This window comes from Chiroxiphia lanceolata, chromosome 4, assembly GCF_009829145.1.
Source record: "Chiroxiphia lanceolata isolate bChiLan1 chromosome 4, bChiLan1.pri, whole genome shotgun sequence".
Lineage (NCBI taxonomy): Eukaryota > Metazoa > Chordata > Aves > Passeriformes > Pipridae > Chiroxiphia > Chiroxiphia lanceolata.
The window spans coordinates 17,616,222-18,769,654 of record NC_045640.1 but is presented as its reverse complement, the minus strand read 5'-3'; the positions used below and the strand labels follow the sequence as shown (position 1 = coordinate 18,769,654).

The window sequence follows — 1,153,433 nt, the reverse complement described above, 5'->3', positions numbered from 1 at the left end:
AAACCAATTATAAAAGGTGTTTGATTTTGCATTAAAGCAGCCAATTAGTTCCTTTTTTGACTAAAAATATATATTTCTACTTTTTGTGTTTCAGTAGACAACAAACAAAAATGAAGCTTAGTATAAGTCGTTGATTAGAAAAATCTTTTAATGTATTTTAGTGCGGGAATTATGATGGCAAAAGCCTCCCCACATCGAGACCCCTTTCCCTCTGTCTCACAGGCTACATGCAGAAGTTTTCAAACAAAACTGGCAAAGATAGTTGCTTCAGAAAGATAACTTTGCTTCTGGGATCAAGTTGAATGTTCAAAGGCAGAGCCAAGGCCCTGTTTGCTAGGCAGCCCACATGAGTGATATGTTAGCTATAGCTGTGGTGAACAGGGCTGTCCCACATAGGGTTGTTTGTTGTTTTTGCAAGTGTATTTCCCTTGAAAACAGGAAGGGGTCAAGAAATGCCAGCAACAAGTAACTGACCATGACACAGAACAGAGCGTAAGGGGGCTACAACACACAGGAGAGTGCTGGAGTCACTGTTTGCTTTTCACTGTTGTGTTACACAACGCGTTTAGCTTTTGTGCTTGTGTGGGAGCAGCTTTCAGGAAGGTTTCTACAACATAATAGCTTCCCATGAGGAATGATTTCAAAGGGCAACTCTGAGATACAGATGTAAGAAAGCTGCTGATTTTAACACATTTTCATAGCAAGTTTCAGAGTAGCCATGTTTTAGAACATAACATTCATTTATTAAAGGATATTTACTTAAAGGTAAACACTGCAACCTGTTTAATACTCACCCATTTCTTATAGTCCCTCAAAAATAATTACTGTTATTTCCAGACATTATGTAAATATTTTAAAATAAAAATTATTAATATTGATAAAACACAATGGTTGAGACAAGATTAAATTGACTCATGGGGATGCATATAAAAGTCTTACAGGCTATTTTGTGAGTCCTGAGGATCGAAGTTGCTATCCTGGCACAGAATGAAAGGGATGTATCCTGTCACAGATATGTTTGGCAGCATTTTAAGGATTTGAGAATGCTTCATTCATATTCACAGGAGCACTGAAGTAGGTCAATCACCACTATGTGTGGTGCTTATGGAATACACCAGTAACACTGATTTTTCAGCCTCTCAGCTATTGTGAATCTGTCCACATTCACTGACTAAGGGAGATGCCCCAAAGCTCACTTCAATTTCCAGTATGAAGCAATGACAACTCCGTTACAAGATTTTGAATGAATAGGACTAGCACTAAGATTTTAAGCCTCATGAGAACATCTTCAATTGGTTTTGATAAGACTTCTCTGAATCTTGTGTAATGCTTTTGGAGCCATTACGTGAGGTTATTTTCTTGAGCAAGTTCCAGAAATCGAAGGATGATAGGACATATTCTTCTGACCAGCCTTGATTATTACCAAGGGAAGAACTAATTTATTCTGAGCATAAGGTGCGCCTTTCTTACACTTTCACAGTTTATTCTTCTGAAGGTAGCAGATGAGGGGAGAGGATGCAAGTAACACTCTGGTTTGTAATGTAGACCTTTTCCAAATTGAATGTAAGTTGCTAAATTGAATACATCTCTTGCAAGTATCCATTCAAAAAATTTTATCTATGTTGTTAACATGAACAACCTTGATAACTTGTTACTCAGCTGTTTTTAAGAATTTCAGGTAGAAACAGCTCTGTAAAAAAAAAAAAATTTGAGGTGATAAATTCAGAAGGCTTTGACTGCAGGTTGTGCTGTAAAAGGATATTTCAAAAATAACTTCCTCCTAGACCTCTTAAGTAAAATATACCTTTATTGTTGGCAGAGAGTGCTGCTGCTAAATGCTTACTAGCATTTGACATCTCTCTCTTTTCTGACTCTCTTTTCTTTCCTTTCCTTTTCTTTTCCCTTTCCTTCCTTTCCTTTCCTTTCCTTTCCTTTCCTTTCCTTTCCTTTCCTTTCCTTTCCTTTCCTTTCCTTTCCTTTCCTTTCCTTTCCTTTCCTTTCCTTTCCTTTCCTTTCCTTTCCTTTCCTTTCCTTTCCTTTCCTTTCCTTTCCTTTCCTTTCCTTTCCTTTCCTTTCCTTTCCTTTCCTTTCCTTTCCTTTCCTTTCCTTTCCTTTCCTTTCCTTTCCTTTCCTTTCCTTTCCTTTCCTTTCCTTTCCTTTCCTTTCCTTTCCTTTCCTTTCCTTTCCTTTCCTTTCCTTTCCTTTCCTTTCCTTTCCTTTCCTTTTTTGCCAAGGATGACTCTTCAATTAAAAAATAAAATCAAGTGGAAGCAGAAAAGATCAACTTTTTTAGATAGACAAGGAAAACCACTACAAAGAAACATTGTCTGTTAAAAAACATGCTGAAAAACTGAACTCTTTAAAAAGCAGGAAACTCTCCAAACTTGTGATACAGGTTTAAGATGTGTGCCTTTCTATGAGAATAAGAAGGTCAGTTCTGAGCCATCTGGCTCCCTTCCTTTTAAGGCAGAAGAAAGCTGTATAAAGGCTGATGTGAATTTTGAGATGTTATTGGGTAGATGCTTGAGCTAAGGAGGGTTTTGCTAATGCAAATCATACCTTTCTGTGATACAGAACAAATAACATATTTTTACTGCCAATCTACTAGTCAAAGCAAGAGGAGCCTTTGCTGCTGGGAAATCATGAACTTCAGTTGTCGAGATTACAATCTGTGGGATGTACTAAGTGGGGTGTGTAGCAGGATGCTGATGTTAGCTGAAGTGCCTTATGCAGTAGCTAATCACCTGCGTCTGAGAGGGAGGAGGTACAAGGAGAATTTGTTTTTCCTGTAAATTGATCTCTGATCCTTTCATCCCCCAGTATAGCTGTACTTGTTTAGTCTACTGAGGCCTCTTAGGGCTAACATGTAATGAAGTAGAATCACATAGGGGTGTTCATAGCCACAGCAGTGCTGTTAGCTGTGCTCTTTAATGGATTTGGATAAAACCTTGCTCAGCAAATAGCGCACTGAAAACAAATATTCTCTTTGTTGTCTTAGGATATACTGTCCCCATCACTGTACTGCATTTGTTCTCAAAACTGACCCACACATGGTCTCATTTTGATCTTTGAACTTGGGGCTGACCGGTTGTCAGATACTGATGCTTCAGTGTGAACCTTAGCACAGAAACAGATCACTGGATTTGAAATAGTAGGAGAATGTGTGCTGTCCTTGAGGGAAAGCCATGTGGTAGCTTTCTAATTTATTCATAATTTTACTAAAATCAGAGGTTGTATGAAAAAGTAAATTAAGTAAATACCCAGCTGAATGCTGTCTGTTTGAGCTGCTCCATGCTGTGCAGCCAGCTGTGAGGGGAAAAAATACAACCTTAGGATAGCAAAGGCTGTGAGTCCTAAAACTCAAGGGCTGACCAAAGCACCCAGCACATTCTTGGGCAGTTTATAAACATGGCAAAAATCATCAAATCCATTCCACTGCTGCTCACTAGACGCCACTGCAGAAATGAATTAATTGCACAGAGTGAATCAAATAGTGTTCCCCTTTCTGACACCAGGCTGCACCTTAGTTTGGACTGCGCAAGGATACAGGGAAGGTCTTCACCTCTTGTGATCCCATTTTTGAGCACTAGGACTTTGACACCAGGGGCTATAACCAAAAAGGTCTCTAATTTCTCATTGAAATAAGTAACAAATATGGAATTTGATGTTGTTCTGCCATGCATTTAGAGACAAGCCAGTTTCACCCTTCTTTTCTCTCTGGAAGCAGGGGCAAAGACAGGATTTTGGTTTCACCCTTCTGTTTTCTGGCTGAAGCCATGTGGTCAGTTCTGGGGTTTAGAAATTACTCTCTTCTGAAATCCGGGAGTCACGCTGCTCTCCAGGTCCTGGCTGCTGCCCAGACCAGGCAGTGCTGTTAGCTCAGGGTTGAGCTCAAAGCCACAGCCTCACCACCAGTCATCTCCTGGAAACTCTGGCCCTGTATGTTTGCTGCTCTGATTGGCAAACAGGTTTGGGAATGGTTAGCAGAAGGGCACACTGGTTTAATAGGTGTGCCTTTGGTGTACAAGGTGGCAGATTGAAAAGGCATAACGGTGTAAATAGGAGGTTAAATATTTCACCAAAATGTCAAAGCTTAAAATATCTACTGGAGCAATGGAAACGCCTGTGTGAGGTTGAACTGAAAGCACAAACCACTGTAAAATTCTTATAGCATTAATACCAATGTGATCGTTAGAGTAGTTATTCACTGTAGATATGGTTAGTGGTATGCAGGCAGCAGGGTTTCAGTTCTGTGGCATTTTGCTGACTTTACAGTAAAAAGGTCTTCCTTTCTCAAAATTTAATGTGCTATGTCAGGACTAAATTATATAATGGATGCCTGGGACTTTCTATCTTGTGGTCTGATTCTATAACAAATTTCACCCTTCCTTTCATCAGAGAGGGTAATTAATGGAGTGTACTATGATTTCCATATGATATAATCTTCAGAGAACTTTTTTAGTTGTGTATATATAGCCTTGTGAATCACTTGGTTTTAAAAGAAAACACAGCTTTGCTGCGTTGTGCAAAGCTTAAGCATTTGATGATGATCCTTTTCCTGCAGAAGACCTCTTTAATGCATTCAGGTTTCTGTTTTTTACTGAGGTAAAGATTTCTAATTTTTAATATTTAGCTAGCCATATACAACCATGCACAGATGTCTGCAGTCAAAAATGTTTCAATATTTATGTAGGTTCAATAAACCAAGAACCTCTCCCATAGGTAGATAAAGTTAGTGAATTCTTTAGTTAATTTACTATTAAGTGGTCCATGTTTCAACTTCAGAGTGCAGGAAAGGCAGGTATCTCTAAAGCAACCACCTCATTGTTATACCAAAGAAAATCTGATGATGCTGATCTCAGCAAACTGAATTGACTCACACTAGTCCTGAAGCATTTTTTTTCTTGTTTTTTTTTTGGCCTGAAAGACAGCATGGAGAATAAATCCAAGAAAGGGAGAGACACAAAAAAGGGGAATGAGAATGCTCTGAAGCTTTTTGTCTTTGTTCATATGCAGTAGTTAAAGTTTCCTATCTGAGTATGTGGTAAAATAATCATTTGTCAAAGAGGTAAACTTACTGTACACCAATGGTCTGCATTTAAAAGATCCCTAGTGTACTATGAACTATATAGTGTTCATAAAAAGTCATACTCAAGAGTCAAATACTCCTCCTTCTTCAATTACTGTAGTTTTCCACTGTCTCTAAGGATGAGCTATTAAACACTCAGTGTCAAGGCACACTATACTTGTATAATGTATGATTCATTAGGTCACTTTTTTTGTTTCAAACTTTATTTCTGATCACATGTATGTATGGTTAACACAGACTCAAAAAAAAAAAAAAAAAGGAGTCCTCTAAAAGCCAGGCAGACAGTAGGCAGAGTGATTCTGAGAATATTGTGCTGTAGTCCATGAAAGCCTGAGGTCATTTCTGCTTGGACATTGCATAAAGTGCCTGCCAGTTTCAATATATAAAATCCAGTGCCAAGTGACTGAAATTAGGGTTTTACTGTTTGATCTTTCAGTCAAGTAAGCAAATTGTCACTTTCATTTCTCAATAATTGCTGGGATAACAGACCTGGCTGCTATTTTTTTCAATCTACACTGTTAACAAAGGTATGGAAGAAGGAGTCTGATCAAAAGTAATTAATGATTCTGAACAAGTTTTCATTGGGGTATTTCCTTTACATATGTCAAGAGGAGTACATCTGAAAAAGGGACAAGGTTAGTTAAATGGAAATGAAGCTTCCAGAGGAAGTTATGTTCTTTTAGAGGTAATATGCTAAAAGGTTGAGATTACAGAACTATTGCTGAAGGAGCTGCATGATCTTACATGTTGCTAAGTGCCCCCAAGCTGACATCATCATTAGTTATTTATAGCATACTCATATCTGAAGGTTCCAGTCAGAAGTAAGGCCTTCGGATGTCATCCTCTGTCCAAACTCGAAGAATGTCCTCGGTCCCAAAAAGCTCACAATGTCATTTAATCTCATTGGTGTTGAAGGCAATCAGAATGTCTCGTAGGGGCTTCAAACAAAGAAAAGGTTTTTGCAGGAACAGCATCTCAGAGAAACTTTCTTGATGGGTAGATTAATAATTCCTTAATGAAATATTTCAATTAATTTGGCTGACAGAGACAAATACTATGAATGGAATGGAATGTAAGCCAAAATGATCATATGCCACCCTTCTTCAAACAAGCATAAATTTACACATAAAAAGCCCAAAATTTTTTAAAATATATTCTTAAAATAGTCTTTCATGATCTAGCAGGATACACAGACACATAGTCAAGAAGAGGAGTAAGATACAGGAACATACATATTTGCATGTTGCATCTTCTGTCAAGTGGCTGATGGTGGTCTGAGCAATCTGAGAATTCAGAGTAGTGGCTTTGCTCAAAATTAGAGGTTGTGATAAAAAATTTTTGAAGGTTGCCTGTTTTACACAGCATTTAAGCCCATACAGCTGCTGTTCCTGTATTACGAAAAATCCGTAATTTCTTACCAGAGAGTGAAGAAGTTCAAATTTTCTATTTTTTAGAAAGCACTTTTTCAAATCTTACTAATCTGTATTCTGCAAATCCAACACTAACGGCAGGTTTGTTGGAGTGTAAACCACTCTCTACTTTGCCTTGGGCTGTCTGGTTTGTTCAAGTTACCCTGGAACAGAAATAACTGTAGTTTTGGCAGTATCAGTCCTGTTTTACTATAGGGAATACATCACTATTTATCACTGAGCATTTCCAAATGCAAATGACCCTCCAAATTAGGGATGTCCTGCCTCTTAGAACCACTACTAAATGACCACCTGCATGTGTTCATATTCAAAGCTGGTCTACTCACCCATATGCATCTCCTCCAGTGTTTTATTTGACAATCTGTTTCAGCTTCGCAAGGGAGCTAGCAAATTATGTATTGCTCATTTTGTCAAAGTCATCATTGATGACAATTCCGGCATCAAGAGGCTCATTTTGTTCTGCAGATGTTTTTTTCAAATAGAAGATAAATCGGGGTTTTCAATCTTTTTCTCTTTCTTTCTTTCTTTCTTTCTTTCTTTCTTTCTTTCTTTCTTTCTTTCTTTCTTTCTTTCTTTCTTTCTTTCTTTCTTATAGTGAGGAAACATGCTGTGCTGCTAGGAATAGGAGTGAGAACACATAAAAAATAAATTAATACAAAAAATATCAAGCCTCAAGAGGAAACCCACTGCAAGCCTACAGAGCCCATTAGTATGTTATATTTAGCACCAGCATAATGGACAGGAAAAAAATACAGAGTTGTTTATATAAAAGGAATGGTATCATTCATATTGGATAACATCCCAAATTCCAAACCATGATTTACAGTCTCTGGACAACCCACAGCTATTTTGTGACACAGGATTTCCCAAGCTTATAGGGTGGCATCTTCAGATGAAAAGAACAAGTGACCTCAGAAGTAAGATATTGTAAGAGGTTCCTTTTACATTCTGTAGAAGTGCAGCTTGTCCAAGGGCTATACTTAACATTGTGAAAGGATGGCACTTTGTTGCCAGTCCCTTGAAGCTGTCAGTTAGTGTCCTTAATTTCTGGGGATCACATTCACAATAAATTCAGTTTTTCAAAACTCTTTGCTTTTCATCATGAATGAGGTGATCACATTTTCCAAGGAAATAAATCTCTCCATGCTCTCACCATTTTTAGCAGAAACCGTGAAATTCCCTGGACCTTATTGGAAGAGACATTGTCTTCCACAGCATGTCTTAACTTTTTTGGTGGCCCACTCCCTCAAATAGTTTAGACATACTTTTTCATCCTTTGAAAAGAAATCATGGTATTTCTCCTTTGTAATTGGAAATGACATATCCTGGGAGTCTCAAGAGTTGAGTGTATCAAGGAAACCAGACTTTAAAAGACTAGTTAAGTCTCAGAGAAGGATACATATGCAGCCCATGTACTACAGCTCCCTTGAGAGAATTGACTGGAGAGGCACATATACACACTGCTCAAGTGTGCAGGGATGAGGTTAGAAAAACAAAAACCCACTCAAAGCTGAATCTGGCAAGGGATACAAAGGGTAATAAGAAGGTTTTCTACAGATCTACCTGCTGCAAAAGGAACATAGCGGAGTATGTAGACTTACTACTGAGTAGGGCAGGGGAGGCTGAGATACTCTGTCTTCCCTCTGTCTGAGACTGGGGTAGGAGGCTCAGTTCAGAGAACATTTAAACAAATTTTGCATACACACGTCCATGGGCCCTGATGGGTCCAGAGAAACACAGGAAAAATCATTTTGCTGCAAGAATTGTCAAACACTGAAAGAAGTTGCACAGAGAGGTTGTGGAACCTACATTCCTGGAGATAATCAAAACTCAGTCCTGATAAGCCTTCTCTGCTTAACCTTGGTCTGAGCAGGGAGTTGGACTAGATAATCTCCAGAGGTGCCTTCCCACCTCAACCATTCTGTGATTCTGTGTGATTCTGTATGAGGCTGTGAGACAGAAACAGCTGTGATTTAAGAAGCAATTAAATTCCTTCATCACTATAGGTATTAATTTTTAGTAATATAACACTTCAAATACAAGAGACACTACAACAGACAAATATGTTTAGCTGGAAGGACAGTTTACGAATAAAACCCATATGTCAGTCAATTGTGATTTTTTAAAATCAGGTTCAATACTGAACATTTCTGGAAAATGTAGCAATGTAAATGTAAATCTTCATTTCCACTTTTTAAATAATACATCTTAAAGAAACCTTAAGAAGCAATATCATCTGGTAATTTAAGTGCACACAGGATATTTCAAAAATCAAAGCGTTCTGGTAAAAATTGTCATCATCTAAATTTGTGACAGTCACACCAAATAGCAGACCCATGCAAATGTATTTGATAGAAAAAGGAATTACTTCCAATTGCTCTTAAATGGGGAAAATTTTAATCTGTTTTTCAAAGATAGGAAACTCTGTGTGGAAAATACCCACTGCACAATATTCTACACAATTCTGCTAACAGCTTTTAGACATCTCTGGTTTTTTTCTGTTGAAGCTTCATTGTTATATTTTAGATGAATACTAGAAGAAAATGATCAACATGTAGTTAGTAGATTTTCTATCCAGAACAGTCTTACAGGACAGAGAACACGAGAATCTTGACCTCATAGCAATTTAGAAATGACAGCCGGCATCATCCAAGCTACTTCTATGCCAGTTTAAGAGCAGGGGCTAAAAAGAACTTGTGATGAAATATTAGACAACTTGTAAGAAATTCACAAAACCAGATGCTCATGTATGTCCTTTTGGAAGGACAGTCCCTTTGCCTTTGAAGCACTCTGTAACTAATTTGTTGAAGACACCAGATAATGTCACACATAAAAGCAGCCATGTCATGTTTTCAGATGGTCCAGAGCTAAAATGTTATGAAGCTAATATGGAACAAGCAAAGGCTGTTTGAAATAGTGGCCAGACATGACAAATAATAATTTGCAAACTTGTTCGAATAGCAGCCCAAATGTCAAAGAAAAATTGAATATAAACCTACGGAGTTTATGATGGACTGTGACGAAAAGTAGAGATAGGCCTTTTCACCATGAATCATGAATGTTATTAGTATTGAAAACTTTTTAGATCCTTGGGAAGCAGAAAAGCTACTGGATATTGCTGCAGTGACCATCCCAAACAACTGGCATCTCACCCATTTTACTATCCCAACCAACTGGCTTTAAGATAATGAAACTTAGATGACTTTTCACAAATTGGTAGAATATGTCAAAGAATGTGATTTTTTTCCATATCACAGCATCATTCCACTGCTGCTAGACAAGTGACAAAGTCTGAGTGAGTCACTGTTGACATTGGCAAGATTTTAACAAAGAAAGTAAAATAAAAAAGAAATCATTCTTTAATGGAGAAACAGTTACACGGAATCTTAGTCTTATTCTCAGGAACACTGAAGTATTTTGGCACATTCAGCAGGTGAAGTACTAAATTGTTCAGTGATTGAAAAAAAAAAACTGGACAAAAAAATAAGGTTTGCCTAAGCCAACCTTATTATGGCAAACAAGCCAAATTTCCTCAAGCACTTCCTCATTACAAAATGTGCATATGAAAACAAGTTACCTGTGCTGAACTGATAGGCCTCATTCAGATAATACAAAATGAACAGACTCATATTTCACCAAACCTGCTAATACATTTACTCACTCTAAGTGCAACACAACAAATATGGACATACAGGATGATGAACTATCTGTTCCATTGAGATTTGATGAAGAAGACTGGAAAAGAACAAAGTTTGACAGGTAGCTGAGTTATGCAGGAATAGTTAATTAGAACAACTTATCTCTAAAGGAACCCAAGTGCAAAGCAGACTTCTCAGACTGGAATGTCAGTAGAGTCCTGTTTCCTCCAAAGAAGCCACAAAATATATTGACTTAATCTAAATATTCAAGGGAGAAATAGCACTTTATTTCCCAATCATTTGCTTAGTAAGGCCTGATAAAATCAAAATACATTGCTAAAACTTGGGCTACTATTCTAGCTTTTATATATGGATTTTTTTTAAATTACTTTATTTTTATGTGAGTCATTGTAAAGGTTTAGGCAGAAAGAGATACAAAAATTCAAATAAGGGTTTAATAAGCTTTCACGAGATTGATATAAAGAGATGGAAACCTGAAAGTGTAAAAATAACAAGCTACAGACTTGTCAGCAAATACAGCCTTCTAGATCTGAGATATGAAAATTTTTAAAAAACTCATTTCAGTTAAGTTTTATTTTAATGATTTTATTTCTTTTTATTTGGAAGCCAGTTAAGTTTTATTAATCTTCTACAGCCTTTTGTCACTTTTTTTTCCTGTGGCCATCTTTTATTTCCTTCCCTTACAATGTATTTTACATACTGATTTTCAGGCACAGTTTACTGTTTCCTGCAAAGAGCAGAGCTCATGAAAGTAGCAGCTAGAGTTATTGTTTGCACACAAATAGACTAAGACAGACCATAAAGTCCCTGGTGATCCAGGGCCTATATAATGCTGACTAGCTCCAGCAGCGCCAGCAGAAATTTCATAAGCCAGTGCTTAGATTTCAGCAAGTTCTCTCTGTCCAGTTCTTTCCACCTGTCAACTGGTTAACCTGACCTTATCACAGCCAGAAGCATCCCTCTCTTCTCAACCTGGAAGGAATGTTTGGGTGGTTAGTGCCAAGTTGTTCCACTGAAAACACCCCCTAAATTCCTGGCTGGGGTGGCGGTGGGCTGAGCACCTCCAAACACTTCAGACAGTCGCAGGCATCTGCCCCAGGGCACTCAGCACTTGGGTGGCTCAGGCATCAGAGGGGTGAGAGGCGGACACTGCAGCACAGCTGAGGAATAGCTCTGGCGGTTGTTTAATCTGCAGTGCAAAAGTGTTACTGGGCAAGAGGGGTTACATGAGGAGCTATTTCAGATGTTTCACATTCCTCTTCGACTTTACCCTGGCATAATTTACAAGCGGAGACAAGCCCTTATACGAGGCATAAAAAGCAACAGAGACTACTGCTATGAAGCGCTGAGTATTTCCAAGAGTTAAACATGCTCAGCACCAGTAATTTGGGGAACAAAGTCACCTTCTTACTTTTCTGAATAGTTACAAACCAGAATAAAGTGTAAAAGTGATTTGGCTGTATCTTGGCGCTAATCTGCTTAGCTAAGATCAGGGCTCAACCTGTGCTTTTTCCAGCTGGACCCACGCTGTGCTGGAGTACATCTGGCTTCTCTTTTGCTCCTGTGGAGTAAGCCTGGAAATTCTACAATACTTTCATTTACACTTAAGAAAGCATGAATAATAATTTCAGGACAGAGTCCCTAGTTTTATTTATTTTAATAGGAAATTATATTTATTATGTGTTTTTCTCACATTTTGGTGAAGACCACATTTTTGGTCTTGGTCTTCAGTACACTGCAGATTCCTGTTCTGGTAGCAAAATACTATGTTATAGATGCTGTAGGTAAGAGGGAACTGGTGGGTCTGGGGTACTCAGTCATTTGGGAGAAGCTAGTTTTAGGGCTTAATTGCATTAGTGAGCTTTTCATGCAAAGTGATCAGCAGTTAAATAGTTAATGAGACTGAAATCTGTAAGGCTTCAGAGTTAACATCGATAAGGATGAACAGAACAGTTCACACCTCTCAGAACTAATCTCTCAGCCTGAAAGTTTTGTTCACTGTTCGGGAAGGTCACTTAATTACCATGAGAAGTACAGACATAATCATATAATGAAGGTTAAACTGCAGTATGTTATTCTTAGGCAAGGAATGGAAAATCAAAGCAAATCCAGCAGTTCTGCAGAAATGTAATAGCGGGCTATGTTTGTAGTTGTTTTGACCAAGTGTCATTCTTCAAAATAGGCAGTGTGAATCTCATCACCAAATATTCTTTGAGATGCAAGGACTTTTTTTTTTTTAATATGTTCCATTCCCAGTCCAGTTTTATGATGAGTTGAGTTACTGAGGATTATTATCCATTGTAAATACTAATAAGAAAGTAGCCTTTGAGTATGGCATCATGTTAAAAGATTAGTGAAGGTACGCTGACATTAAGCATGGTTTAACAGCCTGAGTAGACAAAAAGTCTTTGGCATAAACAAAGCCCCTTTGATTTTGTGTCAGTTAGCTACAGTCAGTGGGAATAGAAGTATAAGAGCACTGAAAAAGATACCCCATGTCACTGCATCTGTTAGGCAACCAGACAACATGAATCCATTTTCAGATGCTGTAAGGTGGACTGAAAATTGAGGACATAGCACAGCAGTCCTTCAACTGTATCTGCAATTAGTTTTTACATGCTCTATTGGTGGCACTTGTCTTTTCAAGATCATTCACAGCTGTGTATGATCACTAATATGTTAACTTGTCCAAGCAGTCCACAAGTCCCTCATATAGACAAACCTGGAAAGTCCACTGAAAGGAAGAGGACAATGTTGAACAATAGTCCCATGAGTCTTGGAACTCAAGAAACATGTTCTCCCACCAGTTCTTATCCTGCATTAATTATATATTTAAAAAAATCTTTGTAATTTATAAACTGTACTTCTCATTTGTAGATTTGTCAGTGTCTAAGGCATATAAAGGATATTCATGCTTACGTGGCAATTTTTATTGGGGAATGCTGGAATGGGCTTTTTTCTTTGTGTGGTTACACAATTTCATAAAACTCACAGATTTATTATTTCATTAATTATCACCTAATTATATTAATTAATTATTTAAAAATGCAGATTTAATTATTTTCAATAATGAAGGGTAAAGGTACCCTTCAGTCAAATTTGGATGAAATCAACTAATGAGGTCACAAAGTTATTAGCAGAGAGATACAAACCGATAGACACAAATATACACATTCTGTGACCTCCTTGGAGTGTGACTAAAATAAGTCTCTTTTCATCTGAATTTGTAGAAGCTAGAGTTGTGAAAGAGATTTCTACTTTCTCCACTTCAGTACTTGCATTTTGAAACTGCTAAATCTTTTTGGCCAAATAGCTCTGTGTTACTCATCTCCCGATTAAGATAATTATATTTGGAGTAGCATTGCAGACAAATCTGCTTGTCAGCATCTGCCTGTGGTAAATGTCACAGTCCTTGGAGGAAAGACTTCAAGCAGCTGGTGTGAGGAATTTTAGGGGTGTCACAAGGAAGGCCAGCCTGAAGTGTTGGTTGTGTTTGCAGCACCTCTGTGGACACGACTTATCATGGTGAGGTAGGAAACATGGAGGCCTCTCATGTTTCGACTCAGCAGGCAGTATGTGAGACATGTTGGCAACAGTCAAGCCACTGAGTCTCACAGCAAGAACCTGTCTGGTGTGCAGGCCAATGTGAGCTAAACACCAAATCAAAGAAGCAGTATGAAAGGAGCACCAGAAACGTCCTCCCATAAAATCACCGCTTTCTACAAAATCCTTGCACAAGAATGAAAATATTGGAAATGGGATTTGAGTCTCTACCCAGATGCCAGCATGTTGAAATAGCACTGTCACACTGGAAAAATACATTAAAAACAAATCAGTGGTAAATTTTGGTAGGTAATATATTTCCTATATGGAGTGACATTATAGAGGAAGTCCTTTACCTGAATCTGAGAAACCTAAAGGAAGACAAACATTTATAGAGCAGACCTGAGAACTCTGGTCCTGTGACTGAGCTACTCTTCTCTCTGAAGGAAAAACAGGTCCTCCTGCTGCAGGATGAGACCTTGGGATACAGTGGTGGACAAATAAGTTCTGAATCCTAGAGGACTTTCTCCAAAAAGCATGGACTGCTGAAATGTGCAGCTTCAAAACAGTGACAGCTGATTGCACAGAACAAGCATATAGGTTCAAATAACCTTAAAAAGGAAAAAGAGAAAGGATATAGCGTGCAGTGGTCTAAAAGCAGCACAAATTGTCTGTGAAGCAACTCAAAATACACAAATAAAAATGCTCAGCCCTACGAGCAGTCATTCAAGAGAAGTGGAAAAAAAAAAAAGCATGTCTTAATCTCACTGTTACTGAAGAAAATGAAAATGGCAGTACACTCAGTGACTGAGAACAATGATTTCCAATACAGGGAAGCTTGTCTGCAAAGTGACTTTGGCAAATTCCAAGTTATGTGCTGATTCAAATATACAAATACACTGCAGAAGAAGGCTGCCAACTGAAAGCTGCCATATTGGTTGGATTACTAAATAATCACCAGCCTATTGCTGTTCAACAGTCCAGCTGAATTGTAAAGCCAACTGCAGGACAGCTCCAACACCACATCTAAGTGCTAATATCAGACTTTAGAAATGTGACAAAGGACTGGTTATATTTAGTAAAAACTTCCTTCTGAGCTTATTCCCCTCTGCTTCAGTTTCAGTTTGCCCTAACTGATGTGTGAGGTGGGTCAGGAGGGAGAAATAGTGCGGAAGGCAGACTAATGAGGAAGCACCTTAGGACTACGAGAGCTGCACCTCCCCATGGCCAGACTGGGATCTATCCCTGGGCTGGGGGCTTGGCATCATCTCACGTGAGCTCACCTGCAGCCCAGTTCATCTGACTCTAAAACCACTATAGCTGACAAAGCTGTTTATGTCAAAGAGCACAGAAGTAAAAGGAACTGATATTTTAACTGGTGGGCCACATTCTCAGTACATTCTACTTCAGGTGTGTGCATCCAAAATGCAACAGATCCCACATAGCTGCTAAAAGGAATAATACACACAAGCACCATCAATTGCAAAGTCAAAAGGAGTCCTTCCACCTCTACTTTTACAGCCTACTCACAAGGCTAAGTACAAAATCCTGCACTAAGGGACATCCTGTGGATTTGTAACATCTCTGGGGTCAACATGTTCACAGACCAATGAGCAGATTAAGTTTATCCATATGTAGTATTTTTTCCATCTGTGGTAGATACAGTACAGATAATAGTGTCATCACAGGACAGACTTACAACATAAAGAGAAATACAGCAAGTTCATCTTGGGGTCTGTAAAGAATTTAAACCTAGGGACATATTTCAAGGACTGGACACCCTGAGGTCAAAGTCAAGGTAGAACTACTGAAATGCAGAGTATCGTTAGCTGTGATGAGGCCAGTGAAGGAAAAGCTGACAAGGCTGCAGACAAGAGGCATTATTATGCTTATTGAACCTAGCACAGAGTGAATTTGCAGCCAAAAACTAGTTAGAAATACTTTAGGTAAACCAAGAATGTGCTCTGAGCCAAAACCACTGAGCAGAGCACTTGGAAGAAGTGCTACTTATTGGAGACATGTTACTCTAATTTATGCATTGTTAAACTGCTTGCAACTTCAAGAACGGGTTCTGGCATGTTAAGCTAGAGAGCTTGATGCTAGTGAGCTCCTTGACAATCTTTGGCACAACTATTGGCAGCTGTTTTGGGCATACAGGTATCAGGCTAGTCCTGACATGGACTGAAAACTGACTCTTAGATGTAAAGAGTATAGCTTATGATATGATTGCCTCAAGTCATTGAGGCAATCTGGGTCCATGAAGTCAAACTGAAACAAATGTTGGCAACAGAACATTAAACAACAAATAGACAAACTAAGGTGAGAAGAGCACAATATTTCTTTTCCCGTATACTCTGATGTTCCTTTTGAGGATTGTGAGAACTGTGAAACATAAGAAAATGACCAGGTTGGCAGATGCGAAGGAGAAAATTGTGAAATTTTCACTAAGTTTTCACATTCTGCACATGCCTTTGAGATACTTCTGGAACCTTAAAACACACCACAGTGATACAGCATGGGACTTGTAGGAGAATCTGAAGTGAATATTTGAAAGAATAAATAAAACTATAAACAAGTACCAGCTTTAAGGTGCTAAGATATTTATGCAGCAGCTGGGGGTATGTGATACCTCAGGAGGAGGCAAAGTGGCCTTTTGCAAAGCCCACTGTAACAGAGCCCTGATAGATACAGGGAAGTGATGCATTAGGTTTGAAAGGAAGTGCTGGCTCTACTTCCTGCAGTGAAAGGTTTCTTTTGAGCACAAGGTAGACTTGCCTAGATGCAACAGAACACCACAGAAAGGTGATGCTGAAAGCAAAATGACAGGACCACATCCCTGAGACTGCAGAGGCAAAAGGTGAAGAAGGTATGGTGTCCAGAAAAGCAACTCCAGGAGGCAGGTAAGTTGAACCAAGCACACATTTAAACCAATTTAACAGAAAGACTTTCCAGACAATGCTGAAGTTTTTGTCTTTGTCATCATCATCATAATTTCCCTAAAGGCAATCCAGGGAAGTTCTATATTTTACAGAATATCAGATAAAACAGTCTGATTAATTTTCTAATCAATTTCTTACAAGCCCATGATCAATCTTAACAGCTACTTACCCTTATTGGTAAGAATTTTCTTCTTCTGTTTCTTCAATCATTACAAACAAGAAAATTTTTAGAACAGCTGAAGAAATTACACTGTGCAAGATATAAACTCAATTTATAGATTTATAACTGTTATAATTTCATAAATATTTCTAGGCATTTCTCAGACTGAAAGGATCTTAAAAAGACTAGAGCTCCAGCCAAAGATCCAGGAGAGATGTTTTCAGTTCAGTACTCTATCACAAACTTTCTATGTAAATTCCAGTTCCTTACACTGTGCATCATGCCCCATTCATAAAGGGGGTAATGTGTGTGGAATTGCACTTATCTATCCCAGTGCTGTCTGATGTACTCTAAAGACGAGAGTGATCTGAAGTGTGATAAACTTGGACATATATACACTAAAACTATACATGCCTGCAGATATTTACTTTTTTGTGTGAATATTCCTAGACACTAATGCTTAAATAATGTTCGATTAACTACATAATACTCTTTACAGGAACAAAGTTTAATCATATTCTCATTATCAGCATATTATAATCATTAGTCATTATTTATACACAAAACAGATGAATTAGAATTTTATGTACATTAGGGATACAACCATGTTTGTATCTACCCTGCCCTTTTAAATTACAAACAGCGTAGAATTTTATTAGTTTATTAGTCCTGTTCTGCAAACTTTTGTCTAATGTCCAGTAATAACACATACACCCACTTTAATGTATTTTGGATTATTTTGGTTCTATTCGATTGGCAGAAACCAAAGTTACATCCTTCTTGCAATGCTTTCATAAGATGTCCCAATTACAGATCTTTCTGTTTTATACAACAGAAACATATATTTCTCACATATCATTCATTAGAAGCAATAATAGCACTGATTTGCCTACTTCTTTAGAACACTGATTTAAAAATTACGTACATTGTTAATATTGCTGCACAAGGAAAACATCCTTCTTATTACACTTCTAGTTTTATTCCTGCTAGTGAAGCTAATGTGAGATTAGAATGAATTGGAAGCAAAAGATTTCAACTACCATCTGAAAAAAAGATGATTAATTATTTGAGAAGAGTTGAACAAAAAGAAGGGAACTAAAAAAATTTGATTCTTTATTCAAATAACAGCACCATAGAAACACAGAATCACAGAGTCATTAGGTTGTCCTTTAAGATCATTGAGTCTAATCTTCCCTGGCACCAAGGTCAGGCTGACAGGCCTATAGTTCCCTGGATCCCCCGATGGCCCTTCTTGTATATGGGCATCACATTTGCTAGCTTCCAATCAACTGGGACTTCCCCAGTTAACTAGGACTGCTGATAAATGATGGAAAGTGGATCTGTGAGCACTTCTGCCAGCTCCCTCAGTACTATTGTATGGTTCCCATCCAGCCCCATAGACCTGTGCGTGTCTAAGTTGTGTAGCAGGCTGCTGACCATTTCCCCTTGCATTATGGGGGCTCTGTTCTTCTCTCTATCCTAGTCTTCCAGCTTGGGGCACTGGGTACCCAGAGAACAACTGATCTTTCTGTTAAAGGCTGAGGCAAAGAAGGCATTAAGTACCTCAGCCTTCTCCTCATCCTTTGTTATCATGTTTCCCTCTGCATCCATCAAAGGCTGGAGATTCTTCTTAGTCCTCCTTTTGTTGCTGATGTATTTATAGAAGGAATTTGTATTTTATTTTATGGCAAAAGCCAGACTAAGTTCTAGCTGGGCTCTGGTCCTTCTATTTTTCTCACTGCACAGCCTCATGACATTGTTCTCATCCTCCTGAGTTGACTGCCCCTTCTTCCAAAGGTACAAAGCTCTCCTTTTTGTTCTAATCTCCAGTCAAATTTCTCTGTTTAGCCAGGCCAGTCTTCTTCCCCTCTGGCTCATCTAACAGCACATTGGGACATCCTGGTCCTGTGCCTTCAAGATTTCCTTCCTAGAGAATGTCCAGCCTTCCTGGACCCCTTTGCCCCTCAGAATTGCCTCCTCAATGAATTGTCTTGACCAGACTCCTAAACAGGCCAAAGTCTACCCTCCAGAAGTCCAAGGTAGCCATTCTTCCCTCATATGAGAATCAAAAACTTCATCATTTTGTGATCACTATGCCCAAGGCAGTCTCCAACCATCATATTACCCACCATTCTCTGTTCACAAACAGCAGTTCTGGCCAACAGTTCCCCTTGTCTCCTCCCTCACCAGCTGTGTCAGGAAGTCGTCTTCCACACAATTCAGGAACCTCCTAGACTGTCTTCTCTGCTGTATTGTATTTCCAGAAACATTTGGTAAGTTTAAGTCCCCCAGGAGAACAAGGGCTAGCAATGAAGATACGAATCTTCGGGTGTTTTGACTGAAGTAACTAAGCCATGTCAAGGCAAACGTGTCAGAATCAAGCAGGACACTTATTCTGGCTTCATCCTATGCACTTAATGCACCCACTCCAAATGACCGCAGCCCTCGTTCATTACTTGCAACTTTGCCTCTCCTTGTCAGGAGCTGTTACTTTGGAGAACAAAGAAGACAAGAGAACAGTATTGCTGCCAGCCAGACTTTCTTTTCAAAACATGGCAGAAAAAAAACCTGGGCCAGAAAAAGGAAGGAGAAAGGGAAGGACCATCACTTTAGTATGGTGCTCTCCCAGAGTCCCAGGAGAGCCACGTGTTGGGCTTTTTTTTGTGTGTGTGAGAATGTGGGGTTGTTTTCCAGATGTACCCATTGCTTTTCCATTCTTCTCCAAGGGGATAGTGGGGGCAGGCAGACAAAGCATTTGACATCACTTTCCTATTCATTTTTCATAGGAAAGTGTCAGGACGCGTACAACTCTGATGGATTTTCTCTTAAGACGTTACCCTTCGACAATGGATTAGACTGGAATTGAAAACTTTTAACCTGACAAATGTAAACACGCAATCACAGGAAGAGGAATTTGCTGGGACCTGGGGAGCTGGGTTGGCTAAAACTTCAGCTTTTCCTCAAATCAAAGCAAACAAGAAGTACTATTTTTTTTGAGGGAAGATAGTTTTGTTCTGATAGATACTATAAAATCAAGTTTTCCCCTTGCAGCATGGGGTGGGGAAGCAGAATGCTTCCTTTCAGTTTCATGATATTTTGTGTTAAACCCATTGCAAATTAAGCTGATTGCCTAGAGACTATAGCTGCTGCTTATAGCTCACAAGAGAGACAAGGCAGTGTAATGATCTGTGACTGCATACCGTACATGTAGACTACAGCCATCAGTCAACTACATAATCTTCAGCATCAAGATTCATTAAAGTCAGTGGGAGTCATGTTGTTAGAATGCTGTGTGCAGTTTGAGAAACATAGGGGTTAATACTATAGAATTAAGAAAATAGGTTAAAAAAAAAAAGGTGAAAAAGAATCTGTTAGAGCAGAAGTAGATGCAGCCAGAAAGTAATGCTTGTGGCTATAGATTACTCTTAGATTTTCGCCACATAAACATTTTGAAAAGAAAACAAATGACAATCTATCATGTCTTAGAAGGTGGCATTTTTTGTTATACTCATCGAAGTTACTGTTTCCATTTATTAAGAAATAGTATTTTTTCAAAATTATTGCATACTTATGACCATGTGTCATTACACCCTCTTTCTTCTCAAATAACTAACTTTATTATACAAATAACTCACTTTATTATGTGGGTCTTTGGGATCTGAAAGTGTTAAAAAGAGAGTTAAGCCTTAATTATGGGCTGTAAGCTGCTAAAGGGAAAATAGTAGAGTGTAGCAATGACATCTGGACTAGTACTAGTGCACGTAATGCGTATCTGTCACTGACAACTCACTGGGTTACATTTAATTCACAATCATCAGTCATGTCTTCTTTTCTAAGCAAAAAAAGAAACTATACTAGTATCAGTAGTAGAAAGCATGCCTTCGGAGGACAGATTCTTCCATGTGCCATGATTCAAGTGGATGGCCTTATAGATGTAAATGGAATGGATAAATAACTGACAATAAATATAAAGTGACTGAGAGTTTCATATGCTGTGTTAACATTTAATCTACCATATTTAATGAATTTTTGTAGTTCTTGTCTTGTCTATACACTCTCACTTTCTGAGTCCAACTTTCTCTTTGGTTTTGGGGCAATGCCACTGTGTTCTCTCTCTGTAAATCAGGGCATAATTTAGCAAAGCAGCATCCATCAGCTAAGACGAAATAAATGTTCTTCTTCTTAAAAATCTGAGAACATGAAATCATTACAAGATCAGTCCAGAGGCTGGCTAAGCCTTTGCTCTGCATGGTTGCATATTTGTCTGTGGAATACAAAGTGCTGGAATAAACAGTGTTGAAAGAAATCTGTTTGAGTAAGAGTTGAAAACACCAGCTTCATAAACTTTGGGCACAAAACCACTCTCTTAAAGTCTTGCATTATAGCCTCCTTTCTCCTTAAAATGTGTAAGGAGCAAACCACAGGTGTCTGGAAATTTTTCTCTTAAAACACAAAACTGTTGCTTCCATGGCTCTACAACAAGAAGACATATGGACACAGCTGATTTTCACTTAACAACTCAGTTGAGGCAAACAAAATAGCAGAAGCTATGGTAAATGCAGTCCTCTTTGATCCCAAACTAAATGACAATTTTAGCACTAGCACTTGTCCAGATGCTTTTGTTACAGATCAGAAAACCTGTTTGGCAAGCTCTCACTCATTTGGCTATAAGCACTTCAGTTGCCCTCCCACTAGATGTAGTCTCACCACATAAGTCATGTTTCAAGACAGAGTGAACAGATGAGCTTGTCTTACTCAATCACTAATATTGATTCACACATTCACACAGAAGAAAATGCAACTTTGAATTGTCTTGGCAGAGCATACACCTTACACATGCACAATTAAAGATTAAAGAATTAGCAGGTGCCCTAATCGAAGACCTGCGGGGTGGGTTCTACGATTTGACCACATTTCATTATCTTTGTCCTCTTCATGCTACAAAGTGACCTCTGACTAGGTGCACTTTTTGCTATGGTTTATGGCAATTATGATTCTTGTTCATGGTAGGTTGGCTAGAATCTATTTGGACTACCTAGTGTATAATCTTTCTTTATGTATTCCTACTATACTACCATATGCATTAGCACTGGCCCTCTGGGTATCATTGTACTTCAGCTTTCATGTATATATTCCAATTATTTTACTACCATACTGCCATTGGAACTTAATGTTGAAAATAGAATCTACTTTTCACTGGGTCCACCACAAAATTACAAATTGTGATACCCTAGGTTAGCTTTCACAAATAAATATGAAATAGGAGGTCACTTTGTAGCATGTTGAATACTAAATTAACAAGTTAAAATGACATAAATTGAGGAAATTAAGTTATGCTCTTCTGAAATAACTACGCATTAGAAGAAACCCCCGTGTTTAAAACTAACATTTTATGGCATGATGAGTTCTATGGTAAGCTATTATTACTACTTACTGTTTATGTTAGGGTAACACTTAAAGGTTTGGGCCCAGCTGTGCTAGACACTGAATAACAATTTTATCTGTATTTATATTCCTCCTGACCTGCCTAAGCATCAGTCTTGGTCAGTTTCCAAAATCCTTCCTCTAAACACCCTTAAAACTCTACCACTTCCAAATATTCCACTATCCACCTGTCCCAGTAAATACTCTTAAAATCTTATTTTCAACCTGTTCTTCATCTTACCTTTCTATAATGTCAAAAGAAGTGTCCTAGTGCTATACTCACTAGTTCACACATCTCAACATTCCTCATCTTTTCTCCACTAAATTGATCCCAATGGCCAATGTCCTTGGTGTTGGTGGAACCCTTTCTACCACTGCTCTCACCAGGCTTGTAAGAAAATGGTTTTTGAAGTTATTAAGCTACTTTCTTCCCTGTGTCCCCATTGCAGTCTTGGCTGATCAACACCCTGCCGATGCCTTGGCTCCTCAATCAACAGTTCCAGAATTGGTTCCCTTGCACAACGTGATATCATTTGCTGCTCTGAGAAGATGGAAACTCTTTCTCTCCTTCCCACCTCACCTTTCACAGAAATTGATAGGAGAATAGATGATATTTTAAGGTGGACCATTTAAAAGCATGCATCTAGCACTACATTTTCAGGCAACAGTTGCCTTCAAACTGGGCAGCGCCTCTGTTCTTGCTAGTGTGTTCCTTCCTCACTTCTTGCTTCATACAGCACACATGTGGATGGCTTTTAATAAGAAAGCAGTGTAATAATGTCACCAATTCATTATGAATCCTTTGTTTGCAGATTTGGAAGGAGAGCTGTTAGTCCAACAAAGGGATAAATAATGGAACCTAAATACAACTAATTGCTAGAGAACATCACCCACAGCATGTTGTTGCTTTTTAGAGTGGTAGAATGTTCTTGTATACTCCCAGGTGAATTAGAGGGGTGCATTTTATACTGAGATTTGTGGCAGATCTCTTTTAGTATTCATAGGTGTGCCAGCATAATACAATTCATTTAGGAATATGACACATCTGTGTAATTTGTAGGTGTTGACTGTCTAACCTTCAGACAACTTGATGAAAAAAAAACAATTCATCCATAACAGAGACCTTTATTTTTCAATCCATAACATTCTATTTAATGTATTAGAAGTACATGAAAAGAATGGGAAAACAGGAAAAGTAAAAACAGGAAGAGAAAGACATGTCTTACTGCAGAGCATTTCAAAAAATAATGTAGAGATGGGTTATTCCATATTTTCAAATCCTTTATAGTGAAAGTTCTATTGGTCTTTCTACGGGTCTATCTTACTTATCGTTGTGATCACGTAAGAGAAAAGCCATTGCAGTCCTATATAGATATGACATTTATTTTCCAGCAATTCAGACAACTTGAACATGGCAATATTGAAGGATATGTTATGAATATTTCATTTCATGATTAGGATCATCTTCAAATATAATGCTCTACATTCACATACTTTAGTGTGGTGTGACATATACAGCTGTATAATATATGTTGCATCACAATCATATTTATCAAAATAAAACAGAAGTTGCAGATATGTAAGGACGGACAATAAAAAGGTAGATAGTCTGCTTCTGTAATTATATGTCCCTTCCATCTAAAATTAACTTTTTAATTGGAAGAGAGTAAGTTTTGATTGCTCTGAATAATAGGATCTTTCACTTAAAAAGGCGTGGTACGTCCAGGGCATTTTGCCACCCATGAGCACCAGAGGACCAAGATGCTGTTACCTGCAGCATATCAATTAGCTGACAACTATCCCAGGGCTAGTAATTTTGCATTTCAAGAAATGTAATTTATGGTCATATTACAGTTTTGACCTTTGCACTAAGAGTATTTCTTAGGCATCCTTTGCAGACTATGGTCTCACCTGGATCAGGAATAGGTGGTTATGAGCTTGGATTTCCTACTGAATTTATGTGTGGTGGTTTATTTTTTTTGTTGTTGTTGTTGTTTTGGGGGGGGGGGGGAGAGTGTTTGGGTTTTGTTTTTGTTGGTTTTTTTGTTTGCTTGTTTGTTTTGTTTTTTAATTTCGTGAAATGTACAAAGTATACATTTTACGTTCTCTTTGCTATGTGAAAGAAAATATTTTCAAAAGAGTTTTAGGTTAGAAAATACTGTCCTATGTAAGTAGCCCCTGGGCTGCAGCAATTTTAAGGATTCTGCTTGTGTCTGTTTCCCTCAGCAAACACACTGCTGCAACTTCTTTACCCAGAGCTATGTTCCATTCTCCAGCCCCATTGCTCCCCACTTCTTTGGCCCATGTGGCCTTCCTAGTGGCCTCAAACTTCCTTCCCTTCTACTGTGTGCATTTTTCTCTACAGGAGGGCTCAGATGATCCTATTGGGTACAAAAGTGCTTTTAGTGATCAGTAATTTGGAGCCAATAAACCTCTTTAATAGCAGAGGTTATTACGGGCCGAAACTGTGCCTAGCTCCATTCCTAGCCTACTTCCCAACCCCACGCTTCTCTTTGCAGGAGGGGACAGCCGAGCCTAAGCATTTTCCAGTAGTGCAGTTAAGAACAGCAATTGCTCCAGATAAAAAGAGCTACATCATCATTACCAGGAGGGAGGAGTGAGTCTAACAAAACACATTGCACCAACAATTGGGTAATTGGATCCCTACTGGAAATGCAGCCTGAGTAACAATTTCAGATGCCACCGATGGTCTTATAACAAAAATTAAACCTCTACTATCATATTCCAATAGATCCAGTTCTAACCGCAGGCAAATGGTTTAAAGGCACTGCTGCACCCGTGCATATCTGAACTTCGCAGGAAAAGTTAATCCACTTTGAAATTGAAGCCAAATTGGCAAAAAACTCCTTTCCTTCTGAACTCAAACTCTTTGGTTTAGGCACACTGGGAACGTGAGAAAGCAACCTTTTTCTAAAATGCACACAAGAAGGAAAAATCTCCTCTACCATCCAGTATATTGTACATCACTTGGCTGGATGAGTGCGAAACATATTCTGGAGCGTGATAGCGTGCACGGATGTGATGTGCTACTTTTCTTTCAGTAATGAATTTTATGCCTGCCTGTTTCTGTTCCTTTGTCTATTTTTAATTCAAATATGTAAAAGCTTTTCTTAATACAGAGTCCCAGGTGTCAGTTGCTGCCTGGAGTCCCTTTTCTTTCCTCTATTGTTCTCTTAATTGTTACTTCAAAACAATTAGCTGGGCATTCATATGCAAATGAATGCAAATGTACAGGGGATTGGGTGTGAGAGAATACCACCACTCGTTAATTTCCACTTCAAGGTCTGCTAGTAGGAACAACAAAATTGCTTAACAATGTATTTTTCCTGGGCCATAAAGGGTGAACTCTCGACGATTCCAGCCATCCTGCTGGCTCGGCAATTGTTAAGATTCTGCTGTTTCTTGGTAAGATTTTTATTTATTTATTTATTTGCGTCTAGAGACTGTGCTAGCCTTGTTACCCTAAACTGCCCCTGCCCTTGTTTATTTCTGTTCAAGGACATGCCTAATAATTTGGATACGATCTTGATTAGGATATAAAGTAAATTATTAATATTACTACTGTTAACGTGATTCATTAAGGGATGAAAAAATCTCACTTGAAGGAATTCCTCATGTCTCTGACAAAATAAAACTTTTGTAATTTATAAAAGAGTATGCTTTATTGCATTTAATCCTTAGAAGAAAGATACACTGACTGATAGACTGGGACTGGAGACGAATCCTAAAGAGACTTTGCCAGTTGCTAAGATAAATCTCATCTCTTTTGGAGCAGTTGTATTTATTGTATAAATCTGCATTCCCTTTCAGGCTGTATAGTAAAACTCCTTATGAAAAATAGTTGGTTATTCAGCATTCAGAACTGCTTTACAAAGATAAATACCTTAGCTTTTCAGATGCAATTAATACACAGAAACCAATTAAAGGACCAAATCCTGTAATCATTAGGTAGGAAAAATTCAAAACCACAGACTGTCCTGAGCAAGAAAACCCCACAGCACAGCAGGAAAACTCCATCACTCATATGTGACTCTCCTACCAGGATCCCTTCCAGGGAAAAAGTTGCCTCTAGGAGGTGTAACTTTAGAAAGACATTTGCGAGACTGTGGGAAGAATGTGATTAACTTTTCACTCCACAATTACTTCTTTTTTACATTACCTTAGTGTTCTTCCACTTTCATCTCTGAAAATCAACTACACAGCAATAAGGGACCACAGTATTTACCCCTCAGGGCAGGTAGCGTCTTTGTTATGCAGTGTAATTCCCGTGTTTCACTAGATACATTCCTCACGGAAAAGAAAGACATCTGGTAGACGGTGGGAGCTGACTTGAATTCCCTGCTCCATCACTTGCCAAGGGTGGTGGGCTGACTGTTTAGGCATGGACACGAAGTTCTGGTTAGATGTGTAAATGCTACTGGAATCAGTGGAAGTCAGATGTTTGCATGCCTTTATTCAGACCTTAATTGTCCTCTGTCCCGACTTCCTACCTCCTAGATGGGGTAACAGCACTGCCCTCACAGTGCTGTTGTGGGAATAAACATGTTTAAGACTGGGAGTAACTCGGGCGCAGCAATGATAGGGACCATATAAATACCTCGAGCAGAGAGGCACTACTATTTATACTGCAGTATAAACAAACAGTAACAAAGCAGCCATGACTGGTCTGGGGAATCTGATCCGGGGACACTGGCCCTGTGAGTAATGTAGGAACATATTCAAATTGCAGCTAGCAATGCACACCAGAGAAGAAGACCTTGTACACCTACCTGCAGAGGTGGCAAAAAGAAAGGGGGAGACTCCTCATCTGTCACCCCCAAATATTCTCTACAGAGTGGATACTGTCAGCAGTAATTTGGGTGGCCATCCCCATGGCTTCACTACATGTTGTGTTTCAAGGGAAAGAGGGATGATGAGTCTTCTTACCTTCATCCCCACCTTTTCACTGTGTCCTCTGTGGCCAATGTTCTATTTAAAGGAACTTTTATTTTTTTTTCCTCCATGGGCATATCCATTTATGATGATTTAACCCTAAGCAAAGACTTAAGGGTTTTGACCAAAACTAATATACAAATTCCTGAAAGGGTCTTTAACCATAATACTTCTATTTTCCCCTCCTTAAAACTTGGATAAATTGAAATATCTGTCTTCATTACAACATAAGCACCTGTGGAAACTTGGAAGGTACTGGATATATTCCTTTACAGGAAGAATGAATGTCTCATCCCAGCAAACTGCCCTTGCTGCAAACTGCTCATACCTCATCAACCAATATATTTTATCTTCATATGTGGTTCAAATAGGGTAGATTTCTGGGACTTAAACAGGCAAATAAAACACATCCATCTTCCAATAAACATGCAGGAAGTTATTATTAGCTAGTGGGCTAATAGTAAAACACCCTGAAATACAAGAGAAGGAGGATTTGTACAGGTGAGATTTTAAAACACATTTTACCCTGAAGTTTCCACTAAAATTTTTTCTTAACAAGTTATCAGAGACCTTTGCCTTTTGCTTTATGAGGCTGGCAGTTGCAACATGAAAGTTCAAGGAATATTTTTAGTGGAAACAAGAGATAGATGCTGGCAGGGTGTTTTAACAATGGTCTGTTTGTTTTGGTAACAAGATTCAAAGAATGCATTATTTATAATGCCCTGATATGCATATATGGCTTCAGTTGTATGCAGCAATGTAATAACAGGAGTGGTTTCTCAAAGCTTGTCTGCATGGCACTCCCAGATGCTGCCTGCTGCTGTCGGGGCTGCAATTTCACACGCAGTTTGAACCAGCAAAGCTGGTAGAAGGAGTTCCTCTCTAGACTGCTCATTCCCACTCCATACCCCCCCTTCCCTCTTTGTCAGCACAAGGTGCTTATGCTAGGTTTTCAACCAGATCAAGGAATCAGTCCAGGTTAAAACTCACTTGGACTGTAAAGACCTGTAAAAAAACCCCCAAACAACCCAACAAATTTAACTGCTTAAATGCTTATTCTCATGATGCTTGGCCTGAGTGTCCCACATACTGTGTGCTCCTTAGGACACTTCATAGTTGTCTTTTCTTCATATAGTCCTTTAGTGTAAAACTTATAAAAAACCCACAACCCCTACTTAGTCTAATAATACTACCACTGTTCTTGGTCTTCACACACACTAACATTATTATGTGGTATACATTACATGTTTACTACATAAGTTATAAAAAACTGTATATAGTATATTACATACGTATAGAAATATGTAAACACAGAGATATGTACTAAGATCAGAAGAACACTTTATGTTTTTTACATGTAGCACAAAATATCAGCGTGCACAAGTAGAAATATAATGAAGTGGTCCTTAGGCCCAGTAGTTCCTTTTGCTCTCTGGTCTCAACAGTGGCTGATGCAATTCGGACAAGCAAAATGTTCACTGTTTTATCTCTTTTCTTCTGTATGGTTTCAGCACTTTGGGGATTGATCAGATAGGACCATATTCAGGTGCTGAAAAGTCCAGAAAACTCAAAATGCCTGGTGTTTTCCACTAACCAGTGATATCCTTAGGTCTTTAGAAATATCCAGGCAGTGGGAAATACTAACTCTAGACTTCCTGTAAAGAGCCCAGAAACTGCCTGAGCTTGCGATCTGCTTCAAAGCAGATCAAAACCTGCTTCAGTAGCCCACAGCTTTCATTACTAGCCAGCAATGTAGATGTGGCTGCCTACTCTGTGTGTTTTACAGCTGAGAAAGGAAGCCTGAACCAGTCTCTTCCCACTCCTGTACTTGGCTCTTCTTATGGGGTCTAGAACAATGTTCTTTATGTTCTTTGCTCTTTTCAGCAAACTATCACCAGGTGCTCACAGACAGATGTCCCACTTTAGCCCTTTTGAATTGCCTGGAACATCAATATAAAGCATAAGGATGTTTTGAATAAATCTGGTCTCTCAGGGGCAGGTAGCTGTGATGAAGCTCCTGATGAGTAAAAAGGAATGGTAATAATTTAAAAGAGGAAATATTCGTGTGTATCAAAGCCTTGGCTGTAGCGTAATATATATCTAACACGGTTTTATGCAGTATAGATAAATAGAACACAAACAGTGTTATCCCATTGCCAACATCAAAGCATGCAGATTTCAGAAAGGGAAAGTATGATTAGAATGTGATTCAAGGCATAAAGCTTTTCATATCTCTGCAAAATGCATATATATGTATATATATTTGTACTTAAATATGTATTAGTGAATTCTTTTGCATAGTCCAGTATGTAAAGCTCAGATCTCTTGTTTTTAGTGTGTTGTGTCCTTTCTTTTATGTCTGATTGTCCCCATTAAGAACATAATTCTTTTCTTAGCAGACAAAATCCCCTCCTAGCCTTTCTCCTTACTAATCTTTCTACATTTTTCCTTATCTCTTCCTTTATGTCTATTGTCTGATTGTGCCTCTTACACAGGCCTTCACTCAAGGTTAGTGAAATCAAACATTAGCTGGCTTAATAGGTAGCTAGTAACGGTAGTTTATCTGCCAAGATAAGTTCGCAGGTTTTGGATGTCTCAAGTTTCTTCTTTTCCACTTTCATTATTTTAAGACATTGTTATTTGAAGATTTAGTGACCCATGTCTTTTAATATTGCTTACAAGCAGTTTCCCTATACAAGACCCTTTGACAATTTCTACTCTGTCAAGTTGCAGCTAAGATAGTTTTAATACATCACTTTCTGGAGCAAAAGGCTATGCTTGTTTCAGAATGTTTCATATTCTTTAACTTCTGATAGCTTATACATACTGGAGATCCCATGTTCATCTCCTGTGCTGCAAGATATTTATACTCTAAAATGCAGCCTAAGGAATCAAAGCAGCAGGGCAATGTGGGGACAATACTGTGGACTTCACTCTCTTACCAAAGCAGGGGAGAAAAAAAGTAGATTTGCCATGTATCTTTATGAAGACAGCAAAAGCTGAAGGTTGCCAGGACATTTGTAGCTGAAGCATTATAAATGGAGAAATGGATGTGAAGCCTGGTCAGAGACCTAATAGATTCACACAATAAAGCTATAGAGATGTCTGTGTATTCCACTAGTCCATTTGCTGCATGAAAGGAAGGATCACACAGTGGTTGCTTCCCTTCCCTGTGACAGCCTGAAGGGTCAGACATGGGAGTTTTGTAGCACATGCCCTTCTGTGCTAGTTATTACCAAGAAAATCTACATTCCAGGCACATACAGAAATTTGCATTTTTCCATGAAGAACAGGGTCTCAAAGAAGTGGTGGCTGGATTTGTGCCTCAGGCTCTGTCTGAAACTCTCCTTAAAACAGAATTAGCTCAAACAGAGATTCACCAAGTTGGAAAGCCTGATTAGGAGTTGCTGCTATGATTCAGGGTTTCCAGATCCTGGCAGTCAAAGAAAAGACACAGATGTGATACTCAAGCACCCAGGATAAACACGGCCCTCTTCAAAACAGCAATCTTCTGCTACAATTATCCGGACTTTGTTTAAACCCTGTGTAAGTAGACTCAGTCCACAGTTAGTGCCTGGGACAAAACCTCCTTGTCTGAAACAGTCTTTTCACTTGTGCACAGTCAATAAGAAGTGCAGACATCATTAGGACATTAGACATCTCTGATGAGATGTGACTGGTTACATTGTGTGAGGCAGTCAAGACTGCCTTTTTCAGAGGGACTTTTCACGGCTCTGAGTGACCGCTCCGCTGTGCCAGCAGCTCACTCACTGCCAGCTTTCTGCAGCTCAGCAATCGAATAAACAAATCTGCCTCCTATCCTCCAGCCCCTATGGCTCGTAGCCCAACAAAAGGGTGGCTGGGGACTACTAGAACTGTCATGTCATGAGACATTGGCCTCTGCCACTGACTAATGCTCTTATCCATGTGGAATTTGGTACTATGCTTTAACATACTCTGTAATTATTCTCCCTAAACCTACCTTGTGTGTTACTGCTTAGCCAGAGCAGACGAATGTATCAAAAGTTTAGCAGTATTTTTTGGATACTTCTTCACCTTTGGATATTTCATATATTCTGGCAGTTTGTCCAGGTGCTGCTAAGATCTTGTTATGTGCTGGGCTGGAGGCTTTCCATACAATTGCCTGTAGGTTTTAACAACAGAGGCTGCCACCTTTTTGTTCCCACCAACACAGCTGGAACAGTCTCGGGTGATGACAGCTTCTCATCCCATGGTTTAGTTCATGCAAAACCAGAAGTCAGCATCTGAACTATTCCCTCCTTTTAGGTAACCTTTTCCAATATTATTTAACAGGCTGTTTTCAATCAATTCTAATTTATTACTTTGCTCCTCATCAAGGACTAATTTTCACAATCCATCTCCTTTCTCTTCAGTTGCTCTATAATGTACATCAACAGCTACAGTCTTCACCAATCTCACTAACTTTGGGGGCCTTCTCCAATCATTGTTCCTTACTCTACTCCGTTCCTGTTAGAATCCATTTTATGAACCCTTTATTCGAACTAAGACCTCAGCCCCAAATTATTAAGCTTTTTACAGTGACACTGTCATGAATGAGTGTTTTAGGGTTGGTTTTCTTAAAACTAAACTGTTTCTGCAGCCTCTAAGCCCTCTCAGAAAGCAGCTACTCTTTATGCTGCCCTGTGACACAATATACCCTACTGAAGCTACAAAGAACAGAGGGAAGAAGACTGGGCAAAAATAAAGTCGGGCCTCTGTTACACAGAGTGTTTCTGCATCCATCTTATTCCAGGCAAAAACTCTGATAATCTACAATACTATAGCTTTCACATGCTGGGGCAGAGTGCCAGTGTTGCAACGGCTGCAGAAGGTAGGAACAAAGAAGGAAGATAAGGAGTTGTGCTGTACGGGGGAAAGGAGGAGTGGAGAAAAAATATCTTTTGCATTCATGGAATGATTGTGACACAATCATAATAATTCTGAAATAATTATATTTGTTATCAGTCAACATAATTTCCTGCAGTTCTACATACAACGTCATTTTCCTTTTCCAGCAGTCAGGCTAAACAAACGGTTCTATTCTTGTTATTATTTTAGTAGGAAGCAGAGTAATATTGGTTGAACAAATAATATAAACACAAGGATATCACTTAGAAATGCTCGAAGATTGGCATTTAGCCTATTGTTTCTGATGTGATGCAACCATATTTGTTCATTTTTTCCCTCATGTTTTGCTGTAAAATGCCATGTTGGTGCAGTATTGTATGGACAAACACTGCAATATGGTTAAAGAATAACTCCCTCAGTTTAAGTTATTATCCAGAGCCTCTCACTGTAGTATTGGAGTGCATAAGAGAGACTATTTAGCAGATGAAAGGAAAATAATACAAACCCAATATCATACTGTTTATTCGAATGCTGTAGGCTATGTATATAACACATTTAAAATGACTGATGGGTTTTAACTTACAGTTTAGGACAGAGGATGCAGACCCCTTGCTGGGATGTGACTTTCTTCCACCAGACATATCCCTAGCTCCACAGAGGGACTGCTATGTCCTTGGAAAGGCAGGTCATGTTGCCTTCAGTTTTACTTAGAGACTGTTGGAGGAGTCGTCCAGCTTTAGCCTGGGCCATTCAATTCCCAGGAGTTTTGTCATAGGATATGGAGCCTGTCTCTGCCTTCAGCAGGCACACCTCAAACTAGACTTTTGAGGTGCTACCAGTTCTCTCTGACATTATTCTCTCTTGCTAGGTGGCTTATGCTTAGACTCACAGAGGCTCACATAAACCAAGAGGAAGCTTCACATAATTTATTCTCTTGCTAAAGTCTGTAGGTAGTATACCAAGCTAAAAGGGACTCCTGCTGGACAGGAGTATACAGCTCATTAATATAACAGGATTAGAATTTGGTCCTTTATGCTTACTATAGCTGCTTTCCAATCAGCTTTTATTGTTGCTCAAATATTTCCCATTGTCATATAAAATGATTAATATATAAACAGGAGAAACAAAGATGGGTTCTAAAGGATGTCTAGTGGGTTTACTGGAAACTGAGTACAGGAAAAGGAGGGCTGGAAAACACACATAAATAAGAACAGGCTTATTTATAAAAGCCAGAAAAAGAAAGAAACCAGTTCTAGCTCTCTTGTTACTTCTCTCCCTAATGTAGGTCAGTTAAGGCATTTACTCATATGCATCTCTAATTTGGTTCTCCATATACAGTAGAGAGAAGAATGCAGCCTTTTTCTGAGAAATTATGAAAGATAACAATATAGGAGGTTACAAGAAGTGTGATACAAGAATCTTTGTTGGACATAAACTCATACAACATTTTTTATTAGAGATGTGGGTGCAGAAAAATAGCCTGCTGATTGCATTCACAGGTTTTATTAAATTAGGATAATGGAATCTCGAGAGGCTAAAAAGTGGCAAAATAAGACTCAGCTTGGCAAAAGTCATATGGGACAAGTTGTACAAAAGAAGTAAAATCCTTAATTTAAGGCAAAATCCATTGCAGTTTTAATGGGGTTAGAGGCTTAAATATTTTTAAAGTCTGATCTTTAAATTTATGATATTTTGGACACCTGGCATCATAGGGAACCATTCAACTACACGGTTGACTTCTAAGCCTGCAGTCTTCTTTAAAGAATCTGCTATGAAGACTTGGAGTAGTATGTAAGAGAAGTTTCTGTTCCAGCCAGCTTCTTTCCCTTTAGTCTCATTTCAAAGTCACATTGATGAGAACAAAGGAAGTTTCTCAAGCAAGAAGTACTGAAAACAAGCTAATGAGAGAGCTTTCTATTAGCCAAATTGGCTGCTTCTTTACAGGAATGTAGCTGCTTCCATGAAATAGACTCAATAGTATCCACTGCTACATATTATTTCTTTAATAATTTTCATTACACAAACATAAAGAGCAAGAAACATCTAGGGATGTCTAGATATGCATAGTTATGGACAAATTCCAAAAGTTTTTGTTGTTTGACTGGAGGAAATGTAGCACTTCCTACAATTTATGCACTAATTACAGGCTTTTAATATTTTATCAATCAGTGGACATTACACTTAGAGGCTGATTTACAGATAGGCTCAGCACTCCATAGCTCCAATTGAACACAGTAGGACCTGGAGATCTCCACAAATCAGAGACCTCCTCTGATTTTTAAATTGGTGGGTACCAAGTGAACATCAATGCTGGAAAACTCAGACAGAAGAGTCTTTTATTTAGAGTGTAACCAGCCAATGCTGAAATCACTGCTACGGATATGGCTGAAGTAAGCCCTCTGGGAGAACTGAAAAGGGATTAGGTATCCATATGAACAGTAACAACATTATAAGTTTTGTAGCCTTACTATTAAAGAGTTACAGGGGTAAAGAAGCCTCATGTTTTAGAACTTAAGTTGTTGATCTGTGGGGGTCAGTATAGATTGTTGTCTCTGTTATAATACAGTCAACAGTTGAAATAGGCCATCACTGTTTTTCTGTTAATGTCCTTGTGTTTATACAAAGCAGATCCATGAAGAGCATGAAGCAATGTTCTCCCCCAGTGTGATGACACATGTTTCTGTGAACGCAGCATTGTTCTCCTTTCTGTGATGCTCTTGGAATATTTCTTTACTGAGAGGACAGAGAATAGGATGATCATAAGCAGAGGGTGATGAATAAGAATTGTGATGAATAAGAATTTGCTCCTAATCTGTTACTACTCTAAATAAAACTGTTACTGAGTAGTTAAGATTTACATAGCCTAATAAGCATCAAACAATATATCCCTATATCTTTATTTGCAATAGTTTTTCATGGTTTATCTACCCCTCACAATAACTGTCCATTATTTCCAGCTTATAATATTATGCCCTGCACTGCAACCAACCAGCCACCATAGCCCATTAGCAGCACTCATTGAGACTTTTTTCCTGTGCATAGAGACAGGCACATGTGTACTACCTTATTTGTCCATGCACTCAGGCTGGATCAGCACGGTCCTTCCTTTTCTCAGCTTAACAGCCCAATGAGTTTGCCTCTCTGTTGCATTTCAAGGATCACGCTGAGATGGCAGGTAAAAGGCAGCAGTTCTTACCTGAATGGCTGTTCTTTGAGGCACTGATGGGACCCTCAGGCTTCAGGAGGAGCCCTTCCACTCTCAATGAAAACAGACTTTGATGCATTGGCTTTTTCAGCACTGGGTAAAGGCAAGAAGCAGCTGAGGAAATCTACAGTATAAGCCTTAGATGGCTTAGAAAAAGCACAGGTCAGGTGCCTTTCAACGATGCTGAAACTTTTCTTGATGGCTGCTGTGTTTGCTGTTATGCCCTGCTCATATTAGCCATGTGCAGTAGCAGCAGGATCACAGGGAGGCAGGATCAGAAACACTGGATAGGCTACACATGGTGAGATGACCACAACGCACTAAGAAAGACTACATCATCTGTCTTTGTAATCAGCCATTTTTGTTGTAATTATACTTAACATAACTAATACACTCTAGCTTTTCCTCTGAACTATTTGTCTTGCTTCCAAAGCCAGTTGCTGGTTTCAGATGGAGCAATGAACAACTACCAGCCAAGATAAAAGCCTGAGAGGTGGAATAATTGCTTGAATGGATATGGAAGACCCTGCAGAGAGATGGGTAGATCTACAGTACTTTAAAGCAGTAATTTAAAATGAAATTCTCCTTTTAACTCTGAATCTTTGGGAAAGATGTGATACAGTACACCTGTAGTTTTGAGATAGATGCAGGAAAATTTAAAACTTGCTAAGTAAGAGGTTACTGACAGTTTGCAGGAGGAGCAGTAATGACCAAGGCTCTAGACACCTGAAGAAATGCAACTGCTACTGGATTTTAGGAAAAACGTAAGAATTACTAAGGCAATGAAGTACATGCTCTTAAATAAGAATTGAGAAGCCCACTCACTAAAGACTTGTCTTTGATATATGGACACTGTCTCCTAACAATTGTTCCCTTTCAGGTCTTGATAATTTAAGATTATTTTTATAATGTACCTTGCTGCAGCATGCAACTGATGTAGTCTTGTATGCTATTGTATTATACGACAAAGCAAGGATCATCTGAACTAAAATGAATGCACAGTATTAAATCAGGTACTTAATCACTCATTTTAGTTTGATTTACTGGAGCTATTGTGTTCTTGTTCTACATTACTGAAAAAATTTAACAAGACACAACATGTCTCTGAATACCATGATATTTAGATGTGCTTTAGAAAGCAATTAGATCATTCTGATTCTTAAAAACCCAGTAGCACCATTAGACCTGCATATTAAAACACGCCCTTCTCCTCTCAAACACACCCATACACTGCCCTATCAAGTGACAAGTGGTGCATTAGTTTCCCATGTAAGAAGGTTGTTAAGAGGGCGAGAAATTATTTTCAGCTGGCTACAACAGCTTTTTTAAAAATACTAAAATACTTTTTCCTGGAAGACTTTTAAAAATCAGTCTGTGAAGGGGGCTGATTAATTTTGTGTATGCTATTGCTCTATCTTCATTTGGAGATAAATTATCACATTATTCTCTTTGCTCTCACACTTGCAAATTAAGTTGTCATTCAACAACTCATAAAGAGGCAAGTTGCACAATCCACAAGAACAAATAATGCAGCTCGTCTTTTTTTTTTTAAATTTTTTTTATATGTATAGTTTTGTAATTTTCCCCCCCTTTAGTCTTTGTATCTGACTACATATTGGAAAGATGCTTATAATTTTTCCCCTCATAGCTGGACATCATTAAAATGCTATTGATAGGAAATACATTTTTCAAAAAAAATGAAAACTCTATTTTCTAAGAGCATACTTTAAAAAAAATGTTTATTTTGGCAAGAAAGTTTTGACTTGTATTAGTTTTCTCAGAAGAATGTGAGTTCCAGAAGAAAAAAGAAATGAGAAAATTACTTTTCCAAATTAGTATACAAAGAGAGTACCCAGAGCCCTTTGATGTATTTTGTTTTTACGTCACCAAACCCTGATATTTCAAGTCCAAACAAAATGAATATTTTTAAAATAATGATATTATACAATAATGCAGAATTATTTTTAGTGATTTTTTTTCTATAAAACTGAGCTGGGAATTTGAATGAAAACTCTCTAGCAGTCTCTAAGAAACAGCTCTGGATCTTTTTGCATTGACTAGTGATATTTGGCAGTGACCTCTTGAATGATATCCATTAATTTCTTTTCTATATAAGAAGTTCTTAGGAACACTCACACTTTCAATGGAATTTATTTTTCATCAAGTAGACCTGAAGAAATAAGATCTTTCCTAGTACTTTGAGTTGAACCTTTCTCCAAAGCTTCTGCTTTCTTCTCTAGTTAAATTTCACAAGTCCATTTTGCTGGAAATCAGCAAATACAAGTAGAGCGCTGGTACAGTCCTGTATTTCACCTGAGTTAAACAAGGTTTTGAAACCAAGGTAGGCATAAAGGAATACATCTCACTCATGATGTTAGTGCTAGATCAAAGCTGTGGTCTCATTTCCTTACTGCTCGGTGAGCACAGTGCCTGTGAGCTTTGTGGTGCTAACTTGGCAGGAAATGAGAACAAAACACAGGTAAAAGTGACCCAGTATTTCTACTCTCAGCAGGTGAGTGTATTTTAGGAATGGTTTAAACTATTTTAATTTCACTGAATGTGAATGGTAGTATCTCACAATTTTTGTCCAGATCACTTCCAATCTTATATCTACAGTGACAGGGAGAAAAGCACCTGGGACTTTTGTAGCCTGTCATTACGCTGCACATCAGCGACAAGTGCTGGGCTGTCTTCCCTAGCTCAGCAAATAGAGTCAAGACATGCCTTATCAACTGTTTCCAGAATAGGTGCTGTTTGCTTCCATGGAATCACCAGACAGGACCTGAATTTTGACTTTCCGATTAATATTTTATTTTTCTATCTGCTATTCTGGCTTTCTTACAGCCTACTGATTTACCATCTCAGAAGTACAACCCATCTCACAAGTATGCACCTCTTCTCCCTTAACTCATGTTTTCCACAGGCAAGCAGTTTTGTAGGTGCTTTTCCAGCTTGGGCTGGACACAAATGCCTGATGCTAGTAATGCTGACTCTGGCAAAATTATGCTTAAAAACCCCCCAACCAATAGGAAGAAAGACACCAATCCATTATCCTGTATTACACAAGGCTACATAGAGGATCATGCTGCATGCCCAGTCAAGCACTTTGAAATCCCTTTTTCCTCAACTGCAATAGCTGGTGGGAAATGGTGTATGCTTAGAGCCAAGATTTTCTCTGTGCAGGCTAGTGGAGTGAGGAAATGAGGACAGAAAACTTGTTTTTGCCTTGCTGAGACACAGCTTTGGGCAGTAGTGGTGGCATCCCTTAGGTGTCAGACAGGCACAGGCTGGGGCTTTCCTGTGCTGCAGACACTCCTGGACTGCTCCCTGGCGCAGCATATTGAACACCTTGCTTCATACACATGACATACGGCAAAGACATTGCAGAACCTGTAGCCTGTTCTGTTTTTCTTGGTGTTGCTTAGAGGCTTAAGGTCCTTAACCATGGTCAGCATATGTGGCTGCATCATTTGTAATTTCTGTTCCTAGAGGAATGCAGGGTTAAGGAGCTGTAATCAGTGAATGGGTCCTGGTGTCTAGGAACAGCAGATATTGGATAGATGAACATATTTTATTTTAGAGATCTAGGCTTACTCTAGAAGAGTACTTAGATTTGTATTACTCAAAAGGTAGACTATGTGGGTGTTCTACACATCAACACTAATAACCTCATGCATCAGGCAAATGGCTCTTTTACAGGGTGAAGTGTGATCACAATTTATCTGATCACAGTAGCCTGACAGTACCCATAGACCTCAGCATCTTCATACAACTTATGAGGAACTTCATCCATATCTAACAGATGGGAAAACTGAGAGGAGGGGAACCAGGATATCTGTAATAGAGCTGATAAAGGAACTGACACCTCAGGCACCCGTTTGAGTGTCATGTTCCTCATATGTGTTCTCTAACTCCTGAGGAGGACTGTGTAACTAAATTTGCTGTCTGACTTAAAGAAAATAAATCAGAGTCTAGAACATTATTTATAGGCTAATCAAATTATGTAGTCTTTTCTCCTGCAAAAACCCAGCGGAGGTGCCTTTTTTTATTTATTTCACAATACACAAAATAAACTGACACAGAGTGTCTGCTAGTGGACTGCTCTGCAACAGCACTGAGTAAGTGCTAAAACCAACAAGTTTGCAGTGTAATATGATAGAGAAATTGTTCCACAAGGTCTTGACTCTGACCTTATGTTACCTGTATCAAAACAGTTCAAAAAAGGAGACAGAAGAAACCAGCCAAGTGCACTCTAAAATTAGCTCTGGCACCAGACCCACTGAGTGTAGATCCTAGTATATTTCTATGAATAGAACTTGGAGGAGTTGTGGAAGATTTGCCGATCCTGTAGTTTTGCAGTTGAAGCTGATGACCAGCAGCTGACTACAGCTCTGGAGGCTGAGGAGCAAGTGGGATGACTCTGAGCTGTCCAAGGGAGATCTACAAGCAACTTGCAAGGTACTTTAATCCTTGGAAACTGCCTATCTTTCAAAAGCTTTTTGTTATATCAAAATAAATGTCAGGGAATGCAAGCATGGCAACATTCTCCTGTTTATCAAATGAAACCTCTCAAGAATCTCTTGAGCCTCTCTTTGCCAAGTGCGCAAATCATCAGCCTGCTCTTGGACGTGCTTACCAGCCTTAGTGGGTATTACTTGTACTAGAAAGTATCTGAAGGGTCAGGACCCATGAGTTATTGTTTTTACTGCAACCCCTAGGGGCACTACATAGGAATTAGAATACAAGGCGTTGAACAAGGCACTTAAGCATGTAGCAAAGAAGTTCTGACAATCTGCAGTTTGAAGTAGACAGCAGTGAGTGTGTGCCAAAGAAATAGGGAGAAGAGGCATTAAAGGACTGTAAAAGTGGTCAGAGGTTTTAATGCCACCACTATTTCATGAAAATGACATTATTAAAAACAATGTCATAGGGATGATATACATATTACTTGAAAGCTCATGTGCAAGGCAAAATATATATGTGCTGCTAATTACTCTGTGGTTTAGGTGTGGAGGTTGGGTTTCCCTGTGCAGTGACATTACAGATGTCTACAAATTGTGTCTTACATCTAAGTTGTTTATAATGTGATTGCAAATAGCGAGTGTATTGTTTCAACATGGTTAATGTTTATGAGCTGCATTTCGGTTTATAGGTGCACACAGATTGCCTGGAAAAGTACCAGGCCATTCCATTTTTAAGCAGCGATGAAGAAAGATAGAAGCCTACATATATCGTTCCAGTGTAAAATCACACAGGGGGAACAAAATAAGTCCGAGAAGTCTACAATTATTTGGGTCTTAAGTTTCTACGAATTACTTCATATACTCCTTACATCTGTGAGATTATCTGAGATTCCAGATAGGGATATTTCAGGCCAAGAAAGGAAGACAGTAAAGACTGGGAATCAGTGAGAAATCAAGACTGCAATGCTGTAGGTTCTCAGCATAGACTTGCAGGAAGACTTATCAAAGGCTTTCCTCTGGCCACCACTAGAACCTTTAACAAAGTCCAGCTGGTTGTTGTACTGCTTTTGGCTCCATGATCCATGTGTGTACTCTGGGAAGAGGAGGCTCATGCAGAGTAAATGGATTTGATGCTGCTTCAAGCCACATTACTGTACTCAAGGTTTACAGCATATGGTTCCCAGATTTTCCAGTGGAAAATGTCATTCAGACCTGCTGCTCCTTAGTTCTTCATACATCCTCTGCTATGCTTCCTATTTCACTACGACCTACAAACCACCTGAAGGTTTTGGAGGAAAGGGTTGTGCAAAGGGGAAAGATAACATCAAATGTTGCATTCTTGGCTTATTTTTCCTCCTGCTTCATTACAAAAGATGCAAAGCAGAAAAATGGACATGCTAAATGTAAAAATATCCAACAAAAAATACTCTTTGTTTTTTACATTAGAAAATAGAAAATAATGCTATTAAACTTATTTATAAACAGAATGATGGAAGATGTTTTTCTTTTTTTCACCTTACTTTCACTTGTAGTTTTCTTTCCATCTCTGCAAACTACATCCCTGAAAATTAATTACAGAAATACACAGGTAAGCAGCAGTGCATCGGTTGAACAGGGATGCACAGTTTACTAGGGCTATGTGTTTATAGAAGACGCCAGTCACTGAATGAACCCTTCACATAAGCCTCCAGATCACTTCAGCTCCCCCAGCAGCGGGAAGTGTGATGTTATGTATTCTGTGCATAACACTCCCTGAACAGTGAGAGCTGCATTACTTAAGCTGCCAACTACATTATACATTTTTACATGCTCAGCTGTAAGAGTTAAGGGCTTTGTCTGCCAGGGATGGCACAGAAAGGAGGTGTGCTGGGGAAGGAGCAGGACACCCCTGTTAAAAGCTGTGCATCTAATTTCCCATGCAGGGTTGTTTTCACTCATTTTCCTGTTCTTCAGTACTTAATGATTTTTCTGTCATCAATGGAGTTTTAATTGAGTGGGATTAGGGGTGGATTAAAGGATCTCATCAGAGCTCATACTCCCTGCATCCACTTCCTGTTGAGTCCTCTCAACAGAAGAGATATTGACATTAGAAAAGTGAAAAATACTTAAGACAGTGACACAGTGTGGGAGAACTTAACTGAATTGTAACCAAGGAGTTACAAGTGTAAAGGCAAACGTCATAAAATCTTGGACATCAGAGAAGGACATGGTATACATCACTTTTTCCACTCCTGGATTTAATCTGGCTATGTACAAGAGGGGTTTAAACTTTAGCAGACACAAAGAGATCACCTCAACTCCTTCCTCAACTGCTTATGGATTTTTTAATGAAAGACACTTTCCAGCATACAGCTGAATCAATAATAAAAATGTTGTAAAATTCACCACACAAAAAACCAACGGATTTACATTTCATTCTATATTTACATTGGCTTTAGAATCAAGACTACAGTATGAACATAAACCCTCTCTTTCTCCTTTTATGCCAGGGAGAAGTAGGATATCAAAGTTATGCATTTATTTGGGTTAGTTCTCTTTTTACTTTTTTTCTTGAAAATACTTTATCTTATCTAACCAGGAGAAAAGGGAGAGGGAATAGAGTCTCTGAAAATGAATCTATCAAGTACTTAGCCAGACACGGGAGAAAATCCTGACCCAGCAAAGAAAAGAAAATACTCCCAGTGATTTCATTGGGTACAGTTTCATATATTGCTTCCCACACAGAGCAAAAGCTTAGTTCTGCTCTTCATGTTTTGCTTTAATCACTAGGAGTTACACATGCAAATCCACAGCAAGACTGTAACTAGAACATTTAAGACTAATTATACAGCTCTGGGAACAATGACCAAATCTCATCCCAATTTTTTATCTTTTAGATACTATGTAATCTTTCCAGCAAAAAAAAAAAATCCTGTCAGATATGCACAGCAGGCCTCAACTCTGATATGCTTCTGACATCAATGGGATATATGTATACAGTAGTTGCATACACATATGCAAGTCAAAATTTACCATGACATTCTGTGATGATAACATTGGTGTTGTTTTCCTTCCCACATCTGTACTTGAAATAAGCAGTGAAATTTTAGTCTCTTGAAGGACTTTTTAGTCATAATTCTAGATATGACTCAGTTAAGACCTTCAAAGTTACACCTATCCAAAGCTGCTCTAAGCTACAAACATTTTTAGGATGGACATTCTTGTAAAATGTGCCTGTAAGGCTTATGTTAAGCATGACTTGGTGAGGCCATTTTCACTCCTCTGGGTTATCCCAGCTCCCAGTATCTTGTCTAACTAAAGTTGACTGTATGTATCAATACTTTGGTGAGGCTTTTTTTTTCGTGACATTATGTGTTTATTATTTATTTAAACAGAGTTACCGTATGAGTGGGACATATCCTCTTCCAGATGAAAACCCATCAGCAAAGATGCTTTTTGTTTTGTAGAATTATTTTTACTCATGATGCTGTCACATCATGATGTGATATCATCACATTGCGAGTTTGTTTGCTATTGAACACACATAGTAACATGAGTCTGGCTGTGGTCTGCCTGTAACTCCTTATCAGTCAACAAATCCACATCTGGGATTTTTGACATCCACTAGCCTGGCTTGCTCCACTGTGTATGCATAGTAGCATTCAGGCTTGCAGCATTGCCAGGTGTCTGCAGATTTCTGAGAGGTTTCTGAGAGACCCACTGTATTTGCACTGCACAGCTGTTTTATGCATATGCAATAAAATAAATCCAACCAGTGTCCAAACCATCAGAGTTATCTTATAATGGCACCATACTTCCCTGCATATATGAAGGTGCTTCTTTCCAGTAAATCCCAGACAAAGGTTGGTAGATTTAGGAGGCTGAGTTTCAGACAGGTACTTGGAGTTTGCAAAATAATTCTGTAACAATTCAAACTCATTGCTAATAGCTCACATGAAAAAACTTGTCAGAAAAACACCAAGATTCCAGGTCCCCACTTATTTGCAGTTTGAATGTTGTGGACTCAGTCAAGTGGAGCACATCTGCAAGGAGACTGGAAATCACTTTTGAAGGACAGAAGCCAAGAGAGATGCAATGAAGTAGAGATAGAAATTAACTTAAAATACAGTTAGGAAAGGAAAACTCAAATTTACAGCAGCTTTTTCAAATTTCCACAAATATAAAGAGTGCATGTTCACTCTGGAATATTGTTCCTAGCATTCAGAAAAAAATAATAATGGATAATACAGCTACTAAAAATATAATCTGACATGTTACTCTGTATTTGATAAACATAACATATTAGAGGTAGGTGAGTATAATGCCAAGTAATTTATGTTTGGGTTTTTTTGAAAATACATGATTTTTAAAGATGGGACTTTGAGCCCAAGGTGTTTAAAACCAAATAGCATTGTGTAAATGATGTCAAATTGTGAAAATTATGATTAAAATAACTCAAGAGTCAAATTCAGACACCTATTATATGCTGCTGAACTTCAAGTGTAATTGGGTCTGTCTCACATTGATTCTAAAAATAAGAATATTGTAAATGAAGTGGAAGAAAAATTATGGCACAGGATCCCATGAGTTAAAGCCTTCAGAGCATCAGTCTAGTGGTCAGACATAATCTAACATGGCCAATAGATTCTCCTGAAGTGCTCCTTGCCATTACAAAGCAATTATTGAAAACAGGCAGAAGAGAAGAGATTCTTTCAGCACTGTCGTAGTTAAACCCCAGCTGAAAACCAAGCCCCACGCTTGCTCACTCCTTCAGCCACCAGTGGGATCAAGGAGAGAACTGGAAGGGCAAAAGCTAGAAAACTCATGTCCTCATAAGGACAGGAAAATAGGTAAAGCAAAAACTGTGCACACAAGCAAACCAAAACAAGGAATTCATTCACTCCTTCCCACGGGCAGGCAGGTGTTCAGCCATCCCAGGAAAGCAGGCCTCCATCACTCATAACAGTGACTGGAAAAGAGAAATGCCACCACTCCGAATGTCCCCCCTTTCCTCCTTCCTTCCCCAGTTTTCTATGCAGAACATGATGCCGTAGGGTACGGAATATCCCCTGTGTCAATTGCAGTCAGTTGTTCTGGCTGTGTCCCCTCCCAACTCCTTGTGCTCTCCCCCAGCCTCCCTGCTGGTGGAGTGGGGAGAGAGGCAAAAAAGGCTTTGTGTCTGTGTAAGCAATGCTGAGCAAAAAAAACCAACCCTATATAAACTCTATATTATATGTAATATAGATTTTATATATATGTAAATAATATGTTATAGAGTTATCAACACTGTTTTCAGTACAAATCCAAAACATATCCCCATACCAGCTTCTATGAGGAAAAATATCTATCCCAGTCAAAACCACCACAAACATCTTCCAAAAAAGCAGACAGATGAAAAAACTAAAACTCATGAGAGGCTTTGGAATTCTTTAAAGCAAAGGTGATCCGCCCTAACAGTGAGCGAAAACTGGTAGTATCTGTGGTACCAGTCTTCTCTTTTCCTTCAGAAAATAGGGCTGTGAGGCTGACCAGTTCTTTAAAATGCTGGGATAGAGCTGTTATTCAGTTGAACCAGCAACTGCTGGTGAGAAATAAAACAAGGAGAAACGTGTGTTCACACAGATCTCCTCTTCTCCTTTATAAGGTTTTTTCCTTTAACATTTTCAATTTGCTAGTTGTATTGAAGTTCTATAGTTAAAAACTCCATCTTGGGCTTCTCATTAATGCAGCTGACATATACTAAATTTACATTTCTGTTTCAGGCAGTAAGAAGACATCATAGAAAAGAACTCTTTGATTAATTGCATTAGCTTTTGGTTACATTTATTTTGTTATTTGTGATCATTGTTCATATTTTCTGGAAACTGATTTTCTCAAATTAACAGTACAATTGATTCCTGCCCTGGGGCAGCTATTTCAAGAATACTGGCCATTTCTGTGCTTTTTAACTAGCTCAGTTAAAATGCTTCTAGTTCATAGAAAGTAAGAGTTCAAGTTAGGCATATAAAGCTACCACTGTGAGCAGAAGGAAATTGCCTTCATCTATTTTCCTATGAGATACAGAACCGCATGATTTAAAAGTGTGATAGAACATTTATAGGTGACTCTGACCATTGCAAGAGTAGAATAACAAGTCAGATGGAGCAGAATAGCAGTTTCCATATCCTCAGGTAAATGCCATATTTTCATAAAATTTCTTAGTTTGCACAACTTGTTGAAATGCTGTAAGAGACTGAAAACCACAGTCAGAACTTTGAATAAATTAGATTATATGATTTAGATGTGTTGCAAAAAACCATCAGAATCTGTACATAAAGAGGCTTTGTGGATCAAGGCTTAGAAATAAGCTGGATTTGTAATAACAAGGTTTTATAAAGCATACAGTCTAGACGAATATACAGCTAAAATATTTCAAGACTGAAGTTTTCCAAAATAACAGACAAAAGAAGTATTTCTTCATTTGAATAGTATTTAATTCTGTGTCCAAGAATATCAGATTGACCAAAACTCTCCAAAGTGATGCCTTAGAATTTTTAAGATTTTTAGCTTTTTGTAGGTTTTAGTGTAGCTGGAGTTATCCTTCACATTAGACCATTAGACTTTCTCACAGTTTGTGTGTCACATTCTTGAAGCTTTGATTTAACCATCTTTTAACTGTCTGTTCAAGGCAATAGATATGTAGCAAGAACATTCTGTTGGATTCATTGGGGTGTGCACCTGGTTCAGAATAACAAGAGGTATGGTAGACAAGATAGAAGGCCCAAGACCACTGGAGGGACTCCAGAGGGGCAGTTCTGAGGGTGGTACCAGGGAAAAGGGGGATTTAGGACTGGATGTCCCCATTAGATATTATAATTAGTAAAGATATAAAAGTGTAAGAATTCTGTACTTGGGCACACACCTTTTGTATTCCATGGCCACAAGGCCTTCATTAAAAGAGCAGCTCTATTATCTTATCTATAATAAGTTGGCCTGGTAAGAGTTTTTTCTCCCCGGATCTTTAGGCAGCAACAGATACAGGGAATTTGACATGATGATGTAAGTCTTAGACTTTTGATAAAGTTTACTTTTCTTGGAGAAGTTACAGGACATATACCACTTTGGTAGGCACGCTATTGAATTTTTGGCACAGAGCTGGAAACAATGCTGTTTGTACTTCCTCAATAAAAAGATTTCTGTATTCAGAGTCAGTGAGACAACCAGATCTTGGCATGTAGTTCCTTGTTGTTCATTCATAGGAAGAATATCAGAAAATCAGGTCAACCTGCTTAGTCTACTATCACCTTTTGTTTGGATAACAATACAATAGGGGAAATACAATAGGGAAGGAGCAGCATATGGTGCAAAGTCATAGACTGAATGCATATTTTCACTAACTTTGAAAAGCTCCCTGGGAATTCATTGGAATCTATGTTAATCTAAAGTAGAAAGAGTTACTATAGTTACTAATACAATGGTTACTAAATATAATTCTACTATATACAGTGCACATTCTGGCATCCTATAAGTTGAAAAGATAAAAGATCTTTAATTATGTTTGCCAAGGTAATAAGTGATTGGCTTCCTTTTATATTATTCCAGTGTAGACAGAATATGTGCATAACACTTTAAATGTTTTCAACAATTCAGTGCCAGCCAGGACTATTAGAATGCTTGTTCCTTCTCTTTCTTTTATTTAAAGGTTGGCAGTAATTTTTCATGCCAAGGTCATGATTGATGTGGGTTAACTTTCACTAAAAGTCTTTTGGAACATTTTGAGTAATGTTAAAAATTATGGCATGCAATACATCAAAATATTTTTCTAGACTTCCTGCATAAGTAAACAAACACTAGGGAAATGTGGAAGGCATTCATGGTATTTTGTAAGCAGGTTTCAAACTGCATGTTGTAGATTTATATGCTTCATAGCTTACGCTGCGATGCATGTTGCATTTTATTAAAATACACCATGGGTGAGGAATAGATGGTGATCTACTACATTTGTGTCTTTGCCCACGTCAATTTGAAATGGAGATCAATTCACTAAGAAACGTATCCAAGCATGGATTATGTAACCTGCCCATCAAGTGTCAGTTTCCTGGGGAAATACTAATAGTAAATCCTCAATCTCAGGCCAAATGTCAAGACTGTAACGTCCAGCACTCTGAGCACGGAACATGAGATTACAAAAACATCTGCCATTGACAGGCAAATGTTAAAGCCACTGATCTTCAGCAGTCAAGAACTGAATAACACAGAAAATCCCTCCAAGACATAATTCCTAAAGATAAGTAAAGTAAAACAAGATGAGGAACAGCTGAAGCAGCAATGTTTTTTCCTAAGAAAAAAAGAAAGAGGGATGTCTACTATCACTCAGTAATGTAGGTTAAAAAAAAAAAAAAGGTAGACAGGTCACTGTGGCAGGTATACAGTTTGGATCTCCTCTTTTTTTTACAGTCAGCATTTTCTCATTCACCCTCAATAGCAGACCATTATAAGAACCTGGGGAACTGGAGACACCTGCCTTTTGTCATCATGTTTAGATATCTCAGTGAGGTCCTCATAGAGATGTCTAGAATATCTGCAGTCAGTCCATCCAGTCCATCCAGTCCATCCAGCCTTTATATTGTTGACGTTTCAAAATCATGGGTCCCTAAGCAAGATGCTGAGTTTGTAGACTTGTGAATGCAGACTATAGTGCATTCACAAAGAAATTAGGCTCTTACTTTGACTTAAGTAAGATTCTGAGAAGCTCATAATGTGGCTGAGGAAAATGTTCAGAAATGCTATAAAACTATCACAGATCAATATCAGGAAATGTTAGAACTTCACACCAACACAATCTTTACTCCATGTTTTTCTTTCCTCTTCAAACCCATTTCAGGTACTCTCTAAGCATGAGGGATGAAATGTTCTTTGAAAGATGACGTTTTCCTAAGATATTTGCATAAGGTAACTAGTTTAGATCAGAAATTGTATGATTTCATACCATTAAACTTAGGTGAGATCAGTCTCAAATCTAATGCACATAGATAATTATTGGTAGTTAAAAAATATTTTAAGATCTTTTCAAGTGCCAAGTAGGAGGTAACCATTTTGGGAAGATATGCTGCAGTACTTCCACTTGTTCAAAATTACCTAAGTGAACCATGTCTTGGAAAACTGAATGCCACTGGGAAGGTGACACAAAATGACTGAGAGCGTTTGAAACGCTGTATTCAATATCATATATACCATACTCTGCTGAGGTGCACAGTAAAAGAGCTACACAATTACCTGTCAGCAAGTATTCACTGCTTTGCAAAAGTGATATGATAGCAGCTACCATAACTGTCAAAGTTCAAACTATATTATTTCAGTATATTTTTTACTTTTCCAAATATTCCTAACATATTTTCATTGCTGTCTTGAAATTAATCAAACAGACAATGCTTTATTTAGTTTTTAACTGTATAGTACCCAACAAACTACCAGAAACTTTTCTGTATTTCCATGGCTTAAGGCACCAGTGTCCACAGGAAAAGATATACCCTTTCAACCAAGACTTTAATTGTTCCTAAACTGAAAGAAGACTAATACACTGCTGGCAATTTATGAACCTTTTGTTTTACCAAGATATAGCTGTGCATAAATCTTGGGAAACTGTATTATTTAGCTCGTTGCAGCTCTGTAAAAGAGTATGAATAATACAATATGCACTTCTGTCACGTTTCCAGCAATCACATTGTTTTCTCTATTCCTACTTTTCTTAGCAATAAAGGAAGGTTTCAAGATTTTCGTTCTAAGAATCCAGGCTAGAAATTATTTTTATGATCTGCTCCATTTGCATGCTGTCTCACATCTGACAGTCCACTATGAGCAATTGAGAGACTTCTTCTGCATAAATTGCAGTAAGCCTTATGGCAATTATTGCTATCTTTACTGATCCATGCAAAACCATTTCTTCTCTCATTCCAGAAAGTGCAAAGCCTCTTCTTTTTAGGGAGTTGTTGACCATATTACAGTTTTCAGCAATATAGCTGTGCAAGTAGAAGTTAACCAGGCCCCTGAGAGGCCTGGTTAATTAGAAGTTTTGCTGCATGGCAGAAGGGAATGAATTGTCAGTAAGACTGTACACATAGATTTTTACCCAGAAAGGGCAATTTTACTTTCTATTAATTAGGAAATAGACAAAAAAAATAAGGTTATACGTTATATGTGTTAAAACACCTGCAAGGTTAAGCTATTAAAATAATAATTAATCATTTTAACAATGTTAATACAGAATTAAAATGAATAAATAATATGAGGGGCACATGTTCAGATATGGTTTAGGAAAACGAAGAGATGAAGTGAACAAAGTGTAAAGGCATATTTAAAAGACAGTATTTTCCATCTGCTTTCTAAAGATGGCATCTTTGGTTCCTGTTATTTGTGTTGTCCTGACAAGTTGAAGGTTTTATGATACCAGCCCGTTAAGAGGTTTTGCTTGTTTCTGTGTTTCGGTTGGTTTAAGAATGAAAAAGCTAGCTCAGGTCTTGTTTGACTTCTGCTGTGCACATCTACAAAAAGGGAGGAATAATGTTTTTCTAATAGTGTCTTCAGAGGCATGAAATGAATAAAGGAGGAGATAGCCCTATCTTTATGAGATAGCTAGCAGGTTGCATTTTGATTTGTTGAAGGACTGTTTCCTCAGATTGCTGTCATGGCTGTAAGCCATGTACCGGGCTGTAATTTAGTCAATTAAAAACATATAAATAATGTTTAAATGCTTCTTAGGGACATGCTTACTGACTACTCTATATGTATATGGAACAGACCAGTAGACACTAAATACCCTTAAAGCCAGTATTCAGCCTGTGATAAATCTATGGGACAAAATAATCTTTAAATAACAAATAGTTTACTGTGCAGGATGCTAGCGGCTGTTCTGGAAATGTGTCTCAAAACTGTCTTCTTCCATTTCTGTAGCAGATGATAGCATATCTATACTGTTTCTGCAAACACATCTTCTAGTGTCTTCCGGTTTTAAACGTACTGCATAACTGCTGTTACCTGAATTCACTTGTAAAGCCCTGCCTCTTCACAAATGTCTCAGAACAAGTCATCATCACAGTGTAGCTAAGGCTCCTCAAGGATGGCCCACAGTCAAAACCATGCAACACATAAGCCTGTGACCTAATGAATGAATAGGTAGGAGGTGGCTTCTAGCCACTCTCCTGCAGACAGAGCTCTGTTGGCATGGGGAAGCAATTGCAGGAATTGTGAGCTCAGGGTAGGACTTTGCATTTTGGTTGTTTAATTCTTCAGAACAACTAGGAGAATGATTTGTCATTTTTATGTTTTTGATTTATATTGTCAAAAGTCAATTGCAGTGAAAGTAAGCAACACCCACAAAGTTTTGCAGATGTTGCTTACTTAGCCCTTGTTGTACCCCTACCACACCTAAATGAATTAAGGGATATCTCTTAAAATAAGTGAGATAATAACTACAGGGCATCAATTAAAATGCTTAAAGTAAGAGATGGACCACCCTGATTTCTTTTGTTTGTCAGCTAGAAGTGATTAGACTTTATGCTTGTCATTCACCAAGGATTAATGTAGTTAACCTTGACCACTTTGTTTTAAATGCTTGCTTTCAGACTTCTGGGTCACTGATGTCATGAATGAAAAGACACACTTGTAATGAGTTTTTGGTCTCTTCCAATTCCTATCTAATACCAGAAAAGAAGGGACACCAATATTTCTGTGAACTAGCAATGTTGTAATTTTATTCAAATGTCAGTAATGTGTGACTTGGTAAGTATGTTCCCAGTTAGGACACTAGGTATCTATGCAGTCAGGAGTTGGTTGAGTCACCATTTCTGGAGGTATTTAAAAGATGTGTACATGTGGCACTTAGGGACATGGTTTAGTTTTGGGCTTGGCAGCGCTGGCTTACTGGCTGGACTCCACGATCTTAGAGCTCATCTCCAATCTAAATGATTCTATGGTTCAAATGTACTTTTACTTCATGAATATGTTTATGTGATTATGTCCTGTAGCAGTCAAGGGGTTATAAAACCTTTTTTAAATGTAAGCATGTGCCTGCCTGATTTTATGTGTGGGATCAAAGTAGACGAATGCAACTAAATTGTAAATTTCTTTTCCTTGGCCTTCATTTTTGAATATCCAGCTTGACAACCATGCAACCTGATTTTGAAGGAGTTTTGAATTGAGCAACTTCAAGTCAGAGCTGAACCTTGTAGTCCTAAGGGATGCTTCATTTTCCAGCTTTACCAGTGAAGCATTACACACCTTTGCCAGTGAGGCAGAGAAGGAATTGATTCTGTAATATTTATCATAAACTCTGGGATACACAGATAAAAGGAACTTCATAAGAATAATACTTTTTATTGATGACTGCTCTGAACTGAAATTAACGCGTCTTCTATCTGCAAAGATGAAGCAATTTAAAAAGGAGAATAGAACATATTCAGTGAGTAGCAGATCTGTTTAATACAGAAAATTTTATGAAAACACATGGCTAAGAGATGTGAAAATGAGTGCTTGAGACTCATGTGTTTTATTTAAATATTTTTAAACTATTTTGAAAAGGATTTCTAAGTGATATTTTAGAAATATTTATACAGCATAGAAAAAATTGTTTACTAACATGCAGGAAGATACAACTAAGTGTAACAGAGTGAAGCTATGCAGAGAGAAAAGTAATCTTGACAAGCAGAACAAGTTTGTTAACGATAAAATTCACTAACCTGTTATAAAGTTTCCCAAGGAACATAATAAAAGTCCCATTATTGACTGTGCAGAAGAATAATCTGTAAGTAATGTGTCCCTGGCAAAGTCTAATTTAGCTAATAAAATGCTTTTGGAATCCCATTTTGAAGTTTTTTGAACGAAGAAAATATTAGTGAAACCCCTGATTTGTCTGAGTTATCTCTGCACAAAAATGAAGAGGATGTTAAGAAGTAAACAATTAAGTACTGTACGTATTTTTTTGAAACTAATCTGTACTGCTGAGTTTGGGTCACTCTCTCTGGGTAAAGAAATATTTGTGAGCAATTCAAATCTTCCAGTGCATTGCTCCAGAAACCTGATGGAGTTGATTTGGCTTCCAGCAGGTCAAAGCCATTCCATCACAGTGGAGAGTTAGATCTAACACAGGACCTAAAATATTGGCAATAATGAGGAATTTATGAATTCTTTCATGAGTAAATAACTTGAATACCTAAAGGACAGTTAACAGCCTGATATGTGGGCAATCTTCTGTTCCTCTTGGAATTCAACAGCTTTGGGAATCAAAGATCAGGACTAAACTAAGGCATATTTCCCTCCAAGGCACTTCAAACCACACTTATTTTGTTTTCTGTGTTTGCTTTGCTGGGGAATGTAGCCGAGGCCTTAAACCTCTCTGGCACTAATTACAAGTTTTAAAGAAATAATTGGCAACTAACTCTGCACGCACCAAACAAAATTTTACCTCTGCCTCCAAGAGTACAATGGACATGGCTTTAATGTAATTCCCAGCACATGAAGTTCCGTATGGGTTGTTTTCCCTCTTCTGATTTGAAAAGAGTAGTGAGCCCAGAGGCAGTGCATGGTCAGAAAATACTGGTGCTTAAAGTCCTTGTGGGTCCCCAAAGGGCCTGGTAAAGTACTTCATAGCATCAATTGTATTATATATCATCACAGGAAACACTTAACTAATCTTGGGAAGCATATTTTAAAAAGCCACAAAATCCAAAGAACATATACTTTTCAAATATATAAATATCACAAGTATATCAATATTATTCTGGTGACAGCATCAGAGCTTACTGACAGCTAAATGGACCCAAAACAGGGGTTTTTTTCACTTGTTAGGGAAATGCTTAGCAACTGTAAATATATTTCCTGGCCAGAAACTAATTCATCTTCTAAAGTGAATTAAAAAAAAAGCACTTAAAAGTTAAAAATATAATATAAGGGAAAACTTGTGCTCAAATGCAAAAAGAAACCCCTTATTCTCAATAATCTCTCAAGTTCCAGCAACGTTTAGCCAAACTCTTGGTACAGGATCGAAAAAGTAAATGTATTAATTTACCAATAAGAATAGAGTGATAAAACACAAAGCTCATCAGGAATATAATAATTATGTGTACAGTTACATACAGTGTACATCTAACAAATTATTACTAACAAACTGTAATTTATCTAGAATATTCTTCAAAAATTCATCCTAACACTCTATGCAGCTGTAGTAATTTTATTAAAACAAAAGTATTTGTGTAGCATCATTAATTCACATGTGAACTTCCACCTTCAGCCAGCAGCAGAAATGCCAGCTCAATCGGGTGCCTGTATGCGATATATGTGATGCCATCATTGCATTTGGCAAGCAACACTTTGGAAAACACATAATGGATTAATATATTTTAGCCTAGTCTTCATATTCTGTAACTGACCTTCCCTGCTCAGAGTGTAGAGGATGAGACCTGGTAGAGATTGACAGCTGCCAAGGCTGTCAGTGGGGAGACATCCCAAGTCAGCACATCCATCAAGCAGCTGATCTCAGCACACGCGTGGCAGACTCTGGGACTGGCTCAGTATATGTCCCCCAAGGGGAGCAGAAGGGTGCCCTGACTCCCCCTCAAATAGTTTATAATTCAGATTTGACTGAGTTAGGGAAGTTTCTCTACCCCTCCTCTTTAGCTTTCAAAGACAACTTGTGCTCTGTCTATACAGCCGTTTGGGTTCCCTTGGTAGTCGTTGGAGAAGGAAGACTTTCACGTCTGAGGTGCAGTGTGACCAAGTTCATTTTACTCTGTAAATGCATGAATATGCACCTATCTTTTGGACATCAGAAGCTGGCAGTGTCGCAGAGATTTAAACAAATGTTTTTGCGTTTTGTTGCAGCACCTGGATGTTTATATTTAGTGATCTCTTACAGGTGGTATTTCAGTTAGTGGTTATTTAATGCCAAACCTGATGGAAGTGTCCCATTTTTGCTCTCATATGCGCATACAAGCTCTTCTTCACTGGTCTGGGAGGTCTGAGGAAAGCCTACTTGGATCTTTGCAGAGAAGAGTGCAGTTTTCTAACACAAAGGATAGGATTTGATGCTACTTCCCCACTTTTCCTTTTCCATTATCTCTGTCCCCGTGCACAGTGAAGATGATAATCCACAGCAATATATAAAAGCTGAAGTAATGTAAGAAGTAGAATTTTCTCTCTCACACACATCATGTTCAATGTAGTGCAGGAAGTTCAGGATGGACAACCGAAGCTATTCAAAAAACGTGAGACAACTCCCATGTGTTATGAAGTAGATGAAATATAAGGTACCTATATATGTAATCAGATATACATATGCTCACATTTTAAATTATATAAAAATATATATTCACATACACATTCAATTTTTAATGCACATTTAATTATTGTTAATATATTTGGTTTATACTTGTAAATATATATATGTATGTATGTGTGTATATAAGATCCTTGATAATTGTCTTTTAGTTTTTCAGTCTTTAGGCCACAGTTGCTACCACTATACTATGTAAGACTAGTAGAACTAAAAATATATTTAAGTGAATGATCAGTAAATATTTCACCATTTGTCAATGCTCTATTGTTCAACAGCTACAGAACAACGGAGGAAAGAGTCTACTATGTGGAATCAACTAGATGTCCATAGATTTTCAAGCTTCATAGAGTTTAAGGTGTTTTTTCCCCATGTAAAAAAAAAGGTAGATAAAAAATGGTAAAAAGCAAAATCCAAAACTCAAAAAATACCCACTTTGTTACTATTATTTGTCCAGTTCAGTCCTATACTATGGGAGTATGAAAAAATAGTCCTCTTCCAGAGAGAAAATCCATTAATATTTGTGAAATGCTTAGATATTATGATAAAAGTGATCCTGTTAGTACTTAGACAGATGTATCTGCAACATCTGGCAGTAGATTTCACAGCCCAGTCAGAGGTTTGGCCTTGATAACTCTGTTTAATTATGTCTTGGCTAAGGAATGTATGTCTTTCCCTCTTCTCTCTCATAATCCTATAGAGATCCCATCTGGGAAAAATATTGGGTAAGTGAAAACTTAGCCCAGGGAGTTGATGAGATGAAGTAAATCTCAAGCTGCCATGTTCATGAATACTCAAAGTTTTAGCACATTTTTACAAGCTTTGGCAGAAGGATATCATTAATGTTTCAGAAGTTCTCCTGATTTTTCTTTATTGCTCTTTGGTCAGTGTCCCTGTAGTTTTCCAGTGTGCCATTTTTTTATTACTGGAAGGAAGATAATACCTCTTGCTGGTAAGACATGCTTTTGCTTTTTTTTTCTAATGAGTTGCAAAATAAAGTAGAATGTAACTGCATAGGTGCCTTAGATTTGGACATCTAAGTAGTACAACAGTCAGTCCTAGCAGGCGTTAGGCTCTCTTGAGTATTAACTTTATCATATTTATAAATGTTCTGCTTTACTAATAGAGCATTTGTTGCTATTAACTGCATGTACAATATTATACTTTGGGTGAATTTATCAAGGAGTAACATTTAGGTTCTGACACATGAGAGTTCTAAAGCAAGTTAATGACCATGACTCATTTCTTCCTAATTTCTACTGGTTTGGTAATTTTGTCTACAATGTTACTTTTTACAACTGAGCAAATCTCTCTCAAGAAACTCTGACTTAATCTAACCAGTGCATTTGATTCCACTGAGAAGCATCTGAACTATAGAAAAAGATTCCACAAAATATCATTCTATTAGACAGAACACATTTTTAAACCAAAAGGGAAGTAAATTTTGGCACTTAAGGTACATACTTGATCTAAGCAATGTTTTATATAAAGAATTTTCTGGCATGGGCATGTTTTTTCTTAGTCATCCTCCTTGTAATTTCTCGTAGTTTCCTTTGAGAACCTGGTATTTGTTTCTAGCCATACAAAATCTCGAGGTAAAAAGGTTTTGTTGAATTTTTGTTCAAAACTATGAACACTGAAATTGATCATTACTTTTGGCAAATGGCAACTTGCACTATCATGGCAAATGATCTGATCCAAAGTGACTGGCTTGACCAAGGATACTGGCTTGATGCATTTTTTGTAATATAATATTGGTAGTTCAAAAATAACAATAATCCTTGCTTGGATGTGTGAGAAATACTCACTTCTTGATAAATTTGAGAGGGGACAAAGTCATTGATGCAAAACTACTTTATTAAACGAATCAACTAAGTCGGGTGTGTCTCTCCAGGGAGACACACCCACACATCAGAATGGAGGACCTTTAATCTCCTGCCCCGGTGGGGGGTGGTCCCTGTCCCCTTTCCCATTGACTGAGTACTCGGGGACTCACCTTCTCTCCCTCTTCATCGTCTACCTTTTTTGGCAAGTCTTTAGCATAGTCTTTCATATTGGTTCTTAACAACTTCGCAAGGAATAGTCTGAACCACATCTAAACAACAAGCAAGAAATAAGGGTTAGCCTTCCCCCCCCCCGCCCCCACAGTCACTCTGGCTTCAGCAAAACACTGCTTTATTTCTCACAGATGTATTGTTTGTGTACAGCATTTATGCACAGCAACTTCAAAGGTTAGAGAAAAATCTCTTAAAATATCTTGTCTTTTAAAGATGTAGCCTAAAATTGCCTAGCTGGAGAAAGGACAAGGTGTTTTTGGCTAAATGAAACAAGATGGAATCATCGCTCATCAGAGCAACAATTATTCCTTAAGCACAGTGGATTTCTCTAAAGGAAAATATGAGTCTGGTCTATTCCTCTCTGAAGACTTGACCATTCCTTTGCTACTGAAGACTAAATGTCTTAAATACTAAATTGCAAAAAATTAGTCTTAGAATAACTGAGATCTTCATGTGATTGAATCCGAATTCTGTAGATCTGAGACCTGTCACACTACTTTTGCTGTTGTGAGATACTGGATTATTTAATTACTGGGTTGGAACTAACTCTAGTGTGTGTTTGTCCAGGGGGAAAGGTCAGATTGAATCCCACAGAGGTGAGGTCAGGCTGTATCCCACATGGCAGCCTCCTCAGCCTCACAGGGCAGCCCCAGAGCAGCTGTCAGTCAAAGGCAGCCTGGGAGCACTGCCCACACCACACTCCCTGGGACCCCTAATCCAGCCTCTGAATGGCTACACCACCCCTCACTCCAGCCCAGAGCCACAGAAGGGCCAGTGAGCCAGATGTCCTGCCAGGGAGGGGTGGCCACAGGGGGACAGAGTACATAAAACCAGCAGCACATGGGTCTCCATTTCTCTTGATACCTACCTCCACTGTGTGAAAGCTGGACTTGCACAGGCCATTCTGGTGGCAGCTATTTTTCTCTTATTCTTCTCTTAATCTCTTTTGTTAATATTTTGGGTAACTTAAAATTGAGTGGGTTGGAGTTTGCTAGGTTTTATGGGTTAGCATGTGCCAAGTTAGAGCTTTGTGGAGTGCTTTGTTTTGGTTGCATGTTACCCATTTAAACTTTTGCCAAGATCTCTTATTTTCTCCCATATTTTCCAAAATTATCAGTAAAAGTATCTTCTGAGAAAATGTGTGCAGCATCCTCTCCCTATGCTACCTCAAGGTATTAAAGAACTGATGGGCAAATTTTTGGAGCCTTGTATATTTTTAAAAGTAAAACTCCTGGGTGAGCTCGTAGCTCTGGTCCTGGCCTATTACAACTGTTTCTTTCCTTGTTTTCCGTGGGTCATTAGCAGAAGTTTTACCCACAAGTGAACCTTATTCAGAGTTCAATAAGGAGGGAAGGGCTACTTTCCTTGGTATGACTCAAAACTCCTGTCATTTTGCATCCTTTCTCACCTGCTAGCACTTTTAAAATATGCTGTGTCATCAGAAGCTGGTGAATGTATAACTCAGGAGGTAAAAACGGGATTCTCCTTAGACAGAAAAGACCTAATTTTAACTGGATATGGGTTGCTGCCTGTGGTTTCATGCTGTACATATTGCACTTGAAGAACTGTCCATGTCAAACGGCTTCCCCCTGTGCAGAGCACCAGCAGCCAGAACACTAGAAAAAAATCAAGCCCTTAAAGCCTAATTCCTAGAGAATGAAAAACTTCTTAATGATCTTCTAGATCAGTCACTAAAGAAATGACATAATGGCTCTTCTACTATATGGTTTTAGTGAAGGCATAGGAGATCATATACTACTGAGTAAATCAAATCAGGAAATATTTAAATACTGTTTAGTTCATAGATCAGCAATCTGGCAAACTGTAATGGAGCTTTTTGAACCATCATGATCTAACGGAAAAAATGCAAGTTCTGTTCATCTATGAGAAAGCACAAAACACAGAGAAGCTGCAATGGTTGACTAAGTCTGTGTGGAGCATTTTTAATTAACTATTCATCTGCTCATTAGTCAGGATTAATGCAGAAGGATCTATTAAGATCTACTGTCTCAAGGACCATGTCATACCAAGAGTCTGTAAAGCCTGAAGATGTATTACCCAGTCACAGTACCACATTATAGACTGACAGAAAAATTGCATACTTAAAAAATAAAGCTAGCTGTGAGTAATGCTTGTGCAAGCAAATATCTTAAATCTCTTTTAAACTGCTATTTTTCCCAGTTCTGTAATTAATCAGAGGAGCATAATACAAGTTTTTTTCTTCAATTCTCCTAACACAATCATGTTTATCAGTTTCTGAAACATCATTTAAGAAATCCCAGTTATGTCACCCTGAAATACAACTTTATCATATTTTGTCCTCATAACCCTGAAGAGTTCTAAAGTCAAATTATTCAGGGAGCTGAGGTTTTTGATGCAAACACTGGGAATTTGGTCTGTTCAGCCTTAAGAAGAGAAGGCAAGAGGAGACCTTACTGTTGTCTTTAGTCACCTCTAGGGGAGATGTAGAGAATATGGAGTCAGGCTCTTGTAGGTGTGCTATGGAACAAGAGGCAATAGACACAGATTTCAGAACAAGTCCATCTTAATCGGGAGGCATTTAACCTTATCTATGCCCTCTTTTTAAGAAAGAACAAAAAAAAATAGAAACAGATTATGAAGATATTAAGGAGAGAAAGTTATCTTATTTCAGTATGTCATTTGTTCAGATTTACAGACCGTTACTGATATAACTGCAAACTTTGAGTATACTACTCAATATCCTGCTGAATCATGCAGAACACCTACTGCAATAAAGATATGTCATTACATATTTACAAATGTTCTGGATATATTTGGAAATAATATCTAGGTAAATAGCACTGTAAAGCTTGTGATGAATTAAAGACTTGATAAGCTATCTTGCACCTTTGAACATAATAAAACATGTTCTACTTTTCTCACACTTTTGAATGGCCTTACTTGCCATATTGGGAAGTAGAAAGTGCTTCTGTTTTCTTTTTTCCCCAGAAGGATATATACCAGCCTTCTCTTTCAGATCTGACTTTATAATCCTTCTTAAATTGAATATTTTCTCACATTTAAATAAAAACTCCTAAATCTGATATCTGATACTAGTTCAAAGTGAGGCAATCAGCTAAGAATAACTGAAAATAATTACTCAAAGAGCAAGAAAAAAAATCAATAACGACAAATCAGATTGAAATTTCATCTGAAAAATGCAACTGATCAAACCTTGCAATCAATATTTAGATTTTTTTTCCTCACACTGCAGAGATTTTTATAAAGCTCATACCACAGTTATGATACACCTGCGATCTCGGCCTCATCTGCAGACCTCTGAGTACATATTCTTTCACATTTCCATAGACCCAAATGATATAAACAGGTTTTTTAGGAGCAGAGATAATGAGTCCTGGTGCAAGAATTGTGCCTAAAGCTTGCTATTTGTGTTGTCCAATGAGGTGCATGACAAAAAGGAAGCCTTCACACTTCATTGTCCAGAGATGATACAAACCCAAATCTGACGAGGTGTTCCCTCTGAAACGAGCCATGGTATTTTTCTATTGAGGTCAGTAGTTACTGAGGTAGGTAGCAGACAGCTGTACTCAGTGTTTCAGAGAGAGCACAAGTGTTTTCAAAACTATTAAGCACAGTGGTCAAGAATTCACTGGTCAAAAATTTTATTATTAGCTAAATTATTAGTGTTTGAGTAGTTCATATCAAATAAATTATAGTATAACTCTTTTATAGATCATATGAACTCTGCTTTTAACATACTTTAGCCCAGTAGGACTAGCTATAACAATTGTAACATAAGATGGTTGTGATCCCATTGCTGAGCTTTAACTCCTGTTTTCTCAGACATGCTGCCCAATCCTTGATAAGTTTGCTCATTTACCTCTGTACTCAGCACTGGTGAGGCCATAACTTGATTACTGTGTCCAGTTCTGGGCCCCTCAGTACAAGAAAGACATTGAGGTGCTGGAGTGAGTCCAGAGAGGGGCAATGAAGCTAGTGAAGGTTCTAGAGAATAAGTCCTATGACGAGCAGCTGAGGGAGCTGCGGTTGTTTAGCCTGGAGAAGAGGAGGCTCAGGGGTGGCCTTATCACACTACACAACCACCTGAAAGGAGGTTGCAGCCAGGTAGGGGTTGGCCTCTTCTCCCAGGCAACTAGTGACAGGACGAGAGATCATAGCCTCAAGCTGTGCCAGGGGAGGGTCAGGTTGGACATTAGCAGGAATTTCTTAATGGAAAATGTTGCTAAACATTGGAGGGGACTGTCCAGGGAGGTGGTGGAGTCACCAACCCTGAAGGTGTTCAAGAAACAACTGGACTTGGCACTTAGTTTGAAGCTGGCTCCCTGCCAAGTCTCCAAACCTCATCACAAGAAGTCGTGTCCCCCCCCCACCAAAAACCTCAGGGAGAAGAGGGAGAAAAACAACCAACTAAGAAAGCCTGAAACAAGAGAGAGACAGCTAAAGTGATATATATAAATATATTTACACTTATGTTACAATTGAAATATATACAATTTAAATTATATACAATTTCACAAGGGAAAGGGAAGGGGGAAGGGAAAGGCAACAAAAACTAAAATATATATATATCCAAATCAGTAGCCCAAGATCTAGTAACTAAAGAGTTAGCAAAGAAATATCCCACCACTCTCCTTGGGACAACCGAGAGTCGCTCCGGGACGATCTCCGGCAGCCTCCGCCTCCCAAGGTCGACAAGGCCTTACCAGGCCTCGCTCCCCAACACGGCAGACTCAACAGCAGGGAACCTGCACCTCCAAGCCGCCGGAAGGAAAGAGAGCGAAGGCCTTCCCTCCTTTCTTCTTATAGTCGGGCTTATGTAAAAATCGTAGGGAATACTGGGTAGATCTGGACCCTTCCTTGGTTACAAACTGGTCACCAAGGAAGGCCTAGCCCAAACCACCACAGAGGTCTTTTCCAACCTAAGTGATTCTGTGATTTCACAGAACACCCATTCTCCATCTGTAAATTGAGATCCAGGTAGCACATTCCTCCCATTTGGTATCCACTTTGTTTTGGTTTAAACCACACCCAGGAAGAAAAGAACTGTCTTTTGCCATGTGTTTGTTTGGCACTGAATTTGACATGTGTCTGGGATTTTCTAAAATGTTAATAAGATATAAGTTCAGGAGCCTGGGTCACAGTTAAGACCAAATGACAGTGTGGAGACTATAGACTCAGATACCAAACACTTTAATGCCAGATACAGGTGATTGTGACTTATCATAGATTCATAGACTGATAGAATAGTTTGGGTGGGAAGGGACCTTAAAGATCATCTATTTCCACCCTCCTGCAATGGACAGGGACACCTTCCATTAGACCAAGTTGCTCTAAGCCCTGTCCAAGCTGGCCTTGAACACTTCCAGGGATGGGGCAGCCACAGCTTCTCTGGGCAACTTGTGCAAGGGCCTCACCACCCTCACTTAGGTGACCTCTCTGCTTCTTGCAGAGAACAATAGAATGCCCCAGGTTGGAATGGACAGACCATCTGGTCCACCCTTCTGTGAGAAAGGGAGCCTAAGTGATTTTAACTAGCAGACTGTCCAATTACATCTTGAAGCTTCCAGGAACTTTGGGGAAGTTGTTCCAGTGAATGATTATTGTAAAAATTACTGTAAAAAATTCCTTTCTTATTTCAAGATGAAACCTCTCCTTGTGCAATTTGTACCTATTGCCTCTTGTCTTCTCCATGTGGTTCCTCATGAAAAGAGAGACTTTGTTCTCCTTTTAGCTGGCCTTGACCTGCCTGAATATTGTAATGAGCCCTCTCTTCTACAGTGAGAAAAGACCTGACTCCTTCAGTCTTTTCTCATGGGGCAGGTTCTCTACCCTTTGACCATATTCATGGCCCCTACGCAGTCTGGGAGGAAAGGCATGGGGACAGTGTGGGGGCTGGGACCACATGGTGAGTGCTCCCAGGGCTCATCTGTGGCATCCCCAGGCTCTCTGCCTGCTGACAGTCATTGGAGCAGGTAGAAACAGCCTATTCTTAGTTGGCTTTTTAAAAGTTGCTCCCACACCTGAAAGCTGAATGCTGTTGTTGCTTTTGCTCACCACCTACCCCTCTCAAGGGTGCTGTCACCACTTTCACAGTGTTTGGTGGATTTTTTACCCTTAAGGTACTCTTCTGTGCTCATAACTAAGCTGTAGCCTTATCCTGTGGGACCAGATGAAGCTTATATGACAACATCAAGGTCAACTGGGCCCAATTTATGGTAACTGCTAGGCCCTGCTCCAAGATTCCCTTCATAATCTCACAGTATCCTTCATGTTCAACCTGTTTCAGAACTTCTCACCACTGTCGACCAGAACAGCGGTAGGCCTGGCCACCGCAGAGAGCAAAGCCAACACAAAGGCCTGAGCAAACAGCCAAAGGTATGCCAGAGAGCATCGTGGTCAAAGGCAAAGCTGACGCCCTAACATCAGAGCCAATGACAGACAGAGAGAAAATGTTCTTTCCTTTAATGAAATACTGTAAAGTACTTACCCAGCTCTGAGCTCAGTAAAGAGGAAGAGATACTCCAAAAAACAGGCAGAATGCTTCACATAAAATGCTCTCACTGCTAAGGAAGTGAGAGGCGAGAGAAATTTTTTTGAAAGGAAAGGAAAAAGCTAGACATTTATTCTGTTCATCAAAGGGAAGGAAGAAGCAAATGAATCAGAAATCAAAGATTGAATATCATTGGTCTTGCTGACAAAGCAATCAGCAGTCCCCTCACAGCAAGTATAAGGGTTTGTTGAACAAAGCAAAGGAATTTGAAAGTCTTGAACAAAATAGGGTTTTTCCATTTATAAAATTAGACATAATGTTAGAGCAGTGTTTTGATTGAGGAGCTGTGAAGAATTTCTGCATTAAAAATATATAAATCCAAATTTTGTGATATGCAATTAATAATGACTTTGTCCAAACCCTCTCCAGCCTCTTTTATAATTCTCTTAAGAAAGCATTAAATGAGGGCATTTTCACTTTAGTTGAAAATCAATGGCATTTCAATGAAGCATGTATTTCTAAAATATTATGCAACTGAGAGGCATGCAGGTCTGCAGCTCAGTTAAGGGGCCAGAACTTCCTAAGTAATAACGCTCATAAAATAGTTGAAACTTGGAAAAAAAATCACAATCAACAGCTTCAAAATGTATAGGTGCCACTGTTAGTCCCCTGGAAGTCTCAGACTAAATCCCTTGGATTCTTCACTTAAAAAAATACAATGCTCAATCAATACAAAGCAAAGCAGAATGATATTTAAGGTTTCTTTTTCTGGGATATTTTGTGAAAACACGATTTCTTTTTCTCCAGATTTTTCTTTTTTTGGTATGGATGGGAGGAAAGAGAACCAAAGGGCAATGCAGAAAAGAACCCAGAGCTTTATATCTGACTATGCCTCTGGGTGACCATAAAACCATAGCCTGGCACTTCTACCTAGCACAAACATCTTGCTTCTGTTTCTACTTAATCTGCACCGGACTGTAACCTTTCTGTACCTTAAGCATCTCTTTGTACCCTTAGGGATGGCTGAAACCTGTTTCAGATAGGGTCTTAGAAATAATGAGTTGGGGTGTACCTGCAGCAAAAAAAAGAGATACAAAGGAGAAAGAAAAGTAATATAAATAAGTAATATAAAAAAGTAATATAAATATCAGAGCTAGCAACTGATGAATACCTCACTTCCATCATAGGCAGGAAAGAAGCACAAACTTCAAAAAGAGAAATCAGACATTTCTGTTCCATGACACCACAAAGTGGACATTCAAATCAGTTGCCGTCAGTGCTGTCCTCTTCCAGCTCTTCCTTGCTGCCCATCAGCTCTGTTCCATGGAAGCATACAGAGTAATGTAGTTCTTTTTCTTCCATGAAGTGGCAGATTATCTCGTGGCTAAAGCCAAATTTCTGTTAAACATCTCATATTCTCTTAAGTAGCATTAATATGATGAAAGCAAAACTTTGAGTGTGTGTGTGTGCATATGTCTGTGTTTAATAATAAGAAACTCACATGAAAAAGGCCAAAAAAGAATTTCTAATGAGAAAGGATGTGCCTGCTTTTGGAGAAATTAACTGCTCCAGTGAATTGCAAAGGTAAAGCAGAAGAAATTATCCAATAATTTGTCTGATGTAATTAGACATGGGCCTGATCTGCTAAATTTTTATCCAGATCCAAATTATGGGGGCATCTGGAGCTGGGATTATAGTTTTGGCTCATAGACTTTCAGTCAGGATAATGTGAAGAGCAGGTAAAAGCTAAGGGACCCAGTACCCTGTCACAGCATACAAACCACTGCCACTGACTTTATACAGTTACTCAAATCCTATGGAAGAAGTTTAGGAGCCAATTACTATCAGTTAACGCATCCTTTTCAAGATATTTTACCTTTGATCATAACACTGAAAATTATCCTATGACGTTGTGACAACAGTAATTAATTTCTTGCCTCCTGCAGTTGGAGAGTTGAGATCCACAGATTTTCAAAACTAATTTTTAACACAGACACCTGAAAAGCTCTCATTTTTAAAGGAAATTAAACATTTCACTCCTAAACTTTATATTTAAACCCTTTCTTTACCTGTCAAAAATGGGCGGTGGTGGTGTTCAGAGGAAGCAAGAGAAGAGGTAGTGCAACCATTGGCAGTATTTGAAGCTTTCCTGCCTGAACCTTTCACCTTCCTAACGTGAATCCTCCCAATCAGAACCTCCTAATACATTTAGCAATTAAAGAACAGGACTACGGGAAATTACTGAAGACCACAGTATGGCATGTAAGTGTGGGGACACCTTGCATGATGGAGACTAAACAATGTATTTCAGGTCTACAAGTCAGTCTGTGTCTGACTTTGAGGGTCATGAACTGACCCTGCAGAGCAGGAGGCATATAGGAGCACACCACAGCTTGTCTCCTAGCTCACGTGCTCCATTTCAGAGGAAAGCCGAAACTCATTCCCAGATCTCTTATCACTGTACTATGATGATGTAGCCAAAGCAAACCACAGGGCAGACACAGCTGTTTATGATTGACCCTGAATTTCTGCCTAACAGACCATAAACATTTATCAGTAGGTTCTGCTCAGTCACACCTGCAACAAGAGCTGACCAGGTACAGCAATACAAGTAACCCTCTCCTGGTGTTTCTTATTATTTCTAAGGCAATAAATGGACGGCACATGAAATCAGAAGATACTGCATGCAGATAACCTGTTAGGCAAGCAAAATATAGCAGCAGTGGCTGAGATGAGAATATGTATACCTGTGGAGGAGCTCAGGAAGCAGAAACCATCACTTGTGTTTAGGTAGTGATTTGACAGAGGGTCTGAGGAGAATGGAAACATTCAGGTGAGAGGTTCCTCCTCTCTCTAGCAGTAAAGAGAAGTGATGCTGAGAAGGATGGTACACAAGGTGGAAAGTTATCAATAGGTGAGAAATACCAGTCCATCAGTGCCAGGAAATTGATACTGACCTTCCAGGAAAACCGCTGCCACCATCAAAGCATCTGGCCTGAGCCAGTCTCACACAAACAACAGAAGGTGTAATTGCATTGCTGATTCTGGTTACCACAAGTTCAAAAAGAGTGAATAAAGCACACTATAAACATGAACATATTCCTGCTAATTAAGAAAAAAACTAAAACAAAACCCAAAACAATTATCAAGCAAATGAAGGAAGCTAAAATCAGCCCAAACCCTATAAAATCTGTAGAAAAAAGCAGCTAAAAACATGACTAAAGCAGACCTCAAAGCACAGCAGCCATCTGTGCCAGCTAGGATCTAGTAATAATGCAACTCCTAATAGCAACATGAATAATAAAAGTAAAACTCTCATGAGTTGCTACTGTGTTTTGCAGCAACAATAATAGATTTTTCTCTGTGGTCTCTACTCTTTATGTACGAATCATTATAACTGTGCTTAACATTTGCAAGGAGGATCCTCCTTTTTAGATATAACTTGAGGGCATATTTGGATTCTGTGGGTTAAATCCAGCTCTGGGAGCACAGCATTGTGCTCCAAGGATTTCCAGGAAGAATCTCCCCTCCCTGCAGCTGTGGAGCCCAAACTCCCACTGTTGTACCTTCCCTGTCAGGGATTCAGATCACAGCTGTTTCTAAGAAGACACTAAGCTAAGAGATGATGTGGGTGTACACAGCTTCTTTGCTCCATCAAAGGAACAACATCACTCTTTCCCTTTCTTTGCATTTCTGAATGTTCCAGAGATTCTCTTGCTTTTCTCTGGTGCACTGAAAAGTTCAAGAAACAAGCAATTGCAGTGGAAGCAGCAGGACAGCTATTGCTTGTCAGTGGAGTTTCAGTGGCTTCTGGCCTTATTGATAATAGTTGAAGCAAGAGGAGCAAAATGGAAAGGCTATCTCAGCTGGAGTCTTCTGAGAAGTTTGGGTTTTCAGAAGGATGATAAAAATTGGGTGAGATTTTGGAAAACATACTACAGAAAAAGCTTCAGAGTGGGAAAAATACTGCTCACTTAGAGAGAATTACAGTACTCATTTTTTTCATCTTAGCAAAGAAGAAGCCAAAGGACAAGTTGATTAGCAATGTCTGGGGAAGATGTGAGATACAGGAAGACCTTTTAAATGTAGAGATAAAGGTACAGAAAAAAATATCCAGTCTCAGGAGACAGAAGCTGGCAGTAGTCAAGACATCTCTGTGGTGTGCTTGCATTTTGAGCCTCATACAAGTTTGTGAAAGTGGAAAGAGGCAATCTCATAGAAGTGCTTTGATAATGTAAATGCTGACCAAGTCCAGTGGAGGCTAAGTAGCATTTTAAAATGCCCCAACCATGATAATAATATAATCAAAGCTTTGTAAAACATGCATGACATTTATTCCAGGTCTTAATGAAGGAAGTGCTGCAAGAGATTGACTACTTAATCAGAAAGATCTTTTCTGCTATTTTTCGTCCTGTGAAAGTGATCTATCGTAGTATTGGTTTTTCCATCTCTCTCTATCTGTAAGGAGGGAAGGAAGGAGAGAAAATGCCTATTTCCAGGAAAGTAGAAATAGACACATTCAGCAAAGAAATACAGTGAAAGAAGGAAAATAAAATTTATAGTGAAGATCACAATTATTCAAGAGAAAAGGATTTTGATTGTTGCTTGTTTTGGGTTTTTAAAAAAAATTGCCTCTGTGCTCTCTGTGTTTCTGCAGACAGAAACTCCCTTAAACCAATCTCACATTTGACATCTATAACATGTTTTAACTTACGTGTCTTTTGAGAATGCAAATGTCTGGGCCTGCTTGGTGCAGAAGAGAGCTGCTCTTCTGCTTGCACTTTCTACCTAGATGCACCCTGTGGGAGAAGTACTGTTAATTTGAGGCACCAACTTCCCAACAGAGATTGCCCAAGAATGAATTCCTTGTGCCCCCATTATGTCTGTTCCCAGCTGGAGAGTCTTTCAGTAGTCACACTGTGCCTTCACAGTTCTCTGCTAGGTGAATTTTCTGCCATCATGTTAAGCATTGTGCAATGTCCCCTGTGTAACATTGACTGAAATGTAGAAACGATCAAGTCATCTGAAAGGATATGGGGAGGTTTTAATTTCCTGAAATAGACCTGCTGTTCAGGCAGTATTGCCTTCTCTATAATAGGAAGTTCAGGAATATCAATTTCTAAATTTGTCTATTCAAATTAGTCCATTACCATTAATGCCAACTCCATTGAAAAACCATGAGTCAGGCCCCCCCCAAACCATGAGAATTTAATGGTGTAGAAACACTGTCCCTTTTTCTTTGTCATCTGATTTTTTTAAGCTATTTGGAGACAAGTTTTCAAGTTCTTCTTCACAAAGGCAAGATTAGAAATATACTTTTTTCCTTCTCTGTGAGAAGAAAGGTTTTCTTGTTATCGTATGAGTTCAGGAGCTGAGCCAGTGTAAAACTGCAGGAGCTGACAATACCACCTGATGTTTTTTCCAGGTGCTTCTGTCACTAAGAGATGCTGCATACCATGATGACCAAGTTAATTGGTTAGACCTGTCCAAGTACCTGTGCACAGATGCTTAAGTGCACAGTCATGAGCTCATATAAAAGATAGAGTTGGAAAAAGCTTCCTCTGGTCCACCTCTTTGGTTATAGGTCAGAACTGCTAAATCTGTGCTGTTCTTGCTCAGCCTGTTTTTAAAGGTCCCTGACAGTGGAAGCTCAGTCATCTCCACACTGCCTTATATTTAGAAAATCATTCCTAAGTTGTAACTTGAGTCTTCAGTGTTGTAATTTACAATCATCTCTTTTTAGCCTGTGAGCTATCATGGAGAATTTATTGTTCCATTGCACTTTGCAACAGTCTTGTCAGGTCTCCTGACAGTTTTTCTTAAGTTTAATAACTCAGCCTTTCAATCTTTTCTGTTAGATCGTGTTTCTCAGGGCTCTGCTCATTCTGATTGCTCGGCCCTGGATGTCTCTCCAAGTATCTCTTCTTGCTGAAGCACAGCACCTAAATCTGGATGTGTTATTTTAACTAAGCCTGAGTAGGATAAGGTATGCGGGAAGAACCATTTCACATCTCTTACTGTTATACTTTTCTTTATGTATCCTAATGTATCCTAACCTTTTTCGTATCAGCTTGGTGTTGCTGCCCATGTTCACCTTGTAGCCCTCTATGCTCTCTTGAATAATTCCTGAACTGATCAGCTGCTCTGATTCTTGTACTATGCAGCTGTTCATTCCTACCTGTCATTAATACTTCACATTTACCAAAGAGCAACATATATTTTTCAGACTATTTCTTCAGCTTTGCATTAGGTGCAGATTTAATAAACATATTCTCTATTCTATTTTCTGAATTGTTAGTGACAATGGACAAAATCCAGAACAGACTGTTGCAGAACCTCATCTGAGAACTACTTTCTAGGTAAAGTTCTCTAACCTGAGTTTTCACTCACGACATCATAGTTCCATTTATACCGTAGTGTCTCCTTAGCAAAGCAACAACAAAAGCCTTTCTAAATCAAAACCTGCCATTCCTATTTTTTTCCATATGCACCAGAAAAAGCACTTTTTAGATTAATTAACTGGTCCTGTTTTAAGAATGTAGGTCACTACCATATCCATTTTCAAAGTTTAATAAATATTCATGGCCATCTGTAACTATCTTCAGAAAATTCCTATGTATTTCCACACAAAATGCCTTTGCTGCATCCCAAATACATGTGCCTGGCTATTACTACTGCTAGTCTCTTCTTTGGTACCTAATTCTAAGATAACCCCAGGAAATGAACTATTTGAGCCTCTTCTCTCTGGCTGCTACGAGTAAGCTTATGTCCATTCACTTCAACATTCCAAATCCATTTAAAGGAGCTGAGCAAATCTAACTCTGGAACATAGTATTGCACAACTGATTAGAGCAGTCTCAGATGATCAGCATATTCAGAACAGCAAACTAAATTTGAACATGATTCTCCAACAATGGTACCAAACAATTAAAACCAATTATTATATTTAAGAGTCTCTTGTTCCTTTAGAGCATACCCTTGTTGAATTATTTTTCTTGAAAGTTTTGTTAAGCCTTGCTTTCACAATATTGCATAGAATCTCACATTTCTTACAGATGCACAGAGCTGACCCATGATTTCATGTGTGGCCTCTATACCCTGCAGTAGGCTTTGTGCAAGAGTCGGTAACATCATGAGGCTCCATGCAAGTTTGAAGTCCTAGCTGGCCATTTCAATATAGGTTGAGGGATTCTGTTTATAACCCCTGGATTAATTTGCTTGTGGATCTGATATGGGGTATGATCTGTAGTCCATCACTTTGGCAGACTGTTCATTTTGTAGGAACCACACTGAGGCAGTCCAACAGAATATTATGTTAAAGACATTCTGTAGTGAGGACTTGTAATTTGTACACAAGTCTGGGGAAGAGCACTGAATTAAGAAAACTTAATTTTGACAGTCCTGATATATAGTCTATTTTGGTTAACCAAAAGGAACACATACATTTTCTACATTAGAGAAATTTCCATTATTTTTCTCTCAGCCATGAAAATCGATTTTGATGTGATTACTCTCAGAGGCTGCTTGATGTGCTTCTGACAGTACAAAATGGAAAGAAACCGTGGGTGGTGTTGAATTGACGATACTGTGGTTAGCCAAACGCTGTCACAAACTGAAAATGGTAGGATTTGAATACATGCCATTAAGATATCGAGCAGGAGAATGAGCCTTAGGAAAAACAGTGATTACGATGTTTTGATGTCGAAGATTGCAAAAGATTCAAAAAAACTTTCATCATATTCTGTTTACTTTAATCACTGACATTTGTTTAACTGGAAGGAGATCACCAAAACTCATCAGATAAAAGCAGCCCTTAATGGTAAGCAATAGGGCTGTGCCTAAACATAAGTGGATATATGTAACAAGGGGAGCCATGGTATTTGGAATGCTACAAAACAATGAATTTTTATTCTGCTCACACTGATTACACTGGGGTCGTGAGTCACTTCATGAATACTACTTCCCTTTTTAAAATCAGAATTTGACCCCATATTTCAGGTAAAGTGTCACTTTTGATCTAATGCTTACTGTTAGCCTACTATTTAGGAAGATGATCTTTTGCCCTGAGAATTTTCATTGCTTCAAAAAAATATAGAACAAATAGAAAGAAAAGAAATGAGTAATAGGTGAATATCATAAAGCCTGAGGTTTCAAATTATTTAGTCAACTGGGTGTGTGGATCCTCTTCTGAAAATGTTTAGACTTGACAAGACTGGAACTTCCTAGCTACTGAGACACAGTCATTGCAAGCAGTTCTGACCATGTTTCCTTCTAGCAGGAAGGGACTGTTACACACTTCAGTGGATACTTCGCTTTTGGATCAGTAAAAATAGAAAAAAATAAACATAATACGTTTTCAACAAGGTTACATAACCAGGTTGTTTTCACAGGTGCATAGGAAACTTGTATCATCTGAGAGATGTTTTAGCAGAGGAGCAGAGGATTTGGAAAAGGACATTCATGAAGCTTCCCTGACTTTTTGTTATGTCAGAGACACCACTATAACTGTTTGTCTTCTGTTATTCTCTCTGTCCAGGGTGACAATAAGTAACTATGGAGCTATCAGAAAGTGTATTTTTAAATCTTTATCTCACATTTTATAAGTGTCAAGAATAATCTGTTTTGATGTGGATTTTAAATGTAAGAATAAGTTGGTTTTGAATTCTTTCATTCTCAATAGCATTGTAATGGAGTTAAACAAAGATGCAATCGATAGGATTATATAAATAAATCAAGTCCTATGGAAATAAATAGTACACAATTAAATAGCAACTTTTATTCATCTTAGTTGCTAACTACTTTGAAGAATTATGGTCTGGACTGAGCAAAACTCCAAGCATGTGTCAAGCTTATGGTTCCCATTGACAGTGAAATCTAGCACACTGATGAATGTTTTTTTGACTGAAGTCACTAACCTCCCTGAATCTCAGTTTTCACCATACAAATAATAGTTCTTTATCCCAGTATACTGTATTACAGATATACCACTTAATTTTGGAAAAAACATTCAGATAAAACAGTTCTGCAAGAAATAAATGCACATGCAAATAGTTCTCTCTGCCAGTAGCAATCACTGTTCCTTTACACTTCTCTCTATACTTAAATATTGGTGTTTTGCCTTCTATCTTTCATCACCTGTCTGCTCCAGTTCATAGCAGCTATTTCTCAAATATTCATGAAATATGAATTGGAAACTAGGGTCTCACTATATGTAGCTTTCACTAGTTTCAAAGGGAAGTGATCAATCCTACTCATGGCTCAGGGTAACAGAAATAGCGTGTACTCTTTCTGTAGAGTAATAATCACATATATCTTGTCACTATAATTGGTGAAACTGAGTATGCTAATATTTTTCTTTTAACATAAACCAATGACAAGTTAGTACCTGGATTTCTTTCCCAAACATGTCCCAGTGCACATGCTCATTTAATAGTTTTTCTAAACAGCAGGAAATACAGAATCTAAACCAATTAGATGATTTAAGACAACCAATGTCCCATTCAGAGGTGCTTAAGTGCCAAATGTACCTACAATATTGAAATAATTAGTAGCGTGAGATTGAAGATTTTGAAAACTACACTGTGAGCTGAGGATCATCTAGCTTCCTTCCAGCTGTGTAAAGGGTCAGGTCTGCTTTAAGATTGTCATCTTCATGATTTCAGTATTAATGAGGAGACACATATAAACATCGCCAGAGAGTGACATAATCCACTTACTCTAGTCTCTTCTTTTACAATGGATGTTTGTTGGAGGTATTTGTTGCTCTTCGCTGACTGCAAAGGAAATACAGACATCTAGTTAAGGTTAGATTAAATGGCAAGATTAAACTGTCCTTTCAAGAGCTAAAATTAGGACATGAATGCCACCTCTACACTCTTAAAAACAAACCCAGCTTTGAATGTCTTGTTTTTCTGAAAATGGAATTTCATTACTTTTGAAATTGTTATTCTCTTTATGCTTTTACAGTGTAAATGATGGAAAAGTATTAGACAGTGGTTATATCTTAATAAAAAGTGCTTAACAAGCAAGAAGTATTTATATAGTATCCTATTAATCTAAATTAAACTCAGTTAAGTCCTTCTGGGATACTTATATGGTATATTCCATCTTTAATGTGTTCATGTTTCTCCCTTTACTATTAGTCTGAAGTATGTGTATGTATCAAGAGAAAATGACTTCCACGGGGCTTCATTTTAAAACTGGACATGCAAATCCTATTATTAGGTCAAATTTTGAAGTCCTTAATAAGTATTTTCTAAGTCATCACCCCATCAAGATTTCTGCGGACCCCTTTTTACTTTTAATGGTTTGATCTGTGGTTACTGTAAGTTTCACATCTAATTTTTCTAGTATGCAAATGTATCTCTTAATATAAAGTTTTATTTGCAATGCAATTTAGACTGCTTAGGGGTATTTTATTTTTATTTTGTTTTGCTTGCTCTCTATGGTTCTGTAGATATAAATATACTGCTTTACTGTGCAATTTCTCCCTCTGGCTTTGTGATAACTATAATCAAGTGACTTCCTTTTTTTTTTTTTTTCCCTGGAAAACGTCCTTGATCTGTAAAGATGGGCTGAAATAATTTGTGAATTGTAGGTAATGCTTCAGCTTGGGAATTGAACAAGGAGATCTTGAAGCATAATATCTTTACATACACTGATATGCCCCTTTTATGCATATCAGGTTCGACACATTGTCAGACCTGAGAAGGTATGGGTGAATTTAATGAAGCTATGGTTCTTTACAATGATCCCCTTCTGGTTATCTCCTACTTTAGTATGGTTCACAACAACAAATAAGAGAAGAGAGAATGCTATTCCCTAATTTCTTAATTCCCAGCTACAGCCTCCAGTTCACTGGAGCTTTTTCCTGGTTATTGTTTGGTGAAGGGAGCAGTAAGGGATATGGATGTTGAGAGGCCCCTTCTCAGACCTTTCCAGTTTTCGTATGTGCTCCCCCTACCTGTCTCACAGCATTGGCTTTTGTTCTTTCATATTATAATGAAGTTGACATAGTAGATCTGTAATTAATGTGAGCCTTTCTCTCTCTCCTCCACCATCTCTCTAGTGACCCCAATAGCTGAGAAGTGGAAAGAGGTTTTGTGTGAAAAATGAGAAGTTCAGATCAATCTCTACTATGTTTACATTTCTGGCAGTATATTCAAGAACAGTTTATCAGAGAGGTACTCTCCTGACTGTTTTTTTTCTAAAGGTGCCAGACAAGTTTATCCTTTCTTTCACTTCCAAATGTTTTGTCACATGCCACCTTACTGCTCACTGTCTGTGCTCCTGGCGTGGCTGCAATGCAAATGCATAATGAGGAAACGCAAACTATTGACTTGAACGTGCAAAGTCCCTGACAACCTTACATATCCTACAACTCCGTTTTTATTTTCCATGCATCTTTTCCTCCCTATCGTTCACTTAATATTTTCACTTTAATGCTTCCTTTGTCTCCTTTACCTCTCTGATTGCCTCTGTCATGTTTTATTCATTTGCTCTCTTGGTGTTTTTTTCAGTCTTCTTTTAAAATACACTTCTCCTTCCTGTCTTTTCCCACATAGCTACTGATTCCCATAACAGTGATCTAGTATCCCTTACACAGCAGGATTTGATGTGGTGAAAACTTGACATAGGAGCCACTAGCTTTCTCTCTGCTTCACTTACTGAGCCTGTGACATGTCCTTCAATGTCACAGTGTGAGGGTGAATGACTTGCTTCTTTGATTTAGATTAGCCCATTGGCTATTCTCATTCATGTTATGGGCTGAGGCAGGTAAAGAAAGACTAAAGTTTATACTGAGATTATAATGGCTTGTCAGGTGCTCAGCATCCACCCAGTTTCCCTGCAGTCTCACTGGAGAACGCATATGACCCAAACAGAAATAGAATTTGGAAAACTCTTGCCACAAAATAGAAAACCCAGTCTGTGTGTTTGCCACCATGTGATGGAGGTACTTGGGGTATGTTTTATTCAATGTTTTAAAACACTGCATACATTTGTGCTTCTATTTGTGAATCCACTTTCATACCGGATTTTCATTCATTTTATTGGAACTATTATTTTGGGCCAAATTCCAGAGTTCTGAGTTGAAGTCAATGAGAGGTTAATTTGACTAGAGACCAAATGAAAATTGAGAAGGTGTTTATCTTTTGGCACGGTGATAGTACCTTGCCTGGAATTCTGACCTTGCAATGTCCAAGATATGCAGCCCTGAAATAGCATCCAAGGGGAGATTTGGTCAGTGCACAACTGAAAGCAGATGGCATATATAACAGAAATCATCGAAAACTAAAAGTCCTGCTGAGAGCGATATATGACTTTCTGAAGGAAACCTGTCTTTGACACCTTGTATTATCATTTAAAAAAATTAAGATCTCTTTTATGAATTGGAAAAAAACCAACTCCAGATCCTGCTGGTCTCTGCTCTGCATTTGGATTACACAGCAAAGCAAGAGCTATGCTGCCAGCTTCTGTAAATAACACATCTCCTTACATGCTTGCCTCATTTCATTACTGCTACATGAAGGGGGAAGATCAGTTCCTGTCCGGTTCCCAAGCTTGGAAAAGAAAGTCCACCAAGAAAAGACAGATGATGTTTAAGAGATGGATTTGTGGATCCTCCCCTTTCTTGTAAGGGTTAGACCAACTGCTGAGCCTGGTATGCAGTCTCTCCAACAGGATACTGTCTGCCTTTTTTCCTCCACATGTAGATTTTCCCTTTCCCAGTGGTGTAAACAGTAAATATCACTCAGTCTTGACTGGTCCTAGAAACCACATACAGGAATGAGAAACGTGGCCTTGTCTTCAACAATCCTAAACACAATAACTGAATTGCTTCATTTTTTGCCTGTTCATATGGTGCTTTAGACTTGATTTTAAAATTATTCTTGCAACTTACTTAAATGAACATATTTAAGTGATGTACAGTATGTGATGATGTTTTTTCAAGACAAATAATATTTACGAGTGCAGTTCTGTAAGCAGAAAAAATTCAAAAAGAGTATGTAAAATGTTAGTTACTCAAGTGTAAATACTAAGCTTAGATAACGGCGTGAAGCCAATCAACCCAAGCATTCTGTCAAAGCTCACATGACAGGCTCGCTCATCCTTGACAGCATAATTGACACTATTAATCTCATGAGAAGAGTAACTTCCACAATAACGTACAGTACATACAAGTGCAAACAATTTATATACACCACCTTCCACTGAGATGTTTCAGTAATAATGTTTAGCCTGTGCAACAATGTTTTTCGTAATTTTATATTTTATGGGTAGCCAGCAGTGATGCATACTGTGCTGCCATTCTGCAAAGCAGTAGTTATGTAGAAAAAAAGATGTCGGAAACTAATTAAAACTTTTATCATGGTGCATACGTCTGAGAGGGTTGAGTTGAAGTTGAAGCCTTAACTGTGACATTTCTTAACTTTGGAAGACCTTACTTTGCAAACCTTAGTAATGCACTTTTCCCATTGGTTTAGTGAAAATTCACATTAGGAGGGATCCATTCATCAGTTGTAAAGCAAATATGCAACAGATGTCTGCATTCCATTTTGAAGTTCACTTTAAAATACTAGATGAAAGTGCCACTCTAAGGTTTTTTTTGGAAAGCTAACAATACCTTGTCCATGTTGTGGAGTATTTGTCCTCGCAGGACAGTGATAGAGCATCAGACCTGTATGAGTTATTATAGAGATGAACAGAGTCAAGTACAGCTTTGACCTCTCCTGAAGGTGTCTGCTCAATGGTAAGAAGCTTTCTGTTTTTATGTAATTGGTCATATAATTGTAAGAATAGATGATTCTAGGGCATTTTGCATTAGTTTGTAGGGAAATTAACTTTTTTTTTCCAGTCAGAATCTGTATATTCTGCATGTGATCATGACTAATGAGAATTTTGGAAAATTTTGCAGAGGGAGAAGATTTGCTTACTTTGATAGAGAGTTCATAGCATATTTTTCTATTTATGTGGAGATTCCTTGGACTATTTAAAACAGTCTGCATATTATAATATCTATTAATATTATGAGTTTTGTATAGAATATCTAAATCTTAGGTCTGTTTCTATAGTGCTGAAGTATTGCATCTCCATGTAAAATGCCAATTCCTTGAACAGGTACTGATATTTTATGCTTTTGTACAGGAAAGCACAAATATGGCCACAGGAAATTCAGAATTTTACTCTAATACAAGCATAAACAAAAATGGCAACAATGTGATTTAAGTCCAGTTTTTTTGTCTTTATACATTCTCCCCATTTAACCAGGGCATCAGAAAAAAAAAGAAACAAAGAAGCCAAACGAAATGCACAGAGAGCTGGGATCTTTCCAGGGTGTTTTGTGTTTTGCGTTTTGCGTTTTTTTCTCTGTTATGTTGCTTGACAAAGAGATAGATCGAAATGTTTTCTTTAAGAAACTACTCAGGAGAGTTAAAATATTGGCTTGGATAAAGAGAATCCCAACAATCACTGAAAAGCCCCAGCTGGTGCATAGCTGTGTAGCAGCAATGCCTGGCGTCACAGTCCTGTGAGCAGCAGGGATTTAAAGCTCGCCTCCAGCCTCACAGTCCCACCTGTCCTGGAACCAGCGCTCATCTGATGCCACAGGGAGGTGGGTCAGAGAGTGACACTAGCAGAAGACTAGATTAGAAAATAAGTTACTGCCAGTTCAGCCTCCTGAACCAGCTCAGTAAAGGATGAGGCACCAGGATTGCTGCAAAGGACCAGAAAACTCTGAGCTAGGAATGAGAGGTGACTGAAGAAGCATCAACTCAGTTTGGCTAATGTTGTTGTGGTATTGCACTTGACTTGCTAAGAAAAAAACAGGGGTCAGCTTTTTGTTTTCAGCAGCAAAGGGTTTTCTGGGACTCCAGAAGCACTGAATCAGAGTTCTTTTCCTTTATGGGCAAGAACACAATGACAAGTTTGAGTATGATTGGAGGGTGGCTGGAGAGGTTATCTGTAGTTCTAATATCCTCTTCTAGCTGCAGTACAAGTGCTGGTAAACAAAACATCCTCAGTTTTGAGAAGGAACACTACTAGGACTTTCTGTGCGCAGAAACTCTGCCCATGGGGCTGTCAGCTAGCGTGGGTACTCCATACAGACCTGGCTCCAGTGGTTCTGGCTTCTCCAGAAAGCTGACGGTGTCATGGGTGTCTCCTCGCCTCTCTCCTTGGACCGAAAAAGAAGTGGAGACACAGCCCTGTTAATTGCCAGAGACCTAGCAGAAGACTACAGAAGGACTCGAAAAGTTATAATCTTGGTCTTCCTAAACAGCAGATTTTACACCATTTATAGAATTGCAAGCAAATATGGTCGGCAGCAAAACCTTTGTTCTGAGAATGTCTGTTGGAGGGCTATTATATTTCACTAACTTTCTTACATTTAAAATATTTCCATTTCTATTTTGATTTTCTCTCTCCTTTTCCCATTTCTCCCACCCTCTCTCAAAAATAGAAACACCCAGTCTTTAATGGTGACTTAGAACAGTCAAATAGACTGTACAAAGTTAGGAAAATATAACCTTTTATCACATTAATTTTAATTATTAGCCACAGAAATATTTGTTTTCACCAAAGAACTTTGACTTATGAAAAATAAATGAAGATAATTTTAATTGCAAACAGAAATACATCAGCATTGGGTTGCTTTCAATGTTAGCTATCACTACGATTTTCATTTAACAGCGCATTTGTATAGTTAAGTATTATTGCCTGTAATTCTGAGAAGCTTGTAAGTTTAGTTATTGTGTGTATAGAGATTATAGAGAGTAGAAAGATATATGTGTGTTGATTTCAAGTGGGTTTTTATCCTTTTCCATGCTTACACAAGGTGCACAGCAACGGGTTGAGTTTTTTTCATTACCAAACAGCTGCATTTGCCTTCACTTGGTTGCAAAGCTGTTTACTTTTCAAATTACTTCATTAATTGAAAAACTTGTAAATATTGGTAGTGTCTCCTCCTACTGTAATTGCTACTGCATTTTTATCCACATTCCCCTTACATTTGTTGCATATAAAGCCTGTTCCACTGCTTCAGTAGAGAGGGAATAAGATATGATAGAGAGGCAATAAGATGATAAACTAGTATTACTTAGCTGCAACTAATCCTTGGATCTCAAATTCTGACAGAAATATTAATGACCTAAGACCCTGACAGTGCTGTCAGATAGAACTGTCTTACTCACATGGGGACACTCAGATCGAGAGAAATTGCACCGTGACTGATTTAAACAGGCTTCATCTGACAAATCCAACCTGGATCCTATCAGTGTGACAGAACTAGAATAATACACAAGGCACTTGTTTCCTAACCATAGTCTTTAATTCATTATTCTGTAGATTGCATTTTCCACCAACCCTGAATCTGAAACTATTTTTAAATTTTTTTTGAAAATAAGAGATGGTCCTGCTGCATAAGGAACATTTTTTTATTTAGTGGAAGAAATGCATCTGAAATCCTGAATAAAGTACAGACCCCATTCTGCAAGCCCTCGATTCTTGCTGGGAGCTCTGCTTGGAGGGCTTGCAGGATAGGTTCAGAGAATATGTGAGGAAGATAAGAAGGGAAAAAAGGGGAGAGAAAGAGAGAGAGATTGAAAAGGATTTTGTGGAGACAGAGATATATTAAACCAGACTGTGCTTTCTATTTTCAATAGTCTAAGGAAAGTTCATCTCTGACTTCAGAAAAAGGATTCAGAAGAAAACATGCAGCTAGGATTAGTGTTTGCTAGCACCCTTCACTATTAAATTCAGTTAATGTGCTGTTTCAAATACCATCGCAGAGAAAACTTCATGGAACAAAAGAACGTTTTGTTTCTTCCTCTCTTCCTCTCCCTCGTCTTTCCCACAAATATACACCAGCATGTTCATATAACGCAACACATTTCACAGTGCCTAGGTGAAAAATTATGTTAACCACTAAACATTTTGGTCAACCCAATGAGTCTGTTTTTTCTTAAACATGACTAAGCTGACTAGTAACCTGTTAAAATGCAAACTTCTCTGTAAAAGCAGAAAAAGAAGCAAAACAAATAGTCTTTATAAATAAATTAAAATTCTAACTAAAAAGCTAATTATAAGGGTATTTGTTTTGTTTGAGGTAAGGCACATCTATTATCATAAAGATAATTAACTCAGTCTGACAGATCTAATAAAAGGACAAGTTTAGCATTGGCTTAGCCAGAAGCCCAAGGCAAGCAATTTTTATAATTACTAGTTATTGTAACTGGGCTCAGAGAAAATGGTCTGTGATATTTAAACAGTAATGTTAATTTGCATTTAGACCCATTTTTTTCCTCTTTCCCGGACAAGATCTATTTAGCTGGAATGAGTAAAATAAACTTGAATAACTTAAAAAAAAAAAAAAATAGCTCTTTCCTTACGGAAAAAAAATTGGTCCTTTTATGCCTGGATAATTAATATCCTCACAAGGTAAGTGCTCTGGTAATCACAAAACAATTAAATGGTTTAATACAGTTTTAACACACAAAAAATGTTGAGTTTTCAGCCTGAAATGATGTCTGTAGACTGCATTTATTTGGGGCAACTGTATCTGTTAATGCACAGACCTGTAATGTGTGCCTCCACTGCCCATGCCCTCAACGTGCCCCTGCTGTTGAGCTGGTGAAGAAAGGGCTGGAGAGGGGGGAGGAAAGCCCTTAGCTGCTGTAAAGAAGTGGTTCCCATTCACAACAAGAAAGGGAGCAAAATAATGTTCAGGAATATATGCATAAGAAGTAAATTGCTCCTGCTGGCATGGTGTAGTAGCCCTTTAACTAATGCTTACCTTGACATTTCACAACACATTCTCTGCAAGAAAAACAAATCAACATCTTAAAAGGAGAAAGTTATTCTTTAACTGGTTCTGTAATGAAGGTTTTAGAAATAAGTAATAACTAGAGTGAGAAAATCATTGGTGATATACTACAAAAAAAGCACTTAAAGTACTTGCCATTCAAGTATGAATTTCATTATGTACTACAGGCAAATGATGTCAACACAGTGCATTTTGCTAGTGTAGGACCAGATCTGAGGAGAACTTTAAGGTCATATAAGCCTAAGCTCCCCACTTTTCAAAGTGCTGTGGGGCTGATATACAGATGCTGTAAACGGCCCTAAATCCTTTGAAGACAGCTAGAGTCCTACAGCACCATGTGAGTTTCACACGAAAAAGAGAGCAAAGGGAGGGTGACATTTTTGTTCACAAGATGGTGGAAAAGACAAATCTGAGCCATTCATGAATCAAAGGAACCAGACTGATGCATGTTGTAACAGAAAGACTTGTTTGCTGTCTCGCTTGCTGCTCTCTCTCTGTCCCAGCCTGACAGCAAGAGGTCCAGTGCAGATGCACACCCAGACTGCAGAATTGGGGTGCACTTCCCCACCCATTAGTTCACAGACTTTTTCATGGCAGGATATTTCTGCACAATGTGGACCCCAAGAATTTGCCTTAATATTTATCCACTCCTTATTATATCAAGGATCATATTTTGTCGTCAGCCCTGCTAACTTTACTGGTTCGAGGAGTTATCCCATCTGATGGGATGGGTGGTTGACTGTTTGTACTGCACTCTATCCATGTAATGGTGAGTGTGGGGGCACTGCTTGCTACCCCTTTTGCTGGCTGGTTGTCTGGGACTGAAGACATTACCCTAGTTTTTCGTGCTTCACTCTTAATGTTTGATGTGTTTTTGAACAGCAATGTTTGATGTGTTTTTGAACAGCTTGGCCAAGGTATTCTGTTAATGGGAGGATAAATTTAGGATCATAAATGCCTATTTGAACTCTGAAATTAGCATACACTCTATCTTATGTTTTGTTATTGGTTGTGTATTAATAGTTCAGTTTTTGTCTTCAGTAAAATGTACTTTTTTGCTAGATACAAACCCCTAGATTCTTATCTATTTTAACTGAAGATTTTGATGATTTTTAAATTTTTTTTCAACCTTCTCATGCTTTGAGGATTTATGAATTTATTTATTCAGAAGGTCCCCTGCCCACTAAAGTCCCAATGTGATTTTGCATATCTGAGTAGTCCTACTAATATAATCAAGATTACTCACCATCTGAGAAGCTATATGTGTACTTTGCTAAAGGAGAGCTCAAGGGCCTGATCTTTAAAGATCAAGCACTGTTTGGGCTACTGACTAAACATCACCTGCAAGGATTTGGTCCTTTTCTGAGTCATGGCCCAAGAAGCCCAGCAAATACTCATCTCCAGATAATGTGGAGAAGGGAAGGTTCATGGCTGAGAATTGAGTCTACTAACTGTAACCTAAAATGTAATCTCTGTGGTCCTGAATCCTTATACAAGCAGAATTTATTAATTCCAGAAAAATATTATCACCTCTGTTAGACAGAACCAGGCAGAAAAAACTTTGGTTTTTCATGTCTGTTTATGGACCTTGAAGCCACTAGAGAGGCTCAACCTTGTTGAGGATTTTGAAATCTGAATTGGGAGAAAAATCCTTCCTCTTCTGAATTGTTGAATGCATAAAAAAGCCAACAGCATGCTACCTTGTGGTCCACATGTATCCTTAGTTTTGGAAATTCTTAAGCTGGTTCCTCTAGAGCCCTAGAGCACTATTCAGTGTTGTACTGCTGAATTTCTGATCTAACATCCGAGTGCTCTCAACACTAAGTTTTCTCGGTGAAGGAAATTGTTGGTGGCAATTCTATAGTTTCCGCTTACTTCTATAATACAAAAAAAAATGTTGGGAGCAATTCTCATCATATTTTAAGAATTTAAAGTGGGTCAGCTTTTAGACTTCATGGATTGATGGAGCCCTTTAAATAGGCTCCAGCTATAGCATGTTATTAATCACTGTAGCAGACAAAAAATACATTGTTTCCTTGCTGAGAATAGCATGTTTTCCTTTGCTTATGAATTGAATCCTGAAAGGTTCCTCATGGGAATATGTTTGTTCTTTCTTTCTTTCCTTCTTTCTTTCCTTCTAAGGCAAAATAGCTCTAAACTACAGATGTGCTAATCTGTAGGAGACTCCAGAACTCATTGATCCATGGGCAGCATAGGTATTAATCTACCTGGGCTGGGAGACTAAAAGAATGAACGATTAATTAAATAGCCTTGAGGTTATTTTTCAAAAGAGCATTGTAAGCAGAGATGGGCAAACCTCAGAAGGTTTTTATACTTGGTTCAGTTCAGATCAGCTTCCTAAATTTCATAGACTGATCTGATCATTGGAAGCATACATAAGAGGGAAAAATATTTTGAGGCAATATTTTAAGTTAGACCAATCAGCCCAGTGGGAAAAAATGAGAAAACGTTTAGAAAATGCATTTTAATCTTGGGCCTGAGACTCAATACACATTCCAAATACATTTAAATGTATCTATAAGAGAAAGAATAGGTGTTCAGACAGTTTTCAAAATATTATTCAATGGAAAATGCAAAATTTATTATTACACTGTATTGATGCCAAAATTAGCGTTTTGCAAAATTATTAACAATGTCAATACAATACATTTTTTTATTCTTCTCATAGCTTTTACTTCTTGTTGCTTTCAGTAAATGAAAAGACCTTCCTAAACTGACAGGCACAATGATACTGCCAAATCCCTCAAGATCATTTCTTTTGTGACACTGACAAAATAGAAGTGTGGAGAGATGTCTGAGTATAGATTTTGTACATCAGCCCCCATGATACATAAACTGACCCATAAACTGCATACATTCATGTATCTCCCCCTCTCTGCTCTTTGTTCTTTGCTTATTGTATATTTTGTCAATGCAGTAAACTGCTGGATGACGCAAACTTATTCTACCAGACTTTAAACTAAGCAAGGGCAGTATAAAACCATCCTACAATGCAGAACCCCGTTTAATTTATGTTGACTCTAACTGAGGCTTGTCACTGTGTTAAGAGGACCTATGTCTATCTATTCCATTGCTTTAGATCATTTCAAAGGGCAGGAAGGAACAAGCGAACACACAAAAATTTGTCTTTTCCAGCATATCATGGAGATATAAATTCAGATTTAAAGCTGTTAGAGGGTGCTCATCACTATACTATCAAACAAGGGAGCTCCTTCTGGGGAAGTGCTTCTGGATGGGATGGCACAAGAAATAATGTGACATTACCTGAATAAATGGGTGGATAAAACAATTGCAATAATTTCTCTCAGGACTTTAAGGCATGGCCTGCGTGCGCTTTGGTCATGCAGTTTTTGCTGCAGCTTGGCACTGTTCTAGCTCTAGCATTAATAGATCCCTCTTAGATCTAACAGCCAGATGGTCAGAAGTTGTGAACTACTTACTGAACCGCTCTTGAAGTTATGCCAAGATATTTGTATACACATATTCTTTCTGCAAGTCAGTGCTATAAGGTCACAGGAAGAACAAAGTCAGAAGTGGTTTGTCTCATGTTTTTGGGGGGGTGTGTTGGCCTGACTGGCCACACACAGTTGCTGAGCAGCAAAGAGAAGAGGTGGAGATAATAATTCATAACAAGTCAGTTATTAATTGAATTTTTGAGCCTTCTTATGTTTGCAAATTGTCCATGAACAGACCCTAATTTTCCGGAATGCATTTGTTACTCGGAGTTATTTGCTGACACAGGAAAGAGAAACCACAGAAATGCTGGCTGGGGCTTACCCTTCTTTCTTAAAGGCTAAGCAGAATAGCCATCAACTAGGCACTTACCAGGGCCGGTGAAAGAAAAATGGAGTGTAAAGTCAAAATATAGGAAGCTGAGAGATAGAGATAACCATCATAAAAGAGTTTGTAGCCTCTTGACCTCAGCAATATTACCAGCTACATGCCATAACTTGATCTTTGGCATTAAACACTCTGCTGAGTAGGTGTTTGCTGTGTTACCATCTTCCTGGATGTTTTTTTGCAGCTGTCTTAACCCTTGGGCTGCTGCCGTGTCCCTCCTTCATATCTTTCTCTTGACACATATTCTCAAGTCTTAAAGTAGGTTTTGGTTACAAAACCCTCTGAAGAGAACTTGCAGCTCCTTCCCAGACATTTTATGAGTAATTTGAAGATAAAAATATGCTTGTAATTGTGTTTGTTCAATCATTTTGATCAACTCTTTTCATCCACACTATAATTTTTGCCTGCCTCTACTGCTTTTATCTGGAAATGTGCATATGTACAGTTATATCCTGAAGTACTTACAGTCTTAAGACAGAAGAGGATGGAAGACAATAGGGAACATAATTTCTATACTTCCTTTTTGGCATGCCTGCAGTTCAGCTTAGAACTTCAAGCCTCATACACCTTTTGGGGTCAGTTTGTTAAATATTTGCAATTATGCCCATACTTCAGTGGAGCACATAGGACAGTGTTACTCCCTCATGGTCTCTGCCTATTAGAGACTTGTGATTGTCACAGTTACAAATTTGAAAATCACTTTCAATTTTTATTTCTCACTCTTTTTCTTTTAATATCTGAGAACACAGACCAAATTTCTACCCCCCCTTTCCTTTACGTTTTGTTTAAATTTTGAACTGGAAATTGTTTTGAGTAATTCCATTTTCAGTGCATAGTCCTGGTCTAGCATAAAACTAATGAATCTCCCATTTGTGAGAAGTGTAGGCAGAAGAAATGTGGTTGCAGGCAAATTTCATTAGGAATTGAAACAAACATTCACGGAGAATATTTTGCGGAGTTCAGTCACACTGGCTGACCCTTAACTGATGGGAATAAGTGTCTAGCTAAATGCAGCATCTAAGTAACTGAGCTGTACAGTACACATTGCCACTTTGCACTTACCATATTGCTTCCACACGTGTGCGGAGAGGCTGTGTGAAGAGCAACTTCACAGGTGCAGTGCAGGGTGGCCTAACAGGTGCAAGAAGCCTTGGAAATCTCCTGCCCCTCCTCTTCATTCCATCTTCAGAAAAAATCCTACAACAGAAGGGATACTGCTGTGGGAGTTTCTTGATTGTTCGCCCTTTTAGAAAGGATTACGGGTTATAACAGATGGCAAGAATAATATAAGTCAATGTGGTTATACTATGTAAATGAAAGAGTGTCATACCAAGATACCATCATAGAACAGTTGAATTTTGCCCTCAGAAAAGGTCTTTTCAATTGGGCTGGTTCTTAGGTTGGAGTTTCCACAGCAAAAGGATGATCACACTTCCTTAAGGATTCAATCACAGTGAAGCTGCCTTGAAGCCAATTACTGCCTCCTGGTCACTTCCCACTCCTTGTCAGGAATGAGCATAGAAGGCCAGGAAGACAAAACATGCTTATAACCCCTCTAGCAAGCCTCTGGGGCTTTTCCAGTTTTCAGTGTAGGGTCTATGATTCCATTGCAGGTATGTTGTTATTTGATGATTGATACTAATTAAGACAATGGTTTTTTCCTTTTCCTTTTCTCTGACAATGAATCTACCATGGTGAAGAAACGTAAAAAAGGCCACTGAAGCAACGAAAATGAGTTCCTGTGCTTAGGGGAGTGCGTGCGCTAGTAACTATAGGCAGTAGAGTGTAGCTGTCTGCTTTCTCTTACGCTTTTGATAGAGAGCTAGACCCATCCTCATGCCAGATACTAATGTTCTTTGAAGACAGAGCCAGTGGAGTGAGACATGCTGCTCCCGTGCCTCAAGTTATCTTATCAGCTTCTACTCTTGATCCCTAGGATGCAAGGGAATTTCTAGCATAAACCTTAAGCGCTCCCACAAGCCACCAAGTCATCTTAAATGCAGAAATTATTAAGCTTCTTAATTTAGAGACTTTATTTCTTAAGCCTGAATCTCTCTCCAGAAAGTGTGTGAGAAAAGTCAAACATTTATTAGAATAGTCACTAATCTGACAGAGTTCAGCTTCACTGTAAATAACTTTTCTCCTTTCTCATGGATGTTTGCCCACCCTCTGCTCTCTCTATCTTTGGAAAAACTTTCCTAGAATTTGAAATTTTAGGAAAGCTAAAAGAATGTGTACAAATTAATAAAGTCTGGGGTTCTGGTAAAATACATACCTTTCATGCATGCAGGCAGGATGATCCCTTGTAAGATTCATGTGCCCTAACCTTGGCTCAGCAAGTGGGACTCTACCTCAGCTTGCTGGGCAAAACACAATCCATGAATTACTTGGAGTAGTGGAAAGGTATATGGTATTCCTGGTCTGAAACTGGTATAGATGGCATCAAACTGTTATTACTGTGAACGTGAAAAAAAATAATACATTAAAGTTGTCACATAAAAACCATCTCTATCACCTTCTGGGATCCTTTTCTTGAGATTTATGCTCACACATGTACTATTGCATATTAAACTTCCAGCAGCTCTGTGCATGTTTTGCTGCTTAGGCCTAGTACAATATTTTTGCCTTCCTCTTTCACCTTATCTTTTACGAATTCCTTTCTTTCTTATTTGTTGCACTTATTGTTCTTCATTTCATTCTTACCTGCTTAGATAGTCATCTGAACCAATTTTATTATATGGATTGAAGTAAATCCTATAATGTAAGTATTCTTGCTTTTCTGTATTGTGCCCTGTCATCTGTGTTTGCTGGGATTTTGGATACTGGGGCTGGCTTTGGTTGAGAGAGCTTTCTGTGTCTCTGAGATTTACGCCCTAAGTGACTGGGATCATGCTGTAAGCAACTTTGTTCTCTGAGTTCTTGGGTACTCATTATCTCATTGCTTCAAAAGCAGACTTAATTCTTCAACCAAAGATAACTTTGTCTTTAATTATTCAGTCAGAAAGGCCCACTGAGGTGAATAGGGGGAGAAGGGGGAACGTCCCTGTATATTTTAAATCAGAAATGCCTACTTGGGAGAAGGTTTTCTGCTTTTGCAGTGTTAACTCACCCTGGGTAAATATATACTTAAATGGGAAAGAAGCAATATCTTACCATTCTTGGGTTAAAAAGCCAGCAGAGATTTGTTCTGATGCAAATCCCTCTGCCAGTTTAGTGAAATTGGCAGTGTCTAAGAACATTAATAAATAAAAGCAAACATGAACATCAAGGAAGAGAATTGATTCTTCCTTCTTTTCCAGTCTGTGCTGATTAATCCAAATTAGAGTTGAAGGAAATCAACAAAGAGATTTGTTAATGTCCCAAACTTAGAAAAGGTGTTGGATTTTAGAGTGCCTTGGTTCAGTCCTTTATTGGGGTTTTTCTTTGTTTATGGAGCTCACAGCTTACTTTCGTTTAACAGTTGGCAACCAAGTATTATGTACGATGCTGACTGCTCAGTGCTGTGGCTGATTTTCATGCCCTGTCTTGCCCCAAGACTTGTTCGCTGATCCGTACATTCCTTTGTAGGAATGCACCTGGATTTCATCTCTGATTTTCACACTTGCATAGTTTTCCTTTTGGATGATAATGGCAGTTATAATTACTATGTGACATACAGTCTGAGAGGTCTACCCCAATGTGAAAGTTACGTACATCACATTTTCAGGTATGAATTTCTATTTCTACTATGCAAGGATGTAGTAGTGTGGTTTAACTACTGTTACTACACGATTTTTAAAAAAAGGAACAATTTGCAGAAGGCAGTGAGTAGGGGTTCTTCAGTTAAAAAAGGTCTAAACCCACAACTTTTTCAAAACAGCTAGCCAAGACTATAGGAACCTCTGGCCAAACAACAACTCTGACCACACAGGTAAAGAGATTTTTTTTTCACATCTCCAATTAACAATCAAAAAGATTGAAGAAATTAGAATGGTAACTGTATTTATCTTTATAAGCAAAGGAAACAACAAAACCAGGGACTGTAGGACTGTTTACCCACAACTGGTAGACTCAATGGCTGCTTGAAACAGCTAATGACTAAAAGGAAAGTGCTGCTCAAGAAAGTCCTGTCTGACAGTAAAGCCATAATCAAATAAATTACCCGTGATTGCTTAAAATTCACTGTGTTCAGACAAAGGACTTTGCAGATTCTCTGCACCTAGGATCATCTTAAAAAGACTCAACAATATCTTGCACTTTCATCTATTTCTTCTCTAGTGAAAATTACATGCTGCTAAATGTAAAAAATTTATATGTGAGTCAATAAGAGGACAGATACATACTTCAGGTATGCTTCACTGTTAGTATTCAGAAAATGAACATGAGACTTCAAGATTTGGCGCCTATTTTTTTTTACAGTCACAGATCTTGAAAACACGAAAATCTCATCTTTTACTGCAAAATTTAATATATTTCTAATCTTAGCAGTTCTAGAAGTAGTCCCAGAAAGCAAAGGGCATTTTTGACAGTCAGGGGGGCATTTTTAGCATAAGACATGGAGATGTGTCTCTGTGAATCCTGCTGAAGCTAGTGGAAGCTGTATGTTTCCCATACACTACACTGAAAATGTGCCCACAAATGTTCTTTGTGTACATGTCTGTTCCCTGTGGACTTCCCAAAATTGCATGGTGTGTGCCTGTCTGAACTGTGATCACCCTGAACACTGCACCAGAGCTTTGTGCTGTTGTGGCACTGGCTACCGCCCTTGCCATCCAGGAAGTGCCTCACTGCAGAGCCAGTTCTTTTTCAGTCTCCTGGTGCTTGTGAATGGAGTGCATACACAGATGCACTGTCACAGTCAATGCAGTTCTACCAGACAAAGTGTGCCATTGTAATACAGGACAGGTGGCAGGTACAAAAACCTATGAATACAAGATTTCTTCCCTGCACACATCCATATACGGAAAAGAGAGGGAAATTAGGAAGTAGCTTTCTCCCAGACAAACTCACAAGGATAAAACTCCCTACTTCCTACCCAGGGATTTTTTTTTAAACCTGAATACATGAGATTAAAACAAACGACACACCTCTAAAATAATCAGCTCTAGTGTATCCAGCACAAATGGGCAGCATGTACGTCTTTGAAGAATAAATGTACAACTACCATTCCAGATCTCCTGAATTTTTTAATCTGAACCCTAAAGCTTAATTGCTGCATGGCTGTGAGAAAACCAACGGGATAGATTCAACCTGCTCTCTGGCTAGCAGTGCTGGGGAGTTATCATCTAGGTGTAAGTGCAGGTAGCTGAGGAGAGAATCAGGTAGGCATGTCCATCTTTTATCCCATGGTGAGGGCACTCTTCTGCTTGCAGATCAGAGTCCCAAGAGCTTCCCATCTTTATAGAACTAATAAAAGACTGGTGTATCAGCCTTATTGCTTGCATGCTTTTTATTTCTATGTATATTTTTGATACTTTGAATCAAAATTAATCTCATGAATAATGTACATATAGGACTTTAAAACAGCTTCATGTCTCAGTCTGCATCCATGTTGTCCTACCAAGACTATTTTATTATGAAAAAAAAATAATTTCAGAAGATACCAGGAAATCTTAGCTTTGTGGTTAAGGAAGAAAGCCTTTTAAGGGGAAAGACTGGTTTCCCTCATAGAGGGCTTGAGTTTTCACTGTTTTCAAGTTACACTGTTCCGGTCTGAATGTTCACTCTTTCAAAAACAATTTTATTTGAATTAATATGCATGCCAGTCACAATATTACTGTAATCAGCTTTTTTATTTCAGAAATAATATTTTCATTTATGTTTAGAGAAATTTATTGATACCTGAACAGTTCTACTGATGCTAGGAGAGTCCCCAACCTAAAATAAATGTCTAAATACTCATACAATTTTTGCTTAAGCAAATATTTTTTCACAGTCAGGCAACACTTAATCTAACCAACGTTTACTCAGATCAATATATTTTAATTGAAACTAATGGCAGGTAGCTTAAACCAACAGATTTTTCACTGAACTAAGTACATTAAATCAATACATTGCCAAAAACTCTGATATCTTGTATAAAAGGTATTTTTATTCTTAGCTAAATTCATTTTATTGAAACATATGCATATTAAAAGTAATCAAAACACTGATATTTAGACACTGCTGATGGCATCAGTACATTTAGAGAACTCTAGGCAAACTTACATAAACCCATATAACACAAGTATTTTCTGAAAGTGAAGAAAAAGAGGGCTTGGGGTTGATTCCTTCTTTTTACTACAAACTATTTATCTGATCTTGGGTCAAGTACTTAGCAGACTAATTTAGGCCTGGACTTTCTTAGCTGACACCAGGACAGTAAGCCAGGCACCTCTCTACTCAGACATGGTCTCTGTGCAACCGGTGGAGGTGAATCTGTACATCGATTATTCTGGGAGCGTACAACCAACATGGCCATTTCAACAAAGCAGCCCAAGTTTGGTGATATTTGTCATTAGTGGTTTGTATTGCAGTCTGTCAACACAAGAGAGAATTAGGCACCATGATATCCGTGGAGATCAACATGGCTCATATCTATCCATAGATCAGGTTCTTGTATATAGACAAGGAGAGCAGCACTTCTCCAAAGTGTGTCCTCTTTGACTGTAAGCTTTGGCGCTGGGGTCCATCTCTGACTGTCTACTGAGACAACACGTCACAGCAGGGTCTCAGTCAAAGTTATTAGGACAACAAGTTGATTGTAAATATAGAATTGGAAGAATTGGTGGCTTAACTGTGAAACTGATGGCATTTACCCATCTGCTGGATTCCTATTTTCTGCAGGAGATACATAAGAGCATAGACACTACCGTGCGTAAGAGCGACGACACTAAGACAACTGGGTGGAGTGGAGGCTGACACACGGTCACCTGTTTCAGTATTCAGTTAAAATTATAGTCTACTAATTGCATGTCCAAGTTTAGTTGATGAATTTGCACGTGTAATTATGGTTTATTGAAAGGTACTGTGTTTGCAATGCTTGCCTCTGCTTCCGTGTGAGACAGAAATTTTCTTTTTCCACTCCCCTTGGGTTGATTGCACATACGGAAATGTAAAAGGTGACCATAACCCGTGCAGGCAAGTGTGTCAGACCCTTCCTAAGAAAGCAGCCGAACTGTAACCGTCAGTCCTAAAACCAGGTGTATGGGAGTTCCTGGCCTTAGGTGCAGCTTTGTTGGCTTCAGTGAAATCCGTGAAGCGCCAAGGGCCACTCTCGCTTATAGAATCGTGCTACTCTATCACCTGTTGAAAATGCAGCCTCCACCTTCTGCAACGGCATTTTCCAACTCCAGATGAAGAAACTTCTGCAACTGCCCCAATAACTTTGCAAAACTCTTCCCTAATATTTTTCATGTGAAGACAGTGAGCAGAAGCCATTAAAACAATATCATTTCTTAACCAGGAGAGTTGTCTTTCTTAAAATCCACAAGGAAAATACTTCTTCCTTTTCTTCCACTTAGTTTCCCAGTATCCAGCTGAGATGCATAAGCTCAGTACCAAGGAAAGGACTTAATCTTTTAAGAACAACCTTGGATGATGTTTTAAACAATGTAAAGCTTTGTTTTTATTTGATAAACCTTCATAAAACCCCAACTCTTTAAAGTTCTGAAGTGGTTGCCAGGAGTTCCTGTCCCACAGGAAGGTAAAGTGGCAGCCACATGACATATGTGCAGGATTTTATGAATCCTGCAAGAGGTTAGAGAGTCTCTCTCACTTTCAGAGTGATGCCACTGTATTTATAAGATGGTTTGTACCAAGGGACAATCAAACTGAAACTTGTGGCCTGTCCATTCTGTAATAGTTTGCTTTAACTAAAATCAGACGTTCCTAAGCAGAACACCAGATCAAAACATACTCTTTTCAAACTCTGGGGGAAAACAGATAATGGAGTGGTATTTCCACCCCCCACCCCCCAGCCCAGCTTGCTTTAAAAATAAAAGAATTGATTGCACAAAAACTTGGTGCTGACAACTGAGGAGCTATAGACTCAAAACTCCTTGAAAACTAAGTAGATGGACCACACTATTTCATTCTCTATTCCCCATGATTTATGATTCCCATAGACCAAGATCTGAAAATTCAGGCCAGAATGCTGAAATGAAGAGCAGAGGAAGTAAACAACACTGACATTTCAGAGCAAAATCCTTTCAAGCTCAGTTATCCCTGTTGTTAAAGAAGCCACTGATGTAAGGGAAACTTTTGGAATGAAAGGACAAACAAAAAAGTACTTTTTAGGAGGAGCATGAAGCTGTTGATTCTTTTGAGAAATATATTTGATATCTTAGCTCTCTTCTTGCTTGGCTCAGTAGAGATCTGAAAAATTATTAACTGGAGAAAGAGAAGAAAAAAAAAAACACCAACAAAAAACCCACTGCAAAAACCATACCCCAAACCAAACCAAACAAATCTTGAACCAAAAGCAAACTTTCCTAGATTTCATAGGACATCACAGTTGTCGTTTTCATCTGAATGTGGTTGGTTCTTTCTCTGCATATCTTTGGCCAGCAGTGCTTCAAGTCAGAAAAAAGTATGTGTTCTCACTCAAATACTGTGAAATAGATGAAAGTATCTGAATGATGAGCAAGGGCTGTGTTTTGTCGTCTAGCCTCTCATTTGATACTGTTTAGATTTCTACACAATTTGGAGACCTCATTATTTAGCTAGACCATAGACCATATCCTTTAAATAAGTAGCAATATCCATTTAACAAGTTCCTTCACAACTTAACAGTCAAGTGCCATTACCTATTTAACAAGTAAGTTAATTGAGATGTCACACTCAGCACAATCCCCTTGTAAGTTCAATTAATCCCTCACAACTGGCTCAGACTTGCTGTCTTTCAAATACTTGCATAGAGGTTTAGGAAAGGTAGTATATTTAAGGAGGAGATGAAAGGGAGGGAGAGATGTCTCTTGCTTTGGCTAGACTTTGTAAAATGGTCATTATACTGAACAATTTTATGCATTGCATTGTATGAGATACACTGTTAGCCTGAGCATTTGGGCATCTCATTCATGCACAGTTTGCAACTGTGTCAGTTGTAGTTAGTGATAGTGGTATCATGTGGATATATGTACAAAGCCTTGAGATATAAAATACAATTTCAGATTTTATTAATTAATACTACTAGATTAGGAGTGATTTGATTGATCTGATTTTGTGGGGGCTTATGGCATCTTTTATTTTTAAGGCAGTCTGTAAGATACAAGCTCTCTACCCCACACAAAATGTATTCTGTCTTGTCTGTCCTGTCTTCTCGTATTCTTTCAACCCTATACAAGGGTTGAAAAGAGAAAAGTCTTGCTAGCACAGAGAACCAGCACTTTTTAATTCCACTATTTTGCGGTACAAGGTGGGCAGGTGAGGTGACCTACAGCAGGAAGTCAGCACTTTCTGAGTGAGTACCAGAATATTTTTGCAGTTGTTTCCTTCAGCCTTCTATTTGCTTTCAAATGGATCAAGTTCCTGTTCTTTGGCTCTTTAGCTTTGTCCATCAGTACACACCCGAAGAGTATTTTGTCAAACAAAGCAAAATACTTTGAAGACAATTCCAAATTCTTTTGAGAATTATAGCCAATATTTTGTTTACGTATAGTGATTATTTATTGAGTTAGCACTCCCAAAAGGCAAATCTGGGTAGATACAAGAAAAATGCTTTAGGTAATTGCTAGTTGATCTCCTGGTATTTTGTAAAATATTATGCTATCTTAATGGCATCACCTGAGATTCTCTGGGCACAAAAATGTTTTAAAGTGTGGTTTGTGATAAATTTTAAGGGATTGCTTTTCCAATTCACATAGTAAGAAGCTCTGTTGAGAATGTTCTCATGTTCATAAAAATGGCTATACAAATCTTACAGCCATAAGAAAGACTGGGGAAAGAGATTATGATTTTTGTAAATCTAAATCCTACAATGAAAAAATATTTCCACTTAATCTTTCCAACTTACTCTATTTTGAAAATTAAAAAATTATTTGCTGTATGATGCTTAGAAATATTTTCTTAGGTTATGTTCTGAGATGTTTGCGCAGACTCACTTCTCTCTCCAAATATCGCTCCCACTAAGAGCCCTTAGAAGAACTCCTGGATTTATAACATGTTGACAAGAATAAAACCACACTGAAAAGCTCAAAGATCTCTGTGTCCAATAACAACTCACTCACTCTCATTATAAGCAGATAAATATCAATATGAAAATGTCAACTTTAAGAGTTAAAATACTGTATAATTTTCATGTGTCTATGACACGAACATGCTGTCAGCACCTGGGGGAATCAAGAAAGCCTCAGGATATTTTGAGATCTGATGGCCAAGGAAGGCTAGCCACTCTTCTGAGATGGCTTTAGTGAGAACAATACTGGAATAGCACAATAGACTATTTAGACACCAAACTGATGCTATCAATGATTTTTCATTACTACACACTCTACACGCCTCTTTTGGAACCAATGCTGACCACACAGCTTAGCAAAATTGAGAGGCTGAGCTCTATTTCCATTTGATATTTCCCCTGCTGTTTCAATGGTAATAATCACATACATTAGGAGGAGATAATAATACAAAATCTATATTACTCTCAAAACCTATCTTTTGCTGTCTAAATCCATTGTACTGTTTGGAAGCTAGTTAGCTAATTATTAAAACAATATCTAAAAATAATCAACTTCCAGAAAAATTGGCAGGCCAAATTCAGTTTCCATTCATTCCCAGACAACACCAATGCATTGTAGTATATGAGGGAGGCTTATAGAAAACAGTGTCAAATTATTACTTTTCAATAGTGGATAATTCATGTGTGGGTTGTAGGAAATAGCCTAATGGCTTTACAGACAGCCATTATACTCTTTACCCTCTCTTTATCTTGTCCTTTACCTGCCAGATTCAAGCACAGTATTTGCTCTAGGAGGACCTAGGTATCCTTGCAAGACCTCTTTCATCTCTCATTGCAGATAGGCTCTGGCAAAGAAGGAGTACCACATTATTTTAACACAAAGACAACTGTCACATTATTTCCCCAGTGGCCAATCACCCTGCAGGGGACAACTTCATCTATATTGTACCTGCTTAACATACTTCATTAACTCTGTCAATTACCAGCTACCTCAGCACCTTTTCTGTTGGCATTACACAATTTATTCTTTCCATGTCCCAAACCGTACCACAGATCCTACTGCTTCAGAATGAAAGTGAAGAGATATTAATCTTAAAAATATGTATTAGAACAATTAAAATATATTTTCAAGATGGTTTATGGCTTGTTTTTCAATGGTGTTCAGCACCTACTACTATTTTTGAACCTTAAATATATGGGAGAGTTCCCTCTAAAAAGCAGACATGTTTATTAGAGGGGACCATATTTTTTTTTGACAGAGACTTTTCATAGAAGTTCTCACTGCCAAGTATGGCAGCAAACCTTTCTAGTTTAACATACTCTTTTAAAATAAACTTGGAAGGTAAATAAACAGAGACCTGACTTAATCACCTCACTGAGGCTTGCTAGGCTTTGAGCTTAGGAGCATATTTACCCTGGGCTCTTTCTACAGGTACTGGAGACAGACTTGCCGTTCTGAATGGAAATTCAGCCTACCTGAGCCAAACTATACCCACTGACTGTGTGAGATTCTGCTCCACACCACAGAGCCCCAGTTAAGTGGCTTTTCATTAAATGTGCCACTTAGAATATCCTTGTGAGAAGCAGGACTTCTGGTTTTATGGAGAGAGAGTTCAAGAGTAGGGAGTTTCAAGCGGCTGAAATTGCCAGCAGAAAGGTGGGATTGGATGAGGAGCTGAAATTTGGGGGTGGGAGTGAGGTAACATTAAGTTTGGGTTTCTAAATTCAAGAACAGGTATGGGACAGGAGAAAGGAAACTTGAGAGTTTCAGGGCAGCAAAGGTGTAAAACTAGAAAGAGCATTTGGTTGATCTAGCGCTTGCCAGTATATGTAGTAGTCTACTTGAATATTAAGCTCTGCCTTTGTTAATCAGCTTGAGTGCATGAGCCCAGATCACCAGAGAAAGGAGCTTGAGGGGGGCAGTGATGGACACAAAGGGTGCTGCTCACAATTGTGCACAATTTCACAGTTCCCCACTGCTGTTGTGGGGAAAAAACAGAATTACAAGTTTGCTCCCCGCTTCCCTCCCTCTTCACTCTCCCTCTCCCCCCCCCCCTTTTTTTTTTTCTTTTCCTCTTCCTGGAATATGACAGGTTTCTTCAAAGGACATTTTTGAAACTAAGAAAACCTGTATTTTCACAGAAAAAAAATCAAAAAGTAAATGACCTAATGCCTGTTACAAAGACACCTGATTAAAGCAAATTCAACATACAGTTTAGAACAGACTAGCATCAAACGTTCTGAAAGGGAACAGATGAACCAAGAAAATTGAAAGTCAATGGAAATCATAAATACCTCCTGATTACATGGAGTTTTCCCAGTCATTTTTCAAAAAGAGCAAGGAACATCTGATCTCTCTGCTCCTGCTCTAATTAGGTTGAAAGGCAAATCCTTCAGAAAAGGGAGGCATGGCTTGAGGTTACCCATTGCAGTTGTGGAGTCTGTTGTAAAGTTGCAGGTTTCTGCAACTTCAAGCTGCATGCTTCAGCTTTCCAAATTAATATTTCTTTTAACTGAATATTTTTGCTGCTTCTCCTTTTCTCTTCATGAGTGTTTTCTTTTTTTTCTACCTGAATCAGTATGCTTCCTCCAGCAGTAGCTGCTGCATACTTCTGTAGGTATTGATCAGGGCAGTCTCTCTGATCAGCTGGAGAGAAAATGACATTACCTGTTATCTCTTCCCATGCTCTGGCATTGTAAAATATGAGGTTTCAGTACATCAATTAGCTTTAAAATACCATAGCTGCATATTAAGAAACAGCAGATACCTACTGCCATATGCTACATTTGTACCTTCACTATCCTTCAAGACACCTCTGGGGGCATTACAGCCTTCCAACTACAATTAAAATGTGTGTATAGCCTAAATACATAAGGAAGAAGGGTCTCCACAGCAAGGATCGTCTCTGCAATAAATGAACATTTTTTTAACACTTTCTTACTTAATATTTAATACTACTGTCTGGGCTAAGAATCCTTTTAATACTAGTAGGAAATCCAGTCAAACTCTGTAATTGCAGCAAAAATAAAAGCTTGTGATTCTCTGATGTGCCCATAACTTGAATTTTTGAATTAATGCAGGGAGCGCTTAGGGAGTTGCAATACACCACACTACTTCCACTTCTGTAAAAGCTGTTTGTTCACAACCAGGTGCAGTACTTCTTTTTTTTTTTCCCTCCCCTTAAATAAAAATGAACACTGTGCAAACACTGGCTGACTCCTTTTTAATCTGTCAGCACATTCTTTACATCTGTGCATAAACATTATTATCACAAACTCAGAATGTTACTGCAAAAATTATCAGAGTCCTCAAAATGTAGACTCTGCAGTCTCCATTGGAATACAACTTTAATGCGTTAATGTGAAAATAAGCAAGCTCTAGAAGGAAAACAAAGATAGGCTTTTCACTTTCACAGAACGTTAGCCAGGGTTTCTTTCACTATCATGTGTATGCATGGGGTAAATATTTTGTACTTGTATTGTCTTCTGACATATACTTGGCCTCAATAACATTTCCTATTGTGTCCACTTAAAATATTAACCATTGATGAAAAGACATGGTCTGAGGAAGAATGATATGGGGCATGGCATGTTTCCAGAGATTTTTAAAAATTATCTTTTAGAATGGAACCTCTAGCTAGGTATTGGTGTGTCTGTATGCAGGAAAAAAACAGTTGTATTTTTCATGTTTATAGAGATGACCTTTTATGCTATAGTACAATGCTTTGAAGCACCGTTATTTTAATTGCTTTATATGCCTATTGAGACCATTCTGCATGTCACTTTGTTATATATAGCACCAAGTCACATATGTTTGGTCAATGAATCTTTGGTGCTTTGATATTTATGTTAAACTCTGAGAAGGAGTTCTGGAAACATTTTGTTCTGGGTTTTGCTGTTGGTGTTTTTTCGTTGTTTGGGTTTTTTACTTTCACTTTAGCTATATACCTAATGAGGTGACAGGAAGAATTAAAAATGACAGATTGTTTTGGCTGCAGTGGGGCTGTATATATTGTATAACACAGCTCAATAAACCCAGCTTGTGGAAAATCCTCTGCTGCAGCAAGGGTCCTGAAGGAAGAGGTTTAAGGCAGCATGGAGTAGGGCTTGGTGTCACCCCATGGCACTGGCAACTCTGGGGATCCACAGGGCTGGCCCAGCCATGAAGTGCTGCTCCCAAAAACATCTAATTAGAAGCTGTGAGTGTTGGCTAATGCACAAACATTTTGGTCCAAACACTTTGTAAAACTGTAGTTTCCAGTCCACAATGCTTGTGAAGTGTGGTGGCAAGTTCTGCAGACAGCCCCTCCGAGCCTGGAGGCAGTGGAAACACGGTGGTGTAAAACAGTCGTCGTGGGGATTTGAAGCAGCCTCCGTGTCTGTGGGAATAAACGTCTCAGCATCCACGTGCCATTTTGCTGCCGTGTGTCTGGTGGAACAATAAAAGGTATCAGAAGGGATTCCTCAGGACAGAATGGTTAACTACAGGTGTTACACTGATAGCCAGTGTAATTAAGAAAAAAGATCTGTCATTTCAGAAACTGTGCAGAATAAAGTCCAGATATCCGCGCATAATCTTTCAAAGTGCCTTTATCTCCAGAGCCAGCAAGGGTGACCACAGAATACCCTGAACCCAATTATGTACTTTCTGATTATCATATTTTTATTTCTCAAGACACAGGGCTAATAAGAAAGATCAAAAAATGTTTGAACCACAGTAATTTCAAATGTCAAGAACTAGTTATTCTTACAACAAGCTCCCAGGTCTTGACAATGTAAGCTGTTCTCTGGTTTGATTCCTCTTGGGGAGAGGAAATGAGGGACTAGGGGATTTAAAGTGACTTGTACTGTGGAATCAACACATGCTTTTGAGACCTGCATTTGATACTGGCTTTGAGGTGGTTCGTTTCTTCTCCTTTCCTTTTATTTTATTTTTTGAGTTGGGGGTAGTAGGGGTGGTGTTGGTTTGGAGGTTACTTTTTCCCTTTTCTTTTTTTTTCCTTTCTTTTTTTTCCTTCCCTCCCCCCCGAGAAAACTGCAGAGAAATTTCAGCCTATCACCATCAGGGAGTTTCTGTTCAGTTCTTTGAATCAGAAGAACTTAATCAGGTAAGAATCTGCAGGAAGGATGAATCCAAAAGACAAAATCCACATCAGAAATTTACTTTAGGAGGAAGAGGAATGTTGCCAATAAAATGAGCAATAAAAAGGAGAGGGCAAAGAGATGGATTTCTCTGCAGTAGGAAATAAAACAAATTTCTCCTTTCCAAATGATTATTTAAAAAAGGATTCAGAGGGTACCTGTTTTTATTCTCCTTAGAGTTCCTCATGTTCAAGGAGCAGTACACATATGGATGTTGAGGAAAACCATGGGATTCCCTACAGATGATGTTCTGCACATATAATTTCCTACAGGGGAGAAAGCACCTTGAGCCTGAAGTTCTTTGGTTTTTTGACTACATAAAGGCATAAAGATTGCTGTTGTGGCCTGCTTTCTTGAGATGCTGAGCAGCCATAAATTCATGTGAAGTCGAGGAAGCCGTATGTACTACTGTGATGTTTTCAGTGAGGGAGGTAGTTTGCTTCTTCATTCTCCAACTGGCTCACCAAGGGATGTGCCATGGAGGTGCCAACCAGGGGCAAAGTGCTTCCTGTGTCAGCCAGAGGAAGGAGATAATTAAAAGAAAAAACTATGTAATGAGAAAGGTAGTCTTGCTCCCATCAGGATGTGGGTGAAAAAGAGTAAGTGAGAATAATTTCATTTGAATCTTATCCCTAGGCTGGCAATTGAACTCGCTAGTTATTTGGGTCTCAGACAAACTTGCCAATTCTGAAAAGTAAAAATGAAGATGGAAAAATACTGCAAGTAATCATGCAAAGTAGAATTCTGAGGGTAGCTTCAAGAGAACAAAACAAAACTGTTTTCACTGAGATCAATCATGTTAGTTTCTGTCTTTTTTTTTTTTGTCCTAATTATCAGTGCCAAGCAGGAATCACAGATTAGACACTATTGAAGCTATTTTTAAGTTTAGCTTATTGAAACCTGTTCTTTTCAATGAATTTGCTCAGAACAAACTTAGCTTTCAGATTCTCTGCTGTATTGCTCATAGTATCCTGAAAGGAAAGGAGCAGATGCAGATAATTCCTCCTGGGACCAAGATCATTGCAAGGAGTTCAGAGACTCGCACACACTAAATTAGTCAAGAATTTGAAGGTGGGGTGGAGGGGATCTGTTTCCTGATTTTGCAAAAAAATTTGCTGCTCAGGGTTTTTTCCCAAAACACTTTGGATTTGGGAGTCCTTTTGTCATTGTGAGAGGATGACAGGCTAAAGACTCCTTCTGCTCTAATGTCATTTAAACCTGCGTATGGTTTTAGGAAATTATATGCCTGGCCATTTGGATAGAAGTTTCATCAAGAAAATGCTGTATCATGGTGAGGAGGGATTTTGGACCATGCCTCCTGGCAAAGTGGCATCCCAGCTAAAATTTCTCATGACAGTTGACCACGGTCTGTCTGTCATGCAGCTTGTGTGGGAGGGATAAATAGAAGGATAAGAAAAAGAGGGACATATTCTTTGAAGGTTATTTGTTTTAATTTAATTTAGCCTACTCTAGGTTTAATAGGAAGGGCCTGGGAATGAAAAGGTATTAGAAAGGGAGAAAAGAAAGACAGGCAGAGAGAAAAATGTCCTGTGACAGGCTGAGGAAAATATGAGGATGACAACTAGACCTGATCTAAAATAGAAAGCTAGCATAGCAAGTTGTGAAGTGGTTCAAAACAGGATACAAAAAGGGCAGATAGAAAAAAATCTGAATTACCAGGATTGTTTTGTGCGTCTATGCCATTCTATGTGTATGCATATACTTAATCTCTTCCATTTAATCTCCACTTAATTCCTAAAATGCCCACATTTTGCAAATATACTTAAGAAGCTACAGTAAACTAAATGCCTACCTTCATTTGTGGTTGTGCTCTAAAAGAATAAGGCTTTTTCTCTGTTAGTTGTTATGATAGACAAATAAAAGTGAATCTGTGGAGTGAACCAGTGTGCATTAAAGACCCATTGACAGCATCAAACACACTTCAGTCAGATCTGCCAGGAAAGGTTGTCGTCCAGCCCTGTAGGCTGGATGATCATTCCCCGGTGGAGCACACAATGTGGGGTACATCTCCCTCTTTAAATTCCTATGAATCAAGCTCGTTTGAGTGATCCAGGTCTGTTGAATGTTGTAGACCACTAAGGCACAGTAAGTGTGAATGGCAAGACTTGAATGTCAATGTAGAATTTCTGCAAGAAGTTAAATAAACATTCTGTATCCTTTCCAAGGTACAGCCCGTATAACTGTCAGTAAACCCCAAATCCTAGGGTTTTGTGCAAAGCTACTTTAGGGCACATCTTGAAACTTGAATTCAAGATCCACATTATGCTTGTGTAGCAAACTAAGACTCCAAAAGGTTTATGCATAGTGGAAATGCTCTAGAATCACCTTTCATTTAAATAAAGGTTATGATGTTTATCTGAGCCCTTTGTATTCATTATTGTCTTGAGTGTACAGTGCTTCCTGCTGGTACGTATTTTATTGATTTGCTGACTAATCTCTTTACCTGATCAGTATTGACTGTAACTCTCAGTCTATAACGTTTAGACACAGTGATATTGTGGCTAAATAAAACACAGATGCAAAATAATTGACAAGCTCCTATACTGGTATTTCCTTTCTGGAAAATAATTTAAACAAGTCTTATATTTGACAAGTAGAAGCAGTATTTTTAGAGAAGAGTGTAAATAGAAGATGAATATACAATCTTTAGTTTCTTAATATAAATTACTCAAGAAGAAATAGTAAGTTACTTTGGGGAAATCAACAGCTTCTTCAATTGGATTGCTTCTGCCACTGCATGGACACAGTCCTGTTTGATGTCCTCCTACCATTTGTCTTGCATGGAGTCTTTTATCTAAATCCAAAGCAATGTAGTCATCACTGCTGCAATTCAATAATGGCTCCACAGGAGCTGTCATCCACAGTTTGCTATTCATCTTGTAAAGCCTTTGAGTTTTCAAAGTATCCACTAAGGTTGGTATTTCAATGCTGTGGACAGATCACTTAAGGTTCTTTTGTATTTTCAAAACAGGTTTAAATTGAGGATGAGCAGATATTGAAATGCCCAACTTATTGTACTTAGGTGCCAAAGGAGATGATGGAAATGTCAAAAGGTAATTGGATAATCACACCCACCTCCCAGCTCAAAATGTGTGACTTTGTGGGCTTCAATGACACTTTGACTCAAAACTGGCATTGCCTGTGGTGAATGAGCCCCTTCAAACAAAGAGGAAAAAAGACAGAGATGGAAAAAAAAATTGAATTAACCACTAGCAGCCGCAGGAAGTGAAAAATTATTATGTGATAACAACATGAAGTATAAGGTAAGAGAGAACTTACATCATTTTTACTCAAGTATAAGATGCCCTTTATTCCATTTGATATAGACTTATAAAGCAGGGGTATTTTGGACTTGAAAGTTAGTGTCAATCCTGAAGGAACTCATGTTTATCATGGGTCAGGAGCCCGGATGTAGGCAGCTGGATTTAGAGCAAGCTTCTCTTGCTCTCCCCAACCCTTGGGGGGTTGGTTTTGGGTTTGGTTGGGATTTTCTTTCAGAAGCCACTTTACCTGACCCAGTCTGAACATGTATTTTAGCTATTAGCCTTCTGATTGTTTGTTTGTTTTCATCAGAAGTATAGCCATCTTTTGGCAGTAATCTGGAATAATTTAGTACAGAAAAAGGGCTGAAATGTATTCTTTGAGAGTGAGAATTATCTCGGCTAAGAAAGTAGTATTCTTACCTGAGTTCATGTTTAGCCAGGATATATGTAGCCTTTTCTTACCAGCTGTACCATGGTTTGCTTAGTTTACTCTGAAGGATTGGAGTTCTACCTGAAGAAAACAGTCTCTGTGGGAATAATCCACATTGAAAGTATTGAAGGAAGACAGTTTCCTCTGTCAGAACCAGTGCCACTCCCATCAACATCAAATCCATCTGTATTGAAAAGCAAAGAAAAATATTTCACTTTTTAAGATTTCCTAAATCCAACACTATGAATTCATGAGATTGCCTTTGTTTCAGGGCTCTTTGGCACAATATATGCCTTCCCCTGTTGCCTTTCTGGGGACAAGTAACATAAATTGCTCACTGCATGGTTTCCCAGAGTGCGTGCTACAGTCCAGTGGTCTGCAAGAGTATGGGAACATGGTCATACAGAACAGTTTGCCTTGTCCCTACCCTCTGGGACTTCTCAGAAAAGGTGCAGATGGATGACTTGGAGGCAGTGTCTGAGCTACTGACCAGTTCTGCCCTTGACAATGCTAGTGCTGCCAGAGAAACCTGCACACTGGTGTCACTGTCCTTTATTGATCTGCAGAGGTCCTGGGAGGCTCTGTAGATGCAGCTCAGAGTGGGGAGAATTTCTTCACATAATCGAAATACAGCCTTGCTCTGCCTCTGTATTTTGCTGTCTCCCTTCCCTGAGCTAAATTGTACCAATTTCCCTGCCCAGAGCTCATCACAGCAGCAGAACCATGACTCACCAGGTAGTTTCTGAGACAGCCAGGCATTCCCCTCTAAATCTCTTCATCCCCTTCAGCCTATTTTTAAATGCTTGGCCGCTGTTCTTAAGTGCTGGTATTGAACAAAATGTAAATATAGTGCAACCTCCGGTTTTAACCTTGGCCTTGATCCTACTTTTATTCTAGTTAAATGTAATAAAAAACAAAGGTAACATAAAGATTTATATTCCTTTTTTTTTAAAGATGTTTATAATACTTTAGAATACATGAGTCAGCTAAGCATTTAAAAGTAAAATAGAGATATAAAATTATTCAGACCCGGTGATATAACACAGAATTTAAATTGAGCATATTTTAGCAGCACTGGGAAACCTTACCCCAGAGCTAATAATGTAATAGATCTATCTCACCAACAACTTGGAAGTTGCAACAGAGTTTTATCCACAAAGGAGAGTTCTCTGGCCTACTTTATTAAATACCTTAGAGGACTTTGCCTGTAAGATTACATTTGAACAATGCAATTTATTAAAATCCCTGTTCTTATTTTTCCTGCTGATATTTTAGCCATTTTCTATGAAAAAAAAATAAACAAATCCAACAGGCTAGATAAACATAATTCAACAAATGTTTCATCAAACAGGTATACAGGGAAAACATACTACAGTTTATTTTTCACCATCACTTGTATACTCATATTGATGTGTCTGCCTCTTTTGCTGTGGCGCATCAAGCAAGTTGTGTTCCTGATTAGGAGTATTTTTTCAAATCTGAAGCAGAACTGAGAATATAACTGAAAAATTACCCATGAAAGACAGTTTTAATAAATAAAAATGAAGAAATCTGAAACACTTTTGTTATTGCTTATAAACGGAAAAAAATTCAACTTCGTTTAACAAATCTTAATGTGTCAAGTGCAATTACAAATCATTGCAAAAGGATACAGACAAAGGTTGCAGCTATATCATCTTAAAATTCACTTACGATGGACATGCATATTTTGGTGACTATTATTTAGAAATAATTTACATTAACACACCAGTGTTGGAGGTGTAAGTATTTATATCTATTCACTAAAAAGGATTTTACATGAAGCAAAAATAACATCAATATGGTGATGCTACTTTATAGGTATATCTGAGGTTTCTGCTTAGATTCAGTTATATATTCTAGCATCTACCTTGGAGTTTTTATGTAATTCTGTTTGATCTGAGAATTCAAGTTCATTTCACTTAGTGGGAGATGTTAGATATCCAACAATAATAATTACTGTTTTAAAATTAGGCCATTTATGTAAGTAGTAGGTTGCAGAGCTGGCAATTGATGGTAGGTAGCCATTTTTGCAAAGGTGTGTAAAGAATATCACAAAATCACTTTATTTCCCTTCTCTGGTGCTGCCTATCTGCCAAGTTCATAAAAAGCAAATTGACATACATGAAAAATGAAGTAGTCTAATCCTGGAGAACAAAAGAAGGAAATTCATACAACTCATTAGGCAATGCCAAAATCCAGATGTAGACAACTAAACTGTCACAACAAAAGTATCCAATTAACCTGTAACTCATTCCCTGTATATGGAGAGGTACTAATGCAATAAAGGACTCTACCATGAAAAAGAAATTAAACAGATGAAATTTCCATTGTCATAGGCAATCCAATTTAGAAAGAGAGAAGGTATTTGACCTGACATTAATAACATTCATTTACCACTACCTGATGGGGGAAAAAACCAAATAAAACAAACTATCTAGGAACTGAAGACACGAAGAAATGATTGAAGGTAAGGATATATGTTTGTGCACATGTGTATGGGTAGTTGGTTCAGAGAGAGTGGGTTAATTACGAAGAAGTACATAAAGTCAAAAAGTGAGGGCAGCTTACATAAATGTCTATACCAAAGAAAGCCAGGGAAGAATACTTAACTTGGAAATAATTAAAAAAATGCTGGAATTCTTTGTACGTATTAGAATCATACACTTGCAGAATCATGTAGGTTGGAGATGAGCTTTAAGATCATCGAGTCTAACCGTTAACCCAGCATTGCCAAGTCAACCACCAAACCATGCCCCTAAGCACTCCATCAACACATCTTTTAAATACTTCCATGGACAGTGACTCCACCAATTCCCTGGGCAGCCTGTTCCAACGCTCGATAGCCTTTTTTATGTGCCAAAAATTTTCCTAATATCCAATCTAAACCTCCCCTGGTGTAACTTGAGACCAATTCAGCTTGTCTTACTGCTTGTTACCTGGGAGAACAGACCGACCTCCACCTGTCTACAACCTTCTCATAAGGCTTTTGCTCCAGATCCTTCACCAGGTTCCTTGCCCTTCTTTGGACACACTCCATCAGATAATCATTAGATGATAAACATGCTTTTATAGAACATAAGATTACAAAACTTTATAGACAACATAAAATGAGAAACTATTGGGGATGTAGAGAATTAAAAGTCAAAATGTAAGGACTTTTTACTCTGAATGGGAAACTCTTCCTAGTCTGGCAGGACTAGACAGATTGGAAAAAAAAAGGTCATCAGGGACAGACTGGGGTGTATCTAGGTTTGTTAGAGGTGTTTAAAACCTTGAAGAAGGCTGTTAATGTGACCTCTCCCACGATCAAGGGCTGCTTTTACTCTTTTGATTCTGTCCCCCATCCCACCAGGGGGAGTAAGTGAGATGCTGTGTGGGGCTTAGTTGCCAGCTGGGATTAAACCACGACAACATTATGACGAAAAGTATTTTTAAAATTATGTGATTTACATTTTTCTTATTGAGAATGCAGGTTTAACATGGGGAGAAAAGACAAAGATATAAGAAAGTCTACATAAAAAAACAATCCAAAGCAAACAGCAACAAAACCTTCCACTCTGCAGCTAGGCTACAGTATTTTAATATTTGGTAAAACTGAAATATAAAGCAAATATCCAAAACTATAGTTTTGGTTGGGTTTGTTTTTGTGACTTGTTAATACATTTGTACATTAAAACATCTGAAATGGATCCAATGTTTTATCACAAGCTGCTTTGCACCAGAGTAATCCATGCCCTGTTTAGGTGCAGCACTGATCTATAGGGCTGTTCCCATACTAAGCAGTTCTGCGATCTTGCTGGGGGCCTGTCAAAGAAACAAACCCCCCAGCTGAGAGGGTGCAAAGCTGATGCAGAAGGCAATGAACTGTGGTAACAGCTCTGAGGCCAGACACAGCATCCCACATGTCTCCTCCTTTGGACTAATGGAAAACACACACCCAAGTAGGAGGGAAAGAATGAGTAAGACTAACACCCTCACTAGTACTGTATTCGCAGATCTTGGGTTAGATGACTAAATATGTTTCCTCCTTACATTTATGCTTTCTTTAATGAATTCCTTGCTTTATTTGGATGATAGAGTTATACAATTCAAAACCAGAGCAAGACAGTGTTTTAAAATAATGTCCCAGTGTAATGAAATGGGATGGTTTCACAGCCTGCAGTTTAACATGAAAGCTTGCACACACATTCATACACATGCAAAATCAATGTACATGCAGATATAATTAGTTTGGAATTATGTTTTACTCCGTCTTTCTCCTCTCTGTACATTGTCCAAAACAGGGACAATCCTTGCATCCCTCAGAAATGAAACTCAGGTTTCATATTCTCATAGGTTCCAAAGCTCGAATGTGCATTCTGCTTTTGGCACTAGCTCTTGTGTACAGGGGCCTATTGAAATAACTCTGACTCCTGAAGTCAACAGCACCATCAGGCCCTGGGGTGACCCATTTGGTCTCTCCTTTCTCTGTGTATTTTTTTGTATCACTGGCAGTAAAACACAAGTATCCCTCTTGCTCTCAATGCCATATGCAAAAAGTCAGATACACTTAATATTTTGTGTCTTGGAGCAGAAACATCCTGTCTCTGGACTGCAGCTAGGAAGAGTATGCTTTAACTGGGACACAGGACAAAAGTGGTCCCTTTACAGAGTACATTCCTCTACTATAGTTTTTTGCTGCCTGACTTCTTGTTCCCGGGCTATTTTTCCCTGCAACCTATGGTTGCTTGCCAGAGGGTCTATCTGGAAAGCAGGTTGTAGGAGTTTGCCACTGCTTACTGAAACTACACAAAAGCCAAGCAAAATATTCACAAAATACTAATGAATTGTATTGTTTGGAGATATGGTATTAATCTCACTGTCTGACACATGCCATTATCAGAGTTTGGAAAAGAGACATAAAATAAAACCAGCTTGGTTGGGGTGGTTAATCTGATGTTACACTTTCAGATATTGATAAACCATGGGAGTGCAAAAATGCCTCATTTGTGAATTAGCACCCAATATATAAAAATTATGTATAATCTAGAGGTTTTATGATGCACAATGCTGCAGAAGCAGAAAACCCCCAAGAGTTACTGTTTTTCTAACAAATGCCATAGAGGCACGATTTCAGACCACTTCCTTGTGCCCTAAAACACCCGTGACATCACTGGTGACACCAGCAGTTTCCCATTGCCCTTGTCCAAGGCTTCCATTGTGTGTACAGCCACACGCATCCAGTCTGGTGCTCTGGCTTTATCGTTGCTTACACTGCACATGCGTTCTCTCTCAGCCCCAGCTGTAATATTTACACAATAGATTGGATTAGAATATTTGCAGGGAGCCTGTTATGAATACCTCTTCAAATAATTTTTGTGGAAAAACTTTTGTTTGCTGATTAGCTAGATAATAGCCTTCAGTTCAGTGTTTTTGGGTGAGGTTATTCAGAGAGACTGAAAAGATGGGGAGAAATTCATATACCTACACGAGACGCCTACGTAGTGGAATATTCCTCCTGCACTCTAAAGTGCCAAGGCAGAAGCCAGCTCCAGAGCAGGAGCTGTGTACCTGTGCTAGCACAGTGCTGAGCTCAAGAAAGAAGGTCCTGCTAAGGATGTTGTAAGGCAATGAATGCAGACCTTATCCTTTTGGATTTAAAACATAACTTTTTAAATAATACAAGCCAAAGAAGAAAGTGAAAATGATAGACTTGCCCTTCAGTTGTGTTGTAAATTTTATACATGACTGAACTTGGAGCGCTCCTTGCAATTCCTTCTATTTCTTGGCAGTTGTTTCTTGCCTCTTAAAGGTCTGCTCCTAGTCTCAGGTCTCACATTTAATTGTTTGTAATTATAATTAGAATGTAAGATCCTCATCTTCCTGCGTGTTCAAGAAGGCAGGAACACCTCTGATCACAGCAAACTCCTACAAAATGATAATTATGTTTTTAAGGAAATGGATAAAGGAAAAAAGCCTATTCCCAGGATGAAACCTTGTGCAGTCTTGAGTAAATGATAAATTGGGGGTTAATACCAGGGGAAATAATGTCAGATTTTAACAAGACTGGTGAAGAACAAAGAATTTAATCCGGGAAGGCTACGTAAAAAAAAATTAAAATCCTCTGTTTGAGACAACTGTCCTGATTTATTGCCTGAAATTCACCTCTGTGCAGAGGGGCCTGTCCAAAGCCTTTACAAATCTCTTATTTCAAAAGCTCATGCAAGATCCAAGCAGTGCCCAGCCTTTATGCATATCTCTGTGAAAAAACTATGGAGGTTTGTAATTGGTTTCAGTGGCAGTAGAACAGTGACATTTTTAAAACATATTTATTATTTTTTCCCCTGCAAACTCTCTCTGTAAAATGTAGCAACTGGTTCAATCATCTTCCCTCTTCTGTCCTCTCACAGGTTGTGCAGCTGAACCATATTGAGAATCATGTTTCCAGAACACAGAAAATTAAAAAATACTTGAGGTGCTTTCTGGGAATTTATTTTAGTTATCAGGCAGCTTTAGGTTATTTGATCAACTACACCTGGATCTTGTCTTGATGTGAAAATTTAAACAAATATTTTTGTCAGCAGAAAACAATGCCTCCAGTAACAAAAGGCATGTTTGATGCATGCTTCTGACTCTTTTCCTCTATGTTCCAATTTTTTGTGTCAGATCCATACAGTCAGAAGAGCTGGATATCCTGTCTTCAGATTTTCAGCTAGCTGCAGTGTGCAAAATAATGCCCTGCCACGATTATCTGTACTGAAGATATGGTATGATGAAAAGCTGGTTCTGTAAAAATATTTCTTAGGAACACAGTGTGCTGAGATTTTGTTCCCCCTCCCATAATATGGCTACTGTTAACTGTCTGATTGTTAATTTTGGTTTCTTTTTCTCTCTTTCAGCAACTGAATGTCAAGATGATGTCTATATTTCATGTGCATTAAGTGAATGGGGAAAGTTTCTCTGTGGATACCTTTTCTGCCTTTTAATAAATTCTTTCTTTTGCCTGAAGAGAATTAGAAGCTGGCTTTTGACCTCCATTAATTTTTTTAATTTAATAGTTCTCTGCATGCATTAATAAATATTATTAACCATACTTTGTACTGCAATGTTTCCATTTCCTCTTCCCCCTATGCTTTCTCATTTGCTGCAGCAGGTGCCCAGTTAAGAACAGATTGGGAAAAGCACATGGAACAAATAGAGGAAGTCTGGGCCATATCCCAGATCTTTCCCAAATACAGTCTTAGCATGTCTCTGTCTACGAGGCTGCTTTACAACTGACTGCTTCTCAAAGCAAAGCTATAATTATAAACTAAGGGTTGTTTGACAGCTTTCTCAAGGCAAATAGCATCACTTAAAATCCTGTAAGTTAAAAGTGATCCTAAGTGTTTTCTGACTGTGGTATCCTGGGTAGCTATTGCACGTGCAGATGTTCAGCCAGGCTGCACTCACTGGAGCTACCTTGGTTTCCACAGGGATACTTCTAGAACCAGGTAAAGCCATTTTAAGTGGTATCCTCCAAATCCTGCCTTTAATATCACGGTTCTTTCAGCAGATCTTGCAATATACCCCAAAATAAGTAATTCAGCTCCAAAGGTGGAGGAGACTCTAAGCTTAGAGCATAACCTGAGGTCAAGGTGTAGTTACCACTGCCAAATGGCAGCATAAGCCATCAGACCTGGAACCTTCCTAGGGCTTTGTAAAACAAGTAGTGCACGGAAGTCCAGTAGCTGTTTGTTCATTTGTTACAAAGGTAAATAATTCGCTTGCTTATTTGTTTGCTAGAGATAAGAAAAAAGAAGCACCTACCCCGGCAGTGTTAGGAGGCGATCCACTCACCAGGGCTCTGGATATGGATTCATCACGCAGGAACAACTGGCCCCTCTAGTGGAGGCAGCCGTGCACTGCAGCTGTGTGTTTGTGGAGATGACAATTAGCAGTGCGAATGCCGAGCAATGCAAATCCAGCCACAGGTTTTTTGCTAGACCCATAACTTGGTGACTCGCTCGCACGGTGTCACAACTGTGAAGCGATCTTTTCTAAAATGCCCTATTGTAAATCTTCAAAATGAAGGCCTCATTTTTTGATGATGTCCAGAAAAGATAAAAGAAGAGGAAAAAAGTCAACCTTCCTACTTATAACTTCCTTTGTGCTTCTCAAGGCACAGCATCTATTTTGCCACTGTCTCCTTGTCAATGCATGTTCTTTTCTCTAGAGGCTGTATGAATATTGTACAATGCCAAGTACAGCTACTGGCACTTAAAAAAACCCCTGAAATAATAAGTATAAAGGATATGCCTCATATAATGTAAAAAGACTATTGCTTCTTGTGGTATCATTTTCATCTATTGATGAAATTTTTTTTTATTCGGCATATTAATTTTTTTGTTTGTTATATATTCTTCTACATATTTTCAAGTGCAGGATGCTGTATGACAGGTTTGAACCCTTTGGCAGCAAGCATGTCTTTTTTTATTTAGTTTTCTGGGCCCCTTAGAAGCAGTCTGCAGGCTGAAAAAATCCCCATTTACATTTTACCAGGTAGATTGTTTGGATTCAGATAGTTAATGACTGGGAAGTAATTGAAAAGTATCTAATGGAATTTAACAATAATAAAGGATAATTTTGCATGAAAGTTTTTATAAAGGTCATTGTCAGAGGGAGTGGATTCAGAGTACTTTTCCATAGAAGAAACAGAAAGTATAGAAATGAATAGAATGAAGTAAGGAACTGCAAATCACGCGCAGAATGCACACACCCTTTGCTTGTTTTTCAAAAAGCTCTTTCATTCTGTTCCTTCCTGGAACTCCTCATTTGTTTATCTGTCACCACAGGCTTTGCCCACATCCGTCAGCGTCTGAACTCATGCTTTTCATTCTGTCTTCTTGCAACATCTTCTTTGGCATCTTCTTATAGAAACACTAACATCACTATCTAAAAAGGTAAAAGGTAAAAAAAGAGGGGATAACTTTGCTTGCACCAGAGAAACTTGTATCAAAACAGGTACACACATAGTTCTCAAAAATAAAAGCCTTGTTTTAGCTGATCAGTAAAATAGTCCATAGGTTTCCATGGCAGTTTTATTGGCTGGCTCAAGAGCATATCTCAATCAGACACTTATACTTTTTTGGTCCTATTGGGGCTCCTTAAGACAAACATTTTTTAAAGATTATGAAACATGTCAAACATGACAAAACTTAGGTGTAACAAATTATTCCCTAAGAGTTGGTACTAAAGCCAGTTTAGTGGTCCAGAAAACACAAAATAAAGGCAATCAATGCTCATTAAAGTGTCTGTTTCAGCCTTGTAACATGCAGTTTATGAACAAAATTTTGTGTTTCCTTCCATAGAACTCAGAGCAGGACACAGTGAAACTGCAGGTGTCAGAAGCCCGCAGAATGCTTAATTTTTATAGACTATTATAAACATAAAATGATCAATTAATAATTAATTTATTCCCAAATGCATCCAGCAGATGCATGTTAGGGGGGCACCTCTTCGGGAGCAACAGCACATGTTATAGCTGGTTCCATACACAGGAGCCTTCTGAAGGAGGAAAAGCTGGAAGAAGGCAGTACTAAAGCCAGTTATTTGTCAAATTAGCCTCAGAAAACCTTGGTGTTGCAAGACAGTGAATATGAAATAAGAATAAGGAGAATTTCCAAGTGACTTGAATACAGAAAGGGATGTAATCTGACAAATAGATGAGTAAATATCTTGACAGGGGAATGGCACAAGTTCAGTGATCCAATAGCTCTGGTTCAACCCAGACTTCAGTGATCCATTTTGCTGTGTCTATCCCAGATGTTTGAGAACACACAAACACACACACACAGGTGAAAGTGTCTTCTAAGAAAGAAGGGTGTTATTAAAAAATTCAAATCTGAATGCAGGTTTATGTATTAGAACCGCTTAACCATTTATATTTCACTATTTAATTCTGTCCTTAAATTTTGTTTATGCCAGAGAATATACACATGAAAGGTGTGTGATTTTCCCATTGACACTAAGGTCATGATGGTTTCCATTTTAATGGTTGTCACATACTATTTTTCTACAAATCACAATGTGATAAACTATAATGATGTCTTTTAAGATGTCATGGTATGATATATTAACAAGTATCTTGAGAAATCTAAATGGCAGTGTCATTGGCAGTATATTTCATAACAGCAACCCTATATTGTCAGAGAATCATGTCTTTCTATTTCCCTTCCTTCCTTCCTGCCTTCCTTCCTTCCTTCCTTCCTTCCTTCCTTCCTTCCTCCCCTTTTCCTCCCTTTCTTTCCTTCCCTTCTTTCCCATTCTTCCTTCCCTTCCTTTTTTGCTTTTTTTTGCTTCCCTTCCTTTCCTTCATTTATCTCATTTCTTCTTGCTACAATTAGTTCCATATAACTTTTGTTCCTGTTGTAACACCTGCCAAACCAGAGCAGTAATACTCCCACAAAATTTCGTTGCAGGGTGACTTCCCAGTACAGGTGCAGGTCTCTGATAGGGAACCCTTTAAAACAAGATCTGTAAGTCTGGGACAAACTGTATTGTTTGGAAGAAAACCAGAAATAAATAGAAAAAGAGTGGGTTTAAAATGTTTGTCTGAAACTGGTTACATCATGGATTACAGCCAGATGATTCATTGTCTACATTTTTGCTTCTGTAATTCCCACAGCTGCACCAAATATCTGAAAACCACTTCATTCTGGTTTTATACACATAAAAGGGATTTTCTCTCTAAGGAATGCTTTTTGTTTCAAGAAATCACACTAGAGCTTAATATTAGTAGTTATTGAAACACTTCTGAGTCCAGTCAAATCACAGAGCTAAAGAATTCAATGTCTTATCTATAAGAGATAGCTCTGAACTGTAACGACTGTAGATGTATTCTGCAGCTGTTGAGAAAAGATCCAGCATCATCCAAGATCAAATTAGAGATAACATCAAGTCTGTATTGGGAAATAAAAGAAATACAAATCCTTGAAGGGCAGGTGTAAATTGGATAAGCCCAAATCTTGTAAGACTAAGAGAATGCAAAATTTAGGGTTTGTATACCAGAAAAGTATCATATTATGTATGTGAGACAACATTAGTTGGGAATATTTGACTTCAGTGTGTAGTCAAAGAGTTGATGTATTTAAAAAAGAAAGGCAAGAAGAAATTCAGTTGTAACACTAAATCAAACTTACAAAAGTAGGAATATAGAAATTATGGGCAGGGCGAGGTACTATTGTAAATCTTGTGTGTGCAAATGAAACTAGTAAATCCATCTGTTGTGGACAAATCAAAGCCAATGTTTAACATCACATGTACCTGTAAATTTTAGTCCAATGTGTCTACCATACTGTTGCTTGTGTGTTTAGAAGCAGAAAATTAATCTATAAATTGGAACAGTAAGCTAGAGAAGCCAGTAAGATAGAAGCCTGAAACTCAGAATAAAAATAAATCAGTTTTGTTAGCCTCTAACAGATTGAAATCCTGGCAGGGTAGAAGAAATGCAAGGGCCCTGCTGTGAGACTGAGGCAGGCTCCATAGATATCTGATGAAGGTAAATGGTAGTATACTAATGAACCATTTGTGCCTGAAGGACCGATGTTGGAAAAGTTAAAGATGTTTATTATGTTTAGCAGAACTCTATAAAGCCTGCAAGGATTCTGCTGGCACCAAGAAAAGGAACTCAGCATCTTTATTCCATTCATGCATTCATAAACCCGTGATTGAAACCAAAACAAATTACATACATTAAAAAGAGTTTATGAGCCTTTTTTGCCACTGGATGGGAGGATCAGTGTTACCTGTCTGTTATTTTGGGCAGCTATTAGTCTAATGTGTTCATGAGAACTTATAATGCTGGCAACTCCAACATGCTAATTTTATCAAATCTGGTTTCATAGAAAGTTTCTCATTTATCTGGAACATTTAATTTATTAAAACAATTTATTTTAGAACTTTTCTAATCTATTTAAGTCAGGTCTAATCTCTTTTGGATTCTAAACAAGACATCAGTATGCTGGAAGTCCTTACCCACTTAGTGGCATATGAATATAATAATAATTTTTCTAGACTTCTAGTCACTAGTAATAGAAATGTTGACTGTTATTGGATTGAGGACAAACCTTTGTGGAAGTATAACACTAATAATAATAATAAGCTATTGACATTTCCTTGAAAATACCCATCTTATCTAGATTCTGTGAATACCTCTATCCCTGGAAATAAGTAGAAGAACCACCTAAGAAGCTGAAAAACTGTGCTCAGTCTCCTTGGTATCTCCAACAAGTAGTTTTTCTACTACACTCAGTGGGAGACAGTTTTCTTTCCCTGACTTGCCCTTGAATACTCATGTTTTTAATGAATTCTATCTTCTTACACCACAAAGAATCATAGAATCATTCAGGTTGGAGAAGACCTCTAACATCACCAAGTCAAACCACTAACCCAGCACTGCTAAGTGCACCACTGAACCATATCCCTAACTGCCACATCTACACATCTTTTAAATACCTCCAGGGACAGTCACTCCACCACTTCCCTGTGCAGCCTGTTCCAGTGCTTGACAGCCCTTTTAGTGAAGAAATTTTTCCTGATATCCAATCTAAACTTCCCCTGGTGCAATTGAGGCCATTTCATCTTGTCCTATTGCTTGTTACTTGGGAGTAGTAACATGTTCCTTCTTATGTGCATTTCAGTTTGTTCCCTTTTCTCACTTTGGACCCTAAATTTGTGCTCCACATTTATACCTACATTTACTTTCTAAATAAATTCTCCTGCTGTATATTTGATTTGAAATCTCATGTTCAAATTTTTGTTGCCATCAAACTTGTGTTGTAGTGCCCTTGCTAGCTTTCCTCTGTGCTAGTGCTGTTAATATTATGTCTGAAGCATCTGCAGGTTCTCCTTGAGCTTCATTCTCTGAGACCAGTCACGAGATATCACTATATCTTTTTCAAAATCTGTAGATTTTATTTGTGCTATCCCATCCCAAGCATTTTAAACACTACCATTCCATGCTAATGCTTATCTCAGTTCTCTATCGGTTGAAGCATTTTCAGAAAGTGCATCCTTCCCATTATTTTCATATTTTTCCATGTAGAAAATTGTCTCATGAATGCATTCATGGACTTGCTAGACAGCTTGTGTTCTGACACACTAATTTAGCAATAGATACTTGGGTAGCTGAATCACCTACTACTTGCATGTTATAGTGTAATAAAAATGAACTCTTCCTTCTATGGGCCTGTATGAGAAGCAGCAGTCCCAGTGCCTTGTTAGCCCACTGTGGTGGATTGACCTTGGCTAGATGCCAGGTGCCCACAAAGCCCCTCCTCTCCTTTGCAGGATGGGGGAGGAGAAAATATCTCCACCTTATGGGTGGAGGTAAAGGCAGTTTAATACAACAAAAGCAAGGTCTGCGTGCAGAAGCAAAGGAAAGCAAAGGATTTATTCTCTACTTCCCATCAGCAAGTGATCACGGAATCATAGAATATGGTGAGTTGGGAGGAACCTACAAGGTTCATGGAGTCCAACTCCTGACCCTGCACAGGACCATCCCCAAGAGTCACACCATGTGCATGAGAGTATTGCCCAGACACTTGAACTTGAACTCTATCAGGTTTGGTCCTGTGACCACTTCCCTGGGGAGCCTGTTCCAGCACCTGACCACCCTCTGGGTAAAGCACCTTTTTCTAATATCCAACCTAAACCTCCCCAGACACAACTTCAGGCCATTCCCTTGGGTCCTGTCGCTGGTCACCACAGAGAAAATATCAGTGCCTACCCCTCTTCTTCCCATCATGAGGAAGTTGTAACTGCAGTGAGGTCTCTCCTCAGTCTCCTCTTCTCCAGGCTGAACAGATTAAGTGCCCTCAGCTGCTCCTCATGCGGCTTCCCCTCAAGGCCCTTCACCATCTTCATTGCCCTCCTTTGGACACTTTCTAACAGCTTAATAGCTTCCTTATATTGTGGTGACCAAAACTGCACACAATATTCAAGGTGAGGCTGCACCAGTGCATAGTAGATGTCCAGATACTTCCTGGGACGCAAGGCCTCAGTGCACTCAACAGTCGCTCTGGAAGACAAACCTTGTAATAATGAATACCCCTCTTCCTCCTCCCTTCTCTTAGGTTGTCTATCTGAGCAGACATCATATGTTATGGAATATCTCTTTGGTCCACGAGTATCAGCTGTCCTGGCTACGTCCCCTCCCAAGATCTTGCCCACCTCTAGCCTACTGGTGAGGAGGTAATGTTGGAGAGACGGTGCTGATGCTGTGCAAGCAGTGCTCAGCAGTAGTCAAAACACTGGTGTGTTACCAACACCTTTCAAGATACTAATACACAGCACAGAGCTATGGGGGCTGCTGTGGAGAAAATAAGCTATGCCTCAACCAGACCTAGTACAAATATACAGACATTCAAGAGGAAAATAAAAGAAAATTATTTCTAAACAATGTAGTAGAGAAAATCAGTACGTTTGCCTTTAATGATAAATACAGTCTAATAATATCCATGCTCAATTTGGTTTGAATCCTTAATTTTGCAACACCAGTTTGAAAATTATCATTGTGTGTTCTACGTTCTTGGATACTGATTAAGCTTGCAAGCAAAAAGATCCTAAATTCTAATAGCATATGCCATTTATTAAAAGCCAAGGATATTACTGAAGTCCTGACATTCATGATCCTTCAGTCCTTAAATCGCTAAAAATCACTCTAATAAGATTCATGACTTACACCAGTATTATAATTATTGGTGCTAATTTTCCTCAGACCTGCTATTGACAAAGTATATGGACCAAATTACCCTCTGCAATCAGTTAAATTCTCTCACTCTGTTTCTCTGATGGTGGATGTGTAATGTAACTCATAAATGGGCACTTGTTTCACGTAGAGCTTACAATTTAAGCACTGGCTGACAATTTTAGACTTAGCAAAATTGGAGAACATCCATGGATTCAGTTTAACTTTTTAAAGTGACAGTAATTGAGGATCATAATTGTAATATTGAGCATACAGAGAAAAATAGAAGCATATGTGCACAGAAACAGAACAGTTGTCTTAGATCTGCTAAAGCAGTTGCCTTGAACAAAAATTAACATCTGTAGCTAGTAAGGCATTTTACAACCACTTTCTCCTTCACTCTAGTCCTTAGACTAAAGACTGGGAGAAGATGTCAACTGATGTTATAGCTCAATGGAAGAAAAAACCAGGTAGAATAGATGACAGAGAACCTTCTCTTATTTTGATTCAATACACAGCATGTTCATAGAAACAAAAAATGGATTTTTGGGGTTGGTTTGGTTTTGTTTTTTTTTTTCCCCAAGAAAAAAGAATATAAGGAAGGGTTCTAAGGCATTTCCTCAAAGGAAAACACCTTTTCTAATCCTACGCACTTCCTCCTATGTTATCCTTAAGGAAGTCTATCACCCAAAAGGAGGAAGTATCTGTATACAGGCACTTAAAATTATTCTTTTAATCTTTTCCTAGGCCGATGTGTGTTTCAATGATACATTCACTACTAGCAGAATATATGACACTCATCCAATACTTCTGTTGATCTTGTTAACCCATTATACACTGTTCAGTTATTTCACAATAGTTTTTCACTCAGAGGTTCTGGTCTAGCAATAGTAACAAGTTTACAAGGTTTACTTTCTTTAGATGAAGATTGTATGCAAGATTCTTTTGTTAGATTTCCCCTAAATTCATTATGAAATACTTTTTAAATAGAAACAGAACAAACAGTGTGCACAACCTCTGTTGGACAGGTAGCAGCTATGGGCTACTTAACCATAACTTTGATAACTGCTTCTCCTGCAGCTGTGCTTCAAACTACCTTTAAACTGTTAATGCAAGAATACATACATTCCCTTTTGGTGACAGCATGAGAAATGGAATATATAAACCTGCTTTTAGCAGAGAATTTGCCACAAGGTTCTTAAGCCTTCATTGGCTATTTTGTAAGTTCAAGCAGTTTGTGAACAGTGGCAGAAAAATCCCTTCAAAAGCATTTTCCTAACTCCAACCCAATTGTTTAATGCCAAAAGCAGTTCTAATCAACTTCTTTTTTACCCCCTTTTTCATACCTGAAGTCTAAAGAAAATGAGGACAACAGTAGAAAGAATTCATTATATACATATTAGTGTTCTGAAGTCAAGAAACAGGATTAATCATACCCAAAATACCCAGAAGAAAGTGTGTTTATAATCCCTGTACATTCTCATTAGGCACTTGAAACCAGTCTGTGGAAATCTTTAATTGGGGAAGAAATTCTATACAAAATCTTTGCCCCCGAATTGACTGAATCAGGGCTCTAGGGGAAAAACAACATGATTAGCTTTGGCAGTAGGCTCAGCTGAAAGTCTGAATAAGAAAACAGTTTCCCTTAAAGAATATTGCTGCCTGTTGGCCTAACTCAGAGCACACCTCTAACTGTGGTATGGACATCCCTACAGAAATCAGTGAATCTTATCCAGTGTAATTTTGAGTTCAGGAAAAAGGGCTCAGAGGTTGTTTTTTTCCTTTCTGATCCTATGAAGGTTACAGTAATCACAATCACCTATTCACAAATTTCTCCTTATTTTAACATAGATTGCACGTGGGGTAGACTTCAGTGATAACTAAATTCTGACTTTTTTTTCTAGTTTATTTTTAAGAAAAATCCTTTCCCTGTTTTCCCCCCTTTAATGTGCTAGTCCTCTCTTCCTCTGACCAGACTGTAACTAGGAAATTTAGGAGATGAAAACTACCAAATGTATTTGACTACGTAGATAGACTTGGAAGCTCTATCTCCATTCTCCAGCATCTCTCTGTCTCTCTGGTAAGTTCTATAGCCTTTGTGCTCAGGCCAAGAAACCTGGGATGGTAACTGAACATCACTGAACACACCATATGATAGCTGTGTTAGCCTGACAGAAAACAGAAAAGCTGCTGAAATTACCTAAATGGCACCAACCTAAGCCCAGAAAGTGCAGCACCAGTCTTGTCCTCCTGCTCTTCTGTTCCACTTTCACAGTGGTGGTAAAACACAAAAGAAACAGTGGAGGAAGAACTGGAGAGGAGATCTAGGATGGCAAAGGACAAAGTTGAATGACTCTACCACAAGCTAGCAGTGGACATTCTTCAAATAGATTAATAATGGTGAAGTAAGATGTTTTTAAAGAATTCTGCTGGGATGAGAAAGTTGTGTAGAGTGGGTAGAGTCAGAGTAAGGACAAAAATTGAAAAAGCATCATCTCTGAAGATGGGTGAGCAAAAGCAAAGCTGGGGCACAGGGACAACTTGGAAAGTTTGTGAGTAAAAGAGATGCCCAAAAAAGAAAAAAAAAAAGCTAAATCCTCACCAAAGGAACAGAGAATACTTCCATTAGCCCTCCTATGATGTGGAAATCCGAATAGCTATATTTTCTGGACAGGCAAATGTATGCAAATATATGTAAATATCATGCAGATTGTATCTTCAGCTTTTTTGATGCCTGGTGTAGTCAGGTCTATAATATAGTTATCCAGAAGGAATCAGTGAATTCCTGCTGGTGAGGCAGAAGCATTTGGGTATGGATGGAGATCAAGTAGTTTTTCTTCCAATTCTACTTTAATAACTGAAGCAGAGTGGATAACTCTCTGAATTAGGCCATGTGCTAACTGGAAGTCATTTGTAAAAACGATCAGAGGAGCCAAGTATCTATGCATTGAAATAAAGGGATATATGTCTTCTTCTAGGAATTCCAAACTATGAGACTGTTGCTATAAATCACACTTCAATTTTTGTGCTTCACATAAGGAGTCACCAGGGATTTGGGGAAAATCCATCCAGAGTTAACTATCTATAGCTTGTAAAATTAGCTAAGAAATAATTTACACTAATTTAAAATATTTTTTACAAGCAGATAGTATATAATGAGCAATATAAACCATTATTCTGTACTCTATATTGCACTTCTATTTAATTATTTTATATTTCTATTTAAATATTATAACCTGAGGTTTCACATTGGGTAAGGCTTTTTGACGAGTTCTGAAAAGACAACTGAATATCAGCATCTGTCCTTCAACAGACAAAGAGGCTCAAAGGCAGAAGAGGGAAGAAGATAACAGTGGCTACCATTTGATGGAACATTCCCAAGCATTTTTTGCAAATAGTTGCTCAAATGAATGAGCTGTAATTAACTATTCACATCCTTCTTGTGTTTGCTTTCCACAAATATTCCAGCATATTGGTTTATTGGCATGAATGATCAATGCGGTGATGACTTTGCATTTGTAATTATTATTATTATTTTTACTAGCAGGCAGATTCTGAGAGATATCCTCAACCAATTAGGAAAAAGCCACATGACTGATATGCCCAATAGAAGGAGTGCCTTCTGAATTTTTAATATCAGATACTTTGATTAAACTGCCATCCAATAACCTGCATATGAAAAATATTTATAGAAATTATTAAAAAAAATCAGATGTGAAAATAACAAATGAAAAATGAAGCAAAAGGCCTCTCATCACAAATGAATTATTATTTACCCAACTCTGTTGCTGATATTTGACTTTCTCCACTATTTCAGCGATATAATCAAGTTTTATAGAAACCTGAACTGCCCAGCAACTGGGTGACTCAAGGTAATTCAATGACTGTATTTCATCACTACATCCAGAAAGTAAAGTGCAACCAATAGTCAAGTTCAGCCCTGATGGTATCAGGAAGTCTGAGTTAAGCTGTAACATGCTATTTCACCTTGACTGCATCTTCATCATCTTATCTTTATCTAACAGGTCCACCACCAACTGACAGAAGAAGTTAAGACTGAGAAGGAGTGGTTCCATGTGTGAAACAAGCTTTGCATTGCTGAATTTATAATAACAGAAAACATTTGGTTTTCTGTTCTATTTACAGAGTACTGTATCAGGGAGGAAGAAATACAGTGCCCCATTTTGAGGTGTCTGTTTTCCTGCCTATCACTGGCACATTGCAGTTTCTTCTGAAGATGCAGCCCATCCCAGGAGCAGTTCTCTGTACTAGCACCATTTCAGGCTACTCAATACCACAGATAAAGGAAGTTTCAGCTAAACTCTGTAAGTGCTGGATTTATTTAAAGTTTTGGTTCACCCCTTTCATTATCAAATCTATAGCCTTCTCAGGAAGTTTTGTCACGTCTACCTTCTCTTTATTATGGAAAAGCAGTACTCTCCCTATTGTTAAGGTTGCAACTAGCTTTTCAAGTCCTATATTTGCCCTTCTTTAACTTTGGCTTGGAAATTGGTTTGGCCTTAAAATTTCCATACTTTGAAGGAAAAGAAGGATAATTAATTTTCTTCAAACAGTGTATAATCAAACTATTTTTGATTTAGAGGTCAATTAAAAATTACCATGATTGGAAATTTACTTATTTAATATTTTGCTACCTCAAAAGCTGCTTATTATAACCTCTTAAAACTTTTCCTGCACTTAGATCCATTTGATAACTCTCAGACTTCTTAATTAAAAATAAAAAACCCAAACCTGCAATTTTGGAAGTGTATTAGATTTTTCCTGAAGATTACCTTTGGCCATACTCTTGTCCCTTTATTTCATCAGATACTTTTGTTTTCTGTTGGATTCAGTAGGAAAAAAAGTGGTGGATCTTGAGAAGAAATAGTAAGATATCTTCACCATATCTGCAACTAGGAAAAAAAAAGATAAGTTCTCTAATTTTTTTTAATGGTTATTTGATAAATGAGACTGTGATGAGTTGACCTTCACTGGACATCAGCTGCTCCCCAAGCTGCTCCATCCCAACCCCTTCCCAGCTGGACATGGGGGGAGAAAATAAGACAGAAAATGACTCCTAGGTTGAGATAAGACAGTTTACTAAAGGAAAAGCAAAAGCAAAGGTTTCACCCACACAAGCGATGAGAAAAAAACCCCATTTATTCTCCACTTCTTATAAACAGGTCTCCAGCCCATGGTTGCTCTAGAACACAAACCTAAATAATGGATGCCCCCCATTTCTCATAATTTCCTTAGCTTTTATGTCTGAGCTGACATCATATGGTATGGAATATCCCTTTGTTCAATTTGAGTCAGCTGGCCTGGTTGTGTCCCTCCCCCAGAATCTTGCCCACGCGGAGCCTACTGATGGGGGGCAATGTTGGGGAGACAGCACTGATCCTGTGTGAGCACTGCTCAGCAGTAGACAAAACAATGGTGTGTTATCAAAGCCTTTCCAGCTCCCAATGCAAGGCACAGCACTGTGAGAGCTGATATGGGAAAATTTACTCAGTCAGCCACAATACAGAGAGTTTTTTTATTACAAGGCTCATCTACATTAGTATATCAACTCATGTCAGTAACGTGCTCCTGGAATGAACCTTTTGATGGTCCCCATTCACTAAACCTACCTGTATCCTATTCTGTCCAGAAGTCCTGGCTGGAGCTAGTCCTAAGGAAAGACACCTGAGAAATACAATGTGAATGCCAGGTACTCAGTGTCTGCTGCTTCTCTTCATACATAGATCTGCTCTAGTTGTATCCCTTCACTTGTTCCCCTTGATGTAGCCAGAAGACTACAGAACCCTTTGTGAAAGATGAAAGCATCTGCCACAAGACCAGTAGCACATGCAGAAGAAGGAGAACACAGGGAAGGTCCTCACTGTGGAACCAAGTCAGCAGTCAGAAAAAGCAGGCAATTAACAAGGAAAGCTAAAAGGCATGTAAAAAGAATACCTTACTGATGGCATTGAGAAGGAATATTTTAACTAAATCAGAAGCAAATGAAATCCTTCAAATGGCACAGATCCAGAACTTGACCAGGGTTGCAAAATTGTCAATCACTATGCAGGAAAAACAGAAGTATTCATCATTAGCATGATGTATTCATCTCTTACAGTGATTAATTAAATACTTTCTATTCCATTAGTAACTGGGGAGGATGTGAAACAAAAACCATTAAGCATTTTAGAATCTACTGTGCCCGATAACTTGCACCCAATAGTATTAATGAATTGGCTTAGGAGCTCTCTGAATATTAATGTTGATTTTGAACAAATTTTGATTTGTGGGGAAAAAAGTTCCAGAGGACTAGTAAAGAGTGCTGCTATTTTAAAAAGAGAGAAATGAGATGATATGAGGAGCTATAGGCTACTTAGTCTGATATCAGCTTCTCTTAAAACCATGGAAGGGCTTGCATGGGACACAATCAGTAAGAAATTTAAGATTTTAGCATAAATAATGCCAGATAATGTGGTTTTATGGAAAATAGATCTTATAACAGAAATGTGTTATCATTTTTTCATAAGATCATCTAAGTCTGGGTGATAAAGAGTTGACATAATATGCTTAGATTTCTGGGTTAGTGTCATCCTATTTATGTTACATTGCAAATTTTAAAAATAGCACAGTATAGACGCAGTACAAACCAGTTTAAAAAAATAATGAAATAGATTAAAAATCTGCTATGAATAAAGCACAAATAGGAATTGCAGATGGGATCCAATATAAAATGAAGGCATTTGTAACTGTTTCACAGAACTGTGCGAATCATCTTGAATCAGACTTATCTAATACTTTGTCTTCTACAGCCCTTAGGATGATTCAGAGGGAGGTTGCTCAGACAAACCTAAGGGTAGGGATGTGCGAAAATTTGTGACACATTAGTACTCCCTAACTGAGTTTGACTGAAATAAGTGCTGTTTCTATTACTTGCTAACCCTGAAAAGTCTGGGTACCCCTATGCCTGTCTTGCAGTCTCTTTGTGAATATGCTTCAATTCTTGGCCCCAAAGATTTCCTTATTTTCAGATTCTTACTGCAAATTATATGGAACAGTATATCTTTTTCCATTTTGCTCTTTCTAATTGCTTTTTGCTTTGCCTCTTCCTTTGTGTGCATGTGTGTGCATGTGTGTGTGTGCGTGTGTGTGTGTTTTATAAGACAAACATTCACTTTAGCCTTCATTACAGTTTGTAAATTTGACATCCATTTTTTCATGGTCAACAGCCCCAGTGACTTCCATCTTTTTTCATAAGAGCAGTTTTTAATGCTCTTGATCATTCCCATTGTCCTTCACTGAACCCTCTCTAAATCAGCATTATTGTTTATAAGATGGAGTCACTGGTACTGCACACAGTATTTCAGATCAGACTATAGCATTGGCAGTTTAATCCTTTCTCTATTAGTTCCCATTCTTTATGCATCTTAATATGTTTGCTTATCTGGTACAGCTGCACATTAAGCAGAAGTCTTTACTGAAGTAATTTACAAGGATAACTAGGCCCCTTTCTAAACTTGGTACGCTAATTTAGAGTTCTATGAGGTGTTGAGTAATTCATATTTTTTCCACCTGGTGTACCTTACATTGCTTTTGTTGATAATTTATTTGTCAGAGTAGGTCACACAGTTTTGTTTGTTTCAGAGTTGCGCGCAAACATCTCTGAACTCAGGTTGAACTATTTTTTATCCCTTGCAAATTTTGCTGCCTCACAGCAATTCCCTTTTCCTAGATGATTAATAAATAAGTAGATGAGCAGGAACCTTGGGGCCCACTGCTGTTATCCTTTGACATGATGAAATTGACCATTTAATCCTGCCCTTCACCTCCTTTTCCTCTACCACTTCTTGATCCATCACTACTTAGCTTCCTTCGTAGCTTCTTGCAAAGAATTTTGTCAGTGGCCCAGAGAGGTTAGAATAAATTATGCCAGCTGCTCTTCTATATTAACATATTCAAGGAGTTCTAGGAGATTAACACAACAATATTTCCCTCTGCAGGAATTGTGCTGATTGGCCCCTATTTGGCCATGGTCTCCCAAATGTTTTGCTACTTTGTTTTAAATTATTATTTCAACTAATTCATTATGTTCACCTATAAGGCTTTCTGGTCTATTACTCCACAAAACACCCAGAACCTCTTTGAATACCTAAGTATTTAAAGACACATATATTTAAAGAGCATTTCCATATTTGTTCTGATGCTCTTCTATATATTTATCCATTATCTGCAGGTAGTACTATTTCTTTAATGGTGGAATTTCTAGGTGACAATTTGGTGGTAAAACTACAACAGATGAGACAAGTTGAAAGCACTTATGAACGTGGCTTTTGGGTAGATGAGCAGGTTAATAGCAGCTTGTAATATGAAGTGCTGTTGCTACTGAATGTATTATTCCTTACTCATCCTATTGCTGTGAATACATTGGAACCTGGGCTCAGACTTCAGTGAGAACAAAGAGGCTGAGGCAGAGACTCAAACATTAAATAAGGCTTTAAAAAAAGCACTCAAAAATCTGAAATACAAAATATTTAGCAGGGTATTAAGGAAACTTAGTCCATTTTCTACATTCATATGAACAGGTAACTTAACTGTGTTCCATGAATAGATAAAAGGAAATGACTTATTTTTCATCTTTAGTTGTGAAGCAAAAAATGTCATGCAGAGGTGCTGATTATGGCTAGTAGCAAAAGGGATTCAAAGTACAGTTACTGCATGCTTTTTTAACCACAAGTCTTACTGGGCTGTCAAATAATTTACCAGTTGGTGGAATTTCACTCACTTGAAGTCTTAAAGACAAGAGTAAATTTCCTGATAAAAGAAATGTTGAGAAAGAAGTTAAAGAAGTTGATGTATACTCATATACATCATACAGCTGATTGGTTCTGCCAGTGGGCTACATTCTCCCTGGTTTGCTTTCTCTAAGCAGCTCAGCAACCCATTTTGGTTCCTTTAAATAGCTCAGCTAATCATCAAATGGAGCCTGTCTGTGAGTATTAACTTGATCTATGTCAAGGCATCAGGACGCAGAGGAAGCCCTCGGATATGCAGCTGGGAAGAGGAGAGGCTTTCAAGTGTTAAGAGGAGGTAGTGGGACCAAGCATCCTGCTCTGAAGGTGCCGTCCTCACCAAACTTATGAGGGGAGGATCATGAGGAGCTTTGGATGTGGCTGTGTATCTGCTGCTGTTGTCTATTCTACCTGACCCATTCAATACACGCATCACCTCTGAAAGGAGGAATATGTCACAAGGAGGAGGAAAGAACTGCTTAGCCCAGCACAGTATGCCCCAGCCCTAAAAAGTCATTTCACTGTTAAGGTATGGCTCCCCAGTCATGAATACCTCTATTAGACACTCACAGTGGTCTCCAAGGACTTTCAGGTTGACCCAGCAGGGACTATGCAGCACGCTTAACTCCCCACACCTCTAAGTGTTTTATGGATCTAAAATCTGAGAACTCGCCAAAAATTACCATAGAAGTTTGTCAAAATATTGAAAACTGGGTCCTGAGGCAGCATTCAGGAAAGTGTTGGTTCACCACAACAGCAGCACAGGTATCAGGAAACATATGGCAAATTCTGAAAATTTGTTGACCTTAAAAAGAAAGTTGTCTCAACTCAGCCCCCAGTTTCTCATTTTCACAAATATTCTAATAAAGAAGTTGATTGGCACGAAACAGAGAAATTGTGAATTCTTATCCTTACTGTTGTACCGAAGAACAGAAACACGGCATATGATTGCAGTTACCGGTGATGCAAGACTACTTGGGTAATTGACACAAACTGTTAACCTGAAAGCTACAGATTAATAAGCATTCTAAGTTTATAAATGGATTTTGGTTTTAGATTTACTGAGTTAAATCGGAATTATTTATCCAGATCTCAGCTGCGTGATTCAAAATAGTCTGCAGAACTAATTATGACTAATTTTATTCTTTGAGTGCACCTGCCATTTGTTTCTAAAACCATAAGGAAAGGAAAAATATGTTTCAATAAATAATGATATCCTGAGGCCAGCCCACTTATGTTTGTTTTTTCACTTATGCATGTACTTTTTCAGGCACTTTTTATTGATTTAGTATATACTTAAAATACAGATTTGTTAGCTTCTACCCTGCCCATAGGTGGGTAAAATGCTCCAACAATTTGTGACCATAATTCAAGTGCGTGTGTTGATGATATATTCTTAGAGTGACTAATAGGCAAAGTAGGACTAGACTGAGTTTGTTTTCCCCTCTACTGGCCTAAGTATTTGCTTAACTCCATCACAGTCTCCATTTCAACAGAAGAAAATTTCTTTTTTTGAGAATATTTCTTTCATAAAAAGACTTAAAGTTCAATCTCAGTGAGGGCCTAAGCATGACAAGTTGGCAGCCCAAGATGATCTTCCTCATAGTATGTCAGTCAGGGGAGATGGCAGGCAGTATTCCAGTGTTATCCTGCTTTCTATGTCCTGTCTGCCTCCAGTACAAATAGACAGAATAAGAAGAGAAAAAGAGGAAGGGCAAAGAATAAGCCCCTTGCAAGCACTTTTCTGCCAGATATAGAAGCGAGACTGATATTTTCAGTCTTTCATGTGAGTGCAGTGTGCTCAGATGAAGTTTTGGCACAGCCCTCAAGTTCTAGTTAGCTTTAGGATTGCAAAGCATCCCGCAAAATGATGCTTCAGGACTCTGAACTTGAGCTTTGACCTAGTATTTGCAATGAAACAGAATACTGGCATAAACCACATTTTTGGCAAGGTAGTGACTCTAAGTCATATTTTGCACGTTAAGAATAGGTTAACTTGCCCACCCCACTGCTTTAGACAAGTAAGACCAATATCCTTATGTGGATTTAGGTCTCCATTGAGAATGATAGAAATAAAGTGTCTTAATACCTGCAGTGCAACTATACTTTCAAATAACTTGGCTTTCTAGTTCACTCACAGGTCCTGGGCCATTGATCATCAACACTGTGTGTATGTGTTTTTGGCCTTGGATTAGTCCTTGGGACTAATTCAATTTTTTCTCTTGAAGATCTAATTTGGGTGAAATGTGGGGGAGCTTTCCTCCAGTGGCAGTTCATTTCAGGCCATTCATTGCAGGCAGTGTAGGCAAGACTACTGGCTTTACCTCATCGTTTTTTGCAAAATCTTGCAGATTTATCTGTGTAGGATATTCCAGGCAGTAAATCTAATGCCTGAGAACAGAAACTTTGGGGCCATGCCAGTGAGCTGTGACAGTTCTCAGGTTTAGGCACTTTTAAGTGAAAAAAAGAGAAAAAAAAGATATACTCATTAAGGCCACCACTTGGAACCAAAAGGATACACAGGGTCATTGACTAATCAGTGTGGATGTGCCTAGTTTGTTCTAGAGGGAGATAAAGCAGAGCAATGTGAAATGTACAATCAATCTACCACTTAGCCTGGGGCCAAGGGACCATTGGCCAAGATAGATGACTTTACCAGGGTAAGTGCAGTTTCTGAGAAGGTGCACCTTTGCCTTGGATCATCATCTTTGAAATGGGACCATCACACTTTCCAAACACACAGGAATGTGAGAACGGCAACATTGTGAAGTATTCTTGTGAAAGCAAATTATATCAGTCAAAGGTGGAGTGAAAGATGAGAGGTTTGGAGCCTGGTTATATTGCTAGAGTCCAGAAAGCCCTTGGGTCAGATTGTGCTTTTCTCAGCACGGTGTGATGTTTACACTTGCACAGATGCTCCTGTAACACTCCTGCAGCTGGGGAAGTACCGGGACAGGGTGTGGCAGCAAGGTGGGTGGTGCCACAGGAGCAATGCTCTTCTGAACCCTGGGAGTCGTGACTGTTTGGGCCAGGCAGAGAGTGAGAGCAAAGGGAGCTGAGCTGGGATGTCAGAGGGCTTCTGCAGGTGCAAGTGGTAAGGGTGTCAGTCCTTTCTATGAAAATGCTTGCTGCCTAAATCTCATCCCATGGAGTAAAGGGTGCTGTTATACATGAGTTGCCCAGTGGAAACTAAATTAAACTACTCTGGAGATTGTAGGAGTGAAAGATTTCATTTCCTAGAAAAAACTGATTTAAAACTGCTTATCCTACCTACCTGTCTATCTATCATAGGTAATTCCAGGTGCCTGTAACTGTCACTACCAGTCCTGTATTGGAAATCTCTTTATATCAAGTCGTCTCACTCTCACAGGATATTATCAAAGGATTCAACAAAACCAGATCCTAGAAGAAAAAAAAAAAAGCTCTTACAGCTCTGCAATTACCTCCAGTTTTAGCCAGATTAAAATTATAGGGAAGAGCTGAATTTTAATTCTCTTGAAATTCTGGCATAAAGGCCTAATTATGATGTTTGTGTTTTGAATCTATTTCATAAGCAGGTGATATAAATAAATTCCTGAACAGAGGGTTCTTTAGAGGAGTAGACAATGGTAGCTTTGGCACTCCAAACAGACTGATGGAGCAAGGCTTCACAGATGCATGATTTGTATTTTACTGTGGTCTCACTGGACACTTTTTGAATACATATAATATTAAAATATATTCCCTTAAGCAATAAGAAAAAGACAATTCATAAGGGATATAAAAAGGAAAACTTTCTTTTTGATCAAAATTCAGTAATTAAAACCATTTTTGCTAAGGTTTACTACTAAGTGTTTCACTAGCTGGTAACTGTTTTAGTGTTGAAGCCAGCTAAATACACACTTTGGTGAGGAAGTACTTTACTTTTTCTTCTGTTTTTCCTTAAATATTTGCTTTTAGATAGTACTCCTATAATATGAGAAATTTTATGGAAAACTGGAATTTCATACATCTAAAGGAAAAGGAAGATAGGTTATGTATCAAAGACAAGCAAAGAAGCAAGGGAGAAAACGGAAAGAAGGACTTATGAAACAAAATTAGGAAGCAAAGAGGACACTAATAAGAGGGCACAGATATGGCAAATGGAAAGTCTGAAGAATTATTTGAACAAATATATTAATGTTGCAATGTTGAAATGCTTTGATTTTTTTTTTTCTATTCTAAAAAAAATTAGGAAAGGTGAGACACAGAGAGAATGGAAGAGCCCATATTTCCTTTAATTCAGCCTTTAAAGAAAGTGAGATCTCAAACACTGGCATACTGTAGCTGGACTCCTGGCAATGCAATACCTTGTTCATCATGCAGAGGATCATCTGAGTTTCCACCTGCCCGGAATGAGACCCAGGCAAAGGCCTGCAATATGTTTGCTCACCTTTTGGCACTACAAAACACAGAATACTGAAATACAACTTCTCTGAGCAAATGTTTTCATTTCACATCACCCTCTGCAAAAGCATATTTTGCCTGACATTGGCAAATCTGCCAACATCCCAGTCACTTTCCAGTTCTTTCCAGAAAGAGTCTACTCTAAAGTGGAGCAGTAAAAGCCCTAAAGGTCAGTTTGGGTTTTGTCTGCACCAAAGAGCTGCACCACTGCATTGGTGGCAGGGAAGCAGTTTAGAAATAAAGGGGTCAAACTTTAGTCAGCTGCTCACAGAAAAATAACTCCAACAAAACAGCAGGGCATTTAAAACGTCACCTCCTGTTCCTATACATCTAGAGGAGAATACAACCCCCGTAACAGCGACAGCAGGCATTTCTTATGTACTTCAGTGCAGTCAACCAATTTGGCTTTAATGTTCTTTTTTTTTGCAAAGTGCATCAGTAACATGCATAAAGCCCCTTCCCTCTGGTGTATTGTGAGCAGCAGACTCTACCAGAGCACCAGGAGCAGGCAGCTGAGGCAAGGCAGCAGCGAAGTCAACAAGCTAAAGCCACCTCGCCTGGTTCCACAGCGGGCACTGCTGGCCCTCACATCATGTTCTTGCCAGCCATGCTGAAGCATACGACAGGACCTTTCCTGAATTTCCTGGCATCAAAACTAGGGATGCTGTTAATTGTTTTGGTATCTGCCAGTACCCATTCTACGTCTTTTGTTTCAGCACTCAGCATAGTGGCCTCTGAAGATTGGATGGCTTTTGCTGTCTAGCAACTACCTATGTCAGTGCAATCAGTGTGTCCACGGCAGTTCACTACTGATCTTCTCCTAGAGATTATTCCTTCTTCTCCCTCCCTCTCAACTCAGGGCCCCATCTCCTGACTGTGTAGCTCATATAATGACTCCCTAACATGTTTCTGTGGAGATGAGCCAGGTTAGTTCCTGCTATTTAAATCTCAATGCTTGTTTATCTGACTTGCTATAAGCAAAGTGAGTCAGTGAGAGTGCCGTAAGGAGTGGATCCAAGGGGAATATTTTCTGGTAGAAAACTCATAATGGAGAAGCTGGGATCACTAAAAGCCTTTCCCTAGCAGATATTTAACCAAGTACAGTTCTGCCGACACCTCTTAGAGACATCAGGTACAGACTGAAGTGCAAGAAACCTAAAATGAATATGAAGAATGAGCTATGCTGCATTTCCTGAACTTGGATTTAGAGAGGCTGAAGTATGCAGTCATGCTGATGGACAAGCTAGGCCAAAGAGCATTTAGACTCCTAGAAACCACCTAGAACACTTACATGGAATTGAGCTATTGTACAGTCATTTGAAGGTTAAAGTGCAGGAAGAAGAAGATTTTACATTTCTTTTTTAGATTTAGACATGTGTTCTAAGAATTTTTTTGGACAGCATAAGACCTTTTGAGATTTGCTGCCCTCCATAACTAGAAACTCTGGGTTTTTTTTATTTGTTTGAAAGATTAGAGTGTTTCTGGTTAGGAGAAAGAACAAGAGAAGCCCCAAGGTATAGTTATCCCTTCCTTTTTTCCTCTGATTATCATATATTCACTTTTTCTAAAGGCAGAGAGCAAGATGCAGCACAGGAAGTAAAAAATAGCACTAGAGCCTAAGATAAGCCCCAGAAGCTCTGACTAGCCATGGTGCTGGGTATTTTGTTGGGAAGAATGCAAACTGGTCAGAACTAGCAGACTGGAGAGTGCATATGTATATACTGGAGCCTGCTTCACCTAAAACTTATATTGGCATCAAAATACCTCAGTTAAAAATTCTGCCCCAGCCACATACCTTGTTACCATTAATATGGCCCTTATCTAAGGCACCTCAGTGCATTAGAATATCATAATTTAGTATTGAAATACAGCTATGCATCAAAAGGATACTCTCATCCCAACTTCCTTATCAAATATGTAGGCAAATATGTCACAGTATAGAGGACATGCAGGTACACAACTGTGATACTTTTAACTCTATCCCAACCCATTATGACTGAGGACATCTTTTTTTTTTTTCACACCCACCACCCATGAGAATAATAGCAAAAGACAGTCTGAAGATTTTCTGTCTTCATAAATGTTGTAGACTATATTCCGATTCATTGATGCATGGTCATAGTTTGACCATGGTCTCTCACCAAAACAGAAACAACATTTAAAAATTGCTCAAGGCAATCAAGCAAGCATCAAAATGGAACTGTTCAAGACAAATAAAGTACATCAAAAGTACCTTCTACCTCCACAGAATCCATTTTTCACCCTGGTTTGCAACCACTTAGCTAGTAACCTGTCAATACCCTTAGGAGAATTTAAGATGAATGTTCTTTTTTTCCAGGAAATACATAGACTCAATAGGTTTTGATGCAGTACTTTTGTCACAAAACCTTTCCATTTACTATAATCAATACAAGATCTGGCTTTCCCATATGATGTTCATGGATGTAATTTGTGTGGGCAATAAAGTCCAGCAACCAGATTACTATTTCACTTGCAAATACCTGTTTGTTTCTCCTTCAGCTTGGGAAAAACAATGAAATACAGCTGACTCTGTTTTGTTTTCTCTTTAATCAAGGAAATTCTGTTTTTATGACTCAATGGGATTCCCTACAGATTTGAAAAGAGGAGATTTAAGCCAGCAGTAGTGCCCCTGCTAGTCAAGGATCAAAAAACCTATATGGTGAAACAGTTTCAGAGTCTTAACTTGCAAACACACTTCTGTTAAATGAAAGAAGATGGAGATATAGCTCAAATGAGAAGCAATCATAGTAATCAAGCCTACTTGAAGCATTATCTCAAATAACACTGCGAGACTGGTAATGCTGTGTCAGAGTTATCACAGAATATTTCCCAGTATTCTGGAATGGGTGATATAATACAAAATCACAGTTGTAAAAAGCATTAACTTGTGAGCCCACATATATTCTCCTGACATTTGTTTTATAACAGCAGGGTATAAATTAGGAATGTTTTCTATCATCTTTTGCGGATTTTTTAATTTTTTTACATGTGGTTTGAAAGGTAGTGGACACAGAGAGTATGATGAAGCAGTTGTTAGACCAGTTCCAAGATGACGTAGAGCCAGGTTATGACCCCTACACATGCCCTTGATGAGCCATTACTCAATGGCTCCCATCAAAGGGATCGCTAACTTTTCACTAATATCAGCAAGCATCAAATTACTGCTCTATTTGCTTCACTGGTGTAAAAGGCATTAGATTTTTTTTCCTCTCTTTCCCCTTTCTTTTTTATAACAAATGCATCAAAGTGCATCAGGTAAAAATATTCGTGATAACAAAATGTGGATCAGTTTGGTTTTACAGGTCCCCTTTGACTCTACAAGTTCCCTCCAGAGCAGACCTGTGGCTGTCATGGTTGGAGTGCCACAGTAGACAGCTTTGTAATGATCTGAGGCGTATTGCCAAATAGTTCCTTTTGATTTCCATCCAACACAAAAAAATGGTATTAAATTCACCAACTCTTGTATCATGCTGCTGACATATCTAGAGGGTGATTAATTGTGCCCCTGGGGTCTCTGTAATGTTCTACTCTTGACAAAAAGAGCTTTTAAAATCTATCTAATAACTATAATTATGAGTGAGGACAGAGACCCATAACTGTAAACGGATTCTCTGTGTTTCTTATATAAGTACCTGACAACAACTGAAAGATGGAAAGCCAAAGACCATTTTGTACCAGGAAGCAGAATGCAGCAACTTTTCAGGATAAATTCTATCTGCTGTGAACAGTTTTGTCTAGTAAGAACCAATGAATCTATTAATCTATTCTGCAAGACAATGGATAGCTACGACCTGTCAGCTTTACGAGATCCATCAACGTCCTTCTGTGTCTTTCTGAAGAAGGCCTATGTGCCCTCTGCAGGTTCTGTATGATAGAATAGCATCATTAACACTGTCATTGCTGCTGTTACAGAGCTTCCTTTCTTTGCATTTCTAACACAGTTGTTTCATCAAGTCATATCACATGGGGTTAAAGTTTTGCAGACAGATTCTTTTTCTCTCAGTGAGAGATTTTTACTTTGCATTTTTTTCTAAGCTATAATTGAAATGAAACCAGAAAAATCATTCTGAATTTGAATTTATATAGTTACAAAAAAATTGAGAAGCATAGAGATATTTGTATTCCTGGCTTTAAAGGGACAAGCATATAAAACAAAAGACAACAGTGGCAGAGCTATTGATAGCTTGACACTGATACATTCCTTGTGTTGCATTTATATTGATTTAAAGAATGAGAAAAGAGAGGTATAAATTTATGGGGGCATTTTGGATGAAATTTTGCATTCATTTATTAAGTGAAATTTTATAGAGTACAGAACCGTTGACCCTATCATTTGTTTTTACAGATTTATGGCTGAATCTCAAGCCTACTAAAGTCAATAAGGGTCTTTTCAACAGTAGACTTCAAATCAGGACCTTGTTGCCTGACTCTTCACTCACGTTAAGCAATGCCATAGAAACATTACATCAGAGTAAAGCTAACTAGAAAGCAAATCTATTTCCAGTCTTCAGAAAAAAAAAGTGCATTTAGGAATTTAAAATGTACACAGCTGTGTGTATTTGTGTTCCAGGCTTTGCTTTGGTTCTAGCATGAAAGGTTCAGAAAGCAGATAATGAAGGGAGAGTTAAAAGATTATAGGAGGAGTAACAAAGAAGCTGGCTAACTGCTCACAAGATATACCTCAGGAAAAAGTTACCTGCAGCTCAAATATTTAGCTAGAAGCGAAACCTTGGGAATTTTTAGGGTTAAAAAAATCTGAGCGGCTAGAAGAACCAAGGAAGCTCATCTTAAACAGCAAATTCTCCCACAGTAAGATATATATTTAAAATTTTATAATCGTCTCTGTGCATTCCTGATTATATAGATATAAAAGTGCTATATAAGAGTATGGATATTCCCCACAGTAATAGAGATAAGCAATCTCTACCTAAAGTACATCCACACTTCTTTCTTCACATTATTAGTGAATATATAAGTGAATATAGTGCACACAATTTTAAATCACAAGACCGTCCAAACTGTAGCAATGTAACTTTCAAGTATGGACTTAACCTGTAGATACAGGTGAAGTAGATACAGACCTACAGTATATGCCAGTAAAAAGGCAAATGCAACTGTTGTCTTTGTGACTTTGTTAAACCTCTCTAATATGATATTTATTTATAAGCACTGCATTATTAAAATTGTGTCATTAGGTAGCTGTCATTTCAGAGAAAGGTAACAAGATACCAGTAACGTGGATGGACTGATCTGTGAAGAAAGTACTAAGTAGGTATGGTCATGGTATTTTACTCCCTAGCTAATGGTGTTTGCAAGTTGTTGTATTGGTGTGGTTTAAAGAGGTAGATTAAATGAAAATTTAAAGAGAAATTTCTTTTTGCCACTTCTACAAGAAGAGGGTAAAAATGCATGAAATGCCATAAAACCACGTAGTTCAGTAAGTATCTTTGTATAGTGAGATGTAGAAGTAAAGTGGAGAGACGATGTGCTGATATTCTGCCAATATTTTAAGAACATTGGTAGAAGAAAAGAGTAGAAGATTTATTTTAGGTAGTAGACTCCATAGTTACGACTGTTCATAAGATAATTTAGGCAAATGTTTCATCAGTGCTAGGCAATAGTCCTGACAATAAGCCTCCACAAGAAGAGATAAAACCTCTCATGATTTGCTTTTAAAACTAAAACTTGAATGCAATTGTGTGTTGTAAGGATGAGGAAAACATGTCAAACCCCACTTTTCTTGTAACATATCCCATATGTCAAGAGTATGGGAGCACTGAGTAACTGCTTCCTATGCTTATGTCAGATTTGTTCAATCTATTCTAACAGAGAGGTCTCACAAATGGCAACAGGTACTAGCCACAGGAAGGAAATTTGGATACTGGTCTGATGCACGTATTTGCCTATACTGAAAACCAAGTTATGTCAAATTCAAGTGTAAATTTCCAGGATTTCTGGGTCTTCTGAGAGGTCAAAGTAAGTCAAGTCATGTTGACAATAGGAGCCAACTGAGGCTGATAGCTCCTACAGTCTCCATTCCAACTGTCTTTCACTATAGATTCTGCAGACACTTGGGGTAACTAGGTTCAACTAAATTTCCCAGATAGGTGTTGAAAATTAATATGAGTTCAGGACCCAGTGTATCTACTGCTCTGGCCTGGTGTCCTTCGCTCTCCTTACTCTTTGTTGTGCTCCTTTGTTGTATATTTTCTTAAATTAAATGTGCAGCTGAAATCATAACTTTGTGTCCTGTTGACCTCTGGCAACAACTGTTATTTGCACAGCACTCAGGATAATGGGAGCTCACCTGATTGGGTCCCACAGGCTTTTGCTTCATACAAATAATTATTGGTACCATTAGGATAAATGATCTTTAAGGTATCTGCGAAAATTATCTTCAAAGAAAGAAAGAAAAATAGAAAACAAGTACTATGATAGTAAGCTTATTGACAAGGTTATGTAAGATAAAGGAAATTAAAATGGCGTGGAGGATGGGGAAAATAATGGAAAAACAGAGTAAAATACAAAAATCACTTTCAAAGGGGGAGAGATATGAGAAGAGTTTAAAATTTAGTGGTTACAGAAGAAGGAACACCACCATGTGTCACATTAATAAGCATCATAAGTAGGGATGCTGATTAACTCAGAAATGACTTATTATAATATAAATGACAGGACATAATGGAACTGAAGTGACAAGGTATGCAATGTGTACTAGAGAAAGCAAAATGAAAGCTAAATTCCTCTGGGACAAGTAAACCTTTAAAAAAATTTGTAGCAGTTTTGTTAAAAACTGGGTTTGGAAGTTTATAACAGGGGAGAGAAGAAAATGGAACATAATCTGGGCACAAAGCAAGATGGTTCATATGGTGCAATTGAATCTAGAAAAAAAGTACAAAAAAGCTATTAAAACAAAAGGAAAAATTAGTTTGAAAGGATGCATATATTAACTGAAGAGAGAATAAACCATATTTTTTTTGTGTACATAAAACCACATCGAAGTCAAATGGCAGTGCACAGATAATAATTGACCTTCCATAATTCTAAATCACACCAGCATGACTTCAAAGGACTCATCCTTGAGATTAAGAGAATACTCACCTATTTCTATCACTGACAAAAAAAAAAACCAGGTAATTTTATTCAAATGTACTTCTATATAGATAATTTAGTAGATGTTTAAAAAAGGGTTACTACAAATACTCTCTATGACATTGGAAAAGTCTTTGTATGCTAAAATAATCACAACCGCAAAATATAGCCAAATGAGAACTGACTACCTCTGTTAAGGAAATAAAAGGAGTTTGTGTTAGTGTGGATACACATTGCTTGCCTGTTTCTGTAAAATTATTGGTTTAAATTATATTAAAAATATCCATAAGTTTTGTATTCCTTAACATTTTAATTTCTGCAAATATAAATTGACTAGGATTACAACTGTAATGATAGCTTCAGAAAAGATAACAAGAAGGCTTACCAAAACCAGTGCATTTACATGCTTACCACAAAACAAGTCAGGGCAGAAGAATATATACTGAATTACAAGATATTCTATGCCTCATGAAATGAGCACAAATGAAGTGGGACAGGGAGAAGAAAATGATGAAATGGTGGAACTGAGGAGATGTATTCAGACAGAAGAGTGACTGCAAATGAAGCCAGAAACCCAGGGCTCAGCAGTGTGAAATGAATGTGTAGGTTAAATTATTTTGTTGGCAGTACCCTGAAAACTAAGAGCAGACATTTTGAATCTGGCATATTCAATTCTTTGAGTATTATAAAAACTGAATTTCATTGAGCTGGACTATAAAGAAATGCATAGAAGGCAATAAAGAAGAAAATACGCTATTAATATCAGGTAGAAAGATTAATAACATAATGGAACCAATGAGAAAGTAATTTTATACTTGGCATAATATTATTATTTTCTTTAGCCTTATGCTTTCGGACTATATATGTCAGGTATTTGAAATGCTTGTTTTGCACACCACGTTATGTGAGCAGATTACAGAATGCCTGGATAGGCATTTGTGACATATGGGTCACCATTTTAAGTCAGTGAAAATTAGAAGACATTTGTACTGATTCAATTTTATAAGTATTTTTAGTAAAATTAGAGACTCTGTTAGAACACTGTGATATGTTTTTGAGATGACTAAAATGCTGCCATTGCTAACCTAGCAGTCAAGTGAAATTTTTGAGAGCAAGAACACCATTTATACAGTTAATGTAAGCCACTCAGACTGTGGTACTAAAACATGACATCCGAAAGGTGATCAATTTACTATATTATAAAAGTGTGTTACCTCTACAGTAGAACCTGTCCCAGCTAAGTAATTGATATTTTAAGAAGCATGGTTAGGACAAAAGTGCAAAAGAATTTAGAAACAACTGAGATGATTCAGAAATCAGAGACAGAGTATGTCAGAGAGGAGATTGTAGCTCAAAAGAGACAACATGAGAATCCTGAGCTATGACTAATGAGGGCAAACATAAATGCAGCAAAAATAAATTTAAAACCATTTTTTGAAATTGTCAGTACCTGGCAATTCAGGGAAGTCTTTCAACTGACAATGGAATCCTCTGTAAAGCCTATAAGAAGTTCATTCAGTGCCAAGGGTGTTGAGGGTAAAAAGGACTGAAAAATCTAAAATTAGAGATAGTGACAGTAGGATTAAAGAGATTAATATGATGGAAATTGTACAAGCTAGATGAAAAATTATAGGAAAAAAATTATCCAAAGTCATAAAAATTTCAAAATATTCCACATTGCGAGTGCTCAAAAGTTATAGGCATATAGCCTGTGATTGAGGAAACTCAACAAAGTATTCATGTGTTATGCTTGGAGGAAGAACCATAGCAGTTCTCAAAGAATTCTAGTTGTTGTCAAAAGCAAATACATGTGGTCTAAAAAGAGGAAAGCATACCACATCTTCTTGTTTTGTATTAGTGTCCCATGGCAGGAGGAACTATTGATTAGTCCACGTGGCTTAATGTGATACTGGAAATTAGAAGATGAATGGTAAAAAGTTAATGAAGGTTTAATAAAGGTACATTGATGCATTGAGCACTCACGAATGTTATCTCAGAGTGGAGCTGTTCCGTAGCTGATACTCAGTGATTCATATATCCTATAGACAAAGCGGGGGATTAACTAAATATTCTTCTGGTTATATAACAGAGGAGAAATTTTAAAGTTTAATTCATTAGCAAAAGTGTTTGTCTGACAACCAGAAGTGCCTTTCACAGTGAGTTTAAAGATAAGTCAGGATACAGACTGAAAGCTGAGAGTAAAATTTGAAGTGGTTTTCCAAGGAGTCAAATAGTGAACTTCAATTAACATCAACAAGACCTATGTTGGTAAACCCAAACGCAGTTTTAAGAGGTGAATTTTAAATCCTGACACAGATGTCTGCAATTGGACAAACTAGGAGTGTAAAGAATAATCAGTTTAAGTGAATTAGTTACACCTCCTGCTTGGAATTGTCTTCCACATGAGGTCTGCCTCATCCTGATCACATCTGACAGGACGTCAGCTTCCCCTCTGTTTGCTTCAGTTTCTTCGCTGCCAGCAGGTGCTTCACCCATGCAGTTTATCCCTGCCTCTCATACTCACTGGGACTCCCAGGAGCTGTCATGTATCATGGAGAACCAAGAATTGTTTCTATGTGCTGGCATCTTTCCACTCCTCAACAGTTCCATACCCTACCTCTTAGGCCAGGCTGCTCCCATTCTACACTGTGGTAGGAAAACTATTTGTCCTAGGTAAGAACTAAGGTTTTCACAGTAAAATATCAAACTGTAGAGAGGAAAAAAGTGACTCAGATACCCAGGTAGCATAAAATAGATGTTTTACTAAACTGTTCCTTTCTCTGATACTACATATGTTTTGACAGAACAGGAAATGTTATAGGTAATAATACCTCATTGTATTTGGAATTTTTGAAGGTCTGCATATCTTTGATGTCAAGAAAGCACCTTTTTTTTCTAATTTGTAGCAGCACAAAGCCAATGGCTTGTTTCTGCTCTGCACAGTTTTAAAAGTGACCCCAACTCCCTGATTAATTGGTCAAATCAAATGGTTTATTTATCCTAGTAACTTCACCACTGTCTTCTTTAAAGACAGTCCACAGAACTCAACCACAATGGGAAGGCTCCATCCCTTTTGAACTCATAAGGCTGCAAAACATCTTGAGTGCCATAAAGACATTAAATGTGTGGACACTTAATGATGATGTTGAATGGAATTATTAATGATACTGTTACAGCAATGATTTCTGTGTATGTCTCTTCCTAACAGGAGTACTTAAGAAAATATACTCACATATTCCCTCTCAAAACAGTTCAGAGGGTTCACTCTTTTAGTAAGTTGCTCCCTGTTTTACAAGCTGCCTGATGGCATGCTTGTTGTGGCAGATACTTGACACTTGCCAGACATATTTCTATCTCCTGTTTTGCACAAATGTAGCAAATCTTGGCATTTGTTATGGATTTTTTTTATTGAATGAATCTTTCATATCTTTATCCTACTTCCCCCATAGCTTTCTCCAGTCATATCTTTTATTCTGATTAATGTGACACTGCAGAAGACTTTGTCATCTAAAGACATGTTATATCTCAGCAGCCACTACAGTAAGATTTCCACCTTGTTCTGAGTTTTCTTCTAGTTCCTTCCTTCACTGAAAATTTGGGAAATTTTATTGGGAGTCTTATCATAACTAGTTTTCAACATTTCCCTGGCAACTTTGTCTTTGCCTGCTGCTTTCTCAGGCTTTAACTAGAAGATAAAATGTCTAGTTCTGAGCATCTAATTTCTTTGTCAATGTCAATCATTTTTTGAAGTGACGGTCCATTTAACACTTCTAAAAAGTACTCTGCTCATCAATGGCTTGACTCCTTTCCCATTTTAAAAACTTTGAATGTTAGGGCTTATAAAAATTAATAGCAATATATATGTCTCCAAAATGGAATGAATGTTTCTTGGTCCAACATTCAAAATTTAAACAAGAAAGTTACATTTATTGTTTTTAATTTTTCAGGTTCTGAAGTTACATCTACATTTACTTTTGTCACACCTAAACCTCCTCAAGTTGCGAAATCCTGTGGGGGGTAATTACTGTGTTGGGTACCTAGATATGTATGTAAAAATGTGATACAGATCATGGTACCTATATGTATGACACTAAAATTGGACTGTGTGCATGAAGAAAAGACAATTTTCAGTGCTGTCAGTGCTATCAGTATGGAACTTATTATGGGTAATAACATTATTGTAAAATAGATTCTTGCAGAGAAAGATGATGTAATATTTGTGTACACTATAGAATAAAACATGCTGTAAATGAAATAGGCTAATTTTATTGACGATATCAAAAAAATGTAAACCTTTCTGGATGAAAAATCTAAATAGAGCCTAGGCAATGGTCAGCAGTACATCCTGAAATTTAGTATGTAATGCAAAAATCTGTGTTACTTTTTACAGGAATTTGAATGTATCAAGTAAATCCCTTGACACAATATATGTATAAATCACAACTATTAAGTTGCTTTTAATAAAATGTAGCCAGTGATCTCTATCAGCCTCATAATACTAGAAATATAGATGTAAACCTAAAACTGTGCTTCTAAGCCATGCTATCAAGTCTCCTTCTCTCCTGCATGTGTCTACAAAGGACTGCTCCAAACCCGATTTATACTTTTTTCCTGTTTCTTGGCCCAGTACAGATACTTAATGTTCCTTAAATTCACTTTTGTACTTACTGAATCTAAGGAACCCGGTAAGCATGACCTGAAGGACAATAAACCCTCTTAGCACACATACAATTTGATAACTTAAAATTCTTGGAAGGTAAAGGCTCCTGACACTTGAATAATGCTAGCTCGGGTTAGACTGACCTTTCATCGGAATGCGTAAAATCTGGTCTATGCTAATTTCTTTAACCTATATAATGACAATATACTCTGTTGATCACATACCAGGTTAAAATACAATTTGTTCTTTACTAGAGACAAAACTCATGGAAAAAAATCACCTTATGTACACAGGTTGTTCAAACAGAAAACCCAGACATCTCACTGGTATAGTAAAATAAAGCACATTTGTCTTTACAAAAACAATATCTACTGTGTTCTAGTAGAAAAATGAATGTCAGATAACAATCTAAAAGCAATAGACAATAAACTTAAATTATAGTAAAAGTCAATTAGTATGCCAATTAGTCTATATTGCAAGGAACTTACATGAAAAATCTTATTTTTCACTGTCATACAAGGTGTCGAGGAATGAACTATGTCATTTAGGATTCACTAATAATTATAAAGGGGAGTTTGACAGATTATGATGTGACTCCATAAAGTAGTAATGCAAAATAGCTACTCACCAAATGGTAAAAGCTTTTATACTTCAACAGCTTTTAAAAGGATACACATGGTAACAGAAACTCACTTTGCAAAAAGACAAATAAATCTGGGGATGCATATGCTTTGTGTCAGTTTCATGTTGTTCCTAAACAAGAGTTTTACTGAAAATGTTCTCAGTGCAAAAAGATAATAACGTGGAGAAAAACACATTCATCAAGTACAGCACACAAAACCCAATACCTCACTTTATTCTTTTGAGAATTATACAAAAAGGTTAATAATCTCTTCAAAGCGACAGAGTTCACTATCCAAGAGTGCAAAAGGTACTGTAAAGGCAAAGACTGCATTATGCAAATATCACAGGCATGAGGAGACCATACAACTCACAGCAGAAGATAATCAGCTTTTTCGTTTAGTTTCAAAACAGGAGTATCCGACTTCTAAAAGTGCTGGACATCCTATGTTCACCCTATATGTTTGTTTGCATTTGTTTTTTCCAGTTCTTGGCTGGGATTTTGTAAGGCTTGAACATGGGTAAATTGAAATCTATTGCTTATTTTTGGCTGAATTCTTCATTTGGCTTTTGTCCTGTAAAAAGCATAAGCAGTCTTTGTAGAAGGATCATGAAAATACTCAAGTATTTATCTCCATGTAATAATAGTATGAATTTATATTACATACATACTATTTCCACTAAGATCAGTAGGAACTCCTATGATTCCCAATAAGCAGTTTTACCAAATGAGCCTTGAGAAGCCCACTTTTGGATAAAAAGATTTGGGCTATACTACATTTCTCTGCCTGGAAATTGGTTTTACGCAAAGCAGATGTAATACCTGACTCTCACAAACAAAGTGTTAGTCTATCTTCCTTGAGTCCAGCACAAGGTCTTATCTTTCTTCCCACTCTGAGATTTGGTACAACTATCTTCTTTAGTTTAATCTTTCCATAAATTTATACCTTTTTTTTCTGTAATAAATTTTAATGATTTTTAAAATTTTATTTGTAGTAAATGACTCTTTGTTTTTCATCATGGAATCTGGTAAGGGAAATACCAATAGAGTAGGGAAAGCAAAAGCAGAAAGACAAAACTAAAGATATTATCTGTCATAAGGAATTCTAGCCAACTAAAGAATGACAGAAAAAAGTTGTGAGTTCTAGAAAATGTCCAACCTTGAAAGAATTCTTTTATACCTGGTGCTTTGGAAAAATACATCTTTTCTCAGTACATTTATTGAAATTTTTTCCTTAGAAATAATTGCCACCTGGTTCCATAATGCATTCTTGATTATGGGTTACTCTGAGGATGCAGTGGTTAGATACATTTTTAATGCTTTGTTTGAAATACAAGAGTTTATGAGAAATGGCTTTCAAAACATGCAAAGTGGCTGAGAGACCTCAAACAAAACCCATGTCCCCAGGATTTGCTCCTGTCACAACCATGTCTGAGAGAGAAAAAGCCAGTGTGGTACTTGGCTATGACATCCCTTGGGTTTCTGATATATTCAATATTTCACAAGGATGAATAGTGGGTTTAAACTAGACAAACAAGTTACCATGTAAGCTAATGTCCTCTCTGTTCCTGTTGTGTGTAGGTATGTGGGGAAAAAAAGCTCATGCTTCTCACAGTTAATTCAGTGCTTTCGATGTTTTTAACTGTAAAGAAGGCATCTTTAAGAAGATGTTATGTGAATGCTTGTTGCAGTTTTCTCCTTTCAAAACTTCCAGGAGTGTTTGGGAAGAGTGCAACTAAAACAAAAACAAAAACCACCACAAAACTAACCCCATGAGAGTACTTAATACTTCTTTATTCCATGAGAGCATAGTAGTAGGGTAGCCCACTTTTTTGCATTCAGCAGTTGCCCACCGCTGGCACAGGAGTGCTTCCTTCAGACGTGCCAATACAAATTTGAATTTGCCCTCAAGTTCATCTGTTTGACATGCTTCAAGGACTGCCTCATAGTCACCATATACAAGGAGTTGGGGAAGAATCTGGAAAGGGTATATTACAGAAAAGATGCCTCAGAATGATAGTACTGACTTTGGTAGTCAAATATAACCTAATGGTACTGCAGGTAAAATTAGTCATAATTTGAGATGAAACAGACATTTCAAGACCCACAAGAAAAAGGCTCTGATAAGGAATGTGTTACTATATTGCCAGAATTTAGTTGCATGAAGATAGTATTTGCTGCCAAATGTTGTTGAATTATTTTCCTGTACGTTTTCCAATGCATTTCTAATGCGATCACTTATTATTTAGTTCTATCTCTATTTGATGAAAGCATAAATTAAGATAAAGTGCATCAAGGTTACTGATGCTTTCTGATAATAAACTAGAACTGTTGATTAAGCAGATGATGAGTTTAAGTCAACATCCTTTGTATTAAAATGCTTGATGTAGATTTATGAACTAACCTCACAAAGTTACACAAGTATAAAATAAATGTTAAAGTATGATAAAAAATATTTTACTTCAGCATAATTTAATATTTACAGTTTTAATATAGAAAGTCATTTAAGTAAGAAAGGACATAATTAAGCCCTATCAATATACTGAACTTTTTATTTTTCAGATTAAAACATCAGAAGTATTCTTGGTCTTTCATCTTGATTAGGCAATGTATTTGTTTTGGATTTCCATGGATATTTAATAAATGTTATCAGTTTGAATTAATCTCCTTTTTTTAATTATTTTTAAAGAACAATCTAAGAAACAAGTTTTGCCATTTCTGTGGCACTTAGAGGTAAAAAATTTTCTCCTGTTCTTCCCTTCTTGGGACATGAAATAAGAGATTTTTTAATATTGAAACAGTTATTTTATACCTCTTTTGGTGCTTCCTGTCTTCCTTCACCAGAATTTTCTGCCGCCTTATTTCCAGGCTGCTCTTTAGGCCAGGTGAGGTACTCGTCTGTGCTGCTTACTTGAAGACATGACTTTGCAGTCAGATTTGGAAGGATTCATGTGATTTTTCCGGGACTCCTTCATGTGAATCCTCTTCAATTTGGATCGTCTCCATTTCAGAGAAGAGAATGTTTATGGACAGCCATAAGTACAGGTTGCCATCATGTGTCACCTCCAGCTTGCCACTACCTCTTCTGGTGACAGAGCCTGAAGGGTCCTTTCTCGGTTATCCTTCATATGGCTTGATAAAAAATCCACCACTCTTCTTTTCTGAACTCAAACTGAATTCTGGTGATTATATGGCACTATGTGGATGAGAAATATTGTGCTTGGGTTTCACTACAGAGCCTTTTCAGGATGAGCTTATCGTATACTTCTTCACAAGGCAGCATCCCTGCTGGTCCTTTTAATTGCAGTTTCTTTCTGAAGAACGCATTCAGTGTAGTACTGTTTAAAAGGAACTTTCAAGTTATGGATTTCATGCAACTCCAAATTAGCAAACATCAACAGTGAATATTATTCCTTTTTTTTCCATGAACCTTCCTCCTCACACTTTGTATTCAGCCCTTAGCATACGAAGATTAGCTCATTACAGCCAAGAGAAAAAGAAAAGGAAAAAGAAAAGGTTTGAATGTATCCAAAAACTGTTCAATATTCTCAGCGGTCCCCTAAATGACATTAAAAAGAATAGCATGCTTTCCATCATAACAAAATCTAAGGTTATTCAGCATTGTTGGAAATACAAATAATACAGAATTATTTTACTATTAAACTGAAAAGCTTGCAGCTGACAGCAGTTCATTTTTTTGGAGTTATTGTGTTAAGATCCTGCAAATCTACTTGTAATGCTGAATAAGAATGATTCATGGATTAAAAATCAGTGAGGAGCTTTACAGAATACAGCAAATAAAATAGAATAGTAACCTTACACTTCAGATACAAGATGAGTATAATCTCCACAGCAGACAAGATGGGCAAGATCTACATGGGCTAAGAGAAATTAATCAAACGCTACTGCAACGCTTGGCCTGAAATCTGGAAATGCTTTGAAAAGTCAATAAAAGAGGCCTCATCCCTAGCAGGAGTAAATCCATCTGATACGTCCACTTACATCAGTTAAAAACATCTGCCCGAGTGTTTGTAAAATTAATGGACTATACTATATTATTTTCATTTTTCTGCTGGTAAGCTGGAAAGGTATTTAGTCCACAGCTGTATCCCCAAAAGTATTGTCTAATAGAACTGGGGTTTGCCTTGTAGCCATGTATGAAAACATACAGAAAGAAGCTAAGAGCCAGAGGGCTGGATTATCCACCAGGTCCAAATAAGTATAAACTACTGCTTTCCCAGTGTGAGGGAATAAACAACACGTTGAGTGAAACAACCCAGAAAACTAAATTGAAAGCAAATGTGGGAGGTGGGAAAGACCTAGTTCTCCTTTATACAAGAAATGATATTTCGTAAAATTTTTAACTGATACAACAATTTTTACTTACTTTATAAATCAGAAAAGTGAAGGATTCAAAGACGAAAATACAGTGAATGCTACACTAAATAAATAAATAGATTTCAGTGTTAGAAATAATCATGGACATGCTATGTAACACTGAAAATTTTTGGTTTTGTTTTAGTATACATAGTATATAGTTATATATACAGTTATATACTATATATATAGTTATATAGTTCTAGTATATATGCTATATACTTTTTAGTTCTTTTTAGTTAATTTAATTTTATTTTTTCTCAATGCACTGGCATACACTAAACCAAAGAATTAATAAAGGGACACTAATGTGAAAATAGAGAAAAACAAGGTTAACTCCAACTTAGTTGACAGGTGAGTAATTCCTATCAAAGCAGGAAACAGTAAGTCCTTATCTCATAATTAAAGTGCGTGAGTAGGAAACACAGAGGGAATAGTCTAAATACAGTTAGTTAACAAAAGTAAATTAAAAAATAGTGTGAGTATTCACTGGATAAATCAAACCCTACCCTTCAAGTCTAATTTTGACTCACTGACCGGCTGTATTTGGTACGCTTACAATGCTGAAAATCAAGCTTTTTGAAATAAAAAGTGTGGAAAATAGACTAGTGTCTTCTTAGTGAAATTGATATTATGTAGAATCAGTGTTCTACCTTAAAATGAAATTACGAATGTGATTTTCAAAGGAGCCTAAGGGAATTAAGGTTTCCAACTCCAGTTGAATTTTATTAGGATTTAGAAGTCTAATTCCCTCATGCTTCTTTGAAAATCTCAGTCTAAATATTTACCTCCTCTCTGCATTTTATGCTCTTTCTGCATTACTTACAACATTCAGAGATACCACTGCTCTCTGGAGCATACTGTGATTGTGTAGTATGTTCTCAACCATTTTATCTGCTTATGCCAAGAAGAGTTAGCCAAAATTTGAAGGTATATGAACTGTTTGTTGTATAGGTAAGAAATGAAACTGAGTTGAAGAACCAGGACTTTAAAAAATGATCCTTTTATTTACAACCAATATATGTTCCGTCTGATTTCCCTAGAGACAGAAAGAATTAAGCCAAGTCAGTTTCTTCCTCAGGATTCTCGAGAACACTTTCCAGCAGGACCTTGCCAAAACAATCACCTCGAGCTTTGTGGTTCCTAACACTCCAGTATCTAAAACTTTCTTCTGACATCGACAGCTGGAGTCATGTGCTGCCACTGACTGGCTACAAAATGCAAAATAAACCTCTGCCTTATTTTGTATTTAGCTATTCCAATGAAAATTTCATCCATCTTCATTACTTAGGTTCTAATTTTGCATAAAATCTGCGCATTGGATGTTTGCTCCTTCACAAATGATATTGACTGCTTTTTTAATTTATCCTGAATAGATAGTGTCTTCTACACTCTACAGTTTGTTAGAATCAGTCCAACAAATAGCTCAACAAGGCAATCTTCACCTATGATCTGTTCTCCAGATTATGTCTTTCACTGAGTAATTTAACAGCTCTTTCCAGAGAAGTGACTTGCATTTAGACCAAATGATTTATTATTCCCCCAAATGTATCTTCTTATTAACTGATCCAACTTTTTAAATCTTGTCATGTTTCTTAGGTTTTTACTCCACTTCTCAGGATTTTCTGCCTCCAGTAATTTCCTGGAAATCACACTCAGCAAAGCCATGGATAGCAAAATGCTATGTGCTCGTGTCCTCTGCACACTATCAGTAAAAGTGAAAGGCTTCATCTAAGTGATTTAGGCAAAAGGAATTAATATACTCTACACCCTGCATTAGGGAAGCAAAATGCACTGAACATATTTGGCCCTGGGTATTGAAACACATAATTTCAGTGATAATGATATCAGATTTTCTAGAAGATTCTAGTTGCCTACTTTTAAAACACTTTAAGAAGATATGGTCCAAAAAAAAATAAAATACTGGGACCTGGTTACTTACCTTCTCTACACCTTTTTGAAAATGAAAATTCTTTCCCTATGTGTTACTATCCAAACATGAAGCTGACATCTTTACAAAAAGAAGTAATGCATGCTATCAGTAAAATCTTAAAATTACTGGAATTGCTGTTTTCCCAGGTAACAAGTGATAAGATGAGAGGGAACAGGCTCAAGTTGCACTAGGGGAGGTTTAGATTGGATATTAGGGAAAAATTTTTAATTGAAAGAGTTGTCAAGCACTGGAACAAGCTGTCCATGGAAGTGGCTGAGTCACCATCCCTGGAGGTATTTAAAACATGTGTTGTGAGGTGTAGATGATGTGTAGGGACACAGCTGAGTGGTGGACTTCATGATCTTTAAGAACTTTCCCAACCTAAATGATTCTATTATTCTATGACTGCCTATAGCATGTGCAGATAATTTCTAAGTTCCTTGACCTCAATTTATAAGAAAACAAGCACAGTAAGTATATGGGCATTTTAAATTCTGCATTACAGCACATCTCTGCCTTTTGGGTCTCATATGAGCTATCAATAGATACCTGAACAAAACTGCAAAATAAAAATTTGAGTTCAATAAGACTTTTAGAATACCCCATTAAAACTCCATATAATCCTTTTCTTTCTTTCTTTCCTTATGAATCCATTTTACTGTATGGTATACTGTTGATATCAACAGCTGATACCTAGAACCTTAATAGGTTTCTGTCTTGTTAATTCCCTTTGGACAGAGGCCTTCTTTTCTGTGGCACTGTCTCCTTCCAAGGAGCATCTGAGCATTAATATCAAATGATTTAACTTGTTCTTGTTGTCATTTTTCTGTTAAAGACCTGAAACTCTGGTCATTTCACAACAAAAATCCACATTTGTTTCAAAGGGCCCTGGATGAAATCTGATTTGAATCTCTTCCCTTAAAGAGACATCATACACTTAGCTAACTGCTATAGTTCACAAAATTTAATGTTGCGTGTTTTGTATCTGATACACCAGAGGCAACTTTTCAAGTTCCTGCAGCTGCACAGCCTAAATCTTGGCACAATCTACTTATATATCTGAGGCAGAAATACGACCCCATAAAAGTAGAGTATTATGAGCACTAAAGCTCTGCTATGTCTCAGTCAAAATATCAGGGTTTTTTACTGTAGTATTCCACTCAGTATTCATGGAAGAGAGTGTGATTAAAGAACCACTCTTGCTCTTGGTGTGCCGATTCAATAATTATTGTCTTTGTTTCTTTAATATATGCGCAAAGTCTCATCCCACACAAAACATGATATCATAAAGCTAAGATAATAATAGAGTGAGACATCTTTCACAATGGCAGTAACAAACTCTGGGTGGCTTTTTGATGTTTATGAACATCAGCACTGTATTCATAAACTTATTTCAGCATCGCAGAAATTTACACTTCTACACTAAAAGAGAAAAAAGAATCCTTTGGAATGACTAAGGTAGAGCATGATAAAGAGGAGGTAAATGTGGGGTTTAATTACTTTTATGCATGTAGACCTTTACAGATAGAAGAACACAAAAGTCTTCTGCAATTTTGTAGGACAAAGGAGTGCTTTTAAATTGCTTTAGCACTGTCTGAGCTTCTTCCAGAGCACCCAGAGCTGCTTTGTTGCTAAGGCTCTTCTACTGTTTCATCCCTAACTTCTTTTTTCTGTCATCCATAGTAGGTATGTGTTTCCTGTTCTGGGTGTTTCTAGTTCTTACCTTGGCCAGCTTATACAGGGTGGACATCAAGACTCCTCCCAGATTGTTCTTCCTCTGTGTCACAAATCCCATCTGTAGGTGTTTCATCTGAGGGACACTCTTACTTCAGTCCTGCCTATGTTACAGCCAGGGCAGAGTTCTGAAACAATGCACTATGGTAGTGATGGAGATTGATGTCAAAAGGACATTAAAAGTGATTAAAATGTTTAGCTCTTTCATTTAATTTTTAAAAGGCTATTTTAAAAACATAAAACCCCAAAATATTTTATGAGAAGAAATACTTTGTCTAACACTACTTCACATAAAGGAGATTTAAAATCTAATGTTATGAGTATTTTCTTGGTTGAATATCAGCAGCTTTCTGGCTAAAATGATTGATCACAGTGAATATGAAAAAGTGCCCTCTCATTCCTGTGCACTGAGGTTCTGATCCAGGAAATCCAACAGAGTCTAAATGGATGGTCTCTTCAGCTGCTTACCTTTTCTTTCTTCTTACTCAGTGTGCAGTTTATGAGGCTGGGAGATCCGTGCAATGATCTTACTCTTCTGGGATCTTTTATTAATTGCTATTCTCAGTACAGACTCTTTTCTGCTCCAAATATTCATGAAGTCTGATGTGCACGAGGAATATCTTGTTACAGTGAAACCATAATAATCAGTACACACATCAGTTATTGGTGTGGAAGCTCCACATTATCTAAGTACAGAAAAGGTAAAGGAAGCCTTTTATTTTACTTTTTCTGTAAATCATGTAAGGCTAAAGGTTCATGAGACACAATAACATATATTTCTCTCACATTCTGCATTCTCTTTCATTACTAATTTTCTTTTATTAAAAATGTAATTGATTGTGTCTGGCAAGACTATTTGTATTGATTTACAACTAATAATGAAATACAAATTGCAGCATTTTCTGAGTTAATTGCACCTTTGGCCTTGTTTTTGACTGTAGTAAGGTTTTTACAATCAGTCTTAGACACCTGACCATCAACCTTCTGGGACCAGCACTCTTGCCCTAGACATCTCTGGTCTCCTCTCTGCAGATTAGTGACAAAAATTGCTAAGTACTTGAGATCTTTCTGTTCAGTTTGACAACTCAGCAAGTCCAATGTCAAGTAAGCACCTAGAGTCTTTCGTCCAGGAAATGACAGCGTAAAATAATCATCTTCAAAGTGATCTGATTTAGAACAGAAACGTTACATAGAAAACAGATATTAAGAGAATAAACACATCTGAACATGTCCTCTTTGTCTGGGAGCTGACAAAAAATAAGATGCAGAACTTGACAAGGTTTAGGTCAAATCCATAAAAGGATTTATGTGTCTGGATCCTCTTCAGTGGACTCCAGTACACGAGGGAGAGAGTCAGCTCTTGAAACAAAAACTTTGCTTACAGCCACGGAGAATCACATCCCCCCACTGGGATTCAAAGCCCAGTGCTCTTTCCTGAACAAGAACACAGGGAAGCGTTGGTGTTGACAGAGAAATATTCTACCATTACCTCTCCACATTTATAAAAAAATCAAGACAATCAAAATAAAGGGGGCATAGGGGTGGGGGTGGAAAGAAGAAGACAGAATCTACAGCTATAAATCTCTCTTGTAGTCACCAGTTCAGTAATTTTTTACTTCGTTTCTGTTCCACTGAAATTGCAAAATTGTTCCTAAGAAGTTCTAAGAAGTCCTTAGTCTCTCCAATGTGTATTATATGACACAATGCCATTTAAGACCATTTCATTTGCATCTGTTTAGTAGCTAGCCAATACACCCATCAATACTTGTAAGGTTCTGTGTCTCCTGAAACTAGGAAAATTAGGAGTGTGTGTCTGTCCTTTTCTGCAATTCTGCTTGAAGGCCCAACCTCATCCTAAGTACTCCAGGACCTTCTAGATACACGGTTATACTGCTTTATGCTGCAGCTTTGTCTATCTCTGAGAAGAGTACCTGTATCCAAGAAGAAGGATATCTTTATCCAAGAAGAGAAGTTTTGCCAGTCACCATGCAGAGACAGTACAAAAAGACTACTATACCTATGGATCCTCATCAAAAAGAAAAAGAAGGTAGGATATGCAAGACGGTAGCACAGTGTAAAACCATTCTTTCCTCTTTTCTGTTTCTCTCTGCATCCCCACTTGGAGAGTGCAGATCCTCGCTGGAGCACTGACAGCAATGCTTTTCCCATGAAAAAACACCTGCAATGGAGTCCTATCCTGTAGGACTGCTTAGAAAAGGTATGGCTGAAAACACCTTTCTCTAGAATATAATAGGGATATTGTTGAGGACTTGAGAGGCTGCATGGTCTCAGCTGAAAAGAGGTTTCTTCCCCCTTGCAGGGTTTAGAGTGCTGGAGGTTATAATAGAGATGGACAGTAGCTAATAACCCTTCTGGGAACTCTTGGCCTGCAACTATGACACCTTTCATCTCCTGGGCTTGGAAGCAAACAATCGAGGGTTTTGCTTGAAAGGTTTTCTTTGTATCAAAAAGAAAGTGCTAGGATTCATGTAAAATTGGAGGACTGAGAGGCTGTCAGTGATCCCTGGAGTTAGGATATGGTGTGTTTTAAGCACAGTCTAGATGGTAACAGCAAGGAATCTGACAGAGCTCATAGTTTCTTGTGCCTTCCTCTTATGCATTGCGTAGCTCTAATGAAAGCTGTTGGATGCCAAATCAGGTAGTGTCTAACTGAAAAGCTGGTTACTTTTGCTAGGATTATCATTAACCATTTGACTAAAAAAAGTTCAAAGCAGTCAACCACAGACATTAGCTTACTGTTACCATTATTTATTATTAAAATGTTTCATTAAATCATAGCTGAAGACAAGGCCTATTAGGGCTTGTTATCTGTGTTTATACTTAAAATTTTGTTTATGCTTTTATTACTAACAAGAAGTATAAAGTAGCCTATTGCTGGTAACAAAAAATAAGAATACTCCACATAAATACTCTTTTAAGCACACAATTTTCTTCTATCTTATTTGACTTAGATACTCATTTATTCCAAGCAGTCCTAACTCAGATTTGGTTAATTTTAGAATTTCTAATTTTGATTGCTTACAAAACCCACTCATTAAATATACATCAGATATATCAGAATTTGTCATCTGTGTTGGTGATACTACAATTAGATCTTAACCTTGTAGAAGACTTCTTAAACGTAAGTAATATTCCTATACAACCCTTTTCATAATTCTTTTTTTTTCCATCCAGTTGATAAAGCCATTAGCTTTTTTAAATATTAGGGTCATTCCCGTACATGTCCACAATTCAGTGATGTATTAATAAAACTTCTTACACCTACATTTTCCATTTTCAGCTCTTTAAAATTTAGACTAAAAATAAGGCCAGAAAGCAAGGCAATTTCATGAGCTCTATAAGCACTAAAACAAGATTGCATGATGGTATTAATTTCTTACTCTTAAGAGAATAAGCCATTTGAAGAATTTGGCATTTGATGGAGAAGAAAGTTCCAGATGGACTTTCCAGCAAAGGATATTAGCCTTTTGTGTTCCAATAGATCTCAGAAAGACCTTGAAATTTCAAAGACACAATCTATTTCCACATATCTTCCAGTAGTGACAGATAGCAAGGAAAGAGATGGATGACCACTGCACCATGACTGACAGATTTTTCCTTTAGAAGTATGTCTTCCCTTTCTGTATCCTTCCCACCTCTGGCCGAAGTGCACCGGATGTGCAGTGAGCGTGCAAATCCCAGTACCCATTCCAATGCTTCACTGTCACATGTAAGGGAGAGAATTTGTGACATTGTGCTGATTCAAAAGATGTGGCATGAGAAGTAAATATAGAAGTGGACTGACAAATAAGTGCAAAAGGCATAACTGCAGGCTCTATTCTCTCTGTCCTGTTTGATTTACTTTGAAACTTCCAGTATTAGTGGTATGCAACAAGCTCCCAAATTGCTCTGAATTAAGTTTTTCCTATAACAAAATCTGTGACATTTCCTCTCTCTGTTGTTTACAAGCAAGCCTAAAGATGAAGAATCTCTGTTCTGATAATTGGTGCAAGGACTGAATAAGTATTTAAGGGGCACTAGAGACAATTTCGAAAATAAATTGAGGGCAGGATGTTCTCCTGTCCCAAATAAATATTGTCATCACTGACCTACAGAAACAGGTTGTCTCTTATGTTTAATCTTTCCTTATGCTTATTTCCTGAACTGTTGACTAAACTGGCTTGAACAAGAGGCACAGAAAGTGCCAGTCCTGACAGTAGCCTGAAGATTGTTCCTTTCTCCTAAGAAATTGTAGAAATTATCTCAAAATTCCTCCAGCTGAGTAGGATACTAAATGCTAGACTACAAAACTAAGAATGCCACACATAACGTCTATACTACATCTAGAAGGGGGATTTGTACTTTTCTCATTAGTAATATACAAAATAAGCTTTGGATATTTCCAAAGGAAATTTAGATTAGATTTGGACTCAGGGACTCTGTCATAGAGGAGCAGCAGTAAAAAAGAACTGTGTAAGGGTGATTTTCCTTTACACTTATTTATCAGGATTGGGTGCTGCAGAACATCTAGGATGCATGCAAACAGCTAGGATACAACCAAACAGGCTGTCAAACCTTCAAAAACCAGAATACAAATGTGAGTAGGCAAGAAACTCCACAGACAGGTGAGGATCCTAAGGCTGGATCTTGTTGAAGGGTGCCTGGTGCACTAGAAAGGAAAGACTCCGGCTGGATCATTCCGTTTCATTTTCAAAGAATTTTTGAGAGAAGTGAATAGAATAGCTTCTCTAGATCTCAGAACTGCTGTTAAATGTCATTAAATATGCTTAGTAATCAGTTGGTACATATGATTGCATCTTGCCCTCAGTTACATGACAACAACTTCCCCTTTAATTAAATGGGATTGCACCTGTGTAAGTAATGATACAATTGGGCCTATAATATATAATAAATAATACTCAATATCTTTGCCAAAAAATCATTTAGTTGCATAATTTAGTGAATGTTAAATAATTATTAGGAACATATTTACTGAAATTCAGTTGTTCAACATCTATCTTCATGCAAATTATTGTTACACTTCGATAAATATTCATAGTAATCAGTGTGTATTTAATTAACATACAATAACTTTCTCATTAAGTCTGAGTTAAATCCTTTCAAGGGGGGGAGCATTTCATTTAAAGTGTAACTGGAAATCTCTCTTTGGAAGCTTACATAATTAATCTTATTTTTGGTTCCTGACCAAAAGAAAGGGCAACTGATGGCTGTGAGGGATTGTCTATTCATAGTATATGATCCTGTTCTTTGATAAAAATTCAGCCAAAGCATTTGAGCACAAAACAAGAATGAACTAACAAATTTTTTTTTTAACTTTCCTGTGATTTAAATTATTTCGAAATAATTTATTTGGAAGCTTTGAAATTAAATGACAGAACAGTGAGATTTATAGTACAAAAAAGTTAAAAAACATTTAATTACATCAAATAGCAAATTAGGCTGGAGATAAAAATTGGTGACATCTTTAGAAAACATGTAATTCAGTCACTCTCAAATTTTAATTCAATTTTTACCTTGTTTTACTATTTAATAACTTACTTGATCAGACCTATTAGTAAAATGGTTTATTTTCCTTCAGTTTATGTACAATGTTTACATTAAATTATTAGAAACTGTTTAGCTTTCACTTTTAAATGAAATTATGTAGGATTCCAACTTTCTGTTTTCCTTATTATTTTGTTTTATGCAGAACCCCGTAAATTTTTTTATGGAGTAAATGGAAGGGTTTAATACATGTGTGAAAAAGAATAATTTTGTTTTATATCAATAATTTCGAGATATACCAGACATTTTTTTTCCCCTCAAAAAAACCTAAAGGAAATTAGAAGGATAGTCAAATTCTGCATTCAGATAGAACAAAGACATTTTAAATACCTTTCAAAATGTCAAAGATCAAGATGCCCTGGAATAACATACTGGATTATACATGTGATAGTTTGAGGTGATTCTCCAGTGCTCCTGATATAATTTACCACTGTCTTAGTGTTGTACACTCAAGCCTAGTGTTAGTCCTTCTTTCAGCTTCTTTCACCTTCTTCCAAGTGAAAACTCCATCAATCATATCAAGTAGAACAGAGCCAGATGAAAGAAGCTAAAAATGCCAATATCAGAAGAATTGCTAGCTTCATGTTTAAGGTATTTTCCTGGATATAGTAATGCAGAGGTTCCAATTCATCCTGCAGTTAATACAGATGAAGAGTTAATGATGTCTCCAGTAAGTAATGGTCTATTCTAGGATACACTGGTTCACACCAGCAATAGTGTTTGAGGAAATTCTTCACAAAGAAGGTTTCACTGAAACCAATACATTTGTGTGAAAGTTGAACTAGACTTTTCTGACACAAAATATTAATCAGAAGATTCACAAAAAGGTGATAAAAGCATCTCTCAAAATTGCTTCTCCCTGGTCTGCTTTTTCCTCCCTGGGACTCCAGGACTGAAACTGAGGTTGACAGTTGTGTCCAGGGGAAGCAGATCTGCTGAGAGGAGCTGAAGCTCTATGGATAAGGATCTTGGGAACATTTCTATATTTTTCAGTGACACAGGTTTTGAAGTGGCAGGAAGGACTCGCCCCCTGCAACCTATGGCCTTCAGTCACTCTCTCTCTGCTCTCTTACAACATAAAACCGAAGCTCAAAGTTTCTGTGTGCAGTAGAGAAGGAAGTCTTGTGAGTTCTCCTATCCTAAATATTTTATTGTCTGCACCTGAGAAGGTCTCCTCCGGGAAGAATGAGATGAATTTCATACCTATCATGTATCAAGGGCAATTGGGCTTTCAGATTTCCTTGGTTGAAACCAATCAATCTACATAAAAGAGCACCAAAATCTTGTTCAATACAATGAAATGAAATGAAATTAAAAAAAAAGAAAAAACCATAGTGAATCCAGGTCAACTTGAACACCCTTAATAAAGGGTGATTTGTGCAAACATAAGCATACAGTGACATTTAAGTTTCTAACTGCCATTCTAGAAAGGTCTGCCATGAGTCTGGGGTAAAATTTGCCAACTCCACTAAGATATCATCAGTAACCCAGGATGCTACTAGATGCCTCTGTTAGGGCAGCTGAATCACTTCCAAATGCTTGAAATACAGCCTCTAAGAATAAATAGCTTCTCTGCATTTTATTTGTCTATAGAAGAATTGTGACAGCTCTTATATCAAATGAGCACACGCTCTGTAAGGTAACATAATTTTGAAGGACTCTGGTGAAAGGAAAAGGAGAGACAAAGCTTTTTCCCCCTTTTTCTACTAACAAGATAGCAAAACTTGCCCAACCTTGGCACTGGTGAAACCTGTCTCACATCTAAGGAGCAATGAGTGTTTCCGTACATAGAATTTGTTGCCAACTCACATTCTACTTAAATGCAGATTTATTTTCCCATTTCTATAACTCTTCTGCTTCATATATATGATCATTTAAGTACTAAAACCCAGCGCATAAACCTTACCCAAGGATCTTGCTTGGTTTTTTATTTGTTCCACTACTCACCACTCTTTCTTTCAAAAGGTTTATCTTTGGGGACTTACAGCTCAAATATGCCTTGTTTCATTTCAGTCCCCAGATCACCTAAACTCCACGACCGTATAGTTACCCTCCTTTTTAAAAGGAGGGATTTAAATTGGCAATAAGTACTCATGCATGTGATGCTCTAGACTTATTTACACTAAAAGAAGGCATCTCAAAGCAGTTTAAATTTTCTGCATGAAGAATTTTTGTGGCTCTCAGATGAGTAGTGCAACACATCGTTTCTTTGTGTTTAAGTTTGGCAAAGCCAAGGGTCCTGTTCAAGCAGTTGTTGGTAGTTCTTCTGATTCTCTTTTCTTTACTACTCACTTTATCCCTGTTGCGTGTGAGCCTTTAACTGATTTTGAAATCAAGGTGAACAGGACAAGGTTTTTAAAATGCAGCTCATTATAGTCTTTATAATAAATTTGTCTCCCAGGCTTCATCCCATGGATTATACAGAGTAAATAGGCTGTGTATTTTACACTGCATTTTACAGATGAGAGAACTGAAAAAACTCAATAAGAACATAAAATAAGACTAATTTAAATTATATATAAAGTACAAATTTAGTCTTTAAAATGTCTGTGATACTTAGGAAATGAGCTTCATAACTTATTGGAGACTCTCCTGCTTTTGAGTTACTTTCCTTCCCTATTATTTAGCAACTGATTATGGTTTCTTCTCTATATACTTAACTTCCATTTTTTGGGAGAACGTGTATACACATAAAAGGATACACATTTTATAAATGTTTCTGTATTTTCTTATAAAAATATCAAACATATACTGCCATTTCTTCCTCCTTCTTGAATCAGCGTGCTATTTCTTCACCAGACTAGCAAATTAAAAATAATTTCCAATTTCTTTCACAAATACCTAGTGGCCAAAGATTATTAATGGATTTGTCAGACTGGCATAAATTCAAAAATTGCTCAGTTAGGGAAGAAGAATATAAAACATTGATTGTTTACAATCACATTTTGTAATCTGTGTTTTCCTCATGGAGGTGAAGGTTTATCTCATTGTACAACAACAGTTATAATTTCACCACAACTATTCATCAAACTGATATTTTGGAGCTGCAAATTATCACTTTCTGAGGTTACAAAGTAAGCAAGCTGTTGGCCTTTCCCTTAATACCTTCCTTTAAAAATAATAGCTGCCAGCAAGTTATAGTTTTATCTCACATATGTGAGAGTACTCCAATAAATCACTTCTGCTTGCAGCAATTATAGATTATGAGGCTTTTATAATCATGAAATAAGCCCAATAGTCCACTGTTGTTCTCAGAAGATTGAAAATCACTGTGTATTATTCTCTTTGTGCAGATGTATGAGCCTCTTGTTTCTCAGGGGCTAGTGTTACATTTAGCCATGCTGCTGGTATGTACCTTGTACACCAGAAGTGTTTCCTGCAAGTTGGGAAACATTAGGGTGTTTTGTCAATTTCTGACATTTTTTCTATGAAAGAACCAAGTGCACTTCAGGTGTTTTAACTCCCTAAAGTCATTCTTTTTGTTCTCCTTTCTTTTTCTCCAGGTACAAGATAATCTTCTACAAAACAGTGTTTTGAAATGCTCTGGCACTGAAAGTAGTACATAAAAGCCACTGGAATGAAGTCTATGATGGAGGTTTATCATAATTCTCTCTTGGAACAATTATAGCAATTAGATACACTGATACTTTTGTATCCTTAGAACCACAATATTTGGACAGCAATGATTAGAAGGAGTTTCTTTCTGGAAATAGATCTAAAACTATGGTTTTGATGACATTCTTAGCAAAACATTTGTGCTATAAGCAAGATAATGATGACAGATATCAAGGTCAGGGTAATTACTTTCTATATTTGGATTAGTATTACCCTGGGTGTTATACACAAACTATCTACAAACGTCAATCTACTGCTGTCCTTCCTTAGGAACAGCCTTTCACTTTTACATCACGAGCTTTAATGTGTGTGCCAAAATAAGAATGAAAAAAAAGAAAAAGTTGTATTTTTGTTGTTTTTTTTTAAACCCAGAAGGTTCAGTATAAAAAAATAAAGACAAAGAAATAAAGCAAAGCAAAGTTGGCTTTAAAGCTGCAAATATGCAAACTCAGAAATGCAGATTGCAAAACAGCATTTTATCCAAGAGTGTTGGATGGCAGAAACCAGCTAGCATTCAAAAAGAAATTGGTGTGTCAGGTTCTTATTTACATTTCTGATACTCCTGAAATTAATAGATAGCTATTTGCTTTAATCTTTTCATATCAGTCACAAACTGCTTGTATATGTTTTATCGTAATAATTTTGATAGGAACTGAATTTTATTCCAGTGGCATTCAGTTTCTAATTTTCAAGCCCAAGTTGTTGGATTGTAGCTGTGCTTGAGGGTGATATAAGAGCCTTACATAAACAGTGCTTCAGAACTATACATACATCTTGACTGGACTAAATCAACAGAGATAGTAGTGTGCTGATTCAAAGGCACACATAAATGAAAAATGTTTCAAAGCCAAACTAATGCGATCTTCTGAGCTGTGAGTTAAATGTAATGTTATAATAAAAGACAAGGTCAGTAAAGTAAGCCTTATTCCTTCAAATTCTTTGCTTTAATTCTATTAAGAGTCTGGATCTGGACACAGTAAACTCAGTGTCCCCACCCCCAACAGATTATTTCTGAATTATTTGTCTTTGAAATTACTCATTTTTTTTCTCCAGCTGTGTTGCAATGTTCAGCTGAGGCTATAAATAAACAGCTCTTTCAAATGTCATTGGCTAACATCATCCTATGCATTGATCATGGAATAACACTTTCAAGTTTCTATTGCATTGTGAACTGGATGTTCCTGGCCTAAAATGTGTGTAGCTTGTTGTAATTTGGTATGAACACTCTTGACTTCGTCAAGCTTTACAGCTTCTGCATCATCAGTCAAAAATTTAAATCTTCTGCCATTTTCTTACAGTAAAGTCATGATAAAATGATTCTTAAGCTACAATGTGAAGGGAAAAAAATACTCTTTTTCTCAATAGTGACAACTTGTCTCTCCCTATTTTTCATCCAAATAAGCAGAATGCTGTAAATCCTGTCCAGAAGACACAGACTGGAAGAATTAATCAAAGGTTTGTTTAGGAGTTGTTTGGAGCAGATTAAATGCTGTGTTGACAACACAATTTACAATTTGTCTATCAACATCAACAGGAGCACAGCACCTGATCTTGCTGTCAAGGAGAGTAGGTCTGAGACCCAAAGAGCTTAGCTGATATGGTAACCTCCTAAACAGAACCTCTGAGGATAGTCCTTGAAATCTAGTACTTGCATCCAAGCATGTACACTGTCACCCAAACATTTCACCAAGGATAAGGAATGTCCACTGTGGAACTACTGAGCATGAATGTTCAAGTGGATCAGTTTGCTCGATGGGACAGTTTCTCACTTGCTAGTGCTGAATACAAGAAGAGGCTGGCTTTCCACTGAACAACAGTGAGATCTGATGAAAAGAAGCAATAACATTTTTAAGGGTCTTGGATTACAAGAGAAGCAGCAAAACTATGACTATGTGATTCTCAGCCATACATCATTAACTGTTGAATAACGCAATCCAGGTACTGCCTTTTTGGAATAAACCCAAGGAAGGCTCCAGAGAGACCTTATTGGAGCATTTCAATGCTTAAAAGTAGCTTATAAGAAAGATGGAGGCAGACTCTTTAGAAAGGATCTGTAGTGATAGGACAGGGGATAATGGTTTTAAATTAAAAGAGGGTAGATTCAGACTAGATATGAGAAAGAATATTTTTAAAATGATGGTGGTGAAATACTGGCACATGTTGCCTAGTGTAAGAATTGATATGCACACAGGTAAACCCAGATGACCAAACCGTGGCTAAGGTATTAAGGAAAGGTTTATTCTGAAGTCAGAAACCCTGGATACACTGCTAACTGAAAACACAGCAGGGGCAAAAAGCAGCCCCAGGTGTCCCGTTCTGGTGCCTTTTTAACACCACCTTTTGCATGCACAGAACTTCAAAGCAATAATCTCCTCTGTACTTTATGGTTTCTTTGTCTCCCCAAGAGGCCTCCAACAAGTGTGAGAACTTTTATCTCTTCTTGCAACAGGGGAGTTAATTTCTCAAAACAGACAGGAAAAACAGGTAGTGCTGTTCATGGGAAAGAATTTTCTCCCATACTGGATTTTTTCTAGGCCCGGTTTTCCCAGCAGCAAAACCCTCCTTGAGCATAACTCTTTTTCTTCCTTGAAGAAATCTTCCATGTTTAACTTTCTTTCCCTACACCCAGAGAGGTGGCAGATGCCACATCCTTGGTAACATTCAAGGTCAGGTTAGGCAGGGCTCTGAGCAACCTGTTCTGCTAGAAGCTCATAGAAGGGAGCTGAACTAGGTTGGTCCCTTCCAACCCAGACTATTCTATGATTCTATGGTTCTGACTGTACCTTCCAGTTGCAAAAGTTGCAAAAGACTTCACAAGGTGGTTGCCGAAAGTCCACTTTCCACTTCTGTTTTTTTTCCAGAAACATAATTCCTGGGTGTAAGAATCTATTGCTTTTAAACATGACATTTTACTTCAACATCTGATCAGAAACTGGTGTTTCAATATCTGATAGTTTCTCATCAATTTTTCCAATACCGCTGTTTTATTGTGATTAAATAATTGATTTTTAAATACTCTAAAAGTAGCAGGACTTTAAGTGAAAGACTCGGGTAGCTGGATGGCAGCACTAACATGTACCTATGGCAATTTGGAGAGTAGGGTACATCCATGGAAACCTGTAGAACTGTGCACTAACCACATCAGTTCTGCAAACAGCCACACTTGCCTTGGCTGGAAGTTTGAATGGTGGAAACTATGGACTGTTTATGGAGAGAAAACAGGACTAGAGTCAGCAAGTCACCATTAGATTCAACAGATTTTTGTGAGTGTCTGGGTTTACCAAAACCATCACATTTCTAAAACAGCTTTACAGATGACAGACTGACTTTTCAACATTTGAGAGTTTGGTTGACAATATTGGATATCTATTAAAGAGTGAGAAAAAAGGTAGAGAATGCCATGAGGATTGGTTTGCTTCATCTTGTAGACATTCCTATACTAACAGTGTGAGACTCAAAAATACTAGCACCTGAGAATTTTGCAGTACTCTGCAAATTGATTCATTCAAAAAGTGCTGTATTTCTCATTGTTTGAACCAATTCATTTGTAGAAGGTGCAGTATTTCTCATTGTTTAAAGTAATTCATTTGCATGTGCTGAACAGTCCCATGCTACAAGATGCTTAAATTGTGAAAAATAAGCCCTTTCTTCATGTTACTAGCAATATACTGCAAGCAACAGCATACAAAATAAGCCATGATACAAATGATTTCATTAGATTATTAGATTCTTAGAGATTAATATTAACAATTGACAGCACCCTTTGTAACAATAGGAGCTTTTCTTTGCAACAGCTAGTTTTAAAATGGAGTGTTGTTGTCCTTCTTATCATTTAGTACCAGATGAGAGTAATAAGAAAAGCACATCCTCTATCCAACAGCTGGGAACCCCAGCTTCACAGATAAGAGAAGTTGTGCTAGTTCCAACAAAAACTAAAATGTCCTGAAAAATTTTCTAGGAATAATAGGATCTATATAGAAATGCAAAGGACAATTTAACAGATTTGTACAGCCATTAATCTTATGTTTTAAGCTCATCTTCGAAAATGTGTACCTAATTCAGGCTTGCTGTAACTTATGCTTTCTTTTAGATTTCTGAATAATCATGCATAGATATTCTTTGACATCAGGAAAAAAATAAATTCAGTGATCAAACCCCCCAAATAATTGGTTTGAGCTGAGGTTTCCAGAGTGGTGTATTGGCATTTTAGATGTTAAATTGAACGTGTGAAACTTAAATGCAAACCTTTTTAGTAGGACTGAGTGGAAAAGGGCATCTAGTGTACATTTTAAGACCTCTTTCCAGTTTATTTTCGGAAGAGAACAACTTACTCATCCTTTACTGTAATTCGTAAAGTTTTAGAGAATAATTGCTAGCACTGCAACCTAAAGTCCTTGAAAACGTAACCACCTACACTGGGAATGAATCTATCCTTGGCTGTCACAGTCGCTTTCCCTTTCTGGGTGAAGGACTCTGAACAATGGCACAAAGCATCTTAGCTCCTAGGCCACTTTGGTCCAGCTTCAGCAATGTGTTTTACCTCTCTCAAAAGGTCATGAAGATACTGATTATAGCTTGGAAACAAACCTCTGTAAATTTGGATACTAAGTACCTCACAAATTGTTTCTGAAATTGATTTAATGGGCCAAGAAAATAAGTCATTCTACTTACATACATTTCCTTAGTCCTCCTCAGTGATGTTTTGAGAAATTATTAGTACAAAAATAAATGCAAGTAAATGCATCTGACAGTGTGGTTCCTAGAGATGGTTGCTGGAAAGGTGTCTACACTGAATTTATGAAACGACAGTTGCACTGTACACTGTTTACTGCAAGATATCCCTGAATTACTTGCAGTGCAGTGGTGGAGCAGCCCTTTGTGATCAATAATCAGTCTGAATTCACCTTTTTTTCTTCAACTATTAACTTGAAAATCTTGAATAACTCGCATTCGAGGTCTTATAGTAATCAACATTTTCCAGGGAAAGAAAAAATGTTGTGTGAAGGAGCAAGGCACTTTCCTAAAGAAATATTTATCATCTTATTTTAGCCTAAAACAAAAATGGAAGCTGAAACATGGCTGTGGTCTTCTTCTGTCAGCAGTGTGGTGTAAAGATTGCTTGGTGAACCTATAAGTAAGGAGAGGATGACATGCACTAAAAAGTAGGAAATAGAAAATTGCCTTCAGAAGAGTAGAGCATTCTCACCCATACAGGTCCCCATTAAGGGGACCTGTAAAGAAAGGTTAGTATGTCACTTTGCATTTTGGAAAAAAATGAGGCTTAGAGAAAAGTAGCTAGAGAAAACCCTGAATTATGATTGCAGCTGCAAATAAACCCAACTGTTTTCCTATTATTGTATAAATCAGTAAGCTTCTAGAATTCATGTGCCATTAGACAGATGCTGTGAATATGTTGTAAAACACAAAACTAAAGGTTAAGTATCTTCAGATAGCTAAGGAACATGTGAATTGCCTACATTTTAAAAAATCCTTATATGACTGCTTATTAAGGTTACCACAAAACATCTATATAGAGAAAAGTGTTCCTTGGGTTACAAGGTCCAGTATTTTTGAAAGACAGTAGTTACTCATATTTATATTTCTCAGCATTTTTATTATAAAAGATTCTTTCAAAGAAAAAGAAGGTTTCCTAAAAAAGGAAACCTATCACCTGTGTTGTTTGTAGCAAGTATTTGAAATACAGCAATAAAAAAGTTGTCAAGCTGTAGAATTGCCTTTTCCTTGTCTCTTAAAATTCCATTCATGTTTAGCCCAAGTATCAACTTCCATTTTTTCATCACTTGTTCTTTAAGGGAAATTTAGCATTTTGCAAAGGTGCTATTTGGCAGTGAACATTTTAAAGGTCTAGACCAGCCTGTTACCAACATAACAGTAGGTAAAATAATGGCATGGTACTTAAAATGCTTAAGAATTAACAGAATGCACAGGATATTTGGCTAATTGACACCACTGTGCTAGAAGTCACTTTCCATGGCAGCTGACTGACTTAGTAGCAGCATACTTTGCTTTACATCTATGTTGCAATAGTTAAGGAGCTATGGGGAAGACACTGGAATTGTACCTCATGAGAATTTTAAAAAAATCTTTAAAAATTAAAAGGCTGTTATTTGTTTGTAGAAGTCAAGTCCTAGAAGAGTTAAGAATGACAAATTTATGGTTGTGGAGTGTCCTTGATGCAGACCTTATCCACGTGCTATGACATGCAAAGCTATATGCAGAGTACTGCCTTTTCCAGCCCTGTGAGTTCACAGAGGTGGAGCAGACTCAAGATCATATGGTTGACTATGTGCCTGGCATTGTCTGGATGCTTCATTTTGCACCACAGATATCTTCTTTCTAAATTTAAGGTTTTTGTGGTAATTATAATAATTAGAATCAGGTGTTGCATTTTTATTAATTTATCAAATATTTGAAGATATTTTTCATCTGTCTCGCATTTCATGATTTAGGGGTGAATTGTAGAGGATTCCTGAATTATAAAATCTTTCTTATTTATATTCCCTGCTTCCTCAGCCATCTTCATTAGAAATGGGAGAAAAAATTTAAAAGAAAAGGTCCTGCAGGGATGGTTTCTTATTCCTGGTATGTGTTTCCACTCAGGAACAAAGGTCCTCCCATGAAGAGCAGCTTGCAGGATAGATGCTTTTGATTGTGCATTTTATAGAGAGGTTATTTCCTCCATGGCACTTTGATAATGGCCTGGCACGCTTCAAATGCAATGGCAATATAAATAAGGAAAATAAATCAAAGGCATTTTGGGAAACTAAATTCTTTGGGTATAAATTTTGCCTTTGGATATTATAAACACATAAAGCTAAAATGGATCCTAAAAGAAGTGTGGAGTCAGTACCCACAGGAAGTATTCAGCCTTTAAATTACTCATTGCACACAGCAATTAGTTAGGCAACATTTTTAGCCATTACTCATAGTGTAATAACCTTTAATAAATTCATAGGAAATACAGAATATCCAGTGTGATAAATACCTTTTTAGGCATGTTCTCCAGAAATAGTCATAGAGTGCACCACAACCCATTACTGAAAAGAAGAGCAAGTGCTAAGAGGTTAATTTAACCTATGTGTAACACAGATTAACATAAATTGGAACTATGTAAAATATTTTTGAACTATCCAGATATATTGTGATGAAAATAAAGATAGTTTATTCATTATGTCAAAATATTTCCTCTGGGAGACATCCTAAGCACTATTTCTACAGAAGGTTTGTGAATCACAAACCTATAGCCCACAGTGTTCAAGTCTCCTATTTAAAGAGGCTCAGGTTTCCCATGTTTTTTTATAAGATAGACTTTAAAAGGTACCTCAGTTTTCAGTTGTTGAACTGCTAAACTCCATTTCTCTCTACCATGTGCTGTATTATCTCTGGTCCTTGAACAAGATGCTGGTATTTATGAGCATATTTTCATAAGTTTGCTTATGAACGGTCAATCATTCTGAGATATTCAATGATTCTACTGACTTTGTAGGGGATCTTATTGATTATACCTTGGGATAGTATTTACATGTTTTGCTTTTTATCTGTTTATTCACTGCATTGTAGATGCTTTAAAGCCAATTAGAGTTAATACCAAAAATATGAGCAATCTCATTGCTTACCTTCTGTATATAGGTTTTCTTTCACTTTTACAAATAATGATTTATGCAAAGTCACCAAGACAGCTATTGCTTCCATTGTGGAGTTTATTATCTCCAAGATGTGCAGACAAGTCATTAAGCTCCCATAGAAGGATTAGCATACAAAAAGATCACTGCATTGTGATTTTCTGGTTACATGGTTCAATACAATGATGGTTTAAGGAAGTAAAAGCCAATTTTAACATTGTCATTACAGAACACTGTATGTTGTCAATAGGTAGTTATAAATACTATCTCCTGTAAGAGTGACTTGCCCAGAAAGGGGTCTTTCTATCATGTACCAATGGGATCAGTAATACATGAAAATGACTTATGAAGAAAGGATTTATCTTTCATATTAGATGTTGATGCTGGTGGATGAAAGGCTGCACATGAGCCAGCAATGTAAGCTTGCAGCCCAGAAAGCCAATTGTATCCTAGGCTGTGTCAAAAGAAGCATGGCCAGCAGGTCAGAGAGGGAATTCTCACCCTCTACTCCACTCTGGTGAGACCCCACCTGGAGTACTACATCCAGCTCTAGGGTCCTCAACATAAGAAGGATGTGGACTTCATTGTGAGGTTGGTGAAACTGGAAAAGGCTGCTCAGAGAAGTTGTGGATGCCCCAACTCTGAAAGTGTTCAAGGGCCCCAGTGGGGCCCTCAGCAACCTGGTCTAGTGGATGGTGTTCCTGCCCATGGCAGTGGAGCTGGAACTAGATGACCTTGAAGGTCCTTACCAGCCCAAGCCATTCTACAATTTTATGAGTACTTAAAAATATTTTTCCAATTGTATCTTTTAGGCTAAAGGTCCTGTAACAGTGCCAACCTTCTCTTTAAGGTTCATGTCTTGTACATTTTCTTGTAACATATTAATTTTCAAATAACCAGCTTAATTAATCTATTCTAAAGGATCACATGTTGGGTACTTTGCTCTGTGCTGGAGCAAAAGTACGTCGTACACCTTGCACTGAATATGCCCTGTCTGGCATATTATGTGATAAAGTTTTGTTTTCCATTGCAAACCAGAAATATGATGTTTAGAATTTTTCCATTTTATAATGAAAGTAAAAAGGAGGAAATAAAACACCTTCAATCAGGTTTTATGCCTGACTTGGTATAAAAGTATTCAAAACTGCTCTGTTCTGCAAGTCACTTAGGGTTGGGAGCTCGTTTGATTAAATGCTTTGGCAATAAGAAAAATCTTTATTAGTCAATGAAGAATTATTTTCTTCGCAATGGGAAAATTTTCACCACATCCAGCAGTGTCCACCATACCCTGGCAGGCAGGACATATCCGAGACATCCCACAGAGGGATGAAAAGTATGTGGCTGGGGAATTACAGCCTTTTGCAAGGGATGGGGTCAGGATATCACCATTCTCGAGTACATCATATATACCAGACTGTCACGTTTTAACTGTTGAAAGTATTTCCAAGAAAATATTGCCTTTTATTAGTCTATATTAAAAAAAAATCCGTGCTTCTGTTATAGGCCATGTAGCTCATGTCATGTTGTCCTTATAGACTGACATGTCATATGATATTTTGGTGACTGAAACATGGGATTTGCACAGATCGAAGGGAAGGGATAAAATAAATACAATGCACTTATCCCTGCGGTCAAGGAAGAGAGAAATTACAGCCTTCTGTTCAAAAAGCTGATGTACAAAACAGCTTTCTGAAAAATAGTGAAGGTGACAGACCTTCAACTGCGACTTTTGCGAAATCTGATAGATAATAATGAATACAGATTTAGAGTGGGTAAATGGGTATATTCTTTGTTGTGAAGAGCTCACCTTCTCTGCAGACTCAAGTAGTCTGCGTAGCTGCTCAGAAAGATTATGCTCTGCAAGAAAAGCCAAATTGTGCAGGACAGTAAAGAAGCATTTAGGAAAGATCCTAGTCTGAAAATGTGGTCATATTTATTTTTTAAGTATGCACATTTTGCAAAGATCAAGAACATGTGTTTTCCATAAGTTTGACCTGATGATCATTTTAGCTAAAATATTATTGTGTAATGAATATGTAAGCAACATTTCCCTTACTTTAAAGACTATTTTTTGTTAGAAGAAACAGCACAAGGAAAACTAGTTGTGTATACTTAAGCAGATGTTTGATGGAGCACTTTATCTATTTCCTGCTTTGTTCCCATCCCATAGAATCATAGAATGGCCTTGGGTGGAAGGGGTCATCAAGATCATCTAGTTCCAACCCCACTGCTGTGGACAAGGACACTGTTCACTAAACCGGGTTGCTCAGAGTTCCATTCAACCTGGCCTTAAACATTTCTAGGGATGGGGCAGCCACGGCTTCTCTGGGCAACCTGTTCTAGTGCCTCACCACCCTCACAGTAAAGAATTCTTTCCTAATATCTAACTTAAACCTACACTCTTTCAGTTTGAAAACATTCCCCCTTTTCCTGTCACTACATGATCTTGTAAAAAGTCTCTCTCCAGATTTCTTGTAGGCTCCCTTCAGATACTGGAAGGTCACAACTATGTCACCCTGAAGTCTTCCCTTCTCCAGACTAAACAAACCTAGTTTTCTCAGTCTTTTCTCATAGGAGAGGTGTTTCATCCATCCAGTCATTTTGGTGGCCTCCGCTGGACTCACTCCAACAGGTCTGTGATGTAGCTAGTTATGAACCTTGTCTTCAAGTCTTAATCACAATTCATATATCAAATAAGAAAAATAGCTAAAATTGCTCTAATCCTGTGCAGTTAGAGAAACCAAAGTGTATTCAAATCTGGCCACAGAGATACATTGTTACACATAATTTACGTACTTGAATAAAAGAATCCAAGTCCGTCTATTCTAGATCTGTACAAAGAACTTAGATATGCTGCTGGCTTTTGAAAGAAGTCTTTGATGAGACATTCTGGACCCATGGTAAATTTATTGACTTCTAGAAAAGTGTGCCACAGTGAATTTAGTCATCAGAAAGTAATTTATCAGTAGCCTGCTCACCAGCGTCCAGTGGCCTAGAATGATGTACTTCTAATGAAATATTAAAAATTAAGAGAGAAAAGTTGTATTTAATACAAATTTCCTCTGCAATAGGCCAAGATGCATGAATTAATAGTTTCTAAGCCCAGAAGGGTCTATTTTGATACGGAGGCTGCAGCACCAAAATTCTTCCATTTATTCAGCAACTGTTTTGACTACAGGAGTCCTTTAATAAGGTAATAAATACCAATTTAAAGGTCTCCAGACTGGAGAATCTGCTGTACCTTTTACTAACTTGATGCAGTAGCTAATTGTTCTCATTCCTAAGAAAGTGTGCCAGACTTATTTTTGTCAAAATTCAGCTTCCAACCCTTGGACGGTTCTAATGCCTTTGTCTCCCAGATTAGTGTTGTCTGCTATTGAATAGGTTTGCCTCATGTAGGCACTTCCTTAAGTCACCTCTTAAACTGAAGAGATGAGTTTTAAACAGTCATTTTGAAGTGAATGTGTGATAAACTAAAAGTTTAGGCAAATTTTTGCTCTTGATATTTTTATGTTGTTTCGAACTGAAAAAATAAAACATCATCAAATACAGCTGTGCATGGAATCACCAACATTCATTCAAAAGTGAACTGAACTTTCTTATAACTTTTTCTGTTTAATATATATTATATTCTTTTCTCTCCTTCTTCTATATCAAGCCTGTAACTGTTTTAGAAAAGAATATCAAATGTTATAAAGCAAAGAATAAGTAGTTAGTATTTTCTACACTCATTTAAAACTTTTTATTCATTATATTTTCGATGAAATGGTGCTTTTATGAGTCATAATTTTAAGACCATATTTTTACAAACAATAAATTTTATAGGTATATAGGCTGCATTAGATCTTTCAAGTGTTAAACATTTGTGTTTACCATGAAAAGATAGTGATTTTACAAGTGGTTTCAGTATTATGTCGGAAATATTTTGAAGGCTTGAGAAAAAGGTATTTTTGTAAAATCTTGATCATCAGTGAAAAGATGTCTAATATGTGCTAAAAATTAACCGAAGGTTATTTAAGGCCCAATTAATTCTTCTGGGCTCCTAAGATATACTGAGCTTTATAAATGTTCATCGCTAAATATTCTGCAGCAGTGCTTATAGTGTATAATGAATAACACTCAGAAGTGATAGCACAGCATCATCCTTATTCCTTCAGAGCAAGTTTTTCTCAATTCATTCATCATTTCTTTTAGATTTTTACAGTTACTCCATAAAATCAGCCACACTCCATATTCAACAAAAAGGTTATCAAAAATAGAAATGCCTTGAATGTTAAATTTGTTTAGTAAGTATTACTGGTCTATGAATATGGAATACATGAGTTTATCATATAGAGTACAGAAATATTCAAAAGGGACCAAGATCTGTCAAGTCAAATGGAAAACCAAAATATCTGTCCCCAAGCTAACAAATTTCTTCAGAAATACGGTTTCTTGTTTGGATTTTTCACTTCTGGCATTTCAATAACATGAGTTCTCTAATATTAGCGCTTTAGTTTTTGAAAAGCATTAGGTTTTTAATACAGCTATTTAAGAAGAGTTCTGAAGTTAGTTTTCCAGCAACATCATTAGCCTGTTTCACTTTTCTATTATAGACAGCTTGGTTGTCTTGATAGTATCTAAACATCTAAAAGAGCAGGACACTAACAGAATCATGGATTATGTCCCTTAGATATTTATATTGACAAATGGCTTTTAAACCTTTCTCAAATCAAGAGGAATTGTTTGGTAAATGAGGCAAATTTGCTATCTCAGGCACAGATAACAAATACAATAAAAATAGCAGAGGAAATTTCATATTGCAAGCATATAGCAATGGTGTTGGTAAACAATAAAAAAAAATTAAATTAGCTATACACTAGAAGAACAGGGAGTGAATTAAGATAAAGTGAAAGCATTTAACTGTTCAAAGACCACAAAACATAAAAATCAAAGTTAATATAGTTTGTCTTGCAACTGTAGAGTAGCCCAGGAGTCACTGAAAAAGCTCATTAATTTCCATGCAATTAACTATAATTAATAAGACACCCTAGGAGTGTATGTTCCTGAGAGATAATGTCAGCCCTTGGGCGTGACCTACCCTGTGATGTTATCTCAGCATGGCTCAAATTCCATACTCCTCCTGAGCTAATAAAATTAAGGTTTCTTCTAAAGGTTACTTTGGTAACTTTGGTTATTGACTTTCATTCCCATGGTCCACAACATTGGTAACATGATCAGGACAAATATGAAAAAGAACACACATAAAAAACTGATCACAAACTGATTTAGTAGCAGAGGAAGAAGACAGAGTAGTCAAAGCATGAACAGCATATGTCATGCACTAGCAGAGCCCTGAAGATATGTTTGAAAACAAAACAAAACAAAAAAAGAGGCTTTGAAGTGAGTTAGCAAAACTGTGTGATACATCTATCACAGTTAAACAAAGACTGGAGCAAGTATCACCTGAAATCATTGCTGTCTTGATTATACCTAATTGTACACTAGTGAAATTCAAATCCTCACTGAGAACTCCAGGCTTACAGATAGCATGCTGCTGAGAATGTCCTTCAGAGCCTTCTGTAGTTAAGTTTCACCTATGTCTTACCTTATAGATGCAAAGGAAATACAGAAATGCCTGGAAATTGCAGTACTAAGAAAAGGATGAAGGGGAGATTGATGCTAGGAACTGTTAAGATGACAAAGGGAGCTCCTCTGGGTGTCTGGGTATATTTGCTGGAGTACAGCAGGGAATGTAGAAGTTGGCAAAGGAGGAAAGGTATCATGAAAACTATTGCTGTTTCACTGACAAGTTGCAAACTGGTGTTGGTCTCCCTGGAGGAACAAACCTGTCAAGGACTGTAAGGATAGTCATTCAAGAAGCTCAGTAATGTTTATAGTTGACTGAATCTGAGGTGACCTCACCAAGACAGAACTTTGGAAGGAATAAAGATTGGGCCTCAGACCCAACATTATGGAGCTCATTAAACAGTTGTGCTGTGTAGTGAAGAATCTGTGAAACAATGTTATGTGGACCATCCCCTAACTATCAAGCGTTTGGTGACTCAGGCATGAGAGATTTCATTACTTCTGATATCATAGTGAAAATGCTTTAAAATTACCTCAACCTGGAATCTTTCTAACCAGTAATAAAACTGACTCAAAACAACATGGTTTAAATGACAAATTGCTTTCTCTAAATACACATTTCAATTTTTTCCAATGTTTAGAATGTAATAGAGTCCTCTCTTTCTGTACACTGTAACTTAGAAACAGTTCAAATTCCAGCTTTATCTTTCAAGCATCTGTAGTACTTGTGAATCTTGTTCGCTGTTATATTTGATTGTAATTACATTCTCCTTCAGAGTTTATATGGTCATGTTTCATGTTCTCATCATTAACATAACTCTGCCTTATTATGGATGGCCCATGCAAAGGATTTCCTCTCTATGAAACACTCCATTCCAGCGGACTACAAAATAAACCTCTTATGGAGTTTTTTTAAAGTAGATATATAGCTTAGAAGCAGGTTATGTTAATGTTGGAGGGGTTCAGTGTACCTGGATTTATTATGATGTTAATTACATGAATGTGCTTTCAGCTGCACACATAGGAATCTCTTTTTTACTGAAAATTTAATAAATAAAATAATTGTTTCTTGTTTAAAAATTCAAAATTCCTAGCTACAAAAGGAATTTAGATAAACTTTTAACTGAGTCTGGGTTTTTCTCTCACTGTAAAGAAATCATCAAATCCCCTGTATCTAGAGATATCATACTCTGAAGATATTCTTTTTGTAACAAATGAGGTGACCGGATGTCCCAGTTTTTTAACAGAGATGTAGCATGCCTATTTTCTTTCTTTCTATATGGGTCACTCTAACCCAGGTTTCAAATCCCTATCAAATATCAAAGAAAGGGTACTCTGCAAAGAAACTCTGAAAGAACAGAAATTTTCCTGAAAGACGCAGATATGGATTTCCAAATCTTTGTAACAGCTTTTCAGCTTCATGTGAATTAAATCTGTTGGGATAAAAACAACAACAATCCCTAAATGTAAAGGAAAGTTTAAAAAAACCAAATTAGATGTCTGCTACAGCTTCCAATGCATGTGTCCCCCCAGGCGGTCTGCCAAGAGTGTTTTAATGTAATAGTTGTGTTTTAATGTAATAGTCATTCATCCATAGACCTGTAGCTGGTGTATGGAATCACACAATTTTTCTAATGACTGTTTGTTGCCTGATAGATTGCAGTGGGTGAAAAGAAGGTGTTCCCTATTGACACCTGGTGTTGAATAAGGAGAAGACTAGTCCAGAGCTGCTTTGAATCTCCAGATAAGAAAAGGTGAGGAAGATTTCTGACAGTACCAAAATGAAATAGGGAATCATGTTAAAGGGGATCATGAGAAAAGACCAAATAGGCCAAGTCTTGTTTACATTTCTAATATTTGAAAAATTTTCCTTCTGTAGTGGGTTTGTGTAGCTAAATAACATTTCTTTTTCCGGGAGGAAATTAGGATAAGGCACCTGACTCGAACAGGAAGATATTTCATACTATGTTATGTCAGCTAAAATATAAAAAAGAGGAGGAAGAGGTAGCTCGCTCTTCTTCTCTTCGGGGGTAGCTGTGCGGAGCGATCGGGCAGTTCCAATGGGGGAGAAGATTGTTGGTTGTGGGAGAGTATCTTTATTTTTAGTTCTTCTCTGTATGCATATTGCTTATAGAGTTTTCTATCTTTATGTAAATATAAATAATCTTTCTTAGCAGCTCCGATCTAGTAGGGTTTTTTTCCTTTCCTCTTTTTCCCCCTCCCTTCCTTCCCTCCGGAGGGATTTGGGTGCAGGCCCAGCACATACCTGGTGTTCAGCCAAAGTAAATAATAATACCTTCCTTTTAAAAGTTAGGCTTGTAGTTAAACAACTATTGTCTCTTTTGCTGTGTGTGCTGTTTTGGCTGGGGTAGAGTTAATTTTATTCACAGTGCTGAACCCTGAACACAGGGTTGATAGTATATTTTTTTATTGCCGAGGACTTTTTTACTTTTTGTACTGCCACACTGGGAAGGGAAGATGGGAGAGGACACAGCCACAACAGGTGATCCAAACTAACCAAAGGGATATTCCATGCCATATGACATCATGCTTAGTACATATAAAGTGGAAGGAAGAAGGAGGAAGAGGGGAACATTTAGAGTGATAGCATTTGTCTTCCCAAGTAACCATTATGTGTGATGGGGCCCTGCTCTCCTGGAGGTGGCTGAACACCTGCCTGCCCATGGGAACCAGTGAATTCCTTGTTTTGCTTTGTTTGCATGTGTGGCTTTTACTTTCCTATTAACCTGTCTTTATCTCAACCCATGCGTTTTCTTGCTGTTTCCCTTCCAGTTCTCTCCCCCCAGATCCTGTTGGTCAGGGATTGAACAACACCAAATGACCGGTGTTTATAAATGTATATAAGGCAGGTTTATTTCAGAACAATTTGGTTGCAATGGAAAGGAGCTATGTAGCCGTTTTGTTTATGATCACTAGAAATATAGCAATATAAAAGCATAAAAATAACACTTAAGAAAATGTTTAAGGAAAAGAAAGAAAGAGAAAGAGAGGAAAAGAATAGAAAGATATCACCACCTGTGGATCCAGGGATGAGACTTGACTGTTGCAATTTCAGTGTCCGTTGGTCAAAGGCGATGGTCACAACCTTGATCCATTGGGGGTGGGGGAAGCCTGTGAAACAAAAAATTCAGTGGGTTAATATATGCTCAGGTTCAGCTGGGAATGCCTGGGTACCTCCCTTGGCGGTGGTGGGGGGGGGGGGAATTTTACACTGTCTGATGTAACTCTGTGGATCTGGCAAAGGCCTCAGAAATTAGTCTGGGGTGCTTTGGGGGTCTTTGGTGGTTTATGACACCTTTTAAGACATGATAGCTACCTTTCACATCAGCCTAGCTGAGCCAGTTCTGCCCCATCAGAAGGGATGAATACCCTCAGACTTACGTGTGAATGTTCCAATACCTCCCCTGGAGGGGAGTTTCACACCTGAGCTAGTTGTGTAATTGGCACAATAAAAAGCGTTATCCCACCTTGCGAGATCTGCTTCTTGCTGGCCTCTTCCCTTATCTGGTTCAAAACTCATCTTCTTGCTAAATGAAGGTTGGTTTGCCTTGGTCATCCTCTTGTGATAAGTGCCCACCTGCTCTCACCTGGGCTGTTCTCGTGCAGACCAGAGGCTTGGCCACCACACATCCAAAAACTCTCCTCCTCTCCTTCAGTTGGGGGGTGCACACCTGGCCTCAGCAAAACACCTGCTGCTTTTGCAAATGGGCGATTGTTTGAGTCATTAACCTCCAACATTTTGGTCTCTCACAGGGAGTGAGTGGGACCTGGTTTCTGGCCAGGGTTAAACTGCAACACCATTATAAAGCAACTGCAGCTGACATGCTTACGAAAAAAAGTGGTTGATTGGAAGCCAGTAAATGCCACTAGCAGGTGAGCAGGAAGTGGCCTCTGCAGTAAAAGTGCGTTGGAAATCTGCTTCCAAAACACACCAGGGTTGGGAGACTGTATATCCACGAAGTGACTACTCACTCATTCTTAGTTCTTTCCTGAGTATAAACTGTACCATCTTCTTTGATGTACATCCTGATATTTCAAATTTATTTGGAGTAAGGGTTGATTACAACCTTTTGGAGGGCAAAGAGGTGGGGTTAATATACTTGCTCCTTGTGATGGGAAGAATTACTTACATGGATAGGCAGTTTTATTTCCATTCTATGGGTTAAAACAGGAGCTCAAGACAATGTTTGTAAAACATTAATCTCTAGCCTTTTAAACTGTTTTTTAAAGGGTTAAATTTCTATATTCCAGCCCTTATCCTCAGACCACACTGTATCTACAGCTCAAGTAACCCTTCTAGCTGCAGAAGCTGGATGTCCTATTTCAATTATTAACACAGTTTTAGGAATTCTATGTCCTCCTTTTGATATTTCCAGTGCTAAGTAAAATTTGAATGTAGAGCCAATAATTTCACATTAGCAGGTTTTTGTACCATGACCATAGGAAGCCTTTTTGCTGAGGCAATGGGTCAAAGCAAAAATCAGTATCTGATTTGTTTGTTTGCTTGTCATTTCAACAGAGTTGATTCATTTTCTATAAAACAAAATAACTATTTCATGAAGAAGTAGCATGCTGATAAAAAAGAAATCTTGGAAAGGTAAGATTGATGCATATGTTACATCTGAGAGATAAACAGTCAAAGAGGATTCAAACACAAGGCTCTCTGCCTGAACCTTGACTGAGCACCAGCTCTCAGGGATGAAGAATACCAACTTCTACCACTGAAGAGGAGGTGGCACTTCACATCCTCTCCTCCCTTCCCGAATAACTAGGTATTGCCTTATGACTGAATGGCTACATAATGCTCTGTGGCTCGGTGAACTGAGAAGGATAAAATTTACTCCTTTGTTTTTAGGTTGAGTGTCATTGTTTTCTCTCAGGTACATGTACAAAAATAATGAGAGACATGCTTTGTTCCTTCCAATGGGGTTTCCTATATTACAAAGTAAATGCCAGTGGCTGGTACATGCCTTTGCCTCTGTCTGTCAGGGTTTTTTTTTGTTTCTTAAGATTTTCAGAATTACAGATTGTAGCCCAATTCAAGAAGCCATTGTTGCTTAAAAACAAAAGATGTTTCAGAAAGTAATACTTTTGGCTGAATCTCTCACACATCAATTACACACTTGAGTGACTCTTCTGGCATAAATGAGTCAATTTAAGTTTCATCCAGAACCAAGCACCCATTTGTGCTTACACTTATTTCTAACACTAAATGGATCCCTTCTTTAAGCTGTTTCTAGGACAGCATGATATTTTCAGGAAGACAAGAGTGCCAGGTTCTTGTTCTACCTCCTGAAAACTAATCAAAGTCTCTTTCACAATTGCCACAGCCCTTGGCACTCACAATATGCTTCCACAGTTGGGCAATTGTCAAGATGAAACCACTGTCTGGTGAGCAAACCGTGGCTGTCTCAGGATTTACCTGTACTTCTCCATCTGTCTCCACTCACCAGCTGTGCTTGAGCCCCTCAGGCAGGGACGGAAGAATTGGATGCACATAAAGTATCTCTTCAGTGTGACCAATGCAAATATTTGTGTTTGGGTTCTCTAAGAGACAGAGAAGGCAGACAGATGCACTATTAAGCTAACCCCTATCAAGGCCCCCATGCATGAAAAGAGCAGCAATGATCCTTGGATCCGGAACAAGTTAGAGAGTCCAAACTCTGAGTCCCACAAAACTATCAGAAGCCAAAAGGGTCTGACGATAACAATTCCCTCTTATGGGTTCCTATAGAACTGTATTTTACAGTCTTTGGTGCTGACAGACTGACAAACATCAGGCCTGTTATTTGCTACATCGGCCTCCAAATGGGTTTGAATGCACATTTCTTTCAGCATGCCTTCCTCCTAGCCTCAAATATGGAGCTGCTGCAAAGTTCAGTATATGTAAGATTAGTATACATAGTGTGGAAGGGTAGAATTTGTCACTGATTATCACATTCATTTTGCAAAAATAAGTTTATTGTATTTGGAACAGCAATAAGAAAGCTTGGCTAGCTGGCCAGTAAGCCCTAAGAAGAAGCGAACAGCATCTGTTTAAGACTCTGAAGTAACACAATCCATGCATGGCATTAGGTTATGTTGCATCATTTAACACAACATAAACCTCACTTACCTTTTCCTCCCTTCTATTGCTCCTTTCTTCCAGTTTGTTCTCATTCCAACTGGCTGCAGAAAAGCATAAATGTCTGCTGCTTTAAAATTCCTGAGTTTCCCCCATCTAAATTCTTCAGCTAATGTGGTTTTGTTTTTTTTTTTTGTATACTGCCTTTCTGGGAACCACTGAACCCACATCCAAGAAGTGTTATCTCTCCCTTCTGCATCTTATCATAAGACTTTTTTTTGGGTGTGGTGTTTTTTTTTTTTTGACCGAAGTTCTATACAAAACTAAATTGTATTGTTATGTCTGAGACATTCTAATACAAAAAGAGGCACAAATCATATTTAATCAAATTTAATGAAAGATTGCCATCAGGTGTCTAAATGTCTCACTTGCCTGTTTAGTTGAGTTATGGCAAACAATGGTACCAGAAACTTAACATATATAATAATTCAACCATTTTTTATTATGTGGACCTATTTTGTGCCAGCTCTGTTTAACTAATTTACAATAATGGGATTGAAAACACCCTAATTAAAATATAAAATAGATAGAAATATTTCTTATTTTTCTTTTTTCAGAATGATACTTCATTTAGAAATATTAATAATCTGATAACTGAATCTCTTCATTATAATGAAATGCTCAGTTGCATAGGGAGCTATTCTTTATTCTGTGGGTTACACTCCACTCTATCATGGGGAGAGAAGATGTATTAGCCTGTATTCAGGGTTTGTATAAAAAAATGAAGCTGCAGGGTAATAGAATTGCATCTTTTATACTACTGCTGCTATTTGAAAACAGAAGGACAAGTTTTAAATGGGAAATTCTAAGAATATCTGCTAGAAAAGTCACATCTACATTTACCTATGTGCCTGTCTGCCTGGCCACACGGGGTATGTCAGCTAAGCAGTTCCAAATACCATTCATTCAAAACGGAGTGGCCATTAGAAATTGAACTTGTCTGTGCGATTGTATGGCTTCTGTCACGTTTCTCACTCTCAAAATATTTTTCATTTCTTTTACAGTAAGAACCTGTGCTGCTAGAGAGCTTTCAGTATGCATGATGAATAAAGGCAGAGATAAAATTATGAAAGAGATGAGCCAAAAAAACCCCAACCACGAGTTTACTGGAGTTAAGCACATCCACATAGTACATTTTTAGAGCATAGGGAAGGTCTGCACTGAGGAATGCTGCCTACAGAGGTCTACAGAGCAGTCAAAGCTACACAGGTACTGCAAATGTGAATGGCAGGAATACTAGCTGCATATAAGAAGCAGACACTCACCAGAGTTAATTAGCCTTTCTCTTCAAATGAACTAATTAGCCTGAGCACAGCCTTGCAGAGACACAACCAGGCCAGTCCTGGAGCTGACTCATTATCTGGCTTGATATCCTCCTCATTCACCTATGTGAATACTTGTATAGCTCTGAAGAAAAGTGTATCCTAGTAGTTAGGAACCAGTTTCTGCACTAATTAGCATCTGAACATTTTATAAAATGTGGAACAATTTCAAGAGGAAAAAGAAAATCAGTGTCCCAAAGCTTAGTGGTTAGAGCACTCACCTAGAAGGAGGGAGGAAAGCAGTTCAAATTCTTGTTTTCAGAAGCAGGTGCAGGTAACACTCCCTTCTGATTCTGAGTTCATTTTTTCATAGTTATCTAAAATGGCCTCAGAAGACACAGAATTATAGAACTTAAAATAAGGACAGTTACAGGTGGGTGGTGGGGATTGTTTTGTGGGGATTTTTTGTTTGTTTTGTTTTGTTTCTTTTTGTTTGTGGTTTGTGTTTTTTTTGTTGTTGTTCTTTGAAATGCTTGGTTCTTCCACTAAACCAAAATTCAATTACTAGCACAGTCCTAATAGCAAACACAGATTATTGACTGCACTTGAGGCCAACTGCAATGAACTACTGCCTGAGGGTTAAAGCCATTCCTAGGATTAGGTAATATTGCCTGAAGCCAATTGAAAAGAGCGCTTTAATACCTTTGAGCAATAGTTTACTGCAATTTCCCTCAGACCCAGTCAGTGATTAATTAACCTCTTAGAATCTTCTGGGTTAATGGAAAGTTTGCACCGGAAAGCTCCACAGATTGAAACATGAACTGAGATCATCATCTGCAATACCAGAATATACATGGTATTGGTAGATGAACCACAGTTTTCAATGCATTAGGCTCTTGCTTCAGCCTGAGGGCAGCAATATGCCCTATTTATAGTCAAATGAGCTTATGTGAAGTTATCTGAACTACTAAGAAATGTTTTTGAATGTATAAAATAACCACTGTTTATCATATAACAGATAAATATATAAAACCAACTCAGCTCAAATTCCACACGTTTCCAATCAACATGGGTATAAATGGATTGGGAAAGAGCTACATGACAGGTATGCAGAGTGACAACAAGGATCCCAAATGAAGAAATGATCATCCATATTTCTACCCACATCAAATCTTACGGGTATTTGGATGTGGATGTTCGCTGTGTCCAAATAAAGAAAGATGTTTGTGAGTTGTATTTTATGAATTGCATGCCTTCCCAATCCTAGTTTTGTCTGGGTAAAAAAGGCTTTGGGGTAAGGCCAAACTCCAAGTATGTATTGAAAAAATAATTGCACTACTTAATGAAAGCATCTTTAAAAGATTATTGGCTCAACAAGTGTCAAGAATAAGTAAAATAACACAATCCTACCAGATGCCTACTGACTGTCAGTAAGACACTTATTGAAGATTTCAGCATTCCTCAGTTCTGAAATGGCTACAAGTTAAGAGACTATATTAAATGCAGATCACTTCCGAATCCCTAAAGCCAGCACTGCAGCAAGACATTTAAATGATGACACAATGAGTTACAGTCTGCCAGCTTGGCACAGATTCAAAGTGGCAGCAGCTGAGGTGTGCTTTAAGAATAGGTTTTTTTTTTTAATTGGATTCAAAATCAATTAAAATCCCATTAGAAACATAACTGTAGTGATACAAATCATGAAATAATATCTTTTACAATAAACTATAAAACTGAGGAAGCTTACATAATTAATACCATCTATTGCGTAGATAGACCCATACCTTTCAATCATGTACAACCTACATGTCAAGAGAATGCCTTTGAAAAGTAGAGAATGTGTTTTCAATAGGAGATCAACATGTATGGCATAGGATTCAGGCTGTGGGTCTTTAGGTAGCTTTGATTTCCCTCCCCTCCTGAAAGCTCCATATCATACATTGCTTGTGGAGATTAAATGCCAGCAAATCTAGATTGTAAAACAATGAGACATGCAACATGATGGTCAGTCAATTCAGTAAAGTGGCTAGTGGCCATCCATCACGTTTTTGATCCCTGGATGAGAAAATAAACAACCAATTTTTCACTGGTGTAAATCAGTGCATATCTGAGACAATGAAATCACGTCCCTTAATATTGAGAAAGAATGGGCATTAATTGTTTTTTGATGGCAAAATAAGGGTGCAGGTGAAAAAAAAAAAAGAAAAAAGCCAACATCATTTATGCCAAATAGCAAGATTAAATTTTTAGTTTATTTCATCATTAATTCCAGTTTTCCTGAGTTGTCAGCCTTGCTTGGTCTCTTCTACTAAAGCCAGCCCCATAGTTCCAAGTGCTGGCACTCAGTTTTTACAGAGCATGCTCTAGGAAAGGTTGGATTATTATATGTTTATTCTTGTGGGCTTATAGAGCTTTATGCTGTTGTTTGTACCACGGTGAGGAAATTATGACTCAACCAATATCCAAAGAGGTAAAATGAGAAAGACACCTTTAAAAACAACTCTTCAAATTTATAGTAAACTTAGCTTTTCAGTTTCCTCCTCACTAATCTTGTTTTATACAGCATTTTTTCAAACAATATTGCATTAGTAAAAGCTGTCAGTCATAATAAATCATCAATTTTTCTTTTTTATTATTTTGCAATGATGCTTTAAATACATATTCCTGTAAAGATTAAGTGTATAATTTAATTGTCCTTGTATCAGATGAAAAAAACCATGATTCCCCACAGCAGCCTATTGACTCCTTCAACCTTGCCTCTTGAAACCTTACTGAACGCAGAAGCTGATACTGCAGGTTTTATATTTATAATGATTAATTAATTCTGCACTAAGCAATGTTCCTGACTGCAAGAACAAAATCCACTTTAGAAAACATAAATGACAGCTTGCCTAAAATAATTAACACCAGTGCTGATAGAATTGAGATGTTCTCCCTCTGCTTTACACTAACATATTTGAGAGAATTTAATTACTAATATTTCTGACTAGCAGAAGAATTGCATTAAAGAAGCACTTGATGTGGTAGAATTGAAAACTCATAAAAAATATGTTACAGAAATATAATGGGGATGGGATAAACCCTGGTTAAAAATGAGGATATCATTAACCCACAGTTGAGCATATGAGAGTATTTCCATTTTTTTCAAGAAAACCAGATCATGTTACAAATAACCTGCATGAAAGTATCATCTCATTCCTCTGCCAACCAAACAGCCAGGTAGGGTTTGAACCCTTGAACCCTTCCATCTCTGTGCAGAACAAGTCAGATAAGGTCTGTCCTGATAATAGAATGCTCCCACCAGTGAGCAAAGCATGTGTGGCTTCACTGCCTGGGAAGGACCATCCTCCCTCCATAGCTGCAGCAGGAGCTCTCTGCTCGTTATTTAGTAGAGGTGGAATTTCGCCTTTAGTGTGCTGAATAATGCTAACATACATGTTGTTTTACACAAGACCTTGAAACAGGACAACTCTTCCCTGGAAGGGGACAGTGGGTGTTTTCTGTGGGTGAGATGGCCTTATCTGTCAATTCTAGCATTGTGAAACTGCTTACAGCATTTATTAACTTCAAACTGAAAGCTTGAGTGACTGGTTCCCGTGATGTAAATAAATGTGGCATGAACATATAATGTTGCTGTATTTCCCTCTGAATTTCTGGAAAGATTACATAAAATTATGGTAAAAATGCAGACTTTCAGCCAGGGAAATCAACGTGGAGTTATTGTCAGGCAGTCTCACTCAAAGTGAGGACTTCTGTGAGGAAAAGGATATGATTGTACCATCATGGCTTTCTCCCAGTTAATCCTGACCACCCTACAACCTCCCTATTTCACATGTGTATGATTTAAAAATCTGAGGATGGGCCATGAAATTCCTGTGAGCCCATCTTTCATGCAAACCCATATGGGTGATTTTTAAGCAGGACTGACATAATTCTGTACATTACCACATTAGTAACAAGAGTTACTAGTTGTTCCCTGGTTGAAGTTCAGGAACTTCCATATCATTAAGAGATACAGGTTTATGGACATGTAAATACCTACAGCATGCTCAATTCTTTTTTCTTAGATGTTTTTCTTTCACGTTTGATGAAGGACCTGAAAGCAGTGTGTCCTTCCTGCAACTGGTAGATTTTCACCACAAATGTTATCCTTTCTTCTTTTATTGGTTAGGGCTATCACAGAAAATCTCAACATTGCAAAGGGCCCAATTCTGGAAAGGAGAAAGTCCATAAGGACAAAATGAACATCCAGCTGGTCTATTTTCCAACATGTTCTATCTCCTCTAGTGGCTTGTAGGCATATGTTTTGCCTACACACTGCCTTGCTTAAAGGTGCAGTTTTGCATTGCCTGTAAACCCATTCCTCTCACTTGTGAGAAGGAAAAGGGAGAACCGGAAGGCTTGATTTACTGAAACAAATGCAGGTACATGTAAATTGTCTTCCTAAGCCAGTGCATCCTCTGCACCCCAGGTGGGATTCCTCCTAATACGTAGTAGGGATTGGAAAGGGCATGAGAAAGCAATCTGTAACCTCTCTTTAGCTATTCCTGCTTAATACTAATTATTACTTAATAATGCAAAGCATTTATATTTCCTTGTAAATGTTAAAAGTGCTGTAAAAGCATTAACTGGTTAATTCTCAGGACACCCTTATGAGGTGTGCGTATGAGTGTTATCTTCATTCCATACTTCTTTCCATAATAAGGGAACAATTAAAATGAAATTGATTAGCTAACTTTATAGAGACCCTAATTCCTACAAATAGGAAATAATAGGCCTAAATGAGTATACTTCTGGGTGTTTACAAGCAGTATTCATCAGATGGATTACAGCTGATTTTTCAGTGTAATTAACTTTGTATCCAAAAATCAACTTTATTGGTTCACTTCTAGTGTATTAAGCACAATAGGAGGGATGCCCCATTTTCTCTGGCAATAATCAGGTTCCCTTCAGCCTTGTAATTGATTCAAGCAGGAGCCATATTATTGTCTAGTAAAACAGAGCATCCCTCCTATTATCCCTTAAGTAGCAGTCAGTCTGGGAAGAAAACAGTTGCAATGATATATGAAGTTAAGACAGATGCCAACTAAATAGATATCTGAGTAAGCTAGAAAGAAAGAATTAAATCGTTTGGGAAATCAATAAAAGGTACTACTTCAGCTAACCATTGTGCATATCATCAACTAAACTCTCATTATTGTTCATCTCCTGATTGCCCCAATAATATTACACCCTGCACAAACACAGCAAGTCCAATGGCCTCACAATCTAATTTGTCAGCTTTCACTTCTTTCCCACTGGTTTTGTATCCTCTCTCCTGTAGCATTCCAATTCCCCATACTTTGCCGTCTCCACATTATTATGCTAGTGCACCCCACTACCAGAGGATCAGGGGAATAAGGACTGATTCCACTGCTCTCTGTATTACAGAGGGTCAGGCACAGAGTTCTGGCAAAACCGACTTGGTCAATATAATTTACGTTTAATTTGGTTTTTATGAAATTATAAGTGCATGGTGATGGTGAAAAAAATACTGTAGTTCTGTTGAGAAATAAACATAAGGAAAACAGTACATTTCTCCCATGTGAAGGGATCTCTGAAGGAAGGTGGGTGTTATGGCTAGTTAACAGAAAGAGGAATGAGGGAAATATATCTCTCCTCACAGAGAAACATGAGTCTGGTAAGTGGCTCATTTTCAATATCTACCGTAGAGTCTCTGACAATTGAATCCATAGCAGCGAGTGACTGCTGCAAGAACTGCCAGGACTATTCCTGGCAAAAGAAAGCAGGAATCTGACAAGTACTGATTTAGCCACAACATAAGGATGCCTGTTCCTTAATACTTGAATGAGTTTTTCTTCATGTTTCCGTTTTTCGATTCCTAACTGATCAGGTTTGGACAACAGATTCAGAGGAGAGGTAGGTGACCTGGCTGAGTGTGTCTGGTCAGCAAATAAATCTGTGTTGCATACTCTGGGGCTGAGCTTGGGCTTGAAATTGTCGCATCTTCACACAAGGGAAATCATAAGCCTAAGTTATGTTTCAACAGATGTATAGTCTAATTAGACCCCTGTGGCTTGTAGGTTAAAGAAATTCCAGCTTTCTGGAGGAATCAGAGACTAGGGTCTTTATTGGTGAATAAATCTCTATGGGATATGGCTAAAAGATGCCACATCCCAGATGAAGTAATGCTGTCTGCACAAGTAGTTCTCTTATGCTGTGTTCTGGTGAGAAATAAAGCACATGAGCCCCCCACTCTGCAAGCCTTCAACCAACTCACATCACTGAACATGAACAGAGGGCATTCCCCTGAGAGCACTCTCTGCTTGTATGGCTGCTTCTCCCCTGGCTGGCTCCACTGGACAGGAGCTAGGGAAAGTAACCCTGTAACACCAGCCAGTTTCAGCCACAAATCTGTGACTCTCCTCCTCACTTCCCGTGTGTAGGCAAGCAAATAAGGGTAAGCCATCTGCAGCATCAGTTGTCACATTTCACCGTGTTTTGGAAAAGAAGGGGAAAACCTCAAGGGCTAGACACTGCACTTGACTGGGAAATACAAGCTTCCTTCCCTCTCTGAGCTGAGGAGTGTGAATACCACTGTCCTGATTCGGATACAGCAGGAGGCTCACAGGGCCAAAGCCCACGGCTCAGAGTCATGCACAAGGTGTACATATAACTTAATGCAACTTCTAGTGGAAAGGAGGGAGAAAACTACTCCCTTTTCTATAGATTTGGCAATGTTGCAGTTATTCTGATCTGTCCCTGAATAGCTTTTATGCCTCTCTTTCTTCTTTGCCCCTCACAGTCCCCTCATTGAAAGAAAAATCTATCACCTGTTTGATCTCAGAATAGACTTAAGAGCCTATGGCTCTTAAGTATGGGAAGCAGAAATTAAGGGTGTCAGGACAGTTATTTTACTTTACCAAATCTTGAGTAAGAGCATGACACGTAAATTGGAAGGAGGGAGGCCTGTTATTTTCTTCCAACTAGATGTGATACACTTAATGTTTCTTGCTGCCGTCACTATTTGGCAGAGTTGCACATTTAGGATGACATTTGAAGTATTTACAAACTACCCTTTCACACTCTCCAAGCCATCAGTTTAGCAGCAAATAATCAAAGGGAGGAGTTAAAAGACAATTAAAAAATGCCAGTCCAGTTTGGTACTGATCTACAGTTTGCACAATTCACATGTAACCACCTAATTCGCTTAACTCAGTCCCTGTTGTCTTCTTGTCTCTTTTCAGGCATGGTGTCATAGCTGCAGTCATGAAGCCTCCCCACTTCCCTCATTTATCCAAGAGAGCTGGAATATCAAGTCCAATTCCATTTGTCGAAAAGCCTTATTTAGGATAATTTGGCCCTAAAAGTTCAGATCAAACAGATGCAGATAGCAGGAGGATTGCAAGCCTAAAGAATATTCTTGAAGGAACACAGGACATTATTATGGTTACTACAGCTAAAATTGTTCCTTTACAATATTAAGCGTAACAAATGCTTCCCAGAAGGTTTATTGAGCAGGGAAGAACATCAAGAACAATATCCCAGTCTTGCACCACAATTTAAGAATAAAGAATGACATTTTAACAGATCACAGAATATGGCGAGTTGGAAGGGACCCACGAGGACCATTCGGTCCAGCCCTTAGCTCTGCACAGAACCATCCCCAAGAGTCACACCATGTGTCTTAAACTATATTTTATTTTACCTTTCATCTTCTCTGTGAAACAGAAGGCCAGTTTCTTTCCCTTTTAATTTCAGAAGAAGGAAGTCCTTTCCACCCTCTGTCTGAGATGCTTCTTAAAACTTTGATTGTATTCTAAGCAACACCCTTTCATGCTGGTTTTAAGGTATTATCTTACTGATTGTACCAAATCCTTTCATGGATTTTGGTCTTGAAAAGTTTGGGGGGGTGGTGTTACTCCTAATAAAGTTGCATGTAAATAAAAAGAAAAATATATAAATAACACCTGAATGTTTTGATTTTATTATTAAAAAGTTGCATTTTATACATGTCTTTCTTTGGTTCTGCACTGCCTACATTTTTTCAAATTAGTAATTAGTGTTAATTCAAACAGGGAGAAGTTATTATTCACATATACCAGGGAACAGATACTTGGTTAACAAAGCGAAAGTCAAACTCTTTGCATTAGACTGCACAGCTCCCCTTGACAGGTCTGTGAAGAGACTAACTGCATAAAGTGTTACAAGGAGGATAAGAACTGCTGTTTTTTCATTTCATCTGTGCAAAAGGCTCAGGCAAGAAATCAGACCAAAAAGGCAATCAATATCAATGAGACATCATCTTTCCAAAAAACTGATAGTTTTCTTTGTGAATGGGAATGAGGTAGGCATTTATTAAATATCATTATCTGCATCTCCCAAAGTATTTTGGCATAGAAAAACAAAAAGCTTTCCTGTACTTAGTTTCCCTCATTTTCTGGATCCCACTTTAATTGTCAATGTCTAAATGATTTAGGAACTCTTTCTTTAGTGTCCAAAAGTGAATGTTGCCTGTTACGGTGTTTGTAACATACTACACAACCATTTAAAAGACAAGATAATAATTTTAAGTATTCAGGTGCTCTTTATGTCTGAAGGATGTCTGGGGATGCCAGGTCACGTGGGATCATCTACTGAATGTCACTGAAGGACTGCATGGGATTTCTTTTTTTTTTTTTTGTTTTCCCTGAAAAATGTAGGATTTTCTTCTGGAAGTAAGTTATCTGGATTTTTTCTTTTTATTTTTTTTAAGGTGTATTTTTCAGCTTCAGTGGATACCAAAAAGGATGCTACTTTGTCACTAAGGAACAATAAATCAAAATCTCTTTTCGCCACGTAGTTCATCTTTGTTATTTTTAATTGTGATTTCATCAGTGACTGTTCTCCTAACCATGGAGGGAGCAATCAACCTGCTTTACAAATAAAAGCCTTTGGACTAGCAACTGAAAGTAGTGGGCATCCAAGTAGTTCCAACAAACCTATAAGGTTCTGCTCTGGAGGCAAAGGAAGTGACCTGAAAACTAAGTTGAGCCTACTGCAAGTAAAAACCTAAGGAGAAAAGGTTGTGAATTGGAAGAAAAAAGAGTGAGCGTATTGGGTGCAAAGTGATGTGAAGCTTCAAGGATCAAGGAAACTGATTGTAGTTTCACTCCATTCCATTCTTGTAAAACAGTCGAGATGTGCATGAGCCTAAATAAAATAGATTATAGAAAGAATGTATTTGAGTTTTAGCACTGATTTCTTAGCTCAGCAAAAATAAACCAGAAAATCACAAATCCACAAGACCCTGGAAACTGGTAGAAGGGAGCAAAACTATTGTAAACTGTGATACTGTCTGCCCTCTTTTCACCAATGTAGCTAGGACTGAGCAAGGCTCAGACTCCATTTTACTACAAGCCTCACTAGAGATGTAGAATTGCAAAAATAAATGAAATGAAGAGTAAAATTCAGTACAGCAAGACCATTGTAGTTTGCTTGCCATTGGTACATAATGATCTTAACGTAAAAGACTAAAGTTTTGTGAGAGTTGACAGAATAAGTAGATTTGTATCAGAGGATACCTCTCTCTCCTTCCCTCTGAGTCTCAAAATTAATGGTGAAGGTGGTTTAATGCAGAGGAGCTCATTAATCTGTCTGTGTCTGAAGCGTCTTACACAGATACGATGCAAATCAATGCCTACAAGGTAGTTAGCATTGTGCATATGTAAGCAGCATTATACAGGCACAAAATCTACTGTTCTTTAGTTGCACAGTGTTCGAACTAATATTTATTTAATTTTGTTTAATAGTGTCAGTAGGCAGTCTGAAACTGTCAACGTTTTTCTTTAGAAGGTGAGTGAATTGAAATCATAAATCAGCACTGTTAAAGACTTTTTTTTTCTCTGAAAATTCCTCACTCTGAATGGGGTTTAAATTCTGAAAAACATTTATGCAGAAAATAAATGCTGCACTTTTCCCCTATTTCTCTGTGGCTGTGTGAAACCCATGGAAGGAGGCAAACTGTTACTGTTGCCCTTAATGTGGTTAAATGTTTTCTAACCTTCTGGTTTACAAGGCAGGAAACTGTCAGTGTGTTTTTGATGGCATCAAATAAATTCTGTACATCTTTAATTAGCAACATATATCAGTGCTGAGGCTAATACAGACATAAATAAAAGCTATGACTGTTGCTACATGTTCAGTATAAAGCAGAGCATTGATGTAAAGATTAATAAACTAAAGGAAATCTAAAAGTTTCTGTTGAGTACCACAAACAGATGAGCTGAGAACAGCTATTCTTTCACTGAGGCATTAAGCTCAAAGCATTATAAACATGCCAAAACATGAAAGATTTTTATACAGAACTAAATATTGCTCAGTGATAAAAATAGCTTTCTTCATTCTTGCTTAAACAGAAATGAAGTACCCTAACAGTAGTAAAGGTCCTTATCAACAGAGAACAATAAAAAACTGATGGAGGGAAGTAATCTTTCTCATCTCAGAAGGACTACTACAGTTGTTATATTACACTTGTTGAAGATTATCTATATGCAAGACTCTACAGTATCTTTCAGACTAATTTAGCATCTTAGGAATTCATTATACCTTTTGGGGAAGTGACTTAATTTGGAGATTCCTAGTGAGTGTAAATGAAGGCAGTAGCTTTTGTCTCAGCACAGCCTGCACACAGTAAACTTTTCAACGATGTGGTGCAGTTGTGAGGTTTTTACAAATATTCAACAGCAGCAGTTATATAAATCTCCAATATGATTTTGATAGAAAAAAATTAATAACATAAAAGGGTTGAATTTCATATTTGAGGAAGTGAAGGACTGAGAATATTTTTCTGTTTACTACAAGCTGTTTACATGGCTCCTATAGCTACAGACCCAGGCACAGGGACTCCACTTTTCATCTCAGAGGAGTTCTGTCCCATTGCCTTTGAAGTCCATGGCACAGGCTGCACTGACTGTATCACATCAGGGTGAGCCAGCAGCTCCTGAGAGACTGAGCAAGCAAGGCTTTTCTGCTCCAAACAAAATTGAGCTCCTCTGTGTCAGAGCCCTTGGCAAATTTCTGAACAAAATTGTATGTGTTCATCTTACACATGGCTGCCATCGCTTCCAATGTCCAACCCAGAATAAGTCCTCTTAAGGCATCATGTGCCATTTTGGGTTGCTTATCAAACACCACAGTTCAACTGAAGCACAGAAGTCCAGCTGTTTATACATGTCTCTAATAATTTTTTTATATTAACTTTACCATATTTGCTCTTAGCCCAAAACTTGATGTCCCTAAAAGTTAAAATGAAATCCATTCATCAGGTGGGAGATAAGAGATGGTGTGAATAACATACTTATTCTGTGTAGGTAGATTTTAGGGCACACCTTTGCCACATATATTCCAAAAAGAAAGGTACATGACATTTATAAATGTAATCTCTCCCAGTAGACAAATCTCACTTAGGAGCAAGTCTAACCTAATTGTGCTACGATGATTATTAATACAATAATTATCACAATGATTATGACATGGAGAGTTTGTTTAAGTATGTAGAGGATGATTTTTTTGTCAAATTAATGTAGAAGTAACTATCTAAGGAGATAATACAAATGCTTTAATTGTATAGTGCATAATGTTTTGCCTAAGGTTTAGCCCTACAGTCATATCAGACTGATTATCAAAATTTAAATACAGAAACCAGATACTACTACAACTCGCAAGAAATACTTCCCTAAGTAAAGGAAGAGAGGCATTCAGGGAGCCAAAGAAATCAGTCACAAACAGGCAGGCAAATTATGGCACTTCCCCGGTAATAATAAAAGCACTTACCTCTGTTTCAACTACACGGAGTTCTCTTTGCTCTGGACCTATTCATACTTCTCAGGAGAGAATAAATTCAAGTGTAACGTATCACTGGTTTTCAGTTTCATTGTGATGAACCCCTAGAGTGGATTACATAGTTCATCCTGTGTTTTACAGAAAAGCTGTACACTGTGCCCTCTACGTGGTCCAGGTGATATTGATTAGAGCACTTCAGAGTTCGAAGAAGAAAAAAATAATGTACTGAATTTCCTCATCTACATATTTTCTTCTCATCTTCCCATTTTCTGACAATAATTAGTTTGCAGAAGTCAACAAGACTTGCTTATTTTCTTCCTTGAAATACCACACTTGTAATTTTATAAGAGACTTCAGAAGATCTGGGAGTGTATTCTTCACATGGAAACTTAATAGAATGTCTTCGGTAACTCTTGTTCCTTATTCTTTTCTTAGTTTGAATAACAGACATCGTCTTAATGCCTGTTTGCTTGCAACTTGTATGCACACAGTTATGTGAAAAAAGAAAGCCCACAGAGACACTCCAATACTGCAGGGTAAGCAGTGAGAAGTGAGAAGTGAGAAATACTTAATGCCATTCCAGAGATTCACGGGCAAAAAACTTCAAATGAAAATTATTACAATAAGTATAAAATTATTATAAAACTGTCACATTTCTAATATTTCATATCACTTCTGATCATAAGCTCCACAGATATAAAAGCAATATCTTTTGGTCTTCCATGTGCACAGATGATGATTTCCGTTCTTCAGGGCTTATCATGTTAAAATGCTTTTAATTGTGCCCCAGATAGCTGTTCAGAAAGCACCCTTAAACCTCTTCAAGGTCAAAACCTTACTTCTTGCTGATCCTCATTCTGTGGTTTCACTCATATAATATCTCTATTATTCTTGGAAATCACTATACAACTGCATAGGCCATGCCAGCATATGACTTCATCAACCGCTCCTAAAGGTTCAGATGCTGTTTGCTGATGCCTGTTTCTCCTTTACTAATCCTTAAAAGTCAGATAGATTGAAAACTAATGTATGTTCTTTTTTCATATTGGAAAAAGGTAGTAATATTGCTAAGTTACCCTTTCTCTTCCCCCTCCCCACTCCCTGTGCTGCTGGGGACATGAATATTAAACATATGGTAAACAGAAGAAGCATCTTATAAACTTGTGTTTCTGATGACATATTGTAATGAAAATGAGAAAGAAGTGATTGGTTGCTGATCACAACCATAACCAGGCACCTTGAGAACCCCAGTTCGTGTGTGGTTTGTGTTGAATTTAAAGGATTGCTTGCTATATAGCACACAGTAATAGACTCTACTCCCAAACCATTAATTTAAACTCAAACACAAAAACTCAAAGAATCTTCTTCATGGATCACTGCACTTGTTAACAAGTATCAAATAGAATAAATTGTATATTATAGCACTGTCCACTAGCTCTGCTATATTTAAATCTTTCGATGTTTCTATTATTATAACACTCCTTTCTAAGGGAATGATAATATCCACCAGTTAAATTGAAATTTTACCTTTTAGTACATAGGCATTTCACAAAATATTCTGGTCAGTGTACATGCTAAGAACTTTAAAGCAAAGTTGCAGCCATCTGAAGCAATTCCAAACTTCCCCAATCTTTATGACTTCTCATGGTGTCCTTCTCAACTACACGCCTGTTGTGAATAAATTACTGCAAATATGCTTCAGTTCATTAAATGAATCCATAATACAATGTACTTCTTAAAAAGTGCAACCTACCATACACAGTAAGATAAACAAGTATATTAACTCTGTTAAATATAAAATTAAGGACTGTCTTCAAACTGAATGTACGTCTATATTTCACTCACATAACTATGAGTCAGAAAAGGAATGGTCCCTTTGAAATGAATAAAAATTAGCATAACAATGAAATAAAATGCAGTCATTGCGAAAAAATGACCTTAACTTTCATTTAAGACAATAGCTAAGTATAATAAACTTCTCAGTCCAAACAAACTTTCCAGTGTGGATATCTTATTCAAACAAATAACAAGTCAATCTCATTAAATCAATATTATACAGGCTTTATGCCATTATTCAAAAAGAAAATTAATATTTTATTCTTCTAATCACTTAATGGACAGTTTTCGTTACCAGAAAATTAAACAGACCAGTTATTCTTAGTTAGATACTGGGAGAAAATAATAACATATGTTCTTGTAGTCTTTAGAAAATTGAATACAAAAATTTCCTTTCTTGATAAGGGAGTTACATTCTTAACTCTCTGTCCATTCTACTAAAAATTTAGTGCTCAGTAAAGTACAATGTCAGTTTAAGTACTACCTTCAGGAGATAGTTCTTGTCCAAAAGAAAAGTATAAACAGTTTGCAAGATGCAATGTCAAGAAGAATGCATAATGGGTCACAGTAGATAGTATAATAAATAATTGCTTTAACATAGTAATCACTGACTTGGATAAAGGGGCAGATGCCTCCTCAGCAAGTTCATCGACCACACAAAGCTGGGAGGAGTGGCCAATATCCCACAGTGCTGTGTAGCCCTTCAGAAGGACCTCAAGAGGCTGGAGAGATGGGCAGAGAAGAACTGTATGAAATTCAACAAAGGCAAGTGCAGGGTCCTGCACCTGGGGAAGAGTAACCCCATGCACTGGGACAGGTTGGGGGCCAACCTGCTGTAAAGCAGCTCTGCAGAGAAGGACCTGGGGATCCTGCTGGACAACAAGGTGTTCATGAGCCAGCAGTGTGTCCTTGTCACCAAGAGGACCAATGGTATCCTGGGGTGCATTAGGAAAAGCATTGCCAGCAGGTTGAGAGAGGTGGTCCTGCCCCCCTGCTCAGCCCTAGTGAGGTGCATCTGGAGTGCTGTTTCCAGTTCTGAGCTCCTCAGTACAAGAAAGACATGGAACTCCTGGAGAAGGTTCACTGGAGGGGTATGAATGTGATTAAGAGACTGGAGCATCTTTGGTACAAGGAAAGGCTAAGGAAGCTGGGCCTGTTCAGTCTCATGAAGAGACAACAGAGGGGACCTCATCAATGTCTATCAATATCTGAAGGGAAGGTGTCAAGAGGGTGGAGCCAGGCTCTTCTTGGTGGTGCCAAGCAATGGGACAAGAGGCAATGGGCAGAAAATGTTGCACAGGAAGTTTCACCTGAATATGAGGAAGAGCTTCTTTACTGTGCAGGTGACCGAACACTGGAATAGGTTGCCCAGAGAGGTTGCGGAGTCTCCCTCACTGTACATATTGAAGAACCATCTGGACATGATCATGTGCCACGTGTTCTGGGATGACTCTGCTTGAGAAGGGAGGTTGGACCAGATGATCCACCGTGGTCCCGTCCAACCTGACCCATTCTGTGCTTCTGTGATTACTTAATCGGTGCATAAAAGGACAGACACACACACCAACTAGATATACTTGCAAACTCTTTTCCTGACTTGACTATGACTTACTTAGACTGTATTTTGTATTTTGTATATTGTATATATTTTCCTTTGCAAACTTCATGGCCAGGAGTGAGTGAATCGCTGGCCCCATCTATTAATCAATTCTAGAGATAAATCTACAAAATGAATAAGACTTTTTAAAACCCCAATTGTATGGGTCTATTCATTTATGTTTTTATGGTGCCAAGTTGACAGGGATGGATTTTTACATAGGAATTGTGCAGCTGATTACTCAAAAGTCAGTAGTCTATTTTTACGAGAAATCACCCTTCTCTTTCTGACCTGCAGTAATATTAAATAATTAGATTTTAAATGTCCTTTGTGCTATATATTTCTAGATTATATGATGCCCTTTAAAACCAAATATTATTTATAGCACAAAAAGCACAACGATTCCTGACCCAGAATATATCATTAGAGGAGACTGAAAGTAGCTAGTCCATCAAAGTGTAGGATATTAAACAGCTTTGTTTGCCAAGAAAATGCATAATCAGCCCTTCAAACTTTTGTTGTGTTACCTGTAATTAATACTAATTAAGACTGAGGCTCTTAAATATGAAATGGTTGAGAAAATCTGCAGGGATTGGTTTCCTATTTGTCAACTTTCATTTGAAAACAGCAGGTTAAATTCCAATCTGTGGAATGTTTAGCCTCAAACTATCACGCAGATTGTTTTGTATCTATGTAATTGCCAAAGACTGCTTTGGTCAAAACTCCTTAACACCTTTTATTGTTAATTTTGGCAATAAACCTGTTAATTAGTTAATTGTAAAGCATTAGTGTATCAACTAAAAAGGACCCATCTGTTTATAAAATAAGATTTCTTCTGGGCATAACATATACAAACCACAGTAGTAGACACGATAGCACCAATTTTTCGGTAAAGTCTCTCACTCCTTCCAGAGCTAAAATGTGACTTCGAAGGAGATTTATATTATATCATGCACAGTTAATACCATTACAATCTTAATATCATCAGAGGGACTTGAGACAGCAGCAAAGGACTATAGTCCCTCTCTTTATGTCACCAATGTGAACTTGGCATAGACCAATAGCAGCCGGAGAGGTGGCCATATGAAAGGCGTTCAGTTTTCACAGCAAATTCACAGTATCTCTAGTTGGAGAAAAATTTTAAGAACACAGCACATTGTCATAAGGATTATTTTCATGGACAGACTTAGAAGCTAAATGAAGTACCAGGTTTGAGGGAATTTTACTATTGATTTGAATGGGAGCAGGATCATAGATTTTTTCAGGAGAATGCGTAAGCAGTCTAGGAATCTTACACTGCTGCTACTTATCTCTTCCCTGGTCAATTAAATAGGCTTCTTTTCTCAGAACTGTCAATGTGGCAGCTTTCATGAACACTAAATTAATCCTTTAAAGGAAAAATATGTTAAAAAATGTAATATCTTTTCTGATTTAAAGATACTGTAAAGAAGACCTCTTTCAATACAGAAAACAAATCTCTTGTATATTCATGTGGATTACAGAGTAGTTTTCGTACCAAAATATTACATTTCTTTTATCAGAGTAAAGTAAAGATGATACAATATTCTTGTCTGAGCTTAAAATATATAAGAATGGAATATTGATAGCAACATATAAAGTAAAGGAGGATTGGATGATGTACTATGGGAGCTGATAAGAATTATATGGCTTCTAGCAGAGAAGTAAAATGACATAAAAAGATACAGACTGATGGCAATAGAAAATGCATCTCTAAGGTGAATCATAGGAGTAAACAGGGAATAGTTTTTATAACAGCAGAGAAGCATTTAAAGAATAATGCTAATTGAATTATGGTTTGTAGCCAGGTAGGGTAGACTGATGCTTCTACATGCTAAAAAAAGAGCTGAGGCATCTTGGCCTGTAGTGGTAGCCTCCATTGCCTCAGGTCTCTCCCCAGGAGTTTTAAAATCTAGATAAAATGGGTTGTTAACAACTATTTTATTGGTAGCCATTGGGGCTCACTTATTCCACTTTGGATGCAAGGCAGTTACAAGTGGGTCCCTAAAAAGATGCATAATTAGACCAAGTTAAGAGTGGGAAATCATATGAGACCCACTCCAGACGCTGTGGAGAAAACTACTACACACGGAGCGAGAAAATATTGCCTTAGAATGTGACTCATCTAAATCTCATCATCTAAAATCAGACGCCTAATCAAAGCTATTCAGCTAGACGCCCTCTAAGGTTAAAGGAGAGATCAGGGGACACTTTCAAAGCATGATTAAATCTTTCCATCTTTCATTTCTGTCTTGGGATGGCTGTAGACTGCAGGTTGCTATTAATGTTGAGATGGAAACCGAGTACCACATCAGTGGAGGAGCCCAGGACCACGTTTAAGAAATGACTGGCATGCTTTGAAATTAAGAGGTAGGTGCTGCAAACCCTGCAGTTCAGGTAGCTCACCCATCCTGGCTGGGGCTCTGCCCTGGAGAGCAGTTAAAGTGGGTTAGGTGATGTAGCCCAAGATTCACCTCCTTCTGCCTCATGTCCAGCAGGAGTCTGCCCATAACACCGACTGAATAGGTTCATGATCATTAAAGTACATACAAGTGGGAATACAGCATACGTGCTGTGACGCCTGCTTTCCAGATATTTGACCTCTGCAGAGGCATTTGGAGCCTGGAGCAAGATGTCTGGCTTACCCTGCACAGCACCCAAAAAAGAGGGAGATCTGCAACAGGGGAAGCTGTTTGGGGAGGGAGGCTGCTGGGAGCCCCAAACAGGAAGTCAGAGAGCTCAGAGCTTGTCTTCATCTGTGATTCCTCAGATCCTATTGTAGGAATTAGGCCACTGCAGGTGTATGAGGGACATTCTTCCTGCCGTGGTTTAGGAATGGTATTTTCCAATTTAGTACTCCTGCTAAAACCATGCCGCAGCTCTCTCCCCCTCCCACTCCAATTGGAAGCACAAAAGGCTAAGATCACAGGTTGAAATAAGAATAATTTACTGGAAACAGCAATGAGATAAGAAAATGAACAGTAACAGCAAAAGTATTAAAAACAAAAGGTATAATACAAAGAAAGGATTTATATGGAAAGCCCATAGCAATACCGATTGGCTCTTCCCTGCCACATTTTCTCCTGACCAGAAAGAATGCCCTTCTCCTCGGAAGCGAGAGAGAGCCCCTTCCCCCTGTCACTAGCAACTATGTGAAGTGGTATAGAATAACATCTGGGACCTGGCCATGTCCCCTCCTGGTTACTGCAAAAAATTAACACTGTTCTGGCTGAAACCAGGACACTTCCCTAGTGAGAAACAGGATTAGCGATAAGTTTCTGCATGAAGGAGGTGGAGATGATGGAAACACCCAGCAGCACACCAAGCTTTGCAGAGTTCTGAAGCAGGAACTACAGCTGATAGGCCTTGAGGCCATTACCAAAATACAGCAAGACCAGGCTGACATGAAACAAACCCACAGACTACAGAATGGACACCTTCCCAGCAGAAGTTTCTTTACAAACATTCAACTGTTGAGATTGGTCATCAGGTACAACCAGTCTTTGTCTGAACTTGGACATCAGACTCACTGTCATGAGGTTACCTGATGAGGAGCGATGACAAAATAAATTATTTGTTAGAAGGGGTAAGGAACAACTCACAGCACTAATCTTCAGTTGGAAAAATGTCCTTTTCACAGTGTCAAAAGTTTAAGTGGGGAAATACTAATTTGATCTTAAAACACTGATGTGCTTTAGACACAGCCTGCAGAAGGCTACCGTCAACTGGTGGAGCTGCACTGCTACAAGGTGGCTTGGGAAGTACAGGCAAAGAAACATCTACAGAAAACTTGGGTGACAGGATGAAGCTAAGAGGCTCAATTTTAAAATCCAACTCTGGAAATGCATAACCAGAATATGTTTCACTGACTTTTGAAGTTAGTTTTGCGTCCTCGCACTTTCTTGAACAATATTTCTCAACCAGGTTTTGTAAGAAGGGGGTACAGCATGCTGCTTTATTGCAGCTGCCTGGAACGAAAACTATTGTTTAAAAACAAAAGAAACAGTGTTTCACTCAACATACACAAATAATCTCACTACATAATAGATTTAGTTTAGAGCAGAAAACCAAATCATTCTGCATCCATCAGTCAAGGGATTTTAGAATTCACCTTAGGCACCTTAATTTGGAAGAACAGCAAGTAATACTTCTCCAAATACCATTGTTGTTTGTAGGCTTGAAATGCAAATGCCTTAATAGCTACTTTTCCTCCAAATCCTGTTACACTACTTGATTATTATATAGCTTCTTACTAAAGATGGTGACTGAGAATCTTAATTGTCAATATAAGTGTCATTTAGTACCTTTATTTTAAAATATATTGGCCCTGTTTTTTTAAACAAGTTAGCGATATTTTAGGACAGGTTGAGAAGCTACCATCCTTGACAAGACTAATTTAATAACTATCATAAAATTTGTGACAAAGTAAAAAGAATGGAATTACAACAGGAAATCCACCAGTAAGAGCCTTAGCTTATTCAGAACAGTACTAATATAATAGACTGAACAAATCAGGGCTATAAATTTCTGTCAGTGTAGACTACCCATACAAGGTCTCATGCATCAGCCAAACTTAAACGAGGTCCTTGTACAAACCCTGTGAACAGGAGTGAATTTCGCCCTCAACAGTTGAAAAACTAGCTTTCATTCTGATTGCATCAGAAAATTAATTTGTTCCATGCTCCAGTAAAACTGAATCTGATTCAGTCATCAACACATTGAATAACACAGTTTATACCACATTAACAAATAATTTGCTTTCAGACTAAGTAGAGGATTTTTACTGTTTCCTTAGTAAAATCTGGTTAATAAAAATAGTGACATGTACAGTGCATTAACTGATGTAAGTGGGAGTTATAAAATGAAATAAGACCTTGACAAAAGCTTTTTTGAAGCACATGAAGACATATTAGTACAGAAGAAAATGAAGAAAAATGTCAGAAAAATTACTGAAACCAAGAAAGCAGAGCTTTAGTAAAAGGTAAGGAACAGTAAGGGAGAATGAATATGGAAGATGCAACAGGTTTTGGGCTTTTTTGGGTAGGAACTGGAACAAAATGACTAATACAAAGATATTTAGGCTACAGAGAAATGGTGCCAGATCACTCAAAAGAAAAAAAAAATAACAAAAGCAAAGAGGTACTAGAGCATTGAGTTTGAAAAGTACTACTGAAGAATATTGAGTGCTGTATCCTTAGAAAGACTTCTAGTGATTGGGGCTCGGAGTCCCATTCCTTGGCTTAAGTAACTCCTCACATAGGGCCCATATACTTCAGCCTCCTGCAGGAGTGTTGATTTCACTCAATATGCATATTGCATCCTCCGAATTATCCATCTCTTTGTATTAATGATGAAATAATACAATCTTCTATTTTCTCTAATTAAGTTTATTATGGAGACATTTTTATGTGCCTATTTTTGAAAAATGAAATTCCATTAAAAGTCAGTGTATCAGATCTTATTAATTCTATTACATTACAACATGAAACATTTAATCAGGAAAAAAAAAAAAGACTGAATCAAAACCTACCCCAGACTTTGATAATACAGATAAAAAAAATGCAATGCATTCACTCTTCAATCTCATTTTAAACACTGCAAAACTTTCCTCATGTGAAGTTTTAAAATCAATAGAGAATGACTTACCACATTCTCCTACAGAAATATATTTTGTCTACTTTACTGGGGATTTTTTCCCCTGAAAACACTATGAAATGCCAATACATCTCACTAAGCCATTTTTTCTTCTTTTTGTAATTAGGAAAAACTAGATAAATAAATTGATATCAATTACCTTTGGGAAAATCAGGTTGGACTAAGAGACCTTTCAATAATTGGAATGGCAGTGCACTTTGCATTCTGTCAGCACTCAGTGACAATTGCTCCAAGACAATTGATACATGGAGACGTTTTCTTTGTCATTGCTGGACAGTAGGGACTTTAGTGCCAATGATTTTCTGCCATCTTCTGAAAGTGATAGGGGCCTATGAATGGCTGTAGCAAGATAAAGTATCCCTTGATATCCCGTAGAGGAATTGCAATGTTTTGCTGCTCTCCTGACATGTTCCATGGTTGTGACTCCAGAGTACACACAGCTGAATGATTTTGCTGGGGTTTGAAGTCTTCTTGTTCCTATGAAGCTGCTGCACCACTTGCACTAAGGAGAGACCATGGAGGGTGGCAGCAGCAGAAACATTGGGCCGCTAACGCAGACAGAGGGATTCTTATTTTGGTGTTCTAGAAAAGAGAGTTCTAACCAGGAGAGTTGTAGCACAATATATTGACCGCATCAGAAGACTGAAAATTTCACCCTTAAAGCACTCAGTAGAACGACTAGCACATACCTAACTGACTCCAACTGCTTATTTCGGTTTTCTGTAATCCACCAATTTATGTCATATAATTTCATCTGTTTTCCTTGCGCAGCAGTTTCATTCTAGAAGGAAGCACAGGCACTGAAATTATGTATATATACTTCTTTCAGTAATTACTGCAGCTGGTGTTCATAGACCACATTTTTTCTCCCAGGGCAATGCAATTTGCCCAAAGTTCATCCCCAATGCTCCTCTCTCTGGTATACAACTCTGACTACATCTTTTTGCTTTCTCCATTACTTCTTTCTCCTTACCGTTCAAACCCACAATAAATCCCAGAAGCATTCTGAGGGAGATTCAACAGCCTTAACACAGTGCCACTGTAATGATCCAGAGTGTTCTAGACTTCTCTGTGGAGCTGGCAAAAACTAAAGAGGATCTGTGAAAGACCTGTGCCTTTCTAGAGTGACAGCTGTGGGTCTGGAGGGACACCCTATAGCATTTACAATGCTATTGAGCATCTATATTCATAAACCTGAATAGCTCCCTCATCTGCTCCTTGTAGTGAGAGGGATGAAATACAAAGATATAGAACAAATTCTACTTATATTCCTTGATGTATCATTATTCACATGATCCAAATAATGCTATCATAAGAGATATTACTCATTTAATTGTTCCATATCTGGGAACTTACTAAGCTATTTGGTTAAAGATGCTTTAAGAATTCTAGTTAAATTGTTAGTCTGGCCCTTTGTACTCAAGCTACAGTAAGTGTCTCACATATGATCCAAGTTCGATTTTGTTTGTTTTACTAGGAAAGAATGCTATTGAAAAAGCTTTCAGTAGTATTTACAACAACAACAACAAAAAAGGATAAAATGCCTGCTGTCTTAAAGGCTGATAATAGTACAGGGATTGCAAACTGCAGTTTCAATACTATTGTCTCTGTCTCTGTGAGAGCTGGCTGTTTTACACTGTAGGGAAGCTAAACGTCAGCTATTTCATAATGTCTCTAATGGAAGAATTGTTCTTCCATTAGAACCCCATTTTATCTTTAAAGCACAAAGTTTCATTATTGCTTAATGCCAGAACAAATGTTATCCTTTTGCTTTCGGAGAATTATAAACTGTGTCTTTATTTACTTTCATGGCACAATTTTCACACATTTGACAGATCATTGCTCACATTCTTCATTGTCATGATATTAGTGAAATGTAGCATAAGCTCTAAATTTGCAACTGCTGTCCAATCAATAAAAAGATCACACCATCTGAATAATGCTATGATATGTGACATTATCTATTCAACTGTTCTATTTCTTGGGACTTGTGAATACTGTCATATTGAAAATGAACACCATTTATGCTGACAGATTTTTCACCATTCAACACTTAATGAATATATTTCAAAACAAGGTACCAGATTAAATAAATTTCATGTCATATCAAAACAAAGATATTAGCATTATTTGTAGCAGCAAAATTCCAAGTAAATTACAGTGAACTTACATATGCAATGCATTCAGCAAGAATAGAGTTTTTCAAATAGCATAAATCTTGTTGGATGTCAATTTGCCACAGCAGTGATATGTAAACCTTATTCTCCATATTTTCCTGACAAGAACAAAAGTGTGTTTTGGCATAGTTTTCTAATGCATCAAATTAGTATCCAACCCATGATTTACTGCTAACACAAAAGTTTACTGAGGAAGGTCTGTAAACTTCAGTAGCAGACTCCTATATCCTTCATTGGCTAAAGAAGGATATTCTTGCCAGAATATCGTCCATCTAGATATTTTTCCTGTGGCCATGTTATTTTAATGTGTGCATTGGATCTAACAGCCTTTTCCCCTCCATGACGTATCCTTTCTAACAGAATCATACCATTTCTGGAAGAATGGCTCATGGATAGGTTTTCATTGGACTTACCAAGTCTTATTCTACAGGGAAAATATCATGCTTACGGTGCAACAGGACTTATACAGAATAAACCAATACTGCTGCCCAGGTCCTGCACAGCATGATACTGTAGCAAATTTCTAGTGTATGGATTCATATTTTTACTGAGTGTTATATCTTGATGCATGAAGTCTTTCAGTGTCTTCAGACAAGTGTACGTTTGTTTTTCAATAAGGAAAGTCCTAAGAGGGTTAAATGAAATTTATGTACAATTAGGTAAAGATTGAAATTAGGAAAGATTATATGAGAATGATTTAGCAAAACCTGTATGATTTAGAAATGTTTCAGTAGCCGATTGTATTGAAAAAATGAAATTGCAAGAAAGTTCATTCTCAGACATATACTCTCACTTTTTCTATAGTGAAAGGAAATCAATTCACATTCCATTAAAATAATATGAATTGTATGTCATAAAAATACACTTACAAGAAAACTGAAAATATGATATAGAGCTCCTATCACAGACCCATCTACTTCTCGTGTAGTGGTAAAAAACCCTATGATTTTAGGTCTGTCTGACAGTACCTTACAAAGTTATGTAAAACCTGTCACATGAAAAGAGCTGAGACTGGATTCCTAGAGTGAAATTCTAGCTCCTAATTCTCCTAGCAGTAATATTCAGTAGAGCCCTTCCTTGTGTCCGACCCTCTATAAGCTCCGTAAGTACAGTAGAACTTGTGAGATGTTAATTGTTTGGAACAGCATTCTTCCAGTTGTCAAGGCACAATCTGAAAGTAACAGTTCCTCAGCAGAGGGATGCTATGCTGTTCAGACACTGTTAGATAGAAAACATCACCAAAATCATCCTAAAGGAAAGGTCTGACTTTTGTTTCATTTGTAAAACAGTTACGAGTGCCCTCTTTCTCTGTCACCTTCCTTCTGTAGTTTCACAGACAGTGGGTAAGTTTCCTCTCCTTCCTTGGGTCGTGTTCATTCTTTCTGAAGCTAAAAGAACCCACATAGCCATACTGCAATCCTTGGAATTAGTGGGGAAGTCATCAAAGAGAAGATCACCTCTTACTTACTAGCCCAAAAGAAGTAAATGTCTGCAAAAATTAGGGCTGTATACATATCAAAGTTTCAGTGATCAGAAATTCAAGCACATCCTTAACTGGTCTCTCCTAACAGAGCAATGAGTTTAGAAAGCCCTTTAGAAATCAATCTTTAAGTCTAGCCTGAGGAAGTATTTTTATATCCTTAATTTTAATGAAGGGAAAACAGAAAAAATGTTTAGCATTTTAACTAATGTCCTCTCGCTCTGATTCTGTGCACTTGTAAAACAGTAAGTTGGTACTTATATATTAAGTGAAGGCCATCAAGAAATAGATTTTGATTACACATATGAGGAGGTAGACGTTTTCCCACTATAGAAATAGATAAAATAAGACACAGATATTAACTGAATCTCCTCACTGGCATAAGGAATTAGGAAATAATTTATCAATCCCTCAAGAGGCATCATTTGAGTAAAAATATTTAAAAATAAGTAATGTGCATTTTGTGAAGTTTTCAGGAACCCAGTGTCCCCAACTGTATTTTAGGACTTCAAGTATGATGTACCAATTATCCAGCATCTTGCAATTTCCATTTGTAAGTTTGTACCATTCCTCGACATCAGATTGTTCCAAGCTGATTTATATGACAGGTTAAGAAGAAACAGATTGTGTATACCTCGAGCAGTTTTAAATGAAAGGAAAGATTTTATCTTCCTTTTCAGCCAAAAATCATGTCACAACACTGTTACGACATAAATAAGTCAAGTTAAAGAAGCCACAGTGTAAAGCATTTTTTTAAAAAATAAACTAATTTTTCAAGCAGACTTAGTACCACATTTCCAGAAAGTCACAGCTCTATAGAAAAAAAGAAATTAGAACATTTTAAGGATAGTTTTGCTTTTCATAGATTAGCAGAATGTGTTTACACCAGTCACACAATACATTATCTGAAGATTCCTAAAAATGCCATGCATAGTGATTTCCTTGAACCTCGAGGTTTTTATGCAAGTATTAAAGTACTGTTTTTACTCTCTCTCTTTTTAATGTTTTTCTCTAAGGTTTATTGTACTTCAGGCTCTGTATTATAAGCCATGAAGATCAATTATATCCTAAACTATGGTGATCACTGCTGAATATGATACTCCAGGTGAAGTATATAACTAGTAATCAGGTGCTATTAATTCAATTTAGTTTGATTCATCATCTGTTTCTCCAGGAATTAAATGTAGTGTTCTCTTTGACATGTGTATTGCAGTTAGAAATTCAACAGCATGTTAGAAGAGATTAGTACGATAATGTCTTGCTGGTCATTATATTGTAGCTTTTTTTAAAGCATTAACTGTGAGTAAACTATTTGCCCACTTATATATATATATATAAATATTAATAACTGAAACTTTTGACCTTGACAAACTGTGATCACTAGTACTTGAGCTATCTTGAATCACTTCATTTGCTATATTCTCATTAGATAGTCAAATTAGCTCTAAAATATACCTTCTAATTGCCTCTAAAAAAATCCTGGTCCTCTGATGAGTTGACACACTGTTTTGACACATGTAGTTGAATTTTTTTGTATGAAAGATTTTACAGCTGAAAAATCCTTTTCCAAAATGAAAATTTTCAGTTAAAATGTGGTTTTGTTTTGCTTTCCTAACAGTGGAAAACAACAGATTTAATTTTTTATTTATCTTATCTCATTTAAAAATTTCATTTTCAGTTATCTTAATCTCCCTTTCTTTTACATCCTTCACTTCTTACTATTACCTAGTTAGAAGACGTAAAGCAGTATGATGCTAAGCAGCCATTCCCTCATATTACAATTACTGTAGAATAGCTAGTATATAATTACTTACAATATGCAATAATTTTTTTTCTATAAGTGTATGAGTTGAATAATGAGGTCAGTAAGAGAATGTGAATCAAATAGCAAGAGAAAGAGGAAGCACATGGAAGACAAAACAATGCTGTCAGTTAGTACTGTGGTCTTTGTGACCAAGATAATATCCATATTCTTTGCTACTCTAGTGGTATGAACCAGGCTCTCCTTGTGTCGTATTCAAGATGCATAAAAGAGTTGACTTACAAGGATCTGAAGTACAAGTCAGACTTGTCTGCTACCTGAGCTACCTTTCTTAAGTGCCACAAATTTTGATAGCCAGTGAAGTTTCTCATGCATTGATACCCGTACTTTGTTGTATATCCCAGGTTGCTCCTCTAACAGGTCCTGTTAAATAATGAAGAATTATTTAATTCTCCATTCCTTAATCTTGTAAACAACAACTACACATATGTTCTGGAAAGATTAGTAGCCTGTGGCTACCTTGTTGGACACAGGTATCTCTGTAAGGTGTTATACAGCACAATTCACCTCAGAATCTTTATCAGCTTGCTACTGGAAGATGTCTGCTGTGCTTGTTGGCTTTTTTGTTTCCTGGTCTGAGGTTTTTAAATCTGCCTCGAGTAGGACCTTGAACTTGGGGATGAAGTAGCACAAGTCCTGTCTCAGAGCTAACCTTTGAGACATAGCAAAGAGCTGCTATTTGCTGAATTGTTGTCTACAAAGGAAAACTCATGACAGCTTTAGGAGAGATTTCAGGTCTTGCCACTTTAATCACAAATTGAGAATTAACTAATCACTTTAAACAACTTCTAAAATTACTTTCTATAAACAGATGCACTATTAAAGCTGTTTTGTTTTTAGAGTGATTTTGGAGATGTTAATTTGCATGATCAATTAGAAGAGAGCATGAGAAATACATGTGGCTCTATGCAAACATTTTTAATTTTTATTTAAACAGAACAGAAACATACCCTCTTTAGTACTCAGATGACCTTCCAGATTACCATGTACAGTATCCATGGATTTTTAAGTATAATTAACAACTTCCATTTCAGTATTTAAGAGCTTCAAGTTCTGTTTCTTTGACAGTCAAAAGCTAATCAATCTTGTTCTCAAATGCTAATACAAGCAATTAAAAATAACATTAATTGAAATACTGCAGGGGCTGTTAGTTTTTTTTTTTTTTTAACCTCATGGCAACACTAATTTACAGTACTAATTAGTGAATTGCCCTTTGTATTATAAATCTTTAGAAGGGAGAACTGGCCTTTAAAGCCCAACAGAGAGATGCAGATGGTCACTGTACTTTCATGATAGCTATCAAGATATTCACTTCACTACATAGGCCAAACATGATGGATTATATTGTTTACAATGAAGAATATTAATTTCTGCAAAGAAAAATGCGTTGCCCATTTGTCCTGCTGTAAAACATGCAAATATCCTTTATAGGATAGATTATATTCTGCCCAGTTGTCCTAACTAGAAGAAAGAGTATAACTTCTTCATACAAAACAGAGGAGAGAAAGGTAAATGGGCAATATGTTATAAAACGGAACAAGACAACCTACGAAACATGGGTAAAAATATATAACACATATTGTTTGCAAACAAGCATAATTTAAAACTTTTTGCTGAGCAATTAAAATTTCAAAAGAACAAAAAGTAAAATTAACACCTATCAAGTAACAGTTAAAAAATTATTACTATATACCAGAAGATCCAGTTTAATGTGTTGGTATGGCAACTTTTAGTGTCTTTAACCAAGACAATTAGAGTAGTTTCTTTGCCAGGAAGTTACCAAAGACTCAGTGAGACTTTGATTTAGGAGCAAGGTTGGGAGTTTTTAGTGATTGCATTATAATCTACACAAATAGGAATGCTGATTCTCCTTGGAAGTGCCATTATAGTATCATTCTAACACAGAAACATGAAGGTACACTTAAGTCCCTCAATAGCCATGCAGGCTGATTTTTCATGTTATTTTCATATATTACTACTGTCGGTTTTGGAAATCTGATAACATTTTGCATTTTAGTACAGGGGAATGGAAGTATGTCATATTGCATTTTCCAGGGAAGACATCTTCTGTGCATGCAGAATACCTGCTATTATACTATGTGTATTCACTGGGCTACAGCAATGGAAGGGTGAGAAAAGATATTGTTTGAAAGAGTAAAATGAGACGTGAAAGTAGATAAGTACAGTAAGGTTTCATAAGTGAAGTCAGTCTCCAAGAGTCTGTACACGATATACAGGGGTTGCTGTTGAAATGCCAACCTTCCAGGAATGCAAATATTCCTCTTAGAACAATGGAAACCATGCTTGGTCCTATTTGCCACCAGGAGAAATAACTGGTATGTTTGACATCCTGCCAATGACATCTCTCACAAGCAGAAAGCATACATATAGGGAGATTTAAAACATATAACACACTTAAGGCTCTGGATGTGAAACTACAGATAATGCAGTCAGCCTTAGAAAAAGAGAATGAAAGTAGATTTTTAGCCCTTTACTGGTATTTCACTATTTATGCAGTAAGAAAATAGGATGGTAAAGACAGATAAGGTAATGATTAGTTACTAATAAATGTTGGTAACCTTTATTTTAGTTGATTCTGTCCTGTTCCTGAAGATTAGTATTTCTTAGGATCCTCTCCTGTCCAACTTTGTTCCAGATAAACTTGTTTGTAAATAACCACTGTGGAAATCCGATGCTGGCTGCAAGTTTATGATCTGGTTCTTCGGCTGAAGCTGAAGCACCTGAAGAATAACATAGTAGAGCTTCTCTGAAGTGCAGGATGAAGGCAGCCTTAAGCAATCAAAATATCTGAACATTTGTGATACTGGGTGTATCCACATTAACAGGATCATACTTTTAAGCACACACTCAGACTCCTGTATGCAGAGGCAGCATGATTCCCAGCATGGTCTTATGTGGTGCATTGTAGGTCTCCTAATGCTGAAATCACCAATGGTTTGTTTGGAAGGAACATTAGAGATCATCTGGTTCCAGTCTCCCTGCCATGGGCAAGGACACCTTCCGCTAGATCAAGTTGCTCAAAGCCCCATCCACCCTGGCATTGAACACTTCCAGGGATGGGCCATAAACAGTTTTGTAGTCTAATCTCTGTTCAAGAACCATTCTAAAATAATTGTTGCCATGCAACCTCAAGCTGTAGGTGGTAATATCAACTCTGCCATCAGTTGTATGAAAGATTGGGAAGCTAACGTTATGACAGAGGCTGGACAAATATTGAAATGTTGTTGCAGCTCATATATCACTTGATTCCTAGATCCTGAGAAACTGACCTGCATAGAGGTGAGATGTACCAGCTACTGAAAAAGGATTAACCATCAGTGTAAGATCTGAATGTAAAGTACTTATTTTTCATCTAGTTCCTTCCCCATCTGTTAAATGTGAGATGATACTTAGTATTCTGAGTCTTAGAAAATCACTTTAAAGAAGCAGCATGAAAGATTCCTCTCAAAGTAAAAGAAAGATATTATTACTTTTTACTCTTTCCCTCCCTCTCAAATGCCAAAAGGAGGAAGTCTGGATTCAAGGACAGCACCTTGATGTAACACTACAAGAGGTAAAGTACACGTCCTTTATAAGAATAGGAAAGAACAAAGACAACAACCTTACTTGTTTATATATTAAGTCCTCCTGTGTTTTGTGAACAGCTGCAGATTGCAAGCATCATGTATAAAGGTAAAACAACTTGTTTTTAATCTAAGCATCTGAGCTATGTGATCTTTTTCCCCCCTAGGAATATACAGACTTTACACATGACTTTTTCTTATTGTAGATCCTTTTCATTAAAAAAAAGAGTTCAACTTTTTGTCTCCATTGTCAGAAGGCAGCAGCTGTTTAGCTAGTGCAATGAACCTCTTACAGTAAGAGTGTGATAAAGCAAGGGATGACTAAGAAAATTTGAATCCGTGTTATATTTAGGACAAGAGGAAATGGCCTTGAGTTGCTCCAGGGGAGGTTTAGATTGGTACAGCACTGGCATTTAAAGGTGGTGGAGCTTTGTTCAGTCTTCTGCTGCTCTTTCTCACAGAATTTCTCTGGGGATGGGAAAGCATGTAATCAAAGTTGTCAGAGGGATAACATAAAACATACTGTAAGGTGGACAACATCAAAGGAAATGGCTGAAGTTAAAATACAACAACGTTCTTATATTCCAGTTTTAAATGAGTCAATGATTGAAAATGCAACACTCATTATTTATAACCTGTCTTTCTATGTAACCCAGGGGATTAGTCTTTTCCTGATGTTCATAAAGAATTGGCAGTAAAGTTGGCAGACCCGAATACAATATTGTTTTAGTCATGGAGATTGTTCTACTCCCCTTCCCTACACTTGCACAAGTTCTGGTGTAGAGTATGTTGAAAGACTATCATAGGACATTAAGCTTCTGTAGTGGGTTGACCCTGGCTGGATGCCAGGCACCCACCAAAGCCACTCTGTCACTCTCCTCTGCAACCGGACTGGGGAGTGAAACTAAAACAAAGGGGTCACTGGTTGATATAAGGACAGGGAGAGATCACTCACCAACTACCATAAAAACAGATTCAGCTTCGGGATGTTAATTGAATTTATTACTAACAAAGTCAGAGCAGGATAATGGGAAGTAAAATAAATCTTAAAAAACCACCTTCTCATCCCTCCCTCCTTCTCAAGCTCTACCTCCTCCCCTCTAGCAGCACAGGGAGATGGGTAAGTGGGGGTTATGATCAGCTCATCATTGTTCCTGCTGCTGCTCAGAGCAAAGAGTCCTTCCCTTGCTCCAGCATGGGGTACATCCCACAGCAGACAGTCCTCCATGATCTCCTCCAACGTGAATCCATCCCACGGGCAAGAGCTCTCCATGAACTGCTGCAAGGTTGGTCAGTCTTCCACAGGACGAAGTCTTCAGTGTGAGTCCCCCACGGAGCCACAAGTCCTGCCAGCAAACCTACTCCAGTGTGGGTTGCTCTCTCCATGAGTCAGCAGGTCCCTGCCAGGAGCCTGCTCCAGCATGTACCTCCTGTGGAGTCACAACCCTGTCTTGGGCATCCACCTGCTCCGGCGTGGGTCTCCTCCACAGGCTGCAGGTGGATCTCTGCATCCCACTGGATCTCCATGGACCTCCATGGGCTGCAGGGGCACAGCTGCCAGTGTGGTCTGCACCACAGGTGGCAGGGGAATCTCAGCTCCAGCATCCGGAGCGCTTCCTCCACCTCCTTCTACACTGACCTTGGTGTCTGCAGAGTTGCTCATATGTTCACTCCGCTCTTCTCTGGCTGCAATTTCATCTGCACAGTAACTTTTTTTTTGTTCTTAAGTGTTATCACAGAGGTGTTACTATCACTCCTGATTGGCTTGGCCTTGGCCAGCAGCACGTCTGCCTTGGAGAAAACTGGCATTGGTTCTGCCGGACACGGGAGAAGCTTCTGGCAGCTTCTCACAGAAGCCACCCCTCTCTCCCCACCACTACCAAAACCTGACCACACAAATCCAATACTGCTTCTCTTCCTTTCCTTTACCTTTGCCTATTAAAACCAATCTCTACAGCATCCTTCTACCTCTGTCCTGTAAGCTAATGAGTACAAGACAGTATTTCTTTCTCTTCCCAGCTACAATTTTTTCAAGACAGGGTTGGTTTGGGAGCCTAATTCGGGTGATCATTTATTGTTGTGAAATTCAAGTTGAGTAAAGCAGATAATTTAGGATTTTTTAAATGGAACTTTTCACAACTTTCTCTCAGCGTGACAGCTTTTATGAGCTTTATCTGAAATGCACTGTGTATATTAAGGACAAGGCTACACACATTCTGCAGCACAGTAGACAAGTGGTAGGCATGATTTAGCCCCCATACAACCTCTAATATTAAACAGTTGTTTAAATAATATGCATATGCCATGAAGCAAATTAGTATAACCATGTTATTGCTTGACTTCTCTGTGTCACATATGTTGTGGTGAAGATTTTGTTAGATAAGTAAGGCACAGCTTAAAGACACCCCAGCAACCCTCCCAGGTCTTTGTTCTTTCATTAATACCAGACTGTATTGCACTTCCCTGTATCAGATGTCAGAGGCTTGGCCATACCTGCACTCATCTATCTACCTAAATATGATGGTGGATGTGAGACAAGAGTATAAAAAATGATCAAGGAACAATTGCCAGGGTACCTGTTTGAAGATTTTCTTGGAAAAAGTATCAAGAGAAATTGCATGAAATTTTACAATGATCATATAACCCAAATAATCAAAAACAGACAAAAATTAAGATAAGAGAACCTGGATACTTTTGACTGGTTTAACTAAGAAGATAAACCAAACCTAATCTGCTTATTTCTTCCATATTCCTAGAAACATAAGCATTCATGCCACTAATTATATATGTGCATAAGTTTTAAACTAAATGTAACACTGAAAACCCATCTCTCAAGAATAAGGGATGTTGCTACCATAAGGCAAAGGGAGAAACAGAAAAAATTAGTCCTTAAAAACACCACTGGGACCACAGTTGCTACATTTATGTGGACTCAGTAGTGGAAATATGGCTCTGGTTTTGTGACAGGAAAATATTGCCTGAGTAAAACCTATGAAAATCCTGCTGTCATATATGAACTGCACAACATTATGCTTTTGTTAGAAAATAAGCTATTGAAGAACCTACAGTACACTCATGTCTGTGTTCAATAGACTAAATAGGGAAAGAAGTCCCTTCACGTGGTCTGTTTGATTTATGATGTACCTAAATCTTAAGGAAGAGAACTTATACCTATCAAATCTCTGTTCAAAGCAGTGTTGCATGGAAACATAACTAAGACTGACAGGGATGTCTGTAGGTCCAAGGAAGTTGAAACAGATGTGATAAGCACTGCTCTTGTCTTGTTTGTGCTGCTTTTGACTTAAAACTATTAAAAGGGAGGGGCAAAAGCAAATCTAATTCAAAGATGAGACACAAAAATAATATCCAAAGTGAACTTTTGATATGCTGCTGCCTCAGTAATAGAATGATTTCCAAATACAGTGAATTTCATGCTGACGCTGATTAGAAAAACACATTAGGATCTCATTATTTCTAAGCCCTAAGCATGATTTTCTAACGCTTCTTGTTACATTGTGCAAAAGCTCTTGTCTGCATAGGATAGTCAAGTCATCTTAGTCTTTTATTTCTTCAGAAAGAGGGCTACCATTACAAAATTCTATAACAGATATTTTTATTTCAGCTTCAAAGAACAAATAGTCCCTACCCCTGAAGTTGTACACAGTAAATCACTGTAGGCAAGCCTTATCTGCTTTGTCATACTTGACAAAATTTTGCTTATTTGGGGTATCTCTTTATTCCTAATATACCTAACCATAACAGAAGAAATATTCCACTACTGGATAGCATCTATCTTTCTTTAACTGCCTGCTGTGATATCTGGATACTATGATGACAGGCACTTTATAAATAGGCATAGATCTCCCTGCTCCTATCAGACCATTTATCACTGTGTTTGGAAGATCTTTTAATTACTCTGCCAATGTAGGTGGTCACAGTAGATGAAGGAGTTGCTTTAGGTAGACTGCCAAATATCTAATTTGTCTTGTCATCCTTCACATTAAGTGCCTGTTTCTTGTAGGGTCATTTCTCTGTGCTCATTCTTCCTTGATAGCTCTGTTACCTTTGACACCATAGGCCACTTACTACTCCACAAGAAACTCCCACCCTTAGGTTCATGTGACATCAACTTATTGTTTCTTCATCTGGCTGACAGCATTAGAGAGTTAGTGCTGATGGATCCTGTATTTCTGCCCTGTCTCTGCTGGCATCTCTCAAGGCTCTGTCATCATTCCTTATTCCCTCTTCCTTCAGTCCCTGCCTGAATGTCTTTGCCAGCTGTCCTGGACCCACTCAATTTCCCAGTGTTAATGTCTCTTAAATTTGCTCTTCTACCTGCAGCCTTGCTTCTGTGGTATCTTGTGCTGGACTCCTCATGGCTTCCTTAGATGTTGCATGCCTAAGGATGAGTGTGCAGCTTTCTTCATGGCAGCTATTCTCTTTATCACCAGCTTATGCACGTCTTATGGTTATTCCGACTACTCCTTCAGTTCTATCTCCTTGCAAACATTTCCTTCTAAGATACTATTTCCTCCCATCGTTGTTCTTCCATTTTGCCTGAGTAATTTTACCCAAGCTCTTTTGCGAAGGACTGAATTGAACTTTATTCTCCTTTGGTATTATCTCCTGTTCTATTTATTAGAAAGCTTGTAAACCAAAGCTGTTTTCTACATTCTTTCTAAAACAGCAAGTTTATCCTATGTATGCTAAAGTCTTTTGAGACTAAATCTGAAAGATAAAAGAAGAGTTTATTAGTTCAAAATATAGTATATTTAAAAGCCATTATGATAAAAACCTTTGACACCAGGAATATTTGTAACTCTATCAAAGATATTTATTTTGTACCATGGTGGGAAACTGTGTCTTTGTGACAGTATGGTTTGTACCTTTGTGAACATGATATAAGATTTTCTATATCATATAATCATAAGATTATCTATAACTATGTAAGATACTTCATTGCAATACATTGCAGTGTATTACACAGTAATTTCTAATTCTTTTAATCCAAAATGTACAGCTGGAGCAGCCACTAACTTGGGAAAATTGTTTTTCCAGGCTGAAACAAAGCTGATATTTCTATCTAGTCCCCCAAAACTGATGAAACAGAAGAGATGAATTTTGAACCTGTGTATCACATGTTGTAGGCAAGTAGTCTCAGAGGCCACATCTGACTACTCTTTCAGCTTCTGTGATGGTAGATATAGGGAATGTTTTATTTTATAAATGACAACAGTCATGGCATAAGATAGGCAGAAAAATCTCATTTTAATCCTCTCTAATGCAGTGATATAGCTTCATAGGAATGAAAACAGTTTAATAAATTACTTATCCGACAGACAACAAAGGCATCTAGGCAGGTAAGAAGGAATTTTGTAATTGGTGAAACTGAGTAAATGTTAGGTCATTTTAAACACACTGAGTCGGATTTGAATCATCATGTTAGAAGTTCATTCAGTGACCAGCTGACCTCCTTTGCAGGTATGAAATACTGAAAGTCTACTGCTGACTGCTCAGAGATTTTAAATGGTGGTACTGCTGAGTATTTTCCACTTTCCTCTATCTTTTACTTTCATATTAAAGTTGCATTGTGAAGTTAAACACTGAAGATCAGTCAAGAAGCGCAGTGAGAAATAGCAAACATTTCCTGAGAACAATATTTTGTTCTGAGAGTGACAGCTTTATAGCACCTAAAGTCTGCAGAACAAGCAGATTGCTATGTATCAAAGCAAATATTATCAATGAATTACTTGGCATACCAATAAGGGAAATACTGGGGGGAAACCCTAGATGTAATGTAATAAACCTGTTTATTACAACTCTGCAGTTTTTTATCTTCTCGGATTCTCAACTAGAAAGTGCTTCAGATATGGCCACTGATGCTCAAGATCATGAATATTTAGAACAGGTAAATAGCTGCCCTTTATCCAGCATGGATAAAGAGATTGACCTCAAGCTCTGACTGTGCAGAAATCTATAGTAGAGCTTACAACTGTAAAAAAACCCCAAACCCAAAACAAAACCCCTGACATTTCCATTAATCAGTACCAGCACGGAGGGTTAATTTATAAAGGAAGGGGTAGGTGTGCTCAGAGTGGAACTGTGTCCCACCATGACAACTTGACCGTCATTCTTCTGTAAAAAGGCACCTTCTGCTCTTCCTGCCTTATAGTATCTTTAGAAATGCTCCCAGCTTTTTAAAATGTTACTATTAAAAAACATTGGACTGAGCCCAACCTGAGGTCATCTGCATTAACTATTTAATCTGAGAGATGGCTATATCTCCCTTGCCTATTGTGACTTTAGTATAATAATCAAAATGGTAGTATATGGCATTTGCGGAGAATACTTGTTCACTGCTAATCTCTTCTTGTCCCTTTGAAGTCCTTTTAAGTAGACGTTGGCTATTCCTTATCAATATACCTGGCAATACAGGATTATTTCACACAAATTTGTGAGGACGAGAAACCAATAGACAGTGTCCCTTCCTTAACATGAAAATGTCAAATCTTGGTTTTCATACCAGTTTTACAGAAGTCATTTCACATCAACATTTGCACTTACCTAATTTTAGAGTAAGGACAATTACTAAGTTGCAGGTGTCAGGATATGTTTTTCCTACTGGATTGCCATGAATGCTCTTGTTCATAATCAATCATGCTCATTCTTTGTGAATAAAAGGAAGACTTGTACATTTGTACTATGCAATCAATACTTATTCAAACAATAAAACTCCTTGTAGACTACAAAGTGAAAACTATGAAATACACTTTTCTGAAAAGTTCTGGAATTGGCATATTACAATATACAGAATGTGTCTCACTACCAAAAAGCACTCAACCATGCAAATGAAATGTACAAACAAATGATATATATGGATTTAAATAGATGTTTAATAATCCAGAGAATAAAAAAGAACATCAATTTAATATCATGTGCATTACTGTGACTCATACCTGGACAGAGTTAGCAAATGTGACAGAAACACAAAGGGAAAAAAATTGGCCTGAACAATGGAATGAGATTAGACTGAGGCTTAGATTTCAACAGCGTAAACTAAAAAAGCAGAAGAGAAAGACCAAAGAAAGGAAATCAAAATTCCAGTAAAATAAGTGACAATCTGGATTGCTAACACAGATGTATGACATAAAGATGCCATACAGCATCACAATTGTCACACTTTACAAAAGTCTAAATATTTTACTTATTTTTCTCTGTATGGAAATATGCAGAAAGAATCAGAAAATACTATCAAAAACATCTAAAGAGGTTTTCAACATCTGTACATCCACTGAGATTCAAAAGATATCCATTCGTTTTTGTGAATGACGAAGGGACTTAGGACCTCCTACTCAATGATGTGTATATTCATGTCTAATCAGAGTTTGGTCACATTGATATTTAAATTGGGTCACATTTTCCATTTATTTTGGAATACTGAATTTTACCTATGTGGCATGTTCAGCCATCTCTAGACAACAGTGCCTCTGTGCAGTTTTGGGCACCTCTATATAAGAAAGATATTAAGGTCTTAGAGACTATCCAAAGGAGGGCAATGAAGATGGTGAAGGGCCTTGAGGGGAAGACGTATGAGGAGGGCTGAGGGCACTTGGTCTGTTCAGCCTGGAGGAGACTGAGGGGACATTTCCTCAGTTACAACTTCCTCATAAGAGGAAGAGGAGGGCCAGGCACTGATCTCTTCTCTGTAGTGACCAGCGACAGGACCCAAGGCAATGGCCTGAGGTTGTGTCAGGGGAGGTTTAGTTTCAATATTAGAAAAAGGTTCATCACTCAGAGGGGGTCGGGCACTGCAAGAGGCTCCCCAGGAAAGGGATCACAGCACCAAGCCTGATAGAGTTCAAGAAACATTTGGACAATACTCCCAGGGTTATGGACTCCTGGGGATGGTCCTGTGCAGAGCTAAGTGTTGGGCTCAATGATCCTCGTGGGTCCCCTCCAGCTCAGCATGTTCTGTGACTCTGTGATTCCTGTCTAACAATACCAGTCAACAAAAATGCCCAATAGTTTACTCAGGTAAACTAGAAAATTTTGTCCCAGCTATACTGATATCCTCTTAATGGAAACTTCAAGGTTGCTCTTGTGCAAGAGAAGGGCAGGTTTACCATACCACGCTTAGAGATCCAACCAACATTACACAAACCCCTCTCTTACCATCTATGTCTGAACTGATGAAAAGGTTGAATTTTAGTTCTGATTTCCAATCTCTCACTGTAAAATAATCATTTTGAAATTGAATGTGATTTTTTCCTCAATGCCAGTCCCATGTCCTTTTTCTTAAAGGAAGGTAGGCACAGGAGGAAGAGAAGCACTAACAGTCCAGCAGAACACATTGACTTCCCCAAAATAGATGGATTAAGACAAGAAGAAAAACATTTTTGGTACAGAAACAGATTTGTATTTAAAGCCTCTAAGGAATTATTAAAACCCTAATGAATGTTTTTAATTAACATTCACAGTGTCCTTTTAAGTGAAATCATTTAGGAGTTGCGGTGCAAACCTGTTAAACAAATTGCTAGTTTGGAAAAAAATCCAACTCTGTCCGTTAATAGCTCTTCTGTTTCAAATGGCCACACACACACACACACACACATTAACACATATATATGTATGGGAGCTCATGGTGGAAGATTTAAGCAATATTTAGGTAATTTTAAGGAGGAGCTGTGGGTTAAATTTACGTCCAGATTGTGCAAACTGGTGGCTGCAGTGCAGATATGCCAGGCACATAGATGTGTTTCTGCACCCCAGACTAGTAAAGAGAATTGATACTTTAAATAGATCATTTTCTGTAATAGATCAATATTCTGTTGTTTTACAGATTCAGGTACATACAGTGGTTTGGCCAGTAAAAAAAATCAATACAGAGATATATAATGCCATTTTTGCATCTGGAACCAGTGTAAGGGAGCAGGATGCTATAGCAAAGGGTCTCCTTCAGCTCATCTCCAGTGACTCCTCTGCTCCACTAAAATCTCCCAAAATTCATCAAATTCTGCAGGAGCTAGCAAAGTGTTCACTGCTCAGACTGAACCTCTTCTAAATCTTGGAAAGTAAAAAAGATCAACTCTACAGCAGGGCTGTGGTTATTAATGATAGGGGGCTAAAACAAGGGGTTGTTTTCACAGTGTGAAATAGTTTGCTTTCTTTTATCTGAAATATTTTGCATAACTATAGCAACCATACAGCATATTCACACTTCCAGCTATCCATGACAAAGAGGGATGTCTTTGTGTTACATGGTTTGCTTTTGTTGCACACAGAACTAATTCTATTCCACAGTATGTTTTATATGTAATTTATAAACACTGCTTATAAATTAATAAAACTAAGGTCACGGAAAGCCTTTTTGTTTAAGTAAAGACATTTTTCATATCATATTAATCTTCTCTATTACAACTTTCAAACAGGTGCACACGCTTTGCTTATTTAAAAGCAATGCATTAAGACAGAGAATTAAAATGGACTTTCCATGTCTAAAACTGACTATGAGAGGATGCAGCAGAACACTGCCATCTCCAGTTACAGATCATGCACAGAATATGCTGTGTGTATTATTCAGACACTTACTCAAAATAAATGAAAAACATGCATGAGTTCTGGCAAAACGCTCATACTGACTGCCAGGAAAGAGGCACATACACATTTGAGCCTTTGATCACAGTTGACATTAAAAAAAACCAAAAAAAAAACCCAAAAAAGCAAACTAAAAACTGATACCACAGAAACAAATGAAACATTACTCCCCACATACTAGTATCATCAAATTGCCAAAATTCTTATGACGAGGGACCGTTCAATTAAGGACTCTAATCTCTAACTTCAGTGATTTTCCCACTCAGCTTATATTTCATATAAGGAAAGGGAATCTACCTTTCTCTTTTCCTACGTCCTTGCTTTGTCTGTGATGAACTTCTGGAAGACATAAAATTCTGAGGGATAGGTTATGACATGGGATAAGGGAGGGAACATCCAGGCTGAATCATGAGGTCTGTGACCCACAGAAAACAGAGGTGGAGGTTTAGACTGAAAGACTGCACTGATGTGGGATGCTTTTTTGCCAGTGTGAAGAGATAAGTGTCATCCAAATACATATAAAACAAGGAGAGCAGATTTGTAGCTGATTAGATAAAGAGGATGATTATGGCTGCTGATACCACTATAAAGGGGGTAAAAATAGATGCGATAATACCAGTAAAACATATGAAGTGTGAGAATGCATCTCCTGAGATCCAGGTGGAAAAACGTCTCATAAAGTTCTATACCTAATATCTCATGATGGCTAGAGCAGAGTTTCAAACTTAGGTTATGACCGAGATTCATTGCTGCCGCACTCTCCTTCTCCATACCTCTCCTTTCCATCCAACCTGCCTTGGCCACACTCTTGAGACCTTTGTGTTCCTCCGTCAGCCATTAAGCCATGCTGCATATAACTTTGCCTTCCACACTGGATTGATATTTTTTCCTCTGTCACTTCCCTGGTCTTAGATCTGAGACTGCTCCTTGCCTTTTCCTTGGTTGAAATTGCATTGAAGTTCACTTGAAACACGAATTACCTGTCAGATCAGCCATCAAGCTGTAACACTTGTTATTAGTACAGTCTCGTGTTCTGGGTATGATTTGTTTGGAAAGACAGTGAGAAATTGAATGAAGCCTAAAGAAAAGCAAAAGGGATCAAGAGATGAAAAAAATAAATTATGAGTTAAGACCAAGAGAAAAGACAAATATGCATGGCCTGGCTAAGAGATGTCTGAGGCTGGAGGAGAGGAAATAGATACCGACAGCTATATGAATAAACACAAAAGAAAAAGAGCAAGTATCTAGCACAGCAGTTAGAAACAGTAGAAATAGAGAAGAAAAGAAGGAAGTATATTGAGATTAAATGATAAATATTAGACAGGGAAATTGCTTTCCAAATTGGAGTCTTACAATAATATTAGCATTCTACTTTTAAAACAATTTGTGGAATATAATTAACCTTTTAAAAAATCTTTATCTTTAAAGATAAAGTCATTACTGTTTCACACCTATATATGATTACATCATTTAAAAACCTATCACTGCCTGCATAAATGATAATGATTCTCAGAGAGGAGAACAAGTAAGAACAACCAATGAGCATTAGCATAAACCATGTTTCCCCGTATTCCTGGACAAAGCTTGAGTGGTTTTCTGATTGAAAATAAGCATACCGTTAGTGCAATTATGGTGTACGAAGTGTAGAATTCTTTCAGCAAAAAAAAAAAAAGGCAATTGAAAAGACTTGGGAAAAACATAAATATTCAAACTAAAAGTCTTTCCAAAGAATCAGCTTGACTTTTCTTTACAAAAGGAGGTATATATTTTCAGTGTCCTGACTCCAAAAAGTATAATAATTTAAAATAATCTAAATAATAAAATCATATACTGTGGATAACTCCAGTCATTTTTATTGGTTGGTTGGTTTGTTTTAGCTTTGACTTTAGGCTAATAAAATAATTATTTATACAGATATACTTCCACAAAAACAGTGTCTAATACTGCAAGGGTGCATCTCATACCAGCTTTCTTTTAATGATTTATGAACAATCATTGTAGTCAGGACTCTTAAATTTGCAGAATAAAAAACCAGGAGATCAAAAGATCATCTAGGTTTACTCTCAGTAAATCACAGGCTCTTAAATTTCACTAGTTTCCCTGGAACGTATCCCAAACTCATGTGGTTAAGGCATATCTTCCAAACTACACTCAGCATCGATGTGAAGGCAAGAGTGCAGAATCCAGTCCTTCTCATAATTTGTGCCAATATTTAATTGCTTGCATTTTTAAAAAAATGTGTCTGATTTCTCATTTGAATTTGTCTGGCCTCCAGCCATTGGCTCTTTTTATGCTTTTCTTCACCAGACTAAAGAGCCCTTTAGTACCTAGTATATTTTCCCCATGAAGGTACCTGTACACTGTAATCAAGTCACCTCTCAGTCTTCTTGTTGATAAGCTAGACAGATTGAGCTCTTTAGAGTCCCACAGTAAGGCATTTTCTCCGACCCTCAAATCATTTTTGTGGCTCCTTCCTGAGCTCTCTCCCATTTTTCACTGTCCTTTTAAAAAAGTGGACACTAACGCTGATGAAATATTCCAGTAGCTGTCTCACCAGTTCCTTGTGCTCTTTGCCGTACTTATTCATCCTCTGAAGAAAGGCAGAGCTAGTCAGAAGGCACCATCTGGTGAGGAAGTCGGACTGGTAGGGGGCAGATTTAAATACTTAAAGAGTAGCAGAGGGGAGGGTGGAATGGGCAAAGGACATTTAAAGACTGACTTGCTAGACTATGATCATTTTTAGTTTCCCCAGGAGGTTAGTGAATTCTTCTCCCTTGGACTGCTATTGCCTGTGTTTAAAAAGGTGAATAGCAGCACACTATAAAATATGGAAAATGAAAATGTCATTGGGATTACACATGGATGAGGAAAATCAGCATCTGCCTGCTGGAAAACACGGGACTAATGGGAGTAAGGGAAGCAGGGAATAAAAAAGTAGAGAAATGTCACGATAGTCAAAAAGGAACAGGAAAAATCCACAACACTCAAAAGAATACAAATGGGAAGGGAATTGCTCAACTCTAATTGCTATTGTAACCTATATTAAGAAACACTGAATTACTGAAGTCTCGGGATGCGGATCCAGTATTGAAGCTAATGCCCACCCTGCAAAGTCAATACCTGAGGGAAGGATGACATGATTTTTCCCCACTCAGATCTACAAATTGTATTTCTTAATGAAGGATCTTTTTTAGATGCTTATAAAGATGTTGAGTAAAGGACAGGATGTAGAACCTGGAGACTGTTTACTTATGCACCCAGCTGCTCATAACTGCTGGGGTAGCTCATGAGAAAAAGACTGCCAGACAAGCATAAAGCTAGTTGCTGAGATCAGAGGCGACAGTTTGAGTTGCAGATATAAAAGGCATGCAAGTCCAAGAGAGAGCTTTCGAATGACTTTCAGAAGCTGCGGAAGCCAAAAGCACTCTCTTCTCCCCTTCTGCAAGGACTAAAGCATTTTCCCCTGGCTCTGCATTCAACCATGCTTATTCATTCCTTTAAGATCTTTAGACTGGATTTTTACAATGCACAGTGACTGAGGAATAAACGTGAAAAGCGCATGGCAGTTTCAGTTGTTACAGCAGGAGCCAACGTACTACTGTGAGGTATTAGCCCAGGCAGAAAATATATTGCATGAGCTCTTCACTGGGAGTGCCGATCCTGTATCCACAGTAATGCCAGCATTGGTTTGCCACTTCTTTTTTTTTAAATCATCCAAGTAAACAGTAAGAATTCATTATAAGGACACACACCATTTAAAAACATGTGATTTTGAACATTCTTTGTAAAATTATGCTTCACATAATTTCCAAGAAAGAAGAGTGCAAACTACTGTAGTACTGTCATTGGGTTCTGACTTCTTTTTAGAAACATTCAAACACCTAAGGCACATACAGTTGATCCTTTCTGAAAAATCAAAACTTTTCTTTGTTGCTTAAACCCTTTACTAAAATTCCCATAGCGGCTGATGATGATTGTTTCATATCAATGTTACCTGAATTCCAATAAATTAGGCAACAGAAAAAACATCAACAACAAAAATCACACTTTAGCTGAGAAGACAGTGAGGGTTTCTAGGAATTCAAAAGTCTGTACTAGACCTAACCCAATCATGCTGTTCAGGGAATAAAATGGAAGACTAACATGGAAGTGTCTTAAAGACTTCGTAAATACTGAAACACAGAGGAGACATGGTGTGAGATGAGGAAGAACTTTTTCAGATATTCTTTCCTTGTTTTGCAAACAACCATTGCAGAGGCATTTTCTTCTTCCCTTTGGCAATTAACCCTTTGAATCCAACACTAGCAAGCACTGTCATGCAAGTCCAATTCACTCCAGATTTTATCTCCAATTGTTAAAAAACCCCTATATTCTGATGCTTCCAATTCACTTTTGCGCTGTGTAAATGTGCCAGGATGCACAATTTGAAAATAGAACACAGAATTGCTATAAATATTGAAGGTCTTTATTTTCAGGTGTTACTTTTTCAAAGTAAAATAGTGACACCAACAGAGAGTTCCTTCTTTCATGGAATAACAAGGAAAATACATTTAACTGTTACATTATGGTAAGAATATTAAATGTAAAAATAAATTCTTTTTAAGCATTCATGAACATGATAAAATTAATTCTCCTTTTGAGAACCTAATTTTCTTGTGTGTCTTCCTTTCTTCCTTCCTTAAAATAAATTGTTAGGGAACTCTAGAAAACATCATGTTACTGGTCTTCTGTTATTCTAGTATGAAGAAGTAAAAGTTATGGTTTTTTTTTCCAATTTATATATTCTAAATTTTATTATATCTGGACAGATGCAGCATTCTTATAGAGGAATAATGCCTTGAACTTATTTTACTATTTGATCATTTGATTTTTCATTTCCCAGAAATATAATCATCCACCTTTTTTCTGAGCAAATTATTCCACCGTGTAATAGAATTATTAACTCCTCAAAAATCTGTTCAAACACTAGACTTGTCGCACTAGGGATAAGTGTCCTTAATATATTTGAAACAGTAACATTTTGAGTTTAATTTCCAGCTACTATAGATGTTCAGTAGATGACTTTCCCATTAGTGTTTTTGAGAGACATATATAGTGCATTCAGGTACATCTTCATATTCTTTTATATGAATGTTTATTTCTAAATGTGTTAGCAGCAGGAATGTGACATTGCACATACAGAGTCAGGACAGGAGAGCAGAAAAATCCAGGTATTATTCCTATTATTATCCCATCAGCTTTTTTGACCTCAACTAAATTACACTGAACTTGTGCTACCTCAATTTCCAGAGTTCAACATTGATATCAAGATACTTCACTCCCTGCGTAACAAAGCCAAATACTTCTTTAATGTAAAAATGGGAGATCCCTTTGCAAAAATTGATTCAATGCAAATAAGCTAATGCAATGCTACGGCTGAGAATCTGAAGAGAGAACTATCAAAAAATGCAAAGGTAAACTCCCACTGCAATTATAAAGTAGGTCATATTGAACGTATGTGTTAACGCATTGAAGGAGCAAATACTTCCTCAGTAAAAATTGTATTGGCTTTAAACACCCAGACATATGTGAGTTCAAATCCAATGCACTGTTATAGCCTGAAAGTTGTATTTTCATTTAATAGGACTGTATAAGAGATAATGCATTGTTTGCATTTTATCCAATCACTTCTGATATTCCGCTCTATTGATCAATATGGTTTCTTTCCTTTTATATTGACACTGTGGCAGGATATACATAGGTCTGCAATGACACTACTTTGACATTGTAATATTCCCTGTACAGCTGCATTTATATCCTTTCCAGCCCTATAGAATGACAATAACTCCCATGAAATCAAACTATCAGCTATTATTATCACAGAAACATAATGAAAAATAACTAGTTTGGAAGCTGGATAGCAATATATTAGCTACTCACCCAAGCATTTCAAAACACAGTTGTTTTTTTAAATGTAGTAGACCCTAACTAAGTTTATCTTTTAATTCAGCCTCCTATTTTCACTTTTAAAAATATCTCTTGGAAAAGATCCATTCTTCAGTAATTGTCAAATGAACATAAGGACAATTATATCATAGATCCAACTTCTTAAATGGTCAAGAACAGATATTTAAAAAGAAAGGTGAGAAGCAAGGCATGAATACTTCCCATGGAAAATACTCAGGAACATATGAACATCTTGTGATAAAAGTTGTATTAGCACCACTAAATTCAATAGCTTTCTCTCTAATTTTCTAATGCCTCTTGAATCAATTTTCATAATAATTTTAGTAATGCGCTCTGCTCTAAGAAGAAATATGTTTCCTGTTGTATATTAGAAGGTAAAATCTCATTTTATAGAACATAAATCTGTGAATAAGAGGTGATAGGTATCTAAGTACAGATGTTTATTCTAATAAACTGAACTTATCTCTCAACTCCAAGAAAGATATATGCCAATATGGAAAAGCTTAGCCAAATTGCATTACATATTAACTTAGTTTCGGCTATTACTGATCCTGTACTTATAATCCTAGGAAAGGCATTCAGAATGCACTTAATGGGCCTGAGTTATTTAAAATGGAATTATCCTAAAACGGGGAGAAATAAATTAAAAGCTGTCTCAAAGATACAACATTACCACAGTATTTTTTAATGATGTGCCACTGTGGATTCAGTACATTTACCCCTGAAAGGTAACTCCAAATGAAGCATGTGGCATAGAACTGATATCAAACCAAATGATGTTATGTGCCATCCACATCTGACGAATTTAAACTCACAATTTTCATAAAAGACTGTTTATTCATCATAAAGGCAAAAAATCTCTCCTTTTTATTTGTAAGGGTTGTTTTTTTCTCAGCAAAGTTGTCATTGTCTTTCATCTTGTACAATAAAAAACAGAATCAAAACCACTACAGTAGCTACTTCTGATGTGGGGATTACACTGTGCATGTACAAATAATTTCCTATGCGAACTCTTTAAAGTGCAGGTGAGCAATAATTGCCTCTAACTTTCTGGCCACATAGATGTGATTTGGAGATTAAAAACTAGTTAGTGGTTGTTATAGGTCAGAAATTCAGGAGAATTTTTCTTCCCCTGCCCCCCCCACTGTAGGAAAGACGGGAGTTTGAATGGAAAGGGGGAAGGGAGTTAATTAGCCTTACAAAAGAACCAGTTAGCCAGGCCGCATTCCTCGCTGATGGCCCATCAGAGGCTGGGGGAAGAGGGGAGGAGTTTTGGGAGGGGGTGGCTGGCTCTGGGAGGGGAGAGAGGCAGACTGCTGGGTTCTCTTTCGGGGACGGAGACAGGGTCTGTGTTTGGTGCATTTGGAGAGAAGGCCTGGGGGCCTGTTTGTCTGGCTTCCTGTCCTGGTCAGCCCTGACTGCTGGCCTCAACTTGCCTGTGAGCTGTCTTTTGTCTCCAGCCCGGACCTGCTGCGTTTTCATCGGAGAGTCTCTGTGCTCACTGGGAGAAAAGGAGGAGCCTTTGGGGTGCCATCAACTGAGAACAACAGTGAGTCCTGTTGGGGGTGAACTGCTTTCCTTTCCCCTTCCTTCCACTGGGGGAAGGGCCCCCCATCTTCTTTTTGGCTTCTCCTGCAACCCGAGACCAACCCCCCAGACCCCTCTCCCCAGTGACTTCCAGTGATCCAACAGCGCCCCCTGCAGGCCACCACAAGAACTGCAGGTCCTGCCCCTCCAGTGATCCAACAGCGCCCCCTGCTGACCGTGATTAGAACTGCGCTAAAAGACAGAGAAGTATTCAGACCTTTTCTTTTGTTTGAAGGGAACTTCTGGGGACAGGACTATTGCTTAGCTGTTTTTATGTTCTGTTACTGTTCTTGTTACATATATCTTTTATTAAAGGGGTGTTATTTCTTCTTTTCTTCCACACTTCCTCTATTAAAGCCCCTTAATTTTTGAATTTACAATTGCTGAAAGAGAGGAGTTTGGTCTGTCTCATAACTCATCCTCTTTAGCAAACATTCCAGTCTCTTCAAACTGAGACAGTGGTTGAGATCCCCAGTCTTTGCTTGCACAACTGAGGCAACCAGCAGCAAAGCTGAAGGTTCCTGATTTTTGCTTCAACAATGCGGTAGTGCTGCTAAGCAAAGCAAATAGTATGCCTGTAACAAGACTAATACCCCAAAGAGGTTTCTAGCAGGGACTTAATCATGAGCTATCTGGCAGTAGTACAACATCCACAGTGCTTAATTGCTTAGATTATCCTCTCTAAGGTAACAAAATCCTCCCACACAATATCTCTCCTTTACAGAACAGGAGCTATTCTTGTGCTGCAGTTGCTAACGCTTTTGAAAACTAACAGTCCACTGGAGGCTGGAGTCTACTTACTTCTGATCCAAAGCACATCCCAGGTACCGTGTGAGGATGAGATACTGGTTACATCTCAGTTCCCAACTTCAACAAACTGCTGCACCGCTCGGTTTTCTAACACTGTGCACAAAGCTCCCATGTTTTACATAGTCCTTTTCCCAGGGAACATCTGATCAACCCATAGACATCTACCAGCTACTGCATAATCTGCCTTTTAATTTAATATTTTTCAATCAAAATTAAGACACTGACAAGGAAGAAATTCACTCACATATCTTTGTTTCAGAGAACTTCTTCTGTTGCTGTACTAACCTGGCTTCTATTACCCTAATTCCAGTAGAAATTTTCCCAACATGAGCTTACTACTGTGTTTTCACTGGAGATGCTTGTGAAGGCAGATTAAAGGTCATTTTGGAGAAAGAAATTGTTCCTTCATAATTTTGCATTGGAAAACTGCTGGTTAAGAGTTGAAAAAAAAAAAAGGTCTCACTTTTGCAGGTTAAAATATTCAGATTAAAGGATTAATGGGAAAAAATGAGGTCTAAACTTTCAATAATAAGGAAATACTGCTACAAAATGGCAATTTCTGTTGTCTAAGGTGGTCTCATACATTTTTCCTAAAAAATTATATGTGGCTGTTCTTGTCATGATAGGAACTTATAATACTGCATTTAACTGGAAATTTATGGAATTTTACTTGTGTATTCTGGACCTTTTAAAACGATGCTAAAACCTGATAAAAATATTGTCCTATCCTTCCTATATCTTCATGATTTTAAGTATTTCTTGGTTTATTTTTTTGGGGTTGGTTTGGGTTTTTAAAAGCTTTGAATCCCTCGTAGTATTCACAATAAATTCAGCTTGATTTTAATGCTTCTGCAGTGACTACTGCAAAGCTTCTTAACTTTTACACTATAATGCAGTCAATGTATTTATAGTTCTTGAAAATGTCACATGGCAATGTTATACCAGGGACAGCACATCTCAGAGACTCTTTAATATGTCTGCATTGTTGTATTCTATTTGTAGAGGCATTTTTGTCAGTGGCAATGAAGAAACAGAGCTGCTGCAGCAGCTCTTTCAATAACGTTCAAGCTTATAGTTGACCCGAGGGGCTTACATTATGACATTCATATTTAATTTAACAATAAATCATATTTTCATGGACTACAGTATTGCATTATAATCTCACTGTTTTATGTGCATGGTAATGCAGCAAAAGCAGGCTTGTACATATCTACAACACAGACTAAATGGTTAGTTCACGAGAGCGAGCTCTAAGTGACGAAAATATAGAAAAGGTTTTGTAACAATTCTAAGAAGTCTGAGGGAAAAAGAACACAAAAAGCTATCCAGAAGGAAATGCACTTAAAAGTTCAATTTTTTAAAATCTTCCTTAACTGCACCACCTTGCTTACTGTCAGTTTTAGTTCTGCTCTGCACTTCCCATTGCAGTCAGCATTCTCTGTATCTCATTTTCTCTTCTGCTTCATTCAAGCATATTTAAGGAGAAAATTAACACCATCTGAATCTTAAGCTTTACCCATCCTTTTCTGCTCACAATCATTTCTCCTATTTGCCCTGCATCCTTTACTGCTGACCTTCTAGCTGACTCCAAATTAAATGTTCATATGTTTCCTATTTACTTCCAAATCTAGTCCTGCTTGTTCACATTTATTCTTGCTCATCTCCCTTTTATTTGCCTCTGCTCATATCACATCACATCATCCTCAACTTCTTTACTTTCTATTTCTACTAACTTCCAGTGCCTACTTCTTGCAGCCCTCTGCAACCTAAAACTTATTTAATTAATTCTTCCCTCCCCATCAGCATTATTAATAATCTTCTACCAGTTGGACTATGAAATACCTTCATTTCTTTTCTCCATCAGCTGCCTCTGGCAATAGTTTGCCCATATTTGCACTGCTCTCCTCCACAGACTTTATGAAACTACATTATCTCTTTTAGAAGATGCCACTTTTCAAAACTAAATACTTTCAACTACTTTTTTTTGGCAGCATTGATCCTTGGTCTAGATGTCATGCTTAACATAAATTACATAAAATTAAGGAAGAGCAACTGTCATAAAAACCATTTGACTATTCTGACCTATGTTCTCTCTTTACCTCTCATCCAGCTTTTTGTTCATCATGTCTTCATGCATTGTATCTAAATTAGATTTTCAGTTCCTTGGGGTAAGAAGACATCACTTTTATTTATCTGTAAAGCACCGTGCATGCTTATGGCTCTGTAGAGGTGCTAAACATGTATATCCACATTTATTAAAATATTGATGCTTTTATCTATTCATATATTGCAAAAGCAACATGGCAGCAGCTGTACCCATCTATAACAGCAATGATATGATTTATAGTAGCTGCATGCTCTTTGCTTTCTGTTTTCTAGTTTGTTTTTATATTGCTCTTTCTGGTCTTGTTAACTAACTAAAAACCAAAAATCTCAATTTTCTGTGACAGCATAGGGGTAACATACAGCGGTTTTACTACTTACTCATATACATGATCACAGTCTTAGGTGAAGTATGATGTACCAACTCAAGACTGCTCTTGCCCTCCAAGATCTTGTAATTTAAATAGTCCTGATGACAGTAAAAATGGTAGAAATTTTGGGCATGTAGCTTGAGAGATGTTGAAGTATCTGACTTTCAGGTTACTAGAGCATAGATCTTTCTAAAATGCAAGATCTTGAAAAGGGAAGATCCCTATTATTTCGAAAATTTTGGCTGTCAAAATTAACATAGTTAGTGTAAACATGTATCCTAAAAGCTAGGAAGGTTTTTAATGAAAAAAAAGAAGATAAAATGGGGATACTATCAATCCAATACAACATACTAAAATATTTTTATTAACAAGTGCAGTAAAAATTGTACATATACTCTCCTTTGTAGTGAAGCATATTTATTTCTTTGTTAGTCCAAAAAAGTAAGTAGACATATCCAAATCCCTCAGCAGAATCCCTGAAGTCCCCTAACATGACTCAGAGCCTGTTGCATGAATGAGCCTGTACTAATAATTTCAAAAGTTAGGTCAAAAGATAAGAAACTGTTGTAGAGTAGACACTGAATGCAAAGCAATTAAACTGTTCTGCTTCATGTAACACTTAATAAATGGTTAAGCATTTAAGCATTGAATAAAGTGAACATCTTTGAGTACCCTGTTTTGCATCAATCTGAGCTGAAAACTTGAAATGGGTTGCTCATTCCTGGGTCAGTACACATAGAGTGGCCTTGACAAACTGTTTACTCAGAGTAGCAGGAAAGAAGTTACATGGGGATAATGTTACTGAAATGTCTTCATAGAGTGCCTTACAGCTGATGGATTTAATAGCTATATTATCTTTGCATAGAGGGACCTGTTTCAGCCAGCATTCCACCATGTTTTTTCAGTGAATAAAATGATAAAGATCAATCCAACTTAATTTTGAACTGCATATATAACTAAATCCATGTAAGGTTGCACTAGTAACAGTCAGATTACACATGTATTTAAAAGCTTTGCTGGACTGAATGGTAAAGCTTAATTTTACTCAACTCTTGATGTTTCCCAATAAGCATCTACCTCCAAGCTAGTCCCCCTTCATTCCTTACTATGCATGAAGAGAACAGCATCAACAAATGTATGAAAGTGTGATTCATCAGACCTACCCTAAATGTTTACCTCAGGATAAGCCACTGCACATTGTAAAACACTGTAAAACAACTAGATTCGGTAAATGAATTCTACTGCATCAAACACTGAGAATCCAGTGTTTTTTCATTTCTTTACGTCTTCAGAGAAAGTCCAGATATCTTGTCTACAAAATTATAAGTAAAACTCCTTGAAAAATCTGCTGTCACATGCCAACTATTAATTTCCAGACATGGGGCCAGATATGGCACAGCCTCAGAAGTGCTCTCCTAAGACAGCTGGTAACTGGCCTGTCTGCTTCAGATACAAATGGGCCCTACCAGTTGATTTCAGTGCCAGAAAATTGTACTTTGCATCTTCTACTTAGTTGTAGAAAAAAAATGTAATTGGCATGGATGACAAGTGTAAATTGCAACTTTAAATGAAAAGGAAGAAGATAGAAAGGTAGCTTTTAAGTGAACATTCTAACAAAGTAAGGATAAAAGAAAGAATATAAACAGCAAAAGTAAAAAAAAAGGCATGAGGATGGAAAAATGGTTACAAAAAACTATTGAACTATGATAGGACATTCATGATTGTGATCACTTTGGACAAATACAACAGGGATGCTGTTATCTAAATGAACTGGCATCTTAAAGTACATTTCACTGGATACATAGTGAAAAGACCTACTTTCTGTAAATTACCTTAGAGAATACGACCAACAGAAGGAAGGTAAGGAAGGAATTTCTAGAAGATTGGAAATTGGACCAATATAAAAACTATAGATAAAGCGTAAAAACAGAGTTTTCTCAGTGCTGAACACTTTCGACCACTTTGACATAAAGGCAGAAGCTGAGTTATAATGACTTAATGGCCCTGTAGAGAAACAATTTGTTACACAGACCTCATTGTGTGTGGGAGGTTGTATTGTGCAAGGATAATATGAGATGGAATGGTCAGGTTTTTAGATCCCCTCAACTTTACATTCTTCACAATGAGAAGTATGAATGATAATCACTTCTGAATGTGGTTGCTTTGCTCAATCAAGAACTTGACCTTACAAAACTGAGTTTAGAAATTATGTATATATGGAGTACCTTTTCATTTGTTTCTACACTAAGATGTGGGGTACAGCACTAAAACTATTTGTTTTCCTTTCAGCTAAATATTTTTTCCAATCAGATCACTTTACTCTGATTTACAGAAGTTTTAGCTTCGAGAATCATTGGTCATTGCTGAATGAAAATAAGCACAAAGTAAAATTATATTAAGTTTGCACAATTGATCTTTCATAATTTTAAATATCTCCTTTTAAAATTTCCTGTAAAATCAGCCTGAAATACACCAATCATTGACTGTCATCAAGTACAGCAGGGTCACTTTGGGAAAATCCATTCTCACTGATGTAAATTATAGGGTTATTATATGTATCCTAGAACAAGAGAGCAGAAGTTTTATTCAGAACAGATGTAAGAAAGCCCATAAAATCAGATGCATTACCCTCTATCTTTTCTAAGCTACAAACTAAAACTAGTTTTCACCAAATTGCACTGACCCTATTAACTTAATTTTCCATGAACTGACCTTTTATGACTAACAATGGAAAAGCAAAACTGTGCAAATATCCATGAAGACAGTGAAATGACTTATTTTAATGAGAAGACTAAAATATCTTTCCTGCATTAGCATCTGCTTATTGTCACTGCTCCTTAACCCCTTGGTACTGGCAGTCACCACACGTCCCATTGCCAGGAGTAGATTCATGCCAGGAAAGCCTTACTGCTGGCATCAGAAAGATCATTTCTGGAGTTCAAAAGATGACATAACACTGGTGTGTCATTTCGAACTGTAAAATTGCTATCAAGTACAAAGGCAATAGGAAAAACACTAAGGTTCCTACTCTTTATAGCCAACGAGCAAAAATTAAATTATGAATCCCAAGGTGACTTGTTTATTTATATCTTGTACAACGTCTTATGCCAACCAGATGGGCTCCTCAGAAATCTTCAACAGAATTCAGAGAGGTTCTATCAATCTGAGTTCAGAGCTATAGGCACAAATCCACAGTCTTTTCTCCAAATACCTTACCACAACTGCATCAGCATGTGATTTTTATGCTTTATAACTTGCCTTGTAAGCTCTGGTACCAATACTGAGGCTATACCTTTTTCACAACCACCTATAGCAACAACATAAGGCCCAGTAGTAATGACCACTCAGTCTCCAAATGTTCTGAAGCAATAATTTACATGAATATGAATGGCCTCAACAATCTTTTCAGATCTCCAGTGTCCTCTGTTTTCCAAGGATTGAGGTAAGCCAAAGTGACACAGGGAGTAGGATGCCATTTCCCAGGTTATTAATGGTTTTGCATTAGTAATTGACTCCTGAAAATATTAAAGGGAACGAAGAAGAGTTAATAATAACTTTATTACATTTTATCATTTAAAAAAACCTCACTGCACATCTTCTCTGTTATAAGATGCAAATATTCCCTCTCAACTGCATGCTGACTACAGTTACAAGACCCTAGAGTTGGCAAAAATGCTCAGCACACAAAATCTTCCAACCAGGCACATAAAATGAAATGAGGATGCAAATTTTCAAAATAGATCAGTGGACAGCAATTCCCCAAGAGAAAAATAATTCTGATGGGTGCTGGTCACATGAAAATATAATCCTTTCATTTAAATGCCTGAATGGCAGCCTGACTGCATGTGCAAGATACAAGCGTGTTAGAAAAAGCCTGATGTTTGAGAGTGTTACAGGTAGATTTGTTCTAATGAAAGCATTTCTCTCCTTGAGAACTGTGTCTTTTAAAGAGTTTAATGCCACACTCAGCAAGGTAACTAAACTGATCTTTTACGATTTGAACTTGGTTATCTGGATTAGCTGTTTTCTCTAGAATATTCTATTCTTCATCACTGTGCCAGCATCAAGACAAAGATACTGTCATATATTCAACATTTTGCAATAGTGTGAATTCAACAGTTCCCTCATTAGATCTATATGGGATTTAAAGCTTTTCATTGTGTTCCAGTAGATTTTAGATGGAGTTTAAGGCACTGGTTTCTTTAGCCATCAACTTGAATGGCTTGGCAATAGTTTATCGAAGAAATCATCTCTCATCCTTTTACACTGCCACTGCTGCAGACTGCTCGGTCCCTCTAACTGCAAGAAGGAATTAGCTCACCTCTCTAAAAGCTCATGACTTCCAACCTTTCTTGTCCCCTCTTGCTAAGACAGAGATCAACTTTAATTTCCTGGATGTGTTGTTAAAGTTGGCCAGCACTAGGGATGTATTTCTAGAGGCTTAAAAGAAATTCACCTTCTGTTCAGATTTAGCAGTGGCTGACATGAATATGTTTCCTAAAGGACTATTTTTATGCTGCTGAGAGGTCATTGTAAGTTTAAATATCAGGATACTTTAAGCTCTCAAATAGGTGTTTTTAATTTTCCTTACATCCAAACACAACTGTATTGCTTTTAAGCTTTCTGAGAACACTAGATATTGAAATATACATCATAAGCTCTGGTTCAAAGAGTATCAATTAACTTGCTCTTTAACTTGAACTATCTGGTTTAGTGTGGTAATTGGAAAAGGCCAACAGTGGCCTTGAATTATTATTTGTTAAGCTAAGAGGCTCCAGCCAGGAATAGGTCTCTACTATGCTGATGGAATATAGAAATCAGTCAGTCTTTGCTTCAGAGACTTGGGCTAAGTATACCAAAGTGTTTAATAACCTCAGAAACCTAAAATTCATAATATTTTTGTGAGTCTTAGACTACTATATATCCTAATAAGTCATAGGTGCTTATGAAATATGTATCCCAAGGTCTTGCTGCATTGAAACACAGAACTGAGAAAGGTCTACAGAAGTTGAAAGCGCAGCAGAGAGGAGGAAGAGGAAGACTAAGTTGGAAGTTAATAAAATATATGCTTAGGAGGTTATGTATGGCTTAGATAATTATTCTTAACAGTTTCTGAACCAGAGATTTTGTTTAATCCAAAGCAGGAAACTTGTTCTATACTTTTACCATATATTTCTTGCTATTTTCAAGTTCAGTTTACTGTGTATTGATGTTTAAAAATGCCAAAGCAGAACACCATACTACTTTCTTCCTAAAAGGATATATTAGACTTCAACTTAACCCAACTTCAAATGATTGATCTGAAGAATTTCTGCCAAATAGCTTCTGCCAAACAGCAATCAATTATGAACCCCAGATTTAGACAGCGCCTTGTCCTAAACAAACAAGTGCATAGACATCCCTTAGCACAGCAAGACTCAATAAGATTGTTTACAAAGTAATTCACAATAAATCTGCTTTTCCTTCCGAATGCAGCACCAAAGAAACCACATTCTGAGGAAATGCGCACCTGTGTCTGAGGATGCACCCATGTAAAGAGAAAGGAATACACCAGAATTATAAATTTTGAAAAGAAAATTCTTACAATTTGCAAGAGCAATTAGCAGCAAATACATCTTCTTACTGTAACTTTTGAATGGGAACCTGTTTGACTTCAGTGGGACTAGGTGTGTGTTAACTCTTTGCTGGTGGGACCACAAATTTGACTACATAAGCTTAAACTGTGAAAAAAAAAATCCTTTGCTGGTACAGGATCCTGTTCTACCATATTGAGAGGAATGCTTACCTAGGGGACACCAGCATTTCTCATTCTAATTTTCAGATTATAAATTATACAGTACAATTTATAACATTCAAGTGTAACCAGCTATCATTTATTTTTTACATCTCAATTAAACACCAATATTGAAAAAGATTTATGCTTTTGATAGGAAATGAAGAGAAATAGAACTGCATCTCTGAAAAATGTGAATGTCAAGTCAATTTTCCAGGTTGTCTCATACCTTCCACAGTCGGCTGATCTAGTTTCTCTGTCTGTATCTGCAGGTCAGATAGAAGCAGAAATACAGAAGAAAACATTTTTCAGAGGAAGTGTATTTATAAGGGGTTTGAGCAGATATTGCAAAATTTTGGGATTAGAGATATTAAGGACCACTTTGTCACTGGAAAGTGAAGGATGTTCTTTTCTCTTTTCTGTCATTATCTCTCCCCATCCTGATTCCTCACCTTCATGCTGAAGTGAGGTAAAACATCAAATTCTCACAGACTCAGTACTCCCATGTCTATAATTTCTGTTTTCTTCTGCACCAACCCCTAATGTTTAGCAGGTGTTTAGCTGCGATGTTTAGCAGCTCACTTGTTCTGCACAGAGCACCTTTTAGGGTAAAAATAATTGTACAGAAATACTTTTAAGACTTGGTGTAAGCTTGAACCTAAAACCTGACATGCCTTAGGAACAATACATCTACAAGATCACTGCTTTAAAAGACCCTTACTCCACTAACTTAGAAACAGTGGATTTAAAGGTTTTCAAATGTCCTACATCTTAGGTGTGAAATTGGTAGTGATTCATTTGGTGTGAATGATTTTATTTGAAAGGACATAGCTTTAAGCTTTCTAATTTTTCACATGTTCTTTGTAAAAATGTTTATATAGAAGATGATGGCCTTTCCATGCTATGCAGTTACAATTGCTTCAACAGATCACTGCACAAGAGAAGTGAACTCCTGCTTAATGAAATCTGGCCTACTTGGAGTTCTGCCAATGCCCTTTCGTTAAATGTAAAGTTCATAATATTAATCAGGCAACTGCTTATACTGGGGATCAAGTGAACATTTTCTGAAATTAAAGCTGAGTTTTGTCAAAATGTTAGCTTTCCTTACCAAGTACATTCAGAATGTCTGCTTGCTATCTCCCACTCTGACAACTAAGTAACAAAGCCCATTCAGTCGGGAGCTCGGTGAGGTTTTACAGTGCCTGCAGCCCCAGTTGAAGGAATATCAGTACAGCAAAGAAACCACAACAACTCAGCCAAATTTAAATTCAACACACCACAAAAAGTGTTCCTAGGGAAAGGCAAGCTGTGCCAGTGAAAGCAGGCCATATATTGTAAATTTTGGTGGCAAAGAAAAGGCTTCCATTCAAGCCTCTCTGGGATACTGGCACAGTTTTTGCAATCAGGCTCTGCAGGGAAAAATGGCTGGTTGGTCTGTTTACAGCAGATTTACCAGCCCCCCTTTATGAAATCTTGAAACAAAGGCTCCTCCACTCTCTGGTGAAAACCTTAATCTGCAGGATGCAGAGGATAGGCTGCTGTCTACTGAACAGCCAAGCTCTACATGACCAAAATTCAGAAGGAAAATATTGCTTCTGCTAGTATCCACCTAGTACAGATAAAAGTAACCTGAACAGCATTTGCAAAGAAGTCCTATCCCTTGTAGCCTTCCATCCTTCCATCTTCAAAACAGGAAATGAAAAGAATTTCCAATGCAAATACTACCCTAGAAGTATAACAATATATATCTTCTTGGTAGAACTGAGATGCAGAAGAGTAGGAGGCAGGAGTGAGATTCAGAGGTTCGTTCAAATATACCTTGATTTTTTTCTCCTCAGAACATTATCCTCCCAGCATACAAGAGACCTCAGCCAACTACTTTGATTCTCACATCCTAGCTGGTTCAGCTTCAGTTGCTTTTATTCTTCACAATTCTCTTTATTTCTTCTTTCTTCCATTCCCTGTGTTCTGTAGGAACAACTGCCCTTTCCTGTCTTTTCCTGGTGAGTGACCTTAATATCTCCCCCATCACCACCAATGGAATTAAAATAAATGAATCAGAAGTGAAGCAAATTTTATATCTGACTTCTAGCAATCTGACCAGCTTATTTATGGGCTGTATCCCTTTACATATTTACACTGCCTGCTGAGTGAAAACCCTTCAGAGCAGGGTCTGGCTTCTGTTTGTCAGAGAACTAAGTTCCTATCTGAGTCTGAAGAATCCTCTTCAATTTTCTGAAGAAAAATATCTGGGAAAAGTATGTCCCTCAGTGCAAAATAATCAATCTGAAGTTCAGTACATTAGAGTATACTGATAAGCTATCTAAATGCACTTGCCAAATAAGATAACTTGTCTATTGTAAGTCATCCAAAAATATTCTCATGGCTAGGATCCCTGTAAGTATAAACATTCTGATGAAGCAAAATGATTTAGAGTTACAATTAAAAAAACTGGAGTAAGCAAAAAGATACATAGGAAACATAATAATAATCCTATCCCAAAAGATTGTGCTATCCAAGGGGATCTACAATATTAATTAGTAAGTTGTTGCAAACCTATAAAAAAATCATCCCATAATTACTCTGAAAAAAGTTGCAATTTCAAAGCTACACTGCAGAATAGCATACTGGATTAATTATGCCAGACTGCAGCAATAACCTTGAATTAAAGCTGCAACCTTCTATTTTTAAGAAACAATTGCCTTTCTGGTTGATGAAACCTGTCGTCCCATCAGGTAACAGACGTGACCAGGAAAGAGAAAAGCGATAATGAGTCAATCCAAGCTGTTTGATACATTTCAAATCTTCCTCCCACAGAGTGTAGCTGCCACAAGCTACATCACCAGTCTGGTTCTTGAAAACTCGATCTCCTCCCTGATGGGTGAATATGTCCCAGACATTAGGGCCCTTTCCATCTGCATTCCAGCCTTCTGCTTGAAGAACAAAACTTGGTCGTTACACTTTTGACATCAAAAGACATATGTTGCATATAAATATTTATCACAAAGTAGGCACAAACCCCTTAAAATCCCATGGGCAAAATGAGCATTATTCCCTCCCTGCTCCTTACTTTATTTAAAGTAACTAGGAACTTTCAAGCATTAATACATATTTGCATTAGGTTTTGCAATTATTCACATTTTTGCTTGCTACTAACAATTTGAAAATCCTGTTTTAAAAAAACATTCAGAGTTGTAACACTCTTCATAGTTCCTTAGCCAAATATCAGATGTTTGCCACTCTTGAGATATTATAGGTTTTCACAAAGGGCATTTTCTTATGCAACTTCCATCCATAAATGTAAAAGATCAGTCCGTATCAAAGAAAGCCTTTAGGGTATGAGAAATACATCCAACAAATAGGCACTTATGGCTTTCAGGATGTCCTTTGAAAAGCTTGACAGTTTGTTAAAAAGAAAGGAATGCCATTATGAGCCATGGCCCTAGGCATATACAAGCTGAATTAATAACAACTCTGCAAAACTTCTGCTTTTTGTTTAGCCAGACATTCACAGAAATGAATTTTGAATGCTCAAAACCGCTGCACCATTTTCCCTAAACTTTCAGAGTTTTGGGAAATTTCTTCACAATTCCAAAATTGAGATAAACAGATTACCTTTAAAATATTCAAAATTTAGTTTTTGTCTAACATTTAACAACATATAGTATTTAATCCAAATAAATGCACATTTTTCAGAGCAATGCTGTAGATGAGAAAAATATTTCATTTTTTTACGTAGAGAGCTCTGTAAACTTACTGTACTCCGTAAACCCCTGCAAAGTGTGATTTAATCATAAAATTGCAATTAGTCTCGAAATGGCCAACCTCATTTACCACCAAGATTTTTCAGAGTCCCCGTGAATGCAGGGTTCCAGGATTACTCTTTAAAAACTAAACCGACACTGTGTGTTAAAATTATGTATAAATTAAATATCAGTTGGGTTGGAAGATTAATACCTATATAATAGCTACATATCAATCCTCAATAAAAGTGTTTTAATAATCAATTAGTATCATAGAAATTAGAGATGGAGGAGAACTATTAGGAGGTCATTGAGTCCATCCCCTGCCAACGCAAGATTGCTCCCTTAAGTGTATTCAGTACTTAATACACATCTGTCTTATTAAATCTAAGTTTAATGCAAGGTTAAGCATATTGAAGACACTTAATTTAAATCGTTACTAAAATCTGTAATATCATTTCTATAACCTAGCTTTTCAAAGATCATTGTCACATTTCATGATCTTTACAGAGTTTTATTGCAGCACACGAACACTGATACATCTACATTTGGTTGGTCAGTAAATTAAATTTTACATGGGACAACCTTCAAAGTAGGTCACATTTTAGATCCAGACAGTTTGAGCTTCTCTTAATCTCAGAATTTATCACAGACTTTGTGCTCTCTCTGTATGCTCCTTGGAAAAATACAGTACTAAAAGTTTTCTATATCCTGTATCTGACTTCAAACATGACTACTGAAATAAACAGTCATTTGAGAGAAGCGCAGAAAATAAATAACAGTAATTCTTTGGTAGTACCTAGAATTTAGAAGCCGCTAAGAGTAGGCTTTTTGCACCATATCAATATGACACAGCTCCTTTTTTCGCTATGGTTGGAGTTAAGGAAAGCCAAAAGCTGCAATAACGGGCAGCTAACACAGCTTCATTTAAGAACCATTATCTAGAGCAGACGCTGAATGATTTCCTAGTACCTGCCTGCCTTCCTCCAGCAAAGGAGATGGGAGGGAGGGGGAAAGGCATTTGATTTTCAGCGGAGTATACAGTGCTACTCCAGTGGTCATTAGCCACTACAAAGCCCTGACTGGGGCTGTAGCAAACAGACCCACTTTCAAGCATTCCTCATACTGTTCGAAGAGCCTCTTTGTACAGCCCTGAGTATCTGAGCTACCAAAATAAAGAGTAGGAAGGAATTCAACCAAGGCAACAGAAAGCTCTACATACACTAACACCTCCTGCTGAGCCACAATTAGTCTACACAGAGCTCTCTCTGCTTCAATGAACCAAGCTTGGACCTCTAAGTATGCTCAGAAACGTCCATGCTACACAGCACTTCATAGTGTAGACATAACCAGAGTTTTAGTGTGCTTTGGGGCTAGGAAAGAACAGTGATAAGGAACTGATTTTACATTTAATACACTTAGGTGAGACTTAGATACCAAATCAGCACATGAAATCATCAAATTAATAATATAAATTATTATGATACATGTTCCCCATTCTCTGCAATTATTACAACAGAAAAAGTAGAATGCTTTTCCATTTAAGTGCAGCTAGTAAAGCAGGAATATTACTGATCAGAGTGTGCAAGTTTTCATGCACTTTTCCAAGTACACTTTTCTTCTAATTCAGTTGTGTTTTCACCTCTTGGAGTGAAATTTTCTTGGTCTGGTATCTGACCAAAAAGTGAAATTTTGTTAATGCAGTTTGACTATTTGGCATATGAAAGAAGTGAAAAAAACCACTTTTAACATTATAAGAATTTTCTGCAACTTTTCCCTCTCTCTCTTAAAAAAAAAAAAATCAAGCAGAGAGTTGAAATTTAGCATAGAAATGGCCCTCAGTAAGAAGAAGTGCTTTTGAGTGTTCTGGTGCAAATTGATTTTGATTTGACTGAGTCATGAACCTTTGAAATCTGCACTTTGAGCATGCAGAGTACAATTGGTATGATTTTTTAGCGCTTTGAAATATACAGAGTGGAGAAGGTTGTGCTGTGCATAAATACATAGCTTACAGTAAAAAAAATAAAGTAGCCTGTCAGCCCTTGCCTCATCCACTGTGTATCTTGTGATATGTGCAGCAACTGAGTTTGGACTCTACAAGAACTATTGCTTCAATCATGCTGCCTCTAAGTCGGAAGCTGCACAGCCTCCAAAGCTTTCAGGAGAAGGAATTCCCTGTTGAGTTTCTTACTTCTGCAAGAAAAGGGTCATTTGAGTAGTGTCTAGACCATATTATAGATTTATTTTTTTTAACGTTTTTTCCCACTCAGAAGCCTTAAGAAAGCTCATTAAAAATACATTAAGAGAACATTAAAATTGCACATCTAGCCACTCAAAAGGCAGGAAATTATAATGTCATTCTATATGCACACACGATTCACATTTTAAAAATTAGTTAGTAGAGCTGTGTGAATTGCAGGACTCCAGTTAGAATCTGGCCCAGAATATTGATTCCCTGGGAACAGCGAGCTGTGCAGTCTATTAGGTGAAGTGAACTGAGCTCGTTAAAAGGTACCGAGCATGGGCAAGTACTCTCAATTTCAGCAATAACCAAGAACTAAAGGCTACATCCTCAAAGACAATTTAGGATCTACAACTCCCATTTAGGTACGGAAATCAATGGGATTTAAGTGCCTGTATGCTGCAGGGCATAATATGAGAAAATCAGGTCTATATATATTTTGAAGATTTCTAAAGACACAGTTATGAAAGGATAAAATTTGGAGGGGTTATGGCTGTGAGTGTCCCTGTGTTTACATGTTTATGTGTTTATATTCCCTAACCTGCAGCACCTTTTCATATTCTGCTGGACAAATCACTTTATCAACCCCCCTATTCAGCTGGGAACATGACACATGTCCCTGGGGGATGATTTCCACAGATCCAACTGTTAATCTCTCAGTTCATTGTTTTTCATAATCTTTGGAGATGAGTATCTAACCAAAGATTTCTTGTGAGTACCACTGTCTGATGAGGCAATTCTCCTGTCCAGTCTCAGAATAGCCAATAGTAATCTACTTAAATTAGCTCTAGAGAAAGGAAATAAGCAAGAAATAGTTGAAAAATTACTTATATCTGCTTTTTAACACCCTACTTTCACTAGCTAGGGAAGGGTTCCTCCTCCATTACCTAGCCACATTTCTGAGATTTGAAACATCCTTTACACTCTTCTTACTGTTTAAGTGAGAACTGTTTAAAAAGAAGCGCTACATGATTTGCATCAGATGTAGTGTCTACATAACGAGGCAAAGATCAGACACTCTCCTTCCTGGATCCAGACTTTTCGTTCACTTGAAACTTCCTTAACACTTCGACAGCTAAAAATTGACACCTTCAATTTGATATGGTGTTGTAGCTGCACCCCAAGCAAATCCAACTGGAAAAGCAATATCCTCTGGCACCAGTTGCAGAGGACAGGTGAATACACAGCATTATGTGTGCTGTGGAGATGCTGGCTTCATTTGCAGACAACCCTTTCTGGCTTGATCACTCTTCCACTTTTTACAAGCAGATTCTAAAGTGAAGACAAAAATAAACCCTGTGCAGCTTCACACACTGAAGGGTAAGCCATGCACTTTGCATATCTCAGGATTAAAGCAGAAGGTTCAGTCTGTTATTAGTGAAAGTGGAAAAGGCAGCAGTGGAAAAGCCCAGGGTGGTCACGGTAAAGGGGCTCCTCCTAGTAAAAAGTATTAGTACACAGAACAGAACTCTGTTTCCCTTCACTTCCCTCTCACCTCCTACCTCCCACACAGAGGACTTTGTGGGCCCTCTACTCAACATAAATCCTTTAGTCACCAGGTAAAAAGTAATTTCCTCCTCTTCCAGTAAGCTTCAAAATCCAGCAACCCCTCTTCTTTTCTGGCATCAAAATTGTTTTTCTTCTCCTTCCCAACACCAAAAAAACTTGCCTGCAGTGGCTGAGAAAGGATGTTTTAGCCATTACATGTTTCGCAGGGGAAACCAAAGAGTAGAAGAGCAAGATTTGTATGGGAGTACAGACAGAACAGCCATCTTTCTCCTTCTTTAAAACTCCGTGGATGCTCATTTTTTTAGAGCAGCAATGACAACCTTATGGCATGTGTGCCAGAATCAGCATCTGCAAAACAGCCCTTAGGTCTCTTCCTCTACCTTCTGTCAATGCTGTTACTGCTCTCCTGTCAGCGGGCTGAAAAGGGAGCAGCAGCAGGAGGAGAGTCAGGTAACAAGTGAGATGGGTTGAAAGTAGCTTACTGTCCCCTCCCAGAAAACTGCAACACCTGGCACACTAGATGGCACTACTGCAAATTTTTATTTTTTTTTTTACGTACTTGAGCTTTCCCCTCATTTATTATATCACTACATTCGCACCGCTTTTGCCAAGGTCAGTATCTGCACCTATTGGACTGCAGGCTGTAATGTACAACCACTAGTATTTTTTATTCTTTACTCCACTTCTTGATTTTGAAATCTTTCTGGGTGAGGACCTACTTCTGCAAAGTATTTTACATGTAACTGACACTTTCTTTGATAGTGAAAATAAGAAACCTTAACACATACAGAAAAGCCACTAATAAACTCAATGCACATACTTTTGCCAGAAATGCACAATAAAAGAGTCAACTTCTTAAGGAAAAAAAAATCCTTTGTACAGATGCAGAGAAGTTGATTTAATTCCAAAATGCACATTGCAGAACCAGACAGTGCAGATGCAATGCAAAATAAATCAGGCTTTCACAGCAGGCAAGTATTTCCTCAAGTGTCTTTCAAAGGAAAGGTAAAAGCACCTTGAATACAAAGGAACAAAGGGGGAAATGAGGTACAACATGCTAACTTATTCCCAAAACACATGCTGACACATGGTCTAGACAAACATACACACGGTCTAGACAAGCATACATATCCTTCACGTGTATTATACAGATGACCAAAAATCAATGCAATGAACTAGTTAATGTTTTCTGGTTGAATCAGCCTCCTCAGGCTTTCATCTGCAAGGTAAGGACAGTTAACAGTAAAACTCATCAGAGCCACCTTAAATCATGATCAATAAGTTTTAATGAACCAGAGTAATAATGTTTATTTTTTACATCATTAAATGTTACTAGGTACCTTTGAAAATGTGACATTAAATCTTTTCCCACAGAATAATACAATTCAATTTCACAATAGATATAATAAACATGTAACTCAATAATAGGGGGGAGTGGGGCAGAAAGGAGAGAGTAGCAATAAAAATCCAATAAAAAGTTTTATAAAAATGCTTAACCATAAAAACAAGGCTAAAAAGTGTCACTGCTGATTCCCTATTAGGAATCAACAGAGACAGAGATGGGCTTTAGGAGAGATTGAGTAGGAGGAAAATATTCCATAAGCAGTCTGGGGAAGAGTGAACAAAATTTGTCTCAGAGGTTAAGGTAGATTCACAGTAATGAGATAGCAGGTTATGTCAGATAAGTAGGTAGACACTGAAAGATGCAGAGCTTCAAAATTCAGAGAAGCTGCATTTATAGCAACTAAGCTCAAACTTTTCTGGCAACCTAATTTCTACATTTGTGATCCCATTTCTGGTTGTATTTCTAAATTCATGAACCTGCTCCGTATTGCAGTAGAGGGACTTGCAATTATACTTCCATCAGACCCACTGCATGTGATGGCCTATAGGATGCACCCACCTTCTGACAATTTCCCCTACATCCACAAAATAACCTGGCCCCAACCTGGATTTCAGTATTTCACTTTCCCATTGTTTTGTTCATGACATGTAAGTATAAAACTATGACACCTGTAAGTTCTATCTAGAGTCAGTTTTTCCAGACTAGGTTTAAGGTCTTCACATTTGCACTGACACAGACTATATGTAACCAAATGAGCTCAAGCCAAGTACTCGTAATAAAAAAAAACAAGCAGTTCCTGGGTGTCCAAATGTATTTGAACAAAGATTTTTTTAGCACTTCAGTGAAGAGCAGGAGTAATTGGCCCTGATGCTAAGGGTTGGCAACCTAACTTTACAAAATGCTAGATATTTTATTAAGGTGAAAGATGAACAGGTTTTGTGTTGGATTTTAAGTCATGGGGGTTAATTATTATCAAAGGAATTGTATCTTGAGAAAAGGAGCTTTTCCTCACTGAATTGATGTTTCCTAATGATGTATCATAAATATGTTAATAGTATTTACTACAGAGTTTAGAAATTGAACTTTAAAGCGGTAGTAAAAATTAAAATCTTGTTCCTGAAATTTTACACTGTGCAAGGAACAGCAGAAAGATATAGTTTCTTTGGAAGCAAGACTCTATGTCTCTGAAATGACCAAAGATAGAAGTTCATATCTTCTGAGACTTCTCTTTGTAATTGCTACTCATTAATTTAGCTTCTCTCCCTGGCAACATAATGGAGCTGCTGTTGAGAAAACAAATTTACTAAAACACTTTGAAGTCTGCCAGACAAATTTTTTAATAATAATACAAAATTAATGAATAGAAAGCAGAAGCTATACTGTCATATGCCTGAATTTCAGCAGTATACTGTTTTCTTTAGGATATTTTAGCACTGAGCTTAAGGTGTTCTCAATTAAGTTATGGAGACAGTTTCCACCTTCCACTGTGGCTGCAGCAGAGGACTTTAACTTTAATCCTCTAAACTGAGCCTTAATTAGAAGCCTCTGCTGTATTGTTGATTAGCCTTTCTTCTCCCATCTCCAATGTGCCAAAATTCTGTTCCCAAACTTAAATCAAATTGGAAATGAACTATCATGTTGATGGAAATGAAGGGTGATGACAAACAATGAAGGGTAATGATAAACAATAACTTTGAAGGGACGTATTTAGTGCAGTACATAAAAATTAGTATTATTTCTGATCTCATTTAATAGCTTCAATAATGAGCTAGAAGAGGGAGTAAATGGTACATTAATGAAATCTGCAGATCTATTAAACTAGGAGGAGCTGAGCATGCTGCTGAAAATGGAGAAATAATTCAAGGGTTCACAGGAAAATTAGAAACACAGGTAGAATATTGCAATGAGATTCAGTTTAGAAAACAGATGAGTAATATTTGGGTAAAAATCAACAGATGGTAACAGGTAAAAATCTGGAGATCTGTAATGCTGGAAGAGATTTAAAACTAAGAACATCAGGAAAACTAGGCAAGAATCTGTAACTGAGCAGTAGATATAAACAGTGAAATTTGGGTGAAACTATTAAAGAAAAAGTAAACAAGTAATGACTCATCTTAAAGCAGGTCTACAACCATCAGTTCTCTTCTGCATATAGCATGGGCACTGGAAAAACAGACTATCAGTCAGATGGTTAGAGACTTTACAGTTATGGAAGTTTTTCCTCTTAGAAAATTTAGAAGTAAGCCATCCATATAACAGTGTTGTCCTTCACTAAGTGAATGACATAACAGTGAGCCACTGGCTAAAAGACCATAAAAAAACCTGAGACTGAAGAAATAAAATATTCTCCCGCTGCTTCTGGTAATTGCATCATGCAGTTTGAATATTTTGATATTGCTGAGGAAACTGCCAATGTAATGCCAGCTGCTACAAGCTTTCCAATGTCAGATATATGTACACAATATCTTGGAGAGCTAAAGCTAGTTGTGAGCAAGTTAATTGCAGTGGAGGAGCTCACACAAATTAATCTTGCTGGGAATAATTCTACAGAAACTATAATGGAGGGCAAAACTAATGTTACATCACTCCCTGTACCAGAGACTATTTCAGCAATTCAGCACGGCAACAGCATTAGGATGTATGGTATGTATTTAAAATGATATTCCATATTGGTCATCAGTCTTCAAAAGTCCTTGGTAGTTCTTGGATGTGAAAGCAATTGTCCTTTATTGCTGAGTGCCTCCATACAGTATTTTTAAGTGGGCTTGTCCGCTCAGGAGTTTGTCACTGTCAGTATGTTGTGACCCAACAGTGAGTGTGCAGAGAGCAGGGCATTGATCCACAGATTTAAATTTGCACACTTCAGTAGAAAACCTGGCAGAAGCCCTTTCATGTAAAACCGTGCTCTATTCATTTATATCTTGGCATGTCCTGCCATTCCACACTTCTGGATCATTCATCTTCTAGTGGAATAACTTAAAAACAATGAGCCATCATGCAAAAATGTCAGGATAAAAAAAGGAGGATATGTATATATGAAAAACAATACAAAGAGTACCAGAAGCATAGGTAGACCCCTGATCCCTTTCAGTGCACCCTGTTTGATGAGACAGCACCCTTTCACTGATGTTTCAGGGAGAGCTGTCTACATTTTCTAGAAACTGAGAGCTTCAGGATGTTTGTAGAGCTACCTACTGGTAAACTTGGTTGATATGATTTTGCCAGGAAAATATCTGCTGTAACTAATCAGATTCACTGCAACTGTTAGAAAGACACATCTGAATGATCTTAAATTGAACTTATTAACATTTTTAAAATACAAGGCAAAGTCTTCCACATGTTTGAAAGCAGCATAATTTCTCTATGTCCTGAATCTGTAGGCTATTTCACTACACAGCTAAATTTTCAAAATCATGTACATAGAATCTTCACTGCACATACCAAGTTCTGCTTTAAAATCTGTATGGCCATTTTTTATCACTACGCACGCTTCAAAATCCCAGCACCTTATCCAAGGGTTACCTCACTGGAACATCGTTTAAGTGTTCATATGAATACAAAACCAGAGGTCAAATTTGGTTTGTTGGAAAACATAGGTCCAGTATCTGATTGCTTTGGTGCTTCTGAAACTTCTCCCTTGTTAACAGCTAAATCACATTTCCCCTTAGAAACCTGTCATACTACTTGGCTTTTATTGCTGAAAGATTATATACATCATGTCTATATTATTCTCCCATTCTAACATTCACAACTTACATATTTCCCAGCACAGGAATTTTTTTTCTTACTTCTGACCCCACATGCCATCAAGATGTCAGCAGCCCCTGTTACCACTGCATTCCCAGGAGGCAGCGGTGTGCACTCATCACATCACATGGTGGGTAGAAACATTGCTGGGAAGTTTGAATGCTTATAGGCACAGTATCAGTGGAACTCCCTAGCCAGGGCCAACTAAATTTGAAAGAAAACTAATGTTTGTGAGAATCATCATCATGGCTAGGCTTTGCGAACCAAGATTTAGGAAGGCTCTATCCACGTTTGTTACAAGCACACTGGTGGCTTATGAGGCCAATATGAGATAGACATATCTGATTGCAAAAGGCACAGCAGAAAGACTCCTTAGTAGGTATATTCTGCAAGGCACGATTCTTTCTGCGTTGTCTTTTCTCCTCAAGGGTGATCCTGCGTGTGTTCTCAAAGGAGACAGCTGCGTTATAGATGGTGTGTCTCCAGACCTCCTGATTTGAGGCCAGAATAGACCAGTGATGATGATCAATGTAGTCGAGGCTGAGATGTTGTTTCAGGGAGCCCTTGTATCTTCTCTTCGGGGCTCCTCTCTTGCGGCAGCCAGTGGCAAGTTCACCATAAAGCAAGATCTTAGGGAGGCGGTGGTCCTTCATCCTTGAGATGTGCCCTGCCCAGCACAGCTGTATTCTCAGCAACATGGCCTCAATACTTGTGATTGCTGCTTGTTCTAGAACAGATGTATTGGTCACATAATCTGACCAGTGGATGTTTAGGATTGTACGGAGGCAGCGTTGATGGAAGCGTTCTAGGAGACATAGGTGGTGGCGGTAGATGACCCACAATTGTGAGAATACATGTCTGAATAAATGGATTGACTGATATTGGTGTTGCAACTGATGCAAAGCCTGAAAAGCTGGTGCAATTATAATATTAGGCACCAGAGAATATACTTGAAGAAGACACAATACAGATGCTAATACTAAGGGAAATGCTTCAAGTAAGATGTATAAGACCACAATAAAGCAAAAATCAAAACCATCAGATAAATCTGGTTTTAAAACTAAATGATCACAGAAACATTTCTTTTTTTCATTCATATGCAGGTTTTCTCACCAAAACTCTAATAATCTAGAAAAATTCTTAAAACATTTTACTGTTTTTTTTTTCCTTTCAAGTTGTTGGTTTGCTGGGTTTTTTTTTGTTTGTTTGGGGTTTTTTGTTTTTTGGGTTTTTTTGTTTTGTTTTGTTTTGTTTTGGGGGTTTTTGTTTGGTTTTTTTTGTTTGTTTGGGTTTTTTTGTTGGTTTTTTTTTGTTGGTTTTTTGGTTTTTAGGTTTTTTTTGCTTTTGGCTTGTTTTTTTCTAATTATCATTATTATTTATTTTAACACATTCAAGGAAAGGATTCTGCTTAGACCAATTTTGTATTGGGGATATATTGACAAAACAAAATTATTTCAACATTTATGATACGTATAAATGATATGTATAAAGTCCTGCAGAGCCTCACCATTTTTTTTCAGAATTATCTTGAAATAGTGCAACCGGTTTTTATAGTACTGAAACTGTATCTTTCATTTTCTTTTTCTTACAGAAATACTGTTTCTCATGTCACTGACTATGACTATGACTTTAGCAAATATGCTTGAAAAGCTTCTTCCACCAGTCAGGATTAAGAAATCTCATTATATTAATGCATTTACATAAAATTCACTTCCCTATATCAGCAGTATAGAACTATCTACTATTAAGCAGCAGTATACTATGAGAGACAGTAGCTGATATTAGATTTGTGCTACACCATTATCCTGTAAGTATTTTTTTCCTTTTGCAAGAAATACTATACATTGTACTCCTGAATTTTATACTGCAAAATATTAGTGAACACGACTCCTTGCACCTGGAAAGGGAGATAAGTAATACAGCAGTACTTTAATTTGACAAAGTAATTCAAATATCTATTTGAAATTCAGTAAATACAGGTTATTTTTCAAATAACTTGTGTTTTCTCTCTCTCTCTCTCTAGTCTTCCAAACAGTATTACAGATGTGCAGTGATGTCTTAGGATTATGTTATTCTGGAAATACCACAAAACATGTTCCTGACCCTGAAGCTAAACTAATAGAATCAGAAGAAAAAAATTGATACAACTGTTTAGCATAGCTCTCTCTTGCTTGATTTCAACACACAAATAAAAAAAAAAAAAGATTAAAGGATATGGTAGATATAATGGTGCAGCACTGCCTTTTTTATCATTAGAGGTTGTCTCCTTACCAAAGAAGTCACATGAAAGAATACAGCATCTCATTCATTTAAGCTCTTTAGATCTTCCCTCATGTTTTAGCTTGGTACAGAGTAAACTGAACAGTCACATAGTGTAGGTGAAATCATACATATTTTTCCCCCTGTGATGAAATACTCCAGACTTTTATAAGCATGTAACAAAAGTGTTTTTATGGGTAAGCAAGCCTATTTTTGCATCCATCTCCTTTGTATCTCTCTTAGTTGCCTCTTTCAGACTGAACCAGTGAATAGACCTAGTAATGGTTGTTGTATTAAAGCTTTTGGCTTCTGAGTGATCAATATTGCATCAAAGGCAATATTTAGAGCAGTGAGGATGTAGACGTTGGGTGCAATTATAAACTGAACTCTTAGAAATGTTTCTGGTTTTGCACATTCCCATGGAGGTCTGTACAAAAAGTCATGGGTGCTCATGTAAATAAAAGACTATATCATGATCTATGGCATAGATTGGGGTAGAGAGGGCAAAAGCAATCTTTTATTTTCTAGCTTTTGAAAAGTAGATTTTGTAAATTATCATTATTTTAGCAGAATACATAGAGCAGCATATTATATGTATTTAAAATCTGTCCACTGGTGGTGCTGCCACCCACATCATTTTTCTCTCAGTCTGCACCAAGGAAAGAAGTTGCAGCAACAGAAAGCTGTTACCTTTTATGTAGACTATTACTGCAGCTTGTCATTGTTTCAATTATTTGTTTACTTGCCAAAGAATGAGTAACTTTACGTTGAGTTCCAAGTTCTCCAGTGGATTGTGCTCTACTGATTATCAATTATTTTTATACTCTGTTTCTGGCCTCTATTCATGAACTTAGTGTCGGTTTTGCTTTGTTTTATTTTAACATACGTCCTTTGGCAGAAGCAGGAAAATGGCAGGCAAAGTTTTGTTGGGCCTCTGTATTCTAGCATGGAGCCTGCTCCATATCTGTAGGAACAGTCCAGTCCAATTAATGCAAAGAAGTTGATAGGGGCTGAAGCTTTCTCAAAGCAGACTGAACCTTTGGCAGACTACACAACCAAAAATTAACAAATTCTCCACTGAGCTTATGTAATGTGTATTTCTTCTCCAAGGCTTATATTGGGTCCAAATTGAAGGAATCTTAATAGATAGGGAAAGAGAGGTATGCTGACAAGCATGAGTCACTGGCGTCCCAATTTTGATTCACTCCTCACTCCGTGTCTAGAGATGCTAAAGCTATCTTGTTTTCTTCTGGCAAAATCCTCATGTTTCAGACACTTCTCATCCACACCACCCATACAAATTGGAAACTGAAAAGAAAAAGGCAGACCAGACTTGTGGTATAAAACAGTGAAGAATAGATCCAACGATTATTAGAGGTGTTAGATGAAAGATTTTCAAGAATCCAGTTCTTGTTTAGCCTGAGTCAGGTTAGACTGTGCATTCCTCAATAACCAGGTGAGTGTCTTATGCAGCATGTATTGGTTATCCAGTACTGAACTTATAAATTTCTCTCCTTTTTTCTTTTTGGTCATTCTGGATATCTTTTTGATAAACAGTGTATCATAATGCTGCATTCTGACAAAATATCTAGCTTCTAAAAAATGTGTCAGTTTTCAATAGTTAAAAAAAATTAAAAGTCGTAATAGTCTTTCATTTTTAGATTTCATCTTTCCATATTTATTGTTTTTTTCCTTTTAAACATCTTAATGCAGAATTCCTCAGAGTGCAGTGGAAAAATGCAAATTTTATCACACTTCCACAAGTAGAATACCAAAAGATTTACATTTTGGACTCTATATGGACACAGGCTCTACAAACAAAATCAACACAAGCTTTCCATTAAAGTCATTGGCAGTTGGATCAGATCTTAGCCTTCACCAAAATGAATTTAATCAACTGGAATGAAGGAGAAAATAACACATGAATGCTACTTAAATTTTTCTTCCATCAAAATATCTTTCTTCGTATGACTGTAACATATTTTTAAAGCTATTTTTGCAATCTTCTTTCAACATGGCTGAACTTTCACTACGGCGATAGGATGTTAAATGAGTATTGCAAAAATGATCTGCATTTTTATTTCACTCTCCTTCTTCCAATCAAGATTAGCCAAGTCCTCATAAAGATATGCTATATATAAGATTTCTAAGGGTTTCCTAAAGGCTGCAGGTTCTGTATTTTTCCTGCAGTTACAGCACAGAGCCTTGGATTAATGCCTAGAACAGACCCAAGGTGTGTATCTCTCAGCATGCTCTGTCATGTGCTATTGGTTATAGAGCTTGCAATTGTTATCCAGCTGGATTAGTGCCTTAAGCTTACCTTTGCCATTCAAGGAGAAGGTTTAAACAGAACAAAATCTTTGTTCTCCTACAGTAGTTCAAAGAGAATGTCAGCATGACAAAGCAAGCTCAGAGCACTTTCTTAAGAGAAGATCTGATTAGTGTAACTCTTGTTTGTTGCAATGCCTGGTTATTTGCATAGCATACTTTACAGCCATTAATTTCTCTAGGTATTGGTTTGTTCTGTATTTAAAAGTAAGGTGATATTACTTTTTTGATACTTTTTTTCGGTTTTTTCCCTTGAATATGCTGAGTTTTAAAATGAGAAGAGTTCACAGATGAAACAATGGAAGGAGAACACAAGTAGGAAATAACACTGCCAAAAGACAAAGAATCCTTACCAAAAAAAAAAAAAAATCAACTGATACCAGTTGTTTCCTGCCACAATACTGGAAGCACTCCAGCGCAAAAATATTCTAGTGCTGTTATGCACAAATCTTTCTCTGTCCCTGGAAAGACACTACACAGGAGAAAAGAGTTCCTAATGAAAAGAGAAATGATTTCTCAAAAGCCACAGAAGAAATCAATATCAGGATTAGGAAAATATTTAGATCTTCCATCAGGCAAATGTCCCTTTCAGAGGACAATACCTATCTGCACCTTCTCACATCTACTGCAGAATTACCTGGCACTGAGAACATTTCTGAAGAGCAGAAACCTGCAGATATATGTTTACTTTACAATATGTAATTTAAAAAATGGAAAGCTAGAAGTTTTTTGTTAGCTGCAATTGTCTTTCATATTTATGTATATTCTGAAATCAAGTATACTGTTCTGCTCTGTTCTGGAAAGCACGTCTGTTGAAATGCTCAACAGCATATGAAACTTCATACATTCCCTCAAAAACCGACATTAACAGAGCTTTGTAACTGAAAAGTTAAAATGTCAGAAAGAAGACCTGAAACCCAAATTCACATAGCTCTGCCCTTCTCTGCAGTAACCTGCATGTACTGCTGAGTGGATGCTGAAATGTATCTTTTCATCCATAACTTCACAATACCATTTGCTGTACTTAATTTACTTTGTATTTTAAAAGTTGAATGATTGCCTATTAAAGTCAATACTATAGAATCTCAGCTTCTGTGGAGAAGGAAATATTAAAGGCATGTGTTCAGTATACAACCAATTCAAATATGAAAATTGTAATGACATTAGAGATTACCTTTTTATCATTCAAATTTCTCCTGTGAATCTGTAAGGGAAAGAGGTGATTTTATAAAAGACATAATTATAACTGCTTTTGAAGTGAGTTGTGATCACAATCTACTAAGAGGATGGATAAGTATTTGACTATAGGACTAGAATTTTAACAGATGTGACAAACCTATCTACAAACAATAGCAGCATCAAAAAACTGCTATGCTTTTCCATTGTGGTTTATCTCTATCATTGCCCAACTACCACTTTAAAATTTATCCTCTTGACAATCACTAAAGCTTGAATTCAAACTCTTCTCAAACTATATTTGTATATATATTCATAGGTTTGTGTGGACATTCATCACTATGACAAATGAAGGAAACTTTTGTTTAAAGCTGGAAATAGCAAAGAAAAAAAGTTTGGCTATTTGAGCATAATTCAGGGAATTCTATGGAATAATGCCATTATCCCACTCACAGCACCTGATACCTGTAAAATCTCATGAGTTCACTCATCCCACTCACTTCTGCAGGCACTATGTCTCTATGATTCTTTGACCATTATGCAATCTCTCCTGGGTGCTTGTTTCTCATGCAAAGTCACTGCATCATTTAGCAAGATAAATACCTGTATGCATTTATTGTGAGACAGGAATCCCATCAAGAGAAGAGGAAATCATTCAAGTTCCCAAACACTGGCAATTTCATAATTTCATTTGTTTCTTAAAGCTCTGTTTCTTTCCACACATGGTCCATACCATTTAAAAAGAAAAATAGTTGGATAATCTGTATAACTCTACCAAATAGGAACAGACTGACAATAAAGCACTGAAAAGAACACATCTATATTAAGTGTTCTCTGAGTTAAATTTCAAAGTCATCATATTTGAGTGTTGCTTAAAGTTTAGTAAGAAAAATTCCACAACCCTTCATGTAAGAAAAAGCAAACTGTTACATGACTTAAGATCACAAAACTGGATGATTTTTTTTTTTTCTCGAACTTAATAAGTGACCCCTAGGATAAAACTGACCTTTGGTCAATGATCATATCTGAGAAATTTCAACTGTGAAGGTAAAAGTTTGACAAAGTCATAAATAGTTGGAAAGGATAGAAAGAAAACATTAAAAAAAACCTATAAATGTCACTATGCTCTCCATCTGAAATACCATTACTAGTACTTTTACAGTGCAGTACAGACAGCAGACTAAAGTGATCAATGGAACAACAATCTCTCCTTAATAAAGAGGAAAAACATCATGAAAACTGCAGATGAGATCATGGATCATCCAGAAGACCACCTACTGAAGAAAAAGACAAAGAGGAAAAGAAAGTCTGTTTTAGCCAGCTTCAGTTTCTTGCTGGACTGACCCTTGAACCACTAAGTCATCAGTTTCCAAACATCCCATTCTACTGGCCAATTACTCAGCAGAACATGACATGATCAATGATCTGAAAGTTTTCAGCTGGTTGTATTGATCAAATATACAAACAAAACACAACTGTCAGCTGCTCTGAGTTTACTGCTGATGAAGTGATGTTTAAAACAATTAAAGAATTAATGCTTGAATACAGATGAAAAAAGCTTAGCTGATATAAAAGAGCAAAAATGTTTAGTGCTCAATTAATAATTTGCCTTCTAATTGATTTTTTTAATTGTTTGACTGGCAAAACAGAGGTGTGAGCTATAATTACCAGCTACCTATAATAGCTCTGAGGTTTTTTTGGATTTCTGTTAATTTTCCAAAGTAAAGGAAGCAGGATTACTGAGGCTGCCAAACTCTTTTCAAATTATTGGTGCTAAAAAAAAATAAATATCAGAAAATGCAAATTATTACAAAATGTGAAGGTTGATTACTTTTTGTAAAAAAACAAGCAGATGAGCAAATGCTATGAAATGCTGAGGCAAGGCTGAGGCACACAAAGGAGTTACGGTAAACTAATGAGCTTCCAGGTGTCAGTTGAGCTTGGGTAACTAATATTTGCACTCTTAGCCTCGAGCAAATCTGAAGCAAAAGGTGTTAGATAAATCTTTAGGGAGAGCACCCTCTGTTAGGAGGACCAGCTCTAAACAAGAGTCAAAGTCTGCAAAGATGCACCACTTTATGAAGAACCTCCTTCCTCCTTGACCTACTCTGAAAATAGGAACAATTTCAACTTTTAAAGGCGGTAATTTAATTTCCCTCTGACAGCAACAGAATGATGCAAGACTCAGTACTATCTCACCTTTTCAGAGGAGATGTCTATAAAATAGGGGCTGCTTTCAAGAAAAGACTTGAAGTCAAAGTCATTATTGGTCTCACTGGAAAATGTAATTTATGCCTTGCTTAGCCAGGTAAGATGGGAGGCAATCTAGCCACTAGAAAATAAGGAGCTGAGTTAAAGAAAATGGAAGGGGAAAGAATTAAGCATGAAAAGAACACTATTTAAGGAAAGGGTGAAAACTGAGAGATTAATTTACTGTTAGCTTCATTTTATCTCTTGTAAGTACATTTTTTAATTCTTTAAATCAAACTTCTTCTGCTCTATGTGTGTTGCCATTATTTCCTTGGAATTGAAAATGTCTGTTTTGTTCCGCAAGTGCATGTTAGAAATCTTGGGCTATTAAAAGATGGTGCCAATGTTAACTATTATACAAAGGATTAAATCTTAACTAAGTAGTATTAAAAAGTGACTTTATAAACCTTTAGGTTATTGGTACTTAAAGATTTTTCAAAGAAAAGAAGACCAATATGAAGGATTAATAGTTAAGGTTATGCAAAATCCACTTAATCAGCATGGCTAATTTTAGCTTTAACTAAAGCTGCTGGCAACTATGTGCATTTTGCTTTGGGGCTTTACTTTTGAAGAGAGTGATGAATACATTCTTGAGGTAAATTTATCTTCACTGAAAGTCTACCTAATGCTCTTTAATTGCTGAAAAAGTGATTTTAATAGCATTTGCATTTAGGAAAGGAAGGAGGTCTTCAGCTGTGCATCTTTAAGACCCTAAAATAAGCATTTTATTTTCACATATGGAATAATTTAATTTGTCATAAACTGAAGTCTTTTTAGGCACTTTCAGTACTCCTTTTTTTCCTATATCATGAATGAATTAGTTGTAATTCACGCAGGTTTGCCTCCCTATGCCTGCAGTTGGCCTGAGAAGGTCATCCCACCTTCCCCTTTCTCTTAGGATTTTCACAACTAGTACTTTTTCAGTGGAACCTGAAATCAGCTAGGATCATAAGGTATGATATACTGGATTAGATTCAGTGCATCCAGCTATGTGAATATTCTGTGTTTGGCAATGATCAGCATTTTCAGAAGAAGACACGTGAACCTCCAGTGAGCAAATGAACTTTCTCTCACCCTGTCCTAAGGCTTAGGCCCTGTGTACTAAAGCTGACAACTGCATGTAATTAGATCTGTTCACTCTATCTGAAATTAGGCTGAGTAACTGAACAAAAGGCACTTTAAGGAAACAGGGAGTCTCAACACCGTGTCAGGAGCGATGCTCTTTCTTCTGGCAGTAAATTTATTCTGTAATGAAGGTTGTGATTAGCTCTGTGCACTTATAGAGGTTGAGTTTAGAGTTTCAGCTAACTAGTATAAGTGCTGTTAGCACTGTTATTGTGATAGCAATTGTGCTTAGCCATCTATTAAAGAGTCACATAAATATCTGGGTGGCAAGCTTGGGCTGATCTTGGTGCTACCATGGCCATACAGCCATACACAGCTGTGTGCATCTCCTATAGGCAGTATCTGCAAGGGCTAGTTTTATAGGGTTTTTTTCAGTGCATGTCTTCAAAGCCTTGCATGTCTTGGATATATGTCCCACAAGAGATGCGAACCAATGCTATGTTAGAAAAGCTGTCTTCCAGATTGCAAATGGCAATTAGATTGACTAGGCTCAATGAAACTGAGATAATATACACTGCACTATTTCCCTTGGCTAAATGTCATCTGGTTATGCAATTCTGCCTTTTGCAAATCTTCCTGTTCCTGACACTTAGTCTTACTCAGATACTGTCTTTGATTCTTGGTTTAGATAATTGTACAGTTGACCTCTGCATGGTACTCTTTGCTACACTTCAGAAGAAGCTGTACCTCTTTAATTGGAAAAATATTGTTGTTAGAGATTTGTGGGAGGTACGTCTTTGAAAATGAATTATGCTACTAGTTCACTTAAGAGTCCTCCAAGTTTTAACTTTTTCTGTTTCTCATTGTAGACTAGCACTTGGAGAACAGTAATTATGAGCAAAAAGGATCTGAGCCTGAAATTTCATATACAGCTGTAATTCAAATTTATTCACCTTCAGGGAACCACCCAACCCCCGTTGTGTTATGCAGTTGTGGTTTTGTTTTTTGTGGTTTTTTGCTGGAGGCATTCAGAAAGGACATAGGTATAATTATTTTAACATCTGTTCTCTTGTTTTGCATTCTTACTTACATTTATGTGATCACACGCACTTCCGTGGGGCAGATCTGAAAATGACTTTAAAACTGTTTGAAAACTACTTATCTGTGTGTGTTTGTGCATACGTGTTTATGCTACAGCTTCTCAATTAAAAAGGAAAGAACTACCCTTCCATATCTTCCAGGAAACATTCCTAAAAAGTATTTGGAGCTATAAGCTTGACCAGACCTCCCTAAATCAGATGCTGTTAGGTATATTTTAAGTGAAAGTGTTGTTACCTATGAATAAATCTGTTTAGGTATGCTACAAGTAATGGTTTTGGTTCTGGAGTAGAATGTTAAGTATTTGTATCATTATAACTTACAAAGAAGAATTGTAAACTTTCGAGGCCATGTTCTCTGTTCTCTTCACTGTGTTGCTTCAAAACACCCATGTCTAAAAAAGCCTGGCAATTAGCTGGAATGTAAAAACTGAGATATTAGATAGGATGCACTAATCTCAGGAACTTTTGAAAAAAGTGCCTGACACATTACTTCCTCAGAAAGAAGAGGTAGTGGTGTGTGGGCTTCTTAAAATGCCCTTACTACCTGCTGAGACTAACTTAACAGCTCTCATTCTTCTGTTTTCACACTGCATCAACCCCCAGCCATGTGGGTCTCCAGTAGCAGCAACTCCACAGTCACTCTTGTTTACTGTCTAGTCCACTCATTATAAGCAAAATTTATCCTTTGTAAATTGCATGTATCCTTTATTTTGTTCTCAGCAAGCAGTACTTGCAATCTAATATGCATATGAACATGCCTACCTAGAAACTGAGTTATAAGGGGGAAAAAACCTAACTCCATTCATTTTTATTATATGTTTTGAACTTCTAAATTTATCGTAAGATAATATTGTGATTGTACCGGAATGAATGCACATTTGAGGTAGCATTCATTATGGTGGAGAGCAGTTACTTTATTCTTTGCATCTTTACATGTCATACTTCCCCTGAAAAAACTCAATGCAGTATATTTCTAGTATTTTAAATATAAGCTCCTAACTTTGTAACCCCAATCTATCTAATGATATTTTATCCTTGCCCTTTTAAAAATTAACTATTCAAGTCATGTGGTACTGAAATTAGAAGGCACACTGCTTATGAGTGCAAAGCCATTTCTGGGGAAGTCAGAAGCAATTTTGCATTTACTTCAACTTTAATGCTATCTGGACTATGTCAAGAGTACAGAAATTACTGTGGCAAAAGTTTTACTGACCAGGGGTTTATTTGTTGCATATTTATTCATTATACTTGATATGGTTTGAAGCTGGCTCCCTGCCAAGTCTCCAAACCTTACCACAAGAGTTCCCCCCACCCCCCCCAAACCTCAGGGAGAAGAGGGAGAAAAACAACCCAGAAAACCCAAAATGAGAGAGAGACAGCTAAAGTGATATATATATAAATATATTTACACTTATGTTACAATTATATACAATTAAAATATATACAATTTCACAAGGGAAAGGGAAGGGGGAAGGGAAAGGGAACAAAACCAAAATAAAATATATATATATATATATCCCAATTAGTAGCCCGAGATCTAGTAACTAAAGAGTTAGCAAAGAAATATCCCACCACTCTCCTTGGGACAACCGAGAGTCGCTCCGGACCGATCGCCGGCAACCTCCACCTCCCAAGGTCAACAAGGCCTTACCAGGCCTCGCTCCCCAACACAACAGACTCAACAGCAGGGAACCTGCACCTCCAAGCCGCCGGAAGGAAAGAGGGCGAAGGCCTCTCCTCCTTTCTTCTTATAGTCTGGCTTACGTAAAAATTGTAGGGAATACTGGGTAAATCTAGATCCTTCCTTGGTTACAAACTGGTCACCAAGGAAGGCCTAGCCCAAACTACCACAATACTTTAAAATAAACACTACTGAAATCTCTATGCACAGACAAAATCAACTTTTTAACAATTAATGGTATAATGGTATTTGCTTTTTCTTGTGTAAAACACTTTGTTAATTGCATCTGCCTGTTCTCTGTGCTCTGCATTTCTTTTTTTTAATTGATGTGCCCTTGCAATACTACATTTTTATTCTAACATCTAAAATACATGTTTTCTTGTCAGATTTGAGTAGCTCACTTCCTGTTCAGATGTGTGCTGTGCTCCTGCACTTGGGAAGGTTGTCTCGAAAGAATCTGCAAAACTAACTTTATAATCCTCCTTTAAGACTTCTAAAAATGTTCCTTTTCTCTAATTTGCAATGAAAAGTCTTGATAATGATGCGGGTTCTGACGGTCCTGCTACAATTGTTGTCTATAAGTATTACAAAGACCCTTTCATGGATATCTTGGGCTCTCATGTCTCTATCACCAGTTGTCTCTTATCACATCAGCTGTTGAGACAAGAACAAGTTCTTGTTCTATATTCTTAAAAGCCAAAATAATCTCTTATGTGTCAAAACACATAGGTGGCCATACCTGCCAACAGCACACCTATTTGTTGTTGTAATAACAAATAGATAAACATAAGAATATTAACTTTTATAAAGAAGACAGAGCAAAAGATCCTAGAGATGTGATGCCACTAGACATCTTTTCTCGGTCAGTCAAAACAAAAAGGCATAAACATTTCATGAATCCTGTGATTTTTAGATGAATGGACAAAAATACCAGTCAACAGAAGAAACATCAATAAAATTTGAGATAATCCTACAGTAATCAAAGCTCTATTTAGTTATGCATTGGAGTATTTAATATATCTAAATAAAGAAACTCAGCTGTGTATCAGAAAAATTATGCTGATGTAAGTTGTTCTGGTGCTGGCATAGAACCAAAATGGCTGTCAATTTTGCTGGTCTGCTCAGTTTCTTTATTTAGGTGTTTCTTACACTAGATGCTGTTTTATGGGGGGGGGTTTAACTTTAAAACAAGCAAAAAAATCCTCTTCATGTCTAAACTGAGCTATGTAAGATGTTTGATCATGCAAGGTGGTTTTGATCTCCTCTCAGCTATCAGCTCAACTGGAAAAGTTTTTTCAGTATCTATTTACCTGTGTGTTCATTTTATGCTCGTTCTATTTAATCCAAATTTATTTAGCATCTTTTTGAGAATGCCATGTGCAACCAGTATCAGTGTTTTAATAACATTAAGAAATTATGTCTTCCACTTTTGCTTTACGCATTCATTATTTCATCGAAGAAACCAATTAGTTTGGTTTTGCTTCATTTGTGCTTTTTACAAATGTGTTACCGATTTATCATTGTATTTTCTCCAACCTGTTTACATACTGATTGTTCTTGCTTTACTAATTGTTCTAGTTATTTGTCAGGTATTGAAGTTAAATTTAGTGGCCTATAATTCTTCTTCATCTTTCTTCAACCCTCACTTATTCTCTTCTTTTAAATTATAATATAATTTTAGCCTCCACTGGGTTTCCAGAGGCAAGGAAATGGAGATGTATATTAAACTGAGTAGTAAACAGTCGCACTTGACTAATAAAATCTAGTTTGATTAACAAATGATTTAGCGGGCAAAGGAGAAAGTTCTGCTTAAACAGGACTAGAGAAGTGCCTGCCACCTTTGTCTTATAAGATCATACCCTCTCTTGATGCCTGTACTTGTTTTCTGTAAGTGTGTATTTCTTCAGGGTGAGAGGGATAGTAAAGTAAAATGTTGGCACTGTTTGTTTGTTTAGTATTTTTGGATCGTGAATCAGCTGAGATTAAAGATCACTGCTCCAGTCAAAGTAGAGCTAGAGCTACAACATCAGTGCAAGAAATAGATGGCAAGAGCCAGAAATTATGTAATCTCTGGTTTAACCCCAGCCAGCACCTAAGCCCTACACAGCTGCTTGCTCGCCTCCACAGTGGAAGACGGGGGAGAGAACTGGAAGGGTAAAAGTGGGAAAACTCATGGGTTGAGATAAAGGCAGTTTAACGGGCAAAGGAAATGCTGCACAATCAAGCAAAGCAAGGAATTTATTCACCCTTTCCCACGGGCAAGCAGATGTTCAGACATCTCCAGGAGAGCAGGGCTCCATCAAACATAATGGTTACTTGTGTAGACAAGTGCTATCACCCCAACTGTGCCTCCCTTTCTCCTTCTTCCCCCAGCTTTATATGCTGAACACAATGCTATATAGTACTGAACATTGCTTCAGTCACTTGTGGTCAGCTGTCCTGGCTGTGTCCTCTCCCAACTCCTTGTGTACCCTCAGCCTCCTAGATGCTGGGGTGGGGTGAGAAGAAAAAAAGGTTTTGACTCTGTGTAAGCACTGCTCAGCAATTGCTAAAACAACCCTGTGTTATGAATACCATTTCCAACACAAATCCAAAACATAGCCCCACACTAGCTACTGTGAAGAAAATTAATTCTACACCAGCTAAAACCAGCACAATGAGATGCAAAAAAATGGAGTTTTAATAAGGCAAAGAAACTGGGTATTATTTGAAAATTGCAGGGAAATATAAAATATCTGGTTCTTAAGCAGCTGATACCTAACTCACAAGAATATTTTATTACTTAAATCTCATCACTGTTTCGGATCTTGGCCTTACACTCAATGGTCAACCAAGAACAGCTAAACAAAGTAAAAGATAGAAAATCTATTTATATGATTTCTTTAACTAGCACAATTTAACTCTTTAAACTCTCCCTATTTTCTCAGACTAGACAAGATTATGAGGCTTGTACTCTTTTATGGCAATGATGCCATCAGCTCTCTCAATATTCAACTTTCATGAGAGAGAGAGCATCAGACAATCAAGACCCTAGAAGGAGTTGTGGAAGAGTCCTCACATAACACTCTTTTTATCTCTGCATCAAATACAGACTCAAAATCTAATAAGATTCTATACAACAAATGTGAAGCCAGCCAGTGCTTATCTACACTTTAGGAATGTGCTTTTGAACATCAATCCTTTGCTCACCTGATGTGACATATCAGGCCAGCCTCCATCCTGTTCTGTGACTCAGCCTGCCAGTGACAATACAATCTGGTATCCAGTGGTATAGAGTGGAAGAAAAAGTACAACATGGCATTGCAGACTTATGAGAACACAGCCCAGCTGCAAGATGCTGGGCTGCTGGGATGCAAGATGCAAAATATGAACCACTGGACAAACTTAACAGGTCGGCAAAGCAGCAGAGAAAATACAGTAGAGGACTAGATATTTGGAAGTCTTGTAAAAATAACATATTTGATTTTGTCTCTGTTGTGGGCATGGAGAATACCATAAAGCATCTATAAAGGATACTTTTTTTTCAGTGCTCAATTAGCTTGAGCATTGGACTACAAAGAGAGTCTGGTAAGCACTTCTCTTGCTCAGAGGTGTCCCATTTAATGTCTTGAAAAGCTGAATGAAATTCAGAGAACAGAAGCAATCTTACTGTTGTGCCAGTATTCAAAGCATAATGACCTGCATGAACTTTTAATCTGAAAAAGTATAATACAAGTTCAACACAGGATTGAACTGATCAACAGGGAAAAAATTTAAATTAATAGCTGATGGGTTTAAAAGTACATCTTTTAAATATATTTGAGCTTATTATTTCTTGACATAAAGTTTAAATGACTGAGGTAACTTTGCAGATATCATTTCTCTGAGTGCTATAGCACCATAAAAAATTGCATTCTGGTTTAAAAGAAATCAGCGCTATATGTTAACAACAGGATACACGTTCCTCAGGTAAAACCTTCAATAAGTCGTAGAATCTTAGAATCATTTAGGTTGGAAAAGATCTCTAAGATCATCGAGTCCAACCCATTAACCCAACAGTGCCAGATCCACCACTAAATCATGTCCCTAAGTCCTGCATCTACACGTTTTTTGAACACTTCTAGGGGCTGTGATCCAATCACTTTCCTACATAGCCTGTTCCAATGCCCAACCACCCAGTAAACTTCGATACAATCTTGTACAGAACTAGGTAAGGCCCGGAGCAACCCAATCTAACAGAGAAGCTGGCCCTGCTCAGAGCTGGATCTGAAGCCGATGATGTAAAGAGGTCTCTTCTAATCTAAATTACACTACAATTCTAACTGGAAAATTGCAGGTTTTGGTGGGAACAGTTCTGGGAAAAGGAGACAGAACCCTGTTCAGCTGTGCTTGTGGGTTGGATGTCAGATGTTATTATAGCATCAAGGTACGAGGTCTATCAGCAGAACATCATCAAAAGTTTGATTTCAGAAATATGGAGTCTTTCATGGAAAACTAACATGCAGTATGTGGAGCAGCCCATTGTACTGTTTGTATTTAAAAATGTACATGCATCTTCATATTGAAACAGATAAAGGTATGTCTGGGCATGGTGTCTAGCTAAGACAAAGAACTCAAGGTAGATCTATAAAACAACAGACAGACAGTTCAGTGGGCTCCCAAACACTAATTCTCAATATGCAGCAGCAGAAAAACAAAACACAGTCATAGAAAATACTGGTAAATACGAAAAAAGTTATATGGCATTGATGAGACTAGTATTGGTATACTGTATACAGTGTTGGTGACTTTTTTTAGACATGTTGAAGAACTTGAGAGGGTAAAGACAAGACCCACAGAAGGGCTGGGAATACCTTTGTATGATAGACATTGCTTGGCTGTAAAAAGACTGAGAGGTGATGCGATTACAGTGTATGGATACAATCCTGTGAATTAGATACAGAGTGCTGAATAATGCCTTTATACTAGTTTCTAAAAATAGCAAAAATTGTTTTTAAAACTGAAGGTGAACAGTCATTGGAAATAGATTACTAAGAGAAGCAATGAATTCTCTACCTCTGGGTGTTCTCAGAAATATCTTTTTAGAGAGCTTGAATAAGATACAATCTCCTGCAGTCAATATGGACTTGTGATGGATTCTTATAGTATATGTTAGACTATATGATTCATTTCTCCTGGTATTAATTTCAAGGAACCCTGACCCTTTCTCCAATGAATTATCTCAGTTCTCATACCAAAACACTCTGATGCCAATTATTGCTCTTGTCTGTACAGTCTTCATCAAGGTCTACATGCAGCATTATTGCAGCTTCTCATATTCATTGTGCAGAGGACTGCAGCATTAGAGGCACTTTTATATCATCACTGTGGTGATCATGATTCTTTTAAAGAAGAAATTATTTCAAAAATTTTCAATCTTACATCCCTTCCTGAGAGTCGGTCATTTTGCAAACTAGAAATATGCAAATCCCAGAGACGAATTTTGACTCACTAATTTTAATGAACTGCTGAATGTCAGTTCCTTCAGTCAACAGGGGTTACTTCTCCTAAACAAATATGTGATATTTTACTATATCCAGGTAATGCTAATTACACTAGAAGAAAATGGAAGAGAATCTTTAGCATTGTTGTTAGCAGAGAAGCTTAGCAGAACATGATTCACAGGTATTCAGAGCACTTAATAACTATATTCTAAATGAAACAAATTTACTCTGTCTTTAACACTAATTTTAATGGAAAAATATGAAACAAAGATCAGATCTGCTGGGAAAATAGGTAACCTTTTAAATTAATGTTCCCTGAGCCACAATTAATTCAGATTTAATAGGACAGTTAGTGTATGTTATGTGAATACTGATTATTATACACTCACCAAGGATTAAAAGTTATGTAATAGATTCATAACAGTGAAATTGATATGGACCTATTGCATTGCCATAATACTCTGCAAATATGTTTTAGTATGTAGCTGCTATTTGTTTAATATATAATAACTGTTTAATGAAGTCTAAATTAAATACTTGAATCTCAATGGCCTGAGAAGTACAAAAGACAATTTGAAATATGTTTACTGTGCTGTGTTTATCAAGATAAAATCACACTGTTTTGAAAAACAAACAAACAAAACAAACAAACAAACAAAAAAAGCAGTCTGTGGGGCCTGCTTGAACAAAAAGTTTTCCCTGGATAGCTTCACTGCCAAAACTTCCGTGAAAGTGCCTAGATGTCAGGATGATTAAGTACCCAAAGATCAAGATCCAGAAATTTTGCTGATGTTGACATCAAAATGCATTGTTTTCCCCATTTCCTTCTGTCTTGAGAAGCAAACCTATAATGATGTATTAATTGCTATTTATTACTATGCTTCCTATTGCTTCATTTTTTATGCCTTGTGATTGCTTACAAGAACTATAAGTAATCCTATGGATAAAATGTACTGGGAGAAAAGATCAGTACAAGTCTCACTGCAGATTGTTTAGACTGTGGCTTTATTTAGAAATTGAGGGTGCCACAGAGATCACTTCTCTAATGACATAGCTCTGCAACTAGACAGCCATGCTATAACCTACTGCTGTGGCTCCACCTGCTGAAAGGTATGGGTTTGAGTTCTGAGGGAGTGTCACAGTAAGACTCATTGCTTCTCCCATCCACTGACTGCTTTTTTTGCATCTCACAGATTCACAGAATATGTCAAGTTGGAAGGGGCCCACAAGGATCATCGAGTCCAACCTTTAGATCTGCACAGGACCATCCCCAAGAATCCCATGTGTCCGAGAGTATTGTTCAAATGCTTCTTGAACTCTGTCAGGCTTCATGCTATGACCACTTCCCTGGGGAGCCTGTTCCAGTGCCCAACTACCCTCTGGGTGAAGAACCTTTTTTTAACATCTAACCTAAACCTCCCCTGACACAACTTCAGGCTATTCCCTTGGGTCCTGTCACTGGTCACCACAGAGAAGAGATCAGTGCCTGCCCCCCTCTTCCTCTCTGCATGGTACTGACTGTGCCAGGTGTCCATATGCCATATAGAGTGTAGATGCATTTTGGTTTCTTGACAGTAAGGACCCCAACCTCTGTTTCAAAGGCAATCTGTTATTTATGGTCATCCATGTGTTCGTACCTCCTGCTCCATGGGCTGTGGGTACACTTCTGAGTCCAGGTGAGCTTCTTATCATCCTCCCTTTTCATTTTTACTATTGCCCAGGCCTAGCTCAGTCCTGCGGGATATTGTCTGAGCTACAGTCCCATGTCAGTGTGAGACTCAGCTGCTTGCCTCTGGTCAGTGTAGTCTATTTTATTTTCGTTATTATATTAGCCTTTTCCCTTCTGTTTTTCCATCTAAATTCTCCGCCTGAGTTTGAGATGTCATGCAGGGAAGAAAAAGAGAATCTCTTGCTTCAGGCGACATTACGCAGCCAATAAAATTAGGACTTTTCTAGGGTTAATGTTCTGTAAAATCTAAGGTGATAAGATTTGGGAGTGAAGGAAATACTTCAAAGTATTCCTGTTAAGGAAGTTTAACTTCTGAACCATTTGAATTGCTTAAGCATCAGACAGCTTTTCTTTCATATGCATTGTTCACACAACAGTGCAAATCCACATCTACCTATCCAGACATAATCACCACCATCTTGGAATACCACTGCCTTCTTTTAAGCCATAAGAGCAACTGAGTTAGTAATGAAGTAGTCCAATTTTTGTTTTCATACTTGTTTTTCCCAACAACTCTGAGTGTTTGAAACCTACTTACATTATAACATCTATTGAAGTATTTAACAAAGTATGATAAGGAGTAGAAGGGAAACTATTTTATTTCCATTTTTATTAGCAGATTATTGCTTGGGAGCCTATAAGTACATTAATGCTGAGTAATGTGCCTAACAGATGTCAATATTTTCAAAAGGGACTGGAATGATGGTCACACATTTTAGAAAATTTTTAATTCTAGGTTGTATGAAAACTATATTTATCTCTTCCTCTTCCATGCAAATATAAATTTCTATAGCTTCATTTTTATTTTTATGAAAATTCATATAAGATACACAGATAGCTAAGATGTTTCAAAATTATATGAAACAATTATTTGGAAGTCAAACACTGAAAAAGTGATGATGGAACTGTATGTTAAAAAGAAATCTTTCCCAACATATTTTATATTTTCAAGCTGTATACATTGCTTTCTAAAATTTAGCAATGGAACTGTATTTCAAAGTCAGTGTTCCATCTACAGTTATAGACTAGAACAGCAGAAGAGGAGTGAGATCCCTATATGAGTCTGCTGAATCCACACAGAATGGTTTTTTTCCTTCATGCACAGCAAAGAAAGTGAAAATCAAGCATGAGAATGTTCAGGTCCTGACTATTCTTTCTGTAGAAATCTGGTGGTATTTCAAGTTTTAATATAAAAGATTTCAGTGTCTAATTCTCACTTAATTTGGGATTTATTGGTAACCAAACCCAAATATCTCTAAATAAACAACTTAGGCTGTTGTATACATGTTTTATACGTTTCCAAAATGTTTTATACATTTCCTATAAGACAAACTAAGTCAATGAATGTCTGGTATTCTTGAAATATGTCTACTTAAAGGAACAATCAGGTAAAGGGAAATAGTGTTTCTCCTCAGACTCCCAGCTAAGGCTAAAAGCTCTATTTTTCCCATTATACTACTGACACTGAGGATCTCTGACCTTTGACTGCAGTAAACTGGGGAGAGGGGCTTGCAGAGAATATCTCTGTGTCTGAGAACAAACGGAGAATATCCAACATGACAAACACTAGCCAAGCATCTGGAAATATCTGTGTATTCCACACAGCAGAGCTTGGGGTAACTCAGTGAACTGGCTGACAGAGGCAAGGATATACTACAATCTGCAGCTGTGCAAGAAGTAGTTGTTGCACAAAGGTGACTCTGCACCCGCCTGGATTTAGTGGTTACCAACAGCAAGCCAGCATGTGTCAGCAGTTATCATCACCTCCCTGTACTTGGAATATCAAATAACCACAGTATTGCAGACATGGCTGAGGGCAACCAAATGCTTCCTCTTCCCTGATAATTGCTGTAGCAAACAAAACATAGCTGATGATGTCCCAGTCCATGAAATGTGGTAGGTAGAAGACTCTGTGGCAGCAAGAAAAAAGCCTGTAAGATGTGAAGCAACATGGGAGTCCCTTGAGAGGAGAATTAGAAAGCACTCATTTCAGTGAAGGTGATGATAGCCCAGAAAAATGTGCAAGGATATAAAATAAGGGATGATAAAAGATAAGGACAGGAGTAACAAAAGAATCGGAATGCAAGAAAGACACAAATCACATAAAAGCTCCTATTTATCTCTGTGATCTGAGGACAAATAAAGAATTTGAAGTGCTGCCAAAGCTACCTTTGTTTACACATAAACACTGATAAGAATTTAGTTGCCTTCCACTCTTTCCCACACCCTTCTTTTTAATATACTGGATACAAAAAGTTAGTAATTAGGAGACGAGAAAGAAGAGAGGAAAAACTGTCCTTTTCTGTGGTTTCCCTAGTTGCCACTAGTACATTCACTTTAAATTACTTTTCAAAATTGAACGTACTAGTGGCAAATTTTATAAAGGGAAGAGAAACCACAGAAAAGGACAAAGTATGCTTATTGGGAATCTGAAAGCAAAATGCATTCTAAAAAGTTCAGGTTAATTTCAGGTTAATGTCTCACTGCAAGGAAGCACCAACAAAATTACCAACACTGATGGAGAATGAGGGGATTCAGGGAAAGAAAGTTTGAGCATTTTCAATACAGAAAAAGAAGCAAAGAATGTCAGGAAGTGGTAATATTTCAGAGTAGCTGCTACCCCAGCTACAGCCAGTAAGTATTGGGAACAGCTTGCTTCCTTTTTTCACAGCTGTATTAGCTATTATAATAAAAGATACTGCCTCTCCATACAAACCTTGTCTTTCTTGAAGTTGCTGAGGATGGTTTACTTTGCTGCCAAATGGGAGGTTCCACTCTCTTCCCTCGTGCCCTCCTCTTTCCCCACCTCTGACACACTTTTAACCTTTCTCTAAGTTGATTCAACTCAATAACCTGGCAGAAAACTAAAAAAAAAAAAAAGGCTAGCTTAGTTGTTGAGTTGAATCGGTTTATTGAACAATCAGATAACTAAAGCAGATGGAGCAAGAGTGAAGGCATATAACCTACAGGTAAAGGGGCTGTTGGGAAGCTAGGAGCAACAGGACTTTCTGGTTTTTGAAGCAGACATATGATGTAACTTTGTTTTTATATCCTTAGACCACTACAATTACAATAAAAGTAGTGACCTAATAAAGTCGACAAAGGTATATCACAGTTAAAAAAAACCCCACACATGAAATTTGTTAGGTGACTCCTGTGAGACATATGTTTTGGATTATGAGCTTTCCTGAGTCAATGTAAGAAAATACATTTTCAAATATTTGGTGCAGAATGGAAGTTGCAGTAATTTGCACGAAAGAGGAAAGATAATCGGAAAAGCATAAGCCTTCAAAAGGAGACTTTTCCTTGAAGCCTTCAAGCTCTTTGAAGACAGGTAAGGAACAACAGACCATGGAATTAGATTCACTGCAGAAGCAGTCAAACTTAGAATAAAAATCAGAGAACAACAGTTGTAGGTTTCAACAGCTGCAATTTAAACAGAGGCATAATTTAAAACTGTAGTTTTGCAACTGGGGTCCATGGTTAGAGATTTTAGTAGGGGTGGTTTCAGTGGAGAGGAAAAGAACAGAGCAGATAGCTCATAAACATAAAGGGTAAGTAACACACAAATCTCTAAATTAGAATGAAAGGACTTAGACATGACATTAAGATGAAAAGCCATAACAACAAATTTGACTCTCCAAGATTATGGGAAAATGGAGAATTAAGATGGGCTGTGATCACAGACACCAGAAGCAACAGCTGCCCATTCCCATCATCACCTTTAGATTATGCGACCATATGGATCATCTCACTGATACAACTGGTCAAAACACACACATTGCCACAAATGCAAGACCAGGTAGAGAAGCAAGTAGCTTGAGGGAAACCATGAGAATGTTCCCTTCAGTAGTACAATCCTGATTAGCTATGCTGAAATTGGGGTGATGCAAAGCCAAAATTCTGGTGGGATCAATGGTATAAACTGGCACAAACTGCCCTGTGCTGCCAGAAGAGGCAATTTTATGCGCTTTCTCCATGTTGATCCTTCACCCAGCACAAACCTTTTATGTAGCTGTGCAGTGAATCAGGCCATGTTACTGATGCAGCCAAAGCACTGTTCCAATACAAACTCACTCTGCAGCCTGAATTTGTTTAAAACAAAGCCCAAAATGGAAGAATTAACTCTACGCTGGTGAATTTTATGCTAATTAGACCTCTCTTCTCTTACAGTTGGTATAACTGCAGCATAAGAGTAGAAAAGCATTGTCAACTTTGCATTTTGTGCCCTGACCTAATTTAGTTCCAGTGTAACAGTGGCCTCGCATCTCACCCAGATCAGGTTGGTCCTGTTGAGTGACTCAGTGGCGCACAAACATAATATTAAAGTTCAGAGACCTGTGTCCTCTTTGCACTCTGGTCAACAATCTCAGTACATGGGGACAGGTTCCATTTTCATTTGTAAGAGGCCACAGTAGAGGGTGATTATGATGTTTTTACTGTAACCTTGTTCTTCTTGCTCCAATCCACAATTCTGATGGTTTGTCAGAATCTTTCATTAGGTTATGTTTAAAACTGAGTCACAATCTGAATGTTCAACATTATTCAAGGACATCTTAAGTTAAAGATTTTGTAAAAGTCATTTTGGCAGCTGTTACTGTCAATATCTAAAATGGCATTTCTGTGTAATATCAGGTATTTTGCAGGGTGCTATTTACCAGTGCTCTTCTGCAAGGATGGAGCACCCTTAAGTTCTGAGTGAGGGACCAGAACTTCCCACAAGTTCTGCAAAATCTACCATAAAATTTTTAAAGTAGGTGCTGCCAGTTCTTGTAATTTGATTGCAAGTTAGGTAGCAGTTCTTTTATTCTCCTCACACCTACCACAGGCAAAGAACGTATTGAGAATTTCAGCTGTCACTGGCACAGAAGCGTTTGTGCCTGGCTGGCCTGGCTGCAAGGAAATATGAGAACACAACCTAATTATGCCCAGAAAAGTAGCCCGAGTGTGCAATGAAAACACACGTTGTAGGTACGGGTTTTTTCGGATTTTTGGTTTTGGTGTCTTTTTGTGTGTATGTGTGGATGGGGGAGGGTGGTGGTGGTGGCTTTTTATGTTTGGTTTGGGTTTTTTTTTTACATTTGAGGTTCATACTTTGAAAACGTGACTCTCTGGCTGTCAAGCGAGAACAACTCCTTTCCTCGTTTTACAGGGATGATTTGAGGACAAAGGTCTCACAAGTGCTGCTTACTTCGCGTTAAGAATTTGGAAAGCCATTCAGAACTTCGGCAAGGGATTGTCCCTTCTCCACGGAGCATGAACGGCAACGCTCCCACTCGCTAGAGTGGAGCTGAGGTGCACGAGGCAAATTACGGAAGCAGAGAGAGAAACCAAAGCGCTCTACTTCGACCCCTCGAGGAGGACGGGGCACACGAAGCGCCAAAGGGGCGTTGGGCTGTGCAGAACGCGGGGTCCCGCAGGCACCGGCCCTCACAAGCACGACAGCCCAACGACCCCGTCTCCCCCAGCCCCACGCCGCGCAGGCGCGGGGGCACGGCCGCCGCCACGGCGCTTGCGCGTTGGAGCCGCGGCCCGGCGGGCGCGCTCGGTGCCGCGGGGTCGGGCCCCGGCGGGAGGCGGCGCTGCCGCCGCGCTCGGCCCGCCCGGCCCCACACAAAGGGACGCGGCTCCCGCCCACACCGCATGGCGGCGGTGCCGCCCCCGCGGGGCTAGGCCAGGGCGGGCCCGGCCCCCTCCCTCTCTCCCTCCCCTCTGTCGGCCTCTCCCGCCCGTGGCCGGGAGGAGCGGCGCGGGCCCCAGCGCAGCCCCGCCATGCCGCCCGCGGGCCGTCGCGTTCCGTGCCGCCCACCGCGCTGCCACTGCCGCCGCCGCCGCCGCCCGGCGCGGCTCCTCTTGCCCGCGCTGCTGCTGCTGGCGGCCCTGGGCGGCGGCGAGGCCGCGCTGCCCCCGGGCTGCAAGTACGACGGGCGCCCCAAGAGCGCCGGCAAAGCGGCGGCCGGCGGCCCCGTGGAGGTGAAGGTGGTTTGCAGCAACCTGGAGCTCGCCCAGGTCCTGCCTCCCGAGGCGCTGCCCAACCGCACGGTCACCCTGTGAGTACCGGCCCCGCGTGGGGGTGGGGGCGGCCTCGGGGCGACGTGGACGGGGCGGGGATGCGGGCTGAGGTACAGCGGGGTGAGGTGGGGCGGGACTGGAGGCGCGGGTCACCCCGCTCCGCCGCTGGAGAAAGGCCCTGGAGCGGATGTGCTTTTCATGTTTTCCCTTAGCTTCCCAGGATGGTGATTTTAGGGGGGGTGAAGCGTCCCGTAACTCACCGGAGGGGCGGGACCGTCCCGCAGAGGCGCTAACGCCCCATGGAACAGCATCCCCACACTCCCCCGCATCTCTCAGTAGGCGTGCTGGTTTTGTGTTGAGGCAAACCTCTCTTACCCATTTGAATAATAAGTTTCAAACACGATACGCGACTTACTCCGAAGTAAGAAATGGATTTGCAAGTCGTTTTCCTTAGTGAGATTAACCGGTTACTCTAGCAAAGAAGTTCCTAAAGTGGTTTGTGTTGGAAGGGAGCTTTAACAATCAGATGGTCCAACACCCCTGACAGGGGCAAGGATCATCATCGGCACTGGATCACATTGGTCCTAGAAGTGGAACCCAACCTCAAGTGCCATCAAGTAGTAGACAAAAGAGTCGATGAAAAGAAACTGAATTATGGGGTCTAGCTCAACATATTTATGTGCTTAAGTGGAAAACAGGCTTCAAAGATCTATTAGTAATCCAACATTTCAAAAGTACAGAATGTATGTAGTTCTGTCATGAGAACAACAATCTGTCTGCCCCTTTTGTGATCTTTGACAGCACCAAAACACCAAGGAAGGGCTTCCTTCAGGAAGCCCTACTGAGGTGAGGACCCAGCAGATGCATGGACCTGGACCTATAAGAAAAGGGAAAGCCAAAAAAAAGCTTAAGTAGTAGTCCTCACTTGGCAATCTGCAAGGGTTCAGAGGATATTTGTAAATTACTTGTGAGAAGTGACCATAAATGTTTCTATATCAAGTTTCTAAAGTAGAAAACCAAGTAAAAACTAGAAAGTAATGGCTGTTTGAACAACAAATATATTTTAGTCTTTGTTAGCTTTAAGTGCTTTGTGGCTGATTAAATGTTAAAAATATGGTATTATCCATAAAAACTTTGATAAAGTAGATGTTAGTATTGTTGATATGCTGAAGTTGACTGTGGGGATCATTTAGTTCAAAAAACTGAATTGCTGATTTAAAAAACTTGAAGCTCTGATTGCTGTGAAAGACAAGCAGATATAAAACAGCAACCTTGCTGTGAGTGGATATTTGTTCATAATTACAGTGACAGAAGAATTTGGAAGAATGGTTCATCTTTCATCTTGTTTTCATACTCCTTCAATATCTAGTGTGTATATAGAGCATATCTACATATGCTGATTAGTTGCTTTCGATTAACTGGCCTTTGAAGTTCATAGTAACTTCTGAAACATTTAGTTTTCCATTTTGAACTTTTTAGTAGATATAGCAAGGAACTATAATTTTTTTTCATTGTTATTTGTAGTAAATATCATAACTGTGTTGATATAATGTAATGAACACTGAAATTTTGCTTAAATATAAGACAGGGAATGTTAAATCAATGGTCCTGCTTTTTCAAAGAGAGTGGACACTAACTGTTGTGTTCAGGTTTAGAATCTTTTGAGTTTGTTGACTCCTGAGGCATGACTTTCCATATCTGAGTGTTTTGTTGTGGTTTGGTTGGGTTTTGGTGATTTGTTTGTTTGTTTGTTTTTACTTTTTTTATTATTACCAAATCCATCTTAACCTGGATAGAAACTGTTGGTGATTTATGGGGTTTGTTACCAAGTGCCACTTCACTAACATCATGATTAGTAGTGGCTTGGTTAATCGTTATTTAATCTTTTGCCAAAAATTACTTTTTTCTTCCAAGCTGGTACTTAGAATTGCAGCACTTGATGGATAGTGGAAGGTTGTCTGATTAGAGTCAAACTGCCTTGAGTTATCTTGAATCTTGATTCTTGTGGGATTCTTCTATTAAGATAACTACTAGTTCTATTATATCTTTTTGCGTTAGTCGATCACTTCGGAGATAAATAGCTGAAAATAGATCACCGTGTAGGTCAGCTGCATTTTAATTCAGTTTTCTTTTATGTTGACTCTTTATTTTGCACAAACCAATTTTAAATAGAAGGATCTGTATAGTTTTATATAATTTCTTATTTTTTGAGTGAGCTTGGAATGATGCAAATGAAGTGATTATATGCATTTTAGAAATCGTGATTTAATCCTTATCATCGGTCAGACTCTTAGACTTCCAGCAGATCAACTACTGTGCATTTAGCATTTACAATTTCTTTTTCCCCAGAGACATGTTTTTGAGGACAAAAGTCTCTAAAAAGCGAGGAAATGAGAGAACTACTAGAAATTAGGATAAATGAGTAGCATCTGAGGATGCTGGCCAGCTTCTTTCCTTCTTGCACACCATTGCAGTTAGTGATCAGCAATGATATTGAGAAGTTGGGCAAGGTCACTTAACTTAGGAAATGCCCTGGCCAGTGTTTGCCACAAAACATGTTATTGTACCAGAAATTTGGGCCAATATTATTAGAATACAGTTATTAGAATTACAATTCAGAAAAAATATCCTAACTTGATTTCAATTGATAAGTGACAAAATAAAGGAAACACTGGAAGAGGAGTATTAAAGTACAGAGAGATACTTATGGGAGAGTAAGTAATGTTCATAATTTCTGGCAGTATGGTAAATTGAAATTCCTTTAGAATCCAGGTAGAACTAGCTGTTGCTTTACTGGGCAGAGTAGGTCAAATTCCAAGGTGAATTCAAGTTTAGTTATAGCTAGGGAAGGGACTTTTTTCCTAGCCTTATATAATAACAACTAATGGGGATGCAAATGAAGGGTGTATCTACATGAACACCATAGATGACTTTGACCTTTGTAGTTTAACCAGCCAGATGAGATGCTTTTGGTGTGAAGATACATTCACCCAGTGTTGTTAACTCTGTACTTTGTCTGACACGCTCTGAGTTTCAGTAGATGCTGAAGCCGTTGCCATGATGCACATTTAGGTAAGGAATGTGTTGTACTCTTGAGATAGAAGCTGAGATAAGGTATCCATTGCTGTTGTGTTTCTTGATGGAAACTCAAATGATGATGCCATAACTTGTTGGATATTAAGCATTACTTTGTTCTTTGGAAAAGAATATGTAATTCCACTGAAGACAAGCCTTTGAAGTTGTGATACTTGTTATTCTTTGAGAAGTTTTAGTTACCCATTATGTATATGCTGTTGGACTAGGAGTCTAAATGAACACAGAAAAAACATATATATTTAGTAAAGAATTGTGTTTCTGAATCAGGAGACTTAATGGTCTACAAACAACTTTGCTTAACCACATATCGCTGTAGGAACACAGGAGTATCAGTGTTTGCACTTAAAAAAGTGTTAGGATTTACAAGCCAGAGCACTGACCTGGATTTGTGTTCAGAGCTGTTCAAAGACACACTTAACTGAGTTGCTGTTGGGAAACATCTTAAAATGTTACAGTTTGTGTTCAGCTCCTAAATAAAATCACATAAAACTGCATTCATTAAGCAGCTCAAATGCATACTTACTTGGCTTTCCAAATATCTTTGCAGCTTTTCCATTTGTAACACAAATTCAAAATTTCAAAAAGTTTCAAAGCAAAATGTCACTCTCATTGTAGGAAGCCGCTTGTATCACAATTTGGGACTACATTGTAACTACCCGAGTCACGTGTAATGTGAATGTCTTCTGTGGAAGTTTCATTCTTCTTTTAAAGTACATTTCTGTTACTAACTCAGTGGTACTCTTGACAGCTATTGGCTTTCTTTTTTGGTTTTTAACTTTTGTTTTGTTTTGTTTTTAGAATAGTCAATTTTAGACTGTTTAAGTGGTCAGTACTAATAACTTGGGCAGTGATAACGTTTTTTGAAGGTACAAAGTGCTAATAACTCCCATTAAAGCTGAAAATTTTCTTTGACTAGTGGACATGCAGGCTATGCAAAATGCATTGTACTTGTGAACACATGGCAGTACAGAAGTAGTACTGGAGAATTGTTGTGACCACAATGTAGTAATTCACAGTACATGTTCATGCCTTTTTACTTTTACATCTGACTCTTCAAAGTCATTAGAATGTTTCATTTTCTGGTAGGCTTGTGTTCTAGTAGAACTATTCAGTATATATCTGTCAGAACTTGTATGGCTTACCTTGTTGAGAAGATAACCATATTAAAAATCACATTTGTGCTTTTCTGTATGTACTTTTCCAACGCTGATTCATTGCTGTTATTACAGGATATACATACAGTATTCTCTTATTGTGTACACTTTTGTGTCTATTTGAACATTGCAAGAAAATTCTGAAGTCACAATTTGAACAGTGTTTTCTTCTAAATTGCAATATTTAGTTCCATCTGAATAACTATTCAGCTTTGGAAGACAGCGTGTTATGTTGTTTATATGTATCCACTGGGATACACAGTCAAGTTTGAATAATGTTCTCTTATTTCATGTAGTTGTTGCAATAATGGCTTTAACACACGTGTTGGGTTGTAATTGGTAATAGTCTTCATGCAATAATGATTGTATCAATTCATACTGGTTTTTTTTCCAAAAAACTATTCTATATAAGCATTTTTAAATTGTCTTAGGTGCCTTTTACGATGAGATTATCATACTTTTGATTAAATACATGAGGTAATTAGAAATATGGTTTCTGTACCATAGATACAACAAGCTTGGGGTTCAGATTTTGCATCAGAGCTACGTATTGTTTCCTGCCGAGTTGGAAATAAGGGAGGTGGAGAGAGAGAAATTCTGCAAAATCCTGGAGAGCAAATTTAAATTTTTGTAATGGAAAAAAATTATTTTTTTAAATTCTCTGAGCTACACTATTAATGTAAAATTGCCCAGTACCTTTATTCCTATGAAGCTACCTGTATAAGCAGTGTTCTTTAAGTGTTCATAAACCCTTCAGTGAGTATTTAATGTTCAATGTGTTATGCTGTATCTAGCCTCAGGAAGACAGATTTTATCTTCACAACTAATACTTTTTTCTTTTATTGTTGTCGTTTATTGATCAGTAGTACTCCTGTTTTTGGTTCAATTTGACAGAACTGCAAAATACTAAAACTTTTATTTAATGCCAAAGGTAAAAGAATTCAAACTAGAATTTGTGCTGGAGGGATGAAGAACAAATCACTACTTGTGTCTCATTTCAGAAGTCATGTTTGTAATTTAAAACAACTGTGGAGCTGCAAGTTTAGATTTTTCATAATTTAATGGTTTATATGTGCAGGTTCATGGATTTGTCATTACTGCCTTACTTAGTCTGTATTGTCACCATAGTAGTCTATAATTTAATCTATTCAGTTTAAATGCTTTCTTTGTACTAGTAATTAATCCATGAAGATTAAAAACAGTTGAGCACTCCTTTTCATCAGTGATAATAAATTGTTTAAAATGTAAGAACTTCAGATAAAGTATGTTTTTGTGAGATAAATGATACATTTTAAATATTAATTATAATAAATTACTGAATATCTTTAGTCCTTACACAGTAAATAGGTGAGAATTCTATTTTCACCTTTATATTTCACTGTTTGTGTGTTTAACAGTGAAAACTGCAATGTCTTGTTGCCTTTAGAGTGCTAGAGATCATATCCATTAATTACTGTTTATATGGATTACTGCTTTGTGGCTCCACCTGCTGTAATGCCACAGGGCATGTCCAGTGGTGCTGTACACTACTGTCTTTCAGATCTCCAGGCTGCCTTAGAGTGAGTGGGGTCCAGTGCACTGCAGTGCAGAGGTTCTATGTCCCAAAGGAGCCAAGCTGCTTTGGTGTGTATGATCCAAGCTGGTCAGCCAGCTTTGGCAGGGCTGCAGAGTCGTCACTTCTGGAGTAGGAACTAGGCATTTTTGGCCAAGCTAAGAGCTCTTTGCGGGGAAAAATCCCAAACATAATTAATGCAGATTGTTTAAAGACATTTAAGAAATAGGCAGCTTAATTCCACTATTTCCATCTGAACACAAAGGCTTATTTCTGTCAGATACAAGAACTCGTTTTTGGCTAACCTGTGTTTTTGTAGAGTACATTTTACCTTGAAACTCATGTTTTTAAAAACATTCTGTCAAACATCCCAGGCAACTGATTCTCGAACTTTTGTTTTAGGATAACAACCTCTGGTGTTAAAACGAATTTAAAGCAATTCTCAAAATTGTGTGTCGATGGGCTCATTAAAGTTTCTGTGGGTTGTAGTGAGCTGACCTTACAGCTCTGTGCTGGAGAAAGGAGGTTCCCTTCAACCCTCTCTTCCAGCTTCTGACACAGGGATGAGAAGCAAGGACACAATAGAGGAGATCTCTCCCTCTCAGTGAGTAATGTTACATCTGCATCCAGCTGTCAGTAAAACTGTAGCCTAAACTGGAGCTGTGTTTGTACCTTCACCTCCCAGTCTCTCACTGTGTGGATGTTTGAGGGTTTTTTTCTCCCCTCCCTGGCTCAGTACTAGCCTTTGTCTGGCTCCATGCCTAGTCAGTTCAGAGAGTTAAACTATCCAAAAACTGTTTACTTCTGTAGGATTAGGATATAAATTTTTGTAAATGTATCTTTGTGTGCCAGCATCTGACAGGAAGTGCTTGTTAATGTGTCTAGACAAAGCGCTTTCTAGAGAGCTGGTACACCTGATAGGAGGTGTAAATTCATGGGAGACTGGGTGTGACAGTGTATGCTATAATTAATACTTCTATGATATGACACATTGAATTTATTTGCCATAACAGCTAAAGTTAGGAGTGTTTGGCTAGGCAGCCATGTGCAGTATTTCTTGTGAAGTGAGTTACGCTCCTGGCATGTATGTGTGGAGGTTTTCTGGGTTGGGCAAACATGCACTGAAGTGCAAGTCAGTGGGAATCCTGAAAAATATACAGGTGGTGGCTAAGTGGGAAATGCAGGAGGGAGCAGAAGGTAATAAGGCAGAATGGTTACTGCAGAAAAAGTTGATCATCATCTCTTAAAATAATGCAGATGCTACAGATAAAAGCAGGGGAGAGAGAACTTGGAGGAAGCTTCCTAAAATGCAATGGTCACAAGGGTTAGATTACCTGTGCTTTTTGTTAGCTTTTAGAAACGGCAACTCAGAGTTAGTGTTGGAAGAAATTGGATGTTGCTGTGTCCTCTGAATTTTTTCTTAGGTAGGCTTTTGAATGTGGGATAAGTATGAGAAAGAGGGGTTTGGTTGGTAAGGTTGTAATTTCACAATAATTTATTTTGAAAGTAATTTAATTTTCAGCAACATTGCTACTTATTCTTGCATTCTATTTTGCCCCTCAGTTCTGTGCTTTTTCTAAGATGATTATTATTTGGTACTTTTACATAGAAAAACTTGCTGAATTGTTCCAGTGATTGACACTGTATTTCACTAGAAATAAATTTCTCTCCTTAAGAACAGTTTGTTTTTAATGAAAAGCAATAAATAAAGCATATGGCCACTGAACATCAAGAAAAAACTTCTCTAATGGCAGTGCATAGTGATCATTGATGCTAGAGTAATGTAGGGATTGTGTAGGAAAACCAAAGGTTCCTCATTAGATTATATAAAGTTAGCACATTACCAGTTAAAAATTGAGCAATATAAATAGGGCTTTAATTCTGTAATTTCATTACTTGTGAGTGGTTTAGTTTACAATTTTAATATTGTTTAATATGCATTATAATGAAATAGCATAGGAAATCTTTTATCTCTTCCAAACTTCTGCTTTGGAAAGATTTCATTGCTAAGCTTCCTCAATTATAATGCTTTTGTTGAATTGGAAAGTACTGTCCCCTTTCGTTAGGGGCTTTGGAAAGATTCATAGTTCTTTCACTATGTAAAGCTTGGTGAAGTGTTTTCATTTCAGAGTTACTTTTGAGCAAGTACTGTTCATGTTCAGTTCAATTCACTACTACGTTGCTTTTTGACACCTGTAACTCACTAGAAGGCAAAATACTAACTGTTGAAAAATATTGGGTCTATATCTGTTAAATCAGCTTCTACAAGATAAACTTTGAAAAATGTATTTCTTTTTGCATGTTCACAACTTTCAGCAGGAAGCATTTTTCTTCATTGCACAGATGGTTATTTTAGTCTGACTTGTGCTGGTGGCCGCTTTCCCAGTCCTTAGAGTATACAGTCATTGTGAAATGATCTGATTTATTTTCTATTTCCTGGCTCTCTATTTGAATCTCTTAAAATGTGTTCTGGAAGCTACTTCAGCATTCAGCTAAAAGTTACAGTCTCCCAGTCTTCATACAGGCATCTTGACTTGGCTATTTTGACTACAGGTTAGGAGTGTTAATGGATATATGTGTTTTAATAATATCCACTGAAAGGATTCATATGTGAAGTTTGGAGATGCATTCTGAATTCCTGCCTCGTTGACTGCTGTCTTAGTGATGGTTGTTTTATAGCTGACTAGCCAAAATCATTTCACAGGACAAAACTTTTTCCACTTAGTGCTTACTTTCTTATTTTAATGGTAAAAACAGATCCAACTGTGGGGTTTTTTTCCTTCTATATAAAGAAGTTAGTACATCAACTTTAGTATCTATTGCTAAAATTCTTTGTAGTACAAAGGACAGACTTTGGGTTCGACTGCATTTATGTTTTGCAGGCTACCAACTGTGCATCTACTGCTAAAGGTCTCACCAATAAGTTAAGAGTCGGAGTTGTTTCTTTGCAGAGGTTTGCCAAAGTCTTCTGCTACTTTACGGAGCAAAATGGGAAAAGGGCTTTCTGATCCAAACTATATTCAACAAAGAAACATTTCAGCAATGTTTCTGGAATAGGTGAAAAGCTGGGGGGAGTTTGGGGGTGTTTTTTGAGGGGGGTGTTATATTTTTTTTCTTGAGGTGCATTATTTCAGATCACCTCTGTCTCTACAACTCTCCTGCTCAATCAAAGGAAGAGGGAGATGTGTTGTGTGAGGTGATTTGAGATGTCCATGATTCTTTCTAGTACCTACTTTTCAGCTGCTTGTTCTTCCAAGTTTTTTGTGTTAATTCCCATGGCTGTGTTTTTAAACACAGGGACTAACATTGCCTGTGTTAATTCCAAATTTTAGTTTTCTGATATGTAAGGGTTGGACAAGCAAAATGCTTGTGTTCTAAGCAGGTATTGTTGATCATTTCAAAGAAAAGAAAAATCTGATATGGAGCAACAGTGCCATTGGGCTGTGGAAACACCTTCATGAAATCTTCAGATACATCATTTATATTGCAAAGTCATTTGTTAAAGAAGAGTTGTACAAGATAGGAATGAGTGGAGCTCTCATCTCAGTGGTAGCTCTCTACTGTTTTCTTTTTAAACTTCCTAAAGATGGAAAAGTTAGCATATTTTCAGAATTACTTGCCTCATAGGAAAAATTATAGTCTTAAACTAGTAACTTAAAATTATTATTGATCACAAATAATATCCTGTGTCTAAGTAGTACATAATAGTCCATCATTTCACTGTACATTAATGCACAGAGACTGTGAAAGTGACTATAAAACATCTACTTTGAGGTGAATGCTTTATCGTATTTTGTCTTCTTATGCCACATCTCTTAATGCTTCAAATAATGTATAGACTAAATATATTAATAGCAAGTTCTAAACTGCATTTTTTTTTAAGATTATACTTACAACATTTTTAAGTGTGATGAAGTGTTTTTGGTTATATGGTGTGTTGTAAAATCCATCATTTATTGTACTAAACCTTTATGGCTGAGCAACTAACAGCCTCTGCAGAGAAAATACTAAATCAGCCTGACTGTAATTTGTACATCATACTCAAGAGAGAAATTTACCTTGTGCAGATATTCAAAGGCTTCTACTTTAGGCCTATTATTTTATAGGCAGTGTCAGAAAACTAATTTTTTTTTTTTACAGAACTGTAATTTTTATTTAGTTTAAATTAAGTTCAGTCAGTTATATCTATTTTTGAAGTGGTTCTGGCTGCATTTTGAATAACTTCTTTTTCTGTCAAAAGTCCAGATAAATTAATAAATCTTAAGATGAAGTAAATTATAACTAAGATACAAGTTACTTCAGTGCTACCAAGGCTTATAATTTGGTTGCTTGCATTGATTTAGATGTTTTGTGAACCTCATGGTTTGTTTTTTTAATTTCTCCATAAGTCTGAAATTGGTCTGTCTTTTCTTGCTGCTGATGTTATGCCTTATGTTCACTTTTCATTAACTATTAATGATTTTTTATAAGCTCCTTCATTTATTTCTTTATATATTATTACTATTTTTCTTCCTGCATACATTTCTGAAACCAGGAAGGATGTTGAAATAAAGGTGTACTTTATTGGGTTTACTGAATTAATCCTCTACCTACTATTTTTACAGATAATACTTACTATTTAGGTTGCAATATTTTTGTCTTTGAGTAGAAGTGAGAGTAGTTTCAATCTGATTTTAATGTTTCAGCTAAATTTTACTAGCTTTGCAGGCATTCCCATTAGTAGATGATAATTATTATTACCACCACACTTGCAGTCTTGCAAATGTGTCTCATGGTTTTCTGTTACATGTTGTGCCTTCCTTGATGGAAAGATTCCTTGAAATACATATACGTTTTTTAAGAGTACTCGGGCTTCCTTGGTTTGTATGTGTGTTTAAAAAAAAACAACAACACTGTTTCGTTTGTTCAGTTGTCTAAGTTATCACAGCTGCAACCAAGGGGCAATTTTCTTATTTTCTTCCTGTAAGATAGCTTAATGTAGTTGACTACAGAACTATATTTTCACAAGAGCAATTGCTCCTACTTGACACTCTAGTGCATGTCACAGGCATTATTGGCACATAAAATAGCAAATTCTCAGTATACTCTTAAGTATTTCTTTCCCCTCATAGTTTTCACCATTCCAGTGATCAGTCTTCACCTGGGATCGTGTAGCATACATACTATGTTGATCACACTTTGCAGTTGACATATAAATTTATATCTTGGAAGATTTCTTGGGTAAATGTAGTTTAACGTCTGTTGCTTGTGGAGCAGTGGGCACCAGAGATGACTGGAATGGGATCTCCTCCTTTTGACATCAGAACTTGTTACCTTTGTTAATAATTTAAGATTGGCTTCAAATTCCCTCCATTGGACTGGAAATGGAAAGATTTTCAAGTGGTTTGCTCAGCTGTCATGACTCTGTATGTGAGAGAGAGTGACTCAAAGCCAGAGCTCTTAGAAATAAACGTGCCTGCAGATTGTTTGTCTAAACCACAGAGGCTTGAGACAATCTTTGAGAAACCTGAAGAAGAAAACTGCTTAGAGTAATATATAGTTGTGTCAAAATGATGCTGTTTTCTTGAATTGTTATTTCTGTATTTTAGTTTTTCTTATTCATAATGTGTTTTGAAGTATTAATCCTTGTCATTAGATGATGGTAAATTATATGTATTGGAGGAAAGAGAGGTGTGGGGGTGTGGGGGTGTGTTTGGTTTATGGCTATTGTAAAGGATGTTTGAAAGATGTTGTAGACCAGAAAGAAATCTCAGTGTCAGTTTTAGGTGCAGAAATAGTTATCCAGCCTGAAGATGTAATTGGTGTAAGTGAAGAAGTGCAGGGACATGTTGCATTTGCTGGATGCACTTGATAGAGGACCTGTCTGAAATTGAAGTGACTGTAGCAGAAGCTGTGGCACAGTCTGACAGAGTAAATAAATTTCCAGGACAAGATGGTGCAACTGGAGAGCTTTTAGAAGAACTCAGGGATGAAAAAGTCATATGATGAATGTCTGAAGTTTTTCTTAGAATGAACTTGATTTTTGAGGACTGGAGGGATGACAAATGCTCACTCTTGTAAGTGCATCATCACCTACATGGTTCCAAGTCTGATGTTTGTGCTGAACAAATCAGTAGAATCTATAATAAATATATTGGCTGCCTGGATAAAGATACAGGTACCATGTAAAATTTACATCATCTCTAATGGGAAGCTCTTCCCCACAAATCTTTGGGGTTCTTCAGAATCAGCAAAATATTTACAGGAATGATCCAGTATAATGAGACATAGATGCTTTTCTAAAAGGGGTGTCTCAGTCTCTTGCCAAAGGCATTTGATGAAAATACTCTGTCAGTCTTAAATGGAGGATCATTGTATCAGTAGTTAGCTTGCTAAAGGATATAAGAGAGTGTGGAAGTAAATGGTTCTCCTTCTCAGTGAAGGGGAGTCACTGAGACCTGTAATGCGCAACTTATTTCTTAATGACCTGTAAAACTGTGAGTAAGGGGTTGATATAGTTGGGTGAGTTGATTGATGTAATAAGGATGAGGGTAAAACAAAGAATTTTGGAAGAAGTTTATGAAACTAATTGGGCAATAAAATGGCAGCAGCAGCACATTGTAGAAAAAAATGAAAAATGTATCGGGGTGAAAACAATTCTGTCTTAATATATAGGATGATTGGCACTGAGCTGACCAGGAATCTTAGATTCTTGGCACAAGTGATAAAGGCAGATCAGGGAAATTGTAGGAAACAGGCATCATTATTCCACTATGTAGATTTGTGACTTGCCTGTGTGTTGAATACTATTTCAGTTCTGGTGGTCTTACCTCACAATTTTGAGTGTAATAAAGCTGGAAAGAGCTCAGAAACGCTTAAGGTGGCCACAAATGACTTTTGTGTGAAGAATAATTAAGTAAAGCATGGGGTTTGCATCTGTAAAGAGACATTTAGTTTTCTACATAATAATGCTAAAGAGAAAGGGAGGGATTGATTACACGTGGTAGAGAGGGTAGGTAGGGATTGATTACCATGTGTTTCACTGTAAGAAGTGCGGAACATCAAATAAAGCTGTCAGAAGGCATTTTCAAAATGAGTGAGATGAGGCATTCTTTATGGAATGGAGTATTGTACTGCAAAGGAGTACATTGTACTGTAAAAGAGTGTTGCAGATACCAACAGAGAACTACGTAGCTCTATAGAAAGGAGGTCCTTCTAAGTAAGGAAACATCCAGCTATGCAAAGGATTTCCTAACTTGAGAATAATTTGCATCTGCTGACTGGCTGTGATTAGAGGATAGTGTACTTGGCTAGATGGGCCTGATCCAGTTATTTCAATGAAAGAGGGAATTCACAGTTATGTGGTCCTTAGAGAGAAGAAAGGATAGCTAGGAATGCTTGCTGAGCTTATTTGCAGATGTTTTAAAAAGATTACATTGAGGAGTAGGATGAAAGTGTGCAGGATGGCTGGGAAAGGTGGCACAGCCTGGGAGAAGTGAGTGTGTGTGTGTGGCTAAAAGTGGTAGCAGAGGAAATTGGAAACAGGCATGTGTTGCCTGGTTCGGAAAACCAAAATGGGTACAGAAGAGAAGAATGTTGAATGTACAGATTTGTTCTTTAATACTTAATTTTCTACTACACCAATTGGGTTTTTTCATTAGAATAATCCTAGACTGGTATATTTATTTCAGATATTAAATATGTAAGCTTGCATGGTACGTAGGACATATAACATAGAAAATCCTCTTTTTCTCATTGGTAATGTTTAAGCAGTGCTGTTGTATACACCTCAAGACAATGAGCTAGGCATTGTAGTTTGATATACAGGCTGCTAAACAAAAATATTTACACCAGAAGTGTAAGCTGCAGCAAATAATTTTGTTACCATACTTATAATATATTGTTCTTGTCTCGTTTTGTTTACAGAATTTTGAGTAACAATAAAATAACAGAGTTGAAGAATGGCTCCTTCTCTGGATTACACCTTCTTGAAAGATTGTAAGTACTTCTTAAAAAGCTATTTTCACTTTAAAAATTAAGTGATATACTGTTTAGGTTTCATTAATAATTCTGAGAACAAAATGTCTTAAGAGACATCAAGATAAAGAACATATATTTTTTTGTGATTGAAGAGTTAACATTGTTAAGCGTTCTCTTTATGAATGGCATGTAACAGCAAAAAGGGATTATCTCACCTGCAGGTGAGAGGGCAGCTTCAGTGGGAAGTTCACTGGAATGCTATGACAAATGGGTTTGCTTTGGTGGTGGTGGTTTTGTAATACACAAGCTTATGTTATTAAAAAAATTACTTCTTTAATTTCTTTTCTTATGAAGTGTCAAACCCTTTGTTGAACAGTTGCAAAGTATATTTGTAGAGGAAGCAGATGTATTAGAGCCTCTAAAAGAGGCTAGATTTATGTTGTTTGTTGTTGACATATATTTTAAAAGTTTTACTGCTTACTTCACAACTTTGGTATATACTGAATGTACAGGGGGCAGGAGTGAGTCTGATGGGAGTAGCTTCTTGGATATCTTTTGCTTCCTGTTTTCACTTTCCCTTTCAGATGATATATTGCCTATGGGATAAGAAGCAGCATTGTAGCTTCTGTTACAGTCAGCTTTTTTCCAGCTGGTAGGAGGTCAGGATAGGCAGGTTGATCTACCTGGGAGCAGGCATAAACTTTAGAGATAAGGGTTTTTCTAGGCCATTTGACTGGGAAAGTAGCCAGTTTCATAATCATCTCGCAGCATCTAGGAAGAGTTCCAAACGACTTTTGACTTCAGGGGATTAAAAGTATTTTATTCTTCCTCTAAAACTTCAGGGCTCCAATCCCAATCACCTGGCCTAAATAAATTCAAACACTTCCACCACTTCCTCTCCCACGTACCAGAAGAAAGATTTGTCTTTGCACTGGCAGATGAGCTTTATTGGAGAAGTAAGCTGTTGTGCCAAAGAAGCCAGGCTATCGCAGTGATGGCATTTGCTTAGGTAATAAAGGCATCTGCTGACAGTTGTTATTTGTTGAAACTCATTACAATTTTCAGACAGGAAATACTTGAAACTCTAGTTAGATTGAGATGATAATTTACATTTTCTCCATGAGTCCAAATCCTAATTTTCTTTAAAATCATAGGAATGTGGCTTTCTTCCATTTAACTCCTGTAATTTGTAAGGTTTTTTTAATATATTTTGTAAGGGGGTTTTTTTTAGGTTATTTTATTATCTTCTTTCATGAAAAGGCAAAGACATCAGGAAGGCATCATTTTTGGAGCATTTAAAGTGAGCTGGGATAGCAGTATTTTAGAAGGTATGATGGTCTCATTTGAATGAGAACTCTTTATATGCACTGTTGTAGGAGTTAGTGCATCAACAAAGAATTAATAATGGCCAGGTGTCTTCATCATAAACGGAGGGAGAAATTGTGTGATACACTAGTTATTAATGATTATTTTTTTTGTATGTGTAAGACTTATTTAAAAGCAATAGATATTTAACCATAGTAAAAGTAAACTTTTCTGCCTTAAGTACTCTTGGACAGAAACTACTATTTTACCTAAAATAATTTTTAAAACTGAGATGGATAATCAAGAGTAAAAGAAAAATTAGTTGAAAACCACAGAAATTATTTTAAACATTCATGTTATGTTGAACATAACTCAGTTTCAAATGGTTTTCCTTAATTTTCATTGTGATAACTAACAAGCCTTGAAAATTGCACTTTTTTTGACAGTTTCTTGCTTATTTTTATTTTTTCTTGTTACTCATAGTTCCCATTGTTTCCTTATGAGTGTTTTCTTTCTTTGTAGATAAGTTCTTTTCTCCATGTTTAATTTATGAGATGAAATGGAGATAACAGAAATAAATTCAGTCAGCATTTAAATAGTTAATTCAGACAGTATCATTGTCATTTCTGTTTACTAGGGGAGCAATTTTGTATGCATTTCATGCTTGTTTGTTCCTTTCTTGTGATGTTGTACTTGACAGAAAAAATATTTGCCATTTCTCTTTAGTGGTTTTCAGGTAGACTTTAGATGTATTGATATATTTAACTAAGGCCTCTGAAAAAGTAAATTAAATGAATGTCAGGAACATGTATCTGCATAATAATTGACTGAATTTTAATCAATAATCACAACTTCATAATTCATCTGTTAATGTACTAAACTTGTTTTCTCCTGTTTAGTTCTTGGACATTTTAATGAAAATATGCATTTTTTTAAATGGTTTCTGTTATTTTATCAATTTTTCAGGTAAACTTGGGTATATAGTATCTACAACTGGCAAGTTCTTGCACTTTAGGTTATCGTTTTACTCAAATGTGATATCTCTTGACTTTATCCCTGTCTGACAGTTCTTCACTGTTACTATTGAAAGGGAGAGATTGTTTTATTTGTTGCTTGTATGCACCAAAACTGTGAGGAAGTACACTAAAAATGGTGGCCCCCAAGTAGCAGTTTCAAATCTATTTGTTAATAATTTTGTTTATATATGTTAACTTATGAAAGTGTGAATTTGTTAATCCATTATTTTGTGAAGAGGTGGATAAGCTTACCAAAATAAGAGTTTTATTTTACTGGAGGGTAAAAATGTGCTGGTTTAAAGGTAAACCGGCAGGGGAAATGAACTCAACTCAAAAGAGAGATTACGAGTCAGAATAACAATTTAATAAAATAATACAATAAGTACAATTATACAGACAAACAATTGGTTTTAACCCACAAAACCCAAATGTATGACTCAGCACCTTGGGGCATGAACAGAGTGGTGTTCCTTGGGCCCCCTGAGTCCAAAGTAAAAGGAGAGGGGAAAACCTGTTGGTGAGAGTGCTGTTGCAATCTGGTCAGGAGTGGTGGTTGCAGTCTAGTTGAGGGTGATGATCTGCAGTCTTCCTACGGATCCCACAAGTGGTTAAAAAAGTTCCAAGACTCCAAGATTATATATTCTCCAGTTCAGACAGGAATGACCAGTACTTCCCTCAGGGTGGGGAGTTCCACAATGGGTGTGAGGACAGGGGGCACCCTCCTATCTCCCAGGCCTCTTAACAGCTAGTTTATAGCCTGAGGAGTCAGGCTTCTCTGGGCAGAGGGTTAAATAGTCTATTGATAACAGTTTTGGGAAATGGCATGGAAGGCTATAGAATACACAGTTTTGGGTTACACCCATACAGTGATGAACTGGTCCCAGCTGTTCTAACTAGGACAGAAATGTTCGTTAATTATAATAGGAAATGACTATGCTCTGTCTATATCTACTTTTGCAGGAAAGAAAGCATGCAAATAATAGTAATCAGGTCAAAGACTTTAACTGTGTTAAGTGGTAATAAAAGTGTCTTTACAAAAATATGCTAAATATTTGATGTCCAGTGACATTGTTATGCTGTATTTTGATATTAGTTCAAAATTCAACAAAGGCAGATGCAGGGTTCTGCACCCATTCATGAGTACAGGCTGGGGGCCAACCTGCTGTAAAGCAACTCTGCAGAGAAGGACCTGGGGATCCTGCTGGACAACAAGGTGTTTATGAGCCAGCAGTGTGTCCTTGTCACCAAGAAGGCCAATGGTATCCTGGGGTGCATTAGGAAAAGCATTGCCAGCAGGTTGAGAGAGGTGGTCCTGCCCCCCTGCTCAGCCCCAGTGAGGTGCACCTGGAGTGCTGTTTCCAGTTCTGAGCTCCTCAGTACAACAAAGACATGGAGCTTCTGGAGAAGGTTCACGTGATTAAAAGACTGGAGCATCTTTGGTACAAGGAAAGGCTGAGGAAGCTGGGCCTGTTCAGTCTCATGAAGAAACAACTGAGAGGGAACCTCATCAACGTCTATCAATATCTGAAGGAAGGGTGCCAAGAGGATGGAGCCAGTCTCTTCTTGGTGGTGCCAAGCAATGGGACAAGAGGCAATGGGCGGAAACTGATGCACAGGAAGTTCCACCTGAATATGAAAAGGGATTTCTTTACTGTGCAGGTGACCATGCACTGGAACAGACTGCCCAGAGTCTCTCTCACTGGGGATATTCAAGAACCATTTGAATGCAATCCTGGGCAATGTGCTCTGGGATGACCCTGCAGGGAGGTTGGACCAGATGACCCACTGCGGTACCTTCCAACGTTACCCATTCTGTGGTTCTGTGAAACAAAAAAATTGAGTCGTGAACCTCTGTTGTATTTGGCTGCCTATATACACACCTATAGAGGTGTGGGAAGGATTGGCTGATTTTTGTGTAATGTAAAATCTATTTCTGCAACTTCTTACTTTGTCTTCTTGCCTCACTTCCCTTTTTGAAAAGGCATTCCGTTATAGGAAGAGTCCATGGTAGCTCATACATTTCCTGTTTGACATTGATTTTCAAATTGTGTTAAGGAAGAAAAGATAATATATCCAATGGTAGTTGAGAAAGCTAAATAATGTATACATGTTGGTATGTGTATATATGCATAGTTTGTTTGTGCCTGCAGGATGCTTTATTAATAATTAAAGACAGTATTCATTGTGCTGAGACAGAAAGCAGTAAATTTTTAAGTATGTATACGTGCACTCAGTTGGTTAGAGCATGGTGCTCATTCCACGAAGGTTGTGGGTTTGATCCCCATATGGACCATTCACTTAAGAGCTGGACTCAGAGATCCTTGCGGGTCCATTCCAACTCAGAAGATTCTGTGATGCTAAGTTTTAAATCATAGACAACTGGCTACTGAAACATTTCATTTTGAAGTCTAATAAAACAAAAGGATTTTTTTTTCAACCATAGTTAAATTTAAGTAATCTTTCATTAGGATTTTTTTCACATCTTAACAAGAACATTGGATGTGGCATTGAGGCTCTTAAAAATGTTTTTACTTGTTAGGAAGTTGCTATTTGCCCACTTAATCATGGATTTGATAAAGGACTGTTCCATTTGGACACAACAATATCTTTTATAATGGAAACAGTTAAACAGACAGTTGTGTGATGGTAAAATCTGCATCCTTTGAGGTTTTCAGGGCTTTACTGTACGTAACAGTGGGGCAGTTCATCTGATTTAGTTGTACTTTGTGCCACAGTTTGAATTACATGACTACCCTCAACACATTCCTTAAAACTTAAGTTTTTCTAATGTTGTAACATCAGTTAGTCACCTTCACTGATAAATTTGGGGCATCCTTATTTGCATTGTTATTTAGATTTAGGAGAAAATTTGGAATCTTTCAGTTGCTTTCTACCTTTTTTTTTTTTTTTTAGCAGTATTTTTAGTTGCTAAACAAAAGATGTAGTTACTGTAAGATGAAAGATGTTACCCTAACTCAAATCCTCTTCTTTTGGGTTTTTTTGGGCAGGTTTTCTTCTATTTGGGCAAATAAGTATATCTTGTCAGTTGAACTTTGCCGAAGAAATTTAAAATCAAAGTCTGAGATGATTAATTTTCTGTTGCTAAAACTATTTATAAGTATTTATAAGCATAAAAACAATGAAAAGTTCAAATCCAAATGCAGCTTTCTAATGAGATTGTGTCTCTCCCACCCTTTTATATGAGAATTATATCAGTGTGATTTAACCATTACTGTAATTTTGACATCTTTAGGTATCTCTTATTTCACAGTTCTCCTTTCCTAATACTTTGATAGATGGATGCATAGGTAGTGCCTACAAAGGACTGCCACTGGGAGGGATAAAAAAACCAAAACAAACAGAGACTCCCTGACTGTTGTAGTTGCAGGTTGAGAAAATTCCAACACTTTGGACATTCATCAATATGAATCCATTGCAATGGATTTCAGAAAGAGCTTTATCAGGGAGTACTCTTTGACTTTGTGGAGTGAAATTAAAGATCACTGATAGCCTAGACTAATGGATTTCCAAGGCATGTTGTCAAGGTTTTTCTCCCTCAGTGTTTTCAACAGTGAGATTTTAAGTGGGAGTTACATGATTTTAAGCTGAAATTTTAAAATATAAACAGTAAGAATAATTTTTCTTCTCTACTCCAAAGACTGTTGGTAAATAAACAGTTCATAACATTTAATATTCTCAGATTTGTCATGGTGTGGTACTGTGTTTAAAAGTCTGCTGAAAGAGCCAGTTCTTCAGGCTCCTGATACTACCATTATACAGGGCAAGAAAATAAAGTTGGGATAAGAGAAGTGTGTATATGAAAATTAATTTAATGTATTGCAAGGTAAATTTAAAGTATTTCAAGTATTTAAAATTTTTATTTACAGCTTCAAGTGTGATCCACATGCCATGACATTGTTGTACTATGATTAGTTAATCTGTCTTCAGGAAATGCTGTTGTGAAATCTTGGGATGAATTATATTTTCAGTTATGCATATCTCTGTGATGGTAGATGCTATCCTCTTGTACTGTTCTCTTTCAGGAAGAATTAATGTTGTAGTAGATTTAGGAGATGTTTTAAATGAAGTCACTTTTAAATGAAGTCACTAATTTTCTTTTTGAATGCAGAATGTTCAGATATTACCAAGGAATGAGAAATTTTACTTGTACTAATAAGTGTCTGTGAAGTTTCAGATAGTAGTCTAAGAAAAATCTTGGGTGAATAAGGAGGTAGAAATAATTTTAGCATTCATGCACTGATAACGTTTGTTCAAAACCATATAATGCTGTCAGCTGCTTTCTGTGACCTTTCAAATTAAGCTGTATCTTCAGAATATCTCAAGTTGGGAGTTAAAAATCCTGTATCGCTTGTAAAGCAATTTAATGCCATGGTTACTTTACATTTCTCCTTACAGTCCCTGGGAATTTAAGATTTAATAATCTGCTCTGGAGTTATTTCACCAGCTTTATTTGGGATCTTCAGTCAGGGCTTTGCTTTTGTGCCAGCAATGTAGGTGGAAATTTGCAATGTTGTGTCATCAGTGTATTTTTAGGATCGTGTTTTGCTCCTTTTGGTAGGTGTTGGGCACTACCGAAGCATTGAAAATTGGATAGAGTAAAGAAGACAACATTGTGCTAAACAATATCGTACTGTGTAATAAGCAAATGTCTCACCCTGCATTCAGACACAGTGGGAAAGTATCTTTGACTCTATACTCTTTCATGTGATATGAACTGATAGTATATTTAAGGGAATACATGCTGTTTCTATTCCTCCTTATAGTTAAAATACAGATTTTCAAATTTTGAAAGATGCTACATCAAAGAAAGTAAAAACGTGGGTTGGTTTTTTTTTTTTCTCGGAGATTATCGAATAAATTGAGGCAAGTTTGGTGTATCTTCGTGCATGTATATCTGTTTTAAAGTGTAATTTATGGTACATGTAATGTATTATTTTTTCCCCACAGGGATCTTAAGAACAACCTTATTAGTACTATAGATCCAGGAGCTTTTCTGGGGCTTTCATCTCTGAAAAGACTGTAAGTAGTATATCTAGCTAGTCAGTTTAAACAAAACAAACACAACAACCCTCAGAGAGAGTAAGTCTTAGGTTCTGGAAATTTAGACAGCAAAGCTATTATATATTAAAAGTTGAATATATATATATATATGCTGTCTAAATTTATACACACACTCATGCACACATGTGTAAAACAAAGCCTGCTTTCAGTCTTATGACTGAAGAACATCCGCTGCTTGTGGCTTGGCAGTCGCACTGTTCTCACTGACAGTCTCTTGTATTATTCCTTTCTTCTTGTATTTCAGTGGCTTGAAACATCACTGGGTGAATGTTTATTCAGAGCTTTGATGCCATCAAGTCTTGTTTTGTTAAATGCTAAACTCCTTATGATTTTTTTTTTCCATAGGGCATAGTGGAACATAGAGTCCCTTGCTATTAATATTATGCTGAAGTTACTGCGCTGTTAATGCTGCTTTATTGAAGGTTATGCCAAAATTCCCATTAACACATTTTTGGGGGATTTATGCCTTGGCTGTAAAAGTTCTGTACCAGATGAAACTAGAAAAACAAGATTTTAGCATGTTGGCTTTTCTTTTCTTTTTTACTTTTTTTTTTTTTTTTTTTAACACGCCAGATTTTTGGAATGTCTGTGACAACTTTTAAGTCTTGGTGATTTTGCCACTACCTCCTTCCCACCCCCGCTTTTCTTAATTTTTTTATGGTATATATGCTGATTTGTCATTGATCAGATGATCTGGTTCACTTAGAAGGAAATAATGCTGGTAATTGCACTTTTGAATACCTTAAAAATAAAATTGAAGGACTAGTTCTAGATCATTACTACTTGCAAGCTTAATTTTTATTCCTTTAAGAATATTTGGCAATTTGATTTAAGACCTATATTGAAAAATATATAACACTTAAATATTTATCTACATATAAATATAGAAGTAGTCTTATTTATGTATAATAAATGCACTAGTGTAGGTCTCTGACGTTAAAAAATTAAATGATGTGGCACATGTGATGAATATGCTATATTAATATGAAAGTTTACTTGGTAGGGATGTAAGCCTATCCTTTTCTAAGGGAATTTCCTGATAAGGCTCGGCCCGTTGAACTGTGTGTGGGCAATTATAATTACTTAAGAAATGGATTAAGGAGTCTGTATGCATGTGTATACAGCTATATAGCAGTACCTTGGGGGTTTTGCTGAAAAAGACCAAATATATATGTGGTGCAATCTGTTGCTGGTGAATCTTAGTTCATATACTTCTGTTAGCAGACTGTATGTCATTTGAAAATAAACTGGTTCATTCTAATTTTTCCTTTTTCCTATTTATAGAGACTTAACTAATAACAGAATAGGCTGCCTGAATGCAGATATATTTAGAGGACTTGTAAACCTTATTAGATTGTAAGTATAATTTGTTTTATATAAATACACCTAAGTTTAAGCTTTATGTAAGTTAACATTCTTTGTTTCAAGCGGAGTAGTTTGTTTAAGTGTGGGTTGAAAGACAGACAGCTTTGTTACTCAGTAGCAAGCGTAAAGAGCAGTGGGGCCAACCCAAACCATACTATTTGGTGCTCTGTTGGCCTTGGCAACAGTTTTCCAGTTTCTCAGAAGGTATAGCAGGGGAGGTGGAAGTGACTAGCAGGCTGTACAAAATATTTTCCTTAGAAAAATATTTCAGAGTTTTAAAATCTTTTAATATCCATGCCTTCTAGCATGGCATCGGTGTGGGTATGTTTTGCTGACTTTCTTGCATGTTTTGTAGTTCTTCATTTACTTTAGAGGATAACACGTATGATTATGAAATGTTTCCTTGCCCTGGTTTTTGGCTTCTTTCACACAGTGCTTTCACTGATATATTTTATTTATAATATTTTTTAAAATATTTTTTAAAAATATTTGAATTGATCAAATATGCTTCTTACGGCGTGTTAATAGGAATACATCAGTTCACTGTGAACAGAGAAGTTTTCAAGCTTCTTGAAAGCTATGCTCAACATGTGCTGGTTGTTTTTTTAAATAAAAATAAAGTATTTGCATTCACTTTTTTTTCACAATCTTAAAATTCTTCAGCTAAAACAGAAGTATTGGGGAACAGTTTATTTTGGGGTATTTTGCTAAGCTATTGACACCTGATTATTATTCTTACAGTCTTGTGAACTATGACAGAGTGTCATAATAGTATATTGTAGTTTTTAAAAATAGTGTTATCTTGAAGAGGGTGGGGATTTTTTATTTCATATGTTGGTTGTTTGATCATAAGTTAAAATCATGATACTTTTATTTCTCAGGAATCTTTCTGGAAACCTGTTTTCTACAGTTACGCAGGGAACGTTTGATCATCTTGGTTCGCTGAGGTCTCTGTAAGTACTTACTGCATCTAATCTTAATTTCCATGATCCCTTGTGTTCTTAACAAAAAAACATATTATATACACTTGCTTTGTTTTGCATTTTTACTTTTAATCCTCCTAACTGTTTTTTCTTATCTGAATAAGCACTTGGCAGGTGTATGTATGTACAGATATTTGGGTCTTTGTACAACCCCCTTCAAAAGCTGCTCACTATTTGTTACATAGTTCTGAAAGAACAAAGTTCTATTGGCATCTGGGCTTCCAAAAGTTTTATTCTGAATTTATCATTTATAGTAAATAAATAGCATTTATACCTTTATAACAAGGGGAACAAATACTTTTAAGAAAGATCTTAGTCTCTGAATAACAGTATAGTTTTGTTACATGTAACAGTGGGTACATCTCCACCTCATGTTATTTTGCTCTCTTGGAGTCATGAGTTGTAAGGAAGAAAGTAAATGAAGAAAATTCAGTGCTGATGATTAGCTTGCATTTTTTCCTGGTAGTCATGACAATTGGCTCCCTGTACTGACTTTCTCAGAAGCTTTGATTTCTGGCTTTGACACTTGAGTTAATTTCTTTTTTATAAAAGCAAGTGTTTCTTTTCCTCCTCCAACTTTTAATTGTTCGTAAGTTTTTATTCCTGGTGTTTTAATTGTGTATGTAAAGATTACTGTCCAAGAACACCACAGATCAGACAGGAGAACCTGGATATAATCCTTGACATTAAAAATGTGTGTATCTGGAGGAATTCCTGTGAACAAACACCAAATGAAGTTTCACAGGGATGTTGATTTTGGGTTTGAAATGTTCTGCCTGTGATGTTGTGTTATCCTCTAGACATTTGTAAATGAAAAAGTTTTCACTAGACGTAAGAAGCGGTGTAGACATAACCATATGTTTTGGTATATTTTTAACTGTTTCTAAACAGATAAAATACTAATTTCTAAAATCAGTTCATATTAATGTTTTTTAATTTAGCTGTCTTCAACAGACATCTGCGGGGAGGTTTGGTATAACTTTTTAGTAGAAAGTACTAACTTAACAGAGAAGACTTTATGAATCAGTTAAAAACCTTATGGTTTTTATATAAAGCAGACTAAAATTGTGTGAATAGTGGTTCTGGAAAGAGAAATGGGTGAGAACCTGTTTCTGTTGATTTTACTGTTAAAGCATTTGATAAAATTAAGCAATGAAGTGTGTTCTTAAGTTATGATGCCTATGCATGAACACCCTCCACGAACAAAACTACTAGAAATTTTTTCATGTGCTGGTATTAGATGTTCCTCATTTATGGAGAGAATTCCTTTTTTTCAGGGAGTATGTTCTTTTGTTCTCAGATGACAGTTTGCAGAGGCTTAGAGTATATTCTAGTGGGTAGAGGCAGGCAATTCCACTGTATTCTGGAGTTTCACTGCTTATTGTCTGTGTGTCTGACAATGAAAGGCATTGCACAGCTGTTGATGTCAAGCTTTCAGACCTTGGAGTTTTGTGGTTTATCACTGTAAATACCCATTTTTTGTTGCAGAGAATTTCAGACTGATTATCTTCTTTGTGATTGCAACATACTGTGGATGCATCAGTGGCTAAAAGAAAGAAATATAACTGTACGTGAGACAAAATGTGCCTATCCCAAGTCACTTCAGTCACAGACAGTGACTGGTGTTAAGCAGGAGCTTCTGACCTGTGGTAAGCACTCCTGGTAACTGATACTTGTTTTCTAAAGCATTTTATGTTCTGTTAATATTAGGGAACAAACTTTCTCTGCTTTGTTTAGTTTTCCTAAAATTCAGCACTTGTATGACAGTGGTAATAGTGAATCCTTTTCAGAGGCGGAATTTTAGTTGTGATTCAGTGTTGCTTGCTTTTGGAAATAAGTAAATTGATGATTGTGGATGTTAGTCTGTAGAAGAAAAGGATGACTAGCATTCTCAAGAGATAAACTCCTTTTTTCTGCTAATCTGTGTTTTTCAGACATCTTTACCTAAACTTCACAAGAGGAATTGGAAACTGATAATTTCTTTCCAGAGTCTAGCTATCTGACTTTAGATGTGTGAATTATTCTAATCCTAAATTTCTGAAGTTAAAAAGATCTTCAATTACTTTCCTACATGGTGATTCTGTTCTTGATTAGACTTCTCGTGACAAAACCATTATCAACTTGCTTAACTTCTTCTTTTATTACAATTATTCCATCTGTAAAAATTAAAAACTATATGTATCTGTGATTTTTGAGTCTTAGTAGTGAGAAGTTGTGAAGAACTAAAATGCATAAATATATTTTTCCTTCAAATTTGTTTTTCACTCTTTTGCATGTGGGCCAGCAAAAGATTCTTGAAATATATTAAAGGAGTACACATTTTGAAAAAGAATATGATGATAATTTGTATTTTTCAATATCTAATGCACTGAATGTTTATATAAATCTTACAAGTTGCAATTTACAAGGTTATATCAATAATTGATACTGAGTGTATTTTTCTCCTTTTTTGAAAATTATGTCTATAACAGATTCTTACTATTAATTGTGGGTTTATTTCTTGAATTCTAGAACCACCACTTGAATTACCATCTTTCTATATGACTCCATCTCATCGTCAGGTTGTTTTTGAAGGAGATAGTCTACCCTTCCAGTGTATGGCTTCGTATATTGATCAAGACATGAAAGTCCTGTGGTATCAGGATGGGAAGATAGTGGAAACGGATGAGTCCCAGGGTATTTTTGTTGAAAAAAACATGATTCATAACTGCTCACTGATTGCAAGGTGAATCCATAGGGGGAAAACGTATTTCCCACTCTCTGTTTTCTGCTCTGATTTGGTGACTGTTTCCATAACCAGTAAGGTCCCCTCATATCCTCACTGATTGAGCATATGTAGGCAGAAACATCCCAAGTAGGGAAGTAGTCTGTAACTTCACATATCTCCTCCTAACTATAAATTTTGAGGAAGGAGGTCTGGAGATTTGATTAGTCAAGCCTACATGCTTAAAATAGGATTTGCTAGAGCAGGTTGCCCAGGACTGTTGCAGTAGGGTTTTAATTTTCTTCAAGTTTTACTCAATGCAGTTCATGTAAAATATGTTTGTGGTAGGCCACATTTGTTCTCTTAGAATATTAAAATGATTAAAATGTTGAAAACAAGGCATTTAACTGAACTACTTTTGGATTCCTCACTCTAGACTTACTCAGCATCTACAGAGTGGTTATATATCCTGTAGTTGTACTAGTAAATTAGTACTTTGATCCTTATAACAAATCATGCATTTGGAAATTTATTTTAATTTGACCTTTCTGGAACAACTGAATGGTTTGTGTTGAACAGCAATGATAACACATGAGGAATTTGGACTTCTTTCTGAAGTCAAGGGACTTTTTCCCATGGCTGTTCTTTTTCTTCCCTACCTTGGCAAAGTTGAGAGCTTGAAGAATAGTAAATAGTTCTCTATTAATTACAGTACAACAACAATTGAGTTGTAGATAGCTCTGGTTTTGTAAGATCACTCATGGTTGTATGTAATTTGTTTCTTCATTGTCTTTCTGTATATCATCTTTTGGTAAAGCTTATATAAATTTTATTGCAAGACTGAGTTTTATTTGTTTGTTTTGTCTTCCCAGTGCACTGACAATCTCAAACATTCAGGCTGGCTCCACAGGAAACTGGGGTTGTCATGTGCAAACCAGACGTGGGAATAACACAAGGACAGTAGACATTGTGGTCTTAGAAAGTTCTGCACAGTACTGCCCTCCAGAGAGGGTTGTGAACAATAAAGGGGATTTCAGGTGAGTAACCTCAGGGGTTTTTTCAGAGGAAAGTCCATTTAATCTCGTTTCTAAGATTTTATACTTGAAAGGCACCTATGTGGATGTTTTCTTGTAAACTGTGTTTAATAGATTACCTCTTTAAAAGTATTATATGCTAACAGAAGTGCATGAAACTATACCATGAAATGTTAAACTTTCAGCCAGTTAACACATCCTTGAAAGATATGGAAAGTAAGCTATTATATTTGAAATATATCAATGAAATTGTTGGAATAGAATTAAACTTTTTTAGATTACCTGTAAGTTAGAGTTGGACTACATACTGATAGGGTGATTTCCACCAGGATATAATTCTCTATTTAAAATCTTTCTGCTCACATACAACAGAATCACTATATCAGAAGTACACAACGTAGTTTGGGGTTTTTCCCCCATTGTATTAGAATAAGTAATATGAATGGTGCTGCTTCCTTTTAATGATTGTTGGGACTGTAGTGGTAGCTCTGATGTTCCACTGTGTTGGGTATTGCGGAGTATTTTATCTTTTGTTCTTATCTCTTCACCTGTTTTCCCTTTTCTGATCTTTCTGCTGCTGGTTACTCTAACAACAAGTTACTCCTGGAGGTGCCAGCTGTAACAGATAGCTTCTGTATAGATTCTCTATATGTAAGGTAATTCCCTTTATAACTACTCTGTGTTATACCTCCCTGCAGTAGCTCCTACTGAGAATTAGTGTATGTAATAGCATTGTGTTCCCTATGGTGCATAGGGTTTCTTAATGTTGTAAAAACTGCTTTTATCTGCTCATTTCGCTTTTCTTATGCTGCTTGGCTGTGTTGATCTTCTGCTTGGTCTTTTGTTTACACTTATAATCTTTCCCTGTGTACATTAGAGTTTTTTGAAGTCATCATCTTTGTATACAGCTGATCTAAGACCATGAGTCTTTTATATTAAGAAATGAAAAGTAAGTTAAAGCATGTTGTTGGGGCATAATTTGTGGGGGGAGGGAAGACAAGCTTTCAAGTACAAAAGGCCTCCTCCAGTTGTAGCTAAAATTTAAGTAAAGTCCTGGCTGAGAGCATTAGTTCCAAGTTCATCTTCTTTATGTTCATTAGTTGGACAATTGCTTGCTGAGTATGAGCAACTATTAATAAAGAAAGTAGTGTAAAGATCACTTACTGCACAGAGGCAATTTGGAACTACTGAAGAACTACACTTTCACATTGTAAGGAGTTATTTATATAAGAAACTTTGTGCATATCTTCTTTTTACACTGTGGTGGTTTCAACTGCGGGGATAAGCATTACATTAGAAAATGAGAACTTCCTGCTTAAGGTAAAAGGCGAAGAAAGTCAAACAGATGCATGCTGTATTCATCAAAGAACACATCTATTTAAATCACTTATGCATTTTTTTTTTTATGATACAAGTGTGAATTGTTCTTCTTTCATTAGCCATTAGAGGTGAAAACAGATGGTAAAGGCTTATTTCAAAGTGTTTCCCATTAAATTAACCTGTGCTGTTCAGTGACTGTTCAGTGGAATAGGATTTACCCCCTCTGGAATTCAGTAGAAAGAAATAAGATTTCAGGAAATGTTCAGCTTATCAAAAAGTTCACGATATCTGGGTTTACTATAACAGACTTCCACTCATAGCTTAGGTAGAGTAATAAGAAAGAGTAATTTTTCACCTTTGAGAGCATATGGAAATAAGGCTTTGACTAGTGAGAAATGCTTCAGAGCAGATGGCTGTAAATGATCCTAGGTGAATTTGATTTTATAGTTTTTTAGTTGGAACTGGTTAGTCATTTTAGCTTGGAAGGTGTTTCAAAACTGGCATCTAGACTTTTATCCCTGCAGAGATGGGATAGCAAAGTAGCAAAAAAACGTTTGTCTTCAGCGTCTTTGGCTCAGTAATAGTTTAGCATAGTTTATAAAGGTTAGGCAAAAACTTCATTATAGAATCTATTTGCTTTAACTTAAATATCTTTTAAGTCTTACTCAGCTAATATCCCTGAATGTGTTACAATCGATGATTAAATTGAAAATACAGTTTGTATGTTAAAGTGCTTCCACTTCAGTAAATCCTTTAACTGTTGTGTTTAACATAATTTTATGATGGTAGTTGATAGAATTCTTTCTTAAGTATAAGAATTAACTTTTTGAGAGCTGTTACTCCCTGGGCATAATATATTTTAAAATTGTAATTATCATGCTAAATTTAGAGAATTACTAGGATGTAATAATTAAAAAATACTGGACTATCTGTAAGCTAATTAAATTATGATATAAAAGCTCATTGTAACTGAAAGTTATTGTTCATTTTAAGAAATTAATGCTTTCAAAACAGAATTAATATATATAAAGGAAAGAATTCTTTTATAATCTCATGGACTGACTTTTCCCCCCCGCCCCCCCCCGAAATGAAATTACAGTACTTAAACATAAATGAGCCATCTTTTCCCCCACAGCTGTCTACTCTTATGTATATGTGATAAATTTTGAGCACCTAATTATAAAGAGTAGTGAAATAAGTGTTAATACAGTCTGCATTTGCACTTCTGCTAGCAGATAGGTAAACTGTGAAAGATATTGAAGATTAGACTCACAAGAAATTAAGAATACAGACTTACATATAGCGTTTGTTTGGATGGTAAGAATTTCATGTCATTACTCACCTTTTGAACCCTGGTTGAGGGATGTACTCTCCAAGTCCTTTGAAAGAGAATGCCTCCTCAGCTCATCTCATACAGGTATTGGGAGGAAACAGTTCATGACTGAGAACAGTGCAGCTTAACATTCATTTAGCAAAAATAGGGAATAAGGAAAATGTAGTCGAAGCTGGAATTAGTTCCCCTATCTCATTCATCACTGGGTTGCAAAGCAACTCATACCCATAGAAGGTGTATTGTGAATGAGAGAGGGAAGAGGATAAGGGACATTGTTCCTCACAAAGCATTTATTTTCATGACACTGTGCATTTGTATTGGTTTTGTGTATGTGAGATTATGGCAGAAAGCTCTGGGGTTTAAATTGCCCACCTTCTATGTCTGGTTTAGTAGAAAGCTTTCTAATTCATTATACAAATAATACATTAGTTTGAACAGTAAAATGTGTCTGTAGATACCTAAATTCTAATGGGCTCTTCTTAGGCTGTGCTCTCATGAACATCTTACTTATAAATGACTTGGACACAGGAGTGGAAGGGATACTAGGCAAGTTTGCACATGACACAAAACTGGGAGGAGCTGTTGACTTCCTTGAAGGCAGGCAGGCCCTGCAGAGAGACCTTGGTAAATTAGAGAGAGGATTGAGCAATCACCAACTGTATGAAGTTCAACATGGGAAACTGCTGGATTCTGCACCTGGGATGCGGCAACCCCAGATGTATGTACAGACTAGGGAATGAGATGTTGGACAGCAGTGCCATGGAAAGGGACCTGGGGGTCCTGGTTGATGGCAAGTTGAATATGAGTCAGCAGTGCCCTGGTAGCCAGGAGGGCCAACCCTGTCCTGGGGGGCATCAGGCAAAGCATCACCAGCCGGTCAAGGGAAGGGGTTGTCTCACTGTGCTCTGCACTGATGTGACCTCACCTTGAATATTGTGTGCAGTTTTGGGTGCTACAATATAAGAAAGATATTAAGTTCTTAAAAAGTGTCCAAAGGAGGGCAATGAAGATGGTGAAGGACCTTGAGGGGAAGCTGTATGAGGAGCGGCTGAGGTCACTTGGTCTGTTCAGCCTGGAGAAGAGGAGACTGAGGGGAGACCTCATTGCAGTTACAACTTCCTTGTGAGGGGAAGAGGAGGGACAGGCACTGATCTCTTCTCTGTGATGGCCAGTGACAGGACCCAAGGAAATGGCCTGAAGTTGTGTCAGGGGAAGTTTAGGTTGGATATTAGAAAAGGTTCTTTACCCAGAGGGTATTTGGGCACTGGAAGAGGCTCCCCAGGGCAGTGGTCACAGCACCAAGCCTGACAGAGTTCATGAAGCATTTGGATGATAATCTCAGACACATCATGTAGCTCTTGGGGATGGTCCCGTGCAGGGCCAGGAGTTGGGTGTGATGATCCTTGTGGGTCTCTTCCAACTCAGCATATTCTGTGATTCTGTGAAATTTGTTCTAAAAGTAGCACACAGTATGAGACTGTCTGGCATTGTTTGTATTCTTTTGAGAAGGTCATGGCAAAGGATGATAAAATGCCATGTAGGAAGATGAACACAAAGGAAACTCAGCAGGAATAAAGGAACAGTAACAAAAGAGAAAGAGAGGGGTAACAAAAATAGGAAGGTGGAGATAAAAACATGGAGAAAAGGCAAATAAATAATCTTATAATAATCTAATAGCCTTTGAAGTAGTGTTAAACACTCGAACTCTCACTTTTTTGTTTGATAGCTACAGAAATTCCAGAATATATATATATATGCATATAGCTTAGAAATCATACTTGTTTAAGAACATAGTCATTAAAGCTCTCCTGAAAAACTTGTTATTTCATTTGAGTCCTAATCTGAGAAACCAGAGAGAAACTGTTTCCTCTTTTTCTAATTCTGTACCACTAGATGTGAATAGTGAGAAAAAGAACAGCATGTGCCATTTTTCAGTGAAAATATTTGTCTTGGTGGTTCTGTCATAAACATCTGTCAGGACCACAGAATTTAAATTATCCTAAGGCCATGTGGCACTCAGTCTGTAAGGCAATACATTCAGTCAAAACTAAGCCAACCACACTTTAACTGAAAATGCTTTGGAAAAATACAACTTTTAGAAAACTGTCTGTAAAGACAGAGACAAATACCGCTTTCAAAGTGACATCTTTGATGTGGAAACTTAATATAAAAATTTCAGCATTGATAAATGGTTTTGGAAATTATGTTTTGGCACTCCAGTGACGTGTTTCTGGAAACCTGACTCTGCATTCTGGAAGTGGAGATTTGGGTGTATTATGCAAGGTATTTGTGGGCCTGCATGTCTTCTAACAGCTGTGCCAGCTGATTTATTACTTGTCCTCGTCCGCCTGTGTTCTCTTTGGCTTCATTCATTGAAGGCTTATTATGGAAACATAAGAATTGGGAACATAGAAGTATTTCATCTCCGTACTTGTTTTTCCAGTCTGTGTTGAATCAGAATTTATTTCTGTGTTGAATCAGTCCTTACTGAATTTCAGTGATTTGGATAAGTTTACATGTATTGTATCCCCCTATCCCTCCTTCCCACCCCCCAGCACATCCATAACTTGCTCTCTCCATGATCAGAGTTGGCCAGACATGATAGAGTGTGAAGTTTTTATTAACTTGCTAGAGTGCATGTAATGTTGCACTAAAGTTACTGCTGGGATTGTGGCAATTCACAACAAGGCTGTTGTTATTTTTAGTAAGGAAGATTTTTGTCCTTTCTGCCACCTTTTCTTCTTTATGGACAAAAAGATGGTAAAAAACTTATGTTACCATTGCAGAATCCATACCTGTTCTTTTAATTAATTTCCATTCTCTAGAATACCTCTGATAATTCCAGGCATTTAAAAATCTGTGCTAATTATTCTTAAATTTTTCTTTTTAACTACCTCCATTGCCACCAAGTATCGTGTAGGTTTTCCTTTCTGATAGTGGTTGATGGTGACACTTCTGTTAACTACTTGAAGTGGCTGCTGAGGCTCTGAATGTAAGGGAATGCATATTTGCTAGGCTGGATGAAGCTCTACTATGATACCCAGATAATCTGCTGTCTCTTCTAGTATTCAAATACTCTGGTGATGGTTGTAGTAACAAGTCTCTGTGTCTTAACAAAATTATTTTATTACAGTATAGAGAAGTTATGTGTAATGCCAAAGCTGTGATAAAATTTAGTTAAATTTAAGTCCCTATTTTCTAGTTTAGTTTGTATTTATCATCTAGTTTTTTGCATTAGATTTCTTACTGACTTTAAATTCTTTTATAATTGTTGCAATGACCTGTGCAATATAGGGATGCCATCAGCAGCCATCTTTTTGTTGCTTGTTGCCCAAACCTAAGTAATGGTCAAAATGGCCTGCAGTAAGAGTCTTTCTTGCATTACTGAACATGCTAAAATTGTTCTGTTGGAACTGATTAATAAGTAGGAATCTGAGATAGAGAAGACTTTCAATATACCTCAAAAGGTTAATCTCTTCTATTATTTAATATAATTGAGAAGTGTAGCCTTTTGCCTTTGTCCATCCCTGCAGTTAATTCTCTTCTCTGAGGAAGAGCTGTGATTAATCCGAGCATCTTCAGTAAGAGGAGTTACTTAACTGATGAATAAGGAGTGAAAATGGTCCTGACTTTTTCAGTTTGTCTGTTTTGGCAATAGTATTTAAATTTTTAATTTCCTGGAAATGGAACACCCTTCAAGGTGTTTACTTCATCCTCCTCCAAACACAGGATTATTTTTTTCCAAGATAGATATATTCTGAGCATTTCTTAATTTGGCCCATAGCAGCGAATATATGGCCATTTACTAACAGGCAGTCCAGATAAAAGCAAACTTTGAATCACAATGTAATGCACCGGAACTTTTTGTTTGCCCATTTCAGTTTTTGGATTCAGCTGCTTTGGACAAGGCTCTTTGAAATACTTAAAACTGAGAAAGACTATATTAGCTTGTAGGGCTTTTCAAGGATCTTGACTTATTTATGGTACAGAAAACTGGGGGTGATCAAATGAAGTTCTGTTGCTCTCAGTTTTAGTGAAATCTCATATGTTGGGTTGTTGGATTTGAGATACTTAGCATTCTGCAATTTAGGTATGTATCCTTTTCACTTTTAAAATTTAAGAAATTTATGTATTAGTGATTATAATACTGCTTATACATATATGAACAGGAGAGAGAGTGCCAGAATCAGGACATTCTTTGCCCCCGTCCTTCTCTCCTCTCAGCATTGCAGCTTAATTCAGGCATGATTTCTTTCTAATCTTAGTTTTCCTTGAATCAATTCTGCTCTCATGAGTGATCAGTGAACTAAAGCTGTATTGCAATCTAATTTTTGTATTTATTCTTTATTTCTTTTTTATCTGTATATATGTTTATACAGATAAAAATTCACAGTAAAATTAGAGGAGAAAGTGGAGAGAATGTTAGAAGTTTTCTTAAGGCGTGCTTAGTTTCATATACCTTGAGTGAAAGGAATTATTTTCTACTTTCTTAACATTTTTAACAAATTTTTTTCCCATTAAATTCTGTTTGGTATTTTATTTGTTTACAGGAGCGGTCAAAGTGGTTGTACTACTGCTACTATTTCTTAAGTACTGTAAATGTAGTCTTCTGTTCATATCTGCACTTTGGTACTGATATGAATGCAGTTGTTTGAAAGTTACATTAATGCATATAAACAGGACAAGTAGAAAACTAGTATTCAGCTTGTTTTTATAGTGTTAACGGGGGTTTTTTTCATGAAGTAGGGAAGGGTTTTTATAAAAAAAATAGACTATTTTTAATTATTTTATAAACACCTTCTTCTCTCCACCTGAAACCTCATGAAAGAATTTTAAAAAAGCATGTTAGCATTAGAACTCATTTTGTTAATGGAACAAATATGAACAACTTGAAAATACTGAAGATGAGCCAAGGTGGCCTTTTCAATAGTTTAGTGATGCTTAGTTTTGAGTGTCTCTTTATTTCATGTTGTAGTGCTTAAGCCTTTTATTTACTTGTCATGTAAATTTGTCTAAATGTGGGGATTTTTTTCCTTTTGACTCCCCAGGTGGCCCAGAACATTGGCAGGCATCACAGCATACCTGCTGTGTACACGTTATTCTGCTGGCAGTGGGATATATCCTGGCAACTCACAAGATGAGAGAAGAGCCTGGCGCAGATGCGACAGGGGAGGGTACTGGGCAGAGGAGGATTACTCCAGGTGCCAGTATGCAAATGATGTGACTCGAGTTCTTTATATGTTCAATCAGGTAATTTGTGCATTTCTTTAAAATCAAATTAATGAAAATAAAACCTCAAAGGACTCTTCATCTTTTTTAAGCTGGTAATAATGGTGGTCTAGATCAGTTACGATGAACACATGCCTCTGAGTACTGTAGTGGAACTTATAGGTTTAGGTTAAGAGCTTGGTTTGGTATCTCTCTTGAGTGCCCCCGGATTGAAAGTGCAGGGGAAATTTTATTCTTTGTACTCATGTAAAGCATAAGAGAGTTGTGCTTGTGATTATTTTTGTCAACCTGATGCTCTGTCCTGTTCATGTGCTATAAAGAAGCAAGGTGGGCTTGAGCTGTAATGGAGAACAGCTTTTTTCATTCTACTAATAGAGTAGTCCAATTCTGCTCTGCTTTTGTTGCTGTAAACCTCTGTGACCAATGAGAGATGACTAGTGAAAACAGTGAGTATTAAATAGGCTTCTTTAGTCTTTTAGCACTTACCAGGATACGAGAGTGTTGTAGAATTGAAATGTAGCTATGAAACAAAATTTTTCAGCTCCAGGCTCTATTTGAGGCTTATCTAGTTAATGCACACTTTCAGAAGCACTATTCTGCAGTGATGTACCCAACCTTGTATATGTAGGTGCTGTGTTGTAAATTAGTCCATAAAGCTTTGAACCTCTGGTCTAAGCTTGTTGTTTTCCAGTCCAGTGTATGCTATCAGATCCCTAGTATCATTGCAACTGGTGAAACTATGGAGATGACATTGTCTTCAGTGTGGTGTTTTGGAGTTTATATGGTGGTTGGTTTTTTGTTTGTTTTTAATAATACAACTTGGTCACTTGAGTTGATGATGTTGGTAGCACCATCCATGTTTAACATGGGACTGTGGTGGTTGCCTGACCCCAGGGTAGAATTTCTCTCTGTTGGGTGAGTTTGGAGTGTTTTAGTTTATGAGGTGACATTCTTTTAGAGTAAACTTCACACTGTGTATCAGAAGCACCACAGCCCCTAAATGACACAATTGGGATTTAAACATCCCTTTTGGAGGTCTTAGATTTGTACACATAGTGAAGTCTTGATGTCTGCTTGCTGGGGCTAAATCCAGTTGGAGGCAAAAGCATTGAACTGCATTTTGTGTATGTGGGTTGTTGTTGACTTGTTTCCTCTGTGTTCAGTTGCTTACTATTGCATACATAGTTTTTTATAGTTCTAGTTCCCTGGGAACCCATGAGCACTGATATAAGAAAGGTGGCAAGGGAGGGAGGGAAAGAAAGGAAATGGCTCTTTTGGCCCAAGATAAACTTACGGGTTGACATAATTATTTTTATTTTACTGCTTTATATTCCTAGCCTTAGAGGGGCATGCCATGGCGTGGTCACAAGAAACATGTGTAAGGGTGATGTTTCTTAATGACTGGTTAGCAGGTGAAAGATAATGTCGGGAATCAGTTTGTCCTTTTGTAGGACGCACAGCAAGGATGAGTGTTTGCTCATTTAGAGCTTTGATGCTGCTGATTTGCTTTTTTTTCTCGCCTAGGAATTCAAATTTTCCTGCAAGACCTGTGACAGCTCAATGCTACTCCTGCCTACGTACTGTAGTCCAGCTACTTAAGAGCCTAGATTACTTAAGCCTGTTATTACTGTTTTTGGTTAGCCAACATTTATCCGGTTGTGGACTGATACTGACAGTTTCGTGGTAGGAAGTTTAAAATGTGAGGATTAGATTGGTATCTTCAAAAAAGCAGAAGTGTAATTGTCATGTGTGAAGTAGATACTTCCTCTTATCTGCTTAAAAATACATGTACACAGGTATGGTACACTGAAGTAGAGGTTTCAGATTTTTTTTTAAGGGAAGAAGTGGCATGTTTTGGTTTAGAGTTGTTTTTAATCCTTAGAACCACCTTCTTTTTACATGTAGTAGGTCTGGAATTTTTAGCAGTATTCTGCGCAGAAATTTATTGTCTGAGATTAATATTAAATGTAATCATAAGCATCTTTAGAGCCTTTGAACAAAAAGGTAGTTGAGGTGTTTTGAACATTAGAATTTTGCCAAGCATTTTAGATTGAATAAGGGTCTAAGTTTAAAACAGAATGATGCCCTTGTAACATTTGTATAAGAACATGTATATTTCCCTGTTCTTGTTTGTGTATATTGAACAGGTATAGTTTTAGCTGAAAAGTAATTGATGATTAAAGAAAAAATTTGAAGAAATTATACAGAATATCTGAATTTGAAAGTTGACTTTGTTCGGCATGTGTTATGACTTTGAACTTTATTTGCACTTTAAATACATGACTTCTGACATTTGCAAAAATTATCTTCTGTTAGTTGCATTCAAATCTATGTGCAAGTGCTAAGACATCAGGGACAAAGACAGAGTTGTGCTTATGTAGCACATTGCAAATTTAGTAGGGCAGACTAGATATCTGTACACCAACAACCAGAGAGACAGAACCTCTCTAGTTTGGATTATCATGGATAAACAGCATCTGAACATGAGCTGATAACATTTGCACAGCTTTCCACTGTGCTATATAAAATTTCCCATTTTCAGTCCCTGCTAGCTCAGGCATGTTGATGTTGTGTATTATTTAGTGAAGAACTTTCCAGCATGTGGCTTGCTTCAGGAATGAAATCATGAGCTTTGTCACAGAAGATCCGTCTTGGTTTTTATGTTTGTATTCCTTTCCAAACGTTTCTATAATTACAGAATTGAGAGTGAATGCTACAGCAGTGGTGTGTTTGAATTTGTTTTAGCTTCTCTTGCTATAAAATGCTGTATTTTAGGAACTTTCTGTTGTCATGCCTAGGCTTTGGTGAAAATTAAAATAAGCATTTGACAGTACTGTTTTGGGGCTTTTTGCTCCTTTTCTTTTTTTTGGTGCAGTACCTCTCTCCCTTCTAGGACAACAGCACAAAACCCAGTTTCTGGTTGCAGGTACAAATCTGCAGGTTCTCTGTCTTGGTTGGCTTAAAATATTAGGATGGTAGTCCTTGGTTACTTAAAACACTGTCATTCCTGTGGGAATTGCTCTCCTCTTTGAGAGAATGCTTATTTTTTAATTGATGAAATGTTGTCTCTACCTTGTACTTTTCACTTCAAAATGTTCATGTTTTGTTCTCTATGTAGATGCCTCTCAACCTTACTAATGCAGTGGCAACGGCAAGACAGCTCTTGGCTTACACTGTTGAAGCAGCAAATTTTTCTGATAAGATGGATGTTATTTTTGTGGCTGAAATGATAGAGAAATTTGGAAGATTTGCTGAAAAATATAAAGAGGTAACTGGATAGTTTGCCATCACTTTAAAGATAATCATAGTGTTTGTCCTTAAGTGTTCTGAGCAGTGAAACCTTCCCAACACTAGATGCAGGCACTGAGTTAGTGGACTATCAGATTCTATTGCATGTTTTTGTTTGTTTAGTAGGTCCCTGAAGTTGCTGACCCATGGTCACAGACTTTGCATTCGCGCTGAGATGATCCAGCATTCACTGGACCTGTAATGTGAGTAACACCTCTGGTCAGCACTGGAGCAGGGAGATAGGTACAGTAAGTCTGTTTTTATTTAATATGGAGTGGGTCACACAGGTTTTCATTGGTATCCTCTTATTTAAAAATACAAATAATGAAAGCCTCAGAGATCCTCTCAATAATGAATAAAACAAGACTTATCTTCTCCCCTTCCACCATGGTAGGCTGTCTTTATTCAATATTGAGCTTTATCTCTAAGGTTTTCAGTATTCTTCTATCTTGCAGGATATAAAATAAGACATTAAAATAAAATCTTAGAGAATGCTCATTGCTGGGGAGAAAAATACAAGTAGTGGAATAGTCCCACGAATGGGTAGGAACTCTCTGTTTCACTGCTGAACAGAGGTTTTATTGATCTCACTGTACAGTGCATGTTGGGAAGTTGGAGACTACAATGCCTCAATATTGAACTTGTTCAAAAAAATAAAAGGCAAATTTTACCCGTCCACCCCTCAGCAAACCATAAATGCTGTTTCTACATCCTTCGCAGAACTCCTTGGAGAATTTTCAAGCTAAATCTCCTTTTTACAATCAGAGCTTGGATTTTTTTTTTTGCATATTTTGGAATTACACACACAGTTCATTAAATGGGTGCTTTTTTTACCTAGTCTAAAATAGAAACATGTTTTAGATTTCTGCATGATTTACTACATTAAAAGGATATTTATTTCTCAGCTGTGATTTATTGTCTGTAGAGTGACATAATCTGGCATTACTCTACCATGTCTGAAGGTAATGGGTAATATGAAAAAATAGGTTAAATTCATAGGTAGTTTCGGTCTTAGTGTTTCTTTTTATCTCGGTTGGATTTGAAGCCAACCTTTGATTTGCTGGTATATTCAAGGAACACGAGTGCAGTTTCATGTTATAATTGTAGTAGCTATTAATGAGACTAATTTCTTATGAGGGTATTACTCCACAAACTTGTTCTTGACACCATTATTCATATCTATTTACTTACACCATCTTATTGTTAGTTCCTCAGTTTGTGTTACAGTGGCTATTCTGAAATATTAGTACTATGAACTATAGAAAGGTTCATTTAATAGCTCTTTAATATCAGAAGAAACAAGACAAATGTTCAGAAAGTTCTTATCAAAGTGTCTTGTTAGAATACAGTTGGAAAAAATTGTGCATACCTTGATAAGCAGGAGAAAGAATAGTGTGTAATATACTTTAAAAGTATGAAACAACTTCAGTTCTTCAAGTTCAGGATCCTTATACTGATAATTTACTGTAAAATCACCATTTGTTGATGTGTAAAACTTGCTACCTCTTTTCAAGTAGTAATAAGTTATAATAAGGACCTTCAATTAATTTAACTTTGATTTGTTCTTGAGAATATAATGAAAACAGCTACAGCCTGCAAATTTTACTTGAGACTCTGTTAGTTGTTGAAAATTTTTACTGATTATAATTTCTATCCCTCAGAGAGGCAGTTCTAAAAGTAGTTAATATTTTTATATTCCAATTCTGGCCTTTATTTTTAAAGATTGAAAAAAAAAATACCCCAAACTACTGTGTTCTCTCCTTTTTAGTAATAGTCTGAAAAGAAGTTGGGAAGCCTGGATGGTAGAGGATATGTCTTCCTCACCCTACCCTGTCTCTCTTCAAGCAGAAAATTTCAGTCCCTAAATTTAGCAACTATAAATTGTGTTTCAATCAATTTAACTAGAAAATACACTCACCTTTGCTTTGTGGTCCAGTATTTATCACTGCTCCTTAAATGTTTTGAAAATCCAGTGTAGGTCAATGTGGGTGCTCGTTAATTTTGGCAGAGTTGTGGCGTCAATAAATGAGTTCCCTTTATAGTTTGTATTTGTTTGTTGTACAGAAGGCAGGGCGAGGGCTGTGAACATAAACTTAAAAGTATGTAATTCATGGTTTGAAAGCAGTACTGCTACTTAGAGGTATTTACTGTCTGTCTCGTGTATACCTGTGACCTAAAACAGGTCATGCAAAATAAAAGACAAGCAAGAAACCAATCAAAAACAGTTAGACCTGCTGAAAGGAAGTGAAACAGGAGCGTTCTGTGCTAATTTTTGCCTGTATTACTCTTACTCTCTTCAATCATACTTGCAAACTGTATTATTGTTAATTTGAAGTTTATTTTAGGTTCTAAAGTTGATTGTAAATAGACCTTTAAACAATTAGTACAGTCGAACATGGAGTATTTCTCTCTCTGCTTTTAATGAAATATTTGTATTTATCATGGATTTTTTTCTAAGTAAAATATAATCAGACAAATTACATTGGCATAACTTTTTTCTTTGCTGGTGGTAAATGTCGGAGTCAAAGTATTTCAGTATCTCAAGATGACAAGAGGTGATTGAAACAGGAACAACCAGTTTCCTTTTGCTTTTTGTGCTGTCAAGTCGCTTTGTGTTTTCTGATAGTGATCCTACTAGATGAACACTTTCAGAGCTACAAAAGAGTCTTATTTCTCTTCTGTGTTAGCTTGGTGATGTGATGGTGGACATAGCAAGTAACATTATGTTAGCTGACGAACGTGTTCTGTGGATGGCACAAAGGGAAGCAAAAGCTTGTACCAGAATTGTACAGTGTTTACAGAAAATTGCTATGTATCGGCTTGCAAACGGAGCTCAAGTTTATTCTACTGTAAGTATGAATTTATTTATATAGAAGACAGTTTTCTTGCTCTTGAGTTTGTTTTTTATTTTTCTTAATGTGGGTGTTTTCTGAAATGTCTACTATTCCTGCAGGGAGAAGAGCAATACTCTGAACAGATTTATTCCTGCCAGATAAGCAGGAAAGGTCTTCATGCCAGTTTTTTTGTGAAGGCAGAGAATTCCTTTATTTATTATCCTTTCTGTGGTGTGTGAAATTATTTTGTGTTTGATTTTTGTCATCACAGTATTCTCCAAATATTGCTCTTGAGGCCTATGTAATAAAGGCTGCGGGCTTCACTGGGATGACGTGCACCGTATTTCAGAAAGTGGCTACATCAGACCGTACAGGACTCAGTGATTATGGGAGAAGAGATCCTGATGGAAATCTGGATAAACAATTAAGCTTTAAGTGCAACGTTTCAAATACACTGTCAAGTCTGGCTTTAAAGGTCTGATACTCTTTGTTTCCCTACAGACTTCGTAATAATACCTTATGTATAAATATTTGGAAAACAAGTTTATAATTATTAATTTTAATGTTAAATTAGCATTTTTTGTGTAATCCAGAATGACTGTGACAGGAATTAAAGGGACAAGGGATATTATAGTTTGATTATAAAGTAGGTTTTTTAATGGACAGAGCTTTTAATAAATAGGTGTGGTTTTCTATTGAAAGGTATACAAAGTTCTTAAGTTGAAGGATCCTTTCAGACCTTTTCATAAGGATGGAAACTGAAACATGCCCTAGTTCATAATAATATGTCTTTATTTTCCTGTGTTTTCACCTTCATTATATATTAAACAGATATTACCAGTCTCCTTAAATATCTGAAATACTCTGCTCAGAGTGATACTGTACTAAGCGTGAAACAGAAAACAGACCTGAAAGGTTAATTTTGTGTTTGTGTGTGCATATAGTGTATAAACACACACACACACACACACGTGTATATATATCTCTATATGTGGGGGTGTATGAGATGGAAGAACTTCCTCATATTCCATAGAAGTATTTTTTCAGTTACATTCGCCAACTTAGCAGTTTGCTTTTATCACTTAAATTACTTTAATGTCACTGCAGGGTGTATATTAGAAATTATACTTAAGTAATTGTATGAAATTATGTGCATTCTTCTCCACCCCAGTATAATTTATGTAAAAGTTAAATGCTGTTTGTATACAGCATTCCTGTATATTCTGTTTTGAATGGTACTAGTGCCCAATTACAGCATTTCTGTCTGTATGCTTGCCTTGGTTGCTGCTTCTAGTTGCAGATAGTCAAATCTTGTAAGACTTTACTGAAACCGACTTCAACTTTACTCTCTCTAAAAAGTAAGGCAATTGCAGAATCTTAACTTTTTTTTTCTTTTTAAAATTTTTTAAGACTTTAACTTGATTAAGCTATTTTATCCTAGATTACTTGGAAACACCACCTAATAGGTTTGTCACAATACACAGTCTGCTAAATGCATTCATCTCTGACACGGTTCAGTTAGAGGAGTTGCTAATTTAGTCTTTATAAAGAGTTTCACTTTCTCTTTAGAACTTTAAAAATCTGTTTATTTCTAGAACACAATTGTAGAGGCTTCTATCCAGTTGCCAGCTTCCCTTTTCACCCAAAAACAAAAAAGAGAAATCAGACCAGCAGATGAATCTGTGTACAAGCTTCAGCTTATCGCATTTCGCAATGGAAAGCTTTTTCCAGCAACAGGAAATTCAACAAATCTGGCTGATGATGGGAAACGTCGCACAGTTGTAACTCCAGTTATTCTCACCAAGATAGGTTTGTTTTTATTATTACTTTTTATGATCTTTAAGAAACATTTTTGACTCCCTTGTTTTGACTAGTGTGCGTCTAATAAAGGTTTTAGCATCTAACGCCTTACGTGTTGAGAAATTTATGTGTACATACATTTCCTTTGCAACAGATGGTTTAAACCTGGCCAGTCACCACGTCCCTATAAATGTGACACTGCGGCGCATTGCGCATGGAGCAGATGCTGTTGCAGCTCAGTGGGACTTCGATCTACTGAACGGACAAGGGGGATGGAAATCTGATGGTTGTCACATCCTTCTGTCTGACGAAAATATTACTACCATTCAGTGCTACTCCCTCAGCAACTATGCCGTCTTAATGGTATGACACTTAGAATTGCATTTCTTTCTGGAACTTAAAAATGCTTCAAGATGCAATTCTGTTTGAGTTTTTCTTGTGCTAAAGAGAACAAGCATTCCCACATTCTATTTCCCATAAAACTAGGCGTAATAAATAAATCTTTAGTTTTCGCTCGTGTTGATGTAAATGTTGAGGTAAGGTGAGGCTTAAATGGAAATCTGTCCAAGTGGAATTAATTACTGAATATGCTAGACACACAACTATTTTCATATGTGAAGTAATACATTATAGGAAGACATTTTAATGAGCTCCTTAATCAAATAGGCTTTTATGAACTTTAGTCTAGTAATGACAGGTTTTCTTCTACTGTTACCTTTATTTTAAACTGTATTCTCTCTGTTAGATTAAATTTGTTGACTTTATGTGTTGGCAGGACAGGAGTGTTTTCCCAGGTATTTTTTTTCCTGTGATCCATAACCAAAGACAGTTATTTCATTGCAAATTAACTGTTCATTTGCTAGTATGTAGGTCTGTTACCAGAAGACATCAATTGAAATAGAAAAAAAATCAAAACATTTAGTAACTATCAAAAATATCTTTGAAATATTGCTTAAAACAAGTATCTAAACTCTAGTCTTAGCATATTGATATCAGTAAAATGGTTAACCGATTCTAAAATATGGTCATAGAAAAAGAAAAAGGAGCAAGACACCTTCTGTATTGCTCTTCAGTTGTGAAGACTGACTTCTTTGTCTGTTCCCAGAGCTCTTAATTTCAGAATCTGGCCTAAGCAGTTTCCCTTTTTTACAGATGATGACTGCTACTCTGCTCAGCAGTAATCACCACAGATACTAAATGATAAAACATGATACATAAAAATGGTAGGCTGATAGGAAGCTGAATGAAATAGTAAGAGGTTTAGGAAATTGTTAACTTTAAATTTTTTATGGGTTTTGTTGTAGTTAATGTGCTCTGTGTGGAATTACATATATGTTTTTATGTAATTGTGTGGAAGAAAGAGGATTCCTCTATGATGATCAGTGGATGAGAAGTTGCTGTTTTTCTTTAGCAACTCAAAGTTTCAAAAATCTGCCTTAAAAGAGAATTAAATGGTAGAATACCAAAAAGCTAAACATAAATAGAATTGATTTAAATGCCAAGGTTTTAAAAAATGCTCAAAGAGAGCAACTCTTCACTTTACCTCTGAGAGTACTGTTGTAAATTACTTTAAACTGTTACAATCCTAGAGTTCCTTTTTTTTGTATTTTTAAAATATATAATCCTTTCCTAAAATGTAACAGCATTCTTTAAAATGGAATTAAACTTCACTTGTATGTGTAGAATGCATATAAAGGGAGGTTATGGTTTGAATTGGTCACATTTCTGTTACCTGAAGAAACAAAAATGAAAAAGATGTTCAATCTGCTTCTGTAAAGACTATTTCTAAATTAGTACATGGTAAGATTGTATGAATATCTTTTTGTGAATTATAGTGAGAACTGTTGACAATCAGAAATCAAAAAAGTTAGAGAAAGGGGCAGTTTTCTTCTTTTTCTGCTGGTAGCTCCCATTGTATACTTGGTTGAAAGTGGTATTCCTTTAATATTTACTGTTTACCAAAATGTAGAGAATGGAAGGATGGAGGTAGGTGGAGGGGCACAAAGTAATAATACTTACCTGATATATGTTCCTTGGACACAGTTAATAGACTGCAGAAGCTCTGGATGTCTTAAGTGGCTGCTGAAAAAGGTTTTCATACTGCCTATCTATATATTAACGAAAAAGCTATAATAACCTTTTTCATTTGTAAACTCTCATCGTTTACATGTAACTCTGATTGTAAACTCTCATCAGAACAGTCATGAGTAAACTGACTCATGACAAAACTCAGTAAACATGAGTTTACATCTCATGATGTAAACTCTCATCAGAACAGTCTGGGTTCTGATCCTAGGCTCAGAGGAAGTTCTTTTGAGTTCAGTTTTAGAAGTTTGCTTTTTAATTCAGCAATTCTCATTAACGTCAAATACATGGACAGCAGTGGTAGAAGGAACCTGAACATGGTAGTCCATCATCCTGGCTGGATGGTGAATAACTTAACGAGAGTTATTTCACTCTCTTTTAGGCTACTTTACTTTAGTATGTATGTGTGTAGAAGAAAGCACATTGTAGTGTATTGACCTGTCTTCATACATTTCAGAACATCATGTAAAGTCAGTAAACAACAGTAATGTAAAGGAAACATTACTGAGTGTCTAGTTGTCTGATCTAGTGATTTAGACAGGTACAGTTGTAAAACTTTGTATTTATTTGGAAATTATCTTTACTACTGTTTAATAATAGAAGTGGTAAGCAGGAGATTCACCTGGAAACTCATTATTATAGGCTTCCAGCAAAGTTAAAAAAGCAGCAGTGGTGGTTGAGAAGAAACAAGAGTTCTGCTAGTTGAATATAAACTCCCTAATGTTCTTAATGTCATTTTTACTTTTATTTTACTGTCATTCTTTTTTACTGAATTTAGAATCAGTTTAGCTTAGAAATAGCATTGTAAGCTCCCCTCACTCCATTTAGTAGGTCTGATAAAGAATGTCAGTAATTGATAAAAATTCCACTGAGTTAGTGTATATTGGGTCAAGGCCTTTGCTAGCTCGGCAAAGCATATTGAGTTTTTCTCAGATGTTTTAGATTATTGTAGATCTTGTGATTTTTAGCTCTTGTTCTTGAAATTTGCACCAGTATGTGCATGACATCACGCTACCTGACGCCAGTCTGGAAGCAGTAACCAGAATTGTCCTGCGCTTTCAGTTCCCCGATAATCACGGTCCAGATGTGACAAAATATTAGCTCGTGCTTGTAAGAGCAGCGAGTTCCCAGGGATCTCCAGCTGGATATCATCCAGGTCATGGGTAGTGTTGAAATCAGATGACACTGGCTGCCTGAGGCATCATATCTTATGATCTTTTTCCAAGTGCCAAAGAAAACGAAACACATAAGAATCAAACTGACAGTCCGATGAAATTAGTTTGAAATGAGGTTGTTGAGTTAGTTAGGAATAAAATGTTTATATTCTGATGAAAAAACAATTCAAGGAATGGTGAAGAGACTGCTGACTCTAATTTAATTGTAAGCCTCAATTTAAAAACTCTTTTCCTGTCTATGAAATCAGATTACCTGTCTTAAGCTTAAAACTGGATTGTATATCACTGATTTTTCTCAAAACAAACTGAAACTTTCTCGTAATGTTTTACTGTTCTTTCTGAATGCCAAGTTTGTTCTCCTTTTCCCTAGCACACTTTTGAACTTTACCAGCTTTAGAACTTTGAGTGACTAACTCAGAATTATAGGTGAGAGAATTTTATGTATCCACCCATTCTGAAAAATTATTTTTAATAGATTTTTCCACTGATCATAGCTAAGAAGAATTACTTTATTTTGTGCTGGAAGGGACTGAAGGGGTTGTTTTGAGTCATCGTATTGTATCTGTGTATGTCCACCTCTGGAAGTTTCATAAATTGTAACTGCTTCCAAACAGAACTGTTTCTTCAGAAAATGAAAATGTCACCTCAGAGTGAATTCAGAAAACTTAATTGATGCTATGGAGCTGTTGAATTCTTTGAGTAATCAACTGTCTGTTCTGGTCAAACAGTAATCATAGAATAACAGTCTGGTAGGAACATCTGGTGCCATTTGGTCCAGCTCAAAGTTCGACTGCCTTCAAAGTCAAATCATACTGCTCTAGGTCATATTCATTCAAGCTTTCAGTATCTCCAAGGGCACAGTCTTTCTGGGCAGTATGTGACCACTTCAGAATTTTTTTCCTGTATCTAATCATAATTTTCCATGTTGCTGGTAATAATGTCTGTTGCCTTTCATCATTTCATGGTTCAGCTCCAAGAAGAGTTTGACTCCGTTTTCGTTATACCACCCCAGTAGGTAGTTCAATATAATAATGAGATTTCTCCCCTCTTCTATTCCTTCTTAAAGACTGAAGACATCTTCAGCCTCAGACATTGTGTACTTCAGCCTGCTGATCATCCTGGTGATCTGTTAGACTTGCTCCATCCAGTATGTCAGTGCCTTTCTTGTGCTGGGGAGCCTCAAATTGAGGAGAGTGCTGCACAGTGCTGAACAGAAGGGAATTATCAGCTCACCCATGTGCTGTCTTTGTGCTCACACAAGGGTGGCCTTAGCAGTGTCACCTGCAGCCTGACTTAGGGTCAACTTTTGTCTACCAGTGCCTCAGGTGGTTCTTTGGTTGTTTTCTCATCAGTACAGTGCCTAGCCGATATTTTTGTGTGCATGGGGTTATTTCATCCCAGATGCAGATCTTTTAATGTTTTCCTTTGCTAAATGTCATGATTATCAACCCATTTCTCTGGCTCACCGACATCCCTCTGAGTATCCTCCACTCTGTTGATCAGTCCCCTCAGTCTATGGCATCATTCACAGAATTGCTGAGGTCACTTTCTGTGGTGTTCTTTGGGTTGTTGAAGAAGATAACCATAACTTAAACACACAGTTGTTCTACATGCTGTACACACAAGTATTTTAAGATGAAGAAAATGGTATGTGTCTAAGCTGCTTACATCTATGTAACTTCAGGCATATATGAAGTTTACTTCTGTAAGATTAGTGACTGTATTTATAAGGGTCAGCCAGAATAGCAGGTAATTGCAGAAGAAACCCAGGAACATCAAATAAATAATTGGATAGTCAAACTGGGGGGAGTGGGGAGGGAAGGAAGACATTTCATCTGGAAGGTTCCTGTTACTTCTTAATTTGTGTTTGCTTTGTCATTTCTCAACCCTCAAAAAATAGTAAGATACAGTGGACTAATGTTATTTTTGGTTTTGTTGTCAGGACTTGACAGAAGCTGAATTATATACACAGCCAGCTGATCTTTTGCATCCAGTAACTTATGCCACTGCCGTGGTTTTGCTAATGTGTCTGTTGATGATCATGGTCAGTTACATATACCATCACAGGTATGAATCAAAATTACTAGACTAAAACAATTAGTTTTAACGTGCTTAGGACTGACTAAATTTTCTTTTTGATTGGAGCATGATATAGTAATATGCATTTGGTGTTTTTTCCCTATAAAAATTGTTGATGAAGACTAACAGTTAAGCAAATAGCTATTTCATCTTTCTTGGGTATGATAATTTAGCTCTCATATCCATGTCTTTCCTTTGGTTTTTGACTTTTGCTTCATGATGAAAGTAGAGACCATTCAAGAATGATGGTAGAATTTAACAAACTGTTCAGCCTTTCATATTTCTGTTGATGTGAAAGCTTGAAAGCCTAAAATTTTTAAATCAGGCCCCAAATAGATGTATAAAACTGGTTAATAGGAGGGTGTTTTAATTTCCTGTGATAAAGACCACAGATCATATTTGTTTACAAAGTATGTAGTAGTCAAACAATCATTAACAGTAATTATATGTCATTTATTATGTGTATCTTGCTAGTTTCTGAAAACCAGGAATGTCAGCTGTGTTTTATATTGTCTAATTTTTTTCTTTTAACAGTGTGATCAGGATCAGTGTAAAAAGCTGGCATATGCTAGTTAACCTAAGCTTTCATATTTTCCTGACATGTGTGATGTTTATTGGAGGCATAACTCAGACCAGGAATGCCAGCATTTGCCAAGCAGTAAGTAAACATACAAACACTCGAAAAAATCAGTTTCATACTTCTGTATTTGCACCCCTTGTCTTCTACAGAACTTTAGTGCTGTGTAGGCATTCATCAGAATGTAAAATTTAGACAAAAAACTAATGTTTTGTTTTGGTTTTAGAATCATAGAATGGTTTGGGTTGGAAGGGACCTTAAAGTTATCTCGTCTAATGCCTCTGCAATAAGGAGGGACAACTTCAACTTGATCAGGTTGCTCAGAGCCCCAGTCCAACCTGACCTTCAATGGAGCATCTACCACTTCTTTGGGCAACCTGTGCTTGTATTTTACCACCCATATTACTTCTATCTAATCTAATCTTTCAGTTTAAAGCCATTACCCATTGTCCTGTCACTACATGCCCTTGTTAAAACGTCCCTCTCCATCTCTCTTGTAGCCCAGTTTAGGCACTGGAAGGTGCTATAAGGTCTACCTAGAGCCTTCTCCAGGCTGAACAACTCCAACTCTTTCTGTCTTCATGAAAGAGTTAGAGATTCTCTTTTATTTTCAAGAAGTCATGAAGCTAAAACTAGTTCAGTACTGGAAAACCAGAAAAGTATTTCAGAAGTGCAGTAGAAATTTTTTTTCCCAAAATGCTGTCACAAAAAATAAACTTTGTCTGTTATTTTCATTTTTGAGACTTACTTATTGTAAAACTGTTTTATAGGCCTGTATGTGGCCTTTACAAATCATGTGAAATCTGGTATTAAACTGCTTATTTCCACTTGCTCAGTATAACTGAAGGGAAGGGAGAGAGAGGTGTTTCAAGCCTGTGTGCTTTCTCTAAACAAACATAACTAGCTTTATTGAGACTTCTCTTTTTTAATGATTTGCTCTTCTGAGATTTGGCTGTCTCCAATTCAGTTGCAGTATTTTAGTATAATAGCAGTTACTGCTTTGGAAAAATGTCAGTGGATTTTTTTTTCATGTTTTCTCTTTGCGTCCAGTGATTCAAAAAAAGTTTCTAATCGCTCACTGTAATATTCCATAGTGCTTTTTGTTTGAATTTACACTAGGGTTGACAGGTCAAAATGTTGCAATGAAAAATATCCCTGATCTTTCTCCTATGTACACGTACTTGTGTACGCACACACACATACACACATACTTTTTTTTTCTTACATTGGAGACATTAATCCTTCAGGAGAAATCCTGTGTTACAGATGGACTGTTTGAAAGTTGTGCTTTTACTGGTGATTGAAAATTGCAGTCATCAGGAACTAAAGTGTTACCTCTTCCATTCTGTTTTTGTGCTGTCATGACAGTGTTGCCCTATAAGTAAGGACAAACAGATTCTGCTGTGAAGCAGACTTTTTATTAATATTTGGGCTTGTTAAATATCTAATACACTTTCTCTATTTTTGCATTATATTAAAATCCCTGTCTCTGTTTTGCCACCTGCTGCATACTTATCACAGTATTATTAGTTTACTGTTCCCTTACTTGTTTCAATTTGAATAATACCTGTAACATAAGACACTTTAAAGTTGTCTTTTGTAAAATACAGTTTCCTAAAGTGTATGATTGATATGTAATCTGAAAAATTTTTGTTAGCAAAGTTCTTCCCCCATTAGTAAGTTATCCCTTCCATTAGAGGCAACAACAGCTGTGTAGCCATTCCAGATTGAGCTGATGCAAAAATGGGTTTGCACATCATATTTTACTTTTTTTGAAAACTACAATGATTTGACACTTAGAACAGTCATAAAATAAGAGATGTGGGTTTTTTCCATTATGGCGAGTTGTATGTTTAATGGTTAATATATTAACTCAGTAGAAAGGAAGTGTTTGGGAGTTAATTCTTTTTTTGTTGCTTGGTTTTGTTTTAAGGTTGGGATAATTCTCCATTATTCCACTCTTGCAACAGTACTGTGGTTGGGAGTGACATCTCGTAATATTTACAAGCAGGTAACCAAAAAGGCAAAAAGGTGTGAAGATCCTGATGAGCCACCTCCTCCACCCAGACCAATGCTGAGGTGAGCCTGTTGTTTGTTTTTGTGAGTCATTATTTCCCAGGTTGCTATGTTTATATTCTGAGCAGAAAATGTAACAGGTCACTACTGTTTTGTTCTTTCCAGGTCAGTAAAGTTCCTTCCAGATTTTTCTGTTCCTCAGCATTATATTAAGGAGGGTGAGCTGAAGGACTGTTGGTCTTTGTGTATTACAGATGCAAAGCTGTGTTGATGATATGTCAATTAAGAAATTGGTAGTGTTTCAGCATCATACTGAGGGTCTGATAGAGACTTTAAAAAGCAACACAACCCATTAAATTATCATAGAAGAAAGAATGTGCAGAACTGTATTATCACACAGTTAAAAAACGCTGCAATTTCAGTAAATAAAGTTTAATATGTTTTCCAAAGATTGTTTCCAAATAATTTGAAAAATAGGGGTGTCACTTATTATCAAATGAAAATAGTGTTCTTTGTAAAGCATTCCTTGTAGAATTTTTATTTCTGAAATCCCGGAGATGGGACAAACTAATTATAAAATTTACTTTGTGTGACATGTTCTTCATAGAAAATACTATAATACTTTGTTCATGTTGCCTCCTGGGCCCGGGGATATTAATTAAAAACTGCTACGCTGAAATTCTCCACAAGGTGGCAGAAGTTGATTACCTTTGATTGGTTATAGGCAGATATTTAAAGAGCTTGATTTTTGAAGTGCAGAGACTGAAGAAAAATAGAAATGCTTTTCTGATTATCTTCAAGTAAAATTTGCAGTACTATATACAGCATGTAGAAGTATTTAATTGGTAAGCTAGAAGGTGACTATTTATACCACTTCATTACTATATGTGCCTTCCTTAACTTTTATTATTTTTCTTTTAAGAAGAAGTAAATTTGTTGTATTCCCTGTCTGCTCACCACCAGCTGTGCCTTCCAGCAGGATACTGAATAGCCTTTTTAACATCTGTTATGACTTTTTTCCCCCCTCATCTCTTATTATTTGTTTAGAAGTTCTTGCTTTGGAAAATGTTGCAATAAAATTACCAGTCTCACAGGCTCAGCTTTGCATAGACATAAACATGAACATGCAATTTCAGATCTGAACACCTCATGAGTGGCAATGGTGGCAACTCTGGAGACAAGTATCAGAACAGAACAAACATGCTTTAGATTTTTCAGACTTCCTCAGTGTGCAATTTCTTGCAGATCAGGAATTTCCTCAGTTAGATAGATGTGTGATGTTTTTGCATGGAAGAGCCACAGAAGGTTATTTTTTTTTCAGTTGTCTTCTAGGCATATGTTCAAAATAAAATTACGTCTTGTCTAGTACCCATACTACCACAAAAATCTGCTCCATCTGGCCAGCTGATTACTGCATCGAGATACAGAATAAACCAGTGTCAGAATTTGATCTTTGTAGGATTCAGCAACTAAATAATACACTCAGTGTATCTCAATTTACAAGAAAGTCTTAATTTATTTCAGACTGTTGTGTGTTTCAAGTGATACAGGAGCAATTTCTGGTGAAATGTCCAGGACCATCAGAATAGATGTCTCTTCTTAATAAAACAAACTGCTCACTTGTATGTCACAGTAGTAGTTTTCACCTGTATGTTCTGATCTGAATTTGGACTGGTTTGATATAAGCTGCAGGACTGAGTGCCGTTAATTGGAATGATTGTCAGTAATAACTGACCTACCACTAATGAATTCAGTGTGAATTCATAGAAATTGGAATGAAAAGATACTCCAACAACATATGCCCTTTGTCCTTGTGAAGGTGTATAGTTTTCATTAATATCCCCACAGGGAAGCAGGAGATGTATACTATAAAATTACAGAGTCCATTAAATTAAAAAAAAAAAACAACCTACCATCCACCAAAGCCATCCACCCCCAAAAAATTCCAAGTAGCATGAGTTCTTATGGCTGATTTTCCTAACAGTATATATTAGGCAAGTTCATCTCTGGAACACAAGACATACCACTTACTATTTTCCTTTTAAGTTTTCATATTCTCTTCTAGCAGATTACAACTTCTGTCAGATTTTGCTTCTTCCTTCTAATTCTGTATACTTCTGTTCAGTGTCTGCAAGTGGGAGGTGGGAGTAAGCAGCTGTGAGGGAGAGGCAACTTAAAACAGGAGGAGAAAAATTGTTGTGAGGAAGACTTAGAGAAGAATTGATATTGCCAAAGCCCAAAGCTTATTCACCTTATTTTCATAAAGAACTTGCATATTTCTCAAATCCTGGAAAGCTCTTATTTCTTTCATAGTGACTGAATAAAATCCGTTGCCATGAAGCAGACATTGATATACTGGATTTCCTCTTTAGGTTCTACCTTATTGGTGGAGGGATCCCTATCATAGTCTGTGGAATAACAGCTGCAGCAAACATCCGAAATTACGGCAGCAGACCTAATGCTCCTTAGTAAGTACCATATAACTGAGAATTCTGAAAAGATTTCATAGGTTTACTTTTCTCTCAGTACTTGTTGCAATTAATTCTGATTCTTCCAGAAAATGTAGCACAGCCAAGATCATTTCAATGAACTGATAAAAGATAAGTGATTTGTGAGAAGATGTTAATTTTAGTTCTTTGTTTTGTTTCTTTTACAGTTGCTGGATGACTTGGGAACCTAGCTTGGGAGCATTTTATGGACCAGCTAGCTTTATAATTTTCATAAACTGTATGTATTTTCTCAGCATATTTATACAGCTAAAACGTCACCCTGAACGCAAATATGAACTTAAGGAACCCATTGAGGAACAGCAGCGTCTGGCCACCAACGAACACGGGGAACTGGCTCATCAGGATTCGTTGTCAGTGTCACTGGTTTCCACATCTGCTTTGGAGAACGAGCACAGTTTTCAAGCACAGCTTCTGGGAGTCGGCCTTACTTTGGTTTTGTATGTCACACTGTGGATCTTTGGAGCTCTGTCCGTTTCCCTGTATTATCCCATGGACCTGATCTTCAGCTGTTTTTTTGGGGCAACATGTTTATGCCTCAGTGCCTTTCTTATGGTGCACCATTGCATTAACAGGGAAGATGTCAGGCATGCTTGGATAACAACTTGCTGCCCGGGAAGGAGTACGTATTCAGTGCAGGTAAATGTGCAGCCCTCCAGTTCCAGCGGAACCAACGGAGAGGCCCCAAAATGCACCAACAGTAGCGCAGAATCCTCATGCACAAATAAAAGTGCCTCAAGCCTAAAAAACTCGTCTCAAGGTTGTAAACTAACTAACTTACAAGCTGCAGCAGCTCAGTGCCACCCTACTTCTCTGCCGTTGAACACAGGTCCTCAGCTTGATAACAGTCTGACTGAACATTCAGTAGATAATGATATCAAAATGCACGTAGCTCCCTTAGAGGTACAGTTTCGGACAAACGGGCACCCGAGTCGGCATCACAAGAACAGAAGCAAGGGTCATCGTGCCAGCAGGCTTGCAGTATTGAGGGAATATGCATATGACGTTCCCACAAGTGTGGAAGGAAGTGTGCAAAATGGCTTACCCAAAACTCGACAAAGCAACAGTGAAGGGCACTCAAGGAGCCGAAGAGCCTATTTGGCATATAGAGAACGCCAGTATAACCAGTCCCAACAAGACAGCAGTGATGCTTGCAGTACACTTCCAAAAAGTAGTAGGAATACTGAAAAAACAATAGCTACCAACAACAAAAAAGATATTCCAAGGAAACCAATAGTGGCTGAACTGGAAAACCAACAAAAATCTTATGGCTTAAATTTAGCCATTCAGAATGGACCACTTAAAAGCAGTGGACAGGACGGACCCTTGCTCACTGCGGACAGTACTGGTAATATTAGAACTGGGTTATGGAAACACGAAACTACTGTGTAGCATTGTAATTCATTGTGGGACAAGTCCATACAAACTGTGATTACACATTCCTGAAAGCTATTAACACTTTTAAGGACTGTTTACAAACTCTAGGTACTTTATGCAGGGAGGGAACAAAGATAATCTGCTGAGCAAAAGATTGTATGTGTTATTATCCTTCCTGTTCTTACAAAGATGAACTTTTGGTATTTTGTGAAAATTTTTTTGAAACATCAGTCTTGAGAGATGCAGAACACAACTTTGTACATTTTTATTTTTTACCTGTAACCCTGCGGATGTGTCCACAACACATTTCAAATTTGTATTTAAATGTATAATAAATAGTACTTTCCCAAGCAGCCAAAAGTTGGACTTATTTTTTGGGGTTTTTTTAAATATTATTGCACTGAATGCCATCTTGATTTTACTAGTTCAGTATCTGAAAATTAGGACCTTCAGTTACTAAAGAAAATGCTTGGTGTCTCAAACAGACAATGCAAATAGCTCAATCACTTTCATAAGGCCTAGAATTTGGTTGAAATGAAGAAGCTGTGTTTTAAAGGGATTTTTTAGTATACAGGCAACTTGTTTTCTCCAAATCATTGTCTTGTACTTGCTGTGTAAGTTAGTTATATTTTTAGATAGTTGTGACTTACTTATTGCAATTGCACAGAATTTTAGCTTACTCAGTAATGTTTTTGATTAATAATCTGTTTTGCCCTCATAATTACCTGACTCATGGAGTTTTTTTAATTTTTTTTAATCATTTTTATTTGAGAAGGTTATGAACAGTCACAGACAACAGATGCTTATTTGCAAAGGTCATCAGTAAATACCAGTGAAAACACATTCTGTTGCAATAGTGTGGGAGAATAATAGTGCAGGTATTTTGTTAGGTGGTCATGGAATAACCTGGTAAGAATATGATAAGTATGCAAAATCAGAGTCTTTGAGTTCAGTGTCACGGTACAACCTGACTTGTGAGAGGGCATTTTGAGTTCCAAGTTCAATTTTCACTCCCTTGCAGAATAATCTCCAATACTACAGTGTCTGTGTTTAAAAAAACCACAAGGAAGTTTCAGTAGCAGAACTATGTAAGTCAGATTATCAGTTTAAAAAGCATGTAAATTCCTGCAGAACAAATAGCTAATATTTTACAATAATGTACAATAATGCAATTTATTACAATAATGCAAATTTTGAAAAATAAAAGTTAAGCTAATTTAAATTTAATTACAATGCAATTAAAAGTAAGAGTCAAGCTAAAAATACTTTATATAAAATGAAATCTAGAATAGCTTATTTATCAATTATGAGGTTTTTTTATACTTATAGTTTTCTATACTTGCCGACACCTCAGTGTAAACAGGATCATATTTTGTGTCATCCTGATACTATGACAAATTTGATGTTGCAGTTGCAGAGTAATGCTTAGGGTTTTACTTGTTTCTGGTACTGATACCCATTTTTCTAAAGCCACATGTTTGTTAACATTCCCTGAGATTACAGTTAACAGCACTCTGACATGATGCCTCTCTGCTCCCCTGTACATGTCACTTGTATTACACACCATGAGGCCGTCACAGTTGCTGGAGATCCTTGGCTCATCTGTTCCTTTTTAAATGCCTGGTTTAGCTCTGAACTTGAGAATTGTCCATCTGGCTGCAAACTCTAAAGATTTTTTTCACGTATACCTCATTGCAATCAACTCCTTTTTCCTACTGACACTTTTTTTCCTCTCTTCAATCCCTATCCTTGGTAAAACCATCAAAAGTTTCTTAGCCATAAACCAGGGTGTGCTTATACCCTTCTTCTTCTAAACCTGGTGACACTTGCCTTTCAAAATCTGTTCTGCCACTATTATAAATGGGCAAATACACTCACTGTTATCAGGGTGACAACCAGCTTTAACTACTGCTGTTTCTAGTCTCTCCCGTTTGTTTTGTAGAGAATACAAACTGCCCCACTTTGTGTTATCTGCTCTCCTTTAGGTATCTGATTAATGATTGTAGTTATTTTCTCATTGTTCCACAGAAGGGCAAAACTGGGTTTCTTGTGTGGTGAGGGTTTTTTCCATTGGAATGATATAGGTGGGTTTTCATGCAAAGTTTAATTACAGCTCTGAAAAGAATATATGAAAAATCCAGAAGATTTTCTGTTTCCAATTTCCTTAATAAGATACTACACTGAATAACTCCACTTTTTTTTTTTTTTTAGAGTCTTATAACCTGCCTTCCACCTTTCTGTTACATAGGTTCTTTCAATTTAAGATTCTTTATGAGAAACACAACAGATAAGTGTATTGTGCAGTGTTTGTCTGCCTATATCAGAGAATAATGTCTTAATTTGTTATCATCTGAGCCAAAGCACTTCTTATATTAAAAGCAAATGTAGCTACATATATAGTGGTGAGTGAACTGAGCATGTTTATTAGTGCGATGATTTAAGAAATATTTTTACATTAATGACCCTATATGTACCAAGGCTAGTGATAGTTATTAGGTACTTAGAGAAGAGCTTATTCTTTATCATCTTATCAAAACAGAGCAAACTATCAAGCTATGCAGAAATATTACACATAGAATTAATTTTAAAGGCATTTTCAGGATCAGTTTCAAGAAAGACTAAACTAGTGTTCAATTCCAACAAAACCTGTGCAAAAGGTGGCAAGTGCTATAAGCAATGGGCAAGTGGATTCTAAAGGATAACTGATCTTACTCTAAGTCCCTGTCATACCTTGTTCAGATAATAATCAATCTATGGCTGTTTTGACATTTTTCCACATTATATATGGATTATATTTTTCTAGCACTATAATTTTAAAGATAATATAAAGTAGGCTTAAATTATTTGTATTAGTGTAGACAGCTGATTAAATATAATCTAAAAGTATCTGGGTTTGGGCTACAGACTATATCTGAAGAGCCCTCAATGATTAAATTGCTGCCAGTTGTGCAACATACAAATTCATCTCAGAGATTATTGCTGCTCTTAGCACATACCCTTACACTTACTGTCTGCAGTTTTCATGACCTGCTGCACTTGGAATGGGATAGGATCAAGTTGCTGGGTTTGACTTCTAGATCCAAAAATGTATTTTTGCCACCAAGAGGAATGCCCCTACACCAAATAACAACCCACAAACAGCAATTACAAAGCATTCAGTTGTCTAAGATGCATTAGATACGCTGCCAAATAGCTTTAAAATGTAGATATTTTATATATATTTGGACATTTGCTTAAATTATTTTCTTCGGTAATATCTTTAAGTTTCTGTTCTTGAGTGCTTATCCGTATGGTAGCTGTAAGGCCGGATACAAGCTAAAAGCTACTCTCTTGAAATCAGGAAAATAGAATAGCAATCAAAACTGAGTCATACGCTTGTCAAAATGTTCCTTAAAGAATTCTTAAATGGTAACTACTCACAAGAAGGAAAAATAGAACCCAAATCCTAACAACACTGTCCTGTCACAGAGGTTTGTACAATGCATCCAAGACCAATTCAGACTATCAAACTGACTACTAGAGGCTGCAGTAATTACCTGAATGGGTCCATACATTGCAAATTGTTTAACACAGTATTTGAGTACAGAGAATGTCAGACCTGTAGCTGTGCTCAGATACACTTAACTAGAACACCCAACAGTGACAAGTCTGAATTGGGTAACCAAGTAGCCAAGTACTTAAAATCCTATTCCATTTGTTGCTTAAAAATTGAGTTCTGGTAGCCGTACTATATTATACATAAGTATTTTTGTTATTTAATACGTGTGGAAATGTAGGAAATACATGTAGGAAATAAAACTCACTTTTGGATTAGAGAGACACCTTTGAAAAAACTATCATGAGCAAAGAAATGTTTTCGAAAAGGACTTTTCACTTTCTTGATGAACATCTGCAAAGACAATTAGCACATGCAACAGTCATTGCTTGAATGTATGATTAAGACATGAAGGTGCAGATATTTTGCCTTTTACTGAATGAAGTGCTCTCTGTATCACTGTTTGCTCAGACGTAATGTGTTATCAGAACACCTTTGATGCTAATTATTTTAACTTTGTGTTGGTTAAGGAATATTTCAGGTGTTGGAAGGAACAGTTACTTTTTGCTAAGTTGTTTCGTTTTTACTTAATTCCATTTTTACCAGTTCTCTGTTAACACTGCTGCTTGCTGAAGCTGTTGATGTGTAGTATTGCTGCTTTTTCACATCCCTGAGCAAAGTGAAGGATCAGTTTGCATTGGTTTTGTTGGGTCACAATTTCTAGATCTTAGAGATTAATGGCATAGATATCTGTGAGAAATACGGTTCTTGTAGTTCAAGATTAACATAAAATAATTTAAATGTGATTTTTTAATCCCTGTCTTCAAAAACGGGGTCTATTGTGTTGTAGGAGTTTGAGTTTAGTTTAAATTAGGTTTATATACCTTCTCTGGTTCCAAGATTGGTTGAATATGCACATCTGGGGAGATGGAGGAGGAATTTGAGTGGTGGGATCTATGAATACGGATGTACAATTTATTTTATATGGAAGACTTAAATTTTGAAAACTCTTAGATTAGTAAGATTGTAAGTATGACAAAGTTTTGCCTCTGTAATACTAGCCCACCAACACCACCTCACCGCTGAAACTTGCCTCCGTACAAGCAGGTAGGAAATAGCCGTCCTTGGCTACAGGTGCTGAGGAAAGCGGCCTCTGCCTGATGTTCACTGATCAGCCACTTCTTAAAAAGCCCTTGCAGAGCTGGTGCTGCTGATCAGGCCTCTCTGCTGCCTGCAATTGTGGCTCACTCATATATCATAGACCAAATCTTGAGTGAAAAGAAGGATGGCTCTACAAAGTTGCAAGATAGAAGCTGAACAGTCGGTGCAGAGATGGAGCTCGCTGACCTTCTCAAAGCATGCCTCACAGCCAGCTGATTACATGTCTAATGTGACTTTAGTTTAAAAAATCCAAACAGCCTTTAATCAGCAATTACTAATGAGGATGGAAGTTTTTGAAAATTAATCACAGTTAAATCCCCAAATATACAATTTGACTATACAAATTAAGTGCTTAGCTGAACATGGCATTTTCTGAAGTGGCATTTACTCAGTACAATAATACTTATAAATCTTATAGTTTTTTGAGCTTTGTGGTGAAATAGATCAGGCAGGACTTAAGATACTAGGGAAATAAAATTGAGGAGAAATTTTTAGTTTCTATTCTATGAAGATGCTTGAAATTTTGCACTTGATACTTAAATACTGAATATAGTAAAATGTTGATATACCTCTTCAAAGGGGACATCACTGGAAAGCCTCAAATCCAATAGTTACATGAATGAAAGAATACTAAATGTTAAAATAACACAGATTAATCTTTAAGCATCTAGAGATTGTTTCAGAGACATACTTTTCATAAAATGAGTCTTGTTTTTTTCTTTTGTATAAATGTTTTGTCTTCTAAGTAAATTTCAGCTTTCACCTGGAGGAGGAAAACTTCAGTCCACTTGCAAAGGCTAAAAAGGGCCTGCTGTGTAGTCACTATGGGATTCTTGATAGGATGAACTGTTTCATATAATACATACCTGACATTTTCACTTTATTCACTTAAAGTTCTATTTGATCATTCTGTTTCTGTCAGCATCAAATGTTCCTCCTGCAGCCTTGTTCCTCATCTGTTACCAGCTACAAATTAACACAGATTGTCTGCTGCAATCCTCAGCATGCTTCTACATTGTGACACTGTGGAGCAGCTTTCTGAATTGTTTGCGGTGATTTCCCTTTAAATCGCAATGAGTCAGTTGTTCCTATCAAGCATAGTCCAAATCTGAGCAGCAAAAATCTGCAGTATGCAGAGACCTAATTTCATCTATTAGGTGATGATGTTTCTGTTGGATGCAACTGGTAAAGTAGAAACATGTAGGAAGGACAGTTTTCTTCCCAGTGGAGGAGGCATCCCTGGTAACATCTGGAGCTGCTGAGCAAGATATTTAAAATTAGAATAAATACTAGGATGTAGTGTGCATCTAATTGTTAACAGGCTTATCTCTAAAGGTGCCAGACATGCAACTTCAACAGGCTCTTACAGGAACTGTAATACATGAACTTGTCAATTCTGTTGACACATAGCACTTAACCGGATCAGGCTGCAGTAAATCTTCAGCTCTTATAGGCTGAAGATGTACTACTATTACAAATTTTCAAGTAAAACTGTACTTGAGTTTAATCACAGCTTTATAACTGCAAGGCAGAGAGTGTTTGCAGGGAAGAAGATTTTGATGTGAAACATAAAAGGATAGTTGAAAGACCATTTTTATTAAATACAGTTGCAGATGTAAAAATGCCTATTCTCAGGCCATTACAGTCTCAAGATTTGATTAAAAAAATGGATGCACTCGTCAATACCTTGTTCCTTCCACATGTGGATAATGAACAACCCATCAGATTGCCCTAAAATACCATGATGGAGTGACATACACAGTTGGCCAATACCTCTCAGCTGAAACATGATCTGAATGTGGGAGCCACCACCACCAGTACATCAACATGTCCCTAGTGGTGACTTACGTTATATCCTGTAAAGTAAGGTCGTTGATTATCCCATAGCTGAAGTTTTCTCTGAACCTCATGCATAGCACAAATGAGCTTTAAAAAGATGCCTCATTTAGAGTTAGGACATTTTTATGTTATTGGTTTCCAAGAAATGCATCTTTCCATCTAAAATGAAGGCCCCTGTACAATGATAACACCAGGCAGAGTAGTGTCAACTGTTCCCTCCAGTCCATGGCTCAATAGCTTTCCTGTCACCTTCAGCAGCCAACGAGAAGAATGCTGTTGTCCCATCTTTTTGACAAAACTGGTTGATAGTGTGAGATTTTTCTTGCCTTTCTTTTATGTAAGTGAGCTACCTGGCAAGTTTAATTAATTAAATATATCAGCTCAACCAGTGTGATTTCCTCTTGCCTGTTATATTTGCCACCTTATATTTAGTGTTACTAGATTCAAGACTAGGAAAGACAGCTTATGTCTTGCTCATTAGTTTTGTAAAGAACTCCCAATTAACCTTATGTATAAAGGAAATCTTGGGGAATTGTGAGGAGAATTTTCTAATCTTACCCAGTATTTCTGATAAAGGAGATGGGAAGAGTTTTAGTCCAATGCTTACCACAAATAAACAACAAAATCTAACCCCAAGCTGGCAAACAACCAAAAAGCCTTCCCAGGCAATGAAACCAAACAGATTTCTGATGCAGATCCCAAAAGGAATGAGCAAAATTTTAATACTGCTTAATAGGTAGAAGTGTATTTGTTGTGGTAAAGACACAGAGATGAAGCTGCTCCTTGCACTGAGGTGCCCTAAGAGTACCTTGTGTCTAGACATGGTGATAATGCTGGAGTTTAATTGCTGACATCTGATGGTTCTAATTCAGCCCCTACCAGGCTATTTTTGAATATTTTGTCTGCAAACAGGCAGGCAGACCCAGGAGTGTCACAAAAAAATTATTTGGAGTGAGATTTCATGTCAGAAATACCGCAGCAATTAATGGCCAAAGTGATTTGCGGGGTGATCTGTGTTCCCAAAACACCTTGTTTTAGGAGAGTGTAATTACCACAGTCCTAGGACTAGAGTAAAATTATTTCTTCCCTGCTGTCAAACAGCTTGTGCTAAACCTAAACAGGCCCTTTTGGAGGTTTTTTCCCTTCCCCACCTCCATGAAGTTAACAGGTAACAGCTGCTAACTCAGCAAGTTGGTAGCTCAGCTTGTTTTACACATATGTCAAGTATCTTTCCTAATAGGATCCATATAATTTTCTGTTTTCCTAAAATACTTTTTTTCCCCCCTAAAGATGTGTAATCTAATGAGTAAAACCCAAAAAGCCCACCGTAAGTCCCCTGGACAACCTTTCCCCAGGAATAGTGGTTCTGCTGCAGGATGGCTCTATTTAACTGTGAAGTGTTTTTTAAAGCTTTGTTCAACGTTATTGAAATGAAAGCAGAGAAGATAAATTTCTGCAAGGTCACAGGATTTCTTCTGGGAGACAACAACTGTTTACCTATGTAAAGATGATGGGCTCTCTGGTAGCGTGATGTCATTTTGCGTCTGGAACAGAAATGCGAAAGATTGTCTGGAGGTGTCTCTAAGAGCTGTTATATTATTCCTGTTAATTTTCTTACGTGTTTCTGCTTTTCCATAAGTATCACCTTAGCCTTGTCTTCTCGAGAGAATACTAAATCATCATTCTTAATGCACAGAAGAATACCTAAGAAAATAAAAAGCCTTTTATTTCTGAAAGCACGACAGAAATTCTAAATATATGCCTACTGAAAAAAGGCTGTTTATATATCTCTATTAAAAAAAAAAAAAAAAAACATGCAAACTTCCTTAAGGAAGTTTTTTTTCTTTTCAAGCTGTGCATGCTGAAAAGATTCAAGTTACTGTTAGGGTGTATTTTTACATTAGGACAACTTTTTCAATTTATTACAGAATAGGTGTCCAGAACTACAGAGCTATAGTGAGTACCTTTTAATGCTCACGCCTCGTTCCCTGTGCTCTGCCATTTCCATTGCATGTTCTGCACAGATGAAATCAAAGTCAGGGTGCTGTCAGGCAGGCATTTTGAAGGGGAGCTGCTGGTACTGTGCACCTTGTGATAATGAGGCCCCAACTCCTTGTTTCACAGATGTGGAATCTCAGTGATTTGACGCTCTCACGCTAGCCATGATCAAATCCAGCCTTGGCAGTCAGAGTTACCTGCTACCTGTAAGGTATTGCTCACCCAGAATAACATACTAAAAATGCAGCAGGAAGAAAATTCATGCTCCTTTCCAAAACCTAACCTGCACAGCTGATCTGCCTTGACCTCGCGTATAACAGCTGCAAGTAACAAGCCTGGTTTTCAGTCTGGAAAAGCTGTCCCTTGGAGAGCTGTCACCATAGCACATCACCTGGCAGCTCTCAGCCCATGGAGGAATTACAGAAAGACTCATTTGAAATTATTTGACTTGTGGGCAATAAGGAAAAAGAAACAGTGCATGTATCAACCAAATGACCTACAGAAAGTTGAAATCAGGTTAATAACAAAACTGTTGATTCATGTTTTTATGCAACAAGCCTAAGATGCTGCCTACAGCCCAGTGAGGAAGAAGCCAGCAAAGCTGATTTTTCCCACAAATTTTCTGTGGGCTTTGAATGACAACAGCTAGTCTCTGACCTAGAAGGACAACTAAAAGCATACAAAGTCAGGAGAGACAATATTCTACATATAGTACAAAGAGCAAAGAATTGAACCAAGAGTACTGGGAAAATGTTCAGATCTGTATGTCAAGCTTTTGTTTTAAGGAAACTCGCAATTAAAAAAAAAAAAATCCAGCCTTTAATAATGCAAAGATTCTCTTCTTCATTTCAAGGACAAAATAAAAGTTGGTGTGTTTCAAGTTGCAAGTTGTGTGACATTTCCTTTGTTCAGACTTAAATAATGCTTATGCTTTCAGTAGCATTACAACCAATCTATTTGATAGTGGGGAGACAAAAATTCCCTAGAACTGTGCTCCATTTATTCATGGAAAAGCGAGCAGGAAGCAAAGAAACATAAAAGGACGGATGAAGAGGGAATGGAAGAAGAAAATGGGAAAGAAAAGGGGATTCATAGAAAGATTTTACATTTATGACAGGGCTCTGAGGCCAATAGGACCAGATTCCACTGTCTGCTGCTGCTCCTGCCTTTCAGTCCTCCCACACGTCTGAAGGGCTATGATTGCAGAAATAACTTCAAGGGCCTGAAAGATCCCAGGAAGATTTGAGAAGGAAGAATAGAGGAGAAAATTGGTTAAGACAAAGTTGTAAATATATTGTTATGTTACTAGTGACATGGCACTTGTACCAGTTGTGGGCAAAATAAAGGATTGGAAACTCATCACAAGCATACAGGTGGAACATAATAATAATAAATAAATAATCTGAAGTAACAATGTGAGTAATAACAGAATGGTGAGGAGGCAGTGCAAACCTGTCACAATAGATAGTTTCAGTCACAGAGAGAGCGTTGCCATGGATTTCAATAGAGAGCAGACTTTCAAAGTTGCCTGCAGTCACATTAAAATGGAAAAAGTTCCCAAATGAGAACACAGTCAAGATCATCTCCAGAAATGAAAGTCTACTTCAGTTATAGAGGTGGCAGAGAAAACAGAGTGGCGTGCAGCTCTGGCAGAAAACTGGCAAGTATTACTGCATTCATAAATAAATCCTTACATTATTTTTCCTTTTACTAATATGCATTCAACTCATAAAATTGTTTTCTGGTCCTTGTATTGTTATTAGCTCTGCAAAATCCTACACTACCAACCCTTGAACTCCTATTCTGAATTTGGTGCAATAGAAGAAAAAGAAGCTCAAAAAACCCCCAACATCCCCCACCCAAACTGCCAAAGTCTTTGTATTTGGGTTCTTATAGAATTCGTATTAGAACAACAACATACACATATTCCCAACCAGTAATTGCATTATTTTGTAGATAATCTATTCAATTACTTTGATGCTTTCGTTGATCACCTATGAAATGAGTGAACAATTAACTCCAAATACTTAAAAAGTCTAGCTGTGAATCCCAGACACAGAAAACAGAATTGCTTGTCCAGCCCTGCCCAATATATTTGTTGCATTAAGCAACCTGATTTATGGTGACATCTCTGTCTTGTGTGTGCCCCTTATGTGTTAAGAATTGAGTCAGACAGATTGAGGTGATTCATAATCAATAAAAATCAGCACTCCTTAAAATGTATCAAAACACTGAAGTTAAAGCTGTAGGGAAACAGATAACAGCTGGCCTTGGTATTAAAGCTTAAGTTTGGTTCCAATGTTAATACCAGCAAAATGAAGAATAGCCCCTCATATGCTATTCTTGTATTAGCAGATTAACAAAAATCAAAGCTTTTGCTCAAAATCCCAGCATGCATAACTTGTATTTTTTGTATTCTGCACCTGTATTAAGGAGCTATTCTAACATTCACTGCACCACGTGAGAAGTTTAATCAAAGAACGGCAGGTTCTAATGTCCGCTCAGTAAAACATTTTGACTCTCACGGTTAAATAGATTTGTAAGGTGCAGTAGAAGTTAATGCACAAAGTGATCCTTCTGAAGAGTTTATGTGCCAGTTTATTGTAAGCTGTAAATTGCTTCTGGAGATGAAAGACATTCTTTTCTGTTATTAACTGTAACATAATGACACTGATTCTGAAATAATTTTAAAGCTAGGGACAGGAATATGCTCGTCTCAGTGCAACCCAGCACTCCTGAAAGAGTACAGTGCTGAAATATTCACCTTTCAGTCTCAGAAGAGAAATAGATATGTGAATGTAACAATAACAAAACCCTTGTCGTAACAAATCCATGCCATAACAAATTTGGTCTTCTGGATTTTTCCTGGTAATTTTTATGTAAGTGTAGCATTCATTAAGATTCTGTCTAAAATGGCAGCAAAATGATCATAAAGGTATCAAGAAACACCAGGAAATCAAAACTTTCCTTAGACAATCCCAGGAAAACAATAGAATTCAACCTATACACATGCATCTTGTATGAGCTAGAAGAGTCAATTTTAAATTCTGTTTAGGAGTCTACTAGGTCTTGAGTTGTCATGATAATTTTCATGGGATTATTTGCTAATGAAGGCCCTAGTTAAAACAAGTAATGCCATCTCTAAACCTATGCAGACAATAACTTCAATTTTTATCACACAAACTTCCTTCAAGATACAAGAAATGTATTATCAACTGATATTAAGTTGCTTAAAGCATAAAAGTTTTAGGAGTTTCAAGTATTCATTGCATGAGCAACAACTAACAACATTTTTTCAACGATAGCTCTCAAATGCTCAAATTATGTATATGTTTACCATACGCACCTCAGGTGAGTCTTGACAGACTTGTAAATTTGGTGGACTCCAGTGTTCCACATATTCAGCTATCCTTAAAAGCTTCTGAAACTTAAGATACAGGATAAGCAAGGAAGCACAAAGCTATGACCAAAAAATAAACCAGCCAGTTATATCAAGGAAATGTTGCTGGTGTTATTGTTAGCCAAACAGAAACTTTATTTGGGCTAAGAACATTGGGTCCAGGCTAACAGAAGCCTGTGTTTTCTGATGTCAGAACTGAACCCAAATTCTCTGCGTAATTCTACTCATTCTATATTTTTTGCTAATTTTTTTGAATTTGTTACAAGTTGAAAGAGGGGTTGTGTGCATGCATGTGTGGGTGTGTGTATAAAATGCATCAGCTTCACCCTCTTCCAAATATCCCCTGGTAGTTAATTAAAGAATGTAAAATTGCCTGTGGATATTTCCAGAAGATCCCAGGTGATTTAGGAGCTGATAAATTACTTTCACAGAGATCACAGACATCTTTTCTTCTGACTCAAAATGCACACTATAAAATCCCATTTCACATTCTTGTGGTTTGATTTTTTTAAGTCATCAAGGTTTTATTTGCTGCTGCTGCTGCTTTTTTCTTTGTTTATAAAATACAATTTACTACATTGGCAGATGTCCATTTTTCCCCAGAAAATGGCTCTGAAGGCTATATTGCAAGGTGCACATTTTTCTATACTGCAGTGTAAAATCCTTTCATGTGTGATTTATTGCAGGCAGCTGAGCTAGAGGAATATGCAGCAAATATGCAAATATTTCCTAGATCATAGTTCTTTGTTTTGCCCTAGTAGCCTTACTGCAAAAACCACAGGCAGTGAATATTTGCAGAACATGTGGGTATCCCCTGGCAAGGGCAACTCTGTTTTCCCCAGAATCACTGACTGAGCTTGTCTTCCCACCACTGCAACATGGTATAAAGAGGAGTTCTCTCTCCCAAGTCAGTACTAATCCTTGAAAATACTGTAAAGCCTCAGATTAATATTGATGAGAGAAGGGGTGCCATCCAAAATTAGATTCTTTGTTAAATTAAAATCTTTTTATACCTCTCACCCGTAAGCAATTAACAAAATGCAAATCCTATTACCTGCCTAAGCAAAAGTGGCAATGAGGAGAGGAACTTAATTTACCTTGGCAAAACTGAATTTTCTCCACCTCTAGCCCATACCCAAGAAGACAAAAAATATGATTTCATGCTGCGATTTTCTCAAATTGAATTGCCCCAAGAAAAGAACGGGCACTGAGCAAGCTGAACCACAATTCTAGGTCAGAGAATGCATGAATTAAAACAGCAGCAGTTAACTATTTCCAAAATCTTGCCTCAAATTTTTTGGTTTCTTAATGGGTCTGGGATTTTCACTTTCATTTTCCTTGGAACAACAGTGGCAATTCTGGGATTTATTACCATTACAAAAATGTTTTGGAAAGAAACTGTATGATTAATTCATTCATTAGAAGTTCTGCAGCTTTACTTTGTGTTGTGGAAGTCAGGGTGGAAATGGTTTGCATTACAGATGTATAAAGTAGCATGAAATTCCTTGAATATTAATTTGTACCTAATTACACTGCAATAATAATAATAATAATAATGAGATTAATGGTCATTTTGCATCTAGGCAAATGATGAAGCTATTCTCCAAGCCAATTTATATCATGCTCATTTTGTTTGAGAAAGGAGCTCTTAGAACTCATCATAGACAAGCTGACCAACAAGTTATAACTCTAAATCCCCCTGTAAGTCACATGACAATGGACTATTAGTTACCTGAGAAGGTTCAACAGACTGACATAGAACCAGATATGTCTTCAGAGATTTTTCCTATTATTATTCCAATCGGCATGTTACAGGGGTGCCTTTCCCTAGGCAGATCATGACTGATTTGGGATAATACTGTCCCATTAGAAAGTAGTGACACCTTCTCATCAGATTGAGACTGGGACCTGCTTGATGGAATAGACTGACTACCACTGTTTCCTACAGAAACTCAACAATACTTTGTGTAAATTGCATATTAAGATAGAAGATATAAAGTGTGGTATGTAATTTGTATTGCTGAAAGTCATCTTCATGACCCCTTCAGAACACTCTAAGGCTAATGATGAATCATGGCTAAATGCACAGAACTATCACTTATTAATAATTTAAACAGAATATTTTCAGGTCGATCTCATATCTAAGCATGATTTTAACTATTTTGCTACAAAAGTCTTGGCTTTGTCTTGTAAAGCCAACTGGATCTATAATCTCTTCATTTAGTTACTGAAGCATGAAGAAGTCTGGAAGACAAATAGAAACTGTTCTGGTAAAACTGGACAGGGTAATAAAAACGGCAATACCAAGTTTTATAGACTTTTATTCAATGTTGCAAAATGAAAACATATTTTTGAGATTGGGACAAACTCTAAATGGTAAGTCATGAAGGAGAAAAGTAGATCATAAGTTCCCAGTAAATATTTAAAATTAACTTCTTCCAACTAAATTGGACTAAGAAGACAGCTGCATCAAGGAGTAGCATTTTAAAAAAGGAGTACAAGGTGTTAACTTATAGTGCACATCATATCACAATATGGGGTATATGGGATATAAGGGTAAGACTTCTGAAGTATTCCAGCCATAGTTGTATAAACACATGGGCAGTATTGTACAGTACTGTACAGTAATGCTATCTGAGACAACAACACAGCAGGATACATCGGCATGGTGCTGGGCTTGAGCTGGCGAGTCCTGACTCTGAGCAAGGCCAAGCAGCACCAGCACAGTGCTGTTTTACTGTGATTGCCAACGTTCTGCCCTGCATCAATATCACATTCAATGCCTCACCCTCCAATTCAATGACACAAGTTAGGCTTGCACTTACAAGGCTAATTCTTATTAAGGAGTGAGCTGGTCACAAGTGCTCTCCCAGTTTGCCTTAGTGGAATTTGGCTTTAAATCATTTCCTGCAATGTTTTCAATTTCATTTTCATAGACATAGTAAACTAAAATATTCTTCTCCCATATTCAGTGCATTTTTTCTTCTGTCTTTTCTTGCTCTTCATTTCAGTATACAGAGTTCTCCAAGTTTAAACTTTCAAGATGCACTTCTAGGCAAAAAACATTTTTGGTATCGAAATCTCATTCGCATAATTTAGGCATTTGGTGGTCAGGTTTATAAATCAAATTCTATCACGCAACTCACTTCAGCGCTTCTCCTTAAGTCAATTTTGTTGAATTCAGACACTTGTCATGATGATGAACCACTGAGTAACAGTTAAATCTGCAGCCTCCAGCTGTTAATTTCAGGGGGGGGAAAAAGGCAGAAAATATAATGTCAAAAATACAGAAAAAAATCTGGAATGAGTACTTGTTCTGTTCTTTACTTTCACAAGACTCCTACGCAATAAAATCTTGGTATGTGTGAAGAAGTCATCTTTAGCATATGTCATTCAGTAGCCTTTAAGAGCTGCCTCATAATCAGTAACTGTAGAAATTGAAAGCTAATGCCATTTATTTTAGCACAGCAACTGTCTAACAGCCTGATTTATGGTGGGATTAACAGAAATTACCATGTCCAAAGGAATCAGAGAGGACCAGACCAGGCTCACTAGCCACAATTAATTATTGAGGAACAGTAACAGAGCAGTAACAGAGCACTATTGATCTCACCACACATGAATACCACAGGAGGTATGAAGATACCCTTCCACTGTCAATCCCTGCAGTGTAGTCAGTACAGAGAATGGCCAAAGGAAATCAATTACAAAAAATGCAAGCAAATTTGTGTGGGAACAAGTTAGGCCAGCAGCACCTGCATTCAGTTAATTAGGATCTAAAAGAAGTGTTTTGGCCTTGACTAGTGTTTTTGATAAAGAGAATGTTGTGTTTCTCAAAGTGGAAAACCACTTAATGGTCTGCATAGCAGCATCTGTTTTTCTCTCATGGCTGAACACAGCCGCCACATGATGCGAGGTGAATGTGTGGGATCAAAGCACTAGATTAGGATGATCCTGAGAATTCTGGTTACTGAATGACAACACCAGGTGCTATTTACAAAGGAACCCTAATAAAAGGGGAACACCAAAAAAGGTCAGCGGACAAATCCCCAAATGAACTGTGTGTGGTGTGCAGCTCCATTTCTTTTCAGTGCCCATAACCTGAAGATGACACCAAGCAAAAAGAGAGAGAAGAAGTAGCGGGTGATTTCAATCTGCACTGTGAGAAAGTTGGTGAGAGCCACCAATAGCTGAGGCAATACTTGGGGCACTTGATTTTTAAGCATTCAGAATTTTGATGTTCACCTGCTTATAATATTTAAAACAAGGATAATTTAGTTTTTGGGAAACTGGTTTTACTAAGATGGAACTAGTGGGTTTTAAAATTAAATAATTGAGTATGTTTGTGAAAACAGAGAGGAATGAGAAGGGAAAGGGCAACATCATGAACCATTAACCTATAAACTTTGGTAAATATGGAAGATTATATTAATAAGTTGTCCTTTATAAAAAATATATCATTTGTTTTCATATTTGTAGAAATTTAGAGGGCCAGAAGAGCAACACAGGTTGAATAAAATCAGATTAAGTGCTGTGGACCACAAAAGGAAGAATTTAAATCCCTAATGGATTAGCTAGACAGGACTATTTTTCTGCTCAGGAAAAAAATCTATTTTTTTTCCAGCCTGCCATCTGACCATTGAAAATTCCTCGTGATGAATTGCATAAAGGTATTTTAACTTAATCTCTGAAAAACAAGCCAGAGTCTCAATGCACTTTTTGCTAAGTAACTGTCTGAAAGGAAGTGAACTGATAAAGGCTTCTGTCCTGGGCCCTGCTCTTACAAACCCTTATGCTGAGTATTCATTTACTCAATCTATTTCATTTTCTTTGAGACTATGAGAGAGTATGAGTCACTATTAATAATTTCTAAAGTTAATTCTGTTCACAACATCTTTATTCCTACGAAGAGTAAATTGGTAGTCATATACAAGAGGATGTGTCCCAAAGGCCCTACACCTGTGGTACAGAAAAGAAATCCAGGTTAAAATAAAGTATTTTAACTGCAGTTATGCATTATAAAAGGGGATTTTACTAATTGAGAAGACTTGTACAAAAACAAGTCCTCAAGTTATTAAGGAGTCAGGAGGTTACCATGTGCCTGATCTGCTTGCTTAAATTCACCAGCCCCTGCACCCCTGCAATCCTTGGCCCACCTTTGTAATGTCCAAGGTGTTTGGCACACATAAGGTCTCACTCCTTCTGCTTCTCTGATCCTCTTCCTTCCAGCTACTGCTTCAATAACAAATTGCATACTTAAAAGTTCCTGAAGATCCTTGCTGTTGTTCCACTCCATACTCAAGACTCATTAAGATCCAAATAATAGGTGTTTTCATGCCACGCGTAAGACAGGTTATACACATAAAACAGTATGTGGTCATATTTAGGATAGAAACAGTAATGTTCTGTGCAACATCAGACTGTAAGGAAGCAGAAATGCTACGTTCAGCCCCTACCCTCAAATCCACATCACTCGGCTGGAGAAAACTACCACACTCAGCAAGGGAGCTCTCCCTCTCTATGGCTGAAAAAAGGAATCCCAAGATCAACCATGCACAACAGAGCAGTGGAGCACATACACAGAGGAGTGCAATATGATAGCAAGCATTTGTAATTGCAGGTCTGGTTAGGAGAGGAGACATCAAGGGTTCTGCTATGAACACTGCTTCCACAGCCTCTGCTCACCTCAGGTGATATGTAGTCCTCGCTGGTGTCTTCATCTCTACTCCATGAGCATGCTCTGAGCAGCAAGAAGAGTGTCTCCATGCTTCATCTTACATATTCTGACACACCCTGCAGTGTGGGAATCCACAGTGACGTAACAGGGGTTGATAACAGATCACACTCAAAGCCTGGGATTTCCAGCACTGTTCAAGAAGGGCAAGAGTCTGCTTCCCCCTGGCAGACCTGGAAAATTAATCAGTTTCAGGAGACTCCAGTCAAGAGCCATGTTGGTGTTAAAGAAACAAAATACAAATCCTTAATGTATAATAAGAAGATTAAAAATAAAGGCAGATCTTATCTAAGTAATGTTGTCCTCTTTATTAGTTAACACAGGAACTAACTGAACCGAAGGAAAGGCATTGAAGCAACATTAGCCTGGTGTGTAGCTCATTCTCACAATATTGTTAATGTTGGATTTTTGTTAAATGAACACAATTCACTCCCAGATAAATGAAGTATTTTACTGACTGGGTTACATCCCTGATGGTTTAAAAAAAGAAAAATCTTTCAGAGCTTTATTTTTCTTTGATTTTTACCCTGACAAGAATCCACAAGCAGAGTATTGAGGCAAGCAATGTCCTACCATGTAGTTGGATGTAAACAAAAAAGTAATCAGATTTATCTATCTTTCAAAGTATGTGCTATATAATGAACATATTTGAAATGAAACCTATTATTGCTTCAGAAACAGAGATGTTTACCTCCCCTGATTGTTCCAAGCATTACAGAGTACACAAGGCAATCACATGTAATTGGTATAAATTGAGCATCCTGAACTGCCTGGAGCCTAAACTGAGAAAATGGAGAACAAGACCAAAGACCTATAAAATGTTAATGTTTTCTTGAATAGAATGCTGAATTTATATTGTATGATTCAGTTTTAATTCCAAAATTTATTAAATCTTTCTTTCCTGCTGGCTGACACCTCCTGTTATTATCCCAGCTCCACAAAAATACAACATGACTTAAGATTTGCTTTTGAAATTTGGAGGTCTACTCCTATGGGCTAAAATGTATCAAGTATTTATGTGCGTGGAGTTTATAGCTAGGTGATAATACCAGTATGGTAAGGGTGGAGCATCAATATAATTTATAAATTCAAGATCATCTGTACTGAAGAGGAGCACAATTTTTTTTGCTGTCAGACAGGAGTGGGACTTCATGTTTATCTTGAAGCATTGATTTTCTGCCACTGTTATATTTTCCTACAAGAGGAATGAGCCACTGTTATTGATAATCCAGTCTAGTAAGAGAAATATTAGACAACTTTTATTAAGTAATTGTTACTCCTGTTACAGTTTAAATTCTATTAGTTGTTTCATTTAAAGATTAAAACCAGCATTTTCCCAATTATTCTTAACTACCACTACTCTAACTGGATATATGAAACAATTAGTGCACAAAACTGACAGAATGCTGGCGTAGGATTTTGAGGGGTGGGTAAAAGGAAATAGCCTCAGGCAGGTCCTACGGATGTTTCAGCTGGTGTATTTAAGCAATGACAGCTTTAGGGTCTGTGTCGTTCCCAATCAGTCCTAATCTGGTCAGGAAATGTGTCTTTCCTGTTTAACACATTGTGTGGAATATCAGAAGGAAAACTGAACGCACTGTTTTGTCCAAATTGGGAAACTCCTTCAGACTCTTACTTCATAGTGGTATTAGATGTCACTCACTGTTACTTCAAGAGGTGCTCTAAATTACATGTAATGAACCTGGTATGAAAGTGGAATCTGCTGCTCCAGCTGAATCCCTACAAATCTATAGGCACTGATGGGATACATTCAAGAATCTTCAAAGAGCTGGCTGATGTTATTGCACAACCTCTCTTGATTTTTGAATGGTCTTGGGAATCCGTAGAGGTCTCAGCTGACTGGAAGCTTGCAAATGTCGTCCCGATTTTCAAGAAGGGGAAGAAGGAGGACCCTGGAAAGTACAGGCCTGTCAGTCTCTCTTCAATACCTGGTAAGGTTATGGAGATTATTCTGGTAGGTATTGAAAAGCACCTTTTTGGTATTGAAAGACACCACAATCATCGGTCACAGCCTGCACGGCTTCATGAGAGGAAAGTCCTGCTTATCAAACCTGATTTCCTTTTAAGGCAAGGTAACTTGTCTACTTGATCAAGGGAAGCTAATTTTTGTAATATTTTTGGATTTCAGTAAAGCTTTGAATACTGTCTGTCACAGGATCATTCTGGACAAAATGTCCAGCACACAGCTGGATAAACACATCATGTGGTGGGTGAGCAGTTGGCTCACAGGTCAAACACAGAGGATAATAGTGAATGGGGTAACATCAAACTGGCCACCTGTCACTAGTGGGGTTCCACAGGGCTCCACCTTGGGCCCTGTGCTCTTCAACATCTTCATAGGTGACTTGGACACAGGAGTGGAAGGGATACTAAGCAAGTTTGCACATGACACAAAACTGGGAGGAGCTGTTGACTTCCTTGAAGGCAGGGAGGCCCTGTAGAGAGACCTGGACAAATCAGAGGACTGGGTAATCACCAACCGTAAGTTCAACAGGGGAAGTGCTGGATACTGCACCTGGGATGGGGCAACCCCAGATGTTCATACAGATTGGGAAATGAGGTGCTGGAAAGCAGTGCTATGGAAAGGGACCTGGGGGTCATGGTTGATGGCAAGTTGAATATGAGTCAGCAGTGCCCTGGCAGCCAGGAGGGCCAACCATGTCCTGGAGGGCATCAGGCAAAGCATCACCAGCTGGTCAAGGGAGGGGATTGTCCCGCTCTGCTCTGCACTGTTGCAGCCTCACCTTGAATATTGTGTGCAGTTTTGGGTGCTACAATATAAGAAAACACTTAGAAAGTGTCCAAAGGAGGGCAATGAAGATGGTGAAGGGCCTTGAGGGGGAGCCATATGAGGAGCGGCTGAGGGCACTTGATCTGTTCAGCTGGAGAAGAGGAGACTGAGGGGACAGCTCACTGCAGTTACAACTTCCTTGTGAGGGGAAGAGAAGGGACAGGCACTGATCTCTTCTCTGTGATGACCAGTGACATGACCCAAGGAAATGGCCTGAAGTTGTGTCAGGGGAGGTTAAGGCTGGATATTAGAAAAGGTTCTTCACCCAGATGGTGTTTGGGCACTGGAAGAGGCTCCCCAGGGCAGTGGTCACAGCACCAAATCTGACAGAGTTCAAGAAGCATTTGGACAACATGCAAGAGGCACATGGTGTGACTCTTGGGGATGGTCCCGTGCAGGGCCAGGAGTTGTACTTGATGATTCTTGTTGGTTTCTTGAAACTCGGCACATTCTGTGATTCTTTGATTCTGAGTTTCACCATGGCTAAAAGGGAGATTAGTTTTGAGGTATATTTTAGAGCTTTGAACATCATTGATTTGCAAGTTTAGCTACATTCCTTGCACAGGAATTCCACAAGCCTGAATAACACAATCCATTTCTTTTGGAAAATTTAAGTTGAGGAAAGTAAAAGCATTAAGTCACATACTTTCCACCAATATAGTAAGATTAGTGTACACTGTCAGTTCTTGCATTAAATGGGCACAGAAACCCATTCCTAGGAGGACAGTGATTCCTGTACTCAGGAACAAGGAGCTTGATTAACAAAGCATATGCTGTAATTTTAAAAAGTCTCAAAGGAGAGTCAATAGATTTTTGTACTCTAATCTGATTAAATATTATATCATTTTTATGGATTCCAAATACTATTTAGAGATCATGGAAGTGAAAATCAGTTTCAGTTGGAAAGTGATGAGATTGTTTTACAACATTATCTTTTGTTAGCCATTAAACTTTATTAAAGATACCATAATCTACATTGTTCCTCTGCTATTTGTAATCTATAATGAATGTGCCAGCAGAATACACTAGAGCAGGAAGTGTTATTTAAAGTAAGGTATGGATAAAGTCCATGTGAAAATGAGTACTAATTCTGCTTGCTGCTTAATGCATCTCTCTTAACACTTCTATAGAGACACTATTTGATATCCTTAGATAAGTTAAGAACTTTTGCTACTTCATCATTTAATCTGTGAGCAATGCAATTTCAGTTTTACAACCACATCAGTACTACACACAGTACAAAACCAAAGCTCCCAAACCTTTTTTATTAGTGGGATACCTATGTCTTGTTGTGATTCACTTAGATAAGACATTTCCCCATGTAAGCTTATCTACCTCATACTATAGGAATCTCCAGATGTGAATCTACCATATTGGAACAAATCCCACAAGACTCTGTCCTTCCCTTCAAAAACTAATCTTGGTCATAAGGAAATCCTTTTGTGCAATAAGTGAATATATAAAACATTTAAGATGTGGCAGAACTCTTTCATTCTCTCATGTTCATAGCAAGGAGAAACACACACTGCTGTTTTCCTGCTGCACTGGATTAACATGTGCTTCAACTCCCTTCTGCTGAAGGTTTTAGACTTTGAAAAGTGAAACTAAATTAAAAGGAAAAAAAAAGAAAAAAGGACACTCTTTCAGAGCAACATGGCTTTCTCATGACTAAGGTGTTTTCATGCGGAATGAAATGATTTAGCAAATAGAGTAAGAAGAGTGGCTACTGTTTTTACTAACAATAGTTCCGGATATCTTTTTTCTTTGCATGCTAATTCTTGTAAATCATGTCTTCAAATAATTTGTTCACTTCATGCGTAGCATGAAGTCAACTTAGAGCTGTATGCTGTGAGATAGGTATTTAAGTTATAATGATCCAAGTCTTGATTACAGTAAATACTTTTTAATTTAGTGGAGAGGTGTGTGTGTTTGGATTAAATACCCCAAACTTAAATATTCAAACACCCAAACTGAATGTTTGAAATCACGTGTTAACTCTGTTTAAGTAATTTCTGCCTTACAATATAGTTTAGCTCTATATTGATAAGCCTTTTGCTTTTACCATCCAGATGAAGACAGACCTTGTTCTTTTTGACCTTTAAGAACTAGCAGATAGATGGGCCTTCACCAAGTTATTTCCATCAACTGTATTGGTCTGAAAGGGATCTGGTATTTCTTTTGTTCATTTTATTTACTTACAAAAAATATACATCTTATTTTCATTCCCAAATCAATGGTGGTTTCTCCCTATGGACCTTTCTGAAAGATAGAAAGTTCAGCTGTCCCTAGATGCTGTGCAAACCCCATGAGGAATACTTCACTTTTCACACAGATTTTGCAATCAGTTCTTTACCCAGCCCTGCTTTTTCAGTTGCCTCCTGCAATATCTGTCACTGTCAAGCAGCTTTATGCATAAAGAGTACTTGAAGAACCCTTTTTATCTCCTCAGCATAGTTCTCACTAAGTTCTCTCTATATGGCATAGGCTGGGATTACTATTGCTTACTTTAGCTATTATGAAAGAGAGAAGATTTTTCTCCTTTTTAGAAGGCAATTAGCTCAGCATATACATTGCATATGAGTGAAAACTTCCTTAATAGTGACTGTCATCTGGGAAAAGTAATGAGTTGAGCCAGTAAGGGTAGAGACACAAGGTTCAGAGGGCAGAGACACAACTTAAGCTGGTTTTGACACTAGTTGTTTCCTAATAATTTCTCAGCTTGCTACTTTCAGAAGTGAACAGGGTAGATAAGAGGATATATGGTGTTAAAATTATTTAAGCAAGTTTTGCAATAGGATTTGTCAGTCTTCTTACAAGGGCAGCAATTCCCTTTTGTATTAAGCAGCAGAAAACAAAGCAAAAAAAAAAAAGCCAATTTCAATGCCGTAATGCTTACATTTGCTTGAATTTAATAGTTTTCTCTTAAGAAGGTTGGAATATGTCATTATAAGCTGACACAAAACTACTATTTTTCAAAAATCTGTAGACGAAAGATTTACAGTGCTGGCATATAGACATATATGGAATTATTTATAACAATGATTTAAAGAGAACAGTTTTACTCTACCTACATAATAGAGATATTCAATGACACAAAGGCAAAAGATGTAATTCCTAAAAGAAAGATGGAAGAAAGAATTAACAGATTGTTATTTGAGTCTAACACCACCAAGACCTAAGAATTAGTGGATAATAGTTATCATTTGTTCAACTGTTGGCAGTACCAGTATCAGCTTGAGGAAGTTACAGGAAGCATCTGATACTGGCTTCCTGTGGTGAAGCCAGGAGCAAAGCCCTGGAGGAACTGCTGCTCCAGGACTCCAGCTCAGCTACATGGGATCTCTGAAAGTTCAAGTGAAATTATGTTCGGGTGTCCAATTGTGAACTTGAAAGCCTAATCAAAATGTGAAGGGGAAAGGGATAAACACATTGTGACTGAAGCTGATTCTTGCTGGAGAACTCAGCTCCTAGCCCTGTAAGTCATAAGTAGCAAAGCTGAGGATCATGCAAACGCATCCTAAAACCTAGGCAAGTTTCTATCAAAAACACTGGTGAGCTGAACAAGAGACATGTTTACATTTCATGTTCCATGCCTCAGAACTTGCCACAGACATTTTAAATTGTTTCTTGAAGCTTGGATCTGACTATTTTTTCTGGCAATCTTCTGTCCAGCTCTGTAGCAGTGGTCTGTTGTTGCTCTTTTTGCAAGCTCTCTGGATTTTGAGAAGGATTTTGTGTGCAGATAAATCTATTGTTGCTGTAGTGATCAAAATCATTCCTCGGATATACTTAATTACTATAAGTTCTATTTGCAAAGGTGCTGAGACTAGGCTGAGAAGGGAGAGAAATGGAATATAATAACTACTTTAATAAGGACTGATTTACTTAGAAGAGCAATAGCTCATCAAAAGGAGCAGTTTGTTACCTTCAGCCAGTTTCTGAAGTGTTTCTAAGAAGGCTACAGGGAAGAAGCCATTTTTCTCTTTCTTTAAATATAATAAAACTCAGAAAAGAATGGATGATTATAATGCAAAGTCCTCATCAGTGGGCCTTTCTCGCAGCTGTAATTTATTTTATTTTAAAATAATAAACTCTCTGACATGGAAAACCCCAAAGCAACACTAGAGACCAAAACATACCAGGAAAGCTTAAGTGAACACAAAAGAATTAGGAAGCAACATGAAAAGTTTCTTACTCCTACACCTCTTTTTCCAGTTTTCTCCAAAATGTCTCCCTTTTTCTCTCCTCTACACTCAGAAAACAATGCAAATGATTTATAAACAGGTGAAGAAGGTCAACAAATCTGCAAACAAGCAAAAACTGGATAAGGGATCAAGGTGGACTATAAAACATACAGCAAACAACAGATGAGTATTCTTGGGTGTGCATTTATTTTACTCATTTTTTAAGGAAGTGTCGACGAGCCTCGCCACAAAATTCCCTTGCTATGTTTCCAGTGGTGGGAAAGGCAGCAGTGATATTCAAGAGAAGAGCCAGGAATTACAGCTTTAAGAAAGACCCGCTGCTAAGGACTTGGCATTTCAATTGTCTATTCCCATGAGAGTTTCATTACCTCAAAAGTCATCCTTACTGTACCATCAAGTTTGCTTGGAAAACACTGTACCTCAGAAATTCAAGGGCTTAATTTGGGTGCCTTTACCCATGGTTTTTTATGTGTTAATTTAGGATTTGGATAGTCAGAGGGAGTCATTAATTGAGTATCTGTGATAATATGTAGGAATAATACTATATACCTGATCAAACTTTCTGTAACAAGCTATCACAGAAATGGTTCAGACAATATTTTACAGTAACAAAGTAGCAGAAAGCTCAGAATTTCCTAAGTTAATGCAGGTGTCCTCAGCACTAAGGGGCGTTTTCAGATTTAGATGACAGTCTCATCTATAATTTTCTGTTTGTACATATTTATCACCCTTCAGAAAAGTGATGACATCAAGAGCAAGAAGCAGCATTCTATCCTCCAGTTTATGTCCTCGAGCTGAGAAATAGGTGTGCAATCCACAAATTTTCCTGGGATGGTCTACAGCTAAGGCACATATCCAGTCAAATCAATGAGGCAAGGCTGACAGAGATTCTGGATGGTCCCATGTCCTTCTCAGAAAAATGTTTCAACACATTTCAAAACAAAAAATGTGAACCAAAAAAGTAAGTACCCATCTGGTATTTATCTGCAGTTCTGCAGAAGAACCACTTGCCAAAGGAACAAGTTATGTTCTGCTTGATCTAAAGCACATAACATGCCAGCAAACTTTTATATCCTTCCCTACCCCTACCCTCACTCAATTAGGCATCTATGGTAACATATAAAGATAGTCAAAGATGTAAAAACAATGTTTGGAAACACAACCCAGAGCATGCAGTTCTCATAAAGGGAATCAAAGGGTTCTCAGTAACCAACAGGATCTGCCAAAGCAGCTTCCCATTCATGCCTGTAAAAAATCACATCTCCCAGCACATAAAATCAGTTGATTATACCAAATTGGCTATTCCACTACACCTTGTAATCTGGATTTCTGTTAACAGAAGGGACACTTGCCTGATTGCCTGGTTCCTCGCAGTTCATTCCCTCACCTCTTGTGCTGCGTGATGCTCCTTTTCCCTTTAGAACTCCATCTGCCCCTTTATATAGGTCTTTGATTCTCCATCTGTTACGTTATTACATGAATAGAGGCTATACATGCTGCTCTTCATTGAAAAGACTGTTAGCAGAGAAACTGCAACTAGCACTGGAGACATTTTGAAGGCATGCTGGTGCCTCTTCCAAACTGTATTTTCTCACCCAAGTTCCATTTTGCAGCTCCAGCACCCAAAGTAGTCCTGGTTCTAGTTATCCAGCATTCCCATCCTGTTGGTAAACACCTGGTGTCTTTGGATCACTTTGGTGTGATCTGTGTGTCTTTCGTTCCTTGGTGAATCCATTGAAAATGGGGGTGCAGCTATTCTCTTGTGAAGCGAACAGACACTGCTGTGAATAACTAAACTGTGAGTACGTGAAGGGAAATCTGCAGCACTGAGCAGAGCCAGAGTGGGTGGCATGGGGAGGCATTCCTCAGTGTTCCCAAAGCTAATCAAGCTTTTCTGAAACTCTGGGCAATTAGCTTGCTTTGTGATGTGTCTCCAGGTGCAGAGGGAAGAGAAATATCTCCCACTGAATCAAGGTTGGCGAAGCCCCCAGCCCTGTTGAAGAATTATACAACTAAGAGGTATGAGTCCTCATCATTCCTGATGTGTTACAGAGCCTGTGCTTCAACATGGAAACCATTGATTTACTGTCCTTTGAGTCTACTTCAGGTTTTTAATCACTGTATGAAAGTTTGACCAGTGATTTTCTGGCTTAAAAAATTAAACATTGGTGCACAAAGTAACAAAAAATAACATTTCAGGTATGAGATCTATTATATCCCATTTTCAGCATATTCTCCAAAAGGCCTTCCTTGTTTTCACAAACACCACAAACACCAGAACAGCTACATAAAATGGATATAAATATAGAAGGAAAAGAAGATGAAAAAGAGTAAGAAGCAAAGACAGGTATTGATGAATTAAGTCACTGCACTTTGAGATTTATAAACTGGCATGAGTTTCAAATGTAGTCATCCCAAAACAGAGACTGCAATTTAGACCTAATGTCAATGCATTCAGACATCAAAAGGAAGGGAGAACAGGGCCTCACATCTAATTTGAACTATTTTAAGTACCTACCATCCACTTTGGCTGATGAGGTCTAAAAATGCATGTACAGTACATTCTGTAATTACATGCAAACATTTAAATAATGGAGCCAGAGTATATTTTCAGGGCATTTGTCTGTCTACCCTTTCTCTTTGTCTGGCTAATTCGTCTCTCCCAAGGAGCTTTTATGTTTAGGTCTCCTCTGTACTCCTCCTATATCAGATCTACAATTTGTTACTTTATTCAGAAATACACAAAGAATTGTCAAACATAATTTGTGGTGCATATTTCATTCTGCAAGTTACACATATTCAATAATAAATTCTGTTAGAGACTGAAATAATGATAGCAAGCATATGAAAAGCTTTTGACCTTTATGATTAAAAAACTCCAATGACAGATAGGTTTTGATTAAGTGAAAATCATCATAAAGCCATCAGTTATATGTTCCAGGGCAGAAAGTTCCCCCATCAACAGAAAAATCCTTGCAGTTAAGATTCAGGCTCAGGAGACCTTTGCTCCATTTACAGTATTAGCACAGTATTCCCGTTTGATTACTGTACAAGGCACTTGAGATAATTCTCAGAAGTAATTAGCCTTTGCAGTGTCTAGGGTCATGCATCAGTGTCAAGTTTAGAACTACTATTTCGTGTTCAATCCACAACCTGAGTAAGATGTCTAAGGAAAGGATATTCATGATGTGGGAGGAGTACAGCAGAGAAGAGACTTGGGCACTTTCTAGGTACGCAAATAGAGTGTCTTCTTTGTCACCTATAAAAGGTAGCTGAGCTGCAAGAAAAGCAGAAGGTGATCATCAAAGCCAAGTATTTAGTTGTGTGATGCCAGAGAAATTTACTTTAGATATGCCCATTTATGATATGTTGGTACCTGCAGTACAAATGCCTTGTTTGGTTACTGGTTTGGGAAGTCTCTAATACACAAAACAATAGTCTCAGGGCTGGTTCAAAATATCATAAAATTAATGAAATCTTTCCACAGATTTCAGTCAATATTTGATCAGTAACATAACTGTCAAGAGCATTAAGTCCTTTTCAATACCTTTTATTGAAGTAGTACTTCCCAGGCTGTCAAGAAAGTGGAGGTTTCCACATCTGGACACATTCAGTAACTATAAAAATACCACGTGGATCGTATTAATTTAATTACTGTAAGTGAGTAACAAGCAACCATTTCTTGTACTTAGATAAAGAAGTGCTGAAGTTGCGCTAGTAATGATTTGCATCATTGCTTGTTCTGATGATCATCATCATCTTATCCATACAATTAGTTTATTGAATCCAACAGTGACATTCATATGTAAAAATATAAGTGACCTGATCTCAAGGTCTTTTTGAGAGACTCTGGTGAACTTCAGTCAATTGGCAGGACTAGAAGCAGGAATAGCATACCCAAGATGTTCAGCCCACATGATAGAACCTTTCCTAACATTAAGAAACAGCAAAACAAGTTTTCTTGAAAATTATACATGATTTTTCCCTCTTACTATTGAGTATTTGGGGAATTTCCTGAGGTTTATGACACTTTAGTTATTCACATGTTATACAAGGAGTCATTAACCAGTATCTGTAAGTTGAGACAAAAATCTTACTGATTCCCATACCAGCTGTTATCTCTCTCAGAGCTACTTGTTTTCTAGTAGAAAGAAAATATTCCAATATGCTGTTTATTAATATACAAGCAATAGTGGTTTATGTTTGTTTTTAAATTGTCTGTCAAGTCACTTTACTATAGAAGTTGTCTCGTGAGTACTCAATTTGAAGTGTCAAATCCTTCGGTTCTATATAATATTCCTTGAATTCCTTAGTATTCAACTTGAATTTGACTGAGACTTTGTAAAGTAGCGCTTTTGTACCCAACAAACCTTTATTTTGTGTAGTCAGTATTTTTCTTTGACATTTTAAACAACCATTTTTCCCATTGAAGCCATTACAGTCAAAAAGTGCAAGTTGAGGGCAAGTTCTCTCATAATGATCAATTTTCTTGAAACACATTTAAGAGATATTTTTCTAGTTATCCTCAAGCATAGATCATAAGTTTACCTTGCAGACTCTGTGCTAACTGACAAAGAAGAAAGGAAGGAAAAGAAAATCCTGTGTGTGATTGTCATTAACCCAGGCTGGGTCTGCAGACTGGTAGTTACAGAAGAGCTTACTTCTACGTGTGGGCTGGGATTCATAGAGCAGTGATGCCCATGGGGCGCGCATAAGTCATTTGGTCAAAATAAATGAGTAACCTTACTTCAAATGCCAGCTGTTTATTCACTCACAGCATTGATGACTCCAAGGTACGGCAGTACAAATCAAGCATTAGTTAAACTGAGGTATAATAGGGAAGTGGCAGACTTCTAAACAAGGTATAAAAGTGGGTAAAAGAAATGTATGTGTATGTATGGCCAGTCTTCGCGAACGAAGATTTGGGAAGGGTCTTTACCCTTCGAGCCTGCGCAGTGGATTTTTTTAGGTGAGACACAGTGTGCGCTGAGCTGAGCCCACCCTTTAATCCTGAGGTTCATCTACCGGGGCCGAGCAAGCTTGGACGGTGGCAGTGAGGTCCTCAGGTCGTAGGTTTGTTTAGAGTGACCTTCTCTTAGATGGATGGCCTTACAGGGCTAACGAGCTCCATCTACCCGGGGGACTTTTTCTCTGACCGGGAATCGAACCCGGGCCGCGGCGGTGAAAGCGCCGCATCCTAACCACTAGACCACCAGAGGGCCCCCGGATAAAAGAAGTATTCAGGTAAAATGGGAAACTTCAACTCATTAACAGAAGTTCATTCCACAGCTACTTTATCAAACAGAACTCAAGATAATTAGTGCTCCTGAAATGCCAGTGGTCATCCTCTATTCTTCAGTGAAATGCTAGCTCTTTCTTTTAATGTCTAGCTGTATATATACCACTAGATCTCTTCTAGAGACCCTGAAAAACCATGAACTTTTGATACAGATTTTAATATCTTTTTTCTTCAGTAACTTCCTCACATGCTCCAAAACCTTTGTGTTTCCTCTCCTCAACATGAAGTATGTTATTAATAAAATCTCAAAACCAATTAATTTCACCTATTGCCATCTATTAAGCTCTTCCCAAACATCTACATTTTTAGAAACACATTGTTAAAAAAATATGATTGTTGGCTTTCTTTGCATAACTGTCCAAAAATATTATGACTTTCCTTTAAGAAAAAAGCCACCTGAGTTCTCCTGACCAGACACAGTCTCCTTCCCACCAGTTACAACACTGAAGTTCACTGTTCTGAAAGTGTGTGTTCCTTCCCCATTTGTGCTTAAAGGATTTAATCATTGAGTTCATAATTACTTCCCAACCTCAACCTTCTGGTTTCTACTCACCCATCCTTTTGCAGGTAGTTTCTCTCACTTGTGGTTTTCATTCCTTCTCATTGTCTATGTATGTGACAGTAATACACAGATATTTTTTTCGCCCCTTCATAGCTTTATCTAATTTCAGGCAAACACTTTTTGAAAAACAGTCTTCTTATTCAGTGCTCCACTCAATATTTTTTCTTTTCCTAACAACATGATGTTTAGAGACAAAATAAGACATTACTGTAATTACTTAAAATTTGCATCGCACCAATTCCATGATTTTCTCTACAGAGACACCTCAAGAACTAACTTAGCTTACATATCTGTAAACGTAGCAAGTCACACCTACCCATCTACATCAAATCCCAGAGAATCCCCATGGTAATTTCAGTGTTAAGCTCAATACAAAAATAAGCTGTGCCTCGCTTGTTCACCAGGCCTAAGTTTCTATTCAATACATCTCCAAAGGAAAGGATCAATCATGGTACTTTTCAGTTGCCTCACAAAAATTCTTTCAAATACTGTCGTCATTGCAGGTGGTTAAGTCAAAAGTCAAGAGGTATTTGCCAAGGATTATTTAATCTTTTAAAGCTTTAGTGCTTTTTAAAAAAGATTGAATTACCTGCAAAATCAGAACAAATAAGCAATTATGAAACATATTTTGATGGTAATATAATTACTTTCAGCCATTTTATATTTTACAGAAAGAAGGAAGAATCATGCTCAATGTTTCATGTAAGTGGTGAACTTGATGAACTCAGTCAAGTGCTTGATAACCTTTATATATTTGTTCAAGAGGAGACGTGAATCACAAGTTTTTATCTGGAATGAAAAGAAAAAAACCACAGAATGTTGACATTAATGGTCATCATTGTAAATAATGTGGCCATTGCTTACTGCTGTTAGATTGTGCTCCAGTTACACAGGTGCATGCTGAGACATTGTTCACTGAAAACAACTTCAAATGCAGACATTTTTCAATTTTTTCATTGTGTACGGCAGCCACATCTCTTAGAACACCATATGACAGTAGTATACCTCAGTATACTGTGGCATATCATGAGTTTCAGACAGAATGTATGAAAAATGCCTAGTGATTTTCATCCTCCTCCTCCAACCACCCACAAGCCTGGTTTCCTCTCTCAAGATCAGTAGCAAAGTAGCACAAAAGCTTAACAGCTAGTCTCGAGACCTCACAACCCACAGAGAATCCAGCTAGCTGTTGTACACATTCCTCTTAAAGTCTTTTTCAAACACAGGCCAAGACTTGCAATACAAAACATGTTTCTTACCTCATTCTTTGCCAGAAGGTTTTCAGACCCTCACTGCTCCCTTATTTGGCCTCTGTCTCTCAGATTTTATCTCACACATCAGTTAACCAGAGGCAGAGTTTAAAAACAGTCATCTGTCAATGTACCCATCTGGCGCAGTAAAACCAGTTCCTGGTAGCACCTTGGTTTTGGGTCTCCCTTCCATTCTCATCTACAGCAGCCAATTTCACCTCATGTCTGTTAATTACAAAACACACCTCTCTAGTTCTTTCTGTAGTTAAATGAGTTGGCGTCCATGAAAGGTGTCTTTAGAAATTCAGGACCCATTTTTCCTGCCAATTCCTGACTTAAAATTTTTTATATTTCTCCCTTTGCTGTTGGGCATTTTCTATCACCCTGCACAATAGTCTGCTTTCAAAATTAACTTCTTAAATGCAGGGAAAGTTTTTTACCCTTCTCTTTGATGGTTATTTCATTTTCTCCTCATGCTGATTTAGAAGTATTGAGACATATTCCCAGTTTTGATTGCTCTGAGTGATAGAAAAGGTATGTTTTTCCTGCCTTTAACCCTTCTGTCAGCAGATTTTAACACTTTCCCAACATGGAAGACACTGATGTACACTGTCTTCTACATTCTGCAAAGTTCTCCTGGACATTATTCTTACCAATTTGCTGCATTTCCTTGCAGGGTATCTTGGTGACCAAATTCCTTTTCACAGCCATTTCCTGCTTCCAGCTTTTCAACAGCACTTTTCTTTCTGCTGCTTCTTCTTCTTTTCACAAAGATTCTATTCATACTGCCACCTTTTCCTGATTCCTCAGCGTACAAAAAGCCAAGCCCACTGAAAGAAGTCAAGATCAAAACCACCTTCAGCAACTTACCACTCATTTGATCATTGCATTCAACACAACTGGCTCAACTCCGTCTTCAAGTCACAGTCTGCCAGTCCTTGTTTCACCCAGTTTCCTACAGAAGCTACCTTCTTCCTTTTCAAGCATGTTGGTTAGATAGGGCAGCTGAACAGGACCGATAGAGCTTTTGTATCTATAGTTTGATTAGGATGAGAATTATCAGAGAATAAAGCACATTTCAGCTGTTTGTATCTAAGAAATCAAATTTGTATAAATTAGAATCCCTTTAAATTTTGCCCCCGTTTTCTCTAAAACTTTACTCATCTTCGAGTACAATGAAACCTTCTGTTGGGATACGTTAAAAAATGTTTTGGTTTTGTCTCCTGAACAGAAGCAGAACTGAATATACCATTTTTTTCCCAACCTTTAAATACTCTACAGCACATGTTTAGCTTTCTGATGGCCTGCTGGTGTTCTTGCAATACAATCCAGATTATTTATTCATGTTATGAGAGCATCTTGCAAATTCTAGTCAGAGACTGAGATACCATTTTTCTAGCTGATGGATAAAACCAATAAAACAAACCACAATTTTTTCATTCTGTATGGATAAGACAAAATGCTAAACTTTCACAGATGCTGTAGAGTTTCTTTATATCTCTCTGTGACTCCTGATATATGCACTGGTGGCCACACCCTCAATTACCTAAATCGGCATGTTTCTATTAGCTCCATGCTTGATCAGTCAAGTGAACACAGTTCCCACCATCTGAAGAACTGGTCCTTTCTAAAAAAAAATTTCTGTACTCACACCCAGAGTATTTAATTGTATTTTCAATAATAGGAAATGTTACTGAGAACGCAGCTGTGATAGGCAGGGCACGTCTCAAGGATGAAGGACCACCGCCTCCCTAAAATCCTGCTCTATGGTGAACTTGCCACTGGCTGCAGCATGAGAGGAGCCCCAAAGAAAAGATACAAGGACTCCCTGAAACAACATCTCAGCCTTGGCCATATTGATCACCATAACTGGTCTACTCTGGCCTCCAATCGGGAGGCCTGGAGACACACCATCTATAACGCAGCTGTCTCCTTTGAGAACTCACGCAGGATCACTCTCGAGGAAAAAAGGCAACGCAGAAAGAACCGTATCTTGCAAAATACACCATCTAAGGAGTCTTTCTGCTGCGCCTTTTGCAATCGGATATGTCTGTCACGTATTGGCCTCATAAGCCACCAGCGTACCTGCAGCAAATGTGGATAGTGCCTTCCCAAATCTTCGTTCGCGAAACCTAGCCATGATACAATAATAGGAAACAAACAAAAAAATTACTGTATACATTGTGCTATTCATACATGGACAGAATGCTGAGACTGGCCAGCTCTATGTACTACCCACCTACAGTCTGTTAGCTACATTTGTTCCAAAATACACTGCACAGCCACCATCTGTCAATCATAAATGCTGCGGCCAAAGAAAAATTTATTAATTTAGAAATACTGAAAAACGCTGTTGCTCATGGAAATGATAGCAAAGGTTATTAGACATATTGATCAGCATTATAAACAAATATTCATCAGCTTTTACTTGTTTGCTTTTTTAAAAAAAATCTGCTCCCAACACATTTTAATAAGCAGTGAGGAATTCATTGATAATTTGATATAGGAAAAAACTGCTGCTCTAGTCAATTAATTCAGTAATTTTTATATTATTTCTTGCCTTACCAAAAAGCTAAGATTGTCAATAAATAATCTTTCTTCTCCATTTGATAATTAAAACAGCCTAAACCAGACAGTTTCAAGGATTAATAAAAGCTGCTGAAGCCCATGTAAAAGGATGAGAACAGTGTAGTACCTACAGGAAGCAAAGGGAACATTGAGCAATGAATAGAAGCTAATATAACTCTTAGAATATAGATGTAATTAAGAAGTAAATCCATAGAAGATAGACTTTTTAGTCCAAATTAGATTTCAGACAGATTTCAATCTCAGGTTAAAAGTGAGAGTAACTGTACATACAGAGACTCTCGAAAGAGAGTGAATACAAATTAAAGAATGCCTCCAACCTGAAGAACCTCTGTTAACAAAAGCCAAGAAGTATCACAAGACTTGTTTTATCACCCATTCTTCATGACGTGTTGTCTCAGTGTGAGGAGACTGGAATGTTTGCTAAAGAGGATGAGTTATAAAATAGACCAAACTCCTCTCTCTCAGCAATTGTAAATTCAAAATTAAGGGGGCTTTAATCAAGGAATTGTGGAAAAACCAGAAGAAATAACAACCCTTTATTAAAAGATATATGTGTGTTGGCAAAAACAGTAACGGAACACAAAAAAACTAGACAGTAGTCCTAGAAAAAAAAAAAAGTCTGGATGAATACTTCTCTGTCCTTTAGCGCAGTCCTAACCGTGGCCTGCAGGGGGCGCTGTTGGATCGCTGAAGGTGCAGGGCCTGCAGTTCTCTGTGTTGTCCTGCAGGGGGCGCTGTTGGGCTCCAGTGGTCACCACGCGGGGAGAGGGGCCCGGGGGGGGCAGTCCCGGACCATGGGAAAGCCAAGAAGAAAATGGGGGACCCTTCCCTCAGTGGGAGGAAAAAGGGAAGGGAAGCAGTTCACTCCCATGGGACTCACTGCTGTCCCAGGTGATGGCGTCTCAAAACTCTTCCCTTCTCTCCCATGGTCACGCAAACTCTCCCATGAAACACAGCAGATCTGGGGAGCGGGACAGCCAGGCAAGTTGAAGCCAGCAGTCCGAGCTGACCAGGATGAGAAGCCAAAAAAAAAAAACCAGATCCCAGTCCCTCTCCCCAAATGCCTGCACGCAGACTCCCCCATCTCTTTCCGAGAGCCAACTCCGCCATCTGACCCTCTCCCCTCTGAACAGACCCAGTCCCCCCTCTCTCCCCAGCCTCTCTGATGGTCCATCAGCGAGGAATGCGGTCTGGCAAGCTAATTCCTTTGTAAGGTTAATTACCTCCCTTCTCCCTTCCCTATTCAAAACTCTGTTTCTCTTACAGGGAAGCAGGGAAAGAAAAGTTCCTCTCTCAGATTTATAACCTATAACAGGTGTAGAAGAGGAAGGAAGGAAGCAGAAGATGTGATGAGCCTCTCTTAATTCTTAATACCAGGAAGTGCACTAATGATTCCATAGGTACCTACAGGAATATCTACCTATCAAATCTCCCATTATCATCTTCTCATAGTTGGATTGCTGCTACTTTCTTTTCTGCTTAAAATATGGCAATGAAATGGAACTTAATAAAGTATCTCCCGGACAGAGCTTTCTTGGCTTGAGAACTATCATTGACTTGGTAAAAAGAATAACACTGACCTCTGCAATTTACTCCACAAGACCCATGGATATACACCACATCAATATTTAATCGCAGCTTGGAGTAGCTTACACCATAACATTCTTAATTTTTCAAGATATTAGTTTTAACTATTTGTATCAGACTAACACAATGCTTGGGTTCCCAGAACAAGTAGCATTCCGTGACTCATTTCTTTGTCCATGAATGTCACTTCTGCTTTCCTAGTACTTGCTGCCTGTGAAGGAAATTCTTATTTTTCTGATGTCCAGAACAGATTGCATGCTAAAGTCATACAGATATAAATTGATATAGAAATATGCCTACCACTAATTGAATTGTCTTTTGTACATTATAGTTTTAAAATATTGAGTGCAATAATGCTCAAATCTTCTTAAGTGTAATAGCAGTTATACTTGGGAAGAGATGTTTTTCTCTCCAATCACAATGTTAAGGAGACGAAAATTTTCAGACTCTTGTCCCTGTATTTCTTTCTGTAATGTTTCCCTGATGGTGGAGAATTAAAAATGCACTGGTATGCTTGTAAATACATTTGCATGAACACCAAACAACAACTTTGGATAGTTGAGTGAGATCTGACCCATTGCTCACTCCTTACAAATGCTTCCCCTCATATTCTTTGGTATTTGCATAATTTGCACGCTTACCTGAAGACATAAAGGAAAATGATGTTTTTCAATGGTTTGAAACTTTTGTCATAATGCACTGATCTTTTTGCATCTGATGGCGTAGAGTTTCTAACAATAAGATGTTTCTCTGATTGTAGTAACATATAGGTGTAATGAATGAGTACATAGCATAGATCTCGAGATTTTTCTACACTAAAATTAAACTTCAGGGTCAAAAATTCCACCAACTTCATTTAATATCAAGAAACAGCAGAGTAACACACTCTCTTATCTAGTATTTAAAAAATTTGATGGCTGAAAAATAGGAAATTAAAACTAGATAAGAAAGGAAATTCATAGCTAAAATAGTCTAATACATAACCAGTAAGACTTCATAAGTCAATTCTCCAATGTAGTTGGAGTCTATGTCCTGCAAATTCCTATCAGAACTGACTGTTATCTTGAAATGTTTTACAGTATATATTAAAGAAAGGATTTGGTGTTTTTGAACAATGACTTAAAGTGCAAGAATAATAAAATAATACTTCTCTGGGGAATATTTCTTTCTACTTTTTCAGTGGAAATTTGAATAATGCAGGTGAGATTTTTTTTCCCCTACTGTGTGTTTTTTTCAAAATCCTCTAAATTTATTACTGTATTACTTTTCTTGCTATTTAAACTCTTAATCATTGTAACCACAGAACGTTGGAGCTGGAAGAGACCTCTGGAGGTCATCTTGTCCAAATAATCCTAGATAAACTTTTAGGATCAGTGATATTTTATTAATAAGTTCCACAGGGTAATTCTAATTCACCCTTCAAAAGCATTTCCATTTATCAAGCTCAAAAACATGTTTGGGTTTGTTATCTCTTATTTCAGTATAAGGCCTGTCATTAACCAATGAGAAAAGACAGAAGAGACATAATGCCAGGGATGACATTCTCAGGCTGTATAAATTGAATTCTAACTATGCAATAAACTTGACAAATTTAAATATTTTTTTACTAGCTTTAGTGGTCACAATACAAAAGAGATTCTTAGCCAGATCTGTAAGTAAATTAATTAAATTAAAAATATAAATGCACTAATTCAATAAAAAAGTGGTCAGTAAAATCCTGTATCATAGTCAAGCTATAGACTCCACATAATTTTTTAGATTATCATATGCATATTAGTAGAACGTGACATAAATGTTAGTGACTCTGCTTTTTATAATGCATGTTATAATAAAATTTTATTAATAACATATATGCCATACAATATATAGTATAATTATAGGATAATATAATATTCATACTATATCCCACTATATTTAGGTATACTATACCACACCTACTCAAGATAGCATAGCATACTTATACATCATAATTATATGCTATTTATTGGATAATATTTATACAACATTGTTGTTGCCAGATGTAATTGATGGTAGGGAAGTGGAGTATAAATTTTGTCGCGCTGCTTAAAAATATGTATCACGACCAGCTGCTGCTGGGTTGAAATTTCACCGAAGATCTTGAGTATTGTTTGTGTTATATTTATTATTTTTCATACTAGCAACTGTTGTGACAATACATCAGAACTGCTGATTCATGTAATTTATAAGGCTTTTTTTTTGCTTTTTTTGGTAGCAAAGCCTTTTTCTGATCAATAAGAGTTGAAGATAAACTGTGATAAATTAACAGCTTTTAAATTCCCTTTAAATCTAACTTTATTATCACATATATATTGTGCTAAATCAGCAGAGCATAGAGCACAGAGCACAGGGTCCTCCTTCCTGTCCAGTAGCATGGCTATACTCTTTTGCAGTACAAACTACATCAATATCAGATTTCTTATCCATAAACCAGAGGCCCTGTATTATCTGGCAAAGAAGTGATAAATCTAAAAAATTTAAGTATTCTTTTTTTACTAGAAAAAAGAATAACTCAGGTTTTTCTGGTTTTCTGTCATTTAATCTCACAGAGAGATACAAAGCTAATCAATGTATTCAGTATTTGGTTAGTTCTAGTTCTGTGGTGAATTAGTAAAGCCTCATCAGTTTTTCCAAACCCTAAAATTTAGACTTGACACTTGAGTCCTGAAATGGTACGGAAAAAAAAAATTAGAGTCACCCATTTATAACATCATAGTTTTATATAAGATCTTTTTTACTGTCAGGACAAGTAGTCTCAGCTTTCATGAAAAGAAATGGTTAGAGAATTAGAAAGTGACGTATACCTAACTATCCACTGATATTAACCTCTGCCCTGTCAATAAGGCAGATTAGTTCTTATATTTAATTATCTTTTTATTCCACAGAAGTTTTGTCTTTTTTTTCTGCTTTTGCACCTCATTAGTCATGATCAAAGTGTATTCCTCTTAATAGTACCTTAATGTGATGCTTTGATCACATTTTCTGACTAATTTGAAAGTCCATTAACTGAATTACATCAGAGCCTGATGCATTTGAAGTTTTTGGAACCATTTTCCTGGGGCCATTTTACTTTGAAAAATTTTAGGTATTTAATTGAGGTTTCCAGGAGCTTAGTTGCTCTAGGCTTCTTATATAATTGACAAAATAAGACATCTCCAGTGAAAAGTGAATCAAGTATCTCTAGAAGATGATTTGACCCTTCTATGACCAGATCTTTCTCAGGTGGTTTCCACTGGTTAGAAAAAGAGACTCTGTCAATGAGGATCTGAATTTAAGAAGCATATTTAAATTCCTAGAAATAACTAGGAAAACTGTGGTCTGTGTTTTATGAATTTACCTATGATCCTCATCCCTGTATTAGTCACAAAGGGCTATTTAAAGCTTCTTACATGCGGGTATCAACCCATGAGCTCTAAGAGCATGTCTCTATGGGCTCTAGCATAAACACCTTAAGCCTAGGTCTTTTTGTTATGTACTTTGCATTTCCATACATAGTATATCCTACCCATTTCAACTATCTATATGCTTGCTTTAAGGCCACCTTAAAGCCATCTTAAACCTTACTGGCAGAAATCTTTTATGTGAAGGAGTGGGTCCGCTCCAAAATTCATCCTCAAAAATGTACCCAAAGCAATTTTACTCTATGTAAGTAGTTCCACTGTCAATTTGTTTCTGCCTCTGAAAATTGTTTGGTGAGGGATCGGTCACATAGTCAATGGGTCTAGGTGCAGCAAAACCACATGACTGAGTATCCCACGTTCAGAAATCAGCAACTGCTTCAGTCAATGGAATTAAAAAAATGTTTGGTATGTGTTTAGAATCCCTGCAAGAAGAACAGTGTCAAAATCCTCATTAGTTAGAGACTGGCTTATATACTGTCTCTGTGAGAGCTCAGCGGAAAATAATTCCTAAGAAATTTTACATGATTCTTCACCATCCTGGAGCCCTATCTCAAGAGATGCCACTGATCTCGTTGCTATCAATAGTCAAGCTATTGGGTATCAGGTGGATTAAGACATAGTAGTCATTAACTTAGAATATAGTAAAGGCAAAAATCTTTGTGCTATATCGGATTAACTTCTGTGCAATAAAATGGTGTGCAGTCATTTCAAGTTGAATGGCTGACTGCTGCATGTGAAGCCAACCATGTTCTTCAGCAGATGCAACCCAATCCCATGATGCAGGTATCAGGAAATGCATCCTTTGAATCAATGTTTCCTCATACTTGGGCACCAGTTTCTTGAACATTCCCTGTTTACCTCATCTTAGAGGCCTTTGAGGATGAACATGACTCAGATTAGGGTTATCAGACTTTCTGAGACAGTGTAAGAGCCCAGGTGCAGGAGAAATAAATTAACAGTAGTGCTGTGTGTCTTCCTACTCAATGGGATCACTCCAAAAAAATGGAGATATGACAGGCTGTAAAAGTTCTGTTCCCATGGTGATTACTTTAATATAAGTACTGATAGTGCTTAAAAAACTCATAAGTAATCAGAATAAAAGCAAGCTAAAATATGAGGCTCAAATATAAAGTTTGGCAATGGTTTTTCAGCGTTTGTCTCTGCTGGTGCTTAAACAAGCTTTTTCTTCTAACTCTTGGAACACTGTCCCTAACCTAGAGTTTTGTACTGTGTAGTGAGACTTCATTCTCCCATACAGTCTGTATTTCTCTCATATTCAGTGAACACAAATTTATTGTTAATTTTTGTAGCTGCCCAGGCACTCACAATTAGCACTTTCATTTTCTGCCAGTTGTTTAGTCACATCTAATCACTGTGAAAGGTACAGAAAATCTTTTTGAAAAATCACTGAGTTTTCAAAAATGCATCTTGACAATTTTATTTGGCTTTATAATTTATTGTGTTCATTTGCCTACCCCTGGCAATGAATTCCAACTCATTACCATACAAACCTCATCTGCCTCTTACTCGGTTGACACAAACTCCATATAAAGAAACCATGAAGTCTTTGTTACTTTACAAAGGCAAAGGATGGCATTTTCTAGAGTATTAGGAGCTGGTCTAACTCTGCTGGTGGAATTAAAAAAGACTACTTTGCTGAAATCTTCCTTTTCAAACAGTCTGACTCATGACTGTAGGTACATTAGTTAGGTCTTATTCCTAACTAAAGATCCAACTTACCTTCTCAGAATCCAAATGTAGGTTTTTAACTGGTTGAGATAAAATTAATTCAATTCCAAAGTGCCTTGGATTTTTTTAGTTAATGTTATTTTAACACGTCTGGAAGAACTGAGATGTTGTGCTATAGTTACAACACAGAAGGCAAAATAGGCAGTTTAGGGATTATTTCACTGCTTGATTTGATTATATTGGATGCTGGAAAGGTAGAATCTCCAAAAATAAATGTTATTAAATCAGTCCTCTTTCTGCTGACCTAGTCAAGATGTATAAGCAGATGTGTTCCTCTTTCTTGGCACACCATCTTTGGCAGACTGTGACACCATACTATGAGAAGGTAGGAGTCAGAACAAGGGCAAATTGTCAGAAAGTAGAAAAGGTGAAGAATTTTTACAGGAGAAAAACAAGAGGACTGCTGCAATAGCTTATGACATGCTGGGTGCAGCGTGGGCTGGCTGGAATATAGTTCAAAGCAGGATGCGGAGAAGCTGTCAGCTGCGGGAATCTTGCAGAAGGAAGAACTGAGAACTACTTACAAAATGCTGTAGTTGGAAGCTGGCAGATTCCATTTTTATAGAAGGAAACTAATGTAAGGCAGAGAAAGCCTCAAAGCTTGTGGGACACAGGGCTTGGAGTTATTCCAGGCTTTTAAAGAATTAATAAAAATAATGCTTTGAGCAGTGACTTAACCCAGATCAAGAAATGAAATTGCTCTCCTCCGTATCTTCATATTAGATATGCAGCAGTTCAACATTGTCTTTAGGAAGTTCTGCCACATGAACACGTGTGCATGTTTACGTGTGTGTCTGTCAGTGTTTGAGGAGACTATATGTGCGTGTGCCATCAAAAAGATGAAAAAGCTGATCCCAAAAAACAGATCTTTAAAAGGAGTGCACAGCCCTACTTGCGAACTGTCTTTACCCTTTGCCACACTTTCCTGAAAGAACACAAACCAGACTGGAATTTTACTCTAAATTGACATGGAGCCTCTGAACCAACTACACACCCTGTCTTGCATTAAAGTGATCTTCCACCAGCAACAAGCAACTGAAGCAAATCAGCACTTTCCTGCTCTGCTGAGTAACTCAAATAATTTGGCAATGCCAAGGGAAAGCTATTGTCTAGTTGTAGTCATTCTCCCAGGCTTAAATTTTCACCAGAATGAACAACTGGCTGCTGTATAAAATCATCCTTAAACAATCATTTATTTCTTGAAAATAAAATTAGAATATAGGAATTGTGCTGATTTCTCAGTAATAACTTTTCTGACTATGCATTTTTGTAACTTTGCTTACACATATCTAAGAGAAACAATAACATAAAATGAAATAATTGTTACACAAATCTATGTTTTATTTTGGATAGTTTGGATAAAAATTTGCACTGCATCTTCATGTGTTCAAAATAAAAGGAAGCATCAACTTGATGTCCTAGTTCAGGTCCACCAATTGTTAAATTATTCAGCTATATAGACAGCAGAATTGGTATAACCTTTTGACAATAATACTCTAAAGAATAGACAGGAGACGTAACAGAATAGGGAATTTATCTTACACATAAATAAGTATGAAATTCAGAAAAATACTAAATCAAAACAGCAGGAGAAATGACTGTTTTTCATTAAGAAACTGAAACGGAGGTGAAGTAGTCTGAAAAGATAGATAATGAGATGACATAAATATCTGACAAAATTCAGTGGGCTCAGGTGTGCTTTATATTGAACTTGCAGTTCTTAATACAGGATATATCAGCATTTATAAATATATTCAAAGTTTGACCATCTTACGATCAGGTAAACAAAAATAGCTCACTGATTTACAGACATGTCAAGATTTTTAAAATGCGAAATTTGAGTAGCGAGGTGATAGGACAGTTTCTGCACTAGCTACCACATCAAGCATTTTTTTCCCCTGCTAGTTTGATTAGAAACCATTGGCATGTTTTGCAGGAGCACCTAGTCTAATGAAATCTGACAGGAGTAAAGATACTCTTCTCAGTCCTTGGAAATGATGTGAGGAATAATAGGTTTGTCTGTGTTTAGTTGCTAAAGGGGAAGCCAGGATATATCTGCATAGGAGGATAAAATGTTCCTCCCAGAGCATACTTGTCCAGAAGTCACTCCCCAGGCGCATTCCTCATTGAAGAAGTCATTCCTCATGCACAGGGCACTGTCAACAGGTATTTCACTGCATTCAGACACGGAGCTAGATCATGCAAGAGGGAGGTTTCCTGGGTTTCCAGTGTTGGTCATGAGTGCCCTTGCCAACAGGTAGCAGCAGGATTGCAACGACTGGAGGAGTATTTTTTCCACTATCCCACGGGAACACGTGGACCCAGAGGGAGGTACAGTGCTGCCTTCAGCTCAGCATTACCCATTGTCTGTGCTCTCAGGCTTTATGCACTTGGTGCAGCTCATGCTGGGAGGCAATCCCCTTTGCTTCACAGTGACTGTGCTGTACAGCTGGAGAGGAGGGAAAGAGGTAGGGGAAAGAAGATGTTCAAGTCTCACGCTGAGAGGCAGTATGAGAGTTAAGAGGTCTCATAAACACTCTCAGTTTTGCTTGTTACAATAAATCATCACTTGAAACAAAGTAGAAAAGGCTCCATCAGTAGAGAAAGATGGGGAGTTCTAGGATGGGACCACTCAAAGGCCTCTTCTACCCTGGGCTGTAAGAAACAGTACCAGAAATATTTGCTTTTGACACACATATCAGACAATGCATATATGCTGGAAATCTGCCATATAGCAGAGTGAGTGAACTGTTTGTTGGACCTTCTGCTGGGAATCTTGTTGACCTGGACAACATTTTATATCAACAGGAATAAGAGCTTTCATTTCAGAATAGAGTAGAATGACTGATAGTGGTTCTTTCTGTCTGAGGTATTAACTTTACCAAGACAAAATTTGCAATCAATTTTCACTATTACAAAGCCATAATTTTATCTGTTTGTAATGGATTGCCAATGCTCAACAACCAACTGACTCATTTATCATTAGTGACATAAGCCAAAAGGAAAATTTCTTTGAGAGCTTAAATTAGAAATAGCTCACACACTACAAATCCCCACAGTCCCCAGTGCTGCCCTTTGAATCCCTCTTACTGCAAAACTGGGAACCCTGTATGTGAAAAAACCACTATCAGAGAGTGAGAACCTCAGTAGGCACATACCACCATGAATTTGAATTGAATTATTCAATGGTGTGTGGTTGATTTGTAGTAATTAGACTATTATCTAGCCTCTTGCAGAATATTTCATAGTTGTCTAAAACAATAAGAGGTAAAAAAACTATACTGGCATGTTTTTCTTGAATAAGATTAATGAACGTATGAAAGCTACTGTAATCTTATTTTCTTATTTTGATTAGGGTAAAATACTTACTAACTATTTTTTGCATTTTTAGTATGTGTCTATTAAATCCTATGCATACTGTTTCATAACTATCAGTCCTACAAATGGAATGAAAATGTTAGGATGTAGAAGAAAATTCTTATGCTTCTATGATATCTCAAAATAAATGTAATTTCCCCTGTAACTGTTTTTTTTCTGTAGCTGGGACTACATAAAGAGAATGCAAGTAGTAAAGCATGAAATTTAATTATCTATTAAATGTTCTGTGAGTTTTCTGGGATATCAGACCTGCACTGAACTATACACATGTTCTAGCTGTTCCATTATGAGCAGGGTATGCTTAAGACCCCAGATATGAGTTTCCTCACTGTTTTCTATCAGTATATCATTGGTGTCAGTCTTATACGCATTTTTTATCTTTTGAATAATGTCACATCTGTTATTAACAGAGCATTTCAATGTTCATTGGGAAGTACTCTGGAGACACAGCCAAATATTAGTGTGTAATGCATACATACTGTGAAATGACAGTATATTGATATCTACAGTCTCTCAACTCTTACACTTCCATGAAGTTAATTCCCATAGCACCTAAAAAGATAAAGAGAATTTGCTGCAGCATGGAAATTTTGGTAAAAAACACATATAATGCCTGACACTTTAAATCCCAAAACTGCTGGAAGAGGACATATTTGATTTAATCTTTTTCTATCTCTAGATATCTATCTTATAACTTGCACTCTGTCAGACACCCAAAAACCAGCTGCTGCTAAAACTGAGTTTTCAGCAGTTAGGATTTACCTGTTCTTGAGGGAAGTGTGTCTGTTTTGTGCTGTTTCGTTTTTCTTTCATAAATCCTTTGTTTTAAAGCGTGGATGAATTATTTATTTATAATGCTGATTAAGAGTTTTGCAAGACTTGAAATTAATGAAAGACATTTTAGTTTCTGAAACTAAAAGACAGAACCGAGAGAAACTTTGGACTGTTGCAAGGAGCAGAAGTCTGTAAGTTATGTTATTGTACAATAGTTGAAGTGAATTCTGGACCCTGAAAAGGACATTGAAACTCACTTAATTTAATTCAGGAAGAAACCTCAAGCCTCCATTCTTAATCACTTTCAGCAGAACACTTCCTAAGCCTTGGTCATTAAAACTGAAATGAAGTGATGCTAAAAACATACCATATCTTAATAAAGAAGAAAACAGGCAATATTTGTAAGCTTCTTATGTCTATATTCAAGTATCTATTAATCATATTGTAATTTAATTAGGTACATCCATTAAAGTTGCTAGTAAATGGGGAAACCACTGCAGTTTACATTATTACGGTATGAAATAAGGCAACAATTAATTCATATTTAAATTAATATATATAGCTGCTAAGGAACCAGCTCAATAGGTCTTTTTTAATACTCTAATAGATTGTTGTGGCATGAGAAGATAGAAGAACCATATGTGAATCGTTAGTCATCTTGTATTATGCTGGTATCACCTGTCAGAAGACACAAGGAGGGAGACTTCAATCCTGAAGTCCTAAAAAACACCACTGACCTGCCATCTAATCCTCCAAAGCCTTCTTTATTTAGTAGTTAATGGTTAGAGATTCTTTAAATTACACAAACTGCTTTTCATTCAGAAACCAGAACAGGAGGATCTATTCTTCAAGGTGAAAAACGCTGCAGCTTAATGGTACAAGAAGGTTCTCATCTGTGCTTAATGAATCTTTTGTTTTCCTTCCTTTGGCACAGTCAGTAAAAAGCACAGAAAAACTCTATGGTTTGAGAGTCTGAGTATTCTTTCAGGAAACAGTAGACAGGGGTTTTAATCTCCTCAGGCAGAGGATGGGAACATGAGCTTCCTATTTCCTTAGTACATGTTCACTGTACAAACCTACATTTGGAAAGTAATTCATTCCTGGCTTTTCCAAAGAAAGCAGACTATTGACCTTGCAGGTTACAGTATGTGGACCTTGACTGAATTGATACATTTCTCTGCAGTGCTGAATGTACTATGCAGAAGACGGAATTTTAGAGAGATTTTGGCTAATTGGAAGCAAGTACCTGCTAAGTAAGCTGAATTTGATCATTTTTTAATACTGTATGCTGAATAGCAGTCCCATTTTATATCACTTTCTGAGTCTCTGTATCCTACAGGTATCTCTGAGTAGCCCTTTTCATTCTCTCTTGGTTTTGTCATAAGTTAAACCCCTCACTTTAAGACCTACATATTTATGACATAAGACTTTAGTTATATTATAATGTAAATATAGTGTCTTGAGTTGGTTACATTGTTTTTAACAAAAAGGTGTGAAAGCACCAGTTGATTAAATACTTGTAAATAATCAAATAGCATAAACTAAGGCTATTTGGATCACACAAGTAACTCCTGTTTATCTCTCATTAAAACTAGTATTATGTTTCTCAAGGATTTTGGTGGAAATCAGAACCAAGTCAACACTGGATAAACTTAATTTCAGCACACTTTTAGGTCTCAGCAGTGTTTTTTATACAAAAATAGTCAAACTGTTCCTAAAATTGAACATACTGAATATAATCCTAAAATGTGCAGACATTCAAAGACTGCTTCATTGTAACTCTAGTATTGTATTTATTGCTTTCACCTTTTTTTCCATTATTTTCCGTTTTTGTTATTTATTTAGGCAATAGTCAATACTTATATCAACTTGGACTCAGACACAGTATATGCAAGAGGATTTTGCCACTTGAATCCCTGAGCCTAACTTCTGGCCAACCATGTAACTTAGAACAACACCAGGAAAACTTACTCTGTTTTATTGAAAATGTGAAAATGCTAAGGAAGAGGCACTCTGGTTCTGGTAATGCCCACATGGGGAACTGTCTTGGTGTCAACGTGATGCCAAGAAGCCTACAAACTGAGCAATTCCTTCATCTGCACGGTTTTCTTTTCTGAGATGTTACCAGATACATCAGCAAAATCTCATCCGGAAAATTCTTAGTGTTTTTTTTCAGTGAATTTAGACTGCTTGTGAAAGACACTTAGTCTTTACTGAATCAGCTGCTTCTAGTAGAAACATCAAGCTTACTTGTTTGTTGCTGGTTTTAATCATGTAAATTTACAACTAATCTCTGAGCTTAGTCTCCCCTATATTAACCTCCAGCTTCTAGCTGTTTGAAAACATATCTAATTTATATAAAAATGGCACCTATACTTGCATACATATGTACCCTAATATATTTTCTCAGCATTTTGGAAACTTATTTCATAATGACTTCTGTCCACATATTATTAAACTAAATCATTCTACTTTTCAGTAGTTTCAAGCTGTCAAATTGACAAATTGACAAATACTGGTTCATAAGTTACAAATCAGGTCTACCTGATCAGTGGAAACTTTAAAGGAAAACGAGATAAAGAGCTTGAATAAATCTGGAGGTTCAAATCTTGGCTTTAGGTCAAAAACATCTAAAAAAGAGCAATGTATAGTCTATGGTATTTTGTAATATACTGTTCCCTTGCTTGGGCTGTCTTGTTTGTAAGGTGGGAAACATAAAGAACTATCAAAGAATGTGATCTTATTCAACAAGCCCTTTTTAAAAATACAGTCTTGTAAGGATTGTCATGGTCTGTCCCATAAAAACTTCCTGGTGAACTCATTGGAAGTGCTTTGTCAAGGATATACCAGATGCATACTGATTATCATCAAAATAATTTCAACTTTGTGCAAAAAAATTACAGAAGAAGATATAATCACATACAGTTTCTAACTCACTGTCAAACCTAGAAATGCAGGAATCAAAATAGGTTTTTGAGTCCTGGTTATGAGTCTGAACATCCTGAATACAGATACCAATGATGATTTTATTATCTAATTATAAATGCCCTCGAGAAGAAGGATCACATTAATATCCATGACATAAGAAGCAGGAAGATACATCATAAACCCCAATTCTACTATGTCTTATTTTTTTTATTCTAGACTTCAACTTACATGCATGCCTTCACAGCCAACTTCTTAGGGTCATAAACCCAATTTACTAACGTCTGTATTCTATACTAACTGTATTTCTGAATATTATCCCCAGGACAGATTTGAACAAACTGATTCCTTTATAACAAAGAGGAAAACCAAAATCAAAACCATTTGACAGAAAACTACCTTCTTCCTTTGAGATACCATTGGAGAAACAGGAAAGTTCTGTGGACTATGTTATACAAAAATCGCTAAAAATATTCGTAAAAATTTCTTCTGATTTTAAACTCTAAGAATCTATACCAATTGGAAAAGGAAGGGGGAAAAAAGAAAGAAGTCTAGCTTTAAAATCCGTGTTTGCCTTTCTTACATTGAAATACATTTGTATTCATGATTTACTGCTAAACTTTGGATTTAGTATGATGTTTGGCTTGTAGATCACCTAGGGGAATGAATGGAAGGTGCAAAGACATAGTTAGGGACAAAAGGCATGCATATGCTTTTGTTATTCAGTGACAGTCCACTGCTGTAGTATGTTAGGTAGACAGGCTGTTGAGATTAGATATTCAACAGTTGTAGGCAGTTTCTGCTGTGATTTTCAAAAACACCATATGTCAAATCTGTTACAATAATTTTGAAAATATCACAGGCAAATGCACCTTCAAAGGTTTTAAAGAAATTTGAAAATGCAACATTTTATGGCAACTCTAAGTATGGACTACCAAGTATATTTCTTGCTTAATGAAATTGGCACAACACTCCTAGCCTAAGATAAATTGCCCATTTATTTTAAAATCCTTTATAATTTTACTTAATAGAATTCTGGAATTGCCACTGTAAAGGCTTATCTTTTTGTGCACTGTTGGACTCCACTGTGATACACTAGCAGCTTATATTTAAAAGAATAAAGGTTTCGAGAGTTAGTGTTCATAAAGACTGCAGTACAATGGAAAAAGAGCTTCAACGTTTATTTTTAAAAGCAAGCAAAAGCAAGGTCTCAAAGGCTTTGGTTACTGACTTAATAAAATCACATTTCATTCTGAAATATGGCCTTACATAGCCAAACAATCAGAACTTCACGTATACTTAGGGATCCTATCCCACTTAATATATTTTAACTACAACTGGGGTAAAATTCAATGACAGCTTAAGACACATTGCATTATATAAGAGATGAAAATTACCTTTTTGAATGATACAGAAAGCTTTCCATATGGAAACGCATCCTTAATAACAAAATTCTGTCAAGGTCTCAGCTGGCAGAATATAATTTCAGATCCCAGCTGTCCATCATCTAGGTAACAGAGGTTGGTGGAGGCGTAATAGCCAACACAAATTCTCTTTCTAGACCATAAAAAAATACTAATTTCCATTTTTGGTGCTGATATTTGGTAATACAGTGGGTCCTGGTGCTGGGCCATGTTACCAAAAGGTTGACATATCCTTTATGATCAAAAAATATGTTTCAATCATAGCAGTAAACCTCATGTTAAAGAAACAGAGAGAATGAAACTGAAAAGCACAGAACTTAAACACTCTGAGGACAAGAAGGATGTGGGTTTGAGAAGATGTTTTTAACTTCGTGTAAATTCCCAGTGCTAAGGGTTTTGGATGTCAGACTTTAAACAGCATCACTTTGATCCAGCAGCACTCTAAACAGTCAGCCTGGGAGATTGTAAAAATGGCAACCTTGGAAGTGTTCAAGACTTGCCTAGACAAGTGGCATTACATCAGGTGGAAAGTTGGGCTACAAATTTCTTCCAGCCAACATCTCTATGGTTCTACAAGATGAATATATTTTATGCATACTTCATGGTGTAAGCTCCAGTCACTACTGAATTCAATGGCAAATCTTTCAATGATTATTCAAGAGCAATATTTCATTCTGAGGCAAAAAGTACATACTACTTTTAAAATGGATTCTGGATTATCTAAACTACATGTATTTTTTGTATATATTTGATTTTCCTGGCTGTGAGTAGAAGTCATGTGGTACAAATGGTTTATGCTGGTGAAACAAAAAAAATACCTAACAAAATATAAAAGAATAAAAATATTTTTGGTTATTTAATTTTATAATTCAATCTTCATTCCATTGAAGTTAGTTGTTTATTTAATCTCCCATTAATTTAATGTTAATACAGGGCAAATTAAATTCTAATAGATCAGCATAAAATCATTGTAGCCAATTGAAGGACAAAATCTGCTATTGGAAACAGGTATCAGATTAGCTCTGATTTCCTTTGTTGCAATATATCTTCCTTCATTAGTAAAAGGATATGACTACCTTTGTAGCTGATAAGGCATTTTAATTGATTTTTAGCATTTTCTCTCAGCATTCGTTTCTGGCAGATTCACTCATTTTTTCATTATACAAATTGATGTGAAATTAAACCATGCCCTGAGGAGACAAAAAGCATGAATCAATAATATTGATGTTTCATGCAGAACTTGAAGCTAAGGCTTTTAACGGAATTAAAGATATGTTTAGTAAGGTGAGATCAGAAAATGTAGACAATAAGGATGCTAAAATCAAAAGGTTGTACAGGTTGTTGTGAATAGGATGCATGCTTATAAGATATTCTAAAAATTTTTCCTAAACAGATACCAACCTTACTTTACAAAGTAAATGTACAGATGCTTTTGCTGACTTTCTGTCACGCAGCCACAAACTCACAGATTTTAATGCCAGACAGAAGACTCCTATATCACGCAGTCGTCACAGTCTTGTTTTAATACCTCTGCAATTAGTTGATATCCATCCTATCTGGTACTCACATGGCTCAAGAAATCTATGGTAAGTATCAGGGGAAAATACTGAGCACAGGGATGGGGCACATCTAAGTTTAGCTGTGGTGGCCTGCAACATCAGCTATTATGACCTTCGGCCTTTTCGTGTTATCTAATAAGAAAATGAAGAAAATTATAAGTGTGTGGCCCACCAAATGTGCTTGAAAGGCCTATTAGAGTAAGGATAATCAAGTGTAGAATATTACTTCATCATCTCTCCTGAACAGACACACGGCATGCATTACACTTTGCAACCCTTTCTGTAATCTTTTGAACAGTATTCTCTGTTTCCTGCAGTAGAGTTATAAAGCAGATTTAGTAGAAAATATGTGAGTATGGAACTGGACCACAGAGCTGAAGGGAACAATCACATTATTCTGCATAAAAATAATTTTTAAAAAATTCAGTTTACTGCTGTATAATAAGTATTTAAAGTGTGAGATTTAGCAGAGTAATTCAACCTCATAGAGGATTCTCTGACACAGACATCAACTACTTTTGTTCTAGCTTTGTTCTAAGCTGTGTTCCTCTGTGGTGGGTTGACACTGGCCAGCAGTCAAGCACCTGCACAGACACTCACTCACTCCCTCCCGTGTGGCCTGGGGAGAAAGTAGGAGGAAGGCGAGAAGACTTATGTGACAGTTTAATAAGTGAAGCAAAAGCTGCATGCACAAGCAAAGCAGATGAAGGAATTTATTCACTACTTCCCATGGGCAGGCAAATGTCCAGACACCTCCTGGCAAGCAGAGCCTCACTGTGTGTAACGATAACTTAAAAAGACAAATGCTATAACCACAAATATTCCTCCTTCCTTGTTCTTTCCTCAGCTTTTATGGCAGAGCACAACATCATATGGTATGGAATATGCCTTTGTTCAATCCAGCTCAGCTGTCCTAGCTGTGTCCACACCCAGCTTCTTGCCCAACCTTAGTTCACTTGCTGGGAGCAGAGACAGAATGTGAAGAGGAGAAAAACACTAACCTGCTTCAGCACTGCTCAACAGTAGCTGAGATAATGCTGTATGTTCAACAGTTTTACCTGCAAATCCATAACAGAGCACCACACCACTGCTGTGAAGAAAATTAACTCCATCTCAAATGCACTATATCTGTCTATGTAAAAAGATGGGAGTGATTCCTCTCAGATCTTGGCAATAAACTAGACACATGTGGGCTCCCAGATAGCAAAGACTTTGTATCAGACCAAGAAGGTGGCACTTAGTGTAGCTCTGTCACCACCATAATAGCTGGCCAACTGCCAGCAGAACCTCAGACCTTTGAAAGCATTGCAATACTGTTGCTTTTCTGCATTTCGATAGGGCTTTTAAAATAGGTGAGAACTATTACAAAGACATATGCAGCTCTTCTACTGCTGCTGGGCTTTGAAGTCTGATCCTTGCCCTCACTTCAGCCTGAATTCAATGGCAAAGTGCTGTTGAGTTTAATGATTTCACTGTCTCGCTATTTATACTTACAATTCAATATGCTCCATCGGTTTTGTTCTTGTCAAGCCAGTCATGTCATATGTCTTATAAATATTTATAAGTACAAGTTAATAAACTGAATCCATTGGGAAATAGAGTATGGAGCAGTGATATACAATGTTGCATTTGTGTATGGATGTCATTGAACTGAAATTACTTATTATACAAATATTTTGTGCAGTTTTGGTTCACTGCAAAATAAGAAAGATATTAAGCCATCTGAGAGTGTCCAAAGGAGGACAACGAAGATGGTGAAGGGCCTTGAGGGGAAGCTGTATGAGGAGCAGCTGAGGGCACTTGGTCTGTTCAGTCTGGAGGAGACTGAGGGGACACCTCATTGCAGTTACAACTTCCTTGTGAGGGGAAGAGGAGGGACAGGCACTGATCTCTTCTCTGTGATCACCAGACACAGAACCTGTGGAATGGTCTGAAGTTGTGTCTGGGGAAGTTTAAGTTGAATATTAGAAACAGATTCTTCACTCAGAGGGTGGTTGGGTGCTGGAACAGACTCCTCAGAGAAGTAGTCATAACACCAAGCCTGACAGGGTGTTTGGACAATATGAGAGTATTGGCACATGGTTTGATGTTTGGGGATGGTCCTGTGCAGGGGACCAGGAGTTAGACTCAATAACCCTTGTGAGTCCCTTCCAACTCAGCATATCCTGTTATTCTGTGATTCTCTGAAGATCACAGGAAACACGTAAAGGAGTTAGCTCTGCACATCTATTGGCTCTCACATGTAACTTTATTCCATAATTCTGTTTATTGTCAAAAGGCTAAAAACCTTTGCCTATATAAAGGCAAATTTCTGTTTTGGCAAATTTCTTCTTCAGTAAATTTGATAATTTCAGTGCCTTCTTATTTCACCATCAATTTACTGATGTGTAATTCACACTCTTATGTTCCTGTGCCAGCTTTATCCCTGACCTCAAGTTTAGCTCCTTCTTTCATATTTTTATCCCCCAAACAGTTTGTAGACAATAGATATAATGATAGCCTTCATCCTGTTCATCTTTCCTGTATGAAGGTGACTAGAGTGATACCCACTGTTTCAGGTAATGGCTTAATGGGGTCTAGAATCTTGCGTTAGTTCAAGTCTTTTAGCCAACACTGCTTGCTGCAGAGAACTACTCAATTTCTTTTCAACCTTACCTAAATCTCTAGCAAACTTTTGTACAATTCCTTTTCATTTTCTGTATACTTTCAAAAATATTATTCTTTGTTCTTTTAACTGTTGATTAATTACTTCTTTTCTAGTACTAAACACTAAAATTAAGCAGCATGATAAAATGAATCTTTCCCAAAGTGCCATTGTAGACAAACAGTGCTGAATTAATGGCTTGTAAAGTAACAGCATTCTTGCCCTTTTGCCTTATTGCAGTAAGCAGACAAACAAAACAATTTTTTTTTTTTGCATTGCATATTTTTGATTCCTTTATTTTTTTCTATGTGAGTCATCTTAAGGCAAATTATTAACTTCTGCCCTGCACTGCAGGAAGTAATTTTAACACGGTAGCCTAATGGGGCTCACTTATGCATGATCAAAACGCAGGAAAAATAGATGTTGCATTTCCATAAGCTGGCCTTTCTTGGTCCATGCCTATTCTAGAGTAAAAGAACATCTGCTTCTGAAATAATTTATCTGATATGGCAAAATAAAGGAAAAAAGAAAGAAAATTTTAAAAGAGTGAAATATCATTCACTAAGCAAAATAATGATAGTGATCTTGTGAGAATGTTGATATGTCTTTCAGTTATCAAATATTAAGTAAAGGAGATATAGGAGATATGTGAAGGAATCTGTCAGTCTTTTATGCTCAGCATCAGAATAAGTCCCTGAGAGACTCATTTACTGTAGCTGTAATTTCAGGTATTGAGAAGTACACTTAATGACAATTCTCTTTCATAGACATGTTTTGAGCTCCTCCTGACCTATATTTGTCATTTTAGTAAATAAAAATTTTAAGGTATTATGACCCTGACGAATAGCTTTTGGTTGGGAGGCCATATCTGCTTTGGAATGTGAAGTTTACATTTTATGCTGCTATGTCAGTTTTCTTTTGCTTGTAATCCAGGAACGTTAACTGAGGTGGATAAATTGACACATTTATATTAGTGGATGAATGGGCTGTGAACACAGCACAAACAACAGTATTTCACTGATACTTTTGTTTTCCTTCACTAGTGTCCTTAAATCTTGATATTTTGTTGTCACTTGATACTTAAGATTCTCATACACTGCAGAAAAATTAACAAATTTACTTAGGATTTTACACAAATAGATTTAAAATCTGATAATTTTAAAAACCTCCATTTATTTCCCATTTATTCTAAGTTAAGAGTGAAACAAAGCCTTTGAAAGCATAAATGCTTATGCAATCCTTTATGCTAAAACTAGACCTGGAAAATTGGGTAGATTTGCTACATCAAATAATCAATAATACTCAGAGCTGGTTGTTACTGAAATGTTTTTTAGGGGTTTTACAAAAAATTCCTTTTTTTCCCTGTATGTTTGGTAGCTCTGGAAGGCATCATAATGATCATGAAGGAGTTGAAAGTTCTGGGTGGTTTTGGGTTCTTGAGAAACAGCCACTGTGTCAGTGTAAATATTTGTAGTAATGCCCAAAGAAGTAAAGCTTACAGATTAGTTCTACATCTATCTGCTGACCAATTTCAATCTGCTTACCAATTTCAACCAAACATGGCAAAGGACTAAAGTTCTAAAAACACTTACGCATATTTCATAAAAAGAGTTTTCTAGTCTGTAAAGGAGACGCACAAATGGCTTTCAGTGAGGGAAAAGCTATAGATGAGCCACAAAATCCCATCAGCCACTAAGAGAGTCTTCATGGGAAAATGAGTATTATACATACCTCATCTAAAAAAGAAACAATCAAACAGGAGGCATGATCTATGACAAATTCCATTAGCTGTGGTCAGGAGACTACTTCAGTGTGCCTGCAAAGAATCAGAAATGTGAAGGTTATGGCTGATATAAAATGTTTTTTTCTTCTGGTTTATGGGTAGTGTCCAATGTTGACTTTTACTTCCAACTGCTACTTCCAGCTGTTAAATTTTAATTGCAAAAAAAGATGAATCCTTGTCCCTTTCTGAGATGCTAAGAGACGATTTGGCTTTTCTGTGTGTGAATGAACATATCATTGCTGTTGTTGCCAAGAGTCTCTTCCCAACTCATATGTTTCTAACTTGGTCCTGTGTATTCTCTCTCACTTCACTGGGCTATTTCTGTTAATTAGGTAACTCTGAAAAGACAGATGTTTGTTTCTGATTGTCAGGTATTACTCAGTTCTAGGAGATACCTACTGCTGGTTCTCACAATAAATAACAGACTGAATTCATTCAATGGGTGCACATTTTGGAATATGACAAGGTACACAAAGTTTGAGTGTTGTGACCATTAAACTCTGTACATAAAGTGTCCAAAGTAATTAGCAGCGCATTTAGATTTTCTGATAGTCTGAAAACTGGGCTATCCACACTATACAACAATAGAGATCTGCCTCTCTCTCTTTTCTTCTTTAACAATCAATTACAACATAGCTGATTTTAAAGAAACAACTTTATTTTGAAAGTGCATCTTTCTCAAGAAAACAGCAATATTTTACCAAAAACTATAAAAACTCTCACTTTTTTCATTAAAAAATAGGCAAAGTGCTGATATTTTCTGCAGAAAATATGACAAGTAGAATTATTTCTGTTGAATATATTTTTTTTTCCTGAAAAACTGTAGTCAGTTATATCAAAGTGTAAGAAAGGAGAGATTCCAAAACTATTTTTCTGCAATTGAAAGGATGAACAGAGATCTGACTTGATACCTCATTGCAATTGTGTGGGGGCAGGAATTAAGATTTGGGCCAATTTCATTTCAGTCCTCATATAATTCATTTTACTTAATTTTATTCTACAAAGAAAGGTTTCTGTCTGCTCCTATGTAATTTTTAAGTATTTGTATGGTATCAAAGTTCTTTGAGGGTCTATATTCTGGCATTCGCTGATTAAGCACTATTTAATTTGGTTTTGAACAAAGAAAAATTAATTACAGCTATTGCATTAGTTCTTTCATGGAGTCCTGGTACCTTGGGGAAAATGTACAGATCTGCTGAAATATCTTGCCTATGAGTGGGAACAGCTCAATCCATTATTTTACGCAAAATATTTCAGAATGTTATACTACTTTATTGCTGCCAGAAATATAATGAGTTTTTCTGAACTACACATGTATTAAATGATATATGTAACCAGGTGCAGCAAAAATAGCCACTAACCTTATTTTCCCAGTTCTACACCAGTTAGCATACACATCATCACATTTTACTGCACCCTTGTGAAGAGTGACCTAGTTCTGTCTTTTCTTCCAGTATCTTCTTTTTGTTATGAGATTAGAAATTTTTACTAATATAAATTACATTTTGCCCACTCTGTGTTCTGTAATTGTCCGAATTAAGTCTTAAAAAAAGTTTGAAAAAATTGGTCCTTTATCTCTGAAGGCAGGTTCACAAATAATCAGAGACACTAGCATCCTAAACACCCAAAAAATTGCCTTTCTGAGACTGAGGGTTCTGACTCTATATCCATCCTATACCCTGCAAGATTGACAATTCTACCAGGGCATGATTGCTGTAGCCCAGGTTACCTCCACCCTTGATCTCTCTGAGAAGTCTTTCATTAGTTATCAAAAGGTCCAGCCATGCCTCTCTTTGGGTTGGTCTCTCCATCATCTGTACCAGGAAGTTGTCCTCAAAGCAATCCAGCAGTTTCCTGGACTACCTGCGCTTCCCTGTGCTGCTCTTCCAGCAGACATCTGTGTTGTTGATCCCTATCAGAATCAGGGCCTGTGAGCATGATGTTCCCTAAAGTTGAAGAACTATTCATCATCCTCTTCTTCATCAGGTGGCTTGTAGTACACACTGACCACAAAGCTTCCCTTCTTGGTTTGATCTCCAATTTTCACCCATAAACATTTGACCTGATTTATGACATCAATCCCATTTTTTCAATAGGGGGAAACTCCCTCAACTCTCCTTCCTTGCTTGTCCCTACTGAATACTTTATAGTCATTAATTACATCACCCCAATCATAATTCATCCCACTAAGTCTCTGTGATAGCAATCAGGTCATATTTTTCTATCTGGGCAGTGCCTAGCAGCTCCTCTTTGTTTTCCATGCTGTGTGGATTGGTACGAAGGCACTTCAGCTGGGCTATGGGCCACTCTCCTTTTCAGAGTTTTAGGATTTTTCCCTAATTCCTTTTAGTCAATTCACAGGTCTTTCCCTGTTGCTTCCCAATGCTTTAGCAGCCCCTGGCTCTTCTCAAGTGTTTAGAACTCCATCTCCTTCCTCCTGCTAAATCTAGTTTTAAAGGTCTGCTTAAGTCCAGCCAGCTTGTTGCCCAGGACACTGTTACCCACTTGGTCAGAAAAGCCCCGTCAGCAAACTGGTCTGATTTCATGGAGGTATGCCCAAGATCATAGAAGCCAAGACCTTGAGCATGACACCAGCTCAGGCCATGCTGAGGATTGGAAAGTTTTTTTCCGAAAATCACAAAGTGAGGTATAATGACTTGATTACAATGCAGGGGTGGAGGAAATGTGTTGGATTAGTTATAGGGTATTACAAAAGAGATTTGGTAAATGAGGGTTATGAATGATAAAAAATCAGCAAAGCCTTTCATGATGTTCATGATTAGTCTCCACAGGAGGCTTGGTGCAGAACAATTTTTTTTTTATTTCTAAATTAAGCAACTCAAAATGTTGAGAAAAGAATATCAATGTCTGCATCCTGCACTTCTCAGAGTAAACAAAAATCTCTGTAATTCCTTTACCGGATATGAAACTGAATAAGTGCTTACTAAATGCAATAAACTCCTCAGATTATGCAAATCCTCAGTAAACAAAGAGTTAACAAAATCTGTTATTTGTCACTTCAAAGTCAGAAGGGGGTTAAAATGAACTGAGAGAGTTTAGAACAGTTATTGTTTCATCTTGTTTGCACATTTAGGAAAATCTCATTATGAATTACACATTCAATTCCCATTTTAAAGTTTATCTTAAGCTAGATGGTAATCAGCAGTGTTATTTTGAATTTTTGTAAATTCAAGTTAGTGGATTCAACAAAGGCAAACTGAGGTTATAAACCAGCTTGTCTGCTTTGGTTCTTTGTGAGCAAAACACTGGCAAATGCTGCTTTAGCAATACACAAATGATTTGGTTATCATGAATTGATTTCAATTATGTTTAAAACATTAACTGAAATTTATAATGTTGCAACAAGTAAACAGAAAGTGGAAAGCTGTTTACTACTAACTATATGCCAATAATTGTCATTTAATTTTATGAACTAGTTTGGAAAATATACTAAACTAATTTGGAGAGATTTATTCTCTGAAGGATAATAATGTGTACTAAAATTCAGTTTGGAATAGTTTTCTAATAATTTTAATATAGATGGAAATTAATATTCTGGAATTAATTGGTTTTCTCTGTTGTTGTTACTCAGAAATATTGAATTTCCTTTTTTTCTTCAGAATCTAATTGTTGCTAAGGAAACCACTTCTGTTATATCTGTGGGTATGGCATAGACCTTAACTATATATATAAAAAAGACAAATGTAATTACAACTATCTTCTATTCAGAAAGAATCTTATCTTTTAATCAGCAAGTGATTCTGTATTTTAATTCAACAAAAAATTTACATTGCATACACCTTTCCAGAAGGATTTTTACATAACTAGTGTTCTCAGGTACAAAAAGATAATGTTACAGTAAGAGTTAAATACACAGTTAAATAAATGTATCTGGGTTGAGGTGTGGATGAGAAATTACACTGGAACATCCAGCTGATCCTTGATTTGAATATGGTCAAACATGGTTATTTTTCCTCTTTGATCTGCCTGGCCAAAGCTGAAGTGCAGAACATCATTTGGTAAGAGGTACTACCCTTTGGGAGGGAATTAAAACTGTTGTTCTGAACACTCACAGTCACCAAAGACTGTGACACTTCAAGCTCTTTGAGGGCTTGGCCAAGTGATAGCCTGGATTAGCTCTTTCCTTACGGACAGACCCTATCCTGGGAAAACTACGTGCTAAATAAAACGGGCCTTGGATTAGACACTTGAACAAATGATGCAATTTGACCTAAAGATGGCTGAATTTAGATAGGTTATATAATTTACATTTATATAAATTTAGATCAGCTATAGAAGACAGAAGGAATGGAGGGACAGCCTATCAGTCTGCAAATGGCTTCCAAGTATCCACCGGATAAAGACAAGATCATTATTATCACAGTCAGGAATTTTTGTAATGCCGATGTCAGTGATGTTTATGAGCATCCTGCTGCCTGATGGCAAATACAAGACTGAATATAATGAATCTCTTGGTGTTTAGGTAACTGGATGTCCAGACGTTGAGGGCACTGCCCACCCTGACTGACTGTGCCAGCCCCCCCGGATCTCCCCCACACTGTCCAGAACCCCATTTCAGCTCTTCTCCTGGGGCTGTCAGTCCTCAGTGGAGCTTGCAGCAGGGCTGATCTCCACCTCCCACAGTCAGGAACCCAGCTGAGCCAGGCCCTGCACAGCCCCCCAGCCTGGCCTGTTCCTCTCTCCAGGGCAGTGCCCAATGCCCAGGGCTGTATCTGACCCCCATTCTCCTCATCAGCTCTGATCCCACCATAGCTGCTCTCTGTCTTTGGAAATTCATTTTTCCTAAGTTTTCATCCATTCCTGATTAACATCCTTATCTGAATGTCTAGGTTCGTAGTAGAGAGCCATATCAATTGTTAAACAATGATAATGCCAGAAGCAAACAGTAGGTTACACAAGATCACTTTTCCAACCTCTGTGACGTGTTGGGTATCTTGCTGAAGTATAATGAAGTTTCAGAAAGGGTCTGCAAAGCCACATGCCAACACAGAGTTTAAAGACAGGTTATTCCCGATTACTGTGAACAGCTTTATCTGAAATTTCAAGGACTTGAAGGTAGCCTTCTCTTTTTGAGAAATAAGATTATGGCTGGAATATAGCTACAGAGAATTTCTTCTGCAGAGCTCATGTAGTTGCTAAAATTAATTTATTAAATTCAGATAAGCTGGAATATATAATTTGAGAGTTGTTACCTGCAGCTGTGACTCACTTCCCATTAATTTTCTCATAGTCGTAGGTTTCCTACCCATCTGGAAGCTATTATTTAGGATTATAGTTGGGGTTAAAATCCTGGAGACGAGGAGCTGTGATTTTGATAGTAGTTTAAGTAGGCCAGGCATACAGATGTTAAGACGGTAATAAAAAAAATCCTTATTCTCAGCTTTCAAGGTGTTCAGAGACCTCTTTCTATGAATGAGTCCAGTAATACCTTAAGTGTTTTGTTTACACAGAATGTGGTCCATGTAGAAATTCTCTTTGGCAATTGTCAAGCTCAAAGAGGCAAATGGTGGACCAGAGCTGGTTCGTATGAGCCATTTCATTTCTCAATGCACAAATCCTGAGAGTCTTGCCTGTCTAGAAAGCTGGAGCTCACATCGTGGCTCAAGTCAAAGTTTCTTTCTACTTAAAATTTCAGAAAGTTAGGCTTACCTCTACGTGTAAATTCAGTGGTGACTTTAACACTGTGTCCAGGAGAAGCTTCCTTTCAATTTTCAGTGTACTTGCTTACCTGAAATAGTAAGTATATAGTTAGTGTTAGGAGTGGATTCCAGATTATTGTATTGAAATAAGTTCATACTTTAAAAAATAAACAAACAAAAACTTCTGCCAATTCGTGTAAATATATTATCTTCACTTTTTAGACAAGCATTAGTACTTTGCTTAAATGGCAAGCTATGGAAGCCAATATGGAAGGATAAAGAAATTGATGTGAAGGGTTTAGAGGGTCTGTTTACTAACTACTGAATTTTAGTTCATTCCCCATTAGCAAAGCAGAAAATGCTACCCCTCAGTATCAGTGCTTTTTTTGCCCATAGTTGGTGCTGTGTCGCTTGCCTGAGCGGAATGGTGTGGAATGCAATTGCCAAGGTTAGGGTTTGGATTACAACTGCAGGCAGTTTCACCCACACCTCAATGTGCCTTCTGGTGTGTATGAATGAGCACACACAGAGGAAGCTACTGCGCAGTAGCTAACAGAAACTCAGGAAAATGTCTATGCCAGAGACCAGAAGTCAACTATACTGGGGAATACTTAAATTTTCTTCAGTGATAGTAACATTGGATACTGAGCCAAGTCAGTCTGAAAGGAAAGGGGAAGCTGAAGGCAATTGCCAAGGTAGAAATACAATGATTCAAATGAATTGAATGTTATGATCCACCACTCTTGGTAATCAGCTTTTGAAACAAGGATGAAACTACAGATACAATTATTCCTGGAAAACATGTAGCCTAGCAGCAGAAAGATTGTTTGGCAGGTAGCTCCATAGTATGTACTGAAGCAACAGAAGTCACCTTGAGAACAGATGGAATACAATCAAAGATTAATGGCAAATTTATGGTCCTTTCAGGAACTGGAGCCAAATAAAGTCAAATTGAATCATAAATTTGGAGGCTATATAGGATCAGAACATGTAGAAAGTAGACATTATTGCTAAAGTCAATTTGGCTACATGACTAAGAAAAGAGAGCACTCAGAAGCACTGCAGAATGGACTCTGGACTAGTTTTGCTGATCTCCCTAAGCAACTAAAAGACAAAAGGAGGGGAACTGAAACAGAGCAAAGCAAAAGCTGTAGGCTTTCTAAGTGTGAAAAGGAGTCTCTTGTATCTTTTGGGTTTGGGAATTCCAGAGAGGATACTGAACAGCAGTTAAATCTTCTGTCATAGCAGAATAACTTCAGCTTTCCTTGTATACCATTAAATGCTACATATTTACGTAGTACTAAGTGCATACAGTTTATGGGAGAGGCACTATAGAAGTCTAGACTCTTCTAGTCCTGCAGCTCTCGAAACAAAATAACTATTTGTTTTCTAAGTTGAATTGAAAGAAATCTGTAAAATAAATTATCTATAAAATACTGATGTCTGAGATGCAATATTTATTCATAAGTATTTATTATAAAACATTTATTAGAGAACATTTATTATAGATTGCATTAGCGGTAAAGTTATATTACCTTCAGGTATGTTAGGTCAAAACTGTGCCAATTTCTTCATGCTATCTAGTTTCTTTAGCTTCTAGCTAAAACTAGAAATTTCATATGTGAATGACATTTAATGTTATCTTGTTTTAGACAATGAGGTGGCTGTAAACAGTAACAATTGGGGAGAAGAAAGTAAAACAGGAAATTAAGAATTAGTACAGTGTTTTACTAGTTTTACTTACATGTTGACTTTCAGCACCAAGTATTTCTTGAGAAATAAGAAATAAAATTAATCCAGAAAATAAAGTAGTGTATCTGCAGCAAGTAGGCTGAATTCAACAAACATAGTTTTTTATTAAATAAATCTCATAGTAATAAAAGTAAAAAAGGCTTTTTCAATCAAATTCTGCACTAGTATTAGTGCAGCTAACTGGTCTCCAAGTGGGTTTTGCTGATTGTTATCATCTGACACTCAGGTGAGAATTATTTTTATGAATTTCTAGAAATCCATCTCTTATTGATAGTGATGAGATGCGTGACATATACTATAAATCAGAACTGACTAGCATATAATTTCAAAATTTTCCTTTAGGTTGCAGATAAAATTAAATACGTTTCTGAATGAAGTATGTAAACAACAAAATTTTAAATACCATTAAACTATAAATTAGAAGTCTTAAAAAACTTCTCTTGATATTTATCAGTGGCATATGGAAGGTGTCTTACATTGGACTAAGAGACAAAAAATTATATTCTGTATGATGAAGAGCACATACATAACAGAATATGTATTTATGACTCACCCCAAATAGATACTAGCTATGCCATAGTAAAAGGATTGAAGATATTTCCAGGTATGTTTTCTTTACATAAGAAGACAAATTGTTTTTCCCCAAATATATTCAGTGTGACTCTTTCTTTTTTTTTTTTTTCATCAGAAATGCAACACAAAAGAGCTGCAGAACCAAGCAGAAGCTAGGATTAATGATAGACCTCTCAAACCTCATGCACCGAGTGCTGCACTACTGATTTCCTCACAAATAATGTTTGTATCTCATGGGTTTGAAGCTTGGTATTGGGACTTGTCTTCTCTGTTGGGGAAAATTGCCAGGCATTGCTAAGCTGCAGTTCATGGTGGCCTGATGGAACAGAAAACAGGTGAAGGCAAATCTTTCTGCAGTACTTACTTCCATGATGTAACAGGGCACAGAATGGTGTCACATGCTGAGAAGATGTTTCTGACAACTTTAACCTGGATCAGCAAAAGCTAGTATTGCCAGCATTGTCTCCATCCATTTTAATGTGATTTTGGTTGTAGGCTGTAGGTATTTCTTTTTTGTTTAATACAAATACAGTCCTTTCGATAACTAAATAAACAAGCAAGTAATTTAACTTGCTTACATATCTAAGCATCACCCTAACTTTATACAAATTATATTAGGAAGAAATTCTTTATTATGAGGGTGGGGAGGCACTGGAACAGGTTTCCCAGAGAGGTTGTAGGTGCTCTACCTCTGGAAGTGTTCAAGCCCACGTTGGATCAGGCTCAGAGTAACCTGGTGTAGTGAAAAATGTCCCTGCCTACAGCGGAGGGGTGGGAACTAGGTGATATTTAAGGTCCGTTCCAACCCAAACCATTCTATCATTCTATGATTCTATGATTTTTCTCTGGGAAGAGCATAGAGAAGAAGGAATGAATAATGTCAAAAAACATCAGAGGAAGAACCAATGCCTTTTCATCTAATATTTCAAATGTCATATCAATTGATATTTGTTTTGTGTTTTTTCTAAACTAATCTGTAATTCATGGTGCTGTCTATATTCATTGAAATATTATCAAGAAATCAGAGCTTAGAACAAGACACTATAGTTTTATTGAATTTATTTACTGCATAATAAGAGAGAAAAAGACTACAAACTAGTCTTAATGGCAAAAGTGAACATTTTGCTCTGAATGAGAAATCTGTTGAAATCAACAAAACTTAATATAGAAGTGCTGTGTCTGCAGAAACAGCATCATGATCAGAGCTGAAGTGATGGCAAGCTGGAAAGAAGCTGTAATGAGCTGGAAAGAAGGAACATGAGGGTAAAAGTGAAAACATGGTACATTTGAGTAATGATACAGATACTGAGATGTTAGTCATTGCTCTCTTTTTTTAAAACTGTAGGCTCACAAAAGACACCTGCCCTCCATTCCCAATTATTTCAGGGAAAGCCATGCCCCAAAATAAAGATGTGGCTCACTGTTTTGCTATTGATTCAGTGGGTTGACCCCCTTCTGGAATCATGCATCTTGACTCTTTCAAATATGTCAATATAAATGATTGCTGTAGCCATGGAAGTCCTCCAGCTAATAAATGGTTCAGGATTTCTGCGAGTTAAGCTACAATAACTGTGTATAAATGAGCCCAAAGTAAAATTTGAGCCTTGGATTTCTATATTGCTTGTAAAGATAACTCCAGCCAAGCAAGGGCAGCATCTGCAATGTATCATGAGTATATGTATCTACAAGTATTCTTGTAGCACTTAATCAGTGTTAACTTTTCATTTTAAAATGTTGGGGGAGAAGGTGACCTTTTCAGTAATTCCATACCAGGTAGAGCATGTACTCAGGAAGCAGGGACTGAATTCCTTTTCCTCCTTCCCCAAGAGGACTTAAACCCATGTGTTTACTGTGAATGTTCTGATCATCATCAACAAGGGGGATTCACAAGTAATCATAATGTATGCTCAAGCAATAAACAACCAATACAATGAGTAACTCCACTTCTATCACTGATGTCAAGGCACACTGCTGCAAGAAGCCAACAGACATGAAGTTCGAAGATATGGTGTCTGCAAACAACTGCTATTAAATATTTGCCTACAAAAACAGAGGTCAGGATTTCAATCCACGGTCTAGGAATTGCATATACATTTCTCTTAGCAGCCATGATACTAAAGAGTAGAAATATTTGTACATAAAGACTGTCTTTATTATGCACGTGTAGAGTCACTTACCTTCAGGAAAATAGGGTAACACTTACCTTTCAGCCCAAGCATTTCAAACAAATATTCATTTTTATTTTGTCCTTCACTTTAATAACCTTCAGTTGCATTTATGAGTTCAGTTTAAACAAGCAATAGTAATAATTTGACCACTGGATTATTAGATAAACTGAGGGGAAAAATAGATGGTTTTAATGTGGTTAACAGAACCCTGCCCAAGACAGAAGCTACTCAGTTATCCAAAGAAATCTGTTCACAGCATTTTCTAACATACTTTTAATTTAATTGTTCTTGTAATCTATTTCAAATTTTGTGTGCTAATTTGTGCTCAAATGAGTGATTTTCTAGACACTGGTAAGAACTTCAGCTTTCAGAATGCAAGTCATAATTAAAGATAATGGACAATTTTCTATGGTAAAGAAGTAGATTACAAGACTACAGAAGCACTATTTTATTGGAACACAATTTAAAAAAAAATTAAATTGCATAGATTATGTAAGAGAAGAATGAAAAATGGGCACTAAAATTACTGTGATCCTAACTCTAATTAGATTTTGCCAGATACTGTTTCAACACACTAAATATAGATATTATTCATGAAAAATGTAATTTATTATGTTCTGCAGTAGGAATTAAAATTCGCTAGAACAAGAAAGTGTTTAAGATGGGAAATTTCATTTTAATCCATTTCTTCTTATCCTCCTTTAACAAAGCTTTTAGCTGGCAGAAAGATCTACACTTATGATATTAGCACAGTAACCTCTTCTAATAACATTTCACCAGCAGCTGTGATTCTTTTAGATTTTTGTTCTATTAAGGAAAAACATTTTTTATTTGAGTGAATGTTAATAATATCTGTTTGTGTACTTTGAAAGCAGACAATACTCATCTTGAATTCCCACATATGAGCAAATCTACTGCTTTAGCACAGGTTTATTCTGACAAGAATGTCCTGGTTCTTATTCACACTGATTTTTATAGCAAAGATATTCAAATGTGGTCTGTAGGGTCTGGAGTGTTAGATTTAATAGGATTTACCACTTCCAGCTACAGTACAGGGTCATGGAGGTGGCCGTGTACATGAGATACCTTCTCAGGCAAGTGGGTTAAAGAGTTAGACATAACTGCATTTTTTTCCTAAGAAGATTTGATAAATAAGGGCTTACCCACATCTTTCACCAGAAAAAGGAGAGAGGATTTTAAACTTGCACTGATTAAACTTGCTAAAAAACATATATATCTAAAATATATATATATATATAAATATATCTAATAAGGAAAAGTCATTAGATATAAATTTTGTCATGCTTTAAGAAGTATTATGACTTCAAGAGGTAGAGCTTGTGAGCTATCTATATGAAAAAAAAAAAAACAAAGACATTAATTTGCACCTCCATTCTCTGTGCTTTTTCTCTCCACTAAGGACTACTGGGGCCTTTGCCCACTTGCATAACACCATTCAGCAGAAACAGTATTACACAGATCTAACAATTTTTGAAAGTACTGAATTTTCTTTAGGAGGTTAATGGAGCTACTTATTTTGGTGGACAGGTTGTAATCAGTAGAAACCCTTCTAGAACACTTTCTTTTCTCCACAATACTATTTCCACTTGCACAAGACTGGTAAACTATTACAAAATGATGAATATTCAAGAGCATTGAGTTTATTGTGAGCATTAAATATAGGAAAACCTATAACATTACAAGCAGTGTGAAGCAGTTCAGAAGTTATCTTTTATCACAAATGCTGCTAAGAATGTTTCATGAATTATTTCAATACACACAAAACATTACTGGCCCAGTTACTAAAGCCACAGTGCTGAAGTAAACTTTGTACCATAATCACCAAAGGAGTTATTTAAAGCATGTACAAAATGTGGTTAGAAAGCTAGCTGAGCTGAATAAAAGTAAGTTATATTTGCAGTTAAATTCTACAGCAACACTCCTAATCTCTTCATGGAGAAAATAATAACTTTTGACACTTTTGTAACTATGCATCGTTTTCACTACTGATTACAGAAAAGTAACTAATTTCCAGTGATTCAGACAATTTTCTTAGTTATATACCAGCTTGAATATCTGCAAGTTGGAACGAATATTCCATATTTTCAGTCAACGTTTTGTACAATAATGGAGTTGTGTGAAGACGGCCTAGAAAGTTGGCATGTAATAATAGTTTGCCTCCTTTTGCGAGAGTAGAGTACTGCAACTGCCAAAAGTTTAGCATTGCTTTCTGTCTCTTGCATCCATAAAAACTCTACCCCACTGGTTTAGGAGGTGCTCATCTTTGCAGGATGATTAAATACTATGGTAGCAGCTGTTGCAAGGTGCACTTTCATGTTGCTAAACCCAGGGATTGTTTTTTTTTTCTATAAATATTTCTTTTGGTATGTTAGGGTTCTAAAGCTTTTATTCTTTTCCTCTTAATATTTGTAAATTAACTTTTTTTTTTCAGGATTATTTGATTTCTACTAAATTAATCAAGTTGTCTCTCCTCATCTCTTTCATTTAGTCAAATGAAATTTTTGCATATTAAACTATCTTGGCTGCTTTGTACTTCCAGTCAGCTACTCTAACTCAGTTATTGTTTACATGGTTTTCTGGGTTCTTTCCATAGTATAGTTTTACTTTTAGTTATCTTTGATTCTTGGTCTGTAGGTCATCCTCTCATCTCATCCACTCACCTTAATTTAGAAAGGGTTGAAACTTATAACCTTACAGCATAAACCAACTTTTCTAGCATGGTGATTGCATTGAACCAAGGTTTTAATTTACATCTAACTGAAGGGACAGGTCTTAAATTACCATAATTTTATCCTGATCAGGATGTAGACTTGGATCTGTGACTTGAAGGCAATTTGAGCCTTTATAAGTACTATAAAAAATAAATTCCTATTCTAATACATAAAAGATCATAAGTGCAATTCAAATGTGTATTTGTTGGCTGATGATTCCATCTCTATATAGATTGAAATTTAAAAAAAAGATGCTGGAGTTGAAGGACAGACTTTTTTTGGTTGGTATTAAATTGCCTGGACTGGGAGGGAAGCCCTTGAGTAATCAGATAGCAGAGTATAATGTATAGGGAGTGCACCCAGTATGATTTTTAGGTTCTTAGTGTTTTGCCACACTTCAGGATCAGTTTGAAGCGGGTGTGTCTGGCAGACATTGTTGTACGCTGTCTTAAAAGTTAAGATGAACAAAATGGTCTTTTTGCTCTTAATTTTTGTAGCTCTTAATTAACTATTCAATCCAGTCAACTAGTCTGTTGTTTAACAGAGGACAGTATCAACACTGTGCTTCTGCAACCCTCTGCTGACTCTTTATTAACTCATTAACTAACTTTATTCTATGATCAATTTTCTTCTGTGAGTTGTAAGTCCATTATGCAAAATTACCTAACAGCACAACAGCTTTAGCATTTCAATGTACATGCATTTATTTTGATTTATTTTCTTATTTTCCTGTTTTTCATAATAGATTTTTTAAATTACCATTAACTTCATTGTTGTATTTATCAATATTAAGAGATCACGTTCTTTCAACACAGTTAACACTGCTAATACTGCTAGGGAGTTTCTAACTGTCTACTAATTGCTTTATTGATAGTTTACTGTTTTATTCCATTTCAGGGTATATTTTGTGTCTCCAAAGGAGCTGAAGATGTACAGCCATCTTAGTAATTCTTACTGTCAGTGAGGTACAGGATCCATGTTAAATGGTTCTCTTTGTCCTAGAGGATGTCCCAATTAGTCTGACCTTTTCAAGGTCATTTAGATTCTGTATTTCTCTGTAGACTATTTTATCAAAATATCAATTTATTTTATATGATTATATAGCATTAGTATATAGCTGGTTTATGCGTTTGCCATGCACACATATGTCACATTCACCAATAACTGTGATCCATATTGCAGTGTTTGCTATTTAGTTTAACATACTTGGCATAGATTTCCTATTAAAAAATTGTATACAAAATACCAGAGTCCTCCAAGAGGAAGATATTATGTGGTGCACTGTAGTCATGATGCAACTTTTCTGTTGCAAAGCAATAGAAATATGTTTTTCAGATTAATAAGAATCATTAAATTAAACGTACAAGATTATCTTTGGAAGTTCCTAACTCTTACTGTTCTGTTCTAAGCTTCTTGGATGTCAGCAAAAAGGACAACTAAATGGAACACTGGACTCTTGATCATTCCCGTGATGGCCCTTTCTTAATTATGGAAAAAAAAAACCACCTTACTCTTATTCTGAATTATTCCATTCCAAATGCTTCCATTCAGCCACTCTGAAATATATAAAAAGCCTCAGCAAGAGCTGTTGGATGCCTTTGAGTGCTGGTTTACTAAGTTGATGTGGTCCCTTGAGTTTGAGCTGAGTCTTGTGAAAGGTGTTTACCTAAGTCTACTACTCACATTCTAAATAGGAAGACTCTTAGACCCTTACATTAATTGTGAATCACAACTACACAGCTTTCCAAAATCAATTTACAGTCTTATAAACCTCCAAAAAAGAGAAAAAAAAAAAAAAAAAAAAAAAGAGAGAGACATAAATTTAGGGAAGCTGTAGCTCTAAGGAGCAAAAACAAGCAAAAGAAGACTGTATGTAAAGCAATTTCATGAACAAAAAATATCCAGACGCTCCCCATGTGAAAAGAGAAAAATCCATTTTAAGCATATGGTATTACTACATATTTACAATAAAGAAGGTTTTAATGACAGTTTTTAGAAACACTCTTCCCACTATAGCTCTAATAATAACAATCATTAGGAATGAAGCAGTGTCTCATAATTATTCCTCTAGGTTTCGGGAAAAAAACCCTTCACTTTGACAGCTGGTCTAAAATATTACTACAAGAGAATTTTGGTTAAATGATATTATACCACATGCCTTCATCTTTTGGATTTATGCTTTACAAAACCATGTTAACTCTTAACATGAACTTACAATCTGAAGGAAACTTGTTAGCACTGGCCAAGAAGTCTTTCCCCCATCTCCAACCCACTGAAAATCTCTGAATTATAACTTGGTTGCAAAATGTTACAGTTATGACAACTAGAGCAATATAGAACTGAAACAGGTATTGTAAAAAACTTGATAGCTAATTTCTTATTTTTGTAAGTTCATAACTTTTCAAGGAAAAAATCCTTATGATATAATAAAAATGGTAAACATAACCTAATCCAGCCCTCTATTTTCATTTTGAACTTTTTATAGATTATGGAGATGGACACCATCAGTGACATCCTTAAGGCTGCAAAAATATTCCCTGTCTGCAGTTGTGAAACCCTTTCATTGTGATGTGGTGTCACAATGCTCATTCTTAGAAAATCCTATATTATCCTTGATATTTATGGTACAGGACAATTTATTTTGACATTAACGCCTTCATTTGTTAAATAAAATAAAAATGAGTACTTAAAAACTGCTTACAGTAAGGTTATAACAGAATTCCAGAGGGGAATTTATCACCAAAGTTGTAAGCAGGGAAGTTTAACCATAAAATGATATCTTAATTTTTTTGACTGTGTTGTAAGCTTCATTTCTTTATTACAGTACTTGTATCTGTTGGCATAACCACAGAATTGTAATCCACTGACAAGTATTTACACATAAAAAGACCTATGACTTCATCAGTGACCCTTTCCCCTTTGGATAAGAGCTCTGCTTTTCTTTTATAAACCACTCTACCTCATGTTCCACCAAAAAACTGAGATTTAATTTCTTTTTGTGAAGCACATCTGTAGACTCGTCCTTCCAGCTGCCTGACACAATCATCCAAATGTGCCTCCCCATCTCTCCCAGCTTTCAGCTAAGGCAGTGTATGCACACTGGGCTTTTCATCTGTGTAGCACAGCAAACTAACCTTTTGTGACTCAGCCAAAGGTGAAGTACATAAGCTTCGTCTCAGGGGTTTTTTCTTTTAAAAATACGTAGCACAGAAATGTTTATTTGCTGTGTTTTTACTTAAAAACATGCAAAAAATATTGTCAAGTGCAAGATTAACAAGAAAATTATAACTGAGCTGTCAAACAGTGCCACAATTACGTCCTCAGGCAGGTTTTTTTTTTAATTCTGCTACATTGGCTATTAAACTTCAACACTTTATTTCACAGACAACATGGAGACAAGTGAGACAGAATGGGAATAAGGACTGGGGAGGGACTGAAGAACTGGAACAAATTTTTTTTTTTTTCTGTTCTTAATAGATTCTAGACATAAATCCCAGCTTTCAGATGTGAACGCCTGAAGTATACAACCTTAACAGCTGACATCAGTAAGTTCAAGTGCTGATTGCTATACATGTCTTTGACGTTAAAGCCTACTTGGTCAACAGCTGAGCTCTGCTGTACTGCCATGTGAAATAAGCCTTTTTTTCATTTTATCTGAAGAGTCTTTCTTACAGAGAAGAGTGATTTAAGTTCTGAGGTCACATAAACACTGTTAGTTACCTGCAGAAACCTTCCTGATGTCAGAGAAGAAAGAAAGAACAAAATGCTTAAGAAATTATATTCCCTATGACTATAGTTTATGCTGTAGAGGTTACTGTTAAAAATTCTTCATGTGCCTTAGGTAATTAAGTTCAGTACTCCATATTCAAAATTTCCCAGGAATTTCCTATTGCATATTAATAGACAGGTTGGGTAAAATTCTTGACAAATTTCTAGACAACTACTGTACAAGGACAGCAGTTGAAAATTATTGACTTCTTACATGATGTTTGCTTAAAGTTGATCTATTTTCCCATATTATACTCACACTAAAAAATCTTCCATTTTGGCTAAGTATGCTGTGATCATAGAAGTCAGCCTCTGAAACATATGAATTACCCTTAAAACTACTACTCACCAAGGCACTTCTACAAAGCCATAGTAGGGGGAAGTCCCTTCTCAAGCAAAACTTGTAGGCAGATGTGTAATTTAATCTGATTTAGGACTACAGATTTAGCAGCATATACCTTATAAATCTAATAAAAATACACTAAGTAATGCATAATAGTGTATATGTATATGCTAACAGAATAGAACATTCTGTTTGACAGCTTAATTTTACTCCATCTTCAATTTTATTGTGTAAGGGAAAGTCCAGCGTGACCAACCCAGTGGTCTTCAATGACAGAGTAACTACATCAGTGAAAAGAAGAGCTACAGATACCATCTATCTGGACTTCTGTAAAGCCTTTGACATGGTCCCCCACACCATCCTTCTCTATACATTAGAGAGAGATGGATTGGATGGGTGGGACTGTTTGGTGGATGAGGAGTTGGTGGGACAGTCACATCCACAGGGTCGTGGTCAATGGCATAGTATCCTGATGGACACTGGTGACAAATGGTGTTCCCCAGGGGTATTTGGGACTACTGGTATTTAATATCTTCATCAATGACATATTGTGACCTCAGCAAATTTGCTGACGAGACCAAGCTGAGTGTGCAGTTGACATACCTGAAGGATGGAATGTGATCCAGAGGGACCTCGACAAGCTCAAGGAATGGGCCCTTGGGAGCCCCACAAGGTTTAACAAAGCTACGTGCAAGGTTGGAGCAACCCCCAGTATCGATACAGGCTGGGGGATTAACGGGTTTGAGAGCAACACTGCAGAGAAGAACTTGGGGGTGCTAGTGGATGAAAGGGTGGACAAAAGCTGGCAATGTGCACTCACAGCCCAGATGGCCAATCATATCCTGGGCTGCATCAAAAGCAGTGTGGCCAGCAGGTTAAGGGAGGTGATTCTGCCCCTCTACTTCACTCTTGGGAAACTCCACCTGAAGTACTGCATCCAGCTTTGGGGTCTCCAGCACAGGAAGGACACTGTGACCTGTTGGAGCAAGTCCAGAGGAGGCCACCAAGATGATTAGAGGGATGGAACACATCTCCTATAAAGAAAGGCTGCAAGAATTGGGATTGTTCAGCCTGGAGAAGAGAAGGCTCTGGAGAGCGGCCTTTCAGTGCTTCAAGGGTGCCTATAAGAAAGATAGGGACAAACTTCTTAGCAGGTCCTGTTGGGATAGGACATGGAGTTATGTTTTTAAGCTGAATGAGTATTGATTTAGATTAGACATAAGAAAGAAATCTTTTTTACAATGAGGGTTGTAAAAAACAGGAACAGGTTGCCCAGAGAGGTGGTAGATTCCCCACGCCTGGAAACAGTCAGGGTTAGGTTGGACGGCATGCTGAGCAACCTGATCTAGTTGAAATGTTCCTGCTCAGTGCAGGAGGGGTGGAGCAGATGACCGTTAAAAAGTCCCCTCCAACTCAAACTGTTCTATAAACTATATAATATAATTCTATATTATATAAACTAATGATACTATAAACTTTAAAGAGTGCATTTCTTGCATTAAAAAAAAAATAGCTTAAGTCCTTGAAGCAGTGGCATCATATCAAATTACCTATTCCATGAACAGAGCTGCAAATGAAACTGGTGTATCTGCACTTGCATTTGAAATGTGCCTACATTCTGGCAGATAGTTACACCTGAAGTTAGGTAGAGTTCCAGCTCATTGACAGAGAAGGAACTTGGATATTGCTGCCTTGTGTGCAGATGTCTCTGCTTTTATTTAGATTTTCCTTTATTGACCACTATTCCATACTGTGACAGACTTATCCATTTGTGCTGTTTATATTTGATGTCACTCCTGTGTACTGATATGCAGGAACATAATCAGTCCTACTGTCACAATTCAGAATTTCCACTCCTTCTCGGCACTGTTCAAAGCTCCTTGCAGGTGGATTTTTTCATTTACACCCCGGGGTCCCTCTGGAAAATTATTTTTCTTTGAGGCAGAAAAAAAAATTAGTATTCTTTCTCCAAAGAAAGAATAAATGAATGCATAGATATTATGATGGGCTTTGCGCTATCAAAAATATTCAAGTTAATAGAAATGCCTTAAAATTTTCTCTATGGCAGTAAGCAACTGGACCATGTTTTCCATCCAAGATGTGTTTTCAGTATAACAAGTTGCTTTCATTAATTTTCTTTTTGTTGGCCTGAGCCAGAGTACTAAAAGTAAAAATGATGGCTTCACTTTGGTTTAATTTTTTCTCAATACTGAGTCAAAACTTACACAGTTTAGGCAAGCTCATTGATCTACTTGAATCAGAAGGGCTTCTGCTTTCATATGAAACAAATAATTGTTTTTTATTGCATGATTTGAATAACAAAACAGTGTTAAAAGAAATTTATTTTGAAACAATATAACTGACTTTGTTTTGCTGTCATTTTGTGACATATCCTCTGTGCTGTGCTTCAGAAGCCTAACAACCTTTTTTTGTCTTATGTAGCTCTCTATACATTCAAAAACATCCAACAGGAATGTTCCAATAAGAATTTATAAGCCTTTTTCTGCTTACACTCAAACTAGCTTCATTTTACAGACAAGGAAACACAGTAGATAAGACTTGTAAATGTTCACTAAAGAAATTGGAAATATCTCCAGATTGAACCTGTAGCACTATTATATGATTATTCTGTAAGTCAGGGGACTTAATCAGTAAGGTATGCAAATATAAGTAAGGTATCTGTTTACTTCTAGTATATCAATAAAAATGTTCTTGACAGTGAGTAATCCAGGTGAAAAGTAATATTCAGAGGGCAAAAAAGCAATGATTTTGGTGATTTGGTATTATTGTTACAGAGATGTAATTTCCCAATGCATTAAACCTAAAATTACTTGTAATTCCAATACCTATTACTGATGCATCTGACATAAATGAAGGTTTTACTGCATTCTCTGTTATGTATTACAGTATATGTGACTTCGTGGGTTGTTAAACTTTTACACCTATTCCAGAATTCAATTTCTTCAAAATTACATGATAAAGCACAGTTATAATGACGTTCTGAATTTGACTCAGCATGTTGCAGGCAGTTATGGCAACACACTGCCTGTCACCAAAGCTGAGTTGAGATTAATATCTATGGTGCTTTTTCTCAGTACTACGTAAAATGCCTAAAACAGCATTTGAACACTGAAACCAAAGGGGTTTTACAGCTCCCTTTTCAGTGACAGCTCTATACAACTTAAGGCTAAAAATAAAAATCTGCATGCATATCTTTTTTAAAAATCACAGATGCAGTTAATCTTGGGGACTGTAAGATTAATATGAAGATAAAAAATTTCACTGAATGTCTTTCATGGTATAGAAACAATAACACCTGTATTTTTATTAGCTGTATTAACTGTTAGAGAATTTATTCCCATAGAAAGATGCCATTTAAAAGGAAATCTCTCCTTTTATATGGAGCTTCTGAGGTTTTTTTCCTATTATTTTTTAACTCGCAGGAGGTAATTAGATATAATGGTAATGAAGATTTTTCTTGCTGGATAGTGATTTATATTCATGGACTTAGCTTATGCTGTATGTTTCTGTGGCACAGAGGTGTATTTTAAAGAAACACATAGTGAATCTGTTCTTAGTGTCAAATAAGTTTTCGAAGAGTTCATATTGCCTTCACTGAACTGACTGGAAAGTCTAGTATGGATCTCTCGCTTGGTAATTGATGGACACTATTAGGTCTTCCCTTCAGGAGACGGCATCAGAACTTCCCCCTCAAGCAGTATTCTGACACCTGTGCTTTTATGTTTGACAATCTTGCTAAACAACAAATAATAAATTTCATGCTATTTCTTAAGATCTGTTGTCTGTCTCATACATTTTTGAAATGTTGCAGTCTTTTTGAGATGGAATTACTTTGAGCTAGAGTTCTAATTTTTTAAAACTGTTTCTCAAGGTCATGAATCCAGGTACCTGATATATATTAGTTATTAGTGAAATATAGCCACAATCTGCCCACCTAAGATACAATTGAATTGTGAAATATGTGGTTAAAGCTGTGCACTGGAAGAAGGCTAATTAGTAGATGAATGTCATCAACTGGTTGGAAGTAGCTGAAGGGCTAGAGGTTTTCTGAGATAGAAAGCATTATTTGATACTCATGTAAAAATCTCGGAATTTATACTAGCTACTTTACTAGTGTTTGATATTCAGGTAATGATATTAGCAAGCACAGTTCTGTTCAGCCACTGCATTTTTGGTATTGCCTAGTCTAGACTATTTTCCCTGTGATTTTCTGGTTTGGTGACTTCAGTCTAATGAGAGAACTATGGCAGATGATGCCATAGTATGAAAGTCTACTGAGAACATGTCTCCCTGAATGCGAGTAAAAAATGCCAACCAAAAAAAAAAAAAGCCCTTCCAGCATATTCTGTCATGCTTTACTGTCATTGGCAAAGTTCCATACCTATCAGTCAGCTGTCATAAAAATACCAATGGTGTTTCTTCCAAGTGAAGATTAAACATAGTTAGAACACTAACATAAGAATTTTAGAATATTATAATACAAAAAAGAGGTTAAAGAAGAAAACAACAGAAACTCCTGATAATGCCAATTTATAAAATATAGTCTACCAATTATGTATATTATATAAAGCTGCTGTTTTGATTTATAAATCCTAATATAGGAATTAATTACTAAAATTATTGTCTCTTGTGTTAGGTGTCTAAGTTAACTAGATGTTTGCACATATCCATGGATTCCTAACTTTCTTCTTAGCATTATAGCCCTTGTTTTCTAATGGTTTAATAATCAGAATACAAGAAATGGTACTGTGAGCTCTATATGGTACAGAATGGTGTCGGCTATTGCCCAGCCCTATTGCTGGCTGAGGTATCAGCATCAGGGTAGGCACTGTAGTAGAGTTATACTTAGAAGTCATTCTCGTGATTTTAAAAGGTGTAGTGCTATATAGCCAACATGAGCTCATGATCTCTTCTTCTACTGTTTTGCTGATCATCTTTGTCAATACATCAGGATCTGTGTGGCCAACAGCCTTTTTATCCTTGCCAGTCAGTCTGTACCACAGGAGAATGAAGGCTCGATAAATCCTGACAGCTGAAGATAGATGTGAGAGCCTGATTCCTGGTTTACCACAAACTTGCCAGATTTTCAAGCCTATTACACAGGTTTCTGCTGCTTATAAAACTTGTTTGCTAGCTAAATTTATGTCTTGTGCAGTTCTGTTGCCTGGTGCTTGCCCTGATCTCCCCATCTAATCTTTGCTTTTCTAGACTTTGGCACAGTTCCTGGTAATATTTGCTGCATAGACCTTTGACTTTGTGGAATCAATTTCTTCCCCATTTCCTGACCTTACTTGCCATGGCCACGATAGTAGCTTTCAATCTCCATTTCTGATTCCATTCTGTCTGTCAATTTGTGTCCATTTTGTCTATCAGTTTGTGCCCTAACAGTATTAAATTTGCATATACGCCATTTAAAAAGTTATTTATTCCGTAATCTGTCCTTCTGTTTCTCCTGTTAAAGCAGGATTGAAAAGATGAAATGTTCTAACAGATTTTAAAGAACACAAACCTGTAATTTAATTTCTGATTCAAAAGTTCAGTCATAACCTCTCTCCATTTAAAAGAAAAAGTCATATACGGTAGGTAATTTAGATCCGGTCAACCCTAGTAAGTGAGTGGCAGTATTTTCTTTATATAATTATCACTCCTAAAACAGTCTTTGTTGAGTGGTATTCAGAGCAAGTCCCAAAGTTTGCTTTATGGAGATATACTTGCTTTTCTAGAGACTGGTGGTTACCTTTGTGACAGAACTGAGGTACTTCATGTGACAAGGAGATGTGATGACTAACAGTGCCCTCAGGCTCAAATGAAAATGGAATACCATGAAGTTAACAAATGTTAACTTCTATGCTAATAAAACAGGTAATATTTTTCACTATACCCTACAGTAGCCCTAGCTGCATGGACCAAGTCCTGCTAAGAACTACTTGCTACAAACAGGGAAAAGGTTACCCATATACTCCCTTTAACTTTAGCGGGAGGAAGTCCAACAGAAGTGAGCTGTCTTCATGGTCTGCCTCTGTTGCTGATGTACTTCAAAACCAGACTGAACCTGAAATTAGGCATTCCCTTTCCACATTAGCTTCCTTTAAAGCTGGGAATAGTATGGCATAGAAATGTTGGAAAGTTATCAGTAGCTAAGGCTATCTGCTTTTGTGCTACATGTTCAAAGTGGCAAAGAATTAATTCTTCTTGAATAATTCTTAGTGGTGAATTAGATTGTTCACATAACCTTTAAACACGATTTCAGGAATTGGAAAACTGCTGTAGTCCTTTCCTAGCTCTGGTTTCCTAAGTTTTCCTGTGGTTTCCTGGCTTCCTGATCCTTGCTCCTACCAGGGTCTGTGTCACGTCTGGAAATGGTTGTCATGGATCCTATGCATTTCTTGAGTTTATATATGCCCTTATTTTGCTGGAACTAATCTAGGTTGATAGTACTTGGTCCCTCAATTGACACAACGAATCATTTACTGTAGAAATCTGCCTCTATAATAATTAAAAAGGAATTGGGTTGAAGAAAAGCAAACCCATTGCGGTATAATCTGGTCCCTCGACCCCAATATTCTCATGCCGGAAAATGCAGATGGACTTTTTCTGTGTGACTGCTATAAAGACACACCTCATATGAAGTAGTGTGAATCTGAGATAATCAAGCCCTGGTATTTCCAAGAGCAAAGGAGGCCAAAGAGTTAAAACTGGCAATTTGGGATCAATTTTGATTCTTACACCAAAATAGAAGTGAATCTGGAGTTGCGGGAACTGATCTAAACCATGTAATTGACAGAGAATGGTGCCTACAAAGCTTCTTTTTAGTGACCCCCAAAACAAGAAACTGTGAGGGAAGTCTACTTTTATTGGATCTCCCAAGCTTAACCCTTGGCAATAAATTGATTTTCTTCAGCACCACCTCTAACTGTACCTTGCGCATGCAATTCAATGACCTCAACTTTGTGTGAACAATAACTAGGATTTCCATGCACAATAACTTAACCTGTGACTGGGCAATTGCTTCTCTTTTCCATATCTTGTGGAAATACAAACATTCATAGGTGCTAACAAAGTACATCTCTTGAATCTCGAAAGTAGAAAGCACATTTCATTTTCCCATAAACTGTATCATACAAGTCATGATACTCTTTCTTCTTCCAGCAACATCTTTATACTCAGATCAATTTTGTCTTTAACTTATTTAAAATGAAGGTTTCTATCTGTTACAGTTGTTGAGAAGAACATGGAGATATGAACACAATGATTTCTTCATGCAATAAGGAGGTTCAAGTGAGAACAAAAATGAGTTTCAGGCTTAATGGTATTTCAGACAATTCTATGCATTGATAACAGAAAGAAGGAAATAACCTCATGGTTTTGGATAGTCAGAATGGCAATATTTAGGACTAAGTTCTTAATGTATAGTACTAGTTATTTGACATTCAGCATTAATTATAAATGAACAAATTAGGTCAGGAATGGCATATTTGAGAATTTATCTTTTTATTCTTAAGATCCTAATACTCTTCCAAAAGAAGTAAAAATAAAATACATATATAATCATTGAAAGCTAGAAAAGGTAATATGAGTAAGAATTTGATGCAATAGGGTAAGCAAATTGATGGTAGCCTGTAAAATACATGCAATAGAGGAGTAAAGTGTTTAAAACTGGAAAACTAAGTACAACTTCATAAATACAATAATTTAGACTGATTTGCTAGTGTTCTGTTATGATAATAGCTTCAAATTTAGAACATAGAGACTCACAATCTTGAATCAAATTTCATCATGATGATTTTTTTTTTTAATTATGGAAACAAAATTAAGTCTCTACTACCATTGCACTGACTTCATCTGCAGCAGTTAGAATTCTACAGTAAAGGAACAAAGTAATTAAGAGAGAGAATTCTGACTTTTAGCCTAATCTAGTGGATCAGATCAGGTGGATGGGAAAGCTATGACAACAGTTAAGAGACCAAAGCCTGCCTTATAGATTTTATAATAAAAAAAACTATGGTGAGTGAAACTACCTTATACTATACTTTGGCTATTAATTAATCAAGTAGTATGCACATATGGGAGGTTGTAGGAAAAAAATAAGCAGGCAGGTCCTGCTTCAGCATGCAGATAATACACAGCTTTATATCTGCATTTCCAAATCCTGATGAAAGAAGATTACATTGTTCTCTTTCTGCAGGGGCTGTGACACAAATAAACACAATTTGGCTGAAAATCAAGATGACATTGTGTGAGCTAACTGTTGAAACAACTGGACATTAAGGTAGATATATTTTTGCATCTTTCATCCAGGATGTATATTTGCCCTTAGCTGACTAAGGTCATTGCCTACAAGGTTGACCGTAGCAGCTTCTTAAACATTTTTTCTGCAGGAGTACCTTTTCTCTGGTGCTTAGAGACTAAGATTATTTCTTTTTGATGCAGAACTTCCATTGACCATATGATGAACTTGGTGTGAATCAATTTCTAAAATCCTTCCAAAAACAAAAGCTTGTTAGTTTAGTGGCCTGCTTCTTCATTCAGCAGTCTCTCCCATGGGCAGATAAAGCACATGTTTTGTCTGTGAAAGACACTATTCCCAAGCTTTCAGTAATATTCCGTGGAATAATGTGCTTACTAATCACGAAGGTCATAACCTGACCTTGACAAATCTCTTCAATATTTTTATCTGTGATCACTGAAGATACCTGAATGCACTTCGGCTGCAGCTGATGAGAAGCAAGAGGCTGGTAGGTTTTCACATGGAAGGACAGCTGATGTGATTCAGTTTTGTCCTTAATCAAGTATTCCGTCTTTCAGGACAGAATGTGAAACTCCCCCCACCAATGTAAAAAGAGAGGCATAGACAAGACATATACTGTGATTATTCAAACAAGTCTATTTGAATTTCATTATAGCTATATCCTTTTTCTATAATTTCTTGGTTGTTTGTTGAGCTGCTAAACATCTATCAATGCGGATGCTTCTTCAGTGAAAGATTTAAAGATCTGGTTTCATTTTAGTCAGCAAACGTCATTGTAGTAGACTTAGTACACTTATTTGAAGTGAAGCTTGTATTCTTACAGATGGACAGGGTAAGATTTTGACCCAAGAAATTGTAAGACTGTGTCATTTAGATGTGGCAAGAGAATGTATGAAAAACTTGGAGTAAGAATTAAAATTAGTTGATGCAGAAAATCTGAAACAGAATTGAAGCAAGAGAGCTGGTCTTCAAGGGCTTCAGAGAAGAGATTTCCATGACAACAGAATACTTAGGTATGCAAATTAAGAAACAAAGCATCTCAGAAAATAATCAGGAAATACACCTCTGTTTCATAGAATAAAACCTGTACAGTTTGGGAGCACTGGTTCTGTAGGAGAAATGTGGATGGGGAGCTGAGAAAGTAGGACCATTGCTGGCCAAGTTCTTTTCTTGCTTAAATCAGTACTATTCTTTTAATAATATTGCCATAAGGATGTATGTGGAGAGACCATACCTCCAGATTTATAGTAGTGCTGTGCTGTGACAGGATCAAAAGCTGTAGACTGTCTTCAGCAGTCATCTATAGAGCAGCTAAAACAAACACGTTAATAACAAATATTCCACTGATCTCTTCATAAAACTGTTCTAATATTTGTCTACCTTAGAAGTTAGAAATTTTACCCTGAATTTTGACTGCTTCTTTGTTGCAGCCTAAGTACCTTTCTCCTGTAGCACTGCCATTGGCCATGGAGAACAATTGATTACTGTCTTCCTTGGAGCAACCATTTAAATGTGAAAGACTTTTATCTTGTCCTGCAAGTTTTCATAATATTATATACAGGGATTAATGTTTATTGTAGGGGCTCCTATTATTGTATGTACTATGCTATATAATCTCTGCATAAGTATTGTAGCCCTTTTCCTATGACTCATCCTGTATTATTGGTCTTCTATTCAAGAGCTTTACTTGTTAACGAAAAGAAATCATATATATGATTTATATTCGTAGAGCTCTCTGTTATCACAGGCCTCCCATCAGAGTTATCAAGCTCTGCCTTAAAACATTTGCCTTTCCTCCCATTCATTTTGGAAGGGCATTCCAATACTTGAATTCTTTAATGCTTAGCAACTTTTGTTTAATATACAACCTAAATTCATAGATTATAGATAATACCATTTTTTCTGCAGCCAGCATTGACATTTAACTGAAATAGCTTTTTTATTCTTTTACTCTCTTTTTACCTGGCTGATATATTTATATAGCAGCCATATCCCCTCTTCTTCTTTTTTACATGAGAATGAACGAGGTCTTTTAGTCTCCCCATATAGATTGGGCTCATTCAGAAAAGAGTATTGTTGCATTGAAAAGAGAATTTGGCCTTATGTCTCTGTATTTAGATGCAGTAACAAAAGATGAGATTACTGTCTTTCCATATTTCCATAAATGAATCATTAGTGCCATGAATCTAGATGAAAGATTGTAGGAACAAAATGAACTGAAATTTTTTAACTTTGCATTAATAATTATTCTTTGATATTCTATGAACTGGCTTTTGAGTTAGCTAGGACTCCCTAGACTTTTTTCTTAAAGCCCTATCATCTGGAAACACTGTGGATGCAGATTTAAAAATGGAAAATATGAAACCCTGCATTCAGTTACATCCTGTCGTCGGCTGTACAGAGCACTACTGCTCTCTGATCTCACTAGCTGAACATAAAAGCCATTATCCTTTCTGCTGTTATTCAGTTTTTCATGAGAAATGATGTGTGAGGTAAATAGGAAAGGGAAAAGGAAATGAAGGAGAGACAGAAAAGCGAAGTGGGAGAAGGGTTTACTGGAGCAGAGTGTAGAATTACCTGATGAGAATGGAGGATGAAAAGCAATGGAAAGCCAACATACAGCTGAATGTAAAACTGCCAGAAATAGTGTTGAAAATCATTCTGCCATAAACTGGCTCAGTCTGGGCAGTCTCCTACACCAGGGTCAGCTCAGGAGGTTTTGTTGTTGTTTTTTGTTTGGGTTTTTCTTTTTTCTGTCTCTTCTGAGCATAGGGCAGATTGCTAAGCAGGTATTTCACATAACATCATAAAGTCTATGATCTATTTTATATAAAAAACCTACAGATTTTCCCCTCAAGAACATAGGTTAGATATTGTATAATCACCCGATATTTTTCCTCAGCCTGCACCTGTCTAATGGACTGTTTCTCAGCTGTGTGTCCTCTGAAGTTGACTACATTTCAGCAGCAGATGATTTTGCACGCAGTATTGTTTTATTTTTAAAATCTTCTGTGGTTGTCAGGTTAAGAATGAGGTGGTTAAAACCTAGAGTGCTATTTTTTATGTGAAATTTATGTAAACATGAAACTATATATTGACTCAAGTTTACTAATGAAACAACTTCAGTGACAGTCTAATAATGACAACAAACAATTTGACAACAATTTAGATTAAGTGATACAGATTATGCCAAGGAAGTCTTCAAGCAGCACATCAAAGTTGTGTTGAATATTACATGTGGGTTTTTTTAAATATAACCTTGTCTTAGTTTGTAATGACTTTCTTTAAAAATATCTGTAGCATGGCTATTATAAACCATGAATCACAGTTGGAGCGAGATATAAAACCACGAGACTCTCACAAATCAAATCTCAAATGTCTAAATACTGACATTTAACAATAAAGCCACTCCCGTCACCTGCAGCACACTGAAGTGAAGTCAGCAAATGAAGATACAACGGCAGAACAAAAGAGAAAAAAAAAAAAAAGCTGGATTTTAGGTCTGAAGGATCAGAAATAATGTACTTATTTCCCACTGAAACCGAGTGAAAGGTGAGCCCCTACTTCCCTGAGTTTTGTTTTAAAAGCCACAATAAAGAAGTCAACCCATATCTTGACTGTTTTACATATGAAGGCAATATTTAAATTGGAAGGTTGCTAAATAATTTTTTTATTTTCTCTTTTTGGTTACCACATATAAATTCTGATGTGTTACTCTTTTATGGTAAGTCGAATTGCTTCCAGTCCCTACAGAATTTATTACAAAATGTTATTAAAAAGACCCCACAAATTGGGTTTCAAGGAAAGGAGGCTCTTACCCTTTCTTCTCACCATTTTAGTAATAAATGCCTTTTTTTGCCAAGTACAAGGGCTGACCTTCATTGTTTTTTGGTATTTATTTCTATGCAAGGATAAGGATACACTGCATAATGTTCCTTTGAAGAAGTGTCTTGTTAAGGTTTAATAGGCACAAAAATGAGAATATTCAAAATTACTCTTTCTGAAAGCACCAATACTCTCTAAAACTAAAGTCTGTTAGTAGGAAGTCTTGAATATTGAAGCTCCACTGTTTCAGGAACATGTAGTTTGTTAGTCCTCTGTGACACCTTTCCTACACTTACAATCATATTTTGTATTTTGAATTCTCCCATATCTACCCTGTGGTGGGTCAGCCCCAGCTGCCAGCCAAGCACCTGCACACCTGTTTGCTTACCTTCACACCTAGTGGGACAGAAGAGGAAATTGGAAGAACAAGAGAGTGAAAACTTGCAGGTCAAAAGGAAGACAGAAAAATCACTCAGCAGTTACTGTCATGGCCAGAACAGACTTGGAAAGTTTAGCTAAATTTATTGACAACTTTAATTATTTACTTGATTATTGGGAAGAAGAAAAATATCTAAAAAATTAAGGAAAGAACATTTTCTCCCCCTTTCTGGGCTCAAATTCACTCTAGTCATTTCTTTCCCTTCTTTGTTCACACTTCAGGTTGTAAACACTTACTTTCAAGAGCTGCTCCTTTATTCTTACTTGCTTGTTCTGTTCTGGCATGTATTTATCCATGGGTGATAGTCCATGGGCCTTAAGTCCCCTTGGAAGGGCTCCACAATGGAGCACCTCTCCTCTTCTCTGACCTTGGCACTGACCCTCTCATTCCCCCCTCCTCAGCATCTTGTGCCCTTTCTTAAATACATTTTCCCTGAGGTGCCAAGTTGGCTGATGGGCTCAGCTGTGCCATGCAGTGGAACTGTTGGAGAGTTGTCTGGAACCAGCTGTCTGGCACAGGGCAACCCCAGCTTTTCACCACAGAGGCTACCCTGCAACCCGCCCAGCAATCCCATAAGAGGGGGCCAGAGGACTCCCAAAGGCAGAGACTTCTCATTTTTACCAAGTACTTTATCACAGACACTAAATATTTGAGTGTGGCCAAATTACTGTTAATGTTTCGTAATACAGAATACACATAAAGTTTTTTTTAGGATACATTGTTACACTGAATGACTTAAAAATAAATAAAATACATTTCTGAGAACAAAAATACGCCTAAAATCTCTTGTAGCACAAAGAACACTTTCTCTCTCACGCCTGAATAAAAAATAGTAAAATGAAATTTTATTACTTTTTGGAGGAGGAACAATATTTGTCCTAGAAGTAAGTGACAGACTGATTTAGCTCTTGGGTGTTTTTCCTTGTGAAAAACATTGTAAGTGACATGCAGTCACAAAGTATAACCTAATGATGAATTCTTCTGGGAACCAAGAAAGCTTCCACCTGGAGGGCCATTCTCCAGCAGAGGAAGCACTGCAAAAACAGAAGGTTTCTCTGGAGGCCTAGAAAGTAACATGGACATGTTGAATCTTTTTGGCTTATATTTGTTCTATTCAACTTCTTAATTATAAATTATTCAGTTCCTTAGTGTAAATATAATTAGGGTAGCTGAGCTACTGTGTTAACCCACTGCCGATGTCCTGGAACCTCAGGTGAGGGAGTAGAACAGACTGCAAGAGCTGAATCTTTGAGTATTGAGACAAATTTTCTGGGTCTGAGCCTTTTGTCATCCACACGAATAGGTAGGAAAAAAACAGGTCTTCTCTGATAAGAACATGCTACCACTAGAAATTACAATGAAGGTTTTTTAGTCACCAAAGATTAATTGTTTTTCTCTTCTGGAAGAAAATGCCTCCTTGATCATTATTCTAGCTTTGTGATTTAACACTTAATTTTACATATTACGTATTTTAAACAGATGTAGAAATCTGAACTTGATTTGGACACGCTGAATCATAATTATGTTAAGTCTTTCCAATTAGTTTACATTCGAGGCAAACAGAAATATGCTGATTCAGATTCTAATTAAAGAAATTAGATGGAAACTACATTAACAGTTTCAAGAAGAAGAAACTAAAATTTTATCATAAGGGACTGAAAGAAACCTTCATCTATACATGGACATATTAAATACATGCTTAAGGTTTTATCAACCTTCGGCTCCAAAATAACTATTTTAAATAAATGAGTAAGAAAGGAAGGAGTTATATATTTTGAAAAGTAGAAACTAGAATATTCGTAGAAATACAATTATATGTCAAAATGTAATTATGTAGAAGGGATGAAATCACAGTTGATGTCAATTTTTACTGAATGTTATATAGAGCAGATACATGGGCTTGACATGCTAATTGGAGGAAACTTAATCAGGTTTGGTAAACAATAAAGAATTTGCCCGTTAAAGCAAGTTTGGAAAAACCTCACATTCTGACGTACATTTTGTTTCACACAGAACATCAGAATGACATGTATTTAATCTTTATGTCTGTCAATTACTGCCAATAATTGTCATAATCTGGAATTAGATAAAATTAAATCAGGTGCTGAAAATCTGCACAGTTCTATAATTACTATGGTTCTTATGACCTCAGAAAATTTTATACATCTTTATTAACTGAGGATTTTCCCAGAGTCTTTTTAAATAGGCTTTCATTTTATGTACTGCAACCCTAATTCGTAAGTAAAGGATAAATAATATGCTAAAATTTAAATCTCACTGACAGTGATGGTGAAAAAGGGAAAGCGGTATCTACAAGGTAAGAGAAAACACGCAGGTCTGAACAGCCAAGAAATGGGAACATTTAAAAGGAAGTTAGAGAAAGAAGTTTTTCTAAAACAAGTATTTAAATCTGAAGAGAACAAAAAGGAAAGAGTATGCAGAGGGAATTACTTCAAGCAAGGCCCTTCAAGAAGAACAGGAGACGAAGACCAAGTGGACAGAAACAAGGAGAGCAAGCAGAAAAATAAAGCAGATGAGACTAAGAGCAATATATGCAGATTTATGGAGACAGTTCAGTTTATGTGGGTCACTTTCTTTATTCTTTGCCTCAGACACAACTGATCACAGAATTGACACGTGCTGTTATTTGTACAAACCTGATAGGCACTTCTGGCACTTATGTTCTGTGTTGCGCTGCATACTTGTAATTCTTTCTAAGACACGAGATGAACGTATAGCGTAACTGACAACTGCAAAGGTATTCTTGATGTATTACTACCATTCCTGCCTCAGTTCACTCTATTATGACCAGCTGCTCACGCATATTCAGAGTGTTTTCATAACTCACAGAGTTCTGATACAGTGTTAGTGTAGAGCAAAGGGAATTGGCAGTTGTAAATCTGAATTGTCTCACTCTGAAAATCTACATATGTGATGACAAGGACTCCTGCAAAATTCTGATAAATTAGAATTTTCTGTAAAGTTAGCTTCAAAGTAAGTTCAAATAATGATAATAGAATAAAATCCTGATCTCTCTTCTTACTACTTTGAATTTGATGAGAAGAGTCATATTCTGGCTACCAGAGGATTCACCTTAGAGAAGGGAAATATTTTGAGGGCATATGGCAAATACAGTACTCTGAATCCTGTCTCACTACAGTCTTACCTAAACCTCCATCAGTGAACGTTTTTTTATCAAAAAAGAACACTTGGTAGAAGCTACTCAACATTGTGTTGTTCTTGGCCAGTGTTATACTAACCTGTGGTACCTCTGTCCATTCAAGACTTCAATCATTCCACCATTTTGGAGTCAAAATAGACATAAGTTTGTCCCATGGAACAGAAGAAGATAAAAGTCCTCTCCCAAAGCATTACTTGGCAATGTGGTAATGGAATTACTTCTTCATATTTCAGCTTATATGAATTTTAATAATGAAATTTTCAAGATAATAACATAAGATGTCAAAAATAATACATAAGGTATTAGATAGGTAAGCCTACAACCCTCATGTGCTTTGAAAAAAATTACTATAATGAAGTCAATGAGAAGAATTGGGATTTCTGAAACAAGTCATTATTCATAAAGGAAATCGTAAAGACGACTGAAAAATTATCTGTGTAATATTGAACTAGGAGAACTATCATTATGGAAGCATTTTCTAATGGTATATCACAGTAGGCATTTATAAATTAGAGGTGTTACGAAGGTGCCTTAAAACCCCCTTTCTAAGCCCTTCCAAAATGCACCCGCGGGCTCAGGGAGTGCTCCCAGCCTGGGCCAACCTGACAGAGGTGTTCGCGGAGCGCAGCTGCGATGGGAGCTCCCCTGTGCCGCGGCTCGGTGACGGTCAGGGTCCCGGGCAGCCTGCGGCTTACAGGTGATGCGGGAACCACCTGTGGGCTCCCGCACAGCAGCGCGGGGGGCCGGCCCAGCCCTGTCGGACTCTCGCTCGGGGCTTTCCCCGCGGCCGCCCCCTCTCCCGAGCCGGCCCGGGGCGCAGGTGCCGGCTCAGCCCCGCTGCGGCAGGAGGAGCCCAGGGGAGCCCGGCGGGGCAGCGAGTGGAGACGGAGCCTTCCCCCGGCCGGCGGGTGAAGAAGGAAGGGGTCGAGGCGGCGCCTCCGCGGGCGAGCGCCCGGAGCCCCGCGCCGAGCCCGCCCCGCGCCGCGCGGGTGGCGGGGGAGGCGCCGCCGCCAAGGCGGGGCCCCGCTCCCGCTCCGCTCCCGCTCTCTCCTGCTCCGCTCCGCCGCGCCCGGCCCCGCTCCCGCTCCTCTCCTGCTCCGCTCCGCCGCGGCCCCGCTCCGGCTCCCGCCGCCCCGGCGCGGCGGTGCTGCCGCGCTTTCCCGCCGCGGCTGCGGGCGCCTCCCGCCTCCAAGCATGGACGTGAGGAGAGTGGAGAGCATCTCGGCGCAGCTGGAGGAGGCCAGCTCCACAGGCGGTAGGACGCGGGCAGCGCGAGAACGCGATGCTGCTCCTCGGAATTATTTGGGGGTCTCGCCCCACACCTTCGAGCAGCAAGTCTGGCAACTTGGCGCGGGGCGGGGAGGGGGGAGCTGCCTACCTGGGGTAAACGCACCTGTGCAGTCGGGGCAAATGTGTGCGTGTGCCTATAGGGACAGTAAGCAAACGCTTAATACCTGGGATCTCGGGCTAAGAAGCTCTAAGGGCTTTGCGAATCCCGCCCTAAGATGCCTGCTCTGACCTAGCTGGTACTTTTGCCTTTGCTGAAATGACTTAGGGCTGGGTATGAACCTCCCGGGCAAACCATGCACAGTTCCCAAGTCCCAGGAGGTAATTTTGGTCAATCCCACTTACACCTCCCTGCTTTGGTCTCCATTGTACCTTTCTGATGCTTAAGTGACAACTATTTGATGGAGACCAGCTTCTTCTGGTAAGCCAAAGGCTGTGTGGTGCCTTTCTCTTCTCTGTGTCTCAAACTGCAGTTCACATTCACCTGAGAAAGGCTAGAGGAGAACTTGAATTTTAGGGAAGAAGAGAAAGCATGCCTTGCTGTCCTCCACAGTGATTGTGACTCCTGGAGTGTTAAGAGTTTTTTCCCAGTTATTTAGAAATTAATCTGCTTGAGTGCAATGTGTAAGAGAATGTTGTGGAGGAAGGTGTTCATTTCAAGGTATCTGGTTAAGCAGAAGATGGTTGGACAATTAATGAAAAACTTTGCAAAACAGGCAATCAAAACCAGGAAAAACTTGTTTTCTTATAAGAGGTGGAAAACTATTTCACGTTTCTTGCTGTGTAGCTAGATTTCTTATAAACTCTGTGATGCCAGTGTAGAAGAGCAGCCTTACCAACAAGTTACTTGAAAGACACAGTGTAATCCCACCCTTTGCTTGATTTCTGATGCTTCAGAATCACCTAAAAGGTTCACAGTCACGTGTTCTCTGTTGGACTGTACTTGATTTTTCTCTTTCCTTAATGTCCCAGCTTTTTTAGTGTGTTAGGGTGTGTAGCCCTTCAGATAAGATACTAGAACATTTACTTTGGGGATAGGGAACTTTTTGTAATTGACTGTGCTATCAGGCTATCAGCTCAATTGTTTACTTAGTTGTTATGGGTATCCAACAAGGGGCATAGCCACCTAAGTGTTGTGATACTTCTCACTGCTTTCCAGATCCAAGCCCCCAGTTAACCCCCTGTAATTAAGGCTCTTCCACAAGTTGTAGTTAAGGCTCTTCCCTCCACGTACCACTGTCAGCCTTACAGCTCTAGTCTGTTAGAGGTCTGAAAGTCAAACTGCTTTTCTGTTAAACATACATCATGAGAGACAAACACTGAGCAGGCTCTTAGCTACCTGTGCAACCACATGCAAGACTGTTCAGGCTATACAGAACAGGTCATAATTTAGACACAATGGATTTGCACAGCTGCCATTGAGGAATTATTTGGTTTATAGATCATTATTCTAGGTGTTGAAGCATAAAGAGAGTTTAGAGCTTACTATTTTTTCTTATAGGTATAGTTAGCAGTAACAGCATCTATAAAATACTGGGGAAATATGATCTGAATCCATGTCATGCAAGTAATATAAAATAGAAAGATGGTATTTTTACAGTTGAGCTTCACATTAGATGTTTTGTCCATTTTGGTTCTCTTAATATACAAGCCCAATAACTGTTAGAAATTAATGACAGCTTTATTTCACTTTAAACTTGCAATGTTGAGAGGCATTAAAATACACTTTTGCACTGTTTAGAATAAAACCCAAAATCTGACTGAAACCTGAGTTACTGTAGGAAAAACATTTCTTGAAAATAAGTTCTTATGCTAGAAAAATAACATGGAAAGATAAAAATGACAGAGCTGAAAGGAAATACCTCCTTTCTTTTGGAAAATGACAGACATTAGATCACCACTCAATTTATATCTCATCACTAGCTTGATGTGATGTGAAGCTAACAAGTGTCTAGCTTCACTCCTCTGGGCTTCCTCCTTTCATGAGAGAGCTCGTTTATGTTCATCGTTCCACAATTTTGGCTCTTTTTCATCTAAACTTCTCTCTCCTCTCTCTCTTCCTGTCTCCCTCCAGGCTCCTAAACTTTCAACTCATTTTCAGTACCACCAGCATTTCCGAGAGTACCAGTCTGTTGGATTTTTGGTGGATTTTTTTCTCAAATAGAATCAATGTTTAAAATGTTAGTTGTTTTTAAATGGTAGTGCCTCCAATAGAGTTGTTACAGGGATTTGATGCTAGTGTATGAGAGCCAGAAAATGAAACCAAAGACAGTGTGACTGTTCCTCAGTTTAATTTTTCCAAATGAAATGAAGCCCAAATAACACACAGGCAGATTAAATTATGAAAATTATTAATGACAAAGATAACATTTTCTACCTTTTAACAGGTAAGAACTCCACCTCCCTTCAACTGCTCTTCCCCTTACATTTACTCTTGCAAGTTGCAGAGCATCTTTTAATTCAAGGGCATTCAAGTTAATGTCAATTGGAACACCACTGAGAGTTGTTGAAGTAACAGAATGTGTCCGCTCTTAAATACTGAGCCATTGTAAGGATGAACTGTTTCATCCCCTCTGCCCCATGAAACAGTCTTTATCAATGAGATAGTTGGATTTGTGGTAGTGATAGCCAAAACTCATCTGCTGCAGGGTAAAGGCATGCAGTGTCTTTGCAAAATGTGAAGAGCAGAGGGAGATTATCAGTAAAAGTTTGTGTGGGTAAGAACAAGTTTAATCACAAAATGTCCCATGGGTTCAATATCTAGGACAAACTTAAGCTGTTGGGAATATAAATATGAATAAGACTTTATCACAGCAACTGGTTGCTTTGCTTTAGGGTGTGATGAATTCAGAATGGGGATTGTGCTGACCAATATACCCATCCTTATTCAAACAATAGAAATGTTTACAGAAGCCACGGTGTCGTTTATGACAAGTTTTGAAGATTTTCTCTGATTAGACAGGGCAGTCACAAATTTTTCATGTCAGAAAAGAGGCTGTAATCTCTACATTGTGGACAGAAGACAGACCAAAGAGTACTATTAAGAAGTGCTTATCCAACTTCAAGTTTACTTAGAGTGAAGTATTCTCTGCCACACCTCTGAGGGATTCTTGTGCAATAGTGCTCACGTTTGCTTTTAGTGAATGACTTACTCTTGTTGTTTGAGGCATTCTTACAAGACAAAGGAAGCAGTGCTAAAAAGGACACAAAATTATGTATTGAAAAAGCTGAAAATAGAAATTTAGGAAAGGGGATGCTAAGAAAAATCGTTAAAGTGATTAAAAAATGTCATGGAAAACAATTACAGGAAAAAAGAAAAGGTGGGAGGAAGGAAAGAAGGAAACAACTTTTGTATCTCACACCTTGAGACACAAAATTGATTATGTATTGGTGCTAAGTGTTGGACCGATTTCTTTATATCCCATTTGGGATTCATCTAACACCATGAAAACCAGGCAGTGACTATCCCAGTGATTTCCATCACTACTCATATCAGCGTGAAAGCTGTCAGGAAAGATAGCGGTGTCAAAGCCTAGGAGCTCCATCCAAAGAACATGCTGTCAGTCAAAAGTCAGTGTCACGTTTTTACTAATGATCTCTTTTCTCTAAACACTCTTCATCATTGGACACTTTCAAGATTCATGTGGACAGGGTGCTGGACCATCTTGTCTAGACTAGCGTTTCTGTGCTAGAAATGCTGCTTCCAAATGCCACATTTTTTGTGTGAAATCTGCAAATACACAAGGGAAGGAATAAATTAAATGGACTCGTGATCTAAGAAAGGAGGTATATGTATCATGTACTTGCAAATAGATGCAAATATTTTAAGTGAAAAATATACATTCTGCTCCTACAGGGTGGAAGAACTGTCTGCGGCAAAAGCCTCTGCAAAAAGTTTGGATTCTGCCTCCATTTCTGATTCCTCTATTCAGTGAGTGTGTAAAGAAGTGCAAAATTCTAGTATAGAGTCATATTTGACGTAAATGCTGAAAATACTTTGGCTTTCCATCAATTTTATATCATGTAAATATAAATTTTCACAAAATACAGCTTTCTTATTCATTATTCCGTGTTTCAGGGTTACTACCCACGATCAGAGAGTTGATATATAAATAACTGAACATCTGGACAAGTTTCAGGTATATTTGGCTTAGAGAACTGATGCTTCCCAGGTGTTTTTAGACATTATAAAATATATAGAGGCAGACATGGTATCTAGCAGTTAGTGTAGTCATCAAAGTATCTAGTGTGTGTCATGGAAAGCTTTTACAGTGTATCAGATAAGCACTTAGGACTTCTGCTTTGGGTTGGAGCTGAATATTTGATCCGTGCAGCATTCAGCTGTAATCTATCCCATCTCAGCCTCTCAGTTTGCCATTGTGATTTATTCGTAATCTTTGGCACTTGAAAAAGAAAGTATCTAAAAATACAACAACGCCTGATTGCTTCACTCTTTCACAGATATATGCATTACTGCCAGGCTGTCCTACTATCCTCCCTCCACCCCCTCCCCAATTCTGCTTGTCTTCTCTTTCAAGTACCAAAACAGACTGTATTTGAAATCTTCCTTGCCAAACAAATGCTGGCCATTTGTTGTCTCCTATTAGCAGAGGCCATTACTCCTATTTGAGATGAGAGAGAAAACATTGGCACAAGGTTGTGGTCTTGGAGGTCAAGAAGCCAAATCAATTTTTCAGTAGTTGCAGTCAATATAATCTGAACCAAGTGGAATTCTCTTCTTTATTAGCACACACTTTAATTAATAGGCTTGAGCCTATTCTGGGACATAAGGAGTGCAGATATCAAAGCCTCCATTCTTTGGAGCACAGTGTGGCAGTGCAGGTGGAGACAGTTAATAGGTGAGGTTAATGAGATAGTTCATCTCTGTTTGGCCTGAACTATAATGTGTGGCTGCATCAAAAGGAAATGAACAAAAGGTTGACATAGGCATTAGGTTTTTTGACAGTAGTTGTCTTTTCAGAATCCTGGTTTCTCTGGCAAGATCTTTGCTTGCTATTGCTTTGATGGCTAGGTAGTATTTGGTCTGGATTTCCCACTGAGTACACCAAGTGGAATGTGGAAGAGAAGCAAAAGTGTATGGAATATATGTTTTTTGAAGTCTATATAACTGTGGAAAGCATGGAATCCAATTATTTTGTGGTGTTCTTAATACAATTACAAAATAATAATTACAGGAGGCTTGGAATCATAGATCATAGTTTGACCTTTTTTTTCACATTATTTTCCATTCTCACACTCTACAGGAGAGATCATTTCTGTGTTATCACCTTCATGCATGCAGCAGCAGATGAGGTTGGGCTCTAGATTTGCTTTTATGAATTCGGGAGATCTGTAGACAGCTATAAACTGGCAGCAGTTTAAAGTATGGAGTTGGGTTGAAAGTATATTGAATCCATTCACTTCTAAGAATAAACCCAAACACAGAATCTGAACACATACTGTGTTTTATTTCTGGCAGCCCAGCAGAGACTTAATATGATATTAAAAGGAATTTTCTGTAAGAATTCTGAAAATAAATATAGTGTTTCTCTTTTGTATTCTTTTTCACCTGTAAAACAAATTTATTTAGAGGTGCAGTTTATAGCTGTGATCCCCTGTTGTATGTTTATAATTTATACTGCAGCAACACAAACAGTGGTATAAAAGTTATAGGTGCTTATGTGTCTACTAGAGAAATGAACTACAGGTGGAAGGCATGATAATAGGGAATTTTAAAATATAAACACTTTGCCCTGTTAAAAACAATGATTCACATTTAAATGTTTGGATTTTATTATAGGAGAAAATATCTTTGTTTGTATACGAGGTGTATTTCAGCAAATAACGCGTAATCCCCAAGCACAGTTAAATGCCTAGCACTGTACAGCACATTCCAGCAGTATGCCACGAAGTGACTAAGTGGTGACAGCTTAGAAAGAGTTATTCCAGCTTAAAGGCTTTGACTGTTCTAAGACACAGACTGCAAGGTTGTTGCTCTATTTCATGCAGTCAGTAAGAAAGGGTTTGCTATTTTAATGATAGGAAAAAAGACCAATTTTGCTGATACGTTTTCTAGTTCTCACAATTTTCAGTTACCTTTCCAGCAGAGAGAATTTTGATGAATATCACTGTAGTCATTAGGCTCTAGTATAGCAAATCTCATTATTTTTGAATCAAACTTCTGTTAATAAGCCAGAAGAAACATTTAGGATATATTAGAAAGGTAGACAGTAGCCATAAAGTGTGATGATGGGTCTGATTCTTCGCAGTGGGAACAACCAGAACAGCATTTCATCACAGTAAGTCGTCTGATTATCAGGACTATTCCTAAACCCTTTCATACCTGTGGAAATAATTGCAATCAATAAGGATTTCTCATTTTTAAAATTAAATGTAGTTATTTGACTTAGAACTTTTTATTATAACATACAATGTAATGTCATTAAAACACATTGAAAGACAACATTGTGCCAAACAAAGGGTAAACATTATATGAAGAAAAGATCTATTCTAAATGGACAATATCCTAAATACTTGAAGTAAGTTGGAAAGGAGGAAAAAGTTTGATTTTTTTTTTAAATTTTAACATACTTATGTGATACAACTTGAAATTATGATCTTTTGAAAGTCACACTCTATATAACATCTGTGAGATACAAGCATTATTGTAAATGAACATTGAGGTTTGGAATTTTGTAATATGTAGAGATGTCTGTGTACATGCTAAATACCATAAATTAACAATCTATAATCATATTATCAAAGTACCTGGGCCAGTACTACCATAATGCTTTTTTTTTTTTTTTTTTGTATGAATGTTGCAGCCACAGTTTCAAAGAATACCCTAGAAAGGACTGACCTTTTTTGAGACTGTTTGTTTTATTGTGCCAAAGCATGTTGCATCAGCCACTCCTTGGCATTTTCCAGCAGCAAGTGCTCCCTCCATGTCCAGGTGCTAAGATGGTCCAGGGAACCCCCACTGCTGGCAGGAATATCCTTGGCTGTGTGCATGTGGTTTCCCAGTGCAGATGGTTGATGGGAGAATGAAAAGTACGCTGTGGGATTACAGTCCCTACCCGAGCAGTTAAAAGAAAGAAGAGGATAGAGATCAAGGAATGCCGTTCATGTGTGGGGCTTCAGTGGTATCTGAGCAAGTGGACTTGAGGATCTGCTGTTCTGTTGCCTTTAGGTGGAGATAATTGAATCCTGTTTATCTTAAAATAAGTAGGAGAAAAATCCTTAAAGAATATAATATATAAATAATATAAAATAATATAAAAGATGTATATCAAGGGGACCCAACCATAGAATCATGTTTTGCTTCACTGTGTACTGTTAGCAGGTACTTCCTGCTTACAGGTGCTTCCTCAGATCACCAAAGGTTTTGAGTTTTGACAGTGTAGGTGGTTTTAACCAGGTGATACCAGATGTCCTTAATCATTCTGACTACACTCTTTCTATTCTGTGTATTATTTTCCATGTTGATTTATGGACATTTGAGGTTATTTTGTTGTGCTCTCTGATGCAGCATAATAAAAAGTATCACCCGTTGTAATGCTGTCAACAGAGAAAGATAAATCCAGACTGTTTGTTCCAGGTGTTTTGTGCTGGCAGCATCCACCTGCTGGTAACTGAGACAAGTACACACTAAAGTTCATTGTTATTTTTAAAAAGATGCTGTAATTGACATACACACACTACCTCTTAGGTGCTGCCCTGATTTCTGCACAGCCAGGATCTGCAGTTTACCAAATCCAAGATGCCTAAGGAAAAAAAATATAATAAAACACAGTAGATATGCAAGTTGTGAGGATGTGCAGCATGATTAAGATACAGAGAATTTCATGCTGTTGTTTCAGTAACTAGGTCTACTTTATATACTGTGTCATTCTTTGATCTTTATGATGGTGATGAAGTGGGGTTTTCCTGTTTTGCTTTTTGAAATATGTGACATTGTACAGTCATCTCCCAGAACTGGGAAAATGAGCCACTTCTGTGGCCGGGATCTGTCATTGTTTGCTTCAGTCTCTGTCTCTATGACTATGAATTTGTTTCTCTACATGGGAGATGGGAAAGAGGAGGTCAAAGAGCAGGATGGGTTGGTGGATAGATGGTAGATTTTGCCCTTTCTGCCTGCTATTACATGGTGATGAAGATTCTCTTTGCAGGAGATTGAGACCTCCAACTCTTTCAGGCAGTGGCTCCTGCTTCTCCCTCTCCTTGTCACTTAGAAGGTACATGTGAACCCCTCTGCTAAATGAGCACTTTCTCACCTGTTTTGTATAATCTTTTTCCTCAGATGGATGTCATTTTGAGGTTATGCATTTCTTTCTAGGCTGATTGATTATCAATGAAAGGAGAGGAGAGGAGGTAATGCCTCCAGTGTAATTGGTGGGTCTCTAATGCATGTTTTACATAAAATGAAGTTCTGATAGACTTGGAGGAAAAATAGTAAGTGGAGGTTAAAGTGAGGAGGAAACAGACATGACTGAGGGTATAATGACCTAGTTATAATGGCACATCTGATGTCAAGTTTCCCCCCTAGTACATTAAATCTTTATTAAAAATATGAACTAGCAGGACTTAAAATTATACAGATTCATACTTAAATATCTTGCTTAATTACTTAACTTTCAGGGTTGAACAGCATTTAGACATTATTTAGACTCATAAAAATCTTTGTGTCAGTTACACCTTTTGTTTGCATTCAGCTAATTTTCTGATAATAAAATAGAGAGAAGCAATTTTGTATTTCAACATAAACTTACAAAGATCACTTCCTATATCTAAGGTCTTTGAGTCATCCTAGACTTCTTAAGAAGCAGTAACTTTTCTCTTTCCTAAAGGTATGGAAGATGTTCACCTAAACCCCACGTATTCAAAAAAACAAACCTCTACTCATAATTTAACTGTATGTTTTACTTTTCTGCCTATGCTTAGAAAAAAGCAAGAACATTTTGACCTGTTCAGAGTGGAATGTAAAACTATCTAAAAGGTGTCAGTAAATTTCTAACATCTTATTAAGTGATGTTTTATCAGCAGTCACTTTAATCAACAGCACTTAAATTGCTACTAGGCAATCTATTAGGACATTTTCAATTAAAGAATTCAGAAGAAAGTAGGCTTTTTTGTGCATGTTTTTCTTTTCAAGAACCCAAAACATTAATGATGTGTTTTCACATAAGCTGCATCACAAAGAATGTGTACAGAAATGCTGTCAATTAAGAGACTGATTCCTCACTGGAAAAGAACAAGAAAAAGTTAATGGCATTATTAAAGCACTATTTGGTAAGTAGCAACTTACAATGCTGTTTGTGTAGACAATATATTTTCCATTCTGCAGGTGTAGTGTTAGAATAAATGTGTATTCAATGGTAAACACAGAGTTCATTAGATGAACAGATACCAGTTTCTTGTTGTAATAATACTAAAGCAATGGTTTCACGTTCCAGGAAGGCTGTGTATTGATTAAACCACCTTGCACTTAAGCAATTAATATAGATCTTTTGGATACATCAGTGCTTGTTTCATTATGATTAAAAGCCCTGATCTTGCCAGTACAGTGCAGCATTTGCAACTGAGAATCATCCTGTTACCCTTAAGAAAGGTACTTGCTCGTCAGCGTTTGAACAGGTGACTTTAGTCCATCAAATTCTGAAACCTATCACAAAGAAGGGAAGAAACAAAGCTTTTCTCTCTTCCTGTGTAGTCCATAATTTCATAAACCAAAAATTTGGCTGTAGAGGATACACAACTATATTGACAATACACCTTGTAATGTTAATGTAATCTTGCCATGCTAATATAATGGAAAGGAATCAGAGAAACAAATAGAGATATCTAAAGAGAGTCTGTTTACCTACTCAAAGTACTGGAGAGTATTTCTAATTCGAATCACCAAAACTGCAACTTCTAAGAATCACTTAGAATTTACTTTCTAGGAAATAAAAGTTGTTAAGGGAATGCTGAGATTTTTGTGTAATATTTTCATTTGAGAAACTTGTATTTTTATAAAATGTCTCAACACTACTATAAAGTTGTGAATTTTCTGGCTGAGGACAAAATAAATAGGCATATACTCAGTCAAGTTTCTATGTTTATATTTGTCTCTGAATGCTAGGGCTGACTACATACAACTGTATGTAATCCAGACAGCCTACTCAGGGCAGAAGGCTGATGCAAAATCCAGCTCAAAAATTCCGTTACGTTGAATTTCATTTGTACTTTTCAGATAAAGGCAATAAAAAACATGGAATCATTGAGAAATAGTTTGGAAGAGAAGTAGAGAAGTCTTCCTGTTTACCCAAGGCAGAATTCAAATACTTATGTGGTAGTTCAGATAGCTTTTTGTTTAATGTACTTACAGTTCTGGGTACTTACTACTGGGTGCTCCATGACATTGCCACTTAATCTATTACGGATTTTGTCTTTCCTGATACAAACTTTTTCCTAGTTCTAAAGTAAGCCTTCTGACATTTAAAACCTGATACCCAAAATGGATAAAATACAGTACTGAATAGGACAAACCCATTATTTGGTATGTCTTAAATTTTTGTCTTGTTTATACTTTAATGTATGAGCTGCTGTCCTTTCCACAGCAGCCTTCCACCTGTCCTCAGCCTGTGATGTAACATGTTCAGCAGTGGCAGACTTCCCAGATACACAGTTGTCACCTAAACAGTTTTTTTCCATTCTGTTTCTACAAGATAGGTTATTCCTCTGGAAATTTACTTAATGTCTTGTACATTATCCTTTACAAATGATAGCTAATTTTTGAGTGTTGCTTTTCATCTTCCAAACTTGTAGGAAGTTTACTGACTACAGTGCTTGAAATTGGAGTATTAAAAGTAGGGTACAGATTTCAACTTAGTTTCAGGTGTTTCTGCTTCACATAAAGGAGAGATTCCAGTTTACCCCTGTTGATGGTAATTCTTCCCATCCTAAAAGAGCTCTGTAGAAGTTATTGCTTCCATAGAGATGAGATCAGCAGCTCCCAGTTCCTCTTGAGTCTAAGGAGAATCACTGTATAGTGAGTTACATCCTTGCAGTGCACAAAGTTTTTATCTTTGTATGAAGCCGCTCTCAAAAATTTGGGATGAGGTAGGAATCATTGTTTTGCTAGAAATAACAACCATTAACTTTCCCTCATTTCTATGGGAAGCTTGATGAAAGACTGCAGGGAATCTCAAGGGCCTCCAGAACTTCTCTTTTATGATCAGAACAGATATCCAAATAAATAAAATACAGAAGAACAGCTTCAACTTGCACTTGCTTTCCAGCTATTTATTGGACTTGGATCTTCAGAAAGAAAACTTTGTCAGTGACCTTTTTATGAACTCTATCTTTTCTAAGAATATTTTAGCTCTTAAACATTTGATATGCAGCATGAACTTCTTAGTTCTCTCTTCCATAAATAAAAACTGAAGACAGTTACTTTAAACAATTTTTTAACATGAAAAGTCAATGTCACAGGCAATAGCAAAGCTTTTGAAGTTTCAAACACTTCTTATTCAGATTATTTTTATCAGTGCCGTACCATCTCACACTTGATAAGATGTGCCTCCGCTTTTATGAGTGTCTTTACTAAATGTTATTATAATGATAAAATAGGGTGTGCTCATTTCTCTCTCATTTTTCAAGGCTGATGTATCTAGGAGGCTTTAATCAAGAAAGATGTCATATATTTTAACTTTTATACCAGCTTAAGCCTTTCTAGTTGTGATTTTCGGTGTACATACTCCAAAAGTATTTACCTTTTGTCCACTGCCTGATTAAAACCACCCTTAGAATGGCACTTGCATACAAATGACCATAGAGGATTTATTATCTGTCTTTTCCAAATGCATTTTTATAGTTTGATAGTTTAGGGATATGGTTCTTTAAGCTTGTAGTTCCAGGAGAGTTCTGTGATAACTGGTCTGTGGATGTTAATAAATTAAACTGTATGTTTGAATTCAGTTGTGAGATGTGATAAAGCTGTTTTAACGAGCCCAGGCAGAGACTTTTATCAGGCAGCCCTCTGGAGGCATGGAGCTGGTGCTCTGGCTTTAAAGCAATCAGCATTCCTTTCATTGGCTTTGCTGGGAAAATTCATTTGTTTTTAAAGTTTCGTTTTTACAACTTCTGCTCGTAGAGAAATCCCTCTGGCCTCTGTGGTGTGTAGGTGAAATTCATTGGCAGTGAAATCTCCTGAGGACGTGCTTGTCGACTGAGGTTTTATAACTACAGAGGGCGGAGTGGTCTGGCAGGAGCACCCCCAAGCACCCTGAGCTCAGCTCTGCTGCTCTGTCCCACCAAGGACTGTAGAAAAAGTAGAACAGAATTTAATAAAATTCTTTATTATACTTCAACTTATTCCAGCTTGAGCTGTCAAAGATGTTAGCAGAAGAGCTGATTGATTTATTATCAGGGTTTTTTTACCCTGAGCAAAAATAGCATGTCGATGTTTAAAACAAAGTTTGTTATTTTCCCCCACTCCTCTCCACCTTCCCAAACTCTTCTTCCAGTGTCTGAGCATATGGTTTTCTCTAAGATCGATAGATCTTCTCTTGATGGGTAGATAGAGGCATCCAGACTAGATGTCACTGCTGGAGAGCATAGGCCAGTGAGGATACTGGCAATTGCAAACTTGGGCTGTCCCTGAGCACCACTACACTTGACCAGTCCAGATCTCCCCATGGAGGACATAATGTACCATATAGTACACTATAGTACACTTGATTTTTATATTAATATATAACATCATCATCTTTTCTGTATACTTGGTGATTTCACACTATTTTGATTTTGATCTTCGCTTACTTTGTTAGCATTCATCACAACTAGTATATTTTATACTAGGTGACATTGCGTGTCATTGTCTTCATGCCATTTATTCTCCCTTTAAATTTTAAGTGTTCTACAAGTATATCAGGCTAGCATTGCCCTATTCCTTCAGAACAGTTTTGTTGAACTTAGCTCGAAATAAAGTGCACAGTGAGTTCTATTTGTTGTGCCTATTCCTGTATAACTTTTTATTAGTCTAATCATTACTCTTTTATTAAATTCCTAAGCCAGTAATCATGTGCCTTTGATAATACTGAGAAGGGGAGAACTACATTATTCTTGGATGATAGATTCACAATGCTTTTTGATTAGAATTCTCACCATCTTAAAGTAAAATTACTGGACACTTTCTGAAGTCTTGGAGAATAATTCACAAGTGACAGAGAAATGAAATTGAGAAGTCTTAGTAGAAAAATAGTAATTTCGTCAATCTGTGAATTTGGGCTATGCCCAAATATGGGAAATAGTAGCTCAGAATAGCAGTGTGAAATGGGGCTAATGAGTAATAGTGAATAAGAATTTTTACAGGGTTTCACTTCAGACTAGCTCTAGTCTAGTTGGATTGACTAAATGCCTGCTAATATTTTTAGTGCATTAAGTGAGCTTCTGGAACACATCTACCCGTTTACTTTCACCTAAAAGAATCCACGTTGTGCATTCCAAGTGCATTCCATGATGTGAACCATTAGGGGACTTCTGACAGTATGTTCCTGATCTGAATGGAAAACCTAATGTGTCCATATGTCAGCACTGTGGGAATTTTCCCATTCTCTGGGTCCCAGAAATTGTGTGAGTTTGTTGTAGCACTTTTTATCTCTTTTGCAGGATTCAAATGTGATCCTTTCTAGCTCAGGGAATTGATGGAGACTTGCTTAGGTACCATCCTAATATTTTAGGGATGTTTGTTAAAGATTAGGTCTACTTATTTTAGGATTTACTATATTAATATCACCAAAATTATGTCTTTTTAGAACCAAATTTTCTGTCAGAGATTTTCTTAACATCTAATCACAATTCACTAAGCATCAGCTTCACTGCACAGTAGCTGCTTCTCATTATCTGATAGCTGCTATCACTTGCTTGATTGACAATTTACAATTAATTCTTTTTGTGTGTACTCAGGCTGCTCATTTAGTAGTGACTGTAAAAGCACATGTGCAGAACATATTACAGAACGACCATCAGTGAAATGCCTTCTTGAATAGGAAAATGTATAACTGTGTCAAAAATAAACATTGGAGATTTTAAAAGCAGAATACATATGATGTGTACTAGAGTTTCAGTGCTAGACTTGGTAAATACAGTCTTAGATTGGCTGTGTTGCAGGCAGTTCTGCCTCCTAATGTGGACACATCCTGGTAACTCCTTGCAATTTCTGTGTTTCAGGATGCATTTGCTTGTCCAGAGAGAATATACAAAGTCAGTAAAAACCCAGAGAGAAAATTAAGTCAATAGCACTGCAAATAGTAGTTTGACTATTTGCGCGACATTTGACTATTTTTATAAATTATGTTACTTCACGTTAGTTTATTATGGCACTGGAGTCAAAACTTTTAAAATACTGGGCCAAAGTACAGCTTGTTGAATGTTTCAAGACTGTTTTTGAGTTATTTTGGAGTTTGAATGTAGCCATTGGGTAGAGTTTTCTTGTGCACTATGGCTTTGAAGTCTAGTATTAGCACTGTTTGCTGTAGAAACACAATGCCAAATTAACTTAATTTCATCTTTGCCATATTTTCAAGCTCAAAAACTACACCTTGCAATTTTTTGAATATGGACCAGATGACCTCTAAAGGTACATCCCATCTCAACCATTCTGTGATGCTGGGACTGAAACGGACAAAATTTTTTTTGGAAGTGTACATTAATTGTAGTTAAATTTTTTGGGATACTTGTGGATTTTTCTTTGTATTTTTCATCTTTGCTTACATTTCTATGCATAGTTTTTATACAGAAGTTATTTCAGGCGTGGCTCTCACAGAGGAGAAGAGAAACCGGATGAATATTTTTAAGCAAGTGGCAGGGAAGATTACAGTTATGTATTAAATTGGGAGTGGTTCTGCAATGCAAGATGCACTTAACCAATAGTTGATGGGTTGGAAATGAGTGGTTTTAGGTGTTCAGCATTAAGTAGTTCAGTTCTCAGCTAGAGCACTGCACAGACACCCCAAAAAGTAGTTTTCTTTAATATATACTCCAAGATGTAGACACTCAAGCATGATCTACCTGAAGCTAATTTTGAGAATGAACTGTTGAGTTAATATAGTTTCCATATCTGTTAAGACTTCTGCTAGTTTTGTACACTTTAGAATAGGATCTATTATTTTTGTCATTTCTCTAGAGCTCTTGATCTGTCTGTTCAACCTTGTTGGTCACCTGGTTTTTTGAAGATCCTTCAGATGCCTAGGTGAGCATCAATAGCTGGAGATTTGAGCCATCAGTGTGGAAATGTTGGATCTGTACGCATATACATGAAAGGAAACAAAAATAATTGCATTTTCTCTTTCACTGTGTCTGTGTGTATTGTACTTGATAGTGTTGTGCATCTATAGTACCCCCAAAATGAACTGAGCAGTAATATAAAAATACTGGTGTAGGGTAAAATAAAGATACTGGGGTTTGCAGAATTTTTCAAAACCTAAGGCTGGGATGCCTACTAAGCCCTCATCTTTTCCCAGGGAAAATGTAAACCAGATTAGGGGTTCTAGAGCTCTTCAGCATTTTTCACTTTAAGTGATTTTGAAAGTTTCCTATGTGTTATAGTCCACAGCAACAGCATCTAGATATTACATAATGACCCACTTAAGAAATGCAGTCAGATGCTGTAAGACTGTGCATTAACTTGCGTAGAGGAGATGTCTCCAGTGAAGTCAAAGAATTTTGCAGTTACTAGTTGAACACAGGGAGCTACTCAGTTGAGCTCAGGTCAATATTAGCCTGTTTTATAAAGAAAAATATTTGGTGATTGTATCATACTATAAGCCAGAAAATTTTCTTCTTCATCTTTAGTTGAAAATACAGGAAATTTTCACCTAACCTGAAGTTTTGTCTTTAGTGCTAGGTGGGATACTGATATCCTGATATGGTTTTTTGTCGGTTTTTTTATGCTGATGGAAAAAGGAACATTTAGTTCTTAAATTTTATTACTAAAAACTATTGTGTTAATGAAAAACACATTAAAATGTTTGAAGCAAAAGTATGAGCTGAAATGTTTGTACTTTTCAGACCTCTCTTCCTTGTAGACAAGAATGGTATTGCATAAGACTTGCTCATTCTTAAAACATAGTATCAACTTAACATGGTTTGCAAGCATTTGTTACATGAGTAAAGATTAAGCAGAAAAACCCCAACACACATACACACACACAAACGTCCAACCTTTTAAATCTTTCCAAGGAGTTTCAATTTCAAATTTTGATTATCAGATTATATTTTGTGTTGAAAGCACACATAGGAAAATTATCCATTAGGTTTTAGAAACTCATGGGAGTTTAAAAGGAGTTTAATACTCTAAGATGGTTCTGATGGGCACATTAGCTCTCTAACAATTCTGAAGGCAAGGTAGGCTTTAATGGATACCTTCAGACCTGCATGTCCTATACTAGAGACTTCAGTGAGACATTTGGCCAAAGCATCTTTCCATGCTGAAAGTATATTCTATTAGAACTTGTCAATACTGTACCAGTTATTTTAGTAGAGAGAAGATTTATATTCAGTCAGTTCAATCAACAGTTTAAAAAAAATAATATTTTTCAAAGTGCAAATTAGAACAATATTCTTCATTTTCAAAAATGAAAATTAGGATTTCCATATAGGAAGACTAAGTGTTGTATGTGGGCATCACCTTTAGGAACTAAATCCACTTAAATTCGGTTATAAAGCTCTGGAACTAGTAAACTGACAGTAATTTTGAGCAGAGAAATATTCCAGTAATTAATTTTTTTTACGTTGCTTCTTCTGTCTTGCAACGAAGTTCATCTTTTCAGGCTGGGACATCATTGGTATTGAAAGCTGATAGCGTACTTTTTTTTTTTAAGCATCCTGTGTATTAAAGTTGAAGTTAACGAGCCAGTAATTACTTTAATGTGGATGATAGCAGTTTTGGATACTATCCTGTGATTAATTTGCTGTTCATCTAGGGAAGGATTCTCATAATTAGTAATAGAGGAAGCACATTTTAGAATGTTTTTACTGAAGAGCCACTTTTTGTGGTTTTATGTGTTTATTTTATAACAACTCTTCTATCTTTTGAGTGCTTTAAACACTTGCTTAAAGCATGTTTGATACTTTAAACTTTTGAAACAATGGATAATTTTTATGCTTTTCTTTCTCTTTCTGTATGTTTAAATGTGTCTGATATGAAGACACATTGCATGAGGCCTTACTAGATCTGTATTCAAATGGAAAATTGAAAAATAATTGAGGGGAGAAGAAAAAGAGGCAGAAGTCCTGTCAGTCTTCCCATTGACATTGTTTTTTGGTCACAATTTGTTACAATGGCTGGATATCTATATAACTTAGTGTTTAAAATTCTGATACAGCAGTTCATTTAGACTTCAACAGGAAAGGAGAAAACAAGCAGAAGGAGCATAGCTCTGATGCTGCACAGTCTATGCATGATGGGGTATTAAAACCAGGTTGCCAGTTACCTGGCTGCCTGGTTCATCTTTCTACTCAATTAGCCTAAAATCTTTCTTTCTATAGGCTAACAAAGTTTAGTTTTATATAAGTAATAAACACTGCTGTGCAGCATGTCAGATGGAATAACTCAGATGCATTGGTGTTCTATTTAAATTATAATTCAACCTGTAACAAATCAAATCAAATACCAATGTTAGGTCCTCTCCTTACAGATTCTCTATCCATAGAGCTCTTATGGATTCCTGTAAGAATTCTGCACCCTCGAGGACTTGCAAACTTAGACTTACTAAAGCTGTTTGCAATTCAGCAAACTCTAATGAAGTAACTTAAGTAAGGTTCACTCAAGTTCAATGGCATTATGGCACTTAACTTCCCTTGATGATTAATTCAATTTTTAGAGATGGTTTTCTTTTTATTCTTAATGTCAGTAATTTACTTAAACAGCAAAAAGAAAAGAAAAAAACCCACAACTGTATGCACTGGAAGGGAGAGTACTATTCTGAATCCTTTGCTTCTCTCTGTGGAAATATTCAGGTATAATTGCTCTTTTTCACTGACATCAAATTTCAAGGGTTCTGCAGACAATAGCAATTGTTCTAAAATACAGTTGTACTATTTGAATGCACTACAGGGTCCTAAATTCTCCTGTGAGTTGTCCCTCTATAAAAAGAAGATTGAGACTAAATTCTGAGATTATTAGCTATTTTGTAAGATGAATTTCAAATAAAGTAAAGATTCTCCTGGCAAGAGCAACTGAAGGGTTTTTGTGTTTTGTTTTATAATTGAGACATTCAGCAACACTTCATACAAGTATACAGAGTTCTGGCAAACGTGGCAAACAGCAATGTCTGTTCTTTGTAATGAATATTAAAGGTTTTCAGACCGTGTAATGATAATATAAGGAAGAAATAGATTACCAGTTTTTTTACTGGTCAAATCATAGCTTTATGAAAAGTTTACTTAACTCTAGTCTCATCTAGTTATTTTTAATTAAATGAAAAAATCTTTCACTTACTTTCTTATTTTGCCTCTTAGGAAATGCTTGTGGCTATTTGAAAACCATCCATTCACAGCACGTTGTTTTATCTCTTTGGACCCAGTAGTATTTTTATAGTCATGGCAGGTTCAACCTTTTGTTTAAAGGAGTTGGAGTTTGCTTTGACTTCTTTTGGAGACAGAAAATTACCAACCTTTATTTCTACACTATTGCCATTCCTTGGCCTGATTCTTTTGAAGGCTCAGAAGAATATTAAATCTTTACAGCAAGAAAGAACTATGCTGCAATTTCACAGAAGTAAGAGAAGGCCATAACTGACATAATTTTCTGATTAAACTGCAATATACTGTTTTGGCTCAAATACTAAAATAATCTGATGCTTTTCCTTTGCTTTTATGCTTTTTGGAGACAACAATGGAAAAATATTCTGCCCAGTTCACAAGGATCACTAGGAAACACCATTGCTTAGGAGAACTGTAAATGTGTTAGCAGAGCCCTGACAACATGAAGTATTTTGAAGTGATGCTAAATATACTAATAAGAAATTAATTGCTTACAGAAGAATTCATCAGAACCTTTTTTCAGTCAAGCAGACAGTTTAAAATTTACACAAAATTCAGAGTTTGAGAGCCTGTGGGGAGAAGCTAAACACTGCAGCACAGTGGACTGAAAGCTTTATCATTTTTACAACCATACCTGCAGCCACTTAATTCCAGCTGCTGCGAGTCCCTCAAGGGCCCGGTGACTTGCACAACAATCTCTCATCCTGTGATTGTACTGCTACATGTAATCACCTGCTCCTTGCACTCCTCTCCTATTCCCAATCCTCATACCAAGTCGGGGAGGGACCTGTTCCAAAGCATCTGTATCTGAGTTTGAATCCTCCTCAGATGACCCAAGAGTATTTTACAGTGCTCAGCTTCATACTGCTGAGAGCGCTGGTAACAACCATAGCCTTGCACTTCTAAAAAAAGTGATTCCATTGTTATTACTAGTGCCTACCTGTTCTGGCTTTCATCAGATGGAGGCCACAAGGAAGCAAAAATTCTGAGTTCAAAAGAAGTTTCTTTTACACGTTTCTAGCCAAGTGATAACTGAGTAGTACTGGATGTCTTGCAAAAAGACTGAAATAATCCCTGTGTTGGATTTTCAACTAATTTCTGTGTACTAAGTGGCTTTGGAAATGATTGGGCCCTTCCTGGATATGCCCATTGTTTAGAAAAGTCTGATGACCCTGATACTGTGTTTTAGAAATGACTTTTGAGGAATATCAGTGGTTTCTGACTTACCTTCCTTTCAGTAGATAAAAATGCCTTCTCAAACTGCTTGAAAATATATAAAGGGAGATTTTAGTGGATTTGAGGCCTTGGAAATTTATTTAATGATTTTGCATATTTTTATGCTGCTTATTATTTTGAATAACAGATGCATTTGCAAATGAAATTTGGGGTTGGTTGAAAATGGTAATACATAATTTTCATGTATAAAAAAATCTGGTGTTTCATATTTTGTGGCTGTTAAATTTAGCAGAACTGCTGACATCAGAAGATGCAATTCTTGTGCATTTATGCCTTTTTTTTCCCCAATGCATTTCTAGTCAATCAGAACTTAAAATGAACGACTAAGAATGCTGGTAATTTTACCAGCAAAATATTAAATTCCTCGAAGACTTTCTAAGAATCTAGGGAGTTAATAAGCTAATAAATGCATATACAGTTAGTGCACAAATGTTGCTCTATTTTAATTCTAAGAAGTGTTGATCAAAAATGGGCAGCAAATTAGATTTGAAACCCTAAAAATAATATTTTAAAATGGAGCAAGTATGTATATTCAGAAGTGCATATTTTTATAGAACAGTTTATTTTTATAGATAGTTAACATACTATAATAAAAATAACCATGAAAAATATGCAAATATTTGATATTTTTCCAATATTTTTGGATTTTTTTCACCCCAATATTATTGGAAAAATATTGTTGAATTCATAGATATTTGAATCAATACCTAGGATAAAGAAGTGTGTTTTTATTTCCTATTTCCTGTGCAAGTAAAACCAAAACTCTCTGGAATTTACTACAGAAATGGTTATTTCATTCTATGATGTGTGTAGAGTAAATTATTTCTGTTCTTTTACGTGCAAATGCGGGGAGAAAAAAAGGCAAAAATGCGGTCTAGATGAAGAAAAACAAAACCTATGTATTTTCTTAGAAATGATGGGAGACATGTCTAGTGTTATGCCATGCAAACAAGAGAAGAAAAAAACGTTCTGATCTCTGAAAGGAAAGACAGTTTCCAGAACTCCCTTAGAATCAAAGATCAGGTTCTTAAAACTCGTTAAAGACTGTGGGAGAGCTAACTGCTGCAGGTGGTTACTGAGAAACCACAAAATCCAGTTCAGATAAAAAATGAAGAGACTGCTGTGTTTCAGTTTGTTGCTTGGTTCTTAGATTTCCTGTTACCATCTGGCCATATCAATGTACTGGATTGTTTTAAAGCAGTAAATTACTATATATGTTCTACCTTCTTATTTTGAGGCTTACTGCTCTGGTAATTTGAGTACAAAGTAAGCAAGAGAATTCAGGAGCCATCCAGTGCACTGCTGGACATTATACAAATTATTTTTCTTTGAACTTTAGTTTCTTCTTTTCATAACTATTCTAATGCTCTGCAGCATTAAACCAGCCTCTCTCTTACTTTATCAGTTAGTTAAAAGGAGAGATTTTTATATGCCAACATCAGGCAACTTGCACAAATTTAACTGAGTGCTAATTATGGTTCAGAAATTTTCTGTGCTCAGAACTGATCATACCCAAAGCCAAAAAGTGTCCCTCTGCTTGTTTCCTATCTTTGCAGATATTCTAGGTACCTTAAGACTGCAGTTCCTCAAGCATTCAAGTCTATAAAATCAATCCCCTTTCAAATTAACCCATTTTCTAAATACATATTGAAGAATCATGAAGATAATGTTCACTCTCCATTTCATTTTGCCTCAGATTGCATTTAGAAACGTGCTTCTTTTTGACTGTCATCTATGGGGATTAAGTATTTGCTAAGTCCTGGAGTCAAGGTTTTTTTCTACACAGATATTTTATGGAATCAAAGCCATTATACTCTGAACAGTGAAGGTGTGGAAGGATTTCCCATGAAGCCTTAGAGGAGAGGAACAGCTATAAAATCCAGAGGGTGGAGAGGATTCATTCGAGTCTGATTCTGGGATGACCTTACACTTACCAGAAGAGGATTAAATATTTTTTACATGCTATTGTAAAAATTTCCTCCCTGCCAAAAAATCCCCACCAAAACCACAAAACAAAAAACAACCTCAAACCAGCACCTGGTGATGGAGTTAAATAAACACTAAGAATTAGAAATCTTAACAGAAGTATAACATTTGAATTCAATACTCTTCAAAAACCGTTGTGGTAGCACAATAATTAATAAACTTGCTCATTGTCAGAATTGAGAATAGGAGAAAAACTGATACTTTTTTCCATTAATTGAAGTAGTATTTCTGCAATATTTTGCTTAGTCCAGAGTGTGATTAAATAGTTTCCTAAATGTATTTTGATTTGTTTAATACTTTCTACTTTAAATTTCTTTGTGACCTCATGAGTGCAATAGAATAAGCCATTTTTTTCTTTCATTAACTTTGCATTTGAGCAGATTACAAAACAGAATGTGCATTCACATACTTTCAGAAGGTTAGTTTAATCTGCTTTTTATATTGCACCTGAGGAAGACTTCAGTACTAGTCAGCATATGTTTTTTTAATGGCTCAGATGTTAAAACTACCTTGTAATGTAATGAACTCAGTCCCATATAATGATTCCAGTATAATTACTTTAATCGAAAACTTTGCGATGACATTTTCTATTTTCATATCCCAGTAATCAACTATATCTGCTGGTGCAACTGATGAACCGTAAAGATTATCTGCAGATGTTTAATTTCTACTTATAACTTCCTTAAATCTTGATTACATTGGGATGAAACTTTACAGGTCTTTATGCAGGAGAAAAATGTACAACCTTTCTCATGAAGCATGGAGAGGGACTTTTTCTTATTAGTAAGAAGGAAACTTTGCAATGTGATTGAGACAGAAAGTAGAGACTTGTCTAGCTAAAATGTCCTTTTACTTAATAATATTTGAGTTTCACAGTGAAAATGGATCAAGGGTGGGCTGAATTACACTTTTTAGATGTGCAGGAAAGGTTTGATTCTGAATGGACTTGCTGATGGCAGTGTAGGCTTTCAGCACATAGGAGACCCAGTTGTTTAGCAGAGAACCATCAAGTTCTCCACTTAAAAGTCTCCAACTAGAAGCCCCCCAACTCTGAGGAAAGAATCAAGTGTTCCTATTGTTAGTAGGCTGGAAGGATCAATTAACTGCCAAGCTACTCTTTCAGGCTGCTCTCCAACTACATAGGCAGCCTAGAACTGAAACTGGATTGTTTCTGACTTTTTGGAGTGCTCAAGTATGCCAGGAAATAAACTATCTTTGCAAGCGAGGCAGAAGTATGACAGCAATAGGAGTTATTTAGGAGACAGGAATATACTTGTTGATTTCCTCCCACACCAGTGACAGTTCCTTAACTTTCCCTTGGAAGGCTGCATGGTTCTTAATGTATTCACTGTTAGAAGAAAAAAGCCCAAACAAACCAGTGAATAATATTCTGATGGCAATTATTTTCCTATTTTTGAGCTGCTTAGGCAGGAAGTACTTTTGTTCATGGGTAATTATTCTCTGCAAATTGTCCAAAAGTTTTGAGAAATATTTCTTGCAACCAATTATTGTACTAACATTTCTCTTAATTCAATCTCTCAGGTGCCTAGACTCATGCATGAACTAGCCTCAAAATTAATTTTTAGTTTTTATTAGAAGTGTCAAAGTGAAAAAGCTATGGCTCTGAGATTGACATCTTTCACCTCAAGGCCTCTTTTGGCTGTGATAAAATTAGAAAGTAGAAGATGATTACTTTTTCCTCATATTTTGGGGGTTTTATTGTCAGGTTGCTTTCTCTCACATTTTTTAATTCTAGTATAAATTTGCTCATCATTTGTAGTATATATGCAGAATGTGCATTCATTATATTCTTTTCAAAGGTTCTTGATTCCTTTTGCAATGGTAATGACTTGTCTTTCCATATACTGAGTGGTGTGGATAATTAACTTGCAGTAAATAGGATCAAGTGTTGCTTATGAAAATCAATAGACACCTAGGTGATTGTGTAACCTCTCTATTTTTGCTGCTTCGTTTGCCCTGCTTCTTCCATCATTACTTTTTTCAGATGAGAATATAATTTTGCAGTTATACCAGAAGTAGGACTTCAGAGTGTATTGTGCATTTCCCAAGACTCACAGAAACAATATTATTTGTAAAAAAAACCAAAACAAACAGCTAGGTCTCATTTTTAGCATATCTCATAAAGTTAATTTCTTGTGAATTTTTACAGAAAGTTATATCATGTACTAATCTAGTGCTTGTTTAGGGAGTATTGTTTCCTCACTCCCCCAGTTCTATTGGTTATTATCAGCTGAACATTTGGCACATTGATTTTTTAAATTTATTATTTTTAATCTCTTTCTTACTCTTTCTATCACAAAAAGCTCATCAATATATAATTTGTTACATTGTATAGGCTTAGAACTTAGTAAAGTAATGATTCTCTGAACACTTTGAAATTTTACCATTAGCGTTTTTATATGAGATTTTTGCAAAAAGTGGCAAAGAAACTTCTTGTACAAATGCTGTCTGCAGTTATCTAAGATGGTACTTTTGTTTTATCCGTATTCGCAGTTGCTTTCATTTCTCACACTTCAGAAGATGGATCTATGAGGCACAAAAACTAATCACTCAGTGTTGTGACACAGTAGTGAATCTATTGTCTATTTGCAGAACTGCACAGATGTGCATCTTTTGAACTGCCGTCAGAAGCATTTCTCATAATTCCAGTATATTTTCTCTTCAAGTATTTAATATTTGATTGATGAAAAATCACATTAGTGGTTTAACTGAAATACTGTTTCAGGTACTCTCAAAGGATTTCCTTCCAATCTTGAATCAAATTACTGGAGATGGTTTAAAGAACATAGGAGATGAAGGAAGAAACTGAAATCAATACAGCCTAAAATTTATCATCTGAGTTTTGAAGTTACTGACTCCTGTGTATCATTTTAAGACTGTGATCCTGTTAAACCTGGGCCAAAGCAGTGCTCCTTCAGTTGCTAGGTTATGGCAAAAATGCATAAAGAAGCAGATATTAATGAGAGAATGCGCTGGTCTGGAACTTAAGCTGTCTAGGTCAGATTCCTGGCTTTGCTGCCTCAGGCAAATCATTTGGTCTCGCTGGGCTGCCCTTCCCCATCTGTCAAATGGAGACAGTGGATGAATCCTTATGCCTGGCCTTCATTTTGTCTATTTTTATTGTTCTTTAGAGGAAAAGGAAATATTTCTTAATATGTGTTTGTATAGTACCTAATATACTGGAGCCATTAGGTACTTCCGTAATGCAGTAAGGGATGACAGCCTCTAGGCAGGAGCTTTTTGAATGTGTGTTCTGTGAAATGGATATGCAGTCTGCTTCAGACCAGTTGTGAAATAGTGTAGAACTTTCTCCTTGTCTTTTTGGTAGTTTATAGATTTTATTATTTGGTTACCCTATTGCTGTTGCTGTAAAGAATTAGTACTGTCAGTGCTTACCACCCTGAGGTGTTATTGTTTGAGTTCCCCCATCCTGCCTGCCCTCCACTCACAAACACCCTTACTTACGATAGGGCATTATAAGTAGCTGGTATACATCAACTATTGGTAGGTAATGGCTTTTTAATGGCTTCTATTGCACTGCTAGAAATATAACTTTCAATTTTATGGCTGTTTTGCATTTCATGATCCCACAGTGCCTATGAGTGCTAGGACTTGATAGAGATTGAATGGACATAACGAAATACGTTCACACTGCCTAACTCTAGGCACTTAATCAGGTTGAAAATGTAGCCAGAAGAGGACAGTTTAGGGCAGAACATGCAGGAATTCTGGATCGCCCTCTGTTTCAGCATCTCTCTACAGGACTATAGATTAAATTGAGGGAATTTACCCACTCAATGTAATGAGGGAAGTTGGATACTAGAAGTCAGATGGCTTCTCCAGTCTTCACTTCTCTCTAACACAGCAAGTTTAATTTTTTTTATCTTATTCAGGTGGGTATATTTTTCCAACACAAAAACTTAATTTGCTACCACTATGAAAAACTGCAATTTATAAATGCCTGCAGATGACTTGTGATAAGTAGTGATGTTTTCAGCTAAATAGTTTTTACATGGAAACACTCTCTGAAAATCTTCTGACAGAATCTTTTAATACAGAGTTGTTAATACAATAAGTTCTGTTTTTCTGCAAAATTAGTATCTGGAAAGAAGTAATTTGTCATAGTGTAAAAACCTGTGTATACTCACATTTTAATGTATCACTTAAAATGGAAATGAGAACATGAAGTATTTTGACAGGCATTTAGCAAAGTTGGAGATTGTTCAGTAATGCAAATGTTCCTTTTTAGATTAATTTGGCCATTTAAAATAAGTAGAAAGTTGTATGTATTACTGTGGGAAGGTGAAAATTAATGTACTGTTTCATGAAGATGGACTGAGATACCATGTTTTTTCATCCTTATGCAAAAAGTTCATACATCAAGAAATCTTGCTTTCTAGAATCTTCATAGAGATATTAAATAACAACTTGCCCCCTTGGATTTGTGATGGCTATTTGAAAAGAACCTTTTGCAGTGCTACAATATAGTTTCAATGAATTGTCAAAGGAATGTAGGAATGCAAAATGCAGTTACCTAAAATAGAATTTGGTTTGTGATAATGATCCAGTTGGTATGGTAAATGCCATGGTACTTAACTATCCTAGGTAATCACAACTTCATAGGATCCTTAGCAATGCTAACATGATACAGTATTAGGTCTGGGAGAAGTATCTGGATGCTAAGTTACCCTTTCATCCTTCTGCAAAGTGTTAATTTCTCAAAATATGGGCTGAACCCTTTTCTCTTCTTAGATGAACAGTGATAACAGAAAAGAGTTTAGGGAGCTGTGGGACAACTGCTGTATTAATTACATGGACCGGTAGCATTCCCTTTTATCAGTGTTTTAATATGGGTAAATTAAAAAAGGAATTTGATAATGCCACATCCTGAATCTGTAGCTTTCATTCTCAGCATTGATTTTTTCATCAGAAATTGAATTTCAAATGCAAAAAGAAAGGTATGGTATGGGAAATCCTAATTGCAGCAACATTTCTTCTCCTTTCGCCTTCCTTCTGTCTCCTTCCTCCTGTACTTATTTCAATCTCCCTCCCTCATTACATAATCGCAGTCAGGAGTTTCTTTAAGTCTATTGAAATAATTTTTACAATTTAATATATGCAGGTGTTGATATATCACTTCACTGTACTGCAGTATGTAGCAGTATCAACACAGTCTTTTGGTATTGGTGTGTGGCATCACTACTGGGCACACCTTCCATGAACATGCACACCAAGTACTGCTGCAGTGCTTCCTGTCAGGAGCGTGGGGCATTCCTTGTAGGACCTGCATGTTATCCTGAATGTTTGGGTCTTTTTTATTACTACCAATGGACATCCATAACATTTTTCTTCAATTGCTCTTGTGCCTCTAGTCTGCCAATATTTCTAAGCTAGTCACTTAATTTAATCTCTTGGTTTTCTGATCTGTGATATAGGATAATAATGGTACTTAACCACCTCTGTATAGCTTGCTCAGTTCTACAGTTAAAACTTGCTCAGTCGTCACTGCAAAAGAGAAATTAGCATTATTTTGCTTGACCATTATACGGAATATGGCAGAAGTGGCTATACCAAACTGTGAAAATCACAATATTTCAGCTGGTGGACCCCAGTTACTCAGTACTGCCATAAATGAATGAAAAATGAATAGAAATCATAATAAAAAAGAAAGAAAGAAAATCAGCATATGAGAAGCGAAGCTTGGAAGAAAAAGGTCAAATAAGTGGTATGAATGCCTATTTCTCATTAATTGGACTTGATTTTACAGTCTGAAAAGTTAGGTACTGGAGAATAACCTGTGTTATAGATCTCTATACATTAATTGTCAGCATATGACATGCATCCTCATTTGATATAAAATATTTAATAATTTTTCTTTTACAGGAACTAGATATATGTATATTTTTTGAAAAAGAATATTAATTTCTTTCTAACTCTGTTCCCTGGTTTTAGTTTTCTATTTTAGTATCTTTTTGAGTTAACACATCCAATTACAAGATGGGGACAATGACAAAACTGAAAGCTTTTGAGTTTAGCAGCAAAATCTGCCTATGTCAGGCACACATCAGTTTGCATGACAGCGGAAGGTCAAAAATCTCATTATTATTTGCAGTGTTTATGACTGCCTTCCTGACCAATTGTTTCAAGTACTGAACTGTAGGTCCTGGAAAGTCATCTGATCTGTGAGATGATTTATTAATTCGAACCACTTCGTATTGCCTAAAGCTATGAAAATAGGGATATACTAAAGAACATTATTGTAATTATTCCATTAGGAATCCCTTCAATTATTCATGTGGTTTAATCACTTGGACATTTAACATAGTGCTAAATTATAATCATCTGATTACATACAGATTTGTGTGGAGCTTTGACACTCTTCTGTGCTGAAGTACACCATAAGCAAATGCAGACAAGTGACTTCATCCTTAAAAAAATGCTTAATCTTGAATTCACTTGCTAGAATTTAGGTGGTGTTAGAAGCATTGTCAGAAACTCTGGAATTTGCAAGAAAATCTGACAGAATTGCTACAGAACCATGTTCTATATTCATGTTTTTACAGTTATATTTTTGGCTTTAAATGACGACGAAGGTAGCCTTGAAAACAATCTGTGAAATGAGGGGAGAACAACATAGTCCTCTTTCCTTCAATCTGCAAAAAATAGCATTTTTTAAAATCCAGAGATGATCACAGTAATCTTCTAAGCTGACCTGCTTCAGGCAGAATCTTTTTTTTACAGGAATTGGATCATGGTTTGTATTTCAAATGTGATTATTATTTTTAGCAAAACAAACCAATAAAGGGATCACCACTCATATTTAATTACTTTAATTTTTTATCTTATTTTCCAGCTTCAGTTTTCAACTTTTCAATCATAATTGCTCCATGCCCATCATTCTCAAAAGTTTTCCTTGTTCAGATCTCTTTTCCACTGATGAGTATCTTCACAGAGAGATGTAGTAATCCCTTTACTTCCTTTACTTTGCAGTCATCCTTTGAAGTTACTCCTCTGTTTTCTCATCTCTTTGGAAGTTTGCACTCTAAACCAGAATGCTTGTTGGGTATGGCCTTAGGGGTTTTTTGTTTTGAACAATGATAAAGTCTCTATTCTTTATGCCTAGAAGTGTGGGTTTGCATTTTGCTGAACTGAAAAAAAAAATTTTGAGTTTATCCCATAACAGTAAAATGTCCTCTTGATTATTTATTACATAAATCTTTGCATTTGTCCATCTAAGCAAATAATTAGCATCCTTTAAATTGCTGATAAAATCATTGACAAGTTGGACCAAGAGCCAATCCCTTCTCCATTCATAGACATATTCTCACTAATGAGTAACCCCTACCATTCGTGTTTAATTGCATCTTACCTATGACACAGTAAAACTTAATGAACAGAGACATAACTGAAAGATAGATATGAAAGCTGGTGGATATCACAGAATAATAGAATTGCCTGGGTTGGAAGGGACCCTAAAGATCATTAAGTTCCAATCCTCTGTGGATTACAGTAGTGACAGCAGAGCATGTAGCTAAGGTCCTGTCTCAGACATCTTTATGTCACTTGATTGAGAAGACACATAAAGTACCCACGTCTAACATAGATAACAGCTATAACTTGCTGGTATCTTTTCAGGCTCCTTGGGTTCATAAAAAACTAAGTGATGTTTAGCTGTCAAAATGTGCAGTTACTGAGTCTAAAGTTTAATATAATTAGTTGAAGATGAACAGTCTCCAGCAATGCTGTCTTCATAAGCGCTATAGAAATACATTAAATTTTACATTTTTTATCCTTTATTAGCATAGCCTAACTCCAGTCTCACTTTTTGAAAGATAATTATGTTTTATGTGTGTATTTGCCCAAAGAGGAAAATTAAAAATAATTATACTTGTTCATTAACAATGAGAAGTAACCGACTTTTCTCTTATTTAATAAATATAGATAAAAATGAGACTTCTCTTTGTCTTGCAAATACATCTTCCAAATGACGTAAAATCTGCTGCAATGCAAAAGTGTGAGACTACTAAATTACAGCTTCCCTGTTTCTTTCCTGCCCAGCTATTGTACAGTAACAACACAGATTCCTGAGAGCTTACTAGTTGACTGGGAAGTGACAACTTTTGGTTTTCTGAAAGGTGGTGGTGGAAGCTTGCAGAATGCTTGCTGTCATTGTGAAGTGTTAGACTAAGGCATGTCATTGATGAATCTGTTTCTGTAGTTTCCGAGTAACCTGTATCACTGTTTCCTCAGTACCACTGTAAACACACTGTCACTGCTCCACCCGGACAGGCATTTAACGTATGTTGACAGTATATAATCAAAGATAACACCATGTCTCGAATATTCACGAACATCAGTCTTTCAATTCTAAATAGTGCTGGCCTGCTAAACCACTTAAAAAACCTGGTTTTCCCCCCACAAGTAATACAATAATCAGCTTTTCCCTGACGTGGTCTTGTGTAAATATATCTCTAGATTAAGGCCCACGCTGATAAAGTTCTTTCTGTAATGAAAAGTTCTGTTTTAATATTTCAAGATTATTTTGAGTAAGAAAAGGCTCCCAGGTATTCCAGTTAAGGGAATTCTGAAAAGTGTTGGCAACTGTAGAAAGTCTATGCTGTACAATTTGGTTATACTGTGCCTTCGAGGGAATTTTAGGTGGCTAGAAATATGAAAACACAGTCTTATGCAAGTGTGGAAGTTCACTTATATAAGTGCGTAAGTGTACACTTACATAAGTGTATAAGACAGGTTTTTTGTACTGAAGTTTAAAAAAAAATATTCTAATGTGTGTTTGAATCTGAGATGGGGATTAATAAATTGATGAGAAGCTCCTGACTCCTATGGCACTCTTTTATCCTTGCTTTTAGTCCTGCATAAGGATCATTGTAGAAAATCAGTAGTTAGAACATGGCTATTAAAAGGGTTTTCTTTAGGTGCTGATATTCTGTGTGCTAATTACTGAAGAAAGCTGTCTCTTTTAATGGTAAAACTGTAGTTCTAATTGTTCGGTAACATATTTTGTGTGTTTTCTGTTCATTTTCTGTGAGAAACTGCAGCCACAACAGACACCACAACTAGAAGTTTTGCTAATTAACTGACCCATTAGTCTCTCCAATTAGACTAAGAATTTAGATGTAAAAAACATTAGATGTAGTTGTTCCAGTGGAAGACTAAAGGTATTGCTTTCATACAGCACTTGTGCTTTCTCTGTTCTGTGACAGAACAGATTATTTCTGTTCCCATTGCTGTCAGGCACATTCACAACAAACAGTAAATCCTTATAAAGTAAGCATTTTTAATTGTATGGGTGGCCCATGTGATTAGTGGTGTGGGCATTCAGCCTGCCTGATGCTGATTCAGCTTGAACTTAAATTGCAAGTATCGATCAGCTTGGCCTCTAGATATTTATAACCAACTTGAACCCTTTTCTTAATGTCCATGACACATGCAACTATTTTTGACTGCTGTGAATGTTGTCTAGTGTTGTGAAGACTAAACATAGCTGGACAGCCCTAGAAATAAAGAAAACTGCTACATGTTTCTGAGGAGACAATTTTGACTTGCCATTTGTTAACAGATCCAATAGTTCAGGTAAATTTATTTGTATGAGGCAGCAAAAACATGTCACTTATTAATTGAACTTACTAAATTCTAATATGATTAAATACCATATATAAAATGTAGTCACTCAAAAATTGAATAAAAAAGTTCCTCCTATTACCTTTTTAAATAATAAATGATCTTTGTGCTTGCTAGTATTGTTTCTTCCTCCTGAGTTCCTTTCGTCTTACCACAATGTGCCTTTAGTATAGTGCAGTTGATTATATTCTGAATTTATATTCTCTTAACCTCTGTTCAATTTTTGACACTGTATCTCAGAAAATATAAATTGTTTGCAAACAGTTTTATAATTGTTTGCAAGTAATTTTATAACAACATATGAAAGCCTGTTTTAAAAGTCAGAAATTTCTGCTACTTTTATTTCATCTACTTCATAGCTTTGTTCTCTTTCCATGTATATCCAAATAACCACAGCTTTAAATTCTCTCTGAAAACATTTTTGCTTTTATCTCCTAGTCCATTGTCCTAGAGATGTTTATCATTATTTTGCTGAGCATAATGCAACAAGCATGAAGTTAGTGAGATGACAATTTTCAACATGATTTTATTTGTGTGACAGCCTAAAAATGCAAGTTTGTATCCAATCTGCATTGTTTTCTCCAAAATTTGGAAGATCACTTAAAAGTTCAGCTGATACTTCATCAGAGATCCAAGTGACAAATATGTTCATACTGATTCATGTGTACTGTCTCCAAGAAATATATACATGCCTGGTAAATGAGGCTTCTATGTCCTTTTTTAGGAAATATATGAGTTATGTTCTACTGAAACATGGAATCACAAAACTTCTCATCTACTGGTTTATAATCCATTTTATTTGAAACCAAAATTAAATATGAGATCTGTTTTGCTTCCTGTCCCAAGAAGTAACATTCTTCTGTCTCCTCAAGCTCCTTCTTCAGTGACTGTGTTATGGATAAAGCACTTCTCATGGTCAAATAAATTTTTAGAAGCTTCTCATTTCAGCTATTCAATTAGTTGCTCAGCTGCACCCCTTCTCCTTTCTCTTCTTTTACCATTTAAAGGACTTTATATATCAACATGACATTATAGCCTATGAAATCATTCCAATTTTTTTCCTGTTCTTCAGTGAGTAAAAGACAGCAATGATGATTGCTTTTTAGCAGTTATGAACTCATTTTGTAGATGATTTATTAAAACATTTTTTAATTCTAAGTTGTTTATGTCTGAAAGTACCTCAGATGAAGGAGACTGTACCTTAGAAATAATAATTTCAGATACAAGCAATAAAAACAACAAGGCAAAGAAAGGGATCATGGAAATGTTTTGCCATTGTTCAATTAGCTTAATTTATTGGCATTGCCCCATCTGCAGCTCACTCTCTGATAAGCTGCTTCTTTTTGGATAGGAGCAGGAGGTAGTGATCCTTTTCTTGTTACCAGTGCTGTGCTACTTGTGTTTTTCACTGCTTCCAAAACTACTTAGATGTTCATAAATAAGTCACTGTCCCTATGAGGATTACTGGATATGTTCTTAATTCTGTGGCATCATAAAAAATTAATTAAATGGATATGTGAGAATTGAACACCATTTGTCTGTCTGTACTTGGTGATCTATACCTATGGAAAAAACCAATTGTTTATGTCTCCTGGAAAAATTTATTTTTGTTGCTTTTTGGAAACTCCATGCCACAAAATAAAGATGGACAGTTTGTTTCATGTTTCTTTAGTTATAAATAATATATAAATGCTAAAGATCCACAGGGAAAGGAAATTCCAGATAGTTTCTAGGGATATTTTGACAAATATTGGGCTAATTAGGAGCCTGACCAAAAGCAAAATGTAGCACTTTCCAAAGTAGCGATCATCATCTAAAATGGAGTTCTGATAGTTACGAGAAAAGAAACTTTTGGAAATAACTGAAAAGTTCTTAGGGCTTGCATATCCTTTTTACTCTCTCTTATTAGTCAGATTTCCTCCTGAGATTTTGGAGAATGAAACAGGTACTCTGTACCTGTAATAAGTCCTGTAAGAATCAAGCCTTTGACATATTGACAAGAAAGCTTCTTGGCAGCCATAAAACTGTAATTTTTCACCAGTAAATAGACTACATTTCTCTTTGCTGAGAAATATTTATTACCACTGAACATCTAAAAACCCCTGTCACTTTAACCAATGGGAGTAGATATATGCATCCCAGACAAATGCTAATAGCAAGCAGGAATGTTTTAATTGCCGTTAACAGTGGATTAACATTAAAATTCTTTCTACCCATATTGGAGTCACTGCCATCTCTCTTATCATTATAATCTGACAGGATGTAAACCCTTTCTCTCAGTTTCGTTTGGCTACTTAATCATCCAGTAAGAGCTCATCCTGATATATCTATAGCCCCAAGAGGGCTAATTATGACATGAAATTCCTCTGGCACAATGAAGGAGCTCTCTGAAATTCCTACCCAAAAATACTTGCTGTAAGTTATGTTGCCCTTAGTTCTTGCTGTGGTCAAATAATTGTTGAAGGTATCAGAATGTGTTCCTGTCACCTGCATTGCCCACAAGCACTGTGACATAACATACGAGAACACATTTGTTTTCCATCTAATCCAGGCAACCTGAATACAACCTGAAATCAATTATTAACCTGTGCTGTGCCAGCAAGAGGTCCAGGGCTAAATAAACCAAAAGAATTCTGGGGCGGTGCTGCCCCACTACTCCTATTTCTTTTCTTTGCTCCTCATTTATAGTATAGATTCACCACGTATGAACAGGCAAGACCTAAAGACATTTTATACATAAAGAAGGATGATCTCTACGAGGTGAAAAAAAAAATCAAGATACCAGTTCTCCCTGTACTTATGGAGTATCATCAAATATTTCCCACAGACTTTCCAGAGAGACTGGCCTGCTAACCTCTTCACTGTGTCCAAGTAAAACTAAGATTTGCCTGCTTTCTCTTGGCAAAAGTAGAACCCAAATTTTAGTCAACACTGAAGCATACAAGAAGCTTTTGTTATCTGGTATTTGTCCAATTGTCATTTTTTTTGGCCTATAATTAGACAAGCAAATGTTGAAAAGGATAGAAATATGTTAATAGAGCTCAAGTTTATGCAACAGCAAAGCCTTAGAGAGCACTATACAATGACTGATATATTTTTGCTTCCCATCTTTTTCTGTTCCATTTTTCATCCTACAGAAAGATAATGGAATTTTCCTTTCCAATCACAAATCCTTTCCTTCATCTACCAAAATTGGGTATCATAAAATACTATTGAAAATTGCTTCTGCTGAGAAAAACAAAACAAAACCAAACTAAACCCTGCTTTGTCTCTGAAGCATCTCATTGTAATATCCCTTAATGTGTCAGCAGTCACCCACACGTTCATCCAGAACTGGGCTCTCTAAGCTTGCCCTGTTTTTCAGTTTTCATTTCACAACTTAGAGCTGCAATCTCTAGTGGCCCAAAGTTTTCAGCAGACATCACTAGTTTAACCCACCTTCATCTCTGACATTAAACAATTTCTTTCTTCAAGACTTTTATGAAAACACATAGTCATCAGTGAACGTTCTTGGAATAGTTGTGCTGGAGTAGTCAGCTAATCCAACTAGTCAGTTCTGTGAAAATTACCCCCAGAATTCCATATGCAGTTTTGACTGTTTCACCTGGGATATCCCTGAGCTATTTCTCACTCTATAATGATGCCTCTAGTCTTCCCAACTGTTATTTCATTATCAAGGGAAGAATTAGATAGTTTTCCATAATTCTGTCTAAAGTTCAGTTTCATTTTCGCAAAGATCAAATCTGATTCAGCAGTTTTAAGGGAAAACTTGCATATATGCTGTTTTTATACCCATGCTCATGTACACCCAGTTAAAAGACTGGGTAGTCCAAATAATTATTGCTCAAAATGTCTGTAGTTGTGTGGCATCACATAGCCCTTATATGATTCATCAGCTTGTGACTCTCTGGATTTTTTAGCTTGTAAGATTTAGATCACTCATAAAAACAGTTATTTAACCATCAATAGGAAATAACAAATTTTATGCAGAAAAGCAGCTTTATCTTTGGATGTAACAGATTACAGATAAAATCCAATAACACAAAATAATGAAAACCTTTTTTTAGGCAGTCCCTGTCTCTGTGAACTGTTCCGGACTTGCCTTTGCTTAGGAAGAGTGCAAGTTCCTGGTTACTTCTGCAGTAACATGTGAGGGCTCAGACCAGAGGTATTTCAGGTTTTTTGCAGGTCATTTCTTCTCATTTGTCTTGTTGCTGATATTCTCACTAGTGCATAGGTCTGTTTATTTACTTTCTTACCTGTTTTACTACTCAATTCCAGTTGTAAGATCTCCCTATCCCCAGATTCTGAGGATAATCTGGCTCAGTAGAGTGCTCTTTAACTCCCTTTTCATTTGGCCTAACTTGTTAAATGATTCAATGTATTCGGGTATCAAGGAAAGGGAAAGATCCTGTGCAGCCCGGATTGAAGTCCTTTCCGCACATGATGCTTTTCTCATGTTATTTACAACATGACCAGTTTTTCTCCAATATGGCATGTAATGATTTTTTTACAGTCCTTGGGTTTGTAAATGTGGAATTCACTACCAATCCATTTAATTTTCTCAGACTCAGAGAACATGACTTGTAGATGAGAAAGAGGTAAATCAAATGCATTGCTTCAGAATCATGATGTTAATTCCTTTTATAAATTAAGTATTATGATTATATGAGGTACAGTATCATTTGCTTGGGAAAAAATCAGTGATACCTTGAACTTTTCTATAAGCTTAAGTTTATTTTAAACTTTCTACAAAATTGTAACATGATGATTAGCAGCACAAAGAACAACTGATTGATGTATGCTTCTATTATAGAAGAAAACTGCTATGGGGTTGATTAAGGTTTGAAGTAAGGAAACAGATACAGTGTGATCTCAACCTCTTCACATATTCCGAACCATTTTTTTAAAAATATTTTTTCATCTAGAGTTATATCTCAAGTGAACCTCCTCACATGTTGGCAAATAAGACATGGTTTTCAGCTGCCCAGAAATAAACCCTAAAGATTTCAGCAAGGATTCTACTTTTCCATGCCCTCCTGAGTAGTGTTAGCAAACTTATGCTTTCACATTTCCCATCTCTGCCGAAGGCCCTCTGTATTCTTGTCCCTCCTGAAGACTTTATTCAAATGCTAATGTGGAGGCATATACAGAAACCTCCCATTGCATGTGAACAGTTGCTTCATGTCTAGGCAGTATACATTCCCAGATGCTTATAACAGCTCCTGTGTCTGTGGATTAATGAATGTCTGAGATGAGGCAGCTCTGAATTGGCCCTCTGAGAAGTGTGACAGAACATGTCATGAGACATAGCCTTTGAGCTGGAGCATCAGGGATTTTGTAGCTGACTGTTACATGGGCAGGCAGTTTCTCTAAGGTTTATATCCAGAAATCTTGATCGTAAATTACTTTAAGAATGCTTTCAAGTTTCAGGTTTTTGGAACTACGCTACATGCCAACATATTCCAGTGCTCGTGGTTACAGTGTTGGTTTTCTCTTTGTACTGGACAGGAGTAATGTAGATGTGTTACACCGGAGAAGATGGGTGACTTTCTGTGGATGCCTTGCACAGACTCTGATCAAAAGTGAGCTGCCAGTTTTCAGAGGGGTGAACTCTAATTTCTGGAGTACATTAGTTTCATTCAAAGATGGGATGTAGAAATAGTTGAGAAGTTTCTCTGATGAAGTTTCAGAAGTTTCAGAAACTCTACTATCACATTGAAATCCAGCTTACTTTAGTAGCAGCTTGCAATGGGAACACAGCCATTACTGCAGCACTGTGCCACGCCATGGGACTCAAAGGACCTTATACCAGCAAGAACTGTTCCAAGAGTGCGTCTTCAAGCCTTGTTCAGTTCTAAGTAGTGACGGGCCTGAAATACATCCCTAGATGTGAATCTGAACCAAAGGGCTCCTCTTTACTTAGTTGGACTAAAATTCAGTTGTTAAGGCCAATGCTTCTCTGCTGTTATGACCAGAATTTACTGCTGATTGATAGACTGTTTCCAGAGGTGGAATTGGTGTACTAGCCTGTGTGAATAGACGTGAGATGTCTCCAGTTGTTATAGGTAGGTGTGGGGGTTTGTGTAACATTTTGCACAAAGCAACATAGTTAAGCCGTAGTTCCAATGTACGTGGGGAACTTCACATGCATGAAACTTGCAAATGTATGTAATTGGCATGAAGATTAATTCAGTTCAAAGGGAAGCTGACTGATTAAAAAACCCTTTAAGTTCTAGGATCTTTTAAAAAATAAATTTCAGGAAATGGAAACTTGTTCCATGATCATTTTGCATAATCAGTAGGAACTCGTGACACAAGTGAGGTGCTGTGTTCCATTAAGCTTGCTTTCTTTAGGAGGTAGCAAGTTTATAATTGAAAAGTCAGCTTTGTTTCTTAAACTCTGATGTGTACTGTGACCGCTGCCAATTTTTGTTTTCCTTTGATTCTTTACTACCTTTTGTCTTTAGAAATTGTGTATAATGTTGTTAGATGCAGATCACGTGTGAGAGCATGGTGCGAGAGAAAAAGAGGGGAGTGAAATAGGGGCCACTTTAGCGTCCTGCAACTGTGTCTGGGCACAGTTACTGTTTGTAATCAGAGTAGCTCCCCTGTGAAGTCTATGGCTAGTTGTCAAAGGGCTCTGCCACAGCTTGCAGTGTTGTTCTGTCCTCAGCAGCAGTCACCTCCTCGGCATCTCCGGCTGGAGCTCGCTGAAGAGCAAACAGGAATGCTGTTTAGGACTCTTGTGTGACCTTGGAGTAGCACCAAAGTCTTGGAGAATTGGGTAGGTACCTTTTCTTGGGTTTGTAGCAACTGTGTAGGTCTTTGGTTAAGTTCTAGTCGGTGTTGGTTGTTGCTAATGGTCCCCTGCTCCTTCAAAGTGTCAGTCTATCAAGAAAAATAATGTCATGTAGAAATTTATTGGTCTGCCTCTGTGAATCAGAGGGTAGTGTAGAGAAATGGTCCCCAAGTGTACAACTGGTTTCAAGTGGCTCAGCTGCTTCTCTGCATTTGAGTGACAGTGGCATTAAGGCAGCACAGGATCCCAACTATTCATCTTTTCTGGGTAGAGCAGCTGTCTTTCAATAACAGCTAGAGGAATGCAGCTCTCCTCTATGACACTGATGTAAGTCAACCTAAGACAGGAAAGATAATAGATTCATGCATAGAGGATTACCTTATTTTCTTTACCTAGACAACTGACTAAGGTAAGAGGTAAATATTTACTTACCATCTAAAGATGTTATTTATATCATTTAAGTAAAAACAAAATTTTAAAAAATAGTAGATAAAATCTGATTTTACCCCATTTGTATATTTATACATACAAACATAAATACATAAATGTTCCAGATAAGTAATGCAAACCAAAATAATATTAATACAATAATTGCATTTAAGTTAATTAATACTAACACTGTATGAGCTAAGAATAATGGTTAATGAAATCCTAAAGCTTTTCCCTTTATCCTCAGTCCATCTCTTCCCTTCTCCCCCCATCTCCCTTACCCACAGTCTATGGATTTAAGCTGTGTATATATCCTTCAGGAAAACTAAAGGTTAAGTTTTTGTTTAGGATGGAAGTGTTAGCCCCTGAGAAGAAAACACATGAACAGAATGAAGATTTGCAACAGTATCATCAGAAGCCTGCACGCTGCAAGAAAATGCTTAGGAATTGCTGCTTGATAAAGCGAATTTTTGCCTGGAAAAGTTTGAGCTCTAAAGGTACCTTTCCTATTGAAATTTTTAGTGTAGGAGAAATTATTGTCTTTCCAAGAATTCTGAATTTTTGATACAATGGTATTACTGAATTTAGCATCAGTCAAGTTACAGGTACAAAAAGTCTCTGCTGTCTTGAGTCTATTGTACAAAGAGATTAAAAATGGTAAAGCTTTGATTGAGGTGCTTTATCATAATGTGATAAAAATAATTGTACTGCATAAACATTCATTTTGCAGCACATAAAAATACATGGTCTGCAGAAAAAAAAATTCTTTAGTCAGAAGATAAGTGAGTAAATGTAAAATCCCAGCATTCAGATGTATCAATTCATCAGGACCCAACCCAAAAATATGTTTTGATGAGTAAAACCTCCTTTGATCACTGTCAGAGTATATTTGCATGAAAATTACATGATCAATCCCTTTGTCTTTGAGGAAATGGAGAAGGGTAACATTCTGCCACATTTATACATAATGATGCTATGTACTGTATTTATTAATAAATACTGAAAGAAATACTTGTTTTTAAATTAGAAGTTGGCTGTGAAATATCTCACCATCGAAAGTTGAACTCTTTTATGAATAATAAATTAAACAGCAACCATCCTGAAGTGATGGTTAATCTGCTTCACATTATTTTCCTCAGGAACATACGAACAGTTAAGAATTTTATTCAGCACAGATTCCTCTTTTTACCATCATATTTGTACTTTGCAACATTAAGTAAAAAAAAAAGAAAAAACACTGCCCTAAACAATTCTTTTGCATTTTAGCAGCATTTTTCATTCTCTTGCATGCAGTTTATGGCAGCAAAAAACCCCTGTGTCCTCAATATATACAAACTGTGTCAAACAGAATGAAAAAAATACATGACATTGTTTTGTCATGAAGAGCTAAGTCACCATAACCTGAGTGTGTGTTATGTTACTTAATTTACACATTTACTTTAAAGGCTGTGCTCTAGTAGCTTAGTTTCAAATTTAGAAACAATGAGCTGGTTAAATACAACCTACCTTTGGTTTTAAACTGTCCTGATCCCTGCATTATCCAAGTAAACAAGTGTTTCATATGCCTTTTAATCTAAGCATAAACATTTAGCTATTCTTGGCCACTCATTTTTCAAGCTTTAAGGTAATAATTTCAACACATGACTGCTTTAATCACATGTATATTATGATTTGCTAAATATATGTTTGATTTCTGATTATTGTATCAAGTTATACCTATAATTCTCTGCAATTTGTTTCTTTTTTTTGCCTTGTTACTAGAGCTACTGAAGCAAAAATAAATTTTCTTTAACCTTTTCAGAACACTCATCCTTTTGGTTGTAGAAATTTTTTTCATTTTTTTCATTGGGCTATTTATCATCAGTGTCAATAGGTTGAAGCAATCACCTCTCTAGAAATGGTGTGTGAATTAAAGCAAATTGCACTGAAGTTAATAGGTCTGATTCTTCCATACCTTTAAACTGGCTAATAATTTGCACCTCTGTAAAGGGTCTTAAAACAGTCAATAGGTGATGATATAATTAAAGATTTATTTTGTTTGGGTGAAGTGAATTAACAGAGAGATGAATTACTGTAAAATCAGACGCAGTTAAGTTACTCTGAATTACTCCAACAGAGACAAAATCAGAATGTGACACATATGTATTAGGATCAGAAAGACTGACATCCTGAGGTGCTTTAATCAGCACTGTTGTGATGCCCAAGGTGATCTCACTGGCCAGATAGGCTTTGTTGCACTGCAGTGCTATAGCCTACTGACATCTGTAACCAAGATGTCTGTGGTAAATCCCATGGAGCTCCTGAGCCAAGCTGGGCAAGGTTACACACACAGAAACAAGTGGGGAATTTCTGAAAACTCCTATACTCCACCATGGAGATGCTCATCCATTTTCTGGAATAAGCTAAGTCAGCAAGAGGTCTGCTGTAACTTAATCCTCTTCCTGGTGCTCATGGAGCACTGCAGTAGCTAAGAGCACCTGACTGCAGAGTTACCTGGCCAATACCTACTGTTTTATGTTGGAAGAATGAAGGTGGATTGCAAATCATATTGTGGTGGCTCATTCCCACTTAGATATTCCTTTACACAAATCAGATTCCCCCAGTGGTTGTCTTAAGCTAACTTACATAATATAGTGGTATAAAAAATAGTCATTAGGCAGTTGAGGCGTGCAGTTTAGTATTTAAAAAACAACTGAAATGTTTTTGTTCATATTTCTAAAAAATCATGATAACTGTAAATACCAAATTATATGATAATTCATTGCCCTTGTAACGGTTTGTAGCTGGGAATCCTGATCTTTCTTTTAAAACAAATATTATTTCTCCTCTACAATATCTTTTCATATTTTAGTTTATTTGTATGATCTTGAAACTTAGTTTGTCAACATATTGTTTTAACTTCATAGAATGAATTATACTTTCAGAGACAATTTCCATTTATGAATTTGGAGCAGGCAAATAAATATTTGATTTACTGCAATGTTCAGATGATTTAACTCTATTTTCAGAATGAATAATCTTCACTCTCATGATAAAATCTTAGAATATTCTGGCACTGGGGATGTCTTCCTTCTCTTCCTGTTTCAAAATCTAGGAATAAGAAGAATGTTATACCATAAATACCGGAAAGATAATTATACTCAACCCTTTTCAATGCAGTATTTAAACAGCATGAATTCAATGCAGGAGTGATTGCTCAAAAGGATGATCAAGAGAATAAAAAACCCCCAAGCCTTATTGTATTTCAAAGAAAAGTAAATGGAATAACACGGTTGTCGATGGGAAACATTTCCATACTAAACCCACTATTTTAATCAATGCTCAAGGCAGTAATTTGACTAATTCCATCACACAGTAGTTTCAGAGAGCAGAGATCTTGTAACTAAGGCCAGGAATGCACCAGTGAGAACTTGATACTGCAGCAATCTCTGAGCCCAAGTTTAAAGCATGTGTTGTAAAGCTTTTACTTTCAAATGTTCACTTTCAAAAATGAGCAGCCCTGAAGTATCCCCTCCCTAAGTTGGCAGCCTCCTCAGTTAACCTAGGGCAGTTATGAGTCTTTCCCGATCATTCCACGCTATGAATATACATTTTGCTGCAGATTTTATAAAATGCAAATGAGAGACACCAAGAGGACAAGTTATCTGTCACAAAGATAAATTTGGAGGCATTGTACTGCTGAGTCTGCATTACATACTGGTAAAAATATTATAGATTATTAATTGTTTATTTATCATTTTTTCATATTGTTTTTTTTTCCTCACACCACATATTTATGAGTTGAGATATGAGTAATTTAGGAATAATTCCAAACTGTCAATCATTGTGTGGGTTTTTTCTTGTCAAATAGTACATTTGAAAAAGTATATAGGAAAAAAATAACTCAAGTTATTTGAGAGCTGGTTAAAATTCTGCTCTGCCTACGGTACTTCATACACTCTCAGACCTTGGATAACTCAAAAAATTCCTGCTGAAGATTGTCAGTACTGTTTTTTTAAATACAGACTGCTTGTGAATAGGAGAGTAGTTTGCCTTTTCTTCTCCTGTGCAAATAAGTTGAGCATTACTTTGAAATCTAGTCACACCTCATGGTCTCTCGAAGACCATGGAAAACTTTTCCTGCCAGTTGTTCAAAATTAACAAAAAACCTGTATTAATATTGAATAGGGGTCTTTTGGACTAAAGAATTTTTCCGATGTCTCTCAGCTTTACTTCCTGTGTGGCTGTTTGCACCTTTTCTATTGAGCAGTGAAGCGACGAGGCAAAGACAACCTGAAAGGTAGAAAGCGATGCCAGCAGGATTACATGCAGGGTAATGTAAAGCCCTTAGCTGCCTTCACTAGAAACTAAAGTGACTCATGAGGCAAGAGTTGTTTCCTAACTTGACTACTGAAGCAAAAACATCTGTTTCGTTTGCTTGTGCATGGAGTGATAGTTACTGAAGTCTGCCTGGTCCTAGTCACTCTTCCACAAAGAATATGAAATAAATGGAGTAGATAGAAATGATCGAAAACAACAATAAAAAAGTAGATATTCACTCTTAGGAATACAATATACTCCTGACTTCATTCCCTCATCTGAGTAGCTGCTCTTTATTAACCGTCTTCTCTTAAAAGATTGCCAATATACAGTTCAGATCTTAACTTGTTCAGTAATGGAATTTTCGTGGCCTGTCAGATGTGTCATTTTTTACTTCATGTCATGTCAAACTTCATCATGTAGGTTTTGTAGGATTTTTTCCCCCTCAATTTTCTCACAGATGCTTTGAGCAAAGTTTGGTTGCTGTTGAAATAGCAGATTTACATGAGAGGACTTCACAGAACTTTATATCAGCTCTAGGAAAAATTTGTCCTATGTGCCTGTAGAACTGCAATTCACATGACTTTGCTATTTTGAGTCTGAAAGCAACTAAGAGAAGAAAAAAAGGGGTGGAAGTGGAGGCGGGGAGAGAAGAAGAGATGGAAGAAGTGAGGGAGAGGTTACAAAGAGAGAGACTGAGGACCGTGTCCCTTGCCAGACCTCTTCTTTCCATTCTAGATGGTCAACATGTAAATAATTAGACCATATGCTATGCAATCTTTCCTGAATACTCAAAAAGGAGGCTTTATAGTCTCTTACTGCATGTATTAATGACTGAAGACATTAACATATCTGAGATTTTATGCTCTGAAGACAAACATAGAAATCCATTTAAAAATGGAACCTTTAATGGTTTTAATGCAATATAAAAATCTTTATTTTTTTAAAAGTACAAGCAGAGAATTTTTCTTGGGAACTCAAAACAAGCGATGTTTAGCCCACTTCATATACTTGAAATATTTATTAAAATATTTTACAATTTGATGATGATGCTTCTGGTGTACATGCTAAGTAAGTTCACTACTAGACCCAGGAAAAGTTACAGGATGAAAACTTTATTCACTTTGCGTCTTTGGATGATTTTTTTTCAGAGCAAATGAACACTGATCACTATTGCTTTTGGTATTTCTTTAATTACAGTGAACTATTAGCACTGTTTTCTTATTAAGTTCTAATAAGTCAAGGTTTTGCGTTGCCTTATACCTTCTGGCTCACTGTGCAAATGTTCCATTTTATGTTATGGAAGTTTTACCTTCTGAACAAATATTGCATACATTGTATATACATATTTTTTCAAGTCACTGAACTGGATGGAAAATGTGGATATATTCCATCTAAGTGTAAAAGTTTTGTTAAGTGAATGTTTTTATTTATTTCAGTTTTTTTCCTTGAAACCAATATAGGACTCTATTCTTAGCTAAATAATTCTCCACATTAGAATAAAAGATGTAGTTGTATATATTTACTAAGTATGAAAACATTGTTTTAAAAAATGCTAATAAAAGAAAAGAAAAAAAGATGAGGCAGTAATCTATTTTTAATATTTTTTCTTTTGCTTTCCACCAAAGCCTATTTACCCATTATAATCTCAGACAAAGGAATTTGTATTAAGTTACCTCGCAAAAAGGGGCACCTTGTACTTTGTTCCCTTCTTGCCAAACATTAACTTTGAAAGACAAATCATGGCAATAAAATTAGGGGCTCTCCCTGGTGAATGTAATTTTCTTTTAAATTTGTAGCACGGAGTGATCTAATCTCAATGAGACTTCTAATACGCTCTTCAGGGTAGCAGTAATAGTTAATGGCAAAAATTTACATGAAAGTGTATTCTGCAGGAATTTTTGTTATGTTTCAGGTCATTAAAATGGGAATTGGAAAGAGTTGATTCTCACAACTTAGACTCATTCCATAGTGATTAATGTTTTCAAAAGGGCATTACTGTTTATTTGTGTACAGACTTGCTAAACTGAGTAGTGCATAAAGCTAATGAAAATGTGAGGCTCTGATACACACTTTTGTATGTATAAAATTTTGTTGCATCATTTTTGGTTCGAGGTAGTTGAACAATCACTTTCCTATATTTCTCACAAAAAACCACCCATGAACCTCATGAAGGGGACACAGTCATAACAAAAGACCTTGCTGTTTTATTCTGTACTTACAAGTTTTTTAAACATTTCCAAAGTTAAAAATAAAATGGCAGAACTCTTGCAATAACCACTAGTTTACAGTTTGGGGAGAATTCATATGTGCCTCTTCAGAGCTCTTAAAAGAGTTATTAGTGCCTATAAAAAAAAAGTGTTATCCATAACTAGGTTTTTAAAGATGCTTAATACAAAGATAGCATGTAGCAAAGTGCAGATTATGAAGTCAGTTCTCCTTACAATGAATGTGCTTGTATTGTAAGGAGAATGATATTTCATGGGAATTTGCTTTTCTTAGGGTCTGATATTCAAAGGATTGAATATGCTCCACAGTTAACCCCTGAAGAAATATGTCTGAGAAAGGTGTGAGTGTATGATTTTATCGAGTTTCTGCTTTATGCTTCTCTCACTATATAAACATTACACAACAAGGTCTGTTTCTCCTTTCCTTTGGAGGTTTGTTTCCTTCATGTCAGAATGGATTTTTATGGTCTCCTGCAATTGCCATCTTTCTGATCTTGGCATTGCAGTTACCAGGAGGGACATGATGCTGGAAGATGAAGCATTAACTCATGGCAGATTGCTGGCTAAAAACTGCATTTGCAGAGGAGCATGTTGAACTCACACTGACCAGTGCTAGTACCAAGCAGTTGCACAAGTTTCCTAAAGAGACAGTGCACAGTTTTAAATTAACTCTAATTAAGAACTTTGAACAGACCGTTTTATTAACCGTTTAGTTTTTGATTAATCATTGCAAATGTGTGTTTTCCTTTCGTATAAAAAGCATGAGGAACCAGCAAGATGACTGGAACCTTTCCCGGAATGTCATTCTGGACTCTGCATAATGAAATTTTATTTTTCCATTGAGATCATTAATTCTACTGATCAGTGATCAGCTTATTGTTCAATCAGTTTAAATTGTCAAAACACAATCCTAGCATCTTCTTGAATTTGGCCAAAAATGAAAGGAATAGCTGATTAACTCATTTTTAATCAGCTAGTTATATCAGAAATATATTTATCTTATTCTTCTTGTTTCGACTAGAATTGGAGTTACTGCTTCAATATCATACAGATATTTGAAAATTTTCCATTGCACTACAATATAGAAATTATATGCCCTGAACATGAAAGCAAGCTGTGAAGTTCTGACCTCTCCATTGGAGAATGTGATGTTTAATTTTATTTCCCCATATTTTTCTTCATTTTTATGCAATGTCCCATTTTTAAAAAGAAAAAAAAAAGAAATTTATTGAAAACCTGTTACTTAAATTCAAATGCTATCAATGAAATGTTTGGAATATAATAAATGTAGAGGATCTCTACTTCTGGAAACTCCACTATATCCTTAATAAAACCAATATATGCATCTATTAAGTCTCTGTGCTCACAGTACCTTTGATTTTTAATGTGTCTGCCAACTGTTAATTTTTTTATTTAAAAACATTTAATCAATCCAAAACTATTAGGCCAAAGAAGTGTATTAGATTAAGTGGAAATACATATTCTATAAATCTATATTCTTGCCATGTTTAGAAAATAGAATCAATCTTTAAATATCTTGCCACTTTCCATCTGGGCATTACTCCAGCAATTTAAATGACTAAATATATTGAGAGTATTCCAGATTAAATGGGAGCTCTGAATGTCTTTTTATAAATGGTATAGCTCATAAAGAACTGAATTTGTTGTGGTAGTTAGTGATATCTACATTTTGTTTACCGAAGTGTACTGGGTATTCGTGCAGTAAAACACAGCTGCATTTGCAAGCATCTGTCCCTGGAAAAAATCCTGCGAGTAGAAGGAACACTTCTACTGCAGATCAGGTAAGCTGACACAGAAGCAGCTTCTTTAATGTATGTAAAGGCAGCTTTTTTTCTTTTTGATTTTTTTTTAAGGCATGGTGAAGTGTTATTACTGGATAACTTTTCACAAAAGATCAAAATAAAAGGAAAACCAGCATATCTCAGAAGTGAAAAGTTAGGGCAGAAGAAAGGAGGGAAAACCAGTAGGAAACAAGAAAATTACATGTTGCTTTGCTTTCCCTCCCCTATTTAATTTACTGCTGCTTTCTGGAATGTTTGTTTCTATGGCAGTCTGCAGGGTGGTCTTGGTAGTTCTGGCAGACAACATTTCTGATAGGATAGATTTGCCCTCTTTTCAGTCCCGAAGGGGTAAGTGGGAGGACTTGGGGCTCTTCATTGCTGCAATAATGCCATCCTGCTGAGACCTCCCTGCTGTTCCTTCGAGTAGCATTATCTTCTTGGCAAGGAGATGTGTTCTCAGTTGTTCTTCAATTTTCTTACTCATCCTTTCTATGTGCAAGAAACTAATAAAAAGTCAATAAGGAGATGAAGTTCTAAATGTTTAGTGGGCACAATGACTATATTAGTCATATGTGGCAACACTGCAACTAAATTTTGCAGATCACCTCAGCCAAATGCCAACAAACCTGTACTGTGTAGGAAAGCAGAAGGCACACTTGACTTCACATGTCACAGAAAATGGTGCTGGAAATATTGAGATGCCTACGTGCTTTTTGTACTGTTCTCTGTAACCTCCACCTTTGAGGCCAACCTGATTTCTTTGTTATATAGGCTGGGAAAAGGAGAATTATAATAGGTGAAAAAATTGAAACATTTTAATACCTATAGTACTAAAAATGCTTTTCAAGTACATAATTTAATTTGTGTTATTTTTGGTCTAGTGAGTGTAAAAGCAAGATACTTGAATGAGTTGAGATCATCACCCTTAATGGTAAAGAAAACCTATTTCTGACAATGCAAGAACTCAAGATCTAGGGCAGTAGTAAGATGAAGCTGGTTTCATCACCTACTGCTGGCCTAGGCAGATGCATAGGTTAAGGTTGTCTTAAATGTAACAGCAAGAATAAACTAACAGCAAGAATACTTAGTATTGAAATCTGTTCATTCACATCACCAAGTTCCTCTGAATATAATTAGCATCACTACATCTGACTTCCTTGTTATATTTAATGTATATATATATATTTAAAACCATAAAAAGACTACAGCTTTTGACCGTAGCATCTATCAGCTGAGCTGTTATAAATGCCTCTGTTTGTCTTTGCACATGCTTGTGTTTATCTTTGCTCGTTGAGAGGAAATATTTTTATATTTAAGACCCTTCAGTTTACAAGAGCTACCTTCCCAAGCTGTGATAGTTTGACTGCTTAAACTAAGTCCCTTTGTTCATACCACTTCTGATGCAACTGAGATGAAAAATGACCAAGGAGAAAAATCAAACTTATTTGGAGGAGGGAAAACATTACAGTATGTCCCTACAGTAACATAAAATTCATTCTTATGTTTTTGAATCTCAATATTATCTGCTGTGAGAAAATGTCTATAAAACCAGAAATTAGTCCATCTCCTTCTAGTTTTCAATTATATGGAAATAACTTAACAGTATGCAGTAACTTACTGAAACTGTTTGTTTCCTAGATGTCAAATTTTCCTGATGCTAACCCCCCTATACCTTTTAGTAAACAAACAGTGCAATTCTTTAGTTGTTGACTGAACAAAAGTAGTGAACAAAACAGGATGCAAAAACGAAAAGTGGTCCATATGGTTAATTTACATTGGAGTACCAGATTTCTTCTCCCACAGAGTTCCTATGTCATAGAATCATAGAATATGCTGAGTTGGAAGGGACTCATCAGGATCATCGAGTCCAACTCCTGGCCCTGTACAGGACACTCCAAGAATCACATCATGTGCCTGAGAGCATTGTCCAAACACTTACAGAACTCAGACAGGCTTGGTGCTGTGACCATTTCCCTGGGGAGCCTGTTCTAGTGCCCAACCACCCTCCAGATGAAAAGCCTTGTCCTGATACCTCATCTATACCTCCCCTGATGTGACGTGAAAGGAGCCAGTTAAGACAAACTTTAGGTATTGCCACGGTGTGTTTCTTGTTTTCTGAGTGAATCCCTCAGGTTTGATTAGCAGAATACTGAGCACTGGCAGCATTACTAACCAGGCTTTGAACATACATGAAAGGCTGTGTATTAAGCGTTGTGAAAATAAGCTTCCATGTGTTTTCTACCAAGTGCCCAAATTAGTCAATACCTTTGATCTTAATCTCACTGTGCCTCTGTTCTGCATAAAGTAGGTATAATAATAACCTCTCATCTCACAAGGATATTATGAGTATAAATTTAGTAATGTTTGTGAAGCACTCAGACACTGTAGAGATGAACATCAGAGAGAACTGTATTTTCAGCTCAGATTTTCAATAATGTTTGATAAGTAAAATATGGGGGCACAAAATGTAGAAAGCGTGAAGTTTTGAATTTGGGAAATAGCTAATATCCATGAATTAAATTAACTTATCAAAAGAAACTCCTGTCAAACTATATCATTGTGTCATTGAAAGGTTACACAGTAATGCATATGTAGAAAGGGGCTGAACTAATGCTGTTAGTATTTATGATCACAGTACAGTTCTTTTGATGTATACCTCCAGTGTAATTAATATATATACCAACATTTCTGAGTGTGAAGGATTTATAACATAAAACTCAGATCTTGTCTTGTAGTTCTGCTTAAAAGTAGGGGTAATGTGATTGATCAAAGCACCAATCCCTAAGTTACAGAGTGTGAAAGGTGTGAGAGGTACAGAAGGATGTACATCTTTCAGTTAATTGTGTGGTGTTAAATCTTGGCTTGCTGGAATGAATGAGAATCTTCCACTGAGTTTCTTTGTAGCAGGGATTTCATTCAATTTGCTTTATGAAAATAACTCTGTACTGGACAAGCAACATTGTTATGTAGGAAAACAAAATATCACCCATCTGTTAGCTTTGTAAAGTTACATTTTAATGTATACCGTATTTGTTTAGAAGGAGTGTTTGAGGGAAAAAGAGCTGCTTATTTCATTTTTTCTAGAACTGTTTAGTGTCTCATTTTGAATGAGGTCCCAATACCTAAATTATTTAATGGATAACCTCACTTTAACTATTTATTTACTTCATGTTATGTAATTCAAATTATAAAATATCCAAATCTGAAGAAAAGAACAGGAAGGTATAGAATTTTTATTACCAAAATCAAATCACAGAAATGAGAAAAAAAATATGAATTTATGTTTATAATTTAGTTAAACTACAATTGATTCTATACTAAAAAATAATCAGTATACTATAATTGACGAGATATTTTTGGACCAATGTACCAGCTGGTATCACAGATGGTACAGATGGCATAAAGCTCTTTAATGGGACAAAGATAATGTGTTGGCACAAAGAGAGTTGAGTATATGAACATGGGATTTTTCTTTCCCATTATAAAGTGTCTAATCAGAGTAATTTTAATTGATACACTGGTATTCCACAAATTGGGAAAATAGATGGCAACAGAATCACAGAATGGGTAAGATTGGAAGGGACCACTGTGGTTAAACCTGTCCAACCTCCCTGATTGTACAGGGTCATCCCAGAGCACATAGCACAGGATTGCGCCCAGACAGTTCTTGAATATCTGTCTCTCCAGTGAGAGAGACTCCACAACCTCTCTGGGGAACCTTTTCCAGTGCACGGTCACTTGCACAGTAAAGAATTTCTTCCTCATATTCAGGTAGAACTTCCTGTGCATCAGTTTCTGCCTGCTGTCTCTTGTCCTACTGCTTGGCACCATGGAGAAGAGCCTGGCTCCATCCTTCCCTTCAGATACTCATAGACAGTGATGAGGTCCCCTTTCAGTCGCCTCTTCCTGAGGCTGAACAGGCCCAGCTCCCTCAGCCTTTCCTTGTAGGAGAGATGCTCCAGTGGACCTGCTCCAGGAGCTCCATGTCTCTCTTGTACTGAGGAGCTCAGAACCGGACACAGCGCTCTGGATGCACCTCACTAAGGCTGAGAAGATGGGCAGGATCACCTCCCTCAACCTGCTGGCAGTGCTCTTCCTAATGCACCCCAGGATACCATTGGCCCTCTTGGTGACAGGGGCACATGAACAGGCTGGCTCATGAACAACTTGTCAAGCAGGATCCTCAGGTCCTTCTCTGCAGAGCTGCTTTCCAGCAGGTTGGCCCCCAGCCTGTCCTGGTGCATGGGGTTACTCTTCCCCAGGTGCAGGACCCTGCACTTGCCTTTGTTGAATTTCACACAGTTCTTCTCTGCCCATCTCTCCAGTCTCTTGAGGTCCTTCTGAAGGGCTGCACAGCCCTCTGGGGTATCAGCCACTCTTCCCGGCTTTGTCATCAGTGAACTTGCTGAGGAGGCATCTGCCCCTTTATCCAAGTCACTGATGAATAAGTTAAACAATAATGATGAATAAGTTAAACAATACTGGGCCAAGTATTGAACCTTGGGGGACACCAGGGGCATCAAAATACAGTATCAGTTCATAAATTCCCTTGTTTATAATTATTCCATATAAGGCAATCATTACTAGAGGAGAAAAATGTCCATGGACGTTAGTAAGATAATGAAAAATTTACCCAGGTAATATTTTATGATCAGTATCATGTACTATTTTAGTAAATTAACTGTCAAAAGGACATAATAAAGCAATTGTATTTGAATTAATTACCTAAGTTAAAAGTATCAGAGCATTATGTTTTGGAAAAGTTCAGTGGTTCCACTTAATTTTTTTTCTATTGTATGATACAAATATTCTTTCAAATATGTAGTAACTTCTGCTGTGATGACCTATTTAAAATGTAGTAGTTGGTTTAGAACTATAAAAATATATTGAAAAGTGACAATTTAAGTTTATGGAGCTGTGATAGGTTGTGTTTTTATGTGCAAGGATATATTCTGATGTCATCATGGCTGGGCTTCGCGAACGAAGATTTGGGAAGGCTTTATCCACACTTGTTACAGGCACGTTGGTGACTTATGAGGCCAATACGTGACAGACATATCCGGTTGCAAAAGGCACAACGGAAAGACTCCTTAGATGGTGTATTCCGCAAGACACGGTTCTTCCTGCGTTGCCTTTTCTCCTCGAGAGTGATCCTGCGTGTGTTCTCAAAGGCTTCCGCAGCGTTATAGATGGTGTGTCTCCAGGCCTCCCGATTTGAGGCCAGAGTGGACCAATTATGGTGATCAATATGGCCAAGGCTGAGATGTTGTTTCAGGGAGTCCTTGAATCTTTTCTTCGGGGCTCCTCTCTTGCGGCAGCCAGTGGCAAGTTCACCATAGAGCAAGATCTTAGGGAGGCGGTGGTCCTTCATCCTTGAGACGTGCCCTGCCCATCGCAGCTGTGTTCTCATCAGCATGGCCTCTACACTTTTGACTGCTGCTTGCTCAAGAACAGATGTATTGGTCACATAATCTGACCAGTGGATGTTTAAGATTGTACGGAGGCAGCGCTGGTGGAAGCGTTCTAGGAGACGCAGGTGGTGGCGGTAGATGACCCATGATTCGGAACCATACAAGAGAGTAGACAACACTATGGCTTTGTAAACACTGATCTTTGTGCTTTTCTTCAAGTGTTTATTACGCCATACTCTTTTGTGGAGTTTTCCAAAAGCACTGTATGCCTTTGCCAACCTGTTGTCTATCTCCCCGTCAATCTTACCATCCGAGGAGATGAGGCTACCTAGGTAATTAAACTGCTGGACTGATTTGAGCTCTGATTCGCCAATGGTGATATGGGGATGATGGAAGACTTCCTGAGGTGCAGGTTGATGGAGAACTTCTGTCTTCTTTAGGCTGACTTCCAGCCCAAAGAGCTCAGCAGCATCTGCAAAGCAGGATGTTAAACGCTGCAGAGCTGCTTCTGTGTGGGCAACAAGGGCGGCGTCATCAGCATATAGTAGCTCCCGGACAAGATGGTTTAGGGTCTTGGTGTGGGCCTTCAGACGCCTTAGATTGAACAGGCTTCCATCAGTACGATATCGAATGTAGATACCGTCCTGATCATCGAGGTCTGCTGTGGCCCTTTGGAGCATCATGCTAAAGAAGATGGTGAATAGGGTAGGAGCGAGAACGCAGCCTTGTTTCACACCATTCTTAATTAAAAAGGGCTCAGAAAGTGTGTTGCCATACCTGACTTGGCCGTGCTGATCCTGTGGTTTCAGAGCCAACAGAAGCACCACAGACATGATATTTGTTCTCAGACAACTGCAAGAGAAATGTAGGGAACAGAACAAAGGTCTTTATGTAACCTTTGTTGACCTCACCAAGGCTTTTGATACTGTGAGCAGAAAAGGTCTGTGGCAGATTTTGGAACGTTTAGGTTGTCCCCCCAAGTTCCTTAAAATGATCATCTCACTTCATGAGGATCAGCACGGCCAAGTCAGGTATGGCATATTCTGATGTATGTAAGGTAAAATATTCACTGAAAATATGTTTGTTTCCCTGAGACATGTAACCTAAGAACACAATTTCTTCTTTCACTTGATCAGCTTAGGAGCAACATGTTTTCAGAGAAATTGGGTTAAATGACAGAGCTGGATGTATATATTTTAGTTAGTTATCTGCCTGATCATCATCATAGAGACATAAGAGGAATCCAGTTGTTTTTTGGTACAGTGATATACTATGCAGAGATGTCATAGCTGAGTTAACTGCAGCGGGAAATAATATGCTAGTACTTGTGCAGGACCTCCACTTGGCTAATTAGCTGACTAAGCAATGCTAACTATAGCAGGCATTATGCCATGTAAGCAGAGCTGTACTACTTCTGAGACACAGCTACTGCCTGTACACAATGCTATTTTTGGCAACTGTGAACTTCTCACCGCTTATTCAGAGTGAACTGCATGCATCTAGCTCCCCCCTGGTGCGTGGAGGAAAGAAGGCTGCTTTGAAAAGCAGAAAGACATAAAAGAGAAAAATGGCATTGAGTTTCTTTCACCTATGGGCTCGGTCTCCTGGAGGTACATGCAGAGTCTCAAGGGTCATTGCTATGAGATCGGCCTCAGTGGCAGATCTGCCAGGCTGGCATTTGCTTGGTGAATGTGAGCAAGCTGATTTCTTTCCTGTCATCTCTAAAACTGGGTAGCTCCCCAGAATTGCATTCTTTTCATATAATAAGCATTGCTGAGACATTATTAGCAACTTTGCTAGAGCCTGTGAATAGAGATCTGCAAACAGCCAGATATTAGTTCTGCTGGTTGATCCAAAACTACCAGGAAAGCATGGTTTGAGATTGAGAGCACTGCTTAATGCACCCCAGAGATGTGTAATGTCTTTATCAGTGACATGAACAAAGGCGTTGAGTGCACCCTCAGCAAGTTTTTCAATGATACCAAGCTGTGTGGTGCAGTCGACATGCTGGAAGGAAGGGATGCCATCCAGAGGGACCTGGACAGGCTTGAGAGGCGGGCCTGTGTAATCCTCATGAAGTTCAACGAGACCAAGTGCAAGGTCTGGAGAGGTTGTGGAGCCTCCTTCACCAGGCATATTGAAGAATGGATGCATTCCTGTGCAGTGTGTTCTAGGATGACCCTGCTTGAGCAGGGAGGTTGGACCAGATGACCCATTGTGGTCCTTTCCAACTTGACCCATTCTGTTGGTTCTGTGATGTTGCCCTGCACCTGGGTCAGGGCAATCCCAAGCAGAAGTACAGGCTGGAAGGAGAATGGATTGAGAGCAGCCCTGAGGAGAAGGACTTGGGGGTGTTGGTTGACAAGAAACTCAACGTGACTTGGCAATGTGTGCTAACAGCCTAGAAAGCCAACTGTGTCCTCGGCTGCATCAAAAACAGCGTGGCCAGAAGGTCAAGGGAGGTGATTCTGCCCCTCTACTTCCCTTGAATGAGACCCCACCTGGAGTACTGCCTCCAGCTCTGGAGACCCCAAGAGAAAAAGACATGGACCTGTTGGAACAAGTTTAGAAGAGGGCCACAAAGACTATGAAGGGACTGGAGCACCTCTGCTATGAAGACAGGCAGAGAGAGTTGGGGCTGTTAAGCCTGGAGAAGAGAAGAATCCAGGGACACCTTATAGCAGCTGGCCAGTACCTGAAGGATGCTACAAGAAAGCTGAAGGGGGACCTTTTACAAAGCCATGTAGCAATAGGACAAAGGGTAATGGCTTTAACCTGAGAGTAGGTTTAAATGAGAAATAAGGAAGAAATTTTTTTATGATGAGGGTAGTGAGACACTGGAACAGGTTGCCCAGAGAAGTTGTGGACTCCCCATCCCTGGAAGTGTTCAAGGCCAGTGTTCAAGTGTTTAAAGCCCCTGGATGGGGCTTTGAGGAACCTGATCTCGTGGGTGGCAGGGGATTTGAAACTAGATGATCTTTAAGGTCCTTCCAACCCAGACCATTCTATGAAAATTGTTTTTTAAGGTTTGAACTTTTAGGAAAATTGATATTTGGTGCAAAACACAAGTTAAAAAGGCAGGAGCTTTAAATAGAGTTACTTGGATTCATTCCTATATAATGAAAAAATTTGAGTGATGTGAACATAGAGCCACAAAGTCTTTCAGTTGAACCAAATAATAATTTTTTGGTGGAAAATGTTCTGGATAATTTTTTTTTCCCCTGCTATGTGAGTCAGTTTCTCTAACAGAGGAAAATGTTCTTAGAAGCTGTTTTGGAGCAGTTGGAATGAGGAGGTGGTGGGAGTACCAAAACTGCAGCTATTCAGGGTAAGGCATGCTCAGAAGATATAATTAAAAGTATTTCTACTTTGTACTGAAGTCTATCGTGATCTTAATGCCTCCCTTAATGAATTAGATACACACTGCTTTTTCCATACCTTTTTTTTACTGAGTTGTAGTTCATTTATCATCTTCAGAAAAGCCCTGGTGTGTTTTTCATCTGGTCAGCGAATTTGGGAAGAAATTAACGGATGCAAATCATGATTAATAACTTATTTACTCTGCTTTTCTTTTTACAGCAGCACCGCCACAGCACATATATTCAAAGCACCATAAAATCAGCAAGTAGTACTTCACACAATATATAAAGAAAATTATTCACTTTGGAAAAAATCATTCTGCAAACTAAAAAGAAATAAGAAATATTCAGATAGGGCCTTTTGGCCTACAACAGCTCTCAAGTTGTGACAAGAGGTTCCACCACCTCAAAAGCTCTCTATGTCATTTGGTTCAAGCTCCCCGTCTTTAGTGATGTCAATAAGTGGTGGCCCCTGTGGCTCCAATGTCATCATCTCCCACAGAAAACTATCTGCTTATCTCTTACCAACAGCTCTAAGATAATAAATGGAGTTTTTCTGGAAATTTTGAACATGCTATTTCTGAACAAGGTCTGAACTGGTGTCCTGTTTGGTAAAGGAGAGATTTTTCAACTCTGAAAATGCAATAAGAATTGTCCGTCTGAAATATTCACCTTCAAGAATATCAACTTTTTCTCACTGCTTGAAGCTGAGTCATTGTGTATTTTCTGGATGAGGAATGAGTACACAGAGTTTTTAGGAGACTCTCTTGTTTAAGCATTCTTTGGTTTTGGTAATAAATTCCACCTTGCATTGTTCATGAAGTGACTGATTTAAGAATCAATCAGCTGTTCCACCAGGTTGTACTTTTTCAGAGCTCTTCATGGACTAACATAAACTTATGCAGAGGTAACAGATTCTGTAACATCCTGTATATCTTGGCATCATATTATTGAGAATCTTCTGCTATGTGGTGTCAGAAAAGGATAAGGACAAAAGTAGTCATGACTAATAAATGAAAAGACCCACTGTATTTTTTAATGTGAGAGGAGACACCATTCCTGGTATCAAAAGGAAAGGTAGCCTAAATATCCCAAATAATTGTAGTTATATCATATAAAAAAGAAGAAAAAGAGGAACTTCTTTTTTTTTTCTGCTTCTGGAAGCATCATCAAGTATTCAGAATAAGCTACACTGAGTAGTGTGGGGGTGTAGGGTGAGGGGTACTCAGACTACACCTACTGAATGCAAACTTCTTTTATTTCTCTTCAGGGAAATGGAAAGAAGACTAGAAAAGGGACAGGGATGACTACTCTTAGTTGACTTCTTTTGTGCCATTTGCAGTCTCATTAACGTGAAAAGGATTGGGCTTCTGTGATTAATGTTGGTCCTAATAAAGGGAAAATAATTTTATTTTCTTTGAGTCTTTTTTTAGTTGTGGCTGTCTTAAGACTTCAGTAGCTTGAATTTTGCTTGTTTATCAACTGAAAGTCAGCATAAATATTAAAATAATCAAGTATATCTTTTATTTCACTCCCTTGGCTTTTTTACATCAATTACTCTAGAAAAATGACCCAAGAAAAATGTCTGTTGGAGAAATTTTCTACTTTAGAATTGAAATTATGTAATACCTACAAAAATGCTATCTTTAGATTGATACAAAGGGAGAGGTCAAGCAATGTTCAAAGGCTTATTATTCTTCTCTTTATCAACAATAGATACCAAACATTCTGTTCCTCCGAACCAGAAGCTTTATTTTAATTCCTTATATCTAGCTGGAGAAAGGTTAAAGGGAAAGATTAAGGCATAAAGATTTGTAAGAATTACGAGATTCTCTAAAGCATTTCCAAAGAAGCTTTATTTTTGGCTCAGCTGCATGATAACACAACTCAACTTTTGTTCTGCTTTTAGCTGAGCTATTTATACTTTGCAATTCACTGTGGACAGTGCCTGAGGTTATTATTATTGTCCCTCATGGGTTTGTTTGTTTGGTGATGGTTTTTTTGAAACATCATTTGAGAATATTATTCAAACAATTTTTTGTGCTTGGGATGGTTTAAAATGCCCTTTTTACTTTCTCATTTACACTAAGTGACAGTACTGTGAGTTCAATTCAGCAGAAGAAAAACTGTATCATACCAATCCAGAAAAGCAGGTGGTATATCTTGCAGCCTGAAGGAATGAGACTTGGCCCCTATTTCTCTTTTTGAAATGAAATAAGGGAACATGACAGGTGGTAACAAAAAAGATACCATCACAAACTTCCTCCCTGAAACAGTTCCTATAAAAATGCAGCAGAAACATGTCCAATGAAAATGGTTATCTGTGTGGGAAACTTCCCAAGGAATTCTGACACTATTAAATAGCTCTTCTACAACTGAGGATTGCTAAGAGAAACTAGAAACTGGTAGAAATCAGGTGCTGAATGGTTCAGACCTGTGTTGAATGTTTCTAATTATTCCTTCTTTAGAGAGTTTAACTTTGCCACCAGTAGAAATTGTTCCATTAACTGCAGTGGTTATTAGATCAATACAAGGTCAAGAAGAAAATCTGTGTTTTGGAAGGAAACAGATTAAGCACTGAAAAAAGACAGATTTTACTTTGTGCACCTTTTTTTTTTAATACAAGACTGGTTTGTGGGTTGAATTTTCTCATTGTTTTTTAGTTTTGTTTTTCTACAAAAACCAAATTTCATTAAACCACGAAATTCCTTGCTGCAGGATAGAATTGGGGCCAAGGTCTGCTGCTAGCTTAAACCATTTTTGAATCCAGGTGGAAAGGCTGAGAGGCTGTACATGTTGTGACACATCAGTACTATTCATGCCCCATAGCATGGATCATGGAAGAGGCACCAGCTTGGACCACAGGGCAAGGTGGAACATCAGAAAAGTGTTAAGAACTCTCAGATGATTTTATGGGTTACTTGAGAAAGAGCAGGCTTTCAGGAGATGAAGGTATTTAATCAATGATTTGGGGTTGTTTTCTTTCTTTTTTTTTTCCTGATGAATTTGTCTTTCTCTTATGTGCATTTAATGACAGTCTGATGCAGACTGGAGAACAACATGGGATTTTTCACGGTATTTAACTGCTAATATAACTAATTTAACTGCTAAATAACATGTATTTAACTGCTTTGTAACTCTTATTTCCTATTGACTTTTTGTCTTGGATTGTTTGTGGTTTAAGTAGAAGTTTCTCTGCTTTAGTTTGAAAGCTATTAACTTGCTGTTAACTAATGTACCTGTTATATCCTTCTTTCCCATTTCCTTGATGTAAATTATACTTAGCCAGTTCATTCCAAACTGTTTATCTTCACTGAGCTATAATCTACAGGGCAGCAATTGGGTGTGAATTAAAGAGAGACAACTTTTCTAGAAATGATGTTATGTTAAGAAATAACTTACACACAAACAGTCAAGCAAAGGTTGTTGCAATACAAAGGAAACAGAAAGTCACTCAGTCCTTTTTCTTTTGCTTTCCTTATCATGTATCTTCTGTAATTTGTTTTGTCTTTACCCTTGCCATGCAACTCCCTCACACTAGAAGTAGAAATATTGATTTATATTTTTCATGGGGTTTTTGTATTACTAATTTTTCTTTATTATATATAGTATTATGTTTAGGAATGTGATTAAACCCAACATGTTTCAGCTATTCAGATTTAAGCCTGGTAAGAATCAAATTAATTTAACTTGTTTGTAGTCATACAAAAAGCATAATCATATTTCAGAGGTATCATCAATTATGTATACAGTTGAAAGCAATATGAAAATAGAGGAGCCATGCTTCCCCCCCCCGTATTTTCAGCTTTTTATAGTTTCAGTAGCTGGACTGCATCCAGCTGCAGCACCTAACGCAGTTTATAAAACACCTAGAACTGAGCAAGTGTGGCGTAGACTCATACAGGTGTAGAAGAAAATGATCCATTTTAGGGGCCAGAGGGAGCACACTGAAGGATGGGGCTGCAGCCTCACGACACAAGGGGTGTTCTAGGAATTTGGCACAAACATCACCAACAATGTATCAGGCAGGAACATTAACATCAGCAGCAGCTTCTCTAAAATGCAAATTACTAATTGTAACCATCAAATTGGATAGAGAAGTTCTGCAGGTAGATCACTTTGCAGTAAGAGGAGGATAATACATCCCATCAAGCAGTGTTTTACAACTGCAGCCAGGGAGGGTAACAGGGATCAGGTGTGCCTGGTGGACAAGACTTTCAACAGAAATGATTTCACCTGAACTTTGCTTAGCTATGTGTGGATAGGAGGACTTCTGATTGGATTTTGTCGTTGAATGATCTTAGGGGAAAGTTGTGACTTGAAGGTTCTGATAAAAAGTGAAATGACGTGAGTATTATCTAAAAGCAATGTATTTCAACTGCCCTAGGAGTCTAGAGGAGAATTTGAGGCAAATGAAAAGTGGCAGTCTCACCTTTGAGGGCTTTAATAGACTTGTGGAAGCAGCCTTACAAGTAGTGCTGTGGAAAGAGGATTTAAAGATAGAGCTGTCACGATTTTTTAGAAGCATCTGCTACAAAAAGACTATAGAGCACATAAAAGCTGTGTGACTCAGCCAGAAACAAGGTGAAAGCCTGTTTTGAGTGAATGATCTGAGAAACGTTTTCTTCAAGGCATTTAAAAGTGTTTTAATAGATAAGAACACAGTGAAAGGATGCTATTGAAGCAGGTAAGTCTTTGCTACAGCAATTTATGCAGTTAAAAGGATTAAGTGTTCCTCTTTTTAGTGCACAAAGATCACGTTTAAATTTTATTTAAAAGGGTACTCTCCTGTTGCAGTTTACACTGATTTCAACAGACTGGAATCTGATCTGTGTTGAGCTATCACCACCTAGTGGTAACAGGGAAATGGTAAAAATAACAAAACCGTGGAGATTCTTTCAAGCGTTTCTGTTAGCTGCTGTGCTTTTGTTGGGTGTTGTGGAATACGGAGGAACAATAAGACGGATGAACTCTGATAGGAAAAAAACCGCGGTAGTCCTTTACCAGCTTAATTTTTTATGGATCTCTGTATTTATTTAACTCTGTAGAGAGTTAAATAACTCTCTAGTTAAGGAGAAGTTATTTAATAATTTCTCTCTTAAAAGTATTTCTTGTAGGTGTAATTATTAGCTAGGACACCGATTTTCTGTTGTTACCCGTTTGTTCATTGACTGTAAGTCGATCATTGATGTTTAAAAGAAGGTGAGGTTTCTTCTATCTGTAATGAAAAGTTTGTTTTTTAAATGCAGCTATCTACCTTTTATATCTATTCTGTGCTGAATTGATTAAATATATATATTGTTTGATGTGTAAGTATTTGATACACTGTTTAAAAAATGCTTTCACTGTTTAATAAAAATCACTTTCAGCAGTGTAGACAGTAAGGGATGTGTTACATAATGACTGGAGGTAGGCTAGTGGTGGAGTCCTGGAATTTTGACACTTTCTTGAATGTGTATGTTCTGCCTGCATCTGTTTCTATATCGTCTTGAGCAATCAATATAGATTCTCCCCTCCTTTACCCCCACCCCAATGCAGCTGGGAGAGAGACTGTGGCTCACACCTCCATTAAGCCAACTATTGGGGCTTGGCTTTTTTCCCTTCTCAAATGTGTACAGTCATCCTCTTTAATGCTATCTAAAACTGTAATTTTCATTATTTCTTCCTTGAGATAACAGTAGGGGAGGGGTAAAAAAAGGAAGATCTGTCTAAAAAAACTGAGCTTGTCTAGCCTAAAGAAGCTGAGCTGTGGGGGAGAGAGAATGCAATGCTGCTTCTGAATGCCTTGAAAGGGTAATGAAGGAAAAGCTATTGAGCTGAAGAGCAAAATTACCCAAGAATATTCTAGCCGTCAATACAAGTTTCTGACCATTAAGGAGACAAGTGCCTTAAGTGGGCATCTAGTGATAAGGAAAGAAGGATGATTACTTCAGAGGTAGAGTTTGGTATGTTCATGAAAGAAACTGAACATGATCTTTTTTTAGTAGTAGTTAGGTGCTAGGGTCAGTGATCCTGGGAACTCTTCTCTGAACATCTGCCCTGAAACATGGACACAACGTAGTTGCTTTTTGGAAATTTTTGAACATATGTTCATCCATTGTTTTTTGTACCTCTTCTACACAGTATAGAATCATCATATCAGAATCTTCCTATATATCACTGATAGGTTTCATGTCTTTGTTTTGATTTGTGTCTTCATAGTTTACAGTAAATTAACATGCTTCAAAGCAGTGTTGATGTGTCATTGAGCCAGAAGCCACTATGTCTGCATAGCTTTATACTGTGCCATATTGAGATGTCTGAGCTACCGGGTATCTCACAGGGTACTACCCCAAGCCAAGCCAACATGCCTGAAAAAATAAGCAAGATAAAAATCTCTTCCACTTCACGCCCAGAAGTGGCCTCCTTCAGCACTGAACTGATCAAACCAAAAGTGTAGAACTGATTGACAATTTTTCTATGTTTATGTTCACCCTGTTGTCTTCACTGTCCCACAAATGGTGTGCATGGTGTCTTCTTTGAAGGGCTTCGGTTTCTTTGTGGTGCCTGTCAAAACATGAACAACTTATCTTCCCTTTCTGTATGCTGTGACTATTTCTGAAAAAGAATTACAGTTTCTTTTACTATCTTAAGTACTCGGATGGCTGCTATGAGCCAGAAAGGTATGTGATCTTTGATGTCTTTTTATAAGTTCTTTTAGAAAAATAGTGCCAAAAGTCATTAGTTGCTTTAAACTTACCTAACTTTTTAGAATGTGATGTTTTACAGAAATTGATAGCTGTTGTCTTTCAATTTTATTGTTATATTTGTAATGTAAATACATATAGTGTTTTATAAAAATTCAGGTATGTTATGTAAATATGAAATTGCATAATAAAAAAGTGAGGAAGAAGAGATTATTGTCCAAGTGCACAGACTGAGCACACAAAAACTATGTGCTGTAGTTTGAATTAGATGGCAGCTTTATGTCTTGAAGTAGAAAAAAATAGTTATCATCTTCTTTGACAAATGTCAACATAAAATTATATTTCACTCAGAAGTTGCATTCTTTGATTACAAATTGTTCTGTGTGTTAGGTATTTTGCTGCCTTGTTAGGTGAAGTGGTTTTTGACTCCATGTTCAGGAAAGGCTTCCTCTGGTAACTCTCCATCATCTTTGCTCTGAATTTCAGACTTGTTGCTAGCACAAATTAGTGTGTGGCTGCTTGGTTGGACACCTCTTAGGGGTTTCAATGTAATTCACCTGAGATTTTTCTCTAAATAAAAGTCTTGTTTGCTTTCATGAGGAACACAAATACCAATTTTTTTTTTACTTTAAAGTTATCAGTATCCTTCAGGTGATGGATTTTATCAAATCCAGTAGTGCTGTAAAGAAGTAAAAAAAAAAAAAAAAAAAAAAGAGGATGAGATAAAATACATGCTATATTTGAAATTATTTCTTCTTAACATCTAATAAAAAATTTCAGCTAAAATCCAGTTGTATGATTCTAGTTTAGGCAAAATGGTATGATGTGGTCTGGATTTCTCTGCCCTCCTCACTTTCTTTCTTTTTCTAGAACTAATTACTAGTATCTTGTATGAAGGAATTGTAATGTTTTTAAATGATACATTTTTCTTTAGTGTCTTAGTATATTGAATTAATTATGATACTCTCCATCTCTTAAGAGTTTTATCTACTGTCATATTACGAAGTGGGAATTTGAAGAAGTAGCAAAATGTTTTTTGGTGCGTTACTGTGCCCATGGGGTTCCATGTCTCATTGTGTTAGGTGCTTCTCACAGTGCCAGTTACATACATCACACTTCATTCCCCCTCTGACTGGAGTGGTGTGCTGATATGATTGGAACTAGATGATCTTTAAGGTCCCTTCCAATGCAAATCATTCTGTGATTCTATGAACACTGTCATGTGCTGACCACACACCTGAATTCTTGTTCTCCTTTGATCATCTTAAATGAATCCTTTTCCTATTTTTCCATTGTTTTTTAACCAAAATAATAGAGTATAACTGAGCTGTATTCCACCATTTTTGCCACAACTTTATAGTCTCCTAATCTCTCCTCCTTTGTGATGCCTCTCAAGGCCCTTTTATGTGCTTGTAAATCTGCTTCAGTAATTTCCAACACAGTGAAGTGGGGGAGCTTGACTGATACCTCCTGTGCTCAGTTTGCTTGATGGCCCTGATGGCAGTGAAAAGGTATGTGATTGAATTATGTAAGGATCTGTGAAGTAGAAGGGCCTCTTTCCATCACATTGGAGTGAAATAATTTGTCCTTTACGAATGGCAAACGGTAAGAATTTAGGCATGCCACATGTGATGATTACTAATACAAGAATGAGTTGTACCAGCAGTACCTCAAGTTCTTTGTGAAAGTCGGAATCAACTTTCATGCAGTCAAACAGATAAAAGTTGGAGAGGTCTGGCTGATAAATGTAATGGGTCCTAAGCTCTTTCCCCCTGAACAGTTCTATTTCTACTAGACTGCAAGGATTCAGTGTTATTTATATTTATATTTATAATAGATTAAAAGATAAGAGTGAATGACTAAAACAGCATTCCATGACTGAACTTATAGTTCTTGGAAATAGTTTATTAATTAATAGCTTTGCTTACAGGAACATACTTTCTTAAAACATTTGTGACCAATTAAATGTTCTTTATTCTGGAAACAGAGCACAAATTTAGGTCAGCATACAATAAAAGGAGCCCTTTAGATGGCACCCCTTAGCACTGTGTACCATGTGGCAGACTCTATTTGAAGTTGCTATAATTGCATCTGATATCTTGAGTGAAAATATGTCTATAAGGGTAATTGTCTGGCCTAATGCTCTCAGTTTTTTACCCTTTTAGTAATTACATGAGCTTTCACAAGAAATGTTGGCTGTGTGGTCTGTCTACTCAAAACTGTGTCAGAGGTGAGATCCAAGCTGCAGAAATCATTGTGACTGCTAGAATAAATCTAACCTTTGCCTGGAATGTTCTCTCCAATGCTTTTCATTTCTATTGCTGCTGAACTCTTATGAAGGAGAGGAAAACCTGGTCTATTGACTTGATTTTTAGAGAGGGAAGATGTGTTTTGGTTTTTCAGCAACTAAAATTGTGAGTGCAAAGCAATTAAAACTTTTTGTTGTTTGTTTGTAATAGCATTCTATAGCAAGATAGACATTCATGCTTATTATCAGAACAGGATTTTCTGGTATCAACTTAAGATGTTTTGTGATATCTGTTGAGCCCAAACCTGGTCTGATTTTTGTCCAGACAATGCCTTATTATTGAAAAATGCCTGGCACCTTGAAACCCTATCCATGTGGAATTATTCCTGCTGTCTTATTTGACTTTACTACCATTCCACCTATTCTCATCTTGGGAGAAGATATTCTCAGGCCAGCAGGGTCTAACCGTGGTACTTGTGTGACTGGTAGAAAGGTAGAATATTCCCTGAAAAGGTTAAGAATTTAGAGTGAGAGAGGATCATTTTCAGAGTCTTTCAGGATAAAGAAAGCAAGTGGTATTCTACCCAGTCCCAAATGTTCTGCACTGATGACCATGAATAAGGCTTGTCTTGGAGCTTGTCTTGTTACTTTCAACACTCTGGAGTTTAATCCTTCAAGGAGCTAATTATTTTAATACATCTCTGTTAGATCTCACTTTGTCCTGAAAAGAAAACTGAGATTTCTTACAACTTAGATTGTGTTCTTAATAGAGAGATTATTGTGGTATCTTGGGCCAGTGAATGTTTAGAGTGACACCTTTCTTTAAAGGACCAGCTGTTGGGAAAAGATCTGAACCAGAAATGTACGTGGTCATCCCTTTTTAGGCTCTGTTGACTAAACTTCATCTGAAGTTGGGATAAGTAACTAAGTAACTTGAACACTTGGGACCTAACAGCATCTGCCCTTACAGGTACGTAGTTCTGATATATAACCCTCATATATTTAACAAAACTCAGGTAAACACACAAATATGGTAGCCTGCAGGAACAAACTATGTTTGTGTGTGTAGAAATATTAAATAAAACTGCATTGATTAAAAGCCTACTGTTAATTTTCTGATAAGAAAAATGGGGTTTTGGCAATGTATGATGATAATTTTGTATTAACCTTCCTGCCTTTGTAAGTGGATTCAAAAGAAAAAAAATGAAGCTCAAAATCTTTATTCAGAACACAGATTATTCTTATAAATATAATTATGACTTAATTTATGAGGATATCTTTGAGTATTTATTCCTAACCAGTGATGAGGGATTGCATGAAATTGCACGCTGGCCCCTTGAGACCCAAATCACACTTTGATGGTTTTTTTTCCCCAATAAAGTTTACTTCTGTATTCATTATGGAATTTATTCTTTTATTTGTTTGTTTGTTTTATTTTTTTCCTAAGCTTTCAGGTGTGTTTTTTTTTGGTTTTTTTTCATTGCTACCCTTTCGAAATTCAGGAGCATGAAGAATTGGTCAGAGTCAGATACAGATTTTTATATAAAGTTTTATTATTTTCATGGTATTTTCTGGAGTAGGAAGGTACAAAGAGACTAAGCCTGCCTTTTGCTTAAATCCATGTACAGTAAACTATGCACAGCAGCAGATATTTCTGAATAAAAGTCTCAAGACCAGAGATTATATGCCTCATCAGCTGCGTGGCTTTGTTATATTTATTCAATGGTTGTGAGATGGTTTGGCAGTTAGCTGTTATTCTGTTTTGTGAGTTCTTATGGTGTTGCTTGTTTTTCTGCTGCAAAGCTCCAACTACTGCCAAGGTCCGCCACCCTCTAAGAAGTCCTCGGTTGTTCTCCTCTCATTGCAAAACAAAGCCTCATTTTAGTACTTTTTAAGAAACCAAAAATCAGTTGTTAGGCATGGAGCTGCTTTATGGTACAGCACAATCCAAACAGCAAGTGACTGCTTCCAAGGGGGTACCTGAATATGAACCTAGTATCCTGTGCTCCTGTGAGTACCTGGTGCTAAGTGGTGTTTTGTATTTGATTAAGCAGCCATTTTCCGGAATGGAGAAACCCGTCCTTTGGAAGTCATGAGGGCAAAACTTTCTTCTGCATATTTTTTTTATTATTTCCCAAGTGTGTACTTGAGTGAAGGATTCAGACTCACACCTCTTTCTTACAGAGTGAGTACTAGACTAGAAATTTAGCACATGTAGTGCAGACAATCGAAACCGTTCTTCTATTAGTTTATTGCATGTACATTTTGATAAACAATTCTGTAGCCTTGATTTTTGCAGTCAGTCCAAGTAGGGCTCAAAAAACCTTGGAGGTGTAGGGTACAGCCCACTTCAATTGAAGTAACTTGTCTTTCCCCCTCTCATCAAATTGTCCTTAAGTCTTTTATCCTCTCAACTGCGTCCTACTCCAGAACCTATTCACAGGCACCAAAGAAGTCACCAAAACTTCCTCCTCTTTATCCTTGACTCCCCTCCTGTATGTTGAGTCATCTTGGGGACCTCACTTTCTCCAAAACTGGCTTCTTCTGCATTTGGGGAGAACTTTGAAAGGTCTGGGGTAAGCTGCATAATTCACACACTAACAGTACATGATTTGGGAGTTAGATGACAGATTTGATGGGGGCAAGGGAGGAATAGGTACATGGCAGGACTAGTCCCAGGCAATCATAACTTCAGTACTTGCTCAACCCATGAGACCAGTAACATTAGGCCTCAACCCCTTCAATCTCTTTACCGTTATCTTTCATTGTGCTTTAAGGGGATTTTGAGCATTAATGTGCCCTGTGAGCCTTCGTAGATTGAGATTTTACCCATTGCTACATTTACCTTCCAGCACAGTCATGGTTTGCTACAGAAGTATTACTTTGGGAGGTTTTTTTAATGGTATACTCGTGTAGTCAAATGTCCGAGTAATGATATATCTAAAGACATAACAATTTGGGTAATCTTGTTAATATGCATGATGGGCTTCTTCAGAAGAAATTGAAAGTCAGATAGGAATAGTTTCAAAGGAGTCATTACTGCCTTAATGTGTTAGTGATCCATATGTAATGGAGTCCCTCCATAGTCACTGACAGGTGTCATAATGGTCTCAGTACCGAAAAATTGATGTAGCTCCTCCTTAATTTTAAACTTAACTCATACCTCTTCCTTAAGTAAAACTGCACAGTAAGACTAAAAAATTATGTGAAACCTGAGGCCATAGGTAAGGTAACAAATGCATAAGAAGTTCATAGATGTGTTAGAGCAAAGCAAAAGCTTTCAGAAGACTGCAGCCTAATAGTAACTGAAATGTGGAAACCTCGTGGAGTTCAGCTGTATTAATTTCATTCTTATTTTTGTTGTAGGGTTTCTAACATAAAAGTGCACACAATAAAAGCAAAGTGACTTTTTTACCTTATTATCTGAGATAAAAAGCAGAAACAAACAATATTAAATAGAGGATATTCAATTAATAGGCATCAAACTTATCTTGAATTTAAAATTTTAAAATGTATAAAATACTAAAAATTTAGGGTGTATTTAAAAATCAGTATTTTTAAAGAAAGCATCAGCAGATTTCTCTTTTTGTACATGAGATATCAGATATTATTATACTGGAGACCAGTGCTCCATCCACTCTGAGATGCATACTTATCTCATGTTCTCAGTCTCAATCTTATATTTAACTGTGAAAAGTGGAATTATTTGAATGAGAGAGAACAAATGACGCTCACATGGTTGCTTTTTAGCAGTGTAAAGTTGCCAAATGCTCAGTACACTGTATAACTTCTTGCTTAAACTGACTCCAGTGCTAAAGTAATGAAAGTAAAAATGGTTTTTAACAACATTTCAGAAACTACAGGCTAATAAATCTGATGTATAGAATAAAAAAAAGTGTAAGTGATTAAACAAGTAAAAATGTGCTGCAAAGGGAAAGAATAAATATTACTTTTATAGAGAGAAATTGCACACTAGGGTGCAATTCAATTAGGGTAGAATTTAGGGCAGGCTTTCAGATAAACTTGCTATAATTGATGGAAGTATGATAAGCACTTGAAAAAATTTTAGATAAATCTTCTCACTAAATATTTTTAGTGGAATAACAGGGAAGGTGCACTTGTAGACCAGTAAGAGACTAAATAAAAGAAAAAGAATTAATAGGAAAGGATTTATTCCTTTTTTTTTCACATTAAAAAATCTTCTGGGAGAGAAGGTGAATGGTGAAATAAATATTTTGTTGAAGTTCCCCGTGTTAATCACCCTGTTTAAATCTAAAACTCAGTAGACATACTGGCAGAAGATTGCACATCTTAAAAATTAGAAAGTTTAAAAAAGAATAAAATTACTATTACAGATTATGCAAATGGCTAATATATGTATTCAGAATTAGACAGTTCTGGATGCATGCATACCCTTGAGAACCTTGATGGAAAGGAAGCTTGTAAAAAAGTATCACTGCTGCTCTTCACAAATTGTGTCCACTTGTTTCAAAAAGGATGGGGTTAATCAGAAGGGTGTAAGAGGGCATATGGGGAGAGGGGGGTTTGGTTTGTTTGTTTGTTTTGTTTGTTATTTGTCGTGGTGTTGTTATTGTTTGTTTTGGGCTTTCTTTGAATGGGACAGCGTTCATGTGAGGAGAAGTTAAAGTTTAGAACACTGCTTGGAAAACAAATGTCAAAATAATGGACACTGGCATATAAATGGAGGGATGAAAGCAAATAGTGAAGATTTTCCAGTCTTCCCTGGGATGGACAAGTCGGAATAAATAATTAAAGTATCAAGTGCCAGATATGAATAGTTTTTCACACAATGCTTAATTAAATGTGGGAGTTCACATCTGCTAACAATGTTATTAGTAGCTTCAAAAGCCATTAGACAAGTTCAAAGAAGAAAAAGGCATTAGGTGCTATTGAAAACAGTGATTTATTGAAGCTCTTTTACCCTTAAGCCATAGACAACTGGTGATGGAAGGCTACACAAGGTGAAGTAATGCTGTTTATTTGCCCTGATTTCTCTTTTGAAACCTTATATGGAAATCTTTGATCAAGTTCCAAATTTATATAATTCTTAATATTTTTATCATAGATGTGCTTACTCTCTCCTGTGTGTGACCTTTTGTTTACTTATTAACTCATCCAGGTCCAGGAAAGGGGTTCCAGTTGAAGGTCTCAAACCATACACTCAAATAATTTGTGGTTCCTTGGTCCTTCCTGTGTTGTGTATGTAGGTATGTTTGGAGATGTGCTCTTGGCTGAAGATCACAGCCCCAAAATATTATTATAGCATCAAGCTTTCCATGGGTTTAGCTGCAGAGTTAAGAGATGTGATCTTATCAATATCCCCACAGACAGATGTCCATATTCACCATTTAAAAGCCTGTCATGTAGAATAGCTGGCAACTATGGGGACTCAAATTGCGTATTTTACATTTTTGCTGATGTTGGCCTTTCTGCTGTGTTGGTGCTGATATGCATGCAGGATTTAGCATATACCCTGTAAGTCTTGACACTCCCTGCCCTGAAGATCCTTCTTGGTGTTTTGCTTCCTGTGGTTTTATCTGTCTGAAAACAACAGAGGGAAAACATAGAACAAATTACTAACTTTGGCTACAGTATAAAAGTGTTAATTTTAATAATTTTATAGATCAATAAAATAAGTATGGGTGTGACTATAGCTTGCTAGATAGGACATGAGTTCAAGTATTTGGCTTTTAACTCCTTTAAATACAGCCATGTACCATGCCTGAAGCTGGCAGCATCTGCAGACCTATTTTGTCTGGGGAGAGCAGACCCAAACTGGGACTGCATCTACCAGCCTCTTCACTTCCTAGGTTTTCTTTTTTTATGACTTTCCTTTATTTTTCAGTGAATAAAAAGTTACAAATATTAACTTCCTTTCATCATAAGACTTCAGTGGTTTAAGAGATAAGATCTTCAGGAGACCCTCATGCTTTCAAATGATAATCAGAAGATGACACATTGTGATTCTTTTATATATATATTTTTAATATGATTCTTGACTTTTCAGGCTCCTCTGCAACCAAAAAATGGAACACAAAATGCAATATGAGAAATGAAAGTCTTTATTGCTGCTCTCAAAATAATTGTTATTCATAAAGACATTCTATTTCATGAACCTTGAAATTAATTTTAATTCCTTGATTATAAAGACTGTTAAGAGAATATGCATTTTGTTACAGATGCATATATACTAGCTAGCTTTTCACTGACCTTGAGCAAACCCTTAGCTGACACATGATTTTAATTCCCTTGAAATCCATTAGAAAAGTTAGATTACTCCCTATGCTCGACTTTAGCCTGTCCATAAAATGAGCAATGAATATTTGCTCGTTTGTGAATAGCCCCTAAATGAGGCCAGTGCATCTCACTGATTTCCACCAACCCCCATCTGCCTGAGTTCTTAAAATTTTTATGGGAGTATATAAAGGAAAGAGACATGAGCTCTCTGAAAATAATAATAATAATAATAAAAAAAAAAATCTGAAGTGTAAATGGAAGACTAGTACTTTCTCATAGTATAGTCCTTTGCATGTCACGTTTTGCCCTGGCTGCAGCATGACGCACCTAACTGCGTGCTATTTCCAGAGAGGAGCACTAATACTGACATACCACAAAGCCTGGGTAATTTAATTATGGACAGCCTGTTCTGCAGCAATGCTAGAAGAAAATAAAAGTAAATGAGTTTTGTGTTACTTACTAACAGAAAGAGGTAGCCATCTGAAATGCATGCATGGTTATTTCAAAAGTGTTTAGCAGATACGTAATGTGACTTCTATGATATAAACTCATCTAAAGAGAAAATGTAAGTTGGTATAAGTATATAATGTGCAATTATTAAAATTCCAGCAAAACGGACTAAATCCTCATTAGACAAAATCCTCATTAATGCTATTTAAAGTGTAGTTAGCATTAAAAATATGCATTTGCAAACTTTAATATTTTAGTCTTTGGAAATGTTAGGTCTTGCGACATCCAGCTTAACTGTAGAACTGTAGAATTTCTGGAGTCCCATTAGGTGGCCCTGGTTAAAGCCAGCTTTCATGGTTTCTATTGCTAGCTGCATATAAAGAAGTAGGCTTTTGGTCACTCAAAAAAGGAATTTGAAAAACTTTATTTTTCCTTGTTACTTGACTGCTTTGTTTTAAAGTTTGAAGGTTATGCTTATTTTCACATGTGGTAACTTAAACTTGCATGTGATCACCTGACTTCACATTGTACAACTATTGGCAGATTTGGGCCAGCTGGGAGTGGCCCAAATGTTAGAGCTCTGTGTTAACAATTTTAAATAGTGAACTTGCTTTGTTTAGCCTTTAGTCAAGTTTTAGGTTTTGCAAAAAGTTTCCTGCTTATTCAGGTATCACAGATTTCACACATCAAAGTGGAACATTTTGTCTGTTTACTTCTTTTGGAATTTTGATTGCTTTTATTTCGTTTTTGCTTAAGATAGTGTTAAAAGTTTTCGGGTTTGTTTGGATGATAAGTATTTTATTCAAACAGCTTTGAAAAAACTGGATTCTTCAGGAACAGGTTCTAGAAAAAGGAATTTTGAAAAAACAGTTGGCTATTCATGAGGTAACTGTATTGAGCCTAAGAAATGGCATGTTTTGAATATCTGGGCATTAAAGTGCAACAATTATCTAAAGAATGCACAGGAAAGCTGACAGAGATTGAGAAAGCTTTGCTAGCTTCCAAAGGTTGTCATTTAAGTGCAACTTAGAAAGTTGCTCTGTATCTTTTTGGTGATTGTATGACCAATGCAGCACTTTGTGGAGGCCATAATGTCTTTCCTAGCCCTGCCGGAGTACTTGTATCTGGCTTTCATCTTGATTTTCCTTTTTTTCTTTTTCCTCTTACCCCCCCAACCCCCAGTCAGATTTTTTTTTTTTTCCATATTTCTAAAATACAGGTCAGGTTAATCTCCTGATCTTCCCAGGAAGTAGCAAGCAGAACCAGGATGATTCTGACAGTGACTGCTTGTGTTGTTCTGGTGGCCCCTGCCCTCCCTGCCCTTTTCATAATCTTCTTCATGGGTTTATCCAGTAGGGATAGAATTCTTTGTGCTTTTTAAAACAAAGCATATGACAGTTTTCTATCTTTGCTCGTTACAATTCAGTGTAGGATAGGTCAATCACATGTTTCCTATTTAGCTGGAGATACTGAGGCAGGAACCAAATCTGTAGAAATAATAGTCGTTGTTTATGAAGTGCTTTGCTACATTTGAAAGGTACAGAAAAGTAGAAAAGTTCACCTCCACTTCAGTTCCTTATTTAACTTTAACATAATTGAAGTATGGGAAATGGTATTACATGTACTTAATTCATTAATACTAAAACAACTCTATGAAAAAATCTTGTTTTATGACTTGGAAAAATATACACGAATGCTACTTGAAGGTGACCAGATGAAATTTGACTACCCAGGCTGCTTGTTTTATGTCAAATTGAATGATGCTGGGAAAGCTATTTCAAAACAAATTTGGTATAAATCCCTCTCTCTACCCCATCCTTGAGAAATACAGCACAGAAGAGAAGCTGTCAGATTTTATTGATTTCTATGAACTTTCTAATCGTTTGGTATTCACACCACTCAGTACTCTCATTATCTGTTAAATGTTCTTTAACTGCTGCCTGTCACAACACTGAAAATGGGAAACAAGTGCTTGAAGGAGAACAGGATGGGCAGAAAAAAACAAGCTGCTCAGCATCACCTAAACTTGCTTTTAACTCCTTTTGGCCTTTGTGTAGGATTTTAATTTAGATCTTTATGAGCTAGACATTTTGTTTGGTAGACTAAGCTTAACAGCTTCTACTGTCTGACTTGAACTAGGTGAAACAAAAGAAGATGCTATCAACATAAGAGTATAGTTTTAAAATGAACCACTCAGTTCTGGTAAGTCTAGGATTGTGTATGTGTGTGTGTATATATATATATATATATATATAATGTTTTGCTTTAAATTGCTAAAATTTCTCTAAAACCAAGTTGTGAATTCTTAAGCATTAAAAATACAGAGGCATATAGAAGCTTCTTTTAATCTTTCTCTGAAGATCTGATTCATAACAAGGTATTGGCAATTCTGGAATTCAGACAGTAAGCAGATATTCAAAGGAGATGCTGTCTAGGGAGATTTCTCTGCTTGCCCTCTCCAGTTCCATCTTAAACTTCATTATTTAATCTTTTTATCTCTCTTAGTTTTTCTTCACCACGTTAGAAGGATGATAGATAGAAAGACAGGCATATAGGTACGCAGTACAGAATTTCACCTGGGGTAAAAAAAAGAACTGTGAGGAAGAGTCAAACTAGAGCTTTACGTATTGCAAGCTTTTGCAACAAAAATATGAGGTTTATTGTCATGGAATCATAGAATGGCTTGGGTTGGACCTTAAAGATCATCTAATTTTAAGAATGGTGCTGCATCCAGTTGGCAGCCAGTCACTAGTGGTGTCCTCCAGAGATCAGTGTTGGGCCCAGTTCTATTCAATATCTTTACTGATGATCTGGATGAGGGGATCGAGTGTACCATTAGCCAATTTGCAGATGACACCAAGTTGAGGGGGAGTGTTGATTTGCTGGAAGGCAGGAGGGCTCTGCAGAGGGACCTGGACAGACTGAAGAGTTGGACTGATTCCAGCAGGATGAAGTCCAACAAGGCCAAGTGCCGGGTCCTGCACTTTGGCCACAACAACCCCATGGAGGGCTATGGGCTGGGGCAGAGTGGCTGAAGAGCAGCCAGGCAGAAAGGGACCTGGGAGTTTGGATTGACAGGAAGCTGAACATGAGCCAGCGGTGTACCCAGGTGGCCAAGAAGGCCAATGGCATCCTGGCCTGTATCAGGAACAGTGTGGCCAGCAGGACCAGGGAAGTGATTCTTCCCCTGTACTTAGTGCTGGTGAGGCCACACCTTGAGTACTGTGTCCAGTTCTGGGCCCCTCAGCTCAAGAAGGACATTGAAGTGCTGGAGCAGGTCCAGAGAAGAGCAACAAGGCTGATGAAGGGACTTGAGCACAAGTTCTATGGGGAGAGAATGAGGGAGCTGGGGCTGTTCAGCCTGGAGAAGAGGAGGCTCAGGGGAGACCTCATCACTCTCTACAATTACCTGACAGGAGATTGTAGCCAGGTGGGTGTCAGTCTCTTCTCCCAGGCAACTGGCAGTAGGACAAGAGGGCATGATCTCAAGCCCTGCCAGGGGAAGTTTAGGTTGGATATTAGGAAGAAATTTTTTACAGAGGGAGTAATCAGACATGGGAATGGGCTGCCCAGGGAGGTGGTGGGCAGAGATGCTGGGCAGAGTACCACTGGTGAAAGCTTTCTGCAGTCTAATCACTGCAGTGGAGTGTAAGAGAAGTGCTGGCACAGGGCCATCTGCATCTCTTCTCCAGGGACTGTGTACGTTGCTGGTGTGGCTCCCCAGGTGCATAACCTGCCCAGGCTATGGGACCTCTTGAATGCCCCTGAACAGAGTTTTCCCCAAAGGAAAAAGAGTCCAAGCACAGAGCTGAATTTCAGGTGCATTTCTGGTTGTGTCATACACTGTCTTCTAAGAAAAGTGCTATTGCCTGTTGCACGATTTCATCTAAGTAAATATCATTCAATTAAGTCGTGTTTTGTTTGCCGTTTAAAATACTTTGCCAACTTTTGCTGACTAGATCCTGAAGCTGAGTTCTGCTTCTAAAGGCCTTGGCTGCTCTCCCAGAGATCATTCAGAAATGTTAATATAGTTCAGTGAATTTTTAGCAGCCACGGTGGCAGATGGGCACCAGAAATGACTTCGTTCATGCCAGTAAATAGGATCCTCTGAAACTGTGCAGTAATAAATGTAAAAAGTTGTCAATGTGTTGCTCCATACCAGTATTTCAATGCTTTATTTCTGTCAACATTAAATATTACAAACATTTTGCTTCAACAAGCAAATGTTCAACACTAATTGTTTCTTAAAATAGTCATTCATGTATCAAAAAGGTATTTTTAAAACTTACCTATCACCTTTGTTTAAAATCTCTCCTTTATATTTCCAAGAAAAAATGTTAATTTCTCAAAACATATTTCCAGGGTGATAAATTATGCTTTGTTTATTTTGGAAGTAATTCATACTTTAACTTACTAATAGACTGCCCAAGGCTTAAAGTAAGAAATTGCAGAAATAATCACAAAACATGACTGCCCTCTGAGATTCAGTTCCATTGCCTCAACAAACTGTGCTTATTTCTCAGATAGTATCTCATCTAGTTTTGGTTTTGAATTCATTAAGCATTTCCTTGCAGCCTCAAGAAGAGTTTAAAAATCTGAAAAAAGCACAATCTAGTTTAATAATCCAACTATGACATAACTAAAAAGGCTCTTTACTGCTATCTAATAATAAAGGGGATCTAATGTTAATTTCTGAAATGCTAACTGTAAAGTTTCAAGTTCTGCTAAAGCTTAAAAAGTTACGCCTTTTCTGTGTTCAGTGTGTCACTGGAATGCTTTTATCTTTTGGTGACACCTGCAATTTTCTTACCTGGGCATCTGTGTCTCTCCCCCCCCCCCCCCCCCGAAAAGGAAAAAAAAAATTTGCATTATATTAGCAATAAGGAAAATATATATCCATGTATGCTGTAAGACATACCAATATGGAGGTGAGTTACAGCAGCTTTCCCAGCTCTGTCATGTAGGGGACATTGTATATAGTGTTATAAACATGTTTAATGTTCATCTATTGTTTGTGAATTTAGGTGTCTGTTCCTAATAGCATGGCTTGTAAATCTAAAGTACCACGATTCCTAAATCTGTGCCAAACAACATTAAATTCATTTATGATGGCAGTTATGTGACCTGTTTTACGGCTCCATTCAGAGAGGAAAGGTTGTCCTTTCTTTAAACTTTGCAGAAGCTTTTTTACTGCATCTCTGACCAGCGGAATGTAGCAGAGAGAAACCAGTTCATTTGGATTTGGATGCTGCAACTTGTTTGGATTCTTGAACATCCCCAAACATGTAGTAACAAAGTGCAAGTATCTTCAGTATATGAGGTGCCCTGTTCTGCATACAAAACTTATAATGAGCCAACTTTTTTAGGACACCGTAATATCCTTGGGGATTAGTTGCCTGGGAACTCACACGTGGAAGCAGATCCCCTGTACAATCTGTAGTAGTCACAATACAGGTTTCAATGGTGGAGGTACAAAGAAGGGTTGAGAATAACTGGGGGGGTGGGGCAGGAAAGGGGTTGTGGAGGGAGTGAGCAAATGGATAAAATTAGCAGCTTCTTTGAGAGGTGAGGAAACCATGTTTCTGCCATAGGGAAATTTCAGAAAAGTCCTTGGGTTTCTTCTTCTCTGAGCAGACTACTGGGGTGTGATAGTGCCCTACCTTCATGCTGGGTGGTTGTCAGTGAAATATAATAGGCTGTTGAGTCGTTTCCCAAAGGAAGTGCTAAAAGCCAGGTTATTTGCAAGGCTTTAAATTACACTTGACAAAACCCTTGGCAAGGTACTGAAAAATTATGTTGCATTTACAGAGAGATGAAAGTAAGCCAGCTTGTGCTTCCCAGTGTTTCTCCTGCTGGGGAAACATCCTGCAGATTTACAGACATCCAAAGCAGCCGTGTGGCAACAGCAAATCCTGCCATATTGTAGCTGTAACATATGGACTTGTGAGTCCTGTGAAGGAATTCACACCTACTGTGCAATCGGTCTGCTCTGCTCATCTGTGGAGAGTACCAATGGAAGCCAGAATTTTGCACTCTGGCAGCTCTGGGTGGCCAGAGGATGGTGGATTCAATGGGAGATGCAGTGAATTCTGGCATCCGTTGAGTTGTGGGAGGTGCTGAGCTATTCATGGGAAACCAGCAAACTGCTTGGAAACACAGCTTTGGAAAGGTGCAGAAGTTTGCAGGGTGAGCTTCTAGAGAGCTGGTGAAACAGGCAGATTAGTTATACTGATTTCCATCTAAAGGAGTATATTCTTCCACAAGTTGGCTGAGTTTGAATGTACTAGCATTTTCCAATTGGAAAAAAGTTTCACAGTTAAAAAAAAAGCAAAAACGTCGTTGCTAATGTGCTAGAACCATACTTTAATTGAATCCTTTGGGACCTGAACAAGCATGGAAGATAAATTCAAGATGCATGCAAAAAGTTTCAGTTTAATGAATATCCTAGATAATAAGAGAGATTTCACATCGATTCAATCTAAAAAGTCATCCATACAAAGTATTATTTTTTTTATTAGAGGATAAAAAGAATCTATTTTATAAACATAAACTGGAATATTAAACCTCTCCAGAAATATTCAGTGTTGCCAAAGAACTAATCCACCAAATTCTGTACAGGAGAGTGAGATGAGTTTCCAGAACCTGACTTGCACGTGTGCAAGGTCTATAGACATAGACAGATCAGCGGGGATTTGGGGGTTGTTTACTTCATTGCTTGTTGCTCTGTTTCATTTAAAAGAGAGGTTATGGGTAGGATAATGGCTAGTTAAATCAAATTTGCCATATCTTTCACAATTGATTAGCAGGTGTCTTTTTAGCTTTCTATATTTGCTTTCTGAAATATGTTTGTCTATTTGCATATGAATTGAGTGGAGGATAGTTCTATACACAGGTAACTTCAGAGGCAGGAAATAATCCCATCAGTAACCTTAAGAAAATATATTTTTATTTTGTGAGATTTTTGTATATTTTATCTTTTTGTTTCATTGGGATTTTGGGGATTTTATTTTTTTTAGGGTTAATCAAAACTGACAATCTTCTATTATTGCAATGCCATTAGATGAAACCAACACAACCTCACTGCAAAAGCAGCAAATCTTCACTGCTTTTAAAGTAACAATTAGATCCCATACCCTGTCTGAAGTAAGGCTGATGTTTTAAAATGTTTGTTCTGTTTTCCTTCCTATTATTCAATAGCTAAAATCATCAACTCAGTTCCAAGAACATATTTAGCTGACTGATTTAATCTAATTTTCTCATTGAGCATGCACTGGTATAAAAAAGCAAATCAATAGCACTCTTGGATATTTTCAAGATCATTTCAGTTTCTGCTCCCATGTGTCAGCCGCCTTCTACTTTTATAAGACAATGAGCAAAGCTGGTGAATGGTCAGTATTCCATGTTTTTTAAATGTGTGAGGAAAATGTTGTTATTAACTTTGTGGTGTGGTTTGTGTGATATACTGCTAATCATCCTTGGTTTAATGGGAAAATGCACCCCATATTACAGAACTGATACCTTGGCAGGCTGTTTTGTCAGGTGCATCTAAAGACTTGTGATGCTGTTATATTGGTTTGTTGTCCTGTTAGGTTGTAGTGTCAGATAATCGTACCAGACTTCTTGGTACTCATTTTCTTGTCTGTTGTTGTATAACTTAGTCCTTCTCAGAGCAGTTGGTAGGTTTTGTTTTCTTCTCTGCCAGCTTCGTGAGAAGCTGCTGTTTAAAGCTGACAGACCACATGCATTTATCTGCCTTTGGTTCCTGATTTGATTATTTTTGTTTATATTGTACTATGCTCTATGGATTTATTCATGAATCTCTCATCGGGGTCTCAGCTTCTAGAAAATTCTATAAGCTTTTTTCAGATTTTTCAAAGTGCATTTCTAGACTGTAAAAGAATAGCTCTCTTCTAACATTGCTTTGGAATGTTGCTAAAACCCCATGGTCCCCTTTTTTCATAAACAAGTAGTATGTGCTTCTGTCTCATCCCCTCCAGAAGCACAACCCTGACAATAACTGTTTCAGTCATTGACCATTACCTTGCAAGATCTTCCCCAGAGCGGTTTGTGTGCTGCCATCATGTGAACTAAAGCAATACTATTAAACTGTTAAAGCGATGACAAAAGCTGTGTTTTCCAGTAGAAGCTGAGGTTAGCTGAATGCTGACGCTGTTGAGACTGGTGCCCTGGATCAACAGACTTTCTTACTGCCTGAGGTAGCTGCCATATATTCTGTGGTCCAGAAGAGATGCTTATGATATTATCACATGCAGGACAAGAAATATGACGCTGATATATGTTGAGCGTATCTGGAACCACAGTAAAATCCATAAGGAATGCTTACATGTAATCATCTGTGTGATTTGGATGTAATTTAAAGCACATTGTAACTAAAAGGAGAAAAACCAGGAAGGAACAATGAAATTAAAATATTGAATAGAACAAATCAACATGTAAACCAGTGTTTTGTTGCCCTTAGAAAACGAATAAGTGTCTAGGAATGTAAGGCACTAAAAAAAAAAAGATTCATGTTTTTCTGCCATCTTTATCCCTAGAATATTATAGAGTAAGTTTAACTACTAAAGAGGTGTTTACTACCAGAACAAATTTTGTTTGCATTATGTTGTCAAATGCAGAGATAGCTGTGAGTGTAGACATACCAATTTAGAAAAGAAAGTGATGTGCAGTGATCTTTGTTTCCAATTTAAAATAGGAAAATAAGTTCAGTTTATGATTGGTTATAAGGAAAGGATAAATTATTGACACATTTTGAAATGAAGAAAGATCTTTTCTTCTTAAATTTATTTTCATATGATGAAGAAAATGGTTTAAGTAGGTTTTGTTACTGATGTATACAATTACTAACTGCCTGTGAAATTTCGAACTAGTGGTGCTTCTGGAAGGGCCTAAGTCATATTATGGGATGATTAATACTCACAACACCCCTGTGAGACAAGGTTGAATTTATGCCCGTGTTACGGAAAGATCCATTTTGGTAGGATATATGCTTTGACTCACATATTAGGGAAGTGGCCTGGAGATGCTAAGCTTTCTCTCCATCAATGTGTTTGCTGAGTACACTGTGGGTAAAGTGACATAGCTACCTTGTCAGTTCACTGACAAAACATGAAAAACTAGCACCAGTGAGACTTGCTTGGCCATCATTTTGCAAATGTCATAGTAACACACAACTCCTCAGTCTCTCATCCTCTTGTGTTTTCTCTGGCTGAACAAATTTGCCCTTTCAACCCAAACATGCAGACAGCTCCTGTCAAACTGAAACCTTTGTGTCCTTCAGCTTAACAAATATGTTGCAGGCACAGTGTTGTAGGTATCAATGCAATTCTTTGCACATATATGCATTTTTTGATAAAATTAAAAATGGCTTTTGATCAAGAAATCTAGGAAAGATTTTTTCCTAATTTGGCAGAAACATTTAGCATAGCATATTTTAGTATTAAAAGCCTATTTCTGAAAGCAGCCACTTCTTTGTCTAATACTTTGCCAATACCTTTTTAACATTACAATATTCCTCTTACAAGCTCTATTTATTTCTAAATTAGAATATGATAGCACTGACATGTAAGCAAATACAGATTCTTTATAACTCTAATTATACTCTTTAGTTCTTTTAAGACTGATTATCACTTTACTACAATTCTGCCTGACTCCTAGGATCACCGATAATTTCTTTCTTGTGTTCTAGTATTGAGAAATGTCAGAAAAAAATTCTATGGATAAATATCCTACTTGTGGGTCGATATTAGGCTTTGTTAAAAATATTTGGATTTTACTTAATGCTTTTTCTCCAACATTTGCTCCTGTAAAACAGATGGCATATCCAGGATACCCTGAGTTCACTAATTAAGACTTAAACTTTTATACTTGAACACTTTATTTTCAATGTTTTTATAGTAAAACTTTTTGTAAAAGAAGAACTGCACTTTACACTTATTTTACTCTAAAAGTGATTTTTAAGTCTTCTTGAAAACTAAACTTGAATTTCTTAGATATTCAGCTCATTTTCATCATCCAAGTGTTGGAGTAATTTATGTCCTCATTGCAAATATGATCAGTTTCTCAGATTTAGATTCTTCTGTTCACTTAAGAATATGCTTGAATGTGAACATATGAGGACCCTCAATAGAAATAAAGATCAGAGGAGCTGATCTCTAAATTATTGTATTAATGACAAAACAGAAATTAGTTGGAAAAAAGACAAGAAATGGCACGCTGTGCAGCACTTGGATTTCCGTGTGCGTGGGTAATTAGCTGATGTTCTTTCCTGTTGCCACCTCATCAGCATCCAGAAGCCAGCACGTCATTTGGGCTTGAAAGGATTTTGGACGATCATCTCCTCTAAACTTCCTGCTCAAAGCCTTCACTGCTCCCTTTCTGGTGAGGTTTTATTGCTGAGTTCAATGTGCTCAGGGGTCTTCCCTGGTGACATAAAATTGTGAGGGGATTTTTTACTGTCATAGCTTCTCTTTTGAAAAGAGTTGTTAGCAAAAAGGACAGGGATGGTGGAAAACTGAAGTCCTGTGATGCCCTTGATTTATTGCCTTCTTTCAGTTCTGAGCTTTTAGTCCTATAGAGGCATCTATATACAGAATACGTTACACATTTGTAGCTTTTTCAGCAAGAAATTAGGTGAAGGATGGGATCTTGAACTCAAAAGATTAATTTAAACTTCTTCTGTGCATGTGCATTGAATTTATTTGCTATGGGCAGATATGCAGTGCCTTGATAACCAGGACAGTTATTACAAAAATTATTTGTTATGAGTATTTTTGTATCTGTGTACATATATAGAGAGAGCTATGTATATAAATGTACCTAATTAAAGTGGAAAAATTATTTGTCCAAGTATGAAGGAACATCAATATAAATATTAGTGCAATGTACAGTATTCACCTTTCAGGTTTTTTTTCTTTTTCTTACAGTACTTATGCAGTGAAACATTCTGGCAGATACTATAAGATCTATAAAAACTTACTGTCTGATTTTTCATCAGCTACTGTAGTAGTCGGTGTGCATTTAATGGAATTATTTTTTCTGTGGGCAACAAATACCTTTAGAAGTTGAATCCAAATGACAAATTGCAGACAATTGGGTTCTAGATCACTAGGATCCTTATCTAATTGTTTGCACATCAGATTTCTTTTGTAGCACTGAATAATTTGGACAAATGACCTTCAAATGGTAATTGAATTTCCTTAACAACAGTTGGGTGATGGTACATAAAAAGTAATAAAAGCCTTTTAGCAGTGCCCTTTCCTGGAGCTTGTCACAGTCTCTACCTCTGATAGTGAGTGACACTTACTACACAAGTCATATTTCCTTAAAAACCATGGCTTTGCTGATGTTGTATCCAAAAATATGCTTTCTCCCTGTAAGTTAATTGTGTGGTGATAAAATCGAACTATTTGGGGTTTGTTTTGTTAATAGTAGAACATTTTACAGGCAACTCATTTTCTTCAAAATATATTCTCAGAAACTAAGGTTTGCCATTAGAAATTTAGTTTCCTATGCACTGAGAGATCGATTGATTTAACTGTCAGTAATTTAACTTTACTATCATAAGGGAAGTTTAATTCTGGATTATTTGCATGAGAACTACACAACTTGATAGCCATGTGTATGTTGTCTGAAGCTCTGTGGGATCAAAATCACCTCTGCCAATACTGGGATTTTTGATCTAAGAATTTTAGATTTGGCCTTCAAAATGCAAATATTGTGTAATATAGAAACAGAAAAATGGAGAATAAGTATAAAATTATAGCTAAATAATTTTTAAATTAAAATTACTTTTCCTGATTCTCTCTGACTGGTACAGCTAGGAAAATTCAAAATCTAATCTTTAAAATAGTCTGTTTATTCTGTGTCTTGCAGAAGAAAAGGAAAAATATTTAAAGAACAGATATTGCCCAAGAAGCCAACCTTCCAATATGTCATCCGTATTGTTTGAACTGTGGGGTTTTTTTTCTTTCTGAAAGACAAATTGTATGTTAGTAAAATCTTATAAAACTCTCATACAGACTAATTTTTAGAGCCATAAAACTTAGTTTGCTGAAACATTCTGAAAAATACTTCTCATGTGAACTCCTTCCTTTTTGTAAGTGAGGGCAATAGCGACACCCTGAGAATGGTTTATTTTTATTACTCATCAGTCTCCCATACATATATATTTACTGGATTCTGTCTGTAGTTCCCTCTTTCTGGAATACAGGAGTGTTTCGGTGGTTTTAGTAAGTGTTTTTTACCTTGGATTTATTTTGCTTTCTATAAAATTTCTTGTGATGCTAGAGAGAGCATAATGCTTATTAAAAATAATTCATAGGTCAAATACCTGATACAGGTAATGGTATAACAGCAGTTTGGAAATATTTGCTCTTTGGTTGTCTGGCATAGCAAAGGTCTTATGATTTTACAATGTTTTTATACGTGACCTCATTTGATCATGCATAAGTCTAAATTCACTAGGTCTTATGTACTTGTTTGCTTTCTCTTAATAAATCAAATTGTCTGGTTTTGGACTCTTCAAGAACATAAATTCTTCAGACTGGGTAGTTCTCCCCCTGTTTTATGATGTGAAAAACACAGTGCACTGGAATACACCCAGAAACTGTAATTAATTAGAAAGAGTGGTAGCTGTTTACTCAAAACTGACAGAAATTGTTCAGATTTTTGCCATCTGTAATCTGAAATATACTATTCTTCTCCCTGGTAATAACAGGGTTAAACCCTCATTGTAGTTGGCACTGCCAGGACTTTCCACATCAGTTCGACTATATTGGAAAATTGATTCAGATCTAAGTAAGCCACTCCATGTTGAATAAAAATTCCATAAAATAAATATATAGGTATATTAGTTTCCTCATGTATCTTTTTCTTCAGTGTGAGTCCTGATGTTTTTTTCATTTCTCTAATTTTATTGAGTCATTATACTTGTAAAGTATTTAGTGGATTTCTGATTGCTGCAAAGAAAAATAATTGGGCTAGATAAGAGAAATCAAAGCCTTTTTAGTGCACTTGGAACAATTACAGATATATGACTGCAAAACTAAAAAGAACAGAACACGGTTTATAAAAATGAAAGCATAATAATACATTTTATGAAAAATAAAGGCATTTCAGCAATTTCTTAAATTCAAATCTTAGCAAAGCAAATATGTAATGATACGGAGAACTAACCTTTCTTTGGGGGAAATGTAATTTTAATGTTGATAAATAAAGGGTGTCATTATTAAAAAGACTTGTGATGTTTAATGCTGTTTTTATTGATGATGTCAAAGTCTTGTTTGATCAAAATACTGTTGCCTTCTGAGCTGTAGTAAAAAGTGTTCTGAATAATCATTCACTAGAGGTCTGTGACAAAGGCTTTTATAATAAACCAATTTTTCAATTTTATTTTGGTTAATAATGTGATTTGGTACTTGTGGACCAACTGATTGTACCTGTCTCTGAATGTGTGAACTTGTAACAACTTCCCTAGAAAAGTCATTGTTGGAAACAGTGTTCTTGGGGTTGGCATTAAATGTCAGTGCACCAACTGTTCAAAAAGCTGCTGAGTTTCATGACACAAATGTTGCCATCTTCCAAGTGAACTAAGTAAGCCAAATATGCTCTTTTCTTCTTCATTGGTTTCTAAGCTTCACTAGGAATAGTTAGATAAGTGTGATTCCCATTTTAGTAATTCATGTATTTGTCTTGTTATTCTCTAGAAAACTCCTTATCAAAGCTCTCAAAATGAGTGCTTTGTATTCAACTCTAAACCTTTATATAAGTATCTAAAAGTGTACAGAAGCATTTGTTGTATTTCCTTCCCTTTAAAAAAAAAAGCTGAACATCTGAAATTTCTGATTGTTTTTGAAGGAGGTATGTGCATATATGCACAGATGGTGTTTTCAGGAGCCTGATTTTTCTGCCCAAACTTCTAACAAGTGCAGTCTTGCATGGAAAGTGGGGGGGGTTTGTGCAATTGTTTTTTGAGGGGAAAAAAGTAAGTGCACTGTGATATTTCTAACAATAGCAGATTGGGCTCTGCTTTTAAATAAAAATAATTTCCCTACTCTTTCTTGAAAACTTAAACCTATCCCTTTAATACTGAATGTTCACTTGTCTGCAACAAACAGTTGCAGCTAACATCTCAGAGCCAGTGTATCAATGGTACGGGGATGGTAAGAAGAATTGAAGCGAATGAAGTAGAATTTTTGGATGCTATGATCAGGTGATCCATCTGTTTTCTGAGGCTTAGGAGTCTGTAGGCAACCCTGTATCCCCTATAAAACAAAATTTCAGATGTTATCCTGACTTACAGGGTATGAACTCTATTGAATTTAGCGTTTTTAAAAGGCAGTTATACTCTGGAGGTGTATGCTATGGTGATCTAAAGGAATGGCCACATTTATAAACCCTTTCAATCAGTTCTAAGGCTTTTGTGAAATCACATAGTATCTTTGCTTCAAAAAGTCATAGAATCATAGAATGTTAAGGGGTTGGGATTAACAACAAAGATCATTTTGTCCCAACCCCCCTCACCAAGTGCAGGGACACCTCCCACTACACCAGGTTGCTCAAGGCCTTATCCAGCCTGGCTTGGAACACTGCCAGGGTTGAGGCATCCACAGCCTGCCTGGCCAGCCTGTTCCAGTGTCTCTCCACCTTCACAGAAAAAAATTTCTTCCTAATATCTACCTAAATTTCCCCCCTTTTAATTCTATCCATTACTCCTTGTCCTATCACTACAGTTCCTGATGAAGAGTCCCTCTCCAGCTTCCCTGTAGGCTCCCTTCAGATACTGGAAGGTTGCAATGGGGTCTCCATGCAATATTCTCTTCTCCAGGCTGAACAGCCCCAACTTTCTCAGCCTGTCTTCGTAAGAGAGGTGCACCAGTCTTCTTATCAACTTTGCCCGCCCTCCTCTCGACTTGCTCCAAACAGTTCCATGTCCTTCCTGTGTTTGGGACACCAGAACTGGATGCAGTGCTCCGGGTGGGGTCTCACAAGAGCAGAGTAGAGGGGGAGAATCCATCTCCTTTGACCTGCTGGCTGTGTTTCTTTTAGTCATCTTCAATTTAATTGCTTTGCAGAACTAAATTCTTTCCACTTAAAATGTAGTACTATCTTAAGCTTTTTATGTGTTCTTTAGGTGTACTGTGTTATGAAACAGATCCTTAGGGAGGCGGTGGTCCTTGAGACATGCCCTGCCCAGCGCAGCTGTGTTCTCAGCAACATGGCCTCATACTTGTGATTGCTGCTTGTTCTAGAACAGATGTATTGGTCACATAATCTGACCAGTGGATGTTTAGGATTGTATGGAGACAGCGTTGATGGAAGCGTTCTAGGAGTCGCAGGTGGTGGTGGTAGATGACCCATGATTCAGATCCATCTTGCTTTATGGTGAACTTGCCGCCAGCTGCCGCAAAGAGAGGAGCCCCAAAGAGAAGATACAAGGACTCCTGAAACAACATCTCAGCCTTGGCCATATTGATCAACATAACTGGTCTACTCTGGCCTCAAATCGGGAGGCCTGGAGACACAGCATCTATAACACTGCTGCTTCCTTTGAGAACGCACGCAGGATCACTCTTGAGAAAAGACAACGCAGAAAGAATCGTGCCTTTGCAGAATATACCACCTAAGGAGTCTTTCTGGCTGTGCCTTTTTGCAAACCGGACGTGCCTGTCTCATATTGGCCTATTTAGCCACCAATGCGCTTGTAACAACGGCGGGTAGAGCCCTTCCCAACTCATCCGTTCAACGAAGCCTCAGCCATGAGATGAGTTATGAAACACTGAAACACTGAACAGATAAGAGAATATAATTTGTGCACTACTGACTTTTTTAAACCCAAGTTAATACATTTTAGGTGTCACTTTTTGTCTTGCTAGGAGGTTAGTTATAAACAGTTGCAAATGTAAATCTTCACTCTAATTTTTTTTTTGTTTGAAATCTGATTCCAGTGGTTTTCTTTGAAGCAGCACTCATAAAGATTCTGTAATAGATGAAAATATCCTTGAAGAGCAATGCATTTCTAAACTGTTTGTAAATGTCAAAGGAAGGATGGAGGTACAAATTATCTCTGAACTTAATATTTCTACCAGAAATTCCCCAGAGGAAAGAAGCTTGCAGAGAGCACTGGTAATGCATAAATACCCATGCTTATTCAGAAATGATCTTTAAGATATGATGTACGTTGAGGTTTGTGGAAGGTTATGGTTGATTTAAGTAACTTTGTCTCTCCTTGTACTAATGAATTCCTGTATGGCTAGGAGGAACTGAAACTCCATTTCCCTATGAGCTTCCCTTTTCGGTCTTGGCTTGGATCTCTAGTCACAAAATCAGTTTTGCATGAACTGGGTTTTTTGATCATTCTCTGTCCCAATGAAGCCATATCCAGAAAGCACACCCCTCTGCTTTCTCCATCCATATGCTAAAGTATGTACACAGTGTACATATAGGAATATACAAGCAGAGTAATCTGTAATTGTGCCCGTGTTCTCAGTATAGGACATTGTTCTACTCTGTAAATTGTGTTACTCTCTAGTTGTTTTGTAAAATTGACCAAAAGTGGTTATCAGATTACTAGCAAATTTTTGGTTTGCTACCAAAAAAACCCTACGCATACATCAAAGAGTAATATACTCCATCAGGATACTTGTTACCTGTGAATAAATGTTCTGGAAAGGCTTGTAATATTGCTTCAGGAGAGGCAGTGAACATGATTAGATGGTGAGAACTGAAATCAACAAGGTTCACTGTGCTGGAGAGGGCTCAGAAGATGAGGAAAGTCTGCAATACCGAAGAAAGTCTGCAGTATGGGATTAAATTGGTGATAAGTGGAAATCTGGATGACTAGATAGAATATATCAGATTGTCAGTAAATTTCCTGTTGTGATATATTACAGAGGTAGAAAGGAATATCAGACTCAGGTGGAATGGTGAGTAACAATTCAATGTGGAGATAAGAGCATATGGAAATTGTAAAGGGGATTGTTATATCAGGATGTGGTACTTCGTCAAATGTTTCTCAGGAACCTGTTGATACTGATTTTTACTTGTGGTGAACAAAAAAAAGAATATTTTGGTAGATTATCAATATAAAGGTTTTTTACTCATGTAGCAGCTCTGGGAAATATGAGTGTCTAGGGCAGGTAGCAAGTCCCTGAGGTTTTACCAAACAGGGGTTTTCCCTTCAGCTGTTAAATATTTATTCTAATATTTTGTTTTGAATTTAATACTCAGAATGTCTCTTGGGGCATAATTCCATTTTATGATTTTATAATACTTCCCCTAAAAATATGGAATATTTGCACTAGGAGAGGACACAAACTAAAAGAACCGGTTGAATACTGAAGGCATCTGTTGTTCTCAGTAGGAATGGGATCCTGGGGGAAGAGATAATCTACTTGAGCTAATATAAATTGTGAACTATGACAGATTAATTTTAAAAGAAATCTGAAATAGGATTATAACTTAGAATGCTCAGGAAAAAAAAGTCTTGGACCTGCAATGTTAAACTAATATTGCATGAATATTTATCTCTTGTTTTCCTCTTACATGAGCTGTTTCTTGTGACACTGTGTTCAGAGACTTGGCTTAGGAGTCTGTGTCCAATGTGTCTGCACTTGTCATCATCTCTCTATTCCTCAGTTTCATCATAGGCTGAAATGTAATTTTACAAAGCTTACACATCAGCATTCTTGCCTTAGTTTTCAGGTTCTCCTCGATTTTAGAAAAATATATATATAGATTACTAGAGTATATACTTAAATGAAATTGTATTTATTGCAGATTAGAAAATGAGACTAAAGTAGAAATACCTTGAACAAACTGAGTGTCTTGGCTTCTCCACAGGCTAGACTGAAAGCACAATAAGAATTAAGATGAAGCCATTTCTTTCAAAGCAATCCTCATTCTTGTCTTGTTTGATGAACTTCTTACTCTCTTTTGCACCCAATTTTTAAATTTCTAAGACTTGGAATTTCATTTCTGTATTAGTCACAGTCTTCGTAGAGCCTTTTTTTGGTGGTTGGTTCTTCCCACCCCAGCTTTGATATCAGAAGGGGTTAGGGGTTAAGGTTAAGTAAAACTTGAAGTAATTTTTACGTATCTATTTTATGCAATGTCAGTAAATGATGTTTGCCCTGAACTTCAATTCTGTTCTTTGAAGCTGGCATGATCTCTTGCATAACACACTTGGGAAGTAATTCTGGGGTCACTCATGATGATATACTGTCAATTACGATACTTTACTCCAGTAGCTTGTGATCATACTGTCATGTAATGGGAACACTGCCTCCTCTCTTATAGAGTCTTCTGTGCTGTTAATGTACAATTTCTCTTGTAGTTAAAACCGTCTTGAAAATGGTGGAAGGAGAGAGAAAAAGCTATGCAATTGTCTCATATAGTAAAATACAGGTCTATACCATCGATAAAATACTATTTTGTTTGCTGCAGGTCTTTCAGTCAAAAAGCTGAAAAGGGAAGGAAAAGTGCAGCAAAGGATGGTCTCCTCCTGTCTTCTTTTTCCTACTCGTCTAGGGCTAACTTGGAAGTAGTGATGAGAAGGGTTGGGAGAGGGGTAGGGAGTGCTCTACCTAAATTCAGCAGCAAGGATAGCATTTAATACCCAACTGATTTGGAACAAATTGCAGCAAATAGTTTGGATTAAGAGGTCCAAGTCATCTTAAGCACAAATGAGAGTGGATATCCCAAAAAGTCCTTTTCAGTTCTGTGTTTCCAATTTAGCTTTTCTGGACCTCTGCCAGGATTTCTGTCTCCACAATGCAATCCTTCAGTCTCTGCTCGTATGTACAAATTGGTTTTGTAGCTGATGGTCTGATAATTGTTGGGATTTTGGAGAAAAGAATCCTTCCTCTCTAGTTACAGCATGAGTAGAAGGGTTTTTTTGTTGTTGCTGTTGTTACTTTTGGTTTTTTGTTTGTTTGTTTCCCCACAAGCTTCTGCATGAGATATTAAAAAGCATTTGGTTCTGTGCCTCACAGCCAGTGGCCACTCCAGAAAGTGGTTTGTGGTTGTGAGTCAAGATCAACAGCAAACAAGCAAGACTTCAGACCTCCAGAAGCTCCAGAAGTTTCAGCTGATGCTCTTTTTAACAGCAGATATTACAATAAAGGCCAATAATTTGCAACCAGTAGTGGAATTGCATTGTGGTGGCAATTAAAACCTCTGCTGGAGAAAACAGACATTTCTGAAGCCCTGCTAAGTGATTGTTCCAGCTACGCTTCTCTGGTTGACACTTTGTTCTCAGTGTAATCCTGAATCTCTGCCACTTTGCCCTCAAATTTAGAAACATATCACATCGGGGTTAGTAGGGTCTCACAGTCCAATATTCCTACATGTTCCCCTACAGGCAGAGAGGAAAAAAAAATCCAAACCACAAAACCCAAAAAACTTGACAAGTGTTTTTTATTCTATAACTCACTTCTATATGCAAATCTACAGGTAGAGTAAAACTACTGTTTTTTATTATTGCCTTTTATACATCATTCTACCATTAAACTTGTCCACTGAGTTATCAAAAAAAAAAAAAGAAAGTAAAAGAAGGAGTTAATTCATGGTCTCTTCTTCGAAGTGATAGAGGAAGCCAATTCTTGTAATTCATCTTAAAGTTTTTATAATTTTAAAAGATGGAAGCGATTTAAACCCCAGAACAGAAGGAAAATAAATTAAAGAAATATGCCTTTTAGTTTTTCAGGTTTGATGGGCCATTCAAATTGCAAGAGTGATAATAAAAATGTGTCTTGCCAAAGAGTCTGAGCTAAGAAATTTTTGGACAGCAAAATTTTTATAGAGCCACTTTTGTTTTGTCTCTTGTTTTGGAAGGGTTGTTGGGGTTTTTGTTTTGTTTTTGTTTATTTTGGGGGTTTTTTTGTTTTGTTTTGTTTTGTTTTTTAATGCAACAATCTGCTGTAGTTTAATTGAATTTTTAAAGCCTTATCCTGATGTTCACTTTCTGATAGCCAAGGCAGCATAAGTATGTTTCTGGAAAAAAGTATTTCAGTGCGTTCTCTTCTACCAGCCTTAGACATACAGTCTCAGCTCTTTTAAAAACCACCTTTTGTTCAGTGTGGATTATTCATGTAATCCTGGGTTTTCTCAGAAGTGTCTCCTGTTAGAATTGAGTTCCCAGATTCTGCACATGTTTAAAAGAACTAATAATCATGCTTGGCTTTGACCTTCCTCCCCAGCCTAAATGCAGCAGAGAGCAAGTGTTTCATATATAGAACAAAATAAAATCTCTAGGAAAACACTGAGGTTTCAGTGCTGCTTTCCAAAGGGTTCTTAACTTTTTTGCTGAAAAAATGTCTTGGCCATAATTACTTAATTATTTTCTGCCTTTGTTTTCTGTACCATTTTTGTTACAACTTTTATTCTCTCTTTTTTAAAAACTAAATATTCTGATTTCACCACCAAAAATTCTTGTACCATTTAAAATGGATAACATTGCTGATACCCTTCAAAACCAAGGGAAATGACAGGAGGAATTTTTGCACTTGGTTTAAGCTAACAAAAGATGATCATGAAAATTTGATCACCTTCTTTTAATAAAGAACTGCTGGAAAAGGAAGAGCAATTGCTCCTGCAAACCATAGACTTTTTTTAAATTTTATTTTATTTTGGTATCAAATGGTAATGAACCGTGCACTAGATTATTTAGTAAAGGACCAGATAAAGATGTTTTCTTTTTTGACTCCTTTTTGGAGAAGTAAATGAGTCTGGGACATGTCATCAGAAGTAAACTAACTCTGTGTTGCAAGGAATTGGAATGGTTCTAAAAGTCTGTATTGTGGAAGAAAAAACAGAACAGAGGTTCAGCATGAGGCAGAGGAGGGCCTAGCCCAGTATTACCTTTTAGAACTAAGGAGTGATGTAGAAACTGTTGTTTCCCTCATCAGAACCCTTAATACTTCAGGCATAGGTAAATCTTGCATGATTAAAGTAAAATTGATTTACTACTTGTCTGTGGACAAGTATCCGTTCTCTGGTGATTGGTGTGAACTGCAAGGTCAGAGTTAGTGCAGTTCTGGGAAATTGTTTTCATACTGCTGAGCAAATTCAGAAGTTGACACTGCCCCTATATGATGAAAGTAGTTTAAACCATGAGAACAACTTTTTGTAAAAAGTCACAAACAGGAAAACAAACGGCAAGCAGACTCTTGTGGTAAGACAAGGTGTTATGCATGAAATCTTGCTATGGACAAGGAAGGGAACATGTCCATACATCTGTACCTGATCTATATGTTTACAAAGCCATGAACTTATTTTTAGCTTATTAAAATATTAATAGTATAAATAGAATTAAAGAAAAGTTTTTATTCTAAGTGCAGGATACTACAGTTCATATTGAATGAGATCTCATAGTACAATGCCTTAATGACTAGAGACATTCAGGGAGTAATTTTGCTTGGGTTATCATCCTTTGCTACATAGTACTATAATCTTCCCTGAGACTATAGGATGTTGTGAAATAGGCTGTCCTCCTATTGATACTATCCTACTTCTATAAACCACTATCAAGCAGAGTCACACAAACCACTCATATGGGGTTTTTCCCCCCTTTAGTTTGTGTCTTTAAAGAAGGAATGTTCTTGGGGAAGCCAATCAATATAACTAAAGATGTGAGGAAATCCTGTGGGTTTTTTCAGAAATGCTTTGCCTTCAGAAAAAAAATCAACCTGTTTTAAAACATCTATTACCCACTTATCTCCATCTTTTTTATTTTTCTTTAATTAGGTGGAAAACACAAAAGAGTAAGCTATTAAAATGTGACTAATCTGAATTCCTGTCTGATGCATCATATGAAGGACTCATAAAAATTTCATTATTGAATCAAAAGAAAACTTGAGGTTAGTTTAATCAAGACAGGAATGAAAACAGTATGGACATGCCATAAATCCTTTATTAAACAAAACTGCTAAGGGCATATTTGCAATTAAGAATTTATACCTGACAAGTTACCTGTGGATTGGAAAGCATAGAAGGTTTTTTGGGGTTTTTTATTTTTTTCCCTTCAGTCTCATTCTTGGACATAAGATAAGCTCTCAGTCAAAAAAAAAAAAAAAGCCATTAGAGTTATCTCCCATTTTTAATACAGTTTCTACAGTAGAGATAGCTGCCCTGTTCTGATGGAAAAAGTCTGAAATCATAATTTATGTAATATAAAAGATGATTTCTATTTGGTGCCTGAAATCTATATCAAGGCACACAGAGCAGTGTGAACTAGGAATTTCTGCAGGGCTTAAACAGAAGCAATATTCATATCCACCATATAAGACCCTGTAAAGTTTACCATTATTCTTCTAGTGTTCAGGAGTTGTTTCTTCTAGAAGTATTTCTTGTCCTCACAATGAGAGATACAAGCAGTGATATTCTTCCGTATCTTTAAGTTCCTGAGTATCAGTGCTGATTATGTAATGTGTGCGTATTATATCAAAATTGTTGTTCTTTGGACTGATCTATCAAGTTGAGAGTAATGCTCATTACTAGCCTTGCAGTTAACTTCTTGTTCTAGGCTTCAGGGTTAGAAATTTTTTTACAGACAACTAATGAAGTTTTCCTTTGCTCACCTACACCATATACAGGTTATTACCATTATCACTGAATTCTACTTTATAGGAGCTGCGTTCATAATAAAACTGCTTCACTTCCTTAGGCTGTAGGTTGGAAAATTTTTGTTTAGTGTTAAGGCCTTTATCTGATCACATTTTAGACTGTGTTGCTAGGAGACTGCAATGATCTCATACTCAATTTCTAGTCCTGAGGTCTCAAGCACATGGTCCCAATATCTTGCCCTGCCACTGAGTGTTTCCAGATGGGAGTCAAAAAATTCTGTCTTTCACTGATGCCTGTGGGTCCACATGATATTGAATAACCCTGTTGCTCCCTTTCCCTGCTTTTAATTTCCAAGATTTACTTTGATTCTGTCTCTTCCACCTCTGGTCTTTAGGGACTGATTAAAGTGGTGTAAAAAGGACACAGGAGAGAGGTTTGCCTGAAGCCCCAAGTACTTGTGGCCATACTTTCCAGAGAAATGGTCATATATATATATGGCTGCATGGTAGGAGGTAGGAAAACAATTATGATACTGCCCAGATATTGAATGAGGCAATCAGAATCTACCCACTGTATGAAACATGAAATTTGAAGACCCTAATGCAGACTCAGATATTTCCTTTACAGGTCCAGCAATGCTAAATGGCTGTGATACCCTCTGATTCATATCCTTGATGAACATTTCCTGCCTGAAGCACACACTGGCAGCTTTTTCAGACTTAGTCTATATCATGTAGCCTAGATGAATTTCCAATTGACCAGAGGTTATGATAAAACAATTTTTTGGAATGTGTTTTTTTATTTGCTTGTGATGAAAATAAGCATGCAGATAGAAAAACTGTTATTCAGTTTAGAGTGGTAGAGTTTTGAGCATATATAAACCTTTCCTATTACTCATGAGCAAGGTTCAGCTCAGGTTTATCAAACCATAGATATGATCAGATCAATTCTAAGTATATTTAAAATTATTTTTCTGTATGTCAGAGTTAAATGAGAGCTCATCAACTCTATTATATGGAAGAAGATCTATAGGTCAGTATTACAGTAACATCTGTTCTGGAAAATCTAGAGTAGACTAATAACTGCTCGTGTTCCCCAAAAGGCATTACTGAAGGATTCCACAGGAATGCTGTTAAACTTTTCTTCTCCTTATCTGCAGGAACCTGCTAGGAGGGAAAAGACAGACCACAGGCCTAGCAATGTGATAATTTAAATTGCTCTCAATACAAGTATTTCATATGTAAAAATTAACATAATCAAAATTTGGATGAAGGACAGTTGTTTCAAAATTGCTTTCAACCAAGATGTAGGTTGTAGGACTGTTTGGGCTGTAGCATCTGGTTCTGTCCTTCTCCTCCATGACGTAGTAACTGCAATATATTCACTCAAATACGTTGCAATTCATGCCAGATTAAGGATGTGAAGGCCTAAAGATATGAGCCTTTTAATCTTAATTTTTAGGTTAGTTTGGGCATCAATCCATGCCTACCAAAAATGCAAGGGGAAATGAAAATCCCAAAAAAAACTGTAGGGAAGCCCTTGACTGTGACGATGAACTTAAGTTTTGATAATTTATGGGAAAAGCTGTGCTCAAAGAAGTTACAATAGATGACTGAATAAATTACTGAAGCTATGAAGTCAACCTTTTTTAAAAGTATATGTTTATTTCATATTTATACATACATAGATGTCACTACATATATGTGATGAAAACATAAGTCTTACGAATATTTTTACTTACTGACATAAGTTGTACATAGTAACTATACTTAAAAATTCTCATAGCTTATTTGATGCAATGCCTATTCTATTCTCTTAAGAACGCTGCATACCTAGTATGCATAAATGAAAGGTGTTGCAGCCAATTCTGATATTTTTCTGTTTAACCAGATTAATGTAGGGTGTTGGGGTCAAAATGCAAGCTTTACAGTATTTTATTTCTTATGGACAGGATATGGATATGCTTTAGTTATATCAAATCTCAGAAGATTTATGGAACCTATAGACTATTACAGCTAAGGTTTCTATAGCAGGGAGGCTGATTCCTTCTGATTTTTCAGTTCAGCTTTCTCTTCCATTAACTATAGATATAAATATTGCAGAATCTGGTACAACTAAAATGAATTATAGTAACTGTTGTCTTGGAGGCACAACCCAACTCTCTTATGAATGACATATGTGAAAATAAGATAGGAGTCCAAAGCCACCAAAAAAAACCCTTTTATAATTGATAGTAGCATATCAATCTTTTTTGAATTATTTGAGAATACTCAGCAATACTATCTTTTCAGGTTGTAAGATAGACCATATTCTAAAACAGGATCTGTATAATAAGGAAGAAAATATTTTAATGTTCTGCAGGAAGTATATTGATAATGCTGCCCATGCAGCTTTGCACACAGGTATTCAATATATATTGAACACTACAAGATAGCACTCTGGTTTCTGCAGTGAGAATTTTACAGTGCATGCACACAACTTAATGTGCAACATGAAAACTGCATTATGCCATGTTATGTTTCGGCAAGTAAGTCTCAGTCTTGTTTACTCTCCAGCACAAACCTCTGGCTGGCTAAGGAAGGTCAGGCTGGGAAGTTGCTCCTGTTTGACACTGCAGCATTCTGGAGTGATGAATATTTAATTAGGCAAGTGTGGACCGTGTGGGAGGTTGAGGCAGCTGTAGCTCCTAGTTGACTGTCTGCAGTTTCATCTTAGAGTGTTGTGTGAAAATTAATCCTTGGGGTAAGCTTCAAGGACACTGAGTAGGTAAAAAAAGGCATTCTGACAGCGCTAGTTACAGGGAATTTAGGAAACAAGAGACACAAACATGTTAAGTGTTTCTGTTACACTCGTCAAAGATTTATATTCTGGTGAGCTAAGTCATCATTTTTTTATTAAGCTCCATAAATGTAACAGAAAATTAAGTTTGAACCTATAGAGTCTGGAACTATAACAGCAATGAAGTAATTTATTTTATGCAGGTATTGGGATGGAGCACATGTATAATTTGTTGATATTAAGCAAACAGCACGCGGTAGCAGTCATTTCTCTGTGGTCCTATTTTAAACACAGGAACAGAGATGTTTGAAGATATTATTCTTAGGAACTTCAGGAGAAATTAAAAACTATTGACAAAAGCAGGAAGACTGTATTAATTTTCAGTGGCATAGGCCAGGATAAAGATTTTGTATTATTTTGTGTTATATATTAAAAAACATGCATGCATTTGGATAAGTAACAGATGGGCTGATAGGAAGGTTTTAACTGTATTATGAAGGATTTAAAAAAAATAAGAAAGTAAATAAGTCTGTCTTCATAACCAGGGATGCTTGGCAGTCCCCTTGCTCTCTATCCTGGGCTCTGTGAAGTTATTTTTCACAAGGACAGAACAAAATCATATCCACATCCCATGTAGACATCTGTTTGTAAAATGGAATGGATGAAGCAAGAAATAGTTTTGGTTTCCTTGCTGTCACTATAACATTCAGGACAGACAGCAAAGAAGAATAACCATTTTAAACTAAGTAAATTTAGCTAGCAACGTTACTACTGATCGGTTAGGAAGGGAACATATGCCTGCATCTCTGCTTCCCCAGCTCATATTCTAGCATATAACCATCTCTGGTCTGTGTTAATGTCCAGACTAAATTTGGGCAAATGACGTGCAAGAGAATTTTTGTTGCTGTTCACTGGCTGTGGCTAAAAGTGGTGGCTGATACTTTCATAGGCATCATGAATAATTTGGAATTACTTCTGCAGTTTCCAGTGACTTCTGTGATGAATGACTCTAATCCTGCTGCATCCACTTGAATAATGATGGTGAACTTTGGACACCTCAGTGCACAGTACTGTTGAGTCAAGAAGTAAAAGTCCAAAGAACTTTTAAAATAAATACATTAGGGATTGTGTGGTTTAGGAGGACCCTTACTTGTATGATAGGTAGGGAGCAACTGAAAGGAGAACTGATGATGGTCATCTACTTTTGGCAGCTGTTATTAAGCTGATCATAAACATCTTGCTGTTACCTTGTGTTCACCCATCTGTTTGTTTCTGCCCATCTGTTATTGCTTGCTATGCGCTTAGGTTGTAAATATTGTTGCTGTTCTTTTAAATAAGAAGGTTAGAAATCCTGTGCTAAAAATGTTCAGTTGTGGAATTCAGTATGTGCGTTACGAAAGCCTCTGGAGTCAACATCGAGGAAACTGTATACAGGTTTCCTGTGCTCCTGGTTGACTTCCTGTGGTTACCCTTTCTGATGAGGTTGAAGCATTTAATTGAGTTGATTTTTGTTATAAGATTTCAATTTGCTCTTAATCAATAGCAAAGGCTAATTCAGGAGGAAATTTTGCTCTTTGAAGTCAGAGAAATGTGTACAAATGAAAGAGGTATACAAGGTAAATTGCCTGCAAGAAGTCAACGAAATTGTTCTCTGTATATGTCACTTCAGCTTGTACTGCTATTTTTTTTTATTCCCAGACTACCAAATTTATATTTGGTATGCACTGTCATCCTTATTCCAAGGGTTTCTTCTCATCAAATATTTGTGATGGATTTTTTTTTTTTCTCTCTCTAAGCCATTATACTGTGCTTTTTGGAATTTGAGTCTTTGACATTTTTACTCACCTGCTAATACTGACCAGCTCTGAACTACAAGATTTGTATAGTTTTTCTTCTGTAGTGTTATACTAAAGCTATATCAGTGTATAGCCACCTCTGAATATGGTTAGGATGCACTTCAGTTGCCAACAGGTTGTATGGCACATAGACCAGTGAGAGTGCTGAGAACTGAAGTTATAAAAATGCATGTGGAATTTCATCTATGGATTGAATAGAATTTGATTTCATAAATTATGGTTTCGCTCTGTTTACTTGCCATGGTGACAAAGGTTTTTAAGATTTTTCTCATAGCTTTGTGTAGAAACCCTGGAAGAAAGACAATATTTGTTTATTATCAAAAAATTTGTTTTGACTGCTCTATAGTATGCTCTGTACATTCAGGGAAATGTTTCCATTTTGCTTTTGAGCTGGACTGCTGTTGTGGACAGTCTTGGACAAAAACTGCATATGTTTCCTCCCCAGTCATTTCATTTCTGCCAAGTATTCAAAACCAAAATATTTTTGTGTTTTGTATTATTCTGGAAGCCTGTGAGCTGGACTGGGTGAAACAATTTGAAAATCCAGTTTACAAACAACTTTTATTTTTTCCTTCCATTTAACTTTTCATAATGTCTGAAAAAACCTTTTGTTTTGTATGCATGTGTTTTACTCCTCTTCCTTGTACTTGAAATAGTGGTTTTTTAAACCCTAATTTCTAAGTACCTGATTCCAAATTCATAACTTCTAGGAACAGATCCAGATCCCTCTGACATTATTAGGATCTCTTTTAATAGGTTTTAGTTTCAGATCTGTGGATTATGAATTATTAGGGAGGGACCTAGCTTACAGACATAAGAAGTATTTATATACTTCAGTGCAAAGAGACCGGTTCTGACTGAAGATTTTAGTGTATCCCATCAATTAAAAAAATAAAAAGGTATACTACCAATATACAGAAGTTGATATTCCCCAGCTTTCCTTCGTAATATTTCACTATATTTGTCAAGACCATGGTGGTTTTATTACAGTTTTCCTACCCCTTTTCCCTAATCTGCTATGTTGATTTGGGACAAAAATACTTAGCCTTTTCTACTGAGCAGAGAAATATTGGGAGCTAGATTCATATACAATACTATCAGAATACTGGGCTGTTTGTTAAAAGTATCTTGATGACACTGCTCAAAAACCTTTCATGAACCCTTCAAATTACTGTTATTGCTGTGTTGAAATGTAAAAGATTTATGAACAGTGTCAAAACTGGTAAAGCTTTTGTGTTTGTTTTTTTTGCGGGGGGAAGAACAACAGCAAAACATGGTTTTGGTGATACATTCTTATGGCTTTCGAAAACCAATATTCCAATTCTTCAAGCTTCAGTTATTTTCAGTTCTTTATTTTGAGGTATTACTGCTAGGGAAGATTCTATAAAAACCATTGGAGATATCAAAGGATTAAGAAGGTCAAGGATGCCAGCTGAGAACCATTTGTATTGGCTTCTTCTGACCTCTTCTAAAGAGATACAAACTTATGTTTTCAGTATATCTTCACCTCTATTTAAGGAATTTCCCTGTGAGAGACCAGAGAAGTTCAGAAATTTGTAAGGCACACTGCCATCTCGAATGCCTCAGAACTTGATGGAGTTTGTTGTGTTTTGGTGTTTCGTTTGGGTTTTTTTCCCAAACTCTTCTGTGTTTTTTCAGAAAAACTTGGCCAAGAAATTAGCTCCTGCTTAAGATGAGTGGCTGTAGGAAGTAGTGCAAAAATGAAACACTGAAATTTGCCCAGATCCTTCTTGGACTAATCCTTGTGTCGAAGTAACCTGGGGGCTTCTGTGAGCTATTTCATTTTGGTTCTTTCAATTATCTGTGTAGCCTCACAGGAAGCATAAGACAGCATGCTTGTGCTTTAGATAGCAGACACAGAAACTGTGTCATCTAACTGCAACCTTGATAATGCTTTGATGTATTGTGCCTATAATGTATTTATCTCTGCTCACTGCATAATATAGACAATAGCTTGAAGATGTGCATTTGTGTTTATGGTAATTTTTTAAAGGCATTCACCAAAATGTTTTATGGTCAACGCTGTCATTGAAATTAGATCAGACAGTGATTTTCTTCTGTTAAGCTTTTCTTAATGGCTTGTCTTTTTTTAACTGTGTTAGGCATAACATATTGCATCACCCTCTAATGCAATAGAGCTGCTCTCCATGTTTATGTAGCGCAGGAAAGCACTCCAAGGGAAATGAAAACATATTCTTTGGGTTCTGTGGTCATGAATGAAGACTACAGCAGATGATTTTTATTAACCAGACACACTTCTCAAGCAAGACGGAAAATAATGAATTTATAACGGAATAGTAAGGAATGCAGCTAGCTTCCTAAAGACAGTTTCTTGGAGGGATCCTAAGCACAAAATGTGAACTATGCCAGAGCCAGTTTCCATCCTGTCACAGGTCAGCAGCCGTACAGAGGTACCACTTGGGCTCCCGCTTCTTTATTTCTTCTGTGCAGGTGTGCGGTGGCCTGGGGTTTCCATGACCTTCAAGCAGGCTACGAGGCCTCAGGCCGACACGCAGAGAGAAGGCGGTGGGGCGTCCCCGCCAGTTCACAACTCGATTGCAATCCCGCAGGTGAGACGGGGCAGGACCGTCCCCTCGGCCGCGCCGTTCGGCACCTGGCGCCGCCGGACCGGGCGGGGCGCTGCTGCCGGGTGGGTTCCGCTCCGCTCCGCAGCGTGGAAATGGAGGAATGCCGTGCCCCGGCTGCCTCCCACCTGCCCGCCTGCTGATCGCGGGCGGAGGGCAGCGCCGAGCGGGGCCGTTCCCGGGGCGCGGGGCTGTGTGTGCGGGGCTGTGTGTGCGGGGCTGTGTGTGCGGAGCAGTGTGTGCCTGCGCGGCGCGGGCAGCGGCCCCGCCCCGCCCGCCGGGCTGCGCGCCCGCAGAGCCGCCCGCGGGCAGCGCCTGCCGCGGGTCCGGCCGCCGCCAGGGCGCCGGTGGCCGCGGAGGTGCCTGCACCGGGCTGTGCTGTGCCTGCACCGGGCTGTGCTGTGCCTGCACCGGGCTGTGCCCTGCGTAGCAGAGCCGAGCCGTGCCGAGCCGTGGCAGCGCCCGCGCCCCGCACCGCTGGCTGCCGCGGGGGTCCCTTTCGCAGCCACCCAAGGTAGATCGGCGGGAGCCCGCTCGGCCGTAAGGAAGCTGTGAACTGCCCCCAGAAGTTTGCTGGCAGAAACTGTTCCCTTTATTGGCAAAGTCTTCAGGCTCTCCTCAGAGGAATACCCCGTTGCCTAAGATGAGTGGCTGTAGGAAGCGGTGTAAGCGGGAAATATTGAAATTTGCTCAGTACCTTCTCAGGCTAATCACAGGTTCTCTTCACACAGGTAATGACTGTTTTTCTCTGTAGTCGAGCTGTGCAGCATGATAACAAGGGAATTGCCTAAGGGTAATGTGGAGATGTCATTGTTTTATATTGTCATTCCTTTCATCTTGTAAATAATAATAAAAGATCTGTGAAGTGTTTGTGGCAGAGCATAATGAAACAGCATAGACTTATGTTACAGTGTTTAGACGGTGTGACATTCTCTAAGCATTTACACACATGAACCCAAATTGGGGTGTGAGTGTGCGTGCTTTCACCTGTCCACCTGTACATGTTAAAGGTAATGCAGAGAAACCACATGTTGGTCAGAAAGGATGAATCTTTTTGTGGGAAACCAAACAGTCGGCATCTTATGCTTTCTATTTCACCCTTTCTTGGGCTGATTTACTTTGACAAGCAGACTGCATTCATTTTTTTCAGAGGCATGGTTTTGCTTATCTAAAGATGTAAATCAGCTGCAAACTGTCAATACGATGTTATAGTATCTTGTTGTAAACTTTAAATAACACTTGTGCTTTTGTACCCTTAAAGAATTTGAAACAACTTTACTTAGATAATTTTTTTTGGTAACCTTGAACAAATTGTACAGTACCAGATAAGATTTCTAAGCTAGACTGAACAGACACTGTAGTTTTCTTCTTAGCCCTTTGGAAAGTATGCTTTTTTCACAATTCAGCATTTTCTGTATCTGTTCTCAACAGCTGACAAATATGATAGCTTACATGATGTCACTCTGTATTTATGAAATATAATTGTGCTTCTTTCTAGACTTCAGTTACTTTTTTTCCCTTATAAAGGTGCAATTCCATCAGCAGCAGATAATATCCAATTATACTAACATGATTCTTGAGAATTAAAAGCCATTTATTTGCTTCTGAAAGTTTCAGCTGATGCATTTGGTTGGTTGCTTTTTGATTTCGTTTGTTTGGGGGTGGTGGGCTGGTTATTTGGGTTTTTTGTTTAGGCACTGATGAAAAGATTTGAGAGCAAAGTTGACTCTTAATGAATAATTTGAAGTATTGATGCATGCAATTTATCAGATTCGAGGTTACAATGCTATAAAGGTTGTGGCACAAACGTTGACAATGAGTACTTTATAGGATGCCTGTAACTTAGGGCAATTTGACACAGCTTTTTAGTAACTCTGAGTGTCTGGTAACATAGAATTTCCTTGCCTTTATTTTCTGTACCATTATTAGTCTATCATAGTTTGTCTTTTGTGAATTACATCAATTCAGATTTCTCTGAAAGCACTCGCTTCTTGCTCCTGTGAGTTGCTGTGGAAATTAAATAATACATGATGCAAGAAGCAAGCTATGTTAGAAATTCATACCCATACTCTTTTTCACAAAGTCATCCAAGCTTCTCCTTTCCTATCTAGTGATATCATGCACACATTATGCTACTTTTCAGACTGACATTTGTGCTGCAAGCTTTTGAAGCTCACAATTCAAAACCATTTTCAAGAATTTCTGTGGATAGTGATTCTTATGCTACCACTAAAAGAAGTTCTTTTGTTTATAATTAAGCAGCACATTTTCAGTGATAAATTACTGAAAAGCCAAGTGGAGTGGCCTCAAACATATTTCCTTAAAGCAAACAAGCAAGCAAAAAACCCCCACTCTTAGGAACTTTTAAGACCTGAGACTCTTCCTAGGAAATCTCCAGTTTGTTTTTACTAGAGGTAATGATGTATTACTACTCTTATTAGGTTAATAGACTTCATCATGTTTAAATGGTGTAGCAAAGAAGATCAAGATTGTGTGATAATAATTGAAACGCCAGGAGAGGTAGAGCACCATTGTTAAGCTCTTGCATAGCCCAGTCCTACTCATTAACCTCAACTGTTGCAATACTAGTTACTGTTCCCCCTGAAAAATCTAATGCATAATTCATTCTGTTGATAATTAGTTGATAATTAATGAAGATGAATGAGAAAGCCTAGTTGAAAGTGTTAGAAAGTTGTACTTTAATTTGTATACGAAAGTTACTCTATTTCTATCTTGAGCATTCAAAAATTTAGGGTAGCTATCAGAAACAAAGCAGTGTGCTTATTTAACTTTTTAAAAGCAGGCAATCTTCTCACTCAAGTGACCAATTATTTTCAAAGTGTAAATGTCTACTGAGGAGCACAATGGTGAACATAATTTAACTTCCTTGTTGATATGATTTAGCCTCAAGTTTCTTTTTCAGGTGTTCCTGAATGTTTAAATTGTACTTCATAGTTTATAACCACACAATCTTGAAAGCACTTGCACTGAATCTAATACATCCTTCCTTTCTGTATGGGTAGCCACCTACAGATGGGTACAAGCTTTGCTGCAGTTGGCATGATTGCCCTGATCAGAAAACAAGAGAAAGTGATATAGAAGGGAGACTGGGTTTACTGGCTATGGGCCCAGCTAAAGAGTTGCTGTTGCTTACTGGTTTTATAGCTTGTGTTTCATAACAATCATTTGTAACACTACAGACCTGTTCTGTGGTAAATCTCAATGTTTAAAATAAAAATGATCTCATATAGCTGTCTGCGTTAGTACATAAACGTGGACTTGTACTTAATAGTCAGCTCAGCTGGAAACAATATTAATGGAACTACCCCCTTCCTTGAAGGTAAATGCTGCATAAATCTTTACAATGGGTTTTAAATGGCAGTCTCTGCCTGAATACATCCAGATCTCTATCAGATTTTTTTTTTACAAGTTACTATGATTGACTGCAAAATGTAGTGAAATGTAGTGAAAAGAAAGTCTTTTGAAGAAAGTTTTTAATTTTCCATGATTTCTACTATATATTGTTGATGTGTTTCCACAAGTGAAAAAAACTCCCTAAAATACTTGAAGATGGTGTTTTTTCCAATGTCATACCAATTCCTACTTTATTACCTTCTGTCTCTTGACATGTGCTGGAAGTGCCTGGTCTTTGAAACACCGTCGTAAAGAACTTAGCGCAGCTCTAGAGAATGCTTTAGTTTTTGGATGCAGTGCGGATTTGCATATTATAAATAACTAGATAAATCATTGTGAGATCAAGAAATAGATCACAGGTTATTTTAAAATGGAGAAAATGTGATTTCAGAGCAATGGCTAGAAAGTTTTTCTGAACTGTCATCTTAACAACTGATAAAGTACAGGGATTAAAGAGATGATAGAACAAAAACTGTCATTGACTTCAGTGGTAAATTTTCACAAGTATGTCCTTTTCAGTCATGTTTATATTAAATGCCTGATATCAGATATTAAATATTAAAAGGGAAGCCAGGTTTTACAGGACAGAATCAAATTCCCAGTTAGCATGTAAGTATACAAAGAAAGAAGGAAGAGGAGAACAACTCTGCCTGTGAAACTGAACTCTCCAACTAACTGAAGTAATCTCACTCTTCTGGGTTTTTGTAGCTTAAGCCATGGATTGATGTGGGGTTTTCTGGGGCTTTTTGTTTATGTGTTTTTAGATCTTGAGATTGATGACGTGTAAAGTAACACCGATCACAGGCTTGAGATTTTTCTTAGGTTAAAACAAATCTAATTGTCAATGGGGGATGTACTTTTTGATGGCATGCTCTTTGATAAACCAGGTTACCAAAGGTAATCTCTAGTCTCTAGTCTTTGCCTGTTTGGGCACAGAAATATTTTCAGGCCTACTGTCAAGACGAATACATCATCTGAGTATAGATTTGAAGGTGTGGGAGGCCTCACAGCTGTGCTCCTCTGACTGTTGTATTTCTCGTGCCTATCGCTGCCTAAAGTCTAAGACTGTTTGGGATAGCAGCTTACAATGAATACTTTCAGGGGCTACTCCTTCATAATTCCAAGAGGAATTACCATTTTTGAATGCAGGTTAATAGTATTTCATTAACTGGTATGGAAAATAAAATGAGAAGTAGAATAAATTAAAATAGAAAAATAATCCAAAATATCAAAATAATCTTAAACATCATAAGACAAAGAGTAGATGAAGAAGATGTTCCCCTTTTTATGCAAATAGGATATAAACTAAAATTATTTTGAAAGAGCTCTGTGGCTTGAAGATGTCACGGAACAGCTAAAATGCCAATATTCATGGGCAAACATGGGTTTAATATGTTTCTAAATACCTTTTTTGTATTGCTGAAATATTTCCTTTTTTTAATACTAGATCAATAATGTTCATGAACCTAATTAGTCTTTTTTTTCATTTATTTTTAATAGGAAAGAGTTCCAGATTTAAGGTCTGTGTCTCTTGGCTGTTGCCTACGAGGTAGTTTGAACCTCTTGGGTTTCAGAAATTTTTCATGTAAAGAGGTGCAGTGTTCTCTATATGTAATTTTACAGGTTCTAATGTGCAAGACTGATATCTTTGTCATGTTCTGTTTAGGGAATAAAGCCTCATTAATTTCAAAGAAACCAATCAAGATTTCATTTGAAGTTCTGCATTGTACTTTATGCTTGCTCAGTTTACTGATTAGCATTGAAAACTTCTGCTGATGCTGTCTTGGTATTAGTCTACCTCAGAGAAATCACTTCAGTGGAAGGGTGTGGTGGACAGTGAATGTTGACAAAGTTGGATTTTAAGTAGGCTTCATACTGCTAGTTAATATAGCTGATAGAGATGCTAAGTGTAAAATAGCAAACACTGAGAGAAAAATATCTGAAAAAAACCCAAGCAAACAAAAAAAAAAAACCCAAACTAAATTGGCAAATATGTTAGTTGAATTTCACCTGAGTCCTCTTGTAATGTTGCTACGATTTTTAGTTTATTGCATGGTTAAGTACCTGGCTTTTGAAAATGCCTTTTTTTATATTATCCTACCCCTATATGTATTATCACTCCTATAGGCTTTTGTTTAGAAATAGATTGTACTATAGACAGTATTCTGAGACAGAATACCAAAGATGTATTGAATTTAGCAGCCGTTAGCTTTAAATAAATGCTGGGAAAAGCTGAGAATGCCTTAATGCACTTATACTGCATTCTGCTTCAAGCTGGAGCAGATTATAAATATTTCCTTTATTCACACAAAAAACCCAGTTTCTACCTATATACCTCTCATGCTGCACCTGCAGACCTACTGTGAACTTTCAACAAATTTTGTAGAAAATTGCTCAGATTTTAAGTAGTTAGAAAATATATGATAATGAATTACAGTTAAACACTCAAAAAAATATAAACTTTCCCCTCTTCAGAAAAGGGCCTACATAGACTGCCTTTGCTCTTCCCGATTTGCAACTCAGTACTGTGCAAAATGTTTCAACTTTAAGTTTTATAATCCTGCATGTGGCAAATAGACTGGACTTCACAGAAGCATGAAGCGGTAGTGGAAAAATTATGTGGGTAGAAGAATATCTTGAAGTAGGGGATCTAAAGGCAATACCCTAATCCTTAAATATATTCCCCTGAATATGTTTAAATATTTTCCTCAAACGTTCCATATTTTTAAGACATTAAGTCCATCATATAGCCTATTTTAAAAAGGTTTTTTCCAAATCCTTCTGAATGAGTCTGCATTGAAGTCTTAAGGCTTCATGTGGTATGTTAATAGGAAATGGACAGACGAAGTTACCATGCTGCAAACCATTTCTTTTGAAAAGACTGAGTTTTTTATTCTCTCATTCCAAATCTGAATCTTAATTATAATGTAAGATACAGTTCAGCTTCTTTTGCAAATGACACAGTGGAAAGCATCCTGTAGTTATCCTTAATCATCTTCCCTTTGGAAGTCCCTAGTTTTGTAATGTTCTTAGGAGAGACTGAACTACTGATGTAATTTATAAAGATAATATTAAAACTTCAACTGTACGTAGGACACAGTACTCAATATTATGTTTAGAGATACTCTTAAAGGAACTCTTGGAAAGTTACCAAATTGTGCACACAACATGTTAGGAAATGGCAGCATTATGAATGTTCCAGACTTATGCAATATAATGCAGTTCTTAACTGTGTATGGACTTTTCCTTTGACTGTTGTACAGAGTACCTTGGAGTATAGAAGCAGCAAGGAGTAGGGTATACTTAAATTAGAAATTTGGATGCAAACTGAAAAAAATACAAACCAGACTGGTTTTTTGGTTGTTAAGTTTTTATTCCTTTATAGCAACTTTCTGTTGAAGGCCTAACTAGGGGAGATGGATGCATCCTATCAGAAGCAGTGATAATAGCTTATCATTTAGGTGGAGGTTTTAAAACCCCTATATTTTTGGATCTGCTTCGTAGTTTTATTTGTGACAGTTAAGGGATGTAAGCTATGGATAAAAATGAGAAACCGTGACAATGTAATTCAACTGAATATGACAATATATGCATGTACATTTAATGACTGCAGTAACAGTATGTATTCTGTTTGTTTCATGAATGGCAGTCTCTTCCAAACTGGGATAACCACATGTTAATATTCAGCAGTCCAGAAGGGCTGTCTTAAATGTGAACCTGCATTAACAGAAAATATTTTCCCTATTTAATAGTTTAATTTTTGAATTCTGTAAGAACATTAGAGATAGATGATACTGTTTGGATATACAGTAAGTGAACAATCTGGAAAATGACAGTGATATGTTGATTTGGAAATACGTGGGCACTGAACTATGTGCTAACAGCAGTCTCTAACTAGTTATTCTGTGTGACTGGCTCTGGTACAGCTAAGTAGAAACGATAGAACTGGTAAGACTTCACACCACTGTGTGGCTGTGATGAAAGCCAACCTTATGCCCTATTACACCAGCAGTCATGTTTTTATGTGCAATAATGCAGTGACACTGGTTGTCACACCCCACGATTCTCTTTCCCGGTATGGAAAGTATGGTGTGGTGGTCATTCCTTGCTTTACTGTGTTTTCAGACTGTGTGCATTTTTAACATTTATCATTTTTGTGTATAACCCAATTCATTTAAATTCTACTTGTAGATTTTTGTGTCTCTGAATTGGTTTAGATATTGACTAGCGTGAACTCTTCATTTGCCTGTTGTCTCTTCATAATGACAGCCTGTCAGGGAAGACAAGGCAATTCACTCCAATATTTCTTTCATTTCCAAAGTTGAAATACTGACTTTTGAAGTAATTTAAAATAAAATAAACAAATTAAAAACTATCTGGAATGGAACTCCCGAACTTTTCACTGCAAAAAGCTGTTGAAATTGGATCAATTGATTTTTCTAAACATTGACTAAGATACTACCTTTATTTTCTGGGTTTTTTGAGTGCTAATTTACCTCTTTAAATTTTTAACTGAAGTCTGTAGATGATGCAAGTATGTGTACAGTTGGACCTAGGGGGATCACCACACTGAAATACTACAAAAAATTAAAGACGAGTTTATTTTGTAAACTTTTTTCTTTTAAAGGTACAGCAGGTATTCCAAGGGACCCTGTAACTGGGGTTTTCCGCTAATGTGGAACATTTTGAACATACAACATACATTGCATATTGTTAGGGTTCTTAGTTTTGAACTCTAACATGTCACTAATTCTTCTTTGGAAGTTCTATTCCAAATAATATTGATACCATAATCTTATAAACTAAGTTTTGTCATTACTGCGTCTTCAGAATACATAAGCATATACAGTATTATTGTTTGTGTGTCATATTGGCTTTTAAAATTGGTAATAATTTTATTTATGCTCTTGAACTTTATTTATAGAGTCCACCTAGGCAGTGTGATTAGTTTTAAATATAAATCAAAAATGTCTGGAATGGGGAGAAAAAAATCTATTTTCATCAGACTGAATAAGTCTGAAATTAGGTACTAAATTTTGTTAGTCTGCTTTTATTTGGCAGATTTGTTATTTTTTAAATACCTTTTATGAGGCAGGTGAATAAAATCAAACAGCATTTAGAATCTTTGCTGTGCAGACCTTTCTATGACAACCATGATAAACTTAATTTAATTTCAGGAAAAATAAGAGACAGTTGATTGCTTATATTTGTTTTATGGTAGTATTTGTAGAGGTCAGCACAAAATAGATTCTTTAGTCAACTTTGAAAATAGGAATTAGGCTTTTTTGTCATTTACTCTTCAAAAGTTTGTCTGTAGATTCTTCAGTCTAATGGCCACATTTTATTATGTTAGTTGAAGAAGAATTTCTTTAAAAATCCCAGGTCAGGGTTTTCCCTCAGATCAGTCCCTTGGGACAAGGACATGATGCGACCTGGGGGCTCTGGTTTCTGTAGCACTTGAGAGAGAAGAGTTGCTGGTCAAACGTGGTGCTGGCAAACACACTCAGATGCATCCAGTGTGGGGCAATAAAAATTGCGTTCATTTTTAATCAAGTAGAATACACATAGTAACTGATATGAACAACTATTGTTGATGATCAACTGATATTGATGATTTACGTTATCTTGGGTTATGTAAAAGTTATGATTTTTACCTTTATAAATATATATATTTGAACGGTGTAAGTACACCCAGTTTTAAACAAATTGCTCTTTTGTACAATTTTCATTTTCACTTGCAAGTTTTAAATGCTCTCATGCTCAGCATCTCACGTCAGATATGTCTAACCATCTAATTCCCTAGCAATAGTGCCTATGGAATCCACAATAGTAAAATCTGTAGAACTTTCTGTAGAAAATGCATCTGAAACTACTCGATTGCTGTAATCATCATATGCATTTAGTTAGTTTTCCCAAATATGATACATTTTTTTCCAGACAAAAAATATTAAACACCAACAATAAGCTGCTTTGGAATTGCTGTTCTGCAGCCTAACACAAGTTTTGTAAGCTTCTTTCATTATCAGTTCAGGAAAGGAATTATAACAAAAGGGAAACCTAAGGAATTGTCTTCATGTGCAGTTTTAATTCAAATTAAGTAAAACTACTACATTGCAGAAGAATCAGAACTGAAGTGACCTTATTTTATTTTAGCATAATTCATTTCTCAAGGAAATTAAACTAAATTTTATTTTAATTCTAAATGAGAGGGCCTCAACAGAGCCTGAATTAATCTTAACTATTCCACCTTACTGATTAATTAATAATTAACTTCTCTGAGTAGCCTGTATGCACAGCTCCTGAGGATCCCTGAAAAGGCATCAGGGCATTTTAGTGAGGATGAGAAAATTTTTGATTTCTTTAGTCAGCTAATAACTGTTAAAAGTGTAACCAAACAAAGAAAATTAGATGCAAATTAATATCAAAGAGAAGGGAAACTATAAAATAAAACATTAAGGAAAACCTAGAGTGAGGGCAAGGAGGGATGGCAAAGAAGAGCATGATTGACACTAGTATATAAAAACGTGCATGTATGCCTATATATGCACAGGCACTGATACATCTATGTTATTGTGCACCAGATCATCTTTGATATTAAGCTACAGGCAAATCTGTCCTCATGAAGAGTTTGGGCCGAGAGAAATAGGTAGAGAACAGAGTGGTGTCATGTCTTAACTCTCAGAACTCTAAAGCTGTAAGATTGAAGGCAAATTTTTTCTAAAATACAGAGTAGAAATATTTATTCCTTCAAAAATGGATTGGTTTTTGAGTTTACAGTGTTACAACAGTAACTGAAATCCAGGTCAGGGAAGACAAAAATGCTGACAGTGGCTGGCAGTCACTACTCCCCTTCAGTTTGATGCATCTGTTACCCTGACTGCAGGTTTTGGGAATTTCATTGCTGTTCAGGCTCTCTGCCTCTTGCCACACACGGGTGAATTCAAGTGCTGCAACATACCCAATGTCCACGTTCACAGTGCTCTGAAACTTTAATGTGGAGTGACAGATGTGAATAGAAACAGCAGGGCATTCCTTCCTCTGTGAAGACTTACCAGATGAAGTGGTTGATGCTCCTCAAATAACTGCTGTAGTCTATTGTGAGAAACTAATTGGATTGTATGTATTGCTTACAGGAAGTTCTGGGCTGATCTATTAAATTACCCACCTGTTGTCTGTATAGTATCGTACTGTGTCAGTAATTGAAATGTCATCCTGTTGAGTCGGTGTAGGACTAAGGCCAGTTCTTTCCCAGCTAGTCTACCAAAATGTTTTTATCAATTAAATTGTACCATATAGCAAAAAAATATTCATTTTCATCAGGGAGAAAACTGCCCTTCAAAAAGCAGTAGAAATATCCTAAATATCCTGGAGTGGGTCCAGTGGAGGGCAACAAAAATGATTAAGGGATTAGAATACCTCTTATGAGTACAGGCTGAGGGAACTGGGCCTGTGCAGTCTCAAGAAGAGACGACTGAGAGGGGACTCCATCAATGTCCATAAGTATCTGAAGGGAAGGTGTCAAGAGGATGGAGCCAGGCTCTTCTCGGTGGTGCCAAGCAATAGGACAAGAGGCAACGGGCAGAAACTGATGCACAGGAAGTTCCACCTGTAAATAGGCAATTTGCTATCTGTGTCCATCTTTTCTAAAAATTATTATTAATACTCTTATCGGCTATCTACCAGGTAGATTTCAACAGTAAAGAGGGAAAGAATCATTTTTACAGAAAATAGAGTATCTACAATTTTCAGTGGTTTTGTGCTGACTGTTTACTTCAATATCAGAAGAATATTAAATACATGTATTTATGCAATTTTAGCTGTATTGTTACTGATCAAAGTAAGGAAACTTCGATTTTTCATTCTGTTACAGCTTACCTTTAAGATAAATGCATACTGTGGCATTGTACATATGAGTGTACAAACAACCACATAAAAAGTTGTTTGAGACTTTTTTTTCCTAAATACTGTTCTTTCCAAGCAATGCAACATTTTAATTTATATTCTGTACTGCTAGCTTTTTTACATCTAGGTAATCCGTATCAAATCTGCATCCAGATCTGGAGTCCCAAAGCAGTATTGCACCACAACTACTTGAAAAATACTACCAAAGGGTACACCAGGGGATGAGGCATAGACTGAGTACTGTAACTACATCTATACCTGCCTGGAGGTGCATTGGCTTTAAAATCTTTAAAGCCTTACAGGGCAAAGGGTGAGAGACAGAAGTGGTGAATTGAAAGCATGAAGTAAATATCATGCTGTGCCTGTGGATCTGGGAGCTGTGAGAGGGGATGTGCAATGCTGGTGCTTTAGCAGTGTGGGGTATAGAGGAACCGAATTTGAAAGAAAAAACCTTCAGACACATATAATTGTGTCTGTAGGGCGCAGAGAAGGTGATGACTGGTGGAATATATCATTAATATATCCTGCTTCGTGTTTCTGCCTACTCACATGCTGAAGCAGTATGGAAGACACTGAATTTACAGCTCCCTGCAGACGGAATATGGTTTAGGAGGCACTGCTGAAGGTCAGTAGTTAGGAGGTTAAGTAAGGCTCATCTTAGATTTTCCCGAATTAACTGAATTATCTCTGTCCACTTAAGCATCACTTATTTTGGCTCTTTCCGGGATAGGTTTGAACTGGCAAAACTAATACTATATACAAGGATTTAATTAAAATTATTTTTCTTGAACTTCACAATGTTTTTTTCAGGTGGCACAGGCACCAGTGTACATACAGTTAAGTGCTTTGTCTTTTGCTACTTTCTGCTAAATACTTTTTAGTCTAGAAATTCCAGGTCATCTTGTACTCAAAAATGTGCAGTCCCCCTATTTTAACAGTTCTGTATGATTTCTTATCAATTCTTTTTACACTTTTATAATCTTAAAAACATTTTGTTTGGGGTTTTTTTTCTAGAAGTGCTGCGAAGCTAATGTTTTCTTACAAGTAAGAATTATGAGAATATGTGTCCATTTTTCAGCACCCTATGGTGTGAGATAGAGTTGGTTTTCCTATCTGCCTCATATTAAGTGTCTGTGTTGTTTCATCTGCCTTCTGTCTTTGATCACTTCATCCCAGTCACTCAATTCCATGTGGTACTTCTGCAGCTCATCCACTAACTCTTCACAGAATATCATAAATGGATTTTGCTACCTTCAGTATTAATCCTCTGTTTCTGAACAGTTATGAATTTGTCGAACATTTGGACATTCAGCATTTACCTCCTAGGGACTCCTTCATTGTAACTTTCCTCTGATATGATGTTACTACCAGTGACTCAGTTACTACTATTTCATTTTCTGCCTTTGTCCTTTTTTTTTTCCTTTTAACCTATCTGGAAATCCTAATTAATAAATCAACTTTTTGTATTGCTGTCACCTTGTCAAGAGTTCCAGCTAACAGAGAGCACAGTGAAACTAACACTGTCTCCTAAAAATACTGAATTAAAATCAAGAGGTCATATACATCCTGCTGGGAACTAATGCCACAAGATCTGCCTTAAGAGATCAGTGTTTTCCTTACATCCAGTCTGCTGCCTGCCACTCATTTGTTTAAATGAATTTAAAGCTCTTGGAGTTTTTTTTTTAACCTTTTCTCTCTGCTTTCTCCTGGAATAACAAGGTATTAAAGCACATTACCAATGCATAGCGTATCCATGTAAGCCACTGTGAATTTCTTGTAAACACAGTATGAGGAATGAATCTCTTGGTCCGGTACTTTGGGAGACACAATAATATCTTGAAAAGATTCTTCCACGGATGCTACTGGCAATCATTAAGACTTGTCATTCTAAAAAAAGGCATGGTTGACTAGATAGAATGCAAAACTATTTGAGATATTTGTTTCACCACCAATTCCCTGACAAGGACAAGTTGTTTCTGCTCATGGGTAAATACACTGGGACTCTGGTGCCTACATTCTGCTGAAGTCTAAGAAAATATGGATAAAACTGATGCCTGTACTTTGATGCCTTGCAGTCCTGGAGCAGAAGTCATTCTGGAACAATTAAGTAGCTTGGTATCTGTCTTATGATGTAGGATTAAAGACTTAGCATCCCAGCACTGGATTCCTGAAAAGTCCAGTCAAGAAAATATGTCAAAGGCATACAAATGCATAAGTGCAGTAGCACATGACTCGGTATAAAGCAAAGTTGCCAGGACAACTCTCTTTCAGAAGTGAATGATAAGCTGCTTTTAATATAATTCTGTAGCAGTCATACCCTTTCCTCAGCTCAGCCAGAGCTGGAATACCTTTTCTCAGAAGGTCACCTTCCACACAGGCTCCTTTTTACTACCCAATTTAACCTCCTCTTCTCTCAGGCAGTCTGTCTCCTAGTGACACAAAAAACCCTATGCTGAGGCTACTAAAAATTCATCATGTGTAATTTGTTGTAGATATTTTTTCTCCTTGCTGTCTCCCCAGTAGCAACTACTGAGAGCAGTAGTTGCTAGAAATTAAGTACTTAAATTACATGGCAAACTATGATAAAATTCCAGGCATAGAACTGTACCAACTGCTAAAGTAAACTACTCATTTCATTCTGTTATAAAAATGCAATCAAATGTCCTGAATCCCAGATGGATTTGTTTCACTCGGTACGATGAAAAAAAGGGTGTCCTAAACATGTCTTAAAAAAAAACCCCAAAACAAAACCCTGATTGTTTTTAGAAGATAATTTTTACTGAGGTTTGTATTCTTCTTTTAAAGTTGTATTTTGAACAATTCTGTTATTCATCAAAATTTGAAAAAGAAATTGCAAGAAAATAGTAAGTGTGAAGAATTCTGCCCCTACCTAAGGCTTCAATTAGTCAGCTATAGAAGTTACAGTAAACTAGGAGTTGAGGGAGTTTTTTTTGTTTGTTTTGGTTTGTTTGTTTGATTGGTTGGTTTTTTGTTTGTTTTGGAGTGGGGGTTTGGTTGGGGTTTCGTTTTTAATTTTACAGTGCTGCTGACAAAAGGGCATCTGCCTCTCACACTGATACCTGTGAATGCTTCTCTGGTTTGCACTTGGTCACAGCTGTCCTTCATACTGCAGTAACTGTTAGCACATAGTGGGATTCCAGAGGGCGAAGGTGCTTTGTCACTGTAGGTACAGGGGAAAAGCTGAAGTGTGTAAGCCTGAACTCAACATCTGCATTTTGATCTTTCCCTTTCTGTGGATATGCAGTAATGCACTGCAGTGGGAAGAAATTCTGGGGGACATTTTTATCCACAAAGGCAATATATATTCCCTTTTTTGTTTATTTCTTGGTCACTGTGAGAACATGTGACTGTGGCCCTGGTTTCTGTTTATTTTTTTCTTCCTGTGTCAACGTATGGAGTGACGTTAAGATAACAAGTTGTTCCGTCTCTCACACATGTAATTAGCAATTATTATTATTTTCAAAAATCAAAGAATAGGCCCCCAAATGGATATCAATTACTGATACACAAGGTATGTAAGCTGTCAAAACTGGTGATCGTTTTTATGTGTGATATCTTGAACAACGTACAATAAGGGTTTGTTCCTAGAAGCTCAGCTTCTTTCTATTAGAGAAAAAAAGTGGTTCAATGATAGAAAATGGTGTAAATAGTGGTTTTAATTTTTTTCTCAACTTGCTGAATTAAAATTTCATTTTCTTTTGTGCTTAGTTATTTCTGCATTCATTAGGTAAATCTGTATTGGGAGAAAATTTGAGGAGTTTAATAAAGTTCAGACTAGGAAAAATGCAAAGAATGTATTTTAAAGCATACTTAGAATATCGCATTAGAAATATCTCCAGCATTCTTTAGGCCATGGATTAGTTGTGTATTTACTGATAGGAAACCTCAGGCCTGGGGTTTTTTTAATTATCTCAATAATTTTCTAAACACTTTATTAAGGTTTTATATGTATACACACACACACACATATATAGTATTTTCTTTTGTAATACTGCTCTAAGTCAATGGGAGGAGAAAAATTGGATGTGAAGTACTGTTTCCTCAGATTTCCCTGCACTTGAATTCTGAGGGTTTGGTAGTATATTTTCACAGGTCCTTTGTAGTGATATCTGTACCCTCAAAAGTTTATTTCCCTGCACTAGGCCTCCAGCCCCTGGTTGCTAGAAGGACTCTGCTGATGTATTGAGTATTATAGAAAGATAGTAATTTGCTTTCACCCCAAAAGTGTCTTTTCTTAAAGAGACTGTTTGGTCAAAACATTGTTTGTTTTAATATTTAAATAGAAATGAAGGACTCAGTCCTTCACTGTTGTGCCCTTTGCTTCTGGGTGGTTTAAGCTTTCTGCCACATTCGTTCGAGAGATCTCTCTCACAAAACAAGCTCTTCACATTACTTTTACTTTTTGTTCTCTTGGCTCTGCAATGCGAGCAGTTACTTGATAGAGTAAAAGGTTTACTTTGCTTTGTAATAGAGCAATGGCTTTTTTTGTCTTTCCAGTTTGTGTCTTTCCAGTTTGTAATTAGTCATTCATTGAATTCTCATATTCCATAGCTATTGCCTGCAAATCATGAATTTATTTCTTGACTCTTCACTGCTTTTTACTTTCCTCTTGCTCCTGTGGGCAGACAAACTCTGACCGTTTAAGATAAATATCTCATTTGCTTTCGGGTTGTTATCATGAGCAGTACTGATTAGACTAATAATCTAGGGTGGAATGACGATCATGCAATGACCCTCTTGTAAAAATCTTGCAGAATAGTCCTTCTGAATAAAGCAATTAGGACACAAAGCTTGGACTCTGTTATACTATTTACTTTTCTTTAAAAAAGTCCAATAGCCCTCTCATGCTGAGCTAACTTGAAACTATAGGAGCCACCTAGTTTTGGAATTAGCTGTTGTCAGTATGCTTCTTTGTTGCCCCTGTATGTTTTTAGGAAAAAAAAGAAGTTTCTGAACACTTTGCAGCTCTCTTCCCTGTCTCTACAGAAATTGCATTTAATTCTTTCATTTGTAAGAATTGCTTTTGTTTGCTGCATTAGTTTAATTTTTGATACTAAATGCTATTTTGGAAATCGTTCTGAGGCAAGTAGCCTTACAGTAGCTTCCTTCATTCTATCTTTTGCATAACCCACAGTGGGTAATTGGAAGTTCCATAGAAGATTTTTCCAGGGGGTTATGTCATATTTGTCAAAGATTGGTTGGCCTGCTTTTTTTTTTCTGTCTCTTAATTAACACCATCCCCATTTACCTTTCTGAAAAGCCTGATGTAAACAACTGGTCTTAGTTTCTGAGTGCTTTGAAAGTCAACAGGCCTGGGCTTTTTGCTAGTCTTTTTGAGGCCAATTACTCCTCTGACTTTTGGGTGAAGAAACTTGCTCCTTTGTTGATAAAAAGCAAGATCGGGAGAATGCATTAGGACTTCTAGCAGCTTTCAAAGCAGAAAGGTTGATAAAAGTGTTTTGGCAGTAGCTGTCCTGTCATGCAAACTGTGGATGGAAGTGAACATGGAAGGTGTGAAGGAAGAGCATCGTAACAAACTATAGTAGATGGGAAACAGCTCTGAAGGTTTTAGGTAAATTTAGGTAAAATAGAATAAAGTCTTGTTCCTAATGCCACTTGAATCAGGAATTTATTTTTGCATCATGTTTCTGTTAGAAAATTTTAGAGAATAAATTTTAGAAAACAAAGGGTCCTTCTGGCTTTATAGACTAGGTGTTTCTACAGACTCCTAGGAATAAAGAAACCCTATTACATTTAAGAGCATCTCAGGGAAGGTGTCAGATTGTCTTCTGAATGTGATAAAACATAAGAGTTATTTCTGCCTGTGTCAAGAAATTGTTGTCTGTAGCTTAGTTCAGCAACAGGGAAACTCTTGATTCTGCTGTCTGGAGAACAGCTAGTGTCTTTGCTGTTGTGAGATCCTCAGTATTAATACAATAATTTTATCAGGAAAAATACTTTTCTTGCAATGAACCCTTAGCAGAATCACATCATATCAAGACAATTATTGTAATATAAAATTGGATATGGGTCTGAGCAATAATGAGTTTGACAATAATGTAAGACTGTGGGACATAAGGGGAAAAATTAAAACTGAGAACAAAATATTTCCAAGCAGTTTTGTAATAGGGCAGAGTATCAAAAATCCAGAGAAAAGTTGCAGAAGTTTCTCTGACCTGCTCATGGTTATTGCTGAATAATGGTGCTACTATTTAATTATTGTCTCAGTATTTGACTAAAATTTTATTACTAAGATATTTATTTTGGTGATGTTCCACGATCTCTGCTAAATTAGAACTTTAAATCCTTACTTTGACCCAAATTTATTTTCTTAGAAAACTGACACCTTAATTTATCAAGGTGTCTTCCACATTCCATCAAGTCCATGGAGGATGTTATGATTAATGAGGGCACCATTTGAGGCATTCAATTAATTGAGTAGATGTTGTGGTCATTTCAGTATGGCAAACTGTACATCTGTTCTCAACATTCTAGTAGATCAACAGTGCTGCAAGGGAACTTAATTGCTTTTAGAAGTGATGACACTGGTTCTGGTTGTACAGTGTAGTTTAAGAGTGATGACACTGGTTCTGGTTGTACAGTGTAGTTTAAGAATGACTCAGGCTTTGACCATCACTGCTGTAAAGCCTGTGCTTGATACTAACACACAGTGTATTTTTGAATGGATTGGCTTGGGGTTCATTTGTTCTGAGCCATCAAAACACAGTCATGTTGAAATAAGCTTAGGACAAAGATTTGAGACAGCTGGTGGTACTCAGTTCAAGTGTAACTTCATGTTCAGTTAGTACAGAAAAAAAACAAATCTCCTGGTTTATTTCTTAAACTGTGACTGTCCTTCTTCCTCTTTCCTCAGCAATGTTAAACTACTTGGTAATGAATACTTAACGGGCTTAAAATAGTTATGATAGTTTTTGACAGTAAACTCTTTTTTCCCCATAAAATCTTTCCAGTGGCATTTCCATATTTCTCATTTGAGATCTTGAGAAAAAGAGAGCAAGGGTTGCAGGAAAATGTCTGGAAGCATTTAGTTACTAGCCGGAAAATACAATTTCTTCTATATTTTACGAAAAGAAAAGAAGACCTTATTTTAGAAATAGACTTTTGAGTATCCTAGACAATAACTTCCAGTTTGAGCATGAAACTTGAAAACTTACAAATGCTACAAAATGCATCATAAATTGTTTCAACCACAACCTGCAAATATAAGATTAATGCAAACAAGTTACAAGTTTTACCCTTTGACATATTATCCGTCTGACAAAGGTGATGAATGGGACATCATAAAAAAGTTTGAAGGAAAAATATGAAGAGGGTCCTGAGATTCAATGTTTGTAAGTAATAATACTACTTCTAAAGTGAAAAATAGGATGCCAGGAAGGACAGATGGTTCTTCTTGTTGACTGAAAAATGTCAGGGAACTGTGAAAGAAGAATCTATGACTTGTTTTGGAGAGACAGAAAAGGACAACAGATTTTCAGAAACATGGGAAAGCATGAGGCTAATAAGGTCTGATAGAAAAAAGCAAAAACAAGTGGATGAGAATCTCTCTATATAATGGTCTTTTTGTAGTGTTTTTTAAGCAGAAAGAAGATTACAGGATAGAAACAGTTCTAGTTAAGAATGAGCCAATGTCCTATGAATTTCATTAGACTGCACTGAAGGAACACCCAGGAGAACAAGTATTTATTAAGATTAAGGAAAACAGAAAATTTTGTTTCTGCCCTGAAGTTATGTAAGTCAATCTTATCTGAAGAAAAATACCATTCAAGAATGAAGTCATAAAGTACATTGGAAGGCTTGCTGTGTTGAATGGGGAAGAAAGAACTAATCGCTAATAAATTTGTGAAGCAAATTGTAACCCTGTGGTTAAATGGTTACTTTACAGGCTAGAATAGAATAGTAAGTAGAGCTCTGCACTGAAGGATGGCCAAACTTCTGCATTTTTTTGAAAGAATGTCTTGGTCAGCTACAGCAGATGATTTACAGTGAGCCCCATAAGTTTGTGAACTCATCTTTGAGAATGTAAAAAACACATAGAAACAGATTCTCATGTGTTTTGTTACTGCAGCTTCCAATGCCCCATTTTCAGTTTTTTTCCCAGGTTCTCACTGCTCAGGGGTTGTTGGACATACTATTGATAAGTAAAATCATCATTCTATTGGAAAGTGTCCCTGGGACACCTGAAATGAGATGATCTTTAAGGTTCCTTCTAATCCAAGTGATTTTGTGATCTGTCTTTGTTGCTTTTTAGTGAAATATTAACTTGTATTCTGATAAGCGAAATTTTTTCTCTCTGTATCCTTCCCATATTAAGTATTATGTATTAAGAATAAATATACTCTTAAAAACTTCCTAATAAATTAAGCATCATAATACATCCTGGCTGAAGTAGGTAAACAGTTAATTATGATATTGTGAACAAGAAAACTTCAGTAAATCCTAGAAGAAATTGCAAACCAGTGTTCCTGGGGTAGAACTCGCATCCATAATGGGTGAAAGACTGTATTACCTCCATGTCACAGTTCCTGGATAGTTTAAAAGTACAGTTAGGTTTTAAAGTAAAGAATTACTCAGCATCATCTTTTTTCCCAGCATCGATAATTTTTGAGTAATTTTTGAATACTCTAGGGCACGCTCCATATACTGCTATTTCTTTTTTCCCCTCAGCAAGGGGTACATACAGTTATGATGGATGTGAATCTATGCAGTAACTTTCCAGAGAGGATCTTAGGCCATGAGTGCTTGGCTTTGGTTGCCAGCCAGGAGTCTGGCTGAGTTCTGCTGGAGACTGTAGATAAGAGCAGGTTCAGAGAGACCCAGCCTCCGCAGAGATACTGGCTGCTATTAGTCAGTCTTCTCACTGATGAGTTCAATTGGATTAAAAACTCGTGCTACTCAGGTGCCAGGGAAAGAAGCCTCTTGAAAGAAGACTACTACTTTACTTGCAGAGTTTTCCATCCCCTAATCACTACCTGTGGTTGCTTGGATGAGGGACACATAGGAGATGCTTTGCTGTTCTAAACTGTAGTTATATAAATATAATTTTTAATTCTCAACCTCATCACATTTTCTCTTAATTAGTCTTTAATGGCAAATTAAGTTTACTTCTTATGTGCCTATATTTTTCTCTGCAGAGCCCTTATCTTAAAATAGATACGGTATATACCAGTGAACGAATGGCTCAGTAATACGCATTAATGCTGGTTTTGCTCATTTAAATTTTTCTCTATAGTCTCATTTGTACTATGTAAAATAGGGCAGGAGGATCATATATCATGCAGATAAACCTGTCAGAACAACCCAAAGATATCCTTTTAGGAAAAAAACCCCTTCTATTAAAATAATAGATACGCAAAACCTTGTAGAGTGGTTTTACATAAATTGCTATAATGCAGTCAGACCTAGTTTATCTGTATTTAGATTATTTCTTTATTACTCTAGCTTCCATATAGGATATTTTTGTACCAGAGGTTGATTTTTTCCTTCTTTCTTTTTTTTTTCCTTTTTAAGTATTCTAGTTTTACTCTCTTAGCTGTTGAAATGGAGTGTTGTCAGAGAGTAGCATCTCAACTTTGTATATTTTTGGACCTTGTATTGTCCTCTATTAGTACATGCCACAGTACAGCCAAGTATCTGTCTTCCCTTGTTTATCCTTAAAGAAGTTATATTAAATAATAGGATGTAAATAGCAGGCAGTATATATATGTTTATATTTATATTGTCCAGCAATTTGTTTTGGTGTGATCTATTTTAAGTGTGGTTCTCCTCTTGAACTCAGCTGTGGGTTTCAAGCTTACGTACATTAGGTGTAGTAATACAATAGAGAGTGTAATTCTGGTCTTTTAATTTTTCAGTTCCTTGCTTGTGTGGCTGCTGCTTGACTTAAGACAACTAGAAACAACTTTGCATTTTTACATGCAGTCATTCTGAAAGCAACTTTTCTCTCCTTGAGAAGCGAGGGTGAGCAACTTGCAGCATGATCGTGGCAGATTCAGTTTGTGCTTTTGTGGCTGGAGTGACGTGGGCCATAACTGCTCCAGCAGATTTGTCATGGAAGGCTTTTTACTCTCATAGCTTGTAAGGCCAAAGTACACATACACGTGGGTATGCACACACATGCTAACAGAAATCTCAGGGCAGTATACGTTAGTATTTTACATCTACAAAAGGCAAACTACAATTCTTATTCTTATAGAAAAGGCTAAAGCAGCCTCAGCATATTTTTCTTGATGTCTGTTTGAAACTTTTTTTTTTCCTTGAATTGATTATGGTTTGAAGTACTAATTGCTGACAATATAATTTTTATAAATACACTTCCTTCCACCTTTGGTCTGCTGAGATTGGAGGATGAGTTCCAGAAGAACATATTTGCAAAAACAATAACTTCCATTAACCTGAAAGTTTTAGGTAGGATTTGCTTGTTTGTTTGTTTTTAGAAGTACTACAGTAGCTTTGTCCTTTCCAGACTTTTCCTAGAAAAACTGTCTTTCTTCATTTTTCCTCTGGGAAGTTTGTTTTATTTGATAAGGAAAAAGAAACTTGAACATCAACTTAGGCTATATTTTGGCCTTTCTCATGTTTAGTTGGTTAGCAGATAAAGACTTACAGAATTCATGTCCTTCTTGGAGCCTTTGAGGTAAGATTAGTGGGTTCCTTGGAGCAGAAAACATGACTTATAAAAATTTACAAGCCACATTTTTGTTTTTGTTAACATTAGTGACTTTTAACATGACTTCTTCATAGTCCTGTGTACAAAGCCCCTTTGTCCAAGGTGAATCCTCTCATAAGCTGCAAGATCAGATCTGCAGTCAGTTTTCAAAAAGCACATTATTCTTTTCTGACATAATATAAAAAAAATCCATCTTATTTATCCTTCAGTGATTTTATTTCTGAATTTCAGTCATGGGGCACCATACACACATGAGCAACATTCTATACATTGAACATTAACATCTGCAAAATTTTCTGGTAAGATAATCAAACACAGAGGCTGTCATAGAAAATATCTCACAAAACACCTTTTTCAGTTCTTTTCTCACATTTAACAGTTGGTTTGGCAGCAATGCTGGTTTTCCCTCACTAGAACTCCCAGAAAGCTCTGTTAAGAGCAATAGAAACAATGTACAATACCCAAGTTAGGATAAAAATAACTTCACAGGAGTTAAAATGACAGCATCTGCTAGATGAATGCTTGCAAAAAAAGAAAACTACAGAACCCCCTTGAGCCAAATTTGATTGGGAAATGTAGATTAGTTTTGCATGAATGGACTTATTTTTCAAACTAGAAGGTGGGTTTTTTTGTTGTTTATAGAAGTTGCAAGTGTCACTAAGGATTATCCAAGTCTAGTAAGTCTAAGATAATAGTATTAATAATTACATTTTCAAATCCTCTGATAATATTTCAGTCTCTTCTCAGAGCGTTTAACATTTCATAGACTTTGCGTGCTTCTGAGTAATATTAAAGGCTGCATATAGAGGAATGAGACAATTGCACTATCTTCACTGTGGCCAAGTTGCGGCCTCTGATGAGTTATTTCCACAAATGGGTCACTTTGCATTTGTCTTTTCGTTATGGGCATAGCATTTCCCTCAAGAGTTCATGTTTAATCACTGCACTGATCTTGTGCGACTTGCACAAGAGGCAAAATTTACACCTGCTATCTAGGAGGCTGGAGAATATCTCAAGCTTTTATGATATATGCATATGTCTGGTTAACGGTTGAAAATATTCAACAAAGTAGGCTGCTTGGTTGCTTTAGGCTATTTCATTCCAAGTATAAATTTGAGTAGTCTTTGTACAGAAAGATTTGATGCTCAGATACAAACTAGTATTCAAGACCTACAGATCTCTGCTGAGTTGGTAAAAAGAACAATTCAGTCTTCTGGGAAGGAATTGGCCCCAGTGTCTTTCTGCAGTAAGGTGAATCCAGTGACCTCCCTCTGCCTCTCTGGAGTGGAAAGTATGTCCTGGCTCTGCCCTGGTGTCACAAACACAAAAGTTACTCTCCTCTCTGCTTTCCTCTTGACTTTCAGCTTTACTTTTAGTTTTCCTTTTTTCCTTACTTAGCTGAAACAGCATTTGTTTACAATCTTGACTAGAAGATATTTTTCTTCCTTTTCCATCTAGTGATCAGCATGGTGCAAGTCAGAAAAATGTCCTTTTTGCTGCCGTTAGTCGTTTCAGCATGACTGCATTTGCTCTGACCTGTCAAGATCTGTCAGGACCCAGGACAGCCTCTCAGAGGGTGCTGAGAAAGGAAACTCAAATTTACCTGGTTTCTCCTAGTCTTGGCATGTCCTAAGGATCTTCAGAATGTCCCTACAGTTTCACATCCCTCACACTTCTCAGCATCAGAATTATGTTATGGGTGATTTAACTGTGGTGATTTTTTAGCAATGGAAGAAGAGGTTGAAGAGGTTAGAGAGCTTTCCAATGGTAAAGAAACTAGGGGTAGAAAAAAGAAGGATAAAGCAACAGCAGCAAAACAACACCAGATGCTGAAGCTGGTAAGAGCAAAAGTGTACAAGAAAATAAAATGTAGAAAGCAGTAAAAGTGTGGAATGCAAACAGTGTAGAAAATGGGATCCAGTCTGATTTTTCAGATAAATAAAAGAATCTATAAGTTCCACCTTTTTTTTCCTCTTGTATGACTGTACCCAGCAATCCACACTTTAGAGCCTAGGTCCTTCATCGTGAAAAATGCTCTTCTCCACTGGAACTGTCGTGTCTATTTTCATAACTAGTGCAGGTGACCAGATTAGTTGTTATTTGGTCATTCACCTCGGCTCATCAGTTGAAATTTTCAGTTATCCACTTTTATGTACACACTTACCATAGCAAAAGTTCCAACTTGGTTACAGCATCCTCTTCTATCTGGTACTGCAGGGCATGCTTTCTGCACCCCCACTAATAACTTTCTGCACATACTGTAGTTAAAAGAATTTTCTAAGTAAAAAAGCAATGTTGAAATAGGAAGAACTTAGAATAACTTTTATCTTCAAATCCATGTTGCAAATATGGCACTTTACTTTTAAGAGGATAATAATATGTTTCCTTGGGTTTTCAAGATAATCATGAGACCTATGTGGGTTATATAAGCTTTCTTGAGAGACCTAATAATCCATGGGAGACAACTGCCTGTTGAGATTAATCCTTTTTTTTTTTTGAAAGCATAAAAATATGAACCTTTTCCTTTTAAGACTTGGAGTTAGATGTAGGACACATTGAGAAAGCTCTTGGGTTTTTTTGTTGTTTTCTTTTTTTTTTTCTCCTCCTGCAAAATTGAAAAAACCCATTTGCAATTATGGTAATATGCTTTGGATGAGTTTGTGTTTTTTTAGGGGGAGCAGGGTGAGAGTTGAAAGACGAGATTACATACACTTATACCTGCTTGATTAGAGATAAAAATAGTATCTCCTACTGATAAACTGTTTCATCACACAGCAGTATCTGCCAGTGCACATTTACAAGCTATTAGAATTTCAGAAGTCTATGAATCTGACTTCAGGATTGGTTTCCTCGCTGACGTGGCACCTTGTGAATGTAAGTAGATAGAAAATAGTATTTCTAAGATACACCACAAAAAAATGCCCCTTGTTCATTTTTCCCTTCATGGTAAAGTCTTGATCCCATTCAGAATTATTGTAGCAAAATCACCTGCAACCAAGATTTAGACATCATTCATCTGTCAGTTTGTTTTCCTATTACGTTTTTGTGTAATTGTCCTGGGCTTTTACTTGGAATACATCTGGTTCAGCCCTTTCACTATGGTAAACTAAGCTGTTCTTATCAATATAGAAAATGTCGGTGTATGTATTGCCCTACTTTCAAAGAAATTATTCTTTCTGACAATAGGAATCATGCAGGAGACCTCTCATATTTTATATGGGATGAAAAAAACCTATTTCGGTGTCTGAGATGGCTAAGAAAGAATAGTGAATGACCTTGAGGGATGTGTTTTCAAAATAGTGTGTTAACTACTTAGAAGTTGATAGCTTCAGTGTGTTGCAGTCCTACAGCTGCATCCACATTAAAACTACAGATTGTCAAATCTACTTTGTTTAGATGTTAGTACAGTTGGTCAGATGGCATTTTTTAATAGGTTGGTCAGTTGGATGATGTTGTGCAGGTACCAAAACACAAAGTATGGATATGGATTTTGGATATTTCACGCTAGTATCTTCAGGAACAGTAAGAGTAACAGTACATTTTGTTGGGTAATTCTGATTTAATTTTATTGTTTTATTCTGATGAGACTTGCACTGGTAGCAGAATTTACATGGCTAGTGAGTGTTTGAGTTCTTCAAATTATCTCTTTGTGGAAACATTGGATTATTTTTCCTTGTGGGATTTAGCTCTTGGGTAGCACAATACAATCAAGTATTTTTATTATGGAGAGAAAACTTAGGCTTTTATCTGTAACTTTCCAAGCATATTTGAATTTAATGCAATTTTACACCCTTGGTCCACCTTTGTATGTCAGATCCTGTTTTTGCTGTATGAGGGGTTCCATGAATACAGTTTGCATTCTCTGAATTTAAGATGATACTTACTGAAATACAGCCATAACATTTTCACTGTTTGCATGACATAAGAAAATAACTATCTCAATGAAAGCAGAACAGCTGAAATGAACTGATTACAGGAACTATTGCATCTAGTTAGCAATTACTTCAGCATAACTCTTAGCCTAGAGGACAGTTTTGAGGACATACTTAAATTTGCCACTTTAAAATGAGTAATTTTACAAGGCAATGAGAATAAATAGAAAATACACTGTAACCTTGCCCACTTGAAATTGTTTATGAAAGTGCCTAGATGTGAAAGTGAATCTAGCAGTATTTTGGAATTGATTCATTGCTGTTATAGCAGGTGAAGGATGCAGGTTTGGGTGCTGTAGCCAGTGGAATTGGCTGAATTTCCTGAAGGAGAAGGCAGGGTTGAAACGTGGAGAGACTCTAAATGGCTTATTAAGAGAGTGAAGACATCAGTCACAGGAGGTAAAGAGATAGGAGGGCTCCCATATTTTCCTCAGAAGTGAGAAGAAGTGTTTTAGTTGCTCAGACTCCCCGTTACAGTGATGCCATCTTAATATGACATACTGCTTCCCAGTTGCATAAGTTTGGTTCCCTCAGGGTGCATTTTGCAGGACCCAGGCAGTTTTATTTGTCCTGACTGGTGGTACTTTAGTTTCCTGGCATCTCACTGATTGCACCTGGAGTGTTATGACCTTTCATACTTCGTAGATGTTGGAGTTTTATCTACCACTAGAGGTAATCACATTTTATGGGATTTTGTCTTCCCCTAGGACTCCTCTCTGTGCAACCCCTTTGCAACATATGTCATCTGGCCACAATTTTTGTTTCTAAATCCAGATTAGGATCTTAATGATTTACAAGTACCAAGAGGAGAAAATGTTCTTCCATAGGAGAGGCGTAAACTTCTTTAAGGTAAAGGAAAAAGGAGCTAAGCATATTGAAGTTACTCAAAACATTCATGTGTTGTAAGAAATTATGAAATACACCGATTGTGATACAATCTCGCAATCATACCCAGTTTTGACTTCTCTTTGGAGGGTGTTAATTGCTCCAGGACACATTTTCTCATGCCACAGCAGCCTTTATCAGCTTTTCTAAGCCAACTGCTATAATAACAGCAAACCACCCCAAAGGTAGATGGCAAGTGAATGGCTTTTTCAGAGGTACATTCATTCTAACAAAACAGACATCAGGAAACAGGAGGGGAATGTCCTTCAGGAATATCCAACATCTTACATTTGGAGAAGGACCATCCTCTGAGCAGCAAAAGCCTGTGTCACAAACCCTACTTTGGTTTGTATTTACCCACCAGACAGCTCTTCCTTTTACAAATATTTCAGGTTTTGTTATATTTATTTTCCAACACAGCAAATATTCTGTGATTCACACTGGCATTTTCAACTTACAAAATCAATAGACAAAGTGAATTAGCTAATAAGTTACTGAAGAGGAGGAATAAAATTTAACTAAGGTCTTAAATGTAAATCAGTGTAAAGACAGAACCCCACCCACCAGCCATGGGTTTGAATCTGACATTGCATGTATTTTTATATAGAAAGAGGAATGTGTATGAATGTTGAACAGTAGTCTAGACACAATTATCCTCCCTCATTTTTTCTCCTCTATGAGCTCCAATACTTTTATTGAAGTGTATTTATAGAAAGGAAAAAATGAAACCTGTGTAATTAATTTTCACTTAGTCTACTGCTGTATACACTGTACCTCTTTCCCCACTCCATTTTCTTATAGATCTTCCAGTTTTACTTTGTAAAAATTATTTAAAAGTACTAATAAATTTTCTTCTCCTCAGAAAATATTTTGGCTTATTTCTCAGACTCAGTTTCTGAAATATCCTTTCTAAAAGTTTTAAAGGATGCATGCAAAGAAGCGGCTGAAAATCACTAATTTGAAGTAAATTTAATATTAAAATCAGACTCCAAGTAGCCTTTGAAATTACTTATGCTCTTCTACTGTGACTTCCTTTCACTATACAGTGACTCTAGCACTTTCATATTTTTAGAAAGAACCTAAGTGTGGTTTTAAGATAGCACTGTTTTATTTGCACCTTGAAACATATTAAATGGTATGAGGACTTGCAAAACACAGGCTAATGTTGGATCTCATCTACAATTCAAAAAACCAAACAGTTGTGAACATGTTCTTGCATTATTTTTTTGACAAGCAGGCCTTTATAATTTCAATATGTCCTTGGTTTTTTCACGCAAGATAACATTTTATGTAGCTCCCCTGGTTCCAGTGATATTAGATCAGGCTTGAAAAGTTTGTATGAAAGTTTAGCAGTTTGGTAGCACTGGTACCCTGTGATTAACCAAACAACATTGCAGGCTGTAAAAGAGAGTGAGAGGCAGAGTAATTTAATTTATGTAAATGCAATAAAATGGATTAAGTTCTCCAGGTTACATCAAGACTTCAGACATGGCTGTAAGTTGGTTAGCACTGGAACACCCGAAGATCTCATTTAAGTGATGTTATCAACTGGAATTGAAGGTCAGTACCAGAAAGAAACATGAAATTGCTGGGGGAAAAAATAAGTATACACAAGGCAGGTACAAATCCGTATCAATCAATGATTTCCTACAGATTCAAGGCCTAGGATTTGAAAACTAGAATGAATAATGTGATTATTTCAGAGGGTAAGAAATTGTATTAATCATGTCACACCTCTTTTAATTCTTCGTTGCCTGATGGGCACAGTGTCAAAGCAAGTGGTGTTGATTTTTCTGTTCTTCCTTAGTAATTGGACTGATACTACCAAACAACATCAGTGTGGTCTATTAGGTATCTAAAATCACAATAGTTTTATGTCACGGTTAAACTGAGCTGGTTTTCAGCTGGTAATGATTACTGGAAATTGATGTCCTTTAAGTAATATAGAAATAAAAGAATTGTTCAAGGAAAATGTGTGAGTTCAATTAAGGGCAGTCACATCTAAGCTTTTGTAATGCTTTGAAGATGTTGCTGATAGGACAAAGAAGAACTCAGTGGATGACAATTGCTTTGATTTTCAGAAGACTTGGAAACTTTTACTTTCAGATGACAAGCTAAAATAAAGAACTTGGAATACCAAAAAGTGTGTTGGCAAGAATAATATAAAAACTCCCATCCTTTTATGTAGAATTGTTATGTAACTTACCAGGTTACTGAGTTACTACAAAGATTATTTGCATCACCTGTTTCTTAAACTAAATTACTCCTTTTGAATCCGGAAGTAGTGGGATATCAATAAAAATGTCACATAGCTTCTTTTTTTGCATCTGTACTCAATGAATTGCAGCTGTTAAGTGCCTATCTCCACTGAGCCTACTGCTTTTAGTAGTGAGTCTCTTGTGTCTGTCCAACATAATAAATCATCCATCTTTCACATGTCCTTGCTGAAATTATCCTAGCTAAAGGTTGTTTGCTCTCTTAGATTTATAACTATTAATATAGACAGAAGTGTTCGCCGTTGTCCCACCATTTTATGTGATGAAGAGGAGTATGCACAACCTCAGGCACTCTGTTGGCAGTGGATTTCAGTGGCAATAGCTTTTTTGTTCTGGGGTGGTTGTATTTTAGAAGTTATTTTTTTAGCGTCTCGCACAGCTTTTTAATACTGTCATTGAAATGGTTGTCAGGTGGCTTCCAGCATTTAGATTTTTCCACTGGGTGAATGACACTTTACTAGATGCCATGGTTCAGTGCACAGGTGTAGCCCAAGCAGGAAATGTGTAGGCACTGTGACATAATGAAATAAAAAACCTGCTTCAAATTACAAGCTTTTCCTGTTATTCTTTTTCTGATATGGTGTTGATTTATTAAACATTACCCAGGAATGTCCCAGACACTGTGACTTAATCAGCTGTACTGGTATTGCGGTTCCTGGGAAGCTTCTTGGACATGCTAACTCATTCTCTCCGCAGCAATTTCTGGACATCATTCAGGAGTGAAAACTTTTCAGAGACCATTCTCAAATTTTACACACAGCTAGTATATCTAATAGGAGGAGAGAGTTTGTTAACAGAGCCATGAGTTGTTCCATGACCCATGTCGGTACTCAGGGGTGTTCACAGGCACATTGCAGTTATTAACATAAATAACCTTTTTCTGACTCCTGTGGTAAGTTAGAGAGGGATTAAAAATCAACAGGGAAGAATTCATCAGTGAAGTTGTCCCTGTATGCAAGTACTTAAGAATGACCTGGCTCTATATTTAGAAGCAAGTGAATTAACACAGTGTTTTAGTGTACAGAGGGTGTTGTATTGTGCTCATGTTTGTGCTGTGTTATCTACCTGCCTGCTGCTAATGGGATGAAAATCTGTTCTCCCCAGTGAGTGTGCAGTAAAGCGGGGTATGCGTTGAGAAAAACCTACTAAAACAGATCATCTATATGTGTTTGCCAGAAAAGACCTACTTTTTTTAAATTTTGTTTTGGCCAGTAGAGTTTGAATTATTATAAGGTTCCTAATATAGAACTAAACTTCCTGCAGTTGAAAATTTGCCACCACAACTCTTCTAGTACTGCACGTGGCTTTTTGTTTAGCATATTTATGTTTGAAAATGCTGAAATGTAGATGAAAGACCAGAAGGAAAAGCTCTTCTCCTTCTTTGGGGCTTTTGTGAAGGAAATGAATCTGACATATTTATATAGTATTTCAAAATGTATAATACTATATAGGTGGTTCTTATTAAGGAATAGAGAGGGTCTTTTTTGAATGGAGCCATAATTAATGAGGCAAGATAAATTGGTGAATGCATGTAACATTTTATAAAGTCCTATTCTCTAAGTACTTAAATATATTTCTTCAAAATTTTAATGGTAATTTTCACTTTATATTATAACCAAAGAGATTCGATCACCTCACTGTGCAAACAAGTCATCTTTGCTAATTGTGTGTTGGTTAAATGAAGTGGCTTAAACTTTACTTAGCCTGATTTTTCCTTTCCAATTCAGTATGTCAAGGAAAATATCCTAGCAGCTTAAAATAATACAGAGGTAGCCAACCGACAAGGTTTTATCTGTCCTTCACATTCTGGTCATGTAAACATTTGCCTGTTATCACATCTCAGTTGTTAAGTAGGTTTTTCATCAGTATTCACAGCATAATGGCCTAAGAAAATGTTTCATAGCAACTAAATACCTTTTTTTCTTAACAAGCACTGCTGATATTTTCTTTAGTGTCTTGGTATTTTTATTCATACCTGGAAATCTAACTGCATAACAGTACCCCCAAAAAGTAATATGAATGGTCCTACTTGTCACGCTCCTACTGTGGGACTTTCTGCCTGGCCTGCAGATCACATGAAAACCCTTTCTGATAATATTTCAGCCCCTGCGCAACATACGCTGGGAGTGAAGTATTTGGAAAGGTGACACAGAATCCCTCTTAACACGCTGGGTTTGTTAAACCCACAGAGAGCTATTTCAGCTCACAGTAAAAATACGAACGGACAACACAGTTACAAATGAGTACAGCAGAACAACTGTGCTTGAATTTCACTAGGGTTGCAGTGAACAAGGTATTTGTTGTCCTTGTTCATATGACTTGCTGCTTTTCTTAAGACAAGATGCAATTCTGTTTCAGACCTTTCATGAATTTTCATTGTGCCATTAGTTGAGTACTCACCAATTTCAACTGTTGTAGGCTTGCTTTGTTTTTCACCTGGAAACCTCTCTATCTGCTCTATCATGGCAGACAGTCTGGCTTTCTTAATTAGAGAACAGTTTCACTTTCAGAGGGATATAAATGTCATCTTATTTCACTAGGAGTCATTCCCTGCAATTCCCTCACCAGCCTTTAACTAGGAAAAATGCAAGAGCCAAAAATATTTCATGGAAGGTGCACAGCTAATGCATGGAGACTTTCTACTCTAAGAATGATATATTGCTTTTTAATGCCTATGTGTTAATTTATAGGTGCCTAGATCACTTCTGAATAAGAAGCACAATTAAGAGTAAATGCCTGCCTAGGAGAAATGGGTTTTCCTGTTGTTGGTTGACATCTGGACAAAATTTTAAAAGGGTGTATGAAGATTTAAGGACAGTTCCTTGGGTGATTTCAGTGTTCTGGAACCAGCTGAGAAGAAAGGGAACAGCCCATTAGGGTACCCCATGAATACCCCATTAGGTGCTGTATGTATGTTTCTGTGAAACACTTGTGGTAGTGGTTGAGATCTCCTAAGCCTGGCAAACCTTCTCCTTCATCAGTCAAAGGATACTAATATGTTCAGCTCAGGAAATCTTTGATGTTATATGCTGTGTTATTTGACAGGTGATAACTTTGTTCCCAAGTGTACAGAGAGAATTTCTTAAGAAGATCTGAGTACTTTTATATCTCAGGATGCTAGAGAGTTGTGCAAGTGGCTCCACAGGAAGGAATTTGATATCGTGGACAGATGGCTGCAAATTCCTGAAGGAGAGAGATTTAGATTCTGTCAGCAGCTCATCAGTGTCCCAGTGCTAAAAGCACTTACATTATTCTGATTATTGACATTCTGATCTTTACTTTGTCTTTAGTTTAAGGTGTGCTTCACTAGTTACCGAGTTTGCTGAGGAAAATAGTGACAGTAGGGAGGTAATTGGGTCATTTAGCACTCTTCAGGCTTAACTGTGACACTGTGAGAACAGCAGCTGTAGTTACATTCTTGTCTCCAGTCTTGTTAATCTTGAGAGGACACAAGCCCAGTAGAGCACTTATTACATCATTGCAGTGAAATGTCCCAAAATTGTATGCGATAATGCATTCTGAAAAACTGAGGGAACTATGCTGGTTTGGGGAGTAGATTCTGATGTGAAGTTTCTGCAAAATTCAACATTTCCGTGTTATGTAAGAGTTTCACCTAGAATCCTGACTTGGAAAAAGATATTTATGAAGCTTGATTCACTCCTTAGGTTTATATTATATGATGAGAATATAATGTGCTAGCTAAAAATAAGTTGAAAATGTACTGTAGACATAGTACATAAATTCAACTTGAGAGAATGTCAGCTTTAGTTGTTAAACTAATAATCTTGTTCAGTGAATTGAGTCATTCTCTAAGATGACTAGCATCCTTTTAAAAGTTGGTTTATCAGTTTCACTTTTTATAAAATACAAAAAGTGAGATACTGATATGTTGCAGTTCACTTTTCGTTCGGTTTTGATCTCAATGGCAAAAAGAGCAAGTCTAGTGTGGAACAAATAAGTAAAGCAATGTTAACCAGCACTTTTGCCCTGAAACAATGACTATCTGCTTCCCAGATATGTTCAACTACTGTATAAAGATTTAATGATAGGCACAGGCTCTCTAGAAGTAGTCTTTATTCCATAGTTGTCTGTCTACCTGATTCTGTTTCCGTCGTTCTTAGTCTAATTGGATGTTTATGTTCTTTTTTGTTTTCCCTGCCAAACAAGTCAGTCATGGCCTATTAAATACTGAGAGGGGACATAAGAGTCTTTGTTCAAAAGTGCTGTTCCATCTTAAAGGCTAAATTGCTCCTCTTTCAATTTTTGCACTGCAAACATAGAATCAAGTGAGTTCAAGAAACTTAACGAGCTTGAGAAAATAAAGTTCATGCTAAAAGTTGTAGTTTTTAAGATATTAAGAAACACCAGTGAGTTGCCAAACTGTCAGGAATAAATGCACTCAAACATCAGGCATTCACTGCAAAGAAATGAGGTTCTTGTACCCACAGGTGAAAACCTGTGCCGCACTAACTGTGCTCTGGTGCAGAGCCCTTTTGTTACCTGATCACCAAAGCTGTTTTGTTTACACTGTGTAGCAGTGCTTATAGTCCCAAGGAGAACAAATTTTCTTTTTGGTCTGTTTCTCACCTGTGGTTAGGTGAAAAACCTGGAGATTAACATGGTGGAACTTAGGCTGTTAAAATAAGGGTTATGTTGACACAGGTTTTAAAAGTCTCAGCTATAATCCTTATTGGGGGAGTATTTTGTGATTTTACTCTTTGGATTCTTTTTGCTATTAAAAAGATTTCAGACTGAAAAAGGATGGGCCTTCTCACTCTACCTGTTTTCTGAAAGGTATTGACCAGATGGTTTTAGAAAATGTGGTCTGAATACACAAAGATCTTCTTGCAATTACCTCATTGTGCAGAAACTGAGTAGCTCAGACTCTAAATAGATATTTAAACCATAACATAATTTAAAATATATTAGCCTTTTGTGAAATTGCTCTAGGGCACTCTCATGATAGAAGCATTTTCAAAGGGAAACATGGAGGCCAATGAGGTGGTGCTTCAAAAAGCCAAGTAGTCTGTATTCCTCAGTTGCTTGCTTTACACCCTATTACTTCAACACACTTGTATTTAAATAATTGCTTAATGTTTATATCTTCGTAAAATTGCTTTTCATTATCTACTTTGCTTTTCTAATACACAGATTTATCCCTTATTGGCTTTAATGAACTAGATGTGTACATACAAAATGTATCTACCTATTATCTAACATTGTTGTATGTGCATTTTGTACGTATTGGAACTGTAATTTCATTTCATTGCTTTTAAACAGTTCCTTTTTTTTTTTAACAAATTCAGCTATTTTATGGAGCTGTCTGTTTAATCAGGAAACTTGACAGTAACTTTTTCTGGTTCAAACTGTGTCTTTTTCTGTGTTCTGAAAAGTTTATCTAGAAAGTCATGAATATGGTAATTTTCCTTTCTGAGCAGACTTCTTTTTATGCTATTTTTGTTCCACAATAGTTAGATGTATAGTTCTAAGCGAGTAGGCACAGTGTGAGCACAAAATGGAGAAATGGCTTTCTTATAAAAAAGTAAGCTGTAAAACGAAAATCATTAAATGATAATAATACAGTAATCATGTTTCTAAATTTTGCAGTGTTAATCCAAGCATCTAATTCTAGTGTGACATAGTACTTCTTAATAAAGAATAATTTTTAAACAGAGTTAATCTTCTAGTGGAGGATAGCTGTCACTTAAATTTTGTGGATGAATGATTTTCAAGGAAAGAAAAGTTGCAAGAGAAAAGTGTTAAGTAGAAAGGGAGGTCATGCGGTGAGTGGGGTGAAGGTCGGAACAGGATTTCAGAAATACTGATTTGTACTCCAATGCTTTTCAGAGATTCTTGCTTTTTAAATTGGAAAAAAGAAAATTTGTCTAGCAAAGAAGAAAATATACTAAAGACCTTAGCCAAACCACGATATGGCAACGATGATAAGGACAAAAATTATTTTAAAGTATAATTATGGTAATGAAATGAAAACATAACAGTTGTATTGTGTCAGACTAAGTATTCAGTGAAATTCATATACTAACCAGTCATGGAAAAGCATAGAAGAAATTGAGGGTAAAAATTTAATGTGATCCTTCCTTATCATGGCCTTTTAGGCTCCAGCAAGAAGACATTTATGAATTTCTCAAGCTCTAAATTTTTTCTAGTTAGCAGCAGTAACCACAATGACTAGTCCATCCTTTTGTCATTTTTAGCACTTATCTTTTTAATGATTTTTTTTTTTTTTTGGCCTGTGTAGGCTTTTGACCTACAACATCCTGTGGCTATGAATGCTATGGTTAAATATATGGTAGGTAGGAAAAAAGTCCCTTCCCTTTGTTTTAAACTTGTTACTTGATATTTTCATTAAGTGTACTATGGTACAGTCCATTTTTCCATAGATGTGTCTTTTCCAGGATGAGCTGTTGTTACAAAGAAATCACTCAATGCCTGACCATTCTTTCTGTCCTTTATTCTGAAAGTTTCTTGTTGCTTTATATTCTAAGACTGGAAAACCAGCACTATGCACAGTATTCAGTGGTTGAGTGCAGTCTATAAAGGCACAGTGATACCCTTCTGTTTTCTTATCCTTTCCTGACAATGTCTGATGTTTTATTTTCTTTTTTACCACTGTTAGTCTCTGTGATGATATTTTCTGATAATTGACTCTTGAATCACTTCTGAATGGATATAACTAAATCACAGTGAATAAATGTTCCTTTTTTGTGCTCAGGATGTTAATAATGGATTTATTACTTCAGCCTACATATTCCCGCATATACTGCTGAACAAAACCCAACTGAGACACAAATTACAGGATTTCCAGCTGAAAGTTCTGATTCCTCAAATATTTTTTTCAATATTATTTTATAATTTGTTGTTCAGTCTCTTAATTGTGAGAGTGATTTGATGGTGACCACCTCTTCAAATCTCACACTGGGTATCTGAGTAACAAGAACTTGATGTATATTTTTAAGATTAAAACCCCTGAAAAGCTTGTCCTACTTCTTATTGGAGAGGAAAATTCACAAAAAATGGTTCAACTATGATCAGGTAGAGGATTCACATAGTACAGGTGAAAACATAAACCCAAGCAACATCTCATTATAGTGCACAGCCATTGTCTTTCATAGAGATTAAATTAAAATTAATGTTTAGCAAATTATTTTGGTGGGATTTTGTAAAGAATATACAATTATAAAATTTGAATACTATGTCAGGGAGTGTTCTACTGAGTTTAATGAGTTTCTCCTAACAATCCAGCAAACCAAGGGGAATGCTTTTTGAGAATGAGCTCTCTGAGGCAGTGATGAAGGAACCGCCTCTTGCTATATTGGCACAGTTGAGCTGCAGCATGGGCAAGAAGTGTTAAACAAAGACGTTCTTTACTATCAGTACTTGATAATCACACCACAATTTATTATTCAATACTTGCAATACGTAAATGCTTTTTATAAACAAGCAAGGGCAATCCAGTTGTAAACTATATAAGATATTGTCAATATCTGATGAGAAGTTATTCGTGGTTTCTCAGCATCTAATCTTACCCAGATTGCAAGGAAGTCTATCTATATCTTAGGTGTTTTCTCTTTTTATTTACCTTGCTTCCTTGAAAATGAGGTGACCTACTTCTCTGGGAGGCTGTGTTAAATTTATTTGTTTGTTGGACTTCACAGTCTACACCGTGACTTGCTAGTCAAATAAACAGCTCATTTCAGCAGCTCTGAGAAGGTGAGTCTTTATTTCTGCTGCCTGCTTGGTTGCTGATAGAAAAATACCTCCGAACACAGTAAGGCCCTCTCCCTATTTTTTTCCACTTTTATGTCAACCTGTATCATATTAGCATAACATCAATACTGTGCATAGAAATGTGAACTATTTATCATCAATAACACATTGGAAGTTATTTAGAGACTTTAAATTGTAGCATATGTGCATTAGTATTGCGTTATTTTGGCGTAGTGCAGGTTGTAAAATATCATAAACATGTATAACTTCACCCTAAAGTATGTTATAGTTGATTGCAAGCTTTTCCTGTTAAGAAGTGTTCATTTTTTTTAGGCAATATAGCTTTCTGTGGCTATTTTATCTGCAATAAAACTTATTATACTCTTTGAAGTGTTCATGAGGTTTATGGTCATATAAATAAAATTCCGTTTTGGCGTATAAATGACAATACAAAACATAAAAATCTCTTAGTTGTCAGAATGAAGTTCATTTAGTTCTATATCTTAGCTTTGTCAAAGCTCAAGATGTTCAGAAAAGGTAAAAAATAAGAAAAGCATATATTGACATGTCCTAGGAATGTTCTCTGATTTCTAGCAATTTACAATTCAAGGACTTCCCAGTCAGGAGATAATGACATTGTATTTAATAGTTCTTGACATGTTTTTCATCCATGAATTTTTAGAGCTTTTTTTTTATTAATCTCTTTATTTAGAATCTGCAGCATTCTGTGAAAATAAGTTTTATATCTTAACTGTGAAGTGTGCGAAGATACTGCTTTCTCCACCTGCTAGTTTCATTGTGTGTCCTCCAATTTTTCAGCTGGAAGAGCTACTGAGCTACTGTTCTTTAATTTTATATTTTGTCACATTTTTTACAGAAGTCTGTTCCTTATCATTGATCATGCTCCTTGCCCTTCTTTGTCCTTATATTTCTGCTATAAACTGAAACTGAAGAAATTATTTGCCTAAGGTTTTATTTTGTATTTATTTCTGGCTATCTGAAACCTTGGACAATCCTTTTTAAATTTTTTTCCTAGCTGTTTTTATATTTCTCAAACTCGTTTGTCATTTAGAAGAACAATGGCCGTTACATTTGAAATCATCCATCTTTGTATGCATAAGTGTAAATCTAATAGGGCCTGTAGCAATAGGACAAGGCATAATGGTTTTAACCTGAAGGAAGGTAAAGTCAGACTAGATATTTGGAAGAAATTTTTCATTATGAGGGTGGTAAGGCACTGACACAGGTTGCCCAGAGAGGTGGTAGATGCCCCATCCTGGAAACATCCTAGGCTTGGTTGGGCAGAGCTCTGAACAACCTGATCTAGTTGAAGATGTGCCCACTCATTGCAGAGGCCTTGGTCTAGATGACCTTTAAAGGTCCCTTCTGCAAACCATTGTATGATTCTGTGATTATATACATCAAACAAAAAGGTGAGGCTTTTCTTGTTTGTTTGTTTAGGGATTTTGTGTAGTAGAGGTATCCTTTGCAAGAAAAAGGTATGCTGAAGAACAGATATGTTCATACATATTTCCTCTTTTTTTTTCAGTCATTATTAAGAGGAACGGGTAAGTCCTATTTGTAACTGAATCTGTTTTACAGTGATAAGTTGACTCTTCCATGATGTTATCAAATGCTTTATCCCTTGAGAGCATTGAAGTCATATTATCTGTTTATTTCTTTTGAATGAGCCTGGACTATTTTACATTTTCAATAGCTGTGCTGAGACATGGTGACAGGTGGTACAGAGCTATACATTTTCATTACACATAAGGGTTCTCTGAAGCAACCAAATTGAGATTTATTACCCTTTACGACCTAAACTATAATGCCCTATATTATGTTGGTTTTGACTGCTATAGAGATTATTTACATTTTTCCTGATGTTATGCACATAAGACTACAGGCACAGATTTATAATATTTTTATTGAACTGGTCATTTTACAATTTTTATTAAACTAAAATAGTACTTATTATTTTTTCCTTCTTACTTCCTGTGGGGTTACATAGACATATGAGTCCATGGCTTTTTGGAGTTTAATGAAGCACTATGCTTTGTTCTTTCAAGGCATCAGTCATGGATATATGTCAGATGAGCACTGACAGAATAGGCTTCTAAGGTTATATAAATCTGTCATGTCATTTGCAGCTGCATCGCCAGAGTCTTCATTGCTGTAATAAAAAGGTTTTGGGATATAAATGATTTTTTTAAAGTCTATTTTTAGTTTGGTCAGCAAGTGAATCAAATTAAGCAAAAGTAGAAAAGGTTGTAGCCTTTTCAATGAATGAATATATGTGTTCAAATAGCAAGGCTTCTCTTTTGTACATTCAGCAAAAACCCTGACTTAAATTCACCAGACTTTAAGAGAATGAGGAGCTGCTGTTGTCATCATTTTTCTGGAAAGTCACTGAACTGTGTCCCAGAATGAGGGATGTGCACTCACTATTTTTCGGGAGATAGAAGTTACTTGCTTCAGAATGTCATGGGCTGAAATCTTGGGAGAATAGAGATCTGAACCTCTTCTTCTCCTATCACTGGGTATGTTACTCAGTTCCACTGAGTGTGCCTTCGTAGACCACCTGATATAAAACTGTTGAAACAAAACTTTAAAGGAGAATATGAGAAAATTGCAGCTAGCAGTCAATAATTTTACCTTTCAGTAACACAGTTTTTGAGATTTGTGTTCTTGAAGCATGCAAATCATACTTTAAGCAAAATTGTATTTTGGTTTGCACATTTTAACAATGTTTATATAATTTTCAGTACTTTGTGCTTTCCTTGTTTGCAAAGCAATTTATCTCATGGGGCATTTAATGAAAAGTGTCCCAAGTTGCTGACATTATACTCTTTTATATAGATAAAATAATTTTTAATAACTAATGTAATTGGTAAATCAAGACTTCCCTTTCTCTATGTGCTGAAAGCAGAAAATATGAATCAGGTCTGGGATGATTTTGTAGCCATTGATAATGACCTACTTGGATAAAATTATGACTCTTGCCCTAATGAAGGAGAAGAGAAGGGAAAAAGGAAACAGGTCTTCCATGTTCCTCTAAAAACTTTGGGATTTTCCTCTAGGTATGGATTTGTTTTTTTAAAAGGAAAGTAACAGACTCTCAAAGAACATTGTTAAACAGATCACTGCAGAGTATCTGTCAAAGCACGTGTCTTTCAAACTCTTTTTATAGAATTTCTTTTTTAAATTAATACAGACACCCCTACTGGTACTAGCTGCTTGTGGATATAGACTACTTAGTGGTTTGGTATTTCCATGGATTGTCTTTCTTTACTCCTGTTTTAATCAGTGGGGATATGAAAATAAAACTTCAATGATAATTACAGAATTTAAAGTAGATTGGCAGCTGAAAAAGGCAGAAACAGAATGAGACAAGGGAAGAAAAGACAGAAGTAGTAAAAACATACAACTGTACTGTCAAAGTTGTAAAAAGTTTTTTGAACTTCAAGGAAAACATACTGCCACTATTTCATTATGCCTTTTTTCCTCTTTCACCCATTTTTGAAGGATATGTGGCATATTAAAGAACAATTTTAAATAGTAATTCCTGGTGATTTTTTACTCTTAGTATTGGGATACATATGTAATAATTTAGTGTCTGAATGTAAGAAATGCATTCAGTGAAGTATGCCATAGAACATGCCACTTATAAAATAAAATTATAATGGAAAAATGTCATTATCCCCTTTGAAGATAGGTTAAATGAGATTTCAAATGTAAATTTTTAAAATTTTTAAAATGACTGTCCCATGTAACAGCTGCTCAGGGAACCAGAAGAAAAGCAGAAATTTTTAAGTTGGTTTGAAGGACTACACAGGATACAGTTCAAAATGTTAATGTCAAAGAGCTACTCTCCAACTCTTCAGGTCACTATAATGTAATTATATTCAATATTCTGATAAAGACAGCAGAATTCATTATATTACTGTCTAACTTAAAAAGATCATCTATGTTAAAATGAGGAGTTCATAGAAAGGAAATTGAAAGGACCATTGGTAAGGGTAAAGTACAATCAGATGTAATGGGGATAATTTTAATTTTGAAACGTCAAATTAGTGTCTCAGTGAAAATTCGCACTGCCATATCAAAACAGATTTTAGTGGGAAAATAAAAGGCATCATTAAATTGAAGGGTCAAATGTATTACTAACTAGGAAATCAATTTTCAGAAGGTCCAAGAAAGGTAACTAGAAAAATTTGCACACTATGCTTAACTATAAAAAATTATGACAGTCCAATAAAATCTTGAAAAATAACTTGATCAATGTGTAAAAATTAATTCTGGATGGATTGTTCGCTGTGTATAAGCAACAGAAAGCTGTACGGAGAATCTAAAGGACCAGTAGATAATCTCAGAGTACTTGTATATGATTAAGTGGAAGGATTAAATGAATCCATGTTTCCACATTCATGTGGAGCACACGGGAAAGGCTTAGGGTATCTCCACACAGAAAGTCACTCTTACAACAACATGTGTTAGAAGATACGTTTCAAATTACAGGGCAAGGAGAACAAATAAATCATATGAATCATACCAATTTGTGAAGTGGTTAGACTGCTAGGTCTGTAGGTATACAGATAAGCAGATTTTACAGAGCTTTTCTAAAGGGACATGATGCCTCAGAAGTTAATTGATTTTTCTAAAGTTAACATGAAATTAAACCAAGATCATTAATGACAGGCCTGAAACACTCGTGTATGTAACCTCAACACAGAGGTAGAGGTTTTTTGTGTTTGGTTTTTGGTTTTGGTTTTTTTTTTTTTTTTAAAGAAGTTATATCATCAGAAAATGTTGTGCTTACAATAAGATGAAAAGAAATTGTATCGGTATGTCTTAGGTCTCCCTAAACCTAGGCAATGTCATCTAGCATGGGAGTGCAAAGGCTGAAAAGAAGACCTGCAGGGTAGTCTTTTCTAGAGGAACTCTTTGCCCATCTTAATGCTTCCTGCAAAATGGGAATCTGATTCTTTACACTGTACACAACGTTCAAAGAATTGAAATGGCAACATTGGCAAAGGTGCTGGAATTACTAAAAGGGAGAAATTATCAAAGGAAATCACATGGCTCAAAGCATGGTGAGCAGGAGGAATTGTTAGAGGAGAGAGAGTTGCATGATAATAATAACAGGAGCAGCAGGCAAAGGGACTTGCTCATGCAAAGGTAAACTACTGCATCAAATGATCTTTAAAAGACTTTGCTACCCAGTTAGACTTAGATATTGATTAAAATATTCTACAGAAGTGGAAAACAGTTCACATATAGCTGACTCTCCAAAGGAAAAGCCCGTGAAATAATATTAATGGTAGTTATAGTTAAGAATGCCTCCATTACTGTTTATCTATCTTTTCAGAGATTTCTTTTTGCCTTTAATTAAAAAAAAAAAACCAAACCCAAACAACCTGGTTTTTAATACTTTGATTCATAATTACAAATGGTGAAAAATAGCTCATATTACCAGGAAAACTAAAGTAGTTTCCAGGCTTTATACAGAAGGATTATATCTACTGGGGTTATTTTTGCAGTGACCCCCTTAATTCTAAATCTCATCCTCATTGCTATCCTATCGCAGTCCTAGAAAAAGTGGACAGGAAGGGAGGGAAAAGTTCCTCTTGGGTATGGGCAAAAGGCCAACATTGAAGAATTGCAGAAGAATGTTGAATAAATAGGTGATAAGGTGTCAGTAGTCATAAATGTAAAAGTAATGTACGTGTAAAACACAGTCCTTCTGTGTTCTGCAGTGGTGTGCTGTGTTCCTGGTTTTAGCCCGTGAAAATGAGATCTGTGAATTCGTTGTGCTCTGAAAATGTCACTTCAGTGCCGTGTAGCTATCGAAACAGCAAATACGACATTAAGAATTATTAGGAAAGAAAAGAGAACAAAAGCAAATATCATTATATCTCTGTATGAAACCATTGCCTTTATCTTGAGTTCTGTATGCTGTTCTAATGTCTCAAAAAGGACAAAACAAAGCTAGAAAAGGTACAGAGAAAGGCAGCATGAATGATCAAAGGTGTGGAAGGGATTTAGTACTAGTACATGTCTAAGTAGATCAGGACTCTTCAGCCTTGAAAAAAATGACTAATGAGGGGGAAGGCAGAAGATGAGATAGGAAGTTATAAAAGTGAGTGGCATGAAGGGACGTAAAGAGGTTCAGTGTTTCTCATAATTAAGGTATGAGGAGTGAAATTATCCTGTGGCAGATTCAGAACGTACCAGTGCTGTACCTATCACAATGCACGTAGACAACTTGTAAATGATACTAATTTTGACCATTTATAAATTCATGGAAGAGAAATCCAAGAAGGCAACTCTGCAGGAAATTTAGCTCTACCTCGGAAAGCCTTGGCTGAAAACATCAAGGATATCTTGAGGGAAATACCACTTTTTTAGTCTTCTCTGGACATTTACAGGATACTAAATTGGAGGTGTATTTGCCCTGCCCCAGTACAAAAGTTTTTAAGTTGTGGAATTGGCCTGTGCTGACTCTGAAGTCATGTGAGTGGAGGAGGAATATCCTCCTTAAAAACTCTGGGCATTAACTCAATTACGGCTCCTGCAGTCTGTGCTAGGAGATGAACACAAAGAATTCAAATAATTTTCTGTTCCTCTATAAAATGCCATTGGGCTGAATGTTTCAGCTTGAAACTTTTTAGAGAAGAGACAGAGCTGACTGCTTTCATTAATTGTGTCTTAGATTGTGGGTTTTTCAGACCATGAGGTTCCAAATCCCTATGGCTTTTCTAGATTTTTTCTTTGGCTTTAACAAAGGAACTGCAAATAGTTTGTGTGCATGACTTATGCAGTATTAAGAGTGTTTACATGGATCATGACTTGTGAAGATGCATGATTGGCTAATATTTAGTAATGTTTTTGCCTTGGTTGTTTCTCTGCCAAAAGTCATGCATTTTAGAGCCAAAATAGTTTAAAATGTAGATGAAAGAATATAGACAGAGCTTCTGAGACAGAGTCTAAAAATAGGGACTAGTTGGTTTTCCTTTAGTCATGCACTGTGAGCTTTAATACTTTAACCATATATGTATAAAGTTACTGTGAATTCAGTCCTGAATTCAGCGGCTGAAGGAAAACTCACTGCCACTCAGAGAGGGCTGGTTATACAGAAGATGAAGCAAGACTTGTGTGTGCACCAAAGTTACAGCGAGGGAAATTCTGTGTAATCCTAAGAAGATTTCTCAGCCCTGAGGGTGATCAAATGCGGGAGAAAATTGCCCAGAGAGATTGAAATCTTCATTCTGAGAGATTTTCAGAACTTGGCTGGACGAGCCCCGAGTGGCCCCACCTAACTTGGAAGGTGGATCCATCTTTCAGGCTGGTTCTGCTTCCAGAAGGAGGCTGGACTAGATAATTTCCAAAGGTTTCTGTGCAATTGCTAAAATTGTGAGAGTGCATGAGCCCATGTGAGCTAGCCCTATATGGCCTGCAGAGAGTATGTAGTTGCTCTTGGACTTGAAATCAATGTATAAAATTTTGTTTATTACTGGGGAAAAGACCTCTTATTCTCTAAGTTCCGCCTCTTCTTGGCAGTTACAGTATTTCTCTTGAGTTAGTTTTAAAAGTGACTTCTCATAAATTATTACTATATTCTTGTGGATGTATTCTCTATTGAAGAATATTGACCCTATTTATCTCTCTTGGTGCATAGGTGCCAGAAGTACGTATTTTACGTTTGTGTTTTGTGAACTGCCACACCCACTGTATTCAATCAGGCCATCTACCCTATAAAATTATTTTTTTTTACTTCTTTGACAAACAAATGTGTTCTGGTATTTTTGGTATGTGTGAATTTTTTTTTTTTCTTTTCAGGATTATAGTTTTCAATAAGAGGGATCTATTTTGACAGTGGACACTGTCTAGTAGTTTATTGGAGGATCTTTCCACAAATCAAAATTAGGTTGATTGGTCTGTCATTCCATCAGCATTCTCTTTTTTCACGTGAGAAAAATGCTATATTTCCACTTCTCCAATCTTCTGGGACCTCCCCTGTCCTCTAGAAGCTCATAAAGATGATTGTTAGTGATTCAGAAATCACTGTCTAGTTTCTCTAACGTGAATTTAATAAAGCCCAGTGAATTTAAATACATCCGTCTTACCTAAATACTCATTAATGTATTCTTTGCATACTTGGGCTTCCAGCCCAGTTTTTTTCTTTAAGTGGTCCGGAATGTCTTGTCAAATTTACTATTTTTTGAAGGCTGATGTGAAGGAGGTATTGGATAATTAGAATTCTTCTTTTTGTTTCTTTTGTCTTTTGTGATTTGAAACTCACTTTATACTTCAGCTTTTTCTGTTTAATATATTTTTTCTGTTGTATATACTTTTTCTCTATTGTATATACTCTTTCTCTATATTCCTTTGTTATATAACTCTTTTTAATTACTTTTTTTTAGTATGATTACTTTTCAACAGCCAATCATTGAAGATTTTCAAGTGCAATGGACCATTCTTTCTGTTCTTTGGTACAGTTTGTTCATTTAATGTAACCTTCCTGCATAAAATGCCAGCATACATGTTTATCTTTCAAACCATCTTTCTGAAGGACCTTTAACAACTTGCTGGAGTTTGCTGAAATCTGTTGGTTTTGATGATGGTGGTGCAATTGGAGGGGTTTTCTGTTTTATTTCTGTAGCTGTTATGTCTCATTTTCCTAAAAAGTCTGTTTTGACTGCTTTCCGCAAGAGACCTTTCATCACATTTTTAATCCACTCTTTCCCATTAGATAGCACCAAACCTAAAACAACCCTTCTGTGGTAACGGCTTCACTCTGAAATGACAGTTTGCCTCAAATGTAATATCCAGACAAGTTAAGTCTTGGTTTTATCATGTGGTACCTGAGTATTTAAAGTCTCGTCACATCTCTTCTAGATGATTTTCAAATTTCTCATTCACAAAAAACAACACCTTTGCCCACATGGAAAATTACTTAGTCCTCACTTTCTGGTTCAGTTTAACATGTCTGTTCTTTTCCTTTTTTCTTTTGCAGGCACTCCCCAAGAGTTTCAACAAACTCAGTTTTTAAATCTATTTCTCTATCTTATAGCATTTATATGGGTTCTCTACACTAAGGACAACATTTGCATTTTTTTTCCATTGAGAGAGCTTGCTAAAAAAGTGACTCTTCCACACCAATATTCTAGTCCAGTGATTTTCCTCATAAAGCTCTGCCATGCCGGTTATGCCTTTATGTGTGAAATAATGTCTCCTCCTTTTTGCTTTCTCCCAGGTCATATTCACCAGGCTGTCATGCCATTCTTTCTGCATGCCCAAGGAAACTTAGTCATTGTGCGTTTTGTCCATTACGTTAAATTCTTGCAGAGTCTTCAGTAACTTTTGCAGCCGTTAGGACATCCCTGTACTACTGTCAGGTAACTGATGTGGGCATTTAACTTAGCTAAATTAGGATCTTTGTTCTGGTATTCCTCCTGGTGACAATGTCAGCCTAGGTGTTACTTGGTGATACCATGCACAGTTAGCTCTTTGTGAATTACCTTTTTTTTTTTTTTAACACAATTTTCTATTTGTGTACATTTAACTGTAGCCCAAGACCTCTGGTCTTCCAGTCACAGCCTCTAGTTGTACCTTTCAGCGTTCCTGATCAAAAAATCATTCTTATAGATCTTTGTACCCTTTCATCCATCAAACGCTTAGTTGCCTGCAAATTTTCTAAGTCTGAAAACTGAGTAGATCCTAAATGGTAATCTGAAAAAAACACTCTACCAAAGGCAATGTCAAAAGTACACAAGCATGTTGTTTGTCTGAAGGAAGCTGCCAGAACTCTCTTGATACATCAGACATAGTTCTTCATCTGTCCTCCCAACAAGATTTCCCCTTGCAGACTAAGAAATTTCTCAGTTCTTAGCTGCTTGTTTAAATCTTTTGGGTGTCTACAAGATCAAATGTTCAATTGGTTTGTTCTTCTCTCTGTTCTTTTTCCCTTTCCTCTGCTCTTCGGTGTCTGTAACATGTAGACACTTGACCGTCTCAGAGTTATTTCAGTGCTTCCTTATGGTGGCAGCAATGTTTCTAGGTTGTCAACTATGAAATGGTTGGGTACCTTCACATACTGGCTGGGTACAGTGTTTACAGATTCTTTCCAAAGATATAAGGCATCTACAAATGTTTCCTTAGCTGTTTTGTTCTTTCCTAGTGAGTACATGCTTTAGGATAGTATGACAGTAATACCATGAACTTCTATCACATATTGATAAATATGTGTCCAATACTTAATAAAAATAAAACCTGGACAGTAACTTCTGCATTTCAAACACTTAGTTTTCTTGATTTTATTTTTCCTTTAGTTAATTCTACTATTTTTTCTTATTTTTCTTTTTTCTTTTCTTTTTTTCCCCAGTGATTCTGTAATTAATTCTCACACTATCCTGACTTGTGTCCTCATATCCAATTTAAAATTGACAAGTGCCCATACATTTCTTGGCTGCTGATCCATTAAATTCCAACTATAACATCATCCTTTCCCCTTGAAGCATACCTAGTTTGGATAGATAAGACTTTTTACTCCGTTAGGAATAGATAAATGAACAAGGGAAGAACACTCAGGGTAAATAAAAGACTCCAGCTAGAAAGTGAAAAATGAAGTGAAAAGAAGTAGCTGCAATCCTGTATGAAGGGACAGAGGAATCAGAAGCTTTTTTCCATCTTGTAGCAGAATAAAACCCTGAATAGATCAGGGAAGTGAGGCCAGAGTCCTCTGCCACAGAATCTCTTCTACTGGATGTGGCAGGATTAAACAGGGAATGGGACTTGGATATCTCTACAAAATCACAGAAAGGTCTGCATGTGTTTTCAGTCACAAACAAACACAGAAGTTTCTTAAGCCCATTGAACAGAATTTTGTTTCAAAACAGTGAAAGTACACATATAAGGACAATTCCTAATTCCACATCAGAATGTTTTGAGTAGTACGTGGCCATACTGACAAGTCTATCTGCAGTGTAGAAACTGCATGTACAATACTGACACTAAAATTATTGTCATTGTGGGAAGAACAGTAATTCTTTCAGTAAAAATTGTCAGAAAATTGCTCCCTGGTATTGACTGTAAAACATTTTTTTTAGTTGTTGGAATTATGAAATCAGGGGCTTTTGACATATGCCTTTCTGTTATATGAGTTTAGAGATAATTTATACTCATTAATGTAGAATAGTTTTTGAATTAATAATCTACAGTGAAGGTTGTTTTTTGGCTTAGGTGTTAGAGGCTATTAATTGTTGCAGAGTAAAAATCTATGTGAAAAAATGGGAACATTAGCTAATTACTCATTTATCTAATTTTTTTGCCAGATTTTATCCTTCTGCTTGGTAGAAAGAGCAATTCATTTTTTATCAAACTGCCAAGGATCTTTAGTCTTCTGGTAATGCAACATAGTCATGAGATTCATCAGACTGTCAGGCTTGTGAACCTTAGCTGCATTCGAAGAGCATTTAATAATTCAAAAAGGAAGTTTCCTGTATCTTTGCAGCAAAAAATGAGGTCCCTACTACTAAAGAACTATTCAGTATGTGAAAGACTGAGTTTGAAATATCCGCTATTTAAACCTTCATTGGATCAAAGCTACAAATAGTTTTATTTAATTTCTTCTACCTGTTATAATATAGAATCATATTTGTAACTATATCCTTTATTTGATAAATGTTAGGATTTTAGACAATTTTCTGTATGTATGAGATAATCTCGTCATTACATTAAGCAGCACATTTCAGCCTCAGCTGTTTTTTGACAACAGAAATTGATAGTTGTTAGCACCTTCCTGCATTTCACTATCAATTATGCAGACTTGTTTTCCCAAAACAAAGCTAGTCATAGAGCATAATTTGTGAGATACGAATAATTTCAGACAGACTCAGCAGCCTGCAATAAATAAAGCACTTTTTTGACACCACTGTGATCAGCACTAGACAAAAAATGCTGGAAAGCCATGGAGTGCTCTGCACACTCTACCTCAAGTGAAAGCAATGTGACTGGGTCTGTGCTTTCGTGAGCCTGTGTCAAATGGTTCAAATGGTCTGCTCTGAGTGTCAGAAGTTGAGAAGAGAAAGTAAATGTGGATTAGCTATTAATTTCTGCAGAAGAAATGATGATTTTCTGAGAGAGAAGTTTTAAGGACAATAGCTTCTTAGTTATTTTCAAAAATATGCACTAGCATTCATAAGGCAATACAGGTACCTGGGAACTGAACCCTCTTAAACTAGAATAAATATGGAATAAGTGAATATGCCTTTTTTGCGCAACTGTCTTTGGTATTCTTTCCTAATGAATTCCTACAGAATGAAAGTAGCTTGCCCTATGCACTTGAGGGGAGACAGGTGGGTTGTCCATTTCAGATTTTCTCAACACTGGAAAAGACAGTGAGAAAGGGCAGAGTTGGATGAGTCACTTCAGTGACCTGCAGGTCCTTCCAAGCTGCTCTTTTTCCTATGGGACCTTTCTTCACATGGCTGGAAGTATATCTGCCATGGGATCAAAACCCAGACACTTTGGTCATGAGGCAGATGGGCTGCAGGGAAGCTGGTGATGTTCCAGTGGGTGTTTGTGTGTTGCAGCCCATGCTGAGGTGAATATCTGCTTTGTAATAAAACCCTGAAAGTCTGTGTTTGTCCTGTAATGTGAAATGGAGAAAGTGAAATGTCTGCCCTGGGTGGTTCTTCCAGGCCACATGGAGCTTCCTTTCCAAGGGATAAGCATCACTTAAACTCAGTGGGAGATGACATGGCCATTCCAAATTATCTTCTGCCAAAACTGGATGTTTTTTTCAGACATCAGAGGAACTGTGAATTCTTCAAAAGCCTTGGCACAGCTGTAGCAAACTACTTAATTTCCTCTTTGTGCATGAAAGTTCTAATTAATGCTTGGCACACTCATTTTTTTGTTTCCTAGTGTACTAATAGTACCTTTCCCCCCTCCAAATTCACAAAACCCATGCATATTCCTGGCTTCCATGAACTTCATTGCTCTGTTAATTGAGGATGAACTAGACCTTTATTTTTTTTTAAGTGTTCACTGTTCATTTGCTCTTACAGAAACAAGGAAAGATCTCATTAGATTTTACTAAGAGATAAGATAGCATAAAAGCAGTAAATATAGTAATTTCCCATTTGTGTGCTCTTATCTCCTCAATAAATGTGAAGTACTTTAAACATATGTAAGAAAGTGGAGTTTTTAACCAGATAGGAAAAAGATGCTCCTATGAATGAACTGATGGATTTCAAGGTTATGTTCTAGTTTTCTACACAGTAGCATCTCTGTAACTACAGATGTATGTAAATATTTTGTTGTTCGGGAGTAAAGACATTAATTTGGTATGTGTAAGTACATTTTTGACTCATCCACATTCGGTCTTCTTACAACTAATCTGGTTTTTAACTCTAATACACTGTATTGACAGGGCAAGTCACCATTTCTTTTATGAACTTAATATATTAAGACATGTTCAGCAGTGTCCAGGAAACACTTGACCAAAGGAGTTATGAGAACCATCGGAAAGGCTTCATGGAATGATGGGTTTGGATCCAATATGCCCCTTGAGGGTATATAGAAAACAAGGCAGGGACAACTAACTAAACATGCTGAAAATACATGGCCTCATTTCTTCTGTGAAGATGTTCTAACTATGCCATTCAGGACAAATAAGTAGTGACGTTACTTATGAGACCAAAATTATGGCTTCACAGTATCCCCTATATCCACGTAACATAAAAATATTATTGCAATGTTATATAGAGATTGCATATATGTCTATCTAATAATGTAAGTTCATAGACTAATAGGGCAGTATTAGCTCATTAACTCTAGTTTTGTGTTTAAAATTGTCTGTCATACTCTCCAAACAATTTGTCTTACTTTTAATCTCTCTGCTATTCCTTTATTTTGCATGTTGTGAAACTGGTTAGACAATTATAATAACTCTATAAGCTATGAAGTTTTATTAAATACCTATTTGTGGAGCAGCATCAGAAAATAAAAGAAAATGGTTTTCTGTGTTTATGTGCAAACATGTAAGTTCTATAAATATGTGTGTATATATAAAAAAAATTTAACTTCATTAAGCCATCACATCCCCTTTGTGAAACTTTTTCCTTTCTAGAGGTATTATAATCTTTTCCAAGATCCTGGAATTCTGTTAATTTCTTCTCTCTAGGTAGACTTTTATTCTTTCTCATGCAAGATAAACCCTTTTTTTTTTTTTTTTTGACATTAATTTATAAATTTCAAACTGAAATAATCCTTTTTTTCCCTATCCTGAACCTAAGTAATCACCAAACTTTGCGTGGATAGGAAGGAAAGTAGAAATTTAGGCCTCTCCTAAACACCAAAATTTGATTCTTGTATTTTTGTGCATTTCTTAATTGATAGGGATATTGAGGTGGAGGTGATCTGCCAAGGGAGCACTGTGGTGGTATTTCCTTATGTGACAGGGAAGGGCTCCCCAAAGCATGTGGTTGGTTGTGATGGACAGATTCACTGATACTCCTTGGAAGCATAACAGGGACAATGGGGTTAAAGAAAACGTGGAGACATTAATATTTCTCCTGGTGACTGTGTTACAGTGTAAAAATAGCTGGCTACACTTAAACCAGGAGCATGGAGCAAGCACCCTGTCGTCAATTAGTTTGCTTTCCTAATGAGCTTGCATGGCTGTGGTACCTGCCTTGCTTTATTCCAATGCTAGCTTTAGTTTGCCTTGCCGGAGAGTGGATACTGAAGGCAGTAGCCAGAAGAGATCCTGTTACATGATTTTAAGCCAAACAGAAATCCAACTGCTCATTAAGTTCAAGCAGTTTCCACTTCAGTGGCCAATACATAGTGACTACTTGATATGATTATCAAGTATCCCTAGCCCAGTGTCTGAACTTGGGGATCCTCCTGAAGCGGTGATTTCAGGTGTGTTGGTTTGGTTTCTGGTTTTGTTTGGTTGATTGGTTTTGGTTTTTATTTTATTTCAGAGAATATTTTTTGCAGTGGAGTAGACTACTATATATACTATACTACTGTAGAGAATTTTGGCATGTTGATAATCAGTTTTCTTGCATTAATTTTCTTTCACATACTTTTAGGATCACTCCTAGTACTTCTGGGAGTTCATTAAAAATTACAGTCTCCTTTATTTCAGCAAAAATGAAGCAATATTTATTAGATACAGGAAATAATCAGTCAATCCAGATTTTGTTTATGAAATATATGTAACTATGTAACAGGTCTATTTGTGTGTTTGTATGCACCATTACAACTCCCTTCTGTAAGCAGTAAGAGCTACCAGTAGTATCCTTGTTTAACGTCGGGTATATGCTCTTCCTCATTCCTGTTAAATTCAGAGATTTAACAGAGTACAGCATTTAACTTACATTAAGCTTAGATATTTTTAGATAACAATTTTTTTAAATTATGCTAAATGACTGTGAAATTCTGACATTTAATAAAAAACTTTTGAACATAGGTAATACCTTGCTTTAAAATCCATGGGTCATGTCATAGCTGCAGGCAGCATACAGGCAGCTACAATGCTCTGTTCCTTTAATTGCTTTCATTAAACATTTCTGAAATGAATTTGAAATATTTTATAATATATTGAAGTTAAGAGCTGATTATGGATGACCTTGTTCCAGTAGTTTCATAATAAATGAACTTAAAATCATCCATAGCAAAGCATGGATAAATTTGATTTATACTGATAAAACAACTTGTTCCATTATCAAAGATAAAGTAGGGTGACAAGCCAGGAAGTGAGTATTGATTTACCAAAATATGACAAAAACAATAGAATAATTTCTAAAAGATTGATGCTGTGGGTCATTCTCTGTTAACAGGCATTGCTGATAATAAAAGGTGAAAGAAATTGCTCTTTTTATAATTAAAAGAAAAAATCTCCCCGTTTTTTCAAGACTGTTTTGAGTGTAGCCAAATATTTACTTCCTCCCACAGATTTAAATATTAGAATTTAATAGCTACTTCTTTTTGATGCACACCATTAGACTCTTTCACAGAAGTAAATTATCACTGTATGTTTAAATCATGAGTCAGCAAGTCCCAGAGGAGAAATGAACCTCTTTAATGTCATACTTCTTATCCATCTCAGCTTGTCTGATATTCTGTATTTCCAAATTTAGCATAATAAGATTTAGATTCACACAACTGATGCATATAAAAGTATGTACATGTGTGTTCATATTAAGCATATATATTTTATGAGAGATGCTGCAGTAATTTCATTACTCAGTTACACTGTAGATGTAGGTTTACTCAGGTGTCTAAATAATCCATATCCTAGATGTCACATTGTCTACTTCTACAATAGTACTTTTAATTAACCGATTATACATTAGACTAATTTTCTACTATGTAATTATTTTTGCATTGTCTTCTACAGAAAATAAATGAACCACACTGCTTAGCCTTGCTTAGTTGGTATAGCCATAATTAAATCTTTGATTATTTTCATGACTATACAAAGTCTTTTCCTTGATGAGTTTCTTTGAAACATACTGAAAAAAATAACTAGTTTTGCTAGAAAAAAATAATTCTTGCCCTTTCCAAAATAGCAAGAACTTTCTCTTAAGCCTTTAAGAAACTGTAAGAGAGAATTTCACCCTTTGACTTCAAGTGTGAAAGAATAAGTAGTGTTATGAGAAGGTAAAAAGTCAACTGATGAGCAAAATACACACGTTGTGTTCAAAATCAGGCAACCTGAACCTGATTAGAAGAAAAGTGGTACCCAGTAAGTAGGGGTGGAGAGTTGAAGGAATGAAAAGTGCTCAGCTCCTTAATTTGTTTTAAATGGGATGGAAAATTAAGATGGAACATTGCTGCAGTCAGGAGGGATTTAGCCATAGATAACAAAAATGTAGTTGTGATTTTTGCTTTTTTAAGTAGTGATTCTGAACCTGAATGATTACAGAGTAGGTCTGTGAACGTTTGGTCACATATAATTCTCCAGGAATTAGATTTCATTCCATTTGCCGTCTCTCTTATTTATTTGCACACAGACAGGCATTGAAGAAATAAAAAACCAATATAATTTACCTTTGAATGAATGTTCTGTGCCATTTCTATATCTGATTCATTTGCTGAACTGCAGGACACTTACTGCCTGCCTGTGTATTTGGAAGTTCTTCCTACCAGGCATTACAGCAGAAGGTTTCTTTCACATTTTTGCCTGTGAATCTATAGCATGGTTGTATAACACAACAAAGCATCATTCAAAATTTTTGTGAGCTGTTTTATGTTTCAGGACTTTTATTGTGGAAAAAAAGGAACATAAAAAGAAGTAATTGTGATAAAGTAAGAAAAATGACCCTGCAGTGATTTTGAATTTTAGAATAGAGAATTAGTCTTCCAAACAGAATCAAATTCACTGGGGACAAGGAGTCTATGGACTCTGGTCAGGATTTTCAGTTGATTTAGTTCTTGAGACAAGTCAGTTCTTCCTATTAAAAGGCTTTGCTGCCACACTGTGGAAAAAAATATTTATTCCACTTAAAGTACTTTACAAAGAGCATATAAGCAGAGTTCCTGTCTCTCCCCAGCATCCACCCCACTCCTCAAAAAGACAAAGAACTGTAAAATTGTGGGATAGTTAACAATATAGTTTCAGTTTCAGCTTTGACCTTTATTGTATACCCTAAGGCAGGAAAACAATGGTAATAACATGAAGAATATCATTTTAGTAAAGGAATTATAGAAATCAATTGAAGGATTTCTCTGATTTATAAATGACAGGTCCAGAGAACAATTATACAGAAGAAGATATATCCAAAGTCGCTGTCATTCCAGATTATAACAAACTAAAAATAAGTTTAAAAAAAAAAGTAGAACCAAAAGAAATTTTCAGATAGGACTCTTTTTAATTCATATTTTCGGGTTTTTTTCAGTCTGGGTTGATTTCTGCTTTTAATGAGCCAAGATGCTGATTTATGTATTAGCAATGTAAGGTGTGACTGAAAGGAATTTATAATGTTGTTTTTTTTTTTCCTTTTTTTTTTCTGTTGTTGTTTTAATTTGTTTTGTTTCTTGTTTTATTTTCTTGATGGTCATTTCATTTTCAAAGCACTGATTCAATGACCAGAATGCTAGCTTGGTGTAATGCTGGGGATAGTACTTGATACAGATTTCAGTACAAAAGGCACTCAAGGCTCTTAAAGTATTGAACAAAAATGCCATTTCTAGTGCTAACACTAGAAGGGAAAAGAGCGTAGTGTAGATATTCTTGCAACCCTTCGGGTGGACCAATGGACAAAACTCACTATGCAGTTCTTGCCTTTAGCACTTGGACAGAATTTTCCTAGCAGGGAGCAACTCCAATACACAATTTCTACTGGCAAGTAGATGTTCACATGAGAACATGCTGCTTCACACCAAGAAAAGCATAAGCACACGCCAGTGGTGTTATTTCTGGTACCAGGTGAGAGCTGCCTGTGGGCTCCCTGGGAATGACTGGTGGAGTGTGTGCTGTGGCCTGTGCCATGTGTGGGATGGTACAACCCTGCCCCCTGCTCAGGTCACCTGGCGAGGGGATCATTGTCTTCTCCATGAGCAGTGTTCTCCCATGAGCACACCTACACTTGGGAGCCGGGAGGTAAGCTCTACATCATTTTACCAGTCTGGCATAAGATGTTCTCTGTTTTCCTTATTTAAAAACACTATCTGCATTTTACATGGGATGTTGATGAAGCAAAGTTATGTGACAGGACCCCAGGCAGTGCAGCGACTCCTGCCATGAATAACTACTAAACTTTAAACTTGGGGAAAAAAGATTGTTCTCAATACGTTTTTCTTGTTGCCCTTATCACTTCTTTTATGTCATACATTCTTATTTCTTTACTTTCTGCAGATACCATTTTCTGTCTTCTACTTTCTTTTATGGTAATTTTTTGAATTGATCTTTTTGGCTAAGCTAAAGAGGAGTGCACTTCAGGCTATATGGTGTTCTTCAGTGCATGACATGGAAGTGGAAATTAATAAAGAATAGCTTTCAGGCTTCAAGCAAGGATTGCCTCCATTAATCATAGGCTGAGCTACAGTAAACAGGTGAAGGTGAAGCTGAAGATGACACAATTTGGCTGTATTAATTTGTAATACTTTCAAGACATTGGTATCTACACTGTCCTAAGAGTTCTTAATAGAGCCATTAAAAACGTGAAAACACAGAATAACACAAAACCATGTTGTGTATTTGGATTATAAATACTGAGATAAACGTATGGATTCTCAAAACTGTTAAGTCTAGGCATATTATAAACACCTCAGCATAGAAAGAAATAACCATACAAATAAAATAACTGGGATTTCATACAGTTACATAATAATATATTCTCTTTCTGAGACTGGAAATGTTAGAACAAGGTTTGACCACTTAAATTAAAAAATCTCACAGCTAGTTTTTTTTTTAACTAGAATTTTCATAAAGCTCCTTGGTGTCCATGTTTAAGAATAGAATATGTTTAACTATCTCCTTATGGAAATAAACTTAAGAAAAATGTAGTATACAAAAAAATTGTTCACTGTATTACTAAACATAAAACCTACATACTGTCTAGTGTAATGTTAAGTAATAATATTAAGAATAGAGAAAGAGTTCATGAGAAATTCTTTTGCATACAGATTTTTTTAAGGGAAAGGCAAAAGCTAAAGGAAACATTTGGAGTGGTAATTTGTGTTTCTCAGCGTGCATGCTCATTAAAAATCAAAAAGAAAAAAATGAAAATGGTGTTAATTTAGCTACCAAAGGGATTCAACTCACTTCTCTGTCATTAGAAAAGGTAAAAATAAAATTAATCTTAGTTTATTATGAGCATGTGGGAGACAGTAGAATACAATAAGTGCACTTTACACATTCTTTCCTCAAGGTTAGATTTTTTTGGAAAGAGGTTTGCAACAGAAGGTATTTGTCAGTTAATCAGATGGTGTTTTGATGAATTTTTCTTGTTCTCTATCTCATGATTAGTTCCTATGATAATCATGGTTGTAAGGTATATAAAACCAGATTGTCCTACCTGCAAAGGCATGGGTAATGTTAGTTTTGGAAACAGGACAAATTTTACATGGAAAAAAACCCTGAGAAATCTGGTGGGATTTTCTGGGAAAAAGTAATCTTCTCCCATGAATTCTTCCTTCTAATACCATAAAAGTGAAAAAAATGTCAACTGCTCAATTATTAGCTAACATTACTACAATAAATTATAAAAATAACAATTATATTGTTTGAGAAATTGTAAGTTTGTAGTTAGAGCATGTTGTATTTAATTGTTGTTTTAGTTGTCTTAGTAACTCATTCCAGAAATAGTCATGTACATACTGTAATGTGAAAGTACAAGGTAATTTCCAAACTCTTAAGAAGCATTTTAGTCAACCAGTCTGGGATTAATCCCCAGGTTGAGAACAGTGACAACGTTCTTCTTCACCATTCTTCCACCAAGTGGAAGAAGTGGAGTGAAGAAAGCTTAGCTCTTAGCAGCAATTCCACTGAAAGACCTCGTTAGCAGTTTAGGAATATGTAGTTATACAGCGTTCCTGCAACCCTCTAATTAACACTGGACAAATAAGAAATAAAAGAAGCACAGCAGAAGCTTTGTCCTTCGATCCATACACATTGATTAAGTTTGGCTGAAAATTATTTTGAAAACAAGATTAGTTTTCAGTTTCTAAATTTCATTTCCTAGATCAGCCTGTGTAATCAGAGTATTCAGTACAGGTTACCTGGGAGTGTTGGAATGGATGCATATTCTAACTGTATATTTTGCTTAGTTCAACTTCTTTTTTTTTTTTACTTGATTTTTTTACTCCTCCCTTGCCAAACAAATTGCTGAAGTTGTCAATTGTGTTGTACTCAGATTTTGCTTGGATAACTGAAAGCTGACTTGCCAGAGGTATAGCAGCTGAGGAGGAGAATATTGGAGGCATTTGGAGTTTATCTTTCCTGAAGAAGTTTCCATTTATCTCTAATATGGAGAAATCCTGTTGGCACACACACTGTTGAATTCATTCTTATCTGCCATTGCTGTGTTGCTTTTTTGGCCTGAAGACTGTCATTACCTATTGTTTTTTGGAAGTGCAGGAGATGATGCCTAGAGAGAATTTAACACAATCAACAAGATGCATGGAGAGAATAGCCTGACTGAGAATATTTGCATCTGAAGTATATCTGAACTGACTTTAAAAAAGGTATTAATCAACTCCTGTATTAATCAACATAATCAATAGTGTGATTAATTTCTCATTACATGTTTTTGAAAGTAAGCTGTGCTGAGTACATTAAACAAATTGCAATTAAAGAACCAATTAAACCAAATCATATTTAACACAAATTATTGAATGCATGCTATACCAAAAATACCATGCATGCTTTAATGCTCTGTTCAAAAACTTAATGTTGGTGCAGTTTCTGGACAGTAGTAAAGAGTTGTGGAAAGGATGGGACAGTGAATCAAAGCTCAACAGTGGATAATTTTTTTCTAAGGAATTTGACATGAACAGGACTTCATCCTAAAGTTGTATCAGGGAAAAAACCCACATCATTTCATTTACTAAAATTTAACTTTCCCACTTACACAAATTTGTGACAAATTTCTTAACATGTATTTGCGTGTTTTGTAGAACATATGCATTCCCTCCTACGGCTTTCCTCATCAGTATTACAGCTTCATCATTCCTTGAGTTTGTATCAGAAAGTTTATTGGTCCTGAGGTGAAGGTCAGCCCAATCACCACTTACACACTCACTGAACCTGGAGCTGAGCTGTTACAACTTAAAAGAGTGTAGCTGATGTCTGCGAGAGTGCTTATCATGCCTTTTACAGCAGTACCTATGAGCTAAGACCGGGATTCAGTCTTTGCAGGTACTCTCTAAGTGTAGAGAAATCTGGGGAAGAGCTACCAATATAAACAGACAAAGCAGACAAGAAAAATAATCAGTTGGCTGGCAGAAAATGTAACCTTTTTTCCTTGGTTTTCAGGGCTCTGGAGGCAACATCTTTGTCCCATCTCTGGCTCATGGAAATTAAAATTCCAGACTTACAGTTTGTCAGTATAAAAGAGATGCAAATTATCTTAAATGTGTAAGATTCCAAGGGCAATCTAACATGAAAATTATGCTCAAGGAAAGAAAAATACAGGCTGATTAAAGCGAAAAACATTTATGGAGTATTAGCATTTCATTCACTGGTAAAATTAGTACTATCATCACCATTCATTCTGAATCAGATTTGTAGAACATGGACTTTATGTTGTAGCTACAAACATGACTGTTTCTTCTTTTTCTTTTGTTTCTTTTTGTATGACGTATTTCTACCCTTCACGAATTCCTAATAATAATGTTTAATTTTATCTGGATCGTAAACACTAGCTATACATCCAGTATAACATTTAGATTTTATAACTGTTTTAAAGGTTAAAAAAAACCTATGCAGAGAATAGAATCCTAAAGAGTCCAAAGTAGTTGTAGGATGAGCTCTAGTCACCGTTGCATTCTGTAAAGTTCACAGTGATATAAAATGTGAAAAACTACTGATGATTTTGAATCCCCCTCTAAAAGTACTTAATTGTTCCTTATGGACTTAAATAAAACCCCAAAACCCCCCAACACATATTAGTAGAATTATCTTAGAAAAACTATTTTGGGGTCGATAGGGTGGCTAATGGCAGTTAGAAATAACGAAAAATCAAGAGTTGCTCAACAGAAGCTGACATCCAGAATAATCCATTTTGTGTCCTTTGGCTTCATTTTCTTTGGAAAGGCAAAACAGAAAGACACCAGGCATTTTTTTCCCCTAACCTATTTACAACTAGAAAGTTTAATTATTCTTCTAAGAAGAACTTTGTAAGATATTCAAAGAGCTGGTTTATTCTAAGTTTTGCAGAATTATCCAGGCAGATAATATGACATGGTAGTGTATCTTGATTTGCTTTTTTGCATAATAGTTTCACATCCTGTTTTAGGATGAATCTAGAATGCTCATTTGATTCAAATAAAATGTACGGTGAATCCACTGCATATCACAGGTCCTGGTTGGTTTTTTTGGTGGGTTTTTTTTTGTTTGGTTTTTTTGTTTGTGTTGGTTTGGTTTGGTTGGGTATTTTTGTTTTCTTTTGTTTTTTGGGTTTTTTTTTGAGAAGTAGGGAAGCTTCTGTTACTGAATGAGGCATAAATTATTTCAGTTAAAAAAAGCACAAGCTATCAAGCAACAAAAATGTGTCAGAATTAAATTCTGAGTGATATGCTAGTGATGTCTTCAGGAAAAAGAGGATTTTTTTTTCTTCCATTCCTCATCAAAGGATTGCTTTTAATTTTTCTTTTCATTAGCTGTAGTGTTGTTTTTACTCCTTCTTGCATGCAGATGTTCTTTTGCTTTGCAGTAATTATCGGAGTGTGTCAGTGCCTGCTGATGCATTTATTGCTTCCTTCTGCACAAATTTCCCAAAAGAATTTGCTATATTGGGAAAACAGCTGTTTCTCCATGCCTCTGTTTGCATTTCAAATAATTGCAATGCGTGGCCAGTCTCACAGTAAAGTTTCTTTAGTGAAGCAAAAGAGTTATACAGAGTTCAGTTCTGTGGAGCAAGCATGTTGAATGTATACTCTATCTCTGAACCAAGAGCTTTAATATCATGAGGAGCAAGATAAAGAGGTAAAGGCACAGCTTCAAAGTTCTGCAGTGTAATTAATTTTTTTTTTAAAAAGTATTTGGTTTTATGAAACTGTATGGCAGTTAAAAACCATGAAACTTTCCCATCCTCTGGTCTATGATCTGAGAGTGATTTTTTTTTTCCTGCAAAGTAATTGTAACAATTATGTGTGTTATAGAGCAATACTGTTAAATATGAAAAATGCTTAGACCTTGCAGTGAACTACTCTATTTGAAAGCAAGGTCCTGAGGAGGACATTTTTTGACATTTTTTTTCTTAATTGTTCTGTTGTAATTCTCACACTCACCTGAAAAAAGCATACAGCATCAGTGATAACTGCCACAAATGCAGCCAGTTGGAGATTTGTTTCTGCTAGAGTGATGGGACCTGTGGATTTTACGTCTATTGACGTCTTCTATTAAATAATTGATCGCGTTTTATTATTTCTAATGGGTTTATTTCTTAGAAATTACAGAACTTAGTTTTAGTTATGTTATCATCTCTGTTAGTTTTCCTGGGAGTTATGAACTCTCAGTCCCACAGAGATTATGGCCAAAGGAATCTGACAATTGCTGAAATTTCTTTTTAAGAAACATCAAAGGACAAGGATTTGACGATCGTATCTGGATGAAATTTCGGTTTTGTAGACCCATGTGAAATTCAGAAAAAAGTAAGGTTTAGAAAATATGACTTTTTTAAAGCCATTTTTTCCCCCTAAGAACTTTCATCAGAAAGGAATGGATTCTGCATTTTATTTTTCTGTCTATCATGATCAATTCCTATTTACTTAATTTTAATACATGCTACAATCTACCCAGGCTACTACAATATAAACAACTTTTTGTATTTATATCTTCAGAACACTTGAACTCATATTTAAGGAAGTGTGCAAGTAAATACTGTAGTGGGGCATGAGCAATGGGAATGTCAATTAATTCAGATGCTGAGGATTCTATGTTATGTCATATTCAAGCTCTCCCACTAAAATGAGTCTCATATATTTGACTATGGATATCAAACTAGAAAAACCTCAACAGCCCAGCATACTCATATTTATACTGTAAAGACATGTATGCTCATGAGAAGGCAGGTGGCAACAAATGTTACCTTCTTTGGTTTTGTTTTCATAATCCCAGCCCATTTTCTATACACTGTGTGATAGAGGATCCCTAACACAGCAAATGAGTATCAAGAAACAGAGATGTGGGACAGCAGGAGAAGACAGGTGTTGCAATTATGGGTTTTTTTCTTGTTTATTAAGTAAGGGAGACTCAGTGGACATGTCAACCTGTTTCCGTTTTATGTATGGAAGCATATAAGCATTGTCTGCAAGTTTGCAGATTATTTATATATATATATATATATATATACACACATATGTATATGTATGTGATGCCTGTATCAAGTTAGACTTTGAAATTGCCTGTGACATAGAATTAAGCATTATTTTTAATGAAATTTTTGGTTCGGTTGTAAGTTTTTTTGAGGATAAGCAAAAAACCTAATTATTGCAGAGGAATTTGAAAGGCCAACTGCTTAGACTTAATTTCCTGTTAAGGAAATTATTCATAATCATTTTTCTCCTATCAGTCAAGGTCCAGCATAGTGAAAGTTGACCCCATGACACAGTTTTAATTTTTCTTGTAGTTTTAGGAAGCTATGATTATGGGTTTAAGGTTTTTAATTTAGCAAGAAGATTTCCTCAGTTTTGACTTTACTGTTTATAAAGTCATAACTAATAGGAAATAACAGCAAAACTGACTTCAGCAAGGACACTGTAGTAGGGTATTACAGATATAGTCACAACTGCCAGGGCCCTGGTTGCCAGCAATCAGATGTCCTTGTCACATTCTGTGCTTGATGACCAGCAGTTTGGGTTGGATTATTCAGCAGTAAATATTCCTGTAATAACACAGAAGGATCGCAAAAATTTCATTAAAAAAGCACAACGTAAAGCAAAGAAAAAGGGAAATATTAAAATGAAGTTATTTTAGAGGGAGTTCTCTAGGCCAGACACTGAAATGTTTCCAAGTGTATCTCATCAGTGTATATGCAGAAGTTTATGTACGTGTGCATATATGTATGCAAAGAGGGGACGATTCAGAAAGAAGAACTCTAGTGAGAAGAATATATAACAAATATAGGGTATTGTTGTTTTTCTGATTTATAGAAGCTCAGCAGCTATCACAGCTCGAAAAAATAATTACTTTGTGTAACTGTGTGTAAAGAATAAATAATCTATAAAACCTGAATTTTCAGAAGATGTGCAAATACACCTACATTAAGGTCACATTCGAAAGTGTCCTGTCTGTTAAAGAGGGTTTTCAGATACCTCTAGTGGATTCTGCTGATATCTGGGAGCAGGTATTGTCTTCCCTGTGCTCTTAGAGTATTTTTTCAAAATAGAAAGATTTTAATTATTTCTGTCCTGTAGTTTTAGCCTGGAATTTTTTCTTGTAATAGTTGTTTTTACATTTAGAATCTTTGCTACTGTGCAGCTAAGTGGGTCAAAACCTACTAAAGCATTTGAGGTATTTTTTTCTTAAGAGATGAAAAGGTTGTGCTGTGATAAAATAGGTTTCAGTATCATACACTTCCAGAAAATTTAGGTTAAATGAAAGACAAACTGTCAGAATGTTCTCTTTTCCTATTTAAGCAACATTGCTTTCATTTAGAACTTGGTGTTTCAGAAATGCATTTCATTAATGATTGGTTAGCAAAAATCTGTCACAGTGACATAAATCACCTCAAAATTAATAGGAATCTAAGTTAGGTTTCTCCATGAGTATTAAATACAGAAAGCTTTGGCCTGAATAATTGAAGTACAGGGAAACATGTTCACTACATAGTGGTATGGGCACTGAAGGAATGAATCCTAAAATAGCTGACATTCAATTCTCTGTAAATACCACATCTTGTAAATTAATGTCTGAATGCAAAAGGAAAGAGGAAAAGGGTAAGAAAGGAGCATTTCCCTGCTTTATAATATGTAACAGTAGAAACTTTGTAGTAAAAATTAAACTTTGCATGTGACTACAACAGTAAATGTAACTTCCAAAGTATGTTGGATGTTGTACTTGTAAGTCTTTAATGGCATCTCAGCTCACCTGCTGGCAACCTTGGTTTCATGATGGCAATATCAGCCCTCCTGCACTACTCAACAGTACCAGGTTGATCTTGATCAGACTTGGGTTCATGATCATATGTCAGTTTAGCCAGAGGAACAATCTGGATTTACACTGGTACTGTTTTCTCAGTCACCTTTATGCTACGTGAGAGGACGAGCGATATCAGTCGTGATGCAGCCCTAGAGAGATGGGGGCATATGATCTAACCTTATAGCTGACAGTGTAAAGTCAATCTGCCAGATTTTTTTAAACTTTTTTTTTTCAATAAATGGATTGTAAAAAAAGACAGTCTTGGCAACTGTCAGGAGACAGACATTGTACCATATTTTTCAATAGTCTAATTGTCTTAAAATACATTATTACTCAAGTCAATGAAAACCCATTGAAACATGTATTAGGAAAGAGAGTGAGGAGATAAATATAAGGATCTTTTTTTCTCTAGGAAAAAAAAAGATTGCAAAGATTAAAGGATAATGCTCCTTTAGCTCAGCACTCATAGTTTTTGAAGTAACTAATAATACTTCAGAGCTATTAAAAATTTTCCCAAACTCCTCTAACTTAAAGGCTCTCATGCAATGTTTCCAGCCTCATAATCAAAGCTTTCCTCTTTATTCCAAACAAGCACTTTGTGCCAGGTCTTCAGTCTATTTCTTAAAGATATGTCAATTCTTACTCCTCTCACATGCAATTTAAAACTTTCAATCCTGGGAGGATGTTCCTCTCAAAATAAATGCTGCACATCTGGCCTTCAGCAGGGACATTGCCACGCTGCTCATTTGTCATTATTATATTTTTGTTAGCTGAACAGACAAGTCAAAATTTATACACCTAAACAGAAATGAAAGGGGCTGCATGTGTGAAAAAGCAGTATTTTATGAGCTCTGTGGCTACAGAGAAACCAGTAGGAGTTTTGGCATTTGCTCTATTAAGGCTGTATTATACCTTTTACCAGACAGACTCTCCTAAGCAATCCTTAAGACCTGAGTCCTAAGGACCATTGTTTCCAACCTCTTATACTCATTACCTGACCAAAGAATGAAAACAAGTATTTTCTTTTTTTTTTTTTAATCTGGAAGCAATAAATTTACCATCAGGTCTTGTACAGAGAAAGAGTCCGAGCCTTACGTATTGTTATGTCAATGATGCCTGACTTACCATAGATTTAAATACACTTCTTAACTAGCTTTATTATGGATGATAGGAAGAATAGCAAACAGTTGCTTATTTTTATCCTGAATTCATGTATTCACCAAGGACAGTCTATGAATAAAAATATTGATATTGTGAAATGATAATGTAGTGATATTACTTTCATCAGAATCTCTGTATCTTTTCAGATATCTGTCAGCATACAATGCACACCCCAAATAGGAATGCTGTTATTTCTAATGTTATCATAATCTAAATCCACTATTAATTTCTTCAATAATATTAAAAATCTATTGTGTTTGTTTAGATGATAATTATTATCTAAGTTTTTCATCTATCAATAGGTTACATAGATTTTTATCTCTGTAACTCTGCCATGCTTTTCAGGTCAGTTAATATCTCAGGTTAGTAAAAATATCCCTTAGCCATTTTAGCCTTCATTTTTCACTCCAATTTTATCCTTATTTAAATTGTTTCCATTAGTGTCCACAATCGCTGGATTTTTGCAAAAAAAAAGATGAAGTTGGCACCACTAAGCAAAGATGTAGTAGCTTGCCCTACATAAGTATAGAAATGAAGAAAGGCAAAACCTTAAAAATAACAAGTACCATTGATATCTAAGTCTATGGTATTCAAATAAAAAGTAGTGGTTGCTTTTTACTTAATAGAAGAGTAGCTATAACAAGAAAAAAAGAAGATCTCTTTAATTTAGATTTTGAAATCTTGAAACTGTAATCAGTATTAAAGTATTGCACTAACATGATAGATTTGTTTAAGTTGGAAAAAAGCTCATAAAGCCATTCAGCATTTCACCAGGATGGAAGGTCACCAAGCTGTCTGAGGAGGACTCTGCTCAGTAAAGTTAGGGAGCAGTGTTATTGGGTGGTTTAAAATATCTGGTTGTATCAGCTTTGAACTGATGAACTGTGAGCTCTGGTGAGTAAGGGAACACTGGCTAATGGGTACAGCACTTGTAATGAGAAGAAGCCTCTACCTTAAATCTGGGAGTGGGTAAATGAGTTGTTCCTCATTGCTCAAGTTTGATAAAAAGAAATAAGCCACAGTGGGACAATGCAGATAACTAGGCCAGGACACCTCACCAACTGCTGCAGTCTCAGCAGAGTACCTGGGAAAATCCACACACAAGTGGGTGTCCAAAACATAGGGACTGAAAGCTGGAATTTATAGAGAGAAGGTGAGTGTCAGGGTTTAATCTGAGCTGGCAACTAAGTACCAGGCAGCTGCTCACTAAGTTCCACTCAGTCCTCCTCTGTGTGGAGGAGAGTCAGGGAAAGAAACCAAAGCTTGTGGGTTGAGATGAGAACAGTTGAATAATAGAAGCAAAATAAAATATACTAATATTTATAATAACAGTAATAACAATAATAATTTTAATGAAAAATGAGATATAGAGAGGAGTAAAACCCAAGCGAAAAAAATGATGCACAGTGTTTTTTCTCACAACCCACTGACTGATGCCCAGTCCACCCTCAGCAGCAATCAGACCCCCTTCCAGCCAACTTCCCCCACAGCTTATATACTGGGCATGATGTTCTATGGAATGAAATATCTCTTTGGCCAGGTTGGATCAGCTCTCTTGGCCATGATCCCTCATGGCTTCTCGAGCACCTGCTCGCTGGCAGAGCATGAGAAACTGAAAAGTCATTGATTTAGAGTAAGAACTGCTTAACAATAATTAGGTATCAGTGTGTTATCAACATTATTCTCATCCTAAATCCAAAATACAGCGTGGTACCAGCTATTAAGAAGAAAATTAGCTATATCCCAGCTGAAATCAGGACAGTGAGAAAGGTAGAAGTTCACCCAAACCTTAAAAGATTGTATTCTGGCAGTCTTCAAGCTGTCACTGAAAATATTTACCTGATGTTGGCAGGCATTCAGGTCATGGATGAGACCTAGATGAGTCATGATCTTTGTGTTTTATGTGAAGTAGTCCGTGAACCTTCTGGAGACTGGCAGTGCGAAAATAGGAAAATCACAGCCTGACGTGAACTGGAGGTAAACATTAAGCTGTGGGAAAGAAGGGTTCACTTTCTTCTTCGTTCATCCAGAACATGATGTGCCTCAGCTGAGCTAATGAAATAGCAAATTCCTCAATATAAATGACAAATGAAAAGAATGAGAACTGTGTGTTGTCTTTTCATAGCAGTTAAAATAGCCTCACACAGACTTTCTGACAGCAGCTCAGACGTTGTACTGACACCAGTGAGTCAGATGAGATTAAAATTAAATAACAAATGAGAATGAGAAGCAGTGTAGTACAGCCATTCAACATGACAGAAGTGCAGCATTTGAAGAAATAACATGCTTTAGTGATCCAGCGAATAACACTATCTGCTGCCAGTCAGCTGTACCACTCAGTGTAGTTTGTGCTTTTGGTAATGAGTTTCCTTGGTGATTCATTGGCAGGTGATCCATGGAGGGAAATGTGGAAGAATAGCAGACGGTTCCTGCAAGCAGGTGGTATCCTCCAGCGATAAACACTCCTTCAGGCTTGTAATAATGGTATACAGAAAAGCCTTTCACAGCTCTAAAAGCATTGAAATATGCCAGTTTTAGAAACAAGATTTTTTATGAGCTTTCAATCTATATACAGCATCTTATGTTTTACATCATCTGCTTGTCAGTTTAAAGAGAAATAGTAAATTTTTAAGGCACAGTAATTTAGCAAAGTTTGCAGGGGCTGTGTGCAAATGAAAAGAGAGATGTCCTGGAATCCTTAGCACACCCACAAAGGGAAGTTTTAACAGGCTTTGTGTTTTAAATTGAAAAAGAAATAAAAAAGAAGTAGATGATTTTGAAACTTCTGCTTGTCATGTTCTTATCACACCTTGTGTGATGGTGGTTACCAGCTCTGGTGAAGTTTTTACATGAAATCCAGTTAACTTTGTTTCCTCTGGAAATTAAGTATCTAGTATTTTTACACTGCATGTCTTTAATTGGATGCACATGTGCATTGTGTGGGGCATGTCTGACTTAATAATGTTTGAAAAAATCTAATTTCATTCACATTTGGTGGAGGGTGAATTCCTCAAAAGTATTACATTTCCAATGTAATGAAAATTAAGCTTCATGAAAATTAAGCATGGTGGTGGGAAGAAGCTTGTTAGTGGCTGTACAGAGGGAAAAGCCTTGAGAAAAGTGATCAATATAATATCACTTAGGAGTATCCAAACAGCTGCAAATTGCAGCTCAAGCAAAGATGTCATATTTGTTGATATTTTGCTAACTGTCTGGAGCTGTGTTTGTCTTGATTGGTACATGAGGGGCATACTTGAGAACCTTTAACTGAGATTTTTTACATATTTGAGTCAATCATGTAGAGTACTCAATTTTATTCCAGTATACAATTGCTTTGTAACAAATGCGCAAGACTTAACAATGTATAAATCACCCAAGTAGTCAGTAAAATAGTTGTCAGTTCTCAGTCTCTACTAGAAAATTCTAAGTATTTCACTAAATATTTCAGATCAGTTAAGGCTTATAATATTTTCTTTTCTTTTTACTTGTTCTTTTAATGTGGTTGGTATAAAATAGCAAGGTGATGGTTTTCAACATCCTTTCTCTTTTTAAGGTAAAAATAATAATAAGAATACAATCTTTTCTGTACAAATATGGGATAATTGCAGGAAAAATGAAGTTGCTATCCGTTTTTTAATTGAAATCTATATTCTTTTATATTCCTTTAATATATTTAACTTTTCATATTTGGTTCTTCACAGCAAGTCTCTTTTAGAAAATTATAGGCTTATAGGTAATAGTCTTTTGCCCACATTTATGGCAGAGAAAACTCTTTCCTATAATTTTTTCTTTTTTGACTCTTTGTTTTACCCAGCTGGATAGTTTTATTATATCCATAAAAGTTATCAAAGTTTCTTACGTCTCGTTTTCACAGCAGTTATTTTTTTGGCTGAATCTATCCTCTGTTGCGCTTCAAAAGGCAGCCATGGCAGCCAGTGTTGCTGCACAGCAGATGGGATGGAATATGTACCCAGCAGTCTAGGCTGCTTTAGAGCTGAAGGGGGAAAATCCAACAAATAAGGGAAGTTCAGACTAGGCTATTCAATTTCTCCAACACCATCAAGCCCCCAGCTTTTCTGCACTCATACTCCACTGCACTACCATGTGCAAAGTGATGGTTGGGCAGCCCATATGTTGGTCTAGGTCAGGCAACTAGTACTTCTGAAATATAAAGAGGGGAAAAGAAATTTGTTTTTCAGCTGGACCATCCCTGAGCCATCCAGCTGCAGGAACTGTTGTGCAAGGAGAGTCGGCAGGGAAGATGAAAGCCTGGGAAGAGACCCAGGACAGGAAAGTAGGGAATCAAAAGTTGCTAACACTGGAACAGCTTTAGGAGTAAAAAGGTTGTGATTGGTTGTTTTATAAGTCAAATTTGTGTGGGTGTGACAGCTGTATTTAGATTATCATGGGCACAACGTCCTAGGCTGAGTTTTTACCTTACAATAGATTGTGAATGTAAAGTCTCCTTACATCCAGCTGATGTCAGTAGTGTATCAAATATTTTATTAGGCAATAGCTGTATAAAATAAAACTAAAGAGAACCCTTTTAAATCTTACTGCATTATGCAGCTAGTATTGTCACAAATGATGCCACAGTCTGCCCTAGTCAGCAAAGACACAGTGGGTCATGAAAAGTAGAACCACTCTGTTAAGATGTATTTTCATCCATCACTTATATATTTGGAAAAGTGATATAAGGCCATCTGTACTGCAGTTGGCTGTATTTGAAGAAAGCAGCTCACATCTTATGCTGATCTTAACTTAATTGAGATTGGCATGTTCATTCATGAGAAGAAAATAAAACAGGGAATTTTAGCATTTACACTTAAATTGCACAACTCATATGTGGGATGAAACACATGGCAATGTTTCCCCACACCAGACCATGTGTTATGTTGCACTTCTAAGCTTTACCGGATGCTGTGAGTTAATGAGCACTCAAGAGTTTGATAGTAGGAACTAAATGTAGTCAACACTCAGCGTGATCCAAACACTAAAAAGTCATGTCTGTGCTTGTGGTCACATATGTAGAAAAGTTATTACAGGCTTTGGTATTGCATTAATATAAACTTCCAAAGCAAAGTGTCCAAGCTTTGAAGATAACCTGGGCAGTCCGGCTGTGCTTGTTGTTGTATGGAGTTTCAAAGTCAAAAACAGTAGCAGGGGGTGTTTCACAGACTGGAGGGGGAGCAGGCCTTGTGCCCCACCATGGGGAGGACTATTAAACAGGCTCAGGTGCCTTGGGAAACACACCTTGACTTGCAGCCTGGGCTGTCCCCTCACCTTACCCAGAGCAGCAGTTTATATTTTAAGCTGGATCAGTTCACAGCTTGGTTGACTGCAAGTCACAAGCAGTTGTGCTCACGTGAATGAGAGAGATGTAGTGGTGGGCAGATACAGGTAGGTGGGCGAGAGATGGGAGGTGTTACTTAAGGTGTCATCTGTGGAAGCACAGTCATGTCACCTAGTTACGTCGTCTTCACAAATATGGATAAAAGCACAGGAATATTTATATCTAACTAATATTTAAGATGGCTGTTTAGAGAACAAGGCAAAGCAATGGGGCAAAGAGCCAGTCACTGTAAGGATCTCAGAAACTTTTCAGCTGTGTATCAGTGTGGTTTGAGCAGCATGAACACAGCTATGGGTGCTCTGCTCTGGCAGCTGTGGGTAGCAATGAGTGCTGATCTGTCTGCACATCTGTACAGAAATATCATGCATGTGTTTGGTTGGTGGACCTCTTATTTATGGCTACAAACTATTTAGTTAATGAAATCTGTTGAAAGCCAGTGCATCCCTGAGTCCATCACTTTGTCCCCTTACTGAGCTGTCACATTCCCAGGAAGTAGTTTTACTTTTCTGACATTAATTTATTTATGTAAGCGTATATATGACACATCAACTATATTACATTACACTGCTTGCCAAGTGACAGAACATTTCATAAGAAAGACTCCTTTGGTGAAAAATCATACAAAGAGGAGTCAGTGTTTTAACTAGGGATTTAATAGTCCTTTCATGATGATGGAAGTTATTATTCAGAGTAGAAAGTGTTTCAGAATGAAGTTTGTGGAAATTAAAGCACTAGGTGGTACAGCCATCTGATATAATTTATAATCTTTTTGTCACAGTGAACATTATATTTCCAATTCAATAGCAGTCATCTAATGTGCTATGATGTTGGCTAATGATTTCTCAGATATTCCATATTCACCAAAGTTTTTGTCTTTACATCTGCTGTAAAGATGAATTTGCATTTTAATTAAAGTGTTTAAATGAGTGATATGAAAGCCTGGAAAATGGAATATAATTTTCACACCGTCTCTAATGTGATTTTAAAACACTGGATTTAATCCATTTTGTAACATTAAAGTGATGATCAATTTATGTTTATTATTTTCCAGTTTATTTAATAGTTGTTCTATTTTAATTAAGAACTTTAAATATAAAGTTGTTTATAAACTACATTGTTATAGCATAGCTACTATATGAAACATATGACTTCCTGAATCTTTATGATTTTGTTCTTACAGGGTCACCAAACGTAAATCTTTAATTAAGTATAAGCCTCATAAATTACACTGAGTTCTGTAAAAAGTAGTAAGCGATAAATTAAATACATTGCATCTATCTCTTCAAGAGATTTGTTCCATCTCTTTCTTATATTTTTGGCTGAATAGCAAAAGCATAAAATCATAAACAAACATTGATTCAATAGTAGAATAGCAGACAAAGACAGCCAACTACCATTTAGAGTTAAATACGGGTTTCTGGATGGCCATAAAGGAATGCTCTTAAGACTGCCACTTTCAGTTTCTCGTGTTCAGAAAAGCTTGAAGTTCTCCTGAAATTTTTACAGAGATCCAGCAAGATGGTCACATCATGCCCACTCACTCTTTTCATTGAAAAGCTTTAATCCCACACAACTTTTCCTTGTGTCCCACAGTTTAGCCTGGAGAAATTCAAGGAACTGTGGGTTTCATGCTTGTGCATCAACTGCTGCTTTGTCAGTCTAAACCTCAGAAGATTTTGGAAGCCTGGGTTGCTCCATGATCTTGACTGTGTTATTCTGCTATTCAGTGCCTGTTTTTTCCGTTTCTTGACTGCATGGAGATAGATGGGTTGAAAGCTTAACTTTAGACTAAAGAGTTGTATCTGCACTGGTTCACTCCCCATTAGTTTCGTCAAGAGTAATCTCCTCAGGGTGCCAGAGATAAGGCCTTTGGACAACTGGATTGCAATGACTTACTTGCTCTCCCTGTTTAAGTTGATCTTTGAATTTGTACAAATCTGCCCTAATATCTCCTTTTGTCTGCATGCTCAGCAGTGACAAGTTTAACTGTGAATAAAGACTGCTTTTAGAAGAGGTTAGAGTTATACATTATTTTGACAGAGAGTATACAATTGGTCATAAGACCAGGTATTCAAGTGGAAGAGTTATGAGGAAAAAGAAAAAAGGAATTTTTCTTTCTGTTCCCTCTCCAACTGATCTTTGGATTGACATCCAAAGTGAATATTTGAAAGCAAGCAAGGAAATTTGTGTGTTAAAATAAGTGGGTTTAGTTTTTGTTCTATAAAAATCTAGTTTGAGGATTCAGGTTACAGCAAATTAATTATCTTGTCTAGTTAATATAGGAAACAATACATATGAATCAATTCACTTTTTTTTAGTTTTAGAATAAAACCAAATTTTACACTTTTTCCCCCAGTATTTACAGTGTTCTTTTACTCTGTGCTATTAGCAAGTATATGTTTTAATGGCATTAAAAAAAATGGCAAATCAGTAGATCCATAATTTCTGTCTTTCCTGAGAAAGGTTTAAAATGTTATTTGAATCTATTTTACTGCAGGAAGACATATTAAGAAAGCAATGTGTAAGAAGTTATAGAAGAGACCAAAAATTAAAACTGACAGAACACTTGTCAGTTTTCATATATATGAAAAGACTGTTACAAAAATAAAAAAATAGCCCCAAAAACTTTTTCTATTTTGTCCATATTATTTTCTAACTTTATAATAGTTAATATAAACCAGATTATAATACCAATAATCTGCAATATATCAGCATCCTGATATATTATACTGATTTAAAATATGATTTGAAAATGTAAGGAACTTCTTTTTTATATATAATCAGAAAAATATTTATGTTATTGGAAGTAGTTAGAGTCAAAGCAGAAATTATTTGAAACCCCTTGCTGCTGAACATAACAAAGTTTTCTCATTCAGCTCTGCTGTTCTAACAAAGGGCTTAAGAGGGCAGCAAAGAAGCTCCTAGAAGTAAAAATGCTTTTATTAGGAAAGGAATATAAACTAATAACCACTTTCAATGGAAAGATTGAAATTATAAAGTGAGTGAGAAATAATGATTGCAAAGCTAATAGATAGAAAATTCTTGAAAATGTGTTTTTGTACAGCCGGAGTCATCTTCCTGCGGCCTATTACCACTAATAGGATTGCTGGAATACAGTCAAATAATACTGTTTGCCTTATAGTCATGCTGAATGAAAAATAATATAACTGATAGCATCGCTGAAGATTTGTTGAATAAAATGTATAAGTAATAGTGTGAAGAGAGACCTGACCCCCAAGGCTCTCTATTGCAGAAAGACTCTTTTTGCTCTTTAACAGGGTGTCTCTTGCTGTCCTAAAGTGGGGTCTCATTAAACAGGCAGGTGAGGAATGTGCTGCCAGAGTCCCATCCTTAGCCTTAAGGTCCCATTGTAAAGGAGCTACGAGCTGCCAGATGGAATTGGTTTTCAGTGCCATCTCTTCCTGGATCGCTGCTCAATCCGCTCGGCTACTGTGCAAAACAAACCTACCTCCTTTTCTTCTCCCTCCATCCTGTTTTTGAAAGTCAGGTGAAAGTGGAGTACTTTGCTGGATTCTGTCCCAACTATGAGTGGATGAGGCTTTCTGTGCACCCCTCCAAACCACAGCTGAGGCCACTGGGTTCCCTGCACTCCCACATGAGAAATCAAGCAGATTTAAAGGGCTTGGACAACCAAACTGCTTTTTGGAAACATGAGCATCTCCTATGTAAACAGTGAGTTTGATACTTTGAGTTTCAGTACAATGTACCCTGAGTGATGGAAATATTTGTGGCTAATCAGGATTTAAACATAAATCTGTTTCTGGAGAGAGGCATTGCTTAAATCATTAGGCCAGGTGAAAATTGCATAATTACTTATTTGTCCAGTATTGATGCCATGCCCAGAATCTAAATGAATGAAACTTTATGATTACCAAGATTGACAGGTTATTACATTTTAAGACAAGATAAGGTACTCTAAGGTGTTATTTTGCTATTAGGAAAGAGCCTTTAGAGACCCTAATCCTATAAGATGCTATGCCATAGGAGAGCAACCTATCAGACTTGAGCTGGCTCAGTGAAGTGCTTCCTCCACTTCTGATCTTCTGTGCCAGCCTTAGGAACACACCCTCATTTCAGCATCTTGTTGGAGTAGCTCCAAATGCATGGCTATATCTTTATTTAACTATTAAATGTATTCTTAAACACCCTGAGTTGTTTCAACTTACTATGACTGATTAGACTAAGAGACACCTGTGAAAATTAGCACTGAAAAGATTCTTTTTTTTTACTTTTTTTTTTTTAAACTATTTGCAATTTTATTTCACACTTTAATGTTTGGAAACAATTCATCTCTGCTTTCACTTCTGATGCTGCTCATATGTCATGAGCTGTCTAATGCTGTATTTTTGGAACAGCTGTAAAGTAGAATGGACCTTGCTTTTCACTGCAGCTTCTGGAAGCTTTTGTTCATGTTAAAAAAAAAAAAAAGAAAGCAGGAAAAAAAGAAAATTATTCTAGAGGGAGAGATACTGACCCAAAACATAGTTAGAATAGACTAGACTAGACTAGACTAGAATTTGGCTCACTGGCTTCCATTCTTTAAGTATAAATTCAGATTTTTCTTCGACACAGTAAAAAAGCATGGGAATTCTAAAATTTTAACTCACAGGTGGAAAAGAAAATATATTTAATGTTGAGAGGTAAAGAATTACCTTTTCTGGAATACGTTTTGCACCTGCTCAAAGTGCATATACTGTAAATGAGATGTTAAATATGAGAAGTGTCACACATCTATTATAAAAATGCATCCCATGGTAAACTGAAAAATTGGTTGTTGCTGGTTTAGGTATTTCTTTTATTTCTTTTTTGTTGTTTTAAAATAATATCAAGAGGCAAAGTCTTCTATAACTCCAAAGCTTAGAGGAAAATGATAAATAAGCCTATATGGATTGCATTCAAATTCAGGAATAAAATGATTGGGTTTTTTTTAGTTAAATTACTAAGGAAAAGAGTTTTCTGACATTAATTTAAATCCATTTTTTATGTTCCTTCTGTAATAGTACTGTTTGTAATTTGAAAATGTGTTGTAATATTCCTAAATAACTAATTTTAAAATGTGCTATGATATTCCTAAATAAGTAATATGTCAAGGGAACAGTGTTTGAGCATTCAGTAAATGTAAATAAATGCCATTCTGCTCCCTGCATTGTTCCAGATAGAGCATATTTACTGACTGAGGGAGATAAGGTTGTTTCTTTGGACCAGACTATGGCAAGATGCTGAAGTAACATTAGGCATCACTGATGAGGTTGAAGCAACTGGAGCTAAGCTGGTAAGGCTGGAGTCTGTGCTCTTACCTAAACCTGTGCGATGTGGTGCTCACGCTTACGGCACCTAAAAACTTGTTGAAGGAGACGTTTACAGACCCACTGCCTACCCCACACACCTGCTGGCAGGCAGTCTGGCAGCTTTACACACTCCTCCCAGTTGGGGGGACTTTGTAGTGTGGAATCAGTCAGTGCCTCACAGGAGACTGCAAATCCTTTGCAAACAAACCTTATCCCATTGCACAAAAGCAGATGAGGAGAAGAGAGAAAAGCAGAGACCACTACAGTTTGTTCTTGTAGGTGTGGGCCTGTGTCTCTATTAGAGGTAGAAGGGAGGAGGGACATCTTCAATCCATGTAAGCATGGCCCCAGCTTTTAAAAGCTGGTCAGGAATAGCAACGTGTACCAAAAGCCCTCTATTCTTATGAAGCCTCAGAACACAACAGAGGACTTTATAGACTTCATGAAGCCATGGATAACTGAAACAACAAGGACCCTCTTTATGTCTGTTGTAGCTCACACTGGTGTGTAGGTCCTGGGTCACAGATGCTGCTCTGAAGTCTCCCATCTGACCTCACTGTAATTCCTGCATGGGGTGCAGGTTAAAAGAAGTGAGCTAGTGGCTGTGTGAGGCTTAGTTGCTGGCTGGGGTTAAACCATGATGACCACTAATAGTTAGTGATATAGATGACTTTTAGGTCGATAATCCGTGTTGTTTAATACTCCAGTATCTGAATAATTAATACCTTTTGTAACAGCTTACCTTACAGTCACCAGTAATACCAATGCTACAAAAATTGTTTTTCTAGTATTCATACTATTTTATTCTTTTAAAAGAACAAAATGTCATCTAAAAATTCGGTTTCTTGGATTAGGTTTTCCTCTAAAACAGCATATAATCAAAATCGGTTTTTTGTGAGTAGGGTTAATTTTTTTTTTTCAAAAACACTAAGTACATTGTGTTGCTCACATAACCAATCTTGTTTGTTCATTATAATTTGAAGGGAATAGATATCCTACAGATATGAACCTAGGAAAGTATTAGTTAAATAAATAAAAAATATGCTTTTGTTCAGATACCAGGTGTGTTAATAAAAGGTATATTATATTGAATGAAAATAACTAAAAGTTCCATCCAGCAGACATGTGCATTTTTTTCCATCACTCTCAGTAACAAATGCCTTTTAAATATAGTGTAAAATTACTAGGCAGGTCTGAAATAACTAAGCAATTACTGAAGACTGTGTTTAAAATTGCTTAGGAGAATGTCACAAAGAAAATGACTGCCATTATTTCAACAATGAATACAACACAGCGGTTTAACATGAAAAATAAGCTCACATTTAACTATCAATTAGCAGCTTTTGATACTTCAACATTGTTTCAACATTAATATATTGATTCATGTACCTGTCTAAATACACCTGAAGAAAACAAGGAAATGGTACATTATAGGTCTGGTTTTTTTGTTAGAAGTCGGATTATGAGTTCAAAAATATCTTTAAAAAAGGAGCAGAGAGTCTTTATTTTGGCTTTTTGTACCAAATGCCTTTTGTAATGAATGACATTGGACACAACTGAAGCTATGTGCTCAGTGCTGAAGGGATCTTAAAATATATACACCTAGCATGTAGAAAAAGTTACTTTCAAGTTCAGGGAACCTCAGGTCCTTCCTCCTGCTTCTGTAGCATCAGAGTGGGATTCAGCGCTGGGACATAGCAGAAAGGGTTAAAAGCTCCTGCAGAGGATGCACACTCCCAGCGTGTTACCAAAGAGTTTCAACTATGAAAAAAATTGAGCTGTGACACAGAGGTAACTGAGGATAGATTGGTTTCTGGGCCATTTAGCACACGTTCTAATACCTGAAGCTAACAAGGGTGGTGGACCCTGGCACCAGTGTCAGTGGCAGAACCCTGTGCAGGATAAGGTAAAATGGTTCTCCTTTCTTTTGGGTGAAATCGCCCAGTGGTAGCCTCAGCACACACCCTGTGATTTTAGCTGGCAGGAGGAAAACTGCCAAAACTTCCAGCTACATATGAAACACTCATTTTTTCTTTGATTAAATCATCCCCTATGCTTACTAAGGTAGGGATTACCAACTGTTATGATAGTTCTTCTCAAATAATACACACCATAACTAAATTTTAAGAAGATGATTCCCACTTTCAGCGAAACAGCCATGTATCCAATTTACTCGAACACCCTGCTGTGATTCAATGCTCACCCCTGTAGGCTCCCAGCTATTCAGTAGCTGCCTTAGTTGTTAGAATCAGTAAGTATAAAAGCCAGTGGAGCTAGTGGGAAAATAACAAACTTAAAAATTACGGAGTAGAGATATATTTGTGACACACTGTCAACAGCAACTCATGACATGCTCCCTTTTCAAAATGTGACTTGCCCTATGATTTTCATCACAAGTAAACAATGTCTTCAGGATTGAAAATAAAAGCGTTCTGACTTGTCAACAGGAAATACCTAAAATCATCACAGCTTCATTGTGATAGAGAATTGTCTTCTTGATGCCTACGTCGAAAAGTTAATTACAACAAGACCTAGATCTGTAAAAGCGCTGGCATGCAAGTAAATTTGGGTCTAAAAATGTGCACGGGACAGTTATCAGGAAAGCATTTAAAATAGCTTATGAAGTCTTTGTGTGTGTCTATGTGATTCAGTAGAGAGAAACAAGTTAGAGTTAGGCCCACACAGTCTACCATAAATCTCACTAATAAAAGCTCCTCATTTAAACTTTCTGACAAAGTAGGGCTTGAGATCTCTTCACAAGAGGGAAGATCTCAGCAGAAGAACAATGGAAGGAATGAGGTTATAGGTCTGTTTTACTTTTTATACTGAAGGGGAAAATAAACAAGAACAAAAGAAAAAAAATAAAAGCAGTGTGTCTGAGACCGAGTCTTCAGCAACTCTAAGGAAATTTTCTGATTTTCTGCCTAAACTTATTTATGGGCCGTTTGATCATTGGTGCTTCCTTCAGTTTAAATAGCTTATCTCTCTCCCTTGTATTTATCATATACATTCAACTATTGCAGAGTTAGTATCTTTACCCTTCATTTTGCTATATATAACAAGCAAGCCAACCTTTCCTGACCTCTCACAAAGGGGAAGTCTGAAATGTCTGTCTCTTCATGGAAGAGAACAGGATTTCAAAGAGTGAAGTCCTTTTCACTTATTCTGACGCAGTTCAAGCTAATTTTGCTTGGACTTATATGGCCAGTGATGTGTACTTGTTTTTATATTATAACCTGGTAACTTCTCTTTTGTAGAATCATAGAATGGTTTGAGTTGGAAGGGACTTTTAAGACCATCTTGTTTCAGCCCCCCTGCCATGGGCAGGGATGCCAACCACTAGACCAGGTTACTCAGAGCCCTGTTCAACCTGGCCTTGAACACTATCAGGGATAAAGCTTCCACAAGTTCTCTGGGAAACCTGTTCCAGTACCTTACTACCTTCACAGTGAAGAATGTCTTCCTAATATCTAATGTAAACCTTCCCTCTTTCAGTTTAAAGTCATCACCCCTTATCCTATCCCTATCTGCTTGTGTAAAAAGCCCCTCTCGGGCTTTCTTTGGAGGCCTCATTTAGGTATTTTGAGGTTGTTCTAAAGTCTCTCCAGAACCTTTTTCAGGCTGAACCACCTCAACTCTCTCAGCCTGTCTTCACAGGAGAGATGCTCCAGCACTCTGACCATCTTTGTGGGCCTCCTCTGGACTCACACCTGTAGGTCCATGTCCTTCTTCTGTTGAGGACCCCAGAGCTGGATGCAGTACTCTAGATACTCTCACAGTGGTGGAGTAGAGGGTCAGAAGCAGCTCCCTCAACTTGCTGGCTGTGCTACTTTTGGTGCAACCCAGCACATGGTTGGCTTTCTGAGCTGCAGGTGCATATTACTGGATCATGTTGAGCTTCTCATCAACCGACATCTCCAAGTCCTTCTCAGCAGGGCTGCTCTCAATGCATTCAGCTCCCAATGCCTCTTTAGATATTGGGAGTTGCCCCAACCCAGGTGCAGGACCTGGCACTTGGCCATGTTGAACTACAAGAGGCTTGCACAGTCCCACCTCTTAAACCTGTCCAGGTCCCTCTGAATGACATCCCTTCCCTCCAGCATGTTGACTGCACCACACAGCTTGGTATCATCAGCAAATTGGCTGAGGGTACACTCCATGTCACTGCCCATGTCACCAACAAAGATCTTAAATAATGCCAGTAATATCAAACCCAGAGGAATGCCATTCATCAGTGGTCTCTTTGACATCAAGCTGTTGACCACAACCCGTTGATTGTGACCATCCAGATAATTCTTCATCACTAAGTGGTCCACCCATCAAATCTGCATCACTCCAACTTAGAGACAAGGATGTCATGTGAGATAGAGTCAAATGCTTTGCACAAGTCCAGGTGGATGACGTCAGTTGCTCTTCCCTTATCTGCCAGTGCTGTAACTCTATTATAGAAGGCCACCAAATTTGTCAGGTACAGTTTGCCCTTAGTAAAGCCATGTTGGCTGTCACCAAACACCTTTTTATGTTCCATGAACTTTTAGCATAGTTTTCAGGAAGATTCTTCACCAGCTTGGCAAGTGTTCCATGATATCTATACTTTCTTTTTGCCTGGGAATTACCGTCATTGCACATTCTGTAATTCACATACTTCTAATATTTCTGCTTTCACTAAGCAATACTTTCACAGGGTTTCTCTAATGGGAAGTATAGGCAGAGCTTCTAAAACCTTCATCTTCAGAAATATTATTGGAAACAAATTTAGAATTTTCTGAGAATCCAGTATTAATTAAATGATTTTCACTAAGAATTTGAAAAGGCCTCATAGGTCTGTCAACTTTACTGACCTCAGCTAAGAATCCTATGCAAGTAAAATGAAAAAAGAGGTTTGTCCCAAAGGAAATACCACTCAATTCATGCACTTTTCTTACCATAGTACTCATGGTGCTTATTATCATTTTACTCAGTATATTTTGATTTTAGTAATTAATTTAAAATGCTGACTTTTGTATTATTTCTATGTATATGCTAGTCTTGCATATGCCATAGAACCCATAGGAATGGCTCTGAAAAGATTTATTCTTTCATGGCTGTCAACCTGAAGATTCAACTTGCAAGAAAAAATATCTGAGTGCAACTTGCCTGCATTGCTAATTCATTAATAAATGCTGTAGGCTGCAGTCAAAACTTAAATGCTAAGTACTTATGAGGTAATCAGGAACAGTTCATCCACAAAAAGCTATTAAAATACAGAGCTGCTTCCTACAATTAATTTGAACAAGTCGGAAAACAAAAATAAATTATCAGGTCTTCAAGGGTACAGCACTATCTTAACTATCTCAGGTGTTACTGAATATTTTCTACCCCCTAGGGAAAAGTCTCTCTTGCAGAAGAAGATTTGAGTGCTCTTTAAATCTATGGAATATAGCAAACTGGGTTAGAAGTTTTCTTTCGACTTATACAAGTAAATTGGTAAATTTCCTTGTCATTATTTCTCCCATTCCACTTTTTCATTGGTCTCCAGTAAGTAGTTACAAGGTTGCTTCCAAAGTTCTTGGTATGAATTTCATGGTTTAAAACAATCCTCACCATCATAGAAGGGAAGTGAAACAGTTTTTGATTAATAAGAACACTTCAGAGAAAAGAAAATCAATTAATGGCTGAAATTCTGAGAGATCCTGCAAGAAAAAAGAACTGCTATCTATGTTTTATGGGCAAAGTTAGCTATGGCAGAGAGAAGAGATTGAAAGTAGTGTTATAACCCTTTGGTTACCAATAGCTTCTTTACCCTTTGTTCTTTACAGTGTTCAGTTTAGTATGGTAAAAATAAAATTATCTCTCTGTAACTAAGAGAGGTCCAAACCAAAGTACCAGATCAGTGTTGAGGGTGACAAAAACTCATGTATCCTTCTTCTCATAACACAAATGCCCATACAAGAGTTTTTCAATTAATATTTATTAAACCAATAAACCTTTAGTATCCCAGAGTTTCCTGGAGATTTGATGCGGCCTAGGAGTGTAGAAAACCAAGAGTGCCAATAACTAAAGAAATAGCAGAGATGAAACAGAGTCAGAAATTATTGAGGGCTGAAGAAGAAGGGTGATTTGAAGTAGGGATGGATTCATTATCACCGGTTTTCTCAAAAGAGTTTCCTTTCGTACTCCCAAAACAGCAGGCACAGGCTTCTTTCTTGTTTAAACTGTTTTCAGTGGTGAGGAGGAGAGATAAGGCTTTGCCATCTTTTGGACTTCACTCACTGTATGTGAAAAAGAGTTTTATAATTACATTTTTGAGAAGAACGACCATATTAGAAGCAGGATACTTTTTCTCTACTGAGTTTGTTTCTATGGCATCATTCTGTTAAATAAGTAATGGAAGAGAACAGTATATCATCCTTCCTTTACATGGCACAGCACAAGACACGTAGATGTGAAGAAACAGGATGCTGAACTGAAGGGTTCTCTCTCCTTCTTTCAATTCAGATGGTAATAGGGAGCAGCAGGAGATGCAGCCCTGCATCATTTTTTTCTGTCAGAGACGGTGGTAACTACATCTATGGATAAAGTAAGAAGCAGGGCACTTGATCCCTTATTTCCTTCAACTCTTTGATCTAAGAGTGAGGAAAGGATCAGCTTTTCTCTCAGGTCCCTGCATTTCCAAATGCTGGTGCTAACAAGCACATGGAGAGCTCCAGCAGTGGCAGCAGCATGGGTAATTGCATGCTCTCATGTTGAAGTGAAGTGAGTGAGCAGAAATACTGGAGAGGGAGGTGATTTCTTTGTGGTCGTGATCATCTTCTGTATAAATTCTGATATTTCAGCTGATCCAGATATAACTCTGTTTTGTGAGTGCCTCAGCTAGCAAAAAATTCCTTTGATTTGAAGTCAGATTGGTTGTTGCTTTTTATAAGCATACTCAGTGAGAACTGGCATTACTCAGAACCACTGCAAATGTGCCAGATGCCACTGCTAGTCACTGTTGTCAAATAGAAGATGGAGCTGTCATATACATTTCAGTTTTTCCTGGCCAGAGCTAAAGCAAGAAAAAGTAGTGATGTATTGACTTAAACTGCTGCTTGCAGCATGTGCTGAACATTTTAACAGCTGAGGTAATATCTGGCTTTCAGGAGCAAAAGAACATTTCCAGGGCTTCCAGATAGTAGTGCCTTATGCTCTCTCTTTTGTGGTTTGTTTTTTTTTTTTTTTTTTTTTTTTTCTTGTTTTTCTTTTTTTTCCCTTTCATAAAATGGTAACAGGTTCTATTTCTGTACTTTCCAGGCAGAACCTGCAATACAAGTCTCCACTCACATCAAAGTTATAAGCTAATGGCATCATTCTGGGCACATTCGTCACTGAGCACCCACAAAATACCGCTCTTTTTCTCTAGCCACCAAAACTCAAAAATTACATTGTGTTGCCTCCCAAGGGCTTCTCTTTGGGTTTTGGGCCTAGGAGATTTATCAAATGAAACAATTAAATTTGAAACTCACTCTTTGACTTGAAAGCAGACTAATAGTTTTTTCTATTGAATACAGTATGAAAGAAGGTCATTATCACTTTCAAAAATAAATAATTTCTTATTCCATATTTGATTATTGGCACATTTCAGTGTTTTTAAGCTGCTCTAAAATTTTCATTAAAATAAAGAAATCTTTCTAACCACATCTAACCACTAATAGTACAATTAATCCAACTACTAGATTTCTGCTGTTACTAATATTTACCTACCTACTTAATCATGCACGAGAGGTCAAATTTGTTTGATATAGAAAGTTTTGAAGAGATGAAAAGAAATCAGATTAGCCTTAAAGTTCAGTTTTGAGATTGTCCAAAACACAATCAACAATGTCCATGAAGGCTTCCTGTCATGTTGTCACATTGCTGGCATGTTTTCCCCAGATTTCAAAGTAGAACTTACCTTAAGAGCCTTACTTTCTTTTTCACTTGCATGTAACTATCAGAGAAGAAAAAATTTGGTATTATTACAACACCATTTTGGTGCAAAAAACCTATTATCATGGTCTTTTCTCAGTTGGGAAAATGAGGAGTGCTGTCAGGTCAAGGAGTCTGGTCAAAGTACAGCCTAAAAAGCCTGAGAAATGATGCCCCCACCTTCTATCCCGAGTAGGGAACAACAGCATTTAACGTATGCACTTCAGTTTGTTTTTACCTAATGCAGTGATTTCCAGTGCCTAGCCAAATTCCCAGGACAAGGGTATGGATGTATGGGGAAAATCAGAAGGTACTTACAAAGGTATCCTGAATGGCACTGAAGAACAGAGATCCAGAAAGAAAAGACGTTTTTGAAGCCTGTTCTCATTTATTTCCACTCTTTTTCCCCCCATTTATGGATGGGAGATATAAAATTAAGGCTTAAGTTTTACTGGGAGGCAAGATGAATTAATCCTGTAAGTACTACAAGGACTCTGTTCAGAAGGGACTAGATCGTTGTAGATTAAGAACAATAGCTGACATTATTAATTAGGTGTGGGAAATGTGGTGACAGCACTGTTCAATAAGTTCAGGGTTAACTTTTGAGAGCGCCTTAGTTTTGAGAAGTCCTTGAGAAGTGAGACCACTGCTTTTCAGAGGCTCATCCAAAGAAAAATTATCAAAATATTCAAATTTCACCCATGCCTCTCTGCTAGTTTTCAAGACTTAGCACATGTCCCAAAGCATATAATGCAAAATAGTTGCAACAGATTAATTAGCAGCAAGCAACTCTAACTAAAGTTAAATTAATTTTTATTGCTTCCCTGTGAGTAATTTTTTAGCCCTTGGCTAAATTAAAAAAAAAAACTCACAAATGTTCAGTTGGAAAAGATTTTTTTGTCATGTAGAAAGCAAGCAGCTTTTCTGGCAGGAGATCTGAAAAATGGACTTTACTAATGATCTGCTGTTCTCTTCAACAGTAGTACTTAGATTGAAGTCTACATAATGATTAGCTACTTTTAGGAAATGGCAGCTAGTAACTTACTTGCAGGGATATCCTTTAGCTTACATATTATTGCAACAAATTTTATTCATTTTCATACATATATACTTTTCAGCAACAAATCTAATTTAAAAGTCAGAGTTTATATAAAAAATTAACAGCAAGCAAAGGTTCCTTGCTGTGACTGATTGCATTATTTACAGTACTGCTTCAGGTATAACCAGGATTATTTGTCTTTCTGACATTACCACAATGATATGAGATACAGTATGCTAATATGCTTATCTTGGGTTATAAGGTGTTATTAGTCCTTGGTTTCTTTCAGTATCTTAATTAGTGACTGTTGTTTAAAGTCATCTGTCTTTGCTCACATTTATGCAAATATTCCAAATTATTAATAATAGCATCAATAGGGTCATGTTTATCTATTTTTTTCAAGAAAATATTTTTCTAAAAGCCTCATTTTACCATTCTTGTTCATATGGAGCAGAAAATCATTCTGTTAATAAATCTAGATGTTTTGAGGAGCAAAGAATTACTGCTTGTAAATTTAAATTATAGATATGTACTGTATCAATAATACATAAATGAACACCTCCATCAATTGTACATCAGTATTTTCACAGAATACTTTGTAGTGGCACACAAAATAAGAAGCTCTGACAGAATGGCCAGCACGCAGCTAAGTGATTATATATTTATATTTTTTAAATCACAAGTGCTTCTATTTGCATTGAATGAAAAAGGAATATCAGAGAAAACAGAAGGAAAAAAATATAATTTTTTAAAATATCTATTTTCTAAAGGCTGACTGGTAATTTCCCTTCAGATGTGTTTGTCTTCATTGATGATCCATGAGGGACTTGAAAGAAGTCAGAAATCCCTTCCCCTCTCCTGGAGGAGGTACCTGAGTGGAGGGCAGGAGGGAGCAGACAATGCTGAGCAGATCCAGTTGTTTATTCCCTGTGACCTGTGTTGTTTATTGACCTGTGAACAGCAGGACATGTTGATATGGTTTGAAGCTGGCTCCCTGCCAAGTCTCCAAACCTTACCACCAGAAGTCCGTCCCCCCCCCCACCCAAACCTCAGGGAGAAGAGGGAGAAAAACAACCAACTAAGAAAACCCGAAACGAGAGAGACAGCTAAAGTGATATATATAAATATATTTACACTTATGTTACAATTGAAATATATAAAATTTAAAATATATAGAATTTCACAAGGGAAGGGGAAGGGGGAAGGGAAAAGGGAACAAAAGCAAAATAAAATATATATGTATATATATATATCCAATCAGTAGCCCGAGATCTAGTAACTAAAGAGTTAGCAAAGAAAATATCCCACCACTCTCCTTGGGACAACCGAGAGTCGCTCCAGACCGATCGCCGGCAACCTCCGCCTCCCAAGGTCGACAAGGCCTTACCAGGCCTCGCTCCCCAACACGGCAGACTCAACAGCAGGGAACCTGCACCTCCAAGCCGCCGGAAGGAAAGAGGGCGAAGGCCTCTCCTCCTTTCTTCTTATAATCTGGCTTACGTAAAAATCGTAGGGAATACTGGGTAAATCTGGACCCTTCCTTGGTTACAAACTGGTCACCAAGGAAGGCCTAGCCCAAAACACCACACATGTGTCTGTTTTCCTCCTTTCTCCCTTCCTTCACTTGCTTCCCTTTAGAACTTTGACAGTGACACTGAGAAAAATTAACTAAAATTTTGTGAAGGAAGATGATGTGTAATCAAAGCGTCCACTCAGCATAATTCAGCATACTCTGATGAGGAGTTAGAGGGGTACGTTTTGTTCCACCTCATGCCATAGTATCTCCCAGGAGACGGCCCTTTTATGACTGTCTAGATTCTACAGATTCCCCAATGGATGTGACTCTCTGAAGTATAAACCTCGTGTTTATAAATATGGTGAAAACACTTCTGTCCTTGCTGATCTTACTAATGAGCTAGATGCTTATTTTGCAATGCAGTTATGTCAGCTTAATACTAAGGGCCTAAGAGGCTTTGCAAGACCGAAAAAAACCCGTAAACTTTTTAATGAGCTTTGAAAATGAATTCTTACTGGTGCCAAAACAATATGTAGAAGGACCAAGAGAAAAGCAATTTGACATAATTCTACTCATGTATGAACTAAGGGCATATTGCATTTGAACACACTTAAAATTAGCTTTGTAACAAAGCTGATAAGCTGATTTTATAAAATCGTTTGGCTGGTTTTTGGCAAGGTGTTCTCTGATTATTTTTTCTTTTTGGACTTGGTTGCCTTTTTTTTTTTTCATTTGTTTTTAAACAATCATAAGTTTAAGAATTATTTTCATTACAAAGTATGTGCAACATGTCTTGAAGAAGATAGCTGCAAGTGATCCATTCTTATGAATGTCTTTGGCATGTCTAATTACCATACTTCCCAGTAGCATGGAAGCAAAAAGGAATCTTTTCTTCAGTCTTAAGATGAGCCCTGTTCATAGCTGAGGGAGACTTCTTTTGTAGAAGAATAAGAGAATAACATTGATACAGCAACAATTCTATGCCTTTCTTTGGAACTTCTGACAAAAATCCATGCTGCAGTTTTATCTGTCCTTTTGTAAAAAACTAACTTTAATTTTTAAAGTATATAATCCCTTAATTGTCAATATTTTTACTGTTTTCAGACAAGTAATATATAGAAATAGTAAAAATGAGCTTTATTTCTGCTTCTGAATCAATTTACCTCTTTGTATGTAAAAACTCTGTACTGTCATGTAAAAAGCAGATTAGCAAATGAAAGACAGGAGTTGAAATAATATTACTGTTCTGATTTTTCAGAATGTATTCTGTCAGGAAAACCATGTGAAAACTGCAGTTTGCTAGCCTACATGTAATGAGAAGTACATCAGTATACATGTAAAAAATGTTCGAACACTAAAAGAAAATTGCCTTTCTTTAGAAAAAACTTCAAACTAATAAAGTGAAATTTCAGTAATTTATGACTGATCACAGCTTTAGAAACCTATGGTGTCTTGTCCAAAGACCTTTCAATCCATATATTAAATTCTATAAAGTTAATGGGAATAAACAGTACTTTGAAATTAGTTGCTAATGAGTGTCTGTAACCTGCAAAATACTGAGTTAATTCCCCGTGCATAGACATGATGGAGGTGTGTGTCTTCAGGACATATGAAATAATACAGAAACCTGAGTTTGTATACAAAAGTTGGCTTGGAAGCCTTGGAGAAATTTTGTAAGTATAGCAAGCGTTACTGGGGCAAGGCAGACTAAGTGCAGAGCATTCAGAATAAGGAGAAACATAATAAAGGTTAAGCAAAAAGAGAAGTAAAATTATGAAGAGTGCTGACACTGAGGAATTGCCTTACTTCTTTAAGGCGTTATCATCTGTAGGCACTGAGGGCACTCTAAGTGGAAAGTTTTCTGTTGAGTTTCCATGCCACAGTATGATATGTCTTCTGCTGGTGCAGATCTGACCACCCAAGAACTTTATTTTCATTTTTCTCCTTCCACAAAGTGTCCCTTCCCCATTTGTCTCTATATATTTTGCCTTTTTATTTGTTTGTGGGTTTTTTTGTTTCGGTTTAGTTGGTTGGTTTTTGTTGTTGTTGTAATGCAGACACTCCAACAACAAATTGCTTGTACAGCATAAGCAATTCCTGTTCATTGTTTGTCTGTATTAATTGGGCATCCTGCATGAATAGAGCTGTGTCCCAAAGAAATTCATTATTAAAAATTCTGTGTTTGCAGTGGTCATATATCATTATTTAAACACATTTAGCATGCCTTCCTGTTCAAAGCAAAAAAGAAGAGCTACTGCAGTACAGATGAGGCAATTACTACATGTCTCTCACTTGAGAGTGACTCTGCAGGTATACTAGCCCTTTGGAACAATTCCATTTTAAGCTACAAGCATATTTGATCGTATTTGGCATAGATTTTGCTTGCTTTTAGTAGGAACAGGTTGCTGCTAAGAAAAGCAAAGGGCAGTTTGACTGAAACCTCTGATCTTATTTTACTGTAGGTCATACCTTTGTCACGTTGTTTCATTCCAAAGCTCCAGCATGCATTTCAGATGGAAACAGCCCTGCCCATGACCAGTATTAGTCCTCTGTGAACATGTATCATTTATCATTTTATTGGAAGCAGCTGAGAATGCTCTAAAAATAGATGTGTGGAATGATAGACAGTTCATGATTTGTTGGCATGGAATCAAGACGTGACAGAAGGGACCAGATGAGCCAATTGCATCCTCACTGCTGAGGTTACCATGGAAGCTTTAACTCTTCACACTCCTTTCCTCTCTTGCTCATGTAACTTGTGCAGTACACTTTAATTGTTATGGATGAAACATATTTCATAGTGTAAAATCTACCTGCCCACGTTAACTGAAGCTGTCAGACATGATTTAGGGAGCTATTATATATCCATAAATTCTCATGTGAGAATGGAGGTACCTCTGCCAAGGTCTTGATGCAAAAAAGCAGTAGAAATGCAAATTTGAAATGTAAATAAATGCTCATTTGTGTAAACGTAAATGTATTTACATGATGAGAATGTAAGGAAAAGATCCCTGGTGAGGAAAGAAAAAGGACAGAAAAATTAAAGACAGGTAAAATAAGGAAAAGTGAAATCTCTTACCTAAGTCTCTTCAGCTGGTTTCTTTGTGGTCTGCAAGTGCTCCGTTTCTTACTCACCCTTCAGTTCAGCCGGTCCTCAGAATATCCTCATAACTCTGAACTTTTTTCCTTTTCTGTCATTTCAATATATTTTCCTCCTTCAGCTACATACAATATTTAATTTAAATACCTCCTTGTTTAATGCAGGTATCCCACAGCTTTCTCCACAAACCACTTCTCAGTTTCTTCCCCATACAAACGTTGCATTCTCTCTTTTCATATTCACAGACAGTTTGTGAAGAAAATAATGGCTTTTAAGACTTAAAATATTGTGCTTTCCCAGTTGTTGATACCCAGAGTGGATGTAGCTATAGGAACCATTTTCCTTTACAACTTTATATTTTTTTTAAGCAAGTAGCAGAGAAGTCTGACAAGAACTGTGGTAAGCCTGCTGTCTTTCCAATTCTTTTATTCCATTAAACCTAGAAAAAAGAGGTTTTTTTAAAAAGGCATATCAACAGGTAGGTAAATGGCAGTATTTAGTGTCTCATTTCTGGGACAAATAATTTTTCTCCTTTTCTCAGTACTTAAGCACCAAAGAAATATTCCTTTTCTCTTTACTTCTATTGACTTCAACTCAAATAAGAGAGATAAAACTTTCAGTCAGATTCCATTTGACCTTTCTGATAGTACACAGATAAATCCATCACAGTCTCTCTCTCTGCCTTGGAATTTTCTTCTACCATAATCCAACATTTTTCTTTCTCTCACAAACACTACAGGTTTTCAAATAAATGCCTGGGGTGGGAAAAGCAAATGTATCTCATTTTTCTTTAGCTTCAGTCTTAAAAATACATGCTTCTCTTTGATTTCAAGCTGATAATTAAATATGCATTCTGTTTTGCATGGTTTACATTTGTAGGGGTTATATCTGTTCCTCCTGGCAAGCAGTGCCATAATTTTAACTGAAGTATGACAAGTTAAACTTGTCATACTTGTTATACAAGTTAACTTGTCAAGTATGACAAGTTAAACTGAAGTATGACAATTGAAGTATGACAACCAGATCTAGGTAGAATGGTCTTGTCTCTGAGTTGAATGTGTTGTCATGACTTAAGGGGTCTATCTTTGCCTGAATACAGTTTCAGAAATCTGAGATTTATTTGGAGCTCCCGGACTTTATGGAGTACAGAGATAATCTGAGAGTTTTAGCATGTATACAGAAATTTGTTGGAGTCTCCTAAACATCAGGCAGCTCATTTAAACTTGTAGCTTCAGGCAAGCTGAAATCTGGGTACCAGACACACTAATCTTTGGCAGCTGGTCCTCACTAGGCCACGTGTGATTGTGCAGTCAGAAGTTCTGTGCAAAAGTCCAAGGGATTCTCCTTGACATGGAAATTACTGCAGCACTGCAGAGTAAAAGCAGTACAGACTGGCAGGTGTCCCAGCCCACTGCTCTTACTGTATAGGTAGTAATGGGTCAGTTTTAAGGAATGGCAAAAGCTGGAAGTTTTTGTATTAGTTGAATACATTTTATGGGTTTGTATTGTGCATTAGCCAGAAGGTGTTCCAACAGCATGTGTGATTCAGATAAAACCTCATCATCGCTATAGGCTGTGCACATGAACTCGGAAGTTTATCACCCTGGAATTTCTAAGTGCTTCCAGGCTTTCCTTTCTCCCATTCAGCATTAGTAGAGAGCTATATACTGAGGTTTGGATTAGATGTTATTATCAAGAGGGAAATTGTGTTATAAAAATATCTGTTCTTTATACCCAGGATATAAAAATTAAAGTTTGTCAACTCCAACGCTTTTTCTAGCCCAGCTAGTAAAGTGCAAAATGAGCAGAAATGATCAATAACAATCAGGCAGTTAATTCAGCTCCTTCATTCTGGTATGTCTTCCACTTGTTCCTCACAATGCTTAGATCAAGATTTGATATTTCTTTGAGATAAGGTTGGAACTAAGGTAGTGCTAAGTTCTCTCATTATTTTTAGCTGCAGGATTACCGGAAGCCATTATGTTGTGTAGCATCCTACGCCACTTCATCCAGAACATTTTTCACACTTTTGAAAGAGTTTGTGAGCTTCAGCTGTTGATCAAGCCATCATAGTTGACACTCCTTATGAAGAAACTCTTTAAGATGGAAATTTCAAAGAATTTTGGAGACTCTAATTTTGACCCCATAGTTGGATGTTATTTTATAAAGTAAAAATCTGCTTCTGCTTTTTCCAAAGTACATTTTTTTTCACAGTAAGAGCTGTACTCTGCCTTCTCTTTTTCAGTTGTTCACAGCAGCATAACATACTTAAAGCAATTACAGTAACTGCAACAAAAAAAATTAGAGTGTTGTAGATACTTTGAGCTTTATTAGAGCAGACAGACTGAATACTAGGATGGACAACAGGATATGCAGATTATACTTTTAGCTCTATATCTGTGTTATGAAAAGGAGCTTTTTACCTGTTAGTTTGTTTCCCTCTCTAAATGTGAGCAGCAAATATTCCTGCAAAACACTTTTGAGAAATACTTTGAGATTTTGGGGAAGGTGTCAAGTCCTGTATACTATTGGTAACAATATGGGAAGAGCACATATATGCAGAAATGAAGCAGTTCCCAGAATACCCTAATACACTGATAAAGTTGAGTTCACTGTAGAAATTGAATTTTTCTTTACATAGAATCCAACTCACAGACAAGAATATTTACTGAGTAAAGTGCTACTTGTCAATATTCCTCTCAAGGTAAAATACCAGATCTCATTATCTGTTCAATAAACCACAGTAACAATAAGGTCTGTTGCTTTTCACAGTGCTATTATTGCTGTTATCCTGATCACATAAAGTGAGATTAACTATGTTCACGGGCTTTTGATAAGGATGCAATAGGATGCACAAATGAGGTTTTTTCTTAAATTGAAAATAAAGGACCAAAGAAAAGAAACATAATTGAAAAGCTGTGACTCATTTCTGTAAAAAACTGAGATGCATGCCTATTCATGTACCTTCTATTTTTAAAAATGTAATGACAGTCTAAGGCACTCCATCAGTCTGTGTTAAAACAGGCAGAAATACTGAGCTGAATTTTGTTTGTGAATGTCCTTTATTTGGTATTATCTGCCACATTAAAACAGCCCAGACTAAATAAGGCACTTGGTTTCAATCAGAGTTGTTTTTGGGGGAGTTGGGGAATGGAGAGGTGGGATGCTTGTGATTTCTTTTATAAAGAACTGAATTATACTTTAGTAAGATAAACTTTTTATTTGCCTACAGTTATCCAGAATACAAGGTGTCTGTTTTCAGAGTAACTAAATGCCTTTTCTTCAAAGCAAATTTCTTGCTTATCTGTTTCTGCAGAAAAAAATAAGTATGGCAAGCAGGCTTTCACTGGGGTCTGTGCTGCCCCATGCAGAGGTACCAGCTGGGAATCTACTCTCTCCCCTCATCACACAAGCTGGGACAGAAGACTTGAAGTCATAGCTGTCCCCTGTCTAAGTGAAGACATAAATTAATGTCTAAAAAACTAGTTAGTAAGTAGACACAACTTCATCAGCTGTCCTTTGCATCAGTTAATAACTAGTTGCACAGGAAATATGTAGCAACTGTAGTAAGACTAATCAGTCGCCCACCTTCAGGCTCCAGCATTACAAATGCTCCACAGAGAACATTTCCATGTTGCCATATGCTCTCTAAAAGCACAGCCAACAGGCTTCAAGGCCATAACACAGCTGTAGAGGGAAAATACAGAATACCTCATTCTGTCTTTACCCTTTCACTTTCAGTTAGTAAAGTCAACATAAATCTTGAGGCTAAAACTGTGAGCATCAAATTCAAAAAGAAAGAAGTCATGCTTTGCAGTTTTCAGCTGACCCTAGTCACCTTTCTGATACTGGCACGCTCATATTAAATACTCTAATACTGAATAAATGTCATGTATAATTTTAAACTAGTAAAATTTTACCCCCATTTTGTACTTTTGTAAAGGACTGTGTATTACAAACCAATAGCAAATAAGTCCAGTGCTTCTGGGACCACTGATTTATGTAGGTCTTGTTGCTCACAGGTTGTGTTACAGAGTGCATGGGGTTTTGCTTTTTTTGCTTGTTAGTTTTTAGCTGAGCTCCTTCAGTTAGGAGAGACATTATCTCACATATCTGATCTCTATGAAATCTCATGCTTTCTTATTCTTTCTCTTGCTCAAAATGGGACTGTGTCTACATTAAGGCAGAAGCAAAAGTGTGTCCAGATGAGTCTTAGCCCAATTTATTAGGACATCTTTCTTCTTTTCTAACAAGACACAGCCAAACCTTAGCAAACCATTTTATTTTCTGCACACAGATGTACTGGAAATCCATCTGTCTTTTTTGACACTGTAACAGATGCTATCCTGCTTTCCAGTGTCCGTTTGAATTCTGCTCATGAATGACCTATGCTTCATTTGTACTTGATTTTCATTTAATTTATCCTGAACCTTCTAATAAAGCTCTCTAGTGTTCAGTAAATTACACAGAATTGAAAGCCAGCCACATAAACTGTTAACATGCAATGAGACAGTTATTTAGGGCTCATCTCTGCTGAGAGATCAACACATTCAAGAGTAGAATAATTCATATGTTGAATATTTGGCAGCAGCTCCCTCAGTACAAAGCAATTTCTCTGCTGGGATAACAGATTTCTCCAAAAGAGTTCATGAGGTCACAAATATGTATTTCCAATGAAAATTCTCTGAAATGGATCTTGGCTTAAACGTATATTTCAGATTAAGTTGTCTGTCCAGCCAAAACTGCCATATCAATGTTGAATTGTTTCATACAGCAAACACTGGCTTTTCTTGAGTAAACAATATAAATTTTTATATATTAAAAAATGTAATTGTTTTAACAATTAGGAACTCTATGACTACACCTAATTTCATTTATCTTTCAATTAGGGCAGTGCTCAAAACACAAAACCAGTGTGCCCAGACATTCTTGCAGGGTTTCTGGCAGGACTTTCTTTCCCAGTGCAATGGACAAACAGACTGCCGGTCTCCAGGTACTTGTTTTTTTTTTCTTTTCAGTGAACATGATCATAGTGCATATTCACATGACTCTGGGTTATATGCTGACCTCCATTAAAAACTCTATGCCTCAGATAATTTTGCTGGCTGAAGCTGATTTGAATTTGAGGGGCCAAATGAGTTTATAGAAACAATGGTTTCCTGATTAAATAGAAGTCATATCCCCACCAGACTTCTTAGTTCCACCAGACTTCTCAGTTCAGTCATGTTCCACTTAAATATAAAGCTTAGATGCTTTGCTTCTTTTTATTAACATGTATCATTTAGGATATGATACACCTGGGATGACATTCTGAATGCATAGAACAACACAGTCAATGTCTAGGGAAGCCCTTAACCAAAATAAGAAAAAATAGAGGAAAGAGTACAGTATAAAGACAAAGTAGTAAGTAATCAGTTTTAATGAGAGTTATGTTTTCCACAGCTGCGGAATAATTCTGTGGATGATTCTGAGATTTCTATATTTGTATGTTAGGAAAAATGCATTTCCCAAACCTTTTGTTTGTTTTGTTTTCCATTTTTGAAAAACTGTTTTAAAAATAGCCAGAACATCTTAGATACTCAGTTTTCTAATTAAAAAGATAAATGTACCAGAGCATCATAAGTAGGATAATATGAAAAGTGACTGCTTCAAAGACTTTGAGTAAGCTTCAGTTTAATTTTTTTATACCAGATCTGCTGCTATGCAGGACAGGTTGACAGCGATATATGCATAGACAAGAATAAGTGAGATCAAACAGCAGCAAAAGATATTGAGGAGAACATTGGGTTGGGGTTGGATTCAACTTCCAGAGAGTGATAAAGTACTAGAGTTTGGGAATATGTGCTCTAGTTCTTTCCATTTAGTTTTTTTTTAAGTCTGTCAGTAAAGTACAATACAAGAGACTTGACTAGGTGAATTTCTGAGATCCCTTGAAATTCTACAACTTTATAATTCCAAGTCTACAGAATTCTTTGAAAAATATTTTTAGTTGATGCTTCATTCAGAACTTTTTTTTGCTAGCTATATTTTAAGTCTTCTTTTCCAAAGGGAAATATGGGGGTTTTTTGTTGTCTTGCATAGGCTATATTTTCTATGGGTTCATTCAGTGATCCCATTTTTTGGAACTTAAAGTGTACATTCTGTATGAATTTAACTCTCAGCAGAACTAGGTGCACCTCTGATGGTGATTGCTAAACTGGTTTCAGATAATTATTATATTAAATCCTTAGCTTGACACTTCTACTACTTTTACAACAATATGAAGTAGTGATTTGGGAATAGGACAGATTTCAAAGCTTCATGCACAGAACAAGTTTCACCAATATAAGTCATCAGAATGAGGAATGACTCCCTGCAAATTGTGCAGTTTTTCAAAATGTCCCAGAATTTATTTTGAATCCTTGAAAATTGTCCTCATATTAAAAGAAAAAAAGATATCTGGACAGTCTGATAACCTTCCCTGTCTGCAGAACATCTTTAATTATAGGAATATCTCAAAAGTTTTAATACCTAGTTAATTACTGGGTTGTAATATGCCAAATGTGTTTTTTTTTTCTTTTACTGTTTTTAAATGAGAAGCTGTGAAATGCCTAATATTGATGACTTCTGAAAGCCAGTATTACTAAGCAACTACTAAGCTTGGGATCATACTCCTAGACTCCACAGACTTTTGTACCTATGATTCACAGCTTACCAGTTACAGGGTCTATAGCATAGTTTCAAAATTCTGGGTAATTCTGGGTACTTTGTGAATATTGCATCAAATACTTCTTTGGTACTTTCTTTCCATTTATCAGAACAAGCCACTCCATTATTTTTACAGAGGCTAGCAGGTGGGTTAAATCTATTATTAAAAAAAAAAAATCTACATTCTGGTCTTTCTTTTGTAGTATTTTATCCTGGGCTTCCTAGAGTCTTAATTAGCATGTTGTAAGATCACCTGCCAAGGATACAATCTGTAAGGATACATGAATCTGTGAAAAAAACATGTGATGGAAGTTCAGTTCTTACTGTAGTCAAACCCAGCATATTATATCTCCCTATGCAGAAATGACAGAACTATTAAAAAAGGTCATGGTGGAAAGCCACAGCAAAGATGTTTGTAAGGGTGTCACAGGTAATGTATTGAGGATTTTACACACAGCTATAGTGGCACACAGACAGTGGAATAGAATCCCAATATTGAATGAGTAGAGTATCACATGCATTTCATACCAGTATGTTATTCATGGAAGAGTAAATGTATGCTTCTGTATTTCAATGAATTCAAAGAGGATGCTTTGTCTTACTGTGCCACTATTTCTGATCCATCCTTTCCTTGGTGATATAGAAAAGCTTACACTGATATTTCACTTTGACAGCGAGATACCAGATGGGAAGAGGTGGTTAATATGTGACATGGATAATTTGATACACGACTGAATTGTCAAAATACAATAATCTATGACTCAACTGCAAGGTAGTATCTACTGCAGTAATAGTTCAGAATAGAACTTGGAAAAAGCAGAGGCAAACTTTCTCCTTGTAATCTGATGTTCATGTTTCAAATTGTTAGTGCTAGGACAAAGGAAAGCAACAAGAACTTTGTTCAAAAGAAGAAGTTACAGAACAACACATACTGTTAATGATTGGAAATGTCAGCAGGAAATAGTGCAAGGATACCAAACATCTGGAGCAGATGTAGAAAAAATTATACTGAAATGAAGAGTTCTGCAAGCAATGAGATGAAAATACTGCTTCAAAAATAAAGATCTAAAACTCTGCCAGCAATTAATTAGTCAAGTACACAGGCCATGTCAGGTAGATTTCAAAACAGGCATCAGAAACTCACAACTTTGGGTGTGTAACGTTTCTAGAATTAAAACCATGGGAAAAATCATGAGCCTGATTCTATTGTTGGGAGGTGGAAGATACACACTGGGGTACTGTGGGGATCCTGCTTTCACTGAGGAAGTCATGGAACCTACATTGTGGAGAAGATGGTTACTGGGAAACAGAAGCAAACTCATCCTGCCATCTTTCTATGGGCTGCCTTCCTCATATGCAGCAAAACTGAAAAGAAGTGGTGGACTCTGCTCTAGCCATCGGTGTTGCTGCATTGCATTTCTGTGAAGTTCTCTACTGACATCTGCTCCCAAGGGCCTCCTCTGCCAGACTCTGCTGTTTGCTTTGAATATGGAGCTCAGGTTTCCTCTTCTGATGCAAAACATTGCAAATAGGTTAGAGGGATATTCCTCAGAGGGAAGAAAACCCAACCTGAAATTACAAAGAAGGAATTCTGCATTTGAAGCATACTGATAATGCTACAGGAATGGAAAATGTGAATCTCTGTTACCTCCAGCCATTCCCGTGTTGTGTATATAGGTATGTATATATTTCATTTCACAGTTCTCCTGTCCTCTGATAAAGCTATATTCCTGGCTGAATCTACATTACATTCTAAAATTAATTTCTAGGTAGCAGTCTTAGGATGCCATTTCAATTCTATCTGGTTCCCAGCTTGGGGAAAAAGAAAGTGTTTCAGAATCTCTTTTTCTTCTTCCATGCTGCTCTCTTTTTAGTGCTGCTTAGTTTCAGACATTAGTGGTTTTGCAGATGATCTCAAAACATTGGTCATGACCTCTTTAAATGTCTTTCTTTTTAACCTATCTAGCAGAATTTTAGCATTAGTATTTACACAGACCAAGACTACTTGCTTCAATTATATTTTTAGTCCTTCCATGTGAAGAGAAGAAGTCAATTGTAGTTGTTTATTTTACTCTGCAGAGTGTTTTAATCACCTGAGAGCCTGTGGAAATCAATTTACTGCTGTCACGTAAACTGATAGACAACTGTGTGAAAGATTTCTACTGGGCCATGATGCATCTTATGTGTCCTCTGATGCCTGTCCTTAAGGTGCTCAACCTTGCTTTTATGTTTTCAACAGGGGAGGAGAAAATGTGAGTTTATTCAATGGGGCTTGACCGTCAATCAAGTAACTTATGAGGTATTCAGAGAAAGCAAAATAAATAGATACCTAACCGTGGTGAAGCTTTGCAGATGTCTCACTTGTTTTTAGCTTGTTTTGACAAATTAGGTGCATTAAATGTCATATTTCATCTTGTTTTACTTTTCTAAACTCCCTGGAACATTTGGAGTTCATGATATATTGTTTGTGAATATAAAAAAAAGCAAATATTACCAAGAGCAACACTCTCTTGATACATTTAAAGATTAATAGGTAAACAAATTTCAGTGTCTTGTTTGTTCTTTCTGTCTCCACTGGGTCGGTCTTTGCTCCAGAAATTTTCACACCATTTTGGAAGGTTACCGGCTCACAGAGAAACACATTCACCTTACAGACCAAGTGGAAAAGGCATATATCAGAACCTAATATTTCCAGTGGAGCAAATATGAATTTAAAGTAGTTTTCCAACAGCAAAGAAACAATAGAGTTATGAATTTGTTTGGAAAGAAGTTATATTTTCTGTAATGCAAATGACCACTTTATGAAGAAAAATATTCACTAGAAACCAAAGAGTGTAATAATAAGGCAGAAAGTGGTAATACCAGCATTTATATTGCATAAAGACAGGCGAGGGAGAAAGAATTCAGTTAACAAGAAGAATTCCCTGCCTATTAATTTGAGTATTCCCGCTGAGTTTAGCACTGCTGTAAATCTGTAAGTCTTGATGTTCAGTGCACAGAAATCTTCTGTTCATTTAATTAGCAAATGTCAGTGCTTTATATCTCTCTGGACTGTTGCACTAATGTTCTTCAAACCTGTTCTGTAAAGACCACACATGCAACTGATCTAGTTCGGACTGTCTGCTGAGACTGTTAACCCAAGTTTGTGTTTCTGTACAGCTGTTCACATAAAAAGGCCATCCATCAGATGGTCTTAAACAACCATTAACAACCACTGACGATTGATGAGGTAAAGATTAGTATTGAATATATGGCCGTTATATTTATTTTTAAGTGTTTTTTTCACCCTGAGAGAAATGGTGCAATTCCCTGTGATTCTTCAGGCACCATAATGCACCCTTCAGTGAGTTTCTGTAATAAGATCAACCTCCTACCAAACCAAAATTGAGCTCTGATGTTTGAACCTAAAACAAGCTTTGCTTAGGCACATGGATTTGTTTGTATCAGATTTATACATGGTACAGATCTTCAGGAAAGACATTTAAAGACTGTCAGATTGTTAGGAAGAAACTTGTTGGGTGCTCCAAGTAGGTTAATTGGGCAGAATTGGAAACTGAGTGTATCTGTCAGCTTGCCTTATTTATTTTATATATGTTGGTTAGCTTTGTATAACCAGTCTGAAAAGCAAAACAAAACAAAAAAACTCCAACAAAATGGAACTTGTCACTCTTTTGTTCTGTCATTTGTCTTAATAAAAACCTCTGGGCAAAGAAGGAGCTCGCCCTTTGGACTAATAGCACTCTAGGGCTTAAGTCAGGCTGTAAGGCTCTGTAGATATTGGCTTCAGATGGCTCTAGCTTTTCGGTTCTTTTTTTGTGGTTGTTTGGGCTTTTTAAAGCAGAACTATGAAAAATGCTGTCTTGCTCCAATCTCTCAAGCTGTTTTCCATGGGCATATGAGCTAGGCTTTTCTGTGACTTTTAGTGTTGATTGGCATAACAGTCTCTTGTTGTCTGCAGTGAGCTACTAATGAACCAACAAGGGATTAGGAGGAAAAGCCTGGCAAACATCCACATGCTGCATCAGCTGAACTGGAGGAACTCTTCTGTCAGTCTCTTATTTTGAGGCTGTAGATAAGTTTCCTTATAATATTTACAATAAAGTCAACTTAATACAATGCTCAAACCTAAAGTCTGCAGGAAGTTTGGCAGTTTTCCAATAGTATGTAGTAAAAAAGGTAGCAAAACGCAAAATGTATTTCTAACTATTAATGATGTCTCTTCTCTGCTATCTGGATGAAAATGTTACCATCTTGTGTCATAAATTTCTCACCCTCTGTCCATAGCTGTGACTTCAAAAATGTCAGCATCCACATGTGGTATATCATAGAAACTTTCAAGCACAGGGACTGCAGTTATGGTAATATTCCAGAATATTTAGGGGCTGTATTAGAGCCAGCAACATTTCTTATGAATAAGGTCTAATTTATGAATAAGTAAGGCTAGCATTATTGCTTGAGTGGGTTAACAGCTCAATATTCTCTAAAAGTCAAGAATAATTAGGTATGGCAGTAGTATGTTAGGACTGGCCTTGAAGGTTACGGCACATATTTTGCATGTGATGATGTGGATCCATTAGAAATGTAAAGGAAATACTGAAATAGTTGGACTGGTAAGCCAGAATGATGATCTTTGTGGCAATATCTTAAGTGGATAAAGAGGAGCAAGACAGCACTTGACAAGGACAGAAAAGACAAGATCACGTTAGTTGAGGAGCAAAACCATGAAAGTCTGAATTAAAAGTTTAGTTGTCTGTCAGGGAAAACCCACTAAATCTTAGAGCTGTTGTACTGAAGGCATTAGATACACTAGGTTTTAAGTATAAAGGGAGAAATAAGTAAGAGGCAATACGCAGGTTAAAAGGCTGAAGGACTGACATGGCTAGGAAATTGTCATTGAAACTACTCGTGTCATAAGTGTTACCTCACATGCTTCCACCTTGGCAGAATAACACAGTCTTTAAATATTGAATGTACTGGAGGTGTGGGTCAGATTGTACTAACAGGCCTGTTGAACCATGGTGAAATAACCTGCTGGAGGCCTGCGACCACCTGTGGCATCCCACAGCTCTGTGAGGCATTGAGCATGAGCTATTTGCGTCTGTGTCATTCAGAGTAAATTAAATCAGGTACTATAAGGCACCATCCCTTTACATGCTGTGACTATCTCAAAAATTGAAATTAAGCTTGCTGCATTAGTTCTTCATTGTGGAAGATGCATAGGAGTTTTACAAATGACAGTTAATAACTCTCTTGTAATTCTATGTGACAGGACTTTCTCTGGAGTTTGGAAAATGATCAGTAGGTTCTCTCAAATACAAACACCTGAAAAATCATTAAGTTTCTTAGGAGAAAAATCCTTGCTAATTAAGAGGTAGCACAAACAAACCACAAGAAATAGTTGAAATTCAGCTGTGGAATTATAACAGCCAAATATTTTTCATCTTCAGTTTCCACAGAGAGTTTTAAAATATACTTGTCTGACATTTTTAAGACATTGAACATTTTTGAAGTTTTTTTCTTTTTAATGAGGTTTAAGGACCTCTAGCAAAGATGGAGTTATCAGAATGATAATGATGAAAAAATTTCTGTCTTCTAATGACATATAGTTCATGGTCACAGTTAGTGTGATAGTTTCCAGAAATATACACTACCACATTGAGGGAGACATATTTTCACTGCAAGGAAAAAGATAAACTTGAAACATAATTCCATTTTAAGGGTTCCAGAACACACACATATATTCAGAAAATTATTAAGAATAACTTATTGACAGATTTTGTGCTCCTTCTGACATTTATAGCAACCCAAAACTTCTGAAGAATGATGTTATGATATTATCGAAGTTGTCAGGTGTACTTTCCAACTGGAACTACATCTCAGTTGGCATGTAAGGATGTTTTCTGTCAGTCTTTGAAAAGTCTGGTTGTGAATATTGTAGGACATAACTTTTTTCTATTTTAATCAATTCTGTAAAAGCACAAGATTTATGTATTGCCATCTAAGTATACACCAAGTATATATTTAAGAGAGAGAAAAAGGGAGACTAAAGTGCAATAACAGCTGCTGAGATAATAAAGTATTTGCACTTATGATACATCAAGATTTTCTGGTCCATTTTCTTCTTTGGAAATAAAGAGTGGGTTTACTCCTTTTAAGATTAAAAAAACTATAAATTTCTTGTAAATACCTACACAGAAATATTTTAGTGATTTTATTCAATGTTGGAATATTTATTTAAAGCTCTTCCTATTAAAAATAGGAGAAAAATATGTTGGAGGGACATCAATTTTAAGCAATCCTTAGACTGCTCTGTCTTTACATCATGATTTTTACCCTTAAAAGAAAATATTATTTAAGTTGTTCTCAGTTAAAATCAAGAAACTGTATCTTCTATTACAGGTTTTGTTCTCAGACTTTATGTATGACATGGGACTCCCACTAGTGTTTTTCCATTCCATCCTTCTCTTGCAGTGCACAGACCTCCTGTTTGCACCCAGTTAACTCCACCGCTAACTGCCCCCCGCCAAGCCTTCCCCAGATCTGTTAGTGCACGGGTGCATCCCACATTGCTTTATGCAAAGCTATCAAGGTTAGCTCAGATCACCAATCCGAATGTTTTAAACAAAATCTAATGGATTTTAACTGATGCAGGCTGGACTCCCATAAACTATTTCAATAGGTGGTAAGGAATATCAGAGGATAGCGATTGTTCTCATGGAAGCCATGATGAAAATCTGGGAGTGGCTTAATGGCATCCAGATGAATAAAACAGAATAAGAAAAGGAAGTGTAAGGAAGAAATATAACCCTTACTGGGACTCTCATCTGTAGACCAACTAATAATTTTTCATTCTAAATTGATTGAGTCTTTTTTTAACATTAACATTTCATGATATATAGCATTAAACAATAGCAGTGAGATTAATGGTATGAAGTATCTTAGTCATAGTAATGTGAATGGAGTCATTGTGGTTTATAGCTCCATCATAAGATAAGAAATGACCATTTAGATATGTTCCTAGCTCCAAATATAACCAGTGAATTCAGTTTAATGTATTTACTCTCATGATAAAAAATAATGCTGCAAAATGCTTTGATGAAAAGGAGACAGCATTTATAAGACTTTCTAGACTGAAACCTTTTATTTGCAGTTACACATAGGAAAAACAAGGCTACGTTCTCTTGTGTCTAAAACAAGATGGCATGTAATTTATTATTTAATATCTTTCCTTCCATTCCTATTTCCTGCATTCCTACTTGTACACCTTTTTCAAGCTTAATTCTACAATATAATAAGGCATGAGTAGCTAGGCAAGAGAAAAAAATAAGGTTTTAATACTTGGAATTGTTAGCTTCATTCTTCTTGTCATGTTTTGATAAAACTGTATAGGTAAATAAAAATTTTTTTTTTTTTTTAAGGGAAAGCAAAGGATAAAACAACAGGCCACTTCACTGTTTTGGTAAGGTACTTGGAGAGAGAAATAACGTTATGCTGTTTGTAACCCTATCTGTCAATAGAGTCAGCTCCATTTTTAAGCAGGTAGGAATGTGAAGATCAGAGTTAGCTTTATGCTATTTTGTGTTCTTACATGAGGAATATTGTAAGGTTTTAGAAAGTTTTACTAAAAAGCAGTGACATAATGAGGGAAGGTATATTAAACTGCATATTAGATTACCTATATGTATATTAAAAGGAGAAGAAAAAAGGGATTCTCATGGCTGGTTCACAGCACTCAAGAAACCTGAATTTAGTCAAAGCTTTCTTGCAAAATCCTAGCCTTCCCTGGAGATTATCATTCTTACTGTGCTTTGTCATCTGTCTGTGAAACTGTAGTAATACTAATTCTTCCTTTCTTCTGTACTTCTCTGCTGTGTCTTGGAAGAAGGGTGATAATTAGCCATTGGTGCAGTAGACCTATACCTCTGGAAAAAACTATTCACTCTGCTGATACCTGAAGAGGCAGATCCCTGACACTCCATGTGTCTGTTTGTCCAGTCACTGACAGCCATGGTTTGCAGGGCAGTGGCATCCACCTTTTTTGCAGAACCACCACCATAAGCTCTGCTTTCCACTCTTCTGCTCTCAGCACTAAGTTCGACTGTCACAAAAGTAGTAAATGTGGTGTCTTTTAAAAAAAGTTTTCATTTTACCATTTTCAGCAGACCAGTATTAATGAAAGATATTAATTAAAATGAGTATGTCCATTGAGGTGGTGATATTGCATGTACCCAAACACAACTTGTATCAATTTCTTGGGTAAAGGCATACAGATTGCAGATGTTATGTTGCTGATGCTGATAAATTAGTCTGTTTTAGTCCCAGACTGAAGGAAAGCTGGACCTACTTTCCTTAGAGCTGTAGATAAGATGACTTAGAGATAAAAGACATTTAGCCTTGTTTGGAACAAAGATTGAAGGAGAGAAGAATGTAAGAAGAAGAAGAAGAAGAATGTAAGAAGAATGTAAGAAAGCTTGTAGCAAATAAAGGCAAAGATACCCACGGAAAAGCTGCTTGCAGAAATGAAAGAAATACAATATTTAGGATGGAGTATTAAATCACAGATTTTATGACAGAAAAGGTTTAAGCAGCTTCAGGGAATCCAATCCGGACCAAAAATCACAGAATACTGGCATGTGAACATTACACTGTATGGATTAATCCATCCACCATACAAAAAAAAGGTACCTTTGTTATATCTGTTAGGCCCCTTATTCCCACTTCATTCCACTGTTTTCAGTAATGACAACACCCATTATAATGCAAGTATACCTAGGAGACTTAGAAGTTGCTTCCAGTTCTCACATGACACAAATATTTTTTTTTTTAATCTTATCTAAAGAAAGAAAGAAAATCGAGTACTTGGCAGTAATTGATTTCAACTGTGTGGGGGACGGTACTCTAGCAGACAGGATTAAATTTGTTGCAATTGTTCCCCTGCTCATTTTTTGCTGCAATAGAGGCGCTGTTTTTCTATTGTAAATTCCTCCTTAGATGCTAAATTATTAAGAGATTTAAAGAGTAAATCCTTAACCGTGAATATACTCCATGTGACAGTGTACTGCAGACAGTTATAGATAGGCTAGTGGCTGTTATTGATATAAGATACCAGTTCAGTACTGTGGTCAGTATCCCTGTATTTCACTGCTAATTTTTACATGGAAAATACTTTGTTTAGCAAATATTACTGAAGTGAGAAACAATCAAAAATAATGACCTTGCTTTTACTTTTCCTTGCCCCATCCTGGATGTTCAAGGCCAGGCTGGATGTGGCTTTGAGCAACCTGGTCTAGTGGAAGGTGTCCCTGACCACGGTGAGGGGGTTGAAACTAGATGATCTTTAAGGTCCCTTACAAACCAACCATTCTATGATTCTGTCTATGTTTCTCAATCTGTTCTTTTCAATTTTTGTTTTCCAAATCAGCCCACAGAATAAGCCTTAAAGAATTTGAGACACTTTGGTTTTTTGTTTGTTATAATTACAGACAAATATTAAAACAAAACAGAAGGGGAAAAAAAGGCTTTCTAATATGCTGATATATATAAAATGTTGTGTATTACTTGCCACATGCAACAGGTGGAATCCCATCGTACTGAAGCAAACGTTTCACCCGGAGAAACTCATGGACAAGTTCAAGTTTGCAACTCCCCCACCGACACACCCTTCTCTCCAGCCCAGCGGGAGGCAGCCACAGCTGGGTGCGGTGAGGGGACGCCCCGGCTGCCTGTCCATGCACCTTCCCAAGGGCAGCGGTTCCATCCCGAGCCCCGCTCCAGCACCGCCGGCCCCTCTCTCGGGCCGTGCCCCGATGCCCGGCGCGCCCCGGTCCCCGCGTTGCCCCGGCAACGGGCTCCGCGCCCGACGCTGCCTCCGCCGCGCCTCAGCCCGGGAGCGGCTCCCGCCCGCCGGGATGAGCCGCCGGCGCTCCCGCCGCATCGTTGGTTTTTCCCGGGGCCATCTCCCGGGTGATCTCGGGGGTGGGTCCTGGCCGTCGGGCTGTGCCGCCAGGCCAGAGCGGATCCCCCCGCCTCTCCTGGCCTCTGCTGGGGTAGCCGGGATGTACTCCCTGCCGCTCCCCTCCCACTCGCCCCCTTCCCTCGCGGGAGCCTTCCGCACCTAGTTTAATGGCTTTGCTAAGAAAGCCAGGCAGAAGAGCACTTTCCTGAGTGGCGGTGGTCAGACCATGACCTAACTCACCATGAACTTGGAAGGGCTTGAAATGATAGGAGTGCTGATCGTGATTGTGCTTTTTGTAAAACTGTTGGAACAGTTTGGGCTGATTGAAGCAGGTTTAGAAGGTAAGGGAGTGCGTTTCAGTGGCTTGTGATTTTTCTGTTCTGGTTATTCTTGCGGTGGGGCAAGAGGCACCTGTAAAGTGGATGTAAGGCACTACGTGAGTCACCTCGAGAGCAACGTGCACATCAGTGGCTGTCTGTTGTGGATGTTAGAGTTGTGATGGTTTAATTTTGCAGGAAAAATAAACTGCTATCCTGAAAGCTGCCAGTATAAACTTAGATGTTAAACTAATTATCTTAAAGTCGGAATCTCTTATTCCTGTTTGAAATCTACAAATTTAAACTAGTAGGGAATCAAAGCAGATTTCAGGATGTTAATGGGCAAATACAGTCAAATTGCCTTAAAACTGTCTTGTAATCTGGTCAAAATTGTTTTTGGAATTTATTCATGTTAACGTCATCTGTACTAGGATTAAGACCAAGATATATATTTTATAGTATTTATAAACCTGTTGAATATTTAATTTACTGTTAACATTTTAAAATGTGTTTGAGGAAGAACCATGATATTGATTCAAAATAAGCAACTTTAACATACACTCAGAGCAATCAAGTACAAGTTTTATTGCTGGATGCTTGTTTTTCTTAGATCCCCTCCTTTATTAGCAATATTGTTTTTTTATAAAGCCATAAAAATGAAAACCAAGAAGCTTACTTTATCTTAAATATGCTTTTTGTATGTGTAAAGGCTAGTGTAATATTGATTATTTTTACCTTATTTCTAAGAGTGCTGTTATTCTTACCATATGAAGAGTTAGTCTAAAAAAACCCACTGATGGGAGCATGGTTGATAATGTAATGATAATCATTACATCCCCGTGTTTTATTAGGTTCCAGTCTGAAATGGTCTGTTTCTCAAATATACTGACAGAATATTGTATTCTCAAATCTTCCTGTCAGCTAGCATTTGGGTACACTGTATATACTTACGCCTGTGAAAAGAACTTTGTTGCCAGAGATTGTAGTTTCATGTATTAACATGTAAGAATATGACCAAAATTTGCTCTTATGAAAAGGTCTAAAGTAAGCTTGTTTATGTAACCCTTTCAAGAAAGGGTTTCTTTTCTAGTGATTTTAAATAAGGAAGTCACTCAACTAGTTCTCTGTGTTGCTGTCTTGCATGGACTTGTTAGGTTTGATTACAGAATCTCAAAGCTCTGCAGGAATAACAAAAATGTGTTATCAAGTGCATTTTTATAAAGAATTTATGTTTGCATTACAGTATGTTATATTGAGTTTAAATGACAACAAAGAGATTCCCTTCAAATATATGAACTTCTTTTCTTTTTGTGCTGTGTGCAGTTGTAAATAGAAATGTCAATCAACTTGAGAACTGTTATGATAAAAGTTATTTCCAGCATTAGAGGCTGCAGAGGTTGGGGAAGAAAAATCCACATTTACTATTTAGGTTGTTCGTCATGTTTGGGTATGCTCTGTCAAGTTTGATTGCCACATCTAGTTGTGTTCCCTGGTAAAATACATCACTCGATTGTTGTCTGTAGTTGTTTTTATGGCTGGAGAAGCTGATAATGGAGAGACAATTCAAAACATAGTGAAGATGCTGTAAGTGGTTGTAATATTTCTGTAAGAATTAAGTTTCTTGTGCAGCTGCCTGTTTTACCTGCCTCACTGGCCAAAAGTCTGGCAGTCTTTGTGTGCATAGAATCTTAAAGTTTCTTTTTACCTAGAGCAGGACAGGTTTCCTGCAAGCCAGCTAGAGGAAACCACAGGAAGACATACATACCCCACTCCTCTGTGATGTTCAACTTTTGTGAATGACATAAAAGTTCCCATGTTACATGGGAATCAAGTAATAAATATAAACAATGTGTGTTAATGGACCTTAGCTTAATTTCACAGACTGATGAATTTTTTTCCCCATAGTTCAGAGGCAGTCCAAATTTATTGCCTATATTTTTCTTAAACTTGAGATTTAAAGGTCTAAACTTATTACAACAGGAAAAAAAGTAGATATTTATGTTTTTACAGGGGAGTTGAAAAACTTGTGTTATTTTAATAAGTATCAAGGCAATTCATTTCCACTCATGAATGAAAAGTACATGCATTGTAAAATTGTGCCAATGTTAGAAAAGTTTTTAAGTAGAATGTTAAGGAAAAAGGGATTTTACAAGTATAGTCAGACTATTCATCTACCTTTCCAGAAATCAGTAAGGAAGTTGATAACAGCTTTCTGAAAATGTTGGGGTTTATAAGGACGTTTGTAGTTTTCTGGGTTTGTATGGGCTATATCCCTTCTTTGTTTTTTTTCTTTTTCCCCACAAAGGTTAATATATCCCAGTGAAATCTTTTTGCATGTTTCATACAGATTAAGAGTTTACAGCCTATAAAACACATCCTACGTCTAGCTGGAAGTCAAAGTTAGTAATAATCTGTAACTCAGTGCACCCAATGCAGGATACTACATCTGAACTCTTTAAATCATTCTGAAGCTTTGGTAGAGTTTGAGGTTTCAGAATCCTGTCGTGTCCCTATCATGGCAGCAAAAGCCTGAAGATAACTTAGCATCCTTCCTACACTGGGTTGTCATGATTCTGAACTTTGTAAAATGCTTCCACATTAGTTTAAAAGAATTAGGTGCAATTTATGTAAATCAAGAGTAAAATTTCATTTTCCTGTGTTCAGTGTCACAATAACTATCATAAGTGTAAGTAATATTCTGCTTTCTTCAGACTCTTCAGTACACATTATGTATAATAATAGTAATATGCAATCACTTTCATTCTTTATGAAAATAGTAAAATACTTGCAGAATAAATATTGTATATACTTGCTTATACTTGTACTGCACTCAGATAACAGTATGCTTTCTGTGGTTTTGCCTGATTGCCTTCAACTGCTGAGTGATTCTGTTGTTGTAGGAGAAAATTTTTCAAATAGATGTTTTTAATATTGTATGACAGCTCTGAAAGTGATAAATAGTAGAATAGATTTATACACTTTTGTAGGTTTGAGGTCACAGAGACTTTATCTCTCGTTAAATATTATTTTATAATGTATTGTACTCACTAAGATTGCAGCATGCTTTCTGTGGTTTTGCCTAGTTGCCTTTAACTGCTGGGTGGTTTTACTGTTGTTACAAAAGTATTTTCAAATAGATGTTTTTAATATTGTATGACAGCTCCTAATGTGATAAGTAGCAGATTGCAGTAGTGGATTGCTCAGGCTTTGTCTCTAAGTTAAATATTTAACTCTTCATAAATCAGGCTATGTCCTCCTTGATAAATTTTATAGATTTTTTATAACAGTAATTTATTAGGTGTAAAGAGTAATACATTGATACCTAATCAGGAAAATTTGTTCCTAGACGTACCTAAATATCAATTTATAATTATTTCTTCTTCTGTGGCAAGTTTTTCCAAAAGACGTTCACAAGTAAAATGATACAAGAACTGAATAAGCTGTATGTATGATGTGTTACCATCTTAAGATTATGCAGTATTCAGGATGGTGATTTATAAGATTTCAGTACACTTTTGGTACTTTTCTGAAAGATTGTGATGTTCATATGTAAGGATCATATGAATTTGATGAAGATATGGAAGAAGTTTTCTATGTAAATACCTTTCTTATATGTCAGGGTAAATTTTCTGGGTAAATTGTAGGAGTCAGAGAGGTTGAAGCATCATCAGATTAGCCCATTCCTAAGTTAAAATAGTTTTGTCCTAAGGTTTCTTGGGAAACCTGGATAGCTTTTCAACAGCTAAATCACATATTAATTAAATAAACAGAAAAATAAACTTCTCTTCATCAAGGTAAGCATTCAAACCTCAAATATCATTAGAGATAAGGTTCAGAGAAGAAATCTTAATTATATGACTGATAAAAAATATTTATATAGGAATATCTTGTTTGTTAGGAAATACTCTTATAGCAGTTAGTACCTCTAACAGAAAAAAAATGACATAAAAGTAGCCACATATATGACTGTAAAATGTGGATTCTATGTATCTCTGTTATTATTATCTATCTAATATCCTTGTTTAGGAGCCCTGAGAGAGGCCGTAGTAGAACTCTACAGCTAAAATTGTAATAATTGAGCTAAATTACAGAAACATTTGATTCCTCTTAAATGTCAAAGCAGTTCTAATCCCAGTTTAATCATCTTGGCTATTAACAACTTCCTATTCATCAGACAGAAAACAGAGCAAAACCATTTACACATAGGTAGTTGCTTGTAGTATTTACAACTACTTTTGACAAGGACTAGATGTGACTGGAAACCTGGTAAAAGTGAGTTGTGGTTGCTCTGAAACTGGCAACCACTGAAGCTGTTTTGTCATTCAGGCTATGATGTACTGAGAATCTCAGCATTTCCATAGTGACGTCCCTCTTCACAGTGTTCTTCATGGATGGAAATGGAGTAGTATCACAGAATCACAGAATGGTTGGGTTGGAAGGGACCTCTGGAGACTGGGTTGTTGGAACTCTAGCCCAACCCCCATGCTAAAGCAGGTTGACCTAGAGCAAATTGCATGGAATTACATCCAGGCAGGCTTTGAATACCTCCAGTGAAGGAGATACTATAAACTCTCTGGGCAGCCTGTTCCACTGCTCTGTCAAGTTTTTCCTCAATATTAATTTCAGAAGATTAATAATGACTATCACTGCATCCTAGAAATAGCTTGTAATAAACATAGGGGCTTTTATGACATTTTTCTTTTCTTAAGATCATTCTGGATGTCAAAGACAGTTATGCACAAAATTATGAAGTATGAAAGCAAATGTGGACCGATATGTGAAATGATTAGGCAGAGCTGACAGTATGCGAAAGAAAAAGATACGATAGAAATTTTAATATTAGTACTTTCAGGCATTGCTTAGAAGTAATTTGTTCAATTAAGTCTTCATAGATTACAAGATGAATTAAAACAGCTGTTGAAACAACTACTCATACATGGGTGAGTGAGCAGTAGATAGAAATCTTTAACACAGAACTGCAGTGAACTTTTCCTTATTTAAATATTTAGCTCAAACAGCACTAACAAGTAATCTGTAAACAGTGGCATGTATTGTAGTTGATTTGGAATTAAGCACATGTGAGAATCTTACCAGCTTGTGCAACCTGCATGACTGGTCAGCAGGCCACTGCTGGGCAGAATGAATAAGAGGAAAGCTATTCCTATTTTTCATACTTGAAGCTTTGATTAAATGGATGCAGTTTAAAAAACAGAAATAAGTAAAAAAAGAAACTTGTTAGCCGTGGGAATTTGTAATAGGTGCCTTCAGCCCTTAGGTACCTGCTTTAAGCAGTCTGTCATCTCTGAAACATCTTCTGAAGGCTGGTCCATTCTTGCAGAAAAACTTTCTAGTGTTCCCAGGTCCGTGTCCACTGAAGGGCGTCTTTTCTCAACACTTATTGTCGTACTCAATGATAATGTACATGTCTAGTGGTGTACATCCATAGAGAGTAGGTAAATATTTTAACTGAAGGGGTGCTAAAGAAATGGATGAATGGAGTCCTGTACTCAGTTATCAATACAATACCTTTTGCAAACTTACTAGTTCATAATTAACCTTAAAAAAAAATGAGTTTCCTCTGTAAGTTTTATATGTCATAATTCAATTGGTTATTTCCCTTTTTTCCATTTCTGTTACTCTATTTGAGCTACTATACCACAGAAGGAAAATAAGTTTTTAACTAAAGCTTCGCTCTTTATTGCAGGCTTGTAACATTTTGGCTATCTGATGCATTTTCCTACAGAATTCCTAATTTTTTGTTATATTTTCTGGTAGATTTTCCCATCAGTCTCATTTACTCAAAATATTCCTCATCTTCAGAATGTCAGTCTTTTTGGGACACTAAGGATATATGAATTTACATGTATAAGATACATGCACTTTGAATTCAGACTGCATTCATTTTGCTTAAATGCAATGCAGAGATGTTCAGCTTTGGCCCTTACTCCCTTCTGTTAACTTCCAGTCCACTTTTTCCCTCATGTCTTTCTAGTTGAAGGTTACTTAACATATAACTTATATTTATCTCAATGTCTCTTTTATTAGAAAAGTGTAACTCCAAATTTTAGGAACTTTATTTTGTGTGGTTTCAAGCTGGTGCATCCCTAACATCACAGTTCACATGTATCATTGTACCTTGTAGTTTGATTGGATCCCTCTGAAAACCCTCACCAGGCTTCAGTATGTCCTTGCATTGTTGTGATTATGAGCTTTGCATTATTTTTAACTTATTCTGCTTGATGCTTTACCTGTTCTCTGAGCAATATGCTGTGTTCTGCACTCCTCTGTAAGATTCCATGGTCTGATTCAGGTAGACTTGCGAGTCTAACATCACAATAATCACATGAAAAGTGACTTATTTCCATGTATTTTACCTTCTCGTGGTCTCACTTAGAGAGTAACACAGATTAGTTGAATTTTTCTGGATTTTTTTCATTTGCTTGATTAGGTCAGTTAAATTTACTTAAGCATTTTAGTCCTATATGTTCTTATATCAAAGGCAAACGATTAAGCAGCATAACTGTATGGCTAAGTATGCTACTTGGCCTTATTATTTACAATTATAGTTTGTTTTCTCCCACTGCCCTGTGGCCCCTTCCGGAATTATTTGCCAAAATTTGTTTATATAAAATTGCAAATTATTGTATACCTTCTTAAGGCTATATCCTTCTTAAGGATCATGTATTTTAGCTATTGCTATTTTGTTTATATTTTTTTTTGATGGGAGAGTTCTTCCTTTAGTTATCTGACCTGCTTCTCTGATGATTAATTGTTCAGTACCTGGTAGAAAATTCAGTCCAACCAGACTGAGTGCTGCCTAAATCTAATGAGGCAGATGATTTAATCTGATACAACATCTCTGTTTTTCCTTTCTACATTAATTTTCCCCAGTGGTTTCCCCTAGTGGTATCCCCCTAGAAGCAATTTCTGATTGTAGTTTCCAGTCTTCATTTCTGATAGCCCATACTGTCATTTTGTGATAACACTAGAGAAGCAATAATATATATGGTTCTCCAGGCACGTTTCATTTTTTGGATCAGTAGTCAAAAAAATATTCTTCTGCAAACAGACAAAACTTCCAAAGTAGGCTACAATACAGCAAATATTTTCTTATTGTTGATGATGTGAGATAATGAAAGAAAAGGATATTAGATCAGGTGAATACAGATTTATTAATGAGATATTTATTTTCCAGTATCAAAGTTATTGCAGGAAATACTGTGTACTTTTACATAGAAGAAGCACAACTATAAATTTAACACTCAGTACTAACAACAAATTCTAATGCAGAAAACTCAAAAAAAAAAAACTCGTATGTCTGAAGCAGAAGAGAAAAAGGCTTACCAGAGAAGTGAGTTGTTTAGGACATTAAGGAAGATATCTTTATTGGACATAAGCATTATGCTGTTATGATAATACATAACACTCGCCAAATGTTGTAGACACATCAGAACAGACTCTTGTACTCCAGGGTCTACCCCTACATAGGGAAGGTTTGATAGAGAGACATCCACATAGACCTAATTCATCTTTTCTCTTTGCCTGTACTTTGAGTATCCAGTTTACATAAGTAATTGTAAACAATACCTATACTTTTATATGCTTCAACTCATACATTAATGTTGTGCCTATATTACAATATTGTCAAACCCTGTTGTTGCCAAGGTTAGCATTTTCTTGAAAAACAGTCTGAATCCCCTAATGTATTGTGAGGACACATTAAAACAAACATCCTACTTTACAAGTATTTCAAAGCTAATGTAATACATTTCAAGGTTAATTGACACTATTATCTCCATTAAGAAAACCTTATGCCCCCTCTTTTATTAAGGATAATTATACAAGTATGTGTGTTTATCTGCTATATGCATTAGAAGTATTGGAGTAGTTTTATCCAAAACTTCCTTTAATACCTTGACAAGGTGAGACTGCATGTCATGTCAGCAAGGCCCAGAAATGAACTATTCTTCATTCCCACCCTGCTTTCTGATGTCTTTTCAGATGATCAGACAGTAATCTTGCAGCTCACATGGTATTTGTTGCTTATCAGACCCATTTTGTTGGAAAATACCTGCTTGAGGATTTCAAATGCCACCTACGATTTGATCTGTTCTTTTGGTAGTAGAAGCTCGTACTCAATTAGCGTTTTTCTAATTGTATCTACCAAGGGATGTGGTGGCTGTAGGTCACCAGAAAAGAGTTTCTGCTGGTGGAAAAAATCATCTACATACAGCCACTTCTTGCCTATGTCTGAGGAACTTTCAGTAACAATAGAACCAAGACACAGTCTGCCTAAGTTTCTCTGATGGTGACAGCCCATGCTTAACTGTTGCACCTAAAAAGCAGGCAGACGTTTATCTTTTAGTGCCTGTAGAGTGAACCTGATATTTCTGGAAAGCCCAAATTTCTGCAGATAATCCATAATACTCAAGTGCAGTGAGTATTATATCCCTTGGAGAATAAGACCATATTCTCCTCTATGGGGGGCTGTAGTCTGTGCATTTGGAAATTAATCTATCATCTAAGTAAAGTCTTTGACTATTTTTTTCATTAGAAAAACTTTTTTTTTCACACTGAATCAAATTTTATTTAGCCTTAAGATGTTAAATTTTGAAATTATAGTAACATGCCATCTGAGTTACCTCCTTTGAAGTATGAGATTTAAATTTGTATTTACAGGACAGTAAGAGTACCTGTACCTTCAAATATCAAGTGTGCCACTGAACACCTAACAAGATTACAAAGATAGGAGGTGCATCAGAGGTCTGCCTAGCTTCAGTTGTAACTTGCAGCTGGTGATAAAAGGAATTGTACACAGTTGAGTTTTATAAATTTTTAATACATACAGAAATTAATATGTTAATGCTGTATATTTTATTAAACATCAATATAAATTACCTTAATTTATTTCTTAGTCATCATCACAATTCACAGTCTGGCTGACTTTAGGGCTGGATAAGTAATCTGTGATGAATCAGGTTACCAGAATAGGAGTCCTTGGTTTCAGAACTAAAGAGGTCTAACTGAAGGCAGAATAGTGTGCTGAAATTGTTGTTTAGCGAGTTGACAGTTGAGATGACAAAATGTAGTGCATTTGCTCACAATCAAAATTACTTTAACACTTCAGCAATAATAAGATAGGACGGTATTCACAATCAGCTCAGATGCTGACCCATTCAATGAGAACATGACTCACCTCACCTTTGAGTTATCAATCTGTTAAAAGTTATACTTTAAATACTACTTATTTTTCTATTTGCTTCCTTACCATTCTCTTACAGGGCTATTGTAAGAAGCTCACTTTCTGAGTGCAAGAATTTTTTGACTGAGCCAAAAATTGATAGACACAAAACATTTCTATTTAAAATCTCACTGTAAAAACACAAGCTAAAGATTCATCACAACAATCTTTTGACAAGCTGGCCCAGCATTTAATTGCTTTCAATGCCGGAAAAGTATCTGTTGCTGTTTCGACTAAGAGCTACCTATCTAATACCTTTGCCTATACTTTGCTAGATTTAACACACTAAGTAACATCTGATATCTCTAATCTTTGCAGATTAATTTTTAATCTGTGTTTACAAACTTCACCGCTTTCTCTCGGAAACTAAGTAAAACTACTTGAGCACTTATACCATTTATTTTCCAGATTCAAAACAAGTTTTGTGGTTCTTTTCTGAACCTTTTTCAGTTTTTAATAAACTTCTTAGGGGATTAGTATTCAAAACTGGTCTCAAACAGATCAGAAATAAAGAGTAACATCCCCACCTTGCCCATATTTGATAATTTAACATTTATACAGCTGAGCAATAATTAGCTCATCTTATATTTTATGTAAAACAGAGATATTCACATTAATGATTCTACATAGAAATAAAGACAAGGGTGAATTCCTTTCTTTTTTGTTAGAGAAACTCATTAGAAAATATTTGGTAATTTTATTTTTTCATTTGAAATAACCATATTATGTGACCTTCTGTTTTGACGCCCAATATGGATTAGTACAAGTGTACCACCTCCTGTGATTTGATTAATCTTAAATTAGCCTACCATAAAAAAAAGAAATAACATGGATTAGGAGTGCTGCTTCAGATCTGTTTCATTTGTTTCTGGGTTATCAAACTAACTTACAGAAAAAATTACCTGCAGTTACTTATCTTTGTGAATATAGGTGAGTATAAAGATGTATTTTTTTTTCATCTTTGGAAGGTCCTCATTCCTCCCGTTTTTATCTTTTTTGTTCCTTCTTAAAGATGCAGTAGTCTGGGGATTTTCCTTCTGATCATAAACCTGCAGTATCAGAACTCTTAATTTATAGAGAGATATTCTTGCAGTCAGGAAAAATGATAAAATGTAACTTTTCATTCACAGGTTTTTTTTACTTTTTTAAAGTTCTGTAGTGATTGAAGTGATGAAGTACCAAATTCAATATTGATATATTTTCTATATTCAATAACATTTTTAGACAACACTTTGTTATGTGGATGCAAAGAATAAGTAAATAGGACTGTAGTTCCAAGTACCATGTTGAACATCTGTCAGTATCACTTCTTGAATTAAAGCAGATTTTTTTGTTTTTTGGGGGGAGGAGAGGGCTTTTTTTATTATATTTGAAGAACCGTAATGAAACTGCAATTCTTTTTGTTACCGTGGTATTAAATGTTTTCCGTTGTTTAAAATATGATGGTCTCAGTAACCAAATACATGGTTATTTAGATCCAATTGAAGCTGATTACAGTCTTGACCTCTGCCTGTTTCTTGGAAGTGAGCTGTAATTGGCAAGTGATTCAAAACCTTGAGCACTGCCCTTGCAGGGAAAATGCAAGGTGAAAAACATCCCCACTCATCCATCAGAGAGTTTGTCAGTATCAGGTCTTTTCTCAAATAATCACTGAAGGAAATTATTACCTCTCTACAAATCAACCACCGGTTCAGCCTGACCTGGTTTGGACTCATCTATTTTTCAGCAGCAGACGTGGCTGTGAGTGGCTGTCCTAGTGAATGGCAAAATTCAACAGGTAGTGAATCAATCTCATCTGTAGCTGTGTTTTGTGGTGCCATAATCTTAAGGACAGATCACTGTTATTGAGTCCTTGTGCTCATGGAAGAGATACATCTTTTCTAGTCCTGTGATATCTTGCTTTAAGGGAAGTGTGTGCAATAGTGCCACAGAAATGAAAGAGTATGCTTTGATATTCCTCCATGCTGTGATCTGTTGGGAGTTAAATCCTCATTGTACACACAAACATCTTCAGCATGTATAGAAATGCTGGAATTTTCCTGGCTTGAGAGAAGCTGAGAGTGTTCCCCTCTAATTGAAAAATGCTTTATAGAATCATAGAATGTTAAGAGTTGGAAGGGACCTTAAAGATCATCTAGTTCCAAGCCCTCCTGCAATAAGCAGGGACACGTTCCACTACACCAGGTTGTTGAAGGCCTTATCCCTCCTGACTCTGAACACTGCTGGGGTTGGGGCATCCACAGTCTCCCTGGGTAACCTGTTCAGTGTCTCACCACTCTCACAGTAAAGAATTTCTTCCTAATATCCAGCCTAACTTTCCCGTCTTTCAATTTATACCCATTACTCCTTGTTCTTTCACTACAGTTCCTTACCAACAGTCTCTCTTTGGCTTCCCTGTAGGCCCCCTTCAGATACTGGAAGGTTGCTGGGAGAACTCCACACAACCTTCTCTTCTCCAAGCCGAACAGACCCATCTTTCTCAGCCTGTCTTCATAAGAGAGGTGCTTCAGTCCTCTTACCAACTTTGTGGCCCTCCTCTGGACTTCCTCCAACAGTTCCATATCCTTCTTATGCTGGGAGCACCAGAATTTTATGCCTTCATGAAGATTGTACCATTATGCATCACTTAACACTGATAATGCAAAAGTCCATTCCGCTCTTCTCCACTTTACTTGTAGTACTCAAGAGTAAAACCTTTTTCTGTTTATTTTTTCCTCATACTCTTATGGCATTTTGGGCTCATGACTACTAATGACTCCAGAGCCACTCTACATCCACCTGTAACTTTCATTTAAATTTCAGATTAACACCACATTTGCACTTGCATTCAGGAGTCAAGTCCTCTGAATTTCCATTTTGATGCCTCTATGACAGTCGCTGGTGTCAAGAGCAGCAGAAAAGGGATATGTTAATAATATACAGTAAACAAACACAGCAGATCTCTTATATACAAATATATATATTTCTTTTATTATTTTACTATTAAAAATCAATTTCCTTGGGAAACTGAAGGCATCCACAGAGGGAAGATTGGTTGCTTTCACCTTTGGCAACCAGCTTTCATATCTCTGGGTGGGAATAATGTCAGACTCTTGGAAAATTGATATCTGTGCCCTTGGGTGTATGTGATTATTATTTCTTTTTCTTCTCCACAGCGTCCCCCTTGAGCCTAAAGAGGACCAATATTTTATTTGTATTATTTATTTTTATTAACTAATCATTACAAGTCCATTTCTTGAGGAATTAACTGGTTTTAATATATGAACTTCTTTTCTCACATATATTTTTTAATATAAATTTGGGAAATGTGTTGCAATGTAAATTTAGGAAGTATCTTCACTTTCTGATGTATCTTATCATTTGAGTCTTCCATGTCTCACCTTTACCAGTGTCCTGGTAGTATGACCCAGATGGAAACGGTTAAGAGTTTCCTGGTGAAGGGCAGAAGGAGCTCTCTATACCATTATTAGTACAATATTAGTAAGTAAGATTGCTTCATTACTATTACTAGTAAGATTGTTTCATGATCTTTCCTACAGCTGGAGTCCATCTTTCTTGGGACAGCTTTCAAATGCTGAAAGATCCTTAAGCATCTAAGGGTATGAAAGTCATCATAGCTTAACTATTTTATAGAATCATGGAATCATTAAGGTTAGAAAAGACTTCCAAGATCATCGAGTGCAGTCTTTGACCGTACACCACTATATAAACTAAACTATAGTACTAAGTGCCATGTTCAGTCATTTCTTGGACACTTCCAGGGATGGTGACTCCACCACTTTCCTGTGCAGCCCATTCCAATCCTTGACAACCCTTTCAGTGAAGAAATTCTGCCTTATGGGGTTGTACTGCAGCATATTCTAAGGTCTGTACCCTGCAGTGAATTTGTGTTCTGTCTATCACTTCAAAGAAAAAGGAAGGTTATTTAGCAGCAAATGGAAGGTACAAGTAAGCAAATAAAAAGTTTTTGTTCCTGAAACATCTGAAGGTGTATTGAGGTTCAGTTAGAAATCTTCCAAAGTATAACAGGCAGATGGGTTTAGGGACACAGCTTGCTAAATCACTGTCCAGTATTAATCCATTAACCTATGGCTGTCTGCTTGATGAGGCAAAGACATTAACAATATAGATAATGACATCCATAATCCATTTGGGAAAACTTTTATCTACATCCCAAATAGTTACGTTTGCTACAATGGATTTGTATACTTACTGCTCAGAGCAACTAAGTAACTTGGAGATGAGATATGCCTTTGCAAATTCCATTCTCCTCCGAGCTTTTTTTGTAGTTTATCATCTACTGCAATTTACAGATTTTTTGTTTAGATCTATGGGCATTGATGTTTTTCCTGTGCTTTCCTCTGAGATCCTAGCTCTATAGCTTAAATCTTGATGGTTTTTACCTTACATCACGTCTGTACTGGGTGCTCAGTTTAAACAACGCTTCCGTAACCTGACTTAACAATTTTTAAATCCCACTGTCACTCACATTGGCTACAGCCTCACATGGGCTACAGTCTTTTGCAACACGAGATGTGGTTCAAGCACTAATCTTTCTCTAATACAGGGTTTAATTTGTTTTATTCTGAGATGATCTCAGACGATTTTACCTGCTGTACTTCTGCAGTCACAGTCACATGCATATGTGGACATCTTAGAGAGGTATAATGGCCTTTTTTGTTGATTCACCTTGTGTTTACCTATAATGTTTACTTTGGGCAATGATTGCCAAGAATCTGGCAATAATTGCTTAGTCACAGGAATACAGCCCATAGTTCATCATCCAGGAGCAAATGTCTGTAGAATGCACACTGGTATTGGAGCTCATAGGCGGAACAGGTTTCCTTTCCACATACTGCTTATCAGAACTGATTGGAGAAAACATAACTTTCAAGCTATTCTAAGCAAGTATTAGGAAGGAGAGACTTTGAATGCAGTTGGGATTTCAAAGAACAAAACAATTATACTCAAAATTAGTAGATATTTGGGTCACTCCAAAGGACAATCTTGGCTGGGAGCCTGTGGTGAACAGACCTCAGGGAAGAATTGTATGCTAGTCTTAGTAATTCTCCAGGCTCATCTTAAGTGTTGGTGTTATATTTGCTGCCTTCCATTTGTCTGGCATAAGAAATATGCTATAGACAGTATAGATTTTGTAATTTTGTACTGGAGTTCCCAGGACATCATCAGCTAAAGGAATATAATCCTGCTTGCTATAATTTACTACAACTCATTCGTTTCTTGTTATAGTACCTTTTTTACTGATGTTTCATCTGAATTCAGACTGCGCCTTCCTTGAATATGCAGTCTCTATCTCATCATGAAGTAGCTGCTTCAGCATAGGATATTTTTTACCATCTGTTCTGAATTATTGTAACTTTTTGTAATAAAGTTCTCTTTAAAATGTGCTATGTGTCCTCCTCTGTCAGTACAAAGCAACAGTAGAGGTAATACCAGGAAAGCATGTTGCTGGTGTGACAAACCACAAGTGGAGATGAAACAAGGCCATCCATGCCGTGGGGTCTCCCATGAGGTCTTTGAACATTCCCTTTCTCAGAAATGCCCTCTATCATCCAGCAACAATGCTGCAAATACCAGAATCAGTTCATTTACGTGTGGCTAGCAGGTATCTTTTACTCTCTTCTCTAGGCTGGATCGTCTTTAGTTATATTGTTGGACAGTATTTTAAAACAGCAGCAGTAGTGTTATTTGTTGTCAGTATTTACACTGGGATTAATTATTTTTTGTTGGAACAGCTCAGAACTGTTCTCCAAAGCAGAATCTGAGAGGAATTTATAACTGCCCACACTTATTCGAAGTGTAAAAATGTATACAGTTCTCATGTTGGCTTTTTGGAGTCTTTAGTAGATCACCTGGGACAGTGGGACTACAGCAGCTGCAATAGTCCATTATTTCTGATAGGAAGCATTTTCTTTATAACAGGACAAAATACTGGTAGGTTTGTCCCCAAAGAAATTTGTATCAGCAAAATCTGACATTGTGACTTCCCAACAAATTGTTAGGCACTGTTACAGGATATTCTGCTCTCTTGCATGTAACAGTCATACGCTGGAAACTCTTTGGAAAACTTCTTCTTTTTTTTGTCTGATTACGACCCTTTAGCTAGTTAGCCACCTTCTTTAAAGGCAAGGCTTTGAATTAAACAAGTTAATAAAGCCAAATGAGATACTTGGAAGATATATGGAGATATATGGAAGATATATGAGATATATGGAATAGGGTGGTCTTGGGAGCAGCAGATATGCAGCAGCTCTGACTTAGTACCATCAATAAAAAAAATAAAACCTGGACTTCCCCTAGAATTTCATAGCTCTAAGAAATCTTTCTGACAAGCAAATACATCTCCATTGCTGTTCTGTTGCTAGCAGTTCTATTTCAGGAAGAAGGAATGTATATTGAAAATATGAAAAGGCTACCAAAAATTAAGCAAAAACTAGGTATAACTTTGGACTTCGTAGTGTGTCTTCAGAATTCAGCATTCTGATTGAAATCCTAACACATGTGACTGTTTTTTAAAGCTAAGAAGTTTTCATAGATTTCACAGTAAATTTTGACTTACTGCAGAAAGTACTTATAGGGGCTCCACTGTGTGAAGCAGCACTTTAATTCCAATATATCTATATAGAAGTAATTGCTTGGTCATCGCAAAAAAAAAAAAAAAGGAGAGCTTTTTCCTGGTATGCTTTGCAAGGGATGTATAATGAATGATAAAGAGATTGCTTTATAAAGGCATTTCCTTTAGAGCCTAACATGTAATTATCCATTACAGAAATTGAAGTGCAGTTCTGGACTGCATATGTCAGTCCTCCTCTGTTACTCAACAATCACAATTGGTTTTTAATTGCTAATTTTCTCCTGTCTTCTCTTGGAACAACCATTGTATATCTTTTCTCATCATCATTTGAGCTTTTTTCTACCTTAAAGCACAGATGCATTTTTCAGCAGTTTGATCTATCTGATAATTAGCACTTTTCTCATTTATACAGCTTTATGAAGATTCAGCAAGCTTGTACAGCAAAACTGGTTGTAACTTGTCTCTTATTTTCATGGTCATTGTAATTGAAAAGACATCTCTGGCTTTCTAGCCAATTTTTTCAGTTGCATGTATCATGCAGATTGGCTTCTTCCAAAAGTGATGTCTAAAGTGCAGCACAACTTGAGTTCTAAATAATACATTTATTAGTATCTTCATATGAAAATTTATATTTTGGACTTTTTGTATGTAATGAAAACAAGCATAGCATTTTTTCTCCTTTCTGTAGTGTTTCTGTTGTATTCATGGCTGGGCTTCACAAATGAAGATTTGGGGAGGGCTCTACCCACGTTTGTTACAAGCGTGCTGGTGGCTAAAAAGGCCAATGCGAGACAGGCACGTCCGGTAGCCTCGTCTCCTCGGATGGTTTCTGTTGTAGGCTGCAGGAAATGTTGCTGTGTTCTCAGGAGCATTAATAGCACTGTTCTGAAGTTGGGAATTCCTTCAGTATTTATTATTATCAGCATGGACTTACTTCACATATCTGGAGAGGACAATATGGAGAGAGAAAAGTAAGAAACTGGGAGGCAGGAAAGCAGACATTTCAGTCTTTAATTTTCTGCAAGGAAATGCATGTTTTCTAAGTAAAAAGCGAAGTTAGGCAAAGTCCTTTGATGAATTTCGCCTGATACTCAGTATATCTTAGGTTTATTTCCCCACTCTGCCTTATTAGTGACTCCAAGTTTAAAACTAAAGTCACTATTAAACCTTAAAACTAAGGTTCCAGATTGCATCTGAAAGGAGAAAAACATGTGATTTAACATGACAGCATGATATACTGGAATGTCAAAATGCATACAGGGGAAAATCGTATTTTGGTAAGCACAAGTATTTGTACCTGTGTTGTCAGAACAGAAGGAAGGTAGACAGAAGAGACCTGATGATGTAAAAGAAATTGCAGATAACATTCCTGCAGTTTAAATGCATATATGCTAATTTTTTATGCATCTTTCAACACAGAAAGATTTCTAGGTATTATACGTAATATTTTCCTTTGTTTGTTAATCTTATACATTTAGTACTGATTTATAGACAAATATATATTTCAGTGCAAATAAAAGAAAAATTTCTGCTTATGATGCTTCAGAGAAACCTTTTTTTATAAAGCCATTCAAGATGGACTTGTGGAAAAAAGTGATGTTCCAAATATTATAGATGTTTTATAGTTGTTTGGTAGGAGTTACATATTACTGGCTGTTAAAGCTGTTCAATAACATATTTGTCAAATTGAGATCTTCATACATTGACTCCTAATGTTTAAGATGTGTATTTACTATTGGACACTATCGGAGTGTCTGCATTTGCTAAATGAAATATATTTCGTTAAAAGACAGAGTAAAGCTTGATTATAGTTCACATCAGTTTGAGATTTTGGTTTTTATTCCAGAAATAATACAGGTTACTATTTTGGAGCTGTAGTCTGCAGCAGGAACTATTCTACTGAGCCTAGAAAAAATACTAAGCCTCAGGGGCCACTGAGTCATATAAAGAAAAACCTGTATCATTCGTTGCTGGTATGCAGTTCTCTGTGAGTCTTTTATGTGGGATATTTTACTCAGTAATTCGGAAGGTGCAGCGTAAGGCTTAACTCAGTGTGTCTGTCATATGGGTTTGGATAAAGCCGAAGGAAATTGTTACTGAAAATTGGAAACGTGCAAAGAAATTGAAGGCGTTTCTTTTATTTGAAGGAAGTTGCTGGTTTGGAAAGGATTGTCAACATTCACATGGAGGGAAAAGGAGGAAAGGAAAAGGTGACTGATGGAACACAATGCTTGTGCCCTTTTCAATTAAAAAGTTATAAATTTTAGAAAAAATTGAGCAAGACTTAACAATGCCTTGCTGACAGGCTGTCTGCTTTGCTATTTTCAGGTAGTTTAGCAGGGAGATCTCTGTGTGTATGTACTTAGATGGTCCCAACAAAAGCAACCCATATTGTTTTCAAGCATTTTTCAAGAACACCAAATATTACCTCAGAAGGTGAGACTCTATCATGTTTTTTATCTTTTCATGAGGTTTTTCTGATTTAGATTAGTTTTTGAAGAAAAGCTGTCCGAAGGTCAATTTTATTTTTTTTATAATTTTACTATTATTAAAATCTATGTTTGGTAATCCAAGTATGGGACCTGCAGTAAAATGCAGTAACAGAATGCATAAGTATTTGTTGTTCGGTTTTGTTGGTTTTAATTTAGAGGATTTTAGTATGGAATTCAAGATTTTAACTTGGTGGTGAAGTCAACTTTATGTAATATTGCATAATGAGTGCAACAGAAAACAAAGAAAACACAGGCAGGCTTTGAAGGAAAAACATACGCTATTCAAATGCTTGCATAGGTTAATAACTAAGGCTTTAAAAGAATATCTTAACAATAAATGGTTTACAACTCAGTTTATTAAAACGTAGATGTTTTACTTTATCTGATTTTCTCTTTTTATTAAAAAGTGTGTGAAATCCTGCATGTATGTTTTTGCCTCTGTTTAAGGTTAGCAATAGATAAGACATGTTCCACATGACTTATTTAGGTTTAATTTGGTGATTTTTTCCTGTGGTGTACCAATTTTCCGATACACAATTTTCCATTAAAGGTTTTAACGCTATCCCCTCTTATTTGAATGTTGAATTCACTTTACAGAGACAATACCAAAAACATATGTATGTGTTATATATAAATCACAGCATTTGATTTGTAGTATCTAGAATCCAATGGCAGGAATGCACATTCAGCTCTGCACATCCAGTTTTGGACTTGAGCCAAATGTTGATTATCTGTTAATTAAAAAAATATGAACCTGAGTATCACATGGCACATGAAAAGGGCTATTTTTAGGTTCAGAGTCAGTCAACACTAAGGCAGAATTAAAATTTGAGAGAAGAGCTGCTAGAAAGCTGAACTGGAAGAATATGTTTAGTTGTACAAGATTGAGATTCTGCCATTTATAGAGAGCATTTTTTTACTAGATTTTAATTTTTGTATTCTTTTACCTTTACCCATAACAGAATCAAATGAAGTATCTAGTAGGGTAGATGACTCAGAAAAATGTAGCCAAATATACAATTATGTGCTGGACAAACTTTTCACAAATTAGATGGATGAGTCAGATTACCTTTTGCTCCTTTGAAAACTGAGTCTGGATCTCACCCAATTTCCCTTTAGACCAACAGACTGATAACAATTTTCTTTCCCTTTTGTGATAATTGTGAAAGTGATGGTTATCACTGTTGTAAGCTGGTTTTCATTAACAAAATGAAAAGTTTAACTGGGAAAACCATATTTTATACCATCTTATCTGAAATACAGTCTAAACTTTTCTAGGTTGAATAACAAATTGAGAGCTGTGCAAGAAAAACATTTTCTAGGAGATTAGATTGAAATAATGTTTCCTCCTTCTCTTTAACAGCAATAACTAAAAATTAGTAATCAGAAAAATAAAGAGGAGAAAACGCTCGATTTTTCAGAAATCAGTATCTTAACTCACTGGTAGCTCTTGTCTCATCTACCCCTGAAAGTTAGAGTCTACCTTTGACCATGGACTTTTCTTCATGATGTATTTTCTCTAAAAGAACTTTAAGATTACTAAATGCCTTTTAAATGATAGAGTACTGTGGACCGTATAATGACTTTGCACTAGAGAGATGCTGTGTATCTGTTTTACTTGTGCTTGTGTTTGGTCTACGTCAAGAATTTCAGGTAGCTTCCAAGTGAAAAGAAAGCAAAACAAAACATCCTGGTCCATGAGGGTTCAGCACCAGTCCAGGTAATATTGCCCAATTGGCAGGAAATGGACAATCTGTCAAGCTGTTACGTTTTGTGACCAGCAATTCATTGTTAGCCATCTGTTTAAATCTTTTTCACATCCTGTGGTTATATTCATTTCATAGTTGATTTTAAAATGTGTTAACAAAATGTTACTGACCTAATGTGCATTAGAGTAAATGAATAGATGAATCCATATTGTTCTAGGCTAGGAAGGTTTTACAGCTGTGTCCTTGACCCATAGCATATTTAACAGTGATTAATTAGGCAGATCTATTAACCAGAGAATCTCTTTACAGAAAATCAATGGAACTGAAATTATCAGCCTCTGCAGCTGTGTACCTAATAACTTTTTAGTGTATCTGGGTCAAATTCTAAAGAATAATTAGGTTATATCTGCATCATTGTCAACAATTTATTTTTATGCACAATATTTTATCAGTCATCATGTCATTCAAACTTCATCTGAGCCAAAGTTTCTCAAAGTTGAAGAAAATTTGCTTGTGGTGGACTTCACCTAGTCATTAGAATTAGGATGTTCAGAGGTTTTATCTGCTTTTAGAAATGTGGTTATAACTGTAAGCCTAATTTTAAGCCAGTGTAGTTAAATTCTAAAACAATTTTATTTCTGGTGGCTATATTAATAAATAATAAATAAATAACATTGCCTTCCTAGCTGTTGACCTGGTATATGCACAGAGACCAGTGATCAGCTGTACAGCATGTCTTTCTGTGGGCAGCAGCTGTAAGATGCTCATGAGTCAAGAAAACAAGAAAGTGCAAAATCCTTTATGAACATCTGACTGCTGCCTTAAAACAAATATTTGAAGTGTGCTTATTGACTGTCAGGAAGAAGAGAAAATATGCATGCATTCATGACTTGACTTTATCTCTGGTTTTGACTCTGCATTTCAATGTAGTATTGTACTTTTTAAAAAAACAAAACCAAAAATAAACCCGACTCAACAGTTAATGTTTATGCAATGTGTTCCTTACTGTGTACAGGAACCAAAGCTTAAGAGTCAAATATTAAAATGCATGACAGAAGTCCGTGTGACTTGTAAAAGCGAAACTTAATTGCAGATAATCCGAAGATCCTATAACTAAAGTAGATTAATGATTTATGAAGTTGAAACAAGATCATAAACCCTTACAGGTAATTGTGAGGTCACTGTATTTTTTCAATATATCATTTAGACATGTTGAAAAAGGTAGATTATAAACTGATAACTGTGTTAGTTTGGGGGGATAAGACATTACAAAGAGTTAAGACCCATAAGTTTTAGTGAGTTTTTAATGTTTTATTACTTCTGTGTATGCACATGGCCTATATTAGCCATTAATATATAATTTTTCCCTGTGTCTGAATATACCAACCACAAGCCAGTTATGACTAAAACATGGCAACCTCAGTATTCCATTTTGAAGACAGAAATGGCAGCAAAGAAAGCCTTGAGGAATATGGACCGACATTTCCATCCTGCCATCTCATGTTTCTGATAGTAAAGTGCACACTTCTTCCATTAATATAGTACCATTAAAAGTCCATAGTATTTTCTCAGTCATCCTTTAAAAAGAAAAAAAAGAAGTTATGTTTGGGAGGTTTTTTATTGTTATTCTTCAGTTGCAATATTAGCATGATACTGAATTGAAGGTGAGGATTAAGCATAAATAGTAAAACTTCCAAAAGTCTTTGAGTTAGGAATATAATTTCCTTGCTTGACTCATCCCTGGTCCTAATATATTTGTTGAATAGCCTGAATTTGCTGTATATGGGTAAGGAATGTAAGACTGAGTCATTTTCTTACCAGTGGCTTGCTATTTTATGAGCTACTCTAGATACAGTGATCATTAAATTGGAGAAGCAAATACAGCAGTGCTCACAGGAGACTTACCTGCCTCTTCCAGAGCTGGTGAAAGGTCACATACCTGAAAAGTGTGTGATGTGCTTCTGAGCACATGAGTCTGTCAGAAGAAAGAAAATCACATGGAAAAGTATCAACGTAGTCTTGGCAAGACAGATTGGCTGAATGTCCTGTTTAAATGCTATGTCAAATGTTATCCTCTCATGTTGTATTCTGAAGCATGAAGTCGTACATTGAAACTCTGACTTGCTACTGCTTCATCTGAAGCATTTGTACAGCTTGCTTTCCCTGAAGGGAATTTATCCCTGAAAGTGTCTGTATTCTGGGACAAAACTGAAAATAGAACAATGTGATTTGTTTCCTCATTTCTCACTTCATACTTGAAATTTTAGCTGTGACATCTGTATAGAAAACTGCCTTTCCTCAATTAGCTCCAAGGAAGTTACTATTTCTACTGTTTTGAAAAGAGGTTTACTTGACTTTTTCAGATATTATCAAATTTTTCTGCTTGGTTCTCTTAAAGTCATCTCTCTGTTCTGTAACATCTACTTGTATTGCAGCTGCCTGCTCTACTTGTGTCATCTTTTCCTATATTCATTCTGTATTGCTCTTTCTCTTCACTGCTTCTGTTGTTCCATTCTCCAAACTTTAAAATTGCCCATGTGTTTGCAAATTCTAGTATTTTCACACCTAGCATTTTCTTTAGTTCAAAGAGGTAAGTGTTCAAACTTCTAAATTCTGCTTGTTATATGTAGCTGGATATACCATTGGTCTTATTTCTTATATTCATATTATTTATATTCACCTGTAGCCTTTAGAATTACTAGTCTAAGTGCAGGAAATTTTTCATTTCACACAGTCCCTCCACCCACAATAGTTTGTGTCACTTGGGCTTTCATTTGTCAAAATGCCTTACAGTTGGCAAAGATAGACTTTTACTTAAAGCATGTTAGATGTTACAAACACTATCCTAGTGGCAAATATAGATAAATAAAATTAGCTAGCTAAGTGGCTGAACTCCAGTAGATGAACTATTGTTAATCAATCAAAATTGTTTGCTACTAGGGGACTTTTCAATAGGGTCTAAATCAAGGATATTGCTCCATTTATTCTGACCTTGATCTCTGCTTTGTTTTAATTTTTGTTTCCTGGACATTAGTTACAAGTTAACATTCATTTGTCCTTCTTTGTACTATTAAAAAATTCATTCAATTCTGGTGGAGTTTAGTTAAACCATCCCATTTATCTACATGTCAAAAACAGGTATACTCTCTACTGAAGTGTGTGTAGACACCAGTGTATATCTGAGTGCTTTGAAACCCCTCTAAACTGTAATCACAAGATTCAAATATGACACCATAATGTCCAGCATATACTAATTGCAAAGTCCTTATGGGATTTTATGGTATTCTGGCACTTTTATTTTGCAGTTCAAGCTCCAAGAAGCTTGAACTTTCTGAGCATCCATTCCATTTTCATGCACTTGTGTAATTGTTAATGCTTTAAAAACAAAAAGGAAGTGCTGTTTTTATTAGTATTGATTAGTGATTGATTTGTGACTTGTTTGTACAATATCAGTTGAAATTAGATTTTAATATTCTTGCTGAAATTATTCATAGTTATTTATGGAATTTCTCACGGATGAGGAAGCCAAAGATTTTTAAATTATATCAGACATTGTTAGTCTGTCTCCTCCTTTCAAGGAGCTTCTTTTGTAACTTGCACTTTGGTGCATTTATTTGACCTAAGAGATCTGGACTTAATTTGGTAAATAGCATCCTGGATTGATTTAGCTTTCTTTTGAGACCATTTCAGATCATTTAGTTGCTGCTAACTAGTTCTTTTAAGTTCTATCGTGATTTTCACGATTTTCAAAGTGTGTTTCCACCCTCTTGGCAGTTGTATGATCTGATAGAGTACCTCATGCACAGGTAAGTAGCAAACTGTTGCTGAGTGAAGCTGCAATGCCTCTATTTCCTTCTGAGGTCTTCCAGAAAGAACTTAACATGCAAATAGAAGAAATTTAAGGCGGTTTATGTTTTGGGAGAATTGTGAAAAACAACCAGAAATGTTTTCCACCAAAAGCTGTAGAGGTAACTTTATGCTCCTAAAATAGTTTCATTATCAGTCACTAAAAGCTTTTCCTTTGGTACTTAGTCAAAGCAAAAGATCTTTGGTTTGGCAGTACGGTTTTTATGTAGAAGTACAGTCCAGGCCCTTCTGCCTTCTTTATGCCACTAGTAAGAATACCACCATCGCTATTTAGTTTGTTTTACTGCAGGTTTCAGATGAATTTAGGGCTGTCCTTACTGAAGCACAGAGGTGCCAAACTGTCATGGTCTATTCAATAGATGTAAGAATGAGTGACTTTGAGATCTCTGAAGTAATGGAATTGCCACATTATATTAGCCCTCTGAGATTATTACACACGTGATCCATTTACACCTCTGTACCGTCTCTTCATCCTTAAGATGTCAGGGCTCACTTCAGCTGCCAACTGAACTATCCAAGATGCTCTACAGTTACTAGATGTTATTTTCCTCTTCCTACTATGAACAAGCATATTGTGACAGCTTGCTCTTTTAAATTTTTTGAAATTATTGACTGTTTTTTGTTTTCATCAGATCTTATACTTGCCCCTGCCGGACCTTGGCTTCTTCTCTTTATTTATTTATGTACACTGTGGGTAAAGGCAATTGTGAATAATAAAAACATGGGCTGAAAGTGATCACATTTCTTTGAATATTGAAACAGCTGACTACATGTACTCCATGCTTTGGGAGCAGAACTTCCAGACCTACAGCTTTAGGTTAGAAGCTCTGTCTCAAATGAATATTCTCCTGAATAGAGGTGATTTTGACAGCTAAGAAATTCCTACATCTTGGTGTTCAATTAAATATACTTCCCAGAACATAATTCATTTTCCAACCATTTGAAAAATGCTTTAATCCCTGTGTTAAAAGAGTCCATCTAATGTGTCTGTATCCTGTAGGTAAAAGTTTCCTGACAGATTTTTCAAGGGTCACTTTACAATGTGCTTACAAAGCTGCATCTGCTGTGTGAAATGACAGTGCTATATGATTACTAAGCTGAACATCATGCATTTGTACAGACAGTTTTCTGTAGGAGGCATGTCCAGGGCTGCAGGGGAAGCACCCAGGGCAGGCAAGCCCAGGGGACATGCCCCGGAATTGATAACCTCATTGGTCACAAGGTCACATGGTTTTAAGGGATAAAAAGAGCACCGAGTTTGAAATAAACTCTATCTGATCACCACCTGAGCTGGGAGCAGACTCCATTTCTTTATTATATAAAGAACCCTTGTGACAGTTTTCTACTAATATAATGCAGCTATTCAAAAGCATACTCTGAGCTGTAGTAATATGCTTTGGACCAACAAAACTTGGTTGATATTAGTAAAAATGTCCAGTAAATCCAAAGCTCAGGTTGCACTGCTGCTTGCTGAATGGCTTACTGAAATTTTTATTGTTTTCCTCACTGAAGTTCTTACAGGTGAAATGTCACAAATTGAAATTTTAGACAGTTATCATGTGTTACCAGTAAAATCATTTGCACTTATTACCTTTAGAGATTTTCTTCTCTTTTTGACATGTCCACTATCAAAACAAACCTGAATCCAAAGTGCAGAAAAGACCATGAAGATATTTAAACATTTTCCTCCCCCAGGTTTCATAAAGTCTTACTTAATATATAAATTTATATATATAATATACTTTTGAACAAGGTGTTATATATACCTATACCTGCAATGCAAAGGGCAGTGTGTGCAGCGATGTTTGCATTCATCCTGGTAGCAGGAAAACAGTGCAGTGGTAATTAGCTTAGCCTGAGAGAAGAACAACCAACATTGAATGATTACACCTGTCAAAATGTAATCATCTACAAGAATTGTGATGGCTTCTGTGACTTCTTTAGTAGCCTTTATCCAGCTGCATATAAATATTACTTAGAGAAAATGTCATTCAAATCATGCTGCTGACAAGGTCATTAGATACTTCATATTATATTGTTTGGGAATTTCAGAGCAATCTTTCTTGGTTTATGATTCCAGCTGTACTACACAAAACAAAATTGAAAAAGAAAACAGAAAAAAGAAATAAAAACGAGGGGGAAGGGTGACTTTTAAAACTATCTAATAGGAAGCTGTTAGAAAATGGATTTATGAAAGTATCAGATTGCACTAGTGTATCATTCTAGAATAAACGTGTAAATCTGATCTTTGTTAGTCTAAAGTTCTATGACAGTGACAGCCATAGCAATTCTTTGAAGTCAAGTTTTTCACTTGCATCCTTCTTTTGCAGACTTCTGTTGACAATATTTGAAAATTCAACTACATTTTCATCTGTATCTGCAAAATAGCAGAATTTCCTTAATACAACTTAGTACAGTTTAATACAATTGTGGCCCTAGTTGAAACTGTACTGCTAAATATTTTGTAACAAAAATAGTTAAGTTAGAGAATAAAAGGAAGGATAAGAAACTATCTTTGCCTCTTTCCAGGGATATGTTTGTGTAAAGACTCTGTCGTCCTACTGATCCACTATGTTTGACTTCAGAAAAAATTCCCTATTATGAAAACTGAGCTTTTACACCTTCAGTTTTAAAGCAAGTGTTTCTTTTCCTAGGTGCTATGGATTTAAAGAGTGCCCTGGGTCTATATGGCAGTTTTATCATACCCACCCATTGTCCCTTCAGGCTCTTTTCTAGGTTAAATAATCCCAGTACTTTCAGTCTTTCCTGCTAGGACAAGCTCCTAGTCCTCAAATCTTCTTCTAGTCTTAAATCTTCTTGCTGTCTTCCAGTCTTTCTTCAAGTTGTTGACAACTTTCTTGGAACTAATATTATAGCTAAAATTATATAAAGCCTAATAAAAGGATCAGTTAATGTATCTTGCACCCGACTGCTTAAAGGGGATTTTAAAGAAAAAAATTTAGAGAGTCAGCAATTACTAAAGTGTACATTGATTTTTTTTTCTTTAAATGAAAGGCTCTCTGACTCATCAGATTCTTTCAGCTATATTTTCTGTGATTCTGATAACATATTTTGTACTTTCGTTAACCATAATTCCACAGTAATTGTAATTGTAGTAATTGTAGTGTTTATTGTCTACAGTCTGTAATTATGAAGTGTATTAAAAATTCTTTTTCATCTAATAGTATATGTAGGAACATTAAATAAAAGATCAGTGGAGTAAAAATAAATGCAGAATTTGCTACCTTGATCTATTAAGCTGTTTTCCTTCTCTGAGAAATGTGTTAGAAAGGAGAATGAAGTGGTAGTTATGATTACTTTCCATAACCTTCCACATAACCAAGCACCAGACCCACATTTCCTTTCTTGTACCGGTATCAGATATTTCTTGTGAAGAACAGGTCATCTCTGGCAATTAACTGGCATCATTTCAATATCAAGAACTCTTGCTGATGTTCACTTCAGTGCTCGAAAGCAAATACCAACTTAATTATCAGTGACCTGTCATTCCTTGAATGCCATCTGGCAAGAAAAGATATTTAGCTGGGAAATAAGTCCACTCAGACCATGAGTGTGACTTCACTGTGTTTTACACAGGTGTAAAAAGCTTCTCTCACCCTGAGCACCTAATCCTAAACACCTCCATCTTTAACAGGGCCCACTTTTCATGCTGCATATTTGTCCATGATCCCTGCTGAAGCTGGGGAACAGAGGGTGTTGAGTGAGGGAATAAATTTCAGTTAAGGAAAAAAAGAAAAAGCGTTTGTTCCTTTGCGTTGCAAAGACAGATAGAATTGAATTCACAGTTACACAAGCCTCTAAAATTGACCTGAAAAGGAAGTAACTCATAAATATTCTGCTCCCATATCACCACTCTGTATCATAAATTTCTCTGTATATTAAGCCTTTCAGCTTGTTTTGTAATGCTTCCTGTTGAGCAGTTTTGTTTCTGAGTATACTAGATGACAAAGGAAGGAATGCATGCAGGGATAACTTACACTGGCAATCTTTGAAGAATGAATGACTCTGTATTTTGTTACGTTCTCAAACAATTCTCTTATATGCCTATATTTAACTTTTTTTTCTTGTGTCTAGGGAAGGATTTCTGGTAAGAAAACCCCAGCATTGTCTTTCCAAATATTTATTTTTTCATTCACAGATCTTATATAAAGAATTTAAAATGAAGCTGAATTTAGTAGAAAAAACCAGCACTTTAATTATATTTTAGTTTGCATAAAATTAGTGTGGGTGGAAAAGAATATAAACAAGTGTCTCCCTTGCTAAAAGCCATTGAGCTTCAGATTTTAAAAGGCTTATCTACACTTTATTGAAAACAGTACACTTCTGTGTTTTATTTTTAGCTTCCACTATGTGCACCTGCCTAATGTTGCCAAACAAAATAATGAGAAAACATCTTTCAAAGATAAAAATTGTCCATGTCATTAATAAAGATTGTAAAAGGAAAATATTTGATCATGTTTTTCTAATGTACTAGAATGCCTGCATTACCAAATTGCACCCATTTTGTCTGGGAAATGTCCTTTTGATATTCAGCCCACTGCTGAACAGCAAAATATGTTAAGTATTTTTACAGATAATCTGAATGAGGTGTCACTTTTGTAACAGTTCTCAGAAATAGTTCATGACAAGAAAACAGTACATGGCTCATCACTGATCACAAGACAAGGACAAAATTCAGTTAAAGTGAACCTTGGACTCAATGGCTTTGAATGAGTGTAGGTTTTCCTTAGAAATTAAAAAGCTTGAAGAGTAATTTCTCTGGAACTTTACTCTTTATAGCTTTTTAAGCTCTCCAGTGCCTTTGTAGTCTTAACTTTCTGTCATATATTTCCTTTCTGAAGTTGACTTGAATTTGAAAGCCCTGAATGACAACAAATTGTTCTGTCTTTTCATACAACTTTTGTGGTTTTTGTGTTTTGATGGAGAGCAAAACGTTCTGATTTTGTACTTAAGATTGATTTTAGGAGACCATGACTTCCAGGAACCCTTAGGCAAATTTTAAAATTAATCTTACTCATTTCCGTGCAATTACAACAGTAAAATGTTTATTCTTTAGGCTATATATTAATTCATATCCCTCTGCAGTAGGGTGAGGACTTTGTAACCATGGCAATTTTGTCATATTATAATTTTAATTCTTTTTCTTTAGTAAGACAATTTAGCTAGTAAGTATTGGACTTGTTTTCTCTGTGCAGCCATGTGTTCTAAGTCAGAGGCTTTAGTATTTTCTTAGATTTGTCATTTTTCTAATTAGAAGGAAACTTTCAAGATCTGGTAGAATGTGTTTTTAATATAGGATTGCTAATTTATGGCACTGCAAGGGCTGCAATACAGAAAACAATTATAGATTACATAGAAAAACATGTAAACTGTAAGTATGCTCTTTATTGGTCTTGGCAGAGCTGTCCCTTGGAGCTTCGACAGAATAAATGAGTTACTGTTTACCGTCTTGCAGACAGGAAGCTGAAACATAAGAAAATGTACATATTGCCCTAAGCTAAACATATGGAGCCAAGGAATATTACAGAAAGTGATATACTTTAAAATATGTCGTTTGATAGGTGCTCATTTTAAAAGATTTTATATTTAGTCATGATAGTGCAACATTTTCTACTGACCTTCACAGTTAGTTAAGAACAATTAAAGAACCACAACAGAGATTTGAATGAAAATGAGCCCTTCACCTGGCTTGAGGGAGAGAACTGCAGCTCTCTGTAGTTGTTTTACAGCAGAGCAGGTGCATCTGATCCAGCTCTTGCTTTGCTCATTATTGCAATACAAAGGGTTTGCATAAAATCAACATAATTTTTTCCACTTAAAGGGATGCTTCCCAGCTCCTAGGTCTGAGGGAAGGTTGCCTGAGTCCTGGGCTGTCCTGCAGCCTGGCTCCCATCCCAGCTGTGAGGAAGGCTGGGAACCAGCACAGGTACAGGCAATGCAGGCACTGAGGGTCAGGCCAGTCTGTCTCAAAGGCTGAGACAGCTACAAACAGCAAAAGCCAGATCTTGATCTCCAGTGTTTGACTACTAAATGCCTCTCAAAATACAAAATGCTTATTGTGCTAACAGCAATAAAGGACAGAGAAGCTTGCAAATGAAATGGATTAGTTGCAATCTTAAATGTTAGAAGCATCTGAATAAAGATAAATAAAAATACTTGCAATTACCCCTGTTAAAGTAGGTGACACTGTCAGTCCAACTCTAAATGAACACCTGTCCCTAACTAGATATCTTGTCATCTTCAGCACAGAAGTGTCCATTGTTGTAGCTCCCAGGCTCAAGGAAGCTACTGAAGTTATGTCTTGAAAAGTTAAAAGAAAATGAGATAAAAAGTAATCAATGCTGCAAAAAGTAATCATATGCTGAAACCAAAATCATAGATACACCTAATTATGTAATGTATATGTTTATACATGGATGAACCATGAGGTTTTCTTTTGATTTCAAATCATGGAGTGCTGGACAACATTGTGGAAGTGATTATCTGTGTTTTAATAGAATTTTATTTCTTAAGCATAATTTTGTGAAGCTGACATACTGCAGAAGTCAGTAGGTTTTAAAACACAGCTTCCTCCGTTTACAAGTATATGCAGTAAAATGAATGCTGAGATAGTGAAGGATGGGACTAAATGGGTTCTAAGTGCTGAAGTACTACACAATCAGATAAAAAGAGTTAAAACAAATACTCTTGGGGAAGAGTTTCTCATTGTTGATGCCTTTTAGACTTGAAGACTTGGCAAACCTCCTGTGTAACTATACCTACTGCCTGGAAAATAGCCTTTTCTTTTTTATTAGTCTAACTCAGGCTCTGATTTATTGAGCCAGAGAAGGATAAGGCAGCTTTAGCTCTGCCATTAACACCAGCTGAGGCCTACATCACACAATGTTGTGTGAATGCACAGCTTCATCCCATCACATCTGAGCTGCAACAACCTGCAATCTTTGCCAGTAGTACCATAACTTTCTAGAAGTTATTTATGCCAGATATCTCCTAAATTCTTTGGCTTTCTGTTTGTTTCTTTTCTCTGTGATGTTTTTGTTTTAATGTTACACAATCAAAAAGTCTAAAATCAAGAAAGGAAACAAGTATGTGTAACACTTTAGCAAGAAACAATACAAATAACCTCCCTATTATCTGTGATGTACTAAAGAATATCAGAGAACAGATAAGGGGGAAATGCTGTAATTGCTTCACTGAATCTTAAAAAGCCCACTCTGAAAACATCAGAAATAAATAAATAAGTTGTCAGTTCAATGGCAAATTTGTTTAAACATCTCTGTGTATCAGAATAAATGCATATAATTCAAGACCTCTGTAGTTACTAACCTTAGTATAATCCATCTCTACATAACTTTTACATTAATATATTTTGGTAGCTTTTCAGGTTACTATCATATAGCTGTTGCAAAATATTCTAGTTAACTTCAGCTTCTGAGCACTGGATCCAGCACTGCTTTTGTGGTGGAACTCAACCAACTTTTAGCCTACCAAGGTAACCCCCTGACTGCCATGTACTTACCAACAGCCCATAAATTTCTCAGTCAGCTTCTTGTTTCTTGAGCTTTTTTCGTCAGAGGGAAAACAGTTTTCTGTCCCCTTGTAGGAAGCAGATATTTACTTTCCTCCCCCTCAGTCTTCAGGGCTTTTCTGGTGGTTCGTTTATCAGCAGCAGAATGAAGAACTGGTGTTACAGGCCACTGTCAAAGGATTTTTCCTTAGTGGAAGGGATAATGTGTAATTTTCTTTCTTGGCTTAAAATAATGTAGTGGGAATAAAAGCTACTGCATCCAAATGGTTTTTCTTAGCTGCAATGTTTGAAGTCCGTGTTTATCAGGATATTAAGCAAAGAACCCAGCTGGTTTATCTTCAAAGATAAACTAGAGAAAAGCTCCCACTTTTAGCTCACTGTTTTCCCTAGTTTAAATTTTTGAAAGTGTTCAATCCAACTGGTGTTGAAAGACGGGAGATGTCAGAGAAAACCTAATGTCTGCATTGTAGTGAGGGCAGAGGTGGAGAGCAAATCTGCAGCATGTTATTTCTTCACTTTTGATAACGCATGTTAAAGAAAATGTGCTGTAGAGTTATAGGGTATTAGAGCACTTCCAGGCTTTTCAGCCCAGACCTGTGGTAGTTCTGCAGTTCTGTTTGTTATCTTGCAGATAAGAAGCCAGAAACAAATGCAGACATGAATACAATAGCATTTAATGCTTTTTTCTTCCTTGCAGTGCCAGCACATAAGATAAAGTGAGCTTTACCCTGTGGGAACTTATCTTGAGTGACACAATGCTTTTTATCTGCCACACTATTATAAGTCTCACATTATGCATTGCAAGCTTTTCTACTTTCTCCTCTTCGGTTTCTTTAAGCACTACGCTTGACGTTTAACTTACTAAATTGTTATGCTGTGGAGTTAACCAATATAGCAGATCTTGACAATAATGGCATTACACAGTGAAACAGTTCAGAAGTGTCACACTGTGTCTTGACCATCTTGACTGCACTGGTGAGATCAGTGTAGTTGGGAGCCCTTGACACATATTTGTGCTTAGTCATGAAGCAGTCTACACAGATCCCTTGGCTGCTGGCAGTGGATTCATTCATGGCTGATTCTGAGTGTAGCTTTGATAAGCTGACCACAAGTTCACTGTCTTTCACTGTGGTCTGCTAAGCCTTTCAAAACTTGTTCGAAACCTCAGATGAGCCTTACATCACTAGTGGGCGCTGGGGGATAGAAGTGCCAGGGTGGCCCTTTATGCAGCATTACAGTGAATGCATTTCCCTGGGCAAGTGCTTGGCTCCTAGAAATGCATGAGGAAAGCCCATCCTCAGTTATTGTCACTTTTTTCTCACCTTGAGCAATGGTCCCAAGTGTGAAGGAACAGACAGGATGTTAAAGGTATCTGGGATCCCTGCTGAAGCCTCAGCTTCTCACTGTTTCCTCCCTTCTCCCCTTGGAAGTTTTAAGCTTTTGTTTTTAATGTTTGTAAGAACTGAATTTCCACTGAGAAGTTTGTGCTTTTATCCCAAAAGCACCCTGAGAACATATGATAAATAACATTTAACAGCATGACAGCAAGCTTTCCCTCTTCTTTTTTCAATGTTCTTTAGTTACATTTCTCTCAGCATATTCTCATTCTCTCCACACAGGAATTTGAAATGGTTGCTATATCTCTTAACAAGATGGAGCTAATCAGTCACAACAAAAATCATTACAGAAAATGATAATGGCAAAAGCATTTATTTGAGTTCTTTCGTTATGTCTGCTGGAGTACTAATTTAAAACCACTGAGTCTAACCCAGAGCACAGTACAATTCATGCCTCCTCCCACTTCATGCTGAGCTCAGACTTCGGTGACACGAAATGGTTTATTCAGCTTGAGGTGAAAGGTAGAATGGTAAATGTCACAAGGAGTAAAGATTGGTAAGAAAATATTATCACATGTTTATTAGTTGGGTGGTAGAGTAACTTTATGCATGGGTAGATGTAGCTGAACCTGTCTCTGGTGTATTCAGTGGTGTGGCTATAAAGAGGGGTGCCGTGTCTTTATAGGTGGATCCCAGATTGTTTATGTCTTTAGAGACATCATTAGTAAGTCGTGATTTCTTCAGTATCTGCTGATGAACATGGAAAACTTCCATTGTAAGACATGCACTATACTTTTTTTTAGTCTATGTAGTCTACCACTTCTACCACATCCAGATGCCTGCCCTTGTGCTGTTGATCTGAATGAGGATGTAGTGATTAAAAAAATCAAGTAAAAAAAAAGCTGTGGAGAGGAGATGCAATCTCTTTGACCATGATGATGCAGAGATGGTGAAGTAGAGATGAGATAGACTTGCCACTGTTGTGTTTAGGAATCTACACTCAGAAAAAAACCCAGTAGAAAAGAGAAAAATCTCTGAATTTCATGTAACAGCCTAAATTAGTTGCTCAGCATTTCTCCTAGGCTGAAACTTTCTCAATCTAAATCCGTATGTTTTTCAAGACAGTGGGAGAGAGGTGAAGCAAGTGATTGTGAACATGGTCACAATATCTCAATCACCCACCACAAAACCACCAAAAGAAGGGGGTTAATAAGAAGATCAGAGAAAGGAGGTAAAGGGCTTGAATGACAACTTGAATGACAGCAATGTTGACTTAGTTAAGAATTATCTTTTTTTCTCAGCTGATGTGAAAAAGGAGTTTGACTACATTACATGGACCAAGAGAAAATTACCTGAAATTTTTTTGGGAATGCTTGAAAAAGCATTCTTGCTTAATAGAGGTGTATAGGACAAATCTTTGCGGTTTTGATAAAGTAATGATCTAGTACTTTTTCACCTTTAGTGCAATAAGAAATGAAAATGGTCACAAAGGTTGGAGGCTTAGACTTTGAAATCTCACAATTGTCATTAAAGAATGCCAGCATATGAATATTTTATTAAATTTTATTGTTAACAAATGAAAAATAAAAAAGGTGACGTCAGTGTCTTGATAACTTGCAATGACAACATAAAACTGAAAAATGAGGAGAAAAAGATGGAATACGTAATTTTGTGTTTGTTCTAATAGTGTATATTTTTTTAGCCATCAGTGATGTCTTGGAATAAATAAGTTTTTATATTATGCACATATATTTGTACAAAAAAAGCCCAGAGATTTCTTTCTGCAGCAATATATTGGACAGTTGCTTCATTATGTTTTGCAAGCTACTTAATCCAAAGTAGAGTTTCATAAAACAGTCCCAGAAATCACAATTTTTTTTCTGCATCTTATTTATGTTGTCATAAAATGAAGTGCATTGACCTCAAGTAAAGCTCTCTAAGCTGCTTGAAAATATATTCTTTAGCTAGCAATTTCTTTTAATGTTCTGTTCTCAAAGCCGATTCAATTTCTGTAATCCCAGACTATGACTAAATGTCTCCATGTACAACTGCTGAGATACTTCATGGAGAAAAACATGAGTTTGTAATCAGAACAAATAAATTATTCATATTTCTATACTTGGCTAAATAAATTGTTTGATAAACTGAACAAACTGAGTTGTGTTTCTTGCTAGGTACAGAGATATTATTTCATATGACTTTGGGAAAGAGTCTTTTATTATATACTGATTTGGTATAATTTTCATCTTACAGTTGAGCAAATTTTAAAATTAGCTTAGCCTACCATATAATACTTCTTCATGAAAAGAAAAAATTATTTTCACGCTATGGTTTTGGAGCTGCTTTTGAAACCTCAATTTATATTGAGCAATAGTGGCCCAGTGGGACCACTTAATTAAGGACTACCTGGCTGAGAGCTCCAGACTTGTATTTATATCATAATTCAAATAGAAATTAAGCAGTCCAGTAAGGTCTTAAAGATGCTTGAAACTAGAAATGGTAGGAAACTTATATTTGTTTGTTGTTTATTGGCAAAATTCTTTGCCACTTCAGCTATGGTAAAGAATCAAGGTGGATTTTGACAAGATAATGCTGATCAGACAGTTGCTCATGTCTTATGTACATGCTGGGTAATATATTTTGTTAAATGGGCATGAAATTCCAATGTTCTTAAATGTTTTCTTTACTCTCTTCACACTGGACTGTTGTACCACAAACCCTCTGTGCTGTTGCATTCATCATCCTTCATGCTTTGCCTTCCATTAAGTGCGAATTTGTTTCTCAGTCAGACTCACAGGTTGGACTTGATGATCTCAGAGGTCTTTTCCAACCTAGTTGATTCTGTGATTCTGTGACTTCTCTACAACTGCATTCTGCGCGTCACTTTTCTTCTCTCTTTCTAACTTTACTGTTTCTGTGCTGTACGGTTAATCTGCCAAGAATACATCTTAGAGTTGTCCTCTGTTTCTTCAAACTCCTGCAGAACCATGACTTAGAATTTTAAATTCTGTATTTCTGGACTATTACAGTTCTGAGTTGAGCACTGGGCCACATTACATTACAGAATGAAAAGAAAATTTTACAATGCTACTTAGTGACCTGAGGGAAAAAAGCAACACTGAGATACAAGTCAGGTATGCCATGAATTCTGACAGCAGAAAACACATAGGATTCAAAAATAAAATTTGTAACAGTTGTTTTAATAATGTAAAAATGAAGTAAAACCTCTTTCATGGCAGTGTAGTTTCAGACAGCAGCCTCTGCTAACGGATTACAATGAAAAAAAACAGGATCTACCTTGTTCTAATACACTGATATTGTCACACTGCTCACTGTGATGAATACTGTGAACTAGCAATGGAAATTATTGTCTTTGATCTGTGAAATGGTCTTCAGGTACGACATTGCACTGTCTCATTTTGCCTGGTGAACCTCAGAATGCTACATTTGCCTCATGAATTTCTGAGGAATTTTAGGCTCTGCTTTTTGTGTGATTTCAAAATTTCAGTATTACAAGCAAAAGTCACTTGGGATGTGTACATCTATGAACTGAAATGCCATGGCCTTTGAAGGTGGAGTTTCATTTGTGTAATTCCAGTATTTATTACTATTACTTTATTACTGTTACTAGTTTTGTGGCCTCAGGATTATAGACATAACAATGAAAACAAATCACAGTGATGACAGATGGTTATTTAAAAGCCATAAAATGTCTTCCTATTCATGTGATACTTACTCCACTTTCTACAAAATTTTCTGGATTTCCTCTACAAGGTTTTAAATAAAGGAATAATTCCTTTGACCAGCAGAGAGCAGCAGCGATATACTATATAAGGACTTGAGTCAGCCCTTGCAAAATCTTATTACTGGCTTGAGGGATAGATAATATTGTGTAGATAATAATCATGATCAAGTATTTGTGGGAAAAATATGTTGAGATGAAAGCAATAATGGGCAAAATATGCCACCTTTTAATTGAATTCTTTTATAAAACCTTTTAATTTTAAATACTTTATGTTCAATTTCTTATTTGTCTATATGAAAGTTACGAAGGTTTATTATTTAACCTGAACTATTTTTAAGTCACCCTAATTCGTATTAGGTGATTGTTTTCTTGTTGATCTGAAAATTTGCTCTGGAGTTTCACTGCTTTTGCTGGGCATGTGTCTATAATTTAATTTTACGGTAAAATTTTAGCCCCATAAATGTCAATAGGAGTTTTTTTCCACTGACTTATATGAAGTCAGGGTTTCAGGATGTATAACTAGAATATGTGTTCCCAACACTAACGAATATTCGGTTCTGAGGCATACTACATGTAGCTTGGAGTAAAAATCCTGTCAAACATATGAATGAATTTCTACCTAGGAACAACATCCCCTTGACACCAAGTATTCTGCCATTCAGATCTACCCATGCTGCACCAAGCTGAGGCCTTTCTGGGTAAGGAAGTCCAGGCTGCTTCATACTTACAAGTTTAAAAGGAGTTTGGATGGCAGCAGCACTTACCTGCTTACACTGAATCACCTCTGTTACTGCCTGTTACCTGAATAAGAAATTCTGAGGTCTAGGCTAGAAATACTGCTTGAATTTAGGTTACACTAGACTTAGGCAATGCTGGAGAGAAGGCGTTACTAATTTTTCATGTTCTTAACACAATGTGAATTGCACTAGCTCTCCCCTTTTCTGAGTGTTAACTTGTATTAAGTTCCGTTTGCTTCAGTATTTATATTGCAAAGTAGGAGCAATGGTGTCACAGAGATTTTATAAAAGTAAATTTGGTCATGTTTATGAAGCACTGGGGTTCTGTTATGATGCACTCTACACAAGCTAATGAGAAAAACATTACTCTTTTCCTACAGAACAGGTTTGCAACAAATTAGTTGTGAGACCACAGACTGGATAAATAGGGGGAAAGAAAATATTATATAGCTCTTCATTTAATGAGTACCATCCTTTATGTAAATGTAACAAATAAAGGTCTTTCAGGAAAATAATGGAATCCTGTAATTAAAGATTGTATCAGCACTCATATGCCTAAAACACCTAGCTTAGAACCTAGAGTTCTATGGGAAATTTAATTCTGACATTTCATCACATGAATGCATGTTCCTGCAACCTAAGTAATATTCTAATATATTTTTTTTACTGCAATGCATTTAAATTAGGAATGGAACAGGTTTCATTGATTAAATTATAATTCTTGCCATTTATTTATTTATTTCTATTTAATTATTTGGAGGATTATTAAAAAAATTACAAGCACCATTTCATGAATCAGCTGTGCATTAATATTATCTTCACATTCTGTTAAATGTAAAGATATTTCTGTCATTGCCATAACTGTTGTCAAGGCAGTATTTGTATTGAACAATATACTGAGAGAATGAGATGTATTCCCATATGGGAGGAGATTACTGCCTTTACAAGTAGCAAGAGCAAACCATAGAAAAGGAGACATTTAAAATGGAGGTTAATAAAAAAAAAAATGAGGTGCGTGGAAATGTCATGTTGATTCTGACAGTGGATTTCCTGTCATTTAATTAATTGTATTTATAGATGGAGTTTTGTGGAGAAAGACTTAGCTATACAGAATTTAATGAAAAAAAAATTAACAAGGATGTTAAATATTGGGTAAGGGAAGAAGAGTGTGGTGGGCCACCAGACAGAGAATGAATGAGCGACTGGGAGCAGATGGTCCTAAGCACAAAGTGAGTTAACAGGGAAGGTTATTCTTCAGCAGGTTATTCTTTTGTAAACTTTCTATATGGTTTGGAAATCACTTTCTTGATCCTTCAAGCTTTGATTAACATTTTATTTCAAATTCATTAATACAGAGTGTAAAAATTAAAAGGGAAGATTAAATTAAAATGTTTACATTTGCTACAGTCTGCCACTAGTGCAAAATTCTGCATGCAAATGTTTTTTTGCACACACCCAATGCAGATGAGGGGGATAATTAAATATGAAGCTGCATATTTTTACCTTATTTCCCAATTTTCTTGTTTCTCGGGTGTTATTTAAACAAATAGGGCTGTTGCCTGTTTCATTTCAATTTCTGCCTTGCCAGGATATTCGAGCACTGGGGTTGAGCACTCCTGTCTCTGCCTTGGACAGGTTCTGTCTGCAAATCTTGCTACCCTGCACATCCCTCACTTAATTACTGTCTGGTGGAGACCTCACTAGTGTCTGCTTCATGCTGCTTTGAAAATCTCCCCTGCCTTTCAGGTGGAGCAATTTTGTTAATTATTTTTCTTGATTATTATTTTAACTTCCTGAGGGGGTGATAGCCAGAGAAAAGTCAGTGACTGTAAGCGGAGATTGCCACAGTACTTCATGTGGGTTTCTCAGTATGGATGAAATAATAAATTGTGTAGGACCTAAAATGAACCTTCTCCACATCAAGTGTCAAGGGCTTGACTGCCCTGGACACCCTTGTCTTTTACTTCTTTCTTTGCTTTTTCACCTGGCTAGACACTTTCGAGGTTACCCAAAAGTGGTAATGTCAGCCTGCAGTAAGGTGGCGTGTGCCTGCTCTCTGCTTGCAGATACTCTGAAGGAATGGAAACATCTCACTGAGTTCTCTAATGGAATTTTCATACCTTTTCTTTTTTTTTTTTTTTTATGACCCAAGAGGTCCTTTTGATCTGAATACATATTTCAGCCTGATTTAAAAAAGCATATCTAGGTTCTGATAAATGAAGTCTGTGAAAACTGCCCCCAAAGTCAGAAATTCTGTTATTTTGGGTCAAGGGTCAACATGTCATTTTGTAGTTGGATATTTTGGAAAGATGTTAGTGGCTTGTTTGTGTCTGTTTTATTCAAAGTGACATGAGTATTCTTGCCAGGATTTTGCCAGCAATGGAGAGCAGAGTAATACCACGATAGTTTGAGCAATCTGATTTAGAACCTTTCTTCTTATACAAAGTGATGATGACAGCATCACGAAGGTCTGATGGTAGTTCACCGAGCTCCCAGCAGCGCACCACAAACTCGTGAAATTTGGTGTGGAGTGCAAGGCCCCCATGTTTCCAGACTTCAGGTGGAATTCCATCAACCCCAGCTGCCTTGCCGATTTTTACCTGCTGTATGGCCTTCAGAGTTTCTTCTAAAGTGGGGGCAGTATCCAATTCATATTTTACTGGTTGTCGTGTGATGGACTGAATTGCTGAATCTTGGACTACACGGCTGGTACTGAAAAGAGTCTGAAAGTGTTCAGACCATCGATTCAGAATGGAGGTTTTATCTGTTAGAAGGGTTTGACCATCAGCACTGAGTAGAGGGCTTTGGACCTGGTATGTAGGTCCGTATGCTGTTTTCAAGGCCTCATAGAAACCTTTGTGATCACCTGTATCTGCGCATAATTGAGTTTTTTCAGCTAGATCGATCCACCAGTTGTTCTGGATGTCGCGAAGTTTCTGCTGGAGCTTGCTGCATGCGCGACGAAAGGCTGTTTTTCTTGCGTGACAGGATGGCAGTGCAAGGTGTGCTTGGTGGGCGGTTCTCTTCTTCCTCAACAAGTCTTGGATTTCTTGGTTGTTTTCGTCAAACCAGTCCTTGTTCTTCTTGAGGGAGAACCCTAAGGATTGTTCAGAGGAATGCAGGATGCTGTTTTTAATATGAAGCCAGATTGTTTCAGGAGAGGAATCTGTGGGAATGTTTTCGAGCCTAGTTTGAAGGTTTGCCTGGAAACTGTCTCTTACTGTGGCTGATTGGAGATTGTTAACTTGGAGTCTTCTCCTTGGAATGCTGCCCCTCTTTGGTTTGAATTTGAGCTTAAAATTGAGTTTACAGCGCACAAGCCGATGGTCTGTTTGGCATTCTGCGCTGGGCATCACGCGGGTATGGAGGACATCGCGGGCATCTCTCTGTCGCACTAAGACATAATCAATGAGGTGCCAATGCTTAGAACGGGGGTGCATCCAGGTTGTCTTCAGACTATCTTTCTGCTGAAAGATAGTATTAGTGATGGTGAGTTGTTGCTCTGCACAGAATTCTAGCAGAAGTCGACCATTGTCGTTGCAGTTTCCAACACCATGCTTGCCTAATACTCCTTTCCAGGCTTCAAAATTCTTGCCTACTCTGGCGTTGAAATCACCAAGGATAATGATCTTATCGTCTGCAGGAACCTTTTGGGTAAGGAGGCGCAGGTCAGTGTAAAATTTATCTATTTCAGCAGGGTCAGCTTGGAGAGTTGGGGCATATATACTAAAGATGACAACATATTGCTTGTTGTTTAGCGGAAGGCGTACGCTAATACCCACTATAGCAGAAGGAATTCTACCTGAAAGTCAATGTGGTTTCAGAACCAACAGGAGCACCACAGACATGGTATTTGTCCTCAGACAACTGCAAGAGAAGTGTAGGGAACAGAATAAAGGTCTCTATGTAACCTTTGTCGACCTCACCAAGGCTTTTGATACTGTGAGCAGAAAAGGTCTGTGGCAGATTTTGGAACGTTTAGGTTGTCCCCCCAAGTTCCTTAAAATGATCATCTCACTCCATGAGGATCAGCACGGCCAAGTCAGATATGGCAACACACTTTCTGAGCCCTTTTTAATTAAGAACGGTGTGAAACAAGGTTGCGTTCTCGCTCCTACCCTATTCACCGTCTTCTTTAGCATGATGCTCCAAAGGGCCACAGCAGACCTCGATGATCAGGACGGCATCTACATTCGATACCGTACTGATGGAAGTCTATTCAATCTAAGGCGACTGAAGGCCCACACCAAGACCTTAAACCATCTTGTCCGGGAGCTGCTTTATGCTGATGATGCTGCCCTTGTTGCCCACACAGAAGCAGCTCTGCAGCGTTTAACATCCTGCTTTGCAGGTGCTGCTGAGCTCTTTGGGCTGGAAGTCAGCTTAAAGAAGACAGAGGTCCTCCATCAACCTGCACCTCAGGAAGTCTTCCATCATCCCCACATCACCATTGGCCAATCAGAACTCAAATCAGTCCAACAGTTTAATTACCTTGGTAGCCTCATCTCCTCAGATGGTAAGATCGACGGAGAGATAGACAACAGATTAGCTAAGGCATATAATGCTTTTGGAAAACTCCACAAGAGAGTATGGCGTAATAAACACTTAAAGAAAAGCACCAAGATCAGTGTTTACAAAGCCATAGTCTTGTCTACTCTCCTATACGGCTCCGAATCATGGGTCATCTACCGCCACCACCTGCGTCTCCTAGAACGCTTCCATCAGCGCTGCCTCCGTACAATCCTTAACATCCACTGGTCAGATTTTGTGACCAATACATCTGTACTTGAGCAAGCAGCTGTCACAAGTATTGAGGCCATGTTACTGAGAACGCAGCTGCGATGGGCAGGGCACGTCTCAAGGATGAAGGACCACCGCCTCCCTAAGATCCTGCTCTATGGTGAACTTGCCACTGGCTGCCGCATGAGAGGAGCCCCGAAGAAAAGATTCAAGGACTCCCTGAAACAACATCTCAGCCTCGGCCATATTGATCACCATAACTGGTCTACTCTGGCCTCCAATCGGGAGGCCTGGAGACACACCATCTATAACGCTGCGGAAGCCTTTGAGAACTCACGCAGGATCACTCTCGAGGAAAAAAGGCAACGCAGAAAGAACCGTGTCTTGCAAAATACACCATCTAAGGAGTCTTTCTGCTGCGCCTTTTGCAATCGGATATGTCTATCACGTATTGGCCTCATAAGCCACCAGCGTGCCTGCTGCAAATGTGGATAGTGCCTTCACAAATCTTCGTTCGCGAAGCCTAGCCATGATGATTCAAAGTGACATAAATCATCAGTATCTCCATTGTCCATGCAAGAACAGTACTTTACAGAGTTTTTCTAATATTACTTGACATTTTTTTCAAATGTATTCATAGAAAGAGAACTGTGAGGATAATCTTGGTAATATTATGCATGTACTTGTTGAAACGTTGCTTAGTTCACCTCTATATTACTTTTTATTGTATGTAATTATGTTAGCTACAGTTAATGGCAGATTGTATGTTTCTTAATATTTGTATATTTTTTAATAAATATAGCTATAATGTAAGTAGACTGTTTGGAATTTTTATACTCTCCATGGGGCTGCCCACAAATAAACACTGTTCCTTTTAGATTACATTTCACATATATGATGAGAAATATATAAAAGAATACTGTAAATATTTTCCTTTTGAATAACTTATAACTTATTCTTTCTAATGTTCATACTTAATCTGCCTTCACAAACTAACCTTGTAATTTGTTTTTATTTCATGTTTTAGTTCCTGCTTGCAGCTCTTCATAACACAAAAGAATGAGCAAACCACCGTGATTTACTTTAATCTTTAACCTATTAAATCTTGCACTTGAAGGTCAAATTTAAGCACAGGCAAATCTATGTTTCTTTAATAAACTTTAATTCTACAAATAAAATGTGATTGAAACTAAATTGTAGTAGGATTTAATTTTAGAATTTCTTTCTTCTTCATCTGGTAAATATTGGTTGAAGGGAGAATAATGAGAATTTGAAGTTACTTGTTCCCCAGAGTGCAAGGATAGTTTTTATATGGCTTTGTTAGAATGTTACAAGAAGATACCTAGTGGAAATAGTAAAACTGTGTGCTTATAGCAGGAAAAGAAAAAGTCAGTGAAGGGTAATAGAAATTATTAGCAGAATGGGGGAGATTTCAGTGTAAAGCAAGATGAGAAGAAACCTATTGTTTACTGTAATTAAAATTCAGTAAGGGAAACATTCCCTTCCAGATTTAGATTTTTATGTCAAGACTATATTTCTTTCTAGAAAAACTGAATGGGAAACTTAAGTTTAATAATAAAGGATTGGAGGTAGTGTATTATGTGTTAAGCCACAGAATTATAAGTGATTGTTCTAATTAGAAAGATGGAGAAAAAAATCCATTCATGCTTTTCAAACCAATTTCTGTATTACAGATAGGATATGGGAAGAAAGAATGCAGAGAAGTGCAGAGAAGTTCAGAGAAGGCTTTGAAAAGCTTTAAAACATTTCTAGTATAAATATCTAGGCATATTCTTGGGACCAACTGTTTATTTCTTAAAGTCATAGATATCGGTGGGAATCCATTAGACCAATACTGAATATTTCTGGAACAAAAATAATGAAAGCAGTTTTAAAGTTTAAGAATCACAATGTTACCAGAAACTTCCATGCAATGAAAGAAAGAAAAGACTTTTTCCTTCTATTACTCTTACAATCTAATGATTTTTATTTTATGAGTGATGATTTAGCAGAAAAAATGCAGGTGTTGCTCTGAAAAAATCTTTTCCTTTGTGCTGTATGAAACAGATAACTCTGAGAGCCAACAGGTGTGTTAGAGTACAGATCAGGAGCACCTGCTTCCTAATTCATTATTTTGGTTTGCACCTGGGCTGTGGGTTTGGCCTGTTGTCTTAAGTGACCCTGTTCCTCTCTGCGGGGGAGAGAGGCTGGTTTCAGTAAGGCACAGTGCTATACAGAAGCAGAACACTTGTCCAAGCAAGAAAGGTCCTTTAGTGTCAGAGGTGAGTGAAATTGGTGGATTTGTCAATCTGTAGCTGGACCAGAGGTTGGCTGATTGGCACAGGAAGTCATCATTATTCTGGAAAATGAGTGAAATAGAATTTTTGCTGCAGGCAAAAGGATGAGACTCTACATCTCTCAAATCTAGTTGCTTAGCTAGTATGTATTGGGTGAGAGTGGGATGGGCTAAATCTCCCATGGGAAATAAAAGAACTAAAAGAACTAATCTCTATCTTACCTTATAAAAGAGCAGCTTATAGGCATGTGGTTCAGCTGTTTAGGCTGCAGCCACCTTTATGGCAACCCTTGAGTGCCTTGAGCCCCAAAGAAAGGCAGGATTGGGAATATTTTTCTCTTCTGTGCTTGGTGTTGGACTGTTCAGCTAAACATTAATTCAGTGAACCTATCTAAATGTTCAGTGAGATTCTTTGGCTTTGTGTGAGTTTTTTTGGTGGATACAAAAGCAATTGATTTTATCTCAGAAAGGTTTAAAAACATTCCCCTGGTCTTAAAATGCAGCAGATGCTGAATAGATGAGAAATGTGAGTTTCAAAACTTAGGCTTCAGAAGAAATATTCTGAGAAGTTTAATCTAGAGAAATAATTTGGGTTATTGTGGCAGAGAAACCACTTGGTGAAAAGGAAGCAAGTCATTATACTGTATTGATGGTGGAGCTGTGGGAAGGAAGAAGAATAACTTATTGTGCTGCAGCTGTGTATGTGTGAACTAGAAATACTCTAAGATTTGCATTTTCACCTGATTTTTTCAGGGAATTTTTTCTACTTTTTTCTTTCTGAAGGTGAAACCTTAAATCTCTTTAACAGCATGTGCAAACATAGATATGCTGCTTCAGTGTGGTAAAATATCTGAAAATTTGTTTACATGTTAAGGTTGCTCTAATTAAATTTAAATCTGCTTTTGAAAGGATTTAATTAAGAGTGGAGCAAGTGTTCTGCAGATAGTTTAGTATCTGCTTAAATTGTTTATATTGCTTTGCTTAATATATAAACTTAAGCTATAGACACATTATGTCTTCTTAAATTGCCAGTTTCAGCTAAGAGCTTATCTGGAAGTGTGTAATATCTATTCCTGTTACATTGTAATTGCCAAGTAAAAAGTACACTTGGATTAAGTAACATTGTTCCAGAAGCCTTTCAAATATGTTTTGTTATGTTATCCGTTCTGCAAGTGTTATATGTGACTAGTGAGATAGAAGACATCATTATATACTGGATATTAAGAATTTCTCATATGCAGACCTTGACATGTTTTATATTAAAATTGTTTCGATCTTGTATCAAAACTGGATTTACACAGTGAAAAAGTTCTTGGAGATCTTGTACCTTGTGTCTAATGAAGAGTTAAAATTTATTTTGCTAGAAGACTTATCAGATCAAAGGGCTAGAAAAAAGTGTATCTATTCCCCCTGTTCTTGCCAAGAAGGTGTGCAAGGCTGGCTGTCAAGAGTGTAGCAAAGAGTTGGCAGTGGATCTGAGATGGACACCCTGTATCAGAAAGAAGCAGCCTCAGAATTTCTAAGTTTGGTTGCTTAATTATATATGAAAAGTTTTGGGGTTTTTTTCCTCGGTAAAAAAAGTTTGGTTTGTGAAGAACAAAGACTTCTAGCTCTGATTAAAAGAAAAAAAAAAGTAGACTATTTGTGATTAGAATGTCAGGGATGTTGCTAACACGTCATATGCTGTGCTGTTTATTCAGTGTGGAGTTTTAGAATCCCATAAAAATGTCTTGCCTAGTGGCAAGATGCATCTAGCTATTTGAAAACCTCAACATTCATAGCAAAAAAGAAACAAGAATTATAGTGTTATGGAATATGGTAAATTATATAGTATCTGATAGCTTAAGCTGGTATATTAATTTGCACTATTCACTGTCTATTTTGAACAAGTTGCACTCTTTCATGTAAGAAAAACCTAAAAGGTGCTTATTTTCCTCTTTGGGGAAATTAGTCTAAGATTAGACCTTCTTCCTTTTTAAAGAATTCTCTGACATTCCAGATACACAGGAATTCATATATTGCAACTCAAACAATTAGTCTGATCCCTTGAAAGATCAGTAGTCTCACATTCAACCAGATTCATTACAGTTTGTTTGCCATTCTTCTTAGTCATTTAGCTAAGCTGTTTCATGTTCTTGCAGGAGTTGTTGTTGTTGTGTTCCCAGAACTATTTACTAAGGCTTTGGACCACCTCAGGAAGATATTTAACTATTTTAACTAAAAATTCTCATCATGTGTGTCAATGGCAGGTGTTGTGGCCCTGTAATCCTGGACTCAGCTATGTAACTCTTATTGTCCTTCACAATTGAAGATTTCTCTGTTAATCACTCAGAAACATCACAACTTAATGTTAGTTTTGGAACTATGTAGTGCCCTTAGGAAGAATCAGACAGTTCTGCTACATAATCCTTAGAAATATACAGCTGTTATCTCGGAAGGTGTAAGGCACCTACCTACTTGCAGAACTTTTATATGAGGGCAATGGTGCACTTTCCTCTGGGCTCCCTGTCTTCCCCTGACTGAACTGGTATTCGAGCTACAGCTGTGTCTCTCTTCTGAATAAATCCACTTAATCTTCTTGGATAGCCAAGAGAGCCAAGAATAATCTTGCTCTTTAGATTTGACCTTTTGGTCAAATACACACACATCCATCATTCATGAAAAATTAATGTCTACAGAAGCAATACAGTGTTTTAAAATTTGAGAATGCAGAAATAAGAGTAGAAATAAGTGGTTGTTACATTTGCAGGGACCTTAAAATTTCTTAATTTTTATTTTACCTTTTAGTGAAGAATTATGAACTTGCTCGTGATGAAAAAATAGAGTCCTACAAAGATTTTATTGAGCTGAAAGCTGGAGAGGGACTCTTTTCAAGAGTATGTTGTGATAGAACAAGGGATAATGGCTTTAAACTGAAAAGAGAGTAGATTTAGATTAGATATGTGGAAGAAATTCTTCACCATGAGGGTGGTGAGGCACTGGAATAGGTAGCCCTGAAAAGCTGTGGATGCCCCATGCCTGGAAGCATTCAAGGCCAGGCTGGATGGAACTCTCATCAGCCTGGTATAGTGGAAGGTGTCCCTGGCCACGGCAGGGGGTTTGGAACTAGATGATGTCATAGTTTGAAATTGGCCCCCCTGAGAGGCTGGGGGGGCTCAGAGGTGACTGAGTGCCAGGGCAGTGTTCCCTGGAGAGCCAGTCACCGTCCCTGTTGTTCGCTTCTGCTCACAATCATATATCACAGCACCGGCAGCGGTTGGCAGTTCCGTCTTGGTTGTTTTGGCTGTTGGTGTCTGCTGCGTGTAGGTGTTGAAGGCCAGGGGGTGGCTGGGCTCCCTCTCTCCCCCTCCGGGGGAAGAGGGGAGCCCTGCAGCCCCCCCTAACTCTGCCTAGGCCAGAGTTAGAGACAGCATTGGAAGGAGTGCATGTTTGTGAGGGATGCGACTCACAAACAACTGGTAAGCGGGAGAGAGAGAGAGAGGGAGAGGCCGGCCTTGCGGCCAGGCCCTCTTCTTCCTTCCCCCCCACCTTTGCAGCCAAGCTGCAGAGGAGGGCTGGTTTTCCCTCTCGCTGTTTAGTGAGAGTGTATGTGAGGCTCAGCATTTAAGCAGAGCCAAGTGGATGGGCTGATAAATCAGCTCGGCGCTCGGGAAAAGAATCACGGGCGAAATTGGAGACGGACCCCAGAGAGAGAGAGAGAGAGGGGCCTGGAGGATGTCTCTGCTGTGAACTAAAACGCAGGACAACCGAAAACTAAGCTAAACTACACTGCTGCGTGTAGTTTAGCTTATCAAGCGTCCACATCCTGGAATGTTAATTTCTGCTCTGCTTAAATGCTGAGCCTCACATACACTCTCACTAAACAGCGAGAGGGAAAACCAGCCCTCCTCTGCAGCTTGGCTGCAAAGGTGGGGGGGAAGGAAGAAGAGGGCCTGGCCGCAAGGCCGGCCTCTCCCTCTCTCTCTCTCTCCCGCTTACCAGTTGTTTGTGAGTCGCATCCCTCACAAACATGCACTCCTTCCAATGCTGTCTCTAACTCTGGCCTAGGCAGAGTTAGGGGGGGCCGCAGGGCTCCCCTCTTCCCCCGGAGGGGGAGAGAGGGAGCCCAGCCACCCCCTGGCCTTCAACACCTACACGCAGCAGACACCAACAGCCAAAACAACCAAGACGGAACTGCCAACCGCTGCCGGTACTGTGATATATGATTGTGAGCAGAAGCGAACAACAGGGACGGTGACTGGCTCTCCAGGGAACACTGCCCTGGCACTCAGTCACCTCTGAGCCCCCCCAACCTCTCAGGGGGGCCAATTTCAAACTATGACAATGATCTTTAATGTCCCTTCCAACCCAAACCATTTTATGATTCTAGAGAACTAGTACAAAGCCTATGATGAAATGCAAACTTTCATTAGACTTGGGAGTCTATTACCTCCATAATTTCTCTTTTGTCCAGTATTTACCCTAATGCCTTTTCCTGCATACATGCCTCATTCCCAAGTGCAAAGCCTGTGGCTATGACAGAAGAACTGATTTTTTTCATGAGTCCTTGTTTTCTTCGTGTGAAAAGTGTGCTGCTCATCATTAAAACTGTTTCTTGATTTTAAGTTGCTCTTAGCTGAAACTTGCTCTCAGCATGACCATAGAACATAAATATATATATATGTGCGCACACACATATATGTAATATTATGAAAAAAATGTGTAAAGTTACAGTTTTGTGAATTTTTTCATCAGTCAAATTTAACTTGAAGTCTACTTTACCACTGAAATTGAAAAGATGACTAGCAGTCCCTGTGAAGAGCAGCATGATAAATTGAATAAAAACGGCTATGGCCTACTGATTCTTTTTTGAAGAGAGCAAAAATGTATTGGAAAATGTAATATATTTCAATATATTTCTCTCCAGTATATTGGGCACAAAGCTTAGTTTCCCATGTGAAACCAGAAGAACCTAGAATTTCTCTTTTATTACTCAGCTAGAATTGCAATTTCTTTAATGTAGAGAACAATACATACTTAATACTCTTCTTTTTGTTGTTTGTGGTTTTTTTTTTTTTATAAAAAAGTTGGGATTTCCCCACCCTTCCTCAATTCTTCCAACTTTCCTGAAGTAACTCTAGGAAATAACTGTACTTTGGCCTTAGAACATCAGAAGTGTGTGGCTGGAGTCACTGTCAAGAAAGGCAGATAGGGTTCTTGTTTAGTTGCGAGGATGATGGGCAATACTTGCACAGATGTGCAAGATATCAAGAATATCTGTTTTTCAGAAACTTTCCAGCTCAAAATTCAACATTGTTTTATATGTTCTCCTTATGCTAGATTAATTTAATAGCTCACACAGTAGGTCAGTTCCCAGTGCCTAACCCAAGTTTCCTTTACTATACAGTAAGCCAGTTACTTCTCAAACTGCCTTAGATGTGGAAACCTTGTAATTGTTCATTCTTTTTGTAATATCATTTCAAACACTAGCATACAGCTCCCATATATCTTCACCCTTTTTCTCTCCCTAAGCCCAGCTCTTTCACACAAATCACATTTTCTGAACTTATTAATTTTCTTGTCATACTCTCAGCTTGGCCTAATTTTGTGTGTGTCTTTATTTGACTAAAACTTGTCAGAGTAATCCAGTGGAAATTCTCCTGCAGCTCATGACATTTGACAGAGCAGGGTCAGTTTTTACAATGTGTAGTTCAATCTGTTTATCAGAACTTTCCCTGCAGTACTGCTGCCTGGCCTTTTATTTCCCAGTCTGATTTCCTTAAGTGTGTGATATGATTTTGAAGGATTTTAACATTCTCCACTTAAAGTGTTAAGTATAAAACTGTCTTGGAGAAGATCTTTGGGTGAGACACTGGAGATTGCGAATGAACTGATTTTTAAGAATATTTTTGTGTCCAAAACTATGAATAAGATACTACTAAACATTTCATGTATAAATGTAAAAGTAAAAATACATTAGAAAGCAGAATAAACATTACATTGCCAATACTAAAAATATTGTGAGGGAAAAAATTATCCCAAATAATAGTAATAAATCCACTGGATTAATAAGGTTAGCTTTTAATTAATTTATTTTGATAGTCATTCTCTTACATGTATTTGCAAGCAATTCAAGTAAGAATATGTTTCAACATTGCATACTTTTATTTATTTCGCTTGTTTTTAGTGGATTATTTAGGTATTCTCAGTGACTGTACTGACTCATTTCACTGTATATGCTAAAACTCCTCTCTGTCAGTCACGTGCTTATATGAGCCCTTCGATCTGAACTCACCCTCTCTACTGAATCTACTGTTCAAACATCTCAAAAATATGTCCTCTATACTTTTCAATGGAGTCTTTTGAAATGCATAGTCAAAAAGGTAAGATTTTTTTTTTTTTAAACCAACTTATTCTAGCAGAGGTGGTACTCTTGCCTATATTTTAGCAGGGCCTGTTGCAATAGTATAAAGGGTAATTGTTTTAAACTGAAGGAGGGGTCAGTTTGGGTTAGAAATAAGAAAAAAGAGGGTTTTTTTACAATGAGAGTGACGAAACACTGGAACAGGGTGCCCAGAGAGGTGGTAGATGCCACATCCCTTGAAACATTCAAGGTCAGGCAGGATGAGGCTCTGAGCAACCTGGTCTAGTTGGTGTCCCTGCTCATTGCAGGGGGGTTGGACTATACGACTTTAAAGGCTCCTTCCAACCCAAACTATTCTGTGATTATATGATTAGAATCCTAGAATATATGATTCTATGCATTATATAAAATGCATAGAGTGACTTAAACTTGACAATAATTGCTTTTTTTGTTTGTGCTGCAGGGAGCTAGGATATCCATACCCTATGGATAAGGGTTGCCTCTGTCAGCCTCACCATTCACCAGTCCCTCCTCTCCCCTCTGTTTCTGGCCATATAATGCTACCACATGTTCTGTGCTAGTTCTGTTGTTCTATTCCTTATCTGTTCATGTGCACAACCAGATCAGTTCAGTAACCTGCAGAAAACTACTTCAGCATAGAAAGAGATTTTTCTTCTTCTCCCCGCCCCACTCCCCGCCTCCTTTGTGTTGATAGTTAACTAAGTTTATGGTGCAATCAGGCAAGTACCAGAGCTATTAACAGAGAGCAGGTAGGATCACGCAGGGAGAAGAGGGGGAGGAATGGCATTACCCTTTTTGCAGCAGTGAACCACTTAATTAGCTCTTTTGCAGTGTGGAGACTAATTAGTGTCTTGAATTTACCCATCAAATTTGTCATGACAACTAAGCTAGGCAGTCTTAATGTTATCCTGTAGATCACTAGTGTATTTTAATTCTATCTTATTTTTCACTTGGCGCATCTATTCCTGAGTAGAAGGAGAGAGGGTTTTGTATTTTAAAAATTGCTTAACCCTTCAGAATAGTTTTTCAAAAGTCAATACCATCGGAGAAGATCAGATTAGAAAGGTGAAGTCATAAACAAATTAGAAGTTGGCTGTTTTCCCACTGTAGGAAATTTGGAGCTAGTAAATAGATCATCTAAAAATATGAAAATTTGATGAGAAGCTTAGGTTAAAAAGGTTAGACTGAGATTACAAATATGACCTAACTACAAGTGTTACCTGTCTTTTCCACAAGTGGATCCTAGTTTTCTCAGTTACATAGAATATATATTTTTTGCTTCTTGAAATTAAACTTGCACATTTACCACCCTGTTGTAAACACATAATAATGAGTAGAAAATAATAATTTATCTTTCAGTCCTGGTTGTAACTTTAATTTTGCTTTAGGGTAGTAGAGGAGTTGAAGTAAAAGATTCCTGTTGCTGTGAATCCAGTCTCTGTGAGCAACCTTGACAGTGTTTAAGGAAGGTGTGAAAGAACATAAAAATCATCTTACTGACACTTCCCCCGTATTCCAGTACCAAACAATGTGTATCTTGGGGACTTCTAAAGTCAAAAGATACCACCTCTCTGCATTTAATATGTCTCGAGGGTTTTGTTTTTTTTCTTTTCATTTTTGTCTTGTAACTTTTTAATCTGTATGACTGTTTCTTGGCAAGGAGTTCTACAACATAACTGTATAATGCACGAAGAAGTACAAATTTATGTTTGTATTGAACTTTTTGACAATTTAGCATGGAAAACTTCTAGTTTCACAGGCTTCAGTGCTCATCATGCATACTGAAAATGAGTGATTTATATCTGAAAAGTATGTAGAAACATTTTAAATTAAAATTGCAGATGTTTTACTTGTCAAAGCGCCACGTGAAACTTGTTGCCACCAAGTATTTTCCTGTTTTGATGGTTTTTTCATTTATTTTTATATTTAAAAAAACCCTAAATACGACTGCCGGTGAATCTTAAGTTTCCAATTCAACGTGTTTTCCAGAAAGCCCTGCACTTCAAACTTGTGCTAATCAGTACTTTTAAACAAAATATTCCATCTATAACTACAAGGAGTATAAATCCACTTTCAGTTTCTGTTGAAATCTCTAGAATAAATGGTTCTTGGCTCTGATAAGCATTGTAATCACAATGAGGAAGTCTAAGATTTAGGCATATATTACTCCTTTGGAGGATGTATGAACAATCTGTTAACACTGGAAAACTAAACTTGCTCTCTAGGGGGTTGCAAACTGCCAGAGATATTATTCCTTTGAAATTGTGCTTAGAAGCCTTTATTCTGACAGGGGGTTTTTTACTTTTTTTTTTTTTTTAAACAAACCAGCAAGATTTAAGGAAAAGATAGCAGTCCTTAGAGTCTTCAAACTTTTTCCATGGCTTAGATGCTGTTTAGATCAGAAAGAAATTAATTTATTTCATGTTCTGAGAAAATGTCTTGAATTGTTTTGTTTGTTTTCTTACAAAGAATTTCTTACTTTTCAAAAAATGCTTCTTACAGAAGCATTACAGACTGTGCAAGCCCACAATAGCTAAAATAACTATACGTACTTCAACTCTTTTTGGAAACTGAATCAAGGGTCTAAAAGTTGATTTCCTATGTACTTCTTATTTTACTGAATATTCTAACTCTTACTTTGAAGATACTCTGCAAAACATCTTTAGAGCTCCCCTTTAGGAAGGAATGCTCATCTTTTGTGTCATGACTGCATAAGGTTTGAGTAACTGACTGGCAAGTCAGATGTGACCTCTTCTGTATTAATCTGCTTTTATAATCCTTTCACTGTTTCCTTTTGTTTTCTACAAGTTTTTTAATCTGCATACATTTCTCACTATGACTTAGGGTTGTGTGCAGCAAAGTTAGAGATAGGTAAGTTTGACCTGCACAGGTGTGCTGGAAAAAATCATTACCGTGGAATCGGTTATGCTGGAAAAATTGGTTTTGTGCTGTTTCACTTGAGAAGTGAACTGTGACTGGGATTGTCTGCTGTAGCAGAACAGCTGCCCTGCTGTGGCTGCTTGAGCAGTTCTTTGTCAGTGCTGCACATTGTACAGCTGCTAGAGCAAAACCATTTTGGTAGGTCAAGTATAACATCTAAATTGTAAGCTCTTTGGACCAGGAATCATGCCCACCTTTCTCTTCCTGTCTAAACATATATTTTTTCCCTCTCAGTAGTCCCTGTAAACCTTTGAGTTACCTACCACTGCCAGTAATGTTCATGAGACCAAGGAAGTCTTACTGCAAAAGCTGAGAACATGAAACAGAGAAAATAGCATCTTACAACAGTCTGCTTATTGAAATACTTTTACCAGCAATGAAGAAATCAAGACCCCAGTAACAATTGGATCTTTACCCAAAATAACACGTTTCATGTTGCAACATACTTAAATGTCCATGAGGTCCTGTGGCTATTTCTATAGATTATTATTTTTATTTAATTCTGTGCAAAACCAAGGCACTCCATATATACATGCTCTATACAATAGCCACTCCACACATTCAGGAAACTACTGAGAAGTGGTAAAGATTGGTGCTATCTGATTAACCCTTGAGGTTACTTCAAACTTCTTTAACTCGTGTGTCATGACAGGGGTCTGTCAAGGATATCACCTGGTTCATTTAGGTTTTGTTGGTTTTTTTGTTTCTTTGGTTTTTTTCTATTAAGAGAGTGTCTTTTTTACAACCAACTACGGAAATATATGTACACAATTTATGTTGTACCTTGAATATCTCTCAGAAACCTCACAACTGACACTTGAAAGTCATTAATCACCACAAAAGTTAAAGAAGGATTACTGGAATCTGACATGGTACTGCAAGAGCAGTTTATTTGTCACTCCAAAAGAGGCCTTTGTATGTGATTAGTGTTGCAGTGTACAGTGGGAAGAAGAAGAGAATGCTCACTCCCGAGCAGAAATGTGAAGAGAAAATACTGAAGTGCTGAGCTAGAGTAGCTATTTTGGGTTCTTTAAGACCGAATAAATTGATTGCACTGCTTGTTCTGGGAAACCTCACTTAAGCAAAAGAATCAGAAAGGCAGTGTGTGTCCTTTAGGTCAGGATTACTGTTCTGGCTAGAATACCGTCTGGGATTTTAGATTAAAGGAAAACAATTTTTTTATGCTGAATTAACATTATGTAATTCATTCTTCTGTTGACCCTGCGATTGATTTATAATGTGATGTGTTAATTTGGGATGTAAAATAATAATTTGTTAAAACGCTGATTTATCAAGTAATTCTTCTATTGTGATCTTAATTATTTGATTTTGATTAGTTAATAAGAATTTTGTAGTAGCTTTTTTAATGTTGATATTTGATCACTCATCAATTTGCAGAAAATCCTTGAAGGCAAAAGGGTAATTGCAAAAGTCCTGTAAGTAAGTTCAAAAATTTAAAACAATAAATTCAATAGAATTCTAATCAATCAAAGGTTTTATACCTAAAAATTTTAACAGGGGAAAAAAGATAAGACAAACTTCACTTTAGCCTCTTTCCACTTCTAAATAGGACATTTTAACCGATGTTGAGGATGTAGTAACATCAGATATGCTACCACTCATGAGTTCTATAGTGTTATATGTAAAAATCTTGGAATTGATAACTAATTCTTCTCAATTATTTAAATAGTTGATACTCATCTGATTAATCTGAAATATTAAAGACTCCCTAAGGCTGGGGGTTTATTTTAGTTGCTTGTTTTTGTCCCTGTACCACTGTTTTATTGATTTATTTGAAGTATTCAAGAGATTAGCAGGGCATCATTTTTTACATCGCAGAAATATCCTGGTTTGACCTTATTCAGAGATTATTATGACTTCCTACTACACAGCTCAGTCCATAAAATTCCTCTTGCAAGTTTTGCATGCTGTATCTTCAGACTTGTTGACTCTACTACAGTGAGAACTCCTCAAGGTAAAAGATTTTTCCTTGTCTTAATTTTTTTTTAAGCATATGATTCCTTTTTTTTTTTTTTTAGGTAAAAACCCAATCTCTCTGAAATAGTTTGATTATGTAGCAGTAACACTTTCTACTCTTCCTCAACTTCCCCATACTGAAGTTTCTGTAAATTTTTAATATTTTCTCCCTGATTATAAGCTCAATTAACTAATGAAAACATGTATGAACATGTTATGAGTTTTTGTCAAACTCATGCAAAACTGATGGTCTTGTAAGCTTTTTGAGATGATGCAATCAGAATAAACCCTTAGAAATAATTTATTTTAAAAGTATTTATTCAAAAACTGTCTGAATTGTGTTTTATAGTAATACCGATGGAAGACAAAAATCAACTTGTTTATCACAATCCATTGTTACTACTGTTGCAGTTACAGATTGATGTGCTTACTTACTGGAATTTACTCCTAGGTGAAAATCATCATCCTTCAATGTGTTTGGCTTTCTCCTTTGTCATTCGTGTCATCCATTCTAATGTAGTTTGCTAGGATGAACATCTATAACATGGGATGTCATAGACAGTGTATGTATGGTGATAGAACTTGTGCAGTGTGACATTGCAGTGCCTCCAAATGCATTTTAATGTGGAAGCTGAAAAATGCAGTGAAAAAGAGGACAGAGGGAATGTGACACTAGACTTCAACTTTAAATAATGAATTTACTTTTTTCTGATTCTTCCTTTCTTCATTTGAAGTAGTAGTGTCTATTAAAAATAGATCTGATTCTAGTAACTCATGCTTCCCAGTTTTGATAAACCATATGAAAAACTGTGAGTTAAATACACTATTTGCTTTTTCTTGTTCCGCAAAATTAGATGTATGTAGCCACATCGGATTTTGTTCGTGCTCTTGTTTGATTATAAAACAAGGGGAAAGAGAAGGAATAAAAAAGGATAAGAATAAGAAAACCCCAACTGGATATGACTAGCCAGACTACATAAAAAATACGAATATTAAATCAGGTTTTAAGAGCAAATTTATAATTCTATATTTTTTGTCTTTTTTATGTGCTATCTTGCTTGGTTAATCTCTTTGGTATATTTATTCTGCTTTTGTTTCTATATTTTTCTTCTACTGCCACCCCTACCATGCCCAGTTCTAGTCTCCATTTCCTTAATATAGCTCTTCCCATTTCTGAATGCTTAATTTACTAGTTAAAGTACTCCTTTGTCATCATACATAAAATATTTGCATCCTCTTAAGGTTCCCAGTGGCCATTTCCTTAGTCTTTTCTTTAAGTGATCTGACTGGAGTTCACTTACAGAACTGTTTCTTCCTCAGGGATAAAGTTTCAACTTGTACCTCCTGTGTGCCATCACATACTGAAAAATCTAACTAGTTGCTTTTTCATCAGTCTGAAGAGTGACTTACAGCACCCAAATTAGTTGGGGGAGCGGTAGATATTGCCAAGTGATGTTTGTCTGTTAGTTACTTTTAAAGTAATTTTTTTATCACTGTCTTTATATCACTGTGAAGGTTGTCTCTTATCATAGGAAGAATGAAAAATTATACTGGCTTTATCTCCCAGGATTTTCTTGCAGCATAATCCAGCATGTGCAACTCTGATCTACTGATGAATTTGTTATAGATACTACAGTAGATATGGGCCTGTATCAAAAGGCAGGTTGATGAACTTGTTCAAATATGGAATGTATGGAAAGTACAGCAGGGAGCAAATTACCACAGAGGTAGAATATTGGTCAAGATGGGCTTCAAAACTGACTGAAGATAGCAGCCAAAATGATAGCCTGGTAGGTATAGCTTTAACTATGCGGTAGACGCCACTGCTTCAACTAAGTGCAGCCTTCTTGGATAATGAGTCAACAACAGAAGGTAAGTGATAAGTATTTTTCGTGTAGCTCTACATAAAAGCTCAAATCTCTGTTCTAAAGTGTTGTCAGCAGCTGCTCTTCAACCATGAACCAAAGCGCAATGGTCGTTTAGTACAAAGGACTGGAGGCAAAGTCACTTTGACTTTGGTGAAATATTTTATCCTAGGCTTGATGCAGACACACAAGTAATACCTTACATAATACCTTATGTATGCTTACATGTGAAGAAAGACATTTTTCTTCATTTTGAAGAGAGATCAGTGGTTTTTTGCTTTCCAATTTTTTCTTCTCTCCTTTCTTCTTTTTTTTCCACGTGAGCATATCAGTAGTTTTCCCCTGTGTTGTCTTAACACTTCGGAAGAATGTCCATAAATACCCGCAATGTTATTGCTGTCTTTCTGGTTTACCATTTCTTTATTGTGAACTTCCTCTGCAACTACTCCTCTGCCCCATATTGACACAGCAGTATGCTGTGGCATTTTCTACCATTCCTGCTACAACTTCACTGCAGACCTCCCCTTCTCTAGCTGTTGTACAGAGGACTAACCTGGTCTGTTGTTAGAGCAGTCCTCCTCTGTACCAGGGAAGCAGAGATAACTCTCCAAAGCGTACTTGCTTAAGTTGCTTCACACCACTGGCCACTTGAATACCAGCCAAGACTGAATGTGATGCAGGTTACCTGCTGTTGTCTCACCGTGTGAACTCCTTTAGCCATGCCTGTGTCCCCTTAGAGGGGCAGTGGGACAGCAAAAATGGCCTGACTGAAGTCTCAAACCCTACCTGTGAGGTCCTATCGTGTGCTTGCCACACCAATGGCTACTATTTGGCCCTTGCAGCTGGAGAACAGGAGTGCTTAAACTCAGTTTTCTGAAGTGATGGCTGTTTGAGAAAAGAAGCTGTTTTTTGAGATAGCTAAAAAAGAAGAGTGATGTCCAGGATATGCATGATGAACTCAGACTGAATGAAATATTTTCCCAAAGTACTACAATTGAATTCAGATATTGGTATCTGTAGCTATAAAAATCTGTTGGCATCAGTCCAAGAGAAGGAACATTATATAGGAAAGTGAGAACCTTTTACTGAAGCTTTCCTGACTTTTTCCTTAAGTTAGCAGATACTGAAGATGTTTTATGATAGAACAGACTTAACTCATAACTGAGTACCTCAGAACTTGGAGGAAAAATCCCAAGGATACTTGTGAACTTCATCAGGCTATTGATGACCTATTGCATATTTTAATGACTTAAAAAAAAAAAAAAGCAATCAACATAGGGAGGGAAAGCAATTAATAATTCTAACAAGCCACCTAAAAGTTACCTTATGGAAATATATATAAAAATCAGAAGAAATATGAGATTAATATCTGTACAGACATGTACTGATGAATAGCACAACAAAAATCAGGTTTTCTTCTTAAAATGCTTTCTCATTTTTAAAATATGTCCTAATTATTAATGATAGTTGAGTTCTTTCTTTTCCTTTATCATAAGAGAATACTGATATATTCATTCTGCCTCTCTGTTTATTATTCTATTTTTGGAAATTTCATATCTTCCTCCAGTGCAAGTTCTCAAATTTAACTACTGTTTAGTAATGTGAAAAAGTTTCCATTTGCCCTTCATGACTCAGTGAGCTGTAAACACTGAAGTAATTGAGCCACCCACATCCTGGTCTGCAGGTGATATGAGTGATGTATTTTATTAGCATTTAATTAAATTGAAAATGTTATGCTAAACTGTGAAATTGCTGACAAAAGTTGAATAACTGGATTAAATTACACTCTTGTTTAAAACCAATAAATAAAAAGATTGTTGAGTAATCTGGAAAAAATATATTCTTCAACTCTTTTGAAGCAATTAACCTGTGCTCTGCTGCTTTAAAAGAAATATCCCTCAGCAAATGAAATTTGAAGGTGTTGCAACATTAATTTCACACCTAATAGCTTCTGATTACAACAATGAAGATTAAATGGATCTCAGTCAATCTATTCAATCTAGTAGTAAAGAGATAATATACACTTGAAACAATTGCAAATTACTAAAATTAAATTTTATGTTATTGCATTAAGTTTTGGGGAAGGGTTTAAAAACTTCAGTTTATGAAACCTTGATTCCATTTCAGTTTGGGGATTATTGAATGATTTGTCAGTTTAATAGATCCTGGGCTGGATATGAAATGAAGTGGCAAGTAAGTCTCCAAACTGATTAATTCTGATTTGATTTCTTACTTCTTTTTTCTTTTTCTTTTGGTTGTTTGTTACTTAATAATTGGACTTAAATCAGCTTGCTTCACAAAGATTGTTGAAAAGCCTTTGGAGAGTAATAATTGTCAAACTGTGTTGTCTTATAACTATGAAGGCAGTGGCAAACCAAAATATACTTCTTGTTTTCTGCATACATTTCTATAGGTTATATTTGTCATGCTTCTGTGAGCAGTTGTTACAGCAACTATTGTTAACTGTAGCTCTTAGTTGATACTTAAATCAGTTGGCTAATCCGAAAGTCTGTGTAAAATTCCTCCAAGTATTGTTTACTTTAAATGCCAAGTTCTTAACTTACATATTAATGGCTACTGTAGTACTGAAAAAGTTCATCTCAGAGTACAGGAAGAATCTTTCTAGAAATGGTCACAATTCTGGAAACCACATGTATAACTGATTTGGTGATAGTGTTTGTTCACATCCTCAGAGATTAATCAGGCCAGAACATACCATGAAGTAACCAGTAAGCATTTTGAAAATAAATTTCCATCTAAACTTCAGAGCCTAATATTTTCTTAGCTAGTTAACACCTTTTTCTGTAAGCTTATTACCATTTTTGAAGTTACTTTGAGACTAATAGGAAAAGTCTGATAGTACTAAAGCTTTTCAAGAAATTGTCATTGTTTATGAGTTAATAAAAATTATTTAGCATAACTCAAGGCTAGTAATAAAAAGGTTTTTGTGCATTCAAACAGGGAACTCTGAAAATTACAAAATCCATTTTAACTATTGTGTGATAAAATGGGAAATAGTAACTGGGTTACAACCAACAATCCCTATGCTTTTAACAATTTTTTGTTGTTAAACTTACTTGTTATTACTAAATCAGTTTTCTCAGAAACCAATAACAGGACGTGCGCAAAATAGAGGAGTGAAGAAAGACTTTGGAAGTCTTGTGAACAAAAGGGAGAGGTTTTCTGGAAAAGGGATGCAACACTATGGGCAGCAAATGCTGCTCAACGTTAAAGACAGAGTTGTAGGTCATCTAGGATAGATAGAATAAGAAATCTTGTAAGTTTTAGGTCCTTCAGTTTTGGAGTAGGAATAAAATAAAGGACTGGGAAAAACTTTGGGAAATAGATAACTTTCTATGAGTATGCACCTCTTCAGTGGTTTCAGTAAAAAGACAAATAGCTATTTCAGTCACTCTGGCTTTGGATTTCCAAAACATTCAGCCCTAAGGAATCATAGAATCATAGAATCGATTGGGTTGGAAAAGACCTCCGAGATCATCGAGTCCAACCCTTGGTCCAAATCCAGTCCATTTACTAGATCATGGCACTCAGTGCCACGTCCAATCTGCGTTTAAAAATCTCCAGGGATGGTGAATCCACCACCACTCTGGGCAGCTCATTCCAATGCCTGATTACTCTCTCTGTAAAGAATTTTCTCCTGATATCCAACTTAAATTTCCCCTGGTGGAGCTTAAGCCCGTGCCCCCTTGTCCTATTGCTGAGTGCCTGAGAGAAGAGACCAACCCCCACCTGGCTAGAACTTCCCTTCAGATAGTTATAGACGGTGATGAGGTCACCTCTGAGCCTCCTCTTCTCCAGGCTAAACAACCCCAGCTCCCTCAGCCTCTCCCCATAGGACATCTTGATCTTTACAGCTGTATTCATGTGAAGGGACATCCAAGTTTATACTCGAGGTCAAAAACCTAATTATGAACCCCTGATTGCAGAATCTTTAAATATGTACTCTATTATTTAAAGAAAAAATTCCTTCTTTATGTTTCTCTATCTAGCAGTAACTACTTTCAAGGTTCTGCTTCTTAGCTTTTGCTTTGTTAAGGACCTTGACACTTTATTAAGCTGTTTTCCATAGGCAAGTCACATCTGCTATTTAATCTGCTGCAATAGGAACAGTTACAGGACAACAGCCAGAAATTACAACTGTTCTTCCAATTACCTTTTTAGACTATGTGCTGTTTATCCTATATAGGTTCACAAAGTAGAAAACTCAAAGCAAGGTTTGTTTAAATATTACATCTAGGATAAGTGATTACCTTCACTTATCACTCTTGTGACTGTAGGAAAGTGGTATCCTAGATTATCTTTAAAGGTTATCATAACTGCTATGTTGAAAGTTTAGTGACCGTAATTTATAAATTTCTCTCTGTGGAAACATATTCCTCTCCTAACACAGTCATCATTCTTCACGTGCCTTTTATTGACTGTAACAAGGCTCTTAGGAACATGCAATCAGACACAGTCAGTAAGCTCTGCTTGAAGGTTTGCTGTTATGCATTGGCAGAATGCTAATTTATTTATCTGAGCTCTATGTCTAAATGCCACACATAGGCTGTGCATTTCTCTTACTTGGAAAATGTAGAACTTGCATTGTGTCAGATGGTAAATGGGCAACACGAGGCACCCATATAGAGGCAAAAGGAAAGAAGGGAAGCAGAAGAGTTCAGGTGGACTGGATTGCATTTTATTCCCTGAACTCCTGAACCGCTCCAGGGATAACTATGTATTATACCTTACATCTAAGCTTCTTGAAAAAATTATTTGCTGATGTCATGTCATTAGTAAGTGACAGAAAGTGAAGTGCATAAACCTACAAATACCAAGCAAAGGAGATTATCCTTTGCTTTGGTTAACCATTACTATTTAAAAATAGTAATATGCTCTGAATGTTATTAGTTGCCTGCCCTGCTGTTTTACAGCTGTAACATAAACCATCCAAAAACAAAACCTCCATCTGAAATATCTGAGGGGAAAAGCAAAAAAAAAAAGCAAAGAAAACTAGTGGGATAAATAAATACAGAAAAATAAGAAGTTCTTTTAACACAGTCTTCTTTTGTGGTCTGGCCTTTTGTTTTGTCAGGAACTGAGGGTTTTTTCCATCAATGAAATACTGTGTATTCCAGTTTTGATGTTTTTCCAAAACATAGATCAATAAGATCTGCTGAGGATTACTGAGGCTCCATCTGTTCTCACCATGAACTGGAAATACTACAGATGATAGTGAGCAGATGTATCACGCCTATTACAGTGGTGCTCAAAACCACTCTAATATTGGATTGAAAAGGCAAAACCATTTTAGTTCTATACAACTTTCTCCTGTCTTTGCCACACTCTATGTATATGTCTGACAGTCAGATATCTCAAAATCATTTTACTTTCCTTTAATAATCTCTGAAATGTGTTGGTCTTTTTTTTCCTTTTTTTTGTTTTCTGGCCTAATAATTTTTCATGGGCATTTAGTACCTTGATTTTTTTTTTTTTTTTAAGAGCAGAAAGGAAGACAGACACCAATGAGGTATACTAAAAATTTGCGTGCCAGTGTGGTGGGTGTCCTGAAAGTGAGCCTTGCTTTGCCTTGAGAGCAGGAGGGGTAGGTCTCTCCCCCTGAGGTGACCTAGGCTGCAGCAATCGAGACAGAGGAGAGATAGGGTCCACCCTAATTTAAAAAATGCAGTACCACAACCTCTATGAGAATGGGTTCTTTTGCAAAAGTTGAAAAGCACCATTAGGCACTTTAATTACATGAATTATATTTATTATTTTTGTTTGGTTTTACATTTAGTACTCAAACTGAGATGAATTTGACTGAAGTGCATGCTGGCACAACCAGGGTAGCTGCTACTATAGAGTGGCTGAGGTGAAGGGTGGTAAAGTCTTTGAAGGATTGGTGTTCCTGCTGAATTTGTAAGACTGATGGACATAACTCCTGCCCCTTTATATCTGGGGCTGTGACTGTTGGGTAATTGGCCTGTTTCATACAGGGATCAGAACCTGTGACAGCTTATTTTGATTTATGACATTCTGCTCATCAGGTTAGAGGTTGAGAGGTGAATTCAAAGTGGCAGAAGGTAATGAATGTACTCGGACAGCCAGGGAGATGGAGAACCTCTCTTGTGAGAGGCAACTAGCACAGCAAAACAGAAAGTAGGAGTGAGATATGATCAAGAGACAGAAAAAATTGTATCCCAAAGTTTTAAGGAGGAGTTTCTTCAGTTCATTAAAAGGATTGTTGAATGTGCAGTGACAATGAACAATAGTTACTTTTAGTGCCGAGTTTCTGTGAAAGTTAAAATCAATAATTTTGTAACTAGCTTTGAAGCTTTTGCTGCTGGGGAATTTAACAGTATAAAGGTTGTATTTAGCTTCATGACCAATCCTCCCTGCTGGAGAATCCCACTCTGATCTCTTCATTTTGTTTTGATCAGTTCTCTCTTAGAAGAAGTGCTTTGCCAAATATTTGGAAATTTTCCATTTAATTTTATAGCTCCCCTACATTAGGCATGCCCTTTTTTTTTCTCTGGTTTTCCAGAGCAAAGAGGATATACAGTTATACAGAATGATTTTTGTTTTAGATAAAGTTGATCTTTAGTGGTTGTCTGCCTATGTACGAATAGGCAGATAATGTGATAATGGAATAAAAAAAAAAATTAAAAAAAAGCTTTCTGTCTCAAACAACTGAACTATTTGTGCATAACATATTGTTAATTTGGAAAGAAAGTTAATCTAACAATGATGAAAAGAAAGAATTGCACCACAGGAAAAGTTGGCAGCCATCAATCTAATGATGCTACATGCTACTTCCTTGAGGTGATGGGAAGGAGTTTAAACAGTTTGATAATGGCACTTGTGACTTAAAAATCTGTAGCTAGATCGTATTCAATACTTCACTGCTGCTCCAACAGCCTACATGTGGTAGTATGAGACCACCCAGGCTGCTATTATGGCTCTAAACTTGTTTTCTCTCAACACTGATACAATAAAGCAGTGGTGCTTGAAGAGTAGGATTCAATCAAATTTTTAATGTTAATAAACTTTACACCCAGCCTGATGATTTAATTACTTTTATCTGTCCTTAAAAAAAAAAAAAAAATCTGAACTTTGGGACGTCTTTGTTTGCAAAAAAAAATTACTAGTCTGATTGCTTGCAAGCCTTAAATTCAAATTTATATAAAACTAGCTAATAACGGATTTCAGTCTGTAGCATGATCCAACAAAACACTTTTGTTGGATCCTGATCCAACAAAACAAATGGAACCTTAGGTTAAGCTAAAACAAATTGATAAAGAAATTGGAGACTTTTTGTATGTTGAAAAGCTAAGATTGTACTTGAATTCATTTTTCAGTGTATTGTGGGTTTTGAGTCAGTTGGGACCAACTTTTCCTTAATGATATTTTTTCAAAGCTTGTAAATGGTAAATATTTCCTGGCATTATGGGAGAGCTCACTTTTTTTTTCTTTTTTTTTCTTTTTAATAGAGCTAGGAACAAGTAATTAACAGATGGTATAGCTATGAATCTGAATGAAACCATACTGGAGTATGTTCTGAAACAGTGATTGCAAAATATTACTGTTCTTATGTCCTTTGGAGTAAGAAAATGGTAATATAAGAAGATGAACAAGTGGGAGATGCAGTTATTTGATACTGCTGTTTAAAAACCCTTTAGCCAATACAAGATGACATGAATTTTTATAGCACTGTATTTTTGTTATAACTTTTGCAATTTTATTCTTAGCTCAAAATTTGGATCAATTACATTAAGATTTTGTAATGTTTAAATGTAAAATGGTTTTGGCTTTGCTTCTTTTTTTAGTCCTAATTGCAGTCCTGCATCTTATATCTTGCAGTCTTAAGGGAAAAAAGCCTCTTACACTCATATTTAAGTGTCCCATTATATGAGTAATGCTCACATGTAAATGGCCTTTTGGGATCCATAGATTTGATCCTTTTATGGTGTTATTTATGGCTTCTAAAACTATGACCAGCTGGGCCACTTTGAAAAGCACATATTTTCGAACTGGAATCTGTACTCCATGCTTGTCTCTGTTTTGCTATGCATTTGTCAGAAAAGACAAAAATAAGGAAAAGACTCCACCACAATCTTCTCTGTGGTGGGTTGACCCTGGCTGAATTCCAGACCCCCACGAAAAATTTCTAAGAGCTGGGAGAGGTCACACAGGCAAGGCAGACTCAGCATGAGGATAGTACTAAAATTTATTACTAACAGGATAGGAGCTAAAGAGTGAGAGAGAAAAAACAATTTTAAAGACACTTTTCAACCAGCCTTCCTTCCTCTCTCCTTCCTCCCCCTGCATTGGTGCAGGAAGAGAAGTTCACCTGTAAGACAACAGTTCTTCCATATCTGCTGCACTTATGGGTTACCCTTCTTCACCCGCATGGCCAACAGTTCTTCCATATCTACTTCATCTTGCTACTTTCTGGAATGAAAATTATTCTGCCTGTCCATCTTGAACCTCAATAAGTACTTTAAATGCAATGAAACATTTGGTTCTGCTACTCTGTTATACTCCTATAATCTAGAGATTGTAAAACACGTCAATAAGACAGCTGTAATCAAGACAAAACAATGATTGAATTTCTTTAAAAATTAGAGGTTCTTTCTAAGAAAAACTTCATCTTGGACTACAACCTATACTCTTATGCAGACTGCAAAAACGCAGACTAGGAATGGGTCTTGGAAACTTTTAGAAGGCCATGCTTTGTACTGAAGTATTCTGCCAAATTATTTGGATAAATCTTTGATCCTGCAGCTCTTTAGGCAGTAACACATCTCTGTTGTGCTCTCCAAGCTGTACTTGAAAGATCTAGCAATGTAGCCAGGCATCAAATTCAGCCTAGAGCTCTGTACTTGTGTTCTTTTCTGTCTATAGGTAATGTATCTGAAAGTATGGTTGCACTTGAAGTATTGTATCAAGGAAATCACAGTTTGGATTTGTGGACAATAAACTGGATTAAAAAAAAAGTCCCTCCTTGGATGACTAGGCTTAGTGGATCATAGGTCGTGTTGTACCTGGAGGCTGATGATAATCTATCCTGAAACCTGTCCAGTTTCACAGCTTCATCAATAGCCCACAACGAAATGTGCTCTCAAGAGGTTTGCAAGTGACGCCAAAATTGGGTGAGCTGCTCTTTGGAGAAACCTAGACAGATTGGAGGAATGAGACAGCAGGATTCTCATGAAATGCAATAAGGACAGATGCCAAATCCTGCACTTGGGAAGGAATATGTGCTGAGGAGCAGCTCCATTGGAGAGCATCTGGGGGTCCTGGTAGACAGCAGGCTGAGTGTGCTGCCTGGTACACTGCTGTCTCGAGTAAGGCTGGGCTAGGAGCATTAACAGGAATGGTCACAGCCAGCTGATTGACAAATGTGACTGTTACCCTCATGGTACTGTATCCAGAGTGCTGCATCCAGTTTTTAGTCCTCTAATACGAGGTACTGATAAAAAGAAGTGAGCTCAGTGGAGACCTTTAAGCTAGTGGGGGGCTAGAGCATTTGTTTCTTAATATTGTCATAACTTGGTATGCCAACTTCTGATAGAATCTAGACTCATTTGCTAGTACAAAGCAGAAACACATATCTCCATTCTTCACAATAGCCAACATCATTCCTAGTGTCTTGTTTTGCAGGAACTAATTTAGAAAGTTCTATTTAAACTTAATTACATTTGTGCTGTAAATGTGAGAGAAGATTCTGCTTTTTCACCAGGTAAAATTAATTCCATCATTAATTAAATCTCTTGTATTAGTTTAGAAGAGGATTTCATCTGTGGCTGTAGGAAAGTAACAAAACCTATTTGCTCTTGTGAAGTTTCATCTGATGTTTGCACTGGTTTCACAGTTAATTTACCAACAACCACTTTTTGAGATCAACAGCTACCATAGGAAGCTGCCATTAATTCTGTAGTAGAAGCTGACCTCCAACCATTACCATCACTTCTTGGTGTTACCTATGGTCTCTCTGCAGGGGGAAAGCAGGTGTTTCTTCACCTGGATCACAGCTGTTTGTAACAGCCCCACTGCCTTCATACCACCCATGGCACTGGGAGATCTTTTATAACCTAAAGGCTATAATATGGAGAGAGACTATGCAGAAACCATCCTCAATAACCCTTCCTTCTCCCAGGCAACACAGGGCATATTTTGAAGCATGTCAGCCTGCATTCCTGCAAGCTGAGCGTATGCAGCCATTAGTGTGCTTTGGCTTGACTGAGTGCAAGGTGAAGAGCTGTGTTTGACAGCAGGAATAGGCAGAAGCAGGTTTGCCTGATCAGGAGAGCATAAAGAGTGGCCTGTGAGTGATAGAGGATGCAAATGAACTGAAGAGAGGAAAGAATAGTGTTATGTGGCAGACATCTATTCTTAAGGAGGTGGGTTTGACATGAAGTAGTTTGGGTTTTCCTTAGGAAATTTATTTTGTTGGAAGTGTGCTAGCATCTCCTGAGGGTGTTAATTACTGTGCAAGTGTAAATTTTTTATGATATAAAATCATAATATAAAGAGATTTGATGTAGGATTAATGCTCCAGTGTCTCACCTCTGTATCATAACAGCAAGAAAGCGTATGTGTGCTTTTAAGCATCCCTTTTTCCTTCATATTTCCAGGGCATGTATCCCCCCCATATCATACATTTCTTACAGAAAAATAAAGTTCACTTAACTGGTCCATGACTGTAGGAAGTGTTGCCTCTGCACTACTTTCCATTAATGAACTCTTTTAGAGCCTTTCAGTCTTCATCATTTTCTGGTTTTGCAGACGTGAGCTGATGGGCTTGCCAGAAAGCACTCTCTTTTTTCTTTTTTCTTTTTCCTTTTTTTTTAAATAAAAAGAACTGGAGGGGAGGATGCAGGGGAATGCAGGCGTGGCAGTATGAAGAGGAAAAAGGAAGTTCAAAAAAGCATGAGGGATAAAAAGGGAAGGGCTGCTTCCGTAAAGGAGCTGGTGCTGTTCCCAGCACGGGCATTGTCCTCACGGTCCAGGTCATGGTCCCACAGGACCTGAGCAGGTATGCTGATGAAAAGAGTCACTGTCAACCATCTAGATGTCACCACGGAAGGTAATGTAATGAGTAAGGTTTAGGAAGTCAATCCAGAAATTCCAGTCAGGAACAGAGGGGCCAAAGAAAGAGAAAGAGAGAGAGAGAGCGCAAAATTGGGTACAGCCAATGGATACAACCATGATGCAGTTCAAACAAGATGCCCAAACTTGAACTGAACTGGGCCCCTGGACCCATGGAATTCATAGGAGATCCCAGGTGAGGCCGTTCAAGGCCATCAAAACCTTAAAAGTATGCTTGAGACTCTGGCTATATGCTGTTAATTACTCACTCTAATTAGTTCACGTACTTGGGCTGTTTAATTTTGTAAAATTGGGAACCATTAGGTGTGCTGTAATGTACATGGCAGAGCTCTGCAGGATGCTGTTTTCACATCCATAGCTGGGCAGAAGGCCTTGGTGTTTGATAGGAGTGGTCTCAGGTGGTGATGCTTCCTGTCCTGCTGTGGCTTCTGCAGTGGCACCTTCAAGGGAACCAGTAAGTTTCAACAAGGAAAACAGGTTAACGGGGACCTTTATGAGATCGAAGCGCAGAGAGCAGGTTTAAAAAATTTTTGAACGCTAGTCATAGTTCTTAGTGATAAGAAAAATATTTTTAATATAAATATGTAATTTGTGTCCACTTTGTTTTTCTTTTTAATTCAGCTGGCATGCTTAGGTGCAGAAAGCTGGCCATCTCACAGATGGGTTGGCCACAAATGGACCTGCAGTGCTTTTTCTCTTGGGATCATTTCAGAGGACAATCTTGATCTTTTAAAAAAAATATCTAATGGGCCTCTCTGTCATTATGTTATTTGCTTTTTCTGTTTGTTCTGAAGGACTTCTTTTAGTTCACGATCCATTGGAAAGGTTCAGTAGCTACATATGTAGCAAATACAGCCCTTACCTTGAAAAAAAATTGAGGCAAGATGCACTCCATTAAAGTGACTCAAACTACAGCTGTTTTACTTACGAATGAGTATTGAACACAGAAGAGTATAATGTACTTTCACTAAATAAATTTTACATTTTGGTAATTAGATAGTTTGGCTTCGCTTTTCAGGAAGACTTCCCCTCACTAGATATAGGTATCATGGTGAAAGAAAAACAATGTATAAATAAATGCTACTAATGTAAATAACTTGTTTTACAAGTATAAGTATAGTGGAGACTCTTGACTGACATTTATGTGTTGAGTCACCAGTTCATCTCCTTACTGGTAAATGTAATACTTACAAACTAGAGCAGAAAATGTCAATTAGTTTCATTGATAAGCAGATCACATAAATGAAGGTTTGCATGTCTGTGCAGAAAGCAATCTCGTGTTTGCTGTTCAAGATACACAATGATTAAGAATTAGAAGCAGAAACTTACTCTCGGATGATACCAAATTATTTAATGACTGAACTATTGGAGAAAATATTCACAATTCTTGTTGTCATCATCTTCATAAAAGATATAACTTCTCAGCTCTATCCTAAAATACAATTACTCATCCCTTAATGTAACAAAACAAAAATTGAGCATGTATGAATTATACAGTTTTAGACTAAAAGTGACTACTTCCATAAATAAATTAGAGACAAAATTTAAATTATTACTTGGAGATAGCCATTGTAGTAATTTTTAGTTCTAATGGGAAATAAAAGATCACAAGATACCGCATTTGTAGATAATTTTCAAATATGAATATTAATAACTATCAACTAATCATCAGATACATGTGGTAAAATTAAGTATTTTTGCACCACTAGTAGTTAGTATCATTTTTCTGCTATGACAGCTTCTCTTGGATGACAGATTTGGGTTTATTTGTGGGATTTTTTCCCTCCTACCTTCCCCCATGGTTCATCCTGGTTCGTCCATCCTGGTTTGCATGAAATACATTGCTACAAGTTGTTTTAGGTTGGATGAAGCCGTATAGATGAGGAACTGGCATTTTCTGCCTAGTCTATGACTTGTGACATTGTCTCGGGTGAGTCACAATGCCTTATCTGGCCCTTTGTGATCAGCATATACTGGTTATGCTGCACTTGTAAATGAACACAGACAAACTAGGGAGAAGGTTTATGACCCTTTAAATACACTGCATTGAATGGTGACATAGGTACATAATGTATGATAAAGTGGCTGATTTCAGAGTATTTATTGTTATTTATCTGCATATCAAATTGCTCACTAAATCCAGTCATCCTCCTCTTAGCTTGATGTATGTAAAGTTTAAAAAGTCTTTAAGTGCATGACATTATACAGTGTTATATTAATGCACCTTTCAATATAATAAATGAAATTTGGGGCTGTTTTCATTCAGTTTTGCTTTTCAGACTCTGACAGCTGGTTTAGCTATTTTTTTTTTTTCATTAGTTAGTTAATAAATGCTTTTTTAGCAACGCTTAAGCACCACATATAGTGTTTTAGCATAATTTTCAGCTAGACTGTTTGACTACTGTGATACCCAGTAAAAGGAAATTCTATTGATTTACTTTTCCCAAAGACTTGTATCTGCAGAATACTGTATTGCTATGACCTCTGCATCTTTACTGTTCAAGAGATTTATTAAAAAAGCTGGCATGAAACAGCTCAGGCAGAAGATTTTCAATATGAGTTTTACTCATGGCTTTTGTAGCTATAAACCATTGTGTTTGAAAAAAAAGGTATACAAACTTATCAGGACAAAACTTGCAGTAATTTATCAGAACTGGATATTTAGTCATAAGGATATAATTGATATAATTGTGTCCTGGTTAGAACAGCTGGGACCAATTCATCACTGAATGGGTATAGCCCAAACTGTGTATTCTATAGCCCTCCATGCCATTTCCCAGAAACTGTTGTCAGTAGAGGCCTGCGAGGTGGGGGTGGGGGGGAATGTTCCTGAGCACCCTCATATCCTTTTATGGAATGAGCACCCTCATACCCTTTTATGGAACTCCCCACTCTGAGGGAAGGACTAAACACCCTTTTATGGAATTCCCCACTCTGAGGGGAGGACTGAACATTCCCACCTGAACTGGAGAGTATATAAACCTGGAGTTTTGGAACCTTTTTACCACTCGTGGGATCCAGAGGAGGACTACACCTCATCGCTCTCAACCTGCAACTCACCACCACCCTCGGCCGGACTACAATTACCACTTTTGGCTGGACTGCAGCAGCTCTCCCACCAGCAGGTTTTTCCCCTCTCCCTTTGCTTTGGACTCAAGGGGGGGCCCAGGTAGCACTGCTTTGTTTGTGCCCCGGGGTGCTGGGTTGTACATTTGGGCTTTGTGGGTTAGTGCCTGTTGCTTGTCTGTGTGGTCGTACTTATTGTATTATTTTATTAAATTGTTATTCTGACTTGTAATCTCTCTTTGAGTTGGCTTGGTTTCCTCTGCTGGTTAACTTTCAAACCAGCACAAATTGCTACATATTTGCTGACATTTCTGCTAATTTCACTGTAATGTGTTTGATGTATGTGTTTGAGTGTGGGAAGACAAAGTACACTCTTTTTTTCCTGGCACCCCAGTAGGAATTAGTTTTCTTTTTCCTGCTAACATACAAAGGTACTAATAAGAAAGCTGTATTATAGTAGACTGTGTAAACATTCCTAAAAGTACTTCTGAGATCTGATCAAAATTCACTTTTTTTTTGTTCCTGTATCTTCCTGAGGCCCTACAATGATAAATGAGTAAGACCAAAGAGGATATGGTGGCTTCTCTGAGATCATAAGTTAGATTTCTGGGAGAAAGATAGTAAACACAATAATTCAAAATCCTTTTATATTGTAGTCAAACTAGGTCTCAGAAAGTTGCCTTTTTCTATAAAGCAGCATGACTTCAATACACAGATCAGCAAACTAAGACCAAAAGTGAAATACCTCACTCGGAGATAGGCAGAAATTCTGGAGTACAAATGTAGAAAAGAACCTAAGTCTTTTAACACAGTTTAAGTGTTCCTCTCATTAAGCAACCAAAACCTACCTTTTCTACATTATTCTTCTTTCCTAAGGTCACGCATTTTGTAACACTTAAAAATTAAGTAGTGAATTGTAGTGGGGTTACACCTTATTTGTGATTGGACACCAGTGGTGCGACTCAGGGCTCAGTCCTGGAGCCAGTTCTGTTCAATGCATGTATCCATGATCAGAGTTCAACGCACTGTTATCAAGCTTGCGGATACCAAACTGGGAGGTGCCATTGACTCTCTTGAGGGATGAGAGGCCCTGCAGAAGAATCTAGATAGATGGGAGCATTGGGCAATCATCAATGGCATGTAATTTAACTAGTCCAAGTGCCAGATTCTGCATCTGGAACAGAATAATGCTGGGCACAAGTATAAATGAGGAGAGGACTGGCTGGAGAGTAGCCCTGCAGAAAGGGTTCTGGGAGTGCAGGCTCAACAGCAGCTCCTGGCAGCCCAGAGGCCAAACCCCATCCTGGGTTGCATTAAACATGGCACAACCAGCCAGTTAAAAGGTGATTATCCTGCTGTATTCAGTGCTGGCATGGCCTCACCTGGAGTGCTGTGTGTTGTTCTGGGCCCCACAATTTAAGGAGGATTTTCGAGTGCTGGGATGTGTCCAGAGAAGGGCAATAAAGCTGGCATAAGGGGCTGGAAGGCATGTCCTGTGAGTTGCAACTGAGGAATTTGGGCTGTCTAATATGCAGAAGAGGAGGCTGAGGAGCGGATTTTAGGTTAACATAAGAAAAGCAATGCTAATGAATAGTAAAACACATTATGCCACCTGGTCTAATAGAAGGTTTCCCTGCTCCTGGCAGGGGGTTAGAACTAGATGATCTTTAAGGTGCCTTCTAAGCCAAACCATTCTGTGGTTCTGAGGCATTGTTCTCTGTACTTCTTGAGGAAGAGAAGTGGATTGAGAGAGAGGTCAGAGGGGCTAATCTCTTCTCCCTAGTGTCCAGGGATAAGACCTGTGGGAATAGTTCAAAGCTGCACCAGGGAAGTTCAGACTGGACTTCAGGAAGCATTTGTCTGCTCTGAGGATGATCAAACATTGGGACAGGCTTCCCTGAGAGGTGGTTGAGGCCCCAAGTCTGTCAGTGTTTAAGAGGCATTTGGACAATGCCCTTAATAATATGCTTAATTGGTTCAGCCCTGAATAGTTCAGTAATTTTTTATTTTCATGTTTTCCTGAAATGATTATTGAAAAGTGGATCTGGTATAGCCAAGCATTGTTTCTTTGACTGAAGTTTTCCAGCAATATATTTATTAACAGCTATCCTCTATGAAGGTAAAGATACTCCTGGGACTTTATGGATTATTGGAATGGCTCAAAGCAGCTGCCCACATTTGAAGTCATGGAAGCAATTCTTTAACTTTTGCCTGCGTCTGTATAGCTCTTACAGGGTGCACAGCTTCTTCTTGTTAGAAATTTATCAGAATTTACTCTTTATAATTATTTTGCTAATGTATTAGATTTAATTGGACCCTTACTGCCTTTTTTTTTATAACAGTAAATATCAGAAGGAGAGTTATGATGTTTACTTACTTTTTTTAGTACCTATCTTGTCATTGAGGTTCACTGATGAGACACTCTAGGGTTTTGACATGGATTTGTGAGTCTCCTGGTAAGTCATAAAGATAAGAGAGATTTGTTGTCATCATTAACACCTTGCCATGCTAAAGGTTAGATGTTTCCTTCACATCAGTTATAAGACCCTATTGCCAGGCAGCAACCACTAAAGCTGTCGCCTTTTTTTTCTCACAATATCAAGTCAGTTGTGATAACAATTAACACATCATTTGCAATTTGTTAAAATCATTTATAGTCTTATTTCAGGCTGATTGTCTGTGCTCTTCCTTTGAATCAAGTTAGTTCATATAGTTAATAAAATTCAGAAGCACTAATATGTTAAGATTTATCTGCAATTTTTCATATCACTGATCATGATTTTTTAAAGTGTCTTTTTTTTCTTTTTGAAGTTCTAGTAAACCATATAAACTTTTTGTCTTCATTGGAAGTTTTGGACAGTTTCCACTACACCAACCAGTGCAGCAAATCACTGTTTGCCAGCTATGGCTCTCTGCCTGCAGCCCTTTCCAACAACAAATTCCCTTTTGAACCATACATCAGCAAAATACTGGCATGAAATTAAATGCATCTACTCTCAGGCAGCACTGAGATAGTGCTACTGGATTTCAAGAAAATCTTGACAGCATTTCAGAATGTTTTCTTTGAAAATAGTTATCTTTTTGTTTAAATTAGAATTATGGTTTCAAATGACTACACACTGATAGTAACTCCTGTGTAATGTTACCCAAAGGTTCACCAACAGAAAACATTGTAATTTAGTTGATTACTGAAGTAAATCATAATCCAGAACACAGATATGTGCATGTTTTTCTCTTTTTCCAAAGGGTCCATGTCTCTACAAAGCTGACAGGCCTCTCTACCAATTTTGTCTATGTTTTGTAAATCTTGTATTTCTTGCTACTGAGGTAGTTCTCTGGTCAGTCAGATAATTTCTATTTATAACTGTTGTACAAAGCATGTAAATTATGCAATACCCCAGGAGGAAAGTATTCCTATCTCAGATGAGAATCTGAATTTAAGATGCATACCATAGCACACACAGCAAAACCGCCACGTGAAAATAAAATTTCATTAGGAAATAGGACTAATAAATAATGTAGTTGATTAATAATAATAAAGTTTATATTTTAAAAAAAATATTAATAAGTAATCCACAGTAATAGCCAAAAAATCATTCAAGAGGCAGTTGAGGCATTTCTGCATTGTTGTTTAAATCATTAATACAATGTTGGAAGATATTAATTTAGGTGGCATTATGGTTATCACTTATTTCAGGTTTGTCCATATCTGGAGATATAAATTAGATTACAAATTCATAGTATTTAAATGAATTAGACACCAAGCTTCCATTAATAATCAAAATATAATTCATACAGCCCATATAATCATGTTTTTTTGTTAGGGTATATGTTGATGGCACAATCTCTAAATGCAGCAGGTGAAAACATTAAGTTAGTTCAAACAAGAGAAAAGTTATTGATAGCTGTGTCCAGAAATTCATGCACTTTGAAGATTTTCTTTGAGATATTTAGAAAAATCAAATCAGGAAACAAATGGTTTGAATTGGATTGCTCAGACTTTTTATACTTTAAGACAAAATAGCTCTTTGGTCTTTTCTATCAGCTCCCATTTATCATCCTAAACACATCTTAGTGCCCTTTCCAGTTTTGAGACAATTGAGCAGAGAAGTCAAGAGGCTCTCTCATAATGAGAACAGTGGAACAGCCTTTGAGCAAAAAGCAGTGTTTGAAAGCTTTGATTGTTCTAAAGAACAATATGTCAAACATACCATACCTGCTCTCAAAACAGCTCTGCTAACAGTGATTCTGCTTTTCTGCCTCCATTACCCAATGTGAAACAGCACAACAAGGATGATCCACAGAGGCAGGATGTGTGTGAGATGGGAATAGAAAAGGTTTATGAATGTGTACATGTCAGCTTACAGTGAAATACCAATCCACTCTTGGAACAAAGGAATTTAATTATAAAATGCAGCTAAACAGCTGCAGAAATCTTTCAAACATAATTTATTAATAGATGTGATTTTTTTCTTGATAAGTTGTATTACCTATTCTCAGGGATATTTCATTCTCTGGTGATTGTTTTTGATATAGAAGATGCAGTGGGAAAGTATAAAACTAATGCATTATTAAAAATATATTTATTTTTCTTAAGCTGCTTTTTTTCTACTGCATCATCATGGCTAGGCTTCGCGAACGAAGATTTGGGGAATTTCTACTACCCAAGACAGTGAAATAAGGCTATTCAAAAGTGTATTTATGAAAATCATCAGTATAATGCAGCAGCAGGAAAGACTGCATTTGTATAAATATGGAGATGCTGCTGGTAAAACAGCTGGGGTTATTGCACTTTATGTAGATTAATAAAATTTGAATGCGCACGTAATTATATTAGTAGTAAGAATATAGAGAAACAGAAATGAATGTTTGAAACTTTGCACAGTTCCAGGTCAGTATTTTTACAGTGAGTGGTGAGGACGGGACTTTTCTCCACAACACTGTGTTCAACTTTCTCTTCTACATTTGTTTAGTTCAATGCCTCATGAAATTTAAGGCAATTTGGCAATGGACTTGCTGGAATGCATGAAAGGGTGTGAAAAAAAGCCTCTAAGCCATTATAGCAAGTAATCTTTCCTACTATATTGATCATGCTGGTTTCTGTGCTTAAATAACTGTACTAGAAAAAGAAATAATAGCCTAATAAAACATGCCAGGATGCACACTAAATGTGCTAGGAGATTGGCTATTAATGACTAAAAATTCTAGCTGATTAGACAATTGTCTCTTGAATGTGCTTTTGTATATATCAGCAGCTGTGCCCAGACCTCTGCAAGAATGTTGTTGGTTGGAAGTTAGAGGCCTTACATTAATATAAAGTTGAATCAAACTCTACTTGAATCAGAGTAAAAGGCAGAGACTATATCAGTATTAACAACTAGTGATACCAGAAATAGCCTGGTAAATTTAAGCTTTTTTTTTTTCCTTCTTCTCTGAGGGCCAGTAAGAAATCAGTGAAAAGTGAAAAATCTCAAGGAGGAGAAGAGATTATTTTTTCTTTTTTATTTTTTGCATCTTTTAACTATCCTCAGTCAGCTCTTACTGACTGCCTGGTTCACTCTGCCCGTGTATTAGCAGTACAATTGCAAACCTGAAACTAGTATTTCCTAATTTGTATTTAATGCTTGAAACAGCATAGCCTAAAAGGATCCGTTGGTTTTAACCTCATTGTAATATTCTGTATGCAAGAATTAAAAAAAAAAAAAAATAGCAATTCCTTTTCCTATCAGTTACCTTAGCGATCATTAGCAAAAATGCCGTTCTCACAACTGGTATTCAGCACAACAGCTTGCTACCTACAAAAGTAGCTTTCCTTATTAGCAGGTGGCTGTACCAATCAAGTCATTTGCAGTTGCAGTACTTACCTAGCAGAATATATGAAAAGGAAATGGCATAATGCTGTGACACAACTGCACTGCAGCTATCTTAGCAGAGATTAAAAGGTACACAGTAAGATGTAAACCCACACCTTAGTTTTGCTTACTTTGCTTTATTAATTTGAAATAAACTTGACTAAAGCTTCTTAGAAATTTGTTAATTTCATTGAAGATGTATCAGTTTCTAAGCAAAGAGAAAACTTTACTTTCTTCTATTTCATATAGGAATATTTCCATTTGAAGTAAGATTTTTAATCTCTCTACTGCTACCTCCACTATACAGAGCTATGGGCAAAAACCAAAGCAGTGACAAATAAAATATGGCTGAGAAACTAACAGGATTTTGTCTGTCTTTTCAGCCAGCTTGATTCTTCTTTGTTGCAAAGACACCTTAAGAGAAAAACAGACTTAATGTTACAGGAGGGTCAATACTTGTCCACACTGGTAAATGGTACATTCTGGAGTCAGAGTTTATTCAGAAGAAAAATAGTAGCATGTTACTGGGAGAGGGTGTGCGGTATTTAGATAAGTCTCCTTATAAAGGTGGATCCCAAATTTCACTAAGGGCTTCTTTTCCCTTACATATGCAGTGCTAGTAAACATTGTTGACTGTATGTAAGGTCTAATATATACACATGGATTTTATTCAGACTAAGTATTACATTTTAGGGATTTGTAAGCTAGTTGTCTGGAGACAAAACTTATTAACTTAGAAGGAAGAACATTCTATTTTAATTTAAGGTTTTTTACTTCAAGATTTTCATCAACTGTCCATCACTGCAGCTACTGACAAATGAGGAAGTGACTCTTGAGAAGGAAGGGGTATACTTCAGTGATGCTTAGCAATTCCAACATTTTTTTTTAAATAAAGATAGGATCACCAAATCTTAAAAGTTGCATGGTCTTCCTTGCTTTTAACTAAACCTCCGAGGTTTTTACAGCTAAACTACTTGAAACTGTTTTTCTACCTCACTTCTGTTTTTTTACTTTCCTTCAGTGCAATTTTGTAAAGCGTAACCAGTTTTATTTTGCTAAGCAGAAGAAATGAACCAATGAATTAAAAAAGCACAAGCAGAACTGTTGATGTGTCAGCAGTGGTGTCTGATGTGTCCACAAATGTATGGAGTGGAAAACTCCAAAGTGTTTTTATCTGTTAGCATAAAGAGGCTTTAATTGGGGCATTGTGATCTGCGAACAGATAAAAATACAGTAGTGGTAGAAGGAAAAAGTAGCTGATCAGTGAACACAATGAAGATATCTGCCATTAAATTTAGAATCAGGTTGGTATTTGCTATTCATTATAAATTGGTTTGTGACTTGGGGGGAAAAATATCGAGATTTAACAGATGTAGATAGTTACTCTCAGAATCCTGGAGGCACAGCTAGAATGATTGCAGCTGTATGGGAAAGGCTGCTCTTAGTTCTCAAGGAAAAGAAAACAACAGATAAAAGATGGCAGACTGATGAAGGTGGCATAATATTTTATGGACCTAAGTTCCCAAGATATTTCAGTGCAATAGCAATATAAATCTTCTTTGATATTTATTCTGCAGTTGACTAGCATTCCAAAAATGAAAAATGGGTTAACTTCTGTCTGTTACAGTGTCTACAAACAGATTGCTAGTAATGCACAAGTATTCTGTGGTCATCTTATAAGCATAGTTGTTGCTTAATAGGACTTAGTTCTCCCTTCTCAAATATTCATAGCATATTTACTTCTATATTATAGGTTATTGTGAAGTAGAAAATATTTTCTTAGACTCCCCTATTTATCAGTAGTACATGTGTTAACTTCGCTTTTTTTTTTTTGGATTTTTTTTTTTTAATACTTAAGGGTATGATTACAGTGTAGCCTTGAATGGGAGCAAGAGCAACAGTATCCATGTAAATGCAACTCCTGAGAGAAAGTGTGGGAGATTTCTTCCAGCTCTTTCCTGAATATCTTCATGGCTAGTCACAGTTTCTCGAGCAGCTCTCACTCCCCAGTGAGCTGGCTTTGGGCACAGGCAGCTAAATTCCTGGACTGGAGAAGACACTCCACATGTGCATCCTTGAATCAGGAGTACCACATTAAGGACCTGGTATTTTAGTCCACAATTTTTTAAGTGTCCACCTTGAAACATGTTATTTTTCTAATTTTCCTGTTTTTTCTCCTAACTGTTTGTTTGTTTGCTATGATACTGTGATACAATCAGTTTATTTTACAAGTTTAAAAAAAGTATGCTAGCATAGGTGGATGCATTTTTATTTTTACACATGCTCTTCCTTAGTCTCTAAAAGTAGGCTTTAGACACCAGATATGTATTTACCTACTGTTAGGCTCCATGTTTAGTATATACTTCCACATTTTGTTTCCAAATATTGCTTATTAACATCCTAGAGGAGTTTGGTGGAAGTACAGCAGTACATTTGGAAATGGAAAAGGTCTGTACAGGTTATATAGTTCATCCTTGTCTAAACGGAGTAAACGTTTATGATTCATTATTAGTTTGGTTTTTTCTGTCTTGAGTCTAACAAACTTAGCAGCATGTTAACATTTTTTTGTTGTTTTTCTTGCGCAAAACCAAAATCACAACCTTTCTCTAATTCATCATCCTAAAGATGACATTTTTAGAATTTAAACTGTGAAATTCTGGTACTAGATTACAGTGTCATGAATTAAGGACACAAGTAATCTTGCCCAAGTACAAAAGGCTGGTTTTAAAACGATAAGTCTTAAGTACACAAAAATCCTGTATCTCCTAAGAGAAATCACCAACTTTATGAGAGAACTATATGAAATAGGGATTGATATGTCGGTATATGCAGTATTCGAGTTTTCTGAAGTATATCTCATATTATATTTACATATATACATATATATACATATAGGAGCAGTGTTTGTTTAAAGGTTGATTTTTCTATGTGTTAAAATTCAGACATTTGCACAGAAATGTTATTTAAATTGTACAGAATGAGAACAGGATAAACAACAGAAAACCTCCACATTTGAACCAAGAAAGTCTTCAGACAAAATTTCCTTTAAAAAAAATGCACACAAACTTGAAAAGCTTTTCCTAGTATTAATTGTTCTCTTACTGCTGTTTTTTAGTCATTTTATATATCAGGTCATGACTCTGGATGAAAAATTATATTCAGCATTTATTTTACTGCTGGGCAGTTGAGAGCTCAGGGCACAAAATGAAAATAATAAGGTGAAAGCCAAACTCTCACTCAAAGTGTGAGTCACTTTTTAACTAAAAAGAGTATATTGTATCAAATCACTGGGGTCAGTGGCCAATAATTGCTTCACAGGGTGATGTGCAGCTATGCCTGGGACCATTTGTCTCGTTTGAATCTCTCTTCTTTGCAAAACCCCTCTTGATGTTTTTCAAAACGCTGCAGATACCCCTAAAGCATTAGACATTTATCCCCCATAGTGTGTGGTATATCTACTTTTTCTTCTTTTGCTTTAAGAAAGCTGTATTGCAGAGATCATTGAACATATCATTAAGATTGTGGATAGGGATGCAGCTGGGGTCCAACATCTGGATCTGGTACTCTGAGGGTGTCCATGACCCTTTTCCTCTTCCCACAAGTGGGATAAAATTCCCCCTCCTGTCAAATATGGTCTGAGAACTTCTATTCACCCTTACTGCTTGTCAGCACAAGGCATACTCTGAAATATACTGACTTAACCATCAGAAAGTTTGGAAAAGCAAAAGTGAGCTGAACATGCCTAGATTATGTTAATTTTGTTTTCACTGGAGATTAACAGTTGCAAAGAGGCTGAGATTGTGGAGACTGTTGCTTTACTTTTGTGTCTTGCTTTTTCACAACTTTCCTTTTGCTGCTGTATATTCCTGAAGAGTTTAAAACCACCTTAGTTTTCTGTCACCTAATCCTTTTATTACTAGCCTCCTTCACAGATAGCCTGTGTAAGTAGTACCTTGGAAAAAGAGAAAATATCTTGAATTATTTATTTTTTAAGAAAAATCATAATAAATGTTTTTTTAAACTTAATTATCCATAAAGAATGTCTTTCCAAACACTCTAGTGTATACTGGAGTTTTGGATGGGGAGAAATTACTGTGTGTTTTCAAATTGTTTAACTATTTTAACATTTCTTCTCCACCTACAATAAAAAGCTTTATAGTTCTTAACTTAATACCACTGAGAAACTTCTTTGGGGACCAGTAATTCCCTCTCTCTGCTAAAAGAGAAACTCAGTTCAAAAAATAAGGCAGCAAGTATTGCTTAACCTTTACTGCAGTTGCATTCCCTTTCCCCCCAAAGAATTAAAAGGGAAGGAAAACAACCTTCTGACAGTGAAGGAGCAAGACAGACACTGCATTGTATTAGTTTGTGACTCAGAGCAGATACCTTATGTATCTCTCTGGTAAATTAGGCAGTGTAATTCACTAAGAAGAAAAAGTGTACTAGACTTGAATTCACCAAGAGAATTTACTGACTGACCTATAATATAAACTTAACTTATTCCTTCATCCAGAATACAAATTGGAAAATCTAAGCAATATCTTTCAGAGGTACTAGTCCTATGAGCATATCCTGTATACTTATGTTAAGAAGTGTAAATCAGGATTAATCATAAAACATGTTGAACATACAAAGTTGGACTGAACTGTAGTTTTTTCCTATTGCTTGTGAGCGTAGGGTCTGGGTATCTCTGATCCTAGGTAAGGAATGCTGGTGCTGCTTGGCTGCTGCTTCTTTTTGCATCCATCTGGTATGACAGCAAGTTTTGACTACTTCTTACAATATCTCTGTGCTGATTATGTCAGCTAAAACCTGCCCAGGATTTGTTTCTTGGCTTGCCTGGTCTTTCACCATTACAGTCTGGCTTTTATCCTCCTGAACCTGCACAGCATTGCTAGTCTTGGACTACAACCTCACTCAAAAGTGAAAAGAGCGCTGCTTGTGAAGTACCTTGTGGACAGTCTCCACTTTTTGCTTGTTTGCTTTTTTTGTCAAATTTTATTTTGTCTGACTTCACATTATCTGTGAAAGCTCACACAGTATCAGATAAGCACTAAAGCAAGTCCAGAAGGAACATGCTAGGGACAGAGCAACAAACTGCCAGACCTGTTCAAGCAGCCTTGGAACAGCCTAATTATCCTCGATGTGCTTCAATGAAAGACAGCATGTGTTACTGTCCCTATTAGCAAAGAATAATCTCTAAGAATAAGTTTGAAAATACACATTACCCAAAACAAGCATCATTTGCAATGAGGGCTGAGGTCTAGGCACACGCTTGGGCTACCTCAACTGAAATACAAGCTTGTGAAAGGGAAAGGGATGCTGAAGTTTATTTGCTTTTGAAAAATAAAAAAGACAAAATGTTATTAAATATGTAATATTTTTATAAGAGGAGGTTGTTAATGAAATGCTAAGGCTATGGTTGGCCTTCCATTTGACAGTCTGGCTCATCTAATTGAGCTCTACCTAAAAACTAGTTACTAATTTTTTTCCATGTAAGTGTTTTGCCTAATTAGAGTGAGTTCAGAAAAGAGCAGCATGATTGGAAAGCTAGGGAAATTGCTTCTGAGGAGATTAAAGAAATTAAAATTCATAGCCTGGTGCACAGATGATTATTGGGGGGAAATTATTCCTGAAGTATTAATGACAGTAAAAATATTCTTCATCTTAAAAATGGCTGAAAATGGCTTTAAAATGACTTAAAAATCCATCCAATTCCAAATCATTTTGGTTTATCACGAGGAAGACATTCAGACATCTCACTGTGGAATTTGGGTATGACCATATGCATGTCAAGAAGCATGTGAAAGTGTATTTTTCATGACCCACAAACCTGCTGTGCATAATGGAATATCTGTTCATCTAAGCTATAAGCATGGACCATACAGAGGGTGTGGTAAACCCTGCAAAGCTACTGGAGAAGAAAATATTTGATCCCTGCAGCAGCATAACACACTCTAAAGTGGTGTCTAAAGTTTTGTTGAAGGTTCAAGAGAGTGTACTTCTGTATTTTGTTGCTTCCCGCATTTCAACATCTACAAGAGTCTCATGATACTGTGCTTAGTTGGATGTTAGTGATTCCTCAGGGAAAATCTGTAACGTTCCTTTTACTTACTTAAGTGATAAGGCATTGTAAGCTCATTACTTCTTTCAGGGTTTGGTTTTATCCTGATGCTGCTTTCCAGATTGCCAGAACAGCAAAATTGCTGTAGCAGAAAATTTTTCATTGCATTACATGGATCCTCAAATATCACTGTAGGTTTTTACACTGGATTAGGGCTGTAAGCCAAGAAAAAATTGTATTAGGAGCTGAGAAACATCAAGTTTTGCCAGTTCTTTCAACTCCTTCCCAATAAGTTTTTTTCCCTCTCTCTCTTTTGTGAAAAAAATGGGAGTCTAACTCACAAAAGCTTTAAATTTCCTGAACTATTAATACTCTACCTAACTTATACTTTTAATGGTGGAATTATAAGGCATTAGAAGCCTCTGAGATTCCCAGAGTGAAATCTCTGAATGAAAAAAAAAAAAAACCAAAAAAAAAAAGCAAAGCTCCTTTACCTTTCAGTATGGGGATTATATGCATTTATATCCCTCTATCCTTGTTCATCTTCCTTTGTTGCTACTCATACCCTTTATCAGAAGTGAACCTATTCAGACCCTACACCAAAGAAAAGTGTCCAGAAGCATGGAGAGATCTGGCCCTAAAAGGTTTATTCTCAAGTGTACTTGGAATTAGATTTAACCCTAAAATTATTGTCTATAAAAAGGAATCAAATTGTATAATATGAAAAACTAGATCAGGTGAAAAAGATTCTGCTTAGGAAAGGAAGTTCTAAAATGTTATTGAAAGGGATGTAAATCACAGAATCACAAAATGGTTGAGGTGGGAGGGGTATCTGAAGGCTGTGGTCCCACAGCCCTGCTCAAACAGGGCCACCTACAGCCTGATGCCCAGTACTGTGTCCAGATGGTTTTTTAATATTTCCAAGGATGTCTTTGGTCCTGACGCTGGGCACCACTGGAAAGACCCTGGCTTCCTCCTCTTTGCAACCCCATCAGGTGTTGATCTACATTTGATGAGATTCCCTATGAGCCTTCTTTTTTCCAGGCTGATCAGTTCCATCTCTTTCAGCCTCTCTTCATGGAAGAGGTGCTTGGGTCCCTTAGGTATTTTTCAGTCCCTTCACTGGCTTTGTCCTGGATGTCCATGTCTCCCTTATACTACAAACTGGGCACGGTAATCCAGGTGTGGCATCATCTGGTAAATGCTTTTTTTCTTTTTTAGTGATAAATAAAACAATAAACAATTACATGCTAGAGAAGTTGTTAATAAATGAGACAATAATATATAAGCAGGTGCTGTGGACTAATTCTGAATATTACATAATTCTTAGTGGCAACCACGTTGCAGATCTGTGGTCAAATCTGTGCGTATTTTATATATAGTATAAGTCTTATTATATACACCTAAGGGACAAAATCAGGATTACAGCAGGTTTTTTTAATGTTTCTTGAATGTGCTGCAGCTGTGTAATATGGGTTAATTTATTGTAACTCATCTTTATAGGACAGATACACTCATCTTTTAACAAGTACATCAAAAGTAAAAATATGTCAGCCACTTCAGGCTTCATTTATAATACTTTCCTGTTGCTATGGCAAAAATACAGTACTTCACCTTTTGAAAAGCCAAGGAGAGAAATAGAACATTTTTTGTATATGGGTTATTCTATATCAGAGAAAGACAGGTGCTTCTCAAGAAAAGAGCTTGTGATGAGTAGTGATGATCTTATGATTGTGGTTAATAATGCATTTATTTTTTTCTTTAGTTGCTAACTATTCATTGAAACAAACACCAGTTTTGAAACAGAGGTGTTGTGCAGGATAGGTTGAGGATTTTAAATTGATAGATGTTTGCTTTGGAGGCTTGGATGATGACTATTCCTGCTGGTTACTAGAATATTAGCTTTTATTACTGGCATACATAATTCGTTTTCTCATCCGTCACCACAGAAAACACCTTTCCCTTTCTTTAGGAACTCATCTAAGGTCATCTAACTGCACAGTCCATAAAAACACAGCTTTCTAGATGTATGGGCAAGCATAAGTGGATATACTCATAATTTGGTTAACAGAAAATGACTGAATATAGAGCTGTGAATGCTGCTACTCTGTTCCATCATTTCTACCAGCTAGAACTGTAGGACTCCCAGTAGTTCCCTGTTTGCATAAATAAAGTGGTTGATAATGGCATCCTCTTGCTTGAGTGTATAATTACAAAAATAGTAGTGAAAGAAGAAAATCAGCAGGTCAGACATTGCTATTAGCATTTTAGTTCCAAAAGACTGAAGAAGACGAGGGTTGCATAGGCAAAAAATTGTGTTTTGTCATAAGCAGGAAAAGCACGTCTTAGTGTAGTCAGAGGAAGGTGGGTCTTTGCTAATTAAGTAGTTGGGTGTTACAGGCCCATTGTAGTTCCATTATGCTGCACTTCTCCTGTGTAGACATACATTTATGCTTACAAATTTGGTAGTGACAATTCCTGCTGCAGCAAGTATGATTTAGTGTAAAAAGAAAAACAAGTCTGTAGGCTGAAGACACAGTCACATAATTTAGAGATAATTTCATTTGTCAAACAAGCTAGTGGACTTTGCAGTAAAACAAACCAGAATTTGATTACTGTCTATTACTAAATGTAATTTAACCTTGTTTAGGAAACATATAGCTGCTCTGTAATGCTTTGCTAAATCTTAATAAATTAAAATGCTACTGTTACTCCCATGGACATGCCATTTAATTTACAAACCACTTGCACACTAGCTATTTTAAGCGTATTTTTATAACATGCTATATAAATTAGTTTTTTAGACAAATTAAACCACCTATAGCTGTTGTGTTGCGGGGGGAAGCTGGTAATGGTTTTCTTGTGGGATTCTTTTCAGCTCTTGTTTTCAGATCAGTAGTGGCATCAGTCCTTTGATTTAGATCAAAGCAAGAACAAAAGCTTCTTAGGAGCAAGTGAGAGTCAGAAGGTGAAAATGAAGAGAGGGAAAAAGTAATGAAATCCCACACCATAGCCTAAACCAGACTACTAAAATGCGTAAATCAACTTTATGTAGCTTTAGCGGTGATATTATTTTACTGTAATTTACTTATGAGCCCAAACCTTCAGAAGCTTAGGTAGTGTATTTTCTCCCTTGATTACAAACCAGTGAATCTTATCTTGCCTGTACAGGTGCTGAATTTTTTATTTCTCAACCTATATTTTCTTCTAGTCATTAAAGATCTAGGGCACTTAGTGTAAATATTAAAGATGATTTATGATGCCTGAGAAATTTAATCTTGAGTAATTACACTCTACCTTGCTCTTCTAGCTACCAAAATTTCCCTGCAATTTTGGTTGAATAAGTAATCTGCTACTGCAATATTTTTCTCTTCAATAGCTGCAGTGCTGACAAGATGAACACTATGATTCCATACATTAGCCTCATTTTTCTAATTATTTTATGAAAGTTACATGATGTTCTGTGATTAGCTGTAGCAGCCTACACAAGAGGTGTTGCATTCAAAATATATGAATTCTTTTGCCTTGAAAATAATTCTTGAAAGCATATGTGTCAATTAATTGCTTCTCCTGGTTCTTGAAGTGCTTTCCCGTGGACATAGTTTTCTTCTGCAGATCAAAGATATGAAATTTTCTGTGTAGAAAACTGTATATTATTGCCTGTAAGCAGATTTCTTACTGGCTTAGTAATAGGAGATTAAGTTCATTATCTACCAGATAACTTTCCTAATAAGCTCAGATCTGGCACAAACAAGAAGCTGAAGATAAGCTGTTTGTCTGACCTGTACGTAGGTGCCCTTTCTGTGTTTATTTGACAGTTTCATTCTCTTCTGGCTGACTGACACGTCCCTCTGGAAGAAGAGAGTACGGAAAGAAGGGCAGCTAATTAATACTTTCAAATTTTGTTTCTATTTCTAACTCTTCTGCAGTTTCCCTTTTCAGATACATTGGGGGAAAATATCAAATAGAATCTAATGAACTATTACTGCTAGCCAATTAAGACACACATACACATACATACACGCACACACACTCATGCATAAATTAGTTACAATGCTGTGCATATTTCATCACCTAGGAAAGCAGTATAATTCAAGCCAATTAATGCATACATCCTTACCTTGAAAACTGTTCCATTTTGATCAGCCCCACTGTACATTAGACGACAACAAATCCAGAATGTCTGCACAGAAATGAAAATCATTATAAGTATAAAGAGAAAAGCTAGAGAAGACTGATACTGTTTACAAGCAGATGTTAAAATATAGTGAAAAGACATAAACCACTTCAATGTGTTTGGGATCAGGTAGGCTCTCTGTAAGAGTCAGAAGAAATTGAAAAGATTAGGAGTTTATAAATGACAATAAAATCTTCTTGTAAGCATTAAAATAAAAGTAAATAAAAATTATGAGGACTAAAGCAATTAAAAGAAAATATACATAATTTTACTGTGCTAATTACAATGGTAGGTTATAGTCAAAAACTGAGTTGACTGTGATTAAACTAGTTTAGCAATATATATAAAAAGTATGATAATATCAGATAATTTTGAAAGAACTAGGTAATCATATACAATTATAGGGAAATTTTATACTCTAATACACTAAACATTGAATTATTATTTAGGTATTTTTAGGATTTCAAAATGTTTTATTCCTTAATTGTTCAGTTCTTAGCATCCTGTATGTTAAGCGTTTGCTACTTCTTTTGATGTATTAGGTTAGATGGAATGTTATTTGTTTTCAAATGGCAGATCTTCTCTGCTCTTAGTCAACTTTGAAATTATTAAAATTTAATTTCCCATATCTAAGCTTTATATTTCTGAGTATTTTTTTCTTCTTCCAAGAAGTAAGGGAAAATTGGTGGTATTCTACAAGTATTCAGCAATCAGTTCCAATATTTACATAGCACCTAATATACTGTCATATTTAAGGTGTCTTTTTTATATTATCTGCATTCCACACCTAAATTATTCTATTTACAATGCTTAGGGCAACCAGTAATTGCTTGGGATTGTTTATGGAAGAATGTTAGGGCTCCAGAATGGGATTGTTCTTCTAATTTAGGCATATCTACTCTATCTGGTTCAGAACTGACTTAGCATCTGTGCTTCCAGGGAAGATATATCTCCTACGGCACTTCAGCACAGGTTCCTCTTGTCTATTTACTTTGGAGAGAAAACCTTGTACTTGTTTTTATATAGAAATCCTGGATTCCAACCAAAGCTCTCTGCACAACCAGGCTGATGTTCTTCTCCACCAGCTCATCTTTTGGCACATGGGGAACAGCCTGCTCCTGTCAGACTGCCTCCTTAGAGCACACTCAGCTTTCCTGGACTTCTTTGCTCTTCAGGACTGCCTCCCAAGGGTCTCTCTCAACCAGTCCCCTAAACAAGCCAGTGTATGCCCTCCAGAAGTCCAAGCTAGCCATTCTGCTGATCCCCCTCCTAAATTCTCTGAGAACTGAAAACTCCCATTTTGTGATGGCTGTGCCCAAGACAGCATCCAAGCACCATATTACCCACCAGTTCACACACAGCAGGTCCAGTGAGGCATCTCCCCTCATTGACTCCCTCACCAGCTATGTCAGGAAACTGTCTTCCATACACTAGGAACCTACTAGACTGTCTACTCTGCTGCGTTGTATTTCCAAAGACATTTGGTAAAGTCCCCCATTAGAACAAGGACTAGTAATCATGAGACTTCTCTCAGCTGCCTATAGGATCTTTCATCTGCTTCTTCATCCTAGTCATATGGTTTATAACAGATTCCCTTCTTGACCTTCTCCCTGATTCTTACCCATAGACACTCAACCCTACTGTCACCGTCATCAAGCTCTAAACAATCTAATATACAGGGCTACCCTGCTGGCGCTCCTTCCTTGTCTGCTTCAGATGTAGAGAGGAATTCAAGGCCAGTGGAATTTTATGTTTAGATAGGATAGCTTCCTAACACTTTCTAGTACTTCTTTTTTCCCCCATCCAACCTAGTGGAGAATCACAAGGAAGTTTGTGCAAACTTAAATATATTGCTCAATCACCACCAGAATGCATTGCAAAGTCAAAAATGAAAGCTGGAATTAGGGAGCAATGCTTGGATATTACAAGCTGTCACCCCCTGGTTTCAGTGTTTTATGTAAAAGACAGTTTTTCCTTTTCTATCCTTTTGATGAAAAATTCCTTTTCTTTCGTAGAATCATAGAATTGACTGTGTTGGAAAAGACCTTTGAAATCATCAAGTCCCACCCTTGATCCAACACTACCATGGTTACTAGACCATGGCACTAAGTGCCACATCCAGGCTCATCTTAAAAACCTCCGGGGACAGTGAATCCACCACCTCTCTGGGCAGCCCATCCCAATGGCTGATTATTCTCTCTGTAAAAATTTTTTTCCTAATATTCAAGCTAAACCTGCCCTGACACAGCTTAAGACCGTGCCCTCTTGTCCTTTGAACAGTTTTTAAAATTTGTGTCAATAGCGGCACACCACATGGGTGTATCACATGAGTATTTATTTTTAAATAATTGAACAAAATATGAAGTGTGAGAGAGAAATTACAACTTACTATTAATTTAGGAAGGGATCAGAATACAAAGGGGTACCCTATATGTAACAGAATTTTGTTGTCTCCTTGTTTGAGATTGATTTAATTTTCAAATGTTTTGAGGGGTAGAATTTTTTTAATTGAACCACTTCCAGAAGAACTTACCTCTAGAGGTAGCATTATTTTATTCTGTTGCATGGTGTATTGCAGGAAAGATTTCACATATAATTTCTTTTTCCTTTCCACATAGTTTCTTATCCTTACTGCTTTAATTTCTAGAGCTAAGGCTTGGAGATCGACAAAGTGTGGTTCCCCTAACTTGGAGAACTATCATGAGAAACAACAGGAAAAGTCTACTTCTTTTTTAAGGAGGTAATCTTTGAAGTCAGTAATGTTAAATTAATTGAAATGGATGTTATTTTTTAACTTAAAAATTCTTCCATAACTCACTTGGTGTCCAGGTACACTTGGCCCTTAAAACTCATCAAGTTCATAATCTCTGTCTCTTTTAATTTTTTTAAGAGATCCAGGTCTTCTTGTGTGAAAGCAGAAAACAAAACCCTGGCTGTGGCTGGGACCACTTCTTGCTGAGTGGCTTTCTGTGGCTGGGTTGGCACATTCAGAGGTGGAGTAGAAGGGCCTCTGCTCCAAAAGTAGGCAACTCAAAAATGCAAGGTAGCCTGAATGTGCTGCATTAAGGGAAAATGTAGACTGATAGATCTCTCCATTTTAATAGTTTCCCTGATACCATTTATTAACAATAAGTAGGGCTTCTTTCACCTTTATAGCATGATTTTTTGTGTTATATTAGGATTATTGTTTCTGTAATGCCTGTAAAACAATATGGGTCAAAGGTCCCATCCTGGGATCACATTAAGCCTGGAAGTATTGTAAACATCCACCATTTGATAAAAAGAACGCAAAGTTGAGAAAAAATAAAAAGTGAATAGGAATAAACTCAAGGAAAAAAATAGAAGTCAGACATGAGAATGAGTTAAGATGAACATGTAAGACCCTTAAAAGGAGAATGGAATGGCTAGAAACTGTAAAGAGGAAATGAAAAGTTACTTTTAAAATGAATAGAACTTAACAGGAAAATTTATTGGATAGTTAATGTAGAATATGTGGCAAAGGTAATGACATATTTGGAAAGTGCAAATTTGGGATAGTGTATTTGGTTTGATTTTTTACTGTGCTTTCCTCTTGAACATTGTTTTAGCTTTACAGATTAATAGGAAATGAACTGACATTCAGATTGAGAACATAAGTAAATAATACAGAACTCATGACGTTCTAGTACTAAATACCCAGAAGAGTAAAATCAAAGAATATTCTTTCTTATATATTGGCCAGATATAACCTAAAATAACTGAAGTACATATGTGATTTTTTGAATGAATAAAAATATGGAGATTCTGTATTCCTCCCTGTATGGAAAAATCTGTGGGTCTAGTTAGTTACTGTAATTCAGTGCAGACAGCCTTCAAAGAAAAACAAAAGAAGCTTATAGTAAATTGTAGATTACATTTTTCTTTCTCTACCTGGTAGGCCATAAATAATAGATTGTCAATGTTACAATTTGGTTTATGATAATTTGAAATGCTAATGACCTTCTGAACAAAATTAAAAGTATCTGAGCTTCTCAACAGTTAGTAAATTTTTTTTCTCATGCAAAGGGTTTAGTAACCTAAGATGAGTGGTTGATACCAGACATCATTTATGAGATTCTTTTTGGAGTTATAACATATGTCTTTAGTAATAAGGGTGCCTAAAATTACTTTTTTTCTGAGACTTCCCTTCACTTTATTCTATTGCCTTGTATACCAAGTGGACAGGATTTATTAGGATTTATTTAAATTATTAGAGTCGGAAACAAGAACAAGCATTTAGGTATAACCTTATTTATGCATATGCTGCATAAATATTCTTCAAAGCCTATTCTTCACACTGGGTATCATCTTGCTAATCACATTAATAAACACAGGACAATTAGTTTTATACAGACTGTCCAATAAATCAACTGGGATTCTTTTTCCCCTGATGCATAGCCTGGGCAAGATCTTCTCAGGAGCTGTGCAAAATGCCTAATACCCATTCATGTGTATTAGAGTTTGGGGTTCAGCACTTCTAAGTTCACATCCTGAGGCACAAAAGCACTCCTTTGTTTCTCAATCAATAAAGAATACATTCTTCCTCGTTACGGATCAGGGGTTTGAGCAGTGCATGTCTCCCTGACAGCACTATATTTTGCTAGCTGGAGGCACTGATGATGCTGATGTGTATTTCTTTAATTTCTATTCTCACTTTCAGTGAGAATAGAATCTAATTAGGTTCTGGTGATGCTTAAGAAGAGGAAGGGAGAGTGTTTCTCTGAACATTATTCTATCTGACACAGAGAGTAGTAGTTTTCTGATATGCAGCATTTAGCACACGTGAAAACAGATGTGTGTCTTTAGCGAGCTGTCATTTCTCAAACTTAACAAAAACTGTGCCAAGAGAAGCTGGGGAGAATCGCAAAGCCTGGGTCTGGGAGCAGTGGAGTGCAGTGCTGATAGCAGTGTGCTCCCTAGTGCAAGTTTCCCGAGCGCGTTTCTTCTTGGCACTGACACAGCCAAGTCTCCTGCTCCGACACAGATGTTCCTCCAGCAGCTCTAAGTAACGCTGCTTGACGGATACAATGTCATACCCAGGGGTTCGTGGTCCACCTCAGCCTTCTAAGAGGACTCGCTACTGATGAAATCAAAAGCTTAGAGAAGCATGAGATGCAGGGCTTTATCTAATATTTTGTCTCAGCTACAGTGGCTGATGAATCGCCACAGCTCAGTATAGTGCTGCTTTACACCCCTGCAACTTTCTTCAAAGCAAACTCTTGGTAAAATCTTCCAATTTCCCTCTGATTGCAAACCGGTGTGAAGACTGGAATGATTTGCCTGTTGGAAGAATGTTGACTCTCGAGTGGGAGTCGGAGGGACTGCAAACAGTGGGTATTGTTGTGATTATATTTGCGTCTCTGAAGCTGCTTCATTTGCTGGGACTGATTGATTTTTCAGAAGGTAAAGTGGTCACTCACAGTTTGTGCTGTTTGTAGGTGTGGTGTCTGATATGCTAAAATAGACTTAGAGCATCAGCTATAAAAGAAAGCTGTGAAATGAAAAAAGTGAAAATAAGAGACTAAAAATCCTAGTTTGTTTCTGCTGGTTTTATTTTGTTATTGAAAACTGAAGTAGATGCTCGCATAAGATTTATATTTTACAATGAATTTACAATTGTCTGTGAGTGGATGTTTATTAGAAAAATTGAAAATAGTGAACATAACACCTGTCAGTTGCCTTTGAAAGCTGCTCACTGATGCTGAACTTGGTAGTTCAGTTCATATTTACAGAATGCTTTGCTCTTCTGATTTATGATGCAATTAGAGTTTTGTTCTCAATCAGTATCTGTGTTTTAAAAATCTGTTTCATGCAGTATGCTATTCCTACAGAATGAGCTTTAGGACTAAACCTGCTCTACACCTTTCAAAAAAAGGCATAGATGCCAACACTAAACGTGGGTATTTAAAATATATATAATGCATATATGTTTTAAAAATTCTCATTTGTTTGCTCAGAATTTTCTGTTCTCTACCATACGGGTCATATCATTTCATCTACTTGCAAAGAGAGCTTCACATTAATTTATTAGGATTTTTTGTCTATACAAAGTGAGGGGGTTTTCACATTTTGTAGAAATAAGCTCTTTCAATTAATTGTTGCTGAGATGTTTTGCTGTCGACTTTTCAACTTTTTCACAAAATGCCTAGTGTGGACTGCTATAGTAAACAAAAACTATTCACTCACTGAAGCCCTTTCTCAAAAAATACTTGCTTTTGTCAGTATGTTTGCTCATGTGAGTCCAAACTAATCCTTTTTGCTGTGTAACTGCTTTCAGTCATAATCACACAGCCAAGGAGACCACTCCAGTTTTCTGAAACATTAACTTTTCATCGTGCAATAGGATCTTTGATGGATGTAGATTCACATCATCATCTCATAAAATTGTTCAGAGAGCTGAAAGAATTTGAAATCTTTAAGACAGCACTTATATAGTTACTGAACTATTGAAATATATCATCCTTCAAAGTGTATATGGTAAGAATCTATAATATTTGCTTTGTTACTATATAATGCATTGGTTATGGAATTACTTTTTCAATTCTAAACAATGGTTAATTTACCCCTCAGCATTGCTTACCTTTGGTTTTTTTAATGCTCTGAATGTATAGCATTTGTGACATCTAAATAAATTGTCATAGTTACAGATTTGCTTCAAATTTATTACATACGATAACAGATAGGAAAAAAATATTAAATGCAATATTGTTTTTTTAGCATATGTAGAGTTAGATCCCTTTCTTGATTTCTGATAGAATGGTATTGTCATTAAGTTTGTGGGAAATGGTTTCATGTGATGTCAACTATATTAAATTGCCCTTTTACAAAAAAATCCCCCGGTAAAAATTAATCTGATTTTAATATGAATAGTATGTTCAAGATGATGTATCAATTGAAGTATAACACCCAACAGTGTCATGGCAGGTCCTCACATGATAATATAATAATTTCACTCAATAGTACCTAGATGTAAAAAGATTAAACATTATCAGGTACAGTTGATATATTTGTAACTGCAGTGTGAATAACTCCAGTGACTCAGGGGATTTCCAGTTTCCCTGAAGCTGATCTGTGTTATTCAACTCTTCTGTGTTGGGGTACTGCCATTACCATTAAACAAGAATTCTGCCCAAACAATTAAGGAATATTTTATAGGGTGTTCTAAGTCAACAAATTAATAGTTTGTTGTTCACCTACTGAATGCAAGAAAAGCTTTTCTGTTTATATCCAAGGAGGACGACATTTGAACTGTCAGTGTTGATCCAGAAACCAAAATGAGCAATGAGTCTTCCCCGTCTACCACATGGAGGCACATCATGGGCCATATGCTGAAACAAATCTATTCCCATAGTTAGGGACTTATATTGTGAATATCACTGAAAGAAAGGGCAGCATGCCTGATGTTTACCAATAAAGCACAGAGAAAACAGCTAAAGGAAAAATCCTTAATTGCTAACTTGTTATAACTCCACTGATTTTAGTGAGGTTGTAATGATGCATTACTGTGGTATGATGGACGACCGCCTGCCTTTACATTACATAGCAAGGCAGTTATGATGAAGAAGAGCTTGGCTTGCCCCCATGATTCCATGAGAAAACAGGAGAATACAGTCAATCTGCTTAGTTTTATTACAGTGTTCAGCAATTACCAGGATAGAGAGGAACCTGATCTTATCCTGTGTCCCTGACTAGGGACTGTGTTATTCTGCTTCATCCATTCTCCACTTTCCAATGAACAGGACAAGAGACCAGAATGGAAAGAAAGCTGGCTTCACAGGAGCCAGCAAGCTGTTTCAGTTATAAGGACAGAATTGAATCAATACAATTTTTACTAGAAGAGAATGAAACTCTCCTTTGCCTCTCCTTCCATTACTTTGAAAGTGGTTTGATACTAATCGATATCTTCCCTCCAACTTCCTTGCCTGAAACTTTTACCACTGGGCAGCTTTGCTCCAAAGCTTTTGTTTTATTCCTCAGGTGGAAGGGGAGGAGAGGAAGGAAATCAAACTGAAGCAATGGATCAGAGCAGTAAAGCAACGGCACCAGGCCTAGAGGAAATTCATTCACCAGAATCTTGGAGGGGAGAGATGGCGAAATGAAGGATTCACTTTGCATTTGCATGTCCAGAATAGCTGCCAAGTGGTAGCTATGCAGAGAGATTATGTAAACATGTGTGCAAATTTGTAAACATTAGGGGACTGCATAAATCAAAGTCTTTGAAAGGACAAACTTTATGTCTCTTCCTACATCATGCATTGATTATATTTTGAAGTGTAACACCTCATGCAGAAATGTTTTTCTTTTGCTTGTGAATAGAATGCATCCAATGTTGCAATCTATTTTAGACCCTCTTATTCCTCCCCTTTTCCTCAAACTAATCTCTAACAGTTTTCAGAGCTTGTAGTTATCTTCCAAATATTATCTTTTTATCTTATTCAGATAAAAACATCATTTCTGTCATATGAATGTCTCATGAACTCCATGTCTTTTGGCTAGTAGGACACATTGGTCTCTATACATCTTTCAGCTCAATAGCCTATCAAGGCTAGGTAGGAATATTTGATCCTTAGTTTCTTTTACTATGATGGAAAGAAAAGACTAGTTCACTTGCAGTTATCAATAAACATATTTGGTTACAAAGGCATTTTTTGTGAGTAAATAGAGCATTTTGTTGCTTTAGTTAGAATTTGGAAATTGGAAAAGGGGTAAATAGAGATAGTTTTAAATAGAGGTATTTTTCTGTCTTGGCATATATCTTCTCTGTGCAAGTACAGAAAGATCCTTTTTTTTATTTTTTATTTCTGATCTAATCTGGATGGACAGGAGTCACCTCCAGTCTAGAAGTTATGTTAGTGCACTTATCTGTTCTGTCACAGTAACTGCTAAAATGTGGCCTCTTTTGTACTTCCGATACTTAAAAGCACAGAGCATATGTTAGGTCTGTCTGCAACCATCTGTGTTAACATGCTCTTAGTTACCCTTATGGCTTTAGCAAAACCAGTAAGGTTTAAAATATTGTCTTGAGTGCAGTATGACTGTCACCCTTAGAAAATCGATGATATGGGGAAAGAAGTAACGCTGAGAAATTCTCAATTGCATCATGTATTCTAAGAAAAAAAACACCGAGAGGCATGGGAATTTTCTTCTTGTTTAAATGTGGCTAATGAGAATAATCCTAATTTGAATGTCCTTCCCTCTCTACTGGAAGCTGTGCTACAAGTCCAACAGACTCACCTATGCTGCTCCCTCTCTGTATGACTTCTCTCAGGCAAATGGGATGCAATGTGGCATAATTCCACAACAAAGAGAAAGATGAAGAATGCACCACACAGGAATACTGGTCCCCTTGCCTTTTCTCAGCAACTGCTTGTAACACCTGGTCTCAGTAAACTATTCAGTTTTCACGTGGTGAAATGTCCATTTCTTGTCTGTCCTTTTTTTTTTTTCCTCCAGACACTTGTAGAATCAAGGGAACTACTTTATTCCTCAAAAGATTCTGTTTGCGGATGCTGATATCCCAGTGCCAATTCATGGCGTCAAAGTATATAGTATTATTAGTTTTCTGTGATCATCAGTGAATCTTTCACACCAGAAATGAGAACAAATAGCTTCTTTGGCATCTAATATATTAGCACCTGTGCACTTAGACTGTTTGTTTGCTGCATATGGCTAGATAAAAAGGCGTTAAGGTTCTTTCCAGAAGCATAATTCTTCCCCTCAGAGATGAACAAACTGGATTATCATTTTTCTTTTCGTTTGTTTTGTCAACTCTCTTTGTAAATCTTCACAGAGATTCTGAATTCAAGGTCTCTAAAGGAAAGTCAATCTATAGATGTATCTACATATTGCACAGCAGAGAATAGTCACTTCAGGCCAAATGCAAAACTACATTAAGTTGCTGCTTTAAATTCAACCTTGATCCAAACTGATGTAAAAATTGAGGTGTGAATTTCAGTATGCTCATTTATAAGGTCATGTGTTCTTGGGCATATATATTTTTGTATGCTTCTGTTAGATGCAAGACAGGCCGAAACTTACTGAAACTTCTAACCATCTCTTTATTCTCCACCTACCCTCAAAAAGCAGGATCTTCCAGGCTTGGGAGCATGATTATGTTTGGGAAACACTGTCTTGACTAACCTTAACATAACTACATTCAAACTGAAAATTTCATTTTGTTTTGCTTTCCTTCTACTTTAGTGGTATTTCTACCTAATGATAGAGTCTAATGACACAATGCACAAATGGCATACAAGTGTAAAGCAATGGGCTTGGTAAAGAAGAGCAAATGTCATTCTTTCATGTCAAAATCAGATAAATCGTGCTTTTACCCAAATAGGAATAAAATGGGACAATTTAATGAAGAGTTTTGAGGAAGGGCTTAATGGTTAATGAAGATCTTTTCATCAACTGCTTTCCATGGACTTCTCCAAGGCATTGTAACATCCAGATCAATTGAATCGCGGAGGAATAGGTCATTTTATATCCATACCAGTCTGGTATCCAATTCAGAATTTAGATACTGGTTGTGTGAAAAATGGTGAGGACTATTTAAGGGATGTTAAAAATATTATGAGAAAGACTTCTGTAAGGATAACTTATGTGCTATCTCTTCGCGTGGGAGTTCACAAATGATAAGGCATTATGAATTTTCTGGACTGCTTAGACAAAACATGTCTTTTTAGTATGAAGTCACCCACTTGTATTGGGTCTGGCTGAGCTGGAGTTCATTTCCCCACAGTAGCCCTCACAGTGGTGTGCTTTGCATTGGTAGCTAGAAGGGTGTTGATAACACACCGTTGTTTTGGCTGCTGCTGACAACAGCATCAGCACTGTAACATTCCTTCCTCAATTGAAGGCAAGATTCTGAGAGAGGACACAAGTATGCCCAGCTGACCCAAACTGACCAAAGGGATATTCCAGACCATGTGACATCAGCTCAGATATAAAAGCTGAGGCAAGGAGCAGGAAGGGGAGCATTCATTGTCTAATGGTTGCCTGCTGAGGAACCATCACACATGCAGAAGCCCTGCTTCTCGGGAGTGGCTGACCATCGCTGCTCGTTGAAAGTAGAGAATAAACCCTGTTATCTTTTGCTTTGCTTTTGCGCTCACAAGTTTCTGCTTTACTTTTACTTTAGTAAACTGCCTTATCCGTACCCATGGATTGTTTTCATCTTACTCTCTCCTCTGTCCGACTGGGAAGGGGAGTGATAGAGCAGCTGGGTGGGCACTTGGCATACAGCCAAGGTCAACCCACCACACCACTGTACTAAAATTTTACTCTCTGGCTCAGGATCCTCCATTATATTTACATTCTAACTTGGGGAGGGCTCCTTTTGGCCACACTGCTCTGTGGGAACCCTTCCCCACAATAATTGGATTCTCCACTTCATATTCTTTATTTCTTTTCAAGAAAATGTTCTTAGTGATAGTCATTTTAGGCTAAGGGATTGACTATTTGCAAGCAAGTAGAGAAGTTTCTCCTTGCAAGGAGAAAGGAAGTTTATCCTTCTTTGCAAGGATAGAGTTGCTTTTGAGCATCATTTGAAGTTTCTTAAGAGATGTTGAGTATTCATCTGAAGCAGATCATTCATCGAGAGATGTCCTGGCCATTGCTGGCCAAAATGACATATGTTTTGAAAGCAAAGGAAGTATTTTCTTCCAGAAATAAAGGTGGGTGAAATATATTTGATACCTGCAGCAAAGTCTGCATCTAACCAGTTTGCATCCCAGAGCATGGGTACCGGGAGCTTCCTACAGAATGTCCTGCTTTTCTCTGTGCATTCTGCCACTGCTTCCTGCTCAGGCTGCTTTTAAAATGTAGCTCTGGATAAAATAATCCATTTTAAGATGACAGAAATTTGGTATGACAAAATGTGTTTCTGAAAAATAGCTACACTTGGTCAGCTGAGTATAGGTGAGGAGAGAAAAGCATTGCCTAATCACTAATGTACTTTAGGGATGAGAATCTAGGCTTTACTGTTGGAATATGACATTTGCAAAGACATGAATAATCGTTGCCTAAAATGACATTATAGAACAAGATTAAATATGCAAAATGATGGAATGACTGAATGAAAAAAAAATCATATTAGTGTACTGATGTAGAAATAACACAGTCACCTGTGTTCTCTCTCTTGACTTTTAAATTATTTGTTCCATGTTTGACACACTTTTTGACCAGAATTCTTTGGCCTTTGATATTAATGAGATATGGGAGATACTCAGTAAATTTTGTTAGGATTTATGTATCTGATTACATGCAGACCTATTTGAAACATCAAGATTTACAAAGCAGTTAAACCTGTTCCATGTAATGCAAAAATAGTAACATAATTTGGAGACATTGAGTGCATCTGTGTATGCATGTGTGTACATTTGGTGAAGAAAGAGGAATAATATAAAATGAAGACTTTGTGTATCAAATAAGTAACTTTTAATGGTTATGGTATCCCAAGAAGGCAACTATATAATGAAAGGTTGATGTAGACACAAGTAGGTCTCTTTTGATGTTAAAAAAAATAAAAAGTCATTACTAATCAAGTCATTATTTGTCTGTAAATTATGCTACTGCTGAATAATCTGTATTTTCATGTTAAAATGGTAGTCTATTGTGCAGATTGATTATTTTATATTTGCCTGTAAGTAGATCAATGGATTCCATATATGCATTTGACTGATTTTTGAATATCTATATAGATGAACAAACCTTGACTATTTCTGATAGATATCTACCCTTCTTTGAGCACATTTTTAGCTTTCCACTAATCACTTAAGGAAGAATGAGTTATGCCATATGAAACAAATATTTTTCAGACAAAACAGCTTTTGAAAGTTAGAAGGAGGGATATTGGTCGAAGTTGAGTGAAATAAGTCAAACCAAAATGAAGAGCAACAGTTTAGTGACTGTTTCATTATGCTCCCAAAGGAGGCTTGTTCCTTGCAGATAAAACTGTTGTGTTTGGGATGGGAGAGTGAAATTAGAAAATTAGAGGAAAGAAGATACAGTTGAGAAGAAAGGACAAAAACCCTTAGTTTGCTTAGTGATCAGTCACCAAATGATTAAGTAGCAAAGTAAGGAGGTCCTCAATTTTATTTTTTTTTAATACAATAGAAAAATTGGGAAAGTAAATAGGCTGAGTTTCACAGAGTTAGATTTTTATATGTCACGTGTCAGTCATATTACATTCAAGCATGTACTCCTGTGTAAGGAGAGGACATGTAGCACTGACTGCTCAAAAACAAGTTTGATATTTCCCGGTGATCTGGGAAATATAAATGGGAACTCCTTACTAAGTGGTGTCTCCGGATATCCAGTGACCGAAGGACTGGTTTCAGCCTAGATGTATCTGAAAATGCAGCCCTAATGTTTAACCTGTGTGCTAGCATTTGACCTGTATCTTTATTATATTGTAAATACTTTAGATTCCTTTGCTTCTTGATAAAAGATCGTGTTCTAGATTTTATACATCATGATGAAATTTGAGCTAAGGCAAACTGGGTAGGTTAACACTTGTTTTGCAAAGTTATATTTATGAAGCAATAATCTGCATTTCCCTCCCTGAGATGGCAACAGAAGAATATTCCACTTGGTGTGAAATATCATTCCTGGTGAAAGACATTACTTTCCACAAGTGGTAGAGCAGTGGTGGTGTTTACGTTGACATACTGCTAGCTGTTTTTTACAAGAATGTGTGTGGCTGTTATTCTTAGACTATTGACTAATCTGCATTCAACATCTTCCTATATTTCTTCTGTAGTCTGAATTATTTAAAAGTTGTTTTGTTATTTCCCTGTCAGATGGGTAGCAATTGTCAGCAACTTCAATTATGTAATTAAAAGAATCACAATTAAATAGAAAGCTGGGTTGGGATTCAGTAAGTGTCATTGTGTTTCCTGTGACTTTAGGAAATCTAGAAAATTGTGAAAATTACACTGGTTAAGTTACAGGCTGTTGTGAGAGTTAATAGGTTAAAAGGGGCATCATCAGGTGCTAAAGTGGTGAGGCCATACAATGAAAATTGAGACACATCAACAGATCTCTTTTAATCACACTGTCAAAACTAGGAACCCAAGTTTGAAACTTGAGCATGGTGAGTGATGAGTTATAAATAGCTTCAACCTGTTGAGATTTTATAAACAAAAAAATCACTCTGAATCCAGCCAGAAAGGTGTTGGCATCAGTCAATACCTAAGACTTATATTTTTGCTATGAATAGAATATACTTTCTTATTGAGAAAGCAGGTTGTCTCATCTCATATTACAATAAAAAATAAAAAGCTGTTATAAAATAAATTATAGTAAAATTTTCACTGTACCATAATCAGTATCTTATGTTGTACTCCTATATACTTTCTACAGTTACAAATACTTCATATTACCTATTCTTTTTAAGAAAACCTTTTCTGTTTCTTCTTTGTTTATTACGAGTAATATAATTTATTTGTACTCATATACATATATTTATAGAGAGGAATACACTCCTTTATGAGATATATAGCACACAGAATACATTATACACACATGCAATGAAATATATATGGAAAATAATTTTAGATTTCAATTTAGGGTGTACTAAGTGCAGGTAGATGGATTTGCTGTATTTCACAGACTGCATATTAAAAGAATTCTTGGCTGACTGTATTTCCTTTGAAATATTTCATAATACAGGCCTGATTTCTCAGTCTCTTACTCCTGTGAATAGTTTTTTAATACAATATACTTGTAATATGGATGCATTTTTAATTTCAGCATGAAGTGCTGTTTTGTTATTAAAGTGCAGTTTTTCCATGGGATTCTGTTTTCCCAAACCTAAGAAATATAATTAATTATAATTTTAAATTCTAAAATAACTTATAAATAATGTGAAGGATCTTCTTTTTTTTAGTTTGACATTGCATATAGACTCTTTCTTGTTATATTTCAATAATGATGTACTGCAAATAAATGGTTTTTTCTTATTTTTCAATAATAATAAATATGACTTACATTGCGGAAAAAAAAAATTGTTTCCAGTTCTTTCTCCCTCTGGGCAATTTTTCATCCTCATTACTGAAGTCACTAAATGGAGCCCAATCCATTAACCCACAATAATTTTTTGGGGGTTGGATTCAGCCTGTGATCCTCAGGTGGACCAGAAAACTTAAACTTTTCTACTTGCTTTTCTCAGGTGAAGAAATCTAATGCATTGCAGTAAATACAGAACTTATGCTGTATAAAAAAAGTTATATGTGTTCATCAGTGTACTCTCTCAGCAGAATATTGTGCACAAAACACAAGTATAGGCTGTTTCTATGGAAGTACATAACCTCAGTGTAATACCAATAAATAGATGCTTCACCGTGTACCCATATATTACCGTGAATGTGTGCTTCTAATTTTTTTCCAAACGGAGATAAAATTGCAGAAAATAATGTTATTAGAAGCTTTTATTCAGATCTGGTTTATCTATGCCAGGTTAAACTTGGATCTCGTGGATGAATACTTGAGTAGAAGCATTGGAAACATTATAATTAGGTAAAACCCTTAGTAGCAAACTGTTGCTCTTATGAATTTTAATAATTGTGCAATTTTGTATTATATGTATAACCAGAGACAGTAGTTGCAACCATCCTGTTGGTTCTTATATACAAAATTAGATTTTCTGCCTAAAGGCTTTACAGTTCAAGGGCTGTTTCTATTTGTACTGCTCCAGGAGCAGCCAGAGAGAAGGCTGGCGACACAGGGAGCAGCAATCTCATTTCTAGTTCTCTGCTGCTGAGAAGGAACAAGAAGCAGCAGGTCAATATTTATGGCACCTCACCTTTTCTTCACTCTGCATGGCATCCTAATCCAGGACATCTGATGGGAGGGGGAGAGAGAGAGAGAGAGAGAGAGAGAGGAGATTGGATGTATTGCTTACATGAATAGAAAGCAGAACTGAGGGGGTACTCAACTCTTCTCTGATGTTGAGGAGATGGCAAATGGCATAACATTTGCTTGCAACAACATGGAAAGGCAAGAGAGTTTCTGTGTGCTATATGGGTCAGCCATGCCCAGAAGCATTGCAATGGAAGCACATTTTTTAGGAGGGCTTAGAACTATAACAGGTTAGTTCATTAGGAAAGTTAAACATGAATCGCAAGGAAAGAATCACAGCAGGGTTTGTTAAGGACCTGATGATGTTAGCAGCCTTTTAAGAGTACATGAAAACCAGAAGAAATTCAGGGAGGGGGAGAGCAGACACAACACCAAAAAAAATTAAACTGTTTAGAATTTTTTGTTGCCATTTTCCCAGAGTAGTATAGTTATTTACATTATTGGATGACAAACGGACAGTTGAAAACCAACTTTCAAACAGAGAAGCCCAGCAATGAAGGAATACAAATAAAGATGCTCTCTTTTTCAGAAGACTTGAACTATGTGTCAGATCTCAGAAGAGACTTTTCAGCAAATTAGGCCACCTCAATTCAAATTCCTAGATATTGATCTTTGTGACCCACTTTAGATGCCTACCTTTGAAAATGTGATTCTTCACTTGCTATTTATCCTCAACACAGAATCTTTTTTTATATTTTTTAGGACTTTTGAGTTGTATGGTCAATCTCTTCACTGAGATGAATCCAGAGAGGTCTAAAGCATGCTCTGGTGCTTAATTTATCCAGGTTTTGGTGGTTTGGTGTGAAATGTAGCAGACTTGGATGGCCAGGAAGCTGCCTGGAAACTACATTAAACTACTTCACAATGAGAAAACAATTTTTTTAGTCTTGTTTTTTGAATAATCTCCCTCATTCTTGTTTCAATAAAGACTAGTCTTACCCTGCGGGAAATAAGAAGCATTATTTAACACCAAGTGATTCATAGTGTATTACTATTGTACTACACAGCTGTAAATTTTGGAGGAAAAATTAACTTAATAATAGTTTTATTATTTTAATGCTATGATAATTGAATTCATAAATTAGAACATTGTTCCTGCTTTGAAATGTGTTTCAGAATAGTTAAGAGAGTCTAATTCTAAAAATGAATGGAAAAAAACCCTGTGTTCTCTCTGCTCAGGTGTTTTTAAAGAAAAAGTAATATCTTTCATATTTTCATTTCTTTGCAGTTGTGGTCTTTCTGTTTCACTGAAACTGTAGTTCCTGAAAAATGATGTAGAGGATTTTTACTATGTCTTTTTGGCTTGTTATGCAAGGAAGAAAGGAAGAGAAAGTTAGTATAGAAGTGAGGGTTTGTTTATTTTTCTTTAGCAGTTATGCAGAGAAAATGAAAATACATACTTTTCACAAAACAAAACCCCAGGAATTCCTAAGTTTGATAGGAATGTGAACTGACAGAATATGGTAAAGTTTTACCTGATTTAATGTTTTCTGATTATCTTATTTAATATCTGTTTTAATATTTGATTAATATTTTACATTTCAGTCATGTTGTTCATTCCCAAAGTTTTCAAGAATAGCAGGGGTGAAAAAAGAGTAAATGAAAGGAATTAATTTCAGATCTCTAAATTCTTACTCTAAATGTATTCCTTTAATATAAATTTATCCTCTAGTCATCCTAAGTAGTTTGCACTTTTCAAGATGAGAGTATGGAAGATTTAAAACCAGGCAGAAGTACCAAACTCTCTCTAAGTGAGGATCCAGAAAAACTGAATAGTGGGCGCTTTCTAACAGAGAACAGTCATGTGAGAACTCATCTCTTATGAAATTTTCACTCATATCTGTGTCCCTAAATATATTAGTAGGGTGGAAGGCTCTTTAAAAAGAATTATACTAAACTAGTACATACGTTAAGCCACAGAAAGGTGTTTAAGGCCTTACAGTAAGTAAAAAGAAGTTGGGCGTCTGAACTTCCCGTTCTTCTATAAAGACCTGAATTGCACTCTGATTTTTCATACTGACAACAGTAATTTTTATGTATGGAAGTGTCATGATAATTAAAATGAGCTCCTGACTTGTATGCTTTGGGGAGAACATTATCTTCCTTGAATTATCACATTTAAATGTACAGATGTCATTCAAGTACATCAAATTAATCATGTAACATGTTATTTTTAACAAATTAAGGTACTCATATTCTGTGAGTAATGAAGAATGCAGATATATTGCATACTTGCTATCCATAGTACTGTGATTATGTTCTAGCAATAGAAGTTAGCATTTGCTAAAAAACTATGTCTGCAGGTAATTTTTTATTTTAATTGCAAATTTTTCTACATATACTCCCACACACACCCCAGCTCCCCATCCCCAAAAAGGCTAGTGTGTGATCATAGTATCAGCTGCTTCAGCTGGTTTTGTGGAAGATCAACTGGCATTACATTCTTCATGACTGTATTCCATTTAGTGTCTGTCAGCTCATATGTTTGACACCAATCAGGTATTTGTCATTCAACATCAGGATAGAAAGTATCTCTGAAAGTGCTATTTTAAATTGGAATTGAGAGCTCAGATTTTTTTGCTTCAGTCACTACAGCTGTCATGCTGCAGTTCTCAGAAATGCCATGTTTGTCAATTAGAAGTGAGAGAAGAATGGGAGCAACGTCTGAGTTGTTACTTTATTTCTTATCCTCTATGTAAAGCAACAAATGAAAGACCAAGCTGTTATACTGAAATGAGAGTTAAAATTAATTTTTAAAAAATGCTTTTTTTTATGTTAGGGTAGCAGATAGTGTTTTATTTTATTCAATAAATACAATACCATTTTTTGATGCTACATGTTTTAGATTTTTTTCCCTACTCTCTTAAAAGTAGTAGGACATTGGAAAATAAGTAGCAAAAATGAATTCAAAAATTTGTGATTTGCAAGTTCCTGGAAGGGACAGAGTCATGAGAAAGGCTGAGCTGAGGTTAACTAAGTGATTCTCCTTCAAAATTATTATTACTATATGATAAAGTAGTGGATTATGAAGGTGTGAAGGTGTGAATGTGTGGTATGCAGTGGAAGTGTAATAGGCTTAAAGGAGGAAAGTAAAGTAGGTCTGTATGTCAAATGTACATCAAAGACATCACGTGACAGTCCCATAGTTTATGACCATACTTCAACGATCTATTTAAAATTAAGAAGTTGAGTCAAAATTATCTGAACTCTATAGAACTCTTTAATGGTGACTTATTTTGTTGTTGTATGATGTAATAAAGAATGACAAAAACTTCCTGGAGCAAGAATGATCTAATAAGTATTGTAAATTTTAGCCACCAAAGTAACATTTGTCCACAAATTCCTGAAACACCACTAGGGACTCTAATTAAAAAAAAAGGATAAAAGAAACTATGATTAATTATTAATCTCCAGAACTAAACTGGTTTAATTACTTGAAAAATAAAGATCATTTTCAAAGCTAACAGGAAAGGTAAATTTTCTGTCAATATTTATTGGATTAGACCTTTCTGTTTTCTCTCAGTGTTGCGTACTGCACAGTGCTGCTGCCTTGTCTTCTGATAGCTGTGTTCACAGGCTGGATCTAAAAGGCATCTTTGTACTCATTTAAAGCTATTTGTTATCTCACTTTAACCCTTAGTCTAATACTTGCTCTATATGACAAATAGGCAACCAGACACTGGCCTGTGAGCTGGGAGTATGACAGTGCCTGTGATGTGAGCAGGGTGTGTTGCTCTGGAGACAGACAACCTCCTTACCCTCCTTTGCCTATATGTATTTAAAATATGTTCAATGCCATGTACACGTCATCAGCAAAGCAAATTTCAGACAGCAGAGACTGTTAGCAATAACATTTTCAGTGTAATCCAAATTAACCTTAGGTCAAAAAACCTCTCTCTTATTATTCCTTCTGCAACAATATTTTAAATTAGGTTAACACACTCTGAGGTGTTTTACCTGTCACCTGTTACCAGCAGTGAAACACATGCTGTCTATTTTTCTGAATAGCTATTTCATGTGAAAGCTATTTTTAATAAAAACAAACAGTTGTGATAGCTCACAGTATACATTCAAAATGTATAGCTATTTATAGCATTTTCTGCCAATTCCCATTTCCCCATGAAGAAACCTTGATTATAACCTTCATTGTTAAAGTCACCAGGAGAAATGCAGAATGAGCCCTCCTTATTGTTGTAAGCAAAACAGTGATCTTCAGAAAATATGAATAAATTACTGTTTTTCAAAGAGTAAAAAGGTCACCATCTACCTGTCTGTTCTTTACAGAGTCGAAATGTCTGCTTGCTACTGTTAGTTTAATAAGACCTATTAAGAATAAAGAACTGTTTTTGTCAGGAAAAAAAAATTAAATGTCAAAGGATTTTCAACCCCCTTTTCACATGATGCACAAATTTATCCATTCACAAAATTGCATTATGAAAATGAGACATTTGTTGCCATAAATTATTAATTGCCTTTTTGATTTGATTATGTTTTTAATTTTGTTTTGCCCTTTCTTTTTTGTACTAGCGCGTGTATAGTAATTGAAAGACATCTTTGGTTTAATCAAATCCTATAGGCAAACTGCTATATCACAGTGGCTGACTATTATAATATCTGTAAAGAAATCTTTCTTGGCAATTCATTTGTAGTAAAATCACTTCTAGGCTCCTTCTGCACTCTTTAAACTTTCCTTGGTCCCATGCTAGGAGAGAAAAATAGCTCAGCAAAGGCAATTGGTTTTGCTAGGCTGTCCCAGCTGGAGCATGGAGGCTGCCATGCATGTTTTCAGCAATGCAGCTTGTGGGCCACAGGTCACCGCAGTGCAAGAGCAACACGGAGGAAGCCACATCTGTCAACTGGCAGTTCCCCTTGATGGGGACAGATTGAATAACATCCTGGCCCTAAACTGCAGTGGTGAGAGTTTTCAGAGAGGAAAATGAGTGAATGGTCTCTAGCTCCTTCCCCCAAGCCAGCAGCAGGCTGTCGGGGCTGGGCCACCTGGGGACAGTGTGGCTTTACCTAACCTTCGGTGGGACCCTCTCGTCCATAGTAAAGAAGTGGTATCTCTATTCTCAGGGGAGGAATGGTCTGTGTGTGTCCTGGAAGCAGATAACCAGTCTGGCAAAAAAAATGAGTTTTACTCCCTGCTTCTCTGTGGAAGATACTACCCATTTTTCTATCAGACTGTTACAAATTTGAACTCATTCAACTGACTTGACTTCCACTATCCAGAAAGCTCTTTTAATCATTTTCCATTCCCATCAGTTGTCTCCAGTAAAGCAAACAGAATTTGTACTTTTACAATTCCTTCTTCAACGTCCTCCTTAAATGCTGCTTAATAAACATTAATATTTTCACACTTGCCTTAATTTTTAAAATCAGGCCTAAAGGTGGGAAGTGAGTGTCAAGAGCCACTGAATGCACCATTGCAAGACAGTATAAAACAGCTCCCATTTCAGATTGCCAGAGAGCTAAACCTTAATAGTCTGAAATATGTGTAGAGGCAAAGAGATTCCTAGGAACGTCTGGCAACAACTTTTCAAGAATCAGGTTTTTTTTATCTCTTATACTTCTACAGATTTCAGAAGAACTAATTCTTGCTGTGCTGATTTCTCTACAGTGGTTTCCTCCAAATGCATATTTATCATACTTGACTAATGTTTTGTATAAATTGATTGGTTATTTCATGTAGCAAAAATATCTTCCTGTGGAAGAGACCTTATGTAGTACTTGCATTGTTACCTACTGTTTGTCACAGCATCATTTCCAAACCTCCCAATGTACTACAACTCAAAGGAAATTAATATCTCAAAATGACAATTGTCTGCTCTGTTGAAAGCACATATAAATGTATTTTTCAAGGTTATCTATGAGTTTGTTGAACTGCAATGCTTTTCATTCATTTAGTACTTTATTTTTTATTAGGAAACTGCACAATCTTCTACTGTATGGTCATATTGGTCTTTTTGTTCATTTGAAAAATAAATTATTAAAGTTGCTGGCCAAAGCACAAATATTCAGCTTCATTTAAGTCCTGATGGAGTTACTGGTAGTTGGAGAGGTGTAGCTAAATTTTCCAATTTATTTATAGGTGTAGTTCATTAAAAAAGTTATTCAAGAAAATTTACAATATTCTGGTGATTATATGTGATGCAACATTAACCATCTCCATAAATAACAGAGATAACTGAATATATTATACAAACTGTTTTATACAAACACTTATAACACAGCGACAAATTGGAATGTAATATATTTTACAAGTTCCTCCTTGAGAAAGGCCAGACAAAATGGATTGATTCAGCAAGAAGCAAACTTTTCCCTTGGAATGAATTCCTACTTTTTTAAGATAAATGGTGAGAAGGCTGTGCAAAGGGGTTAGAGGAAAAGGGATATGAACTATTCTCCTGAAGCAGTCTGCAACTACATTTTTCAGACTTGGAGGCTACTCTATTTACAGCTGCCAAGGTAGGAGTTATGTTGACTGTCAGGCTTTCAGTTCTTTTCCAAAAAGAAGATTTTATCAGTAATATTTGTCAGTGAGCCAGAGAAAGCTCATCTGTTTGAGAGAACTCAGGGGTCAGCTAAACTTTAGAACTTGCCTGCAGCCACAGGTTCCAACCAAATTTACTGAAAGGTTTTTTTATCAAACTTTAGAGTGTGAAGCCATAATAACTTCATGTGTTTAGATCCCACTGTACAGCTTTTCAAGTACAGTAAATACTAACTTTTCTGCTCACAAGTTCTTGCTTGCAGTAAAGAATTGGTAACTTATTTATTTCTCAATATATTTCCTATATCACAGAAATCAGTCTACATAAAAGTTGTCACTGTGACTAGGGTTTATGTCCACCTATCAACTTTGTGAATTTGGTCTGATCTGTACATTTCTGTAATGATTGCAATGACTGGTGGTAAAGATTGAGAAAGTGTTACAGACTGATGTAGATAGATATATTGTATAATTTTTCAGTTTCATTCTTCCTGTATACTTAAAAAACCTTTGTTCAAGGAGTAGGGCTGGATGTCAAACTGACATTTTCAACTGAGACCAAAGTAAACCAAACAAGAAATTACATGTACTTTTCTGATCAGTGTTTATAAAAATATTGTGCTTGAACTTTTATTGCCAAATAAAACTTTAACATTATCTGTCCTCCAGACTGATAACATAGGCTTTCCTGTGGCACAAGTGTTGGTAATGACATGCCTCAGATATGACTTAGACCCACACCTTGTAGGGGCTTAAAACTTCCTTATTTGAAACTTTCTGACCATTACCTTTCTAAAGAGGTTACTTAGAAAGAATTTGGTGCTGCAGGGTGCTAATCACATTTCTTCTCTCCAGGAAAATGTGTAAAATTTACAGAAATGTGTAAATTAAAAGGCAATTATTTATTTCCATTACAGTCTGTACACTTAAAAATCAGTTGAATGAACTTTGCTTAAACTTACACAAAACTGAAAGCTAGAGTAGCATTAGAGCAATTATTACTTGGCAGGGTCAAATACATGGTTAGCCATTAGGCCTAATTTATGGTGTTGTCTTTGGTTTACTTTAAAAATTATAAGTGATAAAGATGACAGGTATGAATGAGCCTGAGTGAAAATCAGCAACTCAGAGACTTCTCATCAGTAGTTCATGGTGTCACTGCATTATGGAAGAAAAAGTCAGGGAAGTTTGCAAGATACACTGATTATAAAAACCGTCTTATTTAAACCGGGTCTAATGTTGCTTCCCGTGTATCCAGAAATGTACATTAGTTATCATTGTAAAATCAAACTTTCCCAGCAATTGCCACAGAGTGATACATGGATATTGCAACTGTATTGTGGACACACTAAAGCCTTTGCTCTGCAAACCATCCATTCTGTTTCTCAGTTGAAAAACATAAATAAATCCTGCAGAACTCTGAGCACATGGCTGTGCTAGAGATGAGGTAGCGGCTGGATTGCTGTGGAAATTTATGGGTCTCAAACCAACCCTGTTAAAAATGTACTATACTATGTTGCTGTGCCACAATAAAAACCAAATTAGGCAATAGTATTATTGTAGGTTACTATAATGCTCTTGTTGATATAGAAATGCTGTCTAACTCACAGATGATTCCTCCTAGTAGAGAATGTAATAAAATATTCAGGCTCCTGTACAGCTGCATTCTGTGGGTCTAGGGAGAAGACTAAGAAATGCCTCCAGAATAGCTCCTGGCTGTTTTGTGAGTCACTCTGATAGCCTAAGGAGTGCTTAAAATGAAGTATTATACCTGTTAGAAAGGCATGAGCAATTACTAGGTGTTTTGGAAGTGCTATTGTGTCATAAGCTCTGAAAATTTTCTTCTACTATAGTTTTTTTCTGATTCTAAACTTTTCACTGCAACCAATTGTTGCTTGTGGAAGGTTCACAGGAATCTCTCACTGTAAAATTTACTTACAGCATTTGGTTGCACTTAAAAGCTTAATGACAATGATTTCATAAATACAGGGATAAACAAAAGAATGTGTACTATATATATATATACACACCATTTTAATGGATGTTCATTGAAAATAATAGATTTTTTTTTTCATCCTATTCTATCAAAAATATCACTCTGGTATTTGTGGTATTGTCACAAGCAGTTCTGACGACCTCAGAAGTTCATGCCAATGTTATGTCAGTCTGTACCAAAGGGAACCCTCTATCTAGATAAGGCTTTACTCCACTGAATATACTTGGCAGACCAAAAATCCTTTTTTCTCAAAACTTAATTAAACACGGTTCCATCTGGTGGTACTGGGAAAGGTTCTTGTGCACACCATTTCTTAGCTCAGCAGCTGAGGATGATTGTTAAAATCTGGTGTGGGTAATCTCATATTTGGCAGAACTTTAAGAAGTTTTGGCGTATTTGATAACAAATTCTTCAAGAAGATGAATTCTACCTTGCCACTGGTTTTTTCATATAATTGCATCAGAATTACTATTTTTTCTTTTAATTGTGCAATTTGCAAAACACCTACATTTGTATTTCTCTCCTTTATTATCTTGTTAACTACTTATAACCTTGATTTTACACATCACAGATAAAACACCCCTTTATTTCATTATTAAAATGTAACAATACAAATTAACTTGGGATTTTATAAGGCAGGAGTATATGAATGAAACATTATTTTAAGGCTGAACTGTAGATAAAAGGCAAAAATCACAGCTAAATAAAATATAAACTTGCTAAAATTAGCTACCCTCCAAGGCTTTGTATTTTTATGTTACTATATTGGCATTTGCTTCCATTAAAATGTGTCCAAGAAGAAAATATGGACATGGGAATGTTAAGATAGTTTCTCAAATTTTGAAATTCCAAATATCACATTTGACACCATGAAAGGGTTTCTCTTTCCCACAAAGAGGATTTGTAGGTTACACCTACTTTTCAGACTTCTTAAATCTATTTTTTACTGAGCAACAATTATATACAAGGTAAAATAACTGAAAACGTAAAATAGTTTCAATATTTTGTCTGATTCCCTCGAAAACAGCTTCTTTAACAGTCTGTTACAGAATGTTGTATTAATCTTAATATTTATTTGGTTTGGGACCTCTTGATGCTATCCTATGTAAAGATGCAGTAATATGAACTTTATTATCTCTGCTTGCATAGGTTGTGTCGCTTTCCTTGTTGGGACGATTTTATTGTGTATTCATGCATTTATCCACACATTTAAGAAGTCATTGGTACAAAAAAATTGATATAAAACTTCCCTTCTCCTCAAGTTCTGTAAGTGAAATGAACAATATGCACCTGCTCTGAACATCTACGAGTTAAAATTTGAGTTACAGTTAAGCCTTGTGTGTTTCTCCATTTCTAGTAGAGAAATTCCATCCCTCTTCTACCACAAACATCAACTTCCATTTTCATTTAAAAATATTTTCGAAGACTCTTCCTTCAGGTCATGTCTCTTAAACTTGAAGGTGTCATGTCTTCTTGAAATCCCCCAATCCACTGGAAATGTGATCCATGTTAGTGGTCCTAGTTTTGGAGGAGATTTTTATAGATCACAGGCTTCTCAGATATTGCTGTACTACTAAGAATTTTATCTGTAGCCACTGACAAACTTTTAATAGGTGTACTTTAATTTTTTCACAAATTTCTGAACTCTTGCTTTAAATTTTCTCAGTCATTTCATTTTTATGTCTGTGAGCAATTTAATTTTTTTCTGTCTTAGTCTAATAGAAATTGTCATTTCCATTTCCTTTCTTCACCTTGTGCCAACATTACTGTCTACTCTCAAATCAGCAACATTCTAGTTTTTGTTTTGTTTTGTGGGGTTTTTTTGTTTGTTTGTTGTTTTGGGAGTTTTACTGGCTTTAGATGATGACAGGTTTTTTTGTTGTCCTTGGTTTTGGGGGTTTTTTGCGGGGGGAGTGGGTGGTGCAGACAGGGGGTATTTTTTCTGCTAGTACAGGAGAAAAGATACATAGGGCTCACATAAATTCTAATATCCTTTTAAATTACTAGGGATGTACACCATGTTCCAGGGCATGGTAGGAACAAAACAAGAGGCAGATTTCTACTGACAGTTCTGTACCCTCATACCAAGAAGGAAATTGGAAATATTGTCTATCTTGACTTCTTTACCAAGCTGCGTGTGTCATTGTGTGAGCCATTTGAGACTTTATAACACATTTATCAAGTTAGCTGCATTCCTCAGTAAAATGTAGTTACAGAGTTTTTCTTTGCTTTTATTTTTACTTCTCTTACTGTCTTTCATTCCAAGATCCTCACTGGCTTTATTAGGATTTCTATTGACTGGCAGGTGCCTACTGATTTGATTTTCCAATATATGGTGCCTAAAATCATGGGAGAAAAAGACTCTCCAGGCAGTATTAGATAAGATATAGAGCAGCTCTTTTAATGAAGGCATTCTGGCCACGGAGTACAAAGGCACGTGCACCCACATACAGCATTCTTACATTTTTATATCTTTTACTGATTATCATATCTAATAGGGACATCCAATCCTAAGACCCCTTTTGCCCTGGTACCGCCCTCAGAATTGCCCCACTGGAGCCCCTCCAAGGGCCTTGAGCCTTCCAGCTTGTTTTGTCTGCCATATCTCTTGTTATTCTAGTCCAGGTGCACACCCCAACAGAATGTTCTTGCTAAAAAACCTATTGCCTTGAAAAGATGGTTAAAAGATGGATAAATTGAAGCTTTTGGAATGTGACACGCAAACTGTGAAAAAGTCTAACGGTCTAAAGTGAAGGAAAACTCCAACTATGTTAAAATCTACAAAAAGCTAAAAATCTTAAAAATTCAAAGGCATCACTGTATTCCTTGCTTTAAAAGGATAGGCACAGCAGACAAATGGAGTGTAGTTTATTATTCTTGTGTATTATATGTATTATAAAATGCAAGGAGTTATGATTCACCAAGATCACTTTCAAAGTCTGTGACATTGTAAGGAATTTATCCTTTATTTCCCAGTGCTTAGGATACCCGTTCCTACTGGTCAAAGAGCAAACAGGAATATTCTGTATTAGTGTAATTTCTAATACATCTGTTATGCTTATCTCCACATAAGCAGGAAGGAGATTTTTCTTTATAACTGTTTTATGTGTTTTCATGGCTTATGTCCTGATGCCAGGGCAGAACAGATTCCCTGTAATTTATGTTGTACTCTGTTTACATCTGACTGGTGTTACTGTGAATCACTGGTTCCTTGGTAAGTGCTCCTGTGCATGTTTTAGTGTAAGAATTTGAACAGAAATCCTCCACTAATGAGGACAAGTAGGATTGCATCCCTCATTGACAGACAGACTTGTTTGACCACTAATGCAAGGAATATTATGGTATGCTGAACTCCCCCAAAAATGTGAGAAGTGAAATGTAACTCTTAAGGGCTTCTTTTGCAGAAGAGTTCATTCATTAATAACAAAGCCACTAAAGTAAACTGTTCGTATTAATTGCAGAAAAATAATCTCAGTGTTAGTTAAACGTAATGCAGGATGTGTGTAAGGGACACAGTCTTTATTATATTTTCAACAGGTTTATGCCATGTGCCTTTTCCTAAAAGGTACTTCAGGTATGTTTCAAGCTAAATGGAAAACATGTTTAGGTGAACAAATTTTCGATTATAACAGGAAACCTACATCTTCCAAGTCCAATTTATATTTAAAGAGATAGCCAAAGTGTTCCTCTTAGACTATCGGTTCAGCTAACAAGCATTCAAAAAGCTAAAGGCTCAGTATAGTATATGAATTTTTGACTGAAATGGAACTGCAGTGGATGTACAATTGTCAAAATCAGCCAGTGAAAAAAAACAGATATGTAAAATTATTAAATATGAATAAGAATATTCACAAAAAAAAGCTCAATTTCTTTGTTGTTTGCTGTTTACTTTTTCTGGTATTTCCTCAGAGCTCTGTATATTCACAAAGATGTTAAATGGTATCACTTTGCATGAGTATTTAGACCCGTAAAGCTCTTAGTTAAGCATTTGTACAATCAGTAGATTATTTTGCCAAACCATAACCCAATGCTGTGATTTAGTGAAGTTCACTGAGAAGTGCTAAAGGAATTTTGGTGTTGCAAGGTGCTAACTGAACAATAAACCCCAAGGGACCAAGACTGAAGAAGGACTTCAGTCCTGACACATTCTCACAGAGTTCTTCCCAGAACTCTACTGGAGCACCTGCATTGCACCAGAGAGGTGGCAAAGCTTTGCCCCAGTTTCTCTCCCCAACCTCTGCAATTCACCAATGTTCATAATTAAAATTACTTTAAAATGAAGGTCTTTGTTCTGGGTCACAATAATTACCATGGTGATTTAGGGAATATGCCTATGTATAATTTCTGATCACTTTGAGAATACGAACTTTGTACTTGTATCTGTGTCATGCTGAAAACCCCATTTGCAGTCGACTTTCTACCTCCATTTTGAAAAAGAGCTAACAGAGGATGGTCGAGCTTCAGCTGACCTTATTTACATGAAAGTATTTTAGAACAATTTTGTGTTGCCACATGTGATCTTTGATCATCTGAGAAAAACATTAGTCATCATCTGATGATCATGTGTGGAAGTTGTAAATGATAGTTTCTGATTTAGTGTCTTATAGAGAGGAATAGTAGATGGGAGTGATTTTGTTGAGGGGTAAAAATTTGTGTCAGAGGGGCAAGGAAGGACCCTACATTACTTACACAACTCTGATCCAAGTACAAAGGAAAAAATGATTGTTAAAGAAATAGAATAATTTTTCATTTTTTTTTTTAATATTTGATGAGATACCTAAAGACAGGACAAAGTATATTGGAGGTTTTAAAAGGTGTGTGTATTATATGCTGTAACTGTTGCTTGACCCAGAAGAGTTAAATTGTAAACCAAAGTGTTGGTCAAACTAGTGCTCTGGAAAATGATGGGGTTTTAGTAAATGAAGCTTTTGGGAGAGTTTGCATTAGTCATAGGACCTGGGACACAGCTGTGGGAGATCTTATCTTTTGCAATAATGTTCACTGTCTGGTCAATGTTATATCCCAAGACAGCATCTGGAGACTGAAAAGCAGATTTACAATTTAACTTAATGTTGTTTTGATAACTAAGCCCAAAATTAAGCCTAAGGATTGTTCAGCAAAGGGAGATTTACCAAAACTGTGATAATTGCCAGTTATAAAAGTCAACCAAACAAAATAGGAACATAAAATATTCTTTTAAATTAGCTGGTATTTCAGGATGTGTTTATAACATTAGAATTTCTAAAGGAGCTTATTGTTCTCAGTGTGATCTCCCTGGATGCAAGGAGAAAACTAGTGCCTTCAGCCTACCCAAACAAATTCTTAAACAGTCACTACAGGATTTGGTGCTGACTAGATGCTTTTAGCCTCTCATCAACATAATCCTGATAGAACTTGCTCTAAAAATCAGTGGATGAATTCAGGAGATATTCAGGAGAATTATTTCTTGCTACTTGTTCAGAGGGAAAACTTCAGGAAAGAGTTACAAAATCTTGACTGCTAAGCTATGGTACTCTTATTTGCATATTTTCGTATAGAACCAGTGGTTATTTTCTATAACTTCAAGACTGAATGTCCTGGATTCCCTTAGCAATGTTTCCTTATACTTTCTACAAGAACTAAAAAGAGATTTTTAGAAGCTCTGTTTTGCTGCAGTGCTACAGCATGTTTTTATGTTGCAGATGTTTTTCAGCTCAGACCATACTGTAGTTTGCATTCTGATTTCCTAGGCTATACTGTGGTGGTTCTGGCTCAGCATATCAAATTTCATTGTTCCTCCCATATCAACAAGATGAGATAAATGGTTGCTTTTCTCTTTCTTACAAGTAAAATGAATCATAGCAAGGGAAAATGACTTCAGTAACATCACTCTCATCTTATTTCAGGCTATCTGACTTTTGGTCAGTGTTTCCCTTTCCTGTATTTCTCTAATCTTCCACATATCTCTGGACAACACTGAGTTCTCAGTCTAAACTGCTGATGTGCTGTAGTTATGTAATTACTAGTATTTTGACTTCAACAGCAGTCCGTGATGGAATCTGTTGTTGGAAATGATTAGCAATATCAAATGATTAACAATTAGCAACATCTCTTTGCAGGATAGGAGAGAAAATGTGATGGAAAAGCTCATGGGTGGACATAAAGACAGGATTATTGCTTATTAATTATCTTCTCTTTCATGCCAATTGGCACAGGGAGAAGGCGAATGGGGGGTTGCAGTCAGTCCATAAGTGTTCCTTTCTCCTCACACTTTCTGTGCTCAAGTGTAGGTCCTTCCCATGATCTTCATCTCTAGCTTGGTCTCTCCAAGGCTGTAATTTCCTTCAGGAAGACCCTTCATGCTCCAGCATGGGGTCCTGCAGCCACCTCACCACTACCAAAACCTTACCACTTAAACCAAATATAAGTGGAAATAAAAACCTGGATACATACCTTGTCACTTAATCCTGTAACCTCAGAGGTAACGGTCATATAATCTTTTATGCTATTTCATCAAGTGTTTACCTCAAAATTAGATATGTTCTTGAGCTTACTAGTACAGTTAAAAGACTCCAGGTTTCATGGTAGTTTTCTGAAGTTTCCAGCATCAGAATATTTGCAATCATTTTATAGCCATTTATACCATTATTTGGATTACATAGCATTACTTTCAGTTCTCAAGTTTGCATTCTTGATACATTTGCAGGTAAGAGTCATCTTGGTATTGCATTAACTAAGCTAAACAAGCTCTGTTAGTTGACCAAATCCATGCACCTGTAGCCTTTTCATTAACGCTTAACTTATTCCTGTTTTCTCTCCAATGTGCAATTGATTTGGTGTTTGCAGCAAATACATGGGCTGCCACCCAAATCTCAATGCACCTAACTATGCTTGAGCAAGGTGTCTATTAGGTACTTAGAGTTGTGAGAATTTGTGGAGTGGATATTGTATGAAACTCATGTAGTACACAAGTTTCTTTCATTCAGTTTTTCTTTAGTTTCTTCTATTTAATTTTTCTTTAAATTGGAGATTTATAATTTCTATTGCTTAGTTCTCAAAATTGTAAAAGGAGGATGAAAATAATTTATGTAACCTCTGCCTCAATATAACTCAAGCGTTTTAAGCTTTGATTGTTGATACGTATAGAAGCTTGCTTTGCACGCAGAAAAGCAGAGGCGTAGAGGTGAATAGATTTAGTATTTTTCAGTTCTGAATGCCTCATTATATTTGGGTGTCCATTTTGTGTAACACGCTAGGAATGATTTTGATAGTAAAGTTTTAATGTACATCATACAGCTCCCACAAATGCTCTTATGAAATATTTTGGTTTGCTTTTTATTCCACATATTGGCTGCCCAGCTGATTTATGATTTCTTAGATCACAGTGGCCACATTGTGAGTGAAATTGCTTTTTCTGAGAAATGTTATTCCTTCTAAAGGAACAGAGGGTTGTTGTAATTATCGTGAATGAGAAAAGCTTCAAGTTGCAGAGACCTATTGATCGAAATTTATCACTTTGGGGCTCTGTGTGACACATACTGACTAAGAAGAGCTTATTAACAGAAATAGTGATTATCCCACCATGAAAATGTTCATCCTGGTATGTAACTTCTGATAGTACTAGCTCAGATACCTTATTTCTTCCATTAATTCTCAGCTTGATATTATAGGGGACAGTCTCTCCTGCTGAATAAGGTGAAGGATCAAACTTTAGTTTTAGTGTAGGATACCACTAGAATACGAAGAAAACCATACCATTCACACCTAATACAACCTATAACTTTGTCTTTAGTACAAAATGATCATTAATGCCTTTAAAAGTATCATTAGGGTACCATTTCCCAGTATGCAACATCTGATGTAACTGTGAACTAGATATACCCAAGCAAGGATCCCATTCAGGATGTCCAACCACAAGTATCTATCTTGCCATGCATTTTTCTAACTTCTTTGTATTTAAAATATGGATTGAGTGAGCTCATGGTGAGTTCAGCTCGTTGATCTAGCTAAACATTTAACTCAGCAAAATAGTCAATCTCAGTCATTACAGCCAAATGAATAAAAAAGCCAGTACAAAAGAAGCATTGCAGAGACCAGAAGAGCTCTTTCAGTGAGTATATAATCAAAACCATTCTGAATTTGCCTAGGGATGTGAAAATGCCTTTTACAAGCATGTTTTCTGATTCTCAGGAAAAGTAAAAGCATCTCTGATGGTAAGTGATGAGAGAAGAGAGAAAACTTGGTTTGCAAATGTTTTAGATTGTGGTTCTCCTTTTCCATTATTTTATTTTATTATTTTGCTATAACTGCTTGTATCTCTGCTCTGTCAAGAGAAGGAAGTATAGACTGTCTTACCAGACAGAGAACTCCCAGCCTCAGCCCACATATGAAGGGGGGCACAAACAAAGACAGCATAGCTGCCACTTCCAGTAATTGCAAAGGGTCCTCATGATTCCTGGGCCTGGGAAGGTCTGCAGAGCAGTGAGGTTCAGCAGTATGGGAAGAGAAGAGGTGTAACAGGCTGCCATGTTGTGCTGTGCATGGTTCTCCTGGGAGTCCCTTCAGCACCACTCTTGTGTCTTGACACACCCAGTAAACCACAACTGCTGGGCTCACCCTGGCAGGGAGAACAGACTCTTATGACTCCTCTCACTGGTGTCTAATACATGATACAGCATGGGGGAATTGCACTCCCTTCCTTCTTATCCCAGAAAATTAAAATTTCCTTGGATTTCTCATTTCTTTTTCCATACTGCCACAGACATATGTCATCACCCCACTTCAGAGTATTGCTCTTCTCTCCTTAGTCACCCTGAATTTGACACAGATCCTACTGCCTTTAATGGAATTTGAGCTTATGGTTTCTTGTTTATTCACATATTATTCACCCACAAAGCTGCATTTTGTTCCTTAAATAAAGTGAAAGTAAGAAAAAAAGTGAAATATTAAAAACTGAACTGAAAAAGAAGTGAACTTACAAAGAGCCCCCCAAAAATGCTGCAGTGAAATTGTAAAGAAGTTTTTATTTCTTACTATGTTTGCTTTTGTTCTTCAATTTGTAATTTACCATACAATTTATTTTCCTCAGAAAATGAAATGCATACAGCAAATATGTTGAAAAAATTGAAAGAGATAAGTTCATTTTCTTTGTTAGAGAATTCCTTAGAATTTTTGAGTGTAATAAAATTTTCTAAAAGTAAGTAGTTTTTCCCATTGTATTTCTACTCAACTGTATTATTTTAAAAGCTGCCTGGTACTCCATCAATGGTACATTAGTTATTTCATGGACAACATGAATCAAAGGTTTTCAAGCTCTTCATATTCTTCATAATCTTTCATATTATTTGGGGAGGTTAAGCTACTTATCTCTAGCAGGAAGAAATTTCTGCTCTGAACTCTTTCCTTTTTAATCAACTCTGGTGCTAGACATCATGGTGTGGAAGCCAACAGCTTCCACATGATAATAACTAGCCCTTCTGGAAAGTCATCTTCAGGAAGAAATTGTATAACCATTGTTGGGTTTAATTTCACTGGAATTTTTTTGTTGAGTACAAGAACCCACCCAGAGACATGAAATTCTGGAGTAGGGTCTAAAAATGACAATAAAATGTCAAGAACCTTCTCTAAAGTTAGCCCTCTGTTAAACCCTTCATCTTGTTTTATAGTTCACATCACTTTTTACAGTACCACTTATGACTCAAACAAATGCCATTTTCTGTTGATAGCCACCAGTGTAAGCCTGTACATCACACAAGATACACAAGTCTGACTCTTCTTAGACTTAAAAAAAGAAATTTTAAATAAAACTACATTGATTGAAAGCACACCTAATGGTCTATTGTATTACATTTGGGCTATGCAGTAGAATAGAGTGAGGAAGAAAAAATTTTCTGGTTCCATGTCAACTTGAGATGGAAGAATACAATCAATATTTTTGATATTTTGATGGGACAATTTCATGACATTATGTCTTAAATAAAAGGAAAAATCTTGTGTAGGAAAGAGTGTGGTTTGTCTGGCTATTTTGATTTCAGTTATACGTAAGTAAAATGATAAATTAAAGGAATTAAATATAATAAATTGATTTAGATATCATCTTTACGTTAAAAGTGCATAAAAAACAAGATATGAAACCATTTTTCTGTGACAGGATAAGCTTTGCTAAACTTTTCCTCCCTGGCCATTGCCATTGCCATGCTCAAAATCTTAAATTTAACATAATAATAAAATTTCCTCTGTGAGTAGGACCTCTGTGCCATTCCCCAATATGCGAATGATAATGGGAGGTACAGTTTATTACAGAGAAGTGGAAAATACACAGAAATGCACAAATACCCTAATGGGAGCTTTGTTGTTAACTGACTCCAAGCAGCTCTTTCCTCAGAAGTTAAACCTCTAAGAACATAAGTTTCAGAAATTTAAGTCTTATCCATACCAAAAAAATTAGGCCGGGGTTCTGAAAAACCTTCTTTGGCTGACAGCATGGTAGTTTCCCAGCTTTCAGAGACTCTTGCTGAAATCATCAATCAATATTTCTTTACTAATGCAGTTTGCATTTCATACCTAATTGGTCTTAAGTGTTTTGTAAATTTTACTGTAATAATGTTTTCAGTGAGCTGCAAAAAACCCACAACACAAAGGCAGAATTACATATTACCTTTTGCTCTTTGAAAGGAGCATTTTGTTCTGCCAACTTATAAACGAACAAGGGTGGTACCAAAAATTTGTTTGAATACCTTTCAAGTAATTAACTTGATGTGTAACTTGGCTTATCTTTTAGAACTAAGCAGAATTGTCTGGGTTTGCATGCATTTTGTACTTAAATTCTTTGTAGTTTGACTTGTGTGTTTCTAATCGTTCAGAGCACAGATCTCAGTATCAAAATACTGGTTGTGAGTCATGAGAATTGTATAGAAAGACACATGAAAAAATAATATCTCTACCTACTGTACACACAGAATTGCTGGTATATGCTTCCCACTGTATGGCTCCAAAAAGCAATTAACTGGGTCATTTTAGAGTTCAGTTGACAACTGCTTTCTTTCAGCTTTCAGTGCTTTTGAATTACTAATTATATAGTCTGGTGACAGTAGGGTTACACTCCAGATGCACTAAAAATTAGATAAAGAAGATCTTTCATTAAAGCCAGAGAAGAACAGAGAAGAGAAAACTTGCTGTGTTGCTGGTTCTGCCCGAACATATACTGTTTGACTAGTATCTGTTTTGATTTGGGTCCAAGCATCTGTACTTGGGAAAGACTGCAGTCAGCTTATCAGTCCAAGCTGTTATGAGCAATATTAGTGAGGAACCAGCACAAAAAGATTGTGATGGATGATAACATAAGTCCCGTTCACAGGAAATTAGATTTTCTAGAGGCTGAAGAGAAACATTACAAAACTCAAACACCGGTAAATAGCTGCTTTCTCCATCCTTTACCCTGGAGGAGGCAGCACTAATGCTCCTACAAGCCAGAAGGAATGTTGTTTTAATAGTTGAAACTGGACGCTTGATCTTGCATACTGATCTTCTGTTTCATTAGACTTAAATGCAATTCTGACTCCTAAGTGGTTATTCTTCACAGAGGCACAAAAATACATATTGAAGAAAATAGTATACAGACTTTTAAAATGTAGCTACCAAAATGCATCTTTTCGTCTTTATTTGGGTCATTAATACAAGTTTTTTTCAGATTATGATGAGGAAGACACTCCAGATGAGAAAGAAAACCAGAAATACTTTGATTTTAAAGGCAGTTGTTAGTGACAGGATCTCTAAGAAAGTGTTAGATTAGTTTCAGATAATAAAGTACCCGATTTAAGTGAAGATTTACATGATTCATAGTTCTGTGCATTTATAAAATTAGAAATCTTAGTATCTTCTTCAAATTTATGTTTTATACTTTTAAATCCCTTTCTGCACCTCATAAAATATTCTTGATAAATATTTACTGATTATAACCTTATGGAATACTAAAGAGTCAGAACCATCCATTATCCAAGTATCTGAAAGTGAAGAAGATGGAAGGAGCCCATCTTCAGGAACTTGTGTATGTGTTTTGCTTGGAGATCACTCACAGCACTGTACCAACTTCTTCAGAAACAGGGTTTGTGGTATGATTTATTAGTCAGTCTTTATCAGCATCTATGCTAATGTGTCACAGTCTCAAGTAGATGCACAATCCCCACTTCAAAAGATTTAACAATCCAAAGTCACATTTAAACCAGCTGAAGATCATTAATAGGCTGTTCTTAGAGAAAGAGATTTATAATGAGGGTCATTTGCTCTTCTTAGTGCATTGTCATTTCTCATAGACACATAAAAACAAAGCTGGTGGGGTTGTCGGGTTGTCAGGTTGTCATTTAGTGTGTTACTGTGACCCAACAAACATTAGAAGATATTTCTCCTTTTGTGACAACTTTGCACAGAGTGAAAACTGTTCCCATCAGTCTTACCCTCCTTAGATGAAAAAAGCCCTGCTTTTTCAAGTTTTTTCTGTTGGAGTCCATTTCATTCTCGATACTCATCTGTGAACTCACTTCTACAGGTCTGTGTCCTTGAAAAACAGTTCTCTGACACTAATATAAAGCTATATCTGAAGTTTAACTAACTTTACTAACTTAGTTTTTACTAACTTTTCACTAAGTCATTCTTTCTTCAGGGAGCACTTTGCATTTGTCTTGACTGACATTTATTCTTGAGGGTTTCATTTTTTTTCCTGATGTCCAAATCTCTTTGAATTCTAATCCTGTCTCCAGTGTGCTTCCGGTTCTTCCCAAACAATTGCTAGAACAGTTATTTTATTTTACTGTCTGTGCAGTTATTTCATGTAAGTTACTGGTGTCAAGATGTGTTTTCCAGAGTAGATGTAAATTTTAGCCAGAACAGCCTTCTAATCACAGCAAGATTAGCCATATAGGCAGTTGTGGTTTTCCCCTTCTTTTGATATCATCAATAAAGTCAGCTCGAAGTATGTACAATATTAATGACATAATGTGAATATTTGGCTTTTTTTTTTCAGTTTTGCTTTGTCCGCGTTTTTCAGCAGAATTACTGAAACAGAATGCCTGCATTATTATTTACATAAAAAAGCAGATGGTTTATCTTCTAAGTGATATTAAATGACTTGCAAAACCATATTTCTGCTTAGCATATTTGAAGAGCTAAGGTAAAATTTCAACTATTAAAATGTTATTTTATGCATCTTGGAATGTGCTTTTTACTTCCTTTTTCCCCCCTGCTCAAGTGTGCCATAATACAGATCCAGTTTTCTATTGTAATTGCATTTTAGCAACCAAATCCAAACTAGCATAGCCTTAGTAACTTCATTGTAACTACAGAGGTTCACAGAATTACAGAATCACAGAATATTCTGAGTTAGAAGGGGCCCACAAGGATTATCGAGTCCAACTCAGCCCTGCACAGGACCATCCACAAGACTTCCATCATGTACCTGAGCATCATCTAAATGCTTCTTGAACTCTGTCAGGTTTAGTACTGTGACCAGTTCCCTGTGGAGACTGTTGCAGTGCCCAACCACCCTCTGGGTGAAGAACTATTTTCTAATATGCAACCTAAACCTCCCCTGACACAACTTCAGGCCATTCCCTCAGGTCCCGTCACTGGTCACCACAGAGAAGAGATCAGTGCCTGCCCCTCCTCTTCCCTCTCCTCATGAGGAAGTTGTAGCTGCAATGAGGTCTCCCCTCAGTCTCCTCCAGGCTGAACAGACCAAGTGACCTCAGCCACCCCTCATACGGCTTCCCCTCAAGGCCCTTCACCATCTTCATTGCCCTCCTTTGGACACTCTCTAAGACCTTAATATCTTTCTTATATTCTGGCACCCAAAACTGCACACAATATTCAAGGTGAGGCCACACCAGCGCAGAGCAGAGCAGGACAATCCCCTCCCTTGACCGGTTGGCGATGCTTTGCCTGATGCTCCCCAGGACAGGGTTGGCCCTCCTGGCTACCAGGGCACTGCTGACTCATATTCAACCTGCTGTTGACCAGGACCCCCAGGTCCCTTTCCATGGCACTGCTTTCCAACCTCTCATTCCCCAGATTCTACATATATCCAGAGTTGCTCCATCCCAGGTGCAGAATCCAGCACTTTCCCTTGTTGAAATGGTTGGTGATTGCCCAGTCCTCTGATTTATCGAGGTCTCTCTGCAGGGCCTCCCTGCCTTCAGGGGATCAACAGCTCCTCCCAGTTTTGTGTCATGTGCAAACTTGCTTAGTATCCCTTCTAATCCTGTGTCCAAGTCATTTATGAAGATGTTGAAGAGCACAGGCCGAAGATAAGTGCTGTGGAACCCCACTAGTGGGGAGCACAGGTCACCAGTCTGATGTTCCCCCATTCACTACCACCCTCTGTGCTTGACCCATGAGCCAATTGCTCACCAGTGTCTTCCTCTCACATTTTTTATGCAAATTCTAATTGCTTTGAGTGATTCCAGTCATTTGCATTACACAGACAAGGATATGTAATAGTGATACCCAAGTGATGTTAATCTACTAAGTCAGTGAAGATTACTCAGTCTCCATGAAATTGTATGTGTAATAGGATGTGATAGGCAGTCACACTAAAGGTCACTTCCATGTGCTCTTCCATACAGTTTCTGTCTGCATAATTCAATGTTAAAAATCCACCTGTTCTTGGAGACTATATTGGTTGCTGGAAAATGATGCAATTTCATCTGCCATCAGTATTATAATTTTATGATTACTGATTGTTCCTCAATATTTTACATTTTAATCAAATGTTCCCTGGGGCACATTTTCATTTCAGATCATTAGTGTGATTCTTATTGGAGTACAGAAAGAAATGTAATGGAAAACACCCAAGAGCAATCTAAAAGGCAAAAAAATTTCTATAAAGGGTTCAAAGTCTATTAGATTCCCATTTTGACATTTTTAATGAAATAATTTGATATTGTGGTTGTGAAAAGAAACTGTGTTTTAGGTAGTCACGGAAGATCTTCCATGGACCTTTCAATTTTAAGTAATTCAGCACTTCAGCTGTATCCATATAGCATGTGGGTTTTTTTCTTCTCTTGTTTTTCATTGTAACACATAGTAAAGTGAAAAAAAGGTAAAACCTTGATGTGTTTCTTTTTGCACAGTTGATGTTAGTGAAGAAAACACAGCTGCAGGCAGTTTTGAATGTTGGACTCCAGCTTTCACAGGGAAGAGGTTAGACTGGAAATTTCTCTTATCACTACAGTGTATATTCAAAGTATATAATAAAGGAGGAGCAGGATAGCTTTCCAGATATCTCAACAAATATGCCTCTGGATTTGGGGATTGGAAGGAATTAACAACTGTAGTAGCTACTCTACTATGTTACTTGTATTTCTTTAATTAGCAATGATAGAATTTCTTAACAATATATCCTTTTACATGTTGGGGTTTTTTCTTGACATTACAATAGAGTATAGAACATTTCAATAAGACCAGAATCTGTAGCAGTGGATTTCAATGTCTTTCTGTAGAAATACGGACTGATAAATAGTAAGTCTCAGTTGACCAGGAAGAATTTAAAGAGTAAAATGACTAACTGGCCTAAATTTCCAGAATGTATTTCCTGATGTCTTTCCATTCTTAAGGTCAAAAGCAAGGTGAGATCTTGTCATCCACCCAGAACTTAATCCTGAAAGACAATGTGCATTCTGCCCCCAATCCAGCAAAACTTTATTTCTGTCTTGAATGAGATTGAATTTATAAAATTCAAGTATTTGTTTACTTCTTGAAGAGGAAAATGTGATCCCATTCTCCACATCCTTAACATAATTTTCCCTGAGTTTATTATGTGAGGTCTGGATAATAATTCAGCATGGCTTTTAGCATATATATACACATCATCTTAGACCTTTTAGAATATCACTAGACTTCTAGTTCCATTTAATCAGCAGAAACATTCTCCAGTTAAGTAATTCTAGTGTAAAAAATTATGAGCATTCTCAGAAGGTTTAATTAAGAACTTATTATTTTCATTCAAACCACTTCCATGAAGGCACAAGACTGCTGCTCCTTTACTTTCTGTCTTTCCTGTGCCCAGTTCTAGCCAAACTGGACTTTTCAAACAGATCCTGAAGTGTTCTAGGATAGTCCAGCTGTTTTGATTCAGTAGAATCACAAAAACCCAGAAAAGAACCTTGAGCTATGTGTGTGAGGATGTGAATGTACTCTGAAGGACCATAATGCTAAAGAGAAACTCATAATTCTCTGATGTATCATTTTCATACTGGAAATAAGTGCCAGATTCTTTCATTCATTCTCCTGATGTTGCTGCTGGTTGACTTTATGCTCCTGAACTTATTGCTTTTGTGTGAGAGAACATCATAAGGGTAGGAGCTGTGTATGCTACTTGCAGGTTTTGATTTATTCTTTCATGGTTCTTCATTAAAGTCAGAACATTGCTACAAACTTCACAGTATGAGAGATTTCAACAAACCCTAACAATACTTCAGAAGATTTTATTAAGCTTAGGCTTCTGCTGTAACAAGTCTCAGATGTGCCATCCAAGAGGCACAATCTCCATTTCTAAGATCACATTGGACATAAGATTATTTGACATAATTTTCTCTCACCTTATTGTTTTGAAATAATTATTGACATTATTTTGAAATGCAGTATTGTCAGTTGGAACCACCTTTTAAAGAAGTCCTTTCAGAATGCAGTGGAGCCGTTCTGGACACATTTTGAAGTAAAGGCAATTTTAACGAAGCAGTTCTTAGAATTTCATTTATTCAACTGTAATGAGCCTTGCAGTATATAAGTGAAATTTTAAAGTTTTGCAATTCTGAAAATGCTCACAGTCTAGAAGGTATGAACTAGTAATCTGAGGGGAGAAAATAACATTTTTCTTTTGCTATCCTTATGAATTCCCTTAGTGCATATTATATGCTAAAGCCAGTGTAGGAAGGGGTTTGCTACATCTTCTTTAGTAGCATCATTAAAGCATTATTAGTCTGAGGGGATGAGACAAAATATGAAGTGCCAAATGAGATATTTTAGTCTGACAAATTTGTGTGAGCAATGATTAGCTACTATAATAAATAAAACTTGGACAAAGTCTGTGATGATTAATTCCCCAGGTGAACATTTTTAAATAATATTTTAAAGAATATTAAAAAGGTTGCACATAGAAAAATCTCATTCCAACTTAGAAATGCCACAGGAAAAAAGGATTCATTGAAAAATAAGCTTTCTTTTCTTTAACAACCATCATTAAAAGCTACAAATCTTTTGAACAGGGCGGTTTCAGAAAATGCTTGACTCAGAACTGAAGCACAATTAGAAGTGAATTTTCTGCATATAAATATAAACACTTTTTTATTTCAGTGCATGTATTTTCTATCTGCTAATAGAATCATAGAACTCCTCCAAGAACATTGAGTCCAGCTGGCGCTGCCAAGTCCACCACTAAACCGTGTCCCTAAAAGCCATGTTTACACATCCTGAATACCTCCAGGGACAGTGACTCCACTACTTCCCTGGGCAGCCTGTTCCAGTGTTTGATAACCCTTTTGGTGAAGAAAGTGATACATATTTATTTTAAGTTTATCAGTTAGTGATCCTGTCTGACAAAAGAAACTGTAACAACTCTGACATCAGTAGGACCCTAAAGGCTTAATCACTTCCAGCTATGGCTTTGCCAGCAGGAGAGATTATTATCCACTGCTTTCTTGCATACATTTTTTACTCTGGGGAGATTATTGTCCTCCCACATCTATTAGCTCATTTTCAAAAGTAAACCACATTAGTATAAACAGTTTCAGTAGAATTTTGCTAACATGTCTAAGGATATATATGTGTTGAGTAATGAGATTTTATTTCTTAATTAACTGTCATAACAGTTGTGTCAGTGACTACTCAAAGAAAGAAAGAAAAATAGCAGGTGTTAATTTGCAGTATACTGCACTTTGAAAAATAACCAGGTTTGATCTCAAGAAGTCATTAACCTGTACTGTAATAAAGTGCTGTAGTAAATTGCTTATTGATTCTGAGATACTGACCAATGGATGATCAGGCTGCTTTCTCAATGCTCTTTAACCTGTTCCCTCCTGTTTTGGTGGGGATTTTTTGGTTTGTTTTTGTTTGTTTGGGGTTTGTTTTTGTTTTTGTTTTTGTTTTTGTTTTTGTTTTGGGGGGGTTGTGTTGTGGTTTTTTTGTTTATTGGTTTGGGTTTTTTTAATTTAACTAGCAAGTATGTGAAGTTGTCTAATACGAAGTTGTCTAGTACAAGTTCTATAGATTGTAAAAACATTAAAGCTTTTAGTTTCAAGGATTAAAGGGTCTAAAGATCTTCTAAAAATCATTAATTATAAATAGAAGTGACACTTTGGAAAAAAAAAATTGCTCCAACAAAAGCAATACCAAACACCTACAGATTTTTTTTTTTAAAGCTTAATTAACTAGCACTAATACAGCTATCATTGGTCATTTATTCCAAAGAGTTACAAAAAGATTGCTGATGGTTTATTAGGTGTCTTTTTTCCTACGTCAGTCCAAGCACTTTTACTGGGGGAAGGGTTCTCAAAGCCTTACTGATGGCTGTCTTCCTGAACCTCAGTAATTTTCTGAAGTTTCAGAACACAGATTTTCTTTACAGGTAATTGCTGACAGAATGCTACAAGCCTCTATGTCATTGTCTAGTGGAGTGCAGCCACTTAAATGGGTTTGACTGTCCAGAGTGACAATTCCCCTGAATCTTTTTACCCCAACCCTAAGTGATCTGAAAGAAAAATGAAGAAAGAGAGTGCTGCTCTACTTTTCTGCACTGGCTAATAAGTCTCACTGTGACAAGGGTCAGCAAAACAGGCATTGTCTGGGAGATTTCTGTCCTACTCAGAGGATCAGGCTTTTGTGCAAACATTCCTGTTGTAACAGCCTACATAACAGCATCAATTTAAAAATCCCACTTATGTATAAAAATTCCTACTTGTTTTGTTGTAAAGAATATTTTACCTTTTTCAGTATGTTTATTCTGTGGTTTTTATTACTGTTTTTAGTGCTTTTTCTTATTTCTGAGGACACCAAAACCAGTAGAGAGACTTGAGTTCTTAATAAGAAAATGTGCAAATAAATCACAAAAATAATCATTAAAAACTCATATCAGAAATAATACCTGAAATAATTACTGCTCCTTTTTAAATAAATATAATTTCTGTCAGTTTCCCCAGTGTCCTAGTTCTATAGGTCACCTGCAACATTTTGTCCTTTATCTCCTAGTAGACCTTTGAAAACTGTTGAATTATGCATTCTTTGGAAAATACCAGCTGGTATTTTTATGCCTGTTTAATATAATTTTTTTTGTTCTTTTCAAAAGAAATACTTAGAGGGGTTCTTTCCTTTAGAAGTAAATAAAGCCAGCATTGAGAAGCTGTTCTCTTGCAGTCTGTTACAAAAAGGGTCAAAAACTTTTGCAAAGATGCTGTAGTTGGGCGTTTGCTGCCTGGATCAGTATTATTCTAAATTAGTAGGCAAGGAATTCTGATTAATTCTGTATTTCTCTTTTAAATTCATGATGTCTGTAAACAAAAATAGATTAATTGGATGTGCATGGGCTTTTGAGAAGAAGTTAAAATTGGAATGTTTCTTTCCTACTGCTTCTTTCAGTATACTCTATGCTTTCATTATTCTTAGTTCCTATTAGATAAAGTGAGAATTGTCTTCCTTTAAGTATTGGTAGTACTCTGTATTAAAAATTCAGAAACATATAATTTTGTCAATACATGTTCAAGACTAGAAATAGAAGGATACTTTCTATGCAAATACTTTTCCACTCTGTTATGTTATTGCTTTAATTCTGCTTCCCAATCTTCAACAATTGACAGTAGCTCTAGTGTTTCTCTTCCAAAGCTGTCTCTAATTTTTTACAAACTACCTACTCCATCCATAGCTCAGTTCCTGTGCTCTGGTTTGCCGAGTCATTGCCTTCTATTTTGGCTTATTTCTAAAAAAACCGCTTCTCATCCATCTGTTATTTTATCGTTTTCTAGTTTGGGTTACAAAGTGGAAAAACTTGAGAACCTCTGTATTATTGATGTTAAGTGCTTATGTGCTTTTCTAGTTACAGAACTTTTACACAGGAATTGACATTCATATATTCTGCATTCTACAGTAACTAACCATAGTAACTAACCATAGTTTGATGACTGTTAGTACAGAACAAAGCAAATGGCTTACAATCATGTATTAATCTTCTTGAAAGTTAATTTTGTTCAACCAGAAAAACTGAGGGTTTTATTCAAACATAATTGGAGAATTATATGCCAAGGGCTGTAAAAATTATTCTTTCTATTTGATTCTTTTCAAGAAATTACTACAGATTTTATCTACTTGTAATATTTGTTTGTGTCTTAATTAAAAAACACATCACTTAAAAATAAAAAAAAATAATCATTCCAGATAATTTTAGTATGACGTCTGTTTTCTGAGAATTTATATTACTACTATTAATATATGAATATGGTTATACCTCTATCTGCTCGAGAGCTGTGCTATATGGGTTTGTGCATGCACGTGTAGGAATCCATAATGAGTTTTGTTGTTTCTCTACTTTATTGTGTCTGCCTTATTTACATTGTCTGGGACTTATTGTGAAGTATCTGTATTTCACACTTCAAAGTGTTAACTGGCATCTAGTCTTAAGTGATGATGTAACCACCCTGAAGAAACAATGTGAAATTACTACTTTCTTTAAAATGCAACTTCTGTGTTCAACTGGGAAAGAAATGATTTGAAGAAGCCTTGAGAAACTCAAAAGGAATTTCAGTTTATCCTTGGTAACAGTTTCCAGCTGCCCAAGATGGCCAAGATCCATGTGTGAAAGATCTTTTCTCCTACTGTCCTCATAATGGTCTGTGAATTAACCAGCCTTGTAAATGTTGTAATTAATAGAAAAACTAACAGAAATAGATTTTTTGATTTTTTTTTTGCAGACCTATTGCATGTGTTAGATAAATCTCATTATTATGACAGTGTATAATCATCTAACATTTTTCAGACTCTCTGTAGTTAATCATTTCATGGTTTTGCTATACATGATATCCTTCAGCTGAAATAGAATAAATGCCTTTCAAAACACTCTTGAACAAAGCTGGCAATAAATGCAGTTTCTAATCTCAGAAAGTATCTTGGAATACCTCAACTTCTTTCTTTTGCAAGGATTAGCAGGAAGACATTTTTTGTCTTCTTTCAATAACACTCTGCACCTTCCCTCCAGCTCTGTGATGCAGAAAACAAAATCATGTTTCAGCATTATGTGAACTTTGGCAGCAATGTATGCTCCCAGTTTCCCAGGTTAACCATTTGTTCTCATCCCACCCAAATACATCAGAACCCATGGCATTCAGAAGGAATTTTTTGCAGAGATGTGCTCTCAGCTGCATCAGGAAATAGAACCAGGTTTGCAAAGGAACAGGCTGTTCTTAAGCAGTGTGATGCTGTGACGGGAATCAGTGCCAAGGAAGAGAGGGAGGGTTAGGGACCCTCAGCCAGGGAGTTGGAGTCAGCCATTGAATCACAACTTATTTTTACTAAGAGGAAGAAATTATAATTTTTTTTTACTTTGCAAATTATTTAAACATTATTTCAAAATGGTGCAAAGGCATCCTGGTATGTAACATACTAGCAAGTATGTGACTCCTGATTTTTAATAAGCCTTAAACTGCACTTGAAATTGTTGCCGGTTAAGTTCTTATATTCACCAATAAAGAGATTTTGTTACTTCAAAGTGACTTCTTTAATTGTGACTTTTAGAACTCTAGTGAAAAATTTTCAATATATGAACAGTGTTATCCAGATCATTAATTCTTAAACCTATCTGAGATTAATTATAGCCTCAGACTGCAACTGTAGTCAAGATGGATGAGAAAATTGAGTAGATGTTCTGCATTTTGTAGCAAATTACACAGTGGTCCTTATGGAAAATGGGATTTACAAGAATGTATTTGTTACTTCTAGGTGGTCTGATTGCAAATACATCACACTTACCCAGACTCTAAAATTCATCATGCACACATACTAGGTATTTTTAATTAACTTAATTCTTGTTAAGACTGTCATCTGTTGTGTGCTTAGAAGTGTTTTCCATGGTGGAACCGTACACACACTTGTAAAAGCTACAAAAGTAGCTGCATCATTCTGATGGAAACTACAACAATTATAAAATAAAACATTGCTCCTACTACTTTGTTAGTAGGATGCACTGCATCTAACTACATTAAGTAATTTATAATAACTCAACTCTGTACAAAGGAAATGTAAGTGTAAACATAACGTTTTAAGGCTAATTGATGAAGAGGAAGGATGGTGATGCTCTTTTCTTCTATTTCTTTATACTATTTATAACAAAACGTTTAATGAATGGCACAATTTTTGGTTCTTTAAATATCTTCATTACTTTGTTGTGCCCCTCTTCTGTCTTGTTTCAAAAATGTAGTTTTTATGGAAGCAGGATACAGATGATCTGTGGAATGTAGAGCACTGTACTTCAAGACTGGCAGCTTAGTAATTGAAAACTCTTAGTGTCTTCAAAAGGTGTGGTGCCTTGTGTACGAAGGTGGTGTAATGTCACTATCACTCCAAATCAAAATGAGCCTTACCCAAACCACCAAAATTTGCAGAAAACTGTTAGCAATTTAAGTATGGAATATAAAATTTTAGCTCTGTACAAATCCTACAGAATTCTGTGGAAAAATTTGCTGTTTACTTTGACAGCAGGCTTTGAAATGACCTTTTCCTGAGTGACCTCAGTCACAGCTGTCTCACTGACTAGTTCAGAAGAACTGAAAAGCGTGTGCTGGTTTCGTTTCACCGTTATGTGGCAGTTCTCTCTAAATTTATATAAAGCATTTAAAAAACACATTACAGTGACAGCCTAGAGCACTGAAGGTTAATTATTTCCACTCAGAATAATTGGATAATAGTGTGAACACTATGAAGGTATACTCCTCAAAATATTCATTAAAAGTATCTCTCTCTGGTCTTTAGCTTTCCTAATGAGTATGAAAAGACTTTTCTCTGCAAACTGCTGGTGTGCTTGTTAAGAGATGTTATAACACACTCCACTCACATGATTTGGAGGATGATACAGACACAGACTCGCCTCCCAGCAGCTGGTACCAGACACATGGGCTGTGATCTGTGGTCCCTCTGCAGCTGTTGGCACTGAGCCCCTCACTCACACTGAAGCCCCCTGTAGGCCGTTTTCAGGACATGCACCCAGAATATTGGAGGTAATAAATATTTGAAAGGTCTCTCAGCACTTTTAATATCTCCCTATTTATTTTCTCATTCAAAATCTTAACTCCTCTTTAGCGTTTTTGCTTTTCTCCCTCTCCATTCTGTGCTGAGCCCTTCTTTTTCATTCCAGCTCATCTCTTATCAGCCATTTGATTTCTGTCACTCACTTATGATAGATTAATCTTTTTGTTTTCAGTTGCTCTTTCTAGTTTTCTTACAACAGTATTTTTCTCTCTCTGCTTTCATATTCCAAAACACAGGCACTGCATGCCACTGGTTTTTAATCTCCTGGTTAGAATTGGTCTTTCATTTCAATTGAAGTGTCAATAAGTTTTCCTCAACTGCAAAACTCAGTGAATCTCCTCTAAACCAGATAAAGTCAGTCTAGTAATTAGTAGAAATGTAACCTCTTTAACAGGTTTTCTTTATGGGTTCATGCTACCATTCCTGACACTCTGAGTGCTTGGAGGGTCTTTCACCACTCCCACCTCCACCCCCCTCCCCTGTTACTGGTGCCAGCCCCTCAGGTGCTTGCTTCACTGGCCGGGGACACTACCATTGAGGTGTCCAGGCAAATCTGCCTAGTGCTAGGGCCCGTATCACTCCTGCTTTATTGTCCACTTTCTTCACTCCCTGTATCCATAAGCCATCTGCAAGATCTTTGCTTCCTCAACATCGCTTGCTGTTTCTGTGGCATCAAGTTGCTTGAGAAGAGACATAGCCAGAATGACTTTTCCTAAACTGAGTGTCCTTCCTGAATATGAAATGAAGCATTCTTGAGCCAGAAGCCCCAGAGATTATATTTGCTGCTTGTTTCTTTGAGAGAAACTGTTAAATTCCAAAGCTGTACAAATATGTTTGAATCAAAGTTCAAGTTAAAATTAAAAAAAATAATTCTTTTGTCTCTTTTGATTCCTACAAAAGTTGTTAGCTGTAGTTCAGCATTTTTATTTCAATCGTAAAATCCCTTTGAGCAATACTAAGTTAGAAATTTCATTAAGAATAACATTAAATTATTTTATTGCTCAGGATAGTTGAAAAGCTGGACTTAAAACTAATGTGTGGGACAGATTTTTTTATCTTTTATTATTATTATTATTATTATTACTTCTCTGCACCATCTACTACACTCTTCTTTAAGTATTATTTTTCTTTGAAGTGATCCCTCATCTAACTTAAAAACTTCTTCTTCTTAATCTGTCTTGTTCCTAGATCCCCACAAGATAAGTAACTTTTTGTTGATGTAAGTTGTTCTGTGATCATGTATATGTATTACAGCTAGTTAAAAACTTCTAATAAACAACAGAAGGGGGGGAAGGAAAGGAAACTGCGTAGTTCAGCGTAGCAGTCAAACAAATCTGGTTCATTGTGCAGTTTTTCATAGGTTGACATGATCCAGTTCAAGTGAGATTTTTCTAAAGAAAGTGATCTGGTATAAATGTGTTTCCTCTCATAGGGGACCAGCTCAGAGACCATATTGGAAGTGTTTTAAGAGGTATTAAATGAATGAAGTTGTCTTGACTTACTAGGATATTCCCAAGTTTTGTGCTGAAGAAACTCTGCAATTTTCATTTTATGCTCCTGGAGATCACAGAATCGGCCAGGTTGGAAAAGATCTTGAGACCATCCTTTTCATTTGACAATCCCACAAATACTCAACTGTAGTTACTGGTTTTGACAAGATCACTGGTTCTTTGCCGTTCATTTTCAATCCATGTTCAAGTCCTGTTGGCCTCCAGAATTCCCAGTTGGCTCTGATCTCTAATTTATTGGTAGAGAAGTGTGACTGCCAGCTCCTAATCTGATCTGCCATTGTGAGACTGAATTAAAACAGCATGTACAAGGGAATTTAAAGTGAAGGAGAGCAATCTGACTCTTGAGTTAGTGTTTTAAGGTATTCCCTAAAATGCCATCCATTTTTTTTAACTCGATATATTTGTGGCTGATCAGATGTGGTCTATATGGTTTTAGCAGTCAGTGAAACTGATACGTATATTTTGTAATGAAAACCAGAAAGTTAGGGGTGGTAGAGGAAGAATCATTCAAATACAAATGTACAGACAAATGAGATTGTCAAGAATGTTTTCCTGTCTCATCAAAAAAAGCTGGTGATCTGTCAAGCAGCCTGCTGATAACTCACACAGTTCCTTGGCAGGTGTTTCCAAAGAACTGAGGCTGAAACTTATAAATATTTATGTTGTCCATAATTTTATTCCATTCCCACACTTACTACATGGAAGGCACACGTACTCTGATTTGGCTCCCTTCCACAAGTCCTGAACTGTGAATATGAAATCGGCACTCCCCTGCCTTTCCATCTGTGATGAACCATCAACAGTTTAGTGGAGCTGCCAGCCCTTAAGGCCCTTGGAGAAATTCCATCATACAGCTGAAACTGAGCGTAAATCATCATGTCAAGAAAATACTTCACGCATTTCCCTTTTGGTTTTAAGAATCTTTGTCACCTTCCTACAAAAATTTTAGATTTAGAAAAATGACCTGTCGTGCCTGGATTTCAGGTCTTATGCTAGACCTCTTCCAAAAAAATCATATTCAGAACCAATACAACGTAGACATTTTTCCCATTTTTACAGGAGGACTTAAAATCTCGGAGGTGAAAAAAATCCAAATTCCAGCACTACTGGGAGCTTAACTATACTGTCAAGGCATAGACATTTTTCCCATTTTTATGGGAGGACTTAAAACCCTGTAGGTGAAAAAAATCCGAATTCCAGCACTACTGGGAGTTTCACTATACTGTCAAGGCATTGGATGTGGCCAGTGGATTGTAAATACTGCTGACTAAAAACTGGAGTAAGACTTAAATAGTGGGAGCTAGTCTGCTGACTGTGCCAAATAAAGGAGGGAGACTTTGAGAAGGGAAACAAATAAACAGAAATAAAAATACATAGAGAGAAAAAGAGTGGGGGGAAAAAAGAGATAGTTTTACAGGTGAGTCTTCTCCTTCACCAACAGTGAAGGAGGAATTTGTTGGAAGAATTGTTTCTAGTTTTTGAATGAAACATCCTTTCAAGTAGAATGATTACTAGCTCCAAAAGCTCTTTTAAGGACTCAAATGACTGTGCCTTCTAAGTTGATATTTATCACCTCAATCCCATTACAAAAAGGCAGTAATGAGGCAGGAGGCAAGGCAGGAGGGTGCTTCTTTGAACAGAGAGCATTTGATGTAGGCAGGAAAGGTGGGCAAGAGCAGGAACAGCACTGTCTATCTTGTGCACTTAGCCAGGATGCAAGACAGACTATCTGATTTATCTGCTGCACCAGCAAAATGTGGCCTCCTGCCCTTGCTTTCATGTTGACTACAAAGAATTTTCAAACAAACCAATCCCACTTAGAAAGGGAGATATTTTGCCTCTGAAAACTCGTTGTCTAGATAGTCTGGGGTAGTCTCACTTGTCTCTGCAACAACAAGTCAATATCTTGTATGTACTGTCTTTCTAAAGCAGGGATCATATGTCTGAAAAATGTTACATAGAGTTAAGGTAGTCTAGGTGTAGATATATATGATAAGGAATATATGTTCATTTATAAATTACTTATAGTTTATAAAAATGTATATATATTATTTGTTTTTTCTAATAACCAGCAACGTCAACACTGTGATAAAGAAGTAACTAGGTCACCTGCGTAATAATGATCTGGATGCTTTTGGTCAAATATTATTTTTAAAAGTAGTAATTCAGAAAACAGTTGTACTGGCCGTATGTATGCATGGTACTCTCAATTTAACTTTTATTAATAAGTTACAGTTCTCTAGTTTCAGTACCTGTAAATCAGAGGTTTAAGCCAATGGTGCATTTAACAGTTGTGACTACAGATATAAATCATGCTAAATAACAGTCACTCCTGCAGGATGGCAAGTGTGCCCAGTGTCTATATGCAGCACAGGTGTCAGTACCTAGATATGAGAATACGTAAGCCATGCTCCAGTTACTGAACAGTTTGTGAAACGTAAGCACCTCTTGGGACAATTGCCCAAAATTCCGGGTGGTGTCATATGGATATGAGTTCTAGGACACTCCCACAGTGAATTCTGGGGAAAAATGTGTCTCACAGTTTAATTTCATTGCAGAAGCAAATTATTAAATCCAGAGCAAGCAGCACCAGTTAACTAACCTGAATTTGAAGAACTTTCACACTTACCCCAGAGGATTTTTTGCCTGACTGGGTTAGGGATAGCAGCTATGAAGTTTCTAGTCAACCCACCATTAAAAAAAACAGACAAAGAAGAGTTTGGAAAATTCAGCTTCCTCTGAATATCTATTTGCAGTATAAGAATTATTAGTATTCTATTTTAGAAGTTTGAAGGGAGAGCATCAGCCCATCATGTTCAGCGTATTGATGTTTCATAGCTCTTCTTCTTTCCATGAACAGCTATTTTAAAGACTGGTAATAAGATAAGTCTCCTACTGTATAATAAATAACTTTAATCTATTTTAGAGTAATTAACTTCTTAATGGCCACAGCTTTTTCCTTAACCTGTTTCACACTGGGCAGATAGGTTCAGAATTCACAGAAATAATTATAATATTTAATCTTAATTAACACTTCTAGTGTTTTTACATCTATTAAACACTGATGTAGCATAGACCCGGTGTTCAGCGTGTTTTCTCTGTATTTTTGACTCATGAAAAATCACATTGAAAGTTGTAGTACTGATCAGGAGATCACAACAGTAGCCTGCAATAGCTGCAGAATAAAATAAATGCAGCCACTGAGAGTGAAAATCTTCCGTGCTGCTTTATCTTACTGTGAGAATATAAACTAGTCCCTTCACCTCTGTCCTGACTATAGTGTCAGAATTTTAAACTAGTCGCCAAAAGTGAGTAAAAAAATTATACTGTCCTCCTAACTTAGTTACTCCTCTGATATTGCTTTCTTCCATATATATAATTTCTGTTTTGACTTTGATCATACCTCTGCAAAACCTATATGGTTTTCATTGAATTCCATGAGCTTTTGTGTGAGCCTAAAAGTAGCAAAATTGCCTGCTTACTCAAGGCTTTGAGCTTTGTGTGGACCTATGTAATTATGTAAGTAATACATGGATAGTACAACTTTGCAAATCTTAACTCAAGTGAATAAGATAGAAATAGATGTCTATGCTAGAAGAATTCTTAATAAAGGAAAAAAATCTTTAAGATAAACAAATTTCCTTTGTGCTTAGATATGTACAATACAAGCATAGTGTGATACTGCAGACACTGCCAGCTGAGATAACAAGCAACCTATTTAAAGGCTCAGGCTGTGTACTCAAACTAAAAATATGGATTTTGAGACCCCATCAGATCCCAACTTGCCTTCTATTTTGTGCGTTTATCTTCACAGCGTTTCTAAGTTGAGATAATGGTTAGGTGCTACAGATAAAAAGTGTATGCATTCTTGTCATTTGTTTTAAAAGGTTTAGACATTTCCTGAGGTGGTAATTTAGGTCCATCTAAGCTTGTGCTGAAGCTGGATTGTTTTGTCTATTCACCAAAGCTGCTGCTCTCTCAGAGGCAGAATTTGCCTGCTGAAAGTTGGTTGATTTTCTCAGGCTGTGGCTGAGTCGTTCCTGTTTTTCCCCATTTCTTTTTCATTTCCTTAAGTGTTTTGCTCATTTAAAAACTGAGAAATATTTTTTCTTTTATTTGCAAAGTTTAGTATCTTTAAAGCCTTCTTGCTTTCTCCTTCTGTTCCCAAATACAAGCACATACTTTTCTCAAGATGGTTTGGTGAGAGAAAGGAAACAATTCTGCATCATGTCACTAATACCAGGATTCAGCACAAGTGCGGTAGAGGGGATAACCAAAATTATCCTGGTGCCTGTGCCCTTAGCAGAGGACCTGTCAGTTGTGCCTTTCATTTCTTGCCCCATCTGTTTTGCACTCTTGCTGTTGCAACAAGAGCCATCATAGAGCAGCGTTTGTGTTTCCATGCATGCAGTCAAGATGCAAAGTGCAGGAGTTGCATAATGTCCAAACCAAGCTCTGCCTTTCTCAGGAACATAAATCAGTTACTCATCTGTTTTATAGATGTTGCTGTTTGCAACAAATATCCATCCACACAATGCTTGCTCATATCACCCATTTTGGATAAAATGGTTGGTTAGACCTCACAGGAAGTTGCTGTGACAATTTCCTTTGCAGTAAATAAGGGTAATGCTGTTCATCTGCTTTGTGGCACATGAACATTAACTATTCAGCCATATCAGTATTTAAAATGAAAGAATATATAATACTTATTTTTTATATATTTGGAATGCCAAATATTAAAGGGAGACTGGCTACACATTATTTTAATATACAGAAAAGGCAAAAGTACCAGGTTGGTTACCACGATTGATAAATTTATTGTATGGGAAAGCTCAGCCATGGAACTAGAAGTCTGCCAGAAAGGACAACAAAAGATCTCTTTGAGATTTTATTTGGTTTTAATTTTGTTTTCCATCGTAAAATTCAAAATGCAGTAGACCTAAAAGTCTTTAAAATATGTGTCATTAAAATTTTTACAAACATTCTTTTACTTTTTCTTGTTTCGATTAAATAATCTGATACTTCTCTGTTAGATGTTTTAAAGTGGGTTATAAGAACTTAAATGGGATATAAGAATATTAAAAGAGATGCATGCCAACAAAACTAATCCCCTTTATTGAAAAGACACTGGAAAGAAACAAAGATGAAACAGTTTTGTTGTCCTGTTCAAAAATTCTGGTTGCCCTTTGTGATTCACAATGGCTGCCATCTGTTTGGCCTTTTCCCATCAGTATTCTGCTATAATGATGAACTCTGCAGCATGTACAGAAATTGTTCTCAAGCCTTTGTTAACAGTCCTGATAATATATTTTTTAGGTTTCCTCTACGCTCAGAACAGTACCAAACGCAGCATTAAAGAGCGACTTATGAAGCTCTTGCCCTGCTCGGCTGCCAAAACGACATCTCCTGTTACTCAAAGCAAGTTTTATTTTTCATTTGATTTTTTTTTTTTTTTTAGGTTTGCATGCATCAAAAGTTATACTTTCATTAACTACTCATTTGAGAGGCAAGATATCTGCTGAAGTAATCATATGCTCTATCGAGGTTTAAAATCGAGCGATGAACAGATTTTTGGGCTGGTAACAGATTTGTCTGTGCAGAGTAGGATGGCAAGATACTAGTGGCAGGGTCTGCCACGCAGGGGCTGCTGGGCTGGCACGATCTGCAATTGGGTTGAGAAGTGATTCAGTGGTTAAATTTAATACCTACTCTCCATGTGTTTGAAAAGTGGTAGCTTTTTGTGCATATTTATGCATGTCTCTGTATGCTTGCTATCCAGTACACGGGGTAATACCAGCAGTACTGCTCTCAGAGGAACGGCTTGGCCCTGCAGGTTTTGAGTATATTACATCAATCTATTTAGGGTCTTAAAGTTGGTGTCTGAGAGAAAAATAATAATCAGATTGGAAAAAAAGTGTGTGAATATGGAGGTAAAGGAAGAGCACACTGACACTACCCTTAATGTCCTGATATGCTGTGAGGAAATAAAATCTCTCCAGGGTAGGTAACAGATAAAAATAGAGGGACAGAGGGAGTGAGAGATCTCAATACATATATACATATATATACTTGTAGAGAGATTAATTATAGTAATAACACTAATGTCTTCCTATATAAATTGTCTGCTGTAGCTGATTTTAAAATACCTCTGTGGACCCAATTCAATCTAGATTAATTTGACTTAATTCTAGGCACTAATATGAGCACCTAAAAGTAGAAACTGAATGGTTCATGTGCTTCCTGTATACTCTTCTGATAAAGCATATCAATCAATCTAAGGTAAAAAAAGCCTTCAGGAGCAGTTCCCCATGTCTAGTGAATTCAGGACAACCCAAGGCAACTTGGCTATGAACACAGGTCCCTATTAAGTTCCAAGACTTGAGGGGTATGGATCTAGGGTTTCTTTTTGCTATCCTCCTTCACTGTCTTTCATGTGCTTCTCTATAGAGAAAACTGTGGTACTTGCTTTCCTTTCTAAATATTTGAGATCTGAAAGATGAGAAGCTCTAATTTTCTGGATGCACAGTGATTTTTTTGTTTCGTGATGGCTTCAGCTGATGTGTTTTAATTGAAAATAGGATAGCTTGAAAAGGTGAATTACTGTTATGGCATCTGATGATTATTCTTTATGTAGAAGTTGCATTCAGCTATATTACCTGAATAAAATAGGTTTAGTCTATAAAAGGAATCATAGAATCACAGAATTGTTTGAGTTGGGAGAGAGACCTTTAAAATCATTTGGTTCAATCCCCTGCACTAGACCAGGTTTCTTCAAGTTCCCTCCAGTCTGGTCTTGAACACATCCAGTGATGGGACATGGAATAAAGAAAGGAGATAAATCAGAATGAATAGAAGGTTTGTTCTAATTATTTGAAGTTGATTGGAAAGCAATATATCCCTTATTCCTTGCACGTTTCTATACAAGCTCCTCATCTGCACAGGTAACCAAAAATATTTAGAGTCAGTTTCAATAACCCTGAACATGTAAAACTTGTATTTTCTTGCTGAAAGTGTTTTATAAACCAGAAGAGAGTTTACAATAAAAAAAGTATTTCATATTTGAGAACCAAGAGGTAAAAAAAGGTGCATTCAACATTTTTCTCTGTACTCTCCTCAATAATGAAGTGCTATCTTAACTAAAAATGTTATATTATGTGAAAACATTAAATAAGATTATCATTGTAGAACACATTGTTATCCCATTTTGACATCATGTACTATTTAATTTCTGGTAGCATGAAAGAAGCAACATTATAGTGTATTAGGAACAAAACCAGCACTACATACAGTGAAAAGTCACATGATATGAATTTCTTAGAAGTTATCAGTGGAATATTTTTAAAACAAATAACTTGCTGAAATTTACATAGCCTGAATTTGCTCTTCTGCACTTAACTTCTATCAATATGTACAAAGGTTATCTGAATAAGTAAAATCTTATTTCAGTATTCCTATTAAATATATTTCAGCTTTCCTATTGAACAAAACATTTTAAAGAACACGTTTGTTATTTGTGTGCTTTTACGCTTTTTTGTTATTTGTGTGCTTTAGTCTAGTAAATCTAAACTTTAAACTATCATTCCTTAGATAAGTGCACGTGCTACAGATAGGACTAAACTCAAGAATGGTTTTGGAAGACAAAAGCACGTCTACATGCAGTTATTAAATAGATAGGGAGGCTATAATGTGGATTTTGTGCAGGGAAATTCATGTGCACAATTTTTACAGGTATGAACTGAGCCTAACTTTGGACATGCTTCTCCAGCTGCCATTATTTGAAAAGTATATCTGCTTTTTGCATTGCTTTTGCCATTTTGTTCTTTAATGAACAGTGAAAGTTTCAAAGCCTAGCTCATGTAGCAAATACATTAAAACTGTCTTTACTATTTAGCTATAATAAAGCTACTTGTTCATTAAATCAGTAAGAATGTTTTGTTTAATATATTAATGAGGGAATGTGGATTTGTTTCTGGTTTTCAGTTGACATGTTCTCTTTCTGTGAAAAACAAGAACTCTCAACTTTCTTAGGCTGAAGAAACTAAAGAACTGAAAAAAACTAATACCATAGAAATCATTAATGTTTAGAAAGAGATACATTTTCACACATTTTCCCTGCATATTTTAAAGTATAGATTTTTCTTCCAGCCTGGATAACGGTAGATAGAAGTGTGAAGAAAAAAATTAAAAACCTGGAAGTGACTCATGAATGCTGTAGCATTTTAATCACCATAGTTGGCATATTTTAAGGAAATTTATGGTGATCTTAATTTTTTTATTTTTTATATCTATAACACACTACAGAAGTTGAGCATGAAGGGTGTTATACTGAACCTTTTCATTAACAGAAAGACATCATCATCCCATTGCAGTCTTCTACATTCTCACCAAACCATTTAAATGCAATTAAAATATTTATTGCTAAGGATATATAAACATTGTGCTCAGCATCACTTTGTCTGGCCTTTTTCTCTAGCCTCACATTTATTATGCATGCTCATTTAGCTTCCAGAAAAGCTTGTAGATGTCTCATCTAGGTAGCCAGATGTTTTACAAATGGGTGCTTAGAGAACTCATATCCAGTTAAGTCCTTTTCTGTCTAAACAAAAGCCCATTTAAATCCCATATAGCTATTTGAATATAAAATACAAATGAGCTTTCAACAATATTTATTCTCAGGTTGATTATTTTACCAATTAAGTACCTACTGTTTACTTGCAACTGACAAAAAAAATTGGCTTTATGTTTACAGCATTACATTTTTATAGAGACTGTAGTGACTATATGAAAAAGTATAAAAGATTAATCCCTTAAAACATAGTGGAAAGGCTTTAGAATCTGTGCAAAATAAACCCTGGATATTCTTATGTGGAATTATTATGGGACTCAAGAACTTAGCTACACCTTCCTTTGATTAGGAAGACAGCTTCTTAATTCTGAAACTATTTTGTTCCAATGTCATCTGTAAAGGCAGGATTTTCAGTACTTCCCCTTTGCACCTCAGGATGTCTTCTTATAGAAGAGAGCTGAGACTTTCTTACAGTCTATCTTGTGAGTTCAGATACTGGCCCTATAAAACTATCAAACACCGTAAGGTCAACGTAAAGTTAGTTGAGGGTTTTGTTAGTAGCATTTAGACTGGAAATTTCACAAAGATGGTAATGGTTTGTGAGTTTTATGAGATAATCTATTAAAAAAAAATGAATCATGGAATCATATTATAGTTTGCCATAAGCCAATACACAATGGACATTCTGAGATAAGACTGGAGGTGGCACTGAAATCATCTGGATAACACTGCAAGCATCTCCCTGAGCTGAGTGCTAGCAACAAAATATCTTTGACTGGAGAAAGGACAAGGCCCTAAATTTTGTGAAGATTTATCCGAATAGTTTATGTGATTATATCTCTTTAAAGGTTGCTCATTTTTTTGTTTAGCTAAACTGTATCTTCTGATGCCAAATTTCTCCCAAACAGCTGAAAGTTATCACTGCATTGTAGCAGAACAAAAGTATGCGAAACTGTAGGCATAATATTGTTTTAATGGACTATTCTAATATTGTGCTCTTATAAATATTGAAGTGAATAAAACTTTATTTTAAGGATGCAGAGTACCAAATTTTGATGAAATTAAATATATATCTTCAACATTGTAGAAGTGACAAGTAGGCATGTTCTCTCTTTACATTTCTATAGTTGGTATAACTTAAATCAGAATAAGTCAGTGATTTCATTAAATTAGTCTGGAATACTATATAAGTTATGTTTAATGCCTGCAGTACTTAAAAATGGATACAGACATTCATATTTTTGATCACATAAATTACCTACTCCCAATATATAAATACACATTGTAAGTTTCTTTAGCTGTTTTATTGAACTTTCACATTTAAAACTCCACCTGGGAAAAATGCATTGCTATCTCTCATTGTTTTAGGGCTGCACTCAACTGTAAGCCTTGAATATGTACATTGACATTCTTGCTCACCTAAAGAAGAGGTCACTAAGATCATCATGTTCCCCACTTAGGCCGCTCACTATCAGTAATGTTTGCCCTGAAGGATTAGTTATACCATACTCAAAGTAAGATATGCTGCTGGATGTGCAACATCAATCTCACACACTTTCCAAAGGCCAATTTCACAATAAAAAAACCACTAAAAATCCTAACCTGATACAGTGAATTCACATCCATTAACTAACCAAGGGAAAATTTGCAGTGTTCTGGAGTCACTAAAGTTTTATAAAAAATTATTTCCTTTGGTCAAAGAGTTGTAGAAACAGAAAAGTCAAGCTGATTGTGTCATGCATGCCCTTGCAGATTGTTGGCTTTCAGTTTATTGTTATCTGTACTTATGAGATGATATCCAGACCACTGGACCATCATTGCTGTTCTCTATTCTTTGCAGCCACAGAAGCAGATAGATGCCCTTTCCCTGTGAGTTCAAAATAAACACGTCATTTGTCTTTCCTGCAAAGGTTAGGTATTTTTATCTCCTATATTTCTTTTTGAGCTTTCATTCTCTGTCTCTTGTATTCTGCAGACACTGTAGAAGATGAAATGGAAATGGCCACAGTACGACATAGACCTGAAGCTCTTGAACTGCTGGAAGCACAGAGTAAATTCACAAAGAAGGAACTTCAGATCTTATATAGAGGTTTCAAGAATGTAAGCACTTCCTTTTTGAATTTACCATGCATTTACAGGATAGGCCACTGCAAACTCAGCTCTGTAAGTGTGACTGGCAGTGCAGCTCATGGGATTCAGTGGCTAAATACTGTATATCTGGTCAGGTGAAGAAACAATTTCTCTGTGACAACTGGGCTATTTAATGACCAGAAGACACACAAGAAATAAAAAGCATCCATAAGAGAATTATAACTTAGTATAATAAGACATTGTTCAAAAACATATTGAAAGTTGCGTTAAGGTTGTTTGTCCACAGGTGCAATAATGGGAGAGTCCTGAAGAATTTGGTCACTAAGAGGAAAGATTTTGATTTTTGTATTCACAGTAGCTGTCACAAAAAGCAATTGATGTCAATTGGACTAGAGGAATTTTTCATTTTGTGAACAGCAATAGATGACTTCTTAAGTTCTTACAAGTTCTACAATCTATAAATTTTTTAGATCACTTTACTGCCAGTAATTATTGTGATTTTTTTGCTGATCTGTGTGATCAAAAACATTGGTAGGTCCAATGTTTTTAGTCAGCAGGCATCCCACCTGAGACCCCAGTACATGGGTGTAGTGTGACTCCTTTTCCAATGTCTATTAGCTGCCCTGTGGAGCTGGGCTTGTGAGGCATGAATGATTAGTACAGCAGAGAAATAAGACTCAAAAAGATTTTAGTAAGTAGCATTAAAATCTGTTTACTTTAAAAATTTTTTAAATTTTTTTTATTCTACTGTCTTTTGTGTGATTAACAATTATGTAGGATATTGCATGCAGCTAACATTGGATAGAAAATACTTGATATTAAAAAAATTAATAATAATTGCTTGAAAATCATCTGTGTTTAATGTTAATCTACGTACTCAGCTGTGAGTATTGCAACTGCACAGATGTTGTCTCCTGCTGAGCTGAAGGTAAAGGTGAATTTAATTGTGTTTATCACTTTGTAGTTTAGTTTCTCTCTCACCCTTCTTGTGTGAAAAGGGCTACCTTCTAGGCCTTGGCATTTACTACTCAAATGACGCTGCGTAACAAAGTATAATAATGATAAAAACACAGTGAAGCTTAACTATGGAATCAGAGAGGATATTTTCAATAGCTTATACAAGAAGTGTAAATCTTGCAGAATTCTTAGATGTCGTGCATTTTGTAAAGAGAGCAAGCCATGCAAGGGATGGGTTAGACATACATTCTTATCGAAAGCTTACAATGCGGGTAAGGCAGAGTCACTTAATGTGTCATGTCTATATATCATCCTCAGTTCCAGAAGGTATATATTGTTGGCATGTTAGTGATTAACAGTGATTGCTCTTAAAAGCTTTTCATTTCCTCAGGGTACCAGAGAACATTCCCCTGTTAATGACAGTGTTCCCTAGGCATTGCAAATCATGATCAAATGTCCCTAATTCCCTAAGGCAAAAAGCTACAAAGTATAGTGGATAAAATAAGCCTTCTGTCTGTTTCTCTAAGAATAATTATTTTTAGAGTCTCAGAATTGAAAAAACCGTGATAATTCTCTGCATAAAATGAGGTATGGAGAAAGAGAATAGGTTGTAAGGAAGTATTTTAATCAATACCCATTTTAGCATTTTTTGAAAAGAGGAATTCCAGCTCTTCATATACTTCTGTGTTCCAAGAGTGTGCAAGTTCTACTTATAGCAAAGGAGTGTCAATGGTAAGACATGGTAATACATCTTTATTCATGTGTTCCATTTCCTTATCAGTACATGATAATTCAAGACATGCATGTATGACATATCTTTGACTATTTAGAGTTAATGAGCATGAACTTCAGGCATTTTGTGTGTAATATCATTGCAAAATTATCAGTTACTTTCTAAAATGCTGTAAAGCATGCCCAGGGCTAGTGATGTTATGAAAGGAAATCAGTTTAACGTAGTATTCTTTAGCCCAAGCATTAGACTTCCCGAAATGAAGGATTTCAAACTTTTGGTTGAGTTGGAGTTTGTGTCTCATATTTATCAGTTACTACTGCAAAATTTGGTGCTAGATCAGAGTTCTTCACATCACTTCAGAGAACTGATAGAACAGATCCACCTCAGCTCTATGAGCAGCTTACCTATGCTGCACCTTCCTGTCACATATCTACCTTTTATCAAATACAATTTGAGTGGCTTTGGTGCATACTGATCCACAACATGGTCTGCACTTAGACCTGTCTCCCCTTACAGCGGTTGATCATCCACTTCTGCCTGCCACAGCCCACCTCCCTCCTCTATCTCTGAATCTTTCTGATCCAGATTAATGCTATCCTGTCAATATCTCCACCCCTGTGTGCTTCCTGTGTCTGCTTCATGTACCAATATATGCTGGGGGACAACCAGCTGGAAAGCCATTCTGCTGTGCTGGCCATGAGCCAGCAAATGTGTCTGTGCAGCAAAGGCAGCAAATGGCACCATGTCCTACTTATGGCAAAGCGTTTGCCAGGAGGTCAAGGAGCACTGGGAAGCCACACCAGCCCTCCACTCAGCACTGGTGAGCTGCATCTGAAGTGTTGTGGCTTGTTCTTGGCTCCCCAGTAGAAGAAAGATATGGACATACTGGAGAGAGTCCAGCAAAGGGTCACAAACCATGTCCAAGGGACTGGAGCACCTCTCCTATGACAAAAGCTGGGAGAGCTGGGACTGATCAGTCTGGAGAAGAGAAGGCTCAGCAGGGATCTTACCAGCATACGTGAAGGGTGGGTGTAAAGAAGATGGAACCAGGCTTCTTTCAGTGATGCTCAGTGCCAGGACTAGAGGGAATGGGCACAATCTGAAACACAGGTGGTTCCTTAACATCAGGAAACACTGTGATGGTGACTGAGCACCGGCACAGGTTGCCCACTGGGGTTGTGTCATCTTCCTGCTTGAAGATGTCCAAAAGTTGTCTGGACATGGACCTGGGAAACCTGCTCCAGGTGGGCCTACATGAGCAGGAGCGTGGAACCATAAATCTCTAGAGGTCTCTTCCAGCCTCAGCCATTCTGTGAGTCTGTGATATTCTGTTTAATCATTCCATTAAGAAGAAAACTCCACTGAAACACCCAGACACACGTCTTTAATGTGACACCATCAAAACTTGTGCAGATCCTACCTCTATACTTTATGCTTTTCATTTGATATTTGCTTTTCTTACTAGCTCTTCAGTAGTTTAACTATATAAAGAAAGATAAATTAAGGCATGAATTTAAATTACTGTAGTTCTGCTGATGTAATTGTCCTGTTAGACCAAATTTACAATGTCCTACAACACGGTAGTACTAACTGAAAAGCTTTTGGTTACATAATCTCACTCCAACCTGCTTATTTCTCTGAATCCTGTTGAGTTCTAGGATGGCTGTTCTGAGATAGGGTTGAACAGAACTTTTCAGAGTTTACCTCCGGTTATTTATTATTTATGACTTCAAATTGCTTAAATATATTATGACTGACTTCAGATGAGAAAGCTACAAATACTCTGTATTTCTGTAGTGTTGGTGATTACAAAGTTTGATTTCTCATGTGTTTTTTACTTATACAAAATAAAGCGGTAAATCTTTAAAGGTATTTCCATCAATTGATTTTCCAGTGTAGGCAACTTACAAGCAAAATCCAGGCTGAAGGAGCACAGGGTCTCAGAGAGCATCTCTGTGTAATGTTAATACCTGAAAGCTTTAGAAAGTCTCAGATCACACTGTAGGATAGCTGATGCTCTGAGGAAGCAAGAGGTAGAGTATAACTGCAGGGAATGCCCAAAGACAACTTAAATGCCTATTGGCACAATGGCTGTTTTGGTAGAACTCAAGGTCAGCATTTAAAATAAAAGGGGAGATACACTAAGGAAATTTAAGGAGATTGGAAAAGCACCTTCAGATGACCCAGAAAATATTATAAGAAATTATCAAGGGAGACTTATGTCTGTATTAGGTAATTTAGCCATTTTAAAGCTTCTATACTATCCTTGAAAAATGAGCATAACAGAGTTCTAAGCCCTCCTCAGGCTCGAAAGGTTGTCCCCAGCACTCTGGTTTTAGAATGTTCCTGTGCTCTTGTGATGAATTGTTGCTCAGCTGCCATCACAGTGGGACCTCTCTCCATTTTGTATTTGGCTTCCTGTCATCCTCTTTCTTGTAAAGTGAAATTGTGATTGCTACAGTCATTAACCTTTCAACCATGGCTCTGCGGCAGGCCTAGGACAAGTGGTACTTCACAATAAATTGTACAGACTATCAAGCATGCACTCAACATGTGGTCTTTCTTTCTCTTTTGTCCATTGATAGATCTCTCACCAGTTTTACAAACATGCTGAGCTATAGCACATTTCCATTTTAAAAATACTTAGATAATGTTTTGCTGCACAAAAGATGCTCCTGTGCTAAACTTAGATGTTAATAATCTTCTAATTTTCGTGATGTATTCTCATAAAAATTTTCGTAGAACTCTGTATTGGGAAACTACTAGACTTTGCAAGGAAAAACTGAAAGGATTTTTCATGAACATTTATCTTACCGAGCTGTATATCAGAGAAATGTAAATTAAAGTCATGCATGTATAAAAACATCCTTGGACACATACTGTAGCTTTAAATACACTTTCCATACTTGTGAACATTTTATTGGGCAAACAACATTTTTAAGATAACTTTCTTCCCTTTTGCAAATGAGGCAAACGATAAGAAGAAGATGTTACAGCTCCAAGATCGGTTCCCTCATCACACTACCCATCATGTGCATAACTCAAAATATGCTAATTTATTCAAAGATTTTCCATTTCAGTTATGTTTGATGGAAGCATTGTATAGCTGTATGTTGTATTGTAAGTCTCACAGAGAGTTTAATGAAAGCTAGTTTTAAAAGTGATAAAGCTGATTTATTGAAGATGATAAAGCTCATTTTTGATTGCCTAAAGCATTTAAGTTTTGTATGATAAAATACGACTCTCATTGTCCTTTTATGGGAAATTCTTTGCCTTCTGTTTAATCTTCTGTTGGTCGCTTACAGAAAAAAAGTAGTGAGGGGAAAGTGCCTGTTCTATCTAATTCACTAAATTCCAATCTAATGAATAGGAAATAAAAACATATGGCTAGTGCCATGTGAATTTATCCATTTAAGGTATATTTACATGAGCAGTTGTAAGAATATCTTAGGATATTTTTGATAAATTGAATTAGATGACCTCCAGTGATCTCTTCAAGTGAACAGTTCCATCATCTTGTGATCTGAACTGCCCACATTCAGATTAGATAAGTAATTTAATGTACTGGATTAGCTGATGGTCTGAAACTAATTACTGTTTCTGTACTGTGCACCAACAACCCAATCCCCTCAAAACCTCTATACACTTACAATATAATTTTCACATTCTTAGCTGTAAAAGGGCTCAATCAACAATCAATCAATAAATAAATAAATAAAAAGTCTGTATACATACCCTCAAAATTTGAGTTGATGTTTGATATGGCCATATATCTAGGTGCTCTGACCGTACAAGAGTTTGGGACACAGAATCTTATGTCATCATTAACATTACGAGGCAGTCAGATTCAAAGTTTGATGCTTATCTTCAAACATCAGTTCTAACCTCATATGATAGGTGTTCATGTTAAAAGTTCTCTGAAATATCTGTGCTAGACCAAGTGGGATGATATAGAAAACTGAAGTTTAGCACCAGCTCTCATTGCATTCTGTTAATGCAGAGGCAGCACCTATGAACTGCAATTAAAGAGCCTTTAAGATGGCAAGGATACCATTAGACTGGCTAATATAAAACACCAGGTTGCAAATATTTATTCTGAATTTATATCCCTCTCCAAAGCCTATGGGTCAAAATATTAGCCACTTTCATAAGCTACAGTGAGCTACTGAGAATAGGTACCTGAAGAACAAATAACTTTATCCACATTGGTTGTAACAGCCTGGGTAGTTAGAAAATTTCCACGTAATAAGGAACTTTAAAAAGAAAAAAAACATAAATTTTATAAAAGTAATTTGGATTTAGAAGAACAAAATTGATTTGGCGCACTGAATAAAATAATTTCACTGTATAAATCTTTTCTACTCCTGCAATTTTTCGTTTGATGAACATGAAGGTTGGGTGTTATACTGTATATTCACTAATTGCTGCAAACCTGAAACATCTCCATGTAATTTTGCTGGTACTGAAGTTAAAGTTTTCAGAATGGTTTAACTTTTCTTATATTTCAGTATACATGATATTCTAGAAATTGCTGAATACATTTGTTTTTTTCACTGCAATTGGAAATTCCTTGGTAGAAAGAAGGTGAGCGACAACGTATCTTAGTGTCCTACACATGTCATGGCTTTTACCTTTATGACCATTCTATTTGCACAGCCTCTGATCTATGGCTAGTAGAGATGCACAATTCTGTCTTTCACTTCTGTCTTTCAAATGTCGTTTCTAAAGATAATCAATGTCCTGATAAGAAATTATTTAGTATAAATTGAAAACTTGTAGGACAAGGACATAGGCATTTGACACTAAAAGAAATTAAAAAATGGGTGCTGCAGAGAGTTTGAATACCTCTGATGATCCAAAACAGAGATTTTGAAACTCTATTCCATTTTCCTTGCTTCCTTACTTAACCTTTTCCACCTGTTCTAAGCATGACAAGGGGCAGAGTGACAATATAATCCTCTTAGTTTATATCTCTGGAACATTGTATATTATGAAACAGAAGCTTTGGAAGCTTTCACGCTATGAGAAATAACACTTTAGCTTGAATCAGCTTTCTCTAAATTGTCAATGTCCCCCACCTCAGAGTCAATCACAACAGTTTATTGTGATCCCATTCAATTCTGCACTGAATCTGGACGTTTGTATTGCAATGAATAAATGCAGATTCAAGAACTATACAGACCAGAAAAGTGAGGAAAACCCCAAAACTGAGCATGAGTGACTTTTGCCCCTCACATCAGTCCTCCAAAGCTTATTCTTGCAGGTAAAGTATCTTAGAGTTTAAATATGCTTTTCATCCTCCCCTTTAGAGTCCTAGTACAGCAAAGATTTTTAATTTGACCAGCAGTAAATGCGGTTGCTTCTCCCTCAAGATTGATGACTGTCTGTAGAAGTCCTAGAGTTACACAGTATGCAATCTTAGCAGGAGTAGGATCTTTCCAGATCAGAATCTTCTATTCAAACAAAAGAGGGCCCTAGGAGGAAAATACAGATCAGTTAAAGGTTTCTCACCTGGTTCTCTTGGCTAATGTGAATCAGCACTAAAACCATTTGGCCTATATCCCTCTGTGACTACTGAATATTAACTATAGGATGGGTACTCTATGGGCTACAGTGCATGAGACCTTCTCATTGTGCTGACAGCTTTTACAGACATGCTGACCCTCCTGCACAACAGTGTTTAAACAGCAGTGTTTTGGACACAAAGAGGATTATGTACAAAGAAGCATCAGCAACTTGTCTTTTCAGGTGACACCTGAAACAGGTTGTGCTCATGAATATAAACCTAATAACTTGGAGTATAGAAATGCCAATAAAATGGAGAAAAATAAAGAAAGTTCTGATTGTACTAGAAAATGAGATATTCATAATTCAAATGACAATTAACATCTCACCATGTTAGAAAACTCCTGTGACTTGCCCTGTCTTAGTAAACTAACTAGGCAACAGCATAATGAAGCTCCAGCAAGTAAGCCTGAAGCTGGATACCATGTCTGCTGTCAATAGACAGATTTCTGTATATCATCTTTTTCTCTAGAGAGAGAATTTCAGAAAACTGTATAATGCACATAGCTCAGATTTCCCTTTTTAAAGTTGAGTTCTTGTTTACCAGTTGTGCTTCAGATAAATTGTTTTCTCTACTTCAGATGACTGAAGAAAAACTTTAAAATAACCAGCTCTTGCTAAGGCGGATTTTGTTATTATTTTAGAAAAGCCCTCGCATTCATTTACTCAGGATTTAGAGGGAACTTTTCCATATTTCAGACAAATCTATGTGAAAATATTTTAGCAAACTGAGCAATAAATAATGCTTACATTCATTATATATTTTCTTCAGGAGTTAGTGAAGAAACTTGAAACTTTTCAAAACAAGAGTAAAAATAATTTGGAAGTAGTTTGACAGACCAAGTTGTTAGTCATCACAACTTTACAGACTTCAATGTGTTCGGTGGAGATATTTGTTTCAATTAGTCTTACAGTGCTGGCAGAGATTGAAGTCTTCTTTCTGAAAGTTAATAATGAACTCAGTCTCTATACTTCTATTCATCTCACGACTTGTTCACTTGGGGAAAAATGTCATCTAGCATACCAAGGGACTGTCTTCATAATAATGGACTGCTTGCTTATGAATTATCTCTGAAAAAAGTAGACGCCAAGATGCTAATTAAGCAGCATATAAGAAGAATGTGATTTAAGAATTCAGTATTAAGAGTAGTGCAGAGCACCAAAATACCTCAAAAGTTCTTCTTTGTGGAAAAAAAAAAATCAATATTAGATTTAGAGTTGTATTATTGTGTGTGCTTGTCAGTCCCTCCTATTTGAAACTGGCAGCACCCTGACCTGTGCTCTGATGTGCGCTCTGTGGGTTCACGTGGACCATCAGGTACAGACCTTCTGCTCTACCAGCCAGATGCTCAGCTAACTCATCTGCTGATAGAGCTGTTTTCTACCATATGAGCTTTTAGTTACATCAGTATGGAAATAAATTTGATGTACTAGAATATGAAGCAGCCAAATATTCTCTTTGGCTACACCTCACTCGCAGTTACTTTTTTTGCAGCATCTGGATTAAGCATTGCAGAGCCTGTTACTTGAGTTTTGGGCAGTTTTTGGATTTTGTTTTCTGGGTGATCACTAACATTAGAGAGGTAAAATTTGGTGCAATGCAGCACTGATGATGCATTTTAAAATTTAGTGAGTACACACCTCTTCTTTCTCCCACCTGTCCTCTTTTCTTCATGAGGTGAGATGAATACTAACTGTAACTGCTATAAACATTGTACTTTATAACACACAGCTTAACATAAAATCATTCAGTGAGACAATTTATCAACTAAGAAAACAGTGTTAAAAAATCCCTGTACTTGGTTTTCTTGCTACCAGTTTTCTTTTAAAGAATTTTTGTATAAAATATTGTAATTCCCTATTAAATCTTTTACTAAGTTGTCCTCCTGTTGCACTGCAATTCAGAACAGCAAATGGACATACATATTTTCAGGTGGATATCCTAAGCCTGCAAAATGAGAAGAGGGGGAATAAATATATCTTCTAGTGAAACTTACTGATGGTGCAGTTCAACCATTTGGGTCCTATGGACTTTATAGGATAAAATCTTATTTGTGCTGGAGTCAGAGATCTGTCATGGATCCTATGAATTTCCAAATGATTTTGGATCTTTTTGTTTTTTCTGCTTGAAATTCCTGTTCAATGTGAACAAAATCAGCAATGTGTTCGTTTTGACAGAAATAAAGGAAACAGTCAAAAGTCCTTTTTTTATTTCAACAAAATTAATTTATGTTTACAAATGTCTTTAGATCTGCATCTGTGCTAAAAATAAACACTGGTAAATCTTCAAATAAAACTGCAAGTCACAAGTGACAAAGCCTCAAGGTCAGTGTCATGGAAGTTTATTACAAGTCTTGAGTCAACCTGCATTTACCTTTGAATTGAAGTATCTGACAGAGACTGCATCCTTAGATCAGCTGGACATTTGTGCAGTTGCACTTCACTCCAATTATGTGAATGATTCTCATGTTATCTTTCAAGTAATGGAATTTATTCAACTCAATGAATTCCATTGTGCAATATTCTTAAAGGATCTTAGATACGGTGAGTGTAACAGAAGAAATAGGAGCCAATAACTCAGAAGACAGAATTGAATCAGTAAACACAGCATGAAACTAGAAGTCTAAAGACTTAGCCTTTTAGCACTCTGGCTGGCTTATTAACTGCCACACCACTTTTGAAAGCCTTAACTATCACACTAAAAAGCCTTCTGGTTGTGCAAGAGCATTATATCAGTGCTTCACAAGCTACATGGGCTCCACATTGACAACTGCTAATTTAATGTCTCTTGTCTGACAGCCCAAACCTTAAGAGTGTCCCTGGCTATCTGAGAGGTTGCTTCTCAGCTATTGATCAAAGCCTCCTCAAACATGCCTTGGGAACAAAGTGGGGAGCACCAATGGGAGGGCTGGTGGCTGTGGGAAACTGGAAATTCCCAGGAGCTGGACACAGTAAAGTTCAGCCTTACAGGAGAGAAAATGAACACTGAATTCCTCAGCATTGAGTGAAATGTCTGTTCTATGGGCAGTGTGTTGAATGAGATGCTTTATCTCTCTGTGACCAAGCTCCATATCTGTCAAGTAGAAACTCATGCCTGAAAAATACTGATCTAGGAAGCACTTTACGTGGTATTTCTAACAATTATTTTCTTGCTCCATTTATGCATCTCTGACAAGAAGAATTTTTACAAATAAACCCATAGTGGCTCGAAATAGCAGTATTTGTATCTGAAATGCTATCTACCAGCAAGTCAAGGTAACAGAACAATAGACATATGATTATGATTATGATTGTGCTTGTGATTTAAAATGTCAACACTAAGCATTGAATCCAGATGCACAGGCTACCACATTAATAGGTAGGAAATCCAAGTTCAATATATAACGGCCATATTGTTCTGGTAAATAATGCAGCTCATCTTACTTTCTTCTTTCACCTTTTTCATAAGTTTTTAGGGCATAAGCCCTTAGTCACTGTTTTTCATGTCTGAATAATGAGTCCCTAGTACAAATCTCAGTTCAATGGATAATTCATTACTTATCTAGCAATTTTTTAAAACAGGCAATGTTGGTACCTTTCTGCAGAGAAAGATGAGAAGATGAAGCAGAAGTAAAATTAGATTCCAAACAACAAGACTAATGGAAAATTTGTTATTAACTACTTCTGTAGATTTACATTTCTGGCTCCTGAATTTATATTGTTATTCTTCTAGGCTAAGAATGCTGTCTCTCTTAAAGCTCTTTGCAAATGCAAAACTTCATTGATTTTAATGGAAACATGCCCAAATGGTCACAAGATTTTTTGATTGTCTTTCTTCATGTGTTTTTCACTATAAGGAGCGGCTTCTGTATGGCTTCTTTGTGGCTTCTCAGGGATTCCAGAGCTCTGAATAGAAACATGGCAATTACAGGGCTTTTTTGTCACCTGATTTGTCCCCCCACATTAACTGCTCTGATGAAAAAACCTGCACATTCCTTCAGTTCTGTCAGACAACTGGAGTTTAGTGGTAATTGGCTCTAAAATATTCCAGTCCATTGCCAGAATAAGATATTTCCATGAGGCAGTAACACAATATATTCTAATTATATTTTTTACCAGTAGATTAAGCACGTACCTGTCCCCATTGCCCTGTACTGGAAAATACGTTCCTTTCTCTGTTTTTTTATGAATCGTTTCTTCTTTCATGACAGAGTATAGGATCCCAATCAAGGTGTTTCTGCCTTCAGCTGGGAGCATGCATCTTCAGAGATCTCATTTGTTCAACAAAGGACCTGAAACTGGAGGTTTCAGGGTTTTGCTCTGCAAAAGAGATGCCTTTCTCCCACTTGATCTTTGCCTTCTGCATTTCGAATACTGCAAGCAGCATCTTTTGGGAAATCTCAGGGTGCTCTAAGAAGTTTTCTTCTCATTGCCCACTCAAGACCTAATTAGGATCCTAAATTGAAGCCCATCCCTTTTCTATTACTATAACTGTCACAAGACTAAACAGTCCATATGGCCCCTCACTGTATTAACAGGGAAAAAGCATCTCCTCCCACAGGACCACATCTCTCTCCTCACTCACAGCAGCTTTCAGACAAATCATTGCCTTCTGATTGCTTTTGATTTTCCCCTCTGTACTTGGTGAGTCAGGTCCTATTTATGCTAATGTCAGGCTCAGTTTTATAAATATTTATGTAGGTAAGCTCATTGTTTCTATGTTTGCACTGCTGGGGCCTTGGGACAAAGTGTTGTTAGTAGTGGAAAAAGAGAAAACCTTTGTTAAAGGGTAAATGTATTACTATATAAATATAAATAACGAGCACAGTGTTTGATTTTCAGTTTCTACAACGGATCCCCATTGAATTTTACGTTCTTACCATTTCTGCAAGTTGATAGGAGGCTGAAAGTCTTTGCTCTTTTCATCGTAAATAGCACTAATCAAATATTGATCTGTCTGCCTTTACCGTCGTACCTCTTCAAAAGAAACAAAGAACAACCACTCTGAAAAATCCTGAAATAAAATGAGGTTAGGACAAATTTAAGCCTGTCTTTTACACAGACATGTGTCCAGGAATGCAAAACTCACCACTGTTCTTACTTGATCATTAAAATGAAAATTCGGTTCAGTTTCAGTACTTAGTATCAACTTCAGGTTGACTGACAAATCCCAAAAAAATCATATCAGCATTTGAGACAGGCATATAGAATATTTTTTTCACCCATGACATGTTGAGGTTGCTTCAAAAATACTTGTGCTAAATTCAGACTTTCTCGTTTTCAGATATGGCTGTAAACGATGGCACAAGTCCACTAACCTTTAGCAGAAAGTTGTTAGTACAGTTTCCTCCTCAGTGAATCTTCCACTCTTTAGGATACAAGGAGCTTCTAGGTTAAACAAAAGCACCGCTTCCTCGTGTAAGAAACCAAAATAAATGCCTCCATGATTTTAAAGTAGGGAATTGACCTACACTCAAATATCACTTTTAGGGACTGGTGATGTTCTCCATTCTGCTCAGGTGAATCACTTAAGTGGGTCAAAGGAAGTACACTTGAGGGACCAACACTTGCTAATATGGAGCTATTCCTCCTCTCATCTATGATTTCAGTTGATTTGAAGGGGATTTGATCAAAAGCACTGACATGGGAATGTGTGAAAGGCAAGTCACAGAAGCAGTGCCTCACCTAAATACAATTTCTTCCATGAAGGTGAGCACCTTGTCTTTGCCAAAGTGTTTACAGCAAGCTGCACCCCTCCATATCTGAAGCATAGGTTCTGCTACATTTAGGTTAATTATAACTCCTGCCTATTTGTTGAGTCAGGATTGTAAAATGCCCTCCTGCAGTGACAAGTAAGGGCAGATGCAGTAAGCACCATTCAGATGCCATAAAAGTTTGGTGAGTCAAGCTTTTGGGTGAGCTTTTAAGTCAGATCTTTTACTCATGTTGTTTACTGTTGTTTTACTGCCAGTGCTAATATAAGAAACTAAAAATTACACTAGTTAGTGGGCATTGCTAACAAAGAAATGGCGCTGATTAAAAGCATTGCTGGCACCTTGCCCGCTGCCTTGTGGAAGCAGCAAAAGTGTTGATTGTATTTACTGTGTGAAGCCACACATGCTGGATGTGAGCCAGTTCCTTAATTTCTGCTTGTTTTCCTCTGAAACTGCCATAGCAAGTAGGGAGTGGAAAAGGCTGTTGTTCATTAGAGTATCTTGCAGTGGGACGTTTAAAAATCTGGTACATCTTTGCTATGCCATTGGGAATCATTATTGTAACTCTCCTACAGGTAGCTAAGTAGAAGCAAGAAACTCTGTGTTTTACCTCATAAGACAAGGCTTGAAAGGAGTTTTTGCATGCATTTCACCAATGGATGTCAATGGCGATTGATGCTGCCAATCCACCAACTGCCACACATGTTCCTAGAAATGTAGACTGTTGCCATTCAGTATAAATGAGTTTACAGCTTCTGTGACAGAGGTGAAAATGCAACAACCTGAGGTGTTCCCCATGTGAGTCCTTAGCTGAAGTAATTCTACTGTATTTTAGGTCAGAGAGGAAAGATAGAAAGGAAAGTTGTCCCTTTAGGCCCAGTAATTAGTGCACTCCACGTGGGCCTGCTTTCTTTCTTTTGTCTTCAAAAACAGCTTAAGCTTTACATTTGTAATCAAATAGGCAAATTCATAAGAAGACTTAAGAGTAGGGACAAACGACTATATGAGGTAACCATCCCTAATCATTTCAGAAAAAGCACCTTCCTTTTGGATTACTCTGTATGTCTTTCATCCCATACAGCTTCTATAAAGACTAGAGAAAATACTCCATTACTACTAGTTCTCAAGGCTTAGAGTATATTCAAGTATGCAAGACTAGAGTATGCTCTTTTATGTTCTGATCTATAGGATTGATTCTGCAATAATTGAAACAATAGCAAGTTGTTTTAGGAAGAATTTTTGGCCCTCTTGAAGTAATCAAATAAATCTGATCCAAGATATAATTTTGATTAACGTATTTAATCATCATCATATTCTGTACAGCATCTTTCTATATGATTACACAGAAGTAATTTTTAAAAATGCAAACCAAGTATTCTTTTCAAAAAAAAAAAGGTGCTGAGAAAACTAAAATGAGAAACTAAATAAGAAAAAAAGAGCGAAACAAGAACTAATTTAATTTCAATAGACAGGAGGTTAAATTAATAGCTGTCCCTTTCCTGATAACACAAAAAAAAGTGACAATTAAAATTAAAAACACCAGTGGTTTCAATATAATTGGATTGAACCTACTTTATTATTAGAGAAAATCAGGGAAAATCCTTCAAGGCAGAAATAGGTCATTATAACCATATTCATATGTATAACATATATTGTTGTACATACTGGGAACAATATTCCACAGATGAAAAGTATATTAATGCTGGCCTTAAGATTAAATTTTTCATTAAAGTAGTTTCAAGTAGTGTAATAAATAAAAATTAACCCCCCCTACACCATCTTGTATTTTGAGCTTTTACAATTTCCACTCTCTGAGCATCTTCATGTGTCTTACACATATTAATATACTGGAACTCTCAACTCTCCTAAAGAGTAGAAAATGCTTCAGTAATGTACTAATTAATCTTCATTTTACTCCAGGAAGATTTTTCAGAACGAGAACTATATAAAATTATTTCAGCTATAACTGTATTTTAAGTACACTTTGTCCTATACTTTGCATGTGTTCTCCTTTAAATAGCCATAGCATAATTTTGAGCATTAAATATGCTTATACAGGGGAAAAAACCCCCCCTGATTTAGTTCATTTTTTGTATCTCTGGTATACACAGATTCACGTTAGTTTGAAAGTTCTTTGTACCCAGTACAGTATTAATAAATCATTAATTAAAATAAAAACAGAATATAATTTTAAAATGTTAGTAAAGTTAGCAAAGTATTTCAATTACTTAAAGGAATAGAAATTGATTAGAGTAAAAAGATCATGTTTCTGAGTTGTGTGAGGAATTATCTTCTCTCTCTGAGAAAATTAACTGATATTCTATTAATGGATAGGAGGCATGAAGAAAGCAGCTCTATTTATTGGCTAGAGTAGCTGGTAACCTTGCTACTAAAAGTTGTAAACTAGATAGGGCTCCCCTGTCTAGCAGAAGTAAAGAAACTACATTTTCTTAACTATAGTGAGTGTGGTTTATGTCTTCAATCTGAGATGTTAAACCTTTATGAAGCCTTTTGGTTTCATATGCACAGATTGCCCATGGAACATTTTTCCTTTTAGCCTGTTCTGTTGCCACTACTGTGACTGGGCACCCAATGTTCAAAATTTTCTTTTATCCATCTCTTCCATGGCAGCCCTGCTCTTCTTTCTGTCTCTGCATATTTCTTCATAATGAACAGCAGCTCGTTTTTCAGAAAAAAGGCAAGTAAGGGCTGGACTTGTTCTGTTATAACTGTGGCCTGGGCAGACCCCAAAATGATATGTGTAAAGATAGAATAAAACCAATTGTCATCCTCTATGAGCAGCTTGAGGCACTGTCCTGCCGATCATCCTGCCAGTCCTTTGACAAACTGGCTTTTATAGAAGGCAAAGAGCAAAGCTCAAGGAGAACACAGGGTTGGGTGAATAATATAATTGCCTGATCAAAAGAGCAAAGTAGGTATCTCTTCTGTAGTCATTGCAATTATCTCACACATGCAATGGTTTCTAAAAACTTCCTCAAAGCTCCCATTTGATGTGCTGAGGTGTTGGATGATAAATCTATACAAAGGAAATTAAATGCTTCTCTCATTCATCTAGTTCAAAAAGAGGTGATAAATGCAGTAGCCCAAACACTGACAGTGCAGCAGTCCAGAAGGCACCAGTTCAAAGAAGCTGATCAGAGAAATGACTTTCTAGAATAGATTACAAAGACGTGGCTTTTTTCTTTTAATTCATAGAAGAAGCAACCCCTTGAAATTTTACGAATACCTAATGAACAATACTTCGCTTATAGTTAAACCTCTCTTGGGGTTTAACTATAAGCAACTAATTTATTGCTCTCTTGGGGATATCTATGGTAGGAAAATAGCTGCTCTCTTCTCCCCACATCATCATCTGTTATTTCTTCTCTTAGAACTATTTATAGCAAAGGAAATGAAAAACAGAAAAGAAGCACAAATAGGTTCGTCTGTGATTTTTTAAAATCTGTGTTAATGGGTAAAGAAAAAGACCTTTTGAACTGTCTGACTATTCCCAGGGGTTTTTTTCCAGTCTTAATTTCTAGTGGCTTTTTCAGCCACATTTCAAGTATTTCAAGAGAGAGGTTTTCTCTGAATTAGTTTTTTGAGGCTGCTTCACAGGCTAGTGGATGGCATCTCTTTTAAGCATATCTTTTGAGATATTTTTCAGAATACACTTGCTTTTTCTTTAATGACTTCAAAACCTTCTTTACCCCAGAAACCTCATTTTGTTTGTATCATGTACTTTGAAGTCCTGCTAGAGTAACTTCACTTTTATTAGCTGCTGCAGGATTTTTACCCCGCTCTTGGAGTTTCTTCTGTGTTGGCCAGTAATGTGATCAGAACTCCAGCAATGCCACCCAGCCCCTTTTATAAGATAATTTCTGATGTGTGTTCTGCATTTTTACTGAAAAAACCCCCCAGTATCAAAAGTGAGCCCTATATTCTAAGAGTACTTTCAGGATAGAAAGTTAATCACATAGCACTTACTTAAAAATAAATAGGCACTTAAGTCTATTCCTGATGAATATAGCAAGGACAAGTATATTTATATTTACTACAGAAAAATGAGTTACAACATTACAAATTTATTTGGTTTTTAATTTACAATAAATTACAAACATTTATTCTCAGCATGCAGCTCTAGGGTTGGTTGAAATTTCAGCTTAGTCCTTTTGGTATTCGGTAAATACATCTTTAATGCTAAAAGTATTCCAAAGTAACATACAATACTGATAATTAATGTATTGAATTATATATATTATTATTGAATGTATTGAAATAAAATAAATGAGATAATTACATTTCTTAGGGGAAAACATCAGGTCGTATTCAACAACATGAGAGAGGAGAGGGTGCTGCCATGCCCCCAGATCCATTCAGCAGAGGCTGAAGATGTGTTCCCGGTGGGCACATGCACATAAAGCATATATATACATCACATACATACTTATACACATGGCCAGCCACACAGGTCACAGACAGACACACAGAGTAGTCAATAAACACAGACAGCACCAACAGCGTCATCCTGTTAGCAGTATGAAGGTCCATTGATGTAAATACATCTATATAAGGGACCTGGGAGTCCTGTTCAACAGCAAGTTGAGTATGAGTCAGCTGTGCCCTGGCAGCCAGGAGGGCCAACCGTGTCCTGGGGGGCATCAGGCAAAGCATCACCAGCTGGTCAAGGGAGGGGATTGTCCTGCTCTGCTCTGCGCTGGAGGTGCCTCACCTTGAATATTGTGGCAGTTCTGGGCGCCACAATATAAGAAAGATATTAAGCTCTTAAAGAGTGTCCAAAGGAGGGCAACAAAAATTATGAAGGGCCTTGAGGGGAAGCCGTATGAGGAGCAGCTGAGGTCACTTGGTCTGTTCAGCCTGAGACTGAGGGGAGACCTCATTGCAGTTACAACTTCCTTGTGAGGGGAAGAGGTGGGGCAGGTGGTGACCAGTGACAGAACCCAAGGGAATGACCTGAAGTTGTGTCAGGGAAGGTTTTAGGTTGGATATTAGAAAAAGGTTCTTCACCCAGAGGGTGGTTGGGCACTGAACAGGCTCCCCAGGGAAGTGCTCACAGCACCAAGCCTGTCAGAGTTTAAGAAATATTTGGATGATACTCTCAGGCACATGGTGTGACTCTTAGGATGGTCCTGTGCAGGGCCGGGAATTGCACTCAGTGATCCTTGTGGATCCCCTCCAATTCAGCATATTCTGTGATTCTGTGAAAGATATATATATATATATATATATATATACACACACACACACATACATACAAACATACAACTGTGGATTCCTCCAGCAACCAGGCTCAGATATGGGGCTTGGATGCCCAGTAACCACTTCTAGGTACCAGCTTCTCCACTTGCTGGCACCTGGGCATTAAAGCCCTTGAGGCTCAGTCCCACTACACTTGCTGGTACAGACTGCCTCATGCACACACACAAAACTGGCCCTCGGTCCCCAGTAGTCAACCCCACCATGGTGTACTCTTTGAGACCTACTCACATCCTGAATCCCAGGTTAAGTCACCTGCTCACCTGCTCATCCAACTTGATGTTCACTAGGAACCACCCACTCACTCACCCCTCTGCACACACACACTCCAGTTGCCACAGCAGAGACACACAGAACCCTCCAATTCATAGTCTGACCCCAGCAGCTGCCCTCACACTCCTGTTCACAGCATGGAGAACCCTTACTCAGGAAAGAGTTGGGAAAAGAGCTTAATAAGAAGACAAGACAGGTCAGGCATGGGCATGGCCAGACAAGCAGACTGACCAGCTAACCATATACATGTGACTGGGACCTCTTTCCCCTCATGCCTTTATTTTCCCACACCTGTACCTCCCAAAATCACCTAAATCCCTTCCTTTCCCCACCACCGGTTCCCCACTAAACATCCCATAATAAGCCCTGTGCAATCCCAAAATGTTCTTCCCCTGCATCCCATAATGTATCTCCAACCCTTGGGCAGCAAACTTCTTCTGTCCAAGCATTCACTCACCTTGATGCTCTGACAATGGGCATGAGGGTCTCCTGGGACATCCCACTGTGTCCCTTCCGCATGGTCCTTAATTTGGGCTCCCACTTTACTTTTGTGCCTCTATGCTCCTCTGGGCTTGTGAAGCTGGGCCTTTGAAGGGCTGATGGCTCCTGGGATATCCTGGGAGCAGCCACAGCAGGCACTATTTGGTCTTCCCAACCTACCATTGTCTCCTTGTGTTCCACTATAAGTGTGGAGACAAGCTTCTACCACATAACCTAACAAAATCCAGCATACAGCCAGGAGCCGCATGCTTATAAAATATAAACAGTTTTTATTAAGTATAAATAAAATATAAACAACTCTATTGTAGAAGTGTATTAGGTTGTGGTTTTGTTTTCTACTCTGCTTGAAGTACATTCAGTGGTCTGCAGACATGACTAAATCATTTTACACTGTGTCAACTGGGTATTAGCTAAATTTCAAAGCTGTAAGGCATAGTAAAACTGTAAAAAGCCAATTTCTGCATTGGTCCTGGAGGAGTAAAGCAGAGCAGCCATTGAATTCTCTTCTTTCTGTGTCCACAGGCCATGAGATTTTTAGAAAAATTTAATGTATAAACTTCTTCTAACATTTTACGTGTGCAGCTCCACATCAGGACATTATCTACTAGCCTTATTTATTTGCAACGAAATGAAACACCTAGTGAAAATAAAGTTTATTTTCTTTAATAGCATACATGCTTACTATATTATCTTTGAATAGTTTAATGTCCAAATAAATAAATTTCCATCATTGTTTCTGCTTGCCGACTTAAGATCACCCCTTTCTCATGGCCCACAAGTGCTGCAGTTGCTGAGAACGCACTGGGTTTTCCTGTTTGCCATGAGCATTTACCCTGTCAATGTAACATGATGCTATCATAGTGCCTTATGCTGGCAATCCTGACTTGCACCTGCTTTTTCTCACGAAAATTTTCTCTCCCTGCATCCTTTCTCTGCCTTATGCTACAGAAACAGCACAAAGCAAGATCTGAAAGAGTGAGACTGCAGAATAATATTAGGAAATATATTCTTTCATGCTTTTCACAGAATGTGGCAATTCTTAAAAATGAGCTGGGATTTTGGACCTGACTTGAAATTTGCATCTATCTGATGCCTTCTTGTCTGATCTTGGACTGTTTTGTCTGCCATATGGGAAATATTTGGTGATAGCCTGATTAAAGATTATCTGGAAAGGAGCTTCAATAAGGGAAGAAAAGATTAGGATCTGGAAAAGATTTTGAGATATGAGGATTTGGAGAGGAGTTGATGGACCTGTTCTTCCAGAGACTATGTGAAATAGAACTTGGTGCTCTGTTACAAGGGTAAAGAGAAAAGAGACAGGCAAGAGGAACTAAGAGGCTTTGGGGAGAGCTTTCCCTGTGGAATGGAGAGGAATGAGCATAGAAATGACGAGGAACAAGATCTGTCCTTTGGCAGAACTGAGCTGGTCCAGAGGAGCCTGATGGATTGGCAAATCTGGGAAAACAGAGCTTAGTTGCCTGTGTTGGAGGCAAACTGGGACATTATGGTAAACAGCAGGCATTCAAAGAAGGCATTTGAATGAAGACATTCTGGGTTTGCAGCTGTATGATGGAAAATTAAACACCTCAGAAGCCTTGCCATTGTAATTGTTGTTGTTATCACCTTTGCCATGCCATTGTTGCTCTTCAACTTCTATGTCACTTGCAGTTTTTGTTTTTATTTTGTGATGTGAGTCAGCAATGCCCTGGCAGCCAGGAGGACCGGCCATCTCCTGGGGTGCATTAAGCACAGAATTGCCAGCTGGTAACGGCAGGGGATTGTCCTGCTCTGCTCTGCACTGGTGCAGCCTCACCTTGAGTACTGTGTGCAGTTTTGGGCACCACCATATAAGAAAGACATTAGGCTACCAGAGAGTGTCTGTGGGAGGGCCACAAGGAAGTTGAAGGGTCTGGAGGGGAAGCCACTTGAAGAGTGACTGAGATCACTTGGTCTGTTCAGCCTGGAGAAGAGGAGACTGAGGGGAGACCTCTTTGCAGTGACAAATGCTTGTTTGAGTGAACTTTTTCTCCCACCCTTCTGCTTTTCTGATTACTTACCCTCCTTGTTGGAATCAGCCTAAGGCTACAGAGCCATTACCTGAACAGCAACACTGGGAAGCAAAACACTGTTATCCAAAGTGAATTGAAAAAACATACAGAGGCTATTGAGAGTCAGAGATCTATATTTAGGTTTTGAAAGTGGAATTGGGGAGATTTATAAGTCTGGTTGGGTTTGGATCTAGTGCTGTATCTGTAAGACCAATACCTGCTTGGCTCATCTGTGCAACGTTGTTCCGGCAGAAGCCTTCAGGGTGGAAGTCACACTGATATCAATGTGTCAGTGTCTGTGTCACCTTTCAGACTGAGATGTATATGGTGTTTCTCCTTCTTCCAAGGCATATGAGATCATGTTAGACATGTTTCACCAAAATCCTTACCTTTTCCATCCTCAGAGAAACTGCTTGTACCTTAGTTTCTTATGGGTGACTTGCGGAAACAAACCCCAAAACTCACAAAGAGTATCAAATCAGGTATGTTTATTTACAGCACTGGGTGCATGGGGAATAATTTTGCCAAACATGCACATCTATTGCTTTTGTTCAGCTTCTTTTATGTGATACAATGTTACATATGCATCAGTTGTGTTCTCTATACATTAGTAGTGTTACATATTCATTAGCTGTGTCAGCAAATTCCTGAAAACTGGAGGGGAAATCATTAACATACACCACTCCTACAACTTCACCTTGGAATGTCCCTTGGGGATCTTCATTTGGGGGTCTTCTGGATGAAGTAAGGGTCTTCCTTGGCTCTGAACTATTCACCTTTGAAAAGAATGCTGAGCTGGCACTGGTCACTCACCTCAAAACTGGTTTCATCTTCTCTCTTTCTCTTGGAGCCCCCCTTTATCAATGTTCAAGGTCTCCCTTAAAGCTCCTTATCACAGCTCCAATGTTTTTGCTTCTGCCAGAATCCTCATTATAAAGTTAACAATGTCCTATCTGTAAGTTAGCATAAGCCAGCAAGGGCCCATTCTAATTTAACAGTAGCCCTAGTAAGCAGCTAAGGCTACAATCTTTTATCACCACATTATATTTTGATCACCCCTTATCATGGGTACTACTTTTGACACACATTTTTCTTTGGAGGAGGATCAAGATAGGAGTAATTCATGAACTGAGTGTTAGTGGGATTATTTCAGATAATTTATATAATGCTTAAATACTTTAGGAAGTGAATTTTCAGATTACCCAAGTTCCCTTGTGGTTAATTTTTCTATTAGCCTAGAAAAAACACTGTACATTTCAAGTATAAACCTTGGTGCTAAAATACATTACTGTAGATATGCTAACAAAATACTTCTATCTGATAAAACATTGGCTAATAGTTTGCTGATAACTTTGGTCAATAATTTTACTTCATAGCCACTGATGTCTTGCCATAGGAGGCCCAATATAGGCTAATGCACATCAATGTCCACTGATTAAACACCAAATACATGTGGGGTTTTTCTGAATAAAACTAGATGTTTAGTCTAAAAATACTAATTGTATTTCTTAGTGGGAGAAATTAATTTGATATTGCAACACATGTGAATTGCATAATTATCATTTGGGTCAGTTTTCTGCAAAAATGAAAGTCATCAGAAGGCCTACATTTCAATCACATACATCAGAACAAGCATTAGATATAGCAAATTTAAATCAACCTTAGGAATGCAGCTTTGGAATTTGGAAGTGGATAAAAGTAAAAGTTCATTTGCATAAACCTTAGAAGCATTAAAGCCTGAAAAAACCCACAAGCTTCAGAACCTGTTGTCTCAGGTCCCTAACTCACACACTGTCCTGGTCAGTATGTTCCTCTTCATAATGGTAAATTATCAAGGTCCACTTATAAAAGCCTCTTGTCTCACCTCTTAGTGAAGCTCTCTATACACAGCTTTCTAAGACTGTTCAACAGCACATCTTTTCACTGAAAGTAGGGGCTATCTCAAGCATCACCACACTTCAGGGTACCAAGAGGAGTGAAAAAGTGTTTTTAGTGTCTAATGTGAGCTCACAAAACTCAGACTGTGGACACCAAACTTTGTTAAATTGTCTGTCCCTGCTAAGATTTTGGTTCCTTTAGATCTGCTACTTCTTTTCAGGTGGGGTGCTGTTAGATCTTCCCTTAGCAATGCCCTAGACTAAACAAGCCCAGCTCTCTCAGGCTCTGTGGTTACATGCTTTCATCCCTAGTAGTCTTCATGACTTTCTGCTTATCTCTCTTCAGTTCCTCCACACCCCTGGGAGAGCCCCAAGACTGTCCCAAGCAGAATGAGAGAATAACTCCTCATCCTGCTGGCTTTGTACCAGTTTATCTTATTTATAATAAGCAGGTTTTGTTGGCTCACACTCAGTTTGACATCCCCTGTAACCCCTGTTTGGGGTCCTGTTTGGCAGTGCTGCCATTCAGCCACTCACTTCATAGCTGCTACTGGGACAAGGGCAGATTCCTTCTCAGATGCAGAACACTGAAATTCTTGTTGAGCTTCATGAGATGTCTGTTGGCCCAGATTTTGTTATTAATTTCACCTAGATGATGTTATTAAATCAAGGCCATTTGTTAAATTCTCATACTGTTTTGATCAAAGCTCTATCATACTCAAATGGAAAAATTAGGAACTGAACTGGGCTGTGGAAAGCAACAGGGTTTTTTTTTGGTAGCATTAGCTTTAATGTATAAGCATGCTATTTCAAAATTATGTACATATTCCTCCATTAAGTTTTGTGTTTATGGTAAATTTAAATTTGCAGTCAGAATAGAATTACATGCAGAAAGTGAAAATATTGTCAGTTATTGATAATTAAATCAATGGACATGAACATATATCTAAAATGAAGCTGTACAAAAAACTGATAGCAAATGAAGATGGAGAACCTCTCATGTAAAAGGCTAAAATATATTCCAAGTTGCCAGAGCTCCAGCTTTACCCATTATACAAAACATTTGTTATGCAGACAGACGTCTGAGCTTTGAGTTTCTTTCCCCTTCATTCTCTTTCCTACATTTCAGTATTTTTCCTTTTTTGTGTCTTTTTGGTTTGCTTCTTGTCTAAAAAGGGTGTTGATTAGGTAGTGAAGATGAATAAACCTATTGCAATATTCTTAGAAACACTGAAGGAGAGACAGCTTAGACAGCATGAGCTTGTAAATAATTTACAGGTTTTGGAGTGGTTCATAAGACCATGTGCTGGAGGTGTAATTTCCCAGTAACAAAATTGCAAGCAAGCGAGGTCATCAAAAGGCAGAATCATATTTATTATTCTCTGTCTCTTCTTTCTGTCAGTTTAAATTATTTTCTCTTTTAAAGAGGGAGCACTGGACTCCATTCTCTATGAACTTTCCCTCCTTTTTATTCTCCAGATGGAAAATACATTAATACAATTTTAAAAGATTGTCAAGCAGAAATTTGCTGTAACAAATTATATACAGATCAGGTAAAAAAAGAATATAGGAAATGGTTTAAATATGCCTCACATTTTTCTTTCAAACTATTTAATTATTTTCCTCTATTTTATAAGAGATTAATGAAAGGTTAGATAGATTTTTTTAATTATAGTTTGTACAAAGGAAGAAGTCAGCAATAACTTGAAATAAAGCCATGGGGCATACTTAACAATTATGATATTTAATCTTATTCACTGAACTGCAGAAATCTCCTGATAAACACAAGAAAGCCAGATTTATGAGTCCAGAAAAGCGCAGGCTTGGAGGTAAATTGTGTTGGCTACATATATTTTTAGAATACAATTATTTAAGAACAAGAGTGTTCACTGTCATATAGCGGCTCAGAAGGAAGTTCCAAGCTAAAGAAAGAAAAGTTTGAACTGATAGTTCTGGTAAGAGTAATTGGCCAGCATCACAGATTTTTAATGAATGTTCTTAAGACACCATTACTACAGACCTTCAAGGATGGAGAAGGTTTTACCAGCAATGCTGTGCCAAAGAACAGAGGAAAATACAGAGGGTCAGCCTAGAGAAACTCAAACTGTCGTTCCTGGCTCTGCTAATAAATAATTCTCTGAAAGTAGGTTGCCTTTTCAAGCAATGATTCTTTCAAACAGTATGGTGATACCAGAGCTTATTAAGTGACAGGAAAAAAATACTACCTTTAAATGAGGAATGTAGATCATGTATTTTTTTTTAAAAAAGGCTCCTAACTCATTTTGAACTAACGAATAATAAATCAGACAGATTTTTGCAGAGTACCCTTAATTCTCCTCTAGCTCTTCACAGCTACAGGCTAAGGACTGACAGAGTTGGAGTTGGTGGCACTTCCTGTAAAAGAGGGGAGAGCACTCTTTGCAAAATGAGTATAGTTTGAATGTCTTTGTCATCCAAGGAAAAGGGAGAAAAATTGCATTGCATGTTAATAAGCCATAGAGTTAGATAAACTCAGATGCTCAGTTTGTCAGTCATTATTTATTGTCTCAGGAAAAAAAAGTCAGTACCTGACCTGTACAAATTCAGATACGCAGGTTTTCTCTTTAATTCCTTCAAAATGTGCCTAGCTATTTTTTTTTTTGTCTGAAAAAAAAATTACCTGCAGAACAAAAAGAAGTCACTGCTTCTTTTTCTAAATTCCAAAGTAATGTATTATCCTTTCACATGCCCAGTCATCTCAGGGGAAAGGCTGTGTTCTTCCTTGTGCAGGTCTGGGAATGACGTAGATTATATACCAATGTATTCTTGAAAGAGGAACTTATAAAATACCTTTGTTACATTGTCTACATTGAATTTCTATAATGTTATATCAGTATGTATCTGAACAATTCACTGAAGTTTTCTTTATTGTGCTTTGAATCCAAGTAAAAATACTGCCCTCTTGCATGCACTTCTACAACTCCAGAAGGCTTCACATAAAAAGACAAGCAGAGTAGTAGAATCATAAAGCCATAGAATCATCGAGGTTGGAAAAGACATCTGAGATCATCAAGTCCAACCATTAACCCAGCACTGCCAAGTCCACAACTAAACCATGTCCCAAGTACCACATCTACAGAATTTTAAATGTCTTCATGGATGATGTCTCAACCACTTCCCTGAGCAGGCCATTCCAATGCTTGTAACCCTTTTGGTGAAGAAATTTTCCCTATTATTCAATCTGAAACTCCCCTTGTCCTATTGCATGTTACTTGGGAGACCAACTGTAAGCCTGCTAGGAGCCAGAGACACTGGCCTATCTGACTACAGTCTTTTTGGGAAGCTGGTAAAGCAGAGAGAGATGTTTTAGATGCCCCCATACCCAACAACATGACAGCCAAGGAGATGCCTCCTCAATTAATGGATTGCTCTTTACCTGATGAAGGGTAGAGATGTTCCTACCATTCCCCAAAGGCTTTGGTTTGAAAGGCAGTGCAGCCAGTATATCTGGTCTTACAGAGACTTGTGCTCCAATTCTGACTCCATAGCTGTCAGCCTCTGTGGCTGGAACAAATAATTTTGTATGTCTATCTACGACACAGTTGTCTGTCTGATCAAACAGAATTGTTTTTTACTGTGTGCTGGCACATGCTTAGTTATGATGAAAAGCAGATTTTGGCTGAGAAAAGTGACATAAAATCAAAATAATCCTAGATCTACAGAACTGACATCCATTTCTCAGATGGTGCATTTGTCTCTCAGTTAGCAAGATTACACTATTTGTTTCTTCGCAGAAGCTGTCAGAACTATAGCTCATTGGTCTTTATTTTATCTAATTAAAATACCATTTTTTCTCACATGAAAAGCTATTATTACACTGGTAAAAGATATTTCACTGCTCTTTATCTTCATTTAAAGCTATTTCATTTCCCCAGTTTAGGACTAGGAGCATATATGTTTGAACCCTCAGTCCAAAGAACATGACAACTGACAAAAATAAATGTATGAACCTTAGCACTTAATCTGTATTTTCTTACTTTGTTTCTAAAAATTCTTTCCTTTTAAGGCTTTTTTCACCCTCTGTGTTAAAGAAGGAATTAAGGCAAAAAAGGAATTAAGTGCATTGCCCAAAGTCATCTCCTCAGTCTGACAAATTCAGGACTAGAAATCGACTCTCTGGTCTTTGATATTTATGTGCAACTTAGTAAACCATACAGTATTCCTTCTGCTTTTCCTACCTCGTTACATAAGTAATTTTTGTAAAGTCACAGCTCTAATCATCTTTTTTCCTCTCTTTCACTTCCTTTCTTTTTTTTTTTTTAGTCACTCTGTTCTGACACTTCCTGCTTATTCCTTCTTATATATATTTCAGTTTATGAAAAAGATGTAAAGAGGCAAAAGGTTCTGCAAGGTTTGAATAAGATCTTCAGTGTCAGGGTCTTTTGAATTCATTGAATATAACTCTTCCAGTTGAATTTTACTGCATGTTCTGTCAGTAATATCTAAGTGCTTACATTCCTGCTTGATTTCCATACCATGCAAATGCTGCTTGCAGCTGCAGGAGTGACCACCCATGGCCCATGAGTGACAGCAATGGCTCCACGCTGTGCAGCAGGGCAGTCGCTGCTCATTTGCGTCACTCAGGTGGCAACAGAAATTGAGATACATGGCACAAAAGAAGTTTTAATCTCATGGGAATTCTTTAGAAAGATACTTCAATGTGATAAACAATTAATGCCTTAACATTTGGTTGAAAGTGCAAAGGCACACATGTTAAACTGTCAGAGTCACACACATGTTGTGTATGGTCTCATGAACACGAGTTGACTGGACCAGATTGGATGGTATTCATTTCTTGTCTTTCACTTTCTTCCAGGAATGCCCCAGTGGTGTTGTCAATGAAGAAACCTTCAAAGAGATTTACTCTCAGTTCTTTCCACAGGGAGGTGAGTACTTGGCAGACATAATTAATACTACAGTATATTTGGTAGTTCCTAAGTCTGACAAAAGAGCCTGTTCAAATTAACAAGATTGTTGCCTCAAGCTCTGTCTGAACTCATGGCATACTTCCTTGATGTTTGGACACATTTTAAAGTATATATTTCTGAATGAAATACAGTGATATCTACAAGAAGTCAGTCTTTTTTTATGAAGTTACTACATGTGCTTGGGTACCGTTGAAAACAAAGTTTCTCTGAGTAGGTTATTTATGTTTAAACTTTCTAAACAGTCTTCTCCGTTCTCTTTTATTCCAAAAAAACCCTTTTTACAGTAGGAGGAACCATAGGGGGCACTACAGGTACCCCCTAATATCGACAGCAGAACCCTCTTTAACGCTATGGAGTTTCCCTTCTTAAATGAGGGGTTTTTTTTGCTAACCTTGATTTCAATTAATTGATTTCCAGGGGCTTCAAAATTTCTTTATCTCCACTATCTTTTGGTGCAATGAAGGTAACACAAAAATAAGGAACGTACACTTTTCTGTGGAAAAAACCCCAACAAACTAACAAACCACAAACTTTTTTATTCTTTCACATTTCATATTAACAAAACACAGCAAAAAGTCAGATTTTTAGCAGTGTAGAAAAGTACTGAATCCAGATAATTCAGTCATCTGTAACAGATGTTGTGTACTAGTGAGAGGATTTTTGGCTTCTTAATAAAGCTGTTTCAGACACCTCAGCAAAGAGCACTGAGAAGTGACCATCAGAATTCATCCCCTTCCTCCCCTCATCCCCCATGGCCTTCACGCAGTGGCATACAGCCTTGGCAGTACATAAACATAGCACAAACAAATGTGAAAGCCTTATTTAGTTTTCCTCAGAAGTTCAGGAGGAATATTCGGTGAAAACGGCAGAAGAGCTGAATGTCCTTGGAAGAGTAACAGCTCACATCAATATTCCTTTAATTTCTATGGGCCTACTGAGTCTTGAACTGTTTTATGTAGGTTTTGTGCTGTTTTGTAAGGTGCCTGTGTTAACTTTTGCCTTTTCTGAGAAGTACAGGAGTTCAAGTCTATTCTTTGTTCCTCACATTATTAGCCAAAATATTCTCAAAGCCCAATTAATTCTCAGTATTTGTATATCCCTGCATGTTAACGGGGTGAGATCATAATATATAGGTGTCTAGTTAAGCAGCCAGACTGGATTCTTAAATTTTTTAATTTATTGCCAAAATATTGTGTCCAGCTGAGACCTTTAAATTTCAGTTTATTTGTGCTAAAAATAATGGTTTTATCTATGCCTGAATATTAAAGAGGAAAAAAAAAGCTTGAAAGTTGTCCCCAAATTAAAACACATGTAATTCTGGGCTCCAGTTATCTATGTAATGCAAAACCAGGTATAACATGATGAATCATTATAATAGTTCATATCTGAGCAAACAGAATGTAAGATTTTAAGCTTCAAGGCAACCAAAGTAATTTTTAAATATTAACCAGCAAGTCACTTCATTAGGCAACTTTCAAGACTGTCCAGGACAAGGTACAGGAGGACTATAAACAGGACAAGGGGCCAGAAGAGTAATAAAGGATATGACAGTGGATTGCAGTAAAACCAATGTGTTTTAAAGGCAGAAGTTAATGTGTAAAAAGCTTTCCATGCCAGAAAGGGCACCCCAGTAACTTCTTTTTAGAAAACCACTGCCATACAGGTGAATGAATAGGCCCCCTCTGTGCATGCAATGGATCACCTGAAATATAACCTGGGATTTTTCCTCAGCCAGGCAGGTTGTAGATAAGAATCCACACTCTGGATAATTATTACACTCCTCCATCACTTACAAACAAAACGGATCATGCTCGTAGTTTGATAAGCCATATTTTTCGATGTATAATGACTATCATTTTTTCTCTCTGATGTTTAAAAGGCTTTGATGGTGTTTCTCAAAGGAATTCTAATTTAATATCTGTTCCTGCCTTAACCTGTCAAAGTAGCGATTTATCCTCCTAGTTACGATATCAGACCCCTGGAAAAAAAAAATTTAATTTAAAAACTTAAAATTTTGTCAAACATGATTAATGTTCAAGATTTAGGAGGGCAGGAGCAGAGGGGAATTAGATTAAGTAGCTCTAATTAAAAGACTAGTGTACCTTATCCTGCTGTGGTTTTGAAGGCAAAATTTCAAATCAGAACTGCTTGAACAAACAACTCTGAAAAAGGCTTTTAATTTAATTTTTTTCAGAGGGCCTATCAGAAAGAAAAGGTTCTTCAACTAGGGACTTTTTTTTGTCCAGATACCACCAAAAAAATTAGTATATTGTATCATGTATGGGCAAGAAACAAAATATGTTTATGCTCACCCTTGTGTTTTCTGTATATCTACAAAAATAATTAGAAATATTTCAGATATTTTTAAGAAATTAATGCCAAGAGAATGGAAAGCAATTTAAAATTCAGTTTACAGTAATTATACCTCTATTATATGTTTTTTCCCTGAAGATGATTTACACAGTATATTCTGTTGCACAACAGAAGTCTCAGTAGATTATAGAAAATATGACTATTAAAATCTTAAATATAAATTGAAGTCAACTAATTTACATTTTTCAGTTAAAGTGTGAATTTATCTACTAGTCCGTGCTTAAGCAATTACACTGGTGACTGGATACATGGAAGAATGAATAACTGCTTCAGTAGTGTGGATTTTTTTAATACTCTGAAAATGCATTAACAGACATAAGGTTTAAAGGTTGCATTTTTTCTTGTTGTGATTATTTCACATCATATGAAATTAACATATTGAAGTAAGACCAGAGCCTTTTTTTACAAGTGCCAGGTCTGAATATGTGAAGGACAAAGTTTTGAGTTTTGGTATATTTGGTTCTTTGGAGTCAAGGTGGCATTTCAGGTGAGTGACCCAAGACTGACACTCAGTTTAATACAAAACAATATTTTGGGCTGTGACAAATAAAGGCTTGCAGGATTGATACAAAAAGTAAAATGGTTTAGTGCCAAGAAATCAGAAAAAAAGCATCTCAGCACTGGTGAGGTTTTTCCATGATAGGGAGAGGTTTGTTCTGCAAAGGGGACACTGATTTCATAACACTTCTCCCTTTATTACAGCTTCATGAGATTAATGTTAATTAACCTAAACTTATTGCAAATATATGAAGTAGAAAGAGCAAAGATATGAGTATTAAAAGTAAACAAAGCCTCATCCTACATTAATTTGCATGGTTTTCAGGGAGAGGAAAGGCACTGAGGAAAGCTGACTTTCCACAACCCCAGCAGCTTGTACCTCTCATGCACAGGGCAGTGTGAGATAAGAAGAGATAAGTTCTCTCTTCACAATATATTACTCCTGGAGTAGGTTGTGCCTCTCAGAAGGCATCCAGTGGAAATAGAAAGATGAATCTTTACAATAAATTAGAGTCTTAACAGACTTATATTGATGCTGTCTTGTGTTTCTAAAATGAATCAATGTGCACTGGGGAGTAGGTTTGAAAAGTATACAAATAATCAGTGAAGGGATTGCTTGTCTAAGGTCATCTTTCAGAGTCTTACTGACCATTTAGTCAGTCATAGCCAGTTTTCCCAAGGTTTTCAAGCACTTAGCCCTCATGCAACAATAATGGGAATTAAGTAGCAAACCAGCTTTAAGAATCTGCTTCCCAGGAGAGGATTTTCTCTCATCCATGGGTGAGCATATGACCCAATCACGGCAGCATCTTTCTGACAAAATCAGCTTCAACCTGGGAAACAGGTCTGTCTCCAGAGTGAAACCAATATACCACAGGTACCGATGGTAGTGTCTGCTTCCCTCATTTAGAGTGAACAAATGAACACATTTTTCATTTTAAATATATGAGATAAATCCCTCATCACCATCATTTAGCATTCCCATTAACACAGGTTGTTTCAGAGTAAAATAACATGTCATCTTTTCTATTTGCTCAGGTATCAGTGATTAGCAAAAATGGGAATAAAACCAAATAGAGATATTCTAGAAGAAAATTTTGGATTTCCAGTTCTTAGTAGCGTTTCTATCCATGTACTTGCACTTATAATTTATCCCTCTTCCTCTGACAAAAAGGAAGTTTAAACTTAATTGAAAATTCAGTCTTGCTATGAAATTTTGGTAACAAAGTATATCTTGGTCTCATATAGTTTTAATAGAATGAAATTACATTAAATAATACGTGTTTACTGTGAATTATTTTTGCTGGTTTAAATTTTAGATTCCACAACGTATGCACACTTTCTGTTTAATGCATTTGACACTGATCACAATGGATCTGTAAGTTTTGAGGTAAGTGATACTGTTGCTTCTTTTTCTGAAACTGTTTTGCCATTCCTTGTGATTAAGTCCAGTATGGTGGCCTTTATTATATGGCTTTAATGATGAAAAATTTAGCTTATGTGACTCAAGTTTCAAGTTTTTCCAATGTAATAACAAAAGTCATTATTGTACAATTGTATATTCCATACTGGTAACTCAGACTGTGCTACTATGTAATATTTTTATAAATCTGCTCATTTAAAGGGTAACTCAATTTATACACAAGTTACCCAAAATAGTCAACTTCCTCTCTGCTTCTGCAAGGTGAGAAGGTCTCTGAACTACAACTAATGTTATGGAGATGACTCAGACAAAATAGGATGGCTCATACACTCTATTAGTTTCCAGAAAGGACTAGAAAAAGGCTTTAAAGAAAATGTTTTTAAAAGCACAAGAGTTTCAAATTCATCCTTCCTCCATTTAGCTGCCCAGTCCCAGTTCTGCCTTTCCCTGGTAAGACTGATGTCATCAACACAATAACATGGTAAAAAGGGACCTCACTGCAATAGTGTAGATGAGAACAGTCTATATAAAATACTGTAAAGGATATATTATTTTTAAGCTGTAGAATTTAAAAAAAAATAGCTAATTTGCAAAAGGATATGTTTGCTTTGGTTTGTTTTGCTTTGATTTGTTGTGGTTATAATGAATGGATGATTTCCTTACAACTTGTGATTGGATTGTGATAAATATACCCACTTTAAATTTATTGAAATGGCCCATACATGATTTTATGATTTTCTTTAGTGAATGATTTTGTGAGGTCTGAAAGATTTTTCTTTTTAAGCATTTTCATTGCTTTATTATTGATGCAATAGAAGAAGACTCGTCAAGCAGGTGCACTGTGATCAGAAATCGATACCTCAACTGAGACTATAACCAGATAATTTTGTGGGGGATTATTTGCATCTATTTTAAAAAAACCCAACAAATATGAACCCCATCTACCTTTTTCTGGGCAGCTGAAATCAGTGGGCTCTATGTGAAACTAGAAGCAGGAATGGAGGTTTTATTCATATCTTCTGTACATAGGCTAATTCTACAGGGAATCTTTCTGGTCAAATCATAGAATCATACAATGGTTTTAGTTCGAAGGGACCTTAAAGATCCTCTAGTTCCAACATATTTGCCATGGGCAGGGACACCTCCCACTGGACCAGGTTGCTCAGTGCCCCATCCAGACTGGCCTTGAACACTTCCAGGGATGGGGCATCCACAGCTTCTCTGGGTAACCTGTTTCAGTGCCTCACCATCCTCACAGTGAAGAACTTCTTTTCTATATCTAACCTAAATTTCTCCTCTTCCAGTTTCAGCAACAGCAGAGGCAATGAGAAAAAGCATTTTTAGAATCAGTAGCTAAAAAGTATTTCTGCTGTTATAATGGGAACAAAAGAAGCTTTTGTACCTTTCCTGGTCGATTTGTTGCCATTTGTATCTCAGACAGAAAGCCTTAAGAAATGCACTAGATTTAAAACCCCTTTTAAGGGTTTTGATTACCTCACAGGGCAGGTCTGTGCACAAAAAAAAAAAAAAAAGGCTTGGGAATAAAATAAATCTGAGAAATATAAGCAGCAGTGGGTTTTTTTTATTACTAAAACATATTTCCATCTTATCAGGTCAGACGTGAGTGATCCAGACTTTCATATTATTTTCACTAATTGTGAATCCAACATAATTCTGCTGCTGTCAAAAGACTCTTGCTTCTGTGTCCTTGTAGCAACATTATACTAACAAACTGTATGATAGCCATTCCAAAAGCATCCTCCTGAAGTTAATGTATGGGGTTTTTTTTCAAATCTCATTAAAGGTAGCTTCAAAATGTGAATGTAGATATTATGAAATGTGAAAAATACAATAATCTAATTTTTTTCCTGCTCCTTTTTATCCTAGGTGCAACTGTGCCATATTCTTTCTGTTCCATCTGTATTCTAGTTTTCTAATTTCCATTAGAAAAACAACAAAAGTAAACAGTTCAAAAGGTAGAGAGGGAGTGATTTAAAAGTTTGGAGAACAAATAATCATTCTTTCCAGTTTACTTTCTATATCAAAGTGTAGGAGTAAATACAACTCAATATAATGACCTATGATGAAAAACACTGGTTATCTTCTGTGTAAAAAGGATATGAAAATCTGAAATTTCATAGCAAAATTCTTTTGTAGGTAAGAATGACATTTGTTTTGTGTTGCACTCTCCATTTTCTGATGAATCAGTGGTAGCTGGAGTTCTGGGTAAAAGGAGAATTTGTTCTAGCTTTTTGCTCTTTTTTCCTCAAATTTTCAACCATCAGCAGTGAAGTGTTAAAATTTAGCACAACTTAAAAGCACACCTCAATTAGATGAGATAGCTTGGTGAGATTGTTATGTCCTTAGAGTTTTGTCAGCCCTGAATTTGTATGCTCTCTGATAAGAGTCAGGATCTCTAAGTGAAGCATTTTATGTAGCATAAAAAAGCAAACTCATTAAATAGGTACTTGAACTTATTTCTCCTTATCCCATGACTGCATCAGTTTTGAGACGAGCTTATTTCATTAGTTATGCCAAGTAGTTTTGCTTTAACATGAGAGACAGAGTTTTTGAAGGCCTAGTGACCCAGCTATTGAAGGGCTCTTTGGGCATATTATGAAATGAAGTTCTTTTTTCCATCAGACAGAGACAGATGTGAAAGCAAAGTTTCCACTTGCTGCATATATATTGTCACAGAACGAAAATGAAGATCTGGGCCTTAAGGCTATTTACACTGTCAGGAAAAGGGAGGCTAATTAAGTTTAAACATAGTGTCAAAGGTAAAGCACATTGCACCCACATACAACCATCCAAATAGTGTCCTTTGTTTGTGCAGATTAAGGCTATTCTAAATATGACTTTGCTGAAAGTCACTCAATAATTCCACTACTTCTCAATGCCTTAAAGCACAAAGCTGTGCCCAAACACAATGGAGATGTTTAAAGATTTTTGTCATATTTAATCAAAACCAAACTTGTATTTGTTTTTTTCAAACAATTATTAATATTGCTCAGTAAAGTTGTTGGTGATTTTCTGATTGCATTATTTCTCAATTGTTACCTGAGAATTTTTCATCAGGGCCGTGGGTCGACCCTGGCCATATTCTAGGCACCCACTAAAATCACTAAGAGCTGGGAGAAGTCACACAGGCAAAACAAAACTCAACGTGAGGATGGTACTAAAATTTATTACTAACAGGATAAGAGCTAAAGAATGAGAAATAAAACAGTCTTAAACACACTTTCCAACCACCCCTCCTTCCTTCCATGTTCTCCCTCCTCTCCCTGCATCAGTGCAGGAGAAGTCCACTCATAGGGCAACAGGTCTTCCAAGTCTGCTGTCCTGTGGGTCACCCTTCCATGGACTGCAGGGGGACAGCCTGCTTCGCCATGGTCTTCACCATGGGCTACAGGGGAGCCAAAGCTCTGATTCTTGGATTTGAAGGGACCTTAAAGATCATCTAGTTCCAACCAGCTTTGTGGCTCTTCTCTTGACTTGTTTCAGCAGGTCCATGTCCTTGGGCTCCAGAGCTGGATGCAGTACTCCAGGTGGGGTCTTGTGAGAGCAGAGGGGCAGAATTGCCTCCCTCGATCTGCTGGTCATGCTGCTTTTGATGCAGTCGAGGACACAGTTGTCTTTCTGGGCTGTCAGTGCACATTGCCAGGTCACGCTGAGCTTCTTGTCAACCAGCACTCCCAAGTCCTTCTCCTCTGGGCTGCTCTCAATCCATTTTCTGGTCAGCCTGTATTTGGGCTTCAGATTGCCCTGACCCAGATGCAGGACCTTGAACTTGGCCTTGTTGAAATTCAGGAGGCTAACAAGCAGGATTCTCTGGGTTCAACACAAAAAGCTTTGTTCATGTTATGTAGGAAATGAGCTAATTTTTCTCAGGGCAGTGGTGATCTCATAAGCATTTTACCACCAGCTGATTTAAAGTCACTATAAAGAAATAATACATTTCCTCTTAACAGCAGCTTCTCCTCTGTGACCTTTGTTTTACACACATCAGGGCTCCACCACTTCTGTGACATCACTTAATTCCTTTTCAAAATCCTAAAATCTAAATTAAAAAATTGATTTAGGTTCCTGCCTACCTACTTCTCCTGGCCTTGAACAAGACATAAGGGAATACAAGATCAAGTGGAATAATTTTAAGCTTTCCTAAGGATTTGAGATAGCACACTAAGAAACTTGTCAATTAATTTATTAATGATCTTATTATCCCTAAAGATTTACTGAGGATAAAGCAATCAGTCATCAACATTGCTAGGAGATAATTAATCACTGCTAAAAATTATGAAATTGTGGGGTTACACAAATACAAGTTCATCCCAGATCACAACTAGAGGCTCTATACAGCTGTAGTTCAGAACAGAAACACGAGCAGACTGTGATACTGAGCACACAGAGGCTCCAGTATGGGTGCAATGATGTTCCATTTTGCAACCCTTCAGTGAGACATCCCACTTTCTTGCAGAATCAAAATTAGGCACAGAAGGAGGTCTTAACAGGTATTAGCATGTTCTGCAGGAAACTAGCAAGTTACAAATAGGAAGCTGTGGAAAGGAGTAAAGGCAAGCACCAAGGCAAGACTTTTGTGCTTCTAACTTCGCTGTCACAGATTGAAGAGAGACTCAACCTAAAGTAATGTCTCAGCCCAGACTTCTGTAGTTTTAGGCTTGTCACCCTAGATCAGATGCACCTCTCCTCATTAGGTGCTCAGCTGAGCAGGACTCAGTGGACAGTGACAGCATCCTCAGAGGATGTAAGTGAATTTTACTTAAACAGGCTCTAAAAGGAGAATTCCTCTCTCTCCAGAAATAAGATGTCTAAACCAGGAAGAAAACCACATCCGGGTACTCCAATATTGTAATGGGGACTTGTATTCATGCTCTGTGCTAAATGGTGTGCCTGATTCATGCATCAAGGAGTTGTTGGTAACAAACATATAGATGGATAGATGCTCTCTGAGTTCAGCTGCTACCTTCAGCACTGTTGTTTTCCTATGGCAGTCTGCAATGGATTATTACATGAACAGCCAACATAGCTATACTGTTCCTGGCACATTGCCTTCCACTATGAAGAGCATGTTCCTCTTCAAGAGTCTAGCCTGTGGATTTAGCCTATATCTATTGAATCAGACATTCTATTTCTGTATGATTTTATTGCTATGTTCTTCAATTGCATGAAAGTAAGTATGTAGAAAAGATGTCCCATCCTAGCTGGTCCTTATCCAGCTCATCACAACTTCCTATTATGATAAATCCTTTCTGTTTTTCCTGAGATGGACTCTTGCACAACACTCAGACAAAGGCAATGCACCTGAACTATGCACTTGAACTGTCCCAAAACATCTTGATGTAAATATGGAAGGAGATGACTTGCTCTTGCAATGTTTAAAGCACATACCTGGAGGGTTTTTGAGTTGTCTCAGTCCCATGAAAAAAGCATAAAGTCAAGTTTTATTTATGTGTCATTTTTAAAACCGGGTAGCCTTGGAAATGGGGATATAAATGATGCCAGGAAGCCAGCTAACATGAGTGGTGCACCACAGAAAAGAAGAAAGAGAATTTACAAGAAAAGAAAAATGAATATAGTTTAGATAAAACAAATTAAAAAATGTTGCAAATTCAAAATTGAATTCAGAATTCTTAAATATAATAATTTAAGAAAATAACATTACTGGAGACCTTCAGGAAGGACTTCAGGAAAAACTCCATCAAGAATGTAAAACAGTGCAGAAAAGATTTGAAGACATGGTACTGAATTAAAAAGGTTAATTGGTAATGCTGTAATGTGATCAAATCTGTTCCGAATTTCTTGAACATTTTAATGCTCAATAGTACATTGTTAAAGAGCTGTTTGGAGATTTAACCCTGTGACCCTCAATTAGTCATTGAGATGTAGACAAGACAGGTTGAGCAAAACTCTATCAAGATTCATGTATCCGTTTACCCCAAAGAGCACATACACCAGTAAGACAGAAATTTTTGACAGACTAAGAAAACCCAGAGCATGCCACTTGAATTGTTAAAAAGATTGAAACTGTCTCTGTGCCTACTAGAATATCTGAGGCCATGATATCTTTGTATATTCACTGTACCAGATATACTTATTTGACTGTGTGGTACATCAGACCTTTGTAATTTATGTCTAATCTCAGTGTAGTCTTTTCCATTGCTCCTGTGATAGAGGAAATGCATAATCTTTGCTGGTGCCCATAAGAAATATTTCAGCTTTTTTTATCTCTGCATTAATGTCTCTAAGACCTCCTGTATGTCATTGCCAGTGCTGTAGAAACACACATTTAAATACAAGCTCTTGCCATATTCTGCTCAACCTATTATGGCTGCAATTTCACAGATTTATGGGTCCACAAGTTTATTAAATAGAAAAAGGTAGAGGAGATGTTTAGGAAAAAAAAAAGCTATGGTTTAAAAAATGTTAACATGCTAAGAAATACAGAAGACAGGTGACAGCACTTGATATTTTCTTCAATCTGGAAGATGCTCACTAAATGTAAATGAGGTTTGTGCTGCCAAGAGTATTTATTATGAAACAAAAATCTATAACCAAATACGACATATAAATAATCTCAAAAGTATTCTGATTCATTTCTGTGGAATAGCTTACAGCAGTAGAGCATTGGTGGGTCACAACGGTACATGGACACAGAATATATTTATTATTCCCTATCATACTTCCAATAAAAGTGTTAAGTATTGAGGTCTGCTATATCATACATGAAGTTTGAAATATTGACGGCAACAGATTGATCTAAGAGATATGGGAATCACATATTCCACTTTAACAAGGTACAGATTTAAGAAGAATTTTATGTTCCTTAGTAGATAGTTCTCCCCGAATTGGCCTCCTGTGCTTAGATTAATCTAACTCCCATTTAAGCTCTTCTTGGACCATTAAACCATGGGGATTGCTTTTTCCTGGTATTAACTTCAACAGGAACTACTTATGTGAGGCATTTCAGAGGATACAACCACTAAGAGAAAATGATGGTTTACTTTATAGAAAATTACTCAATTTACTTATTAATTATGATTGTAGCAAACAGTGCCTAGATTGTTAATTATTTAAGAAACCAGCAATCCGTAACACTTCCCATGAAACAAGAAAAGAAAAGAAACAACACATCTTTCCAGACTTCTGACAAATGCATTATTCTGGATTTCTGAGTGTTTGTGAAAAACTGCTCAATTCCAAACTGACCAAGACCTTTTGTCTATTTAGGATTTTGTTATGGGTCTCTCAATTTTACTGCGAGGGACAGTACAGGAGAAACTGAACTGGGCTTTCAATTTGTATGATATAAATAAGGATGGATATATAACTAAAGAGGTAAGGTCTTCTTACTTTAGTCACTGAAAGTAAATGTATAGCTAAGTTCTGCTTTCAAAAAAGAATGGTTTCATTGTCAAATTAGACATGTTAACAAATTACCATATATTATAAAGTTAGACATGCTAAAAATTACAGTAGTTTTCTCATTTTAAAGGCATATATGAAAACTGAAAAGGCAATATCTTTACAAAATTTGTAAAAGGTCAGAATTCTTCAGTACAGAAATGGTTAGCTTCAATTTATGCCTGTCTATTTGCACATACAGTCACTAGAATAGACTGATAGGATATTTGGACAAAAAGGAATTAAGTACATGCACAATAGTTGTTACTCATTTTATAAATCTACTTCTAAAAATTTTTACTTGAAACAGAATTTATATAGAAAGATTCCTACATATTTTATTCTGCAAGGATTTAAACACATACTTAAATGATAGTGGGACAAAATGAGTGCTTTCATTAAAATCTATAGGTATTTTTTTAGGTGGGTTTTATGTAAATATATATAAATATATATAAATTACACTTTTAGTTTCACTTTTAGAAAACTTCATGATCACTATAAAAGAGTGATCTATAGAATAGTTTCCTAGCAAACTGCAAATTACTTGTTTTTATAATTAAAGTTTTCACAAGCCACTAATAAGAAAATTCAAAGCTTTTGATATAAAAGGAGGACTGCATAAGTGCAGGTGTGTGCATGGGTGTTTCTGTTTTCTCTAGGGAAAATTCAGTTGTAAGAAGCTGATGTGCTTTGGCCACTCAGTTGCTGTTACAGAACTTCTTTTCCTGTTTATTTTTACTCATAAGACATTGGGAGATTCTTCCCACAACCCGTGAACTTGTGCATATTCTAAATAATTTAAAATAAAAATCATACATTGATGAAAGCTGAACTCAGATGCTAGATTTTCTAGGAACAACATAGTTCCTTCTTGAAGCTGTTCAGTCAAAAAATATCAGGCACAATCTCAATATTTTATTCTAAAATGTAAATCCTTAAAATTATTTACATGTTCTGAGTTAAAGCAGTGTCTACAATGCACGTTACATTACAGAAACATCTTTTTTTTTCCTCTTCAGGAAATGCTTGATATCATGAAAGCAATATATGATATGATGGGGAAATGCACCTATCCTGTTCTCAAGGAAGATGCTCCTAGACAGCATGTGGAAACATTCTTCCAGGTAGGTCAGGTAACACAGAAGCCAAAAAGACTGCTCTGTGAGCAGGTAGAGAAAGATTTTCCATGTTATAACAGTTTTGCATATCCTTCCAATTATGTAATCCTTTTTTTTCTCTGTGGTTCTATCCCAAGTTTCTCAGATCTACTTGTTACACCTTGCTTTTTCAACAATAAGCTCCTTAAGCTTATTACAGTATATCACTTACTACATCTTTTGGCATGGTTGTTCCAAGGCTGACATTTAACTGAAACAAATAATAAAATGGACTTGTTTTACACAGGATTTCAGGAGGAAAAATGTACATTTTATTTTTTTTAACAGAAAATGGACAAAAACAAAGATGGTGTAGTTACCATAGATGAATTCATTGAGAGCTGCCAGAAAGTAAGTATTCATTGATAAGTACTGAATGTGTATCTGTTGGCTAATGCCATCATAGTGCTACGCAGATTTCTGGAGTGACAGTGAGGATAATCCTAATACCAGAGACAGCATTTTCCCAAGGTAGAGTATGTATGTATACCATTACACAAAAACACTAAAAGTCTCAATAAAGTTCTGCCCTGAATCTGCAGTAGAGCTGGTATATACAAGCTGTTCTTGCTCATTAGACAACCATGTCAATATCCCTTATCTTTTCAATGTTTTTTTGTACTTGATAGCAAAAATTTTCTTCACATTCAGCTAAATATTTCTATCTTGTGCCCATGCTGGGGCATACAGTCCTGTTACAACTGGCATATAGTCACAGCAATAATAATATTGTCTGAAAATTTATCATCTATAGATGAATTTCTCAGTGAGTCATGATGTGCTTATAAGCAGTGAGGCCTTGAAAGGAGAGTGCAAAGGCCTTGCTAAGTGTTGGATGGCAAGAGTTAACACCAGGCAAGTTTTCTCAAGGTAAAAGATTGAGAATTGATTGTGATTATCAGCTGCAAGTGTTTACATTACAGCTGGGTAGCTGAAAGCAGCTCCTGGCCTCTAGAGACAGAGTTGAGAATAACTTCAGCAGGAGTTACAGCCTGCTTTCACTCCTCTGCCCCTCAGAAACCAGCTTGTTCTCAGACCAGAAGACAATATGAGGAAAGATAAATCGCATTTTCAGAAATTTAAGGAACTCCTGTTATAAGAAGGCTATCTCAGGCAAGAGTTGCCAGTTTCTGAGAACTGGCATTCCTCTACTTGGAGTTGGAAGCCAAGTTAGCCTCCTTTCACTGCTTGATGGTGGTGGAAGATGGTCTGACTCAGGTATTGCTTCATATCTACAGCAGCACCGTGAAGAACAGAGGCAAAGGACTAAGGCATTCAGGGTCACAGGTGAATGTCAGGGTGAGTGACACAGGTCCTTCCGATAATGATAAAAAGGCTTCTGGGATAGGTATTTTCTGCAGGAGTAAGCCTTGCCATACACAATGCTGATGGTCTGGGCTAGCCTGAAAACAACAAAGAAGCCATCTCAAACCCAAGAAAAACTGCCTTAAAGGTAGGTCAGATTTTCAAAGCTCATTCATCCAGGTTTGTGCTTCATATGGACAATGTTTCATATGCACTAACACCTCCTTATGTCTTGAGTTAGGAATCATTAAACAAATCTGTTATGTGTAGAAAAATGTACTGAAAAAAGAGGCAAATGAAAAAGATACACTTGCCAAAGAATTCCAATGCAAGCAATCTGCTTTTTTTTTTCTTTCTTAAATATGGGGAAAAAAAGCTACTAAAACTTACCATATTCTAAATATTATGACAAGCCTGTATTTTCTTGTGAAGACTCTTCCCATTTGACTGACTAAGGAAGGGGCACTGGAAGTCTTCTGTAAATAAACAGCCAACCTCAGAAATATGGAGCTGATTTTAGAAAACTACCAGTTTCATTCATGATGATACACATATAATAAAATTGGTAGGAAGTGGCAAAACACTTAGGAAATTCAGAGCATGTTGGTTGTTTTGCCCATTTGCTGAGCTTAGTTGCCAGTTTATATTAATTAAATGACAAATGATGCCAGTTAAACCAAACTTCAACCTCACATTAATCAGTGATCTTGTCTAGTTTATTGATATTTTAAAGCAATGCAGTGGGAAAAAAGTTAGTTTATTTTAAGTTTCAGTAATTTAATATAGTAATTTTACTACACAAATTTTTAAGCATTAATCTACATATTTTTTGAAATTACATATAATTGCTTCCGTAAGTTATTTTATCAGTACAAAATAGTGCACAGATCATTTCTTACAGCAACATCACTTGAGATGGCATATGGAATCAACGATGAAAAACCCCACTGTGCATGTTTCATAACATAAATTAAGCAAATTACTCAAACCAGTCATTTTTACAAAGCAAATCACCCACTAGACTGAACAGTGAATAATTTAACTGGAAATTGATACTGAACACGTATTATGGGAAGATTTATGTACAGAAGTATCACATCCCTATCAGTAGTGGAGAATACTATGAAATAACCTCTAAGAAGTGGGGTCTTTTAGGCATCTTTCAAGAAACTTAGAAAAATAATTTATCAAATTCAGTCTTTTTATTCACTTGAAGATGCCTAAATTATCTCTCAAGAAAGTGCTAGAGTGTGCATTCAGATTAAAATATAGGTTGATTACAGTGAAGACCAGCAAATGCTAAATGAGCATGTAATAAACTCATGTATTGTGTACATATATTGTTTTGTGCAAGCAACTGTTGATCCAGAAATGCCAATAAATATGGGCTACTGCAAGTAAACTCTTTCTTCTATACACTGAAATGTAAAGCTTACAAAGAAAAATACTGTTTTCTGAGTGCTGTGTTGAGAGTTATTTACTGATAAAAACTGGAGTACAGAGGGATGCATCACTAAGCATTATGCAAAACTTGGGAGCTGAAGATTTTCTTAAAACATTACCTAATGCAAAAGCAGTCAGAAAGCAGAAGTAGCATTGGAAAGCAGTGACCATCTTTCAGTGTGAGCACATAGAAAATCTGAACTGAGGAGCTGAAGAGTGTTGTGATACTTGTCAAACTGATTGACTCTTCAGTTCATGCAAAGATGCACACTTCAACCTATTTTATGTTAGAGTCATCCCTAGCTACGTAGCAGGATGCCCTAATATTGCAAAAAGGCTCCTCTGTACAATGCACAGAAGTAGCAATTCCATGTATGGAGTTGCACTTCAGATACAACTATTCCATGAGTTCCATTGTCTAAATGTACTATTTTATAGTGGGTATAAACTGATAGCCTCTGAAATACTGCAGACTTAATTTTCTTAATATGCTATTGTATCCTTGACAGGGTAGTTTTGGTCTCATTAATATACACAAAAACCTATTTAAGCATAGATCCATTAACAGCCTTTTTCTGCTAACAATTTCTCTAAACAAGCTGAAAGAAAATGTTGTAATTAACAAAAATACAGTTAGTTCTACACCATGGCACTATAGATCTTGGCCAGCTACATTTGTAATGGTGTATGATTTTTGGTTTTGTATTGTCTTTTTTTACAGGATGAGAATATAATGCGATCCATGCAGCTCTTTGAAAATGTGATTTAATGAAGACATTAGGTCTACAACTAATGGACAAATATGAGCTATTCGGCAACATTATCTAAAAGATGGATTTCCCACTTTATCATAAATAAAGTTACTCAGCTTTACACTGAGACATGGATTATGCAAGTAAATTTTTTATTATAAACTCTTCCCAACAAAAAATTCTTTCTAAATTATAAAATTTAGCTCTTCAACAGTGGCTACTTAGTTAACAAGATTGTACTGAAAAAACATGTTTTTACTCCAAATTCAAACAAACTCACAGTATGCAGCTTTATTATCATTCCAAACCCTAGTTAAAACAGATAAAATCACAAGGAGATTAAAAATATACTCTTAGTTTTGTTACTCATTTTTACTGGATTAAACTCCAGGTATTCAAGTGTATTTCGCAAATCTTAGCTTCTAATTTATACAGAGGCATTACCATGTATTTTCTTTTCCCATTTCTATGGTGTAGTCCTCATTTTTGAATAACACTTAGAGTTAATGCTATAATCAGTGTGCAATGCACATCTTGCTGCAATTGCCTTCCACCTTTGACTTGCTTTTCTCTTCCAAAGAAAAAAACCCCAAACCTAACAAAATTGATAACCTGAGACGAAGAACTGTTACAGAACAAAAACCCAAACTGCTTATAGGTAGGTTTATTCCGTAAAAAATATGAGTAAGCTTCTATCAGTCACACTTACCTAGTAAATCTATCACGACAGGAATACCAGGCGTCCTATAGACTGTATTTCTAATTCTTCTTGGATGTGTCTGCGAAGTTCTTAGCTTAAAATTAAGGATCTTCTAACTTCTAATTTGTCATGAAGAAAGCTTAACTGGATCCTAACATTTCATAACTATGTGTCTTTTTGCCTTTAATAAATAAAAAGGCATGAACTTCCTTTGAAACTTCCATTCCACTTCAGTGCTGAGAATGAATATCCCTGTGTAGTAACATCTACTAATAATGACTGCTAGTCAGGCTAACATCTATTTCAGCTTTTTGTAATATCTGTAACTATGAGACAGAATCAGGAAAAAATGGAAACTTCAGCTATATATCATCTATATGTGATAAATGCATTACATTTTTTTAGGATCATTTCTTCATTAAGATTGGAGCTATTTATTCTGAATCTAGAAAGATTTTTCTAAAAAAGTATGCACCTAAAATATAACAATGCCCCTCCATCCATGTAATTTTTAAGATATATTGTCCACAGAGTTTATGACAATATTTTAAAATAGGTGAAATGCTATCAAGATAGGCCAACCTTCATTGTGACATTGCTGCAGAAAATGTGAATTAATGAAGTAGAAAGAATGTTGCAAGCATTCTTTTGTAAAAATAAATCAGGTATCTATTCTGGTGTAGAGATGGGATGTTAGAGGCATGTTGAAGGCTGCTCTGCTATCACCAGTGTAGGATAAGAGTAGTACAATACATGTACACCTGAAATCTGCTGTAGCGTGTTTGTGTAAACTAAATGTGCACATTTTGTAAAAAAAAAAAAAATAAAGTAAACATGAAGAAAAAAAAGGACCATGATCAATTTTTTTCAGTTGTTAAATACTTGTTGACACAATTGTTAACTGAAGAAATACAATTAAAAAAAAAAAAAGCCTAAATACATTTATCTTGACTTAGCACAGTTCTTATCTCAGCAGCAATCATACCACAGTCCTGAGGTAAATTTAATTTAGTCAAGCAGTAGTAATTTTCAAAAAAAAGCTGAAACTGCTTTCACATGACAGACTTTTTTAATACTCTACACATCAGTATCTTCTGATGACAAAAATACCCCTCCCTTCCAACATTATGGAATTATTTTGCAGTCAAGTTCAAATACAATCATGAGCAAATGCTGCAACCTACAAGGCTTGACAGAGAGGTAAGCTGGTGTCTGAAATGCTTTTGTTGTTTTTAACTCCTATTTTTTTATAGCTTCCATGTTCAGAAGTTTATTAACTTGTCTAGACTGGAATTCACAAGCTAGTCCCAGGCATATCTGTGACATTCCTGAACTCAGTGCAAAGGGAGCACGGTGTAAATACTCCGAAGTTGCCTCCTACATCCAGCTCCCGTTCAGCAGGCCCAAAGCCAACTGGAACTAATCAGCTGAGCAAACCCTAGGCTGTGGATCTGGGGAGCAACCTGATACCTTTGCACTGTATTCTCCGAGCCTTCCCAGCATTTCAAAACAATGTGCTGAGAATGCACTGAGCAAGTTCAGCTTTGCACCATATGCTCCTTGTTTGGTGTGTTCAGCTTCACACCTTGAAAAGCTGACTCTGAAGGAGTCTATGAGTGCTCACAGTTCTGTGTCTAACCTAGTTCTGATGAACCTAAATGCATCCATCTGTGCCTTTCACAAAATAAGTCATATGTTTCAAAAGCAGGTATAAATATGTCATTTAACACCAAGTTACTTACTATTTAAGTAATTACTGCCAAATTATTTTGCATCAAACAAATATACAAAACATATTAACCACTGCAGATATATTAAATGAAATTGTAGTTTACAACAAAATAAGAATCAGTATTTACTCTGCTTTTGAAATAACAGCAGGTTAATCAATGTCATCATAAGCACAATGCATATGCAAATATAGAGAAGTCTTCTGTAATTACATATTCTCAAACTGATAAGACTCCCACTCTCCATCATAGTGAAGAACTGTGATTATTTTAAGAGAATATATCATACCCCAAATAAGTGTCAGTGATGTTCACAGGCAGCTTCTTTCCAAACTTCACCTTACAGTACAAATCACTATAGATTTCTTGTTCAAGGGGAGATAGAACAATAGGTTGGAATTTTCGATTTGATGATAGCCACAGTTGGCTGTTGAAGAAAACAAAACAAAGTTAAACAAAATAAGGAGCACTAGCACTATGTATGACAGTATTCATACAGTCTCTACAAATTGCATAATGCACAATGTTTACTTAGTGATCTTTGCTATTATGAAACAGTAGAAAACTAAAAAGTTACTATTTGCTGAGAAATTTACTGTCAAAAGGGCTGAAAATAATAAACTGAGAAAATGGACGATTGTGATAACTTATGCTGGAGAGTAAAATTCCAAGAGAAGGGACATGTAAACCCATACCTAAAACTGGGCTTAAATACAGACATGAAACAATAAGGATTTTTAAACAGAGCAGTAATATTCTAGAAGGGACCTCTAATAAAAGTAAGGATCATACACTTTATAACTAATTTAGAATAGAAATTTGATAAATTAATTAGTTGGATTATATAATGTTGCTCATAATCACAATTTAGGAGTATTATTAAAAGACACAACGAAAGACCTACTCACAAAAGAACCAGACAACAAGAAATCAGGGGGTTGACAGAAGAGTTAGAGTTTAATGACTCACTGGATTAATTACATCATCTAGACCTAAATTTTCAGAATATAGAGACGAGAAATCATTTTTCTTTTCTTGTCTCACTTCATATAAATAAAAAACTCTCATCCTCCTTCATTTGTCGTAATGTTTTTCGAGTCTGTAACTGAACACTGCTACTGCCCTCAAATGAATATGAGCACACACACAAAAAAATGAAGTGATGTCAAGTGATTATTTGGGTACCTACTGATTAAGGCACACAAGCTCAGAACTGGTGGACCTGTATTTATGGTCCCTACTCTTCAGGTTATTCCTATTCTTTATGAATGACCATTGAATATATTACATAGAAGTGTTCATAGGGTCAAAAAAGCAAATATTTTCTCTTTTAGATGAATATCTAAGCCAACACTCCTCACTTTTTCTTCTTTCCTCATTTCTGTACAATGTACAGCACAACATAAAATGGCAACGGAATGTTCATCAGAAGAAACCTCTGCCACCTATTACTTAAAGTGTATTTTTTGATGTATAGCAATTATAGATCTAAGCTCTCAGTTAACCAAGGTGAGTTGGAATGTGAGTGTCAGAATTCCTCAGTAAATAACCCAAACAATAAGCTCTTAGTGGGAATGGGCAGGCATCATCAATAACAGCAAAAAGTAACTTCTAGCAAGAGCAAATCCTGTTGAGAAACATAATTAGTCTCAGAAAATGGAACACAAAGCATGCATCCCAGGTCTACTGAAGCAAGAACATGGCAAGAAAGACAGAGATAAAAGTTGTTTTGGCAAAATTGCATTCAAATGTCAAGATTACAGAATAATCATCTGATCAACTCACCTTTCCACCATATTGCTCCAACTTTTGTAAAGTAACTGTAACTTTTTCTCTAAATTTCTTGTCCATTAATCTCCTTGAAAGCTATTGGAAAAGTAAAATAAAAAGGTTTGTTGCACAATATAGTACAATATATGGAAAAAAGGGTATAGTAAGTTATTTTGTTACTTTATTTCATCTTTGGAAAATTAAGGATGAAAAGAAACATCATAACTTGTAACTAATGTTAAAGTATGGAACTTAGTCAAGGCAGAGGAATATAAGGTTAACTTAAAAAACCCGAATCTATTAGCCAACAGAAATATTTATTTTATTTTTTTCTTTTAGCAAACAAATTTGAAAGAAGTACCAACCCTAAAAAAAAGTCATTCTTAAAGGGCTGTCTACATAAAAAGTTAACACATTTTTCACATGCATTGAAAGAGATTTATTACAGTGGAAATACTTTTAAAAAAACTGCTGCAATTTCTCTCTTCTGCACTGGATGTCAAAAAAGGTCCTTTTGTTTTGCTGTAAAAGTGCACTTTGCAAGCAGGCTAAATGAAACCATGAGAAGCCCATCTGACAGAGGAAAGATGTCCTCAGAAGGACTCAGTATAACAATACTTCTCGTAATTCTACTCTAAGCTTATTTAATGAAAACTTCTTTGAGCAGAATTCTCATCTGAAAGAAGTGGGAATATTTGCTTATGTTAATTTATTGAAACTGTCACAGTTTTGTTAAAATGTTCGCACACAAAATGGAAAACTCATTTGATAATAAACTTTCCTCCAAAACATAGCATCTATTTCTCCTCGGGCATATACTTCCGTTATTCTCCAGTTTATGTTAACAACAGTTTTTGGACATTGCTAGAACTTTATAAGTCACCATATTATTAAAGAATGAAGGGCTCACTCAGAAGAATATATGAAATAGTGCTTTTCATGGAACTGCTGAGTCCTCCACTGTATCTGTGCAGATATTACAGGAAACATCTCAACAAAAGTACCATGACAATACAAAGGATTTTTTACTACAGCATTAAAAACTTACATTTGTGAGTAGATGTTTAAGATGATCATTAAGAGATGGGCCAACAACAGCACTCAGCTGAACTAAAGCATCCAATCCCCTTCCAAACACTTCATCATCCGCATGGGCCTTCAGAGGGGGAAGAGAGAAAACCCTATCAGTAATATTCACACAAACACAAAAGTTTTTCTAAACTGCAATCTCTGTATTATGATTGCATGTAGTATTTTTAAACACTAGAATTACTGTGCAATTGCCAATTGCTATAATGCTACAAGTTTAGAAATACAAGTACAACAGGACTGAATATTAGTCTCCAGAGGCCACATTTAAAAACAGAAGTATATTTTTAAAGTAGAACCAAAAGTATCAACAAAATGTCAGCAAAATTCTTGCATTTCTTCTGAGACAAGGAAACTAATAATTAAGTATTGATAAAATAAAGAAAATTTGGCATGCAAAACAGTTTACTACACCAAGAATTTCAGTATTTCACAGCATATTAGAAATAACCATTCAAATGCAGATATGCTGAAATGGGGAGACACCATTTTACTTACAAATGTAATTAATTCAGTGTAATTTCTATGTAATTCATAACAATAACTTCCTTTGTTGGAGAAACAGTGGAGCTAATGATTTTCTGCCTCAATTCATTTAGTTCTCTCTACACCTTTGTCACCTGCCAGCAATTATCTAGCTCTTATCTACTTCTAGGGTTCCTTGTCATCTTTATTTCTCCCATGGGAAGGTTCTTCTATCCCTAAGTTCTCTAATGGTTTAATTATTCACTTTTCTTTAGTGGAGAAAAAGACTCATAAGAATTTATTTTGTTCTTGTACTAAATGTTAAGTTTATTTAAACAATTATTTTTTCACTCCAGCATTTGAGACCTGAATGTTTTCTTTTTAACTAGAAGTGATTGATTGCGTAGTAGAAGGTTTAAGAAGACTATACCAAAGCAATGCAACAATAAAAATTATCAGATGAGTAACAGTAATTGAGGAATAGATAAGAATAATATTTCTAATTTTGTCTTCAAACTAAACCAAATATTCTGATAACACAGAATTCTGAACTTCTGTTACACCTCTGATTTGAGATCACAAAGAATTTTTAAGCTTTCAGCAATCTCTATAAAATCAAAACTGAAACACAGCTAGATTAAAGAACAGCTACTTGCTGAACCAGAAAAGGGCTCTGAAAAATATGACAAAAAGCCAAAAAAGATAACCCTTGAAGCCAATATCTAACTTTGTTTTCTAAAGGAGTAGAAAAGTTAAAAACATTTTAAAAATTAAGAATACGACCACAAATATTTTAACTGTATTCTTCCCTTTTCCTCATTGACATATTCTATTTTACCTTTGTAGCGTGTTTTGAATTGTTAGATGTAACAGATGATTATTTATTCCCACATCTCCATTTTACTTCACCTCCTTTATATTTTTTGCATGTGGATATATAAAAACACCACAAATACATATATTTATTTCTGCTTATATACAAACCTTTAATAGAACATTTCCACAAAGTTTGCCCATAGCTACTGTCATACAGCTATAACGAGTTGCCCATTTGAATTTACAGTGAAATACATATTTAGCTAATAAACCAAGGCAGGGTTTACAAGAGAAAGAGAAACCATTCCCAACCCCCAAACCAAAACCCACACAGTAGATTTATCACATTAATATTTTCCATGTAGTTCTTACCAGCAAAAAAAAAAAATCAAACCTATTAAAATGTCTTCATGAAGAGTAAGACATACCAGTGTAGCCTTTAAGACTGGAACTAGACGAGGCAACAAGGGAATTGCTTTTTCAGTAGCACCTTCAACCAGAAGTAATTCTCTAAAGCCCTCCTTTGAAACAAATGTATAGGGATGTTTTGTCTCTCTTAGTCCCTGTTGCAAATGTAAAATGTGTTTCTTAATAGTGTGCCTTCTTTTAAACAAAAACACATTTAAAAAGTTCCACATAGCAGCAAGATAATGTTTAGATTTTGTCAGATCAGTTCAAAACATAAAGTACACTAACTCCACCATGTGGAGCCACTCAGTACAACTCTCCTCACAGAATATTCTAATTCATTTTTCTTTTGGAGCACTGAATATTAAAACTCACATTATGAATACTGCCTATTGAATCAGTATGTGTACTACCTTTAATCTAACTACCCAAGGTATTTTTTCAACAAAACTAGGAACAAGAGCAGGCTATGTTTTTGTACCCTAAAGGAAAAAAAAAACAGAAGATGAACTATGGAAGGAAAGATGCCCCCCACCACACCCCCCTCTCTGTAATGTCAAAAACTTGTTGATGGTACAAAGATGCCCTTCTAGTGTAGAAGGTCTGACTGGCAGAATTCAAAGATTTAAAGGGCAATGGCTGAAGCCTTTCTTCTTTCCACAACAGGAGCTTTATGTTACTTTAGGAATTGACAGTTTTGTTTAATCTTTTAAAAATAAAGGAAAAAAAAAAGAGAATAAGCCACCTCTGGATATGCACTTTTAATCCAATCTAAAGCATTGGATTCATCATTTATTTAGACACCTGAAACATATTTGATGATAAATGTCACAGATTGTTCTGAGAAAATAGAAGCCTCAACATAATGCATAGTACTGCTCTTCAGTTTATTTACAGGATGCTATTTTCATTGTACTAGTTCAATCTATTGAGAAGAACACACTTACTTCAACAGGTAGGCTTAATATAAAAAAATAATCAAAGCAATTTAGTTTACAAAAGAACCTGCAAAACTACAAATGGATTGAAGATTTCATTCAGCAGTTGGAAATCTGAGATGCAGTCTTGCATTTGGCCAGTATGTTGAAGATTAAACAGCTCTACCTAGCTCTCTCAGAATGCTCTAACTAAAGAACTACAAATAGCAATGCTCTTGACCATTTTCATTCCTACAAGATCTTCACAAAATTTTTTTTTTTATTTCCCTAGTATGTGAGCCTAAATTAGCTAGCTTAGATTGTTAATAAATGACATTTGCAATTAGGAAATGGTTGTATGCTTAATGTTGCAAGAAATTGAGTTTACCTCTGCCAGTGTTATAAGGAGAGGATCAAAGGGAACAGTTTCAGGAAGGCATTCCCATTGCAGTTTGTGCTTTACTGATCCATGCACTAACCTATATAAAGAACAAAGTTTTAACAAATCATCATATAAGAATACATAATTTATTACTACCACTATTCGCTTTAAATGTATCAGCAATTAGTTTGTGGTGTTATACTGTGTTATATACACAATCCCAATACATACTGTTCTCCTTAGCGAAATCACAGAATCCCAGAATCAATTAGGTTGGAAAAGACCTCTGAGATCATCAAGTCCAACCTAGTGTATGTACAATGGTATTTAACAGTGAAATTATAATAATTTCCCAAAATACAGCAGTTTCCAAAATTCTGCTTCTAATCACACAGAAATCAGAAAATAAAGGTTACAAAAATTATAGATGCCTCTCATGCCAACACCGAAGATGCTCCTTTTGCAGAGTTACTTATTTTGATAAGTAGCAAGAAACATTTTCCTCAAATGGTAAGGGAAATCAGTTGAAACAGAAAGAAAATCATACTGGAATTTATTATTTACTCCTAAGATACAGATAAAGGCTATGTATTAATGATTATTTTATACAAGTAAACACATGTACATTGTATTAATGATTGCTTAAATTTTTGTAAAGTAATTCTGCATCCTAGTAAGAAAACACTAAAATGTTTATTGGCTATCCAAAAGTAATTTAAAACACCATAAACTATTACTTACAAGTATTTTTGTTAATATCTGATATTGCTGACAACTACAGAATTGGAATATTCAATAAAATGTCATACTAAGTACTTCAGATGAAAAAGGCTGCAAGAGGTCTACTTACTAAAATGGCACTAATTTTACTATCTTTGCTAGTAGGGAGAAGTAAACAAGATTACCTGGAGAAATCAAGTCTGCAAAAACTTAACTATGCTTTAAAAATGTGGTTTTAGTATTAATACAGCATAAAAAAAAAACCCAAATGAAGACAATTTCAAAGGCATGGAAAATTGCTTTCTGCTTTGAAAAGAGCTGAGCATTAGAAATCTTTCCAGAAATGAATGGAATCGAACAACCTAACTAAAATATCAAACATGAAGAGATGTATTTCATAATATATTTAGTAAAAATTTAAACAAACCCTACACACCTGCACGGAATGCCTCCTTTAGCATATGTAGCAGCAAATGCAGATGTTGGTCGAGAATAAGCACCAAACTGCAAGGAGAGAGAGAAATAGCATTATTTATTCATAACAGTAAAATTTTATAACTATTATAAATATGTTAAAGCTGCAGTTTACCAAAAAAAGAACTTAGTCATATGATTCTAAAACAAATAAATAAAAAAAAGAACTGCAGGTATGGGGTGGAAAACATATATTTGATACACTTATCAGAAAACTGCTCTTCAGAATCGTCTGGCTAGGGAGTTTTTAAAATGAATAAATAATGTAGAATCAGCGTTCTCCCAATGGAATTACCTTATTTTTCTATTTTCTCCTGCAAATGTTAATACTTAAGCCTTACAGGTTCTTTACTCAACAGATTAAGGAGCTCTCACTTTCCTTATGCTCTTGTATTTATATTGGTAACATGCAGAAGGTAGTTTTATGCATTTCCATCTTGATCTGAGTATAGACAAAAGTACAAGGTGGCAAGATGTGGGAGAAATACCAAAAATTGGGCAAGATGGTATGAAGGCACTGAAAATGCACAGGGAGGTTCATACTGGGTGAGAATCTAGAAAGAACGCACTGGAGAAGGAAACTAGGAGCTTCACAGGTAGAAAAGCTGCACAAATTTGCTTTTTATCATATACATGGTTCCTATGCATATGAACTATTGTATTATTTATTAGCATGATCATTCAATGCTGCTTCCCATTTTAAACACCTTATCACAAAGCATTTAAAAGCAAATATCATGAAATCTTAATTTTTATCTTTTGAGTGTTTGAACCTATATTAAAATAATTAAAATTGTGTGCATGATTTGATGACTTCATGGCTTAATTTAAGTTATTGTGCTACTTGCAAAAAGATTTAAAGTAAAAAAGATGCCCACATTAAAGTATTCTGCCTCTGTTTATTGCAAACTACTACCTCACCAAACTACTCCTGCATTTAATTCACTTTCCAAAAAGCCTGTGACATTACTAATTGTCAAATTATGTGGACCAGTGGTGAGCTATAATTCATGTATTCAATGCTAGTTCTTCAGGCACGTGACTTCCATGAAATAAGCAACTCCATTCATTATTCTGTATTACATATTCACAGTAATTGTGAGTTTCATATAATGCTCACCAGCAATTAATTTGCTAGATTTCATGAAGTCTTGATGATCTTCAAGATGCTGCCTGATTCTTAGTTTCATCGCATAACTGAAATAAGTTCCTCTAAAGCAGCAGGTATCAAAGTTTAGAAGTATATAAAAAAAAAAAAAACCAACCAACTCTCTTTATCTCTTAGCTCTAAATCTCTTTTTAGGGCAATAGAACATAGAAGATAACAGTTACCATGCAAGTCACAATCGTACCACAGCACATTTATTAAAAATGTAATAAACAATGTTATGCCTCAGGCATTTGGCTTAGAAGGTAGGGAATGTACGATTAATAACAAAAGTTTAATTTAAATTTAAAAAACAGGACCAGAAGAAGCATGTCCTGCATGTCATTTCACAAAGTAAGGAAATTTTTTCCAACCAGAGATGGGTTTTAAACAAACAAACCAACCCCCCATCACCTATACACACCGGATCGATAGTTTTAGGATTCAGCTTGTCACTAGGCTTTGGCTGTGGTTTAGTTGCAGGTTCTGGAGAACATGGTAAAGGAGAGGATGTCTTGCTTTTCTGTGCTGCAGTCTTTGGTTTTATTTGGATGTGTGATGACATTCTTAGAACATTGCTTCCTAAAATAAAAAAATATTAAAAACATAAAATAATTTTCATTCCTATATGACAGACTATCGAGGGTTAGAATCCTCAGGCCATAAAACTGACATGAACAAACAATCAAGAAAATCTGAATAAGTGCACCAGGAAACAAAGGCTTATTCTTATACATCCTATGCAGTGCACGGGATAATTTTAACAGTCTTGTCACTCGCTCTTTCAAATGCACACATTTCCTAACCTGCTCCCCTTTTCTTGTGTTCTTTGAGACCTGCAGCTAAAGTGAATTAGCTACAGTGTGCCTTTAGGTAGCCTACAGGAATGCAAGCAGCATTACGGGGCTCAGCAGAAGAGCCCAGAGTGAAATAGGCTGGTTGGGTTACAGTTACATCAGAAGAAAGCAACAATCTGAGGAATAGCCAGGATGAAGGAATGAAGAGAAGCACAAGTACATTCAGGACACAAAAAAACCCCAATGTAGAATGAGATGAGAACAGAAATGTAAGGCAGCAAAGAACACAGAAAATGGATTCCAATTCCACGTTAAGAAGAATGACTTTTATTTTTTTAAAAGAGTGCAAAAATAACCTTCTGTTTACATCCTTAAATACTGATTTAGATACACTTATCTTCTAAATGTCAATGCACCAGCTACATGTGTCACTATATATGTATGTAATTGGGTTAAAGTGTCCCTAATAAAATTAATAGTCCTCTGCCTATTTAACATACCAAGTCTGACATTATGATGAACAAGATAAATTATTCCTGGGAAATTACAAGTTTTCAAATATTAATAAAACTAAAAGAGTGAAAATGCTGGTTTTGAATATTATTAATGTTCAGTAATTTATGCTATGGTGCATTCTGGATGATAAAAAACAATCTAGTAAATAAGAAATTACATTCCTTTGTGAACAAGAAATGACACTATATAGCAATGAAAACTATAGGAGGCAAATTAAATAATACACAGAAACAAACATTGCCTCAAGGATGAGCAGAATGCTTGCCATCCAGCTATCACCTTTAGCAAGTTGATGACACCTGTTTTTGTCAAAAATGTGATTAAATTCCAAATACTGAGATCAGAATGAACTAGAGAGGCAGATTGTTTTTGCCATGCTACTCACACACCCACAGCTCTATAAGCCACCTGCCCTAATCTCTGCCAGACTCTTGCACATACAGTCCTTATTTAGCTTGGTTATTCTAATTCTTCCCTCCAAACAGGACTTCCAGTCATGTACTTTTGTCACAGAATCATAGAATATGCTGAGCTGGAAAGGACCCACAAGGATCACCGAATACAACCCTTAGCCCTGCACGGGACCATCCACAAGACTCACACCATGTGCCTGAGACTATCATCTAAATGCTTCTTGAAGTCTGTCAGGCTTGGTGCTGTGACCACTTCCCTGGGGAGACTGTTCCAGTGTCCAACCACCCTCTGGGTGAAGAACCTTTTCTAATATCCAACTTAAACCTCCCCTGAAACAACTTCAGGCCATTCCCTCAGGTCCTGTCACTGGTCACCACAGAGAAGAGATCAGTGCCTGCACCTCCTCTTCCCCTCATGAGGAAGTTGTAACTGCAATGAGGTCTTCCCTCAGTCTCCTCTTCTTCAGGCTGAACAGACCAAGTGCCCTCAGCCCCTCCTCATACAGCTTCCCCTCAAGGCCCTTCACCCCCTTTGTTGCCCTCCTTTGGATGCTCTCTAATAGCTTAATATCTTTCCTTTATTGTGGCACCCAAAACTGCACACAATATTCAAGGTGAGGCCACACCAGTGCAGAGCAGAGCGGGACAATCCCCTCCCTTGACCGGCTGGTGATGCTTTGCCTGATGCCCCCCAGGCCATGGTTGGCCCTCCTGGCTGCCAGGGCACTGCTGACTCATACTCAACTTGCTGTCGACCAGGACCCTTTCCACAGCTTTCCAGCATCTCATTCCGCAGTCATCTTCTAAATTATGAAATCTTTAGGATTGTTTCTGTTTCTGGTAAGAAATTATAAGGTCCCAGCACTTGTGTAGATATGCTATGTCTTTATGACTTGTGTAAAGAATTAAATCTAGCACCTAAGTTTTAGTGAATGTCAAGAAACAACACATAATAATGATTACCAAATTAGCTAAAATACAAAGCAAAACTAAAATTGAAAGTTTAAATCAATACTTCTTGATGGATGATTTAATCAGAAATAGTGATTCAAATCAGTTCACCCACTGTACATCCTGTCTTCTCTATCTTACTATTTCCAGAATGCAGCCTGTCTCCAGTGACAGTCTTTTTAAAAGAACAAGTATACCACAAATAGACAATTAAGTCTCTTCAGAACACACAAAAACTTACATGACACTTACATGAACTATTCGGTAAAATGCAAGTCATTAAAACCAGAAATAATTTGAAGCCCTAAAAGACAAACAATAACACAGAAAGAAAATCTACTGATTTTATGCCAGTTTGTTATCATTATTAAACTCTAATCACATTAGTTACAAGGCATAGTTTTAACTATCAGAAAAATAAGAATCAAAATAATTTTTTTACTATAAAAACACCAGATAAGTTCTTGACAGTAGCATCATATATCACAAAAGAGTGCTTTGAAATATACAATTGCTCATAATATGAACAGTCAGCTTGCTAATAACAACATAAATATTTTTTCCTCAGAAAAGTATTAAAAAGTAATTCAGATGTATTTAATTTATTCTGTTTCTCAGGAAGTAATCAAGATACATGTCAAGGACTTTACTGAGGTTTTAACTAACAACTAAATCTAGAAAAGTCAGTGGTTGTACCATGACAAAAAGTAAACGATAAAAAGTGTGACAATAAGCAGGAACAGTGTCAGCCCTTTGGGACAGAAATGAAGATAGTGATAAGGACAGTGATAATGGTTTTGTAAAAATGCAGCCGAGGCAATATACTGGCAGAGGTGGAAATGGCACTGAGCAGGAAAAGTACTCTTCATAAGGAGGTCTCAACCTTCAGAGATGAAAGCCCTTGTGTAGTCATGAGCTCGGAAAGTCACTCACACGTGTTTGCAGAGAGATCAGACGGCTGAAGTACAGTCGTGAATCAAACAAGCGACGTACGAGGTTTGATACAGAAGTGACCCATCTACTGGTAGATGACAGACTTCAAGCAAAGGACAGACACTTTAAACAGAAACAGGAAAACACCTCTAAAAGACTACTTTCAAAGTCTTTTGAAAGTGCAGCCTGGAGTTCGGTCCTAGAAGTCACTTAAGGCAGGCAGAACTAAAGTCAGTAGGATTTGAAAGGCGAGGTTGCTTCCTTACCCTGGTGAGCGCCAACTCTCGGGAGCGCAGCTGGGGCAGCGGCAGAAGGAGACGCGGGGCTTCGAGCGCCGTCACTGCCGAGAGGCTCCAGCGGCGACGCTCCGGCGAGTTCCCACAGAGCCGCCGGCCCGGCCCCCGCGGGACATCCGCAGGGCCAGTGCGGGAACGAGGGGGACACCCTGCTCCCCTCGGCCCCTCTCCCGTTCCCACAACTCCCGCTGATCCCGGGGAGCGTCGGGCCGGGGGCAGCGCTGTCCCCGCTCCGACGGCCCCGCGGGACGGGCGGCTCAGCTCCCGGGGACGCTTCCTGCCGGTTGCCAGGGAAACTACGGGCCGCCGGGAGCCCAAACCTCCTCAGAGCTCGCTGAAGAGCGAAAGTCAGATTGAAAGGACGATGGGTTTTAATACTTTATCCGGGAAAAGAGAATTTGAGAATGACTTTTTTTTTTTTTTTTTTTTTTAAATGTGAGAAAAGTTTGGCTTTCAGGGACAGTGCCACGTTCCCATTTCTGATTGTCCTTGTTCCAAACACAATGAAAGTTAATTTTTAGTTTCTTTCTCAGATAACCCACTCATACAGTACTGAAACTTCCGTTGGAAATACTGTATTTATTCGTACACTGTCACGTCTGAATGAGCTTTAGGGTAAAATGAGTTTTTGGGTAAAAGGGTATTTTTTCACTTGACCACAAGGGTAGTTTCTTGCTTTCTTTAGGAGATATGTCTATTCTTTCATGCACTCAACCATCAATCTCCGAGCAAAACGTTTTCTTGATTTGCTTGAATTTTGTGAGATACAATCTTTCTACCATTGCATTCTTTCTCATTTCTGTCATTTTTACTGAAGAACTGATTGGTACTTTAGAAGTGGATAAGAGAGGCTATTCTCTTGATTTTCCACTAAAATAAAATAAAATAAAGTAAAATAAAATAAATCAACTCCCTCGAAAGCAAACAAACAAACAAGCAAACAAAACCAACAGGAAAATGCAGAGACACTGTTGAAAAATATAGACTATTCAAAAAATGCTATAGGCATTAGATTTTGGCCAATGCAGGAATTTAATAATTAGTTTTATCTAACATAAATAGTTTGTATCTCCCAATAATGGGAAGCCATAAGTGAGGACATTTGCAGAGTTAGAATAGGGCTGCATAACTGAGTGCTGTTGAAATGAATTAGTGCAAGAGACCTTTTGGAAATACAGAAGGAAAAAAAATAATATAAATAATGTTGGAGAAGGGAAGGGTTTTTTTCCTAAGTGTTTTTAGCTCAGCTCAAGAGACATTACATTACTTTCACAAAATTATTTTACTGTTCCACAGTGCTGAAGGTAATAGAGGAATGGATGTCTTTTTATCCATAAATTTTACAGACTAGTAAATAATCTCAGAAAAATCCAATATTTGTAAAGCAGACTATGCAAGTCTTTGAAAATCACACTAAAAATACAAACCAGCATGATCATCTCCATGATGAGAAAAAAAGAACTGCTTTTATGAGCAAGGTTTATTTTTAGTTCAACGTTTTAGTATCATTTTATACATGTATCTGTTATAGCCGATTTGTGAGTACGGAACAGACTACAGCTACGTTCGAGTGTGGAAGAACATAGTAGTACAATGCCTGAGTCAGCAGGAGGTATGAACTGCTGTGTTGTATGAAGCAAAATACCACTGATCAGCTCCATAGAGTCAGCAGCTCCCACTGAGTTCCTGGAGGCACAGAAACGACAGGGTTGTAAAAGGACAAGTAGGACTGCAGTCTCTGTGCAAGAGCAGGGCTTAGTTTAGAGTTCAATCGTTTTCCTGAAAAATACAAAATAAAAACTTGTTGTGTAGTGCAGTGTGTATGGTACCATAGGGAGTCCTGCTGGACTTAGAGCTCTGAATGCACAGACTGCACTGCTCACCTTGCAGGGAGACTTGGTGTGTGAAATCAGGGTATGAGATACCTGCTGATCTGTAGATGCCTGATAGACATGGGGCCCTTCATTTCATGTCTTGGGGCATTTCGTCTCTTGAACTTAGAGAAATCACTACCCTGGCTTGTTGCCTTCATGCAATTGCCTTCATGCAAGGCTATCTCAGCCATGAGGTTCTAACTAGGGGTAGGCTGGCTTTGGTGCCGAACCAGCACATGCCTCCCATATTAGGCACTCAGCACAAGGCATCCCTGCGTGCCTGCAGAGATACACCCTGACCCTGCGCCCGTGTCAGCAAGGCTCAAGCACCCGAGTACTGGGAACCTGATGGGTTTGAGCAGGCTTAATCCTCTTAGGTGGAAGTCTAACTCTCCCACATCCACGGGAAGAATACAGACCAAAATGATCCTAAATTTCTAAAATGGGTTAGGATGAAACGTTATCCTTATAGATATATTTTTCTAACTTGCATGATATTTTTAGAGTTCGGAAAAGAGAAGTCCGAAGGCTAAACACGCATTCAGTCCATTCAGTTCTGATTCCTACAGTATGATCTTAAAATGGTTCACTGTTTTTGATAGTTGTAATAGGAACTACTCTGTAACATTTAAACATATTTGGTGGATGGACAATTTAGGAGGAAAAATACTTTATGATCTACACAGTATAGATCAACAAAACATGAAAAATTTTACAATTTTCTTCATTGTGATAATACCACTTTGCAGTTTTAAATATGGAGTTATGAGCTACCATTTATAACTGTATACTTGTGCAGCTCCAGTTATTATGAGTTTCTCCATTATGCATTTTTGTTTAACAAAGTGCCATAAACCTTTCTAAATGCTTGAAAATAATTAAAGACAAAAATTTCCAAAGAGTATTTATCATGAAAAGAAATGCAGGCACTTATATGTGTGTGTGTGTTCAGTTGAGCATATAGAAATCTGAAAATGAAAGCTAACTCAGCACTGATTATTTACTTTTCCATAATTATACTCAAGCAATTTCAATAGAACCAGTGATTAATTAATTATCTGTTACTGCTGATAAAACCAATAAGCAATTTGACTTCTTTTTTTCATTAGTCACAGTTAAATAGTTAATTACTGAGGGGGAGGAGAATTCACTAAAGCCAAATGAATTCTGAGGCTTATGAAATTAAAACTGAGGCTTATTGGAATATGGCTAATTGAAAGAACATCACATAAACCAGTTACATGTTAGATCTTTTTGTCTGAGCATATTTATACCTGTATTAAGCTAATTCATTTGCTATGGTTTGGGCTTGGCACGTGGCCACAGGTAGTTGAAAAATGGTGGGGGGGAATATTTCTTGACAAGTGCAGGCTTTTGTATGTGGAAGGAAGGGAGTCGATACTTTAATTTTTGCATCATTTAATTAATTTATATTGTCAACATTTCCCTTTCAATTTGTAGCAGCATTTTTGTTAGACAATAAGTGTTTTATACTGATTTGTTTGCTGTATTTTTCTAAATACAAGAAAGAGACTACCAACAAACTTAAAAATTCATTCATCTTACATTTTACTATATTCTTAAATATTTATCTAATAATACACAAACTGATATGTTTTCATTTGAGATTATTTTAGAAGTTTCTAAATCAAGTGCAATTTTAACCACAGCTGGGGGCTGACAACTCTTGCAACCTAACAAGAACAGTAAAAGAACAAAACATGTTTCTTCAACATATATGATAATTCCCTTTATTGCTCCAGTAACTCTGAAAAGTTAGAAATTCCCACTGGTCTCTCAAAAAGTACACATTTAAAACTGAAGTCTAGGAGTGTTTTCCTTAGATAGTCTTCAAACATCATTCCCCAGAGCTTTTATCTTGACTTAACCACTCTATGTGCTTTATAAATACTACTCTATAAAAAAGGAGTTATTTTACAGGGTTTGGCAATAAATGTGAGCTACAGAACAGACTGTAGACACCTAATTGTAGTTTTCGGCTTCCTTTACAAAGATTTAAATGCTCCAGGCACTTTCATTGACGAGTGCTGCACAGACGATTAGTTCAGTGCCTGTCAGAAGTTGATGGACCTGTGAATATGGCCTTTTATCTTCAGTGAAAATTGGTGTGAAACAGCATCACTTCAGTTGAACAATTCTGGATAACAGCCCATGGATTGTACAGGATTGCTTATTCTTTTTCTGTAATACACCAGAAATTACTTGATTGCCTATTATTAAGTGCTAAATTGCTGTAGGGACTTTGGATTAGCAAATCAAGACTTAGAGGCAAAGTCCCAAGAAACTGACTGATCCATGGGAACTTTGAGGTTTTGATGTTGCAGAGTAACAAAAATTCATACAGGTATGACCCCCCAAATTTACAAATTAAGGAGACTCCTAATGGGGATCACAGAGTACATGGGACACAGAGTACTGTCTGTGTGCAGACATGGTGCTTTGGGTATGATTCTTGAATGAAGGTACAAGGCTGATAAAAATCAAGTAGTTGCATGGGCAACTGCAGTTAAATTCCACACCAGGCTTTTTGACTGCTCTAAAGGATAACCTGCTGACCTGCAACAATTAGGAAATTCAGGTTTTTCCATGTAAATGAGTACCTGAATGAGTCAGAGAAATTTATGCCCACACTGATACAAAGATGGTAGCTCATCATTGCTCCACATTTCTTTACTTAATGAAGTGTTTCAAGAACCTCTGCAATGGCTCAGTTATACTCATATTCATCTTGTACCTACCTTCAATGAACTGTACTACCTCAAAAAATGGAATTAAGATTAAAATGAGACATGTCAGGATTTGGGTTTCTTCCCTATTCTAACTTCTCATATTGCCATCAATAATGGCAGTTTGAATTTGCTGTTTATTTTGATGATGCCAGTTGTTCAGGAAGGACAATTCATTCTATTGCATCACTCGGTGGTCCAATCACAACTACTTCTGTAAAAGTAGTTTGCTTATTTATGCAGAGAGATCCATTCCCACAAGTATAGTCATAAGAGTTAGGAACCTCTATTTCTTTGACTCATTGGATCTAAATCTGAGTTTTATGATGCTTGATTTCCTGCCTCTCTGCTATTCACTGGAATCTTCATTCCTAATTTGTCTCATAGTTAAACACCTAAGAAGAAGATTCACAGAAAGGAGCAACAGTGACCTGGCAGTGGCCACCGCTAGCTCATGGAAAACGTTAAGCAGAAAGCTTTGGTTTCAGGGAGAATTAGGTGACAAACACTTGCAGAAAGAAAAGGAGAAATTGGATATCTGTGAATTCTTCTCTGGAACTCACAATGCTCAAAGTTTTCAAAGCTAATAAAAGGTTTTGGAAGCAGTGCTAGAAGGCTCTCTGGATTATAGAAAACTCAGGTTCAAAAATCTGCTTTTGCCTGATTTTTAGTGCAGACTTGAACCCAGGTTATCCTGCCTCTCAAACCTGACAAACACATGGTGATATATCCTAGTATTATTCTCAGCTGCTTTAGGGTATACCTATAATATTCTGAATTTTCCCAGAGTACAAACCTTTATTAACTATGCTTTTCACTGAACAGGTGCAGGTACTTGTAAGTAGAAACAAAATGAGAGAATGTATCTGTGAGCGTAGCAATCCTGGAAGACGAAGTGGTACCCAACGTCACAGAAAGTAGTGAAAGAACTAGAAACAACACATTCTTTTTATAAATCAGAATCTATCTTTAAAAAAATGGACAAGATATTAAAAGATGACTACTTTATCACAAGTGTGGGTGCATTAAGAAATGTTCACCACTGTTTTATATTGCAGGTAGTTTTATATAATATGATCAGTGCCACTCCATGCAAATTAAAAAAAAAGGGTAGCACTGTGGCCTTTTTCTTCATCCTGCCATTATTCTCTTCCTGCTGATTTTTGTCAACTTGGAATTTGTTTTTAAGAATTAAAAAAAAAAATTCTCATTGGATAATGTTCTTTAAATGCAAGACAGACATGCACAAGCTCTAACTGTATGCATCAGATGATTTTTCTCTAATTATTTGAAAATAAAAACTCCCTGATAAATTTCTAAGGCAGGATAAACATAATTTAAATTCTGCTGAGGGAAATAATTAAGCGAAGTTGAAAACTTGCAGCTGATTGTTAGGGCGCTGCTATGAGAGCTGACTGACATGTTTTCCCCATCAGGGTTGCTTAGATAAAAACCCCCGTTGAGAGGCACACTGCAGTTTTGTGGTTTACCACTCGGTGGCGATGATTCCCTTTCTTTCCCTCCCACTTCTGCGCTTCCTCCCAGATAGCTGCTGCTCTGCATTCTGCAGCCTCGATTGAGGGGAAGAAACAAGGGAAAAATCATGTTATCTGTTACTTTAAATATCAAAGGTAGCGAAAAACAAGAGTTTGTTAAATGAAAATTTGAGTATTCTGTAGTTCAGTTGTCAGAGAAATTGTGTCCTTTAGTAGGGAATCTTTCACCAATTTTATCCCACTCTAGGGCATGGAGCAGTAGTGGTGCATAAAGTATTGATTAAGAGCTAGTTTACTAGACTTTATAGCCCTTCACAGAATAAAGGAAATTATGATACATAAAAGAAAGTCCTCCACAAATTCACAAGGCATCATAGGAGTATTTCCACTTTTTTTTTTTTTTTTCTTCTTCTTTTTGCAAAGAGCAGGAATAAATCCATGTAGTTAGTACTTCTTGGGCTGCAGAGAACATGCTGGGACAGAGGCATAATTGGTCTGGCTAACCAAACGTATCCTGCAGAAGCTGTAGCTAGGTACATTGTTGTCTTTCATAATACTAACAGACCTTTCTGCTTTTACCTGAGCCCATGAGGTTCCCTCTGCTGGATCAGACACAGAGGAGAGCTGCAGCAAGAGCATCAGGCTGTGCTCTGAGGCACACACAACATTTAATGTCTCCCTCACAGCAAGCACAGCTGGCACGTGAGATAACAAGTCCAGGCACGGTAGGAGAAATGTCTTTGTTGAAGACATAGAGGAGGCTTGAAAGACAGGCTTAAGGTTCACAGGACTCAATTCAAGCTGATGTTTAAAAACTAGTAACAGCCTAGGAATATTGACTGTAGTGATGGTGTTGAGATTGGGAGCTGTGGTAACAGCCATGACTAAATAATATAAATAGAATCAAAGGTAGTGATGGCGGTAGGAACAGTTTTCATATCTTCTCTTTTCAGAAAGTGGTGCAGCAACAGCCACTCTGTCCCTGCCCACACAGGAGCAGCAAGTGGATGTGTAAGGTTTCTTTGCTGTCTCTTGCTCCATTATTGTTTTTTGGAGGAGGATGAATTGAAACCTCTTTGTAAAACAAATAAACAGACAAAATGGGGAAGGGGGAGGGGGGGAGCAAGGAAAGGGAGAAGAAGAGAGAAGAACAAAAATAAGATCTTTCCAGGAAAAGCGGTGGGAGGTGAAGGGGGGAGAGAGGACAGCGCACTGGAGTTGCAAGTGAAAGCAGTGAGAAAGAATGCATGAATGAGTGTAGAAGGGTGGGAGGGGAATCAAAAATAAGGATATTGGAGGGGAGCTGCAAGCAGAGCACAGTGAAGTCTTCATGTTCATGGATTTTTGACTTTATCCGTTCATTGATTGTAGTTCCTGTAATTCAGACATCATTTTAGTTTTTTACAGTTCCACTTTCAAATATGAGAAGAGATTGGGAAAGAGAAACTAGAGAATGGGAAAGATTTGAAGGAGAAACTGCATAATTATTTAGAGAGAAAGGGGGGACTGAAAGGGAGAGAAGGTCTTGCTATATTCCTCAACATAGTACACTTGTGTAGTCTTTTTTTGAAATAGTAAAATATGACCATGTGTATTTTTGAGGAAGGCAAAGGAAAGGATGGGAAGGGTAAGTATGGTGAATGAGTGCCTCACTGCGCTGCTCAGCTGCAGAACTGCACTGCTGGATGTCTCCTGCGTGGGTTTACTGGAGAATCTCAAGCTGATGTCCCTGTAGATGTGCTGCAGTATGTGAAACTAATCTCAAGGGTAGGTTGAAAAGAGAAGTGGTGTTGTCAGAGAGGCTAAGAATGCAAGAGCCTGGAAACTTAGCAGACTGTAGGATAAACACTAACAGAGACACAACATGGGAGGCAAAAGGGGAAACTTCCCAAGAGCCTGCCAGGTCAGTTATTTGCCATGAGACAAGGTACAGGCAAGTGGCCAGTACAACATTTGCTATCAGCTTCAAGTTTGAAAGGTAATAAAGTTTACAAAAGAACTGCATATTTAAAAAAATACTATGAACTTGCCATCTCACAAAAAATAATTTTTAGAGTGTTGCGCATTCTGTCTAACTGAAAGACATCTGTTGAATTGAACACTAGGGAGGTCAAAGATTAATACATTACATTGTCCTGTCATTGAGCGTCCCATCTGAGAGAGCTGAAGAGGGGTGTCTAGGGAAGACTATGTGAACTGGGGCAACTGTACATAACAGTTCCCATGAGTATTCTCCCAGCTTTCAGCCCATTGCCATTCAGTAACATCCTAAGCCAAGGATGACTGCTGCATATTCAGTAGTTTTCAATGAATTTCTCTCAAGGGGAATTCTCCTGTTGAACCTCAGGAGACTATTGGTATTCACAGTAGTCTGTGACAAGGAGTCTCACAGGTGACCCTCACCTTTCTATGTTGGTTGTGAATTTTTTATCTGCTAACTTTATTTCTTGTTAAATAGTTCTTCTGATCAGGTTTTTTCAAGGTTACAGCATGAGTAGCACAAGTTTATGTCATCCTACATGTTTTGGTTTTTTTGACTGGATAATGAAAAATATGGTGTCACTTCTCAGAATCTCAATACCATCTCTTTGTTCCTAAACTCCCAAATGTCTTTAGGTTTTAACTTTTATAGACATTCTATAAAATTGCAATTTGTTTAAATTGTGACAGTTTTTCTAACCAATAGTGTAAAGCACTTCAGTCTGTAGTGGGCCAGAGTGTGCTTTATAAATGTCAGATGTCTCACAGTATATATGAAGATTTTACTGCACACAGAAGATCTCAAGGTGTTTTATCCTGTTATTTTCCTTCATATGCTGTTTCCTTTACTTATTCACTTCTTTTGTTACTCTGAAATAATGCAATTTTTTGACAGACACTCCAGTCTGTTCCCTGTTCCAGCCCCACCTCTCACACACTTCTGTCAGCCACTGGTTGTATAAATTACCATCTACAAAACTGAAACAGGCACCATTTTAATTACCAGTCCAATCGGGTGAGTGCAGTGCCCCACTGAATATATTGATAAAACATATTCTTGAAAGCAATGCAGATTCAGTTCTGCAGTATTATTCCATTCTGCAGTATTATTCCATCCATGTTATTTAGCATTTATACAAGGAATGCAGTTCTAAAACGATCCCATGAGTGTGGGATTCAATCTTGCAAACTGGTACAGTGTTCTAAAAATGACTTCAGCAAATAGTGGTGTTAGTTGTGTGGAAAACGAAGCAATCGATGAGGGATGAATAGTGGTAAATACACTGGTGTCCTTGCACAGTCACTAAAGGACTGTACCTGTTAGGACAGATACTGTGTGCATTCTCCAAGTAGTGGAGAAAAGCAGGGAGTTGTGGGAGAAGGTTAGGTCATTTGTTAGAGGGTATTTTTTTGTTTGTTTGGTTGGTTTAGTTTATTCTGATTAAATATATTCTAGTTTGAAAAAGTATTTTAATGCTTAGTGATTTTTGATGGATACTGATTATCCATCAAGAGCAATGAATGCTGCATGAGTGGTTAGTAAGCATTTACGTTATTTCTTTGACTCAAAATAAATAATAATATTATTTACATAATCTTTCTTCACCAAAGTGTGAATTTGCACTCCATTGGTTCAATGATATGGCTTTAAACAGTGACAGTGGTAGTTAGGAATTTATTTAGTAGTTTGTTCTTAAATTGAAGAGGGAATGACCATTTAAACCTAGTCTTTAATTTTTGTTGTTTAACTGGTCTTCTACTTAAAACAACACTTCACACCTTAGCCATTAATATTTTATTTCTTAGTACTCTCAGATACTGGACCTTGTCCAAAGGAAAATCAAAAAGATTAATCCACTGTTTTGACAAGCACACACCAGTTATTTTATTGCTAAGAAAAATCTCTTTAGCTGAATCTGGTAGTTAGACCCAAACATTCTAGGTATTCTAGTTTTGATGTGTGTTTTTTTTAAAATCCACTTCTATTATTATTTCCTTCAGTTTTACAGGTACAAATACAGTTTTCTGGAGTGCTGCTCCCTGACCACTAAGTAGAGCAAACCCTGGGAGCTGGGTTTTGAGCCTCAGCTGTGCCAGGGAGCCTGTGAAATTGGGTATAGAGCAAATACAATCGTCATACTGCTTCCAGAGCCAACATGGGTCCAGAGGCACTGAGCAGGGGCTCTGGTGTCAATAAGGCCTATGGACTCATGCCAGCAACTACCCAACATGGCATCCCTGGACCTGAAATGATGAGGGAAAGGATGGCAAGAAAACTGCATGGTGCCACACAGTCAGCAAGAGGCCGTAAGAGTTCATTAGCTCTCATCAAGGCCTGACTGGGCTTATTAACTGCAGCTCAGCACCGTATTTCTTCAGTTCCTGGTGTGTGGGCTGTAGGTACAAGAAATCCTCTTTGCATTCTGAAAGTTCAACAGTTATTTTAATAAGAGAAAATTCTTATTTTTTTGCAAGACAGTGAGATATTTCAGACTTAAAATCAAACTATATAGTGATGAGGGTTTCCCAAATTAGTTCCATCTGAGCTGATATGTCTACACAGCATAACCTAGCTGCTCTCAGAGAGCTTTTTACTAATCCCTACAGTGGTCCATCTGCCCCAGCAATGTTCACCCAGACACTCAGTTTGTGAAGTCTTTAAGACTCCGCACAATGCCCTGAGTATTCCCCCAGGCTGACGCACTAAATAAACAAAACAGTGTTATGTGAAGTTACCATAATCACTAACTAAACTGTGAGAGGCTCACTATGCTAAAGAGGCCTAGGGTCCCACTGCCACTATATATGTGGCAACAGGTTCACTGTGAAAAATAGAGTACCTAAAAACTGAGGTGAGACTCAAATCCTCAATGCCAATCTATTGGTAGCAAGACATTGGAAATACATCAGGTCCACCAAAGATAAAATAGGAAGTACCAGTCCCAGTAGGTCTCTTTGAAGTACTGTTAAATCAGTGAAGCAAAACCATTTGGAGAATGAAATTGAGATGGAGAATAGAATTGTGAAAAGTGCTCAGACTGAAAGCATGAGCCACAAAAGTGGCTAGAGCGAAACAAAAAGAAAAGAGCTTTAGATTATAAAAGAAAAGGTTCAAGACAGTATTAAGCACAGATGTTTGGATACACCTCTCAAGTACAAAGTAATTTACAATCATAAGACTGAACTTGAGACGGCTGAAAAATGTCGTGTGACAATTTGTACCGAAGGAATTGTTTCTACACAGTAGAATACAATAAAACTGATTCTGCCAGGCCCAGTTCAGTGCTGTTATGTGCCCTCAAGGCACCATTTATACTCCAGTAAAGGGAATTTGTGCATTGAAAATTATTATATCCTTAAATCACAACAATTCCCTGCATTTCATACTTGCAAAACTACAAAATGACTAATTCAAGACTCCTCCGCAGAAAGTTTAGCAGTTAGTATTTTTCCCCCTCATCCCGAAGATGTGCTGCTGGGTTAGGATTGGTTTTTTTAGGATCTTTGTGAAGGAAAGGGCTTTGAGGCAATGAAAGATCTTTTATCAAAACAAAAGAGGAGTCTTTAATGAGTCACTCTTTAACTCTTTTGAAAACGTAGTGGCCCATTCCAGATCAGTCAACTTCTCCATCAGTTTACAAAGACATTTCCAATAGGGCAAATCTCAGATTCTGCCAAAACTCCATTTGTTTGTTTATTTTTTCTTATTTTGACTTGCCAAGGGTTTGTGTTTGACTTGTTGCCATGAATAAAACTATTCCTCTTTCAACAATGAGTTCTCTGGGAATGCTGTGGGAAAGCTAATCCCATTACACAGCTCAGAAATTCCCACTCAGTGGTGACCCAGGACAGGCAGCTTATCAGGCACTTAGCAGAGCTGTCAGCTGGTCAGCTCAAGTGGGATATTCTTCTTTGTGAAGTCAAGCAGGCCAGCAGGAGCAGTAGTAGGGGTTTGTTTGTTTGTTTTAAGTAAATAGAGCAACAGGGAACTTTTACATCCTTGACCTGAAAGTCATGTTCGTGCAAATAGAAGACATTAATGGTAGAGCACAGTATGGTGTCATTAACACACTGGTCAGATGTGTTAATTAATTTATAATCCACAGATGAGAGGAATCTTCCCAAATTGCTATGTTTTATGACATTTTCTGTGACTGTCTATCTCTGTTTCCAGTAGCTCAGATTATCCAAGTCCTTTCCTAGGTACCTCTAACAGAGTAGTTTTCCTTCAGGGGAAGTTGTTTTCAGACTCAACGATGCCTTAATGTTTTTGCTCTAAGTGATGGGCATCTTGTGATACCTCTGTTCACATGGCCAAGGTCTCCTGATTATATTAAAGGGGAGATAAATACCTACTTTTTAGCTAAGGTGGAAACAGTGGCAGCACTGCCTGAGGAAGGGGCCTTGCTTTACAGTAATAAGGTGAGAATTTTCTGTTAAGGAACAAAGGGATCTATATAAACATTAAAAAATACATGGAAAAACATGTAACAATAACTTGGTTTAGATGAGAACAGGATAATAAAGAACAGGAAAGATGTGATTTTGTTTCTTTTAATGTGACTATGCCTTTTATTTATGAGGGCATCTCTGCATGAAGAAGCGGTTGCATCTGACTTGTAAGCACTAGTGTTTTCCAGAAGCCCAAGCACTGGAGACTAAATTATTGGTAGAATAGAGTGCCAGACTGAGCCTAATTCCAGTCTCATTAGTGTTGGTGCCTTAACTGATTGTCCTAATTGTTCAAGTAAAACAAAAATTATCTGGTTATGGCTAGAAAATACCACACTGAATCAGGACTCAGAAAAATTTGGATTCTGGTCATGATGCAGCTTATGGAAATCTTATTTTGTGCAGTTCTTGCCTTCATTTGCCTGATGTTCTCAATATTTCTCTTTTACCCCTGTGTAAGTATAATGCTCATATTCAGAGACATAAACCAAATTGTACTCATGAGTGTCATTTAGCGAAAAGCCTTCTTAAATTCTTCTTTAAGAGTCAATGCATTAATATTTTTTCTTTATTGTAAGCAGTTATATTACTTCAGAGCAGCTCCAATTTCCTAATACACTTCTCAAGATGAACCAATCTTGTAAAGTAGAAGGGATCATCAGTTCCTACGCCAGCTGAGGGAACTCAGTGATTCCACAGACCAAGGACTCTACAAGGAATTGTTCTTCAGCTATAGTTTGCTTTCATAGATTTTTAACCAATGGCATGGCATCCTGTGATTCTGAGGTTTTGTGGGATTTTTTGTGGGGGGTTTTGTTTGTTTTTTTTTTCTTTTTGGGGCAAGTATAGACAACAGTCAGTTTTGTGTTCTCAGTATTTAGACCACATAGCATAAAAGGCTAACAAAATGCAGCTTGTCTTGGAGCACTGGGGTATGCCACCTATTACTTGTTAAAGGAAATGAGGATGCTCAACTAGATAAATATGATCTGTGGTTTAGTTTTGGAATTTTTTTTTAATTGCCTGTTACTTCATTGCCCAAGGTCAGTCTTGTCAGACAAGTGGACCAACAGTTCTCTAGAGTAACATAAAACCATTAAGTTGCTCTTTGATCTTGCACCTTCTTCAGAACCTTTTAATCAATTAACCATGAAGCTACTCAGCTTTCTTATTTCCTGCACATAAAACTACTTTGGTCAAGCTGACATATTACTACATTATAGATCAAAGATCGAAGAAAACTTCACATCTAACCAGAATAATTGTGTGGAATTTTTCTGAACCCATTATATACATTTTAATGCCTCAAATACAGGTAAACCAGCATTTTGATCTAGAATGAATTAATGGATTCATATGTATTTTAAAGAGTGGCTAAATGGGTTTGTGCATGATTGACCTTACACAAGGTGTGGATAGATTTCATGGCAAAGTTGCTGAGCCTCAACTGTCCATCTGTTCTTTTAGAGTGCCTACTATTGATAATAATAGGGAACATGACATGTTTTAGCATAACCACTGATCTCTTCTTTAGGATACCTTTAAATAAGAAAGATAATTTAAATATTGAATATATTGTAATGTGATACAGATTGAAATCCTCTTATTTCAGGAGTAAAATTTTCATAATGGAAAGAGTTGTGGTATTAGGCTTGTGTAGGGCCACACTTCTGTGACCTTATTTGTGTGCACAAAATGCTTTTTTAACAAGAATCAGAGATACCTTCAGTACTATGTTCTTAAAGATCTGCAATTCCTGATACGAATATTTTCTAGTTATATTGGAATAAAGGTGTGTCAAAATATACACTCAGTTCCTTTTGGCCAAATACTGGAATACACAAACATTTTCAATCAGCTCCGAGTTTCAGCTTCTCCCTTAAGTGTTACCCACACTGGTCCAACAGAGCAAAGCATCTGCATATTTGGATTTTGCTTAAGGCGTATTTTGCACAGCTGTTTCTTGTGGGATTGGTTTGTTCTCCTTCTGCTTGCTGACACCAAAAGCAAAGATGGCCTGGCCCAGATAAGAGTGTCACCTGGTGCATGTGCAGTGGTAGCAGGTAGAAATACCAAAAGTCAGCACAATTTCTGAAGAAAAATACAGCCCAGTAAAGAAGCAACTTTGAAAGAAATAAAGGCATCCCCTTATTCTCTGAAGCTATACCTTGAATCTAAACTCTCTAGACTTAAAAGTAGATAGGAAATAGGAACCTTTAGAGCTTCTATAAGTCACATTCTTTTCATTGCTAAACTCAAGCCATGCTCTTTGCAAATCTATATTGATTTTTGTGAATGTTACACTTCCTTTAGCTAAACAGCTCCCCGCTGATGTTTGTCATCTTTCTTTTAAGCTGAATTAAAAGAGAATGAACAAGTTTGTGGGTAGCATGAATAAAGTGCTCTTTGATAGATAAACTTCTTGACTTCTGAACAAAGAGGAGTACATTCAGCTCTCAGTACTAAGAAGGAAATATTTTCCTCAGTCTTTCCTCTGTACAAATTCTTCACATAAGTCTAAATGGAAATTTCCCAGAAAAGGGAAGAATGTTTGAGAAGCTTACTTTTACATTTACCACTGCAGTATCTTTTTTGTGCTGGATTTACAATTCAGTGGGGTGCTTTCCTTCTGGGATTTGAAAAGATACAAAAATTCAAAAGGAGTCAGTAGGAGGTTATGCTAAATTTTGAGCCTAAAGCAGGCCAAACTTTAAATTCTGTTGTTTGTTTTCTTTCTACCTCAAGCTGTAAATCATCCTAGATTCATCAAACTGTTCGCAAATGCAAGCTGGACCAAGTTACAGACTGGACTGAGATGTAGGTTTATAGTAATGCTTGAAAACAGGAAAGACTTTAGATCAGAAGGAAAAACTATCTGTTTTCATTACCTGTGGCTTCAAGTTTCATTACAAAAGGTTTTACATAGCTTTGATCCCCTAATTTGGCTAAAAAACAGAAAAAAAAGAAGTGATCTCCATGTGCACACAGCCATTTCAGTGTACGCGTGTGACTAAAATAGATGTGCTGTACCCCAGTGAACTACGGTGTGTTCCACACAGACATGCTGCATTTAAATGCATAGAGTGCAAAGTCAAGATAGATTAGGTCAAACCTCCTTGCTGCCAGCTACCTTGAATTCTTAATTGTACCTGCTGTTGTTCAGAGCTGCTTTGGGGAACCAAAAAACCTGAACACATCCTGAAAAACAGACCAAAAAAAGTATGCACTTTCCACCCTTATATATCTGTGTATATATATACACACACAGTAAAGATTTTACAAGAAGAATCTGTTTTCCATAATGCTTTCTTATGGAGCCACAATTAAGTGAGTCTTTAAGAGTGAGTATTAAAGAAATGACTTCACTAGAAGGAGTTTTACTACAACGGTCCTCACTTAATTTTGTTTTTTTTTTGTTACATGCCTCTTGTCTTTCATTTTTGATTGCTGTTGCTAAAGAGGAATTGCCAATTCTCTTCCCTGCTCTGGAGTTTCGGGAGCAGCACTGAAAAGCAAGCTCCTTTCCCACAGATCATTGGCATTGCTTATATGGGGAAGAGGGGCAGAACTGAAAGAGAGGGGCACAAAGGTTTTCCCAAAGTAACACAAATGATGACTCTTCAGCCAGTAGGCTGGAGGACAGATTGCAGTTCCAAACCCAGGTTTGGTGCACTGAAATCTCCTTTTTCTGGCAGATAGAATTTGTAGTGGCTCCAGGCCAACTAAGTTGAGTTTACAGCTGCTTCGCATCACTGAAACAGCATGAAGCACCTTGAGCCTACAGTGAATCTGGACCTACATGTCTTAAATCTTTAATATTTTCTTCTCTCTGGCCTAATACCATTGTTTTTCTGCATTTTACAAGCCTGTTCATTACCGTGTGAAATTCAAATGGACTGTGATTGCTTCTGCTAAAAGAACTTATTTCCAAATAGTTCTTTCATGTCAGCATGAAGTAACAGTAGGATGACTTGAGTGGTTGGTCAGTACTTTTGGGGCTGTAAGTGTCCTTTCTACTAAAGTTTGAAAATATACAGCTGTATTTGTTACCCACAAGCAATTGCAGCAGATAATTCCCTTGTGTATTCACTGCCAAGCATTTTGATGCAGCCAGAGCAGGTTCCTTTTAGAATTCTTATTTCCCAGGCATGCATACCTTACCTATTTATTGTTTATTCTTTGTTGTCTTCATAAAAAACCAAACAAAACAGACAAACTGCTATTTGTGTGTAGCTTTTGCATGTGATTGGTGAGCAGATTTTCAGTGAGTGCTAGGTCTCTCTATCCTTCCTTTCAATTAACCCAGTTACACTTGCTTTTCAGAATGAAAATGAAGAGGCGTCATTCTCCATGTCACACACAGAATGGGAGGTTTATTACTTAAATGTTTTGACAGCCACAATTCCTGCTGATTGGTACAAGCACTTTTCTGTAACAGTTTAATAAGTAATACTTGATTCTTAAATGCTGAAATGTTAATTAGCTGGAGAGTGTTCTTTCCATCACCAGCATGATGTTTTGCCCTGACTAGGTGCCTCAAGTTATCTTAGGGAAGACAAATGCAGGAAGGTGATTGCTGTAACTTACTGGGAAGGGAAGGAAGAAGTGTCGTCTGGGAAGGCTGTGGGAATGGCAGGCACAGTCAGGTCTGGAGCTGGGTGTGTGAGAAAGGGGGAAAGCAAGTAGTGTCTGGAGTGCCTGGAGCAGGAGGGAAGGCATGAATGCCAAAGGCTGGTCTTTCATTTGTGATAATGGATGATGAGCAATGTTTTGATGAATTGGGACTTAACAAACCTTTTACTGCTCACATTTAGGCTGCTTTTCAAAGTTTCTAATTAGGTTTGGGGGGGGGGGGTGTTAATTTTTTTATTATTATTTTTTATTTAGGGTAATAGTGAACCTTTTTCTGCAAAGGAGTATGTGCTGTGTCACATGGTCTTGCTGTGGATATTCAGCTATCTGTGTAGATCCATGTGTTTTCTGTGGTCAGTTTTATTTACTGTTGATATTGTCTTATGTTCTTACCTTTCCTATACAAAATAAACATAAAACTACACAAAAATGGATGAACTGTTAGGGAAGGAGATCCAATGAAAAACAAAACAAAACAAAACAAAACAAAAAAAAAAGAAAAAAGGAGAGAGAACAGGCAAACCTCAAAGTCTTTAAACTTGCTATTTCAAAACAGCAAGCAACTTCTAAAGCACAGGTCAGATGGTACTAGTCTTATTGCTCTAACTGTAGCAGAAACACAGAAATGTGATTAAATAAATAAAGCTAATCAGAAGCAAAAGAAAAAAAGTTTGCAGTAAAAACAGCTCAAGTTAGCCTATTCTCCGAGGACTATGAAAGAAAACATACTTCTAAAGATGTTCTGTGAGAGATTTTAGGCACAGCTGCAGAAAAAAGAAGGTATCCTTTCCCTCTCTTTGGAAGGATTAAATCTGTTCTGGAAATTAAACAAAGTGGACAAAGTTTCACAGAAACAACAGACTGAAGCCTAGAATGTGAAAAAACTATGAGAAAGAAGAAAAATGTCCTGTAAAAAGGCTACTGGATCATTTTAAGGAACCTTAATGACAGAGTAAGTAACTCAGGCACATTAATTCTGTATTTCATTGTCTCCTGTTACATGGAAAGTATCCTAAAAGGAATTTTTTTAAAAATAAAAGTAGTAGCAGACAAAACCAGATAGCAATTCCCCTAGTCTAAGTCTATAAATCCATAAAATAAGTAAGTTTATATCAATCTATAGATGTGAGACTGTTCCATAGAAAGTAACATTTTCTGAATTATAAAGGCCATGAAAATGTTTTATTTCTGGATGTATGTATGTAGCTGGATGTATGTAGCTGGATGTATGACCTGTCTCTTCTTCTTTCTTCTTCTTTAAGGCAGGTCTTCTGATCCCTCTACAAATGTTAATGAATACCTAAAAAAGGAACAAAAAACCCTAAGTCTTAATTTCCTGTATCTAGTAGAGATCAATGATTGAGAGTACTAAGGCTTGATGTTTAGAACTAAAGGAGTTTACCTCTAATCTGGAATGAAATAAAAGGATGGAGTTGTAAAGACCCAAAAGCATTACTAAGATCAACATTCTCAAATAAAGTTGTGGATCTGGGAGGCAGTTTTAAAGTCTGTTCCCATGGCTGAGCAAAATTCCTGCAGCATGGGTGTCATGCTGTAGAGCTGGAGCATATTTGTAGGGACTGTGGATAGCCAAAAGTCTTGCTGTTCAGTGAGATGACTGTTTTTTCTCAGCTTGACAAATGACATACAGCTCTGACAGAATACTTCTCCTTTGCTGGCCATCACCCCTACGGACACTGGCCAGAACAGCAGCAGCAAGAACATACCCTCCCAACTCTGATTTAATCACATGGAGCCCAGGAGACTAGTGAATAGAGCTGTTAACTCTCTGTTTGGTTTGCTTTTCCCATCTGTGTTTTATTAAATTGAGAGCAAGATTTATTCACTTTTTTAAACATCGGGATCTGTTGGTGTCCAAGATGATGGCTGATGTTAAGGTATACATACACAGTTTAACCTGGCTGAGGGCCAAAGAGGCCTATGATTTCCAGCCTAGACAATTTATTTGCAAAAGGACACAAAATCCCTCTACTCTCAAATATTTCAGAAAGGATGAGCACGACTTCCCAGTCTCCCAGGAACACAATACATAAAAAACACAGTGAAAGAGTCGGCTCTCCAGGATGAGCCAGGCTCTCCAGGCATGCAGGCAAACACTTCAGTTTTACTGTATTCCTGACAGCCCCTACATAGTCACAAGTACCAATGAATTTTTGATTTCCACTCCAGGAATCTTAAATAGATTGGATACCAGCTCAGTCTATAGATATTTCTTCTAAAAGCCAAGAATCCTGAATGGCTCAGCTGGTGAATTGCACTTTATGGGAACTGAAATTACGTGCCAGGCTCTCCACAGTAAGGTGGGATAGCTGAAGCACAGACACTTGCATTCCTAATGAGCTACTGCAGAATAACACTTGCTTCTGAAGGAGAAGAAAAGGAACCAAAAGATGGAATTTTGAATTGATTTGAAAAGATAAACTTTCTGTTAAACAATAGGGTTAAACTCAAGATAGAAAGATCAAGCATGCAATTTTCAGAACTGTAAAGAGATTTCTTTTAAACACGTAAGTTTCAAGCAACAACAGATAAAGCTCCCAAAATAGAGCTTTATTGCAAACAGCCCCCAAGACTCTTGACACTTTGCCAGAACTTCTGGGCATTTTCTTCTTAACAGCAAGCTCCTTTCCAAAATGTACCACTCTCCCCCTCATCTCTTAGTCATCACCCACCTCATCAAAACTAGCATGGTGACAATCCACTTACTCCAGTGCCTTGCTACTATCCCTGCAAGTACACTGTGGATTATCAGGTCTGCCAGATTTGTTGTCATTTGTAAAACCTCTGCATGCGTGTCTTTCCAGGCAAATGCCTTCCTAACATCACATGGGTATCATACTGGTTGTGGCACCTACATAGAGCATCATCAGATAACGATTCTTGTAATACTAAGGCTCGTGGTATCCCCATATGGCAATAAAAAGTATTCTGAAGACAAAATTGTTATCACAATCGAGCTTAGAAAATAAACTGTATCCCTCAAAGCTTGCTAATAGCTCACCGTTGGTTTTCTTAAAACAGTATTTCTATCCCTCGAATATCCGTCTACCCCAGAAACTTTAATACAGACTGCAGAATCTGCTTCCATGTGTGATATTTCCTGTTCTGAATTGACTTTCAACAGTAACAAAAGAACAATGACTTTTGTTACTCTTTTATTCAAGTATGGTCTTTTTTTCCATGATCTTTCACAATTTTGTCATCTGTGAGATGACAGTAAGAGCTGTGCATGAGCCAGTACAAATTAAACAGTATTCATGTCCTTTCTCTTTTTTACAGCTTTTAAGAATACTGGCAGAAAATGATGGAATCTGCAAGTTTTATTTTTCATGGTTTCTAATGAAAAAAGTATTTGAATTGTATGCAGTGTTGACCTGAAGTGAGGACTTGGTCACTGTACTGAGTCATATCCTTCAGACCCAATGCAGTTTATGCATTTTATTCAGTACATTAAAAGCAAACTGTATGAAAGTGATTCCTAGGGCAGGTAGCAGACACAAGGAGAAATACCTAATTTCTAAACACTGTGCTAAAAGCCCCCTGACTTATATTTTTGAATGAAAACCTATGTGTCTGGAGTGCTCCACAATGAACTAAATTCTCCACTGTGTTAGCTACACCTAAAGCTACAGTTCCCTCAGATTCCCTTCCCTATCTCCCTTTTGGGGAATAGAGGTACGAAGCAGCCTGTTATAGCAATACTACAAGAAGCTTGATTTAGCTATTAGAAAGGTGTCAGGGTGACCCATGCCACTGAGGAAGTTATCTCTTGGCATGCACAGTGGCACACTTTGTCAATGCTTAAGGACTTTCAGTGGTGAGAATGCAGAGCTGCTCAGGTTCTAACGTGAGCTGAATCACTGTTTGATATGAGTGCCTTGTATTCCTTCACATGGCTGGGTGCCTAAGCTGGGTTTGGTTTTGGGGTTTTGGGTGGGTTTTTTTGTGTGAGTTTTTTTCATTTGTTTGTTGCAGGGTTTTTTTGTCTGTTTGTTTTATTCCAAAGGGTTTTTTTTTTCTTCTTAGGGACCACAAAATGTCCTTCTCTTGCTGGCATCAGGATCACCAGCAGCTGCTAGTATTTGCTTGAATACCACTGCAAAGTTCCTTTTTCTCCGTCAGTATGAGGACAGAAAGCAATCCAACTCCATTGGCACAGGGATACTTGGTACAGGACTTTGAGCTTCAAGAGATCTTTCCATATCCAAGAATGCTATATAAGGACTGTTAGGCAAAAATGTCTCTTTTCTCCTCAAAGCCACCCCTACTTACAGCAGACTATTTAGCAGTCATAGAAGCTGCAAAGAAGGTCTCATGCCAAAGGCTTTTTCATTGGTTAAGTATCATCCCATCCAATTGCTCAAATTTAAAATAATTAGTCAAAGACTAGAGATAATGAATCCTTCTGAAGAATCAAATTACTTCCTAGAATAACTGTCAAATTGCCATTTTTATAACCATTAAAGTATTAGGATAGACTCAGTTTGCCTTTTCCTGAAGTGTACTTCAAGTCTTTTCTCAATTTTGGTATAAGTTCATCTGATTTCATAATGCACAGGCACTTTCAGATGTCACTGCCTTTAGGTGTAATAATCGCAAGATAATTCCTTCTTCAGATTTTAAGTACTGAATACATGGGATCTAAGGTTGGGTTTTATTCTGTCTTTTACCAAATATTCTTTGCAACAGATGTTTAATTAAAGGCTGCTAAACAATTTAAACTTCTCAGAAGAATACAAATAAGAGCTGTAAATGAAGTAAATATCTGTTTAATTTACAAACATCAGTAGCATTACTGATATCAGTCCAAATATGACAAAGCACACTGCATTACACATGTACATCTAACTTTTTTGTAAAAAAAATAATAAAATAAAATTGAAAAAACATCTGCATTTTTTACAGGGTACCCTGGATTTTACTGAAAGAAGAACACAACCCACTACTGATTACCAATTCTACATTATAATTTAGCAGCAACATGTTAACATGGGGAACATTAGGGCAGTAAAGTAGTTTTATTATTTGGGGAAAGTCACAGTTCTTGATAGCACAGCCTTTTTTTCTTTTTTTATAAAAAAGGTAAAGAGTTCCATGGGAATATTAATTTATAAAGATCTATCTTCTAATGTCATTTTCTACACGCCATCTTATTTTCTGTAAGTACTGTATATAGGGAAAATTAACTTCTCTACAATTGCCATCTAGTGTAAAGTCATACATTACGGGTTCTTGGAAGGTGCCTGAATATCTGCTGTATGTGAATCCGCAGATTGTCACCACTTTCAATTCAGTGACACCAATTGGTCAGATTCTAAGGAAAAGTAAAAGGGAATGGAAAGGAGAAAACAGACTGAAAACATTTACCCCAAGACGACATGCTACGTTAGTTCTATTGCAAAAAATCCTGATTTTTAAGTCCTTTAAAAAAAATTACAAAAATACTGGGACAAATATAAATTAATATATATTAAAGCATTGAAAAACAGTAAAAGGGATGGCCTAAAAGGGTTAAGTACAATGTACTTTGATACAATAAATATTTCTCAATGAAACTGAATACTGTATAGAGTTGTTTAGAACTCATAAAACCAGAAATCCATATTATTACTAATTTATCCATCAATAATCTATTTTATCATCCCCAAAACATTTATATTACAAAAAATTAATACTGGAAAAGGGAAGATAAACACTTTTTTTTCTGCTTCTTTTGCTAACATGCTGACATAAAAGTATACATCATCAGGAGATTTCAGGATTATAGTATATTCTTGTATCTCCTATTTCCCATTCATTAAGTGGGACACCATCTTTTCAAGATGCTTAATAATTCCAAAGACAAAATGTGTTTCAATTGTTATTTCTATATAATCTGATTCTTTTCTCTTATAATGCTTCCTCATCCATAGGTAAGTGATTGGTATGGTCTGTCAAGACAATAAAATATACTGATACGGAAGTGAAAAAACAAGCCTTGTGTTCTGGTCAATTTTTCATCTCTGAGCTGTTAAGTTGAAAGTCACATGTGTATAGTGTCAGTGTATCTTCAGCATGTTATAAAGAAGAATCCATGTTAAAAGCAGTTAAAATTTCCCATCTCTGTTGCAATGTTACCAGGTCTTTTTTTTTCTTCAAAGGTCCTCTTGGGTATGAGAAGTCTCAGTTCAAGCACTTGAATCTTTTTTTTCAGTGAAGAAAAAGTCTTTATTCTCATAATAAAAATAAGTCTGTTCTGTATTTTACAATATATTTCAAATATTTCCACTATGAAGCATTAATTAGTCCGACACAGTCAATAAGTATACAACATTTTCAAAAGACAAGTGTGACAGGGACACTTAGGAGGGACAATTTGTACAGCCACACTTCACCACTTTTTCAACCTCGTCCACAAACGATGACCCGTCAGTGCATTCAAAAGAGTATTTCCGTCTCTTGCTCCTTAGTGGTCCACAGCACTGCCCGGTTGAACATCCTCCTTTACATTCTAGTCTCGATACCTTCTTGGTCGTCTGGCACGCAGCATATCCTTGCTGCTTTTGGTAGTAATCTCGGACTCGTTCCCCTCGACAAGAGATTTCTGTAGAAAACAACACTTAAAATAAGAGATATGCTTTTGAGACATAGGTGAAAGAAAGGTTGACATTGCTAAGGAAGATGCTGTGTTACTATTTGCATTTGGGATTGATATTTAAAGTTTGACTCAGACTGTGTGTTGGAAACTAGTGGTTCTACCAAACGTAATTTGATTAATGCTGGTTTTTTATTCCCTATACCTCCTGTTTTCAGTAAAGCTTATATTATGTATATGTAAACCATAAATACGAAGCTATTACAATGACAAGAAAATTGGAAGCCTAAATCTTTTCCTCTTTTATAAAAATACACATCTTCTGTTCCTACATTGCTTGCAGCTGGTTCTGTTTACCATAGGGAAATGTTTCAGAGAGCATGCAATTTAATTTATTAGACCTGGAGTTTAATATTATTCAAACTCTTATTTAATATAAGTTACATTCCACTAACTTCATAAATTACTGAGGTATAAAGCCTGCTAAAAATGAGACATCTGTTAGAAGTTCTACAACTATATTCTTCTGTTCTATTCACATCTATGTACAATACAAAATAAATGCCATCTGGGGTAAGGGAAAGAGAGGGAGAGGGAGAGCTTTGATAGACAAAGGAAAAAGAAAAAGGTAGGGGGAAAAGTCATCCTGTTTTCATCCATCTCACCTGCATAATTCGCTGTGATAAATCAGTTGAAGCTGAGAGGTCAAAAGTAGAGTTTGTGATAAAACTAGGAGCAGAATCATTGGATTTGGCTTCTCAGTTGCAGAAGGTAGAGGAACAATAAATACAGAAAGATACAGCAGGTAAAAGGTAATAGTTAAATATAGTAAAAATGTGCTTCTGAATAAAGGCAAAAAAAATGTTTTCACAGCAAAACATTTGATGAAAAAATCCTCAAAATGTAAACAAATTCATGGGAAAGGTTTGATCTTTCTCTCACCAAGATAAAGTCTTATGGTAGAAAAAAAAAAAGCAACAAATATGTGTGTTGAGGAAAAAAAAATCTGGTCATGTTTTTGACTGTTCATGTGTTTGGCTGTTCATGTTTTAATAAAAAAAAAGCTATTTTCTAAGACCACCACAACAACATTACTTATTTTTTTTTACCTTTATCACAGCTGTCCCCCGTGTATCCGCTGCCGCATTCGCAATATGGTTTCCCAAGTCCTGAAAGCCTACATTTGCCATGTTTACACCTGATGGATTGGCAGGGGTTAAACAGCATTTCCTCTTCATCACAGAGGACTCCCCCATGTCCCTGCAGGCATTTACAACTGTATGAAAATGCATTGATCGGCAAGCAGGTACCATGCACACATCTACAGGGGAAACAAGCCCAAGAGAATAAAAATAAATTATTCATCAAAGTTCAGGCTAAGCAACATTAACTACAAATACTTTGGACTGTACTCAGAAGAAATTGCTTTTGTTTCTAATGGACTTTTTCAGTGAGATGCAGTGAAGTGGTTTAATTGGTATGCAGGTTTACACAAAACAAGCTGCAGTACAAAACTCTCACCAGAAAATAGCCACTGTAGATGTGTTATGGAAGACTTTTACAGGTCACAGTTACTGAAAACAACATTTCTTGTCTACCTAGATTTTCAGCATGCTTTTGAGAAGAACATAGCAAAATCAAGCCACAGAAAAATGATACTCACCTGAAATTCTGGTTCATGTATCATTTAAAAGAAAGCCCAAATTGTCAATCATGAAGTTTGGGGCTCCCAGCACAAGGACAGGTCAGGTACTTCCTAACAGAAACTTTTCTGACCCAAGCAGTGGCAGTTTCAAAGCTGAACATGTGCTTCTCCTTCAAATATATTAGTCTGCATTGCCAGCTGCCAATAGCAGCGTCTTAAAATGTATGAGGCAGGTGTTTGCTTCACTGCAAGACAACAGCACTCATCTAGTTCTCATGCAGAAGCCCACACTAGATAAGGTCTCATATTATCAAGTCTCACCCAGGGTGATTACACTAGGTAATCTCTCAGTCAAGCTTTAGTAAACATTTGTGGCAGCATCGAATCTTGTTAGACAAAAAAATATTGTGAGTTAAGCTGCATCTGCTAAGTTCTGACATACAGTAATATGGGAATGCACAGCTGGTCTTATTTCTCTTTGAGAGTGAGGTGGTGGTTCCCAAAAGGAGGATGTTTAGTTGCCTATTCCTAGGTGTAAGCTGAACATTAGGGGATTTCATCTTCTGAAAACATCACCAATGACTTGGAATGAAATCACTTTCCTTTGTTTCTTTGGTAGTACAGGGTCAATAACTTTCTTCCTAGATATAATGCTATTCTCTTTAACTGTTGCATTGACAGACAAGTTTTCTATCTACATATTGCTTCCCAGGGAAACACCTGGGAATCTTCACCACAGTGAAGTGTTGGGAGGAATGCAATCGTGATACTCAAGACCACAGTCACCTTTCCCGATGTTTCTCCTCTCTAAGGAGAAGTTTTAGATTAAAACGAGAAGTTTTAGATTTAAATGAGAAGTTTTAGATTAAAAAAATAAAAGAAATAAAAATCCTATTTGATCTAAAATAAAATAATTTGTTTCAATTTGAAGATGGCAAAAATTAATCTAAAATTGCATGTCACAGTAAAAGAAGAATTCTGAGTAACATCTCATTTTGAAATTTTTTAGCTAACATATTCTGTATTCCTGAAAACTTTTTTCTTTGTTCTCTACTCCTTCAGTAAATAAGAGATTTGGTAAAATTGAAAAGTGCACAATACTTTTCAACTCTGAAAAACTTGCATTAACTATTGACAATAGTTTCATTTTATAAAGATCAACAAGTTCCACTCATCAGTGAAGTCTCCATTACTATTCTCCATCTGTACCTCTAATTCTGTGCAAGTGCTTTAGGCACAGTTTAACTTCAGAGGAAAAAAGAGTGTGTGGACTCAGTTTCATCACAGGATATTTAAACGGAAAGCACAACACATAGCCTCCATTCACATAACCAGTTTGGGATTAAAAATTGTAAAAATAAAACTGATATCTTAAGCACCTCCAGCTTTCCTATTGGTCTGTATTTTGAAGGAACTGTGTTCCCTACAAAAATTACAAATTGTTTCTGTGGTTGAAGTCTGATATTCCAAGACTTATTAAGAAATTCAAAATTGAAGGCTTAGACAGTATCACAGAGCAGATAGCTTTTGTTTAGTTTTCATTATGTTCAGCATTTGATCTGTTCACCATTTACAAAACATCTGCTTTTAGGACATCTGATCTATGAAGTTACTCAGGTGACACTGACATTATGTCATATTCTATACAGGCTACTTTAAATATCAAAGCAATCTGTGCCAGGATCTTTGGCAAAGTTTTGCTTGCCTTAGAAGATGATTAAATCTTAGCTAATGCCAGCTCTCATACTTTTGTTTCCACCTGCTCTTTGAAGCTCTAAATTTCATCTTCAGACTGTACTGAAAGGAACATCAAGCTAAGTGCAAACTCTTGGGCACAATTTCATCTCATCTAATTTTAGGTACCTCTATCAGGCACTCCAGTTAGATGTATAATTGCCATAAGCTCCATACACAGTCATGGACAGAAATAAACTTATCCAGGGGGTGATTAGACAAATTGAAATCTAATTTACTCTTTTGAAATGTGTTTATTCCTTTATTGACTAGAGAAAAAATTTTGGTCACTATGTTTTGAATTCAAGCACCTGGAGTTAGGTAAAATAAATCTAAGTCTTAAGCCTTTTCGTGATGTGCAGGGATCTCTAAAAGATAACCTATATTTTTGAAACAGAGATCACAGGTATCTATTCAATAGACACAATTTAAAGATGAATCAAAAAATACAGAATCAAAATCCCCAGGAACTAAAGAACAACAAAGCCCACCTTCACTCAAAATACACAATTTTGGTTTGGCTTTCTCTCTTAAAAGCTCATAGCACTGTATACAGCTTAAACAAAACCAATACCTCTGAGAGCAAACAAAATATTAATGCTATGCTCACTTAATTCTACCTTTGATACTACCTGTATCTGATACTGATATCTTTGTAATTTGTTGCAAAAAAGCAGTCAGTTTGGGTGCTGATGTGCACAGTTATAAGAACCTCTGAAGAATCTAATATTTCATGGATAGTTTAAAGAAATTCTCTGCTTTTCTTATAGTACAGTTTGAGGTTATTTTTCACTCCTGAAGTATAAAATGGATATGATAAAAGTTGCATTTGTATTTTTTAACCTGCTGTGACTCCCTTTCATTGAAGTTACTGTGAAAGAGGACAGAGTAAGAAAGAGATCTATAAACAATGAAATTCTATAATGATATGTTTCAAAAATTCACTGTTCTAGCTCTGGGAAGAGTTCAAAACTTAATGATACTGAAAGTCTACAACCAATGTAAACAATGCTAACAGCATTGTAAAGCACGCTAACTGCTGTATAAAGCTTTAAAGCATCAGACTCTCCACACATGATGTGAAACATCCTTTTAAATGGGACTTGAAAACCATCTTATTAGAATCTCTTAGCAAACTCAAGCCACTGGTCCTTAGTTCGTAAAAACTTACATAGGCCAGAGCACTGAAAAAACCAGCAGCCAAAAGACTCTAAATTAAACCCCAACCAAAGCCAAAATCCAAAAAGTTGTTTGCCAAGCTGTAGTGGGGACAGTGGTAAGGACAGACAGAATGATGTCTTGTTGCCCAAGGTCAATAAATCCTGAAGAACTCTGAACTTCCGAAGTTTCTGATCTTCTTGTGCTGGGTATCCATGAACTAAAAAATTGAATCTGTCTCTACAGTAAATTTAAAAGATGTATATGCATAAATATCAATACTGTCATACACATATATATCTATCTTTTTCTCTCTCTACAAATTTATATACATGAACTTGTCTATAGACATATATAAAATGTCCAAACTAGAATTAGCAAATAGAATTAGCACACAAGGACTTAAACAAAAGTTTACCATAAAGATCAAAATCTATTTTCCTGCTAAAACCTGGGGTACTATGAAAATATAAAATATTAGATATGTCATATCAAATTTTTTAAACAGAGTAGAGAATATTAATATTATTAATAACAATAATAATATTATTTCTTCATTCTATACAATTATAAGTAAGCAAATAGAATTGTTTCCCTTTGCAACTTCTTCTAAATGATTTTTGTACCAAGGGTCATGAGTGTAACTCATTACAGAAGCAGACCATACAGAAGTAGGTAAGAGCACCTCCCACGTTTTAGGTAAAACTGATTCCCTAAACTGGGAACTTTTCCTCATTAGGTTTATGGAAAGAATAAACTATAACTGGAATGCTGTTTTCATTTTTACATGCCCCGGCTATTTTGCTTTTGCAAATGTGAACGTTTATGAAAAAAAATACACATAATAGGAGACTTATATGCATAATATACTACTGTTCTGTCTTGAGGGAAGACATACTTATTTCCAAGACACGGGTCGTTAGTTTGTTGATCACAGAGGGGTCCAGTCCATCCTCCTTCGCACTCACAGGAAAAGCCTGACTGGCTGGTAGCATGGCATGTTCCATGCACACAAACTTTTTTATGACAAGGCTCACAACCTGGCAGAATTCCCACTTGCAGTGGCACATTTCTGAAGTCCTGAAGTTCACTGTTGATATACAGATTACGGATGCAGCCATGAAAGCTAGTGCCGTTCTGTCCCGGAGACTGGCGTAAAGCTGCTATGTTATTTTTCACAGGCATGCCTAGAAAATCAATAATAGCAAATAATCAGTGTAATCATTGTTACAATTTTCTGTACCAGTTTCTCTATCTTTTAGACATTTTTAAAGAAAGATTTCTTCTTAATTAATTATTCTTAGATACTCAGACTACAGCCATAAATTAGTGATGAACAATCAACTGGAAATTGTCCTGGTTGTCAAGCATGCATGTAAATCAGCTTCAAACCTGCAAGTCTCTAGGTCACACTTCAGGCCTCATCATACAAGAACCTCAGAACTCTGAGAAGGTCAGCTAGATGCCTGGTTTTGAGCTAGTGAAGTTAAGTCCAGGATAGCACATAATTTCTGAATCTCAGAAAAACAACAGCTGATGATTTTTTTGTAAGATAAGATACTCAAATCCAGAAGAATTTAGTAAGACCAGTTCATCAAATTGGAGCTGCCACACACATTTCAAATGTGAAATTTTACTATGGAAAATATCTTGGAAAGAAATTTTAACAGATGAGGTTCCATTACTTTCAAAAATACTTTTGTTTAGCATGTCTCAAAAACAGATTAATAAAATAAAAATAAAAGACACTCGCAGTTTGCCCTTACAGTCTAAAAGAGTCAATAATAAAAATAATTCAACATTAAACTACTTTTGTGTATATATTTCTAGATAGGGCAAACGCCTCCAAATGTTGATCATCTTCAAGATAATTCCTTGGTTAGAATCTGTAGCTTTTACAGGTGTATATGTGATGCAGTTATCATGCTATGACTGGTTAATCATTTAAGATTAATTCAGAAGGAACGTTATTCTTAAACCTTGTTTTCTTGTAAATATGAAGGTTCTTCTACTCCTACACCCCGTTTTCTTTTTGTTTGTTTGTTTGTTTGTTTTTTGTTTTGTTTTTAACTTATTGCCAACATATTGGCCTATAGTAGGTAGTCCTTAAGATATTACTTTCCAATCATGAATACACAAATGCCTAACTACCTCCTGAGACTCACAAATAGAGGAAATCAAAGTGCACTGAGCGTTAGGAAAGGATCTGGTTTTACCTGTAAATAAATATTCTTATTAACTGCATTATTTCTAGGCAAAATTAACAGTTTTCATTGTGGTACTTAGATAATGACAGAAAGTGGCAATGTTCTGCATAGTTGCTCCTTAACCATGTAAACCGATACTTCTAATGACATTCTATAGTTACTCTGAACAATTACGAGTAATGCAGAAGTGCTGTGCAACCTAATCAAATAGACCTGCCTTTCATTTAGAGGTTATTGTAATTTCATTTGTGCTAGGCTTCAGTGATTATAGAAATGAACAATATTGCATCCATACTGTTGAAGAGCCTAACCTTCTTTGATCTGATCAGTTAAGGAAATGCATTGGGTTTGTGTGGCAGAGTTTTGATGGCAGGGAGGCTATGGGGTGGCTTCTGTGAGAAGCTGCCAGACCTGCTGCTGGCCAAGGTCGAGCCACTCAGTGACAGTGGTAATACATCTGTGATAACATATCTAAAAAGGAGAAAAACCCAAACGAGTCATTGTGCAGAAGTAATTGTGGCCAGAGAGAAGTGAGAGTAAGTAAGAGGGACAACTCTGCAGACACCAAAGTCAGAGAAGCAGGAGGCGCTCCAGGTGCCAGAGCTGAGATTCCCCTGCAGCCTGCCCATGGTGCAGCCCATGGTGATGCAGCTGTCCCCCTGCAGCCCATGGAGGTCCATGGGGGAGCAGAGATCCATCTGCAGCCCATGGAGGAGCCCCACACCAGAGAAGGTAGATGCTTGAAAAGAGACTGTGACCCCATGGGAAGCCTGTGCTGGAGCAGACTCCTGGGAGGACTTGTGGAACTGTGGAGAGAGAAGCCCACACTGGAGCATGTTTTCTGTTGGTCCTGTGGGGGACCCACACTGGAGCAGCCTGTTCCTGAAAGACTGCACCCTGTGGGGAAAAAGGGACCCGTGCTGGAGTAGTTCGTGCAGAACCACAACTCGTGGGAAGGACTCACACTGGAGAAGTTTGTGGAGAACTGTCTCCCACTGGAGGGACCCCACGCTGGAGCAGGGGAAGGACTCCTCTCCCTGAGGAGGAAACAGTGGCAGAAACAACATGTGATGATCTGACTGTAACCCACATTCCCTGTCTACCTGCGTTGATTGAGGGAAGGAGGTAGAGAATCAGGAATAAAGTTAAGCCCAGGAAGGAGAGAGGGGAGGGAGGAGGGTGTCTTTATGAATTTTTTTACTTCTCATTATCCTACTGTGATTTTGATTGATAATAAATTCAATCAGTTTCTTCAAGTGTAGTCTGCTTTGCCCATGACAGTAATTGGTGAGTGACCTCTCCCCGTCCTCACCTCAACTCATGAGCTTTCATTATATATTCTCTCCCCTGTCCTGTTGAGGAGAAGAGTGATAGAGCGGCTTTGGTGGGCACCTGGCATCCAGCCCAGGTCAAACTACCACAGTAAAATTGGCATGGAACTATTGTATTAAAGGACTGAGAATGCAAACGTCCATGAGTTCCCATTTCCTCACATCTACTTGCCATTTTTGCAAACCATGGACAAGGTAGAGTTATCAAGGCCCCTTCACACTGTTGTCTCTCTTGAAAGCAACACTCAGAAAATGTTTAGGCATATGGCTTGAAGTATCTCATAGCAGAATAGATGCACTGAAATTACTCTTTGTAAAAATAAAAGGTGTATAAAGCTGAGCACACCAATGCAATGCTAAACTAGCTGTTATACTTATGTGAGGAAATTCAGATGTTATTTCTGTGAACCATATAAGCATGTATGATACCAGGTAAGAGGAGGTATATTGCACATGATTCAGAGATTTTTTTGTCTTTAATCTCTAATAAGGAAGACATTTGGAAACACAATGCAAGCATATACACAAGCTTTTAGCCTATACACTTTTTGCTTCTTCCAGCAAGTTAGCAAATGTTAGAAGGCCAAAGTGTGTGCAAAAGCTTTAGCAATATTTCTTAGATAATTTTTATATAAAGGTTCTTTACCAGTTAGGAAAGAACTGCCGTAGAAACAACGCAGAGAAATATTTCAGACCTATTTTTGGTAAGGTAAGAGAGTAGTTCCCATCCTCTTTTGAGCTTTTGGTCACTGAACCTGACTACAAATCTATTACTGCTCAAGGAGGTAAATGGTAAGACCTCTATTAAATAAGTCATACAGTAAATTAGTACCTCGTTCTAGAAGCTGCTAGAAATGAGCAGGCACAAATGAGAAGCAGCTGATACCCCACCTATCTCAGAAACAGGGACATCCATGAAACAAGAGGCCACTCTCAACTAGTGAAATATGCTCTAATTTCTAAGAGAAGAATGTGAAGTATCAGTGATGTCTTTGATGCCTTTGAAGAATTTTTGAGAAGAAACAGATTGTCCCTTAAGACTTCTTACAAAAAGACATGGGTTTGCAATATGATTTACTGAAATTTGTTATAGAAAGACTGAAAAATATCTAGCGTGCGTATTCTGACCACACAAAAGAGCCATACAGTTGGAAAAAGGTAAAAAAAAAAGTTTAAATCAATTAGCTCAGTTTTTTTGGTAAAAATAATGTTAAGTTACTTCTTCCGAACCAGCTTAAATATTGTGACCCAAGAGTAACATTGAAAAAACCAAAAAAGAAGCTGAGGGGAGGCAGGGAGAGAGGGAATAAGAGGGAATGAAAAGGAATGAAAGCACATACCATACAAGGGCTTGCTGTGAAGTCTCAATTTCATCCTGCCAGCTGAGGTGATGCTTATCAGAAATGCCATTTTAGCAGGAAAGTGGCAAGAGTAAGCGTAAGCTACGTGATGATATAGGTGTCAAACTAAAATTTTGGCAAAGATAAAAATGCTGCATAAAATCCTAGTGAGAATTTAAGGTCTTAACTGATGGAAATGTGTGATCAAATTCTCTAAAAATCTAGATACAGTTGGATAAGAAAAAAATTAATGACAAAATTAAGATACAAGAGTGGTAAGTAACTGGCTCAAGAATTTTAAAATTGTAAGTAGATAAATTAGATAAACATAGATAAAGAACAGAAAATCTTAAGAGCTGACCATCAACCTACTGGGGTTTTTTCCTTTATTTTGTTATAATGTTCTTATAATATTGGCTTTCATTTTTTTGGGGGCCAACATTTTCTATGAAAGTAGAAATAATTGTCTGCTTGAATCCTGAACACGAGGAATTGAAATAGAAGAAACACAGGACCTCTCTGAAGAATATGCACTAGAACAAAAAAGACTGCCGCTCTTAGGAATCAAACCAATTTTCTGACTTTTACTTAGATTACAGAGGCCCATCAGGATTCCAACAGGAACTTAAAAAATTTATTCTTCTGATACTTCTAAATGATGAGGCAGATGAGTAAGATTCTGCTAACGGAGGCACAGATCTTCAAGGTGAAGAAGCAAGGAAGAGAACCATATGTCACAAATCATCATCTCAGTGTCAAGAATGTGTCCTGAATGAATGTTTATAGTTGGCAGTGTAGCCTCATTTCATCAAAAGGTGCCTGTAATAGACAGGGGGATTGTTTTGCACTAAGTTCAGCTTTCAAGTAGTACAAATGGCCTCAGCAGTCATTAAACAAACTGATGTTGACAATTCAAGTAAGCAAGCACACACTGACTTATTAGAATGTAGGACCAACTCTTCTTCCAAAAAATAGCAGCACAGGATACTGTGTAAACAATGGAGGTGATACACATGAAAAAATGCAATGTGCTTCCACAGAGCAATCCTCCTTTGAAGATTCATGACGTGAAGCAATTTTAAAGGCAGCTAATACATTTGATAACATTAATTCTTTTCTCTGTTAGTATGCAGAATGACGGCTAACATTGAATTCTATCTTATAATTCTTCCCATTTTAGATGGGAGAAGGCAATGACAAAATTTGAAAAGATCTGACAAAAACCTGAAGTGTTTCAAGGGAATAATGGGAATTTTCACATAAGTCATGTTACTTCTCATCACTTGTAACTTGTTATACCAGTTTTATAGGAGAAATAGTCAATTCTTGATTAGGATCAAAAGCAGCTGGTTTTATTTTCCATTAGAGATAAATCTGAGCAAGTACCCTGAGCTCTTCTGTGTATTTAGAAAGAGGATAACTAGCACCTTTTCTAGAGAAAGTAGTCATCTCACAAATGCATTACTGGTAGCATAATTTTTTGCAAGGAGGTAAGATGCTTAAGTCTAAAATGTTATTCTCAGACAAAAGAAAGTTCTTAAATTAGAAAAAATGAAAAAGAAAGTAGGTGTTCTTTTTACAGAAAGAACAGATCAGAAGGAGATTCCTTACATGCCTCCTGTAAGACCATAAGGTTAAAGCAGAAACTGAAAACCGGTAGAAGATAAGCAGTATTTAAAAACCATGCTGAATCTCTGAGAACTAAGAACTTAAACTTGCTACCAAGGTGAGAAAGGAGGCACAAAGTGGTGGTTGAATTTTCTGACTTTTACTTAGATTACAGAGGCCCATCAGGATTCCAACAGGAACTGCTGGTTAAAACTGTGTGCTTGAATCCATAGTTCTACAGAGTATATTCCACCAAATGATCAAAAAATTTTCAAATATTTTAGCTCTACCAGTTTTACTTAAACAAACCACTCTTTCTTCTCAAAACAAACAAACAAACAAATAAAAAACAAGCCCTGCCACATACTGTGAGGCAGCTGTCCAGTTGGTTCCCTTCTTACCTAGTGTCCTAATTCCTATCAACCCTAAGCAGTAAGATCACTAGACATAAATTATATTTCATTGTTTTTTACCTTGCTATCATTTCCTGCAGATACCTGTACAGTGAAATAGTAAAATGTAAATGTAAAACATGAGCAAAACAGAACGCTACCGTTCTATACTTTCTGAATAGGCATTAATAAATCTTCATGCAGCTAAACAATGCTAAGCACTCTTCTTCAGTATAATAAAATGCTAAGTAACAGTAGAAAATTACAGAATTTTGCAGTGGTAAAAAATAAATGTAATTATAAAAAAGCAATAGGTGCAGTTTGAGGGCATACTATTTGTTAAAATTGAAACTATTGAGATTAACTGCTTGTGTTTTATCTTAAGGTGTTATCCCAATGAATGAGTCTCTTACCATGTGTTTATTAAAGCATGTTACCAGAGTAAATTAGCTGTGATACTTCTAGTAAGAAGCAGTAAGATCCTCTTACCTCCTACATACAGCGGAGAATCAAAATTCAGAGTGGATTGCTTGGACAAATTGGTAATTATCTTGGGGCTTCCTCCATCAATAGATAAAGATAGAATCTGATCCATAGCTAGCAGCTCCACAATGTGGAAATTGCCATCATTAATTGTTTCCACACTGCAAAATAAACATGAATATTAAACAGTTTATGGTCTGGTTAGAACAGTTTTTTACCTTCTTTCCTTGTAAGAGTTAATACATTTTCAGAACAGAACTTCTCCAGAAGTGTAAGTCTCCTGAAAACTAGCTTTTAAGCAAAGACATGCACATATGCCTAAAAGCTAATACAACACCCCTTCCTCTGCAACAGTGATCACAGGGCTGGAACACCTTTTCTATGAAGTTAGCTGAGACAATTGGGGTCATTCAACCAGGAGATGAGAAGGCTCTGGGTAAACCTTACAGCAGCTTTTCAATACTCAAAGGGGGCTTATAGGAAAGATGGAGAGAGACCTTTTACCAAGGCCTGTAGTAACAGGACCAGGGGTAACTCTAAGAGAGGGTAGATTTAGATCAGATAGAATTTATAAAGCAAAAGAAGTAACATAAAGAAAAAAAAATAATACGAGGGTGGGTTAATATGAAACATTGGGACAGTTGCCAGAGAATTTGTGGACTTGTTATGGAAATGTTCAAGAATGGCAAAGAATCCTAATTTTACTCCAAGATCGTGTTTGTATGTGTGCCTCTGTGTATCCTAAATATTGCAGAGTATGGGTTTACACATTTTGTAAGTACGAAGGCCTGAGTTGACTCCGGTGATACATAAATCTACTATTTCATGAAATACAGAACTGCATCTAACCTTAGTCCTGCCCGACAAAATCATGTCATTGGTCCAAACAGCTCCACTGACACTACTTGTAAATTAATTTCTTATCTTTATTGGGCACAGTTATTTCTGTGTGTTTAGCATCTGGCTAGTACAGTGAATATAAATATTTTGGTAATTTTTTCTTCTGCTTCCTAACAAGCTACGAACTCACTAGTAGGAGAATCCCTGAAGGGTGTCAAGCAGAGAATGTTTGTTTCAAGCATGGTGCTTATGCTGTATAAGAGCAAGCCTATTCATGTTATTAGGGGCAAGAAATGGATGCCTATGCTTATGAGCTGCAATATCTACACAGGAAGTACTTAAGTGCAGGGTAACTACTCTGTGCTTGAACACGGTTTAAGTGCATCAGAGAAGGAAGAATATCATCACTCAGTTCTAGGACTGAATACATCATTGTACTTGCATAAATTGTATGCCCATTTTACACCGGAGAAATGAGAGCTGAATATATGGCTGTATGGAAGGTATGACAATGAGCTGTAGTGCAGAGACCAGACATTACGATCATTCCCATGAGAGACTTTATTTGTTTCAGGTCACCATCAAATGAGTGAGCTTAAGCCTTTGAAAAAAGTTATTCAAATGAACCAATTGTATGATAGCCTGAGATGGACTGAACAGTCACACAGTCAGTTCGCTCTTCTTATTGAGAAAGCAGTATAGCTGAAAGGGATTAGCTTCCTAAACCTCCAGGCAAAAATCAAGCAAATTACCTTAAAACGTCCTTAGTGATGTTTTAATTAACTTAACTGCTTTTGTCCTGGAACAGATCAGAAGCACACGTGGTTGCTTACAGCTGTGACACATTAAATAGCTTCTTAGTCATTTATTACCTACTCTATGTGAACAGCCTCTGCTCAATATGGATGAAAGGTCTGCATGGTAGCATGAATGCTTTACATAAACTCAGCTCTGTGTGAAAGTGCAAACATACGACAGAGCAGACACTGGCACAATAAACACTTTATGGGAGTTGGCAGGAGGGGGACTGCCAGTTTCTGTGGGGGGAAAGGAAAAGGTCAGGGTTCATCATTCCTAAAGACCCAGGTTTGCTCAAGGTATTAAGAGGTTTGTTTGCTGTGCTAAAGCAATAATAAAGATGCCATGATTAAATTATTTAACACATTTCAATGGATCCAGGAAAAAAATGTGCTAAGAAATCAAAGTGCATATGACTTTTTGATTTCAGGAAGCAAGAAACCCTCATATAATGTTCTTGTTTCAAGGAAACTTGTTATTCTACAGCTTATCAACCTTTCATACAATAGTATTTTAAAGAATGAGAGCAACACAGAAAATGCATTTTTATAGCAAGAGGTCATTCCAGGGATGTATAAAACATAATGTGTAAAAGGGAATGTGTCTCTGATAAGAGCAATTATTAAAAGCTTCTGGTTTAAACTGCTTTACTGGTAAAAATTTACTGCAGAGAGTGGAGCCCTTCTAGGTAAGGATGGTTTAAATTAAAGGGGAAATAAACACAAGGCATATCCGTGCAATATTTCCTGCCAATGCACTTACATTACTTCTAGCCCATTTCCCACTGGAGAAATGAGAGCTGAATGCACAGATCCTAATGAAAAGCTGTAAGAAAAACTGATTTAAGGCTTCTGGTACTCCGTAGAAGAATAATGATTTGGGAAGAAATATTTCCATATTTCCAATAAACATATGATGAAAACTAGTTTACAGAATGAAAAGGGTTTTCATTTTCTTTTGTGTAAAAAACATTTAACATTTAAAAATTATGTTCAGACAGAACAAAACGCAAATGGATCAACATTTTAAAAATAACCATCTCCAATGAACTAATATTCTTTATTGGTCTTGGCAGTGCCATCAGCTCGTTTTGTTTCTCAGATTGACTATGACTGCTTTAGGGATGATGGCTCTTTCTGCGGTCAGGTCCCATTGGTAAAGCAGTTCTCATTCACTTTACACAGCTAGACTGATGTTATTGTTGATTCTTCATATTTATCATGATTGAATCATCTCTTTGTTACTTTGCATTGTTGTTACTGGAAGCACCTCTGTAGGCTTTACAGCTCCCATTTGACTCCTTTTCAACACCCCATTTCTTGACTGCCATTTATATTATAAAACTTCTATTTGAATCTCTCTACTGGCAGGGCTTTTTCTGGTTTTGTTTCTTTGGGTTTTTTTTGTTTGGTTGGTTTTGGGGTTTTTTTTTGCCTCTGCTTCAGGCATCTCATCATTGTTCATTGGAGTACAACTTGCCTTATTCTTTTCCCTGTACTATACATGAATCTTCACTTTCTTAATGAAATTTCTAAATCTCTTGATAAAAATCTCAGTTTTTTAATTTCCTTTCAGTCCTTCTCAGTGTAAGCAACTTTCCATCTTTGCAAATTATCTATCCTGTTACCAAACTGTTCTTTAACCATCATGGTTCCTAAACATTATTAGTTAAAATATTCTTTTGTCATCCTCATATCTCACTGATAAAACATAATATATTAATTTGTTTGCTTTTATAATTCATCACCCATTTGTACTGGATCTGTCTGGGAAGTTAATATTCTTCATAATACTAAGTATTTTATCTAAACTCATGATTTTTCTGACTTTTACTCTTTCTTTTCTCTTCCCCTGTCCAAGTGGGGGTGGTGGAAGGGGAGGCGAGCGAGTGGCTGTGCAGCACTTAGTTGCCTACCAGGGTTAACCTATGACACTACTTCGCGGTATGATTTTAGTTATTTATAATTTTGGTAAACTTCAACTGTTTCTTCTAAAATTTTCCATACTGAATGGTGCAGGAAACTTATTTTTAGTCCTTGAAACATACCCAATAGTTTCCTAAAGTAAAGGAACATACTCCTACCTCTTATGGTTCTATTACCCCTGCCTTGCAGGTCATGACTTTTGGCAGTCAGCTGCCACCATGTCTATCCATTTGTCATCTTTCTCAAAATGCACTGAGGCAAGGTGTTAAGATCTTGAAAATGTACTTCTGCACAAACTACTGGGCTAGATCCCCAAATTTTTGGTCCATGCTGGCTGTATTTCAGCACACAGATGATTAGCACCTTCTCTTCAGCTGTACTTCTGGACTGCAGTAGTACTTGCTGGATATGAGCCTGCCAACCCATTCACAGGGCAGGAATTGCCTTAGCTACTTCAACATTATACTGACAGAGAACGAAACTGTGTGGTTTTCGTGTAGAAGCAGCAAAAACTAGGCCAACAGAGAAGGAAGAGAAAGAGTTAGGACTGCACAAGAAATAATTTGAATAATGCAAGCATCAGTAATGGATAGTAGTGGATTGTGAGGAAAACAGTATTGGAAATTGAGTCAAGGAGAAGGCTAGGACAAAATAGAGAAGAGGAAAAGCAAATGAATAGGTTAATGTAGATTATGTCTGTGAGCAATTTTTTGAGCAGATGATCAGATCTAGTTGACGTAGAAAAAAATAAAGGGAGGGAAGAGAGGAAAGAAAACAAAAGGAGGGACTGAAGCAAACACTGGAAACATGCCAGGAGACAGCTTTAACAGGTAACAAAGGTACAGAAAGACAATATGCAATGAATGGATGAAAAGAAGGTAAAGACCTTAAAAAGGGCAGGAAATATCATAAAGATTCTAGGAAGGTAGAACGGTAAGAACTGGAAATGATAAAGGGATTAGAGTACAATATGTAAAAGACCCTATCCTACCACAGACACCTTTCTAGAACCTGAAATAGAAATGAAATAATATGTAATTTGTACAAGGATCACTAGATGCACAAACATATATACAAATGTGGAAAGGTATATATGGCTTCCAACATACAGTCATGAAAATATAGAATTGTTTAGGTTGGAAAAGACCTCTAAAATCATGAAGTTCAACCATTAAGCCAGCACTGCCAAGTCCACCACCAAACCATGTCACTAAATGCCACATCTATACTTTAAATACCTCCAGGACTGGTGACTCCACCACTTCTCTGGGTAGCCTGTTCTAACGCTTGACAACCTTTTCTGTGAAGAAATTTTTCCCAATATCCAATCTAAAGCTCTCCTGGTGAAATGTGAGACTGTTCCCTCTTGTCCTATTGCTTGTTACTTAGGAGAAGAGACCGACCCACACCTGGCTACAACCTCCTTTCAGATAGCTGTAAAGACAGACAAGGTATCCCCTCAGCCTTCCCTTAAGGGCACAAGGCTTCATTACATGAAAGTTTTCAAATATCTCAGAAGCTCACCATCACACTTATTCAAAACAAAACGGAGGTTAATAATTATAACAACAACAATACTTCCAGTGTGTATCTGCTTCACTAAACAACTGTGTCACACTGTAACACCTCACTACATTTACCATTCCTTTCTTCACTGCACCTGCAATCTTCATTTGTCACATAATTCAAAGGAGATGATAACTGTGTAGGGGAGATGCTTCTAATTGTTTTGTAACAATAACCTAATTGAGATTGTTCGTTAATTGGTTACTTTGTTATCAATCCCCATGTTTATGGTGTTTAATTTACCCGTGTGAGTAATGTTTCCCAATCTTTCTCTAGAAAACTAAAATGGACAAGTGTGAATTACCAGTATTTATTGTATGCCAGCAATGCCAGAGAAAGCATTAAATTTATGAGAAGGTAGTATATGTTCTGAATGGGAAGAAGTATTCTCAATAGATTAAACAAATGAGAGCCAAAATAACTTGAAACTACATATGACCTTAATTCCTATTGCTTCTTATTCTCAGACAGATGTACCTATCAAAAAAAAATCAACAAAAATAATTAAAACCCTGAAAAAAATAATCAAAACTTCTTCTTTAGCCCTATCCCAGATAGAAAAGAAAAATAATATTATTTTGAATTGTAGTCATTTGAAAAAGTGAATGTTTGATGCAATTTTAAATTTGTGTTTGGTACTTCAATCTCTTGTAAAGTCAAATCCAATTTTAATATATAAAAATTTATACAATTAATATATATATACTACTTCCACATGTTAAACTATTTCATGGAATTGTAAGGAGACCTTATGATATACATAGCACATCAAAAAATAAAAGCAACCTTAAGATGCTTATTGGAGAAGGCTATGTTTTTTCTAAACAACATTATGTTGTATTTTATGGGCATGATTTTTTTCTGGGGAATGCTTTTAGTAATCTACTAAAAACACAGTTCCCTTAGTGTTATTACCTAACAAACTTTAGCATTGTTTCCCTGCTATATAAACTTGAGCTTTTGATTTTATATTGCCATATGAATGCAATCATTTCTAAAAATCATTTATTTTCAGTGAAATATCTGTAATAGAATGCAGAACAGTGTCAGCTGTTACAAACACCAGGAAGTAATTATACACTAGATATGATTTTATAACCCTAAAGGTGTAAATGCAGCAAAAATAAGATCTATGGAAAACTGATTTAACATTTCCCTTTTACTTCTGAAGGTATTTTTAGCAACAAGAGGGCAGTCAATGCCAAGAAGTGATGGCTGTTGTCTCTTTGCTCTCTCTTGCAATGTCTGTCTGCAAATTCTTGTGAAGTTATATAATACCTCCCCCTAAATTCAGGTGGTAATTTTTCAGAGAGCCAGAGAAATTGACTTAAAAATTGACCCTGAAAAATCATGTTCCAGAAGCAGCTGTGGATTCTGTTTCTTAATGACTTTGGAAGCAAAACCCATTTATTTTTCATGGGTACTGCCTTTTTTCAGAATCAAATTTTCACTTTTCACTTGCCAGGGAAAAGTCCCACATTATAGGACAGCCTAACACAGAAGAGAAGCCTCCATTTAATTTCTGCTTATGCAGTAGAGTTCTTCATTTTACCTGGTACACTAGGAAATCATTTGTCAGTTACACATGGAAAAAATTCCACTTCTACATGTGAGCTTGACACAAATGTATAAATATTCTGCTGGAAGCTAACTCTTCTCAGTTTTAATGCATCAACTAATATATTATCTTTCTGATAATAACTCTGTACTAGAGTTATTTTGCCAAGCCAATTCACCTCTTTCGGCAAGAGGTTTTGAGCGTCTAACAATACATTCATTTGCATACGTTTCTTTAAAACATCTGTTAAAAAATGTGACTTTGACATAAGGAATTAATACAGCTTTTCTTTCAGTTAGAAATTTCTTTCATCCAGGTTCACCTGTAAATAGCAGAGGCTGGATATGATCCTGTGTCATAACTGACCCTCACTCTACCCCGGTACAGCTCTACTGCTATATGATCTTTATCGCCTTTGTAGAGCAGGATCCCACTGTCTTCATCCGTGGCAATCTAGTTAAAAGAAAGAAACTCTTAGAAAGAACTAAAAAATAAATATTAAATCAAAATGCAGTATTAACAGAATCTCTGAATTTACTGCCATAGTCTATTACTTCATTAAAAAATTCTCTCTTGATGGACAACCTGACAAAATTCTTTCTCTTCCTATCCAAAAGCCCATCTACTTCACTTGGAATATAAAGTTATTGAACTGACTTTTGTAAATTTTTAGCTCTAACTGTGAAAAGCTCTGTAAGTGAGCCATTGACAACTTTGGGTAGTTTTCCACCTCATGAAGAGTCACTTACTCTCTTTTGCAGAAAAGAGAATCTACAACACAAGCAAACTTACCTGTAGCGTAATATTGGTTTGGGGGCGTATCTTAGCTGAAGGGATTTGCAGATAGGATTCTTTGTTGATGAAGTTTATACTAATCAATTTTTCACATTTCTCACCCTGGTAGCCTGATAAACACTGACAGATCGGTTCACTTTCTTTTATGATACACTGGGCTCCATTTTGACACTCATGATTATCACAAGGGCTGGTGCGAGGTAGAACCATTGGTGGTGAAAACTCACAAAACAAGCCACTAAATGAAAACAGAAGAAAAATATCAGTATTTCCAAAAAAACCCCCTAATTTGACAGAAGATATACATGTTTCTACTATCTTCAGATCCTTCTCACCTGTATCCTTCTGGACAAATACATGTATATCCATTAACTGCATCAGTACACTGAGCTCCATTTTTACATTTGTTGTCCTGGCAGTCATCAAAGTCAATATCACAATGCTCACCTACATATCCTGGTGTGCAATCACATCTGTAAAACAGGAAATCAAACTGGATAGCACAGTGCCTTTTAATGATACACTATGCTTATGACAAAGATAAGGAACTACTGAATTTTTTAAAACTCAAGAAAAAAAAGGCATTACTGTGACTTTGTGTGTAAAGACTATGTAGCTTAATCCCATTAGTATATGGGAAATCTACATGTGTAATGAATAGAGGTTTGCTGGTTAAACATATTTACAGACCTGCCATTATATTGAAAAATTGTGGTTTAAATCCAGAGAGCCCTCATGAATAATTTTGACAGTATTTACGAACAATTCAGAATGTTACAGGATGATGTACGTGGCTGCAAACACTAAACATAATAAATACGTTTAGTCGGTGAAACAGAGACAAAGAATCCAGGGCTTGCATTGTACTGATGGTTGTTTTCTTTGTCAATTGAACAGCTCTAAATGGATCAATGGTCCATTTATACTGTTTGGAGGCTATGCATAATTTTCCTTCCCTTGAAGTTCCATACTACAAATAGCTTCCTGGTTAGTGAACTAACAGAAGTTTCAAAATGCATCATCTTCCCTTCCTGAACCCCCACTGAACTACAAACAGCATATCCTCAAGACCATATGTGATGTTTTTTGTTTGTTGGTTTGTTGGGTTTTTTTCCAAAGTGCAACTGTCATTGCTAATGCTAGTGGCATTTCTTCAGGGAATTAGCATATAGTAGACTGAGTGAATGCCCACAACTCTGTGAAAAAGTAATGGAAAATATTACAAATCTATGCATACACGATTTTTTTTTTTTAATTAAGATGTTTTTAATTGATTTCATTAGATCTTGTGATTCCCTCCTTGGTGTTATTTCTGTGAGTATCTAAAACTTGCAAGAGTAATTTTAAACAGCTGTGTAACTTTAAATTTAGTAGTTTAAAAAAATATGTCTCATATTTATTATACAACATAAATGAATAAGAAAAATGAAAAAAGAATATAAAGCATGCGATTAAAAAGCTGACTGAGATACATTCTTGAAGTTTACTGCATGTACTATTTTCTGATGTAAAATCTCAGACAGGAAAAGGAAAGATTAATGAACTAGGAGTAAAGTATTAGATGCTTAACTAGGTTTATGAAAGTGACGTGAAGAAAATAATCATATAGAAATCCAAAAAGTTTTCTATTTTCCAGCTGAAAACTATTAACTTAATTTCATGTTCAATTGAATATTTAATACATTTTAAATTTTTTGCATATTTTAAATAAAATACAGTTTTGTAAGTAGTAGGAACGATAATAATCTGATTTTAGCACAAAAGCATGCTGTGCATAAAAGAGGTACTTGTGAGAACAATTGAAAACTGTAGGTTTCCTATGTTTTTTAACCTAAAGCCTATTACAACAACTTTAACTTGTGCGTACTAATTAATTCTGGTAAGGATATGGTGTAATTAAAGATTAGTTTTCCTGGGAATGGACTTCTGTAGTTTATATCTTCCAGTGTGCCCTCCTAATAATCTCTTTCACAATTACTTCTCTAAAAGCAGTATAATTATTCCACTTCAATTAAATGCAATTATTTTCCTGCTGCCCAAGCTCCTAAAAGGACCATCATATAGACTATCCTATTTAAAATCTTTTTGGAATTAGAACTGGTAAGGATCAGTGAAATTCAGTAAAACATACTTAAGATAATAATGTAGTTCTATATGAAAATAATGGCCTGTTCTGCCATGATGCTTAATAATAACCAAAATTAGTACTTCGGGAGCAGAACTTGTTTCCACTAAAACACAAGGAAAGGAAGCTAAGCAGGATAGAAAAATATGAATTTCGATTCAGTTAGACTCTAACAATATTTCAGACTTACTTGTATCCTTTGGGTGTCAAGATACACTTTGAATCATGCTGGCAAGGATTCAGGTTTTGAGCACAGAAATCTAGTTTCTCCTCACACAGTTCACCTGAAATACAATGTATGTTGTCAATTCAGTGAAAACATCACAGTTACCTGAAAACAGCAGTTTCTATTTTAAAAGAAACGGCTACAACTTCTTTTGCAAACAGTGAAATATGCATGCTTCTTGATATAGTAATAAATACCTTTGTAATAAATGCTAATAAATAAATAGTAACACAGATATAATAACAATAAATAAAAATATACCTGATAACTAATTTATAAAAAATATCAATTTCAATATCAATCATCTATCCATGAATACAAATGATAATTTTGTCAAAAAAATATTTTTTTATTTACAATATTTATCTAGCTCTGCTGTATAGTAAAACAGTAGTGATTGAAAGTCTTCTTGCTAGAACAAAAAAGCCATCAATATGCTTTTATCTTACTTATTTTTAAGCACATTACACACAGAAATACCCAGATTTGCACTATCACTATAAGTAATCTATTACCTGAAAAAAACCTGTTAATATCACTGCATGTCAATACAATTCCAATTATCCCAAAATGAAAACTTGTTTTCTACTTTTCGTTAAATATGACTCTCCATTTTTTGCATTTGTTAATGTACCATAATTATCTATAATCTGTTCTGTGAAAAGAAAAGAAAAAAATATCTATGTCAAATGTCTACCCTTTCCTGCTGACAGAAGCAGTGGCTCTAATTTTCAACATGGGCTGTATAATCTATAAAATATTTTAATATGGTTAAAAATTATTTTATTTGCTACTTTATGACTAAGAAACACTTACAGGTTTGTAAACAGCTCAACAATGTCTTGTTCCCTGACTAACTAATCAGATGACAGCATGGATAGTGCACTCAAAAAGTTTATCACTGGTTTGTAAGATAGATATACTTTTTTCAGCATCCATATGAAGAATATATGCATAATAAACAGGTATAAACACTGTGCCTGCTGAATTCAGGGACTGACAGGTTCACCAGACTCTAAAACTATGGAAGAAGTAGGGTTGTCCCTCGTCCGTTTGTCCAGTAACAAGACATGAGCTAGCTAGCAAAGAGAACTGTACATCATAATGAGAAAGAAAAGAGCAGAAGAAAGCAGTAGGTGAGCAGATACTCTCACTGCTCAAACTGAACTTTCCTTCAAAGAGGCACAACATTTGGTATCCCTCAGTTTTACTTAGCTGAGCAGCAGTGGCTTGCTGGACAAATAAATGAAAACTTAAAAAGAGTTGAGGAACCGTCTATATTAAAGCAAGGATAGAGAAAAAGTCAAAACTGAACCAGGAGCAAAGACAGTTATGCTGGAAAAAAACACATTTGAAACATGTATGCTAAGTGTGATAAGGTGTGGGACCTCTACATCTCCAAAAATGAGAAGGCAAGCCAAAAAGCAGCTAGACAAGTACTTTGCAGCCATCAAAAAGATCCAGACTGGTTCTACACAAAGATTTAAAAGTTAAATAAAATAAATTAATAGCACATTCCTAACATGGAAGTAGTGCATTTTCCCTACAAACCAAACAAAGATTTAACACAAGAAAATGGCCTTCAAGCACAGCCCACTTAACAGCCTCAGGAAAACTGTCAGTAGCAATGTGACTTAGTCAATACATGTAGGAAACTGAATACAGATCAAACACAGGACATGAGAATGACTAATACAAAGGATTACAATTCTATCCTCAAAGCCTCTTCAGGCTCTCAATAGAATTATTAGTCTGGAAATGTGCAACTGTTATGACTAGGTCAGTGCACAAAGAATCCTGAAATACCAGGGATTCTTTGCATCCCATGATATATCAAACAAAACCCGGATCCCTTTCTCTTTTCAAAGGGTTTTGTTCAAACAAATACATACATAAGAGGTAGTAATTCTTCACCTAGTATTTATTCAATTTGCAGATCTTGTAATAGCTAAAATCTGTTTAAAGGTCAGCAGTGCTTAAGAGTGAGATATAAACATGGGAACAGAGAATTCAGATTTTAGGGATCATGGGGGTAGAATAAGCAAAAATTACTGTTCTTTTAACCTGTTTTGTGCACATTCCTATGGTTTAGAAATGTATATATGTGCCTACATATATGTGTTTATATATGCATATTTATATCTTATATCTTATTATGGCATATACTCTATATTAAATTACATGCAGAACTGAAAAATATATGACACCCCAATTACAAATAATAAGAATATGGCTGTACAGTACTTACAAGACTCGGACAAAAACACCCACCTCTAAACATTCCCAAGACTAATTATTCTAACAGAATATCTGAAAGTGACACAATGAGTCTGTCTTCCAAATGCTGGATGCTTGCTGTCTCTTATACATTCACAATTAAAGTTCAGTGAAAAAAACCCCAAAGTACCTAGAAAAAGAGTATTTAGGACTAGCATAATAGGAGCAAGCATTCTCACCATTGCTGTCAACTTTACTGAACTGATTTTGCTGGAGGATAATAATTGGGCCATGAGTTAGATTATCATTGCACAGATTTCTGATATTTCTTACATGGCAAACAGCTTTATTGGGTAATGTCTAAGCCTCTCTATTTTTGTAAATCCTCCCCCAGGTACTTACAAAATACAGGATTTCTTAATTAGAGTACCTTCCATTTTAATATTCATAGGTTGATGGCCCTAATATCCTCATAACTACACTGAAAGCTGAATGATCCCATGTGGGGTGCCCAGGGGCACTTGCAAAGTCTTAATTTCCCACTCAGAGCTGTGAGTCCTATATATGGATTGGAAATTTAAGTTTTAAACAGGTTTACAGTTTTGAAAAATGTCCACTTCAAATCCTAAGATCAATGTTACATTTCCAGGCATACTGCAGCCAAACAGTTTGCAAACATCACCAGGTGTTTTGGGCATTACTGATAGACTTTGAACTGAGCACTCTATAGAAAAGCACACAAAAGCAGGACTTTTTGTGCCGTGACAGCATAAAAAGAATGAAACTTTCCCCTTGCATTTGCAAATTGCATGCACTGTGAAATAAGTCAGAATCATATCACTGGAATTTCAGTTAAACAGTCTGTTAAGAAACAGGAAATAGGAACGAAGGAAAGAGCATGGTAAGCATCATGGCAATGTAGCAAAAGAATACTGTAAAAACCCCTATGAACATAAAAGTTAGCTTTACTTAAAGTACACACTTTAATTATAAAAAAGGAGTAGCATTCATGGTAGACTTGTACACAGAATCAGTCAAAAAAAACCCCACAAAAAATTAAGGATAGAATCCAAACATGTACATCAGATACACCATTTCTGAATGAAGATATAAATACCAGAAGAACAAACCAAAATAACAGGAGTGCGAAGTCTTTTACTGCTAATAGATAATATTAATAACTGGTAATATTAAAAACTGATAATTCTGAATGGAGCATTCCCATGACCAAAATAAAACTGTTTCTGGAAAAGTTAACAAAAAAGGTAAATAAAATATGTGACATGGAATGTGAACCACTGAAGAACATAGTTTCCTGGTAAAGAAACATCTCCTTCAGCGTACTCAAAAAATGATGCGTTATTCGGAATTTAACTAAGACAAGGTGAAAGGGAGAAATTAATTTTGTTGAAATGAAAGAATAGTGATGAAAGTGAAACACTCATTGAAGGAAATAGCAGATTTACTAAGTTAGGCTCCTTGACTTTACTGGAAGGAAATCTTAAAAGAGTTCCCTGATTTGGGAAACATAATACAATGTTTAAAGAACATACTTCAAAATAATCAAAAAAGATTGTGAAACAAATGTCTCAATTCAAGGAATCTTGACACTAGTGTGTCAGGACATTCTTTTATTCATCTAATAATATTGTAACTGAGGCTTCTGTAAGAGCTTGGCTACGTAATTAAGTTTTTGAAAGACGGGAACATTTCTGTATGTAGGAAAACTAGCAACAGACTAGTTTGTTTAAAAATAAACAGTGGATAAAGTGTCAAAAATCCTGTGAAAAGCTTCCAAAGCTTAATTAGAAGCAGGAATAACTCTTTCCATAAGACATCTTGCTTAATTAATCTAGGGAGTCTGGAGTCTGGTATGAAGTAGCATTGAAACCAGTGGAAGTCTGTGTGGTTGACACAGTCCAAATGAACACAACCCTCCAAACTCAAGACAAATATTTACTGAGATTTTGCAGCCAGATATGGAGTATGATGCAGACTTACAGCCAGATGACACTATTAAATACTGATGATGAATTGGATGGAGTCCTTGATTAGCTAACCAAAGAGCTAAATTTGCTAGATTCACAAGTCAATTTGTGTTTCCTCTGTACGTATTAATTCACTCATAACTTTACAAGATTATAAATCAGAAAAAAACCCCTTAATCATAGAATACTAGGTTGAAAGGGACTTCAAGGATCATCTCTTGGCAAAAGCACAGTCCAGACAAGACGGCCCAGCACCCTGTCCAGCTGAATCTTAAAAGTGTCTGATGTTGGAGAATCCACTACTTCCCTGAGGAGATTATTCCAATGGTTGTGTTCTCACTGTGAAAAATTTCCCTCTTGTGTCTAACTGGAATCTCCCCAAGAGTAACTTATACCCATTACCACTCCCCTTTTCCACATGACTCCTTGTAAAAAAGGGAGTCTCCATCTTCCTTGTTTCTACCCTTTTAAATACTGGAACAGGGTGATAGGGTCTCCCCAAGCCTTTTTTAAGGCTGAACAGACCCTTAACTTTGGATTTTTCAATATATAGACATGTAGTACAACAAATAATGAGTAATGAGGTGAAAAAGGACTTACATTTCTGAATGAAGAGGAGAGCTCTAACAAAAATGAACATGGGCTTCTGAATATAATAGCACATTGCTAATTAGAGGTAAGCTTATGAAGAAATAGGTTTAAAATCACCCTTAAATCATTAGCAAAGGTGAATATGGTATTAGAACAAAAACTAGAGACAGAATGCAAAAGCAAGAATGGTCAGATTTAATTATCAAAAATCAGGTTTTGGCTAGAAGACTTATTCGCTGTTCCAAAGTCAAAATAACAAATATCTTTTACAGATTTACCTGGTGTAATTGTCAGAATAGAAGGATTTTATATGTGTACTTCTACATCCATTCCAGCTTCTGAGTTTGGTTGGGATATATAAGAGTCATTCAGAAAAGACAAATAAAAATATCTACTATATGAGAGACAAAGTTGCCTAAAATTAACAAAAGTTTACAGTCTCAGTAGGATGTGGTTTATAACCATAAAACTGAATATTTTTTTTTAATTTAATTTTAGAGTCAAATTGCTCGACTGTTCCTATCTTTCACCATTGTGTAAGTCTTTACAGCTATCTCCCATGCTTGTGGATCTCAGTGTAAGATGGGGCTTATTTACTTCAACATTTCTAGCTGTTTTACATATGGTGCCTGGCGACAATAAAGAAATAGCAACCTTTAGGCAGGTAAGCTTCAGACAATTAAGTAAACAAGGATGGGTCATAGACTGGAATGAGCAGTGATCAAACTAGTAGCAGGTAGCTCAGCTTGCCAAGGATATCATGTATATTTCCCTTTTAAGAAGAGGTAGTAAAATTACTTTAAAACTTGAGCTTTTACTATAGAATAGTCATTTGAAGTATTTTAAGGTAGAGTTTCACAAGTGATGAAAAGCAAGAATAGCAAAGGTATTCCTTTATTCTACGAAGCTGTAATGTGTAGTTCTTACAAGAATGAGTATTATGATCCTAATTTGATGAAATAATTAAACTTTTTATCTAGTTTGACATGACATGATTTGATTTTTATTATTTGCATGCTTAAATTTTAGGAAGGTACTTATCTGATTATCAAGTGAACTGAAAGTAGTAATGTAACTCCTTTATTGCAGTGGTAAGAAGGCTGTGTCTAAGGCTTGCCTAAACTGAGATAATTACTTAAAATTATCCTTTATTTTCCTATTACTACCACAGGTCTGGCATGATAAAACTGACTGATCCTCCAAGCACCTTCTAGACCATCAATGACTTTCATGTTCAGCTGGCGAGCTAATACAAGTATGTATTACATATAGATCTGCTTAATTTTGGAGCTGAACTTAGGTCACATCCCCTGGGTGTTTGATAATTCGTTTGTGAGGATTTTGTTCTTTCTATAATCATTAATTTTAATATAATTCACACTTGTGTAATACACAAGAAAAACAGGAGGCTACTATTGCTGTCTAGATAATAATAAAATGCAAATACGGCAATATATCTAAATGGAATGCAGCTTTAAGCATGGAACGCTTGTGGTTGGAATCACTTTCTGGAAATGTCTTGTACTCTGCATGAGTTACAGAGAAAATTTAGGCTCTGAGTTTAAGTTGTAAGAACTATTCATCAGAAATCAACATAGACAGTATAATTGCAGCCATGCTCAACATGTTATTTCATAGATAATGAACATATTTTTAATACTAATGAAGTATTATATTGCTTTCTAGACTGAAAAATATACTTATAAAATTACATTAATGGCAAATACACTACAAAATGATTCATTTGCTTTCAAAACTAAATATGCAACTTCATAAATATGTTTTCATTGATTATGTTAGCTCTCAGATTGCTAAAATGATGAGACTGCACAGAAGATGGCTGAGGGAATGGCCTGAAGTTGTGTCAGGGGAGGTTTAGGTTGGATATTAGAAAAAGATTTTGCACCCCGAGAGTGGTGGGCACTGGAACAGGCTCCCTGGGGAAGTGCTAAGCACCACAGCCCCAAGCCTGACAGTTCAAGAAGCGTTTGGATGATACCCTCAGGCCCATGGTGTCACTCTTGGGGATGGTCCTGTGCAGGGTTAAGAGTTGGACTCAATGATCCTCGTGGGTCCCTTACAGCTCTGGATATTCTGTGATTCTGTGTGATTTCTGTTAGTGCAATAGGTGCTAGGGAGAAACTTAAAAAAAAAAATCAAAAATCAGAAACATTAAAAGTTAGCGGGACAAATCTCTCCAGATTACTTTTCTTCTACCATAGCCTCAAATTAATAAGGTAATTTCAATTTCTTTAGATATTTACAGCAAAAAAAGGCCACAGAAATGATAAGCAAGAAGATTGACATTTTATGTTCTAGTATACTTTCTAGTACCAAAATCTAATAAAACACTTAAAGGAAACAGCACTGTAAAACAGAGAATACATAAGAATGGAACCAAGGGATTTCTTTAAGGTGAGAAAATAAATGTTTCAGAAGGTCACAATGTAAACATTTTTGTTAGTCCTATCAGTGGCTGCACAAATTTTAATATATCTGAAAAAAGACAATGAATGTAGTAGTAAATTACTCCTGCACAGCAATCTGCATCTTCAACAACATTCTTTTGACATGTATTCACAGCAAGAGCCAAGTGCCTAATTTGAGGATTTGCAGTGAGCTTTCTAAATTATGTCTATATACAATTTATTTGATCATTGGTAAGAACTGAAATCCATGCACCTTTAAGGAAAGGAAAGTGAGAAACCAAAGTAAGTGAAAATAGGCTTAAAAGACAACTGACCTTTTTCCACTTCATTCAGATTAGCAGCTTGCAGTGACAAAGACAGAAGAGACAAGAGACTTTTTACATTATAATACAACAGCATAGCACATTAAGCTAATGCACAACTATAGCAGCAGAGAGGTTGATATAGCAAAATGAAACAAGCTTCAAAGTCTCACCTAAAGCAGAGCAAAACAAATGGAAAGGTAAGAAGTACATGCCGCCAGTGGTATAAGAAAGATTTTAATTCTGGATCAGATAGATCTGTGATCTAATGACTGATGACAATGAGCAAGAGAAAGGATCATTTGTAACCTATAGAATGCACATAAAATGGCCTGAAGTTTATAGACTGAGGTTAAAATAAAGGAGATGGTAATGTTAAGAGAATAGAGAGATTAAAGAGTGCAGGACATAGTGAGGTATTTTAAATGTTTTTTAAAATTTAAAAAAATGTTTTGTTTTTTTTTCCTCAAGGTTTGATCAGACATGAGAGTGCCTGTTGATTCCATTTGCTTACTGTTGTTTCACAGTTACAGTCTGTGATCTTGAGAAAGCTCATAGCATAGTGCAAATACCACTCTTTGTCTTTCCACCTGTAACTATGGTGGCAGCTGTAAAACTTAACTGAGGCAGAGAAAAATGGACTCCCGATTCTCAAGCAACAACATAAGCTTTTTTAATTGCTTTTTTAAAAATCAACACTGCATAGTTAAGAAGTGTTGATTTTCAAGGGATTGTTAAAAGAGTCAAAAGGAGACTTAGATTTTACACTGCAACATTCACTGCCCTCCATGTGAAAATAAAACTTTATATAACAATGATTCACATTCCATACTAAGCTGACTTCTCCCTTATACTGTGCTGCTGAAATGTAAAGCATATTTGCAGATAACCGTTCACCCAGAAAAATATTCTAGGCTGGTGCACTTCCATATTGAGTACATATACGCTGTGACATCTTGAACACAGACAATTCGAAGTATTGTCAACAGAATTAAAAGAGAGCAAGAAAATCCCACAGTGGTATTTTCAAGGTATACATACTGAGTCAGTCTTCAGCAACTTACAGCTCAGTATTTTTGAATTTAAAAATCTTTTTATAGACTGAATATGTAATCTGTTTTCTTGATTGTTAACCTACTTTTGCCCAGTTAGTCCATGAATTCATTTAGGGAAAAATACCTTTCATTAAAAAAAAAACATTAGAAATATGCATATCTGATTTTAACCTGTTAGAACATATACCAAAATCCAAATGTTTACAAGGTTCCTCATGAAAATCACTCAATACATACTTGACAGAGATTCTGTTATTTATCTTTCAACGCAGGCTATAAGCCAGAAAAAAACAGTTCTAGAAATAATTTGGTACCTCATACACACCTGAGGCAACTGTATGATTACTTTATTATTATGATTACTTATTATTATTCTGAACACCACCCTTTCTAGATCCTGATGTGGTCAGACTACTGTCAGTCTAATTCTATATATTGAAGGTTATTTATTATGCAAGATAAAGGATGATAGATGTGAGGACCCCTTTACTAGCTCAATGCTTTACATTTTCTTCTTACAACTAATCTCTAAAATCACTTAGGATCTCACACATTCTGTACTATTCTCAGATACTTTGTAAGATAGACAGTATATTGTATAATTATGTACTGTATTCTCTACAATGGAAAACTTGAACTTTTGCTACATTTTTTGTCCAAATTATCTATAAAATGAGTTGAGCCTCTAGTAATGTATTTTTTAAAAAAACATGTGTCTTTTTATTTTGGTAAAGTGTTGAAAAAAATCTGGTGAGATAGTATAAATTCCCAACAGTTTTTAACAAACAGAAAGGCTAAACTTAATGATTACAAGTAGATTGTTTTGATCTATTTTCGAGCTGGTGAGAACATTCTCACCTATTCACATTTCCTACTGACTTCAGTAGCGATTATGAGTAGGCATTGTACCTGTAAAAGCAAATCTTTTTTTCTGAAAGAAGTACAGTTAGCAAACAAAAACATGCCATGTAAACTCACAGTATTATTCCAATAGAATTATGCATAGTTATGAAAGAAATTTAGAAATACACTATTTTTGTATTTTGACTAAAGAAGCACAACTGCAATACAAACATAAAAAATGTTATCAATGTTTATTATGTCCTTTCTGTGTTCTAATGTATAGAGAATGTATAGAGAAATGCTTGAATTTTTGTTTCAATTGTAAATTTAAATTTTGTATTTCATTTACAAAACTCCAAAAATGCAACAGGCACACTTAATCAGTTTTAGGCTAGCACATGTAAACAATCCTTTATATACACTCCATGGATATTTAATAAAAAGGAGTCTTTCTCATGTCATACAATTAATCCAGCAAGCTATTGACTCTAGCAGTTAAGGGCACCCAGAGCAAGGTTGAAAATGAAGAAATGAATGACACAGGTAAAAACACCTGCAAAGCTGCAGAGGAACTATCTTCTATCTAATAGATATATGAAGCCTCTCAGCATGAAGCCACTGGAATACTGGACTGATGTGACTTTGTTTTGCATTCTTCCAGCCTACACAAAAGAATGTCTGATCCCATTTTTACAGGAGATAGTAAATGATCCCAAGGGAGCTGAAGCTTAACTCACATATGCCTGAAATATTAGTTGCAGGAGGAATAGCAAACACTTCTCTCTATTTACTGATGCTGTTACCTGTTATTTCTTTCCAAGGCTTGAATTGTCAATTCTACCAAACATTTATGGATGAATACGTATAATAGATTATGAACTTGTATTTCCTATACTTGTGTTTTATCATATTCACTCACTGTGCATTCCCAAGATTTAAATACTGACTTTAAATTTGAATACCCCAAAACATTGTAGCAATCCAACAGGTTGTAGAACTAATAATAGAAACACTTTAGGTGAGAAAACAGTGCGCTGTGTTTTCAAAAAATGAAATTAATTCAGGAGTTCACCTCTCCTCACAGTTTTCCAGAGCTTGAATTTCATTGATTGATTAAAGCAAAAATATAGGATGACTGTGTAGAGTTAATCCCCAAGTTATGGTGGACCTTACATTTCTTTTTTATGCATTTCAAATCACAGTTCTGTGAAATTAAGCTCTATGTTCTCCTAGAGGTCAGCTAGCTGAGAGAATAAAGATCTGTCTAGTTAGAAAAACTATAAAACAGATCAATGCAAACAATAGATCCTAATTCCTCTGTGCTGCTCTTCTAACTATCCTCCATTGCTGCAGAGACAAAGACAGCAAGCCAGAGATCCTCTGTCTCAAAGAGAAGGAAATGCTTTGGCTTGACTGCTGACTGATAGAAAGAAATAATTAGACACTTGTCTTTCTTTTCTGTGCAGGAAGCATCACACTCTGTATTAATATTTCTAACAGGGGGCAGGAAAGCATTCAGGGATGCCAAATACACTGTTCCCCACGGGCACAGACAAATAACTTTCTACCCTGTTAGTAAAATGAGGATAAAAGCAGAATATTTTTCAGATTCCTACAGCTACAGAGGTCCTTCACTGTGGTGTCTAGGCAAACAGTAGGGAGGGGCACATTTTGAAGGACATTTTAAATATAAAAATGCCTTAATTTCAAAACTAACAAAGGAATTAAAGAGTGGGTATTAAGTCTACTTTTGACTACAAACCATACAGGAGAAAAATATGCAGGGAAAATTGGCCTAAAGTCAGTTGTAGAGTAACTAATAATTCACCTGCAAAGTGGAAAATATTACTGTTCTGCTAGGAATTCTTGAATTGCCTGTGCTTTCTCTTATACTCCTACCTGTATATTCAGGTGGACAAAGGCAAGTATAGTTATTAATTCCATCCACACAAGTAGAATTATTTTCACAGTCATTGTCTTCACAGTCGTCAACATTTACTTCACAGTTTTCACCTTCAAATCCGTCTGCACAAGTGCACCTGTAATATAGAAAACAGAATAACCACATGCACATTTTAGCTGGGGAGTCTGGACAAGGAGCTTTGTAATTAATAGGTACAATAATTTATAATCACTATTCCATAACAGAATACAATTTATATAATGTAAAAAATCCCCACATAATAAATGTTACTAAAATATTTTTCATATTTTAAATTACAGAAAAAGGCTTCTAAAGTTGTACCTTAATCTTTAATATAAGGGACATTCATGGAACATTCCTTTTGAAAAGTGTGCTACCTTTACATTATAAGGTTATATTTCTTACAAAAAGTGATCCTTTTGGTTTTTTAGTTAAACACATGGAAAAGACTGAAATCAGGGATTAGTATGTAATAGTAGTATTCCACTTTTGTTCAGTTAAATGCACCAATATAAAGCTCTCTTTAATGTTCCATGCACAATACATGCAGTCATATAAAAAAACAAAGCCTGTATAAACTCTGTGAAACAGTAATTTATTTTTTGCTTTTAAGCTTGTTTATGCAAAACAAGTACATCAAAATAGATAGTAAATGTAAAAGTCACTCAAACATGACTACACATACATTTTCTAGTAATTTGCACTATCTATAATTTCTGCAGCTTTCATTATGAGATTGCTTTGATTTTCGAAATATGTAGTGTTTAAACAAATAAATGAAAAAGGTAAAATTCTGAGGCATGACTATGTCAATTTAAATCCTTGAGGCATAATATTAAGATGTATACACTTATTTTTTAATAGAAAACTGTTCAATCTTTGGGCAGAATTTGGATTAAAAATAAGAATAATGCCATAATGAATTGCAGGATAATGAATTGTATCTTTTTGTAGTGTCATTTCTAACTAGCTTGAGGTGTAGATTATTAAATGACTAATAATTTCACATAAGAATGCTAAAGAACTTTATTTCATAATTCATGAAGTACATCTGGAGTAATTGTACTGTGTGATTAAATAACTCAAGATTAAAAATGCTCACAGCATGTTTATCTGCTGGCATAGTGAGTTTCAAATGAATCATTAATTTTCTGTTTCACTGGGATTTACATTTTATCATTTACATGCTGTCTGTTGAAGTAATACATACAACAACAGATGAATTGTGAGATTTTTTTCAGCAGGGATCTAGCTAGCTATTAATTAACATAATGGAGTCAATACTATGTTGTCTTGACCTGATATGCCTCAACTAATCACAATCATTTGTTATTGTTTTTAATAGATTAAAAGCTTTAGAAGCTTTCCAAGGATGGTGAAATATTCTGAAACATGTGCCTTTGTGGTGCATTTATCATCAAACACAAAAAACCCAAAGATTAACACCAAAATTATTTCATCATATAAAATGCAATAGTTTTCCATCCTCATTTAACAACTGAAAAACCTACCAGAAACCATCTTTTTCTCCTTCTTTCAAATGACAAGTTCCACCATGGTGGCAGGGGTTACTAATGCAAGCATGAATGGGAATATCACAGTCTTGACCCTATGCAAGGAACAACAATTATAATGTAAGAAGAAAATATAGACACTAGTGGAAGAGAGACAAAGAAAATGTAAAGGTTGTTAAGGAGAAGTTTAAATTTCAGTGAGCTTTTTCCTTTTCATTTAGTACCTACCTTGAAACCATATGGGCATGTACATCTATAGAAGTCAACTGGATCATTGTTGCAGGTTCCATCATTTTTACAGGGATTTGATAAACAGGGGTTACACTTTGCAAGAATATTAACATCCACAGGCCCTTAAAAATACAAAATGAATAGTCAGAAAGGAGCAACTATTAATTCAGATTTGAAAGGATCTATCTGCCATGTTGCTTTAAATTTTAGAAAAAAGTTCATATTTTAGACTTTGTGGTGTTTCTATATGAATGAAATGCTGGACTGTTCTTAATTCTTCTGATGTGACCAAAGAAATTTGGGATTGGATTTTTGGTTTAAGTATCACTTTTTTTTTTTTTTTAAGAAGCTGACACTGACTCTTATATCCCTGTTTTCTGAAAGTTGTACAATTCTGATCCACGATGATTACCTTCCCTTCATATTAACAAAATAAAGGATACGATTTCAGCTTTTGTTTCATTAGGGGGTAGAAATTGCCCATGAGAAAATGGGCTATCACAGTTTCCAATCCTTCTCTTGATGGTGGTTACTGAGAACACTGCTTTTAATGCAATTCTGTGTTAATTTGTTTTTTATCTGCAGGATCACAGACACCCCAAAATTACCTGTAAATTCGTTGAAAATCTATAGATCTTTTTTAAAGTCTGTAATTTAAACTGCATTGTCAAAGCTATCTCGCAATAAATAGCTCTATACTGTGTCTTTCTCCTTTATGAGTCAAACACAGTTCTGGCATTACTGCATCAGCTAAGCCCACAAATTATGCAAACCATACCACGAATCTATGTGCAAATGAAGACTGCAAGCCATGCTTGCAGTCCGGTTTCTTATACTAATCATTATAATGACAGAATTCAGAAATTATTATTGACAAATCCCTAAGTTTCAGAAGCCAGACTTAAAGCTTTGCCTACAAAAATCTTATTGTTATTATATAAATATTTTTAGATATTTATTTATATTTCTGTTGTTTTACAATTTACAGCCATTTCATGGTGAGTTTTCAAGTTAGGGGCCATGTTTTTAATTTTTTTTTTTCAAACAACCAAAGAAATCGCTGGTTATCTGTTAAAAATTAGATATCCCCTGTGTATAAATAATGATTAATTTTCATAAACTTTGTGAGGAGGTTTGATTACTGTAAGAGAAAACAAGTGACTTTGCCAAATGCCTATTAAGAAAATAAACATACATTCTCTATCTCCAGTTCTATTGCCTGATGACATTACTGCCTCCAGCTTGATTTCAGATTCCCCCTATGAAAAAACCTCTTCAGTTATCCACAGGTGAACTGCATATTTTAAGGAATAACCAGCAATTTCTTCTAACTAGACAAAAAAACCGTGGGACCTACTAGTGCAAATGCCTGATTGCTCCTTAAGAGGTTTTACACTAAATGAGCCAAACTGCAGAGTTTTCCAAGCAAAAAGGGCTTTGCTGAGACATGGAGCTTTATTCTATTTTTAAACTTAGATTGCTTGACCTTCTTCTTTTTCTTTGCAAATTAATCTCAGATAAGTCACTGTAAAGGAGCTGGCGTGGAAGGAAGCCATGTGATTGTAAGGATTCAGTAGAGGGTATTAGACAAGGAGCAGATGACTTTTTTTTTTTTTAAATGTGCAGTTACTGGTATCCTTCTGTGTCACAGCTTGCAAGCAGGACATGGTAATATGTGATAACACATGTATTGTCTAAGCTACAATGTGTATGGATCACTGACTTTTTTTGTCTTCATTGCCTTACTTTGAAAGAGAAATCTCTACCTGCTTAAAGTATCTATTAGACCAGCACACAGGAGAGGTAGAAAAGTTGAAACAAACATCATAGAAGCAAAATCTAGAAAGTGCTGACTGCACTCTAGAGTATTGCTGATTATTGCTAAAGTATATTAAGGTGTTGTGTGAAAAAAAAATAAGGTGCAAGAGGTACATACTTAAAAATTTGTAAAACTGTGCTGTAGCCCAGGAGTCAATCCTTCCTTCTTTTTATTTTAAACATCATATCCTCTTATCTACTTTTCATGGAATAAAACGCTAATTAATTGGCATGAATTAAAAAACATTCAGTCTTTTTCCCAAACAGATTAGCGATTCAAATTTCACTTCAAAAACAGAGACAGAAAATGGGAACCCAAGTCTCAGCAAGATAGTAAACAACACTGTCTGATTTTGTACTGTGTTTATTTCAAACTATTATGTATGTAGTGTCCAATACAAATTAATATTTTGATTTATTCTTCAGTTGTAAGATTAAAAAATGCAAAGGCAGTTCTGGAGCCTATTGTCATTTTCACTGTACTGTTCCTTTCTTCTTTCTGCTTGTATGTGTTAAAAGACTTGTACATGAAAAAGAATTTGGTTCACAACCTATTGTTTCATTTTTCATATTGTAGGCATATATGTTCTTGAATAAACTCTAAGTGGAAAAAAATTCTTCTGTAACAGTGAAAAACTAATAGCATTTTATTGAAAAACACAGATACACACATCTATGTGTGTACAGATAGCTACAATAGCTATCTAAGTTTTTTTTAAGGAAAATCATGACACAAACCCTCTCAAACTAGCTTGCAGAGAAACCTGTTGAAAGGAAAACTTTGAGCTCTGACATTTTATGACTCCTCTCTTGCACCAATATCTACACTGCTAATGAAATCACCAATTTTAGTACAATGCAATGGAAATAATAATTTCAGTTAGATAATTTTCAGACCTCAAACTCAGACTTTTAAAATAACAAAATGGTTCATACAATATGCTAAACAATATATAATGAATAGTCAGCTGTAAATTCATCACAGGGGGAAACAAACAGTAAACATGCATGTCTTAGGAAAGAAGTCTGCTTGAGGTACACAAAAGGAAGGTCAGAAGGTACATTCTTAATAAGATCATCCATTTCAGATCTATTTACAACCTTACCTGGTACCAGAAAACCACAAGGCCCTGGAATCTCTAGAAGCAGGGCATGGATGGTTAAGAGGCAAAAGTAAAAGATTGAGAAGCTGTTAGAGGCCACGTGAAAGAAAAAGACAGAAAAAGAAAGAAAAAGAAAGAGAGAAAAAGAAAGGGAGAAAGAGAGAAAAAGAAAGAGAGAGAAAAAGAAAGAGAGAGAAAAAGAGAGAAAAAGTGAGAAAAAGAGAGAAAAAGAGAAAAAGAAAGAAAGAAAGAAAAAACCCACCCATAAACATAGAAAAATAACTGAAAGAAGAAAATGTTAAGAGATGATTCCTCGAGTAAAAGAATTCATAAAATTAGAGTAAGGTACAGTGATTTTATGGAGCTTTACAACTGAGATGAGACTTTATTTTAAAATGCCATTTTCATTGGGAACTATGCATTATGTAGGTAAAATCTGAGCACCAATTTCACTTGCAATTGAATCCACAGACACCAAAAGGAGGGAATTACAAATTACTCTTTTTCCGTAAATATATATACTGTAGCAGATATTCTGAAAATAGCCCTCTCACTCATAGCCTAAAATGTTGGTTCTAATAGGAGTATAGCATCTACTTCTATTATTCAGCAATACATTTTTAAGCAAAAGATAAAATTACTTATCTTTGAGTAACAGACACATAATGTCTTATAGGGCCATCATGTCATTGAAAAGGTGCTGATTTGCAACCTGTAATTAGGAGGATCTTCATAGGACAATACAAGAAAAACTATTTTCTCTCAAAGGTATCCATAATATTAGATCTCCACTCTTGGAAGTGAAACAAACACACAGTTCTTACCCTGAACAATAATATAAAGGATATTTTCTGATGGGCAAGAGGGAGTAAGATATACTCTCTGGATTGTCTGACAGAAATATAATAATGACTGAAGGCATTGGTTTTAAACTATCAGAACTGGATACAGTTTTTAAAACTATCAAAACTGGAAAAAAACTAAGCAGATCCTTCATGTCCATACAAATATTCTTTCACTTATATCCCTACAACAGCGTGCAATAAGAGCATATCTGCAATAATGTTCAGTGGATGCTTGTAAAGAAAATGACCAGATTGGCTAGCAAATGTCCTATGTAAAACCAAGCTAAGAGACTTTGCAACAGATGAGTATCATATGCAATGAACACTGGCATGACCTCAGAGATGTACTGCTGAAAAACTGGAAGGGGATTTGGAAGGACGAAAGCTTCACTGGAATTACAAGTAATGAGATGGGTTCCAGTGGTTTTTGTTCACAAAAAAAAAAGAAAAAGAAAAAAAAAGTTTCTGACAGGTCTAAAGATAAGACTAAATAGGTTGAACGTGCAGTAAAGAACAACTTTAAATGAGACAAACTCTGACGAAGTCCCACTGCTTTTTTAAGATGAAAATTACAAAGGGATTAAGCTCACATTTGAAGATACGCTAACAGATGAATAAATCAAAACAGCTTGAAGATTATCTAGATGCTGAGAATCAGTTAATTCTACAAGATTAAAGATCATATTTATCCAATGCCTCAGAAACTACTATGAGCTTTGTAATGGTTTACAGGTATAAGAACACATTTTTTTTTTAAATTGGGATTTCAGTGTTTCTAAATAAGGACCCAGAAAAATGTGGCTACAGTAGCAGTTTTGTGTGTTTTCAAAATAATTAAGAATGGAGAAATGAATGGAATAGAAGAAGATTAAACAATAAACAAACCAAATTCTCACTTGATGTAAGTAAAAAAGGAACTTTTCTAAAAAGAAATAGTACAGTTCAGAAAAAGGAATTAACAGTAACATGAGTTGTGATATAAATGCCAGCAACACTGGCACCAACATGGGTATAAATACCCTGAGAAACCTGCCCATTTAACAACATTTTAGAATGAGACTTCTATAGATTATCACATTCCTTTATCTACTTTTTTGTTGTTGCTTTTTTTTTCTTTTTTATACTTTCTTCTGAAATATAAGAGGAGGCGCTCTGGCCATATTGATGCATTTCATTTCAGACCACAAGGATTATAGATGTATTTACAGTTTTTACTCTAAATGGTTGGGAGGAAAAAGGCCAAGGGAAGTGTACATGTTTAAACTGTAGTTCATGGCTGAGGCAGTACAAAGTACATTTGTACATCATGTACTGAGGAATACTGTACTGCAAATCCAAAGACTTTTTTCTCCTACTATTTTAAAAGATATAGGCATTGAAACCTTTAAAATAAATGCAGTTCCTGAATGGAACCAATGACTACATCCCTAAGTATGAGGAATAATGATGACAAGGTTTAGTGAAGATGCTATAATAAATGTATTTAGAGCACACAACAGTCTTAATTTACAGTTTAACTATTTGTAAAAATTCAAAACTGACACTTCAAAGAGAAAAAAGTAGCACCAGTACCTTGGCAAGTAAATTTTTTAGAAGGAGTTGTGAGAAGAAGTTTATCTGCCATTTCTCCAGGACCAGCACAACGTGCAATACCAGGTTCTTTGTATTCTGATTTTACCCAGTCAGATAGCCACTGCATGTTGCAATCACAATAAAGAGGATTTGCTCCAATAGCCCTGTGGAAAATAGACAAATGAAAAAGGAAATCAAGCTTTACATGGTTGCTTTTTAAAAGAGAATCCAGAAAACAGGCTGGCAAAAAACCATTCAAATCACAAACCTACTCTCCCACCACCAAAATGCCTGTAAGAGCACTAAGTGTCTCGATTTGGGTTCTGGATCAAGAAGTGATAGTTTTATCAGCAAACTTGATCCAGAAATCTCACTATTCTTAACTGCACCAGGTGTGAACTTTGGTGAGCTTATACTAACTAGCTCTGTTTCACCATTGGTATGTAATGGCAAAGATGAGCTGCATGAGCAGAATGAAATTGATACTGGGATTAGGTTAGCAAGAATAAAGTATTTCTTCCGAAGTAGCCAACACAAGTACACAGAGTTGCGCCCTGATATTTTTCTTTTTCAGTTTATGGCTCCCAGGCTGGTATAAACCATCTGTTTTTAAGCTTCCAAATTTGATTTAATTATTTCCTCTTTGGAGCTCTCCCACTGAACTCACAACTATGTGCAGAATTCTGTAAGAGTTCTCTGCTGCACAAGTAAATAAAACTACATTACCGTTATGAAAACACATCCATTTCTTTAAATGATGATCTTTCTGATTTTTTTAATTAAAAAAATTCAGCTGGAGATTTTCAGAATTAATTTCTGTAACAGCTTTTTAAGTTTTTATTTTCTCTGCTAGAAACCATAAATACTCTTAAAAGTCTGAGAACAATGATACATTATGTAGTTAATTTGGAGGACAGAAGCATTGTGCTATTCTATAAAGATATAGTATGTTCCATATACTTATGTTCCTTTTAAGAAATGCAATAATCACAGAACTTTAAACAGATAATCTCAACATGTGCAAACACTGTCAAATTGCAGTATTAGAACATCCTCCTTCTCCAGATGTTTCAGTACTTTTTTTCGGATTGTTGCACAGTTTGGGTCAGTGGGTCTTCTAGAGATATAAGAAAGTCTCTGACAAGCAAAGGCAATAGAAACTACCAGTGCTGAAACACTCTTTTCCGCCCCAGTGAGCAGGAAGCTTTCTCATAATTTTCCTACATTACAGCTGAACTCAAGAAAATATACGTATTTGTTTAGTCAGGCTTAAGTCAGAGCAGTAACAAAAATAAGACTTAGTGACAGGGAACTTCCCATGCAAGGAGAAACCTAGAATTTTTCCACTCCATATGTACAGGAGTCAATGGCAGCCTGAATTGAGATAACACAATTGCCCTGCTAAAATCAGAGTGTTAGCAAGTATAACTGGCAGCCATTAAGAAAAAAATACCGGCAATACCAATCAAACTGATATAAGTTTTACTAATACTTCCTATAGATAAGCTAGTTGAATAGTAGCATTTGAATGAATTATCAACAACTGAAAGCTTAATCAGTATCAAATTTCTGAGAAATGTCCAATAGTGAACCAGAAACAGATAACTAGATTTTTAACAACTGTTCAGAAACTTAAAATCCCAGATACATCTAAAGGTACTAGTCAAATTACTTCTCAAAGACTTAATAACTACCCATAAACACAACAAGATTTGCAGAAGGCAGCTTGTTCTAATTTAGGTTCCCACTGAAAATTAAAAACCGAAAAACATTGCCTCAAACTATATTCTGAAATCAGATGCCATGTGTTTAATGTCAACTTAACAGACACCAACACAGAATCACAGAATAATTTAGGGCACTCTGGAGGTCATCTAGTCTCACCTCCTGCACAAAGCAGGGCTACCTGCACAGTCAGGGTTGCTCAGGGCTGTGTCCAGCTGAGCTGTGAAAATCACTAGGGATGGAGATTCTCCTGCTTCTTTCGGCAACCTGTTCTAAAGCTGAACCATCCTCACAGTGAAGAATTTTTCACTATGTTCAATCACATTTTCCTTGTTGCAGGTTGCGATGGTTTACTCCTATACTGTGCACCTCTGAGAAAAAACTGTCTCCAACACTGCTGTAATTGTCAAAGGCTTAAAGACTATTAGAGCTCCTTGGCATCCCCTTCTCCAGGCTAGATAAACCCAGTTCCTGTAGACTCTCCTCACAGCTCACACTGTTTGTCCCACACTGCTTTGTGCTGGAGAAACTGAACACATATTCCAGATGTGGCCTTAGGAGGGCCAAGCAGAAGGGAGTGATCAGTCTCCTGGCTACTCACTTTGTAGTTCAGCCCAGTGTCCTTAGCCTTCATAGCCATTAGGGCACATGGCACACAAGTTTAATTTGCAGCCCAGAAGCAGGCCCAGGATTTTTCTCTGGCTAGCCCCCAGCCTCTAGAGATGCATGTGCTTCTTCCAGAGAAGTCCTTTGCATCCTGTCTTTGTTTGATTATAGGAAATTTGCTAAACGTAACAAAAAAATACAGTTAACGTCTGAATACTCACAGGTGGGATAATGCTGAAAGATCATTAAAGGCTCCTTCAGGAACAACAGAAATATCATTGCCATGTAAAGACCTTAAAAAGAAAATAAACACAATATATGCATAAAAATCAACTGGTTAACTTGGCAAATTTCATCTTCTGTAAACAGTTTTCAGCTTTTCACATTTTCTTCTTCCAATTCCAGTTCCTTGGTGTTTCCAGCTGCTTGTTTGGAGTTTTTTTTAAGCTCTAACTGGCAGCCTACTTGTCATTCGATTTTTTGCATCCTGAATTTTCATAAGAAATGTAAATACTGAGATTATTTTAAAATTAACAAATAAAAGTTAATAAAGTAGGTACACTTCTATAAAGTACTAATTGGATTTAGAGATAGCAGAAGAGTTATTAATTATTTTTTTGCAACTCCCTGAAATTCTCATTAATTATGTCCATATGTTCTTTCAAATCTTTCATGGATTTGTGGAAAATACAGGTATTGACTGTTCATTAATATAAATATTAAGGCTGTTGTCCTAATTTGATAGTAGAGGTAGAGAATGAAAGACTTCATTAAGCATCAATACTGAGAATAGTGTTATCTCTCTCGTAGCAAGCCTGCACAAAAATATCACCCCTTTTCTATAAATTCATTCAGTTACATGAATATCTAACACATATAAAATTATGGCTCTTGAAATTTTCCATATTTATATTAAATAACTGAAGTTATGAGAGCACACTTAAATAATGCCATACTTGAGACATTTAATCCAACTAAGCTCTTAAATGGTTATAAATTACCCAAATGAAAGCTAAAATTACATGTTCTACTGGGGACTTTTGAAAAAGATTTTTTGCAGGCTTTTTTCTTAATGACAAACTGAAGCTGTAAATTAGACTGACTGTTCTTTATTTTCCTTTGTCCCTTTCCATGGCTTTCAACTATGTTTTTCTTAGTGGTAAAATGGAAAGTCTTCTTGGAACCGAAAAGTAATGTTATTGATTTTCAATAGTTAACCATGATGCCATTGTTTTGGAAATACTCCCACATTAAATGAAACAAGACAGAAAGAAATTTAGTGCTGGAATAAAATATTTAAAATTCAACTGCAAATCCGTCTCATATATACTGATAGAATTTATGCATATGGCATTTTTGCTAGATCTTAATGCTTATAACAAGGAAAAACGTAACACAAAAAAATAAATATGGGTAAAATTAGAAAGCAGAAAAATAAAAAGTGTATGTCTGTATATAAAATGTTCTCTGGGGTCACGTAACTTCTTGTGAAGCATTTTGAGATTATACTTTCCAAGAATGAAGCCACTTACATTTTTAAGGCTATGTAATTATCACTTCTCAAATATTTGACAAGTTTTAAAAGCTGCTAACTTCCTACGGATCTGCTATCTGCTGTACACAAATAAAAATTCTGTAAAATAGCAGTGATTAAAAAATAATACTTACAACAACCTAAGTGATTTCAGCCCATCAAAAGTCCGTGCAGGGATACATCTTAGGCGGTTGTAACTAAGAATTCTGAAAACATATAAAATACCGTCAGCAAGTGTATCAGCCATTCAGTAAACAATGCAGAGTATGACCAAAATCAGCTTTTGCACACAGCTAGTTAGGAAACAAGTTATTTTACAGCCTCCAAAACAAGCAAGCTTTAATATCAACTAAATGCCCAGTCTTTCCAAGACCAAAAAACCCCACTGTAACGCTTTCAAAGAGTCACTGTTACATGTTTAAACTTACAAGGTGAGCAGCTGAGTCATGTTGCTGAAGCTCTGATTAGAAAGAGTGCTGATTCTGTTGTTACTTAAATCTCTAAAAAATAAATTCAGAAATTCAGACCTTAAAATGACTGCCCAGTCCTGAAACACTGTAAGTTAAATTGACAGACACATTATCTGTATTAGTAGAAGTAGTATCATCCCTTGATATCAATATTTAAAGCAGCATCTATTTTTATTCACATGCCATATACAAACTGAGCAATTGTTTAGCTTGATCAATGAAAAGCATTTTCATTTCAACACAGATGAAAAAGCAGCCCAATGCATTCTTATACAATAGCAAAGTCCATCATGCTACAGAGTTAATAATGCAATCCTACATGAACTCCAGTACAAAACCGAAAGTGATGTTTTAAAGTGGAAGCCATTCTAGCCATGTCCCTAATGACACCTGAGTAAAGATCATCTAATACTCTACTTAACACTTACATGCTGAAGACATTGAAGCCCAGAGCTATTATTGTAAAGAATTCTATCTAAGATTTATAGAGAAAGCCTTAATATCTTTCTTCATCAATATTCTGATGAATAAAATCTAAAGCACAAGTATGATGAGAGCTGGAGTGGTATGCTGGTAGTTTCATAGAAGCTGTATTAAATGTGAATAGTGCCTGTTCTTTATTCTCATATTGTGCTTTACTTTTCATTCTATGTTGACTATTTCACTATTGCTTACTGTATTTTGTGGTGAAATACTGCCTTTGTTTCTGAGGGAATCTTGATATTTTAACTTAAGAGTATGGTTGAATAGATATGCAATATACATATTTGTCTGCTTGAAATTTTCATTAAAGACTCATAACAATAAACGTATTAGGCAAGTATAACAAAGCAATCTATTCAAAAGAGAAAGAAAAAGTTAAAAATAAACAAATTTCCTTGTTAATCTGGAACTCAGGAGACTCGTGTGCAATACTATGGTCACAGAAGGACTATCCATAGTGGCCTTGTTTTTCAAACACAGCTGAAGAACATTCTCAACTTCCTAACAGCAGTATGAGTAAACATACAGAAGAATTTAAAATATTGTGCCCCACAGGTCTTATAAATGGAGACAATACTGATTTGCATTTTATTTATTGTTCACCTCTAATTTTTTGTATTACATTTGTCTGCTAAATTGTTTGTGTGAGTTTTCTGATTACGAAGTAAAATGATACAGTTTCTGGCTGCATTGATCAAAACTAGACCATGAGTATTTAACCTCTGTGACTGAAGCCTTGTCACTTTGCTTCTAAGTAACCTCATCTCTAGACATATATCCAGTCTCCACTGATACTCTTACTGCACACAGTCCACCATACAGAGGTTTCTCATACAGAGGTTCCAAAGTATATATTTTATGTGTGCTGCAAATTAGATCTTGTATAACTTCCCTAAACAATTCACAAAGACTTCCTACAGGATCTACACTGCATACATTTGAGAAGATTGCAAGGTTTTTTTTCCTGATGTTATTTGAAAAATAGAATATTTGTAAAGTTGTTTTTTTTTAATTTATCATTGTGACTATTTTTGTCTAGCATGAGGGAAATAAAGGAAATCGAGCTCTTGCTTTTGAATGCCAAACTATTTTCAAATTTTGCAGCAAAGCTCTAAACCCAATCAAAAAGAAATTTAAGGGATTCTGTTATTCCCCTCCCCTTTTCATTCTGATTATAACGAAACCAAAAACTGCTTTCAGAGTGTAACACAGTTCAACCTCAGCTGGTATAAATTTTTATAGTCCTAACAAAGACCATGGAATTACAGCCACTTACATCTACATCTTCCTGTTTCTCTCACTGTACACTTAGAAGGTACAGAAATCATATTCATACCATTCATGAAGTAGAGGTAATAAATTTTAGAGCAACTAATGATTTGCCTCAAATCACATAGTGAGTCAGTGACGGAGTTGTCAGTAAGGCATCTTATACAAGCTCTCTTCTTGAGTCATGAAAACCATATATTGTGGGACAAACAGAATATGTGGCATTCCTACACAAAGCATAGCATGGAGCGAAGCATACCACTGAATGCTTCTTCTGTAAATTAAATCATTCTAGTGCTTTCATGGAGCTGTGTTAAAAATGCTGTATTACCCTAACACCTTACTCTAATTACCCTGACTTTATAAGATCTTATGTCTCTTTTGTGGGTAACTATAATTTCTGGTTATTTACTTTGTGATGTAATCACTGGAGTGAAATACCCCTGTTCATAAAATGTGACCAAGTCTACTATATGTAAGAAGTGATAAGTGGAATAAAATATCCACAGTTATAAAACATGGTTGGGTATTATATTTGCTGAAAGATATGATATATTTTACAGGCTTTTTCTTATACATAAAATCAGGTATAATTGAGTAGGGTATTTTGTTTTGTTTAGTTTTTAATTCCAGTAGAGAAAGTTGCTTTAAAACTACTTACATGAGTGTTAAATGCTTGTAGTTGGAAAGTTCTTTCGGAACAAGGGTAAACTGATTTCCATCCAAATAACTAAAAGAAGAAAATAAAACAAATAGTATTATGCATTTCATTAAAATAGTAGCATCTTCATCCACTAATCTCAGAATCCAACAGTAAAGTTAATAGCAAATGAACACATACTATTTCTATTTTAAAAGAAAGCTTGCTTACAAATTTTGGTTTTTAGAGACACAACTGAGGCTCTGTAGCCTAAGATTCAAATGCTACTATATCATATATCATTAATATTGTGAAGTAACAGTAATAAACCCCAACTCTTACATAATAGTTTCTATTATTTCATAGAGACTCTGCAAAATGAGGTCTTTATCGTCTCCATTTCCCACACACCTATAGCTAAAAAGTAAATCTGACTTCTGCAAGTCACATTAAGTGTGGATTTTGAGCTATCATAAACAGAAGCAGATCCTGATATTACAGAGACAGTCCTTTACAGCTGAAACAGCAAGGTCTGCTCTTAGCTCTAACAGTAAATTCATTTGTCATGCCTGTAAGTTCAGGTCACCTTCCCTAATTTATCCCTGTATATTTCATGATACATTGGTAATTAACATACGACAATCCTATTCCTATGGAGTACATTATGGACTAAAGAGAGTCATCAACTACCGTTCACTAGAAAAGTTAGATTCCGCTCCCCTCCCCCTGCACTCCCCCTTTGTAGGTTCACAGCTCCTCTATTATACTGCTCACTCTTCTCTGATGCTCATAATTCTCAATAACAGACTTGTTCATCCTTAGAGTTAATGGGTACAGAGCCATCAAACTATATCAGCACCCACGTTACAGGTAAAGAAAGGCAACAAGCTTTGCCTAAAAAGCTCCCAGTGTGCAGCCAGACATAGCAAAGTCGGAGTGGAGGGGTTCTTCATGTAAACAGGGCAAGTAGTTTAGAGATGATAAGAAGTGCTGAATTAACCTGGTTCTTTGAAATGAAGCAGATAGGGGCAAGAAGATTAGAGGTCTTTAGTTTCTCAACTGGGGCAAATGACTTGCTCATGGTAGTACTACTTATGTCTCCTGGAACCCAAGTGAGAACTACACCCTTATTATTCCAATACAAAGACATTTTAGCCATCCAAATACTTGGAACATGCTTGAGTTAAGAGCGGCCTTTGATAGAGACTTTTTTACTTTTATTTTGAGCCTAATGTCTTTATGTGTGCTGCAACATCTTTGGAAACTTTTCTCTTAACTAAATGGATGAGCTGACACTCAGTTAAACTTAATGAAATAACCATCTACCTCTAATAGAAAAAGCTCTCTTTCTCTCCTATTTTTTTAATATATTTATTTTTTTTTTTGTCCTTGGACTGTGCCTTCTTAGGGCTGCTTGCCAAATCCAAAATACATGTCCCAAGAAGTTTTATAGTTACACTATGTTAATGGCATCTCACAAATGGTGGTGAATAGAGCACGGGCTCATATAATTAATTATAAAAAAAACAAACCAACTTTTAAACTTTTTGAAGAAGTAAGTATTGTGAGGAAATTCTTCTATGACAGATAAATTAGGTTATATTGCTTTAGCTTCATTAGAACAGAAGTACTACAAGTATCCACTTGCCTGATAAAAACTCCTCCTTGTTCAAAGGAAGTAACTATTAAGATATTTTATAAAACACATGAAAAATACATCTCAGAAGAGTTATGCATGCTAGTGAGCAAGAAGAATCAATTAGTATGCAACTGTTAACAGAAACCACCTCCACTATCCTCTTGAAAAAGATGCTAAATTGTATGCTTAGATACTAATTAAAGCACACAAAATTGTACACAAATGAATTTTCAATCACAAGGTTCCACTTGCAATTCCAAAAATATCTCTCTCTGGCTGCTTAGTTTTACATTGCATTGATGACCTTACATTGCCAAATTGTATTTATTATACCAGACTATATTCAATGAAGCAATCTTCTCTTTGAGAAAAAAAAAACAAAACCCACCAAAACCAAAACCTAATGAAGTAAGTTATAGGTTTATTAGCTGTATTATTAGTTGTATGCTAATTTGAGTTCTTAGCAATTTCATTTTATTAACAATTAATGCTTTTTGGATGCTATTATGCACCAGACTAATGGTGGAGAGACATCTCAGAATCTTCTACATAATACCAAACTGTAAAACAGTCATGTTTTTTGGTGTCACTTTAGTCACTTTTTTAGTAACTTAAGATACACAGTTATGATGTCTTCTGCAAAAGCACTACACTAACCAGGTATTATGAAACCTTATTAAATACTTACCATATATAACACAAACCAACCTTTTTTCTTGTAAATAATTTTTTATCTATTTCTTTCAATATGTGACCTATCTGATCAAGATTCAAAACAATTGAATAACTCAATTTTTATATTTGTGTTTTCCCTTTCGTAATGCATAAAAATTGACTTATCTAGTCTTATGAGTAGCTTATTCAGTTATTATCTTCAAACAATACAAGCTCTTTTTTATATCAGTGTTAATGTCCACCTGCATATTCAAATTATACGTTTCATAAAATGCAATCTTAAATATTTTTCTCCCAGAAAAATGTATCAAAAGATTAATAAAATATCCCAGATTGTATATTGTATTCCTTACTGCCTGTGCGTAAAGGAAAATTTTCTAGTATTTCGGTATTTTTGAAATATCACAAACTATCATAATCACTGAATTACAGAATATCTTGAGTTGGAAGGATCACAGAATCACAGAATTTTTATGGTTGGAAGGGACCTCTGGGGATCATCCAGTCCAATCCCCTGCCAAAGCAGGGACACCTAGAGCAGGTGACACAGGAACTTATTCAGGTGGGTTTCAAATGACTCCAGAGAGGGAGACTCCACAACCTCCCTGGGCAGCCTGTTCCAGTGCTCTGCCACCCTCAATGTAAAGAAGTTCTTCCTCATGTTGTGGAAGAACTCACGTTGAGTTCTTGTGGTTTATTTACGGTCAATGCTCCTTCTCCTGTCGCTGGGCACCACTGAAAGAGTCTGGCACTATCCTCTTGACACCCACTTTTGAGATATTTGTATGCATCAATGAGATCCCCTCTCAAGTCTTCTCTAGACTAAACAGGCCCAGATCCTGCAGTCTCCCCTCATAAGAGAGATTTCCCAGACCCCTAAACATCTTAATGACCCTCTGCTGGAGACCAGAATTGAACGTAATACTTTTGACACATTTAAAAAAACTCTCTTTATTGTCCCCAACAGTACTGGCCAGTTTCAACTCCAATTTGGCTTTGGCTGCACCCATTTTCTTCCCACAGTGGTAAGGAGCACCTCTATATTCCTCCCATTTCACCTGACCTTTTTTCCACTGGACATCCACTTTACATTTTTGCCTCATCTCCAGAAGATGCTTGCTTAGCCCAGGCAGCCTTCTGCCTCACCTACCTGACTTCTGATATTTTCCAAATGCTTGCTCTTTTGCTCTTAGCAGGTGGTACTTAAAAGTGACCAGCACTGATGAATTCCAGTACCCTCAAAAACATTTCCCATGGGGATCTTACTCACTAGTTCCCTGAGCAGTCTGAAGTCTGATCTCCTCATATCCATAGCTGAAGTTTTGCTGGCACTTTTCCTTCTGTCAGCAGAGATTTTAAACTCAACTGCTTCATGATCACTGCGGCCAAGATGGACACCAGCTGCACTTCACTCACAAGACTGTCTTATTAACAAGTAACAAATCAAAGAGAGCACCTTTCCTAGTCAGCTCCCTTAGTACCATAAAGCTATTGTCCAGGTGCTTTTGGAATCTTCTGGACCTGTTTGTGCCAGCTGTGTGGTATTCCCAGTTAACATCTGGCAACTTGAACTCCTCGATAAAGATGAAGGCTGTTGATTTAGAGGATTAGGGTGGTTGACTGTTGATTTGGAGCTATAAAAGAAGTAACTTAGAGGTATAAAACCCACATTCAATATGGAAGTTTATTAACACATTAATATATTGTTTTCTTTTTGCTTTTTTATGTAATTGAACTTCAGTCCTTAACCAGTGACCAGAGGTTAATCAGATTCACTGTTGTCCATACTTTAACCCATTTTAACATGATATCCACATTCAGCTATACGATGGTTCAGTGTTAATTCAAACTTAACCTCAAATTTCTCAAGATGATGTGAAAGTCTTTATAAAGTGGTATATTAACAAATTTCGATTCATCTACTGAATTCAATTCTTTGTTTCCTTTTCCCCTTATTCTTGAACCTGACAATACAAATCTGACACTTTCATAATTTTCATAAAAGGGAAAAAAGGGTGCCACTTACAGTTCAGTTACATCTTTTGGGATGCCTTTAGGCAAAGCTTTTAGGCCTTTGTTGCTGCAGCGAACTACTGTGTCCAGACAAGTACATTCTGCAGGACAGCGGGACAGTGGAGAGCAGCTATTGTCATCATTTCCTGGTTAATAAAAATGAACAGATGCTAAGTTTGCTAATAAATGTCACTTCAATATTAGCAATGATAGCCCACATAGATTTTCTTTAACTAAACATGTTATTTCTACATTATAATATCTCAAGGTAGGGAAAAAATCACATTAGCTCTGTAAACCATTGCTCCAAGAATTTACATTTCAGGTGATGCTTTACTTAGTACAATGCTGTTTTACTAGGAAAGAATGCTATTATATGGAAAAAAAATCATTAAAGAAAGAATAAAACCCGAAATGAAAGAAAATAAAATTAACAAACTATTAAAAACAGTCTCTTTAAAAAAAAGATACAGCCTTGAAAATTGCAAACTATTAATGCAGTAAATGGAAGCATGTGTGAAAAATGCAAGATAGCAGCCTTTTTTTTTCTTTATTAAGCATTAGTGAAGTCACAAGATAGGCAAAATGTCATGTTATTTGATCAAATAACCTGAAAGCATGCTTGATTCAAGCATCAGCATTTGAAAATATTCTCATCTCAACTTTAACATTTGATTAGTTTTTTGTATTGTTTCTAAATTATTATTTACAGTACTAAATATAGACATGAAAAACTTTTGAAAGCATATATACAACAGCCTGTGCTTGCTGATCATACAAAAATGAGTGGAAGATATTTAAACTGATATAGAAACAGCACAGAGTGCAGATGAAGTTCTTTAAAGCACAATTCTTTGGGATCTGTGGGAATAATTACACTATACACATGAAAGCTGAAATTATAAAAGGTTCAAATATTAATTTTCTTACCATCATCACATGTAAAATCCTGAATTGCCACATCCTGGATAGGAATCTCTTTGAGGAAGTAGGGTTTTTGGCAGCGAGGGTTCCCCGTCACAATGCGTTTCTTCCTTAGCCAGTCTCCAAGCCACGCGAGATGGCAGTTGCAGTTGAAGGGATTGGCCAAGAGGTTTCTGAGAACCACAGGAAAGTTCACCTCAGGTGACACCATCTTTTCATCCTAAGCATTCTATTTTTATTTTCAAAAAGCTGAGCTTAAACTCTGTTCTTCAAACAGTACTACGTACAAACCATAGATGAAAGCTGTAATTTAGGCTCTGTGTGAGGAATCTTGATACAACTCATTTGGAAATAATTTAAAACTGTCAAAGACCTGAGTTCATGTCAAGCCACTCTGTATTGATAATGCAATAATTTCATATAGAGATGCAGGCTGATTACTTTACATTATTAGCTTTAACGTGACAACAGCTATTCCGTTAATTTACCATAACAGGATTTCCATTTTTATTTGCTCCAGAGAATAAGTTTCCCATCTGAAGTGACAGCTAAGTTGATTACATGCCAGTTACAAAAATGAATCTACTTCCAAAAGTCCAGTACTTTTGGCATCTCCTTACTTCAGCACACATCTATCAATGATTCTATTATCTATAAACATGTCATCCTTAATATGCAAAATTAGTGACTGGGTGCAAGGTGTCACTTTTTGCGTAAAAAGGGGATTAAGTACTTTCCTGAATTATGCTACCTACAACCTGCATTTCTTCATTAAACTGTGGTAGCTTTGCTCACTGTTTTCACTTAAATTACATCACATTTAAAGAAAAAAAGGGATTTTTTAAAATAGAAAATGAGGCTGAAGGTTCATTATAAAACATGTATGAATTAAGATTCTCAGCAGGTCAAAGAAATTTAAGATAGTAATTGGGTGGCACAGGGCAGAAAGGCAGACAACATGGTGATTCAACCAGCTGTGATTGTGCGTTGCCTACCCAAAATGTGGCTTTCAACCCGGTTTTGGAGCAGTGGGCTTCTGTGAGGGGGGCGAGCAGGATGTTTTTCCTGCCTTCTCAGGCACTTCTGGAAACCAGTCTAATGCTGCATCACAGGGCACCATGAAAACACACTCTTCAAGTGCCCAAGACGGCCCAGAGAATAAACTTTCCTAAAAATCCCTCTATAAACTTTTTTTTTTCCTTACCTTTAACTTTTTTTCATTTACAGAGCAAATAATTAAGGGATAGGCCCCCAAAATGTCAGAGACTTAAATTTGGCTACAGTAAAAGACGAATGTGACTTACAAAGTAGAGAGCGAATGCAGTGTGTCGAAGGAGCCGGGGGCCACGGTGGTGATCTGGTTGTCATACAGTGAGAGCAGACGGACAGAGCTCAGGCCCGTGAAGCTGTCGTTTCCCACACAGCTCACCCGGTTGCTCCTCAGCATCCTGAGAAAGAAGGATCAGCATTTCTTAGTTTAGCCCAAACAGGGGCAGGAGCTGAAGTGGTTGCTGGAGCAAGGGCCAAGAGGAATGGGCTGCCACCAGTGAAGGGACCACAAGTGCAGTGACCCTTGTGCCACCTGTCACCTCACTGAAGGGACTGGGTGCAGTGTGTGTGGAGGTGACTGGAGGACAGAAAGGTAGGTGGGTGGGTAGGTTTCACAGAGGCAAGGGGTGCTTCACAGAATCACAGAATGGGTAAGGTTGGAAAGGACCACCAGAGGTCATCTGGTCAAACCTCCCTGCTCAAGCAGGATCCCCTAGAGCATGTTACTCAGGACTGTGTCCAGATGGCTTTTGAGCATCTCCAGAGGAGACTCCACAATGCCCTTTAGTAACCTGTTCCAGTTTTCCCTAAGCATTTTTATTTTCAATACCAGAATCAATAATAATGGGTTTTTAACTGAAAAGGAATGAAACTGATTGAAATTCCCCAAATCAGACATACACAGGAGCCCCATCTTCATGTTTCCAAGGCTAATGACTCCAGAACTGCTATGTATACAGAGCAGAAGCTTGTACCAGATGACCTCCTCCTGAGGCCCCTTTGACCCCACTTTTCTTAGGAAAATTCTAGAAACTACTTCTACTGCATTCTGAAGTATTTAATTTAAATGAAATCAGGCTAACCTGACTCCTCCTAAGCATGATTCGAAGGTTTAATACAAATTTCAGAATACTAAGTAAGAAATACCTATTCTAAAATCTCTCATTTCTATAAAACTTATGAGCTTTGAAGTTTGTTGTTCTCGTCTCTGTCCATCAAGAAAGAATAATTTTTCCCCATGCTCTTGTCTAAGATTAGCTGCTTTAAATAATTTTAGCAGCTTTTACTGCAATTGTAGACCTGATTTATTAAATACACCTAACGTCTATGGACAGTTGAAGCCCCAAAGACCATTTAATTTTGGTTCTGCTCTGCAGATCAGAAGGACAGGATCTCTGAAAAAGGCCAAGAAGCTGTAGATTGTATAAACATCTATTTTTTTTGAGTGGAAAGAACTGAACTGCCTCATGGAAAGAATGAAATGAGTTCAAGCTATAGAGCTTTTAATCCTCCCTTCACTGTTGAAATGACATAAAAATTACTTAGGGGAGAATAATTTCCCACATTTCAATATCCACCCGAACAATTTTTTCCTCTAGCAAAATTCTCAGTAATGGCTGAGCTGATTTGAATCAGACTTCATTATGTAGAATGTGTAATTTCTGTGCAAAATTCTGTTACTTTGATGCAGATGATTCTTCCCATTTCCACTTCTGAAGTTGGATGTTTACCCATTCTCAACTGCTTCATCATTTTAGAAGACTTATTATACCCATAATTAATAATCAACAAATTAATATAATATATAACTTCTTGTATAATAGGAACAAAAACTAAGATATGCTTAAATAATCCATAGTTAATTCTCCAAAATCAATTTTTTTAGGACATATAAAATATTACTTCCAAAAATACCTGGAAGAAAGTAAGAATAAAAACACCCAAATAATTACACTTACAGTGTTTTGAGACTTTCTAGTCCTTTGAACATTTTGTGTCGAACACTTTCCAAGCGGTTGCTGGTGAGTAATAGTTCATTCACACCAGAGGCTCCATCAAATGCCCCTTCTTCGATATCTGTAATCTTGTTATTGCTCAGGTTTCTATTACACATTAACAGAAACAGAGAAGAACATGTTTTCTTTTATAAATACCCTACATTAACTGTTAAATGCTGTAGACTGGGTGAAATTTCAAGACACTAAGTTAGAATCATAGAATCACTAAGGTTGAAAAAGACCTCCAGGATGATCAAATTGCATCAAACCTTGATGCAATAACCAAGTTATTGTATAAAAGCAACAAATATATCATTCAAATTCAAACCAATGAAAGCAAAATTCAATACTCTTCTAATTAAAGAAGTAAAGATTTTTAAAGCAATCTTTGGAAGATGTTTTTAAATAATGGCAATTACCCAGTCCATGCTGTTGTCACACAAGAACATTTTTTCATAATTTTGAATCTTGTCAGTAGCTGTATATTTTTTCAGGTCTCCAGTCTTTGTAGCATTTTTAGATGAATAAATAACAAAATGATACCATATGAATACAGCACAGCTAACCTCTCTGGTTTCTTTATTTTATCTCACTAGACAAATGTAAGAAATCAGTATAAACAGCAACATATGCAAATGAAATGTGCGAATATAAACAGTACATGAAATGGTAATAATTTATGACATTAGTCAGAAAGGATTGTTTATAAGCAAGATAGTTCATTTATCTGCAATTTGCATGCAAAGTGGATAAAAATGTGAGAAAATGACCTAAAATACTGCCAAAATATTTAGTGTTTACTATTTCAGTTGAAATATGGAAATTACATCCCAAATGGGCAGTATCTGTACTATACATATATAAAAGCATACATACTCAACAACACGCATTTTCTTAAATATTTTTCATGTCACATGAAACAAACAAAACAAAATGAGAATAACTATTTACATATATTACAGAAGTAGATATCTACACACTAAACAGTTATAATACACCAGTGATTTTTCAAAAGCTCTTAAAAACACTCAGAGACAATGTAAAAAGGAAGTGAAGCTAAAGACTTCATTTGAATTAATTGTGCTGGGAAGAAAATTAAACATGTTTTGATGCAATTTCTAGAGCAGCATTTTAATCTTCCAAAACAAGAACGATAGTATTTGTTAAAACAAAAATTCATATGCCTGTCAGAATGAATGGGTGCCTTTATCTATGACAAGGAAAACAAGGAGTTGTGCCTTAATCTTTAGTGCTGGTTACTCTTTCTAGCCTAGCTGAAATTTATTGTACACCTTGTCTGTGATGAAGGATACAATCATAGAATCATGGAATCAGTTAGGTTGGATAGGACTTTTGATATCATAAAGTCCAAGCATTTAACCCACCACTGCAAAGCCCCTCCCAAAAACATGCCCCTAAGTCTTTTAAATCCCTCCAGGGACGGTGACTCCACCACTTTCCTGTGTGGCCTGTTCTAATGCTTGACAGCCCTTTCCATGGAGAAATTTTTCCTAATATCCAATGTAACCTTCCCTGATGCAATTTGACATAATTTCCTCTCATCCTGTCACTTGTCTTGGGAGAAGAGGTCAACTCCCATCTCACTACAACCTCCTTTCAGGTAGTTGTAGAGAGCAATAAGGTCACCCCCAAGCCTCGCCTCCTTTTCTCCAGGCTAAAGAACCCCAATTTCCTAAGCTGCTCCTCATCGGACTTGGACTCCACACCCTTCAACAGTGTTGCTGCCCTTCTCTGGACTCACTCCAGCACCTCAATGTATTGTTTGTAGAAAGGGGTCCAAAACAGAATACAATACTCAAGATGTGGACTCACCAGTGCCAAGTACAGAGGGCCAATCACTTCATTAGACCTGCTGGCCACATTATTTCTGATATAGGCCAGGATGGCACTGGCCTTCTTAACCACCTGGGCACATGCCAGCTCCTGTTCACCTGGATGTTGACCAGTGCCTCCAGGTCCTTTTCTGATGGGCCATTTTCCAGCCACTCATCCCCAAGCCTGTAGCAATGCATGGGAATGTTGTGACCAAAGTGCAGGACCCGGCACGAGGACTTGTTGAGCCTATACCATTGGCCTCTGCCCATCAATGCAGCCTGTCCAGATTCCCCTGCAGAACCTTCGTGCCCTCCAGCAGATCAACACTCCTGCCCAGCTTGGTGTTGTCTGCAAACTTGCAGAGAGTGCATTTAATCTCTTTGCCCAGATAATCGATAAAGATATTAAACAGGATTGGCCTCAACACTGAGCCCTGGAGAACACCACTTGTGACTGTCTGCCAACTGGATTTAACTCCATTCACCACCACTCTCTGGGCCTGGCCATCCAGCCGGTTTTCTACCCAGCAGAGTATACGTCCATCCAAGCCATAAGCAGCCCGTTTATCCAGGAGAATGCTGTGGGAAATGGTGTCAAAGGCTTTACTAAAGTCTAAGTAGATAACATCCACAATCATTGCTTTCATTTAGTTTCACAGTGGAGCTGTTCAGTCTTCTGTAAGGTGCTGCAGAAGACTGGAAGCAAGAAACTCATTATTTCTTATCTCAGTTGGCTTATCCATGTCAAGCCCTTAGTTTCCTAAAATCTTTTTTGCTCCTGGTGTAATATGGATACTACTTCACCCACTTCACACAGATATTTTAAGTATTAATGTTGCATAGCTAATCTATGTTGCAGTGCATACACATGCTTTAGTAGTGATGAACCATCAAATTAGTGAAACATTTAGGCCTCAATTTTTCAATGTCATCTGTGCAGAAAGTCCTTTTGAACCTCCAGAAGAAATATGAGCTCCACAAAAATATAGAATTCACTCATATTGGTGTCTCTGTAGCATCAGTACCTCACTGCTTTCCAGTGATGCTTAAGTATTCACTGTATTAATCTCTGAATGAAAGAATGTTGTGACAACTGGTAACTATATTAGGAAGTTACAGAGCAGTACTATTAAAATAGTGAACCTTTCATTAACATTTTTTCAATTTTGTCAATTTTGTCCTTCCTCAAATAACCAGATTTCAAAGCCCTTGGGAGTTTCAGCAGACAGTTATACCGAGATTGATTAATACTCTTCCTTTTCTTTTGTCTTGAACACCTCCTCAACTTAAAAAAATATTCTTAAATACGAAGAGCTCGTATATGTATAAATGTGTGTATAAATGTGTATATGTATGCATGTCTATGTATGACACATCAAGTTTTTTATTAATTTCATAGGATCATACAATCACAGAACAGTTTGGGGAAGGGACCTTAAATATCATTTAGTTCCAACTCCTCTGCAGGGCCATCTTTCACCAGATCAGGTTGCTCAGGGCCCCATCCAACCTTGTCCTCAACACTTCCAGGGATGGGGTATCCACAACTTCTCTGAGCAACCTTTTCCAGTGCCTCATCACCCTCAGAGTAAAGAATTTCTTTCTGATATCTAATCTAAACATACTGTCTTTGAGTTTAAACCCATTCCCCCTTGTCCTATCACTATATGCCCTTGTAAAAAGTCCCTCTCCATCTTTGTTGTAGGCTCCCTTCAGGTACTGCAACATCACAATTAGGTCAACCTGCAGCCTTCTCTTCTCCGGGCTGAACAAACCTAATTCTGTCAGCCTTTCCTCATAGGAGAGGTTCTCCATCCTCCCTAATCATCTTGGTGGTCCTTTTCTGGACTTGTTGCAACAGGTTCAGGTCCTACCTGTGCTGGGGACCCCTCAGCTGGATGCAGCATGCCACACGAGGTTTCACCAAAGTGAGGCAGAGGGGCAGAATCACATCCCTTGACCTAATGGCCACACTGCTTTGATGCAGCTCAGGATATGATTGGCTTTCTGGACTGCAAGTGCACATTGCTGGCTCATGTCGAGCTTCTGATCAACCAATATCCCTTTTGATTTGTTCATCCCCCAGCCTGTACTGATACTGGGAGTTGCCTTGACCCAGGTGCAGCATCTTCCACTTGGTCTTGTTAAACCTCATGAGATTCCCAAGGACTCATTTCTTGACCTTGTCCAGGTCCCTCTGGATGGCATCCCATCCTTCAGGTGTGTTAACTGCACCACTCAACTTGGTGTCATCTGAAAACATGCTCAGGGTGCACTCAATCCCCTTGTCTATGTCATTGATGAAGACACTAAAAAGCACTGATCCCTGTACGGACCCTGAGGGACACGATTAGTCATTGATGTCCATGTCCACTAAGCCATTGACCACTGTCCTCTGGAAGCCATAGTCCAAACAATTTCTCAGCCATCTAATAGTCCATCATCGAATTCATCTCCCTCCAATTTAGAGAGAAGGATGCTGTGGGGGACCATGTCAAAGGCTTTACAGAAATCCAGATAAATGCCATCTGTAGCCCTTCCCTTGTCCACTGATTCTTCATATTGATACTTGATATTTCAAAAGTACACTACAGCTGTAAAATGTGCCAATCTGAGATTCCTAGAGAATGAAGAAAGCTGTATAGAACAAGAACATTGTTGTGCCAGACATTCCTATATTCTTTTTTCTTTAAGTATCTCAGCCCAATCCAAAATGGCAAGGTGTACTCAAGTGGAGAGGTCAAAAGCAAGTTCATTTTTTGGTTTCACATTGTTGGGTTTTTTTTAAACTTTTAATCTAAAAAATCAGTAATAAGTATTTAACTAATTGTGATCACGACAGCTGCCAGCAAGGATCTGTATAAGTTTAACAATAGTTTAAGTAATACTATTTCTCCCCTTGAGATTTTGGTCACTAATAATTTAGACTGGTCTTTTACAAATGGCAGTCACTTGGTTACTACAAAGCAGTCATCATTTAACTGATCTATTTTTACTTGCATTTTTCTTCACTTACTATTTATGTTTGGATTTAATCCTGAAAAGATTGAGCACAGAGTCACTAAGTCTATCTAAATCATCAACTCTCAAATATGTCTTTTACATAAGCTAAAGAAAGCTTTTCATAGATTTATTTTTAGTAACAACTGCAACTGGTAAGATTATAAACTCCTCTTAGAACATTAACTGTTAACATGGACTTACAATGATGAGCTATCAAACCATTTTTTCTTAGTCATTTCAATTTTGATATCCCTCTCACCTAATGACAGTTTAATGAAGCACAGAATCAAAGGCATGGCTTTAATGTGCTGAAAGAGGCAAAACTGTCTGGTTAGGGAGTAATACAGGAAGTTACAAAAGATTACTGGAATCTTTTTTAAGCAGCTTATACTGCAAGCTCCCTGCTGTGGCTGCATAACAGACCAGCTGGCTGGACACTGCTGCGAAGGTGCCGGAGCCATACACCATGAGAAGTTGTTGCTGGCAGTGCCTAGTCCCATAGAGAAGAGCTGCCAACTCTGACCTACCTCAGCGATTAATTTAAACCCATTCTTGATTTTCAGTTAGAATATACTGAATCTTTTGTAGATAAAAACTAAGAAAGGTGGAGAGACACAGTAAGGAGCTAACATACTGTCTGAATAGACAAGGTCACTGAAGTTGCACTTACATTTTACGGAGCTGAGGAAGTTTCTTAAAGATTCCAGTAGCTTCCAGGACTGAAAATTCATTGTTATTTAGTCGCCTAAAAGAAATTACATCAATTTCAGAAACAATTATTCAGGCATGGGTACAGAATGTTCTACATTAGCTGAACTTTTCAGACTAGTTTCACTGAATAGCTGGTGTTTAACTGGTAGATGAAGAACAATTTCTTATATACTGACATTTCTAATTCTGATAATTCCTGTGAATGAATATTCTCATTCCTGTGAATGAACTTTCTCATTAGTTAAACTTAGGCATACGTAAGACCTTTTAATAGCCTGATCACAAAATATTATACAACTAAAACTGCAGAGAAATATAAGATGATGCTTTTAATTTTGCAAACGAAAATGTAACTAAGGAAGGGTTCCATGGCAACTTATAAATAAAAATCTTTTAGAAGTACATGTAAACCACTGAAGATTAGTTTTCTGTTCTTTAAAGGATATCAGGTGGGGTCTGCCAGACATCTGGAGGTACTCATAGAACACTGTTTACAAGAATGAAATAATTACTCAATGCTTCTTCTGAATAGGGAATGAAATACACTGCACAGGTCTTCAAGAATTTAAAAAACACTTCTCTTACCATGGTTTATCTACATGCCACTATGGCTGCACACATACACTGCTTAAGGAAGCATTAAATGCTGATTTTTAACACTATAGGAAGGCATACAACGAGCAACAAATACTAGCTGGATATTTATCTTTCCTACACAGATAACAAGGCTGTTCCAGCATGGTATACTTCAGCAGCTGCTAGGTTAGGGGACTATATAAATTTCAAAAAATATCTCCATTGACCCAGTACTCCCTATTTCCTCTCTTGAAAAGAAAACGGAAATTATGAGTCTTAGGTCCTTTATATTTTAATGGAGTCATCTTATTAAGGAAAGGAGTCTGTCCAGCTTTAATTTTAAGATCTTAAATAGGAAGAAAGAGATGTGACTGACAAGATCACTGTGAAATGAAATTCAGCATAATTCTAAACCCAGAATGCTTTTCAGAATTGCCTTATTGCAAGGCAAGATTAAAAAACACCTAGAAAATAAAGGAAAGCTGTTTGATCATCCTTCCCTCCTGTTCATTCTCAGTGATAGCCAGAAGGGAAATTAAGGTTGTAAATCTGTACAATAGTTTCAACGTGGAACCAAATCGAGAGAAGACAGAGTTTTCTGGATATACACAAAATGTTTGTGTAGCACACCAAACTACAAGGAACATGAATTTCAAAAGATGTTACCACCTCTGAAAATCGGCTGAATGACTTATTGTGATTTTTAGTGGGACCATACAAAGTAATTCTTGCATACTGTCAATCAACAAACTTACTTCTCCACTGTAAATAGCCTTTTTTTCCCCGTCCATGAACAACAGAAGCAGAATTTTATAAATGCTGACATTTTCACATACTTTTCAAGTGCTATATCATATAGCAGAATGACTTGCTAATGAAAACATTTACTGATTCTAATAATACTTACTTGCTCTACTGCAAACATCTCTGACCTCATTGAAAACATATTAAAAGCAATTTACTTTGTCTCTCTCTCAAGTTTCTTTCACATAAATGCATTCAATTTTTTTAGTTTTTTTCTCAGAAGTCATCTTTTTTAGATGACTCTCCTTCAATTTTTTTCTAAGTGATTCATCTTGAAAAGTGAAGCCCTTGACACAGTATTCCAGCTGATATTTTACTATTGTTATGTAGAGTAAAATAATTATTTTGTATAATTTACATACTACACTGCTATAAGTATATCTCAAATCGAAATTTGCAGTAGTTCCCAAAAGCACTCCTTCACCTTTAACATTACTACAACATCACTACAGCCGTTTATCTTGAACTCCTTATTGGTTATTCTTCAGTCTTTTATTTCCAGGGCTAAATAATCCTACATAATGTCATAGGTAGATTTTTAATTTTTATTCTATTTAAATTTATTTTATTTTATTTAAATTAGTCCACACATAATGGAAACAAAATTATTAAAGATAACTGGAAAATTAACAGATGGGATGAGATCTCTCTTATGGATTTTAATATCAATATTTTTTTAGCCTAGTGCTCTTCACCACTAACGACAGTAACTATAGTTGTTACCTGTCAATCACTGGATCATGAAAGTGATCTTAAAATTACTTTTATCTGGTTTATTCAAAGAAAAGTACTGAAACACCATCCTCAAAACAAAAAAGTAAACAAAGAAGCATTTGACAATGATACCTACATATTCTGTTTGGTTTATTTGATGCTTTTTCCTGTTTTAGTAACACAATGGCTAAGATACTTGCACGTTTTCATAGAATAGGTTATCCTCCTGGAAGGCTATATACTGCAGTGATATTCATGCTTTTCAAAACTGTCATGTTTGGTTCAGCTATTGTAAAATCATTATAAAAATTCAACATATGGAGATTGAAATTATTTTTATTTAGCATTCTTCCTGGGGACTCTTGAGTGGTTTATCAACACTTCCAGAATTTTCCTATACATTAGAATGCTACCTGAAAAAGATTTTATTTCTGGGGTACAATTACAGACTTGCACTTTATATCAAATATTTCATTAGCAGATTAGACAGATCTTTCACTGTTTTTCTGGAAGACTGCAAGCAAGCAACAAAATATGAAGATAGAACAGCAATTGGCTTATTTATAATTATTTTCACTTTTACAATTAATACATGCCTTGAATTATATTGTTATTTTTAGATTTTTTAAAAAAGCAACTAACTTGAAGAAATACTGGGGGTTTTTTTGGTGCTATCACTACTGTTGTAATATACACAATGCATACCTTTTTCCTCACTTTTGATCTTTATTTTCGAGCTGGGACTCAGCTCTAAACACCACTCTGTAGTAACTAATCTAGCTTTCCTCATCACTGTTATAGAAGCATCAACATAATTTGACTCTAACAAGTATCTTTATCTCAAATGTGATAGCTAAAAGAAAAGAAAGGCTAACTAGCTGCTGTTCTCATATACATGACAGTAAATATTGTGAACTGGACATCACAGAGTGGTCCTAGAACTGGACTGGAAAGTTGCAAGAGGAACATCAAAGGTAGTGCATCAAAGACCAGGAATAACAGGAGGAAAAAAGAAAAAGAGCTGTAACTTTCGTATCAGTGAGGCAAATACCAAAAGAGTGTATTTGGCTAGAGCAAATGGATTTTAGTAGAAGTAAAAAAATGCAGAAATAATTTCTCTACCCTCTCTAGAATATTTGTAGTGCTATTGAAATTTTTATTACATCAAATGACTTGAAGAACAATTTGTGCAGCCTATCAAGTAGAAGGCTGAAAAATGACTTTGTTACATTTAACACCATCTTACTTGGATAAAGTGCTACATACAGAAAAGGTCTTTTTAATGGCAAAAAATATAAAGAAAGCAATGATGAAAACTGAAGGGAAGCAGACTCTATCTCGAAGGAAAAGTTCCCATTTTAAAAGATTTTAACAGAGGTGAAAGGAGATAATTAACTTCTGTAAAGTCTCAGGGAAATGGTGGATTTTTAAATCCACTAACACCTTCAAACACCTATTTTCGGAAAAAGTGCTGCAACCAAACATGAATTATACTTTAGTCAAAAAAAAAATTTGTTGACTGAAATTTGGGTGTTTAGGATACACAGAAGATGACGCTTGATTATTTAATTGTTCCTTCTGAATTTAATAGGTAGGAATCATAATTATAGAAAGAAAACACTTGACAGTTTATCTTCCACATGTAAAGAAATGAATACGAAAAACAACAATTAAAATGTTAAATTAAGATTATTATTTCGTCAGAAAAGAGAGAATGAAACATGATTGTTCCTAAAAATCAAGACAATGCATGCTTGCCACTTCAACAACTCCATTTCTCATCTCTTCATTCAGTAACTATCATTTATAGAACCACTACTTTATGATCTCATCCTATATGTTAACCCGTTACCTAATCCATCAGTTTTTACTCTTAAATTAATTTTATCTTAAAATATAGGATAACGTAAAATGTATTTCTCCACTGGAGTCGATCTCCCTTCACCCAAGACCGTATAAATTTTCTCTTCTGATTGTAATTCTCAGATTTTTAGTAAGAACATGTCATGGTTTATCTCTTGCCAGACACCAAGCACCACACAGCCACTCACTCCCCCACCAGGAGGACTGGGGAGACAACCAGATGGGTGAAAATGAGAAAACTTGTGGGTTGAGATAAATGCAATTTAATAGGGAAAAAAAGCGCCTTACACACAAACAAAGCAAAAAAGAAATTAATTCACTTCTTCCCACTGGCAGGTGGGTGTTCAGCCTTCTCCAGGAGAACAGGGTCCCGTCACGCATAACATGCAAGACAGACTCCATCACTGCAAACGTTACCCCCCACCCCTTTTATATACTGAGCATGACGTCATATGGTCTGGAATATCCCTCTGGCCAGTTTGGGTCACCTGTCCTGGCTGTGCCTCCTCGTAGCCTCACATGCAACCCCCAACTTCCTTGCCAGCACAGAATTACAAAAAGCAGTAAAGGCCTTGGCTCTGTGTAAGCCCTGCTCAGCAATAAAAAAACCCATCTCTATATTATTCACCCTGTGTACAGCACAAATCCAAAACATAAACCCATACTATCTACTGTGAAGAAAACTAACTCTACCCCAGCCAAAACCAGCACAGAAAGCAACCCTGAAGTTCAATTCCTTCTTCAGCTCAGAGACAGACAAAAAGCTCCATCTATTTCAAAAATATTTGTTTTACATTCCTTTTCCTGTCAAGATATTCAAAATACTTAACAATAGTCTCACTATTTCCTACCTTCACTGCTGTACTGTTGCTTTGATGCCACTTGTATACTGATTGTCTTTTAAGAGGTGTGTCATCCTGTTGCTCATCTCACCCCTGTGGGTTACAACTTGATCACAGTACTCCTGTCTCCACATCTCTGTCTCTGTTTTAGTACATTAAATCAAAGTCCCCCTCTCGTCCCTCAACATTCTGCCTTGTTCTTTAAACTGAATCTCCTAGGAAAAACAGCTATTTCCTTCCCCCTTTGCTCTGCAATGACAGCCACTTTTCATCTACCTTTCCGCTGATCCTTCAAGCATCTCTGCATTCCCTTTCATACTATGCTTTGCACATGGGAAAACCTTGTAAAGTTGTCTTAATTTTATCTTTCACTCCTTCCTTGAAGATCACTTCAGTTGTAATGCCTACAAATCATTCCCATATGGCACTTATTAAGCAAGTAATAACTTGTGATTTCTGCCCATTCTGTTCATTATACTATTATCTTATCTTCTTAAACCAACGCTGCTCTGTTTGTCTGCTTTATCTTTCTCTGGCCTCTTGCCTGACACATGTAATGTGTACTTTGCATAAGAAGAATCAGCTCTGTCTTCTGAAACACCCAGGTAGCTCTTTTTAAGACTGACCCCTTTGGTTACTGGATGTCCTACTTTCTCTTGCAGTTAAAGTTAAAAGCAAAATAAACCCTACTACCTCAAAAAAACTGAAGTGGGTAGCTCAGATCCTTGAAGAACTAGAAATATAGAATAGTTTATTTATTTATCATGGGTTTTTAAGGCTACATGGTACTGAAATTATGCATAAATAATTTTTATGAATATTTAGTCCTTAGAAGGGCACCACAGAGGTTATTTTGCCATTCAAAAAAGTAAAACTGTGGGTTTATATTTGAAAATTTTAGTTAGTTTTTCCATAATAAACAATGCTTTATTATGGGTTCAACTTACAACTCTGCTGTGTACTGGGGGATGTGATCAGGAATTTTGTTGAGTTTCTGATTGGAGCAGTCCACTGTGGTCCCTTCACAGCGACATTTCTCAGGGCAAGCCAAATCTGCAAAGCAGTCTCCACTTAATTTGGATCTGTAATCCTCAGTGCCTGTAGAAGATTCAAGTCAAAACACAGATATTAAGTCAATAAAGTATATGATTTACTGCTTATGAGAAGGTTGAAAAGATTTCTGCAATGCAGATAATGGTGGGCAACTTGGGAAATGCATGAACTTTGTGATACTGAACAGACACAAGGGCTTCAAGAGAGGGTTAAATATAGGGACTTTAGATATGCTGGAAAAAGAAACTGAGACCAACTTCACGTAACAGGATAACAATAACTTGAGCTTTTCACAGCTGTACTTTCTGCTGATTATGTTGTCAGCCAATCTAGCCTTGTTTATAGCTAATCACACAAATGCCAGTGATTCTTTTAGAATTTATTTTCTTTCTCTGTATCAAGAATAAATAGATCCTGAATGCCACCTTTTCTCTTTCTCTGGTTACAAATTTGTACTGTTGACTGGACTTCATTAACCTCTGTGATTTTTTTTTTTTAATAGTCCCGATACTCCACATCAACTCAACACAAAAGATTGAAAGCCCTGTTTTCAGCTTTAATTTAAAAAATGTGTGATCCTGACTTAAGCCTCAGCAGCTTGCCATGCTGTAGAAAGCTGCGTGACGTTCCATGGTGCTTGACAGAACCATGTTTTACTCATACCTCACAACCACATGGTTAGATCAAGCACAACAGAAAATCTCGCTATGTTATCAAAACTGCATCCATTAGGCCAAGGATAAGAGGAAGGGAAAAGAGGAAGGAGTAGGTATAAGTTACAGAAGCATTTGAAGTTTAATACTTGCTTACATGACATGGCATTCTTATTACTGAATGTCCAGTGCCACAGTAACAGTATCACTGTCACAGATTAAATAAAAATACCAAAAAAATACCAAAAAAAAAAAAAAGGACCACATTGAAAGTTTCCTCCACCATTTCCCAGAGTCACTCAAAGAAAACATCCTAAACATATCAGGAAGAAACATCCAGTAAGGAACTGAGGGTGGGTGACAAAGAAAACAAAGAGAAGCTGAAAGGACCTGTGGGTTCTTCTTGGACAAAGGTGAAAAGACTGAGACTAGCAGAAGGTGCATCAGGGCTGGGAGGTACACTGTGATTTAGCTCAGACACTGAACTTTACTTACAGCCAAAATGGTGAACTCCTGCAAAAGTAAAGATAGCCAAGAAGGAAAGAAAGACAGAGTAATCCCAATTAAGACAAAAACATGAACTAAGCTCTCATGTTCTCTATTCAGCTTTAGTTTGACTAGAAGAAGATACTAAGGGGTATGGTCTTCAGCAGAGAGAAAAAATAATTCATTTTAGTGGCATATAAAAATGAAGATAAGATTGGGGTTTATTACAGATTTTATATAGGAGGATGATGATGATGCCTCCCATGAATTATTCTTCAGTATTTTGAATGCATTCTTTAAAAGCTGCTCCTTTAACATATATACATGCTATGCCACTTAAATCCTTACTAAACCAAACATAGGAGAGAGAGATTACTCAGGGGAGGAAAAACCCCACCAACAGCCATCACATATTATTTCTAGCACTTGTAACTCTCGTACCAATACACATGATAAAACTAACATAGAGTATTTCTATGAGCTAGCAGATAAATGGTATTTTTTCAAACAAACGATTTAATACTTCTATAACTTTTGTTCTTCCAAATGACTATAACAAAGTTCTACTAAGACTTCATAGTGTCTGCAAAGCAGGATCTCTCAATGAAATATTAAAAAAAAAATAAAATATTTAAGTTTTTTAAGAAATGCTAAGATTATTTGATACTATTTATTTAAGTATAGTGTTTCTAGCACTTTGAAACACCCAGTAAGCAAGGCCATAAAATATGATTTTTTTCTTCCTGCCCCCAGAGTCCATGACTGTTAGCAGTTTAAAGCAAACAACTAAAATATTCAAGGATAAGGCCTTCAACAACTAAAATACTTTTAGGCAGCATCTTCCTGATAACCTGACTGAGAGAGAAAGCACAAAAGCTGTATTTCAAGAAGTACTTTTTGATTAATTTAATTATTTTTCTTCCTTTTTTTTTTTCTCCAGGAATAGCATATCTTAAAGGGTACGTAAACAAACCTAAATGGCATGTGTGGCCATAATATAAACAGGATGTGAAGACATTTGCTGGCAAGAAAACACTTCTAATGCACAGACAAAAGTTGTGCTGGCAAGGTTGAGTAGAAGTCACTCTGTGGCAGGAATACAGCTGTTCTACTCATTAAAGAACTGAGTGGTACCACAGGTTTGAGAAATTGAATCCCCCTGTTTTATGCTACTTTAAAACACATTTTCGCGGCTGCCAGTGCTGACAAATTGCTGCCTTATTTTGTATTTCATTTTGTCTTTTCTTCATATTCAAACCAACCTATTAGTATAAGGGCATGAATAACTTCACATGATTGCTGCAAATTTAAGTGATACATCACACAGCATTTGTTAAACATACCAGCTAAAGAGGTAACGACTGTAGAATAACCATATACCTGTAGTACTTGAAAGAACAAGTGCACTGGTGTCAAAATCAATTATTGTATATATCTTTCTAGATCTTAAACTACGGTAGAAAACCCTGATTGAAAATCACATCCTGTAATTCATCAATAGATGTGTTATTCCCTTGTTTATTTTGCCAATCATTTATAATCTTTTATGAATATAACATAAGTGATTTTTTTTTCTATTAAGAAATCAGTGCACACACTGACAAGCAAGGTAAAATAAAGAAAGATACATATTTCAAAGAGCTAGGGCCAACATAAGTAAATCTTTGGTAAAAATATCATAGACTTATTGTAGCTTAAAGCAGTGTGTAAATTACTGTTTCATCCCAACTCTAAAGTCGTATTTTCTTTAATGGAAAGCATTTCTGATTCACTCTATGCATGTGACCACAGAATGCATCTTATTAAGAATATCAGCTTTCTTTTCCAAGCATTCCACTGTGATTTCCTAAACACGAGGAGGTGAGCAAGCAGTAGCTGCAGCCAGCGTAGAGCATGAAAGCAAGGCAAGAAAATGTTAATTTGTAAAATGTTTTCTTTTTAAAGTTGTGCTAGCTCTTTGATGGCAGCATGGTTTCCTGTGTTTAAAAGCAGCTCAGGAGCTACATTTTAAAAACAGTAGCAGCAGAAAGGCAAGGTACAAGGTAAGTAAAGGTATCAATTAAAATATGAACTAGCAGGTGCAATCTTCTAAATACTTCAAGTACAGGTATAATTTTGGTAGGTTGTGCGCAAATTTGTGAGACAAAAAAGGTAAATGGAGCTGCATGCTAAGCTCTTATATTCAGAAAACAGAACTACTAGTATTCTACAAAGGAAAACTATGTGTAGCTACAGGTATTGACTAATGTTAATACACATGCATCAGTTTCCTAAAAGCTATAACAAACTTTGCTTTTAGGAAGGAAGGGAGAGAATATCTGCAGTTAGTCAATCTTCCTGCAGAGCCAAACCTACCTGGAATGAAATACTGTTCTTTAGCTAAATAAAGAGAAAAAAAAAAATAGAAGATGCACCTGAATGTCAGCAAGCAAAGAATGAGTTTTATTAGGTTAAGTATGGACTGCAGTTAACTACAGATAATTAAGTGAAAAAAGGTGTATTCACAATGAGAACTGATAAACAACAGTGTGAATAGTCATAAATGTATCCGGAACATGGATAACAAACAGTTTTCATCTGGTATTTGCACTTGAGATTGAATAAATTGTAGAATGTGAAATGCACCTGGAACAGCTGGATACCATATGACAAAAGTTAGGATTTAAATAAATGTAAGTAGGAAATGGAATAAGATTAGAAAAAGAAAACAGTAAATTTCAGTATGAGGCAAGCTCCCTGTATAAAATTAATGTCATGTTTCCGTATTTAGCTTTGGAATTTTTAGATCTTTCGCATATTCCAGAGGCTTGTGGAAATTTTACAAAATGATTTATGTTGGTGATACTTGTAGTAAATAACTTTAGCATTTAATTCTGAAGTTTTAAATATTGCATTTATTTTGTTAGATTTAATGCTATTCAGGAACAGTGCCAAATGTGTTAAGTACAGTAAGGTTCCGTGATCCAGTAGTCTATGACTTCTATGATTTCCCTCCCTTCAGTCAAAGAACTAAAAAAGATCCTGCAATGTTTAATAATTCCATAGAGAGCCAGCTGGCTTCATTGGAACTTATATAACCACCTTTTTTTTTTTTGCCAATAAAGGAAAAATAGCAGTTGAACTAAGAAAATTACCTGAGCAGCGGAATTTCTTGCTTTTGATCTGGCCGATCCTTTTGTTTGCCAGACGGCGGGGGCTGGTGCAACGGGCACCACTGGTCTCAATGGGGTTTGTATGAAGATAATCCGCCAGCCACTTCAGATGGCAGTCACAGATAAATGGGTTCTGAGCCAAATGCCTTTCATGAAGAAAAAACCAATAATTTCACTCATTATTTCCCTTTGGTCCTAGTAGTATCCAATGCTTTTACTGCATTTTATATGAAGTCATACTAAAGACAACCATAAACGAGAGCATACATACAAGGTCTGAATCGCACGTAGGGGTGAGAAGGTGCCTTTTGCAATGGTCTGAAGCTTGTTGTCATACAAAGAAAGCAGATTCAAATTGTGCAGATCTTGAAATGCATCAACTCGCAGGCAATTGATCTTGTTGGCATTCAATAATCTGTTTAATGGAAGACAATCATAAAATTGAAAGAACTCGCTTCATGTCGCAGCTTCAGCATTTTTCACAGATAAGTCTTTCTGCACCTTTGTAACCAGAATGGGAGATGTAGTAAAAAATAATAATTGACAATGACATAAGGCACTTCAGTGAATTGAAATGTCTTATTTAACTGATATGTATTCCTATATACTTGCACCTTGGAGTTGAAATGTGTATATTTATTCAGCTAAAATCACATTTCTTGTATGTACTGGAAGAATGTGTGTGTGTGGTATTTGTGCAAAGAAACAAGCCTAAAAAATCAAGTATACGCAAGGAAAACTAGTTCTTTTTGCCAAACAAATAAACAAACAAAAAAGGAACTGAACACTGTGTTCATGAGCTGGAAGAGATGTGCAGTGGCACTTTTAATTATATGTTACTAATCAGCATGCTGCCGCATTAACAGAGTTGTAGTAAAAACTGGTGGTATGGAATATGTCCAAATCTGTCTTGGATCCTTTTTCCTCTCCATCTTCAAAGGGAACCTTTTCTTCCTTGTACCTCCCAGACTTTTAATGATAAAATAAACAAGCCAATCTAAACCAACTCCTTTTGAAGAGGAAAAAAAAAAGTCATTCAACCACATGCATTTTTATAACCAAATATTTTTGACTTTTTTCCATTTTGAGCCAGAAATGGTGGATTTGAACCCTAATGCTCTGAAAAGAAGTTTCTCCACAATGTAGAAATTTACTTAGACTGAAATGTAAGCTATGGACTTTTTTTTAATAGAGAATAGACAGCAGTTTGGAAAAGTCTCTTCCCCCCCCCCCTTTTTTTTAACCAAATCAAAAATATATAACTAAAACATCTTTAAAGGAAAACAGGAAAGCATACCCCCCCTGCCCACTAATATACTACTTTGTGACTAAAATAAATCAAAATGCAAACCTCTAGGTGGTGCTAGAACTTGCATATTTTTAATATCTATTTTCTGTTTTGCCATCTTCAATTTGTTGTTAATAACAGACATTTTGCCAACCACTGCACTGTGAAGTCTGGGTATTAAATAATTCTAAATGAGTGGGAAGAATTTTTAAATTCTTTAAGCATACTCTTTAACTCGACAAGTTAGTTTGCCTGGGACAATTCCTCCAAAAACACCACTGTTGTTTTACAGTCTATTGCACAAATTTCTTTTACACAGTACAACTACCACACAGCCTCTTCTGCTAATTATTGACAATATTTGATAAACACATCACCATGACATTCTTTATTCCAGTATGAAATCTAAAGAGCGATCGTTTATAAGATTACACATGGAAATTTCCAAAGTGCTAAAGGAAATAGCAGCTGGAGTTCAGAGTCAAAGACTAGTACAGTGTCAGAAAACATTAAGTCATCAATGAAACTGTGGTGCAATGCTGTTCTTCATGGGTACAACTAGAAATAAAATTATATAGCATTTCTACTATCTATTTTCTCTTAATAAAACACACAAATATTCCTTCTATGGTTCCCACACATCTTTATACATGCTATTTGTTCTTTACAAGGCAAGACAGTATCGTATCTTATATGTTTTATCCTCACAAGTTCCACACAAGAGAATAATTTAATTTTAATTATTTTAGGCTGAGACATTAACTGATATGATCACATTTGTGGGCAAATGGCAAGCTGGCCCACAACAGTCTTGACTCCTTTGGTTTTAACATAATTTGGTTTTACTATACTTTGATCTTACATATAGGATTTCCTGCTAGTTCTTCTTCAGGTATAAATCTCTTGTCATGTTTACCTTTTGAATGATCCCAAAATAGAATAAATATTAAAAAAAATACTCACAGCAACTGCAGAGAAAATAGTCCTTCAAATAGGCCCTTTGGAAGTTCTGTAATTTTATTGCCATAGAGGACTCTGTACCAGGAAGTAAAGTAAACAAAGCCACCATTATGAAAGGCATACGCTATGGGATTTTGACTTTTAAGAGTAAAGTAATTTCCATTTTCCTGAAAGGATTTTAATGGCAACCACTTGATACTTGCAATATCCTCGTGGTCCTGTGAGGCAGCAAGATCACACATTTTCCCAAAAGGTGTAGAGCTCAAAGGGCTCTCTGCAGAATCAGCACCTCACTGCTTACAGTGTTCCCAAGGGACCTTGGTAAGTGGATTTGCTGTTTGCAAGAACAACTAACTGAGGAATTAAAGACATGTTTGGTTTTAGACATATGTATAAAAAACCCTATATATTACTAGTGTCAAGCTGTGACAATATTTAACTATCACTAACATTCTGAAGTGATTTTTACAACTTTCAGAATTGATTGAATTAATAGGAAAATTTTGCAGGGACCCAAAAAGCCAAAATAATTTCACTATAGGAATAAGGGGAAATTTCCTTCTGTTTACAGGTCAAAGAGATACCTACAGTGAATTGAGTGAACGTAAGCCCTGGAAAGCATCTGGAGCTGCTTCAGAGATCTGGTTATTGCTCAGGTCACTGAAAAAATGAAATTCGACTCAATTAATTCAAGCTATTTTCAAAATAGCAAACGTTAAGATAATATGTAATTAGAATTAAGCATGGATGGGAGAGAGAAATTAAAATATTTACATGAGACACTGCCAAAGAATTTTAATATAAAACCACTAAAATTGCCAGTACACTGAAACAAAATGCATGGTTGAAAACAGACCTTTCAAATGCTTGAAAAAATGCTTTTCCTAGTTGTTTGAGTACATTTTATAAAGAATTGTCTGCTTGCTACGGCCACAGGACTATAGCCTCAAAAATAATCTGTAATTTTCCTAATTATTTATCTTTTCAATAGAATTTGCCCTGCAGTAGTATATTGCTTCTATGCAGAACCATATTAAACAATTTCAATACTTGATAAAAAACCCAATTATTAATAGGACAAATATATTCTTAAAAATCGGGCTGCCATATCAGTTAACCTTCTAGCAGTCAAACTTTCTTAAGTGCTCACACATTGACTGTATTTCCCCTGTACCAACTTGACTTGTTTTTTATCTTTTTATATAGCTATACATATGTATATGCATGTATACATATATATATATGTGAAAATAAAAACTTAAATTTAAATTATTTGGTACGTACATTCTTCGAAGCTTTTTATAGGGGGAGAAAGCTCCAGGAGGTATGACCTTGATTGAATTTTGTTCTAACCGTCTGCAAAAGAATAGCAGTAATGTAAAGATACAAAATCCAAGCCAAACAGGAATCTGAAGTCACAAGAAACTAGAAGGGATAGACTTCAACAAAGAAGGCTACTTTTGCTTTCTTTTTCAGTATAACATTTCAGTATAATAACAGCATAATATTTCATTCATAACAAAAAAAAAAAAATCAGTCAAACCTTTTAATCCATAGAAGGTAATGTAAATTAGCACCCAATCTTGATTTTGTTTCTAAAGAAAACTTATTTTCAGAGCACACAAGATTTTTCTACAAATTAAGACAGAATTGTAATTAAAAATGTCAAAATTGACTTGGTGGTAAGTGACTCCCAATGTATTATGCACACATAGCAATTTTCATAGTCAGTTTTATTTATAAATGTCTAAAGACTTCAGTGAGATAACTGAAATATGCAAACCGTAGGAAAGGGGAGACAAACGTTCCTACAGAATAAATAGCAGTATATAAAACATTTTCTTTAAGATGTACTACTAAGATTGCACAGCCACACTTCTAACTTCTTTAAAGAAGTATTTTAATCTAAAATTGGGGTTAGTGTTAATGGCCACGCTTGCTTTGAATGTACAGCGACTGTGACTGAAACTTCCCATACTGCAAGTGTGAGTTTGCTGATGGAAACAGTTTTCCAAGAAGTTTTTGAACATGCAGAGCTTTGCATATGGGAAATCTATGCTGATATAAACCTATGGACCACATGCCAATAAGTCAAAAGAGATTCAGGAATAAGCACATTTCAAATAGAAGCTACTTCTTTACACACTACAGTGTATCGTGATTTTGTCAGTGCAGAAATTTCTGTTATGTAGATATAAGGTTAAAAACTATTATACTAAAAAGTGCAACGGTAAAAGGCCGGATTATTCAAACTACATATCATGCTTACCTAATAAGCTTTCTATTTCCCCCTTTCATGCACTCATACTATGATCTATGTACACACAATGCCAAAAATCTATTTAATAAAATGAATCAAAAATCTCTAAATTTACTGCACTATTTTAAATTACAAGGACATTGACTCAGAATCTAAGGTGAAAGAACGTTTTTAAATCTAGATGGAGGAAAATTGGCCTATTTTTTTCTTTTTACCTTTGTCCTATTAACTGCCTTCTACTTCACTTTTGTACTGACAGAAACATACTAGTCTATGTGTCCAGTGTAACTAATAAGTTCATATACTTTGAGTAAATTTGCCAAGAAAATATTCTAACAAAAATTGTTTCTTCTGTAAAGTTTCTCAAGAGACCATGATATAAAACTGAAGATTTTTTTGCTGCTTTCATGAACTCTTGTTCAGATAGAGATACTTATATATTTAATACTAAAAATCTCTTTAGTCTAATCATGCTTTACTTTAGCAGAATTTGCTGTTAAATAGATTATAAAGAAGTCAAGAAAAAAAACCCAAAGCTCCAGAAAAATCTTCCTTACACACAGAAAATCTCACTTCATCAGAGCTGTTTTACACAGGATCCTTTTTTTAAAAAGCTACTTAACTAGGAAAACGTTGCCACCTTGCTATAGATTTCAGGTATAATTTAAACACTGAAGTGAATCCCATGGCACAAGATTGATAACTTTTCCATAAACACAATACTCTTTCATACTCTTCCTTTGCTTCAGCTGAGCCTTTCGGACCCATGAAACACATTTTGCACCAGATCAGGAGTGCTGACCAGGCTACAAAGCAGCAAAGTTGCTGGTCTCTAGTAAACCTGGGTAGATGCAGAAGGCAAACATCAGAATAAGTAAAAACTTGCTGAAGTTAACAAGTTAGGCCAAACCCAAGTGTTTTCTGTTCTTCCACTACAATTTTAGCTTAGTTTTCCCAGGAAATAAAGATTATGCATGCCTATCATCTAGATAAGTCTTCTATTCAGGTGGCTAAATCAAAGAGAGGTAAAATCTCCAGATAACTTTCTCATTTTAGCAATTGGAAGGAGTTGAGAAACCAAATCAACCCAGCCCTGAAGAGCATGACTGCCATTCATCCATTCCTGTTACACACTATTTGGCAGCAATCAACTGCCTGGTGGTTACCAGGGATAGCCTGACCAGACATTTATCAGATGTGGAGCTTTGAAAACCAACCAAAGACTTGCACAGGAAAACTCACAGGGTGTAACCAGAGGACTGGAAAGGGCAGAGTGGGTGGTAAAAAGGACAGGGAAGGATTAAGCCATATTACAGAGAAGGATTTGGGTTGCTGGAGACTGGGGGAATATGCCTCTGGGTATATGGGAAAGAGAGATATTGCAGTAGCAATGCTCCCACATGAGGCTATCACAAGTGTCATTTATAAATTCTGCTTATCAGTCCACGATGTAGAGATTTGTAACCTGGTGCTAGAGGGGCTCCAGTCTATATTCACATATCTTTAAGTATATAATTATCTTAATTACATACAATAATGCATGTAATACAAGGTCTAGCATTAAATTAAGACAGAAAGTATTTTCCAGTTTACTCTCTTAATTAAAAATATATATTAATTCTATAAACTGAAGTACCTAAGTACATTACAGGATACATGTAGGTGGCTTTTATGAGAAGATGGAATAGCAGATTTAATTTACTGCTGTCCAATTTCTCTACAAATTACATGAGTCCAAAACCTGAAGAAGTCCTGCTACACTGTCCTGCAAGCTAATTTTCTAGCAGTTCTAGCAGAGCAAGCTACCAATTCATTGGTGGATATGAAAATGAATTTCATGTCAACTTTACCTAACATTTCCTTTCAGTAAGAAATTTATAGTCTAACAGACAGACTGTGCAGTGCTGGGATAAATTTACAAGCTCTTCTGGATAAAGGATTTGTTATAGTAGGATCATCTAAATATGACTTTTTTTAACTCACGCCAAAGTGAGTTACACACTGAAACACATCACATTTTAGAAAATGAGATTAGCATAAGAAAGGGAAAATAAGATTATATAAATACAGAAGAAAAATCTTTTATATCCCACTTTGTCTGTAAAAAAAGTAAATCAAATTCACATTTTCAAGCTTTATTATCCTCTAATCTTCTGCTTTGTCTTCATAGAATCAGCTGAATTTCACAGAGTGCAAATTTGCATCCACTATTCCAGAGAAAATCTAATTAGATATATTCCAGGGTCACAAAGTACAGATAGATTAATATCTAAAGGAAATTTGCATTCCACTGATAAAACCCATAGTAATTAAAAACTCCTTTATATTAATGCTTCATATTAAATGAAACATTTTTAATTCTGGAATAGGATGGTTTACAGTTATCTATTGCCAAAAAAGTCAGCTATTAAGTGCTTGCAAATGACATGGCAAGATGTACCATTATATCACCAAAGAACAAAAAGCTCGTGTCATTATTTTTCCACGGGACTTGTATTAAATCTTGTGCACAACATCTCCTTTCAAAGTCATCCCAGAAGTCATTCCTTCTTATAAATGAACATCTATGTATCATAAACAGTGCCTTGGTGGTTTCTTTTTCAAAAGTCACAGTCAATTTTAGTAGCATATTTAATAAGATAAGATAATGGAGGAAGACAGTTAAGTACCTACTTCATCAAAGCTTGCAATGCCTCATGTACAAAAAGTACTCTGCCCATCACCATACAAACACTAATTAATGCTCTTAGTATTAAGTCTCCTGCTCCTTTTAGTGTTTCACTTCAAAGAAATCTTGCATCGATACATAAGTGTTTTACTGTCTTTTAATGCTGCCAAACTGGTTGAAACCTTTTTTGAAGGCCATACCCTAATCTCTCCTATCTAGGAAATGTACTGTGAACATTTCTCATTCGAAATCTTTGCCCTCTGCTTATCACTGCAGACACTGTAATGTACAACCATTTACTATTCTAAGAAACAAAGGTGCTTCTGCAGTTGTGACTTCCAACCTAATCAAATCAAATCAAAGTAGGTCCCCAGCCAGTAGACAGATTCTTCCCACACGGTCCCCTGAGAGCCCTGTGACATGTAAATCACTTGACACTTTCCAGGAGGATGCTGTTCTCTACTATAAGCCTGCAACACACCATTACTGATTACTACTTCCGCACTTACGGAGACAGACAACATGCTTATTTATACTGACACTTTTAGACTAGCTTATTTTCCCACTATAAAAGTCATTTCTGTGAAGGACTGCTGCACCAGAAAAGAGGGTAGACTGGGAATTAAGAACACTCTGTTCTCTACAGAATCATTTTTACTTTAAATCATGCAGATGGGGTACAAGATACTAAGCCCGCTCAGTAGAGAATGGTAAAAAAAAATTCACAGAGATGTTCTGCACCTAAATGCACGTAAATGGATCAGAGACAAGAACAAGTATTTTGTAATAATAAAATAAACCAAAACATACTGGTAAGAAAACATGAATTTGAATATGAAGGAGCAAATTAGCTGTATATTTTATAATTAAGCAATTAGAACATAACATCTTAATTAAGTAAATGTGGGTAATACAATAGTGGCTTTAGCAGCTAATTAATCTATCTTTTTAATTCCAGTATCTTGTAATTTACAAAAAGTCTTGCAAGAAGATCGCCAAGAAATCCCAAAAGAATTTTACTACAGAGAGAAAGTGTAAGCTGTGCAATGAGTCTGATGTATTGCACAGATGCTGATTATACATGGTAATAAAATTGACAGCTCTTCTTTGCATTTTCCCCATCTGCTTTTAAAATAAATGGCAAAAACAGCTGTCAAAAACCCAGAAAATAGATTTCAGTGATGGGATTGAGTGCAGCTCCTGAATCTGAAGAACTGCAATACATAGCCAACACATCTCTCATCATAAGCAACATCTGCCAGGCTTTGGGAGTTTTTTTTTGTTTGTTTTTAAAATAAGGAAACATTAATGGTCTCCCTTTGCTACAGTAATCCTCAAGTCTATTAGACAAAGTACCTTTTTTCTCTCTCAGTAACTGCACCTCCAGAGTGCTTAAATCCACTAAATGTCGCTTCTAACTTGAGCAGCAAAAGAATTCTGTTGAAATCTGTGATATCATCCATGTCTAACAAAACAAAAGATGTATTCTGAATGAATACATTACTTGCACTTCTTACTTTCAGGCTCTGATTGATAAATTTGGTTGACAGTTTCCTAAATATGTGCATATAAAGAATCGCTGTCAATGTTGCCCTAAAGCCTGCCAAACTGTTAAAATCTAATTGTTCTATCAAATAATTCCTCGTGGGATTGATTTTAAATGACAGATGACTCCTTAGTCTGCATTACATCACAAAACTAACAAGAATTGCCATTCTAAAGCTATTAAACAATTCATTGCATTTACTCAGAAGTAAGTCTCAAACCTGCATTTGTTTAATTTTTCATTACAGAAAGGGCCATCTTGTGCTCTGAACCCTAGAGCACCATTAATGATGATAGGCTTTACATTCCTTCATTGTTACAGATTCAGGTTGTAGGCAAAATATACCACTTGTTAAAGAATTATTTGCTCAGTACTTTGGCTTCTGTCAGTGTGGCTGCAGTGCAATTAGCCTGAGTCACCTAGAGTCAAGTTAAAGTCTCTCTAATTAGCGTATTTTTATGAGAGTTCTTATAGCACAAAACCTAGTCAAGCTGTTCAGAGTAAGTGTAATAAATTCACAAAAAAGATATAAACCTGCTACACTCTTGGCTTATCACAAACAGGGACTTGTCCACCTGTTCTAAATGAGCAGAAACATTAGCTTGAGAAACCCCCCATTGTGTGAGACCAACACTATGGCATGAGTGCTCACTACCCGTTAAACAATACATGGACTTACACCATGAATATGCCATAAAAATCAAAACATTTTAACTCAGAATACGTGGTTGGTTACTTCACCATGTATTTAGAAATGTGTTGACGAAGAAAGCATTCCATAGATGACAAAACATAAAACAGTGAAAAATCAGCATCGAGAGTTTCTTTTTGAATGACTTTACTAACATAATTGCTGAGGAAAAGTAATCAACACTGAAGAGCCATATGTGAAAATAAAATCTAAGAGTAACAACACCTTTGGAGTGTGGTACAGCTGCCAGAGATCTATAAGGGTTTTTCTGGAAGAGCAAGATGGACCTTCTCCAGCTTCCCTTCATCCTGCATAAAATATTCATTTATTCTATGCTTGAGTTATTTTCTTTCCCTTGGCAGCATCAGAGAGGTCCTTCCAGGTGCCTCTTCTACTTCAACATCCACCAGAAAGTTGCACAAAACCCCCAAGGTTGGAATGGTGTTCATTCTGGCCAGTACCTACTTGCAGTGTCTGGAAACCAGCACTAGTTTCATCTGTTTCTTGTCCAGTTTTTGTGTTCTGTGCCTCTATGTCCTCTCAACTCTTGAAATTATCCTGTTGTCTGAATTTAATTAGTTTTCAAGATAGGACACAGGGGTATGAAGAAAGCCAAAGACGTGAACAATGGCAGCATGGAATACATGCTAATAAAGACCAGATTAGATGTTATATGTACAAAAACGTATTGACAACTCAAATAAAAAAAGGTGGTTTGGTGTGGTTTTGGGTTTTTTTTTTTAAAGCATAAAGCCACATGATTTATCAGTAATTTTCAGATTAGGAAGATATTCAAGTAAGAGCATGACAAATCATTTCTCTTGTGTGTGTTAAGTAGGCAGGATTAGCTACCAAATTAGCAAAACCATCTACTTTTGAGGCAGCCAAATGGAATATGTTTTAAGTTTTGCCTGAGAAATATTAAGGTAGGAATGCCAAAGATAATTTAAATGTAATTCAGTGAAATCTGCATTGGCAGATTAAATATGTTAAGGTGAAGAAGTTAATACCTTAACAATTGACCTAATCTTAATTCGTTTCACATTTATTCAATACATTGCCTCAGAGATAATGCATTTTTCATTATTCATGTCATTATTGTGTGTTTCTATGTACATACCACATGGAAGATATGAAGATTTAGCAAATTCCTAAATTTTTTATAAATTGCATAAACCACTTTGTTGTATATTGCAATTGGTGTAATGCACCTTTTGCTAAGGAATAATGACCTTCCCAAGATCAAAGAAAAGTACAGCAAGAGAACTGTATTCAGATCATTGATGCCACAAATGAACAGTCTAAACTGAGTGTCACGTATGACAGAGAGTGGCAAATCACAAAACCTATCAAGTAAAATTATGATGTAGTAAAAGGTGTGTTTTCATGCAAAGATTTTCAAAATTAATGGCCATATTTTCAGTATTTAACCAACTAACCAGGGACAGGGACATTTCTTAAATTAGGTGTTGCAGAATGTGGAAAACCTCAGACAACAGTGTATATTGTTTCATGTCAGCTGTTTTTCACCAGATATTTCTGTTTCATTAGGAATCTTTTTGATCCTCCTCCATATGTAAAGTTGTACTTCTATGAATTCTTTTGAACAAACTTCTAGGGAAAATATAAGCATGTAAGCATCTAAAAATCATGTACTATTCTGGACATAAATATGCATTAACTTTTAGTCAAAACAGAAGAAAAAGCTCTAGATTTCACTAAAAAAATCAGTATGCCTCCACAAGACACTGGTAAAAATTCTGATATAAAGTCCAACATGTTAGTCAGGATTGATCTTAAGAACAGTGGTCTTACAAACTTTTGGGAAGGAAAGAAGATAAGAGAAGGTTTGAGGAAAAGTACACACAAAGTATAGTTGAAGAGAAGCATATATAAGAAAAGTTAATTTTAAAAACAGGGCAACTATATGAAGTTGCTCAAAAGTCTGGAGTGTTAGTTTAAGAGCTGAGTAAAAAGTAGTGAGACCATATGCATCTGTTGAGGTGCATTTAGTTTTTTAAGTACTATTTAATGCACTTTATTTTAATCCAACAATTACTGAAAATTCAAAACCGGACAGTTTGCTGGCTTCCTACTGACCAAAGTATGTATCATTATACATAAGCAACCAAATGCTATAATAATTATTTTTTTAATCCATAAGTAGATATAATCTTTTCCCTTGACACCTGCATACACTCTATATTTATTATAACAGGAATTAGGAAAAGATTTTGATAAAACAGAAAAATTTCAAAAAGCGCTCTAAGAATAATTAAATGATTGTGAAAAATTTTATAGTGCGACTGAAGAGTTTTATCTATTTTAGATAGCATTGTAAGATTAACATATATTTTCTCAAAAACAGCAGACACCCTTATAGGGAATTCTTGCAAACTACTAAAAATCTTAGCAATAAACTGTAAGTGACTACATATACATATGTATATATAGAAACCAACTTGGAAAAACCTTTCCAAAACTTCACTAGATGTGCAAGACTTCTGGCTAATGGCTTAAGAGGTAAATGACATATATGAACTGACATTCTGAGTGAGTCCTAAGAAGACTGATGTTTTGATTTAAACCAAAAAGCAGAAACAAATGCAGACACTGGAAAACAATAATCAGTTTAATGTCTTGTAACTCACTGCATCCTCCCCACAGCATTCCTCATTTCTTTCAAGCTGTGAAGATGCAGGGTTTTCTCTCATTTCTGTCAGGCTACTGGAGGTAGCCAAATCATTCTTTGAGCTCTAAAAATAGAGAAATCTGCCTTATCTCTGATGTTTCAGTGTTTTTCTCCTATGTGAGTTTTTAAGCTGTCTACAATAAATACACCAAAACCCTTTTTAAGTGACTTTTCTCTGTAAAAGGTCATCCTTAGAAGCATCTTTGCACCTCAATGTAAGTGTCTCTCTGTTCAATAGCTATTTACTTAAGGCTGTACTTTGGACTCTTGGGTAAGGATGAATTTTAAAAGACAACAGAACTGGTGAAACTGTACACATGCCAAGCTTCACTTGGAAAAGATGCAGACACAGAGCTCCCAGTTCTCAAATAAAATTCCTCATGTACGCAAAGCACTTCCCCAGTGTCTGCACTGTGATCAGGTCCCTTTATCTTGGTTAAGTCCATCTGTCAAAATCAGTTCTGTCAGATCTCATTTCCTCTCCCCTCTTTTCCTCTTCTTTTTCTCCTTTCTCTCCTTTCCCTCCCCTCCCCCACTTCTCCTTTAATATAATCTGAGTGTTACTGTGAGAAGCAATCTCAGGAGCTTTTAATCCTGCTTAATATCACATGACTCACAAAGATGTGGTCGAGTGCTTGGCATAACACACAATCATGAATCAAGAGACTAATGAAAACAAAGTATAAGGAAGAATGAGATGGAGGAAGATGAAAACATGAAGAAAAATAGTTAGAAAACAAGAGGGTAAGACAAGACAAGACTGAGGGAACAAATTAGGAAACCCGTGGGAAATGTAAACAATGTTATCATGAAACAACCATACAGCTTTGGCATTCAAACATTATAAAGCTTTATTCACAAGAAACAAAAATTTTATCCCAAAGGTCATAGTAATAAGAAGTCAGAGGTTTATAACTGCACTGGATTATGAAGGTGAGCTTTTAAAATCCCTGAATACTATATGGTTTCTCTCATTTCACATATTATGGGGTTAAGGGTCTTTTCTACCCCTTACAAAGACTAGAATTACTTATACAGCTGCTCCTTAGTTAACAGCAGCAACCCTTAAGTCACCCTTCCTTGCAGGAAACTTTCTTCTTCCCCAACACACCACCGTGTATTATTATTTTTCCTTCATTTTTGTTAAGATTAAAAACATTTAAAGGAAGGACTTAATTAAATGTGCACATTTTGCTAAGGAATAATGACCTTAAATGATTCTATAATATTACAGTAAGGAATGAGGTATTAGAACCACTTTGACAGGCAGTTCAAGCCATGGAAGAGAAGAGAAAATCAGAAGAATGTAAGTGTAGCATTTTCACAAGGTAGTCCAGCTCATTAATGGCTTTTTGGTCTCTTTTGAAATAAGAGCCTGTCACTTACACCATTCTGAGAGAAGGTACCAGTACAATTAATAGAATTGCTGCCGGGCTGCTGTTTGTAAGGTTTCTCATAGGGTGTTTGAACACATGCCAAAAAAGTCTCTATTCTAAGGGAATCAGAATTATTTCTGCTGATCATTCAAAGAATTTTCAGAAGGTGAATTCAAAATGAAACCAAGTAAAAAGAGATTAAAAGTGATGAAAAACTGAAATGTGGAAGGAATGCCTGCATAGAGACTGATAAATGCTATCAGCATTAGAAAGGCTATGCTTCCTAAAACCAATTACAGTAATAGTTTTGAACCTTAAGAATGACCTTTAATGTCTTTAATGTATGAACTGCATGACAAAGGAGGAAAGTGCTAGGTGCATTAGGCCACTTAAGTTGGTTAAGCTCAAAAGACTGCCAATGAAAGGGTATCCCCTAAAATTACTGTAAAAGGGGTGAGGTTTAAACAACAAATCTAAACCAACTCAAATAATGATGTTTGAGATGAATGAATAATGTATCATGCTTTGCTTAAGTCAATGACAAAAGGCAAAAGTAAGGCATACTAAATAACAAAAGTTTGAAGATCATTCATATGTAACATTTATGGGCATTGTATTTTGCCTCAGAACGTTACAATAGAGACATTAAAGTAACAGGCCTATGGGAAACTCATTTAAGTTCCCAAAATGCTTCCTGCAGGTCACTTATAGTATGAAGCCTTTTCATTTGACCCAGAGGCAAAGGTGCATCTGTGCACCTTTTTAATTCTGTGCTTCCTGCAGAACTCCTAGGTGCACTAAAACTGGAGAAGTTTTGGTGCACAACCAAATATTTTCTTTCTCAAAATACCTATGGAATATGAAGTATTTTTTTCTCAAATAATATCACATTGATCAGACAAACCCTGAAAAGAAAACTTTAGGTATTCTTATTTAGCTGTGTGTGAGTTTATTTAGATAATATAGCGGGGATTAATTTTGCAGAAAGGGTGTAACTGGTACAGATACAATTGTACTAAGTCAATAAGGATTAAGAATTACATTTACTGAGATGCTGAATACTTAATTTTGCTCCAAGCTTTATCACACAGAAGGGAAAAATAGAGGACACCACAGGCTTTATTCTCCTTCCATTTTCACTGGCAGCTACTTGGAGATAAGCAGTCCTGTTTCTGAAGGCATCTTCCCAAGAGGCACTTGGCAGACAATGCATGGCCTGCTAACTGACTTCACCCAACGGGAATTCCTGGTTTTAGCCAAGTGATTCTGCACCAATTGAGAAGTCAGACAGAGAGTGTGACAAAACCCTCTCAGCAATACCCTGACAGTCACCAGTAAATTAAACTACACTGGAATGAAACAGCATTTTGGCAACTGGCATCACAGAATGCCTGCTCTTTCCTAAACCACTTCAGCTTCCAGTTCTATTTTCTCAGCGGTTTAGGTTGTCCCACCAAACTTGGAAACAGGCTGCAGTGCAGTGCAAGCAACATCTCCTTGCCAGTTTTGCTACAGAAGCAGTAGCCATCAGCAGAGGAGGCAGTTTCTAATGTCTTAAAACAGCATTCCAAGACAGTAAAGCTATCAAGGCAGTGTAAAGTCACAACACCAGCATTAGACTCTAAACAGAAAGCCTTTTCTTGCACTTTTCCCCAGAGAGTTAACTCAGAGCTTCAACATGCAAAATTTTACACAATTGAAACTGCCAGGGTTTAATACTTAAGAAATTCAATATTCTATTTAAAGGTTTTGGGTGGCTTTTTTCTTTGCTTTGTTTAGTTGGTTGGTTTTTTACACATTATTTAGATATAAGTTAATTTATCAACACCACTGAGGAAAAAAAGGCATAAAATTGTCAACATGGAACATACAGTTCAAACCTGCAGTTTAATTATATACATCAGAAGGACTGGGAATAGCAATAATATTAATACCACTTGGCTTTATGCAACATTGCCCCAGATGGACTGACAATGTAACGAATACAAAGTATTTCTGTGCAGAAACAGATCGGATGACATTTTTTTCAAAGAAAGTTTGTGCTGGGCAAAGAGAAAGAACTCTGTGCTTCATAGGGTACGGAGGAGTTGACTGAGGTCAGGCTTTCCTTTGAGAGAAAGGATGGAAGAAATGGATAGAGAACATGGCAAAATATCACAAAACCATGAGCATGTGTTGAAAGAAAACTTAAAAAAAAAAGTCAAGAAAAAAATAATGGGACTATGGACCTTCAAAAAGTAAATGTGGTTTATATTCTTATTAAAAGTAACCTACTGTCCATATAAGAACACATAATAAAGAGGTAGAAATGGATGGAAAAACGAAATCTCATAAAAATAAGATGCTGAATTTTAAACATCTCTATAAACGAAGGCGCACAAAGTTTAATGTCAGCCTCACAGGAGAACATTATTAATATGAAATACAATAAAACAAAGAAAAAGGAAGGACAGATGTAAACACCAGAGGTTTTTGTTGACCATGAAGTTGGTTGAAGCATAACATGACAGGCTAGTAGTGCCTAGCACTGATTTCCGCAAATACAGCCCATAAAGAGGGGAGAGAGGGCAGAGAAACTTGTTCAGAGTAAGGGAATTTGAAAGCACTGTGGATTTTTCAAATGTCCCTATCAGTGAAGTATGAAAATCAGATGACAATGTTCAACCAAAAATGCAGAAAAAGATCAACAAGTAAGGAAAAGTACTGAAAAGATTGGACAACATCCAGTGCAGGTAAAATAGAAGTATCACGTCAATTTTCTTGCAGTGTGCACGAGAACCTGGTGACGGTAGTATTATAAAGATGAGTGAATAAATAAGAATTTGGCTGTTAAAGCCTGCATATCCTTCAGAAGACAACAGGGAGCCAGCACATTTCTCTTTTCCTCTCTCCCTGAGAACTGGGGAGCTCCTGCCAAAGCATGTGCTTAAAATGGTGACGAGGTAATAAAGCCATGTGTGTGGGAACTGTATAGCAGTGGTGGAAATACAGGGCTCACTATACCCTTCTGTCTTGTGTTCAGCAACTCCTCAGTATTCTTAACACTACCATGACAGCATGGTCTCATCTCTTCAAGTGTTTACTGTCAGTTACCATTTGGCATACTGACAACATTATCGCCTAAGGAATAAGTGAAAAAAACCTATTATTTTGTGGGATACAATAATTCTTTCCAATCTAATCTCAAGGGGTTGCTATAAGCAACAGTTGCAGAGTACTTCTTTAAAAATGAAGCTTTAAAACACTTTTTATTGTATGATAACAGTACTGGAATGTCACAATCTTTCTGCATGTTGTAGTCAGTTAAATGCAGAGAGGACTGAAATCTTTCATAGAGCAGCTTTAAAAAGTGACATACAACCTGATCCAATGTTCAGAAATGCCTGTGGATGGTATAATAAGATTATATCTACAAACTTCTGGTTCCTGAAAAAATCCTAACAGCTAAAAATACAAGCCTATGACTCTGCATGGATAATTCAAGAAAAAACATGGTGCAACGTGTACTGGCAGTTATATAATATTATTAGGTTGCAAAAGGCAAATGAAAGAAAACTAAAATTCTATTAATAAAAACCTGATGGTTCACTACCATTTGGAATACTGTATTCAACTCTGGTCACTGAAAATCAAAAAAATTTAGAAAGCAATTCAGGGAAAGAGGAGGAGACTAATTAAGACATGGTAAGTCTTGGCATCCAAAAGATTGAATGGACTTGTAACAGTTGGTTTAGAGAAGAGATGACTGAGGGTGGCATGCAAAATAGAAGGTGACAGGACAAATTATGAATGTGAATGCATTTTCTTTCCCTCTACAAAGAGAGAGGAACATCAGTGAAACTTCAAAAGACTGTATTTTAAACTGGAAGATTTTGAGTGCAGTTCCCTCCCCCCAGAATTTATTACCTTAATAGAACATGAAAATTTATAACATTGTTGGGTTTAAAGCAGATTGGATATTTCAACGAAAACCCTTTTTTTCCTGAAAACTATGCAAATTTTCAAGATTCAGAGGAACCCCAACACACCTTGGGAGCAAAGAAAATACTTGTGCTATTGGTGTTTTATTTCTGAAGTTGTATATTTCTGTTTCCAAAACATTCTTTAGGAACAACTGCTGAGAGCCACTGGCCAGGGTGGAGTGCTGGTTTGATCCAGTCTCAGATTTCTCTCACTTCACTATTGGTAAAACATTTTGCACTCTGTAAACCACTCATTTTCCAGCCTCTTCTCTGTCTCTCATTCTGTTTGATGCTAAGAAGGTAAATACACCTGCCACCCATAAGAATCATAAGAGAACTATAACTAATTATTTTATTCACAATAAAGCAAGGAGTATAGCATAGAGCTTTCCCCATACAACCATAAAATATATTTATTTGTAAAAAATTCAATTCCTTTTCAACCTATTGACAAGGAAGCAAAAAAGATCCTGTGATTCTCATAAAATACTCATAAGATCCTCTACTCTAATTCTTCCACTCAGGTTATCCCTTGATTTCAGTGCATTTCTTGTGCCTTATTTTTTTTCTTTCTTTTCCTGTACATTTCTCTCCTTACCTTCCACCCAACAGGAGAGTTTTATCCTCTCTGTATGGTAAGTGCAGCCTACTACTGGCTTGAATCATATTTTATATCAGTCTGTGTTACTCCAAATCTAAGTCAATCACTGAAGTTCAGTTTTTTCATCATACCAACATTCACTGGTGTGCATCTGTTCAATACAAAATAATGACTAAAGTTTGATTTTCTAACTTTCTAGTTCTTCTTACACCTGCTTTTAAATAAACATATATTGAGGTCTTATGGCATGACTGGTGTTACTTAACTGAGCAAAATGTTATGACCTGCAATTTATTTAGCCAGCACCTATGGACTACATACAATACAGAGAGATAACATAGTTTACACTGCATCACTAAACTATATATCACTAAACTATATGTACTGTACGTATTTATGTGAGTACACATATATATCTACATTTCAATGGATTATGGATCTCAGATCATGAAAAGGCTTCACTCTGGAATCTGAATGCTGCCCAGACTAACAGGAAACATTGAGCCTCAGTCTGCAATCTCTTAAATGTTTAGCCAAATACTGAAGGGGCTGCTACATGGTTACTTTTACCCTCCAGGACAATAAACTGCTGAAGATCATAGCATTCCATGCCTAAAACTCAACAGAATTTCTTACATACATAAGAAAAGTATAGTAAACAAAAGTCAGTCTTCAGTGTCTGTAACCAGTTGTTAGCTCCAGTGGCTAGCAGCATATAGTGGGGACTCTGACTCATACTCCCTCTTTCTTTCTTGCAATATTTTCTTCTTCTTTATGCACACAGATGCACATAAACAAGTAAAAACGCCAGTATACAACTCATTAAATAGTGAGAACGGTCTTGTACAGCCTTCCTGGGCATTGTGCATGGATTTTATGAAAGAGTCACTTTATTTGCAAGCAGAGGAATTTTTCTGAGAGGGGTAAAAGGCAAAAGAAATGTTTGTATTATACAGAATTGGGTCGGGCAGGGTCAGCCAGGTCAGTCTTAACAGCAGTAATAATGAACTGACAGATGTGATGATTATTCACATCCTTAGAGGAAAACCACAGTAGTTCCAAACCCTGTTAAGTTCAAAAACACAGGTCAGATATCAACAAGTCAATTAAAATCTCATTGTGGAGACCTGTTTTTAAACTTTCAAGAAAATCAGAGATCTATTTACAACAGAATGTATGTTCAGGAAATGTCTTCCCTTTCACTTCAGGCATCTGTTCCCCTCACCTCCCTTATCTGAAATTCTTAACATCACCTTATATCATCAAGGTGCTCACAAGCTTTTTATTCTGAAAACTTTACCAGGTTGTTGTCACAGCTAATTTCCTACTATTTCTGTAAAGGGAACTCCCAGCTTCCCTTCCAAAACACTGTTCCACGATCCCCAGAAGAGAAAGATGCTCTGGTTCCTGCCTGTCTTGTCAGCAAGCTCACCCCCTGCTTTTGTTGCTTCCCTGCACAGAAGACAACGCAGCAGTAACTTTCCTTCTGTGCCCACACAACCTCTCAGTCACATTGCTTTGGAAGACAGAAGGCCCTATGACATCTGTGTTATGACTCTTCTCTACAGTCAGGACATGATTGTAATTTTGTACATGTTTCTGTTGTATATGACATGTCAGGCAACCCTATCAGCGTGCAGGCTCTTCTATCCACAGGCAGGTGGTATTAACCCAAAGATTATACCTTATTTTTGCTTTCTTATGCTTCTCTAATAGGAAGTCTGATGAATAAAGTGACTGAAGGTACTTGTCACAGTTTAAATCCACACAGCTGTTTGTTCACTCCCCCCAAAATGGGATGGGCGAGAGAATCAGAAGGGTAAAAATAAGAAAACTTCTGGGCTGAAATAAAGACAGTTTAACAGGTAAAACAAAAGCTGCATGTAAAAGCAAAGCAAGGAATTCATTCGCCACTTCCCATGGGCAGGCAGGTGTTCAGCCAGCTCCAGGACAGCAGTACCCCATCACACTTAAGAGTGACTTGGGAAGACAAACACCATCACTCTAAACATCTCTTCCTTCTTGCTTCCTCCCCTAGCTGTAAGTGCTGAGTGTAATGCCACAATGGTATAGAATATCCTTTGGATTATCCATTGGGGGCAGCTGTCCTGGCTGTGTCCCCTCACAACTCATTGTGTGCCCCAGCCTGCTTGCTGGTGGGGTGGGGCGAGGAGCAGAAAAGGCCTTGACTTTGTGTAAGCACCACTCAGCAGTAATGAAAACATCTCCGCATTATCAACACTGTCTTCAGCACAAATCCAAAACGTAGCAACATACCAGCTACTGTGAAAAAAACTCTACCCCAGCCAAAACCAGCACAGAAAGCAACTCTAAAAGCAATGGACTTTATAATCTGCAGTGAAAAGCCATTCACTTGTAGAAAAGCAAGAATTCCCAAACTCATTTAAAGTGAACTCAGAATGCAGTTTTAACTATGAATTGTGAGTAGCACATACAAAACTAACTCAGAAGATAACATAAAGATCTTAAATGTTTTCAGAAACCTACATATTCCTTTTATATCTTAAGTTGAACGCGTACACCAAAATTCCTACCCTATATAATGCATGAATTTATACAAATAACAAAAATGAATACATAGGAAAAAACTTTTTTCTGCAAGTTCATAGAAAAAAAGGCAGATTACACACATTTCAGTAATGGTTTCTGGAAGGTTTGTTGGGATCTCAGTAAGGCCTTTCCCACGACAGTCCACAATGTTGTTACTACAGGTGCATGCAGTAGGGCAGTGCAAGACACTGCAGGATGGAGCCATAAAGGACTGGTGACCTGCAAAGGAAAACATTTTACATTTACTTGAAAAATCTAAGGCAGAACTTCTAAAATATACATTGTAGCCTATCAATACTTTCAAACTGCATTAATTTAAATACACAGTTAATTGTAACATTCAATACTGCGAGATGAAAGACAAAAGCTCAACTACTGTGCTAGCATTACATAATTTTTCAACTGCTTTAGCAACACCCATTCAAAATTGTTTCACCAAATAAGACTAAGTATATTTCAGGTATATTTTATTTATTGAATGCTATTAAAACCTAATTCCTGATTTATTTAGTTTTCAGAACTTTGTGTAGTATTAAAAATGCATGTCAAGAGAAATGAATGAACTATGCTACAAGAACTGAAGGTGACCTGTCATTACAGTTCTGTTCTGCAACTATGTATTTGAATATGGTCCTTCAGTTCTATATTTTGGAGTTGCGACATTTTTATTTTGTCTCACACAATAATACCTAACAGCTTTCACACAGCTGTTATTCTCTCAGTTTTAGCTTAGCAGACTTCTTCCTCCCACAGTTGTACCATTCTCACTAACTCAGGTAGCTAATTTATACAGGAGTTCGTCCTGATTTCTTAGTGCTGTATGTTAAACTCAGCATTTTTAATTGCATTTAAGCATAATCACTTTGTATTTAGGTATGTTTTCTAAAGTAAAAAACTTATTATATTTTCCTGCAAATAGATAGATTGCACATTTTTAAATATATTACCATTCTTCTATTGATTTAATGATACGGAATAGTTGTTTTGTAATGATACAAAAAGACACAAAAGAATGAGAAAGGCATGATGCCCTCCTTTTCTTTCTTTTTTCATTAAGTTAAAAAAAAGCTAGGGATTGTTTTGAAACTCTCGTGAAAAAAACAAAATACTAACTTCTTGACTATGAATCCACAATTTAATTTAAGATCACTCTCACAATACTTAATGTCATATATTAATATAGGAAGGGTACACTGATAACGTAAGTTGCAGCTCAGCGCTGTTCCCACTTGCAACTTTATATAATAACTGCCCAAGTTTTAAATTGCTGAAAAGATTAGTCTTTTAAGGCCAGGTTGGATGGGGTTTTGAGCAATCTAATTTGGTGGAAGGCGTCCCTGCTCATGGAAGGGGAGCTGGAAATAGATGATCTTCAGGTCCCTTCCAAGCCAAATCATTCTATGATTCTATGAGATGGAATGTTACAATATAATAATTTGATTTCACATTTATGTACGTGTTACAAAAGTACAAACAGCTGCCAAAACTGATAACACACACTGCTTGTTTTCTACTTACAGGGAGGAAATGTTTCATTTAGCTTTATTAAATAAAAATACTGTGATCCAGGCAGAAAACATGGTTATCCCCCTTCCTAATAATAATTATAATGACCAAGTTATGACACCATTCATGACACTCAGGCTCTGCAGCCATAACATTTACAAATAAGATATACAAAATTATCTCATTAGGAGGCTTTTTAAATGTACATAAAGGCAGAACTAGTGGCAAGAATACTGCTAGCATTTGCCATGTGAAGATGGCAGTGCCTTACACTTTGATGTCAGAGACTGTTTAAAAAGGACAGAACACTGTGCTCTCCATAAACTTTTAAAAGCATGGATCTGTGCAAATTTTGGCATATTTGGCAATAGGCTTCTGGGGCTTTGCAGAAAATCAGCCAGTAGAAGAAACTCTGATGAATCACTGAAAAGACAGATAGCAATATTGCAGCGGGTTTTTAATGTTCTTGAGGAAACTTGAAACGGTAGACAAAGTTTACAGAAGATTTTCAGTCTGAGTCTAAAAATATTTAAATAAGAAAGAGAAACTTGCCTTCTTCCTCATCTGGAAGATATGAATAAAGGAAAAAAATTGAATAGAGAAAATGTGATTAGTAATGAACTGTTAGTCATTTCATTCTTTTATACCAAAAAATAACCTGATGCATTAAAGCATACCAATAAAATTCAAAAAGCTACTTAGGGATTCAAAATAGTATTTAAATGGCAGAAAACAACAACAAGAAAAAGCATCAATCTGTAAAGTTTTTTAATAATAATAATAATAATAATTCCTTATTAGTAAAGGCTTTATGTTCTCAATAAGTGCAGCTTTTATCTAATTTCCTGCATCTGTCCCCCATAATTATACCTTTAGAAGGCTATACAATCTGTGTGAATGCAGCATTTACACAAAGTTTTTAAGGACAGAAGCACCCCAACACAAGATACAAATACTCATAAAAATTATCAGGTTTTTTTTTTAATAAACATTAATCCTTGGATTATGCAAAAGCTAACAAAAGTCAACATGCAGCAACCACTGAGCAGTTGGTAGGTGTGTTTCAAAACAGGACTGGATGAGCAAATCTGTTTCCCTTACCGCTGCAGACAAACTCCCGTTTTTGGACCTCGGCCACGTTGTGTCCCCGGAGGTGGGACGGCCCCATGCACTGGGTGTAGAGCCCGACCCGCGGCCGCTGCCGCAGCCAGTCAGACAGCCAGGCCAGGTGGCAGTCACAGTACAGGTTGTTGGAGTGGAGACGACTGCATGGAAAGAGACATGCCAATACCTTTAAATTAGGAAGAACAAACAGAAAAGCAGCCAATCTGCCCAGCCCTCCCTCCAGCAAGCAACTATGCCAATTTATTAATACAACTGTTAATGAGGAATCGATTTTTTACATCTTTCATTGAAAGTCTGGGAGTTACAAGATAAACTATAAAGAAAACTATACAAGCAGGAAAATTTACGAGCAGGAAAATTACTTTTTGGTTGTGGCCTAATTAATTGGAAGAAAAAAGAACTTTTCCTAATAAATTAACTTATCTGTAGTTCCCTGTCTCTTGTCTAAAAGAAAGAAGTAAATACACAAGAGCTTGAAAGCTGCTGTGGGACTCTTTAGCCCAGACCTGTACAAATAGTGAATAAGACAAAAATGTCTCAAGAAAATTGCCCTGTGGTGATAATACACTGTCAGAAATAAGAGTTAATAAAAGATTTGGTTTCCAATTAGATATATCTGTAAGTCAGGCCATTATTAGTCTCTATAGAAACAGCCTGAAAGATCCCTGTAACAGGTCATACTCATTTTCTGCTGAACAAGATAGAGTAATAACTCAATATAAAGCACCTTCTTTCACATCTCTTCTCTGATTTCCTCTCTTTTTGTTTAACCACAGAAAGTGGTATTAGCTGCTTTTGGCTACTAGGGACCCATGTTCTAAATAATGCCTGAAATTAAAAGACCAAACAAAAGCAAGTGATAGAATTAAGGAGGTTGTCTCTCTGTTGCAGCGGTCTGACACAAGACCACGGCTCCTTGCCAAGTGTCAGAAAGCACTTTGCCATTGATAAAATATCAGACAAATGTATTCACTAAATTAGGTAAATTACTCTTCCCTAGCTCTTACATTTTCTCAAACTACAGAAAAGGATGTCCACAGCTATAAATCAAGTCGTTACTCAGAATCATCTGTAACAAGGTAATGCCTTTTTGGTCCTTTTTAGCTGATGTGCTCAATCCTAACCAAATAACTGGAAAGGAAGTGCAAGAAATTCAGAAAAGGAGTTTACTTAATCCATTGTAAAATAAATCTTCAAAGCAACCTGAAATGCGTAACCAACATGAACAAAAATATTAACAATTCCCCCCCCAACTGAGTAGAAATTAAAGGCAATATATTTTTCTGTACTAATCTTGGGTTGGTGCTTTGCAAATATAGCTCACGATACAGCATAGTCATTCAGTACAATCCGTGGCCAGCTGTAGGCAAGAACATCATTGCAAATCAGAACTAATGCCACTGAAATCAATACAGTTATACAAGCATATTCTCTCTGCAAATGGGATGTCACAGCGATAATCTGTGTCTAGTTTAATTTGTTTCTAAAATATATTTTAAGAAGATGAAATAACCCAACCAAAGAAAATATAAATATTGCTAATTTGATTCACTGCATTTTGTGGTTCAGAAATATCGTATTTTATACCAAGACAATACTTCAAATTGTATTTGAAGGTTTGAAAGAAGTACAGACGTGATTTTTTTCAAGACTCAGACCTGAAAGTCGCCTGAGGTCGACTGAGGTCGCCAAAAGCCCATGGTCAGCACTATTTAAGTGTTTTTGTGTTTGTCCAAGCAAGAATAGTTACAATTCTGTTATGAAATCCACAGAGCTACTTACCTGTATGAAGTTTCTTCAGTTACAAACAGTATGTTAACTCAGGTGAATATCCCTACTGATTTCAGAACAGTTGTGCAACCCAACATGTGTAAAAGAACCTGGAGAGACCTTTTGTAAAAGTAGTTCTGTAACTACTATCAGTAGTTCTTGACTTCTGATAGAAGCATCCTACTCATTTTTAACTCCTGTTTCACTGGAAAATCTGTTTGAAAGTGAGTCTCAGGACTAAACCTTGATATGTTCTGGTTTTGCCACTCAACACAACATACATTTATTCATAGTCAGGATAAACATACCAAAAAATAATTGCAACTCCTGTCACCTGCATACACACTCTTTTCACCATGCTTTGTTTTAGAAGACTAAAGTGTTCCCCTTTGAAAGTCATAACCTCTAAAAATGGGGACCTTATTGTAAATGCTGACACAACTTTAATTATAATAGCACAACCGGATGATGCTATAATTTTATGTTACAAAGAATGTCGGTGAGCCAGTTTAGTTTAATTAGGTCCGCTAGCAGTACAGTAATAAAAGCATAAAGATTTCCCATTTATCACATCTGACAGTCAATCAAAGATTCTCCCATGTTCCTAAATGAAATGTGACCCATTCAATAGCTCAAAGTAAAACAAATTCTTGACTTTCAAAAAACATCAATTTATTTCTCTATATAGCTGTAATATGTAAAGGAGAATTCCCCCTGCCTTCATTTTTTTTGGTTAGAAGGTGAAGCTTTTCTGTAACTGAATACAGCACTATGGAAAGTGATGCCCACCCATTTGGGAAGAGGCCAAAAAACCATTTTCGTAGACTTATTCATCTCACATTTTAAAAGAGTTGATGGAAAAGGATGCAACCACTCCTTTACCTCCTGAGCCCCAAGTATAGCTTGTTAGGTTTTCCTCTCAGAATCAGCTTCCATAGACACACATAGAGACTTCACACTCATCAACCTTATGCTACATCAATACTTTTCAACTGAGTTCATGCTTGCTTTGCCCATATACGTATTTTTAGACACCTGACAAAACTTGGCAGAGGTAAAAATATATACTGAAACGATAAAAATAGCAGCCAGTTTCAGTAGGACTACTCACAATGTTCTGAGTTTGGGCATATGGTTGAAACTTGCCACGGACAGCCGAGTGATGTTGTTATTGTTGAGAGTGCTGCAAAGTCAAGAAGAATCATGTTAACATATTACAGTTATGTCACATTTACTACACTTTTAAAAAAGGCATAACTAATGAAATTCATGGTGCCCTAGTTTTAGGGATGGCCATCAGGAAAAAAAAAAACAAACCACACGTTTAGCTATATTTTTCCTGCCTGTTGATTTCCTAGTAAAATATTATGGTTTTACCATTAATAATCCTAAGTTATTTGAGGTCCCAGTAGCCTATGATTCTCTGAAAAGGAAATTCCACCAATGTTGAGAACATCTATGGCATTAAAGCTAAGCATGACATCCTGATGTAAAAAAGAGAGTCTTTAGAGAAAATGTCTTGGTTCTAGGACTCCGATTTCTCTTTCTAGCTTCCATTTTTTGACAGATGATACAAGATCTGAAGTTTTTTCCCCAAGAATTTTAGGAAAATATTGAATCTGAGCTGCAGTTAGGTTTTATATGGAACGAGTTGCTATAGATGATCCAGAGTTACACGAACAATAGGGGAGTTTCTGCTATATGATGGAATGAGTCAGGAATGATATAATACTTCAACAATCTGGTAGTTTAAATTTAGGACAAGGTGTTGAGAACTTGAGATAGGAACTAGAAATAAGTCTTAGCCCATTGTTGGCTAGCTCAGGCCCATCATACTTGGTATGTGTAGTTTGTAAAGATTTGGAAACTTTATGAATGAATTTGCAGTAAAATATTGTCTTTAGGCTGCAAATAAAATGCAAACAAGCTTAACTCCAGAACAAGGAAGCAACGGATAGAATTTACAGTTTTGACTTAGAGATTACTCATTTGAGTAGAATCTATATACCATAACAGTAATAAATAATAATTTCCACTGAAAAAAGGTTATTTTTTTCTTTTGAAACAGAAAGTATTTTTCTTCTTCCTTTTGTTTTTTAAATCACAAAGTGTAATTTGTGCTTATTTTGAATAAATTCTGAAGCGCTCTCTGATCTTGAAACACAGAAAGGTAAATTCATAGCACCCTGAACAGGATCAGGCTATATACCACCACATTAACCAAGCAATTAATTACTGGTGCAATGTGCTGCATTTTACCTTTGTGTGCTTACTCATTCCATGTCCTAAATCTTTTCTTTGCTGAGCATAAGGGATCTCCCCTGTGTGTTCCTGGGGCTACAGAAATAGAGAGGAGAAAAATGGAAAAAAAAAAAAAAAAAAAAAAAAGAAGGATTTTGCCCTTTTTCAAAACATAACAAAGATGAAACAACAAAAAATGGTCGAGTGGGTACCTCCACAAAAGGTGTCTTAATGAATTAATGACAGTCAGTAAATCTTGGTAGAATTTTCTTTCAGTGTCCACATGGTAAATGACTGCATAATTTCCTATAAGATTTTAAAATCCTGTCTTTTCAATGAAGGGAAATCAGTCCATATTTCCATAGCAATTAAGAGAAGGCATATCTGCAAATGTTTTAATTTTCAATTTGAACTGTTTGATGTTTTCCTTGGTATTTTGTGTATTTGAGCTATTAGTTTATTTTTGCAAGGGTAAGAAAAATTAGACATCGGAGTAGATGTGAGGGATACATAAGGAATTAAAAAACTTTTATGGCTGTTTCTATCTAATGATAAAAATGTTTGATTTCATTACAGAGATTACAGTAACCAAAAAAAAGTTGGCTCAATACTTTTACCTGTTTTACAGGTTACTTATAGAAAAGATTGTGATGACTTTTTTTCCATTTCTTAGACTTTGATTTTTTTTAACATGACACCACTATATATCTTCCTCATAATCTGTTTCCGAAATACAGCAGATTTTCCATTAAAAAAAAAAAAAAAGACAAAGGAAAACTGAAACTTCACAGAAATTCACAGAGATTACACTTCTAATAGCTTTTGTCTTTCAGGTTATTTTGCATCTTTAACACTAACTGCCTCCAAAGTTCTACAATTATTTAACCAATATATAAAACCTGTTACTTTGGTAAGCATTTCAAACTGTCACTAAACAGGATTAAAACCTATTTAAAAGCTTTACCTCATACTTGAAGTTTGAAGTAATATATACTTTCTGTGTTTAGATAGAATAATTAACTCCAAATGAAAACAACATGTATAGTCCTATTTGCTACTCAGTGCATATACAGAATGGTCTGATCTACACATCTTTCATTCTTTAAGCCATATTGGAAAAGAAGCTGAATTAGACACAAAATCTTTGGTACTGTTAGAAATATCTAGTTCAACTTTTTTAAAAAACCCTGAATCTTTACACCATTTCTTATCACATACTATAACTTAAGATAGTGAAAATTTAGTTGTATATTTGAACAATGGTTACATACTATGTATATTCATTCACAAAAGTCTAACTACCTACTTTCCAGCAGATTATTATTTTAGAGTTTTTTTCCTCTTTTGCACTCATTGAAATCAATTTAAAAATTTTACCACTAACCTCAACTAGCAAGGATGACCTTTTTAGAACACTAAAATGGCAAGCATTAAAAAATGCAGAAAACATTTGATTTTTTTTTTAATAAACATTTAACAATTGCATTTGTAAAGAAAGGCTTGTATTAAAAAAAACCCACCATAATAACCAGATTAAGCCATCACTGGAAAAATTATTCTGTCACATACATGTGTTCCAAAGACAAAAATCTCAGAGAATATCGGGTTTACTGACAGACAACCAACAATTCATCATCTTAACAATTAGATGCAGTATTGAACCTACAGTACATTTTACATGGCTTTGTATAAACAGTTAACAATAGGTTTGTTATTCTATGATTGCAAAGAAAAAAAATAATTCAATTTAGCTGCCAGTTTCATTCACTCGTAAGTAAGACCAACTAGTGCTTAATAACAAAAAACTTTAGCACCAGCTGCTTACATACTCTTTAGTTTCTTGGACACACAGACACTATCTGCTGCCAGAGAAGCTTCTTTACTTCAGAAAAATTTTTATAAAAAGCAAAACCCCAGACACAACAAAACCTGCTCCCTCATCCTCCTCCAGTTGTGATTAACTGAGTGATTCAATAAACATGAAGTAACTCACTGATACACAAATTCTTTTACTTCTCTTAACGTAGAAAATCCAGAAAAAATATGTAATTTTGACTGACAAAGCAAATATTTCAGGAATGTGTCCTGTGCCTCATATTCTCAGGGAACAGAGGCACTTTGCTCATTACAGTGATATTCTCAGATGAGGGGTCACTGATGATAATTTTGTTACCTTTTACTTCACTGATAGCCACTTTGAGACAGTGAGAAAAAGTATGGAAAGGAGTATTGTAAAAGTAATCTTCTGTGACACACAAAGATATTTTGCTAAACATACATATGTATTTATGCACATAAAACTTAAAATGCTTTAAAAAAGAACTATTAACACGCACATGTTAAATATCTTGACATACAGCAGTAGTGCTTGATAGAAAATGCCTCTTCAAAAACATTCAGATTATCAAATATACATAGTATATTGTTCCTTAAAGAGAGTCTGAAAGATCAGATTGATGTCAGAATATATAACAAAAGCAATCCTGAAAATGTTCATCACATCAACAGTGATGGATAATTTACAAAATTAATTGAGTTCATTAATACTGCTGCCTTCCCCCCTTTTGTGATGAAATATATTATTTTCTTATAGTATCTGGCAATAGCTTTTTTTTTTAATAATTATATTTAATGGCTGTCTTGCAGCATAAAGTCATATCTCTCCCTCTCCACATCTTTTTACCATTTTATAGCACATCACAGTGGATTATTTTAAGACATCTTTTCACCAGACCATCCTGACACCAGGCTGCAGCTCGCAGATAAGCTTCTACATTAGTACTCCCCAGGCACTGAGCTCTTGCTACAAGTAAGAGATACAAGGAATACTTACAGCACTTCCAGGTCACGCAGAGCCCTAAATGCCCCATCTTCAATACAGCTGATCTGGTTGTAATCCAGTTGCCTGTTAAACAGATTAGGAAGGCATTTGTAAGGGAGAGGCGCGCTGGCAAGGCGAGGTGCAAGGGAAGCCTCCCGAAGGGCCGGCAGAGCAAGGCCACGCGAACAGAAAGGCTCTGGCCATCCCTCCCGTCCGCTCGAGGCTGTCGCACAGCGCGCTGGCCTGCACGCTGCCACAGAAATCCCTTTTTGTTCTCAGCTGTCTGCGCAAAACAGCAGCGCTGGGAAAGCTCCAGTAAATAATAACTGCACCTTATATTAAATGCCAAAGGAATGCAATTTCATTACATCAAGAAAAGCTATCCATTAAAAGCTCTCAGCGTCATCTTGCTGAAACAATTTCATTAAGGTAAAGGACGGTAAATCACTTAATGTCACACGCATCCCCTCGGTGACCTAACAGAATCCATTTATCAGAGCAGCCCAGCTGCATGTTAATTCCTTCTGCCATGGTAGAGACCAGGGAGAGACACTACTTTTAGGGGTCTCCCTGTATGCATGCATGCAAGACCGAGTGGGAGGTGTTACCCCCGTGTGTGTGTGGGGATTTAGAATAATAACCTCCTAGAATTATGTCTGTATGTAGAAATAACAGTGTCCGAGGCATTTACAGACTTGTTTACTTATCTCCTTTAATTCTGCTCCAACTGAAAGTAGTGTGTCTGCTGTAACCTTCAACATAGGGTTTTCTACATACTCTGTGCTCTCTGCAATTATATGCAGATAGTATGTTGTAATGGAGTATTCGAAATCTAGACATAAAACTCAGCAACACACCCCATACATTATTAATCGTTAAGTATTAAGTTATGAAAAATTTAGATTCGTTTCTCTGAAGAATATTATTACCTTTCCAATTCAAAACATTTATACAGCACATACAGCTCAATTAAATATGTCTACTTAAATTAACAACCATGCAAATACAAAATCACACTTTCTCCACTGATAAAAGCTTTTCCTATATATACTGCAATGTCTTATGCATTTCAGGGCATGATTTGCAAAGCAAAGATGATAAAACCTCACTTTAAACAACTTCTTCAAGCTGGTAGCTTGTCAGTGTCAAATAATATATATGAGTAAATGTGTGTGAACAATACCAAGAAAATGAACAAAACACAAATGGACTCTGCCCTTCTGTCTTCAATTATATATTAGCTAGCAGGGCTAATGACACTTTTACTAAAGCATTTTCTGTGATTCTTCAGAATCTATGATAACATTTTACTTTATTAATAAATCATCACACCCACTGCTGAATGTAATGTACCAACTTCTATAAAGTTCTAGTTTCATCAATACTTTTCATCTGAATTACTACTACATAGGACTAAAATATTGTCATAACTGTAACAGTGCCTCTATGTCTGTGTACTGAAAGCTAAATGCAAACTATTAGTTCCTGAATATGATCTTTAATCATTGTGGTGCAATGTTACAGCACCAGAGCTGCAGTGTCGGAATATTTAAGCCCTCAATATTTACTAATGAATTTCATTTAACAATTAAGCTAATAGCCTTTTTATTTTAAAGAGGTAAAATATACACAGAGTACAATTCTATAACCCCTTGAACAATTTATCAAAGCTATTTAAATTAGTACAATGGCATGAAATGTTACCCTTGACACAACACAAAAGAGAAATTGTTTCCAGACAAATTGGAAAAATCTTTTAATGCCATCAAATTTGCCTAATGCAGTCTGCAGGTTAATCTGTAAAAGGGTGAGCTGTATGTTTGCCCATATCTTATTATCCTTAGCTGTCAATGTATAAATCAGTGCTGACACAGCTTCTTCTAAATCATCCATATTATACACAAAGGAAAATCTTTTAACAGCGGAGAAAGCACTTGAGCAAATCTTGCCCTACACAAACTAAAAGGCAGATTTCTTCCACTAGACTGGCAGCACTTGTGGTGCACCCGAAAACTTTTGGATTTCTTCCTTTAATGAGTCACCATGATCACTATCTTAGTGAAGGGTGAGTTGCTTCCATTTAAACCTTCTTCCCAGAAAGATTACTATGTTTGTTCTGAACTAATGAGTTGGTTTTTGCTTGCGGAAGGGAATTTTGGAGATGGGAGAGGAGAAATATTTCTTAGTTTTAAAAATTACTGTCTTTGAAAGCTACTACTCTCTTTATGCCATCAGTTACAACCATGATATAAAATGATTAGACACAGAGCATGAAGAACAATTGGTATGAGATTTTTTTTTTTTTTAGTTATGAAAGGGACATGACTTTGAAGACTGTGTGCCTGGCACGAGCAGCAATTTAGGGTAGAAGTAAAGTTTAAGGTAAGAATATCCACTGCACATATGACCAAGACAGAAAGTTAGACAATATTTCACAACCAGCATAACAATAACTTATAATGTCCCTCTAGCAGATATACTGAAGTAATCTGATTTTTTTTTATAAAACTGGTTCCTGATAACAAGTTATGTGAGTGCTATGACTTAACACATAAGCAAGAATACTCGAATAAAAAGGTACATACTTCTTTAATTTCAAGTTCTGTTTTATAATTTAAGCATAATGACTTTCAAAACCACACCTAAAAATCTACAATACCATCACTAAGTTATTGAGTATACTAATAACCTTAATACCATTTTAGAAAGCCTTTTTTTCCCCTAAGAGCTGCTTTTCTTCTTTTCAAATCATTAGAACAGTCTAAGAAAAAAAGCTGATCAGACATGGACCCATCAGACAGCAGCTCCAGCCCATTCTCATCCTTCCCCTCTCTCTAGTCTTCCTTCATCATCTTCCTGCCGGTCCTATCTCCATTCTGTATCTTTTCTATGTGGGATCTCTCCATAGTTTTGTAAAGGTGCTGTTCCTTTCTGCCTCCAACCTTCACAAAGCATCTTCAGCACTGCCATTCCCACGAAGCTCATAAAACACAAAACAACTGTCTCGCTCAAAATCTTTCCGTCATTGCAAAGAATTAATTGGATTTTGTACCCATATCTGCAGCATTACCTGGGTATTTAATATGCTCACTAATATACTTACTAATTAATATACTCACTAATCTACCGCTGCTTAAAAAGTCTATGTGAGCTCAGCAATAAGAACTAGTAAGAACTAAATAAAAAGCATTCAACTAAGTTTAAAAATGCTTTTCATTTATTGCTCTTGCTGATACATCTTGCATTGTAGAAACATATTGCTTATATTTTCTTCCCTTTTAGCATATGTTGTCTACCAGATAATGATAAATAAATATCTTAAAATAAACTTTGTTATCCCACAAGAATCACATTTAATGACTAAGAGAAGATGTTGCATACATTTAAAAACTACTACTCTCATACAGAAAAAAACTGTCATCTGATTCTTGACAGAGAAAACCTTCTTTACTCATTCCTAGAGACTGTTGAAAATTGAGACAATTTCAAACAATCTCTCTGCTTTACTCTCCTGTTTTTCATAGCTTGAGGACACTTTGTAGTCCCGTGCTAGAGAGGTACTCTCAGTTTTTCCTTCTTCTCCTTTGTTCAGAAATTATAATGTTCTCCCCGTGTATCAACTTAATGATAAACTCTGTTTAAGAAGTCAACAGAAAAAGTGAGAAGCCTTTCTAGATCCCTGCAATAGCTTTCTCCCTAGAAAATATTTAGAAAAAGTTTTAGCATATTGTATGCTGGATTTCACAACAGTAAAGTCTTTCCTTGACTGCACAATATTTATCACTGCAATGCAATTTCTGGAAACGGTCACTCTTTTTAATGTCTCTTTCTATTTTTTAAAACAGAACTAAGTTGTTTCTTATTTCTTACTTCCCTTCTACATTTCAAAATGAATCAATAATTTGACAAATTAGTTGAAAAAGATGTAACAAAATCATGCAAGAATTTATTCTTTTACCAAACTTCAAATAACTGCTTGTTTCCCATGACTATTACTATTTATTGTGATTATTATTTCATTTGGAAGTCAAGGTTGTTTATTTTCTACTTGTTCTTTATTTTACTAAATTTTCCCTACAAAACAGTTCAGATGAATATTTTTTCCTAATATACATAATACAGCAAATTATTAACTTTTTCCTTTTATCTGAAAATAACAAGCAAGATTTGCAATACATCCAGGTAAAGTATACTTACTAAATAAACTGGAAGAAAAGGTACAACTGATTAATTGTTTAATCCCCTCAAACCTGTCTAACACTCTACTTAGTTAAACCTAGAAGTATCTTACAGGAGGAAAATAAAATTGAAAAAAGTAAAAATTAAACAGAACAATGCTATCAAAAGCAGAATGCACACAAAATGAAAAATCTACATATTATGTGATGCAAAGATACTATCACATCAGTAAGTAATATTTTTTAATGAAATAATGAAAATAAAACTTTAAAAATAGTATTGAAATAGTATTAATTTAAACAGTCAGAAAGAACTTCCCCCCCCTCCAAAGGCCACAGGGTCATCGACCTATTTGGCAACAAGAGCTTTAGGGGGCACTAAAAAAGTGTACCTATTCTTTTCTTCATGCCTTCAGAGCTATTTTTGATTTTAATAAAAATCTTAAGCACACATAGAGTATATTTCAGTAACATCCTGTGAAAACCCTTCTCGATGTATACCTGAAATGCAGGTGGCTGAACAGACTAGCAGTCCAATTGAGAGCCCCAGTAAGAGCTAGCATGAGAAATACCAAATTCTAAATTTTTAAAGCATGTCTTAGACAAGCAATGCATTCGGTACAGGTAAGTAGGCAAATATACTTCCAGTCATAGTGGAATTTTGTGCAAGATCTGAGAAGAAATCAGTACCTAGAACATCTTCAGCAGGACTCTCTTTTTCAACTGCTAATAACTGAACATGAAAACAAAGTCCAATCATTCCCAACGAAGATTAACACAAAATTCATTTATGTCTTTAGTGGCAATGTCAGTTTTAAAATCTTTCACAATCAGCATAACAGAGGCATCAGGGCAACACCAAGTAGTATCAATCAAGGTTTTGAACAAAGGTTAGTATAATGGAAAGGAGTTCGATTTGATGCTGGTGACTGTCTCTCTCTCCACTAATTCTTCATTTTCCCAGGCAATTTAATCTGTGAAGCCACTACATTGCCCTGCAGCCTTTATCCCTGGTGTGACAGCTACACTCTCCCCCTCTTGCTGGGAAAAAATGGAACCAAACGAACACAAAGAAAAGAGTAGTCAAAAGTAAGGCCTAGAGCATTACAAGAAAAACAGAGCAGCAGATCCTTGAAGCAGATACGATGAAAATGTTCCTTGCTATTTTTGATATTATTTGAGGTTGCATATATTTCGCATCACAATTCTGCCATGACGTGGGTATATTCCTTTCCGTCCTCTGCCAAGTATTGATTACACAGAGGAAGAAAAAACTGGTATCTTAGAAAATTTTACACACCTGACATGGAAAAGTCATAATGCCAAAATCTATTGTTCTTTCAGGGGTTATTTACATTTGTTGTAACCCAGCTATTTTTCTTCCTACTAACCAGAATCAAAAAATAACCCATCCAAAGGAACAATTTGGGCACCTAATGCATTTTCTTACCATCTTAAATATAAACAAAATTCCTGAGGTTGGGAAGATTTTAAACATCTTTCACTTCCAGGAAGAGTACTATATGACCAGGGAGGGTTGTGAAACCATAATTAACATGTATATTAAAAAATCTGTGTTTAATTTGCCATTTATATGATAATTTCTATTTATTTTTAAAAAACAGTGGGTGCCACTGTGTTCTCTGAAGAATCTAACTTCTTGGTGACTACTTTTCTCCCTGAAAAAGTAGTAAGTTAGAAGTAACTTTCAGAATTATATTTCCAGAATTTGCAGCCTAATTTCAATCAAGTCCCAGATCGGGAGTTATACTAAAAGTGTATTACTCCTCAAGTCATTCAAGAACAATTTCTTGAACAGAAAAATTGAAACTTTGACACACAGTAGCTATTTTTTTTATTACATCTGAATGGCCAAAATACTGGATACCGGGTTTCTAGTCTGGGGAATGGCTACAAAATAAGCCATTTTTTGTCACTTTCGCTGAAGAACATAATTATTTACAAACAATTAGGCTGCATTGGTGAGCATGAAGAGGACACTCTTTTTGGCCTTTGGGAGATGACATCTAAGTTTGTGAGATGGCAACTGGTATTAGCCTCCTCTGCAGAAGACAGAGACTGAATTCAAACAGGGCCACCAACGTGAGAGGCTTGAACCAGGTGACATCTGGGGATAGTCTGCAAGAACTGCATTTGTTGGGTCCTAAGAGAGACAGCAAAGAGGGGATCTTATGGCTGCCTACAACTACATCAACTGAGAGTACAGATGAAGCCAGACTATTCTCAGTTATGAGATGTATAAGAAGTTGGAAAATAGGTAATTTCAATTAGATGTGAAGTAGATTTGTGAGGTCTGAAGGTTTCTCAGGGGTTTTCTTATTCTTTTTACCATGAAGATGTGCAGGTTGCCTGGGTTGCCAATTCTCATAATGTTTTATCTATTATGCTTTTATCTTCTACAGAATCTATACTGCGAGTGTTATTAAGATGTCCAGAAAGAAAATATCATGGAAGCATTTTATGGAAAGTAGACAGCTTCTTCTGAGAAACACCAAGAGGACTCTAGAGCTTACATACTAGCAGGAGATCATAGTGGCATCATCAACCTTAAAGGAAGCAATTTCCTTCAGATCATCTGAGTTAACACCTTTGCTCCACAAAGACTAGAATGACACAATACAATATGCTATCAGATCAAATTCTGTGAAATTTGTTAACCACCTTTGAAACAGCTTAGTAGAGCTACTGTATGTCAGGGTTATCAATTGTTCCATGTTAAAAAAAAAAAAAGGTCACTATTTTATATTGAAATTTATGTAATTACTGTTACTGTTGCTATACATAGCAAATCTTGGATTTACAACATGTTCTAATACAGATTTCTTTATTCTTTTTACCTTCATCCATCTCTTACATGAGTTTGGAAGAGATCAAACATCTCTAACGTTGCTCAACTACTGGGTACTTACAGAAGAAAGGCCAAAACTAGAACAAATATTGAATTCTGTTTATGAAAATTTTCAGTAAGTATATACATGTATTTGGTTCCTGGACCTTAGATTAAACACCTTCATAGATTCAGAGAGTCATTTTGGTTGGAAAAGACCTGTAAGATCATTGAGTCCAACTGTAAACCTGACACTGCCAAGTCCACCACTCAACCATGTCTCTAAGTGCCACACCTACACATTTTTTAAATACCTCCAGCGATGGTGACTCAACATCTTCCCTGGACAGTCTGTTCCAATGCTTGATAATACTTTTGGTGAAGAAATTTTCCCTAACATTCAATCCAAACCCTTGGTGCCACTTGAGGCTGTTTCTTCTCATCCTCTCTCTCACTTGATATTTGGGAAAGAGACTGACACTCACCAGGCTACAACCTCCTTTCAGGTAGTTCAATTCCTCTGTTTGCAACGTGATGATTTCTATACCTATCACTTATCATCTGTCTCTTTAGTTTTCTTGAACAATTAAATAAAACCTGTAAAATTCTTCCCATCATCCTTCTTCTCTAAGTGCAATGTCCAAGGTTAGATGGAAGGCTGGTGTTTGTATCTCCTTGCCTCAGATTCTGGAAAGGCACAATGGCCTGACCTAGTTACATAAATGCTGTGCTAGAATCCACCAAACTCACCCCATAAACTCATTTTTCATTCTGTAGAGGGACTGTAGAGGGATCATAAAGTTTTCAGATTAGGAGTTTGATGGTGCTTTTTTTTTTTTTCCTGGGAGCAGTAAGGAGATATCTGTAGTATTTATTCTATCACAATAAAAATTATGTCATAGATAAGATTTAGACTCTGTGGCAATGCTTTATGATTTTATTTTTTTTTTTAATTATCTTCCCAAACGAGAAAGGCTTTAAAGGGAAGATCCACTGTTTATGCAAGTTTTGGACATAATTAAGGATCCTTACATTGAAAATACATACTAAGATAAAAATAGTATATCAGATAAAGATTAGCATTCTAATGCGTTTCTGACTGGAGCTACCTCACCATATATAAGTACACTTATATTCTAAACTACTGCTTTGCCATTAGAATATTCTCAATGATGCTGTTATTTTTACTAACAAAGTTCCTTTCTGTAGCTGTATAAATTTTCAAACATAAAAGATCATGCAGAAAAATGCAGGCTTCTCCTTGTAGCAAAGCCTCTTTTTGATTATGAATAGCGATGGGACCAGTTCTGAAAAAAACCTCAAAAAATATAAATTAAACAAAGTAACAAAACTACTTCAAGAAGCACTTGCATGTTTTGGAACATAATGGATTTGAATGTAACAGTTTTTCCACTGAGGTATGGTAGGATTTCCCTGCAGGGAGGAACTGTAGTAGGCCAAACTCTTGGGCATTCTGCTAAGTCTTTGAAAAGATATCTTCCCCACCAATTTTGTCGCAGTGCTGCAGGCAGCAGAATGAAGTAGTGCCCAACACAGGAAGAGGGAAATGCAAAGGGCTGCCTGTCCCGTCCTCTCCTACTGGGGATACGTGATCATGACCCTCCCTTTGTAATTACAGAGCACTCTTTTCAAAGCAGTACAACTAGAAATTTCATCTTTCTCTTTAACATTGACAACCCCATTTAATAAAAGGTGTTTCAGTAGAAATTAGATGAAAACCTCCTACAACGACCTAATATTTCCCTATATTTATTGATGTCACATAAGATATCAGTCATATTTTTTCACAGTTGCATCATGCTGGAAGTTCCATAGTCCTTCTGGAAACCACTACTGTATGTCCTCTTACTTCCCTGGTTGTTTGTAAGTGATGAGTCCTTAGCTTACAGCAGGGGTTATAGATTTTGAGGGAATGACCTTACATTTCCTACCACAGAAGTTCATCATAGTCTTCAGATTGTTCAGCTTGTTCAGTCCACAAAGCTGATCTACCATTTTAAACAGAACGTCACTGGTTTGCTTCGCTTGAAACTCACATATTTCCACATTTAGAAGCCATAAGAATTCAAAACCTGCCCATGAACTTCAGGGTCACCATCTCCAGGAAAGTGAGTATCTTTCTTTCAGAAAAGGTCACAGAAGAAAACTGTGTAAGAAAAATAGTCACACAAGTATAAAAATATATGCTATCAAAACTAGATAATAGCATGATTTTTCTTTCTTTTATACAAGCAAACCAATGTCAAACTTTTGGAATCAAAGCAAAATGATGTTTTCCTCACGAAACAATAAAATGTTTCAAACTGCCTGACATTCAAATGTTAAACTCAGGTTCCATAAACTAATAGTTATAATGTCATGTTGTCTTCAACTCTATTTCAATGTTTTGCATTTACTGTAAGGCAATTTTAGAATGTTTAAGATATCTCGAAGTATTTTGGCAAAACAAATGGTAAGTATTGGTTTTATGCACAGATTCCTTAAGTAGCTATAATAGTGCTTAGAAAAAAGATATCTGATACAATAAAAGGACACTGTATTGACAAAGCGTTATCATCAGAATATATAGAAGAAAGAAGAAAATACTTACAGATTTTTTATGTCCACTGCTCCTCGGAATGCCTTCCTTGGTATTGCTTGAATTTGATTTTCACTAAGATCACTAAGGAAAAAAATAAATTAAATGTCAAAATGCCATATATATATTTAGTTCTGTGCAAAACACAAAGGAAATATAAGAAAATAATTTCAGTCATTAGTGTTCAGTCAGTGTTTTCAGTTAAGCTTATTTTATTTCCTTAACTGATTTTTAATTGAAGAAAAACAAGTAGCAATAATAGTCAAATTAGTTTATCTGTGTTCCACTAAGGAGTTCCTTTACAAACAGCAACATGTATGACAAACAAATAATGTAACAATGACGGCAGAAATTATTTAATTTTTAACTGAGTGTTTTCACTTTTTAACCATTCTAAATCCATGACATATAGTATGTTCAGCTTTATGTAAGGAAGACTGAACTCCAGCAAAACGAACAAATAGTGAGATGTTGAGAAACAACTATGAAGCTGTGTAACATGAGAGATCAATATGTTTCTGACTTTTGTTTCAGCGCGGTAAGCACCATATATTTTAAAAGAAAGCACCATATATTTCAAAAAAAAGGCATTAAAGCCATCCTGCAGTAGATATCTCATGTTCCTCCCCAAAATCCCTGTATGACCAGCTGTACCACATTATCTGAAACTATTATCTTTTACAAAAGAGAAATAGTATTAAATATATTACAAAATTATTATTCAGTAATATTTTTTTGTTATCAGTATGAATAAACAGCTTTTTTTTTCTGAAATTCAGACACATTTTTGTCCTTCACAGTTCAATACTGGAAATAAAATCTTAAAAACTGTAATAAAGACAATAGGAGAGGAGACAGAAAACAAAAATAAACTAGAATCCAGAGCTTTTCATTCATGCTATGCACTGCTAACAAGCAATGCAGCACAACAGAAGATGATCAATGCATTAAAGTCAGTTTGGAGGTTTCATTTCAGACAATAATTTGCTACCCTGAACCAAACACACCTATTACACAATGTACACAAATGTTTGAAGGCCTTCAAAGGGACCTTGGTGTATTAAAATTAAGAAGTCAGACCTTCTTTTGGAAGCCTTCTGAGATGCATCTATCTATACACAATGTGGGGAACACAATTAATTACATTAAGAAGCTTGCTTGAGCATCTGACTAAAATGTACAAACAAATAAGTTGCATAGAGGTGTCCCTACACAGGGATTTTCAGTCCATTTGCACAGCAGTTTTCTTGTGGTTAATTAGGTTTCATTTTGCTAAAACCAAACAAGGATCTGCACTCCAAAAGCAAACCAAATGCAATCCAACTCCTAACAGAAGTAAAGTTTTGCTATGCCTTGCATAGAGACATCTTTAGACGACCTATTTTAGAGAAAGCTTTTAGGGAAACACTGCAGAACTGCACATAGAAAAAAGAGATCTAGCTCAGATTAGGTGAATAAGCAAGAATCATTTAGCTGATTAGACACAGTCACACTTCTGACATACTCTTTCTCTAAAATGTAATCTAGCATGAGCTCATATTTCCAGTTCTGAGCAATCACTCCTGAAGATCTCTTTCAGATTTATGAACATGCAAAAAATAATTTGAGGACTTTATAAAACCCCATACTCCCCAACTTAAACAAAATTAATATCATTATTTTGAAAATAATTCCACATATATTGACAGCAATTTTGTTTTATTCAATTCATTGTTAATTTATGGAAAATCACTTCCTATTTACTAAATTTTTCATAGTTCACACACCTAATTGCACTGCAAAGTATACTTAAAAGTGGACCCAATTTTACTACTATTAGTCATGTGTGAAAAACAGAGAATCTGTGAGCTGTGATTTAATTTTCAAGCCACCTAAGTAATCTTGAAATGGGATATAACTGCATTGCTCTGACAATAAATTCAGTGGCAATGAATGTAAAAGCAGCCTTCAGCATTTGTTACGGTAACATGATTTAACAGCCTACTTCCTTGAAAAAAAATTCCCTTATAAGCATACAACACAAATATCTATATTTACACTTCTCTTTAATTGACTAATACACTTTACCTATATCAAAATTGTGCGTGAAGTGTTTAAACTAGCGTTTGGGATTTGTATCATGTTAGTTTATAATACAGATGTATGTATATATCCATTGCTGTACTCATAAATATATACTGCAGGAGATAATGGGTAACAGTGCATTAAGCTTTTTATGGCATTTGATAGAGTATCATCACTCACCATTTTATATAATTTAAAAAAGTGGAAGATGAGCAATATTGAGACAATACATAAATTATTTTAAAAAATCTAATAGAAAATATCAGTGGTCAAAATTTTTCTTTCCTTGCCTAAAGGCAAGTCTTAGCACAAAGACAGGGACAAGTGACAGCTATTGTGCCAGGTTCCTCAACACACAGTACACCAAGGCTGTATGCTTGCACAGGTACATCTGTGCGTATGCATGTGCAAAAGACAGTGCACTAACTAACTGCATACTAGATTTACTGCTGGGTCCACACAGTTAACACCATCTCCATGTAGCACGGGCTCAAGAAGACTGATGTACAGTGTTCCCTTCTAATTTTAGCACATTTCAAATGTAAACTACTTGACTGAATGTTCCCAACCTTGCTATACAAGGCACTGTTTAAAGCATCCCTCTAAATGTGGAGAGCTAAGTAAGGTTGGCATATATTGTTTTCCAAGAGTAATTTTCTGCAATGTATCAGCTGCATTTGTAAAATCTTCTTGGAACTGTTTCTGTAAAAAAAGTGTAAGTTCATTTCTACACTACAAAATTCTACCTCTCATAAAAAATATGATTTTCAACACAAAATTTATGTCTCCTTATAGCAGAAAAGTTTTTAGTAATTATTTATTGATTGTTTCAAGTTTTCATCTGCTCAGTCTAAAACGGTTTCCTTATAAAAACCTTGAGGGGTTTAAACAAACATTCAGCTTTTTCTTGCATAAATTATACCTACATTTCACGACTCAGAAGCTGCTGTGTGGTCTTTTTTATTAATGTTTGAACCCCTTCCACTGCAATTCTTAGACAGTTCACAAAAAAGGTCACAAGCAGCATAAGGTGCACTGTGACTTTCAGGGGAAATGGGGCAAAAATGTATTTTGTAGGTAAACCCAGACAATTTGCAGGCCATTAGATTACATTGATTTGACTTTGCAGATTATATTCTGCATTGAAGAAAGGTGCAAACCTCCTTTTCAGCCTCATGGTCATTGTTTTTCTGCAGTAATAACTATGAGGACTTCAGCTCCCATTTCAAAAATAGGCAGCACTTGAATATAAATTATGATGTCACTTGGTACCCCTAAATTGAAAGAGGGTCAATAAAATTTAAGCCATGAAATGAAACATCCTACTTTTACAAGAAAAAAGTCTGTATTTCTGAAAAAAAGGTATGAACTTGCTTCACATTCGAAAGCAGCAATCTGACCAAGACATTTTCATTGGAACAAATTGTTCTCCATTATTATTACAGCCCAAGACCTTACATCAAAATCCATCATCCCTCTGCTGGAATAGCACACTTGATTAAAAAATCCTTTGTATACAGCTAGAGTGAAAAAGACAAGGTTATCCCACAGAATTTTACTTTTTTTTTAATAGAACACAATGATCTGGTAAGATGTTTTGACAAATTCATTTCTGTGCAGATTCTAGCTGTCATAGAGGCCTCTTTCAACTAAGTTGTTCTTGAGTCCATTATATCATTCCTAGAAAGATATACTCCCAATTATTAAGTCTGAAGTAGAGTACCTTAGACACTGACCTTTCAAGAAAATTCCTTAGTGCAACTTTATGGGCTTCATTCATGTCACTCTCTGGTGGGCAGAGCACCTTCATCCCTTGGCCTCCACCATATCTCCTTGCTCTGGCATTACTAAACCTGTGCTCAGGGCCAGGTGTAACTTCAGTCTCTCTGAATGTGAGATGTTCTCAAGGAGAGCACTCAGGTTTGCTTCTTCAAATCAAAAGGTGGCACTGTAATACTGGGGTTAAACAGAAGATTTGCACACAAAAGCCACCTGGGCAAATTAGGCTGGCAGGAGCTGATACAGGTTCTTTTTGGAGGAGCCACAAATGAGCACCACGGCTGCTCTAGATGCAATTGAACCAACCTAGTTACAGGGGTTTGTTTCAGGTATGTTTAAACTGTGTACATGTCAAGAATTCTTCTGAGTTGTAATATTCTGGCTGCAACCTCATTTTCTCAAATGTAAAACCAGAAAACCAGAATCCGTACACCAAACAAAGCTGAATCCCACTCTAAATGAAGATACACAGAGCAGAATGCACAAAGATTTCTGAACTTCTGTCCAACTACAGCAATTCTTTGAAAAAACTTGCCTACCTTTTTTTTCCCCCACAGAAGGTCAGGTGTGTTTTTCTAAATCAGAGACTAAATATGTTGCACCTGAATAAATACTATTTCTTATCATTAACATAGTCTATTCAAGTATTCAAACTCATCAATAAAACCAGAAATACTACAGATCCTCTAAGGTCTGCAATCAAGTAAGTCCTGGAATTACTGTGTTTACGTAAAATATAATTTATTTTTAAACAAACAGGATCAAGGCAACTTATACGCAATATACACTGATAAGCACATATGCCTCAGCTTTTAAACAAATCTCCAAAGATTAAAGATTTCATTCTGATATTCTGACAAAGCAAATGGACTTCTCTAATTTGAAATTATGCCTAAAAGAATGTAGATTTCTGTATTTCACAAACCAATGAAATTGGAAAAAAATTAATAACACCCCCAAAAAACTCTTCACTCCATCCTCCCCCAAAAAGCAGCTTCATTTTATGTATTCAGTTATTTATTTTTTCCTCATAATACATTGGTAATCATAATGCATTGGGCTTTGTGGAAATGCATAAAGACGTTGCTGAAAACCTTGCTACTACTGAATCCTTCGTAAGAACAGGATGGAAACAGCACATTTCTATTTATCATATTTACTGGTTAGTAGACAGAAGCGTATCAGGGAAAAAACCCCACAGCTCAGAATCCTGTGGACATCTGAAATTCATATCAACAGAAAATAATAACCTATCCTGCCCAAAACCCCTCAAAAACTTATATACCGTGTTGTTTTTTTATTTGAAGATAAAGCCCTTAGATAACCTGAAATTAACGATCCTGACAGAGTGCTTCAGCTCTTAAAAAATGCACACAGTACTGCATTGCAGCTGTTTTATTACTCACCATGTATGGTTCACAGTTGAATATCCTATATACCTTAAAAAGGAGCACTCAATTTTTAATGATATAAACTGAAACACCAGATATAATATCTATATCATACACTGCTAAGGCTGTCTCACAGTGTTCTTGTGTGGCTAAACCATTGTTCGTTCTGAAACACTAAATCTTTTGAAGATGGCAAACCTGCTTGTAAATTTAATTACTTGTAACTTTATTTTCCTCTACGGTTTAACCTCCCTCTGTGTCTGACCAGTGATATCATAAATCTATACTGCCATTCTCTACTTTGCAAAATACTGAGTACTGGGAATGAGTAATGTGACCTGATTTGAAAAGGAAAAGGTAGAAATACTCAGTCAAACTAAGTATTGAAAACTTACCACTTCATTTATGCCAGTTCTTAAAAACATCTCAGAAGGTGGCTATTCCATGATCAGCATTCTTAATAATTACTTACACATAAGTGACATGAAAGAAGTAAGCCTTACTTAATACTTCTCTCTTACTAGAAAACAACAGTTTTAACATTAGCTAACTATGTTCTTCACAAAATCCCCCTGTACAAGGTGACAAACTATCATAGTAAATGAGACTACAGGGCATTCAAAGAAATAAAAAGAATGACAATTATTTAAATTATTTAACTGAAAATCAAGTATGTGAATTTGGACATGGAGATTTTCACTTTGAATACAAAGGTTGTGAAAGAAACAAGCAACATATTCCAGAATAGGATAGTTCAGTTGAAAGGGACCTACAATCATCATCTAGTCCAACCGGATGATTTTGATGGAATGAGTAACAACATCTTTTTATGAACATAAGTATCAATCAGACATTTATCCTAAAATAATAGAACTAACCAAACAATTTGGTTATGATTATCAAACAGGACTGTTCAGCTGTTTTCATTATGATTGGCTTTTTCCTCAGTATTTTTGGTGTTCCGACAGTATTTCTGTATCTGATGTCATAAAATTAAAAAATACAGAAAATTAGGTGGCAGGGAGAAGACAGACACCACCTGTTTGTTAAGAAGCTCCTTGCAGAAAGACCCTGCGAAACATGCTCAGGCTACTCACCGGATCCTGGACTTCAGTAAGATACCTGTGAGGTCTTCCATGGCCCGAGATAGTTCTCCAGTCACATTCACATTAATGAGGTACATTATCTATAACCTCAAAGCTATTCCAGAGCAAGACTCAGGTTTGCAAGAGCTATTATTATTTATTCCCTTCTCTTTGATCTTAGGGAAAACAAAGTACTCAGCCTCACTGCGCAGCTCTGGAGACACCAGCAGTAAAATTTGAGATCTGGAAGGTAAGAACATGCTGCAACCTGACAACATAAGAGAAGGAAGCCACAGCCCCAAGGTTTAATTGTGTTTTGATATGACTCCAGAGAAGTATGGGGAAAGATTAGTTCATGTTATCATTAAGACTGACAGCTGCCTCTGTTTACAAAAGATACTGTAGCTGTGGGGTTTCCAATGCAAAGAGGAGAGAATGAAATGCCAAAGTAGGTTTTTCATGTTTCAATGGATCTCTAATTTGGATTTCATTCCTAAAATGACAGTTTTCCACTTTCTAAATTTGAATAATAAATATGAATTTCTATTCTGTCTTAGGTGACATGCGTTATCATGGAAAACTTCTGATCAGATTTTTTTTTCTGCTCATGAACCTTCATTTATCACCATACAATCATGGCACTAAATTGCAAAGTTCCAGTATGACTAGGACCTTTTCTGAAAGCTACAGAGGCACACATTGGCAACCACTAATTTTATTGTATTAGGATAAAGTATGTAAGTATGAAAATTATTTTCAGAACTGTGTAATGAGAATCAAACCAAAGTACAAAGTCTTCAAGAACACAAATGCTACTGAACATCATGGTGTCAATGCAGGGGGAGTATCCTGGAGAGAGAATTCCTCTAAAATTAGTAGCTCAGGTGAACTGAACCTATTGAAGCCTATTTGGAATTCCGTCATGGTAGAAATACATGATATTGTAACATGAACTTACTAAAAAAAACATGAATGTTAAGCAAATACATTAACATATAGAAACGAGTAAGTACTTTTCCCATCAGTCAAATGAGGCTTATCCAGTTAATTGTTAGAATACTGACATATGCTTGGCTTTATAGAGTTATCATATAACAAGTTACAGTACTGCATCACTTATTTATGAAGATAATCTTATACCCAAATGGCTTGTCATGTCCTTTTAGCGAGGCATAGCTTTCTGGCAGATCTGTGGATCAATTAAGACAGACAGAACAAGGGAATGTTTAAAAAATATATACTTAACAATCCAGTCTAAACTCTTGTACTGAAAAAACAAAACAAAGAAATAAAACAGGCAACAACTCTGCTGTACCATTATTCTTTGACTATGAAATAAATCATTTAGCCTCCTATTAATTTCAAGGATTTTTTTCTGTTCTTCAGTAAACCATTCATTCCAGTTATTTCTCTTCATAACCAAGATACAAAAGGTATCCAACACTATCAGCAGTAGCCAATGAGGCACTCATTTATCCCCTTATGAAGATAAAAACTATGAATTATAATTTCAAATATTAGTTCTGTAAATCATTATTGCTGATGCTTCCAATAAGAGGAATAAAATTTCATGTATGAGAAAGGTACTATTAACCTCCTTTTACAGATTAAGAAACCAAGGCAATATGTATCAGTGGTAGCATGTATCAGCACCATGCTGAGGAGCACAGAACCGATGAGAAAAATTTAGATCACAAAATTGCAGGTTCTCTCTGCATCACTAATTTCCATTGTTCTGTTGACTCCCTAGAGATTCAGATCATGTACATAGTAGGCACGTAACCTATTCGCACGCTAAAGCAGGATCACTCCCTAGGCCATGGTGTGCTACATTGCCCAAGCGAATATTTAGCATTTCACAACATAGGGCAATCGTCACTGCAACATGGACTGAATTATTTGAATCACAGCAATTCCCGTGGTAAACAATGCATCTTTTTCTTTTCTAAGAGTATTCAGACTGAATTTCCCAGCCCACTTTCATCTCTCAGTTTTTAATGATAACACTTTTGATGATATCATTGATGTTTCTTTCACTCTTAATGCTTGACGTTTTTTAAATCCATCCATTTATAAATCTATTATGGAATCAAAATGTACTTCTTATTATAGCTTTTGGTGTATTATTATCTGTATTATTTAAGCAGCAGATCTTTTAGTCCACTTTATCTATTGATTTATTAAAGCAGAGGGAGAGATCATTTATGCATACAGTATAGAACATATACAGCAAAAGAGAAAAAATAACACACTACACAATAGTAATACTGGTAGCCTGGTAATCTCCAGAGTTTATCAGTACTTTCAACCTCAACATTTAGAATAAGTCATCAAAAAATTTCATTCTGACAATTAGTACTAATCTTTTTTTGTTTGAGAAACAGCCTGACTCCTCATATCTATGCAATATAATACACAACTCACTTATAATTTCGAGTATCAGTAATGAGTGATTTCTGAAGAATGAAAATAACACAAAGTACAAGTACTAGGTCTCTGAGCTTTTAATAGGATCACATTTTGGGTTTGGAGTAAGACAAAACCTCCAGTCTTATTCATGGCATAAAAGTTAATCCACGGGCTGCAAAATCAATTCTACTCTACAATGTCTCCAAAAGTGCACTTAAATCAATTTGTATACTCTGATTCCACTGAAAATAATTGCTTAAAGACATTCACCAGTTATTCTTTTATTGTGCTGGAGTGGCCTAGCATGGCAAATGCTAATTGTGCAATAAAATAAGAGTATTAGGACCACACATATATTTTACTGGAGTCTTGGAAATTATTTTTTGAAAAGAAAGCAGTCTTTATTAGTCTGTTCCACTAAATTAATATGTAATCCCCTTTTGTTTAGACTAAAAAACAAAACAAACAAACAAAAAAGGAATTAATTACATGCTGTGGCTTCTAAAGAGGAAAGGACCACCTACAATTTCAAAGAGAGAATTGCGATGCTAGTTCAGGTTTGGCTTCAGTGTAATCCTTTTGATAGAAAAACCTGAAGCTCTTAAGAACACTTCCCACTCCTCCGAAATAAAACTAGACAATTCTTTGTCCCCCATAGAGTCTCACATTGATCAGGCTGAGGGAAGATACTGAGCGACATTTACTGACTGCTGCTTGCCGTGCACCCCTAATAGCAATATCATTCCCCTAATGCCCCAACAGCAGCAGGGCTGTGATGTGTGAGGGTATCGTTGACCTACAACCCTAATCGGAGTTTGCAGAGTGGGAGATGACTTTTTACCCATGTGGATGTGTAACCATATGACGAGGCTGCACCTCAAGTACTGTGTTCAGTTTTGAGGTGCCAGAGCATTTCCAAAGGGCAACGAAGGTGGTGAAAGGTCTGGAGCACAAGTCTGATGATGAGGGAGCTCGGGGTGTTTTCCCCGAAGAAAAGGAGGCTCAGGGGAGACTTTATGGCTCTTTACAACTACCTGAAAGGAGGTTGTAGCCAGGTGGGGGTCCATCTCTTCTCCCAGGTAACAAGTGACAGGACAAGAGGAAATGGCCTCAAGTTGTGCCAGGGAGGTTTAGATTAGATATATTTTTTGTTCACGCATTTTTTCCCCTCCTTTTTATTTAACCAGGTTGGAATTGAAGGCAAAGTAAAAAATAACTTTGATTTTTATGCATCATTTTTTCATACAAGGTTACAAAAGACCGTTTCTTTGTAAGGAAAGAGCAAAGACTCTGCTATTTTCATTTTACCAGTCTCTGATAGGTGATTTCGTGATTAATTTTTAACCAATTATTACACTTGACAGACTTCAAAATGCACTACAAGTTAAGAACTTTAAAAGAATAAAGCAAGATGCTGCCAGGTAACTTTCACTTCTTCTGGTACGTTAGACACTCAGCATATGCATGGCTGAAACATCCATTTGGCTTGGCTGGGGATCTGCTCGCATTAAGAATAGATGAGATGGCATACTTAACTTTCCAAAAGACCTCTTCAACAGTATCTGAAAAATCTATCACTACTTTCCTCTGTAACAAAACTTCTTTTTTAGAAGAAGTTCGCAGTTGTCAACATGTCTTTAATATTTAATATTGTTTCACCTGCTTTGGAATTGAAACTGTAAGAACTTTGAAGAACTGATTGAAAGGTTGTCTGGTACATTGTCTATTTTCACTATACAGTCTATAACCCTGTACGTTCTCTTCTGAAATATCACTCAGCAAGCCATGGCAATTTCTCTCTTTCTTCAAAAACAGAGCAGAGCAGACTCCTGATCCAATCCCATTATGCATAGCTGCTATTCCAATACAGCAATAATTACATCCCTGGACACAGACATTTTTCATGAAGTAAGGCTCCAAACTTTTACTCTAATAATAAGCTGAGTACTTCAAGTGTTTCCTAACAGTAAAACTAACCTTGAACAATTTGTCAAAGGACAGGTAAAATTTGGAGAATAAACTAGAAAAGATTTTGCAGACCACTAATGTTGAATAGCAATTGCACTGTGCTCACTCTTCCTTCACACGAGTGGAATGATGCAATTTGGGGATTGTCTCTTGAAATGGGCTGATTGCTTAATAAGACATATTTATTGTACAGTCTTATCTTTATACAATATGTGTGTAGTTGCATAATATACATGAAAAACTGATGTTTCAAGCTTTGAGACAGTTGCCTGTCATTGTCAAAAACTATGTTAAAACCAGTGAAAGACACCAAAGAAAATTCTAAAAGGATTACCATGGATGATTAAAAAAAATTGAAAACAGCTAAGCTACCATCATAATTAATGCTTATCAAGATGACCAATATTATATCATTGTTTTCTTGGGCTTCACCCATCTGCTTATACCCATCTGTCATTTCTTAGACTGCAATACATTTCACAGAAACGGGGGGTTGGTTGGTATTTTTCTTACTCTGTGTTTGTACAGTGACGAGCACCACTGGACCAAAAAACTAGGACTTTATGCTGTTCTATGAGTAAACTAAAACAGGAAGGACAAGAAATGTGTTCATATCATCCTCCATGTCACTAATAATGAACCAGAAAAGAGTAATAACAAGTTTAGTTATTTGAGTAACTGGATTTGACTGGATTTTTTGTTTATTCTATTTCTTGTGTGTTGTGTATGTATGTGCTGGTTAATACAAGTCAATTAAAAGCTCCTAGGAGAAAAAAGAAATGAAATAGTTGAAAAACTTCATGGCAATTACTGACACATATATTCAAGTACTCTGGAACTAAAACTTCCTACTGACCAGGATTAAATTGCTTTAATATTCTAGCTGAGTATCCCAAAAGTGTCAAGCGTCAAGCTTCTGTTCAACTCTTCTCTTTCTCTTTGAGCCTGCCTTCTCTTCTTGTGGCTGTTCCAGCCTCTTCCCCCAAACTGCTGTCACCACAATCTCTTCCTTCTCATTGCCATGCAAGGAATCAGAATTTCAAGAGGTAGATTCTTGTTGTAAAAGGAGTTGAGAATACAGCAGAGGCAGTAAAATTGGTCTGTAAAAAAAAAGAACAGTTCATCCCCTCCTGGGCTCAGGGGCCATTTAGAATTGAAAACCCTTGTAAAAATGGTTAAAATGTACGTAAGCAATGAAAAGAAAACTAGTCATTCCAGAATGAACTGATCACAACAGACTTCTTAATCAACAGCAAACTAAAAAGAACAACCATGGGTAAAAACCTGGAGCAGAGTGGTCCCAAGTGTAAGAATGTGAAAAATCCCATTGCATGTTACAGCCATGGCTATATGCTGTTGCCATAATACTAGTATGTAAATTACATTTAAATGTTCTAGGCAAAAACAATCCGCAAAACTGAATTTAATATTTTTAAATAAAAGGTTAAATTATACTGCTACTTCTGCCATATTTATTTCCTCTTTTCCCCTTTAAGCTTGCAGAAAACTTCAGCTGCTTGTACTAAGAATAATTTTTATTCAGACATTTTTTTAAGCTTGAAGTCCACAACGTTGATTTTCTGTTCCAGGACTGCACTTTTCCACTGACACCATCAAGGATAGCTGCTCTTAATTGCACTTTAAAAACCCATCTTCTCTCCTTTTAAAATTTTTTCCTCTATCTGCATGTTTTCAACTCTTTTTTTTCCAAATTGCTTCCACGGAAAAATTCTTTCCCTTCAACCAATTTTCAGACTCTTCTAAGTAGCTGAAGGAGCTTTCACTCAAGTAACTATACAGAAAATCCTACTGAGAAGCCCTAATCATTACAATAAAAAGTGATTATGTGTGGGGTATGGTGGAGGCATTTTGTTGTTTGAGGTTTTTTTTATTTAGGAAGGTGAGTGTTTTGTTTTGCTATTTGAGAGCACACAAAGGCCGTTGGATGGGATGGATATCAGTTGAGCAATTGCTATCAAATGAGAGTGTAGCATACCTAGGATGAATAAGGGTGACACTGATGCCTCCATTCACAAGATATTACACACTCTTGTGGCAAGTAAACAGATAATTTCAGAAAAGAAAGGTCTAGGTGACCACACAGAAACTGAGAACAGTTGCGCTAATGGAAAGATCTATCAAATATACTTAAAAAGACCCTGACAAACAATACATGAGCTGCCTTATTGCTTGAAGAATAATTCAGAAATATACCATGAAATGTTTAAACACTTAGATTGACTGTATTTTGTTTAAAGCATAAATTTTAAAAAGGGATTTAAGAAATAAACCTAAATATACACATGGCATTGTATGGATAATAGCCATTAAAGAAAACAACATCTCAGCACTACACAGCCAGTTTTTCTGCTAAAGCAGTCTGTGCAAATCCATTCGTACTTCTAGGGAATTCAGGAAGAGTTTTGCCAGGTTAAAAGTACTAGGACGTGCATCTTACAACAGCAAGTGCATCTGTACTCACTCTTTTAAATGAGTAAGAACAGATCTCCTCTGAGAATGAGATCAGCTCCGAGCTCTGAGGTGATTGAATTTAAACGATATTTACACAGATAGCTGAGAAGGTGTGAAGATTTGCTTCTTCACAGGCTCCACTGCACTTGCTATCTGTTGCCATATGGTTAATTCCCTCTCATGCTTATTCTCCTGTTTCAGTTCATGTTACAGTATACTCTTTTACAGACCTGCAGCTTCCAACATCTGTAGCAAAGGTCCCAGAAATTGATTTAGAGGCTGAAATACAAGCATATCCAATCCTGCTCCTACACAAGGCAATATATCTTTGTTGGAAGACTGACACATGGTCCCCATATGCACCAGTGATAACACAAGCCTGCCAGGCACAGATGTACTTATAGCTCCAGAGAGATGCAATCTAATGATGGATAGGAATAACCCAATCATACGAACATTTGTATTTGTAAACCCTACCTAGTGCTACAGACAATATGTCTACATTTCACTGCCACACTTCAAGGATATCAAGATGTTCCTAAGGCATGACAAGCATATGATAAAACTTAATGGTATGTAAGATAGACAGACTGCTTTCTGAAGCACAACTTAATAGTTGGAAGATTTAAAAATTAATTGCTCTTCTGGCAAACGCAATGAAAATTAAATTAAATTAGATACTGGAACTTTTTCACTAGAAGGCTCTGGCAAAATAAAGTTAATAGATGGAAAGCTTTCTGCAATTAAAAGTGACAGGTGCATTGCTTTCTCTAAGCTTTTAAATCACATCTGTCAAAAAGCCTACTAAAATGCATTTTTTAAGCCCCTTCCAATCTACTCAACTTTTATGAACCAAAATACTGTAGAATTATTGAAGATATATCACTTAAGTCACAGCTTTATGGCAGTAAAGAGCTAAAATTTCTATAGAGTTATACATCTAACATATTTAGGACAATGTATTAAAGCACAGAACGTAGGGAAAGCAAGTTAAACATGGAAGATGTATTCAAGGAGGAAAAAGAGTTTCACTCAAGGAGGTTTTTGCTGCTGGGAAAACTAGGCCTAGAAAAAACCTAGTGTGGGAGAAAATTCTTTCCCATGAACAGAAGTACCTATTTTTGCCTGACTGTTTTGAGAAATTAACTCCTCTGTTGTGAGAAGAGATAAAAGTTCTCACATTTGTTGGAGGTCTCTTGGGGAGACAAAGAAACCATAAAGTACAGAGGAGATTATTGCTTTGAAGTTCTGTGCGTGCGAAAGGTGGTGTTATAAAGGCACCAGAATGGGACACCCTGGGCTGCTTTTTGCCCCTGCTGTGTTTGTACTCAGTGTACATCATTAGTATATCCAGGGTTTCTGACTTTGGAATAAACCTTTTCTTAATACCCTAGCCGTGGTTTGGTCATCTGGGTTTACCTGTGAGCATATCAATTCTTACACAGAGGAACTCTGTCTCCTGTTCCCATTCATTCCATTTGTCAGCACAATTTCCTGCTTCCATTCTTAAACAGTGCACAAGAAATACACAACCTGATTTCCCCAATTTAAAACCAAGTTTATAGTAAATTCAGTGGCAGTCTTGTTTGAATTATCTACTCTAAGTGTTTAAGCCGATTTGGAAGAGAGACGGTTACCAGTATTTATACCTTCTTCGAAGACACTTTCAAGACGGAAAATGTCTTCCTTGAAAACAGGCAGAAAAGTTTGAGGTCAGCTTCTGCTGTGCTTCTTACAGAGTGAAACATTTTCAATGAACATGTGTTCCAATAGTGGGAGTAAATCCACTTTTTACACATCTCCCTCCCTCCCTCCCAGCCATGCCTGAGCCAATCCTTTACCTCTCATTCCTCACTCTCAAAATCAGGGCGTACTTAAACCCAAAACTCAAACACCCCCCTCCCCCAAAACCTCTGATAATAATTTGGTTTTGGTTTTCATTTTGTTTTGTTTGCTGAGGTTTTTTTAAACTAATGAAAAACCCTAATTTTGATAGGTTAGGAATGAAGTATATTTAAGGGAATGCTTCTCATCGCCACCAATTCTGAAAACAAACAAAAGTATTACTCTTCAAAGCTTTTAATTATGAACTAAATGAAAATCTGTTACACATTGTAAGATGGACTGTGACAACATGAATTGTACAGGCACACCACCTTCAAAGATGTATGATGGAAAATTGTACTAACTCAGTTAAACACAGCTCTTATTAACCAAACATACAAATAATCTCATCCCAATTCAAGAAAGTACTGAAGCATGTACAATTTAAAATATGTGCTTAAATACCATTGAATTCATTGTAACAACTCACAAGTTTAATGTTAAAACATGTGATCAAATATATCTTTGAATCACAAACTACTTACCAAAAAACAGCAGTGAACACTATAGGTTTCCCTAATTTAAGTATGTATGAACAAAGACAAAATTCCCCTCAAATGGAGAGATAGAACAAGAAAAACATTAAAATAATTTTCCATAATCAATCTATAAATTTTCATCTTGCCCCATGACGAATTATCATGACACCAAAAATAATATCTCAGGCAACTGGTCCAGGTAAAAGTCCTTAACAAAATTATCTTTTATGTTTAAAAACTCAAGGTTTTGGTGCTGCTTTTTGGGTTTTCTTTGAAGAATGGGGCGAATCTTGCCAAGTTCTCAGTTACCCTCGTAAAAAAAAGAAAATTGAAACGGCAAAGACCTCACATGCTTCTCCCTAGCACTCCTTATGATAATGTTACAGGGATTTTTCTCAGAGACAGAAATCTCTTCCAGTAGCCAGGTAGATGAAAGTTTTGTGGTGGAAGGTTGGTATTTCAGGAGGAATGATCGTTCAAGATAATACCATACTTCAAAATTTTGTGTCAGGTCTGCATACCTGCAGAATGACAGAGGAATTTTGCTAGCAAGAACAGCATTCTGGGAAGAATCAAAAATAGTAAACACACACTGGAAGAGTATACATATATATATATTACTGGAAGAGTAAACACAGACAAGGATTCATCCCTGACGCAACTGAGTCAGTCTAAGAGCTGAACTGCAGTGGTACTGAGTGCTTCACATACGCAAATTAAAAATACACTAAAAATACTAAAAGAACCAAGTAGTCATGAAAATATGTCTACAAACATTTGCTTCAAATAGGGATAAAAATATTCAAATATTTTCCCTTAGTAGCAATTTTAACTAGTGTGGATGAGAATGAAAGGTCTGCAATCTGTGAAAACAGATCAAATTCAGAATTCAGTAGGGATAACTAATATCTAATTAAGCCCTGTATCTGCAGTATATTTTTTTTTCAGTTTCTTCTTCCATATCTCTTTTGCCCTCTGTTAACCATCTCCCCATCCATGTCTATAAACAATGAAATTAAGCCAAATTTTCTGCACTGATACCATGTATTACACAAATATCTGAATGGAAAATATGTCGAGAAATGTTTTGATGAGCTGTATTAATTGAACTGTTTAAACAAACATAAAAACCCCATACAGAAATATAGACTTGAAAAGAGATATTAGATAACCCTATTCTAAACAGAACTTAAAATACTGGTACCCTAAGGAAAGAGAGTAACCAGATTCAAAGCCAGCATTCAAAACAGCCTGGCCATACAAAATAAACTAGAGTCTCTGTGTTGGTCATATTGATTTTATTCAGGTGTTAAGTCTAAGTTTAAAAATAAATGCTCTAATGAATTTTAACATGTGTATTTTATTTTCCTGAATTTCTGTTTCATCTTATCCTTTAACCTGGCTGAAATTTCATTATAGATACTTGCTATTTATTACACTGATTAACACATCTTTTTATATAGAACAGGAAGAAGAGTCTTATTGAGACTTCTGTATATCTACACCCATTTCTGCTTGTGGGGTTTTCTTGTTTTGATTCTAGTTTTTTAATTAGGGACATACCACTTCTAGTGGTTGATTACCCTCCACATACGTAAACAAATGTTATGTATGGTACAACGCCTGCCCTGAACAACCAGTAAATATCTCATATTGTCTTTTTTCCACAGTATTTTTAATATTCATGATTCTCTTTTCACTTTTTACACGTGATAATAAGCAACACAAAACAGAGATTCCCAGCTGAGGCAGAGATGACATCTTAGCCTGCAGTTGAAAAGGGAAAGACAGAAAAAGCTTTTAAAAAACATAGAGAAACTGACAGATTTAAAAAAAAATAAAATCAGGATCAACCTCTTGGATAAATGTTCTTAACAATGAAAATCACAACAGCCAGGATTACAGTATAAGGATTTTATATTACAACCAGGTATGTACATGTCTAACAGTGAATGTCTTTGTCTTTCTTACATTTATGAACAGATAAAGATAATAGTAATAAATCCCCATGTTGAAATAAAACTAAACCTAATCTCAAGATTAGGAATCTAATCTCCATCAGAAATAAGATATAGGTATTTAAAGTGAATAGGAGGTTAATTTGCTACAGGCAACATGACATTCTGCACAGTACATAATGCGTACTCCTGAACCACAGTTGAAGTATTTTAAAACTTACAAGCTCACACAAAAAGCAACAGACTGAATGGAGAGTTTCATTATAAGAAACAGAATGCGTCAGCAACCATCTTCAAGTTGAATTTTGGTCATACAGCTCCTTAGTATTTTTCACTTTGCTTTTCTAACTAGTTCCCCTATGGATTAACCTCTTCTCACCTCTGGTTGTACATACACTGCAAGATGGAGCTGCTGGACAGTTCATTAGAGAAGCTCCTGCTGTTTTTTCCACTGGAGAGGAGGCACCTCTAAGTTATCAGACACAGGCAGGCCCAAGTGAACATGTCTTCTAACAATTTCTGGCAGCTTTGATCAAGCTGGTGGTTCATACAAGTTTCACAGCCAAAAAAAAAAGGGAGAAGGAACTTCAAGGCATTTCCTGCTACTCCTTGGGAAACCAAATACCATCACTTAGTAATTCACATGCCATACTCGTATCATTGAGCGGGGGTAGTGGGGAACTTGATTTGGGGGCTTTTTCTATGTGGCACATCTTAAAATTAGAAAAGATATATTTAAATGGAATGCTAGAAAAGTTTTGTTTTAAATAACTACTAGATAGAGGTTCAAACATAATAATAAATCTAAGGTAAGTTTCTTGATTTGATACTCCAGCTGTCTGTTTCTGAGAATGTGATCCAGCCCAAGGTTTACAAGAAGCTTTACTTTTATAGCCTCAGCTTTGTAAAGTGCTCAAGGCTATGTGCTTTGGTTTTCCAGCCCTGTGTGGCATGGTGGCAAAGAACGCTAAACTGCATTTATGCACTTGAAACAGGCTCGGTGGTAGCCAGCAACATTTCTCTCTGCTCAGCTTGGTCTCTTTCCTTGACACCTCTGGTGGCCAAGCCAAAAAAGTCAACAGTCTGCAGCAATGAATGAATACTCCAGGATCCTTTCATAACGGTGTAGCTGATTGAGGCCCTGTTTGAGAGGCCTTACCTCGTTTCCCACACATTTTCTGACCCATTTTGTCTGTCTCTCTCAGAGGGATTTTGCCTGTTATATTGTGGGCTAAGCAGTAAACTAATTATCTTGTTCAAATCCCTTTGCAACGCCTCTAATCCTATTAGTTATAAGAATGTGTGAATAGTGATTGCACAACTTAAAACAGGGAGAAACAGAAAAAGAGACGGAGGCAGAGAGAAAAAGCCAAAAGGCAGGATCTGGGAAGATCTGCTAGCCACTTCAGCCTTTCAAGACTTGTCAGGACACTCAAGATTCCCACCCATCACAAGATGGGACAATTTGTAAGGTCCATATTTTCATTTTCTGTCTGTCTGTCGTGTCTGCCCCAGAGCTGCCCCTATTATCCGAAGCAGCCCGGAGCCCTTTGCTCACAGCAGAACTTGCTGACCCTTGACTCCAGTTAACAGTTACATTTTCTCTCTCTCCCCTTTCATAATGAACATTTTAATGAAGGGGATGACAATATTACAATGTGTCAAAGAAGCCATATGAAGTACCGGAAATGAATGATGTTAGTGTAGGCATCTATAGGCGCTATGAGTCCTACCTCTTTTCTTCAAAGAAACCTCACAAGTCTTATTAAAGAGCCCTCTCGCCCTCTCCCTCAGCTGAAGATACCGGAGCAGTTGCCTCCTGCTGTCCAGTACTGAGTGAACTTTAATCACTTTTCCTATTTTGTTCACACTGGGGAAGGAGCCAGACTTCAGTGAAAAGCCTGCAGTCACAGTCGATGTTAAAGAGCATGAAATTTATCTGACTTCCATAAAAGATGAGCTCTGCCCTTCCATTCCTGCTTTTGCTAAGCTGGCTGCTCCGGGGACAGCCATTCTCTCCTCCAAAAACAAATATTTGCTTTTAGTGTGGATGGATGCTGCTGCCTAGGAGTGCCTTTCCCCTTGCTTTTTAAACTGTATGCTTAGTTGTTTCCACCTACAAAGAAGACTTGTGGTCTTGGGAAAGAAAATTAACTTTATCATTTAGACATGCTGTTTTGCAAATGAAGGTTTTAAAAATGCAAACAGTTCCTATTTTACGTGAGCTCTGGCTAATTGGTTACCATAGAAGCAAATTCACCAGAATTCTCAGAGTAGGAGAAGGATTCACCTTTTTTTTTTGCCCCTCCTTCCCTGCAGAAATGTCTATGTCAGTGAAAACCTAATTCTTAGGATAAAATACAGAGTTTCTTTTCTCACATACCATACTTGGACACTTGAGACACCATTATCTGATGAAAATTGTAATAAATTTTGTTATTACATAGTATTCCATTATTTGCTTTTAAACCCTTGCCATTTGGAACTGGCTCTAAAATTTTTGGAAAATGTATTTCCATTATAAATGCTTGCTTCCCTCACAATGGCAAATCAATGACACATTTGTATACGTCTCAAAGTGCACATCTTCTCTAAGGATCACTGCAATATAAATGAGCATTTTCAAAACAATTGAGTGCACAACTTTAGAAATGTGTATTTCAGAAGTGGTAAAACTTCTGTGTCATTTAATTACTTAAATATTTCAAATCCAGTAGAAAAATGGAATGTAAAGAATCCAAAAACAACTCCAGGAGCAATTTATCCCCAAAACATTTTATGTATATAAAAACCCTGAAAAGCAGCAACAAAATTGCATCAATGAGCTTGATAACAAAAAGATTGTGTTAATGAGGAATGAAAAGTGGTACTGATCCACTGACCATCCGCTCTGCATGCCATAACCCCCTCTAATCCCCAATTGATACTGACAACTGCAATGACAAGGGCTAAATTGGAGCCATAAGTAGGAGTAATGATAGACTGCCACTTCAGTATGTCATCAATTGCCAGATTAAAATTAATACCACACAAACATTCTCCTGTAAAGTGGAGACCTATCAAAGGGAGAGAAGTGCTTCTTTAACTGTAACACATCCCAAAAATGTGCCACCACGGGTGGGATGCACACCCAGTGCCCAGCAAAGGTGAGCTGGCCCTCAGCAGGAGCCAGATGTGCAGAGAAGACTGTTCTTGCTGTACTTTTAGCAGTGACCACCTAGGGGCACTCAGCGTCCTACAAATCCATCGCAAATCTCAGCTTTTGATCCAGCCCCATTCTGGTATAGAGCACAAAACATATTCTCTGTCAAGCATCCTGCTTTATATTCTACTTGAATAACAATGATGAGTATTGTTTATTGATACTTTATTACTGGCAGATAACCAGCCAGACAGCCTTGTTCCCTCTAAATGCTTCTAAAGGGCATTTTTTGATAAAGGCTTTAATATACCATGAAGATTTTCAACCAATAGGCAAAAATATACAGACCATATCTTTTGAGAAAGTGATTTCAGATTTAAGTCTGGACTTCTTCCAAACTGCCAAGCAACTACAAACTGCATGGAAAGCTGTCTAGAGGGAGTTCTCTTAATTACAATTCACTACAGCTTTGAAAAGGCCATGGCGAAAATGGACAGGAATATAAAACTGAGAAAGCACCACAAGGTCAAGAGAATTGTAATTTTTTCTGCTTCATATACATTCTTCCTTTCTACAGCACATTTTTTATATACAAAATGTAAATGCAAACAGGATTGTATTCGTATATTTTGGGATTCTCTGAATTCTTTTAAAAAAAAAGAAAAACGAGTATTTGGTATAATTAGCCTTCCAATTTTTCCTCAAAAAACCGCCCTTAAATATGTTCATTGAAGCAATCAGCAAAATAAAATTTTAGATTGAAGCAAAAGATTCATTTAGGCTAAACTACAAGAGCCTACTAGCCAATCCTATCTGATATTTTGTGGTCAAGTTTTATAGCATGAAAATTCTGACTTTCTGCCACATTTTTTTCCATTCAAACAGGGTTCACTTAACAAGCAGAATGCAGACCTGCTGCTTTCCCTTGTGGCCAACTTCACTTGTTCAAAGTCTTTGAGAATCTTGGAACATGGCAATAGCTCTTAAAGGAACTTTGGCCTGCAGCTGTTATTAACTAGCTTTGGACGTATGGACCTCCGTTGACAAGCACCTCATGTATAGAGGTTAAAAAATTGCTACCATATGCCTTCAGCTTTTTCAACCTTACAACGTAAAGCCTCAAAAAAAAAAGAAACCCCTCCTTTCAGTACTTTAAAAATACAAATCGATTTACACATAAACCAACACTTATTTCTATCTTACACTGCCTTATAGTTATGAAATATATATTTCATTTTTACAAGAGTACTGCAGTTCTAAAAGACAAGAGCTGATTTCAAGGAAAGGAACAATTGGTTACAGGTACAAAGACCTCAACAGGCTTTATTACTGGACACAAATTAAAAACCACCACACTCTTAAAACCAGCATTAAATAACAATAAAAATCTGTGTTATGCACAGAAAAACATTCTCTCCTTAATGAAAGCTAAAGCTAGCACTGCTTATTATACCTTTACCTTAGCTTCATGTGCGTATACCTTACACTAGTTTTCATTTATGTGACCTAGTTCAGATCTGAAGGACGATCTGTACAGCCAACTGCTTCTTCCTTTTCTCCAGACAGATGTACCAGTTTACCGAAAGATAAACCAAGCACAATCTCATCATGAGATCATCATGAGACCAGAGAACTCTTCTTACTCACCAAAGTAAGAAAAGTACCGGTACTTGTATCATACATAGTACAAGTATGGATGTTCAAATGGATGTTCACAGTACAAAATGGATATTCAATATTTTTAACCCAGCTGAAATAAAAAACCCCACCAAGCTGGTGGGGTTAATTGCTGACCTCTTTTATGTCTCTGTTCTATAGATTCCCATTTCATGCCCTAAAAACACCTTAACAGTGTTTAGTAAAGAGCTTAGTGAGCCTCACTTCAGCATACATCTGAGCCAAGTTCATGGATTTCAGATCTACAGGTACCGTACAGATTTCCTTAGTTACTGGAGGAACACCACTGATTATTAGAACAGAACTTTATCTTTTAATTTTAGTTTATCAGTGGGTTAAAATGCCCATTCAGACTGGAAGATGAAAAAAAATACTACAATGAAATCAGTCACCTTCTACAAGACAGTTTTGCCATTCACAGTGTAGCCATACCCCAGGCAGTAATCAACAATAAACCGTAAGTATGTTTACAAATCCAAGCTACTGCTCTAGCAGATGACAAGAAAAGCCAAGGAGACTTACTTTCTCTTCTACCATAAGAATAAAACTTCATGTATTTAAATGCAATTTTCCCAGAATTCAGGAATATTCCACATGGCAGATATGTTTTTAGTCAGGTAACAGAATCTACACAATATCAGAATTACCAAGAATTATATTTAGATAAATGGGCAGAAAATTGTAAATATAGAAGAAATGCAGTCACGAAAGCATAATTTGCTGTCTGTCCTGTGTACTTGCAGAATTTCATTACCAAGTTGCCTAAATACTAAGTATATTTAATATTTTTACAGTAAAATAAACATTTTTCCTGCAAAGTACATAAGTACGGTATAATAATTTCATTTTAAAATGGGGAAAAAGGGGACCAGTATCAAGGGACTAACAGTGGGAGTCATCTCACACATCTTTAGCCAGGTGAGAACCAGATAATCTAGTCTTAGTTGTCTACAGAAAGAAGAAGACATCTTTAGAAGAAGAGCAGCTTTGTCTCCACATTTGAGAATACAAAAGTTTTGAAAGGCAGCTTGGACTCAGCACCTCAATTTCAGGAAGGTCAAACCAGAAATCCACACAGACTAGCACACTGCCTAGTCAGGGTCAGAGAGCAGCCCTTGTTAGTCATGTACTGAACTGATGTCTCCCAAATACCAGCACGGTTCCCGAAATATTTGTACCTTAGGATATGGGATTCTCTAATAATGCTGGTTTATCGAGGATTTTTCTGAGTAGTGGAAACAATCTACTATGTGGAACTCCAGGCACCTCCTGAGCTCTGCAGACTGCTCTGAAGTATGACAGAAGGACAGCCTGTAGAAAACTCACAGCTGCTCAAAGCTAAAGGCCTTGTCAACTATCCCAAAATCTTACTCCTCCTTTCTCTGAGAGATTCAACAACTTTTAAGCATCAACCAGCTTTATATATCTGTATGTTAATTACAAGCAACATGACCTGCCTGTTCCCAAAAGGTGGCTGGAATTAGCATCCTGGAGAATTTGATACCATTTACTACTCAGACCTCCTCTTCAATCAACCAAAGTAATTTTTTTTCATTTAAATTATTAGCTGTGTCAACTGTTATCACTTAAACATTCAAATCTGCTTACCGCTTCAGGTCCAAAAGCCTTAGTTCAATTCTACCCATATAATAATGTCAATAAGGTGGTCAATAGGATTTCTTAATAAAGAGAACCTGTTATGGATAATTTATATTGCAGCATTTGTCAACTTATGGACACATTGTCTTCTGATGAAACTACACTAAAATATTAAGGGGGGTACATTTGGTTGGTTTTGTGTGCTTGTTTAGTTGTGGAAATTTTTTTAATCTGGCTTTTGGACAAACTCTTAGATCATGTCTTCCAGGATTACACAGCTTTATCACACAGGCACCCCTGAAGAGGGATTCCCCATTCTCCCCTAACTGCACAAAGACAAGTATAGGAGGTTCATGGAAGTGCTCCATCTCTGCAAACATTCCCTGGCACACAGCCAGCAGCCTGACAGCCTCAGGCTAAGGCAGCTCTGGGGATGCTGCCTGGAGCCTTCCCTGCCTCCAGCTACCCCAGCCATGCCAACATAGCCCAAGAAACCTGCTGGGAGCGGGGTAGCCATGGGAGCCTCCATTCTCCTACAAAAAAGTAAACACAATTTTTTCAGTTGGAGTTGGGAGTAATTTAAAAATCTCTACCCTACGTTTTCTCATTGAGAAAAAAAAATCTTTCAAAATATGAGATTCCTTAGTGTAAAAGTCCACTTACGGGATAATTCTCTATTTCTAACACACTTCACCCCTGTTTTGGTTCTATGCATCATTTGATCATTCAAAACTAAACCTCACATAATCAAGAAAGAAAATGATACATTTCCAAAAACATATCCACATGTATAGGCGACTACCAGAAAAAAACAGATACTTTTCAAAACTTTCAATAAATCTCATGTAAGTTTCAACAGCATTATCACACAACTAAGGTAACCAATTAAAATGTATCTACCCTCCCATACTGATGTAGGCAGTAAAAGTAGAATGGCTTTTTTGATTGGCATTCCTCCCCACATACTATGAGGATTATCCAGTAGTACATGGTGTAACCTATCTCCTTTTACTTAGTATTGGAAGTTTACTGCTTTTGGAATGGGAACCTTTGTTTTAACAAAAGAAAAAGAAAAAAAAAATTCCTTTCTAGAGTACTGTTTTTGTATGCTTCTCTATGTGAGATTACTGAATTATTTTAGTCAAAAAAGCTGTCAGTATTTACAGCAAATTCTTTACAACTTCTCCAATATAAGTAACTCAAGGATTTTAATTAAGTTTCCTAAAAATGGGCCACAACTCTTCATTAATTTTGCCACTATTATAACAGAGTAATAAGAGTGAGAGTGTCACAGAAGAATGAAACAACATTGTGACTAGATTCATAATATTTTTATATTTTAACTAAAAGCAGGTTTTAAGTTTATAATGGAAGTTCCAATGATAAAAGTATTCTAGGTCTTAAACCTTCTTACTGGCATGGAACTAAGAGTCTGACAATTACCTGAAACATCAAATTCAAGATGTAATAAGCAAATAAATGGCTTCTTTAAAAAACAGAACTTTTTTATTGTAATGTGAAATATTACATATTTCCCATATATTACAGTAAAAGCAAAAGAGATAAATAAAGGAGAAATTTGTGATTTAGGAGGAATATTTGTTTTATCTGAATTTAATAGATATCATGGCCTAGATACAGATGTTTTGTTTTCTGAAAGCCATAGGAAGTTGAAGTTCAGTTACTGCAAATTTAATGAATTTAATGTACCCATTCCATTACCACAGCATACAGTATTCTTTAAAGAAACATATTTTATGAAGTTATTTTGGCCATATCTAGTAACTTACATAATCTGATTGAGTAGCACAATTCACCAGTTCCTGGAAAGAATCAGTCCTGATTAGCATGATTTAAAGGACAATGAACAAAATGTCCTCAGACCAATAGGACTGTCAGCATAGGGTAATTTGTGCAAACTTCTACCTTTCCATTTAGATTTTGAAGCGCTAGTACCATTTCTAATGAACACGTGAAAAATGTTTTAATTCACGCATGATTTAACATCAGTATCAATTTGCCAATAAGACCAATTCTTGAATGAGAGGAGAATAAATAAAGTTCTAAAAGAACAGGCATTATTTAATGGATTATTTCTCTGTGTTGCTTACTGGGTTTAGATTTAAATCAGGGCAACTATTACAGCAGGCACCTCCATTACTGGGGGATGCTAAATCCATCTCACGCAGCTAACCACCAGGCAGGCTTAGCCTATTTATCCGAATGTCAATAGCATTGTACAGTGTCACACAACCGAATAAATAAAATTGAAAATCCGCTATTCAACAACCATGTCTTCATGGTCACTTGCACAAGTATTATGCTTCATGCTGCAGATATTATAACAATTGTGTGAATATACTTTACGGGTAACCAGCAGCTTTTTAGAGCAAATGCAGCCCAATTTCCTGTTCCAACAAGCAATAGGAAGTTATTTCACAGAGAGGTGATGAGTAAATATCATAAAGAAAATTTATGAGGGGTTTTTTTCAATAATTAATTGTTTTCCTATGTATAATTCTTTTGTTACTTATTACATGTTAGCAATCAATTTTTCAGGATCCTGGTATGAAAACTCTTTGGAGATTTCAGCAGTACTGCAAGGCGTAATTATCCCTTGTATCTGCACAATGTTAAACTAATTGCCCTCACATTTCAAATGCAACATCAGAAGCCACGTGACAGTTTAAACTGAGCTCTGCCTTATGACCAGATCTCTATCCCATGAGGCTGGCAATAGTGGGCATACATCTTATTCCTTGCAACTAGTTCCATCCTGAAGCACACTGATTATTTATAAGAGAGTCGGAAAACGAAAGCAATAACCAGAGTCATGTTAACACATTCAACAACTGTCAAGGATATTCTGCTTCATAATAAAGCAAGTCTAATTTCAACACGTATGTCCACAGAGAGATATTTCTAAAGAAAAACAACAGAATTTTTAAAGTCATCTTTCCGAAGCTGTCAGTTAAATACAAATGACAAATATGCACAAAAGGCAATAATGAAACTCCAAATTCTAACTTTATCCTTTGACACGTTTCTTTGACACAAGCTTTGATGGGATACCAATAGCAAAACACTAAAAAAAATTTCTTCCGGATTCTGGTAAGAGTGATCTGTCCGGCATCTGAAAAGCAAAGCAATGAAGAGTTTTGAAATGAGAGTAAAAATGTGTCATATGTGCCATGAGGGCATTTGCAAGTTCTACCAAAAACAGGAAAAGAAATATGAAACTACACCAAGAGGAATTTCAGATCCCTTCACATCAACTTTTGCCTGTGGCAGATTTGATATACTGCATTACTGAATCACAAGATGTTTATCAGACCTTCTCTTTCCTGTCTACAGTAGAAAAAAAAACTCATCTATTTATCATTTTTATTTTTGAAATCTTTAGAAAAAACACACAACTTGAAACAAATGGAAAGACTGGCAATCAATACTTTTGGTTTCTGTACTTAGCATCTCTCCAACAAAGAGAATAAAAAGTCACAAACATTCCTTTAGATTAACTTAATCATAACCTTTTTACATGCAGGGACTTGCAATCTGTACCAAATTTTCTGATCTCACCTTTTTATCTGCTCAGTCACATCCCTGTTTCCCACATAATTCAACCCAAGTGTACTTCTGCTAAAACATTTTAAACTGCAAATTTACTCCAGCATCAAGCAGCAGCATCCAGCCTAGCAAGCGCTGACCTAGAGGATTCAATTTCTAATAAATTAAATAGAGTTTAATTCAGTAAATACAGTTAATTAAGTTTGAACTGCTAGAAATTAGAAAAAAATACCCTAAAAATTAAGTTAGGTTTGAGGTTTGATAGTGATTTCAAGGACAGCATGTACACACACGTAAAGAGGAAAAAGTTTTGAAATACTAAATAAAAGTAGTTTCCAAACATTAATATCAAATTCTTTAAACATTTGCAATCTAGCAAACTACAGAAGGCTTCAGCAAATATCTTTCAGCTTTATTTTTATTTAAACTTAATTTATAGGAGATGACATATTATTCAAAATTCCATGTAAATATTTTCTACATGATTTTGATATGGTTTTCTATTTCAAAAATTCAGGAAATATTAAAAAAAATTCACTCTTTAACTCCAATCTATTTTAAAGAGCTCTATAACACCAAGAAACACAGAGTTTTTGAAGATGCAGTTGAGGGTGAAGAAGAGGGAACAGCATGAATCTGCTGCTCTGAAAAAGGAATTTCCACTCAAGAATTTAATTAATTAATTAATTAATGACTCTGTGAAGTGTAACATGGTGAGAGTTTGAGTCACAGGAGATTTTTTCATCATACAATTTTGTGCTTGACTCAGACATGAGGTACCATTTTACTGAACAACTCTGAAAAAAAAAACCTACAAAAACCAACTCAAACCTCTAAAGCCATTGATAATTAGCCTAATTACTTATATAAGACTTTATTTAGTTAAATTAGAATCATATCTTATGCCAGTATATAGATTTACTTAATATTGACTGAACAGTTTCATAAAAATTGGCTCAGAAACAGAAATTAAATTAGACTGAAAAATACATGTTTCAAATCAATACAAGACAGTCCACCAGCTCTAACAGTTAAGATGTTGCAGCACAAACCAGAACTGAATAGTATTTTTAAAAGGTTTTAATTTTTAATAACTTGTAAAAGGGCTCAGATATGGGAGATCCCCTGCCTCCCACAGGCTATAAAAAGGGCTGAGTAGAAGGGCTGAAAAGAAAATCAGAAGATAGAGAACTACCTTCCTGGTATAGTTAATGAAAGCCTGCATCTACAATGCCAAATTTAAAAACAGATCTGTGCCCCAACATTTGAATTAACTAGCTCTAGTGGTTAAAGTCTCTTCTACCTGGAAAGTGATCTTGAATGGAAAACATCTGACCACCACCCACCACACAACTCTTGAAAGTGCTGAGTACTAAATCAGAATCATATGAGCTCTTGGTGTTGAACTAAAACCAAGCTGTGCTTGAATCTGGCTCCCAAAATGCAGAGATTAGACAAATACTGACCAGCTCAAAACACCTGAGAAAAACACTGAACAAAGTATGATTATGTGTCAACAGTGACCATAGTTAAATTGCCTACACGTGTAATCAGCAGGGACCTTGCACATATTATTTGCATCAACTATAAACAGAGACCTGTCCAAACCATAGCTCTTATTAGATGCTGATATATTCAGAGTAAACTGTGGGAGTTATTCAAAGCATTAAGACATCAGATGCCTGCCACTGTCACAATAAACCTTTGGGAAACAATCCAACTCCAGTATTTTTATGAGGATGTAATCAATGTCATTCATCAAAACTCCATTTCGACAGAGCATTAGGGCTCCATTGACATTTTCTCCAGGAGCCCAAAGTTTGCTAGGAAGAGGCAAGTATACCACATTTCAGAATTTTCTCCTTGAAGCCGAGATTACATCTCATGGAAGTGCCTGACTGAAAGTAAATTCAAGCTTCCTCTATTTGTTTAAAGGAATCTAAAAGGGAAGCATGGGAAACAAATTCACAAACAAACACGTCCAAGGGAGAGAGGCACAGACTTATCCTGAAACAGCTGCTGAGAGGCTGCTGTGGACCACAAAACAGACAAAAAGGAGTCTTTGAGCAGGGTTGTGGTTTTTAAGCTCCCAGGGAACTTCTCAGGCAAGAGATGGAAAACGACAGGAGCAGGGATACCAGGCTTTCAGAAGTTACAGATCTTTGGATGATGCTTGGAAGCCCTCAGCACAGTCTTCAAAAGGCTGAAGATCTTGTAAGTGGAGAAAGTCTTGCAAAATTCACATTGTTCCCTAAAATAAGCCTCAATTTTAGATTTCACCATGCCATTGAGATTTCCCTTCTCCTTTTCCCAAGGATGAATGAGAGGAAGGGAATATGGGGGAAAGCACATGCATTCCCTTGCAAAATTTTCCATGGAAACCACGTAAGTGTAGATGTCAGAATGGCCCTCCAAGCTGTTAAAATGCCTCCTCATATATCAAAGTGAGAATGAAAGGAGGTAGCATGGAAATCTCTAACAAATTCCTACTGAGTCAAACTATAAATTTCCATATTAAATTACACAACATTTTTAGTATTAGTTTCCTTATTACAAAGAGTTGTCCCTAAAAATAACTGTAAGACTTTTAACATCCTTTCCTGGCTATTATTAAAAGTCTTTACTTTTATTCTCCAAAAATAATATTCCACATGGATTTACTTTACTATTTAAAATCAAAGTTTTTAATTCAGGAAGAGAATACTCATCAGATCCTACTTAAATAAACTTAAAAATTTCATGCCAGTGCAAAATGGAAATGAGGATTAATTTCCCCATGGAAAATATTTAACACACATAAGACAGTTAATGGAAACAGAACTGTGCTAATGTATTTTACATTATGAATACACATACATATGTTATTACTTCACACTAACATCATGCCCCTTATCTGATAATCATCAAATGTGTTTAAAACATTAATGACTTTATCCTCACAGAAGCTCTACTGTGTTGGAAGCATTTTCTTGTTGATTTTATTCCTTCCTGAGCTCTCTGTGTACACATACTTGTGTCTTCCTGGATAGTGTGTATCAATACTATGGAGAAACCATCATTAGCAAATTCACAACAATTAAGAAGTCACCCTGGAACACTGAAATGGCACACTGAGTAGGCACCCAGAAATTTCTTTCATGCCCCAGCTATTATGCAACCATTCCTATTTCTATCTAACCCTTCATAACCCTAAACAGACCTGCTTTTACTGTGTTACACACCGCGCAAATCTACCAGGAAAGCAAGAAGTCCACTATTTCAGAGAATTTACAGCTGAATTTAAAGCAAAAAGACTAGGCAAGAGAAGGAAGACAAAACATAAAGTGATTGTAAAGCCACAGGTCAGTGGTATCTATAATTAAAGCTATTAAGACACTGGCAAGTTCTCTTCTGCCCCTCTTCCAAGGATCAGTTATGTGTGAAAGCCACTTAACTTGCCCAATGGCTGACTAACAAAGGGGACCTTAACAGGATAATAAAACCCACTCTTTTTCACAGAAAAAAACCATGGCCTTGGAATTATATAAATTGTTGAATTATATACAGCCTATTTAATGATGTTTATAGAGACTAGAATAGGCTTTTAAATATGGCATAACGATTTCTCAACATATAAATAGGTTTTTCTATAAGTTATTAGTATATCTAAATTTACATCATTCCTCATAGGATATCTTCGTAGGTAGAAGGCACCGGAAAAGTTGGATTTGACAAACACAAAACAATATTTCTTAAAAAAACCTGGAAGACGTTAAAGAACCTTCAGAAGTGAAAATACCGACTGAGACAGGACTCATGTTCCTCTTAGACCGACATTTTATCTATGGATACATAGACTGAAATTTTATCTATGGATACATATACTGGTGAAGTCACAAAAGAGCTGTCTCTCCCATCAGTGATTTACATGCTTTGACATCTAAATAAATAAATTTCATTTTAAGATGCTATTTATAATGTTTTTCTACAGGTTAAGATGAAATTCTCACCTCAGAAGACAATATTAGTGAAATATTTCATTAATTACTTCTGGAAACAGATTTCCAAGTAGCTGTAAAGACCTCAGTCCTTCAACTACCTGAGGAAAAAAAGTCATGTGATTTTATTTCATTTGTATTTGAAGTTGTTTTGCATAATACATTCCCATCTTTATCTCTACCAACGCACATGGTAAAGAAGACAACAGCTATCTTATCATGTTAGTCTTTAGGAGGCTATCTTACATCTGGCTTTCAGTGTGCTTCTGGAAACTGGACATAAATGATTACAAGCAGCTCTTGGAAGGCTTTGGTCGAGCAGCAGCTCTGGTCAAGCTTTGTAACTTAAGCCTTCATCCTTCACTTCCATAGTCAGTGTCACCACCTGAATCCAGATGCCAAAAAACTAGAAGGCTGAGAATCATCGAATTATAATAGGTTTGCACTGAGTATTGCTATGCTTTCATAGAACAGGAAATAGTATTACAAGTGTTCAAAGCAAGCATTTTATTGCCAATCCCTGGAAGATGGAGCAGAGCTATTTCTCTAGCTCAGCAAACTTATATTCCTTATATACATATGTGAATTAAGTGAGTAGTGCTCATTAGGGTCATTTAGATTTAGGCACATGAGTATTTACTGGAAGTAAGGAATATCATATACATTTTATTAAAGATTAGGTAAAAACACCAGGTTGTGTATTTCTTTGGTGCTTCCATGTCAATTACTGCATTGAATGGAAGAGACCTGCAATTTTGGATTCAAAATTTCTTTCTGATTTCCTAGTCTATAGCCTTCCTGTATCAATTCCAGTAGTACATAATTGGCAGATTTTAACCAGATTATATTCCTATTTCTATAAACTCCATCAGTTTCTAAGACAGAAATTGAGGTATTGCACTTCTCAAACTTATCATTCAATCTGTCCTTGCTGAGGCACTGAATACGTAACTATTGTGAGCTACTGTAGGGAAAAGCATTGCTATGACCTCAGAGCAGGCAACACTTGTATCATCATAAAGTGACTAAGTGGTATCTGGAAACAAGGAAATTTCCCAGAGGGGGAAAAAACTCCCAAATCCAAAACAAAACAACCCAGAAACTCATTATTTAAGAATCATGGTTCTGCACTGTAAAACACACTTTTAAAGTTCAACACCATTATATGATAGCCCATACTAACAACAGTTCGCAGACTGTGAACCATTAAGGTATATTTTTCCTCATGACAGCACATAGGCTTTCTAAGTTAATGAAGAAGAATAAAGACTGAAGTGCTGCACTTGTTGAGCATGGAATCAGAACCATAGCCAACTACATCATTTAGTCATATAGAATATTTTACTATAAATGAAGATGTATCAGCATGTTTGTATTCAGCATTTTACAGCAAATGGATACATTTACAATAGCTTAAAGATATCTTGCTCCAAAATCTTATGAGAACACACGTGTAAATTTACAGTTCTTATTCATTTGCTTTCTATTTCAAATCTGTCCAGACAGAATTGTACTTAAAAACTTATTTACTTAAATTAATATTTTATAGTCCTTGTTAAGTTAGTCTTCAGCCATGACTCCATTTGTTCCAATTCTCTTCAAACTTCTTCTTGTCTTCAGGTGTTACATAATAATTTATGTAATCCGTAAAACTGCTTACCTATAAACAGTTGCACAGAGGGGGTCCAGTAAAGCCTCTGCAACTGCCCACAAATTGAATGTGGTGGAAATAAAGGAAAACTGTCTATAAAATCAATTTCTGCAGTAGAAGAGTTGAAGAATCCTCTCAAAGAGTTAAAGCACAGACTTTGAAACCAGAATTTGTTTCTATAAGAAAATACTCTGACAGCATCTGCAGTCTTTGTACCTTGAACAACTAAGATGCTTAAGTATTTGGGCCTTATAGCATAGGGGAGAATGGGCAAGCAACACACAGATATGCTTTCTTCATTCTATAGCTTGTCAATTTTATTATGGAGATGATTTACCAGCCACAGTCAAAACAAATGCAGAATCGGTACATTCAGAAGATACTGAAAAATATTCATTTTAAAAGGAACAGCACAGCACCGGGCAAGGATGTGTCCATATGGGTTTCTAGCAATCATTACAGAAAGAGAGGAGTTTTGGAAATACTAATGAGATGTACATAGTATATAGTACATAGTATATTGTGAGACATACACAGAATATAATTTTGACCTAACATAAATATATTCTACTGTTTAAATTAGTTTCAGCAAAGAGAAGTCCTCACCTGACAGTGAAATGAGTTAGATGACTTAACACATTCTCTATGCTGTTTTCTATTATTTCTGCTTATAGAAATACAGAATAATTTGGTCAGAAAGGGACATTCGGAGTTCTCTAGTCCAATTCACTGCTCAAAGCAGGTCTAACCTGATCAGGTGGCTCAGGACCAAATCCAGTTTGGTCTTGGAATACCTCCAACAAAAGAGATCCCCACAATCTGTCTGGGCACCTGCTCCAGCATTCAGCCATCCTTCATGGGCGAATTTTCACCCCCTATTAAATAATCAGAATTATATATACTCAACTTCTCTATTGCCTCTTGTATTACCGTGCAGCTCTGAGAAGAGCATGGCTCTGTCTTCTCATCCTGCAATCACACTGTTGCAAACAGCAATAAGGCTTGCCTGTTCTTCTCCATGCCAAACAGACCCAGGTCCCTCTGCCTCGTGCCCAAGCCTCCAACCACTGCAGTGGGATCTTTTTCCAACCAGGAGTCCAAAACTGGATACAGTTATTGAATTACTTGAGAACATACATTTGAAAAGAGTGCCATTTGAAGTAAAGCTTTAAATCATGCTCTAAAAGGAAGACAGCATTAGTATCATGGAAAATTTATGAAAATCTGTATCCTCTTTAACATTGTATTTTCTTAACTATTTCAAAGATTCAAAGCTAATCTAAAGAAAAATAACATACTGATTGGAATTTTTGAATAAAGTATTATGTGTGGTCATAAAAAATACAATTCCAAACAGTGCTATGGATAGTAATATGCCATCAGAATTTAAATAAATCCCAATTAGACACAATTTTAGGGACTAGATAAGCAAGACATCAAGACGACTATTCTGCAAGACATTATGACTGCCAAATAGAATCTCTATGGAGATCACTTCAAAGGCCAGTTTCCTGCATCCATAAAATCAAGTTTAAATTACATTCTGCATGGATCTTTTCTATGTGGTACTGTTACCATGAACAACCAAATTCCATTACAGCTCTATGAAAGCAATTGTTTTCCATTTTTTCATGAGAGTGAAAACAAAAAGCTCTTTAAAAAAGATTTGCATTTTTCTTTTGATTTTACAATACTAACACTAATAGACATTAAAGGTTAGCTGAAAAGGACTGATAAAGCATTTCTATGAACTTTTATTTCACCTCAGACTTAGCATATAATCTTTAATCCTGGTACATACAAAACCTCCCTTGATGCAATTTGTTATTTTGTCTATGAACAAAAACTGCAGAATCAGTCTATTTTGAATTATTCTGCTTTTTTTTTCTTGCTATTCGAATTTCACAACTGTGATAAATTGACTTTAAAGCAAATAGTGAAAGCAGACATCTGAGCTGTCTTTTCCTTGGAAGTCAGATTACATTAACAGAAAATAAATTAAAATTATTTAATTATAAATTACTTATTACTAATTACGAATTACTATCATATCATTAAAAGAAGAACAAGTAATGCTCAAGCCTCATTATTTGAACATTTTGGGATTTGTTTTTAAATGGTTTCCTCTCATCATGGGTCAACTTCAATGCAAGTAACTTCTCAGAACCACATACAGTCATGAAATGACAGAAAAACTGAAAGCATGCAGGACTTGTAAGGCCCTTCAGTTCATTCCTACTTTTCTTTAGGGCTCCCCTGAAAAAATCAAGACTGACCTTTGGCAACATTATATGAATTTACACCAGAACTTTCAGCAAGAATTGGCAAATTTTGCAGATTTTCACATGCCTTTCACTCCAAATGATGCATTTCTCTCAGGCACCAGGATTTAACTTTCAATGTTGTTAAAGTTTCACACTTCAGTTAGGCCAGACACAGATAAATTTAGAACATTTAGCTCCTTCTAACTTCAGTGGCGACTGGCACTGGATTAAGATGTTTCCTGTTTTCAGTGATTTCAATATGAAATTCTCAGAGCTACAAAAAATTGTTAACTTCCTTATAGTACCATGCTGAATATAAGCTACAGCAGATGAAGGAGACATTGGTACTACTGTAAAACATTCAAATACACACTGATTTTGACATTCTGCAACTGTGTTCAAATTTTTAAAATATTTTTTAAGTGTCCTAATCCTGGAAGCTTTTAATTGTATGCACTCAACAAAACTTCTTCTAGTGAATTCAACAGAACCAAGACTTCCTCCTCTGATTCACAGTACCTGTAGTGGATTAATCACAGCAGCTAATTTTAGGCTCCTAAATATAGCCTTTCAAGAACAACATACTCATTAGTATTTATTAGCACAAGCTTTCTACAAAACTGTTCAAATATTTGTTTTAAACAGCAACAAAAAGGGTTAAGAAAAGCATTCATTCTCTTGCTTTCTCATTCTGTTGCTGTTATAGTTGCTGTCACAGAAACAAATTGTTTTCAGCAATACTTGTGTGACTAGTTCTGTGCAGGTGTACCAGGACATGATTTGCCAAACCTTTATTACAGGGAAGCATGAGAAAGAAAATTTGTAACAACTCTTCTGAAACCTGATTTAAATTTTCTAATCTTTACGTTTTTGAAAACTAGTCTAAACAATAAAATCATAAGAACACAATACTTTTCCTTCCCCTCCCTCCTCATTTTCCTTTCAAAACTAATGGAGTAGATTGCCTTTCCAGTCAACTGAGCTCTTCTCATCAAGCCACGCTGACTCTCCTGTTTTTTACCCCCAGAATAAAATTACTGTCTTATAGAAGTACATTTCCTAAAGTGCTCAGCTTAGTAAATCTTAAAATGCATGCATTCCTTTTACAAAGGTGATTTTCACTCTTTCCAGTGACTGCTGTTCAGTGTGTATTTTAAGATTTGCAAAAATTTTATTTCCTGAAATTCAATAAGCTTATGATGTTAGTATTCTTCTAGCCAGTTCCCTGGAAAGCCAGTTTTCAGTTACTGGATCCACATTTTCCTATTCTCACATTCTCAAGTTTTAGTAGCATGCAGAACTAAGAACTAACTCTGAGTTGCTGTGGATCATCTCACCAAGGTTATTTATACTTAAATCAACCTGTCAATGGATAACACTACGGAACTTTTTGACCTGCAGAATACAGACTACATATCATGTCAATATAAAGCTATTAGTTTTGACACAGTGGCATCTTTTTGGACCAACATTTACGGTAATCTCATTTGGTGTCATCTTGAGAGCTTTCCACTCAAGATGCAACTTTGCTTGCTCCAGCTATTCTTTCATGTTCCTTCAAGCATCTGCAGCTCTCATTCTATCCAATATAATTTTCAAATATTCAAATTCTTCTCTGCTAATACTTCTCTGCTTATACAACCATCTGTGACATCTTACTGATACCTTCCTTTACTCTCTACATATGTATGTAGACCTCAAACTGCTACTGTAATCACGTCTCAAAACACACGTGAAGTCTCTATAATCTAATATTCCTCCTGATCCTGTCTCCACATCCAGTTGTAACTTAAATTCATCTCTTCACTATTAATGCATGTTTCAGGAAAGAAGTAAGCATTAAGCAATCCTTTGAAAATCTGTATGAAAAATGAGAATGTTATTTTCATCCATTTTCGGCTGAACAACTGAAAAGAAATTTCTAAAATGCACTGGTAGTGTTCCCCTCTCTTGCATACACAATGATCTGTATGGTCACACTTTTTTGATTTCACAGTACTATCATCTAAAGAAGTAGATACCTGTAAATTGATTTTTTAATTTTGTTTCATATAATACGAATATGTTCATTTTTTCCCTCAAGTTAATTACCTTTCCTGTTTACAAGGAAATACCATGGTTTATTACCATGAAAAGATTATTACTTTGGTAAAATATCAAACAGGATAGATTTGTAATATGTTTTAAATAATTACCCTAAAAATAACATTGGATATATTTATCTTGGATACAGCCAAAAGCTTAAAAGGACATTAAATTAACATTTTCGGAAAAGTTACAAAAATGTCAAAATTTTTTTCAACTCCTGTGGGAAGCAAGAAAATAAGCACTGTTATTTCTATTTTATGGCTAAAGAAACACAGACAGAAGTTAAGTGACTTGCCCATAGCAATGCCGTGAATCAACATCAGTGCCAGGACTAAAATTTACGAGTTCCTTTTTCCTACCAAGAATGCTAAGACACACACTGCTCTTTAAAATATATACTATTTAATATTTATTACTACAAAAATACGCAGTGTGCACCTGGAATTGGATTAGTACAAATATGAGTTTAAGGTTTATAGTCCTTTCTGTTAGGTGAGTTGGTAGATGGATAGAAATACTCATTTAGGTACTTCATTACAGCTTTGGAATTATGCATTTTAGGCCAAATTAATATTCTGCTAATAATTTGCCTTGCCTTAAAGCTCCTCCCCCCTTGGTTGAATGAGGTCCAGTGACAATCACTGGTATTTGAAAATCGCTGCTCTGGGTAGTCTTCATTCCTAATGCAGTTATCTGTACACTGTATATTTCAAATATAACCCTAACGTAGCTCACTTCTGCTTAGATCAATATTCCTATTTATAAATAATGTTAGGGCTTTTTTATTCATGTGGATCCAGTAGTATCTGGAGATCAAAACTGAAAGGAAGGCAGAACTGCCTGGCAGCACTTAACAAATGCACAGTAAGAGAGAAATTCAGGCAGATGTAATGAGGAAGTAAAAAAATTGAAGTTATTCATTCCAGAAGTCTCAAAGATGGTCAGGAATTCAACCCTACTTTTTATTCCTGTTACCATTGCTTAACATACAGATTTGCCCCTGAACTGACATACATGCTTCTCCCCTGAAGGTTCATGTGTCAAATTGTCCTTTCAAACCTAGGATGACCCTCTCCATAGGGTAACATGGAAAAGTTCAAAATGCAGTTGTCATTGTCAAAGCTGTGCCTGGATAAGTCTCTAGTGCTGGCCCAAAGTCTATGCAGTTTAACACATATAACAAAAATCAGGCAGTAAAAAGAACTTTATCAACAATTAAAAAAATGCAAATCCAGGTAAAAATGCAAAAGAGCCAATGCCAAAAGAGCCATGCAAAAATGCTATCAGCACACAAAGATATAGCACAGATTATTGTATCTAAGATTAAACATACTTCACTGCATTATGCTTGTAATACTTCCCTCAACCACAGTCTTAAAATAAATTAACCCCCAACACAGAATTATTTCACATAGCAACTGGTACTTAATGGTGTATGAAAATGTAATTTGGAGTTTAAATTAAATCTTGTTAAAATTCTTATCTGAGAGATTTACCCAATCAGCTTGAAACATCAGTTAATCAATGAAATAGTGATAGCACTGTGTATAAGTACAGAACCACTTACCAAAAGTATAGAAAGTACAAGACAGAACAATCTGTGGGTACTACCTATTTCAGTATGAACAATTTATATATCTGCAGGAACTTCATTTTGCTACAAGGGATATGACATGTGATATGTAATATATTCCTGCAGACAACTGAGGACGATCTTCTCAGTACTGAATAGCTGTGAGATAACAGAAGGAAAACAGGGATTGTTAAAGGGAGGCTGAAAGAAGCGACAACAAAGAAGTGTGTTTGGTTCAAGCTGAAACACGAAGAAAATCACAAGTCTCAAACAAAACAACAAAAACACTGAATCACAAATTTCTTTCCTACAATTTAAAAATATTTGAGCAGTTTTACTTGACCATGCTATTTTGCATGAACTCAAGGATGTTTCCTTCTTAAGCTCTATGCCATCTTAAACACTGCAAACTCTTTAAGTAATGACAGCAGTACTGTCTATTTGTACTTACAATGCTGCAATTTAAAACAAAAGCTGCTGTTAATTTACAAGAACACAGACTCAAGCTCCTTTTGCCTTCATTTCTCTCTCCTCCACTTCTAAAACTATTCTTTTCAACCCTGCCAAAATCAATAGAAACTAACTTAATGTAATGAAATGAATATACAAAAATAGTACTCTAAATAATTGCTGCCTCATCATCTTTACATCAATAATGTAATTTAGATTCTTTGTTTTTACTATTTTACAAAATAGCCAAAATGTCTAAACCTTAAGCAGCCAAGTGCCAATACAAAACAATATAATATCTTTGGGGTTTAGTATATGATGTTTGACTAAATACCTACACTGTTCATAGAAGGGAATTAAAATTAACAGAGCATTACATCTGAAAGGTTCAATGGTTTCCAGTCGATTTGACATTGAAATACTGTTCAAGAAGCTCCTATAACAAAACCTAGATTATGAAGATTGCCCACTCTGACGTGGGGTGCTTCTGTGGATCCAAAGCCTTCCAAGTAGAGCCAGTGATAGTACCCCTAGGAAAAAATACTGTCACACTAAAGAAGGAGTATATCTAAATGGAGACAACATGGCTGTGGTGGAGTTATTCTGAACAGTCTCAAAAGACTGTTCATCACAACTCTCAAGAGTATTGTAACTTAACAAAACAGTTGTTTTATTATATGTAACCTAATCATAATATTGTTAACTTTCATTGGCCACTGAGGCAGGAGGGCAGGTTCAGTGAAATATTGTACAGATGGCTATGTAGCATCTTAAAAGTCCTCTCAGACACACTACCATTCAAACAATTGTAATGAAACAAAAAAATCATAACTTCATTTTATGAAATCGTGGTTTACAGATGAATTGGTATTACATTAAAATTGAATGAATTTAATTACATTAAAATACTTTATAAAAAAAGAAGTTGGAATTTTAATATGCATTATTATAAAAGATTCTCTTCTATTTGACTTCTTTTTTTCAAACCAACCCTCTGCAACACTGTTATAAAAACAGAGGCAAAAACTCCCAAAATTAAATACCTGAAACAAAAAAGAGTTGGCAACTTTTACCATAATTGACACTGACCTTACAGAACACAAATACCTGCCACAGAAGGCAGTGTAAGTATCCCACAAACATGAATAATTAATTCATTTCACAGTACCTCTTGGATACAGTTCTTTATCTCATTACAAGGTGCTTCAAATTTAATTACTTCATATTTTACATTATTTTTTCTGTTATAAGATAAAAAACTATTTGGCAATCCGCCTGCTTTGATCAAAGTATCTAATTTAAGAGAAAAAGAAAATGAAAATTGAACATGAAATTCTTTGGCAACAAAACCTCCTGTGTGCACAAACATACTGGATTTTTTAATAGCATTATTTACATTCATGTCTGTTCTTATACAATAGCAAGTATTTGCCTTTACTTTTCCTTTGTAATTCTTTAAGCATCTCTTATCCTGGTGCCTGAAAATTACTGGCATAAATTAAAACACAGTTACATCAGAATTTTAACTGCAGATTTCTTCTAAGCACCAAAAAGAGACAGTTTGGGAAATTCCATCACATATGCAAACATTATTAATATTTCTCAAAACTCCCTATGCAGAGGTTTCTTGTAGTTTACTATATGTTTATTTTGCACCTCTATAATCCAGTCATGCTGAATGTTGAATACAGACTGAACTAATTATTAAAGAGAAAAGGGTCTCTGCAGCTTGATCAGGGAATCTAAGAAGTGATATACAAGACTCACTAGAAACAGTGTAGTACTGCCAGCCACTTTCTCAATCTCATTTAACATTTTCCAGCACTCAGAGACAGAGGTATTAGGAACACAGTACTTGGGATGGAAGCACAGACAACAGGAACCCAATGGCTTCCCCAGCTTTTACCAAGACCAGTTATGCTCCTGAGTATTCACCATTGGGATAACCAAATATGTTTCAAACACATCACTCCTCATTCAAATGTGTCATTGTTCACCCACAGACTAAGCCTGAGGATCTGCAGATCCCAAAGGGGTATTTTGGATTGCTAATCTATTTGTCTAGAAACTGGGAGAAATGAATTTGTCTAGAAACCTCAGGGATAATGAAGTTTTTTATGAAACTGATAAATAACTCGATATAAGCAAGAAGTCTTGCTCCAAAATGTTAAAAATGGTGAGCATATATAGGTTTGTTTATGTATGCATTTAGATATATGTGTAAGTGCACACACACAAACACAAACACATTCTCCTTTTCTGCAAAAATTCTAGATTCCCAACCTTCCAAAAATAAAGGATTCTCTGATAGAAATTCTCAGTCTAGGGCAGATCTATTTAATAAGTTCCTAGACATTTTTGCTCAACTTTTCTAAAATTAAAATCTTAAAAGACATTTGATTAGTTGATCACACAATGGACTTGCTCAATCCTGAAGCTGCATTAGAAAGGGATAACTAGGTACCAGTGTGTAAGAGTGAAAACCCCTACTAATATTTACAAAACTGAATTTTCTCCCACAAGAAATCCACTGGTTTCTTAAAGATATAATCTTCAATATGCATAATTTCTGCAGTACTGATTACTCACATGGAAGCCAAAGAAATGTCATATTTTACGTAATTTCCATTCAAATCTAAAGAAAATTATAGGAAAAATCTTGTAAGCAAAAAAACATGATTAGTGGTCCCCATAGAGTTCTGTGTAACTGAGGCAGGAAAAACTTTTTCATTATGGGCAACAATTACCTTCTTCAGATGTTAGCCTCCTTTGAAAAGAATGTTTTGCTGTGTGTTCTATTCATGGATTGTTGTAAATACCACAAACTGGAATGAAAATCTATTTAGCTAAAAGGTTCAAATATAGAGGAATTGGTGTTAACACTAACGGAAAGCTGCCCACCACATCGCTGGAGGGTCTTTTCAAAGATATTGAAACTCAACAGCACAGACACATCCATTTGGAATAATAAATTATTTGATGACCACAGCCATTATCAAATGACAGTCAACAAAATTCTAATCCTGTCTTCTGTACTATAGGCAGTTTTCTAGCCTTTTCATCCAAAGAATTTTTTCAGATATACTCCTCCTTTGAAGTATCTGTATATTTCATGGACGAAACCCAGGAATCCAAGGAGAAGAGAATGAACATGAAATTCATAGAATGGCTATCTACAGAGTTCTGGAAGTGGTTCTCCTTAAGCTATAACATCTAAATAAGCACCTTTTATTTTGAGCCATGACCAATAAGCATGGAAAAATAATGCTGTGTTCCAGAAGCTAAAAAGTATCTTTATTCTTTGCCTTTGAAGAAAAATGTATTCTGTCTTTCACAGGAAAATTTAAAAAATGTGATCCTTTCAGACACAAAGATGAGGTTGGCCTTGCTCACCATCCTACCCCTGCCTTCCCTTTTGGTCTCCTAGATTGACACCATTGCATTGCCCCATTTCCTATTCACCAACTCCACTGTTCTGTTCCTTCTCCCAGCACAGTGGTTGGCACTCTGCGTATCACCTTCATGGTGATGTACAAGTCAGTTAAGCGCTCTCAGTCTTTTCTGTGTATGTTCATAACTAACATTCAGAAATAATGTGGAAAGATTATTAAAAAAAAAGCATAGAGAGAATGAACAGGAAAAGAAAGAGGAGTTTAGAGCTGCTGGATGTGTTTTATAAGTTCTCTGAGAAAAATGAAAGCATCATTTAATTTCCAACCTCAACATCACATTACCAAAGACCAAATTCAGGCACACGAGCAAAAAAATTTAAGATGGTTGCTACCAATTTTTTATTGATGGAGGTAGGCTCTGCTCTCTTCCATGATGGCAAAGCCTTCCCTCAATGACCTGCAGGGAATATCTTGCTTATCATACTAGTCTCAGTCCCAGAACCTTTAAAAATCAGTACATAAGTTAAAATTGCACAACATCGTAGATTATTTTTACTTCATAAGCTTAGAATTATGATCTTGGGTAAAACAAACAAAATTTGATTCCTCTCCATGAATGTCTTTTTATTATGAAGACAGATTTGTACATCATGGATATGGTCTCTTTAATGCCATCTTTCCTTGCCTTCAGCTTCCTACAATAAACCTGCAGCTATTATTATTTCAAAGTTGTTAATATTATTTCAAAATGTTAAATTTCATAACTGAAAACAGAGACCATTTATGCTTATGAAACTGCCTTCACACTGAGACAGCTTTCTGTAATATTATTTCTCCTATGCTTTTTGCTTTGGAACTTATTACTCTGAAAAGACTTGTCAGCATTAAACTTTGAAAAAGGAGAATTTATTAGCTTGTTTCCTCAAGAAAAACCCATGACTTTTTCCCTCAAGTGAACAGCTATAGAATCATTCTTGTTCACCTGTACACAAAAGTGAACTTGAAAAGAATGGGAAAAATAAGTCTAATAATGTAAAGATAAAAATTTAAACACTCAATTTCAGCATATTTGGACAGAATATAGTTCAGTGCCAGGAAAAGTAAGAGATGTGCAAATGTGTGTCCTGTTAATAAAAACCAGGCAGCCTTTTAATAAGATCACGGCACTGTCTCATTATGTCAGAGCCCAGAAAACTCTTAAGGTTTGTATCTTTTCACAAGATAATTATAAACTGCTCCAAGCAAATAACATTAATTATTGTTGCTAATTAAAAGTCTAGACAAGCTAGATCTCTCACCCTGGAATGTTTTTACCAAACAGTTAATACCTGCAGATGTCAGCCTGGGTGATGGTCCAGCAACACTTGACGAGTTACCCCAAGTGCAGCACTTGCAGCTTGTTGGAGCTTTGTGCTAACTTTGCACCTGCACAGGGCCCCCGGCCTCGAGAGCCTGTGTGGGATCAAGTGCTCCTGCGACAGGGGTCAGTCAGCTGTATCAAAATCACAGCAGACTCCCTCATAACAAAGTCTCTTTTTTGTTGTTAATTAAGACAGTACCAAAAAAATAAAGTTACTTATTCAGTCAGGAGGGCTGAATGCTCCCAGTAGGTAGTCTTTTCACAATTCAATTTCCCTGATGGGACTTGAGGAGGAAATGAAACAACAAATTGTGCTCCTGATGATCTAAGCAGAAGCTGCAATTCCACAGGGGGTCCCGCTAGGTCAATTAGTTCATCATGCTAACAGAATGGCAATCCAGAAACCAGTGTCCCACCAATAAAGGTTTGAAAAAGTGAAGTTCAAGGCCCAGTTGTAAGGCAGTCTCCAGTAGATATTATTGTTAAATTTGGCAAAAGCACATTTACTGAGTATAAAACCAGGGCAGCAGTACTGAAAAGCCAGGGGGATATGCCCATACTGCCAGACCCATTCATTTGAATGCAGCAGAAGCAGCCCACCTTTGTAAGATCTCTAATGAACGCTACTTGGACAAAAGAAGTCGAACTCATCAAAATGTTTTCTTCTTAAATTAGTTATTGAAGAGGTAAGTACCTTTCAGCACGCCTTTCTCTGAAAAGTCAAAGTGCAGTGCTGCACCTGTTGGTTTTTTCTCTTTTAAAGCATTTCAACATTGTGTAACCTCAGCATTATTTCATGTCCTATTCTTATTGCATAGTATTGTTTTACAAATATGTGGCAAAGATAATTAACAGGACTTTTTTCTTACTATACCATACAATAACATTGTAATGTAATGGACAGCATTTAAATGTTATTTTTAAAGCTGCACTTCAAGCAAATATATGAACCTGTGCCAAGTTTTTTTCCTTTATATTTTGAATAAGAACTTGATACTTCAATGCTAATTTTATAAATTGCAAGCACTGTTTCTGATGCCAAGAGAATACATTTCAAAAGAAAAAATGCTCTAACCGTCTGTTTAAACTCTCAGCTTTCTCCTATAGTTCTGCGAATGTCCCCAAAATATTCAAGCACCCATTTTTTTCCCTTAACCTATAAAATCTGAATTACAGAACTCATTTTTACTAACCTTGCAGAGGGACTCTGAGATTAACAATTCTTCTGAGTTTGAGAACAGAAAGGACTATAAATTCCAGGCAGCTGTACTCTCTCCATCTGCATATATTGCTGCAAAATAGTTGTCTTACTTGAACAAGTCAAATATGAGGCAGCTAAACCTGCAGATTGTTGTCAATCCTGTAATGTTTATAAAAAACTACTGCATTTTATCCTTCAAAGCCACTTTAGATATTCCAAGGTTTTGCAAAAATAACAAAAAATTAATTTTCTACTTTTTTCCTATACCGGTCACAGTTGTAAACAAAGCTGCGTAAAGAAAAGTGGGTTATTTGGTTTTAGTTTACTTTATTACTATCAGCTACTGCAATATTAGACCTTGATGCTTTATTTACAGAACTCCCCACTGACAAAAGATAGCGCTGCATAATGAGTACACAAATGCATTTCAAGAGCACATCTTGAAAGCTGTTTTTGTAAAACGCCTTCTGGCTGCAGTATTTGAATGTACTGTATGCTGACAGTCAGTAGGGACAACAACACAGATGTGCTTTGTTTGGCTCCTAATGGATTCAGTCTCGAAGAGCATTAGAAAGAGAGAGAGTGGAGAAAATTTAAGCTTTACCTTTTTATGAAACTCCGATCATGCACTCTCTTTCTTTCTGGCCATGTGGGCTGAAATAATTTGGAAAAATAATACAGTCTATTTATGAGAGAATGTATTCTTGTTTCTTTTGAAAAAAATTTTAAAGCTACAATATCTATTCACAGAAAACTATCTTTCGATTGTTATATTTAATTTTATTGCCTTATGAATAGATTAATTTAATTTTAATTTAAAGTCATGCACTGAAATGTTTAAGTGAAGAATCTTTATGTTGTCTATCTAGAAATAGCACTCTAATTGCTTGTAAGTCCCGCAGAGGCTTTAGAATTTGTTTTACTTAATTATCTTGTTATAATTTAAAAAATCAGTATTTACTTTCACATCTTGAAATAATTTGAGCATTTCTACAGAGTAAATATATGTGACCGTTGAAAGAAAGTCACACTAGATGATTCATCTTAAAGTCTGCCCTAGCAGCCAGAGTATGAATGGTAATGCTGTTGCCAGTAAGATCATAATACTGAAGATATCAAAGAAGTGCCTCTGAACACGATTGTCTCATTCTACGCTGGAAATCTGCATTTTGATCCAGGCACAACCAGACTATAACTACACAGATTTGATCGATTATACAGCTGTTCTGATATAAAACTGAAACTAGTAAATAAGATAAATTTATGGGAGCAATCACTAATGATCATGTTCTACGAAAACCTGATCACTGTGAAGACTGCTGTTTCAAAAAACTCATACCTTTCCAAGAGGAAACAATGCTGACTTCAATCCCTTTGTAAAGTTCTCTGGCAGGAGGACTGGTGTGACAGTGCACATAAGATGATATCTATAAGGGTTAAACCCGAACTGGATTATAATGTTAGGTCCTAAACTTACATGCTGTTACAATTTCTTTTACATTCCTAGGCACCATGCTCTACTGTCATCTCTAAGCATCTGCGTCAGGCGGGACTGAGAATACAAGCCTGGAGTGCCTCACATGGATCAATACAGAGCATATAAATACAATCCAAACATCATAATCACAATCCTAAAGTCTTCAGGTGCCAACAAAAAAGCAGAAATAGCATCACAGAAACCCGTGTGGAAGATCTTGCTTATAGCAGGTTACACCATTAATTTATATCAGGGGATAACTTTGTTGACATGTGTAAATATTAGTTTTCTTTGTTTTCATACACCAGAGTAGAAAAGATGGAAAGTAGAGTAGTAACCTTAAGTCAGTTACATTAATCCTGATAGAACCAGATCTTCTCTCCAACTAAAAACATCGGTACACAGGACCACAAGTTCTCTCCTCTACTAATTCTCTTGAGTTTTCTTACAAGGAAGAGAAGGAGGGATTCCAGAACCTATAAAAAGGCTGCTGTTCTCATTGTAAGAACATACAAGTGACCTTTACAACTGATGATACTCCCATATGACAGCTACCAGGGGCGCTAATTACTGCCCTATAGTCTTCACATTTGTGTGCCTATTAACAATTATTAGCTCACCGGACTTCAGATGATCACTTTATTTCTATCTACAATAGATTCTGCACTCAAAAGCTTCATCTGAGAGCCACTCGAACAACTGTTTGAAAACATCTCTCATGAATGTCAGACCACCATTCAATGACATTTGGCATCATTTTAAATGACACCTAAATCATGCAAGTGGAAACCTGCTCTAAGTAATGAGATAATCATAGGATGTTAGGAATTAATTAGAAAATGCTCTAGGTCCTAGATGCTCTGCTGTTTAGTAGTGACCAAAATTTCACCTGATAATAGACTTTAAATTCAGTCTAGCATAAAGAGAAATTCTATATAAAGAATGTAAACATGATGAATGCCCTCATCAATGGACTTCTTAAGAAAAAAGTTCTTGTCAAAACATCTTGTCTGATGATCAGTTGACAAAGGTAACAGCATTAATAGAAACGACTTCTGTAACTCTGTAGGCACTGAAGGCAGTGATATTATTTTGACCTGGAACATAAAAGCAACTGTTCTGAAAACACATTATTTCTGGTTCCAACCTTTCTGAATATTGTGTTGGAAAAATGGCAAGGAGAAAACTAAATGAAATGAGATCCAGAAGGCAGCTCTAACAGCAGTACTTCAGATGCTCAAGTTGCATACTCAGCAGTAATTCTGAAGGTTAACTGAACACTGACACTATGAAAAATTTAAAAGAAGATCCTATACTTAGAAACTGAAGATAGACAACCTATAGAAAGGGAGGTGCATTTTTAACAGTAAACGATAAAAAAAATCCTGGAAAACCTACTGGGTTTTTGCATGAAAAAAAGCTTCTCTTTTAATAAAATTTTCTTTTTAATATCCCTTGTGAAAACATACTGAGAACCACTTAGATACTTAAGAATACTAGCCAATTCTGAAATTTTATGTTCCTTACCTAAAACATCCAGTAAAACTGCCTTGTATAACCAACCAGCAGCAGACATACAATGAAAAACACAATCAACTTCTTTAAAAAAAAGAAGGTAAGCATTATGCCAAAATGTATTATTTGTCATGCTTATTAATTTTGGAGCAATGAGACTAGTGGGATTTCACTCGGTGGTCTCAGTTCTTCTCTATTTTCCTATCTGCTACATGTCCATATCACACAGTGTTCCTATTGTTCATGCAAGTCATTTCACATGTCAAAAATACTGTGATGGTTCGTGGATGAATCAGTAAATTATACTGGTTTATTTTAAGAAAGGACTGAAACACTGACATAAATATCAGCGGAAAAGAAGCAAAAACCAACATAAAAACTCAGTATCATTACACTTTCTGCAACTACCAATGAAGCAGACTAATAACTGATGTCCTTTTTATGATTTCAATGTGAATAATCTGGGCCACTGGATATGCAGGCAAAATTTACAGGTCTTCCTCCCACCCATCTCAATCTGGCTTTATGCAGTTGACCTGCAGTCAACGATAGAAGCACACAGCCATGTAATCTGGCCCTTTGCAATCTTCCGACAGCTTTACGGAATATGCCATATTTTCTTCTGTATTTCATATGGAAGTGGTAAAACCTCCCTTCTCCTTGGTTTTCATACATATACTTGCATTTTCATTTTCCCTAGAATATAATCAGAATTCTATTAAAAGAATGCAGAAGATTACTACTTTTCAGAGGCACCCACACTGCTTTCAAGAAAGGAACCAGAGCATTTATCCAAAACTTTTTACAGGCTATTTTTAAAGATGCAGATTTTAAAGGAAAGAAATCTAATACTAAGTGTTTGACTTTGATTTTACTTTAAAAGAGTTAGAGCAAAATGCTAAGCACTAATACTAAGTAGTGTTTTAACACAAGTTTGTCAAAATACTTTTAGAATTCAGAAATGTTTGTGGGTTAAGAATTGCTGAACAGAACACTACACCAGTTCTTTTATTCTATGCATAAGTATCCCCTGCAGTGCCATAGCAACTTTTTGATGTATTTTTCAAAAGGTTTTCAACTCAACCTACCAGGTGGCTTTAGGAACTCAAATTCATGTGCTGCAGCCCTGTGCCAGCAGTTATCAAAGAACGTGTGGCATGCATCCTAATATTCTTGCTGTGGATCAGTCTGTTTCTATATTTGTGTGCATATGTATTTCCATATTCATGGACCAAATCTTGTGACACTGAAAATGAAACAGCGTAGTGTTTTACTACAGTTATGTACACAGGAGTGTCTCACCTACAGAAGTTTTTCAAATAAAACCATTAACTGGATTGACCAGAATGGTTTGAAAAGCAGGCTCTTCAATTTCTACTGGTTTAATAATAGTGTTTTTTCCAAAAGAGAACAGTTTGTTTAATGTTTTGCTTAATGCTAAGTCTATCAGAGCATGTAGTTAAAACAGACTAATTCTCTCAGGTTTCTACGTCCACACCATGGGAGGTTTGATTAGGTTAAATATTGTCATAGTTTAAGCCCAGCTGGAAATCAAGCACTACGCAGCCGCTCACTCAACCTCCACTCTCTCTCTCCACCCCCATCATGGTGGAATGGAGAGAAGAATCAAAGTAAAACTTGTATGTTGAGAGAACAACAATTTAGTAATGGAAAATAAAGTAAAATACAGTAATAATGGTAAATTATACCACTAATGATAATAAAAAGGGAAAAACAAGTGATGCAAAATGCAATTGCTCATCACCCACAGATCGATGCCAGAGCCCCTTCCCAAAACCAGATCAGCACCTCTTCCAGGTATCTCCTCCCTGTTTATATACCAGACATGATATTCCATGGTGTGGAATATCCCTTTGGTCAGTTCAGGTCACCTGTCCCAGATATTCTCCCTATCTTTACAAGTAGCAGCAACTAGACCAGGAATCTTCCTGGAAAGTCTTTTTCCAGAAATGGTAAACTCAGTTCCTTGAATTTCCTAGAAAATGCCTCTCAGTGAAGCTATGCTTTAATACCTGTGTGTTTGGGCTTGAAATTTTGACTGCTGAAAATTATGGCTAAACATATGGGATCAAAATTTACTGCAGCACCCATGTATTGCTATATACCAATTATGTCTTTGCAGTTTCATCAGTTAATATAAAAATCCCTCATTTGAATTTATTCAAGCAATTTTGTTTCATGGACAGTTCATCTAAAGCTGGAGAACTAGAAAGTGCTTCTCCACTTGCAAAGCTGCATACATTTGAGATCTAGAGGATAGTACTTAATAGCTCTAAAAGCTGACAGGAGAGTACTCAGTATCCAAACCTCTATGAATAAAACACCTTTTTTCCCTGCCTTCCCCATGCTTATTTTTCTTTGTAGAGCCAATATAAAGTTTCTGCTAATAAACACAATTTTTAAAAGCTAGTTCTCTGCATTTTAATACAAGCATAATTTTATCAAATATATTCCATTCAGGTATATCTATTACTTAATGTGTGCAGAGTTAATGTATCACTTTTGGCAACATAAGAAAACTTGCAAAGATTAAATTGTATTCTATATTTCATATCAATAGGTTTGAACTATTACTATCAAGTATTCTCAAGGAAGAGCCAACCTTGTGTTCTTTTTTTTCTTTCTTTGGGGCAATTATCCATATGAGTTCTACCTTTTACCAAAATTCACTAATGGTCTTCAAGTATTTTTTCCACCACTGTAAGACACATTGTCCTTTCAGACCAATGACAAAAACTTAATGAATCTGGCTGAAAGTTAGTGCAGGTATATGTGGTTGACATAGGGGAATCTCCACTTCTAGAACACAGAGAAATCCACTCTATTATCAACATGTTTTTTCTGCCTGCAGTTAGCTCTTAAGAGCTGCAAAGACAGAAGGTAGGTTGGAGGCCTCTACTTAGTGTAAGAGTAATGATTTCTCAATAGATAATAATTTCATGTCCATGAGGGATTGCTCCAGAGCCAGACTGAGTAATTAAAACCAAAACACAACCACCCTTAAGCCTCCTCCCAGTGCTCTTATCTGCGTGCCATCATTGTGGCTTACAAAGCAGCATGGAACAGCAAAATGGGAAAATCTAATGCAAACCAGGACTAATGCAATTCTTAAGAAAAACCTAACTATGTTTACCAGAAAGTACTCTGAAGGCTTATAGGGAAGTGTAGGCAGAAATAAAAAATTGGAAGTTGTGTGCAATACTGTCCGAACAGTTAAGTCCAGCACATTAGTCTAGCAAAAAAAGCTCAAGTAGGATTAAATCAGAAATTTCAGTAGTTGAATTCAATTTACAATGGGACAGAAGCAGTGTGACCTTTTCCTTAATTTTCACAGCCTATCCACCTTACAGGTTCCTCTAGCTTAACACCAATCCTGATGAGTGCTTAAACAAGGAATTGTCAGCCAGTTGAAGAAAGTGATTGTGCTGCTCTGCTCTGCACTGGCGTGGCCTCATCTTGGGTGATTATGGTGGTCAACTACATACAGCACTGTGTGAAGTTGACTGTCATAATAAAAGAAGGATACAAAGCTACCAGAAAGCATCCAAAGGATGGCTACAAAGACACTGAAGAGCCTAGAGAGGAAGCTCTATGAGGAGCAGCTGAGGGCACTTGGTCTGTTCAGCCTGGAGGAGACTGAGGGGAGAGCTCATTGCAGTTACAACTTCCTTGTGAGTGGAAGAGGAGGGGCAGGCACTGATCTCTTCTCTGTGGTGACCAGTGACAGGATCTGAGGGAATGGCCTGAAGTTGTGTCAGGGGAGGTTTAAACTGGATATTAGGGAAAGGTTTTTCATCCAGAGGGTAGTTGGGCACTGGAACAGTCTCCTAAGGGAAATGGTCACTGCACCAAGCCTTGTAGAGCTCAAGAAGCATTTGGACAATGTTCTAGTGTACATGGTGTGATTCTTGGGCCTGTCCTGTATGGGCCAGGAGTTAGACTCCAATGGAAAAAATTCCTTAATGTGAGGGTGGTAAGGCACTGGAACAGGTTGCCCAGAGAAGCTGTGGATGCCCTATCCCTGAAAGTGTTCAAGGCCGGGTTGGATGGAGCTCTCAGAAACCTGATCGAGTGAAAGGTGTCCCCATCCTTAGAGGAGGGTTAGAACTAGATGATCTTTAAGGTGTCTTCCTATACAGGTCATTTTATGATTCTATGATCCCTCTGGATCTCTTCCAACTCAGGATATTCTATGCTTCTATGAATCATTTAGTTCAAGTATTACACATACTATTGTAACATGTGCTCTAAAGCACACTGAAAAAAAATTTGAAAAATAACACAAAAGGCAGCACACATGCACATACTTGAAAGACATGCTGTAAAATTCGAAGTTAAAATTATGTATACCACTTTCCCTTTTTTTGCTAATACATCAACCAAGTACCTATAAATATGCAACATTAATCAACATACAATTCAGAACCAATTAGAAGTGGTTCAGGATTTTCTCCTTTCAACTGTCTAATGCCTTGCTCCTCAGGCAGTCTGAAGAATGAAACATGCACACTTAAAAATTCTCAGTATAAAAAGCAAGTTGTTGAAAAACAATCTTTCAATATTCATATTTTTCACTATCATGCCACAAAAGACTGCAAAAATGCACATACATCTACAGAAAAAATAGGAGTAAGCAAAATAATACTGACAGAATTACATTAACCCCTGTTCAGAGAGCACAAAAGACCCTAAGATACATTTCAGTCTTATTTATATAGCAGAATATATATTAAAAAAACAACAAACCCGTCATGCTTATTTGAGCTCCCTGTATTGGATGAATTTCACAGCTATGCATTTTTTTTAACTATCAGGCTTGAAACTCTATTCTTACCTAGGTCATTGATAATATACACATATGATCTACATGTACAGCTGTGCATATAGATATCTACAATCAACAGTGGAGGTTTTACATCAGTAATGCAAAACTGCAGAAACAGGCATGAAGATGCACAAATATAGCTTATCTGCTTGTTTGCTAATAAAGATAGAGAGTGTCACACTGGGGTCAAACTGTTTGCAGCTTTTATTTAATAACAAAGAGACAGCAAAGTTTCATGCCCCACTTAATCCAGTCTCACTGTGGACTATTCCCTGCAGTGTCAATCCACGAATGGACAGCCACCTCCCCTGCATCAGGTGTAACAAACAGGTGGTCAGTCCCATCAGACTGCTGATCCATAGGAAAACTAATGATGTTTTCTTTTGGATTGTCCGTGGGTCCAGCTCAGTGTCTGCCACCTCCTCTGTACCAGGAGCACAGTCACAGGCTCAAGAAGTAAGAGGAACAGCACCTAGAAGGAACAGCATTTAGAAGCAAAATGCCTTTATTTTGGATCCACCATCATGGGAAATTATTTCCTCAGCAAAAACAAACCAAACAGGAGACCAAACGTGGCCATGGGAATACGTGTTAGTAAATCACATGAACACAGGATCAACAGCAATGATGTGCTAATGCACACTGTGCTCACAGTGTTATCCACTGAAATGCTATTCATAAAAACGTGCATTAGAACAACGTCATCCACTGTGCTTCAGGACCACACAGACTTACACCCTTTCCTTTCTGAAATTAACTGTAAATCACATTATTCAGGTAATACTAGCACACCTAATTCTCCCATGAGTGCCTAACTTGATCCAGCTTTTACCCTGCTTATGCCTTACTGCCAGAACTTGTAACAGGTTTTGGTTTTTCAGCATGAGTACCTACAGCATATGTTGTGAACTGTTAATATCAATAAGCTAGATAAAAATACCACATTATCTTCAACCCCCAGCTGTCTGGATTTAAGCCAGTATATTCATAGGAGAGACATTATGGAATAATCAATAAAGGAGCAAAAAAGATAGCACAGCATCTCCTCTAGAGGAGGGTACTCAGCAATTTACAAACTGGCAATAACAAGAAACTGAAGTGGAAAAGGAAACCCAAAACACATCCTCTCAACAGAGCTCCCAGTGGAGTTGAAGACAAATCCACAAAGTATAATTTTTGGCATCCAGCTGAGATGCAGTAACAAACTCTCTCTAAGCACTCAGTGCTCTGCATCGGATAGCCACAGAACAAACATAGCTGTTCAAAATAACCCAAGATACACTCAGTGAATAGTAAGCAAGTATCCACTATCTGCCCTACAATCAGCTACTGGCCTGTTTTGCTGCAGGAATAACCAGCATGTCCTGTTCCTGATCCAGACAGGTTATCCTCTAAGAGCAGCCACACTTCTACCTCTCTTAGAAAAGTCTACAGGAACTCTAAAGCTTTATCTCTTGCACATCACATTATTCTTATCGGAGCTGCTCCCAGCTCCAACCTCTGTCCACTACCAAGGCACTAACAAAATGCACACAAGAACCCAGTGCCACTACCGACCTACACCTCGAAAATTGAAAGGTCAGGAAACTGTGAAATGACATAGAAGCTTATAAAATTATTCTGATTGCAAAAATACAGAAGGATGGTTATAGTCACCAAAGACTTCTAAATATAGAGAGGATCACACTGAAGTGAAACAACTGGCTTCAAAATGTTAGATTTGCTAACACGTACTATTAGTGACCTTCGTTTGTTTTGTACTTGCAGAGTTGAAAAAGGGAAGGTCATGATGAGCTGTCAGAACCTAACAGCACACAGGCACGGGAGTGCTGCCATCGGAGGCCTCATCCTTACTCCAATTAAATTGTGACACAGCAACATTGATTTTAATGGGCTCAGTGTGGGATCTCTGTAGGAGTTTCTGTCACCATTGACCCAAATCAGAACCCAGTTGCTTTGCTTGAAGCAAAAAGCTGCTGTCCACTAATCCCAGAAGCCCTTCTCTCCACAGTTATGCATTTTTCGGGATCATTTTCTGTGTAAATATATCTATTTATTGTTCAAGCTGTACTCCCCTTCAGAAGTCTTTAAAAAGGTCAATAAATTTCCTTAACATAGAATGATCATCTCCTTGTGAATTTTTAAAAATATTAAAGTTTTCGAAAATATTGGAAATATTCTGCAGGATTTAAACATCCATAATAAATAATTAAAGGAGAACCCAGTTTTAAAAATAAACACGAAGCCAAAACTGCAGCCTATGTATACTTCAGCATAATTTCTCCAGAGTTAAGCTTTCAATGCATGCACCATCTACACAAAATGGGTAATTTAGAAAAAAAACACAGTACTTACTCCTATGGTTTTGGTCATATGGTTAAACAATCATTACCAATTTTTATCATTTAAAGATCTAAACTCCTGAGGAGGTACAATGGAAATATCCAGTACTCAAATGTAATCATCACTCAAATACGGATTTAACAAACTGTATTTCAATGATTTGAGGTCCCAGTAGAATGAACAAACAAAATGAAATTATTAACGGAGTTTTTCACAGTTATTTTTTAATTAATCATTGTATTCAGAGATGAAAACTAGTGCCACAGGACATTACCAGAATACTATATCTGATGCATATGCATAGTTTTTTTTCATAGATTCCTTGTGGCAGTGCTACCTTTTCAAATCCTGCTCATGTTTCATATCACTGCACACCAATGCACAACCACAATTGTGCTATTCTTTGTACATACTAAGGGACATAGATAAAGTCTATACAGTAATCTTCTGGTATTTTTTAATATTACAAATTGTAGAAGGAAAAAACCCCACTGTGATCATTGAACCATGTCATGATCCTTCCTAGGAAATCTCTGCAGAGATAAAGATAACACAAACTAACCTTTAGAAATCAGATGAGGGACACAGCTATCATAACAATGGTAGCTGAGTTCAAATGCTCAGTCTATGGGGAATAGGAATACAGCATACTCTACAAATAATTTTTTATTTCTTTATTTATTTAATCTAAGTGGAAATGGTCTTTTCAAGCCTCCACTTGAAAGCTGGAGGAAAAAAAAGAAGATAAATATGCACAATGGCTTCACTAGACTTTGCATTTTCTGGTGGTTTTTTTTAAATGTAAATCAAAAGATACTTCTAAGATCTCCATTTAAATCCACAGATCACTGCTGTACTAATGTACAACACGTTTCATCACTGTCAACAGAGCAACTTATGAGCAATTTGTACTTAAACATTATTATGCTGGAGACTAGCAGCTTGCAGCAGAAGCATAGGACTGTGCCTTGTACATACTTTTAGAGACCTGATGACACATCAGCATGTGTACTCTGCCTGACTGCTTTTTTAAGCAAAAAGTGAAATGGAAAAAGCAGTCAATTGTTTCTGATTTTCAAAGAATAAGTGTTCACAAGATGATACCCTGAAAATGGAACATCCACAGAAAGAACGTAAATTTGTCAATCTGAGAAATTTTTATACAGAATGACCAGGACTGGGGTATTAAACAATCATATAAATGACTCTGTAGTACATTCACAGACAGCCAGAATGAGCATAATGGTAAACATAAACTGTTGCATCTATACTTCTTGATTCTGAGTTGTGTTGTCTATGTGCATGCAACGAAGGCAGTCATAGAAAATGTGACATGAGAAATAGAACACAAATAGTGAAATAACTTACTTGGCATAAAATGCCAGAAGAAAATTATCTTCCTGTAAATATGCAAAAGTCTCTAAGAATTACAATCTTATTTTTGTTAATAGGTATTACCATACATTAGAAATGCTTAACCTTGTCTTAATTATGATTATATTGACTGTCTCTGATTTAAATTCAAAAGTTACACAAAACCCTTAACCTTTTACCTTATTAATATGGAAATTCAGTGTATAGCAGTGAAAGATTTTTTTATGCATGTCCATCAGCATATTTATAGATGCCTACATATAAGTAGCTTGATAGGGTTTTTCCTTGCACCAACAAATTCTTCTGTTAGCATCAAGAATTCAATGCTTAAAAAAATGAATGACTAAAAGACATCTAAATTTGGAATTGGAAATCACTGTCATGTTGAAAAATCACATTATTCTATTTAGAAGCATGCATTTGAATAAAGTTTCCAATTTGATAACTGAAGTGCTTCCCCTCTGCAAGCTACTTATAATAAAGAATATAGATAGACCCTAAGTAAAATGCTATTGACATTTGAATGACTGTACCTAAAGGAACTCTTTTTAGAGACCAAAAAGAGATTCTTTTCTTGAATGAAAAAGTATCATTCTCACAGAGCAGGGAAGCTACTACAAGTTTTAAGAACCTTCATCAAGGAGAAGTGTATCTGTTTATGTAGTACATGTGAATGCCTTCAACAGAAAAGTTAAAAAAACTATCTCAAATTATATACGTGCAATGCCTTTTTATTAAGCATTTCTATTTTCCTTCTATCTTCTTTCCTGAAATGATGACATCATGGGTCTGAAAGAAGTCAAAGTGACTTATGTAATGGAGAAATACTGTAGAAAAAATTGCTATACTCCTTTTCTTCGTTTCTTTTTAATGTCTCCCTTGCACACCCATAAAGGAGCTTATGGGTGTCTCCCAATGCTCTACTGTGTTTATGAATTCATAAACAATGTATTTAAGATCTGAGTAGATGATTTGAGAAGATTTGATGATGATTTGAAACAAAGCATGAAGCAGGAAAAAAATTGCATCTCATGTTACTGTGAGGCCTCTTGGCTATCTGAGGCACTTATTAAATTTGAAGATGTTTTGTCAATACAATTTGCTGACAACACAGAGGCAGTAGATACCTTGTGAAAGGACTTATGTTTTAAACTAATTTAACTAATGTTGCTCTAGGAGTATTGCAAATAATGCCATTTTCACTGGTGAAAATGCATTGTATATTTTTTCCCTCAGGTCAAGCAAGAAACTGAAGTCCTATAAGAAGATGTACTTTCACCTCACAGACTTTGCTGGAGATATGTCAGTTCATACAATCTAATTATCTGTTTTATTCACTGGTTGTTTGGGTTTTTTTCCCTATGGTGAGAAGGTTTCCAGATAAAAAATTGCTTTTAACCTCAAATTATATTTCTGGGGTAGAGTTTATCTCTTCTGCCAAACTTTTCATCACATTGTTATAATGTTTTGTAAGGCTGCCAGATCCACACAGAGATGAAGATCAGCAACCCTCAGACAATTAAGCATTCTTTGAAATACCATTAAATAAATTAATTTAAATTAACTTTGGGTCAACTGTAGGACAAAAATCCACAAATTAATAGCAGGACAGTTTCAGGTATCACACTCTTTCTAGTTCTCCTGTTCACTCTTCATCAGAATAAAGGAAGTTCCTAAGTAGTTTAAGTGCCTTTATTAAAAAAATCCCAAGTCTTCCATGTAATTTCTATGATCTTTAAAGACAGCCTCACACAGTATAAAACCAAAAGGACCACTGTTGTCATCTCACACTCCTGTCTATCACCATCCTCAGGATTTGTTTGTAAACTGCATAATCCTAAGGAGAAGTGCCACTTACAATCCTGATTTTAAGTTCAAATCCATTTTATCTTTTTTTAAAATTAGCTTTCTTACTACAATTTCTTAGTGTTTCATGATGTACCCAACAGCCACAGAGCTCCTCAGCAAAGAACTAAAAAGCTTAAATGCAAGTTAATCTACTTGCAGATTAAAAATTACTACTTTTAGCAGCTGTAGGTTACCGCCATCCACGGTTGAATAAAAATGAAAAGCAGGTTGTGATCATCACTGATTTTTTGATGTTTAATGAACCAGGTTAGGAGGTTCTCAGTTGGAATTTAGTGGGTAGTAGCAGCCATTGACCACTTTCTGACAATACGTAACCATTTAAAGCACAGATTCTTACACTTTTAAGATTATTTTCTTCTGAATTGTCTGAGGCTAGTAAACATACAATTTCATTTTAGATTCAGAAAGCCACTTCCTGTGTCTTTTGCTGACTATTCTGGGTATCTCGAGCATTAAGTTTTGTCAGGACAGAAAAGCTCATTTACAAAGGAGCTGGGATGCAAGGAAAGTTGTCATCTCTCTCTCTGTTTTCTCCCCAAACCAGTTTTCAGAAGCAGAAACAGCCAAAGTCTCTTGCAGAGCAAGCTCCCATGAAATAGGCCCCCGGCTCTATTAAGTGTTAAGAGCAAAGGGATGAAATGAATGTGTCTAGCCTCTGTAAGCTCTTTATCAACAGCATCAACCTACTCACTGCTGGGCAGGCTGATGACAACTAGGTGAAGATGTAACAAAAAGTAAATCATCACGCCCAAACCTCCCCCCCCCCCAGAATTGCTGGTAAAGTGGTTTGCTAGTTAGCAGGTATGAATCCCTTCACAAAAAAAAAAAAAAAAGAGTTTTGGAAAATGTCAATTAAAAAAATCAGCATACAATAGCCATGAAATGGAACAGAAACAACATCAGGGTTAAAGAAAACTGGATTTTGTTGGCACAATATACAGAGCAGAGAACTAAGAGCTGATTAAGTAAATTAATCACTTATGCAACCAAGTGGAACTTTAACTATGGAGCAATAAAAACATCTCATATAAAGGGCAAAGGCATTCAGGATATCCACTAATTCAAAAGACTGTTAATCTTCAAACTTGATAGTTAGAATGAACCTCCCCTCTTTAAACCCTAGGGTTTAGGTATAGCTCATATGAACTGCTGAAATGAGAAAATGCAAGGCATGTATTAAATATCCCAGAGGCAGCAGTACTTAGTCCTCCAACAGCCATTCAGACTAGCTCTTTATACCTGAATGCTCCAGTGAACTCTTTGTGTTTGCTACACTAGATGGTATTTCTACCATGACATCAACAACTGTATATCATCCCTCTTTTTCTCTTCTTGGGTGGACTTTAATTTTCCGAACTCAATACAGATTCATCTCTAAACCTTCTTTTTTAAAATGGTTTTCATTCTAGTCAGGAAAGAAAACAAGGAAGTTTTAAGAGTACGTAATTTTTATAAATTCCAAAGAGAAAATTTTAAAACAGATAAACAAAAAAATCAAGTTTATACAGAATCAAAAAAAGCATGGATTTTCAGATCAGCAAAACACCTCTGCAAATATTTATATAGGGATATATGACAACTGAGTTAAATAGAATGTTTTGTTATGGAAACAAAGGAGCAGCAAAAGCAGCTCACTGAGCTCAGTCAATGTTATGTGCACTTCCATAAAGTAACTAATCTATCCTTCTTTTACAGTCAGAGAGTAACAGAAATTTATAGGATGCAAATGATCAAAGCGATTTTAGATTTTATCAGTATCAGAGAAATTATATCCATTATTCATGTATACCTTTGATTCCTTTTTCTCCCAATTGACTTAAAGGGAGCTTAGATGAATAGCTCTGATTCAGATGTCTTTGTTGTAGAGAACAACCCTAGTCCTTAGGCTTCATGGGAGCTTGCCTTTCCAATCCAGCAATTAAACTCTGTTGCAATGTACAACACTTAGTTATGGAAATTTTTGTTTGATTTCAATAGGACTTTGACATCTACAGGTCTTAGTGCAATCACACTTCAAGACCACTAACTTTATCAGCTCCCAGATCTGTTCAGGGTCCTGCACACACAGAAACAAAGAGAGTACATTCAACTAGAGAAAAGTGGTTAAGAAGAAAAGAAAAAAACCCACAACCTTTATATCAGGTGTTACCTACCACTTATCTGGACTAAAGAGAAGTTTACATCTACTTCTAGGGGTAGATGAAAGGATATATCTAGAGAGCATTAATGACCAGAGGTTCTTATTTATAACTTGAAGATACAGAAATTCCTTAAATATTCTAATTCTCATTGCACTAATCCTAATGAATTCTCAAATAAGTTCAACGCATTTAGGCTTGTGGATATTTATTGTTATCATTTACAATAAGTAAATAAATTTAGGTCTTAATGCAACCAGTTTTCACAGTTGTTTTAGCAGCAAATCTTAGGACACAGAGAATTAAAAAAATGGCCTAAAACTCTCTAAATAGGTGGTTGCTATTGTCCTTATATGAAAAACCCAAACTACAATTACGTTAATTATAAAAGTACAAAACCTCAAAAGAGTTCAAGAGGGAGATAGTCCTACATAATTTTTTGTTTAAAGTCAACTCCAGCTAATATAAGTATCAGTGGTACTTCTCTCATTACCTTCGCAGGAGGTACAATGCCCCCTGTCATGCAAAACTTTCAGTACAAATACACCCTTATAGCCTAACAGCAGATAAAGATTTGTTATTGTCTAAATACAGCATGGCACAGGCACCTGGATCCTACCCTGTAACTGATACCTCAGCTACTTCCGTAAAACCCCTCTGTAAATTCACCAGGAAAGATGGCAGGAAAATTGTGGGAAATGACAGTATTTCACTGAGAAATAAGGAATTTCTAGTCACTAGACCTACATAGATACACATCTCTATGGTTTAGTGGAAAAAAAAAAAATCACTCTTCAAAAAAGTTTTCAGAAAAATAATGTGTGATAAGTATCAATGAAAACATATTTTTCAACTTTAACTGAAGATACCATTTTAAAAATGTCATTTATCACCCAAATTAATATGGATGCTTGCAAAATGTTTCACTGTGGTTTCCAAATGCAATAATATAACTGAAAGAAAACCAAATTGAATAGTGATGTACAAAACAGAACAAAATGTGTAATTGCAACATCCTTTCCTTCAACAATGTATTGGCCATTACTCATGGACAGAAAATGGAATCATGACCAGAGATTAGTGAAATACACCACCTGTCTAAAGCTGGTACCTCAGCACTTCTATTAGCTAAGCTGCAGCTGCCATCATGTCCCATATGTCATCTGACGCAAACACTAATAAAGAGGGGGCTTGTAAGAAAGGTGAACAGACACTTTTTACCAAGGCCTGTAGTGACAGGACAAGAGGTAGTGGCTTCAAATGGAAAGAGGGTAGATTTTGATTGGATAAAAGTAAGAACTTTGTTTTTGATGAAGGCTGTGAGACAGTGGAACAGGTTGCCCAGAGAAGTTGTGGATACTCCATCCCTGGAAGTATTCAAGGCCAAGTTGGACAGGGCTTTGAGCAACCTGGTCTAGTGGAAAGTATCCCTGCCCACAGCAGGGAGGTTGTAACTAGATGATCTTTACAGGTCCCTTCTAGCCCAAACCATTCTATGATTCCACAGCACTACAGAAAATGTGATCCTTCCGTCACAATAATTGATGGGAACAAAAACTGCAAAACACTCACAAGGTAAGGTCTGAATTTAAAAAAGTGTTCTCTTAAACTAGATCCAGCTTTATTTAAAAATAATACTTGAGTGTTTTTGATGGGTAACTCAGATTTTCAGTGAAATTTCCAGGAAGATTCAAAGCATACCACCAATGCACTTCAAAGTTCTTTTCCCCGTGTGATAAGATGATCAATCCTTTTCTTTTTAAGCACAGTAAAAACAACATTTTGAAAATTATGTTATACCTAAATTTAGGGAAAATATAAAAATATTTTCTCTCAACTCACAATTTATCTTTTTCCTACCTTTAACTCTTCTTTACCTCCCCCTCTCCATGTTTGTGACAGAGTAACACTACCTGACTCATGAGATTCTTTCTTTCATCTGAAAATGATGTCCAGGGTATAGAACTACCGTGCAAAAAAACTAGAGCAAAAGGCATGCATACAGTTGACTTGGTGTCCCTCACATAAATATCATATACACGACTCCTCCTCCTTACTCCTCAAGAGAAATATTTGCGTTTCAGACTACCAAAAACTCCTTTCAACATTATTTATTTACATATCTTTAATTTTTCAATAAAGATGTGAGCCTACATGAATTCTTACATAGGTCATTTAAACTTCCTGGATGCAGATCAAGTTCTTCCTTTTCATGAATGATTTCATAGAAGACTTCCTTTTCCATGGACACTTTGGGAGATGAGAAAGTTACCTCTTCACTGTGTTGGGCAGGAGAAGCCTACAACCACAGAGTGCCAAGGAAAGCATCCACTTGAAGCTCACATAGCCAGGAAACACAAACTGTCACGACATACCAGGAATCCTCTAAGTATTCTCTTTCCAGCCCAACAGCATTCACAAACAGCCAGCTATTTCTCCCCAACATCAGCCTAAAATATAACTGTTGTGGTTTAACCCCAGCTGTCAAGTAAGAACCATGCAGCCACTTGCTCACTCCCCCCCCAAGCCCTCCCCATAGGGAGGAAAATTGGAAAGAAAGTAAAATTTCTAAAAGGGTTGAGATAAGAACAGCTTAATAACCGAAACAAAGTAAACCGTGCTAATGATAATAATAACAATAATAATAAATGCAATGAAAGGGAGAGTGAGAGGAATAAAACCAAAGCAAAACAACTGCTGCACACTACAATTGCTCAGCATCAACTGACTGATGTTCAGCCTATCCCCAAGCAGCGATTGGCCCCTTTCTGGGTAATTCCCACAGTTTTTATACTGGGCATGACATTCTTATTCTGTGGCATGGAATATCCCTTTGGCAAGTTATGGAGGCTGAGAGCTTCATGTTACAGCCTTGGTAACATAAAAGCAAAAGAATCCAGGTCAGTAAAACAACATAGTTTAACTTAATTTTTTTAAACACTGTGAATATTTTGTATGCCACTGAACAAGTTTCTCCACGACACATCACTTTATGGTTTTCCACCATAAAGCAGCCATTTTTGTAGGGTTTTCTGTGCCACCTAGAAAGAATAGTGGGGTTTTATTCCATTTATTTAATATTTATAAACTCACAACAGCTTTCCCAAATAACTGTGATAGGAATACTTGCATGTTGTATTACTAAGTTACAGAAACTAGAAAGGGCCCAGTGGAAAACAGGTGGCCCCAATTTTACTCATCGCTCTGAGACACAACTAAAACACAAGAGAAAAATAATACAAAATTAAGAAAAGCAGATACAAATTCTTCCAAGTTTACTTTCTTTGCTAGCGTAAAATCTAAAGCAATGGTGATACACATATGACCCAAATTCTTTCCTCATTTTCTGTGTACAGACTGGCAGATTAAATATTTTTCCATTTTTTAAAGCCTACAGAGTATGCTATACATTATGCAAGTGTTTTACGTTATAAAAAAATTACCACACGTATTGGATTCTAGTTTATAGCATTATGGTTGTTTAGTCTGTACAGCTAATAGTTCTCTAATATTTCTCTCTCACATAATAAAAAACTTAATCCCAAAGATTTCCTTTTATTTTTAAGCAGAACCTTTCAGTATTGTGTATGACATCTGAGCAAGAGCTATCCACAAAGTTTCACTTCATGTTACTGTCCATAATATCCACTTTTCTAGTTGTTTTACATTCATATGAATTTAAAGATATTTTTCCCAATATGCAGTCTTTGTAATACTCTCCATTAGAAAGTTTCCTCACCATACCACAGCTGACAATAAAAACGGAAGTATGAGATTAAAAAATTCAAATAGGCTCCAGCAAATGGAGGCTAAATCCAAGAGCAAAATCTGTGGCTCAGTTTTTATTCACTGCTATTTGGAATCTATATTAATGCAGATTTTTTCCCCCCTTACATCTTTTGATTATTGAGAATCTTGCTTCCCACTGTTTCAGACAATGGAGGCTTAGAGAGCAGAAACAGTTTCAAGGGCTGGTGCACATTTAACTACCACTTTTCAGTCCTAAGAGCACACACTGGCTTTTCTCTTCATTTGGACAAAAAGACAAGGAGGCTAATTGAAAACTCTTATCTTGGCCCATTTCTATTGCTTTATCTCAGTTAAGTAAAAAATACAGTTTAATGCAGGAATCACTTCATAAAATTCTGGTCTCTGAATAGAGTTATACTTAATGATAATTCTTTGATCCGGCCTTCGACATCTGTCGCTCCAGTTAAAAAATGAACCTTTTAATTTGGCACACAATGAATCTTTAATTGCAGTTGTAGTTTAAAAACAATGCATCAATGTAATTTCATTTGTAACTACATGGAGTTATTACTGCCTTCCTTTAAACTCCTCCCATAACAATTCAGAAACTATATGCTTTTGAGTGCAGAGTAACTAATTTTTCTTTCAAATTAATAGTGAACAGCCCATGGTTTACAAGATTTTATTTCTGAAATGAAATCAATTTTTTTTTGTGATTGCACGTTGTTAAAACTTTGCTTGATAGATGACCAGAAACAAAGTTGGCTTGTATAAATACATGCAGTACTACTCAAAGGTTGTATTTGACAACAAAAGTAAATTCGTCTAGGGACTATATATCATTTAAAACCTAATGCCAGAGAACTAAAGAATCTTTAAGACAGGAAATTCTTAAGGAAACTCAGGAACACATATATATAACCATGTAATATACTACACATTACCGTGAGAATTCTAGAAGCAAGTTTTTAAAATAAAAGACCTAAGGTGTATGAGATCATAGCTCAAAACAATCACCCAATGCCAAGATATTTTTAGGGTAATGACTAAGTTGTGACTGAAAAAGAACACCTTAAAATACTGTTTTATCTTGTAAACAGGACTTAATTCTTATGCCACAAATCAGGGCAAAAAGAGAGATTTTCCTGCATTTTTACACAGCTGTGCTGCTTTTACTCTCGTGTTTACATGTATGCATACAAATCAATACAGAGAAATATATTCAGTGTTCAAAGTGCAAGTCTGGGCACTTGAAACTAGTTTCCTTTTTGGGAAGTCACAACGAGTGACTCAACTACCAATACAAAATCGTACTTCTCCCCTCAGCACTCATGGGGTTGGCCGTATTAGCTCCTTTTTCTACTTCCTAGTTCATTAATATCCTTTCTCTTACATATACTGTCATTCTTTCTGAGTCTCAGACTTTTTCAGTGTGTTCTCCTACACTCTAATATATAAATGTCTTTGTCCTCTTTCCTCCTGTGCCACTCCTCTCAGTTGCACCTTCTTCTTAGTGCATCATCTCACCTCTCTTACAGACACATAAGGAATGGAGCGTCTCTAAACTCGGGGTTGAAGTCTTCAGCACTGAATGTATTAGTCTGAGCTTCTTAAACTATCAAGTACACCCAGATTTTCTTTTCATAATTAATAATAATAAAGATAGATCCTGACAAACAGTTCAAGAATGACGGCCTATACAATGGGTCAGATTGTTTAAAGACCTGGAGATCCTCTCCCCCTCTTTGAGCTCTTGCTTGTCTCACTCAAGAGTGAATTATCTTAGCAAAGATACTTTATGTATCTATATAGTCTATAATATTTTGAGTGACTCTGGAGGGGAGATATGCCATTTTGATATGGACTTTCCCATCAGTTGAGTTTATACAAAATTCCAAATACTGATAGTTTCCTGTACTGTATTTATTCTGAAATATAGTTAGAGATATAGATAGAGATAGTTACTGCAAAAAAAATGGAACTCTATTCTTACATTTAGCTTTCCAAAGATTTTAAAATAAAACGGTATTAAGGCAACAAACATTTGTAAAAACAAATTTCATTTTAACAGAAGTAGCTTTAATACAAGGTAAATAATCTTCTGAATACTCTTCCAAAAAAAAACAACCCAAAACCCAAAAATCAAACTGTTTTGCAGAACAACAGTCTCTATCTCCTTTAATATCTACTGCAAGAGATCTGTTCTCTGATTTTCCATAAATATCTCAACTCCCTCAAATCTAAGGGCATATTTAGCTATGCTTTGAGACCAAGAATTATTCAACAATTTCCTTGTTGAATCACATAATCCTCTGTTATCAATTATTTCCCCTTTCTTAGTTTCAACTCTTCTGTATGGATTTACATTACAGCATTATCTCCCTTGACTAGTGTGAACAGTACACTGCTCCTTGACCATCTTTCAAAATTTCATGCCCATTCTCCACTAAATTTTCTATTATCAAGGTCCAACCTCTGAATCTCTGTTGAACAACTAATCCTATTGGAATGATAGGATTATACTACAATCTTTCTACTATAGTACAACCACGACAGTTCTTCTCTGCACAGCCTCCAAAGTAGCAATAGAAGCATTAAAAGGAGCTTCCACGAGACGTCTGTAGTTCTACTTCCCACTTCCAATGAGCCCTGCCAGGTCTGCATTTCATGGGTAGATTTCTTGTTCCCCCTCAAGAGTAAGTCCCTTATTTCCAGTAATGGAGTGGATTTCTTTCCATTTAGCCCAGTTTCTCCACGATAAAGGTTTACAGGTCCTAGAACTACTGTTTAAAGTTTTCTGTATCAAACTGCATTTAGCACCTGTGGGTTTTTGCAGCTGTAGTCATAGAATCCTTCCAAGTTTGCTCACACTGTTACTATTTTCCTGCACTGCAATTATTATCCAACTAATTCAGGAAAGAAAACAATATTAAGAAGTTAATTTAGATACAGAAGTAAACATGGTTACATCTTATAAATATACAGAACAAGCAAAGAGAAATAGGTGACTTCTTAGAACTCTCATAGGCACCACTCAAGAACAAAGAGGTCCCAAATTTTACGATATTGTTCTTTCCAGCTGACCACAACCTGCTATATCCACAAATAGTCTGCTATACCATAGTGATAAGTTATAATTTTCACAGTGCCTAAAAGAACAGTTAAAGGACTTGAGGAAAGATTTTCTGTGTGGTTTTATCTATAGCAAAGCAAAATACTATGCTGCCACTACAGTTATAGACTGACAGCACTAAAATCTACACCCAAAGTGAGCAGAATTACAATAGAAAAAAATACAAAACCCCCCAAAACAGAGAATGGTATTTTACCCATATGCATTTAAAAAATTGCTGGTTATTCCAGTAACCTGGAGCTATGCTCCAGGCAATATCCCAGACAGCAGATTACAAAATCACTTCGGGATTCCTACTGACACAAAAGATGTTCTTATAAGACAGGCTTTTGATTTGAGAAGTTAGAAGTATTTGATACAACAGCTGTGAATTTCATTCTGCAGCATGACTGAATCTAGTCTGCTTACGGATGTCCATAAATCTTATTACATTGCATCAATGAACAATTTCCAGACAATTTCCAGTATACTAGCAGTGGGACAGGTAGTTGTGATGCATCTTTCTAAAAAGTAATCTAACATTTTTAAATGCTTTTTTTTTTTTCTATTATATAGTTTTTGGCTTAAATATGATTAGACTTCATATGTTGTCTTAGATTAGGTAAAAATGGTTATGTAATGGTTATGTCACAAGCACATCCTAAGTCTAGTTATCTCTTTCATTTCACACAGGGTTTATAACCAGGCTAAGAGGTTTTAGAGACACTCACCTCTCCTTAATATCCTGGAGAAGTCTTACTGCTTCAGTCCAACTTGCTATCTTATGTTTACAAATGGACTTAATATCTTTTGGAGAAAGACCCTATCCCTTTGCTTTTGAGAACTAATTAAAAAGTTTGGGTACAGGTGAAGAGGCAATACATGTAATTTATCATTTAGTTCCAATCCTTCAATTATTATTCACTTTTTATAACTTCAGAACTCAATGTACAGCATCATGTAGCGTTCCAAAAATATTAAGATTAGGGATGCATAACAAATACATATTTGTCCGTTACATCAGTAAAGGTTTAGCCTTAAGAGGAAAGGAGTAGGTTGGGTGTCAGGAAAAAGAGAAAGGCACAGGGCAAATACATTCCAAAGAAACTCAAATTTCCTGGGGCCTGTGCCAGCACAACATTATTCCTGAAACCTCATGGAGCCAAGTCACTAGAGACATTCTGATACACAGGATAATGTATATTTATAATGTAATACTTAAATTATTATTTCAAAATAGTGGCAGAGAGAGAATTGAAAACCATCAGAACAGAAAACAGATTGAATTATCATGTAGGAATGGTAACCTTTTTTTTCTCCCACAGATCTTTAGCTCATGCTACTTGGAGAACAGTGATGGCAATATCAATTCCCCAGCAAGAAAATACAATGCCAGCCAATGTTTCACCTAATATTACACCAGACTGTTTGTATTCTTTGTATGAAGGAGATATCTACTACGAAGAAGGTATCCATGCTCAGATGACGTGCCTCAGCACTTATCATATAACATGCTCTATAAACCAACTGAAAAGATTTAGCATACTAGCTGCTGAAAAGTCATAGGTTTAACACAATAAAGAGCAAGTAAGGTTATTTAGATCACTTATTTACAAAGGTGGATCAACTTAGATGGCATAAGTAAGCATGGGATTTGATATGTCCTGTCCACCAGTTTGCTCAAGCTAAAAATGACCAATTCACTCTGAAATGCTGTATCAAATTCAATTGATTTCTGCAATGTGAGAAATGGAACCAGCACGATAAAAGGAAGTGCACGTTAGGGAATATCCAAGTATATAGAGCATCAGGCTGTTTTAGCATTAATCATATGCCATGTAAGACAAAGTACCACAGCACAACTTCAAGGTAATGCCTTTGTCAATGGTTTAGCCTAAAGCAGAAGCTAACTATTAGTCAGGCTTTTTCCTTGTTCCAGGATTTTTTAAATCACCAGGTAACTGCTTTTGTGGACATCCGATGAGGTTACCTCTTAACTGATGCAATGTTTGTTTTTTATCAAGATAGTCGTGCACTCTACAATATGCAGCTACACTCCTGCATTTAAGAGGTCATTGGTTTAGCATCAAGAAGGTCACAAAAAGCAACCACACTGACTGTGATCCTTCTCTGAATCCCTAAGCACTCAACTGGCATGACTTGGGAGGTAAAGGAAAGTGACTGGAAGGTTTTACTCAGTACAGGGTTTCCAAGCAACCTTGCACAGTTGAGCAGCCTCAAGCAATGGGAACAATGGCTATCTCTGGCAAGGATCCATTAAAGGGAAGCCTGTAGTAACACCATTGTATTCCCATCACCAGTGGCTATAAATACAGGCTACATTAAATAGGATAAGAAATAAAATAAAAACAAACCTGGGAATGGTGAGTAGAAGGCTGGGCAGACTGACTAATTTTTTGCATTGCTTTAACTCCAACTCTTGCAGAATATAGTAAAAGTATTAAAAACCATTGCTTAGAGCACTAAACTTTGTATTGTGGTATTTCTAATACATTTGGTGTTCTGGTCTAGGCACAGTCCTGACATACAGCAAGATAACAAGGTGTTGTGAGATTGCCAGTCATTTACAACATGTAACAAGTTCAACCCTTAAAGCTATAATTTAGATCCTTCCTGGGATACTTTAAGGTAGGTCAAGCTTGGTCATTTTCACATTCTTATCTCATGCTTACAGAGGATTTTCTTTAAATCTAAGAATTCCAGCCCACACATCCAAGTGAATTGGAGGTGGTTCTGAGGAGACACAACTTGGATGCCAGACAGCTACTTGGTGGTTTGAGACTGCAAATTGCAAGATAGGTAGAAAAATTAAGGATATGGTGAAATATTTTTTATTATTATTATTTTTTACAGCCATGTTTTTAATGAAACTGCTAAAAAAGCATTTCCTTTTGAACACTTCATCCAAGTGATTTATGTTATGTAGGGCAACCAGATATGAAATTCTACAATTTTCTACCATTAGCATTTATGATCCATTTACATAAGCCTTCCAGCTGGTCTCTCTCTTTTTAAAAAGAAGCCTGATGTTTTAATTAAAATGTTTGTAAAGGAAATTCAGTATATACAGAAATAATTTAGATGATTTCATTAAATAAATTAATCTGACTGGACTTCCTTTGAACTCTCACAGCTTCTGAGCAACTGATTTTCTTTTCAGCAAATAGGCAGCCACAATTAAGGGATCTTTGAGCTTTGCAGAAACACAGAATCTTGTAATACCAAACAAAGAACTGAAAATTCACAGTACGTTTGGTACTACCATGAGTTACATAACTGGCATTAAACAATGTAGTTTATTTCCTAGAATGTCAATGAAATTACAATTTCAAGAATAAATCATCAGGAATAATTCCTGTTTCAGCAGATATTTTCGGGATACATCTTACCAGAGCACTAAAATACCTTAGAAGGAAAAAAAAAAAAAAAGTTGTGAAAGGTAGAGATTGTAAAACTAAAAATATCACAGATTCTCCTTTGAAAACAAAATACTGAACTGATAGACTTATAAAAGGAACAAATTACTCAGCTACTGTGCAGTAAAAATAATCTATCAATAAGTAAGGTCAATTACAAGCCACGCTTGAAGTATTGTTCTTGTACCAGGAGAGGTGTTTCATTCAGCAAAAACAAATAAATTAAGATGTGTAATGCTGAATACTTGCAACTGATGCCAGACCATTTTTTGAAAATCCAATATTCTACTTTCAAAAATGCAGGAAGGGGAAAAAAATCAAGCTGTTTTATTTTAATAAAACCCAAATAATAATTCATCACATACATTTTACATCTTTAGAACTATATTAAGTAATAGAGCATAATTTCCGATTAAGTTTCCCATTATGCTGGCATAAAAAATGTAATATAGTGAAGTTTTTCCATTTTTCCAAATAAAGGTAGAATTTATTTTTCTCTACCTTTCTATTATCCTATTGCAACAGATGGTGATGATGCCTAATCAGATTTAAGAGTCTCATTCAGATCAATTTCTGTATTTTCTACCATCATTTAACCATTTGGATTGTTTGCAAACTCTCTTTAATATACAGAAAAGACTTTTGCATCAAGCTGTGCTCATTCAGTCACACACAGAACAGCTTTACACAAACTGAAGTTATTGGCCAGCCAGTTAATAAGTTATGATACTTGAAAACTTCACTTGTGTAAGTTTGTATATGTATTGAATCTTCAGTCTAAACTTAGGATACAAGGCTTTTTTTTTAGTGTCTTTCATCAGTGTAAATGGTTATTGCACAGTTGGAATTTTTTTTTCCCCTGCTTTGAGCTCTTACCACCTAATCAGCCCAGAACCCAGATTAGGACTGTCATGTTGCATCAGGAGTTTACAGTGAGTGCTCACTAGAGTGCCTTTAATCCTCCAAGGTTTACTCAAATGTCACAACCATCTGGAGGAAAAGGAGACTCCTTGCTGGGTCCCAGTGATGACAAATTATTTGTAAGGGGAAAAAAAAAAAAGACAATAGAAAGCAATGTGCTAAATATTTCCTTCCCTCCCCCTCAAACACACCTAGAGAACTACTTTTGATATCGTGAACAAAATCAAAAATAATTTCACAACCTTAATGACTAAAACTTATTAGATGTATAAGGTCATTTTGTTATCACAGGCCCAGAAGAGCAAATAACATAATATAAAGAGAAAAACTCAATGAGAACTCATTCTACAGTTTGCAATTATTTTTATAATATACAGACATCTTGTTTGGCCTAGTGATCCATTATACCACGTTCTTTGTCAAACACACTAAAGTTACATTCCATGTTTGGAAAAAGATATACATTCTTTATTCCTCTGTAACTCAGAGAGACTCATAAAATCACTGCAACAAACTTAAAATGACACAAACATATGTTAAGCAACTGATATGTTAGGCAACTCATATTGTCTTAATCAAATTATAGTAATATAATGGCACGTTTACCACAGCTTTTATTAGAAAGTTGAAATCTGGCACAGAATAAAAATATATGGCATTATAGCTTTGCTTAGAGCTTTTACTTCAGAGTAGTGAGGAGAGGGTTGTACATCCAATGCAAAGCTCTTGCTGTCTGTGAGAAAGAAGTTGGGATCTTGTTTTCCTTTTTAGAAGATACATTCCTAATCCACTTTTCCAAGGAAAGCCACTTCCTAATCTGGCATGGACAAGACTAGAAAGGCAGCTGCATCCCATTCTTTAAATAACTACATCTGTAGCTGTATTTACTTTCTGTGCGCCACCTAGAAGTGCTTACCTGTGTTTACTGTTAGTCTTCCACTTTAAAAATTAAGGAAAATAAAGAAAGAAATAGGTATTGTAGGCACTTTTGCTCCACACTTGCTACACTTGTCAAAATGTGTGGCATTCCTGTCATTACTTTCTGCTTCTTCTTTGCAGAGTATTTCACAGTTAAAAAGTTTAGGGAGAGGGAAAACAACAGAAGTGGGGAGCTTCCCATGGCCATCATCAAAAGTGGAAGAGTTTTCTTCCAGATTTTGCTTGATCAGCCTAATAAGTTACTTTAAAAAAAAATCAGAAATAAATGCTTTATTGCTTTGATAGTGCATGTCAACAGCATCTTTGACCATTGATTTTCTGTAAGTTCACTTTCATGTTTGCTCATTTAGATGCTATAGTATTGTTTTATCTTCAGAACTGACTAGCTAAGTATTAGAGTTGATTACTCAAGGTGTCACTGGATGTCTTGTAATCGCAATGGAGTCCCCTATAATAATATCTATTTAGCAGAATTTCAGCCAAATTGTATATCTATTTGCAATACATTCATTTAATCATCTAAGCTTTTATTCTCTTCAGGGTAACCCTTGATCTCCAGTATTTGCATTCATAAATTTGGAAGTACCTCAGTGAAAGTTAGAGGAAAAATAACTCTTATTTCAGAAATACTGACAACTAAATCTTACCAGTTCTGAATCTGTTTTTGCTTTGTAAGATGTAGGTACTATTCAAAATTAATTTCTGATACTTCATGATGAACAGTCCTTACATGATGTGTAGGGCAGAAAGAACTATTCCTTATTTTACAAATACATGTCATGTTTAGTTCGCATTATAAAAGAAAACATGACATTTTCATTTTTGTCCATACTCTATTATTTTCTTTACTCATAAGGAAATACTACCTTCAGAACTGAATCTGAATTAATCATTAAAGCCAAAAAATGTTTTGCTATAAGAAACATAAAAATGTCAGCTGAATTCAAAACACAAGAAAATCAAGGCTAATGTTTCCAATGCTTTGCTTTGAACTGAATATGGGAAGACAACAATTCTGTCCTCACATTCTTCAAAATAAATAGAACAGAGGTTTACTTTGAGTTTTAAATGCTATCTTGCAAAAGTCAGTTTTATTTATATTCCTCATTCTTTTCCCAGAAGAGAACTGTAATCTACACTCCCCTGCCTTATATCCTCCTACCAAATGTCAGGCAGCCAACTTACCCTGAGGGGTAAGACATGCTAGGTCATCAAAGTCATTAAAAATCTGAAGCTCTACAAATGCATATAATGAATTTTCTGCACACTGTTTATAAAAGACAAAATAGTTTCTCTTGTGATGACCCTCCTGCTATCGTGCTTCTTGCATCTGCATGTGACATGGGTTGACAGAGGGTACTCAAGGCCAGTCAGAAGTCAGTCAAGTAATGAGAACCAATTAAGACTTGCTTACCTTTGCTCTCAAACAAATTTACTTTCTAATATTGAGTAAGTACTGAAAAAGATAATGTGATGCTCAGAATTAAATAAAGATATTAGATGTTATCAGCAAGCTTTTTAACAGCATCAAAACACAGAAATGGTCTAAGCTTATCATTCGTGAGAACAATACATTTTAAGAACAACAAATTTTCTTTTTCTAAATTGGCATATTTGTATAGCACATAATCTTAAGGCACAATAGCTACAACTCATTCTACATACTAACAAAATACATACCCGTTTTAAACTTTTACCTAGCACAGTTGTGACTATCTATAGGAATATGATAAAAATGTCATCAGAGAAGAAATATGTTTTAAACAACCCTTAATCCATTGAAAAAATAAATGCAATAATGGGGAGGGGAAGAAACAAACCAAACCCCTTTCTCCTACATTCTGAGCAGGAACCAGACAGGTTCAGCAGAGCAAGAAAAAAAATGAGCTACAGCAACATATTTTTCAGATCTGTGAACTGACCCTAAGTACTAATCACTGTGACACATTGGTTCAATCAAGCACCAAAAGCTGGAAGGAAATTGATAGAGAACAAGCAAATAAAAATCTCACAGTTATCATTCACAGACGCCTATGTTGTGCCAGCAGCAACAGGCAGACCATTCAGCAGGTATGAGCAGATGTTATATCCTTTATATTTCGTACAAAAATTAAAAGATACGAGCAATACAAAAGCGATAGCCCAACACGATAGATATTACTGTCAGGTTCTCAAAGAGGCTGAAGAAGGTTCAGAAACTTCTTGACTGGGTATGTCAACATAGAAAGCAAATCGTCTTTTCTCCAAAGCCCATTGAGAGCAACATCACTGTTAAGATGTGCTATAATCAAAACAGTGTAGACAGAAATTACATCAAAAGTTATTTTTTTAGTAGGGCACTTTGCATACCTAATACAAACATTGATTGCAGGGATCTCAGTTTAAGCAAAGTCAAAATCTGCTTCATTGATGCTTTACCAGAACAAGGCAAGGCTTTGGACTACCTCTGTGTGACAGAGTTCAGGTGACAGTGAAGCCTCATCTCACAGACTTTTAGTCATTCATTCATGCTCTGAGCCCACAAACTGGTAATTAGGAAACAAAGATCCCATCCTACACCATGTCCAAGTAGTGATGTTTGAATACCAAATTAGGTTCTCGGCAAAAAGGTCACATTAAAGGGTAAGGTTGTGTTTGCACTCACTAAAAAGCAAACTACAAGAAATAAATACTATTGTTATTTTTCACACAATAGATGACATTGTGTTCTGCCTTAAAATAAATTTAAAATTTCAAGATAGAGAGATGGGACTGACGAAACACACCTTTTCTGCAGAAATCTGAAAGGAAAACTGTCAAGGAGCTATTAATATTCAATAAGATTAAAAGAACATGGTTTTCAACAGGTCTCTATTTGGAAATAACCAGTGATAATTACTGAAATGATAGGATGCTTTCAAGCAAAATTCATGTTTAGGGCCTACACTAAGGAAGCTTTGTTCTACATGCTACACTGATAAAGAATGTGCTTTCCTCCAACAGGTAGCAACACCAGAAAGAAGGATTACTGCTCACAAGCTCCATGACCTGACCAGAGAAAGACAAAGGAGTCAAGAAATTTAACGAAAAAGCCATGTACTGAATCCTCAAGAAACACTGCTGGGTGTGGGAAAAGAGGACTTAATTTGAATTGCTTGATACAATTTATGAAGCTTTATAATATTTCCTTGAACAGTCGACTGGGAGGCACACCCTGTTCCTACCATACTTTATGCTAATATAATTTGACTTTTGAAGTCTGTTGCAGGCACCAAATTTATCATCATGGTTCTACTGTAAAATTCTTGCATTTCTTAACTTCAGCACTTTTTTTAATTTATAAACTTAATTTCTTGAGAATAAATTGTAATTGTGATATGATTCATCTTTTATTTCTTCATACACTGAAAGTAATTGATAAAAGGATCAATTATGCAGTGTTCATGTATCTTAATATTTAGGATAATTAATGCATAATATTGAAATATATTTTTAAAAAATACTTAATGTCAGAAATGTTCAAACATTTTCCTAATGCAACCTGTTAGCTTTGAAAAAGAAATAATCCCAGATATTTATCTTCTGGTTATGCACATCTGTTATAAATCAAGATAAGTCTTAAATGTAATATTTTCATACAAATGGCATAATTAGAAATTTTTATAAACCTCTGGAATAGACACAGATCAACAATCAGGTTCACACAATCAGAGTCAGATCACTACAGCACTATTTCTAAGCCTGTTTAGTCACTGGATTCCTCACACAACCTATCTGCATCTTCAGGCGTACAAAAAAACACTCAATCATGTTAGCTCCAGTAATATGCAGTGCTACCCTCCAGGTGTCCAACCTTACATAAATAAGAAGGTATTTTAAATAAAAGACTCCAAAAATATATCAGTGTGAAGATGTTTCTACACACGTCCATCAGAAGACAGCAAAGATGGAAATACTTACACAATTAAGGCAAAGATGGATAAGCATACTTACGGGTCAATATAACGTAGAAATAAAACAAACATAGTGGGCAAATATACCAAAACATCAAATATTAAATCCTGCAACCAACTTCTGAAAGAAAGCAATTTGTGATTTGAAAGTTCTTATATCTTTTCCACATTGTAATGAAAAAAGGGAGTTACTAGCACAGACCTACTGTTTCTCTGATAAAATGAAAAGATACTGAGAGACTTGTCACAATAGGTTCTATAAATATTTCTTATTTCTGTCCCATTTATATGTATAATAAATGTGTAGAATGTGTAAAACTTACATAGGTTTTTTTTTAAAAAAGAAACATTAAAATGCTTAGCTTACCAAAGGAGGTTGGTAATTTAAAAAAAACAAAAGGGCCAAGAACACCAAGAAAAATATTCAAGGCTCCTTGTTCAGACACTGGAGAGATGTAACTTGGGGGCACTCAGGAGGAAAAAACACATTCCCTGACAAGTTTCTCCCAGAAAGAGTCGTCAGCTCTTCACTAAGTGTTAGCCTGAACTGTCAGTCATCTCTACCTATTTAGACTGAATGGTGATGAGCACTAAAGGAAGTGCTTATATAAGTTTTCTTTAGCACTACAGTTTTTTAGTGTAATCTAATTCACCTTACTTACATGTCCATTTTCATTCATCAAGGATTTCAAATGTGGGGAAGAAAAACGTTATGGTCCAGGTAAGACATTGTAGTGGATTGACATTGGTTGGATGCCAGGTGCCCACCAAAGCTACTCCATCGCTCCCCCTCTCAACTGGACAGAGGAGAGAAAATACAATAGGCTCTCGGATCGAGGTAAGGGCAGGGGAAATTTACTCACCAATTACTGTTATGGGCACAACAGACTAGACTTGGGGGAAATTAGCCTAATTTATTAGCAACTGAATGAGAGTAGATAATGAGAAATCTAAGCAAACCTTAAAACACCTTCTTCCCACCACTTCCTTTTTCACTCCCAGGTGAACTTCACTCCCAAATTCTAGTTCCTCCTCTCCAGCACAAGGGTACAGAGAATGGGGGCTGTGGTCAGTTTATCACGTGTTGTCTCTGCTTCTGCCTTTCTCTTCAGAGAGAGGACTCCTTCCCCTGACCCAGTAGAGGTTCCCTCTCATGGATACAGTCCTTCATTAACTTCCACAACACGAGTTCTTTGCAAGGTCTGCAAGTTCTTCATGAACTGCTCCAGTGGGGGTCCCTTCCATGGGGCACAGTCCTTTAGGAACAGAGTGGGTCCCCTGTGGGGTCTCAAGGCCTGCCAGTAAACCTGCTCCAGCATGGGTTTCTCTCTCCACAGAGTCACAGGTCCTGTCAGGAGACCACTCCAGGACAAGCTTCCCATGGGGTCATTAATGGGCTTGGCCTTGACTAATGGCAGGCTGGTCTTGGAGCCATCTGGCACTGGCTCTATCAGACATGGGGGAAGCTTCTGGCAGAACCGAAGCTACCCCTGTAGCCCTCCCCCTGCCCCTTGCTACCCAAACCTGGCCACATAAACCCTATACAGACAGGCAAAACTGCCATTCAACAAATGATTTCAAATTATATTTATCTTCCACCACATCATCAGGAATTACTTCTGACATGCAATGTGACACAAACAGAAGGAGGGGTGATTTATCTATAGTTTTTGAGCCCATGCTAAGTTTATGGATTAGGGGAAAAAATATATATATATATATATATATACATATATATATATATAAAGCTCTTTGCTTCTAAATGCAATTTGTCTCACTGAATTCACGTCTGTGAAAAGCTTCTTTTGTAATGTAGTGTTCATTCCATCTTTATATAAACTTCTTCCGTTTTTTAGTAAAATAGAACTTTCACAGAACAGAAAAACACTCTTCAAAAAGGAAAAAGCAAAAATGTACAGACAAAATGGGTTTAACTTCATGAGAAGAAAGGAGCTTTGCTTTTTTAGTTATGTTAAAAAAGAAGTGAATCTTGAGTCTTTTAAATTACTCCTACTGACTGTTAAATCATTGTGTCGGGGCTTTTTCTTGATCTTGAACATTATTTTATTGCAACAACAAGAACAAGTAATGGATTCACTGATGTTACCTCCTTTCTGGAATCACTTCACAGGTGCTAAATTCCTTGTACATTTTGATTTCAGGAAGCAGAGACTGACAGCACAGAGCGAACCAGCCAAAAGACACATTATGCTGGACTAAAATTAAGACAGCCCAGATGGGTAAACACTATCAACACAAAAGACTACAACAGGTACTCATAAATCATGCAACAGAAACCAAATATTGGTTGGAAAAGGGAAAAGGAACAGAATAATGACACAGTTGGTTTTGATTAAAATGGAAAAAAGCCTGAAAACCCTGGGTGTTCAACACATGGGCATAATTTCAGAAATCTATGTGACATCAGCTGCTATAAACCATAATGGTAGCCCAGAGAGTATCAGATTCTACTAGGAACTTCATTTTTATTTTCAGACCATTGCAATACAAAGAGGGCCCCATTTTTGCAACAACAATCAACAAACCTTTATTTTATGGCAGCATGGCAGAAAGAAACAATATGCCTTCTCTAAATATAATTAGTAACCTTGTCAAGTTAATACAATCAGTAGTGTTCCACTAGATTAAACTTTCAGCTGGATGAAAAGAGCTCATTTTATCCACTTGCTATTCTACTGAAGTTAATTCCTGTCAAAATAAAAAATGACAAATACTAAACCAACTCCTTATTTTCCAAACTCACACAAAGAATTATATTAAAATACAAAGAAAGCAAAAGAAGGGAAGGTAATAATCAACTGGATGAAAGTGCACAATGTAAAATCTGAAGGTAAATAATGAACTATAATTGGTAATATATTGTTGGGGGCAGGGGTGAGTCAAAGATTTGAAAATAGGAAAAAAGATGCAAGATCATGAACCATAAAAAGACCAGCGATGAGTGGCATCCCTCAGGATTCTATCTCAGAAGGGGTTTTATTTAATATCTTCACCAACGACAGTGAGGTCCAAGCGTACCCTCAAGGTTTGCAGATGACATGAAGCTGAGCAGTGCAGTTGACACACCTGAAGGATGGGATGCCCCCCATTGGGACCTGGGCAAACTTGAAAAGTGGGTTCACGAGAAGTCATGCACTTCAACAAGTCTAAGTGTAAGGTGCTGCACCTGGGTCAAGGCAATCCCAGAGATCGGTACAGACTGGGAGAAAAAATAATTGGCAGCAGCCCTGCGGAGAAGGACTTAGGGGTTCTGGTGGATGAAAAGCTGGATGTGAGTCAGCCTGTGTGCTTGCAGCCCAGGTGGCCAACTGCATCCTGGGCTACATCGAAAGCAGTGTGGTCAGCAGGTGTCTTGTGACAGGTCTCTTGTGAGACCTCACCTGGACTACTGCATCCAGGTCGGGGGTCCTCAGCACTGGAAAGACATGAACCTGTTGGAACAAGTTCAGAGGAGGGCCATGAAGATAATCAGAGGACGGAGCATCCCTCCCACACAAACAAGCTGAGAGTCAGGGCTGTTCAGCCTGAAAAAGAGCAGGGTCTGGAAAGACCTCACTGCAGCCATTCAGTACACAAAGAGAGTTTTCAAAAAAAGAAGGAGACTGACACTTTACATGGGAATAAAGTGCTAGGAAAAGGAGAGAGAAGAGTGATTTAGATTACATAACAGGAAGAAATTCTTTATTGTGAGAGTGGTGAGGCACTGAAACGGGTTGCCCAGAGAAGTTGTGGATAGCCTATGCCTGGAATTGTTCAAGGTCAGGTTGGATGAGGCTTTGAACAACTTGATGGAATGGAAGATGACCCTGCCCAAGGCAGGGAGGGGTATACCTAGATCACTGTTCCCTTCCATAGTAAGCCATTTATTAGTCAGATTTTGAATGCATTGCTTTAGGAGTATAAACTATAAGTATGGTATTAACATTTATTTCAATACAATGTTATTTGAAGGGAGACGGTAAGAAGGGTTGAGATGGATGTGTCCTTAATCTTTATTTATATCTATATTAAGGTCTATCTATATAAATTTATATTTTTAATATTTACATTATTTATACCTGGCACACTAGACTGACGGTATGTATCTACTTCTCTATAGTAGTTAGTACGAAATTACAACAGTTCTGAGACCAGTAATGCTAGAATCTGCTATGTGAGTTCAAATGGCTGACAGCAAAAAACTTCACTGAAAGCAGTCTTTCAAACGTTCTATGAAATAGAGCATTGAAGTCCATCTATGTAAAAGAAATCAAAACACAGCAGTATTAAGTTAAAAAAGTCAATAGTTTTCATGGGAAATAAAGAGGATAAATCGCATAGTACCCTTTCAGAAGGTACCCATAAAATGTTTAAAACAGTGTTTTGGAAGCAGAAACTTTTCAAAGCAATCAATCAAAAACATTCAGAATTAGTGGGATAGAAGTAAATGCTAAAATGAGCTATTTTCATCCCAGGTACACTGCCAAATCACTACATGCAATTATACTGTTTATTTATTATAGATCTAATTGCATTTTAAAGGCACAGATCTGCTTTATACGCTTCATATGTGTTGGAACCAAAAACTCCAGAAATAATTCCCCCATGCAATTCCTAAAAAGCTCATCCTGTGGAAGTAGCTCTGCTATGCTCTAAATTGTGCTGCAAGCTAATGAATGTTTGAAAGCATGAGTGTGTGATCAATACATCAAAAGAGACTGTTGGCTCAGCTGAATGAGCTAAGAATTCTGCCCATTTTCCATACCATCTTTTCCAAGCAATAGACTATGGTGATGGGGTACGTGAGAGGACCCACCAGCATTCAGACAGATCAAAAGCCCCATTTAGTTCCTTGCATCCTGGCCAACATCAAGGATGTATTTGCACCACCTCTGCGATCTGCCATACAAACACTCTAAATCAATTTACCAGAAGACATTTATTTTGCTAAAAAAGGCAAAACCATTGATTTATTGAAAAACACTAGACTGTTCTGTTGTTAGAAGATGTTCTATTCTATGAATCAATAACAAACATTTGATCAAAGAGAAAAAACTAATGTAGTTAAGATTGAATCGAGAAATATTATCCTCACCAGGAGAACCTCACCCTTCTTTCAACTCAGTTGGTTTTATAAAGTAAGAATGCAAATGAAGGCTGCAAAAGAAAACACGTAAAAATATCTGGGTACAAAATTGACGCAGTTTGGCTAAGAGTAAGAAGGCCATAGGGAAAGTCATAAACTTAGCACCTGCTACTGGCAGTCTCCAAATTCCCTAAGTTCTGCAGAAAAACAGCATTGACAGAGTCATTCTGACCAACTGCTGCCAATTGACAAGACAAAATACTTAAATTTTGATTTGTTGCTCCCTAAATAAATGCAATCAGAAAGCAGTAATGGCACTACTGGCACTTACTTAAGTTAAACCGCAATGGTAAGACTTTTGTCTGTCTCCAAACATCAACTTTAAGAGGCTACCTTAAAAATATAATTCAGATCCTGAGATCCACTATTACTTCCACCTCCTAGCCATTCTTAATCCTTCAAAAAATGCATGCGTTTAGATCCATTAAGAATGGCAAACTTACTTATTAAGCACAGCACTGCCAATTCCAGAGATGAATATAAAACTACTCAAAAGGCAATTATAAATTTTCTTTAATCTGATCATTTAAAAGGGGGTAAATTATGCCACATAGCGCCTTTCAATCATGGTCTGCTTCTTTAGCACTCCTTTACTGGAGGAAAAAAAAAAGTAAAAAAAAATTCCAGTATTTATTTTCTTTTCTTCTTGTATTAAAAAGACTGATCAAATACATTTTTTAATGAAACTTTACAGCAAATAAATCAACTATAAAACTGCTATCAAAGAGGTATATTTTCTCAAGAAGAAAGAATATGCTAGCAAAAACATTACTTAAATACACAAATGTTTAGTCAAAATTCCAAAATTATATACCATACCTCAGTTGTAACCATCAGGCTTTGGTTGATTAATACATTGAATGTTTCATTAATTGTCTTTCAAAAAAGAAACATACTCAAGAAATGTCTTCACTGTCGGAACTAATAGATGACTGAATATTATTCAAAACTATTACTGTTTGTACCTGATGAAAAGCTTCCTGCTCTAAGAACCAAAGCACTGTTTTACATAGCTGTTTTTATGCCCTGGTTGCTTCACTGGCTTTAAATTGAGGAAATTTTAACATATCTGTCACAACCAAGACCTAGGAAAAAAAAATCTAGGGCAATAATAAGTCCATCTGTAGCACTGAGAGCATATTTCACCTAAACAAATCGAAAGTTTCTCAGTTTGATGTAATAGCCAATATGAACATCAGCCTTAGTTGGTTATTAAAGGCTAACATGCTTAAGTGACAGGCAGGAAAACATGACTATTTCAATGACACATTAAATTATGGTAATTCTAATTATCAGTAATGTTTTATATTAGCTTTTCCCATTTTGCACCAATGAGAACACTGGTATAACCAGGTCTGCTCTTGAGTTCCTCAGAGGATCCTGCAAATCTTTTTTGTCTGGAATGTAAGTGAAATGGGAGATTAGGTTAAGTTAAATTATTTCCTGAATAATTTGCTAAAAGCTAGATTCAATAAGATAATCAGTAATAAGACAGAGAATCGTAGTTTCCTTCCTCCATACAAGAAAAGACATAGTAACACAGAGAGAGAAAAAAAGTAGATTGCCAACATATATCACAAAAGAAAAAACAATTTAAAAAGAGATCAGTGAAAAAGATTATTAATAATAATGGAGTTGAGATTTCAGAGCCAGGTCCCCAACCTGTACAGATGGTATTAAAAAAAAACCCCAAAGTACAAAATACTGTGATCATAAAGAAAAGTAAAGAAAAGAGAAGAAAAGTAAATGCATTAGGGGTACTGAGTGTTAACAACATCCACATTCCACAAACTCAAGTCACTGAGATTTTATCAGTTGTGGAAGACTAAAATCAGGTCCCTGTAAAATTCTTTGATAAGAGTGCAATGATCTCAAACATGCCAAACACAGAGAAAATCTCTCTGCGCTGGATAGTTTTGGTTGGCTGGTTTTATTTATCTGTTTTTACTTTGCCTACGTATTTGCTACATCCAGATTTTTATTATGTTAGCTCAGGACACGGGCCTAAATATATTTTTGACAAATGTCAGACCAACTTGACCAATCTGCTGCAAGTCACTGACTTTTTTTCAAGGTGCAATAAAGACCACCTCCAAATGATGCCATAATCATTATTGGTTTACAAAACATGTCAAAACATGAAGCATGCAGACAGAGATTAAAGTCTCAGAATACAGCAGTATTCCAGGCTGCATTTCCAAAGAAAGACTGAAATTATTATTATAATAAAAACAAACAAAAATTTTAGAAAGTATTTCAGTCTCTATGGAGAGTAAGAAACAAGAATTGAGAAGAAATAACTTTTAAACTAGTAGACCACTACCATGTGTAGTGTCTTGAAACTGTGAATTCCCACTCCAAAATCATTTTCTCCTTGAAGGGAATATAGGTCCTCAGCTTTCAAAAATGTGCATGTTTAAACTATATAGCTTTACTGTTTCCATTTGCACTTTTTTTTAACAGACCCTGAAGTTTCATCGTGTCAGCAGAGCCACATTACTTAAGTTCAAATAAATCGTTTTCTGCCTGAAAATCTGACACCACAGTAGACTACAACGGTAGGAAACTGTGGAGAACATGAGTACTTCTGATCAGCATGAATGAGCGGGATGACACTGAACAAATCAACACGTCTCCCTGGGCTCCTCTTCCCATATCATCTATACACACTCTTGAGACCATAGGCAGTCTTGCTGTATGGTTGCTAAGTGCTCAGAAAAGTGGACTTTTATAAAAAACCACTGGCGTCTAAAGTATAATACAGATAATATAGAAATGACTCGTGCTTAAAAGAGGGAAAAAAACCTGGGCTGCATTCTTGCAATGCAAGAGATTTATTCCCAGTATGTCCAGATAAATTACATCTGACAAAGCAGCACTCATGCAAATACAAGTCACCAACGCACAGTCACTTGTGGTATGCCACTAAGAAACATTTTTGAGTGGTGTCCAAATCATCCAGCTATTACAGTTATGATGGTGTCACAGCTGAATTTCTTTCTTTGGGAAGTCTGCTGGCTAGTGTGAAAAGTCACCAGCTCTACAGTTTCCTTCCTGCTTTTTGAGACAGTAGAGTGTAAAGGTGAAGATTACACACACTGTCTAGCAATTCATTGCTGAAACTGTTCTGCATTTCATATCAATATGCAATAAATTCATAGCAAACCTGCATTATCAAAAGAACACCACAACGTTGTTTTGAAAATGTATTATGAAAATTTTGTATTTAGTACTTTTTTTGCCTCATATTCATGTTTACTGATGCCCCAGAGAAGGGCATCAGAAGAATAAGGTACACTAAACAGGTTATCATCTTACAGGTCTATATTTTGCAATAAACAGTCAAAACGTAGCTTCAGTGCTTTTTTAAGATTTATAGATGAGCAAAATCCACCTAGTGAATGAGGGGAAGGCTGTGGATGTGGTGTATCTGGAGTTCAGCAAAGCCTTTGACACCGTCTCCCACAGCATGCTCCCGAAAAAGCTGCAGCCTGAGGCTTGGACAGGGGCACCCTGTGCTAGGTTAGGAACTGGCTGGAGGGCCGGGCCCAGAGAGTGCTGGTGAACGGGGCTGCATCCAGTTGGTGGCCAGTCACTAGTGGTGTCCCCCAGGGATCAGTGTTGGGCCCAGTTCTGTTTAATATCTTTATTGATGAGGGGATTGAGTCCACCATCAGCAAATTTGCGGATGACATTAAGTTGGGGGAAGTGTTGATCTGCTGGAAGGCAGGAGGGCTCTTCAGTGGGACCTGGATAGGCTGGAGAGTTGGGCTGATTCCAACGGGATGAGGTTCAACAAGGCCAAGTCCCGGGTCCTGCACTTTGGCCACAACAACCCCATGTAGCTCTACAGGCTGGGGACAGAGTGGCTGGAGAGCAGTCAGGCAGAAAGGGACCTGGGAGTTTGGACTGACAGGAAGCTGAACATGAACCAGCAGTGTGCCCGGGGGCCAAGAAGGCCAATGGCATCCTGGCCTGTGCCAGGAACAGTGTGACCAGCAGATCCAGGGAAGTGATTCTTCCCCTGTACTCAGTGCTGGTGAGGCCATACCTGGAGTACTGTGTCCAGTTCTGGGCCCCTCAGTTCAGGAAGGATATTGAGGTGTTGGAGCAGGTCCAGAGAAGAGCAACAAGGCTGGTGAAGGGACTCAGGTCCTCGTAGCCTAAGTCCTACGAGAGGCTGAGGGAACTGGGGTTGTTCAGCCTCTACATCACTCTCTACACCTCCCTGACAGGAGGCTGTAGCCAGGTGGTGGTTGGTCTCCCAGGCAACCAGCAGTAGGACAAGAGGGTACGGTCTTAAGCTCTGCCAGGGGAGGTTTAGGTTAGATATTAGGAAGAAATTTTTTACAGACAGAATAATCAGATATTGGAATGGGCTGCCCAGGGAGATGGTGGATTCACCATCCTTTGAGGTTTTTAAGATGACATTGGATGTGGCACTTAGTGCCATGGTCTAGTAACCACGGTGGTAGTGAATCAAGTGTTGGACTTGATGATCTCAGAGGCCTTTTCCAATCCGGTTGATTCTATGATTCTATGGCTCTGTGAAAATGCCCTAAATAAATAATGGTTCTTTTTTAAGTAATTATATACAATTACCCCTGTAAATGAACTCTCATCCCTGACAGATAAAAAACCTCATGCACATTTAAGAGATTAATTCTCTTTTCTATTTTTTCTGAAACATCTTTGGTAGACAGAGTTAAATTTCTGTTTAAAAATATTAACATGGAAGTCAGCTTTGGCAAGCCTTTGATGTTTACACCTGTCTCTTCACTGTGTATCAGGTACATATGCCACCCATCTGATAAGGTTTTTCCTCATTTGTGTGCCCAGAAAATCTGCATGACACTTCTGACATGAAAATGATTAATTAATAGGTCATGCTAGAAGAAACTGTAAAAACATTGCTATTCTGTAGTTTACTAGTATTTACTTCTTTAAGAGAAATCATACCATACATTGTCTGACATTGAATTTATCTTAGTACTGTATTTCTTAGTGAAGACTTAACTCTCTTCTATGTGTTCAACTGCTGAATAACAACTGCTGATATGATCTATTAGCACTATTTCTGCTATATGAGGTCACAGCTTCATCAGTTGCACCGGTTCTTTATCTAAAATTAGCTGGTTTGGTTTGGACAGAGATTAGAGAAGTGATCAAGAACTGTTACTGTTGGATGAAAAATGAATACTGGGCAATTTGAGACTTGTCCAGAACTGTTCAATTTCCAATAAACAAGTGTTGAGTTGGCACAGGACATTACTGGAAACAATCATACTGATCCAAAAGAAAGGGTAGTAATTAATTTAATGTTTTAAAATTTAAATCACTCAGATGCCATATTCCTCTGTTATATTCAGCCTGGAAAAGAGGAGACTGAGGGGAGACCTCATTGCAGTTACAACCTCCTCCTGAGAGGAAGAGGAGGGGCAGGCACTGATCTCTTCTCTGTGGTGATCAGTGACAGGATCTGAAGGAATGGCTCAAAGTTCTGTCAGGGGAGGTTTAGGTTGGATATTACAGAAAGGTTTTGCACCCAGAGAGTGGTTGGGCACTGGAGCAGTATCCCCAGGGAAGTGGTCAGAGCACCAAGCCTGACAGAGTTCAAGAAGTGTTTGGACAATACCCTCAGGCACATGGTGTGACTCTTGGGGATGGTCCTGCGTAGGGCCAGGAGTTGGACTTGATGACCTTTGTGGGTCCTTTCCAACTCAGCATATTCTAAGATTCCGTGATTCTACTGAGTTTATGACACATGAAGGAACTACTCCACCATGCTATCATAAAAAAAAAGACCTTTTCTACTTTACTAGAAGTTTGCCGTGATACTTCTCATTCATTCAGAAACATGAATTAAAATGATGATCAGACTTCCTAGTTGGCTTCTGGTTGACAGGTATAGAAAAGCCATTTTATCAATTTAATTACATTTATCATTTTTCAATGTATTAACGTTGCTAACACGCAGTACTTCAGCACAGGAATACAGAGAAAAGTACTTTTTGTTTTTTAAGCTCTGACAGTCTGTATGGTGGACTATTTAAAAAAAAAGAAAAAAAAAGAGATGAGACTTTTCAGTGTATTGGCACTTTCTCCAACTAAGGACAACTTTAAACAAGAGTTCCCACTACAATGCCTTAACAAAATCAAAAACATATCCATTCCATGCCACTCATACCTACCCCAAGATAAAGAATGGCAAGTGAAACGAACCAGCAGCTTGCCAGTTTCTGACATAGAACATTTAGTACTGAATAAGCTATGTAGATTATTTATATATGAATATATATATATTTAACTAATGCAATTTTATCTAGTCCTTTTGTTAACTTTGTATGAAGATGTTGGATATACTGTGGTATACCAGTGGCACATCAATATCTCCAACCAAGCTAAACTTGTATCAATGGCATACTATGATGGGCACCTATTCTGAACTGCTACAATTCTCTATCCTTTCTACTGGAATATTGATCTCTAAGGCATGTGAAGAAAAAAATCTATACTCAGTTAATGAACAAAGTAGTGCCACAGAATACACACGATTTATCTAAATTTCCAGCATCTGTACTCCAAAGGAAAACCTGAAAAAAGCAGAATGATAGCAGATGGGATCTCATGGTAGTCACACAGACTGAAGCAACAACAGGACAAGAAAGATTAAAAAACTGAAGAGAACAAAAGTTGTTGGAGAGGAAAACGAATGAAAAGGTTCCAAAAATCTAAGCATGAAATGTCCAGCCCATTATTTGTCTTGATGACTCCTATTCCCTCAAATAGATTCAACATCATCACACAGATACACCATCTTTTAAACTCCATCTATTCTTCAAGGTGACAGCATTCTTCATTCTTCAAGAAGGAAATCTTTAACAAGTAGGCTGTCCTCATATTCAGAAAGAAAAGTTAGTGGAGAAGAATAGCCTGGCTGAAACTCAGGGAAAAAAGAGACTTTATGACCTTCAGAAGAAGGGACAGGCCATTAATGAGGACAACAAGGATGTTGTGAGGTTGTGCAGGGAGAAAATTAGAAGGGCCAAATCCCAACCAAAACTTAATCTGGCTACTGCTGCAAAGGACAATAAAAAATCGTTCTATAAATACACAGGAACAAAAGGAGGGCTAAGCAAAATTTCCATCCCTTACTGGATGGGGAGGTTGGGGGAGAACATCATTAGAAAAGATGAGGAAAAGGTTGAGATACTTAATGCCTTCTTGGCCTCTGTACTAGGTTCACAGTTAGACTCAGTGATCTTATAGGTCTTTTCAAACCTAAATGATTCTTTGATTCTATTCTTTGCTGGTTTTTTCTAGTGTTTCATTTTGAAAAAAAAAGGAAGGACGCTGTGGATCAGTCCAACCAGTCTGTAGACTTCTAGATCATGCAGCCAGGAACAGTTCACAATAAGCATGCCAAACTCCCAGCTGGACAAACAGTAGGCATGTTGAATCCATATGTTCTGTAGCAGAGAGCTCTGCAAATGTTTCTAATACCATAATTCTTCTTCAGTGGTAGCTAAGAAGATCTCTTTCCAATTTTCTTTAAAAACTTTCATATTCTTCCTGTGTAATATTTTTAAAATTCATTCTTTCCTGTGCTGGCACATAATACATATTTATATAATTAAAGTTCATAATATGAAATCTTTACTGCAACAGCATTTACTGTAAGTTATAATACAATAAAAAAGTATGCAGATAAAGGATTTGGAAGGAACTCAAGTGCATCCTAGTATATCTTATCCATTCTAGAGAATTTGTGTTGTCCCACCTTCTCTTCTAAGCTCAGCTCTACTGAGAGGAGTCCACCTTCAGTGTCTGGAGTAGGTACTTCTCACAAGCAGTTTAGCTCAGTTTCCTCTCCTGATCAGTCTTCCCTCAAGCATTCATGTTGAAAGCTGCTATATTACCATTGAATCTGCTCTTTTCTAAACTAAACAAAACCATTTCTTTCAAATCAATCTCATTCACTGCCTTTACTAAACCTCCAACTTCTTCTGTTCTCCATTAGACACTTCCTTTGATTTGTCAATGTCTTTCCGCTCGAGGTGCATTGAAACTACTTACAGCATTCTGACTGACAACTCCCCAGTATCAACTTGTCCAAAATAAGTAGCCTACTGTGTCTACCCTATTCTGAAATGCACATACGGTACTCCACAGCCTTCAAATGCAATTTAAGAAAAAACATTGTACTTCTGAATAACATCCTGGCTGAATAATCACCAAATATCCTGGAAACTGTTGCTGCCTAAAGCATTATCTCTTAAATTTTAAGTATATTTAACATTTCCCTCTTAAACATTGCATTTTTCATTGAACGCATTTCCTAGTAGTATTTTTCCATTCATAAACACTACTAATAGTTTCAACTTAATGAGGTAATTTTTCTGCCAATATTGTCTCCTGAAGAATTTTAGACAGCAGAAGAAACACAGCAGCATAAAGCAGCATAAAAATTTTGTGATTCTCTGACTCCTATCAAATATCACTCTTAATATTTTGAGACAAATTTCCAAAAATCCAGCAATTTGTTTGTTATTTTACCCTTTCTGTACTTGGATTCAACTCTAAATTTAGGGGCTCCTGCAGCTAGAGTCCCTCTCTGGCCTCTCCTTCCAAACCAGCCAGTAATTGGCCATTTCTTTTAAAGCCTCCAGTAATTTTTTGACATTATGCAACCCCAGATCAGCACTTTCAGGTAATCACATTTTCTCAGTGGCTAATCCTTTGTTTGTGTGGGATGGTAACTAAACAGTGTAATTTGTCTAGGTAGTAACTAGCAAATAATGCAAGGCTGAATCCATGCAACTAAACTCACCACATTTTAACTATTTCTATTGTTAGCTTTGGATAACTGCTCTTAGGAATTACAATATAGAATGGAGATTCAAAAAAAGCAGAAAAGTACCACATTCATTTGCAGTCTTCCTTACATACACGAACATATGTTTCTAACGAACAACTCACAACTCATCACCTGTTTTTTCAGAAACATCCCTATATTCTCCATCCTTCACCAAAGGCAGCAACAGCTTGTAAGACTTCAAGAAACTGAAATCCATTTGGAGAGGCACTCCATAAATCTTTACTCAGAATTTATAGACTTCAGACACAGGATGGAGCATCAAGGGACAAAACATGTACAATACGCATGTTTATGGGAACAGGAAAATCAGGAATACCACCATATATATTCACATAGATCCAAAAATTCCAAGGGTCAATCTTTCTCATATTTAAGTTGTTCTGGACCAGTGCCATCAGATCTGGAGTTCTTTAGTTTTTCCAACTACTGTCAATGTTCCCATAACCTATATACTTTCAGGTTGCATTGTAAAACAGCTTGGCACCTTTATCTTACCTGGCATTCAAATTACACCTCATTTCAGAAACAGAAGTCTAAAAAATGAACATTAGAAAAATCCTTAAACTATTCTCTTGTTTTCTGAAGTTAAATCATGAGATTCAAATAAGTCAAACCCACACAACAACATTAATTACCCTACTTAGTTTTTTGTTGTCAAGTTGGATTCTGAAGATGCTGCTCCAAAGTGATGGGCCACTGTTTCTTCTTTTGGCAAAATAATTCTCTCTTCTTCCAATGCCTGCTCACTGAAGTCAGAAGCCAACAATTGGATGTGTTAGCACACAATTATTGCTAATTGTGTTCTTGGCTGAGTACTGCACCTTTCCTCTGATATACCTCAGCCACATTAATCCTACACCGTTTTAGTAAATCCAGATCTTTTAGTACCTTAATCAAATATAATTGCTGGTTTTTGTAAAAGTTATTTTTATTATAATAATAAAAACCTAAGTATTTGCTACTATAACAGACAAAATGAACACATTTCAGGAAAAGACAGTTACTGTAATAATGTTTATTTCACAGTTCAAGGACTGCCTCAAACCAATCTGCACATAACAGCCTGACACCAGTACACAAAATCATTTTTCTTACAGCTGAAATAGAACTGTAGCTGCTTTAGTCCATTACAAAGTTAGGTATTTTGTTTATAATCACAGGATTGAGGCTGAATTTAAAAGGGACCTCTGGAGATCATCTAGTTAACCCCCCTTAAAACAGAGTCAACTACAACACATTTCTTAGGACTGGATCCACTCAGGTATTGAATATCCCCAAGGATGGAGACTAGCATTTCCCTAGGTAACCTCTTCCAGTGCTTATCACCCTTATTGTAAAGAACTTTATAACCTTTAAATGCAATTTCTTCTATTTCAATTCATGCCTTTTAAAGAATTTTCAGTCTTACACTTTAGACAAAATTGTAAATATTAGTCTCTATGCAATAATGAAAGAGTATGGAAAACTTTTCAAAATACTCTGTGCTTTGGTACCCACCCTTCGTTTTTTGTTTTGAAAATTCCTCAGTTCACCATTTTATTATTTCCTGAAACTGAGTGACAGAATAGTACTAACATTATTTAAATATATTTACAGGGTCTAAGACATAAACAATGAAATACTTTGGATTTAGGAGGCAAAAAACTTTTGCAATGTACCATTTCTTACTATAAAACAAAAATTTCAAAACATTTCAGCAAGGCTCAAAAAAAGCAACACAACACCATTCAGTATACTTAGGTAGAAAATATTTCCTTTTAAAATTAACATTTTACACAGTTCCTCAAACATGTTTGCAGAGCAACTAACAACACCAGAACTTACAAACAACAAATCCTACCCAGTGTATTCGCCTTATAGCCCTTTTTTTTCTTTGAATTAAAGGCCAAACTGTAAGGGAACTTGAGTTTTCTATAACTGCAAGTAGCAAATAGTCAAGTCAGTTCATGTAGACATAGTTATGGGAGGACAAAAAATTTGTTGCTCACCCAGGAAGTAATCTCCCACTGATGAATACTCCTGTATTACGGAGCACAGTTTTACAGACCTCCCTCTTTCTGCCTTCAGCTGTTCCAATTCCATTGGCTGTAAAATAAAACCTATTAGTTAACTTTATTGCAGACTCCTTGATCGTTTGATTATTCCGTGATGACTGTCCTTTTTGGTGCAGTCTGGAGGGAAAAAAAAAAAAGGCAGCTTTATTTCTAGCATTTCTTGTGTGTCTTCTCAATTGTCCAGCTGTTTTCAGGTACTGTAAGACTGGAGCTGCTCAGGCTGGCATTGACCTTGGTAAGGATTTATACTCATTTCTAAAAACACTACAAAAATGGTTTTTCTTAAAGTTTTTGAAAGTGCATATTGTTTTGAGTTATTCTCCATGCTTAAGTTTCTTGATGAATTAGTCTTCCCTCTTGCACTGGTCCTAATCTTCTGCTCTGACCTTCCAAAACACAAAAAACCAACTAAATTGAGATGTTCAACAAAGACAGCTGGCTTTTTTTGATTGTGACATAGTCCGACTCACCAAACTGAGCTACTAATTTTGCAGAGGATGTTAGCTAAGTTACCGACACTGTTAATAGTCCTTCAGTGATTCCTCATAAAACCTGGGTCTCATTAAACATAGAGCATTTTTCACACAGTGCATTGAAACAGAAGAGAGCTCTTCATTTTACTGGTACACAAGAGATGCCCAAAATACTCCAAGGGGAGACAGTAAGCACAGATTAACTTTGATAGGTCTTTCCAGTGGGATTATTGATACCCAGTGCAGTAATTCTGATTGCTAAACCACAAAATTCAATCATCCATGTTCTTTTGATAATAAAGGTCATACACACTGTAATCAAGTCAGTTTTTATTTGGCTTATCAGTTTTCTCAAACAAGAACACAGTTAGATAAGGAGAACAGTCAATATGCAAGAATAAAAAAATGGAGAGAAATGGCATTTTAAAAAACCGCATTAGGCACACTAAGAAAAAGTTTTTTATTTGCTACTAAGATATAAAAGGACTAATTAAAAGAAAAAGAATGCTTTAAGTATTTGTCCTATTTTTAGACAATGTTCTCAAATTACTCAACAAATAAAACCATGACTGAATAATTCTTGCATATAATTTTTAAGCAGCTTTGTACCAGGTTTAAAGAAAAAAACCCAAGTATTTTGAGAAAAGTACACAACTGACCTAGTTAAATAGCAAACAAAAGCAAGGGACAGAAGAATCCTCAAGTAGCATTTTATTGCAAAGAACCTTTCAGGGAATTTTATATATTTTCCCAAAGAAATCCTCTGCAAAGTTGTATTTCAGCATCAACTTCACAATCAACTATTTTATATTGAATATAGCACCAATCAAGTTCAACATCAGCCCCGCAATTCACTGTGACTAGACTAAGGAATGTAAATGCCACTAAGTGTCCTTCAAGTCTTATGTTAAGCTTGAGCACCAAATTCCTTTGTAGTTCTTCTAGAGTATTACCATTAGTATAGAAGGGTTAATAGCAAAGGCTGATGATTGTTTAAAAATTCACATTACCGAAGTGGATTACATTGCATCTACTGAGGGGATCAACAATGTAAGCCTACACTAAGCCACTATTGCAGAAACAAAGCTTGCATTTTAAGCCTTTGGAAACAAGCATAAAATGGACAAAAGAAAAAATTCTTCTGATGTAAGAACAAGGCAAACACTACATGCTTTTCATGCAGACTCACATTTTCAGAGCCATACAGAATACATGAAAATGGACAAATAGCTTCCCCAAAAAGCTCATCATGAACTCCTGACAAGATCAGCAAACTTGAAGAAAAGGACAAAATGGATAACTGTAAGTGATCAAATGGTATAAAGGAAGTCTTGTCTTCTCTTTTAGTCTAGACACAACCAAACTAATTATCTTGAATTTAGGAACGAAAACTAGAAGAATCAAGCATGCTTGTTAAAATCTGGGGTTTTACATCTCAGTTAAATGCTTGATGTTCAAAGGTGCTAAATGCTGCAAATTTCTATTAAAGTCAGTGGAATCTGAGGTTTCTCGATATATATCCATTTCTCTGGCCAGTTAGAATTCAAACCTCATTAATTCAAGTTTGAAAATATTAACAGAATCCTTTGGGCTTTCTTCCACACTTCCTTTTATGCTCCCTGTACCCATCACTAAAAATTTGTCTCATCATACAAAATTAAAAATGAATAAATGAAAAGAAAAATTAAGAAATCCCAGGCTGAGCATGCTTTGTTAGCTGGAATGCTATCCCAGCTTGTTTCTAAGTACCTCTTCCCAAACATTCTCCAATGGATGAAGATGCTTATTGCTATTTCCAATTGTAAATATAAGAATTTAAGTTTTCTGACACAGTACTTGGCAGAGTAAAATATTCTGATGTTAAGAAAGTAAATTAATATAATGTATTTATGAGTAAATCATTGCATATGCTAGTTAAACTACACACAACACCCAAACTTTCTTCAGAAACCCTATTCTTCAGCAGTGAAGATTAGTTTATATTAATAGAACAAAACAGCTTATTTTAAACCCCATGCTAAGCTTCTCCAAGATGCAACTAAATGGGAAAGCATCGTTCAACATTTCTACAATTTAGGTTTCTAAATATAGCTTGCTTTTGTATTAATTCTGTCTCAGTGAATTGAAACTGGATCAGCTACTGAAAGTTGTGCAAGTCTAAGAGTTAACATTAATCATAGCTGAAACAGACTCCTGCAGATGGGTTGTGTTTTCTGAAGTGTTTTTAAACTGTTAACAGGAACAGACTTTAAGACATTTGTCTTCTATGTTTACTTTAAAAAGAGCATCATTATTTAAATTATCCTTTTTATGACTCCACAAGTAATAAAGTTCACACATGGAATAGTAATTTTCGAAGCAGAGGAAAAATTAATTTAGTGAATTTTGTTAGTTTTTAGAGGTTTGTTTTGCAAGACTCAGATTGAGTACTGCAAACTCACAGCTATTTTGCAAATTGGGCAATTAATTTAAACAAGGGTAGAAGACCTTTATACCAACTTCCCAAGCTTTTAAAACTAGGCCAATCTTAGTATCCCCAATAACATTTTGCATCTCTGGCTTTGGATCCTCTGAAGGATAGATAGTATAAACCAGAACAGAACTTGTTCCACACTGTCACCGAAGTCATATATTACAGTAAGTTAGAACATAAAAGTTTCTCAACATCTTTCCTCCTTCTCTCTCTGGTAAGGTGGCTTGGTCACATTTTCACCCTCTCTCAGTTTAAAAGCTGGTCTTCATCTTGGTATTTTCAACATATATACCAAGGTTTGCCCTTTTTCTGCCTGGTGACTTTCTTCTTCCTTAAGGGAGGGGAAGAGATATAATTGCATTTATAGGCCTACCTTTTTCTCATTAAGGATTTTTCAGTATTTTCTTAAGATATGCTAGCTCTTCCCAAATTTGAAAAAAATGTATTTATACGAACAGCAAGAAAAACTAACAATAAAAGGAAAAAAAAGTTGTGCAGAAAGATCATACACAATTAAATTTCTTTAAAATTGCATGTATGCATGACAAATAAATTATACACCTAGCTGCCCTTTCCTCTACTGATAGATAAATATTAACTGTGAGAACAATCTACCTAGGAAAATGGGAAAGTCAGAATATAACCTCTTTAATTTGGCTTCATCTCATTGGCTTAAATTTCATGGCTCAGAAGAGTCTCTTTGCTAGCACTGCAAGTATAAATTAAGCAACACGACAAATTAGAATTTAAAAAACAAAAAAATAAAAAAGAGAAAAAAATTTAAAAAGAGAGAGAAAAAATTTGCCATTTCTTAAAAGCCTGTAAGTTTTTGGCAAGTAATAGGAAAAAAATTGTCTACACTGTATCCTTTTTCCTTTATTCTTGCAACATTTTCTAAAAACCTGAACAGAATAAACTGGTTGCAGTAGCCAAAAGAATTTTTTCTGACATGTAATCAATTCTTTGACCTATGGACCACTTTGACATTGCAGTACACACATAAATGTGCATCATTGACACTTACCTAATATACTCATTTTTCTGATTACAGATCCACTTTATGTTGTGGAGCAAATAGTTTTTGAAAGCAAGAAACTCACAAAAGTAACAAGGAAACTGAAATTACAAGGTGTCTATATTCCAGTAAGTAGGAGCTGAGAAGCAGAAATGCACTGCTGCTCCAAAAGAACAATACCTAAACTTGGTTTTCAAAGACACTTCTTAGACATAATCACAGATTACAAAAAAGGGATAATAAAATTACTTTGCATTTTTCAGAGTTAATGTTAATAAACAATAATTCCACCACAACAACAATTTCTCACACATAACCTATGAGGCTTAAAAGCTGACAGCCACAGATCTTCAGTGATCCCAGGCTGTAGTGTTTCTACGAACAGAATGAGCTAGGACCTATGATAAGAGACAGCAAGAGGCTCTACAGAGAGCTACTCTCTGCTTTATTGATATTCCACTTTATATATTCCTCTTCAATGTACCTGAGGAGTCTTGTTCTTTTGGCTTTAAGCAGCATATTAACCCTCTCCAAGTAACACAGAAAAGGCTAAAATACATGGACTGACAAAACTCTAAGAAATTTCTGTAATTATTTTTAGATTCACTAATTCTTCACATCCTTGCCTAAATTCTGCTGTATTCACTAATCTTTTTGTTATTTATTAACATTTAAAAAATAATCAAGTTGTCTAAAAATGAAAGTAATATTAAAATGGAATTCTACACTAAAGCAATTTCCACTCATCTGACTTTAAGACACAATTATCTTAAGATGTGTTTTTCCTCCAAGTATTCCTATCACTCTTTTAAAATATTTTAACATTGCTACAATACTTGTGTGAATAAACATACTTCTCTTTCCCACTCTCTTTCAATCAGAAGTAGAACTGGCATGCAGTCCCTCTTTGGCACCTCAATGGAATCATTAATTGCTTACAAGGGCAAGAAGAGAGGCCAAACCTAAAACATTTTCAGTGATAGCAAGAGGAAGCAAATTTATACTTTCATTTATGTTACCATTTAGGGAAGTGTGACCTTATTTAGTATGCTTATCTCCAAAGGAGGTGAGGAACAGTACACACCTTGCATACCTGAAAGGGATAGAGGAAAAATGCTTCTGTGGGAAAATGCATATAACCACCTATTTTTTAGATATCTATCAAATACCTGATATCAATTCTTTGAACTACAGAATGTTCTGACCACTGAACTGGCAATAGTGTGAAAAGGAACCTACTGAGCTTTGTTAAGTGCTCAGTACATTAACTTATTTCTGACAAGGAGAGAAAGAGCAAGCAGCTCCTCCTCAAGCCTTGGCACAGAGAAATACAAGTTCAACATGACAAAACTGTCTTTGAAATGAAAAAATGAATCATGAAGAGAATAAACAATGCAGACAAAAATCAATTGACACATTGCAGGACAGAAGAGCAAAAAACCCTTGTATTGCTGTCAGATTCCTTGGCACAAGCCACCAAAGCAACTCAATAAAGATACTGAACAGAAACAACTACAGTATGACTCTTTCCAGTACCCACAGATCAAACTGACAAGTTGGTAGGAAAAAGAACAGGATGGAAATAACCACAGTATCTCTAAGTCAAAGGTCTTGGATTGTGGATCCCAATCAGCACCTGACCACAAGTACAAGCTGAAACATTCACTTTCCCGCTGGATGAAGGGGAATCAGGGAAGAAAAGGGTATCCCATCAGCAAAGAATTTCTTCTCCACTCTAAGCTAAGAATTTGCTTAAATTCCGACACCCTGGTGTGTCCTGGGCGAAAATCTAAAGAAGCACTCATAAAATGGAAGTTTTCTGCACTGCTTCATCTCAAATTCTGCCTAAACATGTATCAACTTAAGACTTTGGTTCATAGTAGACTATATATCAAAATAGTGATTTACATTCACCACAGGAAGTGATGCAATAAATACAATAAGTACCTAAGCAATGAGGAAAATAGAAACAATGCTAGCATATTTAATCACTGATAAGGAATCCAACCATATCTGCAGTAAATTTCAATGATTTTGTTTCAATATACAGTTTACAGCAAAGAAAAATCTGATGGTAAAGATAAAAGGTCTTCTCAGTTCATAATGACTTTGAACTTTGCTTCAGAACTCAAGTAGCAGTCCAAAGTGTTAAATGAAAACTCAAGTCATGCTGTTCCATACAAAGGAATAGAAAATAACAGGAAAAATAACAGGAAAATCTAAATGGTTTTCATCCTCTTCAGTTCAGGTTTATTAAACTCTACAGTATTTCAAACTGTATTTTGATCAATAACTACAAAATTCATGAATAGAGACATATTACTACTGAAGGAGAGGAAACACATTCCCTAATCTTGGCATAGCACTGAATTTTACTGAATTATTACAAAGTGGAACAAAGCATGGACATTAATAGCTAGGCAGATTAAACTGGAGCAAATTTTAAGTGGGTCATGTCACTCATGCACTATGACTTTCAATAAATAAGCAGTTTCTTTAAAATCTGTGTAGGCAAAGCTTCTGGGGATGAGGCTGAGGAAGCCACAGGAAGCTCCAGGCCGTGAGGGTCCTCAGCACCTGCCTGGGCACAGCCTTGAGCAAACTGTTTCAAGTTCAATGATTGCTCTGCTGTAGGTTAAAGGCCCACCTAATCTATCCTACAAATTCTCTGATTGCTTGTGGGCAGGATTCAACAACATTTAATAAACCCAAACTCACTTGCTTTGCTTTGATTTTATATTCTATTAGCATTAAATATTACTTGCAACTTCTTCTTCTGAACAATAAAATGTATAATACAGACATTACGTGCAAACAGACTAAAAAGAAAAATATTTCTTGACTATAATAGAAATGAGTGAATTCCAATTTACTTCATCATAATGCTACCTTTAATCCAATTATGCTGTTCACTTCCTTCCTAAACTGGTATAATATTAATACAAGATTACATTTCCTTTTAGTCAATGATAAAATAGTTGTGGAAAACATTTTCCACTAAAGTAACACAAAGTATTACTCTTGAAATATGGCTCTTGTCTGAGAACAAATGGTACTCAGACACTCCACAATGATGGTGAAGAAACAGTTATTCTGCCTCCATAAAGCAAGTCTTTATTACAAACATACTTTACAATGACACTGTATAAGCAACAAATGAAATGTGGGTTAGCTTGATAAAAAATTAAACATTCAATTAAAAAGAGGAGTTAGTCACAAAATAAGATTGCTTATCATGTAATGTAAAAAAGATAAAGTAAATCATTAGGCTATAAATAAATGTACATAAATTCACACACGTGTTATTCTCAGTGATTTCCATTTTAATGTTCATGAACTAGGACTGGTTCAATTAACTAAAAAATGAAATTGTTCCATCTTCAACTTTTACTGCTTTAAGACCCTGCACAAAGTAAAATGAATAGCTTAACATTTTGAAGCTGCTTCTTTGCTTACACTGAGACCCTTCCAATCCTAAACCATTCTAATTAGGCACCTACTATTTAATATAAAAGAATCTCTGAACTTCAAACAAAGGTATCTGCCAAAAAAAATTGGATAGTGTTTAAAAAACCAAACCACCTTCAAGTACTAATGTTTCTACAGCATTCCTTAGATGATTTTAATCAAAATTCTCACATCAGACTGAAAATGTGATCTTTTTCATATTTATATAGTAGAACTAACCATTTTTTCCTTTCTTCTCTTCTTATCCTTTATATTTTTCCCCTAGTTGTTTTTGAGCTGCTTAGCCTTTGAACACAAAGGATGTTGTCATAACCTCCCTGCTTTCCATTTGTGTCTTCTCTTCAGTTTCATGATATACTAACTGAATATAAATTGCCTTGTGACAATATATCCAAGTCACTAGTACTCCTGAAAATTTTGGTCACATGTTAACTGACTCTAATGCAAAAAAGGGACATAAAAACACACTTGCTGTTCAGAGGTGCTGTGTTTCCTGAAATACAATGAACACTGTGTGTGCATGCATACATACTTATGTGTACAATTGTGAAGGCATTATTTTGATTATAATACTGATTTTAGTCATGCAATGAACACTACAATTATTTTTTAAGTTCTCAGCCCATAAGAAAAACTATCTGACTCTTTCAAGTAATTATGCACTCCAAGAGAGTCAATGCATTACCTGGTTCCTGGCCACACATGCTGAGAGAAAGATTCTTATCCCTAAGTTACTACACATCTCTCAATCTTTCAGTGCATCTGCATATGTAGAGTGCACAGGTCTGCAGACTGTGCAAGCTCCTGCACTCGGCTGGGGCAACCCTCCGTATCAATAGAGGCTTGGGGGATGAAGGGATTGAGAGCAGCCTGCAGAGAAGGACCTGGGGGTACTGGTGGATGAGAAGCTGGACACAACCCAGCAATGTGCACTTGCAGCCCAGAAAGCCAAATGTATCCTGGACTCATCAAAAGAAGCATGACTGAGTTTGAGCAGGTGATTCTGCCCCTCTGTTCCATCCTGGTAAGGTCCCACCTGGAGTACTGCATCCAGCTCTGGGGTCTTCAGTACAGGAAAGAGATGGACCTGCTAGAGAAGGTCCAGATAGAATAGGAGGGCCACAAAAATCAATCACAAGGATAGAACACCTAGCTGAAGATATCCCTGACCATTGTAGGGGGGTTGGACTGGACAACCTTTAAAGGTCACTTTCAACCCAGGCCATTCTATGATTCTACAATGGCCAGAGACAAAAAGATTCAAACCACATACATCCAACAAGAACCTGGCCCTGAATACACCAATGACAAATTGCATTCGTGTTCCGTGTATGCAAATTATTGCAGCCTAAAAGTGGTCAAAAGTAAATTTCTGCATTACAGTTCCACAAGCAATCCACTGATAAAACTGAATTTGTCAGTTAAGAATACAGAATCATTTAGGTTGCAAAAAACCTCTAAGATCACTGAGTCCAATGTCTGACTGAATACCACCTTGTCAACTAGACCATAGCACTGAGTGCTACATCCAGACATTAAACACACAGAGAAAGGTATCCTCCTTCTGCTCTGGGGTCCCTAGTGTCCAGACAGATCTTCAATATTTATCAGTATACAATCAAAACTGAAATAATCTGTTGAAGAAAAAGACTAGAATAAAACACAACGTGAATCACAATGTTTATCTAGATAGTACTTACTTTTCTCCTCTTTTCTTTTTTTTATTTAAAGAACTTACACAGTCTCATTGATTTGACATACAACACTACATGGCATAAAGATACTTATGCATTTACAAGTTTCAATAATAAAACAATAAAACACCCACATCTATGCTCAGGTCCACAGAAATAATGCATTCTCAAATAAATTCTCTCAGGAAAAGAGTAAAATTTTGCAATAAGAATGACAGTTGCTTTTTTCATTTCTTTAAAACCTTTTAAAAATTCATATTACTCTTCATGTATGTCCTTATTTGTATTGTGCTCTTGACAGCCCTACAGAAGTGAGGATTTTCAATCAAAATAATTTGAAGGCAGCACTTTTAAAAGCAAATTGAATTAAAAATGTTAAAAGTATGCAAATTTCTGCAGAAGGAGGTATAGAATCTCTAGCATGTGGCAGAGAAGCAGGCTGGAAGCCAGACCAGACATATAACCTGCTCTGAGAAGACTTACAGACTTTGGTATTACTCATCTCACTCATCCAAAAATAGAATCATCTGGCAAAGAAATGGCGGGTATTTACTGAGATCCACAAATATCCATCTACTTCCACAATTTCCTGCTAATTGAACAATCTGAAATAATTTGACAGGGGGACACATATTTAGCTATGAGAAAATAGACATATTAACACTACTAACAGAAATTAAGTATTTCTATAACTTCTCAGATTTCCATGAATTATTTCTTTATCCTAACTAAGACTTTATAGCAAAGACTGCAATACATATGATTTTTCTCATTGGCAAGTACAATTGAAGGTGATGTCTGAAAAGCAAATGTATTTCTTGCAATTTCCATGACACTAGGCTTCACTGTGTCACGCTGAAGAGTGACAATTACCTGAAAATAATTTTGATGGAATTTTTGAATAAAGTAAATAATATCAATTAAAAATTCTCAGTTAATTTAGGAAGAGAAAGAAAGATGAACTCTCAGATTGAAAACACTAATCTTTACTACAACCAGACATATGTTTTCTCATATGGCTGTCTCTCTACATGATACTGGATTTGAAGCACATCTTTTCCACCTATTGCACTTCTACACTTTTTTACCTGCTCATTTTACATCAAAATGCTCTGGGTATTCTGGTGTTTGGTTTTCTGTTTGTTTGGGGGGTTGGGTTTTTGTTTTGAGTGGGAGCCTTTCAGAGAAGAACTCGTTTTTTTTTCAATCCTATGCCCCAGAGAAAGAATCAGCCAAAATCAATATCCTATCAACATATCATTTCAGTTTGTTCTTACTGAAAAGGGTACAGAGGGTCAATTTGAAATGCAATTCCAGTGAGGACAAGCATTTTATTTAAGCCACTACTTAAAAGAAAACATCGCCAGATAATACCTTACGATATGTAACTGGAACGGCAAAATGATATAAGATAATAAGATGCCAAAATACATTCATTTCAAGACAACGGAACTTATCCAGAAACATCTATTGCAAAATACTACAGTTTAACCTAGAAAGCTGAATAAATCACTGAACTAAATTAATTCTGAATTTCCAGGTGTGGTCCTAACCACCATCTATTCATAGGAAACCTCTCTTTTAGCAGGAGAGAATCAATATTATGACAAGTTACCGTTTGTCAAGTCCTGCATGAACCCAGGGGGACTGCTTGTTAACCATGGCAACTCTGGTGGTCTAAGCAGGCAACATGTCAACTTGCTTATTACTTAAATCAGTTGCTGTTTTTTAACAAATGTTTCCACTAACAAAAAACCAGACAAAAATCAATGCATCTGTGTGAAGTCAAAAACAGTTTTTCCCAATGTTGGAAGTTACAGTGTGAGAAGCTGTACTTTCAATACTCAAGAAGCAGAGATACCCTGAAGTCAGCTTGAGAACACATGAGGAGATCAACTCAGCCAGCGTCTCAAAGTGGTCAAATCTTTCTTTGAGTACATATAATACAAAGTTTTACAGAATGAAACTGAGAATCAGGTCTGTATGCAGTTCAGATGCTTAAGTCTTTATACTTTGGTCAAGCCCAATAAGTAAATCAAGCCTCAAAGTGATTTATTACTGTTACCTACATCAGTGACATGGGTACTGTGAGGCTAATGTTGCTTCTATGCTTGAAAATCCAGGGATGAAAGGCAGAGCATAAGTCCAAAGTAGTAGTAGCATAATTAACTGTTCAGTTTAAAAGCTATTCTAGGCTTTGAAAAGCTATATCTTTTGCTTTGAAACGTGTGAATATCAACCCCTTTCTGTATTAACTGGCTCTGCACAGTTATCCCACACCATCATAAAAATTCCAGACGTGATACAGTACTTATATACAGAAACACTATCCTTTGTCAAGAGAATGGCATTTCCAATTTTGGGAGGAAAAATTACATTGATACAACTTTGAATAGGACTGCTTATACTAAGAGAGTTATTATGTATGAAGGTAGACACATAATGCCCTAACTCACATAAGCAGAATGAACTGCAATTTAAATACAAAACTTGTCAGCTTGTGCTGAGTGAGGATGAGAGCTGCTGACTACTTTTGAAGTCAAGTGTCAGGACTGGCCTCTGTTTTTCTGATGTCTTTTTTAGTGATGCTATTTAAGAAGCACTAAAAAGTTGAGAGGGGAGAAAGAGGGAGGGAAACTCTATACCTTTTCTTTAAATCCTCAGACATTATAAAAAACTTCAGGCACCTAATTTCATACAAAATCTTAGATATTTAAAGTTATTTCTAATATATATTTTAAAAATGCCAACCCTTTCAATTCCTTAAAGATATTGTAAGACACTTTATCAAGTGGTTCTATTTCTAACACCACATCACAGATATTACATTTTGGCTTTGACTATACCAAAGTTCTTCTCACAAAATTCAAGATGGCCTTCTTCCAAAATTAGCCTTCAAAAAAACCAAACCAAAACAAACAAGGAAACAAAAAAACCCAAGAAACAAAAAAACCTCACTCTTAATAAATCTAGCACCTGAAAGCCCTCTGTCAAATAGCGTCATTTTATTAGTAGTATTAAAAAACACAGAGTAAACTGTCATTATGAGTAAGTTCTACATGTTTTCTTTGAGCAATGTTCTTATTAGATATGAAAAGAAAAACCCTTACTCCTGTAAAACAAATCAGGACCTAAATTATTAGATCATGAGATTTTTCTTCTTAAATATATTCTTCCAAGAGCTCATCAGTGTATGATAACAGTTTGATAAGTCATGAACTCAGTAGATACCAATGCTATTCCATCTCAATAAATAAATGTGAGTAAGACAGAAATCTGGTATCTTAAAGCCATGATATATTAAGATGGCATCATCTTACAGGTTAGCCATTTAAAGCTTCTAACATGACAAACTGCAGAAGCTCTTTTAGTGTTAATAACGAAATAGTGAAGATTCCTAGGCACAAAAGGACTCCAACTCCTGGGCTTTAAAGAATAATGTCAATTAGTAAGAAATGCCAAGACCTAAATCCGCAAAATTAGTTCCAGGCCCCAATGTCAGATGTCATTGATATCCTCAAATTTCCCGCTCAACTGCAACATAATCCTTTACACGACTAAAACCTCCACGACAAGGGCATTTATGTACAAGACCACCTGAGTTCTAACATTCGGACACTTGTACCTATACTCATGCCTGATAAAATGAAGCAACTTCCTCTCCAAATTACCACCTTTGTGCAAAATATAGCTAAGCATAAGAAAATCACTCTATTTAAAGGATGCAGTCATTCTCGCAGTGGTATTTTCAAAAAGTTGTTTAAATTTGGATGTTCTTCATCCATTAGGGCAGGAGGTGCCCTAACCACCAGGCTGCTTCTGAGCTAAATTTCTCCTTTTGTACAAGCTACTTTACTCTGTAAGAGCAACCAAATACTCAGAAGAAGGAACGGAGAAAAGGAGCCACCAATGGTATTGCAATGTCAGAAAATAGGATTAAAACCACAGGCACAACTACATTTTGCTGAGAAGCAGAACTTTCTCAAAACCAAACACTATGAGAACTTAGTTCCAAATCATAGAGTGAGTAGAATCACGTGCTGGCATGCACAGTGTATCTCTACCGAGATATAGGGACATCTGTAAACAAGCCTTCAATGGCAATGTCCTGTTTGTCTCATGAGTAAATCTAAAATGATATCTCTTCTGTTAAGACAACTTTCATTTAGTTTTCTCATTTCTTTTAAGAAAAGCCTGGTTATCCAAATATCAAAAGAAATTGGAAGTAAGAAAGCAAAGGAGAGAGAGTCACCTGAATGGTGTAGGGGGAGAAGACTTAAACCATGCTGCTGCCTCAGCCTTCCTACTGTTTTTCTTAATTCACTCCCTGCCAGCTTGCAAGTTCCTAAGAAACATGGGGACCTGGGCATCAAGTCAAGACTTGTGAGAAGCTAAATCCATAAAAATATAGGATTTCCAGAAAAAGTCATGTAGATGCAAACTGCAAACCTAAATCATTCTCAGCTGGCACTTCAACTTTGTAGGCACCACACTCCCTGTAATATATCACACAATGACACTCTTGCCTTCTAAATGGCAAGAGTCATCCCAGCCTTGAAAAAGCCGAGGAACATGGTCCAAGTCTTCTGGACTGTACACTAAAACACTGATCCTAGATCAGTGTACTCTATTTCAGTTATGCTACATCACCTCTGGTTTATTTACTCCATATCACTCCATGATAACAAATTCTCCCTCACCTTCACATTTTAGGAAAGTAAAATTAAAATCCCAGAAGTATATTGTAAATATGTTATAGCAATAGCCAACTACTTATCTAAACCACAATTTCTCCCTAACTCTTACACAAAAACATTGAAACAATTATTGCTAAAACAAGGTGGCAGGGAGATTATTTTATCTTTTCAGGTATTCTGCAGACTAAACGCTAAAATGAGATCATAACCTAAAATAATTATTAAGAATTGAAAACAGAAGAATTGGTTTCATGCTAGTAAAAAATATACCAGAATTACAATTCAATAAAAACACCACAAGTAAAGCTCTAGTTATACCATAGTTGCTGTAAAAAAATTTTACTTGAAGTCCACAAGACAGGTACCATGCACCTCTCTTTCAGCATTCTAAGAAGTTTAAAATAAAGGCTCAAACACAGAAACCAATCAGAAAAGAGAAAAAAGTTGTAAAAGTTCTACAGAGAGGAAAGGAAATTAATGAATTTGTAAGAAAGCAAAATAAATAGAGGGGGAAACACTGAGTTCTCTGCTCTTCTGGAAACAGTCCTACATGTTAATCCATAAATAATCTGAAATAGATAAGAAGTGATATAACAAGTGATATAACACAGTTCAAAAGCACTTGAGGGGGAACATAAAGCATCTGCATATCTCTCAATGAAATATACTGAAGGATGAAAATAGAACACTCTAGATATAAATGAATAGTTGTGTTATGTTTTGCGTTCTGGGGTTTTTTTCCCTCATTACAGAAACTGTCAGATCTTTGAGTGAAGAACAGCCTTAAAACAACCAAAAAATCTCCAGTAGCACATATTGCGTTATTTGGGAGCAGGATTTTAAAAGTAAGAGGTCAGTAAATATGAAAACCACAGGACACTTTTTTTTTAATAGTTCTAATGTCAATTTAAATGATTTTTTTTCTAACATATAACAGGCATAGCAGGAAAATACAAACTTTAGTAGAATAATTCAACTAAATTCTCTGCCTTTTTTAATATTAATAAAGCCTTTTTTTCCACTTTCACCCTCTTTTTCACTGTTGAAGTACTTCAGAAGATTTCCATTTCTGCACTGCTCTGAGTAAAATGCTTTCTTCCTTTTCAATGATGCTTCCTCTGTCAAAATCAGGAGCTTGATGAATGGGTTGGAAGACCACTGCAGTGATGCTGCTGGAACACTACTTTTAGCTTTCTCAAATGCCATTCTATAGCTTTTCATAGTTATAGTCAATGAAAGAAATGTTGTACCTACTAAACTAATTCTTACTTTGTGAGGGTAGAAGTTCATTTATTCAACAACAGAATTAAAATATGACAGACTAGAGCACTTAATAGTGATACTGTAACATATGCAGATCAAAAATGAATAGCCACTGAGGGGAAAAATGTTGGTGAAGATTTTTTAAAAGCTCAAGAAATACATTTGTGTTCTTCTGTTACATTATTAACAGGAGCAATAAGAATGAAGTCACAATAGTATAAATAATTTAGCTTTTTTCTGTAACCTAGTTTGTGTCTAAGCAAGATGAAACTAAAAAGAAGAAAAAATGGTTTATCATCTAAGAGATTTCATGTGTGAATTAACTGAATTTCTTACAGAGAGCATTTCACATTAAGTATGATTAAATATAATTTCATATTAAATATGGTAACATCAATAATTATTAAAATTACTAAAATTTTCTTACAAATACAAAAAGAAATATGTTCAAAAGAGCTCTCTAAATGCTTAGCTTGTGAAAGCATCACTCTGAATCAGAATCAGTTTACACAGCTAAACCATCCACTACCAGATTCTTATCAACTCATTATTTAAAACATCCACTGACGTATGTTTTCCAAGATCCTTGGTAGACTTTCAGTAATTCACACATTAGAAAATGTTTCCTAGTTTTTAACCTACGCTTATCACTCCAAATGAAGTTGCTGGAGAGAAATGAAAAAACAAAACAAAACAAAACAAACAAACAAACAAAAAACCACAAACAAACAAACCAGAAAACCTCACACCCAAAACAAAACAACACAAAAAACCCCAAACCAAACCAAAAAAACTCCAAACAATTACTTGCTAATAACTCTGCAATATTCTTCACTTACTGCCCAGTCTTTTCCCCTCTAGGATAAGCACACCCAATTATTGAAAGATTTTCCTCACAAGCTACTTTTCCTAAACTCTGTAGTACCATTTATGATTCTTTTTAAGCCTTGTTTTTCTATAATCTATAGAATTTCTATAATTCTATAATCATCTGTAAAAGTTTCCCAACACAGACACAGATGAGCATCAAACAGAAGAGCATAAATCAGACCCAGTCTCACTTTAATAAGGAGTTTTAGTACATCTGAGAGAGTATATGCCTTTTCTGCAAAAGAGTTATGACTTGCCACTTATTCTGTGAACCCCAAACCACTCACAAGATGTATTTTGCCATAGTACCTGTCTATGCCTTCGGCATTTAATTTCTCCTTCTCAGTGCTAGTCTTCACTGTATTTTATGAGTGGATTTAAGATCATCTGTCTCATACGCTACAGATACCAGGAACTCCAATTTCAACCAAGGTGCTTGCAGCATCCACTCTGTCCACATGCCCCAACCCTATATGTTACAAAGCCATTACCCAGGGAGTTAAAGCGTAAGTGGATCTAGGACTGCACTTGTGACACCTGGTCAGCCTAACAATGAAAGGCTGTTAACCGTTCCCAAGAAAGAAGTTTCAACTAGGAGGACAGCAGATAATAATTTATCTAATTTCCTTATATCATTTATGAGAATACAGTGGAAAACAGAATAACAAATAACAAACAGTATGCAAGACACATTCATTGCTCAACATTTATCCTGAAGGCTAGTTTCCTTGTCCCATTCCCACACAACACATGCTTAAAAGTAGGGCATAAACTACTGATGCCAGTGACTGTACATCAGTTTCCTGGAGTGTGACATGGCCTTGCACTGTTAAGACAAACACTTGAAAAACATTATGCTGCATCTCCCTGGAGAGAAAAACTTAGTAGCAACACAGGCTCTCAGCAGCCTTACAGTCATCCTGAATGCCCTACTGAGCTTCTAGCAGAAAGGCACACTGAAATACAGACATTAGGAGACCAAACTCACTTGAAGTACTTGAGTTCCACAATTTATATTAAAAATATGTCACTATCGTTTAGATAGATGGTGGCAAAGACAGCTTGATCAAAGTAATATACTGTAAGGAATAGTCCATTTGTCTCTGCTTCCATCTCCTTAAATCCATTTAAAGAGTCAGAAAGAAGCTTTTATGTCATGATCCCCTCAGCCTTGCCCTTTTCATCTGGATCTCTGAGAGCAGATTTCTCAAATACACATAGAAAATAGTTTAAGTCAGTCAGCTAACTCAAAGCACAGGGTAGCAGAAGTATGATAGCACCAGCAGATCAGAAGACAGGAGTGAAAGCCAAATTTGGAGAGAGGGCTACAAAGAATTTTTCTGCTGCCTATAGACTTCCAGAAAGGTGACAAGTATATTAGCCCCTGGAGCAGGCAAAAGGAAATGGGGAACCATGAAGACCAGAGAAAATGTAATTACTTTTTTTTAACCTTTTGCCCCACCCCTTTCAAACTATGCAATTCCTTCTCTGGTAATTACAATCTGCTTTATTCTCCACTTCTTTAGAATTCAGGACATTTTTCTTTAAAAATCTGTGACCTATATATGAATTTTAGAGTATTCTACTGGAGGGAAAAAAAAAAAGGGCAGTTTTAAGGTCATGTTTTATTAAAGGTAGTGTTACAGCACAAAGAATAAACTAACAGCAGACTAACACAAGTCATCAGAAGATTAAATACTCCTGTAATCATAGCTATCTTTCCACAAAACACTCAACTATAGCACAAAAAACCCCTTTCATTAAGAGACAACACAATTTTACATTAATGCATGCAATTAACAGAACTGGTGATACAGCAGGGCAATTTTTGTTATTTTAGAACAGAACACCAGTTACTACCTATTAGACCCTCTCCACAGGCAAAAATACAGACTGACAAAAAAAACACTGAATGAGGAACACAGTTCTGAAGAACACTTTTGGCTTACAAATTCTAGAATTAAAACATTTTGTAATCTAAAAGAAATAAAGTAAAATATTTATCTCAGAAAACAGCTTTTGTTGAGATAATGTATCATAGTTTCTGAAGTATTTTTAAATTTTGTCCAGTTTGTGAATTCTGGATTCATTTTCCAATTAGATGCCCAACATAACCAATGCAATCAGAATTAGAGTCAAGAATCAGTAGTATTTTCAGCATTGTTTTGAAATGCAAGCAATTACCCATACTAATTCTATACCTTTTTTTTCAAGTGTCGCTAGTTCCTGTTCCTTTATTGCAGGTTACAGATAATTTCGGATGCATGGCCTAAACCTTCTGAAAATTTTTTATACTGAATTATATGTTTGGATGGTAAAGGCATTAAAGCATATAATGCTCAAAAACGGTATACAAAATGCTTCTGAAGTTTTTCTTATTTTGGAATTTTCTTGATGAGGAATTTTTAGATTCTGGAAAAGGAACATTTACTTTTTTGTCCAGGTTATTACAGGAAGTATAGAATTTTGTCATGCAAGTACTTGGATTCTGTTATGAAAAATTTAACAATGCTTGAATAAAACTTCTCCTAAAATCTACTGCCAAAGTACAAAGTATTTAAAGATGTAAGACTCTTGCTAAAGCATAAAAAATACACCCAGAACTTAACTGCCTGTAGTGGTTTGAATCTTGTTTTCCCCCCAGAGGCTAAGAAAAGTGGTAGAACCCAAGGGGTGGAAACCCCTGGAAGTTTTGAAGTTCTGCCCAATAGGCGCTCCTGCAAAAATGTAAACATACCACAACCAAACGGAAGAGTTGTAGTTTTAGGTTAGATGAAGTAGCCATGTTGTAAGACCACGAGGAAGGGGGCTCAGAGCCCCTTGGGCCCTCTGGGGCCCCCCAGCCCCTGGCTGGGGGAAGCTGCAGAGACTTAGAACAGTGTTAGACTGGACTAAGTGTCTGTAGTTAAGCTGGGAGATGCTTTTCCACTGTGAGCAGCAACCAGAGATACTGAAAGCCATGGCAGCCAGCACTGACCGGAGGAAAAGCGGCGGCGCAGAGCCAAAAGATAAGAGAGCAGCAAAACAACCAAGCAGCAAAGCAGGTAGAACTTCTGCAAACCTGAGAGAGAAAGAACGGCAGCAGAGAACAGAACTAAGTTTCTACAGAGAGAAAGCTTGGGGGTAAGAACTGCAAAACTCCCCTAAACTTCCTTTGAGATCCCTCCAAAAATGGAGGGGGTGGACTCTTACTGATTAGAAGTCCTAAATGGAGTAAAGGAGCTAAGAAGCTCGGTTGTCCTGAGAGCTCAGCCAGGGCGGTGTGGGAGGTTGGCCTTGGGGGCCCTCCCTTGCTGCAAGCTACAAAGAAGCTCGCAGCCTGAGACAGGGCACAGAGGCCCTGCAAGGAGCTTGAATCTCCTGGAGATACCAGATCGTCACGAAGACCCCCCTGTGTCTTCGTAATATGATGTGGTGAAACGACCTTTGTCTGGGGTTACAAAGCCCACGGAAGACCCCTCGGTTGGTTGGTGACGGGGCAAGGGAGCTTGGATACCTCCCTCGTGAGTGCTGGCAGAGATCCAGCAACAGCTGCTTGCATGAGAGAGACTGCTACTCTGAAGAAGCTGCTGCCCTGAGAGATTGGAAGGGATCTGTCCTTCTTTCCCTCCTGGACTTTTATTTGGAGGGGAGAAGAGATCTGATCCATTGTAAATACTATATGTCATGGTAGAGATAGTTGTGATCGTGTGTATAATGTGTTATAATATTTATTTGTACAGTCATTGTAATATATTCCCTTTCCCCCATTCTGAGTCTGGTTGTGTTTTGTCTGGAAAAACCCATCTCACATTGGGTTGAGATGTGGGAGGGGGAATGGAGCTAGGGAATTGGATTTTGGGGCTATCTCAAACCATGACACTGCCATATGTAAGTTAGTAAATTCTCAATTCAGTAATTTCTAGATGCAGTTTTATTGTCTCTTCTCTTTCGTATCTCCTAAAAAGTCCCTCGCTGTATTATCAATTCATTTCAATTATTCTCTTCTTTCTTGGTGCTCGTGACCTTTCTCTTCCCAGTTGCCACAAGTATCCTTGCTTCTTCAAGAGTGGAGAGGGCCTGAATGCTAGTGTGTTTCTTCTTCACTTTCTACTTGGATCCCCCATCCTCCAGAGGGCTCCAGACATCATTTCTGCTGCTCGGCAATTTCCTGAGAATGAGCAGAAAGAGCCTGATCCAATTCCACAGGTGTGGCTGCTGCTTGACAAAGCACTCGGGAAAGGTAACACACAGGTCCAGTTGAAGATAGTAGCATATACTATATAAAGAATTCTTTTATTTCCTTTCCAAAATACATTTTTCCATTTTCACAACATATTTTGCAGCTATAAGTTCTGTACTATACTCAGAGCTCACCAGCCTATGCTGGATCATTTAACAGAACCACAAAAGCTGTAATTTTAGGGCAAAGTCCACTATGCAGGCGGAAATCTCTTACATTATATGGCAAGATTACAGCAGCACACTGACATTTTATGAAGAAGTAAAATGAAAACACTAATTATGTTTATAGAGAGATGCTTAAAGGTAAAAACCTAAAGAAGCTACTTTAAAAGAAAAAAAAAAGAGTAGCACCCTTAGAAGTTTTTATTTAACTGACATTTTGGACTTCTCAGCACTAAAAAAAGATGACAAGTTTTCACTCAGACTATAGTGTCTCTTGTCATGGCCTTAACATACTTTAACACAGTTGGCCATGGTCCATTTGGTTCACGTTCAGTAAGAGAAGAAAAGTAAACTGGCAAACTGGATGAAATCTCCAAGCAACACGGGAAAGAGGGATACTTGTTTGAAATGATAGCCTAGTCTAAGAACAGATAAGGAGCCTATTTAAGAGCAAAAGTTTCAGTTAGCAAGGTAACATCACAAACCCCCTTAACCTGAGACATGAATGATGGAACAGACGTGTCTATGTGATCCACATGTGACACCTGAAGATTAAGTTGCAGCATTGCCCCAAAATTTACACCATCTTCCACCTTCTTAGAAAAAAGATAGGTATTAAGTTAAAACTGCAAAGCCTTCAAAATATGTGAATTATCTTTCTTTGCTCAAGTGTCAATAATCATCTTGAGCTGAAAAACAAAGCATTTGTCATTATGATCCTTGGATCCTGGGATTTACCAATCTCGCCTCGATGCTACAAAACAAACATCTTCAAGAATGAACCAGTTAAGCTATCTGTCTTTCCAGTGGGTTTTTCAGCTTGCTTCTTCTCTTTCTTTTATGTGTGGCAGAGAGTGGGTGGCAGGGAAAAGGAGAGGGTGAGAAGAAGGTAGAACTGTGCCTGTCTCTGTTGGGGAACATTAAGAGCTACATAGACTTGATACCTGTTTTCTAGGTGGGTCTTGTTTTGGAGGCACATTAGGACAATAGGTATATTCTGCAGTTATTACATTAAACAAGGCTTTTGTCACTTAAAGATTTTTTGCATTACAAAATTAATTGAATGAAGTTATGGGAAACATACAAAAAAGTGCAACGCCTGAAATTCCTCTTGCTAACACTGCCTGTAAAATATATCACTCTTGGGTTATATCATACTAATGTTATAGGAATGCAACATAACTATGAAGCTCTTTAAAGAAAGGAAGAATAAGACAACAGTGGCACATTTAGTTTCCCAATTAACAATAATTTCAAGATACATTGGCACTAAAGTTTAATAAAAATTGGATTGCAGCTACTTCCTGAGGCTTATGCAGTATCTGTAGCATTGCACCACAGCACAGGATATCAGAACACTGTGAGACTGTTTACCCTGTCAATCACTTGTCAATCTATCCAGCTTTCTACAAATACTCCTTGTATTTGGGAGCTGTTTCACAAACCTCAGTAATTAAAATTTTTAACACAATGACAGACACATTTAGCAAATCTACTAAATTAAAGCCACTAGCATGCACAAGGAACAAAAAGTAATGTCATGGTTACCTTTGGGCAATCAGGAAAGTTAGATGTAAAAATCTCCTAGAGTTATTTAAAACACATGTTTATTTTTCAGGTATTATTTTAGCTTCGTTTGGTTTTGATTTTGTTTTTTTATATTTTCTTATTAAGCATGTGTGTGTGTGTGTGTGACTTCAAAGTGAGCAGGTAATTTTTGTTTTTCTCCTCCACTACATGCTTCTCATAGAAAAAAAAAAAAAAGAAAAACTTTATTTTACACAAAGCATCTTGGAATCATTTACAGTAAAGAAAGCTAGACTAACTAGATTTCCCATTAAGAATGCAGAAGAGAATTGTTCAGGAGAAAAAGTCATCTTCTTCAGAAAAGACAGAAATCTAGACATCACAATATCTACCAGTTGAGCTCACAGTGAAAGTCACCAAGAAGTTAAGGTCATGCTGAGGTTCAGGTCAGTGATGAGAAATAATATGCTCAAGAAACTGAGAACACAAAAAGCTTCCACTGTACCCAAGAATTTGATGAAGTTGATAACTGAAGTATGGAAGAAGCATGACTAAATATGATATCCCCTGAGCTCTGACAAGTTATACAAGAACAAGTGTCTTTAGAAATTATTGCTGATATCTTATCATTAAATGATCCTCTATTTCTTTGCCCACAATTTTTTCTTTCATTGATCCGTGACATGTAAAAAGGGGATATGACCAGTACAAAGCTCCTCCTGACTGCCTAGGAAACTTAATCTGGAACACTGTCAAATTTTGGGTTTATTGCAATATGTAGACAGAGTTTGTATTGGTGAGGAAATAATTTCTGTACTGAAATACCCCCTGTCCTGTAACTCTGGGTTCAGGTTTGGCAAGCTTGCACTTCCTGAAGAAACCAAATCCCCTACAATTCTAGCAGCTGGCCAAATAAAACATCTATTCACAAAAACAGGATGAAGAGTAGCATCTTTCTCCCAATATAAATGTAATGAGCATTTTGTAAGTAATGTTCATCATAATTCAGACATGCAAGGTGAATTCTTCATCTTATATCTAAAGGACATTCCTGAGAATTATAATCTGCATTGTCAAGTGACAATATATAAAAAAGCAAGTTATATAATTTGCAAGATTTCTTGGTCCTGGTTCGTGATGCAAGCTTCAGTCTTTGGTGGTATAGTCTGCAGTTTCCTTCTTAGTTCTTACCCATTTCACACTGAAAAATGCATGAAAACAGCAAACAACAACTCAGTGAATGAGAACCATCTGAGAAGAATGAACAATTAGCTCCCTCAGCCAGGAATCCATATGTACATTATAACAGTACTGGCTAGTACTGTGATAGGAAAAAAGGAATCTTGAAGGACCAGAAGGTTTCTGAATTTCAAAACACATATTACCACAAGACTGTCATTCACTTCAGAGGAAATGTCAACCACTAGAACATTGATCAAGCCATCAGACCAATTAGTCGTAGGTCATAAGAAATCTTCAGGGCTAGAGCTGGCACTGATGGAAGCGGAAATGTAGGGAAAATTGTTTTCATGATGAAAAATGCACATCTTCCATATACAGACACATCCCTATTTTCCAAGATCTGCATGCGATTTTCAGTATTGTTTCCTACATTTTTCATATGCTTCCCTTGGCACTGGATTTCATTAAGATGCTGGCAGTGCCATCTGCAGCTCCAAAAGCACCTCCTCTGTCAACAGCTTGATCTCAGATGAGTCATTCAGCTTGGGCTAGCGAGCAAGCAGAAAAGCCTCTTAAGCCTGTGTAAAGAAGTCAACTCAGTGAGCTGCATTAAACACCTTGCAAGAAACAGTCAGTAAAGTGAAGAGAGTAGAAAAATTGCCGCTACCACAGTTTGGAATTCTAACCTTGAAATTTTGAATTTTAGATTTCAAAATTCTAAAACATGCCACAGCTTGGATTCCATTGCAAAGTCCTGCACCATCATTCAAGACAAACAAAAGACACTTTATTCCACCCCAGCAATACAGCTCTCCCTAATCTTCGGCAGAGGAACGTGGAGAACCTGATGGAAAGTGTTGATTCTCACACTTGTATCAGTACCATATGTTAGAGATCCGCTACAGGACATGACCCTATTTAACAGAGAAGCTAAGCAGTACATTTAGAAAAAGTATATTGAGTATATGGGAATCATTTAAATCCAAAAGCAGCAGACGGGGTTGCATCAAAAACCGGAACAACAAAAAAGTTAAGACTTTTGTGTTCTGGCAATAATTTTCCCACTCTACAAAACTTCTTCCTGAGTTAAGACTTTTCAGGTCAGTCTGGCTTGGAAACTACTTGAGAATAAAAAAAAAAAACCAGTTGAGAATAGAAAAAAAATTACTTTCAAATGATATACAGATATTAGCTTAAAAAAAATAAGATGGAATTATAGGTTAAGTTAGTGCAATGCTAGGAAACTCACAGAAGCTTGTAAGTAACAGGCTCAGCACCCACAAGGGGGAGCCTGCCCCTGGGAGCAAATCTGTGCTCTTCCACTTCCTTAGACAGTTTATGGTTATCAGACAGCTCACCAGTCTACAATTTGGTACAGTACATTTTCTGCAATTTTTAGGCTTTAATCAGGGCTGATGTTTGCATAAGAGGAGTCACAGAAAGGGAGAGCAGGAAGGAATCTTGAAGAAATCAAGAAATCAGGATGATGACTTTTACAAAGGGAATATATATAATCTGTCTAAATACACTGATTTTTAAAAGGAAGAACTAGCCCAGGGAAGCAGGAATGGAACACATATACTCAGAAAATATATATTTCCTCTTTATCTTGGTTCCTATAGTATGTCTATTTTAACTTCTAATCTGCTTGGAAGTGACTAAATATTTGTTACTATTTCCACTTTGGAACTATTTATCTTCATAGTCATGGTAATACATTCACATAAAGGCATCAGAGCTGCCAAATTCCTTCATTGCAATTTGGATCATGGTGTAGAGGCTGGGGTGTTGGCACTTGCATCTCACTGGACCCGTAACAGCAGACACTCATCATCATCAAGTCATTATCACATTTTCCCTTCATGGCTGTGTTTATTTTAAGAAATTCCCATGTGTTCAAACACTACCTAGGCTTATTTCAGAGTACCACTTCTATATAAAACCTCAGCACAGACAAGTATTTCCTTACTTTCCCTTTACAGTTCATACCTTCTGGAGTAATTCATCTTTGGATGTAACATCTTCAATGTTACATCCAAAAACAAAACAAAAAAGCATAAAACAGACCAAAAATATACTTATCATACATGCTTTAACCACTCTTCCCCTCCCCTCCCCCTGGGTTACTATATTTCCTTTCAAAACTACAGCTAATTCACACCACATTTTCCTTTTTAAAAAAAGTCTCATATTTGGAAAGTTTTACATAGTGTAATCGTCCCTAAACATTACACAATCTCAAAAGAACTGCTGATAAAACTACACCCAGCAGGATATTGTAATAAGGCAAATAAAGCAAAACAAAGCATCAATTAAAATGTGATTTCTGGTTATATAATATTTTCCTCTGGTAAGGAACAGAAACCAAATTCAGAACATCTTTTTAACCTTCTTCTGGACCACCCAACTTAAAACAAAACATTTAACATATTTCAAGTTGTTTAGGTTTTTTTAGTTACTGGTTATAGCTTTCTGTGTACAGTGTTTATTCTCCTTTCTATATGAAAAAAGAAAAAAAAAAAAGACCCAGAGTTTTGCATATCTTGATTTAGAAGGAAAGAGGTTCCTAGCAGACTCAGGCAAATTCATTAACCTTAGCATACCAAAATGATGATGGTCATATGCTTGAGCAGTAGGAATACACTGATTATCTTCTGTCTGTATTTTCCTCTGGGCATACCAAAACTACTTCCCAAATTCATATGGGACCTGCACTGTTACTGTGCAGAATGAGATTACACCATTAAAAAGAGTTTCCTGCAACATTCACATTTAGCAAACTAACTGAAAAGTCATACTAAGTTCAGGAGCCAAAATAAAATACAGTGGACAAATACAGTCATATAATCATAATTAAAAAATGCAAGCAAAGTGAACAAAACACATTAATAGCAGCAGACTTTCTTACACAACAATCCCACCCACAGCTAGATAATGCAAAAAAGGAAGCTCTGAATATTGTTAAAGGAATCTAGATTAAGTTTCATTTTCAAAGTACACAGTCAAATAGTTTTACATTTCTAAGGAACCATACACTTAAACTACAGCATCACATTCTTGTTTAATATATGAAGATATTAAGTTCCAAATTCATACCTCTAATTCACCAAATAATAATGCAACATTTAATGGATACAGATAATATTTTTCTTAACTAGTTTATTTGGGAGAAATTTGAATAAACTTTTCAAGACAGACATCTCCACCTTTGACTACTTCTCAAAGACTATAATTTCTTTTCAGTTCTTGGGGGGTTGTTGTTTTGTTTGTCCTAAAATGTTAACATCTTAAATAGTGAAGGCCCAAAGAATTATCAGTACTAATGCATTTGCACTGTTGTGTTCCATGTAATGTATTTGACTAGGCTCTTCTCCCCACTTGGAAACTTTGTGGATAAAATTACTGTGAAGTGAGCTTGATTTTCTGCTACTACAGAGAAAATCCAACACCCCCTGTTACTTCTAAATGTTAAATCTTGTGAATTTATAATTCCAGAAGGCTCTTAAGTTCCATTTCTATAATAAGAATTTGTATATCTGGAACTATTATTAGTATTTTAACTTCAACATTGAATATATACCAAATGATCATTTTTAGGTCACCTATCTCAAAGACTTGAATCTCGCTGCAGAAATCATTTCTTGACCAGTCAACCCCTAATTCAACTGCGTTTCTCCTGGTTTTGCTCTTTGTTCCCCCCATATAGGTGCACACACAATACTGCCATTATTTTGGTATTCCACTGTTACACAAACAGGCTAATAGCACATACTAATTTTAAAGCCTTATCTAGAACTCAAATCCATTTCTCTTTTCTTTCATTTGACTGAGGAAAAAAATACAATAGGTTTTGCAACCTGACTTACAAGAATAGACAAAAACTCAGTTTAGTCAAAATACTAGAGAAATATTTTTAATGTTGCAACAAAATGGAAAAAAAAATGTTTGAAGTGAACATCCCACAACATTGGCTAGAGAAGCCACCTCAGCATTGGTTTCGCAAAACTACATAGCATAATTAAAAATATTTTCTTTTCCACTTCCTGCAATGTCTTTGATACATACACATGAAATTGCATGATCTTATTGTTCCATGATGCACTGTATGTTTCCAGCTATTATCATTATGTCTCTTACAGTAGTTTTCTCCCCAGTAATCACAATCCTTAACTGGCCATAAGTATTTTGCATTTCCCACATTCTCCAGTCCATATCCACAAAGCAAACAATTCCAGCACAATCTGGATTTTTACTTAGATCCCTTAGTATTATTTCCTCCAAAAAAATTTACTGGTGTGCTGTTTACACAGCAATCAGTAGACTACAGAACAACAGACCAAATAAATACTTCACCCCAGGACCTTATCTAAAACTTCAACAGTATGTGGTACAACTGGCCATGCCCCAGCAGCTTTGAACCTAGTTTTGTATGCAAGACTTGAAAGGCAACAGTACGCTGCATGTTACAAAATTTTTTAATCTTAATATTGCATGCTAGTCAAACAAATTTTACTAAAGTAATCTTCTTTTTCACGCTAAAGCAGTTGTACAATTTTCTGATTATTTCCTAGTCTAAGAAGCCTTACAACATGGCAACAGACTCTCTTCCTTTGACAGATAGAGCTACTGTTGTCGGCCATAACACTGAAGATGACCTGCTCAGCATTTAGATCCTCAAATCTGAATATTCTGGCTACCCTCACTAGTGAGCCAAGGAAGACCAACCTATGGTTATGATTCTTTTTTTCTAGATGAAATTAAAATTTAGCATCTGCTAAACCTACATACAAAACTAAAATTTTGCCATGAGACATCTCCCTACTCTGTGCCAAACAAGTAGTTTTGGCTTCTGCACCTCTGACATGAACACTATACTAAAGACCAAGAAGCAAAGCACTCTATAGATTTGGTAGGCTCTCCACAGGAATTCTGTTCCTTCATTTTTAGAAATGACCCTGATCCAAAAAATTATAGTTTTTTGAGTGCAATTTTTATTTTGTTCTTGTGTTGTAGGCGTCTAAGAGATAAGGAGATTACTGCTGCTATAACAAGTTATAGCACTGGAGAGTTACACAAAAGTATTTGCTCTAATTAATTTATAGACATAAAATCAAGGAGGGAATTCAGTCTCTTGACTTTTACAAAGAATGCACAATTCATAAAGAACACCCAAAATATGACAGAATCAATTAATCACTGACTAGATTTAACATCAAAGCAGAAGTAGTAAGGACCAGACAGGAATTTTCTCCAGTGTTAGAAATTATCACTGCTTTCCTGCACTATACGTATGTGTTTGTGTCATTCTTTTAGTTATTGTAAATAACTTCCTTTAGTTCTGCTAAGCTTTTCAAAATCTTTTATCCCTCTTTTAGGTGCACATTTATATTCTTTTCTCTCTATTAAGCTTCCATATCTTTATACTCAGAAAGCAGCTACTACCAATACCCCTTCATTACATTAGCTGTTATCCTATCTTCTTTGCAACTCTTCCCTATGGGTCTTATCAAATTTGATATGCAACCTTTGCAGTTTAAGGGTCAATCAACTATCTACATCCCAGCCAGCTACCACCACTCCTACAAAAAGCCACAGAAGGGGAAAAAAAAAAAAGAGTTGATGTTTCTTCTATTTCCCCCATATTAAAGTACTGAAAACATTGAATAGCTGCCATCAAACCTCTCTTTGTACACACTACCTTATAAAGTATGAGCAGCCCTTCTTTACAACTGTATGGATTACACATTCATAGCAAAAATAAAAATGTGACTGAACTGTCTGGACAGAAGAAGAAATTAAAAGAAAGAGGCAAGAATTTTGTCTCTTGTACATATAACCCTGCAAATCCTCAAGGAGTGCTTAACCAAAAGATTCACCCCCCCAGTTCAGTCCCTTGTTTCTTCCCCCTAAAGATTAAGGGTCATGGAAAGAAGCCTTCAGATTGTGGTCCTTTAAACACCCTAGAGCCACGGAGGGTCTGCACCTGGGCTTGGCTGTAAAGATGAAAAGAGTTCAGCAAGTCCCAGCTTTATTCCCCATGAGGTGGGTCTGAACAGCCATTAGCAGAACAGGCCTCTCAAGTGTCTGAGGGGGAGAATAAACTCCGCTCAGCATTCATAAGCAGCCTTTCCCAAGCAGAACCACCAGCCCTGGCTCCAATACCCTCACAACAGCTACAAGGATCAACACAACAGTCTGGGTTGTCCATCATTGCAGCCCTGGCTTCTCTAAGACCAAGTACTGCACTTTGTGTATGGTCACTTTCCATAACATAATGAGAATACCTTTAATTGGTACTTAGATAATTGACGTGACCCTGCCCACCAGGACTCCGAGTCCCACACAGTTCAATGTAGTTTCAGTTGGATTTCATGTGGAAAACGTAGTCTGTGTCTTCCTGTATGTATTTCTTGTCTTAATCACTCACCAGTTCAGCAAACCTAAAAGCTCTACCAGGACTGTAAAGAGAGTAAATTCAGCATGGTACAGGGTAAGCCGAAGCATATCCTAAGTACTCCTTCATCTGACACGTCAATTAAGAAATGAATATTGCAGAATTATTTTTCAATTAAAAACACTGAAAAAGGTACCGAAATTTTGATACATTGCTTTAACTACAAATGGTCAAATATTTCAGACAAAAGCAAATGCAAGTACCTCTGACAAGTCTCTATCTGAATATTAAATTTCAACTTAATAAATATATTCAGAGAAGTTTGAAAAACATAAGATCCCATTGGCAGACAGAAGTCTCACTGCAGCTGTAATATTTCATCAAGTGCTGGATGGTTTATGTCATTTGTGTGGAGAAAAGGAACATTTACTGTATCAGCAGATTCCATTTGAGTTTTCCAGCTCAGTTATTGACATGTGTGAAGGATATGATCATCAGTAAAACCAAAAAGTATTCAATAAAATTTGTGGATCATCAATAATTGAGTTAAGCTGTGTTGGGCTTTTTATTATCAGTCTCTTAACATGATTTAAAGTTGTGGGGTTTATGCCCTAGGCAGAGACCAAATAATAAACAAACAACCCTGAAACCCATCTCTAAACCTAGATGTAATTTCAGTTTTTACTACAGTGTGTTTATAAAAACACATCAGTTGAAAAGCATCTGCTCTTTAACAAAGAGCACTTCATCTAGCTTTAGCTCTGGGATGGAAAAAAAGTATTCAAACATGCTTTGTAGGGCAACATTATTGCAAAAAGCATTTGTAGATCAACATTACAACAAAAAGCATTATTAAGGACCCAGAGCAAATTAAAGCTTTTAGATAGCCTTGATTTTCTTTGATACAACGGAACATATGAAAGGAGATCTGCGCTGGGTAAAGTGGATATGCAATTTTGCAGTAATGTTGTTTCCCTTGCCAATTTCCTATACTTTTTGAAGAATTCAGACAGTAGTTACTGCAATCAGTGCAGGATATGTTGTCTGCGTCAAACCTCCTTTTTGTTTTCCTTTATAAAAGCCTGTACATTCTTATCAAGAACATATAAACAAATCTGGCAAAATATCTTTTTTTTTAACTACAGTAAAATTTTCGTTGATGCATTCTATATATATATATTGGTCATTTCCTAGGGAAAAAAACTATGCTCTTTATAAGAATATATACTTTGGGAAATACTTTTAAAAGGAGAAATTCATGTGTTGTTTGAATGCTGAGTAATTTTAGAGGAGCTTTGAAACAAATTCAATGCATTTAAAATGCTATATAAATCAACATTCAGGACTAAGGGTCAACAGGGGTTAAACTGTCTGTCCTTCTTGCCTGCATTCATAGGTGTCTTTTCTAGCTTTACTTATAGAAGCAACTGCAGCGTAACTTGGATATTAAAACCTCCAAGGAAACCAACAATAAAAGCTGCTAAGAATTTCACTAGGGTCTTATTTTTTTTTCCTTAGGTGTTAATTAAATGATCATTTAACACTGAAATGTAAACACAACATTTTCATCTACTGACAGCATAGCCCATTATGAATCCAGGGTAATAAACGTCCTGGTGTTAATACTCTGAACCAAGTTCCCACAACACACTAAGATGCCTTGTCGTGTCTAAGGTTAAGCATCTAGACACAAAACAAAGATTGTGCCTACTCGACTTCCAGTTCAATTTTCCCATCACCCAGTGACCTAGGTAACACTTTGAGCAATAAAGAATAAATTTAATTTCTCCAGCATTTTGTGAGGATTAGGAACAATTGTTGGCCTGCAATGACTTTTTATCCTTGGATTCTTTCTCTTCCAGAGCATTCCCCCGGTTCCAAAAGAAAATTCTGATGGTTTAAGACACAGAACAAACAGAACTTTAAATTAGGCTTTTTTCAATCAATTGGAACTGTTGGAGGGGAAGCAATCAACCTTTCTTTGGACTTTTCTCAGCTATTCAGTTACTTTAGGCTTTAATCTTCTACTTGCAGAAGAAACCTACAACCATAGGGACAAGTCTCTATACTTTCAGATTTTCCCTTGGCCTGATTTATTCCTCTTTTCTTTTTTTTTTTTTTTTAATCAAGATGACACGGTTGCACTTAAATGTCCACTCTGTGCAAGCTGAGACTTACAGATGTTCTCTTTATAATGTTTCACACCATGTTTCTGCATCACATAATAACAGCCTTTCCTCTGACATGCCTTTTACTTTTCATTACTTCCTTCACTGAGATTCAGTTTCCTACTTAAATCCTGCCTAAAAGGTTTCCTATATCATAATTTACCAAAGCTTTCAAGCTCAACCCTCCAGGAATGACCCAGGGACTGATTCAGACTGGACATGAATATGCTTACAGGAGACCCAAAACCAGCTATTTTAATTTTCTTATTAAAAGGCAGCTATCTTAGTTCTCTGCTTTGACTGCTATCATGTCAACAGAAATACAGAATATAATTATTTATGCTTGGGGTCAAAGAGGGCAAATTACCAAAGCCATAATAGCTAAAGTAGATATCTTGATTACTCTGAATACCACAACACTATTTTAATAGAGCTATGGTTTGAGTAATTAATACAATTCAAGTTTTCACATTAGACATATTTAAATGCCAACAGCTAATAGCAAAATTTTTTAAATAACAGATATTTGTATTGGTCAAGAAGAATCACCTTAAGTCATATTTTTGTTTGCTTGATGTTTAACATGATTTTCCAGTTAAGGTTAAAAGTGACCGAACAGCTTTGGAGTGTTTGTTTGAATGAAAAAAATCCATAGTTCTAAGTACATATTCTGAGTTGGAAGGGACCCACAAGCATGAAAGTCATGTTTGGATGATACTCTGAGGCACATGGTGTCACTCTTGGGGATAGTCCTGTGCCAGCTAAGGGTTGGGCTCGATGATCCTTGTGGGTCCCTTCCAACTCAGCACATTCTGTGATTCTGTGAAAGTCCAACTTCTGGATATCTCTAGAGATGCCTTTCGCTGAAATTAGTCAGCTACATCACTTAGTAAGGCAGTTTACATAAAGAGTTAGTAATCTGCCCGGTATCAGAATTAGTTTACAGTTCCAGCAGTCCATCCAATTTGCCACTTTATTGCACAGCAAAAGACAAATTGCTTGTAAAAAATACACAAAATTATGTTTTTATAATTAAAGAAATAAAGGCAAATTCAACCACAATTCAGACAGCTTCCAATTATGTAAAAAAAAAATATAAACAACCATCTTGTGAGGATCATTTCACAAAAAGTTTGTTTCCGATTTTAAAAATCTCATACTATTAATTCAAGTAACAACATTTCACCTGAATTCTGTATATTTGCTACACCATTTTTTTCCTGCACAGCATCATAGCAGGTGATGTGTAAATACAAAAGAAAGCATAGCTCAGACAGAAAGCCTACAGACTAAGAGATTCAATAATAAAGGGCAGGAAAAGTAATATAGTGGAAAGTTTGAAGTCCAATAATTGCATAAAGTGATAATATATTTTACTTTTTTTTCTGACTGCATTTCAAAAGATCATTCTGGTTCTACCAACACTTCCACTCAGCTTGCTGTTGCTTGGATATAGCTACTGCAAGTTGTACACCAAATGTATATATGCAATACTTGTTTCTGTGCTCAAAAAAGAAATTACCTAATGAATTTTACACATTTTACTTCCAAAAACCTCTAAAATATCATCTTGCTATATAAGTAAGGCTTATGTCTGAAGCAAAGCTACAGTGGTATTTTTGTTTTGTTCAGTACTTTGTGTTGACAGTTTTTAATTTTGAAAGATTATAGCAAAGAATGAAAACTCAAGGTAGAAGCAAGCAATGGTAGAATCAGACAAAAGATGCACATTCAAAGCCAAATTGCATAAAGGATTCAAGAAGTGAATGCCAGAGAAGAGGTATTACAAACCTAGCACAAAGGTAACACGTTCTTAGTTATTTTGGTTTGTTCTTACAGGTAATGAACCTTAACAAGAATATTTTTAATATACATTAATTCTTATATTTTTTAGATGTCCTGTCTATTCACAGATTGGGATTATAGCAAAAATAAACTCACAGAACTGTAACTTGCAGTGTCCATGCAGTGTAAGGGACCAAATTCACCCTGAAAACATTCTACACCGGGGCAATAAGACCTTGTATTAGCAAAAATGCACCAATGTAGGAAATTAAGAGTTCTTCCACAATGTAAGAGAGGTTAGTAATTGCTCATATATTAGAGATTTCTTTTTAACTACTGGCTTACAATACCATAAAGCCAAAATTGTATACTTGTTTTATACACATACTAATGTGCAGTATTTCTAAATAATAATTTTGAAATACAGTTATGTTCTAAGAACTACAGTCACAGTTCAAGAGTGACACTAATAAAATAATGCTAGTAATTAAAAACTAACCAGTATTAGAATTGTTATATTCTTACCAACTAAATTGTTTAGATAAAACAATTTAAACATTCTTGTATTTGAACTAAACCACAGTAGTAAAAAATACAAGTAAAAAACCTAGCAGGATGGACACAATGTATGGAAGATTTGTTTCTATTTAGCTCTAAAAGGATAAGATTCAAATCTATCACACCAAGAAGTAATGGAGTTGCCTTACACGCAGTATGCATGCAGCTAGAATACCCCATAACAAATCATAAAAACTCAAACATATGACTGAAGTAACTCAAAACACTATCCTGGGGAGGATATAGCAACAAGGTGGCTTCATAACTCATATTCAAATAAATCTTTGTTAAATTGCTGTCCATCCATCCCACTCCTACAATAAAGTGGAGCACATTATAATGTTACTACAGCATGGACAGCAGTGGAAACCAACCCACTGCGCTTACTCAACAGTAGTTCCATTAACAGACTACTTACAAAAGGAGAGAAATTTATCGATATTGCCTTTTGGAAAGGGGAAACGCATTTCCTCATTGGATTTAATATGTTAAATCCTCATTGGGTTTAACATCCAGAGCCACCTGTTTGCAGTGGGAATATTTCAGAGCCTTTGGGATAAGGAGCATTTTTCTAATTAGCAGTTTCTCTATTGAGTTGTTAAAACAGATTCGGACTGAAGATAAATATCTTTCCTACAAAATTACGATCATAATCTCACTTGCCATGATTACGGTTAAATGGAATAAGACAAAACCATAAATTACACCTCAAATGCAGGTACCTTAACAGTAGGGAGCCCAGCACTTAAAAATATTTTTAAAGTCCCTGTTCCAGCATCTTACATGCACCGTCTTATTACCTTTTGTTCGTTTGGGGTTTTGTTGATTGCTTTTTTTTGTTTGTTTTTTTGGGGTGGGATTTTTTTCAGGTTTTTCGGGGAGGGGAGGGGGGCGGTGTGGAGAGGGGTTGTGGTGTTGTTGGTTTTGGGATTTGGTTTGGGTTTTTTTTTCTCGGCAAAGGTAAAAACAAAACTAGCTTAGCAAGTGATGCAAATGGCAGGTTCTCCTGCAACAGCTCCAGCACCAGCACCGAGAGCCGCCGGGAGAAGTTCCCTCGACCGCCGGCTCCCCGCGCCGGGAGCGGCTGCGGCGCTGGGGCTGCCGGCCGGGATGAGTAATGATGTCGGTCCGGCCGGACAACGGTAACCCTGGCAACTGTAACCTGCAATTCCTGACTAACCATTGTGGGATTTATTGTGGCAGGGGCCAAAGAGGCCAAGAGTAAAATGAAGCAGAGAACTATGGTGTCTGACACATCTAGTACCACACACTTTAATCATAGCTGGCAGAAATTAATTCAGGAGGAATTTTTGCAAGGGCCCCCCATACAGCATGTTTTGTTGTTGTTGCTGCTGCTGCTGCTGTTCTGGCCTAAGTGAATTTTTTAAAGGTTTTCTTGATGTTTAATACTTTTTCCCTTTAATTATTCACTGCTAGAATTTTTTTTTAAAGTCACTAACAAACATCTCAAAAGTGATGTTTATTAATCAGACTATATTAAGATTTTTTTTTCCCTTTAGATGAGAAACATTCATAGTGTGTACCTGAAAGTACACATATGAGAAGAAAAAATATCTCATATCAGACCACACCCACTACAAAGATTGTTGTTTTTTCCCAAGCCAATACTGCCTAACTTATACAACAAATATTGGTCAGTAGGGAAACTTAACCATCATTCCAAGTGTAAGAAATGTAAATCTAAAGAGACAAGTTTTGTGCATGGAATTCAATAACCTTTACATGCCACTGATTAATAAAGGTATCTTTTAAAACTGATTTTTCAAACAGCTTGGGTCCAGCACTTGGTATCCTGCAGCAAACAGCAATCAACGAACTGCGATCTAACCAGCCAAAGTAAGCAATCAAAATCTATTTGCCTCAGATAAGCACTCACTAGGCTGTAGTAGTTCTCTGTACTAAGGTACCATTGCTGACATCAGACAGTTTAGTGGACATAGAGGTCACCAAAAACAACACATCTCCTTCCTGCAGTTCTTGTTGAACAAGAACTTGTATTTCACCAGGGGATTTACAATGGCACCTTTATTTTAACAGTATTGCATCAAAACAGAGGTTCATGTAAATTGTGCTTTGAGAAATTCCTTGCAAGGTAAGATTAATATAACCTACAGCACTCTTCATACTATTTTTAGCATTAACTACTTCCTACTGAAATATTTATGCCAAGACACCTTTGTAGATAACTCTTAATGGGAAAATCAGTTTCTGTTTTGACTAAAATTATCCATTTTAACTAGTTCCAGGAGATTTCTTGGAAGACTGCTAAACTGGAAAGAAGGTAGCCTGAAAAATAATTTGTTTAACTACCTTTGAAATTAAGTGTCTTTAGACACAGAAAATAATGCACTGTCTCTTTTAAACTCTCAACCTATCGCTTTCCTTTACTTACACTTCCCATCTGTCAACAAGTGCTTGTAATTTTATTACACTGTCCTGTAGTTTATGCAGAGTTGGTATTATTTTACAGAGTTCTGTTAATGGACTGGATAAATGGTAATGCTATTTAAACTAGTCTCCTGCTCCAGCAAACACAGCTGCAACTGTACTACTATTTCTAGGCAAACATCTTGACCTGAACATGCAGTGCTCTCTCAACCCGTCCAAAGAGAAATTGGAGCAGACAGCAAAGGGAAAGCATAGCCGGCCGCTGGCGGCAACCAACTGTGTCAAATCATAATTCATACACAGCGTACCCTCTTTCTTTTATATTGCGTTTAGGCTACACAACAAGCATATGTGCTTCTTCACCTGGCATCTCATTTACAGCCAAGGGTCAAATGGTAATTATTATTCACAGAAGCTCAACAGTATGTTGAAACCTCGCAGTACACACATTGTTTGATTAGCTGTTAAATGCCAAAAATAAATACTAAATCCGAAGCATAGTATACATTTTATTAATCATGTTTAGAGAACTTTAACTCTCCTCAGAAAAATATTTATTTGGATGTAAATACATCTAAGCATATAAAATGATACATGTAAAAAAATAAAATAATTTTATACTCTTCAAAGTGATTAAGCTACATATTTTCTGAAAACTGACCAAGAACTTTTAGCTAGCATCAATACCTTTGTTGGCCTGACATTTTTTCAATTACAGATTTAGCATTAAGCAGCTGTAGATTTTCAGTTTAATTCATATTTTCTTTTAAACATGAATACATTATAACCAGACATTCACTTTCATGGTCTGATCAACAATAACCCTTAGGCAGAGGAAATTTAATACTGTGAAGCCAGGGATCTCTTACTTTCCACCATATATGCTATGAGCAGTTGTGTGCTTTATGTCAAAGGACATTATAGATTTAAGACTAGCATCTATCAAATAAACAATTCTGAAATAAATATACCCAAATATGATTTTGCCTGAAGTATGCATCCATTTTTTGCCTGCAAATTATGGCTCATTTCTATTTATATGAATCTAGATAACAACCATTACACTATAGGTGAAATAATAAAATGATCATAAATCTCTTTCATATTCCTTTCTGATGGAAGTAATTTCTTTATCATGGCTGAGGGAAATTATAAAAGACTCAATTGTTAATACATAATACCACATATGAATATATTATAACATTATAGCACAGCAAAATATTTTTGTTTGTCAGGACAAAAGCCTTCAGCAGCTTTTTGGTCTCATCATTTAACAACTCATTGAATTTACAGCGAAGTTCTGGAAACAAAGCACACATCCAAAGCAAATGAATGAAATAAAATACACAGAACTAAATGTTTATAATAATAAGAGTAACTCCCAGTTTGCCATTTTATGTTGCTATGAGAAGGGAGAAAAGAACTATTGTTTCATAGTACTAAAAAATCAACTCCTAAAAATAAAAGCTTCATTATACCATTTTTTCTCAAACATATTTCCATATACTAAAGTGGAAACAAATAAGCGGAATCCCAATTTCCTCCACCTTCACATCTCTTTTTCCAAGCACACAAGGGATGAAACTCAATATAACCAGCAATTTCAACAGCAGAAATCTCACCTGAAGTCTAAAGAAATGTGTCAAACACGTATCTAATTACAACAGGGCTGAATTTGTACAAAAGCCTACTTAAGCATGTCATGTTGTATCCCTTCAATACCACATAATGTTACCTAAAAGTACCTTAAAATTTATTTAGTTAAAATAAACCAGAATCCAAACTTTATTCCACATTTCAACTGCAACAGAATTAAGTGGTTTCTTAGAAAGGACAAGGGGCCAAAATATTTTTTTAAAAATATTGCTAAAACATTATCAAACCAAAGAATACAATCAAAACAAAAAAACCATTACCCAAGTTGATGTTATTTCTATTTAAGGTAAAGAATTTCATTGTTTTTTCTTCTCAGAGCTCAAGTTACTACCTTTGTTTTCTTTGTGATGGGACATAGGAGAGAGTTCTCCACAGACCTAGCATTTGTCAGTGCTATAATTTTTATAGTAAGTGTGTACAGCCACAAAAGCAGAACATCACAAAACCAAAATGCTTATACAGTGTTGCATCTCTGGGTCAGAATTTCCACAGGCATTTTTATTTCTTTTAACACAGAAACAAAACAAAACAAAAAAAAAGCCAAAACCAACCAACCAACCAAAAAACAGGAGAAAAGGATTCTTTCAGCAAACCTTCCTTAAAGAAGTGGAAATTGATGACACAATACTTGTCTCATACAACTGTCAGTATCTGACACAGAAGTAAAATAAAATATAAAAAAGTCTTGCAAAGCAGTACTCAGCTTAAACAAAACACCAATGTTCCAAGATGCATTTTAATCTGCTTGAGGCAAATGACAAAAAACCTAATACAAGACAGAATAACAGACCCAATCCAAATGTTCCCAAACAATAGTTATTGGGCTATGTCTACTTACAGCCTGTATAACTTTGGCGTCCCCAGAAAGAGCAGTTCAGAAAGCAACTGGAGGTTATTTCTGTTTAGGCGCCTTTAGAAAGAAAAAGAAATAGTTGTGTTAAATTACAAATGCTACAGAGCAATGCAATGCAATCACTTTGAGTAGGCATCCCAGTGATGTAACAAGCTGATTTTAAAGACCAGAAAGGTCCATTAGCGGAGACATGGTCCAGCAGTAAATTTACCATGGACTAATTACATTTTCTGGTTTCCCCCTACAGACCATATTACCTATTTTATGAAAGGTTTTGAATCTCTGCAGTGTGAACCAATCACTAAGTCAGGACCCTATCCTGCATAAACAACCTGAAAGTTAAAAGTACAAAATCAGCAGTGTAACTTTAATTCCCTACCAACTCTGTTCCTCTTACTATAATAAAGCAGACAGACGTTTTGTGACCACGAAGAGGTTCAAGGGAACACTATGAAATGTATACACTTTAAGTAACAAGATAACATTATGTCTAAAGATCCATATAACCTATTTATTTAAATAAAAAAGCAAAGGAAGATGTTACAGAAATCCTGGTCAAATCAAATCCAGAAAAATCAAGATGTCACAGCTGATATTTGGAATTACAGGGTTGGGGGGGGGTGTTTTGCAGGGGTTTGGGGGGGGGGGGTTAATGCAGTTTTTTTCTCTATATCTGTAAATATAGGAATTTTGAGGAAGTTAAATATAACATGATTAGTTGTACCTAAGACAGTGCACAAGTGAAAAATTGCAACTCAAATCTGGAAGGTACCCATTTGTCTGTTAAGTTTCTCACTGAGCATGCTGACCAGGGTCACAGCTGCTTAAACTGAGGTGACAAGATCAAAGCCCACTGTATTATAGCCATAGACAACAGAACAACCACTGGCCAAGACAAATATATTTTATTTTCATTATCTCTTTTTTCAACATACAATGCAGATTATTATCTCTGCTGTGTGTAAGTGACAGCCCTGGAGCTTACAGTCATACCAGTCAAGAAGTCAAGCTCAAAATAGGTTTTTGGTTGTTTTCAAGAAATGCTCCACACATACCACCTGCCATTCAAGCAAAGCAACCTACTGGAAAAAGCTGTTTTGTTCCATAAACCTTATCACAAGACACTGTTTGCAATGCACGATGCTTGTCAATACAATAATTCAGGGCATTCCTAGACAACAGACTGCATGAGATTATCTGAGATATAGATACAGATAGATAGACAGAGATAGATAGATAGATATTATCTAGTGGTTACACAATATATATCAATAGACTCCTACCAAGACATTCCACAAGGTGAAAAAATATATTGGACAGCAGTTTTGCAAAATTAAGTTTTAGAATTTCATACAGGTTCAGATTTTCCTATTTGTTAGTCTTAGGGCTGAATTTAAATAATTAAGTCTATTTAGCCTCTCAGGGCTCGTTTTGCATAAACATTGTTCCACATAAAGCTCTTTCCAGTTTAAAGATTTTTTTCATGACTTCCCATGTAGATACACACAGACATTCAAAAAACCAATTTTACATAGCTCCATGGTTTAGTTAACTTAGTTATTGCTCCCTTAAAGCTCAGTGTGACTACTGATGAGAGTAAAATAATCTTAGAAATACTTTTTATGTACACACAGATCTGTTCACACATTTCAAACCATTAGCAAAGTCAGCTTTTTGAGTTCTAGATATCCATAATTCTCCAGTCTTAATGTCAGGTTCCTTCTTGCTAGTCAAGCATCAGAAATCCTGATTTCTTTAAGCAGAAGAAGTCTAAATCATGCATGTACAGATTAAAAGAAAATTTAGAGTGAAAAAACTGAAAAGGAAAAACTGGGATAAGAGAGGTGAGTGATAATGCAGCTAAGTAAGTAGGAAAAAAAAAAATCTGAACTGTGATCTTGCAAGTCACATTTCCAAATCAGTCAAAAGAAAATTTTCCATACAAATGAAAGATAGAGCTATAAATAAGTTAATGGTTAGTGGAAGATTTGAACACTACTTAAGAAGAAAACCTTACCTACATAAAAGCAAAAAAGTGATATATTTTAGTGCTTGTGGATGAGGTCATTTAAAAATACAAATTTTCTGACCTTTAGTAAACTTGTATATGAATGTATATACTAAGACCACAAAACTGAAAAAGAAAGTTCTGTCAAAGTAACAGTTACATTTGTGATCCAAAGATATTGTGAAAATGAAATTAATAAATACTAAACCTGAACAAATTAAATAAAAAGAAAAATAAAATTCATTCACTGCTTCTTTTAGTAAAATAAAGACTTAAACCTCTAAGTACACGATTACAGATCCAAAATTACATGGAAAAACATGCAGGGTAAAAATTTGGTAAGGTAGTCTCCAAATAGTTGTTCAAGACAAAAACGTCTGTTGGTATTTCTTAAGAACTCTATCAAGTTTGGGTGCTAGACAAAAATGGTGAGCTGTAACTGAAAGGGCAATATATTTACTCAGTATCTGTTATTTTGTGAAAGTTCTGTGTAATACAAAAAAGGCACTATAGTACAATGATCAAGTTCATCAGGAAGGCTGCCTTTCACTAAATGCTACAAGAGTCTTACAGGAACACACAGCATCACTCCGAAAGATATTTTACAGGCAAAATACTTGCTCTAATATAAAAAGAGTTAATACCTTAGATCAGGAGTTTCTGGTATTACCTGCAGTTCACATGGCCCACACAACTGAGTATATCATTAAAATATATGGTATATATATGTATATACCATACATGGTTCCCCAACAGTTCGACTTTTTCAGGTGACCCCATGCTTAATTTTATCTGAAAAAACAACACAAATGCAGTGGAACAAGAGTGACTGAGAAAGACATGATCCTCTTTCTCCGTGGAGCTGGAACTCGAGGTAAGCACAGATGGATCACAGAATCCAAGACTGTAGATTGTAAAGAACTACAGCCACTGTTGACTAAAAACAATCAGAAACACTCCACCACATCTTATTTCAATGTGTGTTGGCAGACACCTCACCACAGCTACCTAGCAGGCAGAGTTTCCCCTGAGGCAATGCGAGAAATTTCAGTTTCATGAATTGAACTGGTATCCCAGAACTGGCATCCCAGAACTGGCATGAAGTTCAAGGTGAAGCATTGAAGAAACAGCGAATATATATTCCACACTGCTACTGTTCAGTTTTCCAAATGAGCTATAAATATTTGTGTTTTTTCAGACAGAGGCAAAGAGCTCAGAAGAGACGAAGTGTTAGTGGTGTGAGCAACAAGAAGTGTACTGGAGAATCTCTTCTAATATTGCAACAACTTGGACTGTGAAGTCCATTTGTAGTGTCCAAAAATAAATGGATGAGGGTGCAATATTGTATAATTCTTTCAATTAAAAAAAAAACACAACCCTGAGGCATAGCTGCAACTAAAGTATATATCACTTTTTCCTTCTGTTGCTGAATGCCTCTTTAGGAAGAAAGAGATTGGACAAACTGACACCCTGACACAGGTAAATTTTTGAGTTCTTCATGACTAATTCAAGCAAAGTCCACATACTATCTAGAATACACAAAGTATTTCACATACCTCAGCTTAAAGCTCCCAGAGCTCAGTCTTCTAAACACAATAAAGACTGGAAAAGCATCTTCAAAGTGAAACGATGGAAGAAGTATACAGAAGGGTCAGTTTAAAGACAAAGAATGAAAATCTTTGACAAGTGAGGGGGAGAAAATACTCTTTAAAGGAAGCTCAATACCAACAGGCAGATAAGAAGTAAGTACAGACAAACAGTAAGTTACACTGTGAAGGAAGCAACAGTAAGGTAAGCAAAGAAAAGGGGCTTGATTTGAACTACTGGTTCAAGAGAACAGACTATCTTAGCTGAAACTGGTACATATCTGAATTTTACTTGTCTTCTGCATGCAGCCAGAGGATATGTACAGGATGACAGAGAGAGAGGTACACTGCAGGGGGAGCACATTATGGTCCCAATTAGAACATATCTAACCCACTGAGGTCTGGCCATGCCACAGATCTGTTCTGATATCTCTTTCAAGTTTTCATACCACAGTAACTATGATCCAGTTGCAATCACGCATGCAGAAGGGAGAAAAAAAAAAAATCTTAATTATACTTTGTAGAATGTAATCATCTGCAATTGCTATAGTTCACAAGCAGGTCTCTATTTGTTTCACAGACTTGTCACAGCCTTCACTGTAACTTGTTTCTGATCCTGTGGTATCAACTACATACAGCCACAGAAGCTGTATGAGACTATAGAGCCTCTGTGGGCAAGTGAGCTGTTCCAGTGCTTGACTGTCCTCATGGTGAAGAAGTTGTGCCCTTACTTCCCATTTGTAGCCCATACCTCCCAAGTATGCAGCCATACTTCCCATTTCAAGTTATACTTGTTGACTCACCACTGCAATGAGTCCGGCTTGAGCTTTCTCATAAGCACCTCATAGGTACTGGAAGGCTGCCATTTTGTCCCACATAAGTAATTTTCCAGTGGGTTTTAGTTCAAGTAGAGGTACTTCTACCCATAGGCCCTCTAAAACAACAGAAGTACTTAAAGATAACTTGAAAACTGATTGAAGTTAAGAGCTGTTCCGAGTAAGTTATAAATCAGTTGTACTCTTTAATTAGAAACAGCCTATCCCATTGGGTGCATAGAGAATGACAGCCTTCCAAAACTCTAAATACGAGGCACAGATGCATTTTCTTCTACCACCATTGCTTCAGGAAGGATAGAAGGCTTCCAACTCACACAAACTTACTGGTAGCGTAAGTAATTATTTTTCATTCCTCTTTCAAAGTTAACCAAGAGAAGTAAATACACTATCTGCACATAGTAGCACACAGCACTGTACAGCTTAGAAATTGTACTCTAGAAAGGAGCACATCCACATCTTGTTTGTCAGCAGAAGTCATTACCGTCACAATCATTTGAAAATACCATGTAACATTTCACTGAAGGTCATTTGCAAAATATACATGAAGTTTAAAAGCACAAAAGCCTTTTTTCATTACAGTTAAATTTTTAAAAAATTCAATGCTTGTCAGTAATGAAACCTCTGTGTGTTCACGCAGCAGTACTTTCTACTCACAAGGACTGAGCCCACCAGGCTCCCTAAGTAGTTCCAAGATATTACAGGGATATGCATCCTCTGGAAAGGTCTAATATCAGTTATGAGCTCAGGAAATACAGAATCAACCTACAAAATTATCCAAGAACCTTAAAACAAAAAGCTAGTGCACAGCACCCAAATCATCTCCATGGGTTTATTTAACCATGAAGTCCTAAAAGTCTGACTCTGATAGGGTCAGAATAATAGAGTTCAGAATACGTGACTCCTATTGCCTCACCAGAGAATTTTATAGAGAGCTTGACTTCGACTTATATCTGAAAGGAAGGCAAGTCTTACTACTTTGCTACAAAAAACATGTTGCTGTATCTGCTAGAGGCAGAAAACATTTGTGTATCCACATCCAAAGCCACAATATGCTGAACTTCAACACATCTGGCAACTGCTGTCCATAAATGTGACTTGAATGAACATGTCATCAAGTGAGAGAAAGGCCCAAAAACTAAGAGCTAAGCAAAAGACTGTGCCAGTTTTTCCATTAAGAATTCTCTGCAAAGATCTTGTGTCTCTAGTCAAACTATTCATAATCTCATTAAGCCTAACAATATCAAGTTTACCAACCACATGAATAAAAACTGGAATCTGAGAAGTTTAGGACTGATATTACAGCATTTGGATAGCCAAGACAGTTTTCCCCAGGTTAAAAACCACTTAAGCACAGCTCCATTTTCCAGGCTAAACAGTGACTAGCTATGAAAGATATCTAACTTAGTCTCCATTTAATTTCAAGTATCTATTAGATATTTGTTTCAGTTAAAAAAAATAAAATTCTGAACAGAATCAGGATACTACTGCAAACTCAGTTTCTTATTTGTAGTACTACAGTACTACACTGTACTAGTGTACACTGCTTGAACCCTAACATATTTTCTGTTCTTCATTTTCTTCTCCCGTGAGTTTGATGTCAAGTCCAAAATTACCACAATCAATTCTCCCTACATTATGCAGAACAGTGTTTTGCACTGTCAGAGGTCTATACTCACTCTGCCTTTAAAAAGAGGGGTTTTTACTAAGAAGAAAAGAAAGAAACTAAGGCTTTTGTTTTCTGGAAGCTTCTGTATTCCTTACTGTTTCAACAGAAAGGATATTTCTATAAATAGTTGGTCACTATTCTTCTTAATTCTACCTATGGCACTAAAAAGCCTGAAAAACAAAGTAAAAGTTAGTAAACTACGCGCTGGGAAGCCCCAGTTCAATGTTTGGGAATGTGACAGAGCAAAAGAGAAGCTATGTCTGTTCTAGACACACTAAGAACAAGATGATGGCTGGGGGTAGTCAGTATGGATTTACAACAGGGAAAATTATGCCTGACTAACCTGATAGCCTCCTACAATGCATAAAGAACTTGGCAGATGAGGGGAAGGCAGTAGGTGTTGTTCATCTTGACTTCAGTAAAACTTCTGACATCGACATTCATAATTGTTGTCCTCACAGACAAACTGAAAAAGTACAGGCTACAAAAGCCAATGGTGAGGTGGATCAAAAATTAGCTGAAGTGCCAAGTTCAAAGGGCTGCGATGAGGGGCTCAAAGTCCATCTGGAGAACAGTCACTAGTGATGTACCCCAGGGGTCAGTACTGGAGCCAGTACTGTTCAAAATTTCATCAACAATCTGGAAGATGGGACACCGTGCACCCTCAGCATGTTTGCAGATGATGCAGAACTGGAAAGAATGACTGATACACGAGGTGTGTGCACTGCCTGTCAGAGAGACTCAGGCTGGAGAACTGTTCTAAAAGGAAACTCGTGAAGATCAACAAAAGAGAAATGCAAAGCTCTGCACTTGGAGAAGACTAACATCATACACCAGCACACACTGGAGAACCACCAGTTGGAAATCAGTTTTATAGAGAAAGACCTGAGGTCCAGGTGAATAAGATATTGAACTGCAGCCAGCAACGAGCCCACACACCAAAAGCTAACAGCATCCTGGGCTGTAATAGTAAGTGTTGCCAGCAGGTCAAGGCAGGTAGTCTTTCCCTACAATCAGCACTAGGGAGGCACCTGGAGAGATCTGCCCAGTGCTGGCCTCCCCACTACAAGAGAGACATGGACGTACTGGAGCAAGTCCAGGGAAGGACCACTAAGATTAGTAAGTAGGCAGACTGAAGCACACTGGGAGAAGTTGAGAGAGTTGGGACTCTTTAGCCTGAGGAGGAGAAGGCTCAGAGATATCTCAATGTGTATAAATACTTTATGTGTATAAATAAGTGATGCACTTCCTTCCCAACCAAGGAAGACTGAGCCAGACTCTTCTCAGAGGTGCACAGGGAAAGAACAAGAGGCAATGGGCACAAATCAAAGTACAGGAAAATTGCACTTAGACCTAAGAAATTGTTTGACTGCAAGGGTAGTCAAACACTGGATTAGGTTGCCCAGAAAGGCTGTAGATTATCCGTCACTGGGAGACGTTCAAAATTCAACTGAAAACAGCCCTCAGCCACCTGCTCTGATTGACCTTGTATTAATCTGTGGCGTGGGACTGGACAATCTTCAGAGACTTCTTCAAACCTCCACAATCTCATGAGGTTAATTTATTGTATTTTATTCTATAAAGTATACCACAAATAAGGAAACAGAAGTTATAAAACCTCCATGGAGTAATATAGGTTCAAGTATCAGATGAAACAAAGATGATCTTTGACAACACCTGGGATCACTTCCAAGCCAAAAAAAAAAAACAGGAAAAAAAAAAAAGGCAAAGAAAGAGGGAAGGGGAAGCCACTCTATTATATGGAATTTAACTAGAGTTTGAACAGATTCTTTAGAAACACGAGAAAGGCCTGGGGATAGTCCTGATAGGCTTGTAACTGTCTTTCTGGCACTGAGCTACCGCAGTAAGTTTTCACTCAAGTATTTTTCTATCACACCTGTACAGACATCCTGCCAAAACAAAGTTAGAAAGGCTGGTGTTCCTTAAAAAAATTAAGGGAGACTTTGCCACATTGTTTTTGATTATCGGTCTAGACTATTATTAAAGACAAGCCAGTACAATGCACTACATATTATGAAGGAGAATAAAACATTTCTTCTGATGAAGTTTCAACCAGACTCCTCATAGTAAATGAGGTAATATAACACTATGAGTCACTGAAGCTGCAGCCAGATTCCTCATACATTTTTGGAGTTTAACTGTAAAATTCCAGATAGAAGTGTGGTTTCTGCTATTAAAATAAGGAGCATCTTTGGTGTTCTTTCACATATTCTATATTAAAATGATGATAACTCAATTTTCACCTGTGGCCATCTAATATTAAATCAGTTTTAAAAAAAATTGAACTGTCTCTGCAACAAATAAATATGATTTTTACAGACTAAAACTAAAATTTATAGCATTGAGTTTAATATCAGTGCTCTGTAGAATCAATTTAAAATAGCTTCCAAACACAAAACCCCATGTGAAACAACAACACTGGCACAGTTCTGCAGATTCAGATTTAGTTTCACCATTTTGCAACAGTGCAAATTACCCATTTCAGAGGAAACAAGAAACAAGAGCATCCAGCAAACAATGTCACAAAGGATGAGCACAAAACAGATGTGGGAAAAATAAACAGCCTTCCTGCCCTGGAATTCGTAAAAAGGTCTGCAAAGAGCAAACAGGACTTCTCACTGCAATTTGACTTCTAGACCTATAAAAGGAGTCCCATGAGAAAAGACAGCCAGATGAATAAAAAATACTAAAAATAATAGCAGGCATTGAAAAGGCTTTTAGAAGAAAATTGCTCTTGGACTTATAGTTTTATCAAACATTTTGTAGTATTCTGTCATCAAAATGTAGCTATCATCTGATTCTTTTTAAGTTCCATTAGAATATTGCATCTTTTTAAATACTGTCTTCAAAGATGGCCTTTGTGTATTTCTGATTCAACAGACATTTTTAGAGAAGATATTTGAAGTTGCTTTGACAAAAGTCTGCTAATATAGAATAATTACTGTAGTTGTTTTTGGGGTTTTTTTTAACTATAAATACAGGTGCCCCAGTACAATTCACATAAGATAGTCCCACATTCCCTTGGTAAGTGATTAGCACTGCAGGCTTCAGTCTCCTGCTTGTTCCAAGATGAGGAATGTGCTATGCTTTGCCCTTAACTATGTAGGATTAGCTAAGAGAAGGATTTTTCACATCCATGATTAACAAGGAATAACTGTTCACCCCTTCAGGGCTGTTCAAAAACAGGTATTCGTTACCTGAACTCATTATTCTTCTGCTGCCTATCACACATAAGAGTGAAGGCATTAACTCTTCAAATGCTCATGTATTCAGCCTGATGCCAGACAGATAATTAAATATCAATGTTATGGGGGGAGGAAGTCATAACATTGAGCAGTCTTAAAAAACAAGCACATGCATAACACCCCCCTGAGTTGTAGGCAGTCTGAATTAGACTTTCCTGTCTGCAGCAGTCAAAACTGTTCAGAATGTACCCCAACTTAAAAAAATTAGTTCTCAGATTCAGTAAGGAACTTCCACACCAAAATAAAGACCAATATTCAGTGAGAAAAGAAACTGGAGAATAATTTCCAGCTAAAGAGCTAAGAACTTATTCTAAGAGCTCAGTACAACTTCTGTACTATATAACACAGAATCTTATGACCAAAAAACTGATTTCATTGACACTATATACGGTCAAGTACAAGATGAAATACTGTTCATTTATTGGCTGTGTTTTTAACTATGATAGTGATATAAATTATTCCTGGAATAGTAATGGTGACTCCACTGCTAATATGGCACTTTTCATCAGGGGTCCTAAGATTCCACAACAGCCTTTACACTTCACGCCTAAGTGTCTGTAAACCAGAAAAAAAAAAAATCAAATTTTGCTTCAGCTAAAACTGCAAAACTGCACCATAGAAACAGATGACATTTGGCATTTTTTCCAGAAGTCCCTGCCCCTGAATTTTGATCATAGAAGTAAAATCTACTGTTTCTTACACTTCTCTTCTGTAACTGAAATGACTATATACTATCAGAGATTCAAAACCCAGAAAGACAAAGTTCAGCCCAAACTAATTATTCTGGGATTAATTTATTGATACAGTTCACATTTAAAGAATCATGAAAATCCTGCTATTCCTCTTTTAGAAGTTAGTATTTTCCTAGTTGGAATTTACATTTTGTCAATAGAGCTAGTCAAGTAAGTGGAATAAAACTGCAGTCTCATGTCACATATAAATACATAATAAAAAGTTAGCATATAGGTTTATTTTAATCTCTGAACAGTATGTTTTATCCCATCAGTGATACAGTAAGTCTGCAACCTAAGAAAGAAAATACACATAATATAGTGCAGCTCTTTTCTAGACTAGGCAGAAAGAGCAGTACTAGTTCATAGTCTATTTTGAAGCAGCTGTTAATTCCCTCAATAAATGCCCAGGCCTGATGGACACTATTGCCCAAGATAAACTGTATTTGTTTTTATCCCAGATGGACTGTTTTATTTCTCAGTCCATCCTGCTATGCATGACTCTGCAAGATGAGATGCTCCATAAAACACCATACATTCAGAGATCATGGTAACTCCTAATTCACTTTTGATTTTACCATTTCAAAACCTACTAATGCAGCGTAATAGTTTACTACATTTATCTGACAAGGTTAGAGCTCAAATGGATAACTCTAACCCTGTAATATGTGAAACACAGCTAAACCCCACTTTATTTTATTGAATCCTATTTAATATTTTTAACAAGATCAACTCCTATTTATTGAGGTTATAATTAAGCCCTTGCTGCAGAAACTGCAAGCACAGCAGTTTCACATACAAATTTATATCCTGAAATCGAAGTAGTTGTTTTCTAACTAGAAAGAACTTTTCCTTGAAACTATTTAGTTGAAATACACTTTTCTTTCTGTGCTGTGACACATCTGTAAATTTCAAATTGTTCCTAAGTACACACCTAAGTAAATGCTCCCATCATGTTAACTTTTATTAACTTGTTTGAATGTATTTGTGGATATGGAGCCCAAATAAATAGCAAGTACAGACAATTCCTCAGTTTGACAATTTAGAATTGTGTTGCAAAAATTTAGAAAAAAGAATGAACGGTTACAAAACATTTAGTTCTTGAAATATTTCTTGCCACATCATTCAGTAATGCATTGTAAGAAACATGAAAATACAACATCAATAATTTCGATTTAAAAGCTATTTTATGTACCAACTTGATGTTCAACCTTACAGCATTCTTTTCTTGACCTCCTGATTTCAACTTATTCACACTATGCAGCTCAGGGGAGCTGGTTTTTGGGGAGGTATGGGCAGGAGGGGAGATTTTGCTTAGATACTAACTCAGAGATTGCAGTTGTTTCTGTGAGAGTAACGTTTTATCTACACACCACAGCAGAAATACGTTTCATGGGGGTTGGTGGTCTTTTTTTTTTGTTTGTTTGGGGGTTGGTTTTGTTTCTTTTTAGCTTGGCTTTAAGTCTACACAGGTAACACTTTAGAACTCTTAAGATCATAAATTGACATTTTAGAAATAAATTTTATTAGTCAAGTATCAAAAGTGTAGGGTCTTGGCCTGGAAACTTTTTAGGCCACACAAGCAACCTTTCTCACAGGAGTAATCAGTAGGACTACTCATGCAAACCAAGTTATTCACACAGTAAATGTCTGCAGAAACAGACCCCAAATTAGCATTTTAAGGGCATACTGCTGCCTCAATGGATTATTCACAAATACAGAAAAAAAAATGTGGGTAGTTTTCAAACAATTGCTGTAAGTTCTTCCTATCCTGACATGTTTTTTCCATGTTTAGCATAGTTTTAGAATGATAACAGCTGGAATCCCAACTACTAGACCTAAAAAAATATTAGGAAAGATTATCATAAAAACATTCCTGTCAGCCAAAAAAAATTTTTTTCTAAATGAAAAGGTAACTGCTCTTCTTTTTAAACAAGAGTATAGTCAGCCCTCAAAATCTGACTACACTGTATTTCTGGAGTACAAAGAACTGTACAGAAATTTTAGATTTAAGTAGCTTATAATAGAAGTGGTTCAGTCTATAGCAGCTGTCTTCAACCAAGTTTTATACTTCCCTCCAGATGGCAATGACTTGTAAAAACGCTGGGATATTTTGAGCAGTATCGGCAACACCACAGAAGGAGGTGGCCTTGGGGATAACAACGCCCTACATTTATTAAAAATAATTTTTAAAGCTGTGTCTAATAGTTTTCAGAAAGTGGAGATGTACAGTTTATCTTGCTATCTTAAGAGACTATTTCAAACTATTATAAACATCACACCCAAGATGACAGTTTTATGAAGAAAGAAGAAACAAGTGTTTAATTCCACATTCTCATAAAGAAATCGTTTCAAAAGGTTTTGTCCCCCATAATAAGCAGTAGTCTCTGGAAATCCATAAATCCTCCATACCTAGATCCTTTCTGTTTCCCTGCCATGAAGCAGAGATAGATATATAAATATAAATATATATATATATTTACACATACCCAACACTGATACATCACTGTGGTCTATGTCAGAGGCTCACGCAACATAGCAGGTCGTATCGCAATCCCTTCCCTGTGAGAACTGCCATGTACTGAACATCCACATGCTCTTTAGAGGCCCTGCTCAGGTACATGGGCTCATACAAGTAACTAGTTAACATAGAAACTCTTGCAGATGTTAAATACAGGACAGTCAAGATCATTAATTAGTTATGATTGGTTATTTCAGCAGACAGAGCATCTACACAACGCAACAGACCACGTGATTCTTCCACTCAAGATACAGGCAATGACAAAGCCATATTCGTGGCAGACTCACTGGTTCAGGCAGTATTGCACCAAACTGGCTTAGACTGGAGCCTTAAGATTTCAGCCCTTAAAGTGCTTCAGGACTGCTGGAGACTGGGACTAAGTAAACAGTGCAGTGTATATCCATTTATTTGACTGAAGATTTCTCACAGAAGTATCCAACTAAAAGGCTTACAGGAAAATCACCTTAGCCAGGGTTTCTCCAGCTACTAAGTTCCCACAGATCTATAACTTACTAAGTTGCTAGTTTCCACCTCATTTTCCCTCCCAGTTCTTACAAAGCAGGCATACCTGTACAATCATTAATTGCAAACTGAACATTTTTACTTTAACACAGGGCTGCTGTAGTAAGAATCAGTTGTTACAGCAGTATTTATTGTAGCCTTCAGTTCCATTGCACTTCTACAATTACTCTGGTGTGACACAATTTCCCACTGTGAAGCATATTAAGTCTAAATAGCTGTGTGTACATACTACCACATCTACCTTTTATACTAGAGATTTGTTACTGTTTTGGTAAGCTACAGGAGAAACCATCTGAGAGAGGTATACATACAGATTTAATCAAATCACATCCTAAGCAGTTCCTCTCTTCTGAAGAGAAGGTTGAGAGTTTCTCTCTGAGATTAATTTTGCAAAATGCTTCAAGTCATCCCTTTCATTAGAGAGAGCTGAAGATATTCAGCGTTTTGGATTCCACATTCTAAAAAGGAGTATACACAAGTAACTCACTGACGAGCCAAACAGTTCCCTGGAAATCAGAGTAATTGGTCTAAAAAAAAATCTGTAACTGAAATTCCAGTTAAAAGGGAAAAAAAAACCCAAAAATAACCAAAAAAACCCACCACTTTGGTTAGAGAGATGGGTATTTTTTTTCCCCAAAGGGTCACTACAGTGAAAGTCTGTTTTCACATTAAAGAAAGTACTGAACGGGAAATATATTTTAAAATTCAGCTTGTACACTAGCACAGGATATTTCAACATAAGAAATATTAAATGTAAACAATCTGATAAACCAAATTGAGTTCATTTAAATTGTAGTAAGCTTCTCTTATACCTTCCACTGGTACGCTAAAAGGTCTGTGTCAGGTATTCTTTGAGAGCAGTTTGGCACTTTACATTTCGAGTGAAAATGTGATATCCTACACTTACACATAGAAAAAAAAATAAAAAGCTTTAAAGTGCTTGCTATTTAATGTATAAAAGAAAATACTTGAAGGAAGTGCTCACAGGTTTCCTGAGAAATCATTTTGGTTTTCAGAATCCCAAGGAGATGAATTGGCTGTCAGATAACAATGTGCCTTCATCAGATGGACTTGGCAGTTGTAAACAAGAAGAATTTTCTCAGCTTTTCCTCACAAATATGAAATATTTGCTCTTAGCCAACAGCTGGGGCGGTTTAAAGACATTCTGCATATATATTCAAATTACAAGTCACCCACACACCTAACACTGACTGAATTCCAGCAAATTAAAGAAACTGACAAGCGTTGGAGCAGATACAAAATAATTCTGAAGACAAAACACAATCTGACTTCATAGGTCTAAATAACTAAATTTTCAAATGTCAGTTTGCCTGCTGAATAGTGAAGAAAAATAGCTCACAAAAGTAGCCATAATTTCTCTTCAGAACTAGTGTCTTATGTAAATGGAAAATATCTACAGCTGTCCAGTTATCACGGAAAAACAAAAGAAAAAAACCAGAAAATGTAACGGCAAAATACAAGCACATCAGACAAATAAGTTTTACTACTGAAGTTCATTTTTATCTAGTATTACAATTCTATACTTCAAAAATATTACCAGTAAGTGCCTTGAAATTATGACAAGTTTAAAAGTTTTTCGAAATTTGTTAATAAATCAGATAGCAAGATCTTACTTCAATATAATCAAGAAATAAGGCTGACTATAAACTCTTTTAAGACTTTGCAAGCATTTGGTATCTCAGTGTCAAACCAGATTCACAGTGAAAGCATGAGTCTTTTAATGTTTATTAATGTTTCATGTACGTGTGCTTACTTTTGCAATATGAACTAAACTGTTGTTTAATTTTTTTATCTAGACCTTATAAACCAAATTTAGGTATGTGTATATGTTATTCCAATATATACCTCAGCAGGAGAAGCTGTACTAAAACCCTATGCTTTGTACAAAGTTTAAAACACATTGTAAAAAGCATTGCATTAAGTGTTTTAATACGACTTAGAAATGCATAGTCAGGTTTTTTTTGAAGAGCAATCAATCTCATTAAAATTTATTAAAAAAAAAGTTGTACTATATAATAACACTTCCATTTTTAGGTCAAAAAGTTACTTTGGTTTATTTGAAAAAATGAGGTAATTATCTCAAATACATAATATTTCAACTATTATAGAAGTATCATAATTACACTGGTGGTTACTAAGTCTCTTGAATAACTTTGTCAAAATGACCAACCAAACCATAATGGTTTGTGGGGGTTTTTGTTTTAAACACACAGCAGCTGTGGATACAAAGCAACTTTAATAAGACAAACCATGTTCAGGCCAGTGCTGCTTTTCAATGGATTAAAGCAGAAATACTTTTATGAAGTTAAAGCAGCAGCATATGAAAAACTAAACAAGAGCTCAGAGGCATTCTTAAAAAAAAGGTGATATAATGAAAATGCAGCAACTAAGATGCCTAAGAATGAAGGCACCACTCTCAAGTTCTACATGAACATACATTAATACAGTGACATTCTTGGACTTTTCTGACTCCAAACTGAAACTACGTCCAACAATCAGCATCTTGCCTTTAACAAGTCAAGTGTCCCAAGTTGTACAATACATTTTAAAAACATATGCATTTGAAGTGCAACAAAATAAGAAGGCACATACTGAAAGTTAAGCAGCTATCATGAAAAGCTAAGCTAGTTTGGGAACTACTCATTTTCTAGGTCTCACTGCAACCAAGCAGGTGTTTGTACTTCAGCTTCACCACACAAGATCCCCTCATCTCTGCTCCATCTTCTCTCCCCGCAGTACTCAATCTTTTTTTTTTAAATCCAAATTCAAATAATTTTTGAAAGCTAAATTTTTCTAAGCCTTTGTAAAAGCTTTAATCATATAAAAACTGGAGTAGAATTCAATTACTGCTTTCATACTACATAACAAGGCAACATTTTATAACCAGTAGTTACATCCAACAAGACATTGCATGAAACATCTAACGTCTCCAAGACTAGCACCTAACACAGTATGTCCAGACAGGTTTTTTTGGTGTATTTATGTTTTAAAAAGTCCTTGTGCATTCAAGATTCAGGTGACAATATCTGATCGTATTCAAACTATTTCTTACAGGACAATTGCAGTTTAAACTTCAAATCTGGACTGTTCATGAATGCTCCCCTCCCAGCCGAGTGCCATACATACTGCTTGAGAATTTCTTATTTCTCTTCAGTCTCAATAAGGCTAGAAGTCCCAAGTTTGTAAACAAAAACTTGAAATCTGAAGCCTGAGTACCTTAACACACAACTAATTTGACCAAAAAAAAAGTTAACACTTTTAGAATGAAAAATACTTACAGCCTCTCCAGCTCTTTTAAATCCTGGAATGCTCCTCTCTCAATAGTACTAATCTTGTTTTCCATGAGCTGACTGAAATACAGAAATTTTTATATATAAGTTTTAATATCTCTGAGATAAGTTGTTGTGTTAACAGTGGTCATTTAGAGGTAACCACATATTCATTAAAACAGCTATCCTAGAGCAACATCCACTTTAACCTTCCAGACTCCTGTCATCAACAGTTTACATGGGCTCATATACCTAAAAGAAGGAAAATAATCTTTGGAAAAAGAAACAGGAACTGATATGACATTCACTCATTTAGTTTAAGAGTCCCAAGTTAAAAAACTACACATATGCTTGCACACACATCACTGCTCTTCGGCAAGCTACAAGACTCCAGTGGAACAGTATGAAGGGGATATTAGTCTCACATGAGAATAACAAAACTAAAATACTGAATCGTGGTGTTGGGAGAAACATCAGTGAAAGACTGTACAGAGACTGTAACCATAACAGTAGTTCTGTTTTGTAACAAAATTCAAAATTACTACAACATTATATTCTATTTCGGAGAGAAACAGAAAAGGATTTTATAAGACTGCTTGTTCAAATTAAACCAGCCTTATCAAATAAGTAGCTAGATTTTGTCCTCAGAAAAAAAGAAAAGCCTACAAAATTTTAAAGCCTTCAGAATGCTTGAAACAAAATTGTTTATAACAAACAAAAACCCACCAAAACAAACCAATCAAATAATTCCTTTCTCAAATTCACTATTAAAGTGTTTGGTTTTTGTCCAGAAACTGCAGAAAAACAACAATCATCGACTGGGATTTGCCTTTATGTTCAGTAAAGGAATAAATTTTTTCTTAATAAATTTCCCTATAGTTCAGGTTGAGAGCACCCATTTTCAGTGTAAACTGTAAATTTCATAAACCTCGAACTGAATTAACTCCAACCACTTTTAGCGGCTCTTACTTGTAATACACATCAAATTAAATCCTCAAGTTCTCATAACCTCAAGGAGATATTAAAAAATTTAGGCAAATTATATTTAAAGCAATTGTTAACTTATGAATAAGTGTATAACACATGGCAAAGAGGTTTTAAGTTCAGATGCAGTAGCACAATAGTTAAAAAGTAATAACCTATCCACCTAATGAACTGAAAAGTAACTACAAACTCTAGCATCAGTCCTAAAAGATATCAACGATAGAAAGAGAAAACTTACAGAACTCGAAGATGCCTGAGACCAGCAAAGTCAGTCTTCGTGATTCTTGTGATGTTATTTCCATTAAGATCCCTAAGAAGAATAATTTATAAGCAGCAAAATTAAAACATTCAAAAGCTACTCTTAAATTGTTTTGTTTGTTTTCACAGGCACAGCATTTTCAGAAGTTAGGAGACGCAAATGAACACAACAAACCATTCCTACAACTAACACCACGTGAGTTCCTGATTTCCAAGCAACTGAACCAAGGTTTTGAATCTTGAAAGCAGTAGTTTGAAACTTTGTAACAAGAGACTCTTAAAAAGTCAATTCTGCCTCCAATTATAAAGCTCATATTTAACTTCAGCAACAATCTTTAACAACAGAAGAGTCAAGACTCTCGGAACTATAAATGGTTATAACTGCATTTAGAAAACCACTAAACCTATTACATATATATATGCTACGGTATTTATTTGGCTGTTACAAAATTAAGTGACTGAAACAAAGACAATTTTAATTTTTGAGCCACTTTCAGATTTCCTAGTATGGCCACAAATGTGGAATAGAGCTTAATTTCCTATAACAAACACTAGGTTTCACACAAGCATAACACTGTTGGAGTAAATGACAGAAAATATGATTTTACCAAAACTTATCTCTTCACTTGCTGCACAGGAAGCTATACTGACTGCACAATGAGAAGCATGTTCAGAAGCAATGGAAACCTGCATTTAGGCCCTAGCATTTCTGGTCATACTTCTGAACTACTTTTTCCTCTGGAGTGTATGCCTGTTTTTCATAACCTTTTGGGTTCAAGATACAAAATTCTCCCAATTCCAACCACTACAAATAAAACCAGACTTGGCAATTCCTGAGGTAAGCCATTAGGAAGTGGTATTACATGGAAGCTACTCTAACAATTACAGCTCATTCCCAACGCAGTCAGGAAAACAAAAATGTATTTTTTTAGTGTTTTATACCACATGTGGCCAAAACACCACTGCAAAGAAACCACACAAGTCTCAGGAGAAATGTGTCCCTGATATTCTTCCTGAATGAAATCCACCACTCCAGACGTGCGTTCATATGCCAACACTTAAATGACTTATTAGAGAGCAAGAAATAATGCGCTCACCTCTTACACTCCCTAAGACCTCTGAAGGGCAGCCTGATATAATAAATAACCGACCACATGTAGAAAACACCCCTAGCCACGGAGTGCGCGACAGGAGGGGAGGGATCACCGCTGTGGCACGACTTAGTGCCCTGCGAGTGCGAAGGCGGCTACCGCACCCCGGCGCGCCCTCGCCCGCCGGCAGATACCGAGCCCCGCGAGCTCCCGCGTCACGCCGGGGCAGCGGCGGCAGCGCGCCCCCGCCCGCCCCTCCGTGCGGGAGGGAGCCCTGCGCGCCCGGGGCCTGACCGCCCGCGCCCACGGAGCCGGGCCCGGCTCTGCCTCGGGGAAGGCGAGCCGTAACAGCCAACTTTGCCGGGAAATGGGCGCCGGCGGGGGGAGAGGCCGCTCCACCACCGCCTTGGGGCGCCTCCCGGGCCGCGGCGGTGCCCGCCGCCCCCGCTCCCCGCGGAGGAGGGAACCGCGCTCTTCACGGCGGCTTCCCGGGATGGAAGGCAGCGGCTGGCAGCAGCGCACACCTCTCTCGCGTCTCCGCGCATCGCCGTGAAGCGGGCACGGCCAGCGGCAGGAGTAGGGAACAGAATCCCCCCACCCAAAGGGCATCAGGACCCCAAACCCGGCCGGCGCCGGGGTCCACCTCAGTCCGCCAGCCGGCGGGAGCCCGGAGGGGAGCCAGAGGCTGAGGAGCGGTCGCCGTAGCCCGGCCGGGTTACTTACAGCCTCTCGGTGTTGCGCGGGATGTTCCTCGGGACGCCGCGTAGCGCCAGCCCGTGACAATCCACGGTGCTCCCCGAGCAGGAGCACTGCGCCGGGCACGGCTGCGGCGCCACCGCGCCCGCCATCGCCAGCAGCAGCCCCAGGGACAGGGTGAGCTTCCCCCAGCCGCACATCATCACCGCCCGGGCCCACCGGCCTCGGCCCCGGGGAGGCGCGGGGCGCGCCGCCCTCCTCCTCGCCGCGGGGAGCGCTCCGGCAACTTTCAGGGTACGGAGACAGCGAAGTCCGTTCTATCCAAAGCCAAGTCAAGAAAACAACCCCGACAAAGTGAGGCGGGTGGCACCGCTCCGCGGCTGAATGCAACTTCGCTGGGCGCGGGGCCGGGCCCGGGCCGTCCCTTGCTAAGTCCGTCGGTGGCGGGGAGAGGCGGCACTTGGGGTCTCGTCTTCACGCACTCCCTGCGATGGCGAAGCAAACCCACAAGGCTTAGGGTGCGGCGGAGTTGGGCGAGCTACTTATCTTCCTCCTCGCCCCTTCCAAAGCCGTGACGCCCCGCTGAGCCCCCAGCGAGAGGCCGCGGAGCTCAGTCCGCCCCAGCGGCGCTCCCTGCGCGGCGGCCCGCGCAGCGCTGCAGCCGCTCCCACGCGCGTCCCCCGCCGCGGGCCGCTCACAGCCCCACGGGGGGCGGCGGCGGGGCTGACACCGCGCACACACCGCCCTGCCAGAGGCGCCTTAGCAAATCATACCCCTCTCGCAAGCATTCATCAAACTGTCTCAAGGAAGGAGGAGGGAAGGGGGGGGAAAAAAAAAAAATCAGTCAAACACACAAGATGCTGTTGGGCTTGGCTCTCCACCCCCCGCGCCCCCTCCTGCTGTACGCTCCCAGGCCAAGTTTAGCAGGAAAGGGCTGGTCCTACAACACGATAATAATAAGCAGCCGAGAAGTGATTCGTTGCCCTGCTGGAAGGGAGTTCATCCACGACCTTCTCCTCGGTAACAGATCACAGTTATAGATCCTCCTGTGATCCTGGGAGCACGGCGAGACAGAGAAGATAACAAGCGATGTGCAGCGAGAGCGGGAGGGGCGGGGAGAGGGGGTGTTATTCTGCTCCCCGTGGTCTCCCGGATACCGTGGTTTTGCTGCGGCAAAGGCACCTGATGGGAAAGGTGGGAAGTGCTCAGTCCTTCCACGTGAGGCCAGTTCAGCAGCTCCTGGGCTTGCTGCAGTAAAGGGAGCAACTTTCCTCCTCTCCCGAAGCCCACCGAGGTTACAGCGCCTCGGGAAGGGTTGGCTCCCCTTCCCCTGCTCCCGCCGGTGCACCTGAGCTGTCGGTGCTGGTGCCGAACAGCCCGGCCCGACCGTCGGCTCCCCGGTGGCGGCGCTTCTCCGAGGCGGAGGGGGGGAGCGGGGAGCGGGAGAACGGAGGCGACACGCCGGCTCCCTCCCTCGCACCCCGAATCTCTCCGCTTGAACAATGGGATAGCACCGCCGCTCGCAGGCCGGCCGGCTCTCCTTCCCGCCGCAAGGTGCCTGCCGCCGCCCGCCGAAAGTGCTCCCCGAGCGCGGCCGCCGGCCGAACGAGCCACCGAGCTCTCCCCACGCGGCCGTACGGCGCCCCCGCCCGCCTCTCCCGGTACAGCGTCCCTCGCCCCGCTCCCACGGAGCCGGGAGCGCCCCACGCGCCGCCCTATATAGGGCCGGCCTGGCCGCGCCCCCCCGGCCCCGCCCGCAGCGCCCCGCGCCGCGCTCACTGGCTGCGCCGCCGCCCGCCCCGGCCCGGCCCCGGCCCGGCCAACGCGGGGCGGGGGGTGCGCGGCGGCGCCGGCGGTGAATGAAAGTTGGGGGAGCGTGGCGGCGGGGGAGGCAGGTCTCCCCATCCCGCCCGGGGAGCGCCGCGGAGCTCCCCTCCCCGCTGCCCTCTCCTCGCCCTTCTCCGCTCCTCTCTCCGCTCCTCTCTCCGCTCCCCGCCGCACGGAGCTCGGAGTTGCTCCGCGGAGTTTCTCACGCAGCCCCCTCTTGCGCGTCTCGAGCGCTCCGCGAGGAGAAGGAAGGGGAGAGAGCAGGGCTGGGGTCCGTCGTGATGCTCCAGTGTGTTTTACCTGGAGAGAGAGAGCGGGCTGAAACGCCCCCGGCTGCACTTGGGAAATACCTCGGGCGTCTCACCGAGGGTCTTGCCTGAGAGAGAGGATGAGGATTTTTGTGGCATGCTCTTCAATTGCAGTTTTACTGCGAAACCCACCAGAATCTCTCATCCATTATTTTCGAAAATAAAATAAAATAAAATGGGCAAGTACATACAATACAGTAAAATATGTCGACCAGCGACATTAACACTGCTGTGCTTGTTTAAAAAACACCTTCCATTTTTAAAAAAATTCTAAATACATGCAGTGTTCCTAATACATTTTCCCAGTGTGTTGTTTATTGTCAGTATGTCTTCAGCATTTTTTAGGAAAATACTAGGTTGCATCTTAACAACATTTGAATTGTTTTTGTTCTTCCTTGCTTGTGAATTCAGTTCTATGCGATTCATAACAGCTCTTGAGACCCCAGTAATAGGTGAAAGTGATTTGTCTTTCATTAGACGGCAAACCCCAGCAGGGATGACTAAGCCTTCAGCAAGGTGTAGCTTGGAAATGCTCAAGGGAGTCTATCGTTTCTTCCATATGGCTGGGTCCAGCTGAGTCTCTTCGTCCCTGGGGTCTCTGCTGCACAATCCCCGCAAGAGGCTTACTGTCTCTTTTTGCCCGTTACCAAGAGGACAAATTCTGTTCTCAGAAATGCTATTCTAGAGCTGAGTTAATCTGCTGAAGTGGAAGCCAACAAAGTTACTCCTGACTTCTCTTACTGTAGAATGCGAACCCAAAGGAAAATTGCTAAAAATGCACCTACAAAAGCTTTTTAGTTTTTGATCCATTTATTTAGAAAACATTCAGTAAATAGGGTTGTTTCACTGTTTTCAAGTACTGATAATGGCATCTTGGGTCTTACAGAGAGGCAAAGATACTCCAGTTTTTACAGTGATGCAGAAAGGAGAATTCAGTGAATGTAGGGGGAATTCGTCAGCTTCCCTGTATAAATGATTTTCACTCTTTTCTCCCATTTGCTTGTTTTGAGTCTTTACAAAGGATTTCAAAAGGATTTTTCAAGTTTCTAGCAAGCAACAGAAAAGAAGAAAAATCCTTAATCTAACATATTGCTTTTATGCGTCTGCTAAAATCCTTTATCATATAACTCCAGGCAGACAAAAACCAGAAAAAAACCCAAATATTAACAAATGTTAACCATTCAGTATTTTTCATTATTTGTTTCAGCAAGGTACCAGCAATGTGCTTAGTTCTGCAGAAGACACCAAGATAAGAAACAATAAATCTTTTTGATATAGTAATTCTCAGAAAATCTAAATCAATTCTTAGAGCACTAAGCGTTGCTAAACTTCTTCATGTAGAGCTGATTCAAAATCTAAACTAGTCTTAATTTAATACACTTTGTTTCCAAAGAGAAGTATGCTAAATATAAGCAAGATCAATTTTTATTCCTATTTGGGGGATTCATTGATTTTTAACATGCCCACTTTTGAAGCATACCTTTCATTCATTTAGATTGATTTTCTTGAGTGTCTTGCCTGCCAGCATATTGAAACTGTTTGTGATCAAAACTCTTCAATGGGAGAGCTCCCAATGTCTGAATTTGTCTGACCATGAGGCCTCTCAGACACACTCTAGTATCACTGCTGGAATATGAACCTTGTCCCACACAGCGCCCCATGGCTGCAGAATCAACTATAAGCCACTTCCAAAGTTATGAGGGAAAATATTCCCATAGAGGAAGAACCTAGACAAAAATTTTAATACCAAGATATATTAAAAGAAAAACAATTGGAAACATTCATCAGTGGAAGAGCAAAAATTTAGTTACAGCCATTTTGGAAAAAACTGACATCAGCTAAAAGGAGTTTTCTCTTCGCTGGATTTCTTTGTACAACATTCCACCCTTTGAAGGGTAATATAAAGGGATACTCAAAAAAGCTAAGGAGATCAGAACTATTAGCATAAGGAGATCAAAGTCAATAATAATAGGTAACATCTTCAAAACAGGATCCAGAACATCAAAAAAGCTGCTACTCCCAAATGAGGTTGGTAACAGTGACTATGGCTGAGCACAAAACTCTGTGCTGACACATCTGATGTAGACACATCTGAGTGAGCTCAGTGAGCACCATCAGCTCTATGAGCATCACTATTGCTTTACAAGGACACTAGACCAGAAAGATACCGAACTAAATGACTCATCAATTTGTAAATAACTGAAGGTCAATAAGGTGATAGAAAAATGGCCAACAGAGGCATTATGAATTAAAAAGAGTATAAACTAATCTGTTTTCCTTCTTTGACACGGTAAGTAGCTTCTGGGTAAGGGGAAAATATGATAGATGGTGATATTAGCAGGCCATTTAGCACCATGCATATTAACATTCTCCTAAGCAATCTACTTAAATATAGTCAAAATCTAATTGTTGGAATGTGGGCACTAAACTGAGTAAAAAAAATCCAAAGCCTATATTCAGAATATGGCTGATGGTCAGTCTGGGAGTCTATAGAAAGTAAACTCTTTTAAAAAGCTGTTAAGACTATTATGCACTGAATGATTCCATTAGTGATTGAAAATTAAGTATAACTATTAACAGATGATACCAAAGTGGGAAGGGATGCAAGGAGATTGCAAAACGGAAGGACAATTCAAAATTATTTTGATAAACTGGAGAAAACACATTTGATTAGTAAATTTTAAGGAAGACATGAACATAACGTGTTCAGAAAAGAAATTCAAATACATAAATGCAAAGTAACTAGCTGGGCACCAGCAGTCCCGAGAAGGATATGGAGGTGAAAATGTATCATCTTAAATTTATGAGAAAGGAGACTCCATTACAGAAAGGTACACATTATTATGATGCATTATATGATGTATATGTTGCATAAGGAAGGTAGGCATTCTTAATTGCTTACTAATTACTAAAGCTTCATATAAGCTTCTGTCAACTTTGAGTAGGCTAAAGTGTTCCGTTTTGGACACCTTTCCTGAAGTATGCTGTAAATAAACCAGAGAGACTCCAGGGAACAGAACGAAGAATATAAGTTTAAACAAACATGAACTATGAAAAGAAGTTTGAAAAAAGTGCAGTTTCCTAGTTTAAAAACAAACAAACAAACGAACAAGAAAAAACCCTCACCCTGAATAAACAACTGAGGCAAAGAAAAGAAATAAAAATACTTTCTTTAATTTAAATGCTTCTGTAAGCAGCACAGTGCTCAGTTAATATTCACAGCCAGTAAAGGGCTTAATTTTCAGGAAGGAAGGTTTATGAATCTGAAAAGCTGAGAGTAAAGAAGGCTCTGTAAACCAAAAGACCATAATTGTATTTTCTTCATTGCCCCAAAACCGAACTTTTGCTGAAAATTTTTAAACAGGTTTAACACATACTAGATAAGAATTATCCAGATGTACTGGATATTTCAGTGTCTAATTTGGGACATTAGATAATTGTCTTTTCAGATTCCTTTCAGCTATGATTTTTCATGGGCATAAAAAAAATAGCAATATTAATAATTGTCAAAGAGGACATCTGGCTGTGTGTATTAATTGCTTATTATTTATTATCACATATTTATAATTCAGGATCATCTAGTGTTTCCAGTCAGAATTGTCCTTGGAAGTGAAGTGGTACAATAAAAATAGGTTCACAACCTCCTGGCTTTTCCTTTTTGTGTAGACATGATGTGTAGAAGGCAGAGGGAAAGTAATGTAACTTTTTAAAAACTGACAACTAGATCCTTTACTCTATCAAGCTATTTATTGGCTATTTACTTGTAAGCAAGTGTAGACTGTGTGGAACAAGCAATGCAGAGACAGTGCTAGCACTCAAGAACAGATGAGAAAAATTGTGCCATGATCAGTGCAAAAGTCATGAGGAGAACGCAAAAAAAAAAAAATGTAAGAAAGAAAAAGGATGCTGGAGAAAAATGAACACATACAGTGAGAACAAAAAGCTTGAACTTGCAATAGAAGAATGAGTAAACCATGTATATCATTGATAAATAAACATGAGAAAAACCTACCCACTTCTTTCTAAGAATCTATTACCACAAACGTTAAGTGTGTTGGTATTTCACGGTGGACTACAGCCTAAAGAGCAACTTGGACATTATAAGTGTATCTACACAATAGTTTAGCACAAAGGAGATTTTATTTCATTGCTATCTACTCTAATTGTTACTTAGCCAAGTTTAGAACTGGTCTGAAATGTCTCCAGTTTAAATACAAGATTAAAGCAAACTCGAGCTGGCAGGAAGGGGGTACAGGACCATGTCTGTGTTTGTATAACTTCTTCAAGGCAGCTAAGGATCAAACTTCTTGACTTCTCTGAAACAACACCCATAATAAACATTACAACTGGTAGTAAATATTTCAGAAATGTATCCTTAATCTAAAGCTGAGAGACCTGAGGTTTATCCAATATCAAAGGGACACTATCAAATTTTTAAGGTCACAGATTTCACTCGTGTAAAACCTTCAGGCTCCTGTGGAGCTATCTGGAGTCTCACAGTGCTTTACCATAAACTATGTTTGGAAATTTATTTGAAAAATTTCCTGGGTTTTAGGAGCTGAAAATGAATACCTTGAATCACTCCATTATCATTCTAATGGAATAGGGTATATTTATTCCAATTTCTCAAATAAGTAGAACTTCAAGTACTCTGTGCAGATCTGTTATATAGCAAGACATTAGAATTTACCCTTTAAAAGAAATATTTACAATATCTCATGGCTAGGTCTAGAAAAATCTGAGAAGATATGGAAGTGTCAGAGCTGAGTGAAGACAGTCATATCGCAATACACGGACTATGCACACTTCTTTTTTCAGGTTCTATTTGCTTTTCTTATGCTTAGATTTCACATGGCAACATGACATTATTTCAAGATAGGTAGGCTAAATATTTTTAGAAAATGAAGGAGTTGTATGAAAGGCTGTCCAATCATCAATAGTCATCTGACACTACATAAATTGATAAATCTACCTAATCTCTACTAAGAAGATGAATTTCCAAAGCATAAATAATTGGGATATTGAAACCTAAAGGGAGAATGCAAGTGCTTCTGCAGAGAAAACCAACAGAAAATTGGTCTAACACTGCCAGTCTTTCCCCCTAGTTCTTATGCAAAAATAAATCAATTCATTCCATTATTTACCTGAAACCCAGATTTAAGTGTTTTATAGTCAGTATTTATTGTGGTGTATCTTCACCTAGAAGTAAAAGTCTCATAATTTGGGCTAGTAAAGTCTTTAGCTCTTACCAGTGACCTCTCAGGTGCTATCAAATGTAGAAAATGTGATAGCTGTTGTATGTTCAATACTCCTATGACATAGATTAATGGACACAATATATTACTTATCTTGCATGGGATGACACAAGGGACCTCATCCGCCTCGTGCAGTTTAAGAACTTTCATTAAGAACTATTATTTCAACTAAAAAAATACACTTTAATAATTTATGAGGAATTTGTATTTGAGAATCCAAACTGCCAATTTAGTGTGTGCAAATCCTTAGGACTTCATAACACTTTAGTGTAAAAGGGATTATTCAAATTATTGAGCCTGACATTTTGCATGAGACAGACCACTGCAGCTGATATTTCTGCATCAAGGCTGATAATTTGTGCTAAGCAAATAATATTCTTGCAGGGTGAGGGATCTAGTCTCTTGCTGTGGAAAGTAACCAGGAAAACTCAATATTTAAACAATTTGGATTTGCCGTAATTTTGGCTTTTTGCAAACACAAACCTAATTTTCACAGCAAGTGCAGTCATGCTATTTTATACTCAATTGTTACAGTGTTAATGTCTAGCCTTTAAATTAAATTGCTATTTTCCTTCCCTGGGGATTGCCACCCTAATATAGTTATAAACAGAAAACATATCCTTTCTCACAACACTCATGTTGTCAGGCTTCCTCTATCGTAACTGAATCTGAGGATAAAATGGTTTTTCCCCTTGAGATTAACTTTTGCATATTCCATCAATGTAACACACAACTTGTTTTCACTGTCATCTAGCATCAGAGCTAGAATACTTAACTCCTGGCACAAGGGAATAAGCTACAAATGTTTGTTTGGGTTTGTTGGGATTGTTTTGTGTTTTATGGTGTTTTTTTTTTTATCTTTTCATAATGACCTTTCCAAGTCTTTCTCAGCTTCTCCTCAGACTTTTGCAGCAACATATCTGCTACAAGGTAATTGAAAAACATTCCTCCAGGTTCACCACGTGGTTGTTAATATCAGTAAAGACTGCAATAGCTTTTAGATTGTATGGAGTTTTTCCTTCCCTTTCAGGGTTTATATCAAATGGATGGATTTTCTGATAGTATAAAAGACACTTTTTCTGCAATTTTAGATTACGATGGATCATTTTCTTTAAAAAAAACAAAGAAGTGGAGAATATCGTGAACAAGCATGGAGAGGCTTTGTGTCATTCCCTTTTGTCTCTCTGTGAGGGAAAAAGGAGTCAGTTCACTGATAACCCTTCCATTGGCCATACAAACAAAAGCAGAGCTGCTCTGCTTTCTGGCCTCTCTGAAGATTCGACTCTACAAAAAAAAAACAAACCAAAAAACCCAACCAACCAACCAACCAACCAAAACCAAACCAAACCCAAAAAATCCCATGCCCTAAAATAGTCTTGAAGGCTTGCAGTACTTATTTAAGTTGAACTAACTCTATTGCCATAACCTAACATGCACTGGACGTTTCAGAGATGAAGGTTGGTTTTGTGGAGTGGGTTCTTTCAGGAGAAAGGTAGGCTTGTAAAATGTCTCAGCTGAGATCTCTCAAACTTTTCAGGCACTTTTTCATGAAGAAAAAGTTGTTAGAACCTGATTTTTTCTAACTATACAAAAACTTACTAGCACATATAGATAACTTATAAGACATTTTTATCTAGAGAAATAATATTTAGCTGTAAAAGCTGGTAGGTATTTTCAGCTGGGTATATTCTATTCATGACCAAATTTTGACTCCTTTGGCACAACCTAAATGAAGTTTAAAAATGGCAAGTGCTGGATTTTGCACCTGGGATGGGGCAACCCCAGATGTACGTGCAGACTAGGGAATGAGATGCTGGAAAGCAATGCTGTGGAAAAGGACCTGGGGGTCCTGGTCCATGGCAAGTTGAATATGAGTCAGCAGTGCCCTGGCAGCCAAGAGGGCCACCCGCGTCCTGGGGGGCATCAGGCAAAGCATCACCAGCAGGTCAAGGGAGGGGATTGTCCCACTCTGCTCTGCACTGGTGTGACCTCACCTTGAATACTGTGTGCAGTTTTGGGTGCCACAATATAAGAAAAAATTAAGCTGTTAGACAGCGTTCAAAGGAGGGCAATGAAGATGATGAAGGGCCTTGAGGGGAAGCCATGTGAGGAGCGGCTGAGGTCACTTGGTCTGTTCAGCCTGGAGAAGAGGAGACTGAGGGGAGACCTCATTGCAGTTACAACTTCCTTGTGAGGGGAAGAGGAGGGACAGACACTGATCTCTTCTGTATGGTGACGAGTGACAGGACCCAAGGGAATGGCCTGAAGTTGTGTCAGGGGAGGTTTAGGTTGAATATTAGAAAAAGGTTCTTCACCCAGAGGATGGTTGGGTGCTGGAAGAGGCTCCCCAGGGCAGTGGTCACAGCACTAAGCCTGACAGAGTTCAAGAAGCATTTGGATGATACTCTCAAGCACATGGTGTGACTCTTGGGGATGGTCCTGTGCAGGGCTAGGAGTTGGACTCAATGATCCTTGTGGGTCCCTTCCAAACTCAGCATATTCTATGATTCTGTAACCTTTGAAGAACAATTATTCAATATGAACATGAAACATATTCCTCCCAATCATGTTGGTGACTCAGTGTTTTCACCAAAATATTTTTGCCTCTCCCACTCCCATTGTTTTTTTTTACCTGGCACTTTGCTCTACTGTCTGAAAACACAAAATGTAGGCAACAGGGAAGAATTTAGGGTAGGAGCAGTTCCACTAGGAAAGGATTCTGGAAAGCAGAAGATTCTCTAAACACAGCAAGAGGATGACCTGCAAAAATTTATTGTAAGAGAAGTAACATTAAGGATGGGTGCCCTTTAACATTTGACCCTTGGATTGTTGAATAGCTTGTATTCAAGAGGAATGAAGCAGACTGAAATGTCTCGCAAAGGACAGGAAGACTGAAGAAGAGGAACAGCCAGTCTAGCATTCAGCTCTTCTGAAAAAATTGTGTGATTATAAGAGAAAGGATCAAGGCCTTTTTTTTTCCTTTTTTTTTTCTTTCTGAAGTTCCCCCCTGTATTACACCTGCTGGGTAGAAGGTGTAGAAACAAAGGTGTAGAAAACAAAGACTACACGATAGAAGAAAGGCAGAAATATGTACCTTAATTTCCCAATAGAACAGGTAGAAAATGTGATGTTAAGGGCGTAGAATATAAGTTTCGCTGCAGACCCTTACAATAACACAATATGAGATATATTTAGTCTGTCCATATTGCATAGCAACATTTTTCCACAGCTGTAGCAAATATCATGAAGATAATTCTAAAAAAACAGGCAATATGAAGATGAAAAGAGACAAGACAATTTTTTTCAGATGAACAGTTCTCTCAATGAAAAATGCAGTTTCTGATCAAAAAATGGTGTTTGGAATCCAATATGGTTTTATAAGCAGCATTGGCAGAAATAAAAATTGATGCTTTTTTTAGTTGAAAATTTCATTTTGACGTGCTTAAACCTAAGTATTTTGATTTTTCATTTGAAAATGGAAAAATGCCTGTCTGATTTAATTTTTTCCCACTTATTTTTTTTACCAAAATAAAAAAGAAGAAAAAAAGGAAAAAGTATCAGAACACAGAAACCTCACAGTGATCCAAATTTTCATAAATGAATGTAATATTAATTAGTTATTTAAATCCAGTCTTCAGTTTCCTGAGGCAGCTAAGGCATCTATAAGCAGAACCTTTGGATAAAACCTGAGATAAGTACGTAAAGAAGAAAGCTTTTACTATGTTAATGGTGGGAGCTTTTTACAGTCACCTAGTTTGCAAGTCAGTAATGGATAAAGATCTTCAGCATTATGAGAAAGATTGGTACTGAAAACTGTGTGATTCTAGTGTAGTTTTTCACTAGTATTGTGAGGAAAGAAATATTCCTTAATTCAATAGGCAGCAAATTTAATTGTGAAAAAATTCCTAAATCACCAAGTGGCCATTATATTGTGTTTGATTTGTTCACAAATTTGTAAAATACTGCTAGAAAAAAATGGTCATGCATATAATATGAGATTGAATGATCAATTTTTTAATATTTAAATGAACATAAGCAAAAACAACTGCATAAGTTCATTTGGCATAGTCAGGAAACTAATTTATGAACTTGGTTAATCTAAGAACTGTTCCCTTCAAGAGAAGAAGGCTTGAAATTACTTTGAGTGAACAACTTAAGTTTGATCTGTATTGCAAGGATGTAAGAATACAAAAGAACAATGCTTTCAGATCCAAACTTATACATAAACACCTAAAAACACCAAATGAAATCAGATATGTCAGGCTTAAATATATTTTGTAATTCTCAATTAAGAGCAAAATGTTATATCTATAAAATTAAAGAACAGAGAGAGGAGTGGGGTTCCAGTTAGAATGAGGTGAAACTGAATATATTCTAGATATACTTGAAAAAAAGACCAAGTTGTCTATGCTTGTACAAACTTGATCATAGAGAAAAGGTTAGCACAGGCATGAAACTAGACATTTAGGTGCACATAAGAATTTAGAATATAAGAAAAAAGACCAGAATGATTATGGTTTACTGTGCACAAAAACCCTCACAGATAAGATTCAAAGATACATTGGAAAAGGTAATTTGAAAAAACTCTTATGTTTCTTGACTGAGCAAGATTATCTCCCTATTTCTGTATGTTTCATTTCCTACTTATGAATAAGTTACAAGTGTACCTAAAGAACATTCAATTTTTGTCAAAAAGGATGATTACAGACGGTGGGTTTGGAGGTATTTTGTTTGTTTGGGTTTGTTTGTGATTTTTTTTTAGGAGAGAATGGAGGGTTCAAACAGACTTCCTTGAGTGTTTCAAAGACTAAGATACTTGTACAACCCTAAACATAGGAATGCTTTTGTTGAAATCTACAGGTATTTTACCTTTTTTTTTTTTTTCTGAAAATATAGAAAAATCTGATTCCTCTCATGTAGGATTAGAGATCATGGATTAAATTCACTCATCATTTGAAATATGCCAGTGTTCTGATACCTGGGGTATTACTCATGAGAATTCAGTTATGCAAAACAATATGTCTCATCTGAAATATATCACTTCCACCAGCCCAGTGGGCCTGATACTAAGGCAGAATACTAATTCAGTTCTGAGTAAGAAGCTCCTCTTTTGGCTCTCCTGCTAACATTCACAGAATCATAAATATAGATAACTTCATGTAAAGTACGAAAGAGGAGTTTAACAACTTGGAAAAAAATACTCCAGTTTTCTCTTGATAAGTGTATAAAGCTTGTACAATCAAAACCAAGTACAGCTTAACCATGCAGCTTGTTTGCAAAGAAATTCCCATTTTTCATGGCATCAGTGCAGCATACTTCTTTGCCACATCAGGAAAATATTTAGCTCTCTATTAACACCATGTTGAGGAATGAAAAGAACTCCATATCTACATTTGAAAGACAAATGTCTTTATGTATGAAATAAAAGACATTTTTTGTGTATACACACAGCAAATTAAACACTCCAAAGTATTTTCTACCTAATACCATTTTTAACGATCTCTGTGAACGCTGGCTTCCCAGAACCAGCCTTTTAGCATCTACCAAGCCAATAGTTCCTTTGAACAGGATGTAGCTAATTAGAACAAGAGAAAGACAGACTTGAGAAACTATTTTCAAACTGCTAAGAGTCCTGGATAATTTTAGCCTGGAAACTCCATTTTACCACCTCTCTTGCTCTCATTTTGCAGCCTCAGCTGCACTAAATAATTTCTTCCAGCTAATAAATGCTGAATTTATATGTCAGTTTTCACCTTGATCCTCCTCTCAGTGCGGTGACTGCTGCTCTTGCAGGGGCCTGCTGGGTTGTTGTGGTTTCTCTATCCTACTGTGGGGTTTATGTATTTAAACATGCTGGTTTCTTGTGTTATTAAATTCTCTCATTGGGACAATATTATTGTATAGGAGTGTTGATTTAAAGAGAAGCCTTTCTGAACACAAAAAGTCAGTGTCAGTAGCCAGGAGAAGGCAGAAAAAAATATTCAACACTTAGTAGTAAATTGAATTGAATACTCTGATATTCTATCCAGCCCAGAAAACCTAAGTGGAACCCATGAATTATAGTTCACCAGTACAGAGGTTAAGATCTAGGAAAAAAAACATACTTGCAATCAGTAGTATCTGAATCACCACATTTTTTTTCTTTGTTTGAGGCATTGGCAAAATCTCCAGTGCCTCTGTTTCTTCAGTCTTTGGGGTATACGTATTGTGATAGTAAAAGCGTAGACATTCTCCACAGGACTCCACTTATTTCAGAACTGAAGGTAAGTGGTATTAAGTCAATAAACAGTATTTTGCTTTTCCCATGTTGTTTTTTGTGTGGTCAGTCGTATTTCTCAGCCCCTATGTTGTTTTTGTATGTACACACTGAAAACAAAATGGTGAATTTTGTCCTGAGTGTTTACACGTTTGTCAACCTGACATCTAATGCACTTCTTAAATATTTACAACTATATGAGAAACTATTATTTAATCACCATTCTTCATGCACAAAGAAATTAAGGTCTGAAGTTTTCATTACATTTCTGATGCCACCTGAGGTGCCTATGACCCGAGGCTTTAGTCAATTTTATACAACTTCTGCTACACGTCATCTGTACTTGGCTGCAGTCACACACAAGACATCGGCCCCTCTTTCCATTTGGAGGTTCAGAATCTCAATGGACAAGATTAGCAGCAATCCAGTGCTGTCTGAGGGATTAAAAAAAAGCATTTTTTTCATTGATTTATTATGTCTGATTCCCATCCAGGTTCAGACAGAAGAAGATGTATATTCTTGGCATGGCTCTGACAAGAGCAACTCCCACCAAGGCTGAAATTCAAGACAACTTTTCAAATCATGGAAGACAAAGTTTTTCAAAAGATGTCAAGTCTTACTGCCTCCCACCCCCCAAAAATCCAAACCAAAATAAAAAAGAACAACGACAACAAACCCAACAAGCAAACAAACAAACAAAAAACAAACCACAAAAAAACCCCAACCACCACCAAAACAAAACCAACCAAACGAAAAACACCCATGGGGGGGGGGGGGGGAAGTTTTAAAAAAAAAAAAAGAAAAAGCCACAACCCCAAATCCTGAACTGCTTCTAAAAGTGAAGTGTGAAATAGTCCCATAGAGTTTCTGTTTGGTGGCTGAAGTCTGGCAAAGCTTATAAGGCAACATAAAGAAGACCTTGTAATGACAAATGGTGCCATCAGCCCCACCTGTAATATAAAAAATATAGTCAGAGTTTACTTCTCATTATAAAGACAGATGTTTTTCTTTTTCAGAAGCTTCAATGAGCTCTTCCTCTACTAATCATAGAATCTATCTAAATCTCAGTCGTATAGAAAAATTCTTATTTCACCCACTTATGTTTTCCTTTTACAAACTGCCCTTGCAGAGCACTGTGGATACAGCTAAGGCAAAAAAGCATCAAATTGCTGAACAGAAGTAAATAATTAGACTTCAGAAGAAAGAGGATATATAGTGTAAAACAGATCATTGCTTTTGCTTATAAATATAAATTATGCATTTTCCCTGTTGCTTCAAAAACCATTACATTAGGTCTTCAAATATCAGGACTGATAAGCAAGGAGAGATATTAGAAGGCCAGAGCAAAAGGAAGAGTTAAATACTGGAAGAAGATAAGGAAGACAAACCAAAGAGGTAGCTGGAAGAGAAGATGGGCATTTTTTTTTTAACAGACTCAGCTCAGCTGAGGAACTGACTAGCATGAAGGAAGAAAAGAGATGAGCCAAGTGTTATGCAGGTCTAGGAGACACGCTGAATAGACTGCCCTTGCCTGTTCTCTCTCTTTTGGCCTGTTCCAGTTATACTTCATACTACCCATTTCAAACCATCTGAAGTCAGCAAACTGTCTAAGCAAGTGCTTAGGTTCATTTTTATTCCTCATTTAATAAAGATTGCGTAAGATTGAATAAATAGTATGTAACATCTATTTCTCCTACATAAGTATAGTTCTTACCTTCTTGGCTTAGCAGGAGTGTTTCAGGGTTGTAATGTAGAAGGATGCAGATAATCAATTCTTGGCCTCACTGAAGCCAGTGGTAAAACTCTACTCTTTCATGGAAATAGGATTTCATCAGAGTACTTAGCTTAATTTCTAGCTGTTGTTGAAATTCATGTGCATTTCAGGCATTTCACTAGCATAGAAATCTATGAAACAATCCTGGAGTAGTAAATTTTTCATACTCTAAATCTTTATTTTAAATCAAAACTTTATAAGAAACTACATTGAAGCCATAAAATAAAATTAAAATAAATGTAAAAAGAAATTTTAAAACATGGAAAAATATTAAGTATTTTAATAATTTAAAAACCTCATGAAGACCACAGCATAAGTTTCAGTCAAAATAATTTCTAAGACTGGCAGCCCACAGGAACCCAAGAATACCCATGTGGAAACATGTTTTTAATTTTGGAGTAAGTATTTTTTCCTCATACATAGAAATATTTTCTTTAAATATTATAAGACAGCCCAAAATAGTGAGGAAGTGTTTCTGCCATGCAATTAGAAGTGAATTATACAAAGCTAAAATCAAAGTTATTTCTATGCTACATCTGAAAAGTTTAGAAAAATAAACATTTCAGAAAGTGAAACTTATAGAGTGAGGTCTCAGAAATCTCTTAATGTAGTGGAGTTAATTTTCCAAGTGCTATTCATCTGATCATTGTACATTTGGGCACCCAGAGGTATGAACCTTCTGGGGGGGACCTTTGGGTGCCATGATTACGCACTCACAGACAATAAAATGTGAAAACTTAGCAGTGTTCTGTGTTGTCAGGGATATCACTGGCAGCAAAGCCTCAGGGCATGGCAAAGGAGGTTTTTTGTCAAACTACAAAAGGATCTGTAGAAGAATAGTTGTTTTAGTTGAAAGTTATAAACTGTTCCTAATCTGTGTGGTTTCACTGCCACTGTAGCAAACAGGATTGGATTTTGACACTTTGTGCATATGCTGTGGTTGAGGCAGATAAATTAGAAGTCTTAAAGACAAAAGTTAGTTGCCGGAATTAAAATTCAGCATTAGAACAAGAAAAGCTAGCTAGTGTGTTCTCATCTTTTTAGCTTCAAACACATAAAAGAAAAGCACATATTTCATGTATCCTTGCCTGTCATTAACCTTTTCTACTCTGCATGTCTTGGAAATGAAGGGCTTCTCACAGCCCTAAATGCTGGAATTTTCTATCCGTGCAACAGGTAGAGCAAATCAATGAATAATATCTACCTTATCTCTGAGTAGCAATATCAGTTGCTGAACCTTATTTTTTCTTTCAAGTGATTTGATTTCTATACCATGCTTTTCCTAGAGGTGAAATGATGTATTTCTAATTTTATATGTTTTTTCTGCTTAGTTACATGTGAGTTGTTATGGTGGTTTATACAAGAATTTTTGGTCACAAGCTTCTATATGCTAGAAAGCATTCAGAGAAAGCTAACAATAGTGATTAAGAGTATGAAAAAATATACATGAAGTATGGTGAAAAGATTGCTTACGTAGAAAATAATGCATTAAAAGTTTATAATAAAATAGTAAAAAATAATGAGTAGTCTGAAGAAAGGCATACTGGGAGTTTCTTTTCTAGTATAAGAAAATAGCATATTAAACTGAAGTTAAAGTTGTCAGATTAGAAATTAATGACAACTGATTTAGTATAGCACATAATTATTCACTAGCACTGTTAGTCACAGAAAGTTCAAGGAGTGCGCAAAATTAAAAACTTCACATGTATTTACATTATATTTCAAGATCGTCCAGAATAAAATTTAATATCACAATTTTGGAAGATACTTCAAATTACTGGCTTAATATCTTTAATGGTAGATCACATATATTTCATAAGGAAGGTTTACTGACATTAACCTTCAGCAGGATTTAGCTGAATATTTTTGTCAGTAAAAAAAGTGAGGCAGTGACAAAGACAAAACAGTGAAAACTCTTCCTCAGTCTAATCCAGCACAGGTTTTTGGTTTTGTGCCACCAGTTGTCAATAGGCATGGTGCCAGATGTTCAGTTATGTGACAGAAAAGCTGAAGGAGCACAGAGGCACCACAGCAGTGTTGGGGGCACCCTAACAACTTAACTGGATAAGCCAGACACAGCTTCTCCCTAGCACAGCTGTCCCAGGAGATTGTCAGCCCCTGGGTGGGAGTGACATCCATCAGGTTGAATAGGTGGAGAGGGTCTGAGGGAGGGTTACTGCCTATGGGACTCATTATAGGGTGCAGAGAGGGGCATCTGAGGATTGTACCAGAGAATGTACAATGGGATGTTTAGGGGAAGGATCAAAGATGGGAAAAAGGAGGGATCGTGGTGGTTTGGGGAAATAAAAACACAGAAAAGGAGAGGAAAAAGAAGGGAAAAGAAGACAAAAGGTATGTGCAAACGGGTTGCTGGTCAGTACATTTGTGTGGTCATGTCTTGTGCCTGATCACTGCAGTCAGTCCCTTCTTCTTGTTAAAATCCACTTTTTCTGGGTGAGGATCTGCTTATTTGTGCACATGTATGTGTTAATTGCCAGCACCTAGATGGGGACCCTCTGTGCACAACTGGAGAGGTTGGACTGCATGTACCTTGTGTGGTTGTGTATCTCAGTGTGTGATTGCTAGTGAATAATGACCTGGACTCAGCAATGCATGGGATGGGTTTTGGGAGTATGGGATTTAAACGGCCACAAGTCTGAGCTGGATACTGGAGAGACAAGAGGGTTTGAGAGTTGGCTACTGGAGGAAGGAAGAAGTCCAAGACAGGGACTGGAAAGACTGTTTTGGGGTCAGCTACCAGTGAGGTTTTAGGTCTAGACCACCTATCAGGAAGATCCATCTGCATCTGTGAGCTCTTGAGGGAACTATGAAGCAGCCCACTGCTGACCAGAGCTGGGCACGCGGAGCAGTGGCAGCCTTGGCTCTGCTGGGCTGTATGATTTAGTGACCACTGGCAGGTTCAACAGATGATTTCACAGCAGCAGTAGGAAATGCAAAATAAAAATAGTTTTCTCCCATGGTGTTCTGTATAAATCTGGCCAACAAGTAAAACATGCTGTTGATCATGGTTTTTTTCTGCTTTGTCGTAAAAATATTGAACTATCTTTTTCATCTACTGTATCTTTATGTTCTTACGCTGAATTATCCTTTGAATGTTACTACTTTTTATAACATCTTCAGTTTCATAATGCTTTACTAACATGAAAAATGCTGTAATTGTTGCTGAAAATAGGCTTGTATTTACCTCTTAATGTTGCTTTTATTTATGATCTCTGTACCTGCCTGTGACATTCTGAATCTCTTCATGGCATAAATTAGCAATATAATTTTAAAAACTGAAAGCTGCTCTGAAGCTTTTCAGAGGAGATCACATTTACTTTACAGTTGCTTGTTAATTGCTTTAGTGCCTAAGGATGTACAACATATGTCCTGCAAAGAGACACCCATATGGTTGTACAGTGTATGTCCTGGCACTCTGTTGCCACAGACTAGAAAACAGACTTCTGTTTAAAATGCATGGCCCATTGCGTGATTGAAGGTGTGACATATAAAGGATTATAACTGACAACATTGAAGCCCTACACCTGTCACAGTGCTGTGTTTGGAGGATATGTATGTTGTTTTCCTTAGAAGGGGAGAGGAGAGAAGATTGCCTCCAGTGAAGAAACAATTAAAAGATATTTTAGAATTTTGTACAGGGGAGACTTTCTTTCTCAACTGTCTGATTTATTTCTGTCAGCATAACTCAGCTATAGCTCAATTTTGATTCAAAACTTATAAAGTTAAAGAAGTTAGTAGAGGAAAAAATATCAGGGCATTAAATGGCCAAATGGAAACAGAATTTAAAAGATAATTAAGCTTTAAAGCAGTAGAGAGGTGATTATGGATATCTCTTTAGAGTAGCTACATTTTTATCGGCCTAAACACTTTAAATAGCCTAGTTTAGCCTGGCTGCTTTCTGGTATTATGGACATACTTGAATATTCAGAAAAATGCAAGAACATGCATGACCCTCGGGAACTCAACAGTCCTTTCAGATGGCCATCTTAGACCAAGGCATGCCTATTCCAACAAAATAATTTCACTCTAGTGCTTGTATGCAAGGTTCATTGTCAGCTTCATCTTTCTCAGTGAAGTATTTAGGTAAGCAACTAGCCTAAGGAAAAGATTAGTCTCACCTAACTTTACCTATTTAAAGTATAGTATTGCTAGAGCCTGAGCTGGTCATCTAGGTTTTCATTGCACTACTGCAGAGAGATAAGCACTTTCTAGAGATCTTTCCTAGAGCAGATGGAATCATCCTGTGGAGAGGCTCAGCTCTTTACATTGACTGACTAGATACTTAAATAAGGGATTTCTCTCATCTACATTTAGACAGCAAATTTACAAGACTGGTGTTTCTAAATAGTTAAAAAAATTGAAATACATCTCTTCACAGTGAGTCATCTTATCTGAAACCTGAGTCATGTTTCACTGATGCCTTTCTCTCTTCATTGACTAGAAGGAAGCGTAGGAGGACTCCTAAGCTGAAATAATCTCTTACCTCAGGTGTTTAATTTAAATGGTTAGGTGATGTGAGATTAATTAAGGTTTATGTGACATTTGACAGCAACCTGAGTACTGGAGCACCTATTTCTCCTGCAGGTTATAGTATCTTCCACATTGCGATCTTTTCTGAGTTTTTGCTCACAAAGAGAACAAGAGCATATGACAGAATTAATTTCTCCTGCTTAATTTTTCCCACTGGTGTAAATTTTCTGAGGCAGCTTATAACTGTAACAAATTAATCCTATTACTTTCCATTTGAATTGGGGCTGGATAGCTAAAAATAGTGTAACACTATCTAAAGGTGCAATAGTGAAGAAAGCCATTTCCAAATTCTCCAGTTGATCCAGAAAAATAGATTATGTTTTTTTCTATTGTATTTTTGGTCATACTAATTTACTAATCGAAGAGCAGGAGCACAATTGAATTAAAAAGGTTTCTTGTAAAAGGTTATTTTAAATTGCCAGGAAAAAAATTTAATGACTCAAAAATGTGTTTGTCTTGAGTTTCAAGAATTTTAAAGATAACAGGTCTGATAAAATTCAGAGAACTGTTTCAGAACAGACAAGTCAAGTAAGAGTAACTTAATAGAGCAATTAATTGAATCATCAACTAATTGTCTTAAGGTCTTGTGCAGTCTTTCTATATGAATGTTTATTAGAATAAACAAACTCTTCAGCTTTATTCACAGGCTCCATGTCAAAATGCATTTCTGTCTTTAAAAATATCTTCATAACTAATTATAGGTTAGATAAATTTTCTAATAGCTACACATAGAATAATGACATGATCACTATGCTACGCTTGTCTAAGAATTTTTCCTTTCACACTCAGAATAGATGAAAGAACACTTCTTTATTGTTTATAGCTTTTACACAGCACCTCTCTTCATTTCCTCTTCTACCTATAACATTTATTTATTTATTACATTTGTCCCTTCAAGGAAGCCTCTTTTTTTTTTTTTCTAGGTGCAGTCATTTACAGAAGTAATACCTTTCCATTAAGGATTTTTTTCCTCATATTATTTTCCACTTCATGTAATTTGTGAAGCCTTTCCCAGATGATGCCACCAGAATAAATTATTTAACAGAATTCATAGAAACTGGTACAAAGAACATCCTCTTGAAAATGCTGAGAGAAAGTTTCTCATGTGAGCAGATTATTCCATCACTGCATTACTGAATTCTTGCACTTCCTCTGAGCCATATGGTAATACCTACTGCTAGACATAAGGGTTTCTAGGAATCTCATCTATCTCTGTAAGGATGCTAGAAGCACATGGGGTTCAATGTTTGTTGGTTCAACACTTAGCTGGCGCAAAGCAAACTATCCTTGTAGCGTTCTTGTTGGGCAAGCTGTTATCACTGAAGAATCTTTGCTGGGCATTGGGCTTAAGTGGTTGGGAATCCCTTTTCCTTTTCTTCTCAGTGGCCTCCTGCTCAAAGAGTTTGAAGAAAAGAGATAGGTAACTTAAATTAAGTATCCCACCCATATGGTTTTTCTTCAAAAATATTTTATTTACAAACATTTCTTGTGAATGATGCAACTTTATCAAATTTACAAAGCAATACTGCTTTGTGAAGAGCAGATTCTTGCAATGAACTCATTATATCAGTTTTAAAACCTTAGAAATAAACATCTATGATTATTTCTCTTTTAGTAGATAAACAGATTTTTGGTCCTTCAACTCTGAAACCCCTGATACTATTACAGACTAATATTTATGGTAAGGTTCACTCTAAAGAGCCAAGCAGGGTTTTAAAGCTGCTGGCTCAAATAAAAGGAAGCACTAAACGAACCAAACTTTACTCACTTGATGTAGGAGACGTCCCAGGGGCAGGGGAATCAAGGGACATGCACAGGGACAGACAACCCCATTGGTTAAGAAGGTCACATGGTTTTAGGGGATATAAGGAAGCGCAGAATTCAAATAAAGCCTCTTTGATTACCACCTCAGAAGAGCGTACATCATTCTTTATCATATAAAGAACCCCCTCTCTATAACTTAATGTACATTTACTAAGGTTTGAACTTAGAACAGTTAAACACAGATATGATGAAGTTTCATGCATGGCAATGACTACTTACCTATGTATATGCATCCAGAATGGCAAATTTTACCTGAAGGCCGCTGAAAGAGGGCTAGGTTACTTGAGAGAAACAAAGTATTGTTATATAGTAGGGGTCAGTGAGTTAGTTTCAAAACTGGTCTTGGGTAGTTTTCAGGAGTAAAATACTGCATAAGTGTGACTGCAGTGCAAGAGAAGCATAAAAAAGAGGAATTTTCTCCCATCCTTTTTTTGGACAAAGTTGTTATGACTGATTTAAAGCGAATACATATGCATGTAAACATATATATATATATATAGGTACCTCACAGTAAACTGGCTCACAGTCATCTGTCTTAATGAGAAAATCAGGACATAACTTTGTCACCCATAATACTTTTCATTCCTTTTTTTCCCATCTTCAGTTGTTATTTATCCAACCCAAGATGGTTTGGACTATCTGCATTTTATTCATTTTTTTTTAAACTGTATCTGTTTCAGTTATTCTCTTTGGAGTATTATTAATAGATTACAACCTACTATTTAGATTAAAATTAGCTGCTAGGCTTAGTTAGCTACTAGACCTAAAGGACCTAAAACTATACATGGTGCTTGTACAAACTTAAATTATCTTACAGGGAAAAATATTTTGTTGTCAATGAAGCATATTAAAAATTTCATAAGTTTGAACCGTCAGTCTGTGATTTGTTTTACACGTAAAGAATGACACTCTTTACTGTAATTTTGAGCTCTACTGTTCTGTAAAGCTATAAGCTCTACAAAATATTTTATTTTAGAGCACATTAGGCATGGAGAACAAGGAAGCAAGGGAAATAATTAGCTGAGACTGGATTTTTATAAGAACCTACCTTTTTGAAATCAGATTTATTGTATTTAAAATTGGCATGTATATTTTAAGAAAAGCTATTTGGAATGATTTGTTAAAAGGTTTAGAATTGAACTTTTAAACTATAAGCAACAAGATTTTTTTATAGGAGAAAAAGAAATATTAATTTTATACAGCAAGACATAAAGTTGAAGATGATGTATTTGTGATTTTGAAAAAGTTTCAGTTTATAAACATACCTAGATGTGACCTTAATTAAGTAGACCTATATAAGCCAAAGGAACTACTTCTTCTCCTTTAAATTATGCAGGTGCTTAATGTCTTCACACAGTCTCCTAGGAATGAGAAATATTTTAGCTGTGAAGCAAAGTTAGACCCTTGCTTTATTTATATCTTGAAACACAGCCTCAAGTCATCCATGGTAACCCACATGATGCTTTTGTGAAAATACACTAAAGCCTGCTAACATTTACTGTATAACTGCAACTATTTTTTAGTTTATGTATTTTCGTTTATGGTTTCAGAACTTTTTCAGTAAAGACTTTATATATCATTTAATCTTTCCATTCTGAATGGATTTGTAGGGTTTTTTCTGAAAAATCAAATAAAATTTTTAGCAAATTTGTCTCAGATCATGAACTTGCAAAATAACGTCAAGATATATTGTCCAATTTTCTGCAAAGAATTGGCTTCATAAAGTCACCAAATGGTCGATGATGGAAATTATCTAGTCCCTCTGCTCAAGCAAGGTCATCTAGAGCAGTTAGCCTGGGAACATGCCCAGTCAGGTTTTTAATATCTCCACAGATGGAAACGTCACGATCTTTCTGGGCAACTTGCTTCAGTGTTGGATTATTGTTAGAATGAAAAAATGTATATTCCCCCATTTAAATGGATTTTATTTTTTTGCTTTATTTTTTGCCCATTGCCTCTTGTCCCTTCACTGAGAAATATCTGGCTCCATACTTCATTTTCATCCTGTGAAGTATTTACACATTCTGATAAGATTTGCCTGAGCTTTTTCTGCTCCAGGCTGTATGGTTCCATCCCTCTCATATTACAGGTGGTCCAAGCCCTTAACTATATCCATGGGGCTCCTCTGGGTTTGCTCCAAAATGTCCATGTCTCTCTCTCCAGATGTGAGTAAAGCAGAACGATCATCTACCTTACCCTGCTGGCAACTCTCTTCCTTGTGGATTCCTTAGGATGCTGTTAGACTTCTCTTGCAAAAAGACACACTGCCATTGCTGACTCATGATCAACTTGTTCTTCAGAACCCCCAGATTCTTTTCTACAAAGCTGATTTTGGCCAGTTGGTCCCCAGCATGTGATGGTGCAGACATGTTTTGGTTGTGTTCTGCTGTTCTCCAGCAGTTCTCAGGGTGGTTAAAGGCCCCCATGAGGACCAGGACCTGTGAATGGGAAGCTTCTTCCAGTTGTTTGAAGAAGACCTCATCAACTTCTTCCTGATCAAGCAGTTGATAGCAAGCAACTTCCACTGACTCTGTTCTGCTTGCTAACCCTGATCACATTTCCACAGACAGAATTTGATGCATCCCAGCTGCTTGCTCACATGAAGGATGAGTCCTCACTAATGCCATCCAGGCACGCCCTTCCTAAAGAGCCTGTATGCAGCCATGGCAGCCCACACAAGTTAGCCCACCATGCCCCTGTGATTCCAAAGAGATCATAGACCTGCACTCACACCTGTGATTCCTCTTGTTCACTGCCCATGCTGTGTGCGTTAGCATGCAGGCACTTCAGATGGGCTCCATTCATTTCCTGGGAAAAGCACAAGAACGTTTGCTAATTTGTGTGTAAAAGTTGGGATGGTCCACTTTTCAGTACTGTTTTTCTCATTATGAGGTCTCTCTTGTCCACCCTTGCACCCTTTGCTTGCAAACCCTGTTCACCACTTCCTTACTGAACTGGGCTTCGTCATCTTTCTCTCTCTTCATTTATATTTAAAACTATCTTCACCAGGTAGGCCAGGCTATTGGCAAAGACTCTTTCACGTCACTGATCAGATAGATCCCTTCTCTTTACAGCAGACTTTGGTCCTCAAAGATGTGAAAACTAAGTCCCTGATGTTGACAGGAGTTGCATAACAATGACCAGCTACTGACCCACACGATCCATCCACTCCTTTTCAAGCCATTCCCCTTCACTGGCATGAGTGAGGTGGAGATCGTCCAGGTCCTCTTATCTTAGGCTGTCTCTCCAGAACTGTGCACTCACACTTGAAATACTACAGGTCTCTCCTGCAGTGCTGATGGTGCCCAAGCAGAGGAACTGCAGTGGGTTACCCTGTTACCCTGACAGCCTGTCCACCACATTCCAGATGTAAGCCACCAGCAAGCAGCAAACCTCTCTAGAAAATGGGTAAGATCAGCAGACAGGGACCTCAATCCCACACAAAAGTTGAGTCTCTCACTGCAGTTCCCCTCCTCTTTCTCCTGGAACTGCCTCATGGCTTAGGCACAACTGGCTTGGAGGCTTTGTGGGACACAGCTCCCAGCCCCTCCTCTGCTGACAGGATACTGGCCTTTTCTGTGGTTATGTATCTACAGATGGGGCAGCAGTCCCAGAGATCCACTCAGTCAAAGAACCAGGCTAATTAACAATATCCAGCCATCAATATCTTCCCACATAAACTTGTGGACTAGAACTCATACTGGCAGAAATAGTCACAGTTTCTGTTATCCATGCAATTAGTTCTCAGCTCTGTCTAACACCACTGCTGTAAGACTATATTAATTTAATTATTTGAAGACTGAAGCAAATGAGTGGGATACTGCATATGTGGAACCAAAAATGTAAATCAGGTTCTTAGTAACAAGTAGCTTCTCTTCCCAAAACTCATTATAATTTTAAACAGCTCTACAATTCTATCATCAATACATATTATTTTTCCCCTCCCAATCCATAAAAATGTGAATAGTAAAGGAAAAACATAGATAATATGCAAACTATTTAAAATCCCTTTGTTAAAATGTGTAATCAGAAACCATTTGTATCCAATCATAGTGCATAAACATTGTATTGAATAGAGTTTTATTTTGACACTATTTACCATTTACTTCTCATATCCTCCTAAAGGATGGTCCACTAAAGGTGGACTATTGTTCCTTGGAGGACCTTGAAGTTACAGTGCACAGCAATGAATTTGTAGTGAACTAGTTTTTGTGATCAGCAGAGAAACAAATATAAAAGTAGAAAACTTCTTTCTGTTTCTTCAGTAACACTGCATGTGCATGACAGTCTTAAAAAAAAAAATTGTTTGAAGTGTATACCGTCTCATGTGCTTTTATATAGTTTTGGCTCTGGGGGGTCTGCATTGCAAATTTGAACTTGTTACCGAAAAAAGAATTTGCCATGCGATAAACAGGTGCCAGGTAAGACAGAGGGAATTCCAGTTGAGCAAGTAAATGCTGTACCATCCAAAGAACGTAATAAATCTGTCACAAACAAAAAATTTCCCAAGTAAGATAGTAAAAGAATGTTTGCTCCTGCAAACCTCTGAAGACTTAAAATAAATAATTAGCTTGGAATTGAAAACATAAAATAGTAGGAAATCAAATAAAAAACACACAAAAAAGAATTTTTTTAAATCAAGGGGCTAACTCATTAATCCTGCAAAAACGTATATTATATTTCACTACATCTAAGCATCATACTGTAGATTAAGTACTCCCTTCCTCATCCTATACAAATTTTATGGATAAATCACTGAACAAATTGGGGAAAATTGCTTATGGTCTAGGGAACAGTAGTTTCCCTAAACCAAATGTAAACCCTGCTGCATGGAAAGAACCAACATATAAGCTGTTAATCTGAGGGAATTACACTGCTTTCATAATATATATGAATAATGTATATATAACTATGATAGAGTAGAAGCCACCAAAATCTGTTCAATGTCTAGGCAAACTGTTAGTCTAAGACAACTCTTCTACAAATCTATAAAAAATCCCTGTATAACACAATTAAGACAACTGCACCAGAATATATTATACTGTGAACTTGCAGCAAAGGCCAATATGACCGATTATCTAAAAGTAGAGCTGAGTAAACAGCAATTCCCATCTAAAAATTCCCAAGTACTTTATAGGCAATTATGTAACATATGACTCAAATACAAACCCTTTGAACAAAGCATTAATCTAAAGTTTTATTTTTAGAAATAGATCACAGGACAAATTAAGTCATACAGTGAAATGTTATTGTACTTTGAAAAGAGACTTTTAAGAAATCAGTTTATAATCCCTAACATGTGCATACATTGTTCAAACTTCAGTTTAAACACTTTTTAGGGCAGCAGAGACAATACTAGTAGGAAATGGATAAGTACCTTAATAGTGTAATTGTTAAGCCCACCAAGTTACAAGGGAGTGTCTATGCTGAAGAAAGTCTTGTCTAACTGTCAAAACCTTCACGGGTAATAGTGATGGAATTAAAACAAAGAATCCAGTCTGACTTTTTCAGCTTACCTTGATTTGCCCTGAGGTACCAATTAGGAGGATTTCTTGGTTTTCGTGACAATTTATCTTACAAGGAAGCAGGAAGCCCAAATAAATATTGAACTTCACAATGTCTTTTTAAAGTTCACGGTATACCTGTAAGTCCTCCTGTGAAAGGGACCCTCAGACCAAATGACCAACCATTCTTCTCAAAGACAGTTCAAGTTTAGAGAGACAGAGTAACAGCAAGTAATACGGAAGTTGAAGCTGTTCTTCCCAAGGCTGAGTCCTAATGACCACAGAGACAATTAAAGACATTTGTCAAGTCAGGAAGCAAAGAAATCTTGTACAAAGAAGAAGTTGTGATTGTAGAGGAAATGACTTTCCAACTGAAAGAGAAGATAATAAAATATCTTTGGCAATAACATGTCTTTGGCTAGATAAGAAATAAGTTAATTAAAGCAAACAAACAAACAACCACAACAAAACACAAACAAAAGAAAAAACTAAACAACCCCCTCAAATCCGCAAACTAATAATAACATGCCTACAAAAATATAATTGAAACCCTCAAAGGCAAACCATTAATAATGTTATCAAATGTAAGGCATATGTCAAGTAAAATAATGTGAGCAGAGATGGATTATCAGCAGGGTACATTAGTATTGCTACTGGGCCCCATTTTTGTCAAATATTTTCATCAGTTACCTGGATAATCACACAGAATGCATCCTATGAATTATTTTAATTTAAGGCAGCAGTTAACATGACCATTATGAAAGCCTCAGTCTAAAACTACCCTGAGAAATCTGAGGTCTGCACCTATGGAAACTTCTTGAAGTTTTTGAGGTGCTTCATTTAGGACAGAACACATCCCATGCATCTGTAAGGGATATCCTGCAAAGCAAGGATGCACTCTCATCTAAAGTGAGGCACATCACATACTGGGCTATGTTACGAGGAACATCGCCAGCAGACTGAGGAAAGTTACGGTCACATTACTTTGGTAATTGTGAAGCTCCACCCGAAAAAAATGTACCTAGTTTTGGCTCAGTCCCGTGTTCCACAGGTCTTCCGGAAGAGGGAGAGGGTCCAACAGATGCCTGCAAAGACTGTTAGGGTGTTAGACCCCATGGGCTAAAAGGAGAAGTTGTGGAAGTTGAGCTTACTTAGCAAAGTGAGCTAGTAGCTGCTTAAAACTACTTAAAGGACTGTTATAATATGAGGGAGTCGAGAGGTTTATCTTAATGTGTAACGAAGTTTTGATACAACAAGGAGCAAAACTCACTTAATGAACCTCGGAAATTCAGATCAGATATTCTGAAAAACTTTTCTTTAGAGGGTGATACAGCACCAAATAAACAAGAAGATAAATTCTTGATTTGACAATGGGAAAGTGTTATAGGTTAGAACTTCAGGAGAATTTTTCTTCCCCTGCTCCACTCCAAGGGAAAATGGAGTGAGAGGGAGGAAGGGAGGTCATTAGCTTTACAAAGGATGTAGCCAGCTGAGCGACATTCCTAGCTAATGGCCCATCAGAGGCTGGGGGTAGCTGAATGGCCCATCAGAGGCTGGGGGTAGCTGGCCACCTGGACTGAGGACAGAGCAGAGTGCGTGAGTTCGCTCTCGGACGGAGACAGGGGTCTGTGTGCAGGCATTTGGGGAGAGGGATTGGGGATCTGGCTTTTTGGCTTCTCATCCTGGTCAGCTCGGACTGCTGGCTTCGACTTGCCTGGGAGCTGCCTCTTGTCTCCAGCCCGGATCTGCTGTGTTTTGTCAGAGATTTGCATGCCCGCGGGAGAGAAAGGAGGAGTTTTGAGGCGCCGTCACCTGGGACAGCGGTGAGTCCCGTAGGAGTGAACTGCTTCCCTTCCCTTTTTTCCTCCCACTGAGGGAAGGGTCCCCCATTTTCTTCTTGGCTTTCCCATGGTCCGGGACTGCCCCCCCCCGGACCCCTCTCCCCGCGTGGTGACCGCCGGAGCCCAACAGCGCCCCCTGCAGGACAACACAGAGAACTGCAGGCCCTGCACCTTCAGCGATCCAACAGCGCCCCCTGCAGGCCACGGTTAGGACTGCGCTAAAGGACAGAGAAGTATTCATTCAGACTTTTTTTTTCCCCTAGGACTACTGTCTAGTTTTTTTGTGTTCTGTTACTGTTTTTGCCAACATATATATATATATCTTTTAATAAAGGGTTGTTATTTCTTCTGGGTTTTTTTCAACACTTCCTCGATTAAAGCCCCTTAATTTTGAATTTACAATTACTAAGAGGGAGGAGTTTGGTCTATTTTATAACTCATCCTCTTTAGCAAACGTTCCAGTTTCCTCAGACTGAGACAGAAAGACTTACAAAGAAAAACTATACTTGAAACTAACCTTTTCTTCAAACTGTCATTTAATGTTTTGAGATATAATTTAAATATATTTAAACTTTATGACAAAAGCTTTCTCCTACAGAGATCTTTCAGAAGTTACTTTGAAAATGTCAACCTAGTGCTTCCCATCCTGTAGGTTCTGATCTCAGGTTTAGGGCTGTTTACAAATATGCATTCTTCCTCTCTGACGCAGCTGTGCAGGGATTCACATGTAACAGCACTTTCAGAAGAGGATACCTAAACCTTTTTGTACAAAAAAGTACATAAAAAACTGCAAAGCTAGGCTTAATGTGAGCATAGCTTGCAGAGAATTTTGAGTAAGACAGCATAGAAAAGAAAAGATTTGTACCTAAGTCTCCGTTTTACTTATTTTTACCTTTCCAGAAGATACACTATCATTCCAGAAACCTTTTGATTGATTTCTAAGTTGCAAAAAATTGCCGAGTTCTCTCTGGGCTTACAGAAAAAGTTTCTATATTCAAGTCGAGACTATATAATCACCAGTCTTTTGTTTTACCACCTTGCATGACACCAAGCTTTGGAAAATTCTTTTCCCAAAGTAATTTTCTATGCTCATTTGTTCTCAGCAGAGGACTAATCTATCTCTTCCTTTCAGAGAGTTCTATCCTCCAGAGTATTATAGAATACAACATCTGAAAAATCCAGCAGACAGCTTTCCTCTCCACTTTCTAGGTTCGCCCTTTGAACATGAGACACACAACAGCGGAATGAGTATCATTCATCAAATTATCTTAAAAACTAAATCAGATCTGGTTAAAATTCAGAAAAATCTAAATCTAAATAATACTAAGTATCTTGTCTATTGTACATACGTACTCATTGAATGAGTATATCTAGACCCTCTCTGGTATGGACATGCACAAGTTAGTATGGATAGTTTATTTGGATTACAGATTAATTGCTCCATATATACAGAAACGGCTACAAAAGGACTAATTCCATGCAAAACCATGCCATCTCCACTGAGGCTTATCAGCTGAAGTACAGCACTGTACAAACAACCAGAACCAAATCAGATACTCTTCCCAGGATGCTGAGATTGGGATTGAGGTCAAGCATAGAGAAGCATTGCCATTTATTTCACAAACTGTTGTCCCAGCTGAGTTCACTAACTGATTACAAAAAGAGTAACTCTCCTCTTCCCCATCTGTTTCTGGTATCAGCTATGCAGCAGTGACTAACAGCTGAAAGTCAGTTAGGAACAGATGCAATTTTTTCACCATTAAAATTCATGACAAAAGCTAGCCAACCAACGCACCAAAAGTCTGGCTCTATGTCCAATGAGTGCTTCGAGATTATAGTTTGGATTCAAATAGGCAAAAACTTATTTATGCTCTAGATCAGGCTTAACATACAACACAGTATACATTGCATATGGTTTTAAGGAGCCAACTGTAGCCTGTAGCGCTGAGCCAGAGCTTATATGTTGAATATATAAAACCAGGAACCACATGGGAGGTAAGCAAGTTGGAAATAAAATGAACATATATGTTGCATCACCTTCTCTTTTTGTCTCACTGTTTGTATCAAAGCTATAATAAGATTATAAATATTTCCAGGGACTGAATTTATTTTGTTTCTTAAGGAAATTACTGGATTTCCTGTCATATAAGCTGTATCTAACATCTTTATTGTTTGCATGAGAAAAGCAAGAATTCTTTGGCGTATTGTGATATTGTGATATTCTCCTGGATATATCTGTTTCAGTGTTGAAGATCATAGCCTTAAACCACCTCTGTTGTCTGGATAAATAAAACCAGTTGGAATGCTCCTATAAGATATCAGTTCTATAATCACTGAATTATACTATTATGCAAACACTTCTGGAGAATATCTTATTCCATTTTTTTCTCTAATTATTAGCTTTTCCTTCATGAAAAATCATGAAAATTGAAAGTCTACTGAACCCCCTAGCAGTTTACCAAGAAGAGGAAGAAAAAAAATAAATAAATACATTTTAAAAAGTGAGTTTAATAAAGAAAATCATATTTTGCAAGATTATTGTAGAAAAATGGGGCCTTTAGGTCTGTGTAATTTAAGTTATGGTGGACTAATTTTGTCAATGTCTGATATAAGTTTCTTTGATATCCTTTTTGACAGGCCTACAGGTTTGGATCAGCTACATTTTAGTGACATTTCTATGGGGACTTCTGTTGCTTCTTTCATTAAAGAGCTTTATTCCACTGGAAATCCAGTCTATATGTACAGAGTAAACTTTTAACTGTAAAATTGAGTCCTGCTTGCATGTTTCTAGTCTGTTTTAGTCATATCTGTACTATTTGAATTTAGAAAGGTTAATGACATCTTAAAAACAATAGTTAAGAAAAAATAAAAGGGAGTAGTTACTCTCCCTCAGAATAGATAAGCTTAGAATCCTTCAAATCCTTTTTCCTTACTCATGTTAACAAGCGTTTACCATGCAATAGAATGAGTAAGGCTGAAAGGCTTCTACCAGCATTTAAAATGTTAAGGTTAGTTATTGTAAGATGCTGAAAGTTAGCGTGTGCTTTCAAGCTGTGTAGAGAGTACATATGCTTCATTATTGCTAATTTTGAATAGGAATGCTTCATGTAAAGCGATTACAAGAATGCTATGGTTCTCTGGGTTTAAAATAACTGAATACTTAATAAATGAGAAAGGTGAACTACTTTTTTACATAATATGCCACAATTTTTTACTAAATAGTTGGGTATTTATTCAAAGGCTCAAAAAAACCAACCCTTATTTCATTGACAGGTTATGAACTACATAGATTACAGGTAGTGAAAAGTGATAGACTATTCATACCTTTGATAATAAGGACTCTAGGTGAGTGAGAAGAAACAAGTACCAGCCTTTCACCCTTGAAAGATCCTTTGATCCTTTGATCTGAATAAGTGGTGCAAAACTATAAATCAGAGAAGAAAAAGATAGGTGATATCCACATTTGGGAAATGGTGCTTTTTGACCACAGCAATTTTTCCCGAGCTCTCCATGGAGTTTGTATTTACACCAAATGTCTAGAACACAACATCCTCTTGCTACTGCTGCTGTCACGTTAGGCCATTTATATGCACAGATGAACATCCCTTAGTGGCATATCTGGCCATACATTTGACAAAATACTTGTTTATTATGGACTGAGTCCAGCTCTGACTAAAATAAGTGGAAAGACGCATGTGGATTTCAGTAAGAGTTGGTTCAGATTCCTTGTGAACGCTAAGATTTATGGCATCCTTAACATTTCATTTCCTCGATTTTAAACACTTGGGTTTTATAAATGACGTGGTGGATAAATACACTGTTGTCACTTAGCAGACTTAACTGGTGTGTGAAAAGAAGTCTTTTACTTTCAGATAAACTGAGGGATGGGGGATTAAGGTCAGTTGCTCAGCTGGCATAAACTTGAATAGATCCATGAATCTCAACTGGATTGCAAATATCTGATCTGTCAACAAAATGGAATTCAAGAAGAAAGTTTATATTTCTTTGAAGAGAACGTGTATGGAGGTGCAGATCACTTACCTGAGGATATAGGCTGAGGAAGAGAATATTAGAATACAGACTTTCTAGATAAGGTGCCTAGTTATTTGATCCAAGATTTTCCTCTCTAAAACACAGAAATAACAGATCTGAACATTACAGAACAATTTTTAGAAGCTCGTGA

The 1,153,433-nt window shown here is 36.8% G+C and overlaps 5 protein-coding genes and 1 long non-coding RNA gene across 29 annotated transcripts; 3 read left to right on the top strand and 3 right to left on the bottom strand.

The window, feature by feature from the left end:
- Positions 1 to 39,623: 39,623 nt before the first annotated feature.
- Positions 39,624 to 111,327, top strand: LOC116786367. Of its 2 annotated transcripts, XR_004356896.1 has the most exons (5): positions 39,624 to 39,729; positions 55,906 to 55,969; positions 63,364 to 63,452; positions 77,225 to 77,317; positions 100,698 to 100,931. It is a non-coding gene; the product is annotated as an uncharacterized LOC116786367 (long non-coding RNA). The 2 variants fall into 2 exon arrangements; XR_004356895.1 differs by lacking the exons at positions 63,364 to 63,452; positions 77,225 to 77,317; positions 100,698 to 100,931 and adding an exon at positions 111,134 to 111,327.
- A 123,820-nt stretch (positions 111,328 to 235,147) lies between these two features.
- Positions 235,148 to 270,182, bottom strand: LOC116785750 (cytosolic beta-glucosidase-like). The gene is made up of 4 exons (XM_032685677.1): positions 270,128 to 270,182; positions 245,658 to 245,720; positions 241,286 to 241,513; positions 235,148 to 235,173 (listed from the first exon to the last, which is right to left on the bottom strand). The coding sequence occupies exons 1-4, from the start codon at positions 270,180 to 270,182 to the stop codon at positions 235,148 to 235,150; spliced, it is 372 nt and encodes a 123-aa protein (XP_032541568.1).
- A 5,809-nt stretch (positions 270,183 to 275,991) lies between these two features.
- On the top strand, positions 275,992 to 331,822 carry ADGRA3 (adhesion G protein-coupled receptor A3). Its single transcript, XM_032686387.1, has 19 exons — positions 275,992 to 276,269; positions 289,939 to 290,010; positions 297,282 to 297,353; positions 298,680 to 298,751; positions 299,642 to 299,713; positions 301,232 to 301,392; positions 302,255 to 302,468; positions 303,320 to 303,484; positions 311,183 to 311,384; positions 314,482 to 314,631; positions 317,339 to 317,500; positions 317,757 to 317,960; positions 319,081 to 319,294; positions 319,440 to 319,648; positions 324,488 to 324,612; positions 325,159 to 325,282; positions 327,135 to 327,280; positions 329,590 to 329,685; positions 329,874 to 331,822. Exons 1-19 carry the CDS (start codon positions 275,992 to 275,994, stop codon positions 331,114 to 331,116), a joined length of 3,981 nt encoding a protein of 1,326 aa, XP_032542278.1. The 3' UTR covers positions 331,117 to 331,822.
- Positions 331,823 to 420,560: 88,738 nt separating this feature from the next.
- KCNIP4 (potassium voltage-gated channel interacting protein 4) lies at positions 420,561 to 821,264 on the top strand. 9 transcript variants are annotated; one of them, XM_032684974.1, is made up of 9 exons: positions 420,561 to 420,692; positions 770,133 to 770,234; positions 775,358 to 775,482; positions 803,253 to 803,322; positions 807,555 to 807,625; positions 814,907 to 815,014; positions 816,103 to 816,207; positions 816,529 to 816,591; positions 819,710 to 821,264. In XM_032684974.1, exons 1-9 carry the CDS (start codon positions 420,632 to 420,634, stop codon positions 819,755 to 819,757), a joined length of 753 nt encoding a protein of 250 aa, XP_032540865.1. In that variant the 5' UTR covers positions 420,561 to 420,631; the 3' UTR covers positions 819,758 to 821,264. The 9 variants fall into 9 exon arrangements, with proteins under 9 accessions (XP_032540865.1, XP_032540872.1, XP_032540867.1 ...); XM_032684976.1 differs by lacking the exons at positions 420,561 to 420,692; positions 770,133 to 770,234 and adding exons at positions 458,779 to 458,921; positions 459,714 to 459,862; XM_032684977.1 differs by lacking the exons at positions 420,561 to 420,692; positions 770,133 to 770,234 and adding exons at positions 459,214 to 459,345; positions 459,714 to 459,862.
- PACRGL (parkin coregulated like) lies at positions 801,631 to 834,549 on the bottom strand. Of its 5 annotated transcripts, XR_004356546.1 has the most exons (10): positions 834,235 to 834,335; positions 830,783 to 830,940; positions 829,174 to 829,241; positions 828,024 to 828,114; positions 826,739 to 826,873; positions 824,989 to 825,096; positions 823,956 to 824,036; positions 822,460 to 822,597; positions 817,936 to 818,021; positions 801,631 to 803,284 (listed from the first exon to the last, which is right to left on the bottom strand). XR_004356546.1 is itself a non-coding variant. In XM_032684983.1 (8 exons), exons 2-8 carry the CDS (start codon positions 830,921 to 830,923, stop codon positions 822,541 to 822,543), a joined length of 681 nt encoding a protein of 226 aa, XP_032540874.1. In that variant the 5' UTR covers positions 830,924 to 830,940; positions 834,235 to 834,545; the 3' UTR covers positions 818,244 to 822,540. The 5 variants fall into 5 exon arrangements, 1 of the variants encoding a protein (XP_032540874.1); XR_004356547.1 differs by lacking the exon at positions 817,936 to 818,021; XR_004356548.1 differs by lacking the exons at positions 801,631 to 803,284; positions 817,936 to 818,021 and adding an exon at positions 813,909 to 817,643 and having other exon boundaries at positions 834,235 to 834,549.
- Positions 834,550 to 856,219: 21,670 nt separating this feature from the next.
- SLIT2 (slit guidance ligand 2) lies at positions 856,220 to 1,120,778 on the bottom strand. 11 transcript variants are annotated; one of them, XM_032685983.1, is made up of 40 exons: positions 1,120,138 to 1,120,778; positions 1,118,304 to 1,118,375; positions 1,117,091 to 1,117,162; positions 1,100,641 to 1,100,712; positions 968,636 to 968,707; positions 959,011 to 959,082; positions 955,048 to 955,119; positions 952,143 to 952,306; positions 951,594 to 951,605; positions 949,616 to 949,754; positions 932,453 to 932,524; positions 931,757 to 931,828; positions 931,172 to 931,243; positions 929,192 to 929,335; positions 928,903 to 929,066; positions 928,124 to 928,147; positions 924,524 to 924,674; positions 918,737 to 918,811; positions 913,190 to 913,333; positions 911,486 to 911,629; positions 910,188 to 910,354; positions 909,271 to 909,403; positions 904,952 to 905,020; positions 902,497 to 902,568; positions 902,203 to 902,274; positions 900,756 to 900,827; positions 898,204 to 898,367; positions 892,863 to 892,987; positions 892,632 to 892,729; positions 891,096 to 891,235; positions 887,311 to 887,337; positions 879,736 to 879,829; positions 877,756 to 877,893; positions 877,418 to 877,658; positions 876,948 to 877,078; positions 869,945 to 870,099; positions 863,476 to 863,764; positions 859,150 to 859,300; positions 858,706 to 858,794; positions 856,220 to 858,049 (listed from the first exon to the last, which is right to left on the bottom strand). In XM_032685983.1, the coding sequence occupies exons 1-40, from the start codon at positions 1,120,311 to 1,120,313 to the stop codon at positions 857,950 to 857,952; spliced, it is 4,512 nt and encodes a 1,503-aa protein (XP_032541874.1). In that variant the 5' UTR covers positions 1,120,314 to 1,120,778; the 3' UTR covers positions 856,220 to 857,949. The 11 variants fall into 11 exon arrangements, with proteins under 11 accessions (XP_032541874.1, XP_032541872.1, XP_032541875.1 ...); XM_032685981.1 differs by having other exon boundaries at positions 859,150 to 859,361; positions 1,120,138 to 1,120,775; XM_032685984.1 differs by lacking the exon at positions 858,706 to 858,794 and having other exon boundaries at positions 1,120,138 to 1,120,775.
- Positions 1,120,779 to 1,153,433: the final 32,655 nt, after the last annotated feature.

Excerpts from the sequence above, each read along its gene's own strand:
- LOC116785750 (XM_032685677.1), bottom strand. The coding sequence starts at position 270,182 with ATGATAAGAAGCTCACCTGGACTCAGAAGTGTACCCACAGCCCATGGA. Across the intron at positions 241,514-245,657 it reads AACACCATATCAAATTGAAG|AAGGCTGGAATGCAGATGGA; the intron begins GTGTCAATTTTT and ends TTCTTCAAGCAG. Across the intron at positions 235,174-241,285 it reads AGGTTTCATCAACCAGAAAG|CAATGACCAATGATTCTCGA; the intron begins GCAATTGTTTCT and ends ATTTTCATTCAG.
- ADGRA3 (XM_032686387.1), top strand. The coding sequence starts at position 275,992 with ATGCCGCCCGCGGGCCGTCGCGTTCCGTGCCGCCCACCGCGCTGCCAC. Across the intron at positions 290,011-297,281 it reads TTACACCTTCTTGAAAGATT|GGATCTTAAGAACAACCTTA; the intron begins GTAAGTACTTCT and ends TTTTCCCCACAG. Across the intron at positions 319,295-319,439 it reads AGTTATTCTCACCAAGATAG|ATGGTTTAAACCTGGCCAGT; the intron begins GTTTGTTTTTAT and ends CCTTTGCAACAG.
- KCNIP4 (XM_032684973.1), top strand. The coding sequence starts at position 720,994 with ATGTTGACTCTCGAGTGGGAGTCGGAGGGACTGCAAACAGTGGGTATT. Across the intron at positions 721,106-770,132 it reads ACTGATTGATTTTTCAGAAG|GTTTCCTCTACGCTCAGAAC; the intron begins GTAAAGTGGTCA and ends TATATTTTTTAG. Across the intron at positions 775,483-803,252 it reads TATATAGAGGTTTCAAGAAT|GAATGCCCCAGTGGTGTTGT; the intron begins GTAAGCACTTCC and ends ACTTTCTTCCAG.
- PACRGL (XM_032684983.1), bottom strand. The coding sequence starts at position 830,923 with ATGTCATCACACATCCAAATAAAACCAAAGACTGCAGCACAGAAAAGC. Across the intron at positions 825,097-826,738 it reads CAGTCTTAAAGGCTACACTG|GCCCATGCGGATGATGAAGT; the intron begins GTATGTCTTACT and ends CCCCCTCTGAAG. Across the intron at positions 822,598-823,955 it reads TGGAGCAATATGGTGGAAAG|CCAACTGTGGCTATCATCAA; the intron begins GTGAGTTGATCA and ends TTTCTTCAACAG.
- SLIT2 (XM_032685973.1), bottom strand. The coding sequence starts at position 1,120,313 with ATGATGTGCGGCTGGGGGAAGCTCACCCTGTCCCTGGGGCTGCTGCTG. Across the intron at positions 931,244-931,756 it reads TTACGTTCACTCAATTCACT|AGTCCTCTATGGCAATAAAA; the intron begins GTAGGTATCTCT and ends TTCCTGGTACAG. Across the intron at positions 913,334-918,736 it reads CTTCCTCAGCTCCGTAAAAT|AAACCTGAGCAATAACAAGA; the intron begins GTAAGTGCAACT and ends AATGTGTAATAG.